We start from the raw sequence: 1153433 nt of genomic DNA on the forward strand, positions 1-1153433 counted from the left end.
TCATCTTTCTAGGGTTACTTCTCCTGGCATTTGCTTCTTAACCTACAAATTCCTCCCAATTTTGCACATCTCAATTTTCCCCAAAGAGATGTGCTAATATTTTTTCATCTTTCCTAACTGTTTCCAATGAAAGGATTGGCTCAAAGCAACAACCATAACTCCCACCAGAAGCAGAACACCTATTTTGATGTTATGCTTCATACACACACTCAAAGCTTGACTTCTACTAGTAGAGCAGACTCAGCTGTCTGCCTTCTCTTTACTCGGTTCCACGTGGTTGAGACACCCGTTGAGTTCTAGCCTTCGGCCCCTAATGCCTGAGCAGCCACTTGCTCTCCATCTGACTGGTCCTCGCCAGTCCTCGTGAGGAAGCCATGTGGATGACGTTATGTTTGCAAGCTCTGGGTCCATCTTACTTACTTATTGTTGAGTTATCATCTTTTTCTCTCTCTCCCTTCCCCAGAGAAGAATCACTCTTTGATTTTTTTCTCATTTAACTTCTGCTTCACTTATTTTTACTCTTGTTGCTCTCTTCAAAATCACAGAGACAAATTCCTTCTCTAGATTTCAGCATTAAGAAGAATTGCACAAATCAGAATGGGACTAATAAGAAAGTTTTGTAATGCTTAGAACTCATGGTATCTTCCTTTTTAAAAATTTATTTAATTAATTTATTTATTTATGTTTGTATTTTTACCGGTGTCAGGGATCGAACTCATGACTGCCTGCTTGCAAGGCAGGTGCTTATGCCACTGAGCTAAATCCCCAGCCCTGGTATTTTGCATTTTAAACAGTTTTAATTCTGCATCCTTGCCTTGTCTCTATCCTGACCTGCAAATGAAGAAAATACAAGATTCCTTACTTTAATCTTATGTGACTGAGAAGGGATCAGAGTGAGGTTAGGAACAGATATTTTAGCATCAGAGCCAAAACCACATCCTTCAGTGAGCTGCACATTGTCTAGGTTTTCCCCAATCTTGCTTCTGCCATCCTCCAATCTTGGTGATTTGGTCCCATAGGAACTAAATGGACTCTCCTGTTACTAGGCAAAGCTCAAATGATTGATGGTCTTGTGTAAGTTACATGAGATCTTATATCAGCCAATGACGGCCTGAGGCACCCATTTTTCTGCAGAAATCTTATGTTGTCTTATGATTCACATCCTTTCTTCATGGTTATGAGACAAACATTGAGGTTGTTGACCTTCCTGCTTCACAGAGATGTGGTCATTTATTATTATTCAACAGGTTGTGCTCAACAGGACGCTAGAGACCTAGTAGCATCTGTGATGTGACTGGTATTACCAAGCAAGCCGAAAATCCACAGTGTATTTTATTTATTCCTTGGCTACCACAATACACATGATTAGGAAATGAGACTTCCAAATAAAGGTGAGACAAGAGAGTTAACTGCCCAGAGGAAGAGGTGAAGAGAATGACAGTTGATCTCTAAACTGGGGTGGTTGGTGACCTGATGTCATTTGTTACCAGCATTTTGTACCTGTGGAATGGAAGGATTAATGGGTCATTAGAGGAAGCAGAATATATCTTTCTGTTAAGGATTTAAAGCTGGTTATTCTTAATGCTGGGCACTTGGATTAATTTTGGCCATCACAGATGTTGAGAAAGAGGAAAAAGTGCAAAGGGAGGGCCAGCGGCTCTCCAGTCTGGTCACTTCTGTGTTGCATCTCTTCTATGATGGTCTGTCCATCAGCCCCGTCTTCCATCTCCACTGCCTCCTGTCCAGTTCCAGTCTTCTCTGCTTCTTTCTTACACGTTGGCTATCACATACAGCACCCACTCTCTCACAGCTCATTGCATCACTCAAGGTTCCAGCAGGGAACACAAATTGTCTGAACTGGGTTCTCAAAAACAGCTTAATGGAGGGATTTATAAAGGTCTATGCTGTATAGGGGGAAAAAGCACAAAAGGGAATATTGCAGGCTTGTTTTTGAAGGGAGAAGAAAGAGGAGAGCACTAGAACCTGTAGGGAGAGAGAGTTACGGGAAGGGGGCCGCCCTGGTAAATCTGTACTCTGTAGAGAGTCACAGCCAGCTGAAGGCCATCCTAAAGGAAGAACGTGGGGAACCTCTGCCTTCACCTCACTCTCCTTCCCTTCACTAACCTATTGTTCTGCATTGGCTGAACTCAAACTTCAGATGGAGGACAAGGGAGTCCATTGATTCAAAAAATAGGGCACAGAATAGGGTAGAGATGGCTGGAAATCAGAGCCAAGAGATAAACGGACCATATCCCTAACAGTGATCTGGAAAGTGGACAAGGGGTCTAGACTTTCATAGAGGTGGCTGGTTTCAGCCTTACTTCATGTATTTTTTATATTCTTTGAAAAAAATTATAAATGCATTGCTGTTATTAGCTACCCATCTGTATTCTGTGAGAAAATACTCTGTTCTATTAGATCTTGATGTTCCTATGGGTCAAGCTTCCTTGAATCCTATTACAGTAATTACAAACACTTTGTCTCTTAAATACTGTCATTTGGAGATTTCTTTATCCCCATTGCTACTATGGAATATTGGGGACCTGGTCAAGATCCCCAATCTCCCAAATGAGTGTACAGTGAAGGCTTAAATAAATGATACAAATAGTACGATTTTAGGGCTCTGGGAGGATCAAAACCGTCTAGCAGAGCTTGAGACTCTGGGGGCTGAGACAAAGAACTTCTCTGGGTGGCCCATATTTATTAGATTTTGAAACAAAGAGAGGGGGTACCGAGGAAAGCATGGGAACTGAGCAGGACCTTGGGAGTCACTTTAAAGACTTCTCCAGATAGTAAATCATGCCAATTTAGGAGAACCGTCTTATCTCTATGATGATGTTTATGGTGAGAGCGAGACAGCGCGAGTGAAATGCCTGCAGCTGCAGTCTCTACTTAACTGCAGTTGGAGCCAGGCGTCCTCAGCGGGGGCCTTATCTTGCCCTTCGAGGCATCTCTGGCATCACAGGCCATTCCAGGTCTCAGCTAGGACCAGTGATTCCTAGAGGTTCCCTTACTATGAATCTGCTTCCCATTCTAGACAAGGGGCATGGGCCTAGGACAGACTCACAGCATACAAAGCCAATTAGTTAATTCTGAATCCTGCTTGGAGCCTCTTTGTAGTGGTCTCCAGTTCTGCAGAAGCCTCTTCTACTTTAGCACCATCTTGTTGATGAGTGGCCCCTGAACTTCTTGTGATGCTATGGTTCTTCTCCTTAGCATTTCCTTTCCCCTGAAACATGAGAGGTAACATAGATGTTCTCCAAGGGTCTCATGGGTTCATAGGTCAAACTTTTGGGAGATTATTTGATCATGGGATAGTGATAACTATCAGTAGATTAGTGCATTGATGAGTTTATAGTTGGATGGGATGCTGGGAGGTGGACTGTGGAGGCTGGCCAGTGGGAGCATGTCCTGGAAGGGTAGATCTCCCTCTTCCACCCCCGCTTGGTGCTCTCTTCTTTCCATCTGCCATGCTTTGAGCAACTCTCCCCTGCCATGCCCCTCCGCTATGCAGTGCTGCCCTAGAGCTGGCTTACTATGGATTGATCTCTCTACAAACTGTGAGCGAAGTAAGTCTTTTCTCCTTTAAATTGTGTGTTGGGTTTAGTGTCTTAGCGATAACCAAGATAGGTAGATGTTTTTTGCATTGGGTCTCTCCTAAAAGGTTCAACATAATCCACTGATGTAACTTGGAATTATTTAGCACAGGGACTGGCAAATTTCTCTGTAAAGGGTCAGATGAGAAATCTTTTAGGATTTGTGCATAATATGGTCTGTGTTCCAATGATTCAACTCTTTCACAGTAGCTTGAAAACTATGGATAATACACAAATGAGTGTGACTCTGTTTCAGGAAATCTTTACTTATAAACAGTAAAATTTGAATTTAATATAATTTTTGTGTGTTTTTTTCTCTAACCTCTTGAAGATGTATAACTTGTGGCCTGTATAGAAGCCAGCAATGGCCTAGATTTGATCCACGGGCCTTAGTTTGCCGATCCTTGACTTAGTACCTCTACTATATCTTTTCCTCTTTTCTGAGCATTTTATTTTCTTCTTTCACGCTTTGCCAAAACATAGTTTAGTGCCTCCATTGACAACAGCATGTTAGACTTCTCTCCTGAAACTTTTGTGAAGGTGTTAAATCTTGGGTTTTGAGATTTGCCACTGTTGACAGATTACCCTTTGACTAGTCCTGTATACTACTAAACCACTCTTGGTCCATCAATTTCAGGACTCACTTCCAGACAGCATCTCTGAGTTTTTGCCAATAACTATTATCCAGGACATTTCCTGTGTAACCTTTTCCCTTCTTTGACAGCCCTGGCACTTTTACCATTTGCCGAGGAATATTGGGGATCTGCCGAGGCTGCCGGTTTACTTAAATGAGGGTGTCACAGCCAGCAGTCTAGGCAGCTGGATGCAGGTCTTAGCAGGACTTACATTCTGGAAATCCAGGTATAGACAGACAAAGGTTTAAGGCTCTCAAATGCACCTACCAGAGAGCTCCCCCAGGCCTCAGAGAGCCCTCTGCTCCTATGAAAACCATGACTTTGGGATAACAGACTTATCCAGGTTGTGAATGTGGCCTTTGGAGTTTCATTACTCCTACAAGTGAGCCTGGACTCCAGCTGCTGTGGACAAATGTCTCTTTAAATGCTGTCAAAGAGAAGCTTGAATGTGTACACTTCCCTGCAAATTGATGATAGGTCTGAGGCTGCTATCTTCTTCTAGTGTATCAGTAGAATTTAGCAAAATCCACCTGATCCAAGAGTTCCAGTAGATTCTATTTACTCCATAGTCAATGTTGTAACAGGGTCTAATCCTCTTCCATCTGTGCCTCACCCTTCTGCAAAGTCACAGGGTCTGTACTACTGACTGCTGATGGGTGATCCCCTCCTTTGTCTTGTCCTTATAGGCTGCCTTTAGCATCATTCTTGGGAACAGCTACTTTAGTTCAGGTCCTCTGTAGTAGAGACTGGCATGTGAATTCTTGTGAGAGTGATTCACTGGTGTGGACTTTCAGAGGCGAGATAGTGAGGGAAGCAGGACAAGGGCTAATGGAAGAAGGCTCTGTCTGTGACCTCAGCTGGGGACTCGAGGAAAAAAAACCATATGCAGAGTTGGTCATATCTTGAGGCAGGAAGCTCCCTTTGGAAAGTCCACTTTAGTCAGTCACCAGGGAGGGCCTGAGAGTGGTTCACCAGAGCAGCTGTGAGCTCACAGTATCTGGCCTAGCATTTGGGGAATGCAGTACCTCTCAGGAAGAGAGATCTGAGCAGGGCACCAATGGCATTTCATACAGATGCTGCGAGCTGGTAGATTGTGCTTTATTTCTTGTAAATAATTTTTATTCCTGCATGTTTATGATACAGAATAGTGGTTTTCCTTTTGGAAAATTGGTGCCTGCATAAAACATATGCTGGTCATTTAAAATTCCTTCACTGTGGTTCCCTCCCTCCATCTTGTCTCCCATCTCCAGAAGTCTGCCTTCTAGCTTTTGATTGCCAATATTTTGTTCTGTTCACTGTCTGAGTCTGGCTGTTTCAGGTAGCACCTTGGTCTTGAGTTCCATCCATTGCATGCTAATGACACAATTTGCTTCTTCTTACATTTACCACATTTTCTTTAGCCACTTATTTGTTGATTGTGCAGAGTGTAGACTGCCCTGCTTAGGCCCACAGTCTTTGAAAGCAAAAGGACCTATGCTTGGGGTCCTGCTCTACCATTTCGGTATCTGTGCCACTTAACTTTGCTGAACCTCAGTTTTCTCATCTGTAAAGCAGTGGTAACTGTGATACTGCCTTCATAAGATTATGGAAAAACTTAAGTCAAATGATTAATGTAAAACATTTGGCATTGTTTTCTAGCATGTATTAGTAATCATTATTTATTAAGTTGTTACAACTACTACAAATTTTACTTATCATGGCACCTCATAATAGCTGGTGCTCAAAAATATTTATATTGAATTAATTCACGATAAATTTGCTAAGCAGATATTAGGAAATGTGCCCCTAAGAGATCTTGCATAAGAGAAAAGAAAGATATGTACCTCCAGATCCTGAGTAGTGACTTTGAACCCCACTGCACATTCCCCATACATTCTCCTGGAGGGCCATGGTTCTCCAGGGAGGACCCAGCTGCAACCTCTCGCTCCCTTTGGTCCTCTACACTGATGTCAGTGCATTAGTCTGAGTCCCATTTTTGCAATTACAATTACAGACTCCCCCATGCAGGATGGAATAAAATGGAACAGCTGAGGGACCCATCTCAGGCACATTTCCATTTCCCAGAGGACTTTTGCACTCAAAATAGTTTTAAGATTAAAAGGCACAGATGGCTGGTCTTACCAAGAATGGGAATAAGAACACACAACTTAAAGGGTCATAATTAAGCTACTTGAGAAAAAGTTAAGTTGTAAAATCCATATTTCACAAATGAATTGGATTGAATCAAGGCATAGAATGGTCCTTTTTAAACTATGGTAACCGTGCCTTTTGTTCATACTTATGTTAAGATTTAGTCACTTTGATGGAAAAGGAATGAATGAAAGAGTGTGTGTGGGGGGAGAGAACGCTAGCTTGTGTGTGTGCTTCTGATCCACGGTCTTTCTGCAGGCCCAACTCCTCAAGGCCTTCAGGGATACCCCATTCCTAACTTTTGATATTTGTTCACTATTGACACCTCCACAGCCCCCGACCCCCTCTCTTTCAATCTCCCAGGCTGTATTTGTGTACTGCTGGGTTTCACCAGCTGGTACTGGTGTTTGTTTGTTTGTTTTTTTTATCTTGGAAGCAGCTGTGTAGATAGAGAAAGATTCTGTGTGCATTTGTAGTTGTTACTTTCCAAGCCTGTGGCTCTTTGTGATTCTCTCATTTAGACCTGTGGTGGGGTGAGCGACCTACATTACATCATAAAGCCAAGAGGGTGTCAGCTTCACATTGAGATGTCAACAAGCATTTCTTCTGCTGCCCTGCTTGTGCCTGGTCTTTGATTTCCTTATCTTAGCACGACCTGACCCTTGCTTCTAGTGCTCTCAGATGGATGTGACAGCTAACTTCACATCTGGATTTCACTAAGCAGATTTCACTGTTCTGTCCTGTCCTATTGTCCTGTAAGTGCAAGTGTTGGCTGGCCAGAGGGCCCTACTTGATTTAGAAATTCAGGTTACTTTAGATATGGGCTGTTGAAAAGATGGGTTTGTGTATGTACAAGTGCACACCATGGTCTCCATTTATTTACCTACATTTTAGAGCTGAGATATTGAGCATTTTCATGGGCTCGAGGTTACAAGGGAATGCATCAGGGACCCTTCCCTCATGGAAGTTCACTTTTTGGAGCTTGGAGAAGACAGAAGAGTAAACAAGTTCAAGACATCCCTGAATGTTACAGAGAGAGCACCCAGGGCCATATTATAGCACACAGGATGAAGGTGACTTTGTCTAGGGCCTGAGACAGGCTCAAACAGATTCAGGCAGAATGAGCAGGCAGCTTTTCAGGGCCCTCCAGAAGATGTGCGATGGATGTAACATACAAAACTGGAGAGGCAAGAAATCCTGCCTGGCATTCAGAAACTGCGAAGGGAAATGCAGTTTGATTCCGGGGGAAAAACGATCGTGGGCTAGAATGAGACTAACATGAGTCACAGCTGGGGTTGGCTGTGGGCAAGGGACTTCATGTCTGTATAACTTTCAGTTTGTTCAAAAGCAGGTATTTTACTAGGGTTGTTGCTGAGATTCCAGGAGGAAGTTAGCCCAGGCTGGGTCACAGCAGATTGTCAATAAATGACAACTTTCTGGCACCTGGCTTTAGAAGTCAGATGAGTCAGTAGTAATGCATGGCAAGGATGAAGCGGGGGAAAAAGGCCAAGACTGTGTCACAAAAGGCGTTTAGGGTCACCACAGTATCCTGTGAGAATGTCATGAAATCACATTTCCCCCCAGGAGAATGTAACTTGGTGTAAAAACTTTAACTCAGTTTCAGGTATTTACAAATTCTCTGCAGTCCACCTGTGCATCCCCACTGGGCACCTCTCCTGTGGGAAATGGGAGCAATGAAAGGTTTCGGGCTGAGTGTGGACTGATCTAATTGTCATGTTTGAAAGATTGCTCTGCAGGTGGTGGGATGAAGTTGGGCTAGAGGTAAGAAGGAGCCAGGAGAATGTGAAGTAGGAGTTGGAACAAAGACATGGTTTTGGGATAGAGGAAACTGGATGATTTTTGACGGGTGATTGCAGTTTAGTGTCAGCCTCTGGGGTCTCTGATCCAGCGTGCCATAAACCAGACTACAGAAAGTAGGAGCGGGTGCAGTTTGTGGGGGAGGGGCCATGACGCTCTTCTTCCAGACAAGTCTGAGCTTGTCTGGGTCTAAGCCTTTCCCGGATAGACAGCGGGGCTAGAGCACAGGGCAGAGCCTGGACTGATCTGGATGAGAGTAAGGAAACCTTCAGGTGGTTGCAGGCTACACGTAGCTGAAGTAACTCAGCGAGTGTTGGGTGTGAGAATGCAACAGGCAGAACACGGGGAACCCCTTAATTTGGGGAACCAGTGTGTATAGAGAAAAAGAACAGGCTCGATTTAAGACGAAGGGAGAAGCTTCAGAAGAGAAGGAGGAGAGTGAGAAATGGAATCATAGATGCCAGAGAGGAAGGAATTTCTAAAAGGAAGGAATAAACAGTGTTAAATGCAGTATGGGGTTAAAGAAACTAGGAAGGGAAGGCTGAGTCACTAGGTTAAGGACCAGGAAATACTGGGTATGGAAATACTGCATGGGTGGCAAATGTATCTTGAATAAAATTCAATACTGAAATATGTTAGAGTATTCTGGTGCAATGGAGTAGTCAAAGTACAAAATGAACAGGTTTATTGAGTTGCGGATGAGGAAAGGAGCACACAACCCATGGCAGCTGGGCTGTCTCCTTCAACAGGTACAGAGAGGCAGAGGGTTCTACGGCCTCTGATCAGAAGTTGTGCTCGGGGCGGCTATTGATGACACGTAAGGAACAGATTGGAAATCTCTGTGCGTGCAAACAGGAAGGGGAGCTTCAATTAGGGCTGAAGAAGAAGCAGGAAGTGGTAAGCATTCTTACTTTGGCCTTCCGCCACCATAATTGTACAGTACAGCAATTTATACTAGGACAAGAACCTTTCAAAATATAGCTGTGACAGGGTGAAAAACTAAAGGTTAAGGAATCGGTGCTGATAAGAACACAAATTTGCTCATGTGTGTGGTGTGTGCTTGTGCACAAGTGCAGGTAAGAAAGAAAGATGATTAGAATTTGTTATGTGTCAGGGTGGGGAGTAACTTTTCAGTGACATCTCTATAACTTTGTGGTTTATTTATTTCTAGAAAAAATCACTGAGAATCCATTCTGTGGAAAGCGGCCTCAGAAGGATGCCTGCCGAACAGCAGGAATGGAGCGCCAGCCTCCCCTCGTCCCCTGGAAGCTGTGTCCAGGCAGAAGCTGCCCCTGCTGGCCTCTGTGGAGAACACAGGGGAGATGACTGTGCAGAGCTGCATGAGTACTTTAACGTCCTGAGTTACAGAAGCCTGGGGAGTTTCAGCTTCCTTGGGGAGAGTGGTTAGCGATCAGAGGCATCTTCTGGAGACATATGCCCCTCTTTGTGTTGTAGATGAAAGTCAGCATCTGTCTTCTCCATCCTGTGGTGTGTATGCTAAGTCAATGAATGACAACTCTGTTCCACTTTGGTTTCTTCTAACCTTGCTTTCCATTTCCTCGTGGCAGACCTGAGTCCCATCATAAATGCAAACTCAAAACAAAAATGAAAACAAAACCAAACTTGACATGCCTTTTAAAATCTGGCAGTTTGACCAGATCCTGTAACTCCAAGAAACACATTCCTCCCAATAGCACTGGACAGTGTTTGTGCTATCAGTTTTGTGGTAGATGATGAGCGTGGTAAGAACACAGGTGTGGTCCACTTGTCTCACTTTCATGTTATCAACATTCATCAACATTCACTTGGTCAAGGAATTTTGTGAATGAGGCATGGTACCAGCCTCTGGGGGGGGAGGGGGTCTAGGAGGACTGAAGCATGGCCACTTACAAAGTACAGTACAAATGTGAGAGCCAAAAGATTGCTGTGCCTGGACTGGCAGGACAAGTGTTTGTAGGAACCTTGTAAGAGTGCCTACTTATAAGTGAGCTGTCAAATTTGATTTTCTTCTCTGGACAACTTTTCCTGTAACATGTGTGATGGCTGGATACAGGGGTTTCCAGGCTCTTCCAGGAATATGTGCGATGCCCCCGGGAAATGCATGTCTATCGAGGAGTCAAGTTCTAGCCCTTGGCTGAACGTCTGTCTATCTTTCAGCTAATGGTTGAAAATAGAATCTGTTTCCACCAAGAGGAAAGCTTGCAATGTTACAATAGGGACTCTTCCTAAAGAGGAAAGAAAAGGGTTTGTGTGTGTGTGTGTGTGTGTGTGTGTGTGTGTGTGTGTATGTGTGAGAGAGAGAGAGAGAGAGAGAGAGAGACAGAGACAGAGACAGAGACAGAGACAGAGACGGAGACACAGAGATGGCAGAGACAGAGACAGAGAAAGGCAGAGAGTGTTTAAGAAGTAAAACTCTCACACTAGCTTCTTTGAGCCTTTTATCTGCTCCCTGAGCTCTTTGTGCTGAGCTGGTGTCTGAACAGTCCATTTCCGTTGGAAGTGCATTCGGGCTGAATTTAAAAACTTCATTCTTCCACTGTTTCTGTTAGAAGGATGAGCAAGGAGGCTGCGGTTAAAGTTACTGATTTTTTTTCTTGGGCAAAGGAACTGAGAGACAATGTGAAGCAAGGCAATCTCTTGTCAATGGCTAAAACAAAACATTGCCCTGCCCCTTAAGAATCAGCCAGAGTTAAACAAGAAGACGGTGTAACTCCTATTCCTCTCTGGATTCCCCTCACCCCACTTTGCCATCCAATAGGTCTGTAGTTAGGAGTAGTGAATTGAAGTATGTCCTGAGCTCCAGTCTTTTAGAAGAAAGATAGACATGTGTAGCATGCTTTTGTTTGCTATAGCAGTTCACAGTATTTTTCTTGCAGAACTAATGCAAATATGTAGGGAGTAGAACGTAATTCATGAATTGGAAATGAACTAAAATGTAATGACAAGGAGGGAGTGGTGTTTTGATTTGAAGAAGATCTATATTGAGCTGAGGTTGGACTGAGTGTTGGGTGTTACTTAACACAATTATGGTAATTTGGAAATGTTTGCAAATACCATTGGGATGTGATAAAATACAAAAGAGCCTATAGATGTTGGAAATGGGTCAGGTTACTAAAATGAGATTCACTTTGACAGAAAATAAATTTCAAAGTGGGATTCACTGAAGTAGATTCTCCTGAGAACCTGTGAAGACATCTGCTAAAAGCTGGATTTCTGAAGACATGATGTCCAGGACAGTAGCTACCTTCGACACATCACTGTCCAAGCACTTGCATTTGGGTTACTTTGAACTGGGGTGTGTTGCACTGTGTGTAAAACACACATCAGATTTTGAGGACAATATGAGCGAGTCATAAAAATGTAACTATCTCGTTAGGAATTTAAAATACTGATTGTATGCCAACATGGCAACTTTTAGATATATTGGATTAAATAAAATGTTACTAAAATTAACTTCGTTTCATTTTGCTTTTTAAAGGTGGTTCTTGGAAAATTTACAGTTGACTGTGTGCTTCCCATTACATTTCTATTGGACTATGCAGCTCTAGATCATAAATCCAACCTGAGCTGGTCCCTGGGAAAATATCTATGTATGTCTGTTGGTCTTTGTATCTGTTTTTCAGAATAGTGTTTGAGAAAGTTTTCCTTCTTATTATGCTTGTTGGGGAATTTATAGGGAAGTCTCAGAGGGGATTCTGAGGTTGGGGACAACTGAGTGCTGACCGAAAAAGATTCCAAATTCTCCTGGATCTCTTTTGGATTCTCTGATAGGAGGAGAGAATAAATGGATCTGCGAATGACGGCACAGAAAGAAATACATTATTGATTCTCTGCCCACAATCTAAGCCTTAGAGCGACTCATCTGAAATCCAGAGAATTATCATTGAACATATGTAGTAGAGTGTAAGCCACGGAGCTTTGAGCTAGATGGTCTTCATGAATGGGCAGCACCTTGCCATGAAGTTTCCCTTGAGAGCTTGTCTCTTCTCATCCTCTTTGTTTCAGATGTGAAATGTCACATAGTTATGTTCATACAGAGTCATCAGTGCTTAGCTGGACGGGCTCAGATGCTGAGTGCGTTGTCTACAGATAGTATATGGCTGGTGGTTTGTGAGATGTACAGTGTTAAATGAACATTATTATTGTATTACATCTCATGAGAAGATGCACATGTGCATTCTGATGGACCCACCAAACCCATACAAAGGAGAGAATAGGCAGCTTGTTTATCACTGCCAGCTGTGGGTGTGAGTTTTGTTCAGTCTTTTGATTCTTCTCAGTCCCACTTTGTGACCATGACTACTACTGTCCCATACCCACTCTAAAGCACAACTGTGTTCCTAAGGGAACCTCACGTGTGACAAAAGCCTGAAGTTTTCAGAAGTCAGAACATACTTGATACTTGGGAAAATTCAATCTCATAAGGTAGTCTGTAGGGCAATACTGTCCGGTTGAACTTTCTGTGACAGTGAAAATATTCTCTGCCTGCACTGTCTAATATTGTAGCCACTAGTCACACGTGGTTTATGGAGCATGCAATTTGGCAAATGGGACAAAGGAAATTCAGTTAGAATAAATAATAAGATGATTGGGATAAATAAGGTGTTGAATGTCACAGTTGTAGCAAATGGCTTCATACAGACAAAGAGCTGTGTTTATAGACTTCAGATGGTAAACATTTGACATGGTTTCTACCCAAAAGAGACATGAAGGAGCTCTGTCTAGTTTTTTAATGTCCTTCCTTTGATTAAGAAAGCATGAGGTCAAAAACAGGCAGTTCATTTAATTATTTATATTTGCAACTCTTGTCAAAGCAATCTGAGGTGGATAAGTGACCACGATCACATAAATGGGGTCAAAACTGTCAAGAAATTTGCAAGTCATAGATGCTGTGCAGGAGTGGACTCCTCGCAGGACGCACTGGGGGCTGCAGTCACTCTGGTTCAGGTAGGTTGTGAAATCCCCTTCTTAGGGACTAAACCACTGGTGGATTTCACTGCAATCAAAGCACAGTAACCAGTGTGTAGAGGACCGGAAATTGGGGTACTTGGTCCAAGTGTTAATCTGTACAATGAAGTTTTGTGACTTTGGATGAGTAACCTCACTTCTCATAGCCTCATTAGAAATATTTCCTAGTTTGTAAAATGGAAATAGTCATATCTGCTTTCTAGGGTTAAGAGAATGTGCCAAGACTATTATTGTAATCCCAAATACTGTGTATGGTAATCCCTTTTCCAATCTTCCTCACAATCTAAAACGTTATATTTATAATCCCATTGAGACGTTATTGGAATTCCATTGAGTTAATTCCATTCCATCTCCAAAGTAACCCATGGTGAGAGTAAAGACTCCAAGACATATTCCAAGTTAGGAGCATCCCAGGGTTCCTCAGACCAATCCCCGAGAGTATGTGTGGACAGAGGCCCTAATCCAAGGCCTCTCCCAGAAATTATCTTGTGATTGAGTGGGTGGCTCAGGGATGAGTGACAGTGAAGATGGTGGTAACTATGTGAGTAACTTCAGCTGGCTGGCCAGGTAGGGAGAATGACGTGCAGAAGGACCAATCTGTATAATTCAATTAAGTTAGCAACCAAATTGCTTTTGGAGGCTGTTGCTTTAGTTTCTGATATGTAAATTTTTGTGTCCTGGGGACTCATAGCTTCTTTATCTCAAGGCTCACACCCAGTTTACGTTCCTGGAGTTGACTGGCTTTACCCATCCTCTGTGCTCATATCTTTTACAGAGAGCAATATGTGAGGAAACAGGAGACTGTCTGATGACTTTGGAGATTATATACCAGTACCTTGGCTATCCTTATTTGTAATACTTAGAACCAATTGAAGACAGAGGGAAATATAGTCCACTCTCTATATATCAGTATATGGAAATAAGCCTTGATATAATCAAAGTCGCAGCAATTGTTCTGCATTCAAGGGAAGTCACTCAAATTGTCTCCTACAACTATGACTGCCTGCCTTGTGAGATATACAGTGTTAATATTCATATTGTGTTATTCCTTGTAAACACATGCACCTGGCACTGCTCAAGATGGCAGAGGTTGCTGAGGGGGCAGCAAAACTTGCTACGAGCAACTCAGATATCTGCAATTGTTAATAATCTTAAAACCTGGAAATTAAGGAAAGTTAAATGCTGCAGATGCAGCCTTGGTCCACGAGTTCCTTGTAAGCATTTATACATTTTGTGTTTTAAATTAGAAGATATTTTTAAAAAGTCAAACACATCTTAGATATTGATGATCTTACAACAGGGTACATTTATTGCTTTTTATCTTTATTCTTGCATTTATAATTAAGTATTGCGAGAGAGACAGAGAGATTGGGGGGGGAGAGAGAGAGACTTACTTCATAAATGATTTATCTGCTCCAGGTCGCTGAAACAGTGAGAGGTTTTGTAGCAGCTGACATACAGTGAAAGTGGAGGGAGGGCTATCTTCCCTTTGCACAGTGCAGAGTGCTGAATTCATGGTGTGACCAAGCAGGTTGTACCCTTCACTGTGTTAGCTGTGACACAGATTCAGCAAAGCATATCCAATATATCAATGTTGTTATTATAAACATAATTACAGTTTAATTTGTGCTTAGTTTATACCTGTGGTTTTATAATTTTGTAAGTTATAAGCATCACATTTATGTGATATGATTGCATATAGTAAAGAATATTTATTATAAAAATACTTGTATATTTTTAACATGTTACTTTACATAATAGAAATAATCTCAAGCTTCTCTTATTAGGAGGATCTGTGAGAGTGTTTTTTTATATGAGAATATATACTAAGTTTGAGAAATATATGTGGATATAAATATCTTTGGACAAAATTAATAACTAGTGTATTGATTGCTTCACGCTGGAAAAACATATTTCTGAATCTCTGTCTTTATCCAGTGGTGTGATAATAGTTCTTTCACTGTGTAATGGTGAAAATGGATGAAGCTATAAACCAAGAATTACCACGAGTAGTGTATTGCTATTTACAAAACCACAGCCTGTATATAAGTCACACTTCTACATGTTGCATGTGTATGCAAGGTGCAAAGACATTTAAAATCTCTGGCTGAAGTGAGTTGGCGTCATTAAGATGTTGGTAAGGTTCACAGAAACCGGGAACAAATCATGCATCATAAAAATGTTTTCTTCCTCTTTGTTTTCCACTTTCTAGAATGTTGTTAACTTAGTTCAGTCCTCTAGCTGCAAGAATTCAGTTTGTGAAGTCATTGTAAAGTTTCCAGGGTTCACTGGTCATCCTGGAGCACAGCGGTCACTCATGACCTTTGTCATGCCAACTTCATAACTGGGGATTTTTGTGCTTCTCGTATCATTGGAAATGGAAGTCCACACTCACCTCTTCTAACTCAGAGCCTAGTGTGCTTGTGAGTACCCAAACTAGATTGCTTATTCCCTGGACTCTTCCTTGACTTCCTGTATCCACTATCATCTTTGTGTTAGCTTATAAATTCCTATGATACTGAGACCCTATGATGGGATAGATCTAAAATGACCCCCAAAGCTTCATGTGTTTGGACAGTGACTGGATTTTGGTAGTTTCATAGCTGGCTTGCTGCTTGGAGGTGATGATTGGTGGAACAGACAGGTCGCTATGGACACGGCCTGGAAGGATACAGCTGCCTCACCAGTTCTCTGGTTTGTTCTCCCCTTTGTTTTCTGGTTCCTGGGTGCCATTAGCTGAGCAGTTTTCCTGTACTCTGCCCTTCTGCCATGGAGTCAGTGGGAGCCAGCCAATTATGGACTAAAAACTTAAACCAAAATAAATCTTTTAAGTTGTGGGCATTAGGTTTTGTGTCCCAGAAATGAAGAAAGTGACTAAGACAGATTGAGTGGTGCAACACAGCTCTGGATTTTATATGAATCTCTATTTATAGCTGTTTGATTCTAAGGCTTATCAGGTCTGGGTCTCCTCCATTTCACTCACATACTACATAGTGTTAATTGAAACGAAGATGCATACTGAAGAAGTTTTCTCATCATGCTAGCAATTTCTGTGAGAATGATGAAGATAGCATTTATGGGTAGGGTCACATAGAAGAAAGGATCTATGGAACCAGCATGAGGCCCTTAGTGGTGTCCAAAGTCATTGGACAGGGGCATTTTGCATTATGAACTTTCCTTGTCTGCATATAGATTCAGAAACCCAAGAGATAAAAAGAAGGCCCAGTGGTAGACTAATGGCGTAACAAAGATAAGGGGCCATCAAAGGAGGTGGCTGTAGTGTCTTCTGGAAATGGTTATTTCCATAGGAGGCTGATTTTCATGGGGGAAAGGAAAGAAAAAATCTCAATCAATGCATACAGCAGTTAGAAAAACCATGTCACCATTTCTGAGGTTCCAACAGGTGTAGGATAATGCCCAAGTTTACCTTGTACTTCCCTAAAGTGACTTCACCATCACCAGTTTGAAAATTCCTACTTCTTACACAGAGAGGGTCGCTGTTTGATGGATTTGGGGGAACTTTCAGGTATAGCTCTCAAGGTCGATCGTCTCAGCATCAACCAGACCAGCGAGTGTGAAAGAATGTGGAGAGCGGCCTAACAGAGAGGTACACTGCGACTACCACGCGCAAAGAAGACACGGTAGGAAACCAAGAGAAGATTTTTTTTTTTTAATTATTCCTTCATATTCAAACTTCACAAACAGTGTGAACTTGTACAATACCTCGGAAAGTGAAACTTACAAAAAAAGTGCTGGTAACATTTAAAAAAAAACAACAAAACCCCAAAAAACAAACATCATTCTTAGCAACATCAATTACTCTTCCACACAAAACAGAAACCTTGTAAAATTTATTTTCGTATTTTTAAGGCGTAATACTTCCGTATAAAGTATATGCAAGAGATAAAACTTCACAGTATTCCAAAATGTCACAATAATAATAATAATATAATAGTATAATGAAGCGCTACAGTTAATTTTTCTTTTTTTGAATGTTTTTTCCTGTTTAAATAACAAATACAAGTCACAGGTAAATATACGTGAGAAAAATACGAGGCTAATATTAAATGGCAGGTAAGGATACTGTCACTGTAAGAAAAACTGGCAGGATGTGTGTATTTAGTCTATATTTTAAAGCACTTGATAGAAAAGGCGTATGCAAGGTTTTTCAAAACAATTTTTCTGTTTCTTTGATAACTGACAAGAGTATAATGAGAAAAAAAAAGGAACAAACTTCCTCTCAAAACTATTGACCTGCTCATCCCAAACCATGTAGCTCTTGATGGATGGATGTGTGTGTATGTTCATGTATGCATGGATTCTACAGCACACAGATTGGTACGAGCAGTGTTCCATGCCCAGCTGCAAAGACTGGAGGGTAAAGACTGCAGTCATTTGATCTAAGTTCTTCATAGGAAATAATTCTTTCAGTTTAAATCTTTCTCTTTCCTTGCCTCTCTCTCTTTCCAAATTTTCCCAATTCCCAGGTCTTTGGCTGAAAGACAGCCTGATTAAAAACTGCCCTCCATTCAAAACTCACTGGGAAGTGGAAACTGCATAAACAGTGACACCCATATGGACACTGGGAATACCATTTGGATGAATGAATTGTGTTTGATCATGTGTGTATGTGTACGTTTGTGTTAGATTTGAGTATACACTGCTTGTATGTATTTTAGGTCTGAATACAGTATGTGTGTATGTGTGTGTGTGTGTGTGTGTGTGTGTGTGTACACAGTAGCAATTGCAAAAAAGGGCCCATATTCCTTTCCATACTAAGATACAATGTGATAAGAAACATATCTGTGCAGGGAAAAGGATTTCTTCGAATCTTATCACAACACTGTGGCGGGAAAATCAGGAAATGGGTTCACCTTTCAGCAGTCACCACAGTAAACTTCATTGGGAACACACGTGCCCAGATGTCTGATCTGCGCACATGCATGTGTTCACAGCTAGCCATTCAGCCAACAGGTAACAGAAAGACAGCAGATAGTAAAACACGTCAATAAGGTGCTCAAAGAAAAAAGTGGCACCCACTCCTCAATGGATGTCCACGTTAAGGTGCTTCAAAAGTTTTTTTTTTTTTCAGTTTTTATTTTAAACATGAAGAGAGTACTGATTTGCACATGGTAGCTTTGAGCCAGGCCAAGAGTTTTGAGATTTCTGACATCTTCCATTGAAAAGGGCTTTCACTGTAGTTGTTTTGGTCAGTTGGTTGTGGTCACTTGAGTTTAAAACTTTTTTATAGCCAAAAACTGAAATGAAATCAACATGACTAAAAGAAAGAACTGATAAAATGATATATAGAACATTACTGCATTCCCATTGGATCGAGATGGTTTCGCCCATTTTTCCTCTTTTGCTAACACTGTTCCTTTTTTCTTTGTTACATTTCATTCCTTGTGAACATACAGAAATGACCAAAGTCACTGAAAGTGGCTGTTTTTATTTTTTGTGATCTGTTGCAAGAGTCCAACCTTGTTTCTTCTGCTGCTGTTTGTGTAGCATCTGGTTTTATAATGAGCATCTGGATTTTGTGTGCATGTGTGTATATATGCACATATACACACCTATACATGTATAATATATACACTATATATATGTGGGTATATATATAGGAGTTGTGTATACATTTATACATTATATAGTGTATATTGTTTCAACTGGAGATAAACTGAACTGGGTTTAGACACTAGCACATGTCTATCTTTCCCCTGCTCCTTCTGTATATTTTAAACAGTCTGGAGCGTTTATTTATTTTTTAAAGTGCATTTTCAATGCAGAATAACTGTAATCCACTGATTCCTTGGAAAACATTTCTGATGAGAAAAATCTGACAGTTCTCAGCCCCAAGCAAGAAAAACCTGGGTTTGGTCATGCTAGGGGCCGATGTGGCAGTGCCAGGCTCATGCCTGAGTGATTACTGGGTATTCTGGACTCCGGGCACCTTAGCAGCAGCAGCAGCAGCACCTTTATAAGAAGGTAGAGATAGAAAAGGAAGAAGGAAGGAAAGCTCAGAAGAGGAAGAATGAATTCGGTGTGTGTGTACACATCAGAATTGCTAGCTTTGCGATGGATTCGTGCAGTCCCTGCTTGGCTTCAGCTAAGAGCTGCCATCTAGTTCCTTCCCCACCAACTGACACCAACCTCCCTGTGGCCCCGCATGCTCCAGCATCACCCATATGTCCCCACTCCCAGGACTGACTTCTGTGTCAGGTCCCGTGGGTATGTGAGTGCCAGCATCTAGTAGGAATAAGGCACCAGAGAAATCAAAATGTTACAAAAAGATGCAAAACCCCATTTCAAAGAACCTGTCCTGCTGCTCCACTAAAATATTGCATGTGATACCATTCATTTGTGTGTAAAGTGTGTCAGATACAGTCTCTGAAAGGAAGTGGCGGCCCCTCAGCACCAGAGAGCTTTAGGAATGCACCCTTTGTCTAAACACACCCCACCCACCCCACCCACGCCCACCCCACACCACAAGCAAAAGCACCAGATTGGGAGAACAAGGCAGCTTGCACTTGCTCGCCTAATTTTGATAAAATCAAAGAAGTGTATGAATGGAAATTTCAGGAACTGCTCTAAAATCAAATGAATTTAGGCTGTCCAGTGTCTGGTGTGGGATGCTTTAAATTTCGAAAAAGTTTTGTGTAGGGGTTGAAAAGCTTGTGTTTAATGTTTAGGGGGAATGTGCTAAACAAGAATTACTTCTCAGATGATGCCCAGGTCCTCTAACACTTCAACCTCTCCTAACTTTTTAAAAAAATAAACACTGTGAAACGGAAGAGGTTCATCTAACCATAAAAGGATAAAATGAAGGCACATGATTTTATTCGGTCCCAAAATCCTCAAGAAAAACGGTATTTTGCGTGTGTGTTTGTACAAACAAAGTGGGAGGCTGAGGGCCATTAGGGCAGTAGATTAAGGGAAGCTGAAAGGGAGAATTTTGTAGCAAAGAATTTTGAGACAGAGAGAAGAAAGGAGAAAGGAGGAAATGGAAGCCTCTCTTCAGCTTTCTGTCATTGACAGTCTCAAGATTTGGCTGCTTTAGGGTCCAGAAAGGAATTCATTTGTCTTGGTCTAGAAAGTGCCCCAGTTACATATCTCCAGTTAATCATGTTACAGCTTTTGGTGTTTCCCTTTTCCCTTCCCTCCAGCCAAATGATTTTTTAAAAAATATCACAGTTTTGAAAAATTATGTTTTCACTGTCGAAAAAATATGGAAAAGCTATTGAATAGCCTTGGTGCGCGCTGCCTCTCCTCTTCACAGTGAGCAGGTGGATGGACAATCCATTGAATCACAGAGGAGGTGGTCAAGATCCCTTGTGCTGAATGGTTCCTTGCCTCACCTCCCTGGGGAATGGGGGGTGCTCCACAGCACCCACAGCCATTCTGTCACTGGGATCCCTGCCCCGCTCCCGTCCATGGAATGTGGGCTGCTGAGAAAGGCAGAGCCGTTCTGGAGAGCCGGTAACAGGCGGGTCTCAGAAGCAGAAGGTGAAGGAGACAGGACATAGGCTGGCTCCTGTACGGCTTTATTAGCGCTGTGCTCCGTCGGCAGCCTCTCCCCAGGATGGAGAAGCATGGTTGCCCCTGAGAGGCTGAAGTCCCACTCACATGTTACTTCCTGAGACCTCAGCTCTCAGCTTCACCCACTTCACGCCTCTCTTTGCATCAGAGCTGGCCCCAGTCCCTAAGAAGGCAATAATCCCAGACGGAGAGGCAGCACCAACTGGCTGTGTCATACAAAAAAAGGACTATGGACAGTGGGATTTCAGAAACAAATTTAACTTTGGTTTTCCAACTTTTCAAACCATAAGAATTAAAGCAGAGCTTCGGTGGCATCAATCATCTGAGAGCTGTTGTAGTTTTCTCATTTGGCAAGGCTAAGGCAGGGGGGAAGAGAAAAGGGTTTTCCCACAATTGGTTGAAGACACAGGGTGGTAAATGCTTCCACAATTAAACTCACAGTCCAGTGTTTTTGACATTTCATAAATAGCTTTTTTCTCTAAAAAAAGAATAAAACAACAATCCCTTTACTTACTCATCTGAAACAAAATAAACAGCAGTGGGTACAAACTTCTTGTAACAATTACAAAAAACAACAATATAATCCCAACTTTTAACACGCATCTTGAATCAGTTATTTTTTGTAAGCTCAAAACTGCAGCATATCCTTAAGGGCAAACTTTTCGATTAGTTTTTTCTTTTTTTTTTTTTAAATAATGTCTTCACCAAAAAAACAGTCTTGTACCAATAAAATGCATTCAAAAATAGAAAATATTACACAACAAAAATATGTATCCTTCCTTTCCAAAAAAGATTCTTCACAAAAAAATGTAGAAAAAATTCCAACAATTTTTTTCCTCTCCTAAACATTAACTTTCAGTCTAGGGCACAATTATTGATTTAAATGTCTGTTTTTGCATAAAACATGGAAGATGCAAAACATTACTGTATTAGGATTGTGAAGTTACGTCTACTCCCACCCCTGTTCTAAAACAAAACAAAACCCAGAAAAACCCAGCAAACTTTAAACAAATGATGTCAATAGTTAAGAGTAATATCCCTGTCTTTTCTTTCATTGTCATTTGCATGGGTTGACTGGCCCTGCTGATATTGGGGAATGCTGAAGAAGAAAGATCAGGCTGGATTAGGTTTTGGTAATGTCCAGTGAGTCATTTACAGTCCATGTTGTGGAACCACCCATTGCAAATCCTCACAAGAAAAGAAATACAAGAGGAAGCACATGAGCAGTCAGAGGACTGAAGTGTGTCCTTGACACACACACACCTTTACAAATCACTTTCTCAAGCACAAGTGTAAGTATGCATGTGTGTATATTTTATTGTTCCTTCTTAAAATGGAGCTGAAGCCAAGGATAAAAATGGGTGCAGAGCTCCAGTACCAGGAAGGCTGGGATTATTTTCTCTAGTCTCTTCCACACAGATCTGTTTAGGGGTTAATTGGAACAATGGCAAGATCTCTGATAGCAAAACAAAACAAAACAAAAGCCCTATTTTCTCTGCTACCATTGATTCCCAGTCTTTTTATATTTTCAGCATTTTAGCTTAAATTATGTAATTTTTCTTACTGGATGATATTTTATCATGGTGGATGTAGTTTGTGAATGCAGTATGAGGAGATTTAAATGTTTTTTCTGTTGTTTATTTGTTTGCTGGTTTTTTCTTTATGGTGCTTGTTTTGTTTTATTTCTGGTTTTTAAACAGTGAAATGTGTCCAATTTTATTTCCAGTGCATTAAACAAATTTTAAATTAAAAGAATAAAACGTTCCCCCTCATTCTTCTAAAGGAAATGACTGATAAAAGTAAAACATAATAAAATCAGGCATTGCCCAAAATAGCATGATGTGCAATCTCAATTACATCAAAGGAAACAAACAGACAAACAAGAAATTACAGAACATAAGCAAGAAGAAGCCAAGATAATATCAATTATGGTATGATTGGCAAGCACTGGTTAAAAAATAGGTAAGGCTACTCTTAGATTTCTAACTCAACACAGTTAACCACTGCTCTGCTGTCTTTTCTTTCAACTCTTAATCTTTTACTCATTACTTATATCTTTAAAATGAACAAATTTGTTATTATATTTTTGGTCTACAGTACAATTACATATTTATAATATAATAAAAAGATATTTCATTGACAGGTTGGTTCTGCATCCATGTGGGGAAAATAGAAAAAAAGTACTCAAATAGACATAGCAAATGGACTCTATTCTTATAAAAATAACAATAAATGTAATAGAAATTATAATCAGGGCAATAGATTAAAAGAAAATGGGTTTAGAAAGATATATACCTGACAAGAAATACCGCAGAATTGCTGCCTCCAAACCTTTCCCATTATTTTCACCTTTCCATGGCCTTACTCAAAATTCAAATGGAAATGAAAAGAAAAGGAAGAATACAGTAGGAAGTTGCTGAGGCAACCAAAGCTTCCAAATTATGCTAACCAAAGTGTCAAGATCAGCTGAACAGCGTTTGAGAAACTGGCTAGCCACAGGGGAGCTGCTAATAGTACTTGTTTTTAATCTTGGAGGCATTCTCAGCCCACTGATAAAGAGAGAAACCAAGGAACCAAATAGTCTTTCTGGTAGAATCTATGAGATGAAATGCAATTCTGATAGACATGGATTGTGAAGTGAGAAAGAGAAATAGGCCAACTGTGGGCATCACCTCCTTTTGTCTGCTTCCTTTTGTTCTTCTCTGTGTGAGCTTCTTTTAGGATAAGCTACAGACCCCAATGTCTTCTGAGCAAGTATGTGTAAGCTCAGCTGTCCACACGATATCCTCACTTTCTGGCTTCCGCAAGAGTTGAGTGGCCTTGGGGGACTCCTCCACCACCCCCACTGCCCACTGTCATTTGCCCTAGACAAGACAAAGAAGGCACGCACAGTTGTAATAGCAGAGGTTCTTTTACATTAACTATCTCTGACAATTAAATCACACTGATGATTCAGCATTGGAGAAGTGAAGATAAGAATTGCCAAGAATTGAATTTGGTCAGCAACATATGTGAAGTTTTATGTAAAAAGAGAAAAGAATGAAGGAGGGAAGAAGAAGGAGAAAAAAAGAGGAGAAAGAGGAGGAAGAGGAGGAAGAGAAGAAGAAAAAGAGTCCTAAAATACTGCTTTTGGTTTAACTTTAAGTTGTCCTTGGTTTTTCTCTCATTCAGTTGCTCCAGTTTAAAGAAAAGTGTAGACTCTAGTGCAAATATCATCAAATCACAGCATCTAGGAGCAATATCCTATCCTTTCATCCTAAGTAGATACTATCCCTTCAGACCTCCTCAGAAGACTGGGGGCAACGGTCCAGAAAAGCATAACTGAATAAATTACTAGTCTAGTACTTGCTACAACAAGAAAGGCACTATCACGACAGACCAGCCTCCAATATTTTCCTTGCTATGGCATGGGCATTTCACTACTCCAGCAACCACAACAAAACCCAAATTGGGGCTTTTTTGATACTTCAATTTATTGGCCAGCAGTGACTCCCGCATTGGCCACTACTGGTGGCTCTGGCAATGCGAAGCCTTGATCTTCACTGTTAATATGCTTCCCTAATGATGATTTTTACCAGTGATTCCTGCTTTGTACTAAGTGATTTAGTTTACTCTCTTCCATGGAAGTTTTTTTCTCTCCATCAGTCTCTAGGTCATGATTCAGTGTCAAATACTATGATGCATTTTCCTTCCTCTTTTTAAAAACCTTTGGCCAAAACCTAATTCATAAAGACTGTTCAGTACTTCTTTCACATTGACAAGGTCTCCTGTTAATACCACTTTCAACAGAAGGAAAGTGTCATCCTTGATCACCAAAAACAGTTTTCCTTGAGTGTTCTTGCAGAGCTTTTGTCTGGGAGAGGGGAGTTTGGGCTCTGGAGATTAAATTCTTTGGTGACAGAACTTAAGTGGGTATGTAAGATTCAAGGGAAAAGTTCCCCAAAGACTCAGGAGAAGTATGGTTAATGTGGGTATATTTTAAAAGGCCAATTATTTCTTTTTATAGCATTGCTTTGGTGTATTCATGTCCTCTTCAAGCTTACCTGATACACATTTCTAAGTATCTGTTAAAGAGCTCTGAATTTACAGCTTCTTATTTAAAACAGAGATAGTACTTTGCTTAAGAGATTGCTTGTGTTAGTTCTGAAAGCTAAATAAAATTTGTATAATAAACAAGGTGAACAACTTCCTTAAATTTTTTTAACTTGGAATGGTGGATTGGAGGGATCTAAGGAAGAGAAAGTCAGGTATCAAAGTTGTAACCTTAGGAAAGAAGCCTTAACTGAGAATTTTCCAAACTGATGCCCTCACATGTGATAGTGTTTAGAGACATTCAACATGAGCTATCTTTACGGGTTGTGATCCATTTTATTTTCCAAAGCTGTCACCATAGACTCTAGAAGAGTCTTCAGCTTCTTCACTCTTATGTTATTATTCTCTACACAATCATTATTTTTCCCGTGGTGCAAGTTTCTCTTATTAATAGTTACTAAAGAGCCATCAAACTGATTGCTGCTAATATTTAAAAGTTAATAAAAATAAATCTAGCAAAGAAAAGTTAGGAAAACCTCCAACATCAAAACTAAACTTTTAGGCACTGTTAAGGTCTCTGCTTAATAAGATAGTCTAGGAGGGAGCAGCTGGTAGGTTCTGATCCTTCTTCCAATTTTTAAAGTAGCCTGTTTGAAAAATCTTTCACCTTGCTGGTTTTCAATGTTTATTGCACTGTTCCCTCACTGTCATTCTAAAGGACTTTACCACATGTATGGCTTTCCTCTTTGCTTAGCCCAATCTTGTTTCACTCATGGATGGAAAAGTATGCTTAGGTTGAAAGGATATCTCAGTATGGACACGGTTGCATTTGTCTTGAAAAGAGCACACTCCACTGCCCTTTGTCTCACTGAAATGTGTACCAACAAGGGGTTTCCATGGTGAAGACTTTCACATCCTATCAGTTGGCTTCCTCCTTCTCACAACTCTACCAGTTGGAAATGACATTGGGTAACTTTCTTCTTAAGTGTCCTTCACTTGTTGTATTAACCAGCTTCTTTACAATAAGAAAATAGGTTCCATCAGTAATGGCAGTTTCTAAGTTTGATCAAAAGTTGGCAAAGATTCCACAAATTCTCACCAACTCTGCTAAGAGCAAACATGATGAAAATAACCCTTAATTTCTGTGACATCCTAGTTTCATAACTCGCCTCTTTCTTTCCCTTACCTAATACACTCCCTCCCGGCACAAGTAAATACATTTCAGTAGTGCAATGCAGTGCAGGCATACTTAGTGAAAAAAAAAAAAAAAAAAAAAAAAGTCCTCTCACTGACTCAAAGCTGAACCCTATACAGCTCTTACTAATGCCTACCAGTGCTACAAAAGTGGAAAATTCAGTCTGCACCTCACACTACTGTGAGTCATCTCTTTTGTTGCCCATTTGTTTCAGCTCAAAGGACAGAAACAGCTAGCAGGTACCTATGCATTACTCTGTAAAACATTAAGCCAATAGGCAGAAAATAAAGGGAAGTAGTCAAGTTGACAACAAGGGTAATACTTAAAAGAGGAAAACAGCTATTTGATGCAAAGGTCAGTAGTGGTTTATATTTAATAGTTTTCATCATGTCAAATGGCTCTGATACTAAGGGGAAAGGGTACAGAAAAAGATAAAGCTTTTCTGTTTTCCAAAACACGATCCTAAATTTAACAGTGCTGGGCTCTTCTTTTGAATAGTGCAAACAGCTATTCTTCTAGGGCTACAAGCAGCTGCCACCTTACACAAGACAAACAGGTACACTAGGAGTGCTTACTTTTCTACACTGACCACTTTTTACCTCACTTTTTGCCTTTATATTCACTGTTTTCCTAACTACAGACAGATACACATATACATACACATTCATAAAAATTCTCAAGGCCCCTCTCAGAAGATGGATTGAAAATTGGTATAAATAGTTCAAGGATACACTCATGCAAAAAGTATATTTACTAAGTAGAAAAGTGAATTATTATATGAAAATTAAGATTCTGTATTGTTTTTCTTCTTGTATTATTCATTTAGCTAAAAAATTCATAGTGGAATTCCTTATGGAGTTTACTTCTTGCTTAAGGTTAATCTAGCATTAGTTTGGGATATACCACTAGGAGTGATTCCCGAGTTTGGGTGACCCTCAAGAGTTTGTTTCTTCAGTTTTTCTGGATCATTACTCTGCAAATGTAAACCTGCTTCTCTGCTAAGCACTACACACGTATACCAGAAGTTTCAAGAGAACCAGTACCCAGTTTAGAAAAGACTGTGGAAACAAAGAAATTTGGAACAGTGGAGTCAGCATAGTCAAATTAATTTAAAACCAGGTTATCATAAATCTTCTCTATCATCAGCTTCTCATCTCTGTTTGATTAGCCAGCCCCTAATTTCATCTATTCTGAAAACCACAATTCTTTGATAATAGTCCAAAAAATCAATTTTAGATTTTTGCAAGTTATTCTTAATATAGATTGCAACAGATCCCTTCAGAAAACTAAGGTTTGAATCAATGGGACCAAGGAGAAGTTTAGTTGTTGAAAATACCTTTGAAAAATTTTTCCTACAAATCTGTATCTGATTCTAAATCAAGGTTTGTCACAAGGAGAGCAAGAATACAGTTAGCTTTGGTTTTCAAAGGTTTCCCTAGCTATAAATATATTTGAAGCACTGGAGACTACAGTAGGAAAACCTTATCTCAAATTTGAACCATTATATTTAGTTATTTCTCACATGCCTTGTAGAGTAGATTCACAGTAGTCAAGGGTTTCTATAAATTTTTTAGATGAGTCTGGTAACATTCAGAGAAATTTGTATCACAAAGAAGTATATCTTAGAAATATTATAGGGAGAGACAGGTAAGAATGACCAGTGAAGAGTGGTGCCAAGTTTCTCTGGTAACCCTGAGAACAAGCTTTTTGTTCAGGGACTGTATCAAATTCAGTCCCATCACATTGTCCTGTTCCCTTCATTTTTCTCTGTACACTGAATTGAAATTGCAACTATTTTAAAGACTGGACCAAATATGGAAATTACAGCACAAAAGAGTTTCTTTCTCAAGGAACAGTCTTTATCTTTTCTGTCCTCAAAGTGCAGAGAGAATGTCTCTCCTCAAAATTCTCAAGTGCCATTAGAAAAGAAAGAAAATGTTCTCAAGAGAACTCCTTGATGATAGATAGAAGGCCTTTTGTTTTCTAAAGAGGAAAGCTACCATGGGCATGTTATTGGCTGCCCGAGGGCAATATCAAATTAGTCAAAATCTTTACTATCTTGAGGAGAAATAAAGGAAAATAAATCAACAAACAAGTGTTTCTAAAATACTATACCACTAAACTTTACTAAAAGACTTCGCTAAAACAATAAAAAGGTTATCAGGCTCTCTGTAAATTGAGTTGGAAACAGTGTACATTCACATGGAACACTACAATTTCCTTTTTTTCCAGTTTATATGTTGGGCATTCCTGTCCTAGCAGTACAGCATGCATGGGTGGGGTACTGGCAGTGCAAGACTGACCCCGCTCACTGTCACCTCTAGCACCCAGGGACGGGAGATAAGGAGCCACGGGACGGTGGTATCTGTACTTAAGGCCTCATGAAAACAGAAAGTCTTGAAATGAAACAGAAGAAATTCCTACAGTTATAGAAATCTATAATCAACTAATTTTGGCATTTTGGTAGCACCTCTTCTTTTTCTTTTCAGAGTATTTTACCCTAGATATTAATATTAGACACCCAAAGAGAAGTTTAGTCATATTAATTTATTCCCAGCCTTATTCCAAAGAGAATTTGAGAACATAACAAATGGATCTGTAGTATAAAATGCATGACCTTCGTCTGGAATCATTTCTCATTCTTTGGCCCTAGACCTGTTAGTTTAGGTAAACTGGGCTTGTTCCTCAAGGAATACTTTTCATTTTAACTGTTCTATCCTCAAAGTGCAGAGTGAATTTATCTCAAAGCTCTCAAGTGTCATCAGAAAATAAAGATAAGATTTTCATGAAGCACAGTCTGGATGAAAGACCATTTTTTGTAAGAGGAAATTACTATGGGTGGAGTTATTTGACTGCTCACTGACAATATCAAATTAAAAATAAAAATGTTTTACTTTCTTGAGAAAAAAAGAAATAAAAGAAAATAAACAAATCAACAAACATTATTAAAATACGCATTCCTCCAGTTTGAGATTTCTAGAGTTACAGTTATGCTTAAATCAAGGTTTACAGATAGCAAACAACTGTTTTAATGTGTAAAGTATTATCCTCTTCCGTTACTATGTTTCACTTTCTTTGAAGGAATTGCATCTATGCACACTTGTCCTAAAGTCCAGTGCAGAAAATAAACTTGTTTGCTACCAGCCTCAATCTCAGAACATTTCCTAAGCTATATCTGCAAATACTAAAACTACCTAGCTGTAAAATGCAATGCAGGCTTTCTGAAATGCACTGTGGGGTGTGTGGGGGAGAAGCAAGCTTTTTATGGGATAAACAAGGAAAACAATCTTCCTGATCTCCCAAATATACACTATAGTGTTTCTGACCATTATTTTTGCTGCCTTAGTTACTGTTAGGGCTGTTGGTATCCCTGACAGGTGTTGGCTTAGAAAAACAGAAGGCTCATGTGCAGTAAGAAATTCATACCCTGGAGCTTCTAGAATATTAAACAGGATTTAGACATTAATCTGTGACTAATACAAAGATTTTGATGAGAAACCCTGGGTCTCGGGATGGAACTCTTCTTGAGGAACTGAAGGCAGCATTGTGAAGGAGGCAGCTTGGATTTAGGGGGCCAAAAGAGATCTATCAGAACCAGATCATCTCCTACTCCACATTATACTTTAAATTACAGTGTTTAAGGTTGAAAAGAGTCACTTATTCCTGCCAAAGCCAATGCCAGAGGGAAAGAGCATTTTAAAGAGCATTTGAAAAACAGAGAGCAGGATTCAGAATGGATAAAGGAAGAGAAGGAGATAGGACTCACCAGGAGAAAACGCCAAGTGAAGGTCACAGGCTTAAGCAATTTAAATACTGGCTGTAAGAAACTTGGTTTCCTGTTAGACATACGTCTAAGGAAGGATTTTGAACCTTCTGTTTATCTCACTGCTGTCTATGGTGTGAATTGATGTTACAAATTGCTCTGAATAAGACAAAACCTGGGGCAAGCGCAAGTCAAATAAGGACACATTTCTGATATTAAATGCTGATTGCTTATCATTAGGTAAAGCGCAATTGAAAGAATTCCCCACTGTGCACTCAAAACCAGGCGGTGGGCTAAATGTCAGAGAGTCTGTCTTTATGTGAGCATACAGGCAATGTGGTGTCATGGCATGTGCCTTGGACCAGGAGTCACAAAGACTCTGCTACCGGGTGATTGCAAAGATGGTACTACATGCATCTTAAAGGGATGCACTAAGAATGACCGTAGTGTTCTGGGCAATCCCCTGGAGACGAGACATTTCTAATTCATAGGAATGAAACCTAGCAATATGACCAAATTATATGCTTAATATTTAAGCACTGGGCAGTGTATCATCTAGCCACATCATTTTCTTAAAGCACACTTGAAGTGTATGTCTAAGCAATCTCTGGTTGCAAATAAATATTTGTGAAATTTTAGATTTTTTTCATTCCTTAGTAAATTACCAAAGTTCCAGACCAAATGATAAATATGTATTTTTTCAGAAATATAATAAATGAATAAATATTTCCTAGTATAATGCATTTAAACAGAAGTAGTTTTAATTGTTTGAGAAGCAGTCACTAAGGCATTAATAGTTATCAAAATTAGTTTGAAATGTTCCCCCTTTCTCTAGATTCCTGTAAATCTAGTGCAGTATCTGGTTAACATGTCATTTGATTAAATACCAGTGGAGTTGAAACAGTCAACATTAGCGATTTTTTCCCTTTCAGAAATGATCCACTTATATCAAGAATTTGGAAAGTGTGGTATTTACAAAAAGTGTACACTACTTTTTTCTTTATCTTTGGCCAGATGTGAAGGTGAGAGGAATTAATGATCTCAGCTAGTATAGTTGACATTTAAAACCGTGACTCAGGTCCTCCTACTCTGAAAACTATATTGACAACTTCTAAAATCTGAAGTTGGAATGAAGACATGCTTTATTTTGCCTGTGAGTCTCAAGTTTATGAACTCATTTCAAGAAGGACATTCAGAGTAGGTTGGGGAAGGAAAAGAAATGAACAGTCAAGCGTATATTAAAATTTTGGGGGTGGTGATGACATGACTGGGAAATTCAAAGTAATCTTAAAGAGAATAAAAAGAGCTGGCCAGGAAAAAGGAGAAGGAAAATAACGGCGGTGACATAATTCAGATAGTACCTGTATGTGACCACTAAAGAAAGAACAGCCTCACTAATACTGAACTCGGAATCAAGTCTGTCTGCTGTGAGACCCAACATTACCACCTTCAACACAGATTAAGAAAGGGCAGCTCCTTAATGAGTGCCAGGCATCAGTGGAAGATACTGAGGCAAAACTGGGTGGTTTGGGGACCAAGACACGCTGGACAGGTACAGTAGAATGTGATGAGATTAGAAATACAGATTTATGAGGGACGCTGGAAGGAAAGAATTGGAGTATTTACACTGAGAAGCCTTAATATTGGCCCAGTGGGGGAAGGTCTTTTACACTGAATTTTATAAGAAGCTATTCTTGTTTTTTTTTTTTTTTATTGAAAATAGGATAGAGTGAGACTGATTTTAGGAACTTAGGACAGAGAAAGAGTTGATCCAACTCTGACATTGCAGGCATTAGATTGGACAGCTGAGGGAAGCTGAAGAAACTCTGTGTGAAAGATACTAACTGAAAATATTTCTTGTATAGGAGGAAGACATGATGCCCTATTTTTGAGAGTTTCATTGTTGTTTGGTTAAAGAAGATAGGCATCAAATCCCCATTCTAGCAGGCAAGTGGGTACTGAGGGCCAGATACCCAATAGCCACCAGTTAAGGATACTGCAGACTGAAAAATGTTATGTATATTTCTGAGTTTTATTTCTGTTCTTCTTCGTCAATAAAAAGCTCCTCAAAGTCTGGTTCTAGTACAAGACAAGTCCCCTGGGAAAATGAACCTTATATTGCCAAGCTGCCTCCAGGGAAATGTTGCCTAGTTAAAATAACTGTAAGCATACTGAAAACAGAAAGTAGTCAGTAAAGAATCAGTATTTAAAATTCAATGTTTGAAATACAGTTGAGACAACTAGGCATTTTACTGTTTTATGTTTCTTACAAAAACAGCCCTTTGAAAAGAAGACTATGATAGTTTGGTCAGATCACGTGGAAGTTAAGCAGCTCCTTGGTCGTATTTTTAAGCAAATATTGACAATGACAGTGCTAGAGGGGAAAATCACAGATACATTCATATGCACTTCTTTTGTTCTTCAGATATTGACAGGGTCAGCTAAACAAGATCACTTTGAACACGAACCTTTTTGTATTAGCCACACCAAGAAAAAAAAAGTTAAAAAAGTTTTCACTTTCCTACATTTGCTAAGTCTGAGTTAAAAAAAAAAAAATCCTAAAATCCTGTTAAGACAATACTGAAGCTGATAATGTGAAAAAGCAAACTAGAGCAGTAATAATTATTATCAAATGCACCAGATTAACTGCAGCAGGTTGGTGATGGGTGATATATGCAAAAAACATTTCAATCAGTTCATGATCATAGGCAGATTCAAAAGTTAAAATGAATATAATGCAATATATATTTCAATATAGAGTTGTTATATATAATGTGTATGTTCTAGATTTCAGAAATACTGCAATGTAGTGTACTGTACTTAAGTAAGCATACCTAAATAGTAACTCATATTCTTCTACAAAGTTACTAGTACTTTTAATTATAAAAAAACAAAGCTCATTTTTTCCAGTAAAAAGAAATACCTATGTTTACAGTCACAGACTTTTTTGGGATATAGAAAGACAATATACATTTTTAAAAATAGTAACAAAGAGGTTGCAACTGTAAGTAGCCTTACTTAACAAAGGGATGGGGAATCGCCAAAATAGACAAGGAAAAAAAAGTGTTCTCTGAATTTTGTAAAGCAGAAAGGATTTACATGTCATAAAAATACTAAACCATCTAGTAAGTCATGGAAGTGAGAAAACTGAGTCTATTTCCAGGCCACCAAGCCATCAAGAGTCAGCTACGAGAGCCACGTCAATTCACTCAGTATCTCACACTAGAGTGAAACTGTGCTGAAAGATGGGCCAGAGACAGCAATTCTTGGACATTCCCCCAAATATTCCCACACCAGTCTGTTGGTTTGCTAGACACAGTAAACAACCCAATCCTGGAAAGACTTCGGCAAAGGCCACATTGGTTTTAGGAGACACAGTTTGAGAATGACAAAGTACTGCAGGTGTAGAGACCATCAGAAAGCTTTTGTTTGGGACTAAAACTCACATGTGGGTTCCTGTGTTTGAGTGTGTATATACACAGTGTTTCAGAGAGAAAAGGAATAGAAGCATTTGAGCCATGGGACAGCTCAAGCCACTGTTTGGGCCTTGTCTGCTTGGCCTTGGGGCCCCTCCTGCTCAGAAGACTTGGGGAAGTTTCCTAGATTTCTACTCCCTGAAGTCTGTTCCCAGTTGATTATTTGTATTTCATTTTTTTTCTGGAGCAAAGCTGCCTGTATCTGTCGATGTGCTGTGGAGCCAACAAGCTTCGTTTCTTTCAACTCTAAAATACTACAAAAAGCAATTGAATGGGCAGATGACTTACTGGGAAGGGAGCCACAAGTCTGAGCACAATGGTAGGGATGAGGCAACTGCATCTGTGCACCAGGACCTCTGCCTGTGTGTGCTTCCTTTGCTAGGCACACACATGCCCAAATGACAAAAAGTATACACAAAAACACACATGTGCACACATATCAACAAGTCCAATAGAAGTATATCATTTGTTCAAGTTACTTCTCATCAAAGAGAGATAAATGACTGAGGGTTGGGCTCCTTCAGAATACCCTAAAGCCTCATCATAGAGACTGATGCACCGCATAAGGCAGCAGAGCAGAAGCAGGTATGTGAGATATGTCAGACTTTGACTTCTAACAAGAAGTTCTGAAAACTATCTTGTTGTCACTAGGGAATATGAATATGGAAAATTCTTGTACTAAGAGCACCTCGTACTGTGTGTACACATGCATAATGTACACTAATTACAGAATTCTGGACAGCAGCTGTGACACACTGGATGGGATAAGACCCTTTCATCACTAAATATCTACATATCAATTACAATGATGTTGCTGGGCAGTAACAATGGCTGCAACAGTAGTAGAAACAGATGTCTCCTGTGGGATTGATTTTTTTCCTTCTGTCCTGGGTGTGTCAGAATTTCATTAAGGCATTCTGAGCCAAGAAACTTATGTTTGAAAGAAAATGAGTAGGGACTCTCATATCCTATTAGGTACCCCAGAAGCTGATTGTGAGTATATTTTCATTATGACCTGCAGATTGTGACCCTTCACTGAGGACCTGAAAGTTCTAAGTTTTACATTTAAACAAAGAGCCACCAGATAAACCAGATGCACTCCAAAACTGAGAAAAGAGGTTTAGCGATGTGAGTTAAGAAAGCTTTTGGTTGGGATTGCTCTCTCTGCTAAGGAAAAGCATGGCATGCTAGGCAGCTGTTACTGTTTTATGAGATTCACTATTTAGCAATACGATATCTATTATTTTATAGTCACCTCAGACCTATCAACAAAATAGAATAGACAGGAAATAGCAGCCACTTCCTGAAGCACCCAGTGTTGGACAAGTTTGATGTCTCCCCAAGAAGTCACTATTTCTACAATCCTACAAATACAGCTTATTTCTGTGATAATGCAACTATTAGAAAGCCAGAAATGTCCATATCATCCCAATCTTCCAATTTCTGTATCTTCTGTCCTAGACTTTCCAATTTAAGGCAGTAATTTTATGCTGTAGTGGCTTCTCATAATAATCCCTTAACTGAAGTCAAGTGAGAATAGATTTCACTGTGAAAGTGTTACCTCTCTGGAGCAACCGGTGGAGCCTGAAGACCCCACCGGCATGCACATTGTTTCAGTTAGTAGTGTGCAAAGATGATGATGGTTCTTGATTTAGCCAGGGCATTTTACCCTTCCACTCAGTGAAGAGGAAATAATTCTGAGAAAGAGCTTGTACTATTTAGCCCTTATCCTCTACCTTTTCATCTTACAAAGAATAGAAACAAACCCTACTGTTCAACAACTGCATCCTAGGATCTGCTAATGCACATCGCTGACTGTAGGGCATGCAAGGAGAAAAAAAAATCTATAGAAACTTCGAAAGATCTTTAGGGTACTTTAGTCAGGTGGATCATCTTAATATTCTGTGTTAGAAACGATGCTTTGGATTAGTAAGTTGCACATCTTGTGTTTATTGGAATTTGGAGCGGCTGTAGCCTTTCCTCTTTTGGGGGTTTAAGTGGTATCAGCAATCACTCTACACAGAAAGCCCTTAGGAATATGAGAATGTTCTCTCTCAAGTGCAAAAGCTCTTTTGTGTCCCATTTCTGCCTTCTCAGACAGCCTGAGCGCCAGGACAGAGATTGCTTTTGAAATTTTGCCTCACATAATCTATTTTCTGGGTATCTAAGAGAACAGCCCTTTTCTTTAAGAAAACACAGAGAGGAGAAAGAGGTTGTCGTGGTCCCAGTGGGGAAATTATGTCTAGCTTTAGAAAGCTCTGGGGGTTGGGCCAGCTCAAGCACTCTTTCCACTCACTGCAGACTGAGAGTCTGGAGCTCAGAGGCATTGGGTTGCTTTGCTTTTTCTGTGGAATTAAGGAGTCTATTGAAATTCTAGTGCACCCTTCCTTTTGTTTGTCACCAAGTCACATGGTTCTGTCTTTAATGTCCTATTTCTCCCCCTCCCTTTTTAAAAAAATGTCTTTCTCTGGGGGACAAAATTGGCCATTTAAATAAAGTTCTTTTCTAGCAATTAAAGAGATTTCTCAGAGCCAGAAATCACTCAAAAGAAAGTTTGTCCACCCTGCCTATGGAAAGCCTAGAGATTTTTCTGAATACCTCTTGCCAAGCTCCCTAGTTTTGCTATTGGATGTTTTCTGGTGTAGCATTGTTAGATGCTGAATACATTTTACGATTCTTTTATCATCTTCCCCAGAGCTTCCATTACCCAGGACTTCAACTCATTACTAAATTAAAGAATTCTTTTAGAAGATTTTTTAAAGAGTAAAGTCACAACAGAAAGGGCGCCCTCCTGTTCTCACTCCCCAGGCTATCTCAGGTTGTGTTTGCTCTTACCCTGCACAGTCCTTTTGTTCCCTTGGCTGCAGCATTACACTGGCGACAGCAGAGCCAGTTCTGATGGGATCATCTGATACCTTTTCTGCGGTCATATATCCCCCTGCATCAAGCCTCATCTAATTAAATAATGTCTTTAATAACAGCAGAAGAAAGCTCCAAGATGAACATATCTAGGGTGAATTCTGGCCAGTTTGACTTTATTTCCTCTTTTCCTAAAGGCCCCAACCAGGAAGCAACTGGAGTCTTTAATTATGTTTTCTTGTAGATCTGAGGTACTTTATACAGGACACATTTCATTTTAAACTCTGTGCTTAGGAAAAAACACTGACTTGGGGGCATAAGCAGGGCATATACTGCTGGTGGTTTTGGATAAAGAGAGTAGGAGTAGATTAAAATGTTAGGACTAACAACCATCTCCAGAGGAAACCTTTTCATTTTTCATTATCAGAATGCAGAAATTCTCCCTGCATTGGAGAATATCGTGAGTTGGAATAGGATTTTTTTGGTCCTTGTAGAATATTTTGATACAAAATAAAACCTCTGTGAGTCTTAAAGCAAACTCAAGTCTTTCTAAGGCCAACATTTACAGTGACCTCTTTCATGACTAGAAAGGAATGGGTAGATATGGACCATAAGCTGGGAATTACCCACAACACTTGCTCATACACCAAAAGACTCAAGGCATCTGGGGAAGGAAAAGTTTATAAAATTTTTAAGGGGAAAAATTTACAACTCAAAATAGGTAGTAGTAAAAAATATTTTGATATAAAGGATTTCATTTCAATTTTTTGAGAGGGGTTGGCTGATTTCTTAATCCTTCTCCATTACATATCGGTATCAGATCTGTGTGTTCTAATTTGTTGTTTTATAGGCCTATATTTTACACAAACATTGGCATTTAATATGGAAAAATACCCAGTGCGTTGAGACATTATCAATGTTTAATATTAGGAAATTTTCTTTATCACAAATGGTATCTAAATGTGTTCAGATAAATGCTCCTCTTTGACTCTTTTCCCTTCTCTGCTTAGTGAATTCCTTTTTAAATCATAAATTGCTTTAAAAATGTTCTTTCCCACACCAGTTCTTGTTCCCTAAGAGGTCTTAAATCTGGAACATCTGCTTTCATCTTATCTTTTTCCTAGCTATTAAAAAAGAAGTTTTAAAAAGCACCAGTAACATACTAGCATGAAGGTCTAAATGTAAAAACTGTAGAATTTGAAACCAAAAAAGAATCCATACTCATTTTCTGATCTTGAGGCAAAAAGTTTTGTTATTTCTTAAGATATCTGTGGTTGTTTAGGTGTACAAGGGTGGACAAGATTGGCAGTCTGAAAGCATCTATATCCTTTTGAAACAGGTAAGGATGAGTTCATTTTCTAAATGTGAGTTGGTATGTAAAGAAGCCTGTCAGAGCCAGTTTTATAATAGACCCATACCACCTTTTCTGCTTCCCTAGATGAGCTCCAACTCTAATTTGAGTTCCAACTCTTAACTTAGCTTCTTCCTGTTTCCAAAAAATAATCTGCCGACTTATTTACACTGTGAGATGTTTGGAAGGAATAAAACTTATAGAAGAGTAAGTCCACCGCCAGCCAAACCAGATAATCTATTTGATAACTGGCTAGTGATCATATACCTCATCATAAGTTCTTTAGGAACCCCTATCTTATTAAAAAAGAGATAATGCTTTATAGGAAAAGAATGAACTTCAGAGTTGCTAGTCATCTGGAAGTTTTCTTCTGTCTTCTACATGTTCCATGACAAAAGTGAATTTCAACCCAGTTGCTTAGCTTTTTGACAATGGCAAATCATTAAGACAAAATAGGTCTCCTTCAGCTGTCAGAAGCAGACAGTTGCCCAAATGACCCTCAAGATCAACTATTCTGGAAGTACTACGAATTCTGTCTAGTTGCTAAGGTCTGAATAAAGAACTATTTTAAATGCACTATTGCCACACAGTCGAAAATATTTTAAAGTGGCATTGGGATTTTTAAATTGATAATATATGCTGAGTTATTTCATATCATTTTCTTCTATTTTTTTTCTCAGTGTCAATCTTTTTTAATTTAAAGGCTGAATAGGTTGTTTTTCAAAGTATCACAATAGTCCATTACAAAATTACTTAATGCTCCCTCTATTGGTGGTAAGTGTAAATACTAGTCAACACACTGTAAAAAGCAAAATTAGCAATAGAAAATTGGAGATTTTGCATCTCTGAAGTGATTTCTCAACGACTTTTAGAACAAGTGAATTTTGGATATTCAGTTCTTGATGAGACTCTTCTAGAAGTCACAATGAGGTGATACTTAATAGTTTATCATCAAAGTCTACATTAAAACTTCTAGCAAAATATTCACTGAATTAAGTACTGCAGGACAGATGAAGTCACAAATATTCCAGTTGCACAAACTACTAAACATCACAAAGAACTTATGGAAAAGATCCAAGTTAACCAATGTCTTCTGAAACATGCATAAAATCAATTTAGTCATCATAGAGTTGCTTGCTTTGGAAGATTTCCCCTCATTTGCTACATGCTTTTGGTAAATAAAATGTTAACATGAAAATTAGAAGGAAAATTAATATGTAGAGTAATTTTTGAAAGTAAAATATTCTCTCTTTTCTCTGTTTTTAAGTCTATAGTTTGGTGTTTCTGCCTTGTTTAAGATTTACTTTTCCCTTAAGGGTATTAAAATATACCCCATAGTGAAATCACTTCAGGGTTATAACATGAAAAACTTCTAGTTTTGAGTTAGAATCCTTTTAGGGCACTGTCTACAATGGAAAAGTATTACGATTTCTTGATCAGGACCGAGGAGAGAAATCCCAGCTAGGAAGAGAGAGCGACATCTGGCATGATGTAACACATTGGTGGCCTTTTGAGTGGTGGATGTTGGCATCAAGGAAATTGCTAATTTCCAAAGACCTTCCCAAAAAGCAAGGATTAATAAATCATATACAGAATGAACATCTCACTTAGTCCACTTAGCCATGGTGGAAAGAGTCAGAAGATGATATGTGAGAGAAAAAGTAATTTTGGCATCAGCGCATTATGGTTTGTAACAGGCTTCGCACAATGATGCTCATAGGCTTGTGAAGGGTGAGGAGGTGTGGCAGAGTCCTGTGGAGCCCTCCTCCTGGCTGACCACTAAAGAAATAAACCCATTTGTCAAGACCTGTAGACGACTAGTGTTTCATTAAAGACAAAAAACAAAGTCAACAAAAATTCTAGAATCAGAAGAGTGCAATGACATTTTGAAGAAGAAGTCTGCTTCTGAAAGATAAAGTAAGTCCCTTCCATGTAAAAGAAAAGAATCCTAGACGGATTGGTGAAAAAAATACTCAGTGGAGCAACTTAAGCTTGCTAAAAGTCCAGGAACTACATATCAAAATACAAAGCAGCAGTTCAAATTACAGCAGGGATGGGTGGCCACAGAGGCCCTCATCAACCCAGGCAATACTTAAAATAATAAAAATTAAGAAAAATTTTAAAATGAAGAAAATAACCTTCCTCTCTTTCAAATATAACTTTAGTTGCTCTTTATTCTCTCTGTCTGGAAGCAGTATTGCTAACCTTAACAGTCCTGACTTACCAAAAAATATATATATATATATATATGTGAAACAAAATAAAAGAGAAGGGATTGGTGGCAGTGTATGCAAAACCAAAATGAAAAAAAAATTACTTTTAACAATCTCATTTTTTTGTTTTTTTTTTTACACAAATACTGTTGTAAATATATTAAAAAAATCAGCGTTCTATCTGGTAAATGTCACTTTTGCCCCCTATAAAATTTTGAATTAAAAAAGCCTCAAGAACTTATTGTTCCCCCCACCCTCCATTTCTTTCTTTTTCTCTTCCACAAGAATATATCCTGACACTTTTTTTGCAAAGATTGTTGGAAATAATCCTCTTGTACCTAGAAACATAGGTGCAAATATCTGATATCTTTGTTTTATCTGCATTCCTGCCTTTCATGAAAGTCCCTCCTGATTGTGCCGAGGCTGTGGCCCAGCGAAGACACTGAATAAATACGTTTAGCCACTGTTGCTTGTTGCTTTTCCAAGTCTTCCTGGTTTCTGCTGAAAGGGGGGACATGGAGGAGGTGAGCCAGGGTGTGTGGAGTCAGGCAGAATCTCGGGGAGAAGCCCGCCGTCCCCCTTTTCCCACACCACTGACCCCCCTGCTCCCTCCTACCCTCCCAGCCCTTTTATGAAATCAGACAACGTGGTAGGTGGAAAACAGCAGGGCCTTTCCTCTGGGTTTTCACCAGAAGTGATATTCCACAGTTATAACTGGTTACTGTGAAGTCCAAGCGGCCAGAATTGTGAAAATGTCCATGGAAACACTGCAAGCGGTGTACTTAAAGACAGTAGGCCTTTTAGATTTTGTTATATATTTTGTAGTGCTCTTCACAAGTGGAAAATTTTTTTCTTTTTTTTCTTTTTTTCTTTTTTTTTTTTCTTTTTTACTTTTTAAAAAGATTTTTTTTTTTTTTGTAAAGAAGGGTTGTATTTAGAGGCCAGTAGCCAGAGATCCAACCAGTGGATCTCCTGAAGCACTACCAGGCCTTAAGGCCACCATCCGAGGGAGACTGGGAAAACTATTATTCACCCAGGTCTCCAGAAATGTAATGTACCAGCAGGCAAAAAACAGTTCTTCATGTAGTACAAAATGAAACGAAACAAAAACAAAACAGAAAGTAAAAACGAAATCAAAACATTTCTTAAATTCTAGTGCCATAGCTTTGTTTGTTTCTTTTTCTGTTGTTTTGTTCATAAGAAAGAAAGATACTACTTATCCGTCAGACACATGCATCCTCATGTGGTCGTTGAACTGCTCAATTTGGTCAAACTTTGCTGGGCAGACGGAGCAGACGTAAGTGGTCCCCTCCGTGCAGGCCACCACGCCCGGGGGCCCAGCGCGGGCACCCGGGGGTGTGCCTGCGGGAGGGGTCCCGTTGCTGGCGCTGTGCAGGGCCACATGTCGTTCCAGGAGGGTCTTGTGGGAGAACTTCTTTTTGCAGATGTAACACTCGTAGGACTTCTCCCCCCGGTGGAGGCGCATGTGCACATTGAGGGAGCTCTTCTGGGTGAAGCGCTTGTTGCAGATGCTGCACTGGTACGCCCTCACGCCTGTGTGCGTCACCATGTGCTTGATAAGGTAATCCTTTAAGGAGAAGGATCGCCAGCAGATGCTGCATTGGTGGGGCTTCTCACCTGTTGATGTGGGGAGAGACAGCAAGCAGGACAGAGGGAGACACAGCCGAGGTGGGGAAATGAAAGACAGAAAAACGAGACAACAAAAAAGAAAAACAAAAGAATTTTAAAAATAAAATCTGATTGTTGAATGGATCATATTTGATTGGAAAATTCCAGGCCTTCCTGCCCGTTCATGCTTTAAGGGATTCCAGGATAGTCTAGAGTTTTCCACATGCCAAAAATGGCTATCTGGAAAACTACATGGTCTCCCCCACTAAAAGTCTTTAAAGATCACAGTGTGGAGAAAAGGGAGGCCTACTCTTTCAGGAAGTCATTTTCAGTATCTTCACTAGGGATTAAATTGCTTCCCATTAACAGTGTCAAACAAATACAGGAAACAATAGTTCTTTAGAGAAACAAGCTTCTTTTGAATCTGTGGGGATTAGGAATATTGGTCATCTGGGCTTGGTTCTTTTGGGCAAGTCCTACTTTCCACTTACTATTTCGCTTAGTAAATGTATTTATTATAATTCTGAGTCTGGAAGATATTTGCTAACATAGAAATCATTCTGAGGAGCTATGCTTTTTCAATTTTATAGATTTTTAGGGAGAAATCTTCCTTAAATGTAATCCGAGTTAACCGACTATTTTGTATGGAGTGTAGCAAGCTGTAGATCGGCTTTCTAGGTGTGAAAGTTGAATAGGTGGTAGATAACATACTGGTCTCCAAATCGAATGATGCTATTCAAATTTAGGCAGCAACACACTATATCACTAAGACAAATCACCAAATGGCTCTGAGGTATAGAATACTACTTACTTCACTGTGCTGATGTTGATGGAAAATACATATGAAATCACTTTGCAGACCACCAAGGGTGATGTGGGAATGCTTGCATGTTATTATTACAAGGCCATCCCCCCATTAAATGGTACCATATGCTTTTTAAACTTAGGTCAGTGTCTAAAATAGTTATTCTCTTTTTTTTCTTAGCCTTTTTTTTTTCTCTCTTCATTTACTGCTGTGATTTGCCATTGGCTTAGGAACCAAATGATCAAGCTAGTTAAAAATAGTAAAGTAAGTAATATTTCTCAGTTACTGAATTACAACATGACGATTCTTCTATAAGGCAAGTTCATGGATCAATGACATCTCTGTGGATAGTTAAACACTTGTTTGTGTTTGTATTGTTTGTTCTCAGTTTCTGTTGTTCTGTGCTTGATAGGTGAGATGAACTACATTAAAGTATTGATACTTCTCTCCCATTTAGTTGTTGTTGTGTTTTCAAATGTAAAAGGATTTGTTTAGAGATTTACTGATGGAATGATATGATGCACAGGATCGCAGGGGTTAGATGAGAATAATACTCATTTTAGCTCAGTGTTAGACTAAAATAGAAGAAGTTAGAAAAGGAACATCGCTAATAATCTCAGTTTGCTGCAGAGCTCAGCCTATGCATAATGTTTACTTTGGTAATTTTTTTTTGAAATGAGAGATTCCCTGAGAGAGACAGTCATGTGTGTTATTTTTAGTTAAAACATTTCTGTCAGCTGTAAACATGCTTGGAACTCAGCTGGTCTTTGCTATCCTTGTGCTTTCAGTACAATTTATAGTGGCTATGATAGGCGGCCAAACAGCTTTTAAAACACGTCCACCTGTCACCTTTAGTGGGAAGCATGCCTTAAATTCCAGATGGTATTTTGGCTGCTAGAAAGTTGAAACTTTGTCTGTGCTCAATGTTCTTGCTATTTGAAACTTTCACCTTGTGCTTTTCCCAAGGCAAGGTCACTGACAAAGGCCATTTACTTTCACACCCTTCTCATCTGACTATAAATTAATTTTTCACAGTTTTCATTTTTCTCTCAATAGCATATATATGGATGCTGTTTGTATGCATGCAGTATCAGTTCTGCCATTAAGTATTTGTGTGACCCTGGGCTTTTTAAGTGCTTTCAGCTCTCTAGGTGTTTTGCTTTCTGTAAGGGAGGAGTTGTACCAAGCACTTGCCATGGCCTTTTGTACATTTGCTGGTCTTCTGCTCCAAGTGGCCCACAAGGCCAGAGGACTCTACTTTTGGCCTTGCCAGCAAATGACCTGAGGGCAACCTGCTCAATTACTCAATGCATTAGCAGTTCCACATTTTAAGTAGGACAACATATCCTGTTCCCTTCCATGCCACAGAAAAGTGGTATGCTAGCTAATGAGGAAAAATGTTTGCAAAGCACTGGGGAGCTCCTTGAAGGAAGGTGCTCTCTATAATTATTCAGACACTGTGATGGAGTGTGGACAGTTTAGGAACTGTTTAGTTAAACAAGGTATTATTTTCAGATTTCTCAAGTGTCCACAATTTTCCTTTCTAAATGTATGGATTTGGAGCAATATCACTCGTATGGAATGTTACTCTTTTTTCTATCGGATTTTCCTGCCTATTTCTTATAAGGGATATAGAAACTATAAATGAAATGGACACAGTCTGTTGATTGTTGCTATCCAAGTGAAGAAAGGAAAAGTGAAGATAAATATCATCAGACAGCTTTCTGGGTTTGAGCCTAGGGTCAGAAATAAGAAGACTCACTTGTCACAAAGGGATACCAGAAGCAAGGTGGATACTTAAATTGTAACATTAAGGGCAAATTCATGTGAATCCCTTTACTTTAAAGTGATCCATTTTGGGTCTATAAAGATGTAGAAATCAGATACGAATTCTATTTCCTTGGCTGAGTGAGTTAGGCAAGTTATTTAACCTCTCTTATCCTCAGTTTCCCTATCTATAGGAAATAATACATAAGTACTTTTCTTGTGACATTGCTTTGAAAAATAAAGAGAAAAAGCACTTAGTATAGAACATGTGATCTTTTTAAGGAAAACTAAACTATTTCCCTCAACACAAAGGAATTGAAGATACATGAAATCAACTAGAGATGACTTATCTGGCATAGGGGATCCAATCCAGAATTTTAAAAAGTTGCTCCAGGTAATCAATAAAGCAAACAAGTACATAGCAGCTGTATAATTCATAGCTAAGAGTATAGTCCTTATAGTCTATTCAATAGTCTGTTAATTATCTATGCTAATGAAATAAGTGGTATCATGAATAAGATGTTAACAGACAGAATAGACAGAGGATTTCTTATCAAGCAGTCACTGGAATACCGGAGGCAGAGAAACTAAACAGCAGGTGAAGAACAACCGAGGGGAAAGGTAGTGGCCTTTCCTGCCTTGTCAAGGGCAGCGAAGGGGTGAAAGTGTGTGTTTTCCTCCATTTTTCAGTGCTCTCCCTTCAACTCCTTCATTGACCAGCTCTGATATTTCCTCTGCTGTGACTGAGAAGTGAAAAAACAAACAAACAAAGCAACAACAACAACAAAAATGGAGAAAGATGCTGCTTAAGTTAGAAGATGCAGAGGCTTCTCCTCAAACCTCACATTCCAGCCACAGCCACTGTAATGGGCTAAGAAATCCTGATGCTGAAGTGTGACTTTTGTATTTCAGGCTTAGCAAGAATTCACTTATTTTCCTGATTCTTCCTCCTTCTAGCTAGGCTCTCTCTGGGCTGCAGAAAGAACAGTGAATGTTATTATCTGGCCATGTTCAGAAGGCCCTTCCTTCCGGCCTCTCCTGCTCCCCCTGCCTCTCTGTCCTCTGTTGTAGCATAATAGTGACAGTGAGAGGTCGAAAAGCCAAGACAGGGTGCTCAGTGATGCAGTAAGTAGCAGTATGAAAAAGAAAGTGGAGAGCTGAGGTGTCCTGGAATGTGCAGAACAGAACCTCTGAATGAGAAAAATCAAGATGAGACCAGAAAGTGAGAAAGGTGCAGTGTCATCAATGGAAGCGTGCTCACAGGAAATTGTATGGAGTGGCCACTGGCTGAAGAGCTTCGTCTACAGAGAGCTGAGGTCTGAGGAGGGCCCACGCCCCTCAGATACAGTTGGCATGATCACCTGCCAACCTGTCTGGCCCATTCTTGGTGACTGGCTGGGAGAGACTGCCTACTAGGGACACCTGCAATGACAAAACATCTGTGGCTTCAGTGAAACTAAAATGTTTTGGTGGTAAGGAGAATTCCAGGGGGGAGATGTAACTCAGCAGCACAGTGCCTGCCTGGCAAGAGCTCGAGTCCAACCCAATCCCCGGTATCAAAGAGAGAGAGAGAGAGAGAGAGAGAGAGAGAGAGAGAGAGAGAGAGAGAGAGAGAGAAGAGAGAGAGAGAGAGAGAGACAGAGAGACACACAGAGAGAGAGAGAGAGACGAGAGAGAGACGAGAGAGAGAGACAGAGAGAGAGAGACAGAGAGAGAGAGAGAGAGAGAGACAGAGACAGAGAATTCTGAAGATCTCAAGGAACATCATCCGTATTACATACTCTCTTTTTTGGGGGAGAGAGTGTTACCAGGAATTGAAGTCAGGATCTTGCACTGCCCAGGCAGGCACTGTGCCACTGAGTTATATTCCGGGACCTACCCTCTCTTACAAATTTACGCTTGGGTTAGATATTAATATCTGCAGAAAATAACGTCTACATCCCCAAAATCAATAATAGGTAAGTGTGAGATACTAGTCAAGATGGGTATGATGATACATGCCCATAATCCCAGCACTGTGAGAGGCAGAAGTAGAAAGACTGCAAATTCGAGGCCTGTCTATGCAATTCAGCAACTTTTGGAGACCCTGGCTCAATCAGTAAACAATAGAAAAAAGAAAAAAAAAAGAAAGGAAAGAAGGGGATGTAGTTCATTGTGAGCTCTGGCTCGATTCCCGGTACTGGGAAAAAGAAGACCCTACCCCAGTCAGATGGCTTCCCCTCCCTTGTCAGCAAACAAGTTCTTGCTTTCTACATCACACAATGTATGACGCCACTATAACATCTGTAATACATATATTCCTAATGGCTTTGATAGTTTTACAGCACTTATACTTAAGTGCTTTCACATAAATTACTTAATTCTCAGAGCAACCATATAAAATAAATACTCTTAAGATCTTCAAAACTGAGGCTCAGGTTGAACCCAGAAAGAACTTCCTCTAATCACTCCTCAGTCCCAAAGTGGTAAACGGAGGCTTTGCTTCCAGCGTCACGCTCGTTCCCTTGTCCTCACTGTCTTAACAGCACTAATAGTCCAAGCTCCATCCGCAGACTATCACACTGTCTCGGCGTCACCTTTGCTGTTATGTTACTGCTGTATCTATTTATATTGAATTCACGGCTGAAATACCTGAGCTTCTTCAAGTAATAAGCAAAATTACCTTATGTGCAAAGGATATCAATGGGCTAAAAACAGTCACCAATGGTTGGGTTGATAGCACGATTTAGAAAAAAGCCAATGTATTTACCTTTTGTTGGTGAAAAAAATGTAAGTGGAAAAACAGAAATATGTATAATATATTCTCTAGCTAGTTAAAAGAAAGAGAGAAAGAAAGAAGTCTAAAAGTCTTGCTGAGAAAAGAATGCATTTATGTATAAATTCCTTGAATTAAGTTCTCCTGGAAAGCTTGCCTACATTTTTAAACATTCATTTACATACTCACTCAACAAACATTTGCTAAGCAAGTACATATGTTAGCCCATATTCATTTATAGAGTTTTAAGGCAAAAATCCTAAGTTTGGATCTTAAAAGACAGTTCCACCTGGGAAGAGCTGCCAGATAAAATATATGACACTTTCTTAAATTTGAATTTCACAAAAATAATAAATAATATTTTAGTATAGGTATGTCATACATTTTGCATAGAATGTATTCTAAAAACATACTTCTTGTTTATTTGAAAAATCAAATTTAATATCTAAATGGTTGCTTTATATTTTTGTTTGCTAAATCTGGTATCTCTACATTTGGAGGTTAATAAATACCCCAGAGCCATCCTGGTCATTCCAATTATTATGTGTGGTATTTTTTTTAACATAGAGTAAAGTAACATATCCATGGTATTTGTAACATGTTCAGATCTTTGGAGAAAATTAATTAATATATCTATGGTGCTACATCACAAAATAGACAAGTCATCCTTGGGAAGTGGTTAGACACCATTGTGGAAGGCTTTAGTTCAGTCATTGATTAAATATGACTGGATGTTTACTATTTGTAAAGTATTATATGTTGGGTATGTTGATGCATATGATATGCATTTATAGGTGTGTTCCTGCCTTTTCAGACTTTACATTCTAACGGAAGTGTATGGAGATGACTGCACATGGTAACACAAATCAGTGCTGTCCTGCTCAGTATCAGGAGGGATGCATTTGTCATGGTACCTATGTAGTTTGGAAGACTCAGCTCACTGCTCATAGTTGAAAGATAGCTTCTGTAGCACAGTTTAAACACTACAAAATCAACTTTTGTCCATAACTCTGGTTTACTTTTTTCAAACAGATTCCTGTTAGTGGAATTTTAGGAAACAACAGTGTATAGGACAGCAATCTGATGTCATTCTCCTCCTCATTACCCGGGCCCAGCTCTCTAAGCAGCAATTCTCAGCTTCTGAGTGAATCAGGGCTTGGGAGAGCACAGGTTGATAAGCTTCACGCAAAGTGCAGACAGAAGACGCGTGGCAGCGTGGGAGAGAGAATCTGCATGCTCCTTGTATGGAGATCACAGCGCTCCACAGTGATCTGAATTCTTCCCACTGCTGTGCTTCAATGTCTGTGTGAGTCATCCAGTGCTCACTCTTCTAACATCCCTTCTTTTGCACACTTGTCTGCTCTGACCTCTGCTTGTTTTCCCCCTTGGTTGGAGAGTTTTATGCCTTCCATACCAGGACTGTTGGTCCTATCTTTGTTTTTCTCTAACGCCTTTGCTTTCAAACAGTTCCTAACCTCATGGTTTCTCTTCACAACTCTTAGTAAGCTATAGCAAATGATATGAAAAATTCTGAGAAGTAAAGAAGTCCTACTGTAGTTTGTTTGGCAGTAGATAAGAATGACTAGGTAAGGAAATTTCTTTCACTGTTGTAACAATTGTGAAGGAATAAAAAAATAATCATTGTGTAGGAAGTCTAAGCAGCCCTAGGAGTATCACACTGATTCTGTATAAATCCCATGGAAAGAAACATGTTCGAAGTGCATATTCAGAGATGAAGCACAGAGCAAAGAAACTCAAACATTTCCCAGGTGGAGGGGGGTGAAGGTGATGATGATAAATTTTTTGGTGGGATTTTTTTCAGGTAGACCATGGGTAAGAGCAGCAAGTCTACCTCTGCTCTTCCAAGTATCCCCAGTGCTTTCCACATCTTTTTCATACTAACATTTGAACCTTGCCTCTGGGTTTTTGTCATTGAAAATGACATTGTACAGTTATGAAGTCCTGCTTTTTTTTTTTTTTTGATGTCGTACTAAAAAAGTAGAGAGAACTTCACAAATGTGGACCACTTTGAATTGAGGTCCTTAATTATCTCCACATGTTCAAGCTACCTTGGATTTTGAAAATCTGACCAATTTTTCTTAAACTTTGCTGTGTTAGAGATTCTTCTAGTTATACAAAGCCTTAAAAGACAGATGGCCTTCCCAAACTACCACAGCAAAATAATTCTAGAATGAAAGGGAAGAAAGTGTTGCATTTTAAAAATGTGTGGCCCAGCTGATATATGTACATGATTAATTATTTCTAGATGTGGGCCACATTATACACACTAATACAAACATTTTCATAGTTTGCTAGCATTCTGAAAGCCACACTTTCTGCATAACTCAGATATACAGAATGGCTTTACCTATAGCTCTCTGGATCTATGACGTCTTAGTGTGCAAATCTATCACTGGTTGTCTAATGGGTTAACTACAGAATCCTGTGTTTAGTCTACTGGACATATGCCTCAAAAAAGGCAATTTTTGGCAATACATTGAACATCTAATATTACAGATTTAAAGCAATATTTCAATATGTGGTCTAATAAAAATGTGTGAATTTTATATCTGATAGTTCTCCTGGATGAGATGCACTTAAGAAGACAACAGATGTTTACAGATACAAGATCAACAAAGTCAACTTTGGCTAAAGAGGTACTTCCACAAATGGTCTCTTATTTGCACTAAGCCTTAATTCGATGTCTTATAAGACTGCTATTCAGAGGAAGAAATGACACAAACTATTTGAAAGCACTCTGTCATATGTTGCTACATAAATAAAATGTTACTAATTGATTAACTTCTCTTGATTGATCTCAGGTTATTATTGCATTCACATGTACCCCAAGTAGACACAGTGACTTGCATCTACCTTTTCCTAAATTCTGTAGTGAGTCACTGTTTATTTGGAGGCATGAAAATTATAATCTTTAAATACAGTTGATCTGCATAAAGACATCTGAATTGATTTACATAATGTCTTGACTGGAGTTAGACTGAGAAGAATGCAAAGTTCATTTTAATAATGTACTAATAATGTGTTATCTCAGTTGTTCACTTCATTGTTGGGTATCTTATCTCCATATCTATTGGTTGTTTTTTCTTTAATATAAACATACATGTTTTATGTCCTATCTCAGATCACAACAGTTTTAGCTAAGAAACAGTCTGCTTTAAGGAACTAACCTGTTTTCATGTATTAGAATTCAAATTTTCTCTGGCAAATTATTTGTCATTTAATAGGGTTATCTGGAACCACAGGTTTACCAGAAGAGTGAACTCTCATAAGAATTTCCAGTATGATGTCATCACTGTGGTAAGCATTCTGGGTACAGAGAGTGTATGGGGTGTTTTAATCATATGTGTGTAGATGGTCATTCATAGAGAGGCACATCCACAGCGTTCCCATTCCTATATCTATCCCATTATGGAACTAGGAAAAAGTCCCGACTGAGAGGCAGGTGATCTTAGCTCTGGAATTATATAATCCAAGGCAACACTCATCTTGATGACTGAATCCCCTCTACACCATCCCTATGAAATTATTCAACCAATCTGTCGTTAAGTACCTCTAGTTAGAGAAACTCAGTTCCTTTGGAAGCAATCTATGTAGAGCAGCTTCAATTGTTAACAAAATTTTCTTCTATTTAGTTGAAAGAATCTCCATACAACTTTCAACACTGCTCCAATTCTATAATCTTCTGCCCAGACATCTTCATAATGTTATGTACTGTTATGCTAATTAATATAATCTTTAAAAGCAGCACTATAAGGAATGTATAACACTGTTATTCTCAATATCTGAACAAGGAAACTGAAGTATAGAAAAATTGGTTTTCTCAAGGTAACAATATTTGACTGCGGCTAAGCCTGAATTCAAACCCAAGTGATTTGGCTCTAAACCAAAGTCGTGCTCTAAACTGCTCTATCACACTATCTCTGACAGTCAAGTACTTGGATATAGCCTATATGACGTCCTGATTCTTTTCTTCTGTGGGCTGCACATCCCTAGGAAATCCCTTTTCCATAAAAGATTCCTGCTTTCAATAGCAGGGTACTTTATTCCTATGACTTAGGCACAGCTGGGATTTCTAGAAGACCAGTGGGGGTTCTTCAAAACCTGAAAGATGACTTCAAACCTTCCTTTCTACCTGCAGCCCTGCCTTTTCTTTCTCCCAGCCTCTTTCACCCCCTGCTGCCAGGCCTCTCTGGGAGCCTACACTCACCTGTGTGTACAAACATGTGCTTGACGTAGTTCTGTTTGGCGGTGAAAGTCTTGTTGCAGAGAGTGCACTCATAAGGCTTTTTTTCACCTTGCCCACTGGCTGTGCTGTGGCCTGCAGATGAGGCCAGGGGCTGTGGCGCTGGCAGCTGTGCAGTAAAAGTTGACAGGCCGGGCTGGGAGACTGTCACAAACTGGGTTTGCTGGCCTGCCAGGGGCTGTGGCAGACTGAAGAGGAAAGGCTTGGGGCCACTGCCTGCAGGCTGGGTAGTGAAGAGGGCTGGCAGGTAGGTGTTGCCAGCTGTGCCAATGACCTGTGTGTTGCTGGTCAAGGTCAGAGGCATCCTCAGGTTGCTGGTGAGGGTTTCTGTCTGGCGTAAATACAGCTGGGTACTTGGCAATGGCTGCCCAATAGATGTGTTGATGGAAGGCTGTTGTTGCAGGACGCTCTTATTGGAGCTGTTGCTGACAGAGATGACTGTGCTGTCCATTTCTCCCTCATTGCTTCTCTCAGGAGAGGAGGCGCCTGTTTCTAGTTGGTTTGGCTGTGCGCTGCCCTCAGCAGGGGCTTCAGCAGCCTGCTCCGGTTGCGTGGGCTCTGACTGGCCTTCCCTTGTTGCACCAGGCCCAAACTGTGGTTCCACCGAGTCGGGTTCCGTGCCTATAGAAGAGCTGACACCTGAATCAAAGCTTTCGCCTTTGGGCTCGCTCTCGGTGCCTTCCGCCTGGTCAGTGTCTTCTGTGCACTCCTCTGATTCATTGCGCTCCAGGATCTGCACCCTTTGTTGCCCGTAGTAGTCATAATCGTCCTCCATCTCCTGCTTGATGTGGATGTTGCCCATCAGGGTCTGGATGCGCACGGGTCTGGGCTGCTTGCGGCAGTGTGTGGTCTCAGGGGTGGTGGACATGTAGCGCTCCATCTGCGAGCGCTCGTGGATGCGGGTGATCCAGTTGGGGTCTTCCATGTGGTGGTCGCGGGGCAGGCTGAGCGCAGTCTCATGGTGGCTGACTACCGCACCGCTGTAGAAGGAGCGCTCACCGCTGCCATTCTGCATGGAGCAAGCATAGAGCGCTGAGTAGATTCTGTCCACACTGTGTTGTGGGTGGCTCTGCAGGTAGCCCGATTCTGTATCACTGCTCTGGCCAGACGTGCCCGACTCAGGAGTGCCTCGCGGTGTGTCCTGGCCGGAGTACTGGATGCCCGGGAAGACATCGCCCACGTTCTGCGACACTATGCGCGTGCATTCATCTATGACGGTTTTGATCTGCAGGATGCTGGCAGCTGTGAGGATCTGCAGGGCTTCCGACTGTGATACGCGCAGCACGCCGCTGTACATGAAGTCAATGAGCTTTTGTACCGACTGCACTGACACCACTGACGGGATCTCAATGTCGCTATAGCCCAGTAGCAGCTTGTCCTGGAAGAACGGACTGCCTGCTGCCAGCACGCAGCGGTGCGCGCGCAGCATGCTCCCGTGGATGCGCACCGTCACGTCACAGAAGTGGCCACGGTTGCGCTGCTCGTTGAGGGTCTCGAGCACGGAATTGCTGAAGTTGTGAAGATTGATGCTGTGAATGCGCTCGGTCATCCCCTTGCAACTGATGTCACCTGCAGTGCAGCAAGGCAGACGAAAAACAGGGCATGGATCAGACCTAGTTGACTGCATTCCTAACACACAGTCCCAAGGCAGCAATTCTAAAAGCACCCTCTTTGCAGACACAGGTGGGGAGAGGAACAGGGCTTCCATTCCCACCTTAGTGTTCCAGCTCTTTTGGATATGGAATTCATATTAATCCCCCAGAGTTTCATCTGAAGTTTTCAGTCAAAAGAATATCACGTGGGTCATCTGCCTGCTATTCCTACAATTTCAGCAAAGCAGAACTGAGTGGCAATGGAAAATTTGTTCTCAGGGAACGCTAACTCCACTTTAAACAAGTCATGGCTCAAGTTCTTGGAAAGTTTACATTTACCCCAGTTTATCAAAGTTCCTTATTTTATTCAAAGAAGCAACAGTATTCTATTAGTTTGTATAGTATATTACAATAACTCACATCATGTATGCAGAAATTCTTGGAAAATTCAACCAGACCAAGATATCTATCAGTTGCCACCATCCAGATGACAGACTAGCACAAAATATAATCTGCTAGCTAACGGGGCATTCACTGGCTGTTTTCTATATCATCTTTGACAACCTGTTTGAGCACGACTTTAAACAGTTATGTGTGATGCAGGTGATATTCTGAGGCTTAGTGAAGCTGATCACATGTATCATTGAAACTGCACTTTAAGAGTGAAGAGGTGCACTGTTAATTAGGCCAGGAGAGCAGGAGGAAACCATGAGCAGGACACACACTTATCCTAGGTAATAGGGTGCTTGATGCACCTGCTGTGGATGACTGTGAAACAGCTCCCAGGAGGAAGGTAACAGTCAGCTATGTGGTACCTGACCCATTGCCACCCTGACCCTCTGCTAACTATGAATGTTAAGCTGTGCAGCTACTAGATAATTTTAGTAGCATTTGGATCCATATTGAGAAAGAAAACAGGAGGCTACAGCACTAAGTCTTAAGGCTTTTTAAATTTCTCTTCCTCATCTCTTAGATGGCTCTCTAGAAGCTCTCTTTCCAAATCATCCTTCAACCAAATTTCCATTCTTGCTTTCACAACTGAACAATCAGTCTAGGAGAAGCCAGGTACGAGGGCTTTCAAAACAAGGATGTCCCAGTACTGATGGTCAGCCCGTGGCCCCGACTCCTGTCTAGCTCATGGTCTGCAGAATGGACAAGGCCCACTTCTCAGGTTCTTTATCTCTTCCTGGTGATATAGGACCTGCTCAGGGAAGTCTGGACTCCTCTAGCTTTTCTGCTTTGCTTTATGTGGTCATCCTCATGCTGAGTGAACTGAATTTTATAAACGCCTGCAAGCTCTGTATTCACATTCAGTGATAAAATTTACATCAATTTATGTGAGATAATCCTTTCTTCCCACCTTCATGGGGTCTGTTACATAGCTGACATACTGTTTGTGGACACAGCTTTCATGTTTTTTACATGAAACAAATTTTCCTTGCCAGATCAAGAATCACAGTGACTTCCCTATAATTGTCGTAATACAAGACACGGTGCCAAAGAAGGCCACAGTAATGCAGAAAGGGATGTTCAGGAATTTGGTCAATAGACAAAATTCTAAATTCTTGCTGAGGTACACATCCATGTACCACAAAAGAGTAAGAACAAACATTTTTTAGAGCTTACCTTGTATCAAGCACTGTCATACCATTATATGTATTTTATTTAATCTTCATAGCAATCATGTTGTTACTACTATTATCCCCACTTCATAGATGGGGAAATGGAAGCCAGATAAATTAAGAACATCTCAAGGGTACATAAATAACTGATGGAAAAGCTGGCCTTTGAACCCAGCTTTCACTATACTACATACTTTGGCCCTGACAGTGCCCATAGATTTATTGTAAAGCTGCGTTAAAAGTTTGCCTACTACTTTCTCCTGCTACTGCTATACCTACCGAGGACTTAGCATGGTTTTCATGTTTTTAGGACTTAAGGTTTTAACATCTAACTTTTAAAAAGCGAACAATGCAAGAAATGAAACAACCTATCCAGGCATGAAAGTATAGTTTTCTAAGTACAGTTTTGCTGTCACTCTTTCCTTTAAGTAAAACAATAGGTGGGAATACTGGTTGCAAACAGATGGCAGTGCAATCATCATCTCTAGAGAGGATGGAGTTACTAATTTTAATAACTTTTTTGTACTCAGGTGAAACACACATTTGATCATAACACCAGAGTTGTCATCTCTCAAGTAATTTTAGGAAGCATCTCTGTCACAGTTCTCACAATAGCCATGTAGTATATTACAGTGTGTACAAAATTCTCTCACTTGTAATATTTCATTTACTTTTTACAACAATCTAACAATCCTCTCACAGTCAGGACAGGTCTTATTATTCCTATTTGACATAAAAAGAAGTTGGGCCTCTCAAGGTGTTCAAGTTAGTGGCCTGAAATTTTACACAGATAGCAAGTGGCAAGGTTGGGATTAGTCTATGCTTCTTGATGCCTCTTGCTCTGTATTCAGTGGATCCTTGAGGCATAAAACTTGGAATGCTCAAGATCTAGGGCCATCTTTATTTTCAGCAGAAAAAAAGGCACTGAAATTTATGCTAGAGATTGCTTTGGAGGTAAGAAATGACCAACATCAAAATGTGTCATCACACACACACACACACACACACACACACACACACACACACACAACTGCATGAGAAAAATTCAAGCTGCTTGTTGAACCAAATTAAATTTCACATTTATTCCATACAAAGAATTAGATTATTTGCTAAATAATCTGAGTTACATTATCAACTTCATTAATAGCTACAAACAGAAATATAAACATACACATATATACAACCTGGCCTGATAAACCTGGTTGGATCTTTACAGACATAATTCATAAACATTTCCCTAGGTATACTGGCCCCACACTGTGGTGAACAGCTGTGAAAAGCTGAATCGTTTTTCTGCTGATATGGGTACAGATGCGATGGGGGACTCTGCCTCTCTATTCAAGCACATCTCATTCCTGCAGCACACAATGCTGAGGCAATTTCTTTCCCAGGCTTTCTTTTATTTTTATCACTAATACAGTGGGAAAAGTTTCTGCCACAGCAAGGCAAAGTCCAGGCTTTTGTGAACATGTCCTTTTCATCCAATGGGCATTAATGTATAGATTCCAAAGGAATAAAACTGAAATACTCTACTGTAGAAGATTTGTTCCCCATTGAAAACAAATCTTGATTAGATGCTTATTCAAGGACTGTATAGGAAGGAATGGTGTGAAAATGCTAAATCTGTTGTTTCCTAGATTGGCACTGAATAGGCATTTGGGCTATTCAAATCAAAACAAAACAAAATAAAACAAAAACCCCACATAACAACTAGTCTCTCTCCCCTCCAAACTCCAGTCCTCTCCATACTACGGGATGATACAACTTTACACAACTTTTGTGTATTTGAGGATTGCCTCCCCATTCTAAAAAATTCACAATTATATGAACATAGAAATGATGGCAAATTAAAACAGAAAGTGCTGAAAAGAATTCTCTATGTGGTTTAACATAATGCTCTATACCCTTGCCACCAAAGTAAAAACATAAAGTCAGCCTGTGATGGTATTCAGCTTGAAACATGCAATCACATGTGGTTATGTAGTCTCTGTGACTATGTTCTATGGTAGGCTATAAATGGAGCTGAATCGGGGATGAGTTCTGCAGGGAAAGGCTGCCTGGTAAAATAGGTGGCAGAGGGTGTGACTCTCTGCTGTGTAGGAACTTTGTTCTGGCCTGTCCCTTTAGCTTGAGGGTCCAGGGATAGGACTTAGCATGAGAATAAAAAGCTGCCTGTGATAAGAGAAAATGAACAAGAAAGAGGAGGCAATACAATCTCTTTTAATTAGGTGTGAAACCCAGTCCTTTCTCAGTTGGGAGAGTGAAAGGGTATATAAAATGAAACCAGTGCAAGGATAAGTAAGGTGCTGGGGGTGGGCGTGGGAACTTGAAGGCTCTATGACGGGATGAACTATCAGCTCTCAAATTAAGACCAATATGAATTTTGGTCAAGGCAATAGGTCCAAGTCAAATGGCAGGGTTGAAAGCCCTTGGGCTTTCAATCTGGGGCACCAGGCTCAGACGAGGTAAGTGGGTCAGCATATAAAATAGGGCTGGGGTAGCCAAGTCTCCACAGCCTAGCCTGATTTATCATATTAATTCCAATCTTGACATCTTTTGTACAGTGAGACTGATCTTTTTTTCTATCAGGAGCTGAATGATTATCTTAAACTACTACATATTAGGCATTACTTGTCAAGGTGGTCATAGTAGGAAAGTGTCAACAGACTCTGGAAAAAGCAAGTATCTGTTTTTGGCATCCCTAATCTCCCAATCTTCTGCCAACACCTACGTGCTAAGAGGGCTCTCTTGAGCCCTACCAGCCAGAACAAATGGCCTTGTACTTCCCTCTTCTTTCTTCCTGTATCACTGACATCTTCACATTTTTGAAGGGTAGATGTGAGCACTGGGGAAATCATCCATGCAAGTGGAGGGCAGCAGGCAGAGCAAAATTTCCTTCTGATAATGGCCCTATATGCTTAGCATATTCCAGCTGTCAAAACCACTGTGAGGGGACCACAGAAAGGTGAGCAGCCTGCAGGAGAAACAGTTGTACAGTTTTGCTTTCCCACTCTTGGATGAAAAGGAGGATGCTCTGGGTCATCTTCTAAAGAGAGCTCTCCTCTCTATCTTACAGGATGCGTAAACCTAGGGTGCAAGAACCATCAAGGGTTTCAGCACATTTCTTAGCCTCTGATAACAGGATTCTTCTCATGGAACATAAATCCGCTGTTTTTGACTTACAGAAATTTGGTTTTCAAACATATTTCCAGGAACACACTAGCTATATAAATTGCTGAATGGGTTTTTGTAGTCACTGCTTATTATTTTAAGCTGCATCAATATAACTAAAACTGTTAACTTGTTTAGATTGCTTACAACACTACTAAGGTAAATACTGTAGAAATGTATATCTTTAGTTTAACTTGAGTTTTCCTTTCATTCAGGGAACATTTCTAGAGAACTCTGTAAGCATTTAAAAAATTTTTATTTGTAGGCTTTGGTGGGGTATCTCCAGTTTTCACAAATGAATACATCTGTACTTTTATACAGATGATGTCAGTGACTTTTTCATAGAAGTCTATGTTCTCCCCAAACTAAGACTCTTAGATTGAGACTCAAATATCTTTCTTTAAACTGTTAAGTATTTTCAATAATCAGAGCTCTGAAATTGAGATACATCTGACTTATCAGAGCTATAGAACTGACAGTTGCTATTATCTTATATGACAATGTAAATAATCCTCAATAAAGTGACAAAATATACTTTTTAAGAGAGAATAATTAATAGCAACAAGAAGACTGAAAGGAAAGAGAAATGTAGGTAATACAGTACTAATGACAGCTGAAAATTAGAAGTCTGGAAGAACCATGTAGTTTTAACTGTTGAAGATAAATACTAATTTAGTTTGAATTTGGTTTTCATCAGGGTTTATTCCCTTTCACAGTTAATACAAATCTGTAGAATATTTAGGGAACACATTTCAAACTTTTTTGAGATTGTAGTGTAATTTATTAATACAGACAAACTGACACCTAAAATTAACTATCCAAAGTTTACTCCTTGTCAACTTGGTACTCATGTAATTTCCTTGAGCTGTACTTGATTTCTAAAAAAAGATCATAACAAAGCAAGAGTTTCACCTAACATGATACATATGATTATCCTGTGTATAACTGAAAACACCCTAATCCCTTCTCCATAAAATGAAGTAATATCCAGGATTAATGTTTTCTTATCTTCTGATAATCTATGATTTTACTACTATGAAGTGAAATGAACAATAATTAGAGATATACAACATATCTTATGTAACATGATAAAAAGAAGAGAGGAATGAAAAAAGATGTCTTCTTATATACACACATAGAAAGTAATATATCTATCTATCTATATATATATATATATATATATATATATATAATACATGTAAATATATTAAGCAACATATAAAGCACAACATTTTTTTGTAGTAATGAGGACTGAACCCAGGGTCTTCACACTGCGCTACATCCCCAGCCCTTTCTCTTTAGTTTTTGCTTTGAGACAGGGTCTCACTAAGTTGCTAAATTACCCATGCTGTACTCAAATTTGCAATTCTCCTTTCTCAGAGTCCCTCATTTCTGGGATTAGAAGCGTGCACCACTATGCCTGGTTCAGAGGTATTCCAAACAAAATAGTAAGAAAATACTCATGATAATTACAGTCCTTGTTTCTGTAACTGGTCATGTGGTCCAAGCTGATATTTGAAATTACCTTCTCCTGATGCTCATTTTTTATTCTCTTTGACTTCAACAAACCCCTCAGATGGTCCTGGTACTTTAACTGATAGAGAGCATTAATGGCAGCACTAGTCTGCGTGATCCCTCTGGCCATGTGCTACTGTTTTTGACTTACTATTTTCCTGGACAAAAGCAACTCTAATGGCTTCTATTTGGCCTTTCCAACCATAATAGCCCTCCTTCCATAGGTAAGGAAACCAGTATGGGCATTGGGCCAGCTGCTAAGTACACCTATTCTAATTATAAATTCTGGAACTGGGGAAATGACCACAGGATGGATTTGGGGACTCACTGGAGCCACTGTGGGCTAAAACTTCCTTAATCACCTGATTGCCATTAAGTTGTACTCTACCTGGAGGCCTAAGGAGATGTTTCAAGTCTCCCGGAATCAATATTAGTTCAGAACCAGTGTTCAGTAGTTTTTGAAAGAGCTGATTATTTCCTTTTTTTTTTTTTTTTTTTCCTGGTCTTTTTCCTTTTTATTGGTACCGGGGATCGAACTCACAACTGCCTGCTTGCAAGGCAGTCGCTTATGCCGCTGAGCTAAATCCCTAGCCCCTTGATTATTTACTTTTCCACAATAGTTATCTGGTAACAGGCCATCAGTTCCTTTGGGGAAAGATGGGGGATATATTAACAGCATATATTTTAGGTAGTGTATTCGAGTCCTTCCTCAAGGAGTTCTTGGCCTATAAACTGACTCAAGCCTGAGAATTGATTTGAAGGACTTATATTTTTGTGATTTGAGTTTGACTGAACCAAAGGTTTTCTTTTTATGCAGATCAAATAAAAATTCAGTAGGTTTCCTATCTAATCCACTTCTAGGAACAACAAGCCTAACTAGCCAATTCCATTCTAGTCAGAGTATTATGATTTGTCTCTGCCGCCCATTATAGTAACTATAATACTTTGCCTTTAAGGGTTGAATGTTGCCACTTGGCCCCTGCCACCTCAAGATCCAATTATTCTCATTGTTTTTTAAGTTTTTCATTTGGGTGGCAGTGATTCCAACTATAAGGACTGGTTTATTGAGAAGATCGATCACAAAGCACCAGAGATACTAGTGTTTCTTGCAAATTTATTTGCAAAATATTTGTGAAAGTCATATCTTTTAGACCCTCCCAATGTGGAAGATTAGGTTTTATGTGGTAAATTCACTGTAACATTCCAACTTCCAAAACCTTTGATTTCTCTTGTCCATAGTAAGCCAAAGAAGCCTGGGTATGTCTAACTCAGGCATATTGTCTCTCTTTTGATTCTTATTTCTGCCAAAACTAAATCAAACCAAATCAAAACCAAATTATTAATGCTTTTCTTTCTTATTTATTTATTTTTTGGTACCTGAGATCAAACTCACAACCGCATGCTTGCAAGGCAGTTGCTTATGCTGCTGAGCTAAATCCCCGGCCCAAATGCTTTTTAAAAAATTCTCCAAGCTGTAATATTAATTATAGATCCTCTGGTTAGTGGGTCCATATCAGTAAGTTCAGCCTGTATTATCCAGAGAGCCCAGATTTACATAACTTTTTTTTGTGCTATGGCCATAGTTACCCAGCACATACCACCCACACTGCCAACATGCCCGAGGGAATGTCATCTTTGCTGAAGAGTGGTGAAGGAAGAACCCCAGAGAAGATTGGTGAGGTTGTCCGACAAATTTGTTGCTGCAGAAGTGGAAATAAAGCCAAAAAGTCAGTGGGAAAGAATAAATCTTTAGATAAAATGTGCATACAAAGGGAAAAAGGAGAGCAAAGGGAAATTGGCCAAAGTGGCTAACTAAGAAACTAAAGATTTGCAGAAAATGGAAAAACTTAAGACAGGGAGGCTACAGACTCTGATGACATAGGCGTGTTTTCAAATATCTCTAGATCCTTTATTATGAAGCAAGGAATCTCTCACTTCATCGTATTTTAAAATTATAAATGATTTTTGAGGAAGAGGTGAAATTATCTATTATATCTTGTTCTATTTTGTACAAGCAGAAAATAGTGGCGTATTGAATTACAGGAAGCTTTGACTATTTTGGGTATAGGTAACATTCTATAGATGGGGTTAATTTTATATCCAACAATTCAAAGCAAACTATAGGGCAATCTGGAGTCAGAGTTGTGCATTTAATATGTCTTCAACATTTAAGATTACTTTTTATTCTCATGTTTTTTATAATTGTTTCCTAAAGAAAACTGCTGTTTAATCATTGTTCTGCTAGAATATGTGCAGTCTGTAATATCTTTGGTCACAGAAGTCTATTTTCCTAATAATTTTGTTTATGTGTTGCAAAAAGTTGAGTACATACTATATGTGTATACAGTTGTGAACTGGTGGGAAGCTGAGGCAGGAGGACCCCACATGTGAGGCCAGAGAAAGACTATGTCTCTAAAACAAAAGAAACAAAACAAAACAAAACAAAACATTGGGAAATGGTGGGACTTAAGTAATAGTCTGTCAGCATTTGAAGATATTGGCACTTGATATCCTCCTCTTAAGGAAAATATGCCACTAAAGCTAAAGCTTGGAAATTCCTGAGATAGCTATAATAAAGAATAATATAGCGCTTTTTAGATTTTTGGTATGTATAGTAAGAACTGTTTATAAATCGAAATGTTTGTGCAGTGATCCTCAGCATAATCAATAAAATCTCAATTATGAAATAAACAAATTAAGTCTGATCCAACTTTATGTCCTTTCTACTGCTGGTATGAGTCCTGGAGTTCAAATGTCAATAAGCCTGGAGTTTTGATGCCCAAGGCAAGAGATGACTGTCTCCTGGGTCTTAGGTAAAGAGGTTAATTTACCTTCTGTGGGATCCTCCAAGGCCCTTGGCTGATGGGCTGGGCCTGCCCACACGGGGCTAGTCTACTCACTTCACTCAGACTCACGTGCTTGCCTCTTGAGGAAACACCTGAGACACTCCCAAAATAATGTCTTTATGCATTTCTAGGCATTCTTCAATCAGTCCAGTTGCCCCCTAAACATAACTGCTACAATATGCTTCTATACTTTGAGCATTTAATAAAATGGAATAAAACACTGACATTTATTCTTATAGTATAGCTTGGAGGACTTAAGTTTTAACTGTGAACAGAGGGCTGGATAGATAATCCAGACAACATTCTAAAAGGCAACTATGCTCTCATTCAAAAGTTGAAATAAAATGGCCTCTTGAGAAGGAAATACCTGCTGGGGCTAAGGAGAAAAGTCAATGAAATCTGAGGCTGATGTCTTTAAATCCTCTTACACTGTAAACCTTTTGAGACACCTTTTAGGAGTTTCTTTCTTTCTTTTTTTTTCCTTCTAAAGCTCTTTCCTTACAAATTTAGCTGCTGTCCTATTGTAACCTTTCCCTTTGTTCATTAAATCTGGAGAACAAAAATACTGAGATGCTACATCTGTGGGTGGGATACAAAAATGAACAAAATGATCTACTTGAATTCAGAATTATGCCAAGTTCAGTTTGAACGTGGCTTTGCATAGACCTTTAAGAGGGCCCTATGTATTCAAATGTACAGTTGATATCTAGACCTTTTATTTACCTTGAAATTGGAAATTTAAAAAGTGACACTATAGGCCTGGGTGTGTATCTTGGTGGTGCACTTACCTAGTACATACGAGGCCCTTAGCTTGATTTCCAGCACTGAGTATGTGTATGTGTATGTATATGTGTTTTTTAAAGATAAAAATTAGCACCTTATTACTAATCTATTCTTCTTTTGGTGTCTATATCACCAAATACTTGTTTTTAAGGAAAAACAAAGTTTTAACTTCAGTAGTCCAAAGATCTAGTCCAACTTCCAGGAATAGAAATCCTTTAGAAAATATCAGCTGGTGGTAAATTATAGTTAAGTAAAAATAATTTTTTTGTCTTTGAGAAAACTTCTGACTTCACTGAATAAGAAAACATAATCTCATAGGTCTTTTTAAAAAAGTTTCTGACTAAAGTCATGAAACTTTCTAACACATGGAACTTCTTTTATCCTGTGTTTTTCTACATTGCTCTGAAACTGTTTTTGATGCAGGTATTCAGATTCATGCTCAAATGTTTTCTATGTTTAGATCTCCCTGTCTCTGTATCTCTGTCTCTGTTTGTGCCTATCTTATCTCTACATGAAGCTTCTAGGCCTCCTGAGGCTAGATATAATTGCCCAATATAACTGCAACTACAGCTATAAATATATAAAACTGGATCTTTACAATAAATAGGTCCTATCTGAATTCTTGTTTGATCAACAGTTCCTGCAGTTCACAGTAAGTAGGAATCCCAGAGGACACCTTTTCTCTGAGGTGTGGCCACAGGTCATGGTCTTAGGAAACCCTGAAAGTCTGTTTAATGCTCTTCTCCCTGTCTTTTATTACCCTACCTCTTCCCACCAAGGAATTAGTCACAGTTCTATTTTCAGTATGAGTCTAAGGCAGTTGGGTTTTTATGTGTTCAGAGTCTATCATAAACTACTCTCATTCATTTATGATTCTTGACATATATTGTCTCTATATCTTTAATTTCATTTCTTCTATAAGACAGCTCACTGGGTTCTTTTGTCAGCAGAGCATGTTTGGAACCCAAAACTGAACCACACTTTGTAACTAAATATGGGAACAGATGACCAATCTGTGATGTGTTAAAAGCCAAATTCTGATTCCTCTTGCCCAATATAGGGAATCCTAAACTGTTTAGTAATAGATGTTACAGAGATAGCTATCAATTATCACCAGTAACTGATGTTTATTTATATTTGTGTTAAGAGTGTTAGTGAAGGTTTAGAATATTTACACTGTGTGGCCACTGGGTGTCCTCCTTTACAAAGTAAATATGCGGTATTTAGTGCAGGTCACCAGAAAGAATAAAAAACACTAGTTTTCTCTTTGGCCTTTCACATTCTATGTATAAATTTATTGCTAAACTCATTACTAGTTTTACATAGTTCTGTTTTAAAATCTTCAGGTTAAACTCTTAACAGTTTAGAACCAAAAATAACTTATTCAGGATTCAGACATGAATTTAAAAAGCTATTCCTTCAATAGAGGGGCCTGTGATCCCAGCTATTAGAATGAGCCCTTATTCATTTAAAAATTGGCATGGGATTTTGACTATCTGCGGAAAGAGCTAGCAAAGAAGAGCAGAGAAAGTCTTAATTTATTCTTGAGAGAAAAGGAGAATACCAAATATCTCCATGGGATATTTGTTAGATTGTTTTTATCTCAAGTCCTGAAAACTAATTAAAAATAATAATGAGAGCGATAAAATATGTCCTTTGCCTGGGAAACCCAAAATAATGTGAAAAACAGTACAACAACCTGGGTCATATAATGATTACCAATCATTTCACATTTAACAAAGAATTTATCCTCTGTGGGCCAGTTATTCACCTACAAAATGAAGACGCTTGTGCTTCATGGGAATGTTGCAGAGACAAATTAAACAGAATGTAAAGGAACACAGGTATTTTAAGAAAGGGGAGCGTTACATGAGATAGACTCTTAACACATTACTAATACTCTAATCATGGTAGAGTCACATTCATGTATAATTTTTTACTGGTGGTAGATAGGAGTTAAGGCTAGAGTTCACATAACCAACCAATATTTTTACTGGTTTGATCACTCCAAGGCACTGCATGTGACACACTGCTGGGCAATCCCTTGTGCTCCCTAAAGTGATTTTATGTATTTCTAGGATTGCCATTGATGCACCTCTGGTGAGATTCTTTTCCTGTACGGCAAAAAGGATTTCTGTTTTCCTACCTTACACGTTTCTCAAATTTGAGCCACAGAACTACTATTGAATATATAACAGTACTTGCCTTCAAATGTTATACTTAGCCAATTAGCTAATCTTTTTCAAAACTAAACTTTACTGAAGTATTTTTTTCACTAGCATAGAACCCAGCTTAATTATTATTCTCTGGCATGTCATTACAGTATATAAATTATCAACATGATTCAGCCCATAACCAATAATTTACACAGATAATATCAGGGAAACTAGGAAGCTCCGCATGCTATTCACTGCCATTCAGAGATGCTCTGTGGTCTCCTTGGCTTTGCTTAACAGCCTTTTTTGTTTTTAAAGGACCACCCACCCATGCCTTTAGTACAGTAATCTGTACCTCTTCATCAATGGGTAAATCCACAACAATGCGCAAAAGCCGGTCATTTTCACCCTGAGATTATACAAAAGAATCATAATGTATTTGAAGTGTATGGAGAAGTGCCTCATTTCTTCTAAAAACCTTAAGTTCCTGGGATTTATAGACTTTTCCAACTCTCTAATTAGTAGACTCATTTCTGAACTATTGCAACCCTGAAGACACATATCTGCAGAGCCCTTCTGGTTATATTTTACTCTGGGATTTTATTCCTTTAAGTTTCCTCAGTTTGCTCCTTTAATTTCACTTTTAGAACTTTTTGAGGCTCAGTGGCTGAACTCCTCACAGCACGGGCCTTATCTGATGTGCCGGTGCCTGGTGTGGTCTAACACACACTGGTGTTTTGTTCTTAAAGTACAGAACTGACGTTCTGAAATCCAGACGCCAACACAAAGGAGATCATTAGTGCGTTTTAAGTGTCTTTTTTCCTTGCTCTCAGCCTCCTCCCACCCACCCCAATACCTCCTTAGTCCTAAGCACTGGCAGCAGATGGCAACCATATTCCAAAGCTGAGTATGTACAAAATTGTGCCACAGAGAACAGAGTGACTCCAAAGTTAGCCTTTCTATTCAAGTGGGATGGTGGGAACTTCTGGAAGAGTGAACTCATCTCTCATTCATTTAGTCCTCTATTCATTCAGCCAGAAATTTGTTTTTCTACACATCCATCTACTATCCAGCCAGTTGAGAGAGGGTAGGAGTGAAGCAACTCTCTTGAGGGCCATTCCAGCAGGAGGTCTCTAAGACTCTATGCCAAGCTCTTGTTTCCCTGGTCCAGCTCTGCCTGCTGCTGATCAGATCATGCCATTCCTGTGGGAAGAGGTTGGGAGCACTACGTAGAGGGGGTGAATTTCTCAAGAACTGTCTCTTGCTAGACTGACAGTCACATGCTGTATTCCCTAGACAAAAATTAGACCTGGGAAAATGAGGAGGAGGTGGCGTTGCATAAAATGGTGTAGGAACGGTGCAGTAATAGGAGGTGGGAATGGGTAAACCTCTCCTTTTTGTTGTTGGAAGGTTTGCTGGAGCTTTCACCTAATCATCTGTTTGAGCATCTTGAAAATAAGTATCTATTTCCATGATATCTATGAAAAACAGGCACCAGATTATACTACAAAGTTGACCTTAACCCTGCCATATTGCTATTAGAATCAAAACATGCAGCAGCCTATATCCAACAGAAAGCTCTTCTGTTTCCCCAGCATACAAACTGGAGGGTATCTGTGATGCTCTCTTTTACACAGATCCACTGAATAAACAGATTTAGAGAAAATATCAGTACCTGCACTTTTACAAGTAGGAGAAATGTACGTAAGTGCACTATAGCTGTACTTCTTCTGTTATCGCACCTTATTAACTCAAATCATTTAACATTTGCTGAATATCTACATGGCTAAGCACTTTGTTGGGTACAAAGGATTCAGCAGTAGACAAGATAGACAGGGTTTCTGTACTCAAGAACTCTTTCCTGGCCAAAATAAGTACTGTACTCAACAATTCAACAGAGCTGGGGGTATAACTCAGTGGTACAGCATCTGCCAGGCATGTATGAGGTCTTGGGTCTGACCCCCAGCACTGCAAAAATAAATAAAACAAAAGATCCCTCTAAAAGAAAAACAAAACAACCCCGCTAGGATATTTGAGGAACAGGAATAATTCACCTTACCTATTATTATTTCTTCTGAATTTTTCTTGAACCTATTTCTTAAAGGTTCAGTTCCTGTAACCAGAAGATCTGTCTAAAATTTCACTTTCTCCTGTTATATTCATTGTTTTCTTGGCTACAATGTTGGGAGTTCAGATTGCAACTGCTATCATTTTTTTAGGGGGTGGGACTGTAACTGTGAGGATTGTTACTTTTCAAGCTACACATATATTTTCTCTGTAAATATTGTACCATCTAATTTGCGTCTTTGGATTTTGCTGATTAGCCATCAACATGTGATTTAAGAAATACTGCATACTATATGCAGAAATCATGACTCAGTAAGTTATCATTTTAAAGCTCCGACTTGGGATTTATACAGATTTGTGCACAATCTAGTTTGGCTTTCAATCTGCAGCTATTACCAGCAGATTGGTAGAGAAGTATCATATCCATGTGCGTCTGGAATTCTACACTCAGCAGCAAAAACTGCTCAGCAGTTAAGAGGAACTAAAGCCCCAAATCATCTCCATGCATTATCAAAAAATTATGGGATCGGTAAGGCTCACCAGGGACAAAGAGCCAACAAGTCTCACTGAATTTGTACTGCGAACTGCTCTAGAATGGAAGGAGGTAAATGGGTCAAGTGATTATGAGGCACCCTTCTCTGTAGTGAAACACAGTTGTCCTTCTAAATTTGCCTGTATTTTGAATTATTTTAAAATGTTATGATGTCATCAGTCAGACTATTTTCCAAAAAAGATAAAAGGTACTTTTTAAAAAAACTTGTAAGTATTTTACTTTGGGAAGGGTGCTCTTATGTAGTGGCACCACAGTTTGCTTTTCTAAGGACCTGATATTTTGCCCTTTTTGTGTATTTGTTTTTTGTTTGGTATTGGGGATCAAACTTAGGTCTTCACACTTGCCAGGCAGGTGCTTATGCCACTGAACTAAATCCCCAGGCCCCTATTTGTGGATTTGTACTATAGTGAAAGGACATCTTGGGTAATACACAGGGTAACACATGGCTTTGACAATGTGAATGACTGTGTGTGAGATGGCACACAAATCCATTCCACACTATCCGAAAATCTCTTACCAATTATCATGCATGGAAGGACAAGAAGGGACTTAATTGGCTAATATATAATACTATAATATTAACAATAGTCTAAACTATTTAAGTTTTCATTAGTTACTTCTCTAAGCTAATTCATTTCCTACCCAGAAAGTGAGATTTAAAAAAAAAAAAAAAAAGGATATGACAATGTATGTGACACAGAGTAGATGTTTACTACAATATTAAGTCTCTTCTGTTTTTAGGGAAAAACAATCATGACAAAAAGGGGCATAAAAAGGCCAAAAAAGTAGTATAGAGACTTCTTAGTCTACCTAAGCCTGAATCCAGAGGGCCCAAAAGAGAAGCACCTTTTCCAGAAGCGAAGAGAGTAACTGTTCGACATGTACTTCCTCCTACAGATCTAGGCCTTGTGAGTCTTAGTGACTCAAGGGAAGGATGGGCACTTGTTACAACCATCATTTATGTTGCATCAATTTTAGTCCATATTTACTTCATAATTTAAAACACTTGAACTGTAGCTAATGCTCAAAATACCGAGTGCTAGCTATAGCTGGTACTGCTTTGGGGGCTTTCCATATTCCATCTAGTCTTTATATTAACCCTATGAGATAGAAACTTATTTCAATTCTCAGTAGGCATATAAGAAAACTGAAGCAGAGGGAGGTAATTAAAAGCATGTAAAGTGCATTCATAGGCTGAAGTTCACATTAAAGAGGTCAAATAACTAGACCATGGGGTGAGAAAGTATTTTCAGAACAACAAGCATGGTCTAAATCTTAGCCCATTATCAACACATTGAGGAAGGACCCTTAGAAGTCTGTAATAGAAGAAAGGTACATATATGCCCCCCTTTTTTATTAAGAGTTAAGCCATGAAGCATAACTCTATGTTATGTCCTTGCCCTACAGGAGTACTGAAGAGATCTGGAGGGGTGTCAGGAGTCATTCTGCATTTGAATATTCACATGGGTCTCTCCTCTTTGCTTTTTAGTTTACTCTTGGATGCTAGGTGTAGATTCTGATTGGACTATGCACTGCAGATGTCACATTTCCCCCCTCTGATCCCAATCTAAGGAAAGTTTTAAATCCATGTCCTAGACCAACACACACACACACACACACACACACACACACACACACACAGAGTCATGAATAAGTGCATGCATTTATTTTTAGGAGCCTCAGGGACTCTGAGAGGGAGGCCCAGTTATAGTATCAGTGACGTCTAAGGACTCAAGATCAAGAGCTTTCTCTGAAGCAGGGCTGGAGCCAGGCTTGCTTAAGGGTGCATCTCAGCAACTTTTGCCAGGATTATTGAGGCCACTTCAAGGATTCCATGATCCAGTCAGCTCTCTGGGATTTTTAGGCTATAATAAAATAGAATAGGCTTAAATCCTGGAGTTTCCTTAAAATTTCAAAGAACAACAACAACCAAACAAACAAACAAAACCAAAACTCAACCCTACAGGCAAAGATCTTCAAGTACAGTATTTCCCTGAGGAAAGGACAGGGAACAGGTATTTTTTTTTGGCCTGGGATTAACTTCTAAGGATTTAATTTAGAATCTGTATGTGTCTTTTTTTTCATGAAACATAGAGTTATACTTTGTAGCCTAACTCTTAATAAAGAAAGATATAAAGAAAGATTTTCTTCATATGGTCCAAATATGGTCAAGATATGAAACACAGATATTAAATGACTATATAGGAAAAAAATTATTACATAGAAACATGCATGATAAAAGTGAATTTAGTTATCACTTTTTGAAATTCTTTGTGTAACATTCACATGCCACACATACCATACTTTTTTAAAACTTTTGTCCTGGCTTAATACTGTGTGTAACTCTGGTATAAAGTGATAACAAGAACTAAGCTAAACTACCAAGTTTAAATGAAAAGGAGTAAAGTTTAAATTGTAGGGAAAAGAAAAAGTCTCAAGGTCAATTTGGCATTAACTATAGGTTCATTCTGCCCCAAATAATAAAGACTCATGCTCATAATTCTTCCATGTATTTGTTTACATAATTTCCAGCACTGGTGAGATGATTTTTTTCATTTAGTTTTAGCAGTAATGTAATAGCAGAGCAAAGTACCACTAGGTTCGCTTGGAGTAGAAGTAATATGACACTGAGTACCCAGGTGACAGTGGTTTTCAACCATCGAAGAAAGCAACACAGTCTAAATTGAAACCCTCCTGCTCCAGATAATGAACCTGAGGAGCTCTCACGACAGTGAAGGAGAACATGAAAACACACGGGTCCGATACTAGTACCTACAAAGTTCCTTAAATAGAGACTATTAAGAAGAAAGGTCACTGGATGTGGTGTTTTTAAAAAAGGATTATGTTTTGGGATAACATGTTTTAAAAAGTTTTACAAAATTAAGTGCTCAAGGTATACACTTGTCTTTTACTTAATGTGTTTTCAGAATTTACTAAAGGCAACTGAAGGAGTATTTTGGAATGTACCCACAGAAGACATATACCAAGTATTATGAAACATTCTTATTAGCTAAAAGGAAAAGGAAACAACATTGGAAGAAGGTAGATAAAGAAGTCTAGCAATTACCGATTCACTGGGTTGGGCAGTGCCTTCAAATTTCTTTTACATACATATATCGTCTCTATTGACTTATGAAATGGGAGATTGAATTCCTTGTTTCCTTGCCTGCTTAATTGAAGAGTCTCTCTTAATATCATTTTGTATTTCTCAGTTTCTAAATGGGTTTGGGGTTCCTATATTATGAAAATACTCCTCAGGCCATTCTGGAGTTATTCATTACTATTTCTTTTTAAACTGTTCAAGTTCTTTGAAAAAGCAGTTTGTGAATCTTTGCTTTCTTATTCCTCCTCTTTTTACTCCTGAACTCTTCTGTGTGACTATTTTATTGCTGCTGTGACTGTGTGAGTGTGTGACACACAGTTTTGCTTTCATGACAGCCACTAAAAATGTACCAATGGTTACACTGAAGGTGACCTTTCCAGTTCTCTGCCTCCTTGGTTTCTGTGGTACCAGACACTACTGATTCTTTCCCTCCCAGAGGCAACCTTCTGGTTTTTCTTCTATCTCTCAGATCCCTTTTCCCTCTCATTTTCCTTTGATAGTTCTTTGTTCTCTTTCTTATCACTCAATGTAAATATTCCCTAGGGATCTATTCTCCTCGCCCTCCCCCCTCAGTCATTTTGAAGTTCACTCTCACATTTATGGCATGAAGTGTGGCCTCTGGGCCAGTGTTTCCTAGGCCTTATTTCAAATATTTCTGCATGCTCAAGTAGTCTTCTATAACCCAACCTCAGGTGCTTTTATTGGGAATACCCTGCAGTATGTGATACTCCACACTACATAAATGGTATCATATTGTATTTTCTAAATACTTATGCTTCTTCCTTTTGATATCTTGGAGTTACCTTTGATAATTTCCTTTCCTCATCTAACGGTCAGTCCATGGATCTGTCTACCCTCATCCACAGTTTGCAGATCTTGACTCTCCCATCCCTTCCCTCCTGTTGCCAGCCCCTTCAGGTTGACAGTTCTGTGACTGTTGAAATGCTTTCTGAGCTCTCCTTCTTCCAGTCACCCTCTATCTATGTGTGCTCCTTGCTGCTAAACTAGATCCCCCCCCAAGTGAAGTTTTGAACATGGCCCCTACTTAAAACCCTCCCATCGCTATGCAGAAGACCCCCAAACCTCTTGCACTTTGCTTTAATGGCTCACTTTCAGTGAAATGCTATGTATTTTTCAAAAAAATTTCAGTAGACTCTTCTCACTAAATGTAGCTAGGTGTTACTGTTAACTGGATCATAATGTACTTTAAGATAAAAATGACTTGAGGATATGTATTGTTTTAAGATTGTTGGTGGCAGGGTCTGCTTGTTTTCACCTTTGTGCACTTTACGGGAATCAGTGCAGTGGCAGGCACACAGATAGATGTACTCTATTTGCACAGTTGCCCAACAGGTCGACTGAGGTGGGTTCCTGTGTACAGGGACCTTAACGTACAGCTCTTTGTGCATGTATCTACTCTTCTTTATAAGTCTCTTAGCCTCTGAGCATAACACTCCAGTTTATAAAGCTGTATCCTGTACAACACCCAGTGTGTAGTCTTTCATACTACAATCATCTTGTCAACTGATGGATGAACAGTCCTGACTCATTTCTGTTCCAAAAATGTAAGTTTATAATCAGACTCAGAAAAAGGTATCATACATGGAGGGAAGAACAGGGTTCTAATTTTGGCTCTGTCTCATTATGGGGGAAACCCTCTGGCATGATATCGGTATCTGCCAACTTTCGTCTTCAGTTTCCTTGTTTACCCAATGGTGAGCTTAGATCAGGTAATCTATAATCTCTTTTAGTGTTGACAAATAGTTCAAACTGGTACACATTCATGAGAGAGAACAAAGGATGGATGTAGAGACAAAAGAAAAGCAAACACCAGAGCAGAAAGTGTTTATTCTGATGATGAGTAGCAAGGGACTTAACTATAGCTTCTAGTGTGATGTACCTGTATAAAATTTCCTTCAAGCAAGCAAGACTTCAAGAATCTTCATCATGCTCTCAACTGATCCTCAATGATCCACCTCCAAGGGTAGTATACATGTAAGTTTTACACATAAGTTTTAAAATTTTTTAAATTTCAGGATGTGAAAAACTTTGGCAGATATAAAGAAGCACTAATTTTATAAAATGAAATTTCACATGGCAGCGAAGCACATATAAAACTGTGTGTAGCTGCTGAAGACAAGAATTGAAGTTGTACTTCAGCAAAGCACGCGATGGCAAGGTGAAGAATGGGGCCCTGAAAGCCAGCAGTCAGTTCTAACAACTGCAATCAATGATAAGCATATTTATGCAATGTTTAGGAAAGCAACATGACATGGTATAGCTTGAGGTGATGTGTAATGAGAATAAGGAAGATTTCATAAGATGACACAGTGCTGGAGTCTTGGGAGGCCATGAACTATCAAGAAAGATGAAGTAGAACACCTATAGATGATTCTGTGGCCCCAGGAATGAACCTTTCTCAATAAGAAAAACAATACTGAGATATATTGATGAACATACCACCTCGAGGTCACTTATAATATTTTCTTCTACTGATTTTGTGGAAGGTAGGATACTTCTGTGTACTAGAAAATAAGTGGGAACTGTGCTTTATTATTTGTTGGGGAAGCAAGTGTTTCTAAAAGGGACACGAATTCAGTCCAGATGAATTATAACAACAAGCAATGCACCCCAAATACAAATGGTTTGTGATTAAAATGAGACAAAGTGTATGAAGATCTCAGCATCATAACTGAATTACTCTGGTTTTTGAAAGCACCATGTTCTTCTCGTGCCTCTGTGATTCTACTTACTCTCCCTCTCTATAAAATAACATTCCTACTGTCCTCCACATATGCTTACTCCTTCCTGTTCCAGGTTAATGCCATCTTTCCTTGGAGCTCTTCCCACCACTCTAGCCTCCTTTCTTGGGCACTTCATATCATTTTGTGCATACTTGAACACTTCAATATTGCATTTGTATTTACCTCTTTACAAGTTTAGTAAAGTTTTTATAAATACCGAGTTCCAAAAGTGAGGGGATGGTGTCATGTTCATATCTTCATTTTTATTCTTAGCTGAGTACTTGATGCTGAAGCAGGGGTTCGATAACATTTGGTCAATGACTAAACTAATGGGTAAGTAAATGAATGCCCAAATGAATGAGGTAAAAGTGAATGTCAGAAATTACTGCATTAAGTGGCATGGAAGACATCCAATTAAATTAGCATTGTAGGGAATCTTCTATATATAAAAAGAGGTCCAGTTTTATAAGAAGAGGGAGATTAAGACATGAGACTTTGAAAAATGTGATTCCTAATTATAAAAGTGTTCCTAAATAGGACGGGGGGATGTAGTGCAGTAATAGAGTGCTTGCTGACCACGTAGCATGTATGAAGCCCTGGGTTTGATTATTAGCTTCACACACACACACACACACACACACACAAGCTAAATGTGTTCCTAAATATACTAAGGAGAAACTAGTAAATTAGTAAATAAAAAAATGAACTGGGCTTCAAATGTATATGTGCTAAACTAAGCACTAAACTCTCCAAATAAGAGGGTATAAAAGGCAATAAAAATAACTCCAAAGAGATTGTATATTAATTAACTCAGAGGCAGAAAATGTAAGTTTTTAAAAATGGAAAGACTATCTTCAAAGAAACAAAATCTATACTAAACAGTTAAGAAATTTACTTGTTTCATGAAATAGCAGAAAAATAATTTAAATGGCTAGTAATAAAAGATAAGCATACGATTTCCTCATAGGGAATCAAGTGCAAAGTAAGGCAGGACACTTTGGAGGCCACAAGAGTACCTACTTATAAAAATGCTACTCTATTTACTGCTCAATTTATATGGAATTTATTAAAAAATTAATTACCCAAGCCATCCAGCCCTGTCTGTGGCTGTTATTCCATCCCATATTGGCTATGTTTCTTCTAAATTAGTGTGACCCTAAAATGTTTTTAGGATTGTCCAACTTGTCCTAAATTCCATAAATAAACTCTTTCAGAGGATGCTGATTTTTTGCCATGTCTCTATTACGGTTCTTCACAGATGGACCATTTTTGTCCTTCCAAAGTCTAAGAATAACTCTTTCAGTTATCAAGACATACCAAAATCCAGTTCAGCTGCTCCTGTGGGATTCCAGTTAGTTTAGACACATCTGCTGAGATACATGCATTTGAATCCAAATGAAGCTTTTGTTTGATTATACATTTTGAACATTTATCAGGTTTTTTGGGGCCAAAATGTTTTTCATTTTTTGGCACACCAAACAGAGATCTTCAGTTATAAATGCTGCCTTCTGAGCACCTCCAACAGAAATCTAATCTTTTTATGTGAACAGGTGCCTCAGGAAGTTTTTGGAAGGTTTTACACTGAATCAGCTTTCCGAATGGAAACTTTCTGAACGCACAGTCAAATTTGCCAGAGCAAATTTCAAACTTGCTTGAGCAGTTTTCACTCATACAGACATACATTCACACATAGAGACAGCCCAAGTAAAAGCAAATCAGAACCCTGTAAACTGAAGTATTTTTCTTAAAGGTTAAATACCATATGCAACCAAGCTGAACAAAAAGGAGATCATGACAGGAGAGTGAATGAGCAAACGGTAAGAGAATCTTCATTTAGTATTTGCCTCTAGAAGCCTCACCTGAGAGTTCAAACTACATGCCTTTATAGTAAAATTTTCATCTCTATTTCAAATGTACTCAAATGTTTGCATTTTTAAACATTGTACCATAGAATTTGCTACTAATTCCTTTCACTCACATACCTGTTCACATAGTTATTTGAAAAATTTCCTTCTCTATTACAAATGGGTCAACCAGATTCTGATGTAAAGAAAAAAATTCAGTTTTCTAAGTCACAGATTCTTTGGCAAATCCTATACCTTACCTCATTTCCCTACAACTTCGCCTTTCCAGTTTGAATATTAACTGAAGAACCTTGGGCCTAAAAAGTTAGTACAGAGTAAAAATCATTCCTCCACTGGGCATGCCTGGAATTCATAGGGAAGTCTGCTTTCAAATTGTTCTTATGGCCCTAGACCAGAAGCTCTAAGGTGGCCAGAAAGCTTGCTCCACACCCACTTAGCAGATTTCTGGCTCTTTATCAGGGACTCGGAGGTTTATTTGCAGAAATGAATTATTTCCTTCAAAATATCCCTTCCCCTTTTTACATGCTTGCATGTTCCTTCCATTTTGTTTCCCCTCAACAGCTTTAACTAAGGGAATTAATTATCTAGAAGAACAGGAACATACAGTAAGTACATCTGAGATACAGGATGAGACACAGTATGTCATCTATTAGGCCTGGCTAAGACCAGCAGCTGATGTTAAATGGGAAGGAACAGGCACCAAATGTTTTTTAATCACAAAGTTAGTAATTAATTGCTCTTTAAAATACATTTTATGCTTCTTTCTGTCTGTGTACATGAAATGCACATTTATTACATGCCAAAAATTACAACATTATGGTTTAAATGTGACTGGCACGGAAGTCCGGAAATCAGAGTTAATGTTCCCACAGCAACTTTAATTCTGTCCGTGTGCTCATGTAGAGCTATAATAGTCTTCCATTTCAGGATAATACATATAGATGGTTTGGGGAAAGAAGCTAAAGACCCATATCCTCAACTGTAGTTACAGGAAAAAAACAAAGAATAAAAGCTCTGCTCCTTTCCATGGATAAAACAATGTCCCCACGCCTGGTGTTGTGTAATCAGGGAATGAAAGAATCTGCTGTGATGTGAGCACTCAAGGGGACAGTTTCTGTTGCTGTGGGAACCTGAACTTTGCATTTCCTGACTTGGGGGTAATTAAAATGTCAGCCTTAATGTGGCATTAATGGAGTTTGCAATAAAAATCCTCTTTGTTTTGTTCTCTAAAAAATTGCTCAAAAGTTCAAAATGAGCCAAGTGTACTAAAAATTTTAATCACAGGGACTTGGATAGGCAAAGCAAAGGGTTAGGGGTGGGGGTGGATAAGGCCAATGAAGGTAGATGGCAAGAGACGGAAAAGGACGAGCCTTAGTCTTCTTGAGAGCATTCAGTCCCGGCAGCATCATGCTACCTTCAGAGCTAAAGTTAAAACCACCCACACAACAGTTTGGTAATGTGTAAAGGTTAAATTAAAAATAAATAAAAACTGTTAATGTGTAAGTGCATTTTGGCAAAGACACAAAAAACAAGACAGTCTGATGAGTTGAGAGTAAAATGTGGGAAGGTAAGTAACTGTGGATATCAGCTTCCAACAAAGGAAACACATCAGAGTAGGTGGGTCCACAGCCAGAACTAGGGAGGACAGCCAAAGGGAGAAGACTTGCTGCTCCTTTTGATGCTTCCTTTGTTGGGAGAAAACAAAATGGAAGAAATATGCAAGTAAAGTGCTGGTTGCGTCTATCACATGGATATGACTGTGATGTGCTACAGCTTGATAGTTGTCAAGAAAGGTTTTTCATATGGAGAGCTTCGTCTGCTCTACTGCCTTGGTTTAGTCCTGTTTAAGCATTTAAAAGGAGAGCTTGGCTCAGTTCATACTCAGCATGTTCCATGGGTAAGTGCTCTGTGAAACACTTGGGTTTTTGTACCCTTTTTGTTCCTAAGCTGATCTTAATGCCTTCCATTATCATCATCTAAATTTGTTTACCACTAGATTTTTAGAAGTGGTGTAGAGGTGACAAGCTAGGAGGTAATGGGAGTATATTATTGAAGGGAAATTGTATTAGTGAGTGCAATGCAAAGCAGTACCCATTTCAATAGCAATATTAACATTATCACCTCACAAAGGAAAGCATATCTCAACTATATTTCTTCTTGGTTTGAAATTACTGGGATCCTTTGCCAAATCTAAAGTGGCTCAGCAGGTTAAATAGCTAACTAAGAATTTAAGAGGTCAGACTTGTCAACTTTGGTTGAAAACAAGGCCTGTGTCCTTCACATGCAACAATACTGTGGCTTGCCCACCCTTCCCAGCTCACAGTGCAGCTGATTTATCTTTTGTGGGAATGACTTAATTCATCCTGTTTTGTAACCCAATCACCAATATGAGTAGTTTACATTTTTCTAGTGCTGGTTTAGAGCCTGGAATGCCATCTTTGGACTATAACAGAGCACTCTGGCTCACACGGTGAGAGCAAACCCACAAATACTCAGTCCCCAGATGGGTTAGCCATGTTTGGGCAGTTCATTTATCTGGGGGTCAATTTTCTCAGTTTTTCATCTGTAAGTTGGGAAGAATCATACTGATGAACAGGATATGGGCGTTTAGGAATGATTAAGAATAATGTGCTAACCAAATGACAAATAAAAAGGTATTATAAAAATTTAGGTACTTATGATAGCTTAGAACACCACACACTGGTAGAATGTTTCTAAAGTGAAAGAGACTAGCAAGTCAAGGGCACTATTTTTAAATGCCCCAAATCTGTTAGTTCTAAATAAGAGTTGAATATTTTACCTTAAAGAAATTAGGCTTTTAAATTAATCTATGGTAAAATGACATTTGAAAGTAAAAAAAAAAAAATCCTCTTGAATGCAAGAAGAGCATCCAAAAATTTTAACAGCTTAAAATAAACCTCTTTCCTGTCTTCTCTCAAGCAATCTCCAAATGGACAGATTTCTGTGAATCTTTCCTAAAAACAATTTTCTTCTAAGTGTAGGCTCAAATCAGGACAAACTATAATCCAAATATATTTGGAGAAAAGTATAATCAATTTAAACAAGAAGTTGGTCAGGGAAGTCTCACACATCTTAATGGCAAAATCAAAATGACTTCCTAAACAGCTGGAGATTAGGATTCTCCTCCCAGTTCATTCTTTTTTCAACTGTGTGCAGACACTCTCCTAAGCTCAGATCTGCCGGCTCCTACAGGTTACCCCGGAATGGTACCCTGACATCATATTTCTACTGGTCTTTAAATGCCTGGACGCTAGCACTAAGGCCTGGCTAGAGGATGTTTAAAGTAAAGTACAATAAATGAAGATCACTACTTTTTCCATTTAGCAAAACATTCATTTTGCTGTAACAGGACGTTCCTGGGCCAAGGCCATCCCATGTAATCTTCCCCATAAGGTGTGGCAGAAGGCCAGGCAATGGAGGTCTGTATGCAGAAGCCCAGGCTCTTCACCACAGGAACAGTCCACCTTCCCGGTAGGTAGAGGCAGCGTGCACATGTCTGTGGGCACAGTGCCACACTATTTTCCAATTCCTCCTGTAATTAATATTAGGCTGGAGACTGCCAGGCAATAAAGTCCAAGAGTATGACTATTACAACGTCTGCAGAACAGTCCCTGTTTCAAACTCCCATGTCTCTTTATAGAAGTTGCAATTTTGACTTAGGGATCACACGGATACAGGCTTGAATCTCAATGCTTTTCTTTTCATTTTCTAGTGACAGCAGTTCAGTCTCAGCCCGGCTATGCTTAAAACAAGCCATCTCCAGCCCAACCCCTGCCCTCACTCTTACCCCTTACCTACAGACTATTATGAAGCAAGCAGAAAACAGAATCTCCAGACCCAGTCATCTCTGACCCTTTTTGCACAATTATTCATGTTTTTTCCAAAAAATAACAATAGATTTAAAATTACATTTCCTAATCATTAATTTTTGTTTTTGTGGACAAAAATAAAATAAAACCTTCTTGATCTTGTCTTACTGATTCTAAAGAAGAACATGCTAGCTCTTTGCCTGTTACAACCTATATGAAGACCAGTTCAGAAGGGTTCTGAATATCTTAAAGCTAAAAGAAATACTCCCTATGATTTCCTCTCCAATTTATTTAATTCCTTTCCGTTGTCAACATATATGTTTCTTCCTGAAGTACTGGATTATGATTCAGAAAGGAAAAAAAAATCTGAAATGTGACTATTCAACTTGCTTAAAATTTGAACAAGTGACTTCCAGATTAGTGAGAAGATGACAAAAATAAACAGCAAAGAAATGATTTCAATAGTGACGATCTCATTAAGCTGCCCATTTCCAAATTTAGCCCTCAGGCAGTTTTTTTAATTAAAAATATTTTTAACCTGAATTCTTATTGGCTGTGTGAAGTCTGGGTGGCTTTTGAATTCTTGGAAGCCCTTTTCTTTTCTTCTGTAAATTTATGCTATCCTTTAACCACTTCAAAATAAATTAAAAACTGGAAAGACAGAAATTCAGCCAAGCTACATGAGACTTCAATAACTAATGCAAATCTGATTTGTGTTATGTAACTTTAAAACGGATATTTCCTTGTATCTAAATGGCTTTCTGAGGTCCATATTTGGTGTTCCATTTAGTAATTGTGGAAGTGGGGCTATTCAGATCAGGAATAATTAGAAGGCAGCATTGTAATTTTTTTTCTGAGTTAATGTTAAAAAAAGAGAACGTGAATCATGTAATTAATTAGTCTTTGAGGCCAAATGGCTGGTTACCTGACTTTAAAATATACTTAGCTTTGAAAATTATAGATGTTGGCCAAATAAAAATGGTGGCATGCTACTTTTGGCTACTTTAGAAGACAAAATGCAAACAGCTTGCTGTGAATGCAAAACAGCCAGAACCCAGGGGAAAGCATGACTGCACGCACTGCGAAGACACCATCACCTTACTGCGTACTCACAATCAGATGACCCGGGGTGAGCGTGAGAGTTTGTTAGTGAATGTGTTGAGTGGATGAGGGCTGGGTCTGGAGACAGAACAGCTTCAAAGTTCAGGCAGGGAAGGCCCGGCTTGGCGCTGGATCCACCCGGCTGAGTAATCTCATTCTCCTCAGATGCCTTCTGGTTTTCAGCTGTCTTGGGTTTCTTCCTGAAAATAAACAAAGGGCCCTTTGAAGGAACTGACTGCATATTTGGGAAAAGGCATTTTTAGAATCTGTTAAAGATAACTTGATTTTTTTTTTCCTGAAGGGGGATGGGAGGGAGTCCAGTATGTCCCTTGTTTTAAAACAAGCTGATTCTTGTTTTTTTTTTTTTTTTTTTTCCCCTCCAGTAATGGCCTAACTGGGAACACATGAAAGCATATGGGCCAAGCAAACAGCACCACATTTGGACTCTGTTGGCTGTATAAAAAGACCCTGTCCCAGAACTTTTAGACAGCTTGAGCTACGTATGGCTGACATTATCCAAGAAAGCATCCCCCACTCCCCCGCCTTATGAGTTTTAACGTGGTCTGGAAAAACACTAGTGGAGGTTTACCGTTCTAGCATTTGTCAGGAAGCTTAGAGACAGGACGCGTGGAGTAATGGGAGGAGCACTGGACTGGGAGTCAGGAGCCGTGAGCTATTGTACTAGCTGTGCCTCTAACTTGCTGTGTGGCCTTGGGCACCTCACTTCACCTCTCTGGGCTTCAGTTTCCTCATCTGTAAAATAAAGGGTTCGGATTAGATGGCCTTAAAAGTTCCTTACAGCTTTCAGTTTCTTGATGGAACACACAGAACATTCAACTTTCTTGCTGTTACCAGATTTTATTTTAAATCAATATATAATGTCAAATCAAAATTGAAATCTGCAGACTGCCCTGATGGAGAGGAAGCAGTGGAAGCTTTCTGTTAATAGAAAGTGAAAGTGACAAGAATTTAGGTTCTAGTAGGCAAAGAGGCAAGGTGTTATGTAGAGACAAGCTACTTCTAGGCTTTATTCATCCTGTGCTGGAGACCGTCATTATTTTTTGATGTAGTGCATGCTCCTGGAGTTCAACAGTGTGACTGTGTGTTTGGCATGTGAGGAAGAGATGGGTGAAGGGAACTAGAAATTCACTGTTACTAACCATCATTTGGGGTCAGCAACAGGAAGTCAAATAGCTCAGGCATCAGCTTCAGGACTTTTCTGTCACAATAACACAACTGGATGTTAAACGAATAAATGAGCTTATACTTAGATTCAGACTTCAGCCAAACTGAGCTTATCTGTCCCGAGTATGTTATCAATTTCCTGAGCTTTGTGCTTTTCTTCCTATCACTATGTAGACAATAACCAAACTATTTTTTTCAGTTGTAGGGATCAAACCCAGGGCCTTGCATATGTGCACATACTAGACAAGTATGAAAGCACTGAGCTACATCCCAAACCCTAGATAGCATTCTGTTTTTGACTGAAGATTCTGTGTGGTGCATAACTTGTAAGTGGATTTCTTTCTATGCCTCCTTTGTTTCTATGAGCATGGCATTCAACTGGTTATACAGAATAGTGTATTTCATATTGAAATTTGTTGTACTGGGTAGTTAAATCTGCCCTTGCGGAAGATGGTGTTATGATTAGTATGCTGTGTTTTTGGTCCAACAGGTTGTGAAATCAAATCTGTTTCTTTAGAGGGCAGAAGACAGAAATAGCACGGTAAAGATTAGAATAGAGGGGAAACTTTCAGACATCTTTTTCACTATACCAAAAGCCAATATAAGGCAAACAACAAATGGCTATGCCTTATGCATTGTTTGTTGAATGGGTGATGCAGTGAGTAACCCCAAAGTTTTCAATATCTAGATAAAACTCTCAGGGCTCTGGCATTCTGATTTTTTACTTTAAAATGGCATCTAATAAAAAGCCTCCAAAATGCAACTCTTCTTTCCTATGCAAACCATTGTTTCTATGGTCCCTTCTTCTACCACTGTTGCTTGTCATCAGGTGGGAGATGTCAGGCTCATCGTAATATTCCCCTGCCTTCAAGCTGATTTAACATGAAGTTTTAACAATTCTGCTCCTTTGATGTTTTCCATATTTTAACTTCTTTTTCATTGCATGCAATTGCCTTACCACTTTTTCTTTTCTTTTCTTTTTTTTTTTCTTCTTTCTTTTGTGGTGCTAGGGATCAAATCCAGGGACTTGCGCATGCAAGTCAAGAGCTCCACTACTAAGCCACACCCCTAGCCCTGCCTTTCCACTTTTATCAGGACTAATGTTTACTGACTGGCTCGCCATCGGCATTCACTAAGTCCCCCATGGTCATGTTAGCCTGACACTCAAGGTCAGCTTCTTATCTGCTCTAGCTTATTTCATGTGTCTTATATACTGGCACACTGGGTTCTCAAAATGCCTTAACATTTCTAGAAAGTCCTGGAATCTATATATTGGATCTACACCTTTACTTGAATTATGCTTCTTACTTTGATTACCCCTTTGTCATCTCTGCTTGCTAAAATCAAACACCCTTCATATTTATCAAATGCTCTTTCCTTCTTGTAATTGTCATGACTCTTCTGTATTGTAAGGGACTTCTCCCCATTTGTTCTCTGAAATGCCCAAGTGCTTTTTACTAATATTATTACTCACTAAGTTTTATTTCATGAAGTTATTTATATGCAGTAACCTCTCTGAGGGTAAGGAAATGGCTCAGTTATTTTTATATTCCCTGTAGTTGTCCATTCTTTCCTTCATCCTTTTCTTTCACATTTATTCACATTCATTTTACAAACATTTACTATGCGCTGGAGATACGTTATCATGGTCCAGGGAATTGAGCCTGGTTTTTATCTTCCCAGAGTTTACTGTCTAGTCTACACTGTTAAGCCACAAAGCTGCCATTCAACATTTATTTGTTGGTGGAATGAAATTGGAGCTGAAATTAAAGTGTATTTCGAGGATCACCACAGCCTGAATCCCAGTTAAATTTTCTTCTCTTTATTTAGCAGGGAACTCTACCCTGACTGAGTGCTTCAACTTTGAGTCCAAGAAGGGCATTTGAGAAGAATGAATTCATTTTGCTCAATAGGACTAAGCTGGTCCTCCTGATTCATTTAAATATAGGGACAGAATATCAATGACAAATGCTACCTAGTAGAAAAAAGTTGTTCCTGACACTTATAAACAAAGCCAAGGCTGGTTTGAGATGTGTGGTTCAGAAAATTAAGGAGGTTCTCTTTCAAATATGATTACATCACCAAAAGACTATTAAGCTTTTATTTTGAGTATTGCATAAATTGTTCTTCACGTCGGAACTCTTGCTTTCCATTTGTTATCTCAAGGATCATTTTTGAGGACAATTCTTGGCCAAATGGTATTTTACCACATCTACAAACAGGAAATATTGAAAACCAAGTGTTTTTGGCTCACACTCTCATCTGTCTAATATCACCTTACTTAGCCTTTTACCACTGTGATGTCTCCCACCTGCATAGGTAATGGAGAAATGCTCAGTGTTCGTTTGACATACACTCTTACTGTTATTTGACCAGTTCTGGCACTTTACAATCTACTAAGGAGGAAAGAGTAAGCTTTGTTGTGATTAACTGGAAATACCTTCCTCGGTTATATAAAAAGAATTGAACAAATATGGCACATCTGAAGGCAAATCTCTGGATTGGGGCTGTGCACTCTTCCGTGGGGCCTTTAGAGGGCAGCATCACATTGGCTGACTCCGGGGAGCACGTTAGGGAGCCAGCTCCCTACCAGAACCATCCTCCTGGTCACCATGCCAAAGGTTGGTGTGCCAAGCTCTAGCCTCTCAGTCTTTGTATTTTTTAGTTCATGTGCTCTCTCTCTGTCTCTCTCTCCCTCTCATTTTCTCCCTCCCTCTCTCTGTCCCTCTCTTCCCCTCCCTCCTTCTCTGTCTTCCTCTCTCCCTCTTTTCCTCCCTCTCTCTTTTCATTCACTATGTTAAAATGATACACTCTGATGAAGGTGTCTCTCAACCGGAAAATGAAAGCTCCAATGAAAAAGTTACAAGCCAACAACAACAAAGAAAGAAACTAGGGAAAAGGGGAAAGCGGGCTGGTGAGGAGGAAGGACTTAAAAATAAGAAAAGGGCAGATGTTTGGTAAATATATGCAAAGCAAATCTGGGTGTGCCCTGAACACTTCCCCAGAAAAACAGACCAATCGTTGTGTACTTTCTCCCGCCTCACTGGTGGAGCTCTGCATTCAAAAAAGACAAAACAAGGAAGAAAGAGAGAGAGAGAGAGAGAGAGAGAGAGAGAGAGAGAGAGAGAGAGACAGAGAGAGAGAGAGAGAGAGAGAGAGAGAGAGAGAGAGAGAGAGAGAGAAAGAGAGAGAGAGAAACCACAGGCAACTGCCTTTCAATAGCCAGTTTTGACATCCTGACTGAACATTTCCCAATTGTCTGAAGAGGACAGATACATTTTCATCTCCCCACTGCAAACATTTCTGGTATGAGAATAAAAGCTGCTTCGAGAACTGGGAAAGCGTTTTAAGGTGACTGGCAGCTAAGTTAGCCAGCAGAACCTTTCGGTTTTTTAACTCTCCATGTAGTGTCTCTGGCACCAAGTTTTGGGCTGAAACGTAGCAATGCACAATGTTGTAGAGGATGTTGGCTCTTTCCTTACTAGACCATATTGTATGTGGAAAGAAATATGCATTAAAACATATGGATGTGATGGTAGGTATTAAGCATGTTAAATGCATGGAAATTAACCAGATCGGTGGCATTTGATGTATATATTTCGCACTCCTTTGCACATATTGTACACACACAGAGATGGCAGTGCTTTCTGTAACATATGGAAAAATAAATATTTTATCTGTGTGAGCTCTTATCAGTCTCCAGGGGCTGTTGAAAGGAAAGTGCTGTCTTCTATCTCCCTCTTCCAATTTTCTCCCTTCACTGGACTCCCACACTGTCCTGCACATTAACATGCCTTTCACTTATCAGCCTGGTTAGATAGGAAAGAATTAGTCAGAGCCTCCTTTTGATAAATAATTACTCAGTCATTGGATCAGGATAATTTAGATCAGTGATGACTCTCCAGTCTTTTTAGGCTGGTAACCACCTCCCTGTTCTCCTCTACAATAGTGCATGGAAAAAAGGCAGGGGGAAGGGGAGATTGTGAAAAACCACACAGGCAGGGAGGGCGACGTGCCAGAGCTGTGCTGCCCTGCCTCATCACTGTGCACCTTTTCTCTGCATTTGTAAAGCTTACTTGCCTCATAGGAAAATGGAACAATAATGCTTATCTTCTAGGGCTATCATGAGGAATAAATGAAGTGATCCATGAACAAGGTAAGATCAAAATATACAGTGAATGCTTACATTTGAAATGAGTATTACAGTAAAAGACACATTGTCATTAATCCCCTCAAAATACACTCTCCTGGTGCTGAAACACTTATTTCACCACTGCTGCCATTTTCTGAGGCAGCTCTGGAAGTCCGCTTTTTTGAGTGTCCTGAGTTTGCTAGTCTTGATGTCTTTATGTCTTGAATTAATTAAACATCGCTGTGTTTCATAGGCATTTTGACCCTGAGGAAGAGACACAAGTCTCACAGTGCTAGATCCAATGAATAAAGTGGGGAAGGACACACTGTGATGTTTCTATGAGCTTGCTTTTCTACTGGGTGGCACTTGGCAGTAGCACTCACCATATTTTTGATCATACCTTATAAAAACATGAAAGAGAATTTACACAACTGCTTCTAACATGGCAAGAATGGTGAGATAAGTATGTTTGATATGATTAGGGGGTGTCTGAAGGGAATTGTTGGCGGTGTCTTTTTTATTGTAATAATTTTCTTTAAATTTAATATCATACTCCATTTTTCTAATCCCTTGCTGATACAGAGTTAGTATTCAATAATGATAGCTCTTTTCCTAGCATTAGGTCAGTGGTTTCCATCAAATTAGTTATACAGTGAGGCATTTCCTACATCTTAGCAATCTTTTTAATATGTAGATTGGGCCATGAGCAAATAGATTGTTGCAGAAAGGACAGGAATCTCTTCTTCCACACCTTGATCTTACAGTATCCCCTGCCACCCCACACCTTTCTCTGCACATGTTTGTCACTGCTGTAGCTATTCTCAAAGCTCCCTGAAGTGCAAGGTCAAGCAAGCTGTACTGTGCTGATGGAAGCCTGTGAGCCCAAACGCTACAATCTATTCACTGAGACTGTCCTACAGCACTTGCTTATCACATTTTCTTATGATTGAGCCTTTTGCTACTTGGTCCAATGTTCTCACATCAACTTAAAACATTTTTGTGATTACTGTATTGTTTCAACTGTTTCAACCTTCTTAGCAGAGCTGACTTAGAATGTTTTTAGTGTATTTCTACCTCACTGTGACAGTCAGGATCCTGCAAGAAGTAGATGGCACGTACAATTAAAGGGGGACAGTTTAGAAAAAGACTAGACACTGAGGTGTAGCAAAGGCTAAGCGAAGGGACCTTCAAGGGATACTGAATCACCAGTATTGGCAAGAGTGGACAGCTGTTTGTCTCAGTTTTAAACCATTTGAACTGAAGGGCCAAAGGAAAGGGTACAGGACTAAATTGAGTCAGAGCTGAAGCTGGAAAGGGTACAGGACTACTAAATAGCCTGACCCCTCTTTCTTCCCACTCCCGTATCTTTTGCTAATGTCTCCTTTTGGCCAAAGTCAAAGGGAAGCCAGAGGACAAGACAGCCTGGGTGACATCCTCCAGAGATCTCTCTCAGGTCACATATGAAGTGAGAGTGGTTCTGGGGTTTACTTTGAGGGGACAACACTCATCAGCATATCTTTTCTTTCCTTCTTTTATTTTTTTCATCTCAATTATTACTTAGGAAGGAAAGAGTAAAACAAAAGAAAAATGAGTTCTTTTCTGCCTTCTATGTACCTATTTTGTCCATTTGTCATTTAGAGAGCAAGAAAACTAAATATAAACTCAAGAGTGAGGATTTTTGTTTGTTTCATTTGTACCCAAATCCCTAGTGCTTAGAAGAGTGCTTGAAACACAGTATGTTTTAGCTGATTGACGAGATACGTGCACTTCTGCTGTACCAGAAACTATAAATGCACTATCTCACTTAACTGTACAACAATCTGGGAAGAAGGTAGGCTCACTGACTGAGCAGGGTGTGCAGGCAGCGTGTTAAAGTTATTACTTGCTCCTACTCCTACTCTTAAGCCTTTCGAAAAGGCCCACAGCACTGTAGACTTCACAGAAAGGGACACCCTTGCAATCAGTTTATAATTTTATACTTTCTGAACCCTGTTGATTTGCACGACTAGCAAGTCTCTAAGTTTTATTATTGTTTCACTTTAGAGTGATGAGGAATTTGACACCAGACACTGCGAGGGTTACTGTAATTCAATCTGTCCATTCAGTCAGGCCCATGAGAAGTGAAAATACACTGGTACTCTGAACAGGGAAATTCTTCCTAGGGAAGAAGCAGATGGTCGTTTGTGGGCCTCCCTGAAATTGTCCAGACTCATCAGAGCCTGATTCTGAATCTAGATCTGGGTCCTCTGCAGCACAGGAATGCTGGAGTAGTAAGGACACTTTCCCTCCCAATGGACACAGAAACTTTGAAACCATTCGTAACCTAGTGTGTTGGCTGTGTTTCTGGCACTAGCATAGTCACTCTGGAATGAAAGAAAGTTCAGAAAACTATCTTACTTTTGTAAGGCTGGGCTCTGAACACTGGGCCTCCTATCTGCCAAGTATATGCCTTTCCACTGAGCTACACATCTAGGCCTCAGAAAACTACTGAATTGTGAGATTTTTAAGAGACTTTTTTTTCTTTTTGTACCAGGAATCAAACTAATGACCTTACACTTGCCAGGTAGGCACTGCACCACTGAGCTATTCCCCTGGTCTTTTCTAGGAGACTTTTTACTTGAACTTAAGGATGAATGATGGTATCATTCAAGTAAATTCCCTGAGTAAGTATGAAAGAAACTCTATTTCCAATTTTTTCACGTCTTTGGTCTCAAGTTGGACCCCAACACTCTGAAGTTCCACATCCCTCACCAGGCTAAGTAGGCCTACCAATCACCTCCATGTCAGTTACCATCAATTATTACCCAGGAAACCAAAAACATTAGAAGTTAAAAATAAAATAGAACTCTGACTTCCTTCCTCTGGGTTTGATTTATGACAGAACAGCTAAAGATATAGAATGTGACAATCCTACTTGAAGCCTAAGTGGAATGTTAGTCTCCCAGGTTGTGTTTTCTAGAAACAGAGATGTCTGTAAAACACCAACTTTCACCTGCCTCACACCATATAGGAAAACTTGTAACTAAAACATCTAGAATGAACTTTCATTTAAAAATGTATAATCAAGTTATTTTTTATGCACAGTTTCTAAAGAATTCAAATATTTGGCCTTTTCTAGTGAAAAAAAGCACACATTCATCTGCTGGTTTCAGCAGTGATTAATGAATCCTTCACACCAGTTTTTCATCATGATTTCCTGCAGGTAGCTTATCTCCTCCCCCAACTTGTTTCTGCACACTTCCTTGCAAGGATTACAGTAGTTCCCCTACATGAATGCCTGACATGGAGGAAACGAAGCCAGCGACATAGAGCCATGCATCCAGAGGGCAAAGTTGAGCTGTCACGATGGCTTAGGGCTGTGGACAGCAAGAGCCGGAGTTCCCACTGGAGGCCTTGGCTTCCTCTCATGTCAGTGAGGCAACAGAATGAGGGTGCAGTTCAGGTAAGTAGACAGAGACAAGCAAAGCAGGCCCATGTTTGCCTAGAGTGAGATGAAATGACAGGCTCCATGAGATTCAAGGGTGACATACAGGGATGATGAGATCCAAACATATTGGGAGGACCTGCCGCTGCTCTGGGAAGCCATGCAGATGACCAAGAATTCCACCCAACCCTGCAGAGTGTACTCACATCTGCTTCAGTACACATACCAGGCAAGGCTGCATCTAAGAGATGATGCCATGTAACATTTTGCCTGCTTTTACAATTGTCTGTGTATTTTTTTTTTTAACTAAACGAAGTGAACTAAGGAGCTTTTCATTGGAGGCATAATGTACTTACAGTAGTTTCCAAATAAATGGTGTCACTCTTCAGGTAAGTCACTCCAAGGCTTGGGCCTAGTGCAGATGTTCATTGGGGCAGGGAACAGAGAGCTGCGGCATCTAGCACAGAAAACAAAACAAAACAAAAAGTAAGGTTGTTTGAGTAGTGGGTGATAGAGACGGTGATAATTTATTGTGATAGTGATAGAGCTGTGGGATGTGGCCGAGAGTTTGGTTCTTCGTGCTTGCACTAGACAGTGGTAAAGGAGAGCAGAGAGGATGTCACCAAGTCGTTCTCACCGACTGCCTGTGCAGTCTCAGACACCAACAGCACTGTTCCTATGCAGATGGAGCACATTTTTGTTTCAGATTGAAAACTGAGTCAGGAGTATGGGGGGTGGAAGTAACAGTGTCTTTTAGCCTTGCCACAGCTGATTCTTCTGATGTTTCCCCACTGATATTATATTATATTATATTATATTATATTATATTATATTATATGTTTACTTATTAATCATTAGTTGACAAAAATTCAAAAATTTTATTATCACATGCAACATCATCTTTTTATGTATGTTTACATCATACAATGGCCAATTCAAGCTAATAAACATATACATTATCTCATCTTTTTTAATGTGAGAATTGTTACAATCTATTCTGAATAATGCTCAAGTGTACAGTATTTAGTTAACTACAGTCACTATGATACACAGTAACTTTTGAATTTATTTCTTTTGTCTAATAGAAATTTTGTATTCCTTGACCAATAGCTCCCCAGCTTCTGGTAACCATTTTATTCTCTGCTTCTGTGAGTTCAAATTTTTTGAGTTCTATTTGTAAGTGAGACAGTGCAATATTTCCCTTTCTGTGCCTGGCTTATTTACCTAACACACCATCCAGGTTTGACCACATTGTGGCAAATGACATGATTTCCTCCTTTTAAAAGGCTGAACAGTGGTTCTCTATCTCTCTGTCTGTCTATATCTATCTATCTATCTAACATTTCTGGTATTTGAAGAATTTTTTCCAGTCTTCCCTTTCTACTGCTCAGTTCTTACCTGGTGAAGCACACTCACTGATCTGATCCAGGTAGAGCTCTTGCCTTCTCTACACTTTCACTCTGCTCTGTTCACGTCTTCTAGCCCTGAGGAGCTCAGCCCGTGTGACTACACAACCGTTATCTGTCTCAGAGGTACAAACTGAGTGTCCCAGGCCTTGCCTTTGCGGCCACACTGGTCTCCAAAGATTGCATTGTTCCCAAAACTTGCCTTCCTTGGCATGGGGCCGTGGCCTTGTCCTGACTCTCCTCTCACTTCTCAGTTTACTCTTCTGCCTCGTTCCCTGGCTTGTCTTTACTTCTTCTGTGCCATTAATGAAGCTTCTCCTCTCTGTGTCCTCCATGAACTCAACAATCACTTCTCCATAGAGTGTCCACACTGCTGTCTTTAGCACTTGCTTGTCTACACAGTTCAAGACCCACAGTCTAAATAAGAGCTGATGATGGATACACTTATTCCTTTGCTCATCCGTGTTCACACAGCATTTATTAGGCACCTGGAAAGGATGAATAATTCAGGGCCTTTAATTTTGAGAAGTTTATAACTCTATCAAATGCAGGATGTTCTAAGTCAGAAAAATTAAAACAGAATTTATCGATTTCTCTCAAAAGTCTGTTCTTTCTCCAAACTTCCTGTTTCCTGCCACTGATACCATCTTCTTCCAGTTTCTTGGGTCTATAACTGAGGAGGCATTTGTAATCCTTTCAGTTAATTAACTAATTTGCCGTCTATATCCCAACAGCTGCCAAATCTTGTGGATTTTTTTCCTCTAGCTGTGTTTTTTGAATAAATACTTATTTTCCATACTCAACACATACTTATCCCCTTGTCACCTACTGCCAAGACTTCTCTGAAGCTTTCCAAACTGCTTTCAATTCCAGTTTCTTTTCACCTTAGACTATCCTTCCCCCTGACATATTAATACACTAAAGTAACAGTCTAAACATTCTTCCTTTGGTCAAAATCCTCTTTGCTCACTGGATTGAATTCAGACTTCTCAGTCTGGCTTTAAGTGTTGCTATAAGGTGGTCCCAATCAAATTTTCCTTTTTTAAAATTTCCTATAGTGGATATTGAACATAGGGCCTTCACACTGAACTGCAACTACAGCATTTTATTTTGTTATTTTATTTTGAGATGGGGTCTCAATAAGTTTCCCAAACTGGGCTTCAGCTTGCTGTCCTTCTGCATCGCCTTCCCTGAATACTGGAGCCCCTATGCCTTGCCTGAACTTCCCTTTCTTATCTCTGCAGTCCATCCTGCACTCTAGCAAGAGCCTGCTCTTGCCCACAATGTGCATGGTACTGTCCCCCGTTTTCCAATGTCTACATGTAGCTTTTTTTTTTTTTATCGGTACTGGGGATCGAACTCACGACCACCTGCTTGCAAGGCAGGTGCTTATGCCACCACATGTAGCTTTTTGATGGCCAACTAAATGCTTCCTTATTTAGAAAGCATTTTACCTTCTTGAATCCTGAAGTCCTTATTTATTCTGTTCCCTTTGTATTTTATGTCATCTTTAATAAGTATCTGTGTAATTTGTCTTCCTTCTCTGTAAGCTCCTTAAAGGCAGAGAAAATTTTTAGTTCATATACAATTGGAGCACAGAAAGCAATACCCCAAAGCGTAGGTCACAGAAGTAACATCAGAAGTATAGTTTCTTTTTTTTTTTTTTTTGTCTTTTTCTTTTTTATCGGTACTGGGGATTGAACTCACAACTGCCTGCTTGCAAGGCAGGCGCTTATGCTGTTGAGGTAAATCCCCAGCCCCAGAAGTACAGTTTCTGAGTCCCATTCTTCCCTCCTGCCTTCTGTTCCTTTCTCTCCTGAGACAAGTCACAGAAACTCAAATTTGTCCTCCTCAAGGAGTGCATAGAAACCAGACCTCCTTTCCCCCAAGTAAAAAAATAGTTCTTCAATCTTCTCCTGCCTTTCTGTGAAAGTGCTGGTCGTAAAGAAATTCTCCTGCCTACCTTTTCTGATAGTAGATCACAAGACCACCAATTCAGAGGAAGCCCTGCCTATACCCGGGAGGAAGGAATGCTGTGCAGAGACAGTCAACAAGAATCTGAACCGACAGGCCTTGCTGGTTTTACATTCAATCTACTACCATTAGTTCAGACTCCTTTTGTCCAATCACATTTCTATAAAATTTTCTATGCTTTCTTAAACTTAAGCACAAAAAAAGGACAGTCACTCCGGGTCTTCAATCTGAAGGCTCTCATGTTCCGTAAGACTATGATCAAATAAATTTCTTGTGCTTTTTTTCTTGCTAACCTGTCTGTTGTTACAGAAATGTTGAACATGCCCCTTTATGATGGGGTGGGACAGGGATCATCCCTTTTTTCACCTCTATGGTATGATATGAAGTGCCTGGCACACAAGCTTGTGCTTAGCTGATGCCTGCTGTACTGAATTCAAAAGGAAAAAAAAATAATCTAGGAAATTGAAGAACAACAGAAAAGACCTTAAAGTTTATCTATTCTACTGGTTTCATTTTTCAGATGAAGAGATTAGGAGAACTGACTTGCTCAAGGTCACATCCTTTCAGTTGCTGAGTCAGATAACTCACACGAAGGGTCACACATCCCTAAATATCTGTCAGTTCTTGTTCAACAGCAATAGTCCATCATAACATCAATGGGGACCAGACCAGAGAGAGAGAGAAAAAAAGTGACAGAGACAGAGATAGACAGAGACAGGGACAGAAAGACAAAGATAGAGTGAGATTAGGGTGTGTAGCCTATGGATACACTATGGATATATTATGTTTCAAAAAATTAATGATTTACTTATTTGCTTCATCAAGCCAAATTGAAAAATTTCTTTTTATAGTCAATTAGTGTCTGAAAAATGAGGAGAGATTTAGAAAACAAGGAAGCAAATTTTCCTGACATTACTGGTAGAAACAATTATGACAATATCACAATATATCTATTTGGAAATATTTGGAAAAGCTGTAGATTCTACTGCAGTTCTTGGTGAGAAGAGGTTGCAATAAATCTATGACTAAATTATAGAAACATACTATTGATCATCTTCTGGTATGTGATACTAATGTTTCTTTTTGTAACTAACTTTGTCCAGTATTCTTGCTTTAGATTTGTTTCAATATTCATTTATTTTTCCCTTGTTTTAGTAATTTTCTTGTAGAAATGTTCTCCCAAGTTTATTATTATTTTCTTGCCTTGCTTTCCTCTCATGAAGAAAACGTATTAATTGTTTAATCTCCTTTATATCCTTTTCCTCGAGCACAAACACCCAGAAAAAACTACAGTGAGATACCAGTGTCTGTATCAGTAAGGAAAACAGGCCTTGCAGGGGACCTCAGTCACCTCACTATGGCCAGAAAAGCACCCTATTAAGTGTTAGCTAACAGTACTACAAGACTTTATCTGTCCCTTCCAAGTCGGTGCTTAACTTTCTGTCTCTTATCAGGGGAGAAACTTGTGAGTGTTAGTCAATCTCTTTTTGGCTGATGTGGTAGAAGCATACTGTGCATTGAGACATTCATTAAATAACAACTCAGCAGCCATAGGTACAGCAATTTGGGTTAAAGAGCTCGTATTTTTCTTTCTAACTCATCATGAGATCATGAGAGGAGATGATCAACATTTTACCAGACAGAACTACCCTTTTTTCCCCCTGCTTGGAAATTACTTAAAATAATAAAGAAAATCACTAATTGATATACCTAATACATTTCAGTAAAAAGTTATGTGGCGACGGTACAAATTCTTTGTGTAATTAGACAAATGTACATTTAAAATGTACCCAATATTGCCTTCAATTGTATAGAGCCATAACTGTTCTTTTAATCAAGTTTTTTTTTTTTTCTTAGCTCCACATTCTGCTGCTACAATCTTAGATCCATTTTTTTTTTGGGTGTGGCAAATTGTCACCTATTCCCAATTTTTCATTTACCTTCTTATCTTAGCATACACTGAGGGTCTATTAATAGGAACCTCTGTGTTGTGGTAGCATTTTATTGCTAAAAGGGTGGTTATACTCTAAAAAAGACTCAATGAAAATGACTTCCTAGGGTTTCATATTTATTCCCCTTTAATGACTTGCATATCCACTGTACACAGTTTTTAGGTCAAAAGATAATTTTGAGAGGTTATTGGTGCCACAAATTCTTCTCAGGAAATCCAGATGTTTTTCCTGTCTTTTACATGATCACTGTAATAAATAATGAGTGTTTGGAATCCAGTTGACAAGCTCCTTGATGTTGTCAGAGGCAGAAATGTTGGTGGGTTAGTTCTCAGCCTGTTTCACTGTCAATGTTTCTCTAGGTTCTGTCTAAGATACACTTAGGAAGCACTGCTATTATGTAAAACACTGCCATGTACACTGCAAAGAACTGGAGGCCTTATTTCAGTATGGCCTTTCCCATTCCTCTGAAATTATGCCAAAATCATCCTAAAATTAGAAATACTTTCAAGATTAAAAAAAAGATGAAAGAAAAGACAACAGTAACACTATTAGCTACCACTTACTGGATGTCTAAAGTATATCAGGGACTGCAATAAGCAATTTTCAAGGTAAATATATTTCTACTTAATCAGCATAGTCATGCCATATGCATTAGCAAACCCACTATACAGATGAGGAATAGTGAGAGTGAGGTTGTGTAATGGGTTCAAGATTACAAAGCCAGATACCATATTTCTGGCTTTTCACATTTCTATGACTCTAAACCTGTGTTCTTTTCAATATACAACAATTGTACCAGTGTAGCACCAGCACATAGCTGTTTTTATCTGTGATCTCAGCACAGAGAAGATACTTACATTTTCTACCAAAATTCAAAGCCATTGGAAAGAGGTGGGAGCAGAGACCTGATGTGAAGGAATTACTGTGGAACTGCTGATCAGTATAGTTCTTTTCTAATTGAAAATGAGAATACCTTATGTCAGTCCTAATTATAATGGGTAAGAGGGATCCCTGAGCGTTTCTGAGTCAGTGTTTCTGGGGTGGCTGTCTGAGATGAATTCCCAACAGGCCCCCTGACACTGCTGATGGAGATGGCCAAGGGACCACAGGCCTCAGGTCCAGTGCTCTCTTGACTACCGAGTGCTGTTTTGAAGGAATTCACACCTAGTAACTTGTCTCACAGCTCAGTAGCATGACTGACTTCTCGTTCTGGGCCACTCTGCCAAGTTACCAGGGATCAGGCAGAATTCAAGGAGTTTCTGGCATTGAGTACATTGTGGAAAAAAATGTTTGTGGAGCTCCTGCGGCTCTCCCCAGCCTTTGAAAATTCAAAATGATAATGTCTCAAACATGGAAAGTTTCTATATTATTTTTTAACAATAATTATCTGGTAATAATTCAAATAACACCTTTCCACTGAGACATTCAGTAAGCTTTACTAACCTTAATTGTCTAACAGCAATTCCCAGGTGTAGATAAAGCTGTCTCAAAGGTCACAGTAAATTTAAAACTGTTCTACTTCCCTCATTTCTTTGCTCCAGATGTAGTAGTACGTTAGTGGTGAGGGGTTACTAACTGGCAAAGACCCACTGTCTTATAATTTGAGTCACAGGAGATTCCATAAAACAAGGGTAAATGCAACAAATAATCAGCAGAGAGGTGACTGTGGGAAGTAACAATATTAGAGAAAAAAAGAAGGAAGAGCCAGGAGTGAGATTAAGAAAAGAGAAAGTAAAATCAGACTGGCTACATGACCTCAGAAGAGGCACTTAATCTCAAAATGGCTCAGCCTTTCCATTACTAAAAAAGAGGAGGTGGATTTTATAATTTTAAGGTCCCTTACAATTCCGATACTCTGAGAAGAAAAATGTGGGAATTAAGTAGCTCGTCAACTTGTTAAACCATTAAACCTGTTACAGAAATCTATTTGACTTTTAACTTTTAAACTAATTACCTGAAACAAATTTTCAAGTGTATATCATTAATCCCACTTCTCTGGAAACTAGTGAAAAAACTACTTAATGAATAAGGCACCAAAAGCATCATGACCAGAGAAACTAATCAGAAACTATGTTTTCAGCTTTTGTATGCTGTTTCACTTTTTGCATTTTAGTTTCTTAATTAACCACTGGCTAATCACCATGTCCAGAGAAAATACCTTTGCTGGCTTGAAGACCCCTGGGATGGCCCTGCCAAAAGAAAGTGAAATCACAGTCCTACTGTTTGTCACAATAAATCTATGTTAATTTTCTCCACAGAGACCTCTTGATTCTTTTTTGACAATTCACCAACTCTTGCTAATAATAGTTGCGTGTCCCAAGAGCCTTTGTGTTTCAGGTACAGTGAATTCTTATTTAAAGTAAGAGATTTTTAAGATCAGGTAATATATAATGCTATGATGATTTTCTAGTTTAATGAACACCCGATAACGCAAGCTCACCTTTCTCTAAGTCATTTTACACTGAAGTCTTCCTTTACAGAAAGCCTACCACAGGTCCTGGTTATAAGGTCACTTTAAACTTTGTAGTGAAGAGTGTAACATGAGCATGATTCATAGCACAGCATATTATTTGATATTGCCAGACTTTTCCCTGTACTTTGTCCATCATACTGAGTATGTTTCTTACCTAACCTTTATAGTCTGTGGCTAAATGGAAAAACAGGTACCAAGAAACATCACAATGGCACTACCACACACAGCACACTCAAAAATGAACAGCTTCCCTTCTCTCGCTCCCATCAGCTGTGTAGCAATTCTGACTACCATTTACTAAGTGCTTACTATGTGGCAGGCATTTGCCTTTTCACGCTTCGCTTTCTTAGGATTACCATTTGAAGTGATCATGGTGAGGAACTGTATAGATGAGGAATCTGAAACTACTTAGGAAAGATAGTTATTTGCATGAAACCATGACATAGTAAAGCAACGTTTAAAGCCAGGTTGTAACCACAATGATCCAATGCTTCACCTATACCTCACTTGTGATTACTAACCCACTGATTTCCTGCCTTTATTCCAGTCCTCTTCATTTAAGGTCCTACCATTGGGTTATTCTAGATTCTCCATCAAGAACCTCTAAACCTCTTGGACTTTGTCTTTTCACTTTCTCAAACTTACCCTTGATTCATGTTTTACCTCCACAACTGATTTATAATGTGATAGAAAACCCCAGAAGGCTTTCATCATCCTTTTTCCTTAGCTACTACTTAGCCCTTCTCCTAGTTCTTCTTAAAACTCCACCTTGGCCTTAAAGTAGTCCAAACCCAGCTTTTAAACTCACCTTCCCTTACACCTAAGGAGGCTGCTTTTTTGTTTTTTAAATATGGTCCCTTAGAAGGCACCTGCTAGTTTTGTCAGATGTCTTTGTTCAGTCTGGCCTTACCTCACATTCACCCATCTGTTACTATCTATGATTACAGATCCCACTCCCCTGAATGCAGGGCTTCTTCTTAGTTTCTTTAATCATGGATCCAGATTATTGTTCAGCAATCCTTCCCACTGTCAGTGTAAAACCCTGCACATACATGCCGTCAAGACTGTCGTTTCTGCCCACTGTTTCCAAGTGCAAGCCGTGGTAATTTTTCTTAGTATATGTTCTACTTTCATCAAGTCCCATTTTCTATTTCCTTTTTCAGATGACAGTCTTGCCTCCTACTTTTATAGAAGAATCTATGCCACTTTCTGTGATATGTTTATAGACTCTCATTTTCCTTAGTTTTTCTGGATTTCATTATTTTGTTTCCCCAAGATCTGTATCTTTGTCTTATTCTGCTCTTTTCTTGGAGATTATCTTCTCTATTTTGATCTTTTTTTCTCTTCCCTTTGGTTTCAGGAGTGATACATGCTCTGCAGTTGATGGCAAAATCATTCCCAATTGTACTAGATTAACCATCACAATATAGATTTTTGTCCTGTCATCAATTCCTGTCCTTCAAAATCCTTTCGGGTGATATATTTCAAAATGAGTTTTATAGGACACTAGAACTTTGAGATATATTTTACAAAAAGTTCTTTGGTCAAATAAACTTAGGAAACCTATTATGTATTACTCTTCAAAATTTATTATGTATATAAAGATATTAATATCTTTTTAAAGATGCCAAAGACTCCAACTTTGTGCAAGCTTACTAGACTGCAGATTCCCTCTACATCTTTTTCAATGGAATATTTATTAATTTCAGGACACATTTAGAGAAAAGATGCTTTACTAGGATGTTCTCTAGTTCCAAATCATGATCCTGGGCACACAAGTTCACTAAATTTCTATCAAATAAGCCCTTTAAGATTTTTCCATCAATGCTCCACAGGGTCTAAACTGGTGAATTCATAGGGTGTCAGAAAGTTAAGCACATTTATACATATTCAGTCATGATGGAATACCTTTATTACTTTTTCATATCTAGACCTTTCTTTTTCAGGGACCCTATATGGTACTGTATTCCTAATGAAACTTTTACTCATGAAGACTGCCTTGGTGCATATCTACATGCTACTCATTTAGCACTTAAATATATGGTAACACTGTACTTTCATGCTTATTTTCTGCATCATTGTGAGTGTACATCTACGAGGACATAGACCTTGTCTTACAATCACTAACATACAACATTGCTGTGTAGCTTTAATGTGGTAGCATGCTATCCATAATGATGCCATTGGTTACCAGAGATGGAATGACAGACATTATGGTCTGACAGATGAAAACGTGATTTCAATGGGTGAAAGATAAGGTCCAGGTGGACTGCACCATCACTATATCGGGAAGAAACACTACTTTCATTACGCTCTCCTCCACAAATGGCAACATGTGTGTCTAAAGCTTTGGATAGAGGACAGACCTTAAGAACTGGAGCAGCTCTGCTCTCAGGTAAAAATAAGAATCTATATTAATTAATACCAGGTAGGCATAAGGATAAAATAATCTTGGAATGTCAAAGGGCCTATGAAAATTATTGATGGAAAAAATGCCTCTCTCCAATGATAAAATTACTATCTGTGATCATTATATCATGGTATCTTGATGAAAAGGAAAGGCTATTTTCTTACACAGGGAAGTCAAAAGCAGTCTTGACTGAGGATGGATTGCTTACTTCTGGGTCTAGTATACAGGCTGTGTAGAAAATACTTGCAATGTGTGTTGGGTCTGCTAATGTCTTCCATTTGTATTCCAACCTCTCTTTGAGTCAGTCTGGAGACACATTGCACTGTATAAGTCAAGGTGCTTTGATAGCTATTTGTACAACATGAAACCCCCTAACAATGAATTCCATCTTCCCTGTAAAACTCTTCTATTGCTTCAACATGTAAGAGCACAGAGCAGGTTTTCTCAGGTAAGTGTATAATAACTAGATATTAAGCAGCTTTGAGTTTTTCAGATTGGATGGTATCTGAAGTAGGGACTTAATAGGTTCCCTAATGGTGAATTTGTAGCGAGGATAGGACTAGAAATTTAGTTTCTGATGCCTGGCCAGGGAGTTTTATTATGTGAGAGAAAAGAGTATAGCTCTCTTCCTTAAAACTGCAGGAACAAATGGCTTTTAAATTTTAGCAGAAGAGAAAACATAGTTCAATGAACTGTCATCTCTGAGGTTCTTTACTAAGGTCCTGAACAAAAAGTAGTATATAAGTGAAAGATTTAAACTTTTTTTTTAATAAATGAGAATGCTTGCTTTTGTTTACCTTGAAAGAGGTATGGATTGTGCTATATAGTGTGTGAAACAGTAGGATAATGGCAAAAATTCATAAATAGAAAATTCTGTCAGTCCTTAGTTAAGATATGTAACATATTAGACACCGATTGTTAGTGCAATATTATTAAATATTTTTAAAACTGCAATTTTCACTGGCTTTGGGAATTTAATGGCTTATTTTCTCTGTCATATGTTATTCTGAATGATATACTTATTTGAAAGTGAAAATTAAGGGTGGACTGCCTAGCGGTATCTAACAGGCTACTAGGCAACTAGGCATATAGTGCAATTAGTGATATACAGCAGGCTACTATGCTTATGCTCTTATTTTTCCAAGAGGCATAAGCAATATTTTTCTAAGAGGCATAAGCAGTTTCTGCCATACAGTATTTGAATTTCTTTTCATAGTAAAAATTGTTTACTTTTCTCTTCTGGGTTTAGCCTGAGATCTCTGCATCTTTTCCAGGATGACGTCCTTGGTGGGGGTAGGGAGACACTGTTGGCAATGTTTCACATTGGTTTAAAAACGACACATAAAGGTTGTGTGATGCTTTTACAAATATTCTCTTAAAATGAGTTCATATCATACCTTACACAGCAGAGAAGCTTGGAATCTGAAGAGGGTGGAGGGGGAAGACAGGGCAGCTTAATTGTAAAATTTCTTAGCTATGAAATGGCATTGATCAGAACGTGAGCTTAGCTTGTTTCATAAAGTTGTGAAGCTGATGCATGTGCAAATGCTTTGGATTCTGTGGAGTACTGAGTCAGGAAAAATCAGGAAAGGCTCTCTAATGTGTGTGGGAGCTGACAATTCTTCCCCTTCCACTGGGGTTTTGGCAGAAGCTATGATAAAGCATTGGCACCTGCTCAAATCTCTCTGCCTCCGCTCCTCTCCTGCACACAGCAAAGCATCACTTGAGGAAAGTTACTTGAGTGAGTGAGCCCACTCTCAAGTTCTAGTCTTTCTGAATGAAAGCTACAGAGAATCCTGAGCCATGGCACAGGTAACTTTTACTATTCTTCCGTGTGTATCTGAAAATAGGAGAACACTTCCGGAAGGAGGTCAGACATCACATTTGCTGAGGCCCAGTTTCCTCCTGTACACAGCTTCAGCCCACATGATTTCAGCTGGCACCCCCGGGAGATGGAAAAGATCCAGAATTAGCAGGAGCCTCCTCTCCAGATAACCTAAGTGCTCTGATTGGAAGGTAGAGGATATCAGGGGAATGGCTATTCGGAGTCAGCATTGATTTCTCCAGCCTTTGTCTGTGTCTGGTTTCTGTCTCCTTCGGAGGTGGTTACTGTTACTACAAGCAGCATGAATCATGTCTCTGTTAAAAAACAGAGCTTCAATTGTCTTACATAACCCCTGGTAACTGAATGTCTAATAATAGCAAGCCATTTCCAGGTAGGGAATCTGTCTACCTCCCAGACACACAACACACACACACGTGCACGCACACACACACGGCTCTCAAGGCTTCACTAGAGAGTAGGATACAAAGAGAGGAGGCAGAGAAAAGGATAGCACAAATGATTCTTTGTATTTTAAAATATATTGATTAAACATGCATCACGAGATCTGATGATGTATATATTGAGCTAGTTCAATGAATTGTAAGAAACAAATTTCCTTCCTTCCTTCCTTCCTTCCTCCCTCCCTCCCTCCCTCCCTTCCTTCCTTCCTTCCTTCCTTCCTCCTTTCCTTCCTTCCTTCTTCCTGGTGTTGGTATGGGGAATTGAATCTAGGATCTCTGCACTGGGGTACATTGCCAGCTCTTTTATGACTTTTAATATTGAGACAAGAGCTCACTAAATTGCTTCTTTGCCCAGACTAGGATCAAACTTGCAATCTTTCTGCTTCAGCCTCTTGGAGTGTAGGTGAAACAGACACATTTTCTAATACAGAACTCAATTTTGTGTGAAAACTTCAAACCCAAAAGACAGAGGGGTGACTATTTTACTGGATTGGCCACTAGCTTACACCACCCAGATCTAATTTTCAAAGGATTTTTTTCTTTTCTCCTGTTTGCTTGATGACAGACTATATTCTAAAGGTCCTTTGCTATATTCATTGCATAAAATTCTAGAGAATGAAAGACAGCTGCAAACACAGTACAGTTCCTACATGCAAGCTACATGTTGTCAGGCACTGTTACGTAAGCCGCTTTTTTTCTGTGAGATAACTCTGCAATTATGAACTCACAGTTTTCCCATTAGCATACTCTCTGGCTTATCATACATGATGAGGTATTTTTCATACATCAGCCACCTGTTAGTGCCAAAAAGCAAAATAATAGAAGAGGCTGAAAAATGACTTTAAAAGATTATAAAGATAAGTTTTTGTTTAAATCATTCATTTGGTTGAGAGAAAAGGTTTACAAGTTTATGAAGAAAAGAATTACAAATTTATAACATATAAGTCTCTATTACTTCACTTTGCCCATCTTAAGAAAAGTTACTGGAATACTATACCATATTTTTTTGGAGTATGCAGTCCCAGGAGCCACATAGCCCTAGATATCATGTAAACTGGATTGGGGGGAGACTGGAAAATTACAAGGGTACATCCTCCTACTCATCTGTGGGCTAGGACCACAGAAGGAAGACTTCCTTCTCTGTTTTGGTTGTTCAGTAATGTGGAACAGTGAACTAGATGAGTTAAAACCAGACTGTCCTAGGACACCTTCACTTGAAGGACCAATACCTGGGTATTCCACAGGCTCCTTAGTTGTTTACAGATATAAAAAGTCATGATGAGATAATTATCTGCCAAAATGATTGTGTGTTCCCCCAAAAGACTTACTCTGCTTCTTTTTGGGATATTTCCTTTTGGAACACTCTCCAAATCTGTAAGCTAAAAAGGTTTTAGTTGAGTTAGGACACAGAATTTAAAAAAAAAAAATGGAGCAGGAGGTAGATGAAGGAAAAATACTAATGTCCCATGATCCCTACCCAAAAAGTTGGCTGAGTTTAATCATAAATCTGTATTACTGTTCATTTTGCTACATAGTATATGAACATGATTTCTAGAGTAAATGAGCTCTAGTTTTTTTTTTAAAGTTTTCTTTGTTTTTAATCAAAATGCAGAACAGTGGCAATGAATTTGACCATTAAATCACTCTACTTCACAATAGGATCATAGTGGTGGGACACAGCTGCTGGTGGGAGACTCTTCTGTTTATTTCATGTGCTCTGTGAATTGAATTGTTCTTAGTTGGTGGACTTAATGTTTTAATAAAAACAGTCCTGAGACACCATGGTTTTTCTTCAGAAAAGGCTACTCCTTCCAGCCAGTGTGACTATATAGCCAAATGGTTCCCACTTATGGAAAAGTAGATTTACCTTTCCCCTTTCTTTTGGCCTAAATAACACTCTATATATCTGGGAGGAAATTATTCTTTCTTAAGAAAATTTCAGAATGCTATGACAGTCAGTTCCTTCACAGTGGTGTGTTTGGCACTCGAGCAAAGACTTGTTGGCCAGAGACATTTAAGATGTAAAAATGTATTACTATTTTATTTCACATCACAACAATAAGGGTATTTCTGGATTGTTGCTGACAAGTAGATCATAATAACCATATGTGGTGTAATAACCGCACAACATTGTATCAGAAGCTTAGAATTATTTTTTTCAAGTGATCAAGAGATTTTTTGATATGTTTTTCTGTCCTTTCAATAAATACTTATTGAATGTCTATTGTTGGTGATGGACTCTTTCTTCACAAAAGGGAGTTGTGCTGTGCCAGACTCTCACCATTTTCTTTCTCCTCTAACACTGAACAAAATATCAGCGAAACAATGAGCACAGCTGTTTTCGAACCTGATAGGCAATCAGTCTGTAGTAACTGGCCATCCTGATGAAAGTGGGAACTGGTGAAACTGATGGTGGTGGGAATGGCTTCTTTACAAAGGCATAGCATTTTAAAAACATCTCAGGGATAACTCAGAGAAAACAAATGGGCAATTCTGGTCTTACCTATTTGTAAGTTCCAACAAATGTCTGAAACTCTAGACACCTGAAAAATATATGATTAGGCCATTGTTATAGGTATTAAAAGATTCACATAAAAAGGAGACATAAATGTTCTTTTCATTTGTAGAATACTCAGGATACTTCTGAGAGCTCATCTTAACTTTTAGAATTATTATAGGAATTCAACAATTTATTATTACAATATAAACTTTTAGGCAATTAATTGAGAAACCTGTTGATAATCAACACACAAAAGGCAATGTTGGTGGGATAAGAAAATTTAGAATTCTCTACAATTATTACAGAGAAGCTGAAGAAATTACAGAGTGGTTTTACTGTCAGTTGACTATTTCTCAAAAGATCTCCATCTCTACCTACAGCTATAAATTGTTGTAAGACCTTACACAAGTCACAAAACTCACCCATTCTCATATATAAAAAGTGAGTATTGAATTACATGGTTTTATCCAGTGATAAAACTTGATGATTCTAAAGTACGAAAGAATAATTCCCCCTTTCTCTTGTTTTGGTAAAAACTTGCTTTCTTCTGATCTATGTTGTCTGTGGTTTGCACTGTTATGTTTTTGGGTTAAAGAAGTCACATGGAAAATATTTAGGTGATTTTTCCTTGCATATATAGGAAAGTAATAGGAATCATTCTCTATTTGTTAATACAACAATGTATCTTCTCAAAGCAGATTTATGCTTAGATAAAACACAATCCTTTTGGCATGGATGCAGATTCTTCGTCCTCCCACAAGGCCTGCACCCATGCTTGTGCAAGTTTATTTGATTGGGTTATTTACAGACTGGCTATTTCTTCTCTTTCAATTTGTTTATAAAATCCCTGGTAAGCATAAAGCTTCAAAAACAAAAGTAAACAAATAAAACAAAACAGCCCTGTTTGAATAATTTACTTCAGTTAAAGTAGTATAAGAAAATATACTAATGCTCAGGGGGAAAAGGCCTTTAAAAATACTCTAGTATCTTAGAAAAGACTAAATAAAATGTTGTACCAATGATAGCTTCATATGTGGGTATTGTTTTTCATATTTAAACAAACGTTACATATTGAGTTTACAGTCTGGTGTGCAGACATGGCTATTTTTCCAGATTGCTGTCAGGCCAATATATTCTCAAAGCTAACAAAGCCTAGCGTCTGCAAAGCTAGTTTTCTGCAGACAAAAGATCCACATAGAATATCCAAATATCTGAGCTTGTATCATATCCTGATCGGCCAGACTGGTTACCTATGACTTCCTCGTAGGTTCAGGATACTACCTCCCTGTCCTGCACTTTTGCTAGTTTAATTTCTTCTACCTACAGTGCTCTGTTTTTCCACTCTTTACTGCTCAAAGCTATCTGGACACACCTAGTTTAAGACTCATTTCCAAGAAGCAACTCAGTTTGGCCTAACTTGGGACCCACTGGTAATTTTCATGGATTCCAAGTGATAATTAGTTCTTGCAATAACTTGAGTTACTGAGATCACATATCTAGAAAGTGTTTAGAAACCATCAGAAAAATCGGCAAGGGTTGTGATGTTCTTGTAAAAGGAAAAATGCTAGTTTTAAGAACAGGCCTAATGTAGAAGCTGTGGTACATTGGTAGAGAGCTGTATTTTTGTTCAGAAAAGCTGTGTAGCCTTGTACTGAAGTGATTATTTAGAATGGTCTGACTTTTTTTTAATAAAGAAAAGAAGTGCTATTTTTTAAAAGACAGGGTTAAGACATTAGATATAGCAATATACAGTATCACTTAAAGTTTGATTTTTAATTATGAAGCAAAAAGTGTCAAAATTATAATAAGAAGAATATGGCATATAGCTAGAATAGGTACAGACATATGAGTTGAATTTCAACTTTTCACCCTCTAAGTCCTTCAGTTAGTGTCCTTCATAGTCTGACCATCCTGCAACACATTATCACAGACTCTGACGAATACCTAGACAGGCTTAAGTGAAGGGCCACGAAATATCCTGCTGGTAGAAGATGGGAGGAAGCTCAGAAATGCTGGGTGCTGTTATATATGTATACAATTTTATTTATGTGTATATTTATATAACAATATATACAAACATATACATTTGTATGATGTTTGGCAACCTCACTCATGGTATTCCTGTAAAGGAGGCATGTGGTAAACATAATTAGCCCATTAAACAGATGGTAGGGCTCTGGCATATCTCACCATATTCTAAAATGGTGGCGCAGAGAGTAGGAACTGAAGAGAGAAAGTGCAGTTTGATATGTGGCTAACTGCAAATCTCTGTGAATTGCTAGATTCCTAAAGACAATCTGGGTAGGCTACATTTGGCTGGGAACTGGGGATAGTTTGGGAAGCTTTAAAAATATACAAGGGGACAACTTTTCACATTCATTCAGATATAGTATCTTCATTTTTACTTACTAGAGAGATTTTTTGAAAAACAGCTTTTTATCTTTAATCATCTGTGTTCCAAGCAAACTTCCAAATTGCTAAACAGATTAAAAAAAAACACAACAAAACCTATGTGCCAAGTTGAAACACTGGGTAAATGTTATTTCTTTTACATTGTCCTAAGAACACGCACTATTAGAAAGAACAAAGTTGAAGATATGTTTGGTACAAACACATAGCTGTCATTATAGCACAGTCATTTGGACCCCATATGTCCAAAAGCACATAAGACATAACTTTATCTGGCTAGATTATATGCACAACGTTGCTGTCCATGACATAACTGGCTTCAGAGGTCCTGTAAATTTAATACTGTAGCCCTTTTCCCTTGCCAATTGAAATATGATCTAGGAGAAGTGGAATGGTTACTAAAATTAAGACTTGAATTTACAAGTGTATTTGAACTGGCTTTAAGAAGACACGGAACATCAATACATCTGGAGAATAGAACTTCCAATTGACTGTTCTTTACCATCTGGTGTCAAGAACATTTTCTGCTTGGAAGTTGCATAAGCAATGAAAAAACACACAAACAACTTCCTGTACCATGTTTTTGGTCACTTATAATGACGCATTAACGAAGTAAACTAGCTAAATATGAGTAACTTTGCCTTATTCCAGATGACAACATACATTATATAACTAAGATCAATTAAAAAGAACATCTTTATTTTAAGAGAGCTGGACTTAAAACAAAGTATTCAAGAATAAATAGCCTTCCAAGGTGTTTATCCTGAGTAGTTTCAGCTAGATTGGCTTACAGTGTCACTACAGAAACATTGTTAATTTCTTCCAAACAAAAACAAAAACAAACAAAGTTATAACAAGGCACAAAATGTAGTATATATATATATACACACATATCCTATGGGTTTTAAATAGATATCCTTTTATATATATATATAAATATATCCCAGTTTTCAGAGTATGCTAATGTAATTTAATTTTGTTATCATGATACAAGATCTTCCTTGTGACTATTCACTGTTCCTTTTTTGCAGAAATACAGTTTTCTTATTTCCTTTGAGAAGCAGTCTTCTCCCTCACCACCCTATCTAATGACCAGAGAGAGACTAAGCTATATTGAGCCCACTACTCACTGCCATAGTTAACTGGAGTCACGGTGTTTCAGGGTTGTCTTTCAAATTTTATGCTAAATGTGTTTTCTAATATGCTTTAGATTGGAAAATGAGATATATGAGAGCTAATAAAGATACTACTGGTTAAAAGCAGGTAATAATTAATTAAATAATAATTAAATAATTCGAAGGTCTAAACTGCCAGAATCAGACTTTGAGGTATGATTGTATAACACAGAATGAGACATTTATGCACTGTATTTTAAGGGTTTTCAGTTTTTAAATGCCCAGAAATCCATTCTCGATTATTTTACGTGATAGGTCACTGATGCCTTATGCTTCAGCCCCTTGGTTTCTTTCTTCAGGCAATGTCACTAACATGATGATGCTGAGAAGCAAAAGTGGTTTTTAGGATAATGTGAATCTTGGTAATTACTCTATTACTGGAACTTCTGTTTTGCACAAGTATGTGGAAGACAAACTAAAAAATTTCTCTAGAGTTTTATTTTTTCCCCTAACATTTGGAACAGGACTCTGGCCTTACTGGACACTAGGAAAATATAAAAAAAAATTTTGAGGTTATTTCTATTAAGTGTTCAGAGAGGTAACATTTGATTATGTTTTCTCCCATTCCACTAAAGGGGAAATTAGCATAATTCACAATCTGTGATAATTAGGATAAGAGGTTGTATTGAAATTTACCTTTTCGCTATCATTGCAAATAGTATTTCTAAGCAAACTAATACATAAGGTTAAATGATTACTAAAGCAAGAAGAGGAAGGAAGCACATTTAACTTTTCAGAGAGAATAAGTTCTTTAAATATTTTAACATTCACAATCAAATAAGCTGGTGAGAGTAGTTACTTGTTTGGAGCTAGTGCTCAAGAAATTCTGCTTGTTAACACTTTAACATATCAGTTCAGACTACCTAACAGTATTCCACGATTCACACTTTCAGCCAATTCAGAACAGCTGTCTCTTTCCAGTTGGTCCAAACTGGTGAAATTTTATAAAATAAACACTTGTAGCTTCACGGAGTTATATTTTACTTATTTGTTTGTTAATTCCTGTAACTTGCCTTATGGTAAACAATATGATGCAAGGTGAGACCTACCTTTTTATGGATTATTTTTGGATAAACAGTTTGCGAGAAACTGTCAATTTTAACAGCAGCCAAGGTTTCTATAGACCAAAGCAGAAGTTCAGACATAAACTGTCCTACCAGTTTCCCACAACTCAGATATTAACAAATTCTGAGCACACAGTTATGAGTTTTGAAATTTGTTTACAACATCACTAATCTTTCAGAAATCTTAGAATCTTACCTACCATTTCCACAATCATGAGAGAACTCTGATGAACTAAAACCAGGCCTGAGGCACTCTCTTCCTTTTTGTTAGCTATTTATTTATTTAATAAAAGTACTGGAACAATTGAAAGACTGTATGTTTTTAAATTCCACAGAAGACTAATGATTGAATAATTTTCTCACATCTCTGTTTGCACTTTTGCAGCCTGGTTGAATTGATTTGTGTCTCGTAAGTAGACATTTCCTTTGTTGGTCACAATCAATGCTATAGAACAAACCTCCCAGCAAATCCCCTACACAAATTTTCTTGCAGATTAAAAACAAAGCACAATATACATTTTTCCTTTAAATATTAATTACATTTGTTGGTAAGATAGCAAACGAAAAGAAAAGAAAAGAGTTAAAAGTGCCCGAGCTAAGAAACGTCTCCGAAGCCGGTCTTCACTGCTGTCACGTTGCGTGGTGCAGACCAATGCCTAGTGGGAGAGCAGTGCTCCTCCACACCGAGCCCCGCTGTGCTCTGTTAACCCAGTGAAGGTCCCTGCCTTCATTCACCCCTGGCTGCCCAAACCAGCACACTGTGATGTCACAGACAGCTAAGATTTCATGGCAGGGAAAAAACAAAAAGGCAGAAAAGGCTGACTGTATTCTGCTTTCATTCAAATCTTCTAAGAGAGGGCAAAGAGGGGCAATTTTTTTTTTTCCTGAGAGAAAAGGCACAAGCTTTGTCATGTGAATGCAAAAACTCAGTTCTGAAGCTACCCTGGCGCTTCTACCCCAAGTGGATAAGCATGAATAAAGCAGCACAAAGAAATGCTATCATCAATCAGAATGCTCTTGCCTACACTAAGCTACAGGTGGAAAGCAAGCAGGCACGATTTGATTTACTTAGATTAAAAGAGCAATTTTCTATCCTCCTTTTCTCCTTTTAAAAATACCCAATCGATTTTGGCCTAGCTATTGCTGACTACACTGGGTCCATTTTAATACACCCTGATTAAATGGTAGATGCATGGCTGAAGGGACTACAACTGGAACAAGCAGAAGCTGCGGGGAGAGCAAAGGCAAGGGCTTCGGAACGCCCACAAGTCCAAGTCCTTTGGCACTCTGAAGCCCACAGTACTGAGTACTCATCAGGGATACTGACAGTACATTTCAGGTTGGAGCTGGCTGAAATTAATTGTAGGAGTCCGGGAGCCTGGAATTCATTTAGCTATTTAATTCTGACCTTAAGAATTAAAGAAAACAAAACAAAACAAAACAAAGTTCTTTGATTTTTGTGTTTTAATGCTGGTGGGGAAAATATTGTATCCTAAATTGCAATGATATATAAAATGAAGGTGTGCCTCAGTGACTAGCCTATTTAATCGGTACTATAGCGAAGTGAAATTATAGCAAGTTACAGAGTCAGAGTCATCTACCAAAAGGAGACTGAGTTGTTTAATGGTCTTGTGTGGTGAAATAGGAAAAACAGAGAAAATGGACTTTTATAGTATGACTATATTTTGGGATTCACCAGACAGTTCACAGAAAAATGAATGTAAAATATCTCCATCAGCTCTGGCAAATAACCATCTTGATTACTGTAAGAAACTACATCTTAAACAAAGTTAATGTGGCTGGAAAAATAAAGTAGGAAGAATTTTATCAGACCTTTCTTAGGTCCAAAATCCACAGGTATTTGTTCAGAAGAAAGGCAAAAAGTTTATCCCACAAGTAAGGCTATCATCAAGCAGCGTATTGTAGGGCATGGGAATTGGGTCTGAGAACCAGTGAACTCCATTTAAAAAAGGCATTCTATTTTTTTCTCCTTTCATTTACTCAGCACTCTTTGCTTCCCCTTCTTCATGTTCTTCTGTCCCATTATCATTTCCTTAATTTGTATCCTGGCCTTAATGGGGGGATAGAACAGTATGTAGAGGAACTATTAAGAACTTTCAGGAAGAAAGATTTAATGAAGGATTTAGGAGTTTTGGAGGAAGAACAGGAAATGACGGAGAAATGAGAGAAACTAAGAAAATTAAATACTGTATCAGAATCAGCTCTCTGGCTGTAGAAGAACTTCGGAGAGACACAGATGGTCTGCATTCCCTGGAATAAAAACAAACAGGAAGTAATAGGGCCAGAGCTCCCTTCCCCTTCACACCTCCCTCCAGTGTAAACTGGGAAAGAAAGAAAAAGAAACCCCTGAAATGTGTGTATCAAAAAGTTTTTCTTTATGCATTTTAAAGTGATCAAAGTAAAAGAAACAGGTTCTAGCAGATAAATGCCCACAGGACATCATACCGTGAGTGAGGGTGGAGAAGTTACAGATTAAATGAGCATGACCCGGGATTTAGCTCGGCTGCACAAGTACCTGCCTGCCTGGTAAGCACAGAGTTGTGAGTTCAATCCTGGTTCCTAAATAAGGATTCAACGTGCACAGTTTGTAGGAAAGTCAGGCTGGAGCTCAGGAGTGATGAAAGTAGCGGACAGATGGCTGAACTGTGGCCTGCAGGACAGGAATAATTTTGGCCTTTGTTTTGAGCAGCCCATTTTATGGAAGACAGAGAGTGCAAGGGCGGAGGGCCTACGGGGCACCTAAATTAATTAAGAGTTTCAATTTGTGTGATAATGTACTCTTCAGACATGGCTTTGACACTTAGAAAAATGTAGCTGGAATGGATGGCTTTTTAAGGGTTAAAAGCAAACTAAGTGCTCTTTTCTTCCCACATCTGAACGCTGCAGTTACCTCCAGCAGCAAAGCATGCACACGTGAAACACCAAAAAAAAGTTTAAAAAAAGTAAGAGGGGATGTAGGACCATAAAGGAGGTGTGTAACACACAGTCACCTCGCTTCCTAGGAGTGCTGGCAGGATAATCACCAGTCAAACCAGAGACTGAGAATACACCATCAATAAGCCGACCCCAGGTCCCCTCAGATTCCAGGCAGAAAGGAGGACAGTTTTCATATTCCAAGACTAACTGGACAATAAGGAGTATCTGTCAGAATAAAAGGGGTAGGAGGAGAGGATGGAAATAAAAGGGGGAAAAAAGTGTCCTTGTTGAAAGTTTTAAATTACAGGCTCAGCAAAAACTGGCATTCCACCACATCCGGTCTAGTTACCAAATGGAAAAATAGGGTCATTAACATGTTTATTTGAATTACATTAGTGTTTCTCTTTCATATTTAATTTATTCTGTTAGGGGGGAAAAAAAGAAAAAGAAAAAAAATACCCCACAGAGGTTTGCAGTGAAAGGCAGGAGTGTAATGGATCAGGGAGCTAAAATGCAATGTTCTTCACCCATTATCTACCTTGCAAAGGCTTTTCACAACTTTCTAGATCACTCATGGAGTCCTCCCTTCAGAAGGAAGGGGAGAGTACAAAGAGACGCGGTATTGATGCCAAAAAGTTCATTAAAATAATATGGACGTACATTTGAATTGTGGAGTGGGAGGATTATTTTAATATGGAAAGGAAGTTCAGAAAAAGAAGAAAAGGTCAAGATAAATGACCTTTTTTGGACTGGATGTCCAGACACAAGGTTGGTGCCCGGCTTACTGAACATTCTCCGCATGACACGGAGGTTGTGGATACAGGGACATCTTTGCATCATTAGTATTCTGAGTACTAAAAGGCCGAGTCTGCAGGATGATCTCATGAGCCTTAATGTCATCCAGAACAGGTCAGATCAACTTAGGTACAAGTATAATACAATACAATCTGAGAAAATGAATGAAGGTGTATTTTTAGGTTTATGGTAGAAAATGACTTCATGATCTGCACGGTACCTTCAAGGAAGAACTTAGTATCAAAAAACCAGTCTCTGCTGTACAATTTAGAGCTGCACTTGAACAAGTAATTGAATAAGTTTTCCTCATCCACGAAATGGGACTATGAATAGTTCCCACAGAATTGTGAGATCTAGTGAGACATTCTGATAAAATTGTTCTACAAAATCCTGTACAAATGTAAGATATTTATTTTCTGAAGATGTAAGTGCCAAGTTCAACTTAATGTGCCAAAGATCCTCATAAGCAAGACTGAAAACAAAGCAGGAAATGTCCTGACAAAGTCTAGAAGCACAAGGATCTCCTGTCTCAGTGCTGACTGTGGTATCATTCGCTACCTGAAAGGATTTCTCACTGGGATGTTGACCTGGGGTTCACAGATTGCCTCGGCAGTAGGTTGCCACCCACTCAGAATGAGTCAGTTGAAGTTCAAATATGACTTATTAGCTAGAGACGCTATTACAGAGGCAAGCAGTTTGCAGCTCCTTCGTGAGATTTCTGCTGCACTGTCAAAGTGGCAGGCCCAGCCTCTCACATAATGCAGGGCAGCCAGCCCAACCTGCCCAGGGTTCTGGGCACTCCAGTGCTCCAAGTCCAAGCTCCAGTGTGTCCAACAGTACTGCTCCATACCTCGTTTTTAAACTCTATGGAATGAGCAAAAATTTCAGTCTTGTACTTTTCCTTAAGGCAAGGCTTTTGCTACAGACAGAATCACATTTTTTTAACACTTCTCCCTCTATGGTCCAGTTTGTTGAACATTTTGCCAGCTGTCTCTAAGCTGAACCTTGGCTCAGATACAACTGCATTCACATTAAGATCAGTCTGTTTTGAGCCCAGCATATACTTAGAATGTAATTTTGACAGAGAAAGGGGAGAGTTAAATCACAACAACTCTAGCAGATGATAATGACAACGCATGTGTGTGATACAGTTCCTGGATAGAATAGTCCACAATAAATAAATAACTAAAAGAATGAAAATAACTTTGGAATCAAATAAACTGGTCATGGTATAAGATGAAGATTTCTATTTATAATGATCAAATCCAGACAGGGATATGATACATGCCTACAAAGAAATGAAAGGCCTGGAGAAATAAAGGTGGATTTCCTTATCATATTTTAGTATAGATAAATGACAAATCATATTACCCTTGAAAAAATGTAGTTGCACTTGGTTGTGCATGCCTATCGTCCCAAAACTTGGAAGGTTGAACCAAGAGGACTATTGTGAGTTGGAGGCCAGTCTAGGCTACATAGTGAGTTCAAGACCAGCCTAACTAGCAAGGTCCTGACTCAAAAACAAACAAACAAAAAAAAGCAGAACAAAGCAAAACACCCCTATCACACAAAACAAAGAATTACTTTACACAGTAGGGAGTAAACTTATAAAATCCATTAAAAGTCAGTGACAGAAACAGTATAGCTGAATTCATGGATAATAAATCCATAGAGGGTTATTAATAGAAATTAGGGTGTCTACAGAAAAATAACTTTGAATTCTTGAAGTCAGCAACAAGGAAAATTGTGTCTCACATACTACTTTCCTGGTCCTGTGGTCTGGTGCCTGACCCAGTGGGGATTTTCCGGTATCATATGCTCACAAGAAGTAGGGGCCAATTGTAGTATTGATGCTAGGCACGCTTGGGCTAGAAGGTCCACGAATTCTCAAACCTACAGTCATTCACGTGCAATCTAAGTCACATCATGACATTCCTACTTTGGGGTAATTTTAACATTTTCTCCTTTCATTCTTATTCATTTTTCTTTCCTTTTTTTTTTTGAGACATGGTCTCACTATGCAGTTCAGGCTGGCCTTGAACTCACTTAGTAGCCCTAATTGGCCTTGAATTTGCAGCAATCCTTCTACCTCAGCCACCTGAGTGCTGGGTTTACAGGTGTGCACCTCCGTGCCTCTCTCTGAGGTAATGGTTTCTATGACACAACCGACTGAAATGAGAGGGAAGAAAAGCACATTACTAAAGTCATACAACTTGTAAGCGGCAGATCTTGGATTTGAACTCAGGATTATCTGCTGCCATCACAGCTGCTTCTCCTTTTGCTAGTAGCCTAATACACTAACAGTTGAAGACCAGGTTAGCCTGAAGAAGCTTATTTTTCATTTCTCTTGGTGTCTTAACTGTGTGTGCTATCACTTCTTGCTGCCAAGCCAACACATACTTATAACTTTACATTAAAGATATTTACAGTACTCATTAAAAGGGGCAGAAAGCAAGCAGATAAAGAGAAGGCAAAATGTATATGATAGAGATATAAAATATTATTGATTACTGGTTTTGCAGACTATATAATAGCAACTATTTTCTTTCCATCTACTAAAGAGTCATGATTAGTTTTCTAGTCTGAATGCACATATTTTAATAAATGTAACAGCTAAGTGGTGGACAAATATGATGTTCATGTCATGTCTGGAATTCTAAGGTGGAGGGGGTCGTCGAAATGAAATGAGAAACGTGAGAATATGATGGTGAGAAGAAGCCTGAGGAGAAGAGGAACAGTCAGAGAAAAATCCAGAGTGTATTTTTCTAGACTTTGAGTAATTTAATTCTCATGAGTTTAGCTTTGCTATATTCTGAAGAAAATTTAAATTCAGTTATAGATGATTGTGTAGTGCAAAAAAGATGCTAGCCTAAAGGCTGTTATCATATTTTAGGAACTTCTTGTCCCTTATAACAAAAATAAACCTTTTAGGATTATTTGTAACCTAGGATATCTTACCAAATACCTTTTTATAAGTTCTATCACTGTAAATGGGGCTCATTATTTTTTATACATTATTTTTATACATTATTTTTTATACAAGCGGAAGCTGTGAGTATTTAAAAAGTCCATTTAAAAGTAACTCATATTTTTTTTTCCTCCAGGGATCTCTTCCCTTTCTTTTGTGTATTTCTGCAACCTTTTCTTCTCAAGATTTTAGCCACAGATACAATGGGTTTCTATTCCTCTTGCTGAAAACTTACAGTTTTCATTAAGATTTCCTTGGAAACAGGACACTCAGCATCTCACTGACCAATGAAAAGAATGAATATGGTTTGATATCATTAAGAAAGAACTGAAATACTTCTCTAAGTAGAAATTATTTTATTATTTAAGAACACATACTACATAAAAACTACAAAGTGTAGGGATTTGGTAAAATTATATCATTGTTTGACTGAAGTAAAGTGAATGACCTGTGCCAAAGAAGAAAGAAGATCAAAGTGTTAGGGATGACTGTCTAGATCCACAGAAGAAATAATGGTGAGGAATATCTTGGCTAGAATACATTTCAGAGTGATGACCAGACCTCTGAGCTCTGCTTCTGGCTCTTGGTCCAAATTAGGTGTGTTGCATGGGGAAAAATAACTAAAATGTCTACTTCTAAATGTCTTCATCTGTAAAGTGAAGGGCTTTTTAAAATCTAAAGTTCTGATTTTATGGGTCTTGTCTGGCTGATGAACTTGGTTAGATGTGAGTTTAATTTGGTTAATATCATATATTTGGCTTCCCTACAAATCAGATGACCAGCACAGCGCTTTTCCCAGAGTACCTGTTTAACACGTATTGTTTTCAGGCTACTTTAGATTAAAATGAAGAGCTGCTAAAAGAGACCACAGGGCTTAGTATCGATGCATATGAGTGCCTAGCAAAACATGGTTCTGACGTATATTGAGGCCAAAACATTGCTATAACTAGTGCTGCAAGAATAGTTTGACTATGTTAGATCAGCTAACAGTGCTGTTCCCAATATCCTTTTCCAAAAAGAGATGATCAGTGAACTCCCTGAGTTTAAGATTATAACAAATAGCTAATCAAATTCTCACAATAGTCAGCTGAGATATGAAAATTAAAAGTTTTTTTCTTCTTCATTTTTTTTCCATGGGAAAAGACCAGTTGTCTTCTGCATTCACCCAAACTCCTGTTAAGGTGGGAGACAACTCTACCAGAACTCTAGATTCAGTCACTACCTCTGTAAAATATATGAGAAAGAACTATGTATTGGACGCAGTAATTTAGGTGGAAAGCACATACTGGAATTTTGCTTCAGATTATGAGAATTATATTGTAAATGAACCTATAAGAATATGAGTTGAAGGGGTTGGGGATACAGCTCAGCTGCAACAAGTGCTTGCCTGGCAAGTGCAAGGTCCTGAGTTCAATTCCTGATGGAAAAAAAAAAAGAATGTAAATTGAGACATTTGATAACACTCCTGTCAGTGTGGTCAGACATAGCATAATTTTAATTCTATTCTAATACCTTAAAAAACAAACTAAAAAGCAGAATTAGGACCTGAAGGCAGAAACATTCAAACAAGTAACTCTGGCTCATAAATGTTCTCTAGCATGTTCAGTTTGCTTCTGACGTCTGGGGTTTTCCTGATTGTTTTTCCCGTTCTAGATTCGGGCCGCGTCTAGTTGCAGAGGGTAAGAGCCCATCAGGGAGCGGACAGAGCTCCTCTTATGGCCCACAGAACAGACCTACAGAGTCTCACCTCTCCTGGTCAGCGCTGACGAGTAAACACTGCTTTCATTTGAGTAGCCCAGTCGTGCTTCCCCAGGCAGCTGTCCTGACTGCACACAATCAGTCCCTTTTTTTCATGGGTTATAACTCAACCATCAAAATACCAAAATATGCTCTGTTCTGAAACTTGGTGTACAGAGTCCCAAGCCCCAGAATGACTGTGGTTTACTTCCAAATTTAAGAAAATATTGAGTTTTGTAGGTTATTTATTTACTGTTTTCAAATATGTTTGAACAGTCTTTTAAATTTTCCATAGGAAAATGTACTAAAAAAGACATGCCATTTTATTACCTTTGGTAAATTCAGTCTGAATTTCAGCATGCCAATGAAAGAAAAAATAATTTATTTGTTTTATTTTCTTACCAAACACAGATGTTTTGACCACTTGGGTCCTCATCAGTGTTTAAAATATTGGTGTGTTGTAACATAATGAAATAAAGGCGTTAACTTCTTTGTTTTGTTCTTTTCAGAGATGTGCAGAATGAATTAATGAGTTCTTGTTTTTGGTCCTTGTATAACCCAAAAACTCATTTCAACTTAAACAAAGTAAGTAATTAGTTCATAATATGGCCTAATCACCTCTGGTATTTTGAAACAAACAAACACAAAAGTGCCTGTTGCACATTTGCACTTAATTACTTCCATATAAAATACACTTGTGGATTTTATTACAGGTGACACACGTTTCAAATCCAAGTTTTGTTTGCACTAGAGAGGCGGGCTATTGTGCTGTGCAGACTCCCGTGAAGATGCTGCACTTCTCCCTACTCTTCCCCTAAAGAAAAACTGTTTGTGAAGTGATATATTTTTCTTTTCTGAATTGGCAAAAGAAAGTATTTTATTAAAAAAACACAGAGAATAAATTACTTCCTACCGAGGTACAAAGGATATTAATAAAGAAAAGTCAGTATCATTTCTAGAATTTCTGCAGTATTCAGTTTTGGGTCTGCTAGGTCTTGTTTGCATACAGGTCTGCTCAGGAGTTGCTGCTGGTGATGAAGGCAGCCGTAGGAAAATCCTTCCAGACTTAAGTAGCCATAGAGCAAAAAATCCTGCTAGGTCTCAAATACAAAAGGGAAAACTGTAATCATGAGTTCTAGCCTTACAGGAACTTTCTTGGCTTACATGTCCTCCACCGTCCCCCTAAGGTCTTACTAATAAAAGTATATGCCAAGGAACTCATGATGCAAATCAAAGCACTGCATGTGATCTTAGATCTTGCTCCCCATGGGGCTGTGCACATAATGGGACCAAGACTGGACACAACAGGAAGAAAGTGCACATTGTGGGGTGAATGAGATGCACCTATCTTGGGGAGGCTCACAAACCCATTTTTTATTCTTTGTAAATGTGTAGGGTTCCACTGTAGGTTCTAAAGCTTATAAGCTAGTCTGACTGTCAACCCCAAAGAGGAAAAAATAACCTTCATTAGTAAATATCCAGATTATTTCTTTTGCATGAGCTCACTGCCATATCTGCTGCATACCTCAAAATTCTCCGGGTGGTATCTGACATAACCATGCATTTCTAATATCCTTTGAATTTTAATGCAGAAATTTAAATGCAACTGAAAAACTTCCCAATTTGTGACAAATTTACGCGTATCATTCATTTTGGAACTAAGACTAACAACTTTTCCTGATGTTTGATCTGGAAAAGCTTCTCCTTGAGCTTCCTGGGTCATGTTAAATCCATTCAAATATACTGTTGAAACCCTTGTCAGCTGCGGACATCCACTTACTTAGTGATGTCTCTCACACGAGAAGCACTCAACAAACCCTAGCTTTCCAGAATGGAACTGGCCTTATCAGAAGAAAAAATACAGTAAGCAGCAGAGTTCTAAATGAACTTAAAGGGAGACTAATAGATCTTAAGTATATTTTTTAAGAGATCAAGCAGCCAAAAAAAGTGGATTTTGACACAGCTTCCCAAGGGAAGCAGTAGAAGTTTCATTACTCAGGGCATTTTAAACTAGAATAGACAAAACATTAGTGGGGTATGCTTAAATAAAATATGCGTGGTCCGTCTGTGTATTAGTGTTTACTTTCAATATAATTGTAAGTGAAGCAACACTGTAATGGGAATTTTTCATACACAGAAAAGCTATGGCTACTATGTTTCCACATCGACCATATGTTGCACATATTGGTTGGTGTGGATGTGTATCCCTACTGCCCTCTAGTGGATGAAATGTGAGTCCTACCTGATTAGACAGTTCTAACAAGCTACTCCGGGGTGTATCAATCCTTAATCATTTAGGGTAGAAAGAAAATAGCTGTGTTGATGCATTTTCCATCAAATTATAAAATTGAAGGGCATTAAAAACAACAGAGTCAAACTCTGTAATTAAGACTGCCATTTAATGTTTGTTCGCACACGGTATTCATTTCTGTGTATCCCTGCCAAAGATCCATTGTGTAATGTTGTCCTCGCATGACATTAAAAACACCAGTTCCCTGGAAAATGTAAAAAAGAAACCATGCTGCCCTGAAATACATGGAGTTTACTTTTGGAAACAGAAAATTAATACAGACACAGTAAGATAATTTGAAACACAAATAATGGCTAGGAGAAACTTGAAAACCAGTACTGCTCCTTAAATCTGAGCAAGCATATTAGCAATCTATGGGTGTGCTGGCTGAAGCTCAGAACAGGGCAGGCAAAACAGGCTTCAGAACAGGAAGCTGATTTGCTAACGGCTGACTAAATGTGCTCAGAGTGTACCAGGGCAGGAAAATAAGTCTAAACACACGTTTGGGACTTGGATGTATACTTAATACTGTAACATTTTGGTTGCTTTTCAGGTATAGAAACCAATAAAGATATGGGTCTGTAGAGTTCTTTAGCATTTTGTTACTAAGACATGGGATAAATTTGAGGGAAGTTCTCTTTATATAATTTTGATTATTTTAAAGGATTTAGACTTTAATAATTGCTAGTGTTGAATACTAAATACTTTTCCTAAAATATGATGAAGAAACAGTTGCACAATCTGTGTTGCCAAAACAGCAGATATAACACGTAGAATAAATGAAATTTAAGCCGAGAGAAATGTATTCTAGGTCTGTTGAGTGTGGCAAGTCAATGACGCTTTCTACAAATGTAGAGCAGGAAACTGACTAATTCCGTAAGTGTCAGAAGTTATTGGAAGCTGGTAATATTTGAGTATATGTACACTTGACGGTAGGAGAATTTGCAGTGGGCTTGGCTCTGAGAGGTTTGGAATAAGTGACAGTTTTTTACAGTCTATGATTTGGTAAAGAAATGATTTAGCAATCAAAGGTAGATTCTAGAGGACCTCTTGTTAGTTGTTTTTGTTTCTGTTTTTGTTTTTAAGACCAAGCAAGATAAAGGTAAAAAGTAACAGGAAACCTCTAGAGTGGCCTAGTGATCTAGAAGAAAATCTGACCTGAAAAGTGTCTTGGAAGATTTATTTCCACTTCCATCTGATTTACAGTATGGCAATTAGCATCTCTATAGATGAATGACTGGAAGCCCCAGGAGAGTTGGGGGTAAGCAATAAGGGGCACAAAGAGGAAATACAGCCAAATTCCCACTTAGCACCAAGGACAGAGCTGTCAGCAGACCAAAACATCCTAGCAGCTAGCTGTGGTGTTAAAGGGCATGAAGAAACCATTGTTTCATTTCTCATCTCCATCATGATTGGCAGTGGGGATGCGACTGTGCTTTTGTGTCCCCACAGGGCAGTCACTGGAGCTCAACATGACTATCTAAATAAAAAGTTATCTCGGGCCAGGGATTTAGCTCAGTGGCATAAATGCCTGCCTTACAAGTGCATGGCTGTGAGTTCAATTCCTGGTACCAAAAAAAAAAAAAAAAAAAAGTTATCTCACCCACCTCTGCATGGAGAAAGGAAAAGTTGGTACGTGACAATAATGTCTCTTTGACCTTTTTCTGTCACTTCTGATTTTTGAAAAAAAAAAAAATCATAGCACTCTAAGGAATAATTCCCAACCTTTTCAATGACATGAAGCCTCCCTGTGCATTTCACCCTTAGGGTCTCTAGGGCTTGGAAACTGGTTTGGGGAGAAAGAGAATTAGCAAAACTTTCAAGTTTCAAAGGAAATCCAGAACTTCTGTCTCATTTCCCATTAAGGTAGATTGCAAATCAAATCTCCATTTATTTCTTGGTCCTGACCTTTATAAGGTGAAAGTCAGTGTTCAGTTCTGTAGCTGAATAACAGATTTTGAGAGACGAGAATTCTCCCCTTCACATTTGAGCAATGAGTAGGTCTCCTGTCCTCAGGCAGAGAAGCAAATTGATGAAAGAAAGCATCTTGGTGCAAATTATCTGGTATTAAATATTCCTGTCATTTGCTAAAATTTTGAGTCAAAGCTTTTCTCATTTGATTGTTAACAAGAAATTTATCATTTTAAAAAACCTTGATTGCCAGAGAACTTCTGGGTTTTTAAAAATCCATTTTTAGGCTTTTTCCTTTTTTTTTTTTTTTTTTGTTTCTTAGGCCTTTATGTTCACAAAATAGTTAACAGGTGAGACGACACCTGGACTTGATACCTGCTCACTATACATGTTCACCAAATGGTAAAGACCTCACTTGCAACCCCAGCAAGACAGGATGAGCTCTGTCTGCCCAGCAGCCTTTCAGAGGCATTAAGGGTAAGAGAGAAGGTAAGTAATTCACTATGCGTCCCCATTTCTATAATGGGGAAGGACATCTTGATACATTTACAATACTCTTCTGGGGATATTTCATCAGTTATACCTAAACTCTAATGGACAATAATTGATTTGAACTTTCCACTTAGCACAGAGCTGTAAACAGCTTCACTGCAGACAGCCGCGATGAGCCGACGTTTTGTAAAGTGAAGAGAGATTCAGAAAACTTTTGTACTAGGTCATGCCGTAGCCTAACAGCTTTTGTATCCAGGAAAGAAACAGTTTGTCCTCCTGGTTTTAATAGCTGGGCTAATAGAGTTTCAAGCCTGCAGCAGGTCGAGGTTATCTTTTGAAGGCACTGCATTTTAACCCCTCACTATTATGGTGGCTTATGTCTCAGCCATAAAAATGCACTCCTGTTTTAGACATACATAAGGACACACTGGAAAAATATAACTTTCTGGATGCTAATTTCCTGGGGAAGGAAAAAATAAGACATTAAAGTCATTTTAAGACTACTGCTATTTTTTAATACTCTTGTGGTTGCTGGAATATTTTCCCAGAGAAATATTCCCTGTCCTCAGTGTCTTTTATCTGGTTGATGTTCCCTGTCCCGCTTACCCACCTCCCACCTTACTTTGTTTCTAGTCTTATCTTAGTGTACTCTCCCGGGGAAATCCCAGACCAACCAGCTGTAAGGATTGGACTGAGCATGAGTGACACAGCTCCCTTCTGCAGTTCCCTCTCTAGCTCTGCTGAACACACTACTGATGGTGTTTAGAGGAATCTCTGTTTTTAAATGAGGTCTTTTGTCTCTCTTAGCCACTGCAGAAAAGGGTAAAGAACTAAGAGAAATGAAAGGCTAATTACATTTTACCCACATTCCTGCATTTTCTGCTCAAGGTGGCTTTCTTACCTTGCCCCATGCTTTCAGTGCTTTCTTGCAATGGGATTCAAGCCTTTCCAGTACCCATGCTTAGATAATACTCAAAGGGCTGAAGTCCTCTTGGGGCTATTGTTGCTGCTTTTCTGATATCATAGATCTATAAAACTGTGGCTATGAAGCAGGACCTTATGTAATAATCAGTAAGAGCTTGAGAAAGCCATTTTAGTCTGACGTGAGGAACACAGAGCAAAAATTACGTTTTATGAGTATTACTTATGTGAATCTCACATGGCATATGAATTTTATGACACTTTGGGAGATGAGATTATGAAAGCAAAAACTTTTCATTGTCAGAAAATAGATTTACCCTCCGCCTCAAATGTAGCTCTCTTTCCAGAAATCTACAGAGAAAGGATACAATTGGACATTCTAAAAGGCATTAAAACCAAACTAAGCAAAACTTATTCCACTTGTTCCTGAAAATCAAATTTTGTAGAATTTTAAAAAAATTGTATTTTAGTACATGTTTTCAGTCCATAATAATAATTACATTCTTTACGGGGAGTTGATACATGTGCATAACGTATCTTAAATTTTTCATACTGAGGGCTGGGGATTTAGCTCAGCGGCATAAGTGCCTGCCTTGCAAGCAGGCAGTCGTGAGTTCGATCCATTTCGATAAAAATGAAAAAGACAAAAAAAAATTTTTTTTTCCCATACTGTGTCCATACTTTTTCTCCTCTTGGCCTCTATCTTTTAGTCTCCCTTTTGCAAAAGATTTGTTTGCCTATTTCCTATTACCTGTCTTTTATTTTGCTTTTTATTTAGATTTTGAGTTTCTCATATAAGATAACTTATGCAATATTTAAGCTTGTGTGTCTGTTTTACTTAACATTATGGTTTTTTTAAAACTTTTTTTATTGGTACCAGGGATCGAACTCACGACTGCCTGCTTGCAAGGCAGGTGCTTATGTCACTGAGCTAAATCCCCAGCCCCTTAACATTATGGTTTTAAGGTGCATCAATTTTCCTCCAAATAACTCATTTATCTTTGTTTTTAGTAGAGTAGTATTCCATTATAAACACTACACTTTATTTAATCACTCACCTCTTGATGGACATATAGACTACTTCTAAGATTTAGCTATTATGAACTGTGCTGCTATAAACATGGATATGCATGTGTCACTATAATCTTTAACTCTTTTGGGAAGATAGCAAGAAGAGGAATAGCTGAGTGGAGTGTAATTTCTGTTTTTAATTTTTTGAGGAGTCGAAGTTTACATTCCTTCCAACACTGTAGATTCTTGACAACAAACCCAATTCTGGTTTTGATTATTCAGGTAACTCTAAATGAAGTGCTTAACTTAATAAACTTACAGAGCCTTATCTTTTCCATTGCTTACTTGAAAAAAAGATATTACATATATTTATATTACTATATATACAACACCTTCACAGTACAATAAATATGGATTGATAATGACTGATGAGTAATGAAAGTACTTTTCACCTCTCTCGAGTAGTATAGAAGATGGAAATGGAATTTTCTGTCATTTGGCTTTAAAAGTCTAGTCCTAACCATTTTTTTCTTTAGGCAAATCCTTTTCCCCATTGCCAAAGGGCAACATTTTAATATTTCATCTTTAAAATCAAATCTGGCATCTTCAAATTTGACTTGATCAATATTTAAAATTCATTTAGCTTTCAGTTAAATTGCCAGGGTTCTCTTTCAGTGTCAAGCTTCCATGGAACATCGTTAGCCACAGTTTTATACAAGGGCATCTAATGACTTTAAATTATTTTGTTAACTATCAACTGTTTAACAAGTGTTAGTCGGTAAGACATTTATACTGCAGGCCAATGATGCTGGTGTATCTAGTTAAGCACTCATAAATTTTACTAAACATGAAATATAATTTAAAAATAAAAATGATGACAAGTTAACAAAGAAGTGTGTAACAAATTTATTACGTTTTATATCAATCTTGGGATTCAAAGTTCTGTCATGAATGGAAATAGCATAAGCTTAGAGAGGGTTTTGAAAACAGGGCAAAGATCCTTTCTCCCTTGCCCAAAATATTGAAAGGTAACTTGATAATAGTCATCATAAGAAAATATGTTAATAGATATTCTTTATCTATAACTCAGATCAAACATTTTAAAGGGGGCTTAAGCATAAAGAGACTAGTAATAAAATTTGACATACTTGGTGAGATAGATGTTAAATACTCGTATGAGAAATTTGATGTGTCATTGTTAGGTTTATGAAATACATTCAATCCCCATTTGTCAGTGGCAATTTAAGTAAAGTGCTACTAGAATGTAGCAAGGTGAACCAAGTTAGTTCTAGATTTTGATTTTTTCATAAAGTTAGAAGTGAACAGTAGTGCTTAACTTGAATTACTCTTTGACAAAAAGTATATGTAGGATACAATGACTGAAACACCTCACATGCTAAGTTGGCTAATCATACATGATTGGAGCCAATCATACATGATTGATCAGTCTCTGAAAATGGCAGAGGTCAAGGAAGCAAATATAATACCTATAAAACTAGTAAGAGGTTCCCTTGTTTGCTTTTGAATTTATTGATTTAAAAAAAAATTTACAGCAGTCAGCTAGATGTTGTTATAATTGTCACATAACAACCTTAATTCATGGACACATCTTTTAAAACAATGTATTATTTAGCAACCTTAGGTAAACATGCAATTTAGGAGAGGAAAAGATGTGCACTGAGACAACTAATCATAGACACAAAGCATGGTGAATTTCTGTGCCATGCACTTCACACCCTGACTCATCTCACAGGGAAACCAGAGAAGGAAAAGAACCATCTCTATTATGATAATTCACAAAGGGAGGCCATATAGATATGCATGCAAAGTCTCTCTCCACCTCCCCATTTACATGCCAGAATTTCAACTCTGCGACACTGAGCCCCTTCATTTAGCCAATTAGTCTTTCCAACTCCATGTAATGCATGCCAAGAAGAAGGAGAAATAGAAGTGCTGACGTTCACTGCTTTGAAAGTTGCTATTCTAATGCCAAGGCTCCCTCTTGAGCAATTTCCAGAATGTATTAACATGGGAGCAAAGCTCTATTCCTAAAATCAGGGTTTATATTATGCAGGGAAGCCCCCTTCAACATGTCACAGTTGCACAGAATCTTCTTGGTCTCTTGCAAGCAGTTGTAGTAGGATATACTTGAGTTTATGGTCTTAACCCAAACAACACCTAGGAGGTCTTATTGAGTAAAGGGGCCAATTCAACATATATAGTAAGAAAGGTATGGTACATTTTCTAGACTATTGTATTGGCCATGTTCTTGAACTCTTGTGCTGAAGAAAGCCAGTAAGATCTTAAGTAAATATACAATGGGGAATGTTTAAATTAAAAAATTATTTAAAACAGTAGAAGACTTTGCCATTACTCAAACTCAGAATTCTCCCCTCTGCTTCAAACAAACTCATACATCGTTCTTGTGATTTTCTGAGTAATTTTGGAAGTCTTTCTAAGTATCTTTATGAGGTCTGATAAAAAATATGGTGAATGTTTCTGCTGACTGCCATCCAACAGAAAGGCAGGTTCACAAAACCATTAATGTGTGTCCCCAACCATTTATTCCTAGACTCTGGAACTATGAGATTTCAGACTCTTCTCCAAAGTTCAAATGACTGAAAGATAAATATTATTAATCAGTTCAGGACTTTGAGGCAGTATGACTATGACAGTGCAGCTAAAGACAGGAAAAAGGATGTCCAGAACTGCTTCAGAAAGTGGTGAGAAAATTGGGATGTGTCCTAAGCAATGGGGGATATTTTGAGAGGGTTTAATGGCACCGTGTATTTTACTCTAATAAATTGTTTTTTAATGTAAACATATGCTGTATTTTTGATCACACCTTGTAATTTCTCAATTTAAGCTAGACTGATGAATTCCTCGGATTCTATTCCCTTTTTCTTTCTTGTTAATTAAGTCTTAAGTTCATTTGTAATTATTTTTATTCAACAGACATCCCACACAGTTTCCTCAATATTTAAAACCAAATTGAAAACAGTTGCAAAGTTGTGTACCTATATGTCTGTCTCAGAGTGTCCTCTCAGGCATTTAATTTTGATACTTGGCAAGCAGTAAGTTGGTATGAAATATTCAAAACCATCTTTTCTGCTGACTATCCTGAAACAGTGGTAGAGATGTTACTATCCTTCCCTTACTCTCAGCACTATATTTAGGAATGGAAAGGATGCACATGGTGGCAAGTAATCACACAAAACATGGTGAATTTCTGTGCCACGTCCATCATACTTCAATTTATCTAGTTTCTGCTGAAAAACTAGAGAAGAGGCAGAACCATTTCGACTAGTCTGTGTCAGCATGGTCTGCTCAAATTCAGTCATTCTTTGCTTATGATCTTTGCAAGAGATTTCTGGAATCTTTCACTGAGGCAGTATAGCACACTGGAAGGTGCACTTACCAGTGATCAAAGATCCCCTGTGCCTACTTTCTGATTCACCTATAAATTAGCTCTGCTTTCTTAGAACAATCCACTGCTTCTGCCATCTAGGCCTCCTTTCAGTTATGCCCTTGACATTTCTCTTAGTGCCATGGCTTGTGACTAGATGATCCCCCACAAGGCTCATGCAGTCATCAGTAGAGCTTTTTAGGAGGTGGTGTTTCTGGAGGGTGTGATGTTGGGATTCAGGGTATGTGATTATTAAATTAGTCCACTGATTGGAGTGGCATAATTGTAGGTAGGATTCAGGGTGTTTCACCTGAAGTGAGAGTGCTACCTGCCCCAAGGACATTGTAGCTTGGATAAGATGTAAGGGTTGCTGCCTGCTGCCTTCTGCCTTCTGCCATGGACTGTTTCTCCTCTGTGATGCCCCTCTGCCATGCCACCCTGCTGTGAACTGAAACCTCTACAAACTGTGAGCCAAGATGAACCTTTCCTCCTGTACCTGTGGGTGTTGAGATTTTTGTCTCAGCTACAAGGAAATGTAGCTGAGATAGTATCTCTTAAATATGCTCTTCCTCAAAGGATCACCATGGGGCAATAGTTTTTCTGATTTATATTTATGCATTTGAGGGGTTGATCACTCATTCATCTTTTTTCATAGCCTACCACTCTTAGAGTTAAATAAGTTAACTATCTCTGATTATATGTTCTGTTAGCATCTCAAAGTCCATACAATAAAGAATATTTCTATTTTTCTTTTAAATCACTGTCATCCAAATTCTGCATAATCACAGTCCATCACCCATTCACTGACTCAGTCTTTTACTAAAGTTTCCTGTTTTAAAATATATTACTGCTCCGATATAGCCAATTATCAGATCTAGAAATATTACTTAAATGATCTTAATTCTTATATAGGTATATTTTGTTTTTACTATTATTCTTGGCTGATGCCTGGTCACATCGTACCAAGGATATGAAGAGAGCTTCCATACTGAAAACATGCTGTCAGTGATTTGATTATCATAGTTCCCTCCTCAATCCTCCAGTGGATTTCTGTCCTACTTCAGATCAACTGTGAGTTTCAGATTCCCTAATTTGGAAGCCCCATACAGGTTTATTTGCTCACATAAGCTGTCAGCAACTGGTACCATCACGACTCAGTTTAGTAAGCAAATCATTTTGCCTTTTGGCTTTTCCTACTGAGAGTCTTCCCTCTTACCCTGAGCTTTTCCTGTATAGGCTTGTAACTATGGACTACCCCTCACACACTGAACAACACTTTTTCTTCATTCAAAGTACAGCTTAAACTCCACTTATGTAGAGAGAGTTCCATGAGTATTACTGGTTAACTGCCAGCCTTCTGAAACAAGTAAAAACTTTACTGCCTTCCTAAATGTTTTTCAAAAAAATATTGTATTTTAAATTTATATTGAAGTTTCATACAAATTATACTGATGGTCAGAAAAATATAGTAGGATCCAGTATGTTAGATTATTTATTGACTTGTAATAGGTCTTGATATTAAATTGCTGTTTTTAAAAACCCTCAAACTGTCCTTTATTATTATGTTAAACTGTGTAAAGTAACTCAAGATTCCTGACTTCTGAGAGCTGTCAACTGCTATGTACACAGTCAACTCTTGCTGAATTGAGTAGAGGATAAACCCTCTTAAACAATCTACTCATGGAGGAGAGACAGTAATCAGATAGTACTTATTAACATATATATTCCATAACAGCATTTGCATACAATAAAAAATGAAATGAGAATTTCTCAAATTTTGTTTCATGATGATATTTAATATTATATTGATAAAATATATTTTTAAAAATAGCTTTGATTTTAAAACACTAAATTTACATATTGAGAATTAGGCCCTAGCAGTCTTAAAGTCTGATTTATTTCTCTGTAATATATCTGTCTTGAGAACATCAGCAGGAATATGCCAAAGAAATATGTCTCTCATGGGATCAACTATATAAAAAGACAGAACACATCATCAGCACAAAAATCATTATCCATCTAATTTCTCCCATTCTAGATGGCTCCGGTGAGCCCCTCGATCATTACTGACTAGGGTTAAGATAGGTCTTAATGGATTAATTAAGCCAAAGCAGACTGCTTTGCAGGCCAGACAGGAGGAGGTCCTGACACAGAAGAGGCAACACCTCTGTTCTTTTAGTCACACAGGGACAGCTTGGCTATCCCCAAGTGCTATACATTTATCGTGAAAAGTAGTCTCCAAAAATAAGATTTGGTACTTTTTGTCTGGGTCTTCCATTTAGTATCAAGCAGTTCGGTGTTTATCAAATTTTATCATATAAAAATATTAAGGCATTCCATTCTTTTTCATCAGGAATGTGGGGAACAGTTGGAAGGGTGGTAAAGCAGTAAAGGCAGAATGCCCATTTTGGTAATTGAGAAGCATCTAGGAGGATATGTATTGTTTAGATGCCAATGTGACTCCAAAGGATGGCCAGGAGACACAGGCCTGGGACTCCAGGAAGTTGGAAGGAAGAGGTGTTCCCAGGCATAAAGTCATGGTGTGGTGGTGGTGGTGGTGGTGGTGGTGGTGGGGTCTTCCAAAGGCAGCTGCTGTAATGGAAACCTTGAGAACTATTCACTTAGGCAGAATTTTGAAGTTCAAATGTAAAAGCAGAACAAGGTAATCCAATGGCACAATTTAGGGTTTTATACTTCTTATAAAGAAAAGGGGTCAGAGAAGGAGAGGAAGGAGTCCTCAGCTCTACTGCACTACCGTACCATACTGGCAGTTTACTTTCTCTCTCAGGAACCATGTCAGCATATTAATGACATGCATACCTACTTTCATGATGGAGACAATCAGACTGTATCAGACACAGCACTAAATATGCAGGTATTAGAAGAACACAAGCAAACACCCAAACATGTAATGCTGGAAGCAGTGAGACTGGAGGCAACTATGTAATTATACCAAGCATATCATATGAGTCCAGAAACATCTATGGAGCTAGATCAGGACTGGTAATCTCATTTCCACCAAAAACAAAATGTGTTTGAGAAGGCCAGACAAAGGGAACTGAGTAGATTTTAGTCTCTATTTTGGGATCCCAGAAATAGACTGGGTTCCTCTAGGTAATAGTATGACCCCAACGTTTTGTGTCCCAGTGTGTAAATGGTAAGTAAGCCAGGCTTAGTGGTGCATGCCTGTGTCCTAGTACTTGGGAAGCTGAGGCAGGAAGATCACTGCAAGTTCCAGGCTATCCTGTGCTACACAGTTCAAGGCCAACCTGAAACTATATAGCAAGACCTTGTCTTAAAACAAAATACAAACAAATGAACAAACAAAAACTATTTACATGGTTTCCCCCAAAGAGTTTTAAGTCAGAACTACAAGTCCCCTATCTCTCTAGTAGATTTCATTTTTGATTCCTGTATTAGGGGGAAAAACTTGTGCTAAGTTCAAACAATAGTATACTTCTCAAAAACAAATAGTATTTCTCACTATAAAGAACAGAATTAAGAGTTGAAAGGGTTTCTAACAGTAGTGATTATGTAGTGCTGTCATTTTACAAAAAGGAAACAGGATTTGCCAGTGATCACAGATACAGGTATGCAGCTGACGACTTTAGGAAGGATGAGTCCACAGGCTATTTGGAGTTACCAGTGACCCAACAGAATTCAGTTCCTTAAGGCCTTTAATTTAAATAATTATACATACATGCACAGAAAGACACACACATACACGTACATACAGAGCTAGAGATTTATGTGTATGTATAAAATATATTGCTGGACAGTAAAAATAAGACCCTGTGTTGTAGCATTATCATGCATTCAATATTTATTAAACTCTATATATGTGCAAGATAGCAAAAAAGTATATAACTAGACAGCTCGTGCTGTTTTGAAGAGTTTATAATATAGTTATTTTACATGTGCAATGTACCCATCTACAACAATCAAGCTGACAAATTTATTCTCATTGGATTAATACAAATCATAATCCCTTATTTCTGAATCATGAAAGAAGGTACAAAGTGTTATTATATTTTAATCACATATTGAAAATCACCTGAAATGTTTCTGGTACTCCTAATGTAAACGTTGAGTCATCATTTTCTGTTACTTTGTGCTTTCATATGTGCTTAAGAACCCACTCTAAGTCTACTGCTCTAACTTGGAGGCTCCGAAACAGTTCCCTGGGCCGTCCTCCTACCCTGCCCAGTCTCTTCGAGTTTATTTAGATCAAGGGTAGGAATGGAGCTGGGAATAAAGCAAGGAACCTGGCTGAGCCATGGTTCTATGAGCTCAAACACACCGCTTAATCTCCAAATTGTTTTGCTTACAGATATATTTTAATATATGGCATAGAACAATGATTTCCTTTCAATGAACAAAAAATTGAGTGACTCAAGCATTCCAGTTATTGAGAAAAATTACTAACAGTAAAATTTAGTCTAAAAAAGTGATATTTACCCATGCATTCCTCTTCAAAAGAAGATAGAAGAAAAATAACATGTGAGTATCTACCGTGTTTCAGAAATATGTAAGAATATATATTCACTTAATACTTATAAAAACTTGCAGTGCAGAAGACAGTATTTCCATTCTTAAGGTTAAAAAAAAAAAAAAAAAAAGAAAAACCAAGAAGATTGTGCTTTATCAGACTCAAACAGCTAGAAAGTAATTTATGGTACTTATATTTAGATCTAAATCTGTCCCTCTACAAATCCTATATTCTTTGCCAAAATCTGCTAAAAGGGAAATCCAAAGATGAAACAATGATGGATGCCACTGGCAATCTTCTTAGTGAATATGTACTATATGGTGCTAAATTACGTGCAGCTTACAAATATAAACACACATTTTCTGTCACATTTACATTTGAATCTGTTAGCATGAACAATATAACATTATACCCACCAAACAGAATATTAATGGAAACTCAAACAACTCATATTCAAAGGGTGCCTTGTTTTTCAAATCACTGAAGACAATTCACCTGACACTGTAAAGTTATCATGCAATTAATGCTTGAAACATAAATAAAAAAACAATAAAAAACTTCATATAAGTCTTTCCAAAACAGAAATGCATAGCGCACTTATCTCCCCAAAAATCTCACCCTCTCAATTTTCTATTAATTACAAGGAGATAGGGATTTGTTCTAAAAAATATTTAGAAGTGAGCAGTGAGTGTGCTACACTGTTAATCCAGGGTTGACATTCATATTGTCTCTACTGACCTGCTTTCTGCAAAATGTGGAAAGGAAAAAGGATTTCAGCTGTTCTTCTACATTATGAAGACCATCACGGAAAGCTCATTAAAACTAACAAACAAAGAAACAACCAACCACTGGATTTCCTGGGGCATTCAGAGATTCCTTCTTCATACCTCTGTTCACACAAACACACCTCTTAATTCAAATTTCCTCATGTAGACTTATACAGGTAAAAGAGAAGCATCAAATGATATAAATGAAGAAATGGGATGGGAAGATCTAAAGGAAGTAGTAGTTTTCCCTAGTGTGCTCCAGAAAGTAAAAGCTGAAAAGTACAAGGTACCTTCCAGCAACGCAGGGATGCCTCATTCCATCAGCTCCTGAACTAAAGCCCTCCATGGCCAGTATGGTGCCAGAAATGTAAAACTGAGATTGGGATTGGAGATGAATGCTATACAGCTTTTCAGACTCTTCTATACCATATATAAGAACAATTATTCAAGAAATGCTATCATTTTCCAGCATGTATTCAAATGCTACTAAAGGCACATTTTAAGATTAAATGTGCATGTGCTATTAGTTTATAATTTATCATGTTATAGCTTTTTTTTTTTTTTTTTTTTTTTTTTTTGGCACTGGGAATCAAACTTAGGACCTTATACTTGCCAGGCAGGCACTTGTGCCACTGAGCTATATCCCTGGCCTTATAGCTCATTATTTATAATTATTATTTTTCTATGGCACCACAATCTCTCACTGACACTTGATAATCAAGACTGGACAAATTCCAAGTGCTTTATTAAAGAAACAGACAAACAAAAAAAAGATGGAGCTAGATAGGAACTATATCCCTAGTAATCAAGGCGAACAAGGCAGGAGGGAGGGGCCAAAGAAGAAAGAGGCAAGAAAAAAAAAAAAGAGACTAGAATGAAAAAATGTAAACAAAACTTCTGTAAATAAAGAAGGGAAGGGGGCTGGGGACATACTCAGCAGCACACAGTGCCTGTCTGGCAAGTGCAAGGTCCTGAGTCCCATCCCCGATATAAAAAACAAAAACAAAAACAAAAAACCCCAAAAAAACAATTAAGGCAGGAAACAGGACTTGAGGGAAGGGAGGGGAATGGGAAGAAAAAAGCTAGTCATATCATACACAGGTACAAATTCCGTATGATGAATGTTATCATTATGTACATCTAAAATGTACCAATAAAAAAGTAAATCAATAAAAGGGCATGTGATTGATGCTACAATATTAAAGACAAAAATGTTAATAGTGTGGCCTAAAATCCTGGGTATTTATCTAATTTTTCCACAATAAGCACAAAGATTAAAATAGTACTGACAGCCACCACTGTTTAGTTCTTTTTAATAAAATTCGTGGCCAAGTGTCCAGAGATTCACCCATGTCAGGAAGAGCATTAACAGTAACTCTTTGGGTAAGATGTACAAAGAAGGGAAATGTAGAAGATGAAGCAATAGTGCCCAAATCTCCAGTTATCTTTATCCACCTTGACATGGGTTAGCTGAAGGCCATGGAGAATAACGGATGTGCAATTGTCTCTTACACAGACAGAGGCAGAGAGAGGGGGGAAACCACACGCTTGTATTTTGCTAATGTAAAAGTCCCAATGGAAACATTAGCACTCAAAGACATTAATGTGGATTTGGGACACTCCCTGAAGGATTTTGATTCCATTAGAAAAAAAAAAAAAAAGACAGTGACAGATATAATCCTGCTTTGATATGTTTAATGCCATTTAAAGAGAAACTGCACCCATTTACCTCTGGCCAGGACACTGAGAGTTCAAAAGTGAAATATTATATTTCAGTGCAAAGAAAAAGCTTGGAAAATATTATGTGAAAATTAATTTGGCATGCATCTTTGAAATTTTAGATTTCTGGGATGAGCAAATGGGTACAGTTTTCTTTTAACTGTTTTTGAACACCATGTGTTGAGAAGAAAACAACAGAATGGCAATTGCTCATCCAAAATGCTAACTTGTGGCATGGCACAGTCAAGATGGCCTGCCACAGCCAAAAAGCAGGTGTATGCTATGCTCTAACTTCAGTAGCAGGCACACCACATGTCCCTGCATTCAGCAACCTCTTGCATTTGCTTTTGGAACCTTTCAGAGGGGGACAGTAAACATGACTCAACAGAATGTCTAGCTGAGAGGGACTGGCTCTCTGAGCTCGCTGTGAGACAGACTTGCCAAGGAAGAACGTAAGGAAAATTGGAATAATGTATCTATTTTGGAATTCTTCACTATGTCATTCCCTATGATCTAACACGAGGGTTACTAGTTTCACATCATTTTGTGTGGATACAATTTAGGATTGAATCAAGTTGTGGAGTAATGGTGAAGAGAATCTGTTAAATCAGCTCTCTCATTTGGATGGAAGACACAGATAATAGGCTGATACAAATCATATGCACCTAACCTGAAAGCTCAAAGTAAAAACCCTCTCTCCTCAGAACCACTGATAAGTTTAAACATGGAGTACACAACATTATTTAATGTGTGAGGATGACAAAGCTTCCTCAATCTGGCATTATGAAACTGACATTGTGTTTATTCTAGGATTTATTATTATTATTATTTTGCACAGATACAGGTCCTGTTCCATTATTCAATAGTCCCATAACAAAGAGGAGACGGAAAAAAAATTTTTTCCTTGTTAAAAGTCTGAAAGAGACTGAATTAAAACTCACAGTCACTTCTACACTCAAGGGGGTCCACACGGAATGAAATACAGGACACCTGTGTTCCAGAGGTAGCGAAGAACTGAAGGTAAAGGAGTAGATGAGAATCCAACTGACTATTTTAGCACAAAGAACTGGGAAGCCCCTGCTTTATTCTATCAGTTAACATACCAATAACTATTCATTAAACATCTACTATGTGTAAATGTCAAGAATGGAGGAGATGGGTGTGGGGGACACATCTGTGGTCCCAGGATTCAGAAAGGCTCAGGCAGGAGTATCATTTGAGCCCAGGAGTTCAAAGACAACCTGGGCAACATAGATACTCTGTCTGGAAAAAAAAAATGTGTGAGGAAGAATGAAACATGTAAATTCTAATTTGAAAACCAAGAATCTTTAAACTTTACAGATATAATTGAGTGATGTTCTCTATGGACTGGGTTGGCATTTATGGATTTTAGAAAAAATAAATTCTTGTCAAATATTCACATGTCATTGTTAACTCTGTTGACACAAATGACAACATTCACTATTTACGTTTATCTCCCATGATGCACTGTACATGTTGAAGGGGCTAGGCCTGCGTATAAACACAGCCCCTCATCTAATGGAGCCTACTGTGCAGCGTGGTAGGAGGGATGTGCCACACATAGACACGCTCTAGTGTAGGACAGTATGGAATCAGTCACATAACAATAGTCACATGACAACTTTAACAGTTGTTAGAAAAAATAAGTCTCATAATCATTATGCCACAACACTTCCATAGACATATTAAAAGGTTCAATGCACCAAAAGAAAGGGATCGGCACTGAGGTTTAAGTCAGCAAACCATCACCAGGCATGGTGGGACAAGGGAGTGACTACACCATGAGGCAAACCATAGGCACTCTCTCTCCACATCACCTCCCACATGTGCATTCCCATAATTAATGCTGACCAAAAGCATGCATGGATAAAAACGAAAGTTGAATGACAGGATAGGTCAGAATATCTACACTAACCCTAGAGATTTAGATGATTATTGATAAGTTGGGATTATGGTGTCACCTTTTTCCTCCCATTCTAGTGTGAAAAGTTCATTCTTTTTTCTCATTCCACAGTGATGGGAGGCATAATTCAGGGCTTTATCATTCCAAATGAGGCCAATCCTTTGACAACATAAAGTGCCCTTGTACCAGGTGTCAAATGTCTTTCGGAACATAACAAATGAATTCTTTTCTGTCCCTTCTAGGGAGAATGACTTAACTTTCATGTTTCCTAGAAATAATGGCTACAAAGTTGAAGAGCGGCAGATAAGCCAGGATCTTTCTAAGGAGGAACACTCCTGTGGCAGTAAGAAAGCTGGCTTCTAGTTTTAGATTCTTTCTATAGAATCACATTCTTTCAGTTTTTATCTCTCTTGAATACTCAGGCTTTTTATATCTTGAGTAGAAGCTTTCTGTAGTTGTCTGTGTATGTATCTCTGTGTGTATGTACATTTCTTTTTAAGAGAGAATGACATTACTGATGTGTTTTTGTAAAGGATTCAAGGTTGTCTGGATCCTCAAAGAATGCAATTGAAAAAAATATTGTTTCTTTGATTCCATAGTGCGTACATTTGGGCCGAGTTTTTTTCCCTCCTCAAACGCAGTGTTTGAGACAATCTACCCACAATGGAAAGCTTTTAGAGCATCAAAAGTGTAGGCGAATCAAATCAGAATTAATCTCTGTGAAAATGAAGACACAGGTACATGGAAGAAGTTTAGAAAAACTCCAGGCAAGAAACAATCTCACTGAAATGTGAGTAAGCGTACAGCTCCTGATTCAAGGTGAGATGGAGTAGGATGGATAAAGAAAAGAGATGACGCGTTCCCACTGCTTAAATGATCCAGTGTCTATCTCTGGCTATGCAAGTTGGAGCCATGATAATAGAGAGCTCAGGCCACTTGATAATCGTGTGCCATATGTTCTGACTGCATGAACTTATATGGGACTAGTATACTAAATCTAGGCTTAAACTAGAGTTGAGATGAAGCTATTTATCTAAAGAGTACTGAATGGATCAGTCTGCAGGGTATCCAGCAAATTCCTGTTCCTCCCATATTAAAAGTTGTACATTTTAGAAAAAAAAAAACTTTAAAATAAAGTCCTATCAACTGTAGAAGCAAAAAGGGAGGAAGGTAACACTGACTCTTTGTATATACTTTAGTGTATGCCTGAAACTTTTTTCATCACACGTGAATTTCAGTGTATATGGCATCTCATTTGATCCTTAAATCAACTATGAATGCCTGACATTTTGTAAGGACCACTTTCTTGTAAGGACCCTATGGTCTAGAGAGGTTAGTTGAAAATTCTCTGGTTTTTTAGCTAGCAGGGGCTAACCCTGCTAGGATTCAGATCTTAGCCATAGCGCACAAAGCTTGTGCTCCTCACCCCGCCTCGCCAGGCCAGGCTTCATGTGCTTTTCATGGCATGAAATCAGTTGGGGGAATTCTGCCCAGCATCTCTGGTTAGCAGAGTGAGTCGCTTTTATCATGTGCCAACATGTTGTGGGAAAAAAACCCCAGAAAACCAACAACAACAAAAAAAATTAAAACTCCTGGCTCTAGCTCTCCTATCAACCACCTGAAGTTTGGCTTGGTTGTATATTACTAGACTATCTGACAATCTTTAAAAAGCTTGATAAGAATAAAGAATTTTTCACTTACGCTAGCTCTTATATTAGTTAAAAATCTATTCCTTCATAACAGTGTGCCTGGGGAACTCTCACTGCCAAAAACTCATCTTAAAATGCTGAAAAGTCAGAGTTTGGGTCCTGTATACTGACTATTGTTACCAGCTGTTAGACAGCTTGAACATCAGAAATATAATATTTCCCACTACAATTTGATTTTGTTAAAATGTGTCTGAAGTTCACCCTTTTATTAACCAGAATTACCACCTCCTGTAACTGGAGGGCCCCTGAGAACAGGCTGCCAGAGCAATTCAACCTCCCACCCGCCATCAGTACATTTCCTGGCAACAAATACTATTAAATTGATAACCACAGAAATAGGTCAAAATGTCTTTTCAATAGTTGCTAATGTTCCCCTAATGCTCCACAGCCTCCTTTTGATTCCTGTGCTAACATTTTGTCTCTGCAGAAGCGATAAATAGTAAAAATTGTGTAGAAGAGGAGGAAGTTGGCTGCGGTGGTAGAAGGAGGCCCTTTTACCTTAGAGGTTGCCATAACCATGAAGAAAATCTAGACTGCTATAGAGGCCTGCGATCGCCAAACTCATTTCCACTATTGACTCGGGTGCCCTGGAAGGAAGGTTACGTCCCATCTAAGCCTTAACACTCTCATCTGCAAAAAGAGGAGACTCCAGATTACTGAGTTTTCAAATCTACAAAATGCTCAGTTTATAAGAGGCAGAAGCTCTTAATTTTGCATTTCTCTCATAACCCATCGGGGTTAGGTATATACAGCTGCCTTGGGAACCTGGCTAATTCTAGTCAACTAGCTTAGCTCAAAAGGAACAATCAGTTATATCAGCCAAGAAGCAGAAGCCTACCTGTTAATGAGGTGTATTTCAATTTTCAATACTTTGTCTGAGATACAAACATCTCTTAGGATGCTTAGTCCATTTACATCTTGAATTTATAATCACTTTAACAGAATCACTGCAGAGCTATTTTGAACTGAAGTTGGAGAAAAGATGGGAACAATTTTGGAACCAGGTAAGCTGAGGAATGAGATTGACATAGGAATCTGGACTTCGCTGACAGAGGGGAGAAGGAAGAGAGAGTGGCCAGGACTAAAAAGAACTCAGTTGTCTTTATAGTTTTTGCCTGGGGGGCCTTGTCAGGAACTGGCTAGAAACACTAAAAAATCCTTTGGGGGATGCCATAATTTATCAGTCATGCTTTTCGCTCTTCTGCTATGCCACAGATATGTTGTTGCTAGGTAGGAAGTCAGCATCATTTAGAAGATGGAAAACTTCAGTCTACCTGGATCAGGCAAAGGCAGCTAACCTAATCTCCTACAATTTAAACTCAGCAAGGGTACTCAAGCTAGTATTTTTCTATCAGACTCCTCCTGCTTTCTACTCTACTGGGTCATAAACAAGGGAGAGCACATGTGTAGAAGGGAGGCAAGCAAGTAGGAGGCGGGGCAGTGAAAAGTTAACCCTTTCTGAGGTTTTTAGTGAGGGAGCCTTTGTGTTAAGTATGTCTCTGGATCCTCCCATAAACCTAGAGAATTATTAGTGAAAGGAAGTGTTTTATAAGTTCAAAGAGACCAACTAGCTCAAGATGGTCATTAGACTTCTCTTGGCACAGGACTGTTTTCTCCAAAGCTGATAATGTATTTTTTTTCTCCTGTCAGTTATAGATGCTTGAAAACTGGTTTATGGATCAGTTATATATAATTTACCTTTCAAGAATGGACTCCCCAATCTTTCAAAACCTGCCTGAGTGGAAGTCAGGACATCTACATTCTTCTGTTTAGGGTATGGGCTTACTAAAATCACCGTGGATACCCACTAACCTCCACAGAGTCTGGTCCAGACCTTATAGTTCTGTAGTTCATACTCCCAAGATGCAGGCAAAGGTGAGTGTGCATATCTGAAAATCAGCAAAAATTACTTTCATAAGATGTTAGATGATGGCTAAAGAAAGAAATCCCATCCTTCTAATGTTGGTTTTTAAGAAAGAGCGATGATGGGATTGATATGGGTTAGAGGCAAAAGGGATAGTGACGTCAGGACATAAGAAAAACAACTAACAGTGGTACTGGGGGGAGCCACGAGGTATAGGAGCCCAAGGCCAGGGCTTTTATAAGAAATGCCAGTGTGTTTGATTACATGATGCTTGGGAGGTACCAAGACTAAGACAGCCTGAATACTAGATGCACCTTTCAAAAATTTCAATTTAATGTCTGATGATTGCTGTAATGATTTGATAAAGAGCAGAGAACTTAATATCACAATGTTAGTTATTTTTCCCAAGCATTAACTTCAGCCAAGCCAAACCAAACCAAACCAAACCAAACCAAACCAAACCAAATCAAACCAAATCAAACCAAACCAAACCAAACCGAATGAAGCCAAATGAAGCCAAATGAAACCAAACCAAACCAAACCGAATGAAGCCAAATGAAACCAAACCAAATCAAACCAAATATTTGGCTAAGGCTATAGAGTTTTTGATTATAAAGATCACCATGATCATAATTATCTCAAGATGTTTGGAGGAGGTAAATTCTTTGAGACCTATTGCTTGGACAGAAATCTTCAGAGTTTAACAAAGCAATAAACTTCTGATGAATCAGAAGAGATTAGTCTCAGTGAGAGAAGATATATGGCTGATACCTTTAGTTGGCTTTCCAGGAAAAGATAAATTTCTAAGAAAGACAAGATACAGAATTTTTAAGGCTCAATACAAACTGAGAAATGGGCATCCTTTTATTAAAAAACCATTAAGAATTTCAAGACAGCAAGAGCAATGCATGAAGTCAGGCATGGGCCTTTCCAAACATAAGACCCATGTACAACTGCATGTGTTGAACACTTAGGAAGCAGACCTTGATTCTAGCTATTGTCCCAGGCATCCCACAGTTACAAAGACCCAATAAAAAATACATAAAAAACAAACATCATCATTCTCAAAGTTCTCAGTTAACCCAGAGTAGGGATGGAGCTGAATTCTGTAATAAGGACTAAAAAATGTGGGGTCTGCTAACATATGTGATGCACTGTAACTGCACTGGCTTCTGCTACATTTATCATAAACACTAACCCCCACTTCTGTCACAACCTAACAGTGCCCAAGATATCAATGTCTGGGAGTTGAAACATATTTTCTAAAAACATAAAGTCCCTTAAACAAAACAACAAAACAAAACAATCAAAAGTTACCAAACAGAAGCTGAGTTTGCTGGATCTGAATCCTATCCCTGATTGCTTTCTAGCCTTACCTTGTGAGGATCCAGGGCATGTACACACAAGTTCAGAAGCAAAAGATGAAGTTCCTCAATAACTCCTTCCAGTTTGGGAAAAAGTACAGGAAACAGGAGAACCTGTCCTAGTCTAGTACAGACTCCTTTCACTAAGAGTTTTCTTGCTCCCTCGCTCTCCTTTTACTATGCTAAGTTGGAGCTATGACTTCATTCTTCATGGAGGCTAAATTTCTCTTTCCTGGATGCTTGGAAATGCCAGAGGAAAAGCTATTAGAGGGAAACACTCATGTCTAAAAATGCACATTTATTTATCTTCACCTGCCCTCTTCATGTCATTATCATTCCAGTGAGTCTGTATGGAAAAAAGAAGGGATTAAAGAGCCAAGACCAACATCAAAAGAGTAACAGCAGTACAGAGTAAAATGAATGTGGCTTCTTTCCCAATGATCTTAAGGCCTTATGTGTACTGAACTTGCGTCTTCTTATGACAATAAGTAACTTGTACATATGTCTAAAACGTGTGTATAGGTTTAGACTTAAAATGTTGTGTATACTTTTTTTGTATATACTTTTGTCCCATTTTCTAAAAACAAGTATCTAATACAGACTATCAGTTTCTCTTACAGCCAGAATTATACTTTGGTACTAGCCCAATAACTGTATCATTGATTTAGCATTTTTAAAAAGGCAAGTATTGGTAAAGCTTATTGTTTGTTTGCTCAGTAGCTTTGTAGTGCTTTGAGTAAGGCCTTAAGGACTAGGATCCTTAAGTATATGGAAATGTGTTTGATCTCTATTATCATGGTTAGACTCCAAAAAGCTTTCCATTTCACAGAGGTGACAGAGTCTCAGGCATCATTTTTCAAGGGTCTTAACAATTGGTAATTAACACAGGAGGTCTTAAAATACCAAAAATATTTGTAATTGACCTTTAAGACTGGTGCACATATGAAATTTTGATTCATTTATTTTTAAAATCATCCTCTTCTTCAGTAAATAGATAGATTTAATGTATATATCTGAATATGTGTGCACAATCAGCCTTAGTGATATTGCTGTGAAGCAGATGAGGATAGTTTTCTATTTATTTGAAAATTACAATATTACATAGACAGGCTAAGCAATTTGTCCTGTAAGGAAGGGTGGAGTTAGGAAAAAACTTGCCACATCTGCTCTTCTGTTATACTGCTCTGGAACTGGGGAGCCATTATTATTTCTAGTGACTTGATCTAAATGTCGGACAATGCACTTTTGCTGAAAAAAATATTTTAATATGTTTCTCATTCTATTTTGCTTTCACTTTCCTCTGAGATTATTATAAACTATTGGTAAATGCGGCTGCTCTAAATTTATACTTGCTCTTCATGAGCTCTGATGGGTGTTAACACAAGAAAAAAGATCAGAAAACATCTCCGAAATGCTGGGACAGTTAAGTCTGAGTTAATGTTACTATGAAGTTAATGTCAGCACCGTAGTGCCTTGGACACTCCACTAGCACAAGCTTGTCCATTGGCTCTGAAACGATCCAGCAAGAAGCAAGGGCTTCTCTGAGGCAGATCCTGTTCATCAATACCCACTGTTCTCCTGAGACCTCAGACAAAGGCCAGAGCGTTCTGTTGCACTGTCGAATTGCTTTAACTTGGAAATGTTCTGAGCTATACAATAGGGCTGCACCCTCTGAGTTCCTGTCCTTAAATGGTCTTTCTCCATTTTGGCATGTATTTGCATGTCATTTATGGTGACATGCTTGACAAATAACGAGCCTCACTGTTATCTGGCCAAAGAAAGACTATTTTGGTATTATGTTAACTCCTTATTATCTCTTTTGTCAATTATTTGCCTGACTAAAAAAAATAATTTCCAGATTTCTTGCCTCTTGTCATGCTTCTTCTTGTCTCCCAACAACATCTAGTAAATGATTAGGAAATGCAATTTTTATTTTTAATAAATCCTAAACAACATAATTATGAAAGAAAACCAGTGGAAAAAATATAAGATGAATCTTAAAGATACACATAATGAACTTCTAGTTTTGAAAATTCTTGCTCACTTATTTCTGAATGCAACATTACCAATACATTAGTTATTCAGGCTATTTTTTTCAAATGAGAAGCCAAATCATAAATTTCTTTTCTGATGGCAGTAATTATAATCTGCAGCCTGATATCATTTGAGCAATGTCTGCTCTGTGAAACTAGCTTTGGTGATTCTCATAGAAGAGACTGTATTATCAATACTTTCCACGAAGCTGCTTCTGCTTAGGACCCAGACTCTACGATGAATGCTTCTGTCCCCGTAAGAACCTTGGCTGGCTGACATCCCTTCAGGTACTCTGTCTGCAGTTGCCACTCAGACATGTCGTGTGTGTGTTTGGGGACGACACAGTGGCATAGGAAAGGAAACAGAGCTCTGTCGTATCAGTACGTGTATTGTAAGGAGGTAGTTACACGGCAACTGCTTTGCTCTTTTATATTCTAAGCAACACACTGGTGAATATATTTCATAATGAACATATTCAACGTTTTTCCATCAGTTCAATACATTATTCATAAATATTAGAGATGAAAAAGACTTAGTATATTACCAGTCCAGACCCTCTTTGCAGCTTTCTTTCCCCAATTGTTGAGGCTAGCTCAAAAACCAAAACCAAAACCGAAAAACCACCACCAACAACAAAATAAACAAAAAGCACAGGAGGAAAGCAACAAATTCATGAGCTTTATAAGTAAAAGAAAAGTTCAGAAGCCTCTACTCCAGTGGGAATGAGGAAGGTGTTGTTGTCTTTAGTCCAGCCGGCCAGTTCTTCAGGGAGAAGACAGGCCGAGCGATGGCGATGCCAGTTTCCCTCCGACGCCAACTCGAGGTAAAGCCCAGGAGGGAAAAATACATTCTTGGTCAAGTACTCATTACCAATCTCTTTAACCTGGCATGAACTCAGGCCTCAGCACAGCTCTTTCCAGTTTGGACTTGAGATACTGATAATAATGATGAAAAGAAAATATATAAATGAATAGAATTAAAACTATGATAATGCTCCCTGGGATTATCTGTACTATCAAGATAGGAAAACTTTGCAGATGCTACTGTCTCTCTAGAGGAATAAATGCTTGCATTTTAATATTCTCAGCAGCTGGTTCCTGTTGAATGCCATCAGGATGATTCAGCCACCCACTAGGAACACCAGTAACAGCAAGTGCACACACAAAAATCTGCAAAACTTTTTCCTTTTGATGCCAACACCATTACTCTGGCAAAGTCAAAATCTTTTATGGATTTACTAGTTTAACTAAATGTGACCTTGTTCTCCTCACAAATACCAACTCACTCTCAAAGAAACGCAACTTCTCACTGAATAAAATGCAATGCTCTTCCCGAGTGGAGCACACCCTGTGGTCAGCCCCGCCTTGGCTGTGTCCACTTCTCTACCTCTTTTTCATTTTCTCACTGTTTAGTGAAACTTCAAAGAACGAACAAGATCCATTTACACTCAGCGTCCACCTTGTATACTGTACTGCTTTCTGCTGGACACATGTAAAGTTAGATCTCTTCCCTTCACTGCCTTAAGTTGTTTTACTGTTTCTATTTTTAAGAAGTTTTCCCTTTCCACAGAACATGGTAAAATGCCTTGAAAAACAGAAAAAGCAGATAAACTATGCTGACCATAGGCTTCATTAATACATGATTACCATGCCATGATCTAGCCACTTAAAAATTCCATACCTGCCGCTTTCTTTAAATCTAGACCCGATTACATACTTAAAAGGACAAAAACAAAACAAAACAAAACAAAAAACCGCCAAAGATAACAGCTAGCTATCAAAAATGTTCCAGTGCCTCACTTTTAGGTGTCCCATGTAAAATCTAAGGGAATTCAACACAGATTCAGATATTCTCAGTGGTCATGAAAATATACAGATGAGGAGGGAATCTATAAATATAGTGCATATACAATTGTCTTATAACAGATGCAGCCAAAATTAAATTCAAGATCTTGACCTGCTCTCCAAAGTGAAAGCTTCTAGTTCAGGCTAGTGAGATATATAATAAGCTCATTAATCACCTAAACTAGAAATACAAGCTGATACTTCCTGGGATGCTACAAAGAATCATCTTAAGTGGTCTGGGGTCTGGAGGGAACCTGAAAGATAATGTGGCACTGGCAGTTTACAGTGTATAACACAGCTGTACATGGGTCAGGTACTGGCTGTGAGCACCACTATTCTAAATCTGCAGAACACACGCAATGGGCCAAATATAGACTTGGGTAAAAATAATCAATATATTTTTATTCAGTTCCTACTGCATAAAAGTCATTGTGTTCACTGCATGAACAGATATTGAACTCACCTAGGTCAATCTATGACCTCGAGAATTATATTATGGAGAAAGAAATAGAGGCAGGAGGATCGTGTAGGAGTAGAACAGCAGTGATATTGAGTGACAATCATAAGCCAGTCATTGCAGTAAGAACTTCACAGGTGTCATTTACTGGAAATCTTAGTAAGGTAGGCATCAGTTTCCTCATTATAGATGTGGAAAATGAGGCTCAGTAAAAACAAGTACATTAGTTAAAATTACAGAGTTGCTCTTTATATTACAAATGAATATGCAAATATGTAATTGATAATATAGAATACAACAAGAATCATTATGAGAATAAAGTTTTCAGAGAAATAAAGACAAAATCTGCTTCTTTTGGGAAATATGAAGGGGAAAAGGAACAAGGTTAGGTGAATGCATTACATGCTTAGGAAAGAAGGAACAGTTCATTTTGTAATGGGTATAAGCTTGCTAAATGAGGACTATCTGGTTAACATTTATACCTGGTGAGCTAATAAAATACACTGTTCTGTATATGAAGATTTCTAGGAAAACGGGCTTTTTCAAGATAAAAATTTGAATACAATTTCTTAACTTTTTTTACCTCTCCTTCCTCTCTCTCCTTATCCCTTTCTTTCTCTCTGTCTTTCCCTCTCTTCATCCTTCCTTTCCTCCCTTCCACTCTTCCTCCCTCCTGTCCTTTTATTCTCTCTTTCCCCCTCTTTCTCTGTTTCTGCTGGAATAAAGGAAAGAGACAGCTATTGACAGGAGACTGTGCAAACTCTGTAGGTCTTCTAGGGAGTACATGGATCTAGGCATCCTTTACATTCCTCACAATATCTTGTTCTTACTATGCTTTCCTTCCCTGGCCTCATCTAAGGTGAAGCTACTGGGACAGCAATAGGAAATATAAATGTTTGGTTCCTTTGTTATCTTATTCAGTTATTCCTGGAACAACATCCACATTTTAGTTCTCAAAATCTACTTGGTGGTCAATTTTTATGGTTTAGGAGTTCAGCATAGTTAGAGAATTTTGAGTCTCAGCATCAGTTTTGCCTTTCTGATTTGAAGAAAGTTTTGTTTTCTTATTGGCAAAGTGAATAGTTAAGCTCACATAGAATATTTTAATTTGTTGAGCATGCTTTACCTTTTGATAAAAATAAAACTTCGGATTTATGTAAACTCTGCTTCCCTTTCTTACTTGGAATCTATGGTTAACGGACACCAATGTATAACACCAAAGGTCCAGGTAAATTTGTGTAGTTTTAGTTACCCTACTGATCAAGCTTTACTTTAAAATTCTGTTTCTCCAGTACACTCTGCTCTAAATATCATACAATATATATTATATTTATTTAAAATATATGTTTATTTATTTCAAATTCTAATGATCTTGTGGCAGATACTCCAATACTTTGACTGGAGAGCTGTTAATCCACTCACCCGTATTGAGATATCTAAGTCTCCTTCAGGCTTTAAGATGCAATGATTTTGATTCTTTGATGCTGACATTTGCTTTGTCGACATTTAAATCAGAGCTTTTCAACTTCAAACAATAGCATAACAAGTTGCTATAACAGTTACACTTACATGAATCTTTAAGCAGACATATAACAGCTCTTTATAACTATTATCACACTGGACAACTAAAGCTTATGATGGTAAAATTTCCTGTAACAGTGAATTCTACAATTGATTATATCCTATATGAAAAAGTATTGACTTTTAAAATCCACTTTTAAAGTTGATTAGCTCTTCTTTTGCATATCTTCATTACACACCCAGGCCCAAAGTTTAAACACCTCTAATAACTCATTAGTCTCCATTCTGTCCTGGCGTCTGTGTCTCACTCTTTTGACCTTTCCCACTGAGTTTACTCATACTGATGTAATCACACATGCTTCATTGTAGTTACATTCGTCACGGTGTTCACTAGAATTATCGTCATTTCTACTGTACCTTAGTTCAACAAAACTAAATGTGTTTCTACAATCTGTTATCATTTTATTTTTTTCAGTAAGGTTTTTTTTTCATTTATAGAGAAAATTTTATTGTGTTGGATCAATACATACCTCTTCAGTCAAATGATTCAGAAAAATTGGTAGACATTCATTGGAGCAAAACCTTATATCTGGAGAGATTTTTGTAAATCTAAACAGTGACATTTCTTTGACCCCAAACCCATAAGTTCAAAATTTATTACTGTCAACTTAATCTGTCAAAGCAATCTATTAAAGCAATAAGTACAAAATTATTCATCCTTTATGCTTATGTATAAAATGAATTTAATACATCTGTGAAGAATCACGCATGTATCAATTTTTTAAAGAAATTTTAAATCTGATCCACACTGATCAGTTCACTGATTTTCTGATATAGCCTAAAATATTATTTTGATAAGTTAAAACCTTTTTTAAAATAAGAAGTGCATATAGATGTCAAAGTGATAATGTGCTTTACAGTGAAAAATCTATATATCCCTTAACTTTTGCTATTTTAATGGTCATAGTATGTTTTAGGAACTTTTGTATGGCTAAGCTCTGAAAATGGTTAAATAAAAAGTTAAATGCTTGGCATTTCATCATTGCTGTTTATGATATAAGGCTTATGATACTACCTTATAAATATATATCCATTTACTTTCACGTTCAATCAGAAATGTAGGGTTTTAAGACTGGAAATGGGTTACATATTGTTCTCTTCTGGTTATTTTTGGCTTTAAGTATATTGATCATTTTATCATTTTCTTGTTTTAAACTACTTTACACACAGCACAAATGTTATTCTCATCATGCCAGAAATGGTTTTGGAATTGATTTTGAGTTTCCATCAATTTTACTCTTTGCTCTCTGTGAGAAGTTTTTCACTTGCTTAAATTTGAAAGTACAGTTTTGTTCAAAGATAGGCGAGCACAACATTTAGAGAGCTTTAGCTGGCCAAGAAAACTCGGATGTTCTACTTTACAAAAGAATAAAAATCATTGCATTTATTACCATGGACTTTGTTGAAATTACTGAAGAATCATTCATATGAATACAGTTCAAGGACTTCCTCCCTCTTTCTCTCCATGTAAGTGTTCGACAAAAGCATGTATCTTCTAAGAAGGCTGTTTGATTGGTCCAGGTTGGCACTGTTTCAGTGTTTGGCCTACGGCGGCTGCTTAGGAATAATTTTGTCTCATCCTCTCTATTTTCCTGGACTGTATCAGACTCAGTCACGTGGTATGTAAAGGAAATCCAAGTCCTTTAAAAATGCTATTTCTTTTGGTACTAAAGCCAAGACCAGTTTTACTTTGGCCAAATGATCTTATCAAGATTTAACAAAAGATATTCAATAATATCTCCAATCTGTGAGATGACATTAGACTAAGGAAGATAATTTATTAAGTATATTATACATACTTTGTTTTTCCTGGCACCAGGGATGGACACGATTAAACTTACTTTACTGGAACTGAAAACAATATAACATTGACAATAATTTTGCAGCAATTATTCATTTTGATTAAATTAAAAATAAATAAGCAATATTTTCACATTGAAACAGACAGAGAGACCTATTTTCAGTTACTGTTGAAATTATTTTGCCTTCTACAAAGGCATTTTACTAACAAAGCTGCTTTGCTCTCATAGCACTGTCACAATTCAGAATCTGTAACATTTCAGCCAGGTTCTCTAGACTAATTGGATGAAACAATTGCATTTCAGTATTAAGATGCCTTTGCAGAATCAAATGAAAGGAGGTCTGCACAGTTCAGATAGCCTGAATGATTTACCACGAATACAGCCAAAGCCCTGTATGTGCTATGCATTTTTCTAAATTTACAGTACTAATCACTTCTTTCATAAGTACTAGGATTTAACGTCACACTTAAGAATATCAACAAATACAGGAAGAATTTTAGATAAATAAACTTCTTTTCCACTGTATCCTTACTGCTTCCTGCAGTTTTGTGCTTTAGATGTGTTTCTTGTTTTTTGAAAAGTGCCATGAAATCTTTTTCTCCTGCTATGTAGACCTGGATTTTACATGTGTAGTATGACACACCTTAAAACAGAGTGCCCCACACACTAGAGTGGGACATTAATTTAAATACAGACTTAAGGGTAAGAGCTCCATCTACTGAATTAGTTTGATCAGACATTACACCCTATAGTTACCCTGTTCGCTACTTTCAACCACTTAACAGCCATAGTGAGAAAAGTTATAGACCTGAGCATCCATAAAAAATTAGTTATGAGCTTAACACTACCTTATGTATTTCCCAGATAACCTAAACTGCTTTTTTTCCTTTGCCCTTCCCACTTTAAAAAAATACAAATGGCATGCTTTGCTGTACGAATCATTTCTTTGAAGAAGTACAAAGTCATTGGTTTTTAAAAAGAAAAGCCTCAGATGAAGGGAAAGTCACAGAAAGAATATGTACCTGGCAGGCTAAGTTGACTAGAAAAGATGCAAAGAGAAGAGTAGCCTACTTACTTCTCCAAGCTTGTATTATTGCTGGGGAAGTCTGCAGTCACCCAGGATCGAGTCTTTTGGGCTCTCCCTGGCTGCACAATGTTGTTGTGGCATTGCAAATTTGCTCTGGCTTCGTGAGATTATGGGGATGTGCTTCAGCAAGCCAAAAAAGTTACAAACAAAATTCAAGAGAGAAAAAAAGTATAAAAACAGCTGATCATACTGGAGAAGTTCTTGGCATTTTCCTACATATGCCACAATTTTCTTTGGTATTTCCTGGTTCTGTAATCAGAAAAATTATCATATTTATTATTATATTTCTCAGGGTTGTTATTGGTACGATGGGGACAAATACTCCTACCAAGGAGGATCAAGGCAAAGGTTACTTTTCCTACTTGTTAGAAAACTTTCCAGGTAATCACAGGTTAAAAAGTTTGTTCTTCAGAACACTGAAGACATATAGAAATCATATAAAGGAAAGATGTCACACTCTTTCTAGATTAGAAAACTAAAAACACACTAAAAGATGCCAAACAAAATAAATTATTTTGGATAAATATGAATGCAATATAGCATCATAAAATGCAGAAGCATGTAAGATTTATGAAAATATAAATCAAGATAAACTATTAGATATAAATGGATGTTAATAAGCATGGATACACACACACATATATATATATTAAAAACCAGATGATAGCAATAGTTTATTGGATTTTTAAATTACAGAAAAAATATAGTATATTAATAATTTGCCTTAGTAGTAAATTTTTCAATGTAAAAATAAAATTAATATGAATATAAAGTTGCATTATGCCTCTCTCTGTGAATGTATATACATCCCCGTACAAAGTAGTATTAACTGACATTGAAAGGTGATCGACTGAATGAAAACTAAAACTTTGAGTTATTTCAAATTGATTATTTAAAATAAAAGAATTAACCTGACAGGTTTATTTTTCTTTCTTTTCTTCCTTTTAAAAACACATTTAATTTTCAGGTTCTGTTTTAAAGCACCAAAAGAAAAACAAATTAGAAAAGCATTGCACATCAATAAGTATTTTGTAAAAAAAAAAATCATTTGCATTTATTAGAATATTTAGAGCTAAAAAACACCTCGGCTAATTGGATTTTCTTCAAGCCTTTACAAGACAAGTTCAGTTGTGAGTTAAGAATAGCTATGAGAAATTTCACCTAAAAAGCTAATTTGTTTGTATAGTTATAAAAGCCTGAAAAACAAGATTATTTCCACCATAACTATAATGAACAGTTAATGAAGAAGTATATTCTGGCAAGAATCAATAAGAATTGTAAAGCCTGAGAGGGTCATCGCAGACTTCAGAAAGGTAACTAAGTGAGGAGACATCAAACAGAGCTAATGGAGATAAAGCATTCTGCAAAATGGAAAGTGTTAACAATCACTGACAAGAGAGGCTATACTTCAACAGCGATGACAACAACAAAACAAAACAACCAAGAACAACTGGAAATATACATCTGCAGAAGTAAAGTATGACTACTCCTTAGGCATTACCTAACCAAGAGGTGAACCTACTTCTTTGTCATTCCCTGTGGATGACTGACTGAAAGGGAAAAAAAAAGCTTGCACAAAAGATACATGTGTTCCTTTTCTGGTATTATTACAGGCCCACCTAGATTTAGCTTTCGATTCCAGATGAGATCAGACATGTTCAGACTAGCACATCTTTGCTCTGAAAGCACAGAGCTGCTATCATTTCACTGGCAAATTCTCATATCTCTAAATTTATGCACGGTAGATGACCTTAAAAATCTGCACATTTTTCTGTTTCAAAGACCTTGTTGAATTAAATTTTTAAAAGATGTACTCTCTTAGGAATAAGCCGAAAAGTTAAGGCAGACAACTCCTATAAGAAAGGAAAGTTGAACATTACTTACCCTAGGTATAATGTGCAAGCCTTAATGGGGTAATTTACTTTTGTTCTATGATATTTAGAAGGGCATCCAGGTCTGAACTCAGCTCTCACCCTTTTCCCTTCTGGAAAACTGAGTAGACTCACTGAAGGTGCCTCAGAGACAGATCATACAATCAGCAGCCTTACCTGTGGCCATTCAGAAGACTGCACTTTGGTGTGTGTTTAAAACTATGAATAAAGTCCCAGACAGCGCATGCTCAGCAGGCAATTTAAAAATATTTATAACATTGTTGTTTCAAAAACAAATTTCCTCAAACAAAGCAAAACTCACATTTCTTATCCATGCCAAGTTTAATGTTCTGAGACAAAGCTGTTTTGGAGTTTGCCGTTGGGGGGAGGGAAGGTTTCTAAAATTTTTTGTTAAACGAAAAATAGTTCTCCCTTCCTTTTTGGATATTCTTAAGGGGGTAGAATAAATCTGCCTCCACGTTTCAACAAAATTCACCCCTGGCTACGATAAAGCATTACAAATTTAAGATCTGTAAATAATAATTTCAGAGAAAATAACAAGAAATTAAAAACTATCGTTTTGAAGAAAGTAATGATCATTTGAACCTTCGAGGTAGTCTTGCTATACAAAAATATATACTGATACAAACAGGACATAAAGTATTATGTTAAACATAGATAAGAATAATGTATGTACAACTATTTCATAGTGAGAGGAGTTATGTTTTTCTTTTGCTAAAAAATCTTAGCTCTTTAAAACTGAAAAAGAAATACATCACAATTTTAGGAGAAACAGTAATAATTATCAGTGTAACTTATCTTTTTTTACACCAAGCATGGAGAGAAAGGCAATCACATATTGATAGGTTAAATATTGAGATATAAAAAATTAAAATTTGATTTCAGACTATTTTTAAAGAGCTAATTACACAAGAAATATCTGTGTCATTTCTGTCTGGGAATTTTTATTCCTCCTCGATTAGAACTCTAAATACCCCATTTTACATCTATCACTAAACCCTGATCGGCCCCACAGGTCTCAGAGGTCTTATTTAAATTTTTTACTCAATTTTTAAGTCTCTGAATAAATTTTTGCTCCTGCTCTACTTTCCAGGGGAGCTTATTTGGCCTTCCAAAACTTTACTGACACATCATTCAGTATCTGATGTTTTCAAGCTCAACAGAGGGTACTCAAAAAGAAAAAAAGAAAAAAAAAAAAAAAAAAAAAAGAAAAAGAAAGAAAGAAACCAAAACCCCAAGGACCTAAAAGTTTATTAAAGTGAAACTAGGAGTGCAGATTTGAAGAAGTTGCCTCTACTTTTATCTCCCTCTCTACTCAGCACAGGTGTTTCCTAACTTACGGCTATGCATGCTGATGAGGAGAAGGGTTAAATTAGGGTGAGGGAGTGGGCCAAAGGCTGGTCAGCAAGCATCTAGGATCTCCTGCTTCATGTGTCAAGGCATGTGTTTAAAACTGACCCCCCTCCCCAAAGCTTAGAATGAGGTTTCTTTCTGGCAAATGATTAACCAGTATACTGAAATAATTAAAGCTTTGTCCTTAAATAAAGCATCAGATCAACGGAACAAAAACAAAGATAAAAATTGCACACACATATGCATATGCGCACACACACTCTCTGACACACACTGATACAAAAAACTAGCGGGTGAGGGGAGAAGGAAATTAAATAAAAGAAAACAAACAGAGTCCTAACAGGCCATTCTCCAAAAAGGAATCTAAATAAAAAGTCATATGATATCTGATAGTGCAGGACACGTCGCCAAGAACTGGAGCGGATTGCCTCCAGGAAGAAAGGGCCAGTGTATTCCAGCTCAAAGAGCTTTTCTTTCCTCCTCCTCTATTTTTTTTTTTTTCCTCTTTTCTCCTCGACTGTGAATGTGTTACTCTCAGGTCAGATGCACGAAGAAGCCCAGAATGACAGCTATCACCTTTCACTGTACTCTTGGAGGCACAACTAGCTGATGGGAGCTGCCTAAGTTGGGATCAAGAGGAGATACTGCAGCTCTCAGTAACAGCCTCTGCTCTGAGTTCCTCTCTCTGCCTCTTTCAGAAAGCCTCTTGGTGACAGAGAGAGAGAGAGAGAGAGAGAGAGAGAGAGAGAGAGAGAGACAGAGAGACAGAGACAGAGACAGAGAGAGACAGAGACAGACAGAGACAGAGGTATAGGCACAATCTTTGTAACAATAAAAGAGTTTGAGGTTGGGGGATGAAAAACAAGCAAAAAGAAAAAAAAATCCCTAAAATCTCTTGCCTTCATTATAAAACTTTTAAAAGACTCAGTCTCTTTTTATTTTGATGACTTTCTTTTTAAAAGTCATTTGCTCCTAAGCAGTATTAAAAACATTAAAAATTCTACAAAATTATAATAGTCTAAAGGAAATTCAGTAATTTTCTTCACAAACACATGTAATTGTAACAAGTGAGCTAAGCTGGTCAATTTTGGATCTGCCCAAACTTCTTTTAGTTCTAGTATCTTTCAGTGAGTTCAAGTGCTACTACCGGCCACCTGGTACTTGTTTTTTCTTTGAGGGTCATTACTGAGACAACACATACATTAGTAAGGTTTTCTGTAAAGACTCCTTGTTACCAAGTTACTTCAAACATAAGGTGCTTACACCTCTCAGCCAGGAGGGCTTCCTATGAGCTATCACCCTTGCCCTGGTAGGTATTACACACTTAAACAGTGGTATGCATGCATTTCATAAATATGAAAAAATGTCTCTCCCTATAGTTTTTCTTATGGTTGTCCTCCCCAGGGACTTGAATAATTATATTTTCAGTGAGGGGGTGGGGTGGGGGTAAAAGAAAAGAAAAGAGTTTCTAATTCTTGAAAAAACTGTTGTAGTTGTTTTCCCCTTAGCAAAATAGTTATTTGCAGTTAGGTACTGTACATAATATATATTTAAAGGTTTTGTGGTGCTTGTGGATTTCCCCCCGTGCTCATTTTATTATGTACCTTAAAAAGATTTCCAAATCACAATACAAAAATATAAATGCTTTAAGAGGAGAAGTTTTAGAAAGAAAACTCTTCCTTGGTTCTATAGTTCAAGGATATTAACAGAAAAATATAACTGTATAGCAGGTATAAAAGATAAAATTGTTTATTGGATTTTGCACATGCAGTTCACATCCCGATTTCTTTTTCCTTTTGTTGGAGCATTAATTTGAAAATGATAAGCATTCTGGAATGTTTGCTACAAACACAAATTCATAATAACAATATACATGCATCTGCAAAATATCCAATGGAGAATACAAAGCTCCGTGAAAAATCAGAATTGTTGAAAAACCTCTGTCTAGATTATCTTTTGCTTGAACTACTATATCATAGATGGGGTAAATAATCTCTCTGGGGGTTTTGTCATTTATGTAAAAGAAACAAAAGTAACATGCAAATATCTGACTCCTTATTATCTTTTTTTAATAGCTGGCAAGTGGTAGGGCTGGTATCCTTTAAGCAGATAGATGCAAAAACTTGTGAGAGCGAATGAACTGATGTACCCCCACAGGTATTTTGGGAGCCCAAATTTCATAATTAACTTTTTACCCAAGTGTCAAAAGTGGAAGATGTTCTCACCACTAAAGTGATTATTTGATAGACTCTTGTTTCCTCCTCAAGATTTTGGAGATCCAGAAAAGGAAGAGGGATATAAGAGAAGATGCATCCTGAACAACTTTTATTGTGAGCAGGAAAAAATGGCATAGAGTAATCATAAGAACAGTTGGATTTAAAGAGATTAAAAGAGGAGAAAAGAGCAACACATCCAACTTAGTCTTTTTCCTTTTAATTTTATATATATGTATATATATGTATACACACACATCGGGGACAGGGAGAAAAGATAACTGAATTTCTTTTGAATGTCTTTGTGTCTTTATAGAGTGAATGTTCTGTTCCTGCCTTTTTCTTTTTAGACGAAAAAAACTAATAAAATAGAAAAACATATATCAGACATTAAACTCACTCCCCCCCCCCCCCACCTTCCCTTTGTAAAGAACTCTTTGTTCTCTAGTGAAAATGCTGAAAAATCCCCGGGCAGCTACTCCCTGAAACAAGTGCAAAACACTTAGAGGCTTTTGGGCTGGCTAGGAGCCAGGAACCCTCCCGCTGTCTGGTTAGAAGAGGAAAAAAGAAGAGAGAGGGAGAGGGAGAGAGGGGAAGAGGGATGGGGGGGCAGAGAGAGGAAAAGGGGAGAGACGGGGAGAGAGAGAGAGAGGAGGAAGGGGGGAGAGGGAGAGAGAGAGAGAGAGAGAGAGAGAGAGAGAGAGAGAGAGAGAGATTGGAGCTTCCTTTAATAGACATAGGAAGCAGCGTTTTTCTTTTTCTTTTCCTTTTTTTCAAAACTGGCGGTCAAGCGTTAAGTAACTCCCATCTAAATCCACCTGCTAGAAATGAACTTGGGTAACCCCCCAGGGGTGCACAAAGACAGGGAAGACAGTAACGTACTGCATACTCTTTCCCACCACCCCCAGTTGTACTGATTCCATTCTTTCTGCTCCCATACACAAATGCCCACAGCTTCTCACACCACCCCTCTTACCCCCCAACAACAAACACAGCAAAATACATGCTCCCTCAGTCTCCTTAAAAAAAAAAAGGTTTTCCATCTCGGTTGCGACACAGTGATAAGGGGTAGCGAACATCTCATACCTGGTGTGAATGCTAATCAGTCAGGAGTTCTCCTTTTCCCAAGACAGGGAACTGTTTCCTTCCAAATTTATTAGAACCTCCTCCACTGCCTCTTTGAAAAACCTTCTTTGTCACCCTCTCCCAAGTCCCGATACTTCTTTAAAAAAAAAATGGCTTCGGAGCTCCTTCTATTCTTGATATTGATTCTCTCTCTCTCCCCCCACCCCTCCTCCTCTCTCCTGTCTGTGTCTCTTCTGAGTGGTCTATTGATAAGTCCCTGGAGGCACTGGGTCAGCCTGCCCGTAGGAAACCAGACACAATGCACAAATCTCCGAGTGCCATTCTGCCATCAGCAAGCAGACCACGTTTAGGAGAGAGAGAGAGAGGGAAAAAAAACAGTAGAGCAAGAGACAGAGAGAGAGAGACCAACCGAGGGAGGGAGAGAGAGACTGAGAGAAAGAGAGAGTGTAGAGGAGAGAGAGAGAGAGAGAGAGAGAGAGCGAGGAGACACGGAAGGAGAGAGAGAGTGTGTGAGAAAAAGACTGATTGGAACAGGAGGGAGGGAGAGAGAAAGGGAGAGGGGGGAGAGGGAGAGAGAGGAGAGAGAGAGAGAGAGAGAGAGAGAGAGAGAGAGAGAGAGAGAGCGAGAGCGCGTGAGGGAGAGCGACACTGCCAGTCAGGTTAATCATCCCTACTTTAATTAGCTGTTCGGCTTAGACATAAAACAATTGAATTTGAATGATCTGTCAGCAGGCTCGGCTGAACCAAAGGGGAAAAGCGAATATTACAAAAAGACTGTTGGTGTGTTCTGATAAGCAATACTGCTCGTACTGACAATTCCTCAAAGGGGGAACTATTAAAACTTACAACTAAACAAAAAGTGTGAATACAAATGGTGCTGGATTGAGGTCTCTGTCTCTGTCTCTTTTTTTTAAATGGAGTTTTCTCCCCTAGTTTTGGGAACCGTGGATATTTATGTGCAGGTGCCAGCATATTAGGGGTTTGCGCGTAATGTGTGAAAGTTTATTAACGATGGTCTAGGAGTGTAGCAGACAGATGCTGCAGAGAACAAGACAGGTAGAGCCGATGCTGAACCTAGATCTTGGAGGGAGATGGATGCTGGAAAAGAGGTACTGTGGCAAGAGATCAGCACAGACAAAGTCAACTGGCAGCGAAGCAGACGGATTTTAGGCACAGCACGATTTTGTCTAAGAAGGCAAAAGTTCTGATGCAATAATAGGTGCAAAACAATCCATCCATCCTCCTCTCCAGGGTGCACTCCAAGGTACAGTTAAAATGGATTAATCTTTGTGACAAACAGAACTGGCAAAGCAGACTATGGCAGACGAAGGCGATTTGCAGCCTACAGAATACAGCCCTGGAAAAAGCCCCAGAGAGCAATCTCTTCAACCCCTATTTCAGCAGAGGAGGAAACTAAGGCCCAGAGACTCAGAGCAATAAATCAATCGCAAAGGCAATACCAATGTCAGCATTAGAATCCAAAGCTGCAGCAGCCCACACACAGAGTTTTACACAGCAGCTAACCTCTAGGATTCTTCAAAGATTCTGACCCAACAGGTATTGAAATCACCCTTGCCTCCAGAGTAATTAAATCCTTCCCTTTATACAGTTAGCGCATGGACTTCCATTTTTTCCAAAACATATAAATAGTAAAGTGAAAATACTTTTGGTTCATTTTCATTGCTCGATAGAAGGCATTTAAGCCCTTAATTTATTCTGAGAGAAAAGTAAAAAATATGACAGTGTAAGAGGTCCAGTCTCAGCAACGTCTAGCTTATGCCACACCTCCAAGCAAACCAATGCCAGTGGATTCATCTACAAAGACCTCATCCAGGAGTTTACAATTCATTCTATGAGCATCACCTGCTACACGTCACCATGTAAGATGTAGTTTTCTTATATATCACATTCCTAAAATACAGGCACACTGCAGGTGAAAGATAATTTAGTTTTTCAGTTTAGGTTGTAGTTTTAAATCACTGATAAGATTTTCTACCTAGAAGACTAGCCATGAGCAACTTTTCTGATACATTTCAATTGAAAACAAGCTACTAAAACAGAAAGGGGAAACTATATTGTTTACCTATGCATCCGATGGTATTTTTGGGGGGATATATATGACCATATTCAGTCAGGAACTCCCTCTTGACAATGAACAACTGAAGGTGCATTTTTTAAAAAAGAAAGATACAGATACTTACAAAAGGAACAGTGACATCAGATGTTATTGGACAGATTAAGTCTCTTGTCCTAAAACAAAAATCGTGGCATACATAAGACAAAACTATCTGTTAGTCATATTTCAGCAGCTACACTGCTACTTAGGGTGGAGGAAGAAAACTGAAAGAAATGTCAGGCACCTGGAAACCTACTCAAAGGCAAGTAACCTGGGAGAAGACACAGCCAAAGTAATTCATTGGCCATCATCCTCTTAATAATGGTGCTATGGCATACCTAAAACACATGGCCATCGCCAATGAATCTGGAGATAGGGGAAACAAAGCAGTGATTTTGAAACTGGCAGATTCTTTTGGAGTAAATACACCTTTACAGCACTGTATAGATGATAGCCACACCCACAGCATTAGTTTTTCTTGTCTGCAAAAGGTGATAATGCTGGTCTCATAAAGTTGTTTTGAGTCTGACATGAGTAACATGTATAAACTACGTGGATAGTCACTACATGGTAGCTACTGAGAAAAGCGTAACACCAGGGTGAAAATAAACAAAATTGCAAATTATGGATGTACTGGGTATGTTATATTCAAAGCTTGCCAGTTCAAGATATAAAATTATACAGCAGAGTGGAAGTCTAACATACAAACTCCTATTGGAAAAGGTTGGCAGTAGAGGTCATAAAGTTTAGAACTTCTGAATTTCTGGAAACTAAACTTACAGGATAATCTGAAGGTTTTATTATCTGTTTCTAAATTTAAGAATATTTCCTGGTTTGTAAAATCAATAATAGCCAATATACTACCGAACACTTGATCTGTATGAACACTTTATCAAGTGTTTTACATTTTAAAAGCAGACATTTATGTCATGACAACCATAGGAACTGGGTATTCCCAATAATCCCATTTCATAAAAAAGAAAACTGGGTTATAGAAAGCTTATAAAACTTATTTAGTACTACACAGCTACTAACTGTGGAAGTGGAGGTAAAAGGCAGGAAATTGACTCAAAGGTCTGCATCCTGAGTCACTGCACTGTACTAGCACATAGTGTGTTTTCATTAAATATGTGCTTAGTAAATGAGCAAATCAATAAAACCAGTAATTTGATTTCATTAGAAATAATACAAATCTGTGTGCAATCATTAACAGAAGCCTGCACTTGGATTATATAATCTGTATCACTTCTGTGGTTTACTTTAAGTGCAGCCCTCCTCAGAAGCCAGGGTGAGCCATGTCATTGTGTGGTACTGGAAATGGATGAGGTGAAGACTGCTGACCATGACTACCCAGGGTATCTAAATATCCGAGGGCAATTTTAGCACTTCGAGTGTAGTGTTAACACATGGGTTATTAATTGGCTTAATTCCAGTTTGGATAATTATACCGTGTCTCTTTCATTTCTCCCCCGACTATGCTGTTCTTTACTTCCTGTCACACATGTGCTCTTTCAGAAAGCATAAGAATGCACAGAGGCACATAGTTATATTTAAGGTTTTCATAATCATTTAGAGTGTTTCTTTCTTCATAAATGATCGGTGTGTAGTAGCTATGTAATGAATGAATGAATGGACAAAAGAAAGTCCTTACAAAATGAAGATAACTAGTTGAAGCTAAAATTTTTGTTTGGTACTGAAGTAAACAAATTTTTAAGCCATTTCTTTGGTGACAGGATTCCAATTATATATATATATATACATATATATATATATATGTATATATATATGTATATATATACATACATACATACATCATGGGTAGATATTTCAAGATCTGATGACCTGTTTATGATAAACTGATTTAAACTACTGTGTAGTTTCAGTATAAAAAACACCAATGAAACCAGACCTTTTAAGAAGAAAATAAGACTATGTCCTGAGTTGTATAGCATATTGAACTCCTGAGTTTTAAAACAGTTATTAATCCAGTTGTTAGACCCTAGATTACTTGGTAGTTTTTCATCTCCAAACATATTACTAGAATAATTTTCAAATTATAAAAGAAAAGGATAAAGGATTGTAATTTAATAAACTTAGGAACGTTTGACAGTCATAAATGGAAACAGCCCCTTTCCTTCTTGTCCAAAGAATTCTTAGTCTATGCAATAACTGCGTCTAGATAATATTAAAGAAATTCTTTCAGAGGCATACATTTTAATCATGCATGTGAATAAGTAGTTGTACTTATGGCACAACATGGCTGACTAGCGTACATTTGTATGAATAAGTCACAAAACATAAAGACTATGGAAAACAACAGAATAAAGGGTTAATTTATTTATTGTGCATGGGAGTTTCTAGATCTTTGCTCCTTCAGCTTTTAGTTCAAAATTCCATGCATACTCTGCACGTAATAATAAATGCCACAGTTCAGTATATGCCATAATTTGATTTACTTTCCAGCACCATTTTTGTTCAGTTCTCAAAGCTTTCCTTCCTATTAGCTTCTGCCAAATTATTCTTTGTAGCCCTCTGTAAATCATCACTTAAAGGTGGTGTTGGTGAGATGTAAACAAACTTTAGGATTGTAGAAAGATTTGTATCAAGTTCACACTACGGACTTTTGAGAATCAATGGTCAAGTTCCACACTCCTATCTGAAAACAAGCCAAAATAAATTTTAAAAGCCCTTCCCCACTTCTTTGGTAATAATAACAGTGATCTTTCAGCGACTGCACTGTAGTTTTTTATTCATCTCCTGGGACTGTGCTCTTTGGGGACGTGGTCTGTCCATTGTACTTGGTGTATTTAATGTGTTGTGTAGTATGACCCCTATCCACGGGGGTGAATGACATCCCAGAAAAGCAGAAGGCAACAGATATTAATTCTCTCAGTTCTTTATATATTTTATTTCTCGCAGTGTCTCAAGTTTTCAGTATGTAATATCCCAGAGATTACTGATTTGATGCTTAAAGAACCATTAATTATTAATAAGTAGGGTGTGTAAGAATTAGCTAGCAAAAAAGCACTTGTATTGGTTAGCTTCATAGCCTCACTACTATTTTTATAGCAAGAAGTCTATGGGCAAAACATTCTAAACTTAAAATTTCAGTGACTTTTGAATTTAAAAGGAAGTAGAGATGATTTAACCTGAATATTAAAGATGTTAAGTTCTCAGTTACAAAATCCCATCTCAGCATTGTAGATTTTATAGAACCAGAAGGTAGTTGGTAGATTCTGCAGTTTTCTCAGTTTACGGAGAAGAGTCAGGTGAGACAGATGTTTTATCTGACGCCTAAAATCCAATAACTAAGTAAAAGAGCTAGTACTGGAACTCAGTTCTTCTGTCCCTGGTCCCACACTTTGATCACGTGTATTTTCCTAGATGATTTGTATGCTCTTCCATCTTGTAGATTCCCTCAACCCACCCACCCTGGACACACTATACTAAAAGAGCTCTTAGATTCTGGTGTTATAAGAAAGGGATGCCATAAACTTAATGTAAACTGACAGACATACTATAAAGGAACTGTGATAGGCAGCATAAAGATATCTCAGAATACATTCATCCTCTAATCCCTAGAACATGTGGCTATTACCTTAGATTGCAAAGTGGTCTTGTGAATATGATTAACTTAGCACTATTAAGCTGGAGAGATTATCCTGGATTTCCTCAGTAGAAGCCAACTGTAATCATAAACGTTCTTATAAAAAGGAGGTAGAAATATCAGTCATTTGTAGATGTGCTGGCAGTAACAAGAGGTTGGAGTTATTTGAGGAAGGTGCCATGAGCCAAGGAGTGCAGGGGCTTCCAGCATATAGAAAAGGCAAGGAAACTGATTTTTCCTCAGAGCTTCAAAAGGAACAACCCCTGTCAGTACCTTGACTTTAGGACAGTGAAACTCATTCAAATTCAAGTTTAATTCTTTAATCATCAGAGAATCATACTAGATTTTTTTAAAGTATTAAGCTTGTAGTAATTTATTATAGTAGTCATAGGAAATAGAAGGCCCATCAGCTATTTTGATCTGGATATTATTTTTCAACACATGACATTTGTCCATGTCTAGTTTTAGAGCATCTCTGCTCTGGTAGGTTGGCACTCATATCTCCAAATTATTCTACAACAGTAATTGTAGTTAGAAGCAATGTAAAGGTTTTATGTGCTCTACTCGTGAGTGTCAGAAGATCTGAACTCATTCAAAGGTACTCTATTGCTAGTTGCCATCTCCCTACTTTTCCTCAACTCCTTCCCAATAAAGGTCAGAAATAGAGAAATAAGCAGTGCAAAGTAACATCTGCACAACAAACTTCCTAACAATGTATTGTCTTAATATAATTTCCAGTTACTGCATACCTGCTACAAGACAGTGTTCCTAAAAGTATTCATGGACCTGAAGCATCAGTATTGCTTAAAGACTTGTAAGCAAGTGTAAATTATTGGGTCTTCAGGCTTTCTGATTCAGATAATCACAGGTAGATACCTGAGTGTCTGTGTTTTCACCAAGCCCCTTAGGTGACTGTAAAGCCCAGCTGTCAAAAAATAAAAACCATGTTGGACTGTGAGTGAGGTTCTACTCTGAGTGAAACCATCTGCTAACCTGGGTAAACCGTTGCTCTGACATCAGCTAGAGGCCAATTCTTAGTGTGTTTGTGCTATCTATAAAATGAAAATAATAATAATACCTTCATTAAGCAAAAGGCTAACATAAGACTTAATTCATAAATACCTAAACACTTTATGAACCTAGGACCATTATTATGGAAGGAATATTAATTTGGACTGCAAGTCCAGAAGTTAAGTAGCTCCAAATGCCCAATACTCCAACCCATACTAAGGGTGGAAGTCTATAGATATTTAAAGGATGTGACATTGAATGGATGAGTCATTGATATTAATCCCTATAATAAAAAGGTGAATTTCTTAATTCAAAACTCTTCCTTCTCATCAAGTAGCAGAGCTTAGTGACAGCCTTGAGTGTACTGCCAACGAAAGTCTGTGGCTTGTAGGATTCCAAATCATAATGCTTTATCAATTTTCGGTGACACTCAGCTTTTAGAAAAGTGGCTTAGGATTTCTCTCATTTTCATACTATATTCTTAAATGAGTAAGAAGCTCCTGGAAGTCAGTTCAATGGCTGATAATATTCACATAGTTTTCGATAGGAAAGACATAAATTCTGTTTGGAAGGAAGGTTTGTTCAAATCAGTATTGAGATCTCTTTAGATACTGAAGTACATTTTCTTAGTAGATTGAAAAGCACTAATACAAGTAGATTAGATACAACCATTATTTTCATGGAAAATCATAATGATTTTATCCAATCTCTTTTATTTTAATTTACAGTATTTACAAAGGGTTCTGTGTAAGTGGGGGAAAACATCTCATAAAGATTGTTAACCCTCTATTTCCTTCTTGTAAGAAACTGTAGCACCTATCCCTTTTGGGCTGAGGGCCCTAACTCTCTGAAGATGAAAGCCTACACATTACATTTTGGTGACTTCTCTGTGCCCTGCAGGACATCTGTGGCAAGGCACAAATTCCGTTTGGGTTACTGTTTCCACTGAGCCAGTTATAGAGTGTGCATCAGGAGAAGCAGCTGCATCTTTTAAGAACGCTGTGTCCTTAAGCAAATCATCTGTTCTTTTAAATTTTATGGATTTTTCAGTTGTAAAATGTGTATAATATGTGCCTTACTAGTCGTATAAAATGTTCTTATAAGAATCAAAATAGATCATATATCCAAAATGCTTTGTGAACTAAGATGTTTGCTTGATGTTATTTCTGTTTTTATTATTTACTCTCCAGGAGGAAAGTAAAGGTATATGTCAATATACTGGCTATGATAGCTTACATACTTTTAGGTATGTAAATTGTACTCACCTCTATAGTTTTTTATGAACTTGTGTTAATATCTTTTTAAGGTTGTAACTAAGGCATTAAGTCTCCACATGATCTCTACTTTGATCACGATTAGTTACACATCCAGTAGACACTGCTCTGGAGATTATTATTGTTTCATTCTGGCCAACGTTACTTTAACAGATTCCCCAAGTACAAAGAAATTTAGCACTACAAAATTGCAAAATGTATCCAAAACTGGTTGGGGTTGGGGTAAGTAGGGACTAAAAACTACATTTGAAGGCCATTTCTTGATTTCTTCATACCAAAGATCCACTTAGAAATGTCCACTAGTTCAATAAATATTCCTGAAGAAAAACTTAAAGGAAATCTCCTTGGCATTCATTCAACATTTAAAAGAACAGGAACATGGATTTTTCCACAAAGCAAATTATTGTTGCTTGAAATGCTTAAGCTTTGTTTAAACAAACCTGTGAGTTGAGTTCAGGTGAAGAGATCATGTGTTACTACTATTTAAGTAGCTGTAAGAATATGTGGTACCCACCCAGTAAACTATGTAAATGGAAGGAAAATTAACCGTGTAGTATGTTTTATTATAAATCATTAATGTATTTGTGCAAAGAATTTATCTGAACTTGTCATATTGTTATTATAATCTTTAATTGGGTGTACAAGTCCATGTTTTCTGCTGTATATCCTTAACTGGGAGGATAGGATGTGACTTACACTTTCTTGAATTACACTTACACTGCCTCCAATGTAGTGGTTTATACATAGCATTTGCTTTCAAACTATCTTCTGTTTAATTGGATTCACTCCTTATTGGCTTTTCTTGGGGGCAATTAATGCACATAAACTGTCCAAAGATAAATGCATCATTATCACTAAGGTGAAAGTTGCAATTCTTAATTTTTTTTTAAATTATGCATTGGGCCACTTATTTTTCCCATGTGACACTTAACCTGAGTAATTATAGAAGTGAATGGAAAACATGATTCTCTTTTAAAAGGTTCACTTTGCATGCAACATTTTTAGGAATTCAGCTAATGTGTCAAGTATAGTCATTCTGTAAAATGACAGAGACGATGAGACTCTATATACTAAAATTTTGATGGAAAATATTTTAAGGTAAATTAAGCTGCCCATAAAATTACATAAACATAATTATACACTTTCCAGTGAACATACATTTGGACATACTTAAACTTGAATTAATGCAAAGAAAAGATACACTCTTTTGTCCTAGTGGAATACAAATAATGAAGATTAATAAATGAATAAATAAAGCACTAGGTAACCAAATCAATGTCTGTTCAATTCTGGTCAAGGAGGTGAAGTGAGGTTTCCCTTTGAGTCAGAGAATGTAGTGGATAAAAAGGATGTGAATAGCTAGGGGGATTTCCCGAGGCATTGCAGACCAGCTCACACTGTTAAGAGGCTCATTTTCATGAGAATTTTGGTTGCATTTGTAACACTTGCTGTAGGTCCCCCAGAGCATTAAGTGCCACATCACAGCACTACAAGAACAGGGCTAAATACAAGAAGGTACATTACAAGGTTCTTTTTCTTCTAGATATTTTCTTGCATGTTTTTTTTTCCTTTGTTTTTTTTTCTGTCTCCCTTCAACCCACACAAATTCTTTCAAAGTAAACAAAGTGGAAAAGATCATAAAAACAATTCTTGTACTTGAAAAAGACCAACTATAAGACCTGAGGATTAATATAATTAATGATTTTCATAGGTAGAAGACATTCTGTTAAAACAAAAACCTGATGAAACGGCTAAGCTTGCTCTAGTTTAAGGATTTAGCTACAGTTTAGTATTTGTTCTCTATAAGGCTTGATACATATTAATTGGTATCTACTTTAACATTTCACTATTATATTAAATTATTAATAATTTGATATTAGTAGCTGATATTGCCACTATTTTTCTGAAACAGTGCCAGTTGTTTCTTCTAAGTTTGTTCAGAACAAAGGGTTTAAAATCTAATTTGTCGAGAAAACAAATGTGAAATTCAGGAAAAGGTTAGGAATTAACAAAAGAGGAAGTTGAGTTTTAGAATAAATACAGAGAATAGAAGCTCATTTAATATTTAAAACAAGAGAGAAGATGGATGTTTCCTTGTTTTGCAAATGAAAAAGCTGAAGATATGACAAATGAAGCTACTTCCATGAGGTGCATAGCTAAAGGGTGGCAGGCAGGCCTGTGCTTTACACTGCCTACCAGTGCATACTCTCTTGTCTTTTATATTTTCTGTCTCCAGACACTTAAGGTCTCTAGCTTCATTTTTCCAGGAGTTTCTTTGGGATATCTCATTAGATTTGTAAATGAAATAACAAAATAATTTTAAAAGTGTATATAAAACTTAGTATACATGAATGTATACACATTATATATGTCCCATATATGTATGCCATACATATAAATACTTAATAGATAACACTTATTAGTACTTACAATGTGTCAGATAAGTAAGCCTTTCATAATTACTTACTTGGTCATTATAACATCTCTGTAAGGTAGAAATTATTGCTATCACCCATTTTTATGATGATAAAAGTAAAACATATGCCCACTACGAGGCACAGTCCAAGCTGTTTGCATTAGTTGTCCTCTTTCAATGAAAGATTCTGTTTCCTCTTAGGGATAAAAAATGAATCTTAAAAAATAAATCTGGATCTTAGTAGGCAGCACAACTCATACACTGGCTAGTCAATAATTTATTTGCTAGGAAACAAATGATCTAATTATGTACAAAATTTCCAACTCTATAGAAGAAAAAATCCACAAAGCAAGATATTATGACCCATAAAGTAAAGGCGTTACTCTGGGTAGATGGACTTTCTGGGGCTCTCAAATCGTAACATATGTACAACCATAGATACATAAGCCCAATTTAACTCAATGTATATTTAATAACCACTTGCTGTGAGCAAAGGACTCTGATAGGACTTAAGCTCTATGAAGTAGTTCTAAAGATAAGTAAGAAATCATACAGTTAAAATTTCAAATATGATAGAGAATATCCCTATGTAACTAAAACACAATGCACAATAGGATGAATATCATAAAGCATTATTAAGAAGATTTTGTAGAGTTTGGGGAATTGAGAAGACCACTCTATCGTGGACACTAAAGAATGTCAACTGGAGAGGTTTTAGATGGTGTCTTGGTTACTTTTCTCCGGTTGCTGCAATGAAGTACTTGACACCCAAAATGAAGGAAGGAAAGGTTTATTTAGCTTACAGTTCATGGAGATCTCAGTTCATACTTGGCTGGTTCCAAGGCAGGGTGGCACGGCTAAGGGGCAACTGGTCATGGTGGCGGCAATGAACAAGAGCAAAAGGCAAAAGCGCAAAAAAGGGAAAAGCATGCCTCCCTCCCTCCATTATACTGTATATTAGCTACCAGCCCCTGGGTGGGGATAGCACTCATATCAGGAATCCCAGCACTAGACAACGAACCAATCATGAACGCTAGATTCAGCTGCCTTCCAAAGGCCCGCCTCCCACGACTGCATGAGGTTTTACGGAGACATCTAGACACAAACCATGATAGTTGGATTTTGAAATATGAGAAATTTCCAAATATTAGAAATTAGAGGGACAGAATTTAGGTAAGAGGTGCAGAATGAACAAAAAAAAAAAAAAAAAAAAAAATAGGAAAGTTCAAGTTTGTTTGGGATCGATTTAGTTAGTTCCTGAACACTCAAAGCAACAGGAGATGGAGATGCCACTAGTAAAATATCTATAGTTGCTACAGAAAAGTACTAGACTCTAAAGGCCAGAGTGAGATGCTCAGGTCTTCAAGGAAGTGATCTGATAAAAATTGCCCACAGATTTCAAGAATGCCAGGAGTGAAAAAACAAAAGCACACTAAAGATGAAGGGGCAATAGATGGAAAAACTAGAAGGATCATCAGGTAAATTGGAGAAAGATTAAAACAGAAGCTGGAGAGCTCAAAAGTAAAGAATGCTTCAAGAAGTGGAAATCCACAGATAAGACAGGCAACAACAATGAAACTAGCACTGATGCAAGGAAGAGGTAGATTTCAGAACTGGAGTGTTCAGAATTGGAGTGTTCACATTAATTCTCTTTAAAAGATAAGTTTTTATTCTTTTCTACTCTTTGCCTGAACTCATGCAAGTACACAGCCAGTATTATTAACTTTGAAACAAATTATGTTAAAGTTTTAAAAATAGACAGTAAAATCTAAACTTTGTTGTTTCATTTTTTAAAAAAGACAACTGACTTTTAAAATATGCAGTTCATTATTCTTTGATGGGAATGTGAGTTCACAGTGTTATTCAACAAGTATAGTTTTATCTTTTCTTATGTGCTAGACATTGTGCTAGGTGCAGGGATCAGAAAAATTTCCATAATGCTTAGATCACTTTTATCCTGGAACTTTGCTTCTTACAGTTGGCACAAAATTATTGTCTTTGTGATGGTGAGTATCAGTTTCAGCCCCTAAGAGTGTCTACATTTATGTTAAGTGAGTACTATATGCATTTTTTCAGTTCCAAGATCTTTTTTAAAAGTTTTGAAAAATTTCTGTGTCATCAAAAGATGGTAAAGGTGGTAAGAAGAACAAACCAGCTCAAGGGTAACATAGGAAACGGTTCTCTTGCTTTGACAAGGTGGCAGGGTAGCACGTGGGCAAGCAAGAGTAGCTTTCAAAGTATATAAACAACTATGGAAATCTTATCCTTGCACGGCATCCTCTGCAGAATAAAGGCAAGAAAGCTAACCAGTTTTAGATAGAGAGTTGAAAAGTAGCTTCAGGATATTTTCTAACTGTTGGTTCAGAATGGACTAGGAAAGCCATGCAGGAACCTTACAAAAGCTGCCCTTGGGACTTATTTATTAATTTAAGGGCATATGAAAGTTTCGTACATGCATATGCTTTTTGAACATTGCTCCACCACACTAGCTTTTGCTATATGAATATTTTCCTCCTAAAGATAGAAACCTTGCTGTATATATTGTTTTGTAACCTGCATTTGTTCAAGACATGCATTTTAAAATCCTGCATGCTATCTCTTCTAAGGATATATTTAAGCAATCTTCCACTTTGGGCCTTTTGGTTACATTCTGATTTTTATTGTTTCAATAATGTTTTTGTGAGTATCCTTGAGCATTGCATTTGTAATGCTAGCCTTTATTGGAAAGAAACTTTTGTAAGTGTTACACAATAACAGAACAAGCAAAGAAACTTAACAGAACTAATGCAAGCAATGAAAGAAAATCAAATACCTCCAGGCGCCAAAATGGTAGAGTAAAGGAAAAAAAGTTGGTGTGGCGCAAAACACGGGACAACAGGGATATCGTCAAACTGGAGAAAACATGGCTTGTCTAAAGGGAGCAGCTGCTACCCAGTTTCAGTCCTGGTGCCATATGTGGGGATGCAGGTCTAATGTTGCCAGATCTCCAATTTTTTCAAGAGAAGCCAGAAAAATCTGGATTTCTTTGTGTATAATCTCTTTGTCTTTAAGAGCTGGTTTAAATTATTTTAAAATATTGTATAGACCAAAAATATATTTTAAAAATTCTATTAGCTAGCCAGATGTAGATCACAGGTCACTAGTTTGTAACCTTCAAGTTAAAGAAAGAAAAAACATAGTAGTTGGGAATATATTCTTAAACTATGACTTAAGAAAGCACTTCAAGTTTTCTTAGTAACATGGGTATGGAGAAACTAAACCTCAGTGCACAAGTCTTGGAAAATGGGAAAATATTCTTCCTCATTTAAGATCTATAAAGAATTATTAACTAGAAAAGGCTTCTAAAATGTTTTGCACTTTTCAAGGGAAGATGTTTAATGATAATAAATCTTTAACTCTGTGTACTATATATTGACATCTAATAACAATCCCCTTTATTTTCCATCTGGACAAATATTTTCCACTAGCATCCACCTGCACTACTTCCTTTCATAAGGAGGAGGTGGTAATTGGCTAAATTCTGGTTCTGATTCATGAGAAATCAGCCCAAGCCCAACATTTCTGTTCTTAACAGATTTTGGTTTTTAAATTTGTAGAACACAATGTTTCCCTGGGCTGAGTTCTAGCATGCCAAATTTTGGCTGGCCACAGACTTTGACATCTGAGTGAAAAATCTTTCAACAATGGCATTTAAACTGAAGAATCAACAGACCTTTAATTATAACACTGCTTGTAATTCCTCCCCCCTTATCATGATGTTCAAATTGCCTCAAATCACTAACTGCATGGACAGCATGTTATTTCATTTGCCATTGGAAATATCATAATTTGGAAACTTTGTGGCTTAAGAATATGTATTAATTTTTGAAAAATCAGTATTATTTTATTCATCATAAATTAAAGAGGCATATGAAACGAAGGACAAATTAATGATTCATTAGAAACAAGAAACAAAAAACAGCACATAATTTCACAACTTATCTAAAATACTCAGGACTTATTTAGATAGAAACAATACTTCTACTTGGGAATTGGGCATTAAACATATTGAAACAGGGGTTTCCTTTTAGTGAGGCTTCACTAAATGTCTCTATATTTCTCCGTAAAATGTTAAGAGATCATTTTGATTTTAATGACAAGCCTCAGGTATGTTTACTTTCCATATTAACAAAAGATACTTTTATATTGGTTAAGTATATTAGGAATCTTTTGAAAGCTTTCCTTTTAGAAATCATTACAAAATAATTTATATCCCACTTGCCTATCTGCATGTAATTACTGGACACATTGGGGTTAAAAAGGTAAATGTAGAAAATGTTTATTTCCAGGCTCTACAGTAGTTGGATGGGTTTTTGTTTGTCTTTGAATTATAGAGCTCAGTATAAGGAAAGTGGGCATAAGTTCAGTTCCTTTTTTCATCTTAAAGAGAAATTTAGTTCTAGATTTCCAGGAAATACATCTATTTAGAATAAACATTATGCCAGACTTTCATATATAATTTCTAATCTTCCTAAAATATCTGAAAGATGGTTATCATTCATTTGACAAGGAAGCTAAAATTCAAATAATTTGATCAAGGCAACTAAGCTAGAGTCTTTTTGTCCACAGATTTTAAGTCATGGAGTTTGCACACAAACCTGATGTAATTCCAAAGTCTCTGCTGTTTTATTTAACAAGAGAAAGCATCTTTCTGAAACACAGACAACTTTTACCAGTGGCACTGACCTTGTTTCTTAATATAATAAGTTATAAGAGAGATCATATTCTTAATTATATTTAACACTATCTTGTGACTCTGAAATTCATCTTTGACCAGCACGCGGAATTCACATTCTAAGAATAGCTACAGAAACCATAAACTTCTGACTTCCTGGGACAGACTTGGATTCAAGTCTTATATTTTTTTCATCTCAAAGAATATACTTGTATTTATAAAATTATGTCTTAAGTGTTTATAAAATATATAGCCTTGGTCATTATCTACTTTGTGCTTAAAATGTAGCTGAAAAAGTTCATGCTTATAAAACTAGTCCTGATCAATACATGACATTCAAGAATTAGGTCCTGTGAGGTGGCACCAGTAGAAGGAATTTAAATCAAAGCTGCCAAAGGGAGTAGAGATAATAAACAGTATTAACGACAATAACAGAACTAGTGAATCCTTACTGAAATGTTCAGATCACATTTATACATTATATTGAAACTTAATGCCCCCACTTTATCAATCAGAAAACTAAGTCTTAAAAGATTAGCTAGTAATGGCATCTGCTGGCATCTTATATTTTTTTCTGTTTTGCAAAAACTATTTGCAAGAGCAGGAGAACAGAATCTGAAGAGGTAAACTGAGAAAACAGTATGAGGCTATATATATAGATGATGTAGCCATGACTAAGGACCTGGAGTGGGAACATATTAAGAACTAAGGTAGTATATCTAGCAGGACTGAAAAAATTGGGAGTGTGGTACACAGGGATATCATGTTGTGTTTCAGGGATGTAGAGTTGAGATGCAGATGGAGAGGGTAAGGGAGAGGGAGAACCTACAATATGTAGGGAGTGGTGTACAGGTTGCCTGTGTGAGTTTATGATTTTGTATTTAAAAATTTAAAAAGCTTCTGCACAGCAAAAGAAACAAGCAACAGAGTGAAAAGGCAACCTACAGAATGGGAAAAATTGCCAGCTGTTCCTCAGAGAGGTAATATGCAATATATACATATTTATATATATGCAAATTATCTCTCTCTCTCTCCATCTATCCATCTAGTGCACCCAAATAAAAGTCAAAAAATGGAAAAGTGAAATCCATAAATACTTCTCAGAAGAAAAAGTATAAATGGCCAATGAATACATGAAGAAATGCTTAACATCACTGGCCATTAGAGAAATGCAAATTAAAGCAACACTGACATTTCATCTTTCCCCAGAAAGAATGGCTATCATCAAGAAATCAAATAATAACAAACACCATTGAGATTGTGCAGAAAAAGGAACCTTCCCATATTTTTGCTGGGAATGAAAACTAATACAAGTACTATGGAAATCAGTTTGCTAAGTCCTTAATAACTAAAGTTAGAAATTCCATATGACCTAGCCATTCCCTTCTTGGTATCTTCCCAAAACAGTTAAAGACATCACAGTGTTAAATGCATACCAATGTTTAAGGTAGCACAATTATTAATACCTAAATCTTGGATGCAGCCTATATGTCCATCAACAGATGAAAGTATAAAGAAAATGTGGTAACTTACATACAATGTAGTACTACTCTGCTATAAAAAAAGGTCAATTTGAGTCATCTGTAGGAAAACAGATGCACTTTAAGGACATAATGCTAAGTGAAATAAAGCAGACACGCAAGCTTAAATATTACATAGTTTCTATTATATGAGAAGCCCAAACTATAAATAAAGATAATAGAAAATAGGCAAATCGATCCTTCCCAAATGGGAAGGGGAATCAAGAGATGGAGGGAGGGGGAAGAGAAGAAAGGGAAAGAGGATGAAAAAAGGTATTAAGGTGCGTTATGTATATAGATCAGCTGCACACAAGGAATGTAAACATTATGTACTGTAAACATGTACTAATAAAAATTTTTAAAAAATGAAGTTTTGTGTGTTGGGGGATAGGAAACAAAATGATGCACCTAATGGGCCTGCTCAAAAGTGCGCTGGACTTCGCTTCACATGTCATTAACTGGAGGGGGAATAAAATCCAGTTGTCTAAGAAGATACTTTTTAAAATATAAATTTTTACACAATGGTTAAGCCTTATGAAGTAAATTACTTTCATAAGGTTACTAGATCACCCAATAGAAACTAATTAAAGTGAAGAAGTTACAATATGCTTGGGAAAGGAAATGGGTAACTAACTGGAGTAAAGAGTAGAAGAAGAGTGAGCTGATACAAACGATGGTAAGAGAAGGATTCTTCTAGGGGAAGAGGGGGTATTAAATATATTTCAATCACAAGACTGTTAAGGGGAAATAAAACTAACGTACTAGCCCCATGATTAATATAGTTCTATCCTGCACCACACTAGAAATTTGACACTAGCCAGGGCACAATCAGAGTCACTACCACTGGCTGCTAATTCCTGCTTAAAAACTGAGTAGGGTTCCTGTCATGGCTTCTGTCTAAAATTCCTCCCAAAGCCTCATGTGGTCATAAATGCAGCTTTTTCAAGGGTAGCTGGATCTAGAGTATATGACTGATTCACAGTGCAGTGCTAGATTAAGGGTGTAAGTGCAATTAACCCTAAAGACAGGTAGCCTGGATACTATACAAAGGACAGAAAGAGGCTTGTAACTAGCAGTAGTTGCTTGCTTTGCTTCCTTTTGCCAGCCATGAATTGCTTCTGCTCGGCAGTGCCTGTCTGCCATGCCCCCCTGCATTGGAGCCAGTCTATTTTGAACTTCTACAAACTGAACTAAATAAACCTTTCCACCCTTTAATTTGGGTGTTGGGTACTTTGTCTCAGCAATGAGAAAAGTAACTAAGACAGTTCCCTATGTACTGTTGCTCCCTAGCAAATACTTTCTGAGCAAATGGGATATCAAAATTCATTTACAAGTTGCTATGATTCACATTTTCCATATTTCTATACTCTATATTAATCCAGCCTGATTTGCTAAGTTCAGCAAATTGCAGTCTCACTGGAAGGAACAAGTGAATACAGAAAATGAAAAAAAAAAAAAACTTGATAAGCAAGTCCTCTTTTTTTCTCCTATATGCAGTCCAGCATGCTGTAGATTTGATGGGGCCTTCAGAATATGTATTCCTTGAATGCTGAAACAATGCTGTAGTAAGAGCCATGTAAATGTTAAATTAGGAACTGTATAATAGAAACTGAACAACACAAAGAAACAAGTTGTGTGCTCTGTTGGAATTCTACGCCCAACAGGTTTTAAAAATTTTACTCAAGATCTGTGCTGGTTTGCACAGAGATTCTTTGGAAATGCTTACAAAGATACTGTGAAAGATGCATCAAAAGCACCACCAGGACCACACATCTCAACAAGAACAGTTAGAGCATAGAAATCAACTGCAGAGCACATGCAAACTTGAACCATAGGCATGTGGGCAGTTCCTGGGTATGGGTGGCAAAGAGCTCTGTGCGTATGTCTCATCTTCCCAATATCTCTCACATTTTATATCATGGAAGGTTTCTAAATTATATTGGTTTTCAAATAGACTTTAAATATTTATCATCCGTCTAACTGAAAGCAGAGAGGGGGAATATTTTGTCATAGATGTACTGAATTTGATAGCAAATTTACATTTTGGATATGTTTTCTCACTTATGAGAAATGTTTTTCATACGGGTGTTTCTCACTTACGGAAAAATGTACAATTTGTCTAAATATTGATAAAATTTTAAAATATAAGAGATTGAATGAACCTAAGAGATTATGTAATTCACTGGCTTCCAGTTCTAGGTTGTAGAGCAAAATCACATAGGGAGATTTAAAAACACATTCCCTGTTCCCGCTTCCCCGTGTTATTCTGACTTCGCGTCAATTTTGGCTACTTGAAGCTAGTTATGGGGACCAGGGATCGGAATCAACTTCTTCCTTATCTGATAAGGGATCTGAGAACCAGATAGGTAAGAGGTATAGTGAGTTTTCTAAGGTCCCACAGGACAATACTTTATGTGAAGATAAAGACTACATGCAATACAAAACTGACCCTATTAACCATATGCCAAATGTCTTCATTATCTTAGAAAATATTTCATGTTTGTATGAAGCAATGCTTCACTTATCTGCAAGCCACTTGTGTGACATTTATTTCTGTTAATAATGGAAAGTTCAAAAAAGGAGAAGCCTGTAAGCAGCCCAAACTTGTATTAATTAGGCTACCCATTAATCCTTCCACTCCCTTTGACAACCTCTGTCACTTCTCTCTTTGTCCACAAAGATGCAGATAACTCAAAACTCTTCACTTGTCTGTCCGGCCTTTCTACTGCATTGCAGTCTCAAGCTTCCAAAAGCTCAGTGGGCTTCTCCTGGCTACACAGTCAGCAACTTCAGTCAGTGTGTTCAAAATTAAGCTGGTGCCTTACCCTCCCAACCTGCTTCTGCTAGCTGCCTTCTGGTGCTGTTTATGGCTCCACCCAGGTTTAAAATCAAAGAGATTTCCTTGGCACCTTTCTCTTACTTGCTCCCAAAATATAACGCATTAATTCTCTCCTATCATGTGCCATAAATCAGTTTGCTGTCTCTGTTCAGTCCCTCTGCCCCTGCCCTAGTTAGGGTCTTTATTGCCTTTTACTTGGACTATTGTGATAAGTTTTCTACCTAAGCTTGTGTCCTCTGGTTTCTCCCCACTCCAATTCATTTTACTCACTGTTGCCAGATTAATTTTCTGGAGACAGAACTCTGATTATGTTATTCACCCACTGAAAACTAAACAGCTCCCCAGAGTCTATTGAATAAAGTCCAAATTCCTTCACCTGGAGTCCTTTTACTTTCTGGTCCCACTCTACTTTAACCACTTTATTTCCCACTACTCACCTTCAGACTCCACGCTCTAGTTAAAGTCAACTATTTTTTGCAGATGAATTGCCCTTTGGCTTTTCCATCCCTTGTTCATGTATTCAGAAATGTGTGTACCTTTTATCTTTGCCTTGTAGCTACAAATCCACTCTCACTGTGTCTGGTGGTTGGTCCTGTGATCTCAAGACCACTTTTTAATTGTACTACTTTTATAGAACATGTCAGGTTTTTACTATTGAATTTTAGCAAAGGAGGTACATGTCTCAGCTCTAACTGCTAGATTAAAACTTTTTTGAGGAGCGGCAACATTTGCATCTTATTTATCTGTGTATCCCCACCAGTGCTGAGTATACAAGTGTACTGCTTACAAGTTTTGTCAAGTGATGAGTTAATGCATGGACTTCATACACAACCTCAGCAGAACTGGTTGGTTGTTTTCCTTATCCAAAGCAGATTAGAAATAGAGCTTTAGAGAAGAAAGGATCTCAGAGACTTATACAACAAGAAATAACATGACAGCTCTAAATGAGAATCCTAGTAAGACACAAGTACAACTATGATAGTTCAGGAGTAAGTAAGAGCAGAGGCAGTTTATCTTATAGAATAAGGGACAAATGGTTAATACCACATGAAATGTCCTGGAAACCACAAAATAATATTCAAATATGCAGCATTATTTTTATAATTCCACACTTCTATCAGTGTAGTAGAAATACACTTCAATAGTAATTCAAATGATCACTCCTATCATTTAGAAAAGCTTGAGTTATGGTAAGTATAGTCTGTGAAAACTAGATAGGCATATAAATTTAAGATATGATATAACAAAACTTAAAATTAACAAAATAAGTATCTATTGATAATTAAGAGGGAATAATGTTCTATTACATAGAATAGTCCATTACATAAATCCCAAGTAAATAAGTTCTTTTTATATAGGAATACATTTATACATATATTTTGAGTAGTAGGGAAACAGCGATTATTTCCTAATAAAGTATATTCATACTGTTTAAAAAATACAGGAAAGTACTAATACAAAAATCTAAAATGTCCTATATTTCTACAATTTGGAATTTCATTTTTAGAAAACAGTTGTGATTGTATCATATGCATAATCATGTATATTGTCTTTCAATTTAATATGCAGCAGAAACAGTCATGCTATCAGATCTTCATAAAGATTTTAAAGTCTCAAAAATTTACCTAGTTGATGTATATTACACTGAAACAGTCATTGAGAGATGAACTTTTAGCTTATTTCAAGATTTACAGTACAACTACATATATAACAAGATTTGCAATGAGCTAATATTATTATAAAGTATAGTAAGGGACTTAGGAGTATTTCTATGATATCATTTCTACTTTTGTATATGTATCCAATTAAATATTTTGTGGACAGTGAATTTTTTTTCATTTGTAATTAGTTTTCTAGGTTAGTTTACTCTTTGACTGGTTGGTTTAGAGTCTGACCCCGTGGGTATCTCTTTATCTGTTGGCAACTGATGATGCTTTCTCTGTTTCTAGTCCCTCATCTGAAAAATGGGTATAATAAAAGTACTTGGAGGACTGTTGTAAGGATTATGAGATCATGTGCACTGCGTGCCTGTCACACTGTCTGGTACATAGTTAGTGTGTAATAATGTTAATTTGAAAAAACAAAAATTGATTACATAAGCATGTGTTGTGGTTATAGAGAACCATTACGTGTGTACTCAGAAACGTGTGATAACATACTTAAGCATGCCTCATTTCCATCTCCAAAATTACTACCAACGGTACAATATTTTTGACTCATTACTACCTTTGGAAAGCATTGTCACAAGAGTTACTCTTTTTACAGTAAGGAGACGGAAGCTTAAGGGGGAATTAACAAATGTAGGTGTGAGTCTCAAAGATTCATGTTTGAACAACTAGAAATGGCTTTGTATGTTGAGTTCTTTTGCATAAATTTCAGTTTTTATAATTTTTATCCTTCAGAAGCAGATTTGAATTTTGAACAAAAATTTAATCCAATTTTGAGTGTTTAACTTAAGCTTTATATGTACCATATTTTTCTTTTTTTACTTTGATTAGTATTATTTATTAAAAATTTTACTCTAGAAAATAATTTTGAAAAAAGGGTATTCTATAAATCAAGTTACCTTTCAAAAATGCATACCTCATGGTTTGAAAAATTAGTATTCATTTTGGCTTTGAACAATTATTTACAGTGTGATTATCTTCATTATCAAACAGGCACACAGATTACACTTTAAATATGTAACCTGTAAATGTGTGCATATGTGTGTATGTGAGAATGAGACATAGACTGAAAATCTGTATGGAAAGAAAGCTATGAAATCATGAAACACATAGTTTTATACAAACTTTATGAAAAATTAAGTCACTGGCTACAATTTTAAAAAAAAGTAGTGAGATGGCAAATTCTTTTATTAAAAGTGAAGTTGGTGAGCTCCCCCAGTGCAACATAGTTTAGACAAAGGCAGTCAGGAGTCACCAAAAGGGACACAACAAATCCTCTGCCTGTCGGTCATCTATGCATCTGTATTATAAAAAAAAAAAATGCCAGCTCTGGCAAGCTCACAGTACTGAGCAAAGTGCAAGAGTTACAGCTAGGAATGTGTCTTTCAGGCTAGTTCTAGTCATGTTTTTTTTTTTTTCGGGGGGGGGGGTCGGTTTCTGGGAACAGGAAGGGGGCATAGTGGGGTGTTTTTTTGAAGGGGTGAGAGAGATGGAAGTTTTTGTCAGTTCTATTTTGGACTTTGGTGACTAGGAAAGCAGGGAATTTGCCAGCCTGTTACTCTTTTTTACTGAAACATGATGCAAACTCACTCAATTTGGAGCACAGAAGGTGCTGAAAAATTTTTCTAAGGAGGTCTTGAAATATCTAAGCCTGTCTTCAAGGAAGGACTTATAAAAAATCCCCAAGTCAATACTAGAGGTATGTTGTCCCAGGTCACTACTTATACATTGTATCCTAAAAGTTGCTGGAATGGGTATTTTAAAAATTACTTTGTGACCTTTATCCCTGAGAGAGTATTAAGAGGAACACTGCTCTGTGGATCTTCTTCACAAAGGCACACACACACACACACACACACACACACACACACACACACGAACAAGTTATAACTTCCTGTGAGTATTGTCCAGCCTGTTTTCTTATTTTCCTGAGTATGTGCAAACATATGAGCCCACTATAAATATATAGTTGTGTGGATGTTTCCAATTCCTTCCTATAATGAGAATGTCTAAGCTTTCTGGAAACGCAGCCACATAATTTTGTTTGATTTGAAAAACTGCTCATAATGCATATAGGTCATAATGGCAGGTAATAGACAATTTATTGAAGTGCTGAAACAAACAGAAAACAAAGTCCAAGACACCAGCACAGAGCAGTGCTTCCCTGTGAGATACTCTTGGCTAAGTGAGGGTTGAGTGAGACAATAATAAAACAAATATCCATAGGTTTTCAAATGGTAACAACCAGCTCAAGGCTAGCAGTGTTTCCATTCCTTAATGATACAATGATGTCCTCAATCTTTGCTTTCAGACACTGTACAGTGCTTAAGTAGTATTCATCTTTTCCCCCTAATTTTTGTTGAAGATATCCTTGAAATTAGATGTGATAAAAAATCTTTTGTTCCTAACAAAGCATATGTATATTGTGGTATCACTTTAAACCCAACAATTGGTTCTAACTCTATGAAGAAAAAAATTCCAACAACCTTTCATGCTGAGATTTCTCATGCTAGTTCTCAGCACAGAAGTGATTTTTTTTTTTTAAGTTGCTAAAGCCTAGCAAGGTTTAAGTTTTCCCAGCAAGGAGAAAGTGTTTTTCAGCTGCTAAATTTTTCAGACACTTTTTTTGAATTTGGATAAAACTCAAAAACATGTTTGTTTTAAAATGTAAACCTTTTTATGTAGGGAGGTTTGCATATAGAGGAATGTTATTACTATGTTTAAAGTTAGTTGCTTTTGAAATAAGGAAGTCACTGGCATTTAAATGTAACAAGCTGCAGGTTGCTTTATGAATGTCTTATTAAGCACTCATAACTATGATGCTCTGGAGGATCACTAATGCACACATTTGCTGAACAGATCACAGACAACACTGCTAGTGGATATATTTCCATGTGAGAGTAGAGGGTGGCCAGGTCTGAACTGAATAGCATCCTTATACGCAGATAATATGTTTTCTAGAGACCTTTCACTAAAGTTGCAAGAGCCTTCTTTGCCCAATCCAATTTCATTCCTTAGCTTGTGGACTAGACCATAGTTTACACAACATATACCAAGCACAGAAATAACTAGAAAATATTGAGGTATCAGTACAAAGAAGGCTATCAGAAGTATCAGAGATAGGCTATCAGAGGACCTGTCATTTTAAATCATGTAATCATTCAATTTGTAGTGAACTGAAGATATACTTAATGAGAGAATATCTTATTGTGAGCTACGGTTTTTTGAAACATTTTATTCATGACCATAGTAGAAATATACATTGTACTGGGATCTAGTATTAATTTACATACATATGTGGCTGTATGTGTTCCAGAGGCAAAATAACTGATCGCTCAAATTTTAAATTTCAGATTTTTCATAGTTGTATGAGTAGTTTATTGTCTCAGAAGCTGAAAAAACCAACATATAGAAATTCAGAAGATTTCTAACTTTTAATTAACCAGGGACATCCAAAAATTCAGAAAAACATCAGATCTTCTGGTTTAATTTTTGAAATGCTAACATTCTTTCAGCTAGACATTCATATTCTTCAAACATTTATTGAGATTATACTATATATCTTATGCTATAAACCTGCAACATTCTTCTAGGGCCAGTAATGCACAATTGCTTTAGGATGTACAGCATCATTGGTCAAGTAGGTTCTTGAAAATCATTCAGAATAAAAGAACCCACTCACAATTTTCCTATGTAGCAACCAAAAGCACCAACAATATCTGTTTTGTCTTCTTATTGTGTTCCTACTGTACAGCCGTCAGTCTATTTTATTTACTTTTCATATTTAAACATAATCAAACATGCTACAAATGCAACCACGAGATTTTAATGTCAGACTATTTGAAGATAATTTTCTGATAATGAGGTATTTTTCATATCTTTCATAATGCACAGAGAAAATATTTACATGAATATTCTCTTGATCTAGAAATGTGGGAAACTGATCATGCCTACTTTGCAGTGCTTCTGAAAATAAATGAGTTCAACGATGTGTAATTCTAAGGAGCAAAGTCAATAAAAAACATGCTAGTACTGTTTATGTATGTGTGTTTCAGGGGGACAAAGTTTAAATATTCTGAGGCAGTAAGCTGCCCTCCTCCCCACTCCTTGGAAGGACAGTCTATGTATAGCATGAAGAAAACTGATCATAAATATTCATTACAGGCATTTTAAGTGGGTGTGGCCTATTCCAGTGCACGGTGTTATATAACTCTATGGCTGGAACCCAAATCAATTATTTACATGGTCTTCCACAAAATGGTTAATGCTGCAGAGTAGAAACTTAGAAAATGTAGAAGACAGAATGGAACACAAGTGGGGGAGTGCCCTGGCTTTTGTCTAGATGACTCCCCAAAGCCTCAGGTGGTCGTAGGGCTCATAGGTGAGGCTTTTCAGAGGTGGCTGGATTAGAATGTATGATGCTGGAATTAGTGGGTGATGTTAGGATTAAGGGAGTGTGATTCCCACATTAGTCCTGATGGGTCTGGCATAGTTCTGGGTACAGATAGAACACAAGGGACAAAGAGGGCTTCTGTGGCAGTGGACTGCTGCCGCTGCTTTGCTGCTTGATGCCTTCTGCTGGCAATGAATTAGGTGTTGCTCCTCTTTGACCCCTCTCTGCCATGCCACCCTGCAATGTAGCCAGTCAGCTGTGAACGAAAACTTTCATAAACTGTAAATTACAATAAACTTTGTTCCTTTAACTTTGGGTGTTAGGTATGCTGTTTCAGCAGTGAGGAAAGTAACTAAGATCGTGGGACTGTAATACTTTCTCTTCTACATATAGGTCTTGGGTCAAGTTACAAAACAATTAATAGTAGTAATCGTGACTTTATAAAAGTAAAATGTTCTGAGGCTTTTAAAGGAATTTTAAATGATTTTTGATTTAAGACATTACTATTGGGCATTATTAAAGTTTTACAATTGGGAACTATTTCATAATATAATTATAGACCACCTTTCTATGAAACAAGATAGGACCATATAATTCATAATTATAGACCACTTTTCAAAAGACCTTCTTAACAACTCTCAATTTTTATGCATACAATTAGTTGCAAAAAATTATTTCATCATCGAAAGCTTCTTATTCTTTGTGCAAAGTGACAAGTTGGCATATGCACATTTTTACAGGGAAAGAAGTAATTGCTTAGGTCACATAAATAGGAATATTGTAGTCCCTAAACTTTAAAGGTTAAAGATACCAGAAACACCGGCAAACTGTTTAAAACTGCCCTTTGTTTTGTTTGTACATTGTTTCTATATGGAAAATTACCTTTCCATGAGACTAGATGTGTAAATATGCATCTGCAAGTGTTTTGGCAACTCTAAGTTACCTAAATTAGTTTGATCAACACTGCTGCAATTTTAAACCCACCAATGTAATAAAAGCAAGTTAAAAAAAAACACAAACAAGTCCTGCAGTACATTGTGTGCTCTGATGTTTCAAGTCTCAGCTTCAAGACAAAAGAAGAGAGAGACTTTATCATTTGCTAGCTGTTAATAATCAAGAGAAGATCTGCCAGACAAGCTCTTCAAGGGCTCTGTCTGTCTGGACCAGGTATATACTTCAACACACAAAAGGCTTTACAGGGGGAGAAAAATGAGTGTTCATGGACAATGATGCAGCTTTCTTAATTAAGATTTTCATTACTGATACATACATTAAGTTCTGCAACTGCAAGAGCCAAAGCACTGTCATGTGCAGGTGGATGTCCCTGATTCCATCTTCAAGCAGTAAAGCTAAAACATATTAAAAATGCTCCCAGTAAATGTTGTGGGAGCCAGGAGAGTTCCAGAAATATTTCTACTGGAATGCAAAGAGGTCCCATTAGAAGCAGATTTGTGATGGATCTAATAGGAAAAAGCCCTGACTATTAGATCAACAGATTGGGGATGTGCGTTCCTATCCATCTGCATGTATGTCCATGTACAGAAGTCCTTTGAAGTACTGGATCACAGATGAAGTTCACTGTAGATGACTTAGGTATGGAAGCTGTTACGTAGAACTTGGTTTGATCTTTAAGTTTACTAATGCTCATTACTGAGAAAGGAAAAACACGACTAATTTTGGGTAAGCTTTTGGAAGATGATAAAGTCTCATATACACAATGTCCTTACTTTTGGCCTCCTGGGTTATTCAGTTTATTTTCCCTGATCCCCAAGTTGTTCTTAAAGTCAGTGTGGTCTACCAAGGTGTAAATTGTTTGTATGTAATAATCGGACTGTGGTTGACCTCCCTGTGGAAATCTATCTTTTTATTCTAAGTTATTTTTACAAAAATAATTTTGCTCAGAGATGAGAAGAAACTAAAACCTACACAATTTTAATAATGGATGAATATAGAGTACATGTTTTGATTATATTTTAACTAATGCCTAACTGATTCAGGGTGGCCGTTGAAGCGAAGGTGCACATAGTTCTCAGCTATTTCTGTGGCTTCTATTGCATCTTTCCTTGTTTCAAAGTCTACATCCATCTGAAGGATTACTTCTACAGAGTTCTTATCCCTTATCTATGGAATCTCTCCCATCAGTAATTACCTGAGTAAAAATGAGAAAGGCTGAACTTAATTAAAGATTATTTTAACACAACAATGAAAAAATTACACATTCGTTTCTTAGTAGTGCTATAGTTTGTGTCCCCCAAAATTCATATACTAAAACTTTAGTAGCCAATGTGAAATAATTAAGAGGCAGAAGTCTATAGGAGCTGATTAAATCATGAAAGCAAAATGTCATGGCTCTATTAGCATCTTTACGAGGGAGCTGTCTTCCTCCTTTTGTCATTCCTGGCACGTGAGGGTGCAGTGTTTTCCAGTGGCAGGTACTAACTACCCTGGCGATCAAAAGCCCATTTCAGACACCAAATCTGTCAATAATCCCTTGATCTTGGACTTTCTAGCCTCCAGAACTGTGACAAAGATTCTACTTATAAATTACTCATATTTTTTGTTATAGTAGCACAAATACAATAAAATATTAGGCAAAAGTACTATCTGGAACTTAAATGTTACCCCTACTTCTATTTTTCTAAGACGGAACAAGCCCAGGATCAAACAGTACAGTGTCTTAAAAGGGAGTTTTCAAGTGTTTTACCTGTAGTTTTTTATCTGCTTAAAGGGGAAGACTTCAAATAATAGTAGCCAATGAGATTTCTTTTGGATTCCTGCACTAGAATTCAGATATCTGAGGTAGTTGTCTGGATGTAAACCTACATGCCTGAAACTTTATTCCTATATAAATCATAGATATGGGAGGGAGTAGTAAACATAAAGCTTGCCACAAAATGGCTGGCCTTGGAATTTTTGAGTAGTTGTGATTATTAATTTTGATATGTCAGCTTCATTGGATTAAAAGAAACACTTAAAGAGCAGCAGAGTATGCTTGTGGGTGTGTCTAGATAGGGCACAGAGGTATGGCCTTGAGGACTATACATATTGTCCCTGGCTTATTCCTCGTTGGTACTGTTTCCCTGCTATGCTCCCCAGCTGCCATGAACTAAGCAACTTTATGCCATGATGGTCTTGCTTTGGAGCCAGCTGACTATGGACTGAACTCTACAAACTATGAGCTAAATTAAACTTTTCTTTCTTTAAACTTTAGATGTTAGGTATTATATCCAGAGATGGAAAAGCTGACTAATATAAAAATATTGGTAGGAGTGTGATTGCCCTCATGATTGTACTTAACCATGCGAGTTGGAAGGCTTTGAGACTAGTTTACAGAAGTTTACAGACTCCGTTACAGAAGAAGTTTAGAAAGGTTTGGAGAAGTGAGATGGAGAAACCTTAGACTGCTAGAGACAGAGCTTGATGGGTGATTATGGTTAAAGCTCAGAAGACAAAGATGCTCACAGCACATGGTCAGTAAAAGTGAGGCTTAAGAGGTACCAATAGGAAAAGGACTTCATTGGCAGTTGGACTACAGGCATGCGTGCTACACTCTTGCAGAGTATTTGTCTACATTATGCCCATGTCTTGAGACTTTATAGGAGACTGAGATCAAGGCTGGTGGATTAGTTAATCCAGAAGAGGAAATTCTAGGACAGCCCAATATTGAGTCTGAAGTTTAGATAAGGTTGACTGCTTTCGCCCACATTTAAAAGTGAAAACTGTGGGCAAAGGCAAAGCAGAAAAATTTGAAAAATGTAAATTTTGGCCTAGAAGGAATCAGATGTAAGTTTAGGGCCAAAGGAGGTATGGACTTCTTTTTATCACTACTAAAAAGAAACTAAGTACTTTGTACAAGAATAGGAAAGACACCTTAGGGACATCTTATCAATCAGCAAGACCTCATCTTAGCAGGCTTAAGGGTACAAAAGTATCAGTCTTTCATTTAAGATGAGAGTCCCTAAAACCACTGTCTGAGAAAAGCTGCTTAGGGGACTGGTTCCCTGAGATTCATTTCATTGTGCTCAGTCATACAGGCATTCTGCAGCTACTGCAGCCATGGTCCAAGAGGGCTTGGCTACTGATGCTGATGGCATATGTTCAATTTTCCATGTGATACTAGCTTTACTGACTTGGAGACTATAAGAACTGTGGGATCAAGAAAGCTTCTACTCAGACTACAGAGGAAGTCTTGGAGGCCAGATAAGGAGTCCTTAAGAGGGCAAGGCATGAAGCTATGTGAATGAAGCTGAAGGTTCAGGGGAAACCACAGGTTTTCAGAGATGCCAGAAACGCAGAACATCAGCCAAGGAAAGCCCAAGAAAGAAACTTCATGAGCTGCAATCAGTGAGGCCTCAGGAGTGGGGCCACCCAAGCCCTTTGAAACTCACAGTTTACCACCATATTCCCAGATTCTGGATGGAATTAAAAGATTTAATGTTTGTCCTGCTGGGTTTTAGCATTGTTTTGGTCTGATTTTTCTTTTATCCCTCTACTCTCCTCTTTTGAAATGAGAATGTTTACACTGTGCCCTTATACCTTGGAATTGTGTAGCTGTTTGTTTTTAAAAGGGTCAAGTTAAGAGTTTTCCTTGAGTCTCAGAAAAGGCTTGGACTTGGACTTTTGAAAAATTCTGAAAATGGCTGAGAGGTTGGGAATGGAATTACTGTTTCTGGTTATAATATGCTAGGTAGAATAATGAACTTACTATTGTCTTGATTTGGAAAATAAATGTGGCTTAAGAAGGTGTATTGGAGTGTGAAGTTGATAAGGGATGGATTGTGACTGTGAATCCTAGTATATCAACTTCATTGGATTAGGAAATACCTAGCAAATTAGTACAACATGCTCCTGGGGTATGTTGTGTGTGTCATGGAGGCATACACTTCACTGCTATATGAAGTCCCTCGCCCATTCCTGCCTAGCACTATTGCCCTGCTCTGTTCCTTCTCTGCTATGAACTAAGCAGCTTTGCCTTTCCATGACCTTCCAATATGATGTTCCTTCCTTGGAGCAATATGACTATGGACTGAATTCTCCCAAACTGTGAACTAAATGAAACATTCCTGCCTTTAAATTCTGGGTGCCAGGTATTGTGTCCAGTGACAGGAAAGATGACTAATACAGTAGGGTTAATGATTGCTAGGAATGCTTTTGTTCTTTGTAAGTAGGTGTATAGTGTACAGATAACCAATCAAAAGACACTGTGCATACTGGAAAAGCAGTGTTAAGATTTTAGTTTTGTGGAAACCACTACATTATAGGACTAGTAGAGGGCCATGTGTATGTTCTTGGTGAAGAACAGTGTACTGAACATTATTCAAGCATGGCTTGAAAATGCTCCTAAAATTATTTGGGACTCTATGTACCCTTGATTAGGCGGTAAGGACAGAACTGAAGGATACTATTGAAGGATTTGTCAAATGTTTTACCCATATACTTTCATGAGACACATACTTTTTGTTCTAAAACATAGGGTCAATTTTAAATTAGAACAGGTAATTTTTGTCCATGTGACAAAAAGTCTAGAAATATATGAGGAATAACTAAAGGTGGAGCCCATTTTAGCCTTCCTTACACAGTGCAACAAGCAGGGATGCCTGTTTTAAATAAATGTCTAAAAATAATTCTCTTGCATAAGGGTAAGGTAGATACGTCCAGTGCTTAATTTATATTCAATTCCCCATATGGAGGAATAAGAAATAACATAGAGAAGATACAGAGTGTTTTAAAAGAAACTGAATGGACCTAAGATTTCAATTTTATCACTACAAAGTCTTCTTGTACAACTTGTCTGCAAGCATTTTAGAGGAAGGACTAAGTAAGTTCCTTATCAGGTGTATGCATATACACACACACATACACAGCTGTAGCTTTAAACAGGTAAACATGCATGAGAAAGAAATGAAAAGTATGAAAAAATATGAACAACACTTATGATGCTAATAACAATGCTAATCATCATTTATATGTTCCACCTGCCTTTGAATATCTTATGTTATAGAGCAGGTATATATGTAAAGTTTTCTCAGGGTATTATTAACAGAGTAAGACATTCAGTTTCCTGGTCTCTAAAAGTGCCACTTGTAGCACTTAGGCTGGCTTATGACCATTTGTTCATACTCTTGGGGTTTGACTGCTCAGGTACGTAACAAGCCATTTACTAGAATTGGTTGGATTACTCCCATCCTAACCTTGAGATTGGCCTACAGGAACTGCCACAAAATCCTTCACATGCTTGTCTCTCTTTTGCTTCTGTTTCCTTCATGGACACTGTCTATGGATTTAAGACACCTACTACTTTCACATACACATTTTTCTGCCAAAAGGTGTAAGAATACCCTGGAGCACATATCATCAATTATCACCTGCAACTGAACTTGTGCTAAGGAATGCTCCAATTACTACTGTCTTAGTCACTTTCCTCGTCAATAAAACAAAATATCTGACATCTGTGAGTTAGAGGGAAGAGTATATCTTGGCTTTCAGTTTGCAGAGGTTCCAATCCATAGTTGACTGGCTCCAAAGCAGGACTGCATGGCAGGGCATGGAAGAGAGATGTTCATGGAATAGAAAACATGAAGACGAAAGCATGTAGGAAGAAGCCAGGGAGGGAGATGTGTCCTTCCAAGACACACTGCAGTGACTCCCTCTTCCCAGCACATCCCCCTTCTGACACTGCTTATAGCATGTCAGCTATAAGCCAACAATCTTAAAAACCACACCTATGAACACGAGGCTTTGGGACATTTTAGATTTAAACCATTAAAACCATTGGGAACAACCTTATACAACTCCTGCACCTTTGAAAAACATCAAAGAAGTCTAAAAACCTAGATACTCCCTATCCTAAAGCAACAGGAAGACGCCCTATTACAGTTTGTACTGTGGATGCTAGTGTGAGGCTGTCAGCATGGCATTTCTGCTTCTCTAGCGTCTTTCACTTTCCCTGAAGTTGCTGAAAAATATGCCATTTCATTAAGTATGTAGTAATACACATGAGAGTCACAGAAAGAGGGGGGAAGGTGAAGGACACTGTTGACATGGCCTCTAGCATTTTATTTATGAGACAATCCAGAAATCTCCATCTACATCTGGTAGAAGAATAGTGTCAATCTTGCCCTGCAAACATGGATCAGGCAATACTGCCAATGTGAGTTTTTCCCTTCCTGATAATTTACTGAAGCTGGAGTCTGATGGCAGAGCTCAGATCAGCATTTTTAAAAGCATGTAGGTGAACAGTGTACATTCTTCTTTGGAGGACACTGATGCCAGATCAATATTAGTGTATGCAAGCAGAAAGTACTAAGCTCTTGCCCACAAAATCCAAAACTTTCCTTATGATGGTTTGCTTCACATAACACTTGCCAGGGACACCAACAGGGGTAGGTGTGAACATCAGAGCATACAAAGAAGCTTAAAGGACTTCAGGTAGCAACATCATTGCAGTAAAGAGTGAGATCAAACAACCAAACATTTGTTAGACTGCAAATGTGAGTGTTCTTTCCAAAGATTTTATTACAGTTAAAAAAATCAAATTAATAAAAGGATTGAGAGTAATATAAGGTGATTGAAAAAAATTTTTTAAAATAATAAACATTTAACAATCATGGAACATGGCAAAAATTTAGAAAATAACTGAAATAATATTAATAAACATTTTAATATTTTCATTATTCAATTAATAAACACTCAAGCTATGACATAAGTCAAAAATATTTTTTCAGTTTAAAAATGTTTTCTCCCTCACAGTAATATTTATTGGCACAAAATAAAATTCAATATATTGTTCTTTAAATTTTATGCTTTAGTTTTATACCTGGAAAATGCATCTCATAATCCCAATATGAAAATATTCACTTACATGACAAAAGTTACATTTAAGAATTAGTGAAAATGCAGAGAAAGTGGATAGTTTTTTTCTGTTGGTGCAAGTATAAATTGATGTAGCTTTACTGGAAGATTCTTCATTAGCATACACATACTACTGTGGTAGTTCCACTACTTTAGACTTAGCCTAAGGAAATAATTAAGTAAGTGTATTTAAGAAAATGCATGCATGGATATGTGTAGATAAAAAATTACTGTAGCATTATTTAGTAAGAAAAAGTTTCTATGCTTCCCAAATGTTCATCAGTAAATGATTAAATCAATATATTATCCATATACTGGAGTACAATGTTGCTGTCAAGATAATGTAGATGTATTTTTAATATGGAAAAATAACTATTAAAATGTTAAATAAAAATGGTTTACAAAGGAGTAAGAACCCTTTTCTTTCATGTTGGACAGACAAAGAAAAAGAGGAAAAAAGGAGACAGATAAATAAATATATATGGAAATATATTTGTCAAATTTTCACAGTACTTACTGGTGGACTGTGATACTTTGAAATAATTTTGCTTTGTTCTTTATGTATACCATTATTGTAACAAGCTCAAGCAAAACTAAATATACACATTTTAGAATTAAATTTTAGAAGTTTTATTTTGAGGCAACCCTAAAGTAAACCCTGCAAAAACTATTTAGAGACTCTAACACAATTTTCGTAGCCATTAGTAATTAATAGCTGTCTTAAAAAATTACATCATTGCCTAAGCATTTTCTTGGTAAGTGAAATTACTGTCTGTTTCAAGTTTCCTTCAAATTTAATAATCTGATTTGATCCATCATAGTTCTTACTTTAAAGAGTTTTAAAATATGAAAGCCAAAATACTAGAAATAATTTATTTACATGGATAATTATATAAATTCTTATAGCTAACATGATAGAATATTACTAAGATATTTTCATGATATTTATAAAAATTCTGTCATTATACCAGGAAGCATTTATTATAACATTGAGTTAAAAACAAGACACAACCTTATGCATGAAATATATACTCAATTATATGTTAAAATCTACCAAAGCGACATGAAGGTGGTCTAAATATTTGTTAATAATAGTTGTTTCTATGTTATATAGAATTATAGATGTTTTCTGTTTACTGTATATTTTCTTAATATTTTATAAGAATTATGAATTACACAATCATGCAAGTAGTAAATACTAAAGAAATACAGCTGCTTCACTCAACAGCTGCTAAATTGTATCCTAGATATATCTGCAATTTAATTTTGAGTCAAATGCTCCTAGTGTCATTTCCTAAAGGGAATTTAGCATAAGAGAATGTGCTTAAATTAAGGAAGGGCATTATGCTACTCCACTATCTCTTTAAAAAAACTACCATTTTGTAATTCTCAGAATAAATCTCTGGAAAGGATTCTATATCTACTGGAAATTAGGATTATTCACCTCCTTCAGATCCTCTTTATATCTTCTCTTAAACTGCCATTTATTCCCCAGACAGAGGGATAATATCTACAATATATAAAGAATCCAAATAATTAGACTCCCCAAATACAAGACTCAACAAAAAATGGGCAACTGAAATGAACACTTCTCAGAACATACTAATAAGTCAATAGATACAGGAGGAAACAGTCAATGTTGTTGGTCATTACAGGAATGCCAATTAAAACAACACTGAGATAACATCTTATCCCAGAAAGTATGGTCAAATTATCAAGAAATCAAATAAACATTATGGTGATGCTGTGGTGTCATGATTTATGTTGGTGGCCCTCAGGCCTCATGCGTTTGCATTGTGCATTTGTGATTGGTTCATTGTCTAGGGCTTGGATTGATGGTGTCAGTGCTACACCCACCTAGGGGTGGAGCCAGCATACAATGTAATGGCAGGAAGAAGGTGTGTCTCTCTTTCTTGCCAGTTTCTGCCTTGCTGTTTGCAGCTACCATGAACTGCAGCCCTGTCTTGCCACCCTGCCTTGCAGCCAGCTGAGTATGGACTGAAACCTCCAAAAACTGTAAGAAATAAACCTTTCCTTTCCCAACTTTGAGCATCAGGTATTTTGTCTCAGCAACAAGTAAAAAGTAAGAAAGACCTGTGGAGAAAAAGGAACCCTTTTACATATTTAGAATGTAAGCTACCACAATCATCATGAAAATCAGTAAGGAGATTCTTGAAAAAACTAAAAATAGAAATTTCATTTGTCACAGCTACTCCTCTTCTGGATATTTTTCCAAAAGTTAGAGACATCATACTACAGTGACACATGCATACGTATGTTTATAGCAGTGTGATTAACAGTAGCTGAACCTTGGAAGTCACCTATATGCTACAAAAAAAACAGTGTTTACACATAATGGAATAGTACTCTGCCATAAGGAAAAACAAAGGAGTCATTTGTATAAAAACAGAAAATGCTGTTAAATAAAGCAGACATACAAGTTTAAACATCACAGGGTTTTTACCTAAAATATAAATAAACAGCAAAATAAAAGACAGCTAATAGGAAGTAGGGAGATAGATCTTCCTCAAATTGGGAGGAAATCAAGAGATGGAGGCAATCAAAAGGAGGGGAAGGAAAGGGGATAAAAAAAATGTGTTATGTACATGTACCAACTCCATACGAGGAATGTGATCACTATACATTATACACATAACTAATACAATTTTTAAAAATTAAAAAAAATCTGCAAGCAACTGGAATTTTATCAATCTATAGTACTCTGGTATGCCCTCGAGTTTCCACCCTGGAAGCAAATGGTATAGATCAGTGCTAGAGATAGAAGCTCATTTACTCATCTCAAATCAGAGTTTCCTTTTAAACCACCTAAAAGTTTTCTGTAATTAGTCTTCATTCTCTTTCTCTTTCTCTTTCTACTTTTCTCTCTCTTCCACCTTCTCCTCCTCTTCCTCTTTCTCTCTCTCCCCCCACTCATCCTTCCTCTCCCATTCTCTCTTAAATAGCCTTTTGAATAGTTAGATGACAGCTCTGAAAATTTAGAAAATACACACACTATACTCTAATGCAAGTAGATGAACTAATTGTTCCTAAATGACCATATTTTAGCAAAATGATAATGAGAAAAATTAGACTTGTCATTCATATAAGTATGATTCTTATTAAAGGCTTGGCAATGGGACAGACAGGTATTTTTTGAGGAAAGGAAAACAACTGAGAATAGAAAAGATGGGAAGGATGGAGGAGAGGAAGCATCTGGCAAAAGTGATGACATGAATCCTCTTGTCTTTTGGTAAAGATTAATCAACTGTCCTAGCTTCTTTGGTCAGATGGTAACCATCAGACCACCCTAGACTGAGAGCTTTTTGAAGGCAGAAATGGTGCTTCATTTATGTGAATATTTTCTGGATCAAACACAATGTAGGTCCCAGTAAATGCTTAGGTAATTTAGCTGAGTCTTCTCAATGCCCTTCTATGCTGGCCTGAACTAGAACCAAAAAAGGGAAATAAAAACAACGAAAAAGAGAAATTAAAACTACAGTTCCTGTTTACAAACACTGGTGAAACTCCATCGTAATTTGTCTCTAGTACACGATTTTTCTATGTTCTCATGTTGGTCACTGAACTGTTAGAGAAAAATCACATAAGATAGACTGGTTATCAACGTTAACTTACCAGACTCAACTAGGCCTTATACCCTGCCAAATAGAATCCTGTTTTTGTTTGTGTCATTTGACTCCAAAACTATTTCAAACCTCTACTTTCATCTGATTTCCTCTTACTTACTTACTCTTGATAGGACTTTGTCCCTTAGAAGCCATCATGCATGAAACCTGGTAACTTTTCTGTACTAAACCCATACACAGGCTGGCATTTTTCCCAATCTCTTAGTTCTGCTTCCTTTTAATAAGAGATGAGGTTCCCTCCTTGTACAGCTCTTCTTATAGTCAAGGTGCTGTTTTCATTGCTGTATCAGGAAGTAACCATTACCAGTCATTGTGTCCTTCTCTGTCTTCTCAGCACACTGAATCTCTGTTTTCCTTCCGTAGGCACCCTCTCCTGCAAATTCAGTGTTTCTGTTTTTTTCAAACTTTCCTTGGGCATCGCTTCCTCCCTCAGGATACCACATTAGATCAATTTCCTTTCTTCACACAGAACATCTAAGAGTTATTCACATGAGCCATCTCTCTTTCTTTATCTCTCATTCCCTCCTTGTCCATTATGAACAAATTACTGTTTCTACCATTTCAACACAACAGTTTTTGCTTAGGTAGACAATAGTCTCCAAGTTAATATATCCAAAGTATATTTTTCAGCCCTGGACTTGAGCACTGAGGAGCCATATGCATTGCTGACTGTTGTGCCTGCAATGTTCTTCCCTTGGTCTCTGTGCTTCAGTTCTTGATTTTTCAATGCCATTTTACTTTAACGCTCTCAGCATATTTACAGATTTTATTTCTACCAGATGATTAAATATTAAGGGTTATTTTAGCTTCAGTTCCCAATCAAACCATGTCCCCAGGTAGTATCATTCATGCCAACAGCTTCATTTACTGCTACAGTTGATTACTGTCAATTGTTATGCCCAGCTTTTATTTTACCTCTGAATTCCAGTTGTATACATCAAAATGCCTATTTTAATATGCTCACTTGTATCCATCAAAAGCACGCCACACTTACATCTAAGAAACAGAAGTTACAATCTTCCATTTGCTCCAGTTCTCCTTTGGTATTTTATAATTGTGAATGGTGCCATTTCCATACAACTGGCTTTAAAACCAAAAATTAGGAGTCATAGTTGCTATTTCTCATTCCTTCATCTTTCCCGATAAACTCAACACATGAGAAAATCTTGTATACTTTCTGAAGTATCTCTCAGTTTGACGAATTTTCCCTCTCTTCCCATGGTACTTTATATCTCACGTGGTCTACGATGGTAGTTTCCATATTGATAATCCTTTAACCACTTTGGACCCTTATGAATCATTTGTAATGAAGTTTTCTTGACATCTCTCTCTCTCTCCTTCTCTCTTTCTGTCACCCTCCCTTTCCTTGGCCCTTTCCTCCTTCTCATATTTTTCCTTTCTCTGTCTCTCTGTTCCCTAACTTTAGTTTCAGGATAAATGTAGATTAAGATGCAATTATAGGAGCTGGGGATTTAGCTCAGTGGCCTAAGCGCCTGCCTTGCAAGTGTGTGATCGTGAGTTTGATCCCTGGTACCAATAAGAAAGAAAAAGACAAAAAAAAAAAAAAAAAAAAAAAAAAAAAAAAAAACCAAAACCCAAAACCCAAAACAAAACAAAAAAAACCCCCATGCAATTATAAGACAAATACAGAGAGATTTGTTGGACCTCTCATCTAGATTTTCCTGTGATAACACTGTATAACTACAGCACAATATTACAATAAGGAAATTGATATTGACACCATCTATTTACTTTAAAGTTTCAATGGTGTTATGTATACTGCTGTGTGTATTTAGGTCTAGGTAACTTATCACACGTGTAGAATTATGTAAATGCCACCACAAACTATAGCTCAGCTCTACTTCAGGAATCCCTGTGCGGCCTTTCATAGCCACAGTTCCTTCCACCTCTACTCCAGTCTCCTACCTCTGCCAAACACGAATCTGTACTTCATCATTATTACTGTTTCCACTACAAGAGTGTTGTTTTTATAGATTTTTTTATCTTAAGATTGGGATTTTTAACTCAGTGTAGTACTTTTGCAATTAATCAAATTTGTTGTGTGTTTCAACAGTTTATTCCTTTTTAGTGCTGAGAAGTATTCCATCATATGGATATGTCACAGTAAACTGTTTAAGCCAGCTAGCTGTTCACTCACTGAAGGTGATGGTGTTGTTTTTAGTTTCAGGCTAATAAAAGTAAAGCTGCTATGAACCTTAGTATGTGGGCTAATGTGTGGCTATGTTTCCATCTCTTGGAGATGAATGCCCAAAAATATATTTTTATAAAAACCAAAGTCAATTGTGAGATATATATACATATATGTGTGTGTATTTACATATATACATGTATATGTAGGTATATATATATGTGTGTGCGTGTTTATGTATATATGTTTACTTTACTTCCCCATTATCTGCATCCTCAGTTGGGGCTGTTATTTACCTCATTCTCTTTATTCAGCTATATTCAGCTTCTATACCCATACAGTTTTCTTTTTCTGTAATTCTCCCCTACGATCTAACCTCATGTCTTGCTTTTAAACTTCAGATGTTAGTTAAAATGTCATCTCCTCCAGGAAGTTTCCCCTGATAGTTTAACTTCCTTAGATGCCCTTCTTATATTTGTTCTTTCTTGATTTTTTTTTTCTTTTCTTTTCTTTTCTTTTTTTTTTTTTTTTTTTTTGGTGGTGCCGGGGATCAAACTCATGATCTTGCGCTTGCCAGGAGAGTACTTTATATTTGTTCTTAAAGCATCTGCCACTTTCATTTTGGAGAGGTAAACACAGTTTGTAGGTATATGTTCTTTTCTGTGAATATTTGATTAATATCTGTCTTCTATTCCCCAGACTGTAAGTTTCAGGAAGAGATACACCATGTCTGCTTATCTAGCTATCTTATCTTCAGCATTTAGTAGTTACTCACTTTGCATTTAATGAAATTTGGACAAGGTTTTAAAATAGATAGTATTGGATTGAATTTTTCTCTTTACATTAAGTGTTCTTGGAAAAATTACTGAAACATACTAAATTTCAATTTATTTATCTGCACAACTATGATTATAACAGCATCTACTTAATATTATAGTTTTAGAAGTTAAAGCAGAGGGCCATTAAAAGTATTTAATCTAGCATCTAAAGCAAGGCAAGAATTCAATAAACATTATGACCTATTATTATTAATTTAATAAGAGATATGAATGCTTGTATTTCTCTTCCTAACAGGATTTATTTATTTCATCATTTTGGTTTTTTTTGTCTGTTACTTTAGGTTCTGATTCTAGTAACTATGAGACTCCCACAAGGAGGCTTTGGCATATCCACTTGGCAAATCATGAAGACTACTAATTCTAGCCCTAGGTTTACCCCTTTAGACAGATGAAAAAATTGTTGGTCTCTTGGCTCTGGTTCCCATTTTCATCTTGTTCAGTACTTGCTCCTATTTTCCAGCCTGTGAATCCCCATGTTGGTTAAACTGTGTCTTTCTCATTCCTAGTTTCCACAAGGAAGTTTTCTAAACACTGTTTATCTCTTGCCTAATCTCTTATATGTCTCCATGGAGACAAATCATCTTGTTGGTAAAACAGCCTATGGCCCATATTTCTCAAACTGATAGAATTGGTCTATCAGTTTGTCAGTACAGTTTAGCCTCACTCTCCTTTCTTTTCGGCTTAGTCCAGTGGGAATTATGACCTGGAAAAGTGTTGCTTATATGGAGGTCCAAATTTTCCCTTGAGAGGAAAGTTCATGATGAAGGAAAGGAATCAGTGAACCCATTTTGCTATACCCTTCCACCAGCATTCATATAATTTTGATTCCCTTGCTAGAGTTCTCTTTTTTTTTTTTTTTTTTTCTCATTTTGCAATGAGTTTTGAACTTGGGTGGAGGAGAGCAGTGCTACTTAGATATCTGCTCAGAGCAACACTTGGGTGTACGCTTTTGTTTAGAATATCATTCTCTGTTTTTGTTTTTTTTGCATTCTAGCCATTTTTAAAGACACATTTGAATCACACTTTACATTTACATGTAAACTTCTAGCTCTCAAGATCTCAGGAATGAAATTTTATAGTTCCTTCTGGACTAAACCATTCTTTTTAGAACTTCAGCATTTATTGTCTGATTATCAAAATACTCAACTGTGAAACTTCTTTTTCTATCTCACTTTCAAATTCTTTTTCACTTAGGGTAATGTCCCATATTTATGCTTTAATGTTCCACTAAACATGATGCTTTGTACATAGTACATGCTTAATAATATCTTTTGGAATGAACATGGTTGACCAGGCTTCAGCTTGAAGGCCCAATTTAAAATTGATATGAGATTGGATTGTTTCTGAAGTGGCTGTGGCATTTTTCACAGAAAGGAAAGGTTAACATGAGTGGCTATGAGTGCAAGTCTGATTGTATACATAGGAAGCAAAGCTTAATCCTATCTCGTGCCATCTTTTCATCTTAGTAATATATCCCAGCATTTTTTGTTTGAAAAATATTTGTAACTCATGGCCTGATGGACAGAAATCTAAAGGAATTCAAGCAGAGGGAGATGATACTCCTGCCTATGGTAGATCGGCTTTCACAGTGTTTTGATTCTGTGAATTAACTGGAAAAAAATTAGCCACTAACATCACAAGGGGAAGGAAAAAAAAAAAAAAAAAAAAGAGGAGAAAGGGTCCTGAAAATGGTGTCTTAGCAATGAAAGACAGTGAATATTTTAAAGATCACTGAATTTAATTTATTCAACCTAAATGCATAAAAGTACAGGTGGGGACATTATTTATGCAGGTATATGCAAATCACTTTATAAAATAGGCAAAGCCCTTCTGCTTTTTGTAAGTTGCCAAGGTGGTTCCTGATATTTTAAAAGCTATGCACCTTTAATGTAATTTCCTAAGAGTTGGAATCCCGTGTAGGAATCACAGTCATTGTCAGAGAAGTTTATTTTTTCCCCTCTCCTCCAGGACATTTACAAGGCTCTCATAACAATCACAAAAAGAGTGGTTTGCACAGAGATGTGACTGGAAAAATCCCCTGGAAATTGCTGAGGAGTAAGTCACAGTATTAAAAGCAGAGAACATAGGCTTTGAAAACATGAACCCATCTGACCTCCTGAATTTAGTACAGTGAATTCCTGAGCTCTGAAACATGGGGCCCGGCTGTGCATGCCATATTGGTACTATAAGAGTGGCAGTAGGTTGGCTGTGGCAAGGTCTATTTCAAACTCTTTCACAGTGCCCAGTGTTGCATGTTCCCAGATGACATTTGGTTGGCAGAAGCTGGGTCTCCAAAGCTGGCAGTCTGGAATGCAGCCCACTGTGTTTTGACAAACACATAATTGACCATCTGATCACCAGCCTATGTTCTGCACTCAGGTCACTGAGGGACCTGGGCTTTCAGCAGGTCTCTACTCCTCGTCTGGTTCATCTCCTCAAACCTTTCTGTAGGAAGCAATACAGAGAAGACTTAAACACACCCACGCAGATCCTTCCATTTGTCTTATGAACACGGTACGTGAGACATAAGCTGTTGAACATTTCCTTTAAACTGTCCTGGCAGCCCAAAGTGAACAAGAGAAAAGCACACTTATGGTGAACTCTCATTGAGAGAGAAGGAATGAATATACTTTACTGTTTCAACACCCGGCTGTGCGTAAGTTGCAATTCAGTTCAATGGTTTGAAAATTTTGCTTGGAAAAAACAGCACTGGGAAAATAGGAAATTGAGGCATTAATTAACTTTAAGGAGACATTATTAAGAATTGGTTTCATTGTCAGGTGGAAGAAAAGCTAGAAACTGGCAGTATTTTCTTTTTATCTGCTTCATTCTTACTTTGTGCAAGATACCCACAGTCCTGGAGACCAGCAGGCTCGCAGTAAGGTCAAATGCTCCTATGAAGCTCCCATAAGGATGTCTTTTGGTCTGAAATTTGCCCTCACATACCATATTAACTTTTCTCCTAGAAGACCAGATGTATGCAATGGGCCAAGATATGCTGGAATTCTGCAAATGTTAATGCCTACGTAAACACTTGCAAAATAGCCTCTCCTCCCTCCTCCAGCTCTGCTGAACAGTTGGGGCCCCTGGTTCTCACCTTGACTTAGTTTCTCTCTTCTCAATCAGCTATCTCTATCACTAGAGAGCTTTTTTCATTATTTTAATTTGCTTTAAAATTTTAAAAATCTCTTTGAGTCCACAGAAACAAGTCTAAACCCCTCTGCATGGCACACAGGCCTTCTGAGATCTACCTCTTGCCTGCTTTCCCAACTCCATCTGTCATGTTTCTCTTTCAATCACCTTACCGTGCTCCACAACACCAAATCACTATGCATCTGATTAACTTGATGCCTCTTGACTTTGTAAATGTTTTTGTTTCTTTCTTGATTATGAGTCATCTTTCTGTTACCTCCCCTCTATCCAGCTGGTACACTGCTGTTCACTGTTTTCACTTTAAGAGTCATCTTGGGCACTTACCCACATGCAGGTGGGCACTTTTTCCTCATTCTTCTTCATACACTTGTATATACATATATTCCTGTGCGTACCATATAAAACAGTCTTTATTCATTTATTTATTTCCCCTGTTACACTGTGACACTTTTTTTAAAAAGGGATGCCTTTTTTATTTTGGAGTTGTCAGAATCAGGCACGGTAACAAATTTTCCATAAATGTTTGTTGACTGAAAACTAAATAAAGATCTATGCATGATAATGTATCAAAACTAAGCCATACAATAGTATTAGCTCTTATAAGCAGGTTAGGAAACTATTATCCATCTCATGAAGGAGCTCAGCAGTGAGGCACTTTCTGATGGTATCAAAGGGATTGATGATTGATTGGGGCATGGATGCTGCGATGGAGAGATGCCTTTTTTTTGACAGAGAATATCACTAAGGCAGTAAATCATCACCATTTACAATGTGGTTTTCCATACTGAAAGGTATTATGTGAAGGGTGTGCTTCAGTCTGAAAGGTGGAAAGGCCTAAATTATAATAGGTGGGTTTCCCAAATAGGGTGCCTCTCTGCTACCTGCTTTGAGACAGCATGGTAGGTTATGGTGGATTCCTTTTGTTTGTTCACTTGCTTGGTTCTGTTAAGGACTAATTGAAAGGAAAACACTTGGGGAAAAATACAGCAGCTATTCAGTTCCTATTGAAATCTGAGTCAAATCCACATTGGGACATTGAACTAAATGCAGTGTGTGAGAGAGAAGGTCAAAACAGCTGGATTCTGCATCTGTCCAGAGAAGGCCATTGAATAGGTACTTGGAGTGAGAAGCGCTGGGGAGATAATGTTCTGATGTGCTCACAAGCCACTCTTCCTGTTTTTCTGATGGGCCTCTGTGGCACCATCCCTGAAGCAACAGCTGTATCCTCAGGGCACTTGAGGACAGTAGTATTGTCACCGTTCTGGCATAAAAGCAACCTTAGAATTTGGAAGAATCCAAGCAACAAGAACTGTGACCCAGTACAACAAGATCATGAGTACATGAATTAATTATCAACTCACTATCAGTCTTGGCCCTCCTCTTATATCTGGCTAAAAAAATTCGATCTCTCTAGCAGGTGCTTGACTGATGGTTGATGCAGCACAGAATCAATTGTACATTTTCCTATGAGCCAGACAAAGCCTTTCAATTATGTCTTTTATCTCAAAGTTCGCCTCGATTTTTAATAGGTGACATAGATCTCTTATACTGCTTGTGTCTGAGGCTTGCCCTCAAGCACTGACGTCATAACAGCTGAGTTGTGCAGGCAGGAGTGCATAGTGCTGACTCATTCTGGTGATGTGAGGATTAATGCCTGTGTAACACAGAGCTGTGATGTGAACTGTTTTTACACAAAAGAACTGCAACAAAAAAATGATTTGCCAGTCAGAAGATTAGAAATATGCAGTGCTAGGTAACTGAGGAGAAGGATGCAGATAAATAAAATGGTAACAATAGGCACGCACATTGACATGTTCCAAAGCCTTAACAGACCCACTCTATCAACACCAAGAACAGAGAATAACAAGACGCGTCAGGGGCAGGTAGGATCCGTCCCTGTTGTATGAATACATTACACAAAGCAGCAGCATTTGGAGAGTTTAATCAGTCTCCTTTCTCTGTCAAATAAAATGTCACATTAGGCTTTAGCCTTACAATCCATTACAGGACTTAGGTCTCCTAAATATATTTGCTATTAGCTCCTAGAAATGTTAGTGGAAACCACACATAAGGAAAAAAACCAAGCTAACCTGTTTTTTGTATAGATAATTACAACACAAGGAATACCTCAGAATAAAGAGCCAGTGAAATAAGATATAATTTTTGAGACTAAAGGACAATATGCATCAAGAAAATGGGATGCAGCCTGAAGGATGTTGATGATTAGTAATCACATTAGTTGACTGTTATTCACTGCAGGATTTCTTGGGCAGAGTCTCTTGTACGGACTTTGATGCTTTGGTTTTACTGTCCCAGAATCTCTTTCAAGAGACTCAAAGTAATATTCATTCAAACCCAGACCCTTGCAGTTTAGCCTGGTTTGGTTCTTTTAAAAATAACAACAATAAATTTTTTTTCACTTGAAATCAAGTGTCTTTTATTTTTCCTAAATGAAGTCTCAATGTTTTTCTAAAGTAGAATGGTACCTTTTTAATGCTCACTGGTACATATGAATCCTAGACTTCTTTTATTCCTCCCAAACTTTAAAAACTATGCACAAAAATTTAGCCTATTTAAGTTGCAGTCTTATATTCTTTAGTAAAAAGACATCATAAATTTTGCCAACAAATGAAATCCCTGATCTAGAAGTTAAAATTAAGAATGATTGGACCTACAGATAGGTGAGTAACTAAAGAATAAATAATTGTGCACTGACTGCAGCCAACTCATGACTAATTTCCGATGGAAAAATATAAGCCACAATTTAGAAGAATAGTGATTTTTGAAAACAGCAGTTGTAGCCAAGTAAAGGGCAGTCTACATAAGAACACTAGCTGGGGTTGCGGAGTTTTTTAGCTCCCACCTGGATGGTAATGTACCACTGCTACCAAAAGCTTCAACTTCAAACATGAAAGAAGACAATGCATATTAAACAAATACCAGAGACAAAGTCAGCTAGAAAGTCAACCAGAAAACACGCCAATAAAGACCAAAATTTCTTTCCCACAGCTGATACAGTTTTTTAAAAAGTGAATAAACCACTTTTACTTACATAAAGAGAAGGGGTAGCTGACAATCTGATGGTCAAGGAACTGAAAAACAAAGAAAAAGTAAGGAATTAAAAACAAAACTAATGACACATTGGGGGAAAGAAAAACCAGTATCAATGGGACTCTTTTTTCCCCCCTCAAAGGAGGGAGCCGATTTTGTCATTTGTATTTCAAAGTAAAAGAGATCTATTTCCAAAGCTGTGACCCCTGCTATGGCAACCCAGATAGTACTTCCCAGTGCAAAGAATGCCAAGACCTTTCTTAGTCAATTTAATTTTGATCTGTGTCAGAACATATCTGTTCTAGAACTATACTTTTGTTCAATACAACAGCCACTAGCCCACTGCTTTTTAAAATTTAAATTCTCTAAAATTTAACGGAAAATCTTAACCATTTAATTAACTCAGTCACACTAACCACATTCCAAGTGCTCAACAGTGACTGATCAGTGGTTGCCCTTACTGAGCAGCAAAGAGACAGAATTTACTTGTCATCACAAAAAGTTCTAATGGGCAGCACTAAGACAAGTAAAAGCTGTGCTACACAAGACCTCACTAATTTTAGCTAAGTTTGACAAAGACGAGTTGAATCCTGAGAAAATATGACTTTTTAATGGTAAATTTGGTAGGGTTATTTCCCCAAAGGTTCCCTAGACAATTTGACACGTCCACAGGTTGCTGACCTTCAGTAACAGTGAAAACTTGGCCAGCTGTGCCTCAAAGTCCTGGTTTCCCACCCTGATCCTGCCTCTTCCACCCATCTCACTAGCCTATAGGAAGTCATATGACAAACAGATGTTAAACTGCAGTCTGTGCCTGCAAACACATTTGTAATGAAAAAATTATAGGTGGAGGAGCTGACCTTCACATTTCATAATCTATGTTTAAAATCTAAAATTTGCCTTTAGAAGTTTAAATCAAATTAAAATAATTTATCACAGGAAGAGTCTGCCCATCATTATTTTGATAGATTCTTTTATAGAAGAATACAAATAAGGTAACAAGAAATCTATAAGAAATTAATAAACTAAATAGATGTGCTGAAAAAACAAAGCAAAATATTACAATTAGGTTTCATTATAACATATCAAGAACTATACACACGCTGCCTGAATTCTTATCTCTCTGATAGGATAATTTTTAACCACTCACACAAAGCCTTCAGAAATACATAATACACACTTCATTAAAAGAGGCTCAGTCAAGAGATCTGATGAAATAACATTTTACTGAAAAAGGTGGAAGCAAATAACTAACAGACTTCACTTTCCATCAAGTTTCTGAGCAAAGTCACTATTGTAGAAATTTTGAAAGAAATGACTTCCTCTTTGTAGTCAATGGGAAACTTGTCCATGTGCACACAGGTGTGAAGGTTGGTGGTCCCCTACTGGGATGAGAAGTGTTAAAAAGTCTACAGCCTGGATCAAAATACATGCTAATGCAAGAGAAGTTGGGGATCTCCCATGCTTTCAAGTTGTTTCACTAATTGATGAGTTTAATGGAAAGTTTAAGCAAGATAATTAAATTATCTTGATTTATTGAAAGTTCATTCAAAATTTAAACATAAAATAAAAACTAGCATTCAAAGATTTTAAGGCTTTAAGCTTGCTATGTTCTTGTCTTTTCTACTAGGCAAGATACTAACCTATTGCACTGGAGCATCTTTTCTTACTTTATCCCACGTTCCTTTCTTCTCTTTCTTTCTGCCCTCTAACTCTGCCCACCACCCTTTTTGAGGCTGCCCTTTTACTCAATTTCTGGGGAGGAGAAAATATAGAATATAGTTAGCAATTTTCTATAAACTATGTCGTTACCACTTTCCTGTGGCATGTTATAAAAGCAGTAAACTTTCTATAATATATTATGCTCTTTTAAAACTATATTTAATATTTGTATTAATATGTCTAAACCTGTAACTTTCTTTTCTAAATTTCAATGAGCATTTTATTCATGAAATTAGTCAAAACTAATTTTGATATGATCTAAAGAGATCAATGTAAATTGTGCCAAATTGACTAATACAATCAAGGTCTGGAATGAAAAATGATCCTTCTTGATGTCCAATGACACACAGGCTGTCAAAGACAGGAATTCAAGATGAAGGGAAAATCATAGTATATGTCACAGTTTAACACAATTTAAAATCAACTTAAGTTGAAGATTTTGTTGAATGCAATTGTCCTTATTTATTAATATAAACCAATAATACTAATCCTAAATTCAATACTAAGGCTACAGTTCAATTTCATAGACTTATATAATTCACAAATGCTCATTAACATCAAAAGACTCTTATTTGATTGAATTAAAATATTCTATGAAATTTTGAGACTATGTCTTAACCTGTGTATATATACTTTTGTTCAGTTCAAATTGTTATATACAAGGAATTATAAGTATCATTAATTCTAATTTAAAGACTAATTTATTCTAATTTCATTGTACATAGTATTTGCAGCAGTGGTTTCCAACAATTGGAGGTGACAGAGATTCTCAAGGAAATCCCTCTGTCCAGAAAAATACCAAGTTTCAGGAAGTTCCCAGACCACCTGAAAATTCTTCTAGGAAGCCTAGGTTACTTACCCTTGTCTTTGAGGGAGTGGAGAGAAAAACCTTTTTAAATCTCATAGCTCATTGTCACTAGAAGTTTTAATAAAACATAACAGGCTGAACCCAGAAGTAAAGAAGACATAAAAAATAGAACTCCAAGTGGGTGAACATGTGTGGTCAGAGACACATGGGGTTCCTTTAATGTCTCCCAGGCGCTTATCTCCATAGCCTTTTAAAATTTGTTTTTTTAAATTGTCCACAGATCCATACTCACACTGTGATAGAGAAGCATGGAGAAGAAAAATCATAGAGTCACTAAAATTTACTGAGCATCTTTTGTGATTTCAGGCATCTAAATGAAGTAAAAGCTTCTCCAGTTTGACTCTGGGTATAACTAGGGATGTGTAGAATGTAACATAGTAATGCACAAAGCTACAAAATACTAAGCCATGGCTAACTTCCTAGAGAACCAGCTTGCTCTGTGGCCAACTTAAATTCTTATTCATAATTTATTCTTCTACCCACTAACTGTTTCTTGGATGTTACAGGAGAAACAGAAATAATCTGTCCTGTCCTTTTGGAACTTCTAGTTTGGTGAAACAAGAATACACTGTAAAGCAGAAAGCAAAATTTGTATGTATTTTCAGGGTGATACATGAGGCCTCCCTGAAAAGTCTTACTTGGTGGCCAACTGTTTCTGGCGCTGTCATAGAAGGTACTCAGATCACTAATTTGATGATCACCCAAATGGAAGAGTCTGAGAAGCATTGGTACACAGTACCGTTCAGCCCTTACTGAGAAAACACTGTTACTTCCAATTTATTAGAGGGCAAAAAAGATTTGAGAAATTAGGAAATGTAGCCCCAAATCACATAGCCACTAGCATCTGAGTAAGTCTGTACTATTCTAAAGTCTACATTTTTTTTTTTTACCAGTAAATTTTACTACCTCTAGGTGTTTCCCATTTCATGTTTCCCCTTAAAATCTGGGCTCATTCAGGATTATGCAGGCTGGTTTAAAATTTTCTTTGGAAGGAGACAGGTTTGGCTTGATTTGTATTCTAAATGTTTCACAGTGGTAAGGAAAGCTATTATTATACCCATTTTATGGTGAGGAAGCTGAGCAGCTTGCCAGCTGAGGTATCTGGCTGGGTTAAAAACGGAACCCGGGTTGTCAGTCTCTCATTCCTTTTAACTAATTCCAAGCCTAGGCAAATGTAACTGGCCAAGGGCTTTTCTACTCACGGGACTCAAATGGTGATAGACAAACTTCACTAAAAGAAAACACCAATAGTTCAGTTTTTAGAAATAAATAACCATAACTCACAAAATCAGTTCCTTTAAGCATACAAGAAGAAAAGGGAGAGCTTATTCACCACAACTGAGTCAGAAAATTAGAATGTCACAGCACTGATGACAGAGCTGAGGAATTTAGATGAATTAAAGCCCAACACTTAAAGATTTTAGTAAAAGGTGGGCCAAAAGGACATGCTTTTAATATGTGCAATTTTTTTCTTCAACTAATCTCTTTAGAAGTCAGGTGAGTTTATATTTTTGATTTCTATGGGAAGAGATAATGTTTTAATGTCCCTTTCATAGTCCAGAAGTATTGCATTAGATTCTTATGTGGGAATCATTCCAAATAATAGAAAGAAAATTTTTACTGATTTTCTTAATACATTTCCAATGTCCAGAATTTTCTTTCTTTTTTTCTTTTTGGTACAAGGGATTGAACTCACAACCTTGTACTTGCCAGGTAGGCTCTTATGCCACTGAGCTAAAGCCCCAGCCTGCTTCCAGTATTTTCAAAGGCTAAGGCATTAATGAAATTTTAGATTCATATGCCTCAGAGTAAATAAGTACCAGCTATATCGATTCTTGTCAATTGATATTCCATTTTCACTTTGATGCATAAGTTCTTTTATTTGACACATTCAAAAATTCTGTGCTATATTTAATGACATTTCACATGTCCTGAATTGGGGAGTTTTTAATTTTTCATTTTCTGTCCAGCAAAAGTTTACAAGTTAAAGTCAGATGGAAAGCTTATTCAAATGTATATACAGAGCATTAGCAATCTCCCACTAAGTCTTTTAGCATCTTTTATAAATCAGTTTCTTTAGGTATTTTCATTGCTTTTAGTTAGTCATAAAAGATTATGTGAAAGTGCTCAAAATAAAAGAACCACTGGAGTAGGGGAAAGGAGAAATAGAAGAAGGGAAAAGATTATATGTATATAGGCATACCTATGCATGTGTGGTATGAATATATGATAAATAACTGTACTACTAAACTCTAAGTTCATCAAGAAGAACATCAAGATGCCATTGTTTGATTGATCGATCATTTTTTTCAGGCCTAAATCTTCTAATCTGAACCACGACTTCTAAGACAACAATATGCACTATATTAACTACTGTTAATTTCCTCTCTTTTTAAAAAAATTCTGTATCATTTCTATTCCTCTTTTGTTTTAAAATTATGCTACAAATTGCCATTCATACCTTGAGATCTGCTTTTCAAGATCATATTTTTAAAATTTATTTATTTTAAAGAGAAAAAACAATATAGTGCCTACAGAATTTCAATATAAGATAGGAAATTAATAATGATTATTATATTGCATATTGTTATCTTCACAATAGTTGCTCAGATCACCAGATATAGGCAGGCAAAATTAATCAAACAATATAAGCACTAACTGTTCCTTTCAGTTAATAGAATTACTAATGCAATTATCTTAGCTATATTGTATATATACACATATTTTTCCCTTTCCTGCTTTTTCCTTTCCCTCCAGTGTTCATATTATTTTGGATACATTTTTCAGAAGAACAATAAAGAAATAATAAAGATACTATATTACAACCCTGAAAGATGTCTATTTTCAACAATTTAAGTGATGAAATATGATAATGATCAATATTTAGAGAGAGAATTTTAAAAACAAAGTTCAGCAATTAGGCCTAGGATTGTTTCTGAACCTGAGACACTGCCAAGATACAATATTAACACTCCACTGTACCCTACACAATCTTTCTACCTTTCCTGATTCTTATTGGGCCTGAGAAACTAGAAAGCACTAGTTTTGGGAGGGGTGGCTGGGCCTCGCTTCTATTTGTTTACATTTAACATGGTTTCTTACAGCCCCTAAAGAGGACCTAACCCTTCAGTATTATAATTTTTAGGAAGACTTTTTAATCTGATTCCAAATAACTTTTATCTCCATATCTCAAATTCCTGAGGTTGTGGATTTACAGATTTTTAATGGATTGACGTAAGTAGGACCTTTGACTTAACAGTAAATTGATACTCTTTAGGGGATTTGAAACATCTGATTGATGCTATCATGTGGTCCAATCAATCAGAGGCACTTGTTCATAATTCTGCTCACAGTCTAGCACTGATGCCATTTGGTACGAAGAGACTATGCATATTACAGGGCCAACTCATCCCAAGTTTTCTTGGTGTATAAACATAGAAAGTAACATATTAGCAGTACAGAGGGCTCTGGAATAAATATGGGCACAGCAGGAAGGAGAAAGAAACATCCAAATCAGTGTGAACAGAAGGCTCTCTTTACTAAATGGTTCCCTTAAATGGCTTTAAAAGTACAAGAAGAAAAATTACAGCACAAAAGTTATATCAAAACATGCAAATTTAGTAGGTACTTATACATAATGATATGTTAACTATTAAATCATGAGGACAACATGGGAGAGGTCTGTGTTTTTTGTTTTCTTTTTTTTTTTTTTTGTATGGGAGATCGAACTCACAACCTTGCACTTGCCAGGCAGGCACTTACGCTGCTGAGCCAAATCCCCAGTGAGGGTCTGTGTTTTAAAGACTTGGAAATAATGTTCTGTAATATAGATTGGAAAAAGTTACTTTTGTTCTGTCTCTACCTACTAGTTGTTTGGGAGCATACAAAGCTTTTAGGCTTTCACAATCTGGCTCCAACCTCTCTCTTCAGTTTTTAAAAATGTTTTTCCCTCCACTGTTTCTTTATACACTATGACAGCCCATTTCCTCCTCCCTGAGCATGTGGGGACATCTATGTCATTGAGCCTTTGCTAACAGTTCACACTTGAATCTTAAAGCCTACCATAGTGTGTTAAACACAGCATGACACTCCAATGTTTGTTGAATAAATGCCTGTCTATCTATTTTAGGAGACAAAGATGATAGAAAAAAAGTTGTTAAATCAGTAAATAAATAGCACTGGAGAGAGGTCAAGGAAAAGTTAATTTTACTGCATTTTAGGAATGGAAACAAGATGAGCTTAAAGATTAGGAAAACTGATGCTCTTATTCATAGCTCTAGCCAGTGCTATGAGTCAGTTACTTTTCTGGGAATGAGTTTAAACCTCAAGGTTAAATGAACACAAATGCTCTGTCCATCAGGATATAGTGAACAAGTTGTGGCTATTTCCACATCAGGACAGTGAAATTAAAATATGCAGTGCCCTTCTCAGAGGCATCATATATGACAGAAGTTTTTAAAATAGCCTCCTTTGCCACTTAAGTACAGAAAGAGTTATAAGAGCAAAAGTAAATGGTTTTATAAAGTATTTTTTTAGAAAACAGGATAATTTAGCTTAGGGAAGGAAAAACTAAAATGTATTTTTCATAGTTTTCTTACTATAAGAAGAATCTTTACAAAGAGGATAATTATCAGCATTCGTGTCCTAAGGCAATATGATATTAAGCTGTCCAGTGAAGAATTTAAGACTTTAAGAGGAACATCCTAAATAAGAAACTGGTAAATAATAAAATAGATTGCTAAGAGCTGTTAGGAAATTTCTTTCTTCATTGCTCTTTAGAAATAAGAAAGATCTTTATCCATTTAGGATGGAATAAATGCAGTTCTGTCTGCAGTCAGGAAGGTGAATTCAATAACCTCTCTAGTCTTGATTGCTCTGTATGATTCTACAAAGTCCTATAAAACATTGACCTAAAAATTATACAGAGTCACAGGTTAGTAAAATACACTGTAAAATTAAAAGAGGATTAGGCAATACAGATACAGACTTATTAAATTCAAAATAGTTTATATGGTACTTACATATTAATTTAATTTGCTAAGTGCATATGACACAAATAAAGTTGAAGAAAAATGTACATGAATCTATTATAGTTTGGCATAATGATTAGCTAGATAACATTTTAACAATTTATTCTCTTATGTCTAAGAAATTTAGCTGAATATTTCATAAACTTGGTACTGATTATGCACATAAACTCAATTTCCAATTAAATTGAAGAAAAAGTCAGAAAAAGTTCAGAATATAACAACTCACTTTTATTACTTCCAGGACTATCTTCAAAGACATCAAGAGAACCACAGACCAACTCCTTTAAATGAGCAAAATGGGCCCCATATGATTAAGAATGTAAGTCCAATAACAGACGCCGGGAGAAGCTGTAGCCTGGGTAGCAAGTTACTGGCTTTCTTGTCTATTTACCTTGCCGCTTTGGAGCTCAGTTGAAGTGTCCATTACATACAGCACACAGGGTCAGATGAACAGTTTCAATGACCTTGTCTGAACCAAATTCATTTAAAGCAGTTTGCCACATTTCTTAAATAGAAGATGAGCCCATTCTATCTATGGCTCAGATTTGGACTGGATCACTGAACTATTGCCCAACTCTTATAAGCAAAACACTAACATGTACCAATCAACACACAGTCCATAGCAGAGGCACCAGGAAGGTCGAAAACACACACATGATAAATTGGCAGTACATTATAGAAGAGAGCTATTTCTAAAGATGGACTTTGGCTATTAAAACCTTTGAGCATTATTTAACCTTTGTTAGGGGGAAAAAAACAAAACTTTAGCTCCAATGTAACTTCTAAAGATTCAGTTAAAAAAAAAAGAGATTGAGAGAGAAAAATCTAGTTTTATTTTGCAACCCATTATTTTAATAAGAAGACAAATCAAAGACACGTACTATGCCAATTTTTTCACAGTCTACTTGTTACAGGAGATTGTTCTAGTCTTCTTCACTAATGACTTCTTGAGGTTGATTATTACACTGTGATCAGAAGTTGGGAGGATAGAGGTCTAAGACCTTTCAAAAGAAACATTTTGTTCAGTAGAACTACAGAAAATAAAGTCAGCATTTAGCTAACTTTGAGAACCTATCTGGGATAATGGGCGGTGTATGTAGCTATTGCTTATCATTTTCAAATAACAGGAATGAATTAAACAGCAAAGGTGGCAAGCTAACCAGCAACCTGAATTTTAAAAGCTGTGGCACAATAAGCTGATAACATAAGTTGTAAGAATTCATAAGGCTTATTATTCCCTATTGCCCTCCTACCATCCCTTATTTCCACATCTGCAGCCCTATCATCAGGCAGCTAAAGAAAAAGGCTCAAAAGTGACCAGGACCTTTTCTTTGGAAACATTCTCAGTTAGCTCTTTATCCTCCCCAGTCACAACTTCCTCTAAGTTTTCTAAAATGTATTAATTTAATTGTTTTAATACTTCCTCTTAGAGGAATTTGCATTTTCTTAACTCTCTACAAGATCTACATTTAGGTTGATTTCACAGGTAATGTGGGGAGAGGTGGTAGCGGCACTGACAGTGGTTCTGTCCCAGACTCTTCAAATTCTCCAGCTGTTCATCTGCTTCCCCATTTGGGTTCAAATAAAAATATATATAAGTATGCGTACATCATATGTTTCCTTTCAAAAGTTATGAACATTTTGGGACTTTCTGTCCACACACTTTATGAAGTTTGTTCTAAATAATGTCAGAGTAATTTGGATAGAAATGAAACCACAAATGGTTTGCACTGAAACTTAATTAACTTATTCATCCTAAGTGTTTTCCTTATGGCTAACATCCATTGGTTCCTGATTCTTGTTAGTGAATTCTCAAGGAAGATTTATAATGCCTTTCTGCCCTGGAAAACCTAGCCTGTGAGATTTCCTTGTATGTATCTGAATTCTTATAGTCACTATTAAGGATCTAGGAACCAAGACTGTTTTCTGTCTGTTCTTTAACCTCCCACTTCATGAAAAGATGAGGCTCTAAACAACCTAGTGGGAATCCCTCAGATCAAACCATAGCTGAGTTGATCTCAGCAGGCAGGGAACCAGTAGCAGTCTATGAGACACAATTATAAAATCATGAAAGATTCACCCATATTTTCAGAAAGAAACTAGGTTGTTTCTAAGATAAGACCTGGAAAATAAGGCACAATAAGGAAACTGAGAAGATATAATTTTTGAAGGATTAACAGAGGGTAAATTTCAAAACCTATCAGTTTTGCCAGGGCTTTCTTAAACCATGGATTCATTTTCGTGTCTGACAGTGGCCTGCAGCAGACAGTTCAAGGGAAGAACATTTTTCTCTGACCAGTGAAGCCCAAAGGACTCACTGCACAAAAGATTTTCTTTCTTGTTTCCAATCAATTTGTACCCCAGAGTCTGAAGGTTTGCGACTTTCTTTTATTTTTGTAAGTCTACACATACATAGTTCCTCCTCCATGATTTGGTCCTGAGGAAGTGACCCACCCACAACTCCACAGAGCTAATTAACCCCACACTGAGCGTTTTTTCTCTCATTTCACACTTCTACTCAATGCTTTAAATGACCCAGCAACAGCATGATCATATGATTAGTCTCTCTCAGTAAGGAGAGCACAGGGTTGGGAGGAACAGAGATATACCTGCCCTAATTCAAAACGGCAATGTGACTCTGAAATAGTATCAAATACTACTTTATCTGAAGGTGCAGTAAAAAAAAAATCCTTTCATGTCATTCATTCAACATTTCGCACTATTTTAAGTAACAAATAACACATAATAAATAATAAAGTAGGAGCATTTGATCTATATTCAGAACATTTAAAAATTCCATTTTACTGAAAAAAATTTAAAATAGCTATTGCTTCCTTCCCTATCCTAAACAGTTTCAAGAGAAGGGCTGAAGAGAGAATGTCGTATCTTTTTTTCCATTTCAAGGAACAGACTCATGTTTTTCTGGATTTATTTTAGCCAAAGTGAATGCCTTGAAAACTCTGTGACTGCTGTTTTCTAACTTTTCAAAAAAGAAGAAAAAGAGTGAACATGATGATGGTGGGTGATTTAATGGAATCAGCTTGTCAACATGATGAAACTGAAAAAGCTTTTATAGAATGTGTCCACATGTTTTTTTTTTTTAAACCTTTAGCATAATGTATATGGTGTAGAGTGGTTTTTGTCATGGCAAGAGAAAGGAATATCATTAATTTAGACAGTAAGTGTAAGGTTCTTCTAAAAACCTCTATGGATAAATCATAAAAATGCCTCCTAGCCAGACAAATGGAGCCAGGCAAGTTGTAGGTCTTGTTTGAAGCTTTTGAAAAAGTTATCAGATTTAAAAATCTGTCATCTCTGTAAATGACAAGAAAAATTCTAGGTTATTTCCCTTTGTTTTACTAGTACATGGCTTCAGAGTTTTAAAGATTTAGATTTTAAAAAAGACAACAAAATGACCTCTTCAGAATATCCCATTTTAGAAAAACTATCTATTATGGTTTGTGTTTGGGTGTCCCCCCAAAACTTCATGCAGTCATGGAGGCAGCTGAGTCTAGCATTTGTGACTGGTTTATTGTCTAGTGAAGTCAGCATACAAAATAAGGGAGGGAAGGAGGCACGCTCTTCCCTTTTGCCCTTTTGCTCTTTCTGCTTCTCGAATTTGCCCCTGGGCACTGCCACCCTACCTTGGAGCTAACAGGTTATGCACTGAAACCTCTATGAATTGTAAGATAAATAAACTTTTTCTTCCTTCATTTTGGGCATCAGGTATTTTGTCTCAGCAATGAGAAAAACGAAACCTAGCCACTATCACATCTCTCCATTCTCCGAAAGACATGGGTAAATTGAATTACTTTATAAGAACTTGATCACAGAGTGTGTACATCTTGTATGGACTTTTAACTTCAATTTTCTCTGCAAAGTGACATATGTACATATCATTAAATGCCCAGGAATTCTATAGTCCCTAGTATTGTGACAATTAATACAAATAAAAACTTACCTAATATTTGAAATTCTTGTTTTAAGCACCTTAAAGCTTACAGTTTGGAACTGAAGACATTTTTAAAGTTCGCAAGCACACTTGCTATTATTATTCCCCGAGTTTCTCTTAGGCATGGGTCCCAAATGGAACTATCAGGTTGGTAAAACTGGACATAAAGCAAAAATGGAAGATTCAGTGAGGCACAACTTGTCTGCATTTATGCTAGCTAGAAATGTCATATCTGACACATAGCCTTAATCAAACTTTTAAATCCATGCTCCCCGCCTTCAGGTGAAACTGCCTCCCCTGGTAATCCTATAACAAAAGAGCTGGCGTGACTTCAGACACCTCCTCACCCCGCGCCACTAGAAGTTTTCAAGCTCTCTGACGATTGGGATTCCAAAGCCCTTTCCAGGGTCTATAAGGCCCAATATAATACATATCTCACTATTTTATGGCATATCCCATCACTTTCATACAGAATTGATCCAACTAACAATACAATATGAATGTGAATAGGGATCAAAGGAAAAAAATTACAAAAATTAATGACCTTATGTCCTTGTTGAAATTCAGATTTCTTTTGGTATATGTGCTGCCAAAGCAAGGACAGAAGATCAACTTTCTTAACTGAGTCTAGTAAAGTTTCAAAACTTACTCTGTAAGTTGGTTTAGATAAAGGAGAAGATGAAAATTACTTCTAAATGGATCCATGAATCATTCATTAGTTTACCTTCCAGATATTTTTTTAGAACCTGTTACTTATTACTTTGAAGGGGTTCCACTCTTTCTGTCAGGGATCCTTCACTCTCATCCACATTTTGGAGAGTATTTATGGTTCCAATTTCCCTTGAGACAATATAACAATGAGTACAAAACAACCCCTGCTTATTTTCTTTATTTGTTTTTTCCCTCAGCTGCCTTGTGATAATCATTAACCCCTTATGAATGACTTGACCCCTTATGGATTATAGTATCAGTTCAGCTAATCTGACATCCTAAATGTACATCCAACGAAACCCCCTCCCCAGTCACAGTTAACTTTTCTTTTTGAAATTGCCATAAAAATAGTCTACCAAGAACTATTTAAATTTTTGAAATGGATCCTTACAATCTGACCTAAGGTATCTTTTTTTTTTTTTTTTCTTTAACATGTAATGGGGCTTTAGCCCCTAGGAACTCAAGTTACAGGCAAATTATGCCACTGATGTTGGCTCACCATTTCAGCATTAGATAGAGAGTTGTAATGTTACACAAGTAATGTCAGTCTCAGAGAGGATTTGTCCTTGGTACCTGTTTTCCTTTCCTTGAAGGCCTCCATTACATTTTGGTACTTTGTTTCCTGAACCTAGCCACCATAGGTTAATGTTAATGAACATAGAAGAAAAACATTAAGTTTTTTCAGTTGTTAAGCTTGTTTTTCTTCTAACAGGCCTTATAAATAAAAATAAAAGAATTTAATATATGTGAAGAGCAGCAAGTGCTCTCTTCCCATATCTTTTCAGACATTTTCATCTTATATAAACAGTAGTGATGAAATTATAAATACCTTTATTCTTCTTCGATGTTAATACTCTTATTATCTTGCATAAACAGAAATGAACAAATACGTGCATGACACCAATCAGTCCCTTTTTAAAAGATGCAGTTTTTATATTTTTAAACAGTGAGGGAAGATTTAATGAATTCAACATGTAGTTTATCTGTTTATATTTTGAATGTTAATAAAGTAAAACCAAATTATTGCTTAAGTTCTTTTAGAATCACATCAGCTATTAACACTCTCCACGCCAGCATGGTATAAGGTGTAGGTAAAATCAATGGCAATTGGTTCAAGTCCTCTCAGGCAGTGAGAAGGGGCTTGGCAGAGAGAGGCCAAGGAAGGGGTACAGGTTGCTAGGAACAAACTGTTAGGAGTAGGTCATTTGATGGCATCAGGTAAAAGGAGTAGCAAAATAAAACCTAAAAGTGTTCTGAAGGGAGTAGGACAAAGGAAACCAGTACTTTTTCTTTATCCTCATTGGTTTCCTTTTTTTCATAATGTTTGTCCTTTCATCTTCCATCAAATCAGTCTTTCTTCCTCCATTCTTCAAGTTCTTCTTCTACCTTTTTTATAATAGGAAGCATTAAGGAATAATTTAGAGGGCAGTAGGACAAAAAAGGTAGAAAAAAACAATCTAGGAAAGACTTATGATAATACACTGCAACACACACAACCTATATTTGATTGATGAAGAAGGAGAAACTGGGACTTGCGAGATTTAAAAAATTCATGGTATGTCTGGTCATATTAATCTCCAGACCAGCTGGGTTTTAGCATTGCTGGAAAGAGCTATAATAGGATCAGGAGTTGGAAAAAAAAAAAAACAGGGGAAAATGGAATTCTACAAGGATTTACTTGGAAAAAAGAAAAAAGAGGATTTCTTTAGAATTGCTTTTTGAAATTCCCCCAAAGCTTTTTAAAACTTATATGTAGAAAGTACCAAGAGAAGAAGCTTAGGAATTCTTACAGGGTTTAGGAAACTATTAGACTCTGTAAATTAAGTTCATCTTAGTCCACTCAAGCAAGTAAAGGATAACTAGAGCATGGTATCTCACAGTGAGTAACATGGTTGGTTACTTTGCAAGGCTGACATATGGAGACAAGGCCCATAGGAGCAGGACTCTTCTTATGAACACCATAGAGAGATATCCAGGATCATTACAATGCATAGGGCATGGCAGACTAGTTATGCAGGGTCATCTGCAAAGTACCTGAAGTATTCTCTAACCAAGTACCAACTTCTTAGCCCAGTCTTTTTTGGAGAAAATTTGGTACTATGGTAATACTTTATCTGGACCCTGGGTACAGGAAGATTGCTGAGACACATGACCATTTTCAGTGCCTAAAGATAGGGAGGCTGAAAGGACAAAGGAGAAATAAGAGTAAGAGAAGGCTTCCAGCTCTGGAGACTACAAAAGAATAAATTAACAATCTTAAAATAAGAGAATGAAAGAACAAGCCTTAAGGGCACCATCACTACACTTTTGGAATCTGAAGTAAAAAGTAAAAACATTTGTGTCTCATCAAGCTGATTGCCATTGTCCCACGGAAGATTCCTATTTCTTCTCCTCTATGTACACAGGTTACATTGTTTCTCCAAGGATTAGCATTCTGCAAGAATAGTGTTAATGATGGTTACTGTCATAATTTGTATCTTGAATGTCTCCCGAAGTCCCATGTACTGAAGGTTTGGTTTCTAGTCTCTGGTACTACTGGGAAATGGTAGAACATTTGGAATGTGGAGGTTAGTGGAAGGAAGTTAAGAGCATTGGAAACATATTTTTGAAGGCAATATTAAGACCTTGGCTCTTCCTTCTTCTATCTCTTGTTCCCAGTGATGAGGATTGGCTTTCTCTATCACACATTCTCCCCATGATAGATTGTGCCTCCATAGGTCTGTAGCAATTGGTCATGGACTGAGACCTCTGAACTGTGAGCCAAAATAAACCTTCCCTCTTTAAAGCTGCTAAATCAGGCATTTGTTACAGTAACACAACTCAACTCCTTTTAAAATAATGGCAAATAGGAAAGAATCCCTGACTGTCCGACTGGCTTTCTGGTGTTCAGGCTGTGTCCTCCAAAGAGTTCAGCCTACTTTCTGTGGTTTTCTGAGATTTGTGGCAAAACATATGTATGATTAGGGGAAGCTTCCTTACTCAAGACATATTTTGCAACAGAAAACAAGTACTCTGCCTTTTTCTTATGACTTTTGATTTTCACTTTTCTGTTTTTCTCCCAGAAAAATTAATTATCTATCATTAATCATTATCTATCAATTATCTATCAATATTTTCTCCTTCCCTCAGTTTTAAAAAAAATTAATATCAATCTGTTCCATCAATTTCCTTATCTATTATTTCCACTGTAATTACCTAGGCCTTGAACCCAAGTGAATCCGATAATGTGCTTCTTCCTCAGCTCCCAGCCTATTAAGCATGCTGGGGAAGACTCACAAAACTGTACAGCCTGGTGCTTCTCAGAATTATGGTTTTCAGGTTGATCTATGGTATCAGAACTACACTGCAACTCTTTATTTTGTTCTTAGTCAATTTCTTTTTTCCAGTTTCATTCATCACACTATTTAATTCCTTAAAACTGACCTCCTACCTTTCACCTCTAACTAATTTCTTTTGTCAGAGGAAACAGAGACCATTAAATGGCATTTTTCATCACTTCACCTCTGACATAGAACCCATCCATAACAGCTCAGAGATCCTTCTCTCTAGCATTGATGACCCCCTCCACAGTCAATCTTATTGCATCAGTTATTCCTTCTTTTTGTATTTTCAATTTTCCTACTGTCTGCCAACAGGCTTTAGGTGTCTCATACCAAGTAACAAATGTAGCAATTGTAATACAGTGACAAACAAGAAACCTTCTGTGAACCTGATCTTTTCTTTTTTGTGCTTTTAGCTGCCTAAACTCTCTTTTATTCCTCAATTTGTGAAAATTTTCTAACTTTGTTTCCAATTAAACTATTTCTTGCCAAATTTACCCCCCAAAATTCCCTCTTCTTGTTCTCTTTCCTTTTTGGCAAGAAGAGAAAGGCTTGTTTTATTCCAATGATTGGTGCAATCACCACAGCAATGTACCAAGCGGAGGAGTGCTTTATTTATTTGTTTTTTGACAGTCTTGATGATCACCTCCATTTTGGCCAGGAGGAGTTCTTCACTGCCGGTGGTCTGGGATAGTCTTGTGGGCCTGGCCTGCTTCAGCTTGTGGATGCGCTTCCTGAGAATCTTCTGGCTTTAGAACATGTTTCCTTCACCGAGCCATGTGGCACAGCTCTAGATACCAGGTATCTTCGCAGAAACCCATGGAGCGTGTGTCCTCCTCACCTAGAATCCTCTCCTGCTACCATTTGGACACCAGTCTTACCCTTTAACTTACCTATACTCTTGTACCTGTCCTTAGGATGGGCTAAGAAGTTTCTCTGGCATTAAGCCTGGAAACCGACAGTCACAGGCTTGCAGGTGAACAACCCTATTTGATCAGATTCCAGATTCTCTAAAGGATCTAGTATTAAAAATTTCATTGGTTTTGAAGGCCACGTGTCTTCTGAATCCTGAGGGGACTCAGGGCTGCACCTGTGGTTTGTAAAGTGACAGCACAGTCTCCAGCGTGGCTTGTCCCCAGTGTCCATTCTTCTACCACACTGTTTTCTTACTTTCATTTTAAACTTTAGTTCATTGAGGTAACATTTATATTCAATAAAGTCTACCCTTTTTACAGTATTTTACCATCCAATTACTGTTGACTTCCATGTTGGTCCCCTCATGTCACAAACTCCAAACTTCTTTGCTTTACATACCAATCATTTGGGAGTCTCTTAGCAGCCTTTTCCACACAACCCACTCATTACATTAGGCCACTTAGCATCCAAGATGTTAGGCCCCTTGGATTTTTTTGTTTCCTCTTTACAAACACACATTTCTGCCTAATGTAGTAAATACTATTTAATACCACCATCTGAATTTTTATATAGAATTATAAAACTAGATGTTATTTTGAGAAGTTTAAGTTTTCGTCCATCAAAATGTTACTACCTGAAGCCCTGTTATTTTAGTATTATGGCTTAATAAAGACCCTCATATGTTGAAGTTTTAGCCCCAAATACTACAGACTGTAACTATATCTAGAACTAGAGACACTGTGGATGTGACTAGTGATGATGAGGTTGCACTGGAGTAGAGTGAACTCCCAATTTATTGCTACCAATGTCCTCATAAAAAGGGAGACACTGCACACGTACATACTGAGAGAATGTCAGGTGAAAATGAACACAGGGATTAGAGTGATACTTCTATAAATCAATGGACACTAAAGATTGCCAGGGGCTAGGTGAGGAGCAGCGAACAGATTCTCTCTCACAGGACCCACAAATAACCAATCCTACTGATACCTTAATCTTGGATATCCAACCTTGAGAACTGTAGGACAAAAATTCTGTTACTTACATCACTCAATTTGTGGTGTTTTGGTATCCTAGTTCTAGAAGATTCATACAGTTGTTTAAAAACCCCTCCTTAAGTAAAGTGCAATAGTAATTAGTTTCACTGCTCATCAAATACTTACTGAGTACCTACTATGTGTATTATACTTCTTTAATATGCTAAATGAATGAATAAAAATTCAATCATGTTTGTTCACCAATAAGCAGTGAACATAGTATTGGTGGAATGCCTACCATTTATTTATTCAACGAATATTTATTGAAAATTTGCTATGAGTCATATACCATTCTAGGTACAGAGGATATTATTATTATTATTATTATTATTTATTATTTGTCTTTTTCCTTTTTATTGGTACCGGGGATTGAACTCACGACTGCCTGCTTGCAAGGCAGGTGCTTATGCCGCTGAGCTATATCTCCAGCCCCTAGGATATTATTATTGACAAATCAAGTTCCCCATCTTCAGGAAGAATAAATTCCCATAGAGGAAACACATTCCATAGTAAAACACGATGATAAGGTATGTAGTTTTACATGTGCTGTGAGCCTCACATAATCATAAGCATTTATCCTCTAAACAATTCAAAAATACTTAGGGCAGTAATAATTTAAAATATTGCTAAATCCCATGCCCTGATATTTCTCTTACTTTCTTGTAGTCTCTGTATGAGCTGAAAATACCTTTAAATTAATGAACTTACCCCGTGGAGTTTATTTTTTATTCGTCCATGTTTGGAGTACATAACGTTTACACTCTTTCCGTGGTGCCGGTACATGAACATAACACATTCCCTTTTCCACTCCCTTTCCTTCCCTTTAACTCTTCCGTCTGTCTCTTACTACTGTCCCAACTTTTTAGTATCTATTTTTTTTTATTTATTTATAACTTGGGTTTCTCATATAAGAGTAACCTGTGATATTTAAGGTTGTGGGTTTGATTTATTTCATTTATCATTCTGATCTTAAAGTGCATCCATTTTCCTACAAATGACTTTAGTTTTTCTTTATGGCAGGGTAGTACTTTATATAACTACCACATTTTCTGAGTTAAGCATTGTTTCAAGAGTTTCATCAGTATTTGAGAGCAAACATGCTCCTTCATAGTCTATAAAAAATGGTTGACCCAATGAAGCCTCAGATTGGGGGTTTGGACAAGTCTTCCTTGGTGTGAAGGTGAAAAGTGGCCGGGAAACTTAGAAAGCTGGCTATCTCAGTCAGACAATGAGCAATTGAGCCCACATTTCTTAAGTACTTCTTGTATGCTGGAGCAGAGCAGAGAGTAGACATGGGGCTGATTCCTGCCGAGCTTATACTCTCAGATAAAAACCTGAGTGAAGTGTCTCCCAGCTGGCGACACACCATGTAAAACAGGTACATGAGAACTCATCTCTGAAGACTGGGAGGAGAATACCTGGCTCAGGGACTTGCCTAGGGAGTTTCTGAGGCAGCTTTTTTGAGAAAGCCGTGTCTGAACACTGCTTTTGGGTTGTGTATGGGGGTATTTGTTACAGCAGGGATCACAAAGTCTTATGTAATATTCCTCCTGGTCTCCTTTCAGCCATGTGCACATATTTCAAATACTAAAAGCATTTTTCAAATACACACACACACACACACACACACACACACACACACACACATACATTAGAAGAGGAATTTCCAGAGGAAAAAGACTAAAAGCACAAAGGGGAAAAATCCCTAATCTCACTATTTGTTTTGAAAGTTCCCCGAATGATTAAAACATAGTATAAACTAAAACATATGAACTAATTATTTGCCAAGTTTCAAATCAAAACCATTTTTGAGGTTCATAAGCTGAATAAAAAGAGTCTATAAATTTGAACTTGTATTTTTCTTTCCCTGGCCTCTAGCTGGCTTGAGAATTTGCTGTGAGGCTGGTAGCAGAGAAGGGGTGCTTAGAAACATGTGGCAAACGTCTACCCAAATGTAAGTTCCATGAGATCAGGACTTGCTCACAGCTGCACCTGGTGGATAGCAGGAGCTCAATAAATCCTTCCCTGAATGACAAACTAAGCCTCTGCGGCATTCTAACTCATTTCTTAATCAACCCTTACCTTGCTTTAAACCAGGGGTTCTCAATCTGGGGCTATATCTTGCCTCCACCAGGGGATGTTTTAGTTTTTCTTGTCATAACTGAAGTTGCTATTGGTACCAACTGGATAGAAGGCAGTGATACTGCTAAATATCCTGCAGTGCACTTGACATCCGTATACAACAAAGATTTAAGTGGTTCCAAATGTTAACAGGTAACTGTTACAAAAACTCGCTTTAGGACTTCAGGCTGTACCTCCCCATATTCTCAAAGAAGTTCAGTCCTCGAGGAGCAACCAGAAGAGCTTCACTGCTTTCCTTTCATTCTCTGTGACCCAATAGAACTGCCTTTGCTCTGAGAAAGTCACTTCTGTCACTGTGTTAATATGCAGTTCCTGAAGAAATGACCGGAAGTCGGTTCCTACAATGCCAGTGAGTAATTTTTACACTGTATTGGGAATCTTCCTGAGCTTACCTAAGAATATATCCCAGTTTCAGTAAAATCAGCTTGTTCAGAGATCAGTCATTTATTTGCAAGAAAAAGAAGAACTTCTGCATAAATTCAATCAGGATTTGAACATTTGGGGAAGATCAGCATGCCAGGCTAGGGTTTTTCATGATAAATAATATCAAGAATTGTATGAAATCCCAGTAATATGGCTTTAGAGATATGGGATTTATAGCACTTCTTCTGCCACCTTTTTTGTCCTACATATTGAATTACAACTATCTGATTCCAGTTTCAATGGAGAAACTTGTATGGCAACAGAAGAGGACATGCACCAATTTCCCCATTAGGATGTGGGCACCAGTAATACTAGTGTTGTGGGCTGTAACCCTGTTGCCATAGTGACTATATACACTAACAGTATAGCATTGTGATTGGTGAGAAAGACACATTTTGCTGAAGCTTTTTTGAAAGATAAAGATAAGACACACGAAAGCAAATGAGACTTCCAATGGAGAGACACAGCAGGGAGAAGTCCCAGCTGATCAGAAAGTCTACAAAATTAGGACAACAAAGATTAAACCACTGCTTACAACCAACATAAACTTTACATTCAATGACTGCCAAAATTTCAAATAATGGGGGAAAATAGATATCAGATATTTTAAAATTAAGAAGTAAATATATCTACTAAAGTATAGAGGTGACAAAAAGGGAAGGGCAAGAAAACATTGTAAATGATTCAAGGCAAGGAATAAAAGAATATTAAAATGGAAAATTACATTCTGTATAAAGACTGACTCACCAAAACTGAGAGAGATTTAAGGGATTACTTAATTTTTGAATGCCTGTTTTTCCTTTCCTTGAAGTAGAGAGAAAAAGAATAAAGATGATCGTCCTCTCAGTGTTTAATAAAGGTTCTCCTTAAGATCTAAACAGTTAGCCATCATAACATAGGAATGTGCTACACATCAGAAAAGAGAATCTGACAAAAATACTTAGAGAGTAGATAACTTAGGGAGAGACTGCTGATACTGTAAACAGACTCATTCCATATTTCTTAAAGGAAGGGAAGCTTATATAGTTTACAATGGTACACTCTCATGTCCATAGTTTCATTCTGTATACAATTTTGAAGTATGTGATTATCATAGAAATGAAGGCCTGTTTCAATATAAAAGGTCCAGGTGGTACATTATAGAAATTTTAAATAGAAAGGAAAGTTGAGTACTGAATAGTATGTATGTCGCTATGGGAGATGAGTTGGAAAGAACAAAAGAGAAAACTAGTTGAGGAAAATATAGGATTAGTGATTATGTATGTTCCTTAATGTCCAAGGGCAGATCAAAATATATGGTGTGTACTTAATAAGAAGTTAACATAACAAAACACACACTGCCATTATTTCCTCTACAAATAATCCCTCTTGCTTAAAACACCCTGATTCTATTGTTCCTCCCATTTTCTGAAGCAGGTCTGGAAGCTGTCTTTAGTATCTTTATGTCACGTAATGTAAGATAACCCAGAATGCTGCTGCTGGGTGGCATCCAACAGAAAGGTGGGCTTGTAAAAACATCACCTTGTCTTCATCTGCCTTATTCATTAGATTTGACACAACCTCTGCCTCTTTCTCAAAGTTAAAATGAAAGGTAAATGTTTTGAATTGATTCAGGATATGAAGGCAGGTATACAGCAAAACTAAAGACTCAAGAAAGAGGACTTCTAGAACTGCTTCAGAAGGTGACAAAATGAGAGAAGTGAATTTGAAGCTAATGAAACTTTTCTGAGTGGGATAAATGGCAATGGGTTTTTTACTGAAAATTTTTTATTTTTAAAAAGGAAAACAAAAAAGAATAGAAATGATACATAATTTCAAAAAGATAGGAAATTAACACTAATTTATATGTTGTACATTGTTAGAAGTAGTTGCTCAAGTTACAAGATTTAGGCATAAAAATGATCAAACAATCAAACAAAAAAAAGCACAAATGATTCTTTTGGATGAACTGATATTAATAGTATAGCTTCCTGCCTTGCATATACATATATGCATATACATACGCCTATATAAATATAATCTTTTTCCTTCTTCCTTCTCCTCTTTCCCCTTTGCCAGTTGTTCTTTCCTTTTGAGCACTTTCTTTCCTTTCATTATCATAGTATCTATTGTACATTTTGCATCTTATTACTCTTTTCAGTTTTGTATACTAGAAAGACAACAAAATACTTACAAATGTGAGTTGATTTATTTCACTTATGAGTATGGTCTCTATGTATAAAAGCCTCAAGATTATCTTTTTTATAACTAAGTAATATTCTATTGTAAAAAATACCACATATAATACATTTTTAAAATTTAAGATTTCACTGTATTTTTTTAACTACATAGTATCTTGCAATGTTCTATTACATATACTTCAAACTAAAGGTCCACTGCTCACTGGTCACTCATACTTACCGGTTTTAAAATACTCCCAAATCTGTATGCCAAGTCATTCATTCTCTCTTCACCTTTAAATTTCTACATCAAATGATCTACTGGAAAATTCTAACTGGATATGTCAAAAGCTGTAAATTCAACAGTCAAGAAGCTTGACTATTCTTCAATTTTCTCTGTTGTCCAATTTGACCAAACAGTATCTCTGTCCACTTTGTGCCCAAGTGCAATGCCTGGGAATTATCTACTGCTTTTTTATCACTCTTCAAATAATCAGCAGCCCACTTACATTTGCAGCTCTAATGTATTTTTTCTAGTAAATAAAGGAAGCTTTTGTGTAGAGAAAGAAATAATTAGGTTTTAAACTAATACTAACTTATTAAACTTACACATTTAAAATTGCTAATTTTCTTCATAACTTTACCTTTACAAATATACACATACATATACACACATATTAATCTATTTCTTACATTTTTCTTTGTATAAAATAAGAAAAATTGCTTTCAGAAAAGGAGAGGTTACTTAATAGGCAGAAAATTTAGAACCTTAAAGGAGTTCAGTTTTCATCCAGGAAGTTGCAAGAATGAGAGTTACTGTCTGACCCTGGAGCACCTTTCACAATGATTTTACCAGGATCATCAGTGTGGACATTGGTTATTCTTACTATCACTAGAGCAATTAGGGATTTTTAGTCTACACCCTATGAAGGAAATTTTACAATCAATGTCTCCTCTGTTTAAATTCTACTTTTATCTAATTCTTTTATAATCATTTGCCATTTAATAGACTGACAAAAATGGACAGTATTTGGTGTCTCTGCTAATCAGGTTCCTTATTCTGATGACCCCTCATTTCGCTATGTGTCCCCCACTTGTACCTCTTTCAGCATCAGTGCACCACGTAAGCCCAAGCCATCATTATTATCTGTCACTTGTGATGCTGCAGTAGCCATCGTATTATGTGCCTTCTCAGTTCTGAGACTCTCTACATGTGACTACCAGTTCCTAGAGCACCCATATTCCCTAATGAACATTTGCTGAGTGAGAAAAATGACAATAAATGTTTCGAATGTTGCTGTATTGGGTACTGAACAGAAATAGTATCCTATCTAATATTCTAAATAAACTTGCATAAGTGCTCTTACTTTCAAAATTAATTTTGAGGAATCTGAAAATTTTACCACAGAGAATCACAGGGCCCATGACACAATATTATGTTTTACATTTTAGTAAAAATACTTGTAAACTCAGTGAAAGAAACACTCACTCTTTTCTTCAATTCATCCAAAAATATTTACTGAGCACTCTGTGAGTCAGGCATGGAGCTTGGCACTGAGGATTTCTCAGAGTTCAAAACAAAAACACAAATAAAACTAAAACTCATAAGCACAGAACTTATACTCCATACCAAGTGGAAATAAATATTAAATAAAACATGTACTGTATGTATCTGAAGAAAGTGCTATATATCAAAGGAGGGTGTTACAATTTTAAATATGGTGGCTATTAAAGGCCTTACTTAGAAGTGAAGATAGAGCAAAAACCTGAAGATGATGAGCAAAAAAGCATTATCTGGGGAAAACATTTAAGGCAGTGAGAGAAGCAAGTGCAAAGGCCCTGAGATGTGAACATAGTAGGAAGGTTTGAAAAAGTAAGGAAGTCATGGGGCTTGACAGGAGTAAGGAGGCATCTAGTGTTAAATGAGGAGGAAATGAATGTGAAGGGCCTTGAGAGTACAGCAAAGGTTTTGGCTTTTCTTCCAGGTAAGATGTAGGACCATTAGATGGCTCTGAGCAGGGGAGTGATATGGTCTGGCTAAAATTACATTATAGACTAAGAATCACTCTCGTTTCCTGTTAGCAATAAGGCCAGAAACAAGACACTTAAATAGGATGCTATTGTAACAATCCAGGTAAGAAATGACGGTAATTTGAATTGAGGTAGTAGCTAGAGGTACTGAGAATGAGAGATGCTAAGATTTTGGACACAGACATTAGGAGAAAAATATGCAAATCAGTTATACTATTAGTGCCTCTTAGTTCATTAAAAAGGAAGGTTTATGCAAATATTGACTGGAGAAATTTTTATGCTCATATCTGGTACCCTGAGAAGCTACTTTGAAGATAACAACATGTAATATATTAAGTATTACTATTCTATTATTTTGTTACAAGATTTTATTTTACCTTTTTCCATAAAATAAAAAAATGAAAAACAAGCCAAAAAAAAAAAAGCTTTTGGGTGCAGTTTGAAGGTATAACTGCAGGATTTGTTGACTGACTGGATTTTGAGAGACATAGAGTTTGCAGAGAAATACATTTTCAATCTGAGCAACTCAAAGAATGGAAGTGCTATTTAATGAGATGGGGAAGACTGCATATATGTTGGGTAAAATGAGGGTTCTGTTTCTAGTATGTTAAGTTCGAGATGCTCACTAGATATACAGTAGAGATATGTAGGAGGTAGTTGAATATGTGAACCTAAAGTTTCAAGGAGAGCCTGGACAAACTTAAGCCACAAACTGAGTATGAATATTAAGGGAAAGAACAGAGAAAAAAACAAGGTTCAAAGACTGACTTATTGGGGAGATAAGAATAAACCAGTAAATGAAACTAAGCAGGAATAGCTGTGAATTTGGAAAACTATCAGTAGTATGTGTTGAACTAAAAGCCAAATGAAGAAAGTCATTTAGTGGAGAAAGAATAAAGATCCAGGTAAAACTATTAGGAGGTCATAAAAGACGAAGACTGTGAGTTAGTTAAGGGATATAACAACAGGGAAATCACTAGAATTATGAACCATTTTACGAGACTGGTAGGTGAAAAAACTAACAGAGCAAGAGAATTACAGAGAGAATTCAAGATTAAGATTAAAGAGTTAGCAATTATGACACTTTTTGATAAATTTTGCTACAACACAACTCAGTGAATTGAGATAGGAGCTAAGAGAATATGAATCCTAAGAATACTTTTATAAAGAGAGATTTACAACATGGATACTGCTAGAAAAGATTTGGTCGAGGGAGAAAAATTTCTAAAGCAAAGAAACCAAGTGAGCTCTTGCAGAAGCACTGTTCTACAAAGAGGGGTCCAGTTCTAATGCACAGTGAAGGGAAGGCCGAGGCAGGGACACAGTTATCCACAGTGGTAAGGCCAGAAGGCAGAACGTGTGGGCACAGTTTCAGAAAGGAGGTATGTTTGTTGGGGAAAAATGTATGTGAAGTTCCTTTTTGTGGCTTTTATTTTCTCAGTGTAACATGAATACAAAGGAAAGTTATAAAATGGAGAGTAAGGATTGGGGACGATGTATTCGAGGCTTGGGTAAAGGAAATATACAGAACATCCTTGTAGAGATTTGGGACAGTGAGTGAATTATCATGAAATGAAAGTAACAGTCATAGGTTTGCATATGTGTCTCCAGCCACATTGAGCAAGCCTGTCGGTATACAATAATGTGGGGTTGGTTATGAGTAGTCTAGATGAGATTTCCTGTAAGAGCACACTAAAGGAAGAGAAGGTCAAGGAAATTAAAGATGTATGGGAGGAAATGATTAAAATCATTGCCCATGGAATCTAAGCTACGTAATAGTAGGAGAATATGATGAGCTATGGGTAAAATCTATGAATTTAAGGTCCTAGTAGGTCTAACAATTTGTTGTAATAGGGTAACAGGGATTGAGCTGTGAAGATATTAGATGGTAAAGAGTGAGATGCTTGAAACCGAGGCTACGGAAAGTCATAGTTATTAGTAATTAAAATATTAAAAATATATCCATGGGAATGAGTAACTGTGGTAGGGTAGAGGATAGATCATGAGAGAGTTTAAACAACTGAGAAGAGATATTTTAAGAATTATATTCTTAAACCTTGAAATGACCAAGAATTGTCATGGGTAGAAATTGTTAAAAAGCATTAGTAAGCCAGTGGGTAAAATCTTTAAGAAACTGAGTGTTGATCAAGGGGTTAGTAGATTAAAAAAACAAGGAGGGGGTCATAGAGACACCGAGTTTGCCTACCCCAACTTTCCTTCTCTCTTTCCATCTTTCCCATTTATAAGGTACCAGTAAACAAATTTTAATTTTCAAGACTTTCTTCCCTCAACTCAAATTATCTTCAAGATTTAAGAATTTCCACTTAACTCTCTCCCATTTTGGGTCATCCTTCCTCTAGCCAGTCATTCTCTCCTCTATTACTCAGTTTAAAGCTCTTCATGGTACTAATCACTACCTAAAATTATCGTGTTCATTTATTTGTTTGGAGAGGCAGTTTCTATTTTCTTTCATTGGAATTGAGTTCCATAAGGGACAATGCCTAGCCTATTTTGTGCCTAGAGCATAATAGACCCTCAAAAGTATTTCTAGAATGAACTTATGAATGGCCCAATAATATGCTGATGAATCCTTATTTTCTCAAATCGACATAATAGCTTCACTTTACTATCCTACCTGCTTTCTTCTTAAATTTTTGCTTGAACCATTCATTTCACTCAGTAATTTCATTTTCCCCCCACAAAACACTATATTAACTTTTAACTTTTATTTTGATGAATTCTGTCACATTAATATGTTTATTTCCCACATAGAAATTCTTCAAGGACCAATTTTGGCCTCATTTCCTGGGTGGCTTTTCCAGCATTATCATGAAGCCTGCTGATTTTTCCCTTCTCTAAAACGGTGCTATATCAAATATCAGCTGCCTTATATTTCCTAATTGTTTCAGGTGTGTTAATTTTATTTGTCAGTTTGAACATATATTTATTTTTGGCTCAGGTATACTGTTTCATGTCTATGCTGTATTTAATAATAGCTAGTATAATGTAGGACAGAACAAGGATGTTTAAAAAAATTAATAGCCACATTAGATAGCTTTAATGATTTCTTTCTCAACAATATCATCAATTCTGTTCTTTTCTTACCTTACATTCTGATACAACTAAATCTGATTACTCTTCCTGCTCTATCAGTACCATCTCTAAGACCAGAACCAACCGCACTGCCTGCCATACAGAATTCTACACCCTTGAACTGCAACTTCCACAGCTAAATCATCATCCTTGCCATTACTATGCCTGGACTCTGTGGGCAGTCTTACTGTATTCACCCCCTTGCTGCCAAAACCTCCTCCTCCTTGGTTGTCTTATTTTATTTATTTAACCTCTGAGTTTCTTTTCTATCAAACTTTGTATCTCCTCTTGGAATTTGCTTTTCCTCGGCCCACTTTTGGCCTGTTTCTTCTTCATTTATTCTACATATTCAGTTTCCATTCCTCACTCAACTTGCCCATTGTCTCATTTGAGGGAATCAGTTTTCACACCTCTTTTAAAATACTCTGTATATTTAGAATAGTTTCTCAAATAATATAAAATTTATAATATTTATGAATAAATGACACAATGCCAAGATATTCTGTCTCTTCTTTCAAATAACATCTGAAAATGCACCTGCACTACTGAATTCTATATTTAAGATGTTGAGTAAGTATCATTCACCCATCTGTTTTCATTCTGTGTTACATTTGCCAGGTCCTGTTTAAGAGTTGTATTGTGAGGTCTTTTGGACAGGGGACTGTCTGGCTTAGTTCACAAGCTGGCCTTTGCTCTGTATAGTCATGTTTCTTTGACAAATAATAAACAGTAATAATCACACACTGTGTTTTTAAGTTCTACACATAAAATCCCAGAAAAATAAAAACTAACAACCTAGGACTATAATAGAAACACTGAAACAACCTTACCTTTTCGCAGGTTTTGCTACTTCCATAGACCTATATTCTAATAAATAATTACCTACTTAAGTATTTGTAAATTGTTTCATTGCCAACACTAGGTATAATATCAAATGCTCAGGTAGTTTATAGGACAAGGAAAAACAACTTAGAGCATTACAGCTATGTAGGGGTTCGCAGAAAAGCAGCAAAATAAGAGGTTTACTCTGCTGGGTGCACAGTTTGCAAGAATTAGCCTCACAAGTAGTACTACTTGACAGAATATATGCCTGATCTCCAACTTCTCCTGCTCCCCCTCCTCTTTTCTTTTGCCACTCCAGATCATTTTTCAGTAATGGAAGACTTTCTTTCTTTTTTCTTTCAATCCCAGGTGGGGAGTGTATCATTTTGCATGAAAAAAAAATCTGTTTTTCTTGCAAATGTAGCAAATGGTTTGATTGAAGCAGTTCTCTGAAAATAGCAGTGTGTCTAATGAAGGAGGAGGGGACTGCAGTCTCATGGGTGGAGTGCTTCCATGCTTATCTGCAGATGAGCTATACTTAAATTCCAGTTCTCAAATGAAGATCAAAATGTAATGATTGACTTGTTAATACAGTGACCACTAGATGGCAGGTCCAAAAATCCGATTGGAGCCTCACAGGAGGGCAAGTCTTACTCAGAACAATGTTTCCAGCACACAGTTCAGCATTGGTTTATCATAAGCTTTTGTACCTTACTAAAAATATGAGATATATAAGCCAATGTCCATATTCCTTCCTTGTGATATCTAGGGTTGTAAAACATTGTCATCACATACACAAACAGCTAGATCTCTAGACATCTATCAACAGACATTCTCAGAGCTGAGTTTTATAAATGCTCAGTTGTACTTCATTATCTATTGGTCTTCGTAATAACTTTACCATAATCTCAGGGAAGTAAAAAGTAGTTGTCTAAACGTGTCTCTATGCAAATAAATAGAGGACACTGTTAGGATGTGGTAAAAGTTTAGTCACACTTTATTGACTAAAATATATTTACCTGTAATTCTAATTTAGTATTATGCATATTTACTATACTAGAGTCTGGTCATATACTTATGTCAATTGTTATATAAAAGATCTACTACTTAATAGAATAATATAATTGAGCCTATGATTGAAAATGAAATGCAGTAAACTTTGAAAAGCTTCTTTGTTGTACATGGTATAATTTTTATTTTCTTACACTGTGATGGGAGATTCTTAAAAGTGGGTCTTATGAGAGTACAAAAGAAGCCATTCTGAAACACTTATTCTGAAGTGAGATTAGGTCTCTCCATATATACATATGTGAGAGATCACAGAAAAGCAGCAAAATATTCTGATATATATATATATATATCAACATTTTAACTATGTATACATCAAGTGTTTTCAATCTTTTAATTAAAGAATTAACTTTATGATTTTAAAAGTAGAGAATCATACATGGAGATAATTTATCATTCTCAATAAAGAAAAGGTTTCTAAAGTCATATTTATTTTTGTATAAAAGCTGTGACATGAATTTCGATATACATTTAACCATCTATGCCAATTAAAATTTTATAACAATGAAAGCAACACAAACTCAATTATAGCCATGTAACTCACTCATCACCTTTTGTTCTCTTTTAAAATTTAAGTAGAAGAATAACAGTAAACATGTTGACTTCATCTATGCTTGTTCTGTATACTTGGACATTAAATGTTTATGCGAGACACCAGATGAAGAGGGCACATACACTGATATGCAGAATAAAAAATGCAGTTTTATTTCATGAGAATAAGTATGGCCTACACTGATTGCCACTGAAGAGATTTTAGGGCAGTACTGACTGTATCTTAGTTCAAAGGGAAGAATTAAAATGAGATGAAATCCACGGTTAGTTCTATAGAATTTTAGTTTAAAATGCTCACCCTTAGGGGCCAGGGATTTAGCTCAGAGGCCCAAGGACTTGCCTAGTAAGTGTCAGGTCGTGAGTTTGATCCCTGGTACCCAAAACAAAAAACAAAAACTGCTCAGCCTTGTATTTTCATAACAATAGGAGCACTGGAACAGAAGGTGAAAAGCTGGGCTGTGTGTGGGTTTCATCAGTGATCCTGAAGGCATGACAAAGCTTAGGCTCCTCATTTCTGGAATGAGGGCATTTTAAAAATGAAATCTGTGTTGATTCCTCTTTTCCTTGACAAACTTAATATCCAGTTAGGTAAGTTGATAGGCATTGCATATTTCTTCCTCTGGAATAGACTATTCTCAGATGAGACAATAACACAGTTTTTAAGTTTCTATTAAAGCCCATATGGTCCTATCAACATTATGGGCCCTGTGCAAGCAGGCACAGCCGCAGTTGGTTTCTGGTTGCTTTCCCGTTCTGCAAAACACCCCTGTACATCCTCATTTTCTGAAATTCTAAGTCCTATCCAAGAGGGGGTCCTCCTTGGCCCTTACTCAGTAATGGGTTAATTATTCAAAAAATGCCTCAACCTTTCCCTGTGGCAGTATAGCTAAGCTCCCCTTCCCATTTTCTCTGAATATAGCCTTGTGAATATGCTCTTCCATGACCAATATGATGCAGCAGAAATTACATGTGCTGCTCCAGGGGTGGCCCATAAGGAGTTTTTGTGCAATCATTAGTCTCCCTTTTCCTAATCATCTGGCTGGATGTTACATTCAAGGTGACTCTGGAAGCTAGGTGTTGAAGATGACAGAGCTACCCTGGACTCCTGACCACAATTAACATGGCCAACACGGAACTTTTGTCATGTGAAGTCTGAAATTTTCAGAAGCTGATATTACTTTAAGAACACACCTAAATCAGAGACTTGTCCTCCAAGACACTATTTATTTTTCATTCGTCATGTTTTTCTATTGACATCTTTACTGATATGTAAAATCTCTGAGAACAGCACACATACTTTGCTCATTCGTCACACAACTCTAGGTTGGTTGAATACACACAAAACAGAGAATAACTAGTTTGGAACTTATAAGAAGCTGGTAAAAGCCATTTTGATTTGAAAAAAAAATCATTGTGCTTTTTGTTGGATCCTATTTATGTACAAGATAAGAATGCATTATTTATTTTTGGTGTGGTAACATATCATCATTAACTATAACCTTTCAATATATTTTGCATACTGCCTTTTAGTTACCATGCTTCCAAAATAAAGTATAAATGAAACATTTTCAAATTGGAATAATATCAAATAGAAGGATAAGTAAAAAGATAAACTGAAAAATGTAAGAACTAGGAGACTTAAAAATTTAGTTATATAGAGAGGGCTTCCACCGTAACTACCGCCCATTAAATTACAGCTATAAACTCTTAGTCATAAATATTACTGTATGTTTTCTCTTTACTCAGTGTCAGTACTGACATCTTTTGAGCCAAATGTTTTCAGTTTTATTTTAGTTTTTGTTTTATTTTAGTGCTCACCACTATCCTGCCCTGCATACTTTCCTGTCGGTTTCCTTAACAATACTGACTAGATTTTCATATTTCCTGTCTCTACAGTCCTTTCTCATCTTTTCTCTGGCTCTTGTTTCTTGTCCACTCTTCAAGTATTAGAATTTCCTGGTATTCAGCCCTGAGCGTTTTTCTCCCTCACAATATCTTCTTGATTCATCTCATCCAGTCTTGGGGTTCCTCCACCTGGGCCCACAACTCCCCACTCTCCACCTGCTCTTGAGATCCTGAAATTAAAGGATTACTGCTTTTTCATATAAACCTCTTTTTCCTCTGCCTGTGTTGTATTTCTTAGAGAATGAGGTGAACTTGGAATCATAAGCTCTCTTCTCCCTTGTCCTTATCTAAATTAGCTAATTAAATTCTAAACCCTATAATGTTTTTCAGTCCTTTTGAGATTTTTAGCCTAAGTTTGAGAAATAGAGCAGTGAAGGCAGGTTAAGACTAGGAATTCTTTTAATTCAGTGCCAGAGATCTACTACCATGAATTTCTTCACATAAATATATCTGAAAGAAGTACAGAATAATAATAATAAAAAGATTGGCATACCCTTCCATCATACCAGAGTTCTATTATAAGCCTGCAGAGAACCATGAGCGCTGTTCTGAGCAGGAACAGTCTTAACACTCTCTTTCTCACAAACCGGGCTGTTTTGAAACTAAAAGGAATCAATGGAACAGAAGAGCAGAGACACTCTTCTCATTGCTGGTCCTCTGGTAACTTCTGCAAAAGAAAAGTTTAAAAAAATGTCCCTATGGGCTAAACCTACAGAAAACTCCAGGCATGTGGTTTTTTATTCATTTCTGGGTATAATTATATGGGATAACATTTATTGTAAGTGTTACATTTTTCTTTGACATACAAATAAGACTCCCCCCTCTATCTAATCAGTTGCTTTGATTTCTTGGCTCTAAAAATCATTCTTCAACATTTTTCACAATTCTTCAACATTAGTAATAACTTCCTATAGCAACTGTGGTCCTTTTTCTTTCCCCTGTGTGATATATTTATTATCTATTACAGAAGCCACCTCTTTTGCTTCTTTCCTTTGCACCACCAGCTCTAACATCTTAAATTTTCATTTGACATGCTGCTTACCTAAATTATTTCATGTGTGTTCCCATCCATGGAAATTCATTTTTGTGTGACATAAATCCCTACCCTATTCTATTTCACAGTAATAAAACTTTATACTGAATTGCCAAAGAGATAGGTAACCAACCACAGAGTTTAAATTAAGTGCAAGATACACATGTTTGAATATCTGTCCTCAAAGATGTGTAGAGACAGGTTCTGTTTGTGTCTGAGCATTCTGTCATCTTACTCAAACTATTACAGTTAAATCACCTAAAAAGAGTTTTCTTACTTTTACTTTTGTAACTTCTGCTGTATAAAAAAGCATTTATGAAATAATATGTGCATTTAAAAAAATCTCTCATAAGTAATGATTACGGTTGGGTTCAGCCTGTCAAAGAAGCAGCTCCAGGATTTGAGCACATGCCAATGAGATTAAATCTTACCCAGGGCTGGCTATCCTCACTGATCATTGGCCCTTAACACTTTCAGTGGTTTCTAGTCCTTGTCCAAGTCAACCTTTGCTAGTTGTTGTAGCCATGGTAAATATTCTGTTTATTGGATTTTATTAGCATTTAAAATTTTGACATTTGGAAAAGCACAGTCCTCCTTTTTCATCCTGTCAGTTTTAATGTATAAGTGTCCAGGCTCTTTCCAATTTTATGTTTCTCTCCTAGCGTCACAAGATTATAATTTTGGAAAGTTGCAATTATTCTGCTAGCTTGTGGCCAGCATATATCAATTCTTATAACAAAATTTTAGTCAGAGGCATCATTCATATAATTTAAGCATCAAAATTTACTTCTTCTACAGTTATTTGCCATTTTTAGTGAAATGAATTCTGGTTTGAATCACCCCTTCAGTTATTTTGAAGCTCTGCCATTTTGGTGATAGAGTAGTAATAATGTTAGACTTTCTATAGTGCTGTAATGTTGTCAAAGTACTTCCACATACACAGTTTTTATTTGGTTCTCAGTGTATGTTGTGGCATAAGCAACACACAGCTGAGAGATAAAGAAACTCAGGAACAAAGAGTCCTTGTTGGATCATGGAAGGCCAGAACTAAGTCTTGTTCTAGTGCTCTTTCTACTACAACATATGGCTACCACTATTTTCCTACTACTGTGTATTTATTACCTATTGGTTTGAATATCCAACCATCAATCCTACCTCTGTACCACTTGCATATCATTCTCTTGTCTCTCTTTACTCTTCTGTATCCATCCATCTGGTTCCCCATATTCCCCTCTAGTTTAAGATTGCTGACACACAATAAGTGATCCATTTTTTAAACCTCAAACCCCTAGTAATATCCTACTATATGTTTGCTGAATCTCTTGTGCTCTAACACTTCATTTTTTACTTCTTGAAACAGTTTTCAACCTGATTTTGAGGACATATTAATAATAGCAGTATTGGCAAGTCGTGCATGTCCCAGGGAGAGAAACCCCCCAACCCCAGAACCGGCCATGCTGGGACTGGGAGGACCTATCAATAAATTAACTAGCCAGCTTGTCCGGTAAGTCATGTAAGCCATGCAGCATCCAGGAAGAGAAAGGTCAGCACCTCCTGAGTACTGGCCATGCTGGGACTGAGAGGATCCAACAAGAAGCCAACTAGCCAGCCTTTCAGGTAAGCTGTGCAAGCTGCATGGGTTCTAGGAAGAGAAAAGTCAGTACCTCCGGTGACTCTACTGGTGCATGGGCTGAGTATCAACCCAATACCCCCCTTGCCCCATAAGCAACCCATTGGTTCAGAGGACAGGCTGAGTTGATAGCAACTAAGGTACATAAAACACCTAAATGCTTGTATTATCTGATTGATTTTGCAGGCCTGGGGCCAGTAGTCTGAGCATCTCTTGGGAGGATGATAGTATGCAATATTCCAAATATGGGGGACTTCCATCTATCTTGTCTTTGAAATCCAGTATTGATCTCATTGTTTGGGTTTGTTCTGACTGTTTTTTTAAATTCTGCTTTGGTTGTTTTTTTCTGTTCTGTTTTTGGTTTGATTTTGCTGCACCTGGTGGAATGGACAACTATTGTGAAGATAACAAGATATACTATGGTAGCTTTTGTTGTTTTTCTAATATTCTGATTTGAAGTTCTGTACCAATTTTGCTGCTTCATTTGATTGACTTTATTCTGTTTGCTGGATTTTTCTATCTTTAAAATAAAATAATAGTACTTGTGATAGGAAAGAATTTCATCTATAAGTAGAAGAATGGAAAAATCAGGAGAATGAATGATTTATTTGAAAGATTGAGTTTGTTAGTGTTGGAGATATGAAACAAACCCAGAGCATATCATGTTCAGACTATGTCTCAACCATTGCAGCCAGAGTGGCTCTTGCCACATAAGCAGCATGAGCAGTATTTCCACATCTCTAAGTAGGCTACAGTTATTTAAAGAACTGTGACAAACTGGACATTTTGTTTTTGTCTAATTTATCTGTGTTCCTATAACCATGTCTGTACTTCTAAACACTAATCACTTCCCTAGGTGAGCTTAAGTACCTAATTATTAAGAGCTCTCCAAATTTCTAGTATCATCTTCAATATAGTTAGTGTCTTTTCTGTCCCATTTGCCCCCTGTGCTTGGTACTGAGTCAGTATAGCAAATATTCCTAATGAAGAACCATGATACAGGGTTAAATTTACAAATTAAGCAATTCCTTAGTTTGTATGTCAATTTCTTTTATCTTCAAATCTCTAACTTCCATTTGCTTAAAATCTATCACACTGTGACACTAAAGAAACAATGCTACTGTGACAATTCAGTGAGAACTATTGAACCCTAGGATATTTTTCAGAGATTCTTCTTAACCTGTAAGCTCTTGCATATAGCATCAGATAACCTGGCTTCCAGAGAATGGCAGGACAACACATTAACAGATTTAACATTAATCTCTAGAATCCTAGATTTGTTGCCTGTTCAGGTTAAATGCCCTTTTGATTATTATAGCAAAAAAAATACAAAAAATCGATTATAACCATTAATGGAGGCTTAAAATATTAACTTCCATAGCATTTACCTAATATCTATAATTAAATGCAAAAAAGCTAAACTAATGTAATGTTAAGGTTGAGCTTCTAATTGCACAAAAGTCATGAAATTCAAAATTAAGGTTTCCAGTTCCACCCTCTCATTTCCACAACATTCCTCAAATGGTTTTCTATAATATATGTTTAATTTAAATGTATGTTGTAGAGTTCCTGGAAAAAAATACAAGGCATAATAGATTAGGTTTCAATATGTAGCTATTTCTTAGAGTTTTATATAATTGAAAGTTGTGGAAAAATTTAGTTACTTTTAAATTATAATGCCCCATTTGAGTGATTACTGTATTTCTGTCTGAAAATTTCCCCCACAAATCCTTTAACCTTCAGTTGCGATTATAAAATAGCCATCCTGTTGAAAGGAAAAAGGCATTTATGCAAAAAATAAAGCAAACAAATCAAATAACTTATGGACTTGACTGATGGCACTGTGACTCTGACATATGGGAAAAGGATAGTCATGAAGCTAACACTTAAAACAGTAATTTAGAATATGCTTTTAGATTTACAAATACATCTAGCTACTTTACTAGCCCTGGTAACTTTCAGCACATTACTTAACATTTCTGAATCTTTTAATCAGTGTAACAATAATATCCACTTTGTAGGGTTGTTCTGAAGATTAAAATAAAGTAAGTTATGTAATGTAGCCTCTGCAAAGCTTTTTTAGTTTATAGTACCATGTCAACTATTACCATTAAAGAATGAATAACCATAATTTTGCCATCATTTGGCTGTTTCTATGTGTTTCTAAAGCACAAAACAATGATCATGTAATATTCATTTTACTGAAAGGCACATAGAGATTTTTTTTTCTTTCTTGAATAGTTTCTTTAAACTATGCATTTGTTTATGGCTTATTTCTGAATGTCCAATACATGATGCATTGAGGTACACTAGCTAACTCTAAGGCAGGTGAATAAAATGAATTGCTGAATATTTTCATGCCTAATATCTTCCTCAAATTTTATGAAACATTTGTGTCTAAATAGAAAATGTACTTGAGAAATTCTAGTCCAATATGCAATTTAGAAAGAAAGTTATAAATCATAAATATAAGGACTTAAAGCTAAAGTGCCACCTCAACCGTAACTATAAGAAAAAAAACTCTAAGTGCATTTTGGCAGGAATAAATAAAAATCAGCAAAGCCTGTTGTGGATGGTGCATAGCCCAGGAAGGTAACTGAGTAAACAGCTGAGGCAGGATTATCCTCCTTTGGGAGGAATCCATTTCAGAGAGGAATTAAAAGGGAAGGGTGTGTATTAGGGGAGGATTGTGGAGGTGGGGAGGAAGGTTTTTACATGAGAAAGCAGCTAAATTACCTTGTGGAATGAAAGGGAAAAACTTTTCTTCTGTCAACAGTAATCTCAGCTGAGGTCTAACACACTAGTACACAAAAGATACATGTGTTCTACCTAGTTGGTTTTTCTACTCTGGCAGTGAGGTGCACAGGCAGAGTTTGTGAATTAGATCCAATAGCCAAATTCCCTCCAATGATATAGATACCATTTTTTAAACAACAGTCTTCAATACACTGATAACTTATTGCACGGTTCCTGACATTTTACAACTGGGACTTGTTCTTGAGGGTGCTTGGATGCAACAAAGGAGCTGAAATGTGGGACAGAAGGATTTATACAAAAATATGAATTACAACTGGTAACAATTAATGAAACCAAAAAATCTCACACACATATGATAGCCAGAAAAACATTGCATAACCAATAATTTTTGAGTCCTGTTGGTTCTTACTTTAAATCTGTGATGTGAATCTGATTTCTCTGAGCAGAGGGAAGCAATTGGATCAGAGAGCTGGATATTATTTAGGAGAGTCAGGACTATATCTCCTGAACCAAGTCTCAGCCCCTCGTCACTGATTTTCTGTAATGTGGCCCATGCTGCCTACTTAAAACTTCAGTTTCTTAATTTCTAAATTGACTACAAAATCTTTAGCTCATACAAATTCAATTGGAAAATGAGCTGTATCCAGCAAAAACTGAGATTCTTAACTTTTTACATCCAAAGATTTATATTCCCCAAGTTTCTAAACAACAGTATGTATTTATCCAGTTTATGCTGTAAAAACTAAGCAAAAGAATTTCAATGGCCGTAAAAACAAAAATGAAAGCAATGACAGTTTTTTTATGGAAGGAAATAGTTCTCTTTAAATAATAGCTTAACACAAAAACTTTTGAAGTCTCCTTAAAGATTTTCATACAAAAATTATCTTTGACAGTAAGCATTAATGATCTCAGGTAATAGGTAAATATTGCTAATTTAAACATCTTCCTCTCCAGTAAACACTACAAAATTAAACCATGAACAAATGATATGTTTAGGTAACTAGTACTCAGCATCTACTATGTTGCTGGCTATGCAAGACGGATAGTAAGAGGGGCTCTGGGTTTTGCTTTTAAACAAATAATATTCTTATATCTTACTGTTATTAAGGAAAGACTAGTTGGAGTTAGGTTCAGGGGTCACAGGGATAAATTAAATTCAAAACAGTGATCTTCTAAGCTTCATTTCAAAAAAGAATTTTTATTTATTTATTTACTTTTAATACTGGAGATTGAACTCACAACTTTGCCATGCCAAGAAGGTGCTTATGCCACTGAGCTAAATCCTTGGCCCTTTATTTGTTTATTTTTCAAAAAAGAATTTTTTTGGAAATCATTTAAGCAGTTGTTTACAAGTCATGACTATCTTGTTAAAATGCTGAAAATTTCCAATTACAGTCATTTTTAAAATTATTAAAATACATTTTAAAAACAATCCTTTGAGGAACAAACTTACTTTGTATAAAAGCCACCTTTCTTACAGCCAATAAAATTACCTGTAGTGCTCTTAAAAGCCAGGTTTTGTAATGTGTCCAGCTATGCCAAAATTCCACCTGTGATTTCTTCAATTTATATTTACTTAGTACCAAAATGTAGAAGATTATATCTCTAGGAACTAATTTTGTTCTATCAATAAATTTAGAAGAATGATTACCTATTTCGTGTGGTTGTCATGAAGAAACCTTGTTAGAAAATTAAAATTAAATGGCTCATGAGGTTGCTGCATAGACTGAAATATAAGAATTCTGCTCATACCTCTTTTTTCTCCTTGGTATGGCATTACATATGAACATTCCTATATATGAAGGGTGGAAAAACTTCTGTAGATATATGTTAGTGCTTTTATTTACAAAAAATGATTTATTAGTCCTTCTTCAAAATGATCTGAAAATTGCCCTTCCTCAGCGTCGTGTCTCCAACATGAACCATCATTTATATACCATTTTATAGTTTCCAAAAAGCTTTCACTTGCATTATATTGTTTAGTTGGAAGGCAGCAGCACATGGGGATTAAGCAGACCAGCAAGCCAGACAGAATAGTGTTTATCAAAGCTGCTTAGTAGTTGAACACGATCACATGAATCACTTGATCATTTTAAGACTGTTTCTTTCATTTGCAAATTGGGGTAACACATACCTGGCAATGAGGTAGAGATCTGTCATAATGTAGCTAAAGTGTTATCATTAATAACCCATATTAGAGGCATAGAAGATTTCTTACTAATCTGTTTCTCCTCATCAGGCTGAAGGACGAGAGTCTTTACAGTTCCTTAAGTGTACCTAATACAAGTTTCTAGTTAAAGTAATGACTTTTTCAAAACTTAGAACAGAACCACATTCATAAAATGTTCTTTAATTCGTTGCCAAAAACAAAACAAAACACAATACAACAAAACAATCAAACTTTTAGCATACTCTCAGAGACAGTGCTTCTTTTGGAGAAAGTTATAAAATTTAATTCTAGGTTTTCTTTAGTCTTGGAAATATTTTCCCTGAAGCAACACATGTGCTTTCAACAGATTTTATTAGATGGACTAAAATAGGGTAAGAGGTTATTTCTTTACAGAATAACTGTCCGCCTGCTATCTTGAAGTTTTGAGATCCACAAGTACAGGAAAAATCGTGGTGGAGTCTTCCCCTTACAGATTCATTGATAACTGTCAAACACTGAGTTGGCATATTGAAAGCATATACTGGTACATTTTGCACAGTGTAAAGTGGTGGGTGTAGATGTTTTGGAGCCAGTCAATCTCTGGCAGCTGACTGAGTTACATTTGTGTACTGTTGCCCACTTATATGTTCAGAGAGCAGCCTGGGTGAGAATAGTCATCAGATGTGCTCATTTAAAGATAATCCCATTTGAATATTATGATATTTGACAAACTTCCGCAACCAAATGGTGAACCTAGCTCACTGCCTCTGAAAACTCCTCCTTGGCTAGCAAGGTAGGTTCTTTGACTTCTTCACATGACAGAAAACACTCAAGATGTTCCAATCAGTGAGTATGAACCCTAGGCCCTTTTGCCTATTCTCCAAATATTCTCAAGGACTGGTCTGGACTAGTGTATTATGGAGGGATATAAGACCTTTTACCACATTTAACTGTATTTTTTTTAAAAATCAGGACTGGAGGATTCAAATATCTTGTTGATATCCAGTAGTTACACTAGTCAGGAGTAAGTCAAGTCAACACTTTATAAAGTAATTCTATGTAAGGGACCAGGGACAGCCGGCCCTGCGGTGCAGGTGCCACACATCTTTGGTGGGTCGAGACCCAAGAGGGTTGCTTCAGATGCACACACACATCTTTGGCAGGCAGAGTAATCAGCAAAACCAGTAAGAAAAAAGCATTTGAAGCAGCAGCCAGGAGCCGGCATTTGGGATCTGGAGAACTCCACCAACAAAAGCAAGTACCAGCCTCCAGATACAGAGGCCAAGATCAGCTCCAATTATCATGGCAAAACTGGCTGGAGTACACAGCACATTTCTGGGATCTGACATGGATAGTATCACAGAACTGTAAACATCAGATGTATTTTATTAATTTTATCCTTACTTGTCTGATTGGCTATCCCTCTTCTGTCTGATTAAATATCATCGTGTTTTATTTTGTACTTTCTGGTTGGTTTTGATTTTGGGGTTTTTTTCTTTTCTTTTTTTATCCTCTCCTCTCTCTCTCTGATCTTCTCTTTTATTTCTTTTTTTTTTTCCTTTTTCACTCTATATCTCTTTCTTCTTTTTTATTTTAACATTTTAGGTTTTTTACTTTTTTGTTTTCTTCTATTGATTCTCTTTCTCTCTTTCCTCAACTTCTTCTTGAATTTAAACTTTCAAGTAAATAAACTTTGTCTCTTCCTTTTCTGATTAGTCCCTTTCATTTTATTTCATTCTTTCTCTTCTGTGTCCTCCAGTTTCCCAAAACCTGGATGATCATCCTTTGACCTTCAGTCTTGACTCTACTACATTTGACCTCATTCATCACTTTATCCTGTCTCCTACCCATCTTGACACTCACGCCGCACAGAGAAGGTTAAAATCACTCCACTAAGGGGAAAACTAATATAAGTACATGGTGTACATTTGATTTTGTTATATAAACTTAGACTTTGTTCCTGTGGTCAGAGGTAACAGGTTAATGGTTACCACAGTTTGTGAGTAGGTATGCTGTACTCACAACTATTGTTATTACTAACTGTACTATTTTAGTCATCATGTCATACATGTTATAATCATTTTTTTTCCCCTGCATGACAACACTATGATTTTATAGGGTCATAATCATCATCAAAGTCCAGTAGCAAAGGATTGGGTGTTGAGCCAATAATAAATTTGCATTCCTTAAAAATTGGGAAGGTTGGTTTTGGGGATAACTCTAAAGAACCACCTATATCTAGAGGACATTCCTGAAAAACAGACAACTCCTAGCGAAATATCAATACTAGTAATAGAGCTATCTATCATAAGAAATCAGCAAACATCAACCTAGAAAACAAAATAAGAGAAAATAGAAAATGACAAGACACAGAAGGAGAGTTAAATCCCAGACCCAAGCCCACCAATGACAACCCCAGAACACAATGAGATAGATGAATTTGGAAGTCAAACGCAGGCAGTTCCTGAAGTGATAGCAATAGAAGTATAAAAGCAAACTGAAATGGCTATAGAGAAAATAATCTCTTAGGTACAAAAAGAAATGATGCTTAAAAATCAAAGAAATTAGAGAAGACACAGATAAAAGAATAGATGAGCTTAGAAAAATGATGGAAACAAGAATGCTCAACATAGGAAAGAAATGGAATCCACAAAACAGATCGAAACAGAAATCCAAGAGATTAAAACCACTATTGAAAGTATAAGCAACAGATTGAACAAAGGAGAGGAGAGAATATCACATCTCAAACACAGAGTTGCAGCTAGTGATCATGAAAAGAATGGTATCTTTAAAAAGCAAGAGGCCATAAAAAATCTATACAACAACTACAAGACATAGCAAAGAGAATAACATTAGATTTATTGGGGTCAATGAAAAAGCTGGAGACAGTGAAAATACCATAAAAAACTCTTAACAGAAAACTCTCCACTTGGGGATAAAGAATTTAACATATAAATAAAAAGAATCATATAGAACACCAAACAGCCATGACCAAAATAAAACTACACCAAGACATTTAATAATCAAGATTCCAGCAATTCATCAGATAAACAGAATATTAAAAGCTATTAGAGAAAAGAAACAGGTCACCTATAAAAGAAAGCTTAATTGAAAATGGAAGACTTCTCAATGCAAACTCTCAAGTCAAGAAGAGTTTGGAGTAAAGTATTTTAAGTCCTGAAAGAAAATAACTTCCAATCTAGATTGATATACCATGCAAAACTATCTTTCAAAATTAATGGAGAAATAAGCTACTTACATAACAAAGAACAAGTGAAGAAATTCATGACTACCAAACTAACACTACAAAGAGTACTGAAAGATATTCTAGACAGAGCTATAAATGATCACAATTTCAAGAACAACAGCAGGAAGAAATCACCAGGCAGGGCAAGATATTAAACAGAAGGGAAACGCAGAGAACCAACAGCAGAAAAATAACATGACAAAGATAAGCCAATATATATCAGTACAACCATTAATGTAAATGGCCTTAACTCACCAATCAAAAGAAACAGACAGTAGAATGAATCAAAAACCAATATCCAATAATATGCTGTATACAAAGAAACACATTCATTAATTGCAGATGACATATACTCTACATAGATTATCACAAAATCTCCATTAAAAGAGTCCTAGAATTAATAACCAAATGCAGTATCATAGCTGGATTCAAAGTCAACAGTTAAAAATCAATAGCGTTTCTGAACATAAACAATAAATTCACTGGGAGAGAAACTGTGGAAACCACAACCTTCACAATATCATGCAAAAATATTAAAAAATGAAACACCTCAGAATCAATCTTAGGAAATAAAAGATATATACATTGAAAATTATATTATTCTGAAAAATGAGATTGAAGACAATATCAGAAAATGGAAAGATATTCCTTGCTCTTGGCAGGAAGAATCAATATAGTGAAAATGGCAATACTCCCAAAATTGTTACACAGTTAATGCAATCAAAATAGCATTAGTGTATCTCACAGATCTACAGAAAACATTTCTAAAGTTCATTTGGAAATAGAAGAGACCTAGAATAGCAAAGGCAATCCTGGGCACCAAAGGCAAGATAGGAGGCATCACAATGACTGACTTGAATTTATATAAAGCTATTGTGATAAAATCAGTATGGTAGTGGAAAAAAACAGATCTGAGGATCAATTGTACAGATTAGAAGATGCAGACACAATTACAAAGACACTCAGCCATCTTATCTTTGACAAAGGAGCTAAACATGTTCACTGGATGAAAGCCTCTTGAATAAATGGTGCTGGAAAAACTGGTCCTTGTATGCTGAAGACTAAAACCTATCCATGTGTATCACCATGCATTACACTAAACTCAAAATGGATCAAAGATTTAAATATTAAAACATAAACTATAAATCTACTGGAAGAGAAAATAGGTAGAAATCTCAAAGACATAGGTGCAGGTAGAGACTTTATGAACAAAATCCAAACTGCACGAGAAATATTTCAAAGAATCAAGAAGTAAGATTTCATCTTATTAAAAAGCTTTTGCCCAACAAAAGAAATCACCAACAGAGTGAAAAGATAACCCACAGAGTGGGAAAAATTTTAGTCAACTCTCCCTCAGACAAACGATTTATATTTAAAACATATAAAGACCTGAAAAATATTACACACCCAAATTCAAAGAACCAGTAAAAAAAATGGGCATCTGAAATGGAAATGTGCTTCTCAGATGAAGACACACAAAATAAATATATAAGCAAATAAATATACAAAAAATGGTCAACATTATTGGCCATTTGAGAAATCAAATTAAAACAATACTCAGATTCCATCTCATTCCAGATAGAATGGCTATCCTCAAGAAATCAATAACAAATATTGGACAGATTGTGGGGAAAAAGAAACCCTTCTCCCCTGTTGGTAGGAGTGCAGACTGGTGCAACCACTGTGGAAATCAATATGAAGATTCCTCAAAAACAAAACAAAATTACCCCTCCCCCCAATTAGAGGGTCTTTTAATCCAGTTCCCTTCTGGGTATTTTTCTAGAAGAATTAAAAACATTATACCACAGCAATATAAGTGCATCCATATTTACAGCAGCACAAATTCTGGAAATGACCCAAATGGCTGTCAACCAAGGAAATGATTTTAAAAAGGCATGCTATTTTACACGGTGGAGTACTACTCAGCTGTAAAGAAGGATAAACTTGAGACTTGTATAGGTAAATGGATGCAACTTGAGATGATACTCAAAAGTGAAGTAAATTAGACTCACTCATGTAAACATCATACTATTTCCCTAGTACAAGACACTGAAAGAGTAAGATCCGAAATGTACAACAGATATTGTGAAATAAGATCCTGTTCAAAATTAGGAAAAAAACTGGAATGAAGGAAAGGAGAAAAGGAAGTGAAAAGAAAAAATATATGATAGTTAAAATAGTTATTTTAATTGCCATTAGTTCATTGAAAATAAAGGTTTGTGTTTATATTGGTTGATCGGTTTTTCATGCTTATGTTTTGTAGTCTGAGCAACTACTTTGAAGATAATACACTATGTATTAATCATTGTTATTGTCTTACTATTTTGTTTTTTGTTTAAAACAAAAAAAAGTAGGAAATGTAGTAGCATATTTAAAGGAGATGCTACTTCCTAAAAATTTTTGTAATTTTGGGAGGAATGAGGGCAAAACAAAAGCTATACAGGTAAGACTGTTCACATGTGCAGATCAAAATATAAGGCAGTACAGAGTATGTAGTGACTTCTGCATAATAGAGATGGTAAGAAAAAGAATTTTAACAGAGTGATGGAGGGAATAAAGAGAGTCACAGAGTGAGAAAATGGCATAAATAGGCATGGACATGGGAACAGCAAAGGGAATGACTTTGCTAAAGCAGAGAAATCAGGGCGGTGAAGAGCTTGGGTAAACACAGGTGCCATGTGAGGAATTAACTATTTTTGCTCCCTAAAGATTGCTAGATGCCAAGAAATGCTAAACAAAGTGTTCCATTTTAGGGAAAGCAGAAGTCGATGGAGACCCTGGAGCTGAGGAAGAAGAGGATGCTAACGAGAATAACTGGTGGTAAAAGGGTTTACAGCCGGAAGAGTAATTTAAATCTTGATCTAGAGGTGGAAACGATGTGGTACACAATCCTACACCAACAAAAGATGTGTGAGAACAGATGGGTGGGAGCATCTATTGTAACTGACCACAAGGTGTGTCCTGTGAAAATAGCTGAGGGAACAGCACCCTACTTTGAATGATTCAAAATGGAAGATAAGGGTCAATATTTTTGAGACTCATTCTGAGCCCTAAAAAATAACGAGAAGAAAGATGTTACCTGAAGAGATACTGCTGGGAGAAAACTGGCAGAATTTACTGAGTGGTTGAATGGAAATGAAGGGCAAAAGAAAAATGAGGCTTTTAAAGTGACCTTGATATTAGGTCCTCAGGAAAGGTTATCTGGGAAGTAACTGGAAATGGAAATGGATAGATACAGTAGAAGTCTCTTTGGCTAACGGTAGGACACACAAATGGTTAGATGCGTGTGTGCATCCCTGTGAATATCTTTTATCCTAATGTTAAATAACAGCTTGCAATTTTCATTCAACTATGTATTTTTATTGGAAAAGTATTTATTGGCTATATGTGTATGGTTTACAATAAGATATATGCAAAGTTTACATAAAGGAATCATAACAACTTCTTTGTTGAGTGGAAAACAGTTTAAATTCTATTGTAACATTATATAAAGGGTACATTTCAATTTTTACGTTAATTTTATGCTGTCTGTAATCCTTAGGATACTGACGGAATACCTTCATTTGTGATAGATGTGCCGAATTAGCAATTTAAAAATCAAGTAAATTTTCTTAAGTTTAGTTGGTCACCTTCTTTTTTTCTCAAATAATACGTATATATTCGATGAGGCCAGTGAATAGATGAGTTAGCCACAATGAATTTAATTTTCTACTCAGGTAAATCTTGATCAAAGATCTCACGGGCTCCCTGGAAGAGAGGTATACACAGGTTCATATTCTGTGCCTCACTGAGATCTGGGCCTTATAGCCATGGAGTGAGAACTCTATTCAGTTACACTATGGAGTCCCTCTTGGTTGTGAATGAGAGAAGAAAGGGACCTTCACACTTCTTTTGCACAAATCACTGCTTGGGACTCCAACAGCAGCAGCTCTGTATGTCCTCAGTTCAGGTGTAATAGAGACCTGTGGGGAACAGACTATCAGCCCTGGTCTCTTATATCACCTCATTGCTCACTGCCACTTACTTATACCTAAGGTACTAAAGAGTCCTAGGAAGTCAATTAGTTTCAGAATTAAGTTCATGCACAAGCATGTCAAAAAGATACCAAGTTTTTTTTTAAAAATTATGAGACTATTTCTTAAACATTTAATACAAAGCAGAGAGCACAAAAATGGTTGCATATATCTCATTTCTTCATAATTAGAAAATACGAAAAACTTACTTTTCAGTCATGGGTAACAAAATAACTGCATGGCAGTTAAAGAAAAATAGTACCAGAAGAAAAAACTAATACTAATTTATCAGTATGTTTATTTCTGAACCTTGACTACTGAGAAAACATGAAGGATAACAATTCTGTAGCGTTCTATGTATATAATGGCAGAGGCTCCTCTTAACTCAAGGAATCAAAAACGTTTCCATGTTTCACTCAACATCTCTCCAGTCAGGCAACAGTTTTGTGCTTAGATAGTCTCACCTATTCTTATAACTTTAAATGAGACTTCTTTGAAGCAGGCTACGTTGTATATTAGGTATGATTAAATACTTTAAGATGCATTCAGACAGTGCAGTGGGGCAACTATATAAAATAATTCTTCTATTGGAACCATAGTTCTAGATATGTTTTAATTAATGGTAAATTAAACATTCAATGTATATCTTTGCTGCTATTTTCTTTTCAGTATGACACTATTACTCTGCTCCAGGAGTTCCCCATATCTTGAGTTTATGCAGTACAATCTCTTCTCACTACAGCATCATTTTCTTTTTGTAAACAAAAATTTGGCTTTCACACAGCAATTTCCACCAAACTAAACAAGTGCTAATGATGCTCAATTTAGTACATAAACAATTTTCTATTGCCCTTTTTTGAGCCCCCTCCCTTTGAATTTTTAATCATCATTCTAAGAATATTCATTCTTGGAATGCTGTGGGCAGGGTTGATTTTACAACAGGTTACAACTGACTTATTTATTATTTTTTAACTGATTTGTTTACCACTTGATTGTTGGTGAACATACCAGTTAAAAATATACTTTACACCTGACATTATGCTTGCTTGAGCAATTTCCTACAATTACCTCATTTATTCTATTTTGCCTTTCTGGCTGTGTTTTCTCAATTTTCTTCTCTTTGAACCTGTTTTTCTATTTCTATATAACTGTGTCTTCTTTAATTCTTTTTTCCTCTCATCATATTTGGTCCTGTTTTTCTTATTCAATTAAAATATTTATTCAGAACATTTCAGTTCAGTGACAGGTTGTACTAGCATCACTTTTTCCACAGTTTGCTTGATGGTTTATACACAGCAATCAAATGGGTCCACATTCACTGTAGGTAAGGTCCAAATTACAAGCTGATTTGTCCATAGCTCTGAGCAAGCATGGTGCCAGAGAAGATGACCATTCTTCAATGATATATATTTTTCTTCATTATGGAGGAAATCTTGAAGTTGAAGTCAGTATGTGTGTTGGTCCAGTTTTCTGAGTAACGTTTTTTTGGAGGGGTGAAGAGGGAGGTAGGGGAGGTTGTCTTTAAATACTGACTATTCTTTCACCTGATAGGAACAATTTTACCATTTCTTATTTTCTGGTCCCTTCTTGATATCTTTATTGTTTGTCACTTTATGAATTTATTATGCTTTTTAATTTTTTTGAGAATACAGAACATAAAACATTTTTTAGAAGAGGATCTGAAGTAAATGCTGCCTGAACATCTAAAACAAAAAGGGTTTGAGGATTTACAAGGGTTGTACTCCTAATTTTGAATATAGCAATATGTTTATCAGTCCCTCTTGTGATAAGTAATGGCAGAAATTCTGGAAAAAATTCTCATTCATAAGAAAGAGATTCAATCTGTTTATTGAGCACTGACTATGTTCTAGGGCCAATTTATTCTTAAAGATTTACAATTAATAAATACAATAGACATAGTTAGAATCATGTAGCACTAAATTTCATGAAAAAAGTATACAAAAGTTTGTTACTGGTGAGAGTTTATAGGTAAAAGCATGACATTCATTGAATGGCTGAGGCTAAGAGAAATGAAGAAAAGAGAGATACTCAATTGCCAAAAGAAGAAAAGAAAGATACTCAGTTGCTAAGCTTCCCTACCTATAACCAGCCTGGCTTAGAGGCGGGGGCCAACCATACCCCCATGCATACACCAGTGGCCATGTTGGGGCTCCCTGAAGGTAACCAACTCCCTCCTGAGGTGGTAGCTGCCTGCCCCCACTCTGGCAGCTATGATCAAAGATCCCTGCAGGTAACCACTTTGGGGGCAGCAGCCAGACATGCCCCTGCATGCACTCCACCAGCAATTGGTGAGCCAAAGCAGGCTAGGAAAAGCAGCAGACAGTCCTGCACCAGCGCAACCAGTGGTCACCATCAGATACCTGTAGCCAGCACTGGCTAGAAAAACCAAACAGTCTTGCTTCAGAGAAATTGTAGCCAATGTGGGAATTGCCTGGGAACCCACTACCCACTTGTCTGGAAGAACTCAGGAATATGTCAAGATGAAGAAGCAAAGGCAGACTTTGGCCTCCAATCTAAGCAGAGCTGGTCCAGGAGATGTAAGTACAGAAGAGACAGGGAGGCCCACACTGAAGTTTCTGATGGCAACTTAAGTTGCTATCACTTCAGAAACAACTTCATGAGGCTATAAAGAGAAATTAGAACAGAAATACTGTCTCAGGTAAAAGAAGAAGTGAAAAACATAATAAAAGAATTGCTCAGTATCTCTAAAAAATAGATGGACAAATAGAGGAGCACAGGAAAATCAAGGAAACCTTGAATGAATAATATAAAAAAGATTTAGAATACATGAAACAGATTCAAAGAGATATCCAGGAAATTAAAAACTCCATTGAAAGCTGGCAAAACTGCTTGAAAGAAACTAAAGATAGACTTTCAAACCTTGAAGACACATTTGCAGCTTGCAATCACAAAAGGAAAGATCTCTTAAAAACAATAAGGAACCAGGAAGTAACAATTCAATGGCTGCAAGACAACCAAAAGAAACACAACTTAAGAATAATAGGCATGAGTGAAAAAGCAGGGGTCAACACAAATGACATTAAAAGTCTATTTACAGAAATAGTATCAGAAAACTTACCAAGCATAGGAAAAGGAAGTGACATTCAGATAAGTGAGTCATATAGGACTCCAACTAGCCATAATCAAAATAAACTCTCTCCTAGACATATAATACTCAAGATCCCAAAAAATCCAACACAAGAACAGTATATTAAAAGCTGTTAGAGCAAATAAAAAGATCACCAAAGGAAAACCTGTCAGAATCATGACAGACTTCTCAACACAAACCATCAATCAAGAAGAGGTTGAAGTGAAGTATTTCAAATCCTGAAAGAAAACAACTTCCAACCCAGATTGATGTATCCTGCGAAACTATCTTCAAAAGTAGGGGAGAAAAAAGATACTTCCACGACAAAGAAAAACTGAAGGATTCATGACCACCAAATCAACCTTACAAAACAAAACTGAAGGACTTCTAGAGAGAGCTAAAAAAGACCATGGTTCTAGGAACAGCAGGAGAGGGGGTCACTGAGCAAGGCAGGCAGTGGAATGGAGGGGAGAAGTAGGCAGCCAACAGCAGGAAAATAGCAACACAGAGTCGAGGCAGAGCATGTTGGCCATAATCACTAATATAGAAGGCCTCAATTCACCAACAGAAAGAAACACAGGCAGAGTGGATTAGGTGACAGGGCCTATCAATATGCTTTATATTTAACCTGAAAGCGGGGTTCAGAGACTGAAAGTCAATGGAGAGAGATCAATGCTCTATGTGACAGGGAACCAGAAAGAAGTGGGGGTAGCTTGCCTATCAGCTGCACACTGGCTAATAAAGTCATGGCACTTTATACAATGGAAAGCTACTCAGCAATAAAGGTAACCTTGAGGCTCTTGTAGACAAAAGGATACAACTTGAGATCATGCTTATGGATGAAATGGTTCAGAGTCACATGGGTGAGTACCATGTTGTTTCCTTAGTATAAAAAAACTAAAGGAGTTAGTGGGATCCAGAATACACAATACATATTGTGAAAGTGAAAGGAGAGAAACTGTCTAAAAAGGGAGGCAGTGGCCATTGTTAGTCTATTTTCATGATTTGAAACCCATATTGTTTTTATTGTTCTGTTTGGTTTTATTCTGTTTTGGTTTGTCTAATATTATTATATTTGATGGCATGTACAGCTATTTCAAAGATAACAAAATATAATATGATAGTCATTATTGATTTCCTTTTATCTTGTTTTGAAGTCCTGTGTTGCTTTCATTGTTTTGTTTTGAATGATTTTATTCTATTTTGTTTTGCTTGATTCTATCATTTCTCATGGTATGGGCAACTGCTTTGAAGATAACAAGATGAATTATGGTACCTATTATGATTTTACTATTATCTTGTTTTGAAGTCCTGTACTGCTTCTATTGTTTTGTTTTTATTCTGTAATTTATTGTTTGATTTTATTATGCCTCATGGTATGGGCACTTGTTTTGAAGAGAATAAGAGGCATGATAGTAGCCATTATTGATTTCCTTGTATTTTGTTTCAAAGTTCATTGTTTTGTTTTGATTTACTCTATCCTGTTTTATTTTATTTGGTTTTATACTCTTCAAAATAAAAAAAGAAAGACATTCAGATAAAATGCTCCATAAAAGAAGAGCTATTTCATTTTCTACTCTCTGAAACTGTTGTAGGTACAATTGTCACTTGTAATATGACACAATAAAAATTTTTTTCCTCACATATAAGGAACATTAGTTTTGAAATTAGAAAGTAGTGAGTAGATGTAAAGATGTGGATACATGTCCTATGATTGCGTGCAGATATTTCTGTATCCTTGTCAGTATGATTCTTGAAGAACAAAACTCACAAAAAATTAGGAACCCATTTAATTCTATAAATAAATGAAAGTTCATCTTCAGCTAAAAACATGGACATTCTACATTCTAGGTAGCTATTCATTAATATATGACCGTATTTACTATTTGTGATTTTCCAAATTACTCGGGGAATAGACATCAAGGGAAATGACATCCAGATTTATAAAATCTAGCCCAAAAAGATCATGAATGAAGAACAATGACACCATTTTGAACTTTTTTACTTGTTTTTTCCTCTTTTTTTTCTTTACTTCTCTCAGCAATTTACCAATTAATTCTACTTTAGAATCACAAAATAACAGTTACTGAGATTCAATAAATTATTTTCATGGTATGTTTCCAATCAGCTTAAAATTAATGGGGAAATGGTTAAAGTTAGAAGAGTTTTTCCTCGGATATGGACTTCTAAGTAATATAATTTTGTTTTACTCCATTGTTAAAAGCTCTAGGAGCACCCCAACACAAGAAAAAAAGTGTTTGCTATAACTGTGGCCACTGGTACACCAGGCAATTTGATCCATGTATATTGTTGCTAAAAATATATACAAATTCTTTTGTTTGTAGATTAAGATGAAGCTAGAACAAAAGTCATACAAAGTTTCTTTCTATGTGCTCATCCATGGCTAAGGTGCAAGTTTAGGATTTATGATGCATTCTGAAGATTATGCCTATTATTCTGTATGACATTTTTGTCCTCAGAATTGTTTTCTATTACAATATATTATTACACAAAAATGAACTGAAGCTGGACTATTGATTTGGTGTTATTCCATGAAGTATCTTCAATATAGTTTTGCAAATTTCCCTCTTCTCTCCAAATCTACATGTATTTCCTGGGACATTTGCATGATATTTTGCCAAGAGGGCATCTGGGTACAATACATAATGTTTAATTGGGTCCTTAGACTTCGAAGATAATGCAGTCTAAACCATTGCAAGACAGGTAAAACAATTGTATTATTACTTATGTACAAAAGATTTTAAGAATCCACCATTTTGCTTCTGATAGATGACTGATACTTTATGTATTTATCAGCACATCATGAGCACAGTAGCTCAATTCATACAGTTTGTGGCACTTGTGCTTAAGTAATTTTATAGGAAGAATATTTTTAAAAAATAGCACAACTTTCACATTTCCAAACAAAATCTCCTAAGTATTTCTTTGATCTTCAGTGAATCAGTAAAAAGTCAAGATTTTGTATTTTATTTTAGGTACATCTACTGAGTATATGTAAGGCTTCTCTTTTCTGGTGCTGTAGAGAGGGACTGTAACTTCTCTAATTCAATCTAATTACTAGACTGGTCCAGTTTATATCAGTTCACAGTATAGCATATCTGGTATATTCTTTCCACAGCAGTTTGAAAATGCACCGTTCAGGACTGACATGACTTATGTATAATCAAATTTTATTTCTACAGAAGCAAAGTATAACTTCTCAAGTTCTGTGACAACTCAGGATTGGGTAGATCAGAAGAGGAAAGAAATGGGAACTCATTTACTTCCTTGTATGGAAGGACACTCCCAAAATAGTGTCCTTATTCCTACAATGTGACAATTTATCTTCCTTATTCTGGTATTAAGTCCAGTAGTTCAAAAAATCGTCTACCAAGAGTTCTGTGTCTTTTCCTCTAGAAACGTACAGATGTGCATGCGATGAAGATGTTGCCTTCTGTCAAACTGTGGCACCATTCAGATCAGTTCCCAAGCAAAATATGGAAGAGTGAGTTACAGTTTCATGCTCCCTTTCTCTTCTTGGCAGCTTCACACGATAGGGGTCACAGAGAGTTTATCTCTTTTGGTTTCCAGATGAAGTCATCATTTTCTTTACTGTTTCTTCCTGTCTCATTTGAAAGGCAACCAAGGACCACTTGAGTGAAATCCTGAAGGCAAGAGTGGCCTGAAATTGATACCTGGGAAAATTTAAATGATCCACTCCTTTCCTTCATTCAGCTGTGGCCATGGCACTGCCCTGGTGACTATCCACGTTTAAGCTTTGGAGGTCTTCATTCCCTAGGCAGCCGATCATTAGTGTCAACACCAGTGAGAGACAGAATGGGAGATACCTGGAGACAGAGGTGTCTGACCACACTGGGGCACTTCATGTTAGAGGTGTCTGACCCTTTTACTACAGAAAGGCTCAACTGTGTAGAGGCTCATGGAGGCTCTTCAAGAGTTCCTCTTTCTTCTGCTTGTTCCTGCTGCCCTCCTACCTGTTACTGCTACTGTACTGTGATCCACAATAAATGCTTGGTAATTCTTTCTTTGTTGTAGGCAAGAATCTGGACTATTTTGGCCCACTCGATTGTAACAAAATGATTCAAAGAAACAAACCCCTCCCCACACCCCTTCTCTTTTTCTCTGTTAAGAGATGAGCTAATACAAAATCTCTTTCCTAGGTTACTACCAAGAGCACTGTGTGGGAAGATGGATTTCTGGGGGTGAAATCCCACTGCATAGACAGGTTAAATACAGAGGGTCCATCTTCAGCATAGTCACTTCAGAATTCATCTATTTGTACAGAAGGGAACCTTGGGCAACATCAAGACTCCCCTTTCCTATCTTTAATGTGAGATTGAAAGTTACTTTGTCACTAATGGAATATCTGATAAAGAAAATAAAAGGTAAAAGAAGAGATTCTGTTCAAAAAGGTGATGTATATGAATAAATGTCAAATCACTCTGCTGTTTCTCATGTGGTTTACACATGAGACCTCTATTTGATCTTTTGCTCTGCAGTTTCCACCACTGGATGATTCACATTTGTAATCTGGATGGACAGCTAGTTTTATTATATAGAAATTAAAGAGATGAAGTGCTAGTAGACCTCTGTATCTTTTTAATACTCCAATAACTGTTTCAAGAAGGAACAGCTACAAAGCACCTTACTGTAGGACACGGAATTCACACTTGCCAAAGAAATCACTGCACGTGTAAATTAGAAACTAATCATCACTTCCTCTCTGGATACAGTGGCAGCTTTGCCTCAGAGTTTATGTTGAAATATACATTTGTATGAAATATTTCTCACTGTAGTCAGCATCAATTTAGGAATACCAAACACTATTTCCTAGTTCCAACTTACAAGAAAACCAGAGAGACAGACAGACAGAGAGAGAGAGAGAGAGAGAGAGAGAGAGAGAGAGAGAGAGAGAGAGAGAGACAGTGAGGAGCAGAAAAGAGGAATTGACAAAGGCTTAGGTTTCTTCACACTTTAAGAAGTTAATTATATATGTAAAGTCCTGGTTAGAACCCTAACAATTATCAGATCTGCCACTGCAAAGCTCCTCCTAGGTTTCTTCATTATATATTTTCCTCCTAATGTGTCTCAAAGAACTAAAGGGCTTCCAGAGATAAAATACACTTGACAATCATGTTGCAACTCAAACTGATCCTGATTCTTTTCGTCAGTTTTTAATCATTGCAGATGGTGTAAATGGGATGTTTACTGGCTGCCAGGTAATGGGTACAGTTGCAGATAATAGTAATGGACAGAATCTTATGCCTGTTGACATCTTCATGTCTCAGCAGCTATATGTGGGTATCACCAATTGCTTTGCAGCGCACATTATGCCATGACAATATACAAAATCCAGCCCATTTCTCCCACAGAAATAATAGTACCTCTGGATCTTACTATTTCACATGTGAGTTGCTCTGATTCCATCCTTATGTCCACATGGCTACACCGTCTAAGATATGATCTAATGTCTACTGCTCCAAAAGAAATATGTAATCTGTTTAAATATCCAAACACTTCTCTTCCCAGGTAATACCATACATCACAACTGTCAGCGCTTCGGCAGAAGAGTAATGACCTTCAGACTGCGACAATGCTCCAGAGGGGACTTCTGAATGCCACTGCCAAGCAAAGAAACTGATCAGTTTTCAGTGGGGTGGGTATGCATATCATGAAAGGCCTGTGCTTACTCACTAAATTACAAGTTGCTGTTTACTTTAAATACAGTAAACCTGGGTTAGGGAGTCACAGACCCTGCTGGTTTTAATTGTCCCACAAATGTGGGCACTCGGTTTGGAACCATCAGTGAGAAAGATTTAAGCAGCTTGAAACTGAAAGTTTGATCAGTAAATATGTTGGGAGATAATATAGGTATTGTTGCTTTCCATTCTTTTATCTTTCCCTTTTTAATCCTCTGTATTAATGGAAAATACACTATTTCATATCCAATATAAACATATTATTAAAAAAATCAGAATATGTATGCTAGTGAACAGTTAACTGTTTCCTTCCTGTGGGTTCCTCTTCACCTGTGGATTTCTTTGGACACAGTTTCTATAAGGTAGAGTAAAAGATGAACAGTTGTGTAGAACTCATGATTTTCAAGTATATTCTAAAAGTTCTATTTGCTCATCTCATTAATACTAACCTTTTTTTAAAACATTCTCTCCGAACTTCTCAACCTATCAAATCCCTTTAGGAGACAGTATCCCTTGTACACTGTAGACTGTTTATATGTTGGCAAATGAACAGTTACTGTAAGTGTTCCCTCCAGAACTTCTCCTGTTGCCATTAGTTCTTGTAGTGTGTTGTATCTTTAGGGACTCTGGATTCTACAAGCACTGTATTTTTCATATTTCTGTTGTGCTATTTTCTAATTTAAATTTTAAATTTCTCTTCTATTCTTTTAGTTAATAACCTCTATAGCATTAAAGAGTTACTTAATTATTTTTCATTAAGTAACTTTGGAAGTTCTGTTACTTCATTTAACAATAGTATTTTTATGCCATTCTTTCTTTAGAGGGGAAAGATAGCCAGAAATGAAGGGAAAATAAAAGCTACTTTTCAGGATATATCATCTAGACTAAGTCACAAAACATCAGCCAGACTTGTGAGAATTATTTCTCAAGTTATATGAAGTGAATGGTTCAACATAAGTAAGAGAAAGAACCAAGATTCCTACAGTGATTCATTACATTTTAAGAAAACTTCCTAAATAATGAATTCATTATTACAATTAGGAGAGCCCTTTCCACTTAGGAATTTCTTGTTCTCTTGTCAGCTCAGAGTAACGTTCAACTTAACCGTAATTTTTGGTTCTAACAATATTCTGATTATTAATGTCTTTAATGACAAAACTTAGATATATTTTTGGGCAAAGAAACTTACAATTAAATCTCAATAATTAATTAAATATACCAAAAAGATAATGAAATTAGAAATTCCTAGCATTCTTCTGTGGAAGAAGAAATCCTTTTGAGAATTAGGAATGTTCTAGAAAACAGAAAGATCAGACAGTGAATTGAGCAAAATGACTTTTGATGTAAAGTGTCAACTAGAAATGATAATCCTATTCAGAACTGGATACAAAAGGACACTGCCTCTCTGAGCAGGGTATTACTTTACCATCATTTTGTCTGAAAGAACACATTTGGTTTAGAAGCTTTTATGACTTGAAAGATGTATGCAAATTAGAGAAGACTAACAGCTAGTTTTATTAGGAGTTAGCAAATGAGTGGTTTGAATGGTACTAGTTGTTAAGAGTACTGTGTTCTTTTCTCAGTTTTGAAATGACTTAGTGAGGGAATAGTCATTCTTAAAATTTATATAAAATACTTTATATTCTGTACTCCAGAAGAAGGACATTTTGGGAACTGAAGGGAAAAGGAAGTATATAAAAGAGTGTAAAGACTTAGCATAGCAGAGGGTTACTGTTTACTTTAAATACAGTAAGCCTGGGTTAGGCTTATTACATTATTTTTCAATTTTCATTTAAAAAAAAAAACAAACCTACGGCAGTAACCAGGTGTTAAGCCTTCTTCTAAAGTAAGCTTGGTATATGTATATATGCAGCACGTTTTACACATACAGTACCTAGTTTTTGTGGATCCACAGAATAAGGCTATTTTGTCATACTATGTTATGTTCATGTTTTCCTGAAAATATAATTTGCAAGGTCATTCTATGAACTATATGAAGTACAAGGTATCCTTAACTCTAATGCAGTGTCTCATCTCTTTGTCCTTACCCTGAGGCTACTACCTGTAATCTCAGGAATTCTCCTTTGGAAAATCCCCACCTTTGCCTTCTGAATGGTTATCTACACATATTTTATATATAATTACATATTTTAAATGAATTTGCATTGTTTATGAATATCATTGAGAAACATTTAATGTAGTTTATGTAACTTTTCTGTTTATCAGTGAAAATAAGTTGTCCACAAGGTATTAATAAGTTGCTATTTCCTCACAGGCTATTATTCTTGGCCATATTATGATTTTACCACTTACTAAGGCATTTCAGCTGGTTGATAAAAAATAAACTAAATTCTTTCAAATATATCAGTAGTTCAGAAAATGCACAAATACCTGTCTCTAGATTTAACCTTTTAATTCCACTGGGACACATAAACACAAGAGAATTTCTTTCTTTTCTGATATTTATTCAATTTATGTTGCATATTTCCTCTATTCACTTTAGGTGATCTTCTCAGTAAACTACTTTGAGGAGAGGAGGTGTTGAAGAAGCAGGACATTTGAAAAAAAAAGCAGAAGAACCTAGACAACATGGTTTTAGACAGTTTCAGGGAAGCAAAGGAGTTTGACGTGATGAACCTTAGTAAAACAGGTCCACAATTCTCAATAACTTCATGACCTATTGAAGTTTCTGATTGCTGATGACTCGGTTACTTCAGAAAATATACTACCTCCCTCCAAAAATCCTGCTTTATTTACAAACATCATTGAACTGTCCTCACATTTCCTTTTCCTCTTCCTTTAAGGAAAAAACAGTTTTGGATCAAAACATAAGCCTGTAGATTAACAAAAATACAGGAGATCCTTCCTACACTTCTCAAATCAGTTTCTGCTCCCTGAGCTGCTCAAAATGAGACTCCACAAATGCTCCATGAGGCAATAACTTATAATGCTATGAGATACTTTCAATCTTCAGCTTTAGACTTCCAAAAACTGTTAGTTGGGTTTGCTTCCTTTTTGCTCCTCGATTCCCTATTCTTTATACAATTTTTATCTTAGTCTTTTTCTTTTTTATTTAAAGAAAGACAAAACAAAATGGAAAATGGGTAGAAATAGTACATACTTACAAAGAAAAAAATAAACAGTAATCAATCACTTATTGATGTTTACATATTATCCTCTTACAAGTAATTGTTCAAGATACAAAAATGGAACATATAAATGGGAATTCCAACAGGGAGACTGCAAATAGTTCTGTTCAACTATCTAATAAAAACTTCCTAATATGGCTATCAATCCTATACACTTAACCATGTACATATTTATCCATATCCTCATTTATGTAGAGATTAAATAAACTAAAGCAGACTAAAATTGCTTTGAACAAAGATTAATAGTATTGCTGGATTTCACATCATGACACTCCGGAATCAGCCTTTTTTTCCTTCAAAGCATTTGTTCATTTCATCATGTGTCATAAGATCTGTTCTCATAAACTGTTTGTAGATTTTACACAAGCATGAGTCTTAATATGTATTTCTATCCTTTCTATATTGGAGGGAGAAACAGAACAAAGCAGGACAGAACAAAACATATTTCTATAGATACCTAAAACTAAAAGACATATAAAACTGCTTTACTAGGAGTTCTATCATGGTTACTGTGTTGTCTCTTGTTATCATCAATAGAATTGGCTATAGCATCAGATAAATTATAAATGAATATATCAGTACATAATGGTATTAATAGAAACACAACTTTGTAGATAGTGTAGAACTACAAAAACAGGTAGTAATCAAATCAGAATAGGTATTGTAGTTAATCATTGTCATTTTCAGTATAGTTGTCTATCCTCTCTGGCTTGATATTATCAACCTAACAGTTTTGAATAAAATCTGTCAATAATAAGCAGCAATCAAACAAATCAGATTTAACTAAGATCAGTCATGATATAACAGTATAAGTTATACAGGGATCCAAGTTAAGTTAATAGGAAATTAAAGATGACTAGTGCTATAACCTGAAATTTTTGGGATAGCTGTCTGTGCCCTCAGATCTAGTGCTTGTATACAACTGGAATGGTTTGTACCAAGAAGTCTGCCATAATTCTGATGGGCTTTCCCTTGTAGGTGATTTGTTTCTTGTCTCTGACAGCTTTTAATATTCTGTTCTTATATTGGATTTCTAGGATCTTGATTATTATATGCCTGGGTGTAGTTCTGTTTTGGTTATAGGTGGCTGGAGTTCTGCATGCCTCATACATCTGAATATCTTTCCCTTTTCCTATGTTTGGGAAGTTTTCCTTAATTATTTCTGTGAATAGTCTTTGTAGTTGTTTGTTTGTACCCCTGCTTCTTCATTCATATTCTTTATTCTTAAGTTATAGATCCTCTTGTTGTCTTCTAGCCTTTGTATTGTTGCTGCTTATTTCCTTGTTATTTTTAAGAAATTTTTCCTTTCATGATCCCACATTGCAAACCTGTCCTCTAGCTAAGATAATCTACCTTTAGTTTCTTTCAAGCAGTTTTGCTGGCTTTCAAAGGAGTTTTTAATTTTCTGGTAATCTCTTTGAACCTGCTTTATGTATTCTATGTTTTCTCTATTTTCTTCATCAAACAATTCTCCCCTTTTTTTTGTGTTCTTCCATTTTTCCCTCTGTTTTTTCTTGAGATGTGCTTAGCATTTCTTTAATTATTCTATTTATCTTGCTTCACTTGGTTAAATACTTCACTTTTGAACTCATCTATGAGGTCGTGCAGATATCACTTTATGTCTACTGGTGCCGGGTCTGATATTGCATGTTTGCTGTCCTCATACTCCTTTGCATTTACCTTTCCTGGATCAGTGTTGTCAGGATTGGGGCCTGGGGACCCTTTCTTGTTTCTTCCTCTTCTCATATTTTTTGTTCCTTCCATACAGGTGTATATAGGAGGCCCAGCTGCTTTCTTTGTTGGCTACAGTTTGTCTGAAGTGCTGACGAGGTGCTCCCACCCACTGCAGTGTACTAGGGAGATACAGACCAGGGCAGCCTATGCTGGGTCCACCCCTCTGGGTCATTCAACATGCTGAGGGCTTCACTGCTTTAGGGTGCACTGCCAGGCATAGGGATTTGGTTTGGGCCTCAGTACGGGGTGTGACCCAGGTCAAGTGCTCCCCACCAATCCTGGTTGAGAAGGGAGCAGCTGACTAAAGTCACTGCAGCCCCTTGTCCTGGCCAGTCTGCCCAGTCCCAGAATGTCATCTGTTGGAGCCTCTTTGTCTATGGAAGGGTTTTATTCCTGTCACTCACCGCAGGTTGATTTAGGGTTCCCCGCTAGCTCTGCTCTCAGTTTAGTTCGCCGATTCCTGTCTTTAGTGAGAATGCGTCTCCAGTGAGTTGAAACTGGCGGGCTTTTGGGTAGCTCAGTAAGTTTTGGCTGCGCAGGTTCAAGAGCAGCAGCGGCAGTGAGTTCAAGCAGCGAGTTCAAGTGGCAGTAGTGAGACTGTAGCTGGTCCAATAGTAGCACTGGGACTGTATTTTTAATTGGTTTCTCTCAGCTTAGTTTGTTCCTGGGTTTGGAGGGTCTATCTCTCTCTGAGACTCCCCACACCGTATTATTTTTGGAATCTAAGTTGACTATCTCAGGGAGCCTCTGTAGCTTGCTGTTATCTATCTGCCATCTTTTTCGAGTCCCCCCTTAGTCATTCTTTAAACATACCTCAAAATGCTTTAGAAGGAAATAGTTATTTTCCTAGCACATTAGCATCAAAAGTACTAATTTTAGTAATTAAAGACCAGAACTTCAGTATATATTCACAGCTGGTACAAAATTGTGTGGAAAATAAGTATTGCTCAATTCTGATCTCAAATATTGTAAGTTCACTCAGGCAAACAGTTTTCTTTAGGTTACAGCTATAAACTATGGGTAATAGTAGAAGGCCCAGTGATAGGCTTAAGGGGATATAGGTGAATCCTTTGAAAAGGGATTGCATTCTTTTGAGTTGAGGGCCCACAGTTTTCATTAGATTATCAATGGAAACTTTAATCAAATAAGATTGGAAATCTCTTTAAGGGATATGATTGTAACAACTTCTCTTTATTTCGCTTGTAAAGACTGGAAGGCTCCTACCTTGAGCTGTTTTCTCAGATAAGGAATGCTTCTGCAAATCCCAGCACCAGCTAAGTAGCCATGTTCTTCTACACAAACTCTGAGTATGCCTAGCCTTCATAGGAGTTTATGGAATAAAGGATGTGTGGTCCAATGAAGAAGACAAGACAAAGGATGATTCAAAGAAAGACCACTGTGCTCACTTATAAGGTAACATTCTTAGCTTAATTTCAGGTATATTATTTTATTCTCTGAAGATTACGCAAGACAGAAAAAGTGATTATCAGGCACTAGATAGAGAGTATGAAAGAACATACATAACTGTAATTTGCAGGTCAACTTTTATATTTATCAGCTTTGATGTAGTGTTTGTTTTCCTTTTCTATGAGAATGTAATTTGTCCCTAAGCAGGGACTAAGATAATTGATATATTTTCCACCTTCTACCAGAGCAGTGAAGAGTGGATTTTTACCATTGAAAATACTATATTGTAATGGTAAGTAAAAAGAGAAGTTTCCTTAAACTTAATAACTAACAATAAACAAAGCACATTTCCTTTGTAAAGCTTCCACTGAATGTGCTGCTTTCCAGTAGATGAGGAGGATCATTATGCTAACAGCATCAGCAACTAAGATTTACTGAGTGCTCACTATCTGTCAGGTCCTTTTCTAATTGCTTTGCGTTTATCATTATCTCATTCACTTCTCCCAGCAAACCTGACCATAAGTTAGGTATTATTATATATCGTCATAGATGAAGGAAAACGAGGTACAAGGAGGTCATTTAAGTTGCTAGTAAATGCTAGGACCAGGATTTGTATCCTGTCTAAGGCTAGATCCAAGTTTTTCACCATTATGCTATCTTCTGCAGTATTATATACACTTTTGATAACGAAGATGCTTGCTTGCTATTTGAAATCTGGGGACCCTTAGACAAAAACAGTTTAGGTACCCAAATTTCAAATAGCAAGCAAGATAATATCTTACGATTTCTTTAAATTTAATGCCATGGTTAACTGCATAGAGATTTTTACACGTGTCTTCATACTATTTAGAGGATATTTTAAAATTCCCCAGCATCTATTTTGGCACACATTCATGAAAATCATACTTTTAGTTTTGATTTGTAGAGACTTATTTTGCCCCCTTTACCCAGGTTTAGTTAAATTTATATTTCAACATGTCCTTTGTGTAGAATTCATACCGTTTTTCCCAGCCATGGCATTATTAAATGGCAGATATTTTCAGCATGTCCTTCTACCAACTCTAGCAGTAGATGACCAAAATTTTAGTCCAGAATCAACCAGGGTAGAGCCAAGGTATTCTGGTCACAATCACTTGAGCCTTTCCTTAGGTACTAATACAACCTGTTTCAAAGAAGCCACCCAGCATCTTGCAGGTGCTAACATACATGACTGACTGTACCATAAGAAATTCCCTCCCTCAGCTTCTTGGTTGGGCAAACTTCAACTTTGCTTCTTGCACCTAAAATATCTGTTTTTCTGACCTATGGCTCCTCTGCCCATTGTTGCCTGCAATTACCAGGCCTTAAACATTTATGCCTCATCAGCACAGGCGGCCCATCGTGAGTGCACAACATCCTTGTCCTGCTGGAAACTATTCAGCATCCAGAGGACCATCTTTATGCTGATAACACTAAAATATAAAATAATGCCAACAGCTGTTGCTACAAATGGCTTTTAAAAACGATGTTCATTCACTAAAATTCCTCTTGCTACTTTTGACATGAAACACGCAGTCTCTAATTATTCTGATCAAGACGGTGAAATACAAAAACAAACTTTAATTGTGTTTAACAGATATTTAATCAGGACTCACTGAACTACAGATTAAAGCTGAAATTCATAAACCATAATTACCCGATTGTCGCAATCTTTTGGTCCACATTCTCCTTCCGTCTGGGCGTCTGGCACCTTGCCCCGAATTTCTTTTACTGTCTTCTCAGCTTCGTTACTGTTCATGTTTTCCAGCAGAGATTTAGCACAGATTACAAAATATCTGTTCTTGGCAACTTTCTTCATTAGCTTTTTTTTCCCTTTTGCAAAAAAAGTTAATTTTTTTTCTACCAGAGTAGCTGGAGCAGGCATAAGTTTAGGGTGTTTTGATGACACAAACTAATTATATAGTTATCAGGAGATAATACGGTAGCACTAACTAGAGTTACTACAGTTATCACACAGGCATCACACAATTCTTTCATATACCATGCGGTGTGTCTCAGTCACCATGTAATTACCTCATGTCACCAGTGTATTGTCTTATGGAAAATGCTTTTCTCTTACCCTAACAAAACCTTTTCTGCCACATTTGGAGATATATATATATATATATAATTCTTAGTTCTCTTTTCCAGTATTGCTCATTCTTAGTAAGATGCTATCATGAGGTTTTAAGGGAAACACCTGTCCTCTCTTAAAACTTTGCTTTTACATAGAACAAATGGAGCAACTGTTTTCTGTTTCATTTCACCCAGGTGAGAGAATTACCAATAATACATGTATTTTCGCTTTTGTTTTAAAAAAAGTGAAGAAACAAATGAAAAACCCACCACCAACAACCCCCCAAGAACCACCTGATTTACTTAGGATTTGTTTGGTCTGGCACTTTCCCTGTACTCTTTCCTTTCAAATCTCAGTCACTCACATTTGTTTTTCCTAGAATTATGGTGTAAATCATTCTTAACAAGCTAGCCTGAAACTTCTCTCACTCACAAGAAACTCAAAACGCCACTGTAATTGAAAGATAGAACTGCAAGCTTGAAACTCTTTCTAACCTGTTCTTTGGGCCACTGTTCAGAAGAACACGCCGAGTTTCCCTTGCCATGTGTGAGCTCTGTGTCACACAGTTCAGATAACATCACAGACCAAGTCAAGAGGATAAAGAGAAAGCCCTGGTGAAAGAAGCAGTGGGGGGTTCCTTTATTCCTCTACTAGGGAGACAACCCACTGAAGCAAAGGCTGTAGTTGCTACTTATTTATCTCCAGTCCATGACTTGAAGTCTGACCTCAGAGCCTGAGGTGTATGACACACCACCTGAGACTTCCAGTTTAAAACTGAATGTCATGGCTCCCAGCTTCTATTGCAGCACAAGCTGAAAGCCATTTTCAATTCTGCTCTTATTATTCACTTCCCAATATGAGAGTTATCCATTCAATGGATAACTTGTTAATTCAAGTTGGGGTAAAAATCACCGCCAGATTTAGAAGGACCAAAAAAATTGCAATCCTGTCCTGGAGCATTGTTCTTCAATCACAGAGTTCCTCTAAATACAGTTTGACAGTCTTTGAGATGCAAAATGCATCATTTTAATGTAGTAGAGGTCCCCTTTATGGCATTGCCAAGTCTATTTAGTAGAATCTTCTTGGAATAATCTGTCCCTAGACCTGAGGATATGCGGTGATTTTAAGCATTTTAAGCTAACGATAATGGCTAATGCTGAGAACAGATGTACCTGGCTGTGATGTGATCTATTCCAGTAGGCTTTTATGAGCTGTTCATTCCTATTGACTTAGCATTTTATGTCTGTGCTTTTGCCTGGTGTGATGGCTGCACAGGGGTGTTGTGTGTGTATTTGCCTGATGTGTGATGGCTGCACAGGGGGCTGTGTGTATTTTCTCAGTGCAATGGCTACACAGGGTGTTGTGTGTCTGTTTGCCTGGAGTTACAGCTGCATGTGTTATTGTGTGACTCTCTTCCTCCCCATTTGAGGACTGCTTACAGGGTCCTATGTGTATCTTTTTCTTAGTGCAATGGTTGCATTTGTTGCTGTGTTAATGATGGACATTTCTAGCAATTATCTGTCTACAGGGTCCTGGGGAAAAATTGCAGTAAAATCAATAAACAGTGCTAGACAGGCCCTTGTAAACATAAAATGACACCCAAGCATAAACGCTTTTTCCTACTATCACATGTTAAAATCTAAGTGCTGTTACCTTATTGGCACTAGGATAAAATTTCTATGGTCTCTCCATGTCTTTCATATATTGTAATCGTTTGGGAGACATTGAGATCACTGCTGGCTGGAGCACTTTTACACATGCATCTATCTAATAACATTTTTCATTGCATTGCCCTGCATATCACCTCTTAAACCCCATTCTGACTTGCTCTGGTATAATAGCTGATATTTTAAAAGTGAATATGCCTTTCATTTCTTCTTGCAGTTTCCCCAAGCCCTCCCTACACGCCTCCCATATTACATACACACAAGCCCCTTCTTTGCTTTTCTAGTCTCTCTGTATCCCTCCTGTGTTCACCAAATGGAACCAACAAAGGAAGGAACCAATGAGGTTAAAGTCTTTTGAAACCCCTGGAATATAGACGAACTGGGAGGCATCTGGAAACAAAACCAGACACTTGAAATCAAAGAGACAAGTAAATTACTATCCTAATCTAGGAAGAATAACTAAAGGTGTCAGTGGGGTTCCATTGATAGTATTTGGCCCTAGGCCAGAATGCCAAGGGTTCAAACTCCACACCAGCTTTGGGCTCAGACCCAAGACCTACCACTGCAGGGCGCAGCTGCAAGCACAGCAGCCTTTAAGTTGTCGGCCTTCCTCAGAGAGGTTAAGACCATGTCTTTCTCCTTGTTTATCACAGATCCCTCTAGCTTCCTTTCCAGCACCTTTCTGAATATGACAGATCGTGGAGGATCCGGTGCTCAGCAGCAGAACTTGTTAACATCAGTATCGTATAATTAGTAAAATGTCCCTTTTCTGATGAGGCTATATGAAGGAATAAAGTACTAAGAGATAATTCAACTGCCCCTCACCAACCCAAACAAAAAGGAAAGAAAAAAACTTAAAAGTCTGTCCTAAAGATTCTTCCATCAATGCAAACAGCTAAGTTTGGAAATGTAAAACCTTGTGTCTAAAAGAAAGGAAATGTTTTTATTGGAACAGCTTACATGTCTGGTACAATTACATAAAACTATTGCATAGCATTTTAGGGCTAAAATTGCTATAAAATGCTTAATACAGTAAGAATAGTTATGAGATTTTGCACGCACAGCTGGTACACAACTAAAGTCTAAGCCACAGATTCAGTGGAGCATGGGAAAACTACTTATAAAAATTTCTGGTATGCCAGTTTAACTCACTATCAACAGCTATACATACTTGATTCTTTAGGTGGACAGAAAAGATACTTACCTACTAAATAGTTGTACTTCTTTCCTCATGGATGCCATTAATACTTCATTCTAGGAATTCTAAATATCACTTTACAGTAGCCATGTACCAGTAAGATGTAACAGGACATAAACAAAGTGAACACAAGGCTTCTCCACTGAGTATAGACTTTACAAAGATAGTAAATGATGCTCCAAAAGAACAAATTATCAAATCTACTTGCAGTATTCTTCTTTAATTTTTTTTTCAATTTGGTCCTTTCTTCTATTTCTTTACTTTTTATTTTTTTCTAAGATTCAAATCCTTCAGTGGCTTCCTGGATTCTCTAGACCCTGGCCATAGCTGACCTTCCCCTGAGTAGCACCCTGAGGATAGAATTCTCCCACTTTTTCTCCAATGAAATCTTACTAATCCTTTGTTCTCTATTCCATCTAACACCACTAATAACAACCTGAAAAGCAGCTAAGGTAATCTATATGAGTTACTAATAGTTAATAATAATTTAATGTAGTTTTTTCTTAATGAAATAAATACATTTAAGGATCAGGTAAAATGTTATTTCATCCAAGATCTAGCAATTGCACCCCAATAAGTATGGGTGTGCACTTATCTCTGTATGTAGTATGATGACATAGCTGGGTCAAATGGAATTTATATTTTTAATTTATGAAGGAATCTTCATACTGATTTCCACAATGGTTACACTAGTTCACATTTCCACTAACAATGCAGAAGGCTTCTTCTTTCCCCACATCCTCACCAGCATTTGTTATTATTTCATTTTTGATAATAGTCATTCTTTCGAGAACAAGAAGGTATCTCAATTTAGTCTTAACTTGAATTTCTCATGTGTCTGTCAATAGTCTGTAAATATATGAAGAATGTGAAGAATGCCTGATATGCATACACAGTGGAGTACTAAGTCTTCCATAAAGAAAGATGTACTTGAGGCACTAGTAGGCAAATGGATGTGACTGAAGAACATAAAGTTAACTGAAATAAGTCATACACAAAAACTTATATGTCACACAGTTTCTCTTATATAAGAACTTTTATGCATAGTATATGTATTATAATATATCTATATAGATATCTCAAAATATAAGATAGGAAGTAGGGGAAAGACCAAATAATCTCCTAAATGAGCTATTCTGTTGTTTTAAAAATATTTTAATATATATGCTAATTTATTTCATTTCATTGTAGATAAAGTTTCTATTCATTTGTTTGTAAGAGAATCTTTCTTTGTCTATTACTCGACCTCTGAGTATCATTTGGCCATTTTTTAAAGATTATGATATGCAATGTATTAACTATTATTATTCTCTATTTTTTATGAAATTTTGTCATATTTTTCATGGAGATAAGAGTGTTTTTTATGCTTTATTTGTTAATATCTATTTGTAATATACTAAAAACATCTACTGTGGCCTTTTAGGGCTACGGAGAATTCCATCATAGGTCCAGAGGCACGATGAGATATTCTATTGTGTTGTTTTGGTGACAGGAAGAAAAATGACCATTTATATATGGAGAACAGGTTTTGGGGAACACAAAAATAACATAGTACATTACAAACTGAACAAGAACAAAATTGGGAAACTAAAGTTCAAGGATCAACTAACATAGGTACCAAGTGCTTTAGCATCATTCGGCTTTTTCAGCTGAACATGGAGGCCCTTGCATTAGAATATCTCCACAGTTCCTTCCATTTCTGATATGTTTCTCTGACTGAAGTTCAGTCACCTCTGCTTATCTACTTAGCTAAGAATTGGTGATCCTGATTAAAGATGGCTGTCATTTCACAGGGAAACAATCTAATTATTTCAACCTAAGCAACCTGGTAAGTTATTCATACCCACAGGTAAGTTTTTAGCTGTCTCTTATGACCTGTATATACTATTTTCTGAACTAGATCCTATATGCTATACAGCTACTTCATTAGTAATTTTTTATTCATTCATTTAATTTAACAAATACTTAATGAAAATTTTCTGTATATGAAAAACAAGGCTGAACAGGGCATCATTTCTAAACCCTAAGAAGCACACTTAATTGTTACTCTTGTTTTTCTTTCCTTCACTTCTATGCATAAGCATATATACTACTATAGTTACAACAGTATGAAAAAAATAGGAAGAATTAGACTTATCTGAGCCCAATACAAATTACTGTTTGTCTTTGAAAGAATATAATAATAATTTGTTTTGGCAAAGTTCATTCATTCAACTATGCACTCCAATAATATAAAGAGAATTTCTCAACATGTATTATGAGGCTATACAGGAAACATTTTAACGGGAGAGAAGATAATAAAAGTAAAACATTCATCCACTTATGTAGGAATCTTGATAAAGTCCTAGGATAAAATCTGTGAATCATGTTATTAGCCCTTGGGAAAGTGAGATCACAGAGTATTTCTGTTTAGTATTTTTGGGGAGAGGGACTTCTGTGTTATTTCTTGATTTAAAAATAAGAACTGTCATTTGTTGAGACTATATTAAATGCCAGGCACTTCAAATACACATCATTACAACAATCTGCAATAAAGATATTATTCTCATTTTACAGATGTGAAAACTGAGACCCAGGGAGGTGAAATAACTTGTCAAAGATCATTCAGATAGTATGAAGAGTTGGGTTGTAAACTCTAGTCTGTCAGTTTATACTATATAACTGCCTAATAATTTCTTGGTTCTGTATTTCTAACTTTATTTTAAAAATAAATAATCTTGTTTAAATACCTTAAAACCAAGGAAGTAAAGTATGTTTTATATTCTTTCTTTACATTCATTCACTGCATTATATATAGCACAATGACAATAGGAGATTATTAAGATTTTTCTAAGTCGATCTGTTGTCTGTTCCTATTTATTTGCATTAGGAGAATAATTAAATTTGGGGATCTCAATTAAAGCAAAAGAATGAGCTATTTGCTATCTAAGTATTTGTTATAAATTGATCAGACATGGATAAGGTAAATTACTGCAACTATATTTGTAAGGCATGATTTATGTAGTTCTTCTGCATATTATTTTGTGCTGTTTTTCATTTTCTTGCACTTTGGGTTTTTGTTTTATTTTTATGAATTTAGTCACAGTTGGTTCTGTTTTGAACTTTGTAAAAATGTAATACTAAGGAAATTTAAAAAAGAAAAAGAAAATATTTTCAAAATGATGTAAAAATCAAATCTAGCCCTCACTAATTTAATTTGTAGGAAATGGAGAACAAAGTATTGCAAGCAGAATGCTTTTAAATACATCCTAATTACTTCAATGTGCAAATGCATTGACTAAATTGAAGCATGTATTTAACACTCTGTACTTCAACTGTGCTTATTCATCTAAGTTCTATAGATAGCAAGTCAATAAAAAAATAGATTTCACTATAGCCAGTTATTCTACAGTTATGGGGGAAAACTATTGTTTTAAAGTTCAAGTTTTTCCTACAAGTCAGCTCACTTTTGGACTAAGGCAAATCATTAGCCCAAACAATCCAAAATAACTGACAATTTGCTGAGGCGACTCAAGTTTTCTCAGTTGGCCTTGCTTTCTCTATTCTTTTCTTCTGTCTTCAGTGGAATGAAGTAAGCGAGTGGAGACAGCTATGTTTCCCATAGTAAAGTCACTGAGAATTGAAAAGAGTGAATCTTGCAGAATAATGCAAGGGCTGGAGGTGATCTATGATCACGCCGGGATGGAGTCATGATGCCAGGGTTACACAGAACTTGGTCTAGGACCAGTCACATCCAAACAACCTGAAGACCATGTTAAAAAGATGTATTTCAAGGTCTCCCCTCAGAGCAAACAAATTCTTGAGGTAGAACTCAGAACTTTAAACAAGTTTTCCAAGTAATGTTTATGCTCCTAAAGACTGAAAAACATTTCTTATGCTCTTAGATTCTCTGAGGTAAAGTCAAGTTAGTGCCCTAGTGGGACATCACATGTGTGTCCAAGCCATCCAGATGCAGGCGTGAGATTAGACACTTGTCCTGTGAGGCATTAACTCTAGCCGTAATGCCAAGCAACATGCTGTTTGCTAAGCAGTAGTTTATCCAATCCCCACAAGGACTATTCCCATCTCTCAGATGCGAAAATTGAAATTTAGAGAGATTTAGTGACTTATTGTTGATGCCACACTAATAACCAAAAGAACTCATAAGAACTATACACTTTAACTCTGTCTTGAAGAAAAATAGTTTTTTGAAAGGTATCTACTCTCAAAGATGTTCATAACTCCATAATATCATCATTCTAAAGACATTTGCCTAAATGCTAATAAGTGAGTTATAATACAGAGTGTGAGCATTTATATATGTGGCTTTTTCTTTATATTTTAGATACTAAAATAACCCTAATAAAACCGTTAATCCTATGTCAGTCCATTCAATGATCAGGCAATTTGACAGAACCTGAGATAATAAAGACACATAGTCTCTGTATTCTGAAAAAGTTCAGAAAAACTTTCTGAAAAGGAGATGAGCTCGTGCAGTCAAATGACTTGTGTAGTCGGGGAAGGTGGATGAAGTGTGCTCATTCTTCTGGCACAAGGCTAAGAGGGTGAGGCCTGGAAACTTTTAGTTTCTGCAGTACTTTACCATTAGCTAAGGTAAGGAATTCAGACTTTTTCTTTTTGAACTTAGATTTTAAGGAAGATTATGTTTTATGTTTTATACAGTTTCGTTAGAAAAGGACCAGACTAAGTACTTGGGTATTTTGAACTGATAAGACTTTATCTGGTTCATGCTTTCTAATTGGGTTTCTTATTTGGCCAAATTTTTGGCTAGAGCCTAGTAAACTGTTATGTTTATTCATTGTTACATGGAGCAGATGACTGAGATCTATTCTTGAAAAGGGTGCCTAATAAATTTATCAGTAGTATTTTTTCCACCCAATAAAAGTGACTTTGAAGTGACATCCTGAATGAGTCCTTTACTTCATTCTCATCTGTTTCAATCACTCAAAATGCCATTATTAGAGTAACAATTTTTTATAATAACAGAATTTAGAAGTTAAATTGGCAACATACAGAATGTTCTAAACAGAATTCTTCCTTTATGATAAGGGAAAGCATGTAAATGTGGTTTCTGCATATTAATAGCAGATATGACTGAAAAAATGAAGTTCTGAAAAACATGAGGTTTTGGAATGTCGAAGTGCCTGCTGATTACCTAAAGTAAAGGCACAAGGATCCAAAAAAAGAAACACAGAAACACTGAGAAACAACAGGAGAAGGAAACAAAATGATATGGTTCTGGATGGGGAAATTGAAAAATCTATATATGCCTGCATTTCAGAAAGCAAGTAAATTGAAGTAAGACACGTATTCATTTCTTACATTGTGCTTATTTTACTGAACACTTACTGGAACTGCGATTTATTATTTTTTATAAATTGTGTTGAGTGGCAGTGAGATATACTTTTTAATGTTTATTAGATATTTGTATTTCCTTTCATGATTTAAAAAAATTACTTCTAGCGATTATTTCTGAATATATATATATATATATATATATATATATATATATATATCCAATATCTTCATACCTTTTGATTACACTTCATCTCTCTATCCGATGGTTTGCACTTTCCTAATCCTACCCTGATCCATAGCACCAAATCCCTCTGACCTGTGTTCCAGATTACTTCTGTAGTGATCCACTCTGCACAATGGTGCCCAATAATACTTTTGAAAATGCTTTCGTCATGTCAGTTCAGATGAAGAATCTACAGATGTTCCCTTTTATTTACGTATTCAGTAAATTCAACTGTCTGGTTAAGGGATTCATCCCACTCTTGGGTATTTCCTCATGATTCCTGTTGAAAAGCTTACGTTACTGCTATGCAGGACATACACAGTGTTAGTTTTATATGTGTGTGTTTCTGATTATAAATAGACACTAAGCAGAGATGAAAACACAAAAATGGAATGAACTTTTCAAGCATCAATTCTGACTCTACATTACAAAAGACAAACTGGTACAAAGAGTTCAATGATATATTCATGGTCAGAGAGCCAGTTAAATGACAGAAACTAGGACTAGAAACTAAATTTACTGATTCTCAGTTCAACAGCTTTTAAATAGAGAATAATAAAAATCATTTTATAATTTAAAGAATAGAAACAGCTAGGAAGACAGTTAAATTTCAATCTGTTGTTATATATAAAAGATTGTTAAAATTATGCCACATAGAAGGCTTGAGTGTTCTTGTAACAAATAATATATAATACTTATAAATCAATCAAATTTGTCATTAAAATTTCCATGAAATTTGCACATCAGGAAATAAGTTAGTTTATACTATTTTCTTTTGATTTTGCTACTCTATATTTTATTTTACCTGATTTTCTACAATTGAAGCATAGCATTTTTATTCTAGCAGGTTTTAGATCATCATAAAGTTTCTTGGTAATATCAGTGAAAAAAATCCATTTTCTCAATAATTCATATAAAGAATTTTCTTTCACTAATAGTTGGGGGTTTTGAAAAATGCATCAAAAATAAAACAATAGGAATTACTTTAAGAATTCTTCTCCCTTAGGGAAAAAAAGAAAAGAAGGAAGAAACACACACACACACACACACACACACACACACACACACACACACATGATAGCTAAGATAAGTGTATTATTGATCCTATTAGGTTCAGGGAAAGAAATTGTGATTGCTTACATTGTTTGATCTTTTTTGCATGTCTGTATCCTATAATTTGAGCAATTGTTTGAAGATAACAATATGCGATATAGTGACTATTGTTAATTTCCTATCAGCTTGTTTTGAAATCCTACATTGTCACTATTGTTTTGTTTTCTTTTGTTTTTCTTGTTGTTTTAATTTCTTTAAAATAAAAATTCCTCTCCTTAAACAATAAACAATATGAATTATTATTGAAGAACATGGTTTTAGAGACATTTAATATGATATAATGATTGCCAATTGATCACTATTTTATATCCAAGAATTTCATAGTATTTGCAGAATGAAAACAGTAGTTACTGATCTGAGACTTATGAAATTTGTTCATGAATTGTGTGGGTTGTGGTAGGGCAGAAGGAGCAAATGTAGAAATAGAGATGAATGGAACTAAATTGAATGGAAGGTCATTGATTGCAAAGGGTTGCTTTACAAAGCATATATCTGCCTAACAAAAGAATCTACAGAAAGAGTTATGTTTTGTATTATATGGTGGTCCAATAGCTTACAAATTCAAATTTTAAATGAAATGAGAAGCAAGACTTTAGAAAGATCTCAGCTATTTTCCTTCTCTGGATGTGCATGTGACACGAAAAGCATTTTTGTTCATGTAACCCTTGGTAAGTATTTATTGAGCACCTATTTAGTCCTAGCAACACTCTGCCACCCAATGTAAGTCACCTTCTTGGTGACCATTTTCTCCATTGCTGTATTAATAATGTTCAATTATTAATAATGTTCATTGTATTATAAGAAAAAAATGAGAAGCCAGGTGATAGATGTATGAAGAAATGGTATCTTACATTCCTTTACAGTATATTTCTTTAATGCTGAATAAAAAATAGAAATGTATTTATTAGGACACATGACAGTAATTATTACCAGAAAAAATATGTGTTAATACCTTGAGATTACTAGATGGATAACAAATGAAATAAATACAATCATATATCAAGAAAGAAAGACACAGAAGAAAGGAATAAGAAGAGAGCAAGCGAGTGAGCGAGAGAGACAGAGACAATACCAAGGAAGCAGAAAAGCACAGAAAATATAAAGGTAGGAGCAGGGATACTTTTTTACAAAAATAAAGATTCTTTAAATTAATTTATTGTTAACAAATGAGTGAGATTAAAAATTTCATACAGTACAGGATAGCAGTTTAAGGACACCATTTTGGTGGCAGGGAAAATAGAATTTAAATGTTATTGTTACTCCTGCCATTTACTAATTATAGTCTTTTTCCTAAGTGAAAATGTATTTAGCTAATTTTGTCTCAGTCTCCTACTCTATACAATGGGAGTAAGAAGAGCTGAGAAAACTGAATAGGGTAACCTGTGTAAAGCTCAGTGCCTATCACAATGTAACAACAAATAGTAACTAATTTGTATATCATATTTTTAAATGATATATCTACATAAAAGAGGTTAAAAAATCAAAACCTTGACGTTCAAGATATATTATAACTTTAAAAATTCAGTATAACATAAGAAAACTAAAGAGACAGAATTGAATTTTAAAAAGATGATTATTTGTGCAAAGAAAGAAACTAATGAATGGTGCTAAAGCCTTAGGTACACTGAAATATGAACCCAAAAGCACACAAAGAGGTTAGGGAGCCCAGTTCTGGAAGTAATGGGGACAGTAAGGCTCCAAGTAAAAGGGTGCACCTGACTTTGGCTGACTACTTCAGCAGGAAGCTGCAACATCTTTAGCCAACAGCTGCCTATTTACACAGGATGGCCATTCCTGAAAGGTAGAGAGAAAAAGACACAGCTTCATGGTCAAGGATTTTATGGAGATAAAGCTGAAAGCTGCCACTCTCTGATTTGAATTGGGACTAGGAACTCAGGAATGCAGAGAAAAGCAATGGGAGAAACACTAGTTTGGGACATATCAGCAAAGAAAGAAAAGGGGAGAGAGAGGGAGAGAGAGAGAGAGAGAGAGAGAGAGAGAGACAGAGACAGAGACAGAGACAGAGACAGACAGAGACACAGAGAGAGAGAGAAACGAACAATTTCTAGGATCAAGACTAACCTGCAAGACAAAATTCCAAAATGTTGTCAATAATTGTGAGATTCATTCCATATGAATTTGACTTTAAAGAGTTTCGTGGTGAGCTCAACATGAGACTGTTTGAGATGCTCAAAGAAAACTATATACTATAACAGAACAAGAAATTGCACAAAGTCAGTCAGAAATCTCGAAATTTCAAAATGTGTTCACGACAATAAAAGTGCAGCACATGGGATAACCTAAGAGGTCAATTTCCAGGAGACAGTGAGCAGGAAAGTAATTTTGAGGAAAACATTCAGAAAAAAAAGTAAAGAAAGCAAAATAGAAATTTCAGCAGGGCATGTTGGTGCATGTTTTAATCCAAGCAGTTAGGAGGTGGAGGCAGGAGGATCATTTTGAATTTGAAGCCAGATTGGCTGAATAATGAGGTCAAGGCCGGCAGTCCTAAACTACAGAACAAGTCTTTGTTTGGGGGGGGGCAGAGACAGACAGACAGACAGAGACAAAAATTTTTAGTAAAGGAATAGTCAAGATATGTTAAATTATATATCTATATCTATAGCTATATCTATCTATCTATCTGTCTGTCTGTCTATCTATCTATATATATACACATAGAGAGAAGTCTGGACTACACAGTAAGATTTTATCTAAAAAAAATCAATAAACAAGCAAAAAATAATTCCAGGAGATAAATATGTAGGCAATGACAAGATCAGGGAAAAGACAATAACAGAATTTTCTAGAATTGGAGTCTTGAGATTAAATAGTATACACAGAATTCATGACTGATAATTATAAATAAATCCACAGTTAATCATATTTATGAGAAAATACAGGATGATAAAAGTCTTAAAAGCTGCCAGATTACCTGTTAAAAAAAGATAAACTTGCTAGCAGATTTTTCTTAAGAATAGTTGGAAGAATGATAGTGACAGATATAACTGAGCAATATCTTTGATATGCTAAGCCAAATACTCAGATAAATTATAATTTAACATAAAAGAAAAATAACATCATTTTAAACATACAAAAAGAGTGTACTACCCAAGTAAAAGTTTGCTTATAAAGTCGATTTAACAATAAGAAAAATGAACCAAAAGGAGACCATAAGGCCCAATAATACCTGTGGGCACAATTATATCTAAGATTCATAAGTAAAAATAATTAAACATTGGCTTATAAATCAATGATAAGCACATTTTTATATGATGAACAACAAATATAAGTAAGGCTACAACAATTACACTAACAAGATTAATAATAGATGAAACACATTAGGCACTTTTCTTACATTAAGGCAAGTGTGAGAAATATTAAAAAGTTGATTTTATTTTCTAGCTAGAAAAATAGGTAGTGAAATATACATATAAACACTTTAGAAGGTGTACTGAAGAAAGAGAGAACCTACCAATAGATTTCATACCCACAAAAAAACCCCTAAGTATTGAATAATCACATAAAGGCATTTCAAAAGATGTTTTTTCAATTAAAACCACATTCTTTCATTACAATATATTTAAATTCAGAATCATAATCAAAACACAGTAAACATGCTTAGAAAGTAAAAAGTATACTTTTAGATAACTCCAGCCTTAAAAATAAATGAAAAGGGCTATTACAAAATATTTAAAATTTAACAAAACTAAATACAAAAGTATAGTATGCAGATAATGAGAAACCTGGAGAATATTTGGAATTTAGAATTAATTTCTTAAAATAAAGCAAGCTTTTGAAATTAAATAAGTCATACTTCAAGCATCTAGTCAAAGAAAAATGGCAAAAGACTTTTATAAAATAGAAATAAAATGCAGAGTAGTAATAAAATTCAAAGAACAAAGAAGTGTAAATAAGTAGAATCAAAAGCCAGCTTTTGAAAAAAGTAAATGAAATAGAAAAATGTCTGGTAACTAATTAAAGAAATAATTCAGATAAAGAATATTGCAAATAACAGGGAGGTAAAAATTAAAGATTTTAAGATTGAAAATTGTATGCCTACAGCCCTCAGTAATCTCTGTAGCAGTGATGACAAAACTTTTAGAGACTGAGTGCCCAAACTGCAAAACAAAACCCACTCACTTATAGAAAAGTGCCAACCTGAATACTGAGGATTTAGTTTGGGGAAATAAACAAGCAAAAAACCATTAAAATTTCATTCATTAATATCTTTTGTTTTAAAAGAAAAACAAATAATACATGTGCCATAGGTTTGCAAGCACTGCCCCAAATTATAATTTTAAATTTCAAATAATATTATTACATTTATTTTCTGAGTCTAATATCACAATGACACTAAGACTCTGCAATAACTGTTTTAAAAAATAAAAACTAAAGACTAATTCCCCATGCAAACATTCTACAATAAGATGTCAGGAAATCTTACTTAACAGAGGATTTAAAAATGCGTGAAGATGAAGCGAATTTTTTTTTCTGGAATGTTAAAAAATGCTCAATACGGGGAAATATATTACTAGGTATAAAACAAACATTAATTAGAAATTTTATTGACATTATTGATACAGAAAATACAATAGATAACTAGTATTGCTGATTAAAAATATCTAGCAAGCTATAAATGGATGAAGGGAATTAGAATAGTAATCTTAGAATAGTAATCTTGACTGTCCAAATCCCAAACAAACTGAGTATGGTGGTGTATACCATAATCCCAGCATTCTAGAGTCTAAGGCAGAAGAATTGCTATGAATTCCAGGTTAGTAGGGCCCTGGAGAATTCCAATCTGCTGTGTTCAAGGCCATTTTGAAATACCTAACTCAAAAAACCAAACAGAACAACCCCAACCCCACCCCCAAAAAACCAAGCAAACATCACATTTTCAAATTATTTCTACAAAACTATGAAAAAGAATAGTTATTCCTAATATCATTGACTCTATTTAATACTATATGGAGGGTTAACAATACAAAAGGATAGGAAGAAGAAATAGAACATTTAAGAATTGGCATTTAAGAGAAAATTTGTCATTACTTATGATGATATAGATGTCCATGTAGACAAGAGAATTAGAAGGTTAGCTATTAGAAATAATAAGAGAATTCAGCAAGGTTAGGGAATGAATACACAGCAATAATAACCAATAAACTAAAATGAAAGACTGTTGCTGTATTTAAAACACAACAAAGTTAATATGAAGAAATTAAAACTATAGGCACAAAATTTTCATGAGGAAAATTATATCTTTAAAGAATATAAAGAAAGATCTAAAAGAGTATAGGTAGGAGTTAATGGGCAGAAGATATGTAAAAGTGTCCCCTCCTCCCCAGCTTATCCTTCAGTGTTAATGTAATTTTATATAAAATTCAGCAGAACTTTTGACAAACTTAACTATCCCTAAGTTTTATCCTGAATAGTAAAATGCCAAGAAGAGCCAAGAAATTTTAAAAAGGAACAAAATAGAGAGATTTACTTTGCCAAATAAAAATATTATTATGTTATTATAAGGCACTGTGATATCAGTATAAAGATAGAACAATATACTGGATAGAATAAAAATTCTAAAAACAAATTTAATGTAGGCAAATGACGATATTGCAAATCAGTCAGTAAAGGATGACTAATTTTTTAAATAGTGCTAGGATAATTGGGTTATCCATGTTAAGAAGAATAAAATGGGTTTGTGATCTAAGCGCAGAAGGCAAATCTTTAAAATAAGAGAAAATATAGGGCATATAGAAAGGTTTCTTAAATAACATAAAAGCACTAATCATGAAAGAAAATATTGATAAGCTTCACTACATTAAAATCAGAATTTTTTAAAATGTTACTAAAGACAAAGTTAAAAAAGAAACTACAAATTGGGAAAATATATTTGTATTCCTTATAGCGTAAAGGTATGCGAATCCTGAGTATTAAAATAAAAACAAAAACAACTAACTCTACAACAAAACAAAACTCTCCAAATAACAATGTCAAAACAAAATTCAATAGAAAACAGGCTAATGATACAAACAGGTAACATAAAAAAGGGACTTCAATGACTTACAAATAAAAAATTAACTGAGATATTATTTAACCCTTATTAAATTGAAAAAAATTTGAAAGTCTGACCATTTCAAATGTTAAATGTTTAAATGGAAAAACCCTCAGATTACAAAGAATAAACATTGTTACTTTGAAGAGAAGCTTTTGTCTAGTAAAGTTTAAAAATTCGTATTTTTTGATGCTTAGCAATTCTACCTCCTGTATGTACTCCTGGAAATAAGTATTAACTTGTTGGTTATTGAAAATATTGGAAATTATGTCTAACAATGAGAAAATCAATAAATAATTTTTAGTGATATATTCAGGAGAATTAATTTAAGGTATAGTATATGACTTACTTAAAGGCACTTATGATTGTTATTAACCTTTGACAAAGCTTTAGAGAATATTAAGTGCAAGAAGATACAAGGGACCCTTCACAGGTCCTATAAATGTTTCGCGTGGCTGTTTCCCATGGTTGTAGAGTTTAGCCTATCACATTATGCATTTAATTTTTCTATTGTAAGTAGTTTATAAGATAATAATAATAGAAACAGACTTAGAAAAAGTATTTCAAAATTATTAAGGTTTGTTTTACTTGTGTTCTGGATTCTTATATTTACTGTATTTTGGATTCTATATCATTCTTTTTACTTTTATGTGTTTGAAGTACTTTATATTGAAACATTTATATAAGACATAGATCTCAATTTTTTCTAATTAGAGGTAAGATAAATGAAAACAGTAGTGCCATTTTCTCTCCATTTTTTCTAAGAATCAATTCCAACATAACAGAAATTAATAACTACCTCACAGCCAAACACACTTAAAAAAACATTTTGTTCAACCAAAAGCAACACTTCTAGTTCATTTCTCAATTATATATGGAATCTTAGTCATTCTTAAGTGAGTGACCAAAGGCACATGTGTTGATATAGGTAGATGTTACCAGTGTACAAAGATTATTTATTTAGGGTTATTTATTTAGGATGAAATGAGAGATGCATTGCCAATGACTCTTCTGATGAGAATCAACAGGTGATTTGGCATCAATATTGCTATTTGTACACGGATTTCATCTCTGGTTTCAGAAAAAAAAAAAAGAGAAGATACCTTTTCAATGCTGCTTTTGAAGTCCACCATATGGAAAGCAAGGTTTTATTCCAGCTAATTTTCTTTTTCTCACAATGTAGAGGAAAAGTGCCAGCCACTGCTACTCTCGCCACCAGCCACAGTACAGATGTTTGGAACACGCGAAAACAGAAATGAAACAAAAAGAAATTAAGTTTTGCATAAATAAAAAATAGGGCATATAATTATCATAGCTGTAAAAGGTAAATTCATATTTAATTTTTCTGCTTGTGCTGAACTAAAAGAACCCATACACATAAAAACATTGATATTCTAACTTAATGTTTTGTCCTAACCAACAACTACGAGGATAAAATAAACATGGCTAAAAGTTGGAATAAAAAAAAAAGATTTCTCTTAATCTGATAAAGGATTTTTTTGCCTCCTAGAATGCTAGAATATGAAATACTTAAACAAGTACTTATTAAATGAACAGACACATTTAAAAATATGTTTTTAAATGCAAGGTTAGAATTCTCAAAGAGGAAAAACTTCATTGAAATAATAAAGGTTCTTACACTACTCTGGTAAATACAGCTTAAAAAAAAAAATCTTCAATCTTAAAATGCACATTCCATAGTTAGCTTAGCTATACAAAGTCTGAGTAACTACAAAAGAAAATATCCTATTAGATTTAAGCACATTGGTACAAATTTTTAAAGTGAGACTGTTTTCGTTTAAAAGAAAGCCTTAAAAAATGTAATGCAATGTCCGAAGGGTATCGCCTGAATTGAAAGTCAGACTTTTGTTTTAGGACTTGCTTTGGCACGATCTTTTTGTTTACCTTGGTACATTTTATGCAACATTTTTAAATCTCAGTATCCTCACCTTTCAAATGAGAGTGAGTAATGTAAAGTCAGGCTGATCAAAACCCCTTCTCACCCTAATGTTCTATGATGAAGCTAATGAAATGATTCCAGAATAAGGTTTTTCTTTTCTTGCACCTTTGATTACTTTCTTAAAATAAACAGACAAATAACATTTAAAACACACTATTCAGATATCCCTCTGAATAGGAAGACAGAATCTTTACTTTCTTTTTCTTTCTTTTTTCCTGTGTGTCTTTCTTTTGGGCATTTCATCTATTTTCTAATTTGTATTTTAAGAGTTCCCATAAAATTTTTTATATTTTTCTGAATCAAAAATAGCAGTAATTTCTTTGCCATTTAAATTCTAATAAAAAAGGAAACAAAATCATCATGGAAATCCTATTAAGAATTTAAAGAAGAAAAAAAAAGTCAGTAAAACTCCACTTAAAATTCAAATTGTTCATTCACATATTTTCTTTTGCAGAAACTTTGAACTGTTGCCTCAAACTATCCTCACTTTTTCAGGGACAATATTCTTAACTTTGTGGAACACAGGGCCTTCTTCTCATTCCTTTCCCACCTGTCCTCTGAGGTAGTTTTTCCACAAAGAAGAGGGATAGATTGCAACATGAGATACTAGGGGTAAAGTAAACCATTTCATATGGGAGACACTACTGTGGACAAGTTGCCAAGTCTGAAAAAAGTTAGGGCCTACCACTGCTTTGGCAAGAAATTTGGTTCTTATGGCTAAACAATGATAATCATTTTTACACACGATTTTTAAAAAATGAAAGCTGGGGCACCAGCCAGAAAATAAGTCAGAAAATGAAAGTTTTCATGTTAATATTTAAACCAGACCAGATACTATCAGTGTACCTTTACCAGACCTGAAGGGTCTAAAAAGCATACAAGGTACCTGACACCTTGGTGAATAACAGAAGCTCAGTTTTATGAAAAGGACAAAGTCTTAGGGCAAATACTTCATTGTTCTAAGTGCTGATATCCGATGGCACTAACAAAAGCAGAAACTTGGAGGATGGGGCACACAGGCAAGGTTCTGGTTACAGGTTCCAGTGAGGTTCTCTATGTTGATAAGACTGTGACCCAATGGAATGCACACTCAGAGATCACCAAGGGTGGGTTCCCAAGGGGAGGAGGGCTCCTCAGACAGACAAAAGTCAGCAGTTGCACAGAGTTTGAGCACTCCCTGCTGGTAGCTGAATTTGGAGATGAGCTGAAGGTACCTTGGGGAGGGCTGCCTGAGGTTTCTGCGAAGAGGCTTAAGGGAGATACATTGCTCTTTATGAAACAAGAGCATGGCTCTCATGAAGTTTAGATAGTTCTAGACATGATGCTGAAGGAGGAGGAGGCTAGGAGAGGCTATCAATAGGGAGAACTGGCAAAACTATGTGGGTAGTTGCTATATATAATTTTCATTCAAGTTTCCCAGTTACTGACATTAGGTAAAGCAAGCACATACAATTATGAACATGCAATGAGGGAGGGGTGTCATAGGTGGTACAGAAGAAAATGAATTTCTGTTCAGGTTATTTTACTCCTGCAAGAGCAATTCTTGGGACCATCCAATGTAGTAAAAACATTTATGTTTTGGTAGGAAATCCTATGAATCATCTGATGAAACTGCCAGGTATGTCCACTCCACTCCACTGCAACAGGTGGCCTTTGTGAATCTCCAGAGTCAACAATATTTTCCCAGTACTCTTTTGTTAGGGTTCCTTTTTACAATAAAAAGAAGGTCAAAATAGCAGCCTACTAAAAACAGCAGTATTTCAACTGTAGGAATAACTTGCTTGTCATCAACTTGTTAATGCAATAGTCAAACATTTCTTTGACATGTTACAGTATCAGCTAACTTCAGTAGATAAAGGGTCTAGAACAGGAAGATGCTGCAGATGCTTTAGCTTGGAGGAAGGCTTAACAGAGCCAAAACGTCAGCAGGGCTTGTTTGTTCCATACTTTCCATCGGGCTCTGTGAAAGAAATGTTAGATTCCTGCAATGACAAGTTTGTGACAAGCAAGTCATTTGTGCAACTGGTGCGCTCCTGTTTTTATCTGTTTACCATTCAGACTTGTGAATGCCATTTCAAGCACTCACAGGATTTCTGGCTCCCATTAAGGGGAAATGGTTCCTCCATGTTTAGAATTTTTTGCCTCAAAGAGAATTACTAAGCAATTATTTATCACTGTGGTCACAGTGTCACACAAAAGCACTCTTGAGTTGTTTTGTTGGACTCTGAATCATGAAATGGAGTCCTGAGGACTGGATAGCTTGGAGCATCAGAAACTTCTCATCTAGTTTATTGGAAAGACTACAAAGCAAGTCTGTGAGAGTCAATAAAATTGTGGCCAGCTTGAAATACCTTGCTCTTTAGCTCTGGGATCATATATCAAGGCCATATGCTTCAAGGCACATAAACTCACTTGTAACAAGTAGATCCTTAGAAGTTAAGGCTTGGCTGCAAATACTGACAAGAGAACTAACATATGATAGTTTTGGTGACAAGGACTGCTTTGGTTGTTGAGCATGGAATTTACACTTTCTCCCTATGTTGTCTGAGTAACTACAGGGCTAGTATAAGTTCGGAAAATATATTAACTGTGTGATGAGAAGTAGTGTTATAAAATAATATTAACACTTGGGATCATCTTCTGTAGGCTGACTTTTCATAGCAAGTGGAGATCCTGGCAGATTTGAAAACAAGAATTCATGAATCTTCATCTGAAATCACTCAGTGATTTTTGGTAACTCATTTTAACCTCTTATGAAGAAAGTAGAAAATAATAACACAGTACCTGTCCCGTTTACCTACCCTGCATGAACACGGGATCAATGTTATAAAAAATAAAGAGTACCTTCAGAAGATCAAAAATTCTCTATTGCATATTATTTTTATGGCTTTACATTTATGTACATTGTTGGTATTGGATTTATATATAATTCTAGTTAAACTTAAAAAAATTTTTTGGCATGTATGGTGATTTAACTCAGGGGCTTTGTACTGAATTACATTCCCAGACCTTTTTTATTTTTTTATTTTAAAACAGGGCCTCACTGATTCCCAAGACTGCTTTGCCTAGGCTTGAATTTGCATTTCCTCTGCTTTAGCCTCCTACAGTGCTATGATTATAGATACATCCCATTATGCCCAGCTAAATTTAAGTACAACTTTATCTATTTATTTTGTTGGTACTGGGACTCGAACTCACAACCTCACACTTTCCAGGCAGGCACTTGTGCTGCTGAGCTAAATCCCTGGCTCTAGATATAACTTTAAAGAACAGAGGAGCATGAGGTTTTGAAACAGGAATATATACATATTGAGTTCACTATACAGCACATGTTGGCCTGGAACTTGTAGTGATCCTGTTGTCTCAGTCTCCTGAGAGCTGAGGCTACAGGTGTGCACCACCATGTGCATACACACACACACACACACACACACACACACACACACACACATACTAAGGAAGCAGGTCAAAGCTGGAACCAGACAGAAAACAATGATGGAAAATGAGAATAGGTAGATAGGGGAATATCTATTCTCATTTTTTAAAATGTAGGATTTAAACTTGGAGTTTAAATATCTTCCTATAAATATATAAGTTGCAGAGATTTGAAACCTGTTTTCCTTCATGCCCAAACTCATGTACTATTAACAACTAACTAGAGTCATTTCCACTGCCTTCAGAAGACCTTTCTTTCTGGTTTAACAGAAGCATTTTAATTTGTAAACACAGAAATGCAATTCTGGCCTTAGATGAGTTGCCACCCTTCCTAAGCCTCTGAGAAAGCTGAACGTCATCAAGATGTCATTCCATTCCTGGGCCTGACAAATTCCTGTTGCAATGAACTGGGGAAGAGGGAAAAGTGATTGTAACCTAATCACATATCTGTACGCTGTGAATACAGGACATTGGGCTGCATCACCCTGTGTCTTTGCCAACCCCTTTCTCATTCTTCCTGTGTCTAGTTTGAGGTTACTCTATGTTTTACTCCCATATCCCCCCAGGGAGTCTCCTTTTGTCACTTTCTTGCTATTCCTCTTAGGTGTGGGGAAGGGGCAGGCATATTTCTTACCATGACAAAGAGCCCTGAAACAGTCTAAACTGCACAGAATGTGTCCTTTGTTCAGTTTTTTGTTTTGTTTCTCTTTAATGATAGCTTTACCACCAGTCCGATTTTTATGTAACTCAGAGCTATGCAAATCAGACTGGTAAGCAAGACTCTGCAGCTACTCCATCTCAAAATGAACATGGGCCAAGTGGTGGATACCTCTGAGTAAAGTCTAGGTCCTGAATGCTACATGTCTAATGGCTGCTTTCCTTGTACGGGTGCCAAAGAACAAGCTCAGTGAGATGCAGTTTGTATTTCCTGGTCTCTTTTTAAAAGGTATTCAGAGTGGGTCACAAGAGGTGTTAGCTCATGGAAAATTTTTTTCCCATCATATTTCTACATTTTCAAAAATTACTGTATTGGGTCTTCCAAATACAGAATTCCTAAAAGCTGCTCAGAAAGACCCCATGCATGCATGCACATACAGTCATTAACTTACTGGACAGTGACATGAAAAAGAATATTACCTAAGCAGTGTTGTCCTAGATTTTCCCTGTGACCATGGAGCTCTACTCCCAACCTCACAGGTAGCCTCATCCCATTTCAGCTCACTTTTCTCTTTCTTATATATACAACATCCCCCCTTTTATCTCTTTCTCACCTTTCAGTCTTGCGTGCATCAGGGAATTAATAGTTGAATGGTTCATTTAATGACAACCCTTGCACATATCACATACCACCAGCTGGGGATATAGTGTCCTGACTGTCCCTCTCCTTCCCCCAATATGAGTTCCTTTCCTGCTCTCCCTTCCGAAAGGCCTGAGAGAAACAAAAGTCACTCTACTCCTTACTTCCTCTTCATTTGGGTGTAGGTAATACATATGACAAAGCATACTTAACATTTTTCATTTCCTGTCTTATTCTGTGGAAAAACTTCCTTGACAACCTCAGGCAGATTCGATTAATATGGCTATTTATGAGGTGACCATATAATTTATTGTTCAAACAGGGATACTTTTGTAGGTGAAAGGCCCTAATAATTACACCAGAACTATAGTTTAAACCAGAACTGCCCATACAAACCAATATAGTGCCTTTAAAAATCTTTATCCATCATCTATCAGTTTGTTTGGTAATTATGTTTCTGTGTCTGTTTCTCCCACCAAGATGTGAATGCTTTTTTAGTAACAGAGATGTACTTATCTGTGTACCTTCAGTTTCTGGAAAAGTACTTGGCAGGTAGAAAGATCTTGGAATGCATAAATATTTGAATTGAAGATTCAAATCCCTAATTATATTTTGTGGACCTTTCTCCTTATTTTGTACCAAATACCACCAACACAAGCTAGCTTAATGTCCTGGAAATGAATCCAAAGCACTTAATGCCATAGGAAGGGAGTATAACAGTAATAAGTAATAGGGATGACTTTAAATAAAGACAGCACAAAACAGAGTGAAATGTAGTAAATTTCCATTATGTATCTATTGTATTTATTTCAATCAAATGCTAAAAAATACACTAATGCTTTCTTCACAAGTAAATCTTTTTAGGAGGTTTTCATGTTATAGTAAATCAGTTATTATAGGAAATGATTTTAACAGTATGATTCCCCTTTTTTATTTTATTTTATTTTTTGTTTTGCATTCTAGTAAAGAATGCAAGGCCTTCAAACTAGGTTACATCCCCGCCTTCTAAATTATAATTATTTTTTAATTTCAGACAATTCTATTTATCTTTTTTTAACCGGGGATTGAACTCACAACTGCCTGCTTACAAGCAGGCACTTATGCCGCTGAGCTAAATCCCCAGCCCCGAGACAATTCTATATTAAGTTATAGAGTTGCACCTGCTGGGAGTGAATTTGCTATCCTGTTCCAACCTCCCAGAGGCTGGTCTTAGAGGTACATATTATCAGCCCCCAGGTAACAATGGGATCCTCCAGTGTCTACCAAAACCTTGGTGATACTTCTAATGCTGTCAAGTACATTTAAAAGTCCTGGTGACCTTTGGTAAGTTTTTCTTTTTTGTTTCTTTTTTTTTTTGCTTCAAAATAAAAATGGCTTTAAAGATGAGAGTGAAGAAAAATTGAAAAACAAGAATCATCTAGAGAAATTATTTCTTCCTGCTCCCTGACACATTTTAGATCATTACAGAAAAGTGTGACTCTACCCTCTTTAAATTAAAGATGTTCATAGAAGACCAATCTCATAGTATTCTACAACTTCTTTCACTGTTTAAGATGTCCATCAAGAACACACCTCATTATCAAACTCAAAGATTTTCTATTGAAGTACAAGCATATTTTGAATGTCTTATTTCTTTCTTCCTCTAACTTGTTTGAAAGTTGGTATTAACTCCTTCTTTAACCTTTTTTTTTAAGATGAAAAATAAAGACCTCCATATCTGACTGTTCCTCAAGGATTTTTTTCCCTTAAAATGTTAAGTTTAATTTTTGGATAAGGGATTCAGTAACTCTCTCAGAACAAGAGCTAAGTTCTTGATCTATGCTCAGAGAAAATAGAAATATTCATGTTTTGCAATGCTTCATATATATTTTACTGTTGTAGCTACTGCTAGATTTCGGGTGTACATTTTATATTTTTTATTACAGTCCTATACTCTACCTCAGATCTTATCCTGCCTGCAGAGCTGTCATTCTTCATTTTCAGTTCAGCAGTGACATTCAGTGTGCTATCATAGGCAATGGAAAATACAAGACTTGGGAGAAGACTGAAAAGAAACAAAGTCACATGCCTGCTCTTACATAGTCTTAAATCTATGAGGGAAAGAATTACTAAGCATGCACAGGTATGTAGTGTTAGCTTAGTATTCATTAGTATATGCAAACCAATATATTTTGTAATATATATATATATATATATATATATGATAAATTAGCACTTTTGAGATTTTTCTTCTAAAGAATACTAACAATAATTTATATAGAAAAAAACATTCTGTTTATCCCATTTATTACTCAGTATTTATTGTAATGCTTGTCTTGCCTCCAGCTGTCACTATTACTATTTGGACATTCCTGTTCCCAACATCTAAAATGATAATTTTCAATATTTTGGAAATTCTGATGGTTTATTGTAACGTGATTTTTGCAACACTTTTCCTTTTCTACTACTTAAACACAATTTAAATTAAAATCGATTTTGCTTTGCAATTTTGAAATGCCTTTACTAATAATTTAAAATACATTGGGTTTGTTAATATTGGAAAACATGAAAAAAGTATTGGAAAACATGTATCAAGATAATCACACACTAGAATCCAGGGCTGATTCCAGTGGTATATTACATTTATATTTCTACATATTGACTCTGATACCCTACTAGTCATTTCTTGAGCATTCTGAAAACAAAATTGTTTTCTTTGCACAAAACAACAGAAATCTTTGTTATTTAAGGCAACATTATATTAAGGCTTTGCTAGTTATGTGAAGTTAAATCATAGCCCTCGCCAGCATTAGTCTAAGAGAACTCTCATTGCGCCAGCAAAGACAAAGAGATATTATCAGGCATCATGTTTTGGTAACACAAAAAGATTTCCAAATCAGCTTTAAAAGGACTCTCCTAGGATATTTCAGAGAATTGAAGCTAGCTTTCCATGGCTTTAACTTGAAATGTAGAAGTAATGAAATGGTTGCACTGAGGTGTAGTTTCTCAAATAGTAAGCTTTTGTTTGGCAGGGAAGAGATGATAAAAGTAAATGTGTAAGTTTCATCACCTACAAATTAATAATTCAATCTGAGCATGTTAGCAACCTTCTGAAGCATTCAGCTACAAAACAGCATTTATACAAAAGCCTTAATTTCTATGTTATTTTAAAATTGTGTTGATTGTAAATACAATAATGTTGTTAATAAGTAGATTACATGTTAAATTTATTACCTTTATTAACAAAGAAATTTTACTCTTTAGTAAAAGATGGTATGTATTTTAATACATTATCCAGTATTTCTTCTAAATCTATATTATTTTCTATCAGGTTATTTTTTCTTTGTTTTGGGCATACTGGAGATTGGCTTTTGCACTGAACTACATTCTAATGCACCCTACCACTCTGGGCACATCTTTAAAATTTTGAGACAAAGTCTCCTTAAAGTGTTAAGTCATCCATGGTGGATCTGAACTTGCAGTCCTGCTGCTTTAGCCTCCCAGAGTGCTGGGATCACAAGCAGGAGCCATTGTGCCCAGCTAGGTTTACTTAGTCCTATACATGCCCAGAGTATTCTTTCTTCAGCTTGTAATTCCCAGGGGCCCACGTACCTGAGTTGGTATTCATTACTCAGATCTCTGGGTTCACAACTAATGGTTAAGCAGGTAGCTTCCAGGCCACGATTACATCAGTATAAAATAAAAAGCATATGTTATTTAATTGTTGGGGAAACAACTTTCATTGAAGGAATGTATATAGGTATTTCCAGAGCTCATGCTTTCTAAAAGAGGAAGAGGAAATGTCCCCATTCTATGGTATGTACAGCAAAAATTCTCATACAAAGTAAATCTTTTGAAGTGAGTTCCTACAAGAGTTCCTTGCTTGGAGACCTTTTGAACTCAAAGTTGGCAAGTGTGCTTACTATTACCATAGATGTGGAAAAGACAACAAATAATCTAAATAAAGGTATTCATAAACTAAATATAGGGGGTAGATTTTTGAATAAAGGTATCCCCGTAACTAGAAATACAGGACCAGTGATATTTGGTAGCCCAATGCTCTCCAGTGCCTTTTGGGTGAAACTGTGCATCTCTATTTAAGTGTGCCTAAGTCATTACTAAGTCATTAGAGTGGTATCAACAAAGCTTATCTCCATAAAATCAGCAGATTTTACTTTCAGTGAAGGTAAGCAGATCTTTCAAGGTACCCTTTCAAGTTGATTACTATCTATGCAGTAAGGCAGCTATTTCTCTTCAAGCAAGGGTAATCAAGGCAGAAGAGTCATATATGCTTCTTTGCTGAGGTGGAACCAGACGGAAAACCCTCAGCACTCAGGTCCCACTGTTCCCATATCCCTCATTTTACTCTGTGTTCAGGAGACAAAATATATACTAGAGAGGAAATAATTAAAGCTACTGGGATTTCTAGGAAGAAAACACAAAAGTTTCCCACTTTAAAAAAGAGATCGTAATAGTATTAATGAAAAGAGATGGTTAAATTCAATCCATCAGATTCAAATATAGCTCCAAACTGTGTCTAAAGAAAACAGTATTTATTTTGTTCTTAAATACAAATTCTGCAAGCTAATTTTATGTTCTCATCTCATACCTGCTTCTTTCTTTGTCTCAGAAAGGAATAGCAGCTAACATTCCACTGTATAAAATGAAAGACAGATTTAACATTTACCCATTAAATTCTGAATGCAGAGCAAGAAGTGGGTAAATGCTTAGCACAGCATATGAGTCTTGTTAACAAAAATAGAGACCAGTCTCTAAGGCATGGAAGGAAGGTACTGAAGATCTTTGCTACTGCAGATGAGTTGAAGGTTTGGTGGCACAAGAAAACTCATAGGTTTACATATTGTGTAGTTTTTCCTTATATGAGACCAGAGCAACAGTTTTAAGCATAGATGGTAACAGTAGATAATGTGTATTTATTCATTATAATCCATGGACTAATTTCTTATAATGATGTGAATTAGAAAGAAAAGTACTAAATTCCTTGATACAAGCCTTGTTACAAATCCACATATTCCTCTGCTTTCCTTTTCATCCTCTTGGTATTTATGTCCATATTTCTTTGTTTAACTTTGGGGCCTGCCTTTATATTACCAAATGATTTCCAGTAGACGGAAGCTTTGTGACACCTCTGTCCATACATGCTGCCTGATTCATCATAGTACTTTCTAAGAAACTTCATGCTACCAATGACAATGACTAACTAATCTTTAAAAAGATGACTATCTGTAAATATGGCACAATATTAGGAGACAACATTTATAGCTGGTCAAATGAACTTTAACCCATATGAAGGACTCATAATTACAAGGTGATAAATATGTAAATTTCCATTTCTGGGTAAAACTAAAGGCTCTAGAGGTCCTGAGTTAGTCTTTAGTTGTTGCACTGAAATTGCATTAATGCTGTTTATTAGAAATTTCTTTCTTCAGTCCCAACAAAAATCTCCTTAAAATCTTCTATGGTATGTAGCAGATTTCACAAGCCCACATGGAAGTCAAATACTCAAATACTCAAATGTTACAGACCTGAATTAAAAATGAAAACTCAGACGGATTTAACTCCATTTTACTCAGGAGTTACTGCTGGTCTGGCAGGTTCAAGGAAGAAGCCATTTCATGATTCCACTATGGACACTAAGATTTTCAGGATATTCTCCTGGCTATATGAACACTTTGATTATTTGCTCTAAGTATGACCTAAAATTGGGCAAGATTTTTTACATCTGTTCTAAATTATGTACAGATTTCCAAGATAAGAGATGGTACCTGATAAGTTCTCATTTTCCCATTCATATTTTTAAAATTCAAATTCTTTATATATTTGTATCAAAAATATGGTTAAGAAACCATTTTTCTTATGTTGAGAAACATAAGAACATATTTCTTATGTTGAGAAAACACAAACTTTAGTAACTAGCATATGGTACCATTATAGGTCTTCCTGACACACTATGAAAGGCCAATATGCTTTTATCTGGGGAAAGTTGACATAATACTGCTGTAATGACTCAAGTTTTACATGACCCATTTCACTTATGTAACAGAGATGACAACTGAGAAATGTTTCAAAATAGAAGTAGATTTTGTTTCAGAGACAATCTTATCTCTCCAACTACCTAATATTTATTCTTCATGTATCTATATATGTATCACACTAGGCTGAAACAGAAGCTAAAGATATTTCAGGCAAAAAGTCCCAGTTGCCTTATAAATGTGTATTTCTACAACAAAACAGCAATGATAATTTAGGCTCAAATATCATAAAATAAGTAAAACATAAAAAAGCAAGCAAAAATCACCTAGAATATAATTTTTTAAAATGTACTGCCAATACACTATCCCCTAATGTTGATAAAAGTCACAAAATGCAGATTGTATAATGCCAGGTACTTTAGTTTTTGTAAGAACACTTTTTAAAGATTATTATTTATGTATCATGTGAAAAATGGCAACATATAAATAAGGCAAGCAAACAGAAAGATGCAGAAATCACATGCAAGATGCCTATGAACTATCTAGTAAGGGTTGCTAGTTGTGAAAAGATCTGACATGCTAATATACACTCCTTCAGACCTGTTACTAAGGCACTAAGAGCAAGATGGCTGGCAGGCTCTGCATTTAAGTTGCTATTGAGGGCCCCAAATATTGACAGAGTGCCAGATTCTAAGAAACTATTGATATCCATAGTCAGCCACTGCTCCAGACACCTCTCAGACAGGTGTTTAAATGTCATAGATAAATGAATTTTCATGAAACAGAGAGAGAGAGAGAGAGAGAGACAGAGAGACAGAGAGACAGAGAGAGACACACAGAGAGAGACACACAGAGAGAAGACAGAAGGGGAGAGAATGTGCGCACACGAGAGAGGAAGAATGAGAGAGAATACAGTGTGAAAGGCACGAAAAGAAATAAAGAAAAATCACTTCCATAATGCCGGCGTGCAAGCTTGTGGCATCTTATCTCTGAAGTTCAATCAGAACTCCTGAAAAAGGCTATGAGAACCAGTCTTCTGAATGCATTGTGTTCCCCAGCACATGGACATCCTGAATCAGCACAACCAGCCAGGACAATGTCTTTAAAGGTGTACTTTGACTTACAATTATGTTGCATGTTTAATATGATTTTTTGGCCTATTATTCTGTTTTTTAATTTGTATGTATGGTAATAAACTTTACCAGGTCTTATAAAATTAATAAATCAATCTGATGCTGCCAAAAGAAAAAAGGAATTTAAGTGAAAGGAAGGGGAAAAAAGTTGAAATGTTCTTTGTATATGTAGTAATTCTTTACAATGAATGTAATCACTATGGATTGCAAACGTACCAATAAAAGTTAAAAACAAGTTAATTAAAAAATAAAAGAATACTTATTATAGAATAGCTTCAACAAACTAGTTCTGAACAACATATGACTCAAATATAAACATTATCTAACTACAAACTGAGAAAGCACAGGCTGAAATAACCAATGGAAAAATTTCCTAAATCGTTCTCCATATGTATTAAAGGTTAAAAGTCAAGGTATCGTGAAATCTACTTCTCACCAAGGTTCAGATGTGTCCTCTGACAGTTTCTTTCCAGACTCCCACTGAAACAGTGACACCTGGTAGGTTTAGCACAGGGTATGGAGGGAGTCCTTCCTCCTCCACTTCTCTTTTCCTGCTTTTCCACAGAAAACTCCTGCTGGGAAATATATAAAGTAAATCAGTCACTTGATACATGATTATAATAGAAACAAACCATGATCATACCTAGAACAACCAATTACACATTAGAAATCATGTGTAGCTCAATGCATTTTCAATGTAAATGAAGCTTTTTTACTTGGAAAATCTTCCATCTGCTGAGGGCACCTTTTCCTGACCTTGGTACACTATGTCATTAAAAGCAGCCACACTTTCAAGGTTAGAATGTGGCTTGCTTGCACATTTATTTTTCTGTATTAGGCTTGTACAATCTCCACATTTTATACAGATCAGTCATTCCAAACCCACAAACAAAATTCTTCTTTCAAAACACATTGGTGAATGTTTTTTTTTTTTTAAAATCTGCAGCAAAATGGTTTCACCAAACCTTAATTGCTTTTTTGTCAATTAGAATAAACTTTGATATAATTTTTTTTTTAGGGTCAAGGGTACCTACTCATTAGCAGGTAGTCTGAGAATAAAGTTCCTCAGCCTAAATATTCAACAAAGTTTGTGTTTTCAGTGATTTCTTACTATCTTTCTTTTTTGTTAGGAGATCGGATGAAAGGATTTTGATTTCCTGCCATGGGAAAAATAATTATTTTTCCTGTTTTTAAAGGCTTTTATTTTGAAGACAAAATCAGTTTTAAGTCAAATGGAAATTGCAGTAAAATCTCAGACACTGTAATCAGTGACTGCATTAAAACTCTGCAGAAGTATGCCAACTTCGATGTGAGGCCACAGTTCAGTCAGGATCACAAAGGGATATTATCTACTTTGCCTGTGGCCATCCTGACATTTTATGTAGTAAAATTTTTATAAAGTAAAATTAAGGTTCGAAGCAATCTTCTCTAATGTGTTACACACACACACACACACACACACACACACACACACACTCATACAATGATTTTCTTCTGTGACCATATGATAAACAGAGAAGTTTAAGTTACCTCAGACTAAGACGTAGTAAACATTTTTAAAAGGTTTTTTTTTTTTATTATAAAGTAATGTATACAAAATTTTCAGTTGACTGGTTAAAGTAAACTACGGTACACACCTGCAAAAATATTGCAAAGTTGCTAAAAAGATTATAAGGAATGCATGGTACCATGCCTCCTATGAGAATTAAAAAAAAAAAAAAATATATATATATATATATTTTTTTTTACTAGCATAGACATGATTTTTTTCTAGGAGGATATAAAAAATAAGATATTTTAAGGTATTTGGGGTGATGAGAAAGATCATTTTACTCTAATGTATATTATCTTGTCCTATCTGAAGTTTTCAAATATATGTTTGCAAGACAAAGACAAGGATAATTATATGGCAATGTTATGAGTTTTATATTTTATTTATATTGGAATGTTCATTATGTTATTTTAAAATGAAATATATCAAAAGTAAATTATGTAAAAATAGCTTTTGTTAATGATAAAAAGTTTAAAACACTAAAAAAAGCCTAAATAAAAAAGTCACTTCTGTCTTTGATAATAACAACTGCTGAATTTTTGGTGGGTAATGTCAGGCATATAAAGTCTCCTTTCTAAATTCAGAGTCAAAAAATAGACTTTATATTCCTTTAGGTAGAGTTGAGGAGAAAAATGTTCTACGTGCTGTTCTGCCACATAGCCTTCTGGCCACCATTTACCACACTGCTGTTTTTGATTGGCAGGAAAATGTTGAAGCAGCAAGGTTGTATATGACATTTCTCAAAATTACACATGTCCTTCCTTGTCTGCTATTGTTCTCTGAAAAATATGATCTTGGGACTGCCTCAGGATAGAACACGGCTTATCATTATGGAAGCCATGGAGCTGGAGGTATCGATGGCCTCATGATGCCCCACAATCATAATGTTTGCATTGAAATACATTCTGGAGGATGTGCTTTCAGAATGTTTTCTTTTCTGAAAGCACACAGATGCTTCTTTGAAACATACACTGACTTACCCTTGCTTACAGCCTAAGGAAGAGAGGTAATGTTATGTAGTAGGCAAATGACCTAATGATTACAATATCTTAAAATTCATTATTTGTTGAGAAATATTTTTTGAAAAAGAATATAAACCTATTTTATGGAAAACACTGGGTGCTACTGATCATCTTTTTTATGTAACTCTCTTTTCAAGAAACTTAAATTTTTTTCATCATTGTTGTTAGTTATGAAAAGACAAATCATGAAAATTTCATAGCTAACTTTTAATTGTATTCTATGGACTGGGTAGCTTATTTTCATTTATTTCCAAAATGCCTATATTATTGCTGTTCTTAATTTTGTTTTCATTTTATAGATGAAAAAAATGTAGACATAAAATGTCAAGAAGCTTGCCCAATGTCTCAGAACTATTACAAAGCTATGAAGATACAAATCTCTATCAGGCTGATGCCAAAGTGTCCTTAAAATCATTTTCTGTATTAGATTTAATGACCTTCTTCAGAGATCTAAACCATATCCAGTGCTTTCTGTTCTTTCTAGTGTGTGTGCATGCACGTGTATGTCTCTGTGTGTGTGTGCGAGAGAGAGAGCACGAGAGAGAGCATGAGAGAGAGAGAGCAAGAAAGAAAGAGAGAGAGAGATTCAAAGCATAGAGGGTTTCAAGTTAAATGTTAGAATGTTTCTATAGGACTCCATTTTTCTCACCTCTAAAATGGATAGCACCTACCCAGAGGTTTATTGTGAAGACCAAATGAGATAATATGATGAAAGCACTTAGTATACCTAAAATAAAACATTAGCATTATTGCTATACAAGTTTACCTCCTTTGCATAATGGATGTGTTCTGGAGAAGGTGATTATGAAAATGTATAGACTTAACTTCTATTATCAAATCACAGAGCAATTGCATTATAAAATAACAGAAAAGATTCCTAACAGATTGAGATGAACACTTGATGGAACACAGTGGTACAGGGGAAGGTTGGAACTTTGGTAGTTTTACTGAGAGCAGTTTGTGAGTCGGCAACAGTTTTAGATCCTACCTCCCTCTCTTTAATCTCTTTGGTGTGCAATTCCTGATTCTACTCCAGCAATTTTTAGAGATGATTTCCTCCTTCTCCTTTTGTATGGTTATAAGGTCTAATGAAATGTTTAGGCCACAGCAATGCTTCACCTGAAGGCACTATCTCAGATGTCATATATAATATTAAATTTATTTAATGTGAGATTCCCAGTTAGGCATATTAATTAGTGTTCTGTGTATTCTATATGTTTGGTTACCAGTTTAAGTCATATGCATTAAAAGTACTTGCATTAGCTTCATAATATTCATTACATAGAAAAGCTTCTGGCCAGGAGTTGTCTTCTTCTTTCTTGGAAACCCTACACTTACCAGTGAGTGAGCCTATAAATAAACCTTAGTACTGGCTTCACTTTACCTGACATAACCAAACCTGACTCAGGCAGACAAGCTACTTTCTCTCTCTGGTGTCATCAGATAGAAGTATGTCATGTTACTTCCTCAGGTCACGCTATACATTGCCACACTCTCCTTCACGTCAACAGCTTGATACATCTTGGGGCTTGCCTTTTCTTGAGGTATCATGACTTTTACTTAAGTGATTGTTTTAAAGTCTTCTCTCAGGACATTCTTTTACTTGTGGAAAATATTTAGAAAAAATAGAGTTTAAAAAATAAATCATCTGTTATCCAGATCTTGGGGAAGACAGTGATGCTTCAAAATACCAAATGCAATTAATCAAAGGCACAAAAACCTTATTAAATGTATTCATTCTTATCTTTAGAACTTATGTAGGAAACAAGATCCAACCTCAACATGTCAACCAGTATCAAGTGAGAAAGGTCAGCATAGGCCTATGCCCAGATGAGCTGTAGCTTAGGCATATCAGCTCAGAAGTACTCTTCATAAATGGCAAAAGCTCTTGTTCCAGGTTATTTTGCGTATTCTGGCAGCCTGGGAAGCCACCAGACAGCCTCTCTGGTTCTAGAAAAATGCATACAGGTACATTTATACTCTCTTTAATATTCTGCCATAAACAGATGGTGGGATCTATTTAAGTTACATTCATTTTACTGTTGTTTGTATTGGCATATCTACCTTTGTTTTCCACCTTACATCATTCTTATTTCTAAAAAAAAAAAAAAAAAAAAAAAAAAGGAAAAAAAGCTCATTCACTCCATGATAAATATCAGGTATTTCAGGGAAGGATGGTTAAATGACTGTAGCTAAATAGAGATAGGTAATAGATAAATAGCTGGATAAAACAAATACAAATGATGGCCTTATCAAGTGGCTAAAAGGAGACTCCAGAGGGAGAATACTTTAAATTACATACTTGTGATTTCAAGGTACAAAGAATACAGCTAAGTCATTTAAGGCAGAATAAACAGTATGGACTAAAATTAGCTGATTCATCAGCATGAATTAGGAAAAGCAAATAATTTGGTTTGTGAAAGAGAACAGTGAGAAAAATATGGGAAGGTAAATTAAGGTTAGATCACAGGGGAACATGAGTATCAATCAAAGGATATCATTCTGTTAGTAAAGGAAGTCTGATGAAGTACAGTCAACCAGTCTCCAGTTTTCATAATCTCAGTGTACTGTAGCATAATCCTTAATAATCTTTGATTCTTTAGGGGTTCTATTACATTCCTGGGGAAGAAAAAGTCCTCATAGATAAAGATTGCTACACCAGCTGAGGTTATCATGAGTCACCTATTGAAGTTAATCATATCACATGATTTGGAAAAGAATTTCGCTAGCTCCTAATCACATCAACATTGTTCCTTCATTCACAATAGTAAATTCTACAGCATTCCCCGAAGGCTGATAGGCTGAGATGAGAGGTATCATGAGCACATGTGAGACGGCTACAGAAAAGTTTCAGGAAAGCTGTCATTTGATTTGCCTAGTGCCAACATCTTCATAAATGACTGATTACTTACATGTCTCATTTAGCTCTCCCTCTGACACAGAAAGTCACTTTAGTGAATGTCAAACTCTGAGATCTACTTACACATCCTTTACGGTTCACTGCTAAATGTTTAGGATTCTCTGATTCTAGTCATCATACAGGTAGCACTTCCCTATACTTTCTATCCTGATACTTCATTTATTTTTGCCTCTTTTGCACATATTGACTTCTGATCTATCTTATTTTCTGCATACATTTGGTGTTTTTTTTTTTTTTTCTTTTCTGGAAATCGAATTCATGACCTGGCATTTGCCAGGCAGGTGCTGTGCCACTGAGCTATATCTTAGTCCATACATTTCTTTTAGCACCTCCTTCCCAACTGTTAACTCTAAAAACAATGATTGTTTTTGCATATTTTGCTTTCTGTTGTATTCCTAGCATCTAGAACAGATACTGTACTCTTTTGAAGATCAAGGCGAAAACACAGAGAAAGGTAAGCAAATATTAAGTGGGATTTGGAAAAAAAGCTCTCTGCATAAAGCTCTCTCCAAAAATTCCTTACTATATAATTTGAAAATGTCATCAGCTAATTATTTCATGAACTAATTTTCTATAACACTCAAAGCATTTTTAAAAAATTGTATCTATTTTTTATTACTGTTACTAAAATAACAATCCCATTCCTTTCATTTTGTACAAATGGAAATCATGGCAGAGAGATATGCTCTATAGTAAAGCAGATGAATTCAGGGCTTCTGATTTTAAGGGCCTATGTTCTGTCTCATACCAGTTTGCACTGTACTATCATAGAATTTTCAGTGCTATATTGTGTATGGTAGTAGAATGCAAACCAGTATGTACTGTAGTGTCATTAGCTTATGCATTTTCTATTAACACGTAGTCTTTTCACAAAAACAAACAAGCAAATGAATTATCAAGTAACAAAGAAATAAAATGATGGACACCTAAAATGGCTGAATATGCTTGTTAATTTTAATTTTTAAATCGAGATCATTCTCTCTTTTTTTTTTTCAATTATATTGCATCCAACTGGAAAGCAGTTTAATGCACTTTGCAAATATTAGGTCAGCCACAGCTCATCAAACTCTAACAGCAGGACTTCTCAGATTCTCTTTAAACCTGAAAAGGTCTTTTGGATTAAAAATACTATACAGTGGATCATTTTTGGAAATATAAAAATTGAAACTACAAAAATGCTAAAAGAAAAAATTGATGAATTCTCTTATAATATTGCCATGTGAAAGGATTAGAATTCAATACCTAGAAGTCATATATAAGATTAGTAAATCAGATTATATAAAAAAGAAACTTCTACGTGGCAAAAAATTCCATAAGCTAGAACGTAATTTAAAACACAAAACAGGAATATTTTTTTGCATCTTCTGTAAAGTGATTGCCACTCGAGTACATAAGTAGGAAAAAAACAATAGGAAGATATCCATAACTCTACAGAAATAAAAGCCAAGAGGTAAACAGATGAAAAAAACTACTACTACTATTATCCATATGAGAGATGCTTAATATCAGGAAGAACAAGAAAAATACAAATTAAAAATATGTCCAAATGCTATCTTTTACTTAAACAATTGCTAAAATTTTCAAAAGTTTAAAGAAAATACTATTTTGTTTAGTCTGAGGTAAAACTGTACTTTCTTGTATTACCTTATGGTACTGCTAAGTAATCCAAACTTCGTTAAGATCAATTTCTCAAAATTGAAGAAATATGTATCACTTTGATGAGTAATTTTATCTCTGAGAATTAATTTAGAAGATGAATCTGCATATTTGTAAAATTATTTGTTCAAGGTTGTTCACTAGTACACTGTTTGAAATGACAAGAACTGTTTAACAGTAAGGACTAGTAGAATAAGCCAGGAGGTATTTATATAATAGAATGCTGTATAACTGGAAAAAACATTAATTGATAAAGAAGTATAATTAAGAAATACTGGAGAATGCAAAATTGAGAAACACCGAAAATTGAGAAACACACTGAAAATTGGGAAACACATTGAAATTGTATCAAAGAATGCAAGATTGAGAAAAGTTTATAAAATTTGGACTAACTTTTATGTGAAGAGGGATGAGGGTAAATTTATATGTACAGATACAAATTATATAGGTTTATATAACTATATATTTTCTATATATCTACTTATTTATATCTATATATTTTCTTCTATGCATTTTAAGCCCACTGGAAAGCAATATAGTAAATAATTAATAAAACTGGCTACCAGTGGGAATAGAAGAGGAAAGGGATGGGGAGAAAAAGCTAAGACTTTTTAAATACAGTTTTGATTTTTGAATACTAGATGAATATTTAGGAACTAAGCAAGAACAATCTCACAAAAAGTGAAATGAAAGTAGCATTGTGATAATGAAATGGTTCCTGAATCCAATTAAGTTCCTCTGACTGCTAACCATTGGTGCTACCATTACTAGGGCAAATGTGGTAACATGGTTTTGACATTCCTAGGCCACAGGGCCTCAGGGTCCTCCTTTTCTAGCGTTGTAACATCCTTATGATGTTATGAATCTATTCCTTTCTAAATCCAGTAAAGTTACTAGTAAAATGTAAAATGACACCCAGTTGTTTCAACTATGAATTAGTATACTTGGAATGAATCCTCTTGAAAATCCTATGGTGATTTTTTTTTATGTTCTACTTTTCCTATGTTGAATGGATAAGACCTAGATTTCCAGTGGTTGTTACAAAAGAAGAAAACATTTCTTGAGGAATTTATATGTATGAATTATTTAAAATAATGAGTATAATATCAACATTGGTTAGGTAATATCAAGATTTTTAAAGAACTCAGGGGCTGGGGATTTAGCTCAGTGGCATAAGCGCCAGCCTTGCAAGCAGGCAGTCGTGAGTTCGATCCCTGGTACCAATAAAAAGGAAAAAGACCAAAAAAAATTTTTTTAAAGAACTCAAGTAATGTAGTCAATATTGTTAGGATTATTAACATGAAGCAGAATATGACACTAGGCTAATATTGATAATAATATAGCAGAAATCCAATTTTTTTTTAAAACGAACCACACATTCATTCAATAGTCAAATTATAGCATCAGTTCAATAAGATATTTCCCCAAAGACTTCTTCACTTTATAGTCAGAATGGTACATGGAACAACCTAGAAGCCACACAGAAGAAAGCCTCTATGTTTGATTTGTTATTTATTTTATGACTATATTAGTTAACAAGTAACCAATGAACTATACATTCTGTGGAAGAATTTTTTCCTCTATTTTCTGTTTCTTTACTTCAAACACTGATTTTGAAAAATCATTGTAGGTATGTAGGGATTATCCATCCATTCATTTATTTATATTAAACATCTAATATGTTCTGTGTATTTTGCTATCATTAAATATACAAAGATATTTCTGCCCTCAAATATTTCATTCTAGTTGGGACACTGGGAAGTAACTATACTTAAGGATATGAACTGTTATAATTGAGTTAAGCTTAAATAGCTGTGGGAGAACAATGGTGTGGGAACCTGATTTTTAAGAAGACTCAATAGTTTTGACGGTATGGTGCTTTATCTGAGACTTAGAGAAGTTGCCTAGAGAAATATTAAAGAGGATAAAAAGAGACAAAAGAGAGTAAACGGCAGATAATAATAATAATAATAGTAATAGTAATAATGATAATAATAAAAAGGTCAGTATGGACCAGTCAGGAAACTGCCGGTGGTTTCAGATGGAGCATAGGATAATGCGTGGGAATGGCAGAAGCGAGGTTTCAGGCCCACTCAGAATGTGACAGAAATACCAGTTCAGATGAAGTGATCAGGGAAGGCTAAGGCCTGAATGAAGAGAAATGATGCCTACCAGGCAGGGCTGAGTGAGAAGAATGTGACCAGGAGAGAACTGTACTTACTGTACACACATGCCCATTTCAAGGGATGGTTAAGAAGCTAGGAGCATTGATTCCTGGTTGTCAGAGATGAGCAGAACTATTCCAATACCACTCCCCTGACTATTATCTAATCTCTTTTGTGTCTATGGAGCCATAGCTCTTTTCCATCAATGAATTCATTCGGTCCCTGTAATCAACTCTGATTAGTGTTGTTTAACATCAATCTTTTCTAGTTTTTTTCAAAGAAAGATACCAATCAGCTGCTGCACACCCCTGCTTGTTAAAAGCAACACCACTCCTGCTGACTTACCATTCTCTTAATCAAAAGGACAGGAGGAAGCAGTTGGGATTCACTTTCCTTTTTTTACTTTCAAAGTACACAAATGTCAACTTCCTCAAGGATGTTTGGTATAGCTGAGTTCAGTCATGTAACATACAAAGTCAGCTTGATCAAAAGGTTGCAGGCTGCCCAGTGCTAACATGGAGGGAGGAAAGGAAACCACAGGCTTCCTCGAAGTGTGAATGAGTGCACAGGCCACTGTCACATGTGTATTTACACGGTCATGCTGAGCTGACAAGAGACTTTAAAAATATACACTCCACCACTATACTTCCCTGTCTTCATCTTTGAACTTCTGAAGCAGTTCTCTATGTATGTATGTATGTATGTATGTATGTATGTATCTATCTATCTATCTATCTATCTATTCCTCCAGCACAAAGGTTATTAATAGCTTTATAGCAACTCCATAGCCATAAATGATTTTTGTGTATTAAAGATTATTTTCACTACAAATTTTCCACTTTTTGGGTGAAGAGTATAATCTTACATGCTTCATGAACTTTACAGTACCAACACAAGTTTGTTGGTTCATTTATATATTTTTTCTTAAAATATAGGTATCCATTATGCTAAACTTTTGTTGTCATATCCAAATGACAAACTTATGTCAGTGACTGCCCTGAAAGATACCTCTAACAGTATGATGCAGGAAATGAACCTTCTGGAGTTCGCTTAGACTATATTGGACTCAATTTGATTTTAGAAATAGGGAATAGTCTTTACATAACAAGAGTACTTATACGTAAGCCTGGATATATGTCCCATCAAGCAAAAATTCATCATATATGCTTATGGTCTGTCAAGAAGGTTGTGGGAAATATTTAATATTTCTAACAACGTACATCTAGTGTGATTTACAAATAGTATTGTGTGCAACCTCATCATTGCTGAAATGTAAAAACTGAAGTGATGAAACATATGTAAAAGCATAGACATACAGCCCTGTGTTCCAGTCAGACCTAGAATTTAAGCTCTAAATTCCTTATCTAGGGCCTTTTATTTTATGTGATGACCATTCATCAGACAGGGCAACAACTGATAGGGAAAGGAATACAAAGTCACCACATGGAGCAACAAGGAGAGATATGAGATATTTTTTTAAAAGCAACAATAATCTTGGTCTAGAAAAAGAATTAGTTGTCACTTGAAATACTTCAGAATTCTTGGGAAGAGACTAGGAAGAACTCTTTTAGAAGGATAATTTTTATCTGGAATAAAGTAATACATTATATACCCTGTTTATGTATGTTGAAAAAGATCTCTTGGAGCATTTATTTTCCAAACTCCCCTAATCATAATAATCTGCTAGATTTCAGATCCAAATGCCAAGTTCCCTCCAAGGAAGTTTCTAGGTTTGGTTAGGCTTAGGAATGTGCATATTTCACACGTGACATGATGAATCTTAGGGCCAAGGATGTTTAGGAAACACTGTCCAAAAGAGACCTTGGTCACATTAAGTTAAACATTCTTCACTTCTAATAAATCACTCATTCCAATGTTTCTGTTGTTCCTCTTAAGCAGGTGAAGACTCTCATAGCAAACCATAAACTCATATGCTCCTTTAAAATACTTTTTATTGATTGCTTGGTCAATAGCCTTTAACTGCCTATAGTTTCTTTTCTCATTTTTATTCCATTGTGTCCATATGTTTAATTAGATTATTAATATCTACTTTGTCAGAACTGATTTCAGAAAAACCAGTCTGTCTTTTTTATCCCAAGAATATTAATAGTGAAAACAACAACAACAACAACAACAACAAGAAAGCAACCTTAAATACACAGGAAAAGTGATCTCTACCTTTGAGCCCAGTATTTATCTTTCTTAGAGAAACATCTGTTCTATTCCGTTTTGAAAGGTAGAAATAAGCTCTTTCAAATCATCTCATCTCTCTGATTCAATCAATTTTCTCCCACCAATTCAGTCTGAGAAAAGCTCTTCAGCTTCTTTACTTACGCTTTAGAAAGACACAGTCAGAAATATTAAGATGAGCTCACTTGTGGGTGCCTTTTAGTTGGCCTTCTGTTAAATAGATATCAAGCCAACTAACCAAGAAACTTCTTTGGCAATAATTCTACATTCTTGTGAAGAACTGAATTTTAGGGGAAAAATGGTCTACATCCTCTTAAGCAGGAGAAGGAAGGATATGACTATTAAAAAAAACCTGTTAATTGTGGTTACATTGTAGTTACATTAAGAATTGCATGATTAATTTTCATTATCAAATTAAACTGGCAATTGAACCTAGATTTAAAACACAAGACTGTTTGCCTGGCTTGTTTTACTAGATGTAATCTTAAATTCAGTTTATCATCAAAATGATCTTAAATTTGGGGTAAAAAAATCCCATTTCTCATAAGAAATATTATAGAGTGCTATTATGAAGGTCAATGATGTGTACAACTGTAGGGGAATGAATGCTGTTAAAATAAGCATCTAGTTTACTAGACGATTTTCCTTAAAAGCTTAAAGCATGATAATTCTTCCTACTGGGAAAGAATTTGTCTCCTGAGTGGGGCAGAGGCTAAGACACAGTAAGGGGTACAGCCTGCAGCAGGAAATACATTTAAAGGGCAACATCAAAACAGCATAACAGACAGTGTCTGGAGATAGCACAGCTATATGGGCTCTTGAAGCATAAGTAAAAGAATATAGATTATAAATTGTGGTAGGTTAGCATACCTTGGACAGTCCATTTCTGTTGGCCACAAGAACAGCAGCAGTCAACATTTGATAGGTGTGTTTAATTATATCAGAGGCCAGCACTAGTATCCTAGGTTAGGTGGGAAAAAGTAAGAAGCTACCTCTAGCCTCCTCCAGGAGTCAAATGACAAAGCCACAGCACCCACCGCCATGGCAGCTGCAGTAGCAGCAGCAGCAAGAGTGTAGCATCGACCTGTAGTTCTTGCCCATCAAAGAGCTGTGCCCTGTCTGCTCCTACTGACAGGCAGATAAATATGGAGATCTGTCAACAGGTAGATATTTATGGGAATCTACAGCTCCCTCACACAGACCTACAGAGAATGCATAACAGCTCCCACTGGCTTAACACTTGCACCCACTAATGGGTGAGACCCATTATTCACAAATGGGTGAAAAGGAACATCAATATGCAGGTTTTAACCCCACTTTGTGGGCAGAATCCTGTCATTTCAGTGTATGCTGATAGATCTCCTATTCACACAGCCCTGCTTTATTTTCCAAATACTCTTCCTGTAAGTGGTGCTACTCTGCACTGTGCAGACACAAAGGTTTGACAAGCAAAGGTGGCAATTTCACATTGTCTATCCCAACTGATGGGCAAAATTAGGTCTAATATGTATCTGAGACTGACTGCCTGGGGAGGCAGCAGAGCTTGGCATGTAGGAGGCACCTTCCACATTATAAAAACAGAACTTAAAATGCAAAAATCATCGAGGTCTGCCCATGTTTAAAATCCATCAAATCAGAAGATTCTACAAATATGTATGTGATCTACTATAGGCAGACGTTTGTTGAGCCCAGAAGCTAAAGAGAAAACTAAGTCAGGGTAGTGCTTAAAAATGAAAATCACTCATTCAACCATAAAATACATGACTTACTTTAAAAGAGAAACAAAGCAAAGTGTATATATAACTTTCGGTTAACAGAAAGTTAAGTAAAGAAGTCATATATTGGTCAGATTTTTAAGTCTCCCAAAAATGTCAGAACTATCCAAGAAAGGTCAACAGCCTGCATGAAAGCAAAGATGGGTGAACTAGACAAAAAGCAAAAGCAATTTAATGAGCACTGTTTCTCATCAAGTCCCAGAATATTCTTGAGATCTCGGGGAATATCTCAGAGTAATGAAAGAACTTATATCTGGTCTTTTAATCTCTGCTAGAATATACTTGCTCCTGTGGTTTCCTTTTACCTGATCTGGTTGAACTGAAGAAAGGAGAAAATGTAGAAGATTCTATTGCTATTTAGCCATGTTAACTATACTGAGAGTATTTTTAAGAACATGTAATAAATGCTCCTCCAGAATCACCTATAGTCTTGTGTATAAGGAACTCTCAACTAGAAACCTAGAAGAGTCTGTGTATCCTTTGAGTTTATGTTCAAAGATGTCAAACTGAGAATTATTTATGAATGTAAAATAATACAATTTGGTGGACGATTGAGTGAGCTTCAGAGCTCACCCCCTAACCTTGCCCTGTCCCATAGGAGTAATAGACTTCACCAAAATCACATCAAAAGGCAAAGAGGGCCAGACATTTAGGAAGTTTTTTATAGGTAAAGTTATCAGTAGGTGGGACTAGGATTAGGGCTGATAGGAAAGAGCCATGGAAAGTGCTGTTAATGCTTTTTGAAATACCCCTTTGGAAATTTCCTTAGTTATAAACTGTGAGATTTTCTATTGGTTTGCATCTAAACAAACTCCTCGGGCAGCATCTCTAACTGGTCTCAAATATCTCAAATACTCTGTGGACTATAGTTAACTCCTAAAATACTGCTTTCATTATTTTTGTTTGCCACTGTACAATGTTGCAAATTATTCAACAAATGCTTATTGTATCCTAACTGCATGACAGTGTTAGTTCTCATCACTACAAAGAGTAAATTCTGGAGTCTACCTGACTTTCTAAGTCAGGTAGTTAATATCCTAATATTCACCAATGTGGATTTCATTTCTAATTCCACTACTTTCTCTACACATCTACGTCAATTCCAACTGATTGAATGTTTTCTCTTTTCTCCGTGCTCCCTTATTTTTTTCAAATCACACTAGTGGTCACCAACTTTACTTCTCTCCTAAAGTCCTTTTATTCCTTCATCCTCCCCTATCAAGCTTTTAGATTTACAGCTGAAGTTCTTCTCTATCATCCAGTCTTCATATAGTATCATAATGCAGATTCCTGCAGCAATCACTGCCATCCTTTATTGATATTTGGGTGTAAAATATGAGGCCAATCATTTATATCCAGTTGATTTTAGCATCTAATTACTAATCTCACAATAAAATTATAAAAACTATATCATCCTTGAGAGCAAGTATTATTTCTGATAATTGGTTAACATTGTCAATTACTTTCTGTGATAATTACTAATTAAGTTTTGCATTATACTTTTTATAAATTTAAATTTTACCTCTTTAAATCTTTCCTTTTCTTCAAGAGACCAAAATAAAAGAGTGAAAATAAAAGAAATACAATAAAAATATATTCATATATAATTGCTTATGGTTTTACAGGTTTAATAAAGCTGAATTTCGCTCACTCTTTTACATGTAATATTTGCTATTTGGAACACTACTACACTAATACTAACATTAATAAGGTTTGGATATTGTTAGCACCAGACTATGGTTAAAAGAATATGGGCCACCTGAGACTAAATTCAGAATATAAGAGCTCTAATAATCATCAAGAAGCAAAGATAAAGACCACTGTAAGAGGCAAAAGTAATAGTACAGCCTAGAGTCTTCTGAGGTAGTTTAACACTGCTTTTCACAGAAAGGGTTTGATACTGGTTTATTTACTTATTACTGACATTAGTATGTAGTTCTCAAATTATGATAAATGTAATAGAAAGGGGTTTCTGAATAACACGGTCAGGATCAAGGTTTGAACCCAAAACATCAGATTAAAATGCAGATGGATAATGAATCATTTATAAGATTAAAAATTCAAGTTCAAAATGGGAAGGAAACAGAAATAATAAGAAGATGCACAAGAGTGGGGTTCACAGTTGCCTGAAGGAACAGAGGGTATGCTTGAGTATTGCTATCGAGGGTTTTTATACCAGGAAAGACCAATGTAACTAAGGGAGTTTGGACTGTAAGACTGGGAATAACTGAAAAGAGAGAATAAATTGGCCTAGGTATACAATAAGGTCAGCATTTAGCATACCAGGCAGCCAGTACTAGGGACTAAGGAAGAAGGCTGTAAACAGAAGGACGTTCATTCATGTTTTCATTTGTCCTACATTTATTTGTTGGGTTGGAAATGTAATGGTGAACCCATCAACAGATCTGGATTAGACCATGCTTAACAAAATTTATAGAAACAAAATAGGCAGGAAGAGCTCAAACAACTAGATGACAACAGCCAGTGTGAATAGGTAATAGGATTGAGGCGCGTCAATGGACTGATCATGCATCGAAGGTTTGAAGCTTGTGTTAAGGTTAAATGAAATACAAAGCACATTTCATCCAAAGCATGGACTCCTTGTTTTCTATTAGGGTAAAACTGATGTTAATATATGTTAAAGTTTAAGCCTGCAGCTGGGCCAAGAAGCATTCCTAGGCTGAGTGTGTGTGTGTGTGTGTGTGTGTGTGTGTGTGTGTGTGTGTGCCATCTGTGCTTCTCCTGACAGGTATAAACCATAATTCTACAGTGCAGGAATAAGTGATGACAAGAAAGATGATACTTGCGATGATGAAAATAGCAGCAAATGTTCATTGAGCGTTTACTATACATGGAGTATTGGTTTAAATATTTTACATTTACTAGTTTATTCCTCACACTAGTTTTATGGTAAAAATAAATTTATGATTAGCATCGTCCTCCTCCTCTTCCTTTACAGATTAAAAAATGGAGATGATGAGAATTAAATAGTTTTCCCAAGGTTACAAAGTTCTTACATGTGCACTCTTAGTCATACTGTTATATAGTAAGAAAGCTGCAATCCTTCATTTTGAGGCTTAGCTCTGTCTGTGTATTATGTGTGCTTTACATTTCCATGGATAATACAAGATTGAGGATATTCTTACTAGATCAATAGCCTTTCTCAGAACCATGACAATGGCATGCTATATTGTTTAGGTATATAAATGAGGGTATCACGGTGACAGATGAGAGAGCTTTCACTCTTACAGAATCTTAATTTTGATTTGTATTATTTAAGCAACAAACAATGTATTGTGATGAAATACTGGAACAACAGATAGGCTAATTAAAAACTGAAAATTTTAGTTTTGTCAGTTCATTAAGAGTGGATTTCTACCTCTCCATGTTTCCCTTCTCTTCCAGGCAGTGTAAGGATTAAGACTGTAAAACACAACTACCTTGTGATGAGGTAATATAATATATCCTATTATTATCTGTTGGTATTTTTATCAAAGCAGAATGCAGACAGATGAATCCCAAGATCATGAAAGAGAATGACCAAGTAAAACACCAGTGACATAATGACTACTGAAGGTCAAAATGTAGTGTCCAATTTTGACAAAGTTGATTGCTCACATGGGGATGTGTGTATGAAATTTTCATTAAAATCCAGAAAGAAAAATAAATTTTGAGTTTTTCCTTAAGTTCAAAGCATTATATAATAAATATGCTTTGATAATTTGAAATTCCTTAGAGTATAAACTAAATTATTATTAGCTAAATTATTATTTATTCCCGTTTCCTATTGAAATATATCTCAAAGTCAAAAGTTCAAGATATATATCTAGGGAGTTAATTTCATGAAGTACTATATAACTTGTATTTTACTGAATAAGACTACAGGACTGTTATTTTCAGAAATAAGCATGTGTCAGGGCAAAGGGGAAAGAATGGAATAATCACAGATATGAGTTGTAAGCCCTACTGTACAGATAAACCTAAAAGTTCCTGTTTTTTCTTGCTTCATTGTGCTGGAATATCCTAATTTGAAACTGTCTTAAAGCATAAAAAGAGGAACACTTCCACAGCGAATCTGTGGGGGTAAGGTGGGAGTGGCTGGTGTCTTGTCCCTTTTATCATTTGACCTTCAGTGAATAATATAACTGCTTTTAGCCCTTAAGTCTGTACAGCTACAAAGGTGACAGATATCTGTCATATTTTAGGACAGCTTATCACCTTAGCCCCTGGAGTGATTGAGTATTTATAGACACAAAGATAGAAGCATAAAGCATATATGTATAGGCAGGAGTCCCTTGGAGGTGGCGATTAGGACCAGGCAGTAATTTTAGCTTGAAGTTCCTATGACTTAAATAGCCACTTGAGCTCTGCTCTTGCAGTTTACGATGTCAATAGAACCCCTAAATGAAATTACAGCCTTCTGATACGCAGCAGGATATCTTTTCTTTGCTGTGCAATGTACACGGCCAGGAGAAATTGCTCTGTATATGGGGTTTCACTAAAGCAGAATTTATCATGAGGCTGCTCTGCTAAAATATCATTATGCTGTTATTCACTGGATAACACATCTAATGACTCGGGGTGCACTTGATAGCCATGTTTCAGTGAACACAGACGCACGCCCTGATGTGAACTGGGCACTCTAGTGCTTCAAAGTGCTATCGATTTCAATTCTACCATAATTTACACCTGGCTTGTTTTGCCAATAGCTTGAACCCATGCTAACACAGGAACATACACATACTAGCATTAAAAAAGTCAGAAATGAACTGCATAACAAAAATGCAAACAGCAAACTTCCTAGGATTCCTCCTTTATAAAAATCTCCCTTGATGCTACTTAAATATTTCACAGTTACACTTGGGCATTTTCTCTGGTAGTTTTGTCCTGAGGTGAAATTTATAAAAATCTCTTAAAGTTGTGAAACTGTGAGTAGTCCTGGTGCAGGATCTGGGGGGTCAGTCATCTTGGCTCCCCTTCACCTATTATAGTGAATGGCACAAAATAAAAGGTTGACATAATCTTCTCCGAAGCCTCCTTTTTTTCTCTTTGTTCTATAAATGTAGTATACTCCAAAGATCTAGTTTCTTTTGCCACCTTTCAACATCTTTTACTTGAGAAATGTGCCCTCCATAATTTAACTCCCACCATGATGCTGATGGTTCAGAATATTGCCAATCTTTTGTGTTTGCTTTGACCTCTCTCTAGTATTCCTGACTAAATCCAATTCCAGTACACACTAGACATTAGTCCAGGGGCCCCCTGTCCTCTCCAAATTAAATACATTCAGAAGCAAATTTATTCTTTGCATAAGACCCACTTCTCCTCATCACTTTTTCTGCTCAGTTGTATAAGGCAGACACCTGGGAGCAATCCAAAATTCCTTCTCTTGATGCCCAGCCCAAAGGTTATTAAATTGTGTCTATTCAACCTATTATCTCCTGAACATGTCTCTTCCTCTTGTATCTATTCCCATAGTTATTGTCCTAGTTCAGGGCTTCATTGTTTCCTGTCTGAACAATTTAAGTTGCCTCTTAACTCATTTTCCTGCCTCTATTCTCCCATTCCTATAATCTATTGTCCACTCTGCCGCCAGAGTGATCTTCTGCAATACAATGTGATCATTAACCTTCTCTACTTAAAACTTTTCAATGGCTCCCCAGATGCCACAAGATGAAGTTAAAACATCTTTGCATGGCAATCAAGGCCCAACATGATTGTTCCCTGCCTACATATACAGCGGTATCACTTCTTCCCGCTCCCATACTAAAACATCAGCGATACTGTCCCCCAACTCCACGATCCTGTTTCCTATTAAAGTGCCTTTGGCCCTCCTGGTCCTCTTACTGAATTCTCTACCGCCCTCTGACCATCTGGGAAAATCCTTTAGGCTCCACGAGAAATTTTTACGTCTTCTCTGAAACTATCCCTGACATTTTACTCCAAGGTACATTTCGCTAAACATTCTCTGCTTTTGCCTGTAAAGTTCCTTGAACATCCTCCGGCTGACATTCAGCATACCACATTATTCTGACTTGTTTCAATCTATCTTTCCTGGGGAAAGGATCTTAAGGCCATGTCCTACTTAACCTCTGCATTGTCAGTAACAAAGCCAAAACCTTCAAATAGCACATACAGGCCTGGGCGAGGAGCCCTCACTACCTCCATTAGCACATCTTTCATTCTTCTGTTTTCCCAATCTGACTCTGCCATCCGTATTTTCTTGTAATCACTCAAAATTGCAGGATACACTTTTTTTTTTCAGTACTGGAGATTGAATCCAGGGTCTTGAACTCAGCACTATCCTCAGTCCTTTTTAAAATTTATATTGAGATGGAGTCTCACCAACTTGCCTTGGCTGATCTTGAAACTGTGATCCTTTTGGCCTCAGCCTTCAGAGTAGCTGGAATTACAGGCACGCAGCCAGAGATATATCCCTTTTGAGTGGTATAGCATTGCATTTTTATATGTGTGTGTGTGTGTGTGTATGTGTGTGTATATATATATATACATATATATGAGTTTTAAAATTTATTTTAAAATTTAAATTGAATTTATTTTTACTGATACATAAGACATACCACATGTATTTCATGGTACATAAAATATATTTTGTATATATTAATGTGATAGCATGTGATTTTTCAATAAATACATAGAGTGTATAATGTTTAAATAAGGTTAAGTATATCTCTTCAAGCATTTATCATTGCTTTATGGTGAAACTTTTTTAAAAAAACCTTTGTTCTAGCTTTTAAAAAATACATACACACAGCTCTTAACTGTTATCAATCATCAGTGTACTGAGAGATAGCACACCAGAACTTCTTCTAACTGTAATTTAGTATCCATTGACCAAGCTTTCCCTTACTCTTTCCTCTCTCCCACTCCTGGGCCTCTGGCAAACACCATTCTACTCTCAACTTCTGTGAGATCAACCAAACACATTCTTGTTCAAGGCCGTTGCAGCTGATGTTTCAGTGGTTGAATATATTCTTGCCTACGCATCCATAAATTTGTTTCCTAAGTCTCAATAAAGTTTTTTCCCAAACACTGTGCTCTCAATGAAGCTTTCTCATTCCACCTTATCTGAAAGTAGTGCTTTAGCTTCCTCTGTCTTTCTCTCTTTCTTCCTTCACATTTCTCCACAGTACTCATCCCCCTGTAACCTGGTACATATTTTATATAAGTACTGTATTTGTTATTATATCTTTAGAAAGTAAATTCTACAAGTACAGATACTTTTTTTTTTTTTATTAACTATAGACTTTTCAGCCTGGCACATATTTTGAACTCATAATAAATGTTTGTTAATAAATCAATCAACTTTTGCTTCTAGACAAAGAACTGACAGTAGGGGTTCAAAAATGTTTTATGAATGAATGTTAAATACAGCTTTAATGAATATAAGGAGAAACAGTCTTTGTACTTTGATCTTTGGAACAACACTAGTCAGTCAAAAGAATACTATAATCTCTTTGAGACAAATGAGGTAGACAAGTCTCTTAATTTAGGACCCTAAATTAAATATACATGGGTAGCTTAAGGTTTGCTCTTTTTTGTTCAATTCACTATTGAAAGGCAGAGATGATTCTTTACACGGCTTATGATCTAACATTTATTATAGTACTTTGTATCTTCTTGCAAGGGAAGGCAATTAGCAGGAGGTACAAGGTGTTAATGCTTTGTATTACAATTTATGTCTTCCTGTGTTTGGTGTTTTTCATTAAAGACATTCTTTTCTTTCATTTTCAACAGTGGATTAGGCACTCATGTAATTTTGCCCTCAGAGTGATTTGTATATGACTATCCAGGAGGACATTATACTACAAATCCTGCCAGAATGAACTGGAAGGTGAGTGTGGTATTTATAGCTAGAGGACGAATAGGTTGTGTGGTGCCAAGTTTGTGCTAATGGAAATGTCCTTTATGTGTTAACACCCAAAGGAGAACAAATTCAACAACAAAAACATTTCAGTTTTTGGCTTGTTTGTGGAGAGTTAACTTTGTATTGCTCAAGGGTTAATTATCCATTATGTGAGTTACTTCTCTTTCTCCTTCCGACTACTTATAACTAGGAATTCAGTTTACTAGAGAGTAAGGAAAGTAAAGAGATTAAAATGAAGATCCCATTTATACTTATTAGAAACCATGAAAAATAATTTTGTTTAGAAGACAGAATCAGATTTAACTGGAGGATTGTCAAATTGATTGACCATTGATAACAGATGAGATTAAAGTGTAGTTTATAGAAATTTTTTGTTTCTTTTAATTATTGTTTATTAGAGTCAGTTTGTAATACACGAAATTATTCTCTGGATGTGCTTTATGTCAGCAGGGCATTATTCTTGGTGCTAGATTGGGAATTTAGAGAATGGTATAGAAGAGACTGGCTCAACTTGATGTCCCTCTCCTTGAAGATGTGTTAGTGTGCTGTGGCTTAATGACTGAAGCAGCACCAAGCAATTCTACCAATTCCTCTACTCATCGATCAGAAACAATTGAGCTTGGCTATTTTCAGCTATTATTTATCTCAAACAGGGCATTTAATTAGTGCTCGTTAAGACAGAACAAATGATTTGGCTGCCTGTCCTCTTGCCTCTGCTCTTTATTGTGTTGTCTGCCCTGTCTCTCTCCTATCTAGTTCACAGGGCATTTATAGCCAGTCTACATGTATTTCTGCATCTGATATCAGCCTGAGTTCTTTTAATGTTGAGTTTGAAGAAAGGAAGACTGGCTGTAAACACATATAACCTGGAGAGGCCTTTTTGTTAATATAATACATTATAGGCAAGTCTGCTAGTTCAAATTGCATGAGCAAACCAGATTAGGGACTTGCTCACTGTCACGAGTCCTAGGAAATGAATGGACTGCCATAAAATCAAGATCCTCATTGTCCATCAGAAATTATCCAAGCTTTTTGGAAGTTAAAAATTCTGCCTCAGCTAAAGGATGGAGATAGCTGTCACAACTAGTTGAAGGATCTAATTATGGGGTTTTTAAGAGGCTGAAAGAAGAATTTATTGATTTCTTTTTCTGAATATGTTTCTTCCATTATGACAAACAAAATGCATTTGCTATTGGTTCATTCAACAAGCATTCATTCATTCATTCATTCATTCCCTATTCAATGATCTTACATTCAGCGTTCAAGACAGCATATGATAAGTAATATATTTATTTTTTAAAATACTATAAATGTCAGTTCACTTTTAATTTGGATTCTCATAGAAAGCTTCGGAGACAAAGTATGATGTTACAGGATGTCTTGTTTATCATGCAGAGGTATTTGGAAAATTATAGCTACAGATGCTGATATGTAACTGAAGTAAATAGTATAGAACTAAATAGCTGAGAAAGTAGAATAAATTGGGTCATTTGTATATGTATTATCTTTCACAAAGTAAATTCTTTAAATATAGCCTCAAGTTTAAGATAATTATTAACAACTTATTCTATTTAATTTTCTTTTCTTTTTTTTTTTTTTTTTTTTTTTTTGTCTTTTTCATTTTTATCGGTACCGGGGATCGAACTCACGACCGCCTGCTTGCAAGGCAGGTGCTTATGCCACTGAGCTAAACCCCCAGCCCCTAATTTTCATACTTTATAGATATAGCAATATTTTGAAGTTGCATGTAATAGAACTTAGGTCTAGAATCTGATTAGTGAAGTTTAATTACCAAACTTATCAACTAATCAAATATTTCATTTGCAGATACTCTTCATAAATAGTTGTGTAAATTTTCCACCTTTTCAATGTGATAAAATGTCCACTTCACTGCTGGCCAATTTTAAAAATGTTTTGTTGAATTCAAAAATAATTCTTGCTACTATTTGGCTATATTTTAAATATTTGACTATAAGTATGAGATTTTGCATAGATATACTTCTATATACGGACTTCAAAGATAACATATTTACCCAATCATATGACATAACAAATCAATCCTTTTTAACTCAATGTCTCATCGCTTTTCAGCCTTTTGGCTAAGATCAAGCATGAAAACATGTCTGTTTCTTAGAGAATTACAGAAATAGAGAAAAGCATTCCTATGCAAATGAAAAGAACATTTTCTTATGGGGCAATCATAATTTTGTTACTTAGAATTTTCATTTATGTAATAATTGTGCTTGCCTAATCAAATTAATGTAACATACAAAGTGCATGCAAGAAAACATATACGTTTAAACATGCATGTAAGAAAATATATACTTTAAAACATACATCTTTGTTAATTTAACAAGCACTGGAAAACTGAATTATTGCTGGTATATTGTGTATAACAGTACTGAAAAAAATCAAGTAATATTGATGTACCCATGTTAACTCAAAGAAATACACTGTTTTGTCTTTCTATACCTTGTTAGATACTTCAGCTTAGCCATGGAATTCTTCCATGACCCTGTACCATGTAGAACACCAGCTCATGGCAACTAAAATCTCATGCAGATTAGGTTTTTTAAATATCATTTCCTGGGACATACTGGTATTCTTAGATACTTGTATTTACCTATTCTCTACTTCATGTTCTCTAGGAAGCTATAGTTTTCTAGAATAAAAAGTTGTCAAAGTGTTAAGAGATTTAGAATTCTTCAACATAGTCCACATTGAGCATAAGACCCTACCTAGAACTAACAGACATTTTTGCTTGGAATTTGTGTTTGTCTGATCATTAAAGGGTGTTTGGAATGGTCTATGGAATTTTTGGTGGCAACACCCTAAGAGTTGGATATATTTTTATACTACATTTAAACATTTTTATGCATTTTCCCTTTCAACTTCTTTCTATAGAAAGTAGGAGAAATAATACAAAATATTCAAGAAATATTGCATATAAACAATGTAGCAGTCATAACTGACATGGGCTAACTGAAAAGGGCAAACTTTACTATCATAGAGTACGTTCAGTTTTTGGCATATTGACCCCAATAAAACTGCTTCCTGGGACAATGATGGCTGAGAAATTTGATGAATCTTAAAAATTATAAGAATTGTTTTAAGAGGGAGACTCTTTTTTCCTTAGAGGTCAATGATAGATTCTGATGAGGCTATAGCATGTGTTAATTTTCTGTAAGGCACTTACAATATATAAACATCCATGAGTTCTATAGTTAAAAATCTGAACTACCCAGAATGGCAAAAAAAATTTTTTTCCCTTCTCAAAGCAAAGTGCCAATGTTACATGACGGCCTATTGCACTAGCTTGGACAAGAGTACACACAATAGTCTTATACAATATACATCTGGTTAAATATAAAATTGAGTAACACTAAAGCATTTTTAACACTAGGAGGAATCTACTGGCAATGTGTTAATAACAAAGACAAGGAAAACAAAATAGCATCTCTTTTAAAATATTTAAGAACATGGAGTTAGTGTCCTTAGGCTGGGTTGTGGTTCTGGGAAGCTTTAGCCTATGAGAACCATATTGGGGACATCAAAGACACTGTCCCCTCTCCAAACAGCAATTCACTTCAGATGCTGCCACAGACTTGAATGTTTTTATGACCACCATGTTTTTTTTTTTTTCTTTCATTTTTTTCCACACAATATTTAGTGACATGCCAGATTCTTGAAATTAGAAAGGAAACAAGAATGCACAATAAGATTAAGTACCTGTAGAAGAGCACTAAACAGGCATTTGTTGGTAAAACACAAGCATATCCTCCACCTGAAATTTTACTTCCTGGGAGACTAAGAGTTATTAGGAATGACACGGAATTCTCATTGGCTGTGAACTGGTGGCTGCTTTTAGTAGCCTCATATTAGACAGGTTGCAACTCCTCCCATTCTATTCCGTTGATAAGTTCCCAGAGCCCATTCAATCAATCTCTTATATAGGACAACACTATATTTGGGTTTAAACCATCAAGACAGTCATCCAGTTTTCCTATGTCAGGATGATGAATTTCCTTTGAACAAAATAAGGATTCTCATTGCATTCTCTCATGCTGAATACCATGAATGTAGATGAACAAAGGAAAGTGTATGACAAATATTTTACTAACGGTCAGGTAGACAGAGGTTCTCTAACATTTAAAAGCAACCAGTTCTTGTCAAAATGATCTTCAGAAGAATAATACCAGCCAAATTAAAAAAAAAAAAGGAATATATAGTTTTGCTTGTTTGTTTCATTTTGTTCTGTTTTATTACATAGCCACTACAGTTTCTCTTTCCTGCTTAGCTGGGCACGTAAGTACTCTGAGTACAACATAAATGCTCAGAACAGAGATAAATGAAAAGTTGGTAGAGGGACACTTCCAATGCACAATTAATTCCACTTTCATTTCCCCCTACTACCACCCTGAACAGTGCTTCCCTAACCCCCATCTTCCTTCTTCCATTAGCATGTTTGCTAGGCATGTCTAGGCTGACAGCCATGTGTGGCAGCATAAAACCCATGCCTGCATGCTCTCCTGAGCAAAGGACTCAAGGCTCTGCCATTGTCTACAGAGTGCTCTCAGCTGTGCACACTAAAACTTTTCATCAATCTGCTTGTTTGCTAGCTTTAAAAAAAAGAAAAAAAAAAACAACCCCCCAAAATTGTGTTTTTGTTTTTAAAAACACCCTTTATTTCCTGCCTGCCTCAGAGACACCAAGAATAGAATCCTTGACACATCAAATTTTGGAACCTCACAACTCACCAGGACTGTGGTTCCTGATCCAAGGAGTGACGACTGAGAATCAGCACACAGTCTCTTGAGAGTGTCCAGGCCTGGCCGTTAAACTCCCTGCTCTGATTAGTTTGTCGAGTTCACAGTGTTCCAGAGTGCTGAAGCACAGAAATTAGGGAGGGGAGGTGGAAGGAAAATCACTGGAGCCTCTTACGATCTAACTTCCACTAACTGAGAGGAAATGTCTTATAAATAAACAACAGCAAGAGAAACAAAAAAAAAAAAAAAAAAAAAAAAAAAAAAAAAAAAAAACCATCCCGTCCTGCCAGAGGAATGTACATTATTGTCTCCCAACGGAAAACTTTACACCACACCAGAATTCAGCCATGTCTCCTGAAACTACCTCCCTCAAAACAGAAAGAAAAAGAGAATCAAAAAAGAAAGAAGAACAACAAAAAAGTTTTTTCATCCCCTTGAATTCTGTTGAGAAGTTCATGTGAGTTCCCAGTAGACAGACTAAACTAAGCAGTTTCAGCAGGGTCACTGTTTCAGAGTTTTTGTGCGGAGGCTGCTTATTAGCAAAATTTCATTTCTGCCCAGATCATTGCTGTACCATTCGGACATTTTCAGAAGGGAAGTTCAGGAAAGGGGGAAAGGGGTGTAACTGGAGGAGAGGAAGAAGAGAGGACAAAGGAAAACTGATGAACTGGAATGCCCTAGCCACGGCCATGATAAAACAAGCCTCCACCCGTCACCCGTCCACTGCTTGTTGAGGACTTGGTGATGCAGTGTGTTTAATCTACTTACTCTTTCTGCTCGGGAGGCTGAGGTTCCTACATTTCCAGCTCATGCTGGACTGTACCGTAAGCAACAAGTGAAATGAGTTCAGTGATCTCATTCTAGTCCTTCAACTCCTGTCCACATCACTAAGCGACTGCACAGCTTGGCACAGGCCAGGATGAGTCAGCAGTCTCTGGTCATGAGAGGCCAGGCCTGGAATAGCAGGGGGGTTTTAGGTCAGGAGCAAAATGAAGCAAAAGACAGCATAGACGGCAGGGCTCAACTCTGCAGTACACAGGGCTATAGCAGTCAAAACGAAACAGCCTCATCAGCTCTGGATTGAAGACTATAGGGCTGTAGAAAAAGGGGCATCAAAGAAAAAACAGTTGCCTACCAAGTACAGCAAGAACAAAACAAGAGTACCATAGTCTGAAAAGAAGATACTGATACATCCCTGGAAGATAACAGATCTCGTTAAGATTTCTGAAATACCTTTTATTCCATGTGCTCCTGAAATTGACATAAGAAATGGTGCTTATGTATATATTGTCCTGGTATTATGATATTGCTTTCCCCAGTATGTAGCAGAATAAAAATCAAAGCACTGCTGTTAGATAGCAAAAGAAGCCTCACCTTCTGTAAAATTAGGTAATTATCAGCAAAAGCCTAATTATCTCAAAGGTATACATTTCAATCAATAGAATTCATGTATAAACAGAATAAAATGGTTAAAAGCAGCATTCTCTCCATTAAGCTTGGAAGACAAAAAAGATGTGCAACACGTTGAAGGACAAAACCCAGGGAACTATAACAATGTGTTCATATTTCTATTCAATGGGGTGAGTACAGACTGTAATTAGGAAGTGGCAATTCCTACCAGTAGGATTTTCAAGCATGTCTCCTTGTACTACGTATCATGATATAGCCAGAAAGAGTGGGTTTGAAAATCAGAAGGAGAAAAACCAGGTTTAACATGAAAAATAAATCATTGCTAGATAATTTGTTTCAGAGGAGACAAATTGCCTAGTAAGGCAATTGATAAAAAGTCTTGGTATATAAAACACACTTTAAAGTAAACATCTAGATAAGAATATAGGACTAGAGACAGAGAATTATCAGCATATCACAGTGATGACATTGAAATAAAGAAGAAAGCAATGTAAAGTCAGATGGTACGAAAAACTGAATATGATCAACAGATTTGGAAAACACTATAAAGGATTTCTTTAAGGTTTCCCAGGAGGAATAATAAAGACCTATGATACATTCCTAATTGTTATCCCTTAGAGATGCAAATATATATGTGTAAGATAATATATATTTTATTAAGTTTTGATCACAAAGAGTACTACATCATCTCAACATATCTTTATTAAATGTTTAATGTACTCTCCAATCAGTTTCCATTGCTTGAAATTAAAGTAACAATATCATCCTCACTTAAGTATTAGACTGACTCAATGTTCTTCCAACTTTGACACAGCAGTAACTGTCTCATGGTGAACACTCAATGAATTATTATTATTATTTATTATTATTGTTGACATGTCATCTTTACAAGTTCTTGGCATCCCTTTCACTGTTCTACTGTACAGTCAGTTGCATATATACTGTTACACTGCTGTTTTAAGTTTGTTTTTGTCTGATATATTAAACATATATGCTTGAACACAGAGGATAAGGAAAATCTGTTATGCTAAAACCTCAATTTGAGTATCTATATTGTCAAAGCAACTTGTCGCCTAACAGTGTCCAGTATCGAGAGGCCTAAAAAAGAAAAGAGGAATTTTTATAAGCTTCTCCAAAAGCAACAGGATAAAAGTGCTACTGGCCTTGACCGCATGATGAGAGCTTTTTACCAATGGGGAAACTTAGTCCAGTTGATCATCCCAGCCTAATTGATTAATTGTGGGTCTGACCATCTGGCTGATGAATGCTGACACCCAGCAGTGATTACTGTGTAACACAAGCCCGGATGTGCTCTCCCTGATGCCTCCCACAATAATGGCAACTCTGAACTTAGGGTTAGTTTATTCAGGCCGCTTGGCTCAGTATCTTCATGGAACAGTGGTTGTGGTAAGGAATATTTTACTAGACCTGGTCAAGCATTATCTTCTCTTGTTTCAGTTACTTCTCTCTTCCAGCTCATTTCTACCAACTTCTGAGCCCTTCTTTACAAATAATTACTTTTCATGCAAAGCATTTCATCTGTAGTTTTTATCATGTTGTCCGATTCTCCCATTGCTTGTTGCTTTAATATGAAAAATATTTGACTGATATAACAGGTCAGGAGTTACTTAGGTACTCTGTGCTTCCAAAATAAAGAAAATTGTTTTACTTAACAAATGAGCTTCAGTGGAAATCTCACAGTGGCCCAAGTTCAGTCAGTGGAATACAGGGGTGAAGAAGTTTGAATTTTAAAACTACTTTTGGTCCTCAGTTAGAAGTGCCCCATAGAGAGAATGCCCCCACCACCTACACCTCCACAGCTCTGGAGTACAAGTAAATGACAGAGATGAATAGCAATGCCACCCACAAACCAGTCTGCACCTGGAGATAACTTGTATACAGAAAAATTCTCCAAGCAAATCAAACCTGATCACATAAATGTAAACCTTAGGGTTTTGCAATCAAATCATTTTATTTTCTTTTATATTGTGAGATAGCACAGAGGATGAAACTAATACAAATGGTTGCATAAGCTTGGCCAACAGGTCACAACAGAGAATCATCTGCTTCCTCTGTCCTTTTCTCAGACTGATTTCTCTAACTACATCCTTTCTCTTGTTCCCTACAGATGATGAATTCTTCTACATTCCAGGCTGAGTTAGTGTTAATTTTCAGCAGAGGATGGTAGTAGCATGCTGAACTGCAGAGATCCGGACTGGGAGTTGGGAAATGTTTTTGGCATGACTGTCAGTAAACAGCTCTGTGTCTTGGGCAAGTCAAATCCCTTAACTCCCAGTGTCGCAGTCTCTTTGTTGAAAAATGATACTGCATGAACTCTGTGGTCTCTGCCAATACTAAGATTCTATAGCTCACTCCCCTACCCTGCATCAAATGCTCAACAATTCTGCTAATAATAATTTCTGCTCTCAGTGAATGATGGGAAAGTATCTTTCATTTATTTCCCTGTATTCTGTATTTGTATCTTCTTTCTGTTTTTAATGGTACATATTTTGAGTCATAAACACTAACATATCCAGATAGATGCTTTAAATTTGAAGGCATTTAAGAAGAATAGCTTTCCCATGTAGAACATTTAGTGTAGTTCTGCATGGAGAAAGCCAGCCATCCAAAAGTGGAGCAAAGGGGCCAATTGACAGACGAGAGGAAGCCTTTCATAATAAGAGTCTCCAAACTCTTCAATTTAGATAAAGCTCAAATGCTATCAACTTCCAAGAACTTTGCCAGTCAATCTCAGACACCACTACAGACACTTAGGACGACAAATCTGAGGACCAGCACTGGCAGTGATGCAGTTCTTATTTCACCTCCACCATCCATTGCCAAGTAGGATGTAGGATGGCATAGTAATAAGAGCCAAGAGGACAATCTGTCATTTATTTTCCTCCAAACTTTTTGAAATTTCCCATTTGGGTTCTGTTTCCCAGTTTTAATTTGGTAACTGCCATTTTTCAGCATTTCTTTTAACAGGTTACTAATAATTTCTGATACAGGATCTCATATTTCATTTTATGCTGCTAGAACTGTTGTTAATATTTCATCTGCCTTCAATTCAGCTCTGAATAAAGGCTGCTGCATTTCTGATTCATGAGTAACATTTTGGTTCTGAGAATCTGATAACTGGAATTTTTCAGTTTGTTCATACATGGTTAAGTAAAAGTAATAGGTTGGCTGAAATATTTCAGTGTGTGATGCACATGCTAGGGATACATATCTGAAATTAAACAAACAAACAAACACATAGTATGCTGTCACAGGTAACTTGTTTGCTTCATTTTCTGGAAGCAGAGTGCAATGGTTAAGATTCAAGGCTCATAAGCAAATCTAATTTCACTTTTTGGCTCATAAATTTACTATATGTATCACCGTAGGCCAGTTCCCTAACCTTCCCAAGTGTTCCTGCTCCCATTTGTAAAATAGAGATAATAATGACATCCATCTGTTTTGCTATGCCGACCCAATAAATTAATGTAAAGTGCTGAAGATTTTCTGAGTTCTCACCAAATGATGGCTATTTTGTTATTCTAGCATTAATAATCTACGAGTTCACATTATATAAATCTTATTTTGCAAAATTTTTTTAAGGTCACCAAGTTACTTTTGAGTCCAGACTTTTATTTCTTGTTTATATATAGATTCCATTTTAATAAACTCTCAGTGAAATCAAGTCAAATATTTTAAAAAGTAGATCTTTAAACAGTTAATATGTAGCATCATATAATTTTTGCCACCAGTCAATTTAGCTTCAGAGTTTGAAAATATTTTTTTCATCTAATGTCTAGCCCTATGTAAGGTACATGATACCAATGTGAATTTGTTCTATAAAGAGACGACTTGTGATATTTACTTTCTCCCACTCCTAATGAATACAGAATATTTTAATATTATTTCAGTGTGTGTCAGTTAGGGTCCATTAGGAGAGAAAGACCACACAGAAATTCAAACAGAAACAACGTAGTTTAAATAATTACTAGCAACAACAGGGGATTGAAGTAATAATGGCGTAGTTAGCAAGAAGTGAACTCTAAAGGATATAGAATAGTAAATATAAGGAACAACCACTATTTATAAGGCATGCTACTGTGCCAAAGGAAGAGTCTGTTCTATATCTGGACTGGGATATAAACTTTGTTGAATCAGGCATAGACATAATCATTGAATGCTAGACAGGTCACTAGGGAGCTTCGCCAATAGAACTTGCTGGGGATTCCACAAGGAGAGTGGCAGAGAGGGAGAGAGGGAAAGAGTGATGGAAGGAGAGAGGGGGGAGAGGGGAGAGGGGAGAGGGGAGAGGGAGAAGAATAGGGAGGGAGACAGAGACACACTGAGAGATACAGAGACAGTGAGACAGTGAGAGAAAGAGAGAGGAAGAGAGAGGAGAGAGAGACAGAAAGGAAGAACACTGCAGGGAGTGCAAGGGGAAGCTGCTCAATGCTAGGTGCTGGGGACTCTGCCTTTGATGCAGTTGATGGGAATAAAAGTACTTGGATGGGGTGGGGCAGGAGCTGGACACTGGACACTGGAAAGCCTGCCTAAGGTGCAGAAGCCAGACTCTGGAGAAATCATATGCACTGCAGAGTTCTAACAAAAGATATACAGAAACTAGGGAGAAAACTTCTTTCTTCTGTAATATCTTTCTTTAACCTATACTGACAAAGTACCCTTCCCCATACTGTAAGCTAGCTAAAAAAAAAAAAAAAAAGACCCTTTTGTAGAGTGAAATGGTACATTTAGACCTACGCAGTACATTGATGACTGGTATTATGACTTACACATTTTATGAAATAATTCACTTTGGGGGTGACAACCAAGTGTTTTCAAGTCATTGCAGTGATGCTCACCTTTAATAAACTCTCTTTGCATAGCAGAATATATATTCTCAGGATTAAGAAAAATAAGAGCCTATTAAAACCCTATAGATATATGTATTTATTAAAAGAGTACTTTAAAATTTCACTGAACGAATATTTGTATAATGAACTCTTTTATCCAAGTGCTGGCTACATGTTTTATTGAAATGTGTATAATTTATATAAGAAAAAGATGCACAGAAATGCAAGTTATTGACCCAAACTAATGCATCAGTGATCCCAGTCCCAAATTTCAACTAGGTGGATAATCAGGAGTATCATTAACAACAACTGAAAACTCTGACAGAAGCAAAATTTGGCCTTAGTTATTATTTCTCGTTTTCACATTAAATGACTAGAAACTATATTTACTTGTACTATGACTTTTGTTTTTTTTTGTTTTTTTTTGTTTTTTTTTTTTTTTTGAGGGAGCAGGAGGCTGTTAACCACAGGCTATGCTTTTTGGATAAATGTATCATATTACTAGAAAATTTTTCTTATGACTCCTCAATATTAATAGAGTAGCATCAGTAACTAATGATAACTAATTTGGTGCATTATTCAAGGATTAGTGATGATCACTGTTAGAATAGGTCGGGAAGTATACTTCAATATACCTCTCATTTTTGCTTAATGCCTTAATTCCTTTAAGAAAGTTCAGAAATTAAGAAATTATTCTACAATTTGACTTAGGGTTTAAAACGTAAACCTCTGACTTTATACAAGCACTGTGGTTGTGAGGAGGCTGAGAGCAGAAAAGCTAATAGGGTGAGAAGTAAGTCCTATGTGGAGCCTGCTACAGTGAAAGTCAGCTCACTAAATCTCTCCCTTCCCCCTTCCCAGCTCACTTAGGCCTGGCCACAGGAGGTACTGTCTTTCTTCACTATCCTAAAGCAGGTCCTCCTCTTTCCTCACAGTTGTGTTTGATGGAAACCAGTGGGGTCTGGCACAGCAAACCTCACTGGGTTAACTCAAAACACCTGTTGGCATCTCTGCCAGCAGCAGGTAGTTGCCTTAGGTTTTCTCTCGTTTGTGTGTTCTATGTGAGTATGGAGGACAAACTTAATGACCCTATATTTGATCCCTATCTTCAACACATGCACACACCTTTCCACTTCAGCTCCTGAGTTCAAAAGAGAATGACAAAGGAGAGTTATAAATCCATGTGGATCTAGCAGGCAAGTCCGTTTTATTTTAGTTTGCCCTTCTGTTCAGCTGGCTTTTCTGCTATGACCCACTATACTTACCCTGTTGGCTGCTCTTACTAGCAACATGCCTTTTTAATCAGCCTTCCTGGGGTCTGCATTTGATTACAGCATTTGTGTTCTATTTTGATTCTTTTGTACTGTGCCCTGTGGTGTTAGCTTGAAAGGTGTTATTTATAAAATGAAATTCTATTGTATTGCCACTTGGATTCAAAGAGGACATATAATATTCATGCAGAATGTATTTAATAATATCTTGAACCTATTAAATCAATTTCTTCATGAGAACACAGAAGGGGAGGGAGGCAAATAGGTTGGTAACCAGGTAATAAGATTTAGGAATCACCTGAATGTTCCTTCATAAGCATTCCTGAAAGCTGCCATGAGAAGCATTCTGTTTATATCACAGTTTTCAGAGGGGGAGACAACCTCTCCTCAGTCAAACTAATGTAGTACACACCTGTTTAAATATTCAACCATGCAGGCCAGACATTTTCCTAGGGTTCAGATGCAGTTTTTCAATCATGAGATCAAATACGCTTATAACATTTTACTAAGGAGGAGGATTTTGGTAAAGAAGGAAATACAATGCACTTTTTTCTAGAGATCGATCTTCCTTCCTTCCTTCCTTCCTTCCTTCTTTTCCTAAAGCTGTTCTTTCAAGACTTGCAAAAAGAAGTATAATTCTTGTTTTCCTGACACTTCTCAAAATCAGGCTGAGAAAACTTATGATACCAAGAATTGATGCAGAGTTTCTAGCTTGGCATATTCAGAATGATGTTCTCGTGTAGCAAAAGTGCAGGTTTCATTACAGCTACTAGGTGTACAGTCAAATATTTATGGATTAGTTGATGGGGTACCCCAGTTATCTTCTAATTTTAATGCAAACCAAAGATTGAAACATATTACTGTACCATAGCTAGCATCACAAGCACATCTGCTGTTACCCACATTCCATTCTGCCTTTATATATATTTTACTATTGATAAATCTGCAATCGCCAATGATTAAGTTATTGCGTGGACAGGGAATAAGGAAGAATCAGGTGTGAAATGGTTTAGCAATCAGGCTCACTAGAACTTGCTAAAATAAACTGCGATACATAAAAGAAGCTGGTTGTGCAGTCTTGAAGGGAGATATCCTAGATTTTTCACTTGTTCCCACCTACTGGATCATTGTATAATTCCAGGGTCCAAGTTTCTGTTCATTAAAATGGAAATAACTGTGTTTATCTTCTTCCTATTTCATTGGGCTACTCTAGCGATGAATGAGATAATAGTTGTAGAATGTTCAAAATGTTTACAATGAAGGTGAAATATAAATGCATGATATTAAGAATGTGATAGTTTGGACACCCGTTTTTGTTCTTCACATCAAAGATAAGTAACACGAATAAGTAAATGATTTCTTCCCCATTGGTTTAAATCATATACTTTCATTCATAAATGTCATGCCAAACATAAGGAACTAAGATATTTTGGAGAATACACGTCTCAAAGTTGAATGCATCAAATTATCAGGTATTTGCATGAAAAAAGTCACATTATTCATTTCTGAATCCACTCAGGTTCTGTCTTACTGGTGTGCATTATGTAAGCATTCCAATCATTAATATCTGTTGAAATGTAAAATAAGACCATATAATTTTAGAGCTGAAATTAACTAGTGACCATATTAACTTCAGTTACCTCACTTTGCAGATGACAAAACTAAGGTTCAGATAAATTAAACAACATTCAAATTCAGTATTAACCATGTTAAAAGTATTTAGAAGAATTAATTTTAAGTTGTACTACCAAAAACCTATCAACCAAATAAAACAAAATAAATACTGTTTTGTCAAAATAAACAGCACTATTTGGCCTAAAGAATGGAACGCATTCTAATGTAACCAAGGCGAAAGCCTAAGTAATAAGTAAATTTCATTAAGTGACTATGCTGTAAATGCCAAGTAACCAAGGTTGCACATCTTAATATGGCCAGCCATCTGCATATGTTAAGGTAAGATTAAAGTCTTATAAACAAAAATAGAGGTAAAGTTAGCAAGATAGCACAAAAAATAATCTTTTCATCCCACCACAGAACTCAGATACAATGATAATATTGGAATGAAAAGACCCTAAAAGAAATATAGAGCCTATTACATAGAATTACCCCTGAAGAGACAAATAGAAAATTGATACATTTATATGGATAAGAAGAACAATTACACTATAGTTGTGTCATTATCTCCTCTTATGGGAACACTGAGAGGACTGCTTTATCCCATGACTTCTCCTAGGGGTTAAAAGTGAGATTGGCAGCCATGACTTTCCCAGGGAACTTCATAGAGGTTGGTTTGCCTTGAGTGTTATAAAGAGCACGGGGTCACCTGCAGAGCCTATCTTGGCCCCCCTCTCTCCAGCTAGAGACAAAGCAAAGGGGGTGGTAACCTCGTACAACTAATTAGTGTTATTTTGTAAGATCTGGACTATGTACAGAATTGAAGTTTTTTATCAAAGAAGCAGAGAAAAAAGTAAAGTAGGCCTATTCCCAGCATTTTAGAGCATCTTCCGTTAAGTCCTTTTCCTCATTTGTCTCATATTGGTTGTCTCTTGAACAACCAATAAAACTACTTCCCTTGGACAGTTTACAACAGACAAAAGGGCAGGTATCCCTTTACAGCTGGCACTACTTTGAGAGGAGAAAAAAACACTGAAGACTCAGGATTTTCTTCAGAAAGAGGTGAAAGGGACCTGGTCCCAGCTTAAAAATCAACTCCCTAAAGAGCTGATCTGCTTCTTTGTCTTGCATCAAACTTTGCCAACAGGTGACAGCAACTTCCATAAAGATTGGGATAGGTAGCTGTTTCTTCAGAAGATCAAAGTACACATTCAAGGAACAGAAAGAATAACAAAGAATGACACAATCAGAGAAGGAAAAATCTTCAGTAACCAATCTGAAAGAAATGGGGACCTGTGAATTAAATGACAAAGAATTCAGTAATAGTCTTAAAGTAGATCAGTGAGCTATAAAAGAACACAGATAGCTAAACAAAATCATGAAAAAGATAGATCAACAAAATGAGAAGGTAAATAAAGAGGCACAGACAAAAGAACCAAACAGAAATACTGGAGCTAGTGAGTACAAAAATGGGACAGAGGAATTCACTGGGAAGATTCAAAAGCTAACTCTGTCAAACAAAAAGAATCAGTGAACCTGAAGAGAGAACATTCTAATTATATATAGCCAGAGGATCAAAAAGGAAGGGAGAATGAAAAAAGAAATTTTAAAATAGCCCAAGAGATTTTTATGGAAGTCTATCAAGTGAAACATAAACACAATGTGGGAGTAAAACAAGTGATAGGGCTTAGAAAGAAGAAAAGAAATAGTGGCAGAACACAAATCTGGGGTGAGAAATGAACATTCATGAAGTCCGAAAAACCTAAGAAGAGTAAATATACCAAGAAATCATGTACTCAAACTGCTAAAAGTAAAAGATAGAATTTTCAAAGTCTCAAGAGAAAGGCAACTCATCATATTGGGAAAACTCCGAAAGAAATTGAGGGAGTTCATTCACACTAGACCAGCTTTACAAAAAAATGTTAAAGAGTTTTCTAAGTTGAAATGATGTTAATTAGCAGAATGATACCATATACTCACTGTTAAGGTGAGTATACCATCAAATAGTAAAGAATATTAATACTATAGTGGAATAGCATAAATCGCAACTTCAGAGTAAACGTTAAAGGAAAACAGTATTAAAAATAACCACAAAACAATAATCTGTTAAGGGATACATGGTATAAAAGTTGTAAATAGTACATCAATAACATGAAATTTAGAGGACACTAAAATTATAAGAATAGTTTTTCTTATCTGTGCTCAATTATAAGTTATCTGCTCAATGCATACTGTTGTGAGTTGTTCTGTGTAAGCCTTATGGTAAATACGAAAAAAAAACCTGCCACGTATACATACATACACACACAAAGAAAAAGAAAGAAAGAAAAGAAAATGACTCAAAGAATACTACTACGAAACAACAACAAGCATTAAATGACAATGGAAATGATTAAGACAGGAAGAGAATGGCTAGAAAGTACATTCTAAGAAAATGGTAACTGAAGTACATTTACTAAATCAAAATCCTACAAAGGAGATCATCATATAAGGATAATGGGACCAGTTGGTTAACATCTTCTTGACTAGAATCCTCTTGACTAAAATAGAACAGCAACGGAACAAATGCAAATTTAAATTTTTCTAAAGCAGGAATCTCCAATCAACTATTTTTCATTTTTTAATGCTTCTTTTAATATTGGAAATCTCTGGAGTACACAGAGAATAGGATATGAATAAAGAGGAGCAAATACCGCAACACATGTGATGCTTCGAATGGTTGCTTAGCTTTTTAGTGACTGTTGTTTGTTTATTATTATTAAAAAAAAAAAAGATTACAGAAACACCATTAGGCTTTCAGAGATCAATGTCTGTTACTTGCTTCATCTTGCTTTGACATCCTAGGTTCCAATATTTTGGAACACACATTCCAGGATATAGACAGACTATACTAGTATTTCTTTTTATCTTGGCATTTCCCAGGGATTCCTAATTTAAGTTTTGTTCCTACCCCCTCTATCTATGATTTGTTAAACTGTGTCAGATTGTGTCTGGACTTCATAATTAGAATTTTATACATTGCTTACTATGTTTTAATATCTAACTCACAGATACTATCTGTGAGATTCTCCAAAGAACAAAGGAATTCATGATGTAGTTTTCACTTACCATATACAACATGTGTTTTAATCTTTTATTTTTCCCTCTGTGTGTCTTATCATTATTATTTTATTAATATAATTGCTGTAGCTACCTTGTAATCCATTTTATATTATACCTCCTTCTAAATTTAGTTTATGTAGTCCACATTAATTTTTTTAATTACTCCAGCTGGAAATAGTATTACTTACCTACTATTCAGTTTCCACAACCCTCCTAGCAACAAGAATTTTTGTCACTTAAGTTGTATGATTTTGACTCACCCAAAAGCTACAGACTCCTTAGCACGTGAATTAGCTCTTTAAATCTCTCAGCTAAGGTTTGAATTCATGAGTGAAAAACTTACTATTGCACTTGCTTTTGGAGAAAATATATCCATTGGGACAGAAGTTATTTTCAAGCATTCCAAATATTAGAAGTAGTAGGGAAGTGTTGAGGAGAGAAATAAGTAGCTCTGGGTCATTTTAGGTTAGTGGCCTTAAAAACAAGGTGTGAGTTAATCAGAAGCCAGAATAATCATAGCAGAAGGTGGGGAAAAAGACTCCAAGAGCTGCCTGGAGTTTGGTGGCAGCATTTAGCTTTAGCTAAAACTACAGGATTCAGTCAGAGGCTCCACAAACAGAGGGCTACATTATGTAATACGTCTTGTATTCCTTTGTGAACAATTCCACAACAAAGTTTCATTAGTTTTTCCCCCAGAGACATTTTACCGCTTCCAGGCTGCAATACGCTGTCCAAAGGGGAAATTGTCTACCTCAAATAAAAGTTTAAATTTCAAGAAAACTGACATTTTTTTCAGGAACAAATCAAATTAATTTTGAACTTTTCATTGATTGGGAAAATACTTCTTAAATTAGGTAGCTGAGGAGAAACAATCTTATTTATGGATTGACAAATAATTCAGCAATAGTAATAACTGTAGTAATAATTTAATAATAAATAGTAATAATATAGCAATAATTGCTAAAGTCTGTATCATTTTCTTATAGTATTACTCGGTGAAGTGTAAGATTCAGGTTATCTTTCAATATAGCATGTTATAAGCAGAATTTTCCAATATTTCCGCATATTACATAGATAGCACACAGCAATTTGTTCTCATACGAGGATCCTTTTTCGAAAGAATTTTTGTGTGTGCATGATATGAGACTATTCTAAGATTAAGCAAATTCCACATTGTCAAACTTAGCTTTGAGGTATTAAAATTCAAATTTAGCAATTTAATTCTCTTATCAAATAATAACCTAAAAATTACTAACTTAAGAGCCTTCCATTATAAAATATTATTTTGGCCCACTATGAAAATAATTTAACTGTTTAACTGTAGAAAAGATCAGCTCTTTAACATTTCAAATGTTGGTTTAATATTTATCACTCAGAAACCTGTGAAGGGATGAAGGTGCATGATGGCATATGAATGTGACTTGTGGTCTGAAAGATTGGGATTTCTGTAGTCAAGTTGCCATGGAAGATCTCAACTAATAAATTGTATAAAAAATAAAACAAACTTGGGGCTTGACTCTCAGCAGGTGGCACTCTTCCTTTTGATTTGTCTTGAGCAGATACCCCAGCATTCTATCTCTTGGGAAAGCATGAGACTCAAACATTCAATAGTTTTCACAGTGCTTAAGAGCTAGTTTCAATTGAACTGTGGAATCAAGGCAGGTAACAAATGGATCTTCAATTTGCTGATTTTTTTCATACAAAAGAGTAACACTATCAGACTCAGAACAATGTTTTAAAGTACGGTGGATCACACCCTCAGGTTTACCTGAGATCGTTTGTGTCCTAACATTGCCCAGCCATGATTATTAAGAGCAAGCACGTTTATTCTCAAAATTATGCCAGTTCAACTGGTTATTTATAATATCATTTATAGTTATAACTTCTTTTTAGGGAAAACTTAAAAAGCCAATAGTGGTTAGCTTCTGTAACAGAAAGAAATAAGTTACATAACTTTATTTCCTTAATACCAGTACTTTAACGAGAAGTATCTTGTCATGCAAAATTTCATATGATAATAAATTTAGAGAGTTATAGTCTATGAAACAAGATTTCTAATTTTGGGTAGTATTTTAAACCCAATGTCATACAAGCAGTTATGTTTGACCTTAAAATTTGCTCTAGTGAAAAACATACAAGAGTTTATTGAAAATTTTAAGTCTTAGACTTGAATTCTAATTCCAGTATTTACTCTAAATATAAACTACTTCTGTGACTATCATTTTTACTTCCTTCAATGCCTTTAAACATATTTTAAAATCCAAAAGTAGAACTATATATACCATGAAAAACTACTAAGTTACTATTATTTCTTCTTATAAATAAAGACAACTTTTTCCTTTTAAGACAAATGTACAGACTACAATTTTTAGTCCAGAATGTGAGAGCAGGATTCTTTCACTGAAACATTCTTCTAACAGGTCCACCAGATTTTTGATGATACTTGCACATGGAGATTGGTAACCCACAAGATTTAGTGAAGAAAATGTATGAATCTTGCATGCCAAGGCCAGAGAAGAATGATTGAAATTAAAAATACAAAAATTTTGTCGAAATTAAAACAGTAAAATATCTGTAAAAAAATTTTCTCCTGTAATAAAACATTTTGTAAAAGGTTTTACTAATGATGTTATGAGTTCAGATATAGATAATATATCCCCACTGTAAAATAGGCTAGAAGGCAGCATGTTACAGAAATGCTCTCTTCTTCTGGTTCATGGTCTCTTCCTTTTTAAATCTTTTCTTTGAAAACCTACATTCTTTGGCTAGAATAAAATTCTCCTAATCTAACCAACATCAAAAGTATATGGAAGATTTTTTACTTTTTCATCTATATGAATTCAAATAATTTTATTTTTTAATCTGATTTTTTGGTTTAAAAGCTATTTATTTGTAATTTTTAGTAATTTTAGTAATAATTCTCATAAATGGTCCTTCAATCAAATAATTTCCCAGTTAAAAAAGGTAGGCCTCTATGCATGACATTTTTGTTTATTTAAATTGACTGTCCAATTATTAGGACTCTAGGCCCTCATCTGAGGAATCAAGATTTTCAGGTTCTACAAGTTTTCTTGAATTGATAATTCTCTATTTGAATTTATAATTTACCTGCAACGGTGGTAGGATTAAACAAAGGTGGGCAGATAACTAGAAAGAGAATGCAGGAGGGGAAGAGGATGCTATCACAACTGTACTTCTTGATATCTCAGAGCTGGAAAAGAGCACTAGAAATCTTAGCCTATCTTGCAAAAACAAAAACAAAAACAAAAAAAACAAAAAAAAAAGAAAAGAAAAAAGCTCTCTCACACATCCCATCTATTAGAAGTTCATTTGTGTTTAACAAGCCCCTCTTTAAAATGTAAATTTTCCTTGTGAATCTGTAAACCTCATTCACACCTTATTGTTAATTACTTTGATGTTCTAGAATATGATCAACACTTAGCTGATATTGGCAATCTAGGAATGAAAAAATAGCTCTGGGTGGAAAAAGGGAAATTTTGGTGGGGTAGGGTCTGGAAAGTAGTGAAAGAACTTCATCTGTGGGAAATAATAATATACGAATATTTTGAAGTTTTGTCTAGAAAGAGTGGCAGTAATTAGGGGACCATAAATGAGTACTTTTCCTGATTGTTAATGTCTAGCTGAGATTTAAAACAAGTACGAAGGCTCAAATGTCAAATGTTTAAATATTTGGTCATTACAAGTTAACTGAGCTTACTCTTTGCTGGAAACTTTCTAATAATTGTCAGTACTACAACTCAGTTACCTTGGATTCTAAGACCCATCTGGTTCAACCTTGAAGCTCAAGTGATTAATTCCAAGGAAAAAGAAATGAAGGCGCTCAGTCCTTTTTCACTATTCATTTCAAAGACTACAGAATATAACCCTAAAACGTATAGTATTTCTCTATGCATTTTAGTGTCATATGACCTGATATCAAAAAGTTGCTGACTTAATCATTACACAGTATACACATAAATTGAAACATCATATTGTACCCCATAAATAGGTACAGTTACTACATATCAGTAAAAATACAAAAAAAGTAAAGGTTTGCAAAGTCTGAATAAGACGTTTATGGACTTAAATTATACATCTTTGCTAGGCAGAAATTCAAAGAAAAATTTTATGACATGTTCTGACATTATTAATCACCTCTCTTTTCATGTTGCAAATAAATATACTAAACTCTTCACTGTTAAGAAAAGGGGTAATTTTTGCTGCCAAAATACCTAATATTAGTTTTTATGTGGTTGGATACATTTGTAAACTATTACATGACAACATATGGTTGGAACATGCTTATTCTTTCACTAGTGTTCCTCCTTTGAGACTGCAAAAGTTTCCTTAATTGCTCCATGTGTTATTTTATGGTGTTGATGGCTTCTTATTTCTTTAAATAAATAATTTTCTTCCATTTCTATTGTTAGTGAAATGAATTCTAATAAGGAAAAAGAGACACTCATGAAATCTTTCTAGTAGATATGGGCTGGCAAGTAAGATAGGACACAAGAAGACAGCACACACTACGTAGTACGTTCTTTATAATCAGTTGATCCCTTTTCAGTTTTTACTTGAATGTATTTCATCAAGTAATGAAAGAATAATGGGAAAGGGTTTGTTTGTGTGGTTTATGTCCAATCACTGACAAAGTAGTAAGTAAGTATTCTTTATTATTAAACATAAGTCTACATTCATTGAGATCATACATTAGATCAGTGAATCATTATTTTAAGGTATCTCATGCACAAGGAGGAGTAAAAAGTTTTCCCAGTGTTGGTATTTCATAAGGCCTTTCCCTAGAGATTTAACATATGAGTCTCACCTTTGAATGTCATAGTGAACTAGTTAATCAACATGACTGAAGTGCAGATCTTTCAAATACAAGGGGTAATAAAATTACACAGCTAATCTTCAAACTTAAAAGAATGTTTTTACATTCTCTTTTTCAATATCTCATTGAGCTACATTAAAATTTTAAAAAGCAGTGAAAAACAGTTACTAATTGGAAAAGACACATTGTCACTAATCCCTCTCAAAAGATAGCCACTTGCTTTGAACATAGCCCAACATTCTTGCCACTTTTTGAAACAGTTCTAGAAATTCTTTCATAAGTGTCTTCATAAGGTATGATCAAGAATATACTGAATGTCCCTGTTGAGTGCCATCTAACAAAAAAAGTAGGTTCACCTTATGGTGTGGCCTCATCCACCTTATTCATTGAACCAGGCATCACGTGACTCCTAGCTCTTTCGAAAGTCGAAATAACCCTGACAGGGAAAACTTCTATTTGATTTAGGATGTCAAAGCAGCCATGACTGCACATATAAAACACAAGGAGGGACTTTGAGAACTGGTTTAGAAAGTAGCAATAATTATTAACTGCTTTGCAAACTGGCAATAATTACTATAGGATAATAACTATGAGATAGGTGTATTCAATGCAAGGATGCCTATTCTGGGGAAGACTAATAGCAATATGTCCTTTACATAATAATTTTTTATATAATTTAAGCATTCAATATATGGCTAGATCACATCCCACAGAAGAGTATCTTGAAACAAATAAGAATCTTTTCAACTTGATTTGTTTTCTTTATGCGTTTCCCTTATCTGTACTTTTATTACATTCCTCTTTCTTTCTCTACATGTACTTATTGCTATTCTTTTCTACTTCTATGTCTTGAAATATTTGTGGAGTGCACAATTGACCATCTGGACAAATAATTATGAAATAAGCAATACAAAAATTTTAAATTATGCTAATTAATAATTCTACTTTAATTATGCAAATTAATTATTCTTTGGGAAAAAAAAATCCATTGTAGAAACTAGATGCCTAATAATTGCCAAGGCACTTAAGGAAAGATGAAACCTAGAAGGTCAAAAATGAGACTATAGCATTGAAAACAAAACAAAAATCAAAAGAGCTTAACACAATTGAAAGCATATGCAGAAAAAAACTAAAATATTGTTTATAAAAAATTAAATGAGAACCTTGAAATTAGAATGTTAGTGTATCATTATATCAAAAGCAGAAAGTTATTTCTATCTGATCCAACTCTAGAAAGAATACATTTGCCAGGGTAACCAAGAACACAGGAGAGGGATATTTGAAACTTAAGAGTTTCAATAGATTAAAAAACTAAATATTCAATGTCAGACTTTGTGTATGTGTGTTACAATCTACTTTCAAGAGGACTCACAGTGGTGTCTGTTTCCTGGCATTCATACCCTTTGGTAGTCCTGCCTATCAGGTTGGTCTGTGTGGCCAATGTTTATGGTAAAATTGTGTTGCTCCTAATGCTAGGTTATAGAAACTTTTAGTGCCTCTGCTTTACTCTTTAGATTGCTAATTCTGGGGGTAGCTAGTACTTATAAGGCATTCCAGTAGCCCTATGGAACCAAAATTCACAGTCAACAGTGACTTTTCAGGTACGTAAGTGAAAAATCTTATAGGAAGACTCTTCCAGGCCGAACCAAGTCTTTAGATAGCTGTGACCCCAGATGACATCTCAACTGTGACATCATAAACCACTTCACCATTTTGAAATCCTGTTAACGTTAGATTTATGAGGGGATAATAAATAGCTCATTTTTAAATCACTAAATTTTGAGGTAATTTTTGTAACAATAGGGTAAATACCATGGTTAAGAGCAAGAAGGTTCCTGAAAAGCCTCATGTACTCACAGAGGGGGGTTTTGGAGAGTGACTGAGTCACAGAGGAAGTGGGGCATAGCTGACCTGCTGTTGAAGGTGTGGTCTGGCTGGAAGAGATGAGTCACTGGGAACAGGATCTGGAAGGATAAATGTCCCCTCCAGTTTCTTCCCTTCCTTCTCTGCTTCCTGCCTTCTATGATGTAAGCAAGTTTCCTCTACCAGGACTTTCCATGGTCCTGTCAATTGTGCAAAGACTGAGCCATTTAAAATCGTGAGAAAAGCCAACCTATCTTCATTTAAGTTGTGGATGTTGGTCAGGTGTTTCAGCAACAAGAAAAGTGACAAAATCCCTAACTAACACAGAATATGACCACCTTGTTCTCATTGGTCCCTTAGGTTCACAGAACTGGATTAAACATATTTTTACATATTCTTTATTAACTGTATACTCATTACTAGTCCTTTCTCCATTTTTATTTATGCAGTTAGTTGTTTCTTAATAAATAAACACCAGAAAAACTCCCTAAAATAAGAGTTAGGAGATTTATAATAATCTACATCTAACTATATAGCCTATCCCACCTTATAATCTTTCCTCTGTTCATGAAAAATAATCATGATCTTGTTTTCAGATTTTCATTGTTCTTTTTTTTCATAAGTTTTATTACACTTACAATTTTAATTTTGCATTTGTGTATATATATCTATGTGTCATATATTACATAGGTAATACTTCATATGCATATATATATTTGAATTGGTTTTAATTTATAAAACATTGTAAAGCTATATTTAATATTTTGAGATATTATTTTTACATAATATTGCTTTTATTTATGGTTTTTCTTTTTTTTTTTTTTTTTTTTTTTTGTCTTTTTCGCTTTTATCGGTACCAGGGATCGAACTCACGACTCCCTGCTTGCAAGGCAGGCGCATATGCCGCTGAGCTAAATCCCCAGGCCCATGGTTTTTCTTTATTGTTGCCTTTTAGTGTAGTTCACTTATTTTGTATCTAAACACTGTTTCCAAGGTGGCAAGTAAATCATAAAGATGTTTTGTTAGGCCGTTTACTAACAAAATTATGTAGTTGTGGTGGGCAGGGTACAGTATAAATGAACTTACTTGCTCTGGAAATTAAAGCACAGAAAGAAAATTAATTCAGAAATTAAAATTTCCTTAAGGATATGGATATTCAGCAGCTTATAATAAAACATACACATTCATTATTATAATATACTTTATTAGACACATTTCTGATAGCCTTCAGCTGTCTATTGATGCGAATACTACAAAGCTCAAAGACAAATGAAAATATAGCAAGAGTCGCCCATACAAAAATAAAATATTAGTGTTTAGAAAATTTCATTGTGGCAGACTACACTGGTGAATAAATATTAAAGATCATTTATTCTTTTAAGAATTCACTGGGCCTGGGGATTTAGTTCAGTAGCATAAGAGCCTGCCTTGCAAGCAGGCAGTCGTGAGTTCGATCCCTGATACTGATAATTAAAAAAAAAAAAAAAAAGAATTCACATATTTACATAAAAATATTCTGTAAATTATTATGCAAATTAATATTCTGTAAATGTTAATTTATAGAACAGCTCCCAAACATGAATGTACTAAAAAAGAATTCTAATATGTAATTATTGAATATCCTCTGCAAAATAGCATGATAATAATCTGCAGTATTACTGGTGAATGTTGTTAATAATATAGAAAGAAGGTGTGAACCTCAATCTCACTTCTTAGCTTCTTAATCACTCAAATACTGTATTTTTTTTGATAGCACTATCTGGAACTTGGCATTATTATTAATTCCAGAGATAACTGCAGTTTCAACTATACTTTCACCACTTAGTCTCCTGATGTTACTCCAGCTAGCATCAGTTTACAATGCATAGTATTGTTGAAGGTCAAAGTTACTTTTTTTTGATATTATTACATTTCTATCCAATGCTTCAAGAAGAGATATTCAGTCATGGAGACATAATGTAGCTACTTAAACTATGTAGACTTATGATACAGGTAAACTTTTGACATAGAGAAGCCAAACTAATTTTATCCATTAGTTGAAAATTTATTTACTATTTGGCTACACTGGGCAATTTCATTGGACATAACACTTTCTTCTGTTTTGACAGAATTACCAAAAGTGTAAAATTGGAGATATTTCATCATCAATTCTTTACTGAACAAATTATGTGGTATTGAGAAATATAGAAAAAAGGAAAAAATTATGGAACAAAAGTCCTTATTGTGGCATCATGTCTAAAGTATAAAAAAATTTAGGAAAGAATCAGAGACTTAGCCAAACTATTGAAAAGGCTAGTAAATACTAACAGAAGAGAATCACCTTTGATTCTTTATCATTGACTGAGGCTCTTTATTAAAAAAAGAGTATAAACATTTGAGAAAACATATTCTTAAATTTGTCAATTTTTAAAAAACCTCTACAGAAGGAAGTACATGGTGAAAAGTAAAGGAAGTCAGGGGAGTGAAGAGTCAGGGATGAAAAAGAGGCACAAACGAGAATTGTTTCCTGGTATCTTCTTTCAGTTGAATGATGATGGGTAGAAGAAGTTTGGAAACATTTTACATAGAAATTTTAAAAAGCAGAAGTTATGGTTTAAAGATAATGAAAGGAACTTTTTTTTTTTTTTTTTTTTGGACTAGAACTTGGCATTTGGAAAGGGAACAGACCCCTTATTCCTAATGAAAACTTACCTAGAGAAAACATTGGCAATAATCTAGGCAGAAAGCGATACACAATTGCAATGGGAGGCGGTCGGTGACCAAGTTTAAGAGTTGGTTGTTTCTGATTTGATAGGATATGGCCAAAGCAAGATATGGTGTAAAATAAGTTTCCTCCAAATCTATCTTTGAGCTTATGCACAATGAAATCACGCTGCTCTACTGCAATGTAAAAAATAGTTTCACTTAATTTTCTATAATGATGCCAATCTCATTTGTTATTAAATTTCCATTTGAAAGCTCTATTTTGTTCAGTTATGAAGGATTTGATTCCCTTAAACTTTCCCAGGTGGTGTGTATGGAAAGGAGTTGCTAAGGGTATTCCTGAGGGAACCTGCAAAATACTGGGATGATAAATAAACACAGTATAATAGTCATATGAAATAGAAGGAAAAGTTTAAGAATTACCTTTAGAAAGAAAAAAAAATATAGAAGTCTGCATTAGAGTTACTAGTTAACGAGGGAGTTGAAGGAACTTAGTAGATTTAACTTCCCGAGAAGGCAGAACTTTCACATTTTAACTACTGACGATAAAGGTTAGAGTTATGGAGAGCAAGCTAGTAAGGATTCACCACTTCCTTCTTTCATTCTTACTTTTCTTCCATTCTCTATTTATACACCTCTTCCTCCAGCATAACGGACCTCAGAACAGGAAGTTCTAGGTGGCAGTGTAGAGGGCTCCGAAGTCCAAACTCAATTTAACTTCTGGAAAATTTTCAGAAATTTACTTAGCACAGGTGAGAGAAGCAATGTGACACACTGGGAAAATCATGGGTTTAGGGTCTGCCAATCATTGATTTAAAATCCAATATCACTATTTATTATTGGTATGTCCTGAATAAGGTGACCAAACCTTTTGAGCCAGTTTAGCCACCTATAGAATGGTGATTATCTATGAACCCTGTGTTGCACATACAATATAAGCACTTGCTCAGTATCTCTGTAAACTGGATTTTACAAGTGATTGTGACATATGTGAGAGAAAAGAAAGATGATTAATCCTCAGACATTCACTGTCATAATAATCATTTGATAACTGACCAGATGGTACTTCATTGACACAACTTTATCTGCTAGTTTATTAAATGTTAAGGAGTGGAAGAAAGATTAATGTGTAACTTTTATCATTTGGAAGTAAATAAGGATCAGTAGTGAAAGAAACAAATAATACTAGATTATTATTAAGGTTAACATTTAAGAATGTTTTCATCTGCCTAACGTTTTCACATTATAGAATGTGTTCTGACTTACAGTTTATCTAACAAAAGAGGAAAAAATGTATGATAGGTGTAAAATTTAATGACATGTATTTACATCTAATGTAGTTTGTGCTATGTTTTGACTAGTTACTTGAATTATGGTATTGAACTTGTTATGACTTTTTTATCTTATCATTAAAATGTATTGAAGAACCTATTAATTAAAGTTGATATTATGTACTACATATTAGACATTGTACTAATCATACCATTATTATTTTAGTAGCAATCATATCTTTAAAAAAACTATATACTGTAAGAAACTTCTATTGCTTACTGTGTAACATATTTTGTGAAGTATGTTGAACAAATTTTACCATTAATATTTTCAAAGATTTGTTGACCTAAGTCCCATTAGAAAATTGGGAGATAATGATCTTCCCTTGTTAAGGGAAAATTCTGCATATTTCGGATTTTGGGTACTAACAAAACAGAATTGTAATATCTTAAATTTAGAAAGAGTTATTTATAAAAGTTTACTGCTAACTACTTTATGAATTTATATTATGTAAAATAATGCTACATTATGTAAGATAGAAATGCTGCTTTCTAAAAGATACCATTGGATAAATTATAAGAAATAACCCAAATGAATAATAGCCTATGAGAAGAATGAATTTTTTTGAACCAACATATTTCAAAGTTCAAAACAGTGTAGGAAAATCAATGACATGGTCAAGAAATTATTAATAATTTTGAAGGCAACAGACTCAAGCAATGTGGATGTAGAAAATATTGTCTCCTAAACAAAAGTAAAGCAAATATAATGATTTATTTTAGTTTCTACTCTTTTAACTAATCAGCAGGCACAAAATTATCAACTCAAAAATAATTCAACTTTAAGCAGCTGACATTAGTAAATGAAATAATTCTCATCACATTCGAAGTTCAAAAGTTTACCTATGCCTATCTATTTCCTATCTCCACAATTAATACAATAATTTAATTACAATCTTAACCTGGCAGAGGAGTCAAAAAGAAATTTATGTCAAGAAGAAAAAAATATGACAGAAAGAAAAAGAGAGAAAAAAGACTATTCAAATTGAAAGGGCAAGTAGAAAATTTTCTGGTTCATTAACAAAATAATGTGGAAAAACCTCAAATTAAAAACAAAATTTTAAAAATTAAAATAAAAAAGAATGTGAAATTCCAAAAGATTTCTTTTCTAAAGGAACCACTAACAATGTTCCAGAGCTACAAAATTAAAAAGGCTGCATAATAGACTCAAGTCGGCTTTGTGACTCACAGATGTACTCCACTGGGATGTACTTCCTGCTTGACAGAGTCAGAGAGGTGAGTAAACTGACAAAGTATGCAGAAAGAGAAATTCCACATGTGTCACAGGGATAAAATTTACTTAATCTCAAGTTCATCATAATATAAAAAATGAATCCAATCCTTAATAAATTCAGTATTGTCACTGGTTGGACTCTTATCTACAATGCATCTTTTCACAGAAATAAATTACTTTCAATTTACCCTAGGTAATTTATACACTTCCTAAGTTGTGTATAAAAGGAGAGGCTAAATTATATAACTTCTAAAGTTTGATTGGAGATTACCTATCATAAGCAGTAATAGCAATAGCAGTGGAACATAACTCTATGTTTGATACTATGTTGAGGGCTTAAGTGTACTAAAAATCAATACTGCAATTAGAACTTTTGAGAGCTTATTTCATACTAGATCCTACACAAGCTGTCTCTCTCTCTCTCTCTCTTTCTCTCTCTCTCTCTCACACACACACACACACACACACACATACACACACAATCAGATTTAATAACATAAAGAAGCTAAAACGAGATAAATTAGTATACAATTGGTGATTTTGGCAAAACTGAATAGATCCTTTCATGTTTCTGTTTGAATCTTTCTAAATATCCTCAACATCTGCTTTTAAAAAAGAAAAAAATGTGATTTTGAAAAAATATTTACAAAAAATCTGTTTTTATAAGCCTGATTCTAAATTATTAAAACGTAAAGTATACCATACTACTTTTGAAAAATCACTGACTAATAGATATAAAAACTGAAATAATAACAGAAAATTGTCTTTAGCGGCCCAATAGTGCAGGAATAATTCTTAGAATATACAATAGGCTTTGCTCACATATCTCAAAGCCATGTACTTTCATCTGCCGAGACTTTCTTCTGTCAATTTTCATACTCCTAGGCTAAGAAATCCTACTGTCTGTTTACAGAAAACACATTGAGAGTTGCTCCCACAAATGCACATTCCCATGAAAAACAAAAACAAAGTCCATGAATGAAAGTCAGTATTCTGATAGTCTTTTAGTCCTTTTTGTCATTGTCTAAACTTCCTATTACTATAATAATTATTATTACTATTGTATTATTCAGCCTCCTCCTATTCCAGTAGACTCTTTCCATGGGCCTTGAATGAAAATACCAGTTGCTCAGTTGTTATTTCCAATGTCATTTTATTTTTAACATAGATGCTTTTAATTTCTTGAATATCCTAATGCTGTCTTTGTAGAAATACAATCCCCTTTGCCAACATAATTACGTAGTTGCAGTCAAGTTTCATTAAAATATGTGAAAGAAATTAGCACATTATTAATATTTAAAGTATTAAACAATATAAATAGTATGTAAGATATAGTCAGCCTTCAGAATGTCTGCTGTATCATTTTAAAATATCATTTATCATTTTATGAAACTGAGGTTGAATTTCTAAAAATACAATTTGATAAAAGCAAGAATAAATGAATGAAGGATGAATCAGCTCATTTGATGGAAAGGGTATAAAAATATTTCAAAAGCATAGCACATGACTTGGTAAATATTCAGTCTATGAAAATGTAGTTGCCATCTGGCGTTGATAGACTGGACTAAAATATGTGTTTTTAAAAAACAAGAAAGGAAATAACACAGCCAGGTTAATGTGCTTGTGTCTACATTTCATAATTCAGGTAGTAAGTGCTTTAATAAATAGTCACTAAGAATAAAGGATCCATTACAGTCAGAAGTTGGCAGTATTTGTTGGAGGTTAGTAGAGAGGAATAAAATAAGGCAAGACCTGATGGCACCTAAGTAAGCTAAAAAAGTAAGTGTTTTAGGTAAAGCAGAATTCTCAGTCTTAAGATAATACTGTGAGAACACCAACTTCATAGTTAAAACACGGAGAAGAGATAAGCTTACATTTGGGACCAAATTGAAGTCTTACCTATTTTCAGTTTTGAAGATTCTTTTCTTTGGCTATGACTATTTAAAAATATAGCAAAAACAAGGGAATGAATGAAGGCATGCGTTGGTTGGATGGCAGAAAGAATGCAAAGGAAAGTTTTAAAATTCTAACGTTTTTTTGAAGGTCTTGAGCTAAAGCTCTCTATTAACTTTATAAACTGTGATCAAACAAAAAAGTAAATGTGAAGGACATCTTTTTCCTCCTTTGCTTAAGAAATGAAGCATATTTAGAAAACAGTATCATTCACAAAAGATAATTTGTGAAAACTTGCTGAAAGTAGCAACATCTACCCAAGGCCATATCTGGGCTTTGTTAGTTACTTCTTTCCTTCACAGGAACATTCCCTGATTTCCAAATCCTGACAATTTATATTGTGTCACATCTCTTGGAACAAGAATATAGGCAGGAAAAAATTTTAACGTAGTTTTGAAGGTTAATTAGAACAAGGTCCAGGGAACTTGCTAGCAAAATGGATGAAGAATTTCAAATGAGAATGGATTAGTTTCAATCATGCATTTTTTAGAAGTAGGATAAGATTTACATTGAGCAAAATTCACAGATTTTATTTATACGTTGAAAACTGCACATATGTATAAAGTACCATGCAATGTTTTGATACATGTATACATTCTCTCATGTTTAAATCAGAGAAAACATACCTCTTCAGACTATTATTTCTTGGGTGCTGAATGAGTAAGATCACAGGAGTAAGATATGTAATACTTGTCTTTGTACACCTCGCTTATTTCACTTAATGTCCCACAGTTATATCCGTTATGTCATGAATGACAAGATTTCATTCTCTTTTTAATGCCTGAATAGTGTTCTGTTGTGTATATTTATCACATTTTCTTTTTATTTAACAGTTGATGGAATGTAGGGTCATTCCACTTTTCTTGGCTGTTATGAATAGTACTACAATAAACACAGGAATACAGATCTATTCAATATACTGATTTCATTTTGATATATATGCAATAATGGGAGTATTTGGCCATATAGATAGTAGTACTATTATTAATGTTTTAGAAATTCCTATATTGTTTTCCATAATAGTTATATTAATTTATATCCCTCAAAACTATGTGAAAGGATTTATTCTACATACTTACCAATACTTGTAATTTTTTAAACAGCTATCCCTAATGGAATGAGGTGATATCCCACTATGGTTTTGATTTGCATTTCCCTGATATTTTCGGGGGGTACAGTATCAACTTGATTGATTTTTCGATCTACTGAAAGACTGATGAAGATCACCTGTGAGTGTGTGTACATGGTAATGGAGGAGTTGCCTTGGGGTATGTTGGTCCCTAATTCCTTTCTCTGTGGCACTGATCCCTTGGTCTGCTTCCCAGAGGACATGCACTAACATCTTTGTTATGCCATGCCTTTCCAACATGAGACTCTTCTTTGGAAGTCAGTTGATCATGGACTGAATCCCTCAAACTGCAAGCCAAATTAACCCCTTTCCTTTTTATGTTGTGGGTGCCAGTTATTGTTACTCAGTGACACTGAACATTTTTCATATATCCACTGGTCATTTTATGCCCAGTTTATGCCCATTTTATGACACGTTTGTCTATTGCACTTAAATTGGGTTGTCTTTAGTATCAAGTGAATTACTGACTATCTACTTATTCTATCAAATAGTAGGATATGGATAATAAAATTCTAATTTTCTATTTTACTATTTAGTTTTCTGTCACTTTGTGCTTGCATATTTATTACTTTTGTGTTCACAGTGATTTGACATATATTATAAAAAATCCTACTTAATACTTCTTGTCTTGTAGTCTACACTGTATAGTATTAACATTTCCAATCCAGTTTTTTTCATGTTTCCAATTGTATCCTTTTTTAAATCTCAAGATACCTCTTTTCTTATACATATTCCCTTACCCTTCTTGCTGATTTTTATATTCTTTTTTTAAATGTGTGGTTTACAGAAGTCTGAATAAAACACCTTCATGTGGCATCTTGTGATTTTTTTCACCAAATTTTGGACATTTCAGCTATGATTTCTTCAAATATTATATCATTTTTTCGTCTCTGCTACCTGCAGTCTGGTATTGTCTTTTCAACAAGTTATTTTTATTTTGGAATTGTACCCTTAATTCTTCATAGCAATTTCATTTTTTTCTTCTGAATATCAAAGCACATTAGATTCTTTAATATTATTATAACAGATCACTCTAAAATTTTTCACTCTACTTTTTCTCTGTTCTTTATTTTTTCTGTTTTTTCATTTACATTTGATCTGTATTTCATGTTAGATGCCATTTTCTTCTGCTATCCTAATCTTTTTAAAAAAGCATTTTGAATGGTTGTTTTAAAAATAGGTATTATATCTTAACTTCTTGGTCTTTTTAATGATTCTATTACTCTCATTTTTTTTCATTTGTTCTTTCACTCTGACCATGATTTCTTTAAGTTCTGAATATATATTTAATTTCTGCTTTAAAGTTCTTGTCTGCTAATTTCAACTCTGGATCATCTAGGGGTATATTTTATTGGCTTCTTAAAAAGACTATGAATAGTTACATCCTGTATCCTGACCAGTGATTTCTGAATTATGTTTGAACATCATGTACGGTAGTTGTGTTGACTCTTGGTTTTGTTATCTTTCTCTAATAGAATAAATTTTTAGTCTAGGGGATAATTACCTATAAAATACTAATTGATCATTTTGACACTGCGGCAGCTTGGGTTTATGCCCTTCTAGGTTTTAAGCAAAGTCTTAGACATTTACCAAATTCTTTTAATTTAGTAAAATTGAAACCCTTAACTTTTTTCCCTTTTACTTAATATACTTGTTCATCTTGTGTAGCCTGGAAGCTGTAATTTTTCTCCATGTCTTTATAATACTCAAAAATTCATTGGAAATGTTAGAATCAACATGTCTATAGGTCTTCTTTTCCCAGTAGACTGAATGTTTCTTATGAAAAAAACATTTTTTAACCTTTAAAAAAAATCACTCATAGTACATAGGGAAGTGCTATGTATTCCACTCACTAATTATGGTCAGTGAATATTTGCATAAATAGAAATGAGTAATGGATATAACCAAACCAAAACAGATTTATAAAACTACCCGAAGGAACTTGCTCATGAGGTTAGCAGTATGTGATATTTCCAATGATGGCAGAGAAGCTGGACATGTAAAGAAATGTAGAGAAAAATCAGTAACTCTACTCTTAGCATGTTTTAGGTCTTAGACATGTGTCTCCTAGGTAACATCATTTTTACAGCATGTAAGAAAATAGAACCATCATAATCTCATTTTGAAGATCACAAAACTATAAAATAATCTAGAAATCAGAGCCCAAAGTGACTCCAGCCATTCCCTACAACTTTCAACTTGAAGGAGATCAGACACATCCATGGTGCACTACTTTTTCTAATAGTATGCAGATCTTATCAAGCCACCCATCTCTCACATTAGAAACTTGTTTTCTCTTTTATGACAACTTGCCCTACACCTTTCCCAAATAATTCTTGCTCATTTCATGGAGAAGCAGCGAAATGGGGGAACAGTGATCAAAGCCGAAAGTGAGCAAAAAATGCTGAAATGGTCAGTTCAGTTCTGATCATCCCTCTTGCGTTTTAGAATTCAGTTTCAAATCCGTCTTTTCCAGAATCTATCTCATGTTTAGTCTGAAACCACCTACCATTTCATTAGACTAATTACTGTAGAAAATTGTAATAAGACATCAAGTATTAACTATTTGCTTTTATATCTGAACACTAAGTGATATACTGAAAGCACTAGCAATAAGCACATTACACTTTGGTTAGGGAGGTTTTGCCCATCTTAAAGTTAATAATTGTCCAAGTTATCTCATCGACTTCTGTGTATCCATATATTTCTCTATGCTGCCTGGCTTTTCTTTCTTCTTTGTAATGATTTCATATAGGCTCTTCATTTAAAGACTCTGACTGACTTCCTACAGTACCAACTCTAACCCTAAGAACTCCTGAGTGCCAGCGGGAGTTCTGTGACTGTCAGCACTGTTCCCCACTATCCAGCCTTCTGGTGAATTCAGCCCTCACTGTCTTATCCAGTCTACCTCACTCAGCTTGTAATCAACTTAACTTTTAAAGTCTTTATACACATTCAGTGATATTTGTCCTCTGAACTCTCAGGGGGCTGTGGTGACTGCCCAAGGAGGAAGCCCTACCCTTCATTATTCAGCAACAGCTTGAAGAGTATTCTAATTCTAACCTTCCGCCTTCTGACAGACCAGCTGCATCAAAGGCTGTGTTCCCCTGTTTGTTTGTTTTTTTCCTGAAGCAGAATCACCATTTCAAACTAAATCATCTATTAGGAAAGTAAGGACTCTAGGTCTAAATTTTTAAAACATGTGTCTTCAGTGAACCACAGCAAATCTAAACTAGATTATGCCTCCTGTTAGAGTTGGGACTCATGTGGTCTGTTTTTCTCTACCCTCTGGATCCCTTCATGCTGTTCAGGGGAAGTTGCTGGCTTTTGAACTGACTGCCTGAAAATGAAGGCATTTTTCTTTTAGGGAGAATAGTCCTTCAGTGATTTAAACAGCGGGACTTGTGATCAAAATAATAAAGGAAAAGATTTATGAAGTGACTTCACTAGCACACAATGCATTTTTAAACTTTGTTTTTAAAATAAATCTGTCAGTACACAAGCCAAGACAACACATCTGAATGTAATATCAGTGGACACACCCTGAATCTTCTCCATTTCTTGCCCAAGAGTGTGGTAAAAAAGAGAAATGTTTCTCTTTGTCTTTTTAATTTAATATTAGTTTTAAAAAGTTAAAAAATGCTAGTTCCATGAAAAAACTACAACATTGTGCATACTATCATTTCATACAGGAAAGTGTCTTTAAAAATTGTATTTTTTACCTACCACTTGTGTTTAAGAAAACAAAAAATAAATAAGCCTAACTTATAATGAACCCCCTCTGGCATAAAGGAGCCTGTTCTAATTTCCTTTATCAGGTTTGAGTGATAGCTCGGCTCCATGAGTATTGACAGGGCTGTCCTGTTTCTCAGGCTTTCCTTTCCCTCAGCTGGAGAAGGATACAGTGCATTTTCACATTCTCAAAGTCTGCAGTTGTTTTTATATAAGAAGCAATTTGCTTGGGTCACGTCAGGTCGAATGGGATGCCTGCCCAGCTCTTGGTTTTAAAGGAAAAACATACAGAAAGACACAAAAACACAGCAGTTTCCTTCATTAAATTCCACTCTACCTGCCATGGGCTTCTAGCCACAATGGAATTTCCCACCCTGGCCTAGCTTAGCCTAACTTTTATTTTTAGGGATTTTTTTCCCCTTAAACCTTATGAGCTTTCAAGTGAATTCTGAGGTAGATTTTATTAAATGATAGAGTAATTGCCTGGTTTAAAAAGAGTCAGAGGCAAGAAACAAATGCCTAGTTGACCATTCATAATATTGCCGAACAACCACCCACTAGATAATAGCTTTCCAAAAACTTCATAATCAGCCCAGCAACACAGGTCATGTGCTGTAATTTAAAATCAAAACCTGGATAATGAAAAGAATAGAAGCAGCATCTTTCCAGTAGTATCCTCTACTTTTCCAATCAGCATTAGATAGAATTTTGATGAAAAGAAAATGAAATTGAGTAAGGGGGTGGGGAGAGAGGTAAGAGAGGAGAGAGAGGGAGAGCCAGAGGGAGAGGGACCAGGAGGAGGAGGGGAGGAGGGCCTGCTTTTGGATTTTTCTCTACTGAAAGCCATTTATATTTTTTGTCCATTGCCTGGGGCAACTGATTTAATCAGAACTGTTCATGTGGATTATCTAAACTATGAAAAGCAACAGGGAGAACTTCCCAAGAAAACCAGACTGGGTCTGCTAGAAAATACTTGGTTTGGGGCCTGGAGCTAAGTAGACTGTGCACATTATACTAAGGATCCTAAGAGAAGTGGCTCGATGCCTGTGTAATTCTTTGTCTCTTTGATCTACCAACATTTGGTGTCTCTTGGCATTAGGAAAGTTCATGAAAATGATCCAGTCTAGTTAACTGATTCCTACTATAGGCACCCAAAAAATAAAAAATAAAGGAACAGAACGAAAGAAAGAAAGAAAGAAAGAAAGAAAGAAAGAAAGAAAGAAAGAAAGAAAGAGGGATCCAGTAATGAGGAAGGAGAATGTACTTTCTTGCTGTCTTTGCTTAACACAATGAAAGACTGAATGATGTATTTTGGGAAGTGTGAAACCTATCCTCCCTACATTTAGTAATAGGCTTGTCAAAGCCAAATGAGACCTAGTATCTACCAACTCCCTCTAAAATGTAACAGATTGTTGCCTCAGTTATTATTTTTAAGGTTTATTTTGTGTAATCTCCCTTCAAATGAAGAGGTTACTTTTTAGGCATACCATTTGCTTTAGCACTCTTATTTCTCACCCATTTCCTCTATCTCTCTTCCTTTTTAAAGTAGATTGTCACTCACTGTGAATTCCTTTAGCATCACAGCACATTTATAAACCAAAGATTAGTTCATTCTCACTGGCTGCTACAATTATTTGTTGCTTGAGACCATTTCATGAGTTTATCTACTCATGTGAATAAATAGAAATATTCATATAATGCACATTTGGAAAAGCAAAGAACAACTATATTTAAGGAAGTTTACAGAGGCTAAAATTATTGTCACAGTATGGCCAAGTTTTTATTAAGGATGCTGCCTAAATTCCCCTGTACCACTGTGGGCTTGTAGCACAGTTGAATGACTGTGTGGGTTTTAGGGCTCCCCTATATGAGCTATAACTTCATCTTCAATACAGAGACCTTGCTGTTTAAATAGATGCCATTTTCTTCCAGTAAAACTAACTGGTGTACTCTGACATTTAAAACTGATTTAGTGAGTTTTTAAATTTTTCTATCTCTATAGTAAATGTTCCTGAGACTCTTGAACTTGCATCTAGATCATTCTCGTGAGAGTCTCAGCAGTTGCCTGGGGCTATCTATGGTCTCTCCTGACCCCACGCAAAACCTGAAAACCTGAAAATCTACTTTCTAGTTTGTAGTTCTTGCTGGTGAGGAGTAAAGCACTATCATGACTTACAAAGACTTCCCCTCAAACACTGTAGTGAACTAAGTGCAAAGAAATATTTACTATACATTAGACAGAACATTAGGATTAATCCTGACAACCAGTGAGCTAAGATCCAATAAATATAAAAACCTTAACAAGGAGAATTGGACTAAAGGATGTTGGAGTCAGAAACAAAAGTAGAACTAAAACCATCTATTATTGTGAAGCCAACCATGACAATAAAAGTAACCAAGTATGTAAATGGAGGTATTTTTTTGTGTAATTCTTTGAAACAATGTTTGCCCTGGATCTTAGGGAACAGTTCTCTTAGGCCTATTATTCATACTTCTCCTTAACATATATACATGCCTAGAGCTTCTACGTGAAATTTATATCTATGAGCCACTGTGCAACTTCATTATCTACAATGTAGAAAGATAAAGGTGAGAAAACCAGGATAGCCATAGTTTTGTCTAATATGGTAAACACAAAAAGGGTTCTGGAGCAACTTAAAGGATAAAAGGACAGTGATGCATACAGAAAAATAGCTCACAATTCCATAGGAATTAATTAAAGGACTAATCTTGTCTAAGAACCTTATATACTATTTGTTTACCCTAAGGTCCTATATCATGTCTAATTATATAGTAGTAGCTCAGTTAATTTCTGCTGAACAACTGAAAGTATTTTAGAAGAACTGTACAATCCAATCTGTGGATTGAATTAAATTTTTGTGGGCTATAATAATAAGACACAGTTTTTGTCCACATGTGTGGAAAGGTGATGATGTAAATGTAGACAGCCAAAAATACTAAAATATATGAGAAACACAGTTGGAAGTCTTAACCAAGAAAAGAATTTGAACATTGATTTTGTTTTAGGCAAAAAAGCCTTCAACTTTTTTGTTGTTATTAGGAGAAACAATGAAAACTTACATTTATTCTATATTCAGTCCTTTGTACTTATATAAAACCCTCTGAATTTAGAGTAATGTTCCTATAACATAACAGCCCAGTTTCCGTACATAGGTCAGTCATTAACGAATTCAAACCAGATTTAGGTAATGTAAGTTACTAGGGAGCAATTCGTTTTGTGATGTCATAATAATTCATGAATGTGAGAAAATGCAAATAAATTTGTTTGCTAAAAAACGTTACCTAGCTGACATTATATTGACATTTGGCAGCTTTCTAATCTAATTTTCCCACATTCTGAGCTTATAGACTAGCAGTCTTGTAGCTCTGGGTATATATACATCCATCAAACTTTTACAGACTGCTTTCTTCTGCTGTACCAGTTTGGTAGCTCAGACGGGACACCTTCACTATCCGAAACAGACCCCATGCTTACTTCTTTCGTTCTTGCATCCTCTGGTTTTCACCGAGGGTTATTTATCATGACTACAGAGTCACATCCCAGTCACATTCCTTCCCTTTCCCCTACCATTTGCCTTGATTTCTTTTCCCTCATTCCAAATCTATCACCCGGTGAGGAGTCAAGAGGTTATGCCATATTTTTTTTTTTTTTTTTTTTTTTTGGCAGCAGTGGTCATAATGCACTCTATAGCAAAGATACAACAGTCTCGAAGGCATTGCTGTGTTGAAGTATAATGTACTTCCCACACTGAAATTCCTTGCCTCAGTAGAAACATTATAAGTCTACAGTGGTTTTTCTGTTATAAATCAAAAGATTACTATAACCTCATAAAAGAATTCCAGAATACCTGATATATTTCTTCCTACAAGTTGTCTATTTCCTCTGAAAATACATTAGTTAATTCACGTGGCAAAAATGAAGACTAGCTACTTCTTTTTTTATGCTGGCAGGAAAAAGTATAATCTTCGTTTATAACAATTCTGAATAAGTGGTGATAGGTATTAAAACCTTTTGTTTTTCCCTTTAATTTGACATCTATAGTTCAACTATCAGGAACTCCAAATCAGAATCTGAGAATAGTGAATAAGCTAATCCTGTCTTACATATATCAGGGATTGGTAAACTTGAAGATTTCTTAATTAAAAGAACAGAAACTGTCTCTTCATTTGTTAGAAAAAAGTAGGTATATTAAAAGGACCTATGAGAAACTGGAATATTTGATGAATTGCTGGCTTTCTGTTTTAAAATTTTCCATGATTTTCTCTTTACAAATAGGACAGACTATAAAATATGTGGCATCTCATCTCTAGGAGTGAAAATTCCGCAACAATGTTTTTCTGACCAATGTAATACCAGTACATTTTCCTTTGAAATACAAATACTAAAAACAGACACAGGTTAGGCAGGATATATTTTAAATATTATTAGAAATCAATACAAACTATGGTGATATTCTAGATTACTTAGGAAATGTGTAAGAATACTATGAAAAACTCTGTACAATTTTAATACTGCATCAGAATTTCCTTCCTATTCCTCACTCTCAACACATATACAGAAAGTTAACTTTGCTAAGTATGATAAGCATAACAAAAATGTAAAGCAAATAATTTTAAAAGAATGAATCAATACATGTAATGATTTCTAAAAATATGTGTGCCATTAGATTTGAAGGTAACCACTGGATTTATAAACTTATTCTAATATGAACCAAAATGTAATCTAATTGGAGTTCACAATGGTTAAACACAGTTGAACAGAAATGGTCCTGTCCTACACTTGTCACAATGCTTAGCTCTCTGCTTTTGTTTTGGTACCTCCATCCTAACCTTCAGTAACTAGCTACAGAATTGAGTCAAATATCATTTTGTCATTATGTCAAAAATTACAAATAACCCAAAAAGATGTGTTACTGGATACTATCAAGATAGAAATTAATACTAAAGGCATTTGTCTGTTAGTTAATATGGATTCTCAGAAAATGATAAGAATTAAGAATCTCTTTCAAGTGTATATACTTGAAATACATACATATATATATATATATATATATATATATATATAACTGGGCTATATTCCAGTTTTAGGAATATTTTAGTGGAATAGTATAAAAATGCTGAGAAATACTTTTTTAAAAAAGAAAACTAAGTTTTATTTATTATCTGATGGTCTTGTGTTTTCTGGAAATTCATATCCATAAGGGGTAGCTTTATCTGACAGCTAATGAACAGTGGAAATTGTTGTGGGCAAATGGTACTCATGAGCAAAACAATATTCTCTAAATTTTCATATGGAAATGAGGATTATAAAACACTCTGAGATGCTATGAACATTTCTGAGACACTCTATGAAAACTGTGTGTGTTTTTTTGTTATGGCCTACAATTTTAATATAGCTGATTATTAAATATGCAAATCTCTCAGATCATTCTGTTTCATTAAACCTGGAGTACATTATTTTCTTTATCTTTTGGATAATTATTCTATTCATAGATCTGTAGAATCAAGTCCATCAGTTTCTCTTTAAATTCTAATATATTTTAAAAGGACTTGAAGAAATTTTGGATCTGGCATACTACCTGATTTGGAATTTCCACTATGTATGTTACAGGCTGTGTGATTTAGAGAAAACTACCTAATTTCTCAGTTTTCTAATTTTTTCATCTGTGAAAATGTAATATTAACAGTACTTCCTATGACTACTATGAGGATTAATGGATTTGTTTCTTTTTTCTGTTTTTGTGATGCTAGCGATTGAGCCCAGAACTCAGGCTATGTTACTGCAGTACCACTGAAATGCACCTCCATCCCTGTATAAAGGATCTCAGGGTCAGGATTAAATTTCTCTCTTTTTCCCTCTCCCTCTCCTCTCTCCCTCTCCCTATCACCTTTACCTCTTTGGAAGTAGTTGAAATCAATGTTAAACAGAGCTGGTTTCCTTGTTTGGCAAATAATCTTCAATTTTATTTCTGGGCTCTGACCCTCTAAGATCAGCAAATGGTCTCTGGGTATTTCCATTTTCCTGCTTGGACAGCAATACAGATTTACCTGCTGATTTTAGTTTTCACCAGATCTCTCTTTAACAAGATGCTACTGAAAGTATAATATAAACTATTAAAGTATTTACTGCAGGTAAATGTTGAAAGGGAAATTTAGTTGTTAAGTCAACAGCAGTATGCCAGCTTTGTCAACCGTGAGAAAGATCATCGTAATGATGAGGTCAATAAATAAATCAAAAAGTATAAAATACATGTCTGTGCAGAATCTTAAGAAGCTTTTCTCTAAGACATAGGTCATTAAAGGAAACTCTGAGGTCTACCTATGTAATTCAACTATAAAAACAGAATGTATCCCAGTTCTCCGAATGAACTCAGCTTCCTTCTCAGCTGAGAGCTACTGACTTTCTTCAGATCAAATTTTTCTCTACTTCATTGAAAACAAAAAGAACAATATCAAAAACAAGTGAACAACAATAACAAAACAATGATTTTGATTTATGGCAGTAATGTGTACTAGTAATTCAGTGGTTCTTAACTGGCTGATATTTTTGACATTTTGCCCCCTTGTCAGGAGCAATTGGTAATGTCTGCAGACAATTTTGATTTATCATGGCTGAGGGGTGCCATTAGCATACAGTGGGCAGAGGCCAGGAATACTTGTAAACATCTTACAACACACAGGACTGTATCTACACCTTCCCCAACAAAGAACTATCTGTTCCAAAATAAAAACAGAGCTGTTTTTGAGAAACTGTACTAACTTGATGTCCCAGACTCACTGGTCTTAAACTAATAGTCACAAGAACATTAAAGATACTTACTTTATGGATGTTCTGAGGTGAATACTACACCCTAAAGGAATACTAATATATACCAGGAAAAATCTAGACACAATGCTTAAGAAACTGTTTTTCAACTAATTATTTGATAGTTATGCCAAAATTATAAAGAGATAATTTATATCATTCAACCAGAGTAATATATTTTTATATTATAGTGGAAAGAGTGTCTACAATATGCAGTTTTAGATGATGTAATATTATCTATTATTGAGGTATTTTTAAAAGGTTTATAAAAAATGAATTAAAATAAAAGCTAACCTAAAAGAGTAATGAAAAACTATGATTTTTATTATGACTGAATTTGTCTATGCAGAATATTCTATGCATATATCACAAACACATATACAGAACGTAACACCACACTTCTGACATCACTCCTTTCTGAGAATGAACCCACTACATCCATGAGTTTCTGATCATTTCTGTTCAAGAGTCATTTTCTACTACAAGATTACAACATGAGCTCTAAGGCCGATGTGGAATTTATTTTTTAAGCAAATCACAATTATTCCACAAACATTGATCCCAGCGCCATGCAACTGTTGAAGAATGCTGATTCATATGTAAGGAAGAAAAAATATGAATACAGTTTGAAAATTTAAAACTCCAGCTTGTGAAAACTATGATTAATATGATTAAAACTCAATTATATGCATTTGATTTTCTTAAGTACTTCCTTGTCAGAGGCAACACATACTTTCCTGATGAAAAGTATGCTTGAAATTGATGTTTAGGAGAGAATTTGGGCATTGCTACAGAAAGATGTTACATATATTCATTCATCTCTGCAATCATTCAGTTGCTTTTGAATTGTACTCAATTAGTGGTACTGGGCATTCCACTTACAGAATGCCTCAGAATAACTTACTTTTATTTTTCCGCACTTGGAACCTTAAGTATCTTCTTCTTCTGCAAGCACTGTGAATCTTTTTTACTAATGAGGAAAAGAGGTAAAACAAGTGGTTTAGCTACAGGGGATGGAAATCTAATAATTTCTGAAAAATCAGAAACTTTTATTCTTTTTTTTTTTTTTTTTGTATAAATTTCTACACTGAGGTCCAAAATATTCTTTTTTTTTTTTTTTTTTTTTACCCTAAGGTGACGCTTTAGGATCAGGGGAATGGAAAAGAGAAGGGTGAAGATAATTTTAGGTTTGCATAGTAGTTCAGTTCAGAACTGTTAAACACTTCCTATTAGAAGAACATTACTTAAACTATTTCTGCAATAAGACACAAGGAGAAGTTTAAAAAGAGAAGATGAAATAAAAGAAAATTGACTTCTGTTCTCAAAATGCTTTCAATATGGTTCTTGAGAAAAATTCACTTACCCTAACTGAAGAACAATAAGAAACAAAAAGAGTCTAAAAAACAGGTGATAGAGGCAAAATGCTGTGGGGCAGCCATGTCTCTTACATCTTCTCCAACTCTGAGAAAAGAGACATGGGTCAAATGCAACCTACTCTAGTTTCTATATTAGTTTCATAATACAGTTATAATCCCATTACAAAGAACTTCAAGGAACTTTTGACATTTTTTACTGCCCTGCAGTTTACTGTCTCAAGTATTGCTTGAAATACCAGGCTCCGCACAGAGATGTCTGCAATAATGGTATTTGTTGACCTGCATTATGTTAGGGTTAGACTCAATAAATGAAGACAGACACTACATGGAATCAGTTAGATGGCTGGTAAGTAAGGCACACATTTTTTAAAAAATGTTTTATTATTTTTAACCTAAAGACTAGACTTTTAAAGTAGGGCATTATCCTCAAATAATCTTGTTATTCTATGAAATAGTAATATTTATTGAGTGCATCTGTAAAGCCTCAAATGAGGACATGCAGAGGCAGATTTACTGTCAATTTAATAGAAATTTAACTTTAGGCCCTGTCAACTGCCTGTTCCTTTCCAAGGCCCTATACTTAACTTTGTAATCACAGTTTTATATTCTTTCTTTTAAAGGGGTCCACCAAATAGTTTTAAGGTTCTAGGAAAATCTTGACCTATCCCAGGTATAAAACACTCCTGGAGGGATCAAACCTGACAGTACTAAAAGGCCAATTCTGAAACAAACAAAATGAACTCATAAGAATGTCATATCCATTCTGTTTTACAAGTACCATCCTATTCCTCATCTCTGCCAATGCAAACATGCTAGGCTGTCTCACTGTTGCAAGGCTATTAGACTCTAAGTAGTATCTATTCACTCAGTCACTAGAGGACCGCAGTGTTTTAAGAAAAAGATGAAAAATCAGAGACAGAAGGTGTATATACACTTGAGAAAAGAAAGGGCCTGGACATTCTTTCAGTACTTTACTCTCTACCTACTGCACAGTGAGTGACTTTATGCAGTGTGGGACTTTTTACCACGGGTAATACCACATATCTGTTTTTCTGGTTTCTGAAAACCCCAAACAAATCCCAAAAGTATCTCTAAACCCCACTATGGAATTCCCATGCTTCTGAGTAAGAAGTTTATAGCAGAATAAAAACTTCGGGTCCACAATGTCTCCCTGCAGTTTTCCTTCTAATGCTTTGTCCCAATTTTTGAAGAAAGCTGAATAAAAATTAATTTATGAAAAAAAGGACTGAAATTGCCCTAAATGGAATATTAAATTGAAAAATAATAGTTAAATTGTTCATAACCATTTCCTGTTAGATTTTTTTCTCTCTTAGAAATGTTGTAAGAATGTTTCACATAAAAAAAACTGTAAAGCTCATTTGGTCTCTAAAGGACCACTCCCATAAACAGGAAGCTTCTTAAAAGAGCTTTTCTTGGTTTCCTGGCAAAATCCAATTTTTAATAGGTGGCGGCACCTATTAAGGAGACGACTCATTTTGGGGGCGGGGTGAAAAATCATACATTGCAAATCTTGCTGGGTTAGAGTTAGCTGACTGACTCATTGCCTAGAGGGAAAGAGATAGCTCTACAAGCAACAGACTGCCAAGGAATAGTGCAGACCTGCTCAACAGATGATGGTGGTCCATGATCAGACAACATAAATCAAACTGAGTTTCCAAAAAAGCTAGGTTAGGCCATCCATTGCAATGTACTATCTCACATGTGTATGTAACTATATCATCTTTTCCTTTACAGTCACAAGTCATTTCATTTGTTTTTTTACTTACCTCTCCAAGAAAGCATTTTAAAACATATAATTAAAAAGAATATGGGTTTTACAATTTGCAAACGTGGCTTCCAGTCTAAGCTCTAACAAATAGTGTGCCATGTTGTTTCTTGAGCCATCATTTTCTAATATATAGAATGGATACAATAGCTCTTTGTCTGTTCAAGCATTTCAAAGCATGAGTAAGCATCTCTGGTGTGAAAAAATACAGGGTCCTTTCTTGACTACTTAAGTGAGAATCTCCATGGGTTATTTAGATTACTTAGATTCTTTGCTTTAAATTTACTCCAAAGAATCAATCTCTCTCTCTCTCTCTCTCTCTCTCTCTCTCTCTCTCTCTCTGTGTGTGTGTCTCCACCCCTCCTCTCTTCCCTCCCCACCCCTCCCTTCCTCCTCTTCCTCTTCCTCTTTCCTCTTCCTCTCTCTCTCTCTCTCTCTCTCTCTTTCTCTCTCTCTCTCTGTCTCCACCCCTCCCCTCTTCCCTCCCCTCCCCTCCCTTCCTCCTCTTCCTCCTCCTCTTTCCTCTTCTTCTCTCTCTCTCTCTCTCTCTCTCTCTCTCTCTCTCTCTCTCTCCTCTCTCCTCTCTCCTCTCTCCTCTCTCCTCTCTCCCACACACAGAAATGTTTTAGGACCATGTTCCTGCTTGTCCTGTGTCAGGGCCAAATGAAACTATGGAGATGAAAGTTATCTGTGAACTATGTATCAAGATACACACGTCTAGCTGCTGTCATTTGTATTGCTTTCCCATACAGTTAAAAGCACCAAAGTATAGACACTGGATCATTTTTTCAAAGATTCTGTTTCCTGTCATTTTGTCAGGGAAAAAGCATCCCATTTTACCTTTAAGTACACAAGCTAGGTTCACTGAGGCTACAGCTTTGATACATAAGGTGAGGCTTATGTAGATTTTCATTATGTGACTATACCTATCCCACAGAGTGATATAAGGATTAATTCCTATTTGGTAATTTATGTGGATAAAATGCACTGAACCACTTGGAGGAAAGTACAGTACAAATATAAAATAATAATTATAATAATAACCTCTATTATTTAATTGATCAGTGAATAGCCTGAAGATTTAGGTTGCCAGGAGACATGGCTAAAACCCTTATAAGTAGAAATACTTTACACCTTCATATCTCGTAACTGTTATCATAAAGATGAGAAACAAAGGATGAAAATTAAATCCATGTTACCAACTGACTGAAATGGTAGAGGATCACTAGTAACGTGTCATGAAAGGTGGGGTATACAAAAATGATAGCTGTCATGTAATTCTAACTCAATCACAGTCCTTAAGTTTACACACTTTGCTCGCTTACTAGTACAGAAAATATCTCATCAGTACAATATTTAAATTTTAGCATTATTAAGGCACTTAACTATGCATTTAATTAGTTGGAATATGTTCATATTTTACACATACTAGTAGGTAACACTTTTCCTATTTGGAGAATATTGATATTCTATGGATTTTCAGAAAACCATTTTCATTCATTGTTTATAATCAATTTGACTCTCCAGTGTACACTCTGAGAAATACACCCCACACAAACTGGATACAATCCTAGAACTGAATTTAGGAAACTAACATTCACAGGAGATAACCTTTTCTCCCGATTAAGAAAATATTTTGGTATATAAGTGCTTATGTGCTCAGCTGTCTTTAATTCTTGTATAATTTGTTCTATTTGTTTCACAAAGATCCTTCTACCAAAACCTCAAGGGACTGAACCCAGAGCTTTCATATACTGAACATGAATCTCTTCTTAAATAAAATTTAAAAAAAAAATAAAAGGCTATAGAAAGTTTAATGAGAAATCTCCAGTTACTCTACAGTTATGCATCATTCAAAACACTTTCTAACAATCAGGCAAGAAAAGCTCTTTTGTGAAGAACAGGCTTTGGGGACTTGGACAAGTTTTAATTCTGGCTGTTTTGTAGCTCACATACAAAATAGTTTTGATGCGCATGTAAAGAGGTACTGTAGTCCCAAGTAATAAAGTTTGCAATTGAGTATTTTGAAAGGAAAAGGAAAATAACAAGAAAACCCACAACTGACCTCATCACAGGAGCATGTAGTATCTTGTTCTAATTTAAATTATTAACTTCTATCCTCAAAGATTTACATTTTAAAAATCTAATATTAAATGAATAAAAAGCAGTGTAAACCAAGATGGAGCATCAGAAAACAATCATTATAACTCAAAATAGCTTACAAAATCAGAAATTAAACTTTAATCTAGCTATAAGTAAAGTGATGAATGTCAGAAAGAATGAAAGTAAAGTGAAAATATTAAAAAGTTAGAGTTGCAAATGATTTTTTTTTTGAACTGGTAAAGGCTGGAAGTACCTTTTGGCTTGTAAAAAATTGGTGTGGGGTACATAATATTTAATATTGCAAAGTTACACATGTGATGCATGTTGACACATATATTTCACATGTGACACATACATAAAGATAGACACACACACAATGAGTGCTCTAGTATACCTTTCTAGCTTCAAGGAATCCCTGAAAATGAAGAAGAAAAAGGATGCCTGGCAAACTACTTTGTCAAGTTTAATAGCAGACAGCAAGTCCAGTTAAGTGCTGCCCATAATAATTTCTGCTCTAAACATTCTAAACCTCCATCTTTCCTTGACAGGTATTTTTCTTTCTGTATCACTAACACTACAGGCAATGCTCTTGCATCACAAGCCCAGCTGTAGTCATCAAAGTGGAAAAACTGACAGCATTGTATGAAATACACAACTTTGAATAATTGTTTCTTGTAGTTCCCTTGTCAGTGAATATTATCATATTCCTCTTATGAATAAGGTTATATACTTTTGGGGGGATGAGGGATTTCTACACACTTAGCCACTAAACAGATTATAGTTCCTTTAATGACATGGGTTGAATGTGACAGTAAAAGCTATTACTTAGACTCCCTAACACTGAATTATGTGAGAATGACAATAATTTTTATGAGAAATTATTGTTTTCTTAATGACATTAACTGAGAAATATCAATGAGCAGTAAGGAAAAATATCATTTAAACCTACCATACATAATTTCTTATTGAATTTCTTTCATCTAAATATATAATGAAATCCTCTGACATAATATGTTTTTCTTTTTCAATCATGTTAGGCTGAAGCACAGCCATTGGGCTAAAAGAAGAAAACCATGTTTTAAGTATTCTAATGATTCAAATCTTTGAAATATTAGATTTTCTTTAAATTTTAAATGGAGCTCAAGAAAAAGAAAAATTTAAAGTAGCCCAGTCACTAATAATACCACAGCAGCAACAATTGCCACAGTGCTGTTAGTAAGCTAACATGTTCCTAACTCTTAGATACTCTAGGAACGATGTAATCATATATATTAACATATTTACAACTGTAAATATATATGTAATATAATCACATATATTTATAACTGTATGGGGTCATACTATTATTATGTCTATTTTAGTGATGAAGAAAGGCATAAAAGAGATTAGAAACTTACTCAAGGTAACACACTTACTATATAGGAGATTCAGATTTAAACTGAGGAAGCCAGTCTCTACTACATGATGAACACAGTGCTCTTCCCTAATAGGCAGGGGATATGATCCAGAGCCTCAGGGGATGGTTGAAATCACTGATGTCTTATAATACTATATATACTTTGGTTTTTCCTACACATACATACATAGGAAAAGCTTTCACTTTTTCACTTAAAGGAAGCACTTTACAATTTTTCTTTGGAATATATGAATTTCTAGCATTACTATTTTTGTGTGTCAGAGCCCTACTAAGTACAGTGTAAGTCATTAGAATACCAACACTGTGAAACAGTGACAGTCAAACAGAAAATCAAGGTACCAAGTAAATGACTAACAGATAGGCAGCACATACAGCAGAGATATATTTGTCAAAGGGACAATTCATGTCATGGGATGGACACAGTGGGACAGCATGAGATTTTTATCATACTACTCAGTACACAATTGAAAAATTACAAATTTTTTATTTCTGAAATTTGCTATTTAACATTGTCAGACTGGTCGATCTCTGGTAAATGGAACTGCAGAAAGCAAGATCATAGATATAGGGGTACTACTGTATTTTGGTCCCTGACACTAAGGCTTGTCTCCCTGACACTCATCCTGTTGATTAGCTCACACTGCTTGTTTTCACTTTTGAACACTTACTTATTCGTACATAGCCTGTTTTGAATAATAAAGTTGTAAAACCTTTGGCTCTGGAGTTAGACAGCTAGCAGTGCTTATGTCTTCCATGCTTTAGTTTCCTCCCATGTTACACAGTAAAAATAATATCAATTTCTTGTCCATATGGTTAGATGGGACAAAGCATGTTAGAACTAAATGGAAGGTCAATAATTAATAAACATTAGATTCATTATTACTGATTTTTATCTCAACATATATGATTCCTTTCCCCGATTAGATAATATATCTTCTCTGAAAAAATACCAATATGCATCATTTCTGTCTTGTTTAGGGATTCCCAAATATTTAATATATTACAAAACTCTTAGATGTCCTAGGTATCACTGTAACAGCATGCATTTGTTAATTTAATTTTCATAATTAATCATGTAGTAGTCATTTGTTTACTTAAAAGTAACATAATATTTTTATAGATATCTAAAATTTAGTGAGCATTTGCTATAAATCAATAGCTTTACCAAGTATGCTATGGCATTATCTCATGCAATTTTCCTTATATGCCCATCCATTAGTAGACATTAATAATCCTCAACACAGGAGGATACTGTGGCTTACAGAAGCCAGTCACTTGTAAATATTTAAAAAATGTGAATCTTCAGCTACAGCCTTAAATTATTAGTTAAAGAATGAATTTAAGGTAGGTATTCATTACACATTTAGTCTTCATGATGAATCAATTGAGTTCTTAATTAGTCCTGTTACTAGAAAGCTTATATTTGTAACAACTAGAATGGCCTCTCCAATGTCATTCATTTATCAATGAACTAGTAAAAAGCAATTTATCATGAGCCAAGTATGTTCCAAATCTCAGAAATTTAAAAAAAAAATGTGTCTAAAACTTTTCTATCAAAAGTACTTAAGGATTTTATGTCATTTTACTTAACTATCATTTTCTATCTCTACTCATAAAAATCCAACTTCTTTATCTCCCTGCCTACTCTAATTCTTTCTTTTAAATCTAAGTTTCATAGTATTAAATTTATACAAATTTTTATCTATAAGTAGCTTGTATGTCACGGCAAGGAACTGTTTTAATTATATTTACTCTTCATTTTGAACATATTTCTTTTTCATATCTGACAAAGACTTTTGAAGTGACTAAAGAAAGGCAAGCAACCTGATTTTTTTTTTTTTTAAATTGCTTTCAGGTACAATCTTTTGTCTGTAATATTCTCGTACTAGCTTAGAAATTTTAAAAGATGGTTTTAGCTGTTTTTGTTCTTTTCAAATTGGCTAAATTTGAGTTTTTCTTTATGTGTTTGGATTGGCTTTAAAAATTAACAAACAAAAAATAAGAATATACTCAGTTTTAAAAACACTCTTTTCTTTGGTGCCTTGGCATCATCAAGTAATAGAAGCATCACTCTATAAACTGTCTCCATTATTTTTCTCAAAAGAGTTTTTAAATGCACACATAAGTATCACACAAAGTTGAGTCTGACGAATCAAGCAGAGAAAAAACTTTAAGGGCAAGAGAGAGAACACAGCACCACTGTAACCAACTCTTGAAGTTAGCTTGTCAGATTGTGTTAATGTTTTCTTCACCTCTACACTGACCATATAAATGGCATTTTGGCTATAATTTTTAAAAATATCTATTACAGAGTTTGCAGTGGGTAACTCTGAAGTTTTCAGGTATACTTTACAGAAGCATTACTTCTTATGTAAGGACTTTAAGGTGTATTGAGTTGCTAATTTCAAAAGGGAGGGTTTTTGATAAAACTTTTCTGAAATTCTGTCATTAATAATGGCTCAACTTTGTAGAATTCTTTAAACCTAATACCAAGGAAGAATATTTTGTATTTATCTGGAGTACATAAGCATAAGAATATTCTTAACAATTTAATATGGTTTATCAACTCATTAAAGATACATGTATTGTGCCCCCACCGTATACCAGGCATTATAACAAGTAATGAAGATAGAAAAGCAATGACTTGTTCTGAAACACAGCACAGGGTATACATGGGTTTGGTAAGAGAGAACAGTACTGTATTACAAACTTTGTCTTATAGATGATAAAACCAAAAATTGCTTTATTATAAAGAGTTTTCTAGTTAAATAAAGGACTTTCAATCTTATTTTATTTCTACTTAAAATAAAAATCAAAGAAGTAGAAATCACTGAGGATTTGTATTTCATAGAAGGGATACTGGAGGACTTTAGGCATTGAAAGACAATATCTAATATTTGTTGAATATTTATTACTGTTCTAACATTTTGCATGTGTTTACTTATTTAATCTTTACAAAGTTGTACAAAGTTAAGCACTATTATTATCATCATTTCCACTTTATATGGGGAAACTTAGTCAAATACAAACATCCACAAAGTTACCTCGCAGTTGTGCAGTTGGACTTCAAAGACGAAACCCATAGAGTTTAATTATTAGGTTGAAAAGTTATTTAAGTGAAATAACTTAAAGTTCCAAACACGCGAAACAGCATGAAATAGGTCATCATTAAATGTGAGTTACTTTATTGCCTCAATTTCTCAAATTCTGCAACTATAAATGACAAGTTTAATAATAATAATATTTAATTTTAAGGTAGTCTTGTTTTTAAAAGACTAAATGTAATTTAAATTTCACAAAAATAAGAATAAATGTGCACTATAATAAACTGAGTCTAAGGCTGTTGAAGATTATGTAAAGAAACAGGATGTTATTTATAGATTTAAGTGACAAAAATAGGACATTATAGTGTTCACAATGTCTTAGCAAAAATAAAGAGTATATGTTCACAGAAAAAAAAATGAGAGACGTATATCCCCAAGTTTGCAAGTATATTATTTTTAGAAGACTGTGCTTTATTTTATTAACTTCTTAATTATCTATATAGTTTATGGTACCTATGAATGCTTTTGATACACAAAATACCAAAGAATAATTAGAACAGGTAATACCTGTATGTTAGAGAAAAATATCAGTACAACTGTGTATGATCTCATCAGTTAGTGACGGAGCTTGAATAGAATCTAATGCTCTTCATTTCTAATTAGTATATTTTCTCTGACCTTTATTATCTATTCTTTTAAATCTAAGTTTATCACTATAGTTACTAAGTTATCTATTGTTTTAAATCTAAGTGGTTATCATTATTAAGAAATTCAGAAGTAATGAAGAAAACCCAGATATGATTCAGAGACCTGTTGATTGCAAATATCCTATCTGCTTTCCTATACCATGTCAAGCTTCTTAGGTTTGTGTACTCAAAGTCCAAACCAATAGTGTATGTGGCAGATGGCATTACTTTATCTAATTCTTTGCTTGCTCCCTGTTATTGGACTTTAGCTCCATACTTTTACCCTATAACTTTACTATAACTCTGTAGAGCATGTGTTAATGTGTGTGTTGGGGGTGAACTATATATCTCAAATTTGAGCTCTGTGAAGTGATTTGCTTTGAGCAGTGAAATACAAGCAGACAGAAATGAGACTATTTTAGGAAGGCAGATTCTTCAATTGCTAATAAGTTATTCTCCCAGATTAAAGGTTGATAAACTTTTCTAAAAGTAAAGGAAAAAAAAATATTATTTTCACAAAAGAATATTGCTATGGTAATACAATATCATTTTCTTTTACGATAATCTGGGACAAAATAAGTTACTTAAAAGAGTAAGAGGTCTTTTTCTAAAGCATTCCTAAACCTTTACCTTCATTTCAGCTTAGGACATTGGTTCAACAAAGGTATGGAGTCAAGATGATCATCTCAGCAACCACACACTGGAAATAACTATCACATACCCATGTGAGCACAAAGAAAGTTTGAAACATTTATCTCATTGCCATTTATTTTGCAACTTAATTTGTCTATCTCAAGAAAGAAGAATTATTTCCATGTTACTGCTAATACATAGGATGGGTCTCATAACCACAGGTAAATAAAATAATCTTTTTCTCCAAATCTTATGATCTATTCAGGTAAACAACTAGACTTCTATCTAGTTTTAGGAGTCAGGCTATGACAGAGCAATAAGTCAGTGGGGACAGTAAATAGAAGAGAAGGTTCTGTGAACTACCTAATACACCAGCCAATCAGTTGGAGGCCTTAGCTCATTGTGGTAATCCTCCAAATAACAACCTGAAACAAGGAACTGGATGTAAGTAATAATTTGGGAGAGATCTCAAAGGTAGAGGTAAGTGAGTGGGGAGACTGAGTCAGAGAAGAAAAAAGCTTGAATAAAGATATGCATGGGAACAGAGGCTCATTTCCTGCAGAACATTTGAGACTTTCACATAGTGCCTCAGAGGTATCTGTTTGAAATACTCTGTGCTTCAAAGTCCCCAACCCACACTGTAGACTGACTGAGCTCCTCTAAAAACTGAGAAACATCCTGGGGCTGGAGGCTTAAGTACATAGTTTAGCTGGGAGTTTCACCTAACAGAGAAATTAGAAGTGGTGTTGAAATCACAAGTGTACCAAGGACTCTGCCAGGAGTGTCAGATACACAGCTAAAGTAGCCTCTGAAGACTTACTAGGGTCATAACAGTGTGTGCCCTCTGGTAGATCACCTTTTTAGAACTGCATGAGGAAAGTGGAACTGCCACCTCAATTATATCCTACACAAGGTATCTCTGACTTCTTCAAGAAGACAAACTTTAAAAGAGTAAGTTGTGATACTGGTTAGGGAAGAAATAGAATTCTTATGAAAACCCTGATACTCATTCACAAATTACTATCCTCTAGAAGTCTGATATGTATTAATCATTCTGTGTTTCTGGGAAGAAATATTTGAACTATTTGAGGGAGCTTCTCCAAAAAAGATGATGCATTTTGGTATCATATTTTCATGATTGGGCTGACTGAAAATTTTCCTGACATTTTGAATTCATAGCAATAAGCTTTTTAGTTTGTATTTGTGTGTGCGCATGTTTATTAAACTATATGAGAGATCAGTAACATTTAAAGGCTATGTCTAGATATATTAAGTTGGAAGACTTTCAACACAAATTAGCCAGTTTTATGGAAAGTTACTCTCAACTTCATCACTGCTGTCAAAATCTTCTTAGATAATTCTGCCCACATAGCTCCTGTGGTGCTATAAGGAGGAACCTGAGTTTGTTTCACTTTATGAAGAAGAAGGAGAAGGAAGAGGAAAGGAAAGAGGAGAAAAGAAAGAAGAGGAGGAACAGGAAGAGGAGCAGGAGAGTTTTCTGAAGAAACATCAGTTGGGAGTGTGGAGCAGCTGGTCAAAAATAGACACATTGATAGTAACAAGAGAAAAGTGATAAATCTTTCATCCCTCTATTTTTATATAAAAAAGAAAGGTCTGTATTCTTATTCTCTAAAATGTAGTGTCACCAGTGGTGTATACAGTGGCAGGTTGCAGTACTTTGTCTGAAAAGAGTGGGCAAGCCTTAAAAACTAAATAGGTAACTTAAAAAGAGCGCAGGGGATCATTTAGCTTCTATCAGTGAGTCCCATCCTGAGTTATCAAACTCAGATACATTAAAACCAGATGTCAATATTTACAAAGTCCTTTCATCTTATACCCTACTTCCTTTTTCCTTTATGCTCTTTCTTCTTTTCTCCCTTTCTCCCTATTCCCTTGGTTATTTTACTGCACTCTTTTCCCATTTGCTCTCATTTACAATCCATACCCTCCCCTCCCCTGTTCCCATTAGTCAGTCCAAAATCTGTTCATCTAGCAACAGGCTTCAGTGATGCAAAAGAAAAGGCTCCAAACAAAGGCCTTACCAAACCAAGGCCCTCCTAAATGACGACTGGGAGCGCTCACCACTCAGGAAGCTCTCAGGCCGTGAGCGATTAGGGTTCAGCAAGCTTGATAGCTGTATCAAGCTTAGTGATTTCAGAGCTTTCTTGGTCCGACAAGGACTTGCTAATTTCAAACTTTCTAACCAATTACAATCACAAAGAACTCAGGACAATAATCAGTGAGCAAAATGAAACTGCTAGAATGAAGCAGCCCTCTGCTGGTTTCACTTTTGTGGCTCTGCCTTGTAACATGCAGCTGGGACTCTACTTCAATAAGGAAATAAAAATACATTCTAAAACACAAACGCACACACTATGCATCCCACTTGCCGTCTTGTTCCCAGTAGTGGGGTATGTAGGAACCCGGTCTTGTATTCAATCTCTTACTTTCCAATGGTGTTAATTAAAAACTTTTGATGACAGTTTGAATGGAAAATACCTCAAACAGTGTTTCCTTTATTCAACCAACAAGTTCCAAGTCTTGAATTATTAGGGTAAACTTTGTCATCAGTGAGATCAACATAAATGCTTTTCATCTGCTTTGATCTGCTTTGATAAAAAGAATAGTAATACTAATAATAAGTAAATGAAAAGGAAGAGAAGAAACCTCCCTTATTTTAATCTCTATTTTTAAGGACTAAATTGAAAATCCAGGTTCCCGAATGTAGAACGTAAGATTTTTTTTAAAAAAAAATTGTTTTTTCAAATCACTCAACACTCAAAGATCTGAATATTTATATTTTAAAATGGAGAAAGCTGCTTAAAATAAGTGAATCTGATGCTAAGTGATTCCTTGCTGTCTTTTTCCTACTCTATTTCGAAAGGTTGAAATATGCTTAAACTGGTATATGCAATTGATATGTGTGGCTTAAGGAGCTTAATATAATTACTGAGGACTGAGACTTTCTATTTAAAAATAAGACAGGATGGAGTAATAGAAACTCTCAGTGGTGAATATTCATCCCTCACAATATGTGGGACATGTTTCCAAATGTTTAATTCACTAAGCAAGGTAAAGGTTACAAACAGTTTTTCAGACTTGTTTTTGTTCCTGAAAATCCAAGAAAGCCTGGGAATCCAGAGAGCAATGTAAGAGGTTACTGTGAGAGATGCTATGCAGTAAATGATCAAATAAAATATCCATCTCCTCTACCCAGCGCTTTGTGAAGTATCAAGCAAGTGAAGGAAACATTCGGATTGGTTTTTAAGACTCATCTCCAATTTTACTATTTAATCATTCTCTGTGTGTAGGTTAGGGCCTGAATCTTGGGTATGCATTTTGAGAGCCCACAAATGTTATCTCACATATTCTTTCAACATATCTAGTTTTCTACCATTTTTTCATATCCCAACCTGTCTGTCTACATTGTCTGCTATATTCGCTGAATCCCTGAAAGATTATACGACTTTTTTTCCCTCTTTTTTTTATTCCCTCAAGGTCTTTATCACTCTTCTTCTTGCTTTGTTCTATAAGTCTACAGAGGATGGAGCTCTCCTGAAAGGTTAGTTATTTTGGCAGGTCTCCTTTCCTTCCCTGCTTACGCACAGGCTGCACTGATATCACCCTCAAGAAACAACCTGAGAACCGGCTTCTAAATATGACACGAAATGATAGTGATCCTTCAACGACAGCAACATCAGAAAAGGCAACAGAAAATCCCCACTATAAGGCATGTCAAGAAATTATGAAAAGTACTGGAACTAAAACTTTAAAGGAAATAGTTCTGAACAAAACATAAATAGGAATTTATTTGTTCACAATATTTATGAATTTCCTCCAAAACAAAAGATAGGTGATGTTGCCTGAATCACTAGTAAACATCAATTAACTAAGAGATATGTGGCAAATGAATTCATGTAAAGATGATTTCCAGCTGAACTTTTTTTCTCCTAGAGACTAAGTTTTTGTTAAGCTTAATCCTTACTCTTTTCCCTCTCCAGCAGTAGAAACATCTGGTCGGTTTTATATTCCCTTTGGATTTCCAACTTCAAAGGGAATTATAAAGAATAATAAATTCATGTACCGGCACTAAAAAAATCTAGAGCAGCAGGAGAGAATGGTAAAACTGTCCTTATGTGACTGTTAGTGACAGGCACCCTTGGCAAAACTACGAGAAAAGACAAAGGCAGGATCTCTGGTTGACAAAGTTCTTGCAAAGAACTAAATCTTTGGCTGCATGCAAATATGTCCAGGACCCTTGGCAATCCATCAGAAAATTTCTTCTTGTTTGAACAACAACAGCTAAGTAACATAAAAAGAATTAGACGTAAAGAAAAAGAAATAATTCACATTAACCTATCACAAAGTTTGCTAAATAATAAAAAACATAGATGTTTATTGAAATAATCACCTGGAAAATCTTCAAGATCCACTTAGCATTTAGATTTTTAATTTTTTAAGTTCTGATTCTAAGATGATCTGGATAAGCCTTGCTAGAAGTAATACAGGCTCCTAAGAGTCCATCAGGTCCATCATGTCTTGGTAAAAGCTTGGCCCTTAGCCGCTCTCAAAATACATTCTGTTTCTTCCTTGCTCTAGATCCTTATGATCAAGAAACGAGCAGAAATCAAAGACTTGGTGAGTGGAAGACTCGGGTTTGAACAAACTGTTTGACATTTGTGATTTTTTTTATATCACTTTATGTAACTGGATTTATTTTTCTCTATCATTTTCTTAGCAAAACTGAAACATGCTTTCTAGAGAGCAGATCTTAATGTAATCAAATATGAGAAAATGAGAACAGTTAGAGAATGTACTATTTTGTTATTGTAATTATCTCTTAGAAATAGTTTTTCCTCTTTCCTGTTTTATGTACAGTGTGTACAGCAATAAAAATAAAAGTAAACAAAGACATTATTAACCAATTGACTTGTATGTGGACAAAGAAAGAGAAATGGTTAAGGGCTAAAATGTCTTTAAGCAATTAATTAATTACAAGCATCTTTAAACCCAGTATTCAGAAGGTAAAGCTCTGTACACTACAAAAATATTAGATTGACTCACAGAGTGACCATTAAATACCCAGAAAGCAATTTACTTTTAACCAAAAAGTGTACATCAAGAGGATGTCAGTAATGTTTTCATACTAGAGGAAGGAGCACAGTCAGTTCTCTAGGGAGCCTAGCATGGTTTACTATGGAACAGTTTACAAAGAGAAGACTATATTTTGAATAAAATGCACTCTAGCTAAGGTAAAAAAATAAATATTTTTTGCCTTGGTATTTCCAGGTTAAAGAACTGAGCTGCCTGCAGAATCACATCTTTGAACATCTGCCATGAGTAGGGTTTGCATCCTTTTCTCACCACTCTTAGTGTCACCAGAATGTTTTCAGTGAGGAAATGCTCTAATTGTCAAGCTCATGGTAACTGTTCCTGACAGTATGCTTCATGTCCAGCAAAGCATCCAGAAGACATGAGAGCTTTATGACACAGGGACCAAAGAACCTGAACAAACATTTAAAAAATTTTTTTGACTATCAGCAAAGTTAGACAGATGCTAAAATGAAATCCTGTTTGAATGAAAACGCCTGCAAAGCATTCTCTACCCTAAATAAGAACTGCCAGGGGTTTAGCTCAGTAGCACAGCACATGCCTGGCAAGTGCGAGGTCCTGAGTATGAGTTCCAGTATCAAGAAAAAAATAAAGTCTGAGTAAATAGGAGAATCATTCAATTACCACCCTTAACAATGAGGGAACAGGTGGAGAGCATGCTATACTCTTCACTGTAATGTTTTCATAGCTTGCGGATGCATAATGCTATGAAAGTGACAACTGAATAAGCACTGAAACCCAATAAGCAAAATACAAAGAAATAGCTATATGCACACATACCAAGAAGAAAATACTATCATTAATAATTATTGTTACTATTATAGATAAACTAATGAATTTTGATGGTTCACTAGGGTATAGTATATAATACATGAGTTAGAAATATTTACAGGTAAATCTAATTCCCTTTAAAAGACTTTTTGTAGACTAGATTTACATGACATGAGGCACATAGTATAATACAACACTGCACATAAGAAAATGATGCAGAAAGAACAGAATAAGACATGATGTTATTTTTATCTGTTGTGTTTATAATATCAATCTTAAAATAATGATGAAAAGGATAGTTGCCTTTCAATGTGAATATTTTGAGGTATGATAAAATATCCTTGCCATTTCAAAATAGCATAATGACTAGTTCCTACGTATCTTCTTTAGGAAATCTGCCTGAATGCCAAGTCATTAGATGCATTTCTGACCTTTGGCTGATATTTTAATGATGGTGATGCCAAGTCAGAATAAAACAGAGAAAGCAATGATCAAAGGAACAAAGGAAAAAATGCAAAACAAAACAAGACTTTGTATTGTTTACACCATCTAGTCCAGGAAATTTTACAGATGCTCTCTGTTTGACTGCTTTATTTTATTGCTTATGTTATTGCTTTCTTTTTTCCCCATGTGCTTTTCTCTACTGGCTTTGGCTGAAAATATTTTCTATGTGTCTATACTGTAAACTATCATATTTTTCTAGAGATTTAGTGTGGTGGAGAGCTGTTTTTTGCTTCCCCAAGGGTTAGACACATCAATATTCTAGCTACTCACTTTGGAGGCCAATACAAACTGTGCCTCCTAAGATTAAATAGAGCAGAGTAACACATAAATTCAATTTATACTGAGGAAGTATGTTACTTAGTTATTCACATCCTGAATTTCTGATGAGTGTAATACACCTGTTGGACAGCATATTGCTACTAAACAATCACTGACCTATAATCCAAAGACAGAACAAAACCCTAATATAGCTTCTCTACAATATGTACAGAGTATTCATCATCTGTGGAGCTTTTTGTATGAAGGATCTGATCGAGCTAGGGAAGGATGGTCCATAAGTGTTCTTCAAAACTTTCTTAGAACTATATATATATAGGCATTGCTCTATAATACATCAACTTTTTCCTCTCAAATATAGTGTTTTTTCTTGTAAATATGACTCAAACTATCATTATATAATTAATTTTCCTTTTTACAGACTTGAGTCCTATGTATCTGTTATATGTTTCCCATTTTTTGTCAATACACATTATAATTATAATGTTTTGAATTACAGTGTTATGTTTGGATTAAGTAGATTTGCTTTATCTAACATGAGATGACTGCAGTTAGACTGCAGTTCTAAGTAGTTAGAACACTATTGACATTTTGTTTTACTACAGATAAAGAATCTTACCTGACACATTCATGTACCTAACATGACCATATCTCTAAAAATGAGTAAAATTAATGCTGTGTGTGGGTCTGGTATGCAAATTGTCACCCTAAATTTGAGTCAAGAAAAAATATGCCCCCCAAAAAGAGTTTCCCCAAGAAATATAATCAAGTTGGTGAAATATGTCTCTAGTCAACCAAACTACCCTTTGACTTCCAGATGCATCTCAACATATTATGAAACACACCATGCAGAATTTATAAGCAATTGCTACAAATCAGAAAATATGATGTCAAGATACTAAAGAAATATTTATTGTTACATATGAAGATTAGATAATTTATCTGAATGGTTTTAACATTTATATGTAAAACTCTCCTGGTGAGTCTCAACTATTAGTATATTAAATGCTATATTATTTGCAGTTTATTTCAAAACAACATGACAGTATAGCAGGAAACTGATAGGCCACGAATTAATGATGGGTACTTTGGAATTCATTATAGTAATCTGCCTACATTCATATGCATTTGAAATTTTCCATAAAACAGATATATTGATTTGAATTTTCATTAATTATTTATGGATAAGTTTTACACTTAAACTTATTATTTATTTGTAGGGAATTGTCTAGATATAAAGAAAAAAGTAAATACTATTGATAATGCTGTTTCTGCACATTTAGGTTAAATGTACTATTCCTCTTCAGGAACAGTAATATTTACTTAAATGTCTATAAAGACCATGTCATTATACAAAATATTTTCAGGTTAAATTCTGAAAGTAGAAAGTAGAAATTATGGGGTGGGGATGTAGCTCAGCAGCATAAGCGGCAGCCTTGCATGTGCGCAATTGTGAGTTCAATCCCCAGTACCAAAAAATAAAAAAATAAAAAAAAAAGAAAGTAGAAATTATATAAAAAGTATGCTTAAAGCATATTTACAATTATATCCTCAGAGGAAATGAGAATAAGAAAGTATACCAAGTGGTTATTAAATATTAGGTTTAAATAAAAGAAATAATTAATTTTCTTCAACTATATTCCTATGTATTTTTCCAAATTGTTTTTAATGAGCATGCATCATTTTAAAATTAAATAATTATGTATTTGTTAATGGAAAAGATATACTCTTCTTTACCAAGGAGCTTTGCATTTACTAAAAGGAGAAACTGCAAACACACATTTCCTTAACCGTTTAAATCTTCATAACTAGAAGTGAAATATACCCAGAGGAAAAGAAATGTCAATACAGATTTTATCTGATCATAAAAACATAAGGAACTTTCTGTGTGTTGGATAGAAATAAGGAAAGAACTGGCTTCTTTGAAAGCCAACAAGAGTGTGAAATTGGGGCCCTTCTGTGATGAGATCATTTTGTGATGAATGCAAAGAAAGTGGCAAATTAAAGTCACCAAAATGCCTGTCCCTCGAGTTCCTGAGGTTCACATGGTATTAAGTTTCTTTTTTGAGTCACAGAACAAATAAAGGATGAGGAGGAAGAAGGAGTTATAGTCCTCAGGTCTGTGGCCTTTGGTAAGGATATGAATATGGCCAGAGAGACAGAGACAAATGAACAACAGAATTAGAAACAACATAATGACAACTAGGGATTATGTGCAACAGATATGGAAAATTCCTGCTAGAAAGCTACCTTTATTACCCTAAGAGATGATCTGCCTCACTTTACGCACATTCATATGAAGTGAAGTGGAGTGTAACTTTTAAAGATTTGGCTATGATGTTCATGACTAAATAAGCCTGGAATCAGGCAGAGCACAGTCAGTCAGATGCCAGGCAAGATACCTTCTCCTTCCTCCTTCCCTTGTGGTGTAGTATTTGCCACTGCTTTTCAGTGCAGTGAAAACTCAGCTCTTTGGAGCTCTGTGTACTCACCAATGCTCTACCAATTCACCCTGAGTCTGATCTGTGCTCTCCTCCCAACCACTGACATATCCATAATTCTAGAAGGTCACCCTTTCCTGGAATTTTACAAATCTTCATTAAAAGACACAGACACAAAAACATCAAATTGTGATGACTTGCAGCTCTGGTCTTGGTCCTCTGACTTAATTTGAAAAGATGAGAGGGGCTTTATTCATATCTGGTAGAGGCACTTGTCTGTTTGCGGTTATATGCAAGAGTACTCATATCTGCTTTTAAGATTAATACAAAAGGATCAAATACATTTTGAATTTATAGAATATAAATGGGTAAAGTATCACAAAATGTATTTGGAAGGTTTCATATGTATGTACTTAATGCCAAACATTCAATGTTCCACAAAGGAAGGATCAGTGTCCTCTTTTATCTTATCAACCTTCTTTGCACTCTGGAGTTGTCTTTGCGGGGGTGAGGGGGCGATACACACACACACACACACACACACACACACACACACACCCCTTTGAGAGACTTCCAAACAAGTCTCTGAGCACTTCTATCACCCTACGAAACAAAGTCATTTGAAAAATGTTTATCATTATCTATGATAATGGGTCTTGGGATCATGCTTGTTATACTTGCAATGTGGTATTTCAAATGAACAAGATATGAAAGATATTTAACAAGGTATTTAACAATGTCAAAATATATTCTGTTCAAATTTAGTACTTCTGGTTATAAACCCACTACAACCCTGTAGGCTTAATATTTTTATGAAGATAATAGAAATATATTTGTCTCTTTTTCACCTCAAAATTCTAGACTGCCCCTTAGAGATAATGAAAGTTACTTACAGCCAGCAATGTTGTGAGGAATATCGAGTTATTGATGGCAACACATTCTGAAATGAAAAGAATATAGTAAGTGCAAGATACTTAATAAATATATGATAATTTGGCAATCACAGAAAAAAATCTATTTGTTACTTTTATCTTATCTCACAAGCAGTGAGAGCACTGACTCAGTGATACTATATAGAAAATAAAAAATTCTTCCCTTTAGGATGAAAAGGTAACCATTTACTGAAAAAGTAGCTTTTGTAACTGCTTGCATGTTTGATTTGAGTGTCTCCAACCAGTGGTTATGAATAACTTGCTGTCCACTTCTGCAATTCACTGTAACTTGTGTTGAGAAAGTTATGTTTTATGCTCAATTATCCATGGTCTGTTTAAAAAAAATAAATCAAATCATTGTAAACCATTAGGATTTGTAGCTCCATTTGAACTTTACTGGGCTTTTAATTAAACATCTTGTAAATAAAAACAAACTGGTTTCTCGTTGTTTTGGTTTTTTTTGTTAACTTATGTTCTGAATATAAATACTGTGGCAATGGTGGGAAAACAAGTTATGGATTATTTATCCTGGCTTTATGAGTTATGATTTGCTGGCCTTATCCTCCTTCATGAGTATAAATAAATGTACAATCTTATATTCCAAGTCTGGTAAGATAAATGCAAGGAACGAACTGAAACCTTTTAAAACAGACACATTTATGCTGTTACAGGACAACAAAACAAATCCTAAATTAACATTCTAAAAGTTTCTACTGTAGAGCAACAAACTCCCCAAATATTATACAATCAGTATTTTCACAACTGCTTTCCTAATAGCATTTTATTAGTAATATCACAGGTGTTTGTTTCTTTTCAATGTTTTTAAAATTTAGAAGCCACAAATTGTTTTTCCAGAGATCACCTCCAACACCTAATAATACCGTCACAAGAGAGCTTTCAAAGTGTCTAATACGTTTAATTTAAGCCAAAGGTAATTTAGAAAGATCAGGAATTTGTGCAGCTAAAAGTTATGTAAAAGAATCACTCCATATAAAATTTTTCTATAGCTATCATCTTAGGTCCTATAGAAAGAAAAGAAGTCTAAAAAAATTGGTCAGAGGAATTAAGAAAAGTCAAGAGTCAAAGAAGCCTGGAGCAGAGTACAGAGGAGTATATTTTATGAGAGCCAGAACCTAAAGTACTACCACATTTGAATATGAAATTTAATGAGGATCACTAAGGTAGCTTGCCAAAAATTATGCTTTTCAAATAAGCCAACAGCCTATGCAGCAATGACCACTGAAAAGGACCTCTAGAAAAGATGTAAAATTACTTTTTGAAATTTGCTACTCTTATAGAGATGGGATTATAAGAAATTTCTCATTAAATAGTATGATACATCATCTGCTTCTAGAATGCAAAGAGCTTTATATCTACTATGTTTTACTCCTGTATTACCATAAGCTCTGAGGAAACAACCATAAAAGTTCTCTCATCAGATCGCAGAAATATAGAAAATATTTATGAAGCTGCTACTGTATGTCAGGTGAAGTGGTTCTGCTTGAAAATACTAAATCGACGCCTGGATTGTTGTCATAACACTGGACACTATCTGTCATTACTGCCACTAGCAGAAGAGAGATGAGGTTGAATGATCAACATACGAAAAATTGGGAAAGTTGCTAAAATTCCCCATAGCTTTTGCATGTTCCTGGAATAAAAAGTTCAGGTTTTCCAGTCCTTCCTAAGTTTGGATTCTGAATTAGAAAAGAAATCTGTAAGTAGCCTATAAGGTCCCCAGAACTGTGGTTGCAACAGAAAATGACTGAACATACATGGTTGGCTCACATAGGATATTTGGGACAAAAAGGTCAGCTTTGTCCTAGCATATTTCAGAGAGCTGGAAACGCCACCAAGATGGCCTGGAACGACCTCTGACATGGGCAGCAGGAAATCAACTTCAGAATTTTTCCTCTACTTCTTTTATAACCAGATACCTCTTTCTTGCCAACCAAGAAAATGCTATTCTTCCTCCTTGTTAGGATTCTAAGTTTCTTTTGTTAAAAACAAAATCCAGGCAATTGATTTGAATATCAGGGTACTTAAAATAACTTTCTATATATGGAGCCATACGTATAAAATAAAGCTTTGGTTAAAAGATTATTAATCATATAAAAATTACATTATAAAGAATGCACTTTACACTTTACTGAAATACAGAAAATATTTATGAAGCTGCTACTATGTGTCAGGCACATTAAAGCAATTCTGTCTGAACAGGCAAGTTAGTGCTGAGGTTCTTGAAACATTAAAAAATATTTCCCCTACTGGCAATAGCAACAACAAAAGAAATGCTACACAATTTTTAAAAATAATTAAATACTAATATCTAAAATTGCATCTTGCAATCCAAAATCAGCTTTAATACACGTAGAGGGATATTTAGAAAAATGTATGAGTAAATATGATTTTATAGTTAAGCATTAAATTATTTTAAATCTATTTTTATTTTATTATTTTTATACAAATCTCTTATTTATAGGATTTTTTAGGAAAAAATGAAGGAAATATATTTATAAAATATTTTCAAAGTGCATTATTAGGTTATTTATTTGAGCTCATTCTGTTTTTCTGAAGTGGGAATTCACTGCTATGAACTTTCCTCTTAGGACTGCTTTTGTTGGGTCCCCTAGTTTCTAGTATGTCATACTGGCATTATCTCTTGTTTGTAGGAACTGTCTAATTTCTTCTTTAATTTCATCTGTGACCCACTGATTATTCAAGAGAGTATTGTTTAATTTCCATGTGCTTGCATGCATTATGAGGTTTCTTTTGCCATTGATTTCCACCTTTATTGCACTATATAATAACACACATGGGGTAATTTTGATTCTTTTGCATTTACTTAAGTATACTTTTTGGGCTACTATGTGATCTGTTTTGGAGAAGATTCCACATTTTTCTAAGAAGAATGTGTATCTTGTAGTTGAGTGAAAAACTTTGTAGATACATACAGTGTATCTACAAACTTTCACAAACTGAATTCTTTCCTTGATTCTGGTCACAAATTGAATTGGTCGTGAACCAAATCATATTTCCATATAAGGTCAAAAATAAATGTAACCACTCAATTTTATTTGTTTAATGACCAGAAGAGTGGAAAGAAATATATATGTGAACCGAGGTACTACTGTGTCAAGTCCATTTGTTTGAAGGTTTAGTTAAACTTTGATATTTCTTTGTTGATTTTTCGTCTAATTGATCTGTCCATCTGTGACAGTGGGGTGCTGAGGTCCCCCAGGTGTTTATCTGACTTTTACATGTCCATTAGTTGCTTATTTTATGAAGCTGACTATGCTGGTATTTGGTGAGTATTTTTATAATTGTTAACTTCTTCTGTTGAATCAGTCCCATTACTAGTATATAGTAACCTTTTTTTTTTGTCTTTACTGATTAGTGTTAACTTAAACTGTATCTTTTTTAATTCAGTGTGTTTTTTGTTTGCTGCATATTGGTGGATTTTGGTTCTTGATCCATGAATCTGTCTTTTGGTTGGGGATTGAGAGTTATTACTGTGAAGTACTGACATTTATGTAACTGCATTATTTTCCTGATACTAATTTCATCACCCCCCTCCTTCTAGGTCTGCCTGGTATCTGTCTGTCTTTCTTTCTTTCTTTTCTTTTTTCTTTTTTACTTATTGACATTGTCTTTTTCTAGGATATGCTTGAGTGCTAGAGAATTTTTCATAATGCTGGTTTGGTGGTCATGAATTTCTTGACCTTATTTTTCCATCAGTTGTAAAGGAAAAATGTGCAGGATCCATAAGTTGAAATTGCAAGTTGTTATCTTTTAGGGCTTGAAACACTTCACTCCAGTTCCTCCTGGTCTTTAAGGTTTGCATAGAAGAGTCTTCTGCAAGGGACTGTATGTGATATGTTGCCTTTCTCTAAAAGCTTTTAAGATTTAATGTTGGTGATGGGCTTCTGAAATTTTAGTGGTATGGAGAGTTTTCCATTTTGCTCATGACTACTTGGTATGCTATTTGTCTCACTTATCTGTATGCTAATTTCTTTCCCTCTATTTGGTAAGTTTTCTGCCACTATTTCTGTGACTAGTTTTTTATGCCATTTGTCTTCTGACATTTCACTTATTTCAAGTTTAGATTAGTCTTCTTTACATCTCTAGCAGTTGTTGGATCAATTTTTCATTCCCTTATTGTTCTCAAGGTTGTATGAAAACAAAAACAATCCACACCCAAAGCTAATATGAGGATGGAAATTATAAAGATTCATATGAACTACAAAAGCTGAACCAAGAGGATATAAAAGTCTTAAATGAGCCAATATCAGGTAGTGAAATCGAGTATACACTAAAATAAATAAACTACCAACTAAGAAAAGTCCAGATTCTGATGAATTCACTGCCAAATTCTACAAAAACTTTAGAGAAGTTCTAACATCACTACTCCTCATATTCTTCAAAGAAATAAAAAGGAAAGCAGTACTCCCAAAGTCATTCCTGAAGCAACAATTACTCTGATTTCAAAACCAGAAAATGATCCAACCAGGAAAGAGTAGGATAGGCCAGTTTCTCCAGTGAACACAGATGCAAAAATTCTCAATAAGATAGTGGCAAATAAAATGCAAGAAAACATTAAAAAGATCATATATCATGACAGTAGAATACAGGGATTCTAGGGATTCCAGGGATGTAGGAATGGTTCAACATACACAAATCAATAAATACAATGCACCACATAAACAGAAGCAAGGACAAAAATCACATGATCACCTCAGTAGATGCAGAAAAAGCACTTAATAAAATTCAGTATCCATTCATTTTAAAAATGATGAAGAAAAGAGTAATAGTAAGTCTTTATCAAGTCATAAAAGCCACCTCTGACAAAACAACTGCCAACATCATACTATAGAAGCCAGTTTTTTCTCTGAAATCAGTAACAAGACTTCTACATGATTTTCTATATAGAAGCCCCCAGAAACTCCATCAAAAGATTCCTAGAACTAATATCCAAAATTCAGCAGTATGGCAGGATATGAAGTCAACACTCAAAAATCTGGAGCATTCCTGCATATCAATAACAAACCCATTGGGAGGGAAATAGGGAAACAGTACTTTCACAATAGCATCAAGATAAATGAAGTACTTAGAAATCAATCAAACCAAGGAAGTGAAAGAACTCTACAATAAAAACTATAGTACTCTGTAAAAGGAGATTGAATAGTATTTCAGGATATGGAAAGATAACCTTGTTTCTGGATAGGCAGAACCAATACAGTCAAAATAGCCATCCTTCCAAAACTGTTATACAGATTTAACACAAAACCAGTCAAAATACCAATATCATTCCTTACAGAGCTGGAGAACGTAATATTAAGATTCTTATAAGACCTAGAATAGCAAAAGCAATTCTGGGCAACAAAGGCCAGGCAAAGGGAATCACAATACTTGGGGAGGGGGGCTGGCAGCCGGGGACCACAATCTTGGACTTCAAGTTATACTAAAAAGCTACAGTGACAAAAGCAGTATGATGAAGGCAAAAACAAAACAAACAAACAGGAAAACTAGACTCACTGATCAATGAAACAGATTAGAAGATACAGAAACAATTCTATATGCAGTCAGCATATTATTATTATTATTATTATTATTTTTACAAAGGTATCAAATACCTTCACTGAAGGAAAGAAAGCCTATTTGACAAACTGTTCTGGGACAACTGGCTACCTACATGCTACAGGTTGAACTTAGACCTGTATCTTTCACTATAAACTAAACAAAAATCAAAATGGATTAAAGATTTAAACATTAGAACCGGAGTACTAACTCTGCTGTAAGACAAAATAGGTAAAACTCCTGAAGACATAAGTATAGGCAAAGAGTTTTGAACAAAACCTCAGTTGCACAAGATATAATGCAAAGAATCAACAAATGGGATCACACTGAATTAAAAGGTTTAACACACCAAAAGGAATCTAGTAAAAGAGTAAAGAGACAACTCACATGATGGGAAAGCATTTTCTGACAAAAGACCAGAATACATAAAGAACTCAAAAATATTAGACAATCCCAGATTTCACGACCCAATTCAAAAATGGGGATCTCAAATGAATAAACAATTCTCAGATCAAGAAATGAAAACAGCCAATAAATGTGAAAAAATATTCATTACTGCTGGCTATTAGAGAAATGCAAATTAAAAACAACATGGAACACTGAAATTCCCTCTCACTTCAAAAAGAATGGCTTCCATCAACAAACCAACCAATAACAAATGCTGGTTAGATTGTGGGGAGAAAGTAACCCTTTTCCCCTGGTGGTAGAGCTATAAACTGATACAATCATTGTGAAAATCAGTATGGAGATTCCTCAAAAAAACTAAAAGTAGAAATTCCATTTGATGCAGCTATTTCCCTTCTAGATAGAAGGAAAAAAAATAAAGACATCACACCACAGTGACGTATGCTCACTCAATGTTTAAAGCAGCACAATTCATAATAGCTAAATGTTGGAAGTAGCCTATATGTCCATTACCAGATGAATAGATGAATGGATAAAAATGCGGTATACACACTGGAGTACTATCTGCTATAAAGAGGATAAACTTTAGTCATTTGTAGGAAAATGAGTACACCTTGAGACCATTATGTTAAGTAGAATAACTCAGACACACAAGCTTAAATACATGGTTTCATATATATATATGAGACATAATATTTTGAAACAAAGAAAGAATAAAGATACAGAATCTCAAGAAAAAATAATAGGAGATTAACAATGATTAATGTATTATATATTGATATCTTTAAAGTATTTGCTCCAATGATAAGATATAGGCACAAAAATGATCAAAGAACTTATATACAAATAATCATTTCCTTTTTAAAAATCTTTTTCCCCAAGCCAGTTGTCTGTCTCTTTTGAGCAGTTTTTTCCCCTTTCACTTTCAAAATAGGTTACATTTTGAATCTTATTTACTATTTCAGTTGTTTACACTAGGGAAATAAAATGATGTTTACATATATTAGTCTGGAGTTATTTCACTTTTGAGAATGATATTAAATTGCCTCCATTTACAAGAAAAGCCTTGAGTTTATCTTTCTTTATAACTGAGTAGTACTCCATTGTATAGAAATATCACATCTTTTTATACATTATAAAAGACTTACAAAAAAAAAGAGAAAGAAACAAGAAGTTAGTGTGTCCCACTGTAGACAATGTATCTACTATCCTTTTATTCTTTTGTCTTTTTGAGACAGGGTTTCATTATACAGCTCCTGCTGGCCTTGAACTCATTTTGTAGCCCAGGCTGGCCTCCTTGCAGCAATCCTTCTGCCTCAGCCTCCAAGAATGCTAGGATTACAGGTATGTACAACCATGCCCAGTCTTGGAGAATATAGTTAAATGTACACTTGGACTTAGTACAAGTGTCTTAATATGTTTTATATGTTTCTTGAGTTATTAGTTTTGTTTTCAATCCATATGCTGTATATGGCAATTAAGTTTATGAGTCTTTACATGGCAATTAACTTTATAAGGCTTTATTGATAAGTGAATCTGGCAGATGCTAGAAAAATAAAAAGGGAATGAAAGGAGGGTGGGAAAGAAGGGAAGTAAAATTTGTTATGTACATGTACCAATCCTCTGAAAGTAATCATTATATACTATAAGCATGTAGTAATAAAAGTTTAAAAGTTTTTGAAATATACATTAGTTTAGTCATTGTTCCTATTAAGACAGCTATGTCCCTATGTTGTTATAAGTAGAGAGACCAATAATCACGAGGACCTCGATCAGTTTCTGTTATAAATGAGAAATATACATTCAAGTGAAACCAGAAAAAAACAGATTAAAATCTCCTGACTTTGATTTTTGTCTTGGGCAGCACAGTTTTCCACACATAGGAATTTTAAACTTCAATAGCTAACACATATCAAAAAGTTTTGAAAATTATTATACTATATATATTTTTTTAAATTAAAGGGAAAAGCTATCTCACCTTCAGTACAATCAAATAAATGCATTTCTCACAGCTGTAACATCTGGGAAGTAAAACCTAAAGAATGATGCTGATCTCAATTAGAAGATGACTAAGTGCCTGAGTAAGTCTTACTCGTACACTGATGACCATATTCATCCTCTTTCCTACACACCTTTTACATTCCGTGCAGCACCACTATAAACACTTTTTTCTATCAGAAATCTAACAGTGTGCTGTGCTATGTTTTATGTAGGTTTATAACTATTTTATAATCATTTGACATGTAGACACTAAAATACAAATAATAAAACACAATTAAAAATCTCTCCAACCTCTCTTACCAGACAAACTTGGTTTCCAGAGCACATTAACTAGTTCAGTGAAACAAAATACTGAAACAATGAAGAATGACTAGTAAACTGCATGAAAATCTTATTGTGTCTCCACTTAAACTGCAAAGGGAGCTACTTCGATACAAAAATGGGGGATTGTGTGGCAAAGGGATGAAGAGTTACAGAGAAAGAGAGAGCAAGTGAGGGAGCAAACTTTTACTACACATTTGAGTAGTAAAGAAAGTCAGGACAGTATAATTAATCCAAAGGTGTTCCAGAGAGTAGCTGTGATAGGAAAGTATTAAATGAAAACATTATAAGTTCTTAGGTAAAACCATCCTTTCAGGGAGAAATTCTACAGGAGATTGCAGTAGGTATCTTCTAGCATCTAGATGTTTTCTCTTCCATTAAGGCTTTGAAGCTTGAATGTTCATCATGAGAAAAAAATACAGCTTTATACAGCCACCAAAATAAAAAGCAAAAGAAAGATGTGTTTATGTAAATGTTTTTTACATTAAATATTACATCAGGATAATTTTAAGAGAAAGCGTTTATGAAGGTGCCAACATGTCTTCTTTATCTTTCTTCTATTTATTTTATTTTATTTTTTTATTTAGAGAAAAAAAGCAAAACAGAAAAACGGGCAGAAAGAATACAGAATTTTAAAAAATAACACTAAGAAATCACTAGTTGATAAATTACATATTGTCATCCTAGAAATAGTTGTTCAAGTTACAAAATCAAAGCATAAAATGTGGACAATCAAACAATGACCGAGCAAACCATTCTGTTCAATAAACCAACAAAAGCTTAGTAGTATGGTTATCTCTTTCTTCTTTTTAAAATTTCATGCTTAGAATATTGTTTATTTTGCATGCAGTAAGTAGAAACACCTCAGAATAATTCCAGTGTCATATTACCTGGAAAATTCATTGTATCACAAATGGTCACAAAAGGCACTGGTAAATATGGGACATTTTGCTGCTGCCTAGCACAACTAGAAATGGCCATAGATGTTAACTAACTCCCTTCTAAACAGTCTGAGAAAAAAGAAAAAAGCTGTAAGTTTCCCCATCTGTTATTTCCCTTTTTTTTTCTTTTTGGCTGTGGAAAAGAAAAATTATGCAAGAGCTTTTGAATGTTAAGGCTGTGTGTGCTTTTTCCCTTTCTGTCTCTGTGTACCGGTTATGTGATGTTGCATAACTGAGTACAGAGTAGGCGGTTAGCGTTTACTATTGATTTACACTATGCAATCTAATGAATTCAGAACACTCAAAAGAAACAAGCGAAAGAAATAGGGAGTAAAAACAGATAGTGGGACAGGGAGTGTTAAAAGAAGGCATGAAGGACAGTAGGAGAGAGCTTACTCTATTTAGAGAAGGAATTCTAATACTTGGAATTGGTTCATTTTTATTTCCTTTCACTCTGACTTTTGGTTATGGTTCTGGTCTCAGAAAAAAATGGATATGAGTTAGTGACCCCAATATTTCAATGAGGATCACCTGCAGGTAAATATTTGAACATACTAATGTGTCAAATTACTTGAAAGCAATTCCATTAAACTGCCAGACTTCGCAATATGCACCTATTTATCATTCTTTGCATTTGTGAATCTGTATCTGTAACGTTAATGCTGTGGTCCAACTAGTTTATCTAAAAAATTATCTGAAAAATTATATAATAGAGGATTATCATTGGGTCAAAGAAAAATATGTTCTATTTTATCAATCTCCTTTAAAATTACATGAAGAATACATATAGAAATTTTTGACTAGGTCACATATTACTTTAGAAGTTAAGCCAAATTATTTGGCTGACAGAGCAGTCCACAACAGGATAATAAAAGAGAAATGGGTGAAATGAGAAAGAAGAAGATTAGGATCTGAAAATACTTGCAGAAAAATTTAACAGTTTCTTATTTTTTATCTAAGCAAAGCACTTGGCTTGATCAGGACTAGTACAGACAATCCCATTCTTCAAGGCTGCTTGGAGCTCTCCATCATTCAATACGGTGAATTTCCAAAGGTTAGGCCAGAAAGTAGGGGTGAAGTTAATTCTGTCTCTCTTGACAGAATCTTTCTTTCTTAAGTGCCATCCTGTGGCTGAGAACAACCACAATGGTGAGAAGGAAAAACAGAAGTTCTCTTTATGTAGCAGGCAGTTCAAGAGCTACACAGGGGACTTGTTTTCAGCCTGAATGTCTATTTGTAAATGGTACCTGGACAAATCTCAGGAGGTTATCCAAAACAACAACATCAAAACAGCCATTTGGGATTCATTTCCCATCATTCAACTGTCTTTATTTTTACCTATTTAGCTTACAAAATGTTAAATGAAGACCTACTTCATCCATTTGGCAGATACTTTAAGGACAGATCATGGTACCACACCTTTTTATACCAAACACCTAACACCTGGTGATTCTTTATCTCAGCTCAGTAAACATTTGTTGAGTTTATAAAATGATTATAGAGGAAATGGATATATAGAAAAACTGTATTACAAAAGGCTCAGAAAAAAATATTTGAATGTTTTATAGGAAATTTTAGGCTGTATTATTCTGTCACTTGTCTGCAGGCAAATAATGTAAAGGAAACATGAGGCAGTTATTTGGGGGTCAGCTGACATCACTGCCATCACTGTATTAAAGTGTTTAACAAAATTATAATACTGATAACATCAGCAAATTTTGTGTTCATTTCTGCTGTTTTGGGCTATTTTGTATGTCAGTCCTGGGCACAGAAAAGTTCATTTTAATTTCCATGGACATGTTCTAAAGGAAAAGTCATGGGATATCAACATAATTTGTCTTTTAAAAAATACTGAGAAGAATGTAGCCAGTTAGTAATGAGAAAAAATATAGCTTTTTGTTGAAGGGCAAGGCAGCTTGAGTTTTGATTAGGTTATGCAAATTTAAATTAATAGAAGGGCAAGCAGGAATGTACTGATTTCCATTTTCCTGGTGAAACAGAAGTTTTATGAGAAAAAAACAATTCTGGATTAGAAAAATCAGAAACTCTATGTTACTGTTAATCGGTGAATAGGCTTTTAGAAAAAGAACTGCAATCTCGCTCTTAAATTTTCAGTGGAAGATCCTAAAGCAGGTTTTACAATGGTAGCCATATTGTTTTTTTTTAAAAAATGAAACCATCTTTTACTAAAAGTATTAAGCATGCACATGTCACCCCAAACTTTCAAAAAGTATTTTTTTCCAAACTCTGGTCATCCATTTAATGTAACCAATTCCAGCAACTTCTTCAGTGAGTTTCTTGGCAATATGTTAACAAGATCACTCCATGTACTTTTTATGGATTTTTCAAAGTAGATGACAATTTTTCCTTTCTCCTCATTTTATATATGAAGATTCCAAGGCTCAGAATCAATTTTCTCAGGAGCATATATTTTGAGACAGAGATGGGACTAGTATCTAAAGCTCATAAAACTTTTTTCACTAAATCAAAGTATATGAATTGAATCTTATGCCATAGGGAAGGATTTCAAAGGATTCTTGTATAAGACAAGAAATCCTTACATTATGTAAAACATTCACCTCAAAACTATTTTACTTAATTTTTTATCTTAAATGTGAGTCTCCTGTTTACATTGTTGCTGCTTCTTTTCTTTCTCCTGTTATATTTTTGATTTTTGAATGGTCCCCTCACTTCCATTCTGTGTCTGCTTTATATGTATCTTCCTTGGCTTTAGTTTCGTTCTTTCCATTCAAATGCCATCTATTTAGCAATTTCTATGTATTCCCTTTTCTCAATCATTGTTAAAATGCTTTGAAAGTTTCAAAAATTACAAAGGTTGAAAAAGTATGAGTTCACTGACATGTAATATATTATAAATATAATCTACCTTTATTATATACTTTAAATTTTTTTTAAAAAAGGAATAGAATTTTGCCAATTGAGGTAAAGAATGGTACAAATGTATTGTCAACAAAAACACAGAGACCTATGTAAAGTATCTCATCAAAGTTAGCAAAGGCTCTTAATTTCTGAAGAAGAACTTGTTTTCTGTTATAGTGTGCTACCTTCTTTTTCCTCTTCTTTCTTTCCTTTCTATAAACACGCATATTTGAGACTGAGCATGGCATACAGGAAGGGAGCTGGAGAAATTCCAGTGGCTTAATGATTGAGACCAAAAAAACTGAGAAAGGGATGCACAATATATAACTATAGAAATACAGAAAATGATGTCTGAGGAAGTTAAATGAGAACTTGGACATGAGAAAGAGGTTTCTGGATAGCAGGGACATTGTTGCCAGATTATTATAGTTAGGATTTGTCATTCCATTACAAGTTTTATCATGATGGGGTTTAGAATCCAGGTAAATGATTAGCTGTTTTCTGAAATGGAGCTCCAGATATATCAGAATGGTAACTTTATTATTTTTTTCCAGCCCTTAAAAAAGGAAATACACAACTGTTCAGCACTTTTAGCTTTATATTCTGAGCTCACACCTTTTCCTAAAACCTGTAGGTACTAATTACCAAGCTAAACCTGTAGGAGCCAAGGTGAGCACCATCTACGCAAAACAGAGCACAAGAACTTACTGCATGGCTGGACAATATGGTATTTCTTAGTATTTCAGAATGTCAACGCACAACATTTCATTTCATTTTATTGATGTGAATAGGACCTCAGCAATACTTTCCTCAAGGTCTTTCACTCCTCTTTGCTAACTTGCTGTAGAAAACATTCCAATTACAGGATACAGGAATTTCTAACGGTATTTTCAGATCATTTTCCTTTTAAGTCCATTCTCAGAGTGGGTATTAGGCAAATGATAATTTTACAAATCCTTTGCCTCTCTTTTTCTAGTATTGGCTACAATGATAAAACTAATAGGTTAGGAAACTAGTATTTATTGACTACATACTCCATTAATATTATTTTGTTTAATACAAACCTAGTATGAATTACTATAGGCCCAAGTTTTATAGAGTAGTAACTTAGTTACAAAGTGGTTACAATTCTGTCTAAGGAAGCAGAACTAATTAAAAAGTTGTAAAGAGAATTCCGAATCAGTAAGACTCTGGGCCCACAGATACTGCAATGTATCACAATGCCAGGAGCAGAACATAAGTCCTCTCACAAAAAATTCTCCAGGATGATATCCACCTCAGCTTCCAAATAAAATGTGGGAAGAGTAAATGATTCCCCCAAACAGATAGCTTTTTGTTTTCTTTTTTACTTCTGATAAATCCTTGCTTATTCAAATGCAAATATCTACATGCATATCTGGAAAATGTTCTTTGTCTTGGAAAAGGAAATGCACAATTCTTAGGAATCTTTAAAAGCAGACCAGAGATTTTCAAGTTTTAAAAAAATTTTTTAAACACTATTAGTAGATGAAGTTTTTAAAAATATAACACACATAAATCACATGATTAATACAACATTAACATTTGTCTTGTATACATAAGTTTTTTTTTTTTTCCTTGCCAAAATTCCTGGCACTTTCTATTAAATACTTGACTAAAACTAATCAGTAAATATATTGTCAGGAGAGAAGGAAACAAATGAAAAACAAGGAACGTATGCACATATGACTTCCCTCAGAATTTTAATCCTAAAAGATTTCTTAAGCAAAATGGGTCACAGACTTTAGTTTAGGTTATATGTATATGTTTGTTTGTGTGTCTGTAAAAAAAAAAAAAAGGAGTTTTATTATATTAAGTTGGTAAGTGATTATTTTTTCTAATCTTCTTTACTGAACCTGCTAATGTAGCTATACTTTTTTAAATAAAAAAAGAGATACAATACTCTTTTTTAAATAAACACTTGTTCAAGATAATGTTAGAGTTTGTCAGGTAAATAATAGAATACTTAAGTCTATATTCTGAAGCTCTGTAGAGTTCATAAGTTTATGTATTAGTATGAAGTATTTTTTTCAAAATAAGATATAAAGTAGAGGGCTGCAGATGTAACTCAGTGGTAGAGTGTTTGCCTAACATGACAAGGCCCTGAGTTCAATCTCTAGTACCACCAAAAACAGAACAAGACAAAAAGCTCCCAAAAAACAAAAAGTAAAGAAAAGTATAACTACCACTAGACAAAAAAAAGGGCAACATTTCATCATCCCAAAAAGTATATGCGCTAAGCACAGGATATAAAATGAATGTATACTCTGTTTTATTAACACAATGCTTTTTAAAAGAATTTTATATACCCCTCTATGTGTGTGTGTATGACATATACTATGTTGTTATTTATTTATTTGGGATCAGGGATCAAACTCATGACCTTGCACTTGCCACACAGGTGCTTATGCCACTAAACTAAATCCCTGGCAACATATACTATGTTATTTAAGACTCCTGGAACATTTTAAAATTTATTTTTCAAAAATAAGTTTATTAACAACAAAGTAGCTGTAGCCAGATGAATTTCAGAAAAGAATTAGCAGTTTTTAGAGAGCAACAACTCATCCCTCAACTTTTAATGAGTTCCTATTATTTCGCCCAGCCCTCCTTTTTCCCCCTGAAGTCTAAACTAGGATTGGGAGCAGGAAAGTGAAATATTAACTCCTGATGGAGGAGAAGCATGCAAGAGAGAACTAGAAACTATTCCTGTCGTTTTCGTCTCATCTCTATCAGGAAAAGCAACTAAACTAAACCACAGGGAAAACAGGACGAGTAACCACTGAAGTTTTTCATACTGGACATAATCAGGTTATGTGTTTGCACAGGCACAAGGATCTCTTCAAATTTTAGCTTCTGTAGATGTTTCTGCAAGAACATATGTTAAGAGATGAGAGCTGTTAGGATACACATGTGGTGTAGGGGGAAGAGGAGATGTTCCTTTTAAAAACTTGTATATAAACATGGGACCAAGATATATCTTGCAATATTAAAAAATATTCAGTAATTTGAAGGAGCTAAAATGACTCACAATATCTTCCTTACTAAAACAAAACAAAATAGAGCAAAAACTCACAACCAATTATTTTGACTGATGAGAATAGACAGTGATATGAAAGTAACAGATGGATGCCTACGTTTACACACACCACACACTCACTAAACACAACCATAATGTCCCCAAGATCGAGAATTAACAATGGGTACTCTGGCCTTCAAGTTATCTCCTTTAGGTGGCTTTCCTTAAAGATTTCAGAGGCATCTGTGCAAAATAATGTAAAATAAAACCAGTGCATCTGTCCAGAAGTAGAAATAGGAGAGAGCTGCAAATCATATCCTGTGGACAAAGGGTATTTAGGTGTCACCTTTACCAAATCTTTTCTCAGGACTGGAATAGGGTTTCTATTCTTGTTTCTTTATTGTCTGGTAGTGTTTTTAGGAAAACTGACATGTCTGTACTCTTAAAAAAAAAACCATCACACTATCTGGCAACTCAAAACTTTCATAAATGCAGTAATTAAAAGTAATAAATCTTGCTAATTTCGCCTCAAAGTTGAAAGAAAGGTTACTTTCTTACCTTACATCATGTCTCCTGATCTGTCAGTGTCATTCAGTCAATAATTTCAATGTCAGTTACTGATTTTCAATACTTTTATTATAAGACTGCAAGCAATAATGAAATGGTGCTGATCCGCTTGCTTTCACTATATATAACATCTATATTTATATACTTATGCTTCTATTTGCAGCTATATTTATCTGCTTTATCTGCCTACAGTGCATCTGTTTCTCATACACACAGACGTATATTTATATATATACACACATACTGTATATATATATATATGTGTGTGGCATATATAAACACACATACAATAAAAATGTATGAATATATACTAGCATGATTACTTCGGCCACCACGGATGTGCACACACACTTAAAAACATGAAAAATTTACAAAGCACACAAATGTACATGTAAACACGGTTGCAGGGAAAAGCAGAGTTTAACAGCAGCTCTGTTTGCCATATTGGCTGCTGGTCTTTGAGACTTACACATAGTGGTATGATGTGTCACAGACTACCTCAGAAGAAAAAATTTTTCTGAAAGCAAAATTATATAAACAAGTAGGCACTTTGTAGTCCAACTCACTCGTTTTAGAGATGAAGAAACAGATATTAAGAAGAGAAACAGGGTTATAGTTTTTGCTGGAAGGTAAACCTAAACCTCTGCCTTTTAAAGAAAAACTTCCTGTGCCACATAAATGATGTAACTTTTTTTTCCAAACTCAATACCATTATTTCATAATTGGTATACTTTGTTATTTTTCTCTTTCCTTACTACATGAGATATAAGTAGCCAACATTCACTGAGGGTCAGGCGTTCTTCTAACTAGCTGTCATGCATTATTTCTTTTAACAAATATAATACCTCTAGAAGGTAGTTACCACTATTCATTCTCATACCACACATTAAAAAAGACCCAGGTTCTGTGACTTAAACAATACTCTCCTTACTACATAGAAAGTAAGCAGGACTGAGCTCCTGTGATGCTCAAGGCTATGTTTTTTTCCACTGGACAAGAATGCCTTCTTACTATATATCTCAATGTCAAATCACTGCTCGTCCTTGCCATCAAAGCTAGCTGTTTTCTAACCCTAAAAACTGCTCTGTTTTAGAACATATAAAAAGTCTAAAAGAGAAGTTCTTCCAGCTGGAACAAAACTATAGGAAAGGAGAAAAGTTAAAACTATATATTCCCAGAATTGAGCTCCAATTCTGTATTAGAGAATTGAGTTATGCACAATTTAGGCCAAAAATTTCCCCCAGGGTTGATTTGTGATTTGAAGTCTTAATAACTTTAGTTTATGAACATTTTATATCTTTTTTATCCAATGGTTACTGAAAACTGATAATATTGATCCAGTTGAGAAATAGGGGCACAAGAAAATGAAGAATAAAAGCAAAAAACCAAATCCCCTCTCCCCTTTTTGCTCTGTTGGAGTAACACTTCTAAAACACTCTTCAAAAATTACAAAGCCAGTGCCCATAATCAGGTTTTGCTTCCATTCAAACAGTTAAGGACAAATTCAGAAAGAGAAAATATCTACATATGATAGATAACTTTCTTCTAATAGTCACCAGTTGTGAGCCACCCAAGCAAAAAAAAAAAAAAAAAAAAAAAAGAGTTTTACAGTTTGGCTAACACAGAATCCAATACTGGGAGATGCCATGTGGATTTGTGAAACTCCCTGGGAAATACTGATTCCATAAGCCAAAGCTGGGAAATTACAGTGATGCATACATGCAGCTCTTCATCTATAACATTTGATAATTGCTATTTGTGAATTAAATCCAAATTATAAAAAAACTAGTTTCAGACCTGTGTCACAAGTGATACACTTTATTTAACTCTCAGAACTAGATGATCTCTTGAATTTGAAGCCCAGGTTTTCCACTTATTTATAGTATAGCTCTAAGTATATCATATAAGCCATTCTGAATTTCAGTTTTGTCAACTATGGAATGAAGAATAAAAGCACATATTTTACAGAAGCATTGTGGGGATTACACTTAGTCTCAGCACAACATCTCTCGGATTGAATATTAATTGTTAAATGTTTAGGAAGGCCACTGGCTGTGACTGACACAGAACCCTCCTAGGATAACAGGATATCTGAGATATTTTTTGTGCTGGTTTTTTAATTTTAAATTTCTATTAGTACATATATATAGTACATAATGATTATATTCATTATCGAGAATTGATACATTTACACAACACATTTTAATTTTTTCTATAACCTTTTCTCCTCTCCTCTTCATGTCTTTTTGAAAGTTTTGGTGGTTGGGTATGTCCCAAGTAAGAAAGAAAGCATTTCAGAGAGTAATATTTTCAGTGGAATATCTGAGACACTTAAAAATTGTTGGCATTTATGATTACTGGTACTCACAGTTCACAGCTGGGCAAAATGAACCTCAGAAATGCTTTCCCCAAGTCAATAATAATAATAACAATAATAATAATGATACCAGCAGGGGTAAGTAGAATTTCTGCCTTTTGACATCTAAATCCCATAGTGCCCAGCTGAGTAATAACTTGCAAGGTCACAGATACAAAGGGCCATGCTCTCCCCAAGGCTCTGTGAGATTATTCACTGAGGCCAAAACATTAGGTAATGCTGTGTACATCTGCTGAGATAAAAAGGGCGTGCCAGGCTTAGGTCAGGGTTTTAGGTTATGCGGGTGGGGTGAAGAGTGGTTTTCAGATCAAGTGATGAGAATATTTTATTCAGGCAAAGAATAGCCCATAATTAATATAAGAGGAGAGAAAAACTCTCATCAAGGGGAGGTAGGTGAGAACACAGACCTTTTAGGGCTCAGGCAGGTAATTATCTCAAAGAGGAAAACTTCCTTGTGTTCATAAACACTGAAAAGTGAACCAAAATACCTAGAGTACAGTATAAATACTACTATCCCAATAATACACACACATGTTCCACCAATGTTTTTTATGCACATTTTAATTAAGAGATCAGAATCAAGCATTAAAATGTTATTAAGTGTCTTGTTTACATTGTTGCTATATGTCACTTAATGCATTTTCAAAAGAACTACTTGGAATTTTTATGTCATAGCTACAACTGTTCGACTAATGTACACCCCTGTTAGCTAACATTTATTTTAGGTATTCCTGTTTCTTCAGTTCTCAATCAAGGAGTCCTCATCCCCTCCATCTGACCCCATTACAGTAGGACAAAATGCATTACAATGACCCCAAACTGTAGGAAGTTCTAGGTTATGGATTTTTCACAAGAAGTCCAATCTCAAATATTCTCCCGTGGTCTTCACTGAAAAACAATCTGTGTACTCATGCTGTACTCTTCCTCTAAGTGTTCTGGAAAACTTCAGGAACCTCAAGCTAGCATCAGAGAACCTTGTTTTAAAAATATTTTAAAATTAATATATGTACACATTAAGTACATTTATTGTGGGGAATCAGTACATACTCATTAAATTTTGATCCCTTACTCTCTTGTCACTTGCTGCACAGACTCTCAAGGAAACGACATAATAGGGGAAATGGGAATGGGTAGACTTAATTGTTGCCCTCAGCCCATAGCCTATTTCTAGCCTATAACTTATTCCCACTTAGTGCTGCAGGCATCCCCTGAGCTCTCTGCTTTACTCTAGGGTTGAAGTAAGTACTCACACTTCCCCTTCTCTAGGATAAAACTGGTATCATGACTTATATAATCTTTACCTGTACGTGTGGCTCACAAGTGTCTTGTAGTCTATATACATCACCTGCTTTAAGTATTTTAACCACAACAGCATTGTCCTAGAAACCTAAATTTCATAATATACCTTATGAATCATGGTATATGTGATTGTAAAATCTCAGAGAGAAGGACTCATGCAAAGCATGTTCAGTTCAGTGCCAAGTACATTGTAACTATTCAATCAGTTCAAGTAAGTTAAGTTTTTTTTCTTTTTCTTCCTCTTGTCTCTTCCCCAGGAGAAACCAAATGTTTGTGAAGAGCAGGCATACAAAAGGAATACATTCTAATTTTATTGTCAATTTATATTATCTAAACTGTCTCATTTATAGCATCATTGACTACAAAAATGCTTTTGTTACATTAAGCCGTAACCTTGAGGTAAAAATAAATCAAATCTACAACTGGTGGGCCACATCAGGCCCTTTGGGAAGGAAAAGAATAAAGTAGACATGATACTCTGGAGAGCATTTTAATAACATACATCAAAACCTTAAAAAGATAAAATCTCTTGACCCAGATTTTTAAAGAAATTTATGTTAAGAATATAATCAAAGATCTATGCAAAAATTTACTGAGGTTTATCATGATAAACAGAAAAACATAAAAACTTGCAATATTATCTGACAATAGACAGTTGGTTAAATAAATCTGAGTACATGCATTTATTAAAATACTATGCAGTTATTAAAAATCATAATTTCAATACTGCATAAGGACAAAAAAGTTCTGGAATATTATTATTATTATTAGCAAAAGCATATTAACCAACAATATATAAAGGATGATCTATTGTTTAAATACACAGGGCTATGTTAAATACTATAAATTTAATGAATTACTTGAGAAATGATAGCAATGTATACATATGGGGGAAAGATAGGAAAAATGAAAAGTACTTGGTTTCTGGGGAGAACTGTGAATATTTTTATTTACTTTGATTTTTTCCATAAAGTACAGTAATTTTACATCATGTTTTATTTACAACATGAATCTAAGTAAGCCTTCTTTTCCAAAGGTCTGAAAAAGTGACTTTCTTTAGGCATTCTTATCCCTAGGAGTCCTTCTTTTTCTTATAAAGACTGACTGCTTCTTAAACCTTTAGTCTTTGAGACTATGTAGTTATAATAGATAATTTACTTCTTAAATAAACAGAACTTTAAGAGTTATGTGACTCTGGTTGGGTATTAGCTCAGTGGTATAACAGTTTTGCTTTGATAGTAGGTCCCTCCTTAAAAAAAAACAGCAATGGAATAACGATAGAAATAGGAAGAGGAAGTGGAAGACGAATAGAACATTAATGATAGAGAATGTTAGAATTTGTGCTAGGTTCTGCACTTATACTTTTTCTATGGTTTTAAACTTGGTTTTCAACTCAGGATAAGTTAATATCATTATCCTATATTATTTAGGCCCATGCATAATACTTCTGTTTTGATGACTTCCTAATCATTTATTTCATCAATACCAATCTGCTTAAGAGATTTTGATGCAATAGAGAATAAACTAAGCACAATGAGTCAGTCCTTCAAGAAAGTCACCTTAGGTTTGGTCCAATGAGGAGGAGCTCGGGTTAATGCATTTTCATTCCCTATGCAGCATTTGATACAGTAATCATGGTACTTTTCATATCCAGAAGTCTTCATAAAAGCTACAACCCCCCTGTGACTCTTAACTTACTTCCAGTCCCACATCTAGCCATTCAGGATTGTGTAAAAGCCCACAAAGTAGAAAGAAAATAGGACAGGCCATAGATAACCTCATGGTATAAAACAAGAAAAAGGTGTATAGACTTTTAGCGCTAAAGGAAAAATTAGACAGTGATATAGATTAAAAATTGAGCCATGATACTTCAGATATATATTAAAGATTCATGAATGGTGAAGCAAGAAGAAACTTCTCTACCTATGAATCCAGTACAAACAATCTATACAGGAATATTAACTGAACTAAATTATCACAGGTTTAGGAAGGACCAATGCTCTGAAACAGGCTTATTTTGGAAAACACAAATGTCAGACTTATTGCAAGACCTAGAGTAAAGATTTTCAGAAGTGATACACACGTGTCTGCATGTTTGAATGTGTCTCTGAAGTACACTACAACTGAGAACTAGTAAGATACTGGGCAAGTTCTCTTAGCTCTAGCCAGCATTTATAAGTGCATCTCAATGAACTTCACAAACATAAATTCTGTTCATGTTAGGCCAGTCTCTTTGTTCTTCATCCTTCTCCCTAAAACAGAGAAGTTAGTTTTATACAAGTGCTTGCAACTTTTTCTCTGGGATGCTCTGCCTGCTCCTTACTGACTGATCAAATTCTCTCCATTTTGCCAACGGGTTTAAGTTTATTTCCTTTTAACTCACATAGATTTCCATAAATAAAAAAATTACAGAATGATCTTTTTTCCCATCTTATATAATTACTAAAACAACAATCTGTTTGTCTTGTAGTCTTGTTGGTATCTCTTTGTCACATACAACAGGGACTTTTAAAGAATAGCAGAATAAATGAAAGCATCACTTGCCTATGAATCAACAAATAACACACGATATGTATATATCTCCAAAAACTCCTTTGAATTAATTCCTTGTTCCCTGCAGCCTTACATTCTAAAGAAAAAATATATATAGAAACAAAGAATTTGACTCTCTAGCCCTAGGAGTTAATGATCCTGAGCTCCTGAATGATATAACTTACTGTTTACTACATCATTTCACCTGGGTAAGAATCCCAATGTCAACATGCTTTGAAACTAAATTGTAATTATTTCTTTCCCCAAATCAGTTACCGTCTCTATATCTCCCTTAGTTCACAACTTCATGAAGATAATGACATTAACGTTCATCCAGTGGTTTAGGTGAAATGCTGAGACCCATAATAGATGCCTCTTTCATGTACATCGGTCGAGTCCATTAGCAGTTGCTGCCAGCCGGGCCTTCACAACAAGTGGAATTTACCCCCGTTGCATGTCTGCACCCACTACCATTGCCCATCATACAACTGAGCAAACACGGTAACTCCTGACTGTTCTTCCTGCTCCATCTGACCTACTTAGCTTATTTTCCACAAATTAGCCACAGATCTCTTTGCATCCATAAAAAGAAAGCACACATCATTTACGACACCACCTCACGGCATCCTGTCACACTCTAGAATGGCGCGCGCGCGCGCACGTGTGTGTGTGTGTGTGTGTGTGTGTGTGTGTGTGTGATCCTAACTGTGTACAAGAGCCCTATCACTTTACTCATGTAAGCTAGACATTTCTTCTTGCTTTTCCTGGAATATTTCAAGTTGTTATTCGAGGCTTTTGAATTGTATCTTCCCTCCTCCTAAAATGCCTTTCCTCCTGGTCACCATATGCTTGGCTTTTTCTCTTTTAAATTTATTCTGAAGCATCCTGCTCAATGAGACCTTCTTTACCTAACCTATTTCAAATTGTATTTTCCACATGGTTCATTGTCTACCTCCATGCCATTTGTTATTTCCTTCCAAGATTTCATGTTTTAAAATAATATTTTTGTTTATTTGTTAGTTATCTTTCCTGCTACTATAAAATAAGTTTCATAGGGGAATTTGTATATACTCTTACTGAATTTCTAGTAATTAGAAAAACCTTGGAAATATTGTGGGTGTTTGATAGCTATTAAATGACTGAGTATAAGTGAATAAATAAAATTTCTTAGTACTTAAAAATCTCATCCCAGTCACATAAGCTTTAACTAAAAACATTTTATTCTTCATATTGCAGTGACATTTTGTTTTGTTCCAGAAGACTCTATTCTTTCCATCTGACTGCACAGGCCAGTCTGGACAACAATCTATATACTACAGTTAAGTTACTTATAATAGAGATCTTAGAGAAGTAAATTTAGAGAGTTGGAGAAAAACACTATTCTGTACAGGCTTATTAGAGAAAAGTTTTCTCAGCTAAATGACCTTCGTGAAGTAGGGTGTGATCTTGTGCTAGGGAACTCCCAATCTTGAGGGGAAATATCAGGTATCCCTTTGTATTATTTATTCTGTACTAAGTATAGCTTATCTCTGTATTTGTAATGTTCAAAGCATCTTGCAAAGTGGAGTAGAGCTTAAATAAATTTTTATTAAACAAATGGACAAACCAATCCATGCAGCATCAAAGTTTTAATTGCTGTTCTAGACTGAGCTTTATGATAGTGCTAACTAATCTTGGTGAATAAAACAATTGCCTCAGCACCCATGTTTATAGCAGCAAAATTTGTAATAACTAAGTCTTGGAACAACCCAAAAGCCCATCAACTATGGCATGGATAAAAAAGATGCAATTTTGTACAATGGAGTATTACTCAACTAGAAAGAAGGATAAACTTGATGCTTTTCATTGTCTCCCTAGTATAAAAAAAAAAAAAAACAAACTTCTGAAACAGTGATAAAATCCAAAATATATAATAGATACTGTGCAGATGAAAAGTAAAGAAAGTGCTCTAAAAAAAAAGGACAATCAGGATAGAGAAAAAGAGAAAGGGAAGAAGGGAAAAGATTACATATGTGTGTGTGTGTGTGTGTGTGTGTGTGTGTGTACGTGTGTATGATAGGTAACTATAATACTAATCTCTGTTAAGTTCATCAAAAAGAAATCTGTGCCTCACTGTTTAATCATTTGTTCATGCCTAAATCTTGAAACCTGAACAGCTACTTCTAAGATAACAATACGTAATATATCAGGTAGTATTATTTTCTTACTATTTTTTTGAAATTTTATATGATTTTTTTAAAAATGAAAAAAGAAAGAAAATGAAACAAAACATTGCCTCAATTAGAGGTATGCTATATAAAATTTATTTTTGAAACTCTCCTTCATAAGATTGGATTAAGAATCCACTTTGAAGGGTCATGTCCTTTCCATTTTATATCTCCAAGTCTTAGTATAGTGGTTTAAAGAAAGAAAAACCCCAAAATACAGAGAACCTAGAATTCCTGGAAGTAATCACTGAGAATTAGAGAATGCCAGTCTGACATGATTATCAGATGTGAGTCGATGAAAATCATGCCAACTAACATATGGATTTCTCTACAGTGTTTCTATGTAAGACATGAGCTCTAAGATTATTTCCTGAACACAGGGGATCAGAACGGATGGTAATTATTTACTACAAGATTGCAGACACTCAGTGTTGACACTACAGTTCTTTACTCAATTCTCTCTTAGAGTTAGCTAAACTTTTTACACGTGGATATAATTTTTTTAAAAAGTTTTCTAACAGCAATACCAGTGATGATGAAATATAAAATGTAACTAAATTAAACAATGTGTTTGTGAGTATCTGTACAACCAGAAGCCTACGACTGAGGAGGTTCCTAGGATTTGAGATTTTTAGTGTTAAAAAAGGAAACTTCCAGGCTGGTCAGGACAAACTAATTATATTCATGGCATAATTTTCTCATTTAGCTGCCAATTACTCTTATTTACCTATTCTTACTTACTATCATGGTTTATGTTTGTGGTCCCCAAGCTTCATGTGTCTGCATTGTGCATTTGTGATTGGTTCATTGTCTAGTGCTTGGATTGATGGTGGCACCCACATAGGGGTGGAGCCAGGATGTAATGTAATGGCAGGAAGAAGGTGTGTCTCACTCTCTCTTGCTGGTTTCTGCCTTGCTGTTTGCAGCCGCCAAGAACTGCGGCTCTGTCATGCCACCCTGCCTTGGAGACAACTGAGTATAAACTAAAACCTCCAAAAAACTGTAAGAAATAAACCTTTCCTTTCCCAACTTTAGGCTTTAGGTATTTTGTCTCAGCGATGAGTAAAAAGTAACTAAGACAGAATTTGGTGTGGGGTCAGTTGCTGTGACTATACCTGACCATGTTTTTCGAGAGGCTTTGGAAATGGCTTGTGGGCAGAGCAAGGTTCAGACCTGTCACCTGGATTCATAGAGCTGAAGCAGCTTAGGATGCTCTGTAGAGAAGATTATGGTCAGAGCTCAGGAGACCAGAAGGCTGATAAAAAGCCTCATGGTAAAGATGAGGCTTGGGAGGTTTCTGCTGGGAAGAAGGACTACATTGGTTGTTGGACTCCTCATGATGAGTGTTATGGCTTGGCAGAAAATTTGTCTGCATTTTGCCAATACCCAGAGACTTTGCCTGGACTGGAATGGACTGATTAATCTGGAAAAGGAAATTTCAAAGCAGTCGATTGTTGAGGCTGTGGCATGGCTATTGTTGGGGGCTTTTAGCCAGCTTTATGTTGCAAATCAAGAGCAAAGAGCCCAGCAGGATAATTTACAATACTGTGAGTTTGGCCAGAAGGAAAACTCCAGCAAAGATGTGGATTGTGAAATTCAAACTGAAAAGTTCAATGCTGAGAAGAAACAGAGAGATAAGAAAGATGGCACCAGGGTATTGCAGGAAGCAGCAGGTTCCCACCCTTTGCAGCCTTAAAGCTGCAAAGGTGAAACAATTTGCTCAGAGGAGAAACCTGCAGAGTACCATGCTCCAGAATGGCGACAGAGGCCACATGAGCAGCAACATAGAGAAGCTTTTCTTCACAATCATGTTCACAGAACCCAACGATCTAAGCAATCAACCCCTACAGCCAAGAGAAAAGCCTGGCTACTGCTCCAGCTGGCAGAAAATCTTGGTGGTATCCACATGGTGCGATTTTAGGTGCAAGGAAAATGCACAAATTCTGAGGGTAAGATGGCTTCCACCCTCTATTGCAAATGGCCTGGGAGGCCAAGCAGTATGCCCCTGAATGGACAATTTGTAAAAAGATGTAAAAGTGAGGCCAAAGGTGCAGTGGAGACCCCAGAAGTTTGGAAAAGCCAGGAATGTGGATGATCCAAGGAAAGCTGCAAAAAGTGAGCAGAGAGGGTTTAAGAGAAAAGCTGCGGGAGCTGAAATCCCTGGAAGTGCCATGGAGGTGGAATCACCCAAGCCTTTTGGAACTTGCAACGAGATTGCTTCAAATGCTGAGTATGAAACTCTAGGACTTAAGGTTTACCCTGCTGAATGTTGGACTTGCTTTGTTTCCAATGCTCTATATTGCCTTCTTTGTAACTTTTAAAATGGTAATGTTTATCTCCAGCCTTTACATTTCAGAAATGTTTAACCTTGTTTCATTTTTACAGGGGGCTACAGTTAAAAATTTGCAAGTATCTTGGAGACTTGGGACTTCGACTTTTCAGCAATGCTGAAACTATTAGGACTTTGGCAACTCTTGGAGATGGACTAAATGTCTTTTGTATAAGAGATGTACGTGTGTCCTGGGGGCCAGGTGTGGAATGTCATAGTTTATTTTTGTGACCCCCAGGACTCATGCATTTGTATTGGGCATTTGTGATTGGTTCATTGTATAGTGCTTGGATTGATGGTATCAGTGCTATACCCACATAGAGGTGAAGCCAGGACATAATGTAATGGCAGGAAGAAGGTGTTTTGCCAGTTTCTGCCTTCCTGTTTGCAGCTGCCATGAACTGCAGCCCCACCATGCCACCCTGCTTTGGAACCAACTGAGTATGGACTGGAACCTCCAAAAAACTATAAGAAATAAACCTTTGCGTTCCCAAGTTTGGTCATCAGGTATTTTGTCTCATCAATGAGTATAAAGTCAGTAAGACACTTACCTATGTACAGGTTCTACAGATATTGCACAATACATGACACACAACAAGGCATTACTAGGATTAAGAATTAATCAACCTGAATTACTTTAGCATACCACATAAAGTATCAGTTTCCTTTCATTTCATCTCCACTTTTTCTATGTGTTGGATTTATTTACATTTTAATACTGTATATTTCATTTTATTACAATTAAAGACAATAACTAAAGAGTGTTAGTATAGTTTATTTTCTTCAAAAGAAAGGGAAAAGTGAGAAACAGCAGGGGAAACTGGTCTCAGTTGATGGTGATGGAATTATGGGGAATTAAATGTTTCTGACTCAGAATGCATGTTTTCTACACATTCCAGATCTAAAGCAGATTAAGCAGATTAAGCTCCCAAAACAAAGGTAAGATCTACAAACCTATCTTAGCCTTAATTATGATGAAATATTTATTATTATAAAATAAGCTGAGGCAATACATTGCAGTCTCTTCCTGATCCTTACTGTCCCCTTGCAAACATCATCTGGCTTTATGGCGCCTCCAAAATAGTAGCTGATTTTTGGAGAGAATAATCATCAGGATCCATTTTACTACAATCTGAAAAATACTGCCTTTTTGAGAGAGTTTACAGTGCCAAGCTTTAAATACTGAAGGGCAATGTCTTCTATCCAAATATCTCTGGTAAGTCTTAGCAACTAGTCCTATTTTCAAGGCTCTATTTCTTTTATGTCTTTTAAATTTAATGATAAAGAAGGAAATCTAAATTTATAATATACATGAAACAGTGAAATTAGGAAAAAATTCTATTTGATGTACCTATTTCTTTTTTAAGTTTGTAAGATTAAAAAGATCAACAGTTAGCTACATTTATAATATTTATGCTTCCTGGACTCAATGTACTGAATTTCATTTCTGTTCAAATTTTGTAACTGATTTTCATTTACCTGTGACTAAGTAAAAGAAAGATTTAGAAGACTCTTTCTCTAAAGCTCAGATGGAAAGCTTAGTTCTATCACAAGAAACATAAGGGAAAAAATCTGTCTCCAATATGCTATCACTGTATATCTCTGCCTTTTGCAGTAAAGGAAAGCTATGGTCTAGATACAAACACTGAAAGGAGTGAAGTGCAGACGATTGATTAATCAAAACCTGAAATCATATTCTTCAGCTCTCTGCATCATGAAACCCTGGTGTGTCCTCTTTACTTTGGCCAACTGCCCAGTTAAGAGGATTCTTCCACAAGATAATCATGTTTCAGAGCAAACCCTTACCCTAATTGATGTTTTTTAAAAGCCCAACCTTGTATCGGTTTTGGGGTTTGGCTACTTGGGTAAGCCATAGCAGAGGAGACATGACTTCCTCCATTAACTGGCTGGAACCAGGTTACACTAATTCAGCCTAAATAGAAAACCTCTGCTTTTCAATCCTTTTGTTCTCTTGGATGTCACAGCTTTCTGCTCTATTCGCTTCCTTTTATAGTCTTCCTTCACCAAGCATTTCAGGGAAAAAAAAGCTAAATAAAGATCACAGCCTGTTCCATTGTGTCCCCTTCTTCTTCATCATCTTCTTTTCCATTTGTGCAATGTTGTGGCACCTATTAACTACCAATGTTTTCAGAATGACATTATACAAGGTGCAGGCTGTACCACGGTGCCCTAAAAATATCAACAACTGCATTAGTCTCACAATAATTAATGGCAGGCATTATGCAAATGACAACTTTTTCGCTACAAAATAATGACATTTCTTCATTTTGAGCAGAGTTATGCAAAACAATGAATTTAGGATGATAAATCACACAGGAGAATTAAGAAAGCCATAACGTTCCTGCCCAGGCAGGCAGAAAGATAGACAGACCAACAATTTAGAAGACATTGTTTGTTCTCACACCACTATAAAAAATCATAGCCAGTCGGCCATTAATGTGTGTGGGTTTTTTTTCCCTTCTCCCCTTTAGGCAACAATGCATAAGGGGATGCTAAATTCTAGCAATTGGATCATTACAAGTCACAAGCAAATTTTTCTTTATTAACCTTAATAAGTCATTCACTCAGACTATAGTCATCAGGCAAATAAAAAGTATCACATGCCATTCTGCTACACATTAACTAATTCCTTATGCAAACATCACAACATATAGCAATTACTGCCGCTCAAAAAAACAAAGTCATTTTCAATTTATTTTATTGCTTTTATACTTGGCCATTTCCTGTAGCACATTATCGTTTCTTTCCATAACAACCCGAGATGGAATGAAGAGGAATTTCAGTAGCAATGAGCCCTTGTTGTAGCCAGGCTAACATTTGTCATACCTTTTTCTCCACCTGGGGCTGCTAAGGAAGGTTAGGATAGGATTATGCCTATGTCTCTTTATACTAAATCTCCAACAGTCTCTAACAGAAATGGCATATTCAGCGTCTGTCCCTGTGAGGCAGGAAGTGGAGAAGGCAGGTACACAGAGAGACCCAGGTCTGTTTCCCACACTTGTTACCATAATGCTGGCAGCTTTCCTGGATTCAGGAAAATAAAGTACAAATCAGGTCTGGATCTGCCATTAACAGGTGAACATTAAAGTCAATACATGCAATGCTAACTTGAGACATTCACATTATGACTAATGAGATTCTGAGGCTACTTCATCTCGCTTCACGCAGCCATAACCTGTTCATTTCAGAATTTTAAGAGAAGAGCAATAATAAACACTGAATGTCCCCACCCCTACAATGTTAAATAGGATTTCTCTCTCTTTCCCTTTTTCTCTTTTTATTTGTTTTATTTCCTAACATCCTTTATCTAAGACTTCCATGATATTACAAAGGAAAAAATAGTTGATTTTTTTGGTCCATTTTTACAGTCTGACAAATTGATTCTAAGTGACAAAGGGGTTAATACAAAGCGTTACAATGAAACAGGTCAGATCTGACTATGTGTACAGTATTCTAACCTCTGTGGCCTCTTTCTGATAATCAAGAGCACTATATCTTCTGGTAAACTACATTGAAAACAGTCAGTATGTTTTCCCTTTTCATACACAGGGATGATCATCTGCCTTTTCTCCCCTAAATCTACAATCCATTTCCCCCTTTTAAGGTAGAACATTTCTAAAATACACATGGGAAAGCTCCCTTTTCAGTTTCTCTTCTTGAAGGTAATAACATTTTGCAGTTCTCCTTAAATAAAATCTAACCCATGCTGGATCAATAAGAATGATGCCCATTTCCCTAATGGCAGCCGATTGCCATTTGCTATTCAAATCAGACTAGATAAATTACAGTACATGCCAGGGAACAGGCCAGTGAATTAAGACAGGCCTCCAGAGGACCAGCGATATTATTAATCTTTTAAGACACTATCATATTTCTTCTTGACAGTGTGCGTAGACTCACAGACACGCTGCACCCAGATTGAAATATCAGCTGCTGAAAAAATCAATAGTGTTAGAAACACAATAATTTTTGGTCTGCATGACCTATGTTAAGCAAGACTTGCACCCTTCTGTGCCACCTCTTCTCTCACTTCTCATTTCCCATTTTCTCCTCCTACTTTTTTGCTCTTTCCTTTCCATTCTCTGGTTTTAAGAGCTTGTAAGCTCAAATGAAGTGAAATTATGAAGGAGTTTTCACTGCTAACACTAGCCGAAGGCTAATGCATTGGTTTTCTATAGTTGTTTGAAATGCAATTTCACTAGTTTGGTAAATGTTTTGGTGTGGGATTGCTCTTCCTTTGTCTTAAAACAGCCCTTTAAGAACTTGGTTCTGTTTTATGAAGAAGTGCAGATATTTAGGGAAATGATCATAGGTAACAAGTTCTGGGTGAAGTAGAATGAAGCAAAATGAAAATAATGAAAAGTTGAAGAAGAAATGGGAAAAACCAAAAAGGTGAGAAGCACATTGAAGAATAAACAAAAGAAACTAAATAAAAGTTGACAGGACAGGTGGATGGAAGGCAGTGTGAGATGGGAAAACACTTCCAATTTTATTCTGCAAACTTGAGTTTGACTCTATCTTTTTTGTCTGCACACTGCCTCTGTCAGTTACTTTATCTTTTCAGGGCAATGATTTTCTGATTTGTTAAACCAATCAGTATCAACAAAATGCCTGATACTGTTTGCAAGAGTTAACTAGTGAGATGTGTGTACATTCTAAAAGTGCTTTGTGAAATATTAAATAGAATAATAAAAATAATAACTTTATTTTTACTAGAGAGAGATTTCTGAAATGTCTTTTTTCTTTCATAGGACTAAAATAGTATAAAGTAAATTCAGATGTTATTAATAAATAACCAAAACGATAATTGTTTAAAGTCATATTCCTGATAACTGTTAGAACTTGAACTAGCCCAAGATCTACTGAATCTTAGGACATGCCTTTTACATTTTACCAGAGATAATTTGTCTGTTCCACATCTATTTCTTCTCCAGAGTTGAGGTGTTGAATTTTAATCATGTTTTCTTTTTCAAGTGGGAAAGCAGATTAAAGAAATAAATATAAAACAACAAACACAGACACAAAAAGAAATGCACCATGCTTTGTGTGTTTCATGTGATACTTTTTTGATGTCATCATTTTTCCAGTTACTTTCCAATTTTATTCTTTTCATAGTATTTATTACAATATTGCAATTGTCTATTTTTTTGACCCACCATGTTCTAATTAGTATTTTACCCATTTTACTCTACCACATATACACTATTGCCAAATCCTACAGTCACATTTCATTCTCATCTTATTCACCTTCTCAGCAACAAAATAATATGGTTAACCATTTCTTTTTGCTGAAAGTATTGTGGCTATCTTCTGGGACACCCCTCTTTCCAGTTTTTCTACCATCCTGTGAGCATTTTAAATTTATTTAAGTCTCATAAAACTTGAAATATTAGTAGCAATTCCTTCTCATTACATCTAAATTGTTATAACCACACTATATTTGACAAAACAATGAATTCTCAGAAGTTGCTTACAAGATATCACATTTTGAATGACTATCTGATTGATGACTTTGAAATTCAGAAGATAGCAGAAAATCTAGCTCTTGACTTGGCTTAAAGTTTGTTTATTCAACATCTTTCATGTTCTTACTAACAATTTTAGAATTTGCATAAGTGATCTTTTATCTAGAAATTTCCCAAATGGATAGATTCCTATACAGAAGCAAAACAGATTTTTTTCCCCACTGTATCAAAACACAGTGAAGGGTCAGAGTTATCTTTATGGATCTGAATTACAGAGACCTCAATAAAGAACTGAAGCACATAGAGATTTTTTTTTTGTTTTTAGGTTTTCTGTATTCAACTAATTCCTCCACCCAGATTTTCCAACAACTGTTCTTTGAGGTCTACATGGCAAGAGATAAAGATGAAAATCATTCCACATGGATATGTTTTCAGTGCAGGGTGTACCTCTGGCTCCATGTAAAAGCATGGATACTTAAGAACATGCGATATCTTCTTATATTCTGGTATTCTATCTTCTGATCAGACATGGAGTTATAAGTTCATTTATGTCTTAGTGAAAGAAACAGTCCTTTGTAATATAAAAACAGAAGTGGAGGGCTGTACTCAAACACAGTGATTTCTTTCCTATGTCTGACTCAATTTTGACAACACTGAAATATACAAAAGGTCACTGATCTGATAAAATATAACAGTTGACCAAAAGCAAGAAGTTTCCAAACACAATATTGTACAGAATCTCTACAACCTCTTTTAGATGTGATAATACTGAGAAAAAATAAAGGTCATTTTTTCAAAGAAACAACAAAGAATGCTATCATTTGACCGTCACCTTCTACCCAGAAGTGGATTCTGCCTCGCTTTTCTGCTTAAATTCTTTCACACAGCTTACCAGGCCTTAAACCAAGGTTTTTGTTTTATCTGTACACAAGCAAATTTTCCACTATGAAAATTTAGGCCATGAGACCTTCCATAACAGTAAAATACTCAATGTTAATACTTTAAATATATATATAGTTATTATTTTCATTTTTATTTTAGTATGTGAGCTGTTTCACCAAGTTAAACTTTAACCACATTAATGTGGGAGGATCTCTGATTATCAACTAACAATTTTGTAAACAGTTATCTCATGAGTTAAATATTAACTTGAAAAATTTAACTCAAAATGCCAAACAAGCAGGAAAAGGCAGAAGGCCAAGACTTGGAAGGAGTAAAGATTTTGCTGCCTTTTGGTTATCAGGTTCCTTATAAGAAATAAACATAGTAAGAAAGAGAACACTGTGTGTAGCTACATGATGTGTAGGAAACCAGGAGCGGATGGATGGTAGTTCAGGAAACCAGGTGCAGATGGTAGTGCAGTAACAAGAAAGGAGCTTGGAAGACACTGGCTGCTTATCATCTGCATGATGAGGTCAACCTGATAGAAAAGAAGATCCATAGTAATATGAACTCACTAATAATGCTCATGAGAATGCAGGAGCGATAGAGGAATGCTTCACCTTTTTTTTTTCTTTCTTTCTTTCTTTCTTTTGTTTCTCTTTCTTTCTTTCTTTCTTTCTTTCTTTTTTCTTTCTTTCTGTCTTTCTTTTTCTTTCTTTCTTTTTTTCTTTTCAACTACAAGAGATCCTTACACAAGGCTGGCTGGTCCACACTGCCTGCCTGCTGCTGAAATTCACATGCAGGATGTGAGGGCCATTCTCCCTTGGGAATGAATGCAAGGCAGGCAGATCTGTCTACTAAATAAAGTTGAAACCTTTCCCTGGAGCATGGAGTTTTAGAACCTATGATTTCAGGTTCTAAGTGGTCATCTAACTGTTCATCAATTTATCACTAATTAAAAGAACAATTACCCAAGGAAAAAAAATGGCAGGAGGCATTAGACCAGGTCAGAAAGGCTTTTCTTATATTGGGAATCACTTTACCATACATAATTCTTTCTGGTTATGATTTTTGACCTTGTGTTATAGGATAAATTGATTTACCTTTATGCTGATTAAAGAGTGGTTAGGAACTATAAGGATCCTTCTCATCAGTATGTTAAAGATCAGCATCCCTTATTAATTTAAAAAATCATTTTAAAACTTTCCCAGTGAAGATATTTTAAGGACGACCCCATGGCCTTGTAATTATAGAAAGAGTGAGGCCAAATAAGATGAGTTGCTCTGGCAAGATTGAGATTAGATGAAAAGAGAACAAACAAAGCAAAATAAAAGAATGTAGCATTTACAATCATTGATACACAAGTAGGTTTATTTAAAGAAATGTTATAGCTCATTAGATCTTAATTTTCTTATTTTCCTCTATCTTTAATACATACTTATTAGAAAATATTTAGACAATTTAAGCTATACAATGTACTTTGTAAGCTTGTCACAATTTATATGATACTTTCACATAAATTATCATTTGTTTTCAACAAGTCCTATAATCTCTATTTTACAGATAAGAAATTATCATTCTACCATTGAAGTAGATGATGCAGAATGAAACTGAACAGGAAAATACTACCCAGCAGCAGTCTGGGTATTCATATGAACATTCCCCATGAGGCAGTATAGCATGGTGAATATGGAGATAAAAAGATTTTATAACTGTTATCAGGGGAGAGGACAAAGGAGGCAAAGATGTCAAAATAATTCAAAAAAAGTATAGAAAAACCTGAGAAATTAAGTGCAAAGTTCGAGTAATTTATGATAATAAAAAAGGGTTTAAGACAAAGATTAAACTCCAAATTCAAATCACATGTTCACTTAGCATATATTAATACCAACTATGCTTGGCTTTCTCTAACAGATATTGTTGGGTAACCAACAATGTGCATGGAGACACTGATCATCACTTTCATTTTGGGTGAAAAACTGAAAGCTTAGTTACTATAAAAAGACCTAGCTGGGCTTGGAAAAATATTTAAGATTTGGAAAGTGATAAAAACATGTAGGTAGTGTGAAGGGCATGAGAAAAAGCATGGAAGCAGAAAATTGGAAAGCATGTTTGGTAGAAACAAGCAAGGGGAAATACAACAGAAATACTATTAGAAAACCTAAGTTAAATGTGGAATGTGAAGGGAGTCCTTTGTACTGGACCAAGGAATCCACTTTGTTCTGTGGGCAAATAGGTATTTTAGGGGCTTTTAAATGGGGAACTGGACTGATCAAAGTCACATTTTGGTGTAAGCAAAGCAAATGATATGTCCTAGAGGCAATTCAAAGAGGGAGGATTATATGTAATATTTATTAAACCTATGTACCTACCCCAAGAAGTAATTATTTCCATTTTAAAGATGAGGTTTAAGCAACTTCCTCAAAGTTATGTGGTTAATAAATGGTAAAGTCAGGATTTAAAAAGATAGGGACTGTGACCGCAGGACCTGTTCTCTTAACTCCTATGCTTATTGCTTCTCCTACATATAAGGCCCTTAGTAGTAAGCAGATCCATCAAATAGGCAGATTTGTAACTGAATTTGTTTGAGTCATAAGAACCTAAAACTACTGAGATTCTTGATATGGGGATTTTTGAGCAGTGAGTATAAAAGTCATACTGTGAATAAGAATAAGGAAACAAACTTTATTCATATTTTACATTTACCTCAAAGGTCTTTGAAGATGGAAACCAGTAAACAATTCTTTCCTGGATTCATTAATATGTATCATGAATACACATGGTTCCCATTAAAGGATAAATATAATAGTATATTGAATTAATCAATTAAAAGGATATTAAAAGTAGGTGGGAATAAAGTGATAGGGTAGTACAGTCAAATGAATATGCCCGGGAGTTAGACAATTCTTGGTTCACATAGTGGCTTAACCACTTTCTACCTTCACAAGATAGAATAAGTTACTTTAAATATTCTGTTTAACTGCGATAATAACTTATGGGAAAGTCAGAGATAATTTTCCAGATCCAGTGGTTCTAGTAAAGGCCATTATTATATGCAAAAATAAAAAGCAATACCTCCAAAGGCTGTTATCTGTGACAGAAGAAAATCTACAACCCTCCTCTCTTTTATAAAATTATAAAAACTGCATCTTGACTTTAGGAAATAAAATTGCCAAATAATAGCCAGTTTTAAAGGAAAAATAAATTATTTTCAGAGAAGTAAAAACGAGAGTTTTAACTAAAGGGGAAATTTTAATTGCAGGGATACATATCAACTGAATGGCTTAGCTTGGACTTGTGGGATCAGTAGCAGTCAGGAGTACATATATTAAAAGAAAAAAATCAAGTTTAATTAGCTTTAAGATTTTTATACAGCTTGGCTCTTCCCTCCCACACTTTGTTTGATTCCAACGGGTCAGGCTCCTTTTCAATCAGACACTCTCCCCTCCTTTTCTCAGTTGCTGTCATGACAAGCCAATGAGAGAATGACATTCAGATAAAAACAAGGTTTGAGTAATTACTGTGCTGTGGCTAGTTGTTGTTTGAGCATCATTTTATTTCTTCCAATCATACAAGTCCTTGGACTTCACAGCTCTGTGTTTCAGATGAGGGTGATGCTGATTATATTATGACATTAGAGCAAAGACAGGCAGATCACACAAAGTGAATTTCACTCAGTAATTAAACTGCAGTTTCTTTTGTCTAAAGTCCAGGGCAGAATTAATCGAAAGGTAGCTCTTTATCATTCCGATTAGTGCTGAGATTTGAAGGGTGAACTCTGATTTGATAGCTAGCATTGAATTTGGCTGACTAGAGACCTCATGTTGGTCTAACTTGCAAAAATAACATCAGATCAAGATATATTTACAAGGGTATGCCCTTCACTTATTTTATTTTTCTTAAGGAAATGTAAATAAATCCAAATATGCTGCCATTTCCACTTATCCATTTTCTATTACAAAAATGTCTATTAAAAAGAACAGGTTCATCCAAACTTCACAACATTTTAAAAATGGTTTTCCATAATTCCACTTAGCACTATGTTCTAATGGTACCTCTTTTTTTCTTTTCATTATCTCATTCTCACTCTGCATATTGGATGGCTCAAGCAACAGTATTTCAAGCTGCTCACAGGTTTTACTTTTATTTCATTGTTGGATTCATGGAAGAATTTAGTTTTGTTCAATTGTTTAACATATATGATACATCCAAGTCTTTATGGAGTAATATGCTGGATCACTGATTCTCAATCCTGGATTCTCATAAAAGCAACTATAAAGTTGTTTAAACAATGAGTCCCCCAATCCAACTACATTCCAGACAACTCAGAGTCTTTAGGATTTAGAATAAAGTATCTGTATATTCCTTAAATCAGTAGGTTATTTCAGTACAGTCAGGAGCAGAGAACCACAGAGGCAGTTATACAATATACTAGCTGTACTTGTAAGAGATTTACCAAATACACTATTGTTAAGAGAAATAAAACCTGGTATAATTATGAGAAATCTATTAATTAAAAAGAAAAACTCATTCTAATAGTCTTTGTATAGTTACTCAGGTTCACGTATATACTTGTACAGATATATACTGGGGTTTCTGTGTTCTAAAATACAAAGGTTTATATTGAATACACTTCCACTGTTCTGTTTGACAAGCTTGGAGGTGATATTTTACTGATAGAGCTTATTACATGGTAATATTATAGATACTAACCATATAATTTACGATGACTATTGTCTAACATCACAGCAACTCAGAATTTAGAAATATCTGTTCCCTTATACTTGTCTCCCGACCACCTGCCTTTAGGGTGGTAGTACTCTCACTCAGGGTGGTACATCCTTAACCCTAGTGACACACTATGAATCAATCCTAGTATCACATTGTTAGTCCCAGCATCAGACATACTAGATCCAGTCACCTATGAATTTTGTAACATCTATGATCACATTAGGGTATAGGGGAGACATCTAGATATAACCCATAACAGTATCTCAGAGACAAGTTAGAGTTTTATATTACCTATTTGAGCATGGTACACAGAAGTATCAAAACAAAATAAAAATCTGTTGACAAATGCAGTAATTAGTAACTGTCACTGTGTCTCTATGCCTAAAAGCCATCAGTCTTAGCACTCACAAATCAGTTTTCTGGAAGACTTGATTCACCAGGGAAACAGAAAATGAATCCAAATAAAAATGACTTTCAAACTTTATTGAGCCTAAGCATCACCTGGAAATGACCATTAGAAATGTAAATTGGTGGGCTCCAATCCCAGATTCTGATTCACTACATAGGGCAGAATTTAGGAAGATGTACTTTTGCAACCATCCAAGTTATTTTGACCAGGGTGAAGGGCTTCATTTTGATAAAGACAGCTATATAGTGATAGAAATGAGATAAACACTTATTTCCAAAATAACCACACAGTGTGGTCTAAACTGAAGGTGATAATTATTCAAAGTCCTTAGGTCAGAATTTAGTTACATGAATGTAAATCTTGTGCAAATATGATGTATTCACAGACTATGACTACGCTCATAGAGTAAAAAACAACCTATTTTTTCTTTAATTAAATATGCTTCCTGAATAATTGGCATTTTAACTACTCATACTATCTTTAACTTTTCATCACCATCGGGAACACGTGAGTACACAGGTAAGGGTCAGATTCATTATTTCATCTTTTTTCTCCTTACAAAATAATAATGTAAGTTTCTAAAAACTGGTAAATTCTTTACAGAAACAAAAGGAACTATTTTCTTTTTCTAAGTGTGTTATAGAAAGAATTGTTTTAAAAATGCACTAATAAAAATATTTTTAAAAATCAATGTGTAATTGTGAGTTGAATATTTACAATGCAACTGATACATTAATTTCCTATCATAAATATATTTAATTTATAAAAACTGTTCTGGGGGCTGGGGATTTAGCTCAACGGCATAAGCGCCTGCCTTGCAAGCAGGCAGTCGTGAGTTCGATCCCTGGTACCGATAAAAACGAAAAAAAAGACCAAAAAAAAAAAAAAAAAAACTGTTCTGAATCTAAGGAGAAACTTAAATATTTCCATTCCTCAGATTTTTTAAGGAAAAGATGTTGAAACAAATTTTAGAGTTTGTAAAGTAATATGCAAAAATGTGCACTAACTCTACACTAGAAGTTCTTGTCAAAGATATAACAAAAAATATGCTCTTTAATTTCAGATGAACACACAATTGAGCTGGAGTAGTAAATTTTTCTTGTGTAGATGTCTTTTTTCATGCCCTTCTCAGTTGTGTACAAAACAAAGTACAAATAAAGTAAAAAATAAAACACTAATATAAAGAATCAGGGAGATAAACCTTTTGAAAATGGAAAGGGGTTCAATGGACCAGTGGTCAAGGGATGGGGAAAAGAAAGGACACATAAAAAGATATAATGAGGGGGCTGTAGGTTTAGCTCAGCGGCATAAACGCCTGCCTTGCAAGCAGGCAGTCATGAGTTCGATCCCCGGTACCGATAAAAAGGAAAAAGACCAATATATATATATATATATATATATATATATATATATATATATATATAATGACTACATAACAAATACTTGCAATGGACATAAACATTATATGTCTCAATTAGTCACTGTCATGGTTGCCTCAGTGTCCTGAATCAATTCAAAACCTTAACCTTTCATGAACTTTGAGAATCAGCCAGAAGTTGCACGGTGCCAGATCCAGTGAATGTGTGGATTAGGATGCACCACAATATTTTAGATGCTTTTACAAGTTTGCCTTTCCAGGGATAGCAGCATTCGCCATAATTTTATCATACCTTCCAAAGACACTCATTAAAGAGAACTTCAGAACTGCCTGAGAAAGTAGCAAGAATAAGAAGAAGAGTATGTTTGAGGTGAGGAGAAGCATCTTGAGGGGGTTTAAAGACAATGTACCTTTTACTAAAATAATTTTTTTAAATTTCAGCTCACACCATATTTTTGGTCAGCCCTTGTAACTAACAAAGCATACTTAAAAATATCACTTAAGTACAATAGAGATGACACTCACAGCTGCAAAAGATAAAACTTGGTCTAAGTATTTTTAAGAACAAATAATAATCATATAATACTGGGGGAAAGTCAAAAGGAGAATATCTTCCTTATATTCCCCAGAAAACTCCTCAGAAAACACAGACATCACCTTTGAAATCTCTTGTTTAAGTATCTTCATTTTACAGATCAGGTTTGGCGGATTAAAGGGACAACAACGTGAGGCTGCTAATGTCTCTTAGGAAATAGTATCACTGTAAATTCTTGGCTGGTCCCAATTTCACTTCTAGTTAATCATCCATATTCAGTCATAAGCACAAAGGAATGGCATTTGTAGTGTCTTTACAATATATAAAATATTCTCATAAACATCATATTATAGGATTGCCTCATAATAGTATAAAGTGAGTAAGAAAGGAAAGCATATTATTCTCATCAGAAGATCACAGAAAAAGGAAATACATTTATTTTTATTAAGTATCTATACTGAGTCAAACTATGCAAATCTGAAAGGAAGCCCAAATACAGAGTTTTACACAATATAGAACAGGCTCTGGAACTTTGATCATTGCCCAGGGTGAAAAATGGCAGTGCTAGAACACAAATGCAGAAATGTACTTCAAGATGCCATTCTTTTCCCACCAAACCACAGACCAAATTCTCAATTTGAAACATCTAATTATTTAACTGCCCCTCAGGATGTGGCTTACTGAACTGCCAGAGCTATAACCCACTAACATTGTTCAGGTTTTTGTTTTTATTTTTTTTTTTTTATTTTATCTACTCATGCACATGTACGCATCTGTGTGTGTGTGTGTGTGTGTGTGTGTGTGTGTGTGTGTGTTCCTTCAGTGCAGAAGACTGAATCCAGGACCTCATGCATGCTACTGCTGACTTATAGCCACAGCCCTCTGATTCATTTTAGTTACTCTTTAGTTACTTTTTCCTTGAAAAGATGTGCATCTTTCTAACATTACTTACTCTGTCACAGGGAAAAAGGAGATGTTGTAGTATTTCCTTGGTTGTAATGCTAACTTTTTGTTTTAAAAAAGCAACACAGATAAAAGGATAGAAACGATACAGTATTTCAAAAAACAGTAAGTTAACACTAGTTATTATACTGCAAGTTGTTATCTTAGAAATAGTTGTTCAGGTTGCAAGATTTAGGCTTTGAAAGTCACTCCAGTTACAGATGCAAGAGTAACACAGCTCAGTTTTCACAAGAATACTATTTGCAAGAAAGACAAATCAAAGAATAATCAACCACAAAGCCTAAATTTTGACAAAGCTTCAACTTTAAGCTGTTAGTTCCTGAATAAATCATAACACACATACCTATCTGAATAAGGAATAGTCATAAAGAGTATTTTTCCATTCAGTATTCTGAATTCCAGACTTTCAAAGCTACCAACTCAGACTTTGAAATTCTCTATAAATTAATAGAACTCTTATTTTTTTCTTTTTATATGCATTTACTTGAGCAGCATTTTTTGTTTGCCTTTAAGATACTTACATACTCCTATTACTTTTATACTTACACTCCTATATTCTCCTATCACATCTTTTGACTCAGATAATTTAAAAGTTTGACAACGCATTGTTTTTCTGTATGAGACAAAGATTTCATCTAGAAGCCATGTTGAGAATTTGGAAGTCATGAGGGTCTAATAAAAAAGTAAATATTTATGAAACTAAATTGAATTTTTTAATATTAAGGGGAAAAACCTACTGAGAGAAAATTATTTTATATTCTAAACTTTATTACTGAGCTTTTTTAGATTTCAGAATTTCACAGTTGATCCTATATAGAGGTTTTTATTTTTCTGAAAGCATATGTTAGAAGAGTATTAAAATTATATATTAAAGTTATCTGTCTGAAGCATACCCTGTAAAATATCCCTATATAGTCATTATTTGTGCTTAAAACCTGGCCTTAGGGAACTAAGAATTGTGCAGATCAGATCCTGTTTTTGAGTAACTTTATATCCCCAAATCAATATGTTGAAGGTAATTACTATTGTGACTTATTTGGAGATAGAATCTCTAAAGAGACAACCAAGGTTAAACAAGGTCATAAGAATGGGGCCCTAATACAATAACAAGGTCCTTATATGGAGAGGAAGTGATGCAGAGAAATGCTCTCAGGAGCGCATTAAAAAAGACTATTTGATGAAATATGACCACAGCAAGCAGAAGGCCATCTGTAAGCCAAGGAGATTCTAAGGAGAAAGCAAACTTGGTGACGACTTAATCTTGGGCATCTAGTCTCCAGAATTCTAAGAAATAAATTTCTGCTCAATTCACTCACCTTGCAGTATTGTGTTATGACATCCCTACTAACTAAAATTCCCACAACAATCTGTAATGCAGAAACTGTCTAAAGACACTTTATGGGTACAGAAACGAGTTATGAGAGGTTCAAGAAATGTCCCAAGAGACAAAGAATAAATAAATGGAATACCTGAGATTTAACCTAGATCTGTCCTCCAGGACAGTATTTTGATTCCCTATTTTCCACCTAATGGGGAAAATGTTTTTGTTCTTCAGTCTCTGTTCTTTTTTTGAACAAAAGACTAATATCCAGAATATTAAAAGAACTCAAGAAAATTAGACTCCCCCAAATAAAAGACCTAATAAGATCGGGTAATTGAAGTCAACAGACACTCTTTATAGGAAGCACAATGGCAAATAAATACAAGAAGAAATGCTCACTATGACTGATTATTAGAGAAAGTCAAATTAGAACCTTATAGAGATTTCATTTTATTCCAGAAAGATTGTCTATCATTAAGAATTCAAAATAAAACAAAACCTGGAGAAGCTGTATGGAAAAATGAACTCTTGTATATTGTTGATATAAATGTAAACTAGTACAACCACTGTGGAGATTTCTGGGGAGATTCCTGTCAAAACTGTAACCAGAAGTCCCATTTGACACAGCTATTCTAGGTATCTTCCCCTAAGAGTCAGATATTATATTTCAATACTATATCCATACTTATGTTGATATCATCCCAACTCACAACAGCTAAACATTAGAAGTGACCAATATGTTTATCAATAGATGACTAGATTAAAACGTGGTATTTACACACAGTGGAATACTATGCTGCCACAAAAGGACAAACCAATCATTTACAGAAAAATAGATAAACCTTGAGATCATAATGTTAGATAAAATAAACTAGACACACAAGTTTAAATAGTTTATGGTTTCTCTTACATGAGAACACCAAAACATAAATAAAGAGCAAAATGAAATCAGATAATAGAAAGTAGGGAGACAGATCTTTGTCAGTTGAGAAGGCGATCAAGAGATGGAAGGAGGAGTGGAGGAGAAGTAAATGAAAAAAAGAAGACGTTTTATGTGCATGTACAAGCTCTTCATAAGGCATATAATAATTATATATTGTAAACAAGTACTAATAAAAAATTTAAAAACTTTTTATGCAGACTGAAATATATTATTCTTACAGGTTTTAACACTGCACCGTATCCTACATGTTTGAGTAAAAGAAAGCAACATAATTTATCTTTTACATACTTGAAGATAGTTATCATATTCCATTCTCTTGAATTTCCAAACAATCCCTGTCCTGTTAACCATTCCTTATATCACACCTTTCATTTTCCTAACATCCTGGTCAGATTTCTTGTTCTGCATTATTAAGTCATATTTCCCTAATATCATTCCTGAACAGTCTTGAAATATAAACACACAATTGTGCATGTATTCATATAAAAATGTCATCTAGGTAGATATAGGTATAATTCTGTTATATCAACGTGTATTTAGAACTTGGATTCAAGAACTTTGTATGGATCTGAATTAATGTCATGTGCCTATGTGATAAACATGCTTTCATATAAGTCACTGCAAAAAAAAACAACTGGTAAACAAAGTTAAGCCCTAGGATATCTCTGGAATATGCCACAGGACTTCCCTCTGGTAAGACTCTGAGGTGTGAGATTTTATGCAATAATCTTGTGATTTAGCCAGTTGCTTGTCTATCTGCACTTAGATTAATTATATATATGTATATATATATATATATATATATATGTGTGTGTGTGTGTGTGTGTGTGTGTGTGTGTGGATATCTATATACAATAGAAGAGAGTTCAGATAACATATTTTACAGATACACATTCAGTGAAATCACTTCAACTCTCTAGCAAGCACCATTTTTTTAAGGGAGTCACAAATCATTGCTTTATTTGTTGTTGTTTTAATAATGCATTCTAGACCTTTGCTCAGGGCCAACAGCAAACTGGTTGTCATCATAAGCTTTTTATACATTCTGATAATCAGAACATTGTCACATATCTAGTTGTCTATTATTGTTTCTCTTTTCCTTAGATAGAAATAGCAATAACCAATGATTTTATTGAGAAAGTCCCTGAGTACTCAGTGGTTCACTATCCTGATATTTAGGCTCTTCTTTTCCCTTTTCTGTTACCTTCCAAGGAAAGAGTCACTTATGTGTAATTATGAGGCACATCCAGATCCAGGGCACGTTGGCTGCATAAAGATCTGCTGAATGGGACAGTGGAGAAGACTTAAGATATTATCCTCAAGTGCCTGGTTGTGCTGGTAAGAAGGCACCAAGATGAGGAAAGGCTTTTCTTCTCGTTCCTACTTGTCTCTACAAGACTTCAGTATTTCAAATCTTGCTGTGCCTAGTTAGGGTTACATTTTTCAATCCACTCTGGATGATTTCTTTTGCCAAAGATAGAAGACAACTTTGTATTTTTTCAGTCTTAGCTAAAAATGGTTGTAATGTGTAATGTTTTATTTTCCCATGAAGGGTTTCTCTAGGCAACCATGTATCCCAACCTTTACGCAACCAAGAAAAGTTGTTTAGGAGGTAGAGGATAGGGAGGTAGTTTGGACATTAAATGCGCAAATCAGTTCTAATAAAAACACTGAAATTCAGGTGTCTGGGGTTAGAAATACTGGAGGGAATTCAATTACACTAATTAATATTTAAAAAAGGGCTAGAGATCACATATTGAATGTGGGAAACTAGGCCAGTCAGATATGAGCATATGGGGAGGGCAAGATCAACAGATAAAAAACAAATCATAAACAAATGCTCCAACAGGAATGAAATAGTGAATATGAAATAAATGTTCCAACAGATACTGAAGAAGAGGAGAAGTAAATGGTTTACTAGACATAAAAGCAAAATGTTCCAACATACACAAGATATTTGTTGGTTTATGTAAACACATATATTATAGAAATGATTTTTCCAAATAGGTGAGTAGGAAATGTTATCCATTTAATAAAAATAGACAGTATTAGTTGTGTGGATTCACAGACCAACACATTTGCTCTCATTATCTCACTAGTTCATCACACAGGAGTCTCAATAAAGCTTGACTTTCATAATAGATAATTCACTCCCTAGTGGCTAAACATATATGGTTATCAAAAATCTGACAGAAAGTTGAAAACTGCCATACACTTTAGGTTCTACATAAGTTCTTCTAATGATGTGATTTGGCTGATATCAAAGCTTGTATCACTTTCTCTATTTAGATTTGTTTTTTTAATTTATATTCTTTCTAGAACAGTCAGTTCTCATTTTTAGCTACTCTTTCACATTCTTGAAAAATTTCTACAGAAAACATTTATGGTAACAGAATTATTTTGTTTCTTTCATATAAATGATTCTTTTTTTCCACAGTACCATTTCACCATGTTTTTCATTTTCTTTCTGTTTCTTATCCTTTTCTCCTACCTTCACTGTGGCAGCTTTGAAAACTGGAAGCCAAGCGTACTCACTGGATTGACCTTTCCATTGTGTATATTTAATATAAACATTTTTTGGATATACACTGGGTTGCTTTTGCATTAAGAGGCAGAAGTAGAAGCAAGGAGACTGAGAACTGAAACTGTACTGTCTTCCAAACTCTCTAGTGTATACAGATGGTAGCTAAAAGACCTTGAATAAACCTTCTGTCCAAATCAATATGTGGTATTTGGCTCACAGGGGAAACAAATCTTTTCTTTCAGAGACCTAACCTCTATTTGAAGAAATAATTTAAATATAACAAAACTCATAAGATAAAGCATCCACAAAAGATTAAATTGTCCTTAGATCATAAAAGAGAAGGAAGAGAAAACAAGGCTATTTCCTAAAACTTTGTTTGAACCAAATCAGTGGTTTTCAAACTGTGTCATAAAAACTCCAGACTTAGGAAAAAAGTTTATAAAGAATAGTTGAGCAGTTAAAATTTAATGGAAATGTTTCAAAAATACAAATTTATAATTGTGATAAAATCAATACACAAAATTAAATGTATTTAAAAAGTTTAAAAATACACTGGAAACCAGTGTGATGCTACAAATTAATAAATATAATATTGTTAGTGTTCATGCAGACCTAAAATTAGAATCTGAGTTTGGAAGACAAGTCTTTTGAAAACAACAACACAGAAGAATGTTACTGTATGCAACTTATCTGTATGTCTCCTGATTTTTTTGATAGCATATTGTACTGTAATTCTGATTAGAAAATACAATGAATACCAAATCCAATGTAACAATTCAATCTTGACTTCAACTTTAGTTTCTTCATGTATCGACCATGATGTTGATTGAGCTCATAATTTTCAATACAACAAACAATTTGAATTTATAGAATGAATTTATCTTTAAAAAATAAACATTTTATATGTAAAGAATCCAAAAAGACATAGTTTTTGAAATGAGGATTTGTTTAAAAGAAATATGAGAAATCTCTAGATAAATAGTCCATATAAACTCTCTAACTCAAGGCAGTATGATTCTCCTTACTCTAGCTCTAGGCTCCTAAGTTTCAGAATTTAATGATTTACTGACTTAGATCACAGCATACAGCAGATGTATTGGCCCAAATCAGATATCATATACTTATACACTAATTTCGTTAGGTTTAGGAAATACAATGTTTTCCCCCTAAGGAATACATTATCACGAAATCATTACATATTCAATTAGGTTATCTTGTCTTAAACTTACACAGTAAATGCAATGGATCAGACATCCTTAAAGTGTCAGACTATTAGGATTTAATATATTAGTCTGAAATTTAAACAGTAAAACTAGGAAATACGTCAATGTAAATGTCTTTAATCACCCAAGAAGGTCATATTGCTTATATTAATATGTAATTTGTGGACAAATGTATGAGTATTTTTCACTCACTCAAAATATATTACATCAAAGACCTCAGAAATTTTTCCCAACATTAACCAACCATTACTTACAGTCAGGAAAGAGGAAGCCACAAATGATTTCCACCAGAAGATGAAATTAGCAAGCTTAAGGAAAAGATACCAAGACCTGAACTAGTCTCTATCACTGTAACATTTCAAGAATTGCTATATACTGAAGTGTAAATAATGACTCAGTTGAATAAGTCTTTCATGATCTTTTTTCTATAAAATAGTCAAACCAGAATTACATATACACATAAATTACTTCAAAGGTATGAAAGTTAAGAATCCAGGTGAGTTTCCATTTTGCCTCCACATTCCTAGTTCTATGACCTGGACAAGTTAACTATACTGGCTAAACCTCAGTTTTCGTTTAATAACAGCTATTCTCATGGACTTATAGCAAGAAATAAATTAATCAATAAAGTAATTAAGAATGTTGCTTAGCATGTTGCCTAATACATGGAAAAATTCTCAACAAATATTAACTGTAATTATTAAAACATTTAAGTATCTAGAAGTCAGCTGTTTTCTTCTGATTATTTCTTTATAGCCTAATTTCACTAATAGCTTATTGATTATATGTTCTTTTCTTCTGCAATGATATTTCTATTAAGGTTGCTTTTTCTTCAATTCTATAATGATCTCTGGCTAAAATTTTTTTTATCTGTGTTTCATTTATTAAAGAGACTTGGAATTCATTTAGGTAGCTGTGCACTTGGTATTTAGTTATTGTTTATGCTATTTCTTCATTTCTACTCAGTAATTTAAAAAGTAAAATTTAAGGCAGAACTAAACATTATTAGAATTTATTGGGATAAATTGTTACCAAAATTAAGCAAAAAAGGATACTGTCAAGATGAATTGCAACAAAGAAGAAGAGTTAATGACAGAGGCTGTAAAATGCTTATGTAGTAGGAATTAAGTGAACCCCACAGAAAGAAGAGAAAACCATAAAAATTACATGATTTATAAGAGAAGCTCAAGGTAATCAACAGAGTCCAAAGACTATTATAGGATACAGGAATGTCACTTCTGGATGAAATTTTGGAAATATAGTAATACTGTAAGGATTAATGTTTTCTAATGAATTGGGAACTATAAGTAGGATGGAGGCAGAAATAAAATAAATGGAATTTTAACAGACTTTTAAAAATCCATAACCAGTATTGAGTGAGCAACAAAGTACCTGTGTGTTTATACCGCTATAAATGGGGTGCTTAACAAATGCTCTGTGGTGATGGCAACAACAGTGAAGATGATATATTTTAAGGAGTAGAAACAAATTCATGCACAAGACAAATTATAATGAGAATCCATGCTAGCAGACATAGTGTCAAGATATTCTGTGACATACAAGTTTTTCTTTAAAAAACTAAAGACCTAAAGATTTGTATTTTGAATAAATATTTCACATGGGTAACTAAAACAAAATATTTGGCTTACTATTTTGAGTGTAGATGTGTAACTTTTTGCTTTTGCCTCGATTTGGACTCAACTTCCATGAGCACTAAATTCACTGAAAAACTAAAAACAAAGATATTGCCAAGGATATTGAGATGGTAATGTAACATCATGCCTGAGAGAATAAACTATCAAGACAGAACCAACTGAAATGGAAAGAGGAAACTAAACACAAGTCACAGAACTTTACTACAGTGTTAAAATAAAAATATGACTAAATACAATCAAAATTGCTATTCATAGAACAGCAAAAATTTTTTCTCAGTATCTACGTGAGTAATTGGAGATTATTCAAAATATGGGAAAAGTTTTTATAATTATCTTTGCTTCCAAATGACATCTTAAGTCATGTCACAAAAAAATTGAAACTTTACCAGAAATAAAACATTTAGATTACCCAAATGAAAGGTAAAGGAAATTTACAAATATCTGGGAGAAATATTAGATAACTGGTTTAGGACAATGTATGTACATATTTTCATGATAACCCTGATATTTTCACTTGTTGAGAAGAAATCACATTACTGTACTGAAAACATTTATTTCATTTCAACCAATATTCAACATATATTTCTTTCAAATCTCTATGTAGGAAAAAACTGGAACCATCCCCATCCCAATATGAACTATATAATTTGTAAAATCATCTTAAAAAGAAAAACAAAATTCTCTCTGCAAATTCTGTCTTCTCACTTTTGAAAATAATTAGCATTTGAAAAATAATAACAATACAATATTGCAAAGTATGATCTCACAGTGAATATAGCCACTAGGACAATATGATAATTTAATAAATGACTTTGTAATCATGCTTTCCTTTTATGTTGCTATTCTATTGATAACTTTAATTATCCATGATTAAAATATCTTTTCAACAATCTAGATATACATGCACTATGTATGGTATATACATATGTATTTATGGCTTAAAATGACAATGTAATTATATGATAAATATTAAAGAATTATTGCATTTTTATTTTGATAAAATCCTTTCTTATGTAATATCATTTCATTTTGGGCTTTTCCGTGCTGCTTAATGTTATAATTAATAATTCATATTTTTGTCTTTCTCCTCTCACTCTGACAACTTTTATTTTTAATCGGTGGGCATGTGCCAAATTGGTTTGTTATTTATTTATAATGGAAAATGACAAGGGATTTGAATATGTGGACTAATTTAAAGATATTTTCTTTCATGCCACAAAAATTTCTTAGTAATAGGGATGTGTCTTTCTTACCTTTATGGACACAAGGATTTCAGAGAGGTTAAATCAGTTGTCATAGTCTAAAGCAAAAACATATAAATACATTAAAGAGAACTGTTCATTTATTTTAAAAAATCATTTAATTTTGTGAAAACATCTGGGCACATGCATTAAAAGAGAACAAAAAATATCAAAAATTTAAAAATACTTCCTATTCTAATAGATCCTCCAGTGGCAATTAAGTAAAATTTCAGACAAAAACAGATTTATTTGTATTCTTTCCTAAAAGCCAAAATATGCAAATTGAGTAGGAACAAAGAAAGATAATTTCAAAGATATTTCTGCTGAAAAAAATGTCGCCCCGGAGAACATGGCAGATAGATAGCAGCAGCTATGGAGGCTCTCTGAGATACCCCACTTAGAATCCAGGAATGGTGCAGTACGAGGAGTCCTAAGCAAGGGGAGATATACCCAGCCGACCCAGGAACAAACTAAGCTAAGAGAAACCAACTGGAAATGAATCCTGGTGCTACAACAGGAACAGATAAAATCTCAGCGTTGAAGCTGGAACCCGCACCACTGGAAGCCGCGATTTGAATTTCCTGCTGCCGTTGCTGCGTCCAAATCGGCACAGCAGGGAGAGAGATGCGTGAAAGCTCTGAGAGTGGGAATTGGCGAGCGGAGTTGAGAGTGGGTCTGGCAGGGAGCCCTGCATCGACCTGTGGTGAGTGAGCGGAATGGGGACCCTTCCATAGAATAGGAGGCTTCAGCAAAGGACATACTGGGACCAGGCAGACTTGCCAGAACAGGACGCTGCAGTGACTTCAGTTGCACATTCCCCTCTCGAGCGGGATTGGTGGGGAGTGCCTGGTCTGGGTGACGCAACTGACCAAGACCCACTAGGCTAGCCCAAACCAGGTCCCAGCGCCTGGAGGTGCACCCTAGCGGTGAAGCGTTCAGTAGGTTGACATGGAGGGGTGGGCCCAGCAGAGGCTGCCCAGGTTTGTGTCTCCCTAGTACACTGCAATGAACGGGAACACCTAGCTGGCGCAATTCAAACAAACTGTAACAGACAAAGAGAAAAAAATTGGGCCTCCTATATTCACTTGTATAGAAGGAACAAAAAGTATGGAAAGAGGAAGCAACAAGAAAGGGTCCTCAGTCCCCAATCCTGAGAACACTGATCCAGGAAAGGGAAATGCAAAGGAAGACAGAAAACATGCAATATCAGACAGTGCACCAATAGACATAAAGCGATATATCCGGAGCCTCACAGACAAGTTTAAAAGTGAAGTATGTAACGAAATAAACCAAGATATAAGTAGAATAATTAGAGAAGTGCTAAGCACTGCCCAAGAAAAAACAGATGGTGGAATGGAAGAACAGAAAACAAAAGGGAGAATTGTTTGATGGAGAAAATAGAGAAAACATAGAATACATGAAGCAGGTTCAAAGAGATTACCAGGAAACTAAAAACTCTATCGAAAGCTGGCATAACAGCTTGAAAGAAACTAAAGATAGATTATCTGAACTGGAAGACATATTTGTAATGTGGGAACATGAAATGAAAAACTTCTTAAAAATAACAAGAAAACAAACAGCAATACTACAAAGGCTAGAAGATGATAAGAGGATCTATAACTTAAGAATTAAGAACATAAAAGAAGAAGTAGGGGCACAAACAAATGGACTACAAAAGCTATTCACAGAAATAACCCACGAGAATTTCCCTAATTTAGCAAAAGGTAAAGATACTCAGATATATGAGGCATACAGGACCCCAGCCACCTACAACCCAAACAGAGCTACACCCAGGCATATAATATTCAAAATTCCAGAAATCCAATATAAGAACAGAAGATTAAAAGCCGTCAGAGACAAAAAACAGATCACTTACAAGGGAACACCCATCAGAATTACAGGAAAGTTCTCGGCACAAGCCATTAAATCATGAAGAATGTGGGGGGAAATAATTCAAGCTTTGAAAGACACCAACCTCTAGCCAAGATTGATATATCCTGCACAACTGTCCCTAGAAATTGATGGAAAAATAAGGTGCTTCCAAGATAAAGAGGAACTAGGGGAATTTGCAACCACCAATTCAACTCTACAGAGAATACTACAGGATATTCTAAAAAAGGAAAATACCAAGATTCCAGAAACAGTAGCAGAGATGCCACAATGAATGGAGCAGAAAGTGAAATGAAGAAGACAAACTGACAACAAACGACAGAAAAAGAGCTCAACAGAAATGAGGCAGAGAAGACTGGATGGTAGGAACAGCTATTTTGGAGAAAACAAGACATCATAATAGCTAGTGCTGATTTAGTATCATCTTGTTTTGAAGTCCCATCAAGCTTTTATTCTTCTGTCTCCATCGGTCTTAACAGGTTGTATCTTATTGGATTTTATTATATGTGATAATATAAGCAAAAACTTTTATAGACAAGGAGATTACACAGAAACCATTGTTCATTTTCTGATAGTTGGTTCTAATACCCTGTAATACTGTCATTCTCTTGAATGGTTTTACATTGTCTTGATATGTTTGGTGCAACAGTATACGAAGTTCTACTCAAAGATTTCAAGGAAAGAGACACTATGGTGACTACTTTTATGTCAGGATATCTTGTGGTGAAACACTATTTTGCTTAAATGGTTATGCTTTGACTTGTGCTGTTTTGTTGTTATGCCCTCTTTTATCTCAATCACCTTTTTTAAATTATTTATTTTATTTTTATCTTTTTAATTAAGGGAAAAATAAAAAATAGCAGGATATATTATAGTAACCCAATTTGATTTCCTATTAACTTGATTTGAAACCCTGTATTGCCCTCACCATCTTGTTTTGATTGATTTTCCCCTATTCTGCTCTGCTTGATAGTACCAAGTTCGAAAGTATAGGCAACAACTGTGAAGACAATAAGATTCATTATGATGCCCATTCTGGTTGACTATTACGTTCTTTTAAAGTCCTGTAATGTCTCCAATGTATTGTTCTTATTCTTTACTGTTTTGTTCAATTTTATTATAACTGATGACATAGGCAATTCTTTTTAAGATAGCAAGAGGCAATATGGTAACCACTGTTGATCACCTAGCATTTTGTTTTTACATTATCTATTATGTCCATCCTTTTGATTTGACTGACTCTGTTCTGTTGTCACATTTGGTTTTACTCTCTTCAAAAAAAAGCAGTAAGATAAAACCCAAAATGTTTAATTGTCATTGTACAAAAGCAAAGAAAAGAAAGTGCTCTAAAGGATATAACTGCATATATTTAAGTGTATAAGATAGATAACCACATTACTGAGTTTTGTTGGATCACTGAACAGAAGTGTTGCAGTCTCACTGTTTGAAAGTCCACTTTATATGCTTCAATTTTGTAACTTGAACAACTATTTCTAAGATAACAATATGTAATCTATTAACTAGTGATTTCCTACTGTTTATTTTTTCTGAAATTCTGTATAACTTGTACCCTATTTTTTTCTTTTTCTCCTTAAATAAAATTTGAAAAAAAATGTTCTGTCCGTGAGACTGTATTAAACATTAAATAATTTCTATAGTTCTGCTCATAACCAAAAACCAGTATTAACTTAAATGCTAAGGCACTGAATCACTGACACAAAATTTATAGTGTAGTTTCACAAACACTATGACCAAATCATAATAGAAACTGGTTGCAGTGAAGAATCACAACCCTCAAATGACTGCTCTCTAAGAGATTATTTGCAATACAGTCCGGAGTGATGTAACCCTAGAATCTACACTTTCAACCTGCTCCAATTGACACATTTAAATTTGGGAACTACTGTATACTTTTATGGAAAAACTCTTCTACCTCACCACAGCTTCCACTGTCAGATCAGCCTTTTCAGTCCACCCTTTGTGTCAAACCTTAGAGAATTCAGGAGACATAGGCAATTTGATCAAGTTATATGCCTTCTCAAAGATTACACTGTCCTCCCTTTCCTTTATTAGTTCAAAACTATAATGCGTCACCACTGGGCCTTACTTAATCGAGACCCTTCCTTTAGGCTCTATGTTTGTTGTCAAATTGTGCAACTCTTCGGGGCAATGCCCCTGCTTCCACATTCCTCAGTTTCTAATGCTTGGAACAAGAGAGCTTTAAAACAAAATAACTTGGTCAAAGATTTCATTTAAAACTTGAACAGTATTTATAAAATATAAAATATAATATCTAATATAATATTGAGTACTTCAAAATAATTTTATGACCTTAATTAATTTTGTTGATTATAAGTTGCCACTGAGTCATATGGGAACTGATGCATAGAGAAGTTAAGTTATTTAGTGGCAATTCGTTTGGAAGCAGAGTCTGACCTAGAACATAGATATTCTTAGACTACATTACTCTGACTTCTAATCTACTCCTTGAGTAAACTTTTCCCTTCCTTTATGGAACATATCTACTATATGGACTCTGTATCAACAAAATGTCTTATCTGTGCTTATGTATATACTTTTGTCTTTCAAAAATATTCTACAGAAAAATTCAATTGTACAAACATGTTTGTATAAGATTATGCAATCTGAGGTGGTTTAGTTAATAATAGCAGCAATAATCATCATGCCAGTCTTATGAGGTGATAGGTTCGACCTGGTAATAGCAGGTTTAAAAAAACTTAGTATTTAGAATTTTTGTATCATTTTAAGGTTTGGTACCAGAATAGATCTGATAACTCTGTATCAGAAAGTTACAAACATCCATGACTACTAGCTCGGTATCTCTAATCAGTATTTAAATATAACAGTAACTGCAAGTAATGCTTTTACAATCTTACCCATAACAGCTACTGTATAATGAAAGAAAATAGAAACTATTAGAATAGGTATAACAATCTTGAAATTATAAATTTTCAATACAGCTCTAATTAATCACATTATTTGAAATATGTTCCCTGTGAGTATGGGTAGGAAGAACACACACACACACACACACACACACACACACACACACACATACACACACACACACATGCACACAAACACACATAGACATGCATAAAGTATGCCTATTTCAGTTTTTAGGGAAGAATACCAATACATTTGGTTAGTACATTCACTTCAATAGCAATTAAAGTATCTTTTGAACACAAAAGTTGATTTATATTTCAATATTTTTGGTGTCTAAGTTGGGATATGAATAGAAGAGGACTGAAGATGTATACAGATTTGTATGTATGCATGAATTTAAATACTCTAAATTTAATTTAAAAAGTAATTATTCTGTTTATGTATTTTTATATTAAATAAATACTTTTTATCCATAACTGGAATTTACATGGGCTCTATCATGACACGTTTTGAGACTCTCTTTAAATACAGAAACAAATTTTTCCAAATGAAAACTTCTATTTTTTAGTCTTTTTCACGTCTAAATATTTCACTGATTTGTCCAGAAGTGGTACTGAACTTCTAGTAGTAGTACTGAGTACTGCTAAAAGAACAATCTGTTTTATGATGATTGGTAGTAATGCTTTTCTATTATCAGAAAGAAAACTACAGAAATGCAAAAGTCTTTGATATTTGCAATTAGACGAAAAATAATATTGTAGAGTGCAACTGGTATCTGAGATGTGAGGACAGGTTGAGATGGACTTTTTGGTTTCCTTCTGTCCAAAAATTTCCTGTTTCCCTATTTCCTATGGTTACCACCATGGAACATGTTAAAATCTCAGTAGGGACTCTGTTTCAACTTTTCCTTCAAAACAGAAAGAAAAAGATTAATGGAAAAAAATGTCCTTCCTATCTCCATGCCAGGCACCATGTAAGAGCCACAAACTTAAAAGCCAGGCAAACAGTCTTTTATATGCTCCAAAGCTCAGCAAGTGACCTAGTGCTGCAAACATTCCCAGATCCAGGCATGTGACCTGACTAATGTGTGATGTGAGATGAGTCAAGAAAAATGGAACCATCTGTACTTTTATTAGACAGTCAAATAATTCCTCTCTTCCATCCAAAAGCCTAATTTTTACTTCAAGAGATACACAGAATGCTGTTTTTAATCTAATTTTTAAAATTAGTGATGTAAAATTATTTGAAAAATTTAGCAAACAGTGATAACAAAATGGACTTAAAATCATGATTGTTTATAAAAACCATATTTCCTATTCATCTGCGTACCAAGACGTATTCAGTATTTATAGGAGAAAATAAGGGAATTAACAAGTTATAATCATCTTCAACCACAAATAGATGGGCAATCCTTACAGGAAGTGACAGAAAAAGAGGCTACTGTAAATGTTTGCAGAACCCTATCTTTTACACAATAGTATTATTATTAGCATTTTTATTGTTGTAGTAGAGGTGGTAGTAGTATTTTGGGATGTTGGGCGTTAAACTTGGGGTCCTGGGTATGCTATGCATGCATGTTATCACTAAGCTACAACTCTAGCATTTTATTACTTAAAACTGCATAACAACATCATATCTCTATTACTCCACATGAAAATTTAAGTGGATTGCTGTTATTTTTTCAGTTTTCAATCTTGGTAGGAAAGAAGATAAGAGTTGTAATAGTAAAGTATTTCATAAATAAAGGTTGAGCCTGCCATATTCTGCTTTTATGAAAATAACTGATGCACAGAAAATAAGAAAGGCAAATTGGACTTAAGCAAAATACTGTGGACAAGGTGACAGAAGAATCTGTAGAGAAATCCAAGGCGTTTATTCTCCATTTATAAAATAAACCATTGCTTCACTTTACAGATAATATGTATAATCATATCACCTCACAATAGAAGAATCCATATCACAAGCCAGGTACTATTATGTCAGACATTTAAATGTAAAATTATCTCTAATTCTTACTAATATGCTGCATGTGTTATAGTTTGCATTTTACAGATGAGGAAACAGATGAAACGGCTTATTAAATTTGAAACGTAACTAACTGGAAGAGCCAACATGTGAACTGAGGTATGTCCAGTTTCAAATCCCGGATCTCAAAGACCAGGCCAGTATTTAACTGATTACACAACAGAATTACCTGAGAAACTTTGGAAAATAATTACTTGATGTTCAAGACCCAGCCTAGAATAATTAAATCAGAATTCAGTTTTCTTTTCTTCCTCTATGTGGGGAGAAGCAGTGGGAGTTAAAGCCAAGGACTCTCTACCACTGCATTCTTATCCCATATACAGTATTTTTTTTTTTTAATTTTGAGATAAGTCTCACTGCTACCCAGGCTGGCTGTAATTTACAATCTTCCTGCCTCAGTCTTCCAGAACGCTAGGATTACAGGTGTGTGCTACTGCTCCCAACTAAAGGAATTTCTTACAGTTGGGCTTGAGACAGACATGAGTGTAAAAATGGGAATTCATTTTAAAACTCTGTAACATCTAGGCTATGTAGGAAGCCACCTCTAATGGTGTCCTGCTATCATGAAGGTAGGACCTTAGCTATGTACAATGTGTGCTGTAGCACTAGGACTCCTGTGTCCTTACTCTTTCTTTAGTGATTTTCCTTGCTCAGCTTGCTGTGCTCTTTTACAGTGACCACTTGGAAATGTAATATACGTGAAGACATTTATTATAAGACATTGCCACACCAGAATTTAGTCTTAACACCATGTTCACATTTATCTACAAGCTGTAATGAGTACACAAGAAGAGTCACACTTACTTACTGCTTTCTTTGCCACTCTCCAAGAGAAGTACAGCGATGCTGAGGCTTTTCAACTCAGTTTTTCCCACAACTGTGTTGAACACCAGGAAGTTAAAAATCTGAACATATTTTCCAATAATAAACAATGTAAAACCAAATAATTGGTTCTAAGGCTGAAAAATTTATACTTATAAATTCACTTTTCTGAGACTTGAACAAATTTCACAATGATACTTTTCTTTAACTCTACTCTGGTTCTCACAGTTTCCCCCTTAGCTTTACTGCTGGTATCACTAACTTCCTTTGAAGCCATCGTTATGATATTTTATACAAATAAAGTGCAAAAAAAAAAAAAAGAAACAGGAAAAGGGTACAATCGTGAATGTTTTGATGCATTAACATAAGTACTGTATGTTGTCTGGGTGAGATCAGCATTTAGACTGATTTCTGCCCGTATAGGTTTTTTAAAGTTGCATTCTCACGTTGACTACCAAGCGCAGTCATGAACACTAAGCAGTTATTATTATTATTTTTTAAACTATGCTATTTGAGTATTGGAAAGTTCGTGCTTGGAGCTGTTTGACAACTGAGAAATTGCTGTATAACACTATGCTGAACAACTATTCATACCAATTAAACTTTGGAAAGGACTCCTTTCACAAATCCAATCAATTTAGCTAATAGATCTTACAGGGAAAAAACTTCATTACTACTCATTACAATGCTATTTCACTTAAGATTCAAGGCAGCTGACCATCATTCAAAACATAAATGTAAAGAGAAATGTCTCCAGTGGAAGTGAAGGAAAAAATATCTGGTATGGGAAGGTAGTAAATCAGGAAGCAGTAGGTCTAGGATTGCTTCTATACTATGCATCTTTACTGTCATGTCATGAAGGTACTTTGAGCCTTGATTCCTTTACTGTACTGAAGCTACATCCATTTGCGGGCAGTGATTCAAAATGTGCAGTCCCTATCAGAATCACCTGGGAGAGTTAGAACTAAAAAGATCAGCTTCTACCTTGGATTCGAAGTAAAAGTTCAGAGGCAAGTGCCTAGAAGGGGATAGTCAGTAATCTAGATTTTATTAAACACTAAATTCTTTAAAATAACAAATGGTCATTATCATCCCCAAGCAATCCTGACACATCTGCTTGCATAGAATTGTAATCTAAGGATACGTGAAGCTTCTGTATGAATTTGTTCATTTTCACTGCTATCTACTTAAGTCAGGAATCTCAAATTCTCTCTCAGAAATATTTAGAAGAATAACATTACAGTCTACTTTAGTTAGATAATAATCTCATTTCTGAATTTCACTTTGAATGTGTATATGAGGCAGAAGTCAAGCAGAGGTTATGCAATTAGCTCGGAGTCAAAAAGAAAGCAAGGAGTAGAGCTGAGAAAGAACCCCAGTGTGAACTTGATTTTAATTCAATCAAACTGTTAAGGTACCAACCACGCACCTTTCTCTATAATCACAATGAACTTTTTAATAAACAAATTTATATCGTGCTAGCAGAAAAAAATGCAACAGTAGCTTTCTGGATTTTAAAACAGATTGAATTCTATGGATCTGGGGTCAGGATAGCTCAAGAGTCAATAGGATTCCTGAGTTTCCTATAGTGAGAACATACATTTGTCTTAACCTCTCTATATGTGAAGTACATACAGTACTCCCGTACCTGTACCTCACCTCACACTGCTGACTACCGCAGTGGTGGAAATCATAAGTAGAAGTGCTTACCTAGGGTTGGCTTTTCACATGAATATATGGACTTCTATAGCATTGTCTGGATACGATAAAACACAAACTGAATTTTAGTAGGTGCTTTGGGAAGATTTACCCCCAGTTTCTGTCAGAAGTCTATATTTTTACTGTAATTTATCTAATGCACCTAAGATGCTCAATACTTTTACATGCAAGCATGTTTAAAAATAAAGAGCGAGAGAATGGGTTGTTAATGAAATTCTTTGATTGTAAAAGCACTTCTGAATGATCAGGTGGGAAAAGATAGTAAGAGGAAATATCATACAGTGCTTAGGTGCTGTAGCAATACTGAGCATAATAAATGCAGAAGAGATCAGATATGAATAGAATTTTTTATCCAGCTGCCATGTATGCAGAATATACAGATGCTAATTTTTCAATAATACTGATAAAAATATTGTTCAAAATCTCTTCTTTCAGTCTTCTCACTTTGAAAGGCATTATATAGAAAAACACCCATCTGTCCTAGTGAAATGGTGAATGTGTGCGAAGTGGCTAGAAAAAGGGCCTCTTTACAAGTGTGGAAAAAGGAGCTCAAATAGAGGCTGAAGAAAATAGTAACACTATTACAAGAATTATGCAGACAGGCACAAAAGTGATCTTTGAGAAACATCAGAAACAACTTTATAGAGGAATTAAATGTTATACTGTAATCTACCAAATATATAGATTTATTCTCTTTCAGTTAGGTATTTGCAATTTTTATATTTTTGCTTGCTTTAAATAGAATCAGATAGAAGAAATTGTTATCACTGCTGTTTAGTTTAGGTGTAATATTAACATAAACTCCATACCAGACATTTCCAACAGTTCATGAACTCAATGCTTATAAAGAACTTATTTGCAATTTTCTATTCTCAGTACTTGCTCATAACCCAGATGCCTGTTCATTAAATATGCCAGGTCCTAGTCCATGGTTACCCTCCTTTTGAAGAGATAGAGGAGATGCTGAGATTTAGGGACTCTCTTAGCCATACAGGAATGTCTGGGTAGGATTCTGAGAAAGCAGTGGATGGGATAAAAGTCCACTAGTCAAACACTCCTGAATGTTGGCAACTGAATCAGCCAAAAGACACAATTCTTCCTTTGTTCTTTCCCTTTGTCAAATAAAGGATTATCTCTAGGATCTTATCTGTTCTTGGTCATTAAATGCAGGATTGGGTTTGTACATCCAACTGCATCCAAAAACACTGCAAACTTCCAACTTGGAAGAAGACATAAACTTCCTCCTCAGGGAAACTCACTAAAAGTAACTGCACAATCACACAACCTTTACATACTCCTAGAATAGGAACTGGAGAGATGGCTACCAACATAAGAAAGGACTAGTAGAAAATACAACAATATTTTGGATTCTAAGCATAATTTGTCACAAAGATTCACCTGTATTAAGGGAGACTCCACATTCTGGGTCACTAAGCTATATTTCCATCTTCAGAATTCAGTCAAAGTCACTTTCTGCAGAAAGTTATAAATGCTTTCCTAACAGATTTCAGTAATGAGATTGGAATGAACATCAGGACTATGGCATAAAAGCATCTCCCTGTTCCTTGTTCTAAAAGTTAACTATTAAACTCTGTTTCCTTCATCCTCATTTGGTTTACTCAATTTTAGAAACAAGGACATGCTGATCAGATCACGCTGGGCAATTGAACACCTAGTGAAGCCATTATGAAGACAGTGTTCTTTCCACTAATCCTACCCAAAGGGCTTTTATTATCACATTCACAAATCCGGGCCTCTGGTGAAGGATGGAAAGTATCTTCTTTTGAACAAAGTTCCTTTCCCTTTATTAGTTTTTTGGTTTTGACATATTCAGTATTTAGAGTGATTAATCCCCCACCTTTTTTTGCCCCTACGCTAGTTTATTCTTTTAATTATTTACAGACTTGTTCATCTGGACACTTAGTTCTAGTGGAAGCTGGCTGATATTTTTTCAATGCCTTTTAGTGGAATGCGATAACAGACACATGGAGAGGGCACTGGTTTTAACCATATCTTTGGGCTTCATTTGTGACAGATCATCTTTCCTTTTATTGATTTTCATATCCCCTTTCCACTCCACAGATTAAAATGGCTTCCATGGTGTTCCAAGAATTGGTGGCCATCACTGTTAAAACCAGTGTTCAAAATGGCTGTTCTCTTCATTTTACTCTGTTGTAACAAAAGTTTTGGTTTCATTTCATTTGTGAAGTCATTCTTGCAGAGAAACATAGTTTCTCTGAAACATTGGTTTCAAATATGTTTTGATTAGGGTTGTAACCATATCGAATATATATTCAAGATTTCTTAGATTGACCAAGTGCAACTAAAAGCAAAAAGAGACCAGAAGATTCATATGTTTCACAAATTAATTAGAAATTCATACAAATGTTAAATTTATCAGGTGGATAATAGTTTACTTTTGGAGAAAAATTTTCCAATGTGAATGATTCAGTGAATGAGATGGGAAAGGACATATAGTATACACGTACAATTTTTCATTTCTGGTATCTTTATATTTTTTGGACTTTTGTTCATTAAAATTTCATTCTAAATTCCAGAGAAATTTCAGAGGCTCTTTAGAGAAACTTTGACATAAATGAAGTTAACAGCTGTGACAAAATTGCAAACTAAGCTAGTCTATACAAATTCTTAGTCAACGTCCAAAGAAGGTTATTGGGTTTGGAGGGCAAACTGATGAACTCAGTGATCCACCCAGAAAGGCAAAAGAGAACAAGGACCAAGAACCATGTAACGTAGAGATTCTAGATTTGAAGGCCAGGCTTAGCAGTGCTTTACTGTAGGTGACAACTATTACCAAATACACATCCTTAATCTTGATCACCTTAAAAAAAAGATAATTGACTAGTTTTCGTAGTATTTTCTAAACTATTAAGTGCCATATATAAATGTAAAATAGCTTTAATGCCTCATACAAGAAACATAGGTTGATTCCGACTTGATTAAAATGTATTGTGTTCATTACACAAAAGTACTAAGTAATTGCAACAATAATTCTTCATACAATTTGCTGAGGAAAAAAGACTATAGAATATATTTGCTGAGAATAATCAGCAGATTTCAGTTTTGGACAAAAAGTCTACATCAAGTTATATGAGGTTCCTAACTCAGCAATCCTGAGTCTGTGCCCAATAAAACTTTGTAAAGTTTTATTTTCTTCAAAAATTAATAATACCATTGCCTGAAATAAAAGCTAGCATCACAGGAAGTTGCTTAAATTCATGTTTCCTTTCTTGGAGTTCTTGGGTTCAAATTCCAATAAAATGATACAGCAGTAAGATTTTATTATCATGTTGTCCGTTTTGGTGAAATGGGCTATGCTCCAATGAAATTTCACTACAAACTTTCCACTACAAATAATATGAATATAGAATGAGGCACAAGCCTGTGGTAATGGAGAAAGATTTCTAGAGTTTTGTAACCTTAGTTGGACCCTTTGACAAGTCATTTAACCTCTCTAGGTTAAGATTTTCTCATGTATTAAATGAAGATAAAAGTAACTACTCAAAGGATTGTTTTAAAAATTAAATGTAAAATGATTGACATAGAGAGGTCACTCAGCAAATGGCAGCCAAATTACCATGTGGAGTAAAATCCAAATAAAAAATGTTTAGCAAGGACTGTTGCTATGTGAAGTACGTTTGTTATCCATGCTACAAAACCCATTAAGCCTACATAGTTTGGTCATTTTAGCAATACTCTAGAAATTTTTAAAATGATATTTCCCAAAGGTCAAGATAGCTTAGGGTTATGCAGAAGGATGCATCTAAAAGGGAGATTTATTTGGCTCATAAGTCTTGCTCCTCAAATCCAGGATCACAAAGAACTTTTAGTATAAAGGGTGGCAATTAACAAAACAAAACAACAACAAACAACAAAACCCTAGGATTTTAAAAACAATAGTAGGCAATGAATGCAGATTATCAGGATGACAAGTGTCCCAAGTCAGGGTTATATGGAGAAGAAATATGCCATATTTAGAGAGTCTTCAGATCAAGAATTACAGAATGATGCTTAAAGCACTTCAGAAAAAGGAAAAAATTAACAGTATACAGCAACAGAAGTCTGTAGGTTAAAAAAGCATTCAAAAACCTGACTATAAAGTGAGTGATAGCAAAAAAGATTAAAAATAACCTATGTCAGAAGAAAAGTAGCGAGAACAAAATTCCTAGGAATTTAGAGGCATTTAGGAAGAAAGTTCTAAAGCAGTAAGTTATTTCCAAGGTAAAGCTAGTTACAGAAAATACAAATATTGATGGGTTAAATCAGGACTAAGGAAAATAAAAAAACAAATTTGGGCAGCTCTGAGGAAGAAAAAATAGGCAGCTTGGTACTCAACTGTCATCACAATTCATTTGTGTTTCACATCCCACTGTTTGTGACATTAACAGAATTTCGAATTTAGCAATGAACTATTTTTATATTGTGAATTTCTGCAGCCATATTCCATATGTAGCTACCACTGCAACTAGTAATAATAGCCTTTTGATCTTTAAAATGCTTCCAATTAATACTACTCAAAGTAGAGGTTAGCTAAGGGATTTCCAGGTTAACTCCCCTTTTTGATCACGAGAAGAAGAACATTGTCTATGGCTTTTATTTGCATTTAGCCAAAATTATCTGGTCATTTTATTTATAAAGACTGGGGTAGCTTTTGCATTTATTGTCAGTTTTCAAACATTAACTTAGTTTGGATTCTGGAATTATATTTTCATATAGCTAAATAATTAAGTATATCTTTTCAAGAAGGCCACTAAACAGACAAAATTTTTATATAGACTTCACCTGGGAGGCAGACATTAGGCAATACATTTTAAAGTGTTATTATTTATATATTCATACACACACAATCTTATGGTCATTGTACATAGAATTTGTCTTATTGTCATGCTTACTGTTGTTGATAGGTATCGTTTATAGAGTCCCTATTATATATCAACAACTCTACCAGAGCCAGATACACACCCCAAGGAGGATATTATTGTTTCATTTTCCACTTGAAGACTTAAGACACAGAAATAACTTGTCTATGATGAGTCAATTGGTAAATGGTGGAGATGATAAACAAATGCCAAGCTCAGTCTGCACAATTACAGAGTCTATGTTCTTTTCATGGCATAGTTTTGCTTCTCATACTAAGAACAGCCTATACTTTAAAAAATTTAAGGGCTGGGGATGTGGCTCAGTGGCAGAGTTATTGCCTTGCATCCACAAGGCCCTGAGTTCTTTGGCACCACACACACACACACACACACACACACACACACACACACACTGCCAAAAAATTTACATGATATGTTGTGAACTACTTTTAAATATATATTGTTATTCTATTGGGTTATTCTCTTAAAATCATTTATACTTCCAACACAGCATGCTTTTTCTCACAAAATATAATCCAATTCTATAAAAACTTTTTGGTACCTACTGTATAATACCTGTTAAGTTAGTGATCTTTGGCCACTGTAATACTGAGACACATATCTGACAGTGAGTCTTATTTTCCTAAAGCTATTCTGTTTAGGTAAAATTATATTTCTAATCCTTTTCCATCACTGATATATAAAGGCATGTGGCATTATCTGAAAAACATTGGAGTTTTGATTTTAAAAGTTCTTTTTAATAAAACAAACAATCAAATATTGTAGAAATAAATTTGGAACAACAAAGGCAGTAAGGCAGTTTTAGACATTATTTCTATCAATAAACAAGTTTAGTCTGTAAAATGTCATTAATCTACTGAGATAAAGTTTATTATAATTTCATCTATAAAACCCAGATTCTTAATATGTGTTACAAAGATGGTATCTCTTACCCATTCTCAGTAGGAAATGTGTTTTGATTTACACAGTCAGTAATGATAACACTATTTTACAGGGCAAAATATATTTTCAATAATTTTTCCTGGTATGAAATAATTTTTAAGGTAATAGTAATAGTAAGCATAATAGTAATAATGGTATTTATTAAATATCTTGCTACATATTAATCTATGATTAGCACTTTATACACATTATCCTTCTCATTTTTCAAAAATTGCATTTAGTAAGTACTACTAATAATCTAATTATTTACTCAAATGCAGAAACTCAAAAACTTGACTAGGATTGTGCAGATAGAAAAGTACAGCCAGAATTTAACCGAGAGGAGTCTGATTCTCACATCCTCTTGGTGGAGGTTATAAAAAGTGTTTTGATGTTTATTCAGAAGAATATCATATTTGTGTTGTTCTATTAACATCACTGGTATTGGTGTCCATTTGTAAGTCCAAATTTGAAGAAAATTAACATGAGTCAAATTTTGTGGTGTTATTCATGCCGATTGCCAGTTAAAATGCTCCCTTTTGAGAACCTGTACCTGATTGGCTAAAATCTAGACCATAATAAAGATTTTAAAAGTATCTTATGAATGTTAATAATGGTTTCACTAAGTGGTGAGTTAATATATTTTCCTATTGTCTACTAGATTTCTATTAGAAACACATATTACTAGAAGAAAATGAGAATTTACTCATTAAGGATCAAGGGGAAAATTAGAACTTTAAAAATTCTTCTGTATTAGTCTCATTTAAAATTCACTCTGGGAAACCTTTCCTGTTGTTGTTTTCCCTGACCTCTTCTAGGACAGCACTCCGTACTCTGTCCTCTACATACTACTGTCAATTATCAGTTTTCTGAATTGTGGGTTAAGTCCTTTAAGGGTTGATACCATAGGTTATCTATGTGTTAGAGCTCTATGAATACAGAATGATTTAATGGCTTACTATGTATATTTTGTAGTCCTCTCAGGTAACATGTTTTTCCCTTACATTATGTGAAAGAGCTTCCCACAAACCTATGTCTTAAATTTACTGTCTATTTTCTGAAGAACTCTGTATATATATGTGGGGAGGGGGCACACAATGAGATAACAGAAATATAATTAAAAGCCATGCAAAATACAATAGACAATGTCTCAAAACAAAGCATATTATTATTATACTTATTATGATTCACATATTATATTTTAGTAATTTTATTCCCTTCTTACCCCATATAACATAAACTTCATAAAAGCAGAAACTTTATTTTATTCAGTAATATACCCCTTGTTGCTAGAACAGGGCATGGCACTACATTCTTAACAAATATATGTTGAAAAGTAGGAAAAGAAATCAAAATATGGCAGTTCTCATAATATTTTTCATATTGTTCTGGAAATCATAAAGGGACACAGTATGCCCAAAGCTTTCCCAAGAAAACACGAACCATCAATGAAAAAGAAAATTCTCATTCTCTTCGTCAGATTGGCTACGTACTTAATTCATTTATATGCAACATGTGGCCTCTCACCTGTCTATGCTCAACTTTTGGCATTGCCATAACTAGTGGAGAAAACAGCACCGAGGAGGAGCATCTTGGGGCCCTTCAATTGTACCTGACATATCAACTAGAAAGGTTGCCATCATCTAGATGGCAGCATTTCTTACAAGCCAGCCGAGCCACCAGAGGAACAAGGGAAAGAGGCATGGAGTCTTCTTAATTCCTAGTGCACTCACACATTTGTTTGCTCTTCTAAGAAGGGAATCTTGTAAGAAATCAATGGTTAAAAACGAGAGAAATTTGTCAGGTCTACATGACACTTTCTATCTCAGGTATGAGGTACAGAGTCTCTGAACAGAAATATGGGAAAATTCTACACCTTCCAAATGGCACCTTCTTAATTGTAGTTGGTTCCAACTACATGAAATCAATAATGAGTGTACACTTATAGTGATATAATACAGTATGGACCCTTGAGTTTTACCTAAAAAGGAGATTATATGGCTATTCATAGTTCTCTTAATTTTAGGAGATAATATCCTCATGATGATATAATTAACATAGTTTTCAGTTTTTCCAGATAAGAATTCTTTTATTGATCTTCATATCTCTACCAACCAGACTCAACATATGATTTAGCATACAATTGTTCTCAATAAATGACAGCTAAAATATTTTTCGATGTTTCATAAAATAGTGAAATATGACCTAAAGAGTCCAAACAAACTCAGTGTTTACATGGTTCTGCTTTTAGTAGCAGGCAATCATAACATATTATTGCATATGCATTAGTGTTTTAGTTTTTGTTAATTTAGTGCACCCTCACCAACTACTGTATGGACATTCTACCATGTATATTTACATATTATAAATTTTGAAGACATAATTTTAAAATGCCAATTATTAAACATTAATAAACATGACTAATCTGAGCAATTTATTAAACTGTAGAGACCTGGGCCGCAATCCTCACTTGATTCAGAAATGCTGGAAAGGGGTAAAAAAAAAATTGTTCATTTTTAGAACTGCCCTACTAATCCTGCTCAAATGTTCCTTGTACTACTTGTACTACTTATTATGGATTAAGCTACAAAGAAAACTAGAAAAAAATCTAAAATTTTATGCTTCATACCAATTCAATATAGATACTATAAAATGTGCCTTAATTATCAAAATTATCTGTGAAAAGATTAGGCAATTTGCTAAGAATTTTGAAAATGAACCAAGGGAGGATGCAAGGGTGAGAAATATTTAAATTTCAAACCAGAAAGGGCTCTTTGTAAAACTCAGAAAAGACTGACAATCATTTTAAAGAAGTTAAAGAATGGCAGCAACAAAGAAATGCTTTATGTACAACTTAGAAAAGTAATGTTGATTCAAAAGGTTTATTTGATAAAATGTATCAGTAATAATTATAAAAGTAGAAGCTTTCTGAATCCTTGATTGGTTGTTACAATATATATTTATTTATATGAAATGGTTTTGAAAATCTCTTTCTCCCTAACTCTTTATTTTCTATGAGATCTTTGCCTTGCAAATATTATCACTAATATTATCTTCTATCTCCACTTACACCCTATGTACTCATGCCCTGGATTTAAAAAGGGATTACTCTAGTCTACATCTGCATCCATGTTTTGAGGAAGGTACTACATCTGCATCTGACCTGACCTCCAGGTCTCTGAAGCCTATAATTGTTGTCAATGAGAGTTGTCTTAGCATCTTAGCACTGATTTCTCTAAAATTCAGTCTGTCAGTTTTTGAGCTTTAGTCATGGATGATGAAAAATTATTTCATTATTTTTAAGGCTGTTGTGAATTACATAACTTGTCACGCTTTTCTTTTTGAGTTGGTTGCAAGAAAGCTTAAAGCATTGTATATCACCTTACTAAATATAGTTCAAATGTTGATTTCACACATGATTTTATTTTTAAATTTTGATTTATCATTTTGTTTAATTTTACATTTATTGCTGACTTCTAATTTATGAATTTTGCTTTACTATGTGTTTATTTTTATAAGACATTTTACTTATTAGAGCAAAGTGTCAGAAATAGCTAAACAAAAATGTGCATAAACCCAGGTACATTTGGTATATATCCATACTAAAAATAAAACTTACCTCCTAAAAAGTATCTCATAAAATATATCTCATGGTCTTTGAGCTAATAGATTATAGATTTACCTGATATTTTTCGTATTGCAATTTAGCGAGGTGTAGCATTAAAATACAACCATGAGGAGATCTACTAGAAATTCAAGATAGGCATTTTCAGCACAAATAATTTTGACATCTTTTAGTTCTGATAATCAACTGCAGCAACTTAAAATCTTTACGTTCATTTGTTAGATTATACAAAGAAAAGTTCTTGGTCTTATCAGCATACCAAAATATAGAATTCTAAAAGCATGTCCTTTTTTCTTTTAAAAATGATATATGTATACCTGATAGATACACACATATTTTTTACTTTGAGTTGTCAAGCCAAATATTCAGTCCTTGGCTTCCAATACTCTTAAATAAATTTTATTAGCCAACAAAGGTTGATAAATCATTTCAACACTGAAAATTTATATTCTAATTTAACTTTGTCTATTTTCTGCATTTTCCTCTGATAATGAATCAGTCAGGCTCAATCTGATTGTAGTAAAACTCAGACAAGGTAGAAGAATTCTATTTGGTAGTAGACATTTTACAAATAATACTCATTTGATTTCACCGTATATGATCACTCTAGGCTGAAATAAGACTATGTTTGCAAGTTAAATATGATTTTGTTCTTTTATTAATTACTATGTTTGGAACCTAACTAGGAATTTGTTTTTTATTAATTTCTGAACTTTATATCCTTCTAGATAGTGAAGGAATATAGTAGTGCCACCTGGGAATGAGGCCAATTTGCACTTGTTTTTTGTTTTCTCTTGCCTCCCCCTTATTCTGGGCAACCAATAGTTGATTCATACTTCCATTACATCACAGTTAGGTTACAGAAGTGCTCTTTAGTCTGGCCTCTGCATGTCTTTTGCAACTCATTTGTAGATAGTCCAGAAGCTAGCAGCTGGACTTCATTTTTGTTCCAACAGTCACCATTTTATAATGCTTCTCTAAGTCACTGTGAGTTTTTCTAATATTGAGTCCAAAACTCCAAAAGGTATTTAGATTTAATGGGTTAAACCAGAAAGAAACGGTTCACATTAACTTGCCAGTGGTTCATCTCTCTCATTACACTTTCCTACTTATCCCCCACATATCAAGAAGTACAATGACACTATTCCTCCACAGAAGACTAACAAAATACTTAGCAAAAGTATGTGGCTGCAAAACATTTTTAATATTCAGAATGTCATATTCTTAAAATCTTTCATAGGACTCTGGTTCAATTTTTGAGCCTTTCCAAGTTCTCATAAATCTGTGGTATTCATAATAAAGGAGGCAGATGGTTTAGTCTCTGAACATATGCTTTAAATGCCCTCTTTGCTATTTCAAAATAATGGACCAAATTTTGCCCTCAAATAGTTACAAAAAACTTTAAGGAGGCTGCTTCTTGAAATCTGAGGACAGAATATGGGCCAGAGGGGAAAAAATCTTTACAAAATATAGTACCTAAACTTTCTTTTAGCTCTATACTGCATACTGAGAAAACTAAATTCTTTTCTGTAAACTGGATATATTAAGGAAAAATCCTAAGCACTACATTTTGTGTAGTTCAAGGAACAGATCAGAAAGCAAAATCTGTTTTCTTTATTTACCTTTTAAAATTCTGATTCTCTAAAATTTTATGAGAGTCCTCTCATTAAATTTCTATATGACTACTAGATTTTTCCATATTTATTACTGTTTCTATCACTACTATCTTGTAGATATTTTATAAAGCAGTTTATAATTATTAATTAGTTAATATTCTCTAAATTATGTTTATGCTTTTGTTTTAAACCCATGCTATTCATAGTTAATACAATCCTAAAATGCTACTTCACCAGTCAATTATTCTCATTTCAAAACAGTCTGGTGTTCATGAAGGCTCATTTTCTAGTTTTTTAACAGATAATTCATCTTCAGTGAATACATGTATTTTGGTAATATAATTGACATAATCTAACTGTACTTATAAAAATGTTTCTTAACATCTATATTTTATACATGACCTTCATTTCTACACTTGTATCTTTCTACCTATTTAAAATTGCTTTTGAAAAAGCCTCTAAACTACTCTTCCTTATTTTACAATGTCCACAAAACTCAGTAGTCTAATCAGCATTCCAGATAAAGACCACATAACTGACACTTTGATTATTATAAAAGCCCAGAGTTTAAATAACTGTTTCAAAACTTTAGTGTCCCTTTAGAAATTCTCAAGCAGGACTGACTTAGAATTAATGTAAAACAGTGTTTACTTTTAAAAATAAATGCAATTCTTGTATCCAAATGTGTTTGAGACACTGTTAAGACACATCATAATTAAGGATGTTGAAAATACAGATCTTTATAACAAGTGATCATTTTATACAAGTATCTACAAATATCTAAGCAAAATTGAAGGCTATTATTGGGACAAAACATTAACACATTCGTCTGCTGATAAAGACAAACAACTTTGAGAAAACCTCTCCTTCTAAAGTCTCTAACTTTCACAATAAATACAGCACTGAACTAAAACCTTGACTCAGAAATATGCTGAGCAGTATTCCAATAAACAAATTTATTTTAAAAACTCTCCAGACTAACAGTCAGGCTTCCCCCATCTTTCCTTTGCTTTCTCTTCTTTCACTTTCCACGCACACACAATCACACTTACCTGCACAAGTCTGAAACATCAGTCTATGTATTTTTTTTGAAATGTACTCTGTATCGATGCATTTTTCTGAGTTTCTTTCTAACCCTCGGGAATGTTAAGAATTTTAGGAAGAGAGCCACAGCTTAAGAGAGCAATTATTTGCCAGTAAATACTCAATTTGCTTGTCCTGTGATTTTTCTTCTAACTTGCATATTCAATAATCCGTCCCTGACTGCGTCACGAGCACAAAAAGTCTTTTCTCCAAAGGAGAACACTTTCGCCAATCAACCTTCAGCCATGCCAGGGCCCAGCTCGTCAGGGTGATTTGTTAGCTTTAATTAATAATTCCTCATGCTGGCCATTTTCACAAATAACACTGTGAGCCTGGGACGCTGGACGGCTGTGATTCAGGCTGATAAAAATACAGTGGAAAGGGGGTGGGGCGGGTGCGGGGGAATTCAGACGCCGTTTATAAACACCTCTAATCATACTCTTTCCGTTTACAATATAGAGGACACTGCAGCTGAATTATCACGTTATGTCCAGCGATTTGTATTCAAATGGAAGCCATATGTTCCTCCACTTTATCTGCTAGGGCCTCCCTGTGCCAACACTCTCCCTGGGCAGACGACATTCACAAAAGAGGTCTCTAGCCTCTGGATTGCAAAAGTTTACTGAGGGTGAAGTTGAGAAATCAGGCATATACCAGCACTTCTCGGTGAGCTTTTGTAACAGTCTGCAAACAGAACGAGTTGTGAGAGATTTTCTGTGATCTTGCTGTGTGATACTGGACATTTCATTTAGCTTTTTTCAAAATTCTCTAACCTCATCTGCAAAACAGAGATGATGGTTGACTTATTCAAGCATTCTACAAAATTTACCTATACCTAACAATATGGTACACTTTGTATTAATAACAGAAAATTTTGTTCAAAAGTAAGACTTTTCCATTTAATAGACATAATTCATTTATTTTTTTAACATAAAAAGTGCTTGCACAAAAACACCACTCTATGGTAGTGTGCAAATAAAAATAAGGATACACAACACTTTCCTGATAGTTCAAGCAAATATTCAGTACTTGGTACAACTCAAATCCACTGTGTAAAAGTGATGTTCAGAGTAAAAAGAAAGAACACAAAGAGGTAAAAAAAATTTTTTTCAAAGATTAGAGAATGTTTCTCAAAGAGATTAGAGCACTCAGTTGATATGTTCATAGGCAAATTTCATAAGGTTCACAAACACTTGAATACACAGACATGAAACATTTTATTCATGTCCTTGTGTGTGTGTGTGTGTGTGTGTGTGCATGTTAACAAGTTTACTAATTTACTGGCTACATATTTACAGAGCAGTAACTCTATTTTAAGAACTTAATCAAACTAGGTACTGGGAGATGAATAAGCCACAGCCTCTATCTTTAGACATAATTCAGTCACTAAACTCTAAAAAGAAAATTTACCCCTAAACAGAAAACCATAATACAACATAGCAAGAGCAACAACACAAGCACAAATGCATGAAGTGGCACTCCTGTATTTGATGCATGAATTATATCAAAGGTAAAAGGAGAAATAACAGTGGTAGGAAGAACATTCTAGGGAGAGGCAAACCTTTGAACCTTTACTAAAACTGTTACCAGAATCAGATTACCAGTTCTAAGAACAGGAGATTTAATTCATGGTAATTTCAGAGAAATGTTTCAGAGAGTAAATATTTCAGGATTTAAAAACAAATTTATTGAGAAAAAAGGCTTCCTGAAACTATGTTTTGACATCATCAGAAAAGTATGTAGCATTTCCAGCACTGGCACAAATTGTGACATATATTGTCTTTTTCTCTTTCAGTATGTTTCTGTTGTCTCAGGCAAATAGGAAGCATGCATGACAAATGCTGCCTTTTTTGTTTCCCAGCTTATTTATCTTCTTTCTATCACGTGCACACTTCTTTCTGTCTGTTTTCATTGTACCATAAGATAAGTCACACTTGCATAATTATTAAAAGAAAAGGGAATGCTACATCTATAACATTTAGTGGTCACACAGTCTTTTATCTAAAAAGCATATGCTATACAGCACTAAGAGTTCAAATGATGTCAGAAAATGAAATGATACCCTAATTTTTCTTTTAAAAAGGCTCTTTCAGAGCCAGTAAGTGCTCTTGGAAACTTATAGTTATTAATAATATTGAACATTTTATTTTTTATTGTATTCAAAATATGAGAAAATAGCCAGGATACTGGACTTACTATGCTAAGGAACACTAGGCATGTAAAAAAATTACATACTTAATTAATATTTATGAAGCTCCTATTTACAGAACATTTACTAGTAATTATTTGATTTTTTAGTTCCTAAATGTTCATGTATAATAATAGTTAATAATTATTGAGTACCTACTACATGGCAGTGATTAATCTAAATATTTTACATGTATCATCTGAGTCAATCCTCACATGACATAGAGATATAGGTACTATTACCATCTGCATTTAATGGTTATGAAACATACAAGTAGTAAAACTCGATATGCACTATATAGCTTCATAATGAGATTACTCTACCTAATATGTACAAAAAATCAGTTTTACTTCTTTATTGTTACATAGTAACAAACAATGCTTATGTTATTTTTAATCTAGAAAAATTCAGGTGGTTTTGAGATTATGTTGACAGGTAAGCTAAATACCTACATCTAATGAAAGGTATGTCTTACAAAATAATGCAGAAAATTAATGTTACTTGGTAGGAAATTAATGTTACATGATAGACAAGAAGATTGCACTGTGAGAAAAACTGACAAGTGGCTTGGATTGGGCATGTTATCAGGTGATAAAATCGTAGCACCATGGAACAAGCTATACTAGTCTCTGTATCCTTTATTAAAGCTACATAGACTATTAGAAGGCAATTAAAAAATCTTTGCAATGATAGAAGTAAGATGAAATATAGTTTAGAAATTGGGAAAGACATTAAGACAGAAAGAATTAGGTTTGAATACTAGCTTGGTCATTTTTTAAGTGTATGCATAGGGTCAAATTAATTAGGCTCCTGCAGGCTTTTCTTTTCATCTCTAAAATGATTTGTTGCAAAGATTAAAGAAGATAATATTCTGAAAGGTACATAGCATATAAACTAACTTAGAAGAGGTGCACAATAGTTGGCATTTGAAGTATGCAGAGTTAAAACTTAATACATGTAGCCAAGATTTACTATTTGCAGACCAAATGACACATACATCTCTACGCCTGCCTTCTTGCTTTTGACAATAACGTAAATAAGTCTTAGCTAAGGCAAACTAGACTTGGTAGTGTAGTAGGTGCTCCTTTCAGGATGTTAGTAATATAACTAAAATGGTTGTGTTTAGGAAAAAAAAGAGCTGATAGACAAAGTAGAGATAAATGATGCAAGTTTATCAGTTAATAATAAATAAAGTCATGCTTTTCCAAGTGATTAATGTAATACTACATTTTATTTAAAGAAGGTGGAGAAACTTATTTGGGACTGTTTGGGAAGGCCATCATTTGGTATAATCACATGTTCTCTTCAGAGAATACATGCTAACTTCACAACTAATTACCTGTATTTCTCTGACTACAGAGACTTAAATACCCTCTCCACAGTCTTCTCTCTGGACACTGACCAAGTTCAGCTGTCTCCAATTCTTGACTTAAATCACGATACAAATATTTATGGAGTATAGCACTTTTAAAATAGTTCTAAAGCTATTTCCAGGCAAAATGGAGGTTTCTTCTTGGAAGTGTCCCTGGAAAGGCTTCAAGAAGACTCTTCATATTTACTTACTTGTGTATGTAAAGTCTCTTCTTTCAGATTTCCTTTGAGTTAGCAACTGTCTGACTCTCAATTACTGGTCCACATTCTAGGGCTTTTGTCTGAGATTAGGTTTGTATGGGGACACCGATGGATGACTAAATGAGCATAGCGACTTTCCAAGTCTCACCCGGATCTCCAGGGTAGCTGGAGCTTTCTAGAATCTATTTATTTCTTAACTGTAAATCTTAACAGGTAGAAAGTGAAAGTATATAAGACTATGTCATATCACTCTTTCTCTAAAATAACTGGATTGGTAACAACATGATAAAATCTTGGCCTGATTGGTTACTTGCTTCCTTGTTAGCTGTCTGCGTTCTTATCTTTATATATATAAGGAAGTCTCATCATATAAATTCATTATACTTTATAGTTTTTAAACAATATATATAAATATATATATAAATATTAACACCTAAGAATATTTTATTAGTGAAATCTACCTAGTGAAGAAATAAAAAGATAATTGAAATTGCAATTTTAAATTTAGATTTATGTCTAGAAAAGAATGTTGGAGTTCAAATATTCTAAAATTAAGATCAACCAATATGTTCTTATCAATATATTTAGTTGACGGTTAAAAACTTTTTTCTCATAATATCTTGAGTCATTAATTTCTTAATGAAAGTCTTCAAGCTTCTCAAATGTGAAAATCAAGGTTCTCTAATGGACACAAATATTCACACCATAAGGAAGTTCAAGATTGTAATAACTTTCCTGTAACTTTGCTATGTAGTTTGCTAAAAATCACTTAATATTCTCTATGCCTCAGTTTTGTCTTTTTATCTTAAGTACTTAGATCATCTCACAAAGACCTAAATCCTGTATTTAAGTCCAAAATCTCAGAATGTCAGGATGTTAATAATTAAGTAGTAGTAACACCTAGTATAATCTTAATTATTATATTTAGCACTTTAATATCTCTACCTTTTCAATTATAAAATGGGTATAATTATTTTTTAATCAAATATTACATTGGAATGAATTCTATTATTGTAAAATTTATTACAAGTTTTTAAGTTTCTTACATGCAATTGAAGTGATAGATGTAAGACTGACTGAATCTTTTTAGTGTTTATATAGATCATATTATACCTCATAAATACATAAAATTAGTATTTGTTAACAAAAATAAAATATTTACTATATAATAGACATTAAATTGATTTTCAAATATAATTGATAAATTGATTTTAAAAAATCAAAGCATAAGAGGAAGTAAATATTTTCAAACATGTTCAGATGCATTTTTAATTTTAACTTTTATTAGTACGTGTTTGAAGTATTATAATGACTACCTTCACTGTGGGGAGTTGGTAACTGTATATAACAGATCCTAATTTTTTTCATTCAGATATTTATGAAAGAAGACTATTAAAAGAGAGAGAATAATGCAGCTTTTTATTTGTGTAGCTGGCTGCATTTTATGGTAGATCCAAGAATCAGTACTAAGAAAACAGAATCAGGAGAAATGATTTTTAGCAGACTGTTAAATGATATACAAAATAAAATGTATTCATTAATGAGTTGGCAGAAATGCTATACATGTGCTCTTAGAAACAGAACTGTTTAAGCAGCTTTTTATACTTGGCAGAGCCACTTTCCTGAAATGTCCCCTCACAACTCCCTCCCACCTGGCATTTTTTGCCCTCTACTGCCAGGTGGGAGTAATGACCAAAGGGAGGGGAAAAGCAAACGGAGGCATTCACTGTGGCAGGAGCCACTCCAATGATCAAAGTGCCTATTAGGCTGTGGCCTCCAGAATGAGAACCACAGTGGGTGGTTCATCAGCATGGTGCCCCCAGAATGACACTGGCTATTCCTGATAAGTCATCACGTGGGAGTAGAGACCCCTCATCCTGTTTAGGAGGACTGCCTGTGAAGAACTGAATGTTCACATTTCCTTACCCACTCACAGCACTTGATTTTAATTCAATTCTATGCTACTATGATGTTTATTGAATGATCTCAGTCTGACAGGCTCAGTGCAAATCATATAAAATATAACTTGCATATCTCAATTTATATCTTAACAAAGTCAAGGGATGCTGATTTTCTTACATTAGTGATGAGTAAAGTCTTGGGGCAACTAGTACATAAGATAATAAATTTCTAACAATTTTTATCCTCTAAATTTCTAACATTTTTATCAGACACATGTATATCTATCATCTATGATATATATATATATATATATATATATATACACATCAGACATATATATGTATCATGAGAACATAATACACTAGTATCTCAATTATATAGTATTCTCATATTAACTTATAAGCTTATTTTAATTTTTTCATTTTCATAAGCTAAAGAGAGACTAGAGCTATTGGGAAACTAAAAGAAGTGTTGTAGAGCATACATTATTGACCAAAAGAATCTTTACTTAGCAGGGACATTGTTGACTTGGAATCATTTTATTCTTTCTTAATACATATTAACATTAGGAATTTGGATCTTTCTATTTAGATGAAAAGTTAGGACACTTCCAGAAGAAAATACCATGACAGCTATAAGAAAAGACTACTCTGCATCTCAGAATGCAGAAGAGCCTGAGCGAGTTAAAGGAGAATGATGTATCTAAGACTTAATTATGGACAGTTTACAAGTGTGCCTATAACTGAGTCATGCAGAAATGTTCATGAAAATAGTGCTCATGATTATTATGGGTTGAGTTATTCTTTCCTTCCAAATATACGTGTTGAAGTCCTAATCTACAGTATCCAAGAATTTGATCTTATTTGGATATGGGATCACTGGAGATATAATTAATTAAGATTTCATCATACTAGAGTGAGGCAGGCCCCTAGTTCAATATGTTGAGGTCTGTATGAAAAAGGGAAAATTGAACACTGACTTACACAAAAAAAATACTACTATGTGGAGTTGAACACGGTGATCAGGGAGATATTTTCACAAGTTACAGAATGCCAAATATTGCTAGCAACCATGACAAGGTAAGCAAAAACCATAAAACAGCTTTCCCTTCACAGCCTAAAACAAAGCTTTCAAACATCTTGATCCTAGATTCTCGCCTTCAAATTCTACAAAACTCTACCTAGTAACAGTTTCAAGTGCCAGTGAAAATCCACAGTAATAGTATCACCTTTTTTCTTCCTTTCCCAAACTCAAATCTTCCTTTTCCAGAATAAAGTTTTGAAAAAAATTATTATTATATGTTTGTAGTACATTATGATTACATTAATCATAGGGAGTTGAAAAAGGTACATGACAGTGCTCAATTCCTTTTTAAAATTTCCTCCCTGCATATGTGTATATGATGATCACATTCTTTATAGGAACTTGGTGCCCATACACAGCACTTCGTTATCCCCTCCTGTTTAAAATTTCCCTTACTCTGTCTGTTGGTTCCCCTTTCATATGCTAAAGATTCATCTTGCTATTTCCTACTGTCCTTTATTTTGTACTTAATTTATATATTGGGGTTCTAATGTAAGAGAAGCCGCATAATATTTAGGCTTCTGTGTCTGATTTGTTTCATCTAACAGGGCCTCATGATGCATCCATTTTCCTACAAATGATTCATTTGTCCTTCATTAAAGCACAGTAGTACTCCACTGTGTAAATATCACAATTTATATGCGTATGGACATTTAGGGTATTTCTAATATTTAGCTATTATGAATTATATTGCTATAAATATGAGTATGCATGTACCACTATAATATGTTTAACTCTTTTGGGACGATACTTCCTAGGGGAATAGCTGAGTCAGATAAAATTTTGATTTTTAGTTTTTTGAGGAATCTCCATACTGATCTTCAAATTAATTTTATCTGTTTACACATATATCCATATAGCAACCATGAAAAAGCCTTCCTATTCCCCTCACAGTCTCTCCAATATTTGTTATTTGATTTCCTGAATATTTATGTTCTTTCTGAAGTGAGAAAAAAATCTCAATGTTGTTTTAATTTGCATTTCTCTAATGGTCAGCAATGTTGAACATTTTAAATGTATTTATTGGCCATTTGTCCATCTTCATTGGAGAAATGTCTATTCATTTAAGATGCTAGTTATTTGGCTGGGTCTCTAATCTGGGGAAATCTAATTGTTTGAGTTCTTTATATATTGTAAATATTAGTCCTTTGTTTGATGAGTAGCTGGCAACACATTTTCCCTATTCTGTGGGTTGTCTCTTCATTCTGTTGGTTTTCTTTGCCTTGTAGAAGTTTTTAATGTGATGCAGTTTTATTTGTTGATTTGTGGTATTATTTCTTGTGTGGCTCAGCTTCTATTCACAAAGTCTCTGTCTCTGCCTGTATATCTTTAATAGTTTTACCTATTTTGTCTCCCAGAAGATTGTTTCTATTTATTTTTAAAATTTTTTCAGGCTAAAAAAAAAACCTTTTAATCAAAGCTTTTAACACTGAAAATACTTCTGAAATAAAATGGACAGTTTCCAATACATTGAAACACAAATGCATAAATCACTCTCTCTCTCTCTCTCTCTCTCTCTCTCTCTCTATATATATATATATATATATATATATATATATATGTAGTACATAGCAGGAAAACACAAAATAGCAAGTTTACACAATTCTTGTAATAGGATGATCTGTTTCTCAGCTGCTTCTTCTACATTTTGAATGTGTTCTGCTGGATACAGATCACACCATGGCTTCTGGGATCATACTCAGTTGCAAATGAGACCCACAAATCACTCATATGGCAGAGCTATGTGGAGGTGGCTATACAGGAAGAAAAGCAGGTGCTGGAAAGAAGGCAACATAACTATATTATCAAAAGATACTTGGAAGGAAAGCTGGCTGTGTAAATCTTGAGGCTGAAAAGTGGCTTTCCAGCTTCATTCGTTTGGCTTCATGGTTAGTGGCCATCAGGACACCCAAATGTGAGGTTCTGTTTCATGGATTATATGAGGGACCCATCCCTGACTCTGCTGATCACCAAGAATCCTTCACTCAGATACATTCATTAAGTGGGTTTTAGGGACCAAGTTGACAATATCCTTGGACAACATGACATGCCTCTATTTGAACTCCACGTCATTTTATTGATCCTAAAAATGTGTGTAATGGGTTCACTCTATGTGCCTTCAATGCAAGTGTTTCTATTTTAATATTTAGATCCATGATACATTTTTATTTTATTTTAGCATATGGTGACAGATACGAGTCTATATTCAATCTTCAGCCTCTTTGTCAAAGGTAAGATAGTTGAGTGTGCCTGGAGTTGTTTCTGTATTCTCTCACCTAATCTAGTTTTTCTCCCCTCAATACCAAGCTGTTTGTATTACTATAACTTTCTAACATAACTTGAAAAATTGTGTCTCCTGTCTTCACCTGTTGCCCAGAATTGCTTATCCTATTCTAGGTCTCTTCAGGATCCGTATGAATTTTAGGGGTGTTTTTGCTAGTTGTATGAAGAACGCTATTGGTATACTGATTGGAATTGTATTAAATCTGTATAAAGTTTTGGAAATATAGCCATTTGACTTATCTAAGCCTGTCTAAGAATAGGGGATATATTTCCATTTTCTGATATCCTCTGTGCTATCCTTTTCAGAGTATGGGTTTTTTCATTTAGAGGTCTTTTACTTCCTTAGTTATGTTGAATCCTAATTACTTCATTTTACTTGATGTTATTGTGAAATGTTATTTCTCTAATTTCTCTCTCAGTGAGTGTATTATCCAGGTACAGGAATTTATAGATTTATGAGTGCTGACCGTGTACCATACTCTACTGGATTTGTTTATTAATTCTAAGAGGCTTGGTCAGACATGGTGGTGCACATCTATAAGCCTGGAATTTGAGTGGTTGAAGTAAGTGGATGATCCTGTTGAGTTTGACGCCAGCCTGGGCTACACAGTGAATTCAAGGACAGCCTGAACTATGTTTGTGAGATCCTGTCTCAAAATAAAATATTCCTGGAGTCATTTGGTGGAGTTTTGCGAGTCTTCTAATGTAGAAAATTATGTGATTTGCATCTGATGATAATATAATTGACTCCTTTCCTATAAATAAGACTCCTGCTTTATTGCTTTGGCTAATGTTTCAATAATTATATTGAACAAGAATGGTGACAGTAGAAACTCGTGTCATGTCATTTTCTTGATTTTAGAGTGAAAGCTTTCAGGTCTATTTAATATGATGTCTGTTGGTCATAGATGATTTTTTGAGATTAAGATAATGATCTATTTTCATCAGGATTTTTATTCATGAATTCATGTTGAATTTTGTCAAATGCTTTTTCTTTTTCTTTTTTGGGGGAAGAAGTTTTTAAATTTACTTTTAAAGGGAATAAAAGAACAATAAAAGAATTGAAATAGTGATAAGACAGTAGGAAATATAGTTACTATATTGTTTGACTTTGTAAGCCTAAAGTCAGTAGTCTAAGCGACTATGTAGAGGATATCAAATACTTTTTTTTTTTTTTTACATCTACTGAGATAAGCATTGTTGTGGTCAGGGGTTGCAAGGAGATCAATTACAATACATGACACAGAATTTATAATTATTATTGTATGGTGATCGCACAGAGTTAAATACAAAAGTGCAGGAAATCTATCCACAACACTGAAGACCTAAAAAATTCAGCTAATCCCACAGTAATGCCCTGCATGAGTCCAGATGAAGACCTAGAGCCCATGACAATGCCTTCAATGAGTCCAGCTGGAGTTAAGAGCCCACAACACTGACTCATGCAAGTATATTTCATGGATCTGCACTGGGAAGGTCCAAAGGTCAGCAGTGGAAACTAGAAAGTCTATGCCAGAAGGATGAAGTATCAGTAGGTTGAGGGTTCTACGCTGCAGCAAAGAAACAACACTCAAAATAGGGGCCAGGGCTCCCCTGAAAGGTACCACAGCCATCCTCAGCAACAATGAGGTCCCGAGTTCCTCTGATGATGAGAAAGGTCGAGTAAGTGTCAGGAAGATTAGACAGCACACATCTTTCTTTCTAGAGCCAGGAAGTGAGGTTCAGTGTAAGGACCAGAGCTCCCTCGAAGTGAACCTCAGCAACACCAAGCTTCTCCAATAACAATGGCCTTTCTTATCAGGAAAGCTAGCCATGACACCAAGGCTCCAAACAACACTTAGGAGAATCCAAAATACCATACTCTTCCTCTCCACGTCTCCTTTTATGCTGGCAACTTTCCTGATGTTGACCACCTACACTCAGCACGGTGCTGACTTAATTTTACTGATATCAAGTTGATCATGAGTTTTTAATCCAAAACAAGCATGTAATTTTCATTCTTGCTTCTGATTATGTGCTGTATTACATCTGTTGATGTGCATGTGTTGAACCATTACAGCATCCCTGGGATGAATTCTGCTTGGTCATGACAAGTGATCTTTCTGATGCTTTGGTGCATACTATTTGCCAGTAACATGCTGAGGATTTTTGTATCTTTCTTCATTGAAAAATGTGGCCTATAGTTCTCTTTTTTGGTTGGGTCCTTTTCTGGCTTGGAATCATGGTGATGGTCGCTTCTAGGAATGTCTTTGGGAGAACTACTTCATTTTGAATTTTATTGAAGAGTTTGAAGCATACTGGCATTAGATCTTTGAAGTTATTATTGAATTCAGCAATGTATCCATAGGATCTCAGCTTTTCTTCACTGGTTTTTTAAAATTACTTCTTCAATTTTATTGACTGATATTGGCATTTTCAGCATTTTTATATTTTCTTACTTTAGCCTCAGTAGTTTGTATGTATTTAGGAATATATTTCTTCTGAATTTTCCATTTTATTTGAGTATATGTTCTCCAACCAGTTACCCTTGATCTTTTAAGATTTTGTCAGAGTCAATTGTGATTTTGCCTTTTTACTTTCTAAATGTATGGATTTAGAAATGTATGGATCTTTTGTTTTGGTAAGTTTTCTGTTTTTTTAAACTTTAAAGAAGCAGTTTTTCAAATCACCGATTCCTTGCATGGAATTTTAGTCTCAACTTAATTTACTTATTCTTTAATCTATTTAATATCCTTCCTTTGATAGCTTTGAGTATGGATTGTTCTTGTTTTTCTAGGATGGTGAGGTATATTAAATGACTATTTGAGTGTACTCTTTTTTAATGTGGGCATTCGTAACTGTTGTAGTCAGGGGTTGCAAGGAGAACAATTACATACAGGACAAAGAATTTACAATATTATTTATGATGGTCACTCAGAGTCAAATATAAAAAAGTAGAGGAAATCTATTTGCAACACTAAAAACCTAGAAAATAAAGCAGAGGGCCTGGATCCCGCAGCAATATCCTGCATGAGTTCAGCTAAAGACCTACGGCTCATGAAGGTGCATCCCATGAGTCCAACTGGAGGCCCATAGTCCTCAACAATGACTCACGCAAGTCTCTTTTAGGGATCTGCTCTGGGAAGGTCAGTGGTGGAAGCTAAAAAATCTGTATCAGTGGGATGAAGGATTTGTGCCAGTACACTGAGAGTTCTACACTGGAGCAGCAACACTCAAAATAAGGACCAGTGCTCCCCTGAAGTACCACAGTCAACCTCAGTGGCAATGAGGTCCTGAGCCCCTCCGGCCAGGAGAACAGCCTAGTACATGTCAATAAGCCAGAGTGACAAACTTCTCCTGGAGATTAAACAGCACACATCTTCCCCTCTGAAGCCAGGAAGCATGCTCAATGTAAGGATGAGAGTTCACCCAAAGTGAACCATATCCATTCCCAGCAACAAGGTCCCCAGATCCTCCAATGATAATGGCTGAATTCATATCGCGAGACGCTAGCCATGACCAGCTTTTCCCAGGAGAACCAATGGCTCCAAACAGTAACATTTAGGAGAACCCATAATGCTACACTCTTTCTCTTCATGTCTTCTTTTATGCTGGCAATTTTTCTCAAGAGGGCCATCTACAATTCAGCTGGTGTTAAGTTGACCACCACTCTTTAATTCATAACAACAACTATAAACTTCCCTCTAAGGAGTGCTTTCATTATGTCCCATAGCTTTCGGTATGTTGTACTGGCAATAACATCTGATACTTGGAACTGTGTAATTTCTTCTGAGACCCCTTGATTACTCAAGAGGGTATTATTTAGTTTCCATGTGTTTGCATAATTTCTGTGACTTCTTTTGCTACAGATTCCTAGTTTCATTGCACTATTATCTGACTTTATGTACGGGATAATTTCAAAGAACTTTTTTTTGCATTTAGTTAAGCATAGTTTATTGGCTAGTATGTGATCTATTTTGGAGAAAGTCTATGTGGACTCTGTTGTTTGACAGAATACTCTGTATGTATCTAATAATTTTTTAAGAAAATTAATGGAGCTACAGAGAATCTTTTGAATAAAATGAAAAAGTGAAGATAGCCATTACTGTTTTATGGTCATAACATATTCTTGCTCAAAATGGTCAAAAAATAATTTGAGGTTCTTTTTCTATTCTTTGTTGATGTTGAAGGTGCTCCGTCTATGTATCTAAAATAATGCAATCACACCATTAAACAGAAAAAAGTAAAGCTTAATTTTACCTATTTTTTATGTTATTTCATAAATCTAATTATTTGCTTTATTTTATTCACAGGGGAAATTCTGCTTCAATTATGAAGTTCAAGTAGGAAGCCAAAATGTTAAAAAGAAAAGTAAGGGAAACTTTTTATATAGATAGTGCCTTTTCTTTCTACTCATTTTTTTAAAAATTTTATTTAAAAGGAAAAAGAGAAAAACACAAAACAAAACAAAGCAGTGTAAGGGTACACATAATACAGAACTACAAAAAAAAAAAAAAAAACACAGTAAGAAATCACCAGTTAATAGATTACGTATTATTATCATCTTAGAAATAGTTGCTCAAATCACAGTATCAAAGAATACAAAGTGGACATTCAAACAGTGAGACTGCAAACAGTTGTGTTCAATGATCCAACCAAAAACATTAATATGGTCAGCTATTTAACACCCCTAAACACACTTGCTGTTGTATCCTTTAGAGCTCTTTTTTTCCCCTATCTTTTTTACAACAAAATTTACACATTTTGGGTTTTATTACTCCTTAGTTCTTATTACTTTTTTGGGGGGGGAATAAAGTCAAATATGGCAAAACAAAGCTGTCAGTCAAAACCAAGGATAGACATAGCACATGATGTAAAACAGAGTACAAGGTTATCAACAATGGTTATCAACGATGTCTCTTGTTTCCTTAAAAAGAATTTTCTATCTCATTAGATATTATAAAGTTGAACAAAACAGTAGAGAACAAGACCAATAAAACTTAGGCATTGTAAACATTACAGGACTTCCAAAGGAGACAATAGTCAAACCAGCATGGGCATCTTAGTGAATCTTATTGCCTTCAAAGTAGTTGCCTATACCCTCAAACTTGATACTATCATACAGAATGAAACAGAGTCTAATCAGTCAAAACAAGATCGTGGGAGTATTACAGGACTTCAAAACAAGTTAATAGGAAATCAAAAGAAGTTACTATTATACCTCCTGCTATTTTTTTTTTTAATTTTTCCCCTTAATTAAAACAAACATAAGAAATAACTAAATAATTTTTTTAAAGAATAAGGGAGAGATTGAGATAAAACAGGACATAACAATATAACAATACAGGTCAAAGCATGACTGTTTCAGCAACCTACTGCTTCACCACCAAACAACCGGACTTAATAGTAGTCACCATAGTGTCTGTCTTTTTCCTTGAAATATTTGAATAAAACTTCATATACTATAGCTTCAAATATTTCCATATCAAGAATCCCAGAATAAAGCCTTTCGAATTAATAAGTGAAAACTTTATAAAGCTTCAAGGCCACATAATGGGGAATCATGATTACCACATATTTTTATACATTTGAATCATTACTTACATTAGGGAAACTATTTGGTATTCACACATGCGAGATTGATTTATTTCACTTATGAGTATGGTCTCAAGCTGCGCCCATTTATTGATAAATATCTCAATGTGATCCTTCTTTATAGCTGAATAATACTCCATTGTATAGAAATACCACAACTGTTTTATCCATTCCTCAGTTGATGGACACTTGGGTTGTTTCCAAGATCTGGTGATTACAAATTGTGCTGTTATAAACATAGGTGCACATATATCACTGTGGTATGATGCATTCAGTTCTTCTGGGAATATGCCTAGAAGTGGAATAGCTGGAATAAATGGGATTTCCAATCCCAACTTTTTGAGAAATCTCCAGACAGACCTCTACAAAGGCTGTACCAGTCTACACTCCCACCAACAGTGCAGGAGAGTTCCTTTTTCCCCACAGCCTCTCCAGCATTTGTTGTTGTTGGTTTTCTTGATCCTGGCCATTCTTTCAGGAGTGAGATGGTATCTCAGTGTGGTTTTAATTTGCATTTCTCTAAGGACCAATGATGATGAACATTTTTTCATGTATTTATTTGCCATTTGCATTTCTTCATCTGAGAAGTGTGTATTCATCTCAGATGCCCATTTTTGGATTGGATCTTTGAATTTTGGGGGTCTGAGTTTTTTTAAATTCTTTATATGTTTTAGACAAGAGTACCTTGTCTGAGATAGAGTTCATTAAAATCTTTTCCCAGTTTGTGGGTTTTCTTTTCACTATGCTGGAGATTTCTTTTGACATGCAGAAACTTTTTAATAAGAAGTGGTCCCGTTATTGATTCTGGGAAATATTTCCTGTGCGGTTTGAGTCCTGTTCATGAATTCTCTACCTACTCCTATGTCTTCAACGTTTCTACCCAATTTGTCTTCCAATAGATTTAGTGTTTCTGTTTTAATATTCAGATCTTTGACCCATTTAGAGTTTAATTTAGTACATGGTGATAGACATGGGTCTAGCTTTAGTTTTCGGCAAATGGAGAGCCAGTTTTTCCAGCACCATTTATTAAAGAGACTGTCGTTCTTCCAGTGAACCTGCTTGGCTCCTTTATCAAAGATAAGGTGGTGGAGTGTGTTTGTAGTTGTGGTTGTATCTTCTAATCCATTCCATTGATCTTTGGCTCTGTTTTGATTCTAATACCATGTTGGTTTTACTACTGTTGCTTTGTAGTATAACTTCAAGTCAGGTACTGTGATAACTCCTGCTTTGTCTTTGCTGCTTAGAATTGCCTTGGCTATTCTAGGTCTCTTCTGGTTCCAGATGAAATTTAGGAGTGATTTCTCTAGATCTATAAGGTATGTTGACGGTATTTCTATTGGGATTGCATTGAATCTGTACAACAGTTTTGGGAGATTGGCCATCTTCACAATGTTTGTTCTTCCTATCCATGAGCAAGGGATGTCTTTCCATTTTCTGAGATCATCCTCAATTTCCTTTTTCAGTGTATTATAATTTTCACTGTATAAGTCTTTCACTTCTTTTGTAAGAGTAATTCCTAAATATTTCATTTTTTTGCTTGCTAATGTGAAGAGTGCAGTTCCTCTTATTTCCCTCTCTGTGCTTTTGTTGTTTGTGTATAGGAATGCTATTGATTTCTGAGTATTGATTTTGTATCCAGCCACATTACTGAATTTATTTATTGTATCTAAGAGTATTTCAATGGAGTTTAGGGGGTCTTCTATGTAGAGTATCATGTCATCTGCAAACAATGATAATTTAACTTCTTCTTTTCCTATCTTTACCCCTTTTATTTCTCTTTCTTGCCTAATTGCTCTGGCTAGTACTTCCAGTACTATATTAAATAGGAGTGGTGATAAAGGACATCCTTGTCTTGTGCCTGATTTTAAAGTAAAGGCTTTCAATTTTTGGCCATTTAGTGTGATGCTGGCTGTTGGTTTATCATAAATGGCCTTTATTATATTGAGGTAAAGACCATCTATTCCAATTTTCTGTAAAGTTCTTATCATGAATAAATGTTGGACCTTATCGAAGGCTTTTTCTGCATCTATAGAAATGATCATGTGATTCTTATTTTTGGCTTTATTGATATGGTGGAATACATTTATTGATTGGCATATGTTGAACCATCCTTGCATTCCTGGGATGAATCCCACTTGGTCATGGGGTAAAATCTTCTTGATGATTTGCTGCATCCTATTTGCCAATATTTTATTGAGGATTTTTGCATCTGTGTTCATTAGGGAGATCGGTCTATAGTTCTCTTTTTTAGTTGGGTCTTTCTCAGGTTTTGGTACTAGAGTAATATTTGCTTCCAGGAATGACTTAGGAAGGATTGCTTCCCTTTCAATTTCGTTGAATAGTTTGAGGAGTGTCGGCATTAGGTCTTCTTTGTATTTCTTGTAGAATTCTGCAGTGAATCCATCTGTGCCTGGGCTCTTCTTGGTGGGTAAGGACTTCATTACATTTTCAATTTCATTAACAGAGATTGGGTTATTCAACAGTTTTACATTCTCTTGATCTAGCTTTGGTACTTCATATGTTTCTAAGAATCTATCTATTTCTTCTGTGTTATCAAACTTTTGAGAGTAGAGGTTATCGAAATAGGTGTTGATGATCTTCTGTATTTCTATTGGGTCTGTAGTGATCTCACCTTTTTCATTTCTTATTGCATGAATTTGAGCTTTTTCTTCCCTTTATTTAATAAGATTGGCTACGGGCTTATCAATTTTATTTATTCTTTCAAAGAACCAACTCTTTGATTCATTGATTCTTTGGATGGTTTTCTTAGTCTCTACTGCATTGATTTCTGCTCTGATTTTTATTATTTCCTCTCTTCTTTTGGCTTTGGGCTTGACTTGCTCTTCTTTTTCTAGCTGTTTGAGGTGTAGCATCAAGTTATTTATTTGTATTTGTTCTGTTTTCCTGATGTGGGAACTCAGTGCAATAAATTTTCCTCTCAGGACGGCTTTCATTGCATCCCACAGATTCCGGTAAGTTGTATCTGCATTTTCATTTTCTTTTAGGTATTGTTTAATTTCTTCTGTGACCCACTGATTACTCAAGAGTGTGTTATTCAGTTTTCATGTGTTTGCGGGATTTTTGCAGTATCTTTTATCATTAATTTCTAATTTCAGAGCGCTATGATCCGATAACATGGAAGGGATGATTTCAACTCTTTTGCATTTGTTTAAATATGTTCTGTGAGCTAATATATGGTCTATTTTAGAGAATGATCCATGTACTGCTGAGAAGAATGTGTATTCTGATGTTGTTGGGTGGAACAATCTGTATATGTCTATCAAACCCATTTGTTCACAGGTGTAATTCAGTTCTGTTATTTCTTTGCTCATTTTCTGTCTGGTTGATCTGTCCCTTGGTGTCAATGGTGTATTAAGGTCTCCTGTTACAATTGTGTTACTGATAATTTGACTTTTCATTTCTGTTAATAGTTGTTTTATATAACTGGGTGCTCTGGAGTTTGGTGCGTATATATTTAAGATAGTTATCTCTTCCTCTTGGAGTTTTCCCCTTACGAGTATGTAGTGACCTTCTTTGTCCATTATGGTCTTTGTTGGTTTAAAGTTCACGTTGTCTGCAAACAGAATGGCTACTCCTGCCTTTTTTTTGGATTCCTGCTGGATGAAGTATTGTTTTCCATCCTTTGACTTTCAGTCTGTGAGTATCCTTCTGGGTTAGATGGGTTTCCTGTAAACAGCATATGGTTGGATTTTGTTTCTTGATCCATTCTGCTAGTCTGTTTCTTTTGATTGGTGCATTGAGACCATTTACATTAATGGTTGTTACTGTTAAATGCTGGTTTATTGTTGGAATGTTATCTCTCTTCTGTTGCATTTTTATCTTTCTGTTCTGTTGAATTATTTGCTTTGCTTAGTGGTTTTTTCCTTTGTGTATCTAAACTGTCTTTCAATATTTTTTGCAGGGTTGGTTTGGTGTTCATGAAGTTCTTCAGCTGTTCTTTGTCATGGAAGTATCGTATTTCACCATCAATTTTGAATGATAGTTTTGCAGGATACATCAGTCTAGGTTGGAAATCATTTTGCTTTAGGATCTGGAATACTTCACTCCATGCTCTTCTTGACTTTATTATTTGTGCTGAGAAGTCTGCTGTGATTCTGATAGGTTTTCCTTTATAAGTGATCTGTCTTTTATCTCTGACAGCTTTTAATAATCTATTCTTGTGTTGGATTTCTGGGATGGTGATTATTATATTTCTGGGTGTAGTTTTATTTTGGTTATGACTATTTGCAGTTCTGTATGCTTCACTGATCCTGATGTCAGTTTCTGATCTCATGCTTGGGAAATTTTCAGCTATTACTTCTCTAATATCCTCTTGACATCCTTTATGTTGTCTCCTTCTTTTTCATTAATCCCTATCATTCTTATGTTATTCTTCTTTGCATCGTCTTGCAGTTGTTGAATTGTTGTTTCCTGATTCCTTGTTATTTTTAAAAGATCTTTTCTTTCCTGTTCACTAGCTGCAATCATGTCTTCAAGGTCTGAAATTCTATCTTCACTTTCATTAAGGTGGTTTTTACAACTTTCAGTGGAGTTTTTTATTTCCTGTGTATCTCTGTGCATCTGCATTATGTATTCTGTTTGTTTCTTATATTGCTCGTCTAGGGATTCTATCTTTTTGTTTAGTTCCTCCAATTTTTTATCTGTGGTTTCTTTAGATATATTCAGAATCTCTTTCATTTCTTTTATCATTTCTTTTTTTATCTGGGAGATTATTTCGAGTTTGAATTTCTTTAAAGCTTCCTGGAGTTGCTTGTCAATTTCAGTAGCTATTGTGTCCAATATTTGAGGTGAATGGCATATATTTTCTTCTATATACATTGCTCCTAGGGTTTCTTGAGATGGGCTGGAGGTTTGAGGTTGTAATTTGGTCTTTTGTTTTGTCACTTTCCTATATTTCTGTGTGTCAAGTGTTATTTGAAAGCTTCCTCAGGATCTGTCGAAAATCCCCTTCTATGTTTGGAGCTACTGAGACTCTGGCACCATGCTACCCCAAGCCACTGGACCTGCAAAACCAATGGCCCTCCTCTGCCTACTCAGAACTCCGCAGTTCCAGACAAGCTGGGCCTCAGGGACACTGTGCGCCCACCTGATCCTTGGAAGCTCCATAGCTCTCCAATCGCAGCCGGGATGTGGAGGCAGATGTAGACGCCTCAAACCCACCTCTCCACTTCGCTGCACCTGGAAGCCTGGAGGGACTCAAACAGTCTGGGCCGAGACATCCACAGTCCTCCAGACACTCAGGGAGGCCGATGCAGGCGCCCCAGATCTGCCCAGCCCCTCCTATGCACACCTATGGCTAGGCGCGGCAGTCCGAAACAGGCTGGGCTCCGGGGATAGTGTGGGCCCGCCCACCTGTTGGAAGCTCAGCAGTTCTCCAAGTGCAACCGGGATGGGGAGGCAGATGTAGAGGCCTCAAACCCACTTCTCCACTTCACTGCACCCGGAAGCCTGGAGGGTCCGGAACAGTCTGATATTTGGGCAGAATGTGCTGAGCACTCACCACAGGCCGCGGTGCCTCAGGAACATGCGATCCCTCCCTGCTTGCTGAGATATCCACAGTCCTCCAGACACACAGAGAGGCTGATGCAGGTGCCCCAGATCTGCCCAGCCCCTCCTCTCTTTCTACTCATTTATAATCTATTTCTGCCATAGAAATGACTTCTGCAGAGTATAAGCACTTCTGAAGAATAGGGTAGCAATTCTCAAAACTGAGTGACATGGTGGTAAAATGAATAAAGCTAATATCAACAGGAAGAGAAATGAGAAGCAGAAGAGCAAAGGAACATGCCACAGGATTAAAAACAATTTGGTTCTTATTTAAAATAGTGCCTATATTTACTTTATGGAAGTGAAATAATTGAAAAGAAAAAGAAGAAGAAAAATGGATAAAAGGAGTGGAGATAGAAAGGAAAGAACAAGGGAAAGAGGAGTGAATAAGTGAGCAGAAAGGTAAGGTAGCATGAATTAAGGAAAGAAAATCACTGCAGACATATTCTTTTATCCCTTTCCTACTGGCTAGCCCTATTATTTTCCTTCCCTGCTACACATATCATCTAAATGTTTGGTACACATCTAAGATCCAGAGGCCTGTGTGTGTTTCCCTTCAACTGACGATCATTTAAGAATCAGGATCTCTAACTCAGCAGATCCACGTGTTTTAAAACTTATGTGTCCCTTCAACTACAAAGAAGTTATGAACCTTCTTTGCAAGGAGGAGGTAAAAAGAAAGAGCACACTTACAAATACATATAAATTATACACAGAAATAAATAAAGATATTTGCAACCATTTTATATTGGCTCACATAAACTTTAACTAATCCCTAAATCTTCTAATAATTCATTAGCTTAACATAAAGAACCACTATCAAGAGTTCAATCCCCGGTACCCTCCCTCAAAATACTGAAACATAAAGAACCACTGGCTGTAGAATCTGGACGAAGCCAAAATAAATGAGTGGGAATAAGGATTCGGAGAAACAGAATCAACTAACAACCAAACAAACACAAAACAAAAAGTTTTCTGTTTCCTCCTCTCCAACTCAACCTTTCACTTCTCTTTTTAATATTTAATATTTTGAAGGAAACTATGACCTGACTAAGGAAAAAGTCTAAATTTTCCTGTTAACTGCTTAAATAGGGCACTTATATCTAAAACTGTCCATATGATAGCATTGAAAATCAACACTATTTAATGTTATGATTAACAACTTACAAGATGTATAAGAAATGGCATTGAGAGTTTGAAACAGATTTAAAAAACAAAACAAATATATAATATTAATTTGAACATTTTAACTATATTATATATATTTGAGGACAAAACTACAATTTAACTATAATAATGGACATTGCTTTACTTAAAACGTAAAAATATTTTCATAGTATTTTACAATACTTAAATGTCTTCATTTATTTTTAGTTCATGTGATTTATACATAAGTCTCTGAAGGAAATGGGAGATATAACATTTTTCTTATTTTACAAGTGAGAAAACTAAAGTAACAAGTGATTAAATATTTTTAACATTTTGTATGGAACATATGGCAGGATAAAGGTTAAAACTCATAAATAGTTATACCTAGTAATTCTGGTAACCTACTGTGCACTCAAAGTGTTCATTACATATAACTTGTTTTGGCACCTATGTTGTCTTATTTTTGGAATAATGAAAATGCTATGTACCCACAAGTAAGTTCCTATTCATGAAATCTGGTATCCCAAAACAGAATGTTGTACATGGCACACACTAACAGTATATTGGCTACTTAAGAGATACAAATAGATTTATGGATATTATCTATCTTTACATGCATATATGCATGTACTATATGTAAGGATTACAATGTGTTTTTATTTCACCCTGTTAGAAAAATCAAGTCAAGTTTGTACTTTACTATTAAGCTTATATTTTATAGGATCACATATTGGCAAATCATTTATAAGTTAACAAAAATACATGCAATAGAACAGTAGAACATATTTGAAAAACAAAAGCATAATGATATCTATGTTCAGATACACTTGCTGTTGATAAGTGATTATTTAAGTTAGAAATCTCTGAATTATATAATTTCATTTAAAACATCAAAGATGGTAAATGACACATTGAGCTCATTTCTTCCTTAAGGAAAGGATACAATAGAAATTTTAGTCCATCAGGTTCACCATTAACTGTTTTAATATCCAAACGAACCCCACATTCAAAACATTAGAACCAAATTGAGCAGAACTGTAGAGAGTAAATAAACTTTATCCCCAATTCTTTTCATTATTCCACTTTTATCCATGTTTTATGTTAACCACCTTGGATTTTCCTCTAATCTTGTCCCAAGATTTATTTCTGGTTTCTTTTCCAGAGAGTACTAAATATAATTTTAACTGTAAACTGACATTCTTATTCATTTAGAAATTTAATACTGTATGCTTACTCTCACCTTGTCAAATCCTGCATTAAGACGGTGCCATCTGACAAATTTCACAATGCCTGGTATCATGCCATCATTTATTAGATCATGTTCTTTTAAGGACAAACCTGAGATTCTTCTGTGTCCTGGGGAGTTACAACTGCATTTATTTCAGTCTCCATGTGAATCACATCTAGTAATATTTTAGTAATCTCAATTCTAGTTCACTTGATCTTGCCTAACTTCTTTGTCTTGGTTTCACTGATACTATGGATGTGATGTTCATTATAGAAAATAAAAGGTGTTGGTAATGCAGAGTTGTGAGTGACCTATGCCTGTAATCTCAGTCCTTAGCAGGATCACCACAAATTCAAGGCCATCCTGGGCTATCCAGTGAGATCAAGGTCAGCATGAACTACATAGTAAGACTATAGTTCCAAAAATGAAAATATTAATAATATGCCTTCCACTTCTACTATAAGTAGAAAATCTCTAATCTAGCTCAGGCTATGGTAAGTCAACTTGGACAATTTTGACTTTTTCCTTGTGCCCTAGACGTTATAGTTATCAAACAAACAAACAAACAAAAAAACCCACCCCACTTTTTACCAAGTTCCATGGACTATGTTTAGACAAAAATCTACTAATATTTAATATTAGAATTCATAACAAATCTACTTCTAGATAAATCCCTGAAAGAATAGTCAACAATACTCTAGAAATAATGTGATTCATTTCTTTTTAGAATTCATCTATGAAGGGCAAAATAACTGAGCTCCCAAAATATTCACTTCTTAATACCCAGAACCATTAGTACTTGGAAAAAAAACGTTACATCAGACAGTATATGGAAGTGAGATCCTGCAGAATGTAATTAAGGTTATACTCCTTTAAAAAGGAAAGTTTCTAATCTGATCACCTTAATAACAGATAACATTTTTGGCTGAAATTGGAAGAGATGTGGTGGGAGGAGTCAGAGGGGCTCCACTTGTAAAGTGATTCAAGTTACTATTGCTGCCTCTGGGATATAAGGGACACATGTAAAGAGTCAAAGACAGGTCTAGCTGATATTAATAAGAAAGTAGAAATTGTAGTCCCACAGCTACAAGTGTAAAATGAGCTTGGAAGTCAATTCTTTCCAAAGCTCTAGTTAAGAACCCACCCAGGTAACATTTTGAGCTCAGCTTTCTGAAAACCTGAGCAGATGAATTGATAGGCCCAACTCAAACTTCTGATCTTCAAAATAGTGAAATAATAAATCTGTGTTGTTAGGTGCTGAGTATGTGTTTATGTGTCATAGCACCAACAGAAAAGTAATATATCACGTAATATATCATCCTGGTTCAAAGGTCAATACATACAGTAGTTTAAAACCAAATAGCAATAAGTTGGATTAGGAATCACTATCATGAAAACAAAGTTCTTAGTGTTATAAATATTTTTCCTGATTTTCCTTTATGAGTCATATACTCATATACTCATATATCCTTTATGAGTCATATACCCACACCAATTAAATCCACTTATTTTTCATTATTGATGATTGACCCCAGGGCTCTCACAATGAGCTACAAACATCCCCATTTCCAAAATCTTTTAAAACTTTGAGGCAGAGTCTTGCTAAGTTGCCCATGCTAGGCTGTAATTTGTAATGCTAGTATCTCAGCCTTCCAGATGTGTTGGGATTATAAGTGTGGAAAATTCATTGTCTTGAAAAAATTAAAAATAGTTTATATCAAATGATTAAAAAGAATAATAATGCACACTTATGAAATAATGAAAGGAAGAATAAGGATATTCAACAAATATATCCAAATCCCAAATCATATATATAGTAGGATGTGCTTTTCCAATACAGAAGTTTTCTAATCAAACATTTAAAGGAAATGATCTATTAAACTTACAATTAATGCTTTTATATGGTATCACCAGAACTATCTTTCAAATACACCTTCCAAAATGAAATTTTGTTTCTTATTCACATTTTATTTTCACATAGCCATATTCTAACCTTAGTAAAACAAGAGAATATTGGAAGAAATGGAGATTTTTCCAACGATTTTCAACATGGAAGGTTTACAGAACTTGACCTTTGATGATTTATGCAGGTTTAAAATCTAAAACTCTTTGAAGTATAACCAATAACATACTGAAAATGGATACTTCTGTAATCAGCTAGAAATCATTTTCACAGTAAAGAATAAATTCTCAGGTTGTACCTATTCTACTTTGTATCACAGTATGAAATAATGCCAAAGAATATAGAAAAAGAAATCAAGTATGGTGATTAAAAGTTTTTATGGAAACAGGATAAATAATTGTTATTTATGCAGAGACAGAAATACACAAAGATAAAAATTACTAGCATCATATTTAGACACTTTCTTTTTGTCTCTCATAAGGCCACAAAGGAAGGTCAGCTCTATTAGCCAGGCTTAGGGGAGAGAAAGGAAAAGGCCACATGAAAGTAAATATCTCTTCTCTTCTTCCTTCAGGTCTCTCTGCAAACTTAATAAAAACTTTAGTCATTTGTAAGGTGATATCATAATTTTGAGGGGCTTTAAGGCTCATGTACAGCAAATTAATCCCCATTTTATGTCTGTCCCCATTTAGTAGTTCTAAAGGGGGTGGATAATAAATCCCGCCAACTCTCTTTTTAAGGGCTATTCAGATATTAAATAAACTGAGAACATTTTAAATGCAATCTCACAAAAATCTGCTTTGCTTAACCTTCTCTCCTTCTTTAAAAAAATAAGAAAGGCATGATGTTCTTTTTTTCTTAATTAATTCATTTTAGACAATTCCTTAAATTTTCATTTTAATAAATTTTTGTGTGGGTGCATTAATTACTTTCAAAGATGCTTTACAACTGTTACCTATTAAAAGCTTTTGTTAGTGAATAAAAAAAAAGAAAGGAAAAAAAGAAAAAAACTTCCAGCATGCCCCCTCCTTTTTCCATTCTAAGCAGGTCCTTGCTATCAACTGCTAGAGTATGCTTGCTTTGCACCTAGAGCTATAATTATTTTGCTTTAATTTTACAAAACCTTTTGTTCCATTCCCACGAGCCCACCTGATCCTTATATTACACTCGCTCTATTAAAACACTCATGCAGAACAAAGCATGGCTGTACTGATTCATAAGTAACTTTTTTTCCTCAGTAAAATGCCACTGGCTAGGGTTTGGGACACGGTCTTAGGCTTTACCCTCCTATGCCAATTTTTAATGTATTGAAGCAAAAATACATTATTTCAGAGAGTTGCATTCTTCCCCAACATATTTCCTTTGCCCTACTTCTTTTTTGTGATTTTAAAAATATGTTGTTTTATATTTAATTTTACTCTGGGGCAAATATAAATGGTGCAATGTTGAGGATGGTGGATATATTAAAAGATTGTAATCATGTTGAGATTTCTTTTATTCATGTGGTAGAGGTTTTTTAAATTGCTTTGTTGCCTCCTTTAATTTTCATTCTCTGGTCTCACTCCACCCCTTTTTCTTGAGATCTTGCAAAACATGCTGGCTTTTGGCAGAAAAAATCACAATGACTCAACAAGAGGATTGTTTGTTTGCTCTGAGGAGCACCCCGAGGACCCTCTGGTCTACACAAGCAGCCCTTTGATCCTCAGAAATTTATGTCTTCCAGATGTTTTCCCCATAGCCACCTTTCTTCTTCATTATGTAGCATAAGAATAAATGGTGAGGATCCAATGCTATAGTATAGCTTTCCCAAATGCAGTGTGACAGGAAGTTGACCTCTCACTGAGAAGTGGGATTCTCCTTGCTTTAGGCACAATGATGGAGGAAGGTTAACAGGAACTGAGTCTAATTTTGTCAGGTAAGTATTCTTAGAATTAAGATGGAAATTATAGTGAACCAGGCCAAAGAAAATATATAATATATCCAAATCTGTAGACTATTGCTCACAGATCTAACTTTATCCAATCCTATAAAATCTTAATGCTTGGCTGTCATGTTACTTGCCTAATTATATGACCTAAAATGCAAATTAGAGCCAGGAAAGTGAAAAGACAGTGAAAGAGATATCATGGCAGGATATAAAGAATAGATATACAGATAAAGATAGTGTGATAAGTTGAATAATGACCATCCAGGGATATCCATATACTAATGCCTGAATCTATCAATGCTCTTCTTAAAAATGGATTACTTTGGGGTATAATATAATCAAAGATTTTGATATAGGGAGATTATCCTAGGTTATCCAGATAGGACCTATGGGGTAATCACATGAATCCTTATCAGAAGGTGATTTCATGCATAAAGAGAAAATCAATGTAAGTATGGAACCTGAAATTGGAAAGACTTGGTCACTAGCCAAGAAACACTGGCAGGCAGCATAGGCTGGAAAGCAACAAAGGGAATTTCCCTTTAGGGTCCCCAGAAGTAATGCAGCACGGCCAAGGCCTTCATTTTGGGCTACTGAAAACTTACGCTGGACTTGTCTCCAGGACTGTATTAATTTCTGAGGTTATAAATTGCCATGCTTGTGGTAGTTTGTTAGAGTACCCATAGGAAACTGATAGGTATGGTAATTCTTTTAAAATCATATTGTACAGATTATATAGGCTAGTGCTTAAGTTTCTAAGAGCAGTTGATCTATATAACAAGGTGACAACTAAAATATACAGGACAAAGAGCATACACGATAGAATTTAAGAGGAGATTGTACAGATCATGAATGTAAATGTACCAATTTTATAATGCTTGTTTGTATATTTTATGAGGAAGAACAAAATTTTCAATTTTCCTTTTAAATTAAATGCTTATATATAATGCATCATCAGGTATTTCTTCTGTATACCATTGTTAATATAATTAACTTTAGTGACAATTAATTTGCAATGCATATAGAATACTTGACACACACTATGGACTATACTATAAAGTAAATGTGCTCTATCTACACTTCCAGTAAATTCATTTAGTTCTTCAAAGGAAAATACATTTCTAATGTTTCACCCAAACATAATTCAGGTTCTAAACTCAACTTTTAAAAAAAAATTTAACATGTAATGCACATATTCATGGAAATAGTGTGATAATTCTAGACATGCATACAATATATACTGATCAAATCTGTAAAACTAGCAAGTCCATCTCAAACATACTATCTTTTATGTTGAGACTCTTCAAACTGTTCTCTTTTATTTCTCTATAAAATGTTATAGTAAATTACTGCAAACAGTAGTTACCCTAGAACTTGTTTTTCCTAGCTAACTGTATTATGGTACACTAGAGTTATCTGATCTCCTGTTACTCCCTCTCCCTTCTCCTGCTTAGCCTCTATTGTTACTATTATATTATCTACATCTATTCAATCAACTTTTTAGCATCCATATATGAAAGAGAACATGCTCTCTTTGTCTTTCTGCACCTAGCTTGTTTTACTTAACATATGTCCTAAACTCAAGAATTTGTAAATGCATTAACACAACTTTAATATGGAAAATAATCCAATAACAAAATGACCAAACACTCATGCGACCAAACCACTCAGCTTATTATTTTGTCTAGTTCATCATTAACAATTGATAGCAGCTACACAATTGTAAAAGGATAAAAAACACGCTTGAATTTCTATGATTCCTTTAAATTACTGTTTTTTTCAACAACCAAACCATTAATATTCATAATCAACACAAAGAAATGGACCTGACTTATTTCTCATGATCAACTGATAAACATGAAGAAATAAAGTTGTGAAGATTTTAAGAGACCACAGATCAATCAAAAGAGAACAAAACCAATCAATTAGAAATACTGAGTATATTCTCTAAAACTGGAGAGGCAACTAGAGATATAGTTGTCCCACTGAAGAAAAATAAACTCTTATGACAGAAATGTAAATGGTGGTCAAATTTTGCTATGTTCTTATTATTAAACTGAATGATCACTTAACAGTAGGTATAAAACCAGAAGGAACACTGTATTTTGTAATAAAGAATTTGAATAGCAGGAACAGAATCAATAGAAAATACATGTATATTCATGTAATAGGCTTTATTGGGTAGGTTTACAGTATTAGAAGCAGGTAAGCCCAAAACAGCTAGCTGGGGGATCAAAGGTAGGAGAATCCACAATGATTTTGTACACTGGATAACTTGAATATCCAGAAGCTGCTCAGTCCAGTACCAAAGGACAGGAAGCTTAACTGAAGACTCTGGGGTACAAATCCGCATCAGGAAGGCTATAGAAACTGGAGACCTAGAAACCAAGTCCAAGTGTAAGAGCAGCAAAGATCTTTACACTTGGGAAAAGTGGAGGTCTTCAAAGTGGGAAAATTGCCTCCATATTTCCCTTTTTATGTTATGCAGGCTACAAGTATATTTTTTGGTGTCATTCACAACAAGGGTGGGTCTTCCTCCCTCAGTTCTCTAGCCTCCATGTCAGTCATCCACACACACTCAGAAATGTGCCTAATTAATCTGCTAGGCATTTCTTAATCCACTCGTTGACTCGTTATGCTTGTTTTCATAGTACTGTACAATTATAGTTAGTCTTTGCTTGTCTAATAACCCAAAATCAAATAGGCAATTTTAACATTCTCATTTATCACCTATCTCTAAGTTTCTAGAATATAGGAGACATGTTTTACTTTTTACTATCTTCCCTTAGTTCTATCACTGGCAGTAGGTGCTTACAGATTAACTATATCTCCTAGAAGGCAAGGCACAAGAGCATGGGACTCAAAGATCACCAGGTTGGGTCATTTGGTTCACAATCTTTGAAATAAACCACTTAGTGCTGAACAGATAATGCTTAGAAGTTTATAAATCCCTTATACTGGAATCCAGACCTCTACCTTGAACCCGGGATTTCCATGCCTGCCTTTCCACCCTTGGGAACCTGTCCCACCTCCTGGATCTAGTATTGCTGTGGATCTTCAGTTGTCCTTTCTCCTCCCAGAACCTTCAACTGCAGTATATTAACCCTGTTGGGTTGATAGGAGATTCAGTAACCTCTCATCCAAACAGAAGACCTCATCAGGCTTCCATCAGTGTGGTGAGTTTGCCCCTAAAATAGAGGTCTTCAGTGGGTAAATAGGAGCAGTAGTAAAGTCCCTTCCAGATGAAAGATCTTGGTGAGCCTGGAAAGAGAGTTGTGTGAGTCCTCTTCCATACTGAGAGCATCAGGTGGGTTGAGCAGTGTGCCAGTAAGGTCTCCCTCCCTGAACCTGGAGAAAAGTAAAAGGGCTTATGAGGCACCCCGTGACACAGTAGAGTCCAAGCCGAGATAAACACTATAGACAGGGAGATCTGATCACCTGGAACAACCTGAAGACATAGTAACAGTGGGAACTAAGGGTTGACTTACATTAATACTCTTAGGTTAGGTAGCCTAGGAAGAATATAGGCCTCACCCAATAGGTCCAGCAGGAGGAATTCAGGTGACTGGCCCTCCTCTTCACTGTGGTACTTAGCAATTGGATAAACATCAACCTCACAGTAAGAAACTAAGATATATACCACCAACAGTTGAGACTAGTGAGATTGAAAGACCAAATATTAGCCCAAAAGGTAAAAATGACAAAACAAGAAATCAAAATGCAACCTCAAACATCTATTTCATCAGGAGCAAGTATAGGAGACACTGAAATAGAGGACTTTAAAAGTCATACACCAGAAATCTCTAAAAAGATAGCAAGTGAAATAAAGAAACAAAACCATGAGGCTATAGAGAAAGTCAAATTAGAAATATTTTCTCACATAAAGGCAGAAATGACAACCTTAGTAAAGGAATTACTCAGCATAGCTAAAGAGAACATAGATTAAAAAAAGTACAGGAACACAGAAAATTGATGGACACCTTAAATAAACACTATACAAAACAAGTAGGATGCATGAAACAAATTCAGAGAGATATCCAAGAAGTAAAAAATTCTATTGAAAGCTGGAGAAATTGTTTAAATGATGCTGAGGATAGCATTTCAGACCTTGAGGACAGGATTGCAGCTAGCAATCATGAAAGGATAGAACTTTTAAAAATAACAAAGCAGCACGAAATGACAATCCAGCAGCTTTAAGATGATGCCAAGAGAAACAATATAAAACTAATAGGCATCAATGAAGATGCAGTCAGTAGTCAACACGAATGACATCGGTAAACTATTCACAAAAGTAATAGCAGATAATTTCCCAAACATGGGGAAAAAACTGATACCTAGGTAAGTGAGGCATACGGTATACCAAATAGCCACAACCAACATAAATCTATAGCCAAACATATAATAACTAAGATCCCAGACATACAGCATAAAAACAGAATACTAAAAGCTATTAGAGGAAAGACACAGCTCACCTATCAAGTGAATCATGGCAGACTTTTAAGCACAAACCCTCAATTTAAGATGAGCTTGGAGTGAAGTTTTTCAAGCCTTTAAAGAAAACAACTTTCAACCCAGACTGATATACCCTACAAAACTTTGTTTTAAATTTAATGGAGAACTAAGATACTCCCATGACAAAGAACAACTGAAGAAATTCATGTCCACCAAACCAATCCTATGAAGAGTACTGAAGAACATTCTAGATAGAGATAAAAATGACTACAATTTGCAGAACAACAACAGAAAGAAATCACCAGACAAGGCAAAAAATTAAACAAAGGGGAAAAGTAGAAAACCAACAGCAGGAAAATAACATGACAAAGTTGAGCCAGTTCCTATCAGTTATGTCATCAATGTAAATGGCCTCAATTCACCTATTAAAAGAAAGAGATTAACAGAATGGATCAAGAAACAGGATTCCCACAATATATTGTACACAAGAAACACATCTGACACAAAAGGACACTCATAGATTAAAAGTCAAAGGATGGAAAACAATATTTCATGCAACAAGAATCCAGAAAAAAAAAGGGGTAGCTATTCTATTTGAAGACAATGTGAACTTCAAATCAAAAATGATCAAAAGAGTTGAATAAAGTCATCACATATTTCTCAAGGAAATAATTCAAGAAGAAGAGCTAAGAATCATAAACATACAGGTACCAAATACAGGAGCACCCAACTATGTAAGACACATATTAATAAATATGAAAAACCAAGTAAGCAACAACACAATTATAATTGGGGACCTGAATACCCCATTGTCTCAAAGAGATAGATCAACTAGACAAAAAGTCAGCAAAGAAATAACAGAACTGAATCAAACCTGTGAGCAAATGGACTTAGTAGATGTTTACAGAGTGTTCCATCAAACCACATCAGAATATACATTCTTCTCAGCTGCACATGGGACATTCTCCAAAACTGACCATATATTAACCCATAAAACATTCTTAAGTAAATGTAAAAGGACTGAAATTATCCCATGCATATTATTAGCTCACAGTGCACTTAAATTGGAAATTAATGGTAAAAGAAATTGCAAAACCTGCATAAATACATGGAAATTAAATAATAACCTTCTGAACAATCAATGAATTAAAGGTGAAATTAAAGAAGAAATAAAACAACGCACACAAATCAATGAAAATGCGGATACAACATACCGAAACCTATGGGATGCAATGAAAGCAGTCTTAAGAGGAAAACATACAGCAACAAATTGTCATACCAACAAAACAGAATAAGCACAAACAATCTAATGCTACATCTCAAGCTTCTAGAAAAAGAGCAAGTGAAACCCAAAGCTCATAAAAGAAGAAATTACAAAGCTCAGAGCAGAAACTAATACAATTGAGACTAAAAAAATACAAAAAAATAATGAGTCAAAAAGCTGGGTTTTTGAGAAAATAAATAAAATCAATAAATTTCTAGCCAACCTTATCAAGAAAAAGAAAAAGCTCAAATTCATTCAATAAGGAATGAAAACAGAAAAATTACTACAGATCCTTTAGAAATTCAAAAGATCATTAATACCTACATTGAAAATGTTTACTCACATAGGGTGGAAAACAGGAAATGGACAGATTTCTAGAAATGTATGAATTACCAAAGCTCAATCAAGAAGGTGTAAAAATTTTCAATAAACCAGTATCAACTATTGAAATTTAAAACTTACCAAAAAAAAATAAGCCCCAGTCCTGATGGATTCACGGCTGAATTCTATAAGAAATTTAGACAAGATTTAACGCCAATACTCCTCTAAGCTTCAATGAAATTGAAAGGGGAGCAATCCTCCCTAATTCTTTCTGGGAGACAAGTATTTTCTGGAAGTCACGTATTTCTGATACTAAAACCAGAAAAAGATTCAAGCAAAAAGGAGAACTATAGGCCAATTTCATTAAGAAACACTTATGCAAAGATTTTCAATAAAACACTGACAAATAGATTGTAGCAAATCATCAAGAAGATTATACATCATGACCAAGTGGGATTTATCCCAGGAATGCAGGAATGGTTTAACATATGAAAATCAATAAATGTAATTAGATCAACAGAGTAAAAAACATAAATTACATGATCATCTTAATAGATGCAGAAAAAGGTTTTGATAAAGTGCAACATGTGTTCATGAAAAAAACCCTTCAGAAACTTGGAATAGATGGTAACTATCTCAATCTGATAAAGCCCACATATGACAAACCAACAGCCAACATTATACTAAATGGACAAAAACTGAAAGCTTTTACTCTAAAATCAGGAACAAGATAAAGATGTCCAGTATCAACATTCCTATTGAATACAATTCTGGAAATATTAGCCAGAGCAGTCAGACAAGAAAGAGAAATAAAAGGAATAAACATAGAAAAGAAAGAAGTTAAATTATCACTATATGCAGACGACATGATACTCTACATATGGAAGACCCCCAAAACCCCATTAAAATCCTACTAGAGTTAACAAACAAATTCAGCAGTGTAACTGGATACAAAGTTACTGCTCTAAAATCAATAGGATTTCTGCACACAAATAAAAAACTCACTGAGAGTGAAATTATGGAAATGTTGTCTTTCATAATGGCATCTAAAAACCTGAAATACTTAGGAATCGACCTAACCAAGAATGTAAAAGACCTATACACTGAAAATTATACTACTCTAAAAAAAGAGATTCAAGAAGGTATTAGAAAATGGAAGGATATTCCTTGCTCTTGGTTAGGAAGAACCAACATTGTGAAAATGGCCATAATCCCAAAACTGTTATACAGATGTAATGCAATCCCAATCAAAATACCATTAACATAACCTTACAGTTCTAGAGAAAACACTCCTAAAATTCATTTGGAAACAGAAGAAACCTAGAATAACAAAGCCAATTCTGGGCAACAAAGGCAAAGCAAGGGGGCATCTCAATTCCTGACTTGAAATTATACTACAAAGCTACAGTGAAAAAATCAGCATGGCACTGGCAAAGACATAGGCCTGAGGATCAATGGAACATATTTAGAACATGCAAACACAACTACAAAGACACTCGACCACCATACATTGGACAAAGGGGCTGAACATGCTCACTGGAAGAAGGATAGCCTCTTTAATAAATGGTGTTGGCAAAATTGGCTTTCCACATGCCGAAGACTGAAACTAGACCCATGTCTATTACCATGCACTAAAGTCAAAATGGATCAAAGATCTAAATATTAAAACAGAAACACTAAATCTACTGGAAGACAAGGTAGGTATAAATCTTGGAGATAAAGGCATAGGCAAGGAATTCGTGAACAAAACACAAACCACATGGAATTACTTCAAACAATCAAAAATAGGATCTCATCTTATTAAAAAAGATTTTGCACATCAAAAGAAGGATCTCATCTTATTAAAAAGTTTTTGCACATCAAAAGAAATCACCAAAAAAAGTGAAAATAAAACCCACAGAAAGAGAAAGAACTTTAGCCAGCAGTCCCTCAAACAAAGGACTTATATCCAGAACACACAAAGGATTAAAAAACATCAAGCCCCTCAAATTCAAAGACCCTCTCCAAAAATTGGCATCTGAGATGAACATAAATTTCTCAGATGAAGATATACAAATGGCAAATAAATACATGAGGAAATATTCAACATCACTGGTCATTTGATAAATGCAAATTAAAACAGCATTGAGATTTCATCTTGCTCCAGAAAGAATGGATGCCATTAATAAATCAACTTATAACAAACATTGATGAGGTGCAGCCACTATAGAAATCAACATGGAGATTCCTCAAAAAAGTAGGATTGGAAGTTCCATTCAATCCAGCTATTTCCCTCCTGGTTATTTTCCCAGAAAAAAATTGAAAATGTCCTGTTACAGAAACGTATGTGCACCCATGTTTATAGAAATGCAATTTCTGATAGCTAAATCTTGGAAACAACCCAAATGCCCATCAACTGCAGAATTGATGAAAAAGATATGGTATGTTTATATAAAGCTATAAAAAGGATGATTTTGAGGCTTTTATAGGTAAATGGAGGCAACTTGAGACTATTCTAAGTGAAATAAATCAGACTCACATTTGTAAATATAATATTGTCTCTCTACTAAAAAATAATAAAAAACTGAAATAGTTGTAAGATCCAAAATGTGTAATAGATATTGTAATAATGAAAGGGAAAAAAGTGCTCTAAAGGATATAGCTGTATGTATGTTTAAGTGTGCATGATAGATAATCATGCCACTAAGTTTTTGTTAGTTCATCAAACAGAATAGTTTGAACTATTACTGTTTGATGGTCTACTTTTTATGCTTCATTTTGTAAGTTGGACAACTACTACTAAGATAACAATATGTAATTTATCAACTAGTGATTTCTTACTGTTTTTATTGAAATTCTATATTGGATCTTTAAAAATAAAAAAACTGACAGCACTTGGAAAGATATGATATGTACTTGGGTCCCTTATAAACAGACTTTTCTCTAGCTTCTTAGTCATCATCGTTCTGAGACTTGAATTAATCAAGGTGCCGGGGTATCAGTTAGGTAGTATAAAATTTCCAACAAGAACCTTTTGCTTATGTGCATAAATTTTCAAAGTGAATAGGTTTATACAGCTCTCTTTATGTAGACAAATTATATATAAAATTTAATTGTAAAGCAGTCTATTGAATTTTAAAAAGTCTATAATTATCAAAACTAGATTTTAAATCAGATAAAAATTTTGATATCAATGACTATCATGATGTGTCTTTTTACACATGATTGTATAATTTTCTAAAATAAAATTTAGGACCTACATTAAACATATAGATGATAGATTCTTCCCACAAGTGCCTTTAAAATCATCTAACCCAGTCCCTCATTTTAAGATGAAGAAATGTGAGTGTTTTAATAACTTCTACTTTAACATTTTAATTGAAACCAAATGGCTGATATATTAGAAGAAAACAGATTAGTAGGTGGTGATAAAGGGAATAAAAGAAAAGATATCTTCATCAGAGTCGAGCTCTATGCAGGGATGTATTCCCTAAAATGAATCCAGGTCACTACAGGAAATAAGTTTAACATCATAAAGTTGATAGCAACCATTTTTCATGAATCACACTATATTATAAACATGTAAACCATACAGTTATACTTCTAGGGAATCACACAATTCATCATAAGCAAATACATGCTGCATTTCTGACACATAAACTGTACATTCATGTCTTCTAAACATTACCACTCATATTTCCAACATACACAAATTGAAGGAGAAATAAAATGATCATTACTGCTATCTATTGTAAAACAAAGATTATCTCACTAAAACACAGAGAAAACACAAATACTTGGAGAATCACAAAAATATAAATTTTAAATTGGAGACTTCCTACAAGGGGTGTGTAGTATATTCTTTTTAGTGAAAGGTATGGATCAGACTCCTAAGGACTAAATCTTAGACTTTGCCACTATTTAACCTTGGATAGTTTTTTTTCCTGTCTTTATACCTCAGCTTTCTAACTGGTAAATTTATGTATAATAGCAACTTTTTAAAAGTGGTGTTATGAGGACTGAATGATAAATCTTTATATATAAATTTCTTAGAATAGCACTTAACACATAGAAATTAATTAATGTTTTACTACTTATGTGCATGTCTGCAAGCATTTTGAGGGTAAGATTTTTCTCATTAATGAGACTTCAGTATCCTGTCTTTCAATTTGTTGCCTAACTTAATGCAAATATTCTAACTCAATGTAGGAAAACAGTACGACAAAAACCTTCAGTTTGGTTTGTTTATAATATGCTACACATATTACACTCATTTTAGGCTTAACAGAACTGAAAGGTGACTTATAAAAGGTAAGAGAGAAAATAAGCGGAGTAGGGAAGGCTTAGTGGAATACAGGTAAATTCTCCTGTGGGATCATGAGGGATAAGGCACAGAGGAAATTGGAGATGAGACTCTGTGGCAGCAGATACCCTACTGACATACCCCACGGTATCTTTTGACTGTCTTAAACTGCTAAACCTGATGCTATTAATTCACATGTATTTACATGTTTTTTTTTCACCTATTACACAGTGATCTACATGAGAACAAAAACTAACCAATTCACTTTACTCAATAGTTGCTCAGTAAAATATTCATGCAATGAGTGTCTTCGCCAGCTAATTAATAACAGCTTCTGTAATGTGGGAGCGCAAGTTCACAGTCTCTAAAGGAAGCACTACCTAAGATTGTCCCAGTCAAGCCTATCCAATGGAGGGTGTGCGGAGGATTGAGAATGGATTGGACCTTATGCTACTGGTAATGAATCTCTGTTCTCTAGGCTAGGGATAAATGCTCTAGGTGAGAATAAAATAATTTTCCAGCATAAATGTGTATTTTTCCTTCAGCTATAATAATTTTATTTTTAAAAATGAGCATATTTGAGAATATATCATGTAGCACTTTACAAGTCACAGAACTCAGTGAAATGTAGGAATCACATGTAATCAGATTGATAAATCATGACAAAAGTCTGAAAATAAAGTCAGTGGAGTCCAAGGCAATGTTTTGTGAGAGATCAGAGAAGAGGCAAATATTTATAGCTGAAGAATAAAGATAATTTTAATGGAGGGTAATATTTGAGTAGGATCTGATGCAAATACTCTAACTCTGAAAATACAGTATTCTATCCTTAATTTGGGAACTGGTTGAATAAACATAAGTGGAAGTATCCACAAAGAGGTGACATGACCATCAAATACCTGCTTATTCTTGGTATATTCAAAAAAATAGCTATTATCTGATAGATATATCACTGTAGTGACAACCAATCCAATAAATAACATAATATTCCTTACAAATTCAGCCCCTCATAAATTTTTATTTATCCATTCATTCTTCCAAACTAATATGAGAATCTACTAAGTACCAGATTCCAAACTGTGCTGGCTATATCAGATATCCAGATGATCATGAGGAATAAAACTTCTGCTTAAGTGGATTCAAACAAGTCAATTATTAATTATACTAGGATACATACCAAGTCAAGTAGAGTACTAAGTGCTAAGGGAATAAATAACTGTCATCTATTTATTCTTTAATTCATTACAGAAATATAGCAGGTATACATTTGGAGAAATATAAAGTGCTAGATGTTTTTATTGACTTTAAATTTCTTTTGATTTGGTCTTACTTATCTACCAAGCAGTCTGTCTCATATAGGTCTTGTGTATACTATTTATTATTCAAAATTCCATCTTTTTAATTACCTATTTAATTATGGATATATCAAGTACAAATAAAAGCATGTCCTTAATTTTTTTAAAAAAAAATAAACATGGCATCATTTTTTGCAACTCCAGGTGTTTTTTTTTTTCTGTTAAAATACATCTAGTATTATAAGTGGTAGCAAGATCAGGAAGATGATAGTGATGATAAGTTGACAGAAAAATGATGTTGTTTTATGTGATATTAGATCTACTGGGCTGAGTAGGTTCTTGTTTGGACCAGTAAACTGAGCAAACACAACATAGGAAGCAGAAAGAAAGCAATTATAGGTAACATCACTTCTTATCATTTTAATAAAACAAGGTTAGGATAGGTCTTTTTGTTATGGTTCTTCTTTAAATCAAATCTATAATCTATAACCTTTAACAAACATTTTTTTTCTTGCGAATTGTTAGCCACTTAGTGTGTCTTCTTGAGAACCCTTCCAGGTTTCTTAAAGCAAAAAACCATGCTATTTTCCTTTATCTCGGCATATGGAGAGAGAAAACTTTTTTCCTTACATATAAAAATACTGTTAACAGAGCTGTCACAGCTAAAAAACAGAATAAAAAAATAATACAAACTACAGGACAATTATTTTATTGGATTCTATCTTATTCAGAGTATTGACTTTGTAGTCTAAGTAGTAGATGAACAGTATCAATAAACCAGGCAAATAATATTTTGTATTAATAGCATCAAAAAGAATGAAAAGAAATATAATATTTCACTGTTGCACAAAATACACTTAGTGTGATTTTTAAAAAAGGAGATGACTCATTGCTCAGCAAGTCATTTAAAAATGTAATCAGTTCAAGTAGTTTTAAATATGGTGAACACGTCCTCAGGATAGACAAGATGAGAGAACAAAAGGGTTTACATTCATCTATTGGACTCAGAGCAGGTGTGCTGTGGGCTTTCCTTTAAGTTTTTCCATCAATATTGTAAATTATATACATATTTTAGAAGCATATCATTTCTTTGAATTAATCTGTAGAACTATTGTAGAGGAAGATGAACAACCTCTGCTACAAAAAGAGAATGTGAATAAATGACCAATTTTCCTAATATCTGAAATGAAGTGACCTCACTCCTAATACACAAAATGAGAAATGGGCTTAGATTCCCTTCTCTATAGGATACTATATGAATTAAACACTTTGACATGGATTATAAACATATAATTACGGAAGCAAGATACTATTAAAATCATTTCAGACAGATATTATCTCATTTAATGCTCACAAAAAATAATACTGTAGGTAACGGTACTGAGGAAAACATTGTTTGGCCACTTGATCATGTGCAGCAGGATAGTAACAGGGTTAGGGATCAAACCAGATATGCTCCAGAGCCTACAAAATATTAGGTCACTGTGTTCCAAAGAGATGAAAGGGATCTCACCTATATCTTGGAAATATCATTTCGCTTTTCTGTGCTTTATTTTCTACATCTAGAACAGAGCTTGGCAAACATCTCCATATAAGGTAAGATTATGAATCTTTAGGCTGCATGTGACAATCGATAGGTGAAATAGAGACTTTTCTACTTAGGTATTTACATAATGGAAGAGAACAAATCACACGAAATTTTTATTAATAAAATTTCAATAATCACATTTTTGTAAAAAACATCTACAGTTAGTGGCACAATGGTTTTAGGGGATATTACTTTACTAAAACAGAGTTCAAATCTGTGCCCCTCTTATGAAGTAGACAGCAAATGTTCACCTTTTAAAATAGCTCACTAGTTTATGATACAGCCTGACTGATTTGGCTAAAGAGGCAAAGTTTACCAACGCATGACCTAAAGAAAAAACAGTCACTTGTATGAAGTGATTTCTGAGAACTGTTTTAGATTCAGAATTTTATGATACTGTCTTCATAGGCATAATAATTTTGATTTTTCAATGTCTTCATTATATTTAAATAAAAAGTAAAATTCATAAACCCTACACTCCATATATTCTAAGAATTAAACAAATGGATAAATGTAAGTGTAGCATCTAATATTTATATTTGCCTTGAAGATTATTTTATTTCTTTCCTTGGAATAATTTAGATTTCATTGTATTTCTAGAGGTTTCTTCATCATCACAGAATAGCGTTACTGTGAAATAAGCCAAGAGTAAATACAACAAAAACTAATTTCTCTACTGAATCAAAATTTTCATTTTATTTTATATTTCATGCTAATATCTGGTATGATAAACTAATAGTCTATATTTAACTTCAGATACATTAGGAGTGAATTTGCAAACTATGGTTTTTCTATTGTTTTATCATTGTTATTATTATTGAAATGCTCATAGTTAGTTATGAGACTCTTTCAAGTAGCTTCTAGATACACTAGATACATTTGAAACACCATTATATCATAGGAAGTGGGTGAGAACAAGTTGCTTCCAGCACATACAGAACTTTTTTTCTATATTAAACAGAAAGATGTTGAGATTTTCCCTCAGAGAAAAAATATCAACAACTGGCCTTTGTATATTCATATATACTCAACTGTCTATTGAAAAATTTAAAACACATTATATGATATTTGATACCATGTCACATGTTTTAGCAATTACGCAAGGTATAACTGAACAATTTTGCTAGTCGAGATAATAGAATACATACTAAGAATTCTGGATGATGTTATAAAAACTTAAAGATGGAATATGATGCCAAGTTCCTGATATGAACACTTTTACTGGGGAAAAACTTATTTAGGTTCAGCAAGGAGCCTAAAATGGCCCTATTATTCAGAGTCCTTAATGATCCTAAATAAGTTTGGCACTAGTTAACAGGCATAGTTCACCAAGTCTCACTTTCTCCAAATTACAGTGTATATTGTCACAAAATATTTCGCCTTATTTCTTAAATTAAGAAAAAAATAAACAAATCTAATGATAATATGTAAATTGGTTCTAATGGGTTTTCCAAGGTGATATTTTTAATTTTGCTAGGTATATACTTAACTTATATGTGGAATTTATATTGTCAAAGTTAAGAAATAGAGAACAGAATGTGTTTTCCAGGTGCTGACAGTGGGACATTGCTAACTTTTAGTTATATGATGAATAAATTCGGGGAACTAAAATACAGTCTGGTGACTATAGTTATTAATAATGGATTAAATATTTGAAATTTGCTGCAAGTATGGATCTTGTGCTCTTGTTACATATAAAAAAGATAAAGATATGAGGTGATGGATGTGGTAATTTGCTTAATTTTGGTAATCTTTTCAGAATGTATATGTATACCAAATACCACATTGTATATCTTAAAAATATAGATTTTTTTGTTTGTTAGTTATACCTCAATAGAGTCAGGAAAAATATATCAAAGCCATCTCCAATACAAACAGTGTAAAAAAATATGATAAAATGAATAAAAAACCTTTTGCCTTTTAAAAATAAATTTTAACAAGAAGTAAAAGAACATCCCTCTCTCTGTTCAATTACCGGTTGCCCCCTAACTAGGATAATCATTATTAACAATTTGGAGACCATCCTTGTAGATAGCTAGACTTCACTTTCTATCAATATAAGATAAAACAATTATCCACAATTTCCTATATAGACTTAAAATATATTATAACATTCCTCCAGATAGTATATGTATATATTGATTCATTGCAAATATCTATAGGTTAATTAAAATTTATTATTTATAATTTTATAGAAACCTAGTATGCTACAAGATTTCAGCTTTAATGAATAAAGTCATAAAAATTGCTGTAATATATGTGGAAATGTTACTTAAGGAATGATTTCTAGAAATAAAGTGTTGGTTCTTAGGATATAGTCTTCATTTTTGGAAAGACAAATTCCTTCAACACTAAGTAAAATAAAATATACCATTACCAAACATTGTAGGTAATGTAGTATGCCCTCTAATTAATTAGATCAAACTATATGTAGTTTATGAAACATAGAAATTGTAATGGATTAATATCTTTAACTGTTAAACATAAAAATTATAATGGACTAAAAGCCTTAACTGTTACACTAAGAAGTTGTACTGCACTCTTAATGTGCAGTCCTTCATTGAATGTTTGTGAGGAAAAACATCGCCTGTCTTCCTCATTAGAAAAAATATCCCTATTTTGTATCCAAGTATGAAAGGGCAATCTTAGCATAAAAGTATTCCCTTTTAAAAAGCAAATTAAGGTAGTAACATAGGGAAAATAGCAACTCTAAGAACAGTGGGAAAAGTAACAGACTCAGAAATACAAAAAAAAATCCCATTTTTTCCCCCTGGTGGAAATTGTACAGAGAAGTAATAAACTCTAAAAATGGAAAAGGAGGTAAGATAAGTACCCAAATGACATTATCTTCTATAACCTGTAAGGGAAGAAGGAAGACAGAAAGAGAAAGGAAGAGAGGAAGAAACACAGGAAAGAAGAAAGGAAGGAAAGAAAGAAACAACAACAAAAAAAGAAAAGATGAGAAATAAAGTTTCCACTAGGGACCTATTACAAGGAATAAATGAAAAAAAAACATTGACAGTACCAAGTGTTGACAAAGATGTGAAGAACAAATTCATACAATTGCTGGCAGGAATGAAAAAAGGTATAGCTACTTAGCAGTACACTTTGGCAGTGTGAAATTATATACAAGGCATTTGACCCTGCATTTCATTTAGATGTCTCTTTTTTTTTTTTAAATTTTATTTAGGGAGAAAAAAGAAAAAAACAGAAAAAGGGTACAAGTTATACAGAATTTCAGAAAAAATAAACAGTAGGAAATTTCAGAAAAATTAACAGTAGTTAATTACATATTGTCATCTTAGAAATAGTTGTTCAAGTTACAAAATTAAAGCATATAGAGGGGACTTTCAAACAGTGAGACTGGAAACAGTTTTGTTCAATGATCCAACAAAACTCAGTAATATGGTTATCTATCTTATACACTTAAATATATATGCAGTTATATCCTTTAGAGCACTTTCTTTTCCTTTCTTTTGTACAATGACAATTACACATTTTGGGTTTTATTACTCCCACAGTTCTTATTACTTTTTTTTTTTTTTTGAAGAAAGTAAAACCAAATGTGGATGTCTCTTATTTTAACAAAAAAATATATTCAATTCTATGTATAACTGACCTGAACTAGAAAAAAATACCAATGGCTTTTGATGGAAGCATGACTAAAGAATGAGCGGCATCTCATTCCATACGCAGAAATGCTGTTCTGTCAAGCATAGAGCGCATGCCTGCAAGGCCAGCTCTCTGGGAGACAAAGAGAGGAGGATCTCAAGTTTGGGTCAGGATTGGGTAATTTATACCTTACTGAGACCCTCCCTCAAAACACATACTTTAAGATTATTATGACAACTGTGAAAAGAATAAAAATATATGATAAAAAGAAATCTGTGTTTACTTGGAGTTAGTAGTGGAGGAGAAAGGGATAGCATGGAGTTCTGTGGGGTGATGGAAGTAATTTGAATCCTAACAGTAATGGTGGTTGTTATTTGAATATATTCATATGCTGAAACTCAGAACTGTATACAAATTTATAAAAGCCAATATGAATGCTCAACATTTTTAAGTAAAAAAGGAATCAAGGAATCATTACATACTGAATTACTAAAAACCACAAAGTTTCAAAAGCTCATGGTTTATCCCATCAAAAAAATAATTTGTTAAGAGGTAATATTGATAGGAAAGAAATCAATGGATCTACTCTAAGGGAGCTAGTTTTAGTTCACCTACATGAAAATTTTTCATAGCTACAAATTTAAAACTAATTTTCTGCTTGTTTCAATTATTATCTTTCATACTTTATTACCATTATTACTGTTTATGAATTAGAGATAATACCAGTTTTTTCAATTTCTTAAGTATGACAGGCTTTAATAGCTACCTAAATTCTGCTAGTTAAGCTAATAAATTATTGCATTCCATCAAACCTTAATGGTTCAATAGACTATGTAGTTCAATTTTTTTCTCTAAATCTTGTGACTATACTTCATTTCAAGTTTTTAAATGCAAATCTCTTTACTTCAATAAAATAAACCTCTAAACTTGTAATTTTAACTATTATTAGATGTGCAGTTCAGTTGCATTAAGTGTATGTACACTCTTAATGCAACCATCATTAGGTTCCATGTCTGGAATTTGTAAACCATTCCAAACTAAAACTCTAGGACCATTAAATACACCCTCACAATTCTTTCCCTTTCCCCACTCCTTGTAAACATATTCTTTCTATAAATTTAACTATTCCAGTATCTACCTGTCCACAGATGAACATTAGGTTATGTGTACCTTTTGGCTATCAACTAACACTCTTTTTGACACTGTTGTCAGCTACCATTCTTACTCTACTAATCATATTAAAGTTACATTTGAGTTTCTTTAGCTACTTAATCAAAAGGGTATTTCATTTATGATAGTCAAATTTAAAGATAACTTTTAAAGTTTGGTCAAGTATGGATGGAAACTAATTAATTACTTTAATAGCAATGTACATAAAATTACCTGTTCAAATTTGATGATTAGTGTAATGTGTGTGCTCCTCTGTGTCATCACATGCATGTGATGACATACAGGAAGATACTGTGTATAATGTTAAAACTTTATTATTGCTTGGTTTGGAAGGCAGCCATTTCTAAGAATAATGACTTTCTAATATTAGGCAGCATGTTAAATTTGAATTAACTGAATCAAACAACTTGAGATTCAATAAGAGTTTTATTTCTTCAAGAGTCTACCATGCAGCTGGAGTTTACCACCTGTGACAAATTAAAGTGCAATTATCTGAGTGGGGCCAATACAACACTATTTTAAAAACCTTTGTTACTGACTTTAAAATACAACCAGAATTAGGAACCTCTGAACTAAAGGAGGAGATCCTGAGCTGAAGGAACTAAGAGCAAAAAGATAAATGTAACTTAAAAAGATAATTAGAGAGATTCAGAGATGAAGAGATGACAACTTTAGAATTATAAGGGGCAGAAGAGCCACTCATCTTGGGAGAAATTAAGCTGCACTTTACCAATGTCAGTGTAAGGATTATTATCACCTAGATTCTAACCTAAGTAGAATATAACCTGTGAAAATGGTCTGAGGAAGTCAAAGCATGAGAAAAAGATAAACAGTAAATATTTACAAATGAAAGACATGTAAAGTCGTGGGAATATGAAGCTGCTTAATTGTGTATATTTTAGTTGTATTTAAATAATTGTACTAACAAAATTTTAAAGTAAAAATATCACCTTGATAAACATTAATTTTATATGAAAAAGTGTGGCTACTCATATCTGAATTGATTGGTTCTGTGTAGGATATTTGGGGTATGCCAATCCATCATAAGAAGTAGTTATAATGAACAATTTAACTTACAAACCTTCTTCCAATTACTCCCCTCAAGCTGAAGGCTACTTGAGCATTCTAAGCAACCAAAGCATACAATCATAATAGCAGTGTATAAAGAAAACCTCTCACTCACAGTTCAGGTGAGAACTCTCATTGGCTCTTCGTAAATGATTGCACTATGAAAGTCCAGAAACGGGAGGACTCCAAGATATTTTCTCTGTCTGCCTCTGTCTGTGTCTCCCTGTGTTATTCTGTCCTCACAAAGCCTTACTTATAACTGGCCATAAAATGGAAATATTTATATATGTTTATTACTAGTTGTGTTTCTTACACTACAACTTTCCTGTGTTTTAATTTAGTTTATTGTGCCTCTGCTCTTCACACATATGGCGTGGGTTATTGTCAGGAACACTCTGTAATGGACCTAGAATGTGACTACTCTGGCAACTAGAGCACCAAACTATTATCGTTCCTTCCTGTTTGACTGTGATTCTGATTCTGATTTTCTGCCCAAGTATTTAGATCAATTTGACCTGAGTAGTACAACTTACATGCTTCTTTTTAACCTAAGTTTTCTGGTCTACTTCCTCAGCTGCTTAAACTGTGAATAATCCCATGGAATACAGTCTTGAGATTTAATACCTCTGAAGGCAGAGGTTGTGTTTATTTGTTTTGTTAGCTGCTGATTTTCTTCTTTTTCTCAATGAATGAGAATAAGGGGGAAACAAACAAACAAACAAACAGCCAAAAAAAAACAGGAGAGATTTACAATAGAAAGGGAAGAACAAGACCAATCCAGCAAGACACTGACTGTGAGCAGAAAAGAACTGTTTGGGGCGTCAGAGGGCTAGTGCAAACTTCTGGAGAGAAGGATGAGAAAAATATAGAATAAGTACTGAAGTTAGCTGTATGTAGGAAATAACTTGAGGATGAGAAACATGGTTAAAGTTGAGGTTTTGTTTTCCATTGTATAGGTTATCCAGACATACTGTAGTAAAGAAATTGATTTAAAGGACTCAATTATAAGTTTTTTATATGTTATTCTGTGTATGATCCTGCATAAGAAGAGCTCAGTTTTATACACACACACACTCACACACATGCACACACACATCTCACAGTTTCTCACAAGAAAACTAGAACCAGTTTAAAATTCAGAAAATATTTGTTGAATACATGAATCGCATATGTACTATAACATTTTATTAAGGAAGGTGAGGCAAAAAAGGAAAACTAAAGTTTCTGTGTGTTGATTATTTTTCTCAACCTATTTTTCTAAGAAATTAAAATGAAGTAATTTAAAATATATTACACATTTTAAAACTGTTAGCAATAGATGTTCGTTGTGAGTAGTGAAGTGATTAAAATTGTTAAAAAACATAATAATTTTTCCAAGGTCCATTTTTGTTTTTTCAATCCTACAAATGATCAATGTAAAGAATAGGAGGTGGAATTTTTCTATAATTTTCTTTGAGTTCACATGAACACATTTATTTACAATCATTTATTACCCTGAAACTTGGCTTGTTTCCAAATTATGATCATCCTAAGTTAATGGCTATATTCATAATTCATACTTTCTCATGTTTGTACAATTTTAATAAAAGCATATGTATAGTAGAATTAATAAAATTAGTATTTTTTACATATTTTAGTAAAATTCTTAATAAAACTTTACAGAAGTTTTATGCAATGTATACAACATACTAAAGTCATCTGGTGCCATTCTAGTGACTGAGAAAAACAATTACATGACCTCCATACAGAGTTCCCCTCAAGAAAGTCATTATATAGTGTAGAAAATAGAACAATTGTTTTTTATTTAAGAGGACCTGTGCAGAAAACTTTAAAAGAAACAACACATCAGGGCTGGGGATTTAGCTCAGCGGCATAAGTGCCTGCCTTGCAAGCAGGCAGTCGTGAGTTCGATCCCCAGTACCAATAAAAAGGAAAAAGAAAAAAAAAAAAAAAAAAAAAGAAACAACACATCATTAACATTTCATTCTTTGTCATATTTTGAACGTGTGAACAGTTCCTAGCAGTAACAAAGTACTTTCCTAATCAAAAACAAACTAAACTCAAGTCACTAAAAGCTTAGATAAAGTATCTTACTTTTAAGACTTCAAACTGATTAATACTTCTACTAATTATTCTATAAAATACATACCACTTATAAATTACCCTTATTGCATGAAACTTCACTTCATACGTAAAGTTTGAATTTGCCCAATACATCTGTAACATAGGGAGAACTGTTTTCTACTCATAAAGAAAATGACCTTAAGACAGAATTGTTAGCCAATGCACGAATCAAATCTCCGGATAGCCCTACACTCTTTTTCTTCAGTTACACTTTCTGCTTCTTTAGTGGCAGTGCAATGACAGTGTACTATAGACTTACGTCTCCAATTAGAGAGTCCCAAATAACTTTGTAGAGTTAGTTCATTATTTGAAAAAAAGAATTTTTCATACAAATTATTTTCTATCCCCTACAATTTGGGGGTAAAACTTAACTGGTAAGTTTTCTAGGAAAGATAAATCTACATTAAGTTACTGAGCAGCAAGAGCCTAATTAGGCCTCCTGACCTTTCTAGGGCTACAAAAGAGTAAGAATGATATATGGTTACTGTGTAATCCAACATACGGAAAACAAAATGCTGATAGTATAAATGGTAATAATACTAATACTATATGTGCTGTTTTGATTACTTAATAAAGACAAAATAGATAATGAAAGCAAAGAACAATTCAGCAAAACTATAGCAACAGTTAAGCAAATTATTACATGGTTAAATTAGAACATTAGCAGAAATGTCAATGACCTTGTCAAAAATCAAAGCCTTCTAATATTCAGGATCTGTCTAGGATGAGCCAAATTATTCTCCTGTATCTTTGAAAATATTGTCACTGGACATTCAAAACTCTGAGACTCTGGTATTAATTGGAAGATGTATCTTCATTTTGTATTCACTGTCTCATGCTCCCCCTGGAAGAATTCAGTTCAGCATGGCCTCTCTTCCCTTTCAGTTTACTCATAATGGTGCTTTCACATTGCCTTTCGAGATACTGAAGGGATACTGCTATGATTTGTGTTTGGTGGCTCTCCAAGCCTCAGTCAGTCACGAAGGTGGCTGAATCCAGCATTGTGACTGGTTTGGTGTCCAGTGCTGGGACTGATGGTGTGAGTCTGCACCCACCCAGGGCGGAGTCAGCATACAATGTAAAGGGGGGAAGAAGGCGCGTTTTTTTCTTTTTCCCTCTTCTGTTCGTGCCACTTGCCTCCATGAATTGCTGCCTCTCAGCCATGCCACCCTGCCTTGGAACCAGCTGAGTATGGACTGAAATCTCCAGAAGTGTAAGCTAAATAAACCTTTCCTTGCTTCATTTTGGGTATCAGGTGTTTTTTCTCAGCAAAGTCAGAAAAGTAACCAAGCAGATACATTACAGCCAACTTGCCAGAATCCAAAGCACAACACTTCTTAAGAGTTCCTGAATAACGTGTACCTAATTACTTAGAAATTTTTTTCAAAGAGTCACAAGTCTCCTTACTTTATCTCTTATCAGTCTTAAAGAGATTAGATTCCTCTCTCTTCTAAAATTTTTTATATTTTAATTCAAAATTCCTTAGAACAAAATCCTGAACCAAAACTGGATTTTTAACAAAATATTATAAAATTGTAAAAAAAATTTTTTTCTTCTACCACAGGAAAACCAGTAATACAAAGATACATTAATATAATCTCTACAGGGTTAGTAGCAACATATTAAAAGAGCAAAGCTGTGCCAAAGAACAAAGTCTCTCCTGCTAAGCAGGAAAGACAATTTTAACTGAGTTACTTAGAAGAAACGAAAAGACAGCTAAGGGCTTTCACAGACACGGACTTGGAAGTCAAACTCAAGAAACAGAGGAGAGACTCTAGAACACTGCCAATTAGTACTGATACTAATAATCATAAAATTGTTATGAATATTGATGTTTCAGAGCTCATTCTTAGATTCAGTTTATTATTCTATGGTCACAATTCATCTTAGGATACCTGTTCCAGTGTGTCAATATTAGAAAATGGCCTCCTCAGAAATGGGGATATTGATACACAGTGTTGCTAAAATTGACACATACAAAGAAATTCAAGTCCCTGTTTGCATGGGACCTGTTACTAGCAAATGTTATATCTCTTTTCCATTTTTGTTTTCTTTTTTAAAGAAAAAATTTGGCACTTTTATATTTTTTTCAATAGCTGTATCCTTTTACGTTTTTGTTAGTATATATTTGCAATAAAAATGATTATATTTAATGTTGGAATCTGTTCCATGTATGTGACACATTTTAGTTCTTTTTTCATTCTGCCCCTTCCCAGTACTCCAGCCCTTGGTCCCCTTTCCATTTGCAAAAGACGATTTGTACTTCGAGGAATTCACCTCTTTTGTGGTTCTCAATTGTTACTGATAATTAGAAAACAATTCATAAGCATATTTGGATTTTCAAAGTTTTATGTTATTATAGTAACAATAATGTTGGGCACATTGACAGATTTTTGTCTCTGATCATGCCATACAGCCTGCCAATTAAGCTGGTCTTGAGATGAAAAACAGAAACCAAATCTATATTTTATTTTATTTACTTAGTTTTTGGAGACACTGTCTTGCTATGTAGCCCAGGTTTTCCTCTGACTTGCTGTAATCTTGCTGCTTTGGTCTCAAATGCTGATGTTACAGGCATAGGCCACTGCATCCAGCTCCAAATCTCAAATTTAGAATACTCCAATTATTTTTTCTTATTGGTCTAAAAATAAAAGTATTTTATTTTCCAGTCACTTTTTTTCAAAGATGTTTTTAAGTATGACCTAGTTTAGGGCACCACTTTCTATCATATGTTTGGGATTGTCAGCATAGACACAGAGTTATTACCACTGTAAAGTGGCGATGATTCATAGAGATAGAAGGCTAATACGATGAACTTGGCTAGTCTTTCCAGCTGTTCACTTCTCAAAGAACAAAACATATAAAGAAATTATATCTATTCTCAGACATGATAATATAATTCAATTGTAAAAGCAGTATCTTAATACACTGTCTTCCTTTTTGACAACTCTATGAGAACCTGTGTTACAATTCTTCTTAGCTGGATGAGAAGCTAAGGTAGCGGACTACAGAAAACTAGCTAGCACTCAAGACAAGAAGTGAACTAGAGGAAGACGAAACAGTAGAAGAGCATTTGGGACAAATACTGCCTGGAAACTGGCTGAAGCTTTTACTAAAATGCATGGGACAATTTAATCTCATCGAGCCTCAATTGTAGTGTCTCATGAGGCTATGTTGTAAGAATCAAATCTAAATAGTAAGATAAAGTACTTGGTGACTGTAACTTTCCTACCTTCCTAATATTTTTTAGATATTTAGACTATTGAAAAATTAATGATATATGTGACCACATGAAGTAAGGTGAGAACAAAGTACAACACATTCAAAACATCAAGCAGGAGATCATCAAATAATCTGAGTCAGTTAGGTCTGATAGCAATACAAACTAATTTATTGGGTTTGTGTTCATGGAGGCTATTTAATCTCTCTGTGGCTGTTTTTTTCATAATAAAGTGGTAATGATGTGTACTTCGTTGAATAGTTGTTGACTGTGGGTAGCAACGATTAGAGGAAACTTTTATAAAGCATTTGGTACATTAAGTAAACAGATTGTGAATGACATGCATTAATCAGAGTTTTTATTATGACTTGTATGGAGACTCATATCCTGGATTAACACTTCTTTTCCCTCTAATGCCCTTCAAAGACTTATGTGGCGGCTTTGATCACCCATTATTAGGTGGTTTGGTTGTGATTTGGGTGGGAGTTGGATTTATGGTGGGAGTTGGATTTACTAATTGTTTAAGTATATAGTTAACTATTCATTGTGTGACTTGGATATAAATATTAGGCTTGAACTGTGTTCATTTTCCAAATGAGTAGATTGGAATAAACAATTCCTAAAGCTTCCTGTTGCTATAGTACTTCCAGTGTCTATTTTTTTTAAACTGATATATAGCAGATTCTCCTATCCTTAGAACCAAAATTACTTCTCTTGGGTTTAATTTTCATATTCCCTTTGCTCTCCTCCTTCTTTAATTGCAAAAGCAGATCATTTCTATCATTTTTTAACAAACCAATATCTCTATTTTGGTTTAGTGGCAATATGGGATATTAATGCTTCATATTTCAAAACAGTCTAGATTGTTTCTCAATCTCAGAAATTCAGTAATATTATAGGTAGTAATAAGGATAATAATGATTTATTTTCAATGCATCATATGTAATGACTCCGGTCATTACATATGATAAAACACTATAATTAAAAACAAAATTAAAGTTTATAGTTAAAAAAACAGTCTAACACACATTTTCAGTATGCATTATCTTTAAAAAAATGTGAGCACTTACAAATAAATAAAAATTGGGGATCGGGGATTTAGCTCAGCAGTATAAGCACCTGCCTGGCAAGCATGAAGTCGTGAGTTTGAATACCTGGCACCAAAAAATTAAAAATAAAATGAAATAAGATCTATTATTCAACAATAGGAGTTTGATGGTTATTAACCAGAAAAGAAATAACCTTATCTTAGAAAGTTGTTAGGGATGTACTGTTTATGCAGATGGGAAATATGTTTTGAACCATTCAACTTCAAAAGCAAAAGTCCAAGTTCTTTTCCAACTTCAGTGTGGATTCAAATACAAGAATATATAAATTGGGGGCCAGGGATTTAGCTTAGTGGGTGGCATAAGTGCCTGCCTGACAAGTAAGAGGTCATGATTTCGATCCCTGATACTACAAAAATAAAAAAGTATAAATTCTATGGGTATGTCCTATTATTTATCTTTTATTTCAAATTTATTATATTAGTATTATTAATTTTGGACAGAATTTTGCTATATAGTTTAGGTTGCCTTGAATTCATTATATATCCCAAGATGGCCTTGAACTCTTTGGGATCCTCCTGCCACAGCCTCCTGAGTGCAGGGGTTAAAAATATGTCCCACCAAGCCATCTAATCTTGTTCTATTCTTGAGCTTCAATTAATGTCTTTGCTTTGTTTTCTTCTGTTTTTTTTTTTTTTTTCTGAGTGTGTCTATGTGCTTTACCAGTATATTGTGGATAAAATTCAGATTCTTTGTTCTGACACTTTTCTGTCCTTAACTCCATTTGCTCTTCCTCTCTGCCCACTTTACTGTAACCACTGTCTCTACCACCTACTTCTCATATGATCTGAGGCAAATCGCTTTAGGCTTCTGCTTTTTCATACAGGAAAAGAAGAAAATAATTTTACCCCTTAATTAGAATTATGTTAGTTTAGTGTTTAGTATTGCTTTTGAAGTTTCTTTCATATTTAGGGGGCAAAATTTCCAAAAATTTATTTATTTTTTATTTCAGTAACTTCAGAATATCTGAGACAGTTTTATTTTACTGTTTGTTTTACTTTGTTCCTATGTGATCATGTAAACTGACTTCTTGGCCTGCTACTGTTTTGTCACCCACACTTCTGGAAAACTGATTGTCTCATTCATACATTCTGGTTCTCTTTCACTTTAATCCCTGTTCCAACGACTGTCAAAAGGCAAAAATCACACCATTACTACTTACTGTTTCCCTGCCTTTCACTTATTACTCCTTCTCCATTAGCTTTTTGCTAATGTATTATTATTCCTCCATGGCCTAGAAGAAATAGTAACCACTTACTTTCTCTGCTGATAAACATTTGATCTATAAGAAACATGCATCTGTTTTCCAAATAGATTGCAAATTCCTTAATGACAGAAAATGGGTGTTATGTATTTGTGTATCCTAGTTTCATGTATTATTTATAGAGGCATGAAAAAATATTCATTAATCATCATTGAGAAAAGAAAATAGTTGGTAAAAAGATCCTTGTTCAATACATCTAGGGTGCTGCTGAAGCATTTCCATATACTAATTCACTCTTCTTTATATGCCAGAGTGATCATGGAACCGTCTTTGTTTTTGGAGCACAAAGACTTAGGATATTATCATTATATATGCAGTGATTTGAGCTTTTACAGGGGGGCACAGGGAAGAGATGGATGGGATAAAATAAATTTAAAGACAAAACTAAGACTTTGCTCTGGGTAAAATAATAGAAAATAACATACTGCTCTCTTTGGATTATTTTATGATATAATCCAATATATGAAATATGAAATAAATTATCAGGGCAAGCATTACATTTTAAAATATTAAAGTTTATTTCCTTGTTTTCAGTCTCTGAAAAATTTATCTGATGGAAATAACCCCTGACAATAGTGGCATTCTGACACCATGGTTGATGCATCTTCTTGGGAAGCCTGCATTCCAATTCAAAATGGCTCTGTTTGGATTATTGGTTTCATCATGCCTCTAAGCCCAATTAAACTACTGAAGCTTCTAATGGTCTATCCACGATATAGATCATCATCAAGAATATTAAGTCAACCAATTAATGTGCCTTTATACAACTTACTGAACAATCAAAAGCCTTATATCAAAGTATATTTATGGGAATAATGAAATAAAAATTTGGTAACAATCATTGTTCTCACAATACTCTTTCATTAATAAACTTTGAGTTTCTTGGTAGAGGAGATTATAGTTTAATCTCAAAAAATGAATGTAAGATAATGTGTTTCAACACTGCTCGTACAATGACTATAGAGGAAAAATTGAAGGTTAAGCGTCTACATTTGAGTCTATTCTGAGGAATAAATATGTAAGAATGATCTATATTGGTAGGCAGTATGGTTTGGGTAACCTGTATGCTCCACCTTGGGCCCCAATTTATTTATTTCAAAATGAGGTGATGGACTTTCATTTCCTACATCCTTTCCAGTTATAATGTTTGATGATATTGTGCTCTTTCACCTTAATTTTTCAATCTTAACAAATGTAAAATGTTTTTATAAAGTTCTTTGATGTCCTTAAATATTATTTAACATGATAACATGATAAACCTCAAATTTTATCATTTTAGTTTTGCCTCAGAGGTCAAGTGCTATGAGATATTTCATCTGCATCTCCAGAAGCCGATTTAATAAAAATCAAAGTATCGCTTGTGAAAATAAATTTTGAAAAGTGTTGCTGAGGAGGAAGAAAAAATCTTTATTTCAAGTGGTTCTGAGTTCTAAACAATATTGTGGTCTTATAAATGTTCAGAAATTAAAATGAAAGTCGATTCTGTTCATAGTAACTTCTCAAATCCTTTGCTTCTTTACTCACAATCTGTTGTACAATGTGTCCCATTTTTCTTGAAGCACAACTCACAGTTTGACAAGAAGACAAACTGGGATTGTTGTCAGGTAGACTTACAACTCAGCCTACCAGGGCATGAAATATAAAGCACAACTTACATGTGAAACTGTTAAAAACCATTTCATAGACAGAAAGAATACAGTGTATAAATGAGTAGTTCTATTTTATTCAGGAAGAAGAATGCAAAGTTGATTAAGTAAAAGACTAGGATGCCTGGTCTGATAACATGAATGGAAGATCTATGTCTGTCTCTCAGCAGCCATAGTGTTTTTGTTTTTACTTAGGTAATTGATCTATTTTAATTTGACTTCAGTACAGGATAAAAGATTAGGGGTCTCGTTTCAGTTTTCTGCATGTTGATTCCCAGTTACCCAAGCATTGTTTGTTAAAGATGCTGTTTTTTCTCCAGCATATATTTTTGTTCCCCTTGTTGCAAATCAGTAGGCTGTAGATACTTAGGTTTGTTTCTGTGTCTTTTAGTACACTGGTCCACATTTCTGTTTTTGTGCTGGCACCACGTTGTTTTTCTTCTAAGCTGTAAGTGATAGTTTGAAAGTTCATATAGTGGTACATACAAGATTACTATTTTTGTTTAATAATGCTTTGGTTATTCTCTGTCTTTTTCTGATTCCAGACAAAATTCATTATTGCTTTTTTTAGTTCTGAGAAAAATGATGGTAGTATTTTAATAGGGATCATCACACTGAATCTGTAGATAATTTTTGGTAATATGGTCATTGTAACAATATTAATTCTACCAATCCAAGAACAATATTTTATCCATTTTCTAATATGAAAACACTTGAACAGACAAAGACTTCCTGAAAGTGATTCTAAAAGCACAGGCAAAAATATCAAGAATCAACAAATGGGACTGTATCAAACTGAAAAATTTCTGCATGGCAATAGAATCAATTAGAGAGCGAATCGACAGTTGCTGAATTAGAGAAAATCTTTGCTAACTATTCTCTGAATAAAGAAATAATACCTATAATATATAAAGAAGTCAAAAAATTAACTCTTATAGAACAAAGAAGCCCTACAAAAAGAAAGAACAAAGAAGTCAAGGAATTAACTGAATAAATACCTCTCAAAAAAGAATGTTAAATAGCCAAAAAGTACATGAAAAAGTATTCAAATTCTCTAGCCTTTAAGAAAATGCAAATTAAAGGGGCTGGGGATTTAGCTCAGCAGAATAAGTGCCTGCTTTGCAAGCAGGCAGTCGTGAGTTTGATCCCCAGTACTGATAAAAAGGCAAAAGATTTTTAAAAAATGCAAATTAAAACTACACTGAGACTCCATCTTACCCCAATAAGATAAGATATTAAAAAAAATACTGTTGGTAAGGAAGTGGGGAAAAAGAATCTGCCTACATTGTTGTTGGGAATGTAAATCAGTTCACCCGCTACGCAAGTCAGTATGGAGATTTTCAAAAGGCTAACTGCAGAAATATTGTTTATTGTACCTAGCTATACCACTCTTTGGCACATTCCTGAAAAAAATTTTAGGACTGCACACTGTAGTGATGCTTATATGCTCATGTTTACAGCAATGCAATTCCCAATAGATTAGCTGTAGAAACAGCCTAAATGCTCATCAAAAGATGAATAAAGAAAATGTGGTATACATACACAATGGAATATAAAGAAGAATGAAATCATGCCACATGCAGGAAAAAGGACAGAACTTGAAACCAATGTGTCAAGTAAATTTAGCCAGACTAAAACATTAAGTATCATACTATTTATCATACATGGTAAATCTAAAGAACTACATAAATTAATAAAGGAGAGAGGACAGGAAACCAGGAAGTAGATTTTTGGAGACAGGAAAGGCGGAAAACAGGAGGGAACAAGAAAAGGAGAGGTGTAACACTGTGTAGCAAAACACCTTGAAACAAACACAGTAAACTGCAAAGCTCAGGAAGATGTTAAAAACTTCTGGATTTCACTATCAAAATCGACATCATGACCTAAAATGTTTTAAAAAGGTTGATTTTCCTTGTAGTATTTCACAACCTCTGAGAGCAGCATGAAAATGATTTTTTTCTTTTCTTCTTTTTCTTTTTTCTTCTACTGACTACAAGCTTCTATTTTTTTTTTTTTTTAACCCTCACTAGTTTTTTTGGCTTCTTTCTCTCTTTCATTGTGAAAAAGAAGAAAAATTCCAAAATAACAATATTCCACAGATGAATGAATAAAGAAAATGTGATATATATATACCTATAATGTTATATGCATTTACCAACCCCTCAAACATTATTGTCATGTAACATTAATATGCAGTAACATAATTTTAAAAACATAAAAAATAAGAATACATTTTTGGAAAATTCCTTTATAACTGGTCTTTTGAAGTGACAAAATTTTATTTGGTCTTTTATTATAATAAATATTTTATAACAACAAATTCTAAATTTCTGACATTTTATAAATTTTGTAATTGTTCTTTTATATATATATATTTTTTTTTTCTTTTTCTCTTTTTATTGGTACCAAGGATCGAACTCATGACTGCCTGCTTGCAAGGCAGGTTCTTATGCCACTGAGCTAAATCCCCAGCCCCAAATTTTATAATTGTTCTAATAAAAAAATCTAATCTGTGATTGCTTTTGTGCCAAGAGTTAGAGATTATTTTAAAACAAGAGAAGCTTTCCTTGTTCTAAGGGATCTTAGTGTCTGTGGGTTTGAACACTTGTATCTATGATGAAAATAGCAATAACAGTAAATTCTTTACTTATGCCATCCAGGAACTCTGCTGCATTGGTGACACAGTAGCCTCCATTTCAGTTACCCTACAGTGTGGTGATTATGCTGTTTATGCATCATCTCTTTCTCCAAGGGGGAAGTGAGCTGGGGTGTAGCGTAGTGACAGAGTACTTGCCTACATGCCTCAGGTGCTGGTTACCATCCTTAGCACGCACGCGCGCGCACACACACACACGCCTTAGGAATTCAGACAAAATGCAGAGACATTTAAACAACTGTGCCACAACACTGTCTACCAGTTTCTACAATCAACACACAAGAATTATATTGAATAATGAGAGAGTGCAATGATCCCAAGTAAAAAAATGGTCTGAAATCACCTTTAGTATTCACTATTGGACAGAACTATGACATTCTGAAAATCATGATACAGTATGCCCTATATGTGGCATTTCAACAATAGAAGGTTAATTGTTTTAAGACTCTCTAGCCAAACACTTTGCAACATTCACAGTAAACTGCAATCTCAGAAAGATATTATAAACTTCTGGAGTTCATTATCAAAATGTACATCTTGATCTAACATTTTAAAAGAAGGTTGTGAGGATGACTTTCCTTGTAGTATTTCACAACCTTTGAGTGCAGCATTAAAATGATTTTTTTCTTCTACTGACTATAAGCTTATGTTTTCTTACCCTGAGCGTCTGAATCTTTTATATGCTCCAGTTCTATTCACTGCCTGTTATTCAGACATTGAAATCCCAAATGTTAATTGTTCTTCCAAGTACATTGACAAAACAGCAGCTAAATAAGGGTAGACCAGACTGTGGTAGACTCTGACATGCATTTATGGAACAATAGAGCTCTGAGAGACAGCCTTGTAGCTCATGGGAAGACATAAGATGTACTATTTTGACTGCTTTGTAGCAGAATGGGGAACACACGCACGCAAGGGAATTATGCATTTTACTTAGTTTTGCCCAAAGTCCTCAAGGTAACAGACTCTTGTGATGTCATCATGAACTTTCCATTTCCATTGACACAAAGGCTAAAAATTGCTAATGACATCACAAAGCAAAATGGAATCTACTTTGATTTCATAAGAAATGTTTTACCTTTTATATATTTGGTACAGAAATCCAAGAATCTTTCCAAACAGGGTACATGTCACTGTGCTCATGCACAGTGGGTGACACCCTCTGTAATGAAATTCAAACCAGCTCAAAGAAAGAATTCACAATTTCAGTTGAATAAAAAAAGACATACTGAATATTGAACCTAAAAACTTTTTTTATAGAAAAATTATTTAAAGATGCATTTCTTCTAGGACATGAAATTTTCACTCATGTCTGGTTACTGTGTCAGCAGTGTCTTTGTACCTTTTTGGAGTTGGTCACAGAACCACAGAGGAACGTACAAGAAGCTTCCACTTACAGGAACACAGTGTAGCTCAATCTTTTGTTTTTTAAGGTGCAGCGATTTCAGTCTCTAAATGTAACTTCAGCCAGTCTGAAAAGAAACAGGTTAAAATCTCTTTCAGTTATAATTGGTATTTCAGATTTAATTAAAAATTAAACTTTCATAATGTTTCACCATCCAAAGCAATGCATTATCAGTCAAGCGTAGCTTTTTTTTTTTTTTTTCCTGTTAAGGGGGAAAAAATCCTTTTCCCAGAATAATTTTTAATAAAGGGGGCAGAAGCAATTCTGAAAAATAAAATATGCCTCCACGTTAAGGATTTCATAATGATGTGACTGGAAACTTGGTACTTCTGAATTTTAGATATATTTTATCTCCTTTATAAAAAGCAACACAAACTCACACAGCCTAATGATTACATGAAATGGTTTAATTCAAAGAACAAAGAAAGGAAAAACTACAGATCTGAATACACATGTTGAAGAAAAATTATGATTTCAAATAGAATTGTAGAACAAATGCTAGATCTACTGCCTTCAAACAACTGAAATGGTGGCGAGACAGATAGTGACACAGAGGTAAATGAACATACTCAGGGGTACAAAGTGGGCATTACAGTGTATTATGGGTTTAGTGTGCCTCATTTCAAATCATATTGTACATCTTGTCACAGTCAACCATAGTATTTGAAACAGCACAGGAAGATTATCAGGTTTTGAACCAGACCTTCTGGTTTAACCTCCTAGTTAAAAAAAAAAGAAATACGTATTCTTGGTCTTCAAATTTATGAGTCCAGGAATTAAGATCTACAATTACATGACAAATATTTGGGTTTAAAATGTCATACTATTTTTTCTAACCTCTTATTTCTTCCAACAATATCATCTATAAAAAATAAAACAGTTTAAGAAAAAATCATACACACTAAGATTAAGTCATGTCTTCTTTTAAGCTTCAAATAATTAACACATCAAAATTTAGAACAAATACTTTTTAAAAATTAAAATTGAATTATTATTATCTTTCTGTTATTCTACATTTATTATACATTCTGTTATTTTACATTCTATATTTGAAAATATATCGTTTTATTAATGTGTAGTGATGTTTATGTCCAACCTCAAAAAATAGAAATTAATATTTTAATATGCCTACATATGAGAGCATAATCATAAATGACCCCTGAAATTGCATCTATTATTAGAAATGTATCTCATTCTCATTTTTCTTTTTTCTTTGATATATACAGAAGAATAATATGGATAATGTATCTTTTTTTATTTTAAATGCTGCTTGCTCAGATTCACACTAAATCTGTCCATGAATGAGATTCGATTTCTTTTAAATCACTGACATTGACTAAATTTTTCCTTTGCTTCTCAAATGCCTGAATTCGACTAAAAATGCACCAGTGTAAAGACAGAAATTATGGAGGCGTCACCAGGGACAACTGAATGAGAGGAGGGAAGTGCATATATATCCTTATAAGGCAACAAAACATTCATGAAAGAAACTGACAAAAATAACTGTACCCAGAAATCATAGGAAATAACAATAATCTTTGATAAGTAGTTCAAAAATATAAAAACTGCTCACCTATAGATAAATCTGTATCAACAATTGGTATTCTCCTACTCAGCAATCAAATACAGCTAATGAAACTAATTCACTCTCTAGGCTCAGACAAGAAAAAGTGATAGAAACTAGGCTGAATATTTACACATAAACTATTTAACTGACAGCTGGCAGTTTCTTTTCTTCAATTTACCAGATGTTGAATGAATTAAAGATTCAGGTCAAAATAATAAAAGTCAATTCTGTGAATAGTTAACTAAATATAAATAACATTTTTGCGTTTCTCTGTCATTTCTTTGTTTTCTCTGACCTTTGTTTTCACTCCTATTCTGCTTGTTTGTTCCTACTTTCACTTTCTTCTCTCTTACTGTCCTTCTCTGATTATTTCCTCTCTTTCCCTTGGTGAAGGTAATGAAGCTCAAAAATAACATCTTGTATCCTGTTGAGAAAAACTTGGTCCAAACTATCCTTCCAGATCACAAACTCATTTTTAAATGTCTGTTTCCCAATCTGAAGGAAACAGGGCATTGTAGAAAATATGAGCTGCAACATCACTTACCGCTATCCACACCACAGCTTTTAATTTCTATACTGCATTCATCCCAAGGAGAACTGAGGTTTATTTATATAATACATAACCTCAAACAGGACTGCAAATAAGACTAATAACATGACCATTCTGGGGCACTCAAGCAAACGGCTGGGCAAAACAGATGGATCTTACTTTGCGCCAGAACTCAAAAAATACAGTCGCCAACTCACTGTTGGCGACTGCATATCTTGGCCCAAAGATGTACCTGGAAGTGGGACTGGTTGTCTTTGACATGAATACTGCTCTCTTCATATTTGCCTCATGAACAATTGATTAACTCTGTCACAATGCAGTTAGGCTCAGTGTTGGGTAGAAACTGGAAGGCAGGTCATTAAGAAAGTGAAAGTTTCTGAAGGGCAAACATTTAAGACAAGGATATTAATATTTTTACTATTATCTTTTTCAACTTTCTGACTTAGGTACTTGTTTTGCTCAAGTTCATATGTGTACACTGAATCCACCTTTCAAATAATAGATTTGTAGAGAAGATGACCTCAATAAGAACTTCCTGATATTTCAGCTTCAAAAGTCTTTTACAAATTTTTATTTTTGCAATACAGATTAATCTGTCCTTAAAATTGACAGCCAATGCCAGACTTCTCCAATTGGGGAAAAAAAAAAAAAAACTATGTAAAGCTTTATAGATTATAGTCAACATCTATTAGCTAATTGAAAAGCAGTTCAGTAATCAATGCAAATTATAAAGCCTGGAAGAATGCTTCCCTGGCAGAGATGTTTTAGCAAAGAATTTTATGTACTCACTAGTTAAAGACTCAGATTGGACATCCAGATAAGTAGCAAATGCAGCACTTTTCAGTAACCTATCCTGTAAGTTGCAAGGGCAGAAAGCTCCCAGTCAAAATGAAACCTGAAGGAGGTTGAGGAACTATAGAGCTTAACATTGAGTAGGAACAAAGGGCTGCTTCTGACTACTGCCAAAAATCCTCACATAGGTACAAGTTACACCAGATCAGAGATCTTCAAGAAAAGAACAACAAAGCATTACAATTTAGGAGGTCTGTTAATTTAGGCATTAAGGTATTTGCCTTAATGTTCTCCTAGCTATTAAGGCCCAATCATGTATTGCTCATATCATTTTTGACAGTTCATTCACCTCTGTATGATTTACACATTTTGATACATTTCAGATTTGATTTTTAAAAGATTCAAGCCTTGTATGTGCACAGCACAGAAAGCTAATTATAATACTTTTGGGGTTTTTTAATGTAAAAAAATTGAGACTTTTTAATGGAAAATTTTAAACATATGGAAAAGTGGCACACATAGTAATATGAATTCCCACCTATTCATCACCTACAGTTAATTTATTTTCATTTACATTATTACCAATTTTTCAACCATTAGATCACTTCTATGAGAATCTCAGGTACAACATTATCTCACCCATGATTACTTCAGTATGCATTACCAAAGTATAATGACTTTTTAAAAACATAACTAATTTTTCTCTATTTCAAATATAAAAAAAATAATTTAAGGAATCTGACTCAGGACACTACATCACACACAATTACTATGTCTCAATAGTCTCCTCCAGGCTATGACAATTTTTCCATCTTTCTTTGTTTTTCAGGACTTCCTAAAGCAGTGATCAGATTTTTTGTGTTATGTACTGAACTTGAACTTGTCTGATTTTTTTTTTTCAGAATCAGACTGGAATTATGAGGTTTAAGAATGAATAAAGTAGAGGAGAAGCATCTTTCTTATAATCCCAGGAACTAAGTGATACCAACCTGTGATCCTGGGAGCTTTGTTAATCATTTGGTTAAGAATCCTTAACCAAATCATCTGATCTCCTTCAGGTTTCTCCACAAATTCTTTTTGTTTTAAAAAGCATAACTTCATTTTTAAAAGCATGTTGTGAATTAACTCATATAACACCCAATTTATTAAGTGTACAACACAATTTTATATAAATTTAGAGTTGTATAACCACTCCCACAAACATTTTGGTCACCACCAAAACTTCTTTTATGTCCTGATGTAGTCAAACCCTGCATTCACTTCTGGTCTCAGACAACAACTAATCTGTCTTCTGTTTCTAAAACATTATCTTTTCTGGACCTTTCTTATAAATGTAGCTGTTTATGCAATATATAGTCTCTTTCATGTGGTTATTAAACTTATAATTCATTTTTAATTATATATGTGTGGCATGTAGCAATAATCTATTTTGTGGATGAACTGTCTACTATTGTATGGATATATGGTCATATGTTTATTCATTCATCAATTGATATACTCTGTATTGTTTCTAGTTTTTGACTATTATGAATAATGCTGCTATGAACATTCACTTACATATAAATGTCTGGTGGATGTACGTTTTCATTTCTCCTAGGTGGATGCTTTGAAGTGAAACTCCTTTGTTACAGAATGTTTAAGTTTAAGAAATTTCTAAACCATTCACCAAAGTGTCTGTATCATTTTACAATCTCACTAGCAAGGCTATTTTTTCATATGCTTACCTAATTTTGTTACTATCTTCTTTAGTATAACTACTATACTGGATGAAACTCCTCGCTTAAATTTACCTTTATCTGAAGATTAATGATGTTAGACATTTTTTATGTGATTATTGGCAATTACTTTCTCTTATTTGGTGAAATGTCTACTCAAAATTTTTTCCTAATTTTTGTTTTCTATTATTGGAGAATTTTGTACATATTATTCTAGTTACCAGTTTTGCTCTTTTTTAAAAATCAAGTTTTTGGTGTTGCATCTGAGAATTTAGTTTGACCCAAGGTAGTAAAGATTTTTCGTATTTAGAACTTTCTCCTATATTGAAATGTTGTAATTTCAGCTTTTAAATGTAGTCCATGACCCATCTTAAAAGTCTTTTATGTATGCTGAGAGGTAAGGATTTAAAACAAAATTTTATTATCCTTGTATCATGAATTTCTATTTATATTTCATATACTATTGGTATCAATTATTTATCACTATTTATTGAAAGACTATTACTTGCCTTATGAAATTGCCTTGGTACTTTTATCAAGATCAACTGAGATCAACTGACTAAAGTGCAGGCTAATTTTCTGGATTCTTAATACGATTTCATTGACTTACATAGCAGTACCATATTCCTTTCCTTAATATACTTTTTATAGTAAGTATCTTTCAAATGTGCAAGCATATATAGTCTAATTTTGTTTTCCTTTTATTATTAAATACTATAAGTTTTGTCCAATTTTTAGAATCAGCTTGCAAATTATCTGACTTTATCTGAGAAATCTTTATTTTATCATCATTTTTGTATGAGTTTTGTTAAATATAAAACTCTTAATTGATAACTTTTTTCTTTTTTCTAGCAGATTGAATATGGTGTCCCCCTGTCTTCTGGCTTCAGCTGTTTCTATTGAGACATAAACTGTTAATCACAATGTTTTCCTCTGTACATAGTGAGTTTTTTTGTTCCTCTTTCTACTTTTAAGATTTTTCTTTTTTTGTGGCTATTAAAAGCTTGATAACCAAATCTGTATAAATCTTTTTGTAATTAACCTACCTGGGTTTTTGAGACTCTTGAATATATAGATCAATGTTATTATTACATTTGGAAAGTCTTTGCTCACACTTCTTTAAGTATTTTTTGATCTTTCTTTTTCTGTCTTCTCTTTCTCTCCAATTTTATGTATTCAGTGTGCATGACAGCCCATGAAACTGTATTTTCTTTAGTTTTTCTCTACTTCACATTAATTTCTACTAATGTATCTTCAAGTTCTCTGTGTCTTAATTTCACATTATATATAATCATATATATCACTTTATATATATTTAAAATATTTTCTACCTTCTATCTTTACATTAATATTCTCTAGTTAAGGAGTAATTAATGTTTAATTACTTAACATGTTTTCCATATCTACTGCAACATAGTTATACAGGTTGCTATATACATATCTTCATCTGCAAAATTCAACAAGTATTCTCCCCACTTCAAATCAGTTTCTCGCAACCACTTTTTAAGTTGGATTTAGATTACACTCCTGCTTCCTTATATATCTCATATTTCCTTGAAAACTGATCTTTTGTGCAATGTGATAACAATTCTGACTTATGATATTTTACTTTATAGGTTATAGCTGTACTGCTGTTTGTTTGGTTAGGATTTACTTGATCTAACTTCTGTAGATTTCCCTGCTCACTTTTGTAATTATTGATTTTATATTTTAGCTAGAATTTGCCCCTGTGACCACACAGTTTAGAGATCAGCCAATGGCTGGTTGGAGGCTGTATTCAAACTCCTTTGGTTAATAAGGTAACATTCCCTTGCTGATGGGTATGGATATAAAAGAATGCTTTCAAAGTTCAGGCAGTTTACACATCTTCCCTAATGTTTATTTCCTACTGAGGTTTTCTCTTACCTCCTCTTTTTCACCCATATTGTGAGGTTCAGCTAGAGATATGTGAAACCTGTGATCCTAAGCTAGAGTAGGTTTGCACTTTCCAGACAACCAGGGATGTGCAGTAATTTAGTAATGCTTATTATGACAGTTTACTTTTCCAGTTTCTCAGTTTAAGTTTGTGGCCTATCTGCAAGTCTATTTCCTGTCCCCTTCTAAACTACAGCTTCAGGGTAAATATGTTTGATTTTTCTGTTTGTTTGCCACTGAATTTTCTCCTTTTGTCCACACCTCAGGGTGTGGACTGCTGTCTTCTACTTCGTAAAATCCATCCCTTCCAGCAGTGAAGTTGTGCTGGAACATGCTGTGCCAGGCACAAGTATTGTGTGACCAGCTAGCTTTGCAGAGGAACAGGGGATGGGAGAATTCTCAGCTAAAACAGCTTGGACTTCCAATTACATTGTTGTGCTAATGCTCTTAAAGTATCCAGTTTAGGTGATGTACTTTATTTCATAAAAAAACCGAAGGCACACAGTTAATGAATTAACACTGCCAAGTTAGTATCAGTGACCCAAGCTGCAGGTATTGCTGGTAGGGGGAGTCCAACTGTCATTTAATGAAAATATTCATCATACTTGCATGTGTATAGAAAACCCTTTCTTTGCTGTACTACTAAGTCTCCAGAAAGTTTAGTAAGTTTGGGAGAACTAAAAATGTCTATCAAACCGGAACTTCTTTAGGTATCTCCATGAAGATATTGAGATGGATAAGATACTGAGTTAGACAGTCAAATATCCACAGGGGAAAAAAAAAGAATTTTATGTTTTTTTTTTGTTTTGTTTTTTTTTTTTTTTATAAAACTGAGAGAAACTAGAGAATGAAGAACTAGAATTATATTAGTGTATAATGACTTGTTAACATGTTTGGAGCTGAATTAAACAGAAAAAAACCCATTTCAAGTCATGGAGAATATTTATTTAGACTTAATCTCATAAAAATTTATAGGGTGAAGATCCTACAATAGCTCCAAATACTTACCTGGATCAGGTTAGTATTTATCAACTTATTCTCTCATGATTTTTTATACTCATGAAAGAGATACAGTCCATTAGGAATTTAACAGATATAGTCCATTAAGAATTTAAATAACTCTTACGAATTAGAAAGTTTCCATATTTAAATAGGTAATAAATATTCACTGTAAAGTGAACTTTTGATTTTCATGATGATCCACAATAAAATTCTCTTGAGAGTAACTTTCCTACAGTATTTAAGTTACGAATACATTTACTGAATCATCGCTAACACATAAAACAAACATGTAGTATTTGCCTGGAAGAATTTTTAACTTTTATTTTTCATCAACGACACTGAAAAGGACAGACAAAAGTCAGCATATTTTGTACAGTAGAAATGCAAAGTATGTGAAACTTTACCTTTGAATACCTCACTAATGTTTTTGAATCAATTTTCATGCTTTGCATTTCATGTCAGAGAATCTATTCACCAACTTTCATCTTAACAAAGTGTCACAATTTACTTTTAACTTAGGGACCAGGATGAACGAGGTCTATTGTTTCTACTTGAAAAATAAGAAATCTAATTAATAAAACAAAATACTGAAATAACACTTTTAATGTTTAAGGACACAAGTATCATGCAGTATGATAAAACTGCATTATCTTGTTGGGAGCAGTTATCACTTAAGCAATTTCGAGGCTGTAATGAAGAAACTTAGAGCCTCCACTTTTTATATTACTATAGACTTAAACATTTAAGAAGATACTTGGTCTTATGGAATAGCGCTTCTCCAGCTAGTCTATCAAGTAAAGTAGGTGAACCTTTCTTCATCTGTGCTTTTGTTAGGCTTTGTAATTTCTGTAAGAGAGTTTCAACCCTAACTCAATAGGATAACAAAAAATAGCTGCATTCTAGTGATACACGCTAGAACTCACTGTCCTGAAAGATTTCCTAAAGGATATGTAGTCCTTTGAGTTTAGCACCTAAATAAATTCTACAATGGATTTTTGACAATCCAGAATGAAATGTTACCTGTCTGGTATAAGTAGTGTTGTAAGACTGACAATACTAAGTTATATATTAATAAGATATTTTTAATTTACATTGAGGGCTTTAAAAGAAGCATCTAATAAAATATCCTTTGTATGCCACGACAGTAATTATTTATCATGATGTTCACAACATAAATAGTGATTCTTTCATCTGAAGAGGATCCTACAAAGACATTGCTTTATAGTTAAATATCAGCAATGTGTTTTTTCAAAACTTAAGGTGAGACTTTAACTGTAAATGTACATAAGATTTTCATATAAAATGCATTTATAATTATAGGCCTAATGTTTTCTCCTATTCATTTCATTTTTCATTTACTTCATTTATAATTTATATTTCATTAATATTAAATAAATGTTTATATCATATATTTGTGTATTCTTTAAAATATGTTAATTTTTTAATAAAGAGATTCTATCTATCTTTGTTGTCTCTTTATCTACCCTTGGTCAATTCCTCTAAATTTACTCTATGATACTACAAAACTTCAGACACAATACAGAAACAGTATAGTAAAGTCATTTTCATTTTTGTGGTATCTAGTTTTCTTCTGTCCTCAAAGCTATCAAATCAGCTGAGGATTTAGTTCAGTGGTGTATACGCCTGCCTAGCAAGTGTGAGGTTGTGAGTTTAATCCCCCGTACCCCCCCAAAAAAATGCTACTCAAATCAAATATGAGAAGAAAAGAACAGATTTATATCATCAGAGTTTGGAATTCATATGAATTCATATGAAGCCCAGGTAAGCATCTTTTCATTAAGTCACATGAAGATGATTCTTGAGTTTCTGGGCAAGAATAAGTGATTTGGACACAATAGGACAACAGCAGCTATTTTCAAATTATTAATAAAGTATGCAACATAGGGAACTAATGAATGATTTTTTAGACTGTCGTCTGAAGCATCAATCAGGCTGATGCTTCAACAAGCCACGTCCCTGGGCCAGCCTACAACTGCTGGAACAAAATATTTCTTTAATAATTTGCACAAAGGTATACCTAAAGAAGACAATTATTTTCTAAATTGTACTAAGCTTCCATATAAGTCATACTAAACTGGCATACAATCTATTTTTAAAGTACTTCTTAAAAAATACAATTAATATATTCCTTTTTAACTAGGTCCCTTGCTGTTATACTTCATGTAAATGTTCAGATAAAACTTCTAGTTATTACTTAACCACATGAGCTTGAGTCTCCATGACTTGGACTAAACAATACTTTAAAAATAGAATACACAAAGTCCTGGGACAATGGATTATTTGTAATATATGATATGTTTCCCTTAAATTTAGTTCCTAGCTTCTATTTCTCCCTGGCAGATATTTTTTTATAAGTAACTCTTAATGAATTATCTGTAGGCTGTCTATGGATAACACATTTTATATGAGCTCTTCCTGACTATATGATTAAGATATGAACATTGCAAAAAACCCATAAAATAAATAAATATAAGGAAAAATTACAAGCACCAATAAGCTGATCATATAGAGGCAATCAGTCAATGTGATAAATTTTAATCTGCGTTTGATTTACTCATTGTCTCCTGCATATCACTGAATTGCCTCCTAGTCCAATTGTTTGGTATGTATTCAAGTGACTGAAAGATTAATTCTGTAGTAATTATTTTCTATAAAATTAATAAGCAAGTGGTATTGCTTCATAAGCTTGATATTAGTTACAGTTTAGTCACTATTATTGATAATTATATATGAATTTAATTTTACCCAAAAAGCTCCTATAGGGATATGTATGTATTTACATCTATACCTGTCTCTATATTATATAGATATACATTATCTATACATTCTATCTATCTATACGGTAAAAGTAAAATTTTATAAAAGCCCAATGCCTACTTCTCACGTGTCTAATCCACTTGTTTCTGAGGAGCTATCTTCTTTCCATGAACTTTGTCATATAGAATTAGAGCATCCCTCATTGCTCAGATTATCTACAGTTCATAAAGTACCTTAACAAAAATTATTAAATGGGTTGTATTTTATATTCATATACCCACTTCTTTACCTTAGATTAGGATGGAAATACATGGTACATCAATATGTTTCACCAAACTATTGTTTTAATATAGTAACAGGCAGGGCAAATACAGGAAGTATGCTGGGTATAATTTATTTACATTTTAAAAGACTTCAGGTAGATAATAACACACTGGAAGCTCATAGTGATATTAAGGCAAAATGGTGGCTGAAAATGCCTTGAAATCTGAAATTACTATTACTTAATCACTAGTATTGCTTCTGAGTTAGGATAGAATAACAGTGCCACAGGAACTGGTATGGTAGTCTGTGAAAAACATTTTTCAAGGATGGCGTTATACATTGAAAGGGGATATAATATTTTTTTAAAGTTCTAACAATCTATACTGAATGCAAAGTTTAAAGTGATGGCTCTATGAAATAAACATCTCAGGAAAGCCCAAACAATGAGAAGTCTTTCTTCCTATCAGAATTTATTGCAAACATTCCTTTTTAGTAGACATTCTAACGTTGTGTTAACAGTTCTATTTCTCTGCTTTACATGGTAACTTTAAAAATATGAAGTTAATGAAATATACTCAACAATGATTTTCAGTCTACACTTAACAGTAGCCAGCACAATTCCTATTTCCAAACTATGAGTGGAGTCATCATTTTTGAGGGCAAATTATCACTGGTAGTATTTTACAGATTAATGTGTATGATATTTGTTTATCCAGTGTAATTGTGTAAATCCTACAGATGACTCAAAAAGCTCTCAGTGGAGTAAGTATGGAAGCATGATGAAAGTGATTTGTAGCAATATCACATTTCATTTTAGTCATGTTATATAAGAAATAACAAAAGCTGGGCATGGTGGTACATGCCTGTAATCCTAGTGTTCGGGAGGCGAAGGCAGGAGGATGGCTGCAAGTTTGAGGTCAGTTTGGGTTACATAAACAAATTCAAGGCTAGCCTATACCACAAAGTGAGACCATTTCTGAATAAAAAAATATAATCAGAAATTGCAATTTGCTAATCAATCACATAGAATTATAAAAATCTATATTAGGAGGTCTGTAAGTATTCTGACGTATTACTATCACAGATATTCTTAATTACAATCTGTACAATGAACTTCTGATGTGAAAACTAATTCCAACCATAAATTATTTTACATTTTAACAATTTTAATATTTGCACTGTGACATGGTTTATAATTTATATAAAAACCTTTAGTTTTCCTAATAAAATCTTAAATATGAAGTACTTTCTAGGAATACAAGACCAATCTAATAATGAAAAATCAATTTAAATATTTTAAATATTTTCCTAAATACTCATATTCCAAATTATTCTATAAATGTTTAAGAGAAAAGGCTATGCATTTGAATTCTAGTGTCTAGTGAAAAACGTCTGGCATATGGAAAGTAATGAATAAATATGGGATGAATTGATTGGAATTTAAAAATATACTAGAAGAAAATCTTCCGAGCATCAAATAGAGTTTGATAATACTCACCAAAGAAGAGACTGATAAACTTCAACACTTAATAATCAAAGAAAATAAAATTCTGATCTACTTTACCAATACAGTGAAGAATAACTGTCTTCAATTAACAACTAATATCTACCTTTAATTATTAAAAAAATGGAAACATCACCCTATAATTAAGAACAAGAATTCTGTTCAGTATCACAACGATTACTTAACTGTTTTGGAAATCTTAAGTCAATGAAACAGGGACATTAAACATAGAGAGAAAAAAGTATATAGACAATATGGTTAGCAGGTAACAATAACACTGAAAACATAAGAGGATTTACAAGAAATTCTTAAGAGAGTAAAATACCTAAATAATAAGTATATGAAGAACATATATAGTTCTTCTACTAAAAAATAGCAAGTTAGAATTTAAGCAATCGAAAACATTAAGGACATAGTATATTCAAAAACAGTAAAAAAGGAATTTAGAGACCTATATAATACAATTTCCTTACACATGAAATATTACATAAATTGGAAAAAATAAACTTTTGAGCAAAAATACTATAAAAATATTAATTTATCAGTTTAATAAAATTTTAGAACATTTTATGAACTCAATAAAGTAAATTAATCTTAAATAACAAGGTGACAATAATGAAAACTTCTTTTTACAGAGAGAAAAGTAAAGGAATATCTGACTTAAAGCAGATACATAAACTCACTGTGAACTAGAATGACAATACAGAACAAGTGAAAGAACCAATTTTTAAAAAAGAAAATGATAGATCCAAATGTTAATAAAATCAGTGTGCAATAAAAATGGCAATTGAATCAGTGGGGAAATAGTGCTGAAAAGACTAATAATGGGGACAAAATTAAGCAAGATGCTTATCTCAAACTTTAGGCTAAAAATAAATTTTGGAAAGAATTAGAATTAAAAATATAAAATAGTTGCAATCATTAGGGTAAAAAGATAATTACCAGATTCCAAACCTTTAAAAAATCTTCAAAGAAAGAGATAGAAACAAAGGACACAGTTATAGGAAAAAAGTCAAATTGGCAGTGCAAAGATTTTAAATTTTATGGTACCTAATGGGTTTCTGTCCATATGACATGCACCAAGTCATCAGTCATCTTGGTGGTGAACCAACATGGCTGAAGACCCCAGGAACAACAGTACATCACCTGTTTCTTTTTCTCTCAGCCCAAAATAAAAACCTCTTCTTCCTCTTTTGTGGGTTCAGTGCACCTCCAATCAGCTGTTGCTGTCACCTCGTCTGCCTCCCCAAACCCCACCCCCAGTCAGACCTAATAAAAGCCTGGCCACTTCTTTGCTCTAGTCAGTGAACCTTTGCACCATTGTGCAATCTTCCCATGCCCACAATAGAGGCTTCTTTCTCTCTCTCTTTTTGTTTGTCTGTCCCTCTCTCTGTCTCTCTGTTTCTCAACTGTGCCAAAACCTAATACTATCCACCAAAGCAAAGATAATAAAATCACATATGAAAACCGGGAAAAATATTTTGCGCAATATCTGTTAAAACTAGTGACTTTACATTTTAAAAATCTCACAAATCAATAAGAAGTAGTAAAGGACATAAGCAAACATTTTATAAAAAGAAGAAAACAATGGAAGATAATTATACAAACAAGAATTTAGCTTCCTATTAATCAAAGTGGTGAAATTAAAACAAAACAAAACAAAAAATCCCAGATCTCTAACCGCCAAATTGACAAATGTCCATGATACTGATGAGAAAAGCTTTAGAAAAGAGAAAAGTATTTAGAAAAGTACTGTCACATAATATTTGGGAAAAGTTATCAGAAGAACCTTGAGAAGTACACATTCACTAATCCAGAAATTCATCTTATAAGGATGCATGCTAAAAACAAAATCCAAGACATAGATAAAACTTTATAAACAATGATCCTCCAAGTAAAATTAATGGTGAAAATAACTTCAATGTCAAATAGAGATGAGTTGGTTATAATTTTTTGATACGTAAAGTACAACATTATCTGAGACTTAAAAATGACAATTTCATGACTGAGAACTAATAACGCTAGGTGAGCAAAGCAGGCCATATGACCCGAAATTTTATTAAAAAAATAGAAATATAAAAATATATGCACACATGTATAGAGTTGCACATAAAGTTGGAAGGAGGCACAACAAAATTTCTGAAATATTTAACATGTAGTAGTTTAATCACATTTGCTAAATATTTTTTTATTTTCAAATTTATCTTTGCTGAGCATATTTTATACCTTTTAATTGAGAAAATATTTGAATTTAAAATTAATTTAAATAGGTTCAGAATGTACTCCAAGTAGAGATAAGACACCAGTAAAAGTCACTTCTATACATATGCAATTACTGTGCTCTTTCATCTGTGTGTTTCCTTTATTCTGTCCAAGTATATTTACTGAGTAGATATTTTATTTTCTTATTTCTGATAAACACTTTTTCTAGAATTAAAATACAAAGATATTAGTCATTTTTATGTACCATATTTGATTCTAGTCTTCTAGTGATTTGATGCCCATTCCTCTATTTGTAGCTAAAATTTAACTACACTGGTAATAACTATTTTAGCTTATTAAGCTCAAGAATATACAATCTGAGAAGGTTTACTGGTATTTAGTCAACACCAAGAAAGTCACCCCAAACCAATAGAGAACAGTGGCTTTGTTTTTACATTTCTTTTGGAGGGAACACCAATCATGTTTAGTAGTGTTATGAAGTGGCAATGTTAGGATTTGGACTTTTTTATTGGTGCTTAAAAAATAGCTGCCAAAGTCAAGACACACAATAACCTTCTAAGTAAGTTTACTGGCTCCATATTGTAGTTAAGTCACATCCTTCCAAATGTCTCCCTCACCATCTGCTATTGAACTGCAGAATCCTGCACTCGATTCTGGTGTTGTTTGGCATAGGCAAAGACAATCAGTGTCCAACTCCATTCAGAAGTATACACCATATCAGGAACCTTATGACACAGTCTCCAACATCAATGCAGCACTTTCAAGCCCCACTGCACATCAATCAAATATATACAGTCAAGCTGATAGACAAAATCTAAGCCAAACCTAAATATCTACTGTGCATGGATCTCTCCAGTTTGCCTGCAGCTCATCTTCTATTAAGATGATAGCTTTGGTCTAGTCTTCCATGCCAAAACAAGTCCATGGAGTCGCTCTGGCAAGAAAAAGGGTCTACATCAATGTCAGTAAGAACTTTCTTACTGCTGACCCTACCATCTGTCCTCCTGCTTCCCACTTCCCTTACTTTATGTGGACCTTGATGAATGGGATTCTAATGGTCCAAGATTCTAGTTTAGCCAGACTTTCCAGATGGGGTCAGTGTGACTGCCCTCTGGCCAAACACACAAGGAGACATAGTTGATGGGGTACCTGGAGAGTGCTTTTTCCCAAATTTGACATCAGAAATAAAACAATGAATTCCTAGCAGCTTTTAAATCTCAAGTGTATGAAAATTAGTTGATGTGTTCAATGCTTAAAAGTGATGATTTTCCTCTTAATTTTTTTTGAAAATCTGTATTTATAAAGTACAAGTGTAATTCATTACAATACCGTGATAAGAAAAATAAAGTAAATTATAAAGATAAAACTAAGCTTGTATTTAAGTATTTACAAAGCAGTTTTGGGAGAAAGACTTGAACAAATCTCAGAAATATTTAGGAATAAGAATTTATGGTATAACACTAATGTAAAAGTAAAACTTTTCACTTTGTATTAGATACAAAAGTATTGGGATATTGTGTATGCTTAATGGAAAATAGCTTGCATACCTATTCTCCAAAAGTTATTCACACATACAGATTCCAAGTAGAGTAGCAGAACATAATATCATCTTAAGTATGGAGTATGAATAGTCTACAGAAATCAAATATTTTCATCTTAGAAAAAGACATGGATTGTAATAAATTAAACCTGCATTAAATGAGGTAAATAAAATTACACTGTTATGCTGAAAATACTGACAAACTTTTTCAACCAGGTCATAAAATGTGCTCTTAAAACAGAGTCTCATGGAATATGAAACAAACAGAAAATTTCAGAAAATGTCACTGATTCTAACTCAACTCAATTTAACATGATAATACAACGATATACCTTCATTTTTCCTCTAAGGAAACAAAACGTATTTCTAGAATTGCTTCTGGACTCATCAAACATAAACAGAAAAAATTATTTATGCAAGATCTAAAATATACTACCATCTGAATGCGTCGGCAATATAAGCAATAATTAGAAGTCAGTCTTCAGAAAAAGGAGAAAATGAATGTGAACCTGTGGTGTATTATACACCATAGATTATTATAGCCAGAGTTTTCAGTACCCACCATAGTGATTTATACGGTAAGCATGCTTGTTATATTGGTCAGAATTTAGTTGAAAAGAGAAGCATAATAGGACTTTCACAAGTAGAATTCAGATGCTTTCAAGACCATGGGAAAAAGTTTCAATCAAGTTATTTTACCATGTATAACAATTGCCTTTGATGTTATGAATCAAGATGAGGCTTTATTGTTTCTAAAGAAAAAATATGTAGAGTTCTTTGGAGAAGTCATAGTGCAACAAAAAGATAACTTTTGATTTTTAAATATCTCCAAATTTTTGTGTAATGCTACAGAAATTCTTCATAAAACATGAATTTACAATGTGTTGCCCTAATCATTTGGCTAATCTCTTTGAATTTTCCTGAAATATGCTTCCATCCCATTTTCTATGGGAATTCTCCCACTGATTAACACAGACAATGAGAATTTGGCCTGTGATCTATAGGCACCATTGAAATGTGGCCACCTGAGGCACATAGGGAGGGCATCCAGCTGGCACACCACATGTTGCCCTGGAGTAGCCTGCAATGAGAGGGATATTTTGGCTAAGAATACCTGGGCAATCTGTATAAAGGTCCTGATTATGAAAAGGATTTCAGCATCATCATTGTCTCATCAGAGTAAAAATGAGGCAGGAAAAACTTCTGTCTCTTAAGTTTGTAAGGGGAGAGAGAGAGAGAAACACAATAAAAAATCCTTTACAAGAAAAATCTAAGAACAAAACAGAAAATCTGGTCATTGATACCAGATCTTCAATATCATCCATAGCATTGGAAAAATTTTTGATAAGTCCAGATACTTTAAAATTGACACTAAAGCACATTAGAGACCTTACTATAATATAAAGTGTAATGAATTCTATAAAACAAACGATGCAAAAGCACAGTATGAAAATTTATGTTTATAGTGTATTTGTTGTACAATATATTAAAAAATTAAATTCACACAATATTCATTTAAGAAATCTGTTGTTTTCATTTTTATTTTATACAACTTGTAAAAAAGAAAATCTATGCATTTGAACTGTAATGCCAATGAAACAATTTTGTCAATTTTGAGTGTATTTTTTCAAAACACCATACGTGATTAGAATACATAATACACTAGTATTTTTGCCAACTTTTGTTTTTAAATTAAAGCTGTTACTGAATTACATAAGAACAAAATCAGAATTTCAAAATAGCAACATATTTAGGGGTGGATTTTAAAATAAACCCTTGAATGTTAGACTAACTTAGAGCACTAGAAACATTTTTGTGAAATTCTACTGGGATAAGTAGGGTAACTAGGAAACAGTCCTCACGGTGAAAAAGAATCAAATGCATTATTTTCAATAAGTTTTCATCAAGAATTTTCTGTTTAGAGTTGTGGTGACATTTTAAGGGCTCTATGATGTCACCAAATGCTAAGAACAATTGCAGCTAGGTTTTTACATTTCTATGTTATTTTGCCTATAGATCTCAAAAAGCAATGAAGAGAAAAATTAATAAAAACACAGATTCTGCCTATCATTCAAACAGTTGCTAATATTTCTAAGGCAAAGTTTCATAGCTTAAATACACTACTTCAGCCACATAAGCTATCATTCTAAAGGCATTTTCTTTGTATCATCGATTCAGTGCCACAAAAATATGAATTTTGATTTTTTGATACAGTTTAGATAAATTACTTGCACAAAGGAAACTAATATCGACATGGAAACTTCTCATTTTATATGTCTTAATTCACTTGAATATTTTAATTGTGGGCTTAATTTATACGTTTTTTTCCCTAGAAGCTGAAGCAAATCACAAAGACAGAAATGTCCCTAAAGCTGATAAGTTTCAATTTATATTGAATTTATTGGCAGATCATCTAGAAATATATTCAGTGCATTTATTTTAGTCAAAACAAGACCATAAAAGTACCACTTTATGTTTTTACTAAACTATCCTTTTACTTAACTCAAAATAAAAAGCAGAAAATTTTTATTGCTAGTTTAAAGAACTAAATAATTTATATTAATTGAATTAGCTTTTGCAATTTGTGACCCATACTTTTGGTTTACATATTTCTTTAGGAATTTATGCATTTTAGAATCTTAATTTTCTGGTGGTGATTTAAGTCCGAAGAGGCCAGGAAATACTAAGATTCGTGTTGGTTCCTAATCCATCTTTATTGACAGAAGTTCAGAATGCCAAAAGCCAGCACTGCTGGTTGCTGATCATCATATCTAAATATTGATTCTTCTAAAATTTGTATATTGAGACTTTCCTCTTTTTAGAATTACAGGTAGAAAGTCACTTCTCTTTGATATAAACTGCATGCAATAAAGAAAGAGGCAGTCCTACACAATAAATATGTAGGCAATGGTTTTCCACCTCTGCATGCTGCAGAAAATCCCACTGAGTTAAGTAGGGTTCTACCAAGGCCACTTAAACATATTACCCTATTACACGCCACATTTCTTTATTTTTCTCAAAAAGCTAATGAAATGTTCCAGTGTAATGTTTATGTTGGAGTACTTTTAAAGGCATGTTAAAAGTGATGTTTCTCTCATAACTCTGGAAGGGGGTTCCACTTCTTAAAAATATTTAGTAGACCACGCAGAGATCATGCAGTTTCATTACTGACACTGTTTAGATTCATAACTGGAAAAGGAAATTCTTAAAGATAATCATTTGAGACTTTCAGTGTAGACTATCACATCATTTCAAAGTGATATAAATTAAATAGCATACATGCTGTACTGTACTATTGAAGTTTTAAAAATATTGTGTATAGTCAAAATTTATATAATATGAATTTATGTTCATCACTCTACAGTTCAAAGTACTGTATTTTGCATAACGGAACAACTATTTTCCAGAGTCAATTTTTTTTTAGAAAGAGAAGGAACAACAGATCACTGTAAGTCAGTATATAGAATAATTCACAGCCAATTTTCTTCACTGTTGGAGTACAATTTTCCTCAAGTGAATAATGAAGAAATCAGACATGTTGATATCTATGATTACTTCTAGCTCTAATATTTTCTGGCCTATGACTCTTAATACCAATATGGTATATTGAGGTGTAGTTAAGTGGGCAAATAAATTGCTGGAGCAAAATTACTGCTAACTTAGTAACTTTTCGTCAATGTCCAAGTTATAACATTCTGCCTTAAATTTCTATAAAAAACTCTCTCACCTTCTGAAGCTCAACAATGAATACATGAAAGGTTGAGTGATAAGGCAATATACAGTAATACTAAGTTTTAAGCTAAGACTAAGGATATAGTAATGAATTCAGAAAGGAAAGAATCAATATACTTTTACTGAATTAATAGGATTTGCCTTTTCAAAAGGCCAATTCTTACATAATCCTTGGAAACAATAACAACTTGGAGAAATTGTGCAGCATCATATTTTCAAGAAATCAGATAATGATGTTAAAAACTATAATAGAGTTAGCTCATGCTCTAGCTTGTATTGGATAACCTCAAGCATATCTTGTTCTTTTTGAAATTAAGTATCAGCATTTAATACAGAACCCACTTAAAAATTCCAATAACAAATACTTTATCTGCATTCACTAATTTAATCCTGCATGAACAATGAATGATAAGTACTTTTAGAACACAGATACAGTTCTGAAGTATACAATCACAGGAGTAGTAATTAGCAACTTAAAATATGAATCTGACTTAGTGGTTCTAAAGTTTTTTCAATGTGGAAAGTAATCACACTGTGGCATAACGTTTTAAGATTAAATAGGACAGCCGGGCATTTCACTCAGTGGCATAAGTACCTGCCTGGCAAGTGTGAGGTCATGAGTTCGATCTCCACTACTAGAAAAAGATTAAATATGACAGGTGAGATGATTGTGCTTTTGTCTTTTTCCTAACAGTAACCATGAGTAACTTGATCCCATCTACATGAAAATGGAAACAGAAAAAAAGAACAGATTCAAAGTTACACATTTTCTTTTCACAAGACACTTCACTAAATGATTTCAATTACAAAAACCAAGAATTAATGAAAAAGGAACCATATTACAAACTCTTTAACAAGTGGGTTCTTTTAGTGTATTATACATTAGGTTAAGCACCATGCATCTAGATTGTAACTTTAATGCTGCCTTTATCTACTTGTGCTATTTTGGACAAGTTATTGAACATTATGGTGCATTAGGATATTTGTTCTTGATTTTGTTTTCTGAAGTGGAAGATTAGACCTCTAAGTTCCAACAACAGCATTTTATATCAAGCTGCCTATAATCTCAAATAATGACTTATCTTGCTTCATTTATTATGCAATAGTCATTAATCTGAGTAGTATTATATTCACAGGTTGAATTTAAAGAACAAACAATGCTTTGTGGTCATCTCTAAATATTCAAAAATACATAAATACTAAGATTTCAAATTTTCTCTAACTTTTTAAAGCATGTTTTGCTTCTTATTAACATATATTTATTATAAATATTAAGTTCACTATGGTATTTCAATACATGCATACTAGGTACATGATCAAATTCTGCCTTCTTTTATTTATATTTTACCCTTCATCACCTTTTGGAATCACCTATTACTCTTGGTCTTGTTATAATATTGCAAACAAATATAATATTGTAAGTAATCTCCAGATGTAGAGTACATGATCCAAGAGAGTCGTAACAAATGTGGAAGTAAGGACATGAGTACTACAATTCAGTTACACACCTCTCATGCTTTTTATCATTTCTTCAGTTATATTCCAAGGATGATTTTAACAGACAACAGCACAGGCCTGTGTGGTAGACTGGTACTACGAGTAAAAATCAAAAAACACTGGAACAATGGAATGCTAGATTATAACATTTAAGCATTTTTAACACTAGAAATACCTGACAAACATACTATCTTCTTTGTGTTATAGAAATTTGTTTGATAACAAGGACAGACACTAGGAATTCAGTTTCTATACTTTAGGCAATCAAAGGTCATTTGGAAAGGAAAGCAGAGGTCAAGAGCAAGGCCCTTAGGCCTACTCCTAAAGTTTCACTAGAGGGTGCTCTTGGGCTTCTCTATTTGCTGGGAAGAAAACCAAGTATTTCTTGGAAAATACACACTGCAGTCATAGCACTACTTGGAATCCATCATGGAACCTACATCTAAAAGTTCGGTACAGTTATAAAAATCTCAAGCAGACCTTGGACCTGGTTCTTAATTCCCTTCGTAAAGTGTTTAGCAGTACTACTGCTACACATGTAAGGCTTTACAAATATAAGAGCCAGAGAGATATTATAAGATTTCCAAAAGTATCTAGCTAAATTACACAACTGCAGAAATTTTCTAACATATTGAAAAACATATAAAATGAGATTAATTAAGCTATTTTTGTAAATATATTTTAATCTTATAAGTTTATCCCAAATATATACATACATATATACTGTGAATGTATATATAATTTTTTCATTAAATAGGATAATGATAATCTTATTGTGAAATAGAATAAATACCCAACAATTCTTACGTGTTTATCTTTTATATTTCTTATGACATCAAATGTTGAGCACTTGCTATGTATGTATTCAGTATGTCTTGATTCTTTACCACATATAGAAGTTTTTATATCATGTTCCAGACAAGATACAATATAATAAATTTTTAATATCCATTCATTAGATTTTTTCTATAAATATAGTCTGAAGATAAGACTGATGTACAGTGAATGACTTCTAGTTATTTCTAATAACAGTTGCTTTTGTGTAACTTCTTGTCTTGGGTACTCTCTTTACTTTTTGCAATAGGGTCTCACTACAAGAGCCAGTCTAGCCTAGAATTCACTGTGTAGTCATGGAGGCTAGCCTGGAATTAATGATAATCTTGATCCTCCAGATTCCACAGTGTTAGAATTACAAGTGGTACACTTGTAAGAGAAAATAGGACATGAAATTATTCTGTTAATGTAGGATAAAATTTTACAATTATATTTTATTCATTAGGAGGGATAAACTAATTTTTTGGTCTACACATTTAACAATCAGAAACGGCTTTTTATCTCCAGATGTAAACATTCTTCCTAATCGCTGACAGCCATTAGCCATTGCTCTAGGCATCGTGGTGATCTTCCTATCACTGCCTGCAAACTTGATGGTTTCAGCATATTTAGGTTTCACAGTGATATCCCTAAGTCTACTATGGAATACTAATTTCTGTCTGTATTTCTAGTTTGGTTAAACTTGTAGTTTCATTATTCCTTAGATGAATTAAGTTTATCAGTTCCTCTTAAAAATCAACTTGAAAGTTTGACAAGTAAGAGATTCAAGGCTTAAATAGTAGCCTTTTAAAATGAATGGATCTGTAGATATATGTGTATTAAATTCTCATTTGATGTAAGTCTAGTCATTTATGAAATTTAGCTCCATTGAACATAATGAGTGGTCAAGAAATGATAAGAGTACATAAGATACAAAAAACTCAATAAACACAGTGAAAGGGATAAGAATCTGCTTAAAGAATAATAATCTCAGGGAAATAATATATCTCAGGGAAAATGAGTAAAAACAAAAAGAAAGGGAAAGGAAAAAATATAAATACACAGTATAACTAAGATGATTGTGCTACAAATTTTATAAGTTCTTGGAAAAAAACAGTTAACATTCACAGGATTGGAACAATTGTGCATATTACTGTATGGTGATCTGAGGAACTCTCGAAGATCATTATATAAAATGACAACCCAAGTTACGCTCATACCACCTTGTTTTGTTTTATATTGTCAGTGTTCTGGGCTCTTTGCTATTATTATTTTTGTATCTTTTTTGTTTTGTGTTTTTCTAGGAATTTGTTTTGTTTTGTCTTGTCTTGTTTTGTTTTTCCCTCTAATACAGAGAGAATGGGTATGCATGTAGAGACTCAGACTCATGTGCAGAACTTCTAAACAGTTTATGAGAATTGCTTATATAATGCATGATGAAATGAACAGCTACTTTGAAGAAAAAGAGACACTAAGGTAACCAGTGCTGATTCCATAGCATCATGATGTGAAGTCCAACAATACTATTATTCTTTGTTCAGAGTGATTTTAGTCTGTTTTGTTTTGTTTAATTTCAACATACATGAAGGTATGGACAGCTATTCTGAGGAGAATGAGAGACATTATGGCAGCCCTTGTTGACTTGCCTATTGTCTGGTTTTGAAAACCTAAAATGCTTTCATTATCCTGTTCTGATCAGTTTTATACTACTTTGTTTTATATGAATTCATTGTATTTGAAGATATGGACAACTATTTGGAAGAAAACAAGAGACAATGTGATACAGTGAAAATCTCCAGTTGTCTTGCTTTGAAATCTATGTCTCTTACATTGTTTTCTTATAATCTGTTTTGTTCTGTTTTATTGTTTAATTTTACCCACTTTAAAATAACATTAAAAAATAAATGTGTTATCCAGAACTCAAAAAAAGTAAAAAGAAAAATAAAACCATCATGAAAAGATGGGAAAATTCGAAGTGGCCTCAAAGTTCTTATGTTGTCACTAAAATTTTAAAAAACTCTCTTTGAGAACTATCAAATAGTGTAAGGGTACATATCTGATACATTTACTTCTCCATTCAACTTGCAGAGGACAGTCACAAGCGAATATAGAAAGCTTACTTCATCTAACTCACAAATGAGCTTAAATTACTCTGAAGTACTGGCAAAATTCCCATAGATTCTGTGAAAATAAAAAGAATCTATGAAAAGATATAATTATTTTAGTCTTAGATATAATTAATTTGCAGGAGAGGTCACTTTCTCTCAAATATATTCAAATTTCTCCAAATACAGGTCAGTGTTTGCCAGCTAATGGAAGAAAAGACCCTTTTGTTTTGAATTTGTTCACATTTATATTTATTTCTACATCATAGTTAAATAAAATATTTTATAAATTTTCATATTTACCAAAAAAGGTTAAGGCAGAGTCACAAAAAGTGTTGATTGGGATAAGCAAACCTAAATATGCACAAGTGTTTTTTCTATGATTTCCTGTTCTAATATTTACATTGGAGAGAATGAAACTTAATAGTTTTACCTCATTTTATGAATCAGATTATTAAAAATTTTTAGCTAGGCATTACACCAGACATAAAAATTTAACATGAATATTTTAGTTAGGACACAAAGACACAGACAGAGTAAGTGACACCCTACCCCATGCCATGCAGCTAGCAAGTGGAAGGTCTTAGTCAGTGCTTCACAGTTCCCAATCCATTGTTGTACTAAGCAACTACAGACTGTTTATTTTTTCATGAAAGATCTCTATAGTGCATCATTATTACTAACTTTTCAGTTCAGGTAATCCTCCTATGTCAGTGATCCTCGCTGTACTTTGGGTTGATCCATATGATGTGCAAGCTCATTAAAAATGTAGGCATCATAATGTACAATTAATGTTCTCCCTGACTACAGGTGCCTTGTGGATTTCAGTAGTTACCTGGCCTATGCTATTCCGAATCTAAGAGGCATACTGTATTACTGTGACAGCCCAGCATGAAAGTATCGCCCACCTTGTAAAAGTAAGTGTGCAGGCGCACTCACACTTTAAGAACCCACACTAACAGGCTGGGGATTTAGCTCAGTGGCATAAGTACCTGCCTTGCAAGCAGGCGGTTGTGCATTTGATCCCTGGTACCGATAAAAGTTAAAAAAAAAAGTAAAAAAAAAAAAAAAAAAAAGTTCACAGGCCAAACTGTGAACTTATCAAACAGATAAATTAAAGGGGTGATTATTCACATAAAAGGGTTCAGGATGCTTTTAAATCATAAGCTGCTCTGCTACATTTTATATAAGTTGATTACAAAGCTTTCTTTATAAGCACTTTTCACAATTCAGAGTTGATGAATGCCTTATCCAAAGGCTTAAAGATTTGGTGGGTATAGGTCCTTGTGGAAGACATCTCCAGTGACTCCCTTTGAATCCAAAATAATTACTGTGACTTTGGTTACTTGGAGACTCATTTCCTTATACTGATATATAAAAGGCTGGCCATTTCTTTCTCTCCTCAGTTGGTTCTGAGCATTGCAAATAAGGCTGGCCGAGGTGCTAATATGTGAAATCTATAGCCATCAGACAGTCCTGTTTCCTTGCATAGTGTTCTCTACAATACAGCACTGAGCACTCCAGATATTAGAGCAAATAGCTCTGGGAATGTCAGCTGGGTAGGAGCCTCAAGATAAGATGCTATGACTCTCCAGAGCACCAGAGTTTGCATATCAGAAACCAAAGATAACTCCTCAAAACAATTCTACTGCTACCTTAATTGGATTATGTGACTTGATTGTTCTGCATATCTTTATCTCCGAAATTACAGAGATGATATTCTTGCACCTGGCCAGCCAGCTCAAGTTACTCAGTAATCCCCTACATCCTCACTATCACTCATCACTGAGCCACCCCGCCTTTCTTCACAAGAAGGATCCAGGCCTTTGTCCACACATCCTCAAGGGATTGGAGTTAGGACCCCTTGGCTGCCCTTAACTTGGAATATGTCTTGGTGTTTTTATTCTCACCGTGGGTTGCATTGGTGGTGGTGGATTGGAATTAACTTGCTGGGATTCCAAGGCCGTATTGATGGGATTACAAATATAACCTTTTGGATTGTGAGGAAAACTAGAAAAAGGATTACAATACTTGGGTGACTGAAATCTTGATATTTGGGTTTACAACAGGTCCTACTATTTATTAACTGCTAAGTGCCAAGCTTTCTTTTTCATGTAAGAGAGCAATTTACACTGCAGTTCATATTCAAAACATTAACAAAAATTTCATTTCAATACCTAAAAATAGTTTGGTCTATATGCACCCACTAACTAAAATAACATTTCAGTGTAACTCAGGTTCTCTTGATACTAACATTGGTACACCATCATTTTTGTTTAAATCTTTACATTATCATTCTGAGTGTGTTAAAGCAAAACATTCAGTAGAAATGGATTCATTGTTACACATATTATATTGCATATGCACAGTAACCCTTAAATTGTAACACTATTTTAAGAAACAAATATTGTACAATATTTATTAACTGGAATAAATGAACATTTTATATATACATTTCCTTAACTTTCTTATTTTTTCATGGCATGTCAAAACAATATTTAATCCTATTTTATGGATTAAAAAGAAAAATGAAGTACAAAAAGTTGTAGAAGGTTAACAACTAGCAACTAGAATTCATTTAGACTTGAACTTTGAACTCACCTGGTAAGTATTGGAATCTCAATGCTCTTTCAATTATTCTCAAAGCAAGCTTGCTAATTCACATATTAGACTGCACTGAAACATTAAGGGTAAGGAAACTCATTATCTCTGTATGTGCTATTGCCTCTAACAAATACAGACAGTTACTGAACACACCACCCTCATGGAGTCTGGTAACATCTCTTGAACATTTAAACTTGCAGCTACATTGTATTATATATATCAAGAAAAGTTAAAGAATAATAGCACCAACATGAGGTCTCTCCAAATTATTACCAACAAAATTTACTAAAATGTTCTAACTCTTAATTTCTAACCTATTAATAAGAAAAAGTATAACAAAACCCAGGGATGAGCTCTTTGAATGATACCTATGACATCACAGGTATACTAATCTGACCCATTTTATAGTACACAAAGAAGACTGAAATTCAGCCATTATCAGAGATAATAATAAAATTCTGCTGGTGAGTCAGTCTCTTAGCCTTATATTTACATTCCCACTATCTGCCAGATTTTTTTTAATTAATCATTTTTAAAAGGGAAAATTCAATAAACAATATTTATATTACTAACATAATACGTTTTCATTCCTTTGGAGGTAAAAAATACCTGATTCTTTTAGACTCCACTGTCTTTTCTCTCTTTTGTCCAACCTCCAATTCCTGTCTCCACACTCATTCCCTCCCTGAAGCTCAGGAAGGAAGACCGCACACAGCCTGAATGCGCGGGCCCTCATGTTCCTAAGATTTCACAGACCCAGTCACGGGATGGGTCCTGTTCTTTTCTGAAACCAGTATCTGATTGCATCAGATATGAAATTATTATCAACTGAACAGAAAACTTAGATATTTCATTTGTGATATAAAAAGCATATTTTTGTAAAAATGTCCATCTAATAAAGTCTTATAAATTTTCATTACATTTCCACTTTATTTTCTCTTTCTACTATTAAAGCCAAGGAAAAAGGAAAATTGTTCTTTTACTTCAAAATATTATTTATTACTTCTAATCAAGGTCTGATTTGAACAAAGATGAACCTTATTACAATTATTATCTTTTTAATTTGAATTTAAGATCACTAGTTATTGTTTACCTATCAATATTATTTAGGTTAACAGAAGATCCTTAAAGTGATACCACAGCTTGGACTTAGTTGACATTATGTCATAAGTGTAAGGATTATTTTATAAGCTAATTTTCACGAGGATTCCTTCCTATATAGACAATAAACAAGAAAAGGAGGTCCTTTCTACTCAAAATAAGGCTTACAGCATTGACCAGGACAACTAAATGTATCTTTACAATTCTCAACTTGGTCTTCCAGGAATAGCTTTTATAGACTTACATTTTTTTGACATAAAGTATTCTATTTATTTCCCAGCAGCTGTTGTCAAAAGAGTTGTTGTTGTGTTTTTTAAATATTTCTTTTAAATAAATAAAATCTGTTTTCATATTCTATAAAATTAGTTTAGCCTGCTGTGAGTTTGTGGCATTATGAAGTGATCATTTCTTCCCATAAATATTTAAAATGAGGATATCAAAATCTGATGGAACAATACAATGAACCATACAATTTAATTTTATAAAATACCAGTACATACTAGAATCTCACAATGCACAGCAGCTGAAATATATATTCTGCTCATAATTAGCAGATCAAATTAAGCCACTGAGTTTCTCATATTTTGGTAACTAAATTTCCAGTGGACTAGAGAATCATTCATATTTGGCAACATCATAGATCATAAAAACTTAAAGACATTTTCACTAACTACTCAATCCAGGTATTTCTGTTTAACTAAGCTATATGAAATTTAGCTTTCTTCTTTTTTAATTTCCTTCCTAAAGTTCCTTAAAACATTAAGTTCAACAGTTTTTCAATACAAAACAGTACAAATATTAATAATATTTCTTCTGGAGTTCTCTAGTTTCTTTGCTTATGGAACAAATGCACCTATATGACTTTAATTATCTACTTTAATAATTTTCACTATAGAGCTTGTACTAAAGGAACAGTGATCTACTCAAACTCCCTAATACACTTGCAGGACTTGTAGCAAAGCTGACACAAATTTTTAAGGTGAGTGATGTGGTATGGATGAATGAATGAACTACTAGTGAAAATAGAAAGGCAAGATAAGAAGCTATAACAAAGTCTGAATCAAGAAAAGTTCAAAGGTTATTTTGTAATTGATATTTACATTTTAATAAAGTATAATCAACTATACTGATATTTTAATAAAGTACAATCAAATATACTAATATTTTCCTCATTGGATTTTATATCATTTCATAAGAGGAATATTCGGTTAACAGAAGTATATTGGAAAAAACAAGAACCAGTGTACATTATTTAAACATTCAAATAGTTTTTGACAAAATTTCATTGTGAAGCCTAAAAAAACAAAAACAAAACAAAACCTCTGGACTCCAGAGCACCTCTCTTTGAATTGATATCAGTACTCCCCTCATCTCAATGACAAGTACCGCTTTCCACCCAGTGGATCAGGTCAAAAAGAGGGATCATTTTGCCTCATCTACCACATCAAATCCATCTACCACATCAAATCCACACATTGTCCCAAACCCCAAAACACAGCACTCACCAGGCATTTCTTACCATGTCTACTATCACCAACTCAAATCACAATTTTCTCTTTCTGATCTCTTGATTTCCATTGTTGCACTTTGCAATTCATTAACATCACAAAGGGCCAGTATTTTTCTTTCTTTTTTGTTTCAGTTGTTATTTTCTATTAGGATATGTTTGTAATACATAATGATTACATTCCTTATGGGGATTTGGTACATGTACAAAACACAACACATTTTAATGTCTTTTTCATTCCCTTCCCTTATCCTCCCTCTCCTTTCCATCTCTTGCTTCCTTGCCATTTGCAAAAGATCTATTTCCTATTATCTAATTTTTATCTTGCTCTTATTTATACACTAAGCTTCTCATGTAAGAGAAACCATGCAACATTCAATCTTGTATATATAGATTTCACTTGACACTATGGTCTCCAGGAATATCTATTAACATACAAAAAACTGAAGTTTATACTCCTTTATATCAGAATAGTACTTCATTGTGTCCAAATACCAAATTTTTTTATGCATTCACAGATGCAATATATTTGCTTCCATAATTTAGCTCTTATAAATTTTCTATAATTACGGATATTTAGTTATCCCTGTGACTTGATGTGTAACTCTTCTGGGAGATACCAAATGGGATTTCTACTTTTATTTATTTATTTATTTATTTTTTTTTTTTTTTTTTTTGAGGACTCTCCAATCAGGACATTCATACTGATTGTATTAGTTTACACTCTCACCAACAATAGAAAAGCATATATTTTTCCTCATAGCCTAACCCATTTGGTATTCTGTGATTTCTTGATGAAAACTGTTTTTTGTGAAGTAAGACAGAATCTCAGTGCAATACTTATTTGCAATTTCTTTAATGGCTAGAGATGTTGAACTTTTTCATGTACTTATTGGCCATTTCAACTTCTTCTGCAGAGTGTCTATTCATTTCAGTTGTCCATTTTTTAACTGGATCTTTTGTTTGAAGAGGGTCTAATTTTTTTGAGTTATGTTTTCTAGATATTAGTTCTCTCTCTGAGGAATAGCTGCCAAAATCTTCTCATTCTTCGAGGTGTTTCTTTTCCTTATCTTAGCTGTGCAGAAGGTGAATGTTCCTAGAGTTTTTTCTGCATCCTTTACTCTGCTCCACTGATCCACATGTCTGTTTTTCTCTCGGTATCATGCCGCTCTTTAAAAAATATGCTTAGTACATGTTTGTGGTGCACATTACATTCATCGTAGGATATTGGTATATGTATGCAACACATCTAAATTTCTCCTCCTTCCCACCACTTTCCTCTTTTTGCCAGCATCAGATTCATGCTCTTTTTAATCACGATAGCTTTGCAATGTAACTTGAAATCTGGGATTGTGACACCTTCCTGCTTTGCTCTTCTTATCTAGGAATGCTATTGCTATTCTAGGTCTCTTCTGATTTCAATTAAATTTTAGCATTGTTTTATCTAGTCTGTGAGAAATGTTCTTGAAATTACACTGGGAATGTTTAAATCTGTATATCAGTTTTGAAAATATAGTCATTTTGATTATTTTGGTTCTAGCTATAGGAACAGGGGATATGTTTTCATTTTCTGATGTCCTCTTAAATATCATTTTTCAGAATACTGTAATTTTTGTTGTAGAGGGTTTTTACTTCCTTAAATTAATTCTTAAGTTTATATTTTCTTGACACTATTATATATGATACAGTTTTTCTAATTTATTTCTCAGTGAATTCAATATTAATATGGGGAACATTTATTTTATGTTGATTATTCATTCTGCTACATTGTTAAATTTGATTAATTCTAAGAGTCTTTGGGTAAAGTTTTTTTGTGTCTTTTATATAGTGGATCATCTTGTCTGTAGATAATTTTATTTCTTCCTCACCTTACCTACATTTATGTTTATTTTGTTATCTTACCTTATTGTTCTGGAAAATATTTCAAGTACTGCAATGAATAGAAGTAGTGATAGTATCCTTATCTTGTTTCTGATTTTATAGGGAAAGCTTCAGTTTATGATTGTTAGTTACACTTTTTTTTTTTGCCAATACATCATATCTTGTTGAATTTTTGTGTCTATTTTCTTTAAAGAGGTTGGCCTGTAGTTCTCTTTTTTGGTTCGATCCTTGTCTGGTTTTGAAGTCAGGATAATCCAAGCTTCCAAGAATGACATTCAGAGTACCCCTGCAACTCTTTTTATTAAACTTTTTTTAATAAAACAATTTCAGAGTATTGTCGTAAGATGTTCCTTGATGTGTTTATAGAATTCAGCAGTGAATTCTTTGGGACCTGGACTTATTTTAGTTGGCAAGTATTCTATTTATTGAGAAGTTACAATATTCTGAAAACGCAGGACAGATCATATGGTCCTCATTCATAAAATCCTATAATGTGTATGGTGCAGTAACAATGAAATTAAATATAAAAACCATGACCTTTCATTACCAGGTTGTGTCTGTCTCTATCTGATCTCCTGCCATTCTTCCCTGTTCTTCTTTGCCTTTTTATGAGCTGTGATCTCATCTCAAGTATTATCAAAGTGGGCAACACACTTCTAAATTCACTCTCTTAGTTGCTGGCATAGTCAGTCTCTTGTGAGTGTTTTCAAAGGCTGTCTCATCAAAAGGACATTAGGCTTTTTCTGGGGAGATCAATCCAGGAGAGAGTAACAGAGGCACCTAGGTGAAAATCACAACCATTTTTTTAAATTTAATCTTGTATGTTCCCCTTTTACATCTTTTACTTGAAGTGAGTCATTAAGATCATTCGGTAATAAGGAGAGAATTATATACGAAGTGTGGGTACAGAATGCAGAAATCATTGGAGGCCATCCTTCAAGTTGCCTAACAGAACTGCATGACAATGTATAGAATAATTCATTGTATTTAGTAAACAAGCTAATGAAAATAAAAATGTTTCCTAATTCACCATTTATCCAATGATTTTCCCCCTCCCCCCAAAAAAGTAGTGAATAAAATCTCAAACAAGTTGTTATGGATTGTGTCTAGATGTTCCCCTAAAGCCTTCTGGTGAACTTCTGAAAGGTTTTTCTGGAGGTAGCTCAATCTAGAGTTTGTGACTAATTCATATTGGATAAGGTTTTGGGATTGAGGGTGGCTGATATCTGGATCAGTCACTGGACTGGCATCACCCTCATCCGAGCAGTGTGGATAAGATAAAGGGGGCAGAAAGAGGCTTGTCTCTTCCTGCTGCTTTTCTTTTCCTCTGCTGCCATGAATTATTGCCCTTTTGCTATATGCAACCCTGTCTTGGAGCCATTATGGACTGAAATGTCTATAATTTGTGAAGTAAACAAAACTTTCCCCTTTAATGTTCAGTGATAAGAAAAATATAATAAGGGAGAATTTAGTACAAGAGAAGTGGGATGACTATACCTGACCTCATGGCTCAGAAGTTGCTGTGACTGAACCTGATCATGGAGCTTAGAAGCCTTTGGGAATGGCTTGTAGGAAGAATTAAAAAGGTTCAGATATGCTGGCTGGAAAAGTAGAGCTGAATCCCCTTATGCTGTACAGCATAGGAGATTCTGGTGAGATCAGAAGACCAGAAGGTGGAGAGAAATCTTACCAGTAAAGACCAGGCTTAGGTTTCCGCTGGGAATGACTGCATTGGTTATTGGACTCCAAAAGATATGTGTTATGGTTTGGCAGAAAGTATTTCTGCATTTTGCTTGTGCCAAAGTTTGCCTGAGACTGATATTAAGGGCAGAGAACTAATTAATTTTGTAGAAGAAACTTCAAGGCAGGGGCATAGCTACCATTGGGGCTTTAGGCCAGATTCATTTTGAGAATTAAGAGCAAAGAGTCTAGCAGAATGATTTAAAATGTTGTCAGTTTGGACAGAAAAGAAACTGCAGTAAAGCTATCAACTAGATCTTGATTGCTGAGAAGAAACAGGACACCAGAAAAGATGGCCTGAGGGAAACGCAAGAGGCAGCAGGACTTTACCTTTTGCAGCCTTGAACTTGCAAATGTGAAAAACTCTGAGAAGAAAGCCCCAGAAAATGATTTTCAGAATGGTGGAAGCAGCATCATTTTCCAAAATTGGGGGAGCCTATAGAATATTTTCCTTGAAGCTGGATTCAGAGTGCTCAGAGATACAGGCACTTCACCCCTCCAACCAAGAGAGAGGGACACCTGGTTACTGCTCCATCTAGCATTGTCCATGTGGTGCTGGTTTAGGTGCATGCAGAATGTAAGAGTTGTCAGGTCAGGAAGACTTCCACCCAGATTTCAGAAGAAAGTCTAGGATGCCAGGCAGTGAGCCCCTGAGGGGACAGTGCGGGAAGCTGTGAGTGTGAAGCCAAATGTGCAACTGGAGACCCCAGAAATTTGGAGAAGCCAGGAATGTGGACTGTCTCGAGGAAACTACAAGGATGAAGCAGAGCAGACCCAAGAAAGAAACCATTGGAAAGCCACGTAAAACCCTTGGAATTCACATTTTGCCACAGATTGCCTAGGATGTTGCATATGGAATTACAGGACTTAGTGTTTGCTCTGCTGGATTTTGGACTTGCTTGGATCCCATTTCTTTGTGTCCTCTGTATGTAACTTTTGGAATGGAAATGTCTATCTTGTTTCATTGAATGCTGGAAGCATTTAACTTTCTTTTCATTTGTACAGGGGATCACAGCAATTTATTAATGGATAAGGGTTTGATTAATATAGAAACTGACTGTACAACTCTAAATATAATCAATAAATTTTTATTTCAAAATGACTATTCATGACTTTTTTTTTAAATGTCCTTTTTAACCAGAAGAATAATATTCAGTCTTAGGATAGCAGAATTAATATTTTCAGAAAATTGACAATAGCATAATAATCACTAAAGTAGTCAAATCCATACCAATCATGAAAACTTTTATATACCCCTGGAATTAAAGTGAACAAAATAATAAAAATAGCTCCATAAAGGATTCTCAGGGGAATAATGCAGAAATCAAGAAATTCAAGTGTTTCCTATTCTGAAATAATGCCCTAAAACTGGAAAACTGAAAACCTAATGAGAGCTATTCAAAACACATATATGAAAAGTTAACTTTTCAAGAAGTGCCATTTTATGTTCCAGGAAAAAAATTACAAGAAATAAAAATTAAGGTAAATTCGTAAAATTTATATGGGACAACTAACACACACACACACACAATACCATATGTAACAAACCCCTCAACGATGTCATCAGAAAATCATTAGAATAAGTTCTGCAAAGTTGCAGGATATAAGCCAATATATAAAAATCATAGCACTGGGGCTGGGGATTTAGCTCAGCGGCATAAGCGCCTGCCTTGAAAGCAGGCAGTCGTGAGTTCGATCCCCAGTACCGATAAAAAGGAAAAAGACAAGAAAAAAATAAAAAATAAAAAATAAAAATCATAGCACTGCTATATTATGATATAGTGAATTATCATAAATAGAAATCATGAGAACAATCTAATTCACAATAGTTATAAAAAAAAAACTAAGAAATTTTAAATTTAACCAAAGAGGATATAAAGATCTACATGCTGAAAATTATAAAACATTGATGAAAGAAATTTAACAGGACCACACAAATGCAAAAAAACAGATAATGCTCATGATTTGTTAGTAATGATATTATTAAGTTGTCTATACTACACATTGTGATCAGTAGATTCAGTGCAGTCCCTATCAAAATACTAATGACATTCTCCACAAAACTATAAAATTCCTAAAATTTATATGGGACCACACACACACACACACACACACACACACACACACACACACAAAATATCATATAACTAAAGCTATATTGGAAAAAAAAAAGAACAAAAGCAAGTAGTATTACCTGTCTTGAAAGTAAAATAAAAAGATATAATAATTAAAACTGTTTTGTGTTGATACAAACACAGAAACATACATTAGCAAAATAAAATAGAGAATCTGGAATTAAACCCATGCACTTCAGAAATGAATTGTTTTATAAAGATGTTAAAACATGCACACTTAACATGAAAAAAATTCATTCCTACAGTATATAGGTTTAGTCTACTGGCATAACCAATTTAAAAATTAAGGAAATTGTGACATGTTAGCTATTTTCTCATTTGTATTTTTAGAATTTTATTTCTTTATTCATTTATTACATATTTATTAAATGCGTAGTACATGCTAGCCATGTTAATTACAAGACATATAGCCTTGAACAATATAAACCATTCCCTACCTTGAAAAGGATTTAGGAAAACAATCAATAAAAATAAAACATATCTTACAGAACAGTAGTGCTGAACCTACCTCGTGCATGAGGCAGAGGGTTGTTTGTGTCACTGAAAGCCCTAAACGGTTTGCCCTCACTGTTATGGCAATATAATGTAAGAGAATTTTAATTAGGGAATGTAAAGGAATGCCACAGAAAGTTGTTTAAGATGCAACTTACTAAATACATTTTATTTCAGTGAAAGTGAATAACACAAGGAGTAATGAAAAGTATTCCTAGCAAAAGAATCTATGAAATATGATTTAAAAATGGTAGAAGATCTTAAGAAGGTAGTGCCAGGTTCTAATGTGAGCTACTGTGTAATGAATTATTAATTAAAATAACAGTGAAAGATATCAGTGAAAGACACATGACTGTAATTCCCCCTTAAAATACCTCTGCTCTCACTTGGAATACACTTATTTTATTGTTATTTCCACTTTTCTGTTGTAGTTACTCAGTAAGTCTGGAAGAAAATTACGTTCCTCGGGAGGATCTGAAGTGAGTTAAAATTCTGGAAGTCCTCTTTCATAAGTGTCTTTTCTTTGCTGCCTTGATATCCTGAATTAATTTAAAATGTTTTTGGCAATTTCTACCAAACAAAACACTCTGGTATTTCCTTATCTATCTATTCACTCAATTTGGCATCATATGAGTTCTGGCTTTTCCTCAATGTCAAAAATAATCATGAATGATAAACTTTTTGAATCCATTTGGAATATTGAGGCACCCACAGCAGCACAATTAAAACTACCCATTAAAAAGGACTTCCCAGCTTTCAGAAGTAGCACAAATAATGGGAATATGGTGTTTCAAGTGAGGGTGAGTATTCTTAGGAGGGATTAAATGTAACTATTCCATTACTGTAATCAATTTTTTAAAATTTTAAACATTGTTTGTTTTGTTCACACCTCATACACAAAGACCAAAAATAGGAGTGAACATCATATACTGAAATCATGAAAAGTTCAATATGATTACTAGAGGAAAAAACATAAAGGAAGACAAAGGGGACAGAGGCCAAATTGAAAAATTAATAATAAACATATTTCCTGGATTGGCATGATAGCTCTGGTGTGTACAGGAGTGAACAGACTAAAGTCATATTTAGGAGGAACATCAAAAGAACCAGGATATGGGTTAGATGTGGGATAGCTGAGGATCTTAAGAAGGTGGTGCCAGGTTTCTGAGGAGAGCTATTGGGCAGTAACAATGGAAGGAAGGACATGTTTGGGGGGAAAGAACTTAGTTTGGCCCATATATATAGTTTGGGGTGCCAATGTTAGGTCACAAACTCTATGTCAAGTTTCATCTCATCACACAGGCACTCTACCAGCTCACATCTTCACAGCAAGGGTAAGTACAGGATTTTGAAAGAGAGAAAAATGTTCATATAACTTTTAGTTCAGCATATTGTTACAATTATTTTATTTTTAGTTATTATTAATCTATGTGCATAATTTACTAATGAAGTTTATTAGTATATGTTTAAAGTGCATGAAGTTTAAGGAGTAGGTACATATGCATGACATATCTTGATTCTTTTTTATCTCCTTTTCCTCTCCTCCCACCTCCGCTCTTTGTTTCTAAATCCCCTTCCTCTTTCAATAATGAAAACTGAAATAATTTTCATTATTACCAGTATCATATTAAGTTCATCTTTAAGACATATAATGTTTACACTCATTGTGGGTCATCTTAAATATTTTTATTTCCAATTCCCTTTACTCCCTCTCCTCACTCTTTTTCCCCCTGTACCCTTTCCCATTTACAAAAGATCTATCTCTTTGTTTTCTGCTATCAGTTCCTTATTTTGCTGTTTACTGTGCTTTGACTTACTTAAATGAAGGATACCTGATAGTACTTTAGCTTGGTATCTGATTTATTTCATTTAGCATTATATTTTGCAGGTATATTCATTTTTCAAAAAATGTCACTAGATTTTTCTTCTTAAGTAGAATTCCATTATGTATAGACACCACATTTCCTTTAAGCATTCATCTGTTGACTGACATATGGGATGCTTTCAGGATTCAGATATTAGGACCTATGCTGCTATAAAACTTGGTATTTGTGTGTTTCTGTAATCTATACCTTCAGCTCTTTTGGGAAAATACCTAGAAAGAAAATAGTAAATGTAATTCAATTTTAGTTCTTTCAGAAATCCCTATACTGATTTCCATAATGGTTGTACTAGTTTACATTTCCACTAAAAACATGTATAAATTTATAAATTAGATTTTACCAAGAATATGACTATTTACTAAAAATGTAGCTGATACAGATTTGGTTTTGTCCATGTGGTATTTCTGGTATTCACTGGGAGCCTTAGAATATAACTCCCACAGATAAAGGAAGTACTTTCATAAGTATTATGAACTAAAGGAAAATTGTAAGAGAGTAGGATTCTTTTAGTAAGTAACCCAGCAGTCTATTATATAGACATGCTATAATTTTTTAAAATTCACATACCTCCGGATATTCATTTAGGTTGTTTAAAATTTTTAGCTAATGCAAATAAACTTGTTAAGAACATCTGTGTATAAATCTAATAAACACAATTGTTTTCATTTCTCTTATATAAATACCTAGGACTAAAAATATTGGATACATGATATATATATATATATATATAATATATATATATATATATATTTAAAGTTTTTAAAAATATTTTTTATTTTAAAAAGCAAAACAGAAAAAAAGATAAAATAATACAGAATTTCAAAAAAGATAAAAGTAGGAAATTAACACTAGTTAATATATTGCATATTGTTATTTCAGAATTAGCTGTTCAGGTTACAAAATCTAGACACAAAAGTAATCAATCAAAGAAAGACAACACAAACTCTTATTTAAATTTTTAAACGCTGTCAGACTTGCAAAAGAGCCTATACCAACCAGTCCATGTTTTTGCCAGCCATGTACGAAACTATCAGTTTCTTACATCCCCACCACTATGTGGTACTTTCATTCTTCTTAATTTTAGCCATTCTAACAGATGTATGGTTACATTTTGCAATTTTAATTTTTATTTCTCTAATTAGTGATGTCGAGCATCTTTTCATATTCTTATATGTCATCTCAATATACATTTTTGGTCAAGTGTTTCATCAAATCTTTTCTAACATTAAAATGTATCATCCATACATGGATTGGGAGATTTTAAAATTCTTTATATTTTTGGATATAAGTTCTTCCCTCATCTGATATATTTCATTGCAAGTATTCTCAAATACTTTGTGGCTTACATTTTAATTCTCTCAATAATGTTTTCAAAAGCAGAAGATGTTAATATTAATAAAATATAACATCAATTTATTCATTTGATGGTTCATTCATAAACGTAGTATGTACTTATCATCTCCTAATGTCTTACATGATTGTTCCTTTTCATTAATGTATTCCATTCTCCATAACAGTACCTTTTACATAGTATCAGTAAATATCTGGTAAGTAAGTATAAATCCTAAGAACTGAAGGCACATACAGTGGAATAACCTATAAACCCAGCTATTCTGAAACAAAAGGTGGCAGAAGGATCACAAGTTTAAACCAGCCTGAGCAACTTAGCAAAAAATTTTTTAAAAGCCCAAGGATGTAGCTCAGCAGCAGATGTCTCTTTACCAAGCATAAAACCCTGGACTTAATCTTCAGTATCATGAAAAGAAAAAAAAAAAAATCAAAGTGTGAAATGGAAATTAAACAAGCTTAACTCACTGGCATCATAGAAAATAGTGTTTTGCTGTTGGTTTTATTTTAAACACAAAATTTAAGACAAGATAATAAGAGAGTAACAATGGTTAATATATTGTACATTGTTATCCATAAATTAGTCACTCAGAATACAACATATCAGCATTTAATTGTTCAAACAATATTAGCACAAACCTTTTGTTTCAATGAACTAACAAAAGTCAGTAGTATGACTATCTTAACTACTATATTTATCTATGTATGTATGTATCTATCTATCAGTTTTCCATTCCTTACTTTCTTCATTCCCCCATCCCAGTTTTTCTTTCCTTTTGAAGCTTCTTTCCATTTCATAAGGCATATATTCTGCATCTTATTTACACTTTCAGTTTCTCACACTGGAGAGATAATACAATGTTTACATATGTGTGTCTAGCTTATTTCACTTATAACTATGGTCTTGAGTTGCATCCATTTACCTATTAAAGTCTCCAGTTTATCTTTTTTATGGTTGAGTAGTATTCCATTGTATAAAAAGACTACAGCTTTTAAACCATTTCTCATTTGATGGGTGTTTGGGTTGTTTCCAAGATCTAGTTATTACAAATTGTACTGCTAGAAAGATGGGTGTCTCTTCAGTGAGTGTCTAATGTGTTTCTCCATACTGATTTCCACAGTGGTCACACCAGTCTGTACTACCACCTAAAGTGATATATCCTTTTTCCTCACAGCTCCTCCAGCATTTGTTATTGGTTGATTTCTAAGTAACAGTCATTCTTTCTGGGGTGAGATGTAATCTCAGTGTTGTTTTACTTTGCATCACTCAAACAATGACGGATATTAAACATTTTTTTCACATCTTTTTGCTTCATCTTCATCTGAGAAGTATGTATTCATCTAAGATGTCCGTTTTCAGATTGAGTCTTTAAATTGGGAGGTCTGATTTTTTTGAGTTCTTCATATGTTCTTGATAGTAAATGATTGTTTGACAAACAGCTGGTAAACATTTTTTTCTCAGATTGTGGGTTGTCCCTTTGCTCTGTTGGGGGTTTCTTTTGCTGTGAAAAAGCTTTTTAATAAGATGAGATTCCAATTGTTCATTCCTTGTGATAAATCTTGTGCAATAGGGTTTTATTAATAAAGTCTTTGCCTACAACGTCTTCAAAAGATTTATCTACTTTGTCTTCCAGAAGATGTAATGTTTCTGTTTTAATATGTATATCTTTGATCCATTTCAAATTAAACTTAGTACATGGTGAAAGATAAGGGTCCAATTTTAATCTTTGGCATGTGCAGAGTCCGTTTCTCCAGCACCATTTATTAAAGAGGCTGTCTTTCTTCTAGTGAATATATTTGGCACCTTTGTTGGAGATAAGTTGGTTGAGTATATCTGGAGTTGTTTCTATATATTCTAATCTGTTCCGTTGATCTTTGAGTCTGTTTTTTTGTGTGTGCCAGTAACATGCTGTTTTTATAACAGCAGCTTTATAGTATACCTTCAAGTCAAGGATTGTCATCCTCCTGCCTTGCCTTTGTTGTACAGAACTGCCTTTGCCATTCTAGGTCTCTTGTGGTTCCAAGTGAATTTTAGTATTGTTTTCTCTAATTCTGTGAGACAGGCTATTGGAAATTTCATTAAAATTGCATTAAAGCTGTATAAAAATTTTGGAAGTATGGCCATTTTCACCATGTTGTTTCTTCCTACCCAAAAGTAAGAAACATCTTTCCATTTTCTGATATTCTCTTCAATCTCTTTTTTCACAGTACAATAATTTTCAATGTAGAGGTCTTTTACATCCTTTGTTAAGATTGATTCTTAGGTATTTCATTTTATTGGATGCTACTGTAAAAGTCACTGTTTCCTTAATTTCTCTCTTAGTGAGTTCGTTATTCATGTATAGCATGTTTATTGATTTCTGAGTAATGACTTTGTATCCAGACATTGCATTGAATTAAATCTACAATGTTCTGGTGGAATTTGTTGGGTCTTCTAGGTAGAGTACAAAGTCATCTGAAAATAATGATAATTTAACTTCTTCTTTCCCTATCATTATTTCTTTTATGTCTTATTCTTGTCTAATTGCTCTGGCTGTAATTTCCAGGACTATGTTTAATAAGAGTGAGACAGTAGATACCCTTGTCTTGTTCCTGATTTTAGAGAGAAAGCTTTCAGTTTTTATCCATTTAGTATGATGTTGGCTGTTAGTTTGTCATGGACGGCTTTTATCAGATTGAGGTAAAGACCATCTAGATGTTCCCATGTTCATTAGAGTTTTTATCATGAATGGGTGCTAGACTTTATCACAAGAATTTTCTACATCTATTGAAATTGTCATATGATTTTTGTCCTTGGCTCTGTTAACATGGTATATTACATTTATTGATTTATATATGTTGAACCATCCTTCCATCCCTAGGATTAATCCTACTTGATCATGGTATGTAATTTTCATCATGATTTCTGCAATGTTTGCTAGTTATCTTACTGACTTTTTTGTATCTATGTTCATTAGGAAGATTGGCCTGTATTTCGCTTTCTTAGTTAGGTCATTCGCTGATTTTAGTATCAAGGCATTGCTTGCTTCCAGGAATGAATTTGGGAGTATTGCTTCCCTTTCAATTTCATTAAAGAGTTTGAGAAATAGTGGTGTTAGGTCTTCTCTAAATCTTTTGTAAAATTCAGCACTGAATCCATCAGGGCCTGGGCTTTTCTTTGTTGGTAGGTTTTTAATTGTATCTTTGATTTCATTGATTGATATTGCTTTATTTCAGATGGCTATATCTTTTGATTCAGGTTTGGTAATTTACATATATGTAGAAAATAGTTTTAACTGCTAAAGTATACTTAGTTTTTTAAATCTGATCTAGTAAGAAGCTTGACTGATACAAGGACCCAAATTTATTAAACCATGTCCATTAAAGATCATGATGCTCTTTATCCAAATACAAATTTGTAATTCTATAAAACTCAAATTTATAGCAATAAATCAACTACACACTTCTGTTCCTCATACTCCATTGACTCCTCAACTCCTATATGAATCCTTGTAAATAAATCAAGGCTGCTGAATTCTCGAAAACTCTGATAGTGCCAATTATAAATAAGCCTCAGGATGGATTTCAATGAGCAGAGTCCCCAAAACCATTATCTTCTACTGTAATCCATTATTTTTCTTTCATAATTAATTTTTCTAAGTAGGTCAGTACTATGATTTTAAGTGCTGTTCCAGCAATCTCATTTCCCCAACAACCAACATGAACTGTAACTATATACATATTTTCTATTCCATATAGCAAAAACAGTCTTATCTTATACAAAATACTATACAGGTAGTCAAATTTACTCCAATAAGTAACAAGATAATACAATAGTTTGGTCTTCGATTGCATATATTTTGACCTTATAAAGTTAAAGTCTAGAGGAAACTTATGAACCCCTTGACAACTTCCTTACAGAGTTGCTCAGAACAAGACAAAACTGCTGCTCACCTTCAGAGATCTGAGAGCACAGTTAAGCTTCTGACTGGTGCTAGCTTTCAGTAGCCTGGCTAGGGAAGAAATGAGACCTCAGAGAGCTTTTGTAGGGAATGTTCCTATGGCATATTAAGAACTATTGGCTAGGAAAAGGCCAAGTGAAATAGAGAACATTGTTTAGATGAAGAGAAATCAATCTGGGCCAAGTTCCTCTAAATGAAACTTTTGAGAATTTGATAACAAGGGATGTGGATCCAACAGGAAACTAATAGAGAATATGGATTCACTGAATTGTTATGCAATGCTAGCTATTTTAATCATGTCCCCTATACATTTTCTACTTCATTTTTCTGAGCCACTTTGTTTTCTAAGAGAATTCAGTACTACTTGAATTTTTAAAACCATTTTGACACTAAAAATTAGCCAATTTTCAATATAAGGCCCTGTATATCTTATAAAAGTAAAATGACACCACCACAAGTGTATCCATTACGTACTGTTGAGGCATGAATTCTGAAAAAATTAAGTTTGAGTATCAGATTACTCTCCCAGCTTTCTGAAACATTCCCTGGGCTATCACCAGAGTTCTTAATTCAAATATTTACTCTTGATCTAAAAATATATAATCAAGAAACTAAATGATTACCATACAATTTAAAGCATATTTAGTGATCTGAGAAAGAAATGTCATTGCACTCAAGCAAATGGTTTTGTTATCCCAATCAATGAATAGCTTCATTATATGGGAACCATCATTATACAGGAATGTGACTGAAAAAATATTAAACAAATGGACTTTAACATAGGCCACTTCCAACAGTTATTTTTTCTGTGGTCACTTCAGAAGAAACTTACTGCAAGGCTACCATCATTTGAAAGTTGAAGCACTGCTTTACAATTAGTTCATGGGAAAAATCAGTTTTTCTGTTCATAGTCATCCTTCCAGGAATAGCACATGTCCCTGATTACTCGTATTTGAATGTATCTAGTTTATACTAATCAACCAAAAGCTTCCTCCTAGCGCCTGGCATGGTGGCACATGTAATCCCAGCACTGAGGAGGCTGAGAAAGAGGGTCATTATGAGTTCAAGGCCAGCCTGGTCTACATAGTGAACTCAAGGCCAACCTGAACTACACAGTGAAACTCTATCACAGAAGGAAAGTGGGGGAGAGGGAGAGAGATAAGAAAGAGAGAGAGACAGAGATATGAAAGCTTCCTCCTAGACACTAGTGTCCTGGCTTTGCTGGGGAGTGGGGACAGTTTATGGGAACTGAGAATACAGTTTTTATCACTGTATCTGTGAAACATATGAAATTTCTTTAGCCAAAAAACAACCATCTATATCTATATCTATATCTATATCTATATCTATATCTATATCTATATCTATATCTGAGATTTTTCAAGGGTCCTTTTCCTGGGACCATAAAATGGGGAAAGCAAATTTCTTACAATCACAGAGAGGACTTTAAGGAATCTTTTGAGGAGTCAGAAGGAAAACTGCACTCACCCTAGCATGCGTTGCACAACAGCAAAGTATAAGATGTGGAGTGTAAGCACCCGCTGCAAGCTTCCTTTTATCTGTGGGCCTTGGTAAATAGTCACTGAATGTCTGACTTATTATCAGTGTGAATAAACCATACACATCTTGCTAGTAAAATAAAACAATCAACCCAAATACTTCTAACTTCCTGAAGCAAAGCATCTAACTGGCAAAACTACTCTAATCCCTACTTCCTTCAATCCAATTCAAAACAGAAAGAATATGAAGAGAAAATGAACATGAGGAAAACAATTAGCCAATGCACTCTGCAGAGCTGTAATATTATCTAGAATGACAACACAGCCACTGTTCTCGCTGCCTGAGCCTTGCCTGTTTGCTAGCTCACCAAGGCCCTGAGAGAATGATGAACAAAGTAGATTAGATGGAGACTGATGATGCCTCCATGCCACCAGCACAATACATGATTCTCGCTCGCTCGTTCCCAACCCCATCTCTCCTGAGCGTGCGGGCAGGTAAACCCAGGAAATGGGCACTCCGTGTTGGCAGGAGGGGAAGAGGCTGCCAACAAACAAGGCCTGTTTATTATTTAACAGTTGGTACTGCTAGAGGCCTGGCACTGCTATAGAGCACTCTCTGTTTCAGTGCAAGTCAGCCTGATTATGAGCGCATGTGAGCCAAATTGTGTTTATAATGGTCTGTGAGAACCTTGGTGCCCCCAACAGACAGAGATATTCTTATAACAGCTCTCATCCAACAGAAAAATCATTCCTGAAATAGTGTGGATAGGGCTCTGTGTGATCAAATCTTCTCAGATCAGCTGGTTTGGAGTCTCTGTATCTTTTTTTGCCTGCCCCAGACAAGTAATTTCTTTCCAATGATAGAGTTTCTAATCCTCTGCCTTGGTTTTTTACTTTGAGACTTAAATCAACCAAATCACGTGTGAATCACTGGTCTACTCATATTACTTATGCCGTCCCGCATGCTTTGGCTTTCCAGCAAAAGCATCTGCTACTCAGGAAAGCTACCTTCTACTTCGCCAGAGCTGCCTCTGCAATAAGTCTCTTTCTCTGCCAGTGTGGGCCACAGGTGGATGCCTTCCTACAAATCCAATCAGCATGATAATGTGCTAGTATCAGAAAAGTGGACCTTAATGACAAAGAGCCCTGCTTAGATGGTCACCCCATTAACTCTGATTTGATTATTCTGCCCCAGCAGAACACTTGGCTTCACACCCACAGGTGGCACTAGTCCAAAAGAAAACCTGTAGAGAGAGAAAGTGTTCATGTTGGGTTGCTACATTTTCAAAATATTAAGTTTGATGTAAAAATATACACATAATAAGACTGAGATAGCTGCTGGTTCCCTATGAAAGCACTAAATTTAAAAAATGTATATTGAGGTGAGAGCACATAAAACAACTGCAATACAAGGCAACATGGACAATTTAATAATTTCTTTTGAAATTTAACAGAACTAAACTTTTCTTTTAAGTGCAGGAACCTTGGTTTTCATCATCTATATACAAACCAGACAGTATAGTATACATTGCTTGACTATATTCTGTATAACTCTTTATAAGTTCAAAATAAAATTGATTCTACATAAGCTAGGTCAGTATTTTGAGTTTTAACTGAACCTTGAATATATTTTTTCTATGGCCATCAACAAATCACCAAAATGCTTTCAACAGATAAAGTCAAACTGTATGTCTTACATACTGAAACTATATATTTTATTTTTGTGCTTAGTCTTCCTAATACATAGTTGATATTTATATGCTGAAATAATTGAAATATAGGTTTTAAATTATTTTTTTATCTTTAAATGCAAAGGAAAAATATATTTTTAGCATTTTTAGGGCAGGCATAATTTTATCTTTTCCAAATTATCATGGGTTTTATCTGGATATAGTGGAACATACCTGTAATCCCAGCACTTACTAGGCTGGGAGTTCGAGGCCAGCCTGGCTACATAGTGAGTTCAAGATCAGCTTCCACTACATACAGAGTCACAATCTCAAAGCAAGCAAACAAAATTATTATGGGTTTCAAAGAAAGTATTTGTCTCTACATTGTAGATTGTATACAAATATATAATAAAACTTTATAAGACAGGAAAAAACACACACAAAAATAAATCCATTTCTTTTTCCAGGATCAAGTTTACCCTAGTTTAACTTAATCATAATGTAGTTGTGTCCTGTACTGATCAGAGATTTTTTTCTTTTGATCCCCCCAATCCTGGGGAATTTTTATCTCGCGTATTCTTCTGGTGGTAGGTGGTGGACTAGGAAGGGACCTTGGCAGGTCAAACCCACAGCCCAGAAGTAAATTTGCTCCCCTGCTCCTGACCTACTCTCCTTCCGGAGCCAGGACCTTGGCAGAATTTGAAATGGGCTTCACTGAGTAGAGACAAGCTGTCTTCGTCTTTTGCCCCTGTTCCCCACCAAGCCTTGCCTATGGCTCTGTTTTCTCAATATTTTTCTTCCTGCCTCTGAAGAATTTAGCAGAGAACTGCTCAATCATAGCTACAGATCAGAGATGTTTAATAAGCAGCCTAAATTACTTAAATCTAAAATCGAGACATTTCCCCAAACATCCCGTATAAATAATAATATTCATATTTACTAGCTTATAGCGGAGTAAGGAACCCAATCAGATTCACAAGGCGAAAGATGATATTTCAGCCACACCCAAGGTATGAACAAGAATTTTCCAGCTAATTAGTTTAAACAAAGATGAAATATAGTCACCTTTGAGCTAAGATATTTCAATAGGAGACATCTAGAGCAGCTTACTATTACAGATCATCACGTGCAAGGAAAGGAAGGCACTCTAAGAGCTTTATGTGTATATGTTCTTCAGTCTTCGCAACATCCCTATGAAATTAATTTTATTATTTTCTCCATTTTACAGATTCAGAAACTAAAGCACAGAGAAGAGAGCTAACTTTAGAAGTTCCACCACAAGCAAATGATTGGGTTGAAATGTGAATAAAAATGACTTGCCTCCCAAGTCTAATGTGACCTCTGTGTTAGGCTTTTCATTCTCTCAGAGGCTTCTGTTCAATTTAAAGCTGTGTTCCCTAAGGCCATAAACCATTACAGGCAAAGTAATGTAAGTTGATCTAGTGCATGGCTCTAGAATTGTGGGGAGGGAAAAAGTATTTGGGAAGATTACGCAGCTCCATAATCGTGTGAGGTAGACATATTTTTCTGGAAAAAGGATATGAACCACACACCTTGTCCAAATGTTTCAGTTGACAGATTAAAAGTATAAATCCACAGAGCAATGGTTGTAAATGTTGCAGATTTTATGGTAGTAGTAGAAAAAAAAAAAAAAAAACAAGTCTAGAAATCAGGCTCTCTTGATTATTGCCCTTTGCCCTAATTCTCACAGGTGGCCCACCTTGGAGACAGAAGGAGTTTGAGGGAAGAATAAAAAACCCCTCTGTACCGCTGCTTGGCACCGTGAGACTCAATAAAGCAAAGCTAAGTAGAAGCACAGGTGTCCACTGATGAAAAGAAGAATAGAAGCTGGCATATAATCTTTTCTTGACTGCTATAGAGAGAAAGCTTAACATGCATTTAAGAGGTGAAAAGAAATAAAATGATGTCTTATAAAGTTGACTGATTATTTCATTTAGTAAATACATAAGGATAAATGCACCAACATAATGTACTCACTTATTTAGTGAGCCCTAAAACTTGCTAAGTATTTTCTTCCCTACGGATGTCTCTTGGTAAATTATATTTATCTGAAAGTCCCTCAGTATGCTTAAGTTTTTCAAGTTTATATATACATATTATTATAATCTTAATTTCTTTTCATTTCTCTGGTTATTTCCTCAGTACATTTATAATTTTATTCATTTGTGGGCTTCCTGCGGAAATATTGCGTTATTGTTTTGTTCTCTTTGAAAAAAAATAATTCTAATTTATTAGTGTTTCTTTTTATTTTCCAATTCATTCCTCTTTGACTTTGTTTTTACCAGTTCCTTTTATTTTGCATATTTGCTTTTTATTCTTTTGGTGAGTTTCCAGAGATGACAACATGCTTATAATATTCTTTTTCTTGTAGAAGTAGTAGTAGTAGTATTTAAAGCTATGCATCTTCCTCTGAACATTGCTTTATCTATGTTCACATATACTTATTTTAGGTACATTTTATGTCTCTTAAATAAACGTTATGACTTTTTTCTTATTAATTTATACATGCTCTTATTAGAGAAAGTTTCTAAGGTATGATTTTTATATAATTATTTTCTAACATCGTTTTAAAGTTTTATTTTTTATCAGTGATTCTGACAATATTGTTAGTTCTCTGTCCACTCACCTTTTTGCTTCTGATAAAGTTGTTAACAATATTTCTCTTCCACTTCTTTCTTGTACTCCCTTAACCAATTTTATTTCTCTTTTTGTTGCATAATGATCTCTTTGATGCTGCATGAGTAATTTTTGACCTATTATTTTAAAGGGGCCACGATTTCTTTTATTTGTTTTAACACACTGCTCCGACTTTCCTCCTTCATGGACCTTGAGGACCAAGGTCACCCCAGCTACTTTTGTAGCATCTCCCGGTGCAAAAGTTAACATACTCTTCACACGTTATTTTGACTCGCTCTAAATTTTGTAACATTCCATGGTTTATAACTTGGGATTTTGTCCACCTTCCTTCCGAAGGAAAAGAGCTGTTATGTGTCTCAAGTTTGTACAACTATTGCACAATTACAAAAGCAAAAGAATTACTTTAACCCACGGGAGGATGAGGCAGGAAAATATCCCTAAGTTCACAGCCAGCTAAAACTGCAGTGAGTTTAAGTCCAGTATGAACTATATAGCAAGATCCTGCCTGGAAAAACAAAATAAAAAATTGCCTTTAATTTTTCATGTATTTCCTTTCAATTAGTAAAAATAGATCTTTACTTATGAGCTTCTCTACAATCTTTCCCTCAAATGAGTTGTCCCGGTGCTGGGGATTTAGCTCAGCGGCATAAGTGCCTACCTTGCAAGCAGGCAGTCGTGAGTTTGATCCCTGGTACCGATAAAAAAGGAAAAAGACAAAAAAAAAAAAAAAAAAAAGAGTTGTCCCTAAATCTGAACTCATCCATTATAAAGTGTCAAGTACAGCATTCACATTCCTTGACCTTTGTATTGCTCCTTTCATAAACATATTTGCATTTAGACAGGATTTTTAAAACCTATGCTAAACCTTAGACTTCTGGATAATGCCATAAAATGAAGCTGTGATTGTAGAATGACAAGTAATAAAGTAGATATAGGAAAGAAGTAGAGAACCCCAATTAATATTTGTAAAATTACCTCACATGAGGAATAAAGTTATGTTTGAGTCTCTTCACTCTCTAGAATTAGCTACCATAATACTTCATTCTTTCTATAATAGGAGAAGACAGAAGAATGAGGCATTCTGTGTAAGTAAATTTTCTAGTTAACTGTTTAACCAATTTTCTTTTAAACATTAACCTGGAAATGTTTAAAGTGACTTCCTATTTTCTAAAAGAAATGACTTGATGTAATAAAATTATGTTGGAATAAAAGTTCTGGATTGTTAAATTTTTCCCAGCCCTATTATTAATAATATTTTTGCAATTCATTTAATACACCCACACCTCAATCCTGCCATCCATGTAATAGGAATAATAATAATTCCTCTCTTTCCTCCACAGATACTCTGTAAAATGAAATGAAATAACATATCTTAAAATGTTTTATAAACTATTAAGCAACCAGATAACTATAAGGATTTGGTAATAAAAGATTATTGAGATAAACATTATGATACTATCAGTGATAATACAGTATAGTTTAACATACATATTATGATATGATTTCATGATTATTTTGGGTGTTTTGTGATTGTGTAGCTAAGCTCTCTAATTCAGTTCTCACTGCCTTCAGTGAGTTTTCTAGGAACAATGAACTGTTCCTAACTCCTCTTCCCCCAGTACTTTTGCAAAACCCTTGTTTTTTTGTTCCTTGTGAACTGTATTATTTTAAGTCAACTGTGAAAGATCTCATAGAGTAAGAAGAGAAACCAGCTTTGGAGTTAGACTCGTTCTGAATCCTCACTTTCTTTCCCAGTGCTTATGAGATAGCATCCCTAAAATTGGTTCTTCAGCTCTAAAATAAATCATGTAATTATTGTTATGCAAAAAAATGAGACCATATTCACAATATAGTTTGTAGAAAATAGGCTTACATAGTGTGGGCTAAATAAATCCATTTTAAAATCAGAGCCACTGTAGGGCTACCTAATATGTGAAGTTCTTAGATTTTGTATATCTGATTTACCTTCTAAATGTGTACCTTGCTTATTCCTATAATCTTAACTGAGGTTTCATGACATCTAATAACTAATATATTGCAGTACTTTGGTAACTTCTTAACTTAATTACTTCACTTTTTTTTAATAAATGCTACCACAGGACTACTTTTATCTTCAAATCTATTTTTGTGTGGTTTTTTTAACCCTATAGCTCCAACATTTATTGTTTCAACTAATTTCTTTATATCTCAATTAATCTTTTTATCTTTAAAAATATTTTTAAATTTTATTTTAAAAAGGATAAAACCAAGGAAAACAAAACAGTATAAAATCAACCAAAATAAACCAGAAAAAGTGATAGAGGACTTTCATGAAATAACAGTTACTTCAACAATAGTTACCATCATGCCTTTGTTATCTTCAAAATAGCTGCAGATACCACCTTTGGACATATTAAAAATAGAACAGAACAGAGTAGAATAGAAACAATAAAAACAAAACAGTGAATACCATAAAGGACATCAAAACAAGCTAGTAGTAAATACATAATGGCTTCCCTGACACATCTTGCTATCTTTTAATAGCTGTTCCTGCCATCAGAGTTAACATGAACAAAACAAAAGAAAATAAAAACCATGAACAAAACAATGCAACAAAACAATGAAAATGATATGGTTTCCAGGCAGGGATCTCCTCCCCGTGGAGCCTGGTTCTCTCCCTCTGCTGTCCAGGAATGGTGCTGACTCACAGCAGCAGCCTCAACATGGCGCTGGTTTCCTGGCAGGAATCTCTTTCCATGGGGCCTAAAATATATGGAACACTTCACGAATTTGCATGTCATCCTTGCGTAGGGGCCATGCTAATCTTCTCTGTATTGTTCCAATTTTAGTGTATGTGCTGCCGAAGCAAGCACTTTTTTATCTTATAAAATAATATATTGGGATCTTGAGCCTTCAGGACAGAGACCACACCTCCTCTGATAGCAATATACTAAATACTTTATAAAAACCAAATTTCTATTAAGTAATAATTATTTATGTGAATGTTAATGGATTTCACAGAATTTAATCACGCTACATCAGCTCATTCCCGGAAGATCACAGATAACCATTAAAAAGCTTTATATAACCCTCTCATAATTTGAAAACATTTCACAATTATTGTATTTAGTGGAGATATTCAAAATGCTAACATATTGTTGACTTATTATTGCTACTGATGAAAGAAGAAAACAAAAATGGATGATAAAAACGTGTCACAAACTATATCCTTTATCACTAGAAAAAACTGGATTAACACTCCGTCCATCGTTCTATAATATGTTGCTATCCTATGGAATTAGAGTTCTTCTAGCATTGGAGGAAAAATACCTATTTATTTTGAAGTATATTTGGAAAAGGTCTCATTAGTGCTGCCAAGATGGTTCTCTTTAATTTCATAATAAATGAAAAGCAAATCCTAGTGATTCCGGAAGTCAGAGGCAGGTCAGGAAAACAAGTGAAGGCTGGAGCTAGAGAGCAGAAAGGAGATGCAGGAGATAAAACTGGTGGTGGATGAATCCTCATCCATCATTACATGAGGAAAGTATTTAAAAAGAAGGCCACTGTCTTCTCTCATCTGAGGTTTCTTTCATAACCCTGTTGGAGATGAAGATACACTGCTGAGTCTTCATTTGGGGAGCAGCAGGAGAAGGCAGTATCTCCTTAGCTAAATGAACCCTTTCTTGACAGCTGTGGGAATATGTTTGTGCCACCAGATCCCTTAGAAAATTATCCTTAAAAAGACTAATGTTTAGTCAGACAGAGACAGAGACAGAGACAGAGAGAGACTGAGTTTTCATGGAGAAATATTACGGGAAGAACAAATAACACACTCAATTTGATGTGATCGCTTTAGCATTTGGTGGAAGGAATTAGGATATAGAATGGAAAGTATCCTGAGTTTGAAAGGAAGAGTCCTGTTGTTGGTTTCAGCAGTTTCACTACCTATCTGTGCAACCTCAGACAAGTAGCTTAACCTCTCTGGACACTTATCATTTATACTGAAAATAAGAGGGCGGCTGACTAAGTGAGGTCGAAGAGGGTGCTCTACAGTTACAATTTCCTCTATGATAATAATAATTAACATCTGATGGTGCTTTATCACCTACAATTGAATTCTACATACATTATCCAATTTGATCCTTATGCTAATTCTGAGGTAGTATTATTATGATTATGCCCATTTTTAGAGGACAGATTAAGAAATAGTAGGATGGTAGACTTGGCATTGAACAGATGTCCCCAAGAGGAAAATACCCCTTCAGTGAAAGACGTAGCTGATGCTAACAAGGATAAGTAACAGCAGATAATTTAGACTGTGAGCTCTGTTTAAGGGTACAACAATTTCTGAATGCTGCACTGGAGTAATGATAATCCACCATGTGGAATGTTATCTGATGATGTATTTATCAAAAAAACTAATAAAAAGAAAATTAAAAAAAGATACAATAATTGTTGCTGCACTATACCCTAATGAATTATTGTGTTCAAGGTTCCCACACAAAAAAGTAATATTATACTCGGCTTATGTTTTAATTGATTTATTAATATTTTATCACAGGAATGTAATTTAAGCTCCTCATGATTTAGATCTCATAAACCTTTAGCATTTTGCAAATTCAAATTCCAATTTAAAGCCAGGGCGAGCAATTAACTTTTCTATCATCTTGTCAGGGGAGAAGGTTCGTGTTTAATTTGAGACAAAGTGACAGAAATATATATACACTGTATGTATTACTCCAATTTAATTTATGAGTCAGCACCATCCACCTTCAAAATGTAGATTTAATAGAAGGGGAGGAAGAAAAGGCTGTGCTATCATAATAGGGCTGTGGTATCTGCCCTGAATTTCTTTCATTATAAAGATGTCCCTTGTTTGTTGAGATACCAGATTAGCTGCATTGCAGACTTATTTCCAGTTCTTTTGTTTCAGATTCCATTTTCTAATTATTTTTTCATGTAACAGTCTCATGGATTTCACAGGGGCCTCTGATTTCACCTCTATCTCTATTCCTACACCATCCTGCATGCCTGTTTCTATGTATAGCTGACCCTAGGGGTTTCTCCTAAATCTATACAGGTAAGAAATACTACAGTAAATACTGTCTTGAAGTCATTTCTTTATCACATTTCTCCTGTTTTCTAAAGCATTGTGTAAGTCCTCTCTACCTAAAACAACCACCACCAAAACAAAAATAAGCAACAAAACAAAACAAAAAGAAACCTTTCCCACAACTATATATTTTAATTTACAGGTTATATGTGGTAAATTAAAACAGTGGCACTTTCCAATGATTTAAAAAAATATTTCAGGACAGGATAAGAATAACTGAGTTAAAACCATAAAGATAGTCAGGTAAACTGTAGGAAAGGACTTTCCTTTGGTGATTATTAAACACTGGAATAGACTGCAGAGAGAGGTTAAGGAATTCTTCCCAGCTCTCTTATCCTATAATTCACCAAAGGCGCACAATGCTCTATGCTGATGAGATGAGTTACATGACATCTCCTCCCTGGTTCAATCAAAGGAAAGCAATTTACATCTCAAACCAGTTCTCTCATCAGTGGGACATAAAAACTGCAGAACAGAGACAGCAAATGTGCTTATTTATACAGCATCAACTCAGTTGCCACTGTTCTTTATTATTTTCTTTCACTCCCTCCTCCCCTGTATGGAAGCCATTTTGAATAGGATATTTTAAATTCTAAAGTGAGAAAAAAGATAAGACTAAGAACAATTTAGGATCAAAATTAACTAAGGATTTCACATGATTCTGACAATCACTGCCCCTCACGGTGCTAGGCCAAGCTCTTTGTTCCATTTAAAAATAAAACCAGATTTCTTTTGCAGGCCACTAGAAAAGAATTAGAATTTGGTTAATGGAAAATTCTGGAAGGTAGCCTGAGCAACACTTCTTTTTGAAGCATGAGGGAACACAGTACATTTTTACAAAGCAAGGATGTGTTGAATTAGTGTGAGCTCTTCATTCATAAAACAAGCTTATTTTACTAATAGGCTCTATTAATCTCAGCTCAATTATGTCAGACATTTTATACATGCACATGACAGTGAAAATGGCCCAAAATGCATTTTACTACACCTGCTTAAATGCACTCATGTTCCTAAAACTATTGTAGGAAAAGAAGACAAGCTCTCACAGACATGGCTTTTAGACAGAACATGGGATTATGGCGAAGGGTTTAAATGCAGGAGGTAAAAATGGTAATCATATTCATCAAGTACACAAAGAAGTAAAAACAAGAAGCTCTAGATAATTCTTTATAGTGGACTCACTAAAATAACAATAACAGCTTGATGAAGAGAACATGATTGTCAAAAGCTTGTCCGTTTTACATTTCCTCTTTACATAGTGTAATAAAAAGGGAGCACCTGCAGTTTCTACTTGTGAGTGTAATTTCTGTGTGTGATGTTAAAAGAAATCATAGGACATCATATTTGCCTTAGGAGCTCCTAGTCCAATCTGAAGTACATATTTCCTACTAAAAAGCAACATTTTACCCCCCAGGAATACCTGTGCAGTGCAGACACATACTTCAGCCTACGAAGTTCAGTCTTTGTTTCTCGCTCTTTTTCTTTATTCAGACACAACAGTATCTTATATTTTAGTCATTCAGGTAAAACAGACTTTTTTGCCTTGAACCTTTTAACACAAATAATACCAAAATATTTTGTACTTCCTATTATTTGGTGGCATCTACTTCAATGAAAGGCATTGTCATGGTTTATGTTGGTGGCCCCCAGGCCTCCTCCCTTTGCATTGTGCATTTGTGATTGGTTCATTGTCTAGTGCTTTGATTGGGGTTGTGAGTGCTGCACTGGCCTAGGGGTGGAGCCAGGATGTAATGAAATGGAGGAAGAAGGTGTGTCCTGCTCTTTTGCCTGTTTCCTCCTTGCTGCTTGCAGCCATGACCTGGGCCCAGCCATGCCCGCCTGCCTTGGAGCCAACTGAGTATGGACTGAAATCTCCAAAAACTGTAAGAAATAAACCTTTCCTTTCCCAACTTTGGGTTTCAAGTATTCTGCCTCAGCAATGAATAAAAGGTAACTAAGACAGGCATCAACTAGGTACAGCATCACTGTTGTGGTGTCCCATTATCTGTCTTTTAAAAAATACTGTTAACAACACAACAAGGGTATGTGAAATATATAAAAAACATAAAGTTAATCATAATGGAGAGCTGTATGATCTCACATGAAATTTGAGCTACTAGCATTAAAAACATAAAATGCATTTACTAAACTTAAAGCAAACCAACTTTCAAGGTTGTATGGAGGTAAAACAGTATTTTTTTTTTTTTTTTGTCTTTTTCATTTTTACCGGTACCAGGGATCGAACTCATGACCGCCTGCTTGCAAGGCAGGTGCTTATGCCGCTGAGCTAAATCCCCAGCCCCCTAAAACAGTATTTTTTAAAAAACATAAAATGCAAGAAGAATTTAATAGAAGCATTTTATATGCCACAATATTGTTTTTTTCTCTCCTCTGTCTCTTCTGTCTCCCTCACCACTCTGTTTTTCTCCTTTGTGTCCTTCCTTTTCTCTTCCATTGTATTTTTAATTTGGAGAAGGCACTGATACAGTTTGAGTAAAGAAGAAATATTTTAAATTCAGAATCCTAATGAATTTACTACTCAACCTGCCAATTTAGAGGAAAAAAATTTATGGCTCTTTATCCCCTTATCTCCTGTAGCTATCTTTCAGAAATCAACATGTTTCTAAATATTTCTGTAACAAATTCTAATATTCTACACTACACTTTGTAACATGGTTTTAGAAAAAAATATTCTTACATAAGTGATAGCAAAAGCTTGTGAAGAACTTTTCTTCAATTACTTTCCTAAAAGCATAGGGTAAATTAGAGCATACTAAGTATACTGATGAAGCAAAGGACCTGACTGAACTTCACAACTACATGATCTACCCTCCTGGTTCACATATGTAGTTTCAAATATGAAGCTTGATATACTTTTTTACAGATAAAACAGAGCAAGAGACCAATCCTGTCCTTCATGCTATAAAAGTATAAAGGAGAGCAATTCTGTGAGTACAGGTGTTGTCACTATGAATACTGAATTGTAAAATTCTGAAATCATCACAAAATTATGACTATGTGTTTTAAAGAATGAATTGCCATAGTTCTCCACTGAGGAGATAGTAATGCCAACTAAGTCAATAAATGCAGTTGCATTTTTGCATTTTTATAAAATTCTTCAAGAATGATTGTCAGAAGAAATACCAATGTTTCAGAACAATCCAGAGATTTCCATAGACAAGACAATATTACAGACTGCAATACTACAATAGAAAACCATCTACCCAATGTATCTGGCAAGATCAGTTAAGCCAAAATGTGAACGTGTCTATAAGGTGATTGTGAGAACATGAGCTTTTTAAGTGGAAGAAGGCTAAAAAGATAAACCATCTAAATACTATGCTGTGCTTTCCTATTTATTGCCCTGATAGTCTCACTATGAATCTCTCACTGGTGCAGTTCACTTGCCTTGTGGCATTTCCTCTCAAAAGCAATTCTATGGAGTACACTTCAGGTGTTAGGGGAGACATCAAGTTCTCTGCTACTTGACTGAAGGTATTTATACCTTTTATGGTCTAACTAACCTGAAAAGCATCATAAAAAACACAGGATTTCAAAAATTTTATGAGTAAAATTTCTTTTTTCTGGAATATTCTATAGTAAGTCCCACCTTAAGGCCTTTGATCTTCATATGTTTAATTATGTTCTCTACTCAAATATCACTTTTTTTCTACAAGATTTACAGTATTTGTCATTTCTAAAAAGCTTATCACCACCCCATATCCTATATCATTTTTTCTTCATTTTACAGTATTTATTATTTCCTACAATTATATATTTATTGTCTTTCTTCTCCTAAACTGGAAGCTCTTCAAAACCAAAGATTTTGTCTTATTTTTGAAGATATTACTCTTTTGGTGTTCAAAACTTATTTGTTCAATAAATAAAATTTGTAGTAATTTATTCTACCTTAAATTTTATTTTTAATCTTATTTTATCTTCTGCTGACAGGGGAAGGAATCACATACCATGACCTTTAACTCTCAATGATATATGCAGTTTACGTGAAGTTTAAAATCACTATTCTAGGAAGAGGTGATTCAGATCTGATTTGAAATGATAGTGCATTGCTTTGGGGTATTCACTGTCTGCCATCTTACTTAGACCACTCAGTAGACTGAGTTTAATTTAAGAGCCAATAACACACACACACACACACACACACACACACACAAAACTTCCTGTTCTCTTAGAAACTCTCCATACTTTTGGAATTGGAGTGAATCACTACTTTACTTCAAACTAAACACCAGCTAAGGAACAGTTACAAAACTCAGAACCTTGGAAGCCATTTCATTGGAGCTGCCACCTGTCACTTACATAAGAAGATGCAATCATCCATCTGTCCAGTCTGGTGAATCATAAGGTCTTAGAAGTCATTTATTTTCCCCCAAAAAGTGATTCCCTAGCAATTTTTAGAACACTTAATAATAAAACAACAAGACCTTTATTTGTTTTTCCATTAAGTACACGGAGAATATTATCTTTAATGTGGCACACAACTTTTCAAATATAAATGCCATTTCACTGGGGCCTTTTTAATAGACAAAAAATGTCTATCATTCTAATTTTAGTAACAATAAAAGTACTGCACATTACTCTTAGCAATTTCAGCTTTATATTTCTAAATACTGTAAAAACATTAACTTACTAAGTTGCACTTTGTTTTCTAAGAACTAAAATATTTTTAGGTGAGAATCATATGGCCATGATTTACCAATGCCAAAAGACAGAAATTTTTAAAAAGTAGATAGATTCCTTCTTCTTGAAAGTGGATGCCTAAGGAAAATCAATGAAGTAAGACAAAATATATCTAAGTATCATCTATTTTATTTTATTTAGTAATTCTATTTTAATTATTTTTGGAAGTGGAATATACTGATGTTTCAGTTCAGAATCTAATAACGCTGAATAAATATCTGTCAAAATAACAGGATCATTCCTTAAGAATATTATTTGGCATTTATCAATTGTATACTATATGACAAATATAATTGCAGGAGTTCTCATTCTAAGAGATCAAGTGTATATGTCAATGTGAACAGGAACTTTTGTCTTGTGCATCACTGTATTTACCTCCAGAACCTAGAACTGGAGCTATACCAAATGCAAAGTCACATTTATTGAACTAGATTTATGAAAGAGAAGCATTTTTATGTACAAAACAATATACTATTTGAATTTTGAAATACAACCTGCTTATAAAATGGGGATATTCCATTACATATTTGTCTTCAGAAGTAGAATAAAAAGATATTTGATTGGATCTAGTATATAGGATAATAGTGACCATCTCTATGATGAATTTATTTTTATTTAACATATACTTATTATACATATAAATGTGGAAGAGATAAGGAGTTCTAGGAATGAATATAGTGTCTTATTTGAGAATTTATAATACTTTTTAATGTGGGAAAACAGTGCATTTTTATGATACAATTATGACAAAAGACCTCTCTGTGAATCTATGATTTGTAGAAACATTTTACCATCCTCATTCATTGATACCTCAACAACTCAGTCTTTTGCTGAGTATCAATGTGGAAAATACAGCAAAATGTGGGTATAATGATTAATGAAACATAGATCCATTGGCTATCTGACAGTTACCTGGAAATGCTAGCAGTTTTTAAGAAATTCATTTAAGCATCAGGGTGAGTTATGAAAGGTCTGAATTATGTATTTTAGGTATCCCTGCTGTCAGTTCTCATTTATTATTACAAAAACACATTCCCTGGTTTCGTCTGAGTTGCCTTATATTAGAATACAGCCACAATCTCCACAGCATTCAAGAATGCTGTTATGATTTATATCTAGATGTAGAAAACTCGTATGCTTATGGGTGATTAGTGATAGGCCTTTTATAGCTGACTAGCTCTTAGGAGGTGAGACCTAGTCAGAAGAGATGGATTTTATTTTCCCAGATCCTCCTTTGATTCTATTTCTGTTTCCTGGACACCATTCCATGAATAGATCTTCCCTACCAGGCCCTTCCACAATGCCTTGCTGCCTTGGATCCAGCCTACTACGGACTGAAACATGAGCCAAAGTTAACCTCTCCTTCCTGTGCGTGTCTGGTATTTTGTCACACAGAGACAAGAACTGTGACTAAGAAAGACTTTGGTACCAGGAGTAGAGCAGTTGCTGTGATGATACCTATCCATATGGTTTAGAATTCTTTGGAAGTGATTCACGGAAGTTTGCTAAGGTTTGGGGATGCTGCCTGGAGAAATTGCAACCCTGGGTGTAGGTCAACTCTGATGGACGATTCTTGTCAGAATTTGGAAAACAAGAATGTAGAATAAAATGCAAATGATAAAAATCAAGCTTGTCAACATTTTGCTTATGGCGTGAGGCTTTAAAGGGCACTGAATAAGGGCAAAAGTTTGTCTAAAACAGGAAATTTCAGGCCAGTGTAATGATATAGATGTGGCATAGATACTATGGGAACTTTTAGACAGTTTATACTGCAAGTCAAGAAAAAAGTCCATTTTAAAAGTTTTCAGTTTGGGCAGGAAAAAAAAAGCACCTGCAAAGAAGCAGAGGACAGCTTGGTTGCTAAAAAGATTAGCATTAAAAACAAATTATGTGTTTTGCATTAGGACAAAAGGAAAAATGGCTTGAGGACAATGAGAAATCAGAAAAACCCCTCGGTTCCTTCAGCTACTCAAGAATGCAAAGGTGAGAATTTGCTTTGAGAAGATAGCCCCCCCCCTTCCTGAAAATTGTTGCTAAGGGAAATGCTCCCCAGGATTGCTTCACAGTGTTCAGCCATCCAGGAATGTATAGACCTCTCAAAGCAGAATTCACTGGAGCCTGGCCACTACTCCTGGCTGCAGGTTTAATGAGAAGGTGCTGCTTTTACAAGTATGTACTTCTGTAAGAGTTGTGGGGATAGGAAAAATTCCACCCAGATTCCAGAAGATGGCATTTGAGGCCAGGAATTATGCCCCTGGGAGAAACTGATGAAGCTGTAAGAATGAAGTTGAAAATGCAGTAGAGACCTCAGAAATCTGGAACACCCAGGTACATGGAATGTCTGAGGAAAGCCACAAAGCAAAGCCTGAACAAGAGAGAAACTTTGTAACCACTAGCAATGCTGTAGGGCTGGGGCTACCCAAGCCATTCTGAGTTGGAATTTCAGCACCCCCTGTACATGGTGCTGGACACAGAACTATGGGATTTGTTTTATTTATATATGCATTTACTTATTATTTTCTGTTTATTTGTAGACAGAGTCTTGGTACCTACTTCAAATTGTTCTTAAACTCACTTAGTTCCAGTTGGTCTTGAATTCACAGTGATCCTCCTACTTCAGCTCTTGAATGCTTGGATTACAGGCATGTGCCCAACTGTAACTCTGGGATTTAATGTGAACTCTGTTGCATTTTATTCTTGTTTTGGTCCCTTTGATTTCCAGAAGCCTCTTTTTTCCTTTTGGATGGGAATGTTTATCTTGTGCTATTTGTATGGGGATGTTATCTTGTGCTATTGTATATTTCTTTTGGTTTTTACAGAGGCTCACATATGAGTTTGCTTTGAGCTTCACAAACTTTCAACTAGGACTTTTTAGCTTTTCAGCAATGCTGAAACTGTTAGGACTTTGGTGAAATTTATAGATAAACTAAATACATTTTGCATAGAGAGGTGCATAAATCTCACTAGCAATTATGTTTGGGGACCTGATTATAAGAGATAGGTCGTATAAGCATGACACAGAAGTTATATCCTCCTTCCCAGATCTTCCCTTCACTCTTTACTTTCAAAATGACATGCCATGAGCAGCTCTTCTCCACCAGGCCCTTCCTCTATGTCTTCCTGCCTTACAGCTAGTCTACTATGGACTGGAATTTGAGTCAAGACAAATATTTCCTCCCTTAAACTGTGAATGTCAGGTATTTTGTCCAAGAAATGAGAAAAATGATTAAAATGATACCATTTCAATTAAAAAGACATAAATCTGTGCATAAAATATTTGGAGAAATAAGACCTTAAAAATACCTGTCATATGTGAGCTAATTAGAATAGTCCTGCTACAAAGCTAATAATCTCATTTGTGGTTACCCTGTTGGAATATAACATGTGCAACCACTGTAAACCACCCAAATTCTCTCAGAATATAACTCACAAAAATATATCTTGTTATATACTATCCATAGTTGGATTTATTTTAGTTTGATAATACACTTGAGGTGTTTAAGAACTGTAGAACAACCTCAGTTCATTTTCTCTGGTTAAAGGATACAAAGCACAGCTTTTGTAAATATTTTTGAATGCAAACTGATTCTTGAGACATGTTATAGAAGCTTCTCTTTTATACTAAAATGAAAGAGCCTAATGAACCCTAATTTTGATGATGAACCATTGTTAAAATATCACTTAAGTTTTATTCTTACTTTAAGTATGAAACTGAAATATATATCTTTTATCCTGAAGTTCAGCAATGCTAGGGAAAGTTTCTAAACACCTGTTGGTAAAGGAAACATATGATACTGATACATTTAATTTTCAATTATATTGGAATAAGGAATTAGATACAGACTATACATCTCCTTCCACCTGACCGCTCTGTGAGTTTGAAAAACTGAATTTGATATCTAAAATCACTATTACATTCAGAGTTATTTAGCAATGCTTTTCTGTTTGCACATACTAAAGACTATAATAAAATAACCCCAGGTATTTCACTGCCAATTTCTATGCACATGTCCATTGACAAGATTTCTATTAAATTCCACCCAATAAGATTAAATGGAATTAAATAAAACAGTATGCTTGAACCTGAGTTTTTCATTTTTTATTGTCTTGTGCCTGTTATCGTTTCTTATTTAGCCAAGGTAAAAAGGGTTTCTAGATTCAATTATAATTTCCCTCCTGCTCTCCTATTTCTTAAGCATTTTTTTTCCTTTGAATAATGTTGTTCATGTCAATTGTCAAAAAAGTAATTCTTATAATACTTGTAATTCAATGAAAATAAAAAGACACAATAAGTAGTTGTTATCTTACGAAAAACAGGACATTCTATATCCTGTTTACCATAAAATTTTCATCTGGTTGTGATAGTTTTCATATCATATCTACAATGGTTGCCTGCTGTTAAGACTCCAAATTATAGGAGGCAGATAGGCTGCAGGCAATATAGAAGAACTTGGTAAGTAAAGACGAGTGTCTGTTTCTGCACAAGTTAAATTTTAAAGGGACTGAGGATTAAACAAAAGTGTTGATGGTGAGATGCTTATAATTTTTCCCACCACTTTGAAACAAAAGAGAACAGAATTTTTCTTTCACTCATGGTACATCCTTCAAATGACATATGGATTTTGTTTCTCTTTGAAGGCTGCTCTTGCCTGTGTTGCCCAGAATTGAAATTTTAAGTGTCTCCTAGTTCCAAATGAATTTTACAATTGTTTTATCTATCTGTGAAATAGGCTGAACTTTTTTATTCAAGCTACATTAAATCTATATAAAAGTTTTAGAAGTATGGCCATTTTCACTAGGTTGTTCTTCCTACCCAAGGGTGAGGGACATCTTTCCATTTTCTGATATTGTCTTCAATCTCCTTTTTCAGAGTACTGTGGTTTTCGTTGTAGAGGTCTTTTATATTCTCTGTTAGATTGATTCTCAGGTATTTCATTTTATTGCATGCTTTGTGAATGGTGTTGTTTTCTTAATTTCTCTATCAGTGAATTTATTATTTGGGTACAGGATGGCACTAATTTCTGAGTTTTGATTTTGTATGCCATTGGATTTGGTCATTAAATCTACAAATGTTCAGGTAGACTTTTGGGGAATCTTCTAGGAAGACAACCATAATGATACTTTAACTTCTTCTCTTCCTATCCTTGTCTTTTATTTCTTTCTCTTCTCTCATTGCTCTGGCTAAAGCTTCCAGTACTGTATTGAGTAATAGTGGTGATAGTGGACATCCTTATTTTGTTCCTGATTACAGACTGAAAGTTTTCCGTTTCTGACCATTCGATGTGATGTTGGCTATTGTTTTTTCACTGTTTGCTTTTATCATATTGAGATTAAGACCACCTATTCCAAATTTTGTAAGGTTTTTATCATGATTGGGTACTGAACTCTGTCAAAAGCTTTTTCTGTATCTGTTGAGATGATCATATGTATTTTGTCCTTGGTTATGTTAACATGATGTATTACATTTATTGATTTATGTATGTTGAACCATCACTGCACCCTTGGGACGAATCCCATTTGGTCATGATGCATAGTTTTGATGATATGATACATTCTGTTTGCCAGTATCTTTTTGAGAATTTGTGTGTGCATGTTGATTAAGGAGACTGTCCTGTATTTCTCTTTCTTAGTTGGGTCCTTCTCTGGTTTTGATATCAGGGTAATGCTTCCTTCCAGGAATAAATTTAGGAGTATTGCTTCCCTTTCAATTTCATTAAATAGTTTGAGAAGTAGTGGTGTTAGGTCTTCTTTAAATCTCTTACAAAATTTAGCATTGAACCTGTTATGGTTTATGTTGGTGGCCCGCAGGCCTCATTCATTTCCATTGTGCATTTGTCATTGGTTCATTGTCTAGTGCTTGGATTGATGGTGTCAGTGCTACATCCACCTAGGGGTGTAGCCAGCATACAACATAATGGAAGGAAGAAGGTGTGTCTCGCTCTCTCTTACCAGTTTTTGCCTTGCTGTTTGCAGATGCCATGAACTGCAGCCCTGTACTGCCACCCTGCCTCAGAGCCTACTGAGTAAAAACTAAAACATCCAAAAAAATTGTAAGAAATAAACCTTTCCTTTCCCAACTTTGGGCTTCAGGTATTTTGTCTCAGCGACGATTACAAAATAACTAAGACAGAACCGATTAGGGCCTGGGATCTTCTTTATTGTTAAGTTTTAATTACTTTAATTTCATTGATTAATATTGGTTTATTTAGGATTTTTATGTAGTCTTAATTCAGCTTTAGTTATTTCATATTTATCTATGGATCTGTCCATTTCTTCTGCATTTTCTATTTTATCAGGATACAAGTTCTCAAAGTAGATTTAGGTGATCTGGATTTCTGCCAGATCCATTGTGATTTCACACTTTTCATTCCAATTGCATGGATCTGAGTCTTTTCTTTTCCTTTATTTATAAGGTTGTCAATTTAATCTTCTGAAGAACCAACTCTTCAATTCATCAGTTCGGTGTATTGTTTTCTTAGTCTCCATTGCATTAATTTCTGCTCTTGTTTTTATAATTTCCTCCCTTATATGAGCTTTGGGCATGACCTGTTCTTTTTTTTAGAAGCTAGAAGTTTATCATCAAGTTATTTATTTGAGTTTACTCTGTTTTCCTGATGTGAGTATTCATTGCTATAAATTTCTCTCATAGAACTGCTTTCATTGTGTCTCATAAGTTCTAGCATGTTGTATTTGCATTATCATTCATTTGTAGAAACTAATTAATTTCATCTGTGAACTACTGGTTGTTCAGGAGATGTTATTTAATGTCCATGTGTTTATGAAGTTATTGTCATTTCTTCTGCCATTTATTTTCAATTTCATTGAAGCCTATTAATATGCATGGGATAATTTCTATACTTTGATATTAAATTTAACTTTATTTTGAATATAAGCATTTACAGAAAAGAATAATTTTCCATGATTTTCTCTGGAGTTACCTTTTTTTTTTTTTTTTTTTTTTTTTTTAAGACTAGTCAAGTGCAGTAGTGAGAAGGGGGGAAAGAGTAGAACAAGGAGTTCAATCTGTACTGACTGTGAACAGTCAATTGAGATAACTCCCTACCTTCGGACCAGCCTCTCTAGAGTTAACTTTCAACAAATATCAGCCAAATGACTACTAACCTGACATGAATTTCTTTAAAAATTCATTTTCTTATCCTTCCTACATAATCATCTTTGCTGTGAATAGAGCTAAAAGACCCAATGCACAGCAAAGCGAAGCCCATGGCATTTAATCCATCATACATAAAGATCAACGATTAAGTCAGCACTAACTATGCATTTCCATGGTGTTTAGACCTAGAAACAAATACATTTGTCTAAAAACAAAAACATACGTATGAAAACAGTTCTCCAGGGCCCTTGCTTTTCAGCTACTCTTGGCTGATAGATGAGAATTCAGATATATTTTGAAATCTGAGTCCTCTTGTTTTTATATTAGAGGAGAATATTTGTTATTAGGTAGTGGACCTTACATTGCTTTTATTAAATGGGGTAGGCACAATCACAAAAGATGTCTAAATGCTGTCATTATATAAAGGATTCCTCCTTGACTTCCTTCATTTCCTACCTAATGGTTTAAACTTATGATTAAGATACAGATTGAGCTATCACTGTTTGATATCTGTTAATATTTTATGCTTTAATTTTATAACTTGAGCAATCACTTCTAAGATAACAATGTGTAATATATTAACTAGTATTGGTTTCTTATTGTTACTTTTTGAAGTTCTGTATTATTTCTACCCTTTTTTTGTTTTGTTTTTCAAAAATAAAAAGTTAAAAGATACATATTATTATTCTTAAATGAAAGCCACTGTTTTCATTCTCACAGAAAAAAAAAACTTCTTGAAGAAATCTGCTATAACATAAGGCCACTTGTAATATTAAGAATACATTTAGTTCAGTGGCATAAGTGCATGCCTGACAAGCATGAAGTCATGAGTTTGAACCCTGGTACCACCAAAAATAAACAAACAAATAAATGTATTAGGAAATTAGTAACTCGCTAAAAGCTTATTGTGAAAGTGAGAGCTAAACAATGGAGTCAAAAGCCAGAAGTTTAACCTTTCCAATGTACTTCTTTCTGTAGAGACTAACAGAAAAGAATAATAAAATGAATAATTTTGGAGACTTAAAGCATAAGGTCAGGCTGGCGATTTAGCTCAGCGGCATACACGCCTGCCTTGCAAGCAGGCAGTCGTGAGTTCGATCCCTGGTACCGATAAAAACGAAAAAGACAAAAAAAAAAAAAAAAAGCATAAGGTCAAATCCTAATTTTACCACTCACTGGCTGTGTGACTTTGGGTAAGGCTCTTAATCACTGTGAATATTTATTCACAGTGACTAAATTTTACTGAGTATTATACTAGGTTCCAGTAGTAAGTGCTGAGTATTTTCTATGGAGTATTTAATTTAATCCTCAAAATAACCTAGCAGTTGATCTATTGTATCTTGGCTTCTAAATCAATGGATTTTACTTACGACAGATCAAAGTAATATATACAGAATATGTGCTTATTATTCTATAAACAATCCAATATAATATATAATATTTATATATAGTTTTAATATTTACAAAATAGTAGGCATTACAAATAAAGATGATTTATCAATTCTCTTACATTTCTAGCCTTTGGTCTAAAATTCGAAATATACCATTGGCTCTCCTGGCCTCCAGCCTCCATAATCATGAGTTAATTCCTTATTCAAAATCTTTTTTTTCTTTTTTTCTACTTTTTTTTTTTTTTTTTGTCTTTTTCCTTTTTATCGGTACCAGGGATCGAACTCACGACTGCCTGCTTGCAAGGCAGGCGTGTATGCCGCTGAGCTAAATCCCCAGCCCCCTTATTCAAAATCTTTTCCAAATATATACTATTGGTTTTGTTTCTCTAAAGAACAGTGATCAATACAGTACATAAAATGCATCATGCTTAGCAGACAGAAATAATATTTCTTAAAGTATTTTCCCAAGAAAAGTCTACATAAAAGAAATTAAAAGATATAAAATCATCTTTAAGCAAGAGGAAAGATAGGTCCACAGAAGGAAGAGAATATTCTGAGAGCACTGAGTTCATAAGAAATGATAATTACTGAGGACTTCCCTATGGAACACGCTGTGTCACTGAGGTTTTCGGCTAAAATACTCCCTTAGGCTGGCAAATTAAAGTTTTTTTAAATATATACGAGTTACACTGATATTCTTTATATACTGACTCAATTGCTTCAACTCATCATTCATTGACACAATTTGTGCTAAATCTCTTCCTGAATATTTTTGCTAAGTTAGGTTTATGGCCAGTAGGATGATTTCAAGTGGCTCACTTAGGAGGAAAATAAGTGAGCTTTACTACAGGTCTCTGGGAACCTGTATTTCTCTCATCAACTAAAATCCAAGAAAGCTGACATAGCTGGCAAAGGCAAAAATGCAAATTTAATTTTATAAAGAAATAGAAAATAAAAGCTTAAATATGAAAAGTAAAGGAAATATAAATTCTCCACCATACCTAAGATTTTGTTTATATTAGTTTCATATGATCAATAGGACAGGACATTCCAAAGTTGTTTTCATAAGCAAATTATCATCTATTGGCTTGTACTAATGGAATTTCTCAAAGTACTGTCCACTATAAAATGTGCAGTAGTTACTTTGATTACTTTCACTCTCAGAGTGGAAAGTCAGTATGAAAAAAAACTGTGTAGGTAAAGGAGGGAAGATGAGAAGGAGAGTAGTTTTAAATAATCAGTTTTATTACCTTAACAGTGACCGTTTTATGCAGGCAAATGCCCTATATGATAAAGTTTTTATTAAATATCTGCATTATGGTTTCATAAAATATTTTTCTCTATGAACCTGAGGTACCTCAGAAGAACTGTATATTCCAGAGATATCCATACTCTGGGGCTGGGGATTTAGCTCAGCAGCATAAGGGTCTGCCTTGCAAGCAGGCAGTCATGAGTTCGATCCCCGCGACCGATAAAAAGGAAAAAGACAAAAAAAAAAAAAAAGAAAAAAAAGAAAAAGAAAAGAAAAAAACAGAGATATTCATACTCTAAAAATTCAAATGATCTCAATTTAGGAGACATCTACTACTAAAGACATCTCAGTGTCAAAAGAAAAAAAAATGTTTAGATCTCAAAGTTTTACTTATTGTAATGTAGCACTAATGCACGAGCAGGAGAAAAGATGGTATCTAAAATTTCCTTAGAACATATGCCAAAACCTTGCTTTAATTAAACCCAATACTTAAACCACGTTCAGTTGTGCATCTCCTTAGTATCTACTGAGGCGACTCATTCAGAATCCTAAAGTAGTACTTTCTTCAGCCTTGCTTGCCCTGTAGTTTTCCTTGACTACTAAAGGAAGTCCAAATTTTTCAACTTCATTATCTTGTCAGTTCAATTTCACTTTGTCTACTTTCTAGCAATAATATTCTACTGAATGGCTTATTTTCCTCATATAAAAAAGGTTAATGTATAGACTTGTTGTCAGGATAGTCTAGAGAGAGAGGGAGAGAGAGAGAGAGAGAGAGAGAGAGACAGAGACAGAGACAGAGACAGAGACAGAGACAGAGAGATGGAGAAACACTGAGCCAGAGAGAAAGAGAGGCCAAAATGTATATACATTTCAAGGAGAGAAAAATCATATGATATTTTTTTCAATATAATGTGTTACCCTCCTGAGGGGGACCTTAGACAGTATTATATATCTTAGAGAAGAAATGAAAATTCATGTACAGCAATCTCTATGACCAAGGTTACATAAGAAAAAGTCAGCCATAATAATAAATGTCTGGAAGCTAATGGCCACCACTTTGAGCACCTCTTGTAATTTAGAGGCCAAAGATAATTTGCATTAGTCCCATGATGTCTCAATAAATTTAGTATCAAAGTATTTATGCAACTTTTTCTTTTCCTGAAGTGTGTACACACTTGGTGGGGAGTGAGACAGACAGACAGACAGAGACAAAGAGTGAGACAGAGATAGACAGAGATTGATTTACAGTAACTGTTACATTTAATTGAATTTTAAATTCCTCTCCTTTCTTGTACATATATATTATCTATTAGATATAGGATCATAGTAAGTAACATTCAAGGTACTTTTTCAAATATTTTTATGAAATACTCAAAGGAAGATATGTAAATTTAAAAAATGTTCTCTGACCTCTACTTTACTAGCAAATTTATCTCTACTTATGAGTTAAATTCTGATTTTGTCCCTACCCAAAGATATGGATATCAGAAATGAATCAAAAGTCCTTTAATGGTGTCACTAAGTATCTGTGTGTTAAAGACAGAAAAGTAAAACCACAAGCTGTTTTACTAGGCTGAAACCAAAGCTCAAAATAAAACAAAAACAAAAAATGAAAAGGAAAACAAACAAAAATTAACCAAATAACACATCTAAAACTACTACTCTCTATCCATACTTCTATGCTTTTTACATCAAGGAAGTTAGTAGTGACATATTCATATTAGTGATGTATTTCATTATTCAGAGATATTTTATGGATTTAAAACATTGAATTGCTAAAGAAACTTAACCAATAATACTAGACTAAGTACTGATAAGAATGATAGTAAAAAATTAATCTCAACTAAAGTATTTTAGGTGCTAGAGGAGATCAAATTTCACAGGCCACCATTTAACTAAAAACTTACTTCATGTATATTTTCATTAAAAAGCAAGCCTAATTTCTTATCTAAGTTATGTGAGAATTTTTTTTCTCACAATAAACTATATGTGTGAAATTCCATCAGTGTTATTACCAATATTTATCCCTGATGGCCACAGTTTTTCTAATCTTTGTGTAGCCATATGCCTTATATTGCATTGCTCAGAATTCCTTTCTTTAAAAAAAGAACATAAACATAAGTTTATGATGCATGCATTTCTTTTTTAATGCCAAAATTACAAAAAGAAGAAAATTTCCAAAATGGACATTTGACAATGTAGAAAACATACTTTACAAAAACTGTGTAATTCATGTTAGGAACTGTTCACACAGCCTTTGGAATCGTAGCATTGGTTTGGCATCTTGTTCACAAACACTTAAGTGAAGTACATTGACATATGTCAGTGGTTGCTGGTCAATCTTACAGAGTAGCATTTTTAGACTCAAGAGCTATACTTGTGGAACTTTAATATCCAAATTACACTATTAATTAATGTAGTTTTAATGGATAATGTTTTACTTGCCAATAATTTTTACCGAGATTTTCACTGATTTGCCATCTAATACTCCAAATGTTATTCTAAAATGTACTAATAACTTAGAAGCCTTTTTGACTAAGCACACATTTGTTATGGTTGATATGGAATTTGTTTGCTTATCTGAATCCTAACAAGTAAACACATGAATTAAATTTAGCATGTGAGATCTGTAATTCTGACATTAACTTGAATAGATGAAGAAATACCTAGCAGATTAATAAAGGAAAAGTTTTGGTACAACTGTGTGGATCAGGGAGGCATTACCTTTGACACTATAAATGGATACTGGCCCATTTCCTCCTTGGTGATGTGCTTTGCTCTGTTTCTTGATTTTCGTAAACTAATCATCTCTGCTCTGCCATAGTCTTCCACCATGATGTTTGCTCTTTGGACTATTTCACCATGAACTGAATTCCCAAAAGTTCTAAGTCCACTGAAACTTCTTTTTTCAATTGTGAGACTTAAATACTGTTTCCCAGTAACAGGAAGGCTAACTAATATAGCATGTAATAAAATGCATAAGAAATCAATGTCATCAAGGGGACTGTTATTGAGTATGAATTATGTAATGGAGTTGGCCATCCTTGCTCTCATATTTTTTGTTTTTAATTGTAATGTCAGGCACAACTGAGAAATGGAGCATAAATCCCAGTAATCTACCAATTTCTTATGAAATATTAAAAATTATAAGCCTTACTTCCTTTTGGCAATATGTTGCTGATGACAACAGGAATGTGGGAACAAAATTGTGGCCCATAAAATGCCTTGTTTAGATCCAAAGAAATAAACAAGAAGAAACCTATAGTATACCTATAGTAAAAACAATCCTATTTTCATTTAGTTAGCTTTTTCTGTGGATGAATTTTTTATATTTCCCTGTCTGTCTAGAATTCATTCTCTTGTCTTTTTACCAGGGAAAAATTAAAATACTTTTCCTAAAAAAGATTACATTCAAACACTGTTTTCTCTAAGAAGCCTTCCCAATATCTGTTCCATGAATTTTCCCCCAAGATCTCCAACTCTATGGCAATTTACTTGTTAATAGAGCACACGCTTTGTTGCTTTAAAGTTCGTGTTCCTAGTTAAGCTGTCAGATTCCTACTGATAAGAGCATAACTAAATAGTCGAAATATAAAGATTTATGACACTGTCCTTGTACTCCACAGGTTTTGGTTATAGACAGGAAGTCAGAAAAGAAATACAAATAGTATTGCTATAATAAAAGCAACATATGTCTACTTATTCACTTCAATTATACTTGTACACACTTTTTATTATTATTATGAAGATGATACTACATATGGTAAATATAGATAACCACGAATTGTGAAAAAAACAGGGACGGATTCAAAGAATTAAAAGAGCAAAAGAAGAAAAAACACTGTGGAGTTACTAACTCCTCACAATAAATGTAATCATTGTATACTGCAAATGTAGCAATAAAAATAAATAATAATTAAAAAGATGTAATGGGAGAGAAAATACTGAGTCGTTGAAATACAGATCTAATGCAGGAAAAAGCAGCTTTGAGAAAGGAAGCTCAATTAGTTCAAGATAACTTTGTGTAGCAGGGTGAGGTCAGTGCCGTTGTGAGAAATGAAAAAGAACTGATTGTAGAGGAAGGCTTGGTTCCAGTATGCTATGGGACAATGAGTTCAGTGAACATACAGTTTATTTCAGTGAATAATCATAACCACCCTGGGGTAGGAGCTGAAAAGAAGCAGAGTTATCAAAGTTATGACTTACTCAGCTAGTAACAGGAAGAGCTAGAATGCAAATGAAAGATTATTGCAATGTCCACTCTTTTCTACATTAAAATTTGGCTTAAATCTATACACAAAGTGTTCACAGGATTAGTTAACAATTACTTATTTTCAAAAGACCAAAGTATAAAAGAACTCTGTACGCTTTTTAGGCTTTTCACAAGTTAACAAAAGATAAATTCATTTTATAGTCTAATCAGTTAGCAGATTCTAGTGTTTGTTATATGAAGTCAACTTGGAAATCATTCTAGTCCAATATTTTAATTTTTAAATAATTTAAGATATTGAAGTCAAGAAGCTGAATCACAGAGAACTGTTAAGAAATAAAATACAATTCTTTGTTCCTAAGTCTGAAGATCATGAGGAAAATATTTAGTATGGACAAGCTCCATGATGTTAGGTATTTTGTGACATTTTGACCAACTGTATCTCAAGTATTTAAAACAGTTCATGAAACTGTAATACACAGTACATATTTTAAAAAATCAAGTATTCAAGTAACATTAGTTTAATGATGTAATGGATAAGCTATCTATGACAGTGGCTAGGTCATGAGTACAATGGTATGATTAATGAGGAAATTGTATATACCATTTAGTTGGTAGTAAATTCTTTTATATTTTTGGTCACATAATTTCCTGCTTGAAATTTTCTAGTGATATTATAAATGGCTTATGAATGAAGTCTGAAAATGCCTTCATGAAGAATAAAAAAATTTAGTATACCCTGTTTCTCACAAAAGAGAAACAATGTGATATTTGGGTTTGTGTCTGTGTTAACAAAAATATAAACAGAAGAATTTATTATATACTCAATATATTGAATTTATAATGCACTATTTGATTAAATCAGTAAGAAAACTTTTTTAAATTTCTAAGTAAAAAACTATTTTTGTGAAAATGGTAATCTGAACATTTGATCTTTATCTTAGTTTTTGTGGCTGGGACACACAGAAGCAATGTTTCATTTCTAAAACCATGTTCCCATGAAGCTGAGCAGAAGGACTGTCTATAACAGAATTTTCCAGCCAAATTCCCGAAGGGCCCCCACAGGCTTTCTCAATTTGTGGGCGCTGTCCTTTAACAATCTATTTCTTTCCAGACTCTCCTTGGAAACCAAAGACTTATGTCATTCTCTTCATATTTTAAAATGAAATTGGTCCCCATTAAAGCAAAACATAAAAACTAAAAGCCAAGATTCAATGTTGGCTGGACAAATAACTCATTAACATGCCATATTCTGGAGACACCATCAATGGCTTTGCCTCTGGATTATTCTTATTATTATCTGGACATTTCTAGAAACCATGTCCACTTAACACCTGTGAAGATGATTTGTGTTTAGAGATGATCATAAAAAGGAAAGACAAATACACACTTGTCAAGCTTATACAGGGAGAAGCAGATCCTTCTTTTTATAATGTACTTGGAAATCTGCTCAAATTCCTGAGTAATGAAAAAGTCTCATAGACTGAAACCAGTTTTTAAAAACATGAATATTCACTTAGTATTCTGAAATGTTTTCTGCTGTTTGAATACATTCAAACAAGTAGGTATCATAGCATTTCACTGATAGCTTATCAAATCACAGAACAAAACAAGAGGACTAAATAAAAAGGGCTTTCCTAGGGGAGCTCCATGGTCACATGTATGAACATATTGCTATAAACTCATCTTCACAGGAAGTCACCCAGCTTAATAAGCACAGACCTGCAAGTTAATATTAAAATTCACTTTGATTTCGGCAGCAACAAAGCTGATCCAACTAGGAGCTATTACATAAAACCCTTATTATCATATTCGTCATCACCGCACTCAATAGAGACCAATGCCAGCACCAAGAAGCCAGCCCTCAGATCACCTCAGGAAATATGCTACACAGATGCCCATCCAAATAACAATGCAGCAGTGAGATGGCCTTGTTTATTTTATCAGAATGGCACTCCCATAGTTTTTCAATTCTCTTTATTGATGTCCTCTTTCATGTATAGGTCTATTAGATTCTACTTCCTTTACTGTCCTCCCAGGAATTGGTGCTTGCCAACTACAATAAGTTGTTTTGACAACTTGTCTAGCTATACAATACTCTGTTTCTTTCCCTCTGCATTCTTTTTTGGCTTCAAATGAGTGCCTTCAAAATATAGCAAAGACTATCTAACCGAAGTATGAAATGGGGAAAAAGCTTTCTATGCTTAAGTGCTCTCCTACCAATACCACAATCTTTCATGTGCTCATAGTTCTCTTTTTCTCTTTATTTTTATGGCTAAATCCCTCTTGCTATCTTGTCTACTCCTATCTTAATAAGGAATGACTGCCGTGACTACCCGCATCCAGCTATGCCATTCACCGCCAGCACCTCTGCTCTCCTCTTGTGCTTCAAGAAGAACTGATTAGCACTTTGCATAATTAACCTGATTAGCACTGTGCATAATCAAACTGATTAGCACTTTGCATAATTAAAAAGAAATAATAATAATAACAATAATAAGCACTAAGTATATCAAAAGCTGTTAGTCCCACAGCCCTTTGGTTACCTCCAAGATTAGTTCAGCACAGACTATTGTGCACTTTCACACTGAAATCCTTTCTTTAACTCAAAAGTCAAGAACACAGCTTAAAATTCTTTCATTGTCTAGACTCATTATGTTTTTTGTTTTGTTTTGTTTTTCTTAACCCATCCTCAGTTACCAAAGTAATCCATTTCTTGCCAATGCAAGTCTCCCTTAGTTTTGGTCTTAGATACTTTACTCATGCTACAATAGAAAAAAAAGGGGGGATATTAAATATTTGAATAAAATTAGAATGCAAGATGTATGCTGCTTATGTATTCCATGCGTTTTTTCTGGGTGATAATAAAGTAAATGGAAAGAACTACACAAGTTAACAGGAAAATTTAGCTTTGTCTATTGTTTTGTCATCCTGGCTAAGAGATTAAATTTTTGAGAATCTCAGTTTTCTCTTCAGTAAAATGGAGAAATAATGTCAATTATGGTACGTATAGTAAAGTGAAATAAAAATTTAGCTTTCCAAACTGCAACATATTGTCCATATATGAGCTGTTCCATTCTAGGTCCCTAAATTTTTTATCCCCCGATTTTATTTCACACATGTCTCTGATAACCTTCAGTTAGAACTTTTTTTTTCTCTTTCATGTTCCTATAATACTATATGAATATCTTTTAAATTTTGTTGTGCACTGAGTATTTGTACGTCTGATTCTTTTCTGGCAGACTAGGAGTTCCAAGGGTGAGACTACTGTATCTATTTAGCCCACAAGTATGATGAGTGATTCCTGTGATGAGCACTCCACACTATTGTTAGAGCTGGCTTGGAGAAACACACAGCAAAAAACATTTTTCACTATGTATTCAACATAGAAGTATTTCAGGCTATCCTGTGCAACTGCTTTACCAACTATATGAAGAGAAAACAAAGGTATTGGATGTGCCCACTATTTTTCTGACCACTGAAATCAATTATTCACTTAGTAATTTTTAAAATATGATGTACAGTACATAGTATGTATTGTGGTTTACATTCAGTACAGCGTTTATTAATTTCAAAAGGAACTGTCGGTTGGTCTCAAGAAATTTACAGTGTATGTAACTTTTAAGGAATTTACATTAGTCTTTAATATAAAGGGGGTTGGGTTGAGTAGTGTGCCAAGGAAATCTTAAGATTGTTAAATGACCAATTGCAAGGTACCTAATATCATGGAACCACTCGGCTTCTATCAACCCAAATAAACAGTATTGCTAGACCAATCATCTGTTTTACAATTCATTTAAGAAGGAAAATGCTGCTGTGGAGAATATTCAAGTCCAAATGTTCCTGGTGAAGGTGCTTCCAGTAATTCTGGGAAAGAAGCCAATCCCTTAGTTTTATATGTAAATATTTTAAAAACACACACATATATATAAGCACAAAGGAAAGGTCAGGAAGATGTAAGTCTTTTAAAAATCTATTTTAGTAATTTTTCTGTAACTGTCCACAAAAGTTTGTGCTTTTTTTTGTAGCCTTACATTTTCTTTTACACAATACACCTGCTTTTTTTTCCTAAACTAAATATTTCTTCCATCTAATGACTCCCTTTATTAGACAGCATCTAATTAGCATAAATTTACATACAATTTAACTGTTAGCTTGTGAGAACAAAGAACTGGCTCTGTATTGCACTGAAGGACAATACTCAGTAAAGGAAGGTATAAAAACCAACCAGGTAGGTGACTGTATTAAGCTCTTTGTTTCAGATATTCCAAGTCTTTCCGTCTCTGTCGCTATCTCTCTCCCTCTCCACCATGCTAGTTAGAAGATGCAAAAATTATTTCATCAAACAATGAAATAAATTATTTTGTTTAACTTTTCATCCACACCCTAACCTTAGTTGCTACAATTGAGTGGTTAAAGTTCCCTGAATCTATCAAACTTTCGTTATTAACTCTGATAGATTTAATCCCTTGATGTATTTTGGTCTGTGTCTTATTCCTGAAATAACTAGGATTCTTCTATGACAATGCTCTAGGCCAATGCTAATTTGTGTTGTTGCCACTAGTCTCCTTTTGGAAGAGACAGAGCAGAATATGACATAATGCTCTTCAGTGAAAAATGCACACCCACCATTCCCTTAACAGGTTAATAGATTTTACTGAAATCTCAGATATTTATTATAAAAATCAGCACTTCAAGAAGAAATGGTTTTCACAGTCAACTGGGAGTTGACAGGAAAGAAGATGAACAGGAGGGAGTATATGCTAAAAGAGAACTTAAAGGCAGAAGAGTGCTCTAGTCAACTGTTTCTCCATGCAGCAATGCTTTTCCCTTTGAAATCTCGAAACATGTGTGACATCTTGGGAATACAAAAAACGAAATAAACTTGAAAACCAGGGACCCTTGGTCCTCCTAGGAAAGTGAATTCACATTCTCTGTGACACAGGATGAATCACTATTCTTCTCTGGTTGCCTCATTTTTGATACACAGAAAGGAAGAAAACAGAAAGCAGTTTTGAAGAGTTTGTTCAGTGTTTTGTAAATATTAACCACTGAAAAAACATGAAATAAGAAACAGCTGTGGAGAAAGCCACTGAAAACAGACACTAGTGGGATTTAAATTTTTCAAATATCACTAAAAAATTGTGTGGTATACAAAAATACTTCACAATTATAAAAAGGGTACAAAACAACTGAAAAATAAAGCCATATATAAACTGATATAACAGGCTAAATAGGAATATCTTTTACATCTAAGTGCAGAAAGTGGCTATGAGAGATGCTTTTCTTTGAAAATATATTTAATATCATTAATTTGGACTGTTTTCTGCATCTGATAATGCACATTTACAATTTTAATGACAAAAAGGTGTGAACTTGTCAGTGATAAGTAAGGAAATTCTACCACTCTGTGGGGATGCAGGATGCCCACATGATTTGGAACCTTCAGCAATAAAGCAGATTGCACAATTTCTACCAGCAATCTTGAAGCATGTCTGATTTTCCACCTGGTGAGAAGAAGCCTGAGTTAAGAGACTGTATCAGTACTGGACTTCTGGCATAGATCAGCTTTGCCAACTTCGTAACCCAGAAGCTATTATGAATATTGATCAAAAATAACACTTAAAAGAAATGATCAGACATGTATTTTTTTAAACATTAGGTGTTAACTAGATTAAACACTGAAGAGAGTAGTCAGAATTGTCCAACCCACTGAAACCCAAGACTTAGTTGTCATGAACTGACTGGATACCCCTAAATCCCTCTGTCCATGAGAAAATGAGGCAGTCACCTCGTGGATACTATAGTGTGTGTCCTTCACAGACTGTGAGTCAATTTTATGAAATGTGTGTGTGAGTGTGTGTATGTGTGTGTGTGTGTGTGTGTGTGTGTGTGTGTGTTTTACTGGAGATTAAACCAGGTTCCTTCACATTTTTAACTACATCCCCAGCACCACCACTCCCTGCCTCCTACAAAGTCACTAAGTTGCAGATGAGTTCAAACTTTTCAGTCTCCTGTCAATCTTCCAGAGTGCTGTGATTCTAGGCATGAGACACCATACACGATTTATGTGAAATTTCTGGTTCCAGTATTCGTTAGAACATTCTTGGCTATACAGATTTAAGATAGCTCTGTTTACGTGTCATACTATCTATTGGTACCTCACAGCAAACTAAATTTTTGCACAGTCTAGCGCACTAAATTGTACCTTGTTTGTTTCTAAAGAACCTCTTAGGACTAACTCAGCCAATGTCACCTGTGCTGGAGGTGGTTAAGATTCACTTCCCCAAAACAGGTTACCACGGTGATAAAGTACTGACCTAATTTACACACACCTGCTGGGTTAATTGGGCCAAAATGAAAAGTGATATATATGCTCAAATCCAAAACTGATTTTTCCTTAAAATTCAATATTTGATTTTTATAAATTAGCAGTTTTTAAAGCTAAGTAACATATTCCAGGTGTGCATTTGCCAGTTAATATACCCTGAATGTTTCATGACACTTGAGTAGCAAAATATAGTGAGTGATGAATACAAATCTTTTCTGCATGCAATGATCAGTAAAGTAAGTAATCTCAATCAGAGAATACACAGTGTGTGTGTGAAGGGTCAGGCTACCGCCTTAAAGCAAACCGGAACATTGCAATTGTACAATGTTAGTACTAAGCTTCTTGGCCATCTTCTAAAATACTCACTTTGGAGAAAGCTGCGCTTCCTAACCTTCAGCAGCCTGCAACATCTCTTGGACAAAGACATCACTTACCACTATTTGATCTCTTCTTACCTCTTTGTACTCATCTGTCCCAGACAAGTTAGAAAATATTATACTTCTTACCCACTCTCTTATTTAGATTTCACATTTCACCTATCTTTACTTTTTGCCAGCTGTGTAAAGGAATATAATAGATGTTAAACTGAATAATGTTCTTTAGTACTAAATATTTAACTTTTGTAACTGAAAGGAATCTTGCCCTACAAACCTTACAAAGATGTCAGCCATCAGAACTCTCAGTATCTCTAATGTAAAATAATTATTTTTAATAATGATGAACACTTGAAATTAACTTTTCAGGATACAAATAAATTTGTTTATCACCTGGCTATTACATCCTGTTTAATACAAAACAATCACATTTATTTCATTTTGATACTTATAGTATCTTACTGATAATAAGTGCTTCTCTTAAATAAAATTACCATATGATAAGAATTTGTTGTTAGAAGTATCTCTAGGGGTTTATTCTATGATATTTTTCCTGATTTAATCACTGCTTAGCAAATCAAAATACAATAATTTACTCCTATAAGTAAAAGCATTTCTTGGAATTTTCCTGTGTCACAAAGAATAGACATCAGTAATTGATAATGAAGAAAACTATTTTGGTTTTCACTTCTCAATCAAACACTTTTTTAATTGTAGTTTTGATCTCTGCCTTCATAAGGAGTTCATGGAATGAAAAAAACTTATCTTTTAAATTTAAAATAAAAAACAGAATTTTATTTATATTTTCAAAATATTAATAAATATTTAAAATGTGAATATACAAAAATAAACTTTAAATAAAAGATGTAAATATTAAAAGGATTAAATCTTAACTGTTAGAAAAAAAATGGGTAATTATTTTATACAATAGTTTTTCTAAGCCATAAAACAAATGACTGAAAAATGCAATGATATAAAAAGAATCACAAAATTTAAAATCAGATTTATAACTGAGATTTATTGAATCACATCACAGAAAAAATTTTATTTTCTATAATATACAGAAGTATTGAAATGAGATTGAAAAAATTCAATTAATTAACTTGATTTGAAGCCCTGTATTGCTCTCACCATCTTGTTTTGACTGATTTTACTCTATTCTGCTTTGTTTGATAGTATCAAGTTTGAGGGTATAGGCAGCTACTTTGAAGGCAATAAGATTCACTATCATGCCCATTCTGGTTTGATTGTTATCTTCTTTTGAAATCCTGTAATGACTCCAATGTTTAGGTTTTATTGGTTTTGTTCTGTACTGTTTTGTTGAATTTTATTATACCTGATGATATAGGCAATTCTTTTTAAGGTAGCAAGAGACATTATGGTAACCATTGTTGATTACCTTGTATTGTTTTTACATCATGTACTATGTCCATCCTTTGTTTTGACTGACTCTGCTTTGTTTTGTCACATTTGGTTTTATTCTCTTCAAAAAGAAAAGTAATAAGAACTGTGGGAGTAATAAAACCCAAAATGTGTGATTGTTATTGTAAAAAAGAAAGGAAAAGAAAGTGTTCTAAAGAATACAACTGTAAGTGTGTTTAGGCTTGTGAGTTAGATGACCATATTATTAAGGTTTTGTTGGATGATTGAACACAACTGTTTGCAGTCTCACTCTTTGAATGTCCACTTTGTATGCTTTAATTTTGTAACTTGAACAACTATTTCTAAGATGACAATATGTAATCTACTAACTAGTGATTTCTTACTGTTTATTTTTTAAAATTCTGTATTACTTGTACCCTTTTACTGTTTTGTTGTTTTGCTTTAAATAAAATTTTAAAAAAATTCAATTAAAATGTATAACTATTTAACATTCAATTTACAAAAATGACACATAATCAGGCAGTGAAATTTTAAAATGTTATTTATTCTAACTCATAAATTAAGAAATAAAAATAAAAACAAAGATGAAATATAATTTATACTTTTCAAATAGAAGAATAACTGTTAAAACCTATTATTGATGGGTTGTTTGAAGACCAATTTTAATAGCTATCATAATATTAATTATCCAAGTACTAAGTGCCTGACCAAAGACAGTCAGAGTTGTAAAACACAATATTAATTTGCAAACATGTAGACAATCATACCTTGTATATATTAAACTAAATATAAGTATATTTAGAAGAGCTTTACTATAATAGTATTTGACCAGCAACAAAATTGGAAATATCTTTAAAGTCAATAAATTAAGCAGTGAAAAATAGGTTTTTATACCCATAAATGGAGATGTTTTTATCATGTGAGTATACGTTTTTTAAAAAGCTAAAACTTAACCATTGTAGTGTTTAAAAAAAAAAGTACACTATATGGAAGTAAAGAAAACTGTATGAGTCAATTATTTATTCAACACCTGTGTAGACGTACAATAAACCACACAATTTCATCAGGTTTCCAGTTCCCGCTCTTTAAATAAATGAATTGCTCATAAACACAATCTGTAAATAATCTTAAAGTTATAACTGTGTACGTTTATATGTTAATCCAGTAATAAACAGTATAAAATATATTTGAGACATGAATATCAATTTTGAGCATTAATAGCTACTAAAATTAGCAAATCTTTGCTATTTTATATGCAGACTATAACCTCATCTTTAAAATCAAAGCACACTATACACACACACACACACACACACACACACACACACACACACACATATATATGTATATATATATATGCTGAAAAGTTTTACAAATTAAATAAATTGAACGTAACACTACACCCCTGTAAAAGTAGTGCTTCTGGGTCACAACAGTTTCACTCTGCCAAAATGTTGAAATATACCAACCAAGACTGATCAGAGAAGCATTTCTGATGCATTTCACTAACTGCCAGTTTATGGCCAAATCAATTTTTGAATCTATACTGATATATACCCTCATAATACCAAATGTCAAAATTAGTCTATAAATTCAGGCATATATTGCCACAAGCATTTTAGAAGTTTGTGACATTCTATGACACGATAAAGCATACTTATAAGACAAAGAAGTACTCTATATCTTGTTTTTTCATTTGTCATATGCAAGCTTCAATATAATAATAGCTTTAGATTGTGACTCAATATTTTTGACATTTAGATATATATATTTGTTGGCAAGGCTCAATGGTATAACTTTTAACAATGGTGTGCTATTAACAATACCATAGTTTGGTCTGTAATCAGAATTTGGTTACCACCTATTAAAAACTATATTAATAGATGCTTTTCTTTACTGAAAAAATTAAATCTCATCTAAGAACTAGATAATTTTTGAAACTGTTGCTCACAATAGACTGCTCACTTCCTTGTGAATCTTTTCTATACTGTCAGTCTACGTTGTGGTAATACTGTTATCTGGCACAGCATGAAGCAATGGAAATAATAATGAGGTGAATATAATGTTGATTAAACACATTAAACTCAGGAAAACTTGGGAAATTTCATCAATTTTAATAATTTACTACTACACACCTTTGTCTAGTTACAGATGTATAATTGAATTTTGAACGAAGCATTTGAAGAAATTTCTGTTTCAAGATGAAAGGAAACAGGAGAATAACAGATTTCTCATTCTAAAGTACAGAGAAATGAAAAGATAACCATATATTCCTACAATGTATGTTAAATATTAAGCTATTACGAGATTAATACTAAAGCAAAAACAAAAAAAAAACCCTAAGAATAGTCTGTTTTACCCTTCATTTTTACTTTCAATCTTGATAAGTAGAAAAAGAAAAAATGATATTTTAAAAGATGTTTTACCTTAGGAATAAACGATGGTTCAAAAATCCCTGTGGCTCTTTAAAACAATATCTGGTACAAGAGTAGACAACAGTCTTCCAAAAAGCATAGCAAGAATCCAATTCCTCCATTTTAGGGTAAATTTAACTTCTGCTTTCACAAATTAGACTTCTAATTTTTAATGAGATAAAATTAAACATCTTTCATCCACTCTACCATGCTGATTAGTACCACATTTACTACGAGGAAAAAACAAGAGAATCGACTACTTACAGCTTCCCAACTGTGTGTTATAATCTATAGACAGGATACACCTTCTTTACTGTAACTACTCTAACATACACACTGTTTGGACGTACAACCCTAAACTGGACAAAGAATCCAGAGATCAGATTTCTTATCCTAGACTTCCCCTGACTGACTCCTTTATGTTGGTCACTAAGCAATGTTATTTTTCAGAAAGCCCACCCATGATTACATCCCCTACTCTCAGCCACCCCCTATCCTGTATTTTTCTGTTGTACTTTGTAAATAGCACCTACAACTTCCTAGATATATTTATACATTTATCAGTCTATTTAGAGTCTACACAAGCAATACCATCACCACCACTACTATTTGAGCTCTCTACGGTAAAGGATCTTAATATTAGGTATCTCTGCCTCTAGACCTGGGGACTGAATGTGAATTATTATAGTTCATCTGGGGTGCAAAAGTGAGAAATGTGCAACCTAGTAAAAGAATAGTTTCTTCTCTTTGATTCTGGAATGAGGCAAAAGAAAACTAATTCAATTAATGTGTTTTGCATGTAAATCAGTTTTGTATTAATGCAATTACATTGCTTGTATTTAACTATAATATTACAGAAATTCCATTTCTATTTGATACTTTTTATTCTCTGACATGAGTGTCTAATTCTTATTTCTAAATAAATAAATACAACTTTTCTATCTCACATGTATTAAATTGTTTTATTCAAATGAGGAGTGCCAAAAAAAAAAAAAAGCCAGAAACTTAAAGGAACTGTCCAGTAGGTAAGATTTATAATGACTCATATAGTCACTTTACTAATTAAATATTTTAAAAATTCAAACTGTTGGTTTATTTTTAAAGAAAATACACCTGTATTCTACAATCATAAGGTGAGATGACGGGTCAACAAATGTTTCCAATTATATTTCAATTCTTTTAGCAATGACTGTACTTTGCCCACTGCTCCATCTGTTCATCCTCACTCAAGCAGTGCTCTACTCCATATTTACAAGGACATTAAAACTTTTCTATAGATTTAGAATTCACTTGGAAGAAAAAGAAAGCACGCGGGAGTTTGAGTTGGGCAGAGCTGAGTTTAAATCCTGTCTCAGCCATTTCTTTTCTTATTACCTAAAAGTAGAAAATAACTAAGCTTTTGAAACTGAACTTTAACTTAATCTTTTGATTCTGTCCTGGTTACCTAGATTTCTGCTGATCACATAGTTGTTGTTTACTTGAACGTGTAATCTTTGATAAAGATCCTGCTGATGCTAAGTATAAATATTGGATTACCTTACTGTCTATAGCCAATCACTTAGCACAAAGTTTTTGTTCACCTATGACATTAAGTTTCAGGTATATACTTAGCTAACAGAGACTGGTAATCATTATGAAAAATGATGTGACTTATGATTAGTAAAACTTATGATTTAGGTAAAGATATTTGAAAGGCTCATGGGCTATAAAGTACATATGGCACCTCAATATACATGAAATCAGAGAAAAGCTGGATGACTCCAAGGTCAGCGTTTAATTTTGCACTTCTCCGGCAAAGTGACCTACAGTCTTCTTGATGACTTATTATATGCAAGTTCATTATCAGTAATGAAGTTTCCATAGTTTGAAAGGGTATAGAGAACAAACTCAAAATTCAATTAAATTCATAAAAATTCCAAGAGGACAAGGCAACAAATATTCTCTAAATGAACAAAATAAGCTCTTCCAAATATAGAAAACAGAAAGGATTAATTTGCTAGTATCTAAATACATCTTCCATATATATGTACCACATATAAAGTTAGTTTCCATAGCAGATTGAATGTGACTGGGGTCCCCAAAATTTCTTGTCCACCCTGGACTTGTGAAAGTAACATTGTCTGGTTATAGACCTATTACAGATATGATAAGTGAAGGACTATGAGATTAAATCCATCTTGATTTAAAGTGAGTTTTAAATCCAATGACTGACATATTTATAAATGGAGGATAAGACAAGGGACAAGCACAGAAAACGAAAGGGGATGCAAAGATGGAAGCAGTTTTAGTGCTGATTCCAAAAACCAAGGAGGGATGGGGCCACCAGAAGCCAGAAGACTAAAAAAAAATCTCACCCAGCGCCCTCAGAAGATAAGTAGGCTTCTGCCTGTTGATTATAGACTTTTGGCCTCCAGAATTCTGAGAGAATAAAACTATGAGGTTTTATATTACAGCAGCCCTGTGTGGCTAGTATACTTTCATCACACTCTCTGGGTCTAAAGAAAGTGTATCAGTTTGAGTCTACATGGTGAACTCATAGTCTCCAACTGACAGTAGCCCCAAGGACAAAGACAAATGAGAAAATCTTCTGAGGCTGTACTAATGGTTGCTAGCAGGAGTAAGTCAAAAGGAAGAATGTACTGCCTTGTACTTTGAGTTGCTGCTTTTAAGTCCCATACAGACGCTCTTCAAAACAGATACAATCTCTTGTAATCTTCTCCTTTAAGAAAGCCAATATTGGTCATTTAAACAAATTAAATTAATAGATTTATATTTAAAGAATCCAGGATATACATTGATGTGAATAATTAATAAACATTTTATGATTGTATATATAACTTTTAAAAAGTTAAGCTTGAAATGACTAATTTAAACATAATTCAAATCCATTATAAAATGAAATTTTATGTTGCTGATGAACTCGATCCAAGAAATAAACACCTAGTTTATGACAATGGAAATTTAAATATGGCATCAAATTTACAGGAGAAAATTCAATTTCCTTTTGGTCTGGGGTATATACTATCTCAACACTGCAAAGACTCTAATAAGTATACACTGCTTTGCTTGGGGCATCCAGACCAACATGATTAAAGACATGCTTGAACTGTCTCCTGATACACAAATTAACCATTTCTGAAGTAATACTGCACTTAGCTCTCCTGCTTGCTACACAGATTTAAGACATGATGAAGGCAACATTTTTAGTTCATCTTTAGTTTACTTATTTATTTTCTATACCTATTAAAATCATGCAGCTAAAAACTCAGTAGATCCGTATTTTATTTTATTTTTAAAAATCATAATACAGTATAATCCTGTTTTGATGTATTTAAACAAAAAATGAATGGTAAATAGAGTGAGAAGTACAAATACATTACTGAAAATATATTTTGTGGAGAAATAACTTTATCACACATTTTTAGTCTTAATTATTCAGGAGTTGATATATTTAAAAAACTAGAAATTGTATAAATTTCCTTAAATATCCTTAAAATGATGAGGATATGTGTAGTTATGTATAATTAAATATTACATATACTTAAGCAAAAAGAATGAAGGAATTTGCTTTCTAGAAAACTGCAAATATCAATTCCTAGGATTTCTTTTGTCATTTTAACCTAATAGTTGTTTACTGATTATGAGTAAATTAGTATGTTCCAGTAGTTAATAAATCTTTGCCAAACTTACAATCAAATCGTCAAATATTCTAGAAGTGGCAACAAATGTTTCTTACAAATCTGGGAGGAGTTTATTTAAATTTGAACTGTTTCCCCTAAAACACTAAACTCCTTAAATTTTACAGTTTAGTAATATGGGAAAATACATGATTAGGTTATTCATATATAATTAGTACAAGTGAATATAATTGAGGCAATAACTATAACAATTTTCACTAAAAAAAACAAGGAAATATATAAGTTGAAATGTCAGCATTTTAACTGGCTTTAACAAATACTTTAAATATAAACATTATTAATATTAAACTCTTATATTACATGGGAGATAATTCTTATTAAGAAGCAAATGACTCAAAAGTAAATATCAGCCATGACAGCATTATGAAGAGTTTTTTGTATTGTTGCTTCATTTCAAGTAAATATAATATTCTACAAAGTTCAGATGCAATAGCTAAAGCAAGTAATAAGAGTAGAGAAAGAAAGTCTGTACAGTAGACCACATTTTACTGTATTATCTGAGAGGAGAACTGTGGCGATGGTGACAAAAAGAGGAAGGAGAAATCCAGAAAGCTTTGGGTTACCATCATCAAATTTACAGAGGAGGAACTTGGCCTAAAAGCAAATGAAAGACTTGTCACTGACTCACAACAAATGAATGGAAGCTCAGAAACTTAAATCCAGATGCAGTATTGCTAACTCCTGTACTGTTTCTATGTTAACATGTCAGTTTATCATCCCTCGAGATTAACAGGAATTATTCCAAGCAAGTATTGAGAATGTCACAAGATGCACCTTTTGTGACAGGCCTTTCACTAAGCCACATCCCCAGATTACACTTTATTTCATTTTATAAAATTTTGAAGAAATTCTTTTTAAGTTGCTATGTTGCCTACAAAGTGATGAAACTTCTGATTCTTTTGACCCAGCCTCCCAAAATGTTGGAATTGTGGGCATGTACCACCACAATGGGCACAAATTCATTCAAAAGAACATGTAAAAATAAATGTATAGAAGAATAAAATCCTTTGAATATTCCTTAATTCTTTACACATAATACTAGCAGTGAAAAGGTGCTCCCAAACTGGGTGGTGAATTGTATATAGGAACAAAAAGAATTTAAGAGAAATAGATGGAAAATCTAATAAAACGTGAGGAAGCAGTGATGATCTCTAAGAGGAAGTATTTTATGATAAATAATCATATAACGCTTTGCAGAGTTTACAGACTAGCAGAGAAAAATGCTAACCTAATAATTATGTAGCCATCAATTTACTTATAATTGAGATCTATTCATTATCTTTGATTCTGCCATTCAATCCCCATCTTAACTCATTTGCTCCTATTACTCCTCAGCTTCAGAATGTTTAACATTCTCTGTCTGGTAACTGATGTCCTATGTTTCATGCTACAAAGTCCAGTTTAAGTCTAGCCTTTTCATTGTTGCTCACAAATATCTCTATATATTCTTAGCATTTAATTTTAATGTTGTGGTTGTTGGCAATGATAAAAGAGTTTCATCTTAAAGTCAACTTCCATCAATGCAACAGTTACAGAAATTGTTATCTACAGGAAAATTCTGCAATCAAGTTCTGTCTTAGGGGTAAGAAGAGTTACAGTAGACTAGTGCAAGGCAGTGCAAGGCAAAGAGGGGATTATGAGGTCTAGAAATTTCATTTGACACTGAGAGTACCTATTTCGAGTTTTAAATCTGTGTTATGTGTCATCAAGTATACTGTCAAATTCTTGTAGCCAAACATCACACATCCTTCTCTATATTCATAGCATCTAGTAGGGCTTTCAAAATAAACACCTGCTGATGATAGAGAAATTACCTTTTTTATAAACTCCATTAATCTTATAGCTTTTCCAAAAATATTATTAATATTAAATCCAATTTACAAGAACCTTGTAAATCAAACTACAACATTTAAAAAATATGTTGCCTTTTTCATCACAAATTCAAATTAAACATAGGACACTAGTAATAGTACCAGTCAAGAATATGCCTGCATCACATAATAAAGTGGAACAAAAAAGGTTAAAAGTGTTTATATATATATATATATATATACACACACACATATATATATATATATATATATATATATATATATCTTCAGGAATCAAACTCATGACCTCACACTTGCCAGGAAGGCACAAATCTACATCTTTAAAATACACCCTACATATTTATGTCCTAGAACTTTTTCCTACCTTACTATATTGTATGTCCTTGCACATAGTAAGTTGTATCAATTGTCTTAAAGCTTACATTAGAGCACTAGTTCCTTTGTACACATCCCCTACTAAAACTGTGTATTTATCATATTCCATAACAGCTCACAGTTTGTTATACATTAACTGATCATTTTCTGTGCCAATAAGACTGTGCTGGAACAGCAAATGAATTTGGTGCATTCATTTAAATGATTCTGAAACCACAGGCTACTCAGTTCTCTAATGATAAGGGAGCCCAAAGCCACCTGATCACCATTATGTTCTCTTATTTTTTCTGGATGCATGGTCAGTACTATCAGAATCTGAATGCATACTGAGAAGAATAAAGAGGAAAGGTACATCTCAGACTTATCATGTAAAGTGTTTTATTAATGTAAGCATCAGTGACCATGTGGTAAATTGGAAGAGTAATGGAACATAAGATCTGGAGTGCTTAATTTTGCTCCAAGACTAAGATCAGTGCTGGCTTTGGCACTTCTCTATCAGTAGTGAGCTAGAGGGGGAAAAAAAAACCAAGCAGGTGCTAGAAATCTGAGAGACCACATGCGAGCTACAGCTGTTTCAAACTGATTCAATTACATCTGCCTGAATAGTCCCAGGACATCAAACCAGCTGAAGAGAGCCATAGGTTGCAAGGAGACACAGTCCATACTGATGTACAACGATCCCCAAGATAACTACCTACATATGTGCACACAGTAAGGATTAAAGAAGCATGCACGTTTTCACAAAAGTGGCAGGTCTTCATAAAAGTGCTCATTCCATAGTAAGGCTTAGACAAAAGTTGGAGGTTTAGGATATGATTTTATTTAAAATTTTAAAATGGCTAGAGAATGCATAAAATGCACCTTTGAATGTTTGTGTTTTACATTGGATATTAGCTGATGTCTTCAGGATAGCTTTAAAGAGCCTAATTTTGTGAGACATTTCCCAAATCATTGGGTACAGCACATTTACAAAACATGCTCTTGGGATCCGGTCTTCGCTCCAAACCTTGTTTGTACAAAAAGGGGCCAAGCAGCTGGGAAATTCTGGAGTGGAGTGTGTCCTCATTAGTTCCCATCTGCCACCAGAACTCAGCTCATGGCAAGTTTGGCTAAGTCCTGGTGTACTCAGGTCCAAATGTGGGTCAGTTTTAATTACACTATACAGAATTCAGTGCACAGTTTTTAAATCCTTATTATACAGCACAGAAGAATGGGCACCTCTCCAGCTAATCAATTTTTTAGAAGTACATATATAAAAATTTTAAGCCAGGCTAGACAGACAGTGAGTGGGAAAAAATCTTATAAATGAATACAAGGGTGATTTAAGAAAGTTATTAGTGAAAATGGGTCATAAGCTATTTTTGCTTTAAAACATGCAGTGAGTAAGAAAATGTTTTCTTGGGTAAAATAGAAAACTTATGTGAGATACATAATGTCCCATGTTCCTTAGTGTAAGTAACAATAAGACTGTGGTCAGGTTATGGTACACACCAACAAACGCACTGGCTTTCATGTAAATACAGATAGTCCCTGTTTTGTCACTCACATCCATCCCCTTTCAATGTCTGTCACTTATGACCACGATTGTAAAATTTAAAAAATTCAAAAATTACCTGGTAAATACAAAGAATAAAAATAAGGCAGGGGGAAGCACATGTGCTTAGTGACAGATTCCAGACATGACTCGCTTCTCAGTGCTATCCACGTCCACACATTTGGGGGCCAGAAGCAAACCAGGAAAATTGCATTCAGAATCCAGCCTTTCTAAAAGCTACAACAGGCTCAAGACAGCTAAAACACTAAGCATTCAAGGACAACAGTCAGCAAAAAAAACGAGGAGTTAATATGTAGACAGTCAATAATTGCATATTTATACAATAACATAACACACTATTTTTAAACGGATAAAATGGCTTGTGGCACAGTAGTAAAGACAAAACAAAATGAACAAAAAAACACAACTTTGAGTGCTCAAGGTAATTTGAGGCTTTTGATTGAGTTATTGCAAAGTTTATCCCCTTAAAAAACAGTGTAGAATGCTGATTTAAAGTGCTTTCAATTAATATTCATTAGCAGTGTGTATTTGGACAAAGTGTTTATACTTTATCATGCAGCAAATAAAAACTACCTAATATATATATATATATATATATACACACACAAATATATACCATACAAATGTTCACCATTAACCTATCTACTATGAGTTAAATTACATCTCCCCAAACATATGTTACAGTCCTAATCTTCAACCTCACTATTTTATTTGAAGGCAGAGGGATCTTTACATAAATAATCAAGTTAAAATGAGTTCATTAGTGTAGACCCTAAAATAACTTGAATTATAATAAAAATAACTTGACTTATAATAAAAGAAGTTTAGACAACCAACATAGACACTCACAGAGGGAAGGAAATGTGAAGAGATACAGAAAAATGATGGCCATCTATAAAGTGCAAGGTCTCAAATAAGTAAATCTTCTCAAAAACCTTGATGGCAGACTTCTAACTATGAGACCACAAATGTCTACCTAAGATACTAAGTTCATGGTTCTTTGGTACAACAACCTTACCAAGCTGACATCCAACTAAATAAAACTTTCAACAATTATCAGGTTTTACCCTCTGTTCATCATAGTCAGAACTGTACATTCAACCTCAGACACATTAACTTTATTATCTGTGCTGAGTAAGGATAAATTGTGTTATCTAGTGTTTTGCCCCTTTTTAAAGAAATCTTTTTTCCTAACTGCTGTTCAGGAAGATAGTACTACTTAAATACCTACAGTTAAGTGGAGGAAATAGTTAATTGTTATTAAGATTGTTTAGTATTTATTAAACATAATCAGGATATATATATCCATAAATCCTTTCTACTATTGAAGGAATTTTCACTGGAGGGAATCAGGGCATTTTACTACACAAATTTCTTTCAGAATAACAAAAAAAGTAACAACATAGTGGTCTACTAACATTGACGGCTAAACTTGCTAAACCTGAGTCTGCTTAGATTGTGTCAACCTTGCCAAGAGAAGCACCTCTTTGCCACAATGCCTGTAAGAGTATACTGGCATGTACACAGTCATTGTTTTACAGGCTAGTGTTAAGAATATCTGACCTTCAAAACATGAATGACAGTTGTCCTGGGTTGTATTAACATGTCTTCCAACATGATTCTAGAATCAAACAGCATGAAGGTGAATGTAATTATCCCCACACTAAACAGCATGCACAGTTAGATACTTTGAATCCAATTGTGCTGAACTGAGATACTCAACACTTTCATTAGAGTCATAATGTTGCAAAAATTAACTTTATTTAAAGAATAAATTCCATTCCCTCTCCAAATTTCTAGACTGCTCATCATAATTTCATATTTTTACAAGAGAGAAACATGCAGGGAACACTAGTGGATATCATGTACCAAATAAAGTATTTTATTCATATATCTACTTTAAACTTGGTATCTATCACTATAAAGGTAGAATATGATAAATAGGGACACTTGAGGCTTCATAAGCTTAGTTAACCTTGTTACGATCAAACATGTACTGAATTGTGGAACTCAGATTTAAGTGGCCAGGTAGAACTGAAAGCTCCTAAAATCAAACATGAGTAAGACATTCAGAATTTGGATACCCTCAGTAGAATCAATTGTTTCTAAGATACTGATTCATATAAAGTACTGGGAGAGTCTTTCAAAGCACCTAAACTTACATATAAGCCTGGCCTATCTTACTCTCTTTGTGAAGAAATCAAAACCATCCCCAGATACAAACTAAAATAAGTCAATCAATTTAATCGTTAATATTCTAGCCAGTCCACATTGTCCCCTGATTTCTTAATGTTTAATGCTGAGAGTGACAGAGGGATACAGTATAATCTACCATACTAAGGTTCACGAGGAAGACCATGATATCCATATTGTCCTTTACCATTGGCATAAATTGAAATGAAAAAAAAATTGTTCCATATAAAAGTCACTTTTAGGGTGAAAGTATTCATGAATATTATCAACAAGAGGTAACAAAATTTGAAAAGTCTAAACAAGACATTTTGATGCAGTAATTACAAGTTTATTTTATAACATCAGCCATTCCAAAATCAATGCATCACACTATGAAAAACTGGAAATTTGGAAGGACCTTATCAAGCAGAATTTAGCTCTTCTGTTTTGACTCTGTTCTATTTTGACTTTTGCTTGACTTCATGCATTTACAGTTGGAACTTAGTAAAACCATACTCGTAAACATGTACTGTATACAGTAAACAAGTTCTACTATTATGTTTATTAAAACAGCCTCAATTTTTAAATATGTTTTCACTTACCTAATCCAAAGGTCATTGCACATATATGTTTGTGTTTTTAGTGAGATGGAAGTAGGGGGAGAGGGCATAGTGAGTGCTCAGGCAGGTAAAAGAATTAGTCACACAAAACAGATTTGTTTATCCCTATGCTGTAAGGAGTTTCCAAGGTGATAAATACCCATTAGTGTCTCAGCCTCGTGTGCATGTGCATAAGGGGGATAATAAAAAGACTTTACCATAGTCAGTAAAGTGAGTATAAAGCAAATATTAGTACTTTAAAACTTGATCTCTAATAATGAAAGGTTCAAATCATTTAATTTCCTATTTTACAAAGAGAATTTATCATTATTTTTATCTTTGTAATCATCAATAAAAGCCTACAGAGATTCATACAAAATATATAACAAGTAATATATACGTAGGACACTATCCCTCAATTTCTAATACAAAGAAATGCTTTATTCATACATGCATTCATTCATTTATTGAACAACTACTATGTATAAGGCATTGCATAAGGGGCTATGGCCAACCCTCCATTTACTATTGTGATTATGTTGCACAATCCCAAGAGGTTATATACATTGATATTGTGGTGATCTTTTTTACATCTTTCAAATGGCCCAATACAAATAAAAGATAAACCAATTCCAAGCTTGAAGATTTATGTTACTAAGCATTAATGCAAACTCCTTAACATTTTTTATATATTAAAGAGAATGCAAGGCATCTGAAGAAATTTTTTATTTCATGAATTTGGACCCACTGAATAAATTAACTACATTTATATCACATTTAGATAACTTTACTTCACTTTAAATAGTTTATAATTGTTTATCTAGATTGTTAAAATATAGGCATTAGTCAAAGACTATATAAAAAGTACTAAGAAAAAGAGACAAAAATAGCACTATCAAAAAGACTTAACCGAAAAAAACACCAGGCATCTAGCATTTGAAGGATAACATAGAGCCTTAAAATCTACATCTGGATTTTAGTCTGTCATCTAGGATTACTATTTAATTTTCACTTTTTCTCTCTTATTTCCCACCCAACTGCAACAGAGACACAGCCCAAATCAAGAAATCATCTTACAATATACCTTTAAATTTTCTGAATATGCCCCATGTGTCCACTAATAGCCAAATGCTTTCAAATCTGTTCAGCTAAATGGATCAATAACTACATCCAGCCTCACATAGTGGGGCTGCCAACATGGTGAAAATGAGCCAAATGCAAAATGTCTCTACCAGGACAAAAATTATTATCAACACAATTATCTGGAGAGATATACTTTCCCAGGTATCCTTTGGAAAAGTCAGTATGCACATTATCCAGGGCAGTAAGCAGCCACTTACAAAATATTTGAAACACAAAACAGGATTTGGAGAAAATAATTGTGAGCTAAAACCAATGCAACAGCTCAAGGTCTACATCAAGTAAGCATCTTTCAAACTCAAAGTACACAAAATACAAATACGTTACAGCACAAGCAAACTGCTAACAAGCTTCACTGTGTTCTCGTATGACACAGCTGCAAGCAACAATTGAGCAGGTGCAACCAAGCTTTTGAAAATGCCTGCCTGTTGCCCAGGATCCACAACACTGCATGGCTGAGATTTTAAACAGGTGCAAACTTTTTTTCCCATTTGTCTGGTGCTTGGGACAATGCAGCAGACAGTACATCTGCAACCACTCCTTACCTAAAGTAACACCCACACAAAATAAATTCAAAGCAAGAAAAAAGTTTGAATATACAGCAATAATGTCAAAAACAGTGGTTTTGCAATAGTCCAATCCCACATCATCAGTCATTTTAATAGTACAGTTCCATAAAACACTGTCTAATCTTCACCAGATGAATGCTTTGTAATTAAAATTATTCTGCCTCGTCAAATCTTAGAAATGTTTATCTGAGTCTTACAATAAAATGAAATTCAATGTATGTATAAAACATATTGTTCTTTGAAGCTGTCAATATTTGCAAGGAACATTTTTCTTTTATGAAATCTATAAGCAATTTTAACATAAAAATGTAATAACTCCACAGCGCACAGATTTACAGAGCAATAGGTAATTCGTGTACATACCTGTTCGGCTCTGAGGCACAAACAGACTGCACTTTAGTTGGTACTCTGAAATGCAAAATAAATGTTATAAATACATATTAATTTACTAAGCAAGAACTAGTATTTACTTTGAGACAATTCCTTTAGAGAAGACTGCAGTGAATGAATAAGGTGAATTATTTTATATCTTTACGTTCCCTACAATATATTTCAGATCACTCTAAATTCACATGTGTGAACTGACAGTCCCTTAGCAGTTTTATCAAAAGAAACTACTTGCAAGGGATTGAGATTCACTATGACCTCTGAAATGCAAATACTCTCACTAGTGGATGAGGCAGATACTTAAAAATAATTTTTATATTCCTGCAAGACTATTGTTTTCCTAATACAAATCGGACCACTGTTCTTTGAAAAGAAACTACTCTGAATCATCTGCACTCAGATGAATGCATAAGTAAATAAAAGTAAAAATGCTTAAGTAAATAAAAGTAAACTTTGCTCACTAACGTTGCCATGACAGTAAACAGAAATGAAACTGATCACCACAAGAAAGAATGCTAACACCAAAGTAGCACTGTCTCAACACATTCTGACAAAACTAACATTAATACAAGTATTAATGCAATGATTATACAAATCTAGCTTAAACCAATGTTAATAATCAGACCTGCAAAATCTTTGGATCTAAATGGAAGCTGTGTTGTAATATGCACCCTCCAAACTAAATTCTGGAAACTAAGAATGTTATAAAACATGTACAGCAAAATATTTAATTAATGTATGTTTCAGCAGAATTCTTATTTCCAATACATTAAAGTCAACAGGTCTACTGAATAATACTTGCTAAAATGTGTATATAAATAACAATCTTTTGATGATGGTTCAGTAAATTAATATTGATAATTCTAATGGGAGCATGAATTGCTAAACTATATCTGGAAAGTTACTGAGTAATATGTATAAGATATCAGAAGTTCAAAAATTTTAGTCAGTAATTTTAGCTCTAGAAATTTACCATAATACTACAAAAATGATAGAAATTTATGGAAAAATAATTTTTATGATAGTGACAAACTATCAATAATCTAAATGCTGATACAAAGTAATTAAGCCTCTCACATGGAGGCAACAATTCATAAGCTACATTTAAAGAGTATATCAATTTTTAGAAAAATGTTAATTTATAGTATTGAAATCTTATAACATTGTATAAAAGTATAGAATACCAATCATATGAATAATATGAAATCATGTATAAGAAACAAAGAATACAAACAAATATTAAGACATTATAACAATGATAAGATCAAGGAGTACAGTATTTTTCTTTTTACTTTCATAAACAGTTAATTGTCTACAATAAACATGACTTTATGATAGAGAAATTTTAGTTGACAAGGTAGGGTTAAAAGCAAAAATTAGAAAGTGCTATGTAAAAATCATTAATCTTCTCGAGAAGTAAATTAATTCGATCACTATAAAATCCCCTAAATACACCTACCATGAAAAACTCACTGTTTCCTCATAAGGATACAGGTAGGATCTTTTTATCCCACTGCTCTAGAATCTACGATACTAATTCAATAACACATTTTTAATCATTCTAATAAAACTCTAATTATGAAAAGTGAAATTATGGCAAAAAATTTAGGGCTACAAATCTGTTCACACTAGTACAAACTAACTTATTCACTAAGCCAACAACATTCAATAAGCATCTATGAAGTGCAAGATGCTGTGCTTAGCATTGTGATGTACTAAAAGATAATTCGAGACAGGTCTGGCCCACAAAACACTAATCACTTAAAAGCATTAAAAATATGTACATATAGAATGTCTATATATGCATATATAAACATAATAAAATTCAAGAACTTTGCGGGGGATAAAAGCAAGAAAACAGGTCAGAAATATTCTATTAATGAGCAATATTATATTGCAGTAATATTCAAAAAAATGTATTAGTAAATTTCTTTATGTAAGTTAATCCTTATGTAATTAATTTTTTGTTAGTGGAGATGTAATAGGGAATGATGTATGAAGTAGTATTGGTGCAGTGTAGGACATCAGATGTTCAAGACTGTTTCATATTATTTATGGATATATGAAACACAATCACTAACAGGCTATTATTATTTTGAGCAAGCAAAGTAAACAACTTAGTTACTTGTTAATCCTTACTTGAAGACACTGACATAACAACCCATGGAAAAGAAAAACAGGTAGGGTAAGTTTCTTTTGTTGTCTTGATAAAATGATACATCACAAATATCTTCTCAGTAACAGATCCTTTTCTTTGTGCCCTATAACTATAAACTTTACCCTTCAGAAGCCAGTGCCGCAGGATGGTTATAAGGTTGAGGTCTATGGAGTCAGCCTTTGTTAAGTGGTGACAAGTGCTATGAAAATCTATTTGTGTCACCTATGATCTACAGACTATGGTCATGGACTTCTGGACAACAGCTGAGTTACGAGGCAGGATGATGGCTAAAGTAATTTGCTTTGGCCATCAGAAAGTTCTGGAACACAATTCCAGCTAAATCTCTTCAATCTGTGATTTTAAACAAGTGACATTTTTTTCTGTGTATAAATCAGTGATCAGATTACCTATTTTAAAGAGTTGGTTATGCAGATCAGGGTCATGGCTATTAAAGGAATTAGTATGGTACCACTGTAGTAAAGTAAGCATCTGCTAAAAGAGAACTATGGGTACTATGAAAGTCCGATCAAAAGAGCTGGGCATGGTAATGCATGCCTATAATTACAGCACTTGGAAGGGAGGTTGAGACAGAAGGATTACCAAGGGTTCGAGGTCAAATGGAGGTCAAGGCCAACCTGAACTACATAAGCAACATTGTTTTGAAAAATTAAACAAAGAAACAAAACACTGTATGAAAAGGGGGAAACATGTCTCTCTTTAACATTTTCTCATTTACCCCAAGAATATTCACCTCAGGTGTTTCTCTTAGGATTTACGATAAGATAACTTGTGAATTATAGTCTCCACTTAACCCCCAAAATTTGCTGTGAAATATCTTTATTATTATTTTTGCATCACTCTGTTAGACCAATAGACTTTAGGAACAAACGACATGCTACTTATAGCATGATTGCTTTAGTAGTCATATGTTCATCTATAAAATACAGCAATATAATAAATATAGTTTTTAGCCTAAAATTGTCAAATCCTAGAAAATGCAGTATTCCTAGGCATAATGTTAAATACTATTCATGTACAATTCTTTTACATTAAGATTAGATAAAAATTCTGTTTAGAAATAACTTCGAGAACAGTTTTTACACTTTATTTTCACAATAAAAAGCAGTCAACTTTCTATAGCTTCAATGAAAGTATTTATGTAAACTTAAATGAATGATGGCAGCAAACAATACTTTTTCCCCCCGAAACAAGAATCAGAGAATGTTAGCAGGCTGACCTATAAAAGCAATAAAGAACTAAAGACTCATCGATAGCCAGTCTGCAAAGGGTGTTTATACAGTATTTCTAAACAGGAAACATTAGTAACCGCCACAATAACAACCTGGCGTTTTTAAAGCTCCACTTCTGTTACTGAAGAGAAAGCTAGCAGGGCCTGAATACTATCTACAGTAATAGCATCCAACTTCTCTGGGTGAAAATGAAGGATCATTTTCTGTATATGACTAAAAAAATCAAACAGAGAAAAGAATATGTAAATATAGCTACTCAACTGAAATCAAGGTGTTATGGACTCTCTAAGTAATTGTGGGTAGGATCATCTTTCCATGTGTTCTAAGGAGACCCTATAAATGCCTCAGCTTCTATGTAAAATAAGGTTTGCAGATACAAATAAAATATGGTGTTATCAGTTTTTCCTCTCATGACTTTAAAGTCAGAAATGAATTCATACTTATGTTTTTCTAATCTTCATTTCTGTTTGGATTTGTAGAACATCACAGGCCCTAAGGTAAGTGATGTATCTTCAGATTTGCACATAGATTATATGATCACTAGAGTTGTTTGGGTCATGGAGTGACTTCACATTGAATGAAGACATGCAGATGAAGACATGTTATATAATATACATATATATATATATATATATATATAGATAGATAGATATAGATATGTATAATATATAAATTTATATAAATATATATGTACTTAAATATTGGTACACATGTGTTTTCCAATAGGAACACAGCTGTCCTGGCTCTATTTACAGAATGCAGTGAAGTTCATAGTTCCTCTCTATTAAATAGCAGGAGCTAAGGATAAAACTTTAAAAATTCTAACTAGTATAACATACAGGGCATTTAAAAAGTCTTTATCTGGACACAGGGGCAATGACTCCTTAAAAGAACTCTAAACCAAGACTGAGCCTTCCAGTGGGGGGAACCAGCAGGAGCTCCTGAGATCCGCACCATGTTGGAACCTCGGACACTGGGAAGCCAAGCAAGCACCTCCCCTCCCTGGTAAGTGCTGGCGGTGTGGCAGACTGCAGCCCTTCCAGTGGGGGAACCAGCAGGAGCTCCTGAGATCCGCGCCATGTTGGAACCTCGGACACTGGGAAGCCAAGCAAGCACCTCCCTTCCCTGGTAAGCGGTGGTGGTGTGGCAGACTGCAGCCCTTCCAGGGGGAGAACCAGCAGCAGCTCCTGAGATCCACGCCATGTTGGAACCTCGGACACTGGGAAGCCAAGCAAGCACCTCCCTTCCCTGGTAAGCGGTGGTGGTGTGGCAGACTGCAGCCCTTCCAGGGGGAGAACCAGCAGCAGCTCCTGAGATCCGCACCATGTTGGAACCTCGGACACTGGGAAGCCAAGCAAGCACCACCCTTCCCTGGTAAGCGGTGGTGGTGTGCCAGACTGGGGCCCTTCCAGGGAGAGAACCAGCAGCAGCTCCGGAGGTCTGCACCATGTTGGAACCTCGGACACTGGGAAGGGAAGCAAGCACCTCCCCTCCCTGGTAAGCGCTGGGGGTGTGGCAGACTGCGGCCCTTCAAGGAGGAGAACCAGCAGCAGCTCCTGAGATCCACGCCATGTTAGAACTTAGGACGCTGGGAAACCAAACAACCAGCCTGCCCACCTGCTAAGCAATAGTAAACCTACTGATGCACAGCCTAGAGTCAAACATCCCACTTCCCTTACCCCTCTTCTCCTGTCCCCCTGTTAGCAAATGGGAACCAGAAATCTGAGCGCCTCCTAGGAGGTTGACTATAGCAAATAAGGGGGACTTCCTTCTACCATCTCTTTGAAGGCAAATATATTACTGTTTTGCTCTATTCTGATTAATGGTACTGCTCTATTCAATATTCTGTTTTGATAAGTTCTATAATGTTCTGTATTTTATCTCATTTTGATATACATGATTGAAACAACAACTATTTTTTTTTTTTTTTGTCTTTTTCATTTTTATTGGTACCGGGCATCAAACTCACGACTGCCTGCTTGCAAGGCAGGTGCTTATGCCGCTGAGCTAAATCCCCAGCCCCCGAAAGAACAACTATCATAAAGATAACGAAATATACTGTGATACCTATTACTGTTATCCCGGTAACCTGCTGTGAAGTTCTGTACCAATTTTACTGTATGACCTTAGTTGGCTTTATTCTGTCTTGTTCTGTTGTATTTTACCACTTTCAAAATAAAATTTTAAAAAAAGAAGAAATATATTTTAAAAAAAGAGCTCTAAACCTAAAATGCATAGTAAACATTTCTTTCTTTTTTTTTTTTTTTTTTTGTCTTTTTCCTTTTTATCGGTACCAGGGATCAAACCCACGACTGCCTGCTTGCAAGGCAGGCGCTTATGCCACTGAGCTAAATCCCCAGCCCCATAGTAAACATTTATATTATGACTGAATAAGCATTCTAGGGAACATTTGAAGTATTCTATATTTTAAGTTTGACCTATTTTAAGTCCAGGATATTGATATTACATTATCCAAAATTATTTTATTGTATGTAATTTTTCTGGATCCAACAGAGACTAGCCTGTCATCATCATGTTGCCATTAGTATTGTATATTTTTATCATATTTACTTTAGTAATCAATAAAGTCAATTTTATTTTCAAAAATTGAGGTAAATCAGCTTTTGTAATTTATCCAAAAATTGTAATTTTTAAGTAGATATGAAACACTTGTTAATTTTGCCTGTCTTATAAATAACTGAGCTAGATGTACCCTTTCATACTAAAAAAACTATCTCCCTATTTGAAAGGGGAAGTATAAGAAGCAAAGTTACCTATTAATTAACTCTGTGAACTAGAAACCGATGATAGGTAATAGAAAAGGGAAAGGCAATAAAAAGATAAATACCTCTGAACTAAAAGGCATAAGTGATCTGTTTAGGTATTACATCAGAGCAGCTATAGTGAAGCTAAATATGCATAAAACTATGAGTTTATAATATTTTAAAATTACTAAATTTGAATTTTCTAGTATTAATGGTTACCATTTAAAATGAAACACTTAGCTGGGCATGGTGGTGCACATCTGTAACCCCAAAACTTAGAAGCTAAAACAGGAGGACTGCTGCAAGTTTGAGGCCAGCCTGAACTACATAGTAAGTTCAAAGCCAGCCTGAACTGAGGAGTAAGAACCTGTTTCAAAAATAAATAAATAATAAATAAATAAAAATGAAACAGTTTAAAATCAAATGTTGAGTGTAAACATGATGAATCTGATCTCTTGACCTAAAATGTGACATGTAGTACCTATATGTTAATAAATTTGATGTACAATCTGCATTTCACAATGAATTAAGAAAAAATACCTGTTGCTATATGCATAGATGATTTTTTTAAGCTTGACATTGTAAATGAAAGTTAATGAGCTGGTAAACAAAATTACCAAAATGGAAATTTAACTAAGCATTTAACATTACATATTAAAATCATACAGATGTAAAGTCATGATGATTGAAATTCATGATGTATTTCCAAGAAATTTAAAATCCTACTGGCTGTTTGTCCATATTACTATGATCATCTTAAGCATGTGTCCCACGAAAACTTATATAAACTTCCTAATATTTATATCCAACATATTTGAGATGATATTTATCTAAAAACAAGGTTGCTACATTAATTTAATGAGAAAATAAAGAAATTAAGAGAAAGGGTGCATTATAAATTAGTTCTTTACATTGGTCAGTCAATGTCTGCAGCAATATATATATATATATATATATATATATATATATATATAATTTGACCAAAAGTCCAGCATAAGACACTTAAGGTAGGAAGCATTTTCAGAAATAAGAATTCTAAGGCCAAAAAAAAAAAAAGTATGTAACAGTGGGGGACAGTAAATTCTAATACAAGGTATAATCCAAAGTTGTGGGAAACAAAGTTGTGGGAATATCACAACAACAACCAGAAAATGGGTAAAGATTTCAACATGATAGAAACATTGCCAAGAAATCTATTTCTTTTCTCTTACATGACATAGCCCTCCCCTCTTATAAATAAAATAATTGCTACTATTAGCATTGGGAGAAAAATCAATGCACATGTACATTAAACACATATTAAAGGTTTAGCATTTTTCAAGTGATTTCATATACTGAAAACTAAGCCTGTATAGTTTATCTAGAAATTGTATTTTTACTGTGATAAAGTAATTACACATCAATCTCTGTGTCCTGTCTGTAGAGGTATAAAAGACAAATGTGTATTCGCTTCTTAAATACAATTACAAAGCAATAAGAATATAACTGTGGTCAATTTTTTGGCATTTTGTGCTTATCAGGCAGCAGTGGCTACCAACAGTGAGGATACTGTTTGTACAGGCTGTATATCCCTAATCTAAAAGTCATGGAATATGATGAAAGTGTTTCAGATTTCCAGTTATTTTAAAATGTTGGATTGTCTGCAGAGACCTAATAAGACATCTTCAGGACAGAACCCAATTCTAAACATACAAGTTACTTATGTTTCAAATACAGCTTATAAACATAGCTTTCATACAATCTTTTTTAGTATGTCTATGTTTTGACTGTGACCTTCACATGAAGACAACCTTCTGATTTTCCATATGTGGTATCATGATAGATCTCAAAAAGTTTTGGGATTTTGGATCATTTTAAACTTTTCCAAAACTTTTAAAACTCCAAAACTTTTAAATTTTGGATTTTCAGACAGGGATTCTTATACCACAGAAACTTTACTGGAATTCTTTCCTTCCTTAGTTCTTTTAGTATTCCAATTCAGTTAAATTTATATCAGCTTCTCTATTAATTTTTTTTTGTCTAAAGCATTTGTGTGGGAGGAGGAGGATTTGGCCATTTCTTAAAATATATATATATATATATATATATATATATATATATTGCATACCAAATATAGTCATGATGCTCTCATACATTTTTAGGGAGTATCTATCTGCTGCCAAAAGCTCATTAACAGTTTATTTGAATCCATAGCCTTTGTTCAGTAGTATTTATAATCTGCCTTTTAAAATAACATATATTTCCTAATATTATGAACTTTATGAAATCTTGAATCTTGTAAATTTTTATTTTTAAGTGTCATCACCACTGAGTTAAGGATTAAGTATACAATACCTGGTCAGTGAATAGAGTGTTTCATTCATTTACTCAAAAGTGTTCAGTGAGTACTTACTATGTGCCACGTACTTTTCTAGGTGGTACAGATTTAGAAGGAAACCAAATAGCTAGAGATTTCTCATCATAGTGATTATATTTTCTACCATATAGTGATTGACAATAAATATATGAAATGACAAACAATAATCTATGCTAAGGAATTAAAGCTCAGAAATAACAAGGTAAATGCTGGGATTGAGGAGATGGGGTTCAAATATTCTAGGGGGTGAACAGTGAAGATATCACTAAAATATCACATTGAAGTAAGGACCTCAAATAAAGGAGAAGTGAGTTAGGAAAGAATGCTTTCAGAGAAAAGGCATTGAAGCAAAAAGAATATTTACTAAAAGGCAGGAGAAGGCTCTTTTGCTTCCTGTAAAATGTCAGGCTAAATTCACACAGAAATGTTCCTACTGTAAGACAGAGGTCTTATTTTTAAAAGAGAAAACACACAAAAACAAACATTTACACAAAACTTTTAAAAATATTTGATATCAGAAAAAAAAATTACAGGGGCTGGGGATTTAGCTCAACGGCATAAGTGCCTGCCTCGCAAGCAGGCAGTCGTGAGTTTGATCCCTGGTACCGATAAAAAGGAAAAAAAGACAAAAAAAAATTACAAAAATATAGGTGTAGGCATTTAATATTATGAAGCTACCACAATTTCCAGGGGAATTATCCAGCTCTGTAAAAACCAAGGAAGTATGGGTGCTTCAACATACATAACCTTAAGAAATAAAGTAACAGAATAATAACCTCAGATATTAGTGGAACAAAATGCTAAAAATGAGATTTTTTTAAAAAGAAAAAGACAACAAATACAGAGAGGCAGATTTGATACAAAAAGATTTATAGATATTAATGTTATTAAACCTCATACTAAAATGAGACCATATCACAGTATATGTAGCTAATGATAGAAATATTGAACTGAAAAAAAAATCTAAGGAATTTATCCAGAATAAAAGGAAAAATAAAAGATGATTTTAAAATATTAGGAATGTGAAAGACAAAACAAAAAGCTCTAATACACACACAATAATAATTTGAGAATGAGAGGCCATAAGAAAATATCTAAAGTGATAATGGATCTCTTTCAGAGTTGACAAAAGATATAAAACCCCACAAGCATAAAAAAAGGTCCCAAGAAAGATAAAATCAATCTAAACCTAGAGACATAATAATGAAATGTATAACACTATATCATTCAGGAAATATTCAAGGAAACACTAACCAGTTCGACTAAAATAAGAGAATGTGCAATGCAAAGTAGAAGAAAGACAAACCAAGAAATAGTGACACAAGTTAGACTTTAGTAGGAAGGAAGAGAGTATGATTTCTGATTAAGGGTAATTATGTGAATTCTAAATCTCAATACTTCAATTAACAAAATAATAAAGTTATAATGCCTTGCATTTACTAGCTATACACTAAATATGCATATGTTCCACACACAAGAGAATTTACAAAAATTTATATGTGTGTTACATAAGCCACAATGTATGTTTCAGCATACACCAAAGAATTAAAATCATTGTTGGTCAGCTTTTCAATACTGTGACAAAATTACTGGTCAAAGCAGCTTCATGGAGGGAATGTTTATTTTGCTTTACAGTGTCAGTCCACAGTTACCTGGCTTCCTTACTTTTAGGTACACCATGAAGCACAAACATCATGGCAGAAGGGTGTGACAATGGAAAGTTGCTCACTTCATGGTGAGGTCTAAATCCATATGCTAAGAGTAAAGGAGAAGATAAAAGTATCAAGAAACTAGAAAAGGTACAAAAAACCCCATAAAATATATAAGCATAAAAATAAAATAATTCTTAAAGTAAAAACCAAAACCATAAAAATAGTCAAAAAAATAAAATGTTAGTTCTTTGAAAAAATTTACACATTATACATATAAGAACCAAAAAGCATCAGCACAAGAGATTGTACAAAAAAAGTGTTAAATATAAAAAAGCACTAATCTACTTGCACATTAAAATAAATGTTGAATACTATGAATAAACCTTACATCAATTACTTCAACTAAATATTCAATTTATTTCTTATTACATAGCCTAAGTTGGGTTTGAACTCATCGCATATCCCAAGCTGTCCTCAAATTTGAAATACTGCCTCAGAGCCTTCCAGAGTGCTGGGATTTGATCCATGTGCAGCCATGCCTGGCAATCTTCAAGCTATTTTAAAATTAAAATGAATGGATAATTTTAGAAAGGTGCAAGTGGTTCAAGAAGAATTGGAAAATTAAAATAGAAAATTATAAGTAAAGATGTTACATAAGTAGTTTCTTATTTGCCTCTTCCTGTCTCTGTGTCCCTGTCTCTCTATGTCTCTGGCTCCCTGACTCTGTCTCTCTGTCACACACACACACACACACACACACACACACACACACACAGAATTATTATCCCAAACATTGAAATGGAAATGTTAATAAATCTTCAAAAACCAGGTAAGGTGACTTTTCTAAAACCAAGACCACAGAAAGTATTAAAGCAGTTTAATTTTTTAAAAGACTCTAAATGTTGACATCAAAATCAGATAAACCAATTTTGAGAAAGTAATATATCTATAACAATGAGAACTTAAAGTCCAAGTTAGCTAAAATACTCACAAAAAGTTACAACTATCATTTATTTGGATGCCACTAAAAGCTTTGCTGAGAATTTTATAATTACTATCTATTCTTTATCTTAGCATGTAAAGCTGTTTCATCTTCAATTTTAGGACCATTTTATAAAGTTAAAAATGATGCTCAAAGAAAAAAATGGACTTAAGATAACAGATAAGTTGGTACAAGGTAGAGAGTTGATGAAAGGAGACTCTAAAGGCCGTATACCTAAATGCTACATCTAACTTCATGCTATCTTTTGAAAAGTATGCTCATACACAGAGAACATTATACTGCCTCCAAACTATCCAATTCTGAACAAAGTGTAACTTCTGTCTTTTGGTATTTCATTAACATAATCCTTGGTATTGTTTCCTTCAAATTTATTATGTTTGAGGTTTACTAAGCTTCTGTATATCTTTCACAAAACTGAGGGACCTATTAACTTTTATTCTTGAAATGTACAAAAATTTTTTTTCTGGTTTGTTCTTCTTCAATTACATCTAGTCCTAGATTTTCAAAGGCTGTGGCCTGATGGATGTCAGCAAGATGGTTTAATAGGAGATCCCTTGCTCAATATCCTATCACAACACCAATAATTTTGTAGCTATCAATGGGCAAAAGTACTCTGTGGATGCCTTGGGATTCAGTTAGAAAGTTACAAAAGGCCTGTAACCTAGTAATAGTCAATTGGATAAGAGAGGGCTGAATGATTATAGGCACTTTCTTCCCCAAGGTAGATTCTGAAGCTCAATTGTTGCCAGTCCAACCACAGATACTCTTCAAAAAGCAACAAAATCCTGAAACTACTCTAATATATACCATTTACTTATTAGAGTTTTGAACATTCTCTTGTATTTTCCTATTCTTGTTTGTCCACAAAAACTTACATAGATGTATTCCATTTCATTTGTCAAAGAGTTTTTCCGTTTTTGTCAAAGAGTTATCATTGTCAGGTGAGTTTGTTTTTTGTTTTTGCCATGCTGGTGATTAAATCCAGGGAGCACAGAGCTCTTTATATATTCTGCTTTGGTTTGACACAGCCTCTTGCAACACTGCCAGGCTGGTCTTGAATTTGCAATCCTCTTCCCTCAGCCTCCTGAGTAGATGAGACTATAAACAAATAGACCACTCAGAGTAACTGCAGGTGAGGCTTTTTTTAGAATTTATTTCTCCATACTAGAAACAAATTTTTTTATTAATTTTTGGCTCTAAAGCATACCAAAAGATATAAATAAAAACCAGAATAAAATAGCCAAAGACATTTTCACCTGCTTCTAGGAAAGTCCTGAACAATAACACACAAAGAGTCAACAAAGTATATAATACTTATATTTCAGAAATATGTGCCATCAAATAGAAAAGAATGCAGGTAAAATTTATATATAGCATGTCTACAAAGGTTTGAGAAGTAGAAAAAATTGTGGTCAGATTTTCAAGATCGGCATTCTTCATCAGATTCTAGAATCAATGCAGGATAATAATAAAAATAAAAGAATTTTGTCCAAAGGTTTTTGCTCAAATTTACAGTAATCCTCAACACATCCCAGAACTTGAAATTTATCTCAAGAATTCAAAATTATTACATTCACAACTAAATTATATTTTTTTTAAAATTAGAAACAAACATACATTCAAATATAAAGTATTTTTAAAAAATTAAAGCACACTCAACTTTATAGAAGAAAGTAGAGTGTATATATCTCCAAAACTAAAAGCATGTTTTTAGACCTTATGAATCATAGGAGATATGATAATCACATATGTTAAGGAAAACAAGATTATTTAAAAATCAGTGAGTCTAATCTCTGGAAGAGATTCATTATTTGAAACACTCTTCCTAGACTTCTTCCCTCCTAGGTATGCCTCTGCATCTAGCAGTAGTAGGTTATACTGAAAAGCATCTCAACATTGGAAGTCAAGGTTGCACATTAGGCCACTGTGAGGTACTAAATAGCATCTTTCATTTATGCAGGATTCACTGTACAGAAGGAAAATATGGAGCTGGATGAGCAATTTCCAGATTTAATTGAAACAATGTGAGTACAATTTAATAGGTCTGGCATTTGCCTGAAGGGTTAGTACACTTCTCTTCTCTCCACCAAAAAGTCAGGAGAGATAGATTAGACCTTTCATACAGGTGCAAAAACAGGGAAAGTTTCTACACACTCTCAAGCAAATCATCGACTAAAATCCAAAGTTCTTATCAATGGAGATAAGAAGCTTGCTTATATCACCACTTTGGTGAGTGGTATAATTTTTTAATGGACTGTGAAATAATCTTAAATTTGAGGATTAAACAATTAGAGGTGTTAAAATTTTCAAAAGAGATTTACAATTTGTATATCATTTTGAGAACAATAAGTCTATCTTATAAAAGCTTCTGCTTAGGAACAATAACTAAAAAAATAATATAAATAATACAAAGTTTTTACCACTTCCTAGAATGACTTCCATTAAACTAATCTTAATGAACATTTATTAAGTGCTTCATTGGTATGAGCGATACAAAGTGCGGCCATGTGAGATACATACATACAAGAAAGAAATGTGAATCTGGCTTTATGGAGTTTATAATCTACATGAAGATATACAGATATAATATATGTCATATATTCTTTTTCAAAAGAAACAAATACTATGAGATAGAAACTGAGAGAATCCTCTGCCTCAGAATGTTCCCTGAAGGGAACTTAGCTACTCTGGATCATACTGCAGGAGGTGCCCAACCACACATATGCAGGACGTGACAGCTCATCAGCAAAGCAGGAAATAGTAGAATAGTTAAAGGAGACCAGAGAAATAGAAGAAGAGATGTGGATCTGGAAAACCAACCTCCAGAACACAACTAATATAGTTAAATTCTGGAAATATCCTATATGTCTACCAATAGATGAATGGATACATAATTGTAGTATTCATACAAAATGGAGTACTATACTGTCAAAAAGAAAGATAAATTTGAGTCATTTTTGGAAAATAGATTCAGTTTGAGACCATGTTGTAAATTTCATACACACATATTTAAATATCACAAAGTTTCTCTTATATAAGAAACGTAGAGGACAAAAAATTTAAACAACAAAATAAAAGACAGATAATAGGAAACAGAGAGATAGGGCTTCTGCAACTATGAAAGGGAAAGACCTGGAGGGAGTAGAGATGGAGGAAAGAGGGAAGGAGAAACAGAGGCTCTAGAAAGAATGATTATAATTTTCCACAATGAATGTAATCATTATGTACTGCAAATATGTACTTAATTTTTTTATTTAATAAGAAAAGAAAACTAGTAGTCAGTTAAAGATCAAACGTGTCCACCTAAAGACTGAAGCTAATGGTGGCATAGAGGCACAAACAAAGGCAACCACAGACTGAAACATCTCTTTTCATGGCAAAATTAAATTTCTCTTTGAATTGTGGGTATTGGGTTTGTGTCTTGGTGACAGGAAAGCTAATAGAGACATTATCTGAAAAGTTATATCAGTTTTCAAATTATGGCAGGCTAAATTAAACCTGAAGTTTAGAAAAAAAATTTTTTCCATCTGACTCTCAACTTCAATCACTTAAAAGATTACTTATATATCTTTGTAGAATCATTTTAAGTATGAAGTTTTGGGAATCAGGTGTCACCAATCTTTATTTTGTTTTACAAAGGTAGTAAGAATTAAGTAATCTAAATAGAGTGTGGTGGCACAAGTCTGTAATCCCAGAACCTGGGAGGCTGAAGCAGGAGGATTTCCACAAGTTTGAAGTCAGCCTGGGCTACCCAGAGAGTTCAAGGCCAGCCTCAACTATACAGTGAGACTCTGTATCAAAATGAAGAAGGAGGAAGAAGACAAGGAGTGGGAAGGGGGAGGAGGAGGAGGAGGAAATGAAGTAATCCATAATCATGCTAATGACAAGAGTAAGAATTACAACTCCTTCCTTTGAAAATGCAAACGTTTTAGTCATGGATTTCCAAATTTCATTTACAGCTCACAAAAATATAGAAGCATATATAAGAAGTTCTATATTTTTCACTATATTCTTATATAACTGTAAACATTTGAACCTTATTTTAAGTAATGAAGAGTGCAAGAGTTCCAATAAGCACACTACTTCTTAAAATATGTATGAATGGTGAATAATTTCCAAGTAGTATGAGATATAGAAATGTATAGTAATTTAGCCTCCATTTAAACTAAAAAAAAAAAAAAAATGAACCATTTCTTTGAACTGGGCAGTTGCCTTTAAGGGACTGCATAGTAATGAGTAAGAACTAAGCAAAGCAGAAGAAACCCCACAGCGTCCACTACAAAACACGTACCACACTTCTTTACAAGCCAGCCACTATGCTAGAAAAAGAAAGGATGTTACAATTTGCCTAGGAGCCTTGATTTACAGGACTGGGAGAGGAACAGCAAGAGAAAGGGAAATTATTATTTATACTCTATATGCTATTAGGCACTTAGAAATTTTTTTCTTATTTAATGTTATCATAATCAATGGATTATTAACACCATGTAATGTATATGAGTCCAAAAGGCAGGACATGCACTTCAGCAGAGTGCACCCCACCTCACTGGAGCCACCACTACTGGTTTTCACCTGACTCTGAACCTTCTATTTTTTCTAGCTCATCTCATTTAAGTTTAAGTCTTGGTTCAAAGACTTAGGATCCTTCCTCAGGATTGCAGCTCAGGGAAACGGGAAAGTCTGTAGAGCTGGTTTTGAGTAATTTTGTTCTATCAAAGGTTATGCAATAATTGTGTTCACAGCCACAACCTTCCCAGATATAGCATCATGGATCACCTTGGACACAACAAACTGAAGGATGATGGCCTAATATGTAGTACACAGAACTAATTCAAAAGTGGCAATCCTTAGTGTCAAGGTGGGAACAAACGCTGATGTCCAAAGACTGATGAACAATGCCTTTATCTTGCTCCAGGTGGAATTTCCAAGCAGCAACAGGCCCTTACTGGACTTATGACCCTAGTCTCCTTTCCTTTTGGGCTTCTCACTCTGCCAAACTTATCGTGCGTGGTTGGTTGACATCTCGGATACTGTCAAGACCTAGACCTCTAGTTTTCTGCTCTTTTTGTTCCTCTTCTTACCCAATCCAGATCCTACAAACCATCATTTTCTTCTCTTAACAGTATTTTCAACTTTCTCTATTGTTTTCATCTGTCTAATTTAACAGTTTCTTTAGTTTAGATGCCAAAAGAAAATCTTAGGAAAAATAGTTTATTTTGAAAATGTCCCCAAGAAACACTAATAAGAGGGAAAGGATATGTCTGAACAGATAGCAAATAAAATATCTGCAAAGATCAATAGCTCCATGAATCTCCGTTCTGAGATTTAGCTCCTCCAAACAGAAAGCAGAATTTGCTTCCCTCTTCGTGAATCTGGGAAGGACTTGCACCCTTTTGTTCATCCATAGTTTGCAATATAAATTACTCTATGTAAATTCTGAAACAAAGTCGTAAGAGTCTTGATGGTCTTTTCTTTGGTTTCCTAGAATATAGACACTGTAGACAGCAGCTCTGGCTAGATTAGTAAATATTGAGAAGCTGCATGCAAAGAGAAAAGCCCACACAGAACCCAGCTATTTCACCAGTGTTCAGCTGTCATCCTTGTGCAGCTACATGAGTGACATCAGCTATTGCCAACCAGACCAAAACTGCTCAGTTAAAACCACTCATGCCACAGAAATGAAGGAATAATAAATTTGTTGCTTTAAGTGATTTAATTTTTGAGTATTTTGTTATATTGTTATAAATAAAATAACAAAGCAAATAAAGAGACCATGATTAACCAAGTAACAGCTATTATAAATGGGAGTTTAGTCCTAATGGGATACTCTCTGAAAATTTATAGAATATGCTTCACAGTTATGTCATATAGAGGCCAAGGATGCTAGTGTACTTAACACTAACTTGGTGCCAGCTATTTTTTTTCCAAGCCTCTTCGGGTAACATTAACTTCTTGGCAGTTAAAATGTGAATGATAAGTCTACCTTGCCTTATGTAACACATAAAAGGGCATTTTTTGCCCAATTATCTCTCCTTTTCTTTCTACTGAATGTAAGCAGCTTCAAATCATTCATTGTAATACTGAACACTGTTGCTGGTGTTTAACAAATACTCACTGCATAAATAAATGAAGTTCTCTCAAAATACAATGCATTGCCAGTGGTTCCCCTCGTCATTCCAGAGAAACATTCATGGAAGTTGTATGTATGAATCATGTGGACTAAGACTTCACTTTCTATCCTAATGTTTTCATCTTAGTATTCTATGAAGTACCAGACAGGTCACAATAAATTCTTTTCAATTTTCATACAATTTAGTAAACACACACACTATCTCGTACACACATACACACACACACACACACACACACACACACACACACACAAACACAGCAAAATGCTGAAATCTTGCTAGCTTGAATTTTTTCTTTTTGCCTTGTTATGGAAAAAAAGCTTTCAATAGTAGCTTTAAAAAAAAGTTTTCTCTTCACAAAAAGTTAGTTTTTAAAATTTTTCATAAAGAAAAATTCATACTTATATATTCACAGTGTGCTTATTTCAGAAAATATTTCTAGAAATATAAAACTGGCTCTATTTTTGTGGTAAGACTAATGGACTTATCGAACTGAATTTTTATAGATGTGGCTTTTATATTAATCCGAAATGAGCCATCAACTTAAAAAATTTAAACATTTTTAAAATTTAAAACTTTAACTTTTAAAATTCAATTTGGGTTTATGGTCACTTTTAAACCCTAACAGCTAATTTTAGGGTGTTTTTCTTACACAAAAGGCCAGACCTCCAGAGAAGTAATTTGAAGCAAAGAATACAATTAATCTTTTGCCTTTTTCCTATCATGTTTTTAGTAACTAGAAAATATAGAGTATTCTAAATCTTTAAAATTAATTGGACTACTTTAGTATGCCTAAAATGTGCTCCTTCCCCTTTTCCATAATGCTATCTTTGGAAGAGGTAAAACAGAGGTGAGGGGCTTTTAAAGGCTGGTCTTCAGGGGAATAAGTACATTGAAATTCTATTCCAATTATTTTTTATTTCCTGCCACCTTGAATTCAGCATACACATTACATTACAAAGCCTTTGTACTCTTCACTAAAACATTCCTCCAATTAATATTTTTTTTAAATTTAGGCTAACAAAAACCTGCAGAAAAGACTGGAACAATCAGTTAGCCATCTGAGAAGCACTCCATTTTGTAAAATTTGCTAAAATATATGAAGAAGCATGTTGTCCCATCTGCTTCTTGGCCTGTGGATACCTAGGACATAATTTGGTTTGCCATCCCCTGTTCCCAGATCAGCTCACTCTTTGTTCAGCAACATCTCAAGTCTGGCATATAATTACTTCTTCAGCTCCTGTGCTATTTGGTTTTAAGCACCTCTTACCCCCAAAGCCTCATGACTCTGAGGGCTTGTTGAATTTAAACAAGCACATTTAAATCATTGTCTTTAAATGAGGGAAATAAGTCTTAACTCCTAACACAGTACTCTTCTATCCACCTACACTCTAAATGGGCATGTTGTAATTGTATACCGAATCATAATGAGCATCTATCCATCCTCAGAATAAGAGAAAGGAAGACTCATACTAGAAGTAAATTTACAATAAATGATTTTATTCATGATTAGTTATGAGTGTTTGAGGACACAGAGATTGGCATGTGCATAATTTAACCACCTAATAAGAACTAAATGTTCAGGGACACCTTGGAAATGAAGGTGCAAAAAAGAAACTGGAGGAAAAACAAAAACTAAAAGCAAGATTATTAACATCAAATTATATAAGGCAGCTAAGAGAAGAAATACTATTTCTTATCACTCAACAAAGTGCTAGTTCATGTACTCTCACACTGATACCTGCACACACATGTACACACATACACACACAGAGGCTGTAAGTTCAGAAATGTTAAAATGATCTGTCTTCTTGGGGAAAAAGGCATCATGGATTGCACTGCTGCAGCTGGCATACTGTAAATAGTATCTATGGTCTTCATTTAGCCTAAGTAGATGAATGATTACCTTATTAATTCGAAAGATCATTTATTAATGGAATTTAAAAAAAGAAATGTGCATAATCTGAGTAAGAAGATAGGTATGCATATCATACGTCAATTCAAATAGAGCTGAAAAACGTATTTGTATAATTAAAGAGCCTGAGAGCATTCTATGAAGCCTGAGAGGGTTTGGCAAGCTATGGAGGATTCCATACTTTCCATGGTCCAAAGGAAGTCAGAAAAGATTGGATAATGCCCTTCTTTCTTAGTTTATTTGAATACAATTAATCAAATTGTATTAACCTCCGTAACTCTAATGTATATTGAAAAGTCAAAACAAAATAAAATGCTTAGTATTCAAGGGACAGGTATTTTCAGGAAATGAGACATTTGAAGGCATAAAATATATACTTCCCATAAATGACTTTAGGAGAGTTAAAACATACATCTTATCACATTGCACTGGGATATTTGGTTTGCTTACAAATCGTCTGAAATATGACTCGCAAAAACACTATGCAAAGATATTTTGAAAAATAAATGTGCTGATACACACACACACACACACACACACACACACACACAAAGACATATATACAAACACCAATATGCATAGATGCTCTTTATTGTTGTGCAACAACACCTTATTAAATGGTCAGGGAAATGCATAAAATATCAATTATTTAAAAACCCAATATCATGATAGAATAAAAATATTTCCCTTTTCATTCTTATTGTTAACTAGTTTTAATGGTATGGTGTCTCTAAAAAGCTGATTTTCAGAATTCTTATAGTATTCTTCAGAATTTTCATCTTTGTGTTTTTTTCTGTCATATCTTCATGTTTCACTTGTTTTTCTCACTCCAAATCACTTTAAATATTTTGCCTTATTTTCTTTCATTTTTGAATACTTTATTCCCCCAAATGAAGGTGAAATATAATATTGAAAAGAATTTGAAAAACTCAAGAAAGGAAAACAAACAAACAAACAAAAAACAACAAAAACTTCCTATCACCATGTTCATGTACTTTCTTCTGGCTTGAAAAATATCTTCATGAAAACTTTAATCATAACATTGATGGCTATACTTTATCATGTCTGAAAATTTAATTTTATTTAAAATCTGTGGAAGGTAATGTTGCCATCATAATAACCACAGCACATTCTACTGAAAACATACACTATAGTTACTTAACCAACTGTTATTCTTTGGCTCTTATTTTCAGCTTTCATTTATTTCTTGAAAGAATGTAATGACAATGTTTGTGCACAAAAGTTTCATTTTATTTTATGCTTAAGAATTTATGTTATTTCCTTAAAATGAATTCCTTGGTTAAAACACATGTAATTGTATAAGAGTTTATTTTCTTTGTGGGAGGGATGACCAAATTTCTTTTAGAAAATAAAGTGATTTTTGGTATTTTATAAAATTTCAGAGCAGTGGTTTTAGCTAGGGAAATTACAGAAAACATTTAAATGGAAATTAATTAATTTATTAAAGAGAAATTGACTTTAATGACAAACTTTTCTTGTATTTTACATATTAAAGGACGTTATTTATAGGCAAATACATGTAAGAAAGTCATACAGAGAAGAGTACAAAATTCAAAATGAAGAACATCTTCAAAAATTACTGTGTAAAGACTCGCATTAGTTGACTACCATACTCTCTAAACTGTCAGGTCAAACTAAGAGTCACAAGAAGCCTCCAACTCTACTACAATAGAATATGTTGTATCAAAATAATCCCTGTATTTGAGAAAAACTATAAAAAGTGAAGGAAATAAAATGATTTTAAAAAACTGTTTCAAGATATACAGATTAATCAAAGTAGTTCCATTTAACATTCTACAAAGAATGGAGAAACACTGATATCAGCCTGATTTCTACACCGCATAGGAATAAGGAAGTGAGCACAAAACTTTACATCATAGCATTAAGAAGTCTCATAGAGAAGAGAAGACGCATCAGGGCAGCCAAGACAATACAAGCCAAGATCCTGGACAACCTATCTGGAGTAAGGTAAGGCAACTTCTCCTTCACTTTTAACCCTTAAATAAACAGAAAGCATTTACCCAAATAATAAGAAACTTAACAGAATTTTCAGTAGTCTTGTGAAAAGGAGGAAAAACTAGAGTTTTAGGGTCACTTGAGTAATACTCCAAAAAAACTTTTTTTTTTGTCTTTGTCCTTTTTATCAGCACGGGGGATCGAACTCATGACTGCCTGCTTGCAAGGCAGGTGCTTATGCCGCTGAGCTAAATCCCCGACCAACCAAAATTTTATTTAAACTTTTAAATGGTTATTTATAGGAGTGAGGGTAAAAGAGAAAAAAGATAAGTCATCACAAAGAAGGAAATCCAACTGCATATGCCAGCAACACTGGTTTTTGCCTCTAATCCCAGCATTCAAGAAATTGAGGTAGCTGCAAATTTGAGGCCACCTATATTACATAGTAAATTCAAGGGCAAACTGAACTACATAGTAAAGCCCTGATTCAAAAAAAAAAACAAACAACAGAGAAAACAGTAACAAAGTTGGCTGAATACTAAATATTAGAGTACTTTTCTCTAATTATTTGAAAGGTGAAAATTTAATCCTTGCAAAAGTGACAACACAAACATTCCCTTCCCCCTTTTTTTTTGAACAATCTCTCCATTTTTCATATGACAAAGTCATCACTCATCTCAGGAGTCAAATGATATCACCAGAAATGAAGAGAAAAAATAATACACAACAAAAAGAAACTTAAAACAAACAGGAAAAAAAATAGGTTCAGACTTTTAAATACTGTGGTAAGTATTATTTAAAAACTAGATAAAAATATTGATAATTGGGGGCTGGGGATTTAGCTCAGCGGCATAAAGCGCCTGCCTTGCAAGCAGGCAGTCATGAGTTCGATCCCTAGTACCAATAAAAAGGAAAAAGACAAAAAAAAATATTGATAATTACCAGAATTGGGATTCATAAAAAATTAAAAAGGACATTTCATAAGGGAAATAACTTGAAATGCAAAAGCCAATAATGGCAGATTAGATACAACAAAGAAGTAGATTTATTAATATAAAAAAGCAATAGAAAATAGCCAGTCAAAAACAGAGAAAAATAGGATAGAAATTACAAGGAAAGGAATTAGATACATAGGCAACATGAGTTTTTAAATTTAACATAGAAGTAACTCTAGTCCCATATGGAAAACGTACAAAGAATATGCAGAAGCAAAATAAAACGCAATAACTGTTATAAACTAAGCCCCTAATTGTTGTGCTGCGTTGCCTGTTTTGTAAGTGCCGTGCTGCTCCCCCTTCCCTTCCCCCTTCACATCTAACTAGGTTAAGTTTCAATTTCCTGAAAGGCCATAAAAAAGGCCTGAGGTATCAGTTCCTGGTAACCCCGTTCCCTACCCGGAGGCCCATCATAAATTGCGCTAATTGTGCTAATTGTGCTGTTCTTTACAAAAGAAGTGCTTGCTGTTCTTTAAAAAATGATTAACCTCAGGAAATTACAGAAAGTTCTGTAAAGTCCAGCTGCCAGCTGCAATCTAACTGTGTCAATAGCAACAGCATTCCTGTGGTTTTTAGCTTTATAAGTCACTGCCTTTAGCTGTGAGATGTACAGTCTCCAAATTGGCTCCTGGAGACTGTGACACCAGGCCTGGCCTAAAATAAAGCCTTTGCTCCCCAAATTTTAATTTCTTGCTTCCTTGGGTTTTATTCTGGGTCTGAGCTATCACATTTGGGGGCTCGTCCGGGATGGGAGCAAGACCACAGACTCATTTCTGAACATTTGAAAGTAAGTATTATGGAGGGTTCGTTTGGGCCACGGTCAGTTTGTACTCTTGGGGAGGAGACGCCCTCAATTTGGGAAGTGGGGACCTTCCAAAGACAGAGTCAATTGGTTTTTTGGGATAGTTTTCGGGACGAACTTCATCCATTTCTGACTCTGCCCCGGGTGGGGAACCGCTCCTTTGGTTAATTTGTTAATTCCTCCAGATCCCAAAATTTGACCAATTTTTGAGCAAAGGCCATTTTGTTGCAGCTTGTCTTGTCTTGTATGTCTTTTTGTGTGTCCATTTGTTCTAACTGTTCACCTTTTGGTTACCTCAAATCTATCAGAACATTCTCTCCTAGGAACCCCTTCTATGAGCCCAAAACAGACAAAGAGATTTAGATATTTATGTTTAGTGTTTTTCTATTTTAGAATTGTCTGCCTGTTTGAATTTGTTACTAACTTAGGGGCTTGCTGCCCATTTCTCTTGCAGGATCCATATGGCTTATTAAACTCAAGGTTCATAATAGAAAATTATTTCCTTTAGCTCACCAAACTGTGCACGAAGCAACCTGACATCCTTGAACTACAGCAGAACCTACGGGATGATCTTACCGACCAGCCTTTGGGAAATGCCGACAACTATTTCATGTCTTTAATGTTGTGGCAACTTGTTTAATGTTTTAGTCCTCAATTGATTACTTACAACCTTGGCATGCCTTTTACAAAAGAGTATTTTTCTTTTTGGTTAAAATGTAAAGGTATGTACACATATATGTACATATATATGTATATACATATATATGTATATTTATGTTTTTAAGAATCATATCAACTTTACCAAGTAAAAACCAGGTCATACTATATTTGAGCCAGTTAAAAGGTTACAGTTTTTTTTTTAATACAGCATTTTTATGTGGTAAAAAGACATAAAATAATTAAATATGTTTTAGACTACTAAAAGGTGACTTCAAGGGTTTTGTTGAGAGTTTCAATGTTGTCTGAGAAGCAAGAAGAAAGGTAATGGACTGGTAATAGTAAAAAAAAAAAGAGGGACAAAATAAGTGGTTTTATTTTCAAGTAAAAATGTCTGGCTGTGCCAGAATGTGGAAGAAGATAAAAGTTCAACTTGGGGGTATATTGTAAGTTATACAAAGCTCAAGATGATGTGAAATTTATTTGTCTTGGTTTATAGTACTGCAAATAACAGGTTTGACAAGAAGTAAATGTGTTCAGAATTTGACAGTATTAGGTCAGTTCTGGTAGATTTATTTACAAGATTGGTAAACCTTTGCTGCAAAATGTTTCCATTAAAATGAGATTATAGGTGATATAAGAGATAAGATACAAGTTCTTGCATGTGCTGTGAACATCTGGGAGATTATGAAGCACAATTTTGTCACCTATGAAAATGCCTTTTTTGTTAAGAATGTAATTTCAGTAAAATGATTGCCTGCCACATGACACCCTGCGACAAAAAGTGTTGTGCCATCCAGATGAAGCCTGCTCTCTGATCCGGAATGCCACAACCATGTTATCCTTCTGTCCCACCCCAATTGAACAACCAGAGGTAAGGAGGTTCCCCCAGTATCACCAGTTGTTCTCTTTGCAACTCAGTCGGCCCCACATTTTAGATAAAAATGGCAAAGGTTTGAGAGATTTCAAAAAATGCCCCTCAGCCAGTTTATAGAGATAGCACAAAAAGTCTTTGAGAACTGAGAGAATTTACAAGAAGCTACCAACAAAAAGATAACCAAGGTGTTAGAACTGCTCTTTGAGAAAAACTTTTTTTAAAAAACAGATGAGAGTTTCGGGGGGCGGTTGGATACTGTAGGCTAAATTTTACTGAAAAGCTCGCCTCTATATGGCTCCTGTAAGGGAGAAACTCAAAACTCACTGAACTGGCCTGATAAATGTGGACGGGCCTTCCAGCAGCTCAAGTGGGCCTTGACAGAGGCCCCCAGCCCTGGGACTCCCTGACTTTACCAAGCCGTTCACCTTGTTCATAGATAAACCCAAGGGCATTGCCAAAGGAGTCCTAACCCAGGATATTGGCCCTTAAAAAAGGCCTATAGCCTATCTCTCCAAAAGACTTGCTCCGGTGACAGGAGGATGGCCTGAGAATCCTAGCTGCTATGACAATGTTATGTAAAGAGGCTAAAAAAAAAAAACCTCACTTTTGGACAGAAGATTTCTGTAGTGACCTCCCACAGTTTAGAGATTCTTATCAAATCCCCTCCCGAAAAGTGGCTCTCGAATGCCAAAATTCTATAGTCAGGCCCTGCTTCAAGACCAAAAGTCAGTGATATTTAAGACTTCTTCAGCTTTAAACCCAGCCACCCTTATGCCTGATGACGACCTGGAGGAACAAAGGACACTTCTCCATGAGTGTGCTGACATCCTCGAACTGCAGCAGAACCTACGGGCTGATCTTACTGACCAACTTTTGGGAAATGCTGACAACTATTTCATTGATGGAAGCAGCTTCATCCAGAATGGCAAATGAGTGGCCGGGGCAGCAGTGACCACCAAAAAAGAGGTACTCTGGGTTAAGCGGTTAGAACCTGGCACCTCTGCCCATAAGGCGGAGCTCATTGCTTTGACTGAGACGCTAAAACTAGCCATGGAAAAGAGGGTAAACATCTATACTGACTGTAGATATGCTTTTGCTACTGTACATGTACATGCAGCCATCTATCAGGATCAAGGTATCTTAACCTCAGCTGGGACTAAGATTAAAAATGCTCCACAGATTCTAGACTTGTTGACAGCTGTCTGGATACCTCAACGAGTTGGTATTATTCATTGCAAGGCTCACCAGACAGGAGATGACCCTGTCACCTTAGGAAACAATTTGGTAGATCAGGCTGCTCAAAAAATAGCCACTACATCAGAGGGGCTAACCAAGGCGGTAACTGCTATGATGCTAGTCCCTCCGACCTTGTCAGAACCAGTCTACACAATAAAGACCTACATTTAGCATCTTAACTTGGAGCAAAGTCCCCCACCCCAGGGGGCTGGTACCCGTTACCTGATAAACGAGTACTGTTACTGGAGGCACTAGGATGGGAGCTGTTACACTGGGCTCACCAAACTAACCATATAGGGGGAACTAAACTTGCTGAATTGTTTAGAACAATTACAGGGTAAAAACAGCATCAAATTACTAGTATCAATGAATCAATCCATTATTTGTCATTTAAAAAGACAGATATATTAACCTGTAATAGGTGATACACACCTATAATTCTAGAACTGTGGGAGGATTAGGATCTTAAACTTTGAAGACAGCCCTGGAAACCTGGTGACTTAGCAAGAGGTCATCTCAAAATAAAAAGGGATGAGGATGTAGTTCAGTGGCCAGGACCTGGGTTCAATTCCTAGTACCACAAACAAGACAAAAACAAAAAGAGAGAGAGAGAGAGAGAGAGAGAGAGAGGCAACAAGACAAAGACAGAAAGACAGACAGACACAGAGAGACAGAGAGACGAGAGAGAGAAAAATGAAAAGAACTCTATAACTGTAAAAATATCCTTTAAAGAAAGACAAAAATAGAAAATAATTCTATAGCTAGAAAAGTATCATTTAAAAGACAAAAATAATAAATTCAGAAAAACAATATAAAAAATTTCACCAACAGATTCACAATACAAAAAATACAAATGGAACAGGCATGAAAAAGGAAAATTATCTCATAGTGTGATACAGAAATGTACAAAGAAAACAGTAATTGTCTTAAAAATGAGAATATCTGAAGAATTATAATAAATGACAACGATAAAACAAAATGTGAAAGTGAGTTCAATATAGTTTCTTTAGTGTTCAATTTATAGCAATATATAATTTTAGTAGCCACTAAAAAAGTTAAAAATTTATAATTTATCAAGATGAGGAAATAAAATAAAAATACTGATTATAAATAACAAAGAAAATAAGTGCAAATTATAAAAAGTAGAAAAGTAAGCATCACTAATTACATTTAATTTAAATAGACTTTAAGTGAAATCAAACAATATCAGATTACCAATTAAGAAACATAAAGTAATAAAAAAATTTTAAAGAATCACATATTAAACATGAGCACATAGAGATCTAGAAGAAGTTATGACAAAAATTTATGATTAAAATATCCCAGAAGAGAAAGATGGTATAATTACAGATTATAGTACCAGTCTAAGAAGAATTTAAGAAAAGAAATCATACAAGAACAATTTTAAATAATGAGGGAAGACCTAGTCAGGTTACAAGGAAGATTTTAACATTTTCCATTTAGGTATGAAATACTAATATTTTGAAATTAACAATAAATAAAGTGAAAATTATTTTTGGACACAAAAGTAATAATCTTCTAAAAATACAAACTGTCAAACAAAAAAAAGAAATCATTTGAACAGAAATGAATATGTGGCATTCCTGCAGATGCTACAGATGTGGTACGAAGACAGTAAGAGGATATGAGGAACACGTACTAGCAATACATTTGGAAAATTAAATGAAATAGTAAATCTCTTGAAAAACACAGCTCAAAAATATACTCACAAAGCAATGGAAAACCGGCCTTAGTCTACATCTTTTAAAGAAACATTGTGTAATATAAAGCCTTTCCACAAAGAAAACTTCTTTAGACCAAAATAGCTTACAGTTAAATTCTTTCTAGCTATCCTGGGTACTTCCTTCTCATTGCTGGGACAAAACACCAGACACCCAAAATGAAGGAAGGAAAGGTTTATTTAGCTTACTGTTTTTGAAGGTTTCAGTACATAATCAGCTGGCTCCAAAGCAGGGTGGCATGGCACTGTGGCAATACTTCAAGGCAAATGGGCAAAACAAGTCTCTTCTCCTCCCTCATATTGTACACTGGCCACTCTTCCCTTCAGAGAAGGTATAGTACTTACAAAGCCTCTTGGTTTCCTCTTGCATGAGGTGATCCTTATTTACAAAATAAGAATCCTGGCTTCTTGCTGAGTCTCTTAAACTTCTAAATTTGTCAAGTTGACACAATGTATCAATCATAATAACATCAACTGAAAAAAAAGTTCCAATAATGTAAAATTCTTTTAAAAAGAGAATTAGAGGAAATACTTCCCAACTCAATTCTCCATAAAAAGGATGAAAGAAATATCAGTATCAAATAGGGTTTATTTTAGGAATATAAGGGCAAATTAACATCCAAAAAAGAAATAAATTGCTCTATCATGTTAATATATAAAAAGGGAAAATATACTATCATCTAAATAAATCCAGGAAAGCTTTTGAGACAATAGCTCTTTATGATTAAAAAAAAAAAGCAATGCAAAACAAGGACTTAATAAGATCATTCAGAAAACCATTCCTATCTCACCAAACCTGCAAACTGAGGGGGCTCCTTCAGTCCCACAGAGAGCATTTACATCTAAAAAAAATGCACAAAGAACTAAAAGAAAACAATGTGCTACTATTCAACACCACATAAAAGGCTTTGGCTAGTAGAATAAGTCAAGTAATAATAAAGTTATAGGGAATAGTATGTGAAAGGATTTTGCCCTGGATGGGAAGCTGCAGAGATGGGAGACTGGGAGAAGGAACCAAGAGGCTCTATCTTGAGGTTTTCTTCCCGCCCCTAGGCAATTTACCCCATGGCCAGAAATGAATTACAATGGGCTACCTGTGCATCAGTAATGTCCCTTAGGCACCACCCCAAACCTAAGCTATATGTACAAGTCAGTAATCAAAAGATTAATAAGCCCATTTGAAAAATTTGCAATAAACACTCAAATGTATATCACAAAAGAATATATCTAAGTGGAAAATAAATACAAAAAAGACATTTAGCTTCACTTGTTATTAGAGAAATACAAACTAAAGACATAAATGCTAAAACATTTAGTGAAAAGAATAAATAAGTTTTGCCAAGAATTAGAACACTGGAATTCTCATATACTGCTTACCAAAGTACAACCTCCTATAACTTTGGACACTATTTGATAATATCTATTAAAGGTGAAAATAAAGGGGCTGGGAATTTAGCTCAGTGGCATAAGCACCCGCCTTGCAACTGTGTGGTCCTGAGTTCAATCGCAGCTCCCAAAAAAAAAAAAAAAAAGACAAAGCTGAAAATAAATATACAGTACCTGCAACATTATTCTTCAGTACATAACCAACAAAAATGCTGAACTATGCACAGTAAGATGTATGAGGATCTGCACATGGTCACTGCTACTGCTAATAGTCTAACATTTGAAATAAGTTAAATGTAATTTAAAAAAATAAAGGCTGCAACTACATCTAGATGCAAAACAATATAAATTAATGATAAATCCAATATCCAATAAAGCAAAATACAAAAGTACATACCATATTATTTTGCTTCCATATTTTTCAAAAACAAGCAAAGTTACAATATTATAAGAGAAGTCATAACAATGGTTATCCTGAGGGAATAGAACTTGGCATAAGAACTTGGAAGAATGGATAAAGTGTCTGATATGGTACAGCAATATTTTGGTTCTTGTATGGAAGCTCCAATCACTGGAATGTTCACTTCCTGAAATTCTTTACTTTTATGATTGCTAAACTTTAAAAATTTTTGACTTTTTAAAATTTATTTTAAAAAGAATAAAACCAAACCAAATAAAACAAATAAAGCCAATCAATACACAATAATGAAGGCAACACAGGACTTCAAAAAAAAAAAAAAAAAGAAATCAACAATGAATACCACAGTGCCTCTTGCTTTCCTCAAAATAGCTATCCATAACATGGGACACAACAAAATCAAACAAAACAAAACCATGAAAGTGCTAATGAGTGTCAAAACCAGAAGTAGGAAGTCAACAATGGCCACCAAAATACATACTGTTGTCTTCAAAATAGCTGCCCATACTATCAGAGCCAGTAAAATCAAACAGAACAAGACTTAACAACACTATGAAAACAATATAAGAAATTTATTTTAAAAAATTGAAAATTAAAAATGGTTACCACTTTCCCTTTTTAGACAGTTCCTTCGTTATCACGTTCATAATATGTGTTGTACATTTTGGATTCCACTAACTGCTTCAATTTTTTTATGCTAGGAGATAATACAATGTTCACCTATATGAGATGGAACCATTTCACCCATGAGCATGATCTTAAATTGCATTCATTTACATGTAAGAGCCTCAAGATTATCTTTATCATTGAGAAGCTCTCCACTATATAAAAATGTCATATGTTTCTTATCCATTCTGTACTTGATGGGCAAGCTACCTTTGCTTTTTTCTGGTTTCCTGTCACATGGAACATTATTTTCTTCCTTTAACTTTGGGTCTATGAATTTCTTTTGAGTTAAATGTGTTTCTTGTAAACCGCATACTATTGGGTCTTGTTTCCCAATTCACTCTCCCTGTGTTTCTTTTTATTACTGAATTGAGGCCATCGTCATTAATGGTTACAACTGGCATGCATTGGCTTGCCTCTGCCATGCCATCCTCTTGCTGTTGCTTGCCCTAATTTTCCTCTTTATTCAGTTGCCTGTTCTGTTTGGTAATCTGCCTCTGCAGCTTTTCCAGAAAAGTGGTCATCTTTATCGCTCTCTAGATATATCCTTCAGTGCCCTTTATAGGGTTGGTATGGTGGTCATGAATTCTTTTAGTTGTTCTTTATCATCCAAGTATCTCATTTTTCCATCAATTTTGAAAAACAGTTTTTCAGGGTACATCAATCTGGTTGGAAGCTTGTCTTTCAGTATTTGAAACACTTCACTCCATGCTCTTCTTGACTGGATTGTTTTTGTTTATAAGTCTGCCATGAATCTGATCAGTTTTTCTTTATAGGTGATCTGTTTCTTTTCTCTAATAGCCTTTAATAGTATGCTTCTGTGCTGAATTTCTGGGATCTTGATTATTATATGTCTGTATGTGGATTTACTTTGTGGCTAGTCGGAATGCTATAGCCTTGTATATCTGTATGCCAGGTCCATTTCCCATGTTTGGGAAGTATTCTGCTATTACTTCTATAAATATTCTTTTTTATGTCATTTGTGTTGATTCTTGCTTTTTCACTGACACCTACCATTCTTAAATTATTTTTCTTTGCATTGTATTGCAGCTGATAACTTGTTATTTCCTGGTTCCTTTTTACTTTTAAGAGGTCTTTTCTTTCATGATCACTAGCTGCAATCCTGTCTTAAAGGTCTGAAAGTCTATCTTTAGTCTCTTTCAAGTGTTTTTTCCCTCCTGTAGATGGGTATCTCTTTGAATCTGTTTCACACATTGTAATTTCTTCCTATATTCCTAACTAAAGGTTTCCATCATTTTCCTGTGCTATTTTTTATCTATGTTTCTGCTCAGCAATTTTTTCATTATGTTTGTGATTCTTCTTTTACTTGAGATATTATTTCTGATCCGATTACTTTTACAGACTTATGAAGTTCTTTCTTTACTTCAGTTGCTCTCCTCTTAGAGATTTTATGTATGTGACTTCCATTTAATTCCATGTCTATATCTCCTAGACTTGTTCTGTGTGGGCAGAAAGTCTGAGATTAACTTTTGCTCCTTCCTCTTGATGTTTTCTTAGGTTCCTCCCAACAAGGCAGATGCAGCGTCCCAGGTGCTTCCACCACTGGCTGTCCCTCTACAGTAGAGAATGGGCCAGACACCTGAGTTTCTCTGAACTCAGATTTCCAGAAAGGCTATGGGGCTTGTGGTGTGCTTCTTCAGACCCATGCAGCTCACTGAGTTTTCCCCAATGGCCATGGGTGCATGGTGGCAGGACAGCTTCTCTCAGCCTGCGTGCCTACTCAAGGGCTCCCCTGATGGTGGCAGTGCACAGGGGAGTGTTTGTTCGATTCTCCTAGCCCACATGGCTGCTGTTGAAAAGCAACCATCTCTGATGGTGGCCTGAAGGCACACTGGGTATATGTGGCTATTTCTCCCTGCCCACACTGGTTACCTGAAGCAAGCAAGCGTCTGGATGGTGGAGGATGCCAAGGCAGGTCTAGGTGTTTCTCCCTCCATCTCTAATCTTTATGTATATGTTTTCTTACACTAAAATGTTTAACAATTAACTATAAAACAGGTATAGACCTAATTTGTCAGATAAACTCATTGCCCATTTTTTTTCTTGAGTCACTGGACCTCTATTCAGCAGAGATGCAGTTTGTTACTCAGGGTAGTCCTTCAGTGTCAAGACCCAGACCTTTGAAAGTCACTCAATGCAATCTGTGTAAGCAATGATATGGTTAGAGATGCTGCTGCATTCAGATACAAATAGAAAATTTCAGAACCGACATTTAAGAGAATAACATGGAACAAGATGATGCCAGCAGAGAGTTTCCAATGCTTAGTTCATGGCTGGGACTGAACTGTGCTTTGCAGATCTCCTAATGACTCTGATTTTTAGAAGATACAATAGGTATCTTGAAAATAGGCTAACAATGGTCCTCAACTAGGAAAACTTACTGGAATGAATATGAAAGCTTCTTCTCAAGTTAACTTTTCCTTCCCTCAGTTGAAAACCACAGACTAGATTTCATAGGTATAATTATTTCATTTTGAAATAGGTGAATGACATGATAAAAACTGAAGCATAATGGTAGGTTCTCATTAGAAACTTTATACTGATCAAAATTTCTTACAATCTAATATTGTAAATTTACTGACGAAACACAAATCTTGGTTAGATTTATAGCACCACAATGAACTTGTCACTGCACCAAAACATGCTACCTATGTGATACTAGTTTGCCTCAATCAAGAACTTACAAAGCAAAAATAAACAGATAAAAACAACTAAAAATAGAGATTCCACTTAACCCAAGTGTTCTCTTTCTCAGGGTATATTCCCAAAAGACTTCAGACCATCATATTACAGGGATATATGTACATTTCTTTTTTTCTTTTCTTTTTCTTTTGATTTTTTTGAGACATGTCTCATTTTATATTTCAGGCTGATCTCTTTTAACTCACGATGTAGTCCAGACCAGCCTCAAAGTTGTACCAGTCCTCTTGACTCATCCTTTCAGGTGCTGGAATTATGGCATGCACCATTACTTCCACCTTCATATTCATTTTTATAGCACCACAATTTGTAATAGCTATATCTTAGAAAAAGTATATATATATATATATATATATACCATCAACAGATGAATGGATAAGAATGGATAAGGAATAGGTAGTATTGACAAGCCATAGAGTACTACTTTGCCATAAAGAAAGATAAACTTGAGGCCTTTGAAGATGAATGATATTTAAGGATATAATGTTAAATGACATAACTCAGACACACAAGCTTAAGTGTCAGATGGTTTCTTTTATGTGAGAATTAGATAAATACACACAAACAGCAAAATAGAAAATAAATAAATAGGAAGTAGGAAAAGTTCAAATAATTCCCTAAATTACCTATTGTACTGTATTAAATATTTTAATATATATGCTAATTGGCTTCATTTATACTACTAGTTTCTTTTACTTAATTGAAAAGAAAATTTTGTGCTATTATATATTCATTTATTCTTTGTAAGACAGAATCTTTTTTGTCTCTGAGTCACTACTTTGAAAATAATGATATATACTTTATTAAATATTATCTCATCATTTTGCTATAAAATTTTTAGTTTTTTATAAAATTAAACAACTGGGACTTTTTGGAAGATAGCAGAGTGGTAAGCAGCAAACTGAACTCAGAACTCAAAGCAGCTGTGAGTTGACTCTATCTAGGAGCTCTGACTGGTTGGGTGAAGTGGACCTGTGGGAAACACTCAAATGCAGGAAGCTGAGTTCAAGCTGGCAAGAGACATCTGGAATACTGTGTGCTAAACAACTTGGGCCCCAGCCTCAGAGCCAGAAACCAGGACCAGCCTGAACTTCAGGGAAGCTGAAGGTACAGACTTGCTGGGATTATCCACTACCCCACTATAATTCTATTGCTGCCTTGCAAGGATCAGTCAACACAGATCTGGAAGCTGTGTGCCCACATTGTCTAAAGGGACAACAGAGAAACATCTTACACCTTGAATTGGACATTTCTCTCCATCATGTTTTCCCTTTTTTTAACATTGTTATTGATTTTATATGAGTGTGTGCATTGCTTCATTTTTAAAAAACTGGTTTTATTTATTCTTTTTTAAAATTTGTTTCTTCTTTGTTCTCCTTCTGCCAACTGCACCAATTTCACAAAGCTTACATAAACTTCCTTTTCTCTTCAATCTTCCTTCTAATCTCTTGCTTGTCTTCAATTTCTCTATTTTTTTCCTCTTAAACACATGCAAATTTTCTCCCACTGGGGAAATCGCCAGACTGAAGAATATTTACTCTATACAAATTTCTGGTTTGTTCTAATTTTTGTTATATACCCACAGATCTTTTTCATACAGCTAATGATGCTAAATTAATTGTTACAGTTACCACCGTTTATCATTTTCTAGACTATTCTTGGTGCTATTGTTATTACTGAGTGTAACACTTTAGCCAAGGTGATGTAGTTGTTCTAATCAGTTGTTTTTCTTTATATGTAAAGACTGAGATTGACTGAGAGTCATAAACAATACTGTAAGCCAGTGTCAAAAATCCAGAGACTAGGCCAAACAGGCAGCAACTTCTGTTTTCCAATATATTGAAGAGATAGGATCTTGTAACAGACGTAAAATCCAAAAGTCAGCTATGCCTTGAACGCAACTCTGAAAAGTGCATTTCCTATGTGTTCTCAGTGCTACCTATTGGGAACCCTTGAAGCTGGAAATTGACCACAACTGAAAGGCTGGAGCATGATCATCCCAAGAACAAACAGCACCTGGGGCAAGCCACCTGAAGAAGCTGCTACAGCCCAGAAAACACCTACCTCAATACAAGCTGAACAGTGGGTTGCTAGGACAACAAGGTGTCATGTGACATTAAGTTGCTAAAATGTATAACTAAACAGCCCTGCAATGAGGGGCCAGTACATTTCCTCCCATCAGGAGGATAAGGACTCCCCCTTACCCAAGCTTCGTCTTTTTTAAAATTTTTGTTATCCTTTTGTGGTCCTTAATCCCAAGAACCTCAGGAGCCACATGGGTTGCAGCAGCTACCAATAAAGCTATATACCATAAGCAATTACAAGGCATCAACCCAAAAGTGAAAGTTAAAAATAAATAGAAAATGAGAAGGCAAGGAAACAACATGCATTTTCAGAGAGACAACTCATGAAAGGCAAACCCAGGGGCAGCAAGCTAGAACAATTCAAAAGCTACACATTGGACTCTTTAAGTGGTAACAGAAGTAAAAAACAGATGAATGAAGCTCTAGAAAAATCAAATCAGAAATAATCTCTTAACTAAAGAGATGCAAACCACAATGAAAAATATAATTATTGAATCTAGAGTAGATATACATAAAAAATAGAGGCGCTTAGGAAAATAATTAGATATCATGAATGCCCAATATTGGGAGGAAATGGAACACATGAAACTGGTTCAAAAGGGTATTAAGGTGAGTAAAAACTGTGCTGAAAGTACATACAGTGGAATGAACCACTGTAAGGACAGAATATCATATCTATAAGACAGGTTTGTACTTAGCAATCATGAAAACAAAGACTTCTTAAAAATAAGAGGAGATCATAAAAACTTAGTCCAACAGCTGCTAGACAATGCAAAGGAGAAAAATGTAAGATCAACTTAAGTCTACAAAAAAGCAAGAGGTGACACAAATTACATAAAAAAACTCCTGCATTTAAGTAATGGCAGAAAACATCCAAAACATGGAAAAACAATTTGACACACATAAAACTTCAATTACCCATGATAAAGAATCTATCTAGCATATAATAGCTAATCTAGCATATAATAGTCAAGATTCTAGAAATTTAACATAAGGAAAGAATATTAAGAGCTCTTAGAAAAAAGAAATGAATTACCTATAAAGGAAAGCCTTCAAGTTGAAGAGAGTTAAGCAGTGAAGTATTTCAAGCACTAAAAAAAAAACAACCTCCAACTTAGATTGGAACGAAAAAAACTCCTTCAAAATTGTGGAGACATAAGATACTTCTATGATAAGAACACTTCAAGAAATTCATGACCACCAAATCATCACTTTAAAACATTTTGAAGGTTATTACAGAAAGAGTTAACAAAGACTACAATTTCATGAACCACAACAGAACAAATCCACCAGGCAAAGCAAACAAACAAAAGAGAAAAAAAGAGAACCAACAATTGGAAAATAACATAATAAAGGTAAGTGAATACATATCAGTCATAACCATCAATGTAAAAAGTCTCAATTCACCAAACAAAACAATGGATTTGTGGGGTGGATCAAGAAACAAGATCCAACAAGATTATCCAAGATTTTTCTAAGATTGGAGAAACATATTTAACTCCAAAATAAATTCATGAACTGAAAGTCAAAGGAGGGCAAACAACACTATACAACAGAAACACGAAAACAAGAAGGGGCTGCTATTCTACTTAAAACATGGATTTCAATCCAAGACTGATCAAGTAACGTAAAGAAGGTCACCACATACTTGTGAAGAGGAAGAAACAATAACGTTAGATATACAGGCACCAAATACCAGGGCACTGAACTATACAAACAAATATTAATGGACATTAAAAATCAAATAAGCACAAATGCAATTGTAACGGGGAACCTCAATACCCCACTGTTGTAAATAGACAGATGAACTACATAAAAACTCAACAAATCAGAATTGAAAAAACTTTTGAAAAAATGGATTTAATAGATGTCTACAGAGTGCTCTAAAACATCAGCATATACATTCTTCTGAACTTCACATGGGACGTTGTTGTGGTTTAGGTCTAGATGTCCACCAAGCCTCATGCGGTTTTAGATGGGCAAGCTTTTTTGTAGGTACCTAAATCTAGAGTTTGTGACTGATTTATATTGCAATGATATGATAAATGGAGCTGGAATTGAAACTGGATGGTTGCTGGATGATTGATTAATATACTGATAAGACTGACACTATCCTAATCTCAGCAGTCTGGAGTAGATAAAAGGTGCAGAAAGAGGCTTGTTTCACCATTTTTGGCTTTTTTATTTTGTACCAGGAATTAAACTAAGTACATTGTACTTGCCAGGCAGCTACTTATGCCTCTGAGCTATATCCTCAGCTCTACCTTTTTCTGTTCTTGAGGCTTTTGTTGTCTTCCATTGCCAGGAACTGTTGCCCCTTTGCCATGTGCCTCCCTGCCTTGGAACCAGTTCCTCTGGATGGAAACCTCTGTGAGCAAAGTAAACTTTTCCTCCATTAAGTTCTGGGGGTTGGGTATTTTGTTTTAGCAACAACAACAGAAGTACCTAAGATGGATGATCTCCAAACACACACTAACTCAAAGAACATGCTTATGCAAATGCAAAGGAATTGTAATCATCCTATGTATATTACTAGACCACAGTACAATGAAACTGGAAGTCAATGGCAAAAGAAACCTTAAAAACTACATATAAACACACAGAAATTAAATAAAACCTTCCTGAACAACCACAGTGGATCACAGGTGAAATTAAAGAATTAGATAGTTTCTATAATCAAATGATAATGCCAATACAACACACTGAAACTTACGGGACCCAATGAAAGTAGTCAAAAGAGACAAATTTTTATCAGTGAATTCCCATATTAGAAAAGAGACAAAGTTCAAGTAAACAACGTAAAGTTACACCTCTAGCTTCTAGAAAAACCAGAGCAAGTCATGGCTTATATGAGGGAGGAAATTATAAATATCAGAGCAGAAATTACTAAAATTGAGACTAAGAAAACAATACATCAACGTTTTGCAAAGTTGGTTGTTTTTTTTGTGTGTAGTTTTAAAATTTTATTAGTACATTTTAGTTATACACAATGAAAACATTCATCATAGGAATTTGTAAATTCCCTATGTAAATAATATAATATAAATAATATATCTGTAAATAATATATCTTGCTTCCTCTTTTAAGATTAAATAAAATTGACAAGCCCTTAGATCATCTTACCAAGAAAAGACTCAAATCCATGTAATTAAGAATGAGTGAAATAACAACACATCCTGAAAAAATCATCAATAACCACCCTGAGAATCAATATTCCGATAAGATGGAAAATACAGAAGGGGAATATTCCCAGCAATATATGAATACCAAAGCTGATTCAAGAGAATACAAAAATTCTAAACAACCAAATATTAGTCAATGAAATTGACAGTCTGTTGCCTTATCCACTCTGCCACCTCATCTCCAGTCAATGAAACTGAAGATGCAATTAAAAATATACTAACAATGAAAACCACAGGTCCTAATAGAGTCACTGCTGAATTCTACAAGAAACTTAGAGAAGATCTACAGGCACTACTCCTCAAACTTTTAGTGAAATTGAAGGGAAGAAATATTCCTAATTTTATTTCTTGAAGTAAGCATTAACCTGATTCCAAAACAAGAGAAGGATCCAATTAAGAAAGAGAACTATAGGCCAACCCCCTATTGAACATACATGCAAAAATCCTCAATAATACTGCTCTTATGGATTAAAAGCTGGTCAACTTAACATCAGATGAATTAAATCAGCATTGTACTGAGTGTAGATGTTCCACCTGAGGAAAGTTGCCAGCCTAAATACAGATGTGGAGGAGAAGCTAGGTACTGTGGGTTTCTCTAAGTGTTGCTGTTGGAGCCATTGGTTCTCCTGGAGGAGCTGGTCATGACTAGCTTCCCGGCTGTGAGTTTCACCATTTTCATTGGAGGAGTTTGGGACCTTGTTGGTGAGAGCAGCTGTTCACTTTAGGGGAGCTCTGGTCCTTACATTGAGTATCGCTTCCTGGCACCAGAGGGAAAGATGTGTGCTGTTTAATCTCCAGGACAAACTCCTCACGCTGGCTTTCTGGAATGCACTCAACTGTTCTTACTGTCAGAGGAGAGTGGGACCTTCATGTCTCCGAGGATGGCTGTGGTACTTTTCAGGACAGCCCCAGTTCTTTATTATGAACATGACTTCTTGGCTCCAGGGTAGAACCGTCAATCTATCAGCACAGCTCCTTCACCCCACTGGCACAGGACTTTTAGCTTTCATCACTGACCTTTGGACCTTCCCAGCAGGGATCTGTAAACAGACTGGTGTGAGTCTTTTTTGTGGGCCCTAGACCTTCAGTTGGACTAATGGGAGGCCTTGTCATGGGCTCCAGGTTTTCATCTGGACTCATATAGGACACTAGGTGGGATTCAGGCTCTTGGCTGAATATTCTGTCTTTAGTGTTGTGGATAGATTTCCTGCACATTCTTGTGTTAACTCTGGGTGACCATAATAAAATAATATTATAAATTCTGTGTCTTTATTCTAATTGTTCTCTGCACAACTCCTGACTACAACTGCCAAACAGAACTCAGCAAATCATCAAAGAAGTTAAATACCATGACCAAGTAGGATTCACCTCATGCATGCAGGGACGGTTCAACATATATAGGTCAAGAAATTTAACATTAACACAACTAAAGACAAAAAACACAGTATCATTGCAATAAATACAGAAAAAGCACTTGAAAAATTCCAATTACTATTCATAATTAAAATATGACAGAAAATTTGAATAGATGATCTTTATTTCAACCTGATAAAAACCATCTAAGACAAACCAACATTAGACTAAATGGTCAAAACCTGAAAACTTTCACTCTAAAATCAAGAAAAAAACAAGGATGTCCTCTATCACTATTGTTATTCGATATATTTCTGGAAATGTTAGCCAGAGCCATGAGACAAGAGAAATAAATACAAGGAATATGGATGAGAAAGAAAGAAGTTAAGATATCATTATTAATGGATGACATGATACTATATATGGGTGAACTCAAAAGCTCCACCAAAAAACTTAGTTTTAATAACTAAAGTCTTTTGCATAGCTGGTACAAAGTTGACACTCAGATTCTATAGCCTTCCTATACAAAAATTACAAACTCACTAAGAGAAAAGTTGTGGAAACAACACCTTCCACAATAGCATCTACAAAAATGAAATACTTAACAATCATCTAACAAAGGAAGTAAAAGACATTTACATTGAAAATTAAAATATTCTGTAAAAGAAGATCAAATAGAGCTTCAGAAAATAGAAAGATATTTATTATTCTTGGGTAGGAAAAACCAATACTGTGAAAATGGTCATACTTCCAAAATTATACAGATTTACGGCAATCTCGATCAAAATACTAGTAGCATACCTCATATAATCAGAGAAATCAATTATACAGTTCATCTGGAACCCAAGAACCCTAAACTAGCAAAGTAATTTTGGGCAACAAAAGCAAGGCTGTGGGTATCACAATCTCTGACTTGAAACTATACTACAAAGTTGTTATGATAAAAACAGCATCTTACTGGCCAAAAGAACAATGGAACAGATTAGAACATGCAGAAACAATGTCAAACATTTACTTACATTGTCTTACTATGACTGATTTTATTTGAAGCTGTTTTGTTAGACCGCTATTTTGCCTTGACTGATTTTATTCAAATTTAGTATGCTTGATAGTATCAAGTCTAAGAGTAGAGACAACTACTCTGAAGATGAAAAGATGTAAAAAATATCCATTCCAGTTTTGATTATTAACTGTTTTCAAGTCCTACAATGTCTCCAAAGATGTGTTTTTATAAAAATAGCTATGTAATGCTATGCTTACCTATATAATGCCTGATGATGTGGACAATTCTATTGATAATAAGAGAAAGCATAGTAACTACTGTAGATTACCTAATATTGTAGTCTTATATGTCTTTTTCATTTCATGTTTTTTTAGAAATTTGTTTGGTTGTCTTGTTTTGATCTGTTTTTCCCTAAAATACAAAAAGGATAGATATGCATGTAGAGATTTGCACATGGGAAGAATTTCTAAACTATTTATGGGAACAAATTATACAATACATGATGTAATGAACAGATACTCTGAAGAAGAGACACTAATAAACCCAATGCTAATTCTGTAACATTATGACATAAAATCTAGCAATACTATTATTCACTGTTCAGAGTGATATTAGCCTAGTCTCTTATGTTCAATTTCAGCATACGTAAAGATAAAGAAAGCTACTTCGAAGAGAATGACAGACATTATGGTAGTCATTATTGACTTCCCCAAATCAGGTCTTGAAGACCTAAAAAGCCTTCAACATCCTGTAATGATTTGATTAGCTCTTTAATGTTCAGTATATACTCAATGTGTGTGAAGAAGGGGACATCTGTTTGGAAGAAAACGAGAGACAATATGATAAACAGTGAAGATCTCCAATGGACTTGCTTTGAAATCTGCGTTTCTTTAAATTGTTTCCTTATGAACTGTTTTGTTCTGTTTTGACATGTTTAATGTTACCCTCTTTAAGATAAAAAACAAGTGTGTAGGACTGATAATTGCTATTTTTTGTTGGATCATTGAAGCAGAACTGTTTGCAGTGTCATTATTTGAATATCACTTTGTATGCTTTAATTTTGTAACTTGAACAACTATTTCTAATATGACAATATATAACTTATCAACTAGTGATTTCTTACTGTTTATTTTTCTGAAATTCTGTATTATTTCTACCCTTTTTTCTACTTTTTTTCTCTTTAAATAAATAAAAAAAAAAAGAGTGTCAAACACGGTCATGTTATCTTTGGCAAAGGGGCCACCCACCTTCTCTGGTAGAAAGTTAGCCTCTTTAATAAATGGTTCTGTAAAAACTGACTTTCCAAATGCTGAAGATTAAATCTAGACCCACATCTCACCATACACTAAACGAAAATCAAAATAGGTCAGAGTTCTACATAAAAAAACAGAAATATTAACACTGCTGGAAGACAGAATAGGTTGAACTGTTGAAGACAAAGTGTAGCCAAAGTCTTTATGAACACAATCCTGATTGCAGGAAATATTAAAAAGAAACTGGGATCATACCTTATTAAAACATTTTGTAAAAGAAACCACCTGAAGAAATAACAGTGTGGGAAAACTTTTTTCCAACTGTTCCTCACATAAAGGAGCAATATCTTGAATATATAAATGAATCAAAAAATCAGACTCTCAAATTTAAGTACTCAAGTAAAAGTGGGCATCTGAAAAAAAGTAGAAGTAGCAAATAAATATATGTGCAACATCACTGCTCATTCGAGAGATGCAAGTTAATACAACACTGAGATTCCTTCTTACTGCGGAAAGAATAGTTATTATCAAGAAATCAGCAAAGAAATGCTGGTGGGGAAAAGGAACATTTCTTCACTGTTCGTGGGAGGGTGGAGTGGAACAACCACTCTGGAAATCATCATGGGAATTCCTCAAAAAACTAAAATTAGGGGTTCTATTTGACCATGGTATCCTCCTGCTTGAAATCTTCCCAAAAGTATTAAAAGTATCATACCACAGCAATATATCCACAACCATGGTTATAGTGACACAATTTGTAACAATTAACTCTTAGAAACAGCCCAAATGTCCATCAACAGATAAATGGATAAAGAAGATGTGGTTTTTTTATACAATGTAGTACTACTCTGTAATAAAGATAAAGTTGAGACATGTCTAGGTAAATAGATGTACCCTGAGATGATAGTCTTAAGTGAACTAAATGGGACATACATGTTTAATTACTGTATTGCTTGCCTTGTGTGAGACACCAAAATGGTAAATAAGAATCAAAAGGCGTAATACATGTTATGAAACAGGAAGAAAATGTTCAAATAGGGAGGGAAATAAGGAACGAACAAGGGGGAAAGAAAGGAAAAGGAAACAATAAAAGGAGAATAGAAGAAAAACATTGAAACAAAGCTTTGTAAATATATATTTGAAAAAGTGTTTGATCTTAAAAAGTAGAAAAAACTGGCAAGGCAGAGGCCCAATACGCCAAATCACCATTCCAGTTCAGGGATGATTCATTTTCATTGAAAATAAAGAATATTTCAATGTCATCTCAGTAAACCTTGATCTTTTTGACCTAATAACACATGACTACTAACTCTTTGCATCCAAATGTTGTGAGTCAGTGGAGTGTGGGTTTCTGTTTAATATATTTGTTGTCACAGCAACAGGTGGCAGTCAACCTTTAAGTCTGGTCCACTAGCATATAAATCCATAAATCACCCTCTCACAAATAGAAATACATTTTTTTGTACACAAGGAAATATTTTTTAGCTTTGACCAGCTTAAAAAGGAATTAGATCACATTAGAGATAACTCTTCCGTTATTTTCTCTTTTACTTTTTTCTCAGCAGACATTTAAAAAGCTGCAAACATTTTTTTCCAACTATAGGTTGTAATACCAGCGCTGTTGAAGCAAAGATTAATTACATAGGTTAAAGACTCAAATGGAAAGGAAGGCCAGGTATGATCATCTACTCAGGAGACTGAGGCAGGAGAGTCACAGTTCCCGAAAACCCAGCCAACCTAGAGAGATCCTGCCTCAAAATAAAAAATGAAAAGGGCAGGGGATGAAGTTAAGGAGTAGAGCACTTGTAGGTCTGATCTCTAATGCTCCAGAAAAGAGGGAAAAAGAGAAAAGAGTTTCATTTTCCAGCAGCACCCTCAGAGAGAAAGAAAGAGGAAAGAGAGAAGGAAGAAAAGAGGGAGGGAGAGAAGGCAAGAAGTCTAGAAAGGACAAAGAAAGGGAGGGGAGGACCGGGAAGGAGAAAAGAAGGAAGGAAGAAAGAAAAAAGGAGAAGAGAGGAGAGGAGAGCAGAGGAGAGGAGAGGAGAGGGGGACAGAATGGGGTGGAATAATATAGGATGGGATGGGATAAGACAAGAAAAAGGGGGTAAAATGCAAAACATCTGTGTGCATCATGTTTAGAAAAGGTAAATACAAAATTCTATTTCAATTACATATACAATCACTGCGCAAGTACTATGCCATAAGTCGTCTCTCTGTAGATTCTTCTGAACATGTTTGAAAAACCTGTCACCAGAACAGCTAATTGCTCTTGAAGGCATTCTCCAATAGGACTATTTTTGATGTGAGGATTCCTCAAGTCTTCTTTATAACTAATCAGCCAATCACTACAGGACTTTATGTCATCTCTTACCACTATCCACTAAATTCCAGTAGAACTTCCAAGTCACCTTAATAATCACACATTTTAAATGCTACTGAGGAGGCAATATCACATTGTATACAGAAAAAGGAACCACAGGGGGAAAAATCACTAGCTCATATCATACATGCTCATAAGAAAATATTTCCAAGTACAACTTTTATATCTAAAGCAATTCAGGTGACTTTGGTAGATCCTTATTTGACATACATATACACTGCTCTACTTAGGCTTCAAATCAAGTCTTCCTTTTGTAGCTGGGCACAGTGAATCATACCTGTAATCCTAGCACTCCGGAGACTAAGGCAAGAAGATCACTATGAATTTAAGGCCAGTCTAGGCTACAAAGTGAGTTCAAGGCCAGCTGGAACTGCTTAGTGAAACCTTGTCCCAAAAACAATAAAAAAATTAAAAAATCTTCCTCTCCTAGCTTCAAAAGTCTTCCTCTCCTAGCTTCCATTATTCTGATACTAAATTCACTTGCAAAATGAAATGAAAAGAGCACAATATGCATTGCTATTAATGGAATTCTATGCAAGTCACTCCCTACACAGTGCACTAAAAATAGACTCGTCTCTATTTGAGTGTCTTCACACAAATATGTGCTTTCCAATACACAGCATTTCAGGAGAAAAGTTTCTCCAAAAATACAAAGACCTTTAATTGATAAAATTTCTTTTTCAAGACAGAATTTAGGTGTTTTCATCACAAATTTATGTTGAGAGAGTATTTACCCTAGTGGGTCTTCTATAATATAGATTAAGGTACAGCAAAAAGAATTTATTTTATAATTTTTAGTGGCTAGAAATATCTTATTTTCTGTAACGTATTTTGTGTGCAGGAATTATCAGTTCATAATGCTTCAACATCATCTTCATCCAAAGAATCTACATTAAAAGTTCTAAATATAGACAAAATTATACGGTGGTTTCCTGTAGGAGCATAGTATTTACACTTCCGGAATGATAGAATTTTTTATTATGAGCAGAATAGAATCTTTGGCTTTCAGATTTAAAAAAAATTTTTCTTTCTCAAATTTAAAATGATACAATTTTGGAGATAAGCAAAGAATTGGCCAAAACCATAGATTACTCACAGAAAGAACAGTGCAATTATTTTTTAGAGGTAAACTTACACATTCCTAGACAGCTTGGGACCAAACTCATATATAACCAATATTTGAGGAGACCAAGATTAAAATTCATTAAACTCTCAATTTCTCAGCTATTTTCTTCCAATTATGCCAATGAACCTGATTTTTTTACTTCACCTGGTGAGCCTTCAAAATAATCAAAGATGGACAAGCAAACTTTGAAGGAGTGTTTCAAGACAGAGTATTATGCAGACTGCTAATGGCTTACCTTTGAATATGTTATTAGACAAAATGTCAAGAAACAAAAAAAAATAGACATGAAGGATGCAGATATTGGTGTGGACAGTATCAGAGTGTAGGTTTAAATGACAAAAATGAAGGAACAAACGAGTAAAATGATCATTCATTTTTAATGGAAAGATTGCTTAAAAAATAAGAAAAATGACACATAAAAGTGAAAGTGAAGAAGAGGGGAATTCTAGTTAGACTGTATGCTGCAAGTGCTCAGTAAAATTTATCCAAAAGGAGGTAGGAAAACAATTATATATTTGGTAAAGAAAATAAATACATAAGAAAAATTAACCATACTCAGTTTTCAACTGACCCCAATAATAAGTGGGAGATCTTCTATATTTCTGTTTGAGTTTTTTTATATTACAAAAGAACTCAGTCAGTTAGCAACAAGTACAGATTTAAAGAGAAGTTTTAATGAATTAAAAATGAAAATAATATGTACAGATATACACATCTAAATGCATTTATGTGCTAATATAAGCACATAAATGCATTTATGGCCTTTGACTATGGAATTCAGAGTGTCTTCTGAAATTCTTTGGCCTTGACCACTTTATCATTTACTAAAACATCAAATTACAGCATCAGGGAATCTCAAAGAGCTATAATGGATCTACATATAACAGATTAAGAAACTGAGATTCAAGGAAAATATAATAATTATTCAACATCTAGGAGATTTTACAGCTTTACAAATTGGAAAAAAAGACATCACAGAAGTTGTCCTATGGATATAGGCTGAATATTATCCATCACACTGATAAAGAACACAAGATAATATTATATTCATAAATATAACCTTTAAAACATGGTTGCAAAAAAAAAAAAAAAAAACATGGTTGCAAAACCAGGACTTTAAGTAACTATAGTGCATTGTCTGAAAACATCTTAATGTGTTATAGCTAGATATCACCATAAAAGCTTGAATCTATTCTTGTGGTTGTCCAACATTTACTAGCTAGATAGCAGAAAAAAGTGTCTTTAAATACATATTAACAGAATGACGAGTGACACCAAAAAATCAGGAGAGCCTGATGCCATGGAAATAAGGAAAGAAAGAATTTCTAAAAGAAGTAGTCAGCAAGTTCAAATGCTTAATGAAGTCTCTCTGACAGCCAGCTGGGTGAAATAAGAGAGGCAGGTCTGTGATGCAGACAGGTGAATTCAGTGGATTCATATGGAAATGGAAATATATTTCTTTGGAGAAATGCTGTGTTCTTTATATAAGAATGACACTAAAACTGAAGCCTGGAAGATGTGATTCATGATCCCAGCATCATTTTCCATATCTCTTCAATCATTATGCAATGTAGAGTACATCATCAAACCCTTGACTATTTCATTGTAAATTCATCTTTCAGTGACTGATCAACAGTGACAGGACAAAAATTCAATCACTTTAGCACAAGACTTGTGGTCTTTTATACTCTAATTAAAAGCACCCATTCAGCCTTACTACTTCTCACTCTGTCCTAAATTGCAGCCACATTGCAGTACACACCATTTCTGAAGGACCTATGCTTTCTTATTCCTCTTATTCTTCCATGTGTACTACGTTCTTCTCTATTGCAACCACTTCCCATATCTGTTCAACTGTCAAACTCCTATTCCCTTCTAAACCTACATTCAAGTACTATACTCCTATAGTAACAATTCTTTAATCCCCAAAGTAGATAATAACTATCTACTCTGACAGTGCAGACCAGCAGTTTTAACAGGAAATTCAATATTATTCATAATCACATTTTTTCACCACAATTTACAGTTAGCTCTCTTGTAAGTCTGTAAAGAAGCCTCAAAGGATTTAAAAGAGCCCTTTTACTACAAAAAATACGATAAAATAAAATAAAATGTGTATGGTTTGACATAGAGTTACAGATTTTGGAGTCTTAAGAGTCATCCTTGAAAAAAATACATAAACTATATAATTAGCTAGTCATCTCTGTAAACCAAAGGAATAATACTTAAGAACTGCCATATGAGGTCATTGTTTTACATATAAAAACAAGCGGATTGGGAGGAAAAGTCTCAGAAGTCTTGTATCATTTTAATTGTTCTAATTGATTAATCTTTGTCAAGGAAAAAAAAAGGGCTCCATTTCTGTTTTTAAAAATCTGAGTGTCTTTAATAGTGCAACTAATGACAACCTTCGCGTTATTCTCACTTAGGAGGAAACCCTATAATAAGAGCTTCCCAAATGTCAAATAATACTTGTCTCATAACAAGGCCTCATTGTTCATTCACCATGTCTCTTTTGATATGCAGAGATAATAAAAGTTCATGTAAAACTAAAGGTAATATAGAGCAGAAGCCAACACTAATTCTGTATAAATATGTCTGATTAATAAGAATGCCATTGTTATGGTTATTTCATAATGTCACGATTATTATAAGAACAGAGGATAGAAATACTCTTACTCTCACAATTTTTGTTCATCCTCTGTCATCTAAACAGTTTGTAAATCTTTGTTCAGTGGAGAAAATAAAGGATTTTTTGTCCATTAATTATTTCTGTTGCATTAGTTCTTCTCATATGTAGTGGAATTAGCTCTGAATTCTGGAGAAAAAAGTCAGGAGCTTTAGTCTAAAATTAAACTCTGGGCTGGGCATTTAGTACAGTGGCCTAAGTGGCTGTTTGGCAAGCATGAGGTTGTTGAGTTTGATCCCTGGTACCAAAAATAAAATTAAATAAATAAATAATAAAATTAAACTCTACATCTTCTAAAAATATTAATACATGCTGAAGACTTACTTTATAGGCTTCATTTTTCATGTGTACAACTTCTATACTACCCTGGTGCATGCTCATATGAAAGATAAAAATTTAGTTTGAAAGCACAAAGAGTTGCCTAGGGATGCTATCAAGTCAAATCTGTGCTTGGTTTAATGCTACAACCATATTCAAGATTGTTTATGGGATACAGTTCCAAAAATTAGAGACCTATACTAGCAATATAATGACACAATCCTGGTTCCTTATTGGAAATGAAACAGAAAAGAAGCAATAGATAACAGCCTACATTCACTGCCATAGCCAGACAGAATTTGAAAAACTTCTAAGGCTAGTAGAAGTTTGTATTGTTATTACTTTGATTTTCTCTTTAAAGTCTTATCTCCCAGATTCTGGCCTCCCCTCGTAGGGAGCAGTATAATATAAAAGTTTAACAGTGGATCTTAAATTTAGCTGGCATTTTTATGTTCTTCACAACATACTCTTTAGTTTGCACCCAAGAAGGAGATTATTAAATAGTAGCAGGAGACCAGTTACCAGAGCATTTTAGCTGAACAAAAAACAGCACTGTGCCATCTTGCTGACAAACCAAACAACATTTATACAATCATTACAATCAATTTCATAAATAAAGGGCTATTAATGACTGGGGAGAAAAGGAAAAGAAATTATTTTTTTCCAAGTCCCTTCATCCTCTCTCAAACCCACATCAGTGAAGAAGGTAAGAGACTAAGTTGAAGTCTCCTGTGAAGAAGGTTCTGTCAGCTGAAGGCACAGACTCTTCTCTGTGATTATTTTAGCCTATATTTTATAGTAATTAGCCAGGGTTACATTTTGCTGAGGCTGGCATAACAGTTCCCTTACTTTTTTTAAATTTAGACTTCCCATTCATTTGTATAAAATGAATTTACATATTTTTAGTCTCTCGGTCCATCCTATGTTTTATTTATGAATATAACTCTTTTCGGTAGTAACTTTAATGTGAAATGGGTAGTAATTAATGCCCCAATCTTCTTGTTTAATCCCTTTCTGTACACTCTACTGAGAAGTTTAAGGTAAGAAACAGTTTACAGTCAATATTAGGTTTAATTATGCTTAATGGCAGTTAGTGTCTCTGTTTACTAACTGCATTTAGGTGTTTGGATTCTAGATGAGTTTTCCCCTGGCCTCATTCTCATTTGTTAATAGTGCCACTGTGTACTATATACTCAGTAGTTACATCTATAAAGCTGTTTCTGAAGAACAAAGCAAGTAAAGCACCTGTTTCAGCTGAAACACTACTGAACAGTGAGCACTGTTTTAATAAAACCTTATCATTCTTTGAGAAAGGAACCACTCAGCATCATATGCTTTCCAAACAGATCCACTAAGGAGGCTAATATTGCCTAAATTCCAGATGTTTTGTGTGTATGTAAAGTCTAAACATATAAAAAAGTTTAAAACTAGTATAAAACCAGGAGTAGGTATAATACAGGTATGTGTCTAAAATGTCCTATATAAATCCTTCAACTTTCTCTTTCCAGGTACTGATTCAGTATTAGTCTGACAAGTAACCAACTTACTCCTTTAAACATTCTTTGTCTCATCAATTTAACCAAGACTGTAAAAGAACTATATGCTGAAAATTATGCTACACTAAAAAGGAGATTGAAGAGGATGTTAGAAAATGGAATGATATTCCTTTCTCTTCGATAGGAAGGACCAACATTGTGAAAATGGCCATACTCCCAAAACTGTTACAGATTTGGATGCATTTCTAATCAAAATACCATCAACATACCTTACAGATCTAGAAAAAATACTCCTAAAATTCATTTGGAAACAGAAGAAACTTAGCAAAGGCAATTCTGGGCAACAAATGCAAGGCAGGAGGCATCTCAATTCCTGACTTAAAACTAAACTACAAAGCCACAGTGATGAAATCAGCATGGAACTGGCAAAGAAAAAGACCTGAAAATCAATGGAACAGATTACAAGAAGCAAACACAACTACAAAGACACTAAGTTACCTGGTATTTGACAAAGGAGCTAAACATGTTCACTGGAAGAAGGATAGCTTTAATAAATGGCATTGGAAAAATTGACTCTCCACATGCAGAAGACTGAAAGTAGACCCATGTCTATCAGCATGCACTAAAGTCAAAATGGATCAAATGGATCAAAGATCTAAATATTAAAACTGAAACACTAAATCTACTGGAAGACAAGGTGAGTTGAAGTCTTGGAGACCGAGGGGTAGGCAGAGAATTCATGAACAAAACGCAAACCGCACAGGAAACACTTCAAAGAAGCAACAACTGGGATCTCATATGATTGAAAAGTTTCTGCACTTCAAAAGAAATCAACAGAGTGAAAAGAAAACCCACAGAATAGAAAAGAATTTTAGGCAGCAACCCCTCAGACAAAGGACTTATTTCCAGAACACATAAAGAATTGAAAAACATCAAGCCCCAAATTCAAAGAAGCACTCCAAAAATGGGCATCTGAGATGAATACACATTTCTCAGATAAAGATATACGAATGGCAAACAAATACATGAAGAAATGTTCACCATCCTTGGTCATTCAAGAAATGCAAATTTAAACAGCGTTTAGATTTCATCTCACTCCAGAAAGAATAGCTGCTCTCAAGAAATCAACTGGTAACAAATGTTGGCGAGACTGTGGGGGTGGGGGGAGACACTGCTCCACTATTGGTGAGAGTGTAGACTGGTGCTGCCACTATGGAAATCAGCCTGGAGATTTCTCAGAAGACTAGGATTGGAAGTTCCGTTCAATCCTGCTAATTTCCTGGGTATTTTCCCAGAAAACCTAAAAAGGTGATGTGACAGTGATATATGTGCACTCATGTTCATAGAAGCACACTTTGTAATAGCTAAATCTTGGAAACAACTAAAATGCCCATTAACTGCAGAGTAGATGAAAAGATGTTTTATTTTTATACAATTGAATATTACTCTGCTATTTTAAAAAAAGGATGATCTTGAGCTGTTCATAGGTAAATGGAGGGAACTGGAGACTATACTCAAGTGAAAAAAATAAGAATCATATTTGTAAATCTTACATTATGTCTCTAGTGTAAAAAGTAATAAAAACTGTAGGAGTAACAAGACCCAAAATGTGTAACTGCTATTGTAAAAAAGAAAGGGAAAGAAAATGCTCTAAAGGATATAACTGCATGTATGGTTAAGTGTGTAAGATAGATACTAAGTTTTTGTTGGATTGTTGAACAGAACTGTTTGCACTCTTACTGTTTGAATGTCCACTTTGTACGCTTTAATTTTGTAACTTGAACAACTATTTCTAAGACTACAATACATAATTTATCAAATAGTGATTTCTTTAGTGTTTATTTTTTTAAATTCTGTATGTCTACCCTTTTTCTGTTTTGCCTTTTTCTCTTTAAATAAATTTAAAAAATAAAAAAATTGATTACCAGAAACTAGATAAATTTAGAACTTTGGTAGTATTATTATTTGACATATTTACTATGTTTGGTGGGTATTTTTATTAGAATATACATGTTCTATGTACCGTAAAAAAATTATTCATTATTTCACAGTAGTACAGTTTAATAAACAAACTCATTCATATTGCTTGATTAAAGTCCAGGAGTTACTTCTCATTTATCTTACCTATTATTAGCAAATATTATTTTTACATTATCTTTTAAAAATCTTATATTTGACAAAATTATTTGACAAGATATTGTGAATGAATTATAGTTTAGGTCATAATGTTTATTCAGCTATCTAAAATATCCCAATACTAGTTTATAATCTTGGATATTTTAAAAATCTGTATTTTTAGTTTCTAACTTTCTGTTGAAAATAAAAGTGTCTTTTACCTCTTTAAAAAAATATTCTTTGTCTCAAAATTATATTCAACTTTATTTCATAATATAATATTTGCTTTGTTGCTGCTACTTAAAAAGTAAGTATTAAAACAAAAACTCAAAACCAAAGGAAATGGAGTAATGATTCAAAGGAAATTAAAGAACCTCTTTGCTGTCTTTATTTTAGTAAGCATACATTGGATAACATAGTTTTATTTAATTCACAGATCATAGGCTACTCGATTCTTTAAATATTCATTGAGTACCTGACTGGGCTTAAAGAGAGAGACAGAGACAGAGAGACAGAGAGACAGAGAGAGAGAGAGAGAGAGAGAGAGAGAGAGAGAGAGAGAGAGAGAGAGAGGAGGAGAGAGAGAAGAAAGAAAAAGAAAAAAGGTAAGAAAAAAGAGGAAGTAGGAGATGAAAGAAGGTAGACTTCCTACAGTCAAGAAGCTTACCATCTACAGATGAGTAAAAATGCAATAGCATATTATAGTGTTATAAATGTGAGTAAATGTTAAGGAAACAATGAGAGAAACTGTGATTCTATATTAGAGAACATACAAGGCTTCATTAGTAAAATAACATTTTTTAATTTTTAAAGTGGCTTTTTTTCCTCTCTCTCTCTCTTTTGGTAACAGGAATCAAATTAAGGGCCTCATGTTTGCTAGGCAGGCACTGCACCACTGAGTTACATTCCCAGCCCAATAGTGTTGTTTATTTTATGGGTCACAAGAAAATTATGGCAGGATGACTGACAGAGTGCAGTCACAAAGCAAGACATATACAGTACGTTGGAAACACAGCAACTTGTTAAGTGTTGGCAGGAACAACTGTGCACTTTGGGAAAAGAGACCAGAGAGAACCAAAAGAAGTAAAAGGCCTCCAGAAGTAGATTGGGACCTCTTTCAGAGTGTTCAGAGTACCACAGTTTTCATCACAGAGGTCCTTCTCATCCTTGGTAAGATTAATTCTTCAGTGTTTTATTTTTCTTGATGCTCTTGTGAAAGGTATTTTTTCCCTAATTTCCCTCTCAGTTTGTTACCGGTATACAAGAACACTTGGTTTTTGACCACTGACCTTGTGCTTCAGAAGCTACTGAATTTGGTTATTAGTTTTACGAGTCTTTTTTGGTGGTTTTGGGGGTCTTCTACATAGAGAATCATGTCATCTGTAAATAATGGATGTTACCTTTTTCCTTCCCTTTTTATTTCTTTTTAATTCTTTCTCTTGTCTAACTACTCTACATAATGTTTTAAGAGTTATACTGAATAACAGTGATAGTAGTCCTCCCTGTCTTGTTCCTGATTTTAGAAGGAATGATTATAGTATTAAGCTGTGTTCCTTTCTTATAGTATTAAGCTGTGTTCTTTTCTTTCTTTCTTTCTTTTTATTTATTTATTTATTTATTTTTTTGTACTGGGAATCAGGACTGTGCAGTTAAGAAGGGCTGGCAACTGTGCCTGGCCTGAGCTATATCCCCAGCCTTCTTAACTTAGTACTATGTTGATAATTATTTATCATAAATGGCTTTTATCAGATTGAGATAAAGACCTTCTATTCTTATTTTCTTCAGGGCTTTAAAAAACTCATTAATTTATTTTGGATTTCGTCAAATGCTTTTTCTTCATTTGTCAAAATGATCATGTGAAGAGGATATCAGAAAATGGAAAGATATACCCTGTTTCTGGATAGGAGAAACTGTCAAGTGCCATACTTTCAAAAGTATTATGCAGATTTAATGCAATCTCAACAAAAATATCAATAACATTCCCTTACAGAAGTGTACAAAGCAATCCTAAAATTCGAATGGAACCTCAAGAGACCTAGAATAGCAAAATCAATTCTGGGCAACAAGGAGAAGGCAGGGGCCATCAAAATCCCAGTCTTCAAGCTAGACTAAAAACTACAGATGATAAAAACAAAATGGTACTGTCAAAACAAAATGTAAAACAAAAAAATAAAGCAAAATAAACAGACGTGTGGACCAGTGGAACAGAATAATGGTAAAACTTTCCAAAACCAAATATCCAAACTGCAATTGCTTATTGTGAAGGGCCAAGACTGAGGTCTTAGTTCAGAAAAACAACTGTTATCCATTGTTCAGCTGTTGAGATGCTTTGGCTCCCCTCCCTGCAGAGAGGTCTGTGTGTGCCTGCTGTGGCACACATGCCATAGGTTTGCCATCATCAACACAGAAGACGCAGAAACATTGCCATGCAGGCTCAACTATATTATCTTTAACAAAGGAGACAAATCCACTTTCTGCAGTAAAGACAGTCTTTTTTACCATATGGTTATCCACAAGCTGAAGATTGAATCTAGACCTGTATCTTTTAATATGCATTCAAGTAGAATTAAAATGGATCTAAGATCTAAACTTCAGAACAAAAAAAGTTTACTGGAAGATATAATAGATAAAACACTTGAAAACATAGGTATAGACAAAGACTTTCTGAATAAAACATTGCACAAAAAATAATACCAAAAACCAACAAAAGGAATCATACCATATTAAAAAAATCTACCCAACAAAGGAAACTACTAATAGTATGAAGAGACAATAAATAGAAGGGGAAAATTTTTTCCAGCTACTTCTCAGACAAAAGACTAATATCTAGAATATATAAAGAACTCCACAAAATTAGATACTCCCCTCAAGTTAAAGACCCAATCAAAAATGGTAATGTGAAATGAATAGATAACTTCTCAAGAAAAGAAATACAACTGACTGATGCATACATGACAAAATGTTCAACATCACTGGCCTTTAGAGCAAATTAAAACAACACAGATTCTGTCTCACTCCAGAAAGAACCGCTACCATAAACAAATCAACCAGTAACAAATGCTAGCAAGTCTTTGGAGAGACAAGAAACCTTTCTACATTGTTGGTATGACTATAAACTAATTAACATAACCATGATGGAAATCGGTATGGAGATTCCTCATAAAACTAAAAGTAGAAATCCAATTTGACTCAGCTGTTCTTCTTCTAAGTATCTTTCCAAAAGAGTTAAAGACATCATAGCACAGCGATATATACATACCTTGTTTATACCTGTGCAATTCATAATAGCTAAATATTGGAAATAAACTCTATGTCTATCAACAGATGAATGGATTAAAAATATGTGACATTTATGTTCTCTGCCATGAAAAACAAAAGGCTCATGTCATTTGTAGGACAATAGATATGCCTTGACACCATAATTTTAAGTGACGTAAGTTACACAAACAAATTTGAATATCGCATGGTTTCTTATATGAAAAATTCAATAGATAAGTATGAAATAAAAAACAAATAGGAAATAAAGGCAGAAAAAGTTATTGTAATCTAGTGTGTATGAACAATGTATCTAAAAGTGTTCCTTGACTTAGTACTATTGTCTTACGTATGTTATTTATTTTTTGGCTAATTAGCCTGTTTTTTAATCTGTATACATGTGGTAATTAACTTTATAATGTCTTAAAAATAAAAAATAAAAGGAGAATAAGGGAAGAGGAAAATAAGATTGAAATATTTTATGTACTTGTACTAATTCCCTACAATAAATGCAATCAATATTTACTACAAACATTTGCTAATAAAATTAAAAATAATATTTTTACAAAAAGGTAGATAGAAACCAAATTAAGAATTTTCCATCCCATCTTATAGTATTAAATTTTAAGTAATATCAGAATTAAGAAAAAGTGAACTCATATCTTTATCAATGGAAGATGAGCTCGGTATAAATTTCATTAATTATCCAGAATTTATCTAAGTGATCTCTGAGAACATTTTTAATTTCAAAAGTCATATAGAATTAGGATTTAGAGGTCCTTCCTTTAGATCAAAGAATTAGCTTTTCGTTCCTAAAATGTGTAAATGAAAAAGATTGAGTGGTAACAGTAATAAAAGCTAGTAGAAAGAAAAGTTGTTACGATTCACAACCCAAAAGAATCTGGGAAATCTGCAAATCATTAAGTATACTTGGTGCAATAAAAACTTGTTTTCAAATAATTTCAGAAATTCTTTACTTTTTGAAAATTCTAACTTCTAAACTCATATTATTTTTTGCTTTAAATTTACTTAATTTTTATTTCTTTGACAGGTCATGTATATATTTTAGTAAAGAGCCCATTATCTAATATACTTAACTGCTTTCTCGTGTTGAGGACACTTAAATTTACTCTTTTAATAATTTTCAAGTACATATGAACTATAATCACCACAATCACCAATAGATCATTTGAATTTATTTCTCCTATATATTCTTTGATCAATTTGTACCCAATCTCTTCCCATTAGCAAACCTCTGACAACCACCATTTTATTTCTAGGTTGTCTAAATTCAAGCATTTTAGAAACCACATGAAAGCAAGACCATTTAGTATTTTTCTTTCTGTGCCTGTCTTATTTCATTTAACATAGTATCTTTCAGGTTCATTTGGAAAAGCATTACAAAATAAATAGATCTCTTTCCCTTTCAGCCTTAATTGTATTCCACTGTGTATGTAAACCACATTTTCTTTATGTATTCATCTGCTGTTGGGCACTTAGTTTGCTGCATATCTTGGCTGTTCTGAATAATGCTTCAATGAACACCGGAGTGTAGACAATTTTTCCACACACAGCTTTCCAGTCCTTTGAATTTATATATTAGAGTAGCATTGATGGATAATATAGTAATTAAATTTTCATTTGAGGGAACCTCCAAATTGTATTTCGTATTTACAAAAATTACTTCCCCCACCAAGAAAATACAATGGGCCCTTTTTTCCCCATAAAATAACCAATTCTTTCCTTTTATCTTTACATTAGCAGTCATTCTAACAGGTATGAAATGATATTTCATTTTAGTTTTAATTTGCAACATGCTGATGATTATTAATGTTAGGTACACTTTTATCTATTGACCATTTTTAAAAAACTGTCTATTTACATTCTCTGCTCATAGTTTGATAGGTGTTTTGGATATTAATCTTTTATCACACAGATAGTTTCAAATCCCAGTCCTTAAGTAAACTCTCTAGTTTTCTTATTGTTTCCTTTATTTCTTTTGCTTTTAGAAAAAAATTTTTAAAAATGCCTTAAAACCTACAAATAAGTTAATTTAAAAGGAAAATAATGTAATCCAAAATATATACTTAGAAAATGACTTTTTTATTGCTTAGTTCCTTCTTTCATAGTATATCGATATGACTAAACACACGGCTTACTCTAAATATTTTCCCTGAATGAAGCATTAATTAATCCTTTGTAACAGTACAATGACTTTGTGGGGTGGAATAATCTCTTTTTTATCCAGTGTCTTCAGTGAGGTGGTCCCTGCTGGTGCAAATATAAACATAGAGAAATTAGGTAGATAAAAATGGGGAACAAAGCCAAAGAAAGGTAAAGCTAAGAAAAGATAGATTTATCAAAATGGAAATTATTTTAAAAAAATACTTTTAACAATTTTAAAATGAACATTGTTCCAGCTTAAAAAGTCATTAATTTGGTAAGTTTCTACGTTCACACATTTAATTGAGGATCTTATTAACATCACCAATCTTAATTATAACCTCATGAGATAAGTATTAATTTTTCAAAATGCCTTATAGTTGAGTAGATTTACACCCAGCGAAGAAAAGTAATTTACCCCCACTCTCTGTAAACAGTTGAATCAAAACAGAAATTCATTTCTAACTGCAATTAGAATGCTATTTTCAGTATGGTGAGTACAAAATATACACTTTGAATAAAGAGAAGTTCCAACCTAACTATCAGGGAGGCACTCCAAAATCATGTCAGTTAGTGACAGAAACCACTTGAAGCTCTAGTGTTAATACGACAATAATTCTGAAACATATTATGGACATAATGCTAAAAAAGTTTTAATATAGTACTCTCAAACATGAAAAGAAAAATATTTTTCACAGGGATAATTTTCAGGAGTAATATTTCTATAATAGAAGAGTTCTTTGTTTATGTGTTATCGCCTAAATAATTTTTTGTAATAAAACACATCAAGGTATAGAATACATTAGTCTACATAATAATTTAAGCAAAATCAAGAAGCCATTTCAGAAATACTTGAAAAATAGAGGAGTGATTGTATGCATTTAAGAAAATTATACCTATATTTTTAAAGTAATCATCTCTATAAAATATTTTACTTTTAATTTTATGAATTTAGCAAATAAGAATACAAATAGCACAAAAAAACAAAACTGTTTTATACAGAAATAAGTTAATATATTTTTTATTAAATAGTAACATAAAATTATAAACTTGAATTATTTTCACTTATATGAATATCTTCTTTTTTCCAATAAAAACACCCTAAATGAGTGATGAGATCAGCAAAATGTTCATATGTATAGTTGTCTTTCTCAGTTTACTTACTGAACTTTGTGCAATTTACTTCCCTTTTTCTACTTCTGACATGCGTACGTGTAAAAGCCACTTGAACTGTTCAGATTCACATTGTCCTACATCAAGCTACAGCAAAATGTCTCCAGTGTCTTTAGATTACTGTTATACACTGGCTATTATTAGGTACCTACTTTTGTATCCCTGTTCAAGGAAAAGGTAAAAGCCTAGATTCAATTGCTAGTAAAGTCATTCTTGCCCTGATAATCACATTTAATGATATATGCAGTAATGTAAAATAAAGATGATCCTGGTGTCAACTCACAGATAATATAAAAATGTTCTCAGTTATATAACAGACTTTATGAACTGATATGCATGAAAATGCATAAATACATTTAATATAACACCAATATGTATTCTAAGCTGTAATATTTCAATGTACATATTATATGAAGATATAAAAACTATATATATTTATGCAGTTACATTTCAGAAATTATTCTTGAAAATTAAATAGAAAATATCTAAATTGTTTTCATAACACAATTCTACTGTAATAGAATGCCCTTTAAAAGCTATAATTAATGGCTGTTGTGTCAAAATATGAACCAAGGGGTCAAACCTCATAATTCAGTTTCAGAGGTCACAGCTCAAATTATAACCTTAAAAAGCTGATTATTTACAAGTAATTTGATAAACACATCTAATATATACTATATACATATAAAATAATTTGACAGTAAAAGAATGTATTTCAAGTACACAGCTGATGCAGGAAATGGTCTTCTTAGTGAATAAGGCTGAAGTCCAGTATAATGACTTGGAATACCATTGAATGAGCATGCAGACTGGAAGGCCAGACGGTGCACAGAGCCGAAACGAAGCATAATAAACAGTGGAATAAGAAGACAAAAATATTCACGTCACATATTTATTGAGAGAAAAAATATATACTTTTCTGTCACCTTGTTCTTTCTTTGCCAATATAATTGATTCACAGATAAACTTTGAATTATTAATAAGCTGTTTAAAAAATATTTTCCTATAAATCAAAATACTAAAATTCCTATGATTTGTCAATCTGAAATTTGAAAATATACATAGAGATCATTTATAGTATATAAAGTAAGCCATATTTCCAAAATTATGCTCTTTATAACTCTGGAAGCAAATATTGCTTGTTTCACTTTCATTCCAAAAGTACTTGCTGCTTAAAACATAACCTGAAAAAATTTGGCTGCTAAACAAATTTTTACCCAACAATAATCCACTACTAAGAAAGGCAGCCACTAGAGATAAAGTAAGTCCTTCACTGTGGACCAAATTCCTCCTTAATCATGCCAGATGAGAATTGTGTGGGGAAATTCAGTATTTTTATGTATTTATTACATTTTCCTACTACATTATCATCTTCATAAAGAAAAATATCTATATCTCTTTCATTCAACAGTTAATATCTGTCACCTAGAAGGTTTCTAGTAGAAAACTGAATAAATATTTAGTAAAAAATGGAAAACAAGAATGGAGAGAATGAAGGTAGTAACCTAAAATTAGTTAGTCACCTTAAACATTATCTATATGATTTTGGAAAGAATATTTTTAAAAAATCACACTCTACTTAATTAAATTACTGACACAATAATCATATGTCTATTCTAGTAATCAAAAAATTAAATGTTTCCAAAGGTATTTACTGAATAGACAAAATGTGAAAAAGATGGCATTAGGATACAAACAATATTTATATAATGCATACACATGAATCCAGTTAAATAATAAGAGAGGATTTGTGCTTATAAATTATTAATTTACAATCAATCTTATAACAACTATCAATATGCTAGTCATGAAACAGTAACAAAATATATATTGCACGCATGCTGGTTGCCATCAAGATTCTCCCATAGGTAAACAGCACTAAGGGGGAGAAGCAGGCAGCCAAGCCTCTGTTCACACATATGACACCATCTGGATTCTCCTGAGGGTAACCAGTGAGAGCTAGGAGAATGAGTAAACCACACATTGGAGAAGCCACAGGTGTCTGCAGAAGTCTGCCCCACAACCCACAACCTCAAGGGGAACAGGAGTAAGGAGAAATCCAGGAGTCTGACCATCGCCCTACACTGTGGATGAGTAGGGGGACCCCACAACCTTTCCTACAGAGGAACCAAGGAAAATGTCAACATGAGCAAAAGGTGATCTCTGGCCTCCAGCTCAAACAGAACAAGTCCAGGAGACATGGGTATGGAAGAAAGCAGAATATGCCCAGGTGAAATTTCTGGAATGATAGAAAGTGAAGTAAAGAAACTATTTCATGAGGCTGTAAAAGAAATCAGATAATAAATAATATATCTCAAGTAAAAGAAGAATTGACAAACACAATAAAAGGATTGCTGAACATGTCTAAAAAAGACATAGACTAAAAAAAGAGAGAAACAGGAGAATGAGGGAAACCTTGAATGAATAATATAGAGAAGAAGTGGATTGCATGAAAGAGACTCAAAAGAGATATCTAGGGAAATAAAAACTCCACTGAAAGCTGGAAAAACTTCACGAAAGAAACTGAAGACGGACTTTCAGACCTTGAAGACAGGATGGCAACTAGTGATTTTGAAAGGAAAGATCTCTTAAAAACAGCAAGGAACCAGGAAACAACAATTCAATGGCTGCATGATGACACAAAGAAAAGATTTAAGAATGACAGATGTCAGCAGAAAAGCAGGAGCCAACCAAAATGACATAAAGAGACTATTTCCAGAGGTAATTGCAGAGAACTTCCCAAGCATGGGAAAAGGATGTGACATACAGAGGAGTGAGGCATACAGAACTCCAACTAGCCACAACCTAAATAAATCTAGATGTAGACATATAAAAATCAAGATTCCAGAAATTCATCACAGGAACAGAATATTAAAGGCTGATAGAGAAAAGAAACAGATCACCTATAAAGGAAAACCCATTAGAATCACAACAGACTTTTCAACACAAACCATCAAGCCAAGAAAAGACTGGAGTGAAGTGTTTCAAATCCTGAAATAAAACAACTTGCAATACAGATTGATGTACAAGAAACACACTAAATCAAAAGGATATTCATAGATTGAAAGTCAAAGGACAGAAAACAATGCTTCATGCGACCAGGAACCAGAAAAAGCAAGGGTAGCTCACCCATCAACCACAGAATGGATAAGAAAGATATGGCAATTTTATACAATGGAAAGCTACTCAGCTATAAAGAAGGATAATCAGAAGGTTCTTGTAGGTAAATGGATGCAATTTGTAATCATGCTCTTGAGTGAAATGGTTCAGACTCACATAGGTAAACATGTTGTCTCTCTAGTATATAAACTGAAGGAGTTAGTGGGATTCAAAATGTAAAATAGATACTGTAAAAGGGGAGGAAATGTCTAAAAAGGGAAGGTAAGCACTGTTGACTCCCTATTACCGGGTTTTAAAATCCTGTATCATTTCACTGTTTTGTTTTGATTGGTTTTATTCTGTTTTGGTTGGTTTATGATATCTGATGGCATGAACAACTATTTCAAAGATAACAAGATATATGATAGTCATTGTTGATTTCCTACCTTGTTTTAAAGTCCTGCCACATTCACTGTTTTATTTTGATTGGTTTTATTTGATTTTATTAGGTCAGATGACATGGGCAGATATTTTAAAGATAACAAGAATCATTATGATAGACATTGTTGATCTTGAAATCCAGTATCACTTTCAGTTTCATTTTGACTGGTTTTCTTATGTTTTATTTGGTTTGATTTTAATATATCTGATGGTATGAACAGCTATTTTGAAGATGGCAAGAGGCATTATGGCAGCCATTGCTATTTTCTATCATCTTGTTTTTGAAGTCCTGAATCACTTTCACTGTTTTGTTTCAATTGGATTTATTGTTTTATTTTGTTTGAATTTATTCTCTTAAAAATTTTTTAAAGAATAAAAGAAAATACATACCAATTCCTCTTGTAGTCATGTACTATGGCAAGTACTGCAAAACCAAATGACAGGTATTATGAGGCCTACATTCTTTTGGATGAGATATAAATATTTTATTATAATTGTAAAAATATACATTTCTGTAGGAGAAAAAAATCACTGTTCTCTGAACCAGCAAAAATATTTTCATAATAATTGCTCTGATTTCCATGCCAGTATGTGATATTCCAAGAGACTTTTCTGATGCATATGAACATTCTTAACTTTTTTTTTTTATCAGTATCAGGGATCGAACTCACGACCGCCTGCTTGCAAGGCAGGTGCTTATGCCGCTGAGCTAAATTCCCAGCCCCAAACATTCTTAACTTTTGATACACAGAGACATGTAGGGTACCCAAATATCAGTATAGATGATATTTGTGCATGTAAAATACAGTATCGTAGAATCATACTTGAAATATTCATTTTTTTTTATTAGTAGTCAAGGCTTAACTCTAGTTCCAGTTAAACTGGGAAATGTTTCTGTCATTTCATTGGTCCAGCTCAAAGATTCTAGGTTCCTGATACGTCCTAGGCTCTACCATCTGGCTCTTTATTTACTTAATTCTTTTGTAATACTGACAAGTGAATTAATAACACTTCCTTGATCACTAGTAAATATACAGCTACCATACAACTAAGACCTTCTTTAATTCTGAAAAATCACTATTCAGCTATGGGTAGAAGTCAGAAAATATTTCAAAGATATACTGAATGCTACTAATAAGTAACATATCTCAGCCCACCAGCACGTTAATTTATTTCCTGCTGCATAGAAGAATAAAAAACATCTTGTTGGTGAATCTGCAGCCATGTGCAGGCTAACTGAGGGAGAGCCAGATGCCAGGCCTCTCCTGTGACTGCACCATTCGCGGACCATGGAATAGACAGCAAGTTAACAAGAAGCTAAGACCTCCTATGAGTTGGTGCCATGTGCAGGCAGACTGGCTCTCTCCCAGAGAGCCAGCCACCATCCTCTTCCGGCATGTGGGCAGGGAGAAAAGAAGAGCCAACACCCCCCCCCACTCCCATAAGAGACGGGATAATCTGGAGAAACATAGGCTGTGATGATGCTAGTGAGGTAAAATACAACTTAATGCTTATAACTTTTAGTGTTTCACTGACTGCAGACTAAAGCTGCTAGTCTGATCATCTATCCAGAGGATAACAATGCGTAATGTAGCATCTATGGGGGATCTCCTTCTGAAGGTGGTGGCCATTGTTAATTCTCCCTTATCTTGTTTTGAAGCCCTTTATCATTCTCATTGATTTGTTTGGTTGGGTTAGATTTTGTTGTGTCAGATGCACTGGCAGCTATTTCAAAGATAATAAGATACACTGTGGCAGCCATTTTGCATTTACTGTTATCTTGTTTTGAAGTCCTATATCTCACTCATTGTTTTGTATTTATTGGTTCTATTCTGTTTCTGAAACAGGCTGAGGGCAGCAAAAGGTGGAGCAGAAAAAGGAGAAGATTATCAATAACAAAAGTTTTGGTCTAAAGAATAAGAAAGGAGAAAAGCAACAGAAGTTTATCAAGGCTGCCACTCATCAAGTTAAAAATTTGGTCAACAAAATCTATGTCAGGTAGTACAAAGTGAAGCTGAAAAGAAATTGAAACATGGCAAGAAGAAAGAATTACAGGAGCTGAACAAGCTGTTCAAACCTGTCATAACTGCTCCAAAAATAAGTAAAGTGTAGATTCCCAGTCCGTGCAGTGTGCCTTCTTCAGGCAAGGGCAGTGTAATAAAGTCATAAATGCAAGTTTTCTCATAGCCTGACTTTGGAAAGAAAATGTGAAAAGCGAAGTGTTTACATTGATGCAAGAGATGAAGAACTTGAAAAAGATACAATGGATAACTGGGATCAGAAAAAGTCCAGAGAAGTAGTGAACAAGAAGCATGGTGAGTTGGAAGAAAAAGAAAAAAAACTCAGCCTGCAAGCATTTTCTTGAAGCTATTGAAAAATAACAAGTATGGCTAGTTTTTCATATGCCCTGGAGAGGGTGATAATAGTATGTGTCATCATGAACTTCATCCTGGATTTGTGTTAAAAAAAACATAAAAAGAAAGAAGATGAAATTTCATCAGAAGATGTAATTTAAACAGTGTTCGGCCATAGGTCTAAATGTCACCAAAATTATTCTAGATTCTTTTGTTGCATGGAAGAAAAGGAAAAAACAAGAAAAGACTGATAAACTTGAACAAGATATGGAAAGAAGGAAATATGACTTCATAGCTGGAAAGGCACTGGTGATTAGTGGTTGAGAAGTGTTTCAATTCGGACCTCAACTCTTCAGTGATTACAATGAGGAAGCCAATTATATGCACTACACTCAAGAAGCAAGTGTTGACAAGGTTGATGACTCTGTGAGTTTAAATGACACGGATTTAGGCCTGTACACCCCAAGAGATGCAGGTGAGACAAGCATTACTGTAGTCAGTCACAAAAGATTTAGCTCATATGTTTCAGATAAAGATGAAAACAAACTCAGGGAAGCTTCTGGAGATTGGGCTGAAAATGGTGAATGCACTGACTTGAAAGAGGACAATAAAGTGGGTGGCCCAGAAAACAGAGCCATTGGAGCTGTTGCTGTTGATGAAAATCTTTTTACCGGGGATGATCTGGGTAAGTTAGAAGAATTCAACATACTTGATTTAGAAGAATGACACCAAACAGGTCAAGGAAAAGATTTAAATCAGCCTAGCATGAGTTGAAATTGACTACACTCATATTTTCACCTAAAATCAACAGGGAATGTTCATTTCTCAAGATGATTCTGGAGGATTTGCTCTCCTTAAAAAAGGAATATTTTTCTCTCCTGACTTTGGCTACACCTCACAGTAAGTCCATGGTAGTTCATGATAAGTTGAAATATAAAGGTCATTGTATTGCATTGTTGTAACTGTCCACTCAAGTAGTAAGTGTAACTGTTTTTCCAGATTTGAGTTTTCATTAGCCATGTGTCAATATAAACAACATAAAAGTATGCTTAAAAGGCCTTTAATTTGATACAATTTTCAAAGAATGACTTCCTTTCCTTGGTACTTGTATGGTTTAAAGACTGCTTAGAATGTGAGTACTATACCTTTTCGGAAACTACACATGCAGATTTAGTATTGGTGTATCTTTGGACACTTCAAAGGACATCTAAAATGGACCATGAACCCAGTGGGGTCAGCGACAGTGCCTTGTGTTTTCCCTATTCTTTTCTTTCAATAAAGTTGTAAATAAAGAATATCATACATTTAAAAATATGCAAGATATTTTTACCTTTAAACCCAATGATGTACATTAAAAGCAAAAAAAGACATGTTACTCATTTTTAGCCAATAATTTAAAGAAGAAAGAAAAAAAGTAACTGTTTATTTACATTCAGTTCTCTTAATGAAGCTTCAAAAGTTTTTTTTTTTTAAAAAAAAGCAAATACCTATATTAAAATCTCTCTTAAAAGGTTTTTCTCTCCTTCTCTCCCTGTCCTTTTCTTTATTCTTTTTATGTCTCCATTTTTCTACAATTTCATTACTTAACTGAATAATTTTAAAATCCAAAATTCTCAAAACCAATTGAATTAGGCTACCATACATGCAATCACAAACTGCTAAATTATGCACCATGAAATTTCTGGCAACACACATACTCACAGGGAGTAATCTAATTCTTACAAAGGCAACTTTATTTCTATGATAACCTCAAAGTTTGGTTTGATTATATGAAATAAAATCAAACATTATGAGGCAAAAGAGACACAAATTAGGAATATATTTCTATCTATAATACCTAGTAGTAGAAACAACACCTAAAGCATGCTCCAAATTATATTGCTAAAATGTAGCTACATGTGTGGATGTGAAAACTTAGGTAAAAAGGAAATTCTGGTTATCTCTCTTCACAAAGAGCTGATGAGATATAAGCTTTATGAGTACATCTTTAGTATTACAGTACCTTAAAATATTGTAGAGTATTTTTCATCAAGTTGTCATTTTCTCTGACATTTGATTTTATTAATCAAGGCTTTTATCATTAATTTGTAGAAAATATAATTGAGTCAAATAAAATAAAATATTTAAAAGGTTAAAATTAGAAAGCAGATACATTAGAACTTTGATATTACCCTGTGGATATACACAGATTTTTTTGGAAGTATGGAAATCAAGTTTTTTCAGAGTTTGGTACCTCCATTTTGGGACTGTTTTTTAAAAATGCTATAAAGATTTGATTTAAAGCTCTCTGACAGTTTGACATGCAGGTGAAAGTGCTGCTGCTGCATTTGGAACAATTTGCATACCCACTGCTAAATGGAATGTTTGAAGTGTGCAATGGTGTAAAGAAATTAAAAACAAGCTATCACACATGCTTAAGTGTATGTATTCACAAAACTGATAGCTGGATCGTAACCACCCCAAACTCCTCCAATGTATACTATGATTTACTCTACTATAATAAATTCCTATACCATGTTATTCTTGCTATAAAAATCTAACCATGCATGTAAAAAGCAAAGTAATTACAGCCCCCTCTTGTCTAAGAAACCTACTTCAAGCCATATGAGTTCTTTATACACAGTACAGCTACACAAGTCTATTGTCAATTTCTTGTCTAAAATTCTAGGTTAAAAGTCATCTGAACAACTTTGTTGTCCCAAACAAATGCATTTTTATCTCTTGTAGTAAGTTGTAAAGCTACTCCTGAGGAGAAATGTGTACTTTGTGTTTTTCCATTGAGCCATTATGTCTACTTAAGGAAAAAACAAATTACGAAATCAGAATTCCAAACTAAAAAATGGTGAAGGGGATACAAAGAAGAAAGGATAGAACACCACCCAATTAGGCTGAAATAGTCTGAGATAACACAAGGTTTTTCTTTTACTTATAATTTAAGATTATTTTTGGTTTATACATACAAACATATCTAATGTGTTAAAAGGTAATAAAGAAAAGATCTGAGATAATAATTTCAAGGCCTTAAATGTCATCAAGCATATTGAAGAGATAAAACCAATTCAAGAAAACATTACTGGACATTACCTTCAAGCCTTCAGACTCTCAAAGGACAATTCTTAACACTTCTTTTTATGTGTCTAAAAAGAATAAATACTTAAAATTAGAAACCTTCCAAGGAAACAATTTGCAATTCCATCATATACTTATGACTCAACATGAGGAAGAGATGGCTGAGTTTCGGCATGTCACCTAATATCAACAGTTTTTAAAAGAAAATAAAAGCTAACACAATTGGATGTATATGTGCCATACAAGTATTCACCCATATTCAACCTAAATCACTCTGTAAATTTTGAGAGTTTCATAATTCATATTAATAATGTTTATAGTTTTATTTAATGTTTATTTTTATTTTCAAATTTTAACACAGCTAATTCCAAATATCATGTAAGCCATTTTTTATTATTTAAATATTATTTATTATCCAAATATTATTTAAACTTTATTTAAAAGATTCTTTGAAAAAGATCTACAACGTGTAATATTTTGATATTTTGCACAAAAACAGAAAACTTATCTTCAAAATATTAGGCAAAGAGAAGTAATTGCATAAGCACAGATAATCAAAAGAAAATAAAAACACAGGTGGAAAGAAATAAGGAAGCAGAGAATATTATTCAGTATAGCTTGAACTTATCTATGGCATCTAAGGCACTGCTATTAGAACTCTGCTTTATATTTCATGTATTATCAATAAAGCTCATCGGCAAGGACATACCTAGACATGGAGGCAGGGATGCCACACAAATGGGATACACACTGCCAAATTTCTTTCCATCTAATGCACTGCATGTTACAGAACTAAAACTAAGACTAAGAAGTACTGATCAGGCAGCCTTTGAAGACAATTTGGAATGTCTGACTATAAAAAAAATAACAAAAACAACTCTGCTATTAAAAGTTGCGCTTGCAGGCTAGAGATTTAGCTCAGCGGCATAAGCGCCTGCCTTGCAAGCGCCCAGTCGTGAGTTTGATCCCTTGTAAAAAAAAAAAAAAAAAAAAAAATGGCTTGCTGTTCTATGTCCTTGGAAAGTGATCTCTCTTAGGTTGGTTATGAAATATCAATGATGACCTTGGTGTCATATTTGCCAACAATCTCCACAGATTCAGTGAAAGTCCCAAAAGCAGTTTTACTAATAGAAATGTAACATACAAACAAGGACTGATTTTATAAGTCAGTACATCTACAATGAAACAGCCTCTAATATAAAAAGAATTGTAATTTAATAATCATAGAATAGAAATAGAAAATATATATGCAGTATTTTCACAAAAGGAAATTAAAGATATAAACAACAATCCAAACTTTTTTTTTTTTTTTTTTCCTTTTTATCGGTACTGGGGATCGAACTCACTGCTTGCAAGGCAGGCACTTATGCCGCTGAGCTAAATCTCCAGCCCCCTAAACTCTTTTTTTTTTTGTCTTTTTCGTTTTTTTATCGGTACCAGGGATTGAACTCACGACTGCCTGCTCGCGAGGCAGGCGCTTATGCCGCTGAGCTAAATCCCCAGCCCCTACCCCCTAAACTCTTAAAACAAAACAAACCTGACTTTAGGGTGCATGAAGAGACAAATGAGGTGTAAGAAATAAAAATGACAGTGCTGTGATTTTCAAGATAAAATACATTATACCTTCTCTAAAACACAAAACATTACACCTTCGCTACCACAAAAAAAAGAAGGCACTAAAAATTAGAATTAGGAAGATTAATATTAGAAACACTAATGACATGCATAATATATATACACAGAATGATTAAAACACTAATAATATATATCATATTGTATATATTATATATTATAAATATAATATATATATATATATATATATATATATATATATATATAATGATTAGCAACTTACAAGAAAAGTGTTCAGAATGTAAAGACAAGGTAGGCAAAGACAGGTTAGAAAAAACTGATTTGGTCATTACTTGATATATAGAATTACTATTTACCTACTATCGTCTCATCAACTAAAATGAAGTATCATAGGCACAGGGACTTTTTCCTATTTCCCCGTTCGTAAGACTACTGCCTGCCACATATAGTACTAGAAGATTCATAAATATTTACTGAGTGAAAAAATATACAGTCTTAACAAATTTACTTTGTTTGAAGGTAAACAAAGTAAAATCAGTGAGAGTTACACAGGCTGACATTTGAGATACGTTTGGACAGGAAAGTTAAAGAGATTTAAAAAAAAAGGAAGAAACCTTGATGAAATGAAGGCAGGATTCAAAAAATATCTAATTACTATCTGGGCTGTTGTACAATTAAATGAAATAACACATACTGCCTTGCATATTTAGTACAATGCATACAGTGAATAGGGCACGTGGTAAATAATATTTTATTATCTTTTGCTTTTTACAGATTGTACATTCTGTCATTAGGTTAAAAGTTGGTCAGTGGTATTTATTTTTATCTTCACCAAACAGTGGCTAGCAATAACTCAGTAAGCTGTTATAGAACTGAAAGAAGACATAATTATCATTCATTAATTAGCAAAAGTAACAGACTATGTAACTAGGAAAAAGTCACCATATTTCATATGCCAAAATCAATCTGTTAAGCTAGTATCACATAACAAATATTATGTCCTAAACATAAAAAGAAAGAAAAATACATAAAATGGTTAGAGCCAATAGGTCATGAATAACAAAAGAGTAGAGTGAATTAGAGACAAAAAGCAAAGTTACCAATATTAGGCCACTATATTAATTCTTTACATATTGTCTCTGCTGCTATCAGTTTAACATATTTTGACAGAGGAAAGATTCTGCTATGTTTCAATATTCCTAATGTAACGACAGAGCTTGATACATAAAACTATTAAAAATTGTGTAGAATGAAATAAAATTATCTTTAATAGCTTTACCTTTTAATGTTAGCTAAAATATATAAAAACAAGAAGCACAGACACTGACAAATATCAAAGTAAACTTAAACAGAAAAGATACCAAATTTTAAGTCTTAGTCCTATAGCAAAAATATAGTGAATAAGGTAACATATTATGATACTGGCGCTACAGTAGAAGAGATCACTGTAACACCAATAGGGATGTAGTCTCAGGTAGTTTTCACAGAGAGTTTTCAGATAACTGACTCATTTTATGGGGAAAATAAATTGCATTCCATCTATCTTCTCAGATGCCAAAACATAAATCAGTTTTCTGAATCTAAATATAACAAATAAACGAATCAAAGAATCCTAAGGAAACACAGTATATAATTTTCTCCAAACTCCATGACTTTTAAGGCATAAATACCACAGTGTATAACAACCTAAAGAATTTTAAATTCTACTACTTATAATTTTTCCTAAATTAAAAATATCTTTAAGAAAATTAAGTGCACAAAAGTAAATACTTTAAATGTTCTTAGGAATAATATTCTTATCTATAAATAAATATTTCACTTTTTAAAGGAGACAGATAAAATATATATGAAATGGTATTAGCCAAAAAATTAAAAGAAGTTCAAATTAAAAACATAAATATTCAGTAATAACTATCAGGTTAAGTAAATTATGTTATATAATACTAAAAACAGCAAGTGCAAATCCATAGTATACCATTAAGCTTAACAAGTTAAATGGTGGGATTGGGGATTTAGCTCAGCGGCATAAGCGCCTGCCTTGCAAGCAGGCAGTCATGAGTTCGGTGCCCAGTACTGATAAAAAGGAAAAAAGACAAAAAAAAAAAAAAAAGTTAAATGGTGCTCCTAGCCAAAGGCAAGGTCCAGGTGGTGTCACTTTTGGTGGAGAGAGTGACTGTTATCCTCTGCCTAGCCTCCTGGGTCCTGGAGGTTCTGAATTCTACCCAGGCATGCGTAAGTCCATAACACCACACTTCAGGGGTGCATCCTCACTAGCTGCACAGAGAATCCGAACTGTACCCAAGCCAGCAACTAAGTGCAATCTATCCGGAGTTACCAAGCCCAGCCCAGCCCACAACCCCAGAGCTGCCCATCAGGAAGCAATGATTGGTCTTGGAGAATAAGCTCTGCTATCAGAGCAAGAAGCCCCAGCTCCACAGTTCAGTCACTTGGTGGGTCCCAGAGGTTCCAAATTCCACCCAACCAGGATCAAAGCCCTAGTGCCATATGCTCGGGACACATTCTGCTACCTGTATACTCCAGAGGCTCTGAAATCCTCCCAGCCAGATGCAAGGCCCAGGCAGTGCCATATTCAGGGTCATGCTCTGCAATCTGAAGGGTTTTAAAGTCCACCCTGCAGGCACTAAGCCCTGGTGACATACAGTGGGTGCATCCCTACTAGACACCTGGGGCCCAGAGGTTCTCAACTCCACTCAACCAGGTTTTAGACCCAGCAACACACACCTGGAGTGTGGCCAGCTAGCAGCAAGAGGATTGGGGCTGGCAATTTAGCTCAGGGGCATAAGCGCCTGCCTTGCAAGTGCTCAGCTATGAGTTGGATCCCAGGTAAAAATAAAGTAAAATCTTTAAAAAAAGAAAGAAAGAAAGAGAATCCAACCTCTGTCCAGTATCCCAAAACAACCCAGTTCAGTACATCAGAGGAACACCTGGCCAGCCTCACAGGCCACAAACACAAGGATCCAGGGTCACAGGTTGGGGGTGCACCCCGGCTAGCCACAGGAATATCGGAGGACTAAAACTCTGCCCACTGCAGTATTCCAGTACAATCCATCAGCAGGGTGCCTGGCTAGCCACATGGGTCCCAGAGGAAAATGACAAAACAAAAGAGAAAGAGGCAGTCTCAGTGCTCCAGTCCACTGAGAATAAACCCAAGAGGCACTGAAATGGAAGACACTAGAAATTGCATAACTGAACTTTCTGAAATGATAGCACATGAAGTAAAGAAATAACTCCATGAAGTTATAGAGGATATCAAGTCAGAAATAATCTTTCAGATAAAAAATGAAATGACAAACATTATGGAAGAAATGCTGTGTGTATCTACAAAGAAGATCTAAATAAAAATATAGAAGAACACAATAAAAATGATAGAAATTTGAATGAACAATATAAGACAAAGTTAGAATGTATAAAACAGACTCAAAGGGATATTCAAAAAATTAAAAATTCCATTGAAAGCTGGCAAAACTGCTTGAATGGAGCTGAAGACAGACTCTCAGACCTTGAAGATATGATGGAAATTATGACCACAAAACAAAAGATCTCTTAAAAATAACAAGGAATCAGGAAACAACAATTCAACAGCTGCAAGATGAGGCAAAGAGAAACAAAATTAAGATTGATAAGTGTCAACAAAAAAGCAGGGGTCAACATAAATAACCTGTGAAGGCTATTTGCAGAAATAATAGCAGGAAATTTTCCAAACATAGGAAGAGAATCTGATAAACAGATAAGTGAGGCACACAGAACCTTATTAACCATAACCAAAATAAACCTCCACCCAGACATAGAAGAATATCAGAAATTTGGCACAAGAACAGAATACTAAAAGCTGTCAGAGAAATGAAACAGATCACTTATGAAAGAAAGCATATTAGAATCACAGCAGAGTTCTCAACACAAACCTTCAAGTCAAGAAGAGTTTGGAGTGAAGTAGTTCAGATCCTGAAGGAAAACAACTTTTAACCGAGATTGATGTATCCTGCAAAGTTATCTTTGAAAATAGTTGGAGAAATAAGACACTTTCATGACAAAGAACAACTGAAGAAATTCAAGGCCACCAAACCAACACTACAAAGAAACTAAATGACACTCTAGAAAGAGAAAAGATAACTACAATCCTAATAACAACAAGAAAAGGAAACCACTAAATAGGGCAAATAATTAAACAAAAAAAGCAGAAAACCAACAACAGAAGACAACACCACAGTGATATCAGTATTTATCAGTTATATCCATCAATGTAAATGGTCTCAGCTCATTAATAAAAAGAAACAGACTGGCAGAGTGGAGTAAGAAACAAAATCCAACAATATGCTGTGTACAAGGAAAACATTTAACTCAAAAGGAAATTCACAGACTAAGAGTCGAAGGATCGAAAACAATACTCCATGCAACAGGAAGTCACAAAAAAAGCAGAGGTCGCTATTGTTTCAGCAGACAATGTCAACTTCAAACCAAGAATGATCAAAAGAGAAAAAGAAGGTCACTACACGCTGGTTAAGGAAAAATTCAACAGGAAGAGATTACAATCATACATATATATGCACCAAATAGGGGAGAACCCAACTGTGTATGACAAATTTTAATAGATTTAAAAAACCAAACAAACAATAAAACAGTTATAGCAGGGGATTTTCATACCCCATTGTCACAGAGACAGATAAACCAAACAAAAAATCAGCAAAGAAGTAACAGAACTAAATCAAACTTGTGAAAAAATGAAAAGAAAATTATAGGGCAATCTCTCTACTGAATATAGATGGAAAAATCCTCAATAAAATACCAGCAAATAGAATGCAACAAGTCATCAGGTAGATTATAACCACAACCAAGTGGGATTCATCCCAGGAATGCAGGGATAGTTCAACATACACAAGTCAATAAACATTATACACCATATCAACAGAGCCAAGGAAAAGAAACACATGGTCATTTCAATAGATGCAGAGAAAGCTTTCAACAAAATCCAACACCATTCATGATAAAAACACTACAGAAAATCAAAATAAATGATCTCTACCTCAATCTGATAAAAGCCATCTATGACAAACTAACAGCCAACATTTTACTAAACGGGCAAAAATTTAAAACTTTCAACTTAAAATCAGAAATAAGACATGGATGTCCATTTTCAATACTCCTGTTCAATATAGTTCTGGAAACATTAGCCAGAACAATTAGACAAGAAAGAGAAATAAAAAGAATAAGAATTGAAAAGGAAGAAGCTAAATTACTATTTGCAGAGGATATGATATTCTACATAGAATACCCCCAAAACTCCATTGAAAGACTCCTATACATAATAACCATATTCAGTAATGTAGCTGGATGCAAGGTCAACACTCAAAAATCAACAGAATCCCTGTACACAAACAACAGATTCACTGAGAGAAATATAAGAGAAACTATACCTTTCGTGAGAATCCAAAAAAAAACTTAGGAATCAAACTAACAAAAGAAGTAAAAGATCTATACACTGAAAACTACATTGCTCTAAAAAAGGAAATCTAAGAGGATTTCAAAAAATGGAAAGATATTCATGGATAGGAAGAACAAACATTGTGAAAAGGCCATTCTCCCAAAATTGTTACACAGATTTAAGACAGTTCCAACCAAAATACCATTTGCATACCTCACAGATCTAGAGAAATCACCCTCGGGGTGGTTCATCTGGAACCAGAAGGGGCCTAGAATACCAAAAGCAATTCTGGGCAACAAAGGAAAGGCAGGAGGCATCACAATCCCTGACTTGAAATTAAATTACAAAGCTACTGTGATAAAATCAGAATGTTATTGGAATAAAAACAGACCTGGAGACCACTGTAATAGATTAGAATATGTAAACACAACTACAAATACACTCAGCCACCTCTTCTTGGACAAAGGGGCCAAACACATACAATGGAATAGAGACAGCCTCTTTCATAAGTGGTGCTGGACAAACTAGTTCATCATATGCCTAGCTCTACCTATCACCATGCACTAAAGTACATAAATCCAAGATCTGAATATTACAATAGAAACACTAAATCTACTAGAAGACAAAGTAAGTAGAAATCTTGATGACATAAAAGTAGGCAGAGAGTTCAGGAATAAAATCAAACTCCACAGGACGCTTCCCAGAATCAACAACTAGGATCTCATCTTATTAAAAACTTTTTGCATGTCAAAGGAAATATCCAACAGAGTGAAAACAAAACCCACGAATTAGAAAAATACCTTAGCCAACAGTCACTCAGACAAAATACTTCTGTCTAGCACTTCTAAAGAATTTTTAAGAAATCAGGCAAAAAAAATTCAAAGACCTAATCCAAAAATGGGCATATGGTATGAATATGCACTTCTCAGATGAAGAAATACAAATGGTAAATAAATATATGAAAAAATGTTCAACATTAATAGTAATTTGGGAAATTCAAATTAAAACAACGTGATTCTATCTCAACCCAAAAGAATGGCCAAGGTCTAGAAATCAAACAACAACAAATGCTACAAGAGCTGTGCAGACAAAGAAACTGTTCTCTACTGTTAATGAGAATGTAGACTGGTACAATCACTGTGGAAATCAGTGTAGAGATCCCTCAAAAATCTAGGATTAGAGATTCCACTTGATCCAGCTATCCTGCTTCTAGGCATTTTCCCAGTACAAATGACATCATACCATGGTGATATATGTGGTATTTTTATACAATGGAGATTCAGCTATAAAAAAGATTGCATTGAGACTTTTATAAGTAAATGGATGCAACTTGAGACCATACTCATAAGTGAAATAAATCAAACTCACATGTATAAATACCGTATTTTTTCCCTAGCATAAAAAACTGAAAAAGTATACATGTTGCAAAATCTACAATGACTACTGAGTTAGGGTAAGAAACTTTTCAAGGAGGAAAAATAAGAAGAATAAGGGAAAGGAGGAAAGAAGGAATAGAAAAGGAAAAAGACATAAATTTGTGTGTGTGTGTGTGTGTGTGTGTGTGTGTGTGTGTATAGATACACACACACATGCATGGTAGCTAAACTGACTATACTACTAATTGTATTAGTTATGGGAAAAGAACAGTTAAAGCTCATATATGTAGATCAATTTTACATGTATATATGTGTTAATCTAAGAAACCCTCTTGAATGTAATAATGTAGAGTATTACAACCATTGTGAAATAACTATCTTCTTGTTTCATAAACCTATACTGTTATTGTATTTGGTTTCTTGTTTGTTTGTCTGTATTGCTTTTTTGTTTTTCTTCTGTGTCTTTTTAATCTTACATTAAAAAATTTCAATAAGTTAAATGGTACATAATATTAATAATTTTAATAATTTTAATTTGAACTACTTTTTAAAATTTTATGACTGTAAACATAAAAAGCAGAAAACAAATGACTTAATCTTAATTTTTCAGAAAAAAATTGATGTTTTGTTGTTCAACTTCCTACATGTTAAAAAAATCAGCTGAAAATGACTGTATATCACTATACTGATTACAGCTGCCTCTATTAATTAGATTTTTTTTAAAGTTAGGAAGGGAAGGAGAAAGAACGGATAGAGAAAGGAAGGAAAGAAAGCATAATAAGAAAGAAAAAAGAAAGGAAAATAGAATCTGTTAAAATAACAACCAACTATAATGATATCGATGTTTGCCCACAGCTAAATTTTATAGGATTACATCTTCATTTAAATTTTCAAAGAAAGGCATGGCCTAGAAAGTAGAATGTAAAAAGTCTAATGTTCCATAAGCAAGCTTATCAAAAGATAAAACAAAAACATTGAGTTTTATATGGGGCCTACCAACTTAGGACAAAACTAATAGAAATAGTTAAATGTCATTCACCACTAACAATTACAGAAAACAAATCAACTTCACTTAATAAAATTTAAATATAAGTTTTAGTTGTAGCTCATAAAAAATAGCCAAATGAAAACTATGTATAATTCTCTTAGAACATACAAAAGAAACTGTACATTTACTTGATCAAGAGGACAAGACATATTCCCATCAGATTCAAGTCTAACTTAGTTTTAGTTCATTTGTACTGAGCTTTTTAAATATAGCTAATTATAACTGTATATTTACTTGATCAAGAGGACAAGACATATTCCCATTAGATTCAAAAAGTCTAAGTTAGTTTTAGTTCATCTGTACTGTGCTTTTAAAATACAGCTAATTTTGGTTAACTTTTTAAACACCCAACAAATGTGATAAATTCTACAGTGGATTTCTCCAAGAATTTTCATAACAGTAGCCAAGCTAATCCATAACAAAAGTCATCTAAAAATCAAATAAAATTCCAGTGAACTAGAATTCTGGGGAAACATCTCAGGACCATTCCCTTGATGCAATTATACTTGTAGTTAGCTATTACAGTTTCATTTCCAAATAGAGGGGAGAAGTGGAGAAAGATTATGTACTTTTGTATTGCTTTTAACCCTCAGGTCTAATCAATTCAATATTTTTAACTTGCCTTTTTAAAAGTAACTCAGGCTATTTGCTTGACTATGCAGTTTCACTGTTTTTTTCTCCAATAGCAGAATACGTTAAATAAATTCTTAAAAACCAACACACCAACAAATAAATAAATAAAACCTCAATGATTGTGAAAAGTACACATTGGTTAATTATTAACAGGTAAATAGAATGCACTTCTGAATTATTTACTTAAACTCTTCAACCAAGAACTATTAAAAGTTTTTGAGTTTGGAATGTTTATCCTTTCTAAAGATCCATGAAATAATTAGTTTAAAATAGTCTACTAAGTCATTTTAATAAAACCAATTTAAAAACACCAAATAAATGTGAACTCCAATATTTATCAAAGCCCATAAGGATTACAACACATTTCTGAAATTTCAGGGATCAGTAAAATTCCTTCTAACTCTCTCTCTTGTCCTGTTTCAGATCATTTATTTCACAATACATTTGTACTAAATTCTACTAATTAAATAGATATAATTATGGTTTTGAAGCAAGCATTTAGAGTACTTCAATTCGTAAGTATATATAAGAAATATGCAATTATGAAAGTGTGGAAAATGTTCATTTGGCAACTAGAAGAAATAAAAGAAAGAATGAACTGTATATAAAAATCACTATTTTCTCTGGAGGAACTATCAGCTCAGCTAAGTATAGTCAAAAGACTACTGCTTGGTACAAACAAACACTGGGTAATGGGTGGGGAAAGGTTTGCGTTGATCCTTTTTCACTAAAAAAAAAATCTAAGATATACTGAAATTTTTCCTTAGTAAATCAAGTATTATTTTATTCTGCATTAAAAATTTTTATATGGAGGGACTTCCAGGAGAACATGGCAGATAGATAGCAGTAGCTTCGGAGGCTCTCTGAGAAACCGCACTTAAAATCTAGGAATGGTGCCGGGCGAGAAATCCTAAGCAAGGGGACATATACTTTGCCGACCCAGGAATGAACTAAACTAAGAGAAACCAACTGGAAATGTAATCCTGGTGATATAACAAGAACAGATAAGGTCTCAGCATGGAAGCTGGAGCCCGTGCCACTAGAAGCTATGATTTGAATTTCCTGCAGCTGCTGCTGCGTCCCAATTGGTGTGGCAAGGAGAGAGGCACGAAAGCTGAGAGTGGGAAGCAGTGAATGGAGTTGAGAGCAGGACTGGCCGGGAGCCCTGCATCGACCTGCAGTGAGTGAGCAGATTGGGGATCCTTCCATAGAGAAGGAGGCTTCAGCAAAGGACATACTGGGACCGGGCAGGCTAGCTGGAACAGGGTGTTGCAGTGACTTCAGTCACATATTCCCCTCTCAAGCGGGATTGGTGGGGAGTGCCTGGCCTGCATGACGCCACTGACTAAGACCCAGTAGGCTAGCCCAAACCAGGTCCCAGGGCCTGGAGGTGCACCCTAGCAGTGAAGCCTTCGGTAGGTTGACCTAGATGGGCGGGCCCAGCATAGGCTGCATAGGTCTCTGTCTCCCTAATACACTGCAGTGGGCGGGAACACCTAGCCAGCACAATTCAAACACTGGGCCTCCTATATTAGCTTGTATAAAAGGAACAAAAAATATGGGAAGGGGGAGCAATAAGAAAGGGTCCTCGGCCACCAATCCTGAGAAACATGCAATATCTGACACGGCACCAATAGACATAAAGCGCTATCTCCAGAGCCTCATAGATGAGTTCAGGAATGAAGTTATTAATGACCTGAAGCAAGGTATAAGTAGAATACTTAGAGAAATGCTAAACACCACCCAAGGAAAAACAGATGGTGGAATGGAAGAACAGAAAAAAAGGGGAGAATTGTTTGATGGAGAAAATAGAGAAAGCATAGAATATGTGAAGCAGGTTCAAAGAGATTACCAGGAAACTAAAAAACTCTATTGAAAACTGGCATAACAACTTGAAAGAAACTAAGGATAGATTATCTGAACTGGAGGGCAGATTTGTAATATGGGAGCATGAAATGAAAAACTTCTTTAAAATAACAAAAAAACAAACAGCAACAATACAAAGCCTAGAAGATGATAAGAGGATTTATAACTTAAGAATTAAGAACATAAAAGAAGAAGTAGGGACACAAACAAATGGACTACAAAAGCTATTCACAGAAATAATCCAAGAGAATTTCCCTAATTGAGCAAATGATAAAGATACTCAGATGTACGAGGCATACAGGACCCCAGCCACCTACAACCCAAACAAAGCTACACCCAGGCATAAAATAATCAAAATTCCAGAAATCCAATATAAGAACAGAATATTAAAAGCCGTCAGAGACAAGAAACAGATCACTTACAAGGGAATACCCAAAAGAATTACAACAGACTTCTCGGCACAAACCATCAAATCACGAAGAGCATGGGGGGAATTAATTCAAGCTTTGAAAGATAATAACCTTCAGCCAAGATTGCTATATCCGGCACAACTGTCCCTAGAAATTGATGGAAAAACAAGGTGCTTCCAGGATAAAAAGGAACTAGGGGAATTTGCAACCACCAATTCAACTGTACAGAGAATACTGCAGGATATTCTAAACAAGGAAAATACCAAGATTCCAGAAATAGTGGTAGAGAGGCCACAATGAATGGAACAGAAAGCGAAATGAAGAAGACAAACTGACAACAAACGACAGAAAAAGAGCTCAACAGAAATGAGGCAGAGAAGATCCGATGGTAGGAATAGCTATTTTGGAGAAAACAAGACATCATAATAACTAGTGCTGATTTAGTATCATCATGAAGTCCCATCAAACTTGTATTCTTCTGTCTCCATCGGTCTTAAAAGGTTGTATCTTATTGGATTTTATTATATATAGATAATATAAGTAAAAACTTTCATAGACAAGGAGATTATACAGAAACCATTGTTCATTTTCTGTTAATTGGTTCTAAATACCCTGTAATAATGTCACTCTCTTGAATGGTTTTATAGTGTCTTGATATGTTTGGTGCTACAGTATACGAAGTTATACTCAAAGATTTCAAGGAAAGAGACACTATGGTAACTATTTTTATGTCAGGATATCTTGTGGTAAAACACTATTTTGCTTAAATGGTTATGTTTTGACCTGCGTTGTTCTGTTGTTATGCCCTCTTTTATCTCAATCCCCCCCTTTTTTTAATTATTTACTTTTTTCTTATCTTTTTAATTAAGGGAAAAATAAATTAAAAATAGCAGGATGCATTATAGTAACCTACTTTGATTTACTATTAACTTAATTTGAAATTCTGTATTGCCCTCACCATCTTGTTTTGACTGTGTTTCCCCTATTCTGCTTTGTTTGATAGTACCAAGTTCGAAAGTATAGGCAAAACTGTGAAGACAGTAAGATTCATTATGACACCCATTCTGGTTGACTATTATCTTCTTTTAAAGTCCTGTAATGTCTCCAATGCTTTGGTTTTATTCTTTACTGCTTTGTTCAATTTTATTATACCTGGCAGTTCTTCTTAAAATAGCAAGAGGCAGTATGATAACCATTGTTGATCACCTTGTATTTTGTTTCTACATTATCTACTATGTACATCCTTTTGATTTGACTGACTCTGTTCTGATATGTCGCATGTGGTTTTACTCTCTTCAAAAAAAAGTAATAAGAACTGTGGGAGTAATAAAACCCAAAATGTGTAATTGTAATTGTACAAAAGAAAGAAAAGAAAGTGCTCTAAAGGTTATAACTGCATATATGTTTCGGTGTGCGAGATGGATGACCATATTACTGAGTTTTTTTGGATCATTGAACAAATGATCCAAAAAACACTGTTTGCACTGTGTTTGAAAGTCCACTTTGTATGCTTCAATTTTGTAACTTGAATAACTATTTCTAAGATGAGAATATGTAATCTATCAACTAGTGATTTCTGTTTATTTTTTAAATTTCGTATTACTTGTACCCTTTTTCTGTTTTTTTCTTTTTCTCCTTAAATAAAAAAAAATTTTAAACGGTCTTACAAGATAGGTCATAAACTTTTTTACAGGAGGCATTTCTCAAAGCTCTCTGGGAAGATGACCAAAACTTGGACATTTTCCCCTTGTATAAGATTTTAGGAGTCCATGGAGCAGCATAAAAATTCTTTGCTTTCTGATTTTATAGAACTCTAAATAATTAGAGATTGTACTGATTATACAGCAACTCCAAAGTATGAAAAGATATTTTCCTTACCTTTTAAAGACTCCCTTACTGATGAGCTATTTTCTTATGATTTGTCTCCTTTCTTTTAAAAGGGGACCGTGAAAGCAATTCTGGTTTGTTTCATCTTGGTTAAAGGTTAAATATATCTATCTATTGGACAATTGTTCTTTGATCTTTAAAACAAAATAATGCTGCTTTCAGAGATCCATCATGGGTGACCATAGGAAGCAGTGCTCGCAGTATAATCGGAAGACATGCACCAGGAAATTCTGTCACTAGAAAGTAGGGCCAACAAATACCCAAATGTGGAAAAGTAACTTTAAGGAGAAGCCCACCAAATGAGTTCCTGAAAAATAAGCAGGACCACTCTTTGATCTGGTACTGCTTATAACCCCAGGTCTGGCAAAGATCCTTATTGGAAAGGATGGAACACTCTTGGGGAAAAAGGTGCATATAGTAGCTGCAGGCAGTTTGCTCTGATCTGCACTTAGTCAAGCAACCACTGTCCAGTACCCACTTGTTTTAACTGGTTTCTCACCAGAAGACAGAGACAACCAAGTGAGATATTCACAGATCACAGCTCTAGAAAAACAAAATCAGAGGATCATTCAGAGGGCAGTTACTATGTTAGGACTGGTGGGATCCTGGGAAAAAAGAAACAAGGATCACAGTTCTGCTTGAGGACACAAAACTAGACATTGTGAGATCCCTTGCTCAGTGAATCACTGGAATGAACAATGGTTTCAATGCATGTCATGCAGGGAAACAGAAAATACAGTTGAGCAAGACCAAAGTAGCTACTCACTCACTATTTCCCTAAACAATGGAGAGCTCTGTACTTGCAGGATATTCTGCCCACCACCTGCCACCTTCTCTGCAGATGGCTCAGGGCTCAGTGCTAGCGCTAGTCAAAAGCTGCTGAGTTTCACTTGTCATAGACACCACTGAGTTCACAGGCTGGATAATCTTGGTAAGGTATGGGCAGTGAGTCTGGCAAGAATAGATAGTCTGGCCTGAGAAGTGCAGTGTGCTGAGAGACAAATGCATGACACATTAAGCCACAGAAGATTACAAAGAGCAGACATATGCAACTGCAGGGATTTATCACAGAAGGAAGTGAACAGAGATCAAGAAAGCCTTTCATAAATCAGCAGTGGACAGTGTACTTGACCAGTCATGACTATTCACTCTGAGCCCTCCCTATCTCCAACAAAATTAAAGGTACCTAATTATAAATCAAAGGCAAAAAAACAAGCAAAACTTCCCTGGCTGGCCCTACTCAGAAGAGTGCAAATGAACACAAGCAGAATAGTGATTACGAGAAATAGTGATTAGAGGGAAAAAGGAAGAAGGCTTAGAGTCATCCAGACCCTCAAGTCCTTTCACTCACGGGTTTGCAAAAAAAAAAAAAAAAAAAAAAAAAAAAATCATTTGAAGAAGATCAAGGTTAAACACCAGCACATACATCGAACTGCTTAGACTCAACCACTGAATTTCAGCTTCTCATAACTATTACATGCCAAAGTTTACACTTTATAAATATTGGGTGAAGATGACAATGGTCAGATTCAGAAAGAATAAAAAGGACTGAGGGGATGCTATACTTCTAATGTTTTTGTATATGTACGGTATTTTAGTTTAGATAGTATCTTTAATGGACATGTCAGGTTGACTATCATTTTAAAAAAAACTGTGTATAGAGGATTCAAACAAGATTTATGTTGAATATTAATGGATTATGACTATAGCATCCCTCAATCTCTCTTCTACTCCCTCTTTTTTCCTACTCTCACAAATAATCTCTCAAACTCTAATCTACCAGCCCTCAACTCCAGGTATAAAAATATAACTAACAATCCTATCTATTTTTTGCATTCATTTACTGTTATCTCCTTTCTCTTATTTTTTTCTGAACTATTCTTTCATTTCTTTTCCCTTTTTTCAACCCTCAACATCTAAAACCAAGCATTATTTGTCATTGGTACTATATTACAGTCTTTATCTGTTATTTTTTTAAAAAGCAGATATGGTTAAAATAATGGTTCATATATTTTATTCTGTGATGGTAGTAATTTTCTACTTGCAACTCAACAACCAGAACTGAAGCTAGTACATGGAGTGGTTGAACAAGTGTAGAGATGTCAAACCATAACCAAAGTCACAAGCAAACATATCATTAAATAAAGAAATGTCCACAGAAGTGACAGAATTTTTCTACCAAGCCAAAACTCAATCTTTAAAACATAACAAACTATGCAATAAGAAGCCTGCCAAATTGTTCAGTTTCTCAAAAAATGTTCAGCTTCTTAAAAGCTGATCTCATGTGAAATGAAATAAAAGGCAAAGAAGTCAAAGACTAAATAGTTAAAATATCTGAAGACATCAAAGAAGAAAATAATTATATCCATAACATGTTCAGTGAGCTCAAACGAGATGTAAATAAATAGATAAAGGATTAAAAAACTGTTCAAGTGAGCATATAAGATGACACAAACAAAAAGTAAATATGATAGGAAATATATAGGGCCATTTGAGTAAAAACTTGGAAATTATGAAAAAACAAAACAAAAATACAGGATATGGAAATTCAACTAAAGTCTGAGCAACAGACACAACAAATGGGAGGAAACAATGTCAGAACTAGAATTGAAGCAGTAAGTAGTAGATCGTGTATTCAGTGATACCCTAAAAAAAAAAAACACCAGGGAAACTTGATCTAACAGCTTCCAGATGATTCAAAATGAAAACTTAACAGTTATAGGTGTTAAGGAAAGATTGTAACATGACACAAAGGATATAAAAAAATCATAATAAAAATTCTGCAAGTCTAAGGAAAGAATTCAGTAAACAACATACACTGAGCTCCAAATAGCTATGAACAGAAAAGAACCTCTTCATGACACAGCATAGTAAAAAGTGCCAGAAATTCAGCAAAAAGAGTGAGCATAAGATTAATAAAAGCTGTTATATCAAGTATCCTGTGAAGGGAAGCCTATCAGAATAACAGTGGATTTATCAACACAAACTTTGAAAGCCAGAAGAGCTTGAAGCTAAGTTTTTCAAGCCATAAAATAAAACAACTTCCAAATCAGAGTAATTTATCCTTCAAATTATCTTTTAAATTTGTTGGTGAAATACTTTGTCTGACAACAAGCACCTAAAGAAATGCATGACCACTAAACAGCATTGGAAAAAGTATTCAAAGGAATTCTAGATAGAAAAGAAAGACTGATAACACCAAACAAACCAATGGAAAGAAGATATTTAATACAGAAAGTAATCAAGTAAAAAATGGATAAAATAATCAATGATGGATAGAGCTTTGACAAATAAACACTGTCAGTGTTATTAATATGACTAGTCTTAACTCTCCAAGACACAGACTGCCATAATGAATTCAAAAACAAAACCCAACTCCATGTTGCCTACAAGAGATACACCTCTAACAAAATATGAAAGACCAATCAAACAAAAACCACAGGTAGATGGAAAGTGAAAAAAATGCATAAACAGGAATCTAAGGACCCCAATCAATTAAACATTATAAGCCATATCACATGCTAAAACAACAGGTACAAACACGATGATTAGAGAACCAAAAGACAAGGAGGAAGGAGGAAGAAAAGGTCAGGAAGAGGATTAAAACAAAAAAATGCTGTAATATGAAAACCTAATCATACCTCAAGATGATTGTAAACTACATGAATTGCCAACATTGCAAATAAAGTGAAATAAAATAACTCATACTGAGGAATATCATGCAAAATAATTGAGAAGTATTCTTCAAAACTAAGTAATGAAAAGCAAAGAAACATTGAAAAACCATTATATATTACAGAGGAAACTATGAAATATAACATTGAAGCATCCAGAATTGGATACTGAAATATAAAAAGAAATGGAAAAATAATGAAACATGAATAAATTTGTAAACAATGAAATACAAATGTATTTTTAAAAATACTATAATACATATTTCTTAGTTTTCATAAAACATATCATGTGTAAAAAAAAGACATAGCCACTAGGGGGAAAATGGCAAGGGGATATGAGAACACAGTATTTCTGCAACACCTCCAAAATAAAAATGTAAATAATATAAAAAGAAAGACAGACAGAAAGAGGTACTGAAGTCAGGCAGAAGGAGTCATCTTATTCTATGGCAAAGTAGACTGTAAACCAAAACTGATCTAAAAGACAGAAGGTTACCACATACTGTTAAAGGGAATAATTCAACAAAAAGAGACAAAAGTATCATACAGAACTTTATCCAAAATAGACAACACACTAGCCTATAAGGCATGCTTAAATAAATGCAAAAGAATAGAAATTGTTCCATGTATTTCATCATGTCACAGTGCAACAAAACTAGAAATCAAAGCAAAAGAAACCAGAGACAATATACAAACACATGGAGATTAAATAAAATTGTTGAATAATCAATAGATCAAGAAAAAAGGGCAAAAATTTAAAGTTCCTATAGTCAAATGACAATGGCAGGACAAGATATCAAATCCTATGAGACACAATGAAACCAGTTCTAAGAGAAAAGTTTATCATTAGGAATACCCCACATTAGAAAAACAATGATCCTACATAAATATCCTTATAACACATTTCAAGCTCCTTGATAAACAAGAGAGATCCAAATTCAAAACTTTTAGGAGGAAAGAAATGATAAAAATCAGAGCGAAAACCGAGTGTGCTCATGGTGGCACACATCTGTAATCCCAGCACTCTGGAGGCCAAAGCAAGTTCAAGGCCAGCCTGGGATACAAAACGAGTTCTTGGCCAGCCTGAACTGCATCACAAAATGGCAAAGTGTGTCTCAAAAAGTAAAACAAAACAAAAAACAAAGAAAGAAAAAGAAAGGAATTGAGACTTTATGGAGAAAAAAAAAAGCATCACCGGGTCAAGACATTCATTCTTTCAAGGAATAAAACAAAACCACAGGATCATTTCAACCTAGTCACAAAAAGCCTTTTGCAAAATGTAACATCCATTCATGATAAACTCCTTAGTTAAAATTGTTATAGAAGAACATTATATTGATAAAAGATATGTATGATAACCTCACTACTAAATGGAAAAAAATTAAAAACATATCCTCTAAAATCAGGAACAATCCAAAGGTGTCTGTTCTGACCATTTCTGTTCAATATACTACTCAAAATTTTAGAGCAATCCCGTGAGAGAAGAAAATAAAGGGGGTTCAAATATGAAAGAAAAAAATAAAAATACTTCTACTTGTAGATGACATAATCCACAGAGAAATCCCTGTTATGGTTGATACATTATGGCAACTTGAGAAGTTTGTAAGTTTACCTAAGAGACTCAGCAGGGAGCCAGGATCCTTACTTTGTAAATATCCTCATCCTGTACAAGAGGAGGGCACAGAGATTTGGTGAGTGCTACATTTGGCCCTGGGTGTCTGGTGTTGGGGGGCTGTACAAACTATAACGCCTTCCCTTTTGCTCTGAATGCTTTTGCTAGCTGCTGCCTTGAAGTATCACTTCTGGGTTATGCTACTCTGCCTTGAAGCCAGCTGATTAGGGTCTAAAACTTTCATAGGGAGCTAAACCTTTCCTTCCTTCATTTTGGGTGTCAGTTATTTTGTCCCAGCAATGAGAGAAAAGTAACCAAGATATCCCCCCCCAAAAAAACAAACTCTATCAGAAAAATTTTACAGTTAATAAATATATTCATATAAAACACAAAAATTAATAGCATTCCTGCCATCCAACAATGAATTCATCAATATAAGGAAAACATTTCCATTCTTAATATAGTAACTTCAAAAAAATTAAATACCTAGAAATTAACCTAACAAGTGAAAGATGTGTATAATGAAAACTATAGCGCTCTAAAGAGAGTGAGGATATTAAAACAATGCAAATATATACCATGTTTCAATGAGCTGAACAAATATTTTCAAAAAATGACATACAGATTTAACACAATTCCAAAGTACCACCTCATTTTTCAGAAAACTAGAGAAAACAATTATAAAATGTATATGAAACCAGAAACCCCAACAAGTGTCAAAGGTATCCCAAACAACAAGATCAAAGCAAGACGCATTACACTCCCAAACTTCAAATTACACTACAAATTTACAGTGATAAGAACAACATAGTACTGGTACAAAAGTAGACATGTTTATCAATGGAACAGAATAGACAAAGTTGAAGCAACTTGATATACCTTAAGCCATTGAATTTTTACTAAGAAATTAATTTATAGATGGTGGAGAAAAGAGAGCCTATAAAACTAATGGTTCTGGAAAAACTGGCTATCAATGTGCAGAAAAATGTTTCTAGACCCATATAACTTATCCTGTACTCAATTCAAATCAAAACAGAGAACAGACCTAGCTATCAAAATGGAAACACTGGATCCGTGGGGTGAAAACCATTAAAACTCCTGTAAAAATTGGCATAAGCAAGGACTCTGGGAACAGAACTCCAGTTCCACAGGATATAATACCAAGAATCAACAAATGGGATTACATCATTTTTAAAACTTCTGCACAGCAAAGGATAAAAACAGCAGTCTACACAATGGGAATAATACTTTGTCAGATGCTCCTCGGACAGAATATTATGCCTAAAATATCTGAAAAACTCAAGAAATTAGATCCCTCAAAATAAATAAGCCACTCAAAACATGGGCATTGAAATGAACAGAAATTTCTCAAAAGAAGGACAAATTATCATTAAGCACATGAAAAATGTTCAGCATCTTTGGACATTAGAAAAATGCAAAACAACACAGAAATTCCATCTTACTCCAAAAAAATGATTGTCATCAAGGACACAAATACTGGTGAAGGAATCCTTTCATATAGAAGTCACTATGAAGTTTCCTCAAAACAAAAAAAAAACTAAAACTAGGAATTCCATCTGACTTAGCTCTATCTCTTCTGAGTAGCTTCCTGAAAGTTATCATATTTTAGTGATACATGCATGCCTATGTTGGCAGCAACAAAATTCATAGTAGCTACATTATAGAGGTTGTCTATATGTCTCTCAACAGATGCCTGGTTAAAGAAAATGTGAGAAAATATCTTAGCCAAAAAGAAGGATAAATTTGAGTTAACTGTAGGAAAATAAATGCATCTTGGGAATATAAATATACAGTAAATAATACTAATCAGACACATAATGTTAGATATTGCATGGTTTACTTTATATGAGACATCATAATATAAAAAATTTAATCCCCCCAAAAAATGGTAGAAAAAAGAAAGATAGACTCTGTGGAGATAGGTTAGAGGATCAGGGAAATAAAGATGGGGAAGACAGCATGAGAGAAAGAGGTGGTAAAAATGATGAAGATAAAATGTGTGTACGTAATAATTCCAATTTGACAGTAATTATGTATGGAAAATACATACTAATAAAAAGAGAATGAAACAAATAGTGCTGCTGTTGTATCACTCTGCATTTTAGAAAATGGTAATTTCTTTTCTTCTAATTTAGTAATTTTCAGAGAAGGCAGGATTGGAGAGAAAGCTGATTGTTTTTCATCTTTATTTTTGAGAATTAAAACATAACTGCAAACAGCATCATTCTCCATATCCAGGTTCTGTTTTTAGTGAGGAGTTTTCATTTGTTTCTTTTTTCAGTACCAAGGATTTTCCCAGGGCCTGCACAGTGCTCCCTGTCCTCTCCTCTCCTCTCCTCCCCTCTCGTCCCCTCCTCTCTTGTCTCTGTCTCTGTCTCTCTCTGTCTGTCTGTCTCTCTGTCTCTGTCTCTGTCTCTGTCTCTGTCTCTCTCTCTGTCTCGTATCTTGGAGACAGGGTCTTGCTAATTCACTAAGTTACCCACACTAGGCATGAACTTGTGATTCTCCTGCCTTATCTTCTCAGAGTGTTCTGATCTATAGGGATGTGCCAAAAAGCCTAACTTCTAAGTGCTTTTATATATTATCAGTTTGGGGTTCTTTACATCACATTTGGGCTTATGTTCTTTCCGTAAATAGATTTGTTTATTTCCATAAATAGTTCATGCATTAGATTATTTATATACTAATTTTTAAAAAAATTTGAAAAGCTACAGAAGCTATTTGGTTGAAGTTCAAAAACACACTGCACTTATGCATGTGACTTCTGCAATTCCATTTTAAACTGTTATTAATTTTATGAGACCTGATTTGCTTTTAATAAACTCATCTTGATCATTTGTACATGACTCCTTTGTCTTAAGATATTTACTGATATTTTTTATTTTTCAGAATGTTATCAGATACCCTGTAATGCCATTTCAAATTAAATTTCCATTACATTATAAGAATTTTTTTCTTCAAAATGTTTTTATACAATCTAAATTTCCCAAATATACTATATCTTTATATATTCAAAGTAAGTTAAAAACCACTTTTCCTGTTTTTGGTTGATGTCTATTTTTAAGACATTTAAACTCATCATATGTACATTTTTTTAATGCCATAGTAAGTACACAAACTCAAACTTGGTAAAGATTTTTAAATGATAGCACATTGATTCACACTGTCATGAGACACATTATTCATTAATTAATAACAATATCAACTTCTACTGCATTCTACAATTACTATATCTTCTATTGACAAACATCTCTCACTGAGATACTGATCCAGTTATTCATGATGACTAATGGATTTTCCTCTACATTTTGACTCCAAATTCTGCTTTACATGCTCTGTATTCATGTATCTCCACAGTAAAACAGCATCAAAATATGTTCTTTAAGCTTTAACTAGGGTCTTGAAAAAATGACAAGTCTGTAATATCTAAATGTGAAGTTTGCTGTTACAAAAGTCAGCATGTTGTATAACTATGATTTTTAAAATAAAATGTGTAGATACATACATATGTAGAGAGATTTCAGATAATATAAAATCTCCTTCAGTTAGATTCAGTATTCATTAAATAAACACACTTGAAGATCCTATTAAAATAAACCTTGAGGTAGTTGAAATATCCATTATAAATAATGGGAACATTTAGGTAATTTTCTATAGAAAACAGGAATCCAGCTTTTTTGAAGTCATAAAATGCCTGACCTTCCCAATATGATGAATGCAGAAAACTTACCACTACATTACACAATAGATTGTTGAGTCTATCTGAAAGATAACATTTTCAAAGCTACATAAAGTAACTGATTCACCACAGAAATAATTATAAAGATACTTTCTTTTTACTGACATGAAAGAATAAAAAATGTTACAATATTTGCAACAGAAGGTGAAATGTTCATGTCTTATTGGTGAAACTTGAATACCTTTATTATCTATGCCTTTTCTATGTATTCAACATGTTGAAAAAAAGTATATCCAAAAAATTACTGGTTTATTTTTGCTAAATTCCTGATAAAATCACATGATAAAACAGGAACACCTGCACATGATCAAACTGAGTCATTCTGGTTAAGGATAAAAACAAAACATAAATCACAAAGTACCAAAAGTTATTGTAAATGTAAACTTCTGAGTTTCACATCAGATGTCAGGAAAGGTACATGTTTAGCTACATTTGCAAAAAAATCTACCCAATAAAATAAGCAGGAGATAAAAATAGAAACAGAATAATTTTTCTGCCCCTGCTGTTCAACTGCCTCACTGAAAAGAATTTAACCAGCTCAGCCAAAGATTTGTCTTGCCTGAGTGAGTGTAAGCTGTCTTCAGGATGCAGTCTCAACCATTCCCCATCTTTTCCCTGTCTCGTTTCCTCACCTAAATTATCTATGTTTTTCTATAATACTGTCTATCTCTAAAAGACTTCAACTTCTCTCTCTTTCTCTTCCATTTTCCCTTTCCTCACATGCACACAAACACACACTTCATACTAACATATTAACTAGTGTCTTTCTTTCTTAAAAACTCTTCAACTTTTTTCCTTTCTCTTCCACTTCCCCCTCCGCTCAGCCACACATACCCACACAGACACACACACACTGCATGGTGTTATGTGTCTTAAAGGATGCTTTATTTTCAAAAAATGTGATTGTTGCTATGTCAGTACATAAAAACATTAACCACTAAATAATTATAACACGATACAAATGAAGCGTTAAATACATTATTAATATGTAGAAAAGTATCTTCTATAAGGTAATAACCAAGCTACAAAAAATCTACAATTTAGTTTAAATATATCTCCTGAACTTACAAAAAGTAAAGATGGGCTGATTCAGTGGATGTCCTTCTTTCTTTGTAAATACAGATATTCAAGATAATTCTGCTAATTAAAAAGGAAAGGAAGTTAGAAAGAAAGGGAAATTTCTTGGTATCAATGAACTCAAAAATAAAGCAGCATGCAACCCTGAGGCTTTGGTGGCTCTCTAGGGCATCATATTCATACACCATATACTTGTGGTGATCAAAAGAGAATTAACACTATGTAGGGACAATATTCAAGGATTTAAAGTATTGAAATGGGAGGACCCAACACTAAAAGTCATGTTTATTAGGTACATGCTCATCCATAAAATTTGGATTACACATTACCTAGAGACACGGCAAGTAAAAGAAGTCTACTAAAGGCTCTGGATGGGAAAGAGTCATATGAAATATAAAACCTTGCTATATGTCACAGACATGTTAGAATTCAACAATTCACTCTTTAAGACAGAAATCCAAGGATAAAACTAATATCAAAATAGTCATATTTTCTTATATTACAATGGGTATAGACGTTGGGGCAAAGGACAGCATGAAATATTATATTACCTCAGAAGAACTGCAGAACTCCAAGACTCACAGAAAATGAATTCGTTCAGCTGAAAGAAAGCCCAACATAATATAACAATCTGATAATCCTTTTTAATGAATTCAACAACTCCTATATTAAGTAGCTGTTTATTTTTCAAGTAAGAATAAAAGATGCAGCAATAAATAAAACATAGTTCCTGTCCTCAGCAAATTTATATCCTACTGATGAAAATAATCAACACATAAATACAAAATATAATTTATGGTATTTATTATGGGGATGTGTGCCTGTTGGGAAGTACAGTTGCTCAAGCCTTATAATCAGATTTTGACACTGCAAGTCCTTTTCTCTTGATGCATATTGATTTTCAAAAGGTAACTGTTTTCAATGAAGAAAGCTTTGTAAAGATATGTTTCCACCAGAGAAATACAATATCAAATGTGAAAAATAGGAAATACTTTAAACTTCATGCTGACTTGGTATCTGACAAATATTTTAAAAATCTTCTGGACCCAACCCCTGTGTGTACCCCAGCCACCATGGGAACTCCCCCACAGGAAGCCAGCACTGATCAGAGAAGCAGCCAGCCCAGCCCCAATGTGCATGCCAATAACCATAAGGACTCTGCCCCAGGTAGCCAGAACACGCGGGGAAAAGTAGCTAGCCTAGGCCAAGCATGCACTGGCTGCGGCCAACTGGATTCTCACGTGGGTAGCCAGTGCAAGCCACAAGAACCAGACAGACACATCTTGGAGAAGCCACAAATGTCTGGTGAAGCCCACCCTGCACCCAACACCTCCTGGGGAACTTAGATTAGAAGAAACATAAGTGCCTGCACCATGCTTCTACATTGTGGACAAATAGCCAATGTGGGATGTGCCTGGGACTCCCAGACCTGCTCATCAGAGGAACTCAGGAAAATATCAATGAAAGAGCAAAAGGTTATCTCTTTCTCTAGTCCAAACAGAGCAAGTCTAGGAAACATGGACATGGAAGAAAGCAGAAGTCATATACCTGAAATTTCTGGGATGATGACAAATGAAGTAAAGAAAGTACTTCATGAGGATGTAAAAAAATTAGATCTGACATTATATCTCAGGTAAAGAAGAAATGAAAAATATAATAAAAGGGTTGCTGATCATAGCTAAAGAAGATACAGATTTTAAAAGAGAGAGAAGCATAGGAGAATGAGGGAAACCTTGAATAAACAATACAGAGAAGAATTGGAATGCATGAAACAGACACAAAGAGATACCAGTAAATTAAAAACTCTATTAAAGCTAGGAAAACTGCTTCAAAGAAACTTTTAAGACCTTGAAGACAGGATGGCAACTAACAATTATGAAAGGAAAGATCTCTTAAAAATTAAAGGGAACCAGAAAATAACAATTCAAGGGCCCTATGATGACACAGAAAAAAGATTTAAGAATGATCGGTGTCACATGATGAAATGAACAAATACTTTGAAGAAAAAAAAAGGCACTACAGTACCCAGTGCTGACTCCAGAGTATTATGATGTGAAATCCAGCAATACTATTATTCTTTGTTAAGAGTGATTTTAGTCTGCTTTGGTTTGTTTAATCTCAGCATAAATGAAGATATGGATAAATGTGTGTATGTTTAAGAGTATAGGATTCATAATTATACTTCTAAGTTTTTATTAGATAGTTGAACAGAACTATTTGCAGTCTCACTGTTTGAATTCCCAGTTATATGTTCCATTTTTGTATCTTGAACAACTATTTGTAAGAGGACAATATGTAAACATCAATATGTGATTTATTACTATTTATTTTTTTCTTTGAAAGTATGTATTATTTCTACCTGTTTTCTGTTTTGTTTTATCTTTCTTTAAATAAAATTTTAAAAAAAGAATGATTGGTGTCAGTGAAAAAGCAGGAGTCAACACAAGATACATAAAGAGAATATTTGTGGAGATAATAGCATAGGTAAAGGACCTGAAATATACATATGTGAGGCATACAGAACACTAAATAGCCATAACCAAAATAAATCTACACTCAGACATATAATGATAAAGATACCAGAAATTTGGCCCTAGAATAGAACATTAAGGGCTGGTACAGAAAACAAACAGATCACCTATAAAGGAAAAGCCATCAGGATCATGACAGACTTAACACAAACCATAAAGTCAAGAAGAGCTTCTAGTGAAATGTTTAGAGTCCTGAAAGAAGACAATATCCAAAACAGAATTATGTACAATAAACACATTAACTCAAAAGGAAATTCATAGATTGAAAGTCAAAGGAGAGAAAACAATGCTCCATGTGACAGGGCACCAGAAAAGAGCAAGGGTAGCTTGCCAATGAAACACAGAATGAGTAAGAAAGATATAGCATTTTTATACAATGAAAAGCTACTCACCTATAAAGAAGGATAATCATGAGGCTCTTATAAGTAACTAGGTACAACTTGTGATCATAGTCTTGGGTGAAATGGTTTGTACTCACATAGGTGAATATCATGTAGTCTCCCTATTATACAAAACTGAAGGAGTAGAAATGGCATGAGTTGAAGGACTCCACAAAAATTCTACCTAGCTGTGCAGTCATGGGACCATACTCAGAATCGGGTAGGTCCCTGCCCAATGTTCCAAAACAGTCTGGGATCTTTAGTTTATCACTTGGATTCTGCTTGTGCCCCATCCAATGATCCCCAGGATCTGGGTAACTTAAGTGGACTGTGTGGTGCAAGCTGAATGCCTACACAGCAAACTCCACTTAGCTTGCAGCCTTATCTTGTGCAATATCTTGTGCAGAACCTGGCAGGCCACAGCCAGAGATCCCAAGAAGCAGAGGAGCTTTGGTGTGCTCCAAGGCATTAGCTGAAGTCCTGCACAGTATATTCCATCTATCATTTACCCTTGGTATGGCACTCAGAACATGAACTGCCCTGAAGCAGCCAAGAGTTTCAGTGAGCCACATGGGGTGTGCTAAAGGACCACCTGGTTTACTCTCCCAATTTGGGGAGACTCTGAGTGCACTAGGTACCTAGTAAGGCTTACTAATATTCCTCACTTACCTGGGAAAACTCTTTGGAGTACAGATAGCCATTTTCAATCCAAAACACTACCACAAGTTTGCATTCAGCTGGCCCAGGGGAATACAGGAAAATGACAAAATGAAAGAGCAAAGTGAAATAAAAATACTTCCAGCCCATTGCAAACAAGCCTATGAGACATGGGCATAGAAGAAAATGTAAGCCATACACCCGAAACCTCTGAAATGATAGCAACTGAAGTGAAGAAAAAACTATGAAGCTACAAAGGAACACAGAACACAAATAGTCTCACAGGTAAAACAAGAAATGACAAACATAATAAAACAAATGCTGAACACATCTAAAGAAGGCATTGTTAAAATAATGGATCACAGCAAAATGATTGCAAACTTGAACAAACAATAAACAAATTCCTAGAATGCATGAAACAGATTTTTAAAAAATATCCAGGCAATCAAAAATTTCATCAAAAGCTGGCAAAACCACCTCAGTGAATGTGAAGATAGACTTTCAGACCTTGACGACAAGATGGCAGCTAGTGAACAGCAAAGGAAAGATTTCTTTAAAAATAACAAGGAATCAGGAAACAACATCGTCAACATTTGCAAGACGATGCAATGAAAAACAATGTAATAGGTGTGTAATAGATTAATAGGTGTGAATGAAAAAGAGGGTAATAACACAAATGATATAAAAGACTACAGAATAAGCTGATAATTTTCCAAACATGGGAAAGGAAACTGACATACAGATAAGTGAAGCATGCTGAACTCCAATCAGCCATAACTGAAATAAATCTACACCTAGAAATACAATAATCAATATGCTAGAAATACAACATCTGAACAGAATATTAAAAGCCTTTAGTGCAAAGAAATAAATCACCTATAAAGGAAAGCCCATCAGAATGACAGCAGATTTCTCAATACAAACAGTGAATTCAAGAAGAGCATGGAATGAAGTATTTCAAATCCTAAAGCAAAGTGACTTCCAATCCAGACTGACGTACTCTGGAAAACTATCGTTCAAATGCAATGGAGAAGTAATATACTTCCTTGATAAAGGACAGGTCAAAAACTGCATGACTAAAAGTCAAAAGATGGAAAGCAATATTTCACACAACAGGGCCCCCAAAGTAGCAAGAATAACTATTCTATTTGCAGACAATGTGAACTTCAAACCAAGAATGATCAAAAGAGATAAAGAAAGCCACTACATACTGGTTAGGGGAAAATTTTAAGAGGAAGAGATAACAATCTTAAATATATATGCACCAAATATGGAAGCATCCAGCTATATAAAACAAATATTAACAGAACTGTAAAATCATATAAGCATTAACACAATCTTAATAGGAGAGCTTAACAAACCATTGACACAAAGAGATAGATCAACCAGGCATAAAATCAGCAAAGAAATAACAGAATTGAATCAAACTTGTGAACAAATGGACTTAATAGACATGCACAAAGTGGTACAACATCAGAATATACATTCTTCTCAGCTGCTCATGGAACAGTCTCTGAAACAGACCATATACTAGCCCATAGAATATGCTTAATTCAATGCAAAAGAATTAAAATTAGCCATGCATGCTATCTGATCATAGTGCCATAAAAGTATAAATTAATGACAAAAGAAACTGTAAAAACTCCATAAACACATGGAAATTAAATAATACACTCCTGAACAATCAATGAGTCACACACTAAATTAAAGAAGAAATTAAATAATATCTACAAGTAAATGAAAATACAAATACAACTTATCAGAACTGTAGGGATGAAATTAAAGCAGTTCTCAGATGGAAATTTATTTCAGTGAATTCTCACATAAAGAAAACAGAATGTATACAAATAAACAACCTGATGCTACAATTCAAATGTTAGAAAAAAAAGTAGTCAAGGCGAAAGCCAAAAGAAGGGAAGAAATTTATAAAGATCAGAGCAGAAATTAATACAATACAGACTGAGAAAATAATACAAAGAATTAATAATACAAAGAATTGAAGAGTAGGTTCTTTGAAAGAATAAATAAAATTGATAAGCCACTAGCCAATCTTATCTTAAAAAAGGAAACAGAAAACTCAAATTCATGCAAAAGGAAAGAAAATGGTGATATCACCTTGGACCCTGTGGAAATACAGCAGATCATCAATACCTACTTTGAGAATCTTTACTCTCATAGTTTTAACAACACAGAAGAAATAGACAGATTCCTAGAAACATATGAATTACCAAAGCTGAACAAGCAAGAGACAAAACTGCTGAATAATCCAATTTCAGTGAACAAAATTGAAAATGTAATTATAACCTATAACCTTACCAACAAAAAAAGCCCAGTTACTGATGCACTCCATTGCTGAATTCTGTAAGAAATTCAAGGAAGACTTAATGCTAACACTCCTCAAACTCTTCACTGAAATTGAAAGGGAAGCCATAATCCCTAACTCACTCCTAGAAGCAAGTATTATCCTAATACCAAAAACAGAGAAAGACCCAACCAAAAACAAGAACTATAAGGCCAATCTCCCTGATTAACATAGATGCAAAAATTCTCAATAAAATACTGGCAAACAGAATGCAGCAAATCATCAAGAAGATTATACACCATGACCAAGTAGGATTCATCACAGAAATGTAGGGGTGTATCAACATATGCAAAACAGTAAGCGTAATACATCATACCAATAAAGCCAACATAAGAATCACATGATCATTTTAATAGATGAAGAAAAAGCTTTTGATAAAGTCAACCACTCATTCATGATATAAAAAAAAGCTTACGGAAAATCAGAATAGATAAGTCTCTACCTTAGTCGATAAAAGCCATCTACAACAAACCAATAGCCAGCACCATATTAAATTGATCAAAAACTGAAAGTTTCACTCTAAAAACACAAACAAGACAAGGCTTTCAACTATCACTAGTCCTATGCAATTTATATTTTATCTGGAAACTTTAGCCAGAGAAATTAGATAAGAGAGAGAAATAAAAGAAATAAGGACAGGAAAGGAGGAAAGTTATATTAGCATTATTTACAGATGATATGATTCTCTACAACAGAATACACCAAAACTCCTTCCAGATGTAATAACCGAATTCAGTAATGTAGCTGGATACAAGGTCAACACTCAAAAATCAATAGAATGCCTGTACACAAATAATAAACTCACTGAGAGAAAGTAAGAGAAACCATGCCCTTCACGAGCATGCCCTACACAGAAGTATGTGTACTTCAAGTGTACTTCTATGTGTACTTCAAAACATTTGGCTTTTGGCTTTTGGCTTTTGGCTTTTGGCTTCAAAACATATTGGTGTTAGTGTAACAAATCCTAGTACTGAGTTGTGCTGCCCAGGCATCTCTTGCCCTTTAACTTTTATAAGAAAAAATACACTTCATTACCAATAATGCTATCTGTTCCCTGCACACAGAATTTGAAAAGCCATTTTTATCAGCTGTGTTATTCTGCATTAAGATCTCAAGTTCTTAGTATTACTATCTTTGTTGAGACATTTCACTTCTATTCTAATTATTTTTTAACTTTTATCTACATTTTTTTTCAAATTTACTCAAGTTTTAATTGCTTTAAAATGGCAAAATATTTTCATCTTTGTTATGGTTTGATAACTAGTGGTCAACTTAACGCCAGCTGGATTACATCAGCATACATTGAGAGAAGAAGCTCCACCTGAGGAGGGTTGCCAGGATAAATAGGTGGAGAAGAGAGGTTTGGAGAGGGATTGAGGCGTTATGGAGGCATTGTTAGTTCTCCTACAAGTTGCTGTCTGAGCTGTTGGTTCTCCTGGAGAAGCTTCGGTCTTCACATCGAGCATTGCTTCCTGGCTCCGGAGGAGAAGACATGCGCTGCCTGGTCCCCAGGGTGAACTCGTCACGCTGCTTCCTGGCACGTTCCCAACTGTGCTTGTCGTCGGAGGAGCTCGGGGCCTCCGTGTCGCTGAGGACAGCTGTGGTTCCTTTCAGGACCGCCCCGCTCTTTGTTGTGAGTGTGACTTCTCATCTCCAGTGTAGAACCCTCATCCCACTAGCACAGCTCCTTCATCCTGCTGACATGGACTTTCTGGCTTCCACCGCTGACCCTTGGGTCTTCCCGGCATGAATCCGTAAAAGAGACTGGTGTGAGTCTTTGTGGGCCCTGGACTTCCAGTTGGACTCGTGGAGGCATTGTCCTGAGCTCTGGGTTTTTATCTGGACTCATGTGGGACATTACCGTGGAGTTTAGGCTCTTGACTTAAATAATCTATGTCGTTGGTGTTGCGGACAGATTTCCTGCATTCTCCTGTGTTAACTTTCAGTGACCATTATAAAAATATTATAAACTCCATGTCCTGACCTGAATTGTTCTCTGTGTACAACCCCTGACTACAACAATCTTTATATTTTATATAATATCGACTCTTTGTTACTTTTGGATCCCTGTTCCTTCATAGGGAAGAGACTGCCAGAAATATTCCTAAAACATCTTCTACCTGCATTCAAACTTTATTTCATATCCTTTCAAATTTCTCTTCCACATTAGTTTGTTAATTTTGTAAATAACTTTCATATGAAACAACTTAGATACACCAAAGACTAAAAGAATAAATAAGATACTTAGGTGTTCTCTAATTTTCCATGGGTCTAATTTCAACACTGACACCATTGCAATTTTTATTGTTTAGTCTGTAACTCTTTATTTTCACTGTATATATGCCATATTTATTGCTTAGAGAACTAAAATATAGATAAGGTATACACTAAACACCTAAGAGAAGCCCACACTAAACAATTCTACTAAATCCTAGAAAATTATCAACTTCATTTTGTTTAAAATCTTGTGATTTCAGTTGGTGCATAATCATTTTATTTTTTGCATAAAATATAACACTTAAATGTGTTCATAAATTATATTTTCAACAAACTAGGTTAAAAATCCATTAAAGTTTTTTTTTTTTTCTGTCCATAAGGTTAGATTTAAGCTGCTATTTGAACAAATAATGGTAACCAGAGTATTGGGAAAATGGATTTTTTGTGACAAAACTCACAAAATATTTAATCATGGTAGGTAAAATAGAACAGCAAACAGCTCAAATCCAAACTGACTATAATTTGACTACAGCTACAAAGGACAGAAATCAAACAATCTAAGGAGAGAAATTTATCACTACTTTAAAATTGTCGAGCAACTTATAAACTAGATCAATTGCCTTTAGAATATTCTCAGAACAAAATGTTCTCTAACAGCGTATCTGATATGAAGAGCCAAAAAATGGAAAACATTTGCTACCAATTTACAGCAGTTACCCATAAACTATTTCAGGAACATTATGTATCAGGGTTCAAGCCAGTAAGCTATTAAAGCAGACTGCCCTGGTGTCTTTTCATTTTACTTTAATGCTACTGAAGCATTAATAAATCTCAAGGGAATTGTAATGATGTGGAAATGATTTTATCATGTAATCAATTTTTAAAAATTCCAAATCTTTTGAGGTGAGTTCTGTTTCATTTTTGTTTCTGTTTGGTCAATATCATTCCACTTTCACAAATGCCATCATTTCTGTTTGTCTGGTCCAAGTCATGCTTTCATCTTGGAAATATATCAATCTAAGTGGTGTTAATTGCCATAGTTAATATATGCCAAGACATCTAGCACTCTTGGCCCCATTGCCACTTTATGTGCTTCTGCTCATGCAAAGATCAAAGAACAAAAGATCCTGATAATTATTTTGAAAAAAACAAGAATGTGCCATGTATATATATAGATATATATAATAAATATAAATCTTTTGCTTTTTTAAACTTTGAGATCATAAATACTCCTACTGAAATCATATTATTTATAGTGTTCAGTTAAATTTTACTTCTTAAAAAGTTTATAACAACCTATTGTTTCTTAATTACAGAACAGCAATGATACAGGATTAAAGTACAGGATTAACCCAATACAATCTAATGCTTCTCTTTATTTTCCCTTGAGGTCATAAATTCCAGGCAACAGAGGACTACTTCAAGCTACTTTACTAACAGAAGAAAACAGCACATGTAAACTTTACAAACAAGAGGAGTCCTAGTAATTTTCATGGATACAAATCAGAGTTGTTTAAATTTTTAATAGCGTTATCTAAAAGTAAATATTGATGTATTTTGTGATGATTTGGTATACACATGTGTATGTATATGTATGTATGTGTGGACAGAAAGGTTAAATAAATTCATTTGAGCTCTAGAGCTGTAAGTCATGCTTCCTTTTATCACACCTATATCCCTCATTCCTAACACAATTTCTGAAACACAGAATTTACTCAAGACTTATTTGTTAGGAAATTAAAAATAGGTGACAATACAAATGCAGTTAAAATTTTACATTTCCTAACCTGAAAGACATGTAGGAAAGCACTAATGGCACTATATTTCAGTACTCATTAATAGGTATCTCAGCATACATCTTTGTGGTACATTACACTGTATTTCTATTTCTTTACCTACAGCAATGAAAATTGCCACCTTAAACTAATTCGTATCACAAATATTCTTGAAGACATTTATTGGAAGTTCAGGCACAAATATCTATTACATTGTAATGAAACAGTATGTTTATTTGTGAAAAAATCATACCTTAGTTCTATTTCAACTTATCTTAATTGGCAGATCTAGAATACTTCTATTTTATGCTTCTTGTATAACTCCCCTAATGCAATTAGTCTAATTCCAATCAAACTTACATTACAATAATAATGATTTCTACCTGCAGTGGTGTATAGGGCAATTGAGACTCATCACACAGCACGTAAGCAAATAGAGCTAGAGCTAGTTATATTCCATTCTTTCTGGGTTGTTTCTTCATAATAGAACAAGAAGTGATGTCACTAAAACAACCAATAATGTTCTCAATGAGATAATTTTCCTCTGGCTCTTATAATATGACAGCAACTTTATAAATGTATTCTTTAGGTAATACAATAAAGTGTTTGTTTCATCTTGTCATGTTTCACCAGAATCTTTGACATGATGCTTAAGACAATATTTTAAGGTTAAAAAATTAAAATGAAAAACAAAAACAAAAAAGACACTAAGGATAACAGATTATATTTATGAACTTCAGTTTTAGAGTACTTGTATGTAAAGTACTAGTGTGTAAGATTTACAACACCACCTTCTTTATTCACTGATACATCTACAAAGAGTAGCCTGGAAAGTTGTATGATTCACTGAAAAACCTCAATAAATATTTATTGAATGCAACTAATTTGAATAATACTCCAGTAACAAAAAATGCAATAGAATTGGGGGAATAAGCAAGAGAGTAGTTTAAGAAGATAATTTAAGAAGAAAAATTTCAAATGATATAACAGAAAATGATCAAAAGATATGAAAAGAAATTTTACAGAAATATATAAATGTTGAAAATATATGAAAAAACATCCAGTTATTTATTTACATATCTATTTGTCTTTATCAGGTTGAAAAACTTCTTAAAAATTAACTTATATTCAGTGTCACTGAGCATACAGGAAACATACTGTACTTGGAAGGAAAGTAAACTACATTTTTTGGAGGGCAGTTTAGAAGGAACTCCAAATTTTTAAATGTAGGGTGAATTATACTAGGAGAAATTACAGATAATGCTGGTTTATAACCTACTTTCTACCCAGTCATGTGCCATTTAACAACAGATATATGATCTGAGAAGTATATCATTTGGTGATTTTTGTCACTGTGCAAAGATCAATAGAATATATTACACAAACCAAGTAGGAACAGATTGGTCACTTCATGTGGCTTCCAAATATAATGAAGAAACAAAATAAAAAAGACATATGAGTTGTTAGCATAATTTATCACACCATTATACAAGAAATTATTTTCATAACAATGAAAGGAATAAACTCTAAAGTAAATTATTTAAAATACAGCATGGCAATTATATAAACCCATAATAGTCATTTATTATCAATACCAACTTTTCTGTGCCATGGATAATTGTAAAAATATGTGCTACCTTTTATATGACTGAAATTATATATGCTACCTTTAATATGACTGAAATTTCAGTAGGTCTGTTTAAACCAACAAAAACACAAACACATGAGAAATGCACTGTGCTAATATATTATAATCACTGCAACTTCAGTGGGTGATAGGAATTCGTTCTTCACATTCTTTATATATGTGGTGCATTGTCAACTTAAAATTCTTATTCAGGTCATAACTATACTTTTCTGACTTAATTTCTTCCTTATTCTTCCAGAAAACTATTTGCATTACTTGTTTCTTTACTAAGAAAATAGAAGAAATATACAGAAGTGAACTTAATTTTAGTTCACATTATTTTACTAACTTTTACACTGGAGAGTCATCTTACATATCAAGGGCTAATTCTTTGCATGGAAAACAAATGTCTGGAAGTTTTTAGAATGCTTGCGAACACATCCACTTCCTAAGCGCTGTTAAAGAATTTTCCTTTGAGTTTCACCTACTTCTCATCAGGAACATTTTCATGATAAGTTTACTAGTATCAGTAGAATACTGATGAAACATTTCTTTAACAGAGGCATTCATTTACTTTTCCGTCTTTAACTGCCAGCATAGAGATCTAGAGGTGAATTTTAGGAGAGTAAAGAACGTGATGTGAACTGAAAGTTATTCCAAACTATCATGGTAAATGAAGATGCCATGTAGAAAGAAGAAGGAGGAGAAACATATCATCGTGGGGTGTGGATAAACACTGCAGTTGGAGACAGGCTAAGCTTGAAGTGACCTTTGGGGAATTTTGCTAAAGACTATCAGTGGTCACCTGGATGTATGTATGTCTAGAGAAATACAGAAGTGCTGAAAAATGTATTGGATTTACAGATCTGGAAGTCATCAAAATATACTTCCCAGTTGAAATGAAAGATGTGAATGTAATATTCTAATGATATATATGAGTAATCTGGGTACACGGAAACTTACGCATGCATATTCTAAGAAAGAAGTGCTATCACATAGGCAAGAAAAAGTTTCACATATAGGCAAGAAAAAGAACACTGAATGGATGTTGAAGAAATATTTTTGATCACCTTATTGTAAGTTAGCAAAGTTCTAAAGAATGGTGCATTCTAAACAAAATATTTGAAAATGTCTAAAAAATATAGATGTGGCTGAAATGCAGTGAACTAAGAGATAAAAAGATTAAAGTAGTGAGACACAGATTATAGAATTTTACTCTAAGTGAAATGGAAAGCCCCTGAAGAATGTTATGATCCAAGACAATACTGTTCTGCTGCAGAATGGACCGAAAACTATCGAAATAGTTGGTGAGGCTACCTGCGGCCCAGGACAGAGATTTTTGTGACTCCTCCAGGTATTTGTTACTTCTATCCTGACTTTTCTTGATGACTCTACTTCTTATTAGGCCTTAATTCATTTTATACAAACTAGGTTTAATTATAATAATGCACAGATCTTCAGAGCATTATGTGAGATGAGGCATGATAAGTACCTGACATATGATAGGTTGCAATAAGTTTCATTCCTTTACAAGTAATTTATTAAAAAATAATGTCCATTCCAAGTTTAATATAATGATAGCAACAAAATATCCAGTCAGATATATATTGTCTGCCTTTCAAGTATATTTATAATTCCTGAGATAAGAAGGAAAAATTTGTATTTTTGATTCCTAAAATACTTTAGGTAATTAAAAAGTTAGACAAATACTAATCCACTGCCTGATTCAGAAAAAAGAATAAGCTTAAGAACTAGAAAATTCTGTTCAAATCCATTTCAGGTACACTGTAGTAAAACTTTGAAACATGTTGATTTTAAATTGGAGAATTGGCTGTCACGGTGGCTCATGCCAGTAATTCCAGCACTAGGAGGCTGAGACAGTAGGATTGCCATGAGACAGCCTGGGCTATACAGTGAGTTCAAGGCTAGACTGAATTACATGGGAAGACCGTGTCTCAGAAAGCAGGAAGGAAGGAAGGAAGGAAGGAAGGAAGGAAGGAAGGAAGGAAGGAAGGAAGGAAGGAAGGAGATGAAAGTGAGAGAGGGAGGGAGGGAATGAGAGAGAGAGAAGGAAGGAGAAAGAAAGAAAGAAGAAAGAAAGAAAGAAAGAAAGAAAGAAAGAAAGAAAGAAAGAAAGAAAGAGAGAAAGAAAGAAAGAAAGAAAATGCCTTTCCTTTGACATAGCCTACTGGTTCAAATGTACTGACCACCAATTCCTCTGTCTGTTCCTGCTTCACACAGATATATAAAACACACAACACACACCTGCACATGTGCACACACGCACACAACACACACACACACACACACACACACACAACACACACACACACACACAGCTTTCAGCAATCCTGTGTAACATTTGAAAAATAATAGCTGCCAAGGAGAAGGGTAAGTAAATATACTATATGGATTGTTTATAAGTGAGCATCCTACAAATTCTTTAAGAAGATAAACCAATATCATGGAGATACTTAAAATCAAAACAGATAAATGTGATCAACTAAAGCCAAGTATCTCGTGCCAAAAATTTTGAGAAACTTTCCATGAAAATAAGTAAAAAGAAATTTGTTTCACAACTATAAGTGTGTCTCACAGTTTAAGAAATAGTTTATGTTTAAATATAAAATAAAAAGTAAAAGCAAATGTAAAACTGAGTGTTCTATGTAAGAATACATTGAAAATTCATTTATGAATAATAAAAGGAATAGCATCCCCGTGAGGTGACTGAAGCCAAAAAAAAAAAAAAGATTCTCTTTTTTTGTGTGTGTTTCCTGTATATATGTACGAAACTAAACAAAAACAAACAAATAACAAGGGAAGCATAAATCCTAGGACTTGTTAAATTGTGAAAAGTTGTTTCTGAAAGCTGGCACTGAAGTCCCCAAAAAGCTATAGAATAATGAAGCCTATAAACACCTTTGTCTTTAAAAATATCAAAGTAGGGGGCTGGAGGTTTAGCTCAGCGGCATAAGCACCTGCCTTGCAAGCAGGTGGTCGTGAATTCAATCCCCGATACCGATAAAAATGAAAAAGACCAAAAAAAAATCTAAGTAATTTTCTTCAAAACAATACAAAATCCATAAATATGAACACTCCCACATAAATATGTTAAGTCCTGCAAATCAAAAGATTATAAATATGGCATCTTTTATCATTTTCACAGCAATGTTGATCTTATATATTTGTACTCCTCACTCTTTTCTAATATAATTTTACGCAAGTATTATTCTTTTTGGTTTTTACTTTTCTTTTTATTAACACGTTTGCAATAAATGATTACATTCCTTGGAGTTGGTATATGTATATAATATATACTGATTTTTTCTTTAACTGTTTCTCTTCCCTTATCTGCTTGCTCCTCACTCCCTTCTCCTGATTCCCTTTCCATTTGAGAAAGATTTATTACATATTGCCTATTATCTACGTTTCTTTGCTCTCTATTTGTATTTTGGGCTTCCCCCATACAACAGAAACTATGCTATATGTAAGTTTGTGTGCCTGATTTATTTCACTTAATGTTACAGTCTCATGTTGCATTCATTTTGCAATGAATTACTCATGTTATTTTTGAGTAGCAACATAGTAGTCTATTGCATGTAAATACATTTCATTTACACATTCATTATGGACATATAGGCTGCTTATAATATTTATATACTGTGAATTGTGCAGCTGTATGCATGCATCAGTGTAATATGACATCTTCACCTCTTTGGGGAAGATACCAAAAAGGGGAATAAATGGTCAAATAACATTTCTAGTTGGAAGTTTTTTGAGGAACATCCATATTGATTTCTATAGAGGTTGTACTAATTTACATTCCTATCAACAATGCAGAAGGGTTGCTTTTTTCCTGCAACCTCACCGTCATTTATTATTATTGGAGTTCTTAAAGACAGTTGTTCCTTCTGGCCAAGATGGAATTTCAGTGTTGTTTTAATTCACCTTTCTCTCTGAACATTTCCTATAGAATTCACTGACCATATGTATTTCTTTTGAGAAGTGTCTATTCATTTCACTTGCCCTCCTTATTCTTTTCAAGATAAAATGTGCAAGTTTTGAAGGGAGATTACCTAAACTGGGGTTGGGTTTTGAGCAACAGCACAGTTTAGTTTCTTGGTAACCCAAGAAAAGACTGAATGCATAAGCAGACCTATCCAAACCTAGGTACTTATGACAATACACTGAAAATCTCTAACTTATTAACATCCAAGTTGCAAATTTTCACAGATTCAAATGGACCTCACATGGTGCACATTCATAGATGTGAACAAACTGCACAAGTTGCTCACGTGTCTGCTGGACACTGTCACAGTTGTTCTGCTGTGTGCTTACTGTACAATGCAATAGTGTATACTAGTACACTACTAGTGTATACTATTACATTGCTCAATCAAAGCCTAGGAGGTATGGAAGCAAGAGGAAAAGTCCTGATCATATGGAGGGGACAGCTAGGAAAACCATGGAAAGAAAAGTGAAAATAACTGGGAGATTGAACCAAGGGGAACAGACAGCCAACTCTGTTCAATCATCTCCCACCTACTCTCCCTCCTCCAGTTAGTTAATCACTTCTTGTCAGTTTATTCTACACAATCTCTTACATGCCAGTGGTAGTAATGTATTGTACCACCAATATAAGGTAACTGTAAAAGTAAAAAGTTTATTTACAGTCATACTGTACTGTCCCACTATTCTAAGTGTAAAAGTAAACAGAACTTATTTACAGTATTTTTCTGTGTTTTTTTAAGCTTTACATTAGCTCACATTTTCAGACTTATGTACAAACCCAACTTAAGAACATCCTCCTGGAATTGAACTCATGTGTAAGTTGGTAACTTACTTATACCCAAATTATGCAGAAAGAACAAATGCTGAAATAGAATACTTGAAAGCTATCAGAGTTCATTGCCATTCTCCTAACAGGAGCATTAGCTATAAATACAGACTTCAGAAATTTTATAGATAGCCTTAGCACTTCGGCAATGTCAATACAACAATTAAGAAACAATATTGATAGACAGCCTATGGCTTTGTCAGTACAACAATGGAAAAAGAATATCAACAGATCCAAGTTAAAGTTTACCAGAGGTTTTTAAAACATTTATTGATTTCCAAAATGTTGTTTTTATTACTGAAAGGAGAAATTTAAGCCAAATAATTATTCACAATAAGTAAAGTTCAACTATTTTTAATTCCACTAGACAGGCAATATTCAAAAAGGATGAAATGTAATGTTTGAAAACATTTCTTAGACAATTCCAAATTTGAGTAAACTCTGACACTATAGAATTTTCAACAATTACTTGTTCTATTTTAGATTTCTTTAGAATTTTTTTAGATTTCTTTGCGTTTACAATTTTTTATACTCTTACAAAATTTATGCATTACCATTTCTCCTATTTTTTTTGAATCAGGCATTATACTACTAGTAGACACAGAGGGAGAATGATGCAAAAATAGAGCACATTTCCTATCAGAACATTATTAACCAGTACTTCCAAGCTTAGCATACTTCAATCACATAGGTTCAATTAGGATTTTAATGATTCTAGGTTATAGCTCTTTGTCATATCAATTATTAGGTGTCTAGTAGCTTGAAGATAAATATATTTTGTTACATATGTTTTAATAAAAGCAGTCATCTATATTTAATATCTATATTCTATTATATAATCTAATATGAAGTACATGAAATGCTTTTCAATTCATCATATCTTCTAAGACTACATCAGAAGGCTACTCTTGGAAGAAGACAAATTTGGTCAAGACAAAAAAAAAAAGGAATGCATAGTGTTTGTCTTTAGTGCTCTCTTTTTCTTTCTTGCAATAAACCTAAACTACTGAACTCCCATTTTTCCTTTATTGATTCGATAAATATTTCCTGAATATTAACTATTTGCCAGAAAGTATGATAAAAGTACTATTGATAAAAAGATGAGGTAGGCTTTTTTCTGATTAGGAAAAGCTTATAAACTAGGTGGAAAGGCAGGAATGCAACAGAAATATAATGTGATAAAGCTCATGACAGGAATGAAAATGGACTGCTTTCCCACAGGTACCCCTGATACCCAGAATTCCCCACTTTGTTTCTTGGCTCTTCCTGGTACCTGCAACTTCTTTATTCTCCCCACTAGAGCTTATCTGTCAGTAAATCCCATTTTCCCTTAAGTATCCTTGGAATACTTTGGTATCCTTGGAGAAAAAAAATCTCATAAATTAACTTAAGATAGCAAAAGAACAAAACTTACATCACATCTCTCTTGCATTTTAAAAGTCACTCCATTTGAAAAGAACACATTGCTAAATTGTGGAAGTTTCAATAACTACATAGCTTTCAGTAAGCTATGTAGTGAAATTTTAGAAAGGTCTTTTTATGTACTTTAGTCACAACAGAGAGGGGTTAACTAACCCAAATAAAACTGCCCATTATATGCCTTTATATTACATTATTATTTTTTAACAAATCAGCATAGCTTTTTATATATAAATGCTATGGATTAAACCTAGAGCCATTATAATGAATCACATTCTAAATTGTGGGGTTTTTTTTAAACTTTGGGACATGATCTCTGTGTCACTAAATTGCCAAAGTTGGATTGGAACTTGCAGTTCTCTTGCCTCAACCTCCCAGAGTGCTGGTACCACCATGCCCAGCTACAAATTGAACTTAATTATTGTTACTGAAATTGGGATTATACTGATTTAAAATCACAAAGTTTGCCTTACCCATAGGTTATTATGAACTTACCTCAGATACACAAAATAGGAAAGAATCATTTTGTATTTGGAAAAGTATGATTCTCATAATTATAGGAATAAAATACAATAGTAAATATTTGTTCATATCACAAACATAAGTCATGGGATCACAGAACTGCAACTTTTTCTACTGAGGAAAACATTATTTAATATAATATCTTTAGAAAAGAATAATCTTTGACCTGGTTTTCCTCCCTTCCAAAGTCAGGTACGTTAGAATAAACTCTTCTTGTATTTATATACTTGATATATATGTGAATAATTTGCATAAATATTTCCCAGTTTATCAATTGTATGAAACTTTACAGATTCTGTAATATCATAATGAGAAAGTCTGTCTGCATGAATAAAAATAATTCTTATTCCATTTCTGTCTCCAGTACTAAAAACAATGTCAAACTAATTTGACTACCTTAATTTGACTAGCTGGTTTCATGAACTGAAAATGGATAAAGAGAAAGCAACATGGATGTATATGAATGTTGTCAAATCAAAGATATATCTAAATTTCTGGATATATTTAATGAGGGAAATTATGGCTTAAAAACAAGCAGTTTTTACAAATTCCAGTGAACTCTAGAGAACTTAATAACTTTTATATTTAGGATCTAGGCAATAAGAAAAATGGAGAAAATTGACATTAAACATTCATTGTAACAAGCATTATCTATCATAAGTTTGTTTCATTCACCTTCTGTAAATTTGTGCATGTTTACAGTATTACACTTATTGACAGTGTGACCTGAATTATGCCTGACAGTTTGAAATTCACTTACACTATAAAATATATTGCTGGTTTTAATGGCATAAATTGCAGATCTCATCTCACCAAAACTATCTGGGAATTAGTCAGCTTACATCTTTAAAATTTAATTTCTTCACCTATAAAATAGTAATACCCACATTATAGAGTTATCATGATAATCAGGTAGATTCAATTCATATTAGTTTCAGTTATTTAACAACCCAATACTGATTTCCTATTAGACTAACACTGTTGCCTAAATACTTGGTTTTGTAATCCTCTAAAGCATCTGGGATTTTGACCTATCAGGTATCATTTCTCTGTTCTTATTGTAGATGTTATGTCTACTACTCTTTCTTTTTCAAAACATGCAAATAATGTTCATCCTCTCACATCAACCTCAACCCCTCCTGGTCCTCTGCCTCCCTTTGGCAATAACTCTCTCCTTTCACACCTTATTGAATATTAAATAAACAAAAGCAACATTTATTTTTCTACATAAAAATGTGATTGTTAAAATGGAAAATACAGAGAATACAATGGCAATAACAATATAAAATAATCACTTGTCAAACACAGGCATTCATTCCCTGGAATAACACAGCTATATAAATTGGAATCATCATCAAAAGTGTAGAAACCTAGTATTTCCACTTATTATAACACTATTTATTAAAATTGTATTATAATACTATTTTATTAGTTTTTTACTACCTTATTCTAAAAAATAAATATAATTTTTCAATTCCTACATTTAGATATTTGGGTTCTTTCAAAGTTATCTGCCACTAAAAATGGTTTTCATAAATATGCTAGCACACAATAATGATTTGTAAATCATTATATATTCCTATAAAATATCCCAAATGTTGAAACTGATGACTAAAAATAAACAATATAAACAGATTTTATCTTTGACTCAAGCTAAAAAGTCATTTTCTTTTTCTAAGGCGAATTTGGCCATTTACATTTATATTCAAAATACACGTCAGATTCTCAGAGAAAAAAGTGAACTGTCTTATTCTTCAAATCTCTGAAAGTATTACCCAGTGAACTGCATCTCAGTACAAACATATTCTGAGTCACATGACTACACAATTGCGATATATACTATGTTTTCACCTTTATACATACAGCCAAATCAAAACCATTAATAATTTCATAATTGACAGTAACTCTGAAAATCAGAGTCCCTGATTCCATATGTTCTTTTAAAATTTTTTTCTCCATGATTCCTCAAAAAGCTAGGAGAAGAGATTCCATTTGACCCAGCTATCCTGCTTCTGGGCATTTTCCCAGAAAAACTGAAAACATCATACCACAGTGATATTTGGGCACTCGTGTTTATAGCAGCACGATTTGTAATAGCCAAATCTTGGATACAATCCAAGTACCTATCAATCAAAGAATGAATTAAAAAGATGTGTTATTTTTATACAATGGAGTACTACTCAGCTATAAAGAAAGGCTGCATTGAGACTTTTATAAAAATATGAAAGCAACTTGAGATCATACTTACAAGTGAAATAAATCAAACTCACTTGTGTAAATACCATATTGTCTCCCAAGTGTAAGAAACTGAAAAATTATGTATGTTACAAAATCTACAATGAATACAGTGTAATGATAAGAAACTATTCAAAGAGGAAAAATAATTGGAATAAAGGAAAGAAGGAAAGAATTAAGAGAAAAGGAAAAAGACATAAATTTGTAAATATACATATTTGAATATATATATACATACACACACATACACATATGATAGCTAAACTGACTACACTACTAATCATGCTGGTTATTGGAAAAGAACAGTAAATATTCATATGTTTAGATCAATTTTGTATGTCTGTATCTAAGCAATCCTCTTGAAGATAACAATATAGAATATTACAAGCATTGTCAAATTCCTATCGTCTTGTTTTGTAAACCTTGTTTTGGTTTCCTATTGTTTGTCTGTGTTGCTTTTTGTTTTTTTTTCCATGTCTTTTTAATCTTAAAAAAATATTTTCTCCATGTTGCTAATAGAAAGTTATATTTAAAATATAAATTACAATATGCTGTCCCTGTCCCTTAGAACACTTAATGGAGCGAAATGTATGAATTTTGAAATACACTCAATATTATCTGAAAGTTAAGCTAAATAAAATCAATACTGGCAATCTAACCAAGAAGTAAGGAACAGAATTCATAAACAAAATAAAGAATAAAATGGCATAAATGTTTGGTAAATATTAAAATTTGTGAAAATGTTACAAGTGTATATCAGTAAAACTGAAATTTTAAAGAAAATATATTTAATAGAAATAATTTTTTTCAAAATAGACTATAATAGAATAATTTAATACACAATTTAAAATTTCAACTACAAAAATTTTTCATCAACGTAGTTTCAAAGGTGAGTCCCATTAAATTTTATTTTAAAAATTTTGAAAAGAGCCAGGCATGGTGATGCCCTCTTATAATCCCAGCACTCAAGAGTCTGAGGCAAGATAATCGTTGCAAGTTCAACACCAGCCTGGGCTATAAAGGCCAGCCTGAATTGCACAGCAAGACCATGTCTCGAAAACCAAACAAACTAAAAGACAGATAAAATTAGGCATTAACCCTATACAACATTATGTTTTAAAGGGCATATACATGTGAATTGACCAAAATGAGCTAATTAACATTGTTACTATGAGAATACTTGATATTTATATTTACTCTTTTAGAATTTGCTAGTATCTATTAAGTATAGTCCTCAAATTGTACAACAGAACTCCTGAATGTGTTCATTCAATATAACTGAACCCTTGAATCCTTTGGCTACTGTTTCTTAAACTTCAACTTTAAGGGAAAAATGAAAATCAAAATAATGCATAACAGTAGTTTAAAAAAGAGCTTCCAAATTAAATCTGAGTCTAGTACAACCCTAATATGACTTCATATTAGAGTATATGAACACTGCAATGTGGTTCCTCTGAACTGAGATAAAAGTATAAAACACTTTTGAATTTGAGAATTCATTACAAAAACTAAAATATCTCATTAGCATTTTTGTGCTGATAACATGGAAACAATAATAGTTTGCCATACTGGATAAAGTGAAATATATTTATATATATACATATATAAAAATGGATAAAATGAATTTATATATATATATATATATATATATATTTGATAAACAGTAATAGTTTGACTATATTGGATAAAATTTTATATATATATATATAAACGGACAAAATTATATATATGTATGTATAGTATCAGGGATCAAACTCACAACCTTGCACTTACCAGACAGGTGCCTGTGCTGCTTAGCTAAATCCCTGGTCCCAAAATGAAATATTTTATTAAAACTAACGTCACCTGTATTTCAAATGTGGCCACTGGATTAAATTGCATGTGTGGCTCATATATTTCTACTGAACAGTATTAATAAAAACCATTTCACACAAATAAACAACACAAAGGTTCTTACGGTGTCAGAAGAAAATAAACAATAAATTAAAAGTAATTCATAAGAGACAAGAAAGTATAAAATGGTTCACCATTAGAATATCTATTAATATAAATTATTAAATGATAAATTTAATATAAATTTATATTAATGATATAATATGAGAAAAAAAGCATTTTGAAAATCCATCTAAAATATAAGCCACTATTCTTGATTCACAAACTCTTAATAAACTGACTAGAATAAATCTTTTCAACATAATGAATAATATTCAACTTAAAAATGGTTTGCACTCAATAGTGAGAACACTAGAGACATGCTCACTGAAATAAAAATCAAGTCACTTACATATATTATTGTAATTTGGAAGCTCTACATATGTGCACACAGAAAAGTAGAGATAGAATTCTATCATTATTCAAGGAAATAGAACTTACATGAGAAGTTTCCTTAATCTACAAAACTATCAGAACTTCCCTTATTGATACAGTCAGTACATTGCTTATATACTGTTTTTGCACACACACACACACACACACACACACACATTTGTGAATTCTCTCCTATATACTTAATTATATATGTCCCTTATCTGAAGCCCACTGAAACTGAAGGCAAGGCAATAGGGCCTTGATTAAATTATACTAAAGTTATCATGGAGTATTATAGGAATATTTTAAAACAAAAATAATGGAAATGTCATTAGCAATATGAGATGTACTGTAAAATATTCTAATAACTAAAATAGCTCAGCTCATATTTAAAAAAGCACAGGAACTCGTAGAAATGAGACAAAATGGGAAGGCTGAAAATCAAATACACAGAAACAACTTCATTTTAAATTAAGTATTTAACATGATAAATAATGCATTTCAAATCAGTAGGAAAACACAGATTTTTCAATTGATGGTGCTGGGACAACTGGTTAAAGATTTAAAACAGAGCAAATTTAGGGCTTATCTCATAGTCTATATCAAAATAAAATTCCAGATGGTTTAAACTGTTACATGTAAACAATGAAACCATTAAAAACCTAGAAACAAATATGAGGATTTTAAATTTTATTTTGAATTGAAGAGGTCTTCTAAGCATAAAAACAAAGGCAAAAGACATAAAAGAAAATGTAATAATTTTCAATAGTACATCTGAACACATAAAAATGAAAAGGGTTGTAGCAAAATTAAAAGGCAAACAAACTTAGAAAACTGTAATGAAGGATAGAACACTATGTAGTAAATAAAAGTGTGTGTTACAAAAAATAATTAAGGACTTGGAAAAATAATCAGCATTTCTGTTAAATGAAGAAAATGTAAGAAAATAGTCTATGCATTGTAATCTCCAGTTTACAAAATACAATACATGTATTTAAGGATAATGACTTCCCATACGCAGCCAAGTTTTAATCTTTATGCAATTTCCTCTGATTATATGGATCTGCCACTCTTACTATCTAGTCACCTCGTAGTCATCTTTCAAGGATCATTTAAGACATCCCTTTAGCCATCAAGAAGTTTTCTCTAAATTACCAGGCTGCAATATGTGTCAGTCCTTTGTTTGTCCCTTGTACACTAATGCACACTTTTTAAATTGTACTATATAGTATCTGTTAATATCTGGACCCAAATGATTAAAGTTTCTCTAAACAAATGGCAATATTTTCCTTCTCTCTGCATACCTTTTTCTTAGAACTATCCCTTTCAAGTAGTATACATTCAAAATATTGTTTTGAATTATCTCTGAAATCTCTTCTAATTAAGACACTTCCAAAATGGAATCATACGAACAGGAAGCCAAACATTTTAAGTGGTTAAACAGTACAAGAAGGCTTTGAAAGAGAAAGCAATTTAAATGAAAATTCATTCTGTCCCTGTTTTCAAAACACACCAGAAATTTCCTGCAAAGCACAGTTCAAATGAACAACCCTAGAACATCCTGAATATATACTATCTGAAAGTCTTTCCAAAAAGAGTATCTGAAGGAGGTTTAGCTCAGTGGCATAAGCACTGGGGAAGCCTGGGCTCATGAGTTTGGTCCCTGGTACCAAAAAAACAAAAAAACACAAAAAAACACAAAATTTTAAAACATACTATTGAAGTACTCTACTAAAATTTATTGCTTAACTTTTACTATTATTTATTCACCATATATGACTCTTTTCTAATCAGATGTTGAATCTTGAAGCAACATCTTTTTATAGGTCTACAATATATTTAATGGTTAGTATTTCAATAAACATTAAAATATACAAATTTTCTGTATAGCCTTGATTATTTTCTGTTTTTATACAGATACAACTTTTCAAAATTCTCTAGGTAAGGAAAGATCAATTCTCATTTCTTTCTATCTCTACCATCATCAAAATAGATTTGGTATGAGATATCAGAGCATTGTTATAGTTGTCAAATAAGCCTGATATTATCTAACCAGAACATTTTCTGCTGTATGTCTTCTATCTGTGTTAATCTGCATGGTTTTCCCAAAGTGCATGAAAGGAGGCAATGGTGCCACACTTTTCTAGTAAAATTATACATGGATATCTAAATGAGTAAGTTCATTATTAGATAAATAAACATAGATCTTGCTGAACTAAATTGGAACTGTTAGTATTTGTTTGACAAACATTTTTCACATATAACTTAGTGTATGCAATGTAGAAATCTACACAATTCTATTTACTACTAACCACTTTACTAACACACTCTTGATACATGTGAAGTTTTTACAATAAGATATTCACTTTCTATGCATAAAATAAAATCATTAGGATTAAATTATTTATGTAAGAAGGAAAATCACATTTGTCTCCTAATGTCTTTGTTTCACAAAACTATTATCAGACAGTCCATGCAAACAGTAAAAAACAAAAAATTATATGGCACAGTTAATTGAAAAAATGCTTTTGCTGCACAAAGAAATTGACACTAAGTGCTGTATTAGCAGGAAATCAGTGATTTTCAATTGACATTGCACAGGAAATCATTTAGTGTCAATTGATATTAAATGGGCAAAATTGTACTGAATTAGTACAAAATGATTTGGTGCGAAAAATGTGCTTCCATTAGGTGACTTGGTATTAAGTAGGATCAAATGAAACAAGTTTTAGAGGTCACTAGTCAACAAAAATCAGGGCATCCTATCCAACCCTGAGTACATCAGACTGTTTGCTCTTAACACCCCTATCAAAAGATAAGTTACTGTCATATTATGACAAAATTGTCTTTTGAGCTTTCAAAGAATGTCGGGCAATTCAAATTGTTTAAATGTGCTAAATTAACTAGTGACAAGAACTATGACTTCTTGATCCTATTTCATGGTCCTAATTTTTCAAAATATATGTATTCCATGGAAATTTTAGCAAAGAGTAAAAGGCAAAAAAAAAAAAAATAGCATCCGTTTTATATACCAGGGTTCATATTGACCCCTGTCAATAAAACATCTTGACAGAAAGCATATGAAAAAAATTACTGGTTGATTGATGATATCAGTAGACATTATAAGAAATCACTATTGATCTTTTAAGAAACCTACCTTATATGACTAATCAAGAAAAGTACGTATGTGCAGGAGACATAAAGAAGATAGAGACAAGAGGAAATACGTTATATAGTCATTGCAAACAGCAATTTGCATAAATTTTTTAAAATATTTTCTGAAGATAGAAAGGGCATTTTTTAGAAAGGGCATTTCTGAGGCACTGTCAATGAAAGCTCACTTATAATTAATGCAAAAATCCGTAACGGTGTGATCAGACATATATACAACACCTTACAAAACAACATAACATACATTCTTCTCAAAAGCTCATGTGGCATTGTCTAAAATAGATTGTATGCTATGCCAAAATAAAGTCTCCATATATTTAAGAAGAAACACGATATATAATATTTGTTCTCTGATCACAATGCAATAAAGTTAGAAATCAGTAAAGAAAAAAAAAGAAAAACAGAAAAATTCAGGTTTGTGAAAACTAAACACTCTTTTGGACACCTTACTTAATACACAAAAATGAACTCAAAATGGATTTATACCTAAATGTATGATCTAAAACCTTATGAATCCTTAGAAGAAAATGTAAGCCAAAAACTTTCTAACAAGTGGCACTGGGAAAACTGGAATTCCATGAGCCAAAGACTAAATGTGGTCCCACATTTCTCAACATGCACTAAACTAAAACTGAAATGGATCAAAGATCTAAATATTAAAATAGAATCAATATGCAAGAACACTGAATAGGTAAAACTCTTGAAAACACAGGTAGAGGCAAAGACCTTATGAACAGTAGTTCAATAACAGGAAATATTACAATAATCAACAAACTGCATATCATTTGATTAAAAAGTTTTGGCACAACAAAGGAACCCACTGAATGAAGAGACAACACGCAAAACAGACAAATAATTTTTGGCCAGCTACTTCTCTAAGGACTAATATCTAGAATAGTTAAGAACTCAAAAAATATTAGATTCCTTAAATTAAAAACCTAATTTTTAAAAATGGGCATATGAAATGAATAGACATGTCTCAAATGAAGGAGTACAAATAGCCAATATACGAAAAAAGGCTCAATGTTGGTGGCCATTCAACAAAGGCAGGGAATGCTTGGATCTGTGCCTCTGGCACACATGTTGTCTCCCTAGTATAGAAAACTGAAGGACTCAGTGGGACCCAAAATGTATAATAGATATTGTGAAAGTGAAAGGGGACGAAACATCTAAACAGGAAAGTGGCAACCATTGTTAATTTCCTATTATCTTATTTGAAAGTTCTGTATCATTTTCATTGTTTTGTTTTGATCGGTTGTATTTTGATTTGATTTTATAATATCTGATGGCATGGACAGCTATTTTGAACATAACAGGATATATTATAGTAGCCATCGTTGATTTCTTATTTTCTTCTGTTTTGAAGTCTGCATTACATTCACTTTTATTTTGATTGTTTTTATTCTGTTTTATTTTATTAGGCCAGATGATATAAGTAGCTATTTTAAAGAAAACAAGAAGCATTATGGTAGTTATTGTTGATTTTTTATTATCCTGGTTTGAAATCCTGTAGCACTTTCACTGTTTTGTTTTGACTGGTTTTCTTTTCTACTCTTTTATACTCTTCTTTTCTTTTAATACATCTGATGGTATGGACAGCTATTTTGAAAATGGCAAGGGGCATTATGGCAGCCATTGCTGATTTCCTATTATCTTCCTATTATCTTCATTATTTTGAAGTCCTCTATCGCTTTCACTGTTTTGTTTCAATTGGCTTTATTGTGTTTTATTTTGTTGAGTTTTCTATTAAAAATTATAAAGATTATTGACATTTTGTTTCACTTCACAAATAATGGCTATCATCAAGAAATCATCCAACAGCTGTACATGGTGACAAAAGCCTGTAATCCTAGCAATGAAGAAGCTGAGGCAGGAGAATCACACCAACCTGGACTCCATAGTGAGGTCAGAACCACCCTAGAACACAAACTGAGACCCTGTGTCAAAAAATAAATAAATTTTTTAAATGCTGATAAGGTTATAGAGGAAATGTAACTTTTCTTCATTGCTGGAAGAAGTGTAAATTAGTATAACCACTATTGAATGCCCTATAGAAATTCCTCATAAAACTCAGTCTAGAGGATCCATTTAACACTGCTATTCCCTTCTAGGTATCTTCCCAAAAGATTTAAAGACATCATATTACAGTCGTGTATATCCATGTTATACCCATGTTTATAGCAGTACATAATAGCTGCATCTTGGAAGAAACCTATATATACCCATCAACAGATGAATGGATAAATACTATGATGTTTATATACAATGGACCACTACTGTCATAACACACAAGAAACAGTAAAAATAATCATCATGTCATACATTGAATAACTACAGGTTCGGGGAACAACTGGAATTGAAAATATTCCAAGTGCTCAATAAATTCAAATTAGATGCACTTTGTCTTCTAAAGGATTATACTAAAATAATGGGTTAAGAATACACAATCTATTCAAGTACTCAGGAGGCTGAGGCAGGAGGATTGCTGCGAATTGGAGGCTGGCCTGGACTACAAAGTGAATTCAAGACCAGCCTGAACTGCATAGTGAAACTCTGTCTCAAAAAGACAGAAAAAGATATACATAAATATAGGTTTTTAACATTAAGTAAGTAAAATTTAAGATCAGAATTGATCCCAGATGGTGTTTTTGCTTCAGCTATTACTGAGCATAAATATCCTGGAGGTCTTCATGTATAAAGAGAGTGGGCCTAGATTGCCCCTAACAGCAGCTTTACCATATGATTCTGATTCATTTCAAAGCTCAGAACTGAAGGATTTAATATGGCTAAGATGTGGATACTTTTTTCTGCTATTACCCGGAACCTGGAGTTACCAACATCGTGTTGCCTGCTTTTTATTACCAAAGTAGTTAAAAGTTGTTCATTTTCTAAATTTTCATAAGCAGTTTATGCAATGGTCATGGTTTTTTCAAAGTTGCCTTTTGAATGATAGTTACCAGGAGCTTAGGTGTGGATTAGGGAAGAGAGAGATGTTGGTCAAAGGATATCAAATTTTGGTCAAACAAGAGCTATATTATTGAAGAAAAGTTTTACAGCCTAGTGACAACAGTTACTATATATTTGACTACAATTATTATCTATTTAAAAATTTCTAAAAGTAAATTCCTCACCATATGCACAAAAAAGTATGTGAAGTGGTAAATAATAATTTCATTTAACCATTTCAAAATAAATACATGTATCAAAACATTACATGCCATAAATACATGGACTATTAGTCAATTAAAAATCATGCTGCAGACATTTATGAAAATTTCTTTTTACTTTTTATACATCAAACTCTCCTTGGCCTAGTAAAGTAGGTCAAATGACTTGCTGATTGAATGAATCATACATGCATTCACTTAACATTTACTTAGAGCCTTGTGTGTACCAATACTGCAACATGGAAGAGAAAAAGAGAGAATAAGACAAGGACTATGCTTCAAACCTGCTGAGGAAAGTAGGTACACACAAATGATGGTTTTTAAACTACTGAGTCTTATTCCAGAATCCTGTGCTCTGGGAGCACACTGGAATAGAGTTTAACTTTCCCTGAACAACCAAAGAAAGACTGCACACAGAGATAATATTTGAACTGGGCTTTATATTAATAGGATTTCACTAGACAATAAGAGGACAGAATGTGATTTCAGGCAGAAGAAGCACCATATCCTTAAGAGGCATGGAAGTATGTGTACTTAATGGCAAGAAATTTCTTAAGCCTGAACTGCAAGCCAATGGATAATGAAAAAAAGACTGAGAAAGTAAATTGTGGTTAAATACCTAGGGTCTATATAAGCCACAGTAAGGTGCTTGACTTACCACAGAGGATAAATAAAAGATATTTTCAAATAAAATGGTGACATACTTTAATTTGTATTTTAGAAAACTTATATATGTAAGTATGAGAAATGTGTTTCTTTCAAATATTATTTTTTGCTCTGAAATACATGTTGGGAGTGAGAAGTGTTCACTTCTATGGTACAATTCATGATTGATAGTGCCCAAACAGAAATTTAATATTACACATTAGAAACCCAGGCCTGGTTTACTTTCTCATGTTAAAAACCCAAAAGCAGTTAAGAATTACGATAAGATTAAAATGAAGACACTATAAAACCAAATCACTCTAATAGCAATTCTGTGGAAAATGGAAAGGAAGACAAGGCATATACAACAAATAAAACATATATTCATTAAGAATACGCTTTCTGAGAATTATTATAGTAAAATTTGTGTGCTAGAGGAAAGTATGAACAATGTTTACTTCCATTAAGAAATTTACACTGGAGAAGCTCTAACATTTTTGCTTAGTTTTATAATTTGTTAGCAAAATGATTATCAAAAAACAAAAATATTTATATTTTTGGACCTAAGAAATTCCAAATGACTACAACTACTTTATGGAGAAACCAATATGTTTATTCTGTGTCACCAAATCTTTAAAATTAGGGACAGAGGTTCAGATACTAGATGGTAAGATTATATAGTTAGCAGTGTTAAAGATCTCCCCTAGTTTAAAAAGCAGATATCCCCTAGTTTTTCAGGGATAATAGCTATAATAATCCTATGCAGAGTTTGAAAATTATAAAGTTCTTCTTTTCTCAGAATGTTTATTCTAGGAGTTGAGTCCCTTTTATCTCCACCCTCCTTTTCCTAGCCACATCCAAGAATCGAGCTCCTTGTGTGTTTTCTTTGCTTTTAGTTGATAATCTTCTCCAAGATAGACTAAAGTAGGCTAAGATCAAGCCACTGAACCATTATGAAGCTAAAGAAAACGCTTAAGTCTCAAGTAGAGCAATACAAAATTTGAGATGTCTAAGGGAGTTGAAAAAGAACCAATACCAGCAGTCACTTACAGCTAAATTTAATGTCCCAATACTTAAATTCTATAGTATACTTTATGCTGTCCGTGAAGGACAAATTACTTTCAAAACATGTTTACATTTTATAAAAGATAGTTATGTTAATGTCCATATGCAGAAACCTTCCAGTGGGTGAATTCATCTGCAAGTTAGCGGCTCAAGTGTGACAAATATACAGGTAATTTTCATGTAAGTCTTAGAAAACATACAGCTGATTTTAAATCATCCTTAAGTTACTGGTACAATGAGTCTTAAAAAGTATATATTTCCCAGAGTTTAAAAAAATACATCCATTGAAAGTACTCCAAAACAAGTAAGATCTCTTTTCCCTTTCCTCCCTTATAATCTTTTTTGTTTGACCTTCCTTCTAGTTGTCAATCTAGAATATATACTCACACCTGGAAATACCTTGTTTGTCCAGGTATGTCAAATTACTTATTTAGACTAAAAATTAAAATTGTATTTAACAATAAAGGCTAAATTTGGCTTAAGATTCAGTTACACCTAGTAAGAGGAATCCATACTTAATTACTTCTTACAAATTTGAAAAACATTCATTGGATCTTCACTAAGAAGTTTTATCTTTCCCGTGCTTTATCAGCATTAATGTTCTTCCCCCCTCCTCAAGAGACAGGTTTCATTATGTAATTCAGCCTGGCCTGGACTCACGATGTAGCCCAGGGTGGTCTTGCACACATGTCAATCCTCCTGCCTCAGCCTTCTGAGTGCTGGGATGACAGGCATGTGCTAACATGCCAAGCAAATAAATTCTTTATTTTCAGGATTTAATCTCCAATAGGTTTCAAATCACATAAAACTAATTTTATTCTTACTGCCAGCCTATGTTCACTTTTTTATTTTCTGATGAATAAAAAAATCTAAATTCATATAGCTGGGTTTGCTTTATAAATATAAAATTTTAGTTTATTTGTAGATACACAGTATGTGTTTTCCAAACTTCCCACTTCTCATGAGAGGTTAAAGTCAAAGTGACTCAATCATAATATCATACCTGGTTAATCTAAAAGGCAAAAAGAAATGACAAGAAATATTTATAAAGATAATTAAACTAAATAAATATCTATATCAATTCAGTTTAAGAATCACTTAGGCACCTTTTAAAATAAACCTGTTTCAAGCCCTCCCCTACACTAATTAAACCACAACTGACAATGACTATTTTAAAGCATAAAAGATAGCAATTTTGTTACACTCTCTGGTACATCATCAAGAACATAGGCTACTTTTAACCTTACCTGAACCTCAGCTCATTTCCAAAGTAGATAGGATAACTAAGTTATGTAGAGATTATGGTAATTATATGAAAGTGATTATAAAATATTGAAAAAAGTGACTTGCCTATAATATTCATTCAAACATTTGTTGGCGGTGTTACTGTCAGAATTCTTGCTGTTCTGCAAGGGAGAAACTACATGCACTAAGGAACGGAAATAATATGCCTGTGAATCAGGACATTCTTTAAACACCAACCTCAGCCAAAAATGTGCCGCATACATGAGAAGTGCAAAAGAAAGCAGCAAATCATACTTGGGTTTCCCCTGGTGGATGTTAGTCTTAATAATGTATCCTCACACCACACACAGAACCAAAAAAGGTTGAGTTTTCAGTTTTGAAGGAATTTTGTACATCACTTACATTGAATTTTGCTATGAGAAGTACAGCTCAATAAATAAAGCCTTTGTAGTTTTAATCTTACCAACTTTTGCAGCAAAAGGCATATTCATACCAGAAAGCATTAAAAATGACCAAAACAATTTCAACAGCTTCCTTTGATATTTGACAACACCTGAGAAAAGACACCACACTGGGAACTAGTAGGGAGAAGTATCGCTGGTATTTATCAGTGAGATGAAGGTAGTTTTCAGACTACTTGTATGTAATATTCACACCTGTGTGTTCACTTTACTGAACACAATATTAAATGTATGTTTTATTGCTTCAGAATATCATTCATTATTTTTACTAATTATATTATTACTTAACATTTTACTGATGCTTTTCTATTTCAGTAAATATATTTTTAAACTACAGATGAACTTTTCTATGAATTGGGAATATAATAGAAAGTATAAATGAACAATGTAAAATTGAATGAATACACACAATTTGTTGATTATATAAAAACCTAACACCCAAGACACCATATGTCATATCATGTTAGTTGACTGTTGGTTGAGATGAAATCTTTGCATGTGTTTATATGTGAATGTTAAGTAAAAAAGTTTGCCAAGAACATAATATCTCACATTTTAAATAAACAAATTATATCATTGATCATTCTTCTTTAAAGCCAAACTCATAAAGCTCTTGCTAAATTAACAGGGCCACAGGCAACAACTATAGAAATGCTGTTAGAAAGGACAAAAGCCTGAAATCAGAATTAAGACAAGTAATACAAAAGAGATTGGGCTTTAATTTAATCAAGAAATGTTCAAGAATAGTAAACCAATCATATCATAAACAATTCTCTGCACTCTCATCTGTAACCATAAAACAGTCCAAATACCTTATGAAATATTATAAAAGAAAATAACAGCCATAATCATTTTCAATGGATCTCTTGGGTAATAAAACTTAGACTCACAATATAATCATATATACATGTTTGTTTCTTTGGTATAAAATGGCATGGCTAGTATCTGAAATGTATATTCTTGGAGCATTAGTTCAAACAAACAAGCAAAACAAAATACCACAGTAGGTCTTCTCCCTAAAGGCTCATTTATAATACAGAAAACTCATTTATATTATGGAAGGCTCACTTATATTATAGAAAATTAATGCATGTATGTGGCACTTTAAAATACGAATCTTTACGGAAATCTGCCCCTTCTGATACTGATTGCAGTTATCTAATAGCACTGATATACTTCAGTTCTTTAGTCATATTAAAAAATGAGGGTCCCAGGAAAGTCTGAAGGCAGAACCAAAAAAGATGAAGTTTATAGAGATATAGCATAAGTTCTGTCAAAATCAATAGGAGAACATGGCGGACAGATAACAGCAACTACCGGAGGCTCTCTGAAAAACTAGGCTCAGAAGCCAGGTATGGTGCGGACTAAAGAGACATAAGCAGTTGGAGTTATGCTCTGCTGACTTAGGAACGAACTCGGCTGAGAGAAACCAACTTGGAATGCAGTCCTGGTGCTAAAACAGGAACAGAAAAGTCTCGCTGCTGAGGCTGGACCCTGCGCCATTGGAAGCCGCGATTTGGGTTTCCCGCCGCGCAGTGGCTGGCTGCCTCTACATCGGCTCGGCAAGGAGAGAGACGCGCGGAAACTCTGAGAACAGGAGTCTGCGAACGGAGTCGAAAACAGGACGGGCAGGGAGGCATGTTCTGACTTGTGGCGAGGTGAGTGAGAGAAACTGACACTCCACCACAGTTTGACTCCAGCGGACTTTCTGGGCCTGAGCAGTCCTGCGGGAGCAGGGCGCGCAGGCAACTCCAGCCACACATTCCCCTCTCGGGCGGGATTGGTGAAAAGTGCCTGGCCTGCGTGACGCTGCCGGCGGACCCCGTAGGCTGGCCCAACCCAGATCCCAGAGCCTGACGGTGGCCGGGAGGGGCGGGCCCCCGCGTAGGCTGCCTGGTGTGCAGCGGTGAGTGGGAACACCTAACCGGCGCAATTCGATCAGGCTGTGGCTGACAGGGAGAGAAGCTGGGCCTCTCATATAAGCTTGCATATATAAGGAACAGAGAATATGGGAAGAGGCAGCAACAAGAAAGGCTCCTCGGCCCCCAATTCTGAGAAACAGGCAATAGCAGACACCGCACCAATACACATAAAGCACCATATAGAGAGCCTCATAGACCAATTCAGGAATGAAGTTATCAACGACCTGAAGCTAGAAGTATGCAAAATAGTTAGAGAAATGCTAAGCCCCACCCAAGAAAAAACAGATGGTGGAATGGAAGAACAGAAAAAGAGGGGAGAATTGTTTGATGGAGAAAACAGGGAAAGCATAGAATACGTGAAGCAGGTTCAAAGGGACTACCAAGAAACTAAGAAGTCTATCGAAGACTGGCATAACAGCTTGAAAGAAACTAAGGACAGACTATCTGAACTGGAGGGCAGAATTGTAATATGGGAGAATGAAATGAAAAACTTCTTAAAAATAACAAAGAAACAAACAGCAATAATACAAAGACAAGAAGATGATAAGAGGATCCATAACTTAAGGATTAAGAACATAAAAGAAGAAGTAGGGACACAAACAAATGAACTACAAAAGCTACTCACAGAAATAATCCAAGAGAATTTTCCTAATTTAGCAAAAGGTAAAGATACTCAGATGTATGAGGCATACAGGATCCCAGCTACCTACAACCCAAACAGAGCAACACCCAGGCATATAATAATAAAAATTCCAGAAATTCAATACAAGAACAGAATATTAAAAGCTGTCAGAGACAAGAAACAGACCACTTACAAGGGAGCACCCATCAGAATTACAGCAGATTTCTCTGCACAAACCATCAAATCACGAAGAGCGTGGGGGGAAATAATTCAAGCTTTGAAAGATAATAATCTTCAGCCAAGATTGAGATATCCTGCACAACTGTCCCTGGAAATTGATGGGAAAACAAGGTGCCTCCAGGATAAAGAGGAACTGGGGGAATTTGCAACCACCAATTCAACTCTACAGAGAGTATTGCAGGATATTCTAAAAAAAGAAAAATACAAAGAATCCAGAAATAGTGGAGGCCACGACTAATGGAGCAGAGAACAAAGTGAAGAAGACAAACTGACAGGTACTGACAGAATAAGAGCTCAACAGAAATGAGGCAGAGAAGATTGGATGATAGGAACAGCTATTTTGGAGAAAATGACATCTTAATAGGTAATACTGATTTAGTATCATCTTGTCTTGAAGTCTCATCTAGCTTTTGTCCTTCTGTCTCCAATGGTCTAAATAGGTTGTATCTTACTGGATTTTATTATGTACAATAGTATAAGCAAAAACCTTTTAAAGACAAGGAGATTATACAGAAACCATTATTCATTTTCTGTTAGTCGATTCTAAATACTCTGTAATGCTGTCATTCTCTTAAATGGTTTTACATTGTTTTGATATACTTAATGCTACAGTATACGAAGTTGTACTCAAGGATTTCAAGGAAAGAGACAATATGGTAACTACTTTTAGGTCAGGATTATCTGGTGGTGAAACACTATTCTGCTTAAATGGTTATGTTTTGATCTGTGCTGTTTCGTTGTTATGCCCTCTTTTATCTCAATCTCCACTCCATTATTTACTTTTTTAATACTTTTTAAAAAAATTTTTATCCTTTTAATTAAAGGAAAAAAATAGCAGGATATATTATAGTAACCCACTTTGACTTTCCATTGCCTCGATTTGAAGCCCTGTATTACTCTCACCATCTGGTTTTTAACTGATGTTCCCCTATTCTGTTTTGCTGGATAGTATCAGGTTCGAAAATTTAGGCATCAGCTGTGAAGATAATGAGATTCATTATAACGCCCATTCTCGTTGACTTTTATCTACTTTTGAAGACCTACAATGTCTCCAATGGTTTGGCTTTGTCGGTTTTGTTCTTTACTGTTTTGTTCAATTGTATTATAACTAATGGTATAGGCAATTCTATTAGAGATAGCGGGAGGCATTATGGTAACCATTGTTGATCACCTTGTATTATGTTTTCACATTATCTATTATGTCCACCCTTTTGACTTGACCAATTCTGTTGTTACGTCACATTTGGTTTTACTTTCTTCCAAAAAAGTAATAAGAACCGTGAGAGCAATGAAACCCAAAATGTGTAATAGTCATTGTACAAAAGAGAGGAAATGAAAGTGCTCTAAACTATATAACTGCATGTATATTTAAGTGTATAAGATAGAATATGATATCACAGAGTTTTATTGGATCATTGAACAGAACTGTTTGCAGTATCATTGATGGAATGTCCACTTTACAAGCTTTAATTTTGTGACTTGAACAATTATTTCTAAGATGACAGTATGTAATCCATTAACTAGTGATTTCCTACTGCTCATTTTTTTTCTGCAAATCTGTATAACTTGTACCCTTTCTCTGCTTTTTTTTCTTTTCTCCTTAAATAAAATTAAAAAAAAAAAAGGAAAAAAAAAATAGGAACTTTTCTTTTCTCTTTGAATCATCTTTCAGTCCATTTTTTCTACTGTAGTATTTATATAATGCTGAAATGGAAACAATTTCATATCTACTCATTAAAGACACAGACAATATAAAGGTTTCTACAAAAACACCAGATACGCACCTGTCTGGCAAGTGTAAGGTCATAAAACAAAACAAACAAACAAACAAACAAACAAAATGATTCTGCCCCAATTTGGTGTTCCATAGGTTTGTGACCAGGGCAGATATGACAAGTAAAAGATATCTTCTCTGCCTCTTCTGAGTTTGTTTGCTGTATAAATGTGCAAATTTCACTTTTTAAAAATGTAGTCAAAAGCACAGGCTATGATATTTCTGTAGTTATTAAATTCTGAATTTTTTCTGGTATCCTTGAAATTACATTTTGAAAGCAATACTTAGAAGCACAAGGAATTAAAGCTGTATTAGAACGTTGCCACAATTTACCCAACACAAAACAGTTTTACGATTCAACTTCTCATCTAGTAAAGTGGATGAAAGCAAGTGTTTAAGGGGCTTGTTGTCTGCACAGTAACCTAGTAACCTGGAACTGAGACAAATCCTTAATGCCAGAGATAGTATGATCATTCTGCTTTAATGAAACTAATGATTATTAAACGATGATTACAGTTTCTATACCAAATACAAATTCCGTACTTATTTAGGGTGCATTTTCACACATACAAAACTTTATCTTCCTTAATTGATTTTATTAACAAAAAAGATCCTACAGAATCTTGTGCAGCATCCCATTTTGAGATCTAAGCCCAGCTTATTTAATGTAGTTTAAATCTTATGCTAAAATCAAGGCCTTGAGTTCCTATGATTGATAGTAATAAGTCATAATCATAATAATATTTCAACAGAAGTGTCTGTCTTTTCAGGTAGGATAAATAATCTTGGTTGAATTAAAACAAATGTTGAGGCGATTATTACTGTGTACATTTCAAAGAAGCCATAAGCTTCACAATTAAATCCACAATTTCCACTCTCACAAAGTTTATGTAAGGACTATTATGAAAGGTCATCCATCAATCTTTCCTCATATACACAGAAAGTGAAACCAAAGATTTGTCCTTTATTTATAAAGATGTGATTATTTGGAATTTTTATTTACATTAACACGAGCAATTCTTTAACATTTGTCTTAAAATAGCAACTACAGATGATCTACAAAAGAATATTATTAAAGACTTCTATAATTAAAAAGATTTACAGTAATCCAAGCACGTTACCCTCTCCTCTACAACTTCATCTTTCTCAGGGTAGAGTGTACACTTTCACTAGGCATACTGAACTGTAGGCAAACTTACATCAGTCATACTCTGCAGACAAGTGAACCCATCACATACTAGTGTACAAAGATAGTACTGTCCTTAGTGACATTTTCAGTGACAAAATCAGAAATGGATTCAAATATGTTATTATGTTTTATTTTCGTCCTAGGAATCAAACTCAGGGTCTTGTCCTCACCAGGCAAGTGCTGTGCTGTTAAGCCCTCAAAACATTTTAGAGTATTTTAGAATTAAAATAACTTAGGTAAAATTGAAAGGATACATTTCAGAAAAATTTCAGAGAAGTATTAAATTTTAAAAATGTATGTGAAAATGCAAGTAAAATCATTTTAGATTAAAGTAGAAAAAATAATGTTAAAATATTACTTTGCAGTGCTTTAGTTTTTTTTGTTTGTTTGTTTGTTTGTTTGTTTTTTGTCTTTTGTGGGTACTAGGTATTGAACTGGGATGTGCATGCTAGACAGGCCCTACGCAAATGAGCTACATCCCCGGCCCAAGTTAAACTTTTTTTTTTTTTTTTTTTTTTTTTTTTAATCGGTACCAGAGATCGAACTCACGACTGCCTGCTTGCAAGGCAGGCGTTTATGCCGCTGAGCTAAATCCCCAGCCCCCCAGTGCTTTAGTTTTAAATATACGTAAGTTTAATAAGTAAATGTTTAACTATTGAATCTAAACTCCTCCAAAACTTTTATAGTAAAATATTAAATCCACTGACATATAATCACAGCTACATTATTTTAAGTCATATATAGAATTTGATGGATATATGATTAAATGAATGAACAAATTAAGCTCACTTCACTCATCAAATCTAGTGTTACATTATCCAAAACTCTTATGTAAAAAGTTTTACAAAGTGTCTTCATTACACCTCTCATCAGTGAGACAAATTACTCAGCACCCACACAGGAAGAAAGAAAGGTTTATTTCAGCTCATATTTATAGAGGTTTTAGTCCATAGTAGTGTGCCTCTAAGACATAGCAGCATGGCACAGGGACAAATACAGATGAAAAGTACTCCACAACAAGGCAGACAGAAAGCAGAAAGCTGCAACAATTTTCCTTTCTCTTTTAACCTATCCAGGCCACAAGCTTCTTGAGTGGTACCACCCATATTCAGGACGGGGCCTCCCATGTACTACACCAAGAATTATAATAAACCAATTAGTGGACTGACCCATTACTATACACTCTCAATCACAATATTATTAACCCACATTCACGAACTCTAGTTCTAGCCAATTAGTGGACATCATATATGTACAAGCTATAACACAAAGTGAGTTTCCTTGAGCACGTTGATTTCTCATTATTGATCTTATGCATCTTATATAATGACTTTTGATTCTATAATGCCGGCCATATACAGTGACACATATATCATTTCACAACAATAGACTAATTGATATATAAATTCAGAGAATCTTTCAACAAAACTGTTTTATTTATGGATTCCAGATCGAATTAAAAGCCATGATCAGTGTCAACTGATATGCACTAGAATACCACTATGCAGTTTAGCTACACAAAAAAATAATAGAGAATAACTTGAATTTTAAATTTTAAAAATCCTAAGTCATAAGATAAGACTATAGAATATTATATTTTAAATGATGAGCTACTATTTTCAAACAGATGTCTTATTTTAGGTATAAACCTTGTGCTAACATTCAAAAATTCTATACTGGTGATATCTAAAGTATTATTTGATTGAAATTTCATAACAATAAAGTTTACTACTTAAAGTTATTTTGCACAAATTTCTTCTGGATATATCACTCAATAATTCAGTTTTCAGATAATAGGTCAATAAATATTAAGATCATATTATATTCTGGATAGGATATAAAGGTAACAATAAAAACAGAAACAACCTCTCTTTTCATATAATGAATGCCTAATGAGAACCAGACAATTAAAAATCGTCACAGACATTATTGCACAACTATAAACTGAGAGAACTTTAGAGAAAGAAAATGAGATTCTATGGTAGCATTTGAAGAACATTTTCCATATGCACAGGAAGATTCCATTGTAAAGTGAAGAATTTAGGCAAAACATGGTAAAGTTGAGAAGCCAGCAAATTAAAACCAGTAGGGACCAGGATTAAGACTAAAACATTTTTAAAATGAACATGTCGGCTAAACAAGACTTGCTCAATAATTATTGAAATAGATTTTAATGATGTTAAAGTAATACCTTAAAGATAACTTGCTCTCCTGAAGGAATTATACTAACAATACTTATCACAATACCAATGTGTTTTTTTCACAGGACAAATTTCAGCAAATTCTTTTTCCAAATACCAAAAGGCTAGATTTAGTGACATCTTAATTGATGAGGTTTAATCAACATCTGATAAGACTAAAGCTTCCTAAAGACAAAACTGCCTAGGCCACAGATGTTTCTTGTATAGTTTAAGAACTAATATAATTGAAATCAAATTAAAATCATGTTAACTAATAAATGGAAATTTAAGATCTTTCATCTTATACATTTTAAGTAAAAGACAACTTTGCTATTCAGGGAAGACTCTCATCAAATTTTCTTTCTTCTCACTTAAAGATTTAATTTAAAAATTTGTGAATTGAAATTATCTGAGGGGTTGGGGATTTAGCTCAGCGGCATAAGCGCCTGCCTTGCAAGCAGGCAGTCGTGAGTTCGATCCCCAGTACCAATAAAAAGGAAAAAGACAAAAAATATATATATATATCTGAATTTAATTATAATTTTGAAGTGTATTTAATTTTTACTGTAAACTATGAATTCTTGGAAACTTACAAAAGAAAAAAGCAAGGAAGGAACGAAAGAAGGAAAGGAGAAAGGAAGAAGGGAAAAAAAGAAAAAAAAACTCGGAGAACAAATTACTCAATCTCACTGTAAACATTTTGTTATTTAAATTGCTTGTTACTATTAAAAACTTGAATTCTTTAATTTCCAAAACATTTGTAGTCTTTAGAGTGACTGAATTTTCTTGCCTATAATAAAATAAATAGTAAAGAGCAATCAGATTGCTGAAAATTCTGCCAATGATTCTCTCATATGGGTTATCACTTCAGTATTTTTTCAAGAATAGCGATTGTTAATACATAAAAATAAGTACAAAAAAGCCAATATTGTGAAATTCAAACCAAAAAACATTAATCTGATATATATATATATTTTTTTTTTAATTTAGCACATTGTATACAGTGTGCCTGCCATCATCCCAATAGTTTTCTTTTCCTTCATCATTGGAACCATTTCTAGAGTGCTCTCTTGTGGTTTTTTTTCACTTTTGTACCTTAAAAATAGTTGGTTTGCAACATTATTCTATATCTCTTTAAAAATATCAACTATTCAAATCATTCAGAATGGGAAAATGTTCACAGTGAGAGGTAAACAGGAATGGAAGCCAAAGTTGTCTCTCATCTTTCTCAGTGTGGGCTCATTTCTGTGAAATGGTAATTAAGAGTATTTGCCAAATAATTAATTCATATTTTTTAGGTAATATATACAGTCAAATTTGTATGAATTAGTTATGCTTACTGTAACTTATATTCACTGATATGATTCCACATATTTTCCCATAACTTTAATTGTAGTAATCATGACACAATTCAAAAATTTCCATAAAGTTCAGAATTTTTTCTCTATTTATCTCAGTACACAGTGAATCAATCTATTACACTTAAATATGATCCAAATTTCTAACAGATAAAATTTAATAATACTCATACCAAAAAAGGACTATAACACAATGTATCAGTATTGAAATATGTTATAAAGTTTTATTTTGGTTAATTTGTGATCAGTGTGTTACCATATGGGGAAAAAAAGAAAAAAAAATTTTTTCCTGTAAACTAACACTAATTGTAATTAAATTGGGGTCTTACATTAGATTTCTTAAATTGGTTTTTTAATCTGTAGGCAAAGCCATGACCCATTGTCTCCCATTAGTCAGTATGTGCTTTGAAAAATTAAATATTCAGAAATTTTACGTCAGACACAAAAATACACAATTTTTTCACATATAAAAGACAGAAAGCTTGTGAGTCAACTTGTGAAGAAACAAACTATAAAGCTGTGAAGAAAATATTCTTAATATGATAAAAAATATCAAATGATCTGTTCATACTGAGCAAAAAAGGCATTGCTTCAACTCAACATAAGCTGTTCTTTTTCATTTGTCTTTCAAAGGAAGAGTGGAAATACCCCATAGTCATTTAGTATAATTATTCCTTAAACTATGTAAATTTAATTTACATATTAGAAATCACAACAAATTTGTGAGCTTGATCTTTTCAAACAACTTCCTGGCATTACAAATGAAGAATTTAGGTTCAACAAGATTAGAGGAATTACTTCAGATTTCTGCAATTATTCCACAGCACAATTAGGACACAAATCCAAATTCTTTCCCAGTCAAATGTTCCATTAAACCACTATAACAATCTAGCTCTACTCTAGGCCAAAGTTACACATGAAATGAAAATTAACAATGCAAAATTAATTACTTGCCAAAACGGAGTGATATTTAAGGTTACATTATCATATTAGCAAAATTATTTGGGTAATTCAAAACTGGTTGGTTTGACACTCTTAACAAAGATCCTAAAATAAACAAAAAAAACTGAAAATGTCCCCCATTACGTCTTAAAGGGATTGGTAATAGTCCTACAACTATTTCTAAAAATAACACAGTCATATTCATTTTTCTTAGCATTTATTACTTTTCATAATCAGTAACTATTACTCATATAGGCAATAACAAATGGAACTTGATATACTGACAACTTGTTTCAGTTCTGATGTTTATTTATATTGACCATCTCTAACCTTAGGTTTGAAATCTAGTTAACCAGACCTTTTTTGTGGGGGAGGGGTGGTAGCAAGGATCATACTCATGACATTGAGCTTGTCAGGCAGACACTTTGCCACTGAGCTATACTCTCAGCTAGTTACCAGATCTTTACCTGAAATTTATGTTTTCCTCAGGAAACACAAAATTCCTTGGGTTTCTTGAGGTCAAACCAATGCATACACTCTACAGTCCAGCTTTTTTGAACTTCCTTCTATCATTACTTATAAACACTAAGTAATTTTTAAATTATCGAAAATGTTTGGTGCCTTCTTGCAATCACTCTTTCCCTCTGTATCACTCTACCCTTCTCCCCACTGCCAATAGTAAGCAAGGAACTAAGGTTACCTAAAAAAAAACCATGAGTAACTCATCTTGCAAGTATTTCCTCTGGCCAACTTCTTCACTGTCACCTGTAGAAGATTCTGATTTATAAATATGTAGTCAAATAGCTCCTGTTCCACAGAAAAATTGAGACTAAATGTTGGTGGTTTTAGGCTAGTGAGGGTGGGTCAATTCTTTTTTGGGGGATTGGGTGGGTTAATTCTTTATATGACAAAAGATAGGAAGAACTCATTATAAGAAATTAGGTAAATCATCTAGTTATCTGAATCTTTTTCTTCTCTTACAATAATATTATGGATAAACTAATATCCAACTTGTATACTGTTATTAAAAAAAGATCTAGAAAACCACCAAAAGAAAGGAGAAAAAAACCCTAGAAAATAGGAAACAAATTTGCCAGCTGTGCCTTGAACAGAAGACTAATGTCTAGAATACGTAAAGAACTAAAAAAATAAATAAATAAATTAGACTTCCCAAAAAATAAAAGACCCAATCAAAAAATGGGCATCTGAAATAAATAGATGCTTCTCAGAAGTACAAATGGTTGATAAATATATTTTTAAAAATTCATCATCTCTGGTCATTGGAAAAATGCACCTCAAAACCACGTTGAAATTCCATGTTACTTCAGACAGAATGGCAATCATCAAGAAATCAAATAACAAATATGAGTGAGATGGAATTGTCCGGGGCATGAAAGTGTGACCTTGGGCACTGTATCTGTTCCCAGCACCCTATTCTCTGATGAGAAACTTCCCCCAAGTGGACATATTTAAAATAGATAGACTTACAAAATAATGAAATTTATATCTGAGTATGTATGGGGGAGGTATATACGAGTTATTTACAGCAAATTTATAAAAATATTAGTAGACATTTGTGGTAGATTTCGTTCAACTAGTAACACCTAGCTGAACTGAACCAGTGTGGTGCTGCATATAGATGGCCCATTTGAGGACTGTTACCAACAGCATTAAAAGAGAACTCGAAGGGAAGATGGTGTGCTGTTGATTCTCCTGGAGAAGCTTGTCATACTGGCTTCCTGGTATGAACTTGGCTCTTCTCATCACTGGAGGAGCTCAGATCCTTGCTGTTGTACAGCATGGCTAAATTTCTCTTCAGGGGAGCTCTAGAACTTACCTTGAGTGTCACTTCTTGGCTGCAGTGCAGATCCCTGAACCTGCTGGTTACAGATCCTTTATCCCACTGGCAGAGACATTCTAGCTTCCACCACTGACCTTTGGGCCTTCCCAGTGCAGATCCTTGATATAGATTTTGCAGGACATTGTGGGCTCTAGACCTCCAGCTGGACCCCTGGAGGGCATTGCCAGGATCTTCAGCAGGCCTTATGGAGGGTATTACCATGGCACTCAGGTCCTCTAAATTCTTCAGGTCTCTAACGTATGGCCAGATCTCTGGAACTGTTTTGCATTTGACTCTTTAAGTGAATAAAATAACCATACAAATTTTGTGTCCTGTGTAGAATTGTTTCCCTTGTAAACCCTAACTACAACAGTATATAAGGAGATGTTTAAAAACAAAAAAATATAAAATTCAAATATTATGTTGTATCACTTTTTACCAAGCTTCAAAATATTTCCATTAAAATGTTTAGCACTGATGAGAAGGCATAAATGTTATATAAACCTGTGAGATGTTGGTCCAGGATTTCTGAGGCATTATCTGCTAATAATATAATTAATATAATATAATTATTAACTGTGTACCACTCGTGAACTGGCAATGTTTTTATCCTAAAAAAAAGATCATACAAGTATTCAAAGAATCATGTACTATACAATGCACATAAATTCTTAAAATACAAACACTTTTGTATTGCTAAGCATTTAAAATTAATTGAGAGAATGATGTGTATATGTTGTCACTTTTTAAAGTGTAGTAAAGTCAATTGACTGTGTCAGCCTGAGTAATGCCCGCCTAAATTGGCTCAGCATAGTGGAAGACTGACTTTATGGAGGATTATCACAAGAATATTATAAAAGGTAAACAAAGAAAGAAGGATTGCTTCTGTCTTCTTTGGAGGAATACAATCTTTGCTTTCACCTTGGACATCATCTTCTGGATTTCAGCAGTCTCTTCAGCTTCCACCACTGAACCTTCAGCCTTCTTCCACAGGATCCTCAGCCTTCCACTGCAGACCTTCTACCTCCTGATGTGGACGCTGAACAGAACTTCAGTACTTCAAATGGATCCTTTGGATCTCCAGCACACAGTCAGCCCTTTCACACTCTTCTACATTCAACTCTATGGGCAACCACTGGAAGCCAATCTTGTGAATTCCTATACATTTGTATAACTTTAATGATTTTTATTGCTCTAGTATGCACTGACTGAGACAATTATTTAGAACTATGATACTTAAATACAGATATGATGAGTCATAGGGGCATCCTCAGTTTATTACCATATAATAATAAAACATAAAGCTACTTATTTCATTGCCAAAATGTAACCTCAATGTATTAGATTTACATTAGAAATTATTAATATTTCAGCACTTCTATAGTGGATTTGGGGGCTTAATAGGACAAGAAGAAAAAAAGAAGCAAAAAAAGAATGCATTCTTTTCCTGAAATAAATTACCTTTCTGTGAAGAGAGAAGTATGTACATAAGAGTAACGGACAATGGTACTCAATTTCAGGAGATTCATTTATTTTGTCAGAGCATTCTTCTGTGTTGGTCTACTCCAGAATATCTGTCTATGCAAATTATCTTTTGAGATTAAAAATAATCTGCATGCTCCAAATACTTAAATATAAGTAATTAAATTATGTCAAAGAATTAAGCATCATCTTACTAATCTGCCTTCAACACCTTTCATGGATAAGATGTTACTGCCATTGATTGTTAGAATAACTATCTCTCATTAAGAGAACAATGGCACCATCCCAGCAACCATAGGGCCTGCAAGAAGAGTATGAGTTCAGACTCTGAAATTCCTTCACTGTCCCTAGGACAAGAGTTTGGGAGAAGATGTCAGTCCATGCTCAACATGTCTTCCATTGTCTTGGGACAGTGGGGTCTAGGAAAAGAGTGTGAGTCCATGCTAAGCATGTCCTTCACTGTCCCTGGGACAGTAGTGTCTGCAAGAGAAGTGCAATGACCCATAATGTCAGCAGACCAGAACCCCAAAACCAAGGGAAATAGCCAGGTTCCTGCACACAGGCATACACACATCTTTGAAAGGCTGAGTAATCAATAAGACCAGTGTCTTGGTTACTTTTTTCTTATTGTTGAGACACAATACCTGACACCCAAGATTAGGGAAGGAAGGGTTTATTTAGCTTACAGTTTTTGAAGGTTTCAGTACATACTCAGCTGGCTCCAAGGAAGGGTGGCATGGCTGAGGGGCAACCACTCATGGCAGCCACAAGCAACAAGACCCAAAAGGGAAAAGGGGGGGAAGACATGTCTCCTCCCCTCCCTTACATTGTATGCCAGCTACTTGCCCCTGTGTAGGTGCAACATTCATATCGCCAATCTCAGTGCTAGACAATAAACCAATTACAAACATTAGATTCAGCCTCCTACATGACTGCATGAGGCTCTGGGGGGACATTTAAACAAACTATAGCAGACCAGTAACGTGGATATGTCTGGGGCAGCAGCAAGGTATCAGAAGTTGGACTCTAGAGAACTCTGCTAACAGAGGACCAGTCCCAGTGCCCCATCCAGAGGTAAGTTCAGTTTCATATCCAGCAGATTTTGGGGATCTGACATGGACAGTATCATAGAACTATAAACACTATAGGTATTTTAAGACTTTTACCCTCCCTTGCTTGTCTGATTGGCTATCTATTTCCTGTATGGTTAGATGTGTTTTGTTTATATTCTTTGGTTATTTTTGTATTTGGGATTTTTTTTCTCTGTATCTTCTCTCTCTCTCTGATCTTCTTTTTCTTTCCTTCACTTCTTTTTTGTGTTCTTACACTTTCTTGCTTCCTTTTTTTCACTGTTTATATTTATCTTTCATTTTTTCTATTGATCTTCTTTCTCCCTTTCCTCAACTACTTCTTGAATTTAAATTTTGAAGTGAGTAATCATTGTCTCTGCCCTTTCTGATTACTTCTTCACATTCTTTTTCATTCTCTTCCTATTGTGTCCTCCAGTTTCCAAAAACTCAGGTGATCACCTTTTGACTTCCAGCCTTGGTTCTACAGTATCTGACCTCATTCATCACTTTAGCTTGTCCCCTACCCATCTTAACCCTCTCCCCGCCCCTTACAAAAGGATAAAATAACTCCATTTAGGAGGAAAATCACTGCATACAACAAGCATATGCTATATGTTTGACTTTGTTACATAATCTCAGAGTTTCCTCCTGTGGACAGAGATACCAAGTCAATGGTTATCATAGAGTATCAGTAATTAAGCTATATTTGAAACTACTGTTATTACTAACTGTACTACTTTAACCAGGATGTCATGCATGTTAAAATCAATTTATCTCTCCTGTATGATAACACTGTGATTTCAAGGGATCATAGTCATCACCACAACCCATAATAAAAGGATTAGGAGCTTGGAAAAATAGTAATTTTTCATTCTTTACAAATTGGAAAGGGAGGTTCTTAGGATATCTACAAAGAATCACCTATATCTACAGGACACTCCTAGAGAACAGACATCTCCTAGCAAAGCTACAATACTGATCATAAAGTATCTATCATAAGAAATTGGCAAGCATCAACATATAAAACAGAATAAAATTACAAAGATGGCAAAGAAAATCACAGGATGCAGAAGTAAAATGCAATCCTACACCCCCAGACTATCCAGGAGAAGACCCGAACTCTATGAAATAAATGAAATTGAAAGACAAACATTGGAAAGTTCTGAAATGATAGCAACAGAATTGAAAACACAACTGGAAAAGGCTTCATGGAAAAACTCTCTCAGGTATATAAAGAAATGATGCTTAAAATCAAAGATATTAGAGGAGACATAGATAAAAGAATAGATGAGTATAGAAAAAGATGGAAACAAAAAAAGCCCAACGTAAGAAACAAGTGGAATTGATGAAACATATCCAAACAGAAATCCAAGAAATTAAAACCACCACTGAGGGATACGCAACAGATTGAATAACAGAATGAACAGAATTTCAGATTTTGAAGAGAGAATTGCATCTAGTGATCATGAACAGAAAGATATCTTAAAAATAGCAAGAGACTTGAAAAACCAAATCAATAGCTATAAGGTGAATCAAAGAAGAATAACAAGGATTCATCAGTGTCAACCAGAAAGTTGGAGACAGTGTGAATGCCATTAAAAATAAACGCTTCACACAAATCAGTGCAGAAAACTCCCAACATGGATAAAGAATTTGACATTCAAATAAATAGTGCATATAGAACATCAAACAGCTATGACCAAAATAAAACTACACCAAGACATATTAATAATCAAGACTCCATAAATTCAAAACAAAAAAAGAATATTAAACTGTTAGAGAAAAAGAAACATCACAAATAAAGGAAAGTTCATCAGAATCATGGCAGATGTCTTGACACAAAATTGTAAGTCAAAAAGAACTTGGAATGAAGCATTTCAAGTCCGAAAGGAAAATAACTCCCAATCCAAATTGACACACACTGTAAAACTATCTTTCAAAATTAACGGAGAAACAAGATATCTCTATGTCAAGAACAACTGAACAAATTTATGACTACTAAGTCAATCCTACAAAGAGTACTGAAAGATATTCTAGACAAAGATAAAAATCACAACAATTCCAAGAACTACAATAGAAAGAAACCACCAGGCAGAAATATCAGTTAAAAGGAGGGGAAAATCAGGAAACCAACAGCAGGAAAATAGCATGACAAAATAAGCCAACACATATCAGCTATAACCATCAGTGTAAATGGCTTCAATTCCCCAATCAAAAGAAACAGATTGGCAAAATGGATCAAGAAACAAGATCCAACAATACACTGAATACAAGAAACACATTTAACTAAAAAAGAAATTCATAAACTGAAAGTCAAAGGATGGAAAACAATATTTACAAAACATGAATTGAGAAAAAAAAATCAGAGTAGTTATTGCTTGCAGAAAATGTGAACTTCAAACCAAGAATGATCAAAAGAGATAAAGAAGGTCACTACATACTTGTTAGGGAAAAACCTCTTAGAGGAAGAGATAAAAGTCATAAATATGAATGTACCAAATATGGGAGCACCCAACTATATAAGCTAATTATCAATAGACGTAAAAAAATCAAATAAGCAATAAAACAATTATAATACCCTATTGGAACAATGAGATAGGTCAACTAGACTAAAAGTCAGCACAGAAATATAAGAACTGAACCAAACTGGTGAACAATTGAACTTAGTAGATATTTTCAGAGTGTTCCACTCCACATCATCAAAATCAAATTCTTCTCAGTTGAACATGGGATGCTCTCTAAAAATAGACCACATACCAACCCACAGAACATGTTTAAATAAATGCAAAGCAACTGAAATTATCCCATGTGTATTATCTGACCACATTGTGATGAAATGGGAAACCAATGGCAATACTCCATTAACACTCCACAAAAACATGCAAGTGAAATAGCACCCTCTTAGCCAATGCATTACAGATGAAATGAAGGAAGAAAATAAATAATATCTACAACTAAATGAGAATGCAGATACAAAATACCAGAACTTATGGGATGCAATGAAAGCAGCCCTATGAGAAAAATTTATTTTAATGAATTCTCACATCAGGAAAACAGAATGAGTACAAATAAACAACCTAACATTATACCTCACACTTTAAAAATAGAAGAGCAAGACAAACTCAAAGCCCATACAAGGGAGGAAATTATAAAGATCAGAGTAGAATTTACTCAATGGAGACCAAGAAAACAATTCAAAGAATTAATGAATTGAAGAGTCAGTTCTTTGAAAGAACACATACAATTGATAAAACTTTAGGCAACCTTATCAAAAAGAAGGAAAAAAACTCAGATTCATGGACTGAGGAATGAAAAGAGTGAGAGCATTACAGATATTGTGAAAATTCAGAAGACTTATCAATACCTACTTTGAAAACCTTTACTCTCTAGAATAGAAAACACAGAAGAAATGTACAGTTTCCTACATGTTTATGAACTATCTAGGCTGAATCAAGAAGATATAAAAATTCTGAATAACCCAGTATCAGGTAATGAGATTGAAAATGTAATTAAAAACTTACCAAAAGGGAACAGAAACAGAATCAAGACGCCAAACCACATCTTCACATTTGTAGGAGGCAGCCAAGGGGAATGGGAAGAGAATCAAGAAGCCAAACCATGCCTTCCCATGAGCCAAGGGCAGCCATGCAGAACAAGAATAAAATAAGAGGCCAAACCATGGCTTCCTTTGAGCCAGGAGTAGCCATGAGGAATGGAAATAGATCAAGAAGCCAAACTATACCTTCCCATGAACCAGGGCAAGCCATGAGGAACATAAGGAAAATCAAGAAGCCAAAGCATGCCTTCCTGTGAGCCAGGAGTAGACTTAAGAAGGGAAAGAGAATCAAGAAACCAAACCATGCCTTCCTACGAGACAGGGGCAGTCAGGGGGAACAGGAAGAGAATCAAGAAGCCAAACCACACCTTCCCATGAACCAGTTAGTGGGCAGTCTGGGAGAAAAGAAGAGCACTTCACTCCCCTGGGAAGCAACTGGCTGATTCGGAGGAATTCAGGGTGAGAAGACAGCACATGAAGTGAAAGGAACAGTCTGAGGCTTATATTGTTTAAGTGATGTGCAGCCCTGGGGTTGGTGGGCTGGGAATCTATTTGGAGGATGACAGTGAACACTGTGGCAAATGTGGAAGAATTCTTTCTGTCTTGTTTTTGAAAATCAATGTTTTGTTCCATTTTACTGCTTTGCTTTATTCCTGTGTGTGGCAACCTGAGCAACTATTTTGAAGAAACAACTATTGTTAAATTCCTATCATCTTGTTTTGAAAATGTATATAGCTACTGTTTTTGTCATCATTGTCATTTTGTTTTTGTTTTTTTAGTTTGTTTGCTCTTCATTTTTCTGTTTTATCTTTTTTCCCTTAAAAAAAAAACTTACCAACAAAGAAAAGCTCAGGCCCTGATAGATTCATTGCTAAATTCTGCAAGAAATTTAGAGATTTAATTCCCAATATTCCCCAAACTCTTTAATGAAATTGAAAGGGAAACAATATAACTCATTCCTGGATGAAAGTTTTACCCTAATACCAAATCAGAGAAAGATTCAATGAAAAAAATAGAACTAGAGGCCCGTCTCCTCAATGAAAATAAATGCAAAAATCCTCAATACAATATAAGCAAACAGAATCAAATTATCAAGAAGATTATATACCACAACAAGTTGGAATTTATCTCAGGAGTGCACAGATAGTACAATTTACACAAATCCATAAATGTAATATATTACATATCAAAAGAGCCAAAGACAAAAATCACATTATCATCTCAATAGATGCAGAAAAAGCTTTTGATAAAGTCTAGCACCCATTCAAGAATAAATACAAAAAAAAAAAAAAAAAACCTACAGAAAATCAGAACAGATGATCTTTACCTCACTCTGATTAAAGTTATTCATGACAAAACAATAACAAACACCGCATTAAATGGACAAAAACTGAAAGTTTTCACTCTAAAATCAGGAACAAGATAAGGTTGTCAATTATCACCAATTATCACCGCTTCTATTCAATATAATTTTGTAAACATTAACTGTATCATTTAGGCAAGAGAGAGAAATGAAAGCCATAACAATAGAACAGGAAAAAGTTAAAATGTTATTATTGAAAATAACATGATACTGTATAGAAGATGCCAAAAACTACCAAAAGACTTACAGAGTTAAATTCACGCACATAGCTGGATGAAAATTCAGCACTCAAAAGTCAATACCATTAGTGTACACAAACAACAAATGCACTGAGAGAAAAATTAGGGAAACGAAACCTTTCACAATAGCATCTAAAAATGATATACTTAGAAATCTAACAAAGGCAATAAAAGATCTCTATATTAAAAATTACAGTACTCTGAAAAAGAGGGTCAAAGCAGGTATCAGAAAATGGAAAGTTACTCCTTATTCATGGATAAGAAGAACCAACATTGTGAAAATGGCCAAACTCTGAAAATCATTACAGATTTAAAGCGATTCTAATCAAAATACCATTAACATATCCAACAAAAATTTTTTAAAAAATTTTATCAAATTCATCTGGAAGCAGAAAGACCTAGAAGAGTAAAGACAATCCTAGACAACAAAGGCAAGGCAGGAAGCATCACAATCTTTGACTTGAAATTATCCTACAAAACTCCTGTGATAAAATCAGTATGGGACTAGTAAATAATACCTGAGGACCAGTGGAACAGAGTAAAAACTGCAGACACAGCTACAAAAATACTGATCCATCTTATCTTTCACAAAGGGGCTACATGTTCATGGGAAGAAAGATAGCCTCTTTAATAAACAGCCCTGAAAACACTAGCTCTCTGCTAGCTAAAGACTAAAACTATATCCATGTCTATTACCATGCACTAAAGTGAAAATAGATCAAAGATCTAACTATTAAAACAGAGACACTACATCTACTGGAACTGAAAGTAGGTAGAAATCCTGATGACATAGGGGTAGGCCAAGAGTTCATGAATAAAATCCGAATAGTGCAGGAAACATTTCAAGGAATCAACAAATGGGATCTTATCTTATTAAAGTGTTTTCACATTGAAAGAAGTCACCAATAGAGTGAAAAGACAATCCACAGAGTGGGAAAAAAATTTTAGCCAGCTGTCCCTCAAACAAAAGACTTCTATTTAGAACATATAAAGAATCTAAAAAACACTAGGTCCCCCAGATTCAAAAACCTAATCCAAAAATGGGCATCTGTGATGAACACACATTTCTCATGAGGTAATACAAATGGCAAATAAATATATGAAGAAATGTTCAGCATCACCTATCATTTGAGAAATGCAAATTAAAGCAATAATTGAGATTTCATTTCACTCTAGAAAGAGTGGCTGCCATCAAGAAATCAATCAAAAATAAATGTTAGTGGGGCTTTGGGGAAAAAGGAACCCTTCTCCACTGTCGGTGGGAGTGAAGACTGGCACAACAACTGTGAAAATCAGTGTGGAGATTCCTCAAAAAACTAGAATTGGAGGTCCAATTCAAACCAGCTATTTCCCTTCTGGGTCTTTTTCCAGAAAAATTGAAACATGTCACAGCAATATATGGGCACCCGTGTTTATAGCAGCACAATATATAATAGATAAATCTTAGAAAGAACCTAAATGCCCATCATATATTTTTATTCAATGAAGTACTACTCAGATATACAGAAGAATATACTTGTTACATTTCTAGAAAATAGAAGCAACTTTAGACCATACTCTTATGTGAAATAATTACATATGCAAACATTACGTTTTCATCTTAGTGTAAGAAGTCAAAACAGTAAATAAGGTTCAAAATGTACAATACATGTTGTGAAATGGGAAGGAAATGTTGCAAAGGAAAGAGAAACTGGGGTGGGAGAAGGGCAAAAGAAGGAATAGAAAAGGAATAAAAAATATACATATAAATGCATATACACACATATATACAAAATGGTTAAAATAGTTATATTATTAGCTGCTATTCATTGAAAAGAAAGGATTCTGCCTTATACTATTTAATCAATTTTTCATGCCTATATCTTGTAATATGAGTAACTACTTTGAAGGTAATACACAATGTACTAGGCATTGTTATATTCCTATAATCTTATTTTGACATTTTATATCATTGTTTTTATTATTATTTTTCTCTTTAAAATGAAAAGGCATTTCTTTATATGCAATCCATTTATTAGCTAATTGAGAATTTCATTATATATAGTACATACAGTATAAACACTTCGAGCATTCATTTCATTGCTTTTCAAAAATGTATATGGCATTTAATATTCATCACAATCAAGATATGGAATATCTTAAATACTGCAATAAGTCTCACCTAAATATTGCAATAAATACTGCAAAAATAAATATCTTAAATATTGTAATAAATAAATAAAATAATGATATATTCAATATTCCATTTCCAAACCTGGCCCTAGGTAACCTCTGATACACTCTACATTAATGATTTGTGTTGCCTTTTCTATGGTACAATGTCATACAAATTGAATTCCTACAGTATAGATTCTTCAACAATTCCTTTCATTTGCAAAGCATAACATTGTTAAATCTCATGCATGTAGAGTGTTCAATTTTATTACTGACTGGTATTCTATTTGATGAACACGTCAAATATGTTTCATTCATTTAACTGATATAGGATATTTGGAGTTTTTATGTATACTGAGTATAAATTTCCTGAGATGTATGTCAAATCACTTCTTATAGTGTATGGCTTGTTTCTCAGAGTCAATTTTTAATTATTTTTAGGAAGTCTATTTTATATCTTATGGTTCAAGCTTTTGTTACCCTGTTTTAAAAAGCTTTGCCTATCTCAAGATTGCTAATACTTTGTTCTCTGTTCTTAAAGAAAAAAAATTTAAGTAGATATTTAGATTACCTAGCCTCAAAACATTCCAAATATTCTGCCATCACTTTTATTACACTTATCCCATTATTCTTGGCACTGGATATTTTACTGTAATGAGATTTTAATGTAAATTTTCAATGTATTTTTCAGTCACCCCTTGTAGCTTGTCAATTATTTATTAAAACTTGGTATAATTTTAACTGGATTGCATGGATTCTACAGATTGCTTTCAGAAAAGCTGATATAATTAATAACATTCAATTCATAGATTCATGAATATGGCTTAGAGATCTTTAATTTCTTTTAAACATATTTTAGTGTTTAATTTCTACATAAGTTAGATGTAAATACAATTTTTTTTGTATACTACTGTTAAGGATGCTTTATATTTTGTTTCTTAATGTCTGTTACTATAATAGCAATACAATTGAGTTTTATATATTTAATTTGTATCCTGTAACCATGATGGCATCTTTTTAGATACTGTAGCTTTTGTGGATTCATAAAAATTTTATTTGAACAAAACCACGTCATTTGGTAAGAAATTTTATTTTCAACATTTACGCATTTTGCTTGGTTTACTGTACTTGCAGCACCTCTTAAGTGGGTGAAGTAAATATCATTTTATTGTTATTGATATTCATAGCAAAACATTCTTTTATATTAAGTACAATTTTAGGTACATTCTGCAGGGAATTTGTCTTGTTTACCTGAGTTTATGAATTACTGACATAGTTACTCACAATCCTTTTAGTACTCATGTCATATCTGTAGTGAGTTCTCTACTGCGTTACTGATTTCTTTTTCATTTGTAACTTTGTTTTTGTTTAGTGCTCACTTGTATCAATTATAATCAGATTTTCAAAGTAAAAGCTAAATTTAAATATATTTTATGTATAATTAAATATTTTAATTTAGTTCAAGATTTTTAATTTTCTTACATATACTTGATTTGTATTTGCCATTTTTGTCTCTATCTTTAAAGCAAAAGGACCTTTGCAATTGTTGACTATAAATTTTTCTTTTTCAAACAGAAATTCTAAAACTACTTTTTTTCTAAATGTTACTGTATCTACACCCTCAAATTTTAAGTATTTCACAGCTTCATTATAACTAGTTCAAAATATTTTCAATTTTTTATTGCAAAGGACAGAGTGGTAAGCACAACAATATGTCCACATGCTAACTTTTCAAGTAGTTTAGTATCACATTATATGGCAAAATACTTGATCATATGGTGGAAAATGTGATAAATGATCTTGATAGAAAAACCTTATTGTAGATTATTTAGATAGGCCAACAATAATATCACACTACATGCAGAAACACAGAGATGAAAAAGACAAACAGAAAAACATAGCTGAAAACCAATGAATGTCAGTACTCACTGGTACACAAAGAAGTTAAGAACAGACAATTCACTAGAATCTCTAGGGAAAGTACAAGCCTGACAGCACATTCATTTTGGCTCAGTAAAACTGACTTCAGAGTGGTCTCTAGAACAATACCAGAATGAATTTGTTATTTTAAATTACTCATTTTGTGGTGATGCATTACAACAGTCTTAGAGAAATAATATAGTTGGTTATTTTGATTTTTACTTATAGATTATTTAGAAATACAATGTTTCATCTTCAAATATTTCAAAAGTTTCTAGATCCTTATTTTGACCTCCAATTTAATTCTGCTGTGTACCAAGAATATAGTTTATTTCTACAATTTATTGTTCTTAAATATATTCTGCTACTGTTATACAATTAGTTGAGCCTTGCTTGCTTGTTTTGTATATTTATAGTATCAAAAATAAGAATACTAAAATCTCGAGCTATAGCTATTGATTAAACAAAAGCTAATAGCTTTTGTTTCATTTATTTTGAAACCCTTACTAAGGATCTACATATTTAAATATTTATATTTGCATGATTCAATTTGTTTATAATCTAGCTCTCTTTTTGGCAGTATTTTGGTCACAAATTGCACTTTTCCAAATATTAAAATATATCCAGTTTTTTATAATTAGTGTTTATGAAATATATTTTATTTAAAATAAATATTTTATACCCAACATAAGTATTAGTGTTTTATCGACTCTTATAATCTCTGTTTTTCATTTCAGCTGGTGAGATCAGTTAATGCAATACTTAATACAGGTGTTCAAGTCCACTCAATTGCTATTATTTTGGTATTACAGTTCTTCTTTTATCCTTTCTCTTTTTTCATCGTTCTTTTTCATTTATATGATATATTAGTCAGCCTTCCCCTTAAAGGGACAAAAGGCCTGACAGAATTTCAGAATCTAAGGGGGAAGCAGTTTGTGTGCCTTACACTTTCAAGGATTTTGTTCATGACTGGTTGGTTCCAAGGTATGAGCATCATATCAGAAGGACATGGTGTAGCAACACTGCTTATTTCAGAGGTTAGAAAGCAGAGGAGCGGAAGACCGAGAGAGAGGTACAGACTAAGGACCAAATATAGACTGAAGATCATATCTCCCTGAACTCAGCACGCGCGCGCACACACACATACACACACACACACACACACACACACACACACACACACACAGAAAGAGAGAGAGAGAGAGAGAAAAAGAGAGAGAGAAGTAGAAGAGCACTTTACTTGTCTCCTAGGAAATTCATAAACCAATCATGTTGACAATCTAGTTTAACTGTCACAATGAGTTAATATTCAATTGCATATCCACTTGACTTGTTATTTATATTATTTTGGTTTATTTGGATTTTTATAAGGTTTACAATATGTAACTTTAACTCAACATAATATCCTGACATGCAGATGCTTCCCACTTACAAGATATGGCCATCTCTATTAAATCAGTTGTAAATTGAAAATATTATACAATGAAAATACACTTAAAGAAACTTAAAGTTCCTAATCTACTTAACATCACAGCTAGTAACATTGCCTGCATGATCTTATGGGTGACTGGAATCTGTAGCTTGCTGCTACAGTCCAGCAGCAAGACATTATTTTCCTGCACATCAGTAGCACAAAAACAGTCAAAATTCAAAATATGTTTTCAGCTGACTGTGCATCATTTTCACATCACATGAAGTTGAAAAACTGTCACTAAATTACTATAAGCCCAAGACTATCTGTAATAACATGCCACAGCATATATAACATTAGACTCTAATTAAAATATACTTTTATCTCGCTGTTCCTATAATTTGTGTAAAAAATATTCCATAAGCATACACCCCATAACAATTGTATATATATGACACATTTTGCTTCCAACAGTTGATTATAATTTAAATTTTAAAAAGATTAAGGCCATTTTATATTTATCTGTATATCTACGATTTCTCATACCACTCTTTACTTTGTGAAATTACAAATTTCCATCTCATTTGGTATGATTTTTCTCTTTCCTGAAGAACTTTCTTTAACATCTCTTACAGTGCACACTTGAGGGTAATGATTTATCTCTATTTTTCTTTTATTTAAATGTGCTCACTTTGGCAGCACATATACAAAACCCTGGATGCTACAGAGAAGATTAGCATAGGTCCTACTTAAGATGACATGCAAATCTGTAAGTGCTCCATAGTTTTCCATAAGCAATGTACAAGTACCAACAGAGGGACTAAACTAAAAAAGAAAAAAAATAGAAAATGAGAAGGCAAGGAAGGAAGATACATCCCTGGATTGCCAGCACACCAAATACAAACCCAGAGGGTAATGAGATGGAACAATTCAAAAGCCATCCACCTGTACTCTCTGAAGTAGTAATAACAGACATAACAAAGCAGATGAATGAGGCTCCAGAAAAAAATATATTCCGAAATATTCTCTCGAATAACTACTGAGATAGTGACCATAACAGAGGACATGCTTTTTAATTCTAGAGCAGATACAAATTTAAAAGAAAAATAATAAAGGAGCTTAGAAAAATGATGGAACCCATAAAATCCCAACATAGGAAAAGAAATGGAATCCAAGAAACAGATTGAAAAATCAAAGAGATTAAAACTTTCACTGAAACTATACATAGGGGAATGAGCCAATGTGAGGACACAATGTCAGATATAAAAGATTTGTATTTAATCATCATGAAAAGAAATATTTCTTAAAAAATAATGAGGCTTTTAAAAGTCAATCCAGTAGCTACTAAATGATACAAAGAATGACATATGATTGATCAGAGTCAATCAAAAACAGGAGCAAATAAAAAAAAAGTCTCTCATAACAGAAATAATGACAGAAAACTTCACAAGCATGGAAAAACAATTTGACATATAGATAAGTGAGACATACAGAACTCCAAATATCAATGATCAAAAAATATCTACACGAAGACATTTAACATTCTGGATTCCAGATTTCAATACAAGAATAGAATATTAAAAGCTGCAGGAGAAAAGAAACAGATCATCTATTAAACAAAGGGCATCAGAATTGCAGCAAACTTGTCAACATGAGACCACATGTCAAGAGAAGCTTAGCATGAAATATTTCAAGGCAGAAGAAAAAACAACCTCCAGATCACACTGATGTACTCTGCAAAACTATCCTTCAAAATTTATGTAGAAATAAGATACTTCCATGACAAAGAACACCCAAAGAAATTCATGAACATCAAAGCAGTACTTCAAAATGTTATAAGGACAATCTAGAAAGAGATAACAAGGACTACATTTTCATGAAATTTCACAAAATGAATCCACCTGGCAAGGCACATAATTAACAGAGGTGAATAAAAGGGAACCAGAAAAATGAAAATAACATGACAAGTGTAAATCAATACATATAAACTGTAACTATCAGTATAAATGGTCTCAATTTACTAATCAAATGAAACAGACTGGGAAAACATTAAGAAGGAATATTCAACAAGAAGATATACACAAAAAATCACATTTAACTTAAAATTAAATTCACATACTCAAAGTTAAAGGATGGAAAAAATACTAACTGTGAGAGAAACTTGGAAAAAGTCAGGAGTAGCTATTCTATGTGCGAACAAAGTGAGTCTAATTGAGAGAAAAAGAAGGTCACTATGTCCTTGTAAAGGGAATAATTCAAGAGGAAGAGATAACAATGATAAATACATAAGTACCAAATACCAGCACAGCCAACTATATAAAATATTAACGGATATGAAACATCAAATAAGCACTTGAACAACTGTAATAGGGGGGCTCAACATTCCACTGCCACAAATAGATCAATTAGACCAAAAAATCTAAAAATAAATATCAAAATTTAACAAATTTTTAAACAATGCACTATGTCCACTATGATGTCTACAAACTGTTCTGCTCTATCACATCAGAAAACACATTCACTCGGCTACATGTGTGACGTTCTCCAAAACAGACTACATACTAGCTCAAAGAACACACTTCAAGTGGTGAAGGAACTGAAATTATCCCACATGTATTACTAGACTATGGTGTAATAAAATTGGAAATCAACAGCAACAAAATAAAACAAAACAAAAAATCACAAAATATCATAAACACATGAAAGTTAAATACAACCTCCAGAACAATCAGTGGGTAGCAGATGAAATTAAAGAAGACATTAGAGAGCTTCTACAATAAAAACATAATGCAATGCAACATACCAGAACATACGGGATGCAATGAAACTATTCTTATAAGATAAAATTTATAGTGGTGAATTCCCATCAGAAAACAGAGTAAGCTCAAATAACCTTATATTGAACCTCAGGCTTCTAAAAAAACCAGAAATTTAACCCAAAACTCATATGAGCGACAAAATTATAAAGATCAAAGCAGAAATTAATGCAATTAAGACTAAGAAAACAAAGAATCAGCAAAGTAAAGAATTGATCCTTAGGGGCTGGGGATTTAGGTCAGTGGCATAAACACCTGCCTTACAAGCAGGCAGTCGTGAGTTCGATCCCTGGTACCGATAAAAACGAAAAAGACAAAAAAAAAAAAAAAGAATTGATCCTTAGGAAGAATAAAATTGACAAATCTTTAGTCAACCTTATCAATAAAAAGACTACTTCAATCCATGCAATCAGGAATTAAAAGGGTAAAGTCATAACATATCCCAAAGAAATCTAGAAGCTTATCAATATCTACATTAATAAACTATATCCTAATCAGGTAGAAAACATAGAAGAAATGGAGACATTCCAAGAATAACCAAATAATAAGAATTATCTAAGCTGAAAGAAGAAGATATAAAATATTCTAAATAACCCAATATCACTGTAATGAAATTGAACTTGAAACAAAGAAAAGCCAAGGTCCTGATGGGCTTTTTTGAATGTGTTGCTGACTTAGGTAAGAAAGTAAGGGATGACCTAATACTGCTACTTCTAAAAAATCTTTACTAAAACTGATAGGGAAGAAATACTCCCAAATTCATTCCTGGAAGGAAGCACTACTCTGCTTTAAAACCAAGCAACAATGCCACCAAAAAGAGAACTAGAGGCCATTCTCATTAGTGAATACAAACTAGGATAAGGACTAAATAAGATACTAGCAAACACATTGTAGCAAATCATCAAGATTATACACCATGACCAAGTAGTATTCATCCCAAGGATGCAAGAATGTTTCAACATATGCAAATCAATAAATGTAATATACCATATCAACATAATCAAGGACAAAAACCACATGGATCATCTCAAAAGATGCAAAAAAAAACATCTTACAAATTCAAACAACTATTCACAATTGAAACATTACAAAAAATTGGAATACACAGTCTTTATCTCAAACTGATAAAAAAACATCTATGACAAACCAAAAGCCAACATCATACTAACTGGTCAAAAACTGAAAGCTTTCACTCTAAAATCAGTAATACAAGGATGTCCACTATCACTACTCTTAATTTATATAGTTCTGGTAGCATTATCCAGGGCAATTACACAAGAGAAAGAATAGAAAAGGAAGAAAGAAAAAAAATATGATTTGTGGATGACAAGATACTCTAAGACCCCAAAAACTCCATCAAAAGACTTCTAGATTTAATAACCAAATTCAGTTGCATAGCTAGATATAAAGTCAACATTTAAAAAACAGTATCCTGTATACAACTAACAAATTCACTGAGAAAGAAATTAGGGAAACAACACCATTCACAATAGCACCCCCCAAAAAAAATGAAATATCTAGAAATCAATCTAACAGACGCAAAAAATCTTTACATTGAAAACTATAGTACTTTGAAAAAGGAGGCAAAAGAGGATATCAGAAAAAGGAAAGATATTCTTTATTCTTGGGTAGGAAGAACCAATACAGTGAAATGGCCATACTTCCAAAATTATTATATAGATTTAATGCAATCCTGATGAAAACAACAATAGCACACCTCTTAGAATTAGAGAAAACAATCCTACAAGTCATTTGGAACCACAAGAGACCTAGACTGGCAAAGTAATTCTGGGCAATGGAGGCAAAGCAGTGGGCATCACAACATCTGACTTGAAATTATACTACAAAGCTATTGTGGTAAAAACAGCATGGTACTAGCAAAAAAGCAGACCTGAGGATCAATCAAAAAGACTAGAGGCTGCAGCAACAATGTCAAACACATTCATCTGTCTTATTTTTGAGAAAAAAAGCCAAACACCTTCACTGGAAGAAAGACAGCCTCTCTGATAAACTGTGCTGGAAAAACTGGCTTTACACATGCCAAAGATTAAATCTAGTCCCATATCTCATGATGCACTATAATAAAATCAAATTGGATGAAAGCTCTAAATAAGAAAAAAGAAATACTGAATCTTCTGGAAGATAGAATAAATAGAACTCTAGAAGACATTGTTGTAGGCAAAGACTTTATGAACAAAACTGAAACACACTGGAAATATTACAAACAATCAACAGCTGGGATCTCATTAAAAAGCTCTTGCACATCAAAAGAAACTACAGAATGAGGAGACAATTTAGTGTGGAAATTGTTGCTAGCTGTTCCTCAGAACTCAAAACAATCAGACCTCTAAATTTAAAGACTCAACCCAAAAAAGGGCATCTGAAATAATAGATTCTTTTCAGACGAAGAAGTAGAAATGGCTACTAAATATATAAAAAAATGTTCATCATTGGTCATTCGAGGGATGCAAATTAAAACAATGCTGAACTCCATCTCCCTTCAAAAGAATGATAATTTTCAAGAAATCAACCAATAAGAAATGATAGTGGGTCTGTGTAGAAAAACTAACCCTTCTCTACTGTTTGGTGGGAATGTAGACTAGTGTAACTACTGTGTAAGTGAGTGTGGAGATTCATTTAAAAACTAAAACTAGCGGTTCCATGGACCCAGTTTTCCTCTTCTTGGTATTTTTCCAAAAGAGAGAGAGAGAGAGAGAGACAGAGAGAGAGAGAGAGACAGAGACAGAGAGAGAAAAGAAAGGAAGGAAGACAGACAGATATCCTAGCTCAGTAATATATGCACACCCATTTTTTAGTGGCACAATTTATAGTAACTCATAACTAAATCTTGGAAACACCCAAAGGCCCACCAAAAGATGAATAGATAAATATTTTTTAATTAATAGAGTATTTCTCTGTCATAAAGAAAGAGAAGCTTGAAACATTTTTAGCTTAATGAATACAGCTTGAGAGTATACTCTCTAAGTGAAATAAACTGGACGCATAAGTTTAAATACCACTTTGTTTCTGTGGTGTGGGAAATTGAAAGTATAAATAAAGAGCTACACACAGCAGATATTGAAAAATGGAAAGAAAATGTACAAAAAGGAAGGGAAACACAGAGGAGGAGGAAGGAAAGGAGAAAAAAGAAAAATAATAGAAGGAAAAATAAAAACAAAGCTTTTGTAAACAAAGAGAGGAAGAAAGTTGAAAGGAGGGAAGAAGAAGGGCAAAAAAGAAGTAAGATACTATGCACAGGCACTAATTTCCTATGGTGAATGTTATCATTATTTAAATCTAAATGTACCAATAAAAAAATTTTTAAAGCCTTTATTTAATGAACTCCTAGGTTGATTTTTTCAGCACTTTATGCATTCTAATATCTTCTAGTTTGTATTGTTTCAGACATGACATCTCTGATAATTACTTCTAACTGCAATGCACATTTTCTGTTTCCTTTTCAGATTTTTTCTTTCTCAGTCATTCTGAGCAATTTCCATCATTAAAAAATATCTGCCTAAGAAAACAAAACCAAACATCACTATCTGGGTGAAATTTTTCAAGTATCTATGAATATACCTAAATGTATTGTCATTCTTTTATCAAATTCTTATATCAAGATACACATGTATTTTATTTTATAATCTAGAAAAAGGGAATATTTGTATGGTATTAGTTGATCTTGATAAAATAATAATGTGGCTGTTACTAATGATCATGGTTTCTATACACTCTCAAATAATCCACTCAATATTTCATTTCAGAATCCTTTTTTTAAATTTTATTTTGAAGGTAGTAAAATACAACAAAACAAGGCAGAACAAAGCCAACCAAGACAATGCAGTGAAATTGGAACAGAACTTCATAGAAGGATACCGGGATAACAGTAATAGGTACCTCGTGCATCTCGTTATTTCCAAAAGAGTTGTCCATTCAATTAGGTACAGCGAAACCAAACTAAAACCAGAACATCATAAAACCAATTGAAAGAGAATATTGAATAGAGCAAAACAATAATCAGAATAAAGCAAAACAGTGAAAACATTTGCCTTCAAACAGAAGATAGAAGGAAATCCCCCATATTTGCTATATTGCATTTGGTCATCCTTCCCAAGAGATGCTCAGACCTCTGCCCCCAGTTGCTAGTGAGGAGAAGGGATGAGATGTTTGATTCTCAGCCTGCAGGCTCATAGGCTCACAGGAGACACTGGTTCTCCTCCTGGCTCGCACCAGGGGCACTTACCAGGAAGGGAGGCAAATTGCTTTCTTGCTCAGCTGCCTAAGTTTACCACGGCCAGATCTCAGGAGAGCCTGACTGGTTCTCTTCCTGGTTCGTGCCAGGGGCCACATTTCAGAATGTTATATGACATTCAAATTATACTCTGTATGATGTAGAATTACTTTTTAAAAAATTTCACACATTTGATTCACTCATTATTTTATATCATCTACCTACGTGGAAATCGTGATGCCGAGTAGGGAAAATACAGGCTTTGGAGCAGAACTCAAAATTTCTAGTTTAGTAACTTAAATTCAGTTAATACATCTTAAGTGGAACAAATAACATCCTTTGGGGGATAGTGACTATTAAATGAGAGAGAGTGGGAAGGTCTGACCTAGTATCTACTCCTATCAACTCTTTAGTTATTTGCTGCTAATATTTTTAATTTATGAAATTGGGAAAAAAAAAACAGGAGTGGTGATAGTGGACATCACTGTCTTATTCCTGATTTTAGAGTGAAAGTTTTCAGTTTTTGTCCATTTACTATAATGTTGGCCATTGTTTGTCATAGATGGCTTTTATCAGACTGAGGTAGAGATCATTAATTCTGATTTTCTCTAGGGTCTTTATCATGAACAAGTGCTGAACTATATTTAAAGCTTTTTCTATATTTAAAGCTTTTTATATGATCTTGGTCTTTGGCTCTGTTGATGCCGTGTATTACATTTATTGATTTGCATATATTAGACCATCCCTACATTCCTGGGACCAATTCCACTTGGCCAGGGTATATAATCTTCTTGACAATATGCTGCATTCCATTGGCTAGTATTTTCTGAGAATTTTTGCATCAATGTTCATTAGGGATATTGGCCTATAGTTCTCCTTTTCCATTGAATTTTTGTGTGGTTTTGGTATCACAGTAATATTTGCCTACAGGAACAGTGTTAATCTCCTACTTTTTAAAAAATTCTATATCAGTTCTATCTTTTGTTTTGTTTCTAAAAGAAAAAAAATGAGAATAAATAGTCCTCCTTATCTTCCAGGATCACCCTAAGTGAGAATACATTATTAGCAATGCTTTGAAAAATACACATCATATAAATATGTAGTTTCTCTAAACATATGACTATGACAATTTTTTACCAAACTTTGTGGATTCTAATTTTGAATTTGCCAAAATATTCTATTGCCAACCAATTCAGTAGATTTCATTCTTTCTTTCAATTTGAAGATTACTCGTCTTGGAAGAGAAAAAAATTAGCTACATAAATATTCATCATCTCTGTCTGCTCTGCATCACCTCCTAAACATTGTATCATGGCTCCCAAGTAATAGCCTTGTATATTTATTTGGAAGTTACTTTTTAAAACTCTTACAAGTGTCTAAGAAGCTAAAAGAGTAAATCAGAGTGTTGTTATAAGAGCTTAAAAATCAGAAGTTTTCACAAATAGCTAAAAATGCTTGAAAAACATAGCCTCAAAACTTTAAAGTTATCGTAAACAAAAAGTCAAATTTTTAGTTTTCTCTCAGAAATACTTACATGACTATCTCTAAGTATATATTATTTTTTTTCTTTAGGTCATAAGCATTTGTCCTTTCTACCAACCAACAGACAAAAACTAAATAATATGTACCTGATTCCACAAAAAGAAAACATAAAAATATACTCCTATCTGAGTTACTTTACCAAAAAGTACTTTCTGACTCTTAGCTGTCAGTGACCATAATATAAAATCTATCATTAAATGTTCAGTTCACACATATATGCTCACAAAACTGGTTCAACAACTTCTGTTATGCCAGAAATGAGCTAGCCCTTTTGCCCTTCACTGCCTGGAGAATGTCCATCAGAAACAGGGCAGCAGAGCAAAGTGCCACAATGCACCATTGATGTTGAGCAAGCCTGGCCCAGCAGCTGCAACAACAGGGCAACTCTTCAAAGCTTTAGCATTGAAATTTAAAATTCTCCCTCCCAAACTCTATCAATGAAAACTTTTATAGCTACAATCGACTATAAAATAAATCTCTGAGACAAATCTTGTGCTTTCTTCATTTCTCCTCTTGTCCTTCTCCTCTCAACTCCAAATGTCCTTGGGTGAAAAAAGAAAAATAAAGAAATCCACCCCGCTTTTCCACGTTGGGGTTGGTGTGTGCCTCTCTTATGTTCTGAAAATTCTCTCAAGGAGGTTTAAGAATGTCTGCTAAATACTTCTGTTTACCAGACCTGTTCTAGGCTTTTTTGCTTATTTGTTTGTCAGAATTTTATTGTAGAGATCATATTTCAAAACTTCAAAAGATACTTGATATTTTGAGCACACTCAGACTGGATTTTTTGGCAAAATATATTTCTGATTATTGAAAAATAATCTAAATTCAGAGCCACATGCACTGAATCATTTAACTCCATAGATCTATAAGCTGCAACAAAAGTGCTTACATTAGCCATAGATCAATAGGTAATGAGAACACATGCACTAGCCATGTGAAGTTTTTGACAGAAAATGGTGTGTGTTTAAACATTACTTAGAATGTGGTAAAGCTATTATTTATTTAAGAAATGTACTATGTTTCTGTTATATAACTGTACCTATCAAATCAAATGAAATTTTGACTTTTCTCCTTAGTCATCAGGTCAATGGCTTTCTTTTATTTGGAATACATACTGAGGAGTATGCTAAGAATTGTAGCAACAACTTACAAGTTCCTTATTACTTTTAATATGCAAATGTGTACTTCATGGGAATAAGAAAAAAATCCTTCAAATAATATTTGACATAATGTTCCAAGTTAAGTAATGTTAGCACATAAATTTAATTGCTCCTTCACCAACAGTTACTTCTCCACCTGAAAAACTGAAGTCCAAAAATTCTTAGTATCTTAGTCAATTCAAGCTGAAAGTAATAAATCACCTTAGATAGAGGACGGTGGAATATTAAATAACAGAAATTTATTCCTCAAAGTTCTGAAGACAAGGAAGTCTGAGATCAAAATGCCAGCAATCCAGGTTCCTGGTTTGCACATGGACGTCATCTTGTGTCCTCATGACGGACAACAGAGAGACACAGGAAGCAAGCAAGAGGACTTATCCCATCAATTGTCCACAATCGTAAACTAAGTAACTCACAAAGGCCCCGTGTCCAATATCAACACAATGCAGATTAGGGTTTCAATACCAGGACTTTTAAATAAACACGAGCATTCAATCTATAGCACTAGAATTCTTAATCTGTTAGAATTTCTTAAATTATTATTTGTTAGAATTTTCAAAGCACTACCTCTCTATAGTTTACTAGTTATATAGTACCACAAAGTTTTTACAAAAACCACATTACATACTCTAATCTTTGAGATTAACCCAAAATTCATCTTAGTTTCTGTTTCTAAATAATAGGCATGTATCATTATTTTTAATTTATAAATTATATACCTAATTAATTTCCTAATGTGCAATATAAAGACATAGCTCTCAAATCACCTAATTTTCCTTCTTCTCATACTCTCAATATATAGTCATGTTGTACAACTTTAATATGTTTCCTACCTTGAATAATGATTTTCCTTTCCATATTAAGACTATAATTTCTACCACTACATTCCCAAGGTCTACAACAAAAATATGAAACCTGTCTTAACAGAATACTTTATGTTCTTTTTCTTTTTTGTAAGATAAAAAACAATAAAATGATACAGAATTTCAAAACATAATAGAAAATTAACAATAGTTATTATATTGTATATTGTTGTTTTCAAAATAGTTGCTCAGATTACAAGATACAGTCATGCAAAACTGATCACTGAAAGGAATGGCTAGTCCTTATATTGTTTGACCAATACTTCCTATTCTTAAACAAGAATTTTATTCTAATTCTTTCCTCTGAGACATCCTTTCTGGAGATTTTTACACCTCCAAACTCAACTAAAGACTGATCAATCCGAAGAGCAACACACAGTTACTGCCCAGGAAATTCCTCCTTTATATTTTTTATCTTATTTCATCATCTATTTTCTTGAATCTTCTGATTTGCTTTTTTCTCATAAGTTTTTCTTCAGTTGTAGGTATTCTATCCCCTGAATAAGTACTGTGAAAGTAATAAGGGGAAAAAAGAAATGTCTTTTTTGCACCTTCATACTCTATAGTTTGGATGGATGAAGAATTATAAATTTTAAAAGTAAAAATAATGGCTCAGAATTTTAAAGTCACATTTATCTTTGGATATTACAAAATCAGGTTTTATTTTGATTTTTGAGCTAATGTATTGGGTCTTGTATTTTTCTCACTAAAAGTCTCTATTTTCTTCTATTTATTGATGATATTCTAAAAATTTTCAGTTATATACCCTGGTGTCAACTCCTTTCATCTTTGTGACATTCCTCCAGCATATTCCTTCAAGATAGAACCCCATATACATTGTTGAAAGTTTTACCATATAATTTTCTGATAATCGCCTTCTTATCATTTTCTTTGTTTTCTAAAAATCTTATTCAAGATACTAGTCAGGTTTTTAATTTGGTGAATCATTTGCCTGATTTTTATTTTATTTCATTTCCAGTATTTAACTTCTTTATTTCCAGAAAATTTCAATTTTTCTATAAATCTATTTTTTTGTCATTGCAAATGTTTTCCAGTTTTATATGATTTTATCATGCTCCATGTAAGCATCATATTCTACTAACTCTCTGAGTATATTAGTAATTTATATTTACTTCAGTTTTTGTTATCCACAGGACATATTTTTTCTGATTGTGATTCCTAAATACTAGAACATAAACTGGTTTGCTTTTCATTGCCCTAACACTTTCCAGTCATTTGTATTAAACTTTCCCACTCATGCTAATTTCTCCTTTACATCCTCTAAAAATTTATGTATTTTATATGTCACTTCCTCTTCCTTCATGCTTGTGGATTCATGTTTTTTCAGTCTTCTACTTAAAACTTTTAGTCCCTTACCAGGAAAGAGCAAGGGAAAAACATGTTCAATCACCAAGTTAAACTGGAATTTTGCTGTTAAAATTTCTGAAGATGCTAATCTTACAGATATAAGTATTTTATTCATGGAGTCATTAAAACCACAGGATTCTGAATTATGCAGCTTATGCTATAGATAACAAATCTGGGAAATAATGAGTTCAAGAAACTCCTGTTTTCTCTACTAATGTCCTAATCAAAAATCTCCCATTGTTTTAGTTAATTTTCTTTTTGCTGAGAATATCTCATACCCCAAATTAAAGGAGGAAAGATTTATTTTAGGTTACAGTTTGTGGAGGTTTCATTTCACAGTTGGCTGGCGCCGAGGCAAGGCAGCAGGGCAGATGGATATCACAAAGGAAAAGCCTGTTCATGGAAGGCAGAAGGCAGCAAGCAGTAAAGTAGTGAAGCAGCATGCAACGAACTATGACCCTCTTTCTATGACTTATACATTACCCAGGCTACCTACCATTAGAGAAGATAGCACTCACACTTAGGATGGGCACCTTTAATCCTAGCATTATGCTACGAATCAATCCCAGCCATCACCTAGATTCAACCTCCTCCAAAAAACTCCACAGCATGAGGTTTTGGGGATATATCTTGGTATGTCACAATAATCATTAAACTCTCTCTTCAGACTGCTTCAGCATACCAAATTTACTCTAATTTTTACTCTTTCAGATCTTTACCAATTTTTACAATTAAATTACAAATGTACATTTAAAACTGACATAAACAAATCCAAAAACAAACAATCACTCTGTTGGCAGGAAAACAGGCAAAAAGAAAATGTGCCATTTTTCCAAAGAGCACCCTGCTAACCTGAATTGGTTAAGAGGTCTTCTACTATATTCTTACCATTGTCCAATTACAAATAATATTTAATATGTAGACTAGGTTTGTAACAGAATAGATTTATAACTGATAAATACAAACAAACATTATACAGGTTTATGATACGAACATTTTCTACAGAAGAATAACACATTTCTTATTTTTAGAGATTCCTTCACTGCATAAAAATTAAAATTACAAGATTCTACCTCAAACCCAGTGAAGTCTGAGAAGACATCTACTAAAACCATGAATATACAGTGTACACTTATACACATATACACACATATACATATATACATATAAATTATTGTTACTGCAAATGCTGGTTTATATTTTGGACAGAGAGTGTTTCAGTCATGGCAAGGTCATTTAAAAAACTATAAGGCTAAAATGTAAGAGCCTACTTTTGGAACGGGGTATAGTTCACTTCTAGGGCATATGCTTATTATGTGCAAGGCTCCGAGTTTCATCTACAAAGAGGAAAAAAAAATCTAATGTCATGACACCATTGATTTTTCTTAAGTAGAAAAAGTATATTATACGCATAAGGGTGAGATCAACTGGGGACTGAAAAAAATGAAAGTCATAAGAATAAACGAATGCCGAAATGTACACTGTAAAGAAAGACAAAATTCAGAATGCCAAGTAGCTTCATACAGTAAGTCCTGGCAGTGATTTAGATAAAGATATTACAAAAGACACAAAGAATAGCAAAAACTTTTTTTTAACCATAACATACCAAACATAGTTATCCCATGTTACACAATAACATTTTTATATCTTTATAAAATAAAGAAATTAAGGGATTTAATATAATTTTCAGGTTATCTTACTTTTTTCTACTGTCAGAATAATTAACCATAGGATATAAAGTTAAGAAAACAGTAAGATGGGTATCAGTGAAGTTCAAATATTTTAATTGGATTTCTTTGGATACAGTTTATTTTCCCTTTTCTCTAACTAATAATCCAGCAGGGTAAAGGATCTAACACAGCACTATGACACCAAGGAAGGACGTGGGAGCTTGTCTCGCTATGATAATATTCTTGTGCATCAGGCTACCTATTGAAACTAACAATGCCCGCTGCTACTGTTGCTACTGAAGAGGATCATCCAAACTCTGATAATGAAACACATCATACAAAGGGATGAAAGAATTCTTATTGCATAGGGTTTAGCTTTGCAGCTGGTCACACATGCCAGAGGGATGTGCCACGAGGATGACAAAGAAGCTTCCAAAAAGAATGATGAGGGCAACCAGCTGGACATTTTGAAATACTTAGGGAAGTATTGTTTTGAAACTAAGGCAATAACCAGACTTCTTTATAGCAGAACTTGGGAGAGTTGGGGTTTTTTAATCTCTGCAATTCAACCAGGTGTCAATATTCTTGCAATTGAAATAAATTCAGAGAAATTCTAATCTGTTAAACATTGTTTGGAGTTCTCCATTTATGATAAGAAATAATATTATATGTGAATTTACTTTTTTCCTCTGAGTTGTGTCTTAGTGTTATTCCAGAGTTAAACACTGTACAAAGGAATCATTGTGGGGCTTTTCTGCAACTTAAACAGGTACCCTGAATAACAAGTATTTTTATACTTAAAATACCACACTGGTTAAGACTACAGATTAAGACAGGACCAGTGGTGAAATTGAAGAGATACTCACTACAAGGCATCAAATTTCATGGGTTCTCACAGTCAAAAATAGTTGAGCCAAGCACATTTGTCCATAAAAGATGTTCCAAATAGAATTCAGAGTCAAAAGACTCTTGGCAGCTGTCAATACTCCTACTCTTTCAACTGGTCATGGCAAGGCATAGTCCAGTTCTTAGTTCTCCAGGACCTGAATGTCTAAAGGAGTACCCAAAGCAGTAACTAGGCCTTTAAAAAGACCTGCCACAATGAGGCACTGGCGCATGTAATAAGTTCACTCCTAGCAGTCAAAAGCAGAAATACTTGCCTTTGCTTCTCTGTTTATAGGATAAAAGTAACAACAGTCTCCTTTCATTGCCCATTATAGCAATCACTTTGTCAATTACATCACTGATTCAGATGAATTTACTGTAACTAGATGTGTGGCCTTGTGGAAGGTATTTAATTTCATTTAGACTTAAATTCTTTCTAGTAAAACAGAAATAGTATCTGTTTTATGAGATTGTTGTGAAGAAAAATAAAATATTTACCTCTTTGTTTAGATCTATGAGCACAGAGTGCTTTGATAGAGTAGTCACTGTCTCATTCTGTGTAACAGGAATAACAAATAGTACATATAAGAAACTGTGATGAAAAATGGTACACAGTACCAACAATATTTATCTATCTTTCCTAGACACTATCATCGATTTAAACATTATAGTAAAAATAGAACACTGGCAGGCAGCAGGACTCTGAGGACAAAGAATGGTTGCTCCACATAGGAGAAAAAAAGTGAGTTGCCCAGTCCTCACACGTACAGCAGGAGGGCTGTACATGGAACATTCAGTGCTCTATGAACAGATTCAAGTAGCAGAACTGGGGGTCCTGCGGGACAACTCCCATCTGCAGAAGACAAGGAAAATGGTTTTGTAATAAATGCACAAAAATGGAGTGCCGAGTCAGAAAGCTATCTGGAGAAATAAAACAGTGAGTGCCATCCTATTGTTTCTCCAAAAACTGTTCAGACCTGAGACAGTGAGAGGTCTCCTCACCTCCCAAAAATGGCAAAGAGGGCTCTCTTCCCAGCTTGGGAATATCGCTGGATACTGTGGGCAAGGCTGAGACAGACATCTGCAGGCAGAGAAATGGTGAACAATGGCTGGGCCAGATGCCTTCTGCCATATAATAGGCAAGGAAAGCCTGAGGAGAGAAGACACAGAGACATCACAATATTTAATTCCCCCACTCTCAAATCAATTAAGAAAACTAGACCCATGGAGATCTATGCGGGTCACGTCCAGACACAAGTTACAAACAAGATGCGTTTTGAGGGAGCCAACAGTGCTCAATTCTTTGGATGGGCAACTGCCTGGGCCACAGTGGGAGGAAACTGCTTGGCTCCTGGAACTCAGTGATGGCAGCACAGAGGAAACTGTCTGGGGTAATGATATAACAACTAGGTGAAGCCTTAAAAATAGTGAGAAAAATTCATCCAACAGCTACTAAATAACACTAAGAAGACTAACTTCAGGCTAGATGAAGTTGAGACAGGAATTAGAAGACTGAACACAAAGAATTAAAAATCTTTTTTACAGAAATCATAGCAGAAAACTTTCCAAGTATAGAAAGAACTCAACACGCAGGTAAGTGAGGTTTACAGTGTGCCAAATAATGACAATGAAGAAACTCCCCACAAAATATCACAGTCAAAATCCAAGCTATCAAACAAAAAGACCAAATAGTAAAGGCTGTCAGAAAAAAAATACCAAAAAAATCAATTTTAAATGTAAATACATTAACATTATAGCAGACTTTTCTTGATGCAAATTGTAAAGGTCAGGTGGCAGATTAACAGCCGGCTACAGAGGCTCCCTGAAAGTCAAATTAGAACTCAACATAATACAACATGGGAGCCCTAAACAGAGGGAGAGGAATTCTCTCATAACAAGAAGAAACTAAGGTGAGAAAAACTAATCAAACATTCACTCCTGGTTGGAGGCACCACTATGTAGCCCTGAGCACCTCTGGGCCACTGCGCTCTAGGTACTGCCTCCGTCTCTGCTGCAAGGAGCCTGCCAGAGGCTGGGGTAGTGGGGCGACTCAGCGCCTACCGGCAACCCCTGCCCCTGCCACTACCGCACCACCTCCACTGTCTCTGCCACCTCCCTGGCTCTGGGCTGTGTCCCTGGGGACGCTAGAAGGAGGGCGCATTGTGGCATCATGGGCATGGACCGGACCTGCTGGGACACATCACCGCCTTCGCACTCACCACTCACGCAAGGACCTGAGCCCGCAGCACTGGTGCTGAGTGGGCCCCTGCCAACCTAGCACCCTCGAAGTCCCCGGGTGGGTGAGTGTGTCTTCATTGCTGCCAGGCCACGAGACCAGAGCCCCAAGGAGCTGCTGCTGCAAACGGAGCCCAGAGAATCTGCTTCTGAAAACACCTTTTCAGACAATAATCAAAAATACGGAGCCAGAACTTTCCTGTTTCCTGCTGTGATCGACCAGCTTCGGGGAATTGGGCCTGCCTGCCTGCGCTCTGAACTCTGGACTGGGTGGCCTGGGGGAGTGTCCCCACACCATCTCAAGCCTCTGGGAGGGAGTTTAGAAACCTCAGAAAACAGCAAATTGGGAAGGGCAGCAAAACCCCAGTCAACATACTTGGGAAAGACCCTAAGCAATACGGAGAGGGCCAGAGACCCCCCGGACACATCTGTCTGAAAGAAACCAGAAATATGACAAAACATAGAAATTAAAAAAAAAAAAAAAAACCTCAAGCTTCTGAACCTGGGAAAATAAGCCCCAGAGAAGTAAATACAGAAGAGAACCAGTGCAGTAACCATCCAATACTAGACACAGCATCAGTGGACATAAAGAAATAACTTTTGACTTCACAGATGAATTTAAAACTGTACTCCTGATCCAAGTGAGGCAAGATATAAAAAGATTAATTAAAGAAATGATAAGCCCCCCCAAGAGAACACAGACAAAAGAACAGAGAAACTCAGAAAAGAAAGAGAAACCTTTGATGAAGAACTTAAACATAACCTAGAATACATGAAACAGATCCAGAGAGATTACCAGGAATCTAAAAACTTCATTGAAAATGGCAAAATGCCTGACAGAAACTAAAGTTAGCCTTTTGAAAATTGAAGAGAGATTTATGATATACGATCGTGAAAGGAAAGATCTCTTAAAAATAACGAGGAACCAGAAAGAAACAATTCAAAGGCAAGAAAACGACAAAAGGATAAATAACTTAAGGATATATAACTTAAGAATAAAGCATGTGAGCGAAGAAGCAAGAGTAACCAAAAATGAACTACAAAGAATATTCACAGATATAATAAAGGAAAACTTCCCAAGCGTAGGAAAAAGAAATGATATCCAGATAAAAAAGGCATATAGAACTCTAGCCACCTACAACCAAAACAGATCTACACCCAGACATATAATAATCAAGATTCCAGAAATCCACCACAAGAACAGAATATTAAAAGCAGCCAGAGAAAAGAAGCAGATTATCTACAAAAGAAAAATTATCAAAGTAACGACAGACTTATCAACACAAACTCTCAAATCTAGAAGAGCCTGGGGGAAATAGTCCAAGCCCTGAAAGAAAATAACCTCCAACCAAGACTGATGTACCCAGAAAAACTCTCTCTCAAAATTAATGGAGAAACAATATATTTCCAAAACAAGGAGGAACTGTGTGAGTTCATGGCCACCAACCCAACCCTACAAAAAATACTAAAGGACATTCCAGAGAGAAAGAGGAAAAAATATAGGATTCCAGCAACAGTGACAGAGAGGCCTCAATGAACAGGGCAGACAGTGGAATGAAGCAGAAAGTGAACAAATAATGGCAGAAGAATAAAATAGCAGAAATGAGGCAGAGACGGTAAGCCATAATCATTAATATAGATAGCCTTGATACACTAAAATAAAAAAAAAAAAACAGGCAGAGTAGATTAGGAGGCAGGTTCCATCTGAATAAGAAATACACTCAACCCAAAAGAGGGTTATTAAACTGAAAGTCAAAGATGAGAAAGCAATGCTATACGAAACAGGAAAACAGAGAGAAATAGGGACAAACTCATCCAGCAGCTGTAGATAGATTGGAAAGCTATGACACTTTTGGGCAGTGTAGAACTACATAGCTGGAAGGAAGGACGACCTTGTAACTTTAGTAAGTAAAGGAATACAGCTCAAGATCAAGCTCAGGGGTAAAAAGGTTTATCAACACACAGATAGATAACAGGTTGGCCCCCTAATCTAAAAACGAAAAGAGCTAGTGGGACCCAAAATATACAAAGCACCTTGCGAAAGGCAAAAGGGAGGAATTGTCTAAAAAAGGAAGGTAGAGGACATTGTTAATAGTGTATCAGGATTTAAAAGCCACAGTAGTCTTATCATTGTTTAGTTTGATTTTGTTCCAGTCTGTCTACTCATATTAGATTTGAGGGCACACAAAGCTAACCCAAAAATAGCAGGTTATACCACGGTAACTATCCTTAATTTCCTATTAACTCACACTGAATTCTTGTATTACTTACATTGTCAATGACTGATTTTATTTGAAGCTGGTTTGTTAGACCGCTGTTTAGCCTCAACTGATTTCATTCAAATTTGGTATGCTTGATAGTATCAAGTCTAAGAGTAGATGCAACTACTCTGAAGATGACAAGATGTAAAAGATACCATTCTGGTTTTGATTATTAACTGCTTTCAAGTCCTACAATATTTTCAAAGTTGTGTTTTTATTAAAATAGCTATGTAATGTTATGTTCAATTATATTATACCTGATAATGTGGACAATTCTATTGAAAATAACAAGAGAAAACATAGTAACTACTGTAGATCACCTAATATTGTGGTCTTATATGTCTTTTTCATTTCATGTTTTTCTAGGAATTTATTTTGTTGTCTTGTTTTGATCTGTTTTTCCCTATAATATATAAAGGATAGATATATATGTAGAGATTCACACATGGGAAAAATTTCTAAACTATTTATAGGAACAGATTATATAATACACAATGTAATGAACAGATAGATGCTCTGAAGAAGGGACACTAAGAAACCCAGTGCTAATTCTGTAGCATCACGATATGAAATATAGCAATACTATCATTCACTGTTCAGAATAATAGTCTAGTCTCATGTTCAATTTCAGCTTACATAAAGATAAAGACAGCTACTACAAAGAGACTGAGAAACATTATGGTAGACATTATTGACATTATTTTGTTATGTTTACTCTTACCCTCTTTAAGATAAAAATCAAGTGCATAGGACCGATAACCATATTACTAAGTTCTTTTTGTATTGTTGAGCAGAACTGTTTGCAGTGTCATTGTTTGAATATCACTTTGTATGCTTTAATTTTATAACTCGAGCAACTATTTCTAAGATGATGGTATGTAACTTATCGATTGGTGATTTCTTACTGTTTATTTTTCTGAAATTCTGTATTGTTTCTACCCTTTTTATCTGTTTTTTTTTTCCTTTAAATAAAAAAAATTAAAGGTCAGAAGACTTTGTAGTGAAGTGCTTCAAGCATTAAAAGACAAAAACTTCCAATCCACACTAATACATCATGTAAAATTTGCTTTCAAAATTGATGGAGAAAGGACATTTCAGGACAAAGAACATATTAAGAGATATCTGAAGAGCATAACTAGTCTCTCCCCTCAAAACACTGAAGAGTAGCCTAGGCAATGACAATAAAGCCAACAGAGCAAAAAAGTCAAATTGAATAAATACATCAAGCAAATCAAGTGGCAAACAGAAAAAAATACAAAAGAGTCAAAAGTTCAAAAAGAATGCAATGAAAGTAGTAAGTCAATGTCTCTCAGTAATTACTTTCAGTTTAAAAGGCCTCAATTTCCAAATTGAAAGACACAGACTGTCAGAATGGGTGAAAACAGAAAACTCAACAGTCTTTTGCATTAAAAAAAAAAAAAACCTCATCTTACTAAAAAAAAAAAAAAAAAAAAAAAGAAGAAGAAAGAAGGAAAGAATTCCACTGACTAAAAGTCAAAGTAAAAGGATGAAAAGCAAGATTCCATACATGAGGCTTCCAAAAAGAAACAAAGGTATTAATTTTATTCTTATGCAAAGTGAATTTCAAGCTAAAAATCATCAGAAGATGCAAAGAAGGTCACTACATATTAGTCAAGGAAAAATTCAGTAAGAAGTAATAACAACTGTAAACAAATACCAGAGAACTGCCCATGTGCAGCTGAATAATAATGGGGGACCTCAACATTCCACTTTCACAAACAAATTAACAAAAACACTTAACGAAGAAATACAACAGCTGCTTGGCGTGTTGGCTCATGCCTGTAATCCCAGCACTTGGGAGGCTGAGGCAGGAGGATCATTGCAAGTTCGAGACCAGCCTGGGCTACAAAGTAAGCTCAAGACCAGCCTGAACTGCATAGAGAGACCCTGTCTCAAAAAGACAAAAGAAAAAGAAAAAGAAATACAACAGCCGAATCACACTTTAGAATGTACTTAATAGATACCTACAGAGAGTTCTATGCTACTATAACAGAATATTTACTTTTCTCAGCAGCATATGAAACTTTCTTCAAAATAGATGACATACTAGTCCTTAAAGCCTGCTTAAATAAACACAATAGAATAAAAATTATCCATGTATATTATTAGAACATAGCAAATTGAAACTAGAAATCAATTTCCAAAATAACCACAGAAATTTTATAACATGTGGATAAACAGCACATTCAATCCACAATAATGTATACTGCAAAACTATCTCTCAAAATTAAAGGAGAAATAAGATACTTCTATGACAAACAACAAATCAAGAAATTCATGTCCATCAAATCAACCCTGGACAAAGCATTGAAAGACAAGTCTAGACAGAGATAAAAATGACCACAATCCTCATAGGGCCACGAGAAAGAAACCACTAAAGAGGGCAAGCAGTTAAACAAAAGCAGGGAAAAACAGGGGAGTAACAACAGGAAAACAACATGACAAAGGTAAATCAATACATATCAGTAATAACCATCAATGGAGATTACCTCAACTTCCCAATTAAAAGACATAGATTGAAAGAATGGATCAAAAAGCAAGATCCAACAATATGCTGTATACAAGAAACACATTTAACTCAAAAATAAATTCACAGACTGAAAGTCAAGGGATGAAAAATAATATTCCATGTGACAGCAATCCAGAAAAAAGCAGAAGAACCTATTCTGTTTGCAGACAACATGAATTTCAAATAAAAATGTTCAAGAGAGATAAACAAAGTCACTACATACTTCTTAGAGGGAAAATTCAACAGAAAAAGATGACAATCATAAATAAATATGCAACAAATATGGGACCACTATATTATGCAACTACTCACAGACATAAAAAATCAAATATGTAACAACACAATAGTAATAGGAGATCTTACTACCCCACTGTGACAAAGAGATTGATTAACCAGAAAAAAGTCAGCAAATAAATAATAGAACCAAATCAAACAAGTGAACAAGTGGACTTACAAGATGTTTACAGAGTGTTCCATCCTGTATCATCGGAATACAAATTTTTCTCAGCTGCATATGGTCAGTTCTCCAAAACAGACCATATATTAGCTCAAAGCACATGCTTAAGAAAATTCAAGGGAATTGTAATTATCCCATGCATATTATCTGACCATACTACAATGAAATTAGAAATTAATGGCAACAGAACTGCAAAAACTACATAAATATATGGAAATTAAATAACATTACTGAAAAACAAATGGGTCATAGATGAAATTAAAGAAGAAACTAAGCATTATCTACAATTAAATGAAAATACAAATACAACATACTGGAACCTGTGAGATGCAGAGAAAGCAATCCAAAGGGAGAAATGTATAGCAAAAAATTGTCATACCAGGTACATGGAATGAGTACTTGTAAACGAATGCTGCATCACAAGCTTCTAGAAAAAGAAGCACAAGTCAAGCCCAAAACTCATTGAAGGGAGGATATTATAAAATCAGAGCAGAAATTAATATAATTGAAACAAAGGAAACAGTACAAAAGTTAATGAATCAAAGAGTTGGTTCTTTGAAAGAATAAAAAAAATTGCTAAACCCTAAACCAACCTGATCAAGAAAAGGAAAGGAAAAACTCAAATTCATGCAATGAGGAATAAAAAGGGTAAAATTACTACAGATCCTCTGCAAATTCAGAAGAGCATCAATACCTACTTCAAAAATCTTCAGTAGTGTAGGCTGGAAACCAAGAAGAAATGGAGAGATTCCTAAAAACACATGAATTACCAAAGCTGAATCAAGAAGATACAAAAATTTTGAATAATCCAATGTCAGTTCCTAAAATTAAAACTGTAATTAAAACTTACTAGTAAAGAAAAGCCCAGGTCCTGATGAATTATACACAAACTCTTCAATGAAACTGAATGCTCCCTAACTCATTCCTGGAAGCAAGTATTAGTCCAATACCTAAACTGGAGAAAGTCTCAGCAAAAAAGAGAACTACAGGTCAATCTTGCTAATGAACATAATTGCAAAAGTTAGCAATAAAGCACTGGCAAATATTGCAGCAAATAATTGAGAAGATTATACATCATGACCAAGTGGAATTCATCCCAGGAATGCAAGAATGGTTCAATATACACAAATCAATAAATGTAACACACCACATCAACAGAGCCTAAGACAAAAATCACAAGATCATCACAATAGATGCAGGAAAATCTTTTGATAGAGTCCAACACTTGTTCATTGTAAAAACCTTAGAGAAAATGAGAATAGATGGCCTCTACCTCAATCTGATAAAAGCCATCTATGACAAACCAACAGCTAACATCTTACTAAATGGTCAAATACTGAAAGCTTTCATTCTAAGTCAGGAACAAGACAAGGATGTTCACTATCACCACTCCTATTCATTATAGTTCTGGAAACATGAGCCAAACAATGAGGCAAGAGAGAGAAATAAAAGGAGTAAATATAGAAAATGAAGAAGTTAAATTATTATTTCCAGATGACACAATAATCTACATAGAAGACTCTAAGAACTGCACCAAAAGACTACCAAAGTTAATATGAAAATTCAGCAGCATCACTGGATTCAAAGTCAATGCTCAAAAATCAGTAACATTCTTTTATGCAAACAACAAACTTGCTGAGAGAAAAATTATGGAAATAACACCTTTGCGTATAGCATCAAAAAATGAAATATTAGGAATAAACCTAACAAAGGATGTAAAAGACTTATATATTGAAATTGATAGTACTCTGAAAAAGGAGACTGAAGAGGATATCAGAAAATGGAAAGATACCCCTTGCTTATAGACGGGATGAACCAACATTTTGAAAATGGTCATACTCCCAAAACTGTTACACAGATTTCATATAATCCCAATCAAAATACCATTAGCACACCTCACAGATATAGAGAAAACATTCCTAAAATTCATTTGAAAACAAAAGAGACCTACAATTGCAAAGCATTCTGGGCAATGAAAGCAAGGCAAGAGGTATCACAACTCCTGTCTTGAAATTATATTACAAAACTACTGTATTAAAATCTGCATGGTTCTGGCCAAAAAACAAACCTGAGGATCAGTGAAACAGATTAGAAGATACAGACACAAATTACAAAGATACACCATTATGTTATCTTTTAAAATGTGCTAAACATCTTCACTGGAAGAGCAACAGCCTCTTTAATAAATGGTAGTGGAAAAATTGGCTTTCCACATGCCAAAAATTGAAACTAGACCCATGTTTATCACCATGCACTAAACTAAAGTCAAGATTAATCAAAGAGCTAAATACTAAGACAGAAACCTACTAGAACAGAAGGTAAGTAGAAATCTTGAGGAAATAAGGGTAGGCAAGAGTTCATGAATAAAATGCAAATGGCACAGTAAATACTTCAAAGAATAACTGGGATCTCATTTCATTAAAAAGCTCTGCACATTAAAAAAAAAAATAACAGGATGAAAAAAAAAAATCCCACAGAATGGGAAAAATATATCCAACTGTCCCCGAAACAAAGGGCTTATATTCAGAACACACAAAGAATTGAAAAAGATCGGACCCCCCCCAAATTTAAAGATCCAATCCAAACATGGACATCTCAAATGAAGAAATACAAATGGCAAATAAATACATGAAAAATGTTCAGTATTATTGGTCATTCAAGAAATGCAAATTAAAACAATACTGATATACCATTTCACTCCAGAAAGAATAATTAACACCAAGAAATTAAACAATATCAGATTCTAGAAGGGCTGTGAGGGGAAATAGAACCATTCTTCACTGCTGGTAGGAGTATAGACTGGTACAACCACTGTAAGAATCAGTGTGAAGATTCCTCAAACAACTATCATTGGCGGTCCCATTTGATCAGCAATTCTCCTAGGTATTTTCCGGGAAGAACTGAAAACATTCATATCACAGTGACATATTTGCACCCATGTTTATAGTTGTACAATTTTTAATAGCCAGACATTGGAAACAACCCAAAAGCCCATCAACTGTGGAACATATGAAAAAAGACGTGGCATTTTTATATACTGGGTATTAACTCACATATAAAAGATAAAACTTGAGGATTTTATAGGTAAATGGATGTAACCAAGACCATACTTATAAGTGAAATATGTTAGACTCACATGTGTAAATATCATATTGTCTCCCTAGTTTAAAAAATAAATATGATTCAAAAGGTACAATAGATAATGTGAAAATGGAAAGGAAAAGAAGTGCTCAAAAGGAAAGAAAAATGATAGGGGAAAGGAGAGAATAAAGGAGGGAAAAGATATATGTATATATGTATCTGTATACATATATATTTATGTAAATATATACAAGATAAGTAACTATGCTCCTAAACACTATTCACCAAAAAGAGAAGTTGTGTTTTCATTGTCCTTTTTGTTTGATCATTTTATGCATGCCTAAATCTTGTAATCTGAACAATTTTACTTTCAACATAACGCTCCATTCCATTCCATAACTTTGACTCTCTTGTCTTCTTTTCATTGCTGAACCTCATTTTTGGGACTTTTCTCCCCAGAGAAACCAACAATACTGATTTGAATAATTGTGGATAAAAAACAAACTGTAAATAGAAGAGACGAACCTCAAAATAATACAGGCTATATATGAAACATTCATGCATTAGTTTTCAAGATGACAATCTGAAAGTTTTTCCTTTAAGATCCCAAAAAGACAAGGATGCCCACTCTTATCATAACTACTTAACATGGTAACACCAGTGCTGGTTAGAGCAATTAGTTAAGATAAAAAACAAAAGGCATCATTATCAGAAAACAGAAAGTGTAACTGTCCTGTTTTCAAATGACACAGCCCTTGATAATGGAATTAGTGAGCCTAAGAAAGAGGTAAAAGAAAGTTATTTGTCTTTGCCTTCTTGTGAAGACACAGAAAGTACTGTCTAAAAAACAGGCATTTGCCAAACATAGAATCTTCTAGAACTTTAATCCTAGACTTCTTAGCCTCCAGTACTATGTGCAATAAACTCCTATTGCCCATAAATAACTCAGCCTAAAGTATCTTGTGTTAGCAGTTCAAAAAAATTGAGAAATGTCAATAGACATTTCTCCAAAGAAGACAAATGGCCAATGAGTATATGAAAACATATTTATTATCACGAATCATCAAGGTAAAACAAACAAAAGATACAATGAAATAACACCTCACATCTATTAGAGTAACTACTAATTTCTTTTTAAAAGCTAAGTGTTGGTTATGAGGTAGAGAAGCTGAAACTTCTGCACATTGTTGATATGAGTGCAAAATGGCATAGTACCTAAGGAAGACAGGATGGAACTTCCTCACAAAGCTAACAATAAAAATTCTAAATGTTTAGGATTCTTACTTCTGGAAATTTACTCAAAGTAACTGAAATCAGGATCTCTAGATAACCATTATATTATTTCTCTAAGTGCAGTATAAGACAAATCATTTAATCCTCAGGATAACCCTATTTAGTAAGTACTATTTTGAGCCACATTTTGTAGATAAAAATCTTGTAATAAAATGGTAAGAATAAAATCAGCTGTATCTGTTTAGATTCATGAGCTGTTATGATGAGCTAGACACCTTAGGAGATACTCTCAGTGCCTAGTCTCACTTAACTTGCAACACAATCATGAGGCAGGAATAAGATGAATCCTAATTTTCTGGTATTTTTACTTTTAAGCAACAGATTATATCAAATGAATTAAAATAATGCATTTACAAAGGTAACATTCAATAAAGTAATATATAGTACAAGCATTAAAGTCACTAGTACGTCATTATACATTAGTCTTGTCATTAACTTTGTCAACAGATCTTATAGGTTGGAAAGTATTATTAATCTGCTAACATGAACACCACCTTGAGTTCATACATGTAAAACACGTAACTCACATGAACTCATTTATAAGTTAGTATAGTATTTATAAAGAAAGTATAGTTAAAAGTTGTCAGGATGCAAAGAATTGAAGGACTTCACATTTTCTTATACAAGTTATACAAGTGATAAAATCAATACTACTTATACAAGTTAACAAGTGATAAAATCAATACACTGTAAGAACTGCCTGCAATAATCACTGTAGGGGATCAGGAAGGCCCCTCTGGTTATACTCCAGAGATAAAGAACCTTATAAGCAATAGTCATAATTAAAGAAGTAATGGAAATGTATGTGTAAAACTACAAAAAAATCCATTGAAAGGATTTTTTCCTGGCTATGATATTACAGCAGTGGGAGGCACAAGGGATGTTTACCTTGAGGTCATTTTCTCTTTGTCCTATGACAGCTTTCTTTTTCCTTTACCAGTGGTGTGAAAAAAGTCCCAATCAGCTCCTCGTGCATCACCAATGCCCACCCTAAAAGCAACCCAGGTCAGAGTTTATATATATCTCATACCCCACCTCCCGATCAGAAAAGGCCCAGCGATCTTTGGTCGTTGGGCTCTCCTTCACATACTTGGAATAAACGCTACTGTTTCTTTATATTTTTTCTCTTTCCTCATGCCAAAAACCCTATCACCCATAATCTCAGAATTAAGTCTTCAGTTCTTGGTATCTTAAATGTTTATTACAAATGCTTATCGTGAAGTTTATGTTTTTAAAATTTGTTTAATTCACTCTGTTCTTGGTAAAAACTGTTACAATCAACCTTCAATAACGTAGCACATAAGCTATAAGCTATACTTAAAGAATAAAATAATATTACAATGTATCACATTACTCTGTACTATTAATGGATACTGGTCACTGAATGCTTACTATGTACAAAACAAAATATTAGATCTTTTATTATATAATCTTAACTATTTTGTGCATTAGTCTATTTCAGACAGAACATCTGATGTAAACAATTTAAAGGACAGATTTCTTTTGCCTCATATCTTCTTCAATCCATGGCTGGCTGGTTCCAAAGAAGAAATATCATTATAGAAGGACATGGTAAAAGAAAACTACTCACTTTGTGGCAGTCAGAAAGCAAACTGAAAGGAAAGGAGTCAGAAATAGAGGAAGGGGCTTGGGACACATTATACTCTTTAAGGGCATGCCCCTTAGTGACTTACTTCCTCTAGCTGTGCCCACCACTAAAAGCCCATCTAGCAGCAGGTTCATCAATGGTCAATGCCCTCACAAACCAGTCACCTGTCTAGGCCCCACCTCTGAGCATTGCTATACTGGGGATTAAGTACTCAATACATCTGTTTTGGGTTGACACTCTATGGCACTCTCCATCATTTTGAGTTTGGTTTTTTTATCTGCATTTTAGAGATGAAGAAGATATCTTAGTATTACAAACAATTTTGTACTGGAGATTGAACTCAATACCTTGAGCTTGCCAGGCAGCTGCATGTAGTTTATCCCCTGCCCTGTGTTATTAACATTTTTCTCCTGAAAAATGTATATATTAAAACCCTAATATAGCTTGAATAAAATGGTCTTGGGAGATGGGGCTTTGAGGAAGTACCTTAGATTAGACAAGGTCATGAGGGTGGACCCTTCATGAATGGGCATACTACTCTTAAGAAAGGAACTCCAAAGTCAGCTCATTCACTTTACAATAGGTGACAACATTAGAAGTTAGGAGTCTACAACACAGCAGAGAGTGTTTTACAGAACCTTACCATGCTGACAATCTAATCTCAAACTTTCAGTCTCCAGAATTGTGAGAAATAAATTTCTATTGTTTATAAGCTACCAATCTATAGTATTTTATTATAACAGTTCAAACTGACTAAGATATTCAAAACATGCTGACTACAGTCTCAAAAGATACCAAGCTCTAAACTAGAGTCAGGCTCAAATACAACTTAGGCTACTATAAACAAAGGAAAAAATTTCACAAAGGAATTTGTAAAGTTAACATACAAAAATCAACAGCATTCCAATATATTAACAAAACTCTACTAACAAGATATTATAAAAAAAAAAAAGATTCTTCTTAGGGTATAAAAACTAAATAGCTAAGCTTGGTAGTACACACCTAAATTCCATCTACTTGAGAGACTAAAGCAGAAATATTAGAAGTTTCCCAGATCAGGAAACTTAACAATACCCTGTCTGAAAATAAGAATAAAAATAAAACCAGTTGGGGATGTAACTCTGTGGCAGAGAACCCAACTAGCATGCAGAAACGCCAGGGTTCAGGCTTCAATAGCTAAGGAAAAAAATAGGAAGATTAAGAAGAGAAAAGCGGGGCAGAAAGGGAGAGGAGAGGGGGAACAGAAGAAGAGAGACAGAGAGACAAAGACAGAGAGATACAAAGAGAGAGAGAGAAGAAAGTAATAGAAAAGAGAGAAAATAAATGAGTAGAATACCATGGTATCATACCATAAACTTAATAACAAATGTTTATGCCTATATAAGAAAAACTATACAGTATTTCTTTTTTTTTTTTTAATTGGTACCGGGGATCAAACTCACAATTGTCTGCTTGCAAGGCTGGTTCTTATGCTGCTGAGCTAAATCCCCAACCCCTTATATAGCATTTCTGAAAGACAAAAATTAATGAACAATTGGAAAGAAAAAACAGTGGTTAAGAAGAGTTACCCTCATAAGGATATTATTAATTATCTATAAGTTAATTCATGAATTTCTTTAAAATATCAATTTTCCACATCTGCTACCCGATTGTAAAGTTCATTTGGAATAATATATACACAAGAAATGCCCAGAGACCTCTTCAGCCAACAGATGGTTGGCAGCACCTCCCCCTCCACCCTGTGGACCCTGCAGCTGAGGGATCTTCAGCAGACCTCTCCTTCCACCCGCCTGGAGCTGCGGATGAGCAGCAGCACCATCCCTTTCACCTCAGAAACTTTAGGTGTAGCAAGATCACATGATCATCTCAATAGACACAGAAAAAGCTTTTGATAAACGCCAGCACTCGTTCATGATAAAAACTGTACAGAAACTCTGAATAGATGGTGTCTTACTTTTTGCACTCACTGAGACAAAATACCTAACACCCAAAGTTAGGGAAGGTTAGGTTTATTATTTCTTACAAGTTGGAAGTCTCAAGTCTTTACTCAGTTAACTCCAAGGCAAAAATGACATAGCTGAGGAGCAGAGGTTTATAGCGGTTGCAAACAGCAAGTGCAAACAGCACAAAAGAGAAGAAGACATGCCTTCTTTTGCCACTACATGGTATGCTGGCTCCATGCCTGGGCCAGTGTAGTACTCATATTACCAATCTCAGTGTTAGACAATGAATCAATCATAAATGCTACGTTCAATCTTGCCCATGATTTTATGAGACTGAGGGGGGTCATCCGATATAAACCATAACAGATCATATCAATCTCAATCTGATAAAAGCCATCTATGACAACCCAATAGCCAATATTATCCTAAACAGAAAAAAACAAATCTTTCACTCTATAATCAGGAACAAGACAATGATGTCACTGTCACCTCTCCTATTCAGTATAGTGCTGGAAACATTAGCCAGAGCAATTAGATAAGAGAGAGTGAAAAAAAAGGAATAAGGATATGAAAAGAAGAAATTAAATTATCACTACTTGCAAACAACACGATGCTCCACATAGAAAACCCTAAAAATTCCATCAAAACACTACTTGAGTTAATAAGCTCATTCAGCAGTGTAGTTGGATTCAAAGTCAAAACTCAAAAATCAATAGCATTTCTGTACACAAACAATAAACTCACTGAGAGAGAAATTTAGAAATTATGTCTTTCATAATAACATACAAAAAAATTAAATACTTAAGGAATCAATCTATCAAAGGATGTAAAAGATCTACATGCTGAAAACTAGCAACTCTAAAAAAGGAGAATGAAGAAGACATTAGAAAATGGACAGATATCCTTTGTTCTTCATTAGGAAGAATCAACATTATGAAAATGACCATACTCCCAAAATTGTTATACAGACTTAATGCAATCCCAATCAAAATATTAATAACATATCTTACAGATCTAGAGAAAACACTCCTAAAATCCACTTAGAAACAGAAGAGACCCAAAATAGTGAAGGCAAACCTGGACAACAAAGGCAACATAGGAGGCATCTCAATCACTGATCAAAGCTACAATGATCAACTCAGCATGGTATGGGCAAAGAAACAGACCTGAGGATCAATGCAACAGATTAGAAGATACACAATTACAAAGACACTCAGCCATCTTATATTGAACAAAGGAGCTACATATGTCTCTTTAATAATTGGTTCTGGGAAAACTGGCTTTCCACATGCCGGACTGAAACTAGACCCATGTCTATCATCATTCACTAAATAAAGTCAAAATGGATCAAAGATCTTAATATTAAAATAGAAACACTATATCTTCTGGAAGACAAGGTAGGAAGAAATCTTGAAGACATTAGGTTAGGCAAAGATTTTGTGAACAAAATGCAAATCACATGGAAAGCACTTCAAAGAATCAACAACTGGGATCTCATCTTATTAAACAGTTTTTGCACATCAGAAGAAATCACCAACACAGTGAAAAGAATATCCACAGAATGGGAAAGAATTTTAGTCAACTATCTGTCAAATAAAGGACTTATATTTAGAACATGTAAAGAACTAAAAAATGTCAGGCCTCCAAACTCAAAAACCTAATCCAAAAGTGCTTCTTAGATGAATACACTTCTCAGATGAAGAAATACAAAATGGCAAATTAAATACATGACGAAATTTTCAACTTCACTAGTCATTTGAGAAATGCAAATTAAAACAACACTGAGATTTCATCTCACTCCACAAAGAATGGCTGCCATCAAGAAATTAAGCAATGTCAGATGCTGCAAGGGCTGTGAGGGAAAATGGTTGGTGTGTAGACTGTTGTGGCCACTGTGGAAATCAGTATGGAGACTCCTCAAAAAGGATTGGAAATTTCATTCAATCCAGCTATTCCTCTTCTGGGTTTTTTCCCAGAAAAATTGAAAATTTTATGTCACAGCTAAATATATGCACCTATGTTTATAACAGCACAATTTGTAATAGCTAAATCTTGGAAGCAACCAAAATGCTCATCAACTAAAGAATGGATAAAAAGATGTGGTATTTTTATACAATGGAATATTATTCAGCTATAAAAAAGGATAATCCAGAGGCTTTTATAGATAAATAGAGGAACTTGAGACTACAAAGTGAAATAAATCAGACTCACATTTGTAAATATTGTATTGTCACCCTAGCATAAAATAAATAATAATAATAAAATACTGAAAGAATAATAAGATCCAAAGTATACAATAGGTATTGTAATGAAAAAGAAAGAAAATGCTCAAAATGAAAGAGTAACTGTAATAAGGGAAAGGGTAAATGGAAGAAAGGAAAAGATTATATGTAGGTAGGTATACACATATAAATCCATGTATGTTTATGTAACTATACTACTAATTTTCTAGTAGTTCATCAAAAAAAACAGCTTGTACTGTCATTGATCATTTTTTATGCCTATCTTGTAACTTGAACAATTATTTCTAAGATAACAATATGCAATATATTAACTAGTGTCAATTTCTTTCCATTTTGTAAATTCTGCATTATTTCTATTCTTCTTTCTGCTTTACTTTTTTAAAATAAAAATTTTTTTAAAAAATAACCCACAGTGCATTCTAATGAGTGAGAGAGAGAGAGAGAAAGAGAGAGATGGAGGGTGTGGAGCAGAAGGCTAACACTTTACATATTAAAATGTTATGAAATCTCTATAAGTAAAATAACATAATAATGGCATATGAGTAGATTAAATGCACTAAAATGAAAATCTAGAGATATACCTTTATAAAAAAATTTACTACAGGATATCAAACAAGTATTCAGAATAGCATCGATGTATTTCTCTACAAACTGAATGTGGAAAAATTATTTCTAATTATGCTTTAATTCAGTAGAACTTAAAAATTCAACTAAACAATGTTACAGAAAAATGTCCCTTCTAGTCATAAAATTATTCTCAGGAGTCTACAGAAAACAACTCTAGGAAATCACAAAAACCTCAGAATTTTTCTGTAAAACAAATGTTAACAACTTCTAATTCTTCAACCTATTTTTTAACCCCAGCAGAAATATCATATATAACCAATACCTAGGAGAATCTAAATTATATCAGTAGGTTTACCTGGAAATAAACTCTACTAGCCCATATCATAATTCAGATCCAAGATTTTTCCTTGCCCTTCACTACAATGGTTACTTTTTAATAGAGATGGCAATCCTTGATGATCAATCCACAATTTACATTTTAGAAAATGAACAAGTGATTTCTATATGTTACTATACAGCAGACTTAATAGATAGATTTATCTACAATTAAAATAATAACCCAAATATATGTTAAAACTCTTAACAATATTTTTGAAGAATCTGTTGTAGAAAAGCACCTTTGGTGTTCAGCTGGTTTTCAATCAATCAGTATTGTGGTTGTTAACTACCCCAGCATTTGAGTCCTTTATGAAACAACATCTTTGCTTATCTTGTAATATTTTATTTCATCATAAAAGATACTGAAGTTCAAAACTTTATAAAGATTATATTTAGGAATGAAAAATATTAGTTGTGTTCTATCTAAATATATATTTCAAGAAGCATGACACATCTTCTTTATCTCAGACACACTAGTTACACTATCAGATTGATGTCTCTGTAATATATAGATAACATCTACATTTATAAAAAATAAATACTGTCTCCAAAAGTGCCTTTTCAAACAAATGTTATAAAACCATTAAAATGGTATACTGGCAAATGACATCTCAGTCTTGCTGTACACTAACACTGCCTTGCAAATGAAACACTGCACTATTCCTTATGATCAGGGTTTCACCCATTTATTTGGTTAATCATTCAAATGGCTAAACAGACCCCTAATTTGGAAATAAAAACCAATTGATGTAATCACAAACAAGTTCTAAAATTGCGGTTTATAAAAATTGAAATCTTGTTCTAAGCCAAAACACACACACAGTTACCTTTTCCTAATCAGAGCATTCATTTCTCCTCATTATGATCTCACAAGCACATTAAAATCTTATTAACATTAATTACTTCTGAGCGCCTATGCATGAGCAGTGACAGTCGTGAGCGTGTGCGTGTCTGGATCATATCTACATTTATATACCTTGCTGCACTTTGCTTATAAAACATGTGAAAATATTTCTACTAACACCAATTAGCTAATTTCACACACACACAGATAGTAAACTGCTGTTTCACTGCACAGCCTATCAGAGACCAGGAAACATATGGACAAATGGACTGGAAAGAAAGAACACCTCCTGAATGTGAGAACTAAAGTGCTTTATATTTAAGTCTTAATTCTTGAGGTGAAAACAAGCTGAGAGGACAAAATAACAAAAATAAAAATAATTTACAATGATAAAATCGAGATCCTATTTTTTACACAGATGGATTCTGTGATAAAATGATAAGACACAAAGGAAAACTGGCAAAGAAAAGGCAGCAGACACAAGAGAGCTAGAGATAACTGCACTTCCTTACATGTGTGCACACATGTGCACAACATGCCCACATGCATCTGTCCCTCATAAATTTACTCATATTAATTTGAACAACATAAACTTTAACCATAAGGTAAGAATAATAGCATAACATAACTTAAAATCAAACAGGTCTATGTTCATAAGCAAATAAAATTCTCACCCAACCCAGACGATTTATGGATTCTATTTATACACAAACATTTTATATAAGAGCCTTTTACTCCTACATCATGAAACTCAATAAATACCAGAAAAAAGCAGTTATAGTAAAAAAAAAAACCTACATATAATCTTTCTTTTTTCTTCATACTGTCCTCTCAGCATACATATATTTTTCATTTAGACATAATTCCATCAAATTACACCCTTTTCCCATCACGATTCATTATTCTTTATGAAATTAGAAATATCCATAAATAATAAAGTATTTATGATCATATTCACATTTTCTCAATAGATTCATATAAGTGTCTTTTCATAGTCTAGAACTTATACTAAATCCAAATTTATGTGGGATTAAACTCAAGTTACCTATTATACTCTGAGTCTTTGTGCTATCTAATTCTTTGTTGTTGACCTCAATCCTACTAAAACCTGAATTGTTTTCACAAAGAAAATACTTTAAAATTCCTTACAGAAAACATCACGTATCATCAAAAATAACACATGATTAGTTCCATAATGAAATTTTCAGGGAAGAAAACTTAACCTCATAGAGTCACAATACCCTTATCTGTAGCAAAAAAAGATAACAATCAAATTTAAAGGTATTTTAACAATAGATTATAGTCATTAACATATATATGAAAACATTTGTCTACTAATAAAATAGAGAATGAGACATTTGACTATACAGCACAATTCTCAAGTTGTTTTAAGCAGTTATAACTTATTTTATAATTCAGATTATGTACCTACTGTTTAACAGCTTCACTGGTCCATATGGTGTGGCAGTCAATTCATAAAATAAGCTATGTAACAAAGGTCTAAGTGTTCTCACCACTGTGCATAACGCATATTGGAGAAGAATTGGGAGGAGCAGAAAATACAAATACTTATGAACTTGTATATGAAATACATGGCATTCATATCAATATAAGTTTAAATAGTAGCCAAGAATGTACTAAATTTTGTTTTAATCTAGTATTATTCAACACTGTCATAGCCGGACAAAATTTAGCAGACATTTTTCTAGGAAACTTAAACCATGCTAATATAAGCATTTTTAGTTAATGAAATCTTAAAAGTTTTTTTAAATAAACTATGGATAATATAAGTATCGATTCAATTAAATATTTCAACATAAGCAGTTATTTCAAATAATTATCAACTTACCAAAACAACTTTATATGAAACTGAAATCACCATCTTTATAGGGTTTACATAGACTTTATATAAGTGAGCAGCAATCATTATAGAAATATTTATTTCTTAAAAATATGCTCTTTAATCAGATTGATCATACAGAAATGTGTCCTTTACAAAAAAATCTCAATGAAATAAGAAAATAAAAATGTGAATTCCTGATAAAATTAGTGATTATCTTTCATAACACAATAGAACTCTCTATTTTAAAAATGTAGTCATTTTTAATTTGCAAAAATGTAAGTATATGTTTATAGACCATTAATGGCTTACTACTATTGGGGAACAAAAAATTAAAGTATTACTAACTATTGCCAAATGAACAGCAATATGTATTTTTTAATCTCTAAATTTACAAATCAGTGAAAAATGAGATTTACTTTAAAAATCAATTTACATTGATATTTTGAAGAATACAATGCATTGAGAAATGACTCCCCTAATGATCATAGACTTATAGAAAAAGAGGAGGCAGCAAAGTTACAATCTTGAAAAACCACCAAAAGTACCATAATTTTCAGTTAGCTACATTGCAGATAACTTCTCAATGACCCACTGATATATGACCAAAACAGAATGAGCAAAAAGTACAACACATAAGTTGAGACTTAGAATCCATACTGCAAACTGCAAGATTAGGTGACCAAATTTGAACATAAAAGGTTCACTTGCAATATGAACTAGATCTAAGAATCATGGAAAGCTAACAAGCTGAAGCTTACTTAACTCTTTGCTGCTTTTTTTTTTTTTACGATAGTTCATCATTTCCAAAAGATATTCATCCAGATTGCCCTTCAATTGGTGAAATCTGAGATGCCTAAAGATTCTTCTTTGTGAAAGCCTTAAAAATATATCCAAAGATGGTGAGTCCCATATGGCTCTGATAAATGAAACCCGTTATTGTGAATTTCAAGCTCTTCTTTAAAACAAAACACTATTGGGTGAATTTGGTGCTCATGAAATAAAGCACTAATTGCGTGGCCTAACAACACTGAATCCTCTGCCTAGCAGACATTTTAAGTTGTGCCAAATTGGTTTTGGGATGTGAACAAGTATCTTGGAGCCAGACTCTCACATGCAGGCACTACTGCCTGGAAGGAAGTTGGGCACTCTTGGAAACAACATTAACTCTTTCAGGCCACCAGGGAACCTGACTTTCACTAAAAGAAAAGCCTCTTTTAAGATGAAAACAAGTCTTTCTGTCCAAAACTAAAACAAGTAAAAGGAAAAAATAACAATGGATTTGGACCTAGTTTGGCTCTGCAGTGACCACAGATTTTAGACCGTCCCAGTAGCCCAACAGATGCTTTCTTAAATGTATCCAAAAAATTTTTATTCCTCTTTTCCTATGTGTGCATAATTTCTAAAACATTAATAAGAATTGTGTGCATTCAGGAGACAAGAATTCATTTTAAGCGTAATATGACACATCTGCTTCGGGCCAAATAATAAACTTTTTTAGATAATCATTTTCATGTTATTATAACAAAAACTTCTTTAATTCCTTCTTTAGCCACATGAAATACAATTTTCACACCAGAATTTTTCTATGGACTTCCCAAAATCTTAATTCAGAAAGATGTCTCTAAACCAGGAGCTTCCTAATTAAAGAGCAATTGATTTAATCCCTCTTCCTCTTACTCAAATTTAGAAGTTAATAAAAACAATTATTTTAAAAGTACCCAAATGTAAGAAATTACAGCTGCCATTTCTTTCACTTTTTTTCATTCTTAATTTCGTCAGAAGTGATTTTTCAGGAGTATGCTGTTTATTTTTTTAGAATATTTTATTAAGCATTTTATTTGCAGTATGTTGAAAATATAGCATTTACCCTTTATTTGCCCCTAAGATTATCCAAAGTCCAGTGACCATAATTTTACACTTTCATGTTACTGCCACTTTGTGGAAGTTACACTCATCTTTCAGTTTTAAAGTCTTTATAAAGATACATGCAAAATAATATTGGTTGGGGAAAATAATTAAATCCCTAAGAAGAGGTAATTTTTTAACCACTTCTAATTTATGCCTTCTACAATATATTTCTAGAACCACACCTAATTTCCAGTCAATTGGTGTAAATTTAAGTGAACTAACAGAAGCCCGTGTTTCATTTTTAACAAACTGTTATATTCTAACAATTAGTCTGTGAATGCTGCTGCCATTGATGCTACTACTAAGACATAAAAAAAAAAAAAAATTTTTTTTTTCAGTTGCAAACTCCGTGGAAAACTAAAGTTCTGATTAGTATTTCTAGGAGGGGTCCCCTTTTCCAATCTAAATCTGTATAATGAAATTAAGCTAGGAGAATTGATATCAAAAGTTAGCTTAAGTTCAAAACCCTCTGGTCAACTGTAATTAAAACATTTTTAAAAATCTATCTTTTAATATGTATCCACTACATTTTTCATATATATAGAACTGCTACAAGCTCAGAACCAATTTATTCAACACCATTTTCTGTTTCTAGTTCCTGTTTATCACAAATCCAAATAAATGCAAACAGAGTCTTAAAAATGATACAGTTTAGCTAGTCTTAAATGGCCTTAATAGTTTAAAACATTTGTTATTCAATCTCTTAAAACGGAGAATATCAGCAAAACGACTTTTGTTTTAGATGTTAAAAGACAGTAGCAAAAAAAGAATAGAGCTCAGAAAATGGGTTATAACGGTATTAAAGGAGTAGATTGAACTTGACCAAAAGAGAAACTGGACTGTTCAATTTTCTTTATGAAGCAAGCAATGTTAACCTAATTTCCAGGAACAACCCAACACTAAAAAGCACGTGCACCTTTAGGCAAGGTATTTTACCTCTTTTAGCTTCTATTTCTTAATCTAAAATATGGGTAGTTTCAAACACCAAATGTGTCCTGCATCTCTATAATGGCTAGAATTTTTATTTATTTCCTGAGCCAAAATCTCACCCACATGTCATCAGTTATTTTCTCTCCTTTTTCCTGTCTCCTTTGCCTCTGCAAGGAAATAAAACCAGCAGTCAAAGTTAAATAAGCCTCGTGGGCAAGACAGTCTTTGGGGTAAGGACAGGCAGGAGTAAGTTGTGCTAAAGTGCCTATTTGGACCCAAAAGGTTAATTGTTGGGATACTACCTCCCAAAACTAAGTCCACTGGAATTTTTCTCAGGAAAATGGATAACTGTTTTAAGATAGACATGCCATTTAAGCTGGTCTCAAATCAAAATAAATTTAGGATATTCAAAAACACCCTGCAGGATCTTTCCCTGTGGAGCCTAAATAAATCACTAAATTTTCCAATTCATGCTCTGCTGCTAAATGAAACTTTCTATAAACTCAAGTTTTAATTTCTACATCTGAAAAAAGAAGCATAGATAAACTTCTTCACTTTAGGTATTCATCCTTTTCCCGTCCCTTTTTAGTATTCTAAAACAATGACATTTGTGAAAAGATCACTCTTAGAAAACAAAGTTAAATTATAAACCAAACTTCCCAAAACCTTTAAAGCACACTCCAAATAAAATGATATCCCATGTGGTGATTTTGCAAATCTTTCTAAAGATACATTTTTAAATACATCTAGGCATTAAGAATATCATTAAAGCATTTTTAATTTATAAAATCATGATTATTTTCACATCAAAAAGATGCTTCTCAGAATTTCTGTAAGTTCTGACTACCCTATTGCATATAAAATATAATGAAATTTATAAAAATATAGAAATGTTACATTTTAGAAATTCATATACAGGTAGGTGTCAAGCACATTAGTTTGTATACCATATTAAATACATATGATGTATATACTATGAGGCTTTTTTTTCAAACACTAATGTCAGACATGTTCAGAAATCACTTTTTGGATTTTATGAAGCACTTATGTATTGAGTCTATTAACATTTTCATTGTACTTTAAATACAAACTAAATGCTTTAAGACAGATAACAAAGGCTATGCTATGAATTGTCCTGTTTCATGACATGTTATAATAGGTAAAGCCGAAATTTTTATTTAAATAATCTGCCCCATTAAAGAGTTCTAACTCTCAAATAAAGATATAAACAAACTGGGCAGGAGTGTACAATGCTGTAATCTCAGCATTCTGGTAGGATGAAGCAGGAAGATCTCATGTTCAAACCCAAGTTAGTGACTTAGTGAGACCCTGTCTCAAAATAAAAAAGTACTGGGGATGTATCTCAGTGTAAAGACCCTGGGTTCAACCTCTTACAAAGGAAAAAAGTTTCATATATATTTTCAGGAGTTCACATCTAAGAGTTTGCCCTGAATATCAGAGTAGATTTTGACCTGGACATTTTAGCAATTCTGGGACTGCTGAGACTTTGGGTAAAGAATTAATGTGTTTCAGTTACTTGCAAGGTAGTTGTATTATGTTAGGTTGTGTTTACTTGACTATTAAGGACAGTTTAAAAAGATGTACTTGTATATCAAGTGACAAGGAGCAGGATGTGGCAGTTAAGAAGGACTGTTAACCTGACTGGCCTGGCAATCAGGGACTAGTTCATCACATGTCTGGGATTGTCATGCAGAAGTAACCCATAGGGTCTGTATCTAGCCCCTTGCCTTGTCCTCTCTGGCACTGTACTGTTTCCTCATCACCATAAACTAAGCATCTTTGCTCTGCCACATATTTCCACCATTATGTTTCTATAGACAGGAAAGCTGACGTGTGTGTGTGTGTGTGTGTGTGTGTTTCACTTCAATTACTTTCCCTAAGGGATTATGCATTAACTCCAAACTTTAGAAAGCATTCCTGGACTCATTAACTATGGCAAAATAGTTTTTATTTAAAAAACAAACAATCCTGCAAAGTTTAAGCAACATCTAGTGTCGTTTTTCACAAATGGAAGATTTGGATTCTGGAATGTAACTGAAAAGCAGAAATGACACATACTGATGGGTCGGAGCACTAATTTGCTGTCAAAGTGAGATTGAGCCAGAGTTTATTCCCAGCTCTACCATTCACTAGATCTACAATTTGGGTACTCACTTAGCCATTCTGGATCTTACTTTACTTCTCTGTTAAGAAATATCCCCATAGCAAAGGCACAGTGGTGAAAAGAGACATCGTAGGCAAGGTTATTTAACAATTCCATAATTATTACTCTTTAGATATCTTCAGAGCATTAGGAAGACCTGAATTTTACCTTCAGATGAAAACAATTTTTCAATTAAAAAAGAAAATATTTTTCAATTTACATAATTCAACTGATAATTATTATAGTACATTAATATGTACTTTGACCCCTCCTATTGGACATTATCTTATACCTTAATAAGAACTTTGTTAAGATTCATTGAATTAAAGAAAAATAATAGGATGTAGTAAAAAGACCCAGGATTCTGAATTCTAACATTAACATTCAACAGCTGTATGAATTTTGCAATTGAATCTGTGAGGTTTCATTTTTTTTCATCTGAACCATAGACAAAAAATGAAGTGTCTGCAACACAGTAGGTAAAGATTAAATTATATGAAAGACTCAATTGTATCTTTTCTTTAATTTTTGGGCTAAAACAATACTAGCAACTGTTTTTCAAGCCTAAACTTTTCCTATATAGCAACATTAACTCTGGCCTTCTAGATGGAAAGTGTATACACAGTTAAGGAATAATGTAGCAATGCAGATGTAAAAATAAATATATTTTAGCAATATGTCTTTATAATCACAGTAGTAATTCTCCCATAATGCAACATGCTAGACTGTAGTTTTTCTAAAATACAGAAGCCCAAATACTATTTTAGAAGGTCACAATACCCAAGTTATGGAATCAGCCTAGATGCCTATCAATAAATAAACAGATAAAGGAAATGTGAGGTGTGTGTGTGTCTGTGTGTGCACATGCAATAGGGTGTTATTCAACCACAATGAACAAAATCATAGTATTTCCATGAAAATGTATAGAATTGGACATCAGTTAGGCAAAATGAGTCAGACACAGAAAATAAAAAAAAAGAGAGTATCACATGTTGTCTCTTAATATGTGGAATTTAGAAGAACAAAAGATGTCATGAAAGTAGAAGTGAAAGTATTACATAGAATAAAGGAAATAATGGGGAAAGGAAACAGTAAGGAACAGTAATAAAGAATAAATAAGATCCATTTATGATACATACATATTAATGTAGTAAGTTTATATAAACATATAAATGAAATGCTATACACTATGCAATATAGACTAAAAAGGTATATGAGTAGAATCTAGAAATATGCTTATTTTAAAATTCTCCAGTTGATTATGATATATAGTAGCCAATAAGAGTTTTCTAAGGTATGTGGAATCACTATAAGTAACAACGCCTGAGTTGTACTCCAAACCTACTAAGGATGGAGCTTAGACATCTATATTTTTACATATGCTAAAAAGTACTGAACTATGTAGGATATAATATTATAATAATAAGGAAATTTTAAATCAATTTGGCTATTATCATGCATTCAGACCTCAAACATTTGAGTGACTGCAATGAATGGCATAGAAGGTTCTGGAGGCAGAAGGAAGAACAAGAAATAAACATTACTCATGAGTTGAAGGCTTAGTGTTTTTCCTTCTATTTTTAATATATCAGTAAAAATCAGTTTGCAAAAGGTAAAATATTTTATCTAAAGAAAACAGATTTTAGGCTCCTATCATTATTGCTTCAGGTTTTTAAACCACAATTTAGGATACTGAGCTAACATTTCAAGTCATCTCCAGAGTCCCCCACCACAGATACTACATCCTATTTTAGCCAAAAGGCTGAGAAGCAATGAAACTACCCCAATAGAGAAGTACTCTAAGAAACAATATGAACTTCAATGTTTATAAATCTGTGTGCATGGTTTTGACTTATACTTTAGTAACCATTCCTTCTTTAATTAGAGCAGTGATGACAATAAGTACCATCAATACTTCTATACTGCTTTTCACTATCTATAATTTTTTATATATTAATTCATTTAATCTTCAAATAACTTTATGAGGTAGACAGGATTACCTTTCTACAAATTAGAAAATCAAGTTTAAGAAGTCACTTGTCTACTCCTTAGTTTACTAGTATTTACAGTGATATATAGACCTAAACCCCCAGATATAAATTCCATGCAGAAATATGTATAATTTGACAGCACTGATTTTTAAGGAGTTACAAAAAAAAAACTCTTACCAGCATGAAACCTCTAAATTCTAAGTAGTTCTCAGTCCTATAGCAACACATAAATTCACCTTGCTATTGAAATATACTATATTTTATTTATCCTATACTATACTATATTGCTATAGTATAGTATGATATACTATACTATATATGCTATTGAAATATACTATATTTTATTTAAAGGACAGAGGGAAAATTAAGGTAAATCAACCAAAAACAAATTGCAAAAATCTTCAAACGAAAACTTGGAATAATACTATTTTCCCTGCCCATATCCAATAGAAAATCAATTTCATCTTTTAAAACATGAGATATTTTTAAAACATGAGTACTTTCAAAGGCTAGCAATTCAATCCATACCTATAATGATACTTTAAAAACTGAGAAACCAAATACACAAACAGAATAGTACTAATATGCGTCTGATCTCTACTGAAGTCCTCAGTCAAAACAACCTTAAGATCAACTTGTTCAGTCCACTTATCTTATGCACTGGAAGCAAACCAAGAAAGATTAAGTATTTTATCTAATAGCACAGCAAATCTGTTGTAAAGCTGAATTAAAAATTAAGTATCTTAATGCTAAAATCAATTGCATTGCACACTCGTGAATGTGTGACCTTTTCCAAAAAATGGAAAAGGTCATTTTAATGTGAAAGAAAGTAAATTTATAAAGGTATGTCTATTCTGAATTGAGGTGGTGTATCAGAAGGTGTTTTCCAAAGACAAAATGCTCTAAACATTTAAAACGCAGGCATAAATAAATATATATGAAATAAATATATAACAACATATATATATATGTATATATATATATACACATATATATATATAGTAAACCAGCCTGTAATGATCATGCATTCAGACCTCAAACATTTGAGTGACTGCGATGAATGGCATAGAAGATTCTGGAGGCAGAAGGAAGAACAAGACATGAACATTACTCATGAGTTCAAGGCTTAGTTGAAATACACCCTTAGAAACAATGACAATACAATGTGAGAGGCAGCATTACCAGGATACACATATGAAATCTGCCATTAAAATTTGAAGGAAGCAGTATGTCAGCGTCTAAAAAGACTGAACTGGGGTTTTTATGAGTGGTAAGCATTGGATAAAAAAAAAAATCTCCTACAATCCTTGTTTCCTCCATCTCCAATTCTAAGCTACATACATCTTTATGCCTAGAATTTTTAAAGGACTTTTAACATGCACTGATATGAGAAGTAAAGTATAAATATCCTAACTTTTCCTTGAGTAATAAGAATTGCCAAACACACTGAAAATTTTATGAAACTTCTATACATTTGCTGCAAAATCAAGAGTTTAAAATCATCTGCCAACATTTTATAAAAGTCCAACTCTTTCGTTTTCATTCACGTATTAGTTATTCACACAGTAACAGGAACACAAGGTGGCACTGTCGTGCTGACATTCATTTTAGGGTCTGTTCTAAATGGACAAATTAGAAAGAAGCAAAAGCCCTATTGTGACAACTAAAACCAGAGTAGCAATACTGGCCTTATCCTAGCACTGCCAGCAATAGTAGCAGCCTAAGAAGGAGCAACTTATTTTGTATTTTATGAATATCACATCATTCCTTTATACAAGAGTACGTATTCTCTAATGGCTTCTCCAAATGTCATGTCTGTGTTCACAAAAGTGTTCAAAGGCATATACTTAAGATTTGCCAGTAAAAACTGAAGAAATGAGCCGTTTATCACTGGCACGTTGTGACATGGACCACCTCTCCATCTAGTGGCCAGTAGGGAGGAGTGGAGTCACAGCAACTACCTTGTACTTCTCTTAGTTAAAATCAGTCTTGTATCAAACCACCTGTAGGCAATTAAGTCTGTCTGACAGACGACAGTTTTTGATTCACTGAATTTCTTTAATCACTAAATAGATCCAATAATATACGGTGACATCTACATAGAATATAACATCTCAAAATTAAAGTGCTTGGGGCTTCCTTTTTTCTATCATCATCATCAACCTAAACTTCCTCCTGTATATTTATAACTTCAAAGTAGAAAATACAAGCAGGTCTCCCTACACATATAGTGACCCAAGGTAAAAACATATATTCTTTACTTTAAAAGGGCCTACCTCCCTATTTTACAGGCGAGAAAACTGATGAACAGAGATGATGAACTGTATTACTCAAAGTAATACAGTCAGAACTGTAAACCAGGCCTCCAGATTTAACTACTTTAAGTCCTTTTTGACATTAATTAATACCTCCTGATTCTCAATGAAGTGCTTATTGCAGTATAATGTATTTTCTCTCAATATACTAGGACAATAATTGCTAAAACTGTTTTATTCATACATTTTCTGCTTAAGCCATTATCATTGAAACTATGTGTACAATTCCTAGCACATTTTCATATTTATGGATATCTGAGTACGTGAAGAGTGTAATCTTAAAACCAAAAAACTATTCATGTTCATTCAACATTTAGAAATGAAAATACTGTTCCAAATTGCTATAGGAAACCAGTTTCAGAAAGCCTTAAGTAAAGTGAAATCTGAGCCTATTCCAACAGGATAGAAAGCTTAGAATTTTTTGCTTTGATCAATATAAAAATGATTTGACTGCAAGTGAGAAAACAACTTATTCAGTCGATCACTTCATCCATTTTAATTCAGCTCATAATGTTATTTGTTTTGTGTGCATGTTTTGGGAATACTTTGTTAGGAAGGCTTTTTATCAAAACAAATGAAATCTGTCTTCCAACTATGAAAATCTTTTCATCACTCCAAACTCAATGATTTAAGGGAAAAAGGTATGAAGAAAACCTGGAAGTGGATATATTATAAATTTAAGATGTTTTCACTTTTTCTTCTATGATTATCTTCTGGTGGGCTTGGAAACCATTAATGGACTCTGTCTTTGGGTACACAAGAAACTTAGATCTGCTTTAGACAAATGGAAAAGCTAATGTTGTATGAACAGGTCAAGTGGCTTTTGTATGAGTTCAGAGAGAAAGTCTTTTTCTTTAAGCTTCTAAATTTAAAAGCTTCAAAAGTGCTATCACCTCACCACTACTTATCTTAACTTACCTCTACTTGCTTCTCAACCATCTCTGGTCTTCTGAAGAGGAAATAAAGACATTGTTTACTTGAGTAACCAAAAGAATAACTAGTCCAGTTCTTTTTGTCCTAAAGCCAAGAATTTTCCAGTTCTTTTGTCCTAAATGACCAAGTTGAAGACATTATTAAAATTGTGCAAATCTATGTTTATTAGGACAAGAAGAATTTTAGTGTGCCCAGTATTAAAATGAGGGAAAACCAACAGTTGAAAATAGCATAAAGTCACCATTATGACAATATTTGTTTGGCTTATATTTAAACAATAAAAGGAACATATTCTCAGTATTTAAGTGAATATCTTGATGTCTAAATAAGTTGTTTTTATTTGTAGTGATAGTCATATATTTTCAAATATATGCATACATCAAAAATATTATATAGCTAAAATATTCACAGCTTTCTACTAGTAACAGGTTTTGGTGATGCTCTCACTTAGTACCTGAAAAAACTGGTAACATTCCTTAAGTTTTTTCAATAATATTTCATACACTGGAAGGCAGCAACAAATCACAATTTGACTACAATAGCAATTCAAATATTTTTAAAGGAAAGGTAAAAATATTCAATTTCCAAGCTAATTTGTTTTTAACAATTAAAAGATAAAGCCCTTTAAATGTTAGAATTATGGTTTCAAAACACGTTATAATAAGAGTTTCCCTAAGAACAAAACAGTACTCCTATAGTTGAGATTACTAGTTATTGACATTACTGTCTTTATAGTTTCAGTATATAGTTGCACTCTTTTAAGTTTCAAAAACCCAAACTCCATTACCTAATTTTATATTTACTGAATATAAATCCTAAAATTAGTAATTTAATATGAAAACTTTTCAAATAAATGTTTAATGTTTAAGAGCTGAATGTAGAATATAAATGATAAACTCATCACATCTCGAGACAAAAATATTCAATGTCAAAAAGTACTTCTAATACCAAGAAGAAAATATATTAACCCTTTTAATCAGAGTTTCAAAGTTAAAACTGGTCATTCAAAATTAAATAGTATATATTCCGTTCTCATCTGAGAAATGGGTCAGTGAATTTATAATCTTCCTTGTTTCAGTATTTTCACTAGGCTAACTTGACTAAGTTAAGGCAGTCACATAAGAGCTGCTTTCACTAATGTCACTACAAAACACCTAGCTGGAGTTTCAGCTGAGTATCAAGATTCCAGAAAGGCAAGCTCCATGTTCTCTAGCTGATTACTTTCAATTGAACTGTAGAATCACCAAAAAGCTTGATCCTGGTGTAGAAGAGAGGTTATGAAGCTAAAGCTGAGCATAGTTTTCCACAGTTAGCATAACACTTACTCATTATTTCAGCTGAACAACTAGTGTGGCAGAAAAGTTCTTTTTTCTTATAAACCCTTGAATGTTCTTTTTGACATTTACTGTAGTGATTACTATGTACATGATAGTAATACTAGATGGTGTTATCTCTTCCCACAGACACAGAAACTTGCCTATGTTGAAATTACAAGAAAAAGATATTTTTGATATCTTAAACATAACTTGCATCAATATTATTTGAGAATTAAGTGTATAATATATATGTAACAGTAAAACATAAACAGGTATTCACTAGAACTTCTAGGATATAGGTGTTGACTTTGGGGTTTGGGAAAGAATGTAAATGACCTTGCTAGCTATTTGATTTGGGTTATAGTTCCTGGGAATTGTGCAAAAGGCTAGAAATTATTTAACAGATGAAAATGTTTGAAATAGACTTTTCAAAAAAATTACAAATTTCAAGTTATTAAGATACCTATGAGTATTAAACTTGAAGTATTAATGCAATGTATTAAGTGGCTAATGCTGACCCTTTTCAAACAGTACCTAGTAATTATTTAAGATAACGAATTACAAAATGTGAAAAATTATTTAAGAAGTGTGATTTCCAATTTTCATAACTCCTCCAAGTATATACTTACACAATTATTAGAGTGTATTGTTCTTGATGGAGGATAAATTGTTCCTGTGTAAGTTAACATCCAGTTTCCATATTTACTTTACTAGTTATGTGACTACCGAAATAAAGTATCTAGATTTTCTTTTCAGTGCTCTGTGCTTTCTTATGCTATTTTAGAACCTTGCTACTTAAGGAAGTTAGGATGGGCATACTATTTTATTTCTTTTATAAAAGTTCAGTTAAGCATATTTTCTACTACACATAGTTTATTAAAATATATATCTCAAGACACCTCCAAGGTAAGTCACATTCAGTGCTCATTTTCAACATTTCAACATTTATACTCAAGAGGCCACCCTTGGGGCTGAAAAAGCTGGAACTAGCAGCATTCAAAGAATGTCAACATCAGTCCTTCCTCTGCCAGAAAAGATCACTAGTTAGCAATATAAGCCAGATGCTGCTTCCACACACCTTGCCAGACCCTGGGGCAACGTATTTGCTTAGGACCTGAATTTAGCTTCCTATGTGTCAGCATGACCACCTCTACTCAGGGTTGGGCAAGTCTGTGAACACATCCACTGATAATTTCTATATTTATAGAAAGCCAGAACATGTGTAGATAATCACACAATTGGATATTTGTGTGGCGCCAGATTTTATGAATACGAGAATTTGTTAATTAGCACAAGGACTAATCATTAAAATTCAAAAATAGGTAAATAAACAGGATTGCCACTTATTTGTTAACATTTCAGGGGGAAAATATACAGCTACTATCATTTTGATGAATACAGGCTTCTTTAGAAAATATTAAAAAAGAAAAGTACTTATAATTTTTGAAATTCTAATAAGTAAGATCTAGGAAAGCACTAGTCTTTATATTAAAATAATCATAGTGATTCCTTAAGTTAAAAAAAATTAAAATGCATACAGAGACATGTGTTTAGCACATGAATTACACTGCTTGCTATTCTACTGTTTTGGTCCGTTTCAAAGAGCCAATGCTGCTTTTCATCAGATAGGAGTTAAAAAGCACATATACGTCACTCAGAACCAAATTGTTTTAGCTACAGGGCATGGCAAAGCATGAAATAACTGCTTTAGAGCACTTCCTCATGTGGGTGTGTTAGATAACTGTCTGCTCCAACATTAAAATGAAACACACTGTGACCTGAACAAGACTTCGGCAATTTAAACAAGCACATTTCATGTGCTGACAGGAAGAGCCCACCATAACCAGTAAGGCTGGTTAATGATTTTTTCTGGCACACTGTAGCCCTCCTGTGATGCAAGCCTTTCAGTTTTCCAAATCCCTATACAGCAGTGCACACTGGTTTTCAGTTTACTTATGCACATTTTACAATGTCCTGCTGTATTTAGATTGAGACTGTCTCTCCAAGAAAAGGGCAAGATTTTTATACTAAAAATATTTTAGATCTACTAAGGCTAGGAATTATAATGCAAAAGAAAACATGTACACATTCTAAAAATTAAAACCACAAAAATGACTAATTATTTTAGTCAACTAAAAAATGCCTTGCTTTTAGTTTTTCTAGAAGCTTAAAAAAAATTTAATTTTCTATTGAGAGTTTCTCTCTTTTTTTAGCTTGAGGTTAAATATACACAATGTGAAATTTTTAGAAATATCATACCTGCAAAGAATTTCATCATTCATTGACAGATTCATACATACATCAGATTCTGTGCATAAACCCACATAAATACATACGAGTATTTGCATATATGTGTAAAGAAAGAGAATGACAGGTCATGAGATGTATGAAAAATATCTTTGTTTAAAAAAAGGCAAATTTTGGATAGTTCTCACAATAGAAATAAAGAAGAAAGATAGGTGCGTGAGATATGCACGTTTTTGACCTATTAGTTTTGAAACAAATTTATGAATGAAAGAAATCATATCATACTGTGTACCATATTAATGCACATTTCCAAAAGGCTTCCTCCAAAGTTCCCCTTAGAGCTTTGGGAGTAGTGTCTTTGACAGGACCTGATAAAGTATACTTCGTATTTGTACTAATTTTGGTGAAAGCTAACACTTCCAGCTTAAAAGATATTTTAGGAAATAAATTAAAATCTAAGTATAAATGTTTTAAAATAAGAAGTAAAAAGAGACTTTTAGCAGTAAAAGCTCACCACACTCCTGGAAAAATGGGTTTTAAATAAACATTTTACTAGGTTTGAACCTTGAGAATGTGTTTGAGAATCTTCTCTAGAGTCCCAGGTGGGTTAAGAATATTGCTTTATGGGCTTCTTTGTGTTGTCAGAGAGGCCTAATGGAATTAAGAGAAGGAAAAAAAGTCTTCCACTTATATTAAATAATTTATTACAAAAAAGGTGATTGTTATTATCAAAGACCTCTACAGATAGCATTAATTTTCTATCATTGCCCACATACTGTATATGCTGTAAATATTTATATCACACTACCTTACTGAATTTTTATCAAATATTTAGTAGTTTTACTTTTAGAAAATCCAAATAAAATACTATTAAGATACCTATTTCAAATCAACTTGATTCAATGACTCCATTAAATTTTGAGGAATACTATTCTGGGAAAACTCTTCAACTATGTTAGTTAGTTTGAAATATAACTTTTCCCACTATAAAAAAGACAAAAGTAAAAAGGGGCTAAAAGTTCCTCAAGACTATATTTGAAATAACAAATACATAATTTATAGTCCTCACAATGTTAAATGAATAGCTACAGTTGTTGCACAAAATGGCCTGATACACTTCATAGCTTCTACTTGGTAAAAAGATGGCCAGTCCCCAACTCCTCCCTCCCTAAGTATAAATAAACAGTAACATACTAAAAGGAAACTAACTGTCCTAGGATAAAAACTATTTGTCATGAAAGTATGCATTCTTCTATCCAGACCAATATCCCTATAAATGTAGAAGTCCATCTGTAAAAGTTAGAAAACAGAGCACCTTATTTTTTTCAAAATATCTCTCTCATATGCAATATTTCTGTACGTGATGACAAAAACAAATACTTGATTCTTACCCACCCTCAGCAACTACTCCTTACCTTATGTTCAATGCCACCATGTAAACATGCTGGCATAAGTATTCAACCTGCTTTAAGGATATAAACTGTAAATATGGACTTTAATCTTCAGTGTAAAACAAAGAACAAAAGTCTCACTTTAGTAATACCCACACTGGCACTGCAACTAAAACTCATTGGCAAATAACTAACAAATCCCAGTTAGCAATAAATAAGGACAACAAGATATATAGACAGACAGATGGAATTGCATAAACAGACAAGAAAAGCAAAGTGACAAACATACGGAGGAGTTTGTTTTAAAAGAGTGAAAGATTCTGATTTATTTGGTACTTTTGTGAGAAAAATAGTTTTTTTTGTAATTATTTTTAAAGTAATAAAACTGAATCACAAGGTCACACCCTTAAACAAGTATGAAGAAAATTACTATAGGCTAGGCCTCCTATAGATGTTCTAAATTTTAAGCTAGCATTAGCTTTGTCAAATTTAAAAATGGAAATTGAAATTCAAGGAAAAAAGAATAAAAGCATTTAAGCATTTGGGACTAAAGAAGACAGAAGGGGGACTGTGGCAGCAGAATTGTGTGTGTGTGTGTGTGTGTGTGTGTGTGTGTGAGAAAGTTGTCTGCCCTACCTTCTTCCCCAGCGCTGAGTTTCTCTTCTCATAACCGGTGTCTCCCTGGAAGTACAGTGTGAGTGGTAATGACTGCCTGCCTCCCTAATGAGTCCATTTTCCTGCTCTTGATGTTGTGTATATACACACACTGCAACCTACCTTACAAACCACAGAGACGGGAAGAGAGAGAGAGAGAGAGAGAGAGAGAGAGAGAGAGAGAAGGAGGGGGGCAGAGAGAGAGACAGAGACAGAGCAAGCAAGCGAGAGAGGGGAGAGAGAAAGAAAAACAGAAAGAAACAGAGAAAGAAAGGCACAGACAAAGCCCTCCTACCAGACAGCAGACAGCTCTCCTTCCCCTATCCAGCAAAATGCAACTCGTGTAATGCAGCAACAGGTTCAGTATTGCCAGACTAACAGAGTGAAAAAGGTATATTCTCTATATCATTACTGCTTGAAAATAAACAAGTTTTAAGAGCAGCTGGCTCCACCTTCTTTATTTATGTTCTATTATGAGAAATGTATTGTTTCAATTCTGGCACACAGAACATGTAATTATCATAAGTACATTTTTTTGCATATTAGCAGGAAATAGTGAAATGTATAACTTATTTGTTCAATCTTTTAAATTTATTTTTTAAATGTGAGAAGAATGTCAACAAATCTACTGACAAAAGCCAAGGAATGATTTTAAAATCAGAGTAGTCTTAGGGCAGACTCTGTGAGAAACAGACTCCATACAATAGGAAAACTGATCTCAGATAAAATTGATAATTTCAAGAAAGAAATCACTGCTTAGTAAATAAATCAAAACTATATACGAAATTTCAAACAAAAACAAATTAAGCTCAATTAAGTTACTAACAGGCTTGTTCTCTAAAAGAAGGCAGACTGGCTTCTTTGAAGCAAGCTATACAACACAATGCAATGTACTCTGTATGAACAGGTGCAACAAATATTGTACATAGTATATACAACAGAAATAAATCTCATAAGGAGCCACCATCATAAATAGAAGATTTCATAGAATATGGATGTGGAACTAGCAGACACTCCTTGATCTTTTATTGGGTGGGGGAAAAAATCAATGCTTCTACATAAACCTCTGTAAAGGAAAAAAATTTTTTTCTTTGTTTGATATCTCTAATCAATTTTTTTTCACATGCTAGCTTCAAAACAATGCTGTTATTATACTTCTCATCCCATCGCAGGCTCCCTATGTCCTTTCCTAACTCTCAACTGCCTTTTCTTATTTAAGTGACATATATATAGTATTTACAGTATGACAATAAAAAACAGAACTATTTTCAAGACACTTTCCTTAACCCTTTTAAAAATCAAACAAACAAAACTACACTCAGTTTGACAACTTATATATTGGTCTACCACTGCATCTATCCAGACAACCACCTTCCTTAATATGTTTCTATATAGTTTGGCTATATGTATTTAAGTAGAACTTTGGAACATTAGAGATGTTCATACATCTCTAATTTACACAAAAATAAGAGTCTATTTGATTTATTCTAATCTTGCATTTGAACACAAATAATATTGAGTATACTAACTGTAAAATGTACATAATTTAGTTCTTTGTCATGATTAAAAAATCAGACTATGTTTTTTGTGTTACCAAGAACAGCCTACTTTGGCTAGGGATTTAGCTCAGCTGGCAAGCATGAGGTCGCGAGTTCAATCCTCTCCGCGAGACCAAAGAGCAAACAAAAAAGAACAGCCTACAATATAAGTGGCAATTACTCTGTTTAGAATCAACCATCTATTGAAAAATAAGTATCTTAACTACTTCAGTATATAGTATCTATATCTTCACCTGATTGCCAAAATTCTTTTAGAATGTCATGAAAATCCTGGACCATGTTCAAAACAGAGACCCGTATTTTTAAATTATTTCCAGGGTAGTCTATAGCATAGCAATTAGAAAACAATGTCTATCCAGACACTGTATAAGCTACCCTGAGAAAAACTTTAGTAAGAGGGTAAAAGTCCAAACCCTCTGGTTTCACTGTAAACTCAATTCTTTCCATTGCAGCAATATCCATTCACCCTCTCAAGAATGGATGCTTAAAAGGATAGAGACCCATACCAAAATTAATCCACTGCTACTTCTAGTCACATGTCTATAGAAATGTCTTTCTGAAATACATTCTGTATGCCTAAGGTACCAGTGTGTATCTTGCTCCTTGTTCTTCTGCCTGATGGTTGTTTTTCTACTACCGGCCTGTTGTTTCTCTGAAGCTTTACTCAAAAGTACCAAGAAATATGCCTACTAAAAAAAGCATGTAAGTCTACAGTTTCAGAAAATGATTAATATTAGTTTCTGTGCTAAGTTTTAAAAATAAAGCTCCAAGTATTTTACTTTGTTTTACTCTTTTTCAAGCCAAGGAGCACAAGAAGACAATATCTGATTTTCACAGGCAGAAATCAAAAGAAATGTAAAGAAACAACCAACAATCTGAACTTAACACAGAAAAAAAATATTTGACTCAGTGAAAAATGCAGGACATGTGAACACTTCTCCCATATCTGTATACTGTACTAGATTCCAGCTACCATATACAGTATATTGTTAGTGTTTTCTTGAACTCCAGATAAACTGTTCTTTGTGGGAAATGGAGACATAAAAGACTTCAGTTAAATCACGGCATGGAGTAAAGTAGTAGTTTTCCCAAGTTATTCATGAGCAACTGGTTTCATGACTCGCTAAAAATGAAACCTGTAGATACTTTAAAATAATCCAGTATTTGCTATGATCCATGTACATGTTCCTGTATACTTTCAATCATTTCTATGTGATTTATACTATCTAATACCAAGTAAATGGTATGTAAGCAGCTGTTACATTGTATTATTTAGAAATAACGATTAGAACAAATGTTTGTGCATATTCTGTACAATGCAATTTTTTCCAAATTTTTTTTTATCAGCAGTTGATTAATACTGTGATACGGAACTCATTGATACAGAGAGCTGACTTTAACGCTACATGATTGTAAAAACTATAGAAGTTATGCAGATATTACATTGATTCCTATCTTGGTATTTCATGGGGCAATTTGGTCCTATAATAAGGTCCTAAAATGGTAAGTGAGAATTGGTTTTTTTCCAAATGCATATATGGATTCAATACATTGCAATCAAAATCCAATAAAGTTATGTTGTGAATATTATTAGAGCAATTCTAAAAAATTTACATAGATAAGCAAAAGATCCAAAATATCAAACATGCTATTAAAAGAGAAAAATGAAGTTGGAAAAGCTATGGTAATCAAGATAGGGTGGTATTGGCAAAAGAAAAGACAAATAGATCAAGGTTAAAGAATACATAGACCAGAAATAGATTCATATAAACCTCTCTAGCATAATAAAAGAGGCAATACAATGGATTAAAGACAGTCTTTTCAATAAATTGTGCTGGAATAACTAGAAACTCACATATAAAACAAAGCAATACATCAAAACACAGATCTTATTTTCTTTGTAAAAACCAGCTCAAAATGATTCACAGACCTAAATGTAAAATTCAGAATTCCAAAAGGTAGCATACAAAAAATCTAGATAACCTTGGGTTTGCCAGTGTCTTTTTAGATAAAATATCAAAGGCATAATCCATGTAAGAAAGAATTGATAACTGACTGATACCTGGACTTCATTAAAATCAAAACTTTCTCGTCTGGGAACAACACTACTAGGAGAATGATTTTTTTAAAAAAAAAACTATAAACAGGGAAAAAATGTAGGGGACATCCAAATATCCAAAGACCTCTTAAAAGTTAACAATAGGAAAGCAAACAACATGATTAAAGAGTAAGGCAGAAAATATACCAAACTCCTAAACACAGAAGATACACAGATGGCAAATAAGCATTTAAAAAGGTGCTACACATCCTATGCCTTCAGAGAAATGCAAATGAAAACAATGACATACAATCGTACATCTATTAGAATGTATGGTTCATCTAATAGATAGATAGTCATCTAATAGATGCCAGAACACTGACAAAACCAAACATTAGAAAGGATGTGGAACAAAAGAATTTTTATTCATTAAGGTGGAAATGAAAAACTGTCCAGACACTTTGAAAGGCAGTTTAACTTTCTTATAAAACTAAGCAGACTCTGTTACATGATCTAGCAATCATACTCCTTGGTACTTATGCAAAGGAGCTGAAAATTTATGTCCACACAAAAATATAAACAGAGATGTCTGTAACTAGCTTTATTCATAATCTCCCAAACCTAAAAAAAATCAAGATACTCTTTCACAGATGAATGGGTAAAATTGAGTATATTCAGATCATGGAGTATTACTCAATGCTAAAAAGAAATTCACTATTAAGCCATAAAAACACAGAGAAAATTTAAATTCATATTAATAAGCAGAAGAAGCCAATGTGAAAATACTGTATGATTCCAACTATATGGCATTCTAGAAAAGACTAAAAATATTTAATATTTTTAGTATCTCTGTCTGTCTCTCTGTCTGTCTCTCTGTCTTCTCTCTGTCTGTCTTCTGTCTGTCTGTCTCTCTCTCTCTCTCTGTCTCTTTCTCTCTCTCTCTCAGTGGTTACTGGCTACTGGCCAGACATGGTGGCACAGGACTGTGATTCTAGTGCTCTGGAGTTGAGGCACGAACATCACCATGAGTTCAAGGCCAGCCTAGGCTACCCAGTGAGTTCAAGACCAGCCTGGACTACAAAACAAAAACAAAAATCAAAAAGAAATTGTTGTCAATGATTAGGAAGAGGGAGTGATAAAAAGGAATGGTGAAGGGGGTGGATTTTGGGGGCAGTGAGATTACTGTGTGTGATCCAACACTGGCAGACATGTGTGATTATATATTGGTTCAAACCATTTTATGGGTTTGAACCAATATATAACCACCAATATTGAACCTAAATGTAAAGTATGGAATTTAGGTTCATAAAAATGTGACAAAGTAGGTTCATTCACTATAACAAACAGTACTCCTATAGGGGATGTTGATAATGAAGATAAATGGGGACAATGTATACAATGTCTTTACCTTACCCTCAAATTTTTAAAATGCCTTTAAAAATTTGTCTATTAAAACTGGGCATTGTGGCTCTTTCTTATAATCCAAGCTACTCAGGAGGCTGAGCACAAGGATCACAAGTTCAAGGTGAGTCTGTGCAATTTAATGACAACTTGCCCCTTAAAAAAAAGGAAGGGGGGGCAATAGAGAGAATAAAGAAAACAAAAAAATTAAAGAAAAAATTTAAAGGTGGAAATATACTGGGTACTCCCAGTACTCCTTCAGTCTCTAGGACCACTAGATAAATAAATTATATTAAAAGGTTTTTTTAATTGATTCTGGTTTGACCATAGCCTCTTCACTGGGAAGCACCCTCAGCTTCAGTTTCTTCACATAATAAAAAATTAATCAACTTGAAAGGGAAGAATTAGATTGTATAACAAAATAATAATAGCCAATGTTCAAGTGCTTACTATTTGCCAGGAATTATTATAAGTAATTTTCACTAAATAATTAAGTCCTAATAGTGAATTTTTTTAGTCTCATTTTTGAAGTGAAATAATAGAACAAGTCACTTGCCTGAGATCATACGATAATGCAATTTGATCCCAGTCTTCCTGATCTACATCAGAAGTGGTTTGTATATAGACAGCCTATAATGTTTCCAAATATCTAATGATACCTAAGATCCATCCAGCCATAAGATTCTATGGTTGCAGGTGAAATTAAACACAGCTTAATGATTCTACACTATGACTGACTTATTAATATAGCATAGCACAAACTTGTTCTTCAACACTTAGAGCTCTCAATATATTTGGTCTAATGGTACAGCCACTTCACAGCATAAAATCATATCATAGTACTGGGCATTAATTCATTATGGAACTTGACAAGTATCACACAAATTTTTCCCATAAGAAGTAAGGTAATTAAAAATAAATTCCTGAAATTTCCTCCATAATTTTCACATTCTGTGGGGCTCGTATTAGTCTTTAACTGGCCAAATATAACCCTTTTAGGCTCAATGTAATCACTCTTAACCTTTTTGCAATCCATGACTAACACTTAGGCACAAAAGTACAAGACAACAGTGACAAATATGTGCACTGTTCTGCACAGTTGGTGAGTTCTATCTCAAGACCGAAGTGAGAGCTGAATGCTGACACATATTTTTCTTCTCAGAATGCAGTGAGCACCAGGTTTGAAGTCAATGAGTAACAAGGTATAACTGAGGTACACTATCTAGTATTCTTAAAAGTTGTGTAACAGTCAGGTATGGTGGCACATGCTTGTAAATCCAACACTAAAGGAAGCTGAGGCAGAAGGATTGCAAACTCATCCCAAGCTTGACAACATTGCAACTTAGTGAGACCCTGGCCCCAAGTAAAAAGCTTAAAAAGGGCTGGGAAGGAGATAGGTCAGTGTGAAAGTCCTAGGTTCAATTCCCATTACTGGTGAAAAAAAAAGTTGTGTAATTCAAATACCAAATAATAATAATGTAAATAATTTTTTAAGAACTAAATAATACATAAACTACAATAAAAACATGTCCTATTTTCTTTGCCTGATAAAAGAATAAAAAGGCAAAAATTCCATTAAAAGATTTGTAAGAAACACTGAATGAATACTATTCATGTGATTTTACATGGTTCAGTTTAACTTTTAATTATTTAGAACTATATTTTAAATTTTGATATTAATGATTTATTCTCAAAGAAAGAATTTACAGTTTTTCTGATCTTTATGGTCACCATACAGTGACAGTCTTTATGGTGTACCATGCACTACATTTGAGATGAAAAGGGATGATAATACATGTGATGTATTCCCGCCTGGCAGAAAGGAACTTCACAGACTGACAGATGGGTATGCATGTGAACAATCTACAACAACCAAATAATCTTGCCACAACATACTGTGATATTCCACAAAAGGCAGTAAAATTTGTGCTCCCTTCCTTCTCAGAGAGCTTAAGATGAAATTCAACAAAACAAACATAAATGCCTAAAATTCAAATGCAGCTTTTAAAATGAGGCATGTATATGTGCACATATGGAACAGGGACTAGGTAGTCACAGAGTTGGAAAGATACTTTATTCTCTAACAGTGTGATTTATAGATTGAGGATACTTTATCAATTTTCCCTGAAGTTCCTAAACAAGTATCTTCTGCAAGTACAGAATACAAGAACTGAAACAATTGGGCAAATCAGTGACCAACACCACTCTGAAGCATAAAATTTCACTATTATTAGAGTTATAATATAACTTGGTCAGAGTTTTGTTGATAACTATGTGCAAAAAAATATGAAAGGTGGAACTTTTTTTAATTTTTAAAAGAAAAAATAAGTTAATTTCAAAAGCATTTACCATTGTCTCAAGTTACAGTTTTGATGAGTCATTTTTCAGATATTAATGTTTTTATAATACATGGGCCTGAAAAGAGAAACCAACACTGGGATATTTTAACATTGTTCACAAGAAAATTCCCAGAAAATATCTGTATTGCACAAGAGAAAGAAAAGAAAAAGTGGAAATAAAGCTATGTTGTATAACAGAGTGTTAAATGCCTTAGCAAATCGATTTAAAAAGAAAAAAAATAAAGCAAATGTCTGGGATTAGTGGGCCAAAATAGGTAAATGAGGAGGTTCAAAGAGTAAAAGTGATCAAGATGTGATACATCCATGTATCAATTCCCCAAGCTGAATGCAATCACTAGGTATTGAAAATACATACTAATAAAAAAATTCAAATAAACACTGAATACTAAAAAAAATGAATAAACGCTTCACAAAGTAGATAATTTTGTCATCTGGGGTACCATCATAAAGTTAATTATCTGTATTCTAGTTAGATAATTGCCCTTAATTTGAAAAATGAAATCCTATCAGGTCTGACATAAACTAAGTGAACCTGTGAATAAATCATACTTTACAATTACTTGCCAGTAACATGATCCTCATGTAGGAAGAAATGCATATCTAATTTCAATACTGATCAACAAAAATTTAAGTTCAAATTGACAAAAATACTCACTACTTATAATCTATATCATAACTTTACTAAGGCTCTCTGCAGTGCTGCAAGCTTTCTCATGCCTCCCCGGTGGATTCACAGACACACACCTCCAACACACAAGCAGCCCAAGTGAAGGGCCATATGTTTATTAGCTTTGTCAGTGGCGTCCCCCTACACCTGATACATAGTTGAAGTTCAATATAGTTTTCCTTGAATGAAAAAATAAATGAATAAAAACATGCATGAAATGGTATATAGGTTTATAAACCTTGATGAAATAAAAATCTGATAAATTTGAGTTCTAAGGATGATACAAACTATTAATAGTGCCTTTAAATTTTACTTTAAATCACATATAAAACATGCCCTGATTTTAAGAGCTTGTAACAAACAAAAACAGCTAAATACCCTGATCTTTAAAATTTTTCACATTAAAATGTTGAATTAAAAATGTATTATCATAGTGCACTCCTATAATCCCAGTACTTGGGAGGCTGAGGCAGAAGGATTATTGCAAATTTGAAACCAGCTTAGCCCTGGGCTATAAACTTGAGCCCAAGGCCAGGCTGAACTGCGTAGTAAGATCCTGTCTCAAACACACACACACACACACACACACACACACACACACACACACACACATAAATAAATATTGTCCTATGGAAAGCAGAATTTTAATTCACATCATCTCTGAGAATAAAATTCAGCTTGGCTTTTAGGTTTAATTTATTTAGTACTTCTTCTGCTTGTACAACACTGGTTTCAAGATGTCTGCAACTGGCCTAAGAGTTCTCCAAAGAAATAGAACTGTCTCCTTTGAGGGAAACACCATGATAAGCTCGATAGAGTTAGAGAGTGTGACCTGAATAATTACTGCAGAAATAAATAATGCTATATTAAAAATGTACAACAATTTGAAGACAGGGAAGCACTGATATAAGAAAGAGGAAGAGTACAATGTGAGAAAAGCTGAGTAGAGAGAAATTACCAACGTAAAGATTGCTTTGAAGTGATAACCACTGTGAAATTCTAAGTTTTCATTTTTATAATGCAAATATACTCTTCTCCAAATATTCTATGTGTTATGATAGTGTGTGAACTAAAAGAATGAAACAATGAAAGTATTACCCCACATTCGCTGCAGCCTTTGCTAATACGGCAGGTTCCTCACAAAAAAGAAAGTACTCCCAGAATTCCAGGGAGTGACCAGTAGCAGTGTGAAGTGACCAAAAAAAAAAAAAAAAAAAAAAAAAAAGGCAAATAATGAATAGTAAAAAACTCAAAATAATCTTTAAAAAGAACAATTCAGATATGGAAAGGAATCATTCACCCTTTCCCACAAATACACCAGACAAGTAAGACCATGGGAGAGAAAATAAAAATTATTATTGAATTATGATTATCATGCTGTTATTACTGTTACTACCTCTGTAAACTAATCTTATGTTATTTTCAGAAATTTAGGGAACAAAGTACTTTTATGATACAATAAATATTGAATAAATGGACTTTTAAAACATGAAAATAACATTTCCAGTAATTTCCTGACTGTAAAAACTATACTGGACAAAATACATCCTACGCAAAAACTTCCTATTCTGTGCTAGGAAGATGCCAGCAACTATCTTTAAAGTTAAAACAAGTTGGGTATGGTAATGCACAACTGTAATCCCAGCACTGGGTAGGCTGACGGTAGAAGAATCACTGTGAGTTCAAGGCCACCCTGAACACAGTAATGAATTCAAGGCCAGCCTGTACTACAAAGTGAGACCCTTCTCAAAACATCAAAATAAATAAATAAAAAGTTCTAATGACCATATAATTTATTCATGTGTGTGGTTTACATTTGATGTACAAGAAAAGAAAAAAAGAAACCACAGAGATACTGTGTTACTCACTTTCCCACAAATAAGACACAATAAGTGACAGCCACAAAATAAAGGAGAGGTTTATTTCGGCTTATGTATTTATAGAGGATTCAGTCTATTGTTGGCTGGCTGCAGGGCAACAGTGGCATAGTGGATGGGCATGGCAGAGGAAAACTGCTTAGTGCATTGTAGCCAGGAATCATAAAGAGGAGAAACTGGGGACAAGAACACACCCTTTTTTGTTGTGCTCCCAGAACCCAACTCCAACTAGGCCCCACCTCTGCAGCACATTCACTCATTAGCTCAACAATGAATTAATGGATTAATCCATTGCCTCCACAATGGAACCACCTTCTAAAAGCCCCAAACTTGAACACATGAGACTTTACAGGGACGTTATAGGTACAACTATAAAAGGCATCTTCTACAGAAAAAATGAAATTCACGTATAAAAGACAGCCGTCTTTACTGCAATAGATATTTTATCTCGCAGACTTGTGAGAGTTGCACTGTCATCAATCTAAACTTTTCAAATTTTTCCAACATGCAAAAATTGCTACCCTTAGTAAAGATACCTCTGTAAAATAAGTTATAACGACTACATGTTTCAAGTCACGCTTTAAACTATACACATTATCTCAGTCATCTTAATACAGTTCCAAGAATGTTAATATTAATGTTCTCATCTGATAGTTAAAGAAACTCTGCCCCAATGTCTAGACCTATAAATAGCATAGGTCAGATTTTGTAAAGCATAGAAAGATGGGCTTGACAAAATTTTTCCAGAATTTTTGTAAAACAGTAAAATGCAGAGGTCATACAGGTGTTTTAGTGGTAAAAAAAATGGTGAGTGGATTTGAAATTACGTATGTTCCTCAGGGACCTTACCAGGAGGTGATCCCACCTATACACCAGCACCATGCTTGAGCTGCTACACAGTGGGGACAGCCATATTTAAAACTCTGAGTTAGTGCAATTCCCAGACTAGGTGGACTGGGGGAGGGGAGGATCCAGGGCTCACCAAAAAGCCATCCAGAGTAGGAAACCATATCATGTTCATTGTTTGGTTGGGTGGAGTTCTATTTTCTTTTGTTTTGTTTGATTATGTTAAATCTGATGGCATGAGCAGCTACTTGAAAGTTAAAAAGACATATTATGATAGCCATTTTGGATTTATTAGTGGCTTGTTTTGAAGCCCATTATTGCATTCATATTTTGATTTATTGTTTCTATTTTATTCTGTTCAGTTCAATTTTTACTATGTCTGAAAGTATCTGCAGCTATTCTGCAGACAACAAAAGGCATTATGGTAACTATTGTTGGTTGCATAAAGTTTTAAAGTATCGTATCACACATACTTTTTTATTGGCTTTATTCTGCTTTATTTTCCTTGGTTTTATCCTCTTTAAAACAAAATTTTAAAATTGAAAAAAATTTAAAAAGAAATTAGGTGTGTTCCATGGACAATTTCAATACTTACTTTACATACTTTAAGGGAAAATATAGTAACTTCTAAAAGTTTCAACAAAAGACAATGAAAAGCACATATAAAACTACTTTTCAAAAATGATAAAAGAAATATACCAAGAACCAGTCTTATTAAAGATTTGGAAACATTAATAACAATCTGTCCACTAATTCTGAAGCCAGTTATTACTAACACAGTCAACATGATAGCAGCCTGCTAAGTCCTCCAAGGCAGAAGGCCATAGTGATGAATCAAATCAGTTAAAATTTTTTGTTTTTTGTTTAAGAAAACTTATTAAACATCACTAAGTTGTAGGTTTACAGATATGACCTTTTAAAACATTTTACAAAGCCCTATCAAAAATTCATAAAATAATTCACCTAAAGTTTCCATCTTAAATTATTAATAAGCACAAAAATATAACATTAATTAATATGTATTCAGGATGTACAAAATATCTATTTTTACAGAATTCATACAAAACAGAAATTTGAAATTAAACCAAATTAAATGTTATTTTGATAATTATATTAGGTAATCCAAAAATATAACTTACCTAATTTTGACAACTTTATAATTTAGATTTCAATTAAGAATATTTTGCACAGGTCTCCAAATTTAGCTTTGTGAGGAGAATTCATCCCTAACATGTGCAACACATATGTTTCAATCTGATTTCAATCTCTAGCACAACACACACACAAAGTATTCTGTACTTTAAAAGTTGTACTTCAGTTTACTGTATAGTGATAGGCTTGTGTACTTCAAGTTTTCAGAATACGGAAAACCAGTTTCCCCAGCACCACTTATTAAAGAGGCTATCTTACTTTCAATGAACATGTTTGGCCTCTTTGTCAAAAATAAGGTAGTTGAGTGTGTCTGTAGCTGTGGTTGTATCTTATCTATTCCACTGATCTTTAAATCTGTTTTTATTTCTCTACCATCCTGCTTATGTCACAGTAGCTTTGTAGTAGAACTTCAAGTCAAGGATTGTGATGCCTCCTGCCTTGACTTTGTTTCCCAGAATTGCCCTTGCTATTCTAAGATTCTTCTGGTTCCAAATGAGTTTTATGGATGATTTCACTAGATCTATGAGGTATGTTAATGGCATTTTGATTGCATTAAATCTGTATAAAAATTTTGAGACTGGCAATTTATACAATGTTCATTCTTCCTATCCATGAACAAGGGATGTCTTTCTATTTTCTGATTTTTTTTAAAATTTTTTTTCAGAGTACTGGAATTTTCACTGAATAAATCTTTTACTTCCTTTATTAGATTGATTCCTAAGTATTTCATTTTATTTTGGATGCTCACAAAGGATATGGTTTCTCTTATTTCTGAGTCTGTTGTGTGTGTACAGGAATTCTACTGATTTTTGAGGGCTGACTTTGTATTCAGCTACATTACTGAATTTGGTTATTATATCTAGAAGTCTTTCAATAGAGTTTTAGGGACCTTGTATACAGGAGTATCACGTCATCTGCAAATAATGATAATTTAATTTCTTTCTTATTCTTATTCCTTTTATTTTTCTCCTGTCTAATTGTTCTGGCTAATGTTTCCAGCACTATATTGAATAGGAGTGGTGATAACAGACATCCTTGTCTGGTTTCTGATTTTAGAATGAAAGTTTTCAGTTTTTGATCATTTAATATGATGCTGGCTGTTGGTTTGTCATAGATGGCTTTTATTAGATTGAAGTAAAGACCATAGATTCTGATTTTCCATGGGTTCTATCCTGAATAAGTGTTGGACTTTATCAAAAGCTTTTTCCACATCTACTGAAATGATTATGTGATTCTTATTTTTGGCTCCGTTAATTGATTTGCATAGGCTGAACCATCCCTGGGATGAATCACACTTGGTCCTGGTATATGATCTTCTTAATGACTTGCTGCATTCTGTTTGCCAGTATTTTATAGAGGATTTCTGGATGTATGTTCATTAGGGAGATTTGCCCGTTGTTCTCTTTTTTGGTTGGGTCTTTCACTGTTTTTGGTATTAGGGTAATATTGCTTCCAGGGATGATTTAGAGAAAACTGCTTCCCTTTTGATTTTATTGAAGAGTTTGAGAAGTGCTGGCATTAAGTCTTCCTTGAATTTCTTTTAGAATTCAGCAGTGAATTCATAAGGATCTTGCCTTTTCTTCGTTGGTATGATTCTAATTACATTTTCAATTTCATTAACTGAAATTGGGTTATTCAGTAGTTTTACAACTTCTTGATTCAGTTTTGGTAATTCATATGCTTGGGAATCTTTCCATTTCTTCTGTATTATCAAGCCTGTAAGATCAAAGGTTTTCCAAGTAGGTATTGATGATCTTCTGTATTTCCACAGGGTTTGTAGTGATTTCACCCTTCTCGTTCCATATTGCCTCAATTTGAGTTTTTTTCTTTCCTTTGTTTAATAAGATTGTCTAGGGAACTATCAATTGTATTTATTCTTTCAAAGAACCAACTCTTTGGTTAATGCTATTTTTTTTTCTTAGTCTCTATTGCATTGATTTCTGCTCTGATCTTTATAATTTCCTGTCTTCTTTGGGATTTGGGTATACTTGCTCTTCTTTTCCTAGACATTTGAAGTGTAGCATCAGATTGTTCATTTGTGTTCATTTTGTTTTCATGATGTGGGACTTCATCACAATAAATTTACCTCACAAGACTACTTTCATTGCACCCACAGATTCTGTTAAGTGGTATTTATGTTTTCATTTACTTGTAGATATTGTTTAATTTCTTAATTTCTTTTGTGACCCATTGATAGTTCAGGAATATATTATTTAATTTCCATGTGTTTATGGAGTTTTTGATGTTTCTTTTGTCATGAATTTCTAATTCCATGACATTATAAGGTAATATACATGGGAGAATTTCAATTCTTTTGCATTTACTTAAGCATGTTTTATGGGCTAGTATATTTTAGAGAATGTCCCATGTGAAGATGACAATGTATATTTTTATGCTGTTGTTTAGAACACTCTGTACACATCTACCAAGTCCATTTGCTCACAAGTTGATTCAGTTGTTATTTCTTTGCTGATTTTCTGTCTAGTAGATCTATCTCTTTGTATCAATGTGTGTTAAAGTCTCCCATTACATTGTGTTACTGCTTATTTTTTATTTCCATTAAAATCTGTTTTATATACCTGTGTTCTCCCATATTTATTGCACAAATATTTGGGATTGTTATTTCTTCCTTTTGAAGTTTTCCCCAAACTAGTATGTAGCCACCTTCATCTCTTTTGGTCATTCTTGGTTTGAAGTTCACATTGTCTGCAAATAGAATACTTATCCCTACTACTTTGGGGGTCCTGTTGCATTAAGTATTGTTTTTGACTTTCAGTCTATGAACTTTCTTTTGGATTAAATTCTTGTATACAGCATATATTTGGATGTGTTTCCTGATCCAATCTGCCAGCCTGTTGTTTTTAATTGGTGAATTGAGGCCATTTACATTAATGGTTATAAATGATATTTTGGGCACATTTTTGTCATGATATCTTTCTCATGTTGATTGTTTACCTTTCCCCTTGGTTAATTGTTTGTTTTGCTTAGTAATTTTTTTTCTGTCAGTGTTCTTGAAATTATTATTTTTATGCCTATTCTAGAATATATTTCAGTATTCTTTACAGGGTTGGTTTGGTGGTCATGAAGTTCTTCAGCTGTTCTTTACCATGGACGTACTTACTTAACGGAATTTGAAGGATAGTTTTGCAGGGTACATCAATCTGGGTTGGAAATCATTTTCCTTTAAGATTTGAAATACTTCATTCCATGCTCTTCTTGACTACACTGTGTTGAGAAGTCTTCTGTGATTCTTATGGGCTTTCCTTTATAAGTGAGCTGTCTCTTTTCTCTAACAGCTTTTAATATTCTGTTCTTAAGTTAAATTTTTGAGATGTTGATTATTATATGTCTGGGTATAGATTTATTTTGGTTATGGCTACTTGGAGTTCTGTATGCTTCACTTATCTGCATGTATGTCAGTTTCCTTTCCCATGTTTGGGAAATTTTCACCTATTCCTTCTGCAAATAGTCTTTTTGCATCATTTGTGTTGTCACCTTTTCCATTTACACCTATCAATCTTATATTGTCTTTCTTTGTATCACCTTGCAATGATTGAATTGTTATTTCCTGATCTGTTATTTTTAAAAGATCTTTCCTTTCCGGTTCACTAACTGCAATCTTGTCTTCAAGGTCTGAAAGTCTATCTTTACATTCACTGAGGCCAATGAATTTTGCCAAGTTTCGATGGAATTTTTGATTTCCTGGATATCTCTTTCAATCTGTTTCATGCATTCTATTTCTTTCTTATATTGTTCATTCAAGGTTTCCATATTTTTGCAGTGGTCCTCAATTTTTTTAACTATGTCTTCTTTACATGTGTTCAGCATTTCTTTTATTATGTTTATTATTTCTTGTTTTACCTAGATTATTTCTGATCCGAGTTTCTTAACAGCTTCATAGAGTTCTTTCTTTATTTGCTATCATTTCAGAAGATGTATGGCTTATACTTTCTTCTTATGACCATATCTCTCAGGATTGTTTGGGATGGGCCAGAGGTTTGAGATTGCATTTTGCTCTTTCATTTTATCACTTTACTGTATTCTACTGGGGAAGCTGAATGCAAGGTCTCCTTTGCTTCCTGGGTTGAGAATATCTGTCCATGCAGCAGGGAGTTTCTCCAGTTAAGTAGGGGTCATTAGGCAGGCCTTACCAGATACCTAGTGGCAGTCAAAGGCTCCTCAAAGTGGGGAATACACTTGGTGGATCTTCAACACACCCTATGTGGCACTCCAAAGCTCCGTGTTTCCTTGAGGTTGTTGAGCAGGACTCTACCAGGTTCTGAGTGGCCCACCAAGCTGCCCAATAAATATGCTGTGCAGATCTTCAGCCCATGCCACATGACACAATCAACAGGTTCCAAGTGAAGTACTGTGGTGGCACAGCTAGGTGGAGTTTGCTATGCACGCCTTCCACTTGTGCCAGTGAGCCCAAGAAGCTCCCCTGCCATTCAGGGTTGCTGGGCAGGGCCAAACCAGGATATCAGTGACCTACTAATTCTCCCTAGCTGTTTAGGGATGCTGGGTAGGTCCCTGCCAGGTTCTGAGCATGGTGTTGAGGTTGCATGGCTAGGTAGAGTTTGTTATGCAGGCTTTCACTCAGCACAGGAGGTTCCCCTACCAGTTGGGGTCATTGGGCAGGCACTGATGACAATTTACTATTTAAGTGTAATAACTAAATCTTCCACAATACAAATAATACTTCTAACATCATTTACATGTGAAGAAATAAAAACATAAAGCGAGATTTCGACATATGCATCTTATGATGTTATATCTAAAGATATGAAATTTAAATAACTGCAAATCATTCTAAGTATCTTATTAAAATTCATATGTTTTATGCCTAAATTAAGATTCTCTCTCATAGCCATCTACCAATAAATATATTAAGTTAAATGTCACTCAGTAATTTATTTGTACGTTGGCAGTTTTATTAGCTTAAAATATGCACACAATAAGCTATGAAATATCTGATATTATTTCAACATTAGGTAATATAACTAAACTCTGAAGTTTCCTGGGTCTATTATTTTTAAACTTACCTTAAGGAGAAAATAAAATAAATAATAAATTAGATTTTGGCAGGAGTGAGTTATGGCCAAAAATATTCATAGCTGATAAGGCATGCATAAACAATAAAAACTATGTCTAATCAAAAGAGATGCTGCTTGCAAATAAACAAGTTACCAGTATCTATCCTCTGGATATCAACTCTAATTTTAGGTTAACTACTAGAATCCATCTCCTAAAACAAAGAAAAACTAAAGATGAATTGGACATGGTGGTACACCCCCATAAGCCCAGCATTCTAGGAAGTATTCTGGTGACACTGCAAAATATCATCTCAAAAGAAAAAGAAAAAAAAGAAAAGGGAAAAAATCAATTGTAGTTATAGCACAGTTACTTCCTTGATACTATGGAATAACTGATTCTTTAATTTTTTAAAAACTACAGTCTATTGAGAAAATAATTTGGAACTTCACACAATGTTCATTTTCAACTCTATTCTCAGCTAAAGTTTTAGATATTTACTAAATTTTTAATGTTCTTTCATTTTTGACTATGTATTGTCTACTAAATTTTAAAACTTTAAAAATAAAACCAAATCAATGACATCCTAGAGAATGTGTACTTCGTATTTTTTACTTCAATTTATTTGCTAAAATAGCCTACTACACATAATAGGAATTATTCTTCCATGATGGTTTCCCGTGGTAGAACTTAAAGTGCACTTCTCAGATGACTTTACCAGGATTGGTATGCGTTACATAGCGACATACACAGGGTGGATGTTAAAGGTTTGTTCTGTTTTGTATTTTTCTCTCTTCTGCTTTTGGCAATGTCATTCTCTATAATTTTGTTCCAGTATCATCTATAACCTAAAGGTCTTAGGAACAGGCTGTCTGGACTGCTGACTGCAAAAATGGTACTGTAACTGTGGAACACCAAGAGTTATAACTAGTGGCTAGAAGCACTAGCAGCCTTGAAATGTACCATAGGATCAGCAGAATTGATTCCTGAGCACTTGTAGGATCAGCAGGAGTGTGGGCACCTAGCTTCCCACAAAGTAGTTGCAGTGGCAACTGTACCAGCTGAAGCAGCAACAGCAGCAGCATATTAACTGCCTCAACAATAGAGAACTTGTAAATTTAAGAGTAACAAAACTTTCCCTTGCTATCTGAAGATATCAAATGGTAAGTAGAAAGCCTCACAAATTAATGGACCCAAACTGAAAAAGAATATCACTGGCTGTACTTACAAAATCAAAATTCTTAATTTTCAGTCCCAACCACCAAGTATGCAAAAGATTTATTTAAATTTCACTAGTAAATTTCTATCCTCCCACATCAATTTAGTCACTGTTTTAAAATAAGAGATGTATACTGCATTTCACATTTTCAAAAATTAGAATCTTAAAATCTATTAATAAAATTATATTTTTCTGGCTTGTTCAGACAGGGTTTCACTCTGTAAATTCAGGTTGGTTTTAAATTCACTTTGTATCCCAGGATATCCTGAAACTCTTGGTGATTCTTTTGCCTCAGCCTCCTGAGTGTTGGCATTGGGCAACCATACAAAAGGAACTTAAAACCTACTAAAATATTGCATTTGGGAAACTTTAAAATAAGTTATAAAGTTAGGCTCCAAGTTTTTAAAAATATGCAGATACACTTCTGTACAGTTTGTAACATACATAGAAACTAGTTTTACAATGAATTGATTTGGGCAATAAAATTTCATTATAATAAAATTCATAAACATTCACTATGAAATGCCCTCTCCATGCATGGGCCTTTCAACTAGTGATTAAGTGCTCACTTATTATTAGTTATTATTTTAAAGAGATCAAATATATTTTTCTAAAAATATGTTAAGGAGTATCTGTCATCATTTTAAAAAGCAAACAAAATTAGAACTTTCATCATAGTGTGAAAGAAAAATGCATAACTGACATATTTAATATTGTTTCTCTGCCAGTAGACAACCAGTGAATCCTAAGTTGTGCAAAGAAGTTCATAGGTACTATCTTATTACCAATCATCACAATGACTACCAAAATGCTATGGTTTTTCCACATTTGGTAATGTTATTTTCTCCAGTTTTAAAGCTTTAATTTAAAAAGTTAACCTCATTAATGACATTCTATAGCCTTTATTTTTACTTCAATGTATGTGGTAACACAGCTTGTTTAGAAATAAGTGAATAAATTCCATGTGTGCTGTCTGTAAGCAGACCCAGAACCTTTTTATTAATTCATCAAACCAACCACTCCAATATCCTAATATTATGTTAAATACAGTTAGTTTAAGATTTTCCAGAATGCCTTTTTACTAAGTGAACATTTTGCTGTTTCTTGGTTATCTTTCCCAAATTATCCTTTTAGTAATTTGTTTAAAAAAAAAAAACAAACAGTTTCATCTTCCTAACATTAATCTTAGGAAATACCACTGGCTGAAATGACAGAAAAACTGACACTTTCTTTTAAGTATAGTATTGGGGACCTGGCCTAGATCCCAGATCTTCCAAAGGAGTGTACAGTGAAGCTTAAATAAATGAGATAAGTAGTATGACTTTAGGGCTCCAAGAGGATCAAAACCCTCTACAAACTTTAGGGACTCCAGTAGCTAAGACAAATGCCTCTGGATTGCCCATATTTATTTAGGGAGTTAAGAGTGGAAAACACAGGAAATTGAACAGACCTTGGGAGTGGTTCAAGGACTCTGCAAGTAACAAATTATATTAACTAGGAGAAATATGTTAGGAGAGCTCCCTGTTGCATTTCACTCCAGGGGTGAAATGCCTGCAGCTACAGTCTTTATTTAGTTAACTGGAGTTGGAGCCAAGGGTCCTCAGCCTTTATCTTGTCCTTGGCCATGCCGCAGCCCTGGACCTGTGCTCAATTTTCCAGTTTTCAATGGCTTCCAACAGTATAGTAAACCTTCCATACTTCAGAATTTGTTCAAATACTTGTTCCTTCAAGTCTTCAGCAATGTTTACTATACATCTTTTAACAGAATTTAATGGCAAATATGACAGTTTATTGTCATATAATTTTGCATGCATTTCAGCCACTCTTGCTCTTGAAGACAGAACAGTATGTTCAATGATACATGTTTGTCCCACCATCAAACTAAAAAATCTCCAAATATCTAAACATTTACTGAATGACCTCATAAAGTCTGAATTAAGTATCATCTGACATTAAACATTGCTGTATGATCTACATATATTTTAATGTTTAATCAATGAGATGGTTTTCTGTCATCATAAGAAAAAGTCTCAGGTTTCACCATATACTTGACATTCTTTTTTTAGTGATAGTGAACATAAATAAACTCACACTGTAAATAGTTTTCTTGAGAATTATTTTTGGTTGACTCATTGTCAAATATGATGATAGTTTTATTTTATAACAACTGATAAAGTGTTCATAATATGCACTAATTGTTTTGTATTTATTTTCTTTTTCTGCCAGGTATCTATTTTGTAAGAGTTAAAGTAGATAAAGTAATCATGACCCCTTCTAACAAGACACAAATAAAATTTGATTCTTTCACTCTTAAAGCAAACTTCATTGTCCGTATAGAATATCTTTGGTAGTAATAATGCATGTAAATGCTGCTCTGATGTCGCCAACATCTAGTAGCATATTAAATATTAGTAAACCTTAATTAGCTAGATTTTTTAAAACACATATAAGTTTTGACATATTCTCAAACTCTCTGTATATTATTTTGCATACTTCCTAGAGTACATGGAAAATATTTTTGAGACTGCTATTATACACACACACCTTGGACTCAGATTTTCAACAATACTTATTGGCTTTATGTTATAGTACCTATCTAAGTGTTCCCCCACAAACGTTAAGTGCTCAGAAGTGGGGCTTTTGGAAGTGACTGAATCATGGGGCTGTCATAATCCCCAAGAGATTAGTCCACTGATGATTTTAGTATACATGCTGCCAAAGCAAGCATGTGCTGATGATTTTATAGCTAACTTGCTATTAGGAGATAGGATCTAGTCATGGGGCGTGGCCTGGAAGGCCTTAGCTCTTTATTCTATCTTTGTCTCTGTCTCTGTGTCTCTCTCTTTCTCTCTCTGTTTCTGGCCTGCCATGCCATGAGCAATCCACCTTTGCCATGCACCTCTGCCATGCCACTTTGCCTTCGAGTCAGATGACTATGAACTGAAACCAAAATAAACTCTTCTTCCTTTAGGTTGTGGGTGTCAAGTGCTGTATCTCAGTAACAAGAAAATAACTAAGACACTGAATTTTTAAGCAAATTCCTTAACCTTGAGTTGTATATAGCTCATCAATTCAATGTGAATAAAAATAACTATACCACAGTTGCTTGATTATATTAGACTGATAATAAGTTATTATAACATTTGTTGTAAACGAAATGCAAGGCACTAGACAAAACACATTGAATTCATTAATTCTTAGATAAAATGTTTTTACCTAATAAGCACCTGTTAAATACTACTTTTTCCCCAGAAAACAGAAATTAATTTTACAAAATAAGCAATATTTTTAAGGCAAGTTGCATTGATTATTTACATGCTTAGCTCTTTCACAATTTAAAGGCCCCCAGAGGCAAAGCAATTTTGAAGTTATCCATGTATTTTAAGAGAGTAGAAAATATAATATGGTAAATTTATTAAGTGTTCAACAATTTTTAAATTTTAAACGAATAAATGTAAGGTGCCACCATCACTTACTGTTGATTTTTTATAAAAATTGCAATAGCTCCAAAACTGACAGTGATTAACTGTGACAACATTGCAAAACACATTACTATTTCAATACATACTCTATAAAAACTTTGTAGAAACCAAAACACTCTCGCAAGCTTCTGGAAGTGCAATATTCCACATTATTTGTACTTATAAAAAATAAAAAAGTATATACACACCCCAAAATATAATTTCTATTTGGGTTTTTAAATGTGGTTCCTGCCAGGCATGGTGGCTCATGCCTGTAATCCCAAGCACTCGGGAGGCTGAGGTAGAAGGATCGTTGTGAGTTCGAGACCAACCTAGGCTACAAAGTGAGCTCAAGGCCAGCCTGAACTGCATAGCAAGATCTTGTTTCAAAAAGACAAAAAAAAAAAAGTGGTTCCATATTTATATGAGTATTGTTATGCCTAAAATCTATAATAATGTAATTCAAACAAAATAAGCTATACTATGAAAAACTGACTTAGAAAAGTTGAACACAATGTGGTTTCCCTGATCTTTTTCCTGTACTTAACACCTCTCTGTAAAATTTATACCATTCTGATTACGCCCAATACATGTAACTTAACTTTTTAAGCCCTTCTCAGACAAGCCAAATAAGAAACGTATAAATGTTAATTTCTAGAGAGATACTTTTGGTGTAAAGGGAGTTCTTATCAATTATTTTAAAATCAAAATTTATCTAAGCATTCTCAGAAAGCAACCAAAATATATTATGAAACACAACATACCATCTGTTTCACTAAATTAAGAATTTTTATCGTTAAAATATATTTCATTTCTTTGTGAATTGCATTATAAATCAGGAATGTTACTAAAAATCATTTTTTTCAGACAAGAAACCTGAGGTGGAGGATATTTTAGTATTTAGTTATATAATTACAAACTTTCCTATCTAACTCACAAATTTTCCCAACACATAGAGAGCTGTTGTAAATTTTAAAAACTAGCAAATCGATGTGAAATATTTAGACAAAGTAAAAGGAAACATTTTATCTTACTAAAAAGCTGGAAGATGAGCTTTTCATCTTATTCTCAATTTTCATGGACCATATATGCCCATCTCCAGATACACAACAGGAGTGATTTGGAAGAAATAAAATGGGTTTTAAAGTCAAACAAGTCTGGATTTATATCAAGTATCCACATTTACTAGTTGTGACTTTAGACAAATTAACATTTTCCCTTAATTCCAATTTCTTCATTGGTAAATATGAGATAAAACTCATAAGGGATATATCAAATGGCACTGGATACAGGCGTTTGCTCCATTGCAAAAGTCATTAAATAATTTATTTCCTTCTTTTCATACAAAATTAGGAATTCTCAAATTTTACTATATTACAGATACCAGGTGTGGTGTCACAAGCCTGTAATCCTTGCACTAAGGTGGTTGAGGCAGGATTGCCATGAATTCAAGGCCAGCCTGAGCTACATAATGAGTTCAAGGCCAAGATGAACTACATAGCAAGATCTTGTCTTCAAAAAGCTAATAAATAAATAGTCAACAGCGAGCAACTATTTTTTGTTAAAGGTAGCAGGAATTGTTTTGGAATACAAACATATAAAGTGAAGACTTGAGGGAGGGGTGGAAATCATGAGGATACATTTAAATTAGAAAGGGGTAAATGATAGAATGTCACAATGCTCAAATGTAGGAAAGAAAAAAGTTAAATGATATCCATGATTTAAAAACCCCCAAATCAGCACACTTCCCCACACCCAAATGACTTCCACAGCCAAGGGGAACCTTGGTTACCCTTCCCTCATACCTTCCGGAACTCAGCAGCCTACGGAATCATGGGTGGCTTCTCCCACAACAGGGCAGTCTTAGCAGCCAAGGGGAGCCTCAGCTACCCTTCTCTCGCACCTCATCAGCCAACAGATCACTGGCCGCCCTTCACCCAAACCCCAACAACTTCAGCAGCACTTCCCCTGAACCTGAAGGACCTCAATAGCAAACAGGCTATGGACCACCATTCTCCCACAAGCCCAAAAACCTCAGCAACCAATGGATCATCAGTGACCCCTTCTACCACCTGTAGCACCATGGAGGGCTGTTGGGATCCTTGGCAAGCTGGCCCCTTTCATAGAAAACCTTGGCAAGCCAGGAACAGAATCGTGAGTTTATCCCCCAAGTAGAGAACCTCAGTGAGTCAACAGGAGCCTCAGCAAAGCCTCCCCACAACTGTAGGAACTTGGCAAGCCTGCAAGTGTTTCTTTTCCATACAGAAAAGATGGAGTGGGTTGGTGAGGGTGCTAACAAGGCTTTGCTGTACCTGGAGGAACTGGAAAGGGCTTAAGAGATCCCCAGTGACACTAGGGTACAGGTTGGGGTGCACATTATAGACAAATCTAGCTAATAGCCTGAAGCCCCAGAAACAATACTCCTACATTAGCCAACCTAGGAAGGTTATAGGACTCATCCAACAGGCCCTGCAGGAGGAATTCAGGTGACTGGCCCTTCCCCTATACTGTAGAACCCAGCAACTGGATGACACTAGCAGGATTGAAAAGACCAAAATACAACTCTAGAGATGAAAATGACAGAATGAAAAAGCAAAATGCAATCTCAAATGCTCAATCCTTCCGGAACAAGTATAGGAGACACTGAAATAGAGGACATTGGAAGTCATATTCCTGAGATTTCTGAGAAGATACCAGGTGAAATAAAGAAACCTATGAAGCTATAGAAAAAAACCAAATTAAAATAATCCCTCAGATAAAGACAGAAGGGCACCTTTAATAAAAAGAGTTGCTCAGCATAACTAGAGAAGACAGATTAAAAAGAGTGCAAAGCATGGGAAAATGATGAAAACAATGAATGAACAATATAGGAAAGAAATAGAATGCATGGAACACATTCAAAGAGATATCCATGAAATTAAAAATTACATTAAAAGCTAGCAAAACTGTTTGAATGAAATTGAAGATAGACTTTCAGACCTGGAAGACAGGATCGAGTTAGTGATTATGAAAGGAGAGAACTTTTAAAAATAACAAGGGAGGAGGAGGAGGAAGAGGAGCAGCAGCAGCAACAGAAGCAGAGAAAGAAAGTTTTGAGCCACACTTAAGTATTCCTACTTGATGACAAGGAATAGATTCTTGTATAATAAGAAAAAGAAATAGATTCAGAATTTGAAAAGGGGAAAAACTTCAGAACTAATGGGAAGTGATTAACAAGCTTCCCTGCCTGGCAGTTTCAGAACACAGACTTTGCCATTACGATAATAATTCAAAATTCTGTAAAGTGTAGACTGACCATACTAAGTACAGTAACATAAAATTATAGGCTATTGAGATAAGATCTTTTTTATAAAGAGTCCTAAAATTTCCTTAATTCATATGTAGCTATAACTAGATAACAATTCCTTGACTGGACTGATTTGTTTTATTTTTATTTTCTGACAGTAGCTAAAAAATATTTTTAACAGTCAAATTTTGAAATATAAAAATCATACATAATGACTTAATTCTTTTGTACTTATCCAATTCCAATAATTCAAACATTTCACATAACATATTATATTTTACTTATTGTCGCTATAACCCATTTGTTTTCTCTGGAGTGGCTAAACTGATTTAAGACAGAGTAGCAGCAACTCTTGGGTAAGGAAAAAGAAAGAACTATTTTTTGTTATTCACTGAGACTGGAACCAGAAAACTTCCAGATCATGAGAGAAAAAAATACAAGAGTTAAATGTAATTAAACGACATTCTAGTAACATCATAGTATAGATATATTACTTGACAATCAATGGAACTGTCTAAAGAGGAGAGTATTTTTAAAGAATTCTTTCTCTTTTATAGTTTGACAAAGAAATATTGTAAAGTTACATTGAGATTATTTTTTCTGAAAACAGGCTCATTTTCAAGAAACCTAAAGATTCATTTCAGCATGTCTAAATTCATATAATCACTAACCTACCATGTTAACATAAGCATCTACTGAAAAAAGTTTGTACTCTTTATAAAAATCTGTATCGAGACATTTTATTTTTAAAGCCCAAAGTTTATTTATATATATTACATTGTTTGTCTTTTTAAGTGCCTCAGAAAGTTTCCTCATTTCTAAATTTTGAAGTTGTAAATCAGGAAAACAAAGTAACCCCTCTCAAATTCAGTGGTCTTTTTAAAAACACACAATATTGATAAAACTAGATATATGTGGACCTTGGGGGATTCCTCCGAGTTTAGAATCTCATTTCAGTTTCTAGTCTAAATGTTGAAATTATAGACTATTAGAAGCTAGACTACAAAGCAAATACATATACTAAACATCTAAATTAAAAATAAAATGTGAAAAATGTCAAGCTTAAGCTGTCTTGAAGTTTGTAATGAAACACAATCTAAACAATATCAAGAGAGATGAGGCAGATGAGTTGAAAATGACATGACTAGAGATGCCCAGGTAGTTTTAAAGCATTAAATATCAAAATATGTTATTTTTCTCATATTTGTGCCCCCCTCATTGCCCACTCCAAACTCAATGTGCAGAGACGATTGAAACTTTCCTTCTTAGCAAAGTGTTAGTATGTACCTGTCTCTTGCTCCCCAATCCTCAATCAAAAAAATATTCATTTCTGAATTTTATGTATACTGAGTCATATGACTGTACAATCCTTTATCCCCAAGAAGATACTTGGTTCTTCAAGGAGTTCAATTCAGTCAAAAGCCATCACCATCCTACAATGCTTTTATTTGTCCTCTTTCTCCACTGAGTTTAGCTTTCTGCTTTTGCAATGAACACTGTTTTACAACAAATGATTTTCCACTTATTGATTCATTTTTCTGACCACACAGCCCTAAAATGACTATTCTGATTAATATATTTTTAGCCATGATAGATTACCCATTTTAAGTACCTCAGTGTCCATTGATCCCTATCCATCCTTCCATTTCTACAAGCCCATATTCTCACATCTAAATCATTTAACAACTCCTGCTTCCCCTTGCCTCTCCAAGTTCTTCCTTCTCAGGATTTCCACAAATACTTAATCTTGAAACATGTATCAATCAAAAGGTCAGAAACTAATAATGTATCTTGATGCTTCAATCTCTGAAAAAGATGCAAAATTTTCCATAAAGTTTTAACTACCACTCCGAATCTGTCATAGCCAAATCTGTATCTCATGTTAACACACGTTAACATCTTCCGATGGCATCCTCTCTATGTTAGTGAAGGTTCTTTTTTCTACTTCCTCAAATTTACACTCCTGTAAGATATACTGGTACGATTAACACAAAGCAGAAACAGTAACAGCCTCATACATCAGCTCTTTGCCATCAACTCATACATTTGAGGACACCTATTTTCATTTCATCCTGTAGAAACTTCTTTATCCTTATTACTTGCCATTCACATAACTTAACTATTGAGACCCTGAACAGGATATTAATAATTAAAAATGTTCAAATATATGATTCACAAATAAAACAATTATTTACCTATCTTATCATATAATTTATTTTAAAAAATCAAAATAGAATAAGAAAAGAAATAAGCAATCTAAAAACACAAAAGGACTAAGAATGGAGGCAGATTAAATTCTCAAAACAAGAGTTTATTTACTAGAAATATTAAGCAGAATATTTGTCAATTTCCTGACAAATATACCATTATATAAGCTTTGGACACCTGAGAACAGAAAAAAGGCAAGCGAGTGCAGAAGGTTCCACCACTGCACTGCTAAGATCTTACGTAGATCACATATACAATCAACAAATACCTAAAACTAGTAACCACACATTCAGTCCATCATTTCCAAGGCAACTTTACATACTTCTGCAAGGTTTAATTCTATTATATTTCAAGGATGGCTTTGATGTTAATATTTAACTTTATTCTCCCAAATAAAAACACTTGTTGCTGGAACAAACCAGAGGAAAGATTGAAATCTCTTAAACCATCTCAAAATTAGTTCTGTTAAAGAATGACAATGAAAATTTCAAACAGCAACATTTTTAGTACTGTCCGCACATATCATCTGAACTCACATCAAAGCTACCAAGCTTCTCACCCATTCTCAGCCTGTTTCCTTACCTGTAAAATGGGGACTAAAATGTTAACCACCACAGGGAGTTGTAAGGAAAAATGAGTTAAAACATGTTATAAACATTTAAACACTATTTCAAATACATTGATATTAAAAACAATAATAAACTCCTAAGTGTGTATGATCGCATTGAGTAATTTTTATTTGGATTAATAAAAAGATGCAAAAAGAAATGAATAGTATATGTTTTGTGTTTTGTTAAATTAAGAAATTATGATGTCGACTTGGAATCAAAATAAATTGAATTTGGCATTCCAACTGAGTTAGAGTATTAGAAGAATAAAATTGCATATTATGGTGTTATAGATTTAAATCTAACAGGCTGGCAACATCAATAAATTATAAGCCAAAGTAAATAGTTAATGGAAGATATGCTTTGGATAAACTTGTAAATACAAAAACTACACTGATAACTACATTACACACACAGAGTATTGAGCAGTCTTTTAAATTAAAATTTTACCAGGAGGAGAAAAACACTGGCATTTAAGAAAAGGAATTAAAAAGATAATTATTGGGAGACTTGCTCTTTCACACATAAGGACTTACTGTGAAGCTCTACTTATAAAAAAAAGTATTATAGGCAAGAAAGAATCAAATCAATTAAGAATAGAAAAACACAGTTTACAATGCATACTCTCAACTATCAGATCCTTGCAATGGCAAATCACTTGTAGAAAGACAGAAAATTTAACTGGAAATATACATTTCCTTATAGAAAAGTTTCAATTTTTAAATTTATATACAATATATAAAAACCAATTTCATAGAATGATCTATTAAAGGACAGAAAATGTACCAATTATAAAATAGAAAATACAATCACATAAAAATCAACAAAAGTTTATGAGCCTCCATAAAGGTGAAATGACATGGTATAAATCAAGAGACAGAAAAGGTATCTAGAAAATATAAAGAACCTATGCAAATCAATAGAAAAGAGCCATTAAAAAGATGAAATAAAAATATGCAAAAAACATGAAAAACTTCCCAGAAAAAATATGTACATTTATATGTTCAGTCTTACTGGCAAACAAAGCAAGATCATATTGAGATATTGTTTATTCATTCAGGTCGCAAAAGTTTGAAATGCGATCATGATATACATTAGAGATCTATCCACTGCTGGTGGTAGTACAACCATTCTAAAACAAAATTGAAAACATTTTGCAAAATTGAGCATTCACATATATGATATCACAATTCCAATCTGAGTATTTGAGCAAAAAAGTCTTGTAAATGTCACATACCAGTCCTATTGGTAGCAAGGCAAGGTATAAATCAAATATCCAACAGCAAGAAAAAAGAGAAATACACTGTGGTATAATCACAAATATGAGATAGATGTGAAAATGAACTCTGAATTAAATAAATGCAATATAAATAATCCTAGTAATCTTAGTCATCACACTGAGAGTAAAACAAAGCAAATTATAGGAGATAATAAGCTTAATGCTAACATGAGTCACATATCTATATATACAATTTCAATTTTAAAAACAATGGAAAAATAAACACAATTTTTGGATAGTGGTAATTTCCAGTTGTGGCACTCTGGTGTGAGAAGAAGAGAGTATGTAGATAAACATAAATTATTTTTAATATTCTAATTCTTTGGTTTAGGCTTGGGTTCCTAGATATGTATTCTGATTTAAAATAACAAATGAAAGGAATGTGGATAATGCATGATAGAATGACTATAAATCATACTATGAGTAACCCATTTGGTGTATCTAAAGTCCAATGTTTTTAAATGACAAGTGTTTAGTAGTTCTTCTCTAACTTTACTGTAGATATGAATAACATGGATACTGTGAAAACAAATATGACTGGGATAGGGTCTGAGGTAAAAATAAAATGCTGCTGAGCACATAGAAGTATTCAGTTATTTTCAAATATAAACAAGTAAACACTTTTATTTCGCTAACTTAAAAAAAAAAAAAAAAAAAAAAAAAAACCCTAACCAGAAAGAAAATACCGGCTTCAAGACTTAAGCATGTGCATCTCAAGAAACTCAGAGACTTGAAGGATAAACTGTGCAAACTGAATTGTCCATTACATAGAATAAAAGATGCCATATTTTGGAAAGTTAATCACAGTGCTAAAAAGTAATAATTTTGTGTCAGCCTACTCCAAAGAGAAGGAGATCTTAATAAAAGATACTGGAATTCAAGATTTATTCTGAAATGAAAGAGATAGTTTTCCTGAGTTACAAGAAATTGAAAGAATATTAAAAATTAAGGTGGAATCAATTTGGGTTTTTTGAGGATCACTTGAATGTTCCATTTACTTAATATTTGCTAAAAAATTTGGGAAACAGCCACTGCAAGCTAGACATAGACCTCAAAACCTGAAAAAGCAAAGAGGTGACTGCTAAATGACAAGCACTCAAGATGCATGCTTAATGTACTGAAAAATTCTACATTACTAACAATCCTACTAATATTACTATCATTAGTCAAGAGTGAAAAATATATTAAAATATATCACAATCACTGTTAATTTCATATCTAATACAATCAATTTATAAGTAGAAAATTAAAATGTGTTTGATTTATTAACTGGATCCATTAAATATGTAACACTGAAGAGAATTAATTCAGGTAATTTTACTGCTAATCTCACTTAAGGCATACGTAGAGAAATTTGGAAGACTGCTGTCCTTTTTAAGACTTGTATAGTTTTCTGATAGAATTGTTTCTGCTATTGAACAAATAGTAGATTAGATTATTGAAACAGCAGGTTTAAGAAGAAAGTTAAAGTAAAATTACTTGGTCCAGACAGGTTTCAAATTCAAAAAATCAGATGTAACAAAGTTTACTTAGACACATCACTCTTCCATTTTCTCAAAATCAGGCTCTAGATGTCATTAAAAGTAAAGTACAGATTACCTAGTTCTGCAATAAATGAATCTTAAGTGGTTTTTTTTATTAGTGGTATCTATAACTTAACACTGAGGTATTTCCTGTTATTCTTAAATCCCACAAACTAGTCATTAGCAAATTCTGTGTTTAGTTACTAATGATGATGATTTTAGTATTTAAAGTATTTATGCTATAGTTATTATTAATTATAGCTATACATTCAGAATTCCCAATAAAACAATGGATTACATAACTGTGCTTACCTACCTATAGCCATTTATTATGTCAAAACACAATACAGCATTATTGCTATGTTTAGATGTAATAAAGTGTCAGACTTCCTTAAAAAAAGCCGTATCACTCTATTAGAAAAAAGACATCAGGATATATACCTGGAAAAAATTTCCTCAATAACTAACTAAATAAATAAATTTTTAGGACCTATAAAAATTCAACATACTAGATGTTTCATGGAGTCCACTGTCTGAAATTTTGATCATTTCATCAGTAATCTGTTCTGTTACAAGTATTGCAAGAGGCTTAATATAAAACATAAATTCTGATATGCATTCATAAAATGCACACATTAAATATAGAAAATAAATGCTTTCAGATTTTCATCATTCTTTGCAAAATGCATTATAGTTTTCAAAGCACTTCAATGTTTACTTTACTTGAGCCTCGCAAACACTGTGTGAAGTAAATAAGAAAAAACACTACCCCAATTCTAAAGATTAATAATCTGAAACAATGAAACCAACTGATTTGTCTAGAATAACATTACAGGCTTATTCTTCTCTATAATATGTCTAAATATTTTCTACATTTTGCTAGCTTGTTGAATCATTATTGTATCTGCAATTTAAGTCAAATCAGCAAGTTTTTATCAACCAGCTTCTATGTGGTTGGCATTGTGATTCACCTGCAGTATCAGTAAGGATATACAATTGGCATTGTGATTCACCTGCAGTATCAGTAAGGATATACAATTGGCATTGTGATTCACCTGCAGTATCAGTAAGGATATACAATTGGCATTGTGATTCACCTGCAGTATCAGTAAGGATAGTTCTGTGACCAAACTCCTGAGAAAATAAACTTAGGAGAAATAGTTTATTTTAGCTCATAGTTTCAGAGGTTTCAGTCCAGTCAGTGGCTCTCAGGCAAAAAATGTCACAGGGGAGGGCAGTGGTACAGCAAAGTGTTTAAGTACATGCAAGCCACAAAGTAGAAAGAGCATCAAAGGAGAGAGGGTGAGAGAGGGAGATAAGAAAGGGATCAGGATAAAATAGAGTCCCAAGGTCATGATCCTAGGATCCACTCCCTTCAACTAGGCTCCACCTTCTAATAGTCCATTCAATTATGATATTATTATTGGATTAACCCTTTGAAAAGGTTCACTAGATGATCTGATCATTTCCCAAAAGCCCATCAGCTGGTAATCAAGCTTTCAACGCAACAAGTCTTTTAGAAAACATTTTTAGATCCAGTCATAATAGGGCGATACAAGAAAATATTTAAAAATGGATGCTAAAGGTGCCAAACAATGAAAATAACCGTTGAACAAAGTGAAACATACCTCAAAGACTCACCAAAAATATCAGTTGCAGGTTAGCTTTGATGTTGGTATAGCTCAGTTTCATTTGATCCCCATCTGCATATACTTGTGGATAAATTAGTTTGGCCTAAAAGCCAAGATTAACTAAAGATTGAAAAGAATATATAGAATATTCTGGTAGCATGTGACACAAAATTAAAGAAAAGGCAAATGTAAATAAAAAAGCAATCTTCCCATTGCCAATGTTCAGAAATAAATACCACCAAAGAAGCCATGATATATTAAAACATTATAATTTATTAATGAAATCTATTCAAATATATAGAATTTTATCAAAATGCAGAAGTGAAATTCTGAATGTTTTTAGTGCAATGTTTCTTTCTTTTCACAATTCCTCCCATTTTAACAACTTAGTATGCATCTTGCCATATTCTTTTCCTCTGTAAATAACATGAAGCAGAGATATACCAATTATATACGTATATACATATAACATATATATTCAGAAATTTTGGCACTATTTTACAAAAGTTGGGTGTTATATACACTTGATTATACACTCTTCTCATGCAATAAGAATGCCTGAAAACTATCTCAGATCACCAGAGAAAACTGAAATTCAAATCCTTTATGACTGTATAATATTCCATAGAAGTTGCTTTCCATTATCTATTAGCATTACCTTAATAGTGAAATTACTTCTTAATGTTTTACTGCTATAATAAAGCTTAATTGGAACAAAATGATATAATATTCTGAAGTAATACTACTAATATTTACTTCTTAAGTTTAATTTCTCTAATTAGTAGCTGTCATGGTTTATATCTGTGTCCCCCAGGCCTCATGAGTTTGCATGGTGCATTTGTTATTCGTTCATTGTCTAGTGCTTGAATTGATGGTGCCAGTGCTCCACCCACAAAGGTGTGGAGCCAGGACGTGATGTAATGGCAGGAAGAAGGTGTGTCTTGCTCTTTGCTGGTTCCAGCTCGCTGTTTGCAGCCCCCATGATCAGTGGCCCACCCATGCCCGCCTGCCTGGGAGCCAACTGAGTGTGGACTTAAACCTCCAAAAACTGTAAGAAATAAACCTTTCCTTTCCCAACTTGGGCATCAGGTATTTTGTCTCAGCGACCTGCATAAAGTAACTAAGATAGAAGAGAATCTTCTTATATATTAAACAATAGAATCTGCTTTCTGTGAGCTTTTTCCTTTTATGCTATGTCATAATCCTTTTCTTAGCAGTATCTAAGAACTCTGGCCTTTCATATTCCTCCAAATCTGTTTTCTTAAAAGTTTTATTATTTTATTTCTTATAAAAGTTTATTATTTTTATGTAGCTAAGTATATATTCCTCTTTAAGTTTTTATGAATTCTTAGTCTTAGTAAGGTTTTAAAGAGTCTGAGAAGTTTTACAAATTTATTTCTACTATTTTCATTTAAGCTTTACATTATAATCTATTTCTAAATAAGGTACAAATAAAAACATAATTTTCCAAGAGATAATCACTTTGCCAGCCCATCAAATGATTCATAATTTTCCAACTGAAGTATCACGTCCGAATTTGCTAACCTACTCTGCTGATTTATTCCTGTGCTACTAGTAAATTGTTTTGGTTACTTGACTTTGTAATGTATCATATTACACATATTCCAAGTCCCTATTATTTACATACTTGCCATTAACACTCTTTCATGTAACTATAAAAATAATATCTAATTTAAAAAAGAAAAACAATCCCTATTGAGATTTCACCCACAATTTCATCAATTAAATCTATTACTTTGGATAAATTCTCCTCCAAAAAGTTTGTGATTCCTTTGATCATTTCTTGATTTACATATTTTAATATTACCCTTATTTTCATATGGTTCTCATACCTTAATATATTTATTAACTAAGCATTTTGTAATTTGTGTTTCTATAGGAAGCTGAATATTTTCATATTGGTTTTTAAAAGTTACATAGATGTCCTTTATTTCCAGAAATTTTATTTTGATCTAATTATCTTGTATGTAACTACCTTATTATTTCTTCATATGCTTTTTATCGACTTCAAAATTTAAATTTCTAGAATCCTTTGCCCATGTATCATCACAAAGAGACACTTTAAACTATTCTTTAAGTCAATGTTAGTTACATCATTTGCCTACTGCATTTGTTTCAGGTTAATATTCAATAATTGTGATACATGGTTCCTTGTCAACTTCTTGATGGAAACTGAACTATTTTTAGGACTGAGCAATTTAAGTTTACATTCTGTGAGCTGTGAATAAAAATACTTTAAAATAAATAATTTTGAGCTGGGCGTGGTGGCACACCCCTGTAATCCCAGCACTCAGGAAGCTGAGGCAGGAGTTGCAAGTTTGAGGCCAGTTTGAGCTACAAAGTAAATTCAAGGCTAGCTCAAACTGCATAGTGAGATCCTGTCTCAAAAAAAGAAAAATAAATAAAATAAAATAAGTAATCTTATTCTCATTTTGACTTGTTATTAAAGGAGTTTCAAATTACCTAACAATATTTTATATCATCTATTCAAATAAACATGATTTTTCTCCTCTAACTTGACAATGCAATGAATTATCTTTATATATTTTGCATTATTGAATCATGTTTGCAGCTCTATTTTAAAAGTTTAAATATTTCACTGCATTATTCTTTTGATCCACTGCTAATATTAATATCTGCATTTGAGAAGTAAAACAGAATTATAACTTTGCACAGCCTTTTTGGAATTATTTTATGAAATTAGGAGGTTTCAATACTTTTCCACAGCCTAGAACGCTTTTCCACAGCCTAGAATAGATAATGAATAGATATCTATTCTTTAAAGGGACTAGTTTTTTTTTCTTGCCTTTCCAATGCCAATTTGTATCTACTTCTTAGATCAACTTTCATAATTTGGCCTAAAATAGCAAGGAGTTTACGTGTCATACTGGTCTTTTCAAGTGTCAATCGTTCCTTTTTTTTGCTGTATTTTCCTATCTCATTAGTTTCATCTTTTAAAAATTTCCCTCTTTGTCTAGATTTGTATTATCTATTCCAATTTCTTCAGTTAGTAAGTTATCCTTTTATTTTCCACCTTTCTTAATAACAAAGACCTCCAAAGCTGATATTGTCATTTGACAACTGTTTTATCTATTTTCCATACTTTACATGGTATAACAATTTCTTCCATTGTTTTCTGGATGACTCTCTTTCCAGTAGCATTTGTTTTTACTATAGTTGAATTTTTAGCCTTTTTTTATTTAGTTGAATTTTTAACCTGTCAGAAAATTGTAATTTTAATTATGCCAGCTTATAGTCAAAGAGTGTCTTTTGAAATCATTGCTTTTTAAACTGATAATGTTTTCTGTGTGCCCAAATATAGAAATATTTTTAAACATTTAAAGAAGTCAGGTACAAAGGTATGTGCCAAAGATCCCAGCTACCTGGGAGGTTAAGGCAAGACTGCTTGAGGTCTGGAGTTTAAAGCCAGAGTGGACAATATAGTGAAGATCCTGTCTAAAAACAAACAAACGAATATTTGAAGAATGAAAGATTCTATGTAGATATTAAATCAATTTTATGAATTATATTATTTCATTTAAGTCATTGGGTATCAGTGAAATGGTCACTGTCCAGATCATTTCAACAATTTTTACTTCATGTACCTACGTACTTTAAGTAAATCTGTAATATATAGATTTACATCATTATTTTCCTCATAAACTCTTCCTTTTATTAAGGTATCCCTTTTTCTTTTAAAAATTTAAAGTCCAGCTTGTTTGATAGCAATGTTAATCACTCATGTTTTTGTTTTCCTTTTATTTGTTTTGGACTATTTATGCCCATCATTCTTATATCAACCTTTCCTTGTAACTATGTCTTAGTGTTGTTCTTGTCATTTGATTGGCTTCTGTTTTTAATATTATCTATCTTCTAATGGAATAATGTAGTCCAGCCACATTGAATGCAACAATTTATAAAGCTTAATTAACTTCCAGTTATTCGTATTTACATAGTTTACATTTGCTGTTTCCTCATTTCCCTTCTGTATTTTAACAAGTAGCTATTACTGACTTGTTAATACAGAAGTTTTGTCTTCCTACTGGATTATCTTACCTTTCTCTACTCTGTTTCTAAATGTAAGTGAAACTTTTAATCCATCTAAAGAGTCTACTCCTTTCTCCTAAAAAAAAAAAAAAAAAAAAATGAGAACTTTATAATATTCTCCATGTCTTCCTTTTGTCTTCCTTCTTTCCTCCTATGGTCTACTACCCAGGTTCTTTCTCAAGCCCTTTTATCTCCTAAATTGTGATGAGACAGTTTAATACACTTAATACATATTCCTTTTCATAAATACAATGTCATCCTCTTGAGTCTTAAATTACTTACTGTATAACATGTTAAGAGCTACCTACCTTTATTAGATAAACAATGACATTTACATACTAAGAATTACATATAAATGTTTATTGTTTACTTTTCACAATTCTCACTGAAGTCTCTACTCAGGTTCATTTGTTGTTTATTATCTATTCTCAGACATTTCTTCAGATGGTATATAATCGTATACTACATTCCTGTATATCCGCAAATGTATTTCTTTTACTTTGAACAGCACATTATTCTCTTTGGGCTTTAGACTCACGAATTATAGTGGGTTTTTATTTTGTTTCTGCAGGCGGCAGATGTTAGTTCACTGTCTTTTACTTTCCAGTATGATAGATATGCACATATTAAATTCTGTATTTACTATTTTTCCCTTTTTTAGGAATTTTAGGAGCATATTAGATGTTTTAATTAAATTTTATAACTCAGAACTTGTACAACAATAGAGCAAAATATGTTTTTCTTTTAATCAAGACCATGAATCAGGAAGTCCTTAAAATTTAGACTGATTCTCTTAATCCTAGAGTCATTTCCTATTAGTAATTGTTAAATTATAACTCTAATTTCTCTGCTGTCATTCCTATTCTTCATGTTCTTCATGTATTCCGACTTCTATATCCTCCATCCTGTGAGGCTAAGGGAGGAGGATCACAAATTTAAGCCTAATCTATGAGCAACATAGCAAGACACTTCTCAAAATAAAAAATAAAAGGCTAGGGATGTAGCACAATATGGATACCCTGTGTTCAAACTCCAGTCATCTTTCTCTCTCTCTTTCTCTCTCTCTCTCTCTCTCTCTCTCACACACACACACACACACACACACACACACACACACACACACAATTTTGTATTCAGGATTCTCGCCATGTTTTATATTTGTCCTACATGCCTAAGCATTTAGTCTTTTAGTGCTCTAATTGATATTTCAATAGCGGCCATGTTTTTCGATTCTTATAGAGTTGTCTACCTAAAATACTTTTTATAATATCTGAAATTCTTTCCTTTAAATTTCCTTAATTGTTCTGTTTTAGTTGTTTTGTTTTTTATTATTTTGCAAATTCAAGTTTCATCTATTTTTGCCACAATTAGTGCAAGGTATATAACTAACTTTACTGCTTGAACTTCCTTTTCTCATGTGTTACTGGGTTTCCATAAATGGGTTGCTTTCGTTGATAACTCACTGGAGCCTATGTCTCTGACTGTTGGAAGTATCCTAACTGGCAGAAGTATCACAGGTGGTGAAAAGCACAGAAGACAGTGTATCAGTTCCCTGCCAAGGCCCACAGAGGAAAATCTCTGTTGTTCTATTTCTCTATAGCCTCAGGGACATCATTCAGCTACTATGGCTTTCTAACTTATGGAGAGATCTGGATACTTAAAATCAGCAAATGTTGATCTTTTTTGAAGCCCAACTTCTTCTCACTGTCTACTGCTTTCTGATTCTCAACCTGGACCTCGTTTTTCTTTTAGTTGCTTCCTCACCTGAAGGAAGAAAAATTTAAGACCATTATTTTGCTGCCCAAAGCACCTGAGAATTTGTGCACACATCTCATCACCATTTCATTCAGAAGGCAGTCTGCTTAGATTGAAAGCAAAGGGTTTTAAAATCTTCCATTTTAAAAACATCTGGAAGTGTGATGTATTAGTTCTAAGATGGATTTGAATTTTATTTTAATTACTTTTAAGAATTGTTTCCTTAAAAAGCATATTCCTCGATACAATATATAATAATGACAATATGTTCTGTGTATACGCTTAGATATAGATCTCAAGATATATTACAGCTATTAATCACTTCATGTAAGCTTAAACGCAACCCTCAGCTTTAATTATTCCAGAACATAATTATCTTTTGTTGTGAAACCAATTTCAAATCAACTTGTTATAGTTCTAGTTAGTAGAAAAACAAATTATGATTTGGGCCAATCAGGTAAATTTCCCAGTATGTACTAGCAAGTCTACTGATATGAAAAGGTTGCTGGCTATTACATAGGAATTAAACATGTGTCCTATTGTGGTTTACATGTTACCTTTCATACTATTCACGGTACCATTACTTTATTTTGCTTGCTTTCTAGAAGAGATATGGACACAATATAACTAATAGTAATGCACTTAACTACTTAATAACTAATATTAAGTACTTAATAACTAATATCAAGTACTTAGTAACTACTGAATTTTATTTTTAGTTATATGAAGTTTTACAAACGTTCTCTTTTAAAGAATTAAAAGCTCACATAAAATGATCAAAATCTCAATTATGATCTATGAAGTCCAAAAAGTACTGCCGTTTGTTTTCCTATGCAGATAGGAATCTCATAGGATATGAAATCTGGGTTTCATCCTTGAATCGAAGGTAATGTAATTCTGTATACTCTATTCAACACAATATCCTGAATTGATTGTAGTAGATTTACCTTACCACTGATGGGCGCTATCTGATATACTTCTTTCTGAATGATGGTAAATATAATTTTTATTAGAACTTCTGCTACGAAAGAATTTCATTAAGAATCTAACAGTATAAAAGATCGTGAGTGTGTGTGAAGATATTTGGATTTTGGAAAAGTACAGAATATATCAATAACAGGTAAAGTAAAAGTTTTTTACAGAAAGTAAAAGAAGTAATATTCTTGAGACAGATACAAAAAACTCCGATCAGCAAACATTTATTGTATCTCTCTTAGATGCTAAGTATTGTAGCAGCACTAAGACTATCAAAATGAATAAAGTATGGCATCTATCCTTAAAAGTACAATTCGGTGCAATGTAATCCTAAATGTTACCTTTCCTAAGCAATGACTCTCGAAGTGATAAATTACACATGAAACAGTCATCTAATTCAGTTTATACCAGAGCCACCCATTTATGCAAATATCATTATTATACATTTAATTGATGAGACATACGCATGACACAAAGTATAGAAAAATGACTATTTTTGACTCGTACACATTTTGGTTTATTTTATAAGAAATGTTACGTCTACAATACAGAATAGTTGGATCGAAAGAGCCTGGAATTCTGTTCTTTTTTTCCTATCTTACTTTTCTGCTCAAAAGCCTCCTTCACGTAGTACTCAATCCCTTTCTGTTCTCAGTCCCTTTCTAGAACAAGAAAGATTGCTAAAAACATGAGATTTCAAAGATACTTCTCTAGTGGTCATTATATACAGGATGTTAGAATGAAAACAACACAATTTTTAAGATTAGTAAGTGCCATAGGTTGTCAAAGAACAAGAGTACAACTAACAATCTAAATAGGAAAAGCTGCCACATATGAACTGAATGTTGATAATGTTTCTAACTTTATCACACATTTTTTTCAGTGAGATAACCACTTGAAGCATACAAAATTGTTAAAGCACTATATGTTCCAAAGCACTAAAAATAAAAGTCTGAATAAAGAATCGAGGCTATCATCATACAGAAAAGTCAAACCCCCTCACTGTTCTTTCAAGTACTCTGATGACATACCTCATTTAGGTAATATAACTCAGTAATAAATATTATCTCTTAAAAACTTTTGAAATCTTTATGAATACTTGGTCTGAGGTAATTAAATTATTTGAGGTTAAAATTTACCTTAAATGTTAGTTTAATTTCTTTTTATTGTCTCATACTGGCTATCCTACATATAATCCAAATTCAGGTACACTGATTTTATGTGTTGACCACGTGAAATACATTCACACTACCAAATAAAACTGCATCTTTCATTATAGTGCTACATTAAGGAAAAACTAAAATTACATAATAAAAACTGTATTTTATGTTAAACTTAGTAAAGCCAAGTTTAAAATTTCATGAACATGGGGAGCAGGAGATCAAAGCCCAAAATTACATAATAAATGAAATAAAATAAAGTACAAATGATTTCATCCCTTATGGCTATCAAATTCTCTCAAAAAACCTTCCAAGTGTTTTTTTTTACATATTTGAAAATTGGACTCCGAATAGTAAGTAATAAATGTTCTCAGAAACAGTTCAAAATTGGGTGACATGCAACAAACAATAAATGGTTTGCCATGTAGATTATCATGCTAATTTAATACTTCTTGTTAATATGCTTCAATTCACTATCTACTTCTAGGCAACAATGCTTTTTGTGCCAAAAGTTTATCAGACTTTGTACTGAAAACTCCAGGTGGCCCATATTTAAATCAGCCTTTTGGTTTTCTGAGAGCACAAACAACAAGAAGTAAACAGAAGCTTTCTAAAGTCAAGATCTACCACAGTTTGAATATTCTGTTCTACCTCATCCTTATTTTATGTTACCTGCTTTCTAGTTCTTGTTTATTCAATTTGTTTTGAATTAGCCCTCTCTTTTTACCTCTGCCTTCCTAGGTATTTAACCCTGCTTTTGAAAGGGCCCTACTCATCATTTCTATAGTCTGCTTTAACAGGCTACCTAATTCCACTGTTATTCACAAACCAAATAAGGTACCAGCTATACAGTCCATTCACTGTAAAAAGTTTAGACAAATTCCCACTTCACATTTGTAATTCTAGACTGTTAAATTTGCTTAAGAGTTAAATTTTAAAATCAGATTATCATAACAACCATTCCTCCCATTCACAACTATTTTACCTAAAACTTTCCCTAAATCTATTACGACCTTTCTTAAAATAAAATTACCAACACTAATCTGGGCAAGCACTGAGTAAAAATGGGCCCAGAAAAAAGGTCTGACTAGGTGGTGATTAACACCTTTATGTTCTCTACAGCTGCACTTATATTTGAATCTCATCTATTACATAGTAACTGTGTAACTTTGAACAAGGTATTTACTATTCTTTCTGTGCCTGTGCTTATCTTTAAGATAATAAAAGTACCAGTCTCACAGGATTATGAAACTAAGACAAAAAAATATAACTAATGTCTGGTTCTGATTATTATTATTTAGTACAAGGATAAAATACGTTTAATTTCCCATTAAAAATTCTACTAGTCTTTTTGGTAGAAATAATTTTAGAAAAGTCTACAGTAATTCCTCAATATATTTCCTGGGTTTCAATAAACACTAAAGAATCAGTTTTCCCTAAGCACAATTAAAGTATCTTTACTATTATTTGCAGGCAGTGAAACATTCAACCACTTTTCACATCCAATGGATAATCAAAATTTTTTAGCAACTTCAACAGTTGCTTCAACTTTAGCAACTAGACATTTGGTAAAAAGTTAGCATGCCTAATATGTCGATGAACTTATTGTATGTTCTCTGATCACTTGGTAATATGTTAATATAGAAAAGGAGGAGAATTGTATACATTTCTGCAGATTTTTGTTTCCACTTGTAAACAGGTAGTGTTTGACAGCTTTGAGTATCTCGTAATCATTCTTCTAGTAAAGGAACATGAATCAATTAAAAGAAACAAATTGGGGTTTGTTTTTTGTTTGTTTGTTTTTGGTACTGAGGATCGAACTCATGACCTCACATTTGCTAGTATGGCACTTATGCCACTGAGCTAAATCCCTGGCCCCTAGAAACAAACTTTAAATGAAAAATTTGAAGTTACAAATATACATGTAGTAAGTATGTCTACAAAAGTTGCATTCAATTGTTTATCTATATATTTTTTCTACTATCCCATATCAAAATAAAACATCAGATTTCACTGCCTACTGTGTATCAGTTCTATGTAATTCTAACCCTGGATAGGAAGGATCAAACATTTAAAGCTGTAGTTAAAAGCTACAAATTTTGTAAGATTTGTATGGAGACAGTTCCTGGTTACTCAGAATATCTATTTTCTGCTTAAGGAAGAAAGGTTAAAAAAGCAAATTCATCTTTTATCTTTAAAGAAATGTAGCTTTTTTATCTATCTGTATTATTACAGAATTAGAAAACAATTATGAGTTAAAACTCATCCTGTTACTACCGCCTTTCCTACCTGTACAACTTTATGCTGGATGTAATGCAAAGAATCAATTTTCTGAGTTGGTAACAAATTTATGCAAACTAATAAATTTACTATACTTACCAATTACAAAGAATTCCAAATAATATTATGTGTTCACAGTTATATCACTACGCTATGTCAAAAACCAAGTTACACTGAAATGAGACAGAGAGGACTAAAAAATAAAATATTTTACATATACTATTCCTTGATAACCTAAATATCAGGAAAGTAACACTATCTGACACTAGAAAACAAAACCAAAAAACACAATTCAAGTGTTAATAAACATATGAAGGGATAAAGAAGCTATGCTAGATATCTACACAAATTATAATATGCCGAACATCATACTAGTTAGTGCAGCATTAGGCCTAAAACCTCCACTAAATTCTACCTCCACTAAATTCTACATCCAAGATTTCTGACAACGTGCCACAAAGTAAAATAATTAAATTAAATGTAAAAAAGTAGACACTGCCCCAATTTAAAAATTTTGGATTTAATGACTTTTACTTACTTACATAGGAAAACAAGTTTAAAATGCCTTAATATTGTAAAAACTGACAGAAATTACAAAGATTAAGAGAAACTACACTGTCACTTAAAACCATGGAAAAATGGGAAAGGGTATATTTTTAAGTCTAAAGGAAACTTTAGAATCAATGAGGAGAAGAGGGAAAATATATATGATGTGATAGTAGCTTTTGGTTTTTAAACTGTGATAGTTTTACTTCTAGTTTCTTTTTGCAGTGGTAATCTGTATTCCGAAAGTGAAGATACACATAAAACAAATTTCTAATAATTAATAAGACATTCAATTACAAATGTGAATCTCTAGAAAGAAACACACAAATGACAGTAAAGATAATATCAAGAATTTCAAAACTAAAAACCCAGTTTCTTTAAATTGTGTTGAATCAGTAAAAATACCTCTAAAAAAGTCAAAAGTAACTGAAAAGAGATTCAATCAGTATACTCAATTCTCTAAACCTTGTGTATATTTTTCCTGTTGTGCATATTCATGAGCTGACAGTAAAGACAGACTGGCTGCTTTGTTTGACTATAGCTCTGTTTACCTCATAATGTCAAGAATGGTTTTGACGCTCAGTTTTAACGTTGCTATTTTTATTGATATAATTAGCACTGTTATAAATAATTTCTTGGTCTGCCATATCTAAGTATATATTTAAAATCGACTATATTAGGTCTTTTTCTTATTTGAGTCCTTCCTGTAATAACGGTAATAAGACCATTGGCTTGAAGAGCCAAAGTGACCTTAACATTAAGCAAAACAACAACAATAACAACAACCAAAAAATGTTGCCCTGTCAACAGAGACTACTGTTTTGTGTATGACTTCACTAAACAAACTAGTTTATATTTGTTTGAAACTAAAGTTTCTCACCAATCTGCTGTTTCAATTTCACATCACACCATATTGTACCTAAAACAGTCAATCTGGATTCCTGTTGCTACTTTTTTTTCCCCCTAAAACAGCTCAGGAATGGGTTTGAAGTATAAGGCTTGAATCTATAAAGCAAAAGAATTAAGACACTCAAAATTGAGAATGGGTAGGTGAAAATATGCATGCCTGAAACCATTTGTGTAATTGTTAGTGGGTGGCTAGCATACTTGTGAGTTTTTGATCATTACATGAAAGTAAAATCAAAACATATTTTATCTTGTCTGTAGATCCCATCAACTGTGGTAATAACCTTAACTAGACCTTAAATCATTTGTTCATAAAACGAAGTGGGGTGACTGACCCAGTGCACATTCAACACAGTATGAAGACCAAAACAAAATGATAATACAATTCAAAACAAGTCTGTGGACATTTTAGACTAGTATATTAAAACCTTTCTTTGTCTCTTATCACTTGACAGATGGTTAGCTCTCACACAGCCTCATATCTCTGGCAAAGAAATGACTGTGCCTAGCCAATAACACCCCAAATTTTGACTTAAAATGCTCCATTCACATGCTTAGACTTACCTGACAAATATGAATATTAATAGAATTAGTCATCCTTTTTTCTTACTATAAAAACTTGACAGGTGTCAAGATTTCTTTTGAACTATGAATGCCTATTTTTTTAAATTATCACTTATATGGATTCAGGTTCTATGAACTTCTTATTTCAGATTTCACCTATTTTATGGACTGCCTAGTCAGCAAGCTTTTAAAAAACTTCCAAAATAACATTTTAGTCCAATGTATTACAAAATTTACAAAGATATAATTATCTTTTTCTTCTATGTTATTCACAGAAAAGTTCTAGTAACTGAAAAGAACATTGAAAGTATCTAGGTCTCTGAATACATTCCTAGTCAAGGACCATAGGGCAGATTGGAATTATTTTTTCCAGTCATGTTTTTATTCAGATTTGCTCCTATATAAATATATGCTCACACACACATAAGCACACTAATCAATAATCCTTACTAGAAATAGAAAAGGTTAGTGTTTTTAATACTCTATTAACTATTTTTTGACTCTGTTAATCATTTTGCTATTTAAAAACCTCAACTAAACAATATATTCATTAGTTGTTGTTATGGTTTGTGTCACATGACCCCTCAAGCCTCAGGCAATCAATGAGGCAGCTGAATCTAGCCTTTGTGATTGGTTGTTATCTAGCTCTGAGATTGGTGATGTAAGTGCTATACTTGTCCAGGGGTGGAGTCAATACAAGGTATAAGGACAGGAAAAAGGCCTGCCTTTCACTTTTGCTGTTCAGGTTTGCTTTGTGGCAAGCCATGAATGGCTGCCCCTCAGCTATGCCATTTTACCTTTGAGCCAACTAAGTATGGACTGAAACCTCCAACCTTTAACAAATAAACCTTCCCTTCCTTTACTTTAGGCATCAAGTATTGTGTCTTAACAAGAGAAAAAAGTAAGACAGTAGTAAACCCTCTTTCCTCCTAAATCTTCCTATTCATAACTTTAACATAGTGACAATTCTGTATACAACAGCCAAAAGCAATTGCAAAGTACTCTTACATGTAGTAAGATGTACCTTTTCTGAAGAGGTTGATTATGCAATGTATTCACATAGCAATCTAATGCAGGTATAGAGGTACTAACCCACAATAACAAAAGATAAAAGAGTACTGGGGAAGGAAAAAATACATATTTTAAAAAAGCTATTCTATTTAAGAACCAAATTTTTACTTGGCTAGCAAAATAAGACTCACAATGACAGAGGATAATAATGCAAACCAGAATTGCTATTTGAGAAGTACAATTCAGATTTTACAAAGGTATGAAACCTACTTCTTGGAGCCACAAAGTCAGAGCTAAATCATATATATTCAGTAAACCAAGCAGCAAGTTTCCCTCTGTTAGAACCTAGAATTTTTCCACCTACAGACTAAGTGATTAAAGTAACGCTAAAACCTTTTGTAATGTTCTTCTTGCATTACAAATGATGTATTAAATCAGAGAAGTGCCAATCAAATCTTTTGGAGTTTTTTTAAAAAGGTTTAAATAACAAAGCATTTTTGTAGGCCTTTTTCTATCTCTTTAATGTCACCTATAAATTAATTACAACTTGCATTTTCTCTTCATAAAACCACAACAGAAAAAGGCTGAGATACTGGATTTTTCAAATATACTACTAAAACAAATTTTAATGAAAAATGAACAACTATTCTAGCATTAGTTTCACCACTCTTTGCAAACAAGACCATGATACACAAGAATGTTAGAGTAAAATTCAAGAGATTTTTTTTTAATGTAAACAACATTTTCTTTCTTTCAAAGACAGGATTACATTTTTGAAAAATATATAACCTCTCTCTGTCAAACTTACTCAAAAATACGAAGACTGTATGGCAGTAACAAAAAGTACAAATAAAAATTAAGGTCTTCATGCCTTATCATTGGCAACTGGTAAACATATTCCTTTCCCTCAAACTTTCAATAACTTCTTTCAAAAGCAGACAGGTTTTAAAGTTTCACTCAAAGATATTTTCCAGCAATAAGGAGTAAAAAAAAAAAAAAAAAAAAACTATCAGCGACATTACAATGCAAATAAGTTCCACAAAGGCTGGCAATTTTCTCTTGTCCACTGTTAATACACTAAATGTCTAGAACAGTGTCATGAACAATTTATTTCAAAAAATATGACTATTTCAGAGAATAAAAGAGTCCATTAGGTTCAGTGTCTATATTCCAAATTTTTTTTTAAAAAGTAAGTCTCTCCTTACCACTGATTCTCTCCTTACTGATTGGAATAGTCTGAAATTAATTTATAAATTATAAATCCTTTAAAGGAATCTAGTTGTAGTTTTTAATTCCTCTTCAAAAATGACCTAATTATTCACTCTAGCCTTTTTTCTAGGAAATCCTATTTGTCTAAGTCTTCTAAAGTCTTCACTACTGAGACAAAATAATTCATTTACAATGACTTTGTCTTTAGATTTTCTTTCTAAGCCAAGTAGTAAAATTCTTATTAAAGACATAAAGAAGAGCAGGAATATTTACAAGTCTCAAAAGCTTTCTGGCCTTACTACCTAAGAAACTAGCATCACATTTAATAAAGTAGTTCTAAAAAATCCCCCATAATAAACCTCACACAAAGCTTCTCCCTCCTGAATTATTCCATTTAATAGCATATTGTCTTTCAGTAGCCAATGTACACATGGATCTATATCCGCACCTTTTTAGTATAGTAATGTTAAAACACTAACCTAGATGCATTAAATCTAATGACTTTTTCCTAGAAATGAATAAAATTTGAAAACTTTTAGGCTTAAATTTCTTTGTTTGGTCTGCTGAAATTAAAATTCCAGAATGTAAAAGATGTACTAGTTTGGGGCCTGGTAGACTTCGAAATTTTGTCAACATATCTTCATATTTCATATTTAGTCTATAAGATCTGAGAATCACAAACCAAAAATACCCAACTGTCCATATCACTGAGCTGCTAACTTTCCTTACCAGTTTACTTTAGTACCATGCATTTTCAAGCCTAAACCCTTCAAGATGAGTTAAATGGAAATTAACAACCACAGTCGTAACAACCACCTTAGGCACATAACTGTAAACAACACCAGCAATTCTTCAAGGACAACTGCAAAACCTTTATTGGGAGAAGATTCAACAGACAGTACAAGGGCAACACTATGTACTATCTGTACATAGACTGTGATTCATTTTGAAAACCAATGTAATTTTTTTCCCTAGAAACACAGCTATACCTACTTTTATTTTTAAAAATGCAGCTAATTTCTATAGGTAAAACTTACACCCAGGTAGATAGAGTTAAAGCGTGTAACTTAACTATTCCTGGAAAACCAAAGGGTCTTTGACATTATTAGGAATAGGAACAAAAATGAAAATAAAACATTTATAATTTTAAGTTAATGGTGACTGTTGTGCTACAGAATTTATTTACGAAATGGTAATTACACATTTTAAAACTTTCAATAGCAACAAGTTATACACAAACTTCAAAATACAGTTCATTTGAAAACATCGTGGGAATGAGTACGCTCTGATAATTTTCTGAAAGCTAAATACGGCCATAGAGTGGGAAAACTATAACAATTTTTTGGTTTTTTTTTAAAGGTAAAAAGTAGCGAACACAATTTCAATCTATCTACAAAGGCAACATGTTCAGTTTAGCTTCTGCCACTGCTGATCCTGAGCACAGTAATTCACCCACCACAGTCTCAATTACTTCCTGTTTCACTCAAATTTTTACTAGAGAGCTGGCATCCTGCTAGTGACCTCATTCGAACTCGGTTCGGAGTTTAGAGATCAGCCGATTACCACACTAAGTACTGTAGCTGTACGCCATATTGTGTTTTTCGCTAATGTTTATAGTTTATGTGTGTGCCTAGCATATGCTTGTGCAAGTGTGTTTACCAATACAACTTTTAGAAAATTCCTGCCTCCTGCCTCTTCAGCATCCTTAAAAAGGGTATCAGCTTCGAGGGCCGGGGAACCTTAAAGCCACACAGCCTGCAAGGATCGCATTTAAACTTTCAAACACCTCCCAACCGTTTGTCAAAGATATCAAAAAGCCCTGACATTTTTTAACGTTTCCAGAGAGCTTCAAAGATGGGAAGATGGGTCTTGCCTCCCCACGCCCCCTCCTCCCCAGTCACAGACTCTAAGCCGCGGGGGCGGGGCGGCCCGCGCAGGAGAGCGGTCTGGCGGTTCCGAGTCCGGACGCCCTCTCCTGAGGTCTCCGAAGACCTCCAAAGACCCCGAAAGCCACGGCGCGCGGGGAAGGGCGAGCGGCGCCGCCAAAAGCTGCTGAAGCCTGGCTAGACCCCTGGGTTCCTCTTCTTTAAGTCGCAGCCAGGGGCACCAGGACGAAAGAGAAGGAGGCAGTCCCAGCTGCCAGACCCTCCCTCCGGCCACACTCCCACCCGCCGGGGAGGCCCGGCAGCTCAGTCCCGCGCGGGCGCGAGGAGGGGCATCAGGGGGAGGGTCGCGCGCGGGGCGGGGCGCGGGGCTGGCGACGGCCCGCGGGCTCGCCGCTCCGCAACTCGCCCCGACTCCACCCCGCTCCGCTCCTTCCAGTTCCACCGCCCCTCACTCCGAGCGCCTCGCAGACGCCAGGTCTCCTTGGCACGCACACACTCCCTCTCCTCCCGCCCCACAACAAATTAGAGTTTTTGGCTTTACCTCCTCACGCTCTTTAATCTTCTTTCCTCAACTCCTAAACTTCCCCCGCCCCTACTTCTTCGGCAGAAGGCCCACATTGGGTACCTCACGCCGCGCACCTCTAGCTTTCCCCACTATTGGGTTGCTCTCCTGCCACTCTTCGCTTCAGTGAACCAATAAGAATGGGACCCCCCTCGTGAGGTTGCCGCCCATAAACAAAATGCAGTCTTCCTCCTCCCCGCTCTGTCCCCGCCCCAAATACGCCTTCCCTCATCTCTACTATCTGCGATTGGGCTAGGAGAGACCCAATCCGCTATCTCAGACATCCATTGGAGCGCCAAAACTTCGCTCTCAGTATTACTATCAGGCGATTGGTCGACCGCTCTCCAACTTTCCCTCCTCTGCCGCAATTTCGCCCACTCTGAAGAGTCAGTCTAATCTCCTTGTTCAGTGACTAGAGAACTGGGAAACTATTGGTCGAGAGATCCCATCAGACCGGATTGGAGTGACCTCTTATTGGTTGAGATACATACGATCAAGTTCGGTTGTTTACTCCTCCGCTCCTCCCCTCGTTTCTCCACGCCTCTGCCCCCTCCCGGCTGCTTTTACTTTCTACGCATTTCTATTTCCTCTTTATTTATTTATTTGTGATAAACTTAAATGACCCGGGGAGGAAGGCGGGACTCGAGGGGCCGGAGGATGACGGGCGGCAGCTGGGGGCCAATTGCCGAGGGGGCTGCGGGATGAGGGGCGGCGGCGGCGGCCAGTGGAGAGGCAGGTGTCTGGAGAGTGCTAGGCCTATGGAACCTGGGTGCCCCAGCGGAGGCGGCGGTTACCCGCTGTCTGGCTCGGCGAGACGCGCGGGGGGAGCGGCGGAGGGGAGAGGGGGAGTCGCTGTTGCTGGCGGCTGAGGCGCGGGCTGGGAGCCCGAGTCTGGGCTCTGGAAGAGACGCGGCGGCAGCGGTGGCAATGAGCGAGGCTACGCGTCTGGCTCGATTCTTGAAGATGCCTGGCGGCTTGTCGGAGGCCGCCTGGGCAATGCCAGGCTCACAGGGAGAATTTGTTCGCTTAGAAGGTCTAGAAAAATACTATGCAAAACACTTTGTAGTAAGCAGCCCTTAATATAAGGAGTATTTATTATCCTACAGGGGAAAGCTGATTATGTGTCTACTAAATGCCTGAAGGACCAGCGATCCAACCGGAGTCCTCAAGATTAAATATCCTGGGAGCTAAAAGGAACAGATAAAGCAACTCAGAAAATTAAATGCTGTTCAGATGCTTCAATAAAACCTTCACCCTCATCCATTTGTCACTCATCATAGAACTCTCCAGAGCCAATTCTTATAATATTGGTTCAGTACTCAGGCATTGGGGGTGGGGTGGGGGGGATGAGGCTCAAGGCCATCCTAAAAATTCCTTAAAAGGACTAGAATGAAATAATAATAATAATAATAATTGCCTTCTACACAAAGAAAAATACTTTCTGTCGAAATAGTGCTTTTTAGGGAATTTAATAGTGATTTGTCCTTAAAGAGTTTTCAAAAATATTATTCACATAAAGAATCCTTGTATTTGCAATTTGAAAATAGCATCATTAATAGATTTGATGTATAGTGGCCAGTGGAATGATTTTAACCTAGAATTCTTGGGTATGTGCATGCAGACTGCTTTACATCCAAAATAGCTGATTTTGAGTAGGCAGAGGTTTTGAACTTAAGAAAATAACTAAGCCTGGTGATAAAATGGTACAAAGCATTGATTTCATTAATACTTTCAGCCCTGTTTTGAGGTATATGTATGTTCTCCAAATCCAGAAAATTATAGTATCAGGGATCAAATTTACAGACCAATGAAGTGTGCAAATTACTGTTGTGTGTAATATCCAACATTTTTTAATTTACACATAAATCTTAGTAACAGTAAATGTGCTACAGAACAATTAACATCACATGAGAAAATTCAGTAAAATTTAATGTTCAAATACTTACAAATTTCCCAAACAGCAAAATACTTAAGTTTTATATTTTCTAAACATTTTAAAGGTTTTTTACAGTATATTGACATGAGTTATAAGGATTATAAGGCATTGGAAAAGCAATATAAAATATTGTAATCCAAATAATAGTAATAAGGTGTTACTACTGGATGTTACTGCTCTTATTTAAGACAGTGGTACTACATGTAGTTGAGTTTTTGCGGCTGCTTCAAGGACCTGAATTAATTCAAAACCTTTACCTTACATGGTCATTTTGACTTTGAGGAAAGTCCAGACCTTCCACCATAGTGCTGGATCAGGTAAATAAAGTGGACGAGGACAAAGGAAAGTTTTTATGAGCCTGCCTTTCTATTGGATGGTACTTGGGAGCAGTATTCACTACATTTTTTTATCACACTTCCTAAGGACTCAAAAAAGGACTTCGGGGATTGCTAAAAACAAAAGTGGCTAAAAATGGGGTATATCAGACTAAAGGGTGAGTATCTTAAGGGTGCTTCATGGCAATGTGACTATTTTTTCAGTCAATCTTTATATATATCCAGTTTTCCTAATGTTAAAATATTTCTCTAAGGAATGTTTAAATCTTAATATTTACATTGCCAATCTATATATGTTTGTTGCTCCTCCCTTTCCAAGTGCACCCCAAAAGATGTATCAAGATTTTCATTATTATAATCGAAGGGAAAAAAAAAAACCTTTACTTGATCGGCAAACAGTAGGCACGAGGATAAATAAGAATCATGTGATAAGAAATCATGGAGTGATAATGAAAAAAGCAAAAGTGATTGTTCAGAGAAGATTTTATAAAGAACTATTAATGCTGTAACCTACAGACTACAGATTCTATAGTGAAGTTTCTAGGGCTTCAAAACAGGCCAAACTAACAGTGAACATGTTCTTCCCTGGTGATAAAAGAGAACATTACACTTTGAGTTGCTTTATGCAGAATCACTGCACCAAGTGATGTAGCTTGTTTTCAAGCTTAAGTCTGCCTGCCCCTGTCCACTCTACTATTACCCATTCTTTCATTATTCTTCATACTAAGGATATATACACTGGACAGTTAAAATCAATAGGTATATTTTTTCTGTACTCCAGTGAAATAAACTACTAATGACTCAGGAAACCTTTGCCTATTCCTTTTTTGATCAAATAAGTTGTTTATTCTCTGTACCCTCTGTTAAAAGCTGCTGTTCTTGTAGACTGAACTCAAGAGCATTGTTATGATGGCTTTCCCTTGTTAACCTTAGCCAGGAATTAATTTCTGCTGCTGCTTCTTTGCACACAGCTATTTCTCTGTAACTTGGCAATTATCACATATTTGTATGCCCTGAAATTACTATTATAAAAATGTAGTTTGCCTTCTTTTCCTTCCTACCACTTACCATAATATGCAATCATTTTCCTTTCATGTGTGTTCTTAATGCCTTTATTCCCTGCCATCTCTCATAGGACACCATGAGGAGAGGGTACAGACATCTCTTGTGTCCAGCCTGGCCACTGTGCTGATACATTAGGGACCCAACCAATATTTGATTTTTTAAAAAATGAATCTTAAGGCAGGCATCATGTCTTGTACTTTGTACACCATACAGAATGGCTATAGAGTGAAGTACATAACAGGTAAAACCCATTTCTCAGGATGAGTGTACATTATGAAACAGATAAGAGAAAAACAAATAGACAAGAAAAAAAATCAATAGGTACTTAGAAACTAAAAAGAAAATTTTTTTTCACCACAGTTCTGTGTCTTGAGTCAGAGAAATAAATAAATCACTGTGTTGTGTACATGTATAGAATATACAACATAATATAGAATGCCTAGCTCCTACAGAGTTGAGAATACTTGAAACACACCAGACTTAACCTCTCTACTGAATTCAAATGTTAAATCAGATCCTACTCTCAAGGAGTTCCAACTCTAATAGACACTAAATGCAAACACATTCCAACTAGCCTAGGTGAATTTTGATAAGGTAAATAAACAACTATGGGATATCAGGAAGTACATAGAAGTTACAGAAACTTTAATGGAAGATATGAGTTTTGAAATTGTCATTAGGGAACTTACTACCCTTCGTCACCCAACCATGAGTGCAGTATACATCACTAGATATTTTTAACCATTTACTACTTTTCTGTACATAAGGTCACTGGTAATTTCAGAAAGTAATAATGAGAGACTGTTAAAATAAAAAATTCCTTTTGTGGTGAAATGAAATTGAATTAGACATCAAAATTGGTCAGGACAATTTGCAAAAAATTCAATGATTCACAAGGTAATTTAAGGTTTTTGTAAATCCATATGTAAGCCAAGTAAGAGGCAAATTACTCCACCCCTGGAAATTTTGTACTGAATTGTCTTGAACCATCAATTTCATAATATGGTAGAAGTATAAAGTCCTTTACAATATTTCACTGGATATGCATATGCTTATGTTTTCCTGATCCCTCGTATACATAGACTCTCCCTTCCGGATTTCCTTTCTGTACCAACCTTTGATTTAAATGGGAAACTCATACTAGAATCATAAGTAGTTTCTCCCAAAATTTCACTCATGATGCAAATGTAACAGGCTTGACCAAAGAAAGTGATACTAGAGAAAGGTGACTAAAGAGAAGGGAAAAGAAAAACATATCAATAATTTGATAAACTGATTAGGAGGCCTAGAACACAGGAACAGAGGAGAACCCAAAAACAAGCTCAGGTAAAAATGCCAATTTTATATTGTTACAGTGTGGAGAAGGATATTAAATAAATGATATTAGGAAAAGAAAAAGAAAAAGAAAATGGATCTCTACACAGTATCCAAAAAAAAAAAAAAATCAATTTCAGGTGCTTCATGCACTAAGTTATGTGCTTTATCTGCAAATAGGAGATAAGCACCATAATCAGTAGTTCTATTTGAATTCCATAACTGGATTTGGGAGGAACAGTACCCAAAAGGAGCACAGGAAAAATAAAAATAATAAATATCTAGCATTATGAAAGCCTCAGGACCCTTCTTAAATTCCTAGATCCAATTTTGCTTAAGAGTGACTATACCTATTGTTCATACTAAATGAGTCACTGATTTTATATTAAGGTCATTTGAACTGCAATTCTGTTTATCTGTTAAAGGTTTATCATGCTATTGCAGCAATTTAGTCACGGTTTGAGGCCCCATATCTAGTTCTCTTGTTTTGACCTCATCTGCAGTTACTTTCTGTACTGAAGTCTGGAACCTCTCAAATCTATCCATGGGGATTGAAATCAACTTGCAAATGCCTATTGAAGTTAGTATTTTGACACCCTTAAGTGAATTACAAATGTTCTTTTCTTTCTTTCTCTTCCTCTTCTTCCTCCTCCTTTTCCTCCTCCTCCTCCTCTTCTCCCTCTTCTTGCTCTCCCACCTCTTTTTCTTTTTGCCTATCTTCCATAGTTAGGTATCAAACCAAAGGCTTCATGCGCGTTAGGCGAGTGCTTTGCCACTGAGCTACCTCCAATGCCTACAAATATTCTAAATGACATTTCAACTGGTGATTCCTATCCAAAAGATTTTTAATTTACTTTGCCGAGATCCATCAGCTGAATCAGTAGTCTTAAGAAACACTTTTTTAAGGACGTGAAAGTCAAAATGACTCATTGACCCATAGACAGCAGAATAAACGTTGTGCTAGCTGGCATGGCAAACATTAATCTCATTGTATTTGTCCATCAGCGCTCTTTGATACTCAGGTCCAATGTCAATGAGCAATAATATTTTTAAAGGAATCTTTTTTTTCTCATAGACAGTCCTCAATAGTGAGCTTAAACTATTTAATAAGCCATGTTGTAAACAGATGTTCTCTCACCTAGTCTTTGTTATTCCACTTACACAACATGGGCAGAATAGAATTAATATAATTCTTAACATCTGTACGTTTTCAGAAGTAAATGAGTACTGGCTACAATTTAAAGTCACCGGTTGCATTAGCCCATACCAAAAAAAGGCCTATATCCTTACCGTTTGAAACCAGGCATTCACTTCTAACTATGAAAGTCCTAGATGACATCTTATAATGTAAGGCTCTTTGTTTACACTGAAAATTTGTTCTTTAGAGTAGCCACCTTCCTCAGTTCTCTTTGCCAGATCTTTTGGAAAGTGTACTGAAGCTTTTACATTGCAATTGCTGATTACCTTGCACTTTTATGTTATGGATACCACTTCTTTTCTTAAAACCTCATAAGCCAGTATCTGCCAGCTTTAAACTTACCTTTTAAATATTCCTTACCTCTCTTTCCTGATAGAATTATTCTTCTTGTCTGAAACTTAGGTTAGACTTTGCCCTAAGAGAATTTTGTAGCTTCTCCCCATATCAGCAATTAGGCTGTTTTACTTTCTTATTGTTTACGCTTACTAGAGTGGCCCATTTAATTTCCTTCAAAATTTTTGCTTTGCGTGTAACAGTTGGCTAACTGGAACAAAAGGTCTAGCTGTCAGCTTACTGGGGCTTTTGACGTGCCTTCCATTCTAAACTTAATTATTTCTACCTTTCGATTTAAAGAGAGATAATGTATGACTCTTCCTTTCACCTGAACAATTAGAAGCACTTGTATGGATATTTCATTGCCATTGTGTCTCAGGAAATGAGGACCGAAAAGATGAAAAGAAGTGGATGAACAATGATTGGTTGGAGGAGCAGTCAGGACACGTACATTTATTAAATTCACCATCATGTATGGGTATCTTGAGGGTGCCCCAAAACAATTACAATAGTAACATCAAAGATTAGTGCTCATAGATCACTGTTGCTGATATAACAATAATGAAAGAATTTAAAATATTTCCAGAATGAGCAAAATGTTAAAGAGCCATGAAATGAGTGTGTGCTGTCAAAAAACAGACTTGCTCAGTGCGGAGTTGCATAAACCTTCAATTTATAAAACAAAATGTAAATGCAAATAAGAAAGCAAAATAAATGAATCATACTTATAATACTTTTAGACCACATATTTAATTGTCCTATTTTATACTCCAGATGGCAATTAGTTTTGTCTACTGCCATGGACACACTAACTACAGTAATTACCTTTTAAATTTTTGAATAGTAGAACTTAGATTTTCATTTACAATATAAAAATTAGATAATACTTTACAATGGGAGGGAAATTTTGAGATTTATAGCAGTAGTTCTACTTAGAAATAATATCTGATTTTCTGTAAAATGAAAGGTGTGAGAGAATATATCATTTTAAGAGAGATTGGTAAAAAAAGTCTTCCAACTCTCTCATAAAATGTAAGATTTCATTTTACTTTTAAAGAATAAAAATTAAATTGTGATTGATACCTATACTTTAATTAGAGAGACACGGAGGATAGTCTCTGAGATAAGGAAGAATTGCTAAATAAATTTTTAATCAGAAAAAATAGCAAGTAATTTGATTCTGAATGCATTTTTAAAGTGTATTTCCTTTCTTGGAACTTTATTGAGAATTTTCAAACTTAAACTTGAAGCTTTAAAATTTTGTGTAAGTTTCAGATTGAAATACAGACGTCTAAGGATCAAAGTTTTGAAACATAATTGAAGAGTATTGCTAATAAAATAACTCCAAGGTAACCTGCCTTTGATTTTTATTTTATATTAAAGATTAATGGTTTGAAATGTCAAAATATCACAGACCCTAGACAAACTTAAGCTTTGTAGAGTTACTCTGTATTTTATATAAATATATAATACATATGTATATACATATAATGAGGCTCTTGTGTGCTATCAGTATGTGGTGTGCAGATGAAGTCTGAGAGATAGGACTTCATCCTGTTTCAACTCTCAAAAGTGAGGGTGGTTAGTTGAGGGGAATATATTCAGGTAGAGTGTACTTATTCAGTATTTTCTGACTCACTTTCATTTTCCATTGTGATTCTCCATAGGTTTCCCCCACCCATGTATGATTGTTATTTGTGCAGAGAACTGAGGGATAAAAAGTTGCTAGCAGATACATTAATCTGTGAAAATATGGAGTGATATAATAAAGCTACTGACTGATTATCTTTATCAAAGGTAAATCAAATACAAAAGAAAATAATAAGATAAGCTATTATATTCTTTCTAACATTTTGGAAGACATCTTGTAGGCTGTTCCACTTCTGAAAGAAAAAAGTCAGTTTTCATTTTTGAAAACAAATTATATAAATTAAAAATTGTTTTTAGAAAGACTTCTATTAGTCCAGTCTCTTATGCTCTTCGTGAGGATCTAAATGTGTTGACTGTTCTGATCCTATGAGTACATGCATAATATCTAATCCCTCAAAGAGGGCAAAGAGTTGCTAATCTCATTAAATAAAAATTCTAGCATACAATCTGCAACAAAAGACACAATAAGCATATAATCAATGACTCATTTACATAACTATTTTCATTTCCAATCACATGGATTCAGTGGAGATTTTTCTTAGAAATCATGTAATGTTAAGAGATTAGCTTTCATGAAGTTCCAACATAAAGATCAGGTCCATGCCATGGCATCATAGGAGGATAGGAGTTGGAAATTTGTCTTGATTTTAAGACAGCTGGAAGAACCCATTTGCCAGTGCTCTATCATTAATGCGATGCAGCTACTCTGTAGACTTTTTTCATTGTCTTCTGACCTCTTTTTCTTCTACAATTTAAGTTCAAATTCATGAAGACAAATGTTTGATTTATCCAACTACTCAAACCTCATTTAAGCTGTACTTTTCTCAGCCAGCCATTGGGCAATGAGTGGATTAGCTAGTGTTGAGTAAGGTGACCATTTCTGCCTTACTTTTCTGTGGGTAAAGGTATTTGTGGGAGTTGGAGAAAGGGAGGCATAAACTGTGATGAAAATCTGAACACTTTCAGGCTGACCCTCCTACAATCATGTGTTAATATATTATTAGGGGAGCTGTAACCAACATGAAAATGACAGTAAGAATACTGTGAGTAAATATTCTGGGACATCAAAGAAGAGAGCACTTAATGTGAAATTGATAGGTAAACAACACTTCATGAAAAGGAAGGATTTGAAATATGTCATATAGGGAACAATAATCTAGTTTTAGAGAATAGAGAGGGATTTTTAATAGAAAGATATTGGTTTAAATAGCAGCTACAAAACAGCATTTATTATTTACCTATAGTAACTGAGCTGAAATTTTAATGTAACTTTAAAAAAAATTGAGAATGAACCCCAAAATAATACAGACCTTAAACTCTTCAAGGACCAATTTTCTGGTTGTATGAGTGAAACCAGAAGCAGTTTTCTTTTTCTTCACCACTGAGAGAGTCTTTACGCAAAGATAGGGTCTCAGAGTAAAGAGAAGCATAGACTGACCATAACACCACTTCTCATTCTGACACAGAGTCGAGAAGGAAGAAGCGAATTTAGCAAAAGAAATAGTTAAGAAGTACCATCCCAGAAAATGTACGGATTAATTTCCTTTGATTCTCACTCTATAACTAGAAATCATGTTCACCAATAGCTTTGTACTTACCTGTTATAGGTCATTCTAAATTCCTTGATGGAAACCCTTCTCTTTATTTCTATCCTTGATGGAAATTTTTTAGGACAAAAATTTTCCCAAGTACAATCATGTGTTCACCACAGGGGAAAAAAATCTCCAGCCAAGTAACTAGTCAACTCTTTCTGCAAACTTATGATTGATAGGTTAAAAGAAGTAACAATACTTGAAAAGGAGATGCTGAGTAGATATGCACACAAACATATTCATTTTAGTGATCTCTTTCACACCAAGGAAATACCAACCCTCATGCCTTATAGGAATCTTAGTTTTGGCATTCTTTCCTTCAAAATCTAAATTACCAGTATGATTAGGCCAAAGTTCTCTACAATTTAACGCTGACTAAGTTTGTGAAGAAGCCTGTATTGTAAAGCCTATATTGTAAAACTGATTTACAATATAGAGAAATGTAGAGAAATTTATAGATTTCTCTACATTTATTAGTATGTAGTACACCCATTGCAAGCAGCATGAAAAAAAAATCCAAAACAAACAAAAAAACTCTAGCATATATACATGATAGGCAATATTCTGCAGCATTTCTTCAAGGGAAAAAGGCCTTCAGATGGGAATTTAGTATCTGCATGGTTTACCTTTAGTTATGACCTGTATCCAGATATCCCTCCAAAGCCATGTGTAGGGCTTTTTGGATCTTACTGGATCTAGGTTAGGGGAAATGGGGTTGAAGGGTGTGTGGCACTAATTCAGTCCACTGATGGGAATTAGCATAGTTCTAGGTGTGGTAAAACGGATTAATTGATGATAAACCTCACGGTAGGTTTGGGTGACACCACACAAAAGATTTATAGCCTGAAAGGAATAAAGATGCCGCTGTGCCCCTCTGCTGCTGCTGCTGCTACTACTTGCTGCCTTCCGCCTGCCATGCCGTGAGCCATGAGCCGTTTCTCCTCTGTGATGCTGCTCGGCCATGCCTCCTTTCCTTTTAAACTGTTGACTGTGGACTGAAATCTCTAAAACTGTGAGGCGAATAAACCTCTCCTCCCTTAAATTTAATATTTGGAATTTTTTCTTAGCAATGAGAAAAGTAACTAAGACACTTTTTATGGGAAGCACTATACCCAAAACCATGTAATCCCAAAGTCTAAAATGTTTACTATCTAGCCATTTATAGAAAAGGTTTGCTGCCTACTATTCTAAGACCATAATACATATCTAATCTGAAGCTCACAACAAATTCATAAATTAGATTTTTTTTGTTTCTATTTTATATGTAAGACTGACCAACCAGAATGTTTAAAAAATTTCCTCAAGGTCACACAGCTAGTGAATGTTAGAGAACTAAGCTTATATCTTCTTTTAAATCTTTGAAACTTTGTTTAAAATTAGTTTTCATCAATACCTTAATAATAGTAATCACTCTCAATGAAAAACTTTATAGTGGCTAACATTAATAGGTGCTATAGTTTGTATCTGGAATGGCCCCCATAGGGCTGTGTGTACTAGGCATGGTCCCCATTAAAGCACTGTTGGTGGATAGTAAACGCTTCAAGGGATGGAGCCCAATAGGAGTTCTTCAAGTTACTGTGGGAGTGAGCATGACTTTGAAGAGGATAGTAGGACCCTAGGCTTATCTTCTTTTTCTGTTCTTGGCTAAGAGGTGAATGTCTTTCCTCTACTCCATGCTCTACAGCATGATGTACTACCTCTCCATAGACCCCAAAACGATGGGCCAATCAAACATGGACTGAAACACTTTTGAGCTAAAATAAAGCACTCTTTATAACTTAATAATCTTGAATATTTTCATATAGCAACAAAAACTTGCTTAATGCACTAGAGTTAAGTAATTCTTAACCAGGGGTTATTCTCATACCCAAGGGACATTTGACAATATGAAGAGACATTTTTTGGTTGTTCCATTGAGAAATTCAGTGTTTCTGTCTTCTCACGGACAAAGGCCAAAGATGCTGTTAAACATTCCATGATGCATAAGAAAGCCTCATAAAACAAAGAGATTATTTGAATAGAAACATTAATAATTTCACTGTTGTGAAATCCTGGTTTGAGCTAGACACTATACTGTACATTAGTCAATTTAGTTGTGGTAAACACAGGTTTATTCTGTTAATCATCACTTAATATACATAGGAACATAGAAAAGTTACAGAAAAATTAGAGTTGGCAACTAAATCCAAAAACTCCTTTGAGAAATACAAGGTCTTTTAAAGTATGGGATATTCATAATAGAAACAAAAGACTGTTGTTTCTTATACTAATGTTATAATATGGAGACTCAAGTGCTCTTTGCAACTGTTACCATTTCTACAGTGACCATTGGTACTGTGAATGGATTCTCCTCCTCTGCATTTAATTCTGCCATAACATTTACTTACTTATTTATTTATTTATTTAAAAATGTATTTATTTTCTTAGTGGCTTAAAACCATCCAAATTGCTGAACCTAGAGGACCTCAGCAGTATGAAGAGAGCATGAGTGAGGCCTCCCTCCACCTAAAAGACCCTGGGCATAACTGCAAGCCCTGCAGTGTTGCAGTAGGGACCCACCTGGGACACAAACCATGAATAAGTGGCTCTGGAGGCCTGGAAACAACTGACATAGTAGGAAAAATATGAGCAAAGGGTTGGTTCACATCAGTACTCCTAGGCTAGTCAGCCCAGCAGGAATCCAGTATTCATCTAATTGATCCCACAGGAGGAATTCAGGTGACTGGCCTCCACTATGCTGTGGGATCTAACAGCCACCTGCACAGTAGAACTTTGACTGAGATGCACACAACAGACAAATGAGACAAGAAAGACTGAAATATGAAGAGATGAAAATGATAACACAATAAAGCATAATGCAGTCTCAGACTACCAGCCTATCGAGAACAAGTACAAGAATATAAACATAAAATAAGTTGGAAGACACATCTGAAATTTCTGAAAGTCTCAGAAAAGATAGTATGTAAAGAAAAGAAAAAAAAATGCATGACAGTATAGAGGACATCAGCTCAGAAATAATTTCATAGGTTAAAAAAAAAAGCAAAGGAATGATAACCTTAATAAAGGACTTGCTTAACATAACTAGAAAAGATATAGATGAAAAAATATGGGCACTAGGAAAATAATGAACAATATAAAAAGGAAATACAATGCATGAAACAAATTTAAAGAAATATCCAGGAAATTAAAAATTCCGTTAAAGCTGGCAAAACCACTGGAATAAAATTGAAAGTAAGACTTCAAACCTTGAAGACAGGATTGAGCTAGTAATCTTGGAAAGAAAGATCTCTTAAAAACAACAGGGGACCATGAAATAACAATTTAACAGCTCTAAAATGATGCAAAGAAAAACAACGTAATATTGATAGGTGTCAGTTAAAAAGCAAAGTGAACACAAATGACATATTAAAAAAAAATTTGTAGAAGAAATAGCAGAAAACTTCCCAATCATGGGAACAGAATCTGACATACAGATGAGTGACTCATATATAACTCCAAAAAACCATAACAAAAATTAATCTGCATCTAGAATATAAGATGCCCAAAATTCATCAAAAAACAGAATATTAAAATCTATTAGAGGAAACAAATAGACTAGCTATAAAGGCAGCCCATTAGAATCATAGTCAACTTCTCTACACAAACCCTCAAGTTAAGAAACACTTGGAAAAAAAAAAAAGAAAGAAACACTTGGAGTGAACTATTTCAAGCCCTGAATGAAATCAACTTCCAACCCTGACATACCCTGAAAAATATCTTTCAAAATTAATGGGGAAATAACATACTTCCATGACAAACAACAACTCAAGAAATTCATGTCCACCAAACCAACTCTAGAAAGTGTACTAAAGATATTTAAAATGGAGATAAAAATGGCCACCATTTCAAGCACAATAGCACAAAGTAACTACTAGGTAGGGACAGCAATTAAAAAGAGGATATTAGAAGAATAACTTTGCAAAGATAAACCAATACATATCAGTTATAACCATCAATGTAAATGGTCTCAATTCAACCATTGAAATAAACAGATTTGCAGAATGGATCAAGAAATAAGATCCAACAATATGAAAGAAGCACATTTAAATAAAAAAGAAATTCTTGGGCTGACAGTCAAAGAATTAAAAACAATATTCCAGGAGACAGGAACCTCAAAAAATACAGGGGTAGCTACTCTGTTTGCAGACAATGTAAACTTCCAATATCAGTTAATGAAATTGAAAATGTAGTTAAAAACTTACCAACAAAGAGAGGCCCAGGTTCTGATGGATTCATGGCTGAATTCTACAAGAAATTTAGAGAATTTTTAATGTCAATACTCTTTAAACTCTTCATTAAAATTGAAAGGGAAGTAATTCACTGGATGCAAGTGTTACTCTGTTACCAAAACCAGGGAAAGACTCAACCAAAACAGAGAACTATAGGCTAATCTCACTAATGAAGAGTGATGCAAAAATCTTAAGCAAAATACTAGCAAACAAAATAGAGCAAATCCTCAAGAAGATTATACACCATGACCAAATGGATTCATCCCAGGAATGCTGAGCTGTTTCAGCATTTGCAAATCAATAAATATAATGCACCATATCAACAGAACCAAAGACAAAAATCACATGATCATCTCAATAGATGCAGGAAAAGCTTTTGATAAAGTCCAACACTTATTCATGGTGATAACACTAGAGAAAATTGGAATTAATGGAAACTATCTCAATCTGATAAAAGCCATCTATGATAGACCAATAGCCAACATCATGCTGAACAGACAAAAACTGAAAGCTTTCAAGAAAAAGACAAGGATGCCCACTATTACCACTCCAATATATTTTTGGAAATGCTAACAAGAACTATTAGACAAAAAAATGAATAAAGGGAGTAAGTATAGGAAGGAAGAAGTTAAATTATCACTATTTGCAGATGACATGATACTCTGTATAGAAGACACAAGCACTCTACCAAAAGACTTCTAGAATTAATAAGCAAATTCAGTAGCATAGCTAGATACAAAGTCAGCATTCAAAAATCAATAGCATTCCTGTGTACAAACAGTGAGAGTCATATTCAGGAAAAAAAACACCTTTCATAGTAATATCCAAAACAATGAAATACTTAGGAATCAACTTAAAAAGATATAAAATATCTGTATTTTGAAAATTACAGTACTATGGAAAAGGAGATTGAAGAGGATATCCCAAAATAGAGGCAGTTTGCCAACTGGGGCTAGAGAGAACAAAGCTGCACCAGCAAGCAAGGCCATTCTGGGAAATAGCACCATGCATGGGCCTCTGCCAGACTGGAACAGACAAACCACAGCCCCTTCTGGCATGTGGGCTACCAAACAAGTATCAATCACCAACACCATCCCCCTTCAGCTCCGTAAGGGACCAACTTATCTAGAGAAACATAGGCTGTGATGATAGTTATCAATGTGAAATGCAGTTCTATGTCTGAGGTGCTTTAGTGTTTCACTAGTTGCAGGTCTATGGCCAGTGTTTTGGTAATAGGTTCAGAAGATAGTTGTATGCAGTGTGACATCTAGCAGGGATCTCCTTTGGAGGTTTGCAGCCATTGTTGATTCTCTATGGTCTTGTTTTGGAAGTCCTATATTGTTTCCATTGTTTTGTTGGGTTAGGTTTTATTCTCCTTTGTTTTGTTTGATTATGTTAAATCTGATAGCAGGAGCAACTATTTCAAACATAGCAAGATATATTATGGTAGCAATTTTGGATTTACTATAGGCTTGTCTTGAAGTCCTTTATTAATTCATTGTTTCTATTTTATTTTGTTATATTTGATTTTCACTGTATCCAAAGTGATCTGCAGCTATTTTGAAGACATCAAAAGCATTATTGTAACTATTGTTGAGCTCGTAATGTTTTGAAGTTCTGTATCTTTTACACTGGTTTATTTTGATTGGCTTTATTCTTCTGTTTTATCCTCTTTAAAATAAAAAAAAAAAAAAGAAAATGGAAAAATAAACTTTGTTCATGTATAGGAAGAACTAACATTGTGAAAATGGCCATACTCCCAAAACTGTTATACAGATTTAATGCAATTCCAATCAAAATGCCATCAGTGTATCTCACAGAACTAAAGAAAATATTCCTAGGGACAGGGATTTAGCTCAGCAGCCTAAGTGCCTGCTTGGCAAACATGAGGTCGTGAGTTCAATCCCTGGTACCAAAAATAAAAAAAAAAAAAAAAAAAAAAAAAAAAAAAAAAAAAAAAAGAAAGAAAGAAAGAAAGAAAAGAAAAAGAAAAAATATTCCTAAAATTCATTTGGAAACAGAATTGACCTAAAATAAAAAAGGTAATCCTGGACAACAAAGACAAGGCAGGAAATATCACAATCCCTGAATTAAAATTATTCTACAAAGCTACTGTAATAAAATCAGCATGATACTGGAAAAAAAAAAACCCAAAAAACAAAAACCAGACCTGAGGGTCAATGGAATACAGTAGAAAATGCAGGCACAATTAGAAACACACTCAGCCTCCTTATATTTCAAAAAAGGACCAAACATGTTCACTGGAAGAGAAATAGTCTCTTTAATAAATGGTGTTGGAAACCTTGGCTTTCCATAAATTAAAGGCAAAATAGATCACAGATCTAGATATCAAAATAAAAACATTAAATCTATTGGAAGACAAGAAAGATAGAAATCTTGAAATAATAGTAGAAGGCAGAATGTTTATGAACAAAACCAAACTGCATGGTAAGTACTGCAAAGAATCAACAACTGGGACCTGATCTTATTACACAGCTTTTGTGCATCAAAAGAAATCACCAACAGAGTGGAAAAAAGATCACAGAATGAGAAAAAATTAGCCAACCATCCCTCAGACAAAGAACTTATAGGTAGAGTACAAATAATTGAAAAAAAAAATAATCAAACCTCCCAAATTCAATGACACAATCCAAAAATGGGCACCTGAGATGAACATGCATTTCTCAGATAAAGAAATACAAACGGCAAATAAATATATGAAGAAATGTTCAACATTGCTGGTCATTGAAGAAATGCAAATTAAAACATTGAGATTCTTCTTACTCTAGAAAAAATGGCTGTCAACAACATGAAACCAAATGATAGCAAATGCTGATTGGGCTGTGGAGAAAAAGGAACCCTTCTACAAGGTTTAAGGGAGTGTAACCTAGTAAAAACACTGTGGAAATTAGTGTGGAGTTTCATTAAAAAACTATCATTGGAGGTCCCATTTGATCTGGCTATTCACCTTCAGGGAATTTTCCCAGAAAAAACTGAAGACATCATACCATAGTGATATACATGTACCCATGTTTATAGTAGCACAATTTGTAATAGCTAAATCTTGGAAACAACCCAAATGCCCATCAACTGCAGAGTAGATAAAAAAGATGATATTTTTATACAATAGAGTACTATTCAGCTATAAAGATGGATAAACTTGAAGCTTTTATAGGGAAATCAATGCAGTTTATGACCACACTTATAAGTGAAATAAGTTAGACTTGCATCTGTAAACATCATATTGTCTCCCTAGTATAAAAGCCAACATAATAAACAAGGTCCACAATGTATAATAGATATTTTGAAATGAGAAGAAACTATTCAAAAGGAAACAGAAACTAGGGTAGGGAAAAGTACAGAAGGAGGAAGGGAAAAGGAAAAAAAAAATATATATATATATATACAAAATAACTAAGGTAGTTATATTACTAATTGCTACTAGTTCATTGAAAAGAAAAGGTTGTCCTTGTATTGTTGATCAACTTTTCATATCTGTATCTTCTAATATGAACACCTACTTTGAAGTTAACAACATGTAATATACTAACCATTGTTATTCTCTTACAATCCTGCTTGAAATTTTGTACCTGTGTTTTTTGTTTGTTTGTTTGTTTTTGTACCAGGGATCAAATTCAAGACCTGATACTTACCAGGCAGCAGCACTTGAGTCACTGAGATAAATCTTTGGCGCTGTAGCATTCTTTTTATTATTATTTTTCTTTAAGATTAAAAAGAGAACAATGTGTTTCTTTTAATATATACAATCATAAAATGGGATCCATTTATTAGCTAATTGAGAATTACATTATATACAGTATGTACAGTGCAGATATGTTGAGCATACATTTTATTGCTTTTCAATAAATGTATATGGCATTTAATATGCATCACAACCAAGATACGGAAGATCTTAAATACAGCAATTAATACTAGAGTACAGCACATTCAATACTCCATTTCCAAATCTGACCCCAGGCAACCTCTGATATACTTCTTTATATTAATGGTTTGTGTTGCCTGTTCTATAATACAATGTCATATAAGTTGAGTTCCTACAGTATTGACTATTCAGCAACTACCTTCATTTGCTAAGCATAACACCCCTACGAAGTCCCTTTTGCAATAGAAAGTAACATTTATAGACACTGGTGCTTAGGACATAAAGCATCTTTTGGGTCATTACTTTCTTTTACCTTCTGCATGTTACCTTCACTTTTTGTGTCACTCAGTTTGTGCCCTGTTCAGTTGTCCATGTCTCTCTATGTATATTTCAGACTTCCCCCAAGAAAATATCTAATTGAATCAGCTAATTACTACTCAATAAAACATTCTTATATTGGACAAATTTCTTGTGTTTAGTTACCTCATAAAAGCCTCCATAACTTCCTGCTCTTGGATCAGAACTTGATTCCCAATCCAGTTATGCAAAGATGGTGATCTTATGGCCCACAACAAGGTGATTCATGGACAATGTAAAGTTTGACAGTGTGGTTGGGTTTTATTGATGGCCCCAGCTTTTTCTCTCTTCTAAATACATATCATTTTCCACGAGAGTTTACATTCTTCTTGATGAAATGCCCTGGCCACATAACCTATGTGAGCTACAATAATTAGTAAAGTATCACTCAATCAAGAAGGATTGCAATTCTTTGTACACTTCTATCATTGTCATGGAAAAACAAGCCTGACCAGTCTGCTGTTTCCACGAAAATAATGAGAGACTTGTAAAGTGTAAGTGTTCCAGCTAAGTCAACCCCAGGAACCTGTCTAGATTACCTAATCTCTAGTCAACCTATTGATGCATAAGCTGAATAAATGCAGCATTGTTAAGATTTAGAGGTTCATTATCACATGGCAAAAAGCAATCAACACAAGCAGCTTTCTTCAAAATGATTCTACAGTTGTGTTAACTTCTGGCACAGTGGAGCTGTGCATGTGACACTTGATGTTCCTTCAACACAAAGATGGTTCTATTATAGCCTCAAACAGAACACCAATAGCCTAAAAGATTCCTCAAACCAAAAACTCTGACAAGAAAAAATGTATCTCTTTTGTGAGCTCACATACAAATATGTAATTCCTTGAGCTGGGCATGGTGGCACAAGCCTGTAATCCTAGCACTAGAAAAGCTGAGGCATGAGGACCATTTGGAGTTCAAGGCCAGCCTGAACTATATAGAAAACCCTGTTTCAAAAATCAAAAGAAAAATGGTCAATCTTCGGAAGTCAGGGTTCTGACTGAAGCTATGAAATATAATGTAATAGAAAAACAGGTTTTAGAATGAAATAAGAGAGACTGTCACACAAATATTGGAAAAGAAGATCTATTGGTAGTTGATACTTTCTCATGTCTATCCATAATATCAAGAAACACATATGGAGAGCTGTAGAAAATGCAGGAAAGCTTAGATATTTGATAGGATCAAGAAGTACACATGGACTATCAGGTGTGATGTGAATTAAAACCCAAGATCCAAGATTTAAACTCCATCTAGGCAGAATTTCGGCTTTAAAAGGCTGGTTAGAAATGTCAGTGTAACTATGACAGTATCCTGGAGAAGACTTACACTACACAGACTTTTATATCTATTACTTCCCAAATATAGAAAAGGAATGGCCACCATGAATATGTTTAGATAATTTATAAGCATGGCAACCACTACTATAATTTAGCTATCAAAAACTAATACTTTTGGCCTGATTTTATGTACATAACACTTTCTTTTGGTGCTCTGTGGTCCACATATGTTCAAGGAAAAGAGCAGAGTACATGTAAGGTTTCTCAAGCTATCTAATGAAAATTTCCCACACATATGGTACAGTTTAAACTTACATAAGTGTGTGACAATGATATAAAGAACACTTTACAATATTTTCTGTATTCTCCATGTGTTTACTCTGTAGTTAAGGAGAAAAAAATTTCACATGGCAACAATTATATAAATATGAAAAAATGTTAACAAACCAAGGAACCAAGTCTTATTCTATGAAATATTTAATAATAGTATAAGAGAGCTAAATGTTACAACTAAAGTTTTTCTTTTTTATTGGAAAAACATCAGAAATAGTAAGCTAGGTAATATTCTAGGGTGAATTTTACTGTTAATTCTTTTAAAAATCTTTTAATTTATGAGATCACTATGGCAAGCTAATTAAATAAATGACTCATAGGTATAAGTCAAACAATCAAATACTATTATTTTTAATCTTACTTTTTTGATCACAAATGCAATTTTGTTTGAAAATATTAAACTTGTGTTAGTAGAGCAAAGAGTATAGGCCTGAATATGATGGATCTTAAAATTTCAAGTTTTAAGAGCCATCCTAAAATTTTTGAAGTAGATATATTTTCTTGGTTTTTAAAAATATTGCTGTCATACATACTATATTATACTATTAGTGAAGTGTGTTTTTCAGACATATAAATAACAACAAATACTCCTATAATAACCACCTTGAAATGAGTTTTTAATTGCTTTGATGACTATAGTAGCAATTCTCAAAATATGCTAGCTCTGTTTACTTTCAATTTTATTCAGCATATGGGCATAGGAAAGCATTAGCATTTTCCAATTCCAAGGATAAATGTGTTTAATGTTAAAATAACTCAGAACAGTTTTATGTTTTTCATCATGATGTTCAAGCGAGAAATATAAATATAGAAACTTGGGTCTATTGCTGTTATTCTCTCCATAAATTTGGTCAAGCTGGCAAAAATATGACCATAGAAAACTCTTAGAACATTTCTTTTGCCTTTCTTTAACTATCAGTTTAAAAATGTGTGATGCAAAATTGTTTCCACAAGTAATCCAGCTTGCTTTAACCATTCACACTATGTAGATACATTTTTACTTCAATTTTATCCTTCCATTCTAAATACAATATCACTGTCATAGAGGGTGGTTGTTGGCACACCTGTCAGTGGAATATTAGAAATTTGGGTTTGAACCTCAGACAATACACTCAGCTTGCAACAAACCAAGACCTTTATCACTTTTTTTCAAGTGAACTTAATTTTGAGAGACATCCTGCTCTTTTGAGTGGTGGAAATTCAAACACTTTAGGGTATATCCCTGATCTTTCAGTGTTAAATTTGAGCTCTATAAGGTCTTTAAATTGCCAAGTATGAGTAATGGAAATAGAGGAGACTTTGTTATAGGTTGAACTGGGTCAGCCCTGGCATCACCAGAGTCAACTTCTTTCTCCTGTGATCTTCAGTAATCAACAGTAATAACACTTCTGACTCCTATTTTTCATAATAATTCTTTCAAGTTTACTCCAAAACTTATCCCAGTGCCCCTTTTAGACACTTAATTTCATTTTTTTACTCCTTCAGCATGCAACATTAGGAAATGTGTTAGATATAGTTGAGCTTATTACCATTTTCTTGTTTATTTTATACATGTTAGAATTATTCTAAAAAAGAGTTATTCTGTTACTACTGTATCATGATGGGGCTGAAGCAGTAAGAATTTTGTAAGACTTTCAGGTCATTCTCTCTAGACATACTGTGTGCCCATTCCAAGTCCAGGTTTCTCTTACACTTCTGTTCTCACACAGGCTAAGCAAGTCCCTTTTACAAACTTTAGCTTATATGTTATAGCATGGAATTATGCTTCAGTCTCTGATACAAGCCTTAGGAACCCCAAGAGAGAGATAGTTTTTTTTTAGCATTCGGAACTTATACTAGGTCTTAAAGGAGAGGATTTCATAGTTCTCTGATGAACTTGTAACTCTCATGAGATAATGTTGCATGGGCCTCTAGATTAAAAGCTCTCCAAGAGAAATCCACAGCCTTTTTCGTAATCAACTCCAGCTAAACCAAGCCTAGGTAAGCTAGAGCCGGTTGTCTAAAACTATTTCCAAAGTCAAGCAATGCAGATGCTTCTACAGCTCCTCTTTTTTCCACTCGGTCTTCAGAAGAAATTGCTTGGGCCAATTACAGTGCAGCTTCTTATAGAAGTAAAACCATCCTTTGTCTTGTGCTGTTTTACATCTAGCCAGCAACCATGATTTGATGCCATACTGCATGCAGGAGGAAAGCTGCAGAAAAGCTGGAGAGCTCTGTGTCCTCACCATTCTCTTGAATATCACACTTTCAGTGGTTTTTTCCTTGCAAAAATACATACATACATACAAGTATTTCTGAAAGTACCACAGCATGTTAGAGAAATCAGTGTGTGACTCTGAAGGTAAGTGGCTTATAGTTTCTCTCTCTCTCTCTCTCTCTCTCTCTCTCTCTCTCTCTCTCTCTCTGTGTGTGTGTGTGTGTGTGTGTGTGTGTGTATGTGTGTGTTTGTGAAGGCTGACAGGAGTGAGATAGCACAAGAAAATGTCATGTACAAATTTGAAACCTAATCCTGTATGTGCTTGTATCATGAAATGGGACCTTTAGTAAGTAACTTATTTCTGAGGACCTCATGAATGGGAATAGGGCCTTAGAATAGAGACCCTAGAGAGCTTCCTTGCCCTATTACCACATGAGGACATCCCAGAAGAAGTCACCATTTATAAGCGAGGAAAGTGCCCTCCTAAGACACTGAATTTGCTAGTGTGATCATAGACTTTCTAATCTATAGAACTGAGACCCTTTGTTGTTTATAAGCTACCTTGTTTATGGTGTTCTGTTATAACCACCCAAATACACTGAGATAATGGAACAAGGGCTTGGTACTGGAGAAAAAGGGGGAAAAGGAAGATATTTCTGGTAATATAGAGATTAGACCAATTATAGCTATTTTGTTTTAGAACCAAAGGGGAATAAAAAGCTTCCTGGACTGGCCAAAAATAGTGTAGAATGAATCTTTACTATAATGATGGTGAAATTATAACTAAAACAACTGTAATATTCATCAGTATCCTTAAAAATACCAGTAATTCCATTTCTCTTAGTTGCTTTTGAAAGAACTCTAAAATGGGGACAAAATTATACACAAAGATGTTCATTGCAATCCATGGAGCAGTAGTAGTAGTTCACTAAAATATTATTATTAAGCATATATCTAATAGAATACTAAACATTTATTAAAATTATGTTCACAAATACTTCTTAATCACAAAGGTGCAATTTTGATTACTTAGCTTAAAAGCATATTACAAGGTTAGGTGTGCGATGTGACTATAACTATGTAAAAGCATGCATAAAAATACAGAAATTATGTTAAAATAAATGTTTCCTTTGAGTGATGGGTGACTTTTTCTCACCATTTTATACCAATGTAAACATGCTTTCGGATTGTGACCTTCTGAAAGTTGTAGTTTGTTTAACACCATCCTTAATGCAAAACTATATCACTATAATAGTTGGTGATAACTGAACTGTATAAGCCACAATATAAAGTCTCACTTCCTAATGATCCAAACTGTCTTTCTTGCCATAGATGACTTTTGCCAATAATCTCTCTAAGAAACATTGCAGGTTCATTTTTTAATAAATGTATTTTGCTGTAATAACAGTACTCAGGAGGCTAAAGCAAGAAGTTCTCAAATTCAAAGCCAGCTTGTGCTATGTAGTGAGATCCTCTCTCAAAAGACCTCCCACCTCAAAGGAATTTTTTATGTTTTATGGATAAATGTTACAAAAACAAGGAAGAAATATTGACATATGGCCTAGAGTGTGAATTTTCTGAATAAAATGTGTTCCTGATGCCATCAGAATTATTTTGGAATCATATTAAAACAGATTCTCTAGTGTTTTGAGAGACCTGCCTGACCAGAAACTCTCAAAATGAAATCTGGTAATCTAAATTTTTATCAAGTCCTAGTTATTCAGATGAACATTCAAGTTTAGGAGTCACAGGCCTAGATCAGAGGTAGGTTAAAAATTATAACAGAAAGACCAAAATTGCCTCACCTATGAATATAAAATGTTTATGAAACACAGTCTTATTTTTTTAACCTATTGTCTATGGTTATTTTTGTATTACTGTAGCAGTGAGTAGTTTTAATAGAAACCTTAAGGTCCACAAATTTTAAAATATTTACTATCTGATTCTTTACAGAAAAGTTTGTGAATGCTTAATGTGAAGGACAAGACCTCTTCATTTTTCATGTATTTTTCTACCATTGGAAGTACATGAAACATCTTAATCCACTCTATAACAAGTGTTCTGTGACAAATGGTGTAGATTAATGGAATGTCATTAGAGATCTTTGTAGCAAATGTAGAATGGTCATTTCTATGTAGTATCATTCACTTTTTTCCTAGCAATAAATAAAGAATCAAAGAAAAAACAATTCTTAAAAATACAAAGTAATCACAAAGATTCGTATATTGCTGTCTTTGAGTCAAAATAAATCTAAAGGGTTCCACCTGCTGGTAGAAATACAAATGACTACAAATTTAAATACACCTTGCAAAAATTGTCTGGTGGGTCACATGTGTTAGTTAAAGAAGATTAAACTAAGACAATTTCTAGTTTATTTTTAAAGGCAATTAACATGGAATATGAAAATGAAATTATAGATGCTTTTAATGGTTCATATAAATCAAAGAGGTAAAAGTTTTTAATGGTTCATATAAACCAAAGAGGTAAACATTTTTAGTATGTAAGTTTTGTGAAGAGAGGGGCCTGTCTGCCTTTTTTACTAAGATATGGCCATCACTAAATAAGGTACTATGCAAATATATATACATATATATATATAATTTTGTCATGTTACCTAGAGTTGCATGAAATACTAAATTGTTACAGAAAATTTTGTTTTTAATTTAAAGAATCAAAAAGTTATGTTGTGAAATTTCAGGGAAAATATTTAGTAATAACTTCTGAAATAGAAATTTTTCTTTGAAAAATTTAAGATTAGTTGTATTAGTGGCACATTTTTTGCTTAGAAATAAAAATGGCTCTTATCTGGAACATACCTGGTCACCCTGACACAGAGAAGAGAGAGTTAACAAGCCACACACAAGCTTTCCTTTGTAAAACCTTTTTATAATCGATGTATAATTTCAGTAGTGTAAGTCAGTTATTCTAAGTGAATAATTCAATGATTTGTAGTAAACTTGAAGAGTTCTGCAGATAATCATAGCAATTCATATTTAGAACCTGTTCATCAGCTCAAAACACTACACAAGTGGCAATTTGCAGTGGATGGTACTTTTTGTACCCAGCCCTAGACAATAATTAATATATATTACTTCTAAAAATTTACTTTTTATAGATATTCCATAAAAATAAAATTATACAGTATACGATCTTTGAAGTATGTTTCTTTCATTTAGCATATTCTTGAGTTCATCCACACTGTGTAATTCATCCATTCTGTAGCACACATTAGTAGTTTGGTTTTTTATTACTAAATGTTGTTTTAAGAAAATGTAATATAGAGGCTGGGGATTTAGCTCAGCGGCATAAGCACCTGCCTTGCAAGCAGGCAGTCGTGAGTTCGATCCCTGGTACCGATAAAAAGGAAAAAGACAAAAAAAGAAAGAAAATGTAATATATCTTGAATTTTATTTTAATTGCTTCATAAATATTATACATATATATTTATAAGTTAAAGTTTTCTGCTTCAATAAGTGCTGTTTTAATGATCAAATGGTGATGATTAGCATGTCTCATATATCAAATATTTATCTTGTTTTGGTGATGTGAACATTTAATCTCCTCTTGTACCTGGCTTGAAACTTATAATATGTTGTTAGCTATAGTCATTTTGCTGTGCCATAGAATTTCAGAACTTTTTCTTCTCATCTAGTTGTAGTTTTATACACTTGACTGATGTTCCCTTTTCCCTATCCCTGTCACTCCTACTTCTCATAACCACCATTCTATTTTCCTTGCTTGACTTTCTTTTTAAATTTCCACATATAATTGAGATAAGGTGGTATTTGTCTCTTCATGTCTGAACTATTTCTCTTAATGTAGTATCCTTCAGGCTTATCCACATTATCAATGACTTGGTTTCCTTCTTTTAAAACATTAAGTATTACATTGTGCATATATAATGTATTTTTAAAGAATCCATTTATATTGATTAATATTTAGTCTATTTCTGTATTTTTCCTGTTCTGAATAATGTTGAAAGAATCATGGGAGTGTAGCCATCTCTTTGACATACTGATTTTAGACCCTTAGGTACATGTGCAGAAGTGGGCTGTTGGATCATACATAATAATAGTAGTTTTAGCTTTTTGAGGTGCTACCATAATGTTTTCAAGAATAATGATACTAATTTATAATATCACCAACAGTGTACAGTGTATTTGACCTTTTCTCTCCATATCCTTACTGTTTTCACCTTTTTGATGACAGGCAACCTAATATGTGTGAAATGATATCTCATCGTGGTTTTATGTTGCATTTCACCGATCAAAGTGTTAAGGATTTTCATGTATCTGTTAACCATTAGCATTTGTTCTTTTGTGAACTATCTATTCAGTTCCTTAGTTCATTTTAAGATAAGGAACTCTATTTTGTTGCTACTGGTTGGAGTTCTTTGTATATCTCTATAGTAGTCTTTTATCCAGTGTAAGATTTCCAAATATTTTCTCCAAATTCATGGGTTGTCTCTTGACTCAGATGTTTCCTTTACTATGAAAAACTGGGATATTTGATGCATTACCATTTGTTTATTTTTACTTTTATTGCCTGGGCTTTTGTTCTCATATCCAATACATCTCTGCCTAGCCTATTATCATAGGCTATTCCTCTTGTTTTCTTTAGTAGTTCCATAGTTATTCCAGATCTTATATTTAAGAGTGTAATCCATTCTCAGTTGACTTATTTGCAATTGTAGAAGTAGGTACGGATCCATTTTCACTCATCTGCATGTGGACTTCAATTTTACCAATGCCTTTAGTGAAGGAAGATACCGTACTTTTACCTATAAGTACTCTTGGCATATTTGATGAAAAATCCATTGACCATGTACGTATGAGTTTACTTCTGGGCTCTCTCTTATTTCTGTTTATTGCTGTGTCTGCTTTAATACTAGTATAAAACTGTTTTCATTAATGTAACTTTGCAAAATATTTTAAAATTTCAAAGCATGATACTTCCATTTTCGTTTTTGCTCTACATTACATTTCATATTTGGCATGTTTTGAGGTTCCATACAAATTTTAGGATTTTAAAAAATTCCTATACAGATATTGAAATTTTGCTATAAATCACATCAAATCTGTGGTAATTTTGCAAAGGGTGAAAATTTTAATACTAATTTTTTTAACCAGTAAACATGGGATATCTTTCCATTTATTTCTATCATCTTCAATTTCTTTCATCAGTGTTTTATATTTTCAATATAAATCTTTTACTTCCTTAAATTTGTGCTTTATTGATATTTTAAATGTGATTTTTTTAAATTTCATTTTTAGATAGCTACTAGTGTATGAAACACTGGTCTATTTTATAAGTTGACTTTGTATCCAGCAACTTGACTGAAATTGCTAATCAGTTCTTGTCTTGGTTACTTTTTACTGGTTGCTGAGACAAAATATCAGATACCCAAAGTTAGGGAAGGACAGGATTATTCTTAAAGTTCTTGAAGGTTTCATTTCATACTCAGTTGGCTCCAAGGCAGGGTGGCATGGCAGGGCCACAGTTCATGGCAGCTGCCAACAGCAAGGCACCAAATGGCAAGAGAGACACACCTTCTTCCTGTGCTTACATCATATACTGGCTCCACCCCTAGGTGGATGTAGCACTCACACCACCAATCCCAGTGCTAGACAATGAGCCAATCACAAAAGCATAATTGCATGAGGCTTGGGGGCCACTGACATAGACCATGACAATTCTGATAGTTTCTGTTTGTTTGTTTTGAGGGGAAATAGAATCTTGGGATCTCTATATTGTAGTAAACATACAGTTTACTTCAAATTTTCCTACTTTGGGATGGCTTTTGCTTTCCATTTCTTGTCTAATTTCTTTAGTACTTCATAGCTAGTACTATGTTGAAAAAAATATGAATCCTTGTCTAACTCCTAAACTTTAAGAAAAAAACCTTCAACTTTTTATGATTGTTTATGATGTTAGCTGTAATATTGTCATTTACCAGCTTTATTTTTGTTGAGACATTCTTCCTGTAACTAAGAAGATATTTTTGAAGGAAAAAATTTAAACCTAGAAAGAAATACTGAATTTTATCTAATTCTTTTTTCTGCATCAATTGAGATGATTATATGGTTTTTGTCCTTCATTTTGTTAATGTGGGAAAATAATTTTATTGTCTTGTGTCTATTGAACCAATCTTGCATTTCACAGATAAAACCTACATGAGTACAGTGAATGATTCATTTAAAGTACTATTGAATATAGTTAGAGGAGTTTTTTTATCTTCGTTCATCACTAATGTTGATCTGAAAGATTTTCTTGTGACCTCTCTGTCTGGCTTTGGTATCATGATGATATTGGCCTTGTAAAATGAATGTAGTATTTCATCCCCATAAACATTTTGAGAGAGTGATAATGGTTTTAGTTTTTCTTTAAAGGTTAGGTAGAATTGAGCTGTGGAGCCATTTTGGTAGTCTTTTATGGGAAAATTAATTAAATCCCTTCACTTTTTAGTTGGTCTGTCTTGATTTCCAATATCTTCTTTGGTCTTTGTTGGTTATATGTTTCTAGAATTTATTCATGTTTTAAGATTGTTTAATTGATGAGTGAATAAGTGCTTACTGTAGTTTCTTGAGATCATTTGTATTTCCAAGCATTATAATGTCAATTTTCATTTCTGATTTTATTTGAGTCTTCTCTCTTTTTTCTTAGACTAGCTAAGGATTTGTCAATTTTGCTTTCCAAGAAACAATTCTTAGTTTCACTGAAATTTTCTATTTTCTAGTCTCCACTTAATTTATATCTAATCTAATGTTTGCTATTTCCTTCCTCTCCTGACTTCAGTTTAGTGTGTTCTTTTTGTAGATTCTTGAGGTGGATGCTTGGTTGTTTAAGATTTTTTTGCTTTTTGATGCAAGTGTTTATAACATTCTCTCACATGGTTGCTTTTGTTGTGATCTACAGGTTTTGGTATATTATATTCCTGTTTTTGTTTGTTTCAAGATATTTAAATTTTTTTATTTGCCCAATTATTGTTCAAGAGTCTGCAATCTAATTTCCACATTTTTATAATCCCTTTTTTATTAATTTTTAAATTTTATATTATTGTGTTTGGAAAAGATACCTGATATAATAAGATCAGTTTAATACTTGCTTTATGAATGATAATATAAGCTATCTAGGTGAATATTTCAAGCACACTTGAAAAGAATATACATTCTGTTGCAATCAAGTTGATTTTTCTGTGTGTCTGTCAAGCTCACTCCCTTTAAAATGAAGTCAAAATTTAATGTTTCTTTATTTGTTTCTATCTGATTTTTTTCTGATACCAGGGATCACGACCTTGTACTTGCCAAGTAGGCACTTAGGCCACTGAGCTAAATCCCAGCCCTTTTCTTTTTTTTTTTTTTATTTGTTTCTATCTGAATGATCTGTCCAATGACGAAAATGGAAATCTACTATTATTTTGGTTCCATGTTTCTCCTTTGTTTTATATACTTATATGCTCCAATGATATATATGTATATATATATATACACATAGTGATATATACATATACTTTCTAGATGATGACTTTGTCAATGTATAATGACATTACTTGTGTGTTTATGTTTTTGAACCAAAGTTTATTTTTGTCTGAATTAGGCATAGCTACATTGGCTTTCCTTTGCTTTCCACAGGTAAAGAATATCTCTTTCTAGCTCTTTGAATCTGTGAGTGTCCTTTTGGGTATAGGCAGGTGAGTCTTGTTTTTCAATATGTACATTCACGTACTGTTCTTGATACTTTAATCCATTTACATTTAAAATTATTATTTTTAATTTTCTCTTTTTAATTAATACATAATAAAAATACATATATATGACTACAATGTGATATTTCATTTTTTAAATTTTAAATTTTTATTTTTATTAGTACATGCTTGCAGTACATAATGATCATATTTGTTGTGGGAGTTGTTACATATAAATAACACAACTTAATTCTGTTTACATCCCTACACTCTCTCTTTCTTCTCCCTCCTTCCATCTCTTAGTCCCATATCAATTTACAAAGATCAATCTTCCTGTTTCCTATAATATATATATTTGAATTTGCTCTGAAATTTACGTGTGCTTTGGGTTTCTCATATTATAAAAATATCTCAGGTGATATTTAAGTTTATGTGTCTGATTTATTTTACTTAATATGATAGTCTAAGGTGCATCTATTTTCCTACAAAAGTCTCGTTTATTCTTTATGACAGAGTGGTACTCCATTTTGTATAAATTACACATTTTCTTTATTCAGTCATCTGTTGGTGGACATACAGGCTACTTCCAAGATTTAACTATTCTTAATTGCACTGCCATAAACATAGGTATGATTGTATCATTGTAATATAACGTTTTTTGAAAGGTTACCTAGAATGGAATAGATACATCATTGGAATTTCTAGTTTTGTCTGAAGGAATTTCCATGCTGAGTTCCATGGTGGTTGTACTAGTTAGTGTACGTTTCTACTGACAAGGCAGAGGTTTGCTTTTCCCCTGCAGCTTCATCAACATTTGTTATTATTTGGTTTCTTCATGATAGCTATTCTTTCTGGAATAAAATAAAATGTCAGTGTGATTTTAATTTTTTTTTTTAATGGTCAGAGGTGTTGAGCATTTTTTACATTACTTAGTGCTCATTTGTATGTTTTCTAATGAGAATTGTTCTCTCATGTCAGAGACCCAGTTTTGATTGATTACTTTGTTTTGGAGGTTCTAACATTTTTGTGTTCAAGTGTTCAAGTGTGTATTCAAGTTATTAGTCAAATTAGGAATAGCTAGGAACTATTTTTCCCGTTATGTACGTTGGTTTTTTCACCTTATTGGTTTTTTTCTTTTGCATGCAAAATGTTTTAATTTGATATGATCCCATTTGTTGATTCCTCTGTAACTGAGGTTCTGTTAAGAAAGTTCTTCCCTATGCCAATAATTTCAAAAGTTTTACCTATTTTATCTACTAGCAGATGAAGTGTTTCTGCTTTAACATTTAGTTCTCTGATTCATTTTGTTTTAAAATTAGTACATGATGAGAAATATATGCGCGTTTATTGCTAGTTTTCCCAGTTTTCCTGTTTGACGAAGAGGATATCTTCCTTCTGGGTATGTTTTTGGCCTCTTTGTCAAAAATCAGATGGCTGATCTTGTTTTGACTGATTTTCCTCTCTTCTATTATGCTTGATAGTACCAAGTTTGAAAGTATAAGCAACAACTATGAAGATAATGAGATTCATTGTGACGCCCATTCTGGTTGACTGTTATCTTCTTTTGAAGTCCTCTAATGTCTCCAATGTTTTGGTTTTATTGGTCTTATTCTTTACTGTTTTGTTCAATTTTATTATAACTGATGATATAGGCAATTCTTTTTAAGAAAACAAGAGGCATTATGGTAACCATTGTTGATCATCTTGTATTTTGTTTTTACATTATGTATTATGTCCATCCTTTTGATTTGACTGACTCTGTCCTGGTATGTCACATTTGGTTTTACTTTCTTCAAAAAAAAAAAAGTAATAAGAACTATGGGAGTAATAAAACTCAAAATGTGTGATTGTCATTGTACAAAAGAAAGGAAAAGAAAGTTCTCTAAAAGATATAACTGCATATATATTTAAGTGTATAAGATAGATAACCATATTACTGAGTTTTGTCGGATCATTGAACAAAACTGTTTGCAGTCTCACTGTTTGAAAAATCCCCTCTATGTGCTTTAATTTTGTAACTTCAACAACTATTTCTAAGATGACAATATATAATTAACTAGTGATTTCCTATTGTTTATTTTTTCTGAAATTCTGTATAACTTGTACCCTTTTTTTGTTTTTTTTTTCTCCTTAAATAAAATTTAAAAAAAAATCAGATGGCTGAATGTACCTGAGGTTCTTTCTGTATCTTTTATTATGTTCCATTGATCTCTGTGTCTATTTTGGGGCCAGTATCATGATATTTTTGTCATAGCAGGTTTGTAATGTAATTTGAAATTGAGGATTGGGATGCTTCCTGCTTTGATCAAGTTATTCAGGTTGCTTTTGATCTTCTAAGTCTCTTCTGGATCCATATTAATTTTAGGATTGTTTTCTCTAGCTCTGTGAGAAATTCTCATGATATTTTGATTGAGTTTGCATGAAATCTATATAACATTTTTGTAAGTATGACCACTGTAACAATATTGATTTTGTCCATCCAGGGATGGGGTATATGTTTCCATTTTCTGGTGACCTCTTCAATTTCCTTTTTCAGAGTGCTACATTCGTATTATGGAGGCTTTCAACATACTGCATAGGTTAATGCTTATTATGGCTTGTTCCTAGACATGCCCCTAAAGTCTCATGCAGTCATAGATTAGGCTTTTTTAGAGATGGCTGAATCTATAATGCATGATACTGAGATTGATTCATAGTGCAATGATAGAATCAAAGGCACTAGGATTAAAGGTGTGAGTGCTATTCATCCTAAGTAGCCTGAATAAGATATAAAGGAAAGAACCATTGTTGCTTTGCTACCTTCTGCCTATCATGAACTCTTTCTCCTCTTTCTACCATGCCACACTTCCTTTGATCCAGCCAGTTATGGACTTAAACTTCCATAAACTATGAGCTGAATAAAACTTTTCTCCTTTCACTTTGGATGTTGAGTATTTTGTCTCAGCAAAGAGAAAAGTAACTACAACAATTCCTAAGTATTTAACTTTCCTTGAAGCTATTGTGAATCGTACTGTTTTCCTAACTTCTCTCTGGGTGTTTTCATTATTAGTGTACAGGACTGAAAATTGAATTTTCTGTGTCGATTTTGTATACTGTTACTGTGCTGAATTCATTCATTCATTTCACAAAAATTTGTTAAAATTCATTCTGGATCTTCTATCTAAAGGATTTGCAATTAAGGTTAGTTAGACTTCCTTCTTTCCTATATGTACTTTTGTTTTATTTTCTTGCCTGGATTGCTGTGGCTATGGTTTTGAATACTATATGGACCAGGAATGGTGATAGTTGACATTTTGTCTTGTTACTGATTTTAGAGTAAGATCTTTGAGTTTTTTCCATTTAACTTGATACTTGCAAAATTTTTGTCAAGTAGGGTTTTTATCAGGTTGAAATATCCTTGAAAATCTATTTTCTTAAAATTCTGTTTTTCTTAAATCATGATCTGATTTTGTTAAAGATGTTTTCTGTATCCATTGAGATTATAATGTGATTTTTGTTCATGCTTCTATTTATTTGATGCATTACATTTGTAGATTTTCATATGTTGAAGCAATTTTGCATCCCTGTCTGAGATGTTGTATGATCTTTTAATGATTTGTTGCATTCTGTTTCCTAGTTTCTTGTTGAAGATCTTTGCATGTGTGTTCAATAAAGAGATCGGCCTGTTGTTTTATTTTTTAGTTGAGCCCTTACCTGGTTTTGTGTTCAAGGTAATGCTAGCTTCCCCAGGAAAGAGTTTGTCAGTGTTGCACTGTTTTTAATTTCATTAAAAAGTTTGAGGAGTGTGGATTAGATCTTTCCTTAAATTCCTGCAAAATACAGGGGCAAATCCATTGAGTCTGATTTTCATCATGCAGTTTTTCTTTTATTAAAAATTCAATTGCATCGACTCTTATTGGATTATTTAGGGGTTGTAGGTCTTCTTAGTTCAGCTTTGGTAATTCAATTGAATCTAAGAATGTAGTAAGTTCTTTTGAATTTTCCAATTCACTGTAGTACAAATTTTTGAAGCAGTTGTTTATAATCTAGTGTTTGGAAATGTTTGTTATGATTTCACCATTTTCATTTCTAATTACATTGACTTGGGTCTTTTATTTCATTTTTTGGGTAAGAATAACTAAAAATTTGTCTATTTTGTTTATTCATTTGGAGAACCAGGTCTTAAGTCATTTTTGTGTTGGCTTTTTTTTTTACTCTCAATTTCATTAATTTTTGTTCTGGTATTTATAATTTTCTTCCTTGTATTAGTTTGGGATTTGAATTGTTCTTTTTTTCTAGGACCTTGAGATACATCATTATGTTATTTCTTTAGGTACACTCTGTTTCTATGATGTTGACATTAACAGCAATTTCCCTTTTGGGGTTGCTCTCATTGTGTCTCACAAGTTATGGTGTGTTATACTGGAAGCATCACTTGGCTCTAGGAATTATAATTTCTCCCTTGATTTCTTCTGTGACCCATTGGTTTTTGAAGAATGTATTTTTAAATATATGTATGTTTTCATGATTTCTTTTTTTTATTTAAAGGAGATAAAACCCCAAAACAGTATAAGGGTACAAATAATACAGAATTTCAAAAAATCAAAAACAATAAGAAATCACTAGTTAATAGATTATATATTGTCATCTTAGAAATGGTTGTTCAAGTTACAGAATTAAAGCAGACAAAGTGGACATTCAAACAGTGAGACTGCAAACAGTTGTGTTCAGTGATTCAACAAAAACTTAGTAATATGGTCATCTATCTTAACACACCTAAACTTGCAGTTGTATCCTTTAGAGCACTTTCTTTTCCTCTTTTTTACAACAACATTTACACATTTGGGGTTTTATTACTCCCATAGTTCTTATTACTTTTTTTTTTTGGAAGAGAATAAAACCAAATATGACAAAACAAAGCAGTCAGTCAAAACAAAGGATGGACATGGTACATGATGTAAAAACAGAATACAAGGTAATCAACAATGTTTGCCATAATGCCTCTTGCTACCTTTAAAAGAATTAACTATATCATTAGGTATAATAAAATTGAACAAAACAGTACAGAACAAGACCAATAAAACCTAAACATTGGAGACATTATAGTACATCAAAAGAACATAATAGTCAAACCAGAATGGGCATCATAGTGAATCTTATTGCCTTCAAAGTAGTTGCCTATACCCTCAACTTGATACTATCAAACAGAACAGAACAGAGTAAAATCAGTCAAAACAAGATGGTGGGAGCAATACAGGGCTTCAAATCAAATGAATAGGAAATCAAAAAAATTACTATAATATATCCTGCTAATTTTTAAATTTTTTTCCTTAATTAAAAAATAATTTTTTTAAAAAAGGGAGAGATTGACATAAAAGAGGACATAACAACATAACAATACAGGTCAAAGCATAACAATTTCAGCAACATAGTGCTTCACCACAAGATAACCCGACCTAATAGTAGTTACCATAGTGTCTCTTTCCTTGAAATCTTTGAGTATAACTTTGCATACTATGGCATCAAACATATCAAGGCAGTGTGAAACCATTCAAGAGGATGAAAGTATTACAGGGTATTTAGAACCAACTAACAGAAAATGAACAATGGTTTCTATATTATCTCTTTGCCTATAAAAATATTTGTTTACACTATCACATATAATAAAATCCAGTAAGATACAACTTGATAAAACCAGTGGAGACAGAAGAACAACGGTTTGGTGGGACATCAAAACAAGATGATATTAAATCAGCACTAGCTATTATGATGTGTTGTTTTCTTCAAAAAAGCTGTTCATATCATCACAGGTAATAATATCAAACAGCCCAAAATAAAACCATTCCAATTAATGAGTGAAAACTTTATAAGGCTTCAAAGCCACATAATGGGGAATCATGATTACCACATACTTTTATATATTTGAATATATTTCTTACAATAGGGAAACTATTCAGTATTCATACATGTGAGTTTGACTTATTGCACTTATGAGTATGGTCTCAAGCTGCGTCCATTTATTTATAAATATCTCAATGTGATCATTCTTTATAGCTGAGTAGTACTCCATTGCATAAAAATACCACAACTTTTTTATCCTTTCCTGCATTGATGGACACTTAGGTTGTTTCAAAGATTTGGCAATTGTAAATTGTGCTGCTATAAACATGGGTGTACATATATTACTATGGTATGATGCTTTCAGTTCTTCTGGAAATATGCCTAGAAGTGGAATAGTTGGACCAAATGGGACTTCCAATCCCAGGTTTTTGAGAAATCTCCGGACTGACCTCCACAATGTTTGCACCAGTTTACACTCCCACCAACAGTGCAGGAGAGTTCCTTTTTCCCCACAGCCTCTCCAGCATTTGTTGTTGATGGTTTTCTTGATCCTGGCCATTCTTTCAGAAGTGAGATGGAGTCTCAGTGTGGTTTGAATTTGCATTTCTCTAATGAGTAATGATGATGAACATTTTTTCATGTATTTATTTGCCATTTGTATTTCTTCATCTGAGAAGTGTGTATTCATCTCAGATGCCCAGTTTTGGATTGGATCTTTGAATTTTGGGGGTCTGATTTTTTAAAATTCTTTATATGTTTTAGACAGAAGTCCTTTGTCTGAGGGAGAGTTCACTAAGATTTTTTCCCAATTTGTGGGTTTTCTTTTAACTATGGTGGAGATTTCTTTTGACATGCAAAAACTTTTTAATAAGAGGTGATCCCAGTTATTGATTCTGGGCAGTATTTCCCATGCGATTTGAATTCTCTACCTCCCCCTATGTCTTCAAGGTTTATGTTCATGAATTCTCTACCTCCCCCTATGTCTTCAAGGTTTCTACCTAATTTGTCTTCCAATAGATTTAGTGTTTCTGTTTTAATATTCAGATCTTTGATCCATTTATATTTTAATTTAGTGCATGGTGATAGGCATGGATCTAGTCTTAGTTTTCAGCATATGGAGAGCCAGTTTTTCCAACACCATTTATTAAAGAGACTGGCCTGCTTCCAGTAAACAAAAGATAAGGTGGTAAGAGTGTTTGCAGTTGTGGTTGTATCTTCTAATCTATTCCGTTGATCTTCAGCTCTGTTTTGATTCCAGTACCATGTTGATTTTACTACAGTTGCTTTGTAATATAACTTCAAGTCACAGATTGTGATGCTTCCTGCCTTGCCTTTGTTGCTTAGAACTGTCTCTGCTATTATGGGTCTCTTCTCACTCCAGATGAATTTTAGGAGTGATTTCTGTAGATTTATGAGGTATGCTGATGGTATTTTTATTGGGATTGCATTGAATCTGTATAATAGTTTTGGGAGAATGGCCATTTTCAAATATTTATTCTTCCTATCCATGATCAAGGGATGTCTTTGCATTTTCTGAGATCATCTTCAATTTATTTTTTCAGTGTATTATAATTTTTCCTATATAGGTCTTTCATTTCTTTTGTGAGAGTAATTCCTAAATATTTCATTTTTTTGGTTGTTAGTGTGAAGGATGTGGCTTCTCTTATTTCTCTCTCAGTGATTTTGTTGTTAGTGTATAGGAATGATATTGATTTTTGAGTACTGATTTTGTATCCAGCTACATTACTGAATTTATTTATTATATCTAAGAGTCTTTCAATGGAGTTTTGGGGCTCTTCTATGAAGAGTATCATGTCATCTACAAACAATGATAATTTAAATTCTTCTTTTCCTATCTTTACCCATTTTATTTCTCTCTCTTGTCTAATTGCTCTGGCTAGTATTCCCAGTACTATAGTAAGTAGGAGTGATGATAAAGAACATCCTTGTATTGTGCCTGATTTTAAAAGTAAAGGCCTTCAATTTTTGGCCATTTAGTATGATACTGGCTGTTGGATTGTCATAGATGGCCTTTATTATATTGAAGTAAAGACCATCTATTCCAATTTTCTGTAAAGTTCTTATCATGAATGAATGTTGGACCTTATCAAAAGCCTTTTCTGCTTACTTTTGGCTTTATTGATATGGTGGATTACATTTATTGGTTTACGTATGTTGAAGCATCCCTGCATGACTGGGATGAATCCTACTTGGTCATGGTGTATAATCTTCTTGATGATTTGCTGCATCCTATTTGTTAATATTTTATTGAGGATTTTTGCATCTGTGTTCATTAGGGAGATTGATCTATAGTTCTCTTTTTTAGTTGGGTCTTTCTCAGGTTTTGGTACTAGAGTAATATATGCTTCCAGGAATGACTTAAGAAGGATTGCTTCCCTTTCAATTTCATTGAAGAGTTTGAGGTGTGTCGGCATCAACTCTTCTTTGTAGTTCTTGAAGCATTCTGCAGTGAATCCGCTTGCGCCTGGGCTCTTCTTTGTAGGTAAGGACTTAATTACATTTTCAATTTCATTAATAGAAATTGGGTTATTCAGCAATTTTACATCTTCTTGACCTAGCTTTGGTACTTTCATATCTTTCTAGGAATCTGTCTATTTCTTCTGTGTTATCAAACCTTTGAGAGTAGAGGTTTTTGAAATAAGTGTTGATGATCTTCTGCATTTCTATAGAGTCTGTAGTGATTTCACCTTTTTCATTTCTTATTGCATGAATTTGAGCTTTTTCTTATTTTTTAAAAAAAATAAGTCTGACTAGTGGCTTCTCAATTTTATTTATTATTTCAAAGAACCAACTCTTTGATATAATGATTCTTTGGATTGTTTTCTTAATCTCTATTGCATTGATTTCTGCTCTGATTTTTATAATTTCCTCTCTTCTTTTGGATTTGGCCTTGACTTGCTCGTCTTTTTCTAGATGTTTGAGGTGTAACATCAGGTTATTTATTTGTATTCTTTCTGTTTTCCTGATGTGTGAACTCACTGCAATAAATTTTCCTCTGAGGACGACTTTCATTGCATCCCACAGATACTGGTAAGTTGTACTTATATTTTTGTTTGCTTGTAGGTACTGTTTAATTTCTTCTTTAATTTCCTCTGTGACCCACTGATTACTCATTCAGTTTCCATGTGTTTGTGGGATTTTTTCAGTATTGTTTATTATTAATTTCTAATTTCAAAGTGCTATGATCTGATAACATGCAAGGGATAATTTCAACTCTTTTGCATTTATATAAATATGCTCTGTGAGCCAATATATGGTCTGTTTTAGAGAATGACCCATGTACTGCTGAGAAGAATGTGTATTCTGTTGTTGTTGGATGGAACACTCTGTATATGTCTATCAAGTCCATTTGTTCACATGTGTGATTCAGTTTTGTTATTTGTTTGCTGATTTTCTGTCTGGTTGATCTGTCCCTTGGTGTCAATGGTGTGTCAAGGTCTCCTGTTACAATTGTGTTACTGATAATTTGATTTTTCATTTCTGTTAATACTTGTTTTATATAACTGGCTGCTCTGGAATTTGGTGCATATATATTTAAGATAGTTATCTCTTCCTCTTGAAGTTTTCCCCTGACAAGTATGTAGTGACCTTCTTTATCTCTTCTGATCATTATTGGCTTAAAGTTCACATTGTCTGCAAACAGAATGGCTACCCCTGCTTTTTTGGGGGGTTCCTGTTGTGTGAAGTATTGTTTTCCATCCTTTGACTTTCAGTCTGTGAGTATCCTTTTGGGTTAGATAGGTTTCTTGTAGACAGCATATTGTTGGATTTTGTTTCTTGATCCATTCTCCCAGTCTGTTTCTTTTAATTGGTGCACTGAGACCATTTACATTAATGGTTATCACTGTTATTGTTTTACTGTTGATACGTTATCTTTCTGCTGTTGCATCTTTATCTTTCTGTTCTGTTTAATTGTCTGCTTTGCTTAGTGGTTTTTTCTTAAGGGAATCTAAACTGTCTTTCAGTATTTTTTGTAGGGTTGGCTTGGTGATCATGAAGTACTTCAGCTGTTCTTTGTCATGGAGGTATCTTATTTCTCCATTGATTTTGAAGGGCAGTTTTGCAAGGTATATCAGTCTAGGTTGGAAATCATCTTCCTTTAGGATCTGAAATACTTTACTCCATGCTCTTCTTGACTTTATTGTTTGTGCTGAAAAGTCTGTTGTGATTCTGATAGGTTTTCCTTTGTAAGTAATCTGTCTTTTATCTCTGACAGCTTTTAATATTCTGTTCTTATGTTGAATTTCTGGGTTGGTGATTATTATATGTCTGGGTGTAGTTTTATTTTTGGTTATGAATATTTGGATTTGTATATGCTCCCCTGATCCTGATGTTGGTTAATGATCTCATGTTTCAGAAATTTTCAGCTATTACTTCTCTAAATATTCTTTTGGTGTCCTTTATGTCATCCCCTTCCTTTTCATTAATCCCTATCAATCTTATATTGTTTTTCTTTGCATCATCTTGCAGTTGTTGAATTGTTATTTTCTGATCCCTTGTTATTTATTTATTTATTTATTTATTTTTATCAGTACCTGGGACGGAACTCATGACTGCCTGCTTGCAAGGCAGATGCTTATGCCGCTGAGCTAAATCCTTTCCTGTTCACTAGCTGCAAACTTGTCTTCAAGGTCTGAAATTCTATCTTCACTTTCATTGAGGTGGTTTTTACAAGTTTCATTGGAATTTTTGATTTCCAGTATATCTGTGCATCTGCTTTATGTATTGTTTGTTTCTTATATTGCTCATCTAGAGCTTCATTTTTTTGTTTATTCTTCTTTATATATATTAAGCATCTCTTTAATTTCTTTTATCATTTGTCCTTTTACCTGGGAGATTATTTCTAGTTTGAGTTCCTTTAAAGCTTCCCAGAGTTGCTTGTTTATTTCAGTTGCTATTATGTCTCATATTTGAGGTGTATGGCATATATTTTCTTCTATGTACATTGCTCCTAAGGTTTCTTTGGTTGGGCTGGAGGTTTGAGATTGTAATTTGGTCCTTCATTTTGTCATTTTCCTATATTTCTGTGTTTCAGGTGTTTCAAGTGTTATTCTAAGGCTTCCTCCGGGTCTTTTGGAAATCCTCTTCTATGCCTTCAGCTCCTGGGACTCTGGCACCCAGTTCCCTGGATTGATAGAGGGGGTGGAGCTCCTCTGGGGTGGAGCAGGCTGGCTCAAGCCCAGCCTCAGGAACTGATGGCGCCTGCCTGCTTTCTTAGCACTCCCCAGTCCGCCAAGCACAGCCGGGAGAGGGGAGGCTGATGCCGGTGCTCTGGACTTGCTGTGTTGCTCCAATGTACCCAGAAGCTGCTAGGTTCCCTGGCTGGGGCCTAGAGAGGGTCCCAAACTAGCTGGACTCGGGGGAGAGTGTGTGGGGCATTTATGCCAGGCCACTGGGTTTTTTTATTTATTTACTTAAGCATGCTTTATGAGCTAATAGGTGATCTATTTTGGAGAATGTTAATGTTCCATGTGCTACTGAGAAGAATGTGTACCTTGTTGGGTGGAACATTGAAAATATTTATACATTCCATGTGTTCTGAAGGCATGATTGAACTTTCATGTTGCTTTTGATATTTTTTGTCTAGTTGATCTACTTGTGATAGTGTAGTATTGATGTTCTCTAGTAAAATATTTTTGATGCTTATTTATGTGATCTTTATGTCCAGTAGTGTTTGTGTTACTCAATAGGGTATGCTAATTTTATATCTAAATATATACTGTATAAACATGTAATATATATATATATATTAGTTTATGAGAATAACTTGTTCTACTCATAATGAAAAGCAGTTGCGTATCAAGTCAGAGAGAAAGGCAGAGGCATAGATAGAAAAAGTCAGAGAGAGTGAGAGAGACAGAGAGATAGGGAGAGAAAAAGAGATATTGAAAGTGCCAAGTTCATGTCCCCTGAAGTCAAAGAATAAATTCCAAAGGACAAAAAAGGTTATGAGTAAGAAAACTTTGTTGGGGAATAGGAATAGCTCTAGAGAGACAGGAGGGGTCTCAAGCATGTTTCCACTGAAGCCCTTTGTCAGCAATAATTTGTATAGCAATGTGTGACATGGGTCAAATTATAATCAACCTATACTAGTATAAGTATAACCAGTTAGCTAATACTGATCCAATAAAGAAGCAGGGTGTCCTAGTTATTTTTCTCTTTGCTGAGGTAAAATACCTGACATCTAAAGTTAAGGGGGAAGGGTTTATTTAGTTCAGTTTGTAGAAGTTTTAGTGTATAGTTGGCTGTTTTTAAGGTAGGGTAGCATATCAGTGGGGAATCACTATGATGGTGCAAGATACCAAAAGCAACAAGAGAATTGGGGTCAAGCCTCTTTCTGTTCCCTATATTATATGCAAACTACTGGCCCTACTGGTGGTATAGCACTCACCCTTAATTCCAGTGTTGGTCTAGACAGTACCAACTACAATATAATCTCAAATTTCTACTTGTCCCTTAGGGAAGCATGTAAGTCTGGCCATTAGGACTTTATTTTTAGGCCTTCCATTCTTTAGATGCACCTTCAGCCACAGTTTGTATATGTTCTTTTCTTTTGTCATGGCTTCTTTGAGGGCCTGTCCCTGTCTAACTGCCCACTTTCTTTCTTTCTTTCTTTCTTTCTTTCTTTCTTTCTTTCTTTCCTTCTTTTTTCTTTCTTTCTTTCTTTCCCTTTTTCTCTCTTTCTCTCTTTTAGAGCAGAAAATATGTATTGAGAGAAAAAAAGCTTCTGTCTGAGAGAGAGAGAGACAGAAGGGCCCCCAAGAGGGTTGCTAAAGACTCCACCTTTTCTAGTAATTTTATAGAGTAAAACCAAAAGGTGAGGCAGGTCTAGGTGGAGAAAAATGGGAAATCACAAAGTAAGCATGAGGTGGAACAGAACTGTAGTAAAACAATACGATTATGAGTATAATTGCTCAGGTGAAATTTATTAAATCAGGATCAAATGGGAAAACAGATCACATAGCAGGTGGACATGAATACAGAACAGGGTCTTTGTCTGTAGCAGGTTGGTTTAGTGACTACTGACTTCCTCAAGGTGATTGATAACTATTTAGAATATCAATCCCTGATGTTTATACTTCAGGTTTCATTACATTTGTTTTGTCTTTTGTCTTGAGATCTGAACCACATCAGAGGTGTCTGTCTCCTCAAAAGTTGGAAGATTTTTGGTCTTCTGCACTGGCTCCTTTGAGCAAAGACCCCAGCAGGATAGTTTGTAATACTGTGAGTTTGGCTTATCTCTGTCTGACTGCCTATAATATTTTTATCCATATCAGTTGCCTATAACAAAAGAGGTCATAGCTGCCCATTCATTTCAACCTAACTTAACTGCGTATAATATTTTGTGACTGGCATATTTAACTTAGTTTAATGAACTCTAGTTCCTTATATTTTGCTGCAAATTAGAGAATTTCATTTTTTTATGATTTGATAATAGTTCATTGAATATGTAGTCTACATTTTTCTTATCCATTCACTCACCAGTGAATATCTAAGTTGATTCTATGTATTGGTTCTTGCACATACTGCTGCAAAAAACACATAAATACAGGTATCATTTTGATACATTGATTTTGTTTCATTTTGAGATATACCCCACAGGAAAAGCATTGGATCATTTGGAAGATTTGATTTTTAGTACTTTGAAGAATCTCCACACTCTTCTGAATCAAGAGTATACTGGTATATGTTCCCCTCAGCAGCATGCAAGAATTCCATTCCTTTGCATTGAAATTAGCATTAGTGTATTTTGCTTTTCAATGTTTTATTTTAATTTTTGCTTTGTTGATAACCATTTTGACAGATAATATCATATTATTACAATGATTGCATTGTCCTAATGATTACTGGTGTTGAATCTCTTAAAATAAAAAAATAATTGTTATCCATTTTTATATATTATTTTGTGAAATGTCTTTTAAGTCATGTAGCTATTTTTAATCAGGTTTGTTTACATAATTATTAAGATTTATTTATTTCCCTACATATTCTGGGTAATATTTTGTTATGTAAAAAGTTTGCAAATATTGTTCTTGTGTAGATTGTCTTTTCATCTGGATGCATAGAGCTGGAGCAACTTAGGCTGTACTGTAGAGGAGATTCTGGTCAGAGCTCAGGAGACCAGAAGGCTGATAGAAAGCCTCATGGTAAAAACCAGGCTTGGGAGGTTTCTGCTGGGAAGAAGGACTACATTGGTTGTTAGACTCCCTATGATGTGTGTTATGACTTGGAAGAAAGTTTGTCTGCATTTTGCTCATGCCCAGAGACTTTGCCTGAGACTGAGACAAAGGGCAATGGACTGATTAACCTGGAAAAGGAAATTTCAAAGGAGTCTAATGTTGAGGCTGTGGCATGGCTATTGTTGGGGGCTTTTAGCCAGCTTTATGTTGCAAATCAAGAGCAAAAACCCCAGCAGGATAGTTTGCAATACTGTGAGTTTGGCCAGAAGGAAAACTTCAGGAAAGTTGTGGATTATAAAGACAGAGTTGAGACTTTAATTGCTGAGGAGAAACAGAGAGATAAGGAAGATGGCCTGGGGCCATCCCAGGAAGCCAAGGGTCCCTACCCTTTTCTTCAAAACTACAAAAGTGAAAAAATTTGCTCAGAGGTGGAAGCTCCAGAGCACCATGTTCCAGAATTGTGACAGAAGCCACATGAGGTTCCAGAATGGTGGCAACATAGAGAAGCTTTTCTTCACAATCAGGTTCATAGAGCCCAATGATCCAGGCAATCAACGCGTACAGCCAAGAGAGAGAAAAGCCTGCCCACTGCTCCAGCTGGCAGCTAACCTTGGCAGTATCCACATGGTGCTGCTTTTAGGTACAAGGAAAATGCACAAATTCTGAGCATGAGGGCTTCCACCTCGATTGCAAAGGGCTTAGAAGGCCAAGCAGTGTGCCCCTGAGAGGGAAGTTTGTAAAGATGTAGGGGTGAAGCCAAAGGTACAATGAAGACCCCAGAAATTTGGAAAAGTCAGGAACATGGATGATCCAAGGAAAGCTGCAAAAAGTGAGCAGAGAGGATTTAAGAGAAAAGCTACAGGAGCTGAAATCCCTGGAAGTTGCCCTGGGGGTGGAATCACCCAAGCCTTTTGGAACTTGCAACCATATTGCTTCAAATGCTGAGCATGGGACTCTAGGACTTAATGTTTGTCCTACTGGATGTTGGACTTGCTTTGTTTCCAATGCTTTCTATTCCCGTTTGTAACTTTTGAAATGGTAATGTTTATCCTGTGCCTTTGCATTTCAGAAATGTTTAACCTTGTTTCATTTGTACAGGGGCTTACAGTTAAGAGTTTGCCATAGATCTTGGAGATGGACTAAATGTCTTATGTATAAAGGACGTACATGAATCCTGGGGCCAGGGGTGGAATGTCATGGTTTATGTTGGTGGCCCTCAGGCCTCATGTATTTGCATTATACATTTGTGATTGGCTCATTGTGTAGCACTTGGATTGGGAGTGTGAATGCTACACTGGCCTAGCGGTGGAGCCAGGATATAATGTAATGGCAGGAAGAAGGTGTTGTTGTAACCTAGTTTTAACCACTGTGCCTCATTTCTGTTCTGTAAGTGCCATACTGCCTTCCCCTCCCCTTTCCCCCTTCATATCTACCTAGGTTAAGTTTCAATTTCCTGAAAGGCCATAAAAGCCTTAGGTATCAGTTTCCTGTAACCCCCTCCCCTCCCCCTCATCCAGCTATCTGTAATAAAATGTGCTGTCCTTAAGAAATGCTTAACTTCAAGGAAATTACAGGAAGCTCTGTAAGGCCCAGATGCTATCTAACTGGGTCAAAGTTTGCAACATTCCTGTGGTTTTCGGCTTTAAAACCCAACCTTTCTAGCTGTAAGGCATGCAGTCTCCAAATTGGCTCCTGGGGATTGCATCGCCAAGGCCTGGCCTAAAATAAAGCATTTGCTCCCCAAATTTTAATTTCTTGCTTTCTTGGGTTTTATTCTGGGGTCTGAGTCATCACATTTGGGGGCTCATCCAGGATGGGAGCAAGACCCCAGACTCATTTCTGAACATTTGAAAGTAAGTACTCTGGAGGGTTGTTTGGGCCACGGTCAGTTTGTACTTTTGGGGAGGGGACGCCCTCAATTTGGGACCTCCCAAGGACAAAGTCAATTGGTTTTTGGGGGACAAATATCATCCGTTTGTATAGTTTTCGGGATGAACTTCATCCATTTGTGACTCTGCCCTGGGTGGGGAACCACTCTGTTGGTTAATTTGTTAATTCCTCCAGATCCCAAAATTTGGCCAATTTTTGAGCAAAGGCCATTTTGCTGCAGCTTGTCTTGTATGTCTGTTTGTGTGTCTATTTGTTCTAATTGTTCTCCTTTTGGTTACCCCAAATCTAACAGAACATTCTCTCCTAGGAACCCTTTCCACGAGCCCAAAACAGACAAAGGGATTTAGATATTTATGTAGAGTGTTTTTGTACTTTAGAATTGTCTGCCTGTTTGAATTTGTTACTAACTTAGGGGCTCGCTGCCCATTTCTGTTGCAGGATCCATATGGCTTATTAGACTCAAGGTTCATAATAAAAATTTATTTCCTTTAGCTCACCAAACTGTGCACGAAGCAACCTTTGTTTGTGTCTTTAATGTTGTGGGACCTTGTTTAATGTTTTAGCCCTCAATTGATTACTTGCAACCTTGGCATGCCTTTTTAAAAAGAGTATTTTCTTTCTGGTTAAAATGTAAACATATGTGCATATATATATATGTATATTTATGGTTTTTAAGAATCATACCAACTTTACCAAGTAAAGACCAGGTCATACTATATTTGAGCCAGTTAAAAGGTTACAGTTTTTTAAAAATACAGCATTTTAATGTGGTAAAAAGACACAAAATAATTAAATATGTTTTAGTCTACTAAAAGGTGACTTTAAGGGTTTTTTGAGAGTTTTAATGTTATCTGAGAAGCAAGAGGAAAGGTAATTGACAGGTAATAGTAAGAAAAAGAGGGACAAAGAAAGGGATTTTGTCTTCAAGTAAAAATGTCTGGCTGTGCCAGAATGTGGAAGAAGATAAAAGCTCAACTTGGGGGTATATTGTAAGTTGTAGAAAGCTCGAGAGGATGTGAATTTAATTTGTCTTGGTTTGTAGTACTGCAAATAACAGGTTTGACAAGAAGTAAATGTGTTCAGAATTTGACAGTTTTACATCAGTTTTGGTAGAAGTATTCATAAGATTGGTAAACTTTTGCTGCAAAATGTTTCCGTTAAAATGAGATTATAGGTGATAATAGAGATAAGATACAAGTTCTTGCATGTGCTGTGAACATCTGGGAGATTATGGAGCACAATTTTGTTACCTATGAAAAAGCCCTTTTTTGTTAAGAATATAATTTCAGTAAAATGATGGCCTGACACATGGCACCCTGGGACAAAAAGCAGTGTGCCATCCAGATGAAGCCTGCTGTCTGATCCAGAATGCTAGAACCATGTTTTCCTTTTGTCCCACCCCTATTGGGCATCCAGAAGCAAGGTGGTTTCCCCAGTAGCGCCAGTTGTTCTCTTTGCAACTCAGTTGGCCCCACATGTTAGACATAAATTGCAAAGGTTTGAGAGATTTGAGAAAATGCCCCTCAGCCAGTTAATAGAGATAGCACAAAAGGTCTTTGAGAACTGAGAGAATTTACAAGAAGCTACCAACAAAAAGATAACCAATGTGTTAGAATTGCTCTATGAGAGAAAATTTTTTAAAAAAGTATGGGAGTTTCTGGGGGCAGTAGGGGATACTGTAGGCTATGGATTCTAAATTTTGCTGGAACAGCTCACCCCCTATATGACTCCCTTAAGGGAGAAACTCACTGAACTGGACTGATGAATGTGAACAGGCCTTCCAGCAGCTCAAGTGGGCCTTGACAGAGGCCCCAGCTCTGGGACTCCCTGACATTAGCAAGCCATTCACCTTGTTCATAGAAAAACTCAGGGGCATTGCCAAAGGAGTCCTAACCCAGAACATTGGCCCTTGAAAGAGGCCTATAGCCTACCTCTCCAAAAGTCTTGATCCAGTGACAGGAGGATGGACCCCCTTCCTGAGAATCCTAGCTGCTATGGCAATGTTACTTAAGGAGGCTAAAAAACTCACTTTTGGACAGAAAATTTTTGTAATGACCTCCCACAGTTTAGAGACTTTTATCAAAACCCCTCCCGAAAAATGGCTTTCGAGTGCTAGAATTTTACACTATCAGGCCCTGCTTCTAGACCCAGAGTCGGTAGTTTTCAAGACTTCTTCAGCTTTAAACCCAGCCACCCTTATGCCTGATGATGACCTGGAGGAACAAAGGACTCTTCTCCATGAGTGTGCTGACATCCTCGAACTGCAGCAGAACCTACGGGCTGATCTTACCAACCAGCCTTTGGGAAATGCCGACAACTATTTCACCAATGGAAGCAGCTTCATCCAGAATGGTAAATGAGTGGCCAGGGCAGCAGTGACCACCGAAAAGGAGGTACTCTGGGTTAAGCCATTAGAGCCTGGCACCTCTGCCCAAAAGGCGGAGCTCATTGCTTTGACTGAGGTGCTAAAACTAGCCATCGGAAAGAGGGTTAACATCTATACTGACAGTAGATATGCTTTTGCTACTGTACATGTACATGGAGCCATCTATCAGGAGCGAGGTCTCTTAACCTTGGCTGGGACTAAGATTAAAAATGCTCCACAGATTCTAGACTTGCTGGCAGCTGTCTGGCTACCTCAACAAGTTGCTATTATTCATTGCAAGTCTCACCAGACAAGAGATGACCCTATCACCTTAGGAAACAGTTTGGCAGATCAAATCGTTAAAAAAATAGCAACCACATCAGAGGGGCCAACCAAGGAAGTAACTGCTCTGATGCTAGTCCCTCTGACCTTGTCAGAACCAGTCTACACAAAGAAAGACCTACAGTTAGCATCTCAACTTGGAGTGAAGTCCCCTACCCCAGTGGGCTGGTACCAGTTATCTGATAAATGAGTACTGTTACCAGAGGAACTAGGGGAGGAGCTGTTACACCAGGCTCACCAAACTACCCATTTAGGGAGAACTAAACTTGCAGAATTGTTCAGAACTTGGTTTTTTATTCCAAAACTCTGCAAACTGACTGTCTCTTTGAGCTCCATATGCTCACAGTGCTTATTAGTCAACTCAGCCAAGAGCTCTATGCTGGAGACCACCCAACATTGAGGAATTGTTCCAGGAGAACATTGGGAAGTAGACATGGCAAAGCCTGGCTTACAGGAGCACTGCTATCTCTTGGTATTAGTAGACACCTTCACTGGCTGGGTAGAGGCTTTCTGACTAAGTCTGCGTCAGCCTTAGTGGTAGTTAAAAAGCTGTTGCATGAGATCATACCTCAATTTGTCCTCCCACTATCAATAGGGTCTGATAATGGCCCAGCTTTCACAGCCCAAGTCACCCAAAATTTCGCCCAGGTATTAAAATTAATTGGAAAACTCCACTGTGCCTATCGGCCGCAAAGCTCAGGGCAAGTAGAATGTATGAACCAAACTCTCAAGGACGTTTTAGATAAGCTGTCTTTAGAAACTGGCGATAATTGGGTGAGCCTTCTTCCTTATGCACTGTTAAGAGCTAGATGTACCCCATATGTTTCTGGAATTTGCCCCTTTGAAGCCATGTTTGGGAGGACCCTGCCATTGGTTCCAAGACTGTCAGAAGATAAACTAGCTAAAATAACTAATCAAGATCTCATTAAGTCTCTGCAGACTCTCCAACCCATGTTGACTTCATTCTACCAGCTGTTTAGACAAAAACACCCAGATTTGCCTTCAGAGATGCCTCTTAAGGCACCGATTGAGCTGGAGACTCTAGTCTTGGTGCAACGCCACCACCGTGACTCCCTCGAACCCCACTGGGAAGGACCTTTCACTGTGGTGCACAACACTCCCACCACCATCAAAGTAGCAGGAAAGACTGTGTGGATTCACCATACCCATGTCAAACCACTGGAAGCAACAGACAGTGAGGAGTGTTCTCAATGGACTGTACAGCAGACTGATAACCCCTTAAAGTTAAAACTGACTAAACATAGTTAGATTATTCCAGGCATGAACTGTTTTAGCTTGCTTGCTTTGATTTTAATAACATTGATGCCGACCTTGCACGGTGGCTTTGGTCCCCCTGTAAGCAAAGAACAATTGTTAAGATCTTTGTATGGGAGCTCCTGTGATTGTGGAGGGGGCTATATTACTAAAGGTAAAGACACCGACTGAGGGGGAATTATACATACAGTAGAAAACAAGGATTGAGATCCTTCCCACACAAATGATAAATTGTATGCATACAGTCTTCGGAGAGATTGTGGGGACAAGTTAGCATTCCTTGTTGCTATACCCTCAGTTACAGGGGATTTGACTCAAAGGTGGATGTTTATGGTAAAGCCCTGCGTGATACCTAACAAAGGCAGCCAGCCAGGGCCATGCCCTCAGAATTGTAGTTATTATTCAGAAATGCATTCCTCCTGCTATGACTCTGTACAAGAATGTATAGGCATAGATAGCAAAACTTACTTCACTCCTGAGCTTATGAGGACACTGGCTGGAAGAGTTCGAGGTGATTGGTCCACCAATCTGACAGTAATAGGAATCAAGGTATGCCCAAGCCTCATGTCTTGGCATGGTTGGTAAATCAGTGTGCTGGAGCAGGGTGGCCCCTATACATGTGTCTGATGGGGGCGGCCCGCAAGATAAGATCAGAAAACTCATGGTTGAGGAACGAGTCAAGCAGCTAATGTTTCCCCAGATACATTACCACCCCTTGATGCTGCCTAAATCACGGGGAGTTTATTTGGATGCTCAAACTTCTGATATTCTAGAGGCCACTCATAAAGTCTTAAATGCTTCCAACCCAACTTTGGCTGAAGATTGCTGGTTATGCATGGCACAGGGCTGCCCCATGCCCCTTTCGATCCCCACCAATGTTTCTCTGACTATACTGGAGGAACAAGATTACTTAAATTGTAGTGCTGGTCCCCCCTTTAGAGTACAACCAGTAGGCTTCAAGGACTCTCTCTGTCTCCAAGGAGGTTTTCATAACAATACCTCCGACATTGATGTGGGGTTCATTGCATTTACTAATTGTAGTTCCATAGTTAACTGGACTACCTCCCTTTACCTCACTGAAGGGCAAATATTTATTTGTGGAGGAAATATGGCCTAACCTTTCCTCCCAACTACCTGGACAGGGATATATGTAACAGCGGTCCTATTGCCTGATATAGAGATCCTACCCAGGGATGAGCCTGTATCCATTCCTAGTTTAGATTACATCACAGGCCAATCAAAGAGAGCAGTTCAATTCATTCCTTTATTGGTAGGCCTAAGAATATCAGGAGCCTTAGGTATGGGGACAGCAGAAATAAGGATTTCTGTCCAACTTTCCAACCAGATCATTAGTGATGTGCAGGCATTATCTAGTACCATCCAGGTCATTCAAAACCAAATAGACTTGTTGGCTGAAGTAGTTCTCCAAAACAGAAGGGGACTAGACCTCCTAACAGCAGAACAAGGAGGGATCTGTGCAGCATTGCAGGAATGATGCTGCTTTTATGTAAATAAGTATGGCATTGTCTGAGATAAAATCAAGAGACTACAGGAAGACCTAGTTAAAAGGAGGAGAGAGCTATTTAAAAAACCCTTTATGGAGTGTCTGGAATGGAATCCTGCCCTATCTCCTGCCCTTGCTTGCCTATTGTTAGGAGTACTGCTCTTGGTCACAGTAGGTCCTTGTATACTCAATAGAATAACTGCAGACAACAAATGCAAAGCATAAAGTTCATGATGTTATGCCAGCATGCCTACGAGCCCGTACCTGAAAATCCTTAAAAATTAGGTCAAAGATTTGACCTCAGTCACAACATCAGAGGGGAATGTTGCAACCTAGTTTTAACCATTGCACCTCATTTCTGTTCTGTAAGTGCCGTACTGCCTCCCCCTCCCCTTTCCCCCTTCATATCTACCTAGGTTAAGTTTCAATTTCCTGAAAGGCCATAAAAGCCTTAGGTATCAGTTTCCTGTAACCCCATCCCCTACCCCTCATCCAGCTATCTGTAATAAAATGTGCTGTCCTTAAGAAATGCTTAACTTCAAGGAAATTACAGGAAGTTCTGTAAGGCCCAGATGCTATCTAACTGGGTCAAAATTTGCAACATTCCTGTGGTTTTTGGCCTTAAAACCCAACCTTTCTAGCTGTAAGGCATGCAGTCTCCAAATTGGCTCCCGGGGATTGCGTCACCAAGGCCTGGCCTAAAATAAAGCATTTGCTCCCCAAATTTTAATTTCTTGCTTCCTTGAGTCTTGCTCTTTTGCCTGTTTCCTCCTTGCTGTTTGCAGCTGCCTTGAACTGTGGCCCTGCCATGCCACCCTGTCTTGGAGCCAACTGAGTATGGACTGAAACCTCCAAAACTGCAAGAAATAAACCTTTCCTTTCCCAACTTTGATCATCAGGTATTTTGTCTCAGTGATGAGACAAAGTAACTAAGACACTGTATTTCTGTTTTCATTATTTATTCTGTAACTTTATGATATTTATTAATCATTCTGAATATTTTTGCAAAAGTGTTAGATTATTTTTGTATATAGAATGATGCTATTTGCAAACAGGAATAATTTGACTTTATTTTCTTATTTTTTTTTATCTTATCTCTTACTTGCCTCATTTCTCTGGTGAGAATTCCAATACTAATCTTTAATGAAAATGATTAATGAGGATATCCTTGTATTTTTCCAGATCTCAAAAGAAACACTTTTATTTTTTCTCATTCATTATACTGTTGGTTGAAGGTTTGTCTTTAGTAGCCTTTATTATGTTGAGGTAGTTTGTAGTTTGCTTAAATGTCCCCCCGAAGGCTCATGTAATCATGGGCCATAAGCCTTTCTAGGGTGGCTGAGTCTAGCATTTGTGATTAGTTTGTTGTTTAGTGCTGGGATTGGCAGCATGAGTGCTATACCTACACAGGGGCAGGGTATAGCATATAATATAAGGAAAGAAAGAAGGCATGCTCTTCCCCTTTTTTGCCCCTTTTCTCTTCTTTCTCTGGCTTCTGCTGCAGCCACCATGTTGCTCCTTAGTGATAACAGCCTGCCTTGGAATCAACTGAGGATAGAATGAAACCTCCAAAAACTAACAAACATTTTCCATCCTTCATTTCTGGTGTCAGATATTTTGTCTCAGCAATGAGAGAAAATTAACTGAGACAGAATATGGTATCAGTGGAGTGGGGTTGTTGCTTTGCGAATGGTTTGTAGGAAGAGTTTGGAAAAGTTCAGAGATATCACGTGAAAGACTGGCATTGGAACACCTTAGGCTGTTCTGCATGGGAGATTTTAGTCAGAGCTTACAATACCAGAAGGCTGATTGAAATTCTGCCAGTAAAGATCAGGCTGGGAATAATGACTGCATTGGTTATTGGAATTCAGTTGATGTGTGTTATAGGTTGGAAGAAAGTTTGTCAGCAGTTTGCTTGTGTCCAGAGACTTTGCCTGAGACTAAGATTAAGAGTAGCAGACTAATCATGCAGAAGAAATTTCAAGGCAGTCTAATGTTGAGGCAGCAGCATAGCTATTGTCAGGGACTTTTGGGCAGCGAATCCAGGAGACTGATGTAAAACATTACAAGTTTGACCAGAAAGCTGTCAACTATAAAGCTAGAGCTGAGATTTCAATTGCTGAGAAGAACCAGAAAAATAAAAAGATGGCCTGCAGGCATCACAGAGAGAAGCAGCAGATCGCCACACTTTGTAGCTTCAAAACTGCAAAAATGTAAGACTTTGCTTGGAGGAGAAAGCTGCAGAGCACCATGGAGGTGGCTGCACCAGATTCCTGAATGGCAATAGCATAGAAAATCTGTTCCTCACAATCAGGTTCAGAGTATTCAGTGATCCAAGCACTTGATCCCTACAGCCAAGAGAAATAAAAGCCTAGTTACTACTCCAGCTGGCAGCAGACCTTGGCAGTATCCAAATGGTGCTGATTTTAAGTGCATGCAGAATTCAAGAGTTCTGAGGTTAAAAAGGCTTCCACCCTGATTTTAGAAGGCATGGGAGGCCAGGCAGTGTCACCTTGGAGTGCAGTGTGTGAAGCAGTGAGTCTGAAACCAAAGGCACAGTAGAGACCCCATTAGTTTGGAAAACTCAGAAACATGAATTGTCAAGGAAAGCTGTAAAGAGAGAGTAAAGTGTGTCTAAAAGAGAAGCCATGAGAGCTGCAAATTACCAGAAGTACCATGGAGGTGGGAGTCACTCAAACATTTTGGAGCTCACAACCTGATTGCTTCAGATGCTGAACATGAAACTCCAGGACTTAATGTTTATTCTGTTGGATTTTGGACTTCTTTCTGTCCCATTCTTTTGTATATCCCTGTTTGTACCGTTTGGAATGGTAATGTTTTTCTTGTATCTTTGAATGCTGAAATGTTTAACTTTGTTGTCATTTGTACAGTGAATTATAGCTAACAGTTTGCTTTAGACCTTGGAGGAGACTTGGGACTTGAATTTCTCAGCAAAGCTGAAACTGTTAGGACTTTGGCAACTCTTGGACATGGACTAAATGTCTTTTCCATAAAGTATGTACATGAGTCTTTGGGAGGCAGAAGTGGAATATTGTGGTTTGTTTAAATGTCTCCCCAAAGCCTCATGGAAAGTGGGCCTTTCTAGAGTGGCTGAGTCTAGCATTTGTGATTGGTCCTTGTCTAGTGCCATGGGATTGGTGGTGTGAGTGCTGTATTCAACTAATGGTGGGTAACCCACCTACAATGTAAGGGAGGGAAGGAGGTGTGCCTTTCCATTTTTCCCATTTTAGCTCTTGTTGCTTGTAACTGCCATAAATGGCTGCCCTTAGTCATGCCACCCTGCCTTGGAGCCAGCTGAGTATGGACTAAAACTTCCAAAAACTGTAAGTCAAATAAACCTTTCCTTCCTTTATCATGAGCATCAGGTATTTTAACAACAATGAGGGAAAAGTAACAAAGACAGGTACATTCTTCATGAAGGAAAGTCAAGAGCAAAAGTGTAAGGATGTGTAATTTGTATAATGTAGTTAGAAAGAAAGCTCCTCTAAAGTTGGGACCAGGAAGATCAGGATTACTGAAAGAATATCATAATTATCATTAAAAAGAAGCCAAATCCACTGATTTTTTGGTGACATCTATCATTCTTACATTATTTTTCTTTATGTGATCTTGAAGCCACTGAATTGTTATTTCCTGGTTCCTTGTTATTTTCAAGAGATCTTTCCTATTGTGATCATTAGCTGCCATCCTGACTTCAAGATCTGAAAGTCTATCTTTAGTTTTTTTCAAGCTTTGTCAGCTTTCAATGAAGTTTTCACTTTCTGGAATATCTCTTTGATTCTGTTTCATATATTTCATATCTTCTCTATGTTGTTCATTCAATATTTCCCTCATATGCCTACACTCTTTTTAAAAAATCTATACCTTCATTAGATATGATTTTATTATGTTTGCCATCTTTTACTTGTGATATTGTTTATGATTTGATTTCTTTTACAGCCACATGAAGTAGTTTCTTTAATTCAGTTGCCATTGTCCCAGAAATTTCAGGTGTGTGACTTTTACTTTCTTCCATGTCCCTGTCTCCTGGACTTGTTCTCCTTGGATTAGAGGCCAGAGATTGCCTTTTCCTCCTTCATCTTGAAATTTTCCTGGGTTTCTTCAGATGAGTGTGTTGTTGGGTTTCAGGTCCTTCTCATGTTGGCTACCCATCCACACTGTAGAAGGATGGGTTTCTCATAACCCAGGTTCCCAGGGCAGTTTTGGGATGCAGAATGGCCTTCTTCAAACACCTACAGCTTTTTCATGGTGTGACTGGTTTTCTAGGCCCATGTTGCCTACAAGTCCCTGAAGGCAATAATGGCCAGCAGCTTGTAGGGCTGACTGCTTCTTCTGCATGATGGGCTCATTACCCATGGCAGAGTCACAATTGTGGCCAGTGTGCATCTGGGTCCTGGGCTGGCTGCTTCCTAAATTTTATTTTGAAATGATACATAAAAAACTGCACATATAAACAGGGTACCACATTATTTTTCCATATATGTATACATTGCATTTGTAGTTATTAATGGAAAAAGCTTTCAAAATTATTTCTGATTTTGAAATCAGAATTTTTCAAAAATCAAATTTTTGAAATATACTGCACATTGTTGTAATCTAGAACAACTCTATTATGCAATAGCACACCAGAATTTGTTGGTTCTATTTAATTGTAACTTTATACTGATGAACATCTGCAACCCATTTTATAATCCTATCGGCAACAAAAAAGATTACAGTTTCTTTGTGTTTTCACCAGTATTTGTTATTTTTGTCTTTTAGATGATCATTGTAATGAGGATGAACTGATTTTTCTCTGAAGCTTTAATTTATACTAGATGTTTGCAGAAATGAATTCTATTATTTACTGTGGTCCATTTTCTGTTGTTATTGCAAATTACCCAGCTTGATAATCAAGGACTGTGTATTTATATAGAATAGAAATTTATTTAGCTCATGACTCTGGAGACTGGGATGGCCAAGAACATGAGGTCTAAATTTGTTCAGTTTCTGTTGAAGGCCTTCTTGCTGGATTGTGATATGGTGGAATGACAAAGGCATTATATAGTGAGACACAGTACACATCCTAGATCACATCATCCTTTGTCTTCATATAAATTAACTAATACTATAACAGGGCTCCAAGTTTATAATATAATCTAATCCTAATTATGTCCCAAAATCCCATCTCTGAATAACATTAACACATAATGGTGACAATTAAATTTCATTAACTTTGCTTAAACATACTCAAACCAAAAAGTAACATTGCTAAATCACAGCAAATTAAATGTATTTTTTGAAAGTGGAGATTAATGAAGATTACCTTAGACATTACTTATGAAGATATTCTAATTATCATTGATATTTTATAGTTGATAGGTGTTTTGATAGCTAATTTTTATAATTTTTTCTACTTTAAAAACCATATAAATACCAAAATTGATAACCTTTACTTCTATAGAATATATCCAGTTTAAAAATAAGAGAAAATTCTTTAAAAGAAGAGTGCCAGAAAACTAGACCCCAAAAGTAATTTGACAGAACAGATAAATACTCCTTCAAGCCTGGTGATCAAGGTTAGTATCAGAATGATAAATCATATTGATAGTGTATAACCTTGATGTGGTGTGATGAGAATGCTACTTCACTTCTTTTTATCTTTATCACAAAATCACCCTACTCCAATATAGTAAAAAATGATAGATTCTAATCAAGCACTTTTCTACAAAGCCCCTAATGAGTAAACATAAAAAACTGTCAGATTTCTCAAAATCAAATACATGAATAGCATGTGTCTTATTATACTGGAAAAATTATCTGTTAAAATAAATTTAAAAGGATATTCAAACCACGTCTTAAAAATAAAATAAATTTGGTGACATCCACAATTGGTACTTCTTTTTTTTTTTAAGAGGAAAAAGAGAAAAACACAAAACAAACCAAAGCGGTGTAAGGGTACACGTAATACAGAACTACAAAAAAACAAAACAAAACAAAAAAAAACAAAACAAACAAACAAAAAAAACATAACAGTAAGAAATCACCTGTTAGTATATTACATATTATCATCTTGAAAATAGTTCCTCAAATCACAGTATCAAAGAATACAAGGTGGACATTCAAACAGGTAGACTGCAAACAGCTGTGTTCAATGATCCAAAAACATTGATACAGTCAGCTATTTAACACCCCTAAACACACTTGCTGTTATATCCGTTAGAGCTCTTTTTCTTTTTTTTTTTTCCCCTCTCTTTTTTACAACAAAATTCACTCACTTTGGATTTCATTACTCCTTAGTGCTTATTACTTTTTGGGGGGGGGGGAGAATACAGTCAAATATGGCAAAACAAAGCTGTCAGTCAATACCAAGGATAGACATAACACATGATATAGAACAGAGTACAAGTTTATCAACAATGGTTATCAACGTTGTCCCTTGTTTCCTTAAAAAGAATTGTCTATCTCATTAGATATTATAAAGTTGGACAAAACAGTAGAGAACAAGACCAATAAAACTTAGGCATTGTAAACATTACAGGACTTCCAAAGAAGACAATAGTCAAACCAGAATGGGTATCTTAGTGAATCTTACTGTCTTCAAAGTAGTTGCCTATGTCTTCAAACTTGATACTACCATATAGAATGGAACAGAGTCTAATCAGTCAAAACAAGATAGTGGGAGTACTACAGGACTTCAAAACAAGTTAATAGGAAATCAAAAAGAGTTACTATTTATATATCCTAATTTTTTGAATTTTTTTTTAATTAAGACAAACATAAGAAATGACTAAATAATTTTTTTAAAACAATAAGGGGGAGATTGAGATAAAACAGGACATAACAATATAACAATAGAGGTCACAGCATGACTGTTTCAACAACCTAGTACTTCACCACCATATAACCTGACTTAATAGCAGTTACCATAGTGTCTTTTTCCTTGATATATTTGGATAAAACTTCATATACTCTAGCTTCAAATATTTTCAAATCAAGAGGCCCAGAATAAAGCCTTTCTAATTAATGAGTGAAAACTTTATAAGGCTCCAAGGCCACCTAATGGGGAATCATGATTACCACATATTTTTATATATTTGAATCATTACTTACATTAGGGAAACTATTCGGTATTCACACATGCGAGATTGATTTATTTCACTTATGAGTATGGTCTCAAGCTGCGCCCATTTATTGATAAATATCTCAATGTGATCCTTCTTTATAGCTGAATAATACTCCATTGTATAGAAATACCACAACTTTTTTAACCATTCCTCAGTTGATGGACACTTGGGTTGTTTCCAAGATCTGGCGATTACAAATTGTGCTGCTATAAACATAGGTGCACATATATCACTGTGGTATGATGCTTTCAGTTCTTCTGGGAATATGCCTAGAAGTGGAATAGCTGGAATAAATGGGATTTCCAGTCCCAACTTTTTGAGAAATCTCCAGACAGATCTCCACAAAGGCTGTACCAGTCTACACTCCCACCAGCAGTGCAGGAGAGTTCCTTTTTCCCCACAGCCTCTCCAGCATTTGTTGTCGGTTTTCTTGATCCTGGCCATTCTTTCAGGAGTGAGATGGTATCTCAGTGTGGTTTTAATTTGCATTTCTCTAATGACCAATGATGATGAGCATTTTTTCATGTATTTATTTGCCATTTGCATTTCTTCATCTGAGAATTGCGTATTCATCTCAGATGCCCATTTTTGGATTGGATCTTTGAATTTTGGAGGTCTGAGTTTCTTTAATTCTTTATGTGTTTTAGACAAGAGGCCCTTGTCTGAGAGAGAGTTCACTAAAATCTTTTTCCAGTTTGTGGGTTTTCTTTTCACTATGCTGGAGATTTCTTTTGACATGCAGAAACTTTTTAATAAGTGGTCCCAGTTATTGATTCTGGGAAGTATTTCCCGTGCGGTTTGAGTCCTGTTCATGAATTCTTTACCTACTCTTATGTCTCCAAGGTTTCTACCTAATTTGTCTTCCAATAGATTTAGTGTTTCTGTTTTAATATTCAGATCTTTGACCCATTTAGATTTTAATTTAGTACATGGTGATAGACATGGGTCTAGCTTTAGTTTTCGGCAAATGGAGAGCCAGTTTTTCCAGCACCATTTATTAAAGAGACTGTCGTTCTTCCAGTGAACCTGCTTGGCTCCTTTATCAAAGACAAGGTGGTTGAGTGTTTTCGTAGTTGTGGTTGTATCTTCTAATCTATTCCACTGATCTTCGGCTCTGTTTTGATTCCAATACCATGTTGATTTTACTACTGTTGCTTTGTAGTATAACTTCAAGTCAGGGATTGTGATGCCTCCTGCTTTGTCTTTGCTGCTTAGAATTGCCTTTGCGATTCTAGGTCTCTTCTGGTTCCAGATGAAATTTAGGAGTGATTTCTCTAGATCTATAAGGTATGTTGATGGAATTTCTATTGGGATTGCATTGAATCTGTATAACAGTTTTGGGAGAATGGCCATTTTCACAATGTTTGTTCTTCCTATCCATGAGCAAGGGATGTCTTTCCATTTTCTGAGATCATCTTCAATTTCCTTTTTCAGTGTATTATAATTTTCACTGTATAAGTCTTTCACTTCTTTTGTAAGAGTAATTCCTAAATATTTCATTTTTTTGCTTGCTAATGTGAATAGTCCAGTTTCTCTTATTTCCCTCTCTGTAATTTTGTTGTTCGTGTATAGGAATGCTATTGATTTCTGAGTATTGATTTTGTATCCAGCCACATTACTGAATTTATTTATTGTATCTAAGAGTATTTCAATGGAGTTTAGGGGGTCTTCTATGTAGAGTATCATGTCATCTGCAAACAATGATAATTTAACTTCTTCTTTTCCTATCTTTACCCCTTTTATTTCTCTTTCTTGCCTATTTGCTCTGGCTAGTACTTCCAGTACTATATTAAATAGGAGTGGTGATAAAGGACATCCTTGTCTTGTGCCCGATTTTAAAGTAAAGGCTTTCAATTTTTGGCCATTTAGTATGATGCTGGCTGTTGGTTTGTCATAAATGGCCTTTATTATATTGAGGTAAAGACCATTTATTCCAATTTTCTGTAAAGTTCTTATCATGAATAAGTGTTGGACCTTATCAAAGGTTTTTTCTGCATCTATAGAGATGATCATGTGATTCTTATTTTTGGCTTTATTGATATGGTGGATTACATTTATTGATTTGCGTATGTTGAACCATCCTTGCATTCCTGGGATGAATCCCACTTGGTCATGGTGTATAACCTTCTTGATGATTTGCTGGATCCTATTTGCCAATGTTTTATTGAGGATTTTTGCATCTGTGTTCATTAGGGAAATTGGTCTATAGTTCTCTTTTATAGTTGGGTCTTTCTCAGGTTTTGGTACTAGAGTAATATTTGCTTCCAGGAATGACTTAGGAAGGATTGCTTCCCTTTCAATTTCATTGAATAGTTTGAGGAGTGTCGGCATTAGGTCTTCTTTATATTTCTTGTAGAATTCTGCAGTGAATCCATCTGGGCCTGGGCTCTTCTTGGTTGGTAAGGACTTAATTACATTTTCAAGTTCATTAGCAGAGATTGGGTTATTCAACAGTTTTATATCCTCTTGATCTAGCTTTGGTACTTCATATGCTTCTAAGAATCTGTCTATTTCTTCTGTGTTATCAAACTTTTGAGAGTAGAGGTTTTCGAAATAGGTGTTGATGATCCTCTGTATTTCTATTGGGTCTGTAGTGATTTCTCCTTTTTCATTTCTTATTGCATGAATTTGAGCTTTTTCTTCCCTTTTTTTAATAAGGTTGGCTAGGGGCTTATCGATTTTATTTATTCTTTCAAAGAACCAACTCTTTGATTCGTTGATTCTTGGGATTGTTTTCTTAATCTCTATTGCATTGATTTCTGCTCTGATTTTTATAATTTCCTCTCTTCTTTTGGCTTTGGGCTTGACTTGCTCTTCTTTTTCTAGCTGTTTGAGGTGTAGCATCAAGTTATTTATTTGTATTCGTTCTGTTTTCCTGATGTGGGAACTCAGTGCAATAAATTTTCCTCTCAGAACGGCTTTCATTGCATCCCACATGTGGGAAGCCACCTGAGATGGCGCCCATTTCCTGCTTCCGGGTTCTTCCCGGCCTGAATTGTCATATCTGCCCAGTTACCCGTGACGCTAGCCTATCAGCTTGTTAGGCGCGCTTCTCTGTGATTGGATACTGCTTCCCCTTATAAGAGGTTGTTCCTGCCCCCAACGGCGGAAGAGGAACCAACGTTGAGGGTGGCGGACCTTGTCAGGTCCGGTTCGCTGTACGTAATAAAGTTTGAGAGCTGATCCTGCTCGAGTTTGGTCTACTGTCTCCCGCGGCTCCGGTCACCCACAGATTCTGGTAAGTTGTATCTGCATTTTCATTTTCTTTTAGGTATTGTTTAATTTCTTCTTTAATTTCTTCTGTGACCCACTGATTACTCAAGAGTGTGTTATTCAGTTTCCATGTGTTTGTGGAATTTTTGCAGTATCTTTTGTCATTAATTTCTAAATTCAGAGCGCTATGATCCGATAATATGCAAGGGATGATTTCAACTTTTTTGCATTTGCTTAAATATGTTCTGTGAGCTAATATATGGTCTATTTTAGAAAATGATCCATGTACTGCTGAGAAGAATGTGTATTCTGATGTTGTTGGGTGGAACATTCTGTATATGTCTATCAAACCCATTTGTTCACAGGTGTGATTCAGTTCTGTTATTTCTTTGCTCATTTTCTGTCTGGTTGATCTGTCCCTTGGTGTCAGTGGTGTATTAAGGTCTCCTGTTACAATTGTGTTACTGATAATTTGAGTTTTCATTTCTGTTAATAATTGTTTTATATAACTGGGTGCTCTGGAGTTTGGTGCATATATATTTAAGATAGTTATCTCTTCCTCTTGGAGTTTTCCCCTTACGAGTATGTAGTGACCTTCTTTGTCCTTTATGGTCATTGTTGGTTTAAAGTTCACGTTGTCTGCAAACAGAATGGCTACTCCTGCCTTTTTTTGGATTCCTGCTGCATGGAGAATTGTTTTCCATCCTTTGACTTTCAGTCTGTGAGTATCCTTCTGGGTTAGATGTGTTTCCTGTAAACAGCATATGGTTGGATTTTGTTTCTTGATCCATTCTGCTAGTCTGTTTCTTTTGATTGGTGCATTGAGACCATTTACATTAATGGTTATTACTGTTAAATGCTGGTTAATTGTAGGAATGTTATCTCTCTGCTGTTGCATCTTTATCTTTCTATTCTGTTTAATTATTTGCTTTGCTTAGTCGTTTTTTCCTTTGTGTATCTAAACTGTCTTTCAATATTTTTTGCAGGGTTGGTTTGGTGTTCATGAAGTTCTTAAGCTGTTCTTTGTCATGGAAGTATCGTATTGCACCATCTATTTTGAATGATAGTTTTGCAGGATATATCAGTCTCGGTTGGAAATCATTTTGCTTTAGGATCTGGAATACTTCACTTCATGCTCTTCTTGACTTTATCGTTTGTGCTGAGAAGTCTGCTGTGATTCTGATAGGTTTTCCTTTATAAGTGATCTGTCTTTTCTCTCTGACAGCTTTTAATAATCTATTCTTGTGTTGGATTTCTGGGATGGTGATTATTATATGTCTGGGTGTAGTTTTATTTTGGTTATGACTGTTTGGAGTTCTATATGCTTCACTGATCCTGATGTCAGTTTCTGATCTCATGCTTGGGAAATTTTCAGCTATTACTTCTCTAAATATCCTCCTGACATCCTTCATGTTGTCTCCCTCTCTTTCATTAATCCCTATCATTCTTATGTTATTCTTCTTTGCATCGTCTTGCAGTTGTTGAATTGTTGTTTCCTGATTCCTTGTTATTTTCAAAAGAACTTTCCTTTCCTGTTCACTAGCTGCAATCCTGTCTTCAAGGTCTGAAATTCTATCTTCACTTTCATTAAGGCGGTTTTTACAACTTTCAGTGGAGTTTTTTATTTCCTGTATATCTCTGTGCATCTGCATTATGTATTCTGTTTGTTTCTTATATTGCTCGTCTAGGGATTCTATCTTTTTGTTTAGTTCCTCCAATTTTTTATCTGTGTTTTCTTTAGATATATTTAGAATCTCTTTCATTTCTTTTATCATTTCTTCTTTTATCTGGGAGATTATTTCGAGTTTGAATTTCTTTAAAGCTTCCTGGAGTTGCTTGTCAATTTCAGTGGCTATTGTGTCCGATATATGAGGTGGATGGGATATATTTTTTTCTATATACATCACTCCTAGGGTTTCTTGAGATGGGCTGGAGGTTTGAGGTTGTAATTTGGTCTTTCGTTTTGTCATTTTCCTATATTTCTGTGTTTCAAGTGTTATTTGAAAGCTTCCTCAGGATCTGTTGAAAATCCCCTTCTATGTTTGGAGCTACTGAGACTCTGGCACCGCGCTACCCCAAGCCATTGGGCCTACAGAACCAGTGGCCCTCTTCTGCCTGCTCAGAACTCCGCAGTCCCAGACAAGCTGGGCCTCAGGGACACTGTGCGCCCACCTGCCCCTTGGAAGCTCCACAGTTCTTCAGTCGCAGCCGGGTTAGGGTACTCACCACAGGCCGCAGTGGTTCAGGAACCTGTGGACCCTCCCTGGTTGCAGAGATATCCAGAGTCCTCCAGACACGCAGAGAGGCCGGTGAGGGCACCCCAGATCTGCCCAGCTCCTCCTCTGCAGACCTATGGCCAGGCGCGGCAGCTAAACAGGCTGGGCTATGCTGATAGTGTGGGCCCGCCCATCCGTCCGCAGCTCAGCAGGTCTCCAAGTGAAGCCGGAATGGGGAGGCTGATATGGAAGCCTCAAACCCACCTCTCTCCTTCACTGCACCTGGAAGCCTGGGAGAACTCCAGCAGTCTGGGCGGAGATATCCAGAGTCCTCCAGACATGCAGAGAGGCCAGTGAGGGCACCCCAGATCTGCCCAGCTCCTCCTCTGCAGACCTATGGCCAGGCACGGCAGCTAAACAGGCTGGGCTCCACAATTGGTACTTTAACACATTATAAAGGTATGATCTCTTCAAAGAATAGAGAAATGGTAAGACAGTATATACCATTTTGTTCTTTTATACTTTCTATCAGTTTGTTTAGCACTGAGAATATGGAATCGAAGAGGCTAAATCTGACCTCATGGAGCATGTAGTTTGTGGAAAATGTATATTTTAGTTTTAGTGGTGACAATACAAAGTAGTGAATGAATCAAGAAAAACAGGAATGACTTACTGTGGGAAAACGAAGTTTAAACTAAGACATTAGGCTTTTGGTTAGATATATAAAATAAAAGAGTTACAACAACATTATTGCTAAGACAAATTCTGGTCTGTTACACACAAACCTGGAACACTGTTGTCCCATTCTAACAACAAATTAAAAGCTGAATAAACAGAAAAATTAATTATGCTTTGTAGATCTGAAACAGAATAGATGTCACAGGAAAAACTGTTGTCCCCAAAGTTGGAGGCTCCCAAAGGTGATTACAGAGAATCAGAACTTAACATAAACCTTACTGAAGTGACTACTGCAAGAGCCAGTGCAGGAGTAAGGAAAAATGAACTGCCATTGATGAACCGTCAGAGGTTAAATTTCAAAGGTAAAACCTTCAGGGTGATTCACTTATCAGGGGCTCCATCTTTTCTGAGTGTTATTTCACGGAGCTCTACCAGATTCTTAACAGTGAATACTGAGAAAATTTTCCTGTGTTTCAGGAAAAAGGAAACATTCTGACATGTGCCAGAATTCTATATTCTGTCACTTTTGTGTTGAAGAAATGTGTTATGAAAGTCATAACCAGATGACTCGACAGGTCCATAAAATTGAAACCTAATCATATGATCATAGAAAAGTCTTACCTCATGCTGTACTACCACATCAACAGGTCTTTCTCATAATTGTTTATAGCTGGAAGCTAAGAGGCTCAGGCTCCATTTAAGAAATTGTAAGCCAAGCCTAAAGACAACAGAGAAAAAAATGACACCAGATGCATTTGACACTAATAGCTCCAATGGCTGTAAAGAATATTATACACAGTCTAACTGCTATCCAGATTAACATGTAGCATCACACTAAAGGCCTGTTTCCCTGATTTCCTATCCTATTACCTAATATGTCATGTTAACCTTTGAACAGAAAAAATCACACAGCATGTTCAAAGGAAAGGGAAAGCTAAAGAGAGAAAACAAGCCTCAGAGCCAAACTGGAATATCATGCAGGTTTCCAAATTATCAGATTAGGTATTAATAAGCAAAGCATTAATATGCTAAAGGTTCTAACAGATAAATAAGTATGTGAGAACCAATGAACAATATAACAGAAAGGTGGGGCATTCAAAGAAATGGTAGCAATTTAGAAACCTGTAAGTCTGCAAAATTATTCTTCAAAAGATAAAATTTTTAGGGCCTGGGGATTTAGCTCAGTGGCATAAGTGCCTGCCTTGCAAGCAGGCAGTTGTGAGTTCGATCCCTGGTACTGATAAAAATGAAAAAGCCAAAAAAAAAAAGATAAAATTTTTAATTCATAAAAATAAAAATTGAGGTAATTTGTGTCCAGTTGACCTGCCTTCCAAGAAATTTTAAAATAAATTCTTTTTTTTTTTTTTTTGTCTTTTTCATTTTTATCGGTACCGGGGATCGAACTCACAACTGCCTGCTTGCAAGGCAGGTGCTTATGCCGCTGAGCTAAATCCCCAGCCCCAAATAATTCTTTAGAGAGAAGAAAATGATAAATTGATGTCTATATAAAGATAGGAAGAACATCAGAAAATAACTAAATGAAACCAAGCTATCTACAAAAATACAAATTTACTCAAAGAGATAAAAGACCTCTACAGTGAAATCTATAAAACATTGATAAAGGAAATGGAAAAGGCCATATAGAACTGGAAATACATCATGTGTTCATGGGTTGGAAGAATCAATATTTTTAAAATGTCCATACGAAAAAGGAAACTACACATTCAATACAATTTCTATCAAAATACAAACAAAATTCATCACAGAACTAAAAAATTCTAAAATTTACATTGAGCTACAAAAAGTCTCAAATAGCTCAAACTCTTTGAGAAAAAGGAATCAAACAGAAGCATTGTACTCCCTAGCTTCAAAATATACTACAGAGCTGTGGTAATCAAAACAGCATCACATTGGAAGAAAAAGAAACCAATGGAACAGAATAGATAGAGAGCCTAGATATAAACCCAAAAATCTGTATACAACCAATTTTTTTTTCTGAGACCATGTATTGGAAAAGGAGAGTCTATTCAATTTTTGCTGAGGATATATACTGGAGAAAGGACAGTCTTTTCAAAAACTTTATACATCCACATTCAGAAGAATGAAACTAGATACCCATCGGTTATGAAAGGCAACTCAAAATGGACTAAAGACTTAAATGTGAGACCTAAAACTATGAAACTACTAAAAGAAAACAAAAAGGAATTGCTTCAGGATACTTAACAGGCAGTATTTTTTTGGATAACATGCTCAAAGCACAGGCAACAAAAAATAGACAAATGAGATTAGATCAAACTGAAGATTTCTTTATAGCAAAAGAAACAATCATAAAAATGGATATGAAACCTACACAATGGAGAAAATATTTGCAAACTATATACATCACAAGAGGCTAGTATCTAGAAGTATAGTACTGAAAATGCAATAGAAAACTCCCAAAATAATACGATTAAAAATGGGAAGTAGACCTAGACACATACTCCTCAAAACATGCACATGTCAGATTGTCATCTCTGTGACAAAATGCCTTACATAAACAAAGGAGGAAGGTTCATCTTTGCTCAGTTTCAGAAGCTTTAGTCCATGATCAGTTAGTTCCATTGTTTTGGGGCCTGTGGTTAGGTAGATCATGGTGGGAGGGAATAGAGGAGCAAAGTTGCTCTGCTCATGGTAAATGGAAACAGTGAGAGGGAGAAGGAAACCAAGCATTGACAGGATTCCTTCTTCACTTTTTTTCTCTCAGTGCCCCTAATTATAGGATGGTGCAACAAACATTCAGGATGGGTCTCCCACATCAGTTTGCCATCCTCTGTGACAACTGTCTCAGGAAGCAGCTACCTAAACTTACCCAGAGTGTGCTTTAAAAACTTTTAGGTATTTATTGGTCCAATCAAGTTAGCAAAAAAAGATTATCTATCACAAAGGACATATAAATGGGCACATGAAAAAGGATCAACATAGTTGCTAATGAAGGAAATGAAAATCTAATGCACAATGAAATATCACATCACTACACTAAGAATGGCCATTATCAGCTAAGCAACCTGGGGATAACCTGAAATGGCAGAGCACTTGCCCACCACATACAAGGTCCTGTGTTCAACCCCAAGTAACATCACACTGACATAGACACAGACACACAAATCACACACACACTCATGCATGCACGCACACACACACACACACACACACACACACACACACACACATTTCAAAAGACAAATGCGGGCAAGGCTAAAGAGAAAAGGGTATTTTGCATACTGTTTGTGGGAATGTAAATTATGGAAAACAGTATGGAGGTGCCTAAAAAATTAAAAATGAAATTGCCATTTGTTGTGGAAACCTTGCAGCTGGTTTATATTATCCAAAGGAAATGAAATCCAAGTGTTGAGGAGCCATCTGCACTCCTGTGTTTATTGCCGCATTATTTACAGTTGCCAAACAATAGAAATAATCCCAATGTCTATCAAATGATGAATGGAAAAAGCAGATGTGGCAATGCATAGGGCAGATTACTATTCAGTCATAAAAAGAATGAAATCCTGTCATTTATGACAACACTGGGAGAACCGGAGATAATTTTATTAAGTGAAATAAGCCAGGCATAGAATGACAAGACTGAATGACCTCACTGATTAGTATAAAAACATTAACGTCACTTATAGTCTGAAAATGTTGATCTCATAGAGACTGGGGTAGTAATATTCATGCAAACTTAGGGAAAGTAGAGAGAAAGGAGGTAAGGAGAAGTTTGATTAATGGAGACTAGGTTACAGTGAGCTAGAAGAATTTTCAGTGTGCTAGTACACTCTGGACTAAAGACAGTGATTATGTGCTACATGTTTCAGAAAGTTAGAAAAGTTTTGAATGATTTACTTTTACCATACAATGCAATACATGTTTTAGAAGACAGATTATTTTTAACCTATCATAAACATTATGCAAGGTATGCAACATGATACATTATTGAAATATAAAATGTTTATTTTTAAGTATTAATTTAAAATTATATTAAAAACAATTGCAATCATAAGTGAAGTTAAAAAAAGAAAAACTGGTCATCAAGTGAATGCCTTGAGCAGAGACATTTATTTATTTTTTCTAAATTTTATTTTTAAGAGAAAAAAACAAAAACCGAGAAGCAAAAGATCACAACTACAAAAGCAACACAACAAAAATAATAGCAATATAAAATTGCAAACAAAGATGATAGGAAATTAACAATGGTTGTTATCTTCAATATATTGGTATCTTCAAAATAGTTACTCAGGTTTTGAGATACAGGCATGCAAATTTGACAAAAAATATAACTTGCCTTTGAACAGTTTCTTTCCCTTTTACTATATCTATTGTAATTTTTGGATCTTATTTACTCTTTCACGTTCTTACACTAGCAAGACAACATGGTGTTTACACATGCAAGTTTGATATGTTTAACTTATGTGTATGGTTTCTAGTTGCATCTAAAGCCTCAAATTTATTGTTCTTTATGGCTGAGTAATATTACATTGTATACAAATATCACATCTTTTTTATCCATTCCTTAGTTGATGGGAATTCGGATTCTTTCCAAGATCTGGCTATTACAATTTGTGCAGATATAAACATGGGTGCACTGTATTGCTGTGGTATAATATTTTCAATTCTTCTGGAAAAATACCCAGAAGGGGAATAGCTGGGTTGAACTGATCCTCTATTCCTAGTTTTTGAGGACTCTCCATGATGATTTCCACAGCGGTGGTACCAGTTTACATTCTCACCAACAGTGGAGAAAGATTCCTTTTTCCCCACATCCCCATCAACATTTGTTATTGGTTAATTTCTTAATGTTCCTCATTCTTTCTGGAGTGAGAGGAAGTTTTAGTGTTGACTTAATTTTCATTTCTCAAATGACCTATGATGTTTAACATTTCTTCATGTATTTATTTACTATTTGTATTTCTTCATCTGAGAAGTGTGTATTTATCTCTGATGCCCATTTTTGGATTGGTTCTTTGAATTTAAGGGACCTGATATTTTTCAAATCTTCATATGTTCTAGATAGAAGTTCTTTGTCTGAAGGACAGTTGAAAAACATCTTTTCCCAGTCCGTGGGCTTTCTTTTCAATCTGTTGGTAATTTTTTCAATGTGCAAAAACTTTTTAGTAAGAATGAGATCCCCGTTGTTGATTCTTTGAAGTACTTCCTGTGCAGCTTGTGTTTTGTTCATGAACTCTTTGTCCATTCCTATGTCCTCGAGATTTCTACCTAATTTGTCTTCCAGTAGGTTTAATGTTTCTGTCTTAATATTTAGATTTTTGATCCATCTTGACTTTAGTGCATGGTAATAGACATGGGTCTAAGGTTAGTGTTTGGAATGCGGAAATTCAGTGTTTCTACACCATTTATTAAAGAAGCTATCTTTCTTCCAGTCAACATGTTTCGTCCTTTTGTCAAAGATAAGGTGGTCGCATGTCTTTGAAGTTATGTTTGTATTTTCTATTCAGTTCCATTGATTCTTGGGTCTGTTGATTTTTTCAGCAATATAACACTGATTTTTTTATAGCAGCTTCAAATCTGAGATTGTGATGCCTCTTGCCTGCCTTTGTTGCCCAGGATTGCCTTTACCATTTAAGTCCCTTAATTTCCATATATATTTTAGGAGGTATTTTCTCTGTATCTGTGAAGTACGCTAATGGTATTTTGATCAGGATTGCATTAAATCTGTATAACAGTTTTGGGAATATGACCATTTTCATGATGTTGTTTCTTTCTATCCATGAGCAAGGGATATCATTCCATTTTCTGATACCATCTTTCTTTTTCCTGAATATTACATAGTTTTCAATATATAGGTCTTTTACATCCTTTGTTTTATTGATTCCTAATTATTTCATTTTTTATGTTATCATGAAGAGTGTGGTTTCCCTAATTTCTCTCTGAGTAAGTTTGTTACAGGAATGCTATTGACTTTTGAGTGTTCATTTATATCTAGCTATGCTGCTGAATTTTCTCAATAAATGTAGAAGCCCATTTTGAAGTTTTTGGGATCTTGTATGTAGAATATCATGTCATGTGCAAGTAATAATAATTTAACTTATTTATTTCCTATCTTTATTCCTTTTATTTTTCTATCTTGTCTAATTGCTCTGGCTAGTGTTTTCAAAACTGTATTGAATATGAGTGTTATTATGAAAATCCTTGTCTGTTCCTGACTTTAGAGTGAAGACTTAGTTTTTAACCATTTAATAAGCTGTTGTCTATTATTTTGTCATAAATACTTTTATTAGATTGAGGAAAAGTCCATCTATTCCTATTTTCTGTATGCTTTTTTTCTCATCAATGAGTTTTTCAAAAGCTTTTTTTCCATCTAATTATGAACATGTGATTTTTGTCTTAGGCTCTGTTGATATGGTGTATTTGTATTTATTGGTTTGCATATGTTGAACCAGCCCTGCATTCCTGGGATGAATCCCACTTGGTCGTGGTGTATAGTCTTCTTGAGGATTTGCTATATTCTTTTTGCCAGTGTTTTACTGAGGATTTTGGCATCTATGTTCATTAGGGAGATTGACTTATCTCTTTATTGGTTAGGTTTTTCTATAGTTTTGATATCAGAGTAATACTTCCCTCCAGGAACGAGTGATGGAGAATTGCTTCCTTTCAATATCATTAAAGAGTCTGAGGAGTATAGGCATTAAATCTTCTCAAAATCTCTAGTAGAATTCAGCCATCAATTCATTAGTACATGACTCTTCTCTTTGGTAAGTTTTCAGTCACATTTACATGTCATTAAGTGATATTGGGTTACTCAGGATTTTTTATACTCTTATTGGTCCAGTTTTAGTAATCGATATTTTTGCAGGAATCTTTTGATTTCTTCTGTGTTTTACATCCTATAAGAGTAGATCTTCAAAGTAAGTATTGGTGATCTTCTAAATCTCCACAGGATCTGTACTAATTTCATCCTTTTTCATTATTGCATGAATTTGAGTTATTTCCTTTTCTTTTTGATAAAGTTGGCTAGGGACTTACCAATTTTATTTATTCTTCAAATTTATTGAAATTATATTTCAATTATTTATTCTTCATGTTTTTTTCTTAGTCTCAATTACATTAATTTCTGCTCTGATCTTTATAATTTCCTCCCTTCTTTGGACTTTGGGCTTGACTTGCTTTTCTGTTGCTAAATATTTGAGGTATAGTTTCAGGTTGTTTATTTGTGTTCATTCTGCTCTCTTGATGTGAGAATTCACCACAATAAATTTCCTTGTGATGACTGCTTTCATTGCATCCCACGGGCTCTGGTAAGTTGTATTTTTATTTTGGTTTGCTTGTAATATTGATTAATTTCTTCTTTAGTCTTATCTGTGACCCATTAGTTGTTCAGGAAGGTGTTATTTAATTTTAATTTGTTTATGAAGTTTCTATTGTCATTAATTTCTAATTATAAGATAATATGTATTGGATAATTTCAGTCTCTTTGTATTTCCTTAAGCATGTTCTGTGGCCTAGCATATGGTTTATTTTAGGGATCATCCATATGCAGCAGAAAAGAAAGTATATTCTGATTTTGATGGAATACTCCGTAAATGTCTACTAAGTCTATTTGTTCAGAGATTTGATTCAATTCTATTATTTCTTTGTTGATTTTTTGTTTTGTTAACCTGTTTCTTTGTAACAATAGGGAATTAATGTCCCCTATTAAAACTGTGTTATTGCTTATATGTTTTTTCATGTATATTAATATTTGCCTTTTATAGTTGGGTGCTCCCATACTTGATATATATATGTATATCTTATTCTTGTTAAATTTTTCCCCTAACAAGTATGTAGTGACCTTCTTTATCTCTTTTGATCATTCTTGTTTTGAACTTTACATTGTCTGCAAACAGGATTGCTACCTGCTTTTTTCTGGTTTCTGTTGCAGGGAGTATTGTTTTCCATCCTTTGGCTGTTAGTCTATGAATTTCTTTTTATTTTTGGACCTTATTTCTTGATCCATTCTGCCAATCTGTTTCTTTTGATTGGTGAACTGAAGGCATTTACATTGATGGCACTAACTGATAGGTATTGGTTTATCTTTGTCATGTTGTTCTTTTGCTTTTGGTTCCCTGCTCTTACCCTATGTTTAATTCTTGCCCGGCTTGGTAGTATCTTTCTGGTATTGTTTTTACAATTTTGCTCATTTTTGTCTCTTTCTAGAATATCTTTCATTACCTTTTTAATAATTGATTTTGTGGTTATGAATTTCTTCAGTTGTTCTTTATCATGGTAATATTTTTCTATTGACTTTGAATGATAAGTTTCATGGGTAACATCTGTTTGAGTTGGAAGCTATTTTCTTTCAGGATCTGAAATAGTTCATTCCAACTTATTCTTGCTTTGAGAGTTTTTGTTAAGAAGCCTGTCATGATTCTGATGGGCTTTCCCATATAGGTGATTTGTTTCTTTTCTCTAACAGCTTTTAACATTCAGCTCTTGTGCTGAATTTCTGAGATCTTGATTATTATATGTCTGGGTTTAGATTTATTTTGGTTATGGCTAATTGGGTTGCTATATACCTCACTTATGTGCATGTCAGATTCTTTATCTATGCTTGGGAAAATTTCTGCTATTACTTCTACAATTTTTTATATTGTTTGTGTTGACTCTTGCTTTTTCTTTGACCTCCATTATTTTTGCATAGTTCTTCTTTGCATCATCTTGTAGCTATTGAATTATTTCCAGATATTTTGTTATTTTCAGGATGTCTTTTCTTTCAAGGTCATTAACTGTGATCCTGCCTTCCAGGTCTGAAAGTCTATCTTCAGTTTCCTTCCAGTGATTCTGTCAACTTTCAATGGAATTTTTGATTTCCTGGATATCTGCTTAAATCTGTTTCATGCATTCTATGTGTGTCCTGGATTGATAACTTACAATTTCCATCCTCTTCCTTTCATCATCTATTTTTATATCTGTAGCAGAGACATTTAAATTGGAAATTTTGAATGCAGAGATCATAAAGTTTGCTGGAATATAAAATATGGAGATGACTAGCAGAAAAAGATATGGAATGAAACATTTAGATTTGCCTCCCCAATAGTGAAGACTACCAAGAGAAGCTTCTTCACTTTTTCTTAGATTACTCCATCCTTTGTAGAAATAGAAGCTATATGAGAAATACTTCAGAGTAAAGCATCTCCTGGCTGCCATCAAAGTATATATTCCAGTTCAAAGATCTTCAGTTTATTTATAGCCATGTAACAATGCTATAGATATTTAATTTGATGATAGCAGGCAAGAGGAAAAAAAGGAGGAAAAATAGGGATGGCAGAGAAGCCAATATTAAATGGATGATGACTGGTGATGGAATTGGGTAGTGCTGGTTGAAGTAAATTTGAAGTGTTGGACATTAATAGGTAAAATGGTGCTTTGGTATTTGTTAATCATTTCCAGGAGGTGTAATGAATCCAGAAAATGATTAGTACCAGACAATTTGTTTTGGCTGGAAAGAATAGTGAGTCATCAGATGATTGGCACTGACAGATTGTAGCTTGTGCATCAAATATCAAACAAATGAGTACCACAACAAAATTTTTACATCAAAATACTTCGAGTACAATAATTGCTGTGTTTCAAAGCAGTTTAGTATAAAAGTATGACTGCACTGAGGAGATAAAATGACTTGAATTTATCAGTTGAATTAAAAAATAGTAGCTGTATATATTTTCAAACAGTGATTAGAAGGATGATGTTATTCATGGAAATGAGAAAATTTGGTACCTTGGTAGAAGGTAATATACAGTCTTTAGACGTTTTGAATTTGAAGTACAAATTTAGACCAAGTGGATAGCCTCATGATAATTTTGGAGCTCAAACCAACAGACAAATGGGGCCAGAAGTAAAGGCATTCTCCTTCCCACTTTAGCCACCATGACCTCATAGTAGGATCATCAGAAGTCCTACAATTATTTTGCAAAGTTGTCAACATGGAAGAACAAACTGATGTTGTAACTTTTGAAACTGGCTGTACCCCAGAAATAATAGGAGCAAAGAGACAAAAGTGAAAGGAGTTCAGGAAACTTAGACCAAGGCGGCACGAAAAAAAATTTTTTGAGTGTGAACTTTATTATAGACAACAGTTATGATTAAGCTCTAGTTTATATCAAGGGATTAAGAAAAACTGGAAAAGTAGAGACTTAATATGATAGTGACTATGAATGGGTAGCAGATGTTATAAAATTTCTTAAAGAAATACATAAATAAATAAGCTTTTACATTTTCCTAAACTTCCTAGTTTTTCTCCTATATCACACTAGTTATTTTTCTAATATTAGCCAATTGTGTATCTACTACAAATCTCTTTTTCTGAAAGAACAAAAGAATGTGAGATTTTAAAAGTATATTTTAAAATTCCAGAAGACAAATATGATATAAAGGACTAAAAACAGATTTTTCAAGCTAAATCATATCCCCTGTAAAACAAATAATATCTGTCATCAGCTTATCTCAGATTTGTTGTTAGTTAATCATAAAGAATTTTGCAGCATTATATGAAGTAGTCTGTAGCAATATATAGCATAACTGATCATTGAGGATGTTTTGTGCTTGGGTCTTGTGCTGGTAATATTGTTATTACTTTAAATAGGCCATTAATAGTTATTTTTTGCTATATGTTCAATAAATGAATCTTACGTTTTGCATTATAAATTTACTACAATTTTGCCTTTCTGTGAGGTGTTTGCATTTATTTTATTTTTCCCATTTCTGCTCTGGCAGACACATGCCAAATAAAATGTTAGTATCATAAAGAAAACAGTTTTGCAGGGTGTGTCCTCTTGGTCCAATTGTTTTTTTTTTTTTTTGCCAGAACTGTTTGTTTCAAAAACTTTTTATAAAACATGCATTTGTTTTTGGATCATCCCAGCAGCACAAATATTTCTCTCTACATTTCTTTAGGTTACCTTGAATCTAGCACTTCTTTCTTAACAGTTTTCCTGTTAAGAATTTTTCTGAGGTTCAGTAGTTGCCTTGTAGGAATGCTTGTAAAAACATTTGTGGATAGTCCAAACATTTTTAAATAACATTTGCTTGGAAAAAATTTACTGGATGTCAGGACACATTATTTAAACATATTTCAAAATATTTATGCATCCCTGAAATGCTTTGGTGGTGTATATAAAGTAAGATTGAATTGATGGTTTTCTAGTGAAGATTTTATGTTTGTTTTCTGTCATTCTTAGTGGTTGACTGATGAGTGTTCACTAGGATTTCCACAGTTAATTTGATTAACTCAATTGTAAGGTGGGTGTAATAGCTAGAAGTTCTGAACTTTTTTCCCAGAGATGTGAATTTAATAGATTAGATTAACTTAATAAATTAGATTTATTTTATCATAATCTTGCCAAGTACTTGATTCTTAGTATCAATTTCAACTCTTTGCTTCCTCTTATTCTTAACAGTAATTCACAACATAATGGATTTGTTAGTATCATTTTGTAATTATTATTAATAGATATAGCTTCAGTGAGGCCTGTTGTTTTCTCCATGACTATGTCTAAACAAAGAATGAAAATGGATATGTTGTGTGGGTTTATGTGGAATAGAGAAATAAAACTTTTATATGTGTTTGCTCAACAGAATTCCTTTTTCTATTTGTTTAAAGAAGTAAAGTTAGGTCTATGATATATCCAGGCCTCAGTTTTAATTTGTTTGATCTGCAGAGGAAGAACTAGAAATATTACTTTAACTTCAGCCTTTGGGGATGACAATACCACACAATTTAATTATAAAAGTGAGATAAAGGTCATAAAAGAAATTCACAGAAAAAATATATCAGCCAATAAATTTGTAAAAAACATGTTTTTATTAGCAATTAACAGCCCATAAATTAAAATTATGGAATTACTTTTGTTGACTATTATATTGTTAATGAGACTCACTATGGAAAAATAGTTTTAGTTGTATATATTATAATGGTACCCAGTTAAGATTTCAGGAGAGCTACCTGTAGCAAAATTTTCAATATGCATAAAATTTGACTCAGCAATTTTTCTTTGAAAATTTGTTTCAGAGAAGTGACCAGAGAATTATATAATTGTTTATTTCAAGATTTTTTTTTAGTAGTATACAATTGAAATGTCTGTCAATGGGAATTGGGTAATGTGAATTATGAAATATCAAATATAGTAAATATTATACATGTTTTATTATAGAAAATGTCTAATATTGATAGCTGGAAATATTAATATGATGTAAACTGTACATATCTTATATGCTATCTGTTTATTCAAACAATCTAAAATATTTTACATAAACTATGTACTAAGTGCAGGAGAGGCACTATAGACATATCTATAATTTTTATATTTTCATATGGAATGTAAGATAAACAACAACATTTTCTATATTTTGGATTTAATAAGGAACTATTATGGGAAATTACAAAGTTGTACCCATTTAAGAAATGTCTTCTTTTTCAGTGTTAGAGAAGATGATTTTTTATTTAGAATTATTAAATTAAATTGTTCATTTTTCATAGTTGTTTCTTACCCTCTCAGTGACAGCCAAGGTGGGTGTCAATTTGATTGGCTTTAGGAACAGCTCAGGTGATTAGTGGAGCCTATTTCTTGGTGTGGTGCATGGTCTATGGAGGCATAGCCTTGGGGTCTATATCCTTTCTCAATGATGCTATTCCACTGTTGTGCCTCTCTGCTGTCATGGAGTAAGTACCTTTGCTCCTTCACTGTCTGTCACATGATATTTTTGTCTTGGAGCCATCCAGTATTGTACTTAACCGTCATAAGCCATAAGCTAAAGTAAACGTCTCCATTAAGTTGTGGGTGTTAAGTATTGTGTCTCAGCAACGGGAAAGCTGTGTGATACACTCACAATTTGACTCAGTGGTACTCTTTTTTTTTTTTTTTTTTTGTCTTTTTCCTTTTTATTGGTACCGAGGATCGAACTCACAACTGCCTGCTTGCAAGGCAGGTGCTTATGCCGTTGAGCTAAATCTCCAGCCCCTTCAGTGGTACTCTTTAAAAAGTGACTTCCCATCTTGCCAAGGTAACTTTCTGAAAATATTATGCTTTGGTACTTAGTATCTTTTTTTTTTTTAATTTTATTTAAGGAGAAAAAGAAAAAAAAAAACCAGAAAAAGGGTACAAGTTATACAGAGTTTCAGAAGGAATAAACAGTAGGAAATCACTAGATAATAGATTACATACTGTTGTCTTAGAAATAGTTGTTCGTTACTTCGTATCTTAATGAGTTATCAAACAAAATTCTATTTAAACCTTTGTAAAATAGAAAAAAATTAAACCATGTACTTAAAATGCCTTTCCAATATGAAGCACAGAATCAAAGCAAATAAGATGCCAAACAAAAAAGTTTGCTTTAGATGCCTTCCCTACTTATAGAATACTAGGACAATTTTCTCAGTCCTAGAAAATTTATACTAATACCAATAAACTAAACTTAAATGTAGTTTTTAGGATAGCAATTCGATAGCTGTAGAGAACGTAAACTTACCTAAGAAAGTATTTTTAAATATAGACTCCTAGACTTTACCTCCGGAGATTCTAATTTGGTAGGTTTGGTGAGAACACAGAATCTGTACTGTAATCAGCTTTCAAAGTGATTCTAATATGTGGACTTTAAGGGCCACATTTCAAGAATAATGCCAATGAGTAGGTTGAAATAACTAGATTTTCTTTGAATATCTACTAGTTCATTTCTAGGAGGATTCTTAAATTCAAACTTATTTAAGGTTTCATGGAAGTTATTTAAGGGGAAATGAGTTCAGAGACAGATTTGCATTCCATTTCAAGACCTGTTTGCTTTTAGGACTACAATTCTAGGCCAACATTTTAATGAGCTGTCAATATTTATGTCCATCAAATAAAAAGTGGCATGCATTTTCTATAAACAGTGGTATTAATATTTATACCTTTTTCTCATTTTTATATAATAAGTATGGATGCCCAAGAATAATGTTATAAAAGTATGAAATACAGCCCTACAAATGTAGAATTCTGATCAATGAAACAACCTATGTAGTATAAATAAAAGACATTTTAGAGTACTTTGACAAAATCAAAACATGAATTCTATAAGTCTTAAAGCACTAAATAAAATACAGTAAATCTATTAGCTATCTGAGTTAGATTTGCCTGAAAATTAGCTCTCTTGTTTGTGACTATTTAATATAAAATTATTTGAAATTCTACCTTAAATAAAGTTTGTAATTAGGAAATACAATTTCATGATATAATTGGTATATGAAAATACCTTCCCTACTTAGACAATAAAATAATTTTATAACTGGAAAAAACATTTGGTTCAGTTTTTCTCAAACTTTAGTTTGCATATGAATCACTTAGGAAATTTGTTAAAGTAAGAACTTACCCAGAGTGCAGTATTAGATTCTCCATTTCAAATAAGCTGTTAGTCCAAGGACCACACACTCAGTTCAAGGTTTTATTTTAACAACTTTGCTTAACACACAAGGGATTTATAGCACTTCCCAAGTTTGCAGTGTGTCACCAAGTCTCTGGTATACTGAACATCTTTGGACCTGAATTTTTTAAAGAGAAACAAAACAAAACAAAACAAAAACAATAAACAAGAGACATGCAAATAACAATTATAAGAATAACAACCCCCCCCCAACAATAACAATATAGGCTTCCAAACAAAGTGATAGGAATTTAACAATGGTTATAGTATTACATATTGTTATTTTCAAAAGAGTTGCTGAGATTACCAGACATAGACATGCAGAATTGATCTTATAAATATTAACTGTTCTTTTTCAAGAACTAATAGAGTTAGTAGGATAATCATCTTAGCTATTTTGTGTACATATAAACAAATTTTTATCTTTTTTCCTTTTCTCTTCCTTCTTTTCTTCTTTCCTCTATCCCAGTTCTGTTTCCCATTTGAACAGTTTCTTACAGTTTCACAATATATATTGTAGATTTTGGGTTTTATTTACTTTTTCAGTTTCTTACACTAGGAAGACAATATGGCATTTACACATTTGAGTCTAATTTATTTCATTTATGAGTATATTTTCAAGTCTCATCTATTTAACTATAAAACCTTGATGTGATCCTTCTTTATAGTTGAGTAGTAATTTATTGTATAAAAATACCACATCTTTTTGTCAGTTCCTCAGTTGATGGCATTTGGGTTGTTTCCAAGATTTTGCTATTACAAATTGTGCTGCTATAAACATAGATGCACATATATCAATGTGGTATGATGTTTTCAGTTCTTCTGGGGAAATGCCCAGAATTAGCGTAGTTATGTCAAGTGGGGCCTATAATCCTAGCTTTTGAGTAATCTCCACACTGATTTCCACAGTAGTTGCACCAGCCTACATTCCCAACCAACAATGGAGAAGGGTTCCTTTGTCCTTACAGCCCCTTCAGCATTTGTTATTGGTTGATTTCTTGATCTTGGCCATTCTTTATGGAGTGAAATGGAATCTCAGTGTTGTTTTAATTTGCATTTCTTGAATGACCAGTGATGCTGAACGTTTTTTCATACATTTATTTCCATTTGTATTTATTCTGAGAAGTGTGTAATCATCTCAAGTGCTCATTTTTGGATTGAATTTTTCAATTTTGGTGGCTTGATTGTAACTTTACATGTCCTAGATAGAACTCATTAGTCTGAGAGAGAGTTGGCTTTTTTTTTTTTTTTTTTTACCAATTAGTGGGTTTTCTTTATTCTCTGTGGGAGATTTCTTTTGACATGCAAAAACATTTTAATAGGATGAGATCTCAGTTATTGATTCTAGGAAGTATTTCCATGCAGTTTGATTTTTGTTCATAAATTCTCTACCTATCCCTGTGTCTTCAAGATTTCTATCTATTTGTATTCCAGCAGATTTAATGTTTCTGATTTAATATTTAGATCTCTGATCCATTTTGACTTTAGTTTAGTGCATAGTGATGGACATACAAATACTTTTGGCTTTGGGCATATAGATAGCCAGGTTTTCCAGCACCACTTATTAAATAGGCTGTCTTTCTTCCACTGAACCTGTTTGGCCTCTTTGTCAAAGATAAGGTGGCTGAGTGTGTTTGTAATTGTGCCTGCATCTTCTAATTTATTCCACTGATATTCAAGTCTGTTTTGTTTTGTTTTTGTCTTGCTGATTTTATCACAGTAACTTTGTAATATAATTTCAGGTTGGGGATTGTGATGCCTTTTGCCTTGGCTTTGTTGCCCAGAACTGCCTTTGCTATTCTATAACTCTCCTGGTTCCATAAGAATTTTAGAAATTTCTCTAGATCTGTGAGTCATGCTAATGCTATTATGATTGGAATTGTGTTAAATCTGAATTATAATTTTGGGAGAATGGCCATTTTCACAATATTTGTTCTTCCTATTCACGAACAAATAATGTATTTCTATTTTCTGAAATCCTCTTTGATTTCTTTTTTCAGAGTAAAGTAATTTTCAATTTATAGACCTTTTACAACCTTTGTTAGATTGATTCCTTAGTGTTTCTTTCCTTGGGTTGCTACTGTGAAGGGTGTGGATTCCCTTATTTCTGTCTCGGTGAGTTTGTTATTCTTGTATTGGAATGCCATTGATTTTTCAATGTTTTTTCCTTTCCTTTCCTTTCCTTTCCTTTCCTTTCCATTCCATTCCATTCTTTTGGTACTGGGGATCAAATTCATGACCTTGTGCTTGCCAAGCAGGCATTTACACCACTGAGCTAAATCCCCAGCCTGATGCTTCAGTGTTTACTTTGTATCCAGCTACATTACTGACTTTGTTTATTAGATCTAGAAGTGTTTCAGTGGAGTTTTGGGGGGTTTCTCTGTAGAGTACCCTGTCATCTGCGAATAGTGATAATTTAACTTATTTCTTTCGTATCCTTATTCCTTTTATTTCTCTATCTTGTCAATTGTACTTGCTAATGTCTCCAGAACTATTCATAGGAGTGGTGATAATGAGTACCTTTGTCTTGTTCCTGATTTTAGATTGAAAGCTTTCAGTTTTTATTCATTTAGTTCGACGTTACCTGTTGGTTTATTTTATATGGTATTTATCAGATTGAGTTAAAAACGATCTATTCCAATTTTCTGTAGGATTTTTTTTATCATGAATGAGTGTTGGAATTTTCTGCATCTATTGGGATGATCATATGATTGTTGCCTTTCACTCTGTTGATATGATGTATTATACTTGTTGATTTGCATTTGTTGAACCATCCCTGAATCCCTGGGATGAATCTCACTTGTTTGTGGTATATAATCTTCTTGATGATTTGTAAGTATTTTAGTGACAATATTTGCATCTATGTTCATTAGGGAGATTGGTGCATAGTTCTCTTTTTTTGGTTGCGTCTTTCTCTGGTTTGGTATTAGGGTAATACTTGCATATTGCCATATGGAAGTATTACCTTAATAAGGAGATAGGGAGAAGGCTTCCCTTTGAATTTCACGGAAGAGTTTGAGAAGTACTGGCGTTAAGTCTTCCCTAAATTTCTTGTAGAATTTAGAAGTGACTCCATAAGGCCTGGGCTTTTCTTTGTTGGTAAGTTTCTAATTACATTTTCAATTTCAATAATCCAATAATGGATTTTACGATATTCAGCAGTTTTACAACTTCTTGACCTATCTTTGGTACTTCATGTTTCAAGGAATCTTCCATTTCTTCAGTGTTATTGAACCTATGAGAGTAAAGTTTTTTGAAGTAGTTACTGATGATCTTCTGTATATCCACAGGATCTGTAGTGATTTCACTCTTTTTGCTTCTTATTGCATGAATTGAATTTGAGTTTTTTTCTTTCTTTGTTTAAAATAAGTTTGACTAGAGCTGTTTTTTTAAAAATTTTATTTAAAGAAAGATTAAACAAAACAGAAAATGGATAGAAATAATACATATGTTCAGAGAAAAAACAAACAGTAAGAAATCACTAGTTAATGTTTACATACTCTCCTTTTAAAAATAGTTGTTCAAGACACAAAAGTGGAACATATAAAGTGGGAATTCAAACAGTGAGACTGCAAACAGTTCTGTTCAACTATCCAACAAAAACTTAGTAATATGGTTGTCAATCCTATACACTTAAACATACATGCAGTTATCCATATCTTCATTTATGTTGAGATTAAACAAAGTAAAGCAGCTAAAGTCATTCTGAACAAAGAATAATAGTATTGCTGGGTTTCACATCATGACACTCCAGGATCAGCACTGGGTACTGTAGTGTCTCTTTTTCTTCAAAGTATCTGTTCATTACATCATGTGTCATAAGATCATTTCTCATGAACTGTTTATAGGTTCTACACATGCATGAGTCTTAACATGTATTTCTATCCTTTTTATATTAGAGGGAGAAACAAAACAAAGCCAGACAAAACAAAACATTCCTATAAACACATGAAAGGAAAAAGACATATAAGACCATTGTACAAGGAGTTCTACCATAGTTCCTGTGTTGTCTCTTGTTATCTTCAATAGAATTGGCTATATCATCAGACATAGTATAATTGATATATCAGTTCTAACAGTATTAATAAAAACACAACTTTGTATATAGTATAAAACTTCAAAAACAGGCAGTAATCAAACCAGAATGTGTATCGTGGTGAGTCTTGTCATCTTTAGTGTAGTTGCCTATACTCTCAGACTTGATACTATCAATCAAGAGTTTTGAATAAAATCTGTCGATACCAAACAGCAATCAAACAAACCAGATTTAACTAAGGTCAGTCATGATAAAACAATATAAGTCATATAGGACTCCAGATTAAGATAATAGGTAATTAATGATGATTACTGTGCTATATACTGTGCTACTGTGTTTTTGGGATAGCTGTCTGTGCCCTCAAATCTAATGCAAGTAGACAAACTGGGACAGAATAAAATCTATCAAAAAAAGAATAAAATCTACTAAGCAGAGTGGTGCGAGTAATGTGGGTTTTAAATCCTAATAGACTATTAACAATATATTCTGCCATCTTTTTTAAGACTCTCCCTCCCATTTCACTTTCCCAGGGTTTGTGCATTTTTGGGTCTGACCAAGACCCTTGGTTTTAAATGGGGGGGGGGGCAACCTGCTATTTACCTAAGTGGTTCTGAACCTTCTCTCTCCTGGACTTGATCTCTAATTGTATTCCTTTACTTACTAAAGCCTTTCTTTCCAACTTATCCACAAATACTGGTCTAGTTGCCCCTATTACTCTCTGGTTCTCTGTCACATAGAGTGTGTTTTCGCATATTTGATTTTCAGTCCATGTACTCTTTTTCATATTAATTATATTTCCTATAAATAGCATCTCAGTGGACCTTGCCTCCTGATCTACTCCACGTGTGGTTTTTTCCTTAATTTAGTGTATCAAGGCCATCTATATTAGAGATTATAACCGACCTTCTCTGCCTCATTTCTGTTATACTCTTTTTTTACCATCAATTGTCTGCTTATTTTCTTCATTCTGCTTTCTGCTCCATTCACTGAGGCCTCGCTGCTACTGTTGCTGGATTCCTAGTGCTTTTGTCTCTCTAGAATGCCCTGCAGTATTCTCTATAGAGTTGGACTGGTGGTTGTGAATTTCCCAAGTTCCTCTTTGTCTTGAAAGTATCTTGTTTCTCCATTAATTTCTAGAGACAGTTTAGCAGTTTAGCAGTTTATCAATCTGGGTTGGAGGTTATTTTCTTTCAGGGCTTGGAATATTTTGCTCCAGGCTCTTCTTGACTTGATGGTTTGTGTTGAGAAGTCTACTGTTATTCTGATGGGCCTTCTTTTACAGGTTGTTTCTTGTCTCTAACAGGTTTTAATATTCTGTTCTTATATTGAATTTCTGGGATCTTGATTATTATATGCCTAGGCATATCTCTGTTTTGGTTGTAGGTGGCTGGAGTTCTGTATGCCTCATACATCTGCATATCATTTCCTTTTCCTATGCTTGGGAAGTTTTCCTTAACTATTTCTGTGAATAGTCTTTGTAGTCCCTTTGTTTGTACACCTGCTTCTTCATTCACATTCTTTATTCTCAAGTTGTAGATCCTCTTGTCATCTTCTAGCCTTTGTATTGTTACTGCTTGTTTCCTTGCTATTTTAAAAAAGTTTTTCCTTTCATAATCCGACATTGCAAAACTGTCCTCCAGTTTGAATAATCTATCCTTAGTTTCTTTCAAGCAGATTTCTCATCTTTCCATAGTTTTTAATTTCCTGGTAATCTCTTTGAATTTGCTTTATGTATTCTATATTTTGTTTATATTCTTCATCAAATGGTTCTCTCCTTTGTTTGAGTTCCTCCCTTCTTCCATCTGTGTCTGCTTGAGGGGTGCTTAGCATCTCTTTTATTAATCTTCTTATATCTTATTTTATTTGGCTAAATATTTCACTTTTGAACTGGTCTTTGAGGTCCCAAAGATATCGCTTTATGTCCACTGGTGTCATGTCTGATATTGCATGTTTGTTGTTCTCATTCTCCTTTGTATTTACCTGTCCTGGGTCAATAGTCTCAGGGTTGGGACCTGGGGACTTTTTTGTTGCTTCCTCTTCCTACCTTTTTAGTTTCTTCTAGGAGGCCCCAGTTTCTTTCTTTGTTGGTTACAATTCTTCTGAAGCCTGCTGGCTACGTGACCCTTCCCACTGCAGTGTGCTAGTGAGTTGCACACAGGGCCAGACTATGCTGGCCCCCTCCCTCCAGATCAGTCAAGCTGCTGAGGCCTGCACTGTATTACTTTGCACTGCCTCCCCTCCAGGTCAGTCAAACTTTTGAGGCTTCACTGCATTAGTGTGAGCCACCATCGTAGGGAACTGGTTTTAGATAACCTACTGGGTCTTAGCCAGGTCACGTGAACCAGGCCTAGTTCACTCCAACAATCTCATTCGGGAAGAGAACAACTGACTGAAGTCACTGCTGCTCCTTGTACTTGCCAGTCCTGCCCGGTCCCAGAATGTCGTTCACCAGAGCCCCCCTTTCTGTAGAATGGCTCCACTCCCATCACTCACCACAGGTCAATGCAGGGTCCCCTCCAGCTCAGCTCTCCATTCAGCTGGCTGACCCCCGACCTCAGTGTGACTGCACCTCCAGTGAGTTGAAGCAGTGGGATCTCAGACAGCTTGGTAAGTCATCCGCTGTGGCAGGAGCACTGAACGTTTAGCTGTTTCAATAATAGCACCGGGACTGTACGTTTGATTGGTTCTTCTCACCTTAGTTTCTTCTTGGGATGAGAGAATTCATCTCCCTCTGTTCATGGCTCCCAACACTGTATTATGTTGAATTTTAAGTTGACTATCTCAGGGAGCCTCTGTAGTCAGCTGTTATCTATCTGCCATCTTTGCTCCACCTCTCTGACTAGAGTTTTATTAATTTTAATCTTTTAAAGAACAAACTCATCAATTCATTAATTTTGTAAGGTTTTCTTAGTCTCAATTACACTAATTTCTGCTCTGATCTTTATAATTTCCTCCCTTCTTTGGACTTTGGGCTTGACTTGCCTTTCTTTTGCTAGATATTTGAAGTATAGCATCAGGTTGTTTAATTGTATTCATTCTCTTTTCCTGATGTGAGACTTCACCACAATAAATTTCCTTGTGATGACTGCTCTCATTGCACCCTCAGGTTCTGGTAAGTCATATTTGCATTTTCATTTGCTTGTAGATATTGTATAACTTTTCTAATTTTCTCTGTGACCCATTGATTATTAAGGAGGGTATCATGTAGTTTACATGTGTTCATAGTGTTTTTGTGATTTTTTTGTCATTAATTTACAATTTCATGGTACTATGTTCAAATGATATGCATTTCTTTAAGCATGTTCTATGGGGTAGAATATGGTCTATTTTAGAGAATGTTCTGTGTGCATACTGAGAAGATAATATATTCTGATGTTTTGGGGTGAAATTCTCTGAATATATCTACTAAGTCCATTTATTCACAAGTTTGATTGAGCTCTGTTATTTCTTTACTGACTTTTTGTCAGGGTGGATCTGCCTCTTTGTGATAGTGGAGTGTAAAACTCCCCCATTATAGTTGTATTATTGCTTTTAGATTTTTCATGTCAATTAATATTTGTTTTACATGGTTGGGTGCTCCCATATTTGTTGCATATATATTTAGGATTATTTTCCCTTTCTCTTAAAGTTTTCACCTGACAAATATATAGTGACCTTATGTATCTCTTGATCATTCTTGGTTTGAAGTTTGATTGGTAAATTGAGGCCATTTACATTAATGGGTATAATGAATATGTATTGGCTTATCTTAGTCATATTGCATTTCCATTGTTGGTTCTCTACTTTACACCTCTGTTAATTGTTTATTCTGCTTTATGATTGTTTGTCTTTTCTATTTTCCTTGGAATTGTGGTGATTTCTATCTTTCTAGAATATCTTTCAGTACTCTTTTTAGGGTTGGTTGCATTGTTTTACAGTTCTTCAGCTGTTCTTTATCATGGAAGTATCCTATTTTCCAGCGATTTTGAAAGATAGTTTTGCAGGGTACACCAATCTGGATTGGAAGTTGTTTTCCTTTCATACTCAAATATTTCAATCCATGCTCATTTGTGTTGAGACATCTGTCATGATTCTGATAGGCTTTCCTTTATAGATGATCTGTTTCTTTTCTCTAACAGTTTTTAACATTTTGTTTTTATGCTGGATTTCTGGGATCTTATTCTGGATTATTATATGTAGAGGTGTATATTTATTTTGGTTATGGCTTATTGAAGTTCTGTATGGATCACTTATCTGCATGTCAGGTTGTCCTCCCATGTTTGGTAAATATTCTGCTATTATGTCTGCAAATAGTCTTTTATGTCATTTGTGGGTTTTTTTTTTCATTTTTGGTTGATGATTATCAACTTATGTTGTTTCTCACTGCATCATCTTTCAGCTGTTGAATTGTTATTTCATGATTCCTTGCTATTTTTAAGAGATCTTTCATTTCATGATCACTAGCCACAATCCTGTCTTTAAAGTTTGAGAGTCTGTCTTCAATTTAATATATATGGCTTTGCCAGCTTTCAATGGAATTTTGATTTCCTGGATATCTTCTTGAATCTGTTTAATGTATTCTAATTGTTTCCTGTATTGTTCATTCAAGGTTTCCATCACTTTCCTATGCTCTTTTATTTTTTAAATCTATGTTCTTTGGATATATTCCCCAATTCTTTCATTATGTTTATCATTTTGTTTTTACCTGAGTGAGAGTTTGTGATATGATTTCCTTTTCAGGTTTCTTTACTTTTCTTGCTATCATTTCAGAGATTTCAGGTGTGTGATTTCAAAACTCATCCATGTATATGTCTCCTGGACTTGATCTGGATGGGCTGGATATTTGAGATTGTGTTTTTTTCTTTCATTCTGGCATTTTTCCTATGTTCCTCCAAATCAGCCAGATTCCAAGTCCTAGTTACTTCTCATTCTGGTGGGCTGTCTGGCAATGAGCCTCACTGAGGTTGCTGTTGCTTCTGAATCACTGGGCACAGACACACAATCCCTGTGGGCTTCACTGAGGGTTCCTGGATGACTGCATAATGCTGGGCACAGATTCCCAGTCTCCTGAGACTCAGAGATGGTTCCCACGTGTAGATGGGTCATTATGTGAAGGCCTCATTGAAGGTTCCCATATGCATAGGTTCCCTTATGCATAGGCTCATAGTCCCTGAAGGCCTCAGAGATTGTTTCCAGGTGTAGGTGGGTCACAGCACAGGCTTCCCAGTCCCTGTGAGCCTCACCAGTGGTTACTAGTGTGATCAAGTCACTGGGCACAGCTTCCCAGTCCCTGTGAGCCTCACTAACCTGTGGGCAGGTTACTGAGTGCAGCTTCACAGTCCTTGCAGGACTCACTGAGGATTCCTGGTTGACTGCTGGTCACTGAGCATACACTCCGTGTTCCTGAGGACCTCAGAGACGCTGTCTGGGTGTGAGTGGGATGCTTAGCATAGCTTTCCAGTCCCCAGAAGCCTCAGTGAAGGTGGTGTTACTGTCACTCCTGAGTTGTGTTTTTCCATCTTTTTCTCTCATTATATGAAAGAATTGAAAGATTCCACTTCAATAAATTTCTTCCTTTAGCTTGAGTTATTCAGAGGCAGTTTGTGTTACTTGCAAGAAATAAGAACAAATTTGCTTAATTCAGGTTTGTATGTTGAAAATTAAACTGCATCACAAGGGAGTAAATCCTTCTCCCCACAGAAAATACCAATTAATATATTTCCTTAAAAGTTTATACAAGTCTATTGGTGACTCACAAATGTCTCTCTTCAGCATGACCTTTTACCTCACCTTGTAGTCTCTATCTAACATCCTATTTGACATCTTATATGTATCTCAAACTTAACATACCCTAAATCCAAAATTGAACCTCATAAACCCAAAGTTTCTATGGAATGCGGCATTTATTTTCATGCAGCTTCTAAAGTAAAAATCTATGAATTGTCTCCAGTTTCTCTTTAATCCTTCTTTTGTGCAACCCATTAGCAAGTTCTGTCAGTTCTGCCTTAAAAAATCTATCAAGAAGTCACTTTCCATCTCAACTACCTCATTCTAGATTAAATCACTTTATACAAATTACAAACCTTTCTTCCTTTACTTTTTGTTTCTACTGTAGCTTTTCCAAATAGTAGTTCAAGAGTTTCTTTTAAGATATAAATTCAATAATGTTACTTTTATGAAAAAATTTTTAAAAATGTGAATAACTTTTTATTCCACTGAGAATCAGATCCAAGCTCTTTACTATGACCTACAGGACTTATATGTTCTAGCACTTACCTGAACTGTACTCCTTCATCTTGCTCCATTCTCCTGGCACACACTTTGCTTGTTACACTGGTCCCATGATAACTCTTCAACTAGAAAATGAAAATATCAAAGTAGGAAATTTTTGTGTTTCTCTGTTAAATTTCTGGTACCTGGAATGCCTGGCATGAAGTAGATGTCAGTTAATAGCTCTTAGTTGAATGAATGAAGAAATATGTAACCAGTCCATAGCACATAATAAACAAAAGTAAGATAAAGATGAAAAGAAAAGAAAATGATGATATATATAATGATGATATATATATATATAATCATTTGGGTACAGCAAATATGGAAGACAGTCACTGTAAGAGGTGGGTTGCAGTTGGTTGCAAGAGACAAAAAATCTTAGACATCCCTTCAAACTATGCATTCTAGTAACCAATTTCTCTAATCATCTGTATGTGAAATTTCCCCTTATCATAAACTAGGACAAGACTATCAATAAGGTAGGTTGTCTGCCAGTTTTTCCTGATCAGTGGAATATGGCATGTAGATGTGATCCTTGTGAGTGTAGCAGAGAGACACTAAAGCAAACAGCTACACAAAATGTGTTATTACTGTTGAACGGAAGTATTATAAATTTGTGTAACTTTAATAGTAAATGTGTATATCTTTAATATAATAAACATATTAGCAATATAAAAATATATTTATATACATAATATACACTAAATTAATAAATAATATATAAAATTAATACAATACAATACATTAATCTAATCTTTAATACATTAGTACTATTAACATATGTTATCAATAATAGAGTATATTTAAATAATATATAGTTATATAACAAATAAATTATACATCTGTAATATAATATAATATATGTAGTTAATCAAATTTATTACTCATCACTCATTTTAAAGTCTGTCCTCTAGATGGGAACAGAAAATATTCATAAAACCTTTAAATAAGGTACATGTGGCTGAGAAATCTTATGATTAAAAGATTTGGAGATGCTTTCAAAGACAAAGGGATAGAATTTTTTATTTTACAAATCTCAGTCATAAAAAGAAGTTGTTGCAGATTGTATGAGTTAGTGTCTGTAGCTTAGTTTTCAAAAAATGTACAAGTTTCTCTAAGTTCTTTGGCCCTCATTTACTTAGTAATATGCATTACTTAGTTCTTTGCTTTCTCCAAATCTTGTCTAGAAACAAGCACCAAAAACATTTCTCTAAAAGATTACCTCTGCAGCTTCCTGACTCTGTGGAAACCAGAATTGTCAGTATTTTAGTTGCACATATTTATAAGTTGATAAATTCTGGAAGTAGTCTGACTTTCAGTGTGAATTTTACTGTCCTGGGAAAAGCTCTTTTCATCAGCTTCTGTAGCCCAATAACATTCAACATATATAGCTCATCCATGCACTATGATTTCTGCTTCCTGTCTGGTATGTAATTCAGCTTCTTGCTGAAACTGTAGCCCTGCCTTACCTCCACACTACTTACTTGGCACTCTGATCCTTTTTACAACTATTTTAGTTTTTTGTTAGTCTACTTTTCCTGGGTGGTGGGCTTTATTTTCAGGTCACTTACAAACTGGACTTACCTAACTGCATCCCAAAAACATACCCACCAAGAAGTATATTGACTATCCAAAGATTCTTCTTAATTGTAGTTAAATATTGTCTTAATAATATTTATTAGTGTCTTCATTAGTGGAATCTTGAATATTAGCATGAGCCTGGACTGAGTTCAAATTTACAGTCTTGTTTGTGGACCAGGCTTGCTCATTGACAAGTTAATTCCCTTTGATTGAATTCTCTCTATCCATCTCTCTCTCTCTCTTTTTTGTCTCTTTCTCTTCCTTCTTTCTTCCCTTTTCTCCTTATATCAACAGTATAATATACCTGAACACAGAGTCCACATATCCTTCGGGTCTTTTTTTTTTTTTTTTTTTTTTTTTTTTTGAGAATCAAATTCACCTCACACTTATCAGACAGGCTCTGTGTCACTGAGTTATATCCTTAACCCATTCACATGTGTTATGACAAATTTCGGAAGGTCTGAAAAAGAGATAACAATGAAAATTATGAATCGTGAATGTTACTGCGTCACAGGATTAAACTTGCCACAGAGTTCTTTGTCCTAAATAGTAGAACCTTTGTGGAAGTAAAAGTTAAATCTCTACTGAGAATTCCCATAGCTACAAGGATTTACCTGTTGACTCACTATGATTGGTACCACAGGATCTCTACTTTCATATATGCGTAATAATGGTACTGATTTATGGAAGGATTAGGAATTCCCTACTCGGAATAAAATCATTCTTTTTACTTTTGGAATTTAAAATACTGATATTTGTAGATGGATGACTACTAGGCTAATAGGTTAAGAGAAATCAAAAGATGTGATTCTAGTAAATTCTTTGTGCTATCTGGTTGAGACTTTTCTTACTTGGAGAGAACAGAAGTGGGATCCTGTTACAGTAAATCCAACTGCGCTAATTTATCACTAACATTAGTAAAATGATATGAAAATGAGAGGACAAGAATGGACATTTGCTTAAAAGCAAAATGCTGTGTAAATTTTTACAGGACAATTTCCAAAGGTGTTTATGAGACATACATGTATTTAAATGTCAGAAAAAGGTAAAAGTAATATTGTGAACATGGTTGTGGACTGAGGGTTTAGTTTTAGCAGCACAAGCGCCTGCACAAGCACAAGTTCATTATTTTGATCCCTGGTACCAAAAAGAAAGAAAAAAGAAAATAATTGGTTGATAAAACAATGTAGTATTCCTCAGTGTAGTTGCACAGTCAAAGGACAAGCACATTTCCAATTTTAATAGAAATGGTAAAATGTTCTCCATAGAATAAAATTATCTTTTGATACTGAACTTCAGAAATTACTCTCAGCAGGAAGTATCTATAGCTGTTAATGAAAGTGCTTAAATATCTGATCAGATAATGATGACCAACTTTGTTACAAGACAGAAAAAGTGGAAAATGTAATAAATTATTAGCTAGAAGATTATTGATGGAATATTTTTGATTATATTAAATATTGAATGTTGTATGGAATTAGTACAAAGATACCTTGTTCTTTCAGAAATAAAGTGAACATAAAAGAAACAATAGTCCATAGAGCTATATGACTCTAGTTCAAAAAGTGTTTTAAGAAAACTTTTTTCACTCATTCTTGTATATATTTATTCATTCGGGAAAGTATTTACTTAACACTAGGCATTGCATAAGGAACTGTTTACAAGAGAGAACAAAAAAGGATGCTGCCTAATCGCTGACTTATTGTTATTCAGTGTTGTTTTTAAACCCACATTAAAGATATGTAATTATGATAATTACAATTTTGAATAGCGTTATTGGGTCAAGAAAACAGAATGTGTTAGAGAAGCAACATGGGGCCCATACTTGGTTTCATTGGAAGAAGGGGCTAAGGAAAACTTTGGGAAAGGACATTTAACCTAGGAACTAAAGTGTATAGAAGTTAACAAGACAAAAGAAGCAGGAGGCATTCAGGAATATCAAAGTCCTCTAGTTAAGGAATGAGGTTAGTATGTTCAGGGAATTGAAGGGTCAAGGTTAGGCCGGAAAATGAGAGATGATGGCTGTAAATGGGTGAGGTACACAGAAGTCTATCTTCATGGCTGTAGTAAGAAGTTAATATTCTAAGCACAACTAGAAGCCAATAAAAGAAAGACCAATTTGTGGATGATGAATCACATAGATACTATCTTTCTACAACAGATAGTGCCCAAAAAGAAAAAAAAAAAAAACAGTTAATTTAGAATGGGATGGGTTTATTATTGAACTGTGAAATAAATAACTAAATAATGTGTAGGCCTTTAACTTTAGCTCCATAAAGTGTATCTTGCCTTTCTCTTTTTATTTTTCTCTAAAAAGCCCATTATTTTGGCATTAGACCTATATCCATGCATACTTTCAAATACATAAAATTAATTGTAGTTCCAAGATATGTATTTCCCAATATACACTTATACATTTCCAAAAAACATTTGATTCAAATGAGAGTTCTGAGCTAAATTAAACTCTGGTAAAAGCTGGATAGTCTGGGCTGACAACAGGAAAATCAAATTCACAACCCAGCTGATGAATTTGTTTCAGATCTGTTGAATCTTAAACCATTGCAGAACATTCATATTAAAATGTTCTAAATTATAATGGGTAAAAATACATAGGATTAAAACTAAAACTATTGTTTATCAGGCTGGCATTCTAGCATAGAGGAAATGAAATATTCATAGTTGAAGGTGAAAGGCTGTTACATTCTGGTCGCTTAAAACATCAAAGTTGCATACTTTCTTTTATATATAACTAATATCCTAAGTTTGCTCTGAAAATTGCTCTGTGGTCAAAGGGAGGAAAGGTCTTAGAAACCACACTCAGAGAAAGAAAAGGAAATCAAGTGACAATGGACAAAGAAAAAGACCTTTATGGGTGAGGAAACTTTAAAAGTATTTTTGAAAAGGGTACTGATAATCCAAAAGTAGTCATATACTGTGTAAGAAATATTTTACCTAACAGAAGAATCAGAATAACCTCCTAGGAAAGTAAAAATGTTCCTGCGAACTAATGTACTTTTAACTGTAACTTTAATGTTTAGAACATGTGACATAAAGATTTGATGCTCACAAGGGGCTGATTTCCTCATTGTACTATGTCAGAGGCTCAGAACTTGGTACAAGAAGAAGGGTCAGGCATGAAGGTGTGCATACTGGAGAATTATTGATATAACCATTGAAAACATATCCATCAATTAGTGATGATACAGGAAAAGTGTGATGATCAATTGTTCTATCTCAACTACCATCGAAATAAAGAGTGTTGAAACTCCTGATGCAGGCCCCACTCCGTTCTGTTTTATGTTATGGTTTTGAGCACTGGACATTAATTTCTTGTAATGCTTTTCATGTGACTGTAATTCAGTACAGCATGAGGCCTGCAAAGCAGAGATCATTCTCTATTTAGCAGTAAAAGGGAAATATTTTGAAACTTAAGAAGGATTAGAAATGCCCTAACTGGCTTAAAGATTCAGGGGATCAGAATGCAAGGAAACAGGAAAATTAGTCCCTACAACTACAATGAACATAATTCTATCTATAATTGGAGTGAGTTTAGAAGGAAACTCTATTAGAGCCGCAGATAGGAGCCTGACGAATCCCTTGATTCTGCCTTTTGAAGCAGAAGATCTAGCTGAGATACTCTAAGCCTAGACTTCTGACCCACTACTGTGATATAGTAAATGGCATTCTAGACTGTAAATATGTAATAATTTGTTATGTAGCATGAGAGAACTAATACACAGAAGAACTAAAAAAGCTGAGATATCAAAGAGGCCATGACATAGAGAAAATATGCCCTTGTCCATTAAATCACTGACTTTTGAAAAGTGCCTCTCTTTCAATGAATAAAGTACACTTATTATAGGGCTACTTGCAATAACCACACTACTTAAACAGCTTGAAATTGAAATGTAATATCTAATAGATTTAACTTGACAGTAATCATTTCTTATAGTAGAATTTTATTTTTCACTGCATTTTAATAATTTAAGTTGGATACTGGGTCTTTTCCAAATGAAAATTGTCTCAGCTGTAGCAATATCCATTTTCATAAGAGAAATTTTGAATGGAATTTTGTTACACAGCTTAGATGCAGAGTAGGAATTGCACTAATGCTACAGAGTAACAAAACATGGAACAGGTGAAAGCAAATCTTTGGGAGGGAGAATGGGAAGCTAAAGAAAACCATGTAAGAAGGAGTAAGGTCCTGTGATAGAGAAAGGAGTACCAAAACCTACATGAGGCAGGGGAAGGGACTTCACCTACCTCTCCTATCTATTCGTAGCTAGTAGATGTTCTCTGGATTCTCAAAGCACTGGCAGGAAAGAACAGCGATATCTAAATGCCATTGGGAAAGAGAATGGCTCCTGGGAGAGTAGCTGGCATGTCTTCATTATTCACTGATGTGACTACATCATCTGTTGCTCTAAGTTGTAAACCCATACTCTACACCTTAGCACAATGCCTTTTTAAATATACAAATCTAATTATAACACTTTAATCAGTTGAATGACATACTATTGCTTAGTGACAAGTTCAAATGCCTCAGGATGGTTAACTAAGCCTTTAGTTTCCTCTGTCTACCTATCTGGCCTCATTATTTTGGTTTTTTTTTTTTTTTGAGTACATTTTTCACTTAAGTAATAGTAACTATTTTCCTGGCCTGTGGGCTTTTGTATAAGCTGTTTCCTTTTTCTTTTGAGCATTATTGTGAGCTCATCTGTCTCTGCGCTTCAAAGCACTGTGAATAATCTCTATTATAATGCTTAGAAATGTGGGCTGCTACAAAAGAATGCTTCCTCAAGTAGACAGTGAATTTCTGGGATGCTTAAACTATATGTAGTTATATTTGTTTATTAAGTGAACAACTTGATCTCTAGAATGAATGATAAACTGATTTCCCTCTCCATTTCCCTCATTCTCCCTTCTTCTCTTGCCTTCTCTCCCTCTCCCTCTACCTCTCTCTCCTGGATCCAGGTATGGGCATTACCTGGGAAACTTCTTAGAAGTGCACCATCTCAGTTCCATCTTACCCAGTCAGGAGAGCTGTTAAGAAGAACACACACACACACACACACACACACACACACACACACACACAGACACACACACACACACGCACGCACGCACACACACACACATGAATGCTAGAGAAGATATGGAGGAAAAAATTACTCTTCTATATTTTTGGTGAGAATGTAAATTAGTACAAGCACTAGGGAGACCAAATAAATATGGAGATTCCTCAAAAAGCTAAATAGAAATTACATTTGAGTCAGCTATACATTTTATGGGTGTAGTCACAAAAGTATTAAAGATATCATACTAAAGTGAATGCATTTATTCCAGATTTATGGCATTGCAACTTACAATAGTTAAACTCTGCAAATAACCCATATGCCCAACAAGTGAATGAATATGTGGCGTATGTACAGGAAAGAATGATTAAATCAAATCATGTTATTTACAGAAAAATGGGTATAATTTGAGGCCATCATGCTAAGCAACATAAACCAGGCTTAGGAAGTTAAATATTACATGTTTTCTCTTACAGAAGAAGCGTAAAACATAAATGCATAAATTAATGAGTAAAATGAAGGATGACAGTTGAAAACTAGAAAAAACTCTTTGATCAAAGGAGAGGGGATGAAAGGACAAGGGAACAAAGAGTTTAAAAATGTGAATGATATGTTATATAAATGTACAAATTTCTTAAAACAAGCATTACTATTCTGTAATATAAGCATTCAGTAAAAAAGAAAGAATGCATAATCTCAAACTTCAAATCTAATGAATATAATCTGAATTTTAGTAAGATTCATAGGCAACTCGTATTTATAACACAGTTTGAGAAAACAGACCTGGAAGATGTCATCTAATAGTGTGTTCAGTTTGCATTTAGGACGTTCAGCAGTCCCTTATCAGCACCTCAGTTATGTACTTCAATCAAGTATCCAGCTTTGGGAATTGATGAACTTTTACCAAAAGCCAGAGAAACTTCCCTTCACAAGACAAAATCAAAATCAATATATCCATAGAAATCTTCACCATTTTTTAAAGAAATTTCTACATCTGAATCTAGATTATATTCATGTAGAAGGTTCTTCAAAGTAAGTATAAGCTTAAAACAACCATCCTCAGACTAGCAGTGGCCCCACTCATAATAGCCCTGCCCTTTCTGTGAACAATTCTGACATCAGCATTGGCTTCTTGCCTTCCCTAGATGAAGATAACTCCTTTTTTGTTGTTGTTGTTATATATACTTCTTTACAAGAATACTTATCTTGAGCTGCTATTGACTTGTTATTCTTTTCAAATTTTTTTTTATTTTAAGGAGATTAAGATAAAACAGGTAATAACAAAGCAGAGCAAAACAGAACAATGTAAGCAACACAGTATTTCACCACAAGACAACCCGATATAACAGTAGCTACCATAATGTTTCTTTCCTTAAAATAGTTGAGCATACCTTCATACACAATACTTCAAACATAGCAAAACAATATGAAACCATTAAGGAGAATAAAAGTATTACAGGACATTTAGAACCAAATAACAGAAAACTAACAATGGTTACTATATTATTCCATTGTCCATAAAAATGTATTTATACTACCACACATGATAAAATCCAGTAAGATACTACATGATAGAACCAATGGAAACAGAAGAACAAAAGTATGGTAGGACTTCAAAACAAGATAATATTAAACTAGTACTGGCTATTATACTGTCTTGTTTTCTTCAAAATAGCTGTTCATATCATCACAGATAATAAAATCAAAAACCCAGGATAAAACCATTCCAACTAATGAATGAAAACATAAAGCTTCAAAGCAATATAATGGGGAATCATGATTACCATAAAATTTTATGTGCTCTTAACATTTCTTACACTAGGGACACTATATGATATTTATACATGTGAGTTTGATTTAGTTCACTTATGTGTATGGTCTCAAGTTGCATTCATTTATTTATAAATATCTCAAGTGATCATTTTTTATAGCTGAGTAGTACTTCATTGTATAAAAATACCACAGCTTTTTTATCCATTCCTCCATTGTTGGACACTTAGGTTGTTTCCAAGATTTGGCTATTACAAATTGTGCTGCTATAAACATGGTACACATATATCACTGTGGTATGTTTTTCAGTTCTTCTGGGAATATGCCTAGAAGCAGAATAGCTGGATCAAATGGGACTTCCAATCACAGCCTTTTGAGAAATCTCTAGACTGACCTCCACAATGGCTGCACCAGTCTACATTCCCACCAAAAAGTGCAGAAAAATTCTTTTTTTCCCCACAGCATCTCCAGCATTTGTTGGTGGTGGTTTTCTTGATCCTGGTCATTCTTTCTGGAGTGAAATGGAATCTCAGTGTGGTTTTAATTGATGTTTCTCTAATGACCAATGATGATGAACATTTTATCATGTATTTATTTGCCATTTGTATTTCTTCATCTGAGAAGTGTGTATTCATCTCAGATGCTCATTTTTGGATTGGGTCTTTGAATTTCAGAGGTTTGATTTTTAAAAATTCTTTATGTTTTACACAGAAGTCTTTTTTCTGAGGACAGGCCATTAAGATTTTTTCCCAGTTTGTGGGTTTTCTTTTCACTATGCTGGAGATTTCTTTTGACATGCAGAAACTTTTTAATAAAACGTGATCCAGTTATTGATTCTGGGAAGTATTTCCCATGCAGTTTGATTCCTGTTCATGAATCCTCTACCTACTCCTATGTCTTCAAGATTTTTACCTAATTTGTCTTCCAAAAGATTTAGTGTTTCTGTTTTAATATTCAGATCTTTGATCCACTTAGATTTTAGTTTAGTACGTGGTGATAGGCATGGGTCTAGTTTTAGTTTTTGGTGAATTGAGAGCCAGTTTTTCCAGCAGCATTTATTAATCAGACTGTCATTCTTCCAGTGAACATGTTTGACCCCTTTTATCAAAGATAAAGATAAGGTGATTGAGTGTATTGGTAGTTGTGGCTGTACCTTCTAATCTATTCCATTGATCATCAGATCTGTTTTTATACCAGTATCATGTTGATTTTATTACACTTGCTTTGTAGTATGATTTCAGATCAGGGATTGTGATGCCTCCTGCCTTGCCTTTGCTGCTTACAATTGCCTTTGCTATTTTAGGTCTTTTCTGGTTCCAGATGAATTTTAGGAGTGATTTCTCGAGATTTATGAGGTATGTTGATGGTATTTTAATTGGGATTGCATTGAACCAGTATAACAGTTTTGGGAGAATGGCCATTTTTACAATATTTATTCTTCCTATCCATGAACATGGGGTGTCTTTCCATTTTCTGAGGTCCTCTTTGACTTCTTTTTCAGGGCATTGTAATTTCCCCTGTATAGATCTTTTACTTCTTTTGTAAGATTAATTCCTAAGTATTTCATTTATTTGGATGCTAGTGTGAAGGGTGTGGCTTCACTTATTTCTCTCTCAGTGATTTTGTTGTTAGTGTATAGAAATACTATTCATTTTGAGTATTAATTTTGTATCCAGCTACATTGCTGAATTTATTTATTATATTTAGGAGTCTTTCAATGGATTTTGGAGGGTCTTTTATGTATCATGTCATTCACAAATAATGATAATTTAACTTCCTCTTTTCCTAACTTTCCCCTTTTTATTTCTCTCTCTTGTCTAATTGCTTTGACTAGTTTTTGCAGTAGTATGTTAAATAGGAGTGGTGATAAGGGACATCCTTGTCTTGTGTCTGATTTTAAGGTAAGGGCCTTCAGTTTTTGCCCTTTAATTTAATGCTGGCTGTTGTTTTGTCCTAAATTGCCTTTATCATAATGAGGGAAAGACCATCTATTCCAATTTTCTTTTTTTTTTTTTTTTTTGTCTTTTTCCTTTTTTATCAGTACCAGGGATCGAACTCACAACTGCCTGCTTGCAAGGCAGGCGCTTATGCCGCTGAGCTAAATCCCCAGTCCCCTATTCCAATTTTCTGTAAGGTTCTTAGCATGAATGAGTGTTGGACCTTATCAAAAGCTTTTTAAGCATCTATAGAGATGATCATGTGATTCTACTTTTGGCTTTATTGATATGGTGGATTACATTTATGTACTCACATATGTTGAAGAATTCCTGCATGCCTGGGATAAATCCCACCTGGTCGTGATGTATAATCTTCTTGATGATTTGCTGCATCCTGTTTGCCAACATTTTACTGAGGATTTTTGCATCTGTGTTCATTAGAGGATTGTCCTGTAGTTCTCATTTTTAGTTGGGTCTTTCTCGGGTTTTTGTACTAGAATAATATTTGCTTCCAGAAATGACTTAGGAAGAATTGTCACTTTCAATTTCATTGAAGAGTTTGAGGAGTGTTGGCATTAGGTCTTCTTTGTACTTCTTGTAGAATTCTGCAGTGAATCTGCCTGTGCCTGGGCTCTTTGTAGGTAGGGTCTTAATTTTATTTTCAATTTCATTAATGGAAATTGGGTTATTCAGCAGTTTTACATCTTCTTGACCCAGCTTTGGTACTTCATATGTTTCTAGGAATCTGTCCATTTTTTTCTGTGTTACTGAACCTATGGGAGTAGAGCTTTTTGAAATAGGTGTTGATGATCTTCTGTATTTCCACAGAGTCTGTAGTGATTTTGCCTTTTTCATTCCTTATTGCATGAATTTGAGCTGTTTCTTTCCTTTTTTAAATAAGGTAGGCTAGGGGCCTATCAATTTTATTTATTCTTTCAAAGAACCAACTCTTTGGTTCATTGATTCTTTGGATTGTCTTCTTAGTCTCTATTGTATTAATTTTTGCTCTGATTTTTATAGTTTCCTCCCTTCTTGTGGCTTTGGGCTTGATTTGCTTTTCTCTTTCTCGATGTTTGAGGTGTAGCATTAGGTTGTTTATTTCTATTCATTCTGTCTTCCTGATGTGGGAACTCAGTGCAATAAATTTTCTTCTGAGGACTGCTTTCATTGCATCTCACAGATTCAGGTAAGTTGTATTTGTATTTTCGTTTGCTTGTAGGTATTGTTTAATTTCTTCTTTAATTTCCCCTGTGATCCACTGATGCTCAAGAGTGTATAATTCAATTTTCATGTGTTTTCGCAATTTTTACAGTATGTCTGTCATCAGTTTGTAGTTTCATGGTGCTAAGATCTGAAAACATGCATGGGATTATTTCAATTCTTTTGCATTTATTTAAATATGTTCTGTGAGCTAGTATATGGTCTATTTTAGAGAATATCCCTGTGGGGGCTGGGGATTTAGCTCAGCAGCATAAGCGCCTGCCTTGCAAGCAGGCAGTCGTGAGTTTGATCCCTGGTACCGATAAAAACGAAAAAGACAAAAAAAAAAAAAGAATAGAGAATATCCCTTGTGCTGCTGAGCAGAATGTATATTCTGATGTTGTTGGATGGAACACACTCTGTATACCTATATCATGTCCATTTGTTCACAGGTGTGATTCAGTTCTGTTATTTCTTTGCTTATTTTCTGTCTCATTGATGTGTCCCTTGGTGTCAATGGTGTGTTAAGGTCTCCTGTTGTAATTGTGTTATTGCTAATTTGATTTTTCATTTCTATTAATACGTGCTTTGTATAACTGGGTTCTCTGGTATTTGGTGCATATATATTTAAGATCGTTATCTTTTCCTCTTGAAGTTTTCCCCTAACAGTATATAGTGACCTTTATTATCTCTTAGGGTCATTCTTGGTTTGAATGTTCACATTGTCTGCAAACAGAATAGCTACCCCCACTTTTTTCTGGGTTTCTGTTACATGAAGTATCCATCCTTTGACTTTCAGTCTGTGAGCTTCCTTTTGGGTTATATGTGTTTCTTGCACACACCATATGATTGGATGTCATTTCTTGATCCATTCTGCCAGTTTGTTTCTTTTAATTGGTGAATTGAGACCATTTACATTAATGGTTATAACTGTTATATATTGGCTTATTGTTGACATATTATCTTTCTGCTGTTGCCTCTTTATCTTTCCATTCTGTTCAGTTGTCTACCTTGCTTAGTTGTTTTTTCCTATGTGTATCTAGACTGTCTTTCACTATTATTTTCAGGGTTTGCTTCGTGTTCATGAAATCCTTCAGCTGTTCTTTGTCATGGAAGTATCTTATTTCTCCATCCATTTTGAAGGACAATTTTTCTAGGTACAGCAGTCTAGGCTGAAAAACATTTTCCTTTAGGATCTGAAATACTTCACTCCATGCTCTTCTTGACTTCATTGTTTGTGTTGAAAGTCTGTTGTAATTCTGATAGGTTTTCCTTTATAGGTGATCTGTCTTTTCTCTCTGACAGCTTTTAGTATTCTAATTTTATGTTGGATTTCTGGGGTGGTGATTATGTCTGGGTATACTTTTATTTTGGTTATGGTTATTTGGAGTTTTATGTGCTTCACTAATCCTAATGTCAGTTCCCATTCTCATGTTTGGGAGATTTTCAGCTATAAGTTCTGTGAATAGCCTTTTGACATCCTTTGTGTTGTTCCATTCTCCTTTGATTTATCCCTGTTAATCTTATGTTGTTTTTCTTTGCATCATCTTGCAGCTGTTGAATTGTTATTTCCTGATTCCTTTTTATTTTTAAAAGATCTTTCCTTCCTGTTCACTAGCTGCAATCTTGTCTTTGAGGTCTGAAATTCTATCTTCATTTTTGCTGAGTGGGTTTTGCCACCTTTCAATGGAATTTTTGATTTCCTGTATATTTCTTTGAATCTGCTTCATGTAGTATGTTTGTTTCTCAAATTGTTTATCCAGGGATTCTATCTTTTTGTTTTGTTCCTCTGACTTTTAAAGTGTGTCTTCTTTAGATGTGTTCAGAATCTCTTTCATTATTTTATTGTTTCTTCTTTTACCTTCTTTTTCTAGTTTGAATTCCTTTAAAGCTTCCTGGATTTACTTCTTTATTTCAGTTGCTATTATTACAGGTATTTCAGGTGAATTGCATATGTTTTCTTCTATGTACATGGCTCCTAGGCTTTCTTGAGATGGACTGGAGTTTTGAGATTGCATTTTGATCTTTCATTTTCCTATATTTCTGTGCTTCAAGTGTTTTTCTAAGGTTTCCCCGGATGTGTTGGAAATTGTCTCCTATGCCCTAACCTCCTGGGACTGAATGGAGGTTGCTGAGCCTGGTCCAGTCAGGCTTTTAGGCCCTCCTGTGCCACCTTCAGTGTTCTAGGTAGCTGGGCAGTCACCTAACCATGGGGATGATGGGCTAAAGCTCTCCCTGGGCAAAGACCATTGCCCTGGAACTCACTTCACCTTCTCTCAATTCCTGTAATTGAAGAAGGTAGCTGGGCATAATCTACTCAGGCTGCAAAACCTTCTAGTGTGGCTGGTACCTCAGTGGGTCCTTGAGCTCTAGGAGGGATGATCTTAACACAGTCTCCTGGCTCGGGATGGGGAGCGGACTCACCCCAGCCACCAGCTGAGTTTCCTGATTCTGGAGAAGTTCACTGGATGTGGCCTGGGCAGGCCTGAACCTGCTGAGCAAGAGCAGCCTAGTGTGGCTGGCCTTGGGCGGGTCCTTGAACTCTGGGAGTGATGATCTTAACACAGTCTCCTGAGCTTGGGATAGGGAGCGGACTCACCCCCTTGCTTCTGTAAAATTAGTAAATGATGTACTTCCTTGTGAAATATCTTCTACCTACTGCACCTTTTGACACAGGCCAAAGATTTTTTGTTTGCCCTTATGACCAACATATTCATCTAATATTTTGGGAACATGGCCTGTCAGCAGAGCTAACCAGTCTGTCACAAAGAACTCCTCAGAGTCATTTACTTAAAACTTTATGATCCAACAACACAGTGACTTGAAGCAAGTTACAATTGGAAAGCAGGAGAAAAAACAGGAAATTATTCACAGGAAATTGTAATAATAAAGTGAAAAGTCCTTACTTCTTTAGGCAACTGGCCAGCAAGTCATAAAATTCCGAACAGTAGGAATAAGTGGAATTTCCACTCTCTGACTGGTAGAGTTTTATATTGTTCTTTTAGTTTTTATTCACATCTAAATGCATACCTTTGTGACTTGAAAGGTCATCTGGTCATTTTAACAGTTAAAGTAACTAAACTATAGAGAAATTTAGTGACATTTGAAAGTTTCACCATAATGCTTGAGTGAACTATGTCTAGAGTATGGATTCCCTGGCTCCTACAGAAAAAGATTTTTCTTAACAATCAAAATGTCTTAAGCATCAACCAGGTGCCTGTTCTGTCCTGTTCACATTTTAATGTTGAAAAGTCTCATCTCCAAGCCTTAGAAGTTGTCACAATGCCATTTTATAGATAAGAAATCTGAGCCTAACAGACGCAGCTTGAGATTTCTGATTGTGAAAGTGTTCTCCTTTATCCAAAGATAGGCATACATAACTTTCTGAAGTTAGCATTAATGTATTATGGACCTTAGAGGGACAAGAAGAGAAGAGGTGTCTGGTAGTTGCCATAGCAACATGAAACTCATGTATAGAGTTTCCTGCTAAAGCATTTCCACATATTGAACATCTCATGTTGTGTGACCTATAGCTGAAAGAGTTTGATTAGTTTCATTAATTAAAACAAAGTTGTCTAAAATAAGGAACATGTGCCCCAGGAAATTTGCAAGTGTGTTTCTTGGGATTTGAGAAAGTATTGCTTAAATTTTTGGAGTGAAGTATAATGTATACAAATGTACATCTCTTAAGTGTATATAGCTTAATCAGTTATCCCAAACTGAATATGTCTGTGCAGCCAGTATCAAGATTCAGAAATAATACATTAGTAACATTCTAGCCATCATTCCTATCCTTCCATCTAATCAGTACTCCTCCAAAAATAATTACTATTTGTGCTCGTCACACTGCACATTGCTTTTTGCCTATTTTTGAGTTTTATATTAATGGAATCATACAGCATGTATTCTTTTATGTCTAGTTTCTTTCACTCAGTGTTATGCCTGTGTGTTATATAAAGGTTTTTATCTTACTTGATTTTTATTCCCAGTAAATGTTTTAATATACACAATTTAACAGTTCCATAGTAGATGGATAGAAGCTGGGGATGTGTTCCCAAAAGTTTGGAGATCTTGGATTAAAGTATGGCACCACTTTTGTGAAATCTTGGCTCTAATCCTCATCTGGACTCACTTCATCGAAAGAATCGTTTAAAACTGCAGACTATGTGTTCAGCTAGACATTTTTTCTTAACAAATGTTTATTCTGAGCACCCACCAAACACGTCTCTGTAAGTACTATGTAGTTACATAGGAAAAAAAAGAAAAAGGAAATAGCTCAGGTTTTCAAGGAGACTATCACTAGTCAGGGAAACAGAGTTATAAACTCAAATGAATATTCCAGGCTACAAAGAGGCTACAAAGGAGGAGTACTGAAAATATGTAAGAGTCTGAATGAAGGATGACCAGTATTCCAGGAAGCTCTAAAAGTTCCACTGAGAACTGCTAAATAAGCTTTGAGTCCCATTTATCAGGCAGTTTTCAAAATTTAAGATTATTCACTCACTGCAGAATATAAATTCTTTATTCCTATTATCTGTACATTATTTTATAGGTTTATGACATATATATATATATATAGTCCTTAGTCAAAAGGGGGCAGCATTCAACCTTTTTCTGAAAAGCAGAGAACCCTTTGGCTATATCCCTTTCTTTCTAGGAAGAGAATACTTTTGTTAGATAGAATTTTAGAACACACATATAATTTAAGACCCTGTTTTAATTGTTTGTGTATATAGAAAGCAACTGATTTGCACCTTCATGTCATTGAGAACAACATATTCACTGTCTATAAATAGAGTAGAGCTATGTCTGTGCCCAGAGTTCCATTTTTCTGCTTTTGTCCCTTGACTGGGTGTGGCAGTCTTCCTCAGACTCAGATTTCTGAAGGGCGGTGGCTGGAATGAACAAAAGAAATCAGACCTTTACTTTTTCCCAGAGAAAGATAGCCAGAGGCAGCCTGGGAAGAAAAGGCATGCTCTGTCTCTATCATTGTTTTAATTACCTAGTGCTTTTTTCTTCTTTTGAATGTTTACTCCTTTTAAGCCTATATTTATAACCATAAAGATTAAAATAAAGGTAAATTAAGAGAGACGTGTGCTATGAGCAAACATGACTACACTCTATGTTGGGTGCATTTTTCTCTTTTTTAAAACCATACACCATTTGGAGTTTAAGTAATGCAGAGTTGCTTGCAATTCTCTTCTGATGCAGTAGCAGAGGGTATGGTAGTGGAAACTGAGAGAGGTTAATGCTAAAGCTGTCAGATTGTGTATCTACGTGACCTCCAGCCATCTGACCACCAGATAACTGATTGCATTTTGTAACTGAATTCCATAATTCCATTTTGTAAGTGAAACACTGATTTTAATGACTGACTTACATTTCCTCCATGTTTTACTGATTGACATTGAGAAAAATCAGTGTTGGTGGCCAAAATTCACATTATAGTTGATTTCATCATGGTATTGTGTATATTCACAATGAGCCTTCTAAATGACATTTTTGTGTTTTATTTAAAAACCAGATCTTAATCAAATGTCCTTGAATGAAAAAAGACAATTGTCCCACCCCATAATTAGTTTTTATAAATATCAAGTCAAAAGGTCAGAGCAAAAGCTATCTAATTTCATTCTTTTGGGAAGAAAAGAAGAAAATTTTATCCACTATGGCTGATTTCAGAGCAGAAGCAAAGGATGAGGTCATTGTTTTATTTGCATGTGGAGAATACAAAAGGGATGGGATTTGGAAGGATCATAGAAATAACTATATAAATATGAATATCAAATAACAACTGACAATTGTGTAGCAGTAACAAATATTATAACATTTGGTTTTAGACTTTGTAAAGTGCTTAGCTTTGATGAATGATTCTGGGAAGACAGCTATTGAAAAGATTGCTGATGATGTCATTTCACTGTGTTCTGAAGCCACGCACAGATCCTCTGCCACAGTCAATGTCATAGCAAAACTAAAATTCTATATTTACCTCAATGTTTTTCTTAACAAATGAGTTATATATAGGATCAAAAATTTATTTGAGAAGTCAGATAAAAAAATTACATTTATGTTAAAATAAGCTTTTTGAGCTTGTAATTATTATTTAAACCAAATAGAAACTTTATTCTTTTCTTAATTTTTAATTTTAAAGAGGTTAAAACAAAAGAGGACATAACAAAGCAGATCAGAGCAGAACAATATAAACAACCCAGTATTTCACCGCAAGACAACCCATAATTAATAGTAACTACTATAATGTCTCTTTCTTTGAAATAGTTGAGCATAACTTCATATACAATAGTATCAAACATAACAAAATAGTATAAAACCATTCAAAGTATTACAGGGCATTCAAAACCAAATAACAGAGAATGAACAATGGCTACTATGTTATCTTATTTTCCAAAGAAAATTTGTTTATACTGTCACACATAATAAAATCCAATAAGATGTTACATGATAGAACCAATGGAAACAGAATAACAAAACCATTGTAGGACTTCAAAACAAGACGATATTAAATCAGCACTGGCTACTGTATTGTACTGTTTTCTTCAAAATAGCTGTTCATACTATCACAGATAATAAAATCAAATAAACCAGGATAAAAGCATTCCAACTAATGTATGCAAACATGAGGAATCATGATTACCATACACTCTTATGTACTCTTACTATTTCTTACACTAGAGAGACTAAACAGTATATATACCTGTGAGTTTAATTTATTTTGCTTATGAATATGATCTCAAGGTGTGTCCATTTATTTATAAATATCTCAATGTGACCACTCTTTATAGCTGAGTAGTACTCCATTGTATAAAAATATCAAAGCTTTTTTATCCATTCTTCAGTTGATGGACACTTAGGTTGTTTCCAAGATCTGGCTATTACAAATTGTGCTGCTATAAACATGGGTGCACATATATCACTGTGGTATGATGCTTTCAGTTGTTCTGGGAATATGCTCAGAAGTGGAATAGCTGGGTCACATGGGACTTCCAATCCTAGTTTTTTGAGAAATCTCCAGACTGATCTCCACAGTGGTTGCATTAGTTTATATCCCCACCAAAAGTGCAGAAAAGTTCATTTTTTCCGACAGCCTCTACAACATTTACTCTTGGTAATTTTCTTCATCCTGGCCATTCTTTCAGGAATGACATGGAATCTCAGTGTACTTTTAATTTGAATTTCTCTAATGAGTAATGATGATGAACATTTTTTATGTATTTATTTGCCATTTGTATTTCTTCATCAGAGAAGTGTGTATTCATCTCAGATACCCATTTTTTGGATTGGATTTTTGAATTTCAGGGATCTGATATTTTAAAATTCTTTATATGTTTTAGACAGAAGTCCTTTGTCTGAGGGACAGTTCACTAAGATTTTTTCCCAGTTTGTGGGTTTTCTTTTCACAATGATGGAGGTTTCTTTTGACATGCAGAAACTTTTTAATAAGACATGATCTGTGTTATTGATTCTGGTAAGTATTTCCCATGTAGTTTGATTCCTGTTCATGAATCCTCTACCTACCCCTATGTCTTCAAAATTTTTACCTAATTTGTCTTCCAACAGATTTAGTGTTACTATTTTAATATTTAGATCTTTGATCCTTTTTGACTTTAGTTTAGTGCATGTTGATAGGCATGGGTCTAGTTTTAGTTTTTGGTGTATTGAGAGCCAGTTTTCCCAGAACTATTCATTAAAGAGGCTATCTTTCTTCCAGTGTACATATTTGGCCCCTTTATAAAAGATAAAGTGGCTGGGTATACTTGTAGTTGTATCTTCTAATCTACTCCACTGATCCTCAGGTCTGTATTTATTCTAGTACCATGCTGATTTTATTACAGTAGCTTTGTAGTATAACTTCAAGTCAGGGATTGTGATGCTTCTTGGCTTGCCTTTGCTACTTACAATTGCCTTTGCTATTCCAGGTCTCTTCTGGTTCCAGATGAATTTTAGGATTGATTTCTCTAAATCTATAAGGTATGTTGATGGTATTTTCATTGGGATTGCATTGAACCTGTATAACAGTTTTGGGAGAATGACCATTTTCACAATGTTTTTTCTTCCTATCTATGAATATGGGATGTCTTTCCATTTTATGAGATCCTCTTTAATTTCCTTTTCAGAGTATTATAATTTTCCCTGTAAAGATCTTTTACTCCTTTTGTGAGATTAATTCCTAAGTATTTCATTTATTTGGATGCTAGTGTGAAGGGTGTGGCTTCTCTTAGTTCTCTCTCAGTGATTTTGTTGTTAGTGTGTAGAAGTGCTTTTGATTTTTAAGTATTGAATTTGTGTCCAGCTACATTGCTGAATTAATTTATTATGTCCAGGAGTGTTTCAATGGAGTTTTTGGGGTCTTCTATGTAGAGTATCATGTCATCTCCAAATAACGATAATTTAACTTCCTCTTTTCCTATCTTTCCCCCTTTTATTTCTCTCTCTTGTCTAATTGCTCTGGTTAGTATTTGCAGTACTATGTTGAATAGAAGTGGCAATAAGGGACATCCTTGTCTTGTGTCTGATTTTAAGGTGAAGGCCTTCAGGTTTTTACCTTTTAATATGATTCTGGCTGTTGGTTTGTCCTAAATGGCCTTTATCATATTGAGGGAAAGACCATCTATTCCAATTTTCTGTAAGGTTCTTATTATGAATGAATGTTGGACCTTGTCGAAAGCTTTTTCTGCATCTATAGAAATGATCATGTGATTCTTACTTTTGGCTTTATTGACTTCATTGTTTGTGTTGAGAAGTTTGTTGTGATGCTGATAGGCTTTCCTTTATAGGTGATCTGTCTTTTCACTCTGACAGCTTTTAGTACCCTATTCTTATGTTGGATTTCTGGGATGGTGATTATTATATGTCTGGGTGTAGTTTTATTTTGCTTATGGCTATTTGAAGTTCTATATGCTTCATTGATCTATATGTCAGTTTCCATTGTCATGTTTGGGGAATTTTCAGCTATTACTTCTATAAATAGCCTCTTGATATCATTTGTGTTATTCTCTTCTATTTCATTTATCCCTACAGCTGTTGAATTTGTTGAATTGTTATTTCCTGATTCCTTGTCATTTTTAAAAGTTCTTTTTCCTTTCTTGTTCACTAGCTGCAATCTTGTCTTTGAAGTCTGAAATTCTGTCTTCACTTTCATTTAGGCGATTTTTTTTTTTTTTTTGGTCTTTTTCGTTTTGACAAATTTCAATGGAGTTTTTGATCTACTATTTACCTCTTTGAATGTATTCTGTTTGTTTCTTATATTGTTCATCTAGGGATTCTATCTTTTTGTTTTGTCCCTCTAAGTTTTTAAGTGTGTCTTCTTTAGATGTGTTCAGCATCTCTTTCATTACTTTTAATTTTTCTTCTTTTACTTGGGAGATTGTTTTTAGTTTGAATTCCTTTAAATCTTCCCAGAGTTGTTTCTTTTTTTCAGTTGCTATTATTTTGTTATTTCTGGTGTATGGCATATATTTTCTCCTATGTACATGTCTCCAAAGCTTTCTTGGGATGGGCTGGAGGATTGAGATTGCATTATAATCTTTCATTTTGTCATTTTCCTATATTTTTGTGTTTCAAGTGTTGTTCTAATACTTCTCCTGGGTGTGGAAACCATCTTCTAGCCCTCAGTTCCAGGGAGTAAATGGAGGATGCTAGCATGGTCCAGTCAGGCCCATAGGACATCTTTTGCCACCTCCAGTGTCTCAACAAGCCAGGTGGGCACCTATCCACTGTGGATAATGTTGAAAGCTCTCCCCAAGCAAGGACCAATGCACTGGAACTCACTTCATGTGTTCTCAACTCCCCTGATTGAAGAAGGTTGCTGGGTGTAATCTAGTCAGGCCCCAAAGCCTCCCAAGCCTAGTCTAGTATGGCTGAAAGTTGGGTGGGTCCTTGACCACTGGGAGCGATGATTTTAAACTCTCCCAGGGCTTGGGATGGTGAACAGGAACTCACCCCTGCTCGCAGCCCAGTTCCCTGTTTAGGCAGCTCAGGTCCCCAGGTTGAAAGAAGGTCACTGGGCATGGCCCAGGCAGGCCTGAAACCTGCAGAGCCCAGTCTTGTGGCTGGAAGCTGGACAAGTCCTTGACCATGGTAGCCATGATCTTAAACCCTCCTGGGGTTCAGGGTTCGGGATGGTACGCAGGAACTCACCTCCTCTGGCAGCACAGTTCCCTCCCCAGCAGGCCAGTTCCCTGGATTCCAAATAGCAACTTTAAATATGCATATATATAATAATGAGTTAGGACTGCTTTGTGAACTATAGAGGAAAGTTGACTGAAACTGTCAGGCTAAGTATTTCTGTGACTTTCAACCACCAGTACCACCAAATAAATGATTCTATTTTGTTAGTAAAACACTAATTTTAGTGAAATGTTATCTTGAGTTGCTAGGAATTGAGAGGTTCTCCAGGATGGGAAAATTTCAGTTTTAAAATCAGCACCATCTCAGACAAACTGGTTAAGTTGGCCACCTTCGTTGAAAGAGAAATTTGAGGTCATCTAATTTAATTGCCTTTCATTGTAGTTGAGAAAAATAAAGCAAATTATAAGATCTCTGAAGGATTACTCTTCTTTCTAATGATTGCCAATGTCTTTTTTCAGTTTTTCAGGAAACATTAAAATTAGACCATAGAATCATGCAGTAGAGGCAAATGGCAGTTTTCATGAGATTGGCTTAGAATCAGTTGAGCGTTTGTCAGTCAGAAGGTAACTGGGCTCTGATGGGAACACCTGGCTGCTCTGTCAGGAGAGCCGAGAATAATCCTATGAAGACCTTGAGCACTGTTTTCATTTCCTGCTGAAACTGCAAACTACCAAAGTCAGAAATGAATGTTCACAGGTATGTAGGGAAAAACTGATGCCTTAGTTCAGGCTGCTATAAACAATGCCACCAACTAGGTAATTTATGAATAACAGAAATTTATTTCTCATAATTCTAAAGGTTAGGTAGTGCAAGTCTGAGGCACTTCCTAAACAGGAAGTCTTGATTTCTGCATTATAGATGGCACTTTGTGCATCTTACATGATTGCTCAAGGTAGCTCACCAAGGATCTTTTTTATAAGGGCATTAATCCCAATCACAAGTTAATCCAAAGTACTTATATCCTAATACCATGGTCTGTAGCCTAAATATATGAACACAAGCAATCAGACCATAGCAACTAGATTCACAGACAGGCTTTCTTGGGAATTCACAATGTTTCAAAAGTGTGGGACAGGTTGTTAACACTTGTTCTTCTGGGTCTGATGAAAAGGAGAAAATGTGGTTAAGTCATTCAGTCTGGTTTGGAATGATCACTTAAAGTGACTTTTAGGAGGATTTGTCTTTACAAAAGAGGACTGTGGTGATTAATAGTTAGTTAAACAATTAAGAGGCTGAGAGGAAAGTGGTAAGAGTGAGATAAAGAATGCTTTCAGCGTTTTCTTCAAATCATTGCACAGAGATGGCTGCCTATACCAGAAAGAAAATGAGAGCTACAAATAATGGTTTATTTTCATTCATAAAGAAGAATTATTATAGGACTAAAGTATAACTAACCATGGTAAAACATGATTCAAATGAGGTTAAACATGCTCAAAATATAACAGTTGGGGGCCAGATTAGTCATCACCTAGAACCATGGTACTCCATTATTCTCCTCTGAAATGAACACCTCTCCCATCCCTATTTTGTCCACTGAACTTATTTTTATTATTATTATTTTAAAAAACAAAACATAAAAAGGGTAGAAATAATATAGAATTTCAAAAAATACAAACAAATCAACACTAGTTAATATATTGTTATCTTAGAAGTAGTTGTTCAAGTCACAAGATACAGGTATAAAAATGAAAAGACAATCAAACAAGGACAGCATAAACTATTCTTTGTGATGAACTAATGGAGAATTAGTAGTATAGCTATCTGTCTTGTACACATACATACACACAGTTGTATGTGTATACCTATGTACATGTAATCGTTTCCTTTCTTCCATTTCTTCTTTCTCCTATCCCAGTTGTTCTTTCCTTTTCAGCACTTTCTTTCCTTTTCATTATTACAATATTTATTGTACATTTTGGATCTTATTACCCTTTCAGTTTGTGATTATTATTATTATTTATTTTTACACTAGGGAGACATCACAATATTTACAAATGTGAGTCTGAGTATAGTCACTTATGAGTATAATCTCAAGTTGCCTCCATTTACCTATAAAAGCCTCAAGGTTATCTTTTTATTTATTTATTCTTTTGTCTTTTTCTTTTTTATAGGTACCGGGGATCGAACTCATGACCACACACTTGCAAGGCAGGCGCTTATGCTGCTGAGCTAAATCCCCAGCACCAAGGTTATCCTTTTTATAAAGCTGGATAATATTCCATTATATAAAATACTACATGTTTTTCATCCATTCTGTGGATGCTGGGCATTTTGATTGTTTCTAAGATTTAATTATTACAAATTGTGCTGCTATAAACATTGGTGCACATATATTGCTGTGACATGACATTTTCAATTTTTATCCAGAAAGGAAATAGCTGGATTGAATGGGGACTATCCAGTCCTAGTTTTCTGAGAAATCTCCATACTGATTTCCAAGGCGGCTGCACCAGTATACACTCCCACCCATTGGGTCTTTGATTTTGGGGGTCCTGATGTTTTTCAATTCTTTATATGTTCTGAATATAAGTCCTTTGTCTGATAGACAGCTGGCTAAAATTCTTTCTCATTCTGTGGGTTTTCTTTCCACTGTATTGGTGATTTCTTTTGAAGTGCAGAAACTTTTTAATAAGATGAGATCCCCACTGTTGATTCTTTGAAGTGCTTCCCATGCAGTTGGGATTTTGTTCATAAACTCTTTGCCTACGCCTATGACTTCAGGGTTACTTCCTATCTTGTCTTCCAGAAGATTTAGTGTTTCTGTTTTACTACTGAGATCTTCAATCTGTTTTGACTTTAGTTTAATGCATGGTGATCCACATGGGTCTAATTTTAGTCTTTGGCATGTGGAAAGCCAATTTTCCCAGCACCATCTACTAAAGAGGCTATCTTTCTTCCAGTGAACATGTTTAGCTACTTTGTCAAAGATAAGGAGGCTAATTGTCTTTGTAGTTGTATTTGCATCTTCTAATCTGCTGCATTGATCCTCAGGTCTGTTTTTATTCCCGTAACATGCTGATTTTGTCACAGTAACTTTGTAGCATAATTTCAAGTCAGGGATTGTGATGCTTCCTGACTTGCCTTTGTTGCCCAGGATTGCCTTCACTAATTAGGTCTCTTTCATTTCCAAATGGATTTTATGAATGGTTTCTCTAGGTCTGTAAGGTATGTTAATGATATTTTGATTTGGATTGCATTAAATCTGTATAACAGTTTTGGGCATATGGCTATTTTTGCAATGTTGATTTTTCCTAATCAAGAGCAAGGAATATCTTTCCATTTACTGCCATCCTTTTCAATCTCCTTTTTAAGAGTACTATAGTTTTCTGTCTATATATCTTTTCATCCTTTGATAGGTTGATTCCTAAGTATTTCAGTTTTTTGGATGCTATTGTGAAAGGCATTATTTCCATAATTTCTCTCTCAATGAGATTGTTATTTGTGTACAGAAATGATACTGATCTTCAAGTTGAATTGTATCCAGCTACACTGATGAATTTATTTATTAACTAGTAAGCTTTTGATGAAGTTTTTAGGGTCTTCTATGTAGAGTATCATGTCATCTGCAAATAGTGATAATTTAACTTCTTCCTTTCCTATCCTTATTCCTTTTATTTCTCTCTCTTGTCTGATTGCTCTGCTAATGTTTCTGGCTCTATATTGAATAGAAATGGTGATGTTGGGCAGCCTTGTCTTGTTCCTGAGTTCAGGGTGAAAGCTTTCATTTTTGACCATTTAATATGGTGCTGGCTGTTGGTTTGTCATAGATGGCTTTTATCAGATTGAAGTAGATACTACCTATTGTCAGTTTCTATAGGATTTTTTTACCATTAAAAACTGTTGTACTTTACCAAAAGCTTTTTCTTGATCTATTGAGATGATCGTGTGGTTTTTGCCTTTGGCTCTGTTGATGTGGTGTATTACATTTATTGATTTGTGTATGTTAAATCATCTCTGCATTCCTGGAATGAATTCCACTTGGTCCTGATGTATAATCTCCTTGACAATTTGCTGCATTCTATTTGCCAGTATTTTAATGAAAATCTTTGCATCAATGTTAACTAGGGAGATTGGCCTATAGTTCTCCTTTTTGGTTGGATCTTTCTCTCGTTTTGGTATCAGAGTAATACTTGCCTCCATTAATGAGTTAGGGAGAATTTCTTCCCTTTCAATTTCATTAAGGAGTTTGAGGAGTATTGGCCTTAAATCTTGACTAAATTTCTTGTGGAAGTTAGCTATGAATCCATGAGGACCTGGATTTTTCTTTGTTGGTAAGTTTTAATCAAGTTTTCACTCTGTAGCTGATACTGGGTTATTCAAATTTGTTATGTCTTCTTGTTTAAGCTTTGGTAATTCATACATTTCTAGGAATTGGTCCATTTCCTCTGTGTTTTCCACAAAGTAGGTGTTCATGATCTTCTGAATTTCCATGGGATCTGTAGTAATTTCTCCTTTTTCACTCCTTGTTGCATGAATTTGAGTTTTTTTTTCTTTTTTTCTTGATAAGGTTGCAAAGAGGTTTATCAATTTTTTTATTCTCTCAAAGAACCCACTTTTTGATTCATTACATCTTTGTACTGTTTTCCTAGTCTCAATTGCATTATTTTATGCTCTGATATTTATGATTTCTTCTTTTCTCTGAGCTTTGGGCTTTAATTGCTCTTCTTTTTCTGGAAGCTTGAGGGGTAGCATTAGGTTATTTGTGCTTGTTCTGTTTTCTCTATGTAAAAATTTATTGGTATATATTTCCCTCTTAGGACCACTTAAATTGTGTCCCACAAGTTTAAGTATGCTGTATCTGCTTTTTCACTGAATTGTAGGTATTGTTTAATTTCTTCTTTAATTTCACTTGTACTCATTTGTTGTTCAAGAGGTTGTTATTTAATTTCCATGTGCTTGTGTAGGTTTTGCATTTCTTTTGCCATAGAGATCAGGGCACTCTGATCAGATAATTAGAGTGGGATAATTTCCATCTCTTTGCATTTACTTAAGCATGTTCTATAGACTAATATATGATCTATTTTCAAGAACATCTCATGTGCAGCAAAGAAAAATGTGCACTCTGGTGTTGTTGAGTGGAATACTCCGTAAATGTCTGTTAGTCTATTTGTTCACAGGTTTGATTTACTTCTTTTATTTCTTTGCCAACTTTTTGTCTAGTTGATCTATTCCTTGTGTCAGTGGGATAGTAAGGTCCCCTGCTACAATTGTGTTATTGTGTATTTGGTTTTTCATGTCTATTAACATTTGTCTTATATAGTTGGTTGCTTATGATTGTTAGCACTTCCTCTTGAATTTTTATTTATCTTTTTTACACCTTCTTTATTTGTTTTGATCATTTTTGGTTTGAAGTTTACACTGTCTACAAACAGAATAGCTACCCCTGCTTTTTTCTGGGTTCCTGTTGCATGGAATACTGTTTTCCATCCCTTGACTTTTAGTTTATAAGTTTCCTTTGAGTCAGATATGTTTCTTGTATACAACATATTGTTGGATCTTGTTTCTTGATTCATTCTGTCAGCCTATTTATTTTAATTGGTGAATTGAAACCATTTACATTAATAGATATATCTGGTTTCTTTATAGATATAAAGGTTTATTTTATCATGTTATTTTCTTGCTATTGGTTTTCTGCTTTTCTTCTTCATTTAATTGCTTACCATTCCTGGTGGTTTCTTTCTTCTGTTTTCCTGGGAATTTTAGTCATTTTTGTTTCTATCTTTTATGTCTATTATGTCTATTCTTTCTAGGGTTGGCTTGGTAGACATAAATTTCTTCAGTTCTTTGTCATGAAAGTATCTTATTTCTGTAGTAAATTTTGAAGAAAGTTTTTCAAAATACGTCAATCTGGGTTGAAAATCATTCTCTTTCAAGGCTTGAAATACTTCACTCCAAGAGTTTCTTAATTTGAGGGTTTGTGATGAAAAGTCTGCCATGATTCTAGTAGACTTTCCTTAATAGGTGAATTGTGTCTTTTGTCTTACAGCTTTTAGTATTCTGTTTTAATGCTGAATTTCTGGGATCTTAATTATTATATTTCTGGGTGCAGATTTATTTTGGCTATGACTGCTTGGTATTGTATATGTCTTGCTGATCTGTATATGTGATTCTTTCCACAGTTTGGGAAATGTTTCACTATTACTTCTGCAAATAGGTTTTTTTAAAAAGCCATTTGCATTGGCTCCTCCATTTTCATTGATGCTAATCAGTCTTATATTGCTTCTCTTTGAATTGTCTTGAAGCTGTTGAATTGTTATTTCATGTTCCATTATTATTTTTAAAAGTTATTTCCTTTCATAATTGCTAGCTATGATCCTGTCTTCAAGGTCAGAAAGTCTATCTTCACCTTCATTCAAATGTTTCACCATCTTTCAGTAGAGATTTTTTATTTAGTAGAAATCTCTTTGAATTTGCTTAATGCATTCTATATCTTTCCTACATTGTTCATTCAAGGTTTCCATCATTTCCCCATGCTCATGTACTTTTTATCTATGTCTTTTCTAGCTATGCTAAGTAATGCTTTTATTAAGGTTGTCATTTCTTTATTTACATGAGAGATTATTTCTAATTTGATTTCCTCTATTACATCATGGGTTTGTTTCTTTATTTCACTTGCTATCTTTTCAGAAATTTCAGGTGTATGGTTTCTAATGTCCTGTATTTCAGTATCTCCTGTACTTGTTCCTGATGAACTGGATGTTGGAGATTGTGTTTTGCTTGTGCATTTGGCCATTTTTACCTCTTGGTTTAATATGTTGGTCTTTCCAATTTCACTAGTCTCAGTTGTCCTTATTGTGTGTCTTAGGATTTTACTGTATGGGTGATGTTTGTCCAATTTGGTCCCACAATTAAGGTGGGGGGCAGTCACCTGCATTGCTCCTGCAGGACCTGTTGGATGAGTCTTATATTCTCTCTAGGCTGGCTGGACCAGGAGTATTGATGTAAGCCAACACTTAGCTGCTATTGTTACTATAACTTTAGACTGTTCCAGACTATCAGATTTACCTGGCTATGTGTGCACCTCATCTGGGACCCCACAATGTCACTGAGGGTCTCCTAGGCCCTTTCAAATTCCTCTGGGCTGGAGGAGACATTATTGGTACTCTCTTCAACCCACCTGAATTTCTCTATGTAGAGGAAGGACCCATCCACACTCTGGCCATAACTGCCAGAGTCCTACTGATAGAGGGGATGGTTTGCTACTTCTCCTGTTGACCCACTGAAGACCTCTATTTGAAGGGGAAACTTAACACTTTATTGCAGGCCTGCTGAGGTCCTTTGTATGAGTAAGGGGTTCCTTAGGCTTCTAACAGTCCACCAGGCTTCTGCAGGTGGTGGACAGCATCACTGATATTCCCTGGGATGTTGAGAACTACAGGGTGAAGAGGTAGGTGCTGCCAATAATCCATGAACCCAAGGTATCTGAGGTTCAGGGGGAGGTATTACAGGTGATCAGAGCTATTATTATTATTTTGAGACAGGTCTTGCTTTATAGATTGAGCTGGCCTCTAACTCACAGAGATACTCTTGCTTTAGCCTCTAGTACCATAATTACAGGCATGTGCCACCATCCTTATCACCCACTGAACTTATTACCTGTTCTCATTCATTACAGTCTCTTACACTTATCTCAGCCATAACTCTAAATGTCACTCTTTGGAAAAGTCTAAATTAGCCCTCTGATTCTACCATAGGGTCTCCTGTTAAATGCTTTTGTGGTGCCACATATTTTTATTTTAAACATAATTTATTACAAAGTGAAATTTAGCTCAAATTGAATAAAATTATAATAATTAAATGTCTATATCACTACTATAGTTTCTCACTGATAGAAATCTTCTTTTTCTTAGTCATTGATGGGGCTCCTAGCTCATAGTAAGCAAATTTTAAAATCATTTACAATCATTACAATCATTTAGTATGATTTCAGGTATTCTTATTTTGAGTACATTCCTATTGCATAGATCTGTAATATGCAGAAAAGTTGATAATTGTATTATGCACCAAATCATTTACAATGCCTTTACAGTATTGCTAGTAGAAGAGCTGTCTCTATTAAAGATTTCTGGGTACAGATCTTTGCTCTCATACTACCTTTGAGAAGTTACTCCATCAGCATTAGTTTTACCATTTGCAATATGGGAGTATTGTGTCTGCTTTAAAAGTTTCTTCAGAGGAATAAATCAAATAATGCAGAGTAAACATTAAATACAGTTTTTGTAACAGTATTTTTCCTATTTTTGTTATTGAGTAATTAAAACTGTAGAAATATGCAAATGCAAATTCTTAAGATGATTGAAAATATAATTGACACAGTGATTGGAGGTAAATATGGGGTACTAATTGTTTTTCTTTGAGTCGTCATATGACCTTAGGCAAATCACAGATATCTCAACATCTTTCTTTTAAAAAATGAGATAGAAACTCTTCCAGAAAATACAAGGAGTAATGCTGAAATACACTTTATTTTGATACCAAAATCGGATAAATCATTACAAGTAAATGAAACTAACAATCAGCATATCTCATGAATAGATGCTACAATGATTAATAAATGTCAGAAATAGACTGACAACATATAGAAAGAATAATACATTGTGACTAAGTTTATCATAAAAATACAAAACTGGCTTCACACTTTATTTGTTTATTTTTTATTATTGTTTTGTTTAGGATCTTGCTGTGTAGTTCAGGCTGGTCTTAAACTAATTATGTATCTGAGGCTGGCTTCAAGCTCCTGGTGCTCCTCCTGATTCAGCTTCACAGTGATAGGATTAATAAGGATGCATTACTACACCTAGCTCAGTATTTTAAGATCAGTCAGTAGAAGTCCAAAGTGGTTGCCCATGTTTTTAATCCCTATATTATGGAATTCTGAGGCAAAAGAATCAACACATGCAAGCCAAATCTGGGCTATTTAGTTATTTAGGAATATCCCATCTCAAAACAAAACAAAACAAAACAAAATTCATAAAAGAGCTGAGAAAGTACTTCAGTGCAAAGGCCCTGGATTGTCTTAGTATCACAAATAAAAATAAATAGATAAATAATTAAACTAAACTAAACTAAAATTAATTAGTATAATTCATCATATAACCAGACTAATACAGAAAAGTCATATCTCTATAATGCAAAAATAACCTTTTGCAAAATTCAATTTTCATTCATGGTTTAGAATAACAGTAACAACAATAGTGGCAGTAAAGGCTTTCAGAAAAATAAGAATGTAAGGAACTTTACTCAATCTGATAAAGGGCACAAAGATATACAACATATGCCTTACTTACTAATAAACAAATTACTACTTTTATCCATAAGATTAAATAAATGAATACTTTTATCCACAAGATTAAGTTAAAAACAATAATGTCCACTCATATAACTTCAGTCTCATTCCTGAGGTTCTGACTAATGCAGTAAAACATGAACAAAAAGTTATGAATGTATGCAACAACGTGAATGAATCTCAGATTCAGTGAAAGAAATCAGACTCAACAAGTTACATAATGTATGATGGCATGATGGTCTGAAAAAAGGAAAACCATGGTGATGGAAAATGTATCATGGGTTACCAGAAGCTGGGTTTTTAGGGAAAGATTGGCTAAAAAATGACTTAGAAAAGTTGTGGGAAGTGATAAAATTATTTTGTTTCTTGTTTGTGACTATCTAAATAGATTGATATATGAGAAAGTATATACTTCTTACATGTAAATTTTACTCCAGAATGCTTTACAGAGAAAAGAAACTCACAAAAGAGAAACTGTGATGTGGATTTGTCTTAGAAATAAAATTCTGGCTGTGTTTTATTGCCAGTGGTTGCATGTTTTTCAGAAATCCAGATATATCTTTGCTACTTTTTGGAGTTCAGTTATTCAGAAAGATGACTTATTTCATCACTTTTGATAAAAGATCAAAGAGGACTACCTGAATAGATTTGACAATTTATCTGAGTAACCCAGTATAATTCTAATTTAATCTCTATATATTTTGGCAAGCAAATACAAATAAGGTTTCTATCACCTGCAAGACAGTGCAAAGCAGTGCCTAGAAATAGGAACTTGAACAAGTAACTGTTATATAAGGATGTGTGAAAAGTACTCTAACAGAAATAAAAACATATGGGAGCAGAAAGGGAAAATGTGGTTGTCTGACAGGGTTTATCACGGATAGGTATTAAGTGAATTGGCCCAGAAGACTTTTTGCAGTTGGAGTTGAGTTAGAGGAAGCATAAGTTTGAAGGAACAGCAGAAATACATACAGATGGCATGAAAAAACAGATGAATGGATCAGAAAGTGTGCTGTCTTCAGGGATAAGAGGTGCAGTGGGGCTGAAATATAGAGGTCATGGGAACAGTTCAGTGAGGAAGACAGACTTGGAAAGGTAGACTTTTACTAGACAACTTCCTGTGCTCAAGTGTTTGAACTTTACAGAGTTGTATAAGTAATAGGAGGACTATATTCAGAATTTTCAGAAGTTAATTTATAGGCTATGTAAGAAATACAATATGAAATATGTTTTGTTCTATAGATTAAAATTATACATTGTATGGTGTTTTTTATATATTATATATATATATATATATATTATATGCTGGGAAAACATTATACGCTGTAAATCCCTCAGAAGTAAAGTGTTTAGAAATCCTTCAGTAAAGAAATCTATTTAACTTTGTCTATTTTAGCTTTCTCAAACATATGCAACAAAGAAGTCATTTTTAGATACTTATTGATTATTATCTACAATATTTTGGTAAGTATAATTGTGGACATTTATCTAACTATAGTTAAACTAGTCAAGATTTTAGTAGCAAGATAAATCTCATATCTTTTGAGATTAAATCATGATTTGAAAATAAATTATAAAATATTGAAAGCTAGGAACATGCTTTTGTTAATTTGAACCTGCACATTCCCACATAGCACCATTCTACTGCTTTTAGAAGACCATGGAATCCATCACTTGCCAACTGTGGAGACCATAGTGCCCCTTTGTCTTAACACTATGCATGGACTCACAAAAAAGGAGTCTGTAATGGTTAGTGGATAATCATGATTGTCAACTTGATTTTAACACGGATCTATTGTTAGACATTCCCAATTGTTTCCAAAGCAGTGTAAAAATATTTCCTTAGGACATGAGGAAAACTTAGTTCTGAGTGTATCATTGAAGTGTGATCCTTGATACTATATCTGGTTTCTTCCTCTCTAGAACTTTTACCTGTCCTTTTCCTCCCTGCAACAATGAAATGAGCAACTTTGCTGCACCATGACCTTATGCAATAGTGTTTCAGCCTTGGGACCAGCCAACCATGGACTGAAACCTCTGAAACAGTGATCCAATAAACCATTTCCTCCTTTAGACTGTACATGTCAGGCATTTTGTCCTAGCAATAGGAAAGGTGACTAATACAGAGACCTAAAAGATTAAAATGGCCGTCACATGCTGGATGTGGTAAATATATCACCACAGATATTTAAGCATTGTTGATTTACCACTCTTCATGGACTGTTCTTGTGGCTTGAAATGATGTCTCTGACAAACTGTCTATTTAGTTACAGTTTACCTTAAATTCCTTCCTTATAACCTGATGAAGAGACATACAATGTGCAAGGAAAGTGAGAAAAGGAAGAGTGAGATCATCTCTAAAATGGTAAAATATCCTATAGGATAAACATAAAAGCAGATTTATAGGGAAAATCATTAGTTGTGGCACCATTGACTAACATAAGATCTGAAAAAATATCAGTAATAATTAAAAACAATTCATTCTGAAACATTTCATACACAGAGAAAATCTTCTCTATGCAGGATACTTCACACTGTTTTTTTGATGATAAACTAGTGTAACAAAAATACACCAAAGAATTCAACTTCAACATGATCAACAATCATGTACTTCAAAGAACTAACAACTAGGATCTCAGATTACTACTCAGATTCAAATATAAGGTGGCTGAGTGTCTTCGTATTCAAAGTTACTTTGTAACTTTGTAGTTATGTTTGTATCTTCTAATCTGTTCCATTGATTCTCAGGTCTATTTCTTTGCCAGTGTCATGCTGATTTTATCACTGTGGCTTTGTAGTATACTTTCAAGTCAGGAATTGAGATTTCTTCTGTCTTACCTTGGTTGTCAGAATTGCCTTTGCTAGTCAAGATTTCTTCTGTTTCCAGATGAATTTTAGGAATATTTTCTCTAGATCTGTAAGGTATGTTAATGGTATTTTGATGGGGATTGAATGGAATTTGTACATTTTCACAGTGTTGGTTCTTCCTAACCAAGAGCAAGGAATATCCTTCCATGTTCTAATATTCTTTTCAGTCCCCTTTTTTAGCGTAGCATAATTTTCAGCAAATAGGTCTTTTACATTCTTGGTTAGATTGATTTCAAAGTATTTCATTTTTTTTTAGGTGCTACTGTGAAAGGCAGTATTTCCATGATTTCTCTTTCATGGGGTTGTGTACAGGAATGCTATTGATTTTTTAGTGTTGACTTTGTATCCAGCTATGCTGCTGTATTTGTTTATTACCTCTAGCAGTCTTTTAATGGAGTTTTAAGGGTCTTCTATGTAGAGTATCATGTAATCTGTAAATAATGATAATTTTATTTCTTCATTTCCTATTTTTATTTCTTTTATTTCTCTCTCTTCTGATTGCTTTGGCTAATACTTCTAGAACTAAATTGAATAGGAGTGGTGATAGTGGACATCTTTGTCTTGTTCCTGACTTTAGAGTGAAGGCTATCAGTTTTTGTCCATTTAGTGTAATGTTGGCTGTTGGTTTGCCATAAATAGCATTTATGAGGTTGAGGTATGTATGTCTATGCTGAGTTTCTATACTGGTTTTATAATGAAAAGCTGTTGGACTTTACTGAAAGCTTTTTCTGCATGTATTGACATGATCATGTGATTTTTATTTTTGGCTCTGTTGATATGGTGTATTACATTTATTGGTTTGCTGTATTGAACCATCCTTGCATTCCTGGAATAAATCCCACTTGGTCATGGTATAAAATCTTCTTGATGATGTGCTGCATTCTATTTGCCAATGTTTTATTATGAATCTTTGCATCAATATTCATTAGTGAGACTGGTCTATAGTTCTCCTTTTTGGTTGGGTCTTTTCTGGTTTTGGTATCAGAGTGATACCACTCTGGTTTTGGTATCAGAGTGCCTCCAAGAATGAGTTAGGGAGGGTTGCTTGTCTTTCAATTTCATTGAAGTGTTTAAGGAGTATTGGTGTTAAATCTTCTCTAAATTTCTTATAGAATTCAGTCATGAATCCACCAGAACCTGGGCTTTTCTTTTTTGGTAAGGTTTAATCACATTTTTTATTTCAGTAGCTGATATTGGGTTATTCAGAATTGCTATATCTTCTTGATTGAGTTTGGTAGTTCATATATTACAAGAAAACTGTCCATTCCTCTGTGTTTTCCACCCTATGTGATTAGAAATTTTCCAAGTAGATGTTCATGATCTTTTGAATTTCCATGGGATCTGTAGTAATTTCCTTCTTTTCAGTCTTTATTGCATAGATTTGAGTTTTTTCTTTCTTTTTTTTGATAAGGTAGGCCATGGGTTTATCAATTTTGTTTATTCTCTCAAAAAACCAGCTCTTTGAATTAATTCTTTGTATTTTTTTTGTTTCATTTGCATTAATTTCTGCTCTAATATTTATAATTTCCTCTTTTCAATGAGCTTTGGGTTTGACTTACTCTTCCTTTTCTAGAATCTTGAGATGTAGCATTAGGTTATTTGTTTGTATTGATTCCATTTTTATGTGACTACTTATTGCTATATATTTCCCTCTTAGGACTGCTTTCATTGCATTCCATAGGTTGTGGTATGTTGTATCTGCAGTTTCATTGTATTGTGTGTATTGTTTTACTTCTTTAATTTCATCTGTAACCTACTGATTGTTCAGAAGGCTGTTATTTAAGTTACATGTATTTATGCAGGTTTTTCAGAGTTTTTTGCCATTGATTTCCAACTTTAGTGCACTACGATCAGATGTTATGCATGGGATAATTTTTCTCCTTTTACATTTAGTTAAGAATGCTTTCTGGGTTAATATATGGTCTATTCTGGAGAATGTCCTATATGCAGCTAAGAAGAATGTATATTCTGATATGGTCAGGTGGAACACTCTGTAAACATCCACTAAGTCCATTCATTCACAGGTATGATTCAGTTCTGTCATTTCTTTGCTGATTTTTTGTCTAGTTGATCTATCTCTTTATGACAGTGGAATGTTAAGGTCTCCTATTACAATTGTGTTCTTGTGTGTTTGGTTTTTCATGTCCATTAGTATTTGTCTAATATAGTCAGGTGCTCTTGTATTTTATATATATATATATTTATTTATAATTGTTAATTTGTCCTCTTGTAGCTTTCCACTTACAAGTATGTAGTGGCCTTCTTTATCTCTTTTAAGCCTTTCAGGTTTAAAGTTCACTTTATTTGCGAACAGAATAGCTACCCTTGCTTTTTTCTGGGTTCCTGTTGCATGGAATACTGTTTTCCACCCTTTGACTTTTAATCTATGAGTTTCTTTTTGAGTCAGATGTGTTTCTTGTACACAGTGTATTTTGTGATCCTGTTTCTTGATCTATTTTGTCAACTTGTTTCTTTTGTTAGGCGAATTGAGTCCATTTACATTTATGGATATCACTGATATGTACTGGCTTGACTTGGCCATGTTGTGTTCCTATTGTTGGTCTCCTGCTTTTCTCCCTGGTTTAATTTCTTGTCCAGCCTGGTGGTTTCTTTCTGTTGTTGTTCTGGAGACTGTGGTCATTTTTATCTTTATCTAGCATGTCTTTCAGTACTCTTTCTAGGGTTGGTTTGGTGGACATGAATTCCTTTAGTTTTTTTTATGTCATGGAAATATCTTGTTTCTCCATTAAATTTGAAAGACAGTTTTTCTGGGTATATCAGTCTGGGTTGAAAGTTGTTTTCTTTCAGGGTTGAAATACTTCACTCCAAGCTTGTCTTAACTTGAAGGTTTGTGCTGAAAAGTCTGCCATGATTCTAATAGGCTTTTCTTGGTAGGTGAATGTGTCTTTTCTCTAACAGCTTTTAGTATTCTGTTTTTATGCTGCATGTCTGGGATCATAATTATTATTATTAAATAATTTAATATAATAATATTAAATATTATTATTATGTCTGGGTGTAGATTTATGTTAGTTGTGACTGTCTGGCATTCTGTATGCCTCACTTGTTTGTATATCAAATTTTTCCCCTATGTGTGGGAAATTTTCTGCCATTATTTCTGTGAATATTTTAGTTATGTCATTTTCATTGATTCCTACATCCTCACTGATGCTTATTAGTCTTATATTGTTTCTCTTGGCATCGTCTTGAAGCTGCTGGATTGTCATCCATGCAGCTTTGTTGTTTTTATAGCTCTACACTTTTATGAGCTCTACCTGTGATCGTGTCTTCAAGGTCTGAAATTCTACCCTCAGCTTCATTTAAACAGTTTTGCCAGCTTTCAATAGAGTTTTCTGTTCCTTGGATATCTCTTTGAATTTGTATATCTCTGCTTGCTTTCTGCATTGTTCACTCAAAGTTTCAATCAATGTCCCATTCTCCTGTATTTTTTTTATTTACTTCTTCTCTAGCTATGTTGAGCAGCTTATTTACTAAGGTTGTTATTTCTGTCTTTATGTAAGACATTATTTCTAATTTGATTTCCTGTATAGCCTCGTGGATTTGTTTCTTTACTTCGTTTACTCTCTTTTCAGAGATTCCTGGTGTATGACATTTAAAGTCCTCTATTTCAGTGTTGCTTGTATTTGCTCCCGATTGACTAGATGTTTGAGATTGCTTTTTGCCTTTTATTTTGTCATTTTCACCTTTTTGGTAAATATTTGGTCTTTCAATCCCAATAGTCTCAATCATCTGTAGGGTCCTATTGTGTGGTTGATATTTGCCCAATTGCTGGGTATCACAATGTAGAGGAGAGCCAATCACCTGAATTCCTCCAACAAGTCCTTTTGGGTGAGTCCTATATTCTTTCTGGGCCAACTAGCTTAGAAGTATTGATGTAGATCAACTCTTAGTTCTTGCTATTGCTATGTCTTCAGGCTGTTGCAGGTTACCAGATATCCCTGTCTATAGTGTTTGTGTCAGCTGAGGCCCTACTGTGTCACTGGGGTTCTCACAGCTCTTTTAATTTTCTCCAACTTGGCAGAGGCCTTATTGTTGCACTCCTCAATCTGTCTGATATTCTCTATATGGAGGAGGGGATGACCCACTCTCTTGCCAGGTTCATCAAGGTCTTACAGTTGGAGGGAGTTTCACTTCCACTCCTATCTACCCACTGCAGACCTCTATTTTAGGAGCAAACTCACCACACTGACTGGAGCCTGCTGAGCTCTTCTGTTTGGGTGAGGGGTACCTCAGTCTCCCATCTAGCCAGCATGGTACTTCACTTATAGCCCAAGGTTCTAGGAGACAAGGTTGGATCCAAGGATAACTGCAGTACTAGGTCCAGTACTACAGGGATGGGATGGGTTCCCCAAGAGATGGGCCCATGGCAGCAGTCCAAGTCTGTTCAGTCATGCCTCAGGTGTCTCAGGTGTTCCTGCAGGGGGGCAGGCCCAATGGTGGCAGTTTGAAGTGGCTAGGTCATGCCGGGAGTCCCAGGTGTTCACAGCTGAGGGGCAGGCCCTGTGGCAGCAATCTTAATTGACCCAGGCCTGCCAACTGGGCCGGGTGTTCCTGTCAAGTGGTAGGTCCAGTGGCAGCAGTCTGAGGTGGCTAGGTCACGCAGGGGTGTCCTAGGTGTTCACTAAAGTATAAATTATAATGAAAACTCTAAAAGATATTTGTCTTAGAAAAGACAGTGCTTTTGAAACTAAAAGGATGTGGAGGATAAAAATACTAACAGGCAGTATTTCAGGGTTAGGTATAATCTCTGTCTTGAGAGAGGTTTCAGATTACTGGGTGGAAAACAGTCTTATACACAAATATAAGGGCATTATGAAATGAGCATGGACACCATTCACATAGCTTACTTCATTTTTTTCCTGTTAATTGCCATTAAAAACATAATATTTCCATTCCAGGATGCTATTGCCATGGGAGATAAAATTTACAAATAACTTTATTGTTCTTTCCGGGAACTTTCTGAAATATCCATCAACTCTTTAACAGAAAATATCAAAGACATTTTACTCTCAGGGAACTTCAGAATTCCTCACTTCCAATTACCTCACTTGCTTTGTCTACTGATAAGAGATAAAATCTGAGGTCCTAAATTTAATTTTGAGAGTCAGAGGTTGAGGAAGGGGAGAGATAAGGAAATTTAATCAGTTAACAGTTTTAGAACAAACTAATAAAGATACTATTTAACATTCCTAAATATATTTTAGCACCTTGACTCAAATTGTAGGTGTCAGACCACCCAGCATTATCACATCCTGCTTGCGAACAAAATTCATCCAGAAGAAGCATTTATTTCTCTTTATGAACTTTCCTATTCCAAAATTTCTCTTGTACCCTGTTATCCTGAGGGTGTTATCCATATTCAAATGTAGGCTCAGTGTAGACAAGTTATGCTTTCCTTCCCCAAATTTTCATTATAAAAAATGCTCTTGGCTTATAGGTCTGGCAGACATTTCCAAATATTATCTAGCTTTGCTGCGGGTAGCTACAGAACCTGTCCCTGGACAAATCCTTTTCTGGTGGGCATCTGTAATGGCTCAATGAATCCTTTTGTTTAAAAGATCTAACAGTCTCAAGAGAATTGATTTAACACTACCAATTTAAAGTAGCATATAATAAGCTTTACCCAAATGTAAACCAGCCCCTTTACTGAAAGATCTGCTTTAAACTCGACTTTAAACTCTTAAATAGCCCAATTTATCTCTTCCAAAATGATACTAAGACTGTTGAGAAGCAATGCTTTTTTTATTACCATAGTAAACTTTGTCTTATTAGTAGGTTTCTGGGCAATATTTTGGATTTTTGGGGAATCAGTCTTTGACAGTGTTAAAGGCCCAATTAGATCCAAATACTGTAGACAGTCAAGTTAGACAGAGATATTGTGGGCCCACCAGATCAGGCTGGGCCCTCAAGAATCAACCGAAGAAGATAAGATACACTGAAACTGTAGGGAGGCTCATCTGTTGAGGACCAGACTTCAGGACAAAAGATGAAACAAATGCACATACATATTTTCCCTAAGAATGAACAACAATGATTGATATGCTAAATAGGTGTTGATTACTTTGAAAAGCAAGAAAGAGCCACTGACCCACCTCATCCAGGTAAAGTCACTGAACTATTTCATGCCTCTTTCTACATGACTTGCTCCCTCATTTGATCCCCATTTCATCAATATTACCTGAGCACTTATGCCGATAATCATACTGGTTGACCATAGTTTATCCCACCTTTTGCTCACCTTGTGATTTCCCACTTTTTGGCACCTTGAACCCACTTTACTTTGTCATTTTGCTTTATAAAAATTCTCTGACATGACAGCATCCTTGGAAAACTTCTGGGGGACCTCTTTTGTCTCAGACAGAAGCCTTCTTTACCCAATAAATATATCCTTCTCTTAACATACACTGTTCCCAGAACTCATTCTTTGATTTTTAGAGAATGCAAACTCATGCCAGACATCTTGCTGGCTGGGAGATTCTTTGTCCTGTATCACAACCAAAAATGGAGATTCTTTTTTTTTATTAAAAAAATTTAAAAGAAAGAAGGAGATTAAGATAAAAGAGGACATAACAACATGATAACACAGGTCAGAACAGAACAATTTAAGCAACAGTGTTTCACCACAAGATAACCTGACATAACAGTAGCTACCATAGTTGCTTTTTCCTTGAAATATTTGAGTATAACTTCGTATATTAAAGCATCAAACACAACATGACAGTGTAAAACCATTCAAGGGAATGAAAGTATTACAGGGTATTTAGAACCAACTCACAGAAAATGAACAATGGTTTCTATATTATCTCCTTGTTTATAAAAATTTTTGTTTATGTTATCACATATAATAAAATCTAATAAGATACAACATGATAAACCAATGGAAACAGGAGAACAAAAGCTTCATGGAACTTCAAAATAAAATGATATTATGTCAGCACTAGCTATTATATTGTCTTGTTTTCTTCAAAATAACTGTTCATACCATCACAGACAATAAAGTCAAACAACCCAGAACAGAACCATTCCAATTAATGAAAACATTATAAGACTTCAAAGCAATATAATGGGGAATCATGTTTACCACATATTTTTATGTATTCTTACAATTTCTTACACTAGGGAAACTATTCGGTATTTATACACGTGAGTTTGATTTATTTCACTTATGAGTATGATCTCAAGATGCGAACATTTATTTATAAATATCTCAATGTGATCATTCTTTATAGCTGAGTAGTACTCCATTATATAGAAATACCACAACTTTTTTACCTGTTCCTCAATCATTTCCAAGATCTGGCTATTACAAATTGTGCTGCTATAAACATGGTTGCACATATATCACTGTGGTATGATGTTTTCAGTTTTTCTGGGAATATTCCTAGAAGTGGAATAGCTGGAACAAATGGGACTTCCAATCCCAGCTTTTGGAGAAATTGCCAGACTGACCTCCACAATGGTTGCACCAACTTCACTCCCACCAACAGTGCAGGAGAGTTCCTTTTTCCCCACAGCCTCTCCAGCATTTGTTGTTGATGGTTTTCTTCATCCCTGCCATTCTTTCATGAGTGAGATGGAATCTCAGTGTGGTTTTAATTTGCATTCCTCTAATGACTAATGATGATGAACATTTTTTCATGTATTTATTTACCATTTGTATTTCTGGTGTAATCATTGTGGACTGAGACCTCCAAAAACTGTAAGAAATAAATTTTTCCTTTCCCAACTTGGGCTTCAGGTATTTTGTCTCAGCAATGAGCAAAAAGTAACTAAGACAGAATTTGGTGCTGGAAGTGGGGCCATTTGCTGTGACTATACCTGACCATGTTTCTCGAGAGGCTTTGGAAATGGCTTGTGGGCAGAGTTTGGAAAGGTTTGAACATGTCGCCTGGATGCATGAGCTGGAGCAGCTTAGGCTGTTCTGTAGAGGAGATTCTGGTCAGAGTTCAGGAGACCAGAAGGCTGATAGAAAGCCTCATGGTAAAGACCAGGCTTGGGAGGTTTCTGCTGGGAATAAGGACTGCATTGGTTGTTGGACCCCCCATGATGTGTGTTATGGCTTGGCAGAAAGTTTGTCTGCATTTTGTTCATGCTGAGACAAAGGAAAATGGACTGATTAATCTTAAAAAAGAAATTAAAAAGCAACTGAACATTGAGGCTGTGGCATGGCTATTGTTGCAGGCTTTTAGCCAGCTTTTTGTTGCAAATCAAGAGCAAAGAGCCCAGCAGGATGATTTGCAATACTGTGAGTTTGGCCAGAAAGAAAATGCCAGGAAGGCTGTGGATTGTAAAGACAGAGTTGAGATTTTGATTGCTGAGGAGAAACAGAGAGATAAGAAAGATGGCCCCGGGGCATCCCAGGAATGGGGTCCCCACCCTTTGCAGGCTCACTGCAAAGGTAAAAGAATTTGCTCAGAGGAGAAACTTGCAGACAGAGCACCAGGTTCCAGAAAGGTGACAGAGGCCACATGAGGTTCCAGAATGGTGGCAACACAGAGAAGCTTTTCTTCACAATCAGGTTCATAGAGCCCTGCAATCCAGTCAGTTGACCCCTTCAGCCACGAGAGAGAAAAGTCTGGCTGCTTCAGCTGGCAGCAGACCTTGGCAGCATCCACACGGTGCTGATTTTAGGTGCAATGAAAATGCAAAAATTCTGAGGGTAAGATGGCTTCCACCTCAATTGGAAAAGGCCTGGCAGGCCAAGCAGTGTGCCCCTGAGAGGGCAATTTGTGAAGATGTAAAGGTGAAGCCAAAGGTGCAGTGGAAACCCCAGAAGTTTGGAAAAGCCAGGAATGTGGATGATCCAAGGGAAGCTGCAAAAAGCGAGCAGAGAAGATTTAAGAGAAAAGCTGCAGGAGTTGAAATCACCAGAAATGCTGTGGGGGTGGAATCACCCAAGCCTTTTGGAGCTTGCAACCAGTTTGTTTCAGATGCTGAGCATGGAACTCTAGGACTTAATGTTTGCCCTGCTGGATGTTGGACTTGTTTTGTTTCCAATGCTTTATATGGCCCTGCTTGTAATTTTTGGAATGGTAATGTGCCTTTGCATTTCAGAAATGTTTAACCTTGTTTCATTTGTACAGGGGGTTAAGAGTTTGCCATAGATCTTGGAGGAGACTTGGGGCTTGGAATTTTCAGCTATGCTGAAACTTAGGACTTGGGCAACTCTTGGAGGTGGACTAAATGTCTTTTGCATAAAGCATGTACATGAGTCCTGGGGGCCAGGGGTGGAATGTCATGGTTTATGTCTGGCCCCCATGCCTCATGAGTTTGCATTGTGCATTTGTGATTGGTTCATTGTCTAGTGCTTGGATTGATGGTGTCAGTGCTACACTCACCCAGGGGTGCAGCCAGGACCTGATGCAGTGGCAGGAAGAAGGGGTGTCTTGCTTCTTTGCTGGTTCTTGCTTGCTGTTTGTAGCCACCATGAACTGCAGCCCAGCCATGCCCACCTGCCTTGGAGCCCAGCTGAGTGTGGACTGAGACCTCCAAAAACTGTAAGAAATAAATCTTTCCTTTCCCAACTTGGGCTTCAGGTATTTTGTCTCAGCAACAAGTAAAAAGTAACTAAGACTTAAGCCTACCTAATAAATCCCCTTGTACAATATACATACATTTTCTGTTGATTTTGTTCCTCTGGACAACTCTAATTCATATATTCTCTGAAGCTTTACTGAAATGAATAGACAATAAGCAGATTAAAAGTAGAGTCATACAAATTTGTTAACATCCATGAGTATAAGTTAATAACTCAATGAGATCCAGAAACTTATATCCTCTTTTCATGAGGGAGAGAAAAATGGGATGAATGCAGGCAAGTTTTGTGGATAGTAAATCACTTGTAGGCAGGAATGAATGGCTCCAAAGACCAGAGAATAGTTTGCAAATAATTCTCTTTAGGGTACTGAATGGGACTGAAAAATAGATAATAGGCTGTGGCAAAGGCTGGGTAGGTGTGGTGACATTCCTTAATTATACTTCCTGTAATATGAACTTAATCTCCTTGGTTAAAGAAACATCAGGGAGAGGACCTTGGTTCCTATTTGGTAGATCTAGTCTTTAGATGGATAAGAGAATCTCAGAGCAATGCATCTCTCACATCTGCTAATCCCCATGCACCTTTGATTTGAAATAATCAGTGTAACTTGGCCCTATGTTTTGGGGTCATATTCCCTAAACCGGTATTCTTGGTGGAAATACATTTCGTTACCAACAAGATTACTATTTTTCTGTCTCTGCATATGGTTAAGTTTTCTCTTTCCTATTGCTTCAATTATTTAAATATCCCTTTATTAGAAAAGTGCAAACTGCTAAGTGCTGGTGTCCACAGAGGAAATACAGCAGAGCAAAAGACTGCAGGATTGAGGTAGAGATCAACTATTCTGATTTTCTGTGGGATTTTTTTTTTTTTACCATAAATGAGTGTTAGACTTTATCAAAAGCTTTTTATGCATCTATTGAGTAGATTGTGTGATTTTTGTCTTTGGCTTTGTTGATGTGATGTATTACATTACATATTGATTTGTGTATGTTAAACCATCCCTGTATTTCTGGAATGAATCCCACTTGGTCATGGTGTTTAATTTTCTTGATGGCTTGCTGAATTCTGATTCCTGGTATTTTACTGAGAATTTTTGCATCTGTGTTCATTAAGGAGATTGGCCTATAGTTCTCCTTTTTGATTGGGTCTTAGTGTGGTTTTGGCATCAAATTAATACTAGCCTCTAGGAATAAATTAGGGAGAATTACTTCCCTTCATTTTCAGTAAAGATTTTGAGAAGACTTGGCATTAAATCTTCTTTAAATTTCTTGTAGAATTCAGCCATGAATCCATCAGTGCCTGGGCTTTTATTTGTTGGTAAGTTTTTAATTACATTCTCAATTTCAGTAACTGGTATTGTGTTGTTTAAAATTATTATATCTTCTTAATTCAGTTTTGGGAATTCATATATTTCTAGGAATCTGTCCATTTCTTCTGTATTTTCCATCCTAGGTGAATAAAGATTTTGAAGTAGCTATTGATGATCTTCTAAATTTTTACAGGATAATAAGCAAATTCAATAAGTAGCTAGATATAAAGTCAACACACAAAAATAAATATGTAAAAAGTAAATATCATTCTTGTACACAACAAAAAATTCACTCTTAGAGGAATTATGGAAATAGCACCTTTCACAGTAGCATCCAATGAATTATTTAGGAATCAATCTAACAAAGAATGTAAAAATCTATACTTTTAAAACTATAGTACTCTGTAAAAGGAAATTGAAAAAGGATATCAGTAAACAGAAATATATCCCTTGCTCATGGATAGAAAGAACCAACATTGTGAAAATGGCTATACTCCCAAAACTGTTACACAGATTTAATGCACTCCTGATCAAAATACCATTAACATACCTCACAGATCTAGACAAGACATTCCTAAAATTAAGTTGGAAATGGAAGAGACTTAGGATAACAAAGCCAATCCTGGGCAATAAAGGCAAGGCAGGAGACATCACAAGCCCTGACTTGAAATTATACTACAAAGCTATTCTGAAAAAATCAGCATGGTACTCAAAACAAAAACAAAAACAAACAAACAAACAAACAAACAAACAAAACAGACCAGGGGAAAGTGAAACAGATTAAAAGATGCAGACACAACTACAAAACATGCAACCATCTCATCTTTGACAAAGGTGCCAAGCATATTTCCTAGAAGAAAGAAGCTACTTTAATAAATGATACTGGAAATTGACTTTCCACATGCCAAAGGCTAAAACTAGACCCGTATGTATCACCATGCATTAAACCAAAGTCAAAATGAATCAAAGATCTAAATATTAAGACAGAAACACTAAATCTACTGGAAGACAAGATAGGCAGAAATTTTGAAGACATAGGAACAAGGCAAAAAATTTATGAACAAAACAAAAGCTGCACAGAAAGTACTTCAAAGAATCAACAATGGGGATCTCATCTTATTAAACAGTTTTTGCACACTGAAAAATCACCAGCAGAATGAAAAGAAAGCCCACTGACTGGGAAAAGACTTTTTTCAACTGTCCCTCAGACAAAGGACTTCTATCTAGAATATATGAAAATTTGGGGGAAAAATCATAACCCCAGATTCAAGGAACCAATCCAAAAATGGGCATCTGAAGAGAACACATACTTCTCAGATGAAGAAATACAAGTAACAAACAAATGCATGAAGAAATGTTTAAAAACAGTGGTCATTTGGGAAATGCAAAGTAAAACAACACTGAGATGTCTTCTTACTCCAGAAAGAATGGTTGTCATCACAAAATCAACCAATAACAAATGTTGATACGGCTGAGGGAAAAAGGAATCTTTCTCCACTGTTGGGGAGAGAGTACTGGTACAACCAGTGTGGAAATCAATGTGGAGAGTTTTCAAAAATCTAGCATTCAATCTAGCTATTTCTCTTCTGGAATTTTTTCCAGAAATTTAAAACATGATGCCACAGCAATACATGTGTACCCATGTTTATACCAGCATAATTTGTAATAGCTAAATCTTGGAAACAACCCAAATGCACATTAACTGTGGAACGGATTAAAATGATGTGGTATTTTTATGTAATGGAGTACTACTTAATTATGAAGAAGGATAAACTTGTGGCTTTTATAGGTAAATAGATGCAACTTAGGATCATACCCATAAGTGAAATAAATCAGACTCACATGTGTAAATATTGTATTGTCTCCCTAGTGTAAAAAAACGAAAAGAATAAATAGGATCCAAAATGTACAAGAGATATTGTGAAAATGAAAGGGAAAGAAAGTTCTCAAAAGGAAAGAACAACTGGGATGAGGAAAGGAGCAAAGAAAAAAGGGAAAAAGATTAAATGTCTATAATGTATACATATATGTATATATGTGGATATATGGAAATACATGCAAGATAGATAATTATATTACTAATCTCTGTTAGTTCATCAAAAAGAACAGCTTGTGTTTTCATTGTTTGATTATTTGATCATTTTTATGACTAAATCTTGTCATCTGAATGACTTTTAAGAGAACAATATGCAATATATTAACTATTGTTAATTGCTAATTTTTTTGAAATTCTGTATCATTTATTTCCTTTTTTGCTTTGTTGTGTTAAAAAAGACTGCAGAAATAAGTTGATGCAAATAAATATACAATAATTTATTTCATTATTCACTCCTTTCTTGTTTCTCTTGAGGGAATCTGTTTTCTTTGCATTCTGTCCTAGGAATAAGAAGAAGTAAATCATTTCCTGGGAGAAGGAACTATGGTGAACCACAGTTTCTGGGTGTGGTACTGGAGAATGGCTATATATTAGTTTACGTGGACTGCCATAACAAAATAGTATAGACTAGCTGGCTTAAACCACTTGATGTATTTTTAAAGCCTGAGATTAGAAAGCAAAGAGTTCATGAACAAAACACAAGCCACATAGGAAGTGCTTCAAAAAATCAACAATGGGGACCTCATCTTATTAAAAAGTTTTTAATTTGTGGTGAGTGCCCCCTTCTTGGTTTGTTTTAGCTTCAGATGGTAAGGGTGGCCTTTCTGGTCTTACATTTTTTTATTTTAAAGATAGTAAAATACAACAAAATATATAGAACAAAGCCAATCAAGATAATGCAATGAAATTGGTACAGAATTTCAGAGCAGGATACTGGAGTAACAATAATACATACCATAGTATGGTATGGTATGGTATGGTATAGTATAGTATAGTATAGTATAGTATAGTATATTGTTATTTTCATAATAGTTGTCCATTCAATCAGGTATAGCAAAATCAAACAAAAAACAGAACACTATAAAATCAATCAAAATAGAATATTGAATAGAGTAAAACTGTTAATCAGAACAAAACAAAACAGTGAAAACAATGTTTGACTTCAAAGACAGGATAGAAGGGAATCCCCCATATTTGCCACATTGCATGCTATCATCCTCCCAAGAGATGCTCAGAATTCTGCCCCAAGTCAGCATAGTCAACTAAACAATACAAGCTTTTAGTTGCTTTATGTACCTTAGTTGCTATCAACTCCAGCTGACCTCAAAACCGTCCAGTTGCTAAAGAGGGGAGGGGTACAGGACATTTGATTCTCAGCCTGTACACCAGTAGGCTCATGTAAGACATTGACTTATTTTCTCCCTGGTGTATCCACGGCTCACACCACTTATCGAAAAGGCTGGTTCATTGCTTTCTTGGTTGGTCCCCCAAGTTCCAGCATGGCTGATTCTCGGGACTTGTTCAATCCCGGGCACCCCCTGGCTCTTTTGTGCCTCTTATCTGGTCTTACATTATAAGGTCCCTAATGATGAACCTGTCCTCATGGCTTTATCTAAATGGTATCAGAGAGTAAGATATAGGACTTGTGGAATTCCCAGGGACTCCAAACAAAATTGACAGATATAAGTCATTTTAGATAATAGGTTTGTCTGCTGTGACTGTTAATTGTGATGTGTCAATTTGAATGACTTAAGAAATGCCTTGCTGATTAGTGAAACACTGTTCTGTGAATGTCTGTGGATAATTCACATGTAGGCTGCAAAGTGAGGAAGGAAGACCCACCCCAGATATGGGTGGCACCAACATGTTGGCTTGTACTTTCCATGGAGTAAAAGAGGGACAGAAGGAAGTCTGCCCTTTCACTTCTACGGAGGAAGTCTAGTACTCACCATTGTGTTTGGATGTTCATTCCAATTTTTTAGGCTTCCAGATCAGACTCTTAACCTTCCAGTGGAACTCTAACTTTCTATCATGTACCTGAACCAGACTCCTGTGAGCTCCAGACCTTTGATCTTCAACTGAATCCACAGGCTCTCCAGGAGCAGATGGCCATGTGGCTTGCTGTATATATCCTGTTCCTCTGGCAAACCCTAAATGGTACATGTACTTAAACATATGCTTAAGATTTTAGGCATTTATAAGCACATATTTCTAAATGCATTGCATACTTTTCTGCCTTCTTAATTAGAGAGGCTTGAACATTATTTAACATTTTCTTGATGACTGAAGGTCATCGTTATTCACATCAAAATTATTCTGAAATCCGATAATGCCCTTGAGGGTCATCAAGGTGTACCAGGCTGTTTTCTGCTAACTTTTTCTTCCTAGGTTGCTCTAATTTTTGTGCTTTTGTCCACTTTAATTGCCTTTTATACTTCAGGCATTACACACACACTTTTATTCACTGTCAATATATAAGTACACCTAAAATAGTATATGCCAGTAAATAGTACACTATATTGCTTGTAGTCTGCTGAGGTCTTGGAGGTCATGAAGAATTGTACATCATTTGAGGGTGGTTAGGTTTGCATCAGAATTGAATAAATGAGTGTACTAGGTCTAGTCTAGTGACATTGCCATTCTTTTCCTTTTCTGTACATACCAAACCTTCTTGCTGTCCAGTGAGGTTAAAAACGCCTGATAAGTGAGGTGCCATTAAACAGGAGAACAGCAGCAAATTACACTGTGATTGTCAGTTCATTAACAGTATCAGGGCCATCCTGAAAAGACAAGCATAACTCTCAAGCACCAGCTTGAATAAAAGCCCAGTATCTTTTTGCTTGGACTGGCAGCATAAGTTTCCTTTTTAGCTTGTGATATTTTTCTTATTTTAAAGAAGATTCACATGATAGCAACAAACGTATCAATTTGGCACCGTTATTATCACTTCAAAAACAATTCCTCCTTGTTTGAGTCATTTCACAGTTTACAAAGTATTTTTTCAAGTGTGTTCCACTTGATTCTCACCATCACCTTCCGTGACAGAAGTTGCCCACAATCTGGCCTTCATTCAGGGCCCTGTATTTCTCCCCAGATTGCCTAGGTTCATTCTCAAGCTCAGTGTTTCTGAGAACCCTGCCTGCATGTTAATGAGGCAACATTAGCCAGCAGTGGTAGCGATTGTCCCACTCAGGAGTAATATATGGACTAATTAAAAAAATTGTGAGGAAAAGGGCACACATCTTGAAAGGCTGCGTCAAAAATAAATAGCTAAAAAAAATAAAAAAAATTATACAGCCTCTGAAGAGTTCTCAAAAGAATGTAGGACTATTTTATAGCAGTCTTAATTCTTTTCTCAGTGACAATTTAAATAATCTCAGCCTGAAGATAATGAAAAGCAAGGAACAATGGTTCATAAGAAGGAAAGTCACTTTTATTTTGGACACTAAACTAAGTCCCTAGCCCATTTTTCATTTTTTATTTTGAGCCAGGATCTTGCTAAGTCACTAAGTTACCCAGGCTGGGCTTGAATGTGGCAGAGCACTGGGATTGCAGGTATCCACTCTCCTGGCTGGTTTAGTGTGTGTGTGTGTGTGTGTGTGTGTGTGTGTGTGTGTGTGTGTGTAAAATCACATGTTTTTTTGGCATTAAGAGGCGGCTAGGTGCAATACTAATTTCTTCCAGTATTATCAGTCTGTGATTATGCCAATACAACCTATTACTTACATGGAAGAATCAGCTCTTATATAAACCAAATGGCTTAAGCATACAATTTCAGAATTGATTTACACTCAGGAAATCCATATAAATTTGTGTTTTCTTGGTTGAATATAGATTCCATACATAATAATTTTTTCTTACGATGAAAATTCTATGCTTGATTTACTCTCTGGGTCTTTTTTATTTGTTTGTTTGTTTTTGGTATCAGGAATCAAACTCAGGACCTTGAGCTTGCCAGGCAGGCGCTTACGCCACTGAGCTAACTCACCATCCCTGTGAGTCTGTCCTTTTCACCAAAATGCATATAAAAGCAGTCAGAAAGATTTAGTCCTCTGAATACGGATATGAAAATACATATATTATGGACTCCCGTTGTTAAATTGAAGTCTCATGATTTAGAATACAGACAAGACAAAAGTAAGTAAGAGCATGTATTGGACTACTTAAAAATTTTAAATGGTTATAAATATTGGATAGATATATTATACTTAAGCTTAAGCCAGGAGGGCACTTACTCCATAATTTAAGGCATCCATATCCTCACAGTATTTACTTGGGGTAAAAAAATTTCCCTCATCCTCTTGCTTCAAAATACATTCCATGAAAAATTAAATGACTATGAAAGATGTAAGCATTTATTAAATACTGCAGAACTAGTTTGAAGCAAACTTAGAGTTGAAGAACACAGAATTCCATTCCAGGGTCAAATATGAGTCAAGGATTCAGAGCAGGCACAGCGGACGGTGGCAAAAGGAAAGATATACTTTATTTGTCGTTTCCTTTTGTTGGATGGTTATACTTGAGAAAGAGGAGCTGGGTATGCTCAGAGTACAGTTAGGAGTAGAGTGAACCAGTTCAGATGAGGGCCTTGTTGCTCATCTTTTACTATTACAGATGGTTGAAAAAGAAGAGGATGTTGCAGTGGTGGTCTGGAGCTGGCTTTTACCAGTTTATGGGAATAGATTGTTAAATTTTCAGGAATCTTGTGAGTCATTTGTATGTAGCCATTATTAACAAATAAATCATAATTAACATACAATTAAATAACATATAAAACGAAGACACCAAATACTCAAAAGTTAACTTCTCCTTAATTATTTTATTTGATGCTATTATTTACACCCAGTATATCTGTATAGTCGAAGTACTATGGAATGGCACACTACTGTAATTCTTTTTTTTTTTTTTTTGTCTTTTTCCTTTTTATCGGTACTGGGGATCAAACTCACGACTGCCTGCTTGCAATGCAGGCGCTTATGCCTAAATCCCCAGCCCCACACTATTGTAATTCTTGTCTTAACTCTGTATCCAGTAACATCATCCTGGTAGCTTGAATTTAGCCATGGTGGGAATATTTACAAGTTGAATGTTATAGTTTATGTCTAGATGTCCCCCCAAAGCCTCATGCAGTCATAGATGGGGCTTTTTAGAGGTGGTTGAATCTAGAGTGTATGATGTTGAGTTTAAGTGCATAGATTACTACATTAGTCCACTAATTGATTTGGCATATTTCTGGGTCGAACAGCAGGAAGATCCATCTGAGTGTGGGTGCTGCCTGCCCTAAGGGCATGTAACCTGGATAGAATATAAATTCCAGAAAGAGGGATGATGCCATGGCTTGATGCCATTGCTTGATGATTGATGATCACTACTGTGCTGTCTGCCTTCCTTCTGCCAGTGATGATCTATTTCTCTTCTGTGATGCTCCTCTGCCATGCTACCCTGCCTGGGAGCCAGCCACCTATAAACTGAAACCTCTACAAACTGTGAACTACAAATTTTGTCTCAGCAGTGAGAAAAGTAACTAAAATATTGTGTAAATCTGGACTTTTTCTTATTTTCCCTGTAGAGGGAATTGTTGAAACATTTACTACTAGATATGAGTGAGAATGACATTTTAAATTAATTGGAATGAGTTTATAGAAAGATGTTTGTTAGGAAAAATTTCAAATAAATTCAAATATAGAATTTTAAGAATATCTATGTATCCATTCTCTATCTTCAATTGTTACCATTTTGTCAATCTTGTGTAATCTCTTGTTCTAAATTTTTGTGAAATTTTATAAATCGAACTTCAAATATCACACACTTTTTAATCTGAAAATACCTCTTCTATCTCTAAATGCTTAGGCACTTAAAAAAGATATAACCACAGTTTTATTATACCAAACATTATCAACAGTAATTTAATGTTATTTTTCAATACTAGTCCATATTCAAATTCTCTTATATTTCACAGGTATCTTTTTAGAATTGGTTTGTTTAAATCAGGAGCTAAATATGTGAACTGAGATTTTTAATAACTGAAAGAGCCCAGAAAGTTATGAGATCTGTCTGAGGTATCATTAAAGAGCAGGAAAAGCAGATTTGACAGAACATAGTTCAAAGTGAGGATTAGAAAAAAATAAAACTGTTTCATGTTTATACCCTACTGAGATCAGACTCTTCAATAAACCGGCTATACAGAGAAGGACAAAATATGTTCTGTGTCCTAAAAAAGCATATAACCTAGTGAAAGGATTTTGCCCTGGATGCTGCAGGGGTGAGAGGCTGGGAGGTGGAACCAAGGGGCTTTAACTTGAGGTAATCTTCCCGCCCCTAGCCAATTTACCTGTAGTGCAAAATGAATTCCAATGGGCTACTTGTGCATCAGTAATGCCCCTTAGGCACCACCCCAGACCAAAACTATATGTAGGCCCCCACACCACGTGTCCGGCAGAGAAAAGCCAGACCTCAGTGGTCCTGGGATTCTCTCCACGTTCTTAGAATAAAGGCCACTTTTATTTCATATTTCTATCTTTCTAGCCATGCCTAAAATTCTATCACCTAGGATGGTGATGAAACTTAAATTTTGGGATGAGAGTGGGATCAAAGGACCTCTTTGCCTGCAGGTGCTTGCTCACATTGGCATACAAATTTTTGCATGCAAGTTAATTTTTGAAGCCACATGATTTCATTCTAGAGTCAGTGGAACCACAACTAAGACCCGGGAGTTAAATGGCAATAAGAAGACATGCAAATGAGTAATTACAATCCAAAAATATAATGTTAAAGCCAAATAATACAAGTACTATTAGAGTGCAGAAGAATGTGGCTAGTTTTATTTAGTAGCAGGGAAAATGACACTGAATGTGAAGTTTGACATTTTGATGAACAGTTCTTAAAAAAAATGTTCACCAATCAGAGATGGCTCGGGCTGGCATACCAAATTTGGGTGCAACCAGAGATAGCATAAAAGGACAACTTGGCCAAGAGATTAAGAGCTACGTGGACACGTGAAGGAGGTAGGTTTTAATTTGTTCTAGTCATTGAAGGATTCTGAATTGAAGAGTGACCTGATCAGATTCTCATGAAATAGTTCAACAGTACAACAATGTAGGGAGGACTTAGGGATAGGGAGACTGGACAGAATGAAACCTTGAAGTAGCTGTTATGTTCAAAGGAAATGATAGCGGGGACTATGGCATGATCCATGAGGTAAGAGAAAAAGGAAGGATTTTAGGCAATATTTATGAAATTAAAAGAAGGTAGTGTGCAAATACAGAGAGACAGATGATAAAGAAAATAAAATCTGGATGAGAAAGATTCCCAGCTTTAAGATCTGATAGAGATGTAGTGATACCATTTACTGAAATAAGGAATATAAGGTTCACAGCAATGGTTAGGAGAGAAAAATATCATGGGGTTAGGGAATGTTAAGTTTGAGGCATCTCTGGAATATATAGGAAGGGGTTCCCAGAAAGAGCTTGAAAAGAAATCTCTAGAAGTTGATACTATGCTTTGAATGCAAGCCAAATATGGCTTGGGTCATTTAGAATTTCAGATTTGCCTATTGGCAGGGATAGGTGGTGGTTAATTTTGGGACCCAGTGAGATTTTACAGCTTTTCTACAAGCAAAATTTTACCTTTTAAAATTTAGTCTAAGGTTTGGTAATTGAAAAATATTAATCTTTTTATATTCTCCCTTTGTTTTCCTCCAATCTGATTTCCAAACTAATGATGTTTTGAAATACATATCACATTGTATCTCTTTTTTGCTTAAACTGTTTTATTATTTCTCTTGTCCCTAGACAAAGCCCCAACTCAAAGCCTCTCTATCTCTCCTACATGCTATTAATACTTATTTAGTGTGGATAGAGATTATTCTAAAGGACCCTTTGTTAAGCCCTCAGGTCAGGTCTGGGTGAAGTAGAAAATAATGTAATCAACATGGGAGCTGAGGTGAGAAAAAAATCTGTAATTTTTATTCTAGAAAAGCAGTGAGTAAAATGAGCAAAAGAGTAGATCATTGGAGTCCTAAGTTTTGTGTTATGTTTTGTTGATACCGTATAAGAAAAGTGTTACTCTAATGTTAGGGACACTAAGAGAATCTGTTAGTCCAAAACTGTGTTTCATCTGTAAGGGACTAGAGATTTGCATTTCTTAGAAGCATTGATTAGTGGAAGTGCAGGTCGATCCAAGCTTTTGTGTTTGCATTTAAATGTTAATCAATCACATTTTATTAAAAATTTAAGGCAAGAGTAAGAATGAAAAAGTGTATGAGTCTGTGCTTATGACAAACAAGTCAAGGTGAGATCTGTTCTGAGATGATTGAGGATTTCATAACGTGTGGGATGTTAGGAACCCATCTGGATAACAGATACTGAGGGTAATAATGATTATTTGAGCTTGGGGGAGGGGTTAATGAACATTTATTGACAAATCTATGCTTTGCAAGATGAGAAACAAGTGTATTTCTCACATGTCTGGCTAAATCAACAGTACATCTAACCCTTTCTTTAATCATTTCACAAAAAGTGGTAATAATTATTATCATTTAAAGTGTTTTATCATGATTTTTTAAAATCATAATTTCTCTTTAGAAAAAATTAATTATGGTTATGGTTAACATATGTACAACATAAAATTCACCATTTCAATAACTAAGTGTACAAATGCAACATTTACAGTGTTGTAGTACCGTTATCCGATCCAAATCTTAAGGTCTTACATTTTCTCAAAATGCAACTTTGTGCACAGTATACAAAAACTTTACCATTCCCTCAACTCCAGCTTTTATCAATTACTATTTTACATTCTATCTTTATTAGTTAATGAATTTGTGTTTCATATACACAATCATACACTATTTATTATTTTGCGACTAGCTCATTTCACTTCATATAATTCCTGCCAGTTTCATTCATATTCTAGTGTGTCAACATATTCTTCCTTTTAAAGGTTAATGAGTAATAGTAATAATATTATATATAGTTTTACTATATATAATACTATATCTATTCACCCATCAAAAGACACTTGGGTTGCTTCTACCTTTTAGCTACTTTGAACAATACTGATATGTAAATACTTCTTTGAGCTCCTACTTTGAATTTTTTTAAGTATATATGCAGAAGTGGAATTTTTGGATCACATGATAATTTGATGTTTAATTTTTTGAGAATCTACCATGCTGCTTACCATAGCAGCTGTTCCATTTTGCATTCCCATTAGCAATGCACAAGTGTTCCAAAGTGGTATTTTTAAAATTGAAAGAAGAAAAACACTGCAAAATGTTGGGAAGGAAAGATGGGCTATAAAAAGCCAAGTGGAGGAAAGTTACTCTTCCTTTTTAATTATCTAAACCAGAAGAGCTTCCCAGTGATGAGTCTTGAATAGTTTTCAAATATATTTTTTGTAGCATTAGGATGAAGTGTCAGTTTGATTGGTTTTGGGATTCGTTCCAAGGATAGGTAGGTAGAGCACACTTCTAGGTGTGTCTGGGTGGGTCACAGAGGTGTGGCCTGGGGGTTGATATATAGTCTCTGGTCTATTCCTTTCAGCTGTTTTTTTCTTTGCTCTCCTTCCCAGTTGTCATGAATTAAGGATCTTTGCTTCACCACGCCCTTTTACCATGTTGCTTCTGCTTTGGAGCCAGTGAACTACGGTCTGAATCCCCCTGAAAAGGTAAAGCAAATTAAATATATCCTCTTTTAAATTGTGGATGTTTGGTATTTGTCTCAGTGACAGGAAGGTGGACTAATAAATCCTGATACTGATACCCTATCTTTCAGGATGTGAAAGGGTGGTCTGAGAAATGAAGAAGGGCCTAGTGATATAGGGGAATGAAATTCCCAACCTACTATACGTCCAAATTGAGTTTGTGTTAAAATCAAAGAATGAATTTTAGGAACAACTGAGGTTAAGAGCAGAAATATTTATTGAGAAAGCTTCTGCCTAGGAAAGAGACAAAAGGGGTCCCGAGTGGGTTGCCAAAGATTCTGTATTTTCTAGGGGTTTTTAGAAAGTAAAACTGTGAGGTGGGTCTAAAGTGGGGAAAACTGGGAACTCATGATGGGCATGAGGTAGGGCAGAGCAATGGTCAACCAATAAGTTTAATGGTTCAGGTAAAATTGACCAAATCAAGGACAAATTGGGAAGTGAGTCATATGGCAAGCCAACATTCTTTATGGATCAGTGACTCTTCCTATAGGGGGTTGGGCTGGTGACTCCTGGCTTCTCAAGGTGATCCATGCTTAATCTCTAAGGTTTATACTTGAGGGTGTGGTTGCATTTGTTTTGCCTTCTGTCCGGAGATCTGGTCCACAGGAGGAGGTGTGTGTCTTTTTCAAGGTCACAAGACATCTGGTCCTCTGTGTTGGCTTCTTTGAGGTCCTAGCCCTGTCTGACTGCTTATAATATTCCTAAGTAGCTCAGCTGCCTGAAACACTAGAACAAAAGCTTGCATTTTAGAACAACTTCCCCAAGTTACACTAATGTATCTTGCAAATATGATTTTCTATGTGAGTTAGTACATGAAAAAGGGGTAGGAAAAACTGCTCAAAACTGTAAATAGCATGTGGATGCTCAGGGTAACTTGGACATGTGAGGAAATAAACAAACTAGGTAGGCTAAACCCACCTGTTAAACATTTTAGTTGTGACTGATGGAGAAAGTTTTGAGAACTAAAATTATCATTTACATTACAATTGAAAAAGAATCATGAACACTCAAGGAAGCCATCCCTGAGGACTTCTCCATATGTCAGAGCCCCAGGTTGAATTGGTCTCTAGTTTTCTCTGCTTTCATCCCCTTGAGTTATTATCAGAACACAGATCCCACTGTTTTGTAGTATCTACTTAACCTACATCTCTCACTTAACTGTATCATGGAATTGAGGCAGGAGAGAAGTGGCAGATCGACTAGGGAAGTGGCTATGATCTGTTAATTGCTAAGTTCAGGATACATGTGCAAAACAATTCTCTAAAGCCTGCATATAGACTTCCTGTTAGTACTTGAGCAGTTTTTACAGGACAGCTAAGACCTGACGTCAGCCAGAGGAGCGGGAGATACAAAAAGAACAGTCTCCATCGACCTCTGGGCTACTGTGGGTTGTTTTCACAGTAATCCACTCTCACCCAGTGGAGCATGTTTCTTTTCCATACCTGTAATAAATATAAAATCTTTCTACTGTTGGTACTTGTTTTGCTCAGAACAGAAAGAACCTAGAAACTACTTCTAGTTGGAGACTTTAGCATCTCAAAACCTGGTAACAAAAGCAGAAATGTTTGTAGGATGAGTAAGTCAATGAGCAGAGAACTGTAAAACAAAAGGAATTATTTACATAAAGTAAATTGGATTTTTGACAGCTATGGGATGGTGACATGATATTTTCAAAAGACCTTTTAGGCTTCTTTCCTAAAGTCCTTCTCTTTCCCTTTTCCTTAGGTAACCAATACGACTGAATGCCTACTTAGGTTGCAATTGCCTGAGTTCATTGTGTTATTTGTATTTATTTGCTGAGCGTTTGTTGTAAATGGGCCTAGCAATACTGCCACATTATCTGGAGTCCTCTTAAAGATTATTACTAGCAGAATCATCTTTATTTTCCATATGATTAGAATGTTTAAATACATACGAGTTTTGTCTACTGATGGGTTATAAAAGAGATTCATTTTAGCTTTCCTACGTTCATCTACAGGTAACATCATTTCTAAAAATCCCAATAAAGGATATTCCAGAAGAATAAAAAAACTATGAGTTGAGGACTTTTATGAAAAAGTACTTTAGCAATAAATGCTTTGATCTGAAATGTTGTGAAAGCACATATGCCTTGAAGGGAGGAGGATAAGATATTTCTTTTTAACACAGAACAACAGTGATTCAATCTGGTTAAAATTCTGGGAAACACTAGAAATCCCCAAAGGAAAGTGCCAGATGTCATTTTTCGATCCTGAATACATGGGTTTGGTTGCTAAAAAGTCGATGCCTGTCCTCTCTCCACATTCAGCTGACTTCTGAGCAACAGGGAGGCCGTGTAAGCAGAGCTGGGATCTAACAATGTCAACTGTGCTGACATCATCCTAGCTGTGCGCGGCTGATGGGAATTCAGAATATCAAACATCATATCAAGGGCAGTGACCAGGTGTGACTCATTTCCCTGGAGAAGTGGGGAGAAGAAGGGAGAGGGCAGGATTATCTCACACTGACATACACGCGGCCTTTCCGACTGAGCTATTTGACTGGCTTATTTGAAAGCAGGAAAACATTATTCTGTTTCTGACACATTTTTCTGCCAGAAATACTTTGTATTCTAGTTTTTTGTACTTCACTGTATAATTGAATGCTTCAGTATCATAATACATGAAAATATGCATTCTTTAGGAGCATTACTTTTTATAGTACATAAGAAGCTGTGAGAACAAGTCAATAGATTTTGCTTTTTTCTATTTTCCTTTCACGGTATCATCCAATGAACTGTTCAGACACTACTAAGTTGAAAAGAAGCTGAGCATAAAGGTATGATGTATGACTGATGATTCTTGGTGTGGCATTATTATAGTGTTTCAGGGTGCTACCAGAATACATTGCTGGAACAGAGACACAGAATGCATAGTCGATAATTGCTTCTTGGGTAAATAAAATAAAAATCCTATACATTTGTAAGTGTGGGCATCAATATATAGGCTTTTATCTACTTTGTGCAGTTGATTATTTATCAATTGACTTTAAAACATAATGGTAGTCAAATTGAATACAATAATCATTTTGATATTGAGGTACCAGTTTCACAAATCTCTTGTCCACTTGAACATTTCATTACAATTCTTGAGCTGGGGCAATGAAATCATAAAGGGGCATTCATCAAAGAAGTCAAAAGACTTCTTATAGATTTAAAGTGTGATAATGCAAGAAGTCTGGTGAACTGATTCATGGTTACATTCTTTTAGAAATTATCCCAATATGTCTTTTCACTCTGTGGAATAGTAATTTATCTATATTTTATTGTCACAACGCAAGGATCCAGAATACAATGATTGTTCTTACCCCATACTTCATGCTTAAAAAAGGTCATTTATTCTTCGATTTACCGTGTGTGTTTAGTAAAATGGCATATGCATGACAGGTTGTGAAGCATTTTGGAATCAATGTGTATTGGTTATGATTGATATAGGCTGAATAGCACAGAAACAGAAGAGTGCTTCAGATCAATCTACTGGACATTACTTGCACAATGTAGATGATGTTAGAGGCCAAGGGGGAATGTGCCAGGGGACAAGTGGCTTTCTTAGAATGATATGGTGAATGGCATAAAGAAATCCAAGTTGTTATGTGATTTTCTGTAACTTGATAAGAGAGAGAAAATGATTAGAGAGATTAAGGAAGCCTAAACTTTAGATAGAGAGTGGAGACGGGGGTTGTCAATAGACTTGCAAGCTGAGTAACAAAGAGTAATAAGGTACTCTGGGAATGCTAAAGTGAGGGACTAATGAACAGAAACGTGAAATGTGAAAGAAAAAAGCTTGGAGGACATTGATCTGACCTGTCTAGAATCTTCAGAGTCAAGAATGCTGTGAATTCTACTCAGGAATATTTTAGAAAACAAGAAAATAGGAGGAACAGGTAATTTGAGTTTGTAGGAACAGGATAAATATTAAATTGGCCAAAACAAACAAAGAAACAAAGAAAATTGGTCCTCAGAGACCACAGCACATTGCTATTAAGAGGAAAGGCCATACAAATCCTGTAAGCATGAACCTGAGGAGTTGGAGTTTGCTCTCATAGAAAATCTACCTGTTGAGTCCACAGTGACTTCCTGCCAGTAACCTATATGATGGAGTCATAATGAGACAGGAGACTAGAGCATGGAAAAACTAGCTTGGGAAATAGGTGTGACCTGTTAACTTTAAGATCCTGGAACATATACATAGAACAAAGCCTTGAACTTGGACTTCTTGTGAGAACTTGAACAGATTTTCATTAGGATGGCCTAAAACTGATGTTAGCCTGTGGGATCCCAAAACTGCCTTTCAGGACCCATATGAAGAGGTACTAATGGGTTTCCTTGAGATGTAGGTGGCATACAAGACACAGATGCCACAAAGAGCTTACTATAGTGGCTTTCCTCATGATGGCTTGCTTTGTGTCCTGCAGGGTATACTTTTATCTTGCTTTTTTCCTTTTCTTTGTGGGCTAAGATTACTCTGGAGAGCCAGTTTTTCCTTCACTCTTCACTTTTACTTTTTCAAATAAGGTTTATCACTTGCATTTTGCTTTTTTCATTCATTTCTTTGTTCAAGATGAGAAGAACTTGGAATCTGATTCCAGAAAGAAATGCAAGCACCACAAAACCTGGTAGTGTTTATTTGGCAAGCCATTTTTAGAAGAAAACTCTGCTAGCAATAAGAACAATGGATTTTCAATAATGGAGAATTTAGAATGTAATCTGATTTAAGAAAGTAGTGGAAAAGCCAGGTGTGATGGCACGTGCTTGTACTCCAGGCACTCAATAGGCTGAGGGAGGAGCATTATTGTAGGTTTGAGGACAACTTGGGTTACTTAGTTCAAGGCCAGCCCAAACTATAGTGAGAGACCCTGTGTTTAAAAATAAAGATAACTGGTGGAGAAGGTTGTGCTAGAAAGGAATGGACGATTATATGATTGTCTAGAACAGGTCACTAGTGGCGTTATAGTGGCACGTTGGTTCAGAAACTTAATTTGCACACAATTCTGAGGAAGATGACTGCTTTTGTGTTCATATAGGGCAATGACCATGGTCTTTTTTGTCATCCAGTATGGAGTTCACAAACAGAAATAAATTTTTGTGGAACACTTCTGAGGTATTATGATAATGTGACTATTATTTAGGAGTCCAATTATTGTCCCAAAGGTCATCACAAATAGTTTAGAGAAATATAGATTTTGTTGCAATGTCAAATTACAGAGACTTCATTAACCTTGGAAAGGGCAAAGATTTGTGGACATAGATATGAAGTGTAATCTATAGAATTGGTGAAGGTACCTACGTAGGGCGGGGTATGATATGGAAGAGAAGTTAACATGATGCACTCAGAAACAAGAACTAATCCAGAAGGTCTCAGAGTCTATGTCATCCATGGAACAAGTTTTGAGGCTGCATAAAGGAGTTTAAATGACTTAGAATATGTGAAATCTATGTCCAAGTTAGATCTCCAAAGGTGACTGAAAAATCTCTTTATTCAGTTGATTCATTGCATCTCCAGAACTTTTCAGGAGTGAATTCTCATACTGATGTCAAAGTAAATGTTCTGAGCCTTCTTATTCCTGATTTAGACTGTAGTGTGATTTTTAGTTTCATAGCCATAACCAAAACGATGCCACCTTACACTCTGTAGAGAGAGATTAGTTCCCTATTTAGGCAGAAACTACTGACTACGTGTATACTAGCTTCATTGCTAGGACAATAGTAGATTCAGCCCACAACTCTCAGAAGTTTTGTACTTGCTCAAATATTGACACTGTAGTTTTACTTTTGTAGCAGAGTTGGATCAAAATTGTATGCAACTGACCATGCATTATACCATAAATACAGCAAAAGAGGCCCAGAGTATCCATTTTGAGATCTATATGGGTCATTCTCATCAAGAAAGATGATTAAAAAATTTGTATAAAATATTTAGACTAAGGAAAAATAAAATACTGTTATAGCTGGGGCTTTGGACTAAAAATCCAACACAGAAATCTGATGTATTTGGAGGGACTCTGAAGTTCTTTCTTTTATCATTTTTTTTTATTTTTGGCTATCATGAGAATTGAACCCAGGGTTTTTACAATGAACTATATCTCTGGCCCTTTCATATTTTTTTGTTTTGACCCAGGATCTTGTTAAGTTAGAAATTGCCCAGACTGAGTTCAGTGCTGGGATTATTGATATGTGCCACCACATCTGGTAAATCATTTGTTTAAAATACATTGAAAGACCCAATAGTAAAGGGGCTGGAAGGCTCAAGTGCCTTATGTATGCCTCTCAGGTAGCACTTGGGCTTATTTATTACAATGTTGACCTCACAAACTATTGAGAATTAGAGAGACAGACCCTTGCCTCAATGCCTAGGTAAGTTGGATGAAGGTATAGATGTTTGTGTCTTATCTTAAATCTTCAAGTTATTGGGACGCTAATTATGTAAGAGGAAATGGGATGCCATTCCTGATTGCTTTTGAAAATTTTGATTCTTAGGAATGAGAACTAATGTGTGAACTTTGAATTGGTCTGCCCATCTTGTATTTGAGAGTACAAAGGGAAGCGACCAGTGAAGGAATATACATGTGTTTTTATCAGTGAAGAAGCCTCTTAAAGAGGCAATAGTAACTTTAGTCTCATCAGAAATTTTATGTTGTTTTTAGCATAATGAAAAATTTAAAAATAGTTCATATTTGTTGAATGTATTTATAGCAAATGCTTCCGTATATTAAATGTAATTTATTAAATTTATAGGAAACTCTTCCGTATATTAAATGTAATTTATGTTAGTGGTTTTGCTGGGCTCATCAGGACAGATTCAGGACATTAATAGTGAGAATGCTTGAATAGAATATACTTAGGGCCTGCTAAACACAGTCTGTGGCTTAACCCTCACAACAATGCTATTATCGTAGTGTGACGTAGAGTTTAAAGCTTTTACCAGTAAGTTCATTGCAATGACTGCACCAAGATTTTCCTTGTCTTTTAAAAAATGCTGCTTGTGTTCAACTTTGCGATTTTGCTTCAAATCGCATGTGTGTGTGTGTGTGTGTGTGTGTGTGTGTGTGTACAGGATCCCATACTAATGTTGTTTATTTAAATATAAATTTCTGACACATTTCAATTTTTATTATTTTGTAACATTAATTTTGTTTAAGTCCTATATCTCCTGAAGCATATGCCTTTCTGTCCTGAGGACAGTTTTCCATTTTTGACTGAGAGACTGAACAGTAAGGGCTCATCTTTATATAAAAGAAAATTTATTATTTATGTGACTTAGAGAAATGTGTAGCTTTTGCAGTGTGTGGGAAATGGAGACAGTGAATATCCAACCTTTCTGATTGATAGTTATATTAAAGGTTGTAGTCAGTTAAATAAGTCCCTTTGGGTTGATCTGCTAAGAGCTTTATGTTTTCTTTGAATATTAATTCAGTAAATATTTGGTATGTATACTTTATTACTTATCCTGTCCAATTTTTCAACTGCTATTCAGCAAAGGATCACATGAATATCATATACAGTGTTGTTTAATGTGATTTTGAAAAATAATATTCAATACTTTATTTTTGAAAATTATATTTTCTAGTTAAATATTGACCTTCAAGGTCCAAGATTATTGTATTGATCTTTTTTCTAAAGGCTCTGAAAATCCCCCTCAGGCAGTATTATTTAACATAATTGGTTTCTTAGAATACTAGGAAATAAAATGTTTTTCAATGTTTATCTTTACAGTGTGTTTTTGGAAGAGAATTTTATTTTCCTTCTTATGTAGTCTCTAATAATCAATGATGGGTTAGAACTCAAAGAAAAAAATGAAAAGTATTTCAACCCAAAAGTCCCTGCTACAGAGGAAATTATAACCTGGCTTTGGTCCTTTGATTATTCTACAGTACAAAAGGCTACACATTTTTCTGATTCACATAAATAATAAATTATCTTTTGTACAAAAATGAGTTCTCTCTCTCTCTCTCTCTATATATATATATATATATATATATATCTCATCATTAGGTTATTTTAAAATTTTTTTTCTCATTTAGAATTAAGGGGTTAGTTTGGGCAATATCCTTAACTAGTGACATTAATTCTTGTATATTAGGCACAGTGACTCAACTATACTTGTTTTTTTTCCCACTGAATCAAATCTAGATGTTAAGTTTAACTAGTTTTGCAGATTATCAACATTTATATATCCCTTTGGAATTCCTGAATCCCAAAACTCTCATTGAAATAAAAAACTACCTTTAAATCTTAAAACTACTGTGAAATATAAGAGGTATCATTAATATGATTAGGTAATACAGTGGTGTTCATTTGCCTTCGCAATACAAATTGAGCCTTTATTTGTGGTTTGTCCAGGTGAGAGATTTGGATAATATGACCTGAGTGGTTACTATAGGACTATAATGTCACAAGCAGAAGCAAATAATTCTCATTAGAAGGCACTTGCAGAGAGGGATTCCTAGATGAGCATCTATTATAAATGATTGCCTCTGAGGTAGATGTAGTGTTTGAAGGTTTTTAGGAGGAAAGGCAATAAAACCCACCAAATGGTGGGGTAAGAAAAGAAACCTTGCTGTTTAGAATTAGAACATTTAAAAATTATTGACCTCAAATAATAAAGAGAAGATGGTTGCTTATTAAAAGTAAATTTGTGGGACCAGGGATTTAGCTCAGTGGCATAAGCGCCTGCCTGGCAAGCATGAGGTCATGAGTTCGATCCCCAATACCAAAAAAAGTAAATTTGTGACTTTGGAGAGTTGCTGGAAGAAAATATATCTCAAAAGAGTAAAAATGGAGAGAAATGAGTACAAAGCTGAGACCTGGAGTAAACAATCAGAAGATCTAACATGTAACTCAAGGGAAGGAGAAGGAGAGGAGAACTTAAGGAGTAAAGTTGAGAACTTAAAAAGTAATATACTTTTTCTGTCTATAAATTAAAAAGGCTTACTGAGGATGAGATTATATTAATGATAATAGATGAAGAACTAAATAGACTTTTGATGGGAAAAGATTTTGTATTAGGGCTTCACACAAGACAGATAAACACTGTATCACTGAACCTTTTGGTGGAATTATTATGTTATAAAGAGAGAGAGAAAACTATTCAAGTTTTCAGACTTAATTTCACCAGAAGGCTCAGTGGTACAGTGCTTGTCTGTCTTGTGAAGCTCTGGGTTCGCACATGGGCAACTTAATGAGACCCTGATTCAAAAAGGGCTGGGGGTGTAGTTTAATGTGAGGCTTTGGGCTCAGCCTTTGTACTGAATGAATGAATGAACAAATAAATAAATCCACACCCCTGCAAAGAAGAAACCAAAGGATTGACTGGAAATAATTATTTACAACAAAATGTCAGACAAAAAGTTAATTTGGTTTGATTCTACAAGAAAAGACTGAAAGCAAGTAAAGTGGAAAAAGGTAGTAGTAAGAAAAGAGAAAAATCTAGCTGTTCTATAAACATTTGGAAAAATGTTTACCATATTAATAAGGAAATAAAATTAAAGCCAGGAGAAGAAATCTTTTTCTACTATTGGATTAATAAAAACTACAGATTTGAAGATCTAGTGCTGGCTAGACTATAAAAGCCATCTTCCTGATGGCTTGGGACTTGGCAAAATTAAAGTACGGCAGCCTATGAAAAGTGACCTAGAAATTTCTATTAAAAATTTAAAACACATGCTTATGATCCAACTATAAAAGCTGCTCATTGAAAGGGAAGCAGAAAGCAGGCCATGTGCATAAGTATCCTTAACTATGATGCTTTTTATAGTGGCAAACTTTCTACAGATGTGTTAAATGGCCATCAACCCAGGAACGGTAAGGGTTAGTTTTGGACTGTTATGTGTTTTTATCAGGAATTAGTTAACTGTTTTATCTATTGATTATGTGGAATATCTATTATTAAGAAACCTAGCTAAAAGGTCATATGTAGTATTTGTAGTAAATACTCCTGTTTTTATAAAACAATGTTAGATTCCACCAAACACTGTATATATATACTTCTCTTTTCTCTTGTTAGTAAAGAGAAAGATACATAAACTAGACAGGGCAATAGAATTGGAAAGAGAGTGAAAAGGTATTCATTCCTTGAGGGCATGATTTTCCAAATTTTCGTATCTTTTCTTAGCATTTTGAACAGCAATTTTCTTTATTTTAAAAAAGGCTAAAACTAAACATAACAAAACAGAGTGAAGAAGATCAAAAGCAAAACAATGTAAGTGACACAGATTTCAAAGCAAGACAACAGGAGAGCTACAGTGGCTACCATAATGTCTCTTGTTTTCTTTTTAAATAGTTGTTTATATCTTCACACCTGATGAATTCATACAAACAAAATAGTATAAAACTGGTCAGAACAGACTAATGAAGGCATTAAAGGCCTTTAAAACCAGACAATATGAAAACTAACAATGGCTGCCATAATATTTCTTGTTCTCGGGGCTGGAAGTTTAGCTCAGCGGCATACGAGCCTGCCTTGCAAGCAGGCAGTTGTGAGTTCAATCCCCGGTACCGATAAAAAGGAAAAAGACAAAAAAAAAAAAAAAAAAAAAAAAAAAAAAAACACAATATTTCTTGTTCTCTTCAAAATAGCTGTCCATATTTTCATGTATGTTGAAATTAAACTGTACGAGACAGATGAAAACCACTTTTAACAAAGAATAGAAGCATTTACTGGATTTCACATCATGATGATACAGAATCAGCAATGGGTACCATAATGTCGGTTTTTTGTTAAAGTCCTGTTCATTTCATTACACATAATATATTTGATTCTCATAAACTGTTTAGGAGAACTTCTAGGCATGTATAAGCCTCTACATGTATACTTATCCTTTCTGCATTAGATGGCAAAACAAAACAAAGCAAAACAATTAACACAGGTTACTAGAAAAATAAGAAACAGACAAATAAATAACAGTAGCAAAGAGCTCAAAATGATGATGTAAGTTTTCAAAACATGGTGGTAGGAATAGAACTAAGGTTGATATTTTACATAGTTATCTTCAAGAGCTCCTCGTCACCTGACACACACATGCAAAATTATTCTAATCCTTTGAATATTAACTGCTTTGTTCTATAAATTTTGGAATTTGTAGCAAATCATCTTAACTATCTTAATTGTGTTTATACAAATTTAGATTTTTTTCCCATTTTCTTTTTCCTCCTTTTACCTGAGATATTATTCTTTCCCCTTGGAGCATATTTTTACCCTTTGACTTTATTTATTCAGGGAGACACTATGGTATTTACTTACGTGAGTTTGATTTATTTCAGTTATGAGTATGGTCTCAAGTTGCATCTCCTTACTTATAAATATCTCAATGTGATCATTCTTTATAGCTGAGTAGTACTCTACATCTTTCTTATCCATTCCTCAGTTGATGGGCATTTAGGTCGTTTCTAAGATCTGGCTATTACAAATTGTGCTGCTATAAACATGGGTGCACATATATCACTGCAATGCGATGTTTCCAGTTCTTCTGGGAATATGCTCAGAGGTGGAGTAGCTGGATCAAATGGGACTTATAATCTCAGCTTTTTGAAGAAGCTCCAGACTGACCTTCAGAGTGATTGCACAAGGCTATGCTCCCACCAACAGTGCAGATTTTTCCCCCCAGTCTCTCCAGCATTTGCTGTTGGTAGTTTTCTTAATCTTGGCCATTCTTTTTGGAGTGAGATGAAATCTCAGTGTGGTTTTAATTTGCATTTCTCTATTGACCAATTATGCTGAATATTTTTTCATGTGTTTTTTTGCCATTTGTATTTCTTCCTCTGAGAAGTGTGTATTCATCTCAGATGCCCATTTTGGGTTGGGTCTTTGAATTTTGAGTGTCTGATTTTTAAAAAATTCTTCATATGTTCTAGACAGAAGTCCTTTGTCTGAGGGATAGTTCACTAAAATTTTTTTTCAAAATTCATGGGTTTCCTTTTTACTCTGTTGGAGATTTCTTTTGACATGCAAAAACTTTTTAATAAGATGACATCTCAGTTATTGATTCTGGGAAGTATTTCTTGTGCAGTTTGATTTTTGTTCATGAATTCTCTACTACCCTTATGTCTTCAAGGTTTCTATTTGTCTTCCAGCAGATTTAGTGTTTCTATTTTAATATTTAGATCTTTGATCCATTTTGACTTTAGTTTAGTGCATGGTGATAGGCATAGGTCTATGTTTTAGTTTTCAGCATATGTAGAGCCACTTTTTCCAGCACTATTCATTAAAGAGGGCATCTTTCTTCCAGTGAACATGTTTGGCCCCTTTATCAAAAATAAAGTGGCTGGGTATGCTTGTAGTTGTAGGTGTATCTTCTAATCTATTCCACTGATCCTCAGTTATGTATTCTAGTACCTGCTGATTTTATTACAGTAGCTTTGTAGTATAACTTCAAGTCAGGGATTGTGATGCCTCTTGCCTTGCTATTGTTGCTTAAAATTGCCTTTGCTATTCTAGATTTCTTTTAGTTCCAGATGAATTTTAAGAGTGATTTCTGTAGATCTATGAGGTATGCTAGTGGCGTTTTGATGGGGATAGCATTAAATCTGTATAACAATTTAGGGAAAATAGCCATTTTCACAATATTTGTTCTTCCTATCCATGGACAAGGAATGTCTTTCAATTTTCTGAGATCCTCTTCAATTTCTTTTTTTTTTTAGGGTATTATAATTTTCCTGGAATAGGTCTTTCACTTCTTTTATTGGATTGATTCCTAAGTATTTCATTTTTTTGGATGCTATGGTGAAGGAAGTGGCTTCTCTTATATCTGACTCAGTGAGTTGGTTGTTTGTGTATAGGAGTGCTATTGATTTTTGAGTGCTGACTTTGTATCAGCTACTTTACTGAATTTATTTATTATACCTAGGAGTCTTTCAATGGAGTTTTGGGGGTCTTCTGTGTAGAGTATCTTGTCATTTGCAAATAATTATAATTTAACTTCTTTTCCTATTCTTACTCCTTTTATTTCTTTCTCTTGTCTAATAGCTCTGGCTAGTATTTCCAGCACTATACTGAATAGGAATGGTGATAATGGACATCCTTGTCTTGTTTCTGATTTTAGAGCAAGGCTTTCATGTTTTGGCTGCATAACACGATGCTGGCTGTTGGTTTGTCATAGATGGATTTTGTCATTTTGAGGTAAAGACCATCTATCCCAATTTTCTATAAGGTTCTTATCATGAATGAGTGTTGAACCTTATCAAAAGCTTTTTCTGCATTGATAAAAATGATCATATGATTCTTATTGTTGGTTCTACTAATATGGTAGGTTACATTTATTGATTAGTGTATGTTGAACCTTTCCTGCATGACTGAGATGAATCCCACTTGGTCATGGTGTATAATCTTCTTTATGATATGTTGTATGCTGTTTGCCAATTGAGAATTTTTGCATCTATATTCATTAGGGAGATTGGCTTCTGGTTCTGTTTTTTGTTGTATCTTTCTCTGTTTTGGTATTAGAGTAATACTTGCTTCCAGGAATGAGTTAGAGAGAATTGCTTCCTTTCAATTTCATTGAAGAGTGTGATGAGTGTCAGCATTAAGTGTTCTTTGAATTTCTTGTAAAATTCTGCAGTGAATCCATCTGGACCCGGGCTTTTCTTTGTTGGTAAGATTTTATTACATTTTCAGTTTCATTAATTGAAATTAGGTTATTCAGCAATTTTATATCTTCTTGATTCAGCTTTGTTAATTCATATTTTATAGAAATGTGTCCATTTTTTCTGTGCTATCAAGCCTATGAGAGTGGGGGTTTTCAAAATAGATATTGATTATCTTCTGTATTTCCACAGGGTCTGTAATGATTTTACCCTTTTCATTCATTATTGCATGAATTTGAGGTTTTTCCTTTCCTTTTTAAAAAATAAAGTTGACTAGGAGCTTATCAATTTTGTTTGTTCTTTCAAAGAAGCAACTCTTTGATTCATTGACTTTGTATTTTCTTAGTGCCTATTGCATTGATCTCTGCTCTGATCTTTATAATTTCCTCCCTGTTTTTGACTTTGGGCTTGACTTGCTCTTTTTGTAGAAGTGAGGTGTAGCATCAGGTTGTTTATTTGTATTTGTTCTGTCTTCCTGATGTGAGAATTCACTGCAATAAATTTTCCTCTGAGGACTGCTTTCATTGCATCTCACAGGTTCCAGTAAAAGTTTGCTTGTAGATATTGTTTACTTTCTTCTTTAATTTCCTCTGTGACACACTGATTGCTCAGGAATGTATTATTCAATTTCCATGTGTTTTTGGAGTTTTTGCAGTTTCTTCTGTCATTAATTTCTAGTTTCATGGTGCTATGATCTGATAACATGAATGGGACAATTTCAATTTTTTTGAATTTACTTAAGCATGTTCTGTGAGCTAATACGTGGTCTATTTTAGAGAATGTCCCATGTACTAATCAGAAGAACATATATTCTGGTGTTGTTGGGTGGAACACTCTATATGTTCACCAAGTCCATTTATTTGCAAGTGTGATTCTGTTCTGTTATTTCTTTGCTGATTTTCTGTCTAATTGATCTGTCTCTTTGTGTCAGTGGCATGTTAAGGTCTCCTGTTTTAATTGTGTTATTGCTTATTTGATTTTTCATATCTGGTAATATTTGTTTTGTATAGTTCAGTGTTCCCAAATTTGGTGCATATATATTTAAGATTGTTATCCCTTCCTCTTGAAGTTTTCCCCTAACTAGTATTTAGTGACTTTCTTTATCTCTTTGGGTCATTCTTGGTTTGAAGTTCATGTTTTCTGCAAACAGAATAGCTACCCCTGCTCTTTTTTGGTTTCCTGTTGCATGGAGTATTTTTTTCCATCCTTTAATTTTCAGTCTATGAGTTTCTTTTTGAGTTAAATGGGTTTCCTATGGTTGGATGTTGTTGGTTTTTTTTTTTGTCTTTTTCCTTTTTATCGGTACCGGGGATCGAATTCACGACTGCCTGCTTGCAAGGCAGGCGCTTATGTCGCTGAGCTAAACCTCCAGCCCCTGGATGTTGTTTCTTGATCCATTCTGCCAGTCTGTTTCCTTTAATTGATGAATTAAGGCTGTTTGCAGTAATGGTTATCACTGAAATATATTAGTTTATTTTTTGATATGTTACCTTTCTGCTGTTGATTTTTTACCTTTCCACTCTGTTTCATTGTTTGCCTTGTTTAGTCATTTTTTCCCTATGTCTATCTAGAATGTCTTTCAGTATTTTTTGCAGGGTTGGTTTGGTGGTCATGAAATTTTTCAGCTGTTCTTTTTGGTGGAAGTATTTTATTTCTCCATCCATTTTGAAGGACAGTTTTGCAGCATACATCCATCTGAGTTGGAAGTTGTTTTCCTTAGAATCTGAAATACTTCACTCCATGCTCTTCTTGGCTTCATGTTTGTGTTGAGGAGTCTGCTGTGATTCTGACAGGCTTTCCTTTATAGGTGATCTGTATGTTCTCTCTAGCAGCTTTTAACACTATGTTTTTATGATGGATTTCTGGGATGGTGATTATTATATGTCTGGGTGTAGTTTTATTTTGGTTATGGCTATTTGGAGTTCTATAAGCTTCACTGCTCTGTATGTCAGTTTCCATTCTTACGTGTGGGAAATTTTCAGCTATCACTTCTGTAAATAGCCTCTTGATGTCATTTTTGTTTTCATCTTCTTTTTTGTTTGTACCTATCAATCTTATGTTGTTTTTATTTGCATCTTCTTGCAGCTTTTGAATTTTTATTTCTTGATTCCTTGTTATTTTTAAAAGATCTTTTCTTTCTTGTTCACTAGATGCAATCTTGTCTTCAAGATCTGAAAGTTTATCTTCACTTTCATTGAGGTGGTTTTGCCAACTTTCAATGGAATTTTTGTTTTCCAGACATCTCATTGAATCTGTTTCATGCATTCTGTTTATTTTTATATTGTTCTTTTAAGGTTTCCATTGTTTCTTTTTGTATTCCTCTAATTTTCAATTATGTCTTCTTTGTATGTGTTCATCATTTCTTTCATTATATTTATCATTTCTTCCTTTACCTGAGAGATTATTTCTGATCTGCATTCTTTTCTAGCTTCCTGGAATTCCTTTTTTACTTCAATTGTTATCACTTCAGTAGTTTAAGGTTGTATGGCCTACATTTAGTCCTATGTTCATGTTTACTAGGCCTGCTTGAGATGAGCTGAAGATTTGAGATTGCATTTTGTTCTTTTATTTTATCATTTTCCTATATTCCCTTAGGGAAGCTCAATGAAAGGTCTCAGTTGTTTCTTGGGTTGAGAATATCGATCCCTATTGCAGAGAGTTTACCTAGTTGAGTGGATGTCCTTAGACAGCCCTTACTAGATGGGGTTGCCATATGGGGCCTTACAGTCTCAGAGTGAAGCACCAAAGCTTCCCCATGGGCTAGAGAGTGCTGTGCACAGTTTTGCCTTGCCAGGCCAAAGGCAGGCAACTGCAGTCAGCTTGAGAGTCACTGGGTGGGGGCCAGCTAGGCCCAGAGAGACCTCCTGGTACATCCTTCAGTGATGTGGAAGTTGGGGTGAGGTCTTCCCAGTCTCCCAGCAAAGTACCCAAGTTTCCATGGGCTGGAGAGCGCTGCATTCACTTTTGGCTTGCCAGGCAGAATGTGGGCAGCCAAACAGCGACTTTCAAAAGTAGACTGAAAATATGTCTCAAACTGTACTTTCCTTTTTATTTGCCATGCTCCTTCTAGATTTCCATAAAAGTTAAAATGGATTATATTATATTTGGAAAATTGACAATTGTAGTCTGGATTCTGCACTGTTTGGTGCACCAACTTAAAATGAATGATACTTCAATTTGCACGAGGCTTGAGGTAAATGCTCTCAAGACTTCAATAGTGTCTCTTGAGTGTCTTCAGAATAAGGCAAACATTCAGCTTGATTTCAAAATTTTGTCATTTTATAGCCCAGTGAGCATTATTGGGCCAAATTTTGAGTTAATCATAAACATATTTTAAGAAAATATAAATTTTATATTTTATGTGATTCCTGTGAAATGTTGTATATAATGTCAATTCTTAAAAGAAGTATGGTGTCTCATGTAGTATTGTCTTAGTTACTTCTCTCACTGCTGAGACAAAATATCCCACACCCAAAGTTAAAGGAGGAAATGTGTATTTTGCTCACAGAAGTTTTAGTCCATAATTGGCTGACTCCAAGGTAAGGTTGCATACAGAGGGACATCACAGAGTCACAGAGCAGTTAAAACACTTCATGGCATGGAAGGCAGAAAGCAGGAGGCCACAAAAGCATCAAACAGTGAGTGATGACAGTAGCCCTCTTTCTGTCCCTTGTACTCTTATCCAGGCTACACATCCTTCCTGTTATTCATACTTAGAATTAGGCCAAACCAATTGGTGCACTACGTTAATATTTATACATCCTTAATCCCAGCATCACACACTTAATTCCAGCATCACACATTCTAGATCCAGCCACCTCTGAAAAGTCATACCCAGGACCACATGAGCCTTTGGGGGAACATCTAGACAAAAGCCATAACAAATATAGTGATTCAGTATCACTATTTAGGTTGCCTATGTATGAAACCAGCTTTGTTAACTACTACTTTTGAAATGTTAAGAAAATTACCTCATCTCTGTCATCCTGAGGGGTCTCTTCTGTAACATGAGGATAACAGGGTTATTGGAAATACCTCAGAATAATGTTGGCATACAGAAATGCAAACAAATGATAATCACTAATATGAATTTTATGCTTGGTCATTACTATTACAAACTTACCTACAGATTATGGCTCACAGATCAGAAGCATGCAAAAACCTATAATCTCAAGTAATTTGTAATTAATGTTTTCTAGCAAGAGAAAAATTTTGCATTCATAATTTGAGTATTCAGACTTGAAGTCTTTTTTTTTTTTTGGTGTGTAGACTAGGGACTGAAACCAGGGCCTTTGCACTGAGCCACTCCTCACTTTATATTTTCTCTTTAGACATATGCTCTCACTAAATCATTAAATGGCCTTGACTGGGTTAAAACTTACAATCCTTCCACCTCATACACTAGAGTGCTGTGGTATTACAGGCATGCATTGCCAATATGTGGATAAAATACGTAATTTGTGAGTCTTAGTTTAATACCTGGTGGGAAATATAAAACACTCAATTGTGACTGCAATGTGAAGCAATATGGGAAAAATATCATGGATGTAGTAATGTTGGTAAGTTTTTTAGGTGTTCAGAAGACAAAGAATAATTTCCTGTTAGTGTTTTGGAAGGAATACAATACAATCGTTGGTGACTGTAAGAATAAGATAGAATCAGTGTGAGTGGAGAATAGAAGAGGTGTATCTCATGTAGAGTGAACAATACAAACTTGGAATTGAGTAATCAAGCTGAGCCAACAATGAGAACACTTTTGCATGAATGCATAAGGCAGTAAAAGAAAAATGAGGCAGAGGTTAGTTTACTTAAGTCCTTAAAGACTATGTTAAAACTTCTTCAACCTAGTCAATAAACAATGTGAACAGAGCAGTGTGAGTAGCAGTAATGTGTACTGCTAAGTAATGAATAAAAGGAATCTTTAAAATTATTGTTCAAGAAGAATCAGAGAGGGAAATAAAGGACAGAAAGAACTTCCACTATCCTAAGAAGAGCAGACAATCCAGTAAATATTGTAGTAGAACTACAAGCACATTCATTCTGAAGAAGGAATCTGAAGAATTCAACAATTTAGTAGATACATTTAAGAAACTCAGTGCCAATGCCTGTTCTAATAAATTGAACTTTTGTGCCAATTTTAAAAGAAGAGTTGATTCAAAGAGAAAGATAATAAGTTTATGTTAGGACATGTCAGATACAAAGAATTGGAAAACTCTTTGTATGGTCTTTCTCTTTCTCAGATAGAGGCTGAATGTCCCTTGGTAATGGCTTCCTGAGTGTGTCTCACTGAAAAAATTCACCTAAGGTATCACTGAAACTTGAGAATGGAGAATCTTAACATTGAGATGAATAAATGTGTGCAAGTACAGGTCTATAGCCTCAACAAGATGAGAAGAGTTAATTGGCTCAAGATTCTGTTGAGCTCAGTTTGTGACCATGTTTATGGATGAGGGATAAGGAGGTTAGAATATGAACTGACAAGTGATGTAGTAGTTGAGATCACAGTTTGGTATCTCAGTTGTAAGTTTCTATTTCAACCTGGTTTTGGCAAATTTACCAAAATTTGCAGGAAGTTCAGTTGTCTAATCTATAATGACATTCATAATATGTTCTTATGAAATTTCAGTGTAATGTTTGTCATATAAAATTCTGGGCATGGTGACTAGCACACAATGAATATTCAAATAAACAATAGATTTATTATTTATTATTTCACAGAGAAATGTGCTTTTAGGAAGGTGTGGCACTAGTTGTATGACCTGAAGGGTGCATTTTTGTACCTGGTTTATTCCCCCTCTCTCTCTGCTTCCTGATTAGCATGTGGTAAGCAGATTTCTCCATCCAGGTCCTCTGCTATGTTTCTGTCTTAGAACAGCTGATTAGGGATTTAAACTGAGGCAAAATGAAATTCTTCTCTTTTAAGTTGCTAGATATTTTGCCTGAGGACAGAAAGTGACTAACACAGAAAATTTTTACTAGAGAAGTAGAGCCGCTATTGTGACTACACATAATAATATTGTTTAGAAGCCTTTAAAAGTAGTTTTCAGAAGTTTGAAAAATTTTAGGATGCAGGTTAGAGAATATTTACTATTCTGCATGCAGAAGTTGATGGGTGCTTCTGGTCAGAGCTTAAAAAACTAAAATGCAGATAGGAGCAGAAAAGGTTAAATTCAGAAAATTTTACAATTAGCAGCAAGTCTAGAGGTCATATGTGCTGCACTCTGACAGGAAATTTGTCTACATTTTACCCATGTTCTGTGATTTTGTGGAAGACTGAGATTAAAGGCAGTGGACTAAATATGGTGGATGCTGTTTTAAGGTAGTCCAATATTCAGGTTGTGGCATGGATAGTGCAGGCTACTTAAGTCAGATGAAAAGACTGAGAGTTGAAAGGAAAAGGGGACAAGAATTTTAAAAAATTAAATTTTGTCTCAGAAAGAATCAGAAAATTGGGGCCAAAGAAGTTATGGGTCTTGAAGAGGTTAGCACTATTTAAAAGAAATGAAGATATTCTATACAGACACAAAGAAAGATACCTTAAGGAAATTTTAAGCATCAATAAGACCTCATCCATCACAGACTCAAGAGTATAAAGGATAAGACTGTTTTGAGAAGAGAGCTTTAGGGTGCCTTGCTTATTTAGGAACACATAAGGAAAGGCCACTCTGATGGCTGAACCATAGACTAAATGAATCCAGCTACAGCTCAAGATGGTGGCAGACCTTGGCATCATCCATATGGTGCTGATTTTTCAGGATTGAAGAATTAGATTTATTAAATCAAGGAGGCTTCAACACAAATTTGGGAGTCCCAGGAGGTCAAGCAAAATGTGGTTTTCACAATCGCTCCCAAAAACCAAAGAATAGATAATAAAGGAAGCTTTTAAGAGTGAAGCTGAAAGTGTAGAGAAGGTCTGAGCCAAGAGAGAGATAACGTGAGCTGTATCCAGCAAGGCCATGGGAGTGGAGCTATTTAAGCCTTTTGGAGGTCAAATCTCACTGCAACCTGTCCTTGGTGCTGGACATGGAAGTATAGCATTTAGTGTTAGTCCTGATGGTTTTTGGTCTTATTTCAATCTGACTTCTTTCTATTCCTCATTCCTTCATTTTGGAATGGGACCATTTACCTTGTGCTATTGGATAGTGGGGTTACATAACTTTGTTTTTTATTTTTTACAATATCTCACAACTAAGAGTTTGCTTTGAGTCTCAGAGAAGACTTTGGACTTGGACTTTTCAGCAGTCCAAAGACTGTTAAGACTTTGGTGACTCATAGAGAAGGACTAAATGTACTGTCTTTCATGAGATGGACATGAACATTTTGAGGCTCAGAACAGGAAGGTTATGGTTTACATCTAAAATATACCTTCAAAGTCTCATGTATTTAGAGGTGAAACTTTTGTAAGGTGATTGAATCATGGTGGCACTATGCTTATTAGTAGATTGGTCCATTGGTGAGTTCATAGCTGAAGATGCTGTTAGGAGATGGGGCTAAGCTGGAAGAGGTCGGTCACTGGGGCATTACCTGGGGGTATAATCTTGTCCCTGATGCTTCTCTTCTCTCTGTTTTCCTGGTTACCATGAGATTAGTACCTTTCCTCTGCTAGGCACTTTGGCCATGCTATTTCTGTCATGCTATTTTTGCCAACTTACCATGGACTAAAACTTCTGTTTTTGAGCCAAAATAATCCTCTTTCCTTTCAACTGATGGTATTTTGTCTCAGTGATGGAAGCATGACTAATACAATCAATGGTTTTTAGATAGCCTTCCCTTCACTACAAATTAACAAAGGAATCCACATATCTACTTGTGGGTTCCTTCCAATTGATAATGTATGTTAAAATAAGTTACATATATGTAAAATTGTATGTGGGATCATACATATGTTTTATTAATTATTATGTTTTTTAAACTTAAATGAAGAAGCCAATATCCTTTGGATTCACCCTCTTCACCAAAATCACTCACTAAATAGTAGTTTGTTCAAAATATTTCATTTGCAAGTATATCAGAGTGCACTAGAGGAATAGATTTATTATTACATATTTTTATGTATGACATGTAAAGAATTTATAAAGTTCATAAAATGGCCCCCTGTTGAGTCAATGATGGCCATTTGCACAGTGGAAAACCAGAGTACCTGCTTGAAAATCTAAGGCCTAAGCTCACTGCAGAGCTCTGTATGAACGTGAGGTTTCTGCACACAAATGCTGAAGGGTCCATGTTGGAAGCCTGGTGCTGAATGTGCAAAGGTGTCAGAGGATACTATAGTTCCTCTGGACAAGTAAAAAAGGCAAGCTTCCTTCTTTTTTCCCTTTTTATTCCATCCAGGCTAAGAGTTTATTGGTTGGTGCCATCCACATCCAGGGTAGGTCTTCCTTCTTCAGTTTTTTTTTTTTTTAATTTAAAGAGAAAGAAACAAAAAAAAAAAAAAAAAAAAAAAAAGAAAAAAGGGTAGAAGTAATATAGAATTACAGAAAAATAAACAGTAAGAAATCACTAGTTGATAAGTTACATATTGTCATCTTAGAAATAGTTGTTCAGGTTACAAAATTAAAGCATACAAAGTGACATTCAAATAGTGACACTGCTAACAGTTCTGCTCAATGATCCAACAAAAACTTAGTAATATGGTTATCAGTCCTACACACTTGTTTTTTTCTTAAAGAGGGTAAGATTAAACATATCAAAACAGAACAAAACAGTTCATAAAGAAACAATTCAAAGAAATACAGATTTCAAAGCAAGTCCACTGGATATCTTCACTGTCTATCTTATTGTCTTTAGTTTTCTTTCAAATAGTTGTCCCCATCTTTGCACACATTGAATACATACTGCATATTATAGAACTAATCAAATCATTACAGGATGATGAAGGCTTTTTAGGTCTTCAAGATCTGACATTGGAGAAGTCAATAATGACTACCATAATATCTCTCATTCTCTTCATAGTAGTTGTCCTTATCTTTACGTATGCTGAATTTGAACTTAAGAGAATAGACTCGTATCACTCTGAACAGTGAATAATAGTATTGCTAGATTTTATATCATAATGTTACAGAATTAGCATTGAGTTTCTTAGTGTCCCTTCTTCAGAGTATCTGTTCATTACATCTTGCATTATATAATTTGTTCCCATAAATAGGTTAAAAAATTTTCCCATGTGTGAATTTCTACATGTATATCTATCCTCTATGTATTATAGGGAAAAACAGATCATAATAAAACAACAAAACAAATTCCTAGAAAAACATGCAATGAAAAAGACACATAAGACCACAATATTAGGTGACCTACCGTAGTTACTATGCTTTCTCTTGTTATTTTCAATAGACTTGTCTACATCATCAGGCTTAATATTGTTAAGCATAGTATTACATAGATATTTTTATAAAAACACAACTTTGAAGACATTGTAGGACTTGAGAGCGGTTAGTAATCAAGACCAGTATGAATATCTTTTACATCTTGTCATCTTCAGAGTAGTTGCCTCTACTTTTAGACTTGATACTATCAAGCATACCAAAATCAAATAAAATCAGCCAAGGCAAAACCGTGGTCTAACAAACTAGATTCAAATAAGATAGTTATAGTAAGACAATGTAAGTAATACAAGATTTCTGTTTAAGTTAATGGGAAATTAAGGAAAGTTACCATGGTATAACCTGCTATTTTTGGGTTAGATGTCTGTGCCCTCAAATCTGATATGAGTGGACAGACCAGAACAAAATAAAATCAAACTAAACAGAGCTATAAGACTACTGTGACTTTTAAATCCTGATACACTATTAACAATGGCCCCTGCCTTCCTTTTTTAGCTATTTTCCACCTTTCCCCTTCTCAGGATGCTTTGTATGTTTTGGGTCTCACTAGCCCCTTTAGTTTTTAGATTAGGGGGCCAGCCCATTATCTGAGTGTTGCTGAAGCTTTCTACCCCTGAGCTTGATCTTGAGCTGTACTCCTTTACTCACTAAAGTCACAGGGTTTTCCCTCTTTCCAGTTGTGTAGTTCTACAGTGCCCAAAAGTGTCATAGGTTTTCAATCTACCTGTGGCTGCTGGATGGATTGTCCTTATTTCTCTCTGGTTTCCTGTCACATGTAGCTTTGCTTTCTCATCTTTGACTTTCAGTTTATTAACCCTCCTTTGGGTTGAGTGTATTTCCCATTCAGAGTATCTCAATGGAGCCTGCCTCCTAATATACTCTGCCTGTTTTTTTTTTAATTTTAGTGTATCAAGGCTATCTATATTAAAGATAGCTTACCGTCTCTGCCTCATGTCTGCTACTCCACTTTACTGCTACAATTTGTCTACCTTACTCCCTCATTCCACTCTCTGCCCCATTCATTGAGGCCTCTCTGCCACTGTTGCTGGAATCCTGGTATCCCTTTCTCTCTCTCTCTCTCTGGAATGTCTTTCAACATTTTTTGTAGGGTTGGATTGGTGTCCATGAACTCCCACAGTTCCTCCTTGTCTTGGAAACATCTTATTTCTCCATTAATTTTGAGAGAGTTTTTCTGGGTACATCAGTCTTGGTTGCAAATTATTTTCTTTCAGGACTTGGACTATTTCCCCCCAGGCTTTTCTTGATTTGAGAGTTTGTGTTGATAAGTCTGTCATTATTTTGATAATTTTTCCATTGTAGGTAATCTGCTTCTTTTCCCTGGCTACTTTTAGTATTCTGTTCTTTTGGTGGATTTCTGGATCTTGATTATTATATGTCTGGGTGTAGGTCTGTTTTGGTTGTAGGTAGCTGGAGTTCTGTATGCCTCATTTATCTGGATATCATTTCTTCTTCCTATGCTTGGAAGTTTTCCTTTATTATATCTGTGAATATTCTTTGTAGTTCATTTTTGGTTACTCCTGTTCATGTTTGGTTACTCCTTTACTCACGTACTTTATTTTTAAGTTATGTATCCTTTTGTCATCTTCTAGCCTTTGAATTGTTTCTTTCTGGCTCCTCATTATTTTTAAGAGGTCTTTTCTTTCATGATCATATATCATAAACCTCTCTTTAGGTTTCAAAAAGCTAACTTTAGTTTCTGTAAAGGCATTTTGCCAGTTTTCAATGGAGTTTTTAGTTTCCTGTAATCTCTTTGGATCTGTTTCATGTATTCTAGCTTATGTTTAAATTCTTCATCAAAGGTTTCTCTTTATTTTCTGAGTTCCTCCGTTCTTCCATCTGTGTTCTCTTGGGAGGAGCTTATCATTTCTTTAATTAATCTTTTTATATCTTCCTTCACTTGGATCAGAAGTACAGTTTTAAATTCATTTATGAGGTCATAAAGGTATTTCTTTATGTCTGCTGATGCTGTGTCTAGTATTGGATGATTACTGCACTGGTTCTTTTCTGTCTTTACTTCTCCTGGGCTTATTTTCCCAGATTTGGCAGCTGGAGATTTTTAAAATTTCTATCTCTTGTCATTTTTCTGGTTTCTTTCATACTGTTGTGCCCTAGAGGTCTCTGGCCCTCTCTGTATTGCTTAGGGTCTTTCTGAAGTGTGCTGACTGCAGTTTTGCTGCCCTCCACAATTTGCTGTTATCTGAGGTACATGCAGGGATGCAGGGATGGTGCAGGCTAGCCTCAAGCCTCTGAACCAGTCAATCCACAAGTTAGGCTGTACCTTGTGGATCGCACAGAGTCACGACAATTTTTTACCTGCTTATTGGGTCCCATCCAGAGGTATAGCTCAGCCCCAGCAGACCCTGCCAGTTCTCCCTGCACCAAGGGTGGCTGACTGATGTCACCATGGTGCCAGGTTCTGCCCAACTCCAAGCTATCCTTCACCAGACCTCTTTGCTCCAGGGGCAACTATCTGATGTCACCGCAGTGCTGGGCTCTGCCCAACTCCAAGATGTCCTCCATCAGTCCTCTCTGTGTCACTGATGCTGCTGCAGCACCAGGCTCTGCCCAATTCCAAGATGTCCTCCAGCCAGCGACAACAGCCACAGGATCCAATCCCTAGCACTCACCAGGAATCAATGCAGTTCTTCCTCTTGGGTCCACTGCACACTGCACTGCATGTCTTCACTGTGCTCCCAGCACAGTGTGGATTGGTCAGAAAACTGTGTGGTGCCCAGCTTCAGAGCCCAGGTGTATGGTCCTCTCTCAGCCACCTGGTGCAGCCAGGTAACTCTGGCTGCTTCGCTGGGCCCCAGGTCCCAATTTCCAACACTCACTGAGAGCCAATATAGCTCTTCCCCTTGGATCCACTGCTCACTGTGAGTGTCCTCCTATTAAGGGCCCAGGATTCCCCGACTGCCATTATCGGCAGCTGCGGTCTCAAAGCCACCTTGGATCCTCTGGGTGCTCCTAGTATAGCACAGAATGGGTCTCAGTGAGTGCATCGGGCGTCAGCTCTCCACCTGTGCTTTTCTTTCCTCTTCCTAGTTTTATTTTTCCCTTCAGTTACTACTGCCTTGGCTAATAAGAATCATTATCCATTTATCTGGCCTTCTCCATGTTGTCATGTTCTAGCATCTGATCTGATTTCTCTGCAGAGACTCTCCATCCTGCCTCCTAGCAAGCTACCAGTTTTTCTCTTCCGTCCTTCTTCAGTTTACAGTTTACAACTCAATCATCCAGACACAGCCAGACCTGTGCTTCAGTAGCCCACTAGCTGTTTTTTTTTAAAAATTTGTTTAAAGAGAAAAAAAAAGCAGAACAGAAAAGAGTAGAAATAATACAGAATTTCAAAAAAATTAACAGTAAGAAATCACTAGTTGATAAATTGCATACTGTCATCTTAAAAATAGTTCTTCAAGTTACAAAATTAAAGCATACAAAGTAGACATTCAAACAATGAGACTGTGAATAGTTCTGTTCAATGATCCAACAAGAACTTAGTAATATGGTTATATATCTTACACACTTCAACATACTTGCAGTTGTATCCTTTAGAGTACTTTCTTTTCTTCTCTTTTTTACAATAACAATTACACATTTTGGATTTATTACTCCTACAATTCTTATTACTTTTTACACGAGAGACGCAATGTAATATTTGTAAATATGCTTCTTATTTATTTCACTAATGAGGATATTCTCTAGTTGGCTCCATTTATCTATGAAGGCTTCAAGATCATCCTTTTTTATAGCTGAGTAATACTCCATTGTATAAAAATACCACATCTTTTCCATCCACTCTGCAGTTGATGGGCATTTTGGTTGTTTACAAGATTTAGCTATTAGAAATTGTGCTGCTATATATATATATATATATATATATATATATATGCACATATATTACTGTGGCATGACATTTTCAGTTTTTCTGGGAAAATATCAAGGAAGGGAATACCTGGATTGAATGGAACTTCCAATCCTAGTCTTCTGAGAAATCTCCATACTGATTTCCATAGTGGCTGCACCAGTCTACACTCCCAACAACAGTGGAGCAGTGTTCCTTTTTCCCTGCAGCCTCATCAACATTTTTTTATTGGTTGTTTTTTTGATTGCAGCTATTCTTTCAGAAGTGAGATGAAATCTCAGTGCTGTTTTAGTTTAAATTTCTCAAATGACCAGTGATGGTGAACATTTCTTCATGTATTCATTTTCCAGTTTTATATCTTTATCTGAGAACCATGTGTTCATCTGAAATGTCCATTTTTGGATATAAGTACCTGGTATAAGTCCTTTGTCTAGAGGTTGCTGGCTAAAATTCTTTCCAATTTGGGGGTTTTCTTTTCACTCTGTTGGTGATTTCTTTTGAATTACAGAAACTTTTCAATAATATGAAATCTCAATTGTTGATTCTTTGAAGTATTTCCTGTGCAGTTTGCATTTTGTTCATGAATCCTCTGCCTACCCCTCAGTCTCGAAGATTTTTACCTACCTTGACTTCCAGTACATTTTGTGTTTCTCTTTAATATTTAGATTTTTGATCCATTTAGATTTTAATTTAGGGTATGGTGATAAGCATGGGTCTAGTTTCAGTCTTTGGCATTTGGAGAGCCAATTTTTCCAACACCATTTATTAACGAGGCTATCTTTCTTCCACTGAACTTGTTTAGCACCTTTGTCAAATATCAGGTGGCTGAGTGTCTTTACAGTTGTGTTCGCATCTTCTAATCTGTTCCATTGATCCTCAGACCTATTCCTTTGCCAGTACCATGCTGATTTTATCACTGTAGCATTGTAGTATAGCTTCAGGTCAGGTACTGAGATGCCTCTTGCCTTGCCTTTGTTGTCCAGAATTGCCTTTGCTATTCTAGGTTTCTCCTGTTTCCAAATGAATTTTAGGAGTGTTTCTCTAGGTCTGTGTGATCTATTAATGGCATTTTGATTGGGATTGCATTAAATTTATATAAAAGTTTTGGGAGAATGGCCATTTTCATAATGTTGGTCCTTCCTAGCCAAGAGAAAGGAATATCCTTCCATTTTCTAATATCCTCTTCAACCTCCTTTTTTAGCATAGCATAATTTTCAGCAGGTAGGTCTTAAATTCTTGGTTAGGTTGATTCCTAAGTGTTTCTTTTTTTTGGATGCTACAGTGAATAGCAATATTTCCATAATTTCTCTCTCAGTGAGTTGTTTATGTACAGGAATGCTATTGATTTTTGAGCATTAACTTTGTATCCAGCTGCACTGCTGAATTTATTTGTTAACTCTAGTAGTCTTTTAATGGAATTTTTTGGACATTCTATATAGAGTATCATGGCATCTGCAAATAGTGATAGTTTAACTTTGTCCTTTCTTATCTTTATTCTTTTTATTTCTCTCTCTTGTCTGATTGCCCTGGCTAATATTTCCAGAACTATATTGAATAGGAGTGGTGATAGTGGACATCCTTGTCTTGTTCCTGATTTTAGAGTGGAAGCTTTCAGTTTTTGCCCATTTAGTGTAATGTTGGCTGTTGGTTTGTCATAGATGGCCTTTATGAGATTGAGGTATACACTATGTATTCTGAGTTTCTGAGGGTTTTTATCATGAGCATGTGTTAGACTTTTTTCAAAGGCTTTTTCTGCATCTATTGAGATGACCATATGGTTTTTGTTTTTGGCCCTGTTGATGTTGTGTATTACATTTATTGATTTGCATATGTTAAACCATCCCTGCATTCCTGGAATGAATCCCACTTGGTTATGATGTATAATCTTTTTGATTTGCTGCATTCTATTTGCCAGTATTTTATTGAGAATTTTTGCATCAATGTTCATTAGTGGGATTGGTCTATAGTTCTCCTTTTTGGTTGGTTCTTTCTCTGGTTTTGGTCTCAGAGTAATACTTACCTCCAGGAATGATTTAAGCAGAATTGTTTCCTTTTCAATTTCATTGAAGAGTTTAAGGAATATTGGCATCAAATCTTCTCTAAATTTCTTACAGAATTCAATCATGAATACATCAGGAACTGGGCTTTTCTTTGTTAGTAAATTTATAATTATGCCTTCAATTTCAATAGCTGATATTAGGTTAAAGTTGCTATATCTTCTAGATTGAGCTTTGGTAGTTCATATGTTTGTAAAAATCTGTGTTTTCCACTCTATGTGAGTAGAGATTTGCAAAGTAGATATTCATGATCTTTTGAATTTCCATTGGATCTGTAGAAATTTCTCCTTTTCAGTCCTTATTGTGTGAATTTGGTTTTTTCTTTCCTTTTCTTTATAAGGTTAGCTAGAAGTTTGTCAATTTTGTTTATTCTCTCAAAAGATCAGCTTTTTGATTCAATTCCTTGTATTTTTTTAGTATTAATTACACTGATTTGTGCTCTAATGTTTACAATATGCTCTCTTCGATAAGCTTCTGTGAGTTTAACTTGCTTTTCTTTTTCTAGAAGCTTGAGATGAAGCATTAGATTGCTTATTTTTATTCATTCTATTTTCTTGATATGAAAATTTATCACTATATATTTCCCTCTTAAAACCACTTTCATTGCATCCCACAGATTGCAGTATGTTGTTTCCACATTTTCACTGATTTGTGGGTATTGCCTCTTTTCTTCTTTAATTTCATCTGTAGCCCACAGATGGGCTGGTTGTTCAGAAGGTTGTTATTTAAGTTACATGTATTTTTGCATGTTTTGTAATTTCTTTTGCCATTTATTTTCAATTTCAGTGTGCTATGGTCAGATATTATGCATGTGATAATTACAATGCCTTTGCATTTATTTAAAAATGTATTATGGGATAATATATGGTCCATTTTGGAGAATGTCCCATTTGCAGTTGAGAAGAATGTGTATTTTGATGTGGTTGGGTGGAACACTCTGTAAACGTATGCTAAGTCCAATTTGTGACAGGTATGATTCAGTTCTATAATTTATTTGCTGACTTTTTGTCTAGTTGACCTATCTCTTAGTGAGAATGGGGGTATTAAGGTTATAATTGTTATAATTGTGTTCTTGTGTATTAGGTTTTAATGCTCTTTGTATTTGTCTTATGTAGGTAGGTGCTCCTGTATTTGGTGCATATATATTTATAATTTTTAGTTCTTCCTCTTGAATTTTTCTCTAATGAAAATGTAGTGACTTTCTTTACCTTTTAAAATCATTTTAGGTTTGAAATTCACATTGTCTTCAAAAGAATAGTCACCCCTGCTTTTTCTGTGTTCCTATTGCATGGAATACTGTTTTCCATCCTTTGACTTTTGATCTATGAGTTTCCTTTTGGATCAGGTGTGTCTCTTGTGTACAGCATATTGTGGGGCCATGTTTCTTGATCCATTCTGTCAACCTATTTCTTTTGTTAGGTGAATTGAGGCCATTTACATCTACATTTATGGAAATAACTGATATGTACTGGCTTGACTTTGCCATGTTATGTTCTAGTTGTTTGCTTTCTGCTTTTCTCCCTTGTTTAATTGCTTGTCCTACTTGATAATTTCTTTCTGTTTTTGTTCTGGGAATTGTGGTCATTTTAATCTCTATCTAGTATGTCTTTCAATACTTTTTCTAGGGTTGGCTTGGTGGACATGAATTTCTTCAGTTGTTCTTTGTCATGGAAGTATCTTGCTTCTCCATTAAATTTGAATGAAAGTTTTCCTGGGTACATCAGTCTGTGTTGAAAGCTGTTTTCTTTCAGGGGTTGAAATACCTCACTCCAAGCTCATCTTGACTTGAGAGTTTGTGCTGAAAAATCTGCCATGATTTTAGTGGGCTTTCCTTGATAGGTGAGTTGTGTCTTTTCTTTAACAGCTTTCAGTTTTGTTTTTAATGCTGCATGCCTGGGATCTAAATTATTATATGGCTGCGTGTAGATTTATGTTAGTTGTGATTGTTTGGTGTTCTATATGCCTCACTTATCTGCATATCAGATTTTCCCCCCTTGTTTGGGAAATTTTCTGCAATTTCTTCTGTGAATATTTTAGTTATGTAAGTTGCATTGACTCCTGCATCTTCACTGATGCCTATTAATCTTTTGTTGTTTCTCTTGGCATCATCTTGTAGCTGCTGGATTGTCATTTCATGCTGTTTTGTTATTTGTAAAAGTTCTAGCCTTTCAGGAAGACTAGTTGTGATCTTGTCCTTAAGGTCTGAAATTCTATCTTCAGCTTCATTTAAATGATTTTGCCAGCTTTCAGTACACTTGTTTGTTTCTTAGATGTCTGTTTGAGTTTGTTTCATGAATTCTACTTGTCTTCTATATTGTTCATTCAAGGTTTCAATCAGTTTCCCATGCTCCTGTACTTTTTTTACCTATTTCTTCTCTAGCTGCACTGAGCAACTCCTTTACTAAGGTTGTTATTTCTGTTTTTACATGAGAGATTACTTCTAACTTGATTTCCTCTGTAGCCCCATGGAGTTGTTTTCTTACTTCACTTGCTAGCTTTTCAGAGATTTCTGGTGTGCTACTTTTGAATTCCTCTCTTTCAATGTCTCCTGTACTTGCTCCTGGTGGACTAGATGTTTGAGATTGAAATTTGCATTTTTGTTTTGCCATTTTCAGTTTGATATTTAGTCCTTCAATCCCACTAATATCCACTGTTGGTAGCATGTATCTTGGGGTCCTTTTGTAAGGTTGATTTTTATCCAGTTGCTGGGTCCCACAATGAAGAAGGTGGACCAGTCACCTGAATTCCCCCTATAGGGCCTGTTGAGTGAGTCTTATGTTCTTCCTAGGCTAACAAGCTTAGGAGTACATAGAAATCAACCCCTAGTTCTTGATGTTATTATGTCTTCAGGTTGTACAGAGTCACTAGTTTATAGTGTTTGTCTTGGCTGGGACCCTACTGTATCTCTAGTTGTCCTACAGGCCTGATTAATTTTCTCCAAGTTGCGGGAGGCCTTACTGGCACCTTCTTCAACTTACCTGATACTTCCTGTGTAGAGGAAGGACTTACCCACTCATTTGCCAATCTTGCCTATGGCCTACTTCTGGAGGGGTTTGCTATTGCTCCTGTTTATCCACTGAAGATGGCAATCTCTGTTCTTAATTTAGGGGCAAACTCACCTCACTGATGGAAGCCTGTTGAGTTTTTCTTACTGAGTCTCCCCTAGATACTGCATGGTTAATCCACTTAGGTTCAAGGTTCTCGGTGGAGATGTGGGAGCCAAAGATCAATAGCAATACTAAATCTGGGAGGTGGCAGCAGTGAAACTGTGGGGGTGCATGACACAGGCTGGAGTTCCTAGGTCCTGAGGTGGGTGGCCAGGAATTCGAGGGACATGGGAGTGGCTCACTTCTGGCCCAACCCATCCGTGCTGCTGACAGGAGTTCCTGGGTTCCCCCAAGTGGTCTGCTGGGATGGCAGGGGTTGTGGGAGAGGCCCAGGTCTAGCACGGTCCTATGTGCACCGCTGGCTGGAGATCCCAGGTTTCCGCTATGTAGTCTGCTGGGTTGGTGGGAGTTGTGGGAGGGGCCCATGTTTAGCCCAGCCCCATGAGCACTGCTGGCTGGAGTTCCCAGGTCCTGCAGGGATGACGGGGTTCACAGGAGGAGCCAAAAGGTAACAGTTTGTGGAGATTTTAGTCCATAATCAGCTGAATCCAAAGCAGGGTGGCACATCACAGGGGCAGAAGCTCAAGGTGTCAGAAGACAGCAAAGTGGCAAGAGGTCCACTAGCTGTTTCTTAATCCATCTGAAATAACACTACAATTAGCTATTTTATCAATAAAAAATAAATGCAATTCAAACTGGGTAAATAAAAAAGGGAATTATGCATTTGGTTAACTGAGAATTCCAAGAGGAATGAATTCAGGAAAGCCAGAAATAAGAGCTCAAAAATATCTTTAGATTTGGCTTTGTCTGTGGATTAAGTCTCAGACAGGCTTTCATTACTGGAAACATGCTTGCCAGAAGTATATTCAGACCTTTAATCTACACCTCTGGAAACTTTAGCAGAGTATCTTTACTTTGGTGGTTCTAGAAAACAGTCTCTTGATTAATCAGATTGTCTCTAATATGATGTGGACTTCCTGGATTCATTCACTGTAGCTAGCTAAAGGATGTTGTGATCACTTTAGCACAGTCACTGACTGACCTTCTACTAGTATTGGAGATGGAATCCATGTTATTTGAATGCTATAGATTGAAAATGAGAGAGGATATATTCCAGAAAAATCAGTATCCTATTACTACAACGGATGGGAGATAGGGTATTGTCAAGGCAAGTTTTGCACAAAAATTTCCTGTAATTCATGATTTGTTCATGTATAACTTGTATCAACAAGTACAACAGAGAAAAGAGATTTCATTGTTCTGTTCATTTTCTGCCTGTTGATTGACTAACCCTGTGAAAGCACATCGTTTGTGGTCAATCAATACTTGTTGAACAGAGTTGAACCAGTTGCAGGCTTATGCTTTTGCCCAGATTTCTCTTAGATCTCATTCTATTTAATTTTAGGACATTTCTGTAGATACACAGTACAGAGTACAAAACCAAGGATTTTGAAAATAACTCATCTTGACATATTTTGCAATCTGATCCTGTTGCCTTTTCTTCCTCCTTCTACTGTGCTAAAGCTTTTAAACAGATAGTAAAGGAAGTTTCTCACCAACAACTTTTAAGAGAAAACCCTGATGGAAAGTTTGGAAAAACTGTACCAGAAGTATAAAATTAACAGATTTATGGAAAAACTGAAATTGTTTCTGAATGAGAGAGAAGACAACTCTTTGAAAGTGCTCTGGAAGGGGTAGATGGATCTCAAAGCACTTTAGTCTTTGATGAATGTGCTTGAAACCTTTCCACTACTCAATGAAAAGTAGGAGTGCTCAAAGGTCTCATCCTATGCTGGTTCTCTGCCACCATCACCCTTGCCTTCAGTGTAATGATCAGGCTTGTGTAATCTCCATCCACTATCTTAAATTTCTTCTTGTAGACACGAAAATGTGATAGATGAGACACATGTGGCAAGTGAAGCCAGGACTTACAGAAAGAGGGCACTGGAACAGGAGCCATCAGTTTAGTGTGTGCACTAAATGGGATAGGGATGTTTGGGCAGTTGTGAGTTCCCAACGTCTGTCTACTATTTCATCTGTCATTGCCTCCACTCCCAGACTGCCCCCTAGCTATATAATTTATGTATTGTGGAAGATGTGCATGGACAAAGATGTAGTATTACAGATCTAGCTACATTAAGATGAAAATCCACAGATAAAATGCCTGACCATCCCATGGGTCAATACACAAATCATTTGCTAGTTAATATAAATATCATATCTCCAAATCTGATGATATCATACTGAATACACAGGAAAGACTGAAAATGCATCTCAAATATACACAAACACTAATATATGGGAATACTCTCTACTGTGTTTCATACAAATGAATCCAGGTTGCGAAAGAAAAATCAACCAATGAAAAATATGATGGCAGATCCAGACCAGACAAGATTTGAAGAAAGATACTCAGCAACTACCAGGATCTGTACTTGCCAAAAACCCAAGTTATTTTATCCCCTTGGGATGCTGCCTTCTTAGTGTTTTGATTTCCTTGTAGTCCTATGGACATTCTGAGACAAGCACCCAGAAATGAACTGAATATCAGAAAAGGAAGCTCTGTGACACATTTCATCTTGGAAGACTTGGCAGTTAAAAGGAGGACCTGTGTAGTAATACTTAATGAAAACTGCCACTTCCATTGGATTTTTAGATTCAGAGAATCAGAGATGAAGACATAAATTAGACAAATACCATCGCCTTGCTTGTGGATAGCTATTCCATGTAGATAGCTGCACAGAAATGAAGAAATTGATGTTTTTTTTTTTTTTTTTTTTTTTGCTGCGACTTAGAACTGGTAAGCCTGAGAAAGGAATTTGTTTTAATATTTCCTTATATCCCAAATTTCCTAAAATGAGGAAAAACATTTAAAAGTATCAACTTCCAATTTCCTGACTTTGAAATTGATGAAGTATATTTTAAAATAGTTTCTTTTGATTTCTGGAATAATCTTGTGACTTAGGCATGATAGGTGCTATTTTGTAAATGAAGATGATAGGGAGGCGTAATGTCTTTTAAAAATTTTTTATTTAAAGAAAAATAAAACTAAAACAGTAAGAGGGTACAAGTAATACAGAATTTCAAAAAAAATAAACAGTAAGAAATCACTAGTTAATAGATTACATGTTGTCATCTTAGAAATAGTTGTTCAAGTTACAGGATTAAAGCATACAAAGTGGACATTCAAACAGTGAGACTGCAAACAGTTGTGTTCAATGATCCAACAAAAACTTAGTAATATGGTCATCTATCTTAAACACCTAAACACACTTGCAGTTATATCCTTTAGAGCACTTTCTTTTCCTCTCTTTTTTACAATAACATTCACACATTTTGGGTTTTATTACTCCCATAGTTCTTATTAATTGTTTTGGAAGAGAATAAAACCAAATATGACAAAACAAAGCAGTCAGTCAAAACAAAGGATAGACATAGCACATGATGTAAAAACAGAATACAAGGTAATCAACAATGGTTGCCATAATGCTTCTTGGTACCTTAAAAAGAATTGTTTATATCATTAGGTATAATAAAATTGAACAAAACAGTACAAAACAAGACCAATAAAACCTAAACATTGGAAACATTACAGGACTTCAAAAGAAGATAATAGTTAAATCAGGATGGGCGTCATAGTGAATCTTATTCCCTTCAAAGTAGTTGCCTATACCCTCAAACTTGATACTATCAAACAGAACAGAACAGAGTAAAATCAGTCCAAATAAGATGGTGCGAGCAATATAGAGCTTCAAATCAAGTTAATAGGAAATCAAAAAAGTTACTATAATATATCCTGCTGTTTGGATTTTTTCCCTTAATTAAAAAATAATCATAAAAAATAAATAAATTTTTTAAAAAGGAGGGAGATTGAGATAAAAGAGGACACAACAACATAACAATACAGGTCAGAACAGATCAATTTAAGTGACATAGTGTTTCACCACAAGATAACCCAACTTAATAGTAGTTACCATAGTGTCTCTTTGCTTGAAATATTTGAGTATAACTTCATATACTATAGCATCAAACATATCAAGACAGTGTGAAACCATGCAATAGGATGAAAATATTACAGGGTATTTAGAACCAGCTAACAGAAAATGAACAATGGTTTCTGTATTATCTCTTTGCCTATAAAAATTTTTGTTTATACTATCACACATAATAAAATTCAGTAAGATACAACATGATAAAACCAATGGAGGCAGAAGAACAACATTTGGTGGGACTTCAAAACAAGATGATATTAAATCAGCACTAGCTATTATGATGTCTTGCTTTCTCCAAAATGGCTGTTCATATCATCACAGACAATAAAATCAAACAGCCCAGAATAAAACCTTTACAATTAATGAATGAAAAAATTAAAAGGCTTCAAAGCCACATAATGGGGAATCATGGTTACCACATACTTTTATGTATTTGAATCATTTCTTACAATACGGAAACTATTTGGTATTCATACATGTGAGTTTGATTTATTTCACTTGTGAGTATGGTCTCAAGCTACGACCGTTTATTTATAAATATCTCAATATGATCCTTCTTTATAGCTGAGTAGTATTCCATTGTATAAAAATACCACAAATTTTTTTATTTAACCATTCCTCCGTTGATGGATACTTGTGTTGTTTCCAAGATCTGGTGATTACAATTTGTGCTGCTATAAACATGGGTGCACATATATCACTGTGGTATGATGCTTTCAGTTCTTCTGGAAATACATCTAGAAGTGGAATAGCTGGAACAAATACGACTTCCAATCCCAAGGTTTTGAGAAATCTCCAGACTGACCTCCAGAATGGTTGCACCAGTCTACACTCCCACCAACAGTGCAGGAGAATTCCTTTTTCCCTACAGCCTCTCCAGAATTTGGAGTTGATGGTTTTCTTGATCCTGGCCATTCTTTCATGAGTGAGATGGAATCTCCTTGTGGTTTTAATTTGCATTTCTCTAATGAGTAATGATGATGAACATTTTTTCATGTATTTATTTGCCATTTGTATTTCTTCATCTGAGAAGTGTGTTTTCATCTGAGATGCCCATTTTTGGATTGGATCTTTGAATTTTGGGGCCCTGATTTTTTAAATTCTTTATATGTTTTAGACGGAAGTCCTTTGTCTGAGTTCACTAAGATTTTTTTCCCAGTTTTTGGGTTTATCTTTCACTATGCTGTAGATTTCTTTTGATGTGCAGAAACATGGAGGTGATACCAGTTATTGATTCTGGTAAGCATTTCCTGTGTGGTTTGAGTCCTGTTCATGAATTCTCTACCTACCCCTATGTCTTCAAGGTTTTTACCCTATTTGTCTTCCAATAGATTTTGTGTTTCTGTTTTAATATTCAGATCTTTGATCCATTTAGATTTTAATTTAGTACATGGTGATAGGCATGGGTTCTAGTTTTAGTTTTTGGCCTGTGGAGAGCCAGTTTTTCTAACACCATTTATTAAAGAGACTGTCGTTGTTCCAATTAACCTGTTTGGCTCCTTTATCAAAGATAAGGTGATTGAGTGTGTTTGAAGTTGTGGTTGTATCTTCTAATCTATTCCATTGATCTTTGGCTCTGTTTTGATTCCAGTACCATGTTGATTTTACTATGGTTGCTTTGTAGTATAACTTCAAGTCAGGGATTGTGACGCCTCCTGCCTTGCCTTTGTTGCTAAGAACTGTCTTTGCTATTCTAGGTGTCTTCTCACTCCAGATGAATTTTAGGAGTGATTTCTGTAGATTTATGAGGTATGTTGATGGTATTTTTATTGGGATTGCAATGAATTTGTATAAGAGTTTTGGGAGAATGGCCATTTTTACAATATTTATTCTTCCTATCCATGAGCAAAAGATGTCTTTCCATTTTCTGAGATCATCTTCAATTTCTTTTTTCAGTGTATTATAATTTTCTCTGTAGAAGTCTTTCACTTCTTTTGTGAGAGTAATTCCTAAATATTTCAATTTTTTGGTTGCTAGTGTGAAGGGTGTGGCTTGTCTTATTTCTCTATCAGTGATTTGTTGTTAGTGTATAGGAATGCTATTGATTTTTGAGTATTGATTTTGTATCCAGCTACATTACTGAATTTATTATATCTAAGAGTCTTTCAATGGAGTTTGGGGGTCTTCTATGTAGAGTATCATGTCATCTGCAAACAATCATAATTTAACTTTTTCTTTTCTTGTCTTTACCCCTTTTACTTCTCTCTCTTGTCTCATTGCTCTGGCTAGTATTTCCAGTACTATATTAAATAGAAGTGATGATAAAGGGCATCCTTGTCTTGTGCCTGATTTTAAAGTAAAGGCCTTCAATTTTTGGCCATTTAGTATGATACTGAATGTTGGTTTGTCATAGATGGCCTTCATTATATTGAAGTAAAGACCATCTATTCCAGTTTTCTGTAAAGTTCTTATCATGAATGAATTTTGGACCTTATCAAAAGCCTTTTCTGCATCTATAGAAATGATCATGTGATTCTTACTTTTGGCTTTATTGATATGGTGGATTACATTTATTGATTCATGTATGTTGAACCATCCCTGCATGCATGAGATGAATCCAACTTGGTCCTGTTTTATAATCTTCTTGATGATTTGCTGCATCCTATTTGCCAATATTTTATTGAGGATTTTTGCATCTGTGTTCATTAAGGAGATTGGTCTATAGTTCTCTTTAGTTGGGTCTTTCTCAGGTTTTGGTACTAGAGTAATATTTGCTTCCAGGAATGACTTAGGAAGGATTGCTTCCCTTTCAATTTCACTGAAAAGTTTCAATTTCACAAGTGTCAGCATTAAGTCTTCTTTGTATTTCTTGTAGAATTCCACAGTGAACCTGTCTGGGCCTGGGCTCTTCTTTGTAGGTAAGGACTTAATTACATTTTCCATTTTATTAACAGAGATTGGGTTATTCAGCAGTTTTACATCTTCTTGATCTAGCTTTGGTACTTCATATGTTTCTAGGAATCTGTCTATTACTTGTGTTATGAAACATTTGAGAGTACAGGTTTTTGAAACAAGTGTTGATGATCTTTTGTATTTCTATAGAGTCTGTATGATTTTGCCTTTTTCATTTCTTATTGCATGAATAAGAGCTTTTCATTTGAGCTTTTTCTTTCTTTTTAAAATAGGGTTGGCTAGGGGCTTATCAATTTTATTTATTCTTTCAAAGAACCAACTCTTTGATTCATTGACTCTTTGGATTGTTTTCTTAGTCTCTATTGCTTTGATTTCTGCCCTGATTTTTATAATTTCCTCTCTCCTTTTGGCTTTGGGCTTGACTTGCTCTTCTTTTGCTAGATGTTTGAGGTGTAACATCAGTTATTTATTTGTATTTCTTCTGTTTTCCTGATGTGGGCACTCAGTGCAATAAATTTTCCTCCAAGGATGGCTTTCATTGCATCCTACAGATTCTGGTAAGTTGTATTTGTATTTTCATATGCTTGTAGGTATGGTTTAATTTCTTCTTTAATTTCCTCTGTTACCCACTGATTACTCATGAATGTGTTATGCAGTTTTCCATGTGTTTGTGGGATTTTTGCAGTATCTTTTATCATTAATTTCTAGTTTCATAGCACTATGATCCGATAGCATGCAAGGAATCATTTCAACTCTTTTGCATCTATTTAAATATGTTCTGTGAGCTAATACATGGTCCATTTTAGAGAATGATCCATGTACTGCTGAGAAGAATGTGTATTGTGATGTTGTTGGATGGAACATTCTGTGTATGTCTATCAAGTCCATTTGTTCACATATGTGATTCAGTCCTGTTATTTCTTTGCTGATTTTCTGTCTAGTTGATCTGTCCCTTGGTGTCAATGATGTGTTAAGGTCTTCTGTCATAATTGTGTTACTGATAATTTGATTTTTCATTTCTGTTAACGCTTGTTTTATATAACTTGGTGCTCTGAAATTTGGTACATATACATTTAAGACAGTTATCTCTTCCTCTTGAAGTTTTCCTTTAACAAGTATGTAGTGATCTTCTTTATCTCTTTTTATCATTATTGGTTTAAAGTTCACATTGTCTGCAAACAGAATGGCTACTCCTGGTTTTTTTTTGGGGGGGGTGGGGGTTCCTGTTGTGTGAAGTACTGTTTTCCATCCTTTGACTTTCAGCCTGTGAGTATCCTTTTGGATTAGATGGTTTTCTTGTATACAGCCAATGGTTGGGTTTTGTTTCTTGATCCATTCTGCCAGTCTGTTTCTTGTAACTGGTACATTGCGACCATTTACATTAATAGTTATAACTGTTACATGTTGGTTTATTGTTGACATGTTATCTTTCTGCTGTTGCATCTTTATCTTTCTGTTCTGTTTAATTGTCTGCTCTGCTTAGTCATTTTTTTCCTAAGTGTATCTAAACTGTCTTTCAATATTTTTTGTAGGGTTGGCTTGGTGATCATGAAGTACTTCAGCTGTTCTTTGTCATGGAGGTATCTTATTTCTCCATTGATTTTGAAGGGCAGTTTTGCAAGGTATATCAGTCTAGGTTGGAAATCATCTTCCTTTAGGATCTGAAATACTTTACTCCATGCTCTTCTTGACTTTATTGTTTGTGCTGAAAAGTCTGTTGTGATTCTGATAGGTTTTCCTTTGTAAGTAATCTGTCTTTTATCTCTGACAGCTTTTAATATTCTGTTCTTATGTTGAATTTCTGGGATGGCAATTATTATATGTCTGGGTGTCGTTTTATTTTGGTTATGACTATTTGGAATTCTATATGCTTCACTGATCCTGATGTCAGTTTCCAGCCTCATGTTTCAGAAAATTTCAGCTGTTACTTCTCTAAATAACCTCTTGACATCCTTTATGTTGTCCCCTTCTTTTTCATTAATCCTTATCAATCTTATGTTGTTTTTCTTTGCATCATCTTGCATTTGTTGAATTGTTATTTCCTGATTCCTTGTTATTTTTAAAAGATCTTTCCTTTCCTGTTCACTAGCTGCAAACTCGCCTTTGAGGTCTGAAATTCTATCTTCACTTTCATTGAAGCAGTTTTTACTGCTTTCAATGGAATTTTGGATTTCCTGTTTATCTCTTTGCCCCTTATGTATTCATTCTGTTTGTTTCTTATATTGCTCATCCAGGGATTCTATCTTTTTGTTTAGTTCCTCCAATTTTTTAACTGTGTCTTCTTCAGATATGTTTAGCATCTCCTTCATTTCTTTTATCATTTCTTCTTTTACCTGGGAGATTATTTCTAGTTTGAATTCCTTTAAAGCTTCCCAGAGTTGCTTCTTTATTTAGTTGCTATTATGTCCGATATTTCAGGTGTACATGGCTCCTAAGGTTTCTTTGGATCAGCTGGAGGTTTGAGATTGTAATTTGGTCTTTGGTTTTGTCATTTTTCCATATTTTTGTATATCAAGTATTTCAAGTGTTATTCCAAGACTTCCCCAGGGCCTGTTGGAAATCTTTTTTTATGCCCTCAGCTCCTGGGAGTCTGCTACCCTGGACTGATAGAGGGTCACTGTGGGTGGAGCAGGCCGGCCCAATCCCAGCCCCCAGAACTGATGGTACCCACTCACCCAGAACTCCAGAGTCCTCCAAGCACAGCCGGCAGTGGGGAGGCCACCCTAGGCCCACCCAGGACCCTCCGTGCTGGTCCATTGCACCAGGAAGCCACAAAGTTCCCTCTCTGGGCTGAGCGAGGGTCCCAAACTAGCTGGACTCAGGGGAAAGTGCACAAGGCACTTACACCAGGCTGCCGGGCCTCTGGAACTGATGGTGCCTGCCTGCTTGCTTAGAACTCCGGAGTCCACCCAGGTATAATGTCTTAGCTTGTGAGTGAAACTCGCATGGTCTTACTCAAGCCCAGCTATTTTTTCATGAAGTCTCACACAAATAAATCCACCAGCACAAGAGCAAACACAGGCCTACCCTAGAACTACCAGAAATACTTGAAGTCCAAATGTGTTGCCAAATACTACCTTGTAATTACAGTCTTCATGTCAAGTTAAGACAACATATAGAAAGAATGAACCTGGAAGTAAAAAGCATGGGCAAAATGAGAAAGTTGAGAAAATGTGTGGGGGATAGCTTTTGTCGTTACTAGTAGTGGCATTCTTTTTTTTTTTCTTTAAATTTTAAAAGCTGCATGTATACTTAATCTTAAACTTATGATGCTCTAAAAATTGTTTATTTTTTATTTTCTCTCATGACTTTAAAAATTGTACATTTAATTTTTCTTGCAACTAAACTGTCTCTGTATCCATAATCAGAAACTCACTAAGTTCCCTGTAGGTTTTGCTGCAACACCTATAATTAACTCTCAGCAATGTCTACCTCATTTAAATTGCAAACCCATGGGGCAAGCACTGGAACTAATTATCCCTTCTGTATAGTCTACCTCAAACAAACTTCAAGAACACCAAGCCTGGCTTTGCCCCATACTCTTGCCTTCTTTTATACTCTTTCTCCATCAGGAGAACATTATGTTGCTTACCAGGAAAAGTAAAAACCTGTGAGCATGGAGTTTTATTTTGGAGGTCGCAAGAGTTCATTTCTCTACTTCAACCCCTTACTGTCTGACTTCTATTGCACATAGCTAAGCAAACTTATGTCTATACTCTGCTGAAACCAGGAATGAATGAAATTCTTTCAGTTATACCTGTACTCGTAACCGATCTTCACTCTCAAACTCAGGGAACAAAGCCACTCATGATGTCCTCAGCTTTGTTTGTTTGTTTTTCTTCCTAGGCCTGGAAAGTTGCAGATAGCATGTATCTAAAATTGGAGTTTAGGAGGAATACTTTTTCTGAAGATTTTTACTGGGAAGGGTATGCCACATCTTTAAAGGTAGCATTGTATTCCTGTGCTGGGACAAATATCTGATGTGATTTAAGATCTTCATGAATGATAACCAGGAATAGTGGTTTATAAATTCACAACACAGAAGAAAGAGTTGGCAATCATTTGGGTTATGTATTCTTTGTAGTGACCTGACTAAAACTTAGATAACCCACAATCTTTTGGACTCAGTTTCTTGGCGGACCACAGTAGAAAAGGGTCACAAAAAACATTATTTATATTATTAAAATATATAACTACAGTTACAGATTCTGAAATGTTGGATGAAAAACCGAGATATTATAGACTGCTCAGCACAGAATAAACCTCTGCAGATGGTACCTTGTGGCCCTGCTTGTTTGCCTGGCACAGCATTACAATGGCACATACAACTTTCATCAGCACAACGTATTGCTCATTCAGAAATTAGGAAACACAGAGACTAGCAAGTATCAGCCAAATAGCTGGGAAGTGAAAAATAACCTCATAGTCACAGTAAATACATTAGATGCCATACAATAATGTGTAAATATTAGAGACAAAGGCAGAACGTGGAGATGCAGAATACTTCTTTTCAATGCTGGTATGAATGTAAGTTCTCTTTTGACTTTGGCATGTGTTTTAAATGACATCTGTTAAACATGATGATTTGGGAAACAGCAAGTCATTGTCATATTTTGCTCACTTACAGGTACTACTGCTCTGATTTTTCTAAATCTTAAACTTGGCTCTCAATGACTGGGAGATATATGGAGAGGGGATAGCTGTTTAGGGGAAGGGGAAACATTTTTAAATCTTACATAGCTTTAGCTTGCTTGTTCCAACCCAAGATTGTTAATATTATAGAATATTTCTTTCTTTAGTCTTGGAAAATATTAAGAGCTGCCAATGTAATTTCATTCATTTTCATCTTCCAAGTAAATCAGTGTTACAAAATAATATTAAATGGAACACCTGCATTACATGCTGTTTGGTATAGGGATATAGAATAGGCAAGATTTTTATTTTAGGAGTTCATATAGATGCAGTATAATGAGAAAATTAGCCTGATGGAATTAGTTTATAATTTAGCAAGGTTCTAAGCAGCAGGCACACATAATTTCCCACTTTTTCTATTAATGGCTAACAGGCTTGGAGTGAACAGATCTAAGAATACCTAAGGACAAAAGAAATACAAAGGGTGGAGGTTAATGGTTGTAGTTGATATTTACTGCTTGGGAGGTTCTCAATATCCTTTTTCCCATTGCTTAAAGATTCTTGATACTTGGGAGTAGCAAAGAATGTATCCCTCCCTTCCACTCAGTACAATTTTGATGGTTTGGTGAATTCAGGTATCTGATTGATTTCAGTGGAAGCATGAGTTTCCCTGTTTCTGTTTACCGAACTACTTGTTTTACTGTTCCAGGGCAGCTAAATGGTGAACACATGTCCTAACCTTGACTAATCATGCTCCTGGTAGTGGAAGACAGAATCTTATTCTATCTCCCCTTATTCTGACAGAAGACCGCCTACTGATATTATGCTGAGACCCTTGGAAGTCACCTGGTTTCTCCTTTTTTACTGTATCTTGTCACAGTTTGATTAATCCAGATGGAACTCAATCGTATCTTTTGGACCAAACAAGTCCCATACACATAAGACAGAATCATTCATGAGATCTCAGTTCCATGTATACTCAAACACTATCTATACTGAATAGGCAAGATTACAAAGAAAACTGCTTACTGTGCCCAGTAGAGAATGATTTTCCCAGTCTATATTCCATGGAGTATTTTAAAATTTTTTGTTTCTACAGAATTCTAAAATAACAACATTTGTTAACTAAGATGAACAAATAATTTGTCTTGGCTGCTACAAGGAATGCAAACGTAAGATACAATTCCTGCATACAGAGAACATACAAATTTTTTTTAAGAAGTTGCTAGATAGACTTGAAGATTCTGTGAGATGGAAGAAAAATCTTCAAGCTAGAGATGCCATAAAGGACTTGGAGGACAAAATTTCCTTAAAAGTTACTGCATATTTTGAATAACCAGCTTACTTTACAGGATTTCATAGACCAAGAGAGACCTGAATGCTGTCATTGCTTCCAAAGGAAGATAAATGCATCTCTTGCTACTTTCTACAATCTTTCTGAACACAGCAATGAGATCAGACTCCATCCCAAAGTAATTTCTTTTCTTAAGTTGTAAATTGTGAGAAGGACATCTGTGAAACACCAATGCCATGCACAAATTATAAAAAGATTTCATTTGGAACTCAGGGAATGAGTATGTCTCTCTTTTCATTTTTTTTTTTTTTCATTGTGGTCAAACGTATTTGAATTCTTTCAGAAGAAATCATTTCCTGGGAGGTTCAATTTCCAACACTTGTTATATCTATTTGCATGTGACTAAATCAGGATAAATTGATTGTACATTTTCTAATTGTTACTCTGTGGAATAAGAAAGTAATACAATTGTATTTCCATGTTACCATTTTGAGATGGCTTTATGATTTATATATAAAATGTCCCCAAAGCCTCATATACTCATAGGTGGGACTTTGGGGAAGTGACTGGATCATAAGGGTGTGATACTCATCAATAGATTAGTCTACTAGTATATTTACAGGTAACTGTAATTTGGGAACGAAGCACAGATGGATGAGGTAGATCACTGTAGGGCTGGCTCCTTTCCTTTTCCCTTGACCCGACTGCTTCCTGTCTATCATGAGCAAGCCTTCTAAATTGCCATGCTGCCCTGCTTGAAGCAGCTTGATGATGGACTAACATCTCTTACAGACAGTGAGTGTAAGCAAACTTTTCCTCCTTTAAATTTGGTTTTGCGTCCCAGTGAATAGAAATGCAACTAAGATGGATAGCAGGTCCTAGAATTAGGGTTCATTATACAATTTAACCTCATCACTAACATCATTGTAGTAAAATAGAAGAGAAAGAAACTATTCTTCATTTTTTCAGTTGAGAAAAAATGGAGGAACTTTCTGAATATAATTCTTAATGTCAGAGTCAGAATGGGAAGTCTAGCCTCTGACTTCAAAACAGCTTGATTCACTAGAACACATTGCTTCCCTTTAAACATAAAGTAAAAATAGCCCAACTTAATCCAACTATGGTCACCAAGTTCCATACTACAAGGAACTTTTATTTTTACAGCCAAAAGTGACATATACTTTATAGTAGGCAATTTTTTTGCAGCTGTAGTGGGAGACCTTATACTGTAGGTTTACACATAGAATACAAAAGCCTATGGTTATATTTACCTGTTAAAAGTGATGTTAGAGAAGAGCAGTCCAAATTAGAGACCAAATTGTAGTCTCTTTACTCAGTTAGGAGAAATCTCTTGTTTGATCCTGAAATGGAAATATCATTGCTTTCCTTTTCCTTCTGGTCTTTTTAACTTTAGTGAGTACTAATTTTAGTAAATTATAACTCCTTCAAGGCAAGGCCTACATTTAGTTGATGGAGTAAAGAGATGAATGAATAAAATTAGTATATAATCTTTAAGTAAAAAATTTCAATATTGAATCTAATAGTAACATAACAATGGTTGGTATTATGATGCATACTGTCTCACAAATTTAAAAAAGTTGGTATATAAGATCAAGCCATTTATTTATGCTCTCTAAGCCTGTAAATACAGAAAGAGGGATTTGAATTGTAATCTAATGCTTTATTTATAATTTGGTACATAAAAAGCCATGATTAATGCCAATTAGATAGAAGTAGTTTGGATAAAACCCTTTTCATTGTCTACTAAGTATGTAGAACCCTTTTTGGGGCTAGATCTTCACCTTGTTACCAAGGTCCCTGGGTTTCTTTTTTAGAAGAATATTGGCTTGATTTATTCAAAATGGAAAACAGTTCTGCAAAAGTCAACAAATAAGTCTGTAGTCAAATTACAGAGGCAACATTACAAAATAAGCATTTCAGTGTCACAAGTATGGTTCTAAAGAAGGCTATTTTATATATATATATATAGTTGCTTTTGCATACACCAAGGCCAGTGCAGTGATGCAGAAGCCTCACTCAGACTGGGTTCATAATAAAGTGTAACATTTCCCCCCATGAACAACTGCCCTGGGCTGCAAGAAAGCCCTCAGACATTTTGACTTTGGATTCTCTATTACCTTTGACCTCTTAGAGAGTCTTTCCCCAAAGACTTCATTTCTTCTTTCTGTACTGACTTAGTAAGATACCATAATTTTGACTCTCTTCTGCATCCAGTTATGTTCTAAATATTGGGTAAGAAGAGTCAAATAACTTAGGATTCATTGTGAAAACTGTTACCTTTTTCTTTCTCACATAATTAGTAAATTTGTGTTCTCTCCTGGACCCTGGTTCCTTCTCCTGGGTATGAGCTCTGAAGGATGAAAGGGCATTTCAGATTCAGACTTGTTGTTATACCAGAATAAGATAATGGGAAAAGAAAAAGCTATCAATTTGAAGTTTAACCTAATTTGGTTTTTGTTTTAGGAAGTTTTGTTTTGTTTTGTTTTTACACCTTTTTCTTGTCAGTACATATGAGAGCTACTGAAGAACCTCATTTGACCTTAACAAAGTTGATCCAGAACAGAAATTCCAGAAAATGTCATTGGCTGAGAAGATTTGATATGAGAAAGACAGCAGGCTCGTAGGGTGAACGGTACCCTGGACATCTAGGGAGGAAGAATGTCAGGAGAGCAAGGACAAACCAGTAGGACTTAAAGGTGAGCTTCAGTGTGTTGATAGCTTTTAGTGTTCAATCATTTGTGGAAATTACACCGTACATGAACACATCCCCTTTATGCTATTTTACTGTACTGTGTTTCAACAAGGTAAATAAGATGGGCACTTATTTTCATCATGACTATATACTCTATTTTGGTGTAATTCCAGAAATATGTATGATTCTTTCTTCTGCTTCTGATTTGACAAGTGTGATCCACAAATCTCTAAAGAATTCTGCTCTGCTAAATATTCAAGAGGGTGTCTGACAGAGTGAAGGAAAATTAGAGATAAAAAGAGCCAACCAGGAGGAAAAAAAAAACCCATACAGTTAGTTGAAATTTACAAAATAGGACAAACATTTATACATACCTAAGATTTACTGAATCTTATTGAGCAAACAAACCTACCATATAAGTTATTAATACTTAACTACAATTTCTGTATAACTCTGTTATTTACAGATAAAGATTAATCAGCTTATGACAGAATGATGTCAGATTCTTTTAATTTTATTTTAATTTAAAACATTTTTTGGATTTAAGTTATTTGGAGAAAGTATTCATGTACCTAGTGAGAGGAAAACCCCACCTCTTTTTTCATGGTGTGATGATTCTAGTCCAAACACAATGAGTTTCTGGAAATGGCAAGTGAGACACTTGTTGCCATGGTGATTGTTAATAGTTCTGACTCAGATGTAGTGTTACTATAGCAACAGCATTGAAACCCTTGGGAGGTGGTGCTGTCTTTTTTTTTTTTTTTATCAGCAGAAAGAGCTAGGAAGAACCATTTTAGTAGCTTCTTGCTGCACTGCAGTGACAAAGCTTTCAAGGCTATTTCATTCAGATGAAAGGTTGTCCTGTTCCTGCACTGGTGAAACACATATGTTACTCTGCAGAATAAATATAGTCCCATATATCATAGCTGTGAACACATTATCTGCCTTTAATGAATTCTAATTTTCTGAATGTAATGTTTTTTAATAACACAGGTAGTCTCAACTGAGTATATTGAAGAATCCTTAATGTCGCTGGCAATACAAGAAAACCAAAGGTCAAAGATAGGATAGGCCAAAATCATTGTAATGTAGATTGTTTCAGCTTAAGTGTGTGCCTGTAAGGATTGGACACACAGCTAGGAAACTGTAAAAAATAGTTGATTTAGTTAGTTATGAATAAGGTACCTAGCTAGGGAAAGAGCCTGAGATAGAGCAATAAGCCATATTTTTAAGAATTGAAATTATGGACAGTAAACTAGGCATTTGGAAGTCCTCAGGCAACATGGAATGCAGCCCTTTCCTACTGAGCTTCTGAGTTTTGAGGAATTTAAGATGCAAAAAATAACCAGTTTTTCTCTAAAATTCGTGTTACCTTTAAACCTTCAATACTGAGTAACTGGGTTAGAAAGCCCAAGTTCCAGCTGGCCATTTCTAATTCACAGAGCTACCTCTGACATGTGGGCCAGTTAAAAATTAATTCCCATCTTTCACTTATCAATAGACAGTTCTATGTTAAGTGGCCATATAGAAATTCTACATTTCAGATTCCCTTCCTGGGGAAACCAAGACCCTATTTTTCTTATTTCCAATAAAAATTCTATTAATCTCTTCCTTTAGGTTTGTAACTTCATTCTTAGACATTATGGGATCATGAGCTCAAACTGTACAGAACAAAGTGTTGTTAAGCATTTGGAAGATCTGTTTAGATGGCCTGGGGCTGGGTCTCTAGAGTATAAGAATAGTGATTGGCATATAAAAGCGTTTTAGTAAATGCTGTAAGTAAATGAGCCAACTTATCAGACAGTAGGCAATGGAGTTTAATTTTAAGACTCAATTTACTTTTGCAACACTGTAACCCCTTTGCTGCATTTTGTCGTACTCAGTGATGAGTGTACTAAGCAGGTTTATGTTCTTGAAAAATTGATGAATTGGGTCAATTCTCTTAAATCAGGGCCTAGTCCCACTTTTAATATGAGCTTTCTAGGATCTGGACTTCCCAGATCCCTCAGGCCTTCAAATCAGAATTGTATAGCTGCTAGAATGGAATTTAAGTGCAGCCTCTCTTTGTAGATTCTTCTAAACTGGCCAATAAATAAAGAAGCTGGGTAAAATGTCACTTCGAAATAGTTTTGATTGGATAGCACCACTGACTAAACTCAGAGCCTGGCTTCTCTCACATTTAGTCCCTCTCAGCTGGCCTAAGTTTGTTTCCTCCTTTCCCTATGGACAATAACACCTTGTTTTTTGAACATTTTTCTGGACTTAACATGAAGGTTTCATTTCCTAGGAACCCAGTAAAAACGGAGTTAAATAAAAATAAATTAACTGTTTCCTTCTACAAATTACCTTTGATTGGATTCCTTTTTCCGGTAGCATTTAGTTAATAGGAGAAAAGCACAGGTGCTAATGGAAAAAGCTGGCACTAATGGGAGCATGAACTTGTGGGTGGTAAGGAAGGGCAAGAAGAAAAGGTCTTGTAGGAACAGGAAGACTTGAAATCCTTTTATTACACACCATTGAAACAGCTGCTTGTTCTGCCCATTTAAAGGTCTAGACCAGACTTTGTGTATATAGTAAATATTTGCGGAATGAGTGATTATCTTTTTCTAAGCTTTGTGCATGGATTGATGATTCCAGAGAGTAGCCTTAGTGTTCCTGTTTCTCAGTGTTCCCTGCACAGCTGGAAACTATAACAAAATGTTGATTCTCTGTAAATGAACAATCCATCCCTTATTAGGCCAGTAGACAATTTTTTCCTTAAATAAAAATCCTTTTGCAGCCAGTCTAGCAAGATGGTTCCCATGTTATCTGCTGTGCTTTAAATGTTTGGCAATGTCTTAAACCTCTCTTTTCAGTTTATATTTTATAACTTTTTGGGTTTTTTTCTAGTCACTTTCTAAAATTTTTAGGGACTCGATATTAGGGTGTTTTTGCTTTGCCTTTTTTCCTCCTTCTTCCCTCCATTCTTCTCTCTTTTCCTCTTTCCTTTTCTCACTCTTTTTTCTTTCAAGTGAAGTTAATTTGAAATATATTTTTAAATGAGCTTCCTGTTAAATGATGCTTCTAAATTTTGCCAACAAAGTTCCTTCCTCATAAAGTTTCACCTTTCTCCTGTCTTAATTACTTTTCTCAGTGCTGAGACAAAATACCCAACACTCAAAGTTAAAGGAGGAAAGATTTATTTGGTTCACAGTGTGTAGAGATTTCAGATTGTAGTTGGCGGGCAGCACGACAAGGTGGCACAGAACAAGGCATCACAGAAGAGAAACAGCTCATGCAAGCAGAGGACAGCAAAAGCAGAAAATGAAAGCAGTGACCTTCTTTGTGTCTTTGTGTCCCTTATGTCATATTGAGGCTTCCCACTCTTATCCAGCCTATCCCAATCTCACCCAGATGTGATGATGCAATTCCTTAATCTTAGCACTACACCATGACTCAGTCTCATCATCACATCCTTGATTCCAGCAGCAAACACTGTAGATACAGCTACCTCAGAATAGCCCCTCCTATGACCACATGAAGCTCTGGGGGGACATTTAGATACAAGCCATAACATCATCCTACAAAAATACACTACCTATGAAGGCCAGAGAAAGGTGTTTATTTAAAATGACAGTAAAAATGATGATTGGCCATTAATTTATTGTTGAGATTGAGGAACTTTCCATTAATTACTAGAACTTTGGAACTAGGTTGAAGGATAAAATTGTTGATAACCTGGATAGTGTTCAGTTGAAAGTGTATAAGCTCCCTCCCCACCCCACGGTTGACAAAAGCAATCTCTTTCAAACAAAACCTTGAGCAACCCCTTTGTGGAGAGGTTTATGGAGTTCTGGGGTGACCCTTCTAAAAATGTTTTCATGAACAAAGAATCGGGCAAGACAAGTGACAAAGATAATGAGACTTTGCATCTATTAAAAGGAGACAAGAAATATGCTCTGTAGAGGTTATGAGGGCCAACTGAAAGCAAGTAAAGAATTATACTCTGCAAAGTGTAGAGTAGGCGCTGAAAGGTTACAGAGGCCACTGTCTTAGTGGCAGTTGTCTTTTGCATCTTCCCTCCTCATTCTGACACCAGATCTAGGCCATCCTATCCAAAACCTACTGGAGTTCTACTGAGAAGGATTGAAGACAGTACTTTCTGAGTGATTAGGCACAGGGTTTGTAACTGTTTTTCTGCTCACGTACTGGATCTCCATGACTGACTGTCATGCCTATTTGGCTCTTTGGCTGGCCATGTCCTAATCTCCTGCCTCACACCCACCTCATTTTTTTTTTCAGTGTATGTCCTCCTCCTTTTTTCCCCTTTGTTCAGAATCAAGACCACTCACTTTGAAAACATTTTATAGTAAATCATATAAAATTTATATTATAAATTCATATAAAATTTACTAAAAATCATATAAAATTTACTATTTCAACTATTTTTCAAGTGTATATTTCAGTAGTGTTAAGTGCTTTTGTGGTTTATATCTAAATGTCTTCCCAAAGGCTCATGTGCTCATAGGTGGAGCTTTCGGAAGGTGATCGTACCATGGGTGTGTGATAACAGATCAAGGGTGCATGACACTACATTAGCCCACTGATTGGTTCAACACATTCACAGTTCAGGGATGGATGATGGATGTATTGAAAAGGAAAGACACACCCTTGGCAACCAATAGTGGCCTATAACCTGGATAAAACAAAAAGGCTCACTGCTTCTTGCCTGCCACACCATGAACTATTTCGCCTTCTGCCTTGCTGTCCTGCCCTGCAGTCAGTCAGCTATGGACTAAAACCTCTACAAACTGAACTAAAATAAATCTTTCTTCCTTTAATTCACAAATATTGGGGTATTGTTCCCCAGCAATAAGGAAGTAAAAAAAGACAAGTATATTCATCTTGTTATGAAGACTTCTCATTTTTATATCTACTTAGAAACCTGTAATGCCAGAAAAGAAGGAATAAATAATGAGGATGTGTTGGTGAAGAGTACTGTGTTACAGTATAAGAATAGTTTCTAAAAGTAAAATAGAAAGAAAAGAGACAGAGATAGTACTTGTTAAAGATGGTAGACTTCATCTTTAAGGAGTGTCGAAAACCAGGAAATGGGCCATGCAAACTCTGCAGAAATTCAGGTAAAACAATTGTAGCTTCTATTCAAATTAGTCATATGTTTGAGGATAGAATTCAGCCACTGCTTAATGGTACAGGAAATGTGAGCTAATATGGTGACCATGAAGATACACTCATAATAAGTAAAATAACATTTTGTGAAAACTATAAATAAAGGTTATAATTTTGAAAATGATTTAGCAAGATCCAGAAGAAAATTTTAGAACATTGAGGATATGAGAATATTTTTATGAAACAGGTGTAGAAGTTTAAAAGCATTGAGGACAAGAGGCAAGGGAGATGAATGAAATGATACATTACATGTGTTTAACACTGTGCTCAGCCCTATAGATTTGGATACATCACTTAAACCTAAAATGCTATTGAATATTAACACATTAAAAATGAGTAGAAATGAAAACAGAACACACCTGCCTCTTAGAGGCCTGTGCAAACCATACAGATAATTTAGTAGTCAAGAAGAAGAAAGGTCACCATTGCTTGGAATTGTTAGGGAAAGATAGAAAGCTTGGCTCAGAGGGAAAGTGAGAATAGACGGCAGAAAGGGACAGTGACATGAGCAGATTTTTTTTTTGAAAAACAGCTTCCTCCTCAAACTGTCCTTTGATAATCTTATTCTGACAATCTGTCCCACTCATTTGTTAACACTTTAAAACCTGACATTACTTTCAGCCCACTGTTGTCTGAGCTTTTCTGACCTTTAGTATCAGGCTTGGTTTACCTATCTCCTGCTCCATAGATTTCTTTCAGCCAAGATTGATTCTTCCGGCCAAGATTGAGCCAGACAGATAAGGCACTTACTCAGATTTTCCTTCTCTATTTCAAGAAAATGGAAGTGTTTGGAGATAAATTTAGCTTTTCTTTTGTGATAGCACAAGTAACTGAGCATCAAGAGTAAAGCTAGTGACTTAGTGTGATGCCACCTCAAAGTAAAAAGTACAATAAAATAAAGGATAAGGATATAGCTTAGTGAGAGGGCCCTAAAAAGAAGGTATTTAAAAAAGAATAAGGAAAAGAAAGGCAGCAGAAATAGGCAAGTGCTAATATTTTATGTAATTAAAAATGTAGGAGAATGATTGTTTGAATGTATTGAAAAAGGAGTTAGTTCTCTTTTCTCTAAGACATAGCTACTGCAATTATTTCTTCTGCTGTAGTAAAGGATGTCAGTGTTACAGTGCTTTTATGAGAAAGAAAAAATGAAGCCACATAATCTAGAAACCTAGTAAGACAGATAGTTTAGACAGGTGATGGAACCATTAGCTATGGAAAGAAAAAATATGACATATAAATTCAACAATTTAATATAGCTAAATAGAAAAGGGAAATATGTAAGGACCAAAGAAAAGAAAATATCAAAAGACACAGTTATATAGCAGTGGATAACGTCAGTAGGATATATTTCAGAAAAAGACAATGCCACCTCTCCAGAACTGTAATGCATGGCACCTGACAGTTAAGAAAACAATATAATAGTCACTTTCAAGGAAGGATAGAATGACCTTGTTACCAATCATGGCTTGTGTATGGCAATAGTAACCACATCTTTTTAATAGAACTTATATGAGAAAGCAGAATGACTAGAAGGATGGTTAGTGATATAAAGTTTCCATATAAAAATATTACTGTGGTTTAAATATCAAATGCCTTATAAATGTTTCATGTGTTAAAATATAATTTTAAGCAGCTGTATTGATAGTGCTATGGAAAATGGCCTTTTGAAGATGTAGTTACATTGCCTTAAGGGGTTGAGGCAAGGTCTCCAGAAGGCTGCACGAGCATTGAACCTGTGTTCAACATATGGTCCTCTTCTCCTATAGCCAGTATGCATGGGCCCAGAAATCAAGGGTATAAATGTGAACGGTTCCACTTCCCATTATGCTTAGTGATCCACTAGGAAAAGTTTTGCTCCCTGTTCCTGAAAACTCATGCTCTGCTGTCCTAAAAGTCCTATTCCAGAGAGAGGAAGGCTTATATCAGGAGGCACAACAATGATTCTATTGAATTGAAAGACTTCTGCCTGGTCATTTTGGGATCCTTATGCCTCTGGGCCAACAAGCTAAAAAGAGAATTACAAAGTTTGGAGGGGTGATAGACTACCGGAGGGAAGTTGGCCTACTATTCCACAACGAAGATAAGGAAAAATATGCTTGGAGCACAGAAGATCCATCAAAGTGTTTCCTATTACTGTGTCATGCACTGAGAATCTACAAGATCCCAGTCTGGGTGAGATAACAAATGGCTCAGGGTGTGGGTTACTTCACCAAGTAAAGAACCAAGACCCACTGAGATGCTTGCTGAAGATCCAGAGGAATACAGAACAGGCAGTAGAAGCAGGTAAGTGTAAATGTGCACTACGATTATGGGAACAGTTACAGAAATGAGGATCATTACAGTTGTAATAAGTATTTCTTTTGTATTTTGTTAACGATTGCATATATACACACACACACATACATTAGACAGAAATATTTTTTCTGTGTAATATAATACTGATTGACTTAAGTTATACCTAAGCATTGTTAAACATACATTTTAATATTTAAATTATGAAACATCAAAAGAACTATAAGCATCATCTTAAGAAAAACTTTACCCTCCATTCTAGGGAGGGAATTCATGTGTTTCTGTTTGTACAGAGAACGTCAAGTTAGCTATAAGGATGAACTTGATATTATACTGGAAATTAAATATGGCTTAATGAGGTGTGTGTGGTTGCCAAGTTGACAGGAGTATATTGTGACTGTTAATTATGATATCTCAATTTGGATGAATTAATAAATATCTAGCAGATTAGTAAAGCACAGTTCTGGTTGTGTCTGTGGATAACTGACACGTGGCCCAGAAAACTGAGAAGAAAAAATCACCCTGGCTATGGACAGGTACCAACAAATAGGCTTGCAGCCTAGATAGGAAAAAAAAGGCAAAGCAAAGGAATTATGACCGTTCTGAAGAACTCCAGTTTTCCTGAGTCCTTTGTAGCTGTCACTTTTGGATGCTGATCTGTAGGTCTCCAGTTTGGTCAGCATTTCAACACAGGCTTTCACTGGCAGCTCTCCAGTAAGCTTCTACCTTGTAAGCATAAGTTAGTGTCATCTGACCTTGGACCTGTGCTGCATCTGTAGTTTCTCTTGTTTTGTGGCTTCCATCTCCTTGGGATGAGCAGCTATTGGGTCCTTTGTCTGTATAGTGGTCAGAGAGCCATTGTGAACTCTCAGGCTTTTGATTACATGAGAATTTCAGTGGTCATTTCAGATCTAACAACAAATACAGTAACTCATTATATTAAACCTACCTAACAATCTGATGTAAAACATCAATTTGTTTCATGTACCTATATGATACAATTCTTGTACTTTCTTGATGCATAACATTTTGACAGTTAAGTTTCATTTTTATTGCTTAAATCTAAAGTCTTCTTTTCTTGTTTTTAATGATTTCTAGTTTAAGGAATAATTTTGTGCTCTTCATATACTGTGAACTTTCACACATATTTGATATTTTTGTTTAATCCACAATTTTGCTAATTCTGTTGGTCACTGCTTACCACTTGTGTGAGCAGGACTTAGAAGTAGAAGTGTAATAGAGGGCAGTGTTCCTGTGTGAAGACACATGATGACTACCATCAGCTATGTACAGAGCTGAACTTGGTGGTATTTTCAAAGAGGATTGTTAAAAATAATATGCATTTTAATTTTGTTTTGTTTTGCTTAGAGTATTACTATTCAAGCTGCAGAAACTCACATTTTTGACAGAATATTAGACTTGGAGAGAACCAGACTGCTGGATGAGCCTGGCTTTTTCAGCTTATCTCATATACCACCTTGCATGACCTGTTTGCTGCCAGAAATATAATTCTGAACTCTAAAGTGCTGGGTCCTCTCTCATTATTTTAATGTGCTTTGGATATACATAATAAAATGTCTAGTTTTCCTCTCTTGTTTTTCATTGAATTAACACTAATTGGCAGTCACTGTTGAGCAGTTGGTGCTCTGCCCTGAAGCTTCTAATTCTCTGTACTTTCTAGACCCTTAGGAGAGAGAGCTGTCCTACCTGAAAGTAGACATGGGTCCCTTTTCTTGAGGATAGTTGCAACAGCTTATTTTATTAGTTAGATTGCCATAGCAAAGCAACACAAAGTGGGTAGGTTAAACAACAGAGACTTACTGTCACCTCAGTGCTGGAGACTAAGATTTGAAGAAAAAAGTGTCAGAAGGGCTGCTTTCTTCTCATGGCCTATGATGCAGACTCTTTCATGCCTCACTTCCAACTTCTAATACTTTTGTGACAACCTTTGTGTTCTTTGATTTGTAGAACAACCTTATTTCTGCCTTCATCTTCACAGTCTACACATGGCTTTCTTTTTGAATAGATAGCTTTCTAAATTGTTCCTTTTGATAAAGATACTTGCTGTGTTGGATTGGAGCTCATTATAATTAAATTTAATTTCATTACTTCTGTAAAGACACTATCTCAAAATAAGGCTACCTTGTGAAGTTTGGGGTGCTTGGATTTCAATGCAATCCAAACCATAATAAGAATATAGATTTTCTACATTAGAAAGTATGAGAAGACAATCTATATTTAAAGGTATACTTAGCTTTTCAGTTCATTGTTGATTTTGCTTCTTCATTGGGGCTTTATTTTTCTCTACTGCTCTTGTTTAATTACCTACCTGTCTTTTTTATAAACTATTTTCTTCCAATATTAACTGTCTCCTTTAGAGTCTTTATTTCTTGTTTTGTTTCTGCTCTTCCACTTTCAAAAGTTGTGGATACTTGCCTCTGCTCTTTTTGTTTAAAAGAAGGGTTACTCTCTTTCAATCAGTGAATATCAAAGGGTTTTAAAAAGTATGTTAAGATCATTAATCATTCTAATAGCTCAAATATCCAATAGTCAGATACTGACATAGTCACTCTGATATGCTCTCTTGAAAACAGAAGAAAGGGAAGTTACAGCCAGTATAAGGAATTTGTGTGTAATGGGAGGATATAGAAATAACAAGTTTAGTCGGGATTATGGTGCACATATGTAATCCCAACCACCTGGAATGTTGACATAGGAAGATGCCATGCTGGAGGTCACCCTGGGCAACTTAGTGAGATTCTATCTAAAAATAAAATAAAAAGAACTTGGGTTGTAGCTCTGTCATAAAGCATTTGCCTAGTATATACTAGGTCCCTTGTTCAAACCTCAGGTCTCCCTCAAATGTTAAAAATATGTATATATATATATTTTTTTCTCTTGCCTCTATATGTATTGTTTAAAATAAACTTACGTTATTAAACCTTAAATGAAGCTTTAGATATCAGTGCTCGTAGGAATGTGTCACAAATGTGGCTGTCATTGATGACACTGCTGAGACAGAAAAGAAAATGAGAGCCACTTCTTCAGCATCAACAAGTTATTGGGTTCAGGGGCATCCTTGAAGAAGTAAAGAATTATTATCAGTTTAGGCATGTCTTGTTAACTTTTGAGTTAGATACTATATATATATATGCTTGCACACAGGACATAACTTTATATATCTGATACAATTAAATAGGCTGCTTTACCTTCATGGTTTGATGCACAATAAACAATTGTATATAAATAAGCTTGTTTTTCTTATCACATTTAAAATATAAGGGATCAATTTTGCACATGATCTGTATCAAAGTGGGGCAAGGTGTTGTGAGTTCTGGGTTTCAAAATGCTACACAGACTAAATTTAATTTCTCTTTGGCAAATTACTTAGGTTTCACTTTATTTGTAAATGATGTTGTTTGCACAATATCAGGAGCTGCCAGTGATTGCTTTATAACTCTTAAAGGGTAATATTTTTAAAAGTATTTTTAAAAGTATCTTGATTGTCGTATTAATATCAAATGAACATGTCAGACATTTTTTATTTCACTCAATGAAGTTACTGGTAAAATATGACTAGTTCTCAAGATAATTTAAACAACACAAACATATAAATAATAAGAAATGAGCTTAGAAGTCCAATGTTCTATCCATTGCTCCTCAGAGTCAGACAGAAATAAGCTTAAAAACACATACTACATAACATATCCATGGGCCATATTTCTCCAGAATCAAATCATTTGTCTTTCTCTGGACAAAAATCATTTGCATGATCATAAATGTTCTATCATGTATGGAATTGTAAAATACTTCAAAAACATTAAGAGATAGCCTTGTTTGAATGAAATAACCTGAAGATGATGTTACACAGGATAACCAATAATCTCTTTGTTCATTTCAAAATCCTTTGCAATTTTTCTGACATAAATTGTAGTCTTATGTTTCAAACACAATGTTCTATGGTCTCTGACTTCATAGCACATATAAAAAGCAGAGTTTCTCTGGTTGAGGTGAATATGGGATCTGAGTAAGCTACCTTCTTATTGTCTCCTTGAACTAGACACCATGCTGGGCAGAGTGGTACACACTTGCAGTGTCAGTATTCTGGGAGACAGAGACAAGAGGATCACAAGTTTGAGCCCAGACTGGACAATTTAGCAACTTAGGAACTACAAACTACAAACTACAAACAAACAAATGGCTAGGGATGTTGCTCAGTGTGAAGGGCCTGTGTTCCAACCTCTTTGGATTTTCTTTGGATTTAAGTGGCATTTTGGAAACCACTGTAGCATGTTTATAACTTTATGACTGGCCTTACATTCAATCCCTGAGACTCGTTTTCATAGCTGCCATCCCCACACGTTGCACCCATAATACTAGTTATGCCCCCCACAAATGCACACACATTTGCATACACACCTATCCAACTACTTTGACCTGTTGGAAAACAAGGATATCTCTTCCAGGATACTTCTACATCCTTCAAATTTGTGATTCCAAAGCCATTTGTGTCTACAGTATTTTCTAGGTTTGAATTTCATAGATAATGACAAATTACTTGAAAAGATATTTTCTGCTCAACTAAACTTCCACTCACATAACCTTGGAGTACTTTTGAAGATAATGTCTGAATTTATCAGTTGAATTTAGTCTGATGTAATGTTTATTAGTAATGTATTCAGCTTATTTTCTTCATTTTGAAAAACAAGGCCATATTTTTCAAATGCCTCTGGGCATGTACACCAAAATATCTATAAATTCTGGAATCATGTTTCTGTACTTTATTTATATTTCAGATTATATTAATAGTAAAAATCTTGTTATCTGAAGACTGTGAAAAGCTTTCTTCATAAATGGAGTACCTTCTATACTATTGTAGACTCTACAGTACCCTTGCCTCAGTCCTTGTCCTGACAATGCATGTGTGGAACCTTTGAATTGGTGGCAAAGTTGAGTCAACACACAGGCCCCTTGCTAGCAATTCCTGTGAAGGATCAAATGTTGTACTGTCCTGTCTCTTTAGAGTGGAATTCACTTCTTCCTTCTTGAGTTTTGTTATTTGTTCTTGCTACTGTGTCCATCATGACCTTGACTTACATAGCACCTGTCTGCTCAGCTCACCTAAACTTGAATTTTTACTTGCCTGATCCCAAGTTGCCTTTCCACGTCCTTTTCCTTTCCTTTTATATACGGAATGCCTCTGCACCTTCTTTTAATCTTGTGCCATTTTGGCCAGGCTTTGCTGTTCTACTCTGGCCTTTTGCTACTCAAATCCTGACCTGACCTTCTCTCTATTGTATAATCATAGAGTTTTTTTGTCTTTTTGTGGGTACCGGGGATCAAACTTAGGACTGCTTGCTTGCAAGGCAGGCGCTTATGCTGCTGAGCTAAATCCTCAGCCCCCCATCATAGAGTTTTTAGGGATTGTGCTATGGAAGTGAACTTCATCACTCTTAGCAAAATTCTAATGGTTGTTTCTCTTATCCTGAAACTGTCAGCCTTCTCCCTGTTTAAAGGTCTCTCATGGTGACTGGGATAATTTTATAAGACTGTTATTTTCTTACACAGCATTAAACAAAATTTATCTCTTTGTCCTATTAGTTCCACTGCTTGAAAAGTTTTTGTCTTCTTCTATCTATCCTTTTTCTTGACTAAGGCAGAAGCAACAGCCTAGCTGACACCTGATCAAACAGCCAACCTTTGCAGAGTAAAGACTACCTGCTAGTTATTATAGTGTTTTAAGAATCTCATTCTTTACAATATTGCTTTGAGGAGATATTATTTTTGGTCCCATTTTGTAGTTGAGAGAAATGATTGAGTACATTACCATGCTCACCCAAATGGTAACTTGAGAATCCTGGATTTAAGTCATTCTGACTGCAAAGCTAAGAGCATTTGCATCCTCCCAGGGTTAACACACTAATATCACAACCTATTACAGGCCATCCTCAATTTATGATGGTTTGACTTGTCATATTTCACCTTGACAGTGTTGAAGGGGAGCTACATCTGGTAGGAACAGTACTTTGAAGTTTTATCTTTTCCTAGTGTACTAATAGATGGTATAATATTCCTTCAAGCTGCTTAGCAGTCACAGAGAGCTTCAGGCAGCCACACAATCTTAAGGGTCAACAACCGAAACCATGCAGTGATCTGTGCTACTAAGCAATGTTATTCAGTTAAATGCACCTTTGACTTAATATTTTAACTTTTGATGGATATATCAGGGCATAACACCATCAGAAGATGAGGAGCATCTGTTCTAAGGAGGTGGCAACCTTGATTTGTTTGCATTTCAAAACTTTTATATTCATTACCAACAGAAATATTTATAGATCAATCATTAGTCAGAAGCAAAAAATGAGTAAAAAGAAGCACTAGGAAGTGTTAGCAAAAGCACAGTTGAGTCGATTGAAGGCCCAGGCGTTAATTCTACTTGAGAAAAAGGCTGTCAGGGTTTCTGTTTTCTTATTTATAAACTTAAACTGTTTACTAGGTAATTTCTAAGATTTGTTCACAAATACAACTGTTGCTTTCTGAAGGGTCTCAAAACCTCATCAACAGGATAATCAATCTCTGCAGCTCAGAGGGAGCTGAGGTGCCCTGCATGGGGGTTAGGCTCATGTGGTGAGGTTAATTGAACAAGCCAGTAAGTCAGCCCAGCCCCCTTGTTTATTTTGTCCTTTTTTGCTCTGTGTCTGGAAACTGCTGATTGAGTCAATCGAGAACCAGGCAAATCTGAGTAGTGATGTTACTTCCTAGGTCCTGTATCACCCAGCTAGCAGGTCAGACAACTAACTGGAAAGTCAAATGCAGTCCCCCTCAGAGTCATTCTTGCAGCACGAGAGAGATTCAGTACAATCCAAATGTACTGAGCTGGGTTCTTATGAACAAAGAGTGGTTAGTGAGGAACATCCACAGAAGTTGCAATATTTTTAAGTGAAAGTATAAAATTGAAAATCAAGAAAACATACTATAAACATCCCTTGAAATACAACTTGAAAGAAGAAGGCCTGACTAAGCATTGTTGGAGTGACAGGACCAAATGACAAGGAGACCATAGGATTCAGGACTTAAAAATGAAGATGTCAGGACAGCTGTTATTTTGCCCAGCTGGTTCTTCTTTCATCTGAAATGTGTTCTTTTACCGCAAACATCAGTCTCTCCTGCTATGTGGTAGCCAAATGACAGAGTAACTTATTTCCAAGGCCCAAGCATTGCTTCATCAGGGTAGATATTAAATAAGTAAGGCTGATCAGTGCCCTTTAGAAGCAACTGCTATTGTAGCACAAACAGAAAAAGGGTCTTGATCTGCATTTATAAACAGAAAAGGTCCTAGAAAAATGAAAACAGCCTGTGGGCACCATTATTTGGGAAGAACAATCCAACATGGAAGGAACAGAGCAAGAGACTAGACAAGGAAGTTGTTTTAGCACTGAGCCCCAGATTTGTCTAAAACCAGAAAATATTCCAACTTTCAAATGTAATGACCAATAAATACATTTCCTCTTTTATCATAGGTTTAAACTCTAATTTACATGCATAAAATTCACCTTACTGAGTCCCATTCATTCTGATTATTGTATAACAATTATATAACCACCATCATATTAAAAACAGAATATTTTGTTCACCCCAGAGAGTTCCCTCATGTTCCTCTGTAATAAACCCTGTTTTTGTACTCCACCTAAAGCAAAATGCTCTGCTTCATTATCTGGATAGTTTTACTTTGTCCTGAATGTGCTGTCACTGGAATCATAAAGTATGTGGCCTTGTAAATATTGTTTTTTCCACTTACCTTACCGCCCTTAAAATCTATCCATACTTTTATAAATTTTCAGTGTTTTGCTACTCTGTATTCCTAAGCAGTATTTCATTGTGTAAATGCATCATAGTTGTTTATCCATTTACCAATTCAGAGGTATTCAGACTGTTTCCAGATTTGACGATTATGCAGAAAATCAAAATAAATAATTATATCCATGTTTTTGTATAGATGCACACACACACACATACACACACACACACACACACACATACACACACACACACACACACACACACACACACACACACATATATATATATATATATTTGGGTAACTATATATAACTATATATATATATATATTTGGGTAACTACCTAAGAGGCAGATTGCTCAGTTATACACTAAATGTATTTGCATTAGTATAAAAAAATTCCCAAGGAATATTTAAATGGCAGTACCATTTTGTGTTGCCACCAATGAAAATCCCATTATTGGATTTTCTCATCAGCATTTGATATTTTCATGTTTTTAAAATTTGACATTTTAGCCAAGAGTGGTGGCACAAGCCTGAAATTACAGCATTTGGGAGGCTGAAGAACCAGAAGGATTGCCATGAATTTGAGGCCAGCCTGGACTACATTTTTAAAAAATAATTCTAATAGTTGTATAATTGTATTTCATTTTAGTTTAAATAAAGAATGATCCTAAGCATCTTTTCATGTGCTTATTTGTCATACACATATTTTTACTAAAGTGTCTGATCAAATGCTTTCCTTAGTTGTTATTATGTTGCTTGCTTTCCTGTCATTACACCATGAGAATGCTGTATATATTTGAGATACAAGTTCCTTATCAAATTTATGTTTTCAAAAACTTCAAGTTTATGACTTGCCTATTTATTTTCTTAGCAGTGTATTTCAAGGGGAGAAGTTATTAATTTTGAAAATGTTTTTCTTGTTTTAGTTAATAATTTATGCTTTTTGTGTCCTATTTACAAAATCTTTGTTAAATTTAAGGGCACAAAATACTTTTTTTCCCTGCACATCTTATAGTTTTATGTTTTATGCAATGGACTGTAATCAATTTGAAATTATTATATACAATGTTTCCCCCATTTAAAAATTATTTACATTGTTTCTGTTGTTAGCAAGAGGAGTCTTGACAAATGTAGATGAGATCCCTTGCAAACATAGAATGAAAAACATTTTAAGAAAGAACTGGTCTAGTAGAGATGTATTTTTAGATGGTAAACTAATTCATTCTTTAGTCAATTTAATTTCAGTGAAAATTTTATTGAGATTTATTTATTTGAATTTGAGAAAGAGAATTCTAACTGGAAGAACAAATAGAAAAGAATACTTAATATTTAAAAAATATTAGAAATAAAGAGACTTGGTCTACAAGATATTAAGACACAAAGAAGACAATTAAATCAGCACGAAGGGGAAGCCAATAGCAAGAACAGAGTGAAGAGCCCAGATGTAGGCTAGCATGCATGCTTCACATCAGTGTGTTTTAAAAAATAATTGTCCAACTGATAATGTTGTTAAATTAGCTTATAAATAAATTAAATTATACCCTTATGTAACATAAATATTCTAGGTGAATTAGATTGACATCTGAAATGTAGTGAACAATAGGCTGAAATATCAATATTAAGCCGATGCCTTCGTTTCTTTTTCCCAAGCCAATTTTGCTTTTTTATTTTTGGCTATTTAATTTGATCAATTGATGAGTTACATAGTCTGCATCTCAATTCATCACATTCTGGTCATGCAATAATGTAGATTATACTGGTCTTTTTTTATTTTTTTTTTGCTGAAAACAGCAATAAGTTGTTTTGATGCACAATTAAACTAAGTTTTTGACCTTTTACTCCTTAGAAGCATTTGTATTTAGATAACATTTGTTAAAATATCTTCTCCACCAAATTAAATATGACTTCTAATATATTCCAGAAGGGATATTTTACATTAATTCTGAAGGTGTGGGATCTGTAGGCAAGGTACATGGCCTGGGCTGGCTGTAGTGTTCCTTGTGAAGAAAAGCCAGTTTTTCTTCTTTTCGTAGATGCTCCAGCCCGAGGAATCAATGTTTACCTTGATTTAATATCTCATCAGAAGCACAGCATCCACAGGAGTCTGGCTTCAGCAGGATTAAATGAAGCATTGCAGTTTCTCCAGGAGAAACTTAAACCTCAAGACTTCAGCCCTAGAGGGGAGAGGCAGGAGGTGGAGAGAGAACACAATTTATTGATAAAGTAAGTACGAAACGTTTGACCTGTTTTGACACAGTTTAGGAGCAGAAATGAGATTTGTATGCAAGAAATCTAGGGCTTGTGCTCACTTAGGAAGTACTTTTTGGTTTACAATGAGTTTGCTTTAGGAATCAAGGGGATCATCTATTCCTGCGCCACTTGTGCCCTGCTCTGCACCATGCAGGTGACCTTGACACACACGGGCAGGCTTTGCCTTTAAGGAGAAAGAAAGGGAAGTTATTTTCAGAGTTGGAAACTGGATCCAAAACCCTGTCAAGACAAATTTTGCTGGGGCAGCATATTCTTTCTCTCAGAAGCAAGCGGGTGAACATAAGAAAGGCTGAAGTAGGACAGGGTGAGAAGCTGGCTGCCCAAAGCTCTGCCTCCAGCAGAAGATGAAGCATGGGCTTTGGGGTCTCAGTGTTACAGGTTTTCCTTTCCACTTCCAGCTCTAGAGTTTTTGAATTTCATCACCAACCCATTCTGATGCTCATGAAAGTAAGTGTTTCTGGTAACTCCTTGTATTTTTAGCTAGTACTAGCTGTATGGAATAGCAAGTTCTTTAAATGAACACTTCACAGGGAACACTACAGTCATTTAAACACTTCACTTTACCCAATTAATGCTGTGTAAAGTGATTCTTATTTGTATTAAAATTAACTACTTTCACATTTCAGGAAGTGGATTCAGACTATTACATGTCATGGTTTAGGATTTACTCACCTCAAAATTTTCATGGCTCATAGGCTTCTATCCTGTTTGTTATCTTGTTACAGAACAGAAGGGATTATTTTACTTAGATTTACTTCTTTTTTTATTTTATGATTTACTCTTTTTCTACCATCTCTGTCTCTTACATTTAATAAGAGATATCCTAATCAGAGTAAATCTAGAAGCTGATCAAACCTGGGCTAACGCTAGTCACGATGACCTACTAGCCCAAGGAAACTGTTCCTATTCACAGATATGCCCACAAACTTATTTAAAAGCCACAGCCAACTCAGTGGAAAGTTCTTGAACAGGAATTGCCCATCAGCATTTAAATTCTTGAGCTAAAATATTCAAGATTTTGTGTTGCCACTTCACACAGTCACCAAATGTCAGTAGTCTTAGAAAAGATGGGAAAGGTAGTTTTTGACACTTGAAATACTGATCTGGCCCATGGATCAGTCCACAGACCTCGCCTGGAGAGGGGACAGGGATGGAGGGCTGGGCAAGAGAAAAGAGAGACGAGGACAAGATGACCAATTCCAATCAAGTCCCATTTATTCAGGAAGTGTACATGGCTTATATAGAGTCAAAGGGGATGTGGCTTTACAGGATGGGCTGGCTTGGATCTCCTCATATGCTGTGGGCCTATCAGACTAGCAGGAAGTCATACGTAGGCACATAGGTAAGCGGAAGTGATGTCAACAAGGGGATTATGGGAGATGTAGGCTGAAGTGGGAAGGTGCTTATGTCATGCGCATTGTAGGCAAGGGGAGGATCATGGGAAATGTAGGCTGACACACAAAATGCCCTCAGGTATGAGGGGCAGGACAGCCGCAGCCATTCTGAGCTGCTCCCTACAAAATACACCCCAAAAGGGCTGATAATTGATGCTGTCTGCTAATTATATTCCCCAGAGCTGGGGCAAGCTTTTTGTTGAAAGGTATTTGAAAGATAGCATACCTTCTTGCCCACAATAAATATTTTCTACAGAATATAGTGACCTCTTGGCTTATGAACTTAATTTGTTTTACGTTTTTGGGGAAGACATCCACGTTTGCATTTCTGAGGGGAAAGCAACTGTGGTTGTATTTTGGCACCTGATGTGGAGTTTGCGAATGGAAGCAAAATTTTGCCAAACACTTTTGTTTGTGAGCTGAATTGTGTACCAACAGAAACATTGTAAACTGAGGCATTACTGTATTCTAGTACATTCTGTATTTTTCTTTTTTTTTTCAATATAATGTCTGGCTAACTTGGGTCAAGCATGTACTTTTGTATAACAAAACAATACTTATTTGCTGGAAATGACAGGAAAGTCATTTAGCGCGTTATATAATTTTGTGTGTTGGCTAGGGTAAACAATGATTCTCCTACTAGTCATGGCAGGGGTCACTCATGTGGTTGTAGTCATGTTCTGCATTGAGGATAAGTGGCCTATTGGCCTTCTTCACATGTCCTGAGCCTTGATAATGGCTTTTGACTGTTTTTCCCCCATATAATCTTTCAATTAGAAATTTAGCTTCTTCTATACATTGCAGTGCAATGTTCCAAGAAGTGAACATAGAAGATATGAATTAGATGCAAGAATGGCAATCTTCTATTTCTAAAAGCATATTATACGATTATTTAGATACAGTGATAGGGAGAATAGACTACTGCTTGGGGATCATGGTTGTAACATACCGTGTTTCCAATGTTTAATATACCACAGTTCTTTTGTTTGTCTCCTGAAAGTAAGATATCCCTATATCTCCACACAAGATTATTCCTATTATAGCGCTGAAGTCCATGATGTCAATTCTTGGAATAGAATTTGATCATCTCCTTTGTTATAAACATAGTTGTGCCAAAGAGATCTGCCATATAAAAATTGTCATTCTTAAGAAAATTATTGATATTCTTAGTATTATAAGTGACTGCCTGATTTCTGAATAGGGTCTTGCTGATTTTTCTAGGTCTTCTGTATTTGAAGATATCTAACAAGGAAGGATTCTTAGATCTGCTAAAAAAAACTATAGGCTCAACTCACATCCTCTATTATTAAACACCAGAGCTTTTAATTGTAGAAAATCAGGTCTATAAATGTCAAACAAATTCTAAGCTTTATCAGTCTCTATGGCAATTATGTCTTTAATATTGCTCATTTTATGAATAAATCTTATTTGAGCCAGTGGAAAAAAGATGGTTTGTCAAATACATCTGGAAGATTGTATTGTAGTTCATCAAGAAAAAGTTAGAAAGGAATAATCACTTTTGCTTTCCTAAAGCATGTTGAGCCATTTCAAATCTTGTATTAGTTTACATCAGTAGTGAGAGAGTATACTCATGGAGAGAGAGGTCAAAACTTCTCTTGGTTTTATCTATTTTTGGTAGTTATGAACTCATAAGAAGTCTCATTTTGGCCATGAAACCTCTTCTTAGAAAAAAAAATTATTGTATATTTAGGATTTTGGGATTCATGTATCTCTCACAATCTTTCATAATGATGCTACAGTTCTTAAAATTTATCATTCCTATGAGTCAGTTTAAGTGCTTGTCACAAAGGCAGAGTGTCATATTTCAAACTTTAACATTTATTGCCATGATACACATGGTGGGGATCAGGAGATATATATTTTTAATCTATCAATAGATGTTTCTAGTGCACCTAGTTGAATGGTTGTGGTTGAATTTGGAGAACTGTAAGAGTCCATGAAATCCTCAGTTAAAATATAAGATATTAGGGGCTGGGGATTTAGCTCAGCGGCATAAGCACCTGCCTTGGAAGCAGGCAGTCGTGAGTTCGATCCCCGGTACCGATAAAAAGGAAAAAGTCAAAAAAAAAAAATAAGATATTTCTGCATATATATTGAGGAAGTTGAACACAGAAAATATTTTTCCTATTCCTCTGATCCCAGTTACTTTCCACAATTAATCTACTACATTTGGCTGTAGGTGACATCATGACACTGGAGTGGACTTTGATTGGTTAAAGGTTTCTCTATGTACATATGGAAATGCGATATGGAACTTCATGGTTACTTCATTGCTTTTTTAAAACTTTGATCCCTTGATACCCCAAACTTCTGTTAAAGATGCAATATCAACTACTTACATTCTGCAGATGATCTTTTATTTGCTACTAACTCATGTGTAATCATTTTCATATAGTTGGGATTAGTGTGGTGTGCACCACATATGTATGGCTACAGTTAGCTCCCTGTACTGACATCATCCACATATATGGTATGTTGCAGTTTGGATCCAGAATTGACCTCCAAGTTCCTGGACTGAAGACTTGATTTCCAGTGATGGCATTGTTGGAGGATGATGGAAACTCTGGGAGGTAGATAGGGCCTAGTGGGTAGAAGTAAGTCAGAAGGACGATTCTGGGGGATATATTTTGCTTCTGCTCCTCTCTCTCTCAGCACTGTATTTTGTCACAGTGATGAAAAAGTAACACAACTTAGTTGTTATTTCATATAGTTATAGAATTCTACTTTGCTGACATCAGCATATGTTTAGTTCTTGTCAGTAGGCTGTTAGGTATAGATTTTAACAACAGCTGCATGCAGTGGTATCTCTTTTTGTAATACAAGGTGAATGAAAACTAATCTTGAAAGTTATCTGGGCCTTAAGATGATGAATAATTATCCCAAAGAAAATGAGTAATAAACCGAACACAAATTGTTGTCAAAGAGTAAACATAATTTTAGGCATTACAAAGCATGGTGTTATTAGATTTTGGATTAGGATCATGGAAGACTTCGACTCTCTTGAACTCTGTTGGAAATCTAATGTGGCTGAAAGGAGGGAATCTGATAATTTTTTGAATAATAGACTTTTTATTAAGATGAAATGAAGACAATAATTGTAGTCAAATATCACCTTCGCTTTTATTTTAACTGGGAAAGAAAAATTGATTATTAATGTAACAGTAAATGTGTAAAATCAAAGAAAAGGAACACTTATTCATGTGGCAAAGACTTTAAAAACTGACTGTTAGAAAACTTCCTTGAAATTCTGAATGGAAAATAAATGATGAAGGGTAGAAAGTTCTATAAATATAATTCTGACTGTATAAAAATTTTGAGTTCAGACATCAAAGGAAAATAATAGTTGTATTCCAAGTTCAGGTTCATAGAAAACATTGACAAAAGATATAGAGACATGTAATTAAAGCTGACTATAAAAATTATAGAAACAGAAGTGAGGTGAACGACGTATCCTTCAGAATAGGGAAAAAATGACAAAAATGCTTATTCTTATCGCATAGAATAAGAAGCCACAGTTCATGAATGTCATGTGAAAACTCAAGACAAATAATATTTTCCACTTTTTAAAAAGGGGGACAATGTTAGAAAGCATGAACTAAATGTAAAATTAATTTTATCAGCATTTGGAATCGGATTCTTAAGTAGAAGGCTTGTGAACTTTTAGAAAAGAATACAATGATCAGTAAGAATCAATATGCCTTCTCTGAGAATGAGTAAAGCCTTATTGATTTCATATCATTTTAAATAATGATTGGTAATTCAAGAAAAAGTAATTCATTTAGTTCCTATTGATTGATGAGTTTAAATTTTTTCTTTGATGTTATTTAGGTTAAAATGGTTAAAGACCTCACAAAATATTAAATGGATTTCTGATTTGTTTTCTAACAAGCATTTTTACTAGAAAATGACTTTTCCCTTGGTATTATCCAATTCAAAATTTATATTGGTGCCTGGAAATAAAGTACATGCTATGCACCACGTCGCACATGTGAATTTTATTTAATTTTAATTTTAATTTATTGTAAAGATAATAAAATACAATAAGACTGAACAAAGCCTATTAAAACAATGCAGCAAAACTGATACAGAACTTAAAAGCAAGATACCAGGAAAACAAAAATAACTACCATAGTATATCTTGTTATCTTCACAATAGTTGTCCATTCCATTAGTTATAGCAAAATCAAAACAAAAACAAAACACAATAAAGCCAATCAAAACAGAATATTGAATAAAGTAAAACAATTAATCAGAACAAAACAAGACAGTGAAAATAATATTTGACTTCAAAGACAAAATATAAGGAAATCCCCCGTATTTGCTACATTGTATACTGCCATCCTCCCAAGAGATGCTCAGACCTCTCAGCATTTAGTTGCTTTATGTACCCTAGTTGCTATCAACTCAGCCTGTCCTCCCAACCTTCTAGTTACTGGGGTCGGGGAGCCGACATGGATGGTGTTTGATTGTCAGCCCACGCTGGTAGGCTTATGAGAGGCACTATTTGACTTTTCTTTGCCTGAAAACTGTGCAGCTTGTGTGGCCTACAAGAAAGGCTGGCTAGTTGATTGGTTAATTGCTGTCCCCTAAGACCCAGCCTGACCGATTCTCGGGAGATGCTGACTTTTCTCCCCCTGCAACCTGTGCAGCCTGTGTAGCTTACCCACATGTGCGTTTTAGATAAAAAGGAATATAAGACAATTTTATGCAGGACATTTACTTAGATATGGCTCCTGATCACCACAAGTGAGTCTGAATCAGGTAGAGTCACTTTGGAATTCACAAAGAACAAGAAAGATTTATTTACAATTTCTAGCAGTCTGTGAAAATAACTTGAGATATTACTTCTCTAGAGCAGGCTGAATATTGACACCTCCAAGATACCTATATTTCAGTCTTTGGAATCTGTGAATCAAGTTCCTTCTATGTTAACAGGTACTTTGTAATGGTATGAATGCTGAGATGGGGAAATTTTCTAGCATTATGTGGGCACATCTTGTCTAAAGACAAAGGTCTTATTGAGAGAAACTTAGGGGGTCAGACTCAGTCAGGAAGCCTGAGGATGGAAGCAGTGGTCCAGGTAATGGGCCAAGCCTCTAGAAGCTGGAAAGCACAACGGGAAGGGGTTTCCTCTAGAGCTTCCAGAAGGAAAAGCTTCACACTTTCAATCTCCAGAATGGTTAAATAACAAAATTATGTTTTTATTAAGCCACCACATTGGTGGCTTTTGTCTCACAGTTACTTTGTGCAATCTGTCACAACACTGAATGGAAACTAGCATACTCATTTGCACAAAACTAAGAGTATATGAGATTTGATCTGAACTTCCAATTTCTTGTCAGACAGAAACAGGTGACAACCATTAATTAGTGCTGCTAACAGCACTGCCCTCATCTAGTTTGGACCCATTTCTACATATCCTGCATTGTTCCTGGTGTTTGCTGCTACCGTGGTATCACTGACTCTTGCTTCTATGCTCTTATTACTTGGCACTATGCAAAATTCTAGTCAGTGGAAGCACAGATTTTCAGTGTTGACCTTTAATTAAATGGCTTTCACCAAAGGGGTTTATTTTCTCCAAATACTGGAACTAGTTACAAGGTATTGTAGTCCTCTGTCTTTCCAATCCAAATGTTCTGCTTTGCTGTTCTTTGAGGTAGTAATAAATGCCTTCTTCATTGGTGTGCTGTGTTATTCAGAGGTGAACTTTAAATCCAATTTGAGAAGAATCTACTCATTTTAAAAAGAAACATTAACACAATGATTTTAGTGCATATCCTGATAAAAACAATTATAACAGTAAAATGTGAAGATGTCAGGTCAACTGACAGGAAAGATGGAAGGGCATGCACTAGGAAGTAATTCTTCTTATAATAAATCAGCCAAATTGCCAAAGCCATTCTTAATATTTCACATGAAGGGATGGCAGTTTGGCAGTCAACGCCAAAGAGGGAAAGAAGTCTTGTCTTAGTTCTATACTCATTGAATGTCTTACATGAGGGTAATTTATAATTTATTCAATATCAACTTTAACTAGCTCATACCAGATGTTTGTATTTAAATCACAGGACGATACCTTCCCAAAGCTGGAAGTCATAACAAAGGCATGTTTTATATTCAGTCAACAAACCAATGCATAATTACGATCCATGTTCTCATAAAGAAAAAGATATGCCTTCTTTGTTAGCAAAGGAATAAAACTATCAGATTTCTACTAATACAACTCTGGAGAATTTCCAATACAAATACTACCCATTAAAAGACAACAGAACCATATACCATAATTTGAAAGTATTTAATTTGGAAAATAACCACATAGCATAAAATCCAGACATAATGTAAATTTTTTTCTCTATACAGACAATTTTACAGTAATATGTAGCTTTTGGCAATATAATAGGTTATAATATTATGTTATAATATTATAAGATGAACAGATATCAAATTGTTTAATGAAACTTCCCAAGTAAAATTAGTGATAATATAGAAATAATATTTTGCCTAAAATAATATTCAATCTAGTTAATGATTAGCACTAAGTACTCAGAAACTTTTGAAGTCACAGGATGAACTGGCTAACTTGGAATCTAAAAATACCTGATCAGTGAACAGAACTGGAAATGACCAGCTTGAGTTCTGGCTCCAGCATGGTCAAAAGCCATACCTGATTGTGTTTAGTTTCCATCAGCATTCTCAGATCTGCCCTATTTAGAGTCTATTATCAGGACGAATACAGGAAACTTAATGAGTCATTTAGGGGTACTTATCAAGACAAATGCCAAGGACAGTTCGCAGTGAAAAACCTGCCTGCAGTGAAAAACCTGCCTGGTCTTACCAAACAAAGAGTTTCAAAATAACCTTTTCAAATGAGATTTTTTTTGTTTCTTCAATTAATATATCCACAGGGCATTTCTTTAGGATGTCAGCAAATAAGTACTAAATATCAATAATAAATATTTAATAATGAAACAGCCAAGTGGTTTGTTATTAGGAAGAACGGGAAGAAGAACCTTTGAAAAACGTCTAGACCATACTATTTGAAGGCCTTGTAACTGGCTAATCACATGCCATAGTATTTTAATCTGAGGCTGCTCAAGTGCTCACATTGACTTCTGATTTGAATAGTTATCTCCCAGAGTGTCTGTATTACCTCTCCTTGACTAATCCTGTGTGTCTTTTGGGTCCAGTTTATGTGTTACCACCTGAGAAGACAAGAGTAACTGACCTGGGCTGGTACTCCCTCTTAGGAGCTCTTAGGGGATGATGCACTCTTTATTTCTGTATCATTGCTAGTTTATTACTTTACTTACTGAATTAAGGTATTTGAGAGATGGGACTGTCATTTTTATAAATGCATCTGCACCAAATACTGACATATGTAGATGAATATTGATTTATTGAGTGAAGGATAAAAAGATGAGCATATGTAGGACTTTTTCCTAAACCAGAGTAGAATAGCTGCCCACAAGAGCAAATTTCCTAGCAGAAGTCTCTGTAGGTAAGATTTTAGAGGATAATAGTCTCTCCTAAAATATAAGTCCTATAAAAGCCATTACTTAGTTTTTTTTTTTCCTTGTTAAAGACCCAGTACTAAGTATGGAGTCTGATATATAGCAGTGCACTGTATTGAATGAATAAGTCAATAAAATAAAAATAAAAATAATAAAATAAAATAAAAATAAAAATAAAATAAAATAAAAATAATTAATGAGCAGAAATAAAATAAAATAAAATAAAAATAATTAATGAGCAGAAATTAATGAGCAGAGTATTTTGAAATAAAACCCTTTGTCAAAAACATCTATGAAGAAAGTCACAAAAAGGACTGTAATTATAATTTGAATAATGTTTTAGAGTTCACGAAGATGCTTACTTTATTTAATTCTCTTAACATTTATTGTATGACTTTTATTATAACAACCTTTTTTCTTTGGTGAAGAATTTGAGCTGAGAAAATAGCACAGCTAGAATGAAACCCCAATCACAGATTCTGGGATCTTTCCACTACACTAAACTTTCTTACTCAGGACCTTAAACTTAATAGTTGGATTAAAAATAAATTTAAAAAGAAGTCTCTTTGCAGAGTTCTTTGTTTCAAAAATAAGTGCCTGAAAATCTGGCCATAAGTAACTAGAAATAAAAACAAATCAGTGTAGCTCCTTGAAGATATAAAAGATGATATAGGGAACTATGTGGGCTGCAGTTCATCTCTTTAAAAACAAAAACAGAAGAAAATCAACAAGAAAGATCAGTCGTGAGATACTCCATTGACAAAGAAGAGTCTGCTTCTCATATTAATTGGTTGAATAAAAAGAGTTGATATGTATGCATTATTTATAAAAATTAATATAAGCACATTAATATTTGCAACAATAACAGTGAAGACAGATTGGGAAAACTGCGAAGATTAGACTTTTATCTACTGTATCTATAGAAGATGATATCAGTCTAACTCCCAGATGTGTAGAAAACAAAACAAAAAAATCAGAATTAGATTTTTTATCCAGCCTAAGATTTTTTATCTTATTATTATCTGAAATTCATATTATGCCGTCATGGTAGGTTCAATATTGTCCTCCCCCAAAAACATCCCTAATCCCTGGGACAGAGCAATTTTACCTTATATGGCAAAAAGTCTCTGTGGTCATCATTGAATTAAGAGTTTTGAGACAGATTATCTTGGGTTATCTGAGTGGATGCTAAATGCATTCATAGATATTCTTATAAAAGGACATAGAAAATGTCATCATTCAGGAGGGCACAGAAGACGGGAAGTGATGCAGTAGTGTCACACATGAGGACTTCTTTCATGCTGCTTTGTTTGGTGATGCTTATGCCATGCCCATAGGAGGATGCTCTACTTTTGGGGTGCTGAGGTTCAGTCACCTTGCAGGGAATGGCTGATGAAGAATCCCCTTGTGAGTTTGAATGCCTCTCTTTTAAAGTTTCTTAAGCAAAAGGTCATAATAATCTTTCAACAGATAATGGTTTTATTTAACCTTCCTAGGAGAGACTATCCTTAATGACACTATGGTTTCTAGACCTACTTTTGAAAGAGGTTGTTACCAGGCAAAATTTTGTCCTTCTAAGTGAGATTTTACAAATGGTTCTGAAGGGATATTTTGAACCCCGTATCCACAATAAGAAAGAATTACAGCTTAGTACCTTTTGCATCATTCCATTTGAACAATAACAAAGAATTTAAAGCACATTACAGTTTGAAAAAGAAAATAAAAACCACAAGAAATTTCTTGAAGAAATTTGTATGATTTCTAAATATGGCAAAAATGTTAAGGGTATCATTTAGAAGAAAATAACCTTCAATTAGAAAACTCCATTTTACCATAGTAATAAAACCACTATCTGTCTGTGTACTTTAAAAAACTGATAGCAGGCTGGTTAACTTATTCCAAACTCTCCCTTCCATCACAATCAAATTTCTACAAAACAAAACAAGTGACGAGATGCTGAAACTAAAATAAGATGGGCCACATATAAGCTACTACGATAATTCTGATTAACTGGAAACCACAGATACAAGTGAAACGTGATATTTCTCACACATGTGTATGCAATATAGGAAACATTCCACCATTTATATTATGAATCTTCTTTTCCATTATATAATACAAAACTATATAATAATAAAATAGTCAATCAAAAAATTTAAAAATGTGCCATGCCTATACAACTATGCTTCAAAATTAAAGGGCAAACTGATAGAGATGGAAGAGGAAGTGTACAAATCCATAATAATAGAAAAATAGAAAATCAGCAAGGATATGGGAGACCTGATTAATACCGTCAATGAACTTGAACTAAATAATATTCATAAAATAACAATAGCAGAATCACATTGTTTCCAAATGCACCTTGAACATTCACAAAGGCAAATCATATTTGGGAACATAAAGTACAAATAAAATGTTTTCCACTTTTGCTATTATATATTGTATTATATGTGATTATATGATAATTGCATTCATCTTGGGGCACATTGATACATATACACATCACATTTAAACCATTTTTAAAATATCCCCTTCTTGTTCATCTTCTCCTCTCTCTCCTTCTCCATTTTCCTTTCCCATCTTCATGGAATTTACCTCTCTTGTTTCTTCTGTTTTTCATGTTGTTTCTATTTTGGTTCTCTCATTTTAGAGAAACTGTGTGCATCTGATTTATTTCACTTAGTGTTGTGCTTTCATAATTTATCCATTTTCCTATCAATGACACAAGACTATCCTCCTTTATGGCTGAGCATACCCCATTGTGTTTTGCTTCTATGAATTGCTTATTAATAACTATGATGCTTAAACATGGGTATGGATGTACAACTGTAATATGATAATGTTAACTCTTTCAGGAAGATATCCAGAAGAGATTTAGCTGGGTCCAATGGAATTTCTATTTTTAGACTTCTGAGGAATCTCTATTTTGATTTCCATTGTAGTTGTGTTAGTGTAAATTATTACAATGTAGAAGCAAATTTAATGTTTCAAGTTATATAAGGAATGTTTATGGATCACAATATTTGTCACAGAAAGGTACCTAGAAATGCTCAACTATTTGGGAATTAACAATCCTTTTTATAAATAATCTACAGGTCATAGAATAATTAATAAGGTGAATTATAAAATTTCTTGAATTAAATAAAAATGAAATCAATGTACTTAAAGTATAAAGTACTTATTTTAGGAAAGAAGAAATGTCTTAATTATCTAAAGTTCCACATTAAAATGCTAGGAAAAAAAGTAATTTAAAATCAGAGCAAGCAGAAGAAAAACAGTAATAAAAAGTGAAAGTCAGTGAAACTGAAATCAATTTAAAATCAATGACTAAAAATTGATTCTTTAAGTGTCAAAAATTAATAATCTTGATTCAAAATAATGAATAAGCTCAGCCAACCAATATTAGGAATGATAAGGGAATTTCACTGGAGTTAGTATAACCAAGGAATCATATAGAACAAATTTGGAGCTGGGCCTTGTAAGTGCATAGTCATGAATTTGATCCCTGGTACCAAAACAAAAGAAGAACCAACTCAGGCCAATACTCTAACAACTCAGATTAGGTAGACAAATTATTAATGCTCATAAAAGAGAAATTAACGTATTTTATGTAAATAACAATGTTTAATATAATTTAAAACTTCCTAATGAAACAAAGGCTAAACTGCTTCACTGGTTAAGTCTGTCAAATCTAGGGAAAAATAATACCAGTTTTATAAAAGTAATTTCAGAGAATAGAAAGTAATAATTTTTGATATAATAAAACATTGAAATAATATCAATAACTTCCATACTTGTAAATATAGATATCTTAAGAAAATATAGCCAGTTGAATAAAACATTGCCTTAGTGGATAATACACCATAGTCAAATAGTTTGTTTTAGAAATGCAATTTTTTTAACATTTGAAAAAAATCTGTCAATGTAGTTTATAATTTCAACTAGACAAATAGGAAGAATCACATTTTTATAATCACTACAATAAAGTCAACCAAGAATTTCAGCATGTGTGCATAATTAGTAAGACACAAACTCTAATTAAACAGAAAATTTGAAAATTCTCCAATTTGATGAACAAAACTCAATAAATCTATTCAATATTGCACTGGGTGTCCACTCTATGTTAAAAAAATAAATATACAGTATACTAACTAGAAGTGAAGAAGAACAGATCTTCAGTTTCATAAAACATGATTTTGTGTGTCAGAAATCATAAGATTCCACTAAATACTGCAAATATAAAGTGAAATTAACAACATTGCAGCATACAAGATCAGTACCGTAAAAATTATTTCAAAATACTAGCAACAAATAATTGACAAAGAAATTAAAAGAAACAATATAATTTTATAAAGATAAAATGTGAAAATACTTTGGAGTAAATTTAACAAAATATGTGATTTATACAGCGAAATCTATAAAATTTTTCTGAGATAAATTAAGGATAAGACAAATAATTGAAAGTGTATGTATGCATGTGTATGTGTGTGTTTGTGTAATACCATATTGATGACTGGAAGACTCAATTCTGATAAAATGCTAGCTTCTACAAAATGATTTATGTGTTCAGTGGGATCCCAATAAAAATCTAAACAGACTTTTTTCATGGAAGTTAACAATCAGATTATAACATTTATATAGGAAGTCAACAGATTTAGAATAGCCAACAGAGATTTTAAAAGTAACCATATGATAAGATTTTTGCTTTTTCACTTCAATGAAAATCTTAACATCAAGACTGTATGGTAATATATAGAGATGAATACCGAAGGCTAGAAATAAACTCACACATATATACGTGCAGTGGATTTTCCATAAAGCTGCCAAGGCTGTTCATTGAGCAAAACGTTACTGATTCAAGCGATTGTTGCTAGAAAAACTGAATGTTTTGAGTAAAATTGTCCCTAACCTCACATAATACCCAAGAATTAAGTTTTAATTGCTCACAGGTCCATAAACATAAACAGTAAAACTAAGACAAAACGAAGTCCATAATGCTAGTAAAGTATTAGAGAAAACCTTCACAATATTTGAACATGCAGAGACTTCTTAGGACACAATGGTATGAACTAAAAGAAGGGTAATTGGACACAATGAAAATGAAAAATTTCTGTTCTTTATAAGACTAGAATAAATATTCATAATATATGCATTGTGTATACTATATTAAGAATGAGTTACACTAATACTTCACAAAAAAGATATATGAATGGCTAATAAAGTTGTAAAAATATGTAATTCAATTTTTCATTAGTGAAATGTAAATTAAAACCACTATATGTACACTTGCATGGTTGAAAATTTGAGTGCAGTACCAAGTATTGTGGAGAATGTAGTGATTCTCTTACATGTTGATGTATATGTAAAATGCTACAATCACTTTGGAAATTTAGTTTGGTAGTTCATGTAAAGCTATTGATATGCATACAATACAAACTCATAATTCTATTTCTAGAATATATCCAAGAGAACTAAAAGTAAAAAGATGTTCACTATTATTTAGAGCAATTTATTTGTATTGGTACCAACTGGAAATCACCTAGCATCTATCAACCTGTCAATGGATAAGCAAATTACACACACACACACACACACACACACACACACACACACACACAACCTCTGCTACACAAAAATGCAACAGTTGAAACATAAGTCAAGACTCAAAAACATGCTATGCAAAAGAGATAGGTACAATAAAAGCACATTCTGTATCATTCCATTTGTGGCATCATATATGTTATGGTTGAGAACTGGTGGTCAACTTAACGCCAGCTGGATTACATCAGCATGCATTGAAAGAAGATGCTCCACCTGAGGAGGGTTGCCAACATAAATAGGTGGAGAAGAAGAGAGGTGTGGAGAGGGTTGAGGCATTAAGGAGGCATTGTGGGTTCTCCTACGAGTTGCTGTCTGAGCTGTTGGTTCTCCTGGAGAAGCTTTGGTCCTCACATCGAGCATTGCTTCCTGGCTGTGGAGGGGAAGACATGTGCTGCTTGGTCTCCAGGATGATCTCATCACACTGCTTCCTGGCATGTACCCAACTGTGCTTGTGGTCGGAGGAGCTCGGGTCCTCCGTGTCGCTGAGGACAGCTGTGGTGCCTTTCAGAATAGCCCTGCTCTTTGTTATGAGTGTGACTCTGGGTTCCAGCATAGAACCCTCATCCCACTAGCACAGCTCCTTCATCCTGCTGGCATAGACTTTCTGGCTTTCACCGCTGACCCTTGGGTCTTCCCGGCTCGGATCCATAAGAGACTGGCGTAGGGGGCTGGGGATTTAGCTCAGCGGCATAAGCGCCTATCTTGCAAGCAGGCAGTCCTGAGTTTGTTCCCTGGTACCGGTAAAAAGGAAAAAGAGAGACTGGTGTGAATCCTTCTTGTGAGCTCTGGACCTCCAGTTGGACTCGCGGGGAGGCATTGTCCTGAGTTCTGGATTTTTATCTGGACTCATGTGGGACATGTGCTGTGGGGTTTAGACCCTTGACTAAATAATCCTATGTCTTTGGTGTTGTGGATAAATTTCCTGCATTTTCCGGCGTTAACTCCCTGGTGACCATTATAAAAATACTATAAACTCCATGTCCTGATCTGAATTGTTCTCTGTGTACAACATCTGACTACAACAATATAGAATGAACAAATTTCATTTTTATTGAGAGAAAGGCCAGTAGTTGTCTGGTGCCACAGGTGTGATGATTAAAGGCTACGATGGAGCTTCCAGGATGAAAATAATATTTTGTTTCTATGTTGTGATAATGGTTATATTTGCTTATATTCATGAAACTATACACTTAAAATGGGGGCTTTTTATATGTATATTATATCTCAACAAAGTTGATTTTCCAAAAGGTGATGAGGATAGAGATTTGTTAAATTGATCAAAATGAGTTGGAGGGATGATAAATCGTAGGACTCCAGACTAAAAAGATGAAGTTTCAAATAAGACTGAAGCCTTTAAAATTTGAAGAGATGGAATTTATTTTGCTTTCAAAATTTAATATTTTAAGATTCTATCTCCCCACTCCGCCAAGTCCCAGTGAGTTCCTTTTGGAGATGGGGTCTCTCAGTAATCTGAATGAAGTCAGAGAAGCATGACCTCATAGAATTCATGTGCTTGTAAGAAAACATCACCCCTATCATATGTGTGTGTGTGTGTGTGTGTGTGTGTGTGTGTGTGTGTGTACCAAAGAGTCTTTATAAAAACATAATGAAAACACAGCTGTCTTCTAGCTAGGAAAAAGTCAATGTTAGAAATTGAATTTGCTAGATCCTTGATCATGAGTTTCCAGCCTCTAGCTTGTGAGGAGGTAAGATGTTAATGTTTAAGCTATTTGGTTTGTTATTTTGTTTTGGGAATCTTATTAGACTAAGACAACACAGTATCCTTTGAACTTAAAATGTTTTAGATACTTCACAGATTAGGAATCAATTTTATAAAATTCGGTAAGTGAAAGATAGAAATAGATCATGGGAAAACATTCATAAATTTGTTAGTAGATAGGACATCATTATATTTTAAAGCACACAGTTATTTTTATAGTGTTAGATTAAGAATGGAAATCTGACCCTTCTACAAGTGAAGTCCAAAGAGTAAAATTTTGGCAAAGTCATATTCTCCTTGGGTTGTACACGAAAACCTTTACACTGTGTCCTTATTGAGTTTTTCTCGTACGTGTATCTCAAAACTCTTCCTACTAAGACAGATCAAATCAAGATCCAACCCTTATGACCTCATTTAACCTTCAAGACCTCCTTATAATCTCTGTCTTCAAATAGGCACATTTGAGGGAAAAGCTCTCAAATGTACAATTTTTGGGTACAGAATTCAGTCCATACCAGCACCTGAGTTTGTCTTTTTATTTGTTGAGTTGTAGAAGAATTATATATTCTGGATACAAGACCCTTATCAGATGTATGGCTTTGCAAATTTCATAAATTGGATTTTTTGTGATTTGCTTTGGAACAGAAAAGTTTCATTTTGATAAAGTCTAATTCATCTATACTTTCATATCTTACACTTTAGATATCATGTGTGGGAATTTATTCTTATACAAGGTCACAACGTCTTGAATCTATGCTGTCCTCAAAGGGTAGTTTTAATTTTAAATTGCATTCATTTTGAGTTCATTTTTGTATATGAAATATAGGTTTCTAGCTTCATTCTTCATTCTCTGCACACGGACACCCAGTTGTCTCAGTATCATCTGTTAAAGACCGTTTTTTCTTAATGAATTATCTTGCCATCTATGTTGAAGATCGATTAGGTACAAATTTGAGTGTATTTATGAAATATGAGCTCTATCCCATTGCTCTATATATCTGATATTACTTTGATACCACATGTATTGATTATTACAGATTTATAGTAAAGTTTGAAATCAGAAAACATGAATTCTCCAATGTCATCCTTTCTTTTTTTGCAGTAATTGAACCCAGGGTCTCATGCATGCTAGAGAAGCTCTCTAACACTGATTTATGCATTTAACTCAATTCTATTCAAAATTAAAATTATTTATTTATTTTCTGTATGAACTTTCATATCATTTTGTCAGTTTTCTCATAGGAACTTAATTTTTATAAGTATTCTATTAAATTTATAGATCATTTTGGAAATGACTTGTTATCTATATGTGTATATTGTGGATTTTTAATTCAATATATTTTAAAATTTTATGTATAGTATACACACATGCATATATACATAATTTCTTTAAACAACATTTTGTGATTTTCACTGTATGTCTTAATTCTTTTGCATAGCACATTCCTAGTTTACTCTTTGATAACATTACAAATATATTTTATTAATTTTGTACTCAGATTTTACATTGCTCCTATATAAATATATATTGATTTTGTATCCTACAATATTGCCAAAGTAATTTTATCTTAAAATGTACTTTTACAACTTCCTTTCCAGTTAGGTGCTCTTATTTCATTTTCTTGCCCTGTTACCTTGAGTAAAACTTCCAATACAATGTAGACAATTTTATCTTCTTCCTTAAATTAGGAGATGACATCATGTCTTTTAGCATTAGTTGTGATATTAGTAAGATATCCATGCACAGGTTGTAGTTTTTTTCTATTCCTGGTTTAAGTGTTTTTATCATGAAAGATTTTAATTTTGTAGAATCCATTTTCTGAGTCTATTAAAATGATCATATAATTTGGTTCTTTATTCTATTAATGTGATTTGCTGATTGACTTTCATATATTGAAGCAACCTTGTATTGTTGGGATAAATACACTTCATTTATAATTATAATCATATTTATATTTTGTTAGATTCTGTTTGCTAGTATCTTTTGAAGAATTGTTTTCGTATCTAGCTTTGTAAGAGATATTGGTCTGTACTTTTGGTAACTTTGTCTAATTTTGGTACCAGGGCAATGCTGACTCATAGAACTGGAGGGTTTTAAGTAAAGGAATGCTGCTAATTTGACCAAATGTTAAGTTGTTTTTCTAGGAGATAAGATCAGAGGATGGTGAGTAGACTGGAAGATGTGAGGTGAAACTTGGAATCTGGGAGACCAGTAATGAGATAACGAAATTAGAAAACTTGGAAAAGATGAGGTTCAGAAAATTGAGATTGCCTCTAACTTACTCTTTCCTGGTATTCACAGAATAGTTGTATAGTTGCTGTTGGGGTTCTTTTGCTTTTGTTTCTGGCAATATTTTTTAAAAATTTTATTTAAGGAGAAAAAGAAAAAAAAAACAGAAAAAGGGTACAAGTTATACAGAATTTCAGAAAAAATAAACAGTAGGAAATCACTAGTTAATAGATTACATATTGTCATCTTAGAAATAGTTGTTCAAGTTACAAAATTAAAGCATATAAAGTGGACATTCAAACAGTGAGACTGCAAACAGTTCTGTTCAATGATCCAACAAAACTCAGTAATATGGTTATCTATCTTATACATTTAAATATACATTCAGTTATATCCTTTAGAGCACTTTCTTTTCTTCTCTTTTGTACAATGACAATTACACATTTTGGTTTTTATTACTCCCACAGTTCTTATTACTTTTTTTTGAACAGAGTAAAACCAAATGTGACATAACAGAACAGAGTCAGTCAAATCGAAAGGATGGACATAATAGATAATGTAAAAACAAAATACAAGGTGATCAACAATTTTCTCTTTATGACCTAAGCCTTGAGAAAGTGATTTTCTTTGTCATTAAGGAGCTGAAACTAGACAAATTTTAGAAGATGAACTCTGCTAAAGAACCCAATGAGAAATGAAACACGAAAAAGAAAGCTTGCAAACATTTTCATAAAATTCTTCAAAATGCTATCAGACAAAACAAGATTTAGATATTTCAATAGCAAATTTTTAGTAGATGACAAACTCAGTTGTAATCTATACTACATAAAAATACCAAACCAAATAATACTTTTCTTTCCTTGTTTCTCATGCCCTCTGTGCAAGAGCCCATGTTCAAACAGAACTGACTATCTGTAACAACTGAAGAGTATTACAGGTGTTTTATTGCATCATCCGTGGTAAAAACAATTGTGCTTTCATGTATAGTCTGTCATCAGGTAAGAAGATTGTGTAGGAACACAAAAATCACTTTTTTTTCTTTTCTTTTCTTTCTTTTTTTTTTTTTTTTTTTTTTTTACCTTCTTCTTGAGTCTGGGGTCACTGAGGAAAACCCTTTTTTCTGCATGGCAGTTTTACCCCAATTATATGGTATGTTGGTAGAGATATTTGCCCTCCATTGTTTTTCTCAGAGAATGTAGAGAAACATCTAATCATCCATTCACTAAACTAACTTTTTCTGACAGCTCACTATGCTTCTGAACTTGCTAGGGCCTAGGTTCACAGCAATACAAACATTTGTTCATTGTCCTCTAGAGACAGGAGTTGAGGAGAGCAAAGTCCTAAGGAGTCATTGTAGAGCACGGTGATGAAAATTCAGTCAGAAGTAAACAGAGACAGAAAAACATTATCTTGTTTATAATGGTTTCTGTTAGAATAAAAAGTGATGGTTATCAAGGAGAGGAAAAATGGATATTGCTGAAAAAGTTTTAAATTAATAAATAAATATTATCTAAATACTGCATTTATTTATTTTGGTAAAAAATATTAAATTAATAAATAAACATTACCTAAATCCTGTATTTATTTGTTTTAATTAAGGATACACTAAAATTCTATAAATTTCCTAAATAGTCATCACCTGATAAGATACTGGAATGAAGCTCACAGACTGCTTAACATAATCTCATGTACAAACTGCTTTCTCTTTCTAAATTTTAATTATTTTACCTTTAAAATAAAAGAACCAGGGACCAGGGATTTAGCTCAGTGGCATATGCACCTGTCTAACAACCTTGAGGTGTGAGTTTGATCCCAGGCATCAAAAAAATAAAGAATAAAAAATAAACAAAATAAAGGAACTTTAATTGATGACCTTTGCTGTGCTTATAGTGTATTTTTTAAATGAAAGTAATATTACCTTCTCTGGGAATAGGGAGTTATCTGACAGGGATTTTCTGGAGTGTCATTGGAATTCTGGGATGGTTGGGGAGGTTTTTGATTTATGGGATTTGGTAGGCAGTGCTATGGTTTTATAACCTTCTCATGTGGGGATTGACTGGATGGGGGAAAAGAAGGTAATGGTGGTTATAATGGATTTAGTCTGCAGGTGATTCAGAAAATGATTTGCGAACTTTAGTCATAGAAGATGTTTATTTTCCATTGAATTCACTTCTAATTGCTCTGCATAAATTTTTGGTATCATTCTGGAATTTAGATATTTTGGTCTTGTATAGTAATGAATGTGCAATTATTTTAGAGACTTTTGATCCAGATGTTCATTAATTCATCCACTTGTTTATAAGAAATTCTTCATCTTGTTACGTCTAATACTTTCCTGGTAAGAAAGTACAGAAAACACTAATCACAAAGATATAATTCTTGTAAAAGATCTTTTTGTTAAAATATGTTATGTGCCAAAAACACAAACTGGTGTCCTCTGGGCTTGATGTAGAATGTGTTTGGTCATCTATGGCTAATAAAGTATTACAAGGCATAATTTAATACCAAGATTTGAGACACAAATTTGAATTTCTAGCTGGACTTACAAAGTCAGATTTGACAACACTGGATCCCTAATCTTAATAGTAACAGTTAGTTGACTTCTGGATGCCACTTTTCTGTGCAGTATGCACTTGTATCTTGAAAATATTTTCTTGCTTTTAAATTGGGGAAATAATTAGGAAGAGTACCTCACATAGTTATTTTGGGAGGTAAGTGTATTAGTATGCATAAACCCTTCACATCATGCTTGATTCAAAATAAATTCCATATCAAAGTTTGCTAGAGTTATGATTATTATTCCTTCTCAAATAAATGAAGACTTCAGCACTCAGTAGTATCTTACATCTATCTTGAGTGACTCATTTCCTGTCTGTCTCTTATTAATGTTTGTGTTTTGATCTCTGCTGTAGGGTTTTAACATTTTTTAATTTAACCACTCTCATGCTACCCAAATATCCATGAGTCATTGAGATTTGTGATTTTGTTTAAGCAAAAAATAGAATTACTCCTTCTGAAAGTCTGGTTAGTAGAAGCAAGTCTGCTAAGCCAGTGAATGGGCCCAGCTCAGCATTCATTTCTCATAAACAAGGTTGGATTCTTCAGCACTCCTGAAGGTCTATCTTCAATGAAATAGGTCTTTTATTTTTCATGTGGCAGTCTGTCTATGTCTTGGTATACCTCAGGGTCTGTGGTGCATCATTTTGCTGTAACAAGATATTATTCTTGATCCCACAAAAATATTCTAAAAGAAGCGATATTCTATGACTGAGACAGTTGGAATATTCAAAAAATAAGTACAGTTCTGAATATTATTCACAGTTGTGAATAATTTAGATGAGAAGGGAAACAGTAAATCTAGTTAGAAACTAAAGTGACTGTACAAAGAGACTCTATAAGATTAATGTTTTAAATAGATTTACAATAAGGGTGACAAAGAGAATAAAAAATAAATACAAAAGAGTGAGCACCTAGACAGATCAACTAGACAGAAAATCAACAGTGAAATATGAGAACTGAAACCAACTTTTGAACAAATGGACTTAGTAGATGTCTATAATGTTGCACCACACAACATGGGAATACACATGCTTCTCAGCTGCACACGGGCTGTTCTCCAAAACAGACCACATAATAGCTCATAGAATATACCTATGAAAATGTAAAATAAGTGAAATTATCCCATGCATATTATCAGCCAATCATGAAGTGAAATTTGAAGTCAATGTCAAAATAAAACACAAGAACTTCGTAAAGACATGGAAATTAAATATCATCCTCTTGAGCAACCAATAGTTCACAGATGAAGTTAGAGAAGAAATTAAGAGAGTTTATATAATTAAATGATAATGACAATATAACACACCAGAACTTATGGGATTCAATAATAGCAGATTTATGAGGTAAATTTGTAGCAATGGACACCCATATCAGGAAACAGACCATGTGCGACAAAAACAATCTAATGTTGAACCTCAAAATTCAGCAAAAATAAAATTCATCTGGAATGAAAAGAGAATTAGAATAGCAAAGACAGTTCTAAGCAACAAAGGCAAGGCAGAGGCACCACAATTCCTGACTTGAAGTTATACTACAAAGCAACCTTAGTAAAATCAACATGATACTGGAAACAATCAAAGACAAAGATCAATGGAATAGATTAGAAGATACAACCACAACTACGAACACACTCAACCACCTTATCTTTGATAAAGGAGCCAAATAGGTTCACTGGAACAACCACAGTCTCTTTAATAAATGGTGTTGGAAAAACTGGCTCTCCACATGCCAAAAACTAAAACTAGACCCATGCCTATCACCATGTACTAAAACAAAATCTAAATGGATCAAAGATCTGAATATTAAAACAGAAACACTAAATCTATTGGAAGACAAAATGGGTAGAAACCTAGAAGACATAGGGGTAGGTAGAGAATTCATGAACAGAACTCAAACTGCATGGGAAATACTTCCCAGGATCAATAACTGGGATCACCTCTTATTAAAAAGCTTCTGCATGTTAAAAGAAATCTCCAGCATAGTGAAAAACCCACAAACTGGGAAAAAATCTTAGTGAGCTGTCCTCAGACAAAGGACTTCTGTCTAAAACATATAAAGAATTTAAAAAAAATCAGACCCCCAAAATTCAAAGATCCAATCCAAAAATGGGCATCTGAGATGAATACACACTTCTCAGATGAAGAAATACAAATGGTAAATAAATACATGAAAAAATGTTCATCATCATTACTCATTAGAGGAATGCAAATTAAAATCACACTGAGATTCCATCTCACTCATGAAAGAATGGCCAGGATGAAGAAAACCATCAACAACAAATGCTGGAGAGGCTGTGGGGAAAAAGGAACTCTCCTGCACTGTTGGTGGGAGTGTAAACTGGTGCAACCATTGTGGAGGTCAGTCTGGAGGTTTCTCAAAAAGCTGGGATTGGAAGTCCCATTTGTTCCAGCTATCCCACTTCTAGGCATATTCCCATAAGAACTGAAAGCATCATACCACAGTGATATATGTACACCCATGTTTATAGAAGCACAATTTGTAATTGCCAGATCTTGGAAACAACTTAAGTGTCCATCAACTGAGAAATGGATAAAAAAGTTGTGATATTTTTATACAATGGAGTACTACTTAGCTATAAAGAATGATCACATTGAGATATTTATAAATAAATGGACACAGCTTGAGACCATACTCATAAGTGAAATAAATCAAACTGACATGCATGAATACCAAATAGTTTCCCTAGTGTAAGAAATGATCCAAATATGTAAAAGTACGTGGTAATCATGATTTTCCATTATGTGGCTTTGAAGCCTTATAAAGTTTTCACTCATTAATTGGAATGGCTTTATTCTGGGCTATTTGATACTATTGGCTATGATGATGTGAACAGCTATTTTGAAGAAAACAAGACATCATAATAGCTAGTGCTGATTTAATATCACCTTGTTTTGAAGTCCCACCAAACTGTTGTTCTTCTGTCTCCATTGGTTTTATCATGTTATATCTTACTGGATTTTATTATATGTGATAGTATAAGTAAAAATTTTTATAGGCAAGGAGATAATATAGAAACCATTGTTCCTTTTCTGTTATCTGTTTCTAAATACCCTGTAATACTTTCATCCTCTTGAATGGTTTCACACTGCCTTGATATGTTGATATGATGCCATAGTATATGAAGTTATACTCAAATATTTCAAGGTAAGAGACACTATAGTAACTACTATTAAGTCAGGTTATTTGGTGGTGAAGCACTATGTTGCTGAAATTGTTATGCTTTGACCTGTATTGTTATGTTGTTATGTACTCTTTTATCTCAATATCCCCCCTTTTAAAAAAATATTTATTTATTTCCTATTATTTTTTTAATTAAGGGAAAATAAAAAAATTAGCAGAATATATTATAGTAACTTTTTTGATTTCCTATTAACTTGATTTGAAGCCCTGTATTGCTCTCACCATCTTGTTTTTACTGATTTTACTCTGTTCTGTTTGATAGTATCAAGTTTGAGGGTATAGGCAACTGCTTTGAAGGCAATAAGATTCAGTATGACGCCCATTCTGGTTTGACTATTATCTTCTTTTGAAGTCCTGTAATGTCTCCAATGTTTAGGTTTTATTCGTCTTGTTCTGTACTGTTTTGTTCAATTTTGGGTATGTTAAGATAGATGACCATATTACTAAGTTTTTGTTGGATCACTGAACACAACTGTTTGTAGTCTCACTGTTTGAATGTCCATTTTGTATGCTTTAATCCTGTAAGTTGAACAACTCTTTCTAAGATGACAATATATAATCTAATAGCTAGTGATTTCTTACTGTTTTTTTTGAAATTATGTATTACTTGTACCCTTATACTATATGTTTTTTTCTCCTTTAAATAAAAAATATATTTTAAAAAAATCAGCAAAAATAAAAGCAAGCAAAGCCAACAGCTAGCACAAGGGAAGAAATTAAATAGATCAGAGCAGAAAGTAATCCATTTGAAACTAAGGACACAATAGAATCAATGAATAGACGAGTTGGTTTTTTGATGGGTTAAATAAAATTGACAAACTTAACTAACCTTATCAAAAAAATGGGGGGGGGGAGGGAAGAAGGCACAGATCCACTCTGTTGGGGATGTAAAGGTTGAAATCCCAAAGGAATACAGAGGTACAGAAAATCATCTATACCTACTTTGAGGCCTTGTATTGTTTAAAAAAATTTTTTTATTTTAAAGAGGGTAAAGCAAAACATAACAAAACAGAACAAAGCAGATCAGAAACAAAACAACATAAATGACACAGATTTCAAAGCAAAAAAACCAGAAGATCAAAATGGGCTACCATAACATCTCTTGTTTTCTTCTAAATAGTTGTCTATATCTTCACACAATAAATAATTCAAAACAAAATAATATAGGCTGTCTGACATGGGAACCAGGACAAGCATCAGTGCACAAGGCTGGCCAGCTAAGCTTATACCTTCCAAGCTCCAGCCATCCCACTGTCCACTGTGGTACCCAGGACTAGCAGCAGTGCACAAGCCCCTGAACCCACCTTTTCTGGTCCCCTGCCATCCCACTTTCTGCTGCTGGACACAGAACCTCCAGGGTGACACAGGACTTCCAGCAACATGCAGGGCCAGGCCAAGCTGGTCTCTTCCAAGGCTCTGCCATCCCACTCCTGCCCTCTGGGACCCCCAAACTTCTGGACCTAGTATTGCTGTTGACAATGCTCCCCCTCGAGCATTAGACTGCAGTGGATTAACCATGCTGTGTTGATGTGAGACTCAGTAAGCCCTCATCCAAACTGAAGACCTCAGCAGGCTTCAATCAATGTGGTGAGTTTGCCCCTAAAAGAAGAATACAGTTTGCCACCTTCAGTGGGTAAACAGGAACATTAGCTAAACCCCCTCCAAAAGTAGAACCTTGGCAAGTTTGGCAAAGTGTGTGTGAGTCCTTTCTCCACACAGAGAACATAAGGTAGGTTGAGGAGAATGCCAATAAGGCCTCTGCCAATCTGGAGAAAATCAGAAGGGCTTATGAGACATCCAGTGACACAGTAAGGCCCCAGCAGAAACAAACACTATAGACAGGGAGATCTGGTGACCTGAAACAACCTGAAGATACAGTAACAGCAGGAACCAAGGGTTGATTTACATCAATACTCGTAGGTTTGTCAGCATAGGAAGAATATAGGACTCCCCCAACAGGCCTGGCAGAGGAACTCAGTGACTGGCCCACCTCTTCACTGTGGCACCAGCAGTTGGAAAAACATCAATCACATGGTAGGACCTGCTGGTAGGTGAGACTAGTGGGATTGAAAGACCAAGTATTAGCCCAAAAACATGAAAATGACAAAATGAAAGCAAAATCTAATCTCAAACATCTAGTCCATCAAGAGCAAGTAAAGGAGACATTGAAATAGAGGACTAAAAATCACACACCAGAAATCTCTGAAAAGATAGCAAGTGAAATAGACAAATCCACGAGGCTATAGAGGAAATCAAATTAGAAGACATAAATAACAACCTTGATAAAGGATTTGTTAAGCACAGCTAGAGAAGAAAAAGATAAAAAAGTACAAGAGTATGGTAAGCTGATTGAAACCTTGAATGAACAATATAGCAAGCAATCAGAATCTATGAAACAAACTCAAAGAAATATCAAAGAAACAAAAAAAATTGCATTGAAAGCTGGCAAAACCATTTAAATGAAGCTGAGGATAGGATTTCAGACCTTGAGGACAGAACTACAATTAGTGATTATGAAAGGATGGAACTTTTAAAAATAACAAAGCGGCAGAAATGGACAATCCAGCACCTTCATGACAATGCCAAGAGAAACAATATATGACTAATAGGCATCAGTGATGATGCAGGAGTTAATGCAAATGATAGGTTAATTATTCACAGAAGAAATGGCAGAAAATTTCCCAAACATGGGGAAAAAATCTGATATTCAGATAAGTGAGGCATATGGAACATCAAACAGTCATAACCAACATAAATCTAAACCCAGCCATATAAGAATTAAGATCTCAGACTTACCACATAAAAACAGAATACTAAAAACTGTTAAAGAAAAGATACAACTCACCTATCAAGGAAAACCCATTAGAATCGCAACAGACTTTTCAGCACAAAGCCTCAAGTCGAGTTTGGACTGAGGTGTTTGAAGCACTGAAAGAAAACAACTTTCAACCCAGATTGATTAACCCAGATTTCATTAAAATTTAATGGAGAAACAAGATACTTCCATGACAAAGAATAACCAAAGAAATCTATGTACACCAAACCAACCCTAGAAAGAGTATTGAAAGACATTAGATAGAGATGAAAATGACCAATCTCAAGAACAACAACAGAAAAGAACCAAGAGGCAGGACAAGATTTAAACAAGGGGGAAAAGCAGAAAACAAACAATTGGAACATAGCATGGCAAAGCTGAGCCAGTGTACATCAGTTATATCCATAAATGTAAATGACCTCAATTCACCTATCAAAGGAAATAAGTTGAGAGAATAGATCAAGAATCAGGACCCCACCATATGCTGTGTACAAGAAACACATCTGACTCAAAAGGAAACTCATAGATTAAAAGACATCAGTATTCCATAAAATAGGAACCCATAAAAAAGCAAGATAACTTCTATTTGCAGACAATGTGAACTTCAAACTTAAAATGATTAAAAGAGATAAAGAAAGTCACTACATACTTGTTAGGGGAAAACTTCAAAAGGAAGATCTAAAAATTATAAATATATATGCAAAAGACAGAAACACCCAACTATATAAGACAAATACTAATGGACTTGAAAAACCAAATACACAAGAACACAATTATAACAGGGGACCTTAATACCCATTGTCACAAAGAGACAGAGCAACTAGAAAAAGTCAGCAAAGAAATAATAGATTTGAATTATACCTGTGAGCAAATGGACTTAGTAGATGTTTACAGAGTGTTTCACCCAACTACATCAGAATATACATTCTTCTCAGCTGTGCATAGGACATTCTCCAAAATAGACCATACAATAACCCATAAAACATTCTTAAGTAAATGCAAAGGTATTGAAATTATCCCATGCGTATTATTTGACCACAGTGCACTAAAATTAAAAATGGCAAAAATTTGCAACACTTCCACAAATATACAGAAATTAAGTAAACGAGAGTAAATTTAAAAATACCAAGGATCATAGTACTTCACTGGCATCCACTGAATGTGCAATGAAAGCTTTGCTATTTATCCAGAGTTATAATAAACTTAGAGTTTCTTGCAATTTGTCTTTTCACTTTATTTAATTTGGTATGTATATATTAATAATAAGCACACAATATTAGAATGTGAGAGAGGAAATATATTTGTGACAAGACTAGATTACCCACTGGTAGGCTTACATTTTTAATTTTTTTTAATTTTAAAAAGTCAAAACAAATAAAAGGATAGAAATAATAGAGAATTTAAAAAAAAACAAAAACTGACATTAGTTAATATATTGCATATTGTTATCTTAGAAATAGTTGTTCAGGTTACAAGATCTAGGCATTAAAAATTGTGAAACAAACAATGACAGCACAACTGTTGTTTTTGATGAACAGAGAATTAGTGTATTGTTATCTGTCTGGCACGCATGTACATACATACAGTTGTATGTGTACACCTACATACGTATAATCATTTCCTTTCTTCCATTTCTTCTTTCCTCTATTCCAGTTGTTCTTTCCTTTTCAGCACTTTCTTTCCCTTCCATTATTACATTACCTATTATATATTTTGGATCTTATTACTCTTTCAGTTTTTTGTTATTACTATTATTTATTTTTATACTAAGGCAATAACATGATATTTACAAATGTGAGTCTGACTTATTTCACTTATGAGTATTGTCTCAAGTTGCCTCCATTTACCTATAAAAGCCTCAAGATTATCATTTTTATAGCTGGGTAATATTCCATTGTATAAAAATATCACATCTTTTTTTTATCCATTTATTGATTTTTTTATCCATTCGTTTTATCCATTTTATCCATTCCAGCAGTTGATGGGTGCTTCGGTTGTTTCTGAGATTTATCTATTACAAATTGTGCTCCTATAAACATGGGTGCATATATATCGCTGTGGCATAAATTTTTCAGTTTTTCTGAGAAAATACCCATAAAGGAAGTAGCCGGGTTTTTTTTTTTTAATTTTATTTTGAAAGTATACAACAGAACAAGAGAGAATAAAGCCAACTAAGATCGTACAGTGAAATTGGTACAGAACTTCATAGCAGGTTACTGGGATAACAGTAATAGGTATCACAGTATATTTTGTTATGTTTATAATAGTTGTTCTTTCAATCACGTATATCAAAATGAGATGAAATATAGAACACTATAGAACCTATCAAAACAGAATATTGAATAGAGCAGTACCATTAATCAGAAAAGAGCAAAACAGTAATAAAAATATTTGCCTTCAAAGAAGTGGTAGAAAGAAGTCCCCCTTATTTGCTATGATCAACCTCCCAGGAGACGCTCAGATTTCTGGTTCCTATTGGCTAATCGGCAGGGGGAGGGGAGGGAGGATAGAGGAAGTGGGATATTTGACTCTAGGCCAGATAGCAGTAGGTTCACTATTGCTTAGCAGGGAGGCAGGATGGTCATTTGTTTTCACAGCGTCCTCAGTTCCAACATGGTGCGGATCTCAGGAGCTGCTGCTGGTTCTCCCCCTGGAAGGGCTTCAGTCCGCCCCACGGCCACCGCTTACCAGGGCGGGGAGGTGCTTTGGAAGTAGCCGGATTTAATAGACTTCCCATGCTAGTTTTTGAGGAATCTCCACACTGAATTCCACAGGGGCTGCACCAGTCTACTTTCCCACCAACAGTGGATAAGTATTCCTTTTTCCCTCACAGCCTCGCCAATATTTGCTATTTGTTGACTTCTTGATGGCAACCATTCTTTCTTGAGTCAGATAGGATCTCAATGTTGCTTTAATTTGCATTTTTTGAATGACCAGTAAGGTTGAACATTTCTTTATGTATTTATTTGTCATTTGTATTTCTTCATCTGAGAAGTACATGTTCAATTCAAATGTCCATTTCTGGATTGGGTCTTTGAATTTGAGGGTCCTGATACTTTTTCCATTCTCTGTAAGTTCTGAATATAAGTCTTTTGTCTGAGAGACAGCCTGCTAATTTTTTTTTTCCATTCTGTGGGCTTTCTTTTCACTGTGTTGGTGATTTCTTTTGAAGTACAAAAACTTTTTAACAAGATGAAATCACCCAGTAGTTAATTCTGAGAAGAACTTCTTGTGCAGTTTGCATTTTGTTCATGAACTCTTTGCCTGCCCCTATGTCTTTAAGATTTCTACCTACCTTGTCTTCCAGTAGATTTACTGTTTGTTTTAATATTTAGATATTTGATCCATTTTAACTTTAGTTTAGTAGATGGTGATTGACATGGGTCTAGCTTCAGTCTTTGGCATGTTGAAAGCCAATTTTCCCATCACCATTTATTGAAGAGGCTGTCTTTCTTCCAATGAACATGTGGTTTAAATTTTTTCAGATCTCTCAATTCATTGTGTCTCTTACCCTTTTATATTCTACTTACTTTTCTCTCTAATAATGGTGGAAAAAATGGAATTTAAATACTGGAAAGAGACTAAGAGATCTTCTCATCTTTTATAAGGAAAAATGATTTGTTAGGTACCCTAACTAGCTTTTGTCTTGCACAAGGATATTTTACAACTCTGTGAAGGTAATTGTTAATGTGTTAAAAAAAAAACCTCTAATAATAATGCAGGTAATTTCTGTCCACAAAAAAATGCATGTAGCAGGATGACATTAATTATCATTCTGCAAATTAAGGTCAGTTTTGCTAAGCTTGCATTTGTAAAATCTGTATTTCTTATCTGATTATAATTTTGAGACACTGATTTCTCTTCTGCATCTGTTTATTACAATGGTTCCCTTATCAAAGTTTTTTTCATTTATATCTATATGAACAACATGGTTTCACCTCTTTAAATGACGCTTTCACATTCCATGATGGAAAAAAAGGTGAGTTATATAAACTTTGTGTCATAGTTGGGCTCAAATCTATATCTCCCATGTCTATCTCCAGAACTTACCTCATGTGCATTCTTTTCCAGATGACTTAACTGTATTCCATACTTTTTTTTTTTCTGATCCTTCAAAATTAGATGATGTATCCAAAGTACAATTAGCTGGTAGTCTTAAAATCAACTTTGATATGCAACTTTTATCAATCAGATGTGGAGGAATTCCTGGGCAAAGGTGGTTGGCAGTGACTTTGTTTTATGCTGTGGAGAGGTATGGAGGTCCTCTCTGATTGTCTCAATCCCCACACTCCTTCTCCAGTATACACAAAATTACATCTCCTCATTGGCTTCCACTGAAATTTCAGAGTGCTATGAATAGGAATCATTTATTTTAACTAGAAGGAACTGACCCTGAACAAAATGTGAATGACACTATATTAATATGTTGCTTAATACCAATTGGCTTATTGAACTATTTGCAATTTAGACTCCAGATGATAAAAGACAAGATTTTCTAACATTTGATGCTTTGAAAGAAATATTTTTCACATTATACAATCCTCCTATAAGGTTTCTCAATAGCTTAACATCATTTTTTGCCTAGGTCTGAGTTTCCTATGTGGTCATTGAGAAATGTATCTAGCAGGTCAAGTATTACTATAATCATTTCTAGTCTTAGGCAAATACCCATGAAGCCTCACATATTGTGATATTAGGCAACATATGTTGAAAGTACTTAAGTTTGGGAAGATTCTGGATTTCTGTATATTTTTGTTGCACTCTACTGAATACTTAATTTTCTACATTCTAAGACATTCTTAAATTACTTAATTAACTTTCTATCTTGGAGCCAGCTCACTATGGATTGAAACTGTGAATAAACCTTTTCTCCTTTAATTTTGGGTGTTGGGTATTTTGCCCAACAATGAGCAAAGTAGCTTAGACAATATTCATTCATGCTAGGATCACACAATACAAAGACCATCACACTGTCTTTGATCTTAAGAAATTGTACCAGGGTAAATAAAACTCTTATGAAAGTGAAAACTATAATAAAACTGTGAAAAGATTAGTTTGTTATTGAAACTGCTTAGTAAAGGAAATATTTAAATTTTATTTAATATATGTTAAAATTTAAATTAATATAAAACTTACTATATATAAATATCTAAATTTTATTTAACATTTAAATTCTATTTTAAAAAATTTTTAAAAAATCTTTTTAAATGTTTTAGAAATTGTTCTGTTGTAGCCCTGGGGAGGAAAGGAAACTCCTTGGTGGAGAATTATTGAAGTAGATTTCCTTATCCACTATAGAATCTAGCGTGATCTTAAATTCATTATAGATGGTTAGTCTCTCAAATGAATAATTCAGCAAGTACCAATAGCTTTACTTTTTTGCTAATAAAATATTTTCTTAAAGTAGCTGTCTCTTAAAAATAGTTTAAAAATAAAAACAAAAAAGGAGAAAGGTAATAGACTGTGGTTCAGGGAGATTGAGCAGAAATTAAGATAAACCTATTTTTTCAAGGTCTACTATATTTTGATAGGGTGTTTAAATCTCAACTATAAAATTTCATTTTTTCTACTAACTTTATAATGAATCATACTTGATTGGTAATATATTACATTATCTTTCTATCTTCTAGTTTGGGAGTAGTCTGAATTTGACAGTATAAGAGACTTTGCTGAAGCAAACAAACAAACAGAATCAGATGGATGTGACCCAGACTCAAACAATTTGGTTTAGGTGCAGAGTGATATGATGGACATCAGCTGTCTTGAGCTTAATTTAAGAATTGGGCGGCCGTCGTGAGTTCGATCCCCGGTACCGATAAAAATGAAAAAAAAAAAAAAAAAAAAAAAAAAGAATTGGGCAGTTCCAAACCATGATTTTATACTCACAGTTGTCCACAGATGGATTGTCTAGTCCCTCCTACGTGGTATTAAGCAGTGTGTCTAATAAATATTCAAAGCTTAACACATGCAAAGTGCACTTGTTGAGCTTCCCTATCAGTCACTAATGAGGACATTAGCTTTCAATTAACTATAGAAAGCTTGGATTTGGACTAGACCATTCATTCAGCACAGAAATCAATTTGTTAATCATTACAGGACATTACATGGTTGCTACACAACCACATGCCTAACAGATTTTAGGCTGAGCTTCAACGATAGATGGACCAGACATTTCAATTCCTAAATTAGATTTTTTTTTCTTTTGTCCACCTGGACTATTCTAACCACCCAGATTTCCCTAGACAGAGATTTGGAGGGAGCAGCTATTACATTCAAATGATGGAGTAGTGGAGTAAAGTATAAAAATAGAATCCATGTTTTGAATGCAGAGAGAAAAATATTAATAATGATGCTGCTGATAACATCTAAGTCACTCCTGGGATGACTTCCATGTGGGAGTCCTCATGATTGCGTCCAGGATATTTGATGTTATTGTACAACCAAATTTTATCTTATTTTTAAATTTACAAGAATTTATAATTAGCTTAAAATTCTTTTAATAAAATTATTTGAGAAATATGTACATTATTTTCTCTGCTTTTAATTTTTATAATGTACATGTGCTTTTATTAACTATGCCTGTGTTATTACCATGAAATCAATATGAAAGATAGATATAAATATTACTTGTTGGAAAAAATCACTCCATCTCAGTGACTTATTTAGTTAAATATTTCTACAAGTTCATCCTAATAAACACTATCTCATGGTAAAATGGCAATAAAACAGAGTTGAAAAAATTGGAAAGAAGTAAAGATTCAGCCAGTTTTATGAAGTTTTTCCATGTAGTGTCAGTAATGGTTAATCTCTGGATTATTCCACAGCCTATATTATACTCACTCCAAGAAGCAGATCATGAACTCCGTCTATTCCTTCTCTGTTGTTATCATATGACTCACATCTCCAAAACTCATATGTTGAATATCTATCCCCCAACAGCTCAGAATGTCGCTATCTTTAGAAACAAAATTGTTGAAAATATAACTATGTAACAGAAATTCATACTGTGGAGAGTGGGTCCAATCCAATAAAATTGGTGTCTTTGTGTTGAGAAGAAATTTACATGGACATACGTAGAGGAAGAATGGCATATGAAGATGAAGGCACAGACAAGTGATTGTTCTGCAACACACCAAAGATTGGCAGTAAAACACCAAAAGCTAGGCAAGAGTGCTAACTGTTTTTGTGGCAGTACTAGAAAATAAATATACCTATCATAGTAATGTGAACCCAAACAGATTCATCTTCTTGGCTACTCTGTACTCCCTAATTCTGCCCAGAGGCAAAGCCACAAGCTGCTGGTATACAACACTTTCAAAATGTAGAGATAGAATCAATAGACTTAGATGCTGCTACCAATTCAATTGTGTTACCTATCAATAATACAGTCCTTGTGGCTGATCCATATCGAATTCATTCCAGCAAGTGATCATTGATGATATCAAAAGCAGCCACCCCCTCTATTCATTTTCAGAAGTGTGTGTCAGCACTTCCTAAAACCCACGCTGACCTCTTTCCAGTAGCTTTCCCTGCTTTGAGGGGACTACCGGATAAAAGCCCAATTAAATAGGTTGCCATTGACCAGGGCTTTTTTCTGGACATAGCTGAAAGAGAACAATGCATCTTTGGTCCATTAGGGCAAGCCACACCTGTCAGAAGTTCATCAGCAATTAAAAGTTACAAGATACTAAGTATCCCCTCTGGGCCTTACATAGGTGAGAGAAAAACACACAGTGAATTGGTAAAGTGCAGTGCATTATGATGCTCTTTAGTTTTGAACCAAGTGCCTGATTGAACTTTATAGCTACTCCCTGTTTCTATAATAGGGACCAGTTCCTTTTAAAGCTATTCCCTAGAACTGTTCACCACAGGTAGGAAGTGCTCAGTAATCACATCCATTAATAGACTCAGTGAGTGGGTAAATAAAATAGACCTCAGTCCCTAGAAGTAGGTTCTGGATTCACTCCATGTTTTGTTCTTTTGTAAAAACGATTAATATTTTTGGGTACATGCTTATAGTGTATGATGATTACAGTCATGATGGGGAATTAGTACATGTACATGACATATCTTAATTTTTTAATCCCCTCTCCATCCTCCCTCAAGAGCCTTTGATTGGATGTTAGTATTATTCACTGATTCTACTCTTGCAGTTACAAAACAAAATTCCTAGATATTCCAGTAAGCAAACTTTTTGTTTGGCATAGGTTTGGAATAATGCTATACCTCTTATCACTTATTTGGTATGAAGTTGTACCTCAGTCTTCAAGATATATTAAAATTTACATAGGTTAATTGTCCATTTGACAGATATTACTGACCAGTATATTTTTTTCAGTTGCTGTAAAAGTGTTTTATGCATGGATCAAATTCTGGTAGACACATAAACAACAGCATAGATAGAGGAGTACTGATTTATTGTTTTTGGCTTTCAGATTCATTTACTCTTCAGTCTACTTAACCTCTTCAGTTTATTCAACCCCTTCAGTTTATTTAACAATTATGCATGTATCCATATGTCAGAATAAGCACTCCACACAAACCAGTATCATTCTCTATACCTAAGGCACTAGTGGTAGAATCTGTAGTTCAGAATTAACAACTACACTTCCCATTGAAATGTCAGCAATGAATTGGCAGACACACAAGTTTAGCTTTTGTGGTTGTTTATTCTAAGAAGGGTATGATTAGTTAAAATGTTTCTGACCATTTCTTCTTCTGATGTAAACAGCCAGAATACGTAAAACCCCCTTCTTGGACAAATTGAAGGAGATTTCTCTGTCAATTGAAGGACAGAAAATGAAATAAATTCATGGGAAGAGAAAGGGTAGGTTGCTTCAGTATTCGAATGCAATAAAGAAGGCACTAATGATCTATTGTTAGTATGTGCCTTGTTTGTCTGGTGGTGAGGATGGGTTTATACATTCCATGCAGTTTATATACTCTCTTTTGGTATCTATTTTAACCACTCTGGATCTGTAAGGATGTATCCTGAAGCTGGACAGAGGAGGACAGGCAATAGCCTGTTAAAATCTACACAGGTAATGTTTGATCTCATGATCTCAACGTCATTTGTGTCATACTTTTATCTGGAGAGAACTATTGCGGAACAATTTGATTTTAGTTAATGGTGATATACTGTATTTTGAAAGGTGAAAAAGAGAGGATGTTAACTGCTTCCACATCAGAAGTAATAACTATGTGAGGTAATGCATATATTAATTTGCTAAATTTAGCCACTCTACAATGTATTTATGGTTCAGAATATAATGTGCATGATAAATACCCATATATTATCAGTTAATTGGGAAAAAATGAAAAGAGAAAAGTGTGGCAGGAAGCAAAACCAAGGGTCTCATTGTCAGATACACTACATTAGAATTTCTTGTCTGCCACTCACAAGCTATGTGTCATTGAAAAATTTATTCAACCTCTCAGTAACTCAATTTCCTTTGATTTGAACTGAGACTGGTAATAGTATTGTCCCACATTTGTGTTTGTGTGTACTGTGACACCGCATATGTTGCATAAGATAATAAATTGCAAAGTGCCTGCCACAATGTTTGGCACTAAGCAGGTGTGCAACTGATGATATTCTCTTTTTCTCTTTTCTAACCAAACCAGGAACTGTTCTTTCTTACTCATGCACATTGCTTGGAAAACTACCTTCTTTAAATCAGAAACACATGAAAAAATAAAAATCCAATTTGGTTGAATCTACATGTTCTTTTAAAATAAATAGAAATAAATTTCACCTTTATGGGAACATAAACTACCCAACAACAAAGCCTAAGTTGTTTTGTAGCTGCTGTGTGATTATTACAATGTGATCTGAAAGAGAGATAGGTTTTTTCTAAATAAAAAGGTAGATGATTTGAGTTCATTAATAATGAATATCCAGATAGATATTGCCTATCTGCTTAGAAAAGCTAGCAGAATCCTGAGACCAAGATTTGGGAAATTATTAGGAAATATTAGTACTGATAAGCCTCTTCTTAGTGCTATGTGTATTATGAATGCTCTTTTTTGCTTGATGTTTTGTATTTTCTTTGTCAACAAAATAGAGATTGCTTCATAAGTATAAGGGATTTATGCAGGAATATGTAGACAGCAAAGCTTGTTTACATCTCTTGCCAGGATTTAGGCATAAGGTCCTCAAGGACCTTGTGATTTTTCTAATAATTCTTCTCACTGAGCATAATGCTGGCCAGATAGGAAATAAATCCTCATTGATTAGTCAGAATGAGTCAGAACTCAGAAGTTTGATCAAGAATAAAAGAGCAGGATGACTCACAGAGGAGTGAGAGGAATCAGGGTTTGAATGGAGGAGCAGGAGGAAGAGAAAAGAGACTGTAAAGTAGGGAGAGTAACTCCTCTGGTGACAGGAAGTGCTTTGAGGTGCAGTTCCAGTAGAATTTGATAAGTCAGGTCTGAAACATTAGCCAAAATGACCCTGTTTTTAAATTGTTAATTAATACGTGTTTGCAGTAAAAATGTTTGCGTTCCTTGTGTGGAGTTGGTACATGTACATAACACATGCTAATTCCTTTTTATTTCCCCATGAAACCAGAGAGGGTTCTAATTGTGTTTGGCTATTCATATTAGCCTTTTCAACTTCTAGTTTTTGTTCAAGAGATAACTTGTAAGTGATCTGTTCTTTAATAACCTTATTTAAAAACCATCACCCTATGCCTAGCCTACACTCATGATTTTTGTTTTCTCCATAGATGTGTCATCTTTCAACATACTATATGTTACTTTTATCTCCTTTGTAATGTTGACCGTATTATGGCAGGAATTTTGGCATTGTTATGCTTTAGCATTCATACCACGTCTGGCTCACAGTAGATGCTTAACATGTGTGGAGTAATTTGAGTGGATAGAAGAATGATGGATGCACCGAGGAGTGTCTAATGCATCCCGAGAACTGTGCTAAATGGATATTGGGGATATAAAATCAATAAAACAGGCTCTTTGCCTTTAAAGTTATTGTAAAGGCAGACAAGTAAAACAATAGTTTCCAAACATCATGATTAGTGTGCTGCATGGTGTCATGATAAATATTTGTGGAGTTTCTGTGGGCAACAGAAGATGATCTTTACCCTTGGGTGGACTAGTACATGAAAAGCTCAAATCATCTTCCTCCAATGAGTAAAGTCTGGGCTAGAACGTGGGTTGAAATTAATTATATACTAGGAGGAAAAGAATCTCTGAATCAAAAGGAGTGTTGAGTATGCAAAGCTTCAGTTTGAGAGATTGAATATGCTGATTAATTAGCCCAAAGTATCAATCTAACTTTTTATGTGTATCTCATAAGTGGAAGGTTCTTATCAAGAAGAAAAGGAGAGACTAGCTCTAAGAGTAGTGATAGGATAACTTCCAAACTAAACATAAGAAAAAGAAGCCTTAGGTTTGACCATACTCTAACATAAAAGTAGATGCAATGAGAAGTTAATTGGAAATTTCGTTTTTTATCCTAACAAATATATTTGGAATATTTATGCATATGTTAATACATATATCATCTAATTATTTTAGAAAAAAGCAACCCATATAATTTTCAATATTAAGATGGTAGTAACATTAGCTATGTAGGGAAAAAAATAACATCTAACTGAAGCCTGTGATATGCTGGACTCAGCTGTTTGGTGAGAGCCAATTCTTACATTTTCAGAAATATATGCTATGGACTGCCTGTTAAATATAGCAAAAAATTAAATTATATAGTATTAGGTTAAAGACTAAATGTTTGTGTTTTCCCAAAATTCATATGTTGAAACCTTCAATGTGAAGGTTTCTGAAGGTGGAGCCTTTGGGAGATAAATAGGTCTAAGGTTAAGCCTTCACATATAAGATTAATGGCTTTATAAAGAGACTTCAGAAACCCGCCTTGTGCTTCCGCCCATATGAGGACAAAACCAGAAGGTGTCGACTAGAGGCTTCCTTTTGACACTGAACCTGGTAATTCCTTGATTTTTGATTTCCAGCATCAAGAACACTGAAAAGTATATTTTGTTATTCATGAATCCATCAGACTTTGGTATTTTGTTTTAGCAACCTGAACAGACTATGACACCTTTCAATTACATAACTCATGTTAAAGCAAAGTGATGAACACTCTTTTTATGTCATACTTGCTTTACTAGAGTTGACTATTTGATTTTGAGAAAATTTTATTCTATTGTGCCTATAGAGTTGAAGTACTCAACCATGGTTGAAATATTTTGAGTAGAGAAAGAGACAAATGCTGGGATTCAGTTGTCCCCTTTATCCTAGACCAAAGAGATACTTATTAAACACAAAGTAGTGCACTACTACTTTGAACTCAGAGGCTTAATATAGTTGAGACTTGTATCATCACTTAGTACTTCTCATGTGATTTTTTTTTAATCTTTAGCTAATTTCTTGTATCAGAGGCCTAAATCTCCCTTAACTTCTCTTGCCACCTGGTACATGTGTATGACCTAAAAAGGAGGTACTGCTTATGTCTGCACTATTATGGCCTAGCTCTAACCAATGTGCCTCTGTCCTGTTCTGTATGTGCCGTTTTGATAGGATTAAATTTCCATTTCTAGAAAAGACTTAAGTTTCAGCTTCTTGTAAATCCCCCCAACCCCCTTCCATATATTTCTGCAAGGTGTGCTGTTTCCGGGAAAATGTTTAACCACAGAGAGCAATGCAATATACCAAGAATCCCAGATATTATCTGAAATAGGTCAACAGTTTTGTGGGTTTTTTAGCTTTAAAAACCCTGCCCTTAGTCTGTTAGGCACACAGTCTTCCATATTGGCTACTGGAGGCTGTGTCACCAGGCCTGGAAATAAAGCCTTTGTTCCAAATTTCTTAATTTCTTGCTTCTTTGGATTTTATTCTGGGGTCCGAGCTACCACATGCACTATTGTAGAGGGGTAAGGGTACACATAGGCAGTGGGTGGCTGGTCTGTGGTGGCCTGAAACCTATGTATGGTACACAGAGGCAGTGGGTGGCTGGTCTGTGGTGGCCTGAAACCTATGTATGGTAAGAGCTGTGTGTGCTTCACCTTCAGAGAACAGGCACAAAGCTTTTGCTCCTTTTGGGGACTAATCATCTTCAGAGCTTAGCTTTAGCCTGATTTTTCTGGTTGTGAGTTTCTGGGAATCCTGTGATCTTTCTATTTAATCAATTTATCTTCTTTTTAAATACTTAGAAGGGTCTTCAAGTTTGAAACAAAGAACATGATTTACTCTTGTAGCTAATTTCCACACATAAATGAAACCAAAAAGTATTTAAAATTTGACAGTTTGGAAACAATGCAATTATATGACATACATTAAAACAATGACTAGTGATATATTTGTTTTTATAACAAAGCTAGAAATTATAGACATATGTATTATGTGAACTGGATTGGTTCAATGAGAAATTAGAAGATGGACACATTTCCCCCCACAGCTCTTCTGGAAAATGGTTACTTGTAACTCGTCTTTTTGAATTTGGACTGCAAGTGTGACAATAGTGGTTAGGTCTCAAAGTGACAATAAATACTGGCAGGGAGGTAGAATTAACCAAGCGTGAGCACACCAGTAGAGGGGACCTTAAGAATGAGACATAGTCTGTCCTCTAGACAGAGCCTACTTAATCAATTAAAATAGTTGCACTTCAAATAGTGGAAGGGTTTGGGGATGATTTCAAACTAGACAATGGAGGACAGAGTGAGCACAGGTTCACAGGCCTATTAATTGGAGTTTCAGACAAAAGTTTGCAAGATTTAGAGTCAAGTTAACTGAATCAAGAGCAATAGAAGTCAGTAAAATTGTTAAAGGCAGCTGAACCAGTTAGAAATATTATAGGCAGTCAGACAGGCCTAGACCCTCAAGGAAGCCTACACAGAGGATCAGATATCTGATGACCTTGGAGGGGACATACACTTTTTGCTGTGGGCAAGTTCTCAAGACAGAAGGCAAAACAAATGCAACCACACCCTTACGGGTGGTCTATATAATATAATCCTTAGGGGGTTAAGTCTGGTTCACCTTGAAGTCAGGAGCTACCATTCCAATCCCTAGGAAAGAGTCACTGCTCTCTAAGAATGCCCACTTCCTACATGACTTGCATTCCCATTTGTCCCTATTATAATCAATTTTACCTGAATTATTGATCTTATTGGCTAACTATAATTATGTCCCACCTTATGCCCATCTGCCTTGTGAGTTCCCAGTTTTCCCCCTGCCTTAAACCCATGGTCTTACTCTATAAAAGTCCCTGGAAAAGACAGAGTCCTGGGAAACCCACTCAGGTCCCCTTCTGTCTCTCTCTCAAACAGAAGCTTTCTTTCTCTTAATAAACATAGTCTACTCTTCACCTCCATTGTTCCTAAAATTCAATCTTTAATTTTAGAGAACATGAACTCACGACATAATAGATTGGGAGTTTCATTTCCCTATATCAAAATCAAGGTCAAAGAGTCATCAAAGAGAACTCAAAGGTATATTAAAGCAAATTAGGTCACTTTATTTTGAGTGACTGCTTTGGCTTATTGTGCAAAAAAGCCTTCTATATTCTTTATGTCTCTCATGAGGTTAATTTTCATTTCCTCAGTTATTCATGTAATATGTACCTGCATGAGTTTTCATGTATCAAAACAGCATCATACAAATATACCTAGTGTTTTTTCTTATACTGATTATCTTTTAAAATGATCTTAAATATATCTATTAGAAAAAGAAAGTGAATATAACATGATTTTCAAAAGATAAAATTTCACTACAAAAGAAAGTAACTATAAATATAATAAAAACATGGGACAATGTTATGAAATTGTGGTTAACTATGCTTGTAAATTCATTTGGCTCAGGTATTTTATCCATTTCCTCTTTGTTAAATATGAGATTGGTGTTAGATCACTAATAAAGATTAGGATCAAATTGAGTCTCCCTCTCTAACTAAAAGAACTAAAAGAAAATGGAAAAAAGACAATGATTTAGGATAGTGTAAAAGTCTGTCACATACTCCCCAACATCATCTCATGTACTTCCCCAAATCATCTTAAGTATTGCATTGGGGAAAGACAATTTTAGAGTAAAATTATTAAAATCTGAAATAACAGTTTCTAAACATGTAAACGTATGCTATTGTATGAAAGTACTATTGTTGTTTTACATTGAAATAAAAAAGACAACATGTAAATTTTTTCTTACTGTTAAGTTTGATTTGCTTATTATTATTGTGAAATTATTTTTCATTCATTAATGTTAAACATTTCATTTATGAAATGATGATAAAGGATTTTTTTCTAATTTTATGTTGAAAATGAAAGTTTTCAGCATGATATATGAAAGAATATAAAGTAAAAATAGCCTTTATTCCAAGGATGTGGAGAGAAGTCCATGACCACCAGCAGCCTGGCTTTCTCTACTGGAACGTGGGGTACGGGATATATATATATAACCTCTGACCCAGGTGGCATTTAGGCCAGCGTTGATGACTTGTGAGGGGCTGATGGGAATTTTCTTTGCACACAAACAGGAAGGGGAGTTGCAATTAAGGCTGAGGAAGAAGCAGGAAGTGGTAGGCTTCCCATTTTGACCTTCCACATTAGACCACCGCCATAACTGTACAGTAATTTATACTAGGGCAAGAACATTTCAGAAAACATACAAATATTTATCCTTTCTCCCCTTTTTTGATTGGTCAGTCCCACAATTTTAGAAACCTTTGGTCTAGCCTTTAAACATAGAATGGCAATAGATTCTCTATCAACATTTTTCTCTATTTAGGTACTCCCTTTGTATGTGTGGGAGACTATCTATAAACAGTAAGATGAGAGAAAAAAAACTTAGTCCATGAATAGTGAATATCTTTTATGAATGAGAACTTCTGTGCACAAGATGGTTTCATTTTTTTCCTGGAAACTGCGTCATCTGGTTCCAGGGAGCATCACAAAATTGCATTAACTCTTGAACTTTATAGCCTTTAAAATATTCTGATGCCCTAGAATTTGGTTCTCCTATATTTGTAACTCTAAAGGCAAGATGCTGGTATCATGACTCAAACCCAACCCAAACAAACCCAATCAAACCAAACCAAAACACAAAAAACAAACTTTACATTCCTCACATAAAAACTATAGCTGCAAAGATCTTTTAATATAGTATTAAAATTGAAATCCAAAAATACTAAGTAAGATAATGCCAGTTGTGTTGGTGTGAAGTTAGTTACAACCCATCTTATCTTTTTCATTTCTATCAGCTCTCTAATTTCTCTTTCATTCCTGACTATGTAATTTCTTTTCTTATTTTTTGTAATACTCATTAAACTTCTATCAATTTTGATAATCAAATAGCCATCTTTTAGTTTAATTTTTTATTTATTACTTCTTTCTATTTTCTGTGTCATTGATTTCTGCTCTGCTCTCTATTATTTCCTGCCTTATACCTTCTTTTGGTTTGCTTTCTATTTTCTTTCTAAATTTTGGGGGTCAAAGATGTTAGAATCATTCTTTCCAATCTAAGACTTTAAAATTGCACATTTTTCTACAAGCACAGAATTACTTACATCCTCATATTGCATATATTTTTATGTTCCATATGTTATAAGATTTTGACATATAACAAGTCTTTTGTAGCTGGTGACAGGCTGTCCTTACCAAAGCAAACCAATATTTTATTTTGAAGAGAGCAAATCAATTCCTAGAGATAGTGAAAGGCTCATCCTAGAGTGTGACTTTAAATTAAAACTAACTAATCCACAGTTTTAGCTGCTTTTTCTAACCCTTCTATCCCATAAGATAATGTCCCTGTTCCTAAACATCTCAGGGCAAAGTCTGAGACCTGCAGAAAGCAGTGACAGCATGAAATGTTGTTTTTGATGAACTAACAAAGATTAATAGTATAATTATCTATCTAGCATACATATACATACACACATTTATATATGTTTACAAACATACATATAATCCTTTTTTTCCTTTCCCCTATCCTAGTAGCTCTGTTCTTTTGAGCACATTCATTCCTTTCATTATTACAATATCTACTATATATCTTGGAACTTATTACTTTCAAATTTTTACTTTTTTAAATTATTTTTTATACTAGGGTGGCAATCTGATATTTACAGATGTGAGTTTGGATATCCTGGGAAGATGGTGGATTGATAGTTAGCAAGGTAGAGAGCTTCTCTGAAAAAAACAACCCAGACACTAGAATTTAACACCATGGAGAAGACTAGATGAAAGGAGAGGAATTCTCACAACCCAGGAAGAAACTGAGAAAAAAGAAACAAAAAGAAGGAAGGAAAAACATGGATGAAAGGCTGGAACCAGATACAATTTCACTGGAGCCAGTCCCATGCAGTGCTGGGTGTGCCTTGGAGTAAGATGACTCACGGTCACTCTGAAGTTGCGGTAGCACTGAAATCAGGGGTTGGTGAGCCCAAGGCCCTTGGCGGAAGATGTGGCACGATGAAAAGTGGAATCCATGTGGATAGCTGCAATAGCCCCTGGTGAGGGCTAGAAATTTGGCCCCACAGAGGGAGGTAACTGGCTGGATGACATATTGGAATTGGGCAAGACGAGCCTGAACCTGGAATCATAGTGGTGTCAGTCAGCCACTCCTGGTACAAAGAGGATTCATTGGATATGCTTGGGCTGTGTCATATCCCTGATTGGGATCCAATATCTAGGGATGAAACTTTCCTGAACCTGTGATGCCCACACAGCACAGACTAATGGGGTAAAGGCACTTGATGGTGACTGGCTCAGAGGAGAGGGGCCAACCCACATTGTACCTGTGTGCACACCACAGATCAGTAGTAAACTGGAGAGTACAACAGTCCCCTAGCCAGCACACTTCAGAAAAACCATAAGCAATACGGAAAGGGCTTAAGACCTTCACCATACACCTGTCTGAAAGAAAACAGAAACATGACAAGAGAAAGAAACAAAAAAAGCCTCCAGGGACTGACCCAGGGAAAATAAGTCCAGGAGAGGTAAATACAGAAGAGATTCAAAGATACAATATGAGACACAGCATCAGCGGACATAAAGAAACACCTTCATAACCTCATAGATGAACTTAAAACTGAAATTCTAATTAAAGAGAAGCAAGATATATAGAAAGATTAACAAAGAAACACTAAGCACCTGTCAAGAAGACACAGGTGATCACATTAAATATCTGAGATTAAAAAAAAAAAAGACAGATGGAAGAATGGAGGAACTCAGAAAAAGAAGAGAAACTTTTGATGAAGAATATAAACAAAATCTAGAATACATGACAGATCCAAAGAGATTACCAGGAAATTAAAAACTCCACTGAAAACTGGCAAAATTCCTTGATAGAAACTAAAATTAGCCTTTTGAAACTTGAAAAGAAATTTATAATGTGTGATCATGAAAGAAAAGATCTCTTAAAAATAACAAGGAACCAGGAAGAAACAATTCAAAGCAGGCAGTCATGAGTTCAATCCCTGGTACTGATAAAAAGGAAAAGACAGATAAATAAATAAATAGCATGCATGAAGAAACAGGAGTAAACACAAATGAAATACAAAAGCTATTCACAGAAATGATTAAGGAAAACTTCCCAAGCATAGGAAAAGGAAATGATATTCAGATATATGAGGCATACAGAACTCCAACCAGCTACAACCAAAACAGATCTATACCCAGACATAAAAAAATCAAGATCCCAGAAATTCATTACAAGAACAGAATATTAAAAGTGGTCATAGAAAAGAAATGGGGAAAGCCCATTAAAATCATGACAGACTTCTTGATGCAAACTATCAAATCAAGAAGAGCTTGGAGTGAAGTATTCCAAGCTCTGAAAGAAAATAACCCCCAATTCAGATTGATGTACCCTGCAAAACTGCCTCTCAAAATTAATGGAGAAACAAGATGTTTCCATGACAAACAAGAACTGTGGGAGTTCATGACTACCAATCCAACCCTACAAAAAATACTGAAGGACATTCTAGAGAGAGAGAAAAAATCACCAGGATTCCAGCAACAGTGGAAGACAGGCCTCAATGAATGGGGCAGACAGTGGAATGAAGGAGAAAAGTAGACAACCAACAGCAGAAAAATATCATAGCAGAGATGAGGCAGAAATACTGGCTATGATCTCTAACATAGATGGCCTTGATACCCTAACAAAAAGAAACACAAGCAGAGTAGATCAGGAGATAGGGTCCATTGAGATGGACCTGAATAGGAAATATAATCTACCTGAAAGAGGCTTAATGAATCAAAAGTCAAAGATGAGAAAACAATGCTGTGTGTGACAGGGAACCAGAGAGAAATAGGGACAGCTCATCCAGCAGCTTCAGATAGGTTGGAAAGTCATGACACTTTTGTGCAGTAGAGAGCTACTCAGTTATAAGGAAGGAAACCCTTGAAGCTTTAGTAGGTAAAGGAATACAGCTCAAGATCAATCTCAGGGGTAAAAAGGTTCAGAACCACTTAGGTAGACAGCGGGCTGCCCCCACCAATCTAAAGGAGTTAGTGGACCCAAAATGTACAAAGCACCCTGAGAAAGGGAAAGGGGAGGAACTGTCTAAAAAGAAAGGCAAAGGACATTGTTAATAGTGTATCAAGATTTAAAAACCACATTAATATTATCGCTCTGTTTAGTTTGATTTTATTCTGTTCCAGTCTGTCTACTCGTACTAGACTTGAGGACACAGACAGCTATCCCAAAAATATCAGGATATACTATAGTAGCTAGCGTTAATGTAGTATTAACTTAACCTGAAGCCCTGTATTACTTACACTGTCTTAGTATAACTGATCTTATTTGAATCTGGTTTGTTATACTGCTGTTTTTTTCTTGACTGATTTTATTTGAATTTGGTATGCTTGATAGTATCCAGTCTAAGAGTAGAGGCAACTACTCTGAAGATGACAAGATGCAATAGGATATCCATCCAGTTTGATTACTGACTGCTTTTGAAGTCCTATAATGTCTCCAATGTTTTGTTTTTATTAGTATTGCTATGTAGTGCAATGTTCAATTATATTATGCCTGATGATATAGACAATTCTATTGAAAATAACAAGAGACATCACAGTAACTACTGTAGATCACTTATTATTGTGGTTTCATATGTCTTTTTGTTTCATGTTTTTCTAAGAATTTGTTTTGATGTCTTGTTTTGACTTATTTTTTCCCTCTAATATAGAAAGGATAGATATACATGTAGAAATTCATGCATATTTAGAACTTCTAAACAGTTTATGAGAATAGATTATATAATGCACAATGTAACAAACAGATACTCTGAAGAAAAAGAGAGACTAAGATATGAGTGCTAATTCTCTGGCATCATGATATAAAATCTGGCAATACTATTATTCTCTGTCCAGAGTGATATTAGTCTGTTTTCTTTTGTTTAATTTCAACGTATGTAAAGATATGGACAGCTATTTTAAAGAGAATGAGAGACATTATGGCAGCCATTGTTGACTTCCCATTGTCTGGTCTTGAATACCTAAAATTCCTTCATCATCTGTTCTGATCAGTTTAATACTATTTTGTTAGGTATGAATTCACTATGTGTGAAGATATGGACAGTGACTTGGAAGAAAACAAGAGATAATATGATAGACAGTGAAGATCTTCAGTCATCTTATTTTGAAATCTGTGTTTCTTAAATTGTTTTCTTATGATCTGTTTTGTTCTGTTCAATTTTACCCTCTTTAAAAAATGTGAGTTTGATTTATCTCACTTATGAGTATTGTCTCAAATTGCTTCATTTGCCTATAAAAGTCTCAAGGTTATCCTTTTTATAGCTGAGTAATATTCCATTGTGTAGAAATATCACATCTTTTTCATCCATTGTGTGGTTGATGGGTATGTTGGTTGTTTCCAAGATGTGACTATTACAAATCATGCTGCTATAAATATGAGTGCACATATATATCTCTGTGGCTGAAATTTTCAATTTTGGGGAGAAAATAACCAAAAGGAGAATAGCTGGATTAAGTGAGACTTTCAATCCTAGCTTTTTGAGGTATCTACACACTGATTTCCACAGTATTTGCACCAGTATACATTCCCAGCACAACAGTAGAGAAATGTTCCTTTTCCCTTACAGATTGCCAACATTTGATATCTATTGATTTCTTGATTTCTGCCATTCTTTCTGGAGTGAGATAAAATCTCAGTATTGTTTTAAGTTGCAGTTCTCCAATGACTAATGATGGTGAGTATGTTTTCATGTATTTATTTGCCATTTGTATTTCCTCTTCTGAGAAGAAGTGTTCATTTCAGATGTCCATTTTTGGATTGGGTCTTTGAATTTGTGGGGCCTGATATTTTTCCATTCTTTATGTATTCTACATATAAGTTCTTTGTCTGGGGGACAGCTGGCTAAAATTCTTTCCCATTCTGTGGGATTTATACTGACTCTGTTGGTGATTTCCTTTGAAGTACAAACCTTTTTAATAAGATGAGATCCCAGTTGTTGATTCAAGGAAGTATTCCTCATGCAGTTTGTGTTGTATTTATGAACTGTTTGCCTACACCTATATCTTCAAGATTTCTCCCTACCTTGTCTTCCAGTAGATTTACTGTTTCTGTTTTAATATTTAGATCTTTGATCCCTTTTGACTTTAGTTTAGTGCATAATGTTAAACATGGATCTAGTTTTAGTCTTCAACATGTAGACAGCCAGTTTTTCCAGCACCATTTATTTTTTTCATTTATTATTAAAGAAGCTAGCTTTCTTCCAGTGAACATGTTTAGTCCACTTGTCAAAGATAAGGTGGATAATTGTCTTTGTAGTTTTGTCTTCAACTTCTAATCTGTTACATTGATCTTTGGGTCTGTTTTTATTGCTGTTTCTATACCATGCTGATTTTATCACTGTAGATTTGTAGTATAATCAGATCGAGGAAGGTATAATGTATTCCAAGTTTCTGTAGGATTTTATCATGTACAAGTGTTGGACTTTATAAAAAGCTTTTTTGCATCTATTGAGATGATCATGTGATTTTTGTCTTTGGCTGTGTTGATACGGTGTATTACATTTTTTGATTGACCTGTGTTAACCCATCCCTGAATTCCTGAACCCCAATTGGTCCTGATGTGTAATCTTGATGATTTGCTGCATTCTATTTGCCAGTGTTTTATTGAGAACTTTGGCATCAATATTGGTTATATTTTTCTCTGGTTCTGGTACCAGAGTAATACTTGCCTCCAAGAATGAATTAGGAAAAATTGCTTCTCTTTCAATTTCATTAAAAAGTTGAGGAGTGCTGGCATTAAGTCTTCTCTAAATTTCTTATAGAATTCAGTCATAAATCCATCAGGACCTGGGATTTCCTTGGTTGGTAAATTTTCAATCGTATTTTAAATTTTGGTTGCTGATATTAGGTTATTCAGAAGTTTTACATCTTGATTCAGCTTTGCTATTTCATACATTTCCAAAAATCTGTCCATTTCCTCTGTTTTCCACCTCACATGAGTAAATGTTTTCAAAGTATTCATGATCTTCTGAATTTCCATCAAATCTGCTGTAATTTCTCCCTTTTCATTCCTTATTGCATGAATTTGAGTTTTTCATTCTTTTTCTTGATAAGGTTGGCTAGAGATTTATCAATTTTGTTTATTGTCTCAAACCAGCTCTTTGATTCATTAATTCTTTGTAATGTTTTATTAGTCTTAATTGTGTTTTCTTCTTTGATCCTTATAATTTTCTCTCTTCTATGAGCTTTGGGCTTTATTTACTCTTTTTTTTTTCCTAGCAGTTTGAAGTGTAATGTTAGGTTAAGTATTTGTGCTCTTGTTTTTCTTGATTTGACAATTCACTGCTATATGTTTCCCTCTTAGGATCATTTTCTTTGCATCCCACAGGTTTTGGTATGCTGTATCTGCATTTTCATTGAATTGTAGGTATTGTTTAACTTGTTCTTTAATTTCACCTGTAACCCTTTGGTTGTTCAAGAGGTGATTATTTAATTCCATGTGTTTATGTAGATTTTTCAGGATTTTATTGTCCTTTATTTCCAATTTCAGTGCACTCTGATCAGATAATATGAATAGGATAACTTCAGTCCCTTTGCATTTACTTAACAGTGTTCCATGGGATCATTTATGATCTATTTTGGGCAATGATCCATGCCCAGCTAACAAGAATGCATATTGGACGGAACACTCTGTAAACATCTACTAAGTCCATCTGTTCACAGGTTTGATTCAGTTCTATTATTTCTTTGTTGACTTTTGGTCTAGTTGATCTATCTCTTTGTGACAGTGTGGTAGTAAGGTCCACTGTTATAATTGTATTATTGTGTACTTGGTTTTGATTTTTATGTCTATTAGTATTTGTCTTACATACTTGGGTGCTCCTGTATTTGGTGGATATATGTTTATGATTACTAGTTCTTCCTCTTGAGTTTTCTTCCTAACAAGTACATAGTGATCATTTTTGATCTGAAGTTCACGTTGTCTGAAAACAGAATAGCTACCCCTGCTTTTTTACTGTGTTCCTCTCACATGGAATATTGTTTTGCATCCTTTGTGTTTTAGTCTATGAATTTCCTTTTGAGTCAGATATGTTTCCTGTATACATCATATTGTAGGATCCTGTTTCTTGAACCCTTCTGTTTACTTACTTCTTTAATTGGTGCATTGGGGTCATTTACATTAATAGAAATAACTGATACATACTGACTCAGCTTTGTCATGTTATTTTCCTGATGTTGGTTTCCTGCTTTCCCCACCTTGTTTAATTGCTTTGCCGTCTGGTAATTTCTTTCTGTTGTTGCTCTAGGAACTGTGATCAGTTTTATCTCTGTTTAGTATGTCAGTATTCTTTCTAGAGTTGGTATGGTAGGCTTGAATGTCTTCAGTTTTCTTTGTCATGGAAGCATTTTATTTCCCCATTAATTTTCAAAGAATGTTTTGCAGAATACATCAATCTAGGTCGAAAGTTATTTTCTTTCAGGGCTCAAAACACTTTACTCCAAATCAAGAAAAACTCAAGTTTTTCTTGATTTGAGGTTTTGTGTGGGGAAGACTTCATGGTTCTAGTGGGCTTTTCTTAATAGGTGAGTTATCTGTTTTTTATAACAGCATTTAGTATTCTGTTTTTATGCTGGATTTATTGGTCTTTATTATATGTCTGGGTGTAAATTTATTTTAATTATGATTGTCTGAGATTCTATATACCTCACTGATCTGTATATCCATTCCTTTTCCCATGTTTGGGAAACTTTATGTTACTACTTTTGCCAATAGTTTGCTGATGTCATTTGCACTGATACATGCATCTTCTTTAATACCTATTAATCTAACATTGTTTCTCTTTGCATCATCTTGAAGCTGTTGAATTTGTCATTTCATATTATTTTAAAATATTCCTTTCATTTTCACTGTGATCTTATCCTCAAGGTCTGATGTTCTATCCTTGAATTCATTCAAACAGTTTGCTGTCTATAGAATTTTTTATTACCTGAATATCTCTTTGAATGTATTTTATGCATTGTAATTCTTTTTTATATTGTTCATTCAAGGTTTCCATCATTTCCCCATGTTTCCGTACTGTTTTATCTGTATCTTCTCTAGCTATGTTGAGCAATTCCTTTATTAATGTCATTTCTTTCTTTATTAAATTTTATTTAAAAAAGAGAAAAGTCAGAAAAGAAAAACAAAAAGCAAAAGGCATACGGAACAGCAGATTCAAACCAATAACAATATAAGTCTTCAAAACAGAAAGAAAGAAATTTAACAATGATTGTTACATTGCATATTGTTCTCTTTTTTTCAAATAAAGAGAAGAAAATTTAAAGAAAATAGAAGAACAAAAAAGGATAGAACAGTACTGAATTAAAAAAATTATCATAGAATTGCTAGTCATTACATTTCTCATTGTTGTATTAAAAAATAGTTGCCAAAGTCAAAAATCAAAGCATAAGTAGTGGATAAATACTAAAACATTGACAGTGCAAATCCTTCTGTTAATATTCCAACAGGAATTCAGTAATATGTTATCTATGTTACACACTGTACATATTATTATACTCTTTAGAGCACTTTCCTTCCCTTTTGTTTTCACAGTATCTATTATACTTTTTGGGTGCCATTATTCTGTCAGTTCTTATTGTTTTTTAACACTAGAGAGGCAATGTGATATTTAATCATGTGAGTATTGCTTATTTCACTAATGAAGATATTTTCAAGTTGCCTCCATTTACCTATAAAGGCCTCAAGGTCATCCTTTTTATAGCTGAGTAGTATTCTATTGTATAAAAATACCATTTTTTTAATCCACTCTGCAGTTGATAAAAAATTGTGCTGCTGTGAACCTGGGTGCACATATAATTCTGTGACATGATGTTTTCAATTTTTCTAGGAAAGTACCCATGAGGGGAATATCTGCATTGAAGGGAACTTCCAATCCTAGTTTTTTGAGGAATCTCCATACTGATTTCCACAGTGGTTGCACCAGTCTGCACTCCCACCAACAGTGGAGAAGTGTTCCTTTTTTCCTCACTAACATTTGATATCAGTTGTTTTCTTGATGGCAGCTATTCTTTCTGGAGTGAAATGAAACCTCAATGCTGTTTTAATTTGCATTTCTCAAGTGACCAGTGATGATGAACATTTCTTCATGTGTTTATTTACAATTGTATATCTTCATCTGAGAACTGTGTATTCATATCCAATGCCCATTTTTGGATTGGGTCTTTGAATTTGGGAGGCTTGATGTTTTTCAGTTCTTTATATGTTCTGGATATTAAGTCCTTTGTCTGAGGCGTTGCTGGTTAAAATTTTTCCCATTTTGTGGGTTTTCTTTTCACTCTGTTGGTGATTCTTTTTAAGTGCAAAAACTTTTTAGTAATAGGAGATCCTAGTTGTTGATTCTTTGAAGTATTTCCAGTGAGGTTTGCATTTTATTTATGAATTCTCTCCCCACCCTATATCTTCAAAGTTTTTACCTACTTCCAGTAGATTTAGTGTTTCTGCTTTAATATTTAGATCTTTGATCCATTTTGACTTTTGTTTAGTGTATAGTGATAGGCATGGGTCTATTTTCAGTATTCAACATGTGGAATGTCAGTTTTTCCAACACCATTTATTAAAGATGCCATCTTTTTTCCCAGTGAACATGTTTAGCCCCTTTGTCAAATATAAGTTGGCTGAGTGTCTTTGTAGTAGTGTTTGCATCTTCTAATCTGTTCCATTGATCCTCAGGTCTATTTCTTTGCCAGTACCATGCTGATTTTATCACTGTGGCTTTGTAGTAGAGTTTCATGTCAGGAATTGAGGTGCCTCCTGTATTTCCTTTTTGCCCAGATTTGCCTTTGCTATTCTAGCTTTCTTCTGTTTCCAGATAAATTTTAGGAATATTTTTTCTAGATCTGTAAGGTATGTTGATGGTATTTTGATTGACATTGCATTGAATCTGTAGAACGGTTCTGTGAATATGGCCAATTTTACAGTGTTGGTTCTTCCTAACCAAGAGCAAGGAATATCCTTCCATTTTCTAATATCTTCTTCAATCTCCTTTTTTTTTTAGCATAGTATAATTTTCAGTGTATAGGTCTTTTACATTTTTGGTTAGATTGATTCCTAGGTATTTCATTTTTTTAGATGCTATTGCAAAAGGTGATACTTCCATAATTTCTGTCTCATGGAGTTTTTTGTTTGTGTACAGGAATGCTATTGATTTTTGTATCCAGCTACACTGCTGAATTTGTTATCTCTAGTAATCTTTTAATGGATTTTTGGGGTCTTCTAGGTAGAGTATCATGTTGCCTGTAAATAATGCCTTCTTCTTTTCCTATTTTTATTCCTTTTATTTCTCCCTTTTGTCTGATTGCTCTGACTAATATTTCTAGAATTATATTGAATAGGAGTGGTGATAGTAGACATCCTTGTCTTGTTCCTCATTTTAGAGTGAAGGCTTTCAGTTTTTGTGCATTTAGTATAATATTGGCTGTTGGATTTTCATAAGTGGCCCTTATGAGATTGAGATACATACCATCTATTCTAAGTTTGTGTAGAGTTTTTAATCATGAACCGGTATTGGACTTTATCAAAAGCTTTTTCTGCATCTATTGAGATGATCAGATGATTTTTATTTTTGGCTCTATTGATATGGTGTATTACATTTATTGATTTATGTATGTTGAACCATCCCTGCATTTCCAGAATTAATCCCACTTGGTCATACTTTCAATTGTAATGCACTATGATCACATATTATTCATGGGATAATTTCACTCCCCTTGCATTTAGTTAAGAATGTTTTATGAATTAATATATGGTCCCACATGCAGCTCAGTAGAATGTATATTCTGATGTGGTTGGGTGCGAACACCCTGTAAATATCCACTAAGTCCATTCATTCACAGGTGTGATTCACTTCTGTTATTATCATTATTATTATTATTTTTTTTTTTTGCTGACTTTTTGTCTAGTTGATCTATCTCTCTGCGACAGTGGGGTGTTAAGGTCACCTATTACAATTGTGTTCTTGTGTACTTGGTTTTTCAAGTCCATTAGTTTTTGTCTTACATACTTGGGTGCTTCTGTATTTGGTGCATATATATTTATAATTGTTTTATATAATTCTTCCTCTTATAGTTTTCCACTTGCAAGGATGTAGTGGCCTTCTTTATCTCTTCTAATCTATTTAGGTTTGAAGTTCACTTTGCAAACAGAATAACTACCACTGCTTTTTTCTGGGTTCCTGTTGCATGGAATACTGTTTTCCATCTTTTGACTTTTAGTCTATGAGTTTCTTTTAGAGTTAGACGTGTTTCTTGTGTACAGCATACAGTGGGGTCCTATTTCTTCATCCATTCTGTCAACTTGCTTCTTTTGACAGGTGAATTGAGCCCATTTGTGGATATCACTGATATGTACTGGCTTGACTTTGCCATGTTATGTTTCTATTGTTGGTTTCCCACTTTTCTCCCTTGTTTAATTTCTTGTCCAGCCTGGTGGTTTCTTTCTGCTGTTGTTCTAGAGATTGTGGTCATTTTTGTTTCTTTTTAGTATGTCTTTCAACACTGTTTCTAGGGTTGGTTTGGTTGATATAAATTTCTTCAGTTGTTCTTTGTCATGGAAGTATCTTGTTTCTACATTAAATTTGAAAGACAGTTTTGCTGGTTACCTCAGTCTGGATTGAAAGTTGTTTACTCTTAGTGCTTGAAATACCTCACTCCAAGCTCATCTCAACCTGAAGGTTTGTACTGAGAAGTCTGCTGTGATTCTAATAGACTTTCTTTGATAGGTGAGTTGTGTCTTTTCTCTAAGAGTTTTTAGTATTCTGTTTTTATGCTGTTTGTCTGGGATCTTAATTATTATATGTCTAAGGGTAGATCTATGTTGGTTATGACTGTTTGTCAGATTTTTCCCCATGTTTGGGAAATTTTCTTCCATAACTTCTAAGAACAGCTTGGTTATCTCCATTGTGTTGTCTCCTGCAGCATCACTGATGCCTAGTAGTTTCACATTGTTTCTCTTGAAGTTGCTGGATTGTCATTTCATGCTGCTTTGTTGTTTTTATAAGTTCTATCTTTTTATGATCACTAACTGCAATCCTGTCCTCATGGTCTGAAATTCTATCCTCAGCCTCATTTAAATGGTTTTTCCAGCTTTCAATAGAATTTTTTGTTTCTTGGATATCTCTTTGAGTTTGTTTCATGGATTCTGCTTGTTTTCTACATTGTTCATTCAAAGTTTCAATCAATTTCCCATGCTCCTGTATGTTTGTATCTATATCTTCCCTAGCTATGTTGAACAAATCCTTTACTATGGTTGTTATTTCTGTCTTTATGTAAGACATTATTTCTAATTTGACTTCCTTTATAGCCTCATGGATTTGTTCCTTTATTCCATGTGCTATATTTTCAGAGACTTCTGGTGCATTACTTTTAAAGTCCTCCATTTTGCTGTTGCCTGTTCTTGCACCCAATGGACTAGATGTTTCAGATTGCATTTTGGTTTTTAATTTTGTCATTTTCACCTTCTAGGCCAATATCTGGTTATTTAATCCCCATACTCACAACTGTCAACAGTGTATGTCTCAGGCTCCTACTGTGTCATTGATATCATCCCCATTGTTGGGTACATATTGACCAGAACCTACTGAGATCCTCTGTCTGGGTGAGGGGCCACAGAGTCTCTCATCACACCAGCTCTTCAGTGCACCACAGTTCAAGTTCTGGGAGTGAGAGTGGAAGCCAAACATTCACAGCAATGCTCGGTCTAAGAGATGGGGAGAGTAGCTGAGGACAGTGAGTTGAGCCATGGTGGGTGTCGTGGTCTTATATGGGTCAGCACAGGAGAGGAGCCTGCTGGGTTATGCCTTAGCAGCCTGAGCCAGGAAGGAGCATAGTGGTTGTCCTCTGTGAGGTGGCAGTGGGAAGGTACTGATGTGGGTAAGTCTGGCTCAGCTGCCTGAACCCAGATGGAGCTCAGTGGTCTTCCTCCAAACAGCAGTGGGGGGGGCACTGAGGCAGAGGCATGACCAGTAGCCCAAGCAGGGGCACGGCTTGGCACCTTCCACCACACAGCAGCAGCAGTGGAGGTGTGCCGAGGCATACAGACACACCCTGTGGCTGAGCAGGGGCAGAGCTTGTAATTTTTGCTCCATGTGGTGGAGTGTCTGGCAGTGGCCAAGGGTGCTGAGGTGCTCAGGCATGCCCAGTGGCATGAGCTGGGATGGAGGTCCACAGCTACCTCAGCGTGGCACCTTCTACTACATAGCAGAGGCAATGGAGGAGCTGTCATTTCTTTCTTTACATGAAAAATTATTCTTGATCTGCTTTCCTCTATAGCATCATGGGTTTTTTTCCTTTATTTCACTTGCTATCTTTTCAGAAATTTCAGGTATATGACTTCTATTGTTCTCTATTTTGATTTCTCCTGCACTTGTTTCTGATGGACTAGATGTTTGAGTTGCATTTTACTTTTTCATTTTGTCATTTTCATCTCTTGAGTTAATATATTGGTCTTTTCAATCCCAGTAGTCTTAAGTGTGCATCATGTGTATTGAGGTCCTACTGTGTGGTTGATGTTTTTTCAGTTGTTAGGTCCCACAATGAATGGTAGGGGCCAGTCACTTGAATTCCTCCTGTAGGTCTGTTGGGTGAGTCCTGTATTTTTCCTAGGCTGACTAGTCTAGGAGTATTGATGTAAGTCTATCCTTAGTGTCTAATGTTACTATGGCTTCAGGATTTTCCAGGCACCTAGATCTACCTGGTTGGAATTTGCACCTCTGCTGGGAACTACTGTGTCACTAAGGGCCTTGTAAGCCCTTTTGATTTCTTCTAGGTTTGGTGAGGCCTTGTTGGCACTCTCCTCAATTCACCTGGTGCTTGCTCTGTGGAAGACTGACTCACCCACACTCTTGTCAGAGTTGCCAATGCCCTACACCTGTTGGGGTTCACTGCTTACCCACTGAGGTCTTCTGTTTTTTTTTTTTTTTATCTTGAAGGTGTCAGGTATTTTTACTCAGCTATAGGAAATATGACTAATATATGCCACAACTTCATTTATTCTGAGCATTTCACATAAATATAATCAAACAGTATACACCTTTGTAAATGAATTTTTCAATAGCATACTGTTTTTACATTTTCTCCATGTAATACATGTTTCAATATTTTGTTTATTTTTGTTGTTCAATGATACACCACATTTTCTGGGCAATTAGGATTATTTCTGCTTTTTAACTATTATGATTATTACTGAGAATATTTTTATATAAGGTTTTATGCAGACATATGTTTTCAGTTCTCCTAGGTACACGGCAAGGAGTAGAATTGCTGAGTTCTGATAGTTGTTTTGTCTTTTGTCTGCTGTCCAACATGGCTGCATGTTTTCATATTCCCACAAACATTGCATGATTCTTTTATGTACATTCTACTTCTGTACTGAGATTCTCTGTTTGTCAAGCCACTGTCATATTTTCAGTAGTGTTTTTAATTCTTCAAATATATTAGAATAACTCTTTGAAATATTTGACATGTAGGTCTAGTCAGAGCTGGATTTTATTTATTGCTTTTTTCCCTTTGAAAAAGTCAAATTTTGTTATTTTAAAATATTACAAATATATTTTTGTTGAAATTCAAACTATTTATTTCATACTATTTTGTAGTTCTGATTTTCCTCTCTTACTTCTTCCTTTTCTTTCTTTTTATGGTGCTGAGGATTGAACTTGGGGCCTTCATACTGAGATACATCCCTATCCCTTTAAAATTTTTATTTTAAAGCAGAATCTTGCTAAGTTGTCAAACTGTTTTCCCTGAGTTACAATCCTCCTGGCTCAGCCTCCCAGAGTGATAGAATTACAGGCCTGCACCACCATACCCAGCAACGATGTTTTCTGACTTTTTCTCCCTCGGCATCTCCAAGATGTAGCTTGCCAGTACTTAAACTTTGTCTCCCTTACTGATGGACTCTGCTCTCTGTTATTTTGCTTCACCATTGTTGTGTTAAGTCTGGCTGGCTGATGGTTGTCCCATTGTCTACATGGCTTGGTGTTTTTTGAGACACTTACTGTTCTTAAACACCTTGAGCCTCTATATGTGGTTTGTTTTAAGGAGCACATGCAAAGTTCAGGGAAGTATCAATTTTATCCTGGCTTTCACTTTCCACATGACTATCTCAGGCCTTCCCCATCCTTAAAATTATATTCTGTTTCAAAATAGTTGGTACAACTCAGAAGTCATTTAAAGCTTCTGATCAAAAAGAGAAGAAATGTGGAAGTGCAGAGTGATGCCTCTGCTTGCTGATTTATGTCACTCTAAACAGCCTTTCTGGTTGTCATGCAACACTTTTGCTTATATCTTATTGATCAGAAACTAATATGTCCATAACTGTATTATGTCAGGAGAGGTAATGTTTTAACTTGGCTTCTATACAAATAAAATTTGATTTTTTTGACTAAAGAAAAAAGAATGGTAGCTATTGAGTGACAACTGGAGTTTCTGCCATGTCATCTTTCAATGCCAGCTTATGTTTGATGCTTTTTTCTTGAGACTCCCACTTTCTGTAAATTCTCTCATCTGAAAATAATATTTACTTTTATTTTGCAGACTTCACTTGGCATTTATTCTGCTTTGTTTGCCTTCTTGATTTTTATTTTATTCAACTATAGTCTCTTGAGTTTAGAATGTATTCTTTACATCACTAGGTCTGTAGGCAGTGTGTAATGCATTTTACCTATGTAAATGCCAAGTAAACATTTGTCAATTACTTCATTAGTCTATCAAGCATAAGTAGAGAGGTATAGTGGTGGAGCTGTGAGGGTATCTAGGGAAATTTTCACTCTTTCTACACCAGTGTTTTCTTAGGATTAACTCAGGTTAGATTTCTCAAATTTACCCAGCAGTCCATGTTTTCTATCCACGCCATTGGTAACATTTTTTGCTTGTGTGTTGGTTTGTTTGTTTGAATCAGGTCTTCCTCAGTAGTTCAGGCTGGAACTATGTAGCCCAGGATATCCTTGGACTCAAGGTGATCCCCCTCTCTTAACTTCCCAAGTGCTGGGGTCACAAATATGTGTCACTATGCTCCACTGCCACTGGTGACTTTCGTCAGGGATGTTTTCTCCCAAGTAAAACATTATTCAAATTTCAGTTTGAGTGGTTCACGACCAAGAGACAAGCAACTTTACATGACTATGAAACAGGAATTGATGGGCATTCAGCTTTCCTGGGCAGAAGTCCATACTAAAAACTGCAACTGTCCAAATTGGCAAGACTCCTTTAAATTTATCAGCAAGGTACTACCTGGACTGGCAGCAGAATCTGAGTGCAAATTGGTTTTTCTGGCTTAAACTTCTTAAAAATGCTTGCCAGTAAGTATGTGATCTTAGTGGGTATGCCTCACTAACTATACACACAACTTGATAGACTTTTAAATGTAGGAGAAATTAGTCTTGAGTTTTTGAGTTACATTGTGAGAAAGATGACAATGAAGAACAGGGCCATTGTCAGTTATGCTAAAAACTCTTGTAGTCCAAGAGAAAAAAAAATATAGCAAAGGTTATTCTTAGTAGCTTCTTACACTGATTTCTGACCTCAATGTATCTTTTGGGGGGGAGATTTTAGCTATTTCTTGAAAGATCTTGAAAGGCTGTTTTAGTTTCCTTAAAGATTTTATTCTATGCCTTTATTTTACTGTGACCGTTACAGATCCATATATTTAACTAGAAACCTTTTAAAAAGTCTAATCCTTTCAAGTAAAAAAAAGCTAGCTAGGTTAAAGCATTAATACTCTCTCAAAGACAGAAGAATTACTGTATATTTTTAATGTATTGATGTGCACACACAGATGCCCTCATTATGATCTGTTATGTATATATATATGCTAATATATGTAACATATATAGATGATAATACATCCATATACTGTATTTTGCATGCATGTATATATGTATAAGTATTGTGTATATATAGTGTATATGTATTATGTATGTATGTATTGCATGTGTGTATGTATATATTGTAGGCAGCAGTTTAGAAATGTGGGTTTTGTGGTGTGATCAGAAAGGAACCTTTGATTCCAGAACTTTGAGTTTCTGTAAACCGAGCTACCTTAAGATTTTAGAACATTTAAAATATTAGAAGATAGTTTTTGTTAATCTGAGTCATAGAAGAAGAATACACAAACCAACTTAATGATCATTTTCTTAATATCTTTAGGCTTTCATGTTCTCACTTTTAAAATAATGAAAGCATAGAACTAGTATAGCAAATTTATTTTAGCTCTGTGATTTTATACTTCTATAGAATCACCTGATTAAATTTGACACTATGGACTGACATCCTCAATCTGATGAAATTTCTGACACTGCTAGTAGGATTTTTCTATCAATCATATTGAACACTGATTACATGATGCTTCATATTCCTCTTCATTGCAAGCAATTTCCTCTTTTTTTGGCAAACAATTTTGTTAAGATGTACACTATACTTTAGCTGAGTTAGTGACTCATTTGGATGCTGCATTATTATCTCATTTTACTCATTACTCTCTTAATCAGATGTCTCTTTTAGTCATGCAGGAAGTGGCAAGCAGGTGTGTTGTCCTTAGTGCAGCAAACTTCATTTATCAGGAAACAGTAGTCAGGTTTCTGAGGGCCACCTAGCCCTACTTTATCACAACCTGAGTAAAGATATTGCCTCTCTCATAACTTACTTTCATTCTCAATATATATGAAGCAGTAACAACATCAATATTTTTCCCCTTGGGAAACATCCAGGACTTACTTTTTCTGATTGCTACAGATCTCCCTTCTCTCTTGCCCTATTTCAAAATAACACGGTGGCTTTCTTTTAATGTTTCATCTTTCTTCTAACATTTTTATCTTTGCAAGGCAAAAAATTTTAAATGGCATCACTTCATTCCTAGTTTTGCTCACTTCCACTGATTTTGAAATTATTCCTGAAAGAGACATATTTTATTTTAAACAGTAAAATTTGTTCACAGTTTTCTTTTATAAACATACTTCCAACTATTCAATAATTTAATTAACAAATATTTATTAAGTGCCTGCCATAGGCTAGCCACCAGGAATCTAAAAGAAAAAAAAATACAGCAAGCTCTCTTAAAGAGAGCTCACTACCCAAGGAAGTAGAAGAGATTCAAACTGGTAAATACAATTAGGATGATAGAAACCATATTAGATATTTGTGTTTTATGAAGAGTTCACAGAAACAGAACTAATAGAATAAGTAGAGGCACATAAGAGGAGATTTATAAAGTTGGCTCTGTGATTATGGAAGTCCAGTATTCATGATCAGAAGAACATGGATGGCTAGCTCAAAATGCAGAGAATTTGTCTCCTTCCCACCTCTCTGTTTTATTTAGTGGGTCCTTAAGAAATAAAATGATGGCTTGCTAAGCATTGGTGAATGTGATCTTTACCCAGGGTACAAACTCAAATGCTAATCTTTTCTGGAAGCATTATTACAGACATTTTCAGAAATTATGTTTCACTAGCTGTATGGGTACTCCTTAGATCTATAAGAGTCCAGTTGACTGATAGGTTATGTATTCAAAACATTGAAAGAAGAAACTGTCAAGCAAGAACCTGCCAATGGGCCCTTTAAAATGAAAGAGAGAGATTTTCTTAGATAATCTGAGAAATCACTGGGGTAACAGTGTTTATAACTGTACTTGCTTTCCAAGGAATGCTAAAAAAATTGCAAATTGAAATGAAATGACACTAATTAAAATGTAAAAACAGAAGCGTATAGAACACCCTGTTAAAAGTCTGTCTATATATTTGTTCCTTGCCATCCATGAGAGATTTTTCCAAGACTCCTGGTGGATTCCAAAATCCAAAGATGTTTGTGTTCCTTATATAAAATGATGTTATTTTCCATAAAACTTATACACAGCTTCCCTAGAAATTTGAGATTTCCAATAATAATTAGTAAAATGAAAATAAATGTCTATTTGTTCAGTATAGACTTTTTAAAAAAGTATTTTTTGGTCTACCATTAGTCAGTTCTATAGATGTAAAATCTGTGAATGTGGACAACCACTATAATCAAAATAAGAATTCTTTAATATTGTAATGATGGTGCCTAAGTTATCTCCAACTATCTTATAAAAGCAAAAGGAAGAAAAAATGTAATAAAAAATGTAAATATGAAATTTGTTAATACACAATATTAAAAATACTAATTGTAACATCAATAATCTTAAATATAAGGAAGGAGAAATGAAAGTATAGAATGATTGAAGTTACATTCAATTTTGTAAAATGTTTTATGTAAGCCTCATGATAACTACAAATGAAAAACTTGAAGTAGATTCATGAAAGTTAGAAAAAAAGAATCAAAGTCTCACAATAAATCACAAAGGAAGACAATAAGAGAGGAGAAAACTATAAAAGAATCAGTAAGCAATTTAAATTTTTCTAACATGTCTCTATCTTGCAGTAATAACTTTCATTGCAAATGAATAAAATTCTCCAATCAAAAGACTGAATTTAAAATCTTGTGAGGAGGCATGTGAGGTGATTTCCAGCAGGCTTGTGCTCAGAGAGAGCTTTGGACCTTCCCCAGGTTTAGTACTCCACCCAGTTTCCTGAACTACCAGAGGAGATATGGGAGGTCCCATGGGCCTGACTGGGCCACACCTGGCCACCTCCTTCAGTCCTGGGAGTTATGGGCTTGCCATGTGAATTCTAGCATGCTTGCATTCTGGAGAGCTTTGGATCATCACTACCAGGGGTTAGAACCCTGCCCAGCATCTTGAACCACAAGAGGAGTCACCAGAGTTGCCTGACTGAGCCATGCCTATCCACCTCCATTCAGTCCTGGGAACTGAGGGCTTAGAGATGAGTTCCAGCATGCTTGCACTCTGAGAGAGCTTTGGATCATTGCTCCCTGAACAGGACCCTGCCCAGCATCCTGAATCATCAGAGAAGACATGGGTGGTCCTGAGGGCCTGAGTGGGTCATGCCCAGTGACCAGCATTCAGTCTCAGAAGCTGAGGGCATGCGAGGTCAGTTCCAGGGCCTTGCACAGCAGGAGAGCTTTGGACCATTGCTTCCAGGGGTTAGGACCCTGCCCATCATCCTAGACACTGGAGAACACATGGGAGACCCCCACAGGCCTGAGTGGGCCATACCTAGTGACCTCCATTAGGTCCCAGGGCCCAAGGGCACACAAGGTGATTTCCATCATGTCCAGGGGAAGCTTTGGAACGTCACTCAAAACCCAGAAATATAGTAAAATGACAAAACAAAAGAGTAAAATACAGTCTTAAAATTCCAATTCATCCCAAAGAAGCCTAGGAACCATGTATATGAAAGAAAATATAAGCCATACACCTAAAATGCCTGAAATGATAACAACTGAAATAAAGAAACAACTAGGGAAGTTATAAAAGAACTCAAATCAGAAATAATCCCCCAGGTAAAAGAAGAAATGATAAATGCAATGAAAGAAATGCTGAACACATCTAAAGAAGACAGTTAAAAATTAGAAGAACAATGCAAAAAGATGGAAACTGAATGAACAATATAAGAAACAAACAAAATACATGAAGCAGATTCAAAGAGATATACAGGAAATCAAAAATTCCATTGAAAGTTGGCAAAACCACCTCAATGAAAGTGAAGATAGAATTTCAGAACTTGAAGACAAGATTGCAGCTAGTAAACAGGAAAGGAAAGATCTTTTAAAAAATAAAAAGGAATCAGGAAATAACAATTCAACAGCTGCAAGATGATACAAACAAAAACAACATAAGATTGACAGGAATAAATGAGAAAGAACGGACAACACAAATGATATCAAGAGGCTTTTTACAGAAGTAATAGCTGAAAATTTCCCAAACATGTGAATGAAGTGATATACAGATCAGTGAAGCATATAGAACTTCAAATACCCACAACCAAAATAAAACTACATCCAGACATATAAATAATCAACATCCCAGAAATTCAACATAAGAACAGAATATTATAAGCTGTTAGAAAAAACAGATCACCTATAAAGGAAAACCTATCAGAATCACAGCAGACTTCTCAACATAAACAGTGACGTCAAGAAGAGCATGGAGTGAAGTACTTCAGATTCTAAAGCAAAACATTTTCCAACCCAGACTTATGTACCCTGGAAAACTGTACTTCAAATGGATGGAGAAATGAGATACATCTATGAAAAAGAACAGCTGAAGGAATTCATGACCACCAAACCAACCCTGCAAGAATATTGAAAGACATGCTAGATAGACATAAAAAAAAACCTCTAAGCAAGGCAGACAATTAAACAGAGTAGAAAGGCAAGGAAGTAACAGCAGAAAGATAACATGTCAAAAATAAACCAATATATAACAAAATATAAATGGCCTCAATTCACCAATTAAAAGAAACAGACTGGCAAAATGGATCAAGAAACAACATCCAACCGTGTGCTGTCTACAAGAAACCCATATAACCCAAAAGGAAACTCATAGACTGAATATCAAAGAATGGAAAATAATATTACATGAAAGAGTAACTCCCCCAAAAAAGCAGAGGTAGTTATCTTGTTTGCAGACAATGTGAACTTCAAATCAAGAATGATTTAAAGAGATAAAGAAGGGCACTACATACTAGTTAGGAAAACCTTCAAGAGGAAGAAATAATAATCTTAAATATATGTGCACCAAGTTTGAGAGCACCCAGCTATGCAAAATAAGTATTAACAGAAATGGAAAATAAAATTATCAATAATACAATTATAACAGGAGACCTTAACACTCCATTGACACAAAGAGACAGAACAACTAGACAGAAAATCAGTAAAGAAATAACTGAGTCACAACTGTGAACAAATGGTTGGGATAGACTTATACACAGTGTTCAGGCCAACAACATCAGAATATACATTATTCTCAGCAGTACATGGGATATTCTCTAAAACTGACCATACAATGACCCACAGAACATACTTAAGTAAGTGCAAAAGAAATGAAATTATCCCATGCATGCTACCAGATCATAGCATCATGGAACTAGAAATTAATGATACAAGAAACTGCAAAAATCCCACAAACACATAGAAATTGAATAATACACTCCTGAGCAACCAGTGGGTCACAGAGGAAACTAAAAAAGAAACTAAACAATATGTGCTAGCAAACAAAAATTCAAATACAACTTACTGGAATCTGTGGTATGCAATGAAAGCAGTCCTCAGAGGAAAAATTATTGTGGTGAATTCCTACATCGGGAAAACAGAATGAACAAAAATTAACAACCTGATGCTCAACCTCAAACATCTAGAAAATGAAGAGCAAGTCAAGCCCAAAGCCAAAAGAGAGGAAATTATAAAGATAAGAGCAGAAATCAATGTAATAGAGACCAAGAAAACAATACAAAGAATCAATGAATCAAAGCATTGGTTCTTTGAAAGAGTAAACAAAATTGATAAGCCCCTAGCCAACCTTATTAAAAAAAGGAAAAGATAAAACCAAATTTATGCAAGAAGGAATGAAAAGGGTGAAATCACTACAGATTCTGTGGAGATATAGGAGATCATCAACACCTATTTTGAAAACATCTACTCTCATAGGCTTGATAACACAGAAAAATGAAGGAAGCATATGAATTACCAAAGCTGAGTCAAGAAGATGTAAAACTGCTGAATAACCCAATTCCTAGGAATGAGATTGAAAATATAAATAAATCCTTACCAACAAAGTAGAGCCCAGGTGCAGATGGATTCATTGGAGAATTATATAAGAAATTCAAAGAAGACAATGCAGACACTCCTCAATCTCTTTAATGAAATTAAAAGGGAAGCAATTCTTTCTAAGTCTTTCCTGGAAGCAAATATTACTTTGGTATTAAAACCTGAGAAAGATCCAACTAAAAAAGAGAACTTACAGGCCAATTTACCTAATGAACACAGATACAAAAATTCTTATTAAATATTGGCAAACAATGTAGCAAATCATCAAGAAGATCTTACACCACTATCAAGTGGGATTAATCTCAGGAATGCAGGGATGATTCAACATATGTAAATCAATAAGTGTAATCAACCTTATCAATAGAGCCAAGAATAAGAATCATATGATCATTTCTATAGATGTAGAAAAAGCTTTTGATAAGGCCCAACATTTATTCATGATAAGAACCTTACAAAGAATTGGAATAGATGGTCTTTACTTCAATATGATAAAGGCTATCTATGACAAACCAACAGCTAACATAATATTAAATGGTCAAAAACTAAAAGCCATTACCCTAAAATCAGAAATAAGACAAGGATGTCCATTATCACCACTGCTATTCAATATACTGATGAAAATAGTAGCCAGAGCAATTAGATAAGAGAGAGAAATAAGAGTAAGGATAGGAAAAGAGGAAGTTAAATTATCATTATTTACAGACGATACTCTTCATAGAAAACCCCCAAACTTGATTGAAAGACTCCTAGATATAATAAATCAATTCAGTAATGTACCTGGATACAAAGTCAGCATTCAAAAATCAATAGCATTCCTATACACCAACAATGAAAGCAATGAGAGATAAACAGGAGGCCATACCTTTCACAATAGCACCCAAAACATGAAATACTTAGGAATCAATCTAACAAAAGAAGTAAAAAATCTATTTAGGAAAAATTATAATACCTTGAAAAATAAATCAACAAGGACCTCAGAAAATGGAAGGACATCCCTTGTTTGTGGATGGGAAGAACATATATTGTGAAAATGGCCATTCTGCCAAAATTGTTATACATATTTAATGCAATCCCAATCAAAATACCACTAGCATATCTTACAAATCTAGCAAAATTACTCCTAAAATTCGTCTGGAGCCAGAAGAGACTTATAATAGCAAAGGGAATTCTAAGTAACAAGGGTATTCCTTATTGGATTTCATTTATTATTGCATCACAGTCCCTGACTTGAAGTTATACTACTAAACTACTGTAATAAAATCAACAAGGTACTGGAATAAAAATAGACCTGAAGATCAATGGAACAGATTAGAAGATACAAATAGAACTACAAACACATTCAGCTACCTTATCGTTGATAATGGGGCCAAATACATTCACTGAAAGAAAGATAGAATCTTTAATAAATAGTGCTGAAAAATTGGCTCTCTATATGCCAAAAGCTAAAACTAGAACCACGCCCATCATCATGTACTAACCTAAAATTCAAATGGATCAAAAATTTAAATATTAAAATAGAAACACTAAGTCTGTTGGAAGCAAAGTAGATAGAAGTCTTGAAGACAAAGGGGCGAGTAGAGAATTCATGAACAAGAATGAAACTACATGCAAAATATTAAACAATCAATAACTGAGATCATGTCTTATTAAAGAGTTTTTGCTTATCAAAATAAATCTTCAGCATAGTTAAAAGAAAACCCACAAATTGGGGAAAAAATCTTAGTCAACTGTCCCCCAGATAAAAGACTTCTGTCTAGAATATATAAAGAATTAAAAAAAAATCAGAAATTCAAAGACCCAATCCATAAATGGGTATCTGGGGTGAATACACAGTTCTCAGATGAAGAAATACAAATGGCAAATAAATACAGGAAAAAATCTTCAGCATCATTAATCATTAGAGAAATGCAAATTAAAAAGACACTGAGATTCCATGTCACTCCAGAAAGAATGGCCAGGATAAAGAAAGCTACTAACAACAAATGCTGCAGAGGCTGTGGGGAAAAAGGAACTCTCCTGCACTGTTGGTGGGAGTGTAGACTGGTGTAAGCACTGTGGAGGCCAGTCTGGAGATTCCTCAAGAATCTGGGATTGGAAGTTCCATTTGACCCAGCTATTCTACTTCTGGGTATATTCCCAAAAGAATTGAATACATCATATCACAGTGATATATATGCACCCATGTTTATAGCAGTACAATTTGTAATATCCAGGTCTTAGAAACAACCTAAATGCCCATCAACTGTGGAATGAATAAAAAAGATGAGATATTTTTATACAATGGAGTACTGTTCATCTATCAAGAATGATCACATTGAGATATTTATAAATAAATGGACGCAACTTGAAACCATACTCATAAGTGAAATAAATCAAACTCACAAGTGTAAATATCATATAGTCTTCCTAGTTTAAGAAATAAAAGTACATAATAATACAAAAACCTTACTAAATACAGTGAAAGGATGAGAATCAACTAAAAGGGGAAGAAATAATATCTTAGGGAAAAGGAGAAAAAGAAAAAGGAAGGGAAAATAAAAAATATCTAAAATTATATAAACACAATTAGGATAGCTAAGATGGTTATGCTACAAATTCTGTAAGTTCTTGGAACAAAACAGTTAACATTCACAGAACTGGAAAAAATTGTTCATGTTAGTGTATGTTGATTTGAGGAACTTTTGAAGATCATTATGTAAAATAAAACCCCTAGTTATGCTCCTACCTCCTTGTTTTGAAGGCCTAAATTGTCAGTGTTTTGGGCTCTTTGCTACTGTTGCTTATTTGTCTTTTTTGTTTCATATTTTCCTAGTAATTTGTTTTCTTTTGTTTAGTTTTGATTTTCCTTCTAATGCAGAAAGGATAGATACACATGTAGAGACTTATACATGCATAGAACTTCTCTTAAACAGTTTATGAGAATCTGTTATATAATGCATGATGAAATGAACAGCTACTTTGAAGAAAAAGAGACATCATGTTATCCATTGCTGATTCTATATCATCAGGATGTGAAATCCAGTAATGCCATTATTCTTTGTTCAGAGTGATTTTAGTCTGTTTTGGACTGTTTAATTTCAACATTCATGAAGGTATAGACAGCTATTTTGAAGAAAACCAGAGACATTATGTTAGTCATTGTTGATTTTCCTATCTTCTGATTTTGAAGGCATATAAAGCCTTCATCACTCTGTTCTGATCAATTTAATACTATTTTGTTTTGTATGAATTCATTGTGTGTGAAGATATGGGCAACTATAAGAAAACAAGATACATTATGGTAGCCAGTGATGATCTCCTGTTGTCTTGCTTTGAAATCTGTGTCATTTACATTGTTTTCTTCTGATCAGCTTTATTCTGTTGTGTTACAGTTAGTTTTACCCTTTTTAAAATAAAATAATAAAAATAAATAAATAAATATTTTGAGCAAATCTTCTGAGAAAAAATTTAAGAAAAGAAAAAATAAAGGCGAATGTAATGTCTTAGCTGGATACCATGGATAATGTACCTAAAAATAATCCTCAACTCTTTTAGGAAGGCAGTTTTTAAAAAGACAGGTAAATAAGAAAGACGTGCTAACATACTACCTGAAAGGTAATAGGATATGAGACAGAATTATGGTTTAAGATCCTGGCTGCACTTGGAGAACTGCTGAGCTTCCTACGGGTGGGTGGGCTCACACTGTCCCCGGAGCCCAGCCTGTTTTGGACTGCCGCGCCTAGCCATCGGTGTGCAGAGGAGGGGCTGGGCCGATCTGGGGAGCCTGCATCGGCCTCCCCATGTGTCTGGAGGGCTGTGGATGTCTCGGCAGGCAGGGAGGGATCGCAGGTTCCTGGGGCACCGTGGCCTGTGGTGATTACCCTAACCTGGCTGCAATTGGAGAGCTGTGGACCTTCCAAGGGGCAGGTGGGCGCACAGTGTCCCTGAGGCCCAGCTTGTCTGGAACTGCGGAGTTCTGAGCAGGCAGAGGAGGGCCATTGGTTCTGCAGCCCCAGTGGCTTGGGGTAGCGTGGTGCCAGAGTCTCAGTAGCTGCAAACATAGAAGGGGATTTTCAACAGATCCTGAGGAAGCTTTCAAATAACACTTGAAACACAGAAATACAGGAAAATGACAAAATGAAAGACCAAATTACAACCTCAAACCTCTAGCCCATCTCAAGAAACCCTAGGAGCAATGTATATAGAAGAAAATATATGCCATTCACCTCAAATATGGGACACAATAGCTACTGAAATTGACAAGCAACTCCAGGAAGCTTTAAAGAAATTCAAACTCGAAATAATCTCCCAGATAAAAGAAGAAATGATAAAAGAAATGAAAGAGATTCTGAATATATCTAAAGAAAACACAGATAAAAACTTGGAGGAACTAAACAAAAAGATAGAATCCCTAGATGAGCAATATAAGAAACAAACAGAATACATAATGCAGATGCACAGAGATATACAGGAAATAAAAAACTCCACTGAAAGTTGTAAAAACCGCCTTAATGAAAGTGAAGATAGAATTTCAGACCTTGAAGATAGGATTGCAGCTAGTGAACAGGAAAGGAAAGATCTTTTAAAAATAACAAGGAATCAGGAAACAACAATTCAACAACTGCAAGACGATGCAAAGAAGAACATAAGAATGATAGGGATTAATGAAAAAGAAGGAGACAACATAAAGGATGTCAAGAGGATATTTAGAGAAGTAATAGCTGAAAATTTCCCAAGCATGAGATCAGAAACCGACATCAGGATCAGTAAAGCATATAGAACTCCAAATAGTCATAACCAAAATAAAACTACACCCAGACATATAATAATCACCATCCCAGAAATCCAACACAAGAATAGATTATTAAAAGCTGTCAGAGATAAAAGACAGATCACTTATAAAGGAAATCCTATCAGAATCACAGCAGACTTCTCAGCACAAACGATAAAGTCAAGAAGAGCATGGAGTGAAGTATTCCAGATCCTAAAGCAAAATGATTTCCAACCTAGACTGATATATCCTACAAAACTATCACTCAAAATTGATGGTGAAATACGATACTTCCATGACAAAGAACAGCTGAAGAACTTCATGAACACCAAACCAACCCTGCAAAAAATATTGAAAGACAGTTTAGATACATAAAGGAAAAAATCACTAAGCAAAGCAAATAATTAAACAGAACAGAAAGATAAAGATACAACAGCAGAGAGATAACATTCCAACAATAAACCAGCATTTAACAGTAATAACCATTAATGTAAATGGTCTCAATGCACCAATCAAAAGAAACAGACTAGCAGAATGGATCAAGAAACAAAATCCAACTATATGCTGTTTACAGGAAACCCATCTAACCCAGAAGGATACTCCACAGACTGAAAGTCAAAGGATGGAAAACAATTCTTCATGCAGCAGGAATGCAAAAAAAACGCAGGAGTAGCCATTCTGTTTGCAGACAACGTGAACTTTAAACCAACAATGACCATTAAGGACAAAGAAGGTCACTACATACTCGTAAGGGGAAAACTCCAAGAGGAAGAGATAACTATTTTAAATATATATGCACCAAACTCCAGAGCACCCAGTTATATAAAACAACAATTAACAGAAATGAAAAGTCAAATTATCAGTAACACAATTGTAACAGGAGACCTTAATACACCATTGACACCAAGGGACAGATCAACCAGACAGAAAATGAGCAAAGAAATAACAGAACTGAATCACACCTGTGAACAAATGGGTTTGATAGACATATACAGAATGTTCCACCCAACAACATCAGAATACACATTCTTCTCAGCAGTACATGGATCATTCTCTAAAATAGACAATATATTAGCTCACAGAACATATTTAAACAAATGCAAAAGAGTTGAAATCATCCCTTGCATGTTATTGGATCACAGCGCTCTGAAATTAGAAATTAATGATAAAAGATACTGCAAAAATCCCGCAAACACATGGAAACTGAATAACACACTCTTGAGTAATCAGTGGTTCACAGGAGAAATTAAAGAAGAAATTAAACAATACCTAAAAGAAAATGAAAATGCAGATACAACTTACCAGAATCTGTGGGATGCAATGAAAGCCGTCCTGAGAGGAAAATTTATTGCACTGAGTTCCCACATCAGGAAAACAGAACGAATACAAATAAATAACTTGATGCTACACCTCAAACAGCTAGAAAAAGAAGAGCAAGTCAAGCCCAAAGCCAAAAGAAGAGAGGAAATTATAAAAATCAGAGCAAAAATCAATGCAATAGAGACAAAGAAAACAATCCAAAGAATCAACGAATCAAAGAGTTGGCTCTTTGAAAGAATAAATAAAATCGATAAGCCCCTAGCCAACCTTATTAAAAAAAGGGAAGAAAAAGCTCAAATTCATGCAATAAGAAATGAAAAAGGTGAAATCATTACAGACCCAATAAAAATACAGAAGATCATCAATGCCTATTTTGAAAACCTCTACTCTCAAAAGTTTGATAATACAGAAGAAATAGACAGATTCTTAGAAACATATGAAGTACCAAAGCTAGATCAAGAGGATGTAAAACTGTTGAATAACCCAATCTCTGTTAATGAAATTGAAAATGTAATTAAGTCCTTACCCACCAAGAAGAGCCCAGGCCCAGATGGATTCACTGCAGAATTCTACAAGAAATACAAAGAAGAGCTAATGCTGACACCCCTCAAACTATTCAATGAAATTAAAAGGGAAGCAATCCTTCCTAAGTCATTTCTGAAAGCAAATATTACTCTAGTACCAAAACCTGAGAAAGACCCAACTAAAAAAGAGAACTATCGACCAATCTCCCTAATGAACACAGATGCAAAAATCCTCAATAAAATATTGGCAAATAGGATGCAGCAAATCATCAAGAAGATTATACACCATGACCAAGTGGGATTCATCCCAGGAATGCAAGGATGGTTCAACATATGCAAATCAATAAATGTAATCCACCATATCAATAAAGTCAAAAATAAGAATCACATGATCATTTCTATAGATGCAGAAAAAGCCTTCGATAAGGTCCAATATTTACTCATGATAAGAGCTTTACAGAAAATTGGAATAGATGGTCTTTACCTCAATATAATAAAGGCCATTTATGACAAACCAACAGCCAGCATCATACTAAATGGCCAAAAATTGAAAGCCTTTACTTTAAAATCAGGCACAAGACAAGGATGTCCTTTATCACCACTCCTATTTAATATAGTACTGGAAGTACTTGCCAGAGCAATTAGGCAAGAAAGAGAAATAAAAGGGGTAAAGATAGGAAAAGAAGAAGTTAAATTATCATTGTTTGCAGATGACATGATACTTTACATAGAAGACCCCCTAAACTCCATTGAAAGACTCTTAGATACAATAAATAAATTCAGTAATGTGGCTGGATACAAAATCAATACTCAGGAATCAATAGCATTCCTATACATGAACAACAAAATCACAGAGAGGGAAATAAGAGAAACTGCACTCTTCACATTAGCAAGCCAAAAAATGAAATATTTAGGAATTACTCTTACGAAAGAAGTGAAAGACTTATACAGTGAAAATTATAATACACTGAAAAAGGAAATTGAGGATGATCTCAGAAAATGGAAAGACATCACTTGCTCATAGATAGGAAGAACAAACATTGTGAAGATGGCCATTCTCCCAAAACTGTACAGATTCAATGCAATCCCAATAGAAATACCATCAACATACCTTATAGATCTAGAGAAATCACTCCTAAATTTCATCTGGAACCAGAAGAGACCTAGAATAGCAAAGGCAATTCTAAGCAGCAAAGACAAAGCAGGAGGCATCACAATACCTGACTTGAAGTTATACTACAAAGCAACAGTAGTAAAATCAACATGATATTGGAATCAAAACAGAGCCGAAGATCAATGCAATCGATTAGAAGATACAACCACAACTACAAACACACTCAACCACCTTATCTTTGATAAAGGAGCCAAGCAGGTTCACTGGAAGAACGACAGTCTCTTTAAAAATGGTGCTGGAAAAACTGGCTCTCCATTTGCCAAAAACTAAAGCTAGACCCATGTCTATCACCATGTACTAAATTAAAATCTAAATGGGTCAAAGATCTGAATATTAAAACAGAAACAGTAAATCTATTGGAAGACAAATTGGGTAGAAACCTTGGAGACATAGGAGTAGGTAGAGAATTCATGAACAGGACTCAAACCGCACAGGAAATACTTCTCAGAATCAATAACTGGGACCACTTCTTATTAAAAAGTTTCTGCATGTCAAAAGAAATCTCCAGCATAGTGAAAAGAAAACCCACAAACTGGGAAAAGATTTTAGTGAACTCTCTCTCAGACAAGGGACTCTTGTCTAAAACATATAAAGAATTAAAAAAACTCAGACCCCAAAATTCAAAGATCCAATCCAAAAATGGGCATCTGAGATGAATACGCATTTCTCAGATGAAGAAATGCAAATGGCAAATAAATACATGAAAAAATGTTCATCATCATTGGTCATTAGAGAAATGCAAATTAAAACTACACTGAGATACCATCTCACTCCTGAAAGAATGGCCAGGATCAAGAAAACCAACAATAACAAATGCTGGAGAGGCTGTGGGGAAAAAGGAACTCTCCTGCACTGTTGGTGGGAGTGTAGACTGGTACAGCCTTTGTGGAGGTCTGTCTGGAAATTTCTCAAAAAGTTGGGATTGGAAATCCCATTTATTCCAGCTATTCCACTTTTAGCCATATTCCCAGAAGAACTGAAAGCATCATACCACAGTGATATATGTGCACCTATGTTTATAGCAGCACAATTTGTAATTGCCAGATCTTGGAAACAACCCAAGTGTCCATCAACTGAGGAATGGATAAAAAAGTTGTGGTATTTCTATACAATGGAGTATTATTCAGCTATAAAGAAGGATCACATTGAGATATTTATCAATAAATGGGCGCAGCTTGAGACTATACTCATAAGTGAAATAAATCAATCTCACATGTGTGAATACCGAATAGTTTCCCTAATGTAAGTAATGATTCAAATATATAAAAATATGTGGTAATCATGATTCCCCATTAGGTGGCCTTGAAGCCTTATAAAGTTTTCACTTATTAATTGAAAAGGCTTTATTCTGGGCTTCTTGATATGGAAATACTTGAAGCTATAGTATATAAAGTTTTATGCAAATATTTCAAGGAAAAAGACAGACACTATGGTAACTACTATTAAGTCGGGTTATTTGGTGGTGAAGCACTAGGTTGCTGAAACAGTCATGCTTTGACCTGTATTGTTATATTGTTATGTCCTGTTTTATCTCAATCTCTCCCTTATTCTTTAAAAAAATTATTTAGTTATTTCATATGTTTGTTTTAATTAAGGGGAAAAATTAAAAAAATTAGCAGGATATATAATAGTAACTTTTTTTGATTTCCTATTAACTTGTTTTGAAGTCCTGTAATACTCCCACGATCTTGTTTTGACTGATTAGACTCTGTTACATTTTGTACGATAGTATCAATTTTGAGAGTATAGGCAACTACTTTGAAGGCAATAAGATTCACTAAGATGCCCATGCTGGTTTGACTATTGTCTCCTTTGGAAGTCATGTAATGTTTACAATGCCTAAGTTTTATTGGTCTTGTTCTCTACTGTTTTGTTCAACTTTATAATATCTAATGAGATAGACAATTCTTTTTAAGGAAACAAGAGACATCGTTGATAACCATTGTTGATGACCTTGTACTCTGTTTTACATCATGTGCTATGTCTATCCTTGGTTTTGACTGACAGCTTTGTTTTTCCATATTTGACTTTATTCTCTCCCCCCCCCAAAGTAATAAGAACTAAGGAGTAATAAAACCCAAAATGTGTAAATTTTGTTGTAAAAAAGAGAGGGAAAAAAAAAGAGCTCTAAAGGATACAAGTGTGTTTAGGGGTGTTAAGTAGTTGACTATATTAATGTTTTTGGTTGGATCATTGAACACAGCTGTTTGCAGTCTCACTGTTTGAATGTCCACTTTGTATTCTTTGATACTGTGATTTGAGCAACTATTTCTAAGATGATAATATGTAATCTATTAACTGGTGATTTCTTACTGTGTGTGTTTTTTTTGTAGTTCTGTATTACGTGTACCCTTACACCACTTTGTTTTGTTTTGTGTTTTTCTCTTTTTCCTTTTAAATAAAATTTTAAAAAAAAGAATTGTGATTTAAAACTAAAAATTTGTTTTCTTACACATATGTGGTAAAGTTCACTAGAAGGTATCCTTATTTTAAGATTAAATGGAATGACTTTGATGTCGAAATACAATCTAGGATTTCACTAAAACTGTAATGATGAGATTATTTTTAAAAATTTTGATTGGTAGTTGTTTATTTTTATCTCTCTTTCCCTTTACAGTAAAAAATAGAACTTCTGTGAAGATGGTGGATCAGTAAGCAGCACCACATAAGCCTCTCCAAGATTAAGAGACCAGATGCTAGAGTATAGCATTTTGGAAAGAGAAGGAGGGAGATGGATATTTGAGACCCTGGGAAGTTCTGAAACAATAATTGGACTCCACAGAGAGAACAAGGTGATTGACCTCATTGCAGAATAGAGAAGTGGAAAACTGTGCTTTCTCCTTGACTTTAGCTATTGGTGAGCTGAACATTCTTCCTGATTCCTGGCTCACAACATGAAAGAGGAGATTCAAGCTTATGAAGGTACTTTGATAGTTGGGGACCCTGGAATTTACCACAGAGAAATGCACCAGTGGAGTAGAGTAGTGGGTGCATTGGCTGGAGTCCAAAAGTCTTCAGGAGAAGGTGATTGGATGCTATTTTGTGATGGGCCAGCTGGGCCCAAGAATTGGAAGCAGCTGTGAGTTGGATTCATTTTGTGAGTCTTACTGTCTGGATGAGGAACTGCACTGGGAGACACCCAGGATTTGTCAGCTGAGGTCAGTCCCGCAAGAAATACCCACTAGTTTTTAGGCTAAACTTCTCAGGGCACATGCTCACTGCCAGAGACTAGGATTAGCTGAAACTTCTGTGGAGTTCAATTGGCACTCCACCTCATTTGTTCTGCGGACTTGATGGGATTACACTGTACCTTGCCCTAATTGTACCGCAGGATTGCTTGAATCACACAATACTGATCTGGTCTCTGCATGCTTTCTCTGTCTACCTACCACTATGAGACATTCCTCATAGTGGGCACTACCATGGAACTATGGTCCCAGAAGATTTATCATTTTTACCATCATATATTTTCAGGCCAGGGATTTAGCTCAGCTGCACAAGCACCTGCCTGGCAAGCACAAGGTTGTGAGTTCAATCCACAGTATCAAGAAAAAAAAAAAAAAAAAAAGAACTAAAAAAAGTCATATATTTTCATTTTTACATGTATGAACATTGATTTTAGATTTTTTGTTTTATATAGTTCTTGTGTTTGTTTCTTCATTCTTCATTCCCTCCTGTCTTCTTCACTGGTCTCTGACAGTTTAAGTAATCTTCCTTTAGCCTTCAGTCTTGCTTCTGTTCTCTTTCTCTTTTATTTCTCTATTTTTCCCTTTATTCCCTTTAAATCTTCTCAATGGAGGTGGTTTATTTTAGTTTTTTATACAACAATAAATCTTGATCCTATGGTTAAAGATGGCAATCAATTGTTGTCACATTTTATAAACAGACACCTTCATGATAAGAAGAGCTTGAAGAGTGAAATACTTCAAATTCTTAAAGAAAATAAATCCCAAGATATATTGATGTACTCTGCAAAACTACCTTGCAAAATTATTGGAGAATTGTTACTTCCATGAGAAAGAACAACTGAAGAAATTAATGAACATCAAACCAACCCTACAAATAGTCATGAAAGATATTCTAGACAGACAAAATGACCATGATTCCAAGAATAACAGAAAGAAACTACCATGCAGGATAAGCAATTAAATAGAAGGGAACAGCAGGAAAATAGCAGACAAATACAAGTCAATACATATCAATTATAACCATCAATGTAAATGACCTCAATGCACCAATCAAAAGAAACAAATGGGCAGAGTAAATTAAGAAGCAATATGCCATATACAAGAAACACATTTAACTCAAAAACTCTTAGACTGATGGTCAAAAGATGGAAAACAATACTGTATGCAACAGGAATCAAGAAAAAAGCAAGAGTAATTTGGATTGCATAGAGTATAAATTTCAAACCAAAAATTTTTGAAAGAGATAAAGAAGGTCATTACATACTTGTTAGGGGAAAACATCAAGAGGAAGAGCTAACAATAATAAATACATGTGCACCAAATATGGAAGCACTCAACTATATAAGACAAATATTAGTAGACATGAAAAATCAAATAAACAATAACAGAATTATATGGGAGAACTTAATACCCCATTGTCACAAACAGAGAGATCAACTAGACAAAAAAATCAGCAAACAAATATCAGAATTGAACCAAAACTGAACAAATGAGTTTCAGAGGATTCACCCAACACCATCAGAATACACATTCTTCTCAGCTGCACATCAGATGTTCTCTAAAATAGACCATATAATAGCCCACTAAACATGCTTAAGTAAATGCAAAGGAATGGAAATTATCACATGCATATTATCTGACTATAGTAATATGAACTTGGAAGTCAATGGCTAAAGAAATCTCAAAACCCCTAACACATGGAAATTAAATAACACTCTCCTACACAACCAATGGGTCACAGATGAAATAAAGGAAGAAAGTTAAGCAATATCTGACACTAAATGAGAATGGTGGTACAACACACTGAAACTTATGGGATATCATAAAAACAGCCCTAAAAGGGAAATTTATAGCAGTGAATACTCACATTGGGAAAACAACAAGCACAAATAAACAGCATAATGTTACATCTCAAATTTCTAGCAAAAGAAGAGCAAGAAAAACCCAAAGTCTAAAGATCACAGCAGAAATTAACACAATGAATACCAGAAAACAATAGAAAGAATTAATGAATTGAAAAGTTGAAAGAATAAATAAAATTGATAAACACTTAGCCAACTTTATCAAAGAAAGGAAAGAAAATCTCAAAATCATAGATTGAGAAGTAAAACTGGAGAAATCACTACAAATGCTGTGAAAATTCAGATCATAAATACTAACTTTGAAAATCTTTACTTTCATAAGATGGAAAATACAGAAGAAATGGACAGATTCATAGATATGCATGAATTGACAAAGCTGAACCAAGAAGTTATAAAAGTTCTCAGTAACCCAGTATCAGTTAATGAGATTCAAAATGTAATTAGAAACTTACTAACAAAGAAAAACTGAGGTCCTTATGAATTCACAGTTGGATTCTACATGAAATTTAGAGAAGATTTAATCCTAATACTCCTCAAACTCCTCAGTGAAGTTATAGGGAAGCAATACTCCCTAACTAATTGCTGGATGCAAATGTTACCCTGATACCAAAAATCATAGAAATACCAAAAAAGAGAGCTATAGATCAATCTCTGTAATGAACACATTGCAAAAATCCTCAATAAAATGCTAACAAACAGAGATCTTTGTCATATCCTCATGAAGATTGGATTTGGTATCCCTTGGCTGCCTTTAACTTAGAATATGCCTTTGTGTCTTTACCGTCACTGTGGATTGCATTGATGATGGTAGATTTGAATTAATCTGCTGGGATCCAAATAACATCTCCATAGGATTATAAATATATCTTCTTGAATTGTGAGAAAGTTTAGAGAGAGGATTTCAACAGTTGGATAACTGAAATCAATATTTGAATGTAGAGAATTATAGAGAAGTGCTGAAAAGATGATTTAGGACCCTGTAGATTACTCTGAAGAAAGAGGAACACTTACTGAGAAACATATTGGCTACAAGACCTAGAGAAGGATCATCAAGAGTAATAATTTTCCTCCCAAGGGAAATATGATCTCTCCTTCCGAGTTCTGGTAAAGATGGCAGATAGATAACAGCAGGCTAAAGAGGCTCTCTGAGATAGTCCACTTAGATTTCAAAATAAAATAGTATGGGGAGTCCCTAACAGAGAAAGATGAATCTTTTCAACCCAGAAAGAAACTAAGGTGAGAAGAACCAATCAAACATACAGTCCTGGTGCTACTATTGGAACAGCTAAAGGCTTGGTGCTCCCCACTGCAGCACCTGTACTTACACAGCCACAACTTACCGAGCTGCCTGAAATCCCGCTTCTTCAACTTACTGTAAATGCAGTCACACTGAGGTTGAAGATCAGCAGCTGAATGTAGAGCTGAGCTGTGGGGAACCTGCATCAACATGAGGTAGAGCTGGGAATAAAACCATTCCTCAGAAAAAGGGTGTCATTCCAATAGATGACATTCTGGAATTGGGCAGGACTGGCAAGAATAAGGAGCAGCAGTGACTTCAGTCAGTTGCTCCCTTCTCAAATGGGATTAGTGGGGTGTGCTTGGCCTGGGTCACACCCCTGGCTGAGACTCAATAGGTTATCCCAAAGCAGTTCCCTATACCTGTTGGTGCACACTAATGCAGTAAAGGCCTCAGCCAGTTGACTGACACAGAAGGGAGGGGCCAGCATACACTGCCCCTGTTTGCACCTTAATATCACATTGCAGTGGGCAGGATCATCTAGCCAGCATACTTCAGATGAACTGTCACCAACAAAGAAAGAACCTGGGGCCTCCTATATACACTTGTATGAAGAAACAAAAAATATAAGAAGAGGAAGCAACAAAAAAAGTCCCCAGCCCCCAACCCTGAGAACATTGATCTAGGAAAGGTAAATACAAAGGAGATTGAGGACAGCAAACATACAATATTGGACATGGTACCAGTGGACATAAAGAGATATCTTCAGGACCTCATAGATGAGTTCAAATGTGAAATATTTAACAAAGTAAAGCAAGATATAACTAGATTAATAAAAGAAATGCTAAGCACCTCTCAAGAAGACACAGATAGAAGAATCGAAGAACACATAAAAAGGGGAGAATCATTTGATCACATGAATACATGAAGCAAGTTCAAAGAGATTACCAGGAAATTAAAAGCTCCATTGAAAGCTGACAAAACTATTTGAAAGAAACTAAGGATATATTATTCAAACTGGAGGACAGGTTTGCAATATGGGATTATGAAAGGAAAAAAATGTCTTTAAAATAACAAGGAAACAAGCAGTAACAATTCAAAGGCTAGAAGATGACAAGAGGATATATAACTTGAGAATTAAGAATGTGAATGAAGAAGCAAGGGTACAAACAAAGGAACAACAAAGGCTATTCACAGAAATAATTAAGGAAAACTTCCCAAACATAGGAAAAGGAAATGATATTCAGATGTATGAGGCATACAGAACTCCAGTCACCTACAACCAAAAACAGTACTGTATCCAGGCATATAATAATCAAGATCCCAGAAATCCAATATATGAACAGAATATTAAAAGCTGTCAGAGACAAGAAACAGATTACTTACAAGGGAAAGCCCATAAGAATTATGGCAGACTTCTCGACACAAACCATCCAATCAAGAAGAGCCTGGAGTGAAGTATTCCAAGCCCTGAAAGAAAATAATCTCCAGCCCAGATTGATGTACGCTGCAAAACTGTCTCTAGAAATTAATGGAGAAAAAGATGCTTCCAAGACAAAGAAGAACTGGGGGAATTCACTCCCACCAATCCAGCTCTATAGAGAATACTGCAGGACACTGTAAAGAGAGAGAAAAGCATCAGGATTCCAGGAACAGTGGCAGAGGCTTCAATGAATGGAGAAGAAAGTGAAATGAATAAGACAAACAGACAACTAACATTGGAAAAAGAGCACAACAGAAATGGGGCAGAGAAGGTTGGATATAATCTCTAATATAGATGGTCTTGATACATTAAATTAAAAAAAGAGAATCACAGGCAGGTAGATCAAGAGGTAGGGTCCACTGAGATGCTCTTTATAGGAAATATAATTAACCTGAAAAAGGGTATATTGACCAAAAATCAAATATGAGAAAACAATGCTCTATGTGACAGGAAACCAGAAAGTAATAAGGGCAACTAGACTAGTATTTGAGGATAGGTGGGAAAGACAGGCTTTAATAGGTAAAGGAATACAACTAGAGGTCAAGTCCAGCAGGGAGAAGGTTCAGAACAACTTAGGTAAATAGCAGGTTGCCCCCCACCCCAGTTTAAAACTGAGGGTGTTGGTGAGACCCAAAAATGCACAGTATACCCTGGGGGAGTGAAAGGGGGAGGAATAGTCTTTAAAAAGACAGAAGAAGATATTGTTAATAGTGTATCAGGAATTAAAACCCATATTATTCATGCCACTCTGCTTAGATAGAACTTATTCTGTCCCAGTTTGTCTACAAGCACTAGATCTGAGTGTACAGACAGCTATCCCAAAAATATCAGGATATAGCACAGTAATCATCTTTAATTTCCTATTAACAATCTGGAGCTCTATATAACTTATAGTGTTATATCATGACAAATCTTAGTTAAATCTGATTTGTTTGATTGCTGATTGTTATTGACAGATTTTATTCAAGACTGTTATAATTGATAGTATCAAGTCTGAGAGTATAGACAACTATGCTGAACATGACAATATTCACTATGATATCCTTTCTTGTTTGATTACTACCTGTTTTTGTACTTTTAAACTATCTATAAAGTTGTGTTTCTATTAATACTGTTATGCACTGATATATTCAATTATGCTATATCTGATGATACAGCTAATTCTATTAAAGATAACAAGAGACAGTAACCATGGTAGAACTCCTTGTGCAGTGGTTTTATATGTCTTTTTCATTTTATGTGTTTATAGGAATATGTTTTGTTCTGTCCTTCTTTGTTCTGTTTCCTGCCGTAATATAGAAAGGATAAAAATACATGTTAAGAATCATGCATGTGTAGAATCTATGGACAGTTTATTAGAACTGATCTTATGACAAATGATGAAATAAACAAATATTTTGATGGAAAAAAGATACTATAGTACCCAGTGCTGATCCTGGAGTGTCATGATGTGAAACCCAGCAATATTATTATTCTTTGTCCAGAGTGATTTTGTCTGACTTGGTTTGTTTAATCTCAACATAAATAAAGATATGGATAACTGCATGCATGTTCAAGTGTATAGGATTGATAACCATATTAATAAGTTTTTGTTGGATAGTTGAATAGAACTATTTGCAGTCTCACTCTTTGAATTCTCCCTTATATGTTCCACTTTTGTATCTTGAACAATTATTTGTAAGTGCATAATACGTAAACATCAACTAGTGATTTATTACTGTTTATTTTTTCTTGAAAGTATGTATTATTTCTACTCATTTTCTGTTTTGTTTAGTCTTTCTTTAAATAAAAAATTTTTAAACAGACTGCAGCAAATCATCAAGTATATTGTACAAGGCCAGGTGAGATTCATTCCAGGAATACAGGAATGTTTCATTATACACAAATCAATAAATGTAATATTTCATATCAACAGAGCCACAGGAAAAAAATTACATGATCATCTCAAGAGATACAGAAAGAACTTTGATAAATTCCAGCACTCATTCATGATAAAAACTCTACAAAAAATCAGAATAGTGTTCCCCATAATATGATAAAAGCATTCTATGACAAACTATCAGCCAACATAGTGCTAAAACGGGCTCCACTAAAAATCAGTAGCATAGCTGGATACAAAGACAACATTCAAAAATGAATAGCATTTTGGTACATAAACAACAAACTCATTGAGAAAGAAATTAGAGAAACAACACCCTTCACAATAACATTTTAAAAAATGAAATACATAGCAATCAATCTAACAAAGAAAGTAAAGGATTTATATATTGAAAACTACAGAACCCTGAAAAAGGAGAACAAACAAGATATCAGAAAATACAAAGATATTCCTTGCATATAGGAAGAACTAATATAGTGAAAATGGGCATTCTCTCAAAATTTTTATACAGACTTAATTCAATTTAGATCAATTTAGATCACACTACTAGAGAAAACATTCTTAAAATTCATCTGGAAGCAAAAGACCTAGAATAGTAAATGCAAAACTGGGTAACAAAGGCAAGGCAGGAGTCATCACAGTATCTGACTTGAAATTATACGAGAATACTGTGATAAAATCAACATAGCATAAGCAAAAAGCAAAATAAAAAAATAATCCCCCGCAAAAAAAAAAAAAAAAAAAAAAACCGTTGAGGGCCAGTTGAACAGAGTAGTATATATTGGCACTATTAGAAACCCAGTTATCTAACTTATCTTTAACAAGGGGGCAAAACATACTCACTTTTAAAAAAGATAGACTCTTTAATAAATGGTACTTGAAAAACTGGCTCTCTGTGTACTGAAGATGAAAACTAAATTCACGTCTATCACCATGCACTAAACTGATGTCAAAATGATTCAAATAACTTAATGTTAAAACAGAAAAACAATCTACTATAGGAGAAAGTAGGTAGAAATCTTGAAGGCATAGGGATAGGTAGAGACTTCATGAAAAAAAAAAAAACCCAAAAGCATGAGAAACACTTCAAAGAATCAATAACCAGGATCTCATCTTATTAAAAAGCTTTTGAACATCAAAAGGAATCATCAGTGATATGAAAAGAATGGGAAGGGAATGGGAAAATGTTTTAGTCAAGTGTTCCTCAGACCAAGGACTTATACCTAGAACATATAAAGAGTTCCAAAAGTCAGGCCACTCCCCCACATATTCAAGGTCCAAATCCAAAAATGGGCAAATGAGATGAATACATACTTCTCAGATGAAAAAAATATAAATAGCAAATAAATGTATAAAAACATTCAACATCATTATGCACATGAAAGATGCAAATTGAAATAACATGAATATTCCATCTCATTCAAGTAAGAATGTTTATCATCAAGAAATCAACTAATAAATGCTGGGTAGTCTGTGGGGGGAAAGGAAGCCTTCTTCATTGTTGGTGGGCATGTAGACTGGTGCAACCATTAAGGAAATGAGTGTGGAGATTCCTTAACAAACTAGGATTAGCGGTCCAATTTAACTAGGCTACTCCCCTTCTGTGTATTTCCCCAGAATAATTAAAAACATTGTACCACAGTGATATATGTGCACCCATTATTATAGCTAGATACTGGAAACAATCTAAATGCTTATCAGTCAAAGAATGCATAAAATATATGTGGTACTTTTATACAATGGAGTACTCAGCTATACAGAAGGAGGAATTTAAAATCTTCATAGGGAAATGGATGTAACATGAAAACATGTTCATAAGTGAAATAATCAGACTCATGTGTAAACATCATGTTGTTTTCTTAGTGTGAAAAGCTGAAGAGAGTAAATAAGATCCAAAATGTACAATAGATAGTTTGAAATGGAAGAAACTGTTCAAAAGGAGAGAGAAAATAGGATATAGCAAAGAAGAAAGAAGGAAGAGAAATGGAAAAAATATATATATAACAGTTAAGATAATTATACTACTAATTTTTGTTTAGTTCATTGAAAATAATGGTTTGTGCCTATATCAATTTTTCTTTTTTATTTTTCTAAATTTTTTCATTTTAAAGAGATTAAGATAAAAGAGGACATAACAAAGCAGATCAGAACAGAACAATTTAAGCAACACAGTATTTCACCACAAGACAACCCAATATAACAGTGGCTACCATAATGTCTTTCCTTAAAATAGTTGAGCATACCTTCATACACAATAGTATCAAACATAACAAAATAGTATAAAACCATTAAAGAGAATGAAAGTATTACAGGGCATTCAGAATCAAATTACAGAAAACAAAACAATGGTTACTATATTATCTCACTTTCCATAAAAAAATTTGTTTATACTACCACACATAATAAAATGCAATAAGATACTAAATGATAGAACCGATGGAAACAGAAGAACAAAAGCATGGTAGGACTTCAAAACAAGATGATATTAAATCAGCACTGGCTTTTATAATGTTTTGTTTTCTTCAAAATAGCTGGTCATACTATCACAGATAATAAAATCAAACAAATCAGGATAAAACCATTCCAACTAATGAATGAAAACATTATAAGGCTTCAAAGCAATGTAACAGGGAATCATGATTACCATATACTCTTATGTACTCTTACCATTTCTTACACTAGGGAGACTATACAATATTTATATATATGAGTTTGATTTATTTTGCTTATGAGTATGGTCTTAAGTTGCAGCCATTTATTTATAAATACCTCAATGTGATCATTCTTTATAGCTGAGTAGTACTCCATTGTATAAAAATACCACATCTTTTTATGCATTCCTCAGTTGATGGACACTTAGTTTGCTTCCAAGATCTGGTGATTAAAAATTGTGCTGCTATAAACATGGGTGCACATATATCACTATGGTATGATGCTTTCAGTTCTTCTGGGAATATGCCTAGAAGTGGAATAGTTGGATCAAATGGGACTTCCAATCCCAGCTTTTTAAGAAATCTCCAGACTGACCTCCACAATGGTTGCACCAGTCTACACTCCCACCAACAGTGCAAGAGATTTCCTTTTCCCCCACAGCTTCTCCAGAATTTGCTGTTGTTGGTTTTCTTGATCCTGGCCATTATTTCAGGAGTGAGATGGAATCTCAGTGTGGTTTTAATTTGCATTTCTCTAATGAGTAATGATGATGAACATTTTTTCATGTATTTATTTGCTATTTGTATTTCTTCATCTGAGAATTGTGTTCATCTCAGATGCCCATTTTTGAATTGGGTCTGAATTTTGGGGTCTTTTTTTAAAAATTCTTTATATGTTTTAGACAGAAGTCCTTTGTCTGAGGCACAGTTCACTAATATTTATTTTCACTATGCTGGAGATTTCTTTTGACATACAGAAACTTTTTAGTAAAAGGTGATCCCAGCTATTGATTCTGGGATTCAAACCCATTTTCCTGTGGGGTTTGATTAGTGTTCATGAATTCTCTACTTACCCCTATGTCTTCAAGATTTTTACCCAATTTGTTTTCCAATAAATTTAGTGTTTCTGTTTTAATAGTCAGATCTTTGATCCATTTAGATTTTAATTTAGTGCATGGTGGTAAGCATGAGTCTAGTTTTAGTTTTCAGCATATGGAGAGCCAGTTTTTCCAACACCATTTATTAAAGAGACTGTCATTTTTCCAGTGAACATGTTTGGCCCCTTTATCAAAGATAAGGTGGTTGAGTGTGTTGGTAGTTGTGGTTGTATCTTCTAATGTATTCTATTGATCTTTGGCTCTGTTTTTATTTCAGTAACATGTTGATTTTATTACAGTTGTTTTCTATATCAGTTTTTCATGCCTGTAATATTTGTAATATGAGCAATTAATTTGAAGGCACTAAAATGCAATTTACTAACAATTGTTATGTTTACAATTTTGCTGTGAGATTTTGTGTCATTGTTTTTATTGGGTTTTTTGCTTTAAAATTTAAAAAATATTTTTTCAATGAACTATAAGAAATTAGTAGTATAACTATCATCCCATATATATATACATATACATATATATATATATAATATATTGCTTTGACTTTCCTTTTATCCTTTCCCCCAATCCAATTTCTCTCTCCTTTTGAAAAGTTTATCCCCATTTTACAATATGTTTTGTACATTTTGGGTCTTATTTATTCTTTCAGCTTCTCACACTAAGGAGACAATACACTGATTACACACTTGAGTCCGGTTTATTTCATTTGTGAGTATGGATCTCAAGTTGCATCCATTGACCTATAAAAGTCTCAATTTTTCTTTCTA

General features: G+C 34.8%; 2 protein-coding genes, 2 non-coding genes and 1 pseudogene across 41 annotated transcripts in view; 3 read left to right on the top strand and 2 right to left on the bottom strand.

Annotated features, from left to right (window-relative positions):
- Tigit (T cell immunoreceptor with Ig and ITIM domains) overlaps nt 1-11632 on the top strand; it is an 18769-nt gene extending 7137 nt beyond the window's left edge. The window contains exon 4 of the mRNA XM_063225312.1: nt 9351-11632. Coding sequence (XP_063081382.1) covers nt 9351-9587 — 237 coding nt within the window. The 3' untranslated portion in view covers nt 9588-11632. The remainder of the gene's footprint in view (nt 1-9350) is intronic.
- A 5170-nt stretch (nt 11633-16802) lies between these two features.
- Zbtb20 (zinc finger and BTB domain containing 20) lies at nt 16803-855550 on the bottom strand. Of its 38 annotated transcripts, XM_063225309.1 has the most exons (15): nt 806375-806543; nt 672479-672531; nt 605181-605225; nt 601901-601958; nt 510154-510228; nt 429812-429858; nt 379997-380043; nt 295605-295743; nt 282475-282574; nt 202029-202068; nt 88838-88938; nt 80330-80493; nt 79753-79940; nt 50757-52361; nt 16803-41210 (listed from the first exon to the last, which is right to left on the bottom strand). In XM_063225309.1, the coding sequence occupies exons 12-15, from the start codon at nt 80338-80340 to the stop codon at nt 40789-40791; spliced, it is 2226 nt and encodes a 741-aa protein (XP_063081379.1). In that variant the 5' UTR covers nt 80341-80493; nt 88838-88938; nt 202029-202068; nt 282475-282574; nt 295605-295743; nt 379997-380043; nt 429812-429858; nt 510154-510228; nt 601901-601958; nt 605181-605225; nt 672479-672531; nt 806375-806543; the 3' UTR covers nt 16803-40788. The 38 variants fall into 38 exon arrangements, with proteins under 38 accessions (XP_063081379.1, XP_063081361.1, XP_063081359.1 ...); XM_063225291.1 differs by lacking the exons at nt 601901-601958; nt 806375-806543 and adding an exon at nt 855440-855550 and having other exon boundaries at nt 295605-295740; XM_063225289.1 differs by lacking the exons at nt 601901-601958; nt 806375-806543 and adding an exon at nt 855440-855550.
- Nucleotides 561361-561467, bottom strand: LOC111756649 (U6 spliceosomal RNA). The gene has a single exon (XR_002791075.1). It is a non-coding gene; the product is annotated as a U6 spliceosomal RNA (small nuclear RNA).
- Nucleotides 666159-670120, top strand: LOC100717185 (zinc finger CCCH domain-containing protein 15-like; annotated as a pseudogene).
- Nucleotides 755408-755512, top strand: LOC111756658 (U6 spliceosomal RNA). Its single transcript, XR_002791082.2, has one exon. It is a non-coding gene; the product is annotated as a U6 spliceosomal RNA (small nuclear RNA).
- Nucleotides 855551-1153433: the final 297883 nt, after the last annotated feature.

Source organism: Cavia porcellus, unplaced genomic scaffold (genome assembly GCF_034190915.1).
Source record: "Cavia porcellus strain 051 isolate PalLab524CR breed Dunkin Hartley unplaced genomic scaffold, mCavPor4.1 scaffold_15, whole genome shotgun sequence".
NCBI classification, from domain to species: domain Eukaryota; kingdom Metazoa; phylum Chordata; class Mammalia; order Rodentia; family Caviidae; genus Cavia; species Cavia porcellus.

Excerpts from the sequence above, each read along its gene's own strand:
- Zbtb20 (XM_063225304.1), bottom strand. Across the intron at positions 52,362-79,752 it reads TCACCCCGGGTCATCTGATT|GTGACATCAGTTGCAAGGGG; the intron begins GTGAGTACGCAG and ends GCTGCACTGCAG. Across the intron at positions 41,211-50,756 it reads GCACATGTTTGTACACACAG|GTGAGAAGCCCCACCAATGC; the intron begins GTGAGTGTAGGC and ends CCACATCAACAG.